We start from the raw sequence: 1,028,967 nt of genomic DNA, 5'->3' as shown, positions 1-1,028,967 counted from the left end.
TCGAAGAAAGGGCCTTCAACAGCACTATGTCGTGAGAATAGGTCTCCACGGCAAGTCAAAGTCTGGAGATCTCATCAAGATCGCCGAGATCCAGTCTGGCCCAGTCATTGTCCGAGGGCGTAGTCCGAGGAATTTTGACAGTAAGAAGGACGTTCCTCTTACGGGCGATAACAAGCGAGTAGAGAGGAGGAATACTGCGACTCCTGATAGCTCCGCAGTCAAGATGGCACGGGAGAATTCACAGGCATTCATGCATCGATACCCCTCCCTCGGTAACATTCAGGTATGTTCTTCGCATTGCACCCTGCATCTGTGTGCTGACTCTTCAGCAACCAAACGAATGGACAGCATCACCATCAATCCCCCAGCCACTCCCTAGCCCCCAACCTGGTCAAAATCCACATCCCGCCAAGAGGGTGGCCATATCATCAAATGTCTCGAGGCCACCGATCCCAGCTTGGTCAAACGAGCCAAGTAATTTAACCAAATCATCAACTGCCCAGAACATCCGAGGCGTACTACCTCGTCAGAACTCTTCACTCCCGATCAATCTCTCACTGTCCGAGGATGAGAGAAGTCCAAATCGCTCAAGTTCCGATTTACAAAGCCCCCAGCCCGGAAAGGCTGCTGCTGCTGTGGGCCAGAACACTGATCATAGCCCCTCGGAGGATGCAGATCCCCTATACGAATATTTTCCTTTGACGGTTGACGATTGGTATGATTTGACGCACCCTATCTTCACAGCCACATGTTCTAATATCTTATAGGATGCCTCCTGTCGATGCTGTCTACAGACCACATGTCGTTCACCATACCATTGTCCCACCCGAGATGAAGGCGCAGCAGCTGAGGAGCAAGGCGAAGCGATACTTTGCACCTGAATGAGTAGGCCAATAGCCATTGGAAGTTTTAATGATTCATGAACTGGTGGGAGCCTGGAGTGCCATTCTTGTACATCTATCTATTTGCATTTCAATTTGTACAATGATATCAACCGTGGGGCGGCGGGGCATTAATTCCCCCAAGCAGGGCACAGGCCAGACAACCCGATATATCTGCAACGAAACAAGAGTTGCTCATATACCCTAGATTTGAATTGGAAGCTAATTACATTGACTGTTCATTTAATTTCAGATTCAAGGACTATATATACAGTAATCTTTTTCCGTTTCCAACACAGTACGTATTTTGAGAACCCTTTTCTTCATGGTATCATAGCCCAACGCCTTCAAACATATTCTAGAGAACTTCCTTCTTTAATCTCATAACAGCACTACCTATTTCCTTGCCTGGATTACTTTACAATCTTAATCCTTGGTATCGAGTCATTGATAAGCGATTGGACAAGACCAGCTTTGTCTCTTTAGCATTTCCTCCCGCCCCACAGGTACCCCCTTAAGCTCCAACAGCATTCACTCTCATCTGATGCTCGGGGTTTGGGGTCAATCTACCGTTCAACTTAGGCTCGGGGATGCGCGATGCCATTCGATCGGGCACGAGATCTGGGGAAACAGAACGAGAGGTGTGCACGTTCGCCCGGAGCAAGTGCGAGGCAATAGGCTCGGGGGCGACGATGGGGGTGGACTGAACCTTCTGGATCTTGGTCTCGGGAATAGGGACGTTGCCAGTGCGTACCCTAGAGGGGAGGATTTGCTCAAACCCTTGCTCGCGCGCCACCTTTTCGATGCTCTTGAAGTACTTGATAGAGAAGTTAGCAGTTGGTATTTGACCACGGTCGTGGAGTAGGAGCTTACCTTGACAGTCTTGACCTGCAGCTCGAGTGTGGCGTCTTCATCGACAACAATCATGGGGTGGGGATGCAGTTGTAGAGATGAGAGCGACCACATGTGGTTCACGCCCTGCTCAATACACTTCTGCAACGCTAGCGACTTGCGAGCGCCTAGGATTATGACCACAACCTCTCGCGCCTCGAGGATGGTCTGGACGCCAACAGTCAGAGCCATTCTCGGCACTCTGTTCAGGTCATCGCCAAAGAAGCGAGAGTTGGCCAAGATGGTGTCGTAGGCCAACGTCTTGACCCGAGTGCGGCTTGCAAAGCTCGACCCAGGCTCGTTGAAAGCGATGTGCCCATCGTCACCGATCCCGGCTAGGAATAGGTCGATACCGCCGGCTGCCTTGATGGCATCTTCGTAGGCAACACACTCGGCCTCCGGGCTGGGGGCGTTGCCGTCTAGGATGTGCACATTGGAAGGGTGGATGTTGACGTGGGAGAAGAAGTTCTTCCACATGAAGGAGTGATATGAATTGGGATCATCTCTGGGGAGGCCAACATATTCATCCATATTAAAGGTCACGACATTCTCAAAGGAGATCTACACCCTGTTAGAGCCCGAGTTGCACCTACGGATGGGGTCGGGTGCTTACCTCGCCGGCCTTGTACTTGCGAGCTAAGATCTCATAGACGCCGAGGGGGCTAGATCCCGTGGGAAGTCCGAGGACGAACGGGTGCTCGGCGGTTGGCTGGAAGGCCTTGATCCGCTCAACCACATAGTTGGCGACGTACATGCTTGCTGCATGCTCGTCGTCACGGATGATCAGCCGCATGATGACGATGGAGGGTGGGTGGCGTAGAATGGGGTAGGTAGGTGGATGGTGTATACGAAACTAGCCTGTTACGGGTCGTTCGTATTTGGATAGGAAGATGGATATAAGAGAGGATGGAATAGGAAATTGGCAGCTTATTCTGGAGCGAAGGCTGGCAGGGTTGTTTAGCAAGATCAAATGACGACCCAGGCGGATGGCTGAAGAGTTGCTTAAGAGTTTACAATGGCGGCAATGGGTGGTGCGCCACCGATAGCGGCATCATGTGCCTTGCATCATGGTGACTTATCCACGCGGACACCAAGATGTCGTCTCGTCATCACGGCCCAGTGAGTGGACGACGGGAGAAATCGTAAGTCGAGATGTATCGTGATGGATGGAACGTCACGGTAGGTACGAGAAGGAGGATGGCATGGCAGCTCAATGTGCGGCCAACAGTCGTGGATCACGCCGTACCGTTTTTGGCCGAAGCTCCCGGGCTGGCGGTACCCGTTTGCTTGCCAACGTTGCTCAGGGTCATATGACTCGCCACCACTGGGGCGACTGGTGCGCTGATGGGATTGACGAGCTGGTTTGGGGGGTCGGTGTCATTGTAAGTAGAAGCTGGTTAGGTGCTGCAGTTCAGGTTTGGGTGGACTGCAGCAGGCAACGATCGACGTCGAATAGGTTACCCATGGAGTATTTGCCAGCATGGGTGTAAGTGTAAATGGGGGCCGCGATGAAGGCTGGCTGAACATTTGTCCGACCAGTCAGAGCTCCTCTCGGGAACCAACATAACGTTGGAGGCCATACACAACGCCTGCCAACATAACGCAGAGCGCAGTTGATATGCAGGCTCCCGGCAAGACGCATCCCTGGCGAACGAGGGCGCACAAGCACAACTCGTCACCGTCCGTCCAACATGGTTGGCAAATCGTGTTGGCAATCGGCCCTACCGGCGGAACCCCCCTCACAGCGCCGGCCCTTGAGTGGCATTTATGTGGGGTTGATATGTGTCAATCTCGGGGGCCGTAAAGACGATGAGATGGAAGAGAAGGAGAAGTTCTTTTTTTTTTTCGTCCTCATGGCCCGAACTGCACCCCCGACTTGGCCGCGTCGCTTGTCGCTTGCTTGTGTCACTGTCTCAGCGAGCAATTACACGCCGCCCGCGCTGTAATTAGGGGACTTTGGTAAATACTGGTGGTCGCCGATTCGGCGGGGCGGGGGAGCCTCAGCGTGGGGCAAACTCCCCGTCTGTTGGTGTAACACCGCTGTACATCAGTGGAGAGCTGGAGCTGGAGCTCGCTCGTAGGGCATCTTCCACTGGCCCGCCGCCCAGCCTCCACTGAAGACGGGACGCAGGCCGCGGTACGTACCCGGCCTCCACTGACTGGCTCACTGACCTCTCCACGCAACGTTACAACAACCCCATTCAAACCCTCACTCCTCCGTCTCACTTCGCGCCTTTCGTCCAGCAAGGCACGACAGAGTGCCCTGGCTCAGCAACAATGGCTCGCGCCGCCAGCTACGCAGTACGATAGCCCCTGGCCGCCGGCAGTCGCCCGGCCTCGGCCTCGCCCAACCAATCTCCCAGCTACGTCTCGGTTGTCGCATGTCCCGGGCCGCCACCTCTGCGACGTTGGCTTCGAGCTACTACGTACTACCTACGTGTGGATGCTCAGCTCACCCTCCAGCTCCTCATGCTCGCCCGCCATTCACTCCAACTGGCTATGGCAGCTACCGACTAACGACGACCATTGCTGCCCTGCCTGTACCACCCACTCTCGGTGCCACGGTCGCTACCACTGCAGCTCGACTCCCTGCAACGTCGAATCCTGCCCCGTCCGTCTTCTGGGTTCCCTGGCGCTTCTGCTTCTGTCGTCCCTCCAGGTCCAGGTCAGGCAGGTCCCTTCGCCGCGGCCTTCATTCGCCTCGTTTGTCTCACCTGGTCTCGCTGGTCTCGTCTCATCCTGTCTGGCCTTGCTTGCGGCCATTGACCACTACCTGCCATTACCTATCCATCGGGTCCGTGTCTGCTAGGGCTCGGGCGTGAGACATCCGACCCATTTGTTCCGTCTAGATGACCGCTGTGTCGTTGGATTTTAGTATTTACTTCCCTCGTATCCATGACTTGACGCTCTCGACTCCGGCCTCAGCTTTTCCCCTCGTCCATCGCCCTTGTTCATAAAGGCACCCGCTCGTTACTGCCATGGCGACCCTTCGAAAGCAGTTCCTTACTGCCCTCTTCAAAAGCCTCCTCAGAGGCAAGTCGTTGCTCCAGGCCATTCTGGCGTACTGGACCGGATCTCTCGCAGTCACCGCTGACGGTAAGAACCGTGTCGCCGTACCGTCACACCGCTCCACCCAAGAGTTCCTCAAGGAGGCTGAGGCACTGTTCCTTGGTCCCGTCAGCCAACATGACCTACAACAGCTCTCTCGCGACTTGAGGAAGCAGTTCGTCGAGCGTCTCCAAACCGACATGGAATGCATGCTGCCCTCCTACAGCCATCAACTTCCACACGGAGCCGAACGAGGGCACTATCTAGCGTTGGATGTCGGTGGCTCAACCCTCAGAGTGGCGCTAGTGGAACTTCGAGGGCGCATGTCCAAGGTCGGTGAAGAGAGCAGGATTGTCAGCATGCGCAACTTCGCCATTACCCCCGAGATTAAGGATCTGGAGGGCATGGCGTTTTTCGACTGGATGGCCGCGAGGATTAAGGACACTCTCGCCGGAGACCTAGAGCAACATCACAGTCTTGATCAGCCACTGCTGATGGCAATGGCTTGGAGTTTCCCCATTGAGTGAGTGGGCCCGTCTCCAACCCGACGACATCTTACTCCAACGACTAACAACCCAAAGGCAAACATCTCTTGCGGGCGGAAAGCTACAACCCATGGGCAAGGGCTTTTTAGCACATAATGGATTAGTAGGCCAAGACTTGGGGCGGATCATCAAAACGGCTTGTGGCAACCATGATCTCAACGTAGAGCTGCGGGCAATCCTCAACGACTCGAGTGCTTGTTTGTTATCAGAGTCATACACGCACTCATCGACGCGATTCGGTCTCATCCTGGGTACCGGCGTTAACATCGCTGCGTACCTCCCCATCTCAGCAATTGGAAAAGCCAAGGTTGGCGAAAAACCCGCCGATTGGACTCACTTGATTGTGAATTCCGAGATTGGAATGTTTGGGCATGGAATCCTACCTTTGACTAGATGGGATCGAGAGTTGCTCAAGACTCACCCCATGCCGACTTTCCAACCATACGAGCACCTCGTCAGTGGCATGTACTTGGGGGAGATCTGCAGACAAGTCCTCGTCGAAGCCATCGAATCAACCGGCGTTTTCGGGGGGACACTACCTGCCTCTCTCAAGGAGCGTTACTCCTTGGCAACAGAGACTCTATCAATGATTCAAAGGTATATCCTATCGTGCTTCGCAATATTGCCAGTAAAGAACTGACACACACCAGTGATACTAGTGTCGAACTTGACGATGCCTGCAAAGAATTCTCTCTACGACATCCATCGCCCCACACCCCAACGACTTCTGACCTCTACTTCCTGAGACAGTTGGCGTCATTCATCTCAACCCGTTCAAGTGCCCTCGTGGCCACGTGTGTCTACACTTTCTGGAAGTTGCGGATTGATGCCCAAGCCGACTGGGTCAAGACTCTCCCTGACTCCTCTCCTTTACGAACAACTGCCGAGGAGGATAGGGATATGTCGGAGACGACTGTCGCTTTCAATGGCAGCGTGATTGAGAACTACCCAGGATATCTAAGTAGTTGTCAAAAATACTTGGACGATCTGGTGGCGAGCGAGAACGGTGCACAGGGTACAGTTCAGCTCGTATCGGCCAAGGAGAGTTCCCTCTTAGGAGCGGCTGTGGCGCTAGCCTCTGTGGAAGGGAGCGCTTGAAGTCGTTTCTTTAATGACAATGACATTGGTGGTGGCATCAGTTACTCAAGGCGTAATATTTTGGCGATATACATTCAAGGGACACCATGGCGATGCATATGAAGGGGCAGGCGTCGGGCATGATTTTGTTTCAGTTTAAAGACATGAACATGAATATTTGATGGGCGGTTGTCATGGCAAGACTTCGGAGGCCATGATGGGTCTCCAGAATAGAGGCTTAAGCGCATAGGCCCAAGATGATAATATAGGGGCTCCCTACGGTGGTACATTGGGTCAAGTCCGCGAAAAGTGCAAATGGCAACATCCCAAAATCACGAAGAGCCCAAAATCAAGAGCAAGTTGCCACTCCAAGAATAGGGCAGAACTCTATGCCGTTTCAATAAGCTATAAGCTACTTAAATAAACTTTTTATACCGCATTTATCTTTGTGCCCTTATTACTACCAGCTAGGTACCCATATCATATCTGTGTTCCGGCTTGTCCGTCAGATCGTCGAGGTGGACCCCGCCATCGTGGCGTAAGTTAAAGTGTTTCCCGCAAGACGCGTCGAGATGATTCTGCTGCCTACCAATCAAAGTAGCGCGACTAATTCCCACACAGCATGCCCCGCACATACATTGTACCGGTACCTAGGATTTTCTCACGTGATTGCCTGGCGTCTTCGCGTTCAGTGGATTGAATCAGCTTCGCGTGCGTCTTGACAAACAATTCCACCCCAAACGCCACGGTGAAGCTTCCACGTCAATCTCTTTGGTAACCACGCACAACTTGCACTAGATGTCTCTTTCGATGCGCATGTGCTTCTACTAGCTTTCACTTGCCAAATATACGGTCACTCGACTCGAATCACGCGAAAATGGGTGATGCTGGGGGTTCGTCTGGCATCTTTGCTGAATGTCTGATTGCCTTCGTGCCGAGCACGGCGCTGACTCCGAAACTAATCGGCGAGGTACGCCACGCTCGAATGTTTTGTCTGTGCTGTTAAGCTAACTGCGAATGCAGCTTTCGAGTATTTCTGGAGAGAATGGCGCTACCATCTGCGAGCCTCGACGCGACGGCTCGATTCCGATCGAAAAGGTCACTCACATCGTCTCCAACACGATCGACTTCCCACAGTACACCGAGTCGCAGGCGGTAATGATCCCGGTTACGACAGCGCAGTGGATCATGACTTCAATCTCCCGCCGCAAGCAGGCCCAAGTTCGGCCGTTCTCGCCCGATCCCAGAATGATCTTCTCCGACGTGGTGGTAACGTGCGCCGATCTGCCTGAGGGCGACAAGGAGAGCATCGCCGGCGCTACGATGGCTCTTGGTGGGCAGGAGTCAAAGGACGCGACGCGGTTGACAACACATATTTGCGCCTTGTCGATGGATCATCCCAAGGTTAAGAGTTCCAGAGACAGGGGATGGAAGGGAAAAGTCGTTTTGCCACATTGGTACGTACCACGCTGTAGTGTTCTGTGAACCCGGTGTTGACCTCCTGCAGGTTCGATGATTGCTTCAAGTTGGGTAAACGGATCGACGAGGGACCCTATCTCCTGCCTGACCCGGAGATTCTTAAAAAGTTACCAGAAGACGACCTTGCGATCCCGGAGAATTCGAATCTCGACGGTGCCACATCAACTTCTCCAACCTACTTGCCGTTGCCGCCAGACGGAGATGTTGTTCGCCCTCCGGTCACAGTCTTTCAGGACAGAAAGGTCATGCTCTCCTCTGATATGAGTATCAGCCCCCGACTGAACAAGGTCATCCAAGATATCATCGTCAACGGCGGCGGTAGGCTTGTTGAGCACGTGGATGGCAGTGATATGTTCATTTGTCAGTATCGGGATGGTCCCCAATACGTCCAGGCTGCTCAGTCATGCAAAGATGTTGGAAACTTGGCCTGGTTGTTCTACCTCATCGTCCACAATGAATGGACCTCCCCCCTCCGCCGTCTCCTGCACTACCCCGTTCCTAAGAATGGTATCGAAGGCTTCAAGGGCTTGCGGATCACGGTGTCCAACTACGGCGGAGAAGCTCGAATCTACCTCGAAAACCTTATTAGGGCGAGCGGTGCTGAATTCACCAAGACGATGAAGGCGGACAACACGCATCTTATCACCGCACGCAATTCTAGTGAGAAATGCAAGGCTGCTCCTGAGTGGGGCGTCTCTGTCATTAACCATCTGTGGATCGAGGAGAGCTATGCAAAGTGCGAGATGAAGCCAATGACGATAGGAAAGTACAACCACTTTCCTCCCCGAACCAACCTAGGCGAGATTATCGGTCAGACCTTCTTTGACGAATCCAGGTTGCGAGAGATGTACTACCCTGGCGGCGAGGAGACCATGTCTCCTCGGGCTAAAAGGAAGCGAAAGATTCTCGAAGCAGCCGAGGACAATGCCTACCAACACGGCCCGGCGGAGGGTGTTGTCATTGGTCGGGAGGACCGAGACAGGGATGTGGACGACCTTCAACAAGGTGAAGCAGCGACCAAGAGCACCGCCAAGAAGACAACCACCAAGACTTTGGGTATTGTGGCAACTCCGATCCGAACTCGCCCTGCCCGATCAGGAAAAGAGAATGAAACGCCTTCCATGGTATCAACAGGCGGGCGCAGCGCAAAGGCCAAAGCGAGAGATTTACTCCAAACCATCGCTCCCGACATTGCGTTGTATGAAAAGGAGAAGAAAAGACACAGCAAGGGAGCCAATGTGCCCTGGGGCGGGAAACGTGCGGCAGACCAGGTTGACAAGACCCCCAAAACCAAGCCAGGCACAAGCCCGGAAGTCGAAGATGATAGCGCGGACGAAAAGCGGCCTACTAAGAAGGCCCGGCCGTCGCTGCCTGACATCGAAACTCGGATCATTCTCACTGGGTTTGGTCGGTGGGTTGGAGACAAGCACAAGGAGGACCAGGACCGGGTAAGTTGAGATAAAAACATTTGTTCTATTTACAGTGCTAACGCTCTTGACAGAGAAAACTGCGTGATCTTGGCGTTCAGATTGTCCAGGAAGGGCAACCTTGCGACTACCTGGCAGCTCCCCATGTGGTCCGCACAGTCAAGTTTCTATGTGCCCTTGCTCGAGGACCCACGGTCATCTCATCTACCTACATTGATAAGATTCTGGAGACGGGCAAGGTTCCCGACGTGGACGAGTTCATCCTCCACGATAAGGAAACAGAGAAACGGTATAGCTTCAGCCTCGAAAAGTCGGTAGCACGTGCCAAATCGAACCGCGGCAAGCTCCTCCTCGGCGTTCCCATCTACTGCACCGAGAAGATCCGCAACGGGCCGGATAGCTACAAGGCCATCGCAGAGGCGAACAGTGCTATTTTCATGATCTACCGAGCGCGAAGCGGAACGACAATCCGACCCACGACGGCGGAAGAGGACGGCAACGCGCCGCCTGAGCCCGTCTATCTTCTTAGCAGCAATACCCCGGAGGAGAAGGCCTTGTGGGAACGCTTCCAGGACATGGCACGGAAGGGCAACATGGAGCCGAGGGTGGTGGCGCCCGACTGGCTGCTGGATGTGGCGATGGCACAGCAGGTACGGTTCGACAAGAAGTTCCTAGTGGATCACTTTTATAAGGCCTAGGAAGGGCATGTGGCATAATGTAATGACGGAGTTTGGTGCAGGATAGGTAGCATCGCTGGTCCTCGTACCGGTTGTCGGTTTTGGTTTCGTCCGCCTGGCTCTATTTGGCTGAGGGGTGGCGCAGTTGTATGTAGTTGTGGCAAAGGATTCTGTTTAGAAGAACTTGACACCCAGAGAGTCGTCCTGTCCGAAGATTTGTGCCTTGCCTCGCTTGACAATAACATTGAGTGCCTTGAGGAGGACCTCGGTGTCCATGCCGTGGATATCTAGTCTACTGGTCAGTCATGTTTCATTGGAGAGTAGATTCCTGGGTAGCATACCCGTTCCCTTGGTGCCGTCTCCTTCCATCAGCTCGTACAGGGTCAACACACTGCCCTTCTGGCCAGACTCATCGACGTAGGTTTCGATGAGTCCCGCCCATTCGTCGGGTTTGCGCCAGAAGATGAACACGACCTCCCCGGTGGAGCCACCGCTGACGAACTCGGCGCGGCCCTCCTTGCGCATGAAGTCGATGACGTCCCGGATATCGGCGTTGCTCAGGCGGCGGTCGAGGCGGCGGTTGAAGAAGAGGTCGGAGTCGGCGGCGGACGAGAGCGCCAGGCGGAAGATGCGGTGGTGGCGGGCGTAGGCGAGGATGAGGGCCGACCACTTGGTGCGCTGGGCGTGCAGCGTCGTCAGGTTCGTCTGGCGGGTGTAGAAGGCCGGGAAGTGGTATTCGCGCGGAAATGCGAAGGGCGCGGGGCCCGAGGCGGGGGTGGAGGGGGACGGGTCGGAGGGCGTGGTGGATGTTGGGAAGGCAGCTGCGGTGGCCATGGTGGTGGGTGGTGGGCGAATAGATCGGGTATGGGAGGAGAGGAAGGGAGTGGACAGGTGAAGCTATCGTGACGGATCGGAGTTCAGAGGAGTTCGGAGGCTGGAGGTTGCTTTGGCGGGGTTCGGCTTGCCATGACGTGGGGGACGAGGGGCGGGCCGCCACCACGTGCTGCTGTGGTTTGGGTGGCTGGCGGCTCAGCGCTCTACCAGTGGAAGACTTCCAGTGGAAGTCTCATTCCCAGCTTCACCCCAACAACACCCACGGCGTGACAAGCCAGCTCTGATTTGCAACCATGAGGAATGTGGCTATATGTGCAAATAATAATAGGTGTGTGTGCGAATAGCGTCGCTCTATTCAATTGATCTCATCGACATAGGCATTGGCTTTTCATCTGTGTCAATTAATCACGTATCGGTCGATCCTCTAGCCGGTTCGCCCCCAGTCATCCCGATGTTGTCCAGACCTCTTTCGTGTAGCCACACAAGTAGATGGCTCCGGTTAACAGTTAGCCGCAAACGCCTCGATCAAATAGTCCCACGCAGGTGCGGATCGAGCACAGTAGATGATTGCTTATCTTGGATACGCCAGCCAGTAGCAGGTTTTCTGTTGGAAATACCGCTAGCCCGCCCTGAGATCTTATCTGCGGGAGACAGCTGCGCTTGCGTCCGAGGAAAAGCGCTGGTCCCGGAGAAGATAAAACTGGTCGAAAAAATAACTCGGTCAGAGGTCGGGAAGACAAGGGGAATTGCCACTGCGGCGTGCGATTGACACACCGTGGGTGGTTGACACTCGGAGAATAACCTATCACAGCTTCACTTGACGTTGACAGTCGCCCAACTCTTACTCATAAAACCGGGAATGAAAAACCGATGAGAAACCGAATTGTCATAATCACGCCCTTCTTCTCCTCTCACGACATCTCTGCTGTTTGTCCGACATATGACCGTCGCCGAATTTCCACGCAGTCTAGCCCCACGGCCCTGACAGTTTTGCCTTTCTCCGCGGAACAACCAACGCCAAAACCAGCGCGGGCGCACCACAACGCCGCATCGTGATTGGCTCTCTGCCCGTCTTATCAGTATCACCTCTCAGACACATCTCCCCGGGTACCTCACGTTGTCGCACCGCCCGGAAATGCGTTTTACGCTTCGAGTTTCCGTCGAGTTCCCGGAGATGCAATTCGCGATGCTATGTGGAACTCGGAATCGAGGCCCAACAGCCGAGGCTCTCAGGGCCTCTCATAAAACCGTAGATCCCCTGGCGTGAACAGCTTGAACGGCTGGCTTGCTCTTTGACGGCGTATTCTCCAAGGTGGCATGGGTTTGGTGAAATCTCGCCCATCATGAGTCAACCGCAGAAGCATGTCGTGGTCGTGGGACTGGGCATGGTCGGTATTTCTTTCATGTAAGTGGAGCCATCTGATCGAAGACATCCCTCAATGAGCAGCTCGCCTAACAATTCCCCAGTGAGAAGCTGTTAAAGTACGATGCAAATACAAGGGAATACAACATTACTGTCCTCGGCGATGAACCCCACCTGGCCTACAATCGAGTCGGCCTCACAAGTTTCTTCGAGCACCGAAAAATTGAAAATCTCTACCTCAATCCTGCTGAATGGGTACGTATAGCAGCGGCAGCATTCACACCAGTTTACTCCGTACTAACAATACCAAGTATCAAGAAGCTCCCAAAGGTGCCTTGAATTGCCACGTCAACACCAAAGCCACCAGCATCAACTCAGAAGCCAAGACCGTCGCCTGCGCAAACGGTCAAGTCTACTCGTACGACATCCTCGTCCTAGCCACCGGCTCTGACGCTCTCCTCCCTCGCGAACTCCCAGGCCACGACGCCACCGGTGTCTTCGTCTACCGGACCATCAACGATCTGACCAGCCTCATCGACTTTGCCGACACAAGAACAGGAACCAATGCGGTTGTCGTCGGCGGAGGTCTGCTGGGCCTGGAAGCCGCCAAGGCCATGTTGGATCTAGAGCGCTACAGCAAAATTAGCCTCCTTGAACGTGCCAAATGGGTCCTCAGCAGGCAGCTAGATGCGGATGCCGGCAAGATGGTCATTGACCAGGTCCGCATGCTAGGAGTGGACATCATGCTGAGCAAGCGCGTGGCAAGCATCAAAACTGATGAGAGCAACAACCTCACGGGCGTTGTCTTCGAAGACGGGGAGGAAATTGACTGCTCAACACTCTGCTTTGCCATTGGTGTCAAGGCCAGGGATGAGTTGGCTCGAGTATCCGGTCTCGAATGCGCTGAGCGAGGCGGCATCGTCGTTGACGACGGTCTGAAAACCAACATCCCAGACATTTACGCCGTCGGCGAGTGCGCAAGCTGGAAAGGCCAAACCTACGGCCTGATCGGCCCCGGCGTCGAGATGGCAGATGTCCTCGCCTTCAACCTCACCCAGGCCAAGCTTCACTCACCTCGAACCTTTAAGCGGCCCGACCTCAGCACGAAGCTCAAGCTCCTCGGCGTCGACGTCGCCAGCTTTGGCGACTGCTTCGCCGATGTCAAAGGTCCCCTGTCTCTCCCGCCCAAGTTCGCAAAGTCGTTACGAGATGGGACCGGCGCGCAATTGACGAACGGTGCCGCTGCTGCCGCCGCCGCTGCATCTGTTCAGGCCCTGACTTACAGAGACCCCTTTCTGAATGTGTACAAAAAGTACATCTTCACCAAGGACGGCAAGTATCTCCTCGGCGGCATGATGATTGGCGACACCAAAGACTACGTCAAGCTCGTCCCCATGGTCAAAACCATGAAAGAGCTAGACGTGCCTCCAAGCGAGCTCATCCTCGGCGCCAAAAAGGACGGCGACGACGGTGATGATCTCCCGGATGACGCCCAGATCTGCTCCTGTCACAACGTCACCAAGGGCGATGTAGTTGCCGTCGTCAAGGACGGTTCCTGCAAGGACCTTGCCAGTGTCAAGTCATGCACCAAAGCCGGCACAGGTTGTGGTGGCTGCATGCCTTTGGTAACAACCATCTTCAACAAGACCATGGCGGCCATGGGCAACGAGGTCAAGAACCACGTCTGCTCGCACTTCAACTACTCTCGGGTGGATCTATACAACATCGTCATGGTAAAACGCCTCAAGTCTTTGAAGGAGGTGATGAGGGAAGTCGGCAACGACAAGGCGAGTCTCGGTTGCGAGCTGTGCAAACCTGCTGTGGCGAGCATCATGGCGTCGCTGTGGAACAAGCATGTCATGGACAAAACCACCTACGGTCTACAAGACACCAACGATCGCTTCTTGGGCAACATCCAGCGCGATGGAACCTACTCCGTCGTCCCCCGGATATCCGGCGGCGAGATCACGCCAGACAAGCTCCTGGCCATCGCCCAAGTGGCCAAGAAGTACAACCTCTACACAAAGATCACCGGAGGCCAGCGCATAGACTTGTTCGGCGCCAAGAAACACGAGCTCCTCGACATCTGGGGCGAGCTCGTCGCCGCAGGCATGGAATCCGGCCACGCCTACGCCAAGTCGCTCCGGACCGTCAAGAGCTGCGTCGGATCGACGTGGTGCCGCTTCGGCATCGGCGACAGTGTTGGCATGGCAGTGCGGTTGGAGGAGCGCTACAAGAGTGTTCGCGCGCCGCACAAGATCAAGGGAGGTGTAAGCGGATGTGTGCGAGAGTGTGCCGAAGCCCAGAGCAAGGAGTAAGTCCCCCCTGTTGACGACATCTTCACTTCAAGTCACCTCCCAGGTAACTAACACGTCGATAGTTTCGGTTTGATCGCCACGGAAAAGGGCTTCAACATCTTCATCGGTGGCAACGGCGGTGCAAAGCCACGACACGCCGAGCTCTTGGCCAAAGACGTGCCCCCAGCTGAGGTTGTCCCGATCCTGGACCGCTACCTGATGTTCTACATCCGCACGGCCGACAAGCTGCAGCGCACAGCTCGCTGGGTCGAGAACCTCCCCGGCGGCCTCAAGTACCTGCAGGAGGTGATCCTCGAGGACAAGCTCGGCATCTGCGCGTCGCTCGAGGCCCAGATGAACGAGCTCGTCGACAGCTTCTTCGACGAGTGGGCCGAGGCCATCCGCACGCCCGCCATCGCCGCCAAGTTCCGGCAGTTCCACAACACCAGCGACACGCTCGCCAACATGGAGGTCGAGCAGGACCGCGACCAGAACCGGCCCGTGTTCTGGGCCGGCGAGTCGGCGGCCGAGGACTTCAAGGGCCTTGGAGACCGCTGGTCGACGACGTCGTGGCAGCCCGTCATCGAGTCGTCGTACTTTGACGGCGCCGACGAGCTGCCCAACGGCATTTCGGCCACTATCAAGCGCGGAGATACGCAGCTTGCTGTCTGGCGCATCCAGGGAACGTACTACGCCACGCAGCAGATGTGCCCGCACAAACGTGCCTTTATCCTCTCCGACGGCCTCGTCGGCCAGGAGCCGTGCAACAAGTCTGCCAACGGCAACGGGGATGCTCCCAGCAGCACGACTTCTCCCTGGGTGTCGTGCCCGCACCACAAGCGCAACTTTGACCTGGGCAACGGCTCCTGCAAGACGGACGAGGCCCTCTCCATCGCCACGTTCGCCGCCGAGGCTCGGCCGGACGGCATGCTCTACCTGAGGCTGCCTCCAGTCGACGAGCTGGATGCGGCGCTGGGCACCAAGAAGTGGATGGTCAAGCAGGGCGAGAGCAACGCGGCCGCCCCGATGAAGGAGCTGGACAAGCGCATCAAGTTTGTCGGGCTCAGGGGCAAGAAGCCCGGCGTGCGGCCCATCGCCGGGACAAAGATGATGAAGCCCGTCGAGCTGATGACGGGCGGTGGATGCGGAAGCGCGCCGGAATGGTAGTGAGGCAATAGACTTGGAGTTTAGACGATTGAGACGACACGCATCACAGGGTTCTTTGGATAGCATCGGAGAGTGGGTTGAAATTCGATCATGGGTTTTTTTTGTATGGGATAGCTCCTTCGTTGTGCGGAATTAAGTGAATATACCCTCAACAGACCTCCAAATCCGAATGGCCGTGACACATTCATGCGTCTTTGTCCCAGTTGTTGATTAGATAGACTCCAAGTACCATTCCAGGGACGCCGCCTCGATACCAAGACTGCCCGATACTCGTGAGCCAACCAGTCGGCCAGCTATCCATCCCGTTCACTATCTGAGAACTCGCGTCTCAGCCTCGAGTTTCAAAGGAACACGAAGAGGAAAATATGAAACATTGTAATGAAAAGTAAAAATGAAAGTAGTCGTAGAAACTCTGGGCACAGGTTCCTGTCGCTGTGCCAATTCCCTAGGAAAATCCCCTCTTCCTCCGTCCTGTATCGTCCTTTTTATCCGTTGCCGACAGTAACTCCAGAACCCAAGAGAGCCCACCTTCTAGAAAACAGATACCCATGATCGTACAGAAGTCATCTCAGAAGAAGAGCAAACACAAAAAGGAAATGTGTAAAAGTGGTCAAGTAGAGCATTTCCGGGAGATTTCGTTCGTGGGTCCCTTCGCGGGATTCCAGGATCCGTCAGTCCCAGTCCACTCCACTTTAACACCCATCATCTTCGCATTCGCTCAGACTTCCGTATCCGGTATCGGATTCCATGCCCATTACGCTCTTGGTGATCATCAGACATCGGTCGACCACTTTTCCTCGGATCTCCGACGGCACACCGCACTTTTCTCCTGGGACACCTCCCATCCAGAGACGAAGTCCACCTGCAAGTCGCTCCAACGATGGCTGGAACATCTCTGCCGCATCCTTCTGCTCGTAAAGCTCCTCCATCAACTGGAGGGCCGCGGTGCAGCCGAGAAGAGACATCTGAGATGCGTTGCCTCGAGCCATGACTGACTCGATCACGCGCAGACCCTTGTTGGGGGTGCCGTCGGTGCTTTCGGCTCGTCGAAGGTGAGCGATGGCCATTGCGCACCGCAATGCGAGACGAATATCCGGGGTTGAAGCCTGCAAGCTCGAGTCGATGATGGTCGAGGAAGCGCCAATCAGGCTATCCTCCCTCTCGGTTCCCAAGGACTGTAGGGCCAGAGCGATGTTTTTGCCACGAGCCCTGTCATCCCAGACTGCACGCGCCACAACGGCTCGAGCTTCGGCAGAAGATCCGATGGGAGCAGTCCCGGCTGCCAAGTGGATATCCTCGGCACGAGTAGCCAAGACCTCCTCATCTTTATCCAGAGTAGCAACCAGTGTGCGGTGAAGTTTTTGGATCGACCACCAAGCCGCAACAGCATCCATCGGCGATCCAATAGCAGTATCATCGACAACATCGTCCATTCCGTCCATGGGGGTCGTAATGTTAGAATCGGTTTCGGTGTTAAAGGCCAGGTTGTGCGCACGCTGAGTCACGTCATCGTTGAGAACGTCATCGCTCTCTTGTTCAACAAGCAAGGCAAGGTATTGTGGCAGTTCATCTTCGTGAGGCTCCTTTGATCCGGCGCGATACTGAATGAGTAGCCGGTTAAGTTGCCGCGCCTCGTTCCACATGGTCCGTGCCAGCTTGGCAGAAATCGCGTTACTGACGCCCAGGTGCAGCCTGTTTTGGCTGAGATCCCAGAGAAGCACGCGGATGTGCAAGGCCTTGAGCATGAGTCGGATAGGGGAGTTGGGGAGAGTGCCAGACGCGAGAAGGGTGAGAACCAGGCGGCTCTTGTTGATCTCAACATCTCCGCCGGCTAGTTGAGAGTCAAGGGCAATGCACCAGGCCTTGACACGGGCAGTCTCTTGCTCCTCGGTCAGGCCAGTGAGCATTTGGTATCCGTGGATGCCGATGGCGTTGCGCATGCTCAGTTTGAGCGTCTTGAGCATCAGGGCAGCCGCCTCGAGGAAGAAGTTATGGCGAGGAATCCAGACAGTCTGGATGGCGGTGAGCCATGCTTGCTGTCGTACGTGAATTGGTGAGGCTAGAGAAGGAGCCGCCTGCAAGACTCCAACCTGTGACTTCTTCGATTTCTGCTGTGTTTGGGTGAAAAGTGAGGGGACAAAGACCCATAAGAACGTGCCGAGGAGCAAGAGAACTCGGAGTGAGGTGTGGACATGGTATCCCATAAAGTTGAGATCCAAGCTTGAGGCGACGCCCCGCAGGAGGTGAAGTGGTACGGCCAAGAGACCGCGGCCCTCCGTCTCCTTGTTACTAACCTCGTCTTCTCGAACGGCCTCCAAGAGCATCAGGCCCGCAAGAGAGCCGACCATGAGCTTGCCGAAGTATGGACCTGCATTGTTCCAGCGATTCTGTTGCATCTGCTGTTGCTGCTGAATCTGCTGCTGTCGAATGACAGCGGGGTTACCACCGCGGTAAGGTTGCTGCGGCACAGGATACGGCTGGCCTGCAGCCATCTGCGCCGAAATAATTCGCTTCATATCCTCGGGTACCTGGATCATGCCCGCGGGCGGAGCGCTTCCGTCTGGAGAAGCGGACATGGGGGAGCCGACGAACTGTTGAGAATCTTGCGCGTACTGAATGGGCGTAGGGGGTTGCTGGAGGGGGCTGATCGCGCCATTCATCGCGCCGGCCATGAAGAGCTTTTCAAAGGCCGCGATTCTCGCTTGCATGGCGCTGTTTTCGTCGAGGAGTCGGTTGTTTCGCTTCTCGAGATGTCGGATGTATTCGGTCGCCTTGCTCAGCACCTAGATAGCGGATTAGCCTCATGCCATGGTGGGCATCGCGTCTCGACATAGACTCACGGTGGCCTTGTTCAACTTGTGGGCCGGGGTCAAACCATGAAGCTCTTCCCGGTCCTCGGTGGTGTCCTCGCCTCTAGCGCTCTTGGACATGATTCTCAGACTGGGGACGCTGTCTCGCAGAGCTGCGATCTTGTCGTTGAGGTTGGTTCGATAACGCTTTTCGATCATGTTGTGAGCCGTCTTCTTGATAGGTTGGTTGCCATCTTCGTCCTCCTCTTCTTCGTCTTCGAGATCAGCCGAAGACTTTCGCTTTCGGGACGCTTTGGAAGACATTTCAGCAAGCTCTGGAGAGGAGAGAATGCCCATCTTGGCCTCACCTGTCGCCGAGTCGGGGCTCGAGGCGCTCTTTGGCGAGTTGTACTGCAGATGTGGCGGCATGGCGATGTTCCGGAGCTTCTCCTGCAGGGCAGGAGTCAGTGAGCTAAGAGCGCGCGGCGGGAAGTTGCTGTTGTCTGAGGGAGGGCCCTGTGCCACGGAGGGGTTCGAGGGGAGGGATCCAGCGTAGATGGAGTCGGGACTGAGAGTAGCGGGTGCAAGGCTGTCGAGGCCGGCGGAGACGGGAAGCTGCTGGAGTTGCAGTTGCTGATCCTGACCGAAAGGAATGTTCCAAGGGGAGGTCTGGTAGGTAGGCTGGGCGGGAGGAGCAGCGCTCGAGGGGTCGTACGAGTCGTAAGGGGGTGTGCCCGTGAATTGCCAGGCGTTGGCGGGCGCGGCGTAGTAAGGCTGGGGCGGAGGAGGGTGGGAGTTGGACGAGGTCGAGTCGTTGGGAGGGAGAGAGGGGTCCGGCTTCACAACCGAGCCATCATCGACGAAGCCGATATTTGGGTCTTGGAGCCCAAACAGGCTATTCGAGTTGTCATGGTCGGCCATGTCAGAAAACCTAGAGCCAGGCATGGCAGGCCCAGGACCATGCAGCGATGGGCTGATGGCTAGATGGGCACCACTGGACGGGCCCAATCGTTGGGGTGACCCCGAAGGCCTTCGCGGTGAGAGCACCGGAGGGCTGGTAGGAATGGGATGAGCGAGTGGCGTGGGCGAGCCTGGGTGAGGTGAGCCGGGCCTACAGCACTCCTCTCTATCGCGGGCTCACTGGCTCACAGGCTCACAGGCTCACACACTCAGCATTCAGCGCGCACAGCACTCAGCACACAGCACGCAGCACCAATCTCTCGCTATCGCCGCGTGGTGCGTCGCTGGGCGGCGCAGTTCGGTGGTCGGATCTCAGGCTCGTGGGCTCTGGGTAGCGGCGGCGATGGCGAGTCCGGCGACGAGGGCGTGGACGAGGGTGAGAACGAGGGTTGAGGTGGGATCGACCGATGGCGGATGCGGCCGAACGTTCGATGGAAGGCCAGGGACTGGGGGCAGAGCGATGGCAAGCTCGCAATATGGTCTGACTGAGCCTCGGGGATAGACAGCGCTGTGGTGATGGAGATGGGGGGGATGGGGGGATTGAGGGAGACGACGAGGCCTGCAGGGAATTCGATTTGAGGAGAGTGTACGAGGACGGACGGAAATCGAACCATTATCAGCCCATACCAGCTTTGAGCCGGACCAAACCAGTCCAGCGCGAGGTTCCACAAGGGGCCGTAGGGGAATCGGCCACTACAGTGCTTTGTTACAGTGCGTATTGGCTGCGAGATCCCGTCGGGTGCCCGCTGTTGGCTGCGACCACACACTGCCACAGTGCAGAAAAAGGCCGCAGCAAGCCTCCGATTAGCTCGCGACGCCTCCAGCATCAGACGGCCCGCCGCCAAGCAAATCACCCCCCCTCCGCGGATACCGGGACACGCTGTGAATGGGCTCTTGGGGCTCGGAGAGGTCCATGCCATTCATAGTGCGCTCTTGCGGGTGATCGAGGTGGGTAACCGCAGCCGGCGTGGATGCTAGGCTGGCGTCGCACAGTTGAGACACTCCGGGACGCACTGTGGAATTATGCAGCAAAGTTTTCATCGCCTGCTCCCGGCCGCTCCGTTCCCCCCCGTGGTTCCCGCCGCTCCGTGCGCCAGAAGCCGCAGTCAACTGTGTGAATCCATCGGCGATCCAGGGTTTTCAATATTGACGCCCCTCTCTATTCAGTCAAGCCCACCTTCTTAGCCCGCCCCTCATATTAATCCGCGCCTCCGACAGCCATGGTACGCCAAAGCCACAAGGCGCACGTGTAGTACCGATATAGTGGGAAACAAAAAGTAAAGTGAGTCCTCTCCCAGGTCTCTTTGTGAGTCTCTTTGTGACGAGCCAAAGTGTGCTTTCTTGTGACTACCTAACCAACTGCTTCCCACACCTGGGATGGTCGCACGAGTATGTCGCACGAGTACGTCTACCAGTACGTCTTGTCGACAGTATCCTACTCCAAGTTGTCATGCTAGGTGCCTACTTGTGACAATCCATCCATTTCATGCCTGCCAGAACCCAGGTTTTTTCGAAAATGCTGGATCATGGCACCAACACTGATGAACTTGGCATCGCAGTCTTGACATTCGAGCGGACAATATGAGCGTGGCCCCGAATCATCGTCTGGAACCCATAAGTCGGTCAACAAAGCGAGCATACTGAATTCCGGACTAGGCGCTATAGGCGAGACTCCGGGATCCTGAACTGTGGCCCAGGATTCAGTTCCAAGGGCCGGATCAGGTCTCCAGCACGGATGGTGCCAGGGACCCGGTGGAAGATTTGGCGAATACTGTCCCATGAGCTGTTTTCATAGTTTGACATGCCCATATTTGTCACCAGAGCATCGATGGTGATTGTAATTTTGCCGAAGTCGATGCCTTGGACAGGGTCGAAGCTCTCCCATTTGACGATACCAAACCTCATAGCAATACCATGATCAGGCCCTTTCCAAAGGGAAGCCTTGGACGGGTGGCGCAACCAAGGCACGATAGGTAGACTTCATCAGTCTAGGAGGTGGAAGGCAATCTCATCTCGGCCTGCCCAAGGCCGTTCCTTCTTGGCTGTCCGAATCTTGTCGCAAAAGGGATGTCCCAACCAGTAAGTAGATAAGGATGTCGGAGTCGACAAGAGGTTCCCCATAACCGGCTTGCTCTGCATGTATGTTGCAGAACTGCCGCATAGCTCTGATCATCTTCATTGTCTTGGATTCAAGGAAATTCCAGTCCCAGCCGAGTGCCTGTGCTTGAGGCCGTGATAAGACATGGTAGGGTTAGAAGACTGGGCCATCTCCGTTCGGGGTGGTGACGGTGCAGTATTCCTCAAACTCCTGGCTTGACAGACTATACCGTATCGACCCAGTAAATTGGCCCTGAATCCTCCCCCCACGTATTCCCTTCGGGCTTTTTTATACAGACCCGCTTCAAGAAGGGCTTCTTCGGCTACTTGCGTCTTCGCACCTGTCCGCAAGATATCGAGAACCGCTCTTTGCTTTTCGACAGGCCAATCTGACCACCTGCAAAGACGCTCCTTGTGTTCCAACATACCAATATGAAACAAGCCTTCTAGCATGGCCACATTCTCGGTTGCAATCATTATCCAGGGTCCGTTAGATCTTCGTACCTTAAAGTCAGGTTTGTCAAGAATACTAAACTAAGTCGAAACCAGAGGCAACATAGGAGGAGGATGCCTTCCCTTGCCCCAATTCAGGCAAATCAGTACACGCTTATATTTGGTAGGGAGTGGTAGGCCATGAACTTCCCGATATCTTCTCTAGAGGAGATCTGTGATAAAACAAATTGAGTTTTTTGTTGATGAAGTGACGGCGGGCACGATACGACCCGACCATGATTTAAGTTCCCATGCCTGTCGGACGTCCGAGGCCCGTCCCGCCTGCTTCTCGATGCTTGCGCTTTGTGGCGGTGCGGCTGGACCGCGTGGCATCCCACGTTTCCCACGTTGGACCCATTCCTCACAGAGCCCAGACCCCAGACCCCAGGTGTTGGTCCTGGAGGATGTGGTCCCATGTATAGTAGAGACCCAGTCTGTCTCTCGCTCCTTGCACCGTCACAAACGACCGATCTCCGAGCTACCCAAAAGAGGGAAAAGGTCGAGACCTTTGACGCACACTCCCCTCGGATGGAATGCACACTGTCCTCCACGAGCAAGGTTACGGCATTGCCAGATACCCCGCCACCACCCGGAAAGGATGTCGGCGCGCTTTACCCGCGCTGTATCCCAAGCCAAATACAGTTAAACCATGTGGTCATAAGTCGCAATATTACACATCAACACTCGATAACGCACGTCAATACAAAACACGTTTTAGATCCAGTTTAGTGACAGATTAGAAAGTGTATTCCCACCACTCCAATCCGTATCAACGGTGGGATGATGGTGGTAGGTGAGCTAAGACTTGGTATACATTGATAAACGCTCTGACCCCCTTGCATATTCCTTCTCCATCTTCCCCTGCTGTCTGGATGAAGGCCATTGGTATACTTCGTGCGCAACATTGCCTACTAAAAAAAAGGAAATAAGTAGATCCCGCGTCATAGCGACATGATGATTGCCGTCTAAGGAAACGGGCGGTCGTTTAATATCTAAGAAAACCGGGGAACAAGAAAAAGAAAGAAATGAACGGAATCTTTCCCAACTCCCAGCCGTAGGTGGCTTACCAAACATCCTCGGAACTCTGGACCATGTTCAGAGTCGGAGTCTTTGGCACCATTCTCTTCATTCGCTTCCGGTCCTCTTTGGTCACCAATGACGGTGTCATGGGCATGCAGGGTGTGAACGGCTGGTAGGGCGAGTACGGCACCGCACCTGCAGTGTACGGGGTCATGGCGCCGCTAGGTGACATCGGTGCCTTTCTCTCAAACACGGTCTGCTTAGTAGTCTGACCAACGATGGTAGTAGAGTTCATCGACGGCTCGTAAGCACGCAAGGGCAGCGAGCCACCGGTTCGCACTGCCGACGGGTTATTGGAGCGCTGGAACGTCTGTCCTGGCTTGGGCGATGCCGGGAGGGTTGGGAACCGAGCACCAGGCTTCGGGGATTGCGGAAGGCCGACCAGATGCGCCTGGGAGTGCTCCGAAGTGGCCGACTCAGGATCAACCTCAGTGGGCGCCTGGGAGTTGTTTCGGGTGTGGGTTTGAGAGACGGAAGGGAGCTGAGAACCGATACGCTCATCGATGCTCTGGACACTCTGGGGCGAGATATCCGGCGTGGAAGGCACTGCGGGCCTGGAATAAACGGCTCCGAACGGGACCTGGTCGGTGGGGACCGGGGGCGGAGCTGCCGGCGCATAGTGTCGGGGCGGGATGGAGCTCAGCTCCTGCGACTCTTGCCGCGGAAAGGTGGCGGACTGGGGAGTCATGATGGGAGACGAGATGCTAACGCCCCTCATGGCCTTCTTCTTGGGCGATCGAAGAGCCGATAGGAGCGAGGAAGTCCTCGACTGGGACTTGTCATCCCGGGAGAGGTTCAGGCCGGCCGGCTTAGATCGTTCCTTCTTGGACAAGGTCGTTCCGTTCGACTTCATGGATCCGACCGAGGTCGAGCTGCGCGGCTGGTGAGAGCCAAGCGGCAGAGGAGCCTCATACAACTCTCCTCGCTTCTTGGCGTCTTCGTGCTCCAGCACGTGCTTGTACATTTCCTCGAGCTGTGACTGGGCCATGACTCTATCAGCGGCCACAATTCGCTGATCAACAAATTGGTTGACTCCTGGGGCACCAACGGTGGAAGTTGGTGAGGGGTGGACGTAAGGGTTGGGAGCGCCGAAGTCGTCCTTGGTCGGGGAAGGTAGTGAGAAGTTCTGAACGGTTGGGACCTTGGTGTTGATGTTTAAGGGTCCAGTCTGGAAGTTTGGTACAGCGATATCCTTGCGTACGATAAAGTCGATTTCGTCGTTGCCGGCTGTTAAGTGAGCGCGGCGCTTCTTGGAGAGGACAAGCAAGCCGATGGCGACCAGCACCAGTGAAACAGCGTAAGCTCCAATAATAGCACCGATCTGGGCGGGCAGGTATTTCTTGTCTCCCAGAGGATCAGCAGAGGTGAGGGTATCGTCAGCTCGGGCGTCGAGCACCGAGGAGGGGTCAAGTTGGGCGAGCACACAAGGTGAAAGGAATGGCAAGGACAGAAGCAGAGAGAGCAATGGTGAGAGTCGGGTAGCCTCAGGCGGCATGATGGAAAGAGTTTCGGGCGAAGGCGAGCAACCTGTCTTATGAAGAATCTAGCCGTGGGGACGAGACCTCCTGAGTGACGAGACGAAACATATCTAGGGGAAGATTTACATGCACCAGACGGAACTTGCGGCAGCCGAGTAAGGTATATAGCGGCTGGTGATGCTTGGAGAGTTAGCCGCTGGCCTCGAGGGCCGGGCTCTGACTTGCTGGGCCATCGGGGGGCCGGTTCTACGCCAGGCCTGCAACTCGTCGAATGGCGGCACATGCATGAGGGGGCATGAGGGCGGGCGGCCGAGAATAGATCCACGGATCCAGGCAAAGGCGAGTGTGACGGAGATGCGGCGTGATGAAAAACATCGTTTATAGTCTGCGATTGGCCCGACGGCGATCAGTTAAGCGCCGGCCAGGGGAGGCTATCCCTGCGGTTTAGCGGTGGGCGCTGTGATTGGCGACATGCGGGGGCCGGCACGCCAAGTTTCCAACCACCTTTTGCTTCCCCCCGCCCGTCAACTGTGCGGGCCATTCCCAGCATTCTGTGTGTGACGGTCGAGATGGTGGTTGCGATTCGACGGGTTGCGGTGGCACTAACAAGGTGGAAAGTCTCGCTTTGGTGGGCTGCCTGCGTACCCGACTGTGTACCCGAATGCGTATCCAACAGCAGCAGCACCCTTAATGGCCGACCTTATGTTAGCGAGCACAGGAGGGGCGGAGCGGGCCTCTGCGAATCCCAGCGCCGCGGTCCGGGTCGTTCTCTTGCTGGAGGTGGGAGACTATGTACTCGTTGTGGTTAGTTGGGATACACTCTGCTTGGGCGAAGTGCCTGTTCCTGAATCCACCACACCACACCATGCCACTGCATCTCACCCAGGTACCGACCGCTCTCGCTCCGCTTCCTCTTTATCGCCAGTGATTATACAACTCTTCCCCCCGTCCACTCTAACCCGCCGTGCCAAATACTAGTCCAGATCCAGGCCCTATTGCCTGCCTCCTCCTCGCTTCCCATGGTGCCCATGGTCTCGGGCCTTGCATGTGGTGGAGTCAACCATCCCGTTCTCATCATGTGAGTCCGTCAACATCTTCGAATAAGAAGGGCCCCTAGATGTGACATCACACTGCTCCGGCACCCCTCTGGTCGCTGGTGCGAAACCCTTCACCCAGGTATGCCCATCGCTGGCGTCTATTCTTCGGAGTGGCACGACCGCTACCCTTGCTGGCACGGCATTGGGTCGTTACGTTGGCCCATGGCACGTCTGGTCCATCATTATCACAGCCCCTCCTTCACTACCGTCTTGATCTCGTCCAATGTCGTCAATTATCACAGACGCCGCGCGAAGCGATAGCGGTGAAAGGTGTTTCTTCAGCACAACACCTCTTGCATCACGCAAAGCTAAGTGGGTTGATCTCACTCGTCACTGCTGCTATCATCCGATGTCACATTTCACCCTGCGTCAATGCGCTCTATACCATATTATCACAATACCAGTCCCAATGTGAGTCCAAACAGAACATATACAGAGTAGCACTGTTAAGGACCGATGGCTCTCATTTGCTTGTGTGGTGGTGTTGTACAAACTTGCATGCCGCGATGTGACGGTGAAAGCTGACTGCTGAGTGATTGTGACCTGGTGGATGTGACGATAGTGATTGTGACAACATGCTCGACGATGATTCGTATTCCTTTTGGTAAAATTGTCAAAGCGGCAACAAACGCGGCACGTTTATCCGCAGTGTTTACAGATCTTGTCAAAACTATCATCTCGAAGGGTTGCGGTGGTACTGGGGACGGATGACAGAACTTCGTCAAGATCTGTTGTCACGATTTTCCTCCCTTGCTTCACAAATCACGGGGTTTACAAGCATCACCAAGACAGGATACGTACCAAAAAATGAAAAAAGTCGTAGAAATCAAAGACTTACAAGCCAGGCACCTGAAACGTCGAGCCGGCGCTTCCTGAATCATCGCTTCCCTCACATTACCCTAGACTGGAGGCATCTAGCCGATGTTCCACACGGGCCTCGATCACGTGATACCGCGATGCTCGGCCGTGACGCGAGCTAAGTTCAAGTCCAGGTTCGTCAAGCGATTACAGACGGCAGTGTATACTCAAGTCTCGATTTTGCTGCAGAGACCTGCTCATTGATTTCCTACGTTGGACCGGAGAACTCGGATAACGCGCTTGCCTCCGAACAGTACCTCAATGACACCTCCTTTCTCGACCCAGTGGCAGAAGCGCGTCGACCGTTCCGCGTCACCACCATGCCAGCATCCAACTCGGAGGATACGATCCTGCGGTCGCTGAACGAGGCGCAGCGCCGAGCTGTCGTATCACAAGCTAAAACCGTCGCAATTCTCGCTGGCCCGGGAAGTGGTAAGACGCATACTCTCACGTCTCGCGTGGTATGGCTCGTCCAGCGCATGGGGTATCGCCCTAACGACGTCATCGTCGCGACCTTCACCGTCAAAGCTGCCCGGGAAATGAAGGAGCGCATTGGGAAGGCATTGGGCGAAGAATGCGAGAAGAAGATTGTTCTCGGAACCTTTCATTCCATTGCTCGTCGGTACTTGTCTATCTACGGAAAACACATCGGACTGGATTCCAAATTCGGCATTGCAGATGACGGAGATTCCAAGGCCATCCTTCAGAGAATTTGCAAAAGACTAAACCTTGGGATAGAGCCCTCGTATGCGAGGACATGGATCAGCAAGAAGAAAGCAAAGGGCCCAGGCGGCGATGCGTCCCAGACGACCAAGAAGCAAAAAGAGAACCCAGCACTTCAAACCTGCTATGACGAATATCAACAACAACTGGCCCGCTCGAACTTGCTGGATTATGACGATCTCCTGGTAAAATGCGTCGAACTATTGCGAGACCACCCTGTGTGCGTCTCGAATGTCCAAACTGTGCTCATCGACGAATATCAAGATACCAACGGCATCCAGTACGAGCTGATGCGACTCTTTGCTCAAGCGAACAACCGGATCACTATCGTGGGCGACCCAGATCAAAGTATTTACGGCTGGCGTTCGGCCGAGATCAGAAACCTCTATCGCTTGCTGCGGGACTACCCGAACACGGATGAGATCTCCCTGGAGGAGAACTACCGATCTTCGCAATCAATCCTCGACGTATCCCTCAACGTCATTCAACAAGACAAGAAACGATACCAAAAAGTCCTTTTACCGGTTCATACTAAGGGTGCACGACCAGTTCTGAGGACGCTGAAAAGTTCGGCTGCGGAAGGGGAGTGGATCGTCTCCGAAGTCAAACGAGCGATTATGATGTTTGGAGAGATGTTGAAAAATGAGGATGTGGCAATCCTTCTTCGGTCAGCAGCGCTCTCTCGGCATATTGAGTCTGCACTTGGTAAAGCTGGTGTTGCATACCGAATGATAGGCGGCCACAAGTTCTACGATCGAAAAGAGATCAAAGTTCTTCTAGATTATCTGCGGGTTGTGTACCAACCCGACAACAACGATGCCCTGGCACGTATCATCAATGTGCCTCGTCGAGGCATTGGAGAGGCGACCATCAAGTCTTTGTTGGAGGAGGCCGAGAAAAGTAAAATGAGTCTATGGACACTCCTGTGGAAGCATTGCAGAGGCACTCGCAAAGCAACCACCACTATCCGGGCTAAGATGGAACAGAAACTCAACACCGAGCTACTCAGAATCATATCGAACCTTCGGAAACAAAAGGACCAAATCACGCAAAGTAGCCCATTCACCATTGTCAATCTGATCGAGCAACTGGTCAGTCAGTTGAACTTCAAGAAATACCTGGAGGAGGAGTATTCAGAGGAGCATGAGCAGAGGTGGGCAAATGTCCAGGAACTTGTCAACTTGGCTGGTGACTTTGTGAGAGACTTTGGTACATCGGAAGAGGATGCCCTTCCCGAGATTGAGAACCTCGAGCAGGTCAAAGAGGATGACGTGTTAGGACGTTTCCTTGCAAATGTGTCGCTGGCATCCGACGCTCAAAAGGATGATGCGACCAAAGACAAGACGTCCCTGATTACTATATCGACCATCCATGCCTCGAAAGGACTCGAGTGGCCCGTTGTTTTCGTACCTTCTGTTTACACTGGCTCAATCCCCCACTCGAGATCCGAAGACACTGATGAAGAACGGCGTTTGCTTTACGTGGCAATGACACGAGCCAAAGCGCTTCTCTACTTGAGCTGCCCGCTTTACGGATCACAGGGGATGAGCTCGAAAGTTGAACTCTCTCCTTTTGTTGCCCCATTTGCTTCATCTGCTTTTGCTAAGAAGGGGCCGTCCTTCGACAGAGCGGTTGTCGAAAGTGCAGCCAAGATTTTGGGAAGGGTAGCACCGAGCGAGAGTGCAGTTTTTGGCAAACTGCCACCCATGTTTTCTCCCGAGGATGACGCCTTCCCGATAGAACCATTCGACTCTAAGAAACAAGATGGATTTGAGGGTGATTCGGAACGAAACTACTCGCGCGGCCCGAAACGACAACGGACCTCATACAACGAGTCCTCCCACGAGGAATCGGAAGAAAAGCCGTGGCACCGGGAGTATGCAACAACAATGGAGCAGTCATCTGGCTTTACTGTCGCCTCACTTCCTGGATTTACAACGGCCGGCGCGCACAAAGTGGCCCTTGACGTGGCAACTGCCGAAGCAGCAGCAAAGGCACCACCCCCAAAGGCAGGAGTTAGGAGGGGAACCACAAAGCGTGGAAGCGACCAAAAGAGTTTGCTTGGGTTTGTGACCCAACGATCCAAGTCGAACGAAGAGCCACGTGAACACAAGCAAGCGGTAGACTTTGCGCAAGCGAGATACCAAGCTGCTCTGTCACGACATCAAGGACCAACGTCGGTGTCGCGAATCGAGCAACCGAAGCCACGGATTGAGTCTGAATTGGCGAACCACAAACTCACCGCTGCGAGACCTCTACAGAGGCCAACTGTGCCGAGAGCAGACGACGGGCCAAAGAATCCCTACGCCTGCTTCTCGAGCTCTCCGCCGCGAGCCGCCCCAAAAGATGAAGAATCGAACGACGAGGAAGAACCAAAACCTGTTCCTGACCGGCCAGCGTCCAGCTTTCATGCGACAACCTTCACATCGGTGAAGCCTAGGCGGCCTGTGGGGTTGGGTCCTCCACCCTCGATGGACCGGTTACGCAAGCCGTTTAAGCCTTTGACGATTACGCGACCAAAAGGGCCGCCTGCCTGATGCAAACGGAGCCACTTGGAAAACACGGGAAATTTAGGCGTTGTGAGGGATAGTGATGATGGTGGTGGTGTCTTGGAGTCATGTACCATAACTTTGTACCCTAACGCGTTAGCATAATGCGAGAGGGCCTTACGCTCAGGGTGTATCAACATCCAACATATCTATAAATATTAAATAATCTCTACGAAAGGGATCAAACAAACCCAACATTCAAATTCATTCCACATCTATCCAATACACCACTTTCCAAACATCCGACTCTTACTCCAATATGTCGCCAACTCTCGTCAGCCGCGTTGCGTCTCCAGCTCTCCAAGCTGCGCGCCACGCCAACTTCTCCACTGCGACGCCCCTGCTCAAGCCCATGGCGTCTACATCAACCGCGGCCACCTCATCTGGCTTCTCAAAGTGGAGGTGGAGCAACCTCTCGCCACAAACCCGTCGCTACGTCGTCGTCGGTCTCATCGCCAGCAGCTGCGTTGACACCTATGTTTTCTACCAATACTGGCCTCAGATCTTTGGCTCCAAGTAGTGCATCCGATAATGGCCAAGCGGAAGCATCTCTTTCTCTGCTGTTGGCATCGAGGAGCTGATCCGATTCACCTCTTTTTCTTTGTCTGGTCCTTTGAACTCGCGCACAAACGAAGAAGGGCGCGGAGAGCTATGTTGGAAATTGAATAGTAATTGGTCTTTATACAAAGATTTTATTCCCATCCACGATGAGGTGTATTATCGCCACGATGTCTCTTCAAAGCTCAAAATGATAACACGAAGCCCCTGGTCCCAAACACCTATGGCTTTGTTCATTTTCTTCCCCAACTTGTGCTGGAATTTTGAAACCAGATTGCCTCAATGACTGAAAAACACCCGTAGAGTCCCATGTTTGACTAGCAGCCTGTAGCTTAGCCAGAGCCTCATCGCCGATGGTCGCCAAGGGGTCCTGGGATAGATGCGCGTAGTTGACAAATTTCCACGGGCATAATGCGCCCAGTTCCTTGGCCTTAGTCTCGATGTCTTCGATGTAGGCCTTGATCAGAGGGAATGCGGCCTCCTCATTCTCCACCTCGCGCGCGGCCCACGTAACCAGAAAGAGGATTAAATTGCCGTCTTCCGTGTATTTGTCCAAGCCCATCACGTTGCCGCCGTTGAGAACGCCCTTCTGGGTGTGGCTCTGGGTGATAGGTTGAAACATGCATAGCGTGTTTAGGCCAGACTCGCCACTAGGCATGAGCTCCTCAAGCTTCTCGTTGAGCTTGTTGTATTTTTCCACTGTGTATTTCATGATCTCTGCGTTATTGGAAAATGTACTGGTGAACCAAATGTTTCGAAAGCCTGGTGGCTGCCCAGACCCAAGTGCCTTGGTAACAGCCGACATTTGCTCAACCTCCGTCGTGTCGCTCGACGGCTTCGCGGCATAGTAGCCATCAAAAGCGGCAGGCTTAACTTCCGCTTTGGTGTTCTCGACGGCAGCATTGACAATGGTACCTCCAAGAGAAGGAAGGTAGGCCCAATAGACAATGGAGCTGCTGTTCTCATCCTTGTAGACGTTTTCGTTGAAATCGACAAGAGCCTCAATGACGGCATCGCCCTTGGACTCATCATAGAGAAGGTTGCCACCCCAAATCACAGGATTCGACTTGTTGACGAAAGCAATAGGATACATGTCAATACGAGTAATTAGGGCTGGAGCTGTTAGCCGTGTCTCTGGCACCGGGCGCTATTATCTCTGAAGATTGGCTGGGGATTGCGACTCACCCAAGTTTCCCGACGACCCCTTCATCGCTTGCCAAAGATCAGCGTTGTGAGTGGCGTTTGCATTGGCGATGGTGCCGTTCGCCAACACCACCTGGAAGTTGGCAACGGTGTCACACGAGAATCCATGGCTCGCGCTGTGAAACGAATTGCCACCTCCTGTCACAAAACCACCAACACCAACGGTTCCAGCACGACCACCTGCGACAGTAACGCCATGAGGGGAGAGTGTGTCGTACACGTCTTGCCAGTGCCCGCCAGGTTGAACCAATGCCAGGTTTCTCTTCTCATCGTAGACCGTTTTGTTCATGTAACCTTGAGAGGTTAGTCATGGCTTGATGACCACACATGATGATTGGTGTCTGATGGAAGAGGGATGGATACTTACCGAGATCAATCGTAATCCCGTCAGAGATTGAATTGGACAGGGGAAAGGAGCCATGGCCGCCACCTCGGATACCGAATTGACAATCGTTCTTGACGATAACTTTCATAATAGTGGACGCATCCTCGGCTGATCCAGGCAAGGCGATGCAGTACGGGGCTAGCGCAGCACTTTCACTCCAGTATGAGTTCATACGCTGCTCATAGGGCGCTTGCTTCGGGTAAAGGATCTTGTCGATGAGACCAGCCTTGGCAAGTTGAGTACACTGTGATTCGTGTTAGACATTTTTTATAGCGAACGTGAATGAAAACCATTAAAATGATGAAAAAATCGGTTGAAAATGTTGGTAGTGTGACGGCGAAAGACGAAGGATGCTGAAGCTTACACATCGATAGGATGAAGCCTCTTTAGCGGAGGTAAACTGGCTAAGAGTTACCGCCGCGGAGGCAACAAACCAAAAATTGAACTTCATTTTATTAATGACAATTTATTTTGCAAAAAGTTTGAAAAGGGATCATATAGATGTCACCGTGGTGGAGGGCTAGAATCCTATGACACGTTCATCGCGGGGTAAGCATCTGGCCAAGGCGCAGGTTAAATCGAAGCCTCGGTACTACAAGGAAGACCGCAACCGACCCACAGGCTTGTACAAAGATGCTAGACAGGGCTATAGTCTGGAAGGAATGGAATACGGCGCCTGGGTTGGTGCAGGCACGTTGACGACGCACCCCGGCAATGGATTCTCCTAGTGTCTAGTAGATTATTTGAACACAAGACTTGAACACCGAAATTTTGGGAGACCAGTCCTCCGACATATGTCTCATACATACGGAAAAGTCATAAAGGCTCTTCCCGAACCCGACCGTTGTTTGAGGGATAAGCCAGCTCTCGACGTGGACGAAGCCAGTTCGCTACTACCAGAAGGGCATATCTCCACTGTAACTTATGCCGGCTCCATGCTGTCCAAGTCCGGGGAGTCCTTGATTGCGCAGACCTGGAGAGCTAGGTACCGGGGTCCATGAGCCGTCACCGGCGTTTAATAGTGTCCCCTCAGTGGCTGGGGTTGACAAAGCAGGGGTGTTGATGAATCCGGGGAGGCTTTTCACAATGAAGCCACAACGCAAAAATGCGCTGCATCTGATTTCTTGCGTCTGCAATTGGAGGCCGAGTAAGTCAAAGACCATCATACTTTCGACGTCAGCCTATGATAAGAAGATGGTAGTTTCATCTGGAGACTGGGTTGCATTGCCGAGGGATTTTATCCCCGTCACCGATTAACAAAGATCCTTGGCTCCATCTCGCATTGCTGCAGAGATGCACGAAAAGCAACGTCGCAGATTGGAGCTAATAGCCAACCAAGTAAGGGTTACAGCGTGCCACATCACGCACTCGCCCCAAAACCCAGATCCTTCCTCTGCATCCCTGGTCACGCGAGGTGGCCTAGCTGAGACCAAGATACCACCAGAGAGGCGGGGAAGTGCCAGATTCTGACCTGCTCTGCATTCCCACTAGGCGTGACAGCTGGCTACGAGAGATTTTGCGGCCCCTGGGATTAACCCCTGCACTTACATGGGCCGCGCGATTCAGGATCTCCTTTTCCGAATCCCGGGCGAAGATCCCCGCCGCGAGAAGCGATTGGATATTCACTTGAGTGCCTCCTGCTTCAAAAATCACGAGATCAAGAGTCGAAACTGCATGCTGATCTACAGCAAATAAAATCCAGGGCTATTCAGCATGATCGGAATCCCGGTGAGCTATGTAAGCTGTGGGAAATACTCCGGCTTCTCAATCACACCGAATGCTTCAGTGTCAAACGAATGGAGTCTGTACCTTTTCGGAGGACATTCTCCTCCGCCTTGGGCTCTACCAAGTTGAAATCAAGTATCAACCATTTCCCCTAAAATCTTGACCACGTGCGCGTACGAAGGGCCTGGGCAAGGGGGACACGCAGACAAGCTGGGCGAGCATCGACTGGAGATTGTATCGGATCCCGAGCCAATCCTCCGCCGGCTTGTTATTGGCAAGTAGTCACGGAGACGAGCGAGGGCTGAATATGCAGCCTGCATAAGAGGCGTATAGAATATGTTGCTTGAGACCTTGTGCGTTGGGGGCGTCATGGGTGGTGGCAAACGGTGTAATTGGATCGTGGGCTGTATGGCATTTGAATGCCCTGCCCTTCTCAAATGCTGTTGCGATCTTGTTTTCCTTTCACATACTTTGTCCACAAACTCAACTCCGACTCTATCCATGAGTGACCACATCAACATGCCTGTAACAAATGGAGTGGAGACCGTGTTGGCCGCACCAGAGGGATATGTGGTTGATTTCGATCATCCGCAGAGACAAGGTGTCCCACAGGCCTACTACGTTGCCGGATTTGGGACTGCCATTTCGTTGCTTTTCTTTGCGCAACGGCTGTATGTCAAAGTATGCCTTGCAGGTGGGCTTCTGGTTGATGATTGTGAGTTGAATTCTTTATGTTTTCTTTTCATACAATTCCCCGGCAGTTCTTCCATCTTACGCCCGAGTGGGGATTATGTGGTCTACCTGCATTTGGCAGAAGCAATTCTTGGAAGAGCCGCACTGTCACAGGCAATATAACGTGCAAAGCTGACATTATGGCGTTTAGTCTTGCTTATCGTATCTTGGGTAAGCTGAAAATTCCTTATGCCGTCCGCCCAAACGAAGCCGGCTTTTAGTTGGCTATCATGGTAACGAGGGATCTCTGTTTCGTCAAACATAACATGGAATTGTGCAGTGAGATTAAGCAAGCATTGCGATTGTAATTACTGACTTGGCGATGGTAGATTCTGGCGCTCGTAACGGAGGGACTTTGTCTTCGTAAGGTACTCCCAGATGACTGGGCCGTTCGGATAGCTGACATTCTTGATCAGACATGTTTGCGACAGGAGTTGGAGGCGTACATGCTTGGGAAATATCAGTTGAACAATTCAACTCCTATTTACTAGTAAGTTAACAAGTGCGGCTAGAAGCTCTGGCCCTACTTCAAATTGAAAGTCCTAACAAATCTCATTCCAGGATGTGTACCTCGCCGCCTCGCTCTACGTTATCTGCGGATCATTGGCCAAGATCGCCCTCCTCATCTTTTATCTTCGCCTATCTCCTCAGCGATGGTTCAAAATGGCGACCTGGTCAGCAATAGTGTTGATTTCTGGCTATACAATGGGCATCTTCATTCCCCTCGTCTTTGCCTGCCGGCCCATCGCTATGAATTGGGATGTAACGATAACAGACGGAGTTTGTCTCAACAGACCGAGTCTATATATCGCAACAGCCGTTGCAAATATTGCTTCCGACCTGGTATTGTTCATCCTCCCAATACGAATGGTTATGCAGCTGCAGATCCCACGACGGCAGAAGTTTGGTTTGCTCGGGATATTCTGCATTGGCTCCTTGACCGTCGTCACTTCTGTTGTTCGCGTTTCTATTCTACCATCGCTTTTGACTGACCCTGATGCAACCTGGGTGGTTTCTTGGGCCAGTGTGTGGAGGTGAGTACCCGGACATCCTTTGCTGTCATTGATGCTGACAATGTTCTAGTATCGTTGAAGCCAACCTGATCGTCACCTGCGCTTCAACACCGACCCTCAAGAAATTCTTCAAACACATCGCCCCTAAAATCATTGGCGAATCTCGCTATGGTAGTAAGACCAGGACGACCGAAAACTCTCAGCCACCCAGTCGAACCCTCGTCCCATCATCTCAATCTCGACGGGATCGAAATAATTATTCGCAGTTTGATCCCGAGGAAAGGGCCGTCAATGATGCATACCTAATGGGACCTGTCACAGGTCGGCAGGATCTGAAAATAATGGGAGGCCACGGTGAGGAAGCCGTGGGATGGGGAGACACGGACTCGGAGAAGGGTATTGTCCAGGCCCCACCCAGGAAAGCGATCCTTCAGACAACAACGGTGACTGTGGAGTACACCGACGAACAGCGACGATAAAGGAAGCAGGAATATTTGCACTTGGCACCAAGGATAATTAATTATGGGCTGCTGTATGATTAGAACGGGAAGGTATTCTTTTCGGGTACGATGTGATTGCGAGATTGCTGGAAGAGGAAATGATAAGGTCGTGTATCACTACAGCCTCCCAATAGATTATGCAAGTGACATCGTGTCGGCACACATATCTTGCACTCAATATGAGTCAATTCTAGGTTTCGTAGATTGTTGAATAATCGTGCTGAGTGAAAAAAGACCTTGAGGTTTCGTGTCCCGTTATCTTGGCTTTGTTATTGTGGGCAAGGGCAAGATAGATGTAGGTCTTCAAATGTCAAAATGAACCACTCCGGGCTGAGCAATCTTAAATAGAGTGAAGATGGAGAAAAAAACAGAGTTTATAGTCGAGTTTTCTCGTAATTATTGGTCGATTTCCGAACCTAATGCCCCTATCAAGGGTGTTCAGTCACAGTCGCGTGATGCTGGCACCACAGCAAGGGTAATCAACCGATTAAAACACACAGAATAGAAGACAACTAAATAAAAAGTTGAATGAAGCTCCATAAGAGGGGGGAATGAGATAAGACCCCGTAAATGATGATGACGCTTGGGAGTTTTTCGTCACCTTTTCCGCCTACCCTCTTCTGACACGTCAGAATTGTCCGCCTCGCGGATGAAGACTAGCCTCATTATCACTGAATGGACCGATTAATTGAAATGAGAGCAGGCTATTGTCGTGAGATAACAATGGCCGCATTCGATATTCTAGCTTGTTGAGTGTAAGCGAGGTGCGAGCTTATCTGGGCTCCATCGGAGGTCACTTCCATTTTCGTGCCGTTACCTGACGGCATATAGCTGCGGTTGGGATAGCGGGTTGGGATAAGTAACTCGGTGGGTTTCCCTCCGGGTCTACCGACGCCTATGAATTCATCCCACATGACCCCCAAAGACACCATGAATGCCTCCCCCGCAGTTGCTTGCTGCTCTATCGGTATGCCCTGTGACATGAGGTTGCATCACAACCACGCATATACTTGGTCAAGCGAGGAACTATCATTTACACTTACCCAGGGAGGCAGTTGATCATCAGCCGACTTCCTTTCTGGAAGAACGATAGATAGTTCCTTCAATCTCAACCTCGGCGGATACATCTTCAGAAGTAAATCGTAGCTCAGTACCAAGTATAGTCCTGCCAGTAGGACAGCCACCGTGTCGCGTTCTTAATAAAGCGGACTCCCGACCTCTGTGCTCTTTTGTGACTGCATAAATACACCGCCGTGACTTTAAGAGCAAGGCAGATCGTTGACCATTGTTCAATCTAAGGTGTCAGCATCTGAAAACACTTGGTCCACAGAGCTAGACCAATTGATCCAGACTTGCCCACAATGGCCCCAAGTCGCTCTGCCAATTATGGCCGGGCCCTTCCAAGGCGGCAATTTATTGGAGTTTTCTCCATTATTTTACTTCTCTTCCTCGGCGTGGTGTTTTTCACCCCACACGCTGCACCTGGGAAGACTGGGTTTCAATTCGAGGACACAACTGCCAAGATCAAACATAGAGCCTCTGCAGAAGGCGACTTGTTTCTAATTGGAGTTGGAAAGGCTGATATCACCGGTCCAGTGGTCAGTACAAAAGCCTCACCGTTCCCGTACCCATTGCTAAGCCCAATCTAGGTCGAGATAGGCTTCGCTGGGTATGCAGACCTTGATCAAACAGGCACAGGACTTCGGCAGCGTATTTATAGTCGCGCATTCATTGTTGCGGATGTAGAGAACCCGAAAGATCGGTTTGTATATCTGGTATTGGATACTGCCTCCGGCGACACCGCGGTAAGATATGGTATCATGGATGGCCTCGCGGCTCTTGGCAGCGACTATTCAGTCTACACCCAACACAACGTCGCAGTCACGGGGACGCATTCTCATGCCGGACCAGGAGGCTGGTATAACTACCTACTCCCTCAGATAACGACACTTGGTTTCAGCAAAGAGACGTATCAGGCTATCGTTGACGGTGCTGTGCTCTCTATCAAACGCGCCCATGAAAGTCTCCAAGAGGCAAGTAACTGTCCATGCTGATTTCCGTACCCAAATCTAATATTTCTCCAGGGCTACCTCGGTGTTAGCACAGCAGAGGTGGAGGATGCAGCGATAAACAGATCTCTGTGGTCATATCTGAACAACCCGGCAGCAGAGCGCGCGAAGTATAGCGCGTCAGTAGACACAACTCTCACTCTCCTCCGATTCCAGCGAGCATCGGACAACAAGAACATCGGTGTGTTGACATGGTTGCCCGTCCACGGCACTTCACTCCTCGGCAACAACACACATGTCGCAGGAGATAACAAAGGAGTCGCGGCGTGGATGTTCGAACGCGAGATGGAGAGTGAAGACTCGGCCGCCGATGGCTTTGTGGCTGGATTTAGTCAGGCAAATGTCGGCGATACGACACCAAACACACTGGGTGCATACTGTGACGACGGCTCGGGCAGCCAGTGCAGCCTCGAGAACAGCACATGCGCAGACGGATTGTCACAATCTTGCCACGGTCGAGGGCCTGAGTTTAGGAAGCTCGACCTCGGAGTGTCCAGTTGCTACGAAATTGGACGCCGACAATACGTTGGTGCCAAGGAAGCTTACGTAGGTTCCCAACCGTCTATGAAACAATTGCTCAATATCTAACTGGTATGCAGGACACATCCTCCACCGCAGTTGTTGGGTCAACCGTGAAAAGCTTTCATTTCTACCATGATATGAGCTTCTGGGAATTCAAGCTCCCCGACGGAAGCACTGGCAAAACCTGCCCTGCTGCGCTAGGTTATTCTTTCGCTGCCGGCACATCTGACTGGCCTGGGTTCTTCGACTTCACTCAAGCCGACTCTGGCGATCCGGATGCGAATCCCGTGTGGGCAGCCGTGTCGGGCCTGCTTAGGACGCCGACTGCAGAGCAAAAGGCATGCCAGGGATCCAAGCCCATTCTTCTTGACGTGGGAGAAATGTCGGAACCTTACCCCTGGTCACCTAACATTGTCGACATTCAGGTGCTCCGTGCTGGTCAACTAGTCCTTATTATAAGCCCGAGTGAAGCCACGACCATGAGCGGCCGCAGGTGGAGAGACGCAGTTGGCAAGGAGGCAGCTACTTTTCTCGACGTGGATCCCATCGTGGTTCTGGGCGGCCCTGCCAATACATACGCGCACTATGTTGCTACGCCCGAAGAGTATGAGATCCAACGTTACGAGGGAGCCTCGACTCTGTACGGCCCACACGAGCTGCACGCATATATCAATCTCACAGTCTCAAACCTGGGCTATCTCGCGCCAGACTCAAACAAGGTACCTGATCAGGGACCCTTGGCCCCTGACAATCGCGGCGATTCACTTTCGTTCATCACAGGGGTTGTATATGACGCCGCGCCGATCGGCTCCGCCTTCGGCAAGGTACTGGACCAACCCGACTCAGGGAGCCTAGGGGCCGTTGTCAAGGTGACATTCCAGGGAGCAAACCCCCGTAACAATCTGCGATTGGAGGGCACTTTTGCTGCCATCGAGCAGAAGATCAACGGGGTGTGGACACGGGTGCGAGACGATGCAGACTGGTTCCTGGTGTATTCGTGGCGTCGCACAAACTGGGTCCTTGGTCACAGCGAGGTGGATATTACGTGGGAGACGAGCGGCAACGCCGAAAAGGGCACGTATAGGGTCAAGTATTACGGAGATTCGAAGCCCCTTATAGGATCTATATCGGCGTTTACGGGGACAAGTCAGGAGTTCGTGTTGAGTTGAAGGAGCGGTCTTACTAAAATGATCGACGGGAGGAGCAGCAAATTCTCCTTTAGCTTGGGGGGCCTGGTGGAGAGCCGCTTCAGGGCCTCGCCAGAAGGACAGAAGGATTTTTAGCGACAAACGGTCAGCTACAGAGGGTTAACTACAGAAGGGTTAGCGGGGAGTACTCAGTGGAGCCTCGGGCTAACGGCAGATCTTTCGCCCTGCCTGAGGCCGACGGGTGTCTAAGTTAAGCCCTACGGTGACGGGAATACGGTGGGGCATTGGGCGGTAATTCACTCTTTCTATTGGCTGGAACCCTTCCGCACTATGTTACGTCGCTCAAAGCCCCCCGCATTAGCTGAGGTGGAGATAGTTTAGCTTCTTTCAACACTCAACCAACGCTGTATCTTGAGACCAACGAGGTGACGAGGCCCGTTTCACCGCAATGCAGCCAAGAAGTGCGCTCAGATTGCCATTTTTAACTGTTTACGATCATTGGTCTGTGACCCGCACTGTATGCACTGCGAAAATCCTTCGTACCGTCCTCGCCGTGTTATTCAGTCGCCTCGCAAGCCACCTGCAAGAATATTCAGGCGAGGCAACCTGGCGTCGATGCGGACTGCAGCTAAGCCTCTTGTCCGACTTGATCCGCACATGGCTTTATTCACATGTGCCTTTTCCCGTTCAACTCTGAGGCCTCCTAAGCCCACGCGGCCTTGATCATGTCGGCGACCTTCTCTCCAATGCCGTACGCTGGCATCTGCGTGTGGCCGTTGTTCAGGGTGGGCATGATGCTGCAGTCGGCAACTCGGAGGCCCTTGATGCCCTTGACACGGAGCTGCTCGTCAACAACCGAGTTGGGGTCGGACGACTTGCCCATGGCACAAGTGCCAGCGGCGTGGTAACATGTCGTCGCGTTGTCCCTCACGTACGGAGTCCAGTCCTCTCGCGTCTTGAACCCAGCATGCGTGGCAGTAGCAGGCCAAGCACCCTTAACAATGTCCTTGGTTCCAGCACCTTCCATGACGATTTCGTTGCCAAACCTGCAGGCTTCCGAAAGCACCTCCACATCGAGGGGGTCAGAGAGGTAGTTGCAGTCAACTACCGGCACGGCAGTGGGATCCCCACTTCGCAGCGTCACGGTTCCTCGCGATCGAGGCGCGAAGAGCTCGGCGATGATGGAGAATGCATGCTTGCCGTTCACAGGGAACTGATCAAAGTGCTTGGGCCCGCCATAGCATTCAGTCGTGAAAAACTCGACGTTTGGCTGCGAGGGCGTCAGACCCATCGGGTCGCGGCCTTCCTTTCGAGGAGCCGACTTCCACAGCTCTGAGTCGGCAAGCCGCTCATCCAGACGAGCAAAGGCAAAGATGCCAAAGGGGAAAGACGACAGGAACCCGGTCTTCTGTTCCTTCCAGAGTGCGTACGACTTGGCCAAGGCGTCTCCATGATAGACCTGGTGATCCTTTGTGAGGCCCTCCTTCTCCGTCTCGTAAAACATGAAGACGATCTGGAGCGATGTTAGTGGGTGGGGACTGTGCAAGCGGGGTGTCTTACCAGATGATCTTGCAGATTCCTGCCCACTCCAGGAAGATCGATAAGAGTGGGGATGCCATGCTTCTCGAGCTCACCCTTGGCTCCAATTCCACTGCGGTTCAGGATATTCGGGCTGCAGTACGCTCCACCAGAGACAATGACCTCCTTCTTGGCCTTCACCTCGACCACGGTACCGTCTGATTTGACAGCCCTGACTCCGGCAGCGATGAACTCGCCATCCTCATTTATGTCGAAAAGCACCTTATCTACGTGGGTCTCGACCATGAGATGGATATTGTCCCTTGGCGTCTTTGTGACAAAGTCTGCTCCAGTAGTGCGAATGCCTTGGTAGACGGTTCTCACGGCATGTCCACACCCGTGGGGTGTGTTTCCATGAGAGAACATGTCCGGGTCTAGGGGAAGTCCCTTGGACACCATCGAGTCTCTGACGAGATTGGAGATGGGGGCAAGGTCATGAGGCTCTGTGTGGAGATGACCACTGCTTCCATGATCTTCCTTAGATTCCTTGAACCAGGGCTTGCCATGGAAAGTTTCGGCCTAACATACCGGGGTTAGTCGTGAACAGAAAACGCAAAACAAAAAGCAAGGTGATTTGCGGTGCTGGCGATGGAAAGGCGGGGTGATGCCGCGTGGGGAAGCGTCAGAAATGACCAAGGGATTGGGCTTGGGTACCTTGTTAATGTAGGCAAAGACTTCTTCACCGCTCCAGCCTGGAAGCTCCCAATCGTCATAGTCCTGCTTCACACCGCGGATGCATAGTGTGCCGTTGCAGCCAGAACAGCCACCGAGGAACTTGCCACGGCTCAACTTCACCTGGCGGTCGTTCGCAGCAGCTTGCTTCTCAGAAACGACGTTCCAATCCGTCTCCTTGTCGAAGTTCTTAGACCAACTTGAGGGAGACGTCAGCAGTGACACGGAGATGGAATCTGTTTGCTTACCCTCCAACCATGTGTACGGTCTCCAGGTTCTCATTGTGTTGACCAGCCTCAATCACAAGGACCTTGGTGTCAGGATTTTCGGCGAGCCGTGCGGCCACGACACAACCGGTGGTGCCACCTCTGCGGGGAGATTGTTAGAACCAGCACAAAGACTTTGGCGATGTCGATCACGATTGAACCCATGAAACCGAAAGACAACTTACCCACAGACAATGAAGTCATAAGAATCAAGGGTCGCCATTGTAAGGGCTTCTGTATAATGAGTATGACAGATCGGGTGAAGGTCGAGTAAGATGGTTCTAACAATGATGATCTTTCAAGGATAAAGGATCCAGCGCATCTCGGCCGCGCACGCACATCTCTTATATGGGCGGCCTTTGGGCACTAACAGCGCTTCTGGGTTTACTTGCATGGCTAGTTTTAAGACACGCATCAAGCCGCTCGAGATTGAGATCTCCAACTGGACCAACGGCTGTAACTGTAACGGTTTCGTTACACGTGTAACAGGCGACCAGGCCAACAGGTCTCAATCGGCTATGAGAATACGACGCATGGCAGGGACACGTAAAGAGTCCAAGGGAAAGATGTGCACCGCCCAGGCCAGCATCATACCCAGGCTTGAAAAATGTCCAATCGGAGGGTGTCCGGCCTTTCTTCAAGGAAGGCCTTCACCAACAACGTTGCAAAGGAGCGGCGGAGCACGCGCGGATCCGTTTGGGGATCGGGGAAAGCCACCAACACCACAGCTGACGACGGCGCTACCAGGGCCAAGCCCGAATCCCATTTCCCATGCAGGCTGGCAATCTGGAGCGCGTTGGACGGCACCGGGATGCCTGAGGCAATTCTGAGCGCGCGTATATCGGCTATAAGATGATCAACGAGCCATCTCCGTCCTAGGAAGCTCGGGATTTACCGAAGGGCGGCGATCCTTTACTAGGTCTTTGCCGCGATGTCACACTTACCGCGCATTAATTGCAGAGCCTTTCGCCGTTGACGCGAGCTAGTTGGTCGCATTCAGCTACACCTACATACATAAATACGCATCTGAATGCTCAATATTCAGGCGAGATCAATCGCCCACATGGGTGTTGTTTCGAAGACTGACATAGTGCCATCGGCTACGGGGGCCACCTCCGGATCCTTCTTCCCGATGTAATGCTCCGTCAGATGCGGGCAGATGCCGAGATGGCCCAGCTCCCCCATGTCTTCAACTCCATGTCAACGCTGGGCCGTGCCATTGAGATCCCTGTTCTCCATCTCAACTATGACAAACCGTTATGGATCCTGGGGAGAAATGGCCTGACTCGCGACCCCTGTCTGTTAGTCGAAGGATCATCCCCGACGTTAAGACAGACATCCAAATCTCGCAGGCATGAACTAAAACTTGTTCCAGAATCTATGTTGTAATCGCAGGTCACTCAGGGGAAGATGCGACGCTATCTGCAGTCAAAAGATGGTGGAATGGCTCACTCGAGCCGTCCGTCTGCAGTTCTGTTTGCGAATTTATGTTGTCCTGACCCACCTCGCCGCTCCGCATTGAACTCGCCAGCTCATGAATCTTCGCAAAGTCTACCAGAGGCTTACCTGATTGTTGCGCCTCCTTTGCCCTTGGCATACCGCACTTAACATCCTCGTCTTCCCCTTTCGACTACATCCCAGTGGCCACTAAACATCCTCTACACCCTCGCACAACACCGGGCCGTTGGTTGCCTTCCTCAGTCATGGCAACGCCCTTTCAAACCGAGGCCTGGACCGAATACGGCATTGGGTCTTTGGTATTGTTACTACGGTTTTTCGCGAGATGGAAAACGGTTGGCCTAAAGAACTGGCAAGGCGATGACTACTTTGCCATGTTATCCTTGGTATTCTGGACGGCATGTCATCCTTTCCTCCGAGTTAAACCCTGAACACCTCTAACCGATCCTTTTTCATGCAGGCTGAGTTGGTCATGTTAGAGCTCATCGGTACGTTATGCTCCAAGGTTCACGCTGCAACCACACAGCTCCATCAGCTATTCTCTCGTTGATCGCGGTTGGTCGAGGAGTGTCGCTAATACTCGTCTCAGGCCAAAACGGAACAAATATCGGTGTCACGAACGAGATCGGCGCTACTCTGACAGACGCAGAGATCGCAAGGAGAGAATTCGGTTCGAAATGCCTTCTCGCCGGCTGGAACTTCTACGTGACCCTCATTTGGTGTCTCAAGGGAACCATGCTGTGCTTTTACAACCGCATGACGTATGCTCTCTCCGACACATACGATTCCGACATGTCCATGTACTAACACAACGACCAGGCTCGGCCTAAAACAACAGAAGATTGTCAAGTGGACGCAACTGGTGTGTGTGGTGGCGTACATTGGCGTCATAGCCGTCATCTGGGGCCACTGCACTCCTGTCAGGAAGAACTGGCAGGTAACGCCGTATCCCGGTGGTAAGTATTCCATGACCTGATAGCACAATGCAAACTAATGTGCCATAGATCAATGCACCCTCGCCGTTGCCAACTACATCAGTCTTGTGGTCCTCAATCTATCGTAAGTATCCGTACTACGTGGCGACGAAATACTTGGCACTGTGTCATCTCAGCGATGAATGCTCACTCGCAATTAGCACCGATTTCGTCATTGTCAGCATTCCAGTTCCTCTGCTCTGGAAAGTAAAGCTCAACATCAAGAGGAAGTTGATAATCGGCGTTCTCTTGTGCTCTGGTGTCTTCATCATGATCGCCACATTACTGCGCTGCGTCCTGTCGCTGAAAGACATTTCGGGCATCAACACCAGTACGATTTGGGCTATTCGAGAAACAGTAAGTACTCCCGTATTGCATAGTATACACCACCTTGCACCTGCTATTCTCGGCCCTACTTTGTCACTCCCGGTTTCTAACTTGTCACAAGTTTGTTGGTATCATCGCAGTCAACGCCGCCGCTATCAAGCCTCTATTCTCCGCATCCCGATGGATCGGGTCCAGCAAAGGAAGCAGCGAACGCTACAAGTCAAGCGGCTACGCAGCCAATAAGTACGGACATCCTTTAGGCACAATCGGTGGCTCAGGGGCCGGCCCCAGCGCGAATTCTGCGAACCGCCATCGCAAGATGATGACAGATTTGGGAGACAACTCCAGCGAGGAACACATCGTGCAGAAGCCCGACTACGGCAAAAAGCCCGATTACAGTGCATATCAGAATGATATCCGAGCGGAAAGCACGAAGAGTAATGGAAGTAGTCACCAAAACGGTATCATGGTGACAAGAGAATATGAAGTCAGTCCAGCGAAATCGACATTGGATGTGTAAGATATTATTGTTAGAGTTAGAATAAAGTAATGGAATGTCTTGATATTAATCACCCTCAAGTCAACGTTTCCCCCCCAGTAGTCCCAGGAAACTGTATAAACTAAAGCGCGGTCTGACCAAGTTCCGCCGAGATAGTGAAACATCTAATTGACATGGCATTGTAGACATGGGGAACGGGGGCACCTTGGCATCTAGCCACATCTGAAGGAGCATTGCATTGGGAAGAGGCCCAGAGCTGGCCTCCGTAGCCGATGGTCCGTAATTCGATTGAGTTGGATAACGCCAGGAAGCACATCCATTCTTTTGTACGCCCCTGCAAGGTATCTTGCAATCAGTTAAATAACCTCTCAAAATTCCAACGTCTGACCACTAGCCTAATGGACTGTATTTCGTCGGCGAACATACAATTTTGTCGAGTATATGTATTTGTGTGAAGACAAAGCCATGCTATCCATGTCAAGATGTATAGGGTAGCTCGAGCGATTTTGGCCTACCGCCCGTTATGACATGCAGCGTCGTCATGTATATTGCTTGCAAGTGGGTGACTATAGAGACGAGTTCGTTTTGTTAAGCTGTCCTATGTTGCTACCGACGAATCTGGTCCTTTTGGATGGAAAATTGTCATGAGATCCCCTCTTTTCGTCAAATAGGCGCCTGGCTCTCTTGCAATCTGATCCCGACTCCCTTTTCTCTCAACCATGAAGTAAGCTGGAAGTCTTAATTTTAAGCATTTCCAACGCCATAGAAGTTTAAAAGGGCGGTAAAGGAGTTCTAATATAGCATATTCCGACATTGCGATTTCTCTTGCCAAGACTCGATATCCACAACTTCATGAGAGTCTTAAACGAAAGCGGAGCTGTTGACTAATACGGGCAATTAATCCCTCTTGCTAGTGCTTCACTAAGGATAAGTTTCGGGATTTCCGAGCGCCTGCAGTGAGGATTAATGTTTCTCGAGTTCATTACCAGCTGGATAGCTCAAATACTTGAATCCAATATCACTGTCACCGGAACCAGGAACCATCCCCCCTAGCCCGCAATCATGGCTAGCAACATTTCTGATCTCCGCGTTGAGATCATCACGAATGCGGAGGACATCATAAGCAGCTTCGACTGCGCGTGCAAGACCTTCGGTAGCCAGACCCATGATGCTATCTGGATCGTCATGAACCCTGGTTGGGATACCCCCGAGGGGAGAGCCAAAGGTGCTCAGCGCATGGTGGACCGCTGGAGTGGTGTGAAGAAGGACAACAAGGGCGAACTGAACGTCATGCACGTCAAGGCGACTCTGCCAGACCCCGAGCGAGAAGGCGAGCGTATCCTAGTGGGCGTCGCAATCTGGGTCCACGCATCGGCCGTCGAGGGCCAGGGAGATGTCCCAGTCGAGGACACCCGCGCCGACCTCGAAGCGCTGTATCCTGGCAACGAGGCCGAGCAACGTTACGGCTGCCAGCTTCTCGAGTCGCTGCACCGACGACGTTTCGAGGTGATCAGGGAAAAGGCGACCGCTTCACCGCCGACAGTCATGGTTCTGGACCTTTGCGTCGTTGACCCGGTCTTCCAGGGCAAGGGCATCGCGAGAAAGCTGGTGCAGTGGGGTTTAGATGAGGCACAACGCCGGGGCGGGATTGAGGCTATTCTGGAGGGATCTAGCATGGGCAGACATCTCTACGCAAAGATGGGATTTAAGGCCGAAGGGGATGTTGAGTACATTGTTGACGCCGAGTTTGCGGACCGAGACCGGCCGCCCAACCTTTTTATGCGGACGCAAGGATGATGACCATCTACTCATTTCGTGTAAATAAGTAATGATAGAGTAATTGGATTTCCCTTGAGGGACTTTCGATGGCTAGAATAGAGGCCGTTCTAGTACTTCTCAAATTCGATGTCAGTTGGATAAAGTACTATTCTTTTGGCATGACTTATCAGCTTCGTTGAGGCATATAGTGCGAGTCTGAGAATTGAGTAATACCCCTATAGTCATAGATGAAAGAAACATTCATTTTTATAAAGTGCTTGGATCTTCTAAACAGCCTCGGAGTGAAGATGTTTGGAGCTCTATAGTATCATCTCACAACCTATCACTATCTTTGGTTCTGTTCACTCAACCAAGTGTGTCTTCACCTTCAATCCTTCTGGTAGCTTCCAATGCGTCTTAACGCCTCCCCAGCTCTCCTCATTGTAACCCTCCTGCACCTTCTGACAAGTCCGCAATCCCCACTCCGTCACACCCACCATCAGGCAGCTCTCAAACATGAACGCACAGCTACCGGCCCCAACCTTCGCTGGCTTCAGTTCCGCATCGCGCGCCCCCTCGCAGCTCTCCGCGTCCGGGCCGTGGCCGCTCATGACGTTGTGCAGGCTCGCGCCACCAGGGACAAAGCCTCCGGCGCCGCCGCGCTTCGCGTCGTAGCCTCCCTGGATGAGCCCCATGAACTCGCTCATGGTGTTGCGGTGGTACCACGGCGGGCGGAAAGTGTCTTCACCTACGAGCCAGCGCGGAGGGAAAATGACAAAGTCAGCGATGGCTGTGCCGGGGGTAGGGGATGGAGCGGATAGCACGGTGAAGATGGACGGGTCGGGATGGTCGAATGAGATGGTGCCGATGGTGTTGAAGCGGCCAAGGTCGTACTTGAAAGGGTAGTAGTTGCCGTGCCAAGCGACGACATCGAACGGAGTGTGTGGTTGGACCGTCTTGAACAGCGTGTTGTTGAACTTGACGGTGACGGTATAGGAGCCAGGTCCGTCCGAGGCAGTCGTGCCAAAGGCTTCACTGAAGCAAGCGACCGGAGATTGAAAGTCGCGAGCATTGGCGAGGCCATTGGATCCAATGGGTCCGAGTTCAGGAAGGTTGAAGTGACCCTCATACAGCTCGAGAGCATATCCCCGGACTGGACCCGTTGGGAGAAGGACCTGGAACTTGACGCCCCGGGGGATAACACAAATCTCCATGGGCCGCACGAGCAGCCATCCGAACTCGGTCCGGATATCCAAAGTGCCTTCTTGGGCTACGATCAATAAGTCTCCATCAGCGGAATAAAAGGCCGCTGTTTCATCCATGCTCTTGCCAGCAGCGTACACGTACATGCCGAGGCCCTGCTTCAAGGTGGGATCACCAGCGCCGGCCACCAATCTCAGGCCGGAGATAAAGTCCAGATGCTTCGCTTCATCGTGGTCGAATGGGTCCCAGCGGAGTTGGTTGGGGATGTAGTGTAGTGTGCCCTCCTTGGTCCCTCTAATGGTCTCATTCGCACCTGGATGTCCGGGCTCAGCGTCGGGTTGGTAGGGAGGATGAGCGCAAGAAGGCAAGACGCGATACAACCAAGTCTGCTTGTTCTCGTGTCTTGGAGCTGTGAAGGCCGTCCCCGAAAGCTTCTCAGCGTATAGACCGTAAGGCGGCTTCTGGGGTGAGTTGTGTCCCACGGGCAACGCGCCCTCAACGGCCTCAGACCTGGGAGAGAATGTCAGTATGGATCACACCCTCAGCCACCGGCCTCTTGAGCTTACTCTAGATAACAGTTGAAGCCATTTTGATACCGATACTTTTCCTTGAAATCGAATTGAGTGACAGGCATCTTGAATGAAAGCGGCTGGCTAGCTTTGAAGTGTCTGTCTAGCTCTGAAGTGTCTGATGGTGAGCCCAAGAATAAGCTCAAGAGGTGACACTACCCCGTCTTTTAACTACGCCCGGCCATGCGTAAATTCTCACAGATGACGTCCGTCGGCCGTTTGAGCCGTCCATGTGGTTGTACAGTTCCGCGTTGCAGCTTCACGGCGCGATCATAAGCGGCCCGACGGTAGCCGACTTGTCACTGCGCGCGCATTCCGCCGGCGATCGATGGCTGGAAAAGGGCTAAGGATCTGATGACGGACTAACAGCCGTGTGGGGAATTATGCGCCAGGGGTGATAGCCCACCATCAGTAGGTCCCCATTCCTGGGGAACATGGACTCGGAGGAAGTTCAACTTCAATGGTATCAGGACAGCCCCCACACAGTACGATGTGCGACCGACCGACCAACTACCTAAGGCAAGCAGTAGCAGCAGGGCTTTAACTAAAATGTATTTGATATTTATTGCATACCAAAGTATACTCTGGGCTAATAATAAACCCTTACTTTAGAAGTAAGAATTAAACTTTAGGATGTTAGTTACGTACTAAATAATAACAGTGTCAAGGACCCAAAAGACGCAAACACAGGAATGTCGGATGCAACACACCACGGCATGATGAAAATAAGCCGACTCGTGTCCAATCCATGATTTCCACGAAACATTTTAACACCACGATGTTCCAAGTTTCCCCAATGCAAGTCCAGTGCCGAAGTTGTGGATCTCAAAGTGGATGGACAAGGCTCATGTCAGATGGAGACATGGACTGCAATTGCACTACCGGCTAGAGGGGTGGGTAGCCCATATCTCCATCTGAAATCTCACAGTGGACACAACACGTTGCTAGTTTCAACAACATCCAACTATAATCATGGCAAACGAAAGCAATTAGAAATGCATCAAGCGGGTGAGAATGATTCTCAATTATTCAAGGAACCATATTGGAACCTTGTTAGATCGACCGGTGGCCGACCTGGAACGGAACTAGAGGAGTACACCAGGCGACGCGTCCAGCAGTCGCACAGAATATGACCCAGCCAAGAATATCTAATCGCAATATCCGGGCGCCGATCGCAACGAACCCAGCGAAACGAGAAGAAGAATTGAAGGAACTATTGGAACAGATATCAGTGTTGGCGTAGGGTTATTATGCCTCCTTCTTGTTCTTCTTCTTCTTGCCGCCGCCTGATGATGCGCCAAAGGTGGTTGGTGTCGGCTGTGACTGGAGGTGAACAACCAATTGGGTCCATGACTCCTCCTTGTCCCACTCGAATCCAGCGAGGTAGGGGTTGTCGAGTTCATCATCCGCCTGTGATGTGGTCAGTCAGCCTGTGTTACTGATCAAGTAGTATGTCGAGGAATGCATACCCGCTTCTTGTACGCCTTGTGAATGGCGTCTAGCGCATCCTTGATTGTTACTCCCTTCATGTTTCGGGCTGTTACCTCCTTCCCTAGCTTGAAGTGGAGGTCAATCTTCTTGACCTTGGGATTTGTCAGGGGCAGCTTGAGAATTGCGGGGTCCTCAATGCCATTGGGGCTTTGGTTGATCTTCCTGTATCATGAGGCAATTAGTCGCTGCCGGTGTATAGCAACCCGAAGTCGAGGGGTAGGGGGATCACTTACCATCCAGTCTTCTGCGTCTCGGGTGCGAGCTCTAGGTCAATTCCCTTCTCCTCTGAGGACATGTATTAGCATGGATACGATTGCGTCATAGTCCGACATCGGGACAGGCGATATTTGTGATGTTGGGCGTATCAGGGATTGGATGCATGTATGGCTTACCGAGTTCGTTGATGTTCATGACATCGGGAGCGAGTGAACTTTGCCTCCGGTGTCCCTTCTTCAGGTCGTCGGTGGGGGGAGATGATGAGAGACCTTGGACGGCAGAGTCGACCTTGGAGAGGGGGGGAAGGGGTTCCGACATGATTGCGGGTTGTTGTGTGGATTGGTTTGGGATGATCAAGAGATCTGGTGGTGGTTGCTGTTGAGCAGTGCTGTCCTGAAAAGGAGAGTCAGTGTCTATGCCCAATGCGGTGGAATGAGGTGCACAAGATTGGCCCAGAGAGGCACTTCAAGGCGGCCTTTAAATCACGAGACTTGGTGGAAAGCGAAGAGGGATATGACGACGAACCTTTGATGGGAAAGCAGGTGATTGCGGTGAAGTGGTGATGCTGTTGGTGGATGGAGAGGAGAGATCAAAAGAAGAGATGGAGGGGGGCAAGAGGGTTGTTTATTGTAAAGCACCTGCCGCCGCGATCACGCTGTCGTCAGACCGGGCGGGGTAACTGACCACCCGGAAGACGCTTGGCTGCACCTGCGTGCGCCGCCTCCCGTGGACGGCGAAGGGTGAGGTTGTAGCGGCGGTAGGGGAGGTACGAAGTACAGCAAGTACTTGCGACGATCGCGTGACTTTGACCTGACGGAAGGCGTGACGCCCCTTGCGCCTGGCTCAGGCGACTCCCTTCTACCGCATCGGGTTTAGCCCGGACCGTAACGCAGCGGAGCACACCGCGGAAGGACCACTACAGCACGTTTGGTACCCACTTGAGACTAGGCGCTGGGGCGCAAATCCGGGGAAAGCTTGTCGAAGCCCCACCGCGATCGGTCGTGGTGGCGTTTGGAGCGACGGCAGTCGGGCGATGAGCAGTTGAGGGGCCGGAAGGGCGGCAGTGGATACGCGGCGTCGAGCTGGATGCATTGGGTGCGAAAAAGGGCCGCTCGAAATGCTGCATTTGGGGAGCAACAGCGGTTGATTGCGGCCGGAGGGGAAAGTGCGAAAGGGGAAAGGGGAAACGGGTGGTGTGTCGTGTGTCGTGCTGGTTGTAGGTCCGGAGTACACAGTACAGTGTGACCGATCACCAATGACGCGGGATCGCCAGGTCTTGCCCCTCCCCGGAGCCTTCGGCTACGGATTCGTCTTGTTTGGCGCCGCTCATGCTCATGCTCACCTGATGGGTTGTCCCACGTCCTAAGAAAGTGAATGCCAGCCAAACCAACCACTTTCTGCGCTGTAACCCCGGCGCCCGAGTGAAACCTTGTGACGAGATGGAGGGGAAATGGAGGGGAGACAGAGTCATTTCTCCTTGGACCATTGGCTGCTACATGTTGGCTCTCCCACCATCTGCCCGCGTCGCCAACTACAATGGTACTCTACTCCGCCGGGCGAGGCTTTAGTGTTTGGCGCTTGAAGAGTTGGCCGAATTGATAGCGCTATCGCCCTCCATTGCTCCATATCGTAGCTCAGCTAACTGCTGTAGCTTTGGCCCCCTCTTGATCGCCATCGTACCAGCATCAGGCTGCGACAAGTCATCGCGACTGCCGCAAGCAGCCCCATGACCCCCCATGACGCTTCGTGAGCCCCCCCGCGTGCCCATGGCCCCTGTGACCTCCCTTGCTCTGCGTGCCTGTTCCTGTTCCTGTGCCTGGTTTTTATGGCATTTGCTCGCCGTGGCATGTTTCTTGGTAGAAATCGATGCCGGCCGCCCGTCGTATAAGGATAGCCGTCTGCATCTCTAGCCCCTCACTCGATTCTCCTCGCCAGTCCGTTTTCTCTGCTAGCAACTTTCCCAATTCAATGCCAATTCGCGTCTGCGTCTATCAATCGGCCTCAGCGATTCCTCGCGCAGCTTCCCCACTTCTCCCTTGTCTTACATCATGAACGCCAACATCCGATAGTGGGGCCGGGAACAGGCGACCTTGAGTGGAGCCTCGATGGATCCCTGGGTGGCATTGTCCCGTCAGCTCACCCAGCATGCCACCGTCAAACGACCTCCGGCACCGGGGGAAACCGAGAAGCGAATGATGGAAAAGAATTGATGTTTTTGCCCTGATCATGAGGGAAATAGAATGGGCCCTTTGGGAGTATGCCAATTTGAATTCCTATTAATGCCGTCGTCCTGGCGACGTTTCGGCGAGCGATCGCATCGACACCCAGGACTCAATTACGTCGTTACCACCTCACGTGAACGCGCCGAGCTCCGCCATCCTCCAGCCGCCGTCTATGGTCTGATGGTTAATTCCAAGTGCCTATCGACACCGACTTTCTAGCAAGGTTCCGATATATCCCAAACAAGGAATGCAAACGAGCCACGTTCGATGGCATCGGACGGCTACGGCAGGGCTACTCGATTGATGGGACGGTCAAGGGATGCCCAAGGTGGACAAGGTGACTAAAGTGGCCAAGGGACAATATCAACTAGCAAACAAAGGTATGTGCTCATTTACGAGCTGTGGAACTGACGGGGAATCCTCCTCACCGTAGGTGACTGGTGTCTCGTCTCGTGGCAATATCCCCAACAGCCTAAATCCATCGACCCTTGGCAATCCCCGGCCTCAGGCAGGCCTCGTCCGCCGACAACGATGATGCGCCGATAGAGTCCCCCCCGGTCCGAAATTCCGTGTCCGATTTAACATATTGCCGTATCCGAAATAAACAAATAACATCGTTTGCGGCTACTTCGTAGTTACGAGATTCACAAGGCGAATTCCGAAAGCGGCACCTGCATGCACAGTGCGTTGAGACCGGGAACGGCATCGGAGGACAACGCAACACACGTCTGTGGTACTATATCCCAATCCTGTAACGTCTCATGAAGAACGACAGAGAACGGAGAAAATAAGGAACGGTCCGAAATCGTCAGGCAATCGGAGGATTATTATTAAACCCGACTTCAACTACAGTACATAGGATACCAACGGTCCCCACCGCGCACCTTGGCCTACCAAGCCATACGAGCCAAAATGCCCTTCGGCCAATTTCTTACGCCATACTTCCTCGCTTCGTCCATAAGAATAATCCCCATACCGAATGCCATGGGAAGGAACCAATACTCAACAGGAACCTCGGCCGTGAGCAGAACGCGATGGAATACAGGGGGATAGAGCCAAAGGAAGGCCATGACCAGAGCAAACAAAATTGCTGGGAAGAGGTACAGGTTCTGTGTCTCTTTGTTGAACAGGGGGGGATGCTGGATGATGGATAGACGTCGGGTGCGGACGGCCAACAAATTGAACCATTGCCTGCGATTTGTCAGAGAATATGCTCACGCGCATGGATGGCCCCCAATAGGAGGCTCACCGATCTCGGCGGTGGATGCGACTTACATGACGACGAGGTTTACGAAGTAAATGGACGACGCCTCGTACAGCTTTTGGGTGTAATAGTCCGGGTCGATCGAGTCGGGGATGTTTCCGAAGGAAAACCAGATAGTTGAAAATGGGATACCGTTTCGCTCCAGGTACCAGTACGACATGGCAAACGACGCCGTCGTCTCCATCATCCCCACCACGCCATAGGCCTGCACGATGAGCTGCCAGTCGACAAGCCGATCCTTGCCCGGGATTCTCGGCTTCCGAAGCAAGACATCCGCCTCCGGTGCTTCGTATGCGAGAGCGATGGCTGCCACCGCGTCGGTGAACAAGCTAGACGTGTTAGTTGGCTGGAAACGTCGTTTTCACCATCAAAACTCACCAGATAATGATCATGAGGAAGCTACTCAAGATCTGCGGGATTCCAAATGCGACATTCGTCATGACGGGCCAAAATTCGCTGAAGCTTCCGGCGGGCAGTAGATACGCCACGGTCTTCTTGAGGTTGTCAAACATCATCCTCGCGTATCGCAGTGCTTCCACAACGCTCGAGAACGAGTCCAGCAAGACCATGTCGGCGGCTTCGATGGCGATATCACTGCCAGATCCCATGGCGATACCCACGTCGGCAGCTCGCAAGGACGGGGCGTCGTTGACGCCATCGCCTGTCATGCCTACGATCTGGCCACGAGCCTGGAACTCTCGCACAATGCGGAGCTTGTGTTCTGGAGTTGTGCGGGCAAAGACAATTTCTTTATACGCCGCCAGTTGATCCCACTGGCCTTCATTGAGTGTGATGAGTTCTGGACCACTGAGAACAATAGCCTGGCGTGGCCCGTCAGACCCAAAGTCGAGTTCAAGAGCGCGAATGGAGGGGTCGAGAGTGGTGGTACGATGGAGTGCGTCAATGCCGTCGACATGTCTGGTAGTGACAATTCCGCACTCCCTTGCGATGGCCTGCGCAGTGAGTGAAAAGTCTCCAGTGACCTATTTAGTGTTAGTCCTGGCTACGTCTCTCATATTGGAGGCTCTTACCATGAATATCCGAATGCCAGCCAGACGAAGGGTTTCAACCACGTCAGGAATCTCCGGGCGAGGAGGGTCAACGATGCCGACTAGGCCAACAAGGGTCAGCCCCGAGGCGGCCTGCTTGTGCATTTCCGAATCCAAAGCCAAAGAAGACATTCCAACTGGAAAGACAGAGCTGGAGAGGGCTTTGCGAGCCAAAAGCAGAACTCTCCTGCCCTGGGATGCCCATTCATCCTTGATCAGCTCAATACTCTTGCGGGTGACATCATCCAGAGTAATGGTAACGCCCGAGGGGTTAACATAGGAGCTGACCCTGTCGAGGAGGATCTCAGGCGCACCCTTTATGGTCAAAAGCCTGTAAGTGGTCAGCACTCAATTCGCGGATAGGCATGCGGTGCAATGACTTACACGTCGCCCGGCCCGAACACGGAGGCAGTATCGGCAGGCAAGGCAAGTGCCACGCCGCTCTGATGCGCCAGGGTGAATGCCTTGATCATATACTTGTTCTTGCTGTTGAATGCAAGCTCATACTTTGTGTGCCAGAATCGGCGAAGCACAGCTACCTCACCGAGGCCTTCGGAAAATCGAAGAATTGCCTGGTCCGTGGCGTCACCATGGATGATGCGCTCATGAAGTGGATGGTTGATGGTGGAAGCGTCAAAGGTACCGGCATTACACAGTCCTGCAACTGCACGGAGTTGGCTGATGGCGTTGTTCTTGGGGTTGGCGTGTTCGTTGAGAACTATCAGATCCCTGGCCTCGTCCGCAAGCATCCTCTTCTCACCGATTGCGCATTCAGTAACAACCATTTTGTTCTTTCATTGTTAGCGAGTGGTCACGATATATATTGGATGAGGTGCAACCAACCTGGGTCAATGTTCCGGTCTTGTCAGAGCAAATAACCGATACCGAGCCGAGTGTCTCCACGGTTTTGAGGGACTTGCAGAGGATCTTTTGCTTTCGCATCATGTTGGCGCTGATGGTCATGCTGGCCGTCAGAGCGACAGGAAGGCCTTCTGGAATGAAGGCGACAGCCACCGAGACGCACGATATGATGAGATTAGGGACATTAATCCAGTCGGGATACTTCTTTCGAAGCCATGTTGCCCTATCGACATTAGCCTCAATCAACAGACCGTTCGGAGTGTATGGACCTACCAAATGATAATGACAATGATGATCATCAAGAGCATGATGGAGCAAATTACCATGACAAAGTGAAAGACTTCTCGCTCGAGTGTCGTAAGACCCGTCTTGGGCTTGTTAGTAAGCTGAGCAATTCTACCAAAGACAGTAGTGTCTCCTGTGGCGACAACGACTCCAGTGCATGTTCCAGAGGCACAATGTGTGCCCTGAAGTCCAATGCATTTTGTTTCTAGGTAGTTGTCATCGGTAGAGTCCACGGTCGCTTGAAGAGGAGCGGATTCGCCTGTGCCGTATTAGAAGAAATGTCCTTTACTATCTGTGTTACGGTCGTGTGCTTGCCTGTGAGGATGGAGCGATCAAACTTGGCATCAGATGATGTCTCGGTGAAGCGGACGTCGGCCGGGAGCTTATTTCCCGCTTTTATGAGCAAAATATCTCCCGGGACGAGGTGCTCAGCAAGCAGGGAAACCTCATGGCCATCGCGAACGACTTGACAGAACTCAGGGAGCATGGTCTTGATAGAGGCCATGACTCGGGATGAGGACCAGTCCTGCCACAAATTGAAGGCGGCTTGGATGAAGAACACGGCGAGCAGGACGATAGCAAGCGCGAGATTAGCATCTGCAGGCGGCTTTCCAAGGGGACGCCATGCGATGAAGACGAGGATGGAGGCAAGTAGAAGGACTGTGCCAAAGCCCTTCAGGAAGTACCCAATAATCCTTTTTGTATTGTGTGTCGGTGCGGGAGACGGAGCGTTCTTGCCATAGCGGGCGACTCGACGCTCGACTTGGGCAGCGGAGAGGCCTTCGTGAACGGCTGTAGAGAGGCGGCGAAGCACTTCCTCGACGGTGTTGGTATGCCACTCAAGCTTTCCAAGATCTAGGGGTGGTAAAAGTTAGATACCACCAATACACAATAAACACTCATGCGTACCTGTTGCAGCCTCAGTGCTCTTTTGCGTAAACCCGGACTTTTGATTGTAATCTTCAATGTCCATAGACCTAGAACAAGATCAGGAGGAATTCTTGTTCCATTTCAACAATCGTGCTTACACAGTCCGATACTGGATGGGAAGAACGTTGGCAGCATCTATGGAACTGCGCCTAGAGTGAATGGACTGAATACCCAGGGAATCCGTCGAAAGGCCTCGCCTCAGGGGCGGCCTGGCCTTGGTTCCAGCCTCCTCATCATCACGCCAACGGATGCGCTCAGGGGCTGGGGCTTTGGGTTCAGGTTCGTCCATGAGGAATGAAGAGAAAGAGACGGCAGAGCAGTCACGGCAGTATCGCACGGGAGATGCAAGCGAGTAAGCAAGAGAGAAGAAGAAGCTGAGAGGTGAGCTTGAGCAACATGGTGCTCGCAGATGCCCCCTTTATACTGAATTTGACGATGGCTACGGTTCCAGACCAGTCGAGGGCAGTGCTAAACCCTCGACGTGTGACGAAATTGCGCATGCATTCACGAGACGACACGGCGGTAGAGAAGAGAGGAGAGTGGTGCTGGCATCACCAAAACTCGAAGATGTGCGCGCACGGCGGCAATGAGACAGACGTGAGGGGGAAACCCAGCAGCACGAGAAGAGGGTCTCACAGTGCGACGAAGCACCCAGCCAGGACCCAGTGACCAAGTGCAATATCCGATAGTCCTTTCCCTTGAAGACCCTTTTTTTTTTGGCGACGCAGCGGGCGTTGGGGAAAATCGCTCATAGCGGGCGGTAGGTGAAGTTGCGAGTTGTCGCGGGAGTGAAGTCTTTGATATCTGGGAGCAAAGTATTTTACCGCAATGCCAAGCTTTGCGGGAACAAGCGAGTGACAACCAATAAAAGTTACCGTCTATGCTGAGATCTCTAGGCCAGGGCCTCGATCTGGCTGTGCTCCGAAACCTGGTGGAGATGAGACTTCGGTTTCCTGGATTTAGCTAGGCTGGTCGGCATCTAGAAGCGCGAAACGAGACGAGGAAACTAGGGCGTTGTTTGCCATACGAGCCAGCGCGATTTGATGCCGCCCGCCGCCCGCCTCGCCGCAAAACAGGGAAATTCCACCGCTCCGGGTATGAGGGGGCGATGCATCCGCCAGCTGTTGTCACAAGCCCCTTGCCCTTTCAGCTGGATCTTTTGTTGTTGTCGATCCCCTCCAGTGTTGTTGCCCTTGCCGATATAAGCCGTGGGAGGGGTAGTAGGCGGCCTCCCATGACACCGCTCACCATTGCTGTCCCCACTGCGTAACTGCGAGAACTGCTACACCCAGAACAGTCAGAGCTCCATTAAGTTATAGCTAGCTCCATGAGCTTGCCGTCATCTGGACAAAGAAAGACAATGACATAGCGGCCGCAGCTGACGGGGAAGGGCCTGCTGCTGATGTTCCCTTGCAGTTCATTGGTGCCGTGGCGTCTTGCCTGCTGGAGGCATTCCTGGCATGTTTATGGCCAACACCAACCGGATCCATGAGTTGTTTATTGGCCGTTCAAGAGGAATTCAGTTACTCCTTATCGACATGCTTTGTTGTTACTCACGACATTCCAGCAATTTCGACCACTTCATATTCAAGCCTCCTCAGCCTCGGACCACTTCCCTACGCCATGACTTGGTTCTTCCAACTACACGTAGGAAGCCGAGTGTAAGCATAACATTGGATGGTGGCATTAAACCAAGACAAAAGTGGAGGTGGCACATGCAATTGACCGGGTGTTTGTCCCGGCTCCCACCAACATCATGCGCGCCCACAGTATTGGGGTCAGCCCTGTAGCCCTGAGGGTTGTGCCGGGAGGGGAGTTGTCTCCTCTCTGCGCTTGACGACGGGTTGAGAGACGGAGTTCAGCCGCATTCGAAAGATCATGGTTGGGTTGCTCATGACGGTTCAGCGTCCATCGTCAAGCACAGTCGAGCACAGCTGGGCATAAATCCGGACCGGTTCGAGCTTGTGTGTGTGTTATTGACCCGGGCCGGACGATGGAGGTTGTTTCACTCCAATCCAGCCCTCTCCAGTCTTCAAACTTGACCGCCAATACCAGCACGAGTATAAATTGTGCGACTGTTGTGATGACAGGTCGCATCCATTGCGCTCAAAGGTGGGAATGATGTCGACCAGCCCCATCCATAAACCTTCGTCTGAGTTCGCGGGTGATCACGCGAAGTTCAATCGCAAACGCATTCGCCGTATAAACAATATGATGATCGTAGCCCATTCAATTGGCTTCTTCGTCAATTACACGAAGTTCTAACAAGCAGCTTGCGCGATAGCGGTAAGTGGGGGGCCAAGAGATGAAAAAGTGCTTGGCACCAGAACTTGGATGAACACGGTGGGTGGGCTTGCGGCAACTCCCCTGTGAACAATACGGTGATAAGCTCTTTTCCCCCGTCTCCCCTCAAACCGAAGTGATCAAATGACGGACGGCGCTCCAGGACGCTTTGGGAAACCCCGATATTCCCTCACCGGCTCGCTTGCGACAAGAGTTGATCTGCGCCGCTGACGTTGAAGTCGTCGTCGTGGATGGCGCCACGCGCGGGCTAGGAGGTGCGGATGAATGGCCGAGAGCACATGGAAAACGTGGAATCAGGGATCAAAGAAGCGGTCTCAAGCTTCGGGAGTGTGTGAAGGTTGGGGCTGTGCTTGCAAGTTCCAGTGGTCCCCGCAGTTGATGCATCGCGAAATTGACGCCGACACGGTTGGCCCTACTCGTGTAACCCCGGACACAGGCCGCAAGAGTAGCCGCCCATGATCCAGGACAGCATTCAATTCGCCGGAGATTTAATTGCGCTACGGGGCATAGCAAAGGCAAAGCAGACAGCTATTATGCTGTAGTGTGCAATCCGGCGAGCGGGTGGATGTCACCACTTGTCGTTGGTGTGCTGGGACGCTGTCAGCACAGCCTCAATCGGATGAAGTGACCAATTCATCAACCCCCGACGTTTCTGCGTCGCCAGTTTCTCACTCTCCCTCGTCATTATTTTCTTCTTGGTCCTTGGATTCTGCTTCATTCAGCGGCGCGCCTCCTGCCCGCACCCTACGTCGGTAGTCGACCAGACATGCCACAGCCTGGACAGCCTGGACAGCCATCTCCAGCTCTAGTTGAGCTTGGCAGCCACCAGCGGCCCGTTTTTGGACGCGCGCTCTCAATCCAGAGCACGGACAGACAAGCATTCAGACATTCAGACGTCCAGACGTCCAGAGCCCAAGTACGGATGAGGCCGGTCTGACCTCACTCAAGCGAGTGTGACCATGGAGGAACCCGTATCAATTCCAATGGCCAAAGACTTGCAAAAAGGACGCGGCATCTCCCCCGGCTCCTCTCCGCAGAACGAAGCAAGCGCTCGCTCAATCAATCTCGACGCCCAGGGCCGCGCGGATCAACCGTGGCCCCATCTCGTACATGACGCGGCCTCCCCCTTGAATCTTCATGGTAAAACCCGTCGACGACGCGAAACCGTCAGCAAAGGACAAACTCTACGGCGTTGACGCAGCCTATTTGCCCCCAGGAGAGCGTCAAAGCGACCGAGCCACGGATGCCTGCTGCGTGTATTCTCGAGACATATCATCTAACGGACTTCCCGCTTCTCCGGTGCTCTTCTCTCCCCAAGTCAATTACTTCTTTTGGTGGCGTCATCCACACCGGCTCGCGCTGTGAGGTCGACTAATAAGATAGACTTGTCCCCGTTTGTCAGCGGGACGCGCAATGCTTGCAACGTCAGCTCTCGGAATCAACTGCCCGCACCACGACGCCAAAATTGCCGGGCCAAAACCCATCTTGCCAACCTCCACGGTTGCTCTCACCGTCATGAATGCTGCTCTCTCGGCCTGCCTCTCGAGATTCTAGCCTCTCCCCAATCTCCAGCCTCTAGGCTCTAGCCTCTAGGTCCTTGTCCCTCCCCGCGAGGCTCGCCCTCTCCAGCCATGCCTAGACATGCTCCCGCCGAACCCTCCCCCGTCATCCACCACCCATGAGTCTGTCGCCGATGTCGAGGCCTCTGTTCTGAGCATCAAGCCTCCGTTACCGAGCCGGCGCCCTCGCACCGCCCAGTCGCCTAACAATGCCGAAGTCCAGGTCCCGCCTCTCGTCGCCGGCGCTCTCGTCGCCGCATTCGCCACCGCCCTGGCCGATGGACTGAACAACGACCTCCTCACCCACTACTACTTACCAGAGCAAAAGGTTCGCATCAACATCGACCGCGTGCTGGACCGCATCTTGTCTGAATTCACCGGCCAACTCTGGGACGAGCTCTGGCACTTCTATAGCCAATCCAACCCCGAGTCGGCACGCCAAGTCAAGCTCTTATTTGACGGCCCCATATGCCAATTGTTCCTCGTTCTCAACGGACCCGAGACTCCGCGATGTATCCTCGACAAGATAGGCCCGGGCATCACACGCCGGCCTGCCACATGGTCGTCCACTGCGCGAGGCATTGATCTGCCTTTGGCATTGCAGCTGCTTTGTAGCTTCTGGGACCGCGAGTTCCCCGCACGCTCAACTGGAGGATCGCCAGAAGACATCGCCCGCTCACTACACACCTACATCACCACTGGCGAATCCGCCAAGGCCCTCATCGCCAAGATCCGTGAGGTCTTGATCTCCCCTCACTATGTACAAATGCACCTCATGGAGTCTGCAATCTGGGATATCCTAATGAAGAGGCGTTTCCCGCCGCCCACGGACGGATTCCACGTCATTCAATTCAAGTTTGAGTGCCAGCTCTTTGGCCCCCTAGAAGGTATCGGGGATCCACAACTGGTTAGCATGGGATCGTTGCCGGCCATTACTGGAACAGCGAATGACTGCGTTTACACCACCGTATCCGAGTACACCTCCAAACAATGGCCCAAATGCGGTTCCATGCTGTTGGGCTGCATCGAAGATGCTGTGAAGCAGGCCTCTATTTCATGCCGCGAAGGCCAGGCATTCGCCGGCATGTCTCTCTGGGACGGCACCGACGGCAAAGACGTTTATTGTCCGAGTCTTCGCCTTCTACATCTTGAAGTCGAGGACGGATCTATCCGACTCAGCGTTTCCGCTTGGACGCATACCATGATCGAGATCCTACAGCAAATGGCCTGGACGTGCGCGGCCCTGAGCGCCTCGCCTTTCCCTGGCGCGCTGTCCGAGTGCGCCGTTGAGGTTTCGGACTGGACATATTTAGACGACTCGATCTACGTCGACTGCAGCCTGTCGCATCGGCCAGTCCCAGAGGGCGACGGGGCCGCGTGGTTGAAGCAGCTGCAAGGTGCTGCAATCGCCAATGGCTTCCCGATCAAGCACAGCGCCACCGTATCATCATAACAAGCAGCAAGATAGCAAGAATGTCAGCCCGTGTATATTGAAGACTTCTTACGCTGCTATGATATTTTAGATATTTAATTACTTAATGATACCCATCACGGCTCGCGAAGACCCTTTGCCCTCTGGCCAGTGAGCAACTCAGCTGCGCCATCTTCCTTGACCAAGTAAATGTCCTCGTGCCTCACGCCAAATTTTCCCTCCAAGTAAATTCCCGGCTCGTTAGTGAAGGTCATTCCCGGCTTCAGAAGCACGTCCTTGTTCCATTTGTTCAGGTAGGGCGACTCGTGAGCCTTGATGCCAATGCCATGCCCCAATCGATGGGTGAAGCCGTATCCATAGCCGGCATTCTCGATGACAGTCCGCGCCGCAATGTCCACGCTAGCGGCCGTGTTGTTGTGCTTGAAAGCTTCCGCGGCAGCCGACTGCGCCTCGAGCACAATCTGCCAGACGTTCTCCTTCTCTTCCCGCAACGGGTCTGGAATAACGCTGTGCTGACCCTCCGGCAGGTCAATGAGGAAACTTCGGCAGATGTCTGACGAGTATCCCAGGTAATGCGCGCCCACGTCGATGACAATCATGCTGTTGTAGGTGAGCTTCTTACCGCCGGTGACGAATCCACCGTGGGGCAGGGCGCCGTGCTCCTCAAAGAGAACAATGTTGAAGAACAGGCTGAAACCAATGGAGAGCATTGAGTTGTCGAGGATAGTAGTGACTTCGTCCTCGGTCAACCCAGGAACGAGACATGGGCGCATTGCCCTCAGAGCAACCACCGTCCCGGTGTTCACGGCGCGAAGTAGTTCGACTTCGGCAGGACTCTTCAGCTGCCTCACGAGCTCGGCCTCTGGGGAAAGGCCCACCGTCTTGAAACCCGCGGAGTCGAGACCGCGTACAATGTAGTCCCGAATCTCCTCATCGGCCATGAGTATTGGGGCCTCCTTGCCCTCAAACAGCCTCGACTTGATCAGTGTGTCGTAAGGGTTCCAGTGCTCTTCCCAGATGACAATGTCCAGCGTCTCCTCTCGAGAGGGGATACCCAGCATGCGGACGCGGCCTTCTTCGAAGTGCGGCGAGAGGTATGCCGTCTTTGCTACGACCTCGCCTTCGGCAGAAGTCTCTGGGAGAATGAGCATCAAGAACGGGCGCTCCTCTGGCTCCCAGGGCTCCCAGTCCACCTGCGAAGTGTTTCCATAGTACCTGAAGCTTGTTATTTCCCACGCATCTTGTCTTGATATTCAGTTCTTACTGGAACGTGTAGCCCGGCTCTAGCACGAACGCGTCAATGCCATTCACAGCCAAGGCCTTTGCCAGCCGATCACGTCGCCCAATGAACTCCTCTGCTTCAATCGGCCGAGCATCATCCAGGAACGAAAGGTCGGCCTTGAGGTTGTCGATTGAACACTGTTGAACTTTGGCCACGTCGAGCACGTTGGAATGCGAACAACGGTGATGACGGATGCCACCAAAAAATAGGAGCGATGTCACAACTACAGCGGCAACTGTAGCGAATCGGGATGATGACTTGCGCTTGGGAATAGGGCGAGGCTGCTGCGGCAGCAATTGGCCCTTCTCACTGTCCAACGTCGTCGAGTTCATTTTGCCGGTGATGTAAGACGACAGTTGAAGAAGAGCGAGGTCGGCGTCCAGGAAAAGGTATTCCATCCGAGACAATCACACCCTACTATGCCTGCAACCTCTCTTCCAATCCCATTCCTTGTTTATCAATGCTATCCAATATGCTCCAGCCAACAGTGGGACAGTGGGCCCGTATAACACAGCATGATCGGCGTGAGGGGAAAGTGGGCAGCCCAGAGATAACACCGGTGGGCCAAATGCCATACGACGTCCCTTGTAAGTCCTTGTAAGTGGAGAAGGTCTCCCAAACTAGCGGTAGTATCGCTTCGACCTGCCCAAACTTCCCTGCTGAATAGCGTGTAGCTTCGCCGATGTATCCTTGGTCGAGATATCGGCGGGTATAACTGAATGCCGGTGTGGGTTCTCATGCAACTCTATGATAACGACGAGTTCATAGGTCGTCTGTTTCTCGCTCCTGTGTGGATTTTCTTATTCCTGCAAGTCTTCATGCATGCACCCTGAAGAGCCACCAAGAAATGGCTTCTAATGCGGCGACCGACCTGGCTGTTGAGCCGAAAGAAACCCTGCCAAATGTTGACATGATCGCCAAAGACGACATTGGTAAAAATGAAAAGTCCCTGGCTGAGAAGGACGAGGCTCTAGTCGAAACGGGCAGTGTCGACGAGCCCGTCAAGAGTTACTACAGCAAAGTCTCTGTCTGGTTGATGATCTTGTTCTCAGGTCTAGCTATTGGTTCTGATGGATAGTAAGAAACTCCAATTATTTCTCTCACTTCTTAATCTTTGACCCGAGGACAACGCTCACAATTTCTCCTCTAGTAATGCTGCCGTGATTGGCAATGTCGAGCTGTTGCTGGCCATCATCTACCCAGATGCCCTCACCAGCTCCATCTACTCGCGTCTCAGCAATGCATTCCTGATCGGCATGATCCTCGGCATGCTCTTCTTTGGATTCATTGTCGATCAGCTAGGTCGCAAGACTGGTGCAGTGGCCACCACCATTATCCTGGTCGTGGGTATTGCCATGTCTGCCGCTGCCAATGGCGCCACGCCTACCGGCCTCTTCTGGATGCTCATCATCGCCCGCGGTGTCGCTGGCGTCGGTGCCGGTGGTGAGTACCCAGTCTCTGGAGCCGGTGCTGCTGAGGCGACGGATGAGAGCGGCGAGTATCGCAAGCGACGTGGTTTCATGTTCGCCATGCTTGCAGATCTGTCGGCATCCTTGGGCTACGTCTGGGGTGGTTTGGTACCATTGCTCCTCCTCCTATGCGTGGGCCAGAAGGAGGAAAAGTATGGAATCGTCTGGCGAACTTCATTTGCCCTGGGTGCTGTTCCGCCTCTCGTCATCTTCTGGTTCAGATTGCGCATGGCCGTAGCCACGGCATACCGCAAGTCGTCTATGCGAAAGCAGCGCGTCCCGTACAAGCTGGCTCTGAAGCGTTATTGGCGCCCCTTGGTCGGAGTGGCCTCTTGCTGGTTTTTGTACAATTGGATTTCCATTCCCTTTGGCATCTTCAGCTCCACTATTATGTCGCGTGCCAACGTGGGCGACAGTTTGGTCAAGAACTTGGGCTGGGGAGTAGTTATCAACTGTTTCTACCTTCCCGGCCCTTTCCTAGGAGGATATCTATCTGACAAGATTGGACGACGCCAGACCATGGCTCTCGGTTTCTCACTCCAAGCCATTCTTGGCTTTGTCCTGGGTGGTGCTATGGGGCCCATCCAGAACATCTTCCCACTCTTCGTGGTTCTGTATGGTATCTTCCTCACCCTCGGTGAAGTCGGACCTGGAAGGTAAGAATCCATCAAAAACGAATTTAGTTCGATCGAATATCTAACACTGAGTAGTACCGTCGTTTTGCTCGCCTCCGAGTGCTTCCCAACTTCAATTCGTGGCCAGATGCTCGGCTTCATTGCCGCTTGCTCAAAAGCAGGTGCCGCAATCGGCACTCAAGTCTTTACTGCAATTCTCAACTCTTACGATGAAGAGCATGCCGCAAAGGGAAACCAAACTGCTTTTCTTATCGGGTCCGCCTTTGCTGTTTTGGGTGCCGTGATTGCGTACTTTGTAATTCCCGATGTCTCGACACGACTTGAAGATGACGATGCTGCCTGGAAAGCATATCTCGCCGAGAATGGCTGGGAGGCTACTTGGGGTGATGCCGAGACCAAGGATCCCCGGGGTGTCATCATGGATCGACCTGGAAACTAGGCCTGGTGCAAGAGGGCATTTACTGAGCCATGCCGTGTTGCTGGCCAATGTGATCTAGATGGACATGCACAACCATTTTAGCTAGCTTAGGAAGTATGAATTCAATTAAAGTATGCTGTATCAACGACTTCAAACCAGCCTCAGTGATATGCATCCAGTATGGCGCAGACCCATGCCAACACTAGATACCGGGTTTCTTACCTCTGATTTTCGCATTGAAGTTTTAATTAACCGCAACACAGGCTGATGTCGAGAAATTCCTGGCAATATTGGTGCCATGCTAAAAATGGCACTACCATCGTCATTTCATGTCATTTCTTTGCCTTGGATTGAAATACCCAGATCAATCCCGCTTGACGCTATCTTCCCAATACTACCTCAAATTCGTGCCTCGATAACCCTCGTTTGGGAACCAGAGAACGTACAACATCCTCACCACGTCTTCGACGTGACCATCCGAAATGGTTGGAACCGCCATGGGGACTGCGTACGCCAAGGTTTCAGTTGATCAATCACGGGAATAATTCATATTTTCACCAGGGCTCACCTGTAAGCTGCGCGTTCGGTTGATCAATCTGTGTGCTGCTGACAACTCTCCGAACCAGCAGCTCGTAAGGGGCCTGGTTGTCGAGATAAAACCAGCGCTGTTCTCTGCTGTGTTTCAAATACTTGTTCCTCGAGCGGGAACGCTCCCGAAGATTCATGCTTTCCATTTCGTCGTTATACACGGTCCTCGGATCGCAGAGGGCGGTGGGGTGGTTTTGGATTGGATTTCCAAGCGGATGAGAGACTCTGTACCAATGTTAGACCAGGTTCCGCTTCAAGCTCATGACGCTTATGGCGCAGAGCCTTTAGAACCATACTCAATGAGCTCCCATCTATTGTGGGATTCCTCAAAAATTTGGAATCCTTCGGCTCCATAGAATTGTCTGAGCAGCGCCCGCCCGTCTTTCGGGGTAGGATCTAGGGGTAGTTCATACGTGAGTCTCCATGAGAACCACGCCTGGGTTCCCAAACTCACAAATATTGGCGAAATTACAGGGCCCTTCGACTACAGATTTGCAGGTCGCTCTTCCAAATGGGAAGCTTGACGGTTCGTGGGGAGCCCATCTAGTAGGCGAACGGACAATCTACTTCACGGTGAGGGGTGATAGTACTTTGGGGTCATGTCGGGACCAACCTGGACGGCAATACAGGTGGGCGGGATTCTTACCCCGAACAATTGATTCAAGCTTGCTGAAACAGTTGAGCAATGTGCATCAAGGGTGAACAGGTTGTGCTCTTGGGTGGCCAATTCATGGGGGCAGTTGATGACTTTGATGCCACCATTCCAAGAACCTACAAAACCCTCCCAGGCCTCTGCATAGTTGTTTCCTCGGAGGCTGCGAATATGAACAACATGTTCTTCCACGTCTTCGTCTTCATGCAATCTGTTTCGCTCGCGACGTTCCTTGTGATAGTAATACGGGGCCTGGAATGTAATGACGGCGCCGGCGTCTGCCATTGCGGTAACGCTTTTACAATCTGCGTCGAGATACCTTTACTGTTTCTCACGGTTATTAAAATAAGGAACCTGATGTTCTTGTCAAAAGCGGTCACGAAGTTCTAGTAAGGAAAGGGGAATGGCGCGGCAGTAGGTATTTATACCGGAGTCGAAGTTATATCCGTGGTTCATTGCGGACATCTACCGATTGAATATCGATTCACTTCCAGATACCTATTCTGCCTTTTAAATACGAAGGTTTGCCCTATGTTTTCTTAGGACTAAAGTTGGGACCACGTGTGCTGTTTATGCTGTTTATCTTCGCCGCCAGTGGGCAGCTGCCTGACACTGTCAACCCACTCGGGGCGGCGCTTCTTCAGCTGCGTTCACCTCACATGTTTACGCGTGAATTATTTCTCCTCGCACATCACAAAACACCATATTCTCTGGTGCCCATCGCTTTTTATGCTGATTCAGGTATTTTTGTCGTCCTCCAAGCAACCAAGGCCGTGCCAAATTACTAACGGATACGTGCAGATCAAGCGACCCAACTGCTTGTTTACCCTCCCGACGTGATTCACTTCTGCCTCAACTTGCTGGCCCGCACCTTTCGAGGATGTCGGACCCGCCCCTGGCCGACGGCACGTATATGGCCGAGAAGGTCATATCCCTCCAACACGAAATCAGCTCCTTGCAAGAGTTTGTCGAGAAGCTGAAGGCGAAGGTGGCAGACTTGCAGGCACATAAAGAGTCTGACACCGCCGAAATCAAGACCCTCCGTGACGTTCTTGAACAATACGAAAAGAGTTCGGAGCAGAATATGTGGGAGTTGGTGGGCGTGACCAACGCTCTTCGTCGGCAGGAGATGATGTATGAATCTCTCGAGGAGGTCCATGCCAAGACCGAGAGGGATCTTGGAGACCTGCGGGAGCGCATGTCTGCTTCAGAAGAGTTACGCAAGTCTGCGGAAAAGGACATCGTCACGCTCCGTGAACAACTCCTCAGCCTTGTCACTCTGGTCAGAACCAAAACCCAGGAAGCTTGGGTGTTCTCCATAGCTCTTCGGAGCGCATATGAATACCTCCCTTCGATGTCCGAAAAGGAATCCTTCCGAGGCCTCCTAGATCGAACGACAAACACCACACGAGAGCGACTCATCGACAAACTACTCGAGGCATCCCTGTCAAAGGTCAATGTCCGCATGCCGGAAGTCGACAACCCTGGTCTCGCCTCCCCAGTGTCACCACCAAGAGAAAGAGAAAGCGAGCCACGCGCCTCGGAGCCTGGCACGAAGACGCCAAAGAGGCCACGACTAACGATGTAATATTTGTCCTTCGGTGAATTACTATACTAAGGGAAACATCATGGGAAGGCGCGTTATGGTGCAAGGGTGCAGTGGCGCGGAAGAATGCTCTTTCTGTATGATCCAGATCACGATTGTCATCTCATTGTTTGATACACAGGCTGTTGGATTTCAACATTGGACTGCATGTTTGAAGACCGGCTGTCGACAGGACTTGGAGAATACGCATGGTTAAGGGCTTGGGTGTTGAGATGTTCAGAAGCGATGAACCACACCATTCTTGAGAGTGAACGGCTTCGCCAACATTGTGAGGTCGAGGGTGTGGATTCTCAATTCTTGGAGGCTCCAGAGCAATATCTCGAGCCAAGATACCTAATTGTTACTACACAATCCATTTTAGACTTCGTCTTGTACTTAAAACCCCCTTAACGCCATTGCCAGAATCCTAATCGTAAGCTCATACTCGTGTCTCGCTCATCCTGCCAAAAGGGTCTCGTCGTGCTGAAAAGAAACTTGATCCGCTATCTTCACTTCGCCCATGGCGAGAATTCGACAACTCTAGTCATTATGCGTTGTTCGCAAGCCCGGAACTAGCAGCGCTTTCGCCAACCTTGACTTCATCATCCGGAACGCCGACGCCAACGCTTCCAGCCACGCTGATCATGCTGTGCCTGCTCGTCATTCCCCGCTCACGCTCCGGTCGAGCAAGACTACCCTCGCGAGGTCCTGCTATGCTGGCACCCCCGGCCGGAGTAATGTTCAAACTGGCAGTTGTGCTGACGCTGTCGCTTCTGGTTCGGCTGGCGTCGCTGGCCCGTCGCTGTCGAACGTGCCTCTCCAACTCCCTGATGCGGCGTTTCAGAGCCTCATTCTCCCGCTTGGCCGCCTCTAGTTCATGTCTATAAAATTGTGTTTCCTCGTATCGCATTGTCGCTGGCATCATTCCTGGACTCAGCTGCTCGCTGACACTTCCGCTGCCAGGGGTAGCGCCGACCGAGCTCATAGGTACGGACGTTGGCGGGGGAATCCTCTGGTGCTGGAAATAGCTCGACGGGTCGAGGGAGTTCTGCGGCCCGGGGGAGTTGGTCTGGCTTCGACGAGACGCGGAGCTGTTCTGTCGCGAGAGAGGGGTGGCTTGCATCGGGCGAGGGGCGTGGATGCGTGCCTCGTAGGACGACGACAGCGGTGGCTGGCCGAAGCTCTGGGACGTGGCGGACGAGGTGCGTTGGTGCTGACGGGCTGTAGGGATGGAGAAGCCAGATCCAGAAAGAAGAGACTGCTCGGCGACGGCATCGTGAGCCGAGTTGGCGGCCGAAGTAGACGACGTATTAGACACGACCGAGGCGTTGTGGGCAGCACGCAGGAGGGACAGCTCTCGTGTCAAGCGGTTGACCTACGCTACCGTTAGTCTAAGCCGAGCCAAGGTACACAGATGATGCATCAAGAGCTTCTTACCACAGCCTCCTGCTCCTTTTCCAGCGCGAGATGGAGCTCCGCGGCGGTCAACGGGCGAGGGTGTCGCAACGGACCAGGCCCGGGCCCAACACCAGGCTCACTGGCCAACATGTGCGCGGGAGCCGGCACGGGCGGGTGCGTGGCGGTCAGCTGCGGCGAGGGCAGTGACGACGTCTGCGAGTGGTTCACGGCATTCTGGTTCGAGGGCAAGATGTTGAGGGACGGCGAGGTCGGCACCGGTGGAGCGGCCATCTGGCTGGTCGACTGGCGGCGAGAGGCCGCGAGGGTGTGCGGCGACGGGGGAACCGAGTTGAGATCCGGCATTCCGGTCTTGTTGGTACTGTCACCGATGCTTGAGGCTCGCCGTGGGTGCTGTTTTATGCTCCGGGTTTGGGGGCGGTGGTGTTTATGGAGTATTGAGTGTTGGCGAGAGATGCAGCCCTGTCGGTTGGCATCCGCAAGGCCACCGACACTCCAGGCGCGTTTGGACGGGCGCGTGTCGTCTCAGCGGGTGCGGGGTTGAGTGGACCACTGGCACCACTGGAGCGGATGGCACAGGCACTAAAACAGTTCCCTGAGCCCCTGAAGCTGTTTCAATCGACGCTTCCTATGAGCGGTCTTACCCTGCAGCCATGACATCAGTCTACAGTACCTGAGAGTTGTTGCAGCGGTCCGGAATTGGAGAACCTCATTTGTCTCCCATGTGATTTCCAATAATTCGAATGCTCATTTTCTCATCATTTTCGGAATGTGTCACCTAAAAATGGGTTAACACGTGTGACAATGACCATCCATGACCCTCTCCTCGGTGATAATCAACCCGACTTGTTGAGACGCCGGGACGAGTTAGGCGACCAATCCCAGGGTTGATGCGATATTACTACCATCATGCATGTTGTGCCACCATGTCATGGAAATGCGCTACATGAAAGCCGACCACCTACGAGCGGGGATTTTGCTGAGGCATAAAGACAAGCAAATGAGCATTCAGTCACCGGCACCCGTTACTCACTGACGTGGCTGAACAAGCCAGTCCATTCCCTTGATCACGGGGAAATATCACACATAGCATAACAAACTTTCGGCGCCTAATCTGTTTTAATCATCATCTCGTCCATTTTAATCGTCGCAGTTAGTCCGCTACTTAAGGGAAAGAGTGTAAAGTTGCCTCGACGTTATCCACCAAAACCTTCCCCAGACCGTTGATCTTATGATGTAATCCGCAGTATGACGACATGGACTCTCTTTCGACGTCAACATGCAATCAATATCTTATCCGTCGAAGCGGATAATGGATAGATCGGCATCAATGTGTCATCTACCAGGTCTCTCTGTCCGCAGTATTTAACCAGGGCACCAATACTGGCCACTTCCCGTTCAAACCTACAAGATTCAAACCACCAGCCCACACATTCATTCATAACCATCTACACAAAAGCAATCATGTCTGAAGGTCGTGAATCTCCCTCGCCTTCGCGCCAAACCGGCAAACAGATCCATGACCCGCCAGGCTCTGGTCAAGGCCTCAACAACAAGGCCGACGACAAAACTGACAAGGACCCCAAGTCCCAGCTCGAGGTATGACACCACAGTGCCGCTCTGTAGAGGGCCAAGGCTAACCTTCTGCAGAATCTTGAGTCGAATCCCAAGGACCCGATGGAAGAAGCTCGAAAGAAAATCTTTGCCAAGCCCGGCGAAAAATAGTGTGCCAATTTTGGGGGTATGCAATACGGACTTTGGAGGATGTAAAAGTAAATAGGAACATATTACATGTTAGATGGAAAGTAACAATGCACAATCAATGAATCAATTCGGAAATATAATGAATTTGTCCATGCGTAAAAGTCGTGATAACTCGTAACAAAGCCTCCAGTCCGGTGCTATTTCTCAACAAACAATCATCCTTCCCAACGCCCAAATTCCTTCATGATTAAACAGTCTTCTCATCGGTGGAGCGGACAGCGGGGGTAGCTTCCGTGGGCACAGGCTGAGCAGGATCCGTGGGGGGAGGAGCTGTAGTCGAATCTGTGGGGGGAGCGGGGGCAGTCTCCTTCTCCTTGCCAAAGACTCGCTCAAGGCCAGAAGCCTTGTATGCACTTCCGCCGCTCTCCTCCTTCTTCAGCTCAGCCAACCGTCTGGCCTCAGTGTGCACCTCCTGCACCTGGCGGCTACCATCCTCGTAGAACTGAGCAATCTTCTTGCCAGTGGGAGTGTGGGCAGCCTTCTCAAAGTATGAGTTCAAGCCGAGGAAGAGGGAGTTGGCGCGGGTAGAGAGGCCGTAGCTCTGGTCGGTAGCTCTGGCGCGGTCGGTGGCATGGTATTTGGTGTCTAGGCTCTGGAGGGTGTTGAAGAAGCGGTTGGAGACCTTGTGCTTGGTATCGAGCTCGATGGCGCGCTGAATGGCGACATCGCCAACGACGTAGCCGTGGGCGAGGTACTCGGCAAAAATGCGCGCGCGGGGCTTCTCCTCTTGCGTGATTTCGTCGGAGTCACGGTCGTTGTTCTTGGTGTAAGGGGTGTCGTCATCAGAGTCGCCACCGGCGCTGGTGACGGAGAGCTGGTTGGTGCCGAGCTGGGTGTTGTGAAGGAGGAGAGCAGTCTTCTTGGCCGTCTCCTTCTCAAAGGTGACTTCGGCCGACTTGGTCTCGCCCTCGGTGGTGACCTTGAGATCGGAGATCTTGCCACTGCGCGAGAGGTTAGTATGCGTTCGGGGGAGGGAAGCTATGGGTAAATCTTACCAGAAGCTAAAGAAATCCTTGATCTCGCCGTCGCTAGTCGCGAGGGCGATGTTCTTGACGTTGACAGTCGCGTTGGAAGCCATGGTGAATGTCGGAGTAGCTCGGATGATGTTTTTGGAGTAGAAAGTGAGGAGAAATTGGTGACGATGAGGGTGAATGGGTATCTCAACACTGAAGGATGGTGTGAAACAGGCAAACTGAACTTAGAGGAGCGCGTGTACGACTGGTTTTATACAGAATCTTGCTTCCCGTTGTGTTGTCCGTGACGAGGCAAGCGTGTGGTGAAACTTGGGAGGGAGCTGGTGCGGGGCAGTGGGCGACGTCATCGACAGTAGGTGGCATGATTGGCGGTGCACGTGTGGCTGTGCAGCGTGTCTTAGGCCGGTACAGGGAATCGCTGCCAATGGGGGCTGGCCACATGAGTACTGCACAAACACGGCCTCTGGATGGCTGTGAGACACGCTGAAGCAAAAGAAGTGCCTAGAATTGCAGTGGGGGTGTGCCACTTCTCGATCGGGCGAAGCTGTTCAGGAACGACTACGTAAATGTGTGGCGAAGGCGTTCCTCGACGTAACGACGTCGATGATCCTTTGACATGTGAAGAGACCCTGCTTTTTTTCTTTTCCTTGATGAGGGAGGCTGTGGCAAGCTGGGAAAGATTTGTTGGGCAGAGGCTGGTCTCCCGTGTCCGAGGCTTCTTTCGACGCGGACCTGAATCCTGATGCCTATCAATCAACCTGGCACGCCTGCGAGACACACGACGCGGCCGCAGGATCTCTGGCGTGAGATACGCGTCAGCCACCGTCATGTCGCGTCCTCCTCTTTGACTGTGTGTCTCTCGAAGCTTGATTCAGGTCTTGGGACGTGGTTTGTACCATCATCTGGTGGGATCGTCTGCTGGGTGTTTTTCGCTCATCACCTCTGGTTCATCACCTCTGGTTCATCACCTCTGGTTGGCACTAATAATCCCATGACCCAGTTTCGGACATTGACAATTACGGCAATGCAGTGGGATGGCCATCCTGGCACGAGGCTGCAGACAACAAACGCCGCGTCTCCACCCCGAATGAGATACCCGAGCCTTTCGTGATCGTCGGCATGGCGCACCTTGTTCCTAGCGAGATGAAGCTATTCCGCTGGCCAGAGGTTCGAGAGGTTGGACAAGCATAACCTGTCAAAGGTCCAGCAAGCCTCTGAATTGCAGCGAGTCGAGCGCGGTGAGTGGACCAGACGACCCATGTCCTGCGCAAACAACACCACAACCCATATCTGCAAAACTAAACCCATGTCACCAAAACCAAACCCATGCATCCAAAGCCACAACCCATGTCTGCAAGGCAGCAAGGGTCTCTTCACCGATCATGTGCTGGACCCGTCTCGCGCAAACCCTCGGCGCTTGTTCACGCTGCTCATTCCTCATCTGGCCAGGCTTCAGGCTAAAAGTCTTCAACCCTCGTCGAAAAGGCGGCGGTTGGGCGGTCACAGGGAGAAACTGTTGCATGTTCGTGCCCAGGCCTGTCCAATCCCGCCACCAGAGCATCTGCTTAATGCCCAGCTTGCCAGCTTGCCAGCTCGCTAACCAACTCGCTAACCAATTCGCCTCCCAACAACCCATGAGCCCACAATCCTTCTAACCACTTTGCCCCCAACGCTAGTTGAAACTTGTCATTTCCCTGCATTGAAGACCTTATTGCGGTCTGAACGGGATCCATCACTGTTAGCAGTGCGGTCAAAGCATACGCCCCCGCACCCACCCGCGCCCACACGAACCCACACGCACCGGATCGATCCACAGCCTGCCCAAGCTATTAATACCCGTCGGGGCACTCCTCCATGGGCGCCATGCTTTTTCGCCAAATGGGCGGTCTTCTTCCGCCAGGTGATTTGATTTTTGTTAGTGATTCCACTGTCTCTACAGCCTCATCGCCGTGAAAATTTATACACCACCGTCGGTGTCTCCTCGACGTCGGCCGGACCGATCAGGGGTGCAAGGTAAGCGCAACGTGCCTTTGTCCTCTGTTCTCTGTTCTCTGTTCTCTGTCCCCTGTGAACTGTTTGCCCATGTGGGCTGCGTGCCCTAACAAAGAACCATTGCTTGCCCAACTCTGTCGTCAGATTGCTGACCCTCATGGCAGATCATGCTTGCAGCTCGTCCATGATCTACACACCACATTGAAGTTCACACACAAAAACACACACACCGCCGAACAGGATGATAATACTCTGGGGACAGATGCGCGGGCAGATGCGCGAGTTGGGGAAATTGCCTGAAGAAACCATCCTCAACGCCATATGGGTCGGCCTTCTTGGTGTTCAGGTGTTGATGGTATTTGGAGTCGCCGTCATGGGACTCGTCAGACGGATCAAGATGAAGCGAATGCTTAGATCCAGGCGGAGAAGCATCAAGTCCCAACTACTCTAATCAATGGGCATCGCCAGCAGTGTCATCATGACACTAAAATTTACAGAACAAGTCGACAACAGACTCGACTCACAACTACATCGGAAGTTGATTCCGACAGAAGAAATCCAAGCCGAAACATACATGGATGGATACGACACTCACACCCTTCGTCTATCGCAACTCGGAAAAGCAGATCATCGATACTGTTGAACAGTAGTGGATATTGTCAAAAGTCGGCTGAACTTGGGGCGTTCATGCTTTGAACAGGTTTACGAGATTACGAACACAATTGTATCTAGCGTTTCATTTCACGTCATGAACATAATGCAAAATAAGTATAAATATCTAGCCATGAGCCCAGTTGTCTTGCACCCAAACCATCTCAATCGCAGAGTCTTGACTACCACCACAGTCAAGATCATCACCCAACTATTCAGCAAGTATCACCCAACCATTCAGCAACTACTCTATTACCCCAACTCACCATGCCTGCCCGCCCCTACAGACCCGTTCACCGGCCTGATGAGACCCCAACACGTGTTGGCCCGAATGGTTTTCGTCGCCCATCTCCTTACGATGGTATGGGCAACGACCCTGATGATAGATATCGACCCGATCACTGCCCCCACTGTCTCATATATCTGAGCGGATCTAAGGATAGAGGCTATTTGTGTGCCAATTGCGAGCCCCTCATCGACTCGCGGATTTGGCTTGTTCTGAAAAGGGCAGCCGTTGGTGTATGCTCTGGTAGATGCGGCGGATATCTTTCCCCGGAGGAGCGCTCTGCTCAAAGGTATATGTGCGACCGGTGCCTTCCTGGATGGAGAGCCCACGTCCAAGACATGGCGGACTCGGGTATCGTCTCGGCGGTTCGGCGTCGCGAGTTTCGAACTCTTCGCCACTCCTATGAGGCGGATATGCGTGAGCAGGCCACTGTGGGTGGCCGGTGCATCAATCTCCGCTGCGCAAGACCGATGCAGGCGCAGGATTGCTTTGATCCTTGGGTTCCTAGAGGATACCGCTTTGCATACTGCTCGACCTGTCGTCTGGAGCTGACAGTTGATGGCTACCCAGACCCAGCCAGAATGGCGATAACGGAGCATGCTGTTCATAACACAGCCGCCCCTCAGGGCGCACCCAGGGCTGACCAGAACCAGACCGCAGGACACTCCGCAGCTGGCAACACTACCGGGGGATTCAATATCCATCGCGACCGTGCTGCTCGGGCGTCTGAAGGTATGAACCTGCCTCCATTCCTCACTGGCGACGACGTTCTGGCTGCCGAAAGACTTCTCCAGATGAGGTCGGGGCAATTACCCAATCAGCAGTTCCCCAATCAGCAGTACACCGATGAAAACAGACAGCCCTCCGGAGGCTCGATTGGAGCATCAACTCTCGTCATGGGTGATTCTCCCAACACACGCGCTCCGCTTGGAGACCGAAGCGAGAACATTTAGTCTCTGGAAGATCCAGAGGACGTTGCCGCTCGAGCTGTCTTTCGGGAGCGGGCTCAGTAGTGACAAGTGCTGATGCTTACCTGTCTGTTTTGTGCTACGGCTACCTGAGTCATATGAGTATCAACCCAGGAATTTCCCGTCTTATTACTGACTCTAGAATGGAAATATTATTAGCCCGGTCGCTTTGGCCGATATCAAGCTCGGTGGGTTGATCTTTGAGATAGATTTGGATAAGAGAGTTAGATAGGGTAAGAGGGAGAAATTGCGCAGACGGGCTCATATCACTTCAGGATAGCTATTCGGGAAGATTAATCTAGATTGATTCATAACACAGCTGGCTGCACCACGGCGATAGCCAATTTGTGCGATGGTATTTGGGGTGGCTGGGACTATAGCAGGCTCTGCTTATCTTCGCTCTTACTCAAGTATTAGTCTTAATGAGATTTATAAGTCAGTCAAAATATTTAATGCGCCCTTTTGTGATGTTAAAGAGTGGAGTAGGAAGCGGCATAAGATGATGAGACAGTCTCACCGCAACAGAAATCCGGGGGATGAGCCAGACACGCGCCACCACCTACCTCTCCACATATTTTCTTGGACGAATCGGACTCCAAGAACCGTTCCCGTGAAGGAGTCATTGTTCATAAAGTTTAGTTCTCTTTAGGCTGCAATGCCTGAAGCCCCCAATCATGCGGGGGGCCGTATAAGACTTAATCTCACCCGCGCCGTGTGAGTCAGCCCTACCGACACGCCGGACTTTGACTAACAGCATGGCTGGATACAAATAGTGCCAGAACAGCCGAATAATTTATGCTATCATTCAGTCAGTCAAGCTCACCAACTCATCTACTTCTACCCCAATATCCTCTATTCATCCATGTCTCGCGCGGAAAAGTACGACACCACAACCCTCAAGCCGGTGCAAATAGGGATGAGGAAAACCATCACGATTGAGCACGCACCTTGAATCGAAGCATCTTTCTGACTCGTTCTCACCTGGACCATTTATTTCACCATAATTAAGCAAGCCTCTCTTTTATGCAACTAAGGTCGCGAATTGATCTCAAACTGTTACGATGCGTTCCAACGCCCCCCAGCGCTTGTTTGAGGGCCTGCCCTTCGACATCCACTTCGAAGTAGTTAGGCATCTGGACTTTATGAGCGCTCTCAATATGGCATCGACGAATCGATTTTTTCATCAGATTCTTAATCTGCGAGCTATTCTCCCTACTAGCGAGTTGGTTGAGTTCATTCGCGAACGAAGTATGGCAGGTCAGAATAGAGCAGAGAACCTCTTTGCCTGCTATCAATGCTATCGACTCCGACCGAGGGAAAAGTTTTCGAAGAAGGCAACTGCGGACAGACTACACCATAGGCATAAACTCACCGAGGAAGCCCGTCGATATTGCTTTGATTGCTCCGCGAAGAACCGGTTTTACGACCATTTGCGACCAATCTCGAACGGGAAACTGCGGTACTACTTTTGCCATAACTGTGGTCAGTACCGGACACGTTCTGGTATGTGTCACGGACCACGCCGTGAAATTGATCAGGGGGATGGTGAGATGCTCGCATGGTGTCAACCGAAACCAGCAACGCCAGAGGGAGGGCTGGAGACGCTTCCTGCACATATATTGAAGAACATCGTTTCCCATTTGGGATATGACGAGGCGCTTCACCTTGCCATGGTTAGCCACACTCTCAGGGACACGGTCCCGCCTATTAAATGGGTTGCCCTCCATACCCGCTTTCGATTCCTTCGAGACAGGTGGACCGCGGACACGGTGGATGTTGACATAGGAGCCATGAAGACGTTCCCATGCTACTTGTGCTGTCGAATCCGGCCCAAGGACAAGTTCACCCCGACCCAGCTTCGCATGGCCGAGACATACCCCCAAACATCCTGGAAAATGCGTTGCCAGGCATGCGTTCAGCGGATGTACATCAGTGAGAGGAATTTGATGAAGATTGAGTACAATAGGCGCCGGATGTGCGAAATCTGCAAGTGCCTACGGCGTGGTCGGGAGACTTGTGGTGGCTGCTTGGAGCTGTATGTGAAAGGAGCCATTGACCAGCGGACCATGTATCCAGAGGGTTTGGGGCGGAAACGCGATTATGGAGATCATCTCAATAGGTTGGATGGCCTTTTCGATGGCCAGGATTGGGTCGAGGCGTAATTAGGCGATGTTGATCAAGCGATTCTGTTCTGCATTCTATAAAGTTGGAGGCATGTGTACACATGTCCGATTAATTACTCATAAATTAAGCCCAAGGCATAGTTGGGTGTCAGCGCCTAATTAGGTCTTAATACAGAGGCATCGTTCCTTCAATCTCCCGGAAAGCTTGCTCAAATACAGCGAGACCCTCTTTGAGCTGAGCTTCAGTGATGGTAATGGGCGGCGCGATCCTGAAAGCACCCCCAAAACTAGGGTGGCTGCTCAAGTTTGCCCAAACGCCCAGTTCGTACGCACGATCTCCAATCCTCTTGGCCAACTCCAGTGCCGGGGCTTTGGTAGTCCGGTCACTGACTATCTCGACGCCCGCCATCAATCCTCTCCCCCGGACATCACCAATGCAGCCATAACGCGACTGGAGCTCCTTCAGACCATTGTGAAGAATCTCGCCACACTTTCGAGACTTGCTGACGAGGTCATCTCTCATGACAATCTCAAGAACTTTGTCTCCCACTGCAGCCGGGAGGGGATCGTTGATGTGGGTGGTGTAAAAGCAGTAGTCTCTCTCAACGCAAACACTCTCGATTTTCTCGCTGGTAACGACTGCGCTGAGGGGAAGGCCGTTGCCTAGAGTCTTTGACAAGGTCAAGATGTCGGGAACAACGCCTTCGTGGTTGATTGCCACGAAGTCGCCACATCTGCCAATGCCTGTCTGTGCCTCGTCCACGATGAGGAGCATGCCTCTTGCTTCACAGTGCTTCTTCAAGGCTTTGAGATAACCCGGAGGCAGAACATGCATACCAGCTGAACTTTGGATGCATTCGACGATGCAGGCAGCTAGAGATCCGCATGATTGCATGTCAATCATTCTCCATCCATACTCGAGTTCCGCCTCCCAATCATACGTCCCGTCTGGGTTCCGGAATACGGACCGGTATGCGTTTGGGGCTGGGAGCATGAGCATGCCGGGCATCAGAGGACCCTGGCCCTTTCGCCCGAAGTGATACTGAGCACCCAGCGCTTGAGCAGTGACTCCGTGCCAGGATGCTCCGAGGCCGACAATCTCAAACTTGCCAGTGTACACCTTGGCCATCTTAATGGCAGCCTCGTTGCTTTCTCCGCCGGTAGACAAGAAGAAAGCCTTGTCTAAGCCAGCAGGAAGCGCCTCGCAGAGACGCTCACCAAGCGAGATCACCGGAGGAGAGACCATCCCCGAGAAAAGATGGTCAAGGTCCAAGGCATGGTCACTGATGACTTTGACGATTTCTTCGTGACCATGTCCCAGAAGACAGGACATCTGACCTGAGGTCCAGTCAAGGACCTTGTGGCCAGAGGCAGTGTAGACGAACAGGCCGCGAGCCCCGGTAATTACATCCTTGTGGAACTTTGTGCCATAGTTGAGGAGGTATTTTTCGGATTTCCTTTGATACTCATCTTGGCTAACATCATTGTAGAGGGTTGGTGTATCCTTTTGCTTTCTTGCGACGATAAGGGTGGAGGTATCCTCGACCGTGATGGCGCTCGGAGCCATGCTGGTTGAGGTGGACGGGTTTTCTTGACGTAATTGAAGAAAGACGATCGGGTTTTCAAGCCAGTGGCCAACCAACAACACACAAAGAGTGCGTAACAAGAATAAGATGGATGATGGAAGAAAATTATGAGTTCTTCACATGCTCTTATACTTTGTCGCCGGTCGCGTGCCCGCGGCAAACTTGGCCGCGGGCACTACGACGCCCTATCTCACCGCATCAACCTACCACGCGCTCTGCAATGGATCCCATAGGCTCGGGAAGAACTGGTCGATAACAGACACGTCGGGCATGATAAAGTCTTGCAGGTCCAGACCGCCGTCCAGACCCGGTTCCTCGGTGGGGACCATGGCCAACAATTTCTCAACAATCTCGGCATGCTGTGCCAGGCAAATTTCGCCGAGGTCCCAAGAATGTTTCTCCTTGTGCGACTGCAGGGCAGTAATGAGATTCGATGCAATTCGAAGAGAGCTGCTCTGTGCCAGGCCAGTTGGCGAATTCTCAGTTTCTAGAGCGCACCTCAGCAAGAAGCTCACCGTGGCTGGGAATGCGAAGGCGCAGCTCGGGAGCCAGAAGTCAGCCAGCTGCTCAGGTTGCAGCTCTTGAGTAAGAATGAGGATCTCTTCCGAAGTCCTTCGCGCTTGGAGGTAGCGGTTCAATAATCGGTTGTCTTCGGTGTCGTAGATTTGCTTATCTGCTTCGAGTTTGATGCGTTCAAGGAGAAGTCGCACGGTAAGATAAGTGAGTCGTAAGTTTGCAGCTCCGGGGACCTCGAGGTCGGTACCCCGGATGATGATGCGGCGGACTCCATCGTCCAAGGACTCCACCCAGTTGTTTAAAGCGAGCTCAAGATGTGTTGTGCTCCTAGGTTCCCCTGGTTCAACGTGATAAATGTGTCTGAGATTTAAGTCTAGAACATCGGTGAGCCCCACGAGAGCAACAAAAACGGATGCCCTTTGCTTTTTGTCATCGGTTGAGTTTGGTTGGCAAAGATGCTCCAGGGTCGGCTTTGGTACATTAAAGTGGGTTCTTGAGATGTGAGGAGGTGTTCCATGAGCGAGGCTCGTCCTACATCTCGTCGCGTTAGGATCATGTAGAAATGGCGGGAATGTGTCACAAATACCACTTGTCATGGACCCAGAGGGCCCACCATATCTTCATTCGTAGATACTTTTCAGAGCCTGGTATTTCCCATGGCATTGGGTTGTGGTGCAGGCCAAGCGAATGTGCCATGGCGACTGCCGAGCCTAGGAGAACTCCGTTTCCAATGAGGGATGTGGTGGGACGACCGCCGACGTTTAACAGAATAGCTTCGATTATAGACATTCCTGGTGATAAGTGAAGCTCCGAGTAGGTTGCCTCATTTGCCAGGTTCCAGATGAATCTCTTGTCCGGGCATCGATGACGACACAATACCGGCGAACTCTCCCAGAAGGTCATAGAGTGTGCATACAAGCAAGCTAATAATGCTGGTGAAATGCGATCTTTATTTTCATGGAACTGTAGGCGGAATGAGGCTTCATCTAGCAGAGGAAATGAGGAGTTGACTTTGTTAAAATAGCTAGACAAGATTAGTTGACACTTTGAACTTGAGCTGGTGGTACCTACACATCAATTACGTCGGCCTCGTAAGGCTCCAGCATTTTCACAATCATCTCTAGTTTCGCTGCAGAAGTACTTCGGTTCACGGTCAAACCTAGTGGACGTTTCTGAACCATGGTGAATAGGACCGGCTGGGATCGGTTTCCTGGCACAGGAATAACCAATCTAGACCCTCGGGTGGCTCCAGGCATTGCGGACAAGTAATCTGACAGCACTTGGTTGTCCGACGTTACCGCCGGTCCAACAATGTGTAGATTGTGTTGCTGATCGTCGGCTGAACCCAACGCCAGCGGCGATTCGTCCTCCTCAAGGGTCTCTTGGCCTTGGGTTGCCCACTCGAGGCGGGGAGGGGATTTATTTGGCGCATTAGGGGCAGAGAGTATATCCGGAGGTGGGTGTCCAAGAACTGAGTTGTCGGATCCGGCTCCGGACACGGGGTTCTGACAACGGCGGGTCGGAGTGGCACCTCCGCCGGTTGACCGGGTCTGTCTTCGGCGTCGAGCAGAATCGGGAGTCCGATTAGACCCATTGGGGCCGGAAGGAAACACGCAATCGGTGCAATGGGCCCGGCACATCAAACATGTTTCAGACGAGGGCTCCGATTGGCACCGCGACTTTCGCCGGCGACATGCCAGACAGGCTGGCCGGAGATGGGACCGGTACGGGCGTTCGTTGTGGGCTTGTTGCGTCATGTTGACACGTACTTTGGCGCATTCGTATTTCTGCAGTTGTGATAAGCAGAGAAAGGGGTCCTCGCCGGCCGCGGACTCGGGCAGTATTAAGGACGGATCCTTGGGCCGCGGAGAACACGGGCCTGCCACACCGTGTATACACCGTGCCCGGATAACTGTACACTGTTTTGAGCCTTCACACGAAGAAGGGGAAGCGGGGATAGCGATAAGACTACCGGTACAGATTGGGTTCTCTGTCATATCTCTGCTGTCACAGTGGAGAGGCGAAGATCACAAATCTGGTGCTATAGTTCCCCCAGCCGGAACCGTGCCGGATCACCCTGAGCCGCAGTGGGGATGATAAGATCGCCAGCGGACGCATGGAGGTGGCTCATTCAAGATGCTAATTTTGGAAGGAGTTTGAATAAACAGGATTATCATCGATTATCATCGATAATTTTGACACATTTTCAACATCAAAAGGGCCCTCTGCTGGACGGATCATGTCGCTTAGCCGGAATTGCATTGAATTGGCCAGGTGCAGAGCAAGTACCTAATTGAAAGGCACGTATCTCTCAGGGCGAGGCGACAGCAGGAGAATCAGCACCGAAAAATACTTGTCTGCTCAACTCGCCCTCTCCCCAGGAACATCTCGACACATTTCAAACCCCTGCTCTTAAGAAATCTGATTTTTTCGCGAGTCTGCCCATAGGGAGAAAAAGTGGAATGCTAATACCGTAAAGACTCAACAAATTCGCCCGCAATTTTTCACACTAGTGCCCGCAAGATGCCCCTTATTAACTGTATGAGGAAGGGATCTACAGGCATCAAGGGAATGGGCTCCAAAATCATTGGTCATTGGCAGACCTGTCAAACATCTACAAAGTGATTTTCGTGCATTAGTGTGCAAAATTGCGGGCGAATTTGTCGAGTCTCTATGGTACATGACTGCCATCGGGTGTGGAGGAGGACGTGGTGCGACAATCCCAGGATTCAAGCAGAGGTATCGCTTATACCAAACCTAAGAAGCTCATTTCTGCTGCAGATTCGGCATTTATGTGTATTCTTCGGTCGACCAACAAGAGGCATTCTCGATTCCTTCATTCATGGGCTAAGTAGTTACTTTAATCGCCACGTGCCCATCAACATTGAAGGCATCCAGATCCAGCACCCCGATATCGCGCTGGGCGTTTAAGAACCGACCCTGCGTGCTTGATGACCTAATTTTTTGGATAACCCACCGTCGTGCAGGGCGATGACAGCTCCCCCGGTTCTCGAAGGGAAATGGAGAAAGAGAAAACTAGAAAGAGAAAGCAATTTGAACGCACCCAGAAATCTAGAACTGGCGGTGGATGGAACGCCTCAAGATCCCAGCGAAGCGAGGTGGTTGGGCTGTCATGTTTTATTTCCGGACAAGCAGCCACCAGCGCAATTTGAAGCAAGGCTCAGGGGGGCATTCGGTTCATCGATGCCTCACGGATCCTTTTTCACGCGAAGTCTATTGCATGAACCAACAGTCGGTGGTGGTTGCTCGCGTTGTGCATGCGCCCGCCACATTTGCTTCATCGATCCATGCGGTTTTCCACTACATGCGTACCACGGAGTACTTATTCAAAAGGACCAGGGCGGGAAACACCTCATCGGGTCACCCAAGACTCGCTTCGCCGTCGGCATTATCATGCGGTTTCGGCATTGAACAACGGTGTGGCCTTCACACAACCTTGTGGCTCGCCAGGCACGTCCCGTTGAACTTGGTACAGGGGTCACGACGGCATCAAGCGACTCTCAGGCCATATGCTTGCTGCTGGAGCCCATTTCTCCATTCCTGCCAGGAGACATTTGACTCCTGATGCGATGCGACTGCGACGTAACTTCACGTTCTAGACTGTCGTACCCTCTCACATCCTAGCAACCCTTTGAGTGCTGGTAGCCAGGAACCAGGGTCTTGGGCCATGGGGATGAAATCAGTGGCGTTCGACTGGGCGTCGACGTTGGCCGATGAGGAACCGTGGATTCGGCTCGGGGTGATGGGAGACGTCAATTGATTCCGATGCGTTAATGTAAGATCCGTCTTCTGTAGATCAAAATCCCGTCTAGAGCAACACCGGATAATGACAACCGCGCACGTCAAGCCGTCTCCCCAGAGTGGAGCTGCTAGCTCATAATCTGCCCCTCATTACGGATAGACTGGTGATCATTGATCTTGCGCGGAGAGAGCGGGTCGATGAGATGGGATCCTCCTGACTCCAGCAGGCGTCGATCCCCCGGCGGAGCTACAGCTGTCTGCCCACGGGGGATCTGAGCCTGGAACAATAGTCTGGAACAACAGCCTGGAATAGCTCTAGTAAGGCCTTCTGCCGCCGTCAGACGCCCGCTGTGCTCCGCTCGTCGACCCATCGTCGCCTTGTCGGCCGCTGGCCGGATCTTGACGCCAGAGCCCTTGGCGACGTCCACGACTAATGAAATGGCCAAATAAAACCTTGAACCAGTCATGCACCGATCCCGGGAGAGCTGTTTCAGGGGCATGGACCAACAATTGGCTGCAGTACGTGTTCGGCGCACCGTGGTCAAACTCTGGCACTTCGTCTAGGGCGACGCGACATGGGTTTACGTATTTCGGACGCAGGGATGAGGGCATACAAGCTGGTCACTCGCGTGCCTGGACACAGCCAACAGCCAGCCTGGTGTCAACATGGGCGCTGACCGATGGCTAGACCGGCTTTCTCCAAAAAAAAAAAAAAAAAAAGATCCGTATGCAGCATCCTTGGTGGGATGGGAGTTTTCGGTTTGTTGTACAGCCCAAGTACTACGCCGTCGCACATGGGACTGGCGTCTTGACTCGAAGCAGGAGGATTCGCCTGTCCGTCGGGACGAACTAAGACTGTGGCTAGACGCCGGGTGTCATCCAGGATTCTGCTTTGGACGCCCTGGTTTAGCTGGCTCTTGGCATGCATTAATGAATCACTCAGGATTCAGCGGCCAAGGAGGCACCGGTTTGATGTTGGCTGTGTGCCGGGTTGGCTTCACCTATCATCAGCCGAGTCCTGCGCCCCAGACTCGACATCGAGGCACACACTCCCAGCGCGGAAGCCGGATATATTCCCAGACAGAATGATGGCGCCGTCTTAGTATCCCATCCAAGCCACTGGTGGCTAACACCTTTCCACGGATTGGAAAGGTGGCGTTCTGCTCGATCGTGAAGCACATCAGACTGGGAGTTGAAGACATGGATTATGACTCGACTTTGGACGCGCACGCTGTAGGTCAGCTTGTCCTCGGGTCGACCGAACCAGTGCCCAGGATTCTGCATTGTAACAGGAAGGGATCATCACTTCATCCTGGCCTCTGATGCCCGTCGAATGCAAACCAACACGCCTCGCCTGGAAACCTTGATCCCGTACCTCCACCCTTTCCATGCATCCCGGCTTATTCGAAGCCGAAAATAACGTCAACCGCTTATTTGGAAGTCTCGTAAACTCCCATCATAAGTCCGTTGCTCGGGTTTCATTTCTCAATATTGTAGACTCTCTCCTTGGTGTTGGAACTAGTACCTCGCTTCCCCATGTGTGGCGCTTCTCCGCCTGTCAAGACATGGTGAAGGAGTCAACTGTGGAGCGGACTGGCGTTTCTCGTACAAGGCCGGACCCGGTTCTCCAGGCTTTTAGTCCCCACCTCAAGGCGAGGGTTCTTTGGATCCTCTCCGGCTCGTGCGAGACTCCTCCCCGGTTCCATCCCAGCGTATGATCGTGCCGGAAAGATAGACCCGTCCCGGGATCAAGCTGGACCGGTACGCCTGGCGTCAAATTCGTCCCCGCCGTCGCTTGCTAACATTGTGTAAAGGATGGATATTCGGGATGTTGGCTGAGGCGCCGCAGCCGTCTCCATCAAGGGGATCACGGGCATCCTAGCGCCCCGTTTCCCCAGCTTCTCAGCTCCCTGGTCCTATAATGTAGTTGACCTAGTCCCCAATCGCGCCATGAAGCGAGGCAATGTAAGTTGGTTATTCTGTATCCCTCCTCTCACCTGCATCAGGGACCATGTTGACGGTGTCGTTCGTGCCAAGTCACCCCTTGCCCAACTTGGATATGTGAACGAGAGTGTTTCTTCCTCTTAAGACCGACTCGGCGCCGAATCGAGTTTACACCACACAACGTATTGAAGGAACGACAGACCGAGAGAAGGAACGAAGGAAAGATTTCGAGTTTCCATCTCATCTGGGAAGCGGCCCGAACAACGCGAAATGTCCAAAGACCTGTCGGGGGCGCTTCTGGCGTCCTCGGTCGTGATCATGTGTATCACGACGCTCGCGATCGGCATGCGGCTGTGGATCAGGGCGACCTTGAAAACGACCGGCTTGGACGATTGTACGCCTGACATTCAGCCGAGATGGAAGACGAAGCTGACAATATACAGATCTGATCACGGGTGCTTGGGTACGCTACGCTTCGACCCCTTGTGGTTGGACGATCTGCGCTTGACGTGAAGCTGACGCGGTGCTAACGATGTGACAGGTTTTCTTGCTGGCTTTGTGCATAGCAACGACTCTAGGTAAGTATCTACGTCCCAATATCAAGGGATGATACTCGAGATCTAACGACCAATAGCTAGCAGAATTGGTTTTGGACTCCATAGACTTGAAGTCTCCGACGAAAATTACGAGCAGTTTTTAAAGGTTTGCTCCAGTTTGTATCTCCCCCTAACTACGCGCTGACTTCCCGACTCACAGTTAACGACTGTCTGCTCGTCGACCTTTAGTTGCGGTGTCTCACTTGCAAAATCGTCCTTCGCCGTGCTCTATCTGCGTATTCAACCCAATAAGGCGCTTCGAATCGCCAACAAATGCTTGATTGCATTTCTATTCCTCCAGGCCGTCGAAGAAAGTTGTGTTGTCATCTTCAAATGCAACCCGATCTCCGCATCATGGGACTTGGAGGAGCTTGCGACAGCCAAGTGCCTTGACATTCACGTTTTGTGGTGGAGCACCGTGAGCACTCTCTTTGTATTCGTTTAGGAGCATCTATACTGACTCGATTAGTTTGTTTTCAACATGACGACCGATCTGTTCCTGTTTATTCAACCTATTCCTGCCATGTGGAAACTGCAATTGCCCCTGACGAAGCGAATTGGGCTGATTTGTATGCTTTCCCTCGGTCTCCTGTAAGTTCACGACCGAATTACTTGGCGATACCTGAGGCTCATACATCTTAGGGTCTGCGTTACTTCGATTATCCGTATTGTTTTCGTCACCCGCATCGGTACAGACGACACCTGTAAGCCTGACGACTCGCCGATTTTACTTGCTCTGACTTTTGCACTACCCAGATGAATTTGTCGAACCGATGATCTGGTCAGAAGTCGAACTCGCTGCGCTGGTGATCTGTTCCACCATCCCCTGTCTGCGACAAGTCGTTCAAAAGGTTCCCTGGCTCAACCACGCCCTGGGTCTGTCCAGCCACAAGACATCTCAGAATTATTACGGACAGTCTGGGTCGAAGAAGAATGGATCAATTCCTCTCAAGAGTTTCAACCAGAGCCACAAGGATTACCTGCAGAGCAACAAGTCTAAGAATGGTGGCCCATACACGAGCAACTATGGCCTTACCAGCAAGGCAGTGGGAGGCCAGCATACAAAAAACGACAGCACGGAGGAAATATTCCCTCACAAGACGGACGGAAACGGTGCAATCATGGTCACTCACGAAGTCATGCGCGATGTCGAATCCCACACCACCTCCTCACCAGCCGGTTCCGTAAGACACGACAACTATTACGAGTCAGCAGATAAGCAGAGGCCGAAATAATCGATGGGGAAAATTCTACGGTGTTTAATCGTTCGGCCGTTATGTATATGCCACCGAGCCAGCTGTAAGATTTGAGAGGCGTTTGAGGGTAGACACAGGTATGGCCTACGTCAAAATAAATAATAAATCCCAGAATATGAGAGGGGTTTCTCGGGACTCATTGTTTGAGGCGAGGGATGTGACGAGAGTAAGAAGACCTGTGATTGAGGAGAATGATTTACTGTACAACCAGACTCCCCGAGGTTGATCATAATTATTTAAGAATTAAAGATTTTCAGGGGAGTTCTGCTCATCTCGAAAACTCTGACGCTGGTGGAGGCGATGATCCACCAAGCGGGGTTAATAACATCACTTTGTTGCTCCGCTGTCACGAATCCTCACTACAATGGTTGTTCACAACCATCCATCTTCCGTAGTATAGTGGTCAGTATGCAAGCTTGTCACGCTTGAGACCCGGGTTCAATTCCCGGCGGGAGAGTCGCCACATGTGTTGACACATGATATCTTTTTTTGTCTTTTGTTTTGGCCAACCGAGATCGGAATGTGAATAATTAATCGGCCGCACTGCAACGAACACACGTATTGATTGATCTTGTTGATTTCAGAACTGCTTTATGCGTATGGTTGTTTCTGAGCACTTTGTAGCTATGTCTAAGTAGATATGACGCATACATTTCAGTAAGATCCGAGATTGTGTCCATTCTGCTCTATTTTCTGATTCCTTCGCTCTTAAAATCCCTAAAACCACCTATGGAAGACTTTCTTGAAGAAGCCTCGATAGCCAACTCTCTCTACTTTGTCCAAAATCTCCTTTGTATCTTTCCTCACCAACATGTCCAGTTTCTTCGACAAGTCTTCTGGCTTCTCCCAGTGGAACTGTAACAGCCAGAAACTAGCCTGGTACAGCGAAACCGTGAACTTCAGCAACCTTTTCCACTCATCAACCATCCACTCCGATTCCTTCAAGAGCTCAAGATGGCTGCACTCTTTTTCAGTGAGTGCCTTTTCACATGCCCAATGCTTTTCATCGTGCACTTTACGGACAAGGACGACTGACGTGCGTGCTTTATCGAGACTGTTGCTAATTTCTGTAATCTGTCGAATTAAGCCGATAGCCTCAACCAGCGACCGTTGACGGGCAGTGGTCATCTCACAGAAGTATGGCAGACCGCCAAATGGGAAGAGAACCTCGTCCAAATTTCGGAATGAGTCCCAGGCCTGGGAATTCTGCTGACTGCTGGGCTGCTCATAACGGTGCAAGTCGATAACGCCGGTACAGTTTTCGAAAGTTGGGCACCGCGTCTTCTTCTTCAACACCCTGCAGCACCCGTGCTCTTCACAACGAAACCACGATTTGATTCGAGGATCTGGCTCGCAGACGCACTCGGGAGACTCCTTAAGGGTGTCCACAAACTGCTCCTCTCCATTGAAGACCACCGGCCGGACGTCGCAGACCATGGTATGTGTGACTACCTGGTAACACATGATGATTGATTGCGGTTTCGATATGTGTGTTGTAGAGCGTAAATGATGTCCAGGGATTCAAGCTCGGCTGTTGTGCTTGAGAGTTGTAGGCTTGGGAAATTTCCTTGGAGATGCGTGTGTGCCTCCATTTAAATCAACATTGTGGAAGACTGGAGAACAATAATGTTCTACTGTCTTCGAGTTCTTGGATTATTGTTCGTGAGGACAAAGGGATTGAGCAAACGGATCCAGTGGTGTTTGCAAACTCGACAAAGAGAGCAATGGGAGCGCACATGCCTTACAATAAAGAAAGAAGGAACACGAGAACATTGTAAGTGCATTGTAACAAACAAAATCGATTACGGCTAGTCTTCGAAGACCATTCTAACTACATGTCCAAGGAAACATGCTCTGTAGAGGGAGGTATCATTAGGAATATAACGTGCATCAATACAAACAAATCTCAAGCCCAAGTCCAGCTTAAGATGACCCAAACTTTAAGATTCTCATCCACGTGCTCTCCTTCTTCTCTTCCGAGTTCTCCTCCTTCACATTGTGCTTTCCGACAATTGTCAAGAATACCTGGTCTAGGGTCGTTGGGCTGACACTGTAGTGACCAACACCCAACTGCTCTTTGTACTCCTCCAGCAAAATTACCAGATGGCCAATGGCACTCTGGGTAATGTTCTGACCAGCCTTGATGATCTCGCTCTCCTCACGACCCTGTGTAGTGGCAAGGACCTGGCTCGCGCGCACCGAGAATCGGATCTGGCCATGATACGTCTTCTCGTCGACTTCCGCGGAGGGTAAAGTTTGACGAATCCATTGGATAATGCGGTCCATATCCTCAGGAGTGGTACGAGGCGCGGTCTTGGAAACAAGGTGAATGTGTAGGGCATCGCCGAAGCGGTGACGGAGGTCATCCGGGGTTCCCAAAGCAAGCATGCGTCGAGCGAGGATACCAGCGCGGCCAGCCAAAGCGTCAGCCTCCTCCATGCTGTGGGTAGTAAGGAGAATAGATCGGCCCGGTACTGTTGCGGCGAGTGTCTTCCACATGATTCGCTTGGAAGCAGCATCAAGACCAGAAGAGGGTTCATCAAGTAGTACCACCGTGGGATTGCCCATGAGTGCAATTCCGAGACTCAGCTTACGTTTGTTACCCCCGGAGAGGGCATTCGCCATGCGAGTGGAGAATGAACTGAGGCCGACAGCTTGTAGTATGGCGTTTACATTATGATCCACATCTGGGATACCCCGAACCTTGGCGTAAAATTCCAGATGCTCCCTAACCGTCATCTGATCCATTGCATCAAACTGGGGGCAAACACCGAGGTTGGCTCGAGCATCAGCAAGGTTCTTGGTGACAGAAACGTCCTCGACAAAAACATCGCCGCCGTTGCGGCTAGGTTTAATATCGCCGCGGATGATCGAAATGGTAGTGGACTTGCCGGCACCGTTGGGTCCTAGAAGAGCAAAGACCTCGCCGCGCTTGATACCGAAGGTGACGTTGTCGACCGCGATGTTCTTGCCAAAGTTCTTTGTGACATTCACTACGCGCAGGCCATTCTCATTCGCTGCGCTGCTCGTGACTCGAGCGAGCTCGTTGGAAATCTCTTCATCCGAGAGCTCTGGGTCGGGCACTGGCTTCTTCTTGCTGCCAAAGAGTCCGAGAAGAGACGAGCCGGCAGAACCCTGGTCCAACCAGATGAGTAGTCCGAACAGGACAAAGGATTGGATGATGAGGTAGAGAATCGGACCACCATAGAACAGGATTCCCCCAGGGTTGGAAACAAGGATATCGCCGTCGCAGGCAGTGGAGAAGAGGTTTAGCGAGACGAACAACGCTCTCAAGACGGATCCGATGGGTGCAAGTGCAGATATGACAAAGTGGACATAGAGGAGGCTCGAGTCGATCTTCGTAACTGGAGAATAAGTGATGACGCACATGTACGAAATCAAGTAAATCAAGAAGAAAAAGGCCTGGGTGGATGCAGCCCAAGCATAAGTGCCAAGCTGAGTTTTGGTGAAGAGGGAAATGACATAGGCCATTAGGATTGCTGCGATGGCATACAGAAATAACACCAGGAAAACGTAGCCCAGGTGGAACCAAATGTTAGAGATGCCAGCCCATATAGCTGTGATGATTGCAGAGCTAACAAGGGCAATGGAAAAGTCAAACAGAAGATATGCGATCCAGAGAGGGAATGGGCGAACACCATTGGAGTATTCAAGGCCACGAACGAATCTGCGGCGTTCCATGCTGGGGTAGAGAGCGAAAAAGGCTGGGTATACCGACAACGCAATGCCCATGTAGACAATCAAGTTCAAGGCGTCGCCAGTGCTGGGGCTAAAGGGAATCTCAAAGGAAGACCAAGTTGTGGCGATGGACGTGTTGGTCAAGATGACATCGAGGAACTGCTGGGCGGTCATTGGGCTAGTGAGGAACAAGTTGGCAACCCAGGCAATCGTGGGGTCTTGGTCCTTATCTCCCAGCCACATGGCCGTGGTGACGTTTTTGCGGTGCTTTTCAATGAACGATTGGAAATCGCTAAACGTGTCGACAACCTCCAGGTTTGACAGAGCGCTGGTGGCAGCGGAAGAATCGCTTCTCAGGCCACTGAAGAGGGGTGCAAAAAGGCTAGTCAAGACAGATGTAGACAGCTTAGACGGTGGACCTGCTAGGAAGATGACACGGCGATCCGAGTTGATTTGACTGAAGGCATCTTCAGTCGACGAGGTCGAGGCCTGATCAGCTGGAGAGCAACCGGTGGGGTCCTGGCCTTTGATGTAAAGCGAAGTCAATCCTGCCGCGATGATTGGAAGAACAAAGGCAACCATGTAGGGGATCCTGTTTCTCTTGAGAATTGTCAAACGCTTCATGAACAAAATGGAGGTTTGCTTCACGTATCCGACTCTCTGTCCATCTAGCAGCTTCAGACCCTTGGGAGCGCCGCTTTCCTTTTCAGAAGACTTTTCGGTGTCGTTGGACGGGGCGGACATGGGATTCGTGTCTCGGAAAGCTTCTTCCTCTCTGATTTCTTCTGCAACTTGGAGGAAGACGTCTTCGATGGTGGGGCCGGAGAAGCGATACTCGTTGATTTTGGCGGTTTCAAGGTCCTTGATGACAGATGCAGCAAGTTGAGAGGAGGGTGCAGTATAGGTAACCAGATCAAATGCATCCTTCTTATTCACTCCATCAATATCGGGGCTCGCTTCGAAACCTTGATCCTTGGGCACATGGACTTTGTATCCTCCGCCAAGTCTGTCCTTGAGTGCGACAGATGATCCTTCGGCGCGGAGAGTTCCCTTGGAGAGGATAGCAATGTGATCGGCGAGGAGGTCGGCTTCGTCCAAGAAATGGGTTGTCAGAATCAATGTCCTTCTACCACGCTCAGCCAGCAGGATATCCCAAAGCTTTCGTCGCGAGAGAGGGTCAATACCGCTGCTAACTTCATCAACACAGCAAACGGCACTGCCACCAGTCAACATCATTCCAAGTTGAAGCTTTCGTTTTTGGCCACCTGAAAGAGTCTTGGCAAAAGCCCTTCGCTTCTTCCAAAGGTCAATGGCCTTGATGAGTTCGTGAATTCCCTCGATAGTGGCTCGGGCGTTGGGAGCTTTGAGATGGTTGAAGATGCGGATGTGTTCTTCCACGGTTAGGTCATCCCAAAGGACATTCTTCTGCGGAGCAATTCCAAGACCGCCTGAACCGTCGATGGTGATGGATCCGCTGGTCAGTTTGTTCATTCCAGCAATAGCATCCAAGGTGGTACTCTTTCCACTTCCATTGGCACCAAGAAGGGCGACAATCTGACCTCTGCCTACGTTGAAGCTTAGCTCGTTGACGGCAATCACCGGTTCCTTCTTGGCGGCGCCGCGATTGAACAGACGAGACAGAATTCCTGGGTTGTAGATCTTTGAGAATAGCTGTAGTTGCACGGCATTGTCTCCCATGTTGTTCACCTCGTCCTGCTGAAGGAGGATCTTGCGTCCCTTGGTCGAGGTGCCATAGAGTGCGTTTTCAATGACGGCACCGAGAAGGGGGTAAGCGAATATTTGGATTATCAGGAAGATCCATATGACGATGCCGGGAATTTTCCATGGACTGTCAGGGGCAACCTCGATGAGGTCAGTGGGTCTGCCCAACTTCTCGAAGCGAGCCATGAAGGTGGTAAAGAAGACGTAGGCACAAGGAGAGAACAGCAGTGACAGGATAGCAACCGGACCAGTGCCGGGAGAAGAAAGGGACTGGGCAAGAATGCCGAGGAGCATGCAACCCAAGAGAGAAGTGATGCCACTCAGTTGGGCTTTCTTGAAAAGAGAGGCGAAGACGATGGCAAAGGAGGCAAAGGCTAGACCAGCAAGGATGTGGAAGATCAGTACTATGCCGATGCTTGTGTTTGTAAAGACACCCTGGCGGATAGTCAAGGAGCCGACAACCCAGGCAGGGGCGTAGATGAGAGAAAAGGACAGGTGATGGGCAATAATCCTGGCGGCTTGGGCCTTCCAGGGTTTGCTCACGGGCATCATGGCATCAACCAGCTGGGACATGCCCGTCTCGCGTTCAGTAGCGATGAAGCCAGTCAGATGGTATGTGACCCAGATGACAGTGGCGATAAAGGCAACGCCCATCCAGCCGGTGATGACGTTTTGGTAGAGTTTTCGGATGCGGTCTCGGCGCTCCGCTGGGGTCAAGGTAGTAAAGGGATACTCCATGGTGTTGTCAAGAGAAGTGTCGCTCGAGCTGTTCATACGGACAATGATGGAGTCGACAGCGCGCTGGATGGGAAGTATATAGATCTCTTGATCGTTGCTGGATGTATCGACGTCGATCTTGCCGACACTGTCGATGAGAGCGCCATCGGTGCGAATGGTGTAGTTCCAGATACCACCGGGGCCTTCGTCAGGGGAGGATCGCATCACAATTGCACCGAAGCATGTTGTGACGCCGCGAAGACTACTGCGACACTGGGTAGTGAGCTGGTCCTCATTGTCAACGCGCACCACCTCAACAAAGTCGGCCGCGGCTTTAGCCTGGCTGGCAAGTGTATCAAGAACAGATTCAATGTTGCCGCCTGTAAATCCATTGTTGACGAGGACCAACCTATCGCGGCTGCTACCATGGGCTTTGTCGAATGCCTGAGCCAGCGTCTTGACGGGATGTGGGGTGCCTATTCCAAACACCGCGGGCGGGACAAAGAGATTCTTTGCGAAGCTGAAGAACGAAGCTAGGATGATCGGGAGGAGAAAGGCCATCAAGATGCAGAGGGCAAGGTGGCGGAAGAGGAGGATGCGTAGGTTCTTGCCCATGAGGGTCACAACCTGCTTGAAGAAAGTCATGGCGGCGACAGAAGCCCGAAGGCTGGACGTGAGGGTATCGTGTCGGTTGCGTCAATGGATGTCAATTCGGCAGTTTGATGAAAGGAAGATAAGTTCGTTGGCTGTCTATTTGGAGTTGGTCTGCTGAGATGTCGCATGCAGCGCAAGGAACGAGAGAAAGCCGGCAAAGACGGTGGGTTATCGCACGGGTCGTCGCTGGGCCGAGCCTACCAACGCCTCAAAAATAGTAGCCAACCCGAGCTCCTCGTGTCGAAAGCTGGGACGAAGCGGCAGAGCGCATCGAAAGATGTCGATGGAGATCCGTGTCGACTCTGGCAGCTGAGCGGAGTCGGTTATATTAATGTTTTGTCCCGCGGAGGGATCTCCAACCGGGGCAGTGGGCCACGGGGGTCACAGTGGGGTGCCAAGTAGCTCCTCGGAGGGCGTTCAGTGGCCGTTTCGCAGGCTTGCCTTAGAGTTAGCGGGTGGTGGCGCTTGGCAGGCTCCCGTAGTTGGCCCGCTGTAGCCTGTAGTGTAGCGTGCAGGGGGCTCAAGCGGTCCGTCCTTCAAAGGAGGTCGGCGCCATGGTGGCAGCCGTGGTTCGCGGTATGGCACCTTTCCTGCGTTAGCTGCGTTCCCAGGTTGCGAAATAACATCCTCGGAGCATTTCACGCCCTGCGGTCGCACCTGCGAGCGCTGTAACTGGCCAATACGGTCTCGTTGATGGGGGAATCGGGCTGCACACGTTGTGGCTGTGTTTCTTGGGTGTCCCGCCGCCAATCCTGCACCTACGGGCCCGTTTGAATGTGCAAAGTAGATGACGACGACTCATCCCCCTGCCGCGATGGAGCTGAAGAGGGTCATGAATCCTCATACGCGAAGGATTGAATTCCCTCTTGCTCAGCGTCAGGTAAATCAGGCGCCAAGATACCGTCCCAGATCTCAACTCGATGGCATGTGTAATACTCGCGCCTCGTGCTCAGCCTCTCGTCATTCTGTATCATCTTCTTATTTTGCATTTTCGTATTCAGCCCAGGCATAATCACTCTATTGCTTACTTTTTTCTTGTTACCCTCTTTTTCTCGCAATCAACCCCTTGTCGACAGCATCGATCTCAGGGCATCCATCCATGTCCCTCGCATCCAGTAGTCTGCTCGAATCGATAACCATTTGCAGCGTCGGCTAGATGACCGCCCGAACTCCGAGCCAAGACCCCCTGTCTTTGTGTAAATTCTTCTAGTTCCCCGCCTGCATGGAGGTCGCTAAAATGATCACCATGGGGCATTCCGTATTGCTCGGGTTTCTTCATATGGCCTGTGCGTGCCAATCACAACACCACTTTCTGATACACATGCTGATCCAGGGCTGAGCCCATCCCTCTCTGAACCTTGCATCCTCCCGTGTCTGGTGCATTTTTGTCGGTTGCCTAATCTTTGGGGGTACAGTCGTCCATTAACCCAACTGGGCGCCACAAGGACACCCTGGCCACATATTCGCCTATCTGTGGTCCGTATCGTCGTATCTGCATCCGGAACGACACGACATAACCGAGTTTGAGGCCGCTCAGGTACCGTCCCGCACCATGGTGCCTGATTGGAAATTGCAAAGTTCGAAACCAATGTGAACGTCAACAAGAAGAAGCACATCCATTCCAAATGAAGTGACCAGCGCGTAGCACTGCCTCGTTGCCAGGCCGTGTCCCGAAATCTCCAGTTTTCCCGGGTCGCGAAAACTCCCTGGTTGGCCACCACTCCAAATGCGAAATACGGCGCCAATACGACAAGGGTTCGTTCTCGTGGCATCTCGGCGACGGCTAACTTTCAACCTCCGGCACTTTCCCCTTTCGGATTTAGGTTCCGGGGTTCGGTTCCGGAGCGGCGGCTCCAATCAACTCCGATCCGTCCAACCTCAGGCGGTGGCGGAGGCTGCACTGCCAACCGCTCAAGATATCAACTGCAATAAAATAACACCTTGTGGCTGGTGATGCCTGACGCCAGGATTGTGCAAATCACTCTAGTCGTCAAATTGAGCCGATATTTGGTAGCATTTAGACGCGTCACCTCATGCGCCCGCGAGCAACATGCGCCCGCCTGAGCAACATGCACCGCAACTTGTCGGCTCTGCGTGCCGCTGCTCAGGCGACAGCAGTCAGTTGACCAAGATTGAACTCTTTGTAGTCTCTTTACTCAATTAGGAACCCTCCTCCTCCTTCATCGTCGTCGTCGTCGACCATGTCGAACTCCTCAGTGACATCGCTTGGCGCATCATCCAGGTCGTCATCCAACTGTGCCTCCCTTGCTGCCTTGTCGTCAGCCTCCTTCCTCTCTTTTGCATCCACTCCGCTCCAAATCTGCTCCCTAATTCTCAGCCCCATCAGGAACTTCCTCCACGCTCGCATAGCCCGACTTCTCCTCCTCTCGTCCTCCAACTGTTGTTCCAAGTCCCCTAGCCCCTGAATAACCGCCCACACCGCCGCCTCGTACTCTTTGGCGACCACGATACCATGGAGGACTGCGGTACCGTGCCGTCCCTTGAATTGGAAGCCCGTCAGCGCTGGTGCATAGTCAACTCCAACCACAAACGCTGCTCGAGCGGCGTGTTCGTGAACGAGGTGAATGCCTCCGGGTGGGACCATGCTTGGAACATAAACGTCGATGTTTCCGAATTTGTTTTTTGGAACGCGACCATTCCGTACTCGTGGTGGGACGTACAGTTCTGTCTGATCTTCCGTGTAAATCGGCGTGCCTGCATCTCCTTGATCGTCATCCTCTTCCTCATCAAACCGTGACCCCTTAGGCCGGGCCTTTTTTGGAAGCCACTTGGCCGGAATCTCGTTTGGTTTAAGCTCCCGGCCCAATCTATACCATTTGTCGGCACTTCTTGCTATTCGCACATCTTTCCGGCGGTAAATTCTCTCAAGAGGGCCCCGACTCCCAGCGGCAATGGTCCCTGAAGGCGTAGCACTCGAAACCAATACCTCGTTGCGACGTAGGTGCCGCTTTAAGGCATAAATCGGGTGGTCTTTGAAGTCTTGGACATTTCGCGGCATCGGCTCTCTTGCCTCAACGCCAGCGAGTTCATTATCCTCAATCTGGTCGAGATCTGTCGGCCGCCGTTGACGATACATGTTCATTACTTTCCGCCACCACAGGTCCCCGCCCTCTGTCGTGGTCTCCACTCTCAACTTGCGAGTCTTGGCCGTGTACGCTTTGGCATATCTCTTCGTCACATCTCGCGCGGTTCCATCAGCGTCGAAAGCGACCACATATGACAAGGAGTTTTCTTTGTCCGTTATTGGAGGTTCCATCCCCTTGGGCTTCCAGAACGTGTGTGTGACCACTGGGTCAACAGGTTGCCACTTCTGATGACCGACGTCAAGGATCTCAACCCAATACACCGGGTACGACGACTCCTTGATTCTCTTTGGTACGTCAAACGTAGGGCGCGGTTTTGGCGAAGCAGGCTTTGGCTCATAATTGTATGCTGTTGCGTTTGGATGACCCAGTCTCCGGCGGGCAGTAGAGCCACCGGATGGAGAGCCGTACCCGGCGTTTGCTATCTCGCGGTACTTGGCCATAGTGGCTTGCACCTGTTCCTTCTTCAATGCCTTTGATGTTGGTCTAGTTGGTTTCGGCTTGGGGAGTGTGGGGGCACCGGAAATGCAGGCCAGCGGTTGAAGTGAGCACACAAGTCGTGCTCGAACTCCTACGCTCCGTAGAAGCGCGCAGTACAGCTGCGCACCAACATCACGGGAGCCTTGCAACGTCTTTGCCGCCTCGCGAAAATCGTCGCGGTCCACACACGACTCCATATCACTAGGAGGCTCATACTATTCGTGATTAGCAAAATCCGTCAACATAGACGTCGACATACCTCTTGCAGATGCTCTGGCTCCTCGGCCCACAAAGCCCGCCTCAGACCTCTTTCAGTGACTTCAAACTTTGTGGCCCAGACTCCCTCAGCTTGTTTCAGTCCTGTTTTGAGACTCTCAGTTCGTCCAAACTGGGAGAGCTGTACACCAGGGTTCAAGTATGCAGCCATTTTATCAGTGAGATGTGGACGTAAATGATCCTGCACCCTGTGGTCGTTGCACCAGTGATTGCGACGTGCGACATGCGATAAAAGACAAAGAAGATGAGTTTTGTGAATGTCGGCTCTCCGTTCTCTCTCTTCCTTAGTGAGAGGTTTTCGTCTTTCAGCGGCTTTCTTCGCTTGGGCTGTGGTGGACTGTTGGGCCGTGAGGTTGAGGACCAACTCCAAGGGTTCTTGGGTTGTGGGGATTTCTTTAGGGAGTACTCCAAAATCAACGTCTTCAAATACAATGTCTTCATCTTCGTCCTCATCTTCGGATTCCAACTCCATGGTTTGCATGGTCGGCTCTGGTAAGACAACATCCTGAAACTCGATGTCTTCATCCTCGGAATCTTCGTTGACCTGTATTGTCTGGTCGCCTTGTGCGGCTCCGGAGCTTGATGCTGGTTCTTGCTCTGGTACTTTCTCTGGCACTTCCTTCTCTGCAGTTTTCTCTTCTCGACTTGGGCCCGCGCGACGCCGTTTCAGCGGCCGCTCAGGCGGGCTGCGATCCTGGGCATTCACGCCGGCCTCGGCCAACATGTCCTGGTAGACATCCGGCCCGCTCGGTGTCCCCGCAGCCAGCCTGCTACTGGCCCTTGTAGTCCGCTTCCGACCGGCCATGATCAGACCATTCTGAGGAGGCCTCCGTTGGGGTTGAGAAGGTGCCGCGAGTGAAGCGCGAGTTGCGTGTCAGTGCATTTTGAATCCGTTGCGTCATCATGGAGTCGCGAAATGATGCGCGAAGTCACGTGATTGATTTAGGCAGTTAATGGATGAATTGGTCAGCACTTATTTCCGCAATCGTCCATCAGCACTTTAACGAAAAAACATGGCAACAAGAGATTGATTCCATATTGAACGATGATGTAAGTATCATTTACTTGGAGCTCACTGAACTTTCGTGATCAAGTCAAAGTTGAGATAGAACCCCATAGAACTCATCTTGTCTGCCTCGGCTCGGGTGGGCCGACGCCCCAACGGTGCAACGTCAATCGCCACGCCGTCATGTCATCAATTCGCGATGGAGGCATTCGGTGTTGTGCAATGCGCGAGCTTCATTGTGCTTTCGTCACAGGTCCGGAATGCGACGAGGCAAAGTTAAGTTTCTTGTAAGCTTGATCAGTACCGTCCAACCCAAAACATTTCAAATGTTAATTCGTGACTTCCTCCACTCGTACAGATACTTTTGAATGCGTTGTAAAATACATGGAAGATCTGGTATCCGAGACATGTTGTCTTTAGCACATGCGTGTGGCTGCATTCCAAGCTGCGAATAAAGAGCTCCTATGCCCAATCCAACATAACATCTTCTTTGTGGACGACTTGTGCAAGATAACATTTGTAATCCCTGTGGCTGCAATGATCCGGCGAACCTCACCGAACTGCGGAGCCTATGATAACCAAGTCCGGTCCGTGCCCAATTTTATCAGCAATGTCCGACGGACGATTACATACAATTCCGGTCCACGATATCCCTCAGTTATGCAGCCCCTCGGCGGCTACAGGTGGACACCCATCATAATTACTTAGCACGTACGCCTTCAAGACCCATGGTTCAGAAACTCCGTTGCCGATTTTGCCGTCATGAGAGGCCACCAACCTGATGCCATCCCAGTACACCCTACTGGCTTGTAGAAGGGTATAAAGCCCACCATGTAGAGCCTCTCGAAGTCCATCATTTCAAGCTCTCTATTGCATAGCTTGAATCATTACATCCATCAATTACCCTATACATTTATCTTCATTCACAATCATGACTGATAAGCGGATTGTTCTTGTGACTGGTGCCAATGGCTACATTGCCGGCCCAGTCATCGAATTATTTCTCAAGGCAGGGTACGCCGTGCGTGGAACGGTTCGATCCAAGGCTTCTGCGAATGCTCTCGTTGAGGCGCTATCTCAATACCGCGATGATCTCGAGATTGTTGAGGTACCAGATATTGTTGCCCCAGGGGCGTTCGATACGGCCGTCAAAGGTAAGCGTATTGTTGAATAACTCGCCAACTTGTCTCTAACGTCCCTTTCAGGAATCCATGCCATCGCACATTTGGCTTCCCCCGTGAGCTTCAGATTCACGGACCCTGATCCTGTCCTGGAGGCCGCGGTGGAGGGAACCCGCGGCATCTTGGAGTCCGCACTTAAGGAACCTTCCATCAAGAGCGTCGTCTTGATGTCTTCCATTGCTGCCGTCATGAACAAGAAGGAAGATTCGCCTCGCTTCACTGAAGCAGACTGGAACACTGAGGCCTTGGATCAGGTCAAGATCCTCGGCAAAAAGACCCCAGGCCCACTCATTTATGTGGCCAGCAAGGTTGCCAGCGAGCGTGCATTCTGGGAGTTTCGTATTGAGAAAAAGCCCTCCTTTAGCATGAGTGCTATCAACCCTACGTAAGTTTTACATTCCGAATAGCATTGCGGTTCTGACATGGTACACAACAGCTTCGTCATGGGTCCACCCACAGCAGCCGAATCTTTATCCAAGATTGGTGGGACGACGGCTTTTATCTTGCAGATATTCTTAGGACAAGAAATCCCCTTCCCCATCTCACCCAACCCTAGCTTTGTTGATGTCCGAGACGTTGGCAGAGTCGTCGTCTTCGCAGTCGATCATCCCGACAAGGTAAACGGAGAACGCTACATCTTAGCGAAGGGAATGGTTCCTCCTCAGGCAGCTGCCGATATTCTCCGTGAGGCATTCCCCAATCGCCGCGATATCATCAAGGAAGGGGCACCTGGTGAGGGTTACTACCCAGGGTTCGCGTTTCCAGAGAACAGAATCATCGACGGATCCAAGGCAATCGAGGTGACCGGGCAGCCTCATTACGCCGTGGAACAGACGATTATCGACACAGCTAAGTTTCTGGAGAAATTCCTTTGAGTTTTTGGAGTTGCATGAAATAATTTTGCGCTATGGGCGTTTGGTATGAATAGGCTCGAGACGATACATAATAATAATCTACTTGTGATACTACGTGTCGCGCATGACTGATCGGGTGGGGACGATGCTCCATAAATACGGCGCAATAGGCCGTCGAGATGAGCACACTCTGTCCGCTCCTCAACGTCCATATTTATACTTTCCAGAGGATCACTCATCGGCTCGATTGCGCTCCTCGTAAATCTTTTTTCCAATTCTCGTGGCTCCCACTCTCGATCAAAATGCCCCTCATTGACGCCGATACCCCGCCCTCGGACACTGCGACTCATTACGTCGTGTACTTTGCGTCTGGCGAGCCATCATGGTGCCCAGACTGCCGCGACGCTATTCCTGCTCTCAAGAACGTGTTTGGATCTGACTCTGCTCCGACAGCTCACATTGTCCGTGTGGGGTCATTCCAGGAGTGGAGGGGCCCCAAGAAGAACAAGTATCGGGGTGAACCTTACAACATTCAAGGAGTTCCAACAGTCGTGAGAATCGAAAATGTGAGTTTGCAGTTCTTTCACAATTCATTTATTAATCCATCTTCATAGGGCAAGGAGGTTGCTCGTTTGGGTGATGTCGAGAGCCAGCAGGAATCTGCGTTACGACAATTGATTGCTTGATCCAATATCCCTCATGTAACGATGGTCGTGTATCGTTGGAAATTTGTGTCACAAAGGTCCAGGTAGCAATATAGAAGCATAAAATATCCAGATTCATCACACCTTGTGCCAGGACCCAGGTGTCAATTAATCTGGCGACGCGGATCTACACTTGGTCACAACACGATGAAAGCGACGATCACAACGCAGACACAGGGAAATAGGTGCGGTAGAGAGGTGCAGGTGATGGTTAGTGCATCTGCGCACGGGCCACCCGACATTGCCAGTGTACGGGTTCCCACAGAGGCCACCAAAAAAAATTTGAGTGTCGCTCGTCCAAGCCGTGATCAACGAAACACTGCATCTTTGATGAGCTGTCACTCCACGAAATAAATCCCAAAAAATAAACGATTGCGGTGTGGCGGAATCGAACCGCCATCGCCAGTGAATTGAGGTTATTAGGCCACAAACTGGTATACTAACCGTTATACGAACACCGCATATCACATCATTTGTTGATGTGGGCTGGTTTGATATTGGAGTAGATAAATTACTCCACCCACACAAGTTGAAATCCACTTTGTAGGTATATTACGGAGTACATAAGTATTCCTTATTTTTGTACTAAATTTTAATCAAGTTCTTTCTACTTCAATGCTTTTGTTTCTTGCTGGAACGGTTAAGTGCTGGTATTTGAATATTAGACTGAACAGACACTCATTCTGCCAATTCTCACCCAAACGAATAACTCGTTCCTCAAAATATAAAAGAATTGTCTCGTACGGTGTTCCTTCTTCCGCCTGGTAATCACGCATCTGGTGTCGGTGCAAGAGCAAGCTTTCATTCTAGGGCTTCACTATCAACGAGCACACCGCGAGATTAATCGAGAGGGCTTTGAGGCATCACGTGAGTACCCCTCTTTCTATGGCCCCTGGAGACCATATGGTTCTCATCCCAATCGCTTCTATTAGTGCACTGAACCATCTGGGTGGCATTGGTCGCCCATCGGAGGTAGGCTCGGAGGTCGGCTTGGAGGCAGGCTTGAAAGTGGGGCCGGGATCCGGCCCCAAAGAGCTGGCCTTCGGGGCCAAAGATTTTCCGCCCCAGAAGGGCTGGAGACTGATGTCTCCAGCCCTCTTCTCCGATAAGGAGTCTGACGATGACGCCGCGGACCTCCCTCCCTCGTTGCCGCTCAGCAGCAACAGCAATAACAGCGATACTGCTGCAGCTTCGGCCGAAGAAACTCTTCCCTCCTCCTCACCCTGCCCTGCGCCCTCCCCCTCGCCTCGCCGCCCCCGGTTCCGTCGCCTCGTGCGAGGCCTGCGCCGTTAATCTTCTTTAGTTTAGTTATTTTTCTTTTAAGTAATATTATTTATATAACTCTAAATTTCTAATTATATATTTAAACTATTATAATTTTATTATTAAATTAATTTTATAAATTAAAAAAACAATAAAAAAATTTATAAGTTATTTATATAATATAAAATCTTAATCTAGATATTATTCTAGTTATAATAGTAATATTACTATAGCTGCTTTTTTAGTTTTTTTATATTATATAATTATTCTATAATTCCTTAGCTGTGTAAACAGCCCCGACCTTGACAGACGTCTGAGCTATGACTTTAAACTTGCCGACAATGGACCCTGCCCCAAACATCAATAAGTGTCCCTCCATCTTTGTACTAAATATTGGACTGAGTAATCACCCCTTCCATGCCGTAAAAACAGTCCTGTAGCTTTTGCGTATTGTAGTCGTCGTCGCGGGTAGAACAAATCTCGCCGCCGTCGCCAGATGATATTCCGCATCAGCCGGATTCCGTATCAGCCGGGCACGTATTCATAGCGGCTGATTTAAATTGAGTTATCACAATTTGTCCGGAAACAACCACGGATGTCACAACTTCTGCCGCGGCCACCGGAACCGGCCCCACTCCGACCCCGGCAATGCGTCCGGCTCAGATGATCCGGCAGGGCCAATAGTGAATATAGACATGATCCCCAGTATCAGTGAGCATTCCAACTCCGTCCAGGTCTTATATTTTTAGAGGGGTAAGCTATTGTTGATGTCTTCGGCTGTGCTCAACTCGGCAGGAGCGCGCTAAGTATCCCTGATTGCTTTTGACATCCACAGCTTGCATACCTTGAACAACACAACCACTCACTCATTTTATAAAGTTCGAACCTGGTCTTTTTTTCTCAGATTATGTGTCAATGCATCCAGGGTGCGGGGCTGCTCCGCTTTATATGAGTCTTTAGCTCGTATGTGGTTATCAAGTGAAATAGCCCGCCCACTTTCATCAATAAATGAAGGTTCTTCAGCGCTTCTATCATCTAGTGGCAAGGATACCAGTTTGTGGTCAACCGCATTCGCAAAACACTGGAAACGCCGGTTCAATTCCGGCTGGAAGCAATGGATTGTATTTTTTTAAACATTTTTTAAAGCCGTCTTCGTCTTGTTGTGGGCTCCATTCTTACACTTGTCTTGAATTTTTTTTTTTGAGAGACTAATTTCCATGTTTCAAGGGCGAGTCAAGCTTGGTTCATAATTTAATTTGTATCTAGAGTGAGCATTTGCGGCTCAGAATACTACAGTATAACAAAGAGTATTGTTATTGGGACAGGTGCATCACATAACTCCATTTTATTCACTTCACATCTCGGATCTTCTAAGTCAGAGAACGTAACAAACAGTTATCTACATATCGTAACAACTTGTAAGCCCTGCTACAGCCAAATCGTTCAAAAATACGTCCCTCTAGTGTCTCTGAAAAGTTCGTTACTTTCGGCCCTACCCGGCGGTTATTCTGGTAGCTGTGAGGGCCCCAGTTGCGTGGCCGGGATGGCTTCCTCTACGGGTGCCGACGGTGAATACCCAAACATCGACTCCCGACTTTTAGTCTGACCTACGGGCAGGGATGTATCAAAAAAGCCCACACCCTCGCTTAACCCAATTTGGATGAGACCAATTTCCTTCCTTCCAGACACCAAGCAATTCTTCTTTTATCTCGAGTGAGGCCGAGGTACGAGAGCCCCCGTAAGAGCGCAGCGATAGAGGGTGCCCCGAAGCCGCTCCAGAGCGCAGCGCAGGTCGCGGCGGGCCGAACGTATTATGTTAATTCACCACAAGAAGGCCAAAAGGTATAAAGGCCAGCTGCAGGCGTCAGAGTAATCCCAATTAGGTTAGGAAGGGGTGTGTATATATCTAAAATATCTCTGTCGTGTAGGTGAGTCTGAAAGCTGCAAGTCGATGTTTAGGTATTCCCCTGCCTCGCCCTCTTCTGGTTCACCCATCCCTACTTTTGCAGGGGCTTGTAGTCTCTGCCTTGACGGCCGTCTGGTCGGCTGGCTGCTCTGAGTGAAATACCTCAATTGAGCACCAGTAAATTGACCAGCGTGCGGCTACTCCGAATCCTACCGCATTAGCTCACCAGCACGGGTCATACAGTCAGCTTCGACCGAATGGCTTCCTGGTGGTTGTCGCCGCTCAATAGTCCATCGAGGTGGCTCACTGCATAACACATATTGGTGAGCTAATGCGGAAGGGTTCGAAGTAGCCGCACTATGGACAACTTTTTAGTGTTTATTGATCCATTGAGGCACCTCATTGTATAGCTCGTGTTGGTAAAAAGGTGCCGGAGCGCTCAGAGTAGCCGCACATTGTGTGGAAGATTCAGCATCTGATCTACCGATCGACTGTTCAATCTTTGCTGTCCCTTCCATGAGGGTTGGCCTATGCTTTGCGGTCATCCACCGGCCCAGGAGGGCCAAAACGGTGGTGACCGCGGTCACGTTAGCGGTGGTGGCAGAGGAAGAAGCACAACAAGAGCAAGCTTGGTCAATCGATGGGCAGTACAGAGTCACCTTGGGACCCCAGAGGAATGTTCTGAGCCCAAAGGCTAAGCTTTCTTCGCATCGCGTTTATCTACAGAAGATCATAGCCAGGAGCCGGAAACACCGGGAAGGCCACGAGGGGATGATGTTCGCTTCTAGGTCTGGGTTTTCTGCTTGGGGGATCAAGTTGAAATGAGGTGAACGGGAAATTAAGGGAGAGAGAATATGAGACGACTCGGGATTGCAGGAAGACAACTTGGAAGATGCTGATAGAGAAGGGTCTGCAGAGCCGCATGCTGACAACACTAAGGCTGGGTGGTTTTGCTACCGCTGCTGGATAGCAAGCACGAGGGGGCGGCAGATGTCAGGTAGTGAATGAGGGTTGGAAGCAGTGGGCTGAGGCAAAAAATGTAAATCCGAGGTGGTTATTGAGCGATGGCCAGTGAATTGGCTGCCTAACAATCGCTCACAGCTGGCAGTCACTTCATCATGCAGGTACCCACATCACCAGCTGCCTGCAACAGCGCAACTTCCCTCGGCTTCTTCCCGTTCGCCTTTCTTCTTGTTTTCTTTTCTCATTCAATTTATTCTCTTCCAATCTATTCTTTTTGTCATCTCTCCCCTTTACCATCCATCACCAACTTCGACGTGGCGAACATCGAATGAGTCCCTCCATCACCCAATCTCACCAAGCTTCTTGCTGTCCTGGATCAGTCACGGCCGCAAATACGAGCCGGGATTGCCAGTGGGCTACTTGATCCTCGAAGAGCTTGAGGAGGCCATTAAGGGCTATCGACCGGGAGGGAAGGCAGCCTTCGAAGAGCCGGCCTTCGCGGCCCAAGATTTTCCGCCCGGGGGCTGGATATGGGTGTCTCCAGGCCCTTCTCCGAAGAGGGGCCCGACGATGACGCCTCGGCCCTCACTTCCTCGTCGCCGCCCACGACATCGCTGTCTCTTACTCCCCAGAAATGCTGTTGTAGTGACGACTCAAATGCCCTCCTGTCTAGCAAAGTCTGCGATGTCTTGCGAGAAGGAAGCTCCATCCGAAAGAGTTATGGAAGGAGTGAGAGAACTTACAAGAGACGTGTAAGCCGCGACCCACGATTGCGGGTTCTGCCACACCTTCTGACGCCGTTACAGACCAAGCCGCGACTGTAGCAGCCATGCAAATAACCTAGACCTTGGCAGAGGGGGGTGAGTTACCCGTTCTGAGCCATAACTTTAACCCTGCTGACAATAGATCCATGCTCCAAGCATCCACGCCCTCTCACAAGACTACCTCTACGCAGGTCACCTTACGACAGCGTCCTGGGATGCCTACCAGGTGGGCTCCAGTCACCATACGGGTAAATATCTTTTACGCATATGTGATCTGAGCCTCAATTCTAACAGGAACCTAGCCGATATTTCGGCTGTGGTCCCTTAACTCTTGTCTCCGGCTCCAACAGGCTCGCTTGGCCTCTACTTTGAAACCGATGGATGCCTAAGAACCTCAAAAGGCTGGATTCGCGCCTCACTCGTCTCTGCTTTGAGCATGACCCCTCTACAAGGACCCAAAAGGGCAGCTTCGTTTCTACTCTGAATCAAGTAGGTGCCTAGGAGCCAGTACCACCTTGAGAATGCCCAACAAGATAAGACCCCAAAGGCCTGCTTCGCCTCTACTTTGAACCTGGTGGGCATCCGAGGAACCCAACAGGCTGGCTCTGACTCTGCTCTGAGTCTGTCAACCCAAGGGCCACAACACGCTGACTCTCCTCACATCTAGCACCCGGGTATAGCCTTAACCTTTGCGGAAGGAAATGGATGTGCAATGACAACGGAGGTGTGGTTTTGGTGCGTGTTAGTGCACTGGGTGCAGGGGACTTTGTCATGTAGTTCAGGGCACTCTCTAACAGGCAATGTTGATTTTAGTGCGACAAGCGCTGCCAGCTGCAGTCAGAAAAGTGGGGTCTCATACCAAAGGTTCTTTGAAATTGTAATTGGGGCTTTCGGGCTTCACCATTACTTCGAGGCTGGAATCGTTTTGTCCAAGGGCTCAGCATTGCTAGTGGTTCTTCTCTATTCGTCGCATCCCTCCAGGTTTGGTCCCCACGTTGTTTATGTTAGCACCTTAAGACCTGCTTCAGCTCTATTTCAAGGCAGCGGGTGTTCCCAAAGATCTCGAGGACAGCCTTTGCCCACCAAGCACGTCGGCTCCGCCCCCACTCCGGGGCCGGCGGGGGTTCAGCGAAGAAATCGCCCATTCTAACTTTGACGGGTTCTTCGAAATAAATGTCCTAAAAAGTGTCACGTAATTAGTATATTAAACTCTGAGGCTTTTTCTACTAGAATACTGTCGGTTCTCGTTGTGTTAGATAAGTTTGTAGTAATGCACATAACACGCGCTCTTAAATTTTGATGCTATGGACGCAACGGTATTTTGCTCATCTCTGGCCACACCCGAATGCACAAAAGCTGCCGTGGTGCGATCGGGTGGGAGTCACTCTCAATATGGTCTCGAATCTAATCGAGAAATGCATCCCTTCACGTCTACTACTGCTCGCCTTGCTATGGCTGGTGATTGGCAAACCAGCCGGTTGAAAAGGGCACTCCACCGACTGTTTCCCTACTCGCTGTCTGTGTCCAAAGCTGAATCGGTCTGAATGCCTGAGTAAAACGTGCCTGTCATTCCTAAAACCGGCAAGAAGCATTGTTCATTGGCTACATCGATCATATGGCTAGGACCCTTGTCATCGGGGTGGGGCCGGGACCGTGGCCGGTTGCTATCCAGTTTGCGCCGAAACTGCGACTGGTGGACACCCAACGTTGCTGTGAATGCCGGGAAACTGGTTTCTGAGCCCCGACAGAACAAGCACTTGCGCCTCTATGTAGCAGTCGCACGGCTAATTCAACCGGTGCGGGAAGCTCTGATACTATTATGTGTGTAGTACGAACAATAAACCTCAACAAGGAGCTAGGTAACGGATGCGGGCACCGTCATGGGATTGACAAGCATGAAGTTCTGGTCGTCTATGTTTGCTGGTCTAGTTAGACACACTACCTTTATTGGCTGTTTGTTTATCTATCTTTTTCTGCATTTGACGAGCAAGGCCGAAGCTCGTTCGGTGTGTACTACGGGTCACTGTTTCATGTGATCATAGTAACCATGAATGAATCACTATCGTTTGCGAGCACGAGGAGCCAACATATTCGTGGCGCGAACTATGGGTGATGCATTATCATGCTATTCCAGTTCAGCTGATCTCTTCCACCTCAGTGGATGTTGGTATCCATACCCCGGTCCTGATTGCTATCGGGGTGATCAATTGCTGGATCGGATCACAGGCAACAAAGTTTGCATTGGCTGCGTGACCGTCGACAGTCCGACCCCGTCACTGCATCACGGCTCTCTCTGACTCTCGCTTGTTTCCTCGAGTGATCTTAGCAGTCTAAGATCGTCACTGCATCACGGCTTCCTAAGAATCTGACATCATCTCCGTATGCCTTAGGATAAGGCGTAAAACATGAATCATTCAGCAAATCCCTCTCTTCTATAAGAACACAAGTCTAACCGGCTTTCTCTCTCTTCTCTCCCTCTCCTCTTCCCATCCTCTTCGTCATCCTCTCCCTCTTGTCTTTCGGTTAACCTCACAAGCCTTCATCTTCTGGCATTAAATTTACGACCCTGCCTCATCTATGAGAAGCCATCGTCATGGCGACTCAGGCAGCTCCCTCCTCGTCCAGGCCAGCATACGCTTGCGTGATCACACGCGACTGGGACCCATCCCTGCTGGAAAGCGATCCTCCTGCCCTTGCTACCCCCCTTTTGTCTGTCCGGAGAGGAGATAAGGCCTGGGTTTTTGTCGGCTCTGGTGGGTTTTGCGGCATTCGATATCTTTCCGACAACTCACGTAAAGGTAGGTCTCTACAAGTTTTTGCTGTTCCGAAATAATACTGATAAGTACTTTTACAGGATGGGTTCCTATTTCCGTTATCCAGAGTGGCCAAAGGCAGGCCCAAACTCTCCCGATCGAAATCCCATTCCGAGGGCGGGTGGCTAGTGCCCCTAGCATAGCGGCCCAGGTCCCATCTGACTCTGTTGACATTTTGGAGGAGACTCTCCGATGCCTCTGGCGAAGCATTATTGCTAACAAGGATGCTATTGTTGGTAGCATTCCAGGCTTGTCTCAGCAGAGCCAGTCGGTTTTGTTCAACGACAAAGCGTCAACCTACGCTGATGCTGTCTTTTCGAGTCAGTCTCCCCCACACTCTCATCCTCTACATATTTGCGCTTCTACTAACAGTCCACAGGTATTACCCCCCAGGCTCGCGGCCTTATGCGGTCCGGCACCTTTGATCTCCAGGCTGTGTCGGACCTTAGAGAAGTCAGCTCGACTTACCCAAAGGAGCCAGGTATCTATTTCAGGATCTACGAGCGCTTTGGCAACAGAACAGTCAATGACCAAGTGTTCTCTACTGCGCTGTACATTGGACAATCAGTCGACATAAACGAAAGAGACAAGCAACACAGATTTCAGACAACGAGGAATAACAAATCGAACCACTACCGCCTCGCGAGACAAGCCAAGAAGGCGGCAATGATCCCATTGATCCTTGAAAGACACTCTGAGTCTCTGGAGGACTTCCTCCACATTGCTGAATTCTCGATGGTTTGCCTATTTCAATCCTGGTACCCCAATCTGTACGAGCCCATCAACTCTAACCTGATGGGGGCGTATGGGGCCGACTTTGATGCTGCTGTAGTCTTCTCGAAGATTATACGAGAAGTATCACAGCAGACGGGCTGGGCGCCAACACCAGCCTACGGCCTAAACTGGAACACGCCGATTATCAAGAACGCCACTGCAACCAAAAAGTGGCTCTCTTGGTACCAGCCTGAGAAGCAGATCTATGTTTATCGGAGCAAGCGACTGATCCAAGTTCACCAAGGCACCGCCCCAAACATTCACTGGCAAGGCCACGATGTCATCCAGGTCCCCACAGCGATCGCAGAGGCCGCTTCGCTCAAGCATGGCGACTCTGTGCATGTTATTGTCGAAGTCAGAAAGAATGGAGATCAGTACCTTACCCACCCATTTCGATTTGGTCGTATGCCGCCACTTGTTGGACGAAACCCTGAGTTGGAAAAGCTCAGAGCAATGGCGATCAAAATCCAATGGCTCGACCCAGCAGGTACAGGTTGGAATGAGTGCTACCTTGAGAAGAGCAGGATTTGGAACCAAATGGCGCAGCCGTGGTCTCACATCTTGAAATCCTTCCGTAAGGGTCTGCTGATACTCTCGGACGTAGAGCAAACTACATATTCCAACGCCCCTGCCTGGGTCCCTGGGCGAGGTCCTGCACCTGTTCAGTTCCTGAGGTACGATCATCTTCAGCAGAAACTAATAGTTGAGAATGTCAGACCCAGAGTTGTGCCCTGGCCGCAAGATCGCACTATTGCAGAAAATGCGGCCAGGTTAAGCCAGATGTTTCCGGGTCCAGACACGATCGTTGGCCCACGCCCTCAGCCATGGTTTTTTGGCCCTTCAGCAAATCGCCAAATTTGCGACATGTGTTATTCTCAAGGAACCGTGAGTGCAGAATCCTAAATCTTGTATTGCCTATGTAAAGTTGCTAATCTCAATATCTTAGCCGACTGCCTGTAAAAATAACTACGACGAAGATGACCAAACTTGCAAAAGCTGTCGAGCGCTCAATCGCCCGTGCACATTCACAAGGGGGCCAGCCATCAGAGATCAGTTTATTCAAGAGGGTGCTCTTGAAGAATTGGGGATTTCTGTGAGCCTTCTGAAGGAACGTGGCGCGATGATCTCCTCAATGGCTTCGCCACCCTTTGACCCCGATTTGGAATCTGAGGAGCATTCAGCCCCTGGAAATAACTGAGAGGCGTCGGAAGCCAGGATGGTAGGTTCCTTCGGACCTAGCTGAGCCTGAGGGATGGTTGTCGAGAATGTTTTGTTTTTTGGCGGCCGACAGATGAGCGGATGGTATGGTGGTTGGCGTGGTGGCTGGTGGCATTGATGTGCAATAGCCTTTCAACAAGGCGGCGTCTTAGCTCGGGTTTGCTCCAGCAGATGACCTCTCAACAAGGTCAATCCCCCAGAAAAGTTCAAGTCATTTAGTTTCATTCAAGTTTCATTTCAGTTCTCTTGCATAGGAGAGCCCCCTTGTAATGTTTTAGTTAACGTCGACCCTGCTCGGTATTGGCGCCGTGGTTGATCCACTCGGGCATCACCCATGAATGATTCTCGCCTCCCTCTCCTACTCCTCCTGACTACACCACAAACACCGTGATCGCCGCCTCGCCCATCCATCTTGTTATTGTTTCCTGCACCTAAGGCTCATACCCACCACCACCAGCAACCGGATATACCCGCATCCTCCTCGTCATCTTCCACGACGTCGGCCCATCCACCACTAGCTCTGCCACGTCCTATATTCGCTCTGCAGCTTTCACTACCTTCGTTTCAATTGCAGTTGCGTGGCTTTCAATGAGCCCAACGCTAGGAACAGTCTCATTGTAGTATTGCCTCGGTTTCTCGACATGTTACTGTATTCTCCCCCATGCCCTTCTTTCTCAACCAGCCCGGCTCACATCCACCTCAGTATCTCCACAAGAGGCTACATGTTACGATCTCATCCAAATCGTCGCAATCCTTCCCTCAGCCACGAGAAGTACCGTGCTTGACCATCGCAGCCAGTGCCAGTCACCAAAAATTTCTGACGGTGTCTCACAACATCCATTTGTCTGCGTTTCCGATAGGTTGGTCGCCTTCAAATTGGAAGCGAAGCAGACTTGTTGGGGTTATTCAGAAACCACCGGCTTCAAAGTAGAGGCGAAGTCGCCCATCCTGGACCTTGGCGAAGAGGTTACTCGCCTTCAAATTGGAAGCGAAGCAGGCTTGTCGGGCTTCTTCAGAAACCACCGGCTTCAAAGTGGAGGCGAAGCTCCCCATCTGGGGGCTTGTTAAGGAAGTTGGTCGCCGCCAAAGTAGAGGCGAAGTCGCCCATCGGGGCCTTGGTGAAGAAGTCGTCCACCTTCAAAGTAGAGGCGAAGTCGCCCATCCGGGACCTTGGCGAGGCGAGGAAGCCGGTCGCCTTCAAAGTAGAGGCGAAGTCGCCTATCGGGGCCTTGGTGAAGAAGTCGGCCGCCTTCAAAGTAGAGGCGAAGCAGGCTTGTCGGGCTTCTTCAGAAACCACCGGCTTCAAAGTGGAGGCGAAGCCCCCCATCCTGGACCTTGGCGAGGAAGTTGGTCGGCTTCAAAGTAGAGGCGAAGCCACTTATCGAGATCCACGGCAAGGAGACTCTCTGCCTTTAACGCAGAGGTAAAATAGGCGTGCAAGGTTTCGAGAAACCGCTAGCTAATGCAGCCAAGCCGGGATTGTGTGTGTGGCGGCTGTCATATCACTCTGTGGCGGCGTTAGAAGGTATGGTAATGGCATAAGTGGGTCACGACTTACACAGCACACATCTCGTGTAAGTCCACTCCTTCCATCACTGCAGAAATTCCCCCATGCAAGATACCACAGGTTTGAAGTCAGTGGCATTCTTGATGACTCGGCTCAGAAGGTCACAGCGTCATCACTTTTGTCGCTCCTGGGGATTGGGAGATGGCAGGGCATAGCGGATCTGCAGAGATGAAGCCCCTCGAGCTAAGTGAGCCGGAATCTGATATGGCTTGCGTTAGGATAAGACGATATCGCTGGAGTTCTTCAACTTACACGCCGCTCCCTTAGCTGAGCCTCCCCTTTCTTGCGTCCACTTATGAGTCCAGCAGGTGTCCACATACTCGTCTTGCGGCCAAACTTCTCCCAGAGGGAGATTCAAAGTAGAGGCGAAGCCTAGGGGCCCCAATTAAAAATTAAAAATTGGAAAAAGAATTCCAAAAAAAACCGACGAGACGAGACAGGACCAAAAGCCCCCTATGGGGAGGGGGACCGAGGGCGAAGGCCTCGGACGAGGCGGCGACGGCGACGGGGAGGGGGGGAGGGAGGGGAGGGGGAGGGGGAGGGGGATGGAGGAGGGGAGGGGCTGCGGCGGCGACGGCGGCGGCGACGAGGAGGAGGTGGAGGAGGAGGAGAAGGAGGGCCTTGGCGGCGGCGACGGCGGCGGGCGGGGGGCTCAGCGGCCGAAGCCGCGACAACACACTCGCTGGTGTTGCTGGTGTTGTTGCTGGTGTTGCTGTTGCTGCTGTTGCTGCTGTTGCTGCTGTTGCTGCTGCTGCTGGGCAGCGAGGACGAGGGGGCGGCGGGAGGGGAGGGCGTCGGCGCGGGAGGGTCTTGGCTCAACGGGCCTGGGTTCCAAAGAACCCAGGCCCCCGACGGGGAGTCGTTGACGAGGGCGGCAAAGTCTTCATCGGCCAAAGCCGCAACTGGGGGGGCTGGCCCAGTATCTGGAGCCAGCCACTGCCCCAGGAGGGCCACGAGAGCGTTGGTGTTGGGGCGGGAGGCGGGGGCCATCTTGACTTTGGTATGCTTGAGGAAAGAAAGGAGAGTCTCCTCCCTCCAGGATGAAGGAGATTGCCTCGCCCCCATGGTGTGGATGTCCTGGAGGAAGGAGCTCCTTCCTTCTTTTCTGGTTCTGCCAACCGTCTGTCATACTTACTGGGAAGGTGCGACGGCGCCACTGGCAAGACACTACCCAACCACCAGTATACTGTGGGAGCCCGCGAAAGATAATACCAGCACCATTATCTAGAAGAGACTACCTGCCAAATCAATAAATAAAGAAAGCATAGCTATAAGTGAGCTACTTCAAAGTGCGATACGATATTCCCTAGGTGGTTGGCTGCTGGAACGGACGAACCGAGCAGCAAATATGGACGACTGGCTTAGAGAGCTTTTCAGCGTCAGAATTCAGTCCAATTACCCCAGTAAGCCTGGAAGTTAGAGGGGCCCATCCCCTATCGACGTCTGGCAGCTGGCAACTGTCAGCTGGCAACCACTCCTGACGCCTCCACCCACTCTCACTTCAGCTGCATTCCCACTAGAAGTCTACTGATAGCAAGCTACATATAAAACTAAGGCTTCCAGTTGTTATTAATAAGCCTCCAGCTGGCCTAAAACACATCTTGCTTAAAGGAGGTAAACTAATCTAATTTTCACTGCTTACATATATTAATTATTTCTTTTATATAGCTGTAATACTAATGTTATATTAAGGATTTAACTATATATTACAAAAGTATACTTTTTATATTTAACTTATATACTATATTAATTTCGAGATGTGTGAAATATATCGAGCTTTAAGCTAAGTGTCAGCAGTACTACTAAGGATAGTTACTCTTACTGACTCACTAATAACTTGCCAATATTAACTGGACATATATATAATCAATATAGATATATTTGCCTACTTGTTATTATACTCAAATTTGAATACTATTTATTTAAAAGAACAGAGCCTTTTAGAAATACATTATTACCTTTATTTGCTAGTTTATATAATTCCCGTTGCATCAACTCTACAACTAGAGTTGAAACTATACATTAGTAGAGCGTGAAACTATACAACATAGCAAGACATCGCGACGCAGACTCACATATAAATCAAGCTCTGTCAGTCAGACAGAATGAGGGCTTCACTTACGTGCCAGCAACACCCTTATCCACTGACACTTCGAAGACACCTCCGTCAGCTAACTTTCATTTATTAGAACAATAGAAAGTTTGTTCCCTTATCTACATGGCAATAAGGACCGAAGTTTTTGGGGCACTCTACCTTAAGTTCTTGTGAACTTACGTACCGAAGAGGCACATGTTGACTGTCTACGGTAGCGCTGCGTCAGTGTTGAATAGGTATATCGAATATCCAGAAATACGTGAGCTCTCTATTGGAACGTTCCACTCTTGCAGTTTACAGCCAGTAAATTTCGGTGCATGAATTAGTTCGACGAGTACAAGCTGAGATCAGATGGTGAGTAATTTGCTCTCATACACAAGGACATCTATCTTACCATTATTACTGGTATGAAGTGAAAATATTGTCTTCGCTTTTGGATTCTTACCTTGAGGCCTTAATCGGAGACCTAGCCTCGTTTCCAAGAACAAGGCCATTTTTCTTGACATTTCCGCTCTTTGAGAGATTGCACGCGATGAGGCAAGCTTCTACCAAATCAGTCTCTTTAGCTGTAGCAACCTTCCAGAGCTAAGACCTTCTACAACTGTAGCGCCTCCAGCGCCAAACCCCTCTATAATAACAGGCCCTCCACCGCTAAGACCCTCTATAACTACAGGGTCCCTCTATAATCACAGCGGTCTTTCAGTAGCAAAGACCTTCGAACTGGAAAGATAATAGCTGTTAAGCAGTACGTAAGTTACAGAGAAAATTTCATGCTTGCTCGCCAAATCATGGTGCGATTCAACGGAACAAACCATAGTTGAAGAATTCCAAGTGATGAGATTCTTCAAAAACTACGTTCATGTGAAGTTGGACTATTCGGTGTGACTAATAAGGATTGTGTCTACAATCAACGATATCTGGGCACGATCTGGCCCGGATGACAGCTCGGCGGGTTTGCTTAGTGGGGCCGTGATGGACACGATGGGGGCTGGGACCAAACTCGTTGCAAACCCACTCCGTTTCTATTTGTATTACATGCTTCTTTGTGAAGCAGACAATAAGAGTTTACTTGGATTATGAGTCTGGATTTAGCGAAGGTGACGCGGCATGTTTGGACAGGAGAGGCCGTTCAAACGTCAGTGACAAGACTGTTTGATCGGCGGTGGAGTCATCCGACCCTCTGACGTGCCGCCTGCTGCACAATGAAACGGGGGAGCAAACTCTGTATGACTGACTCTGACTTCGTCTGGGGGGTTGTAGCTGGGTGCAGTTTGTCTCTACCTGGTGCATCCTGGCTGTTTGCAAAGAGAGCGTTGTGTCCCTCAATGTCCCCTTCCGTGTCGGACGGAGGCCAATGCCGCACCCTGTGAGAGCTGCTCTTCGACCTTTGAGGGCGACCTTGACACCTTTACCACAACTAACCTACCTAGGTATATAAGGCGGGTTCCCCCACACCTGAATATCTTTCTTCCTCAACACAGTATTACCCTCAAGACTCTCAACATGCTAGCAGGCGGTTGATTGAGTAGCTGAATTATATCCTCATGTTGGGCTTCTTTGAATACCCCTTGACCCGAGAATAACGGTAAAACTTCCCGGAGAGACTAATGACGAAACAAGGCGTCTTCGCGGCGAAAGACACCACCACTGGCGCCGCCCCCCACCAATGTTCCCGTTCGGTAGGGCAGCAGTATATTATAAAGGGTTCTCCTGTTCCCCGAGGTGCCATTCCACTCTCATTCTCCGAAACGTCTCTCCGTTTCTTCGGCATTCCGAATGCAATCTCGGCGGCATATATAGTCTGGTATTCCTTCCTCTTCAACTCGCACCAAAATCGCGATGTCGTGCACCGCCAACAGCCCAAGCATCGACAATCTCGTGGCTCTCATGGGATAGTGGCTAGCACCCGATTCTAGACAGCCCATCCAGGACGGGAGTTAACTGACGAAGAGTTCGCTGCCCTCGGCAACCCCAGAGCCTCTCACCACCGCAGCCACCACCCCTCCCTCTCCGTCTGTCGCTCGCGCTGTTGCGGCTCTCTCCTGCGTCCTCCACCTCCAAGCCCGTCGTCGAGCCCCGTCGAGGCCTTGTTTTCCGTCTCTGGCGCTGCTTGTACTGTCTCCCTTCCCGCTCGCGTTCCGAATAAGGTATATCTCTCCCAGACCCTCTCAAGAAAGTCACTTAGTTGCTAACATCAGACACTAGAATACGACGTTGATATCCGGTGCTGGCCATTGGGTGTTGCCTTGGTGTGGGATGAGGGGCTGTTATAGTGTCAAATGGCAATATGCCAATAGTCACAGATTTATCTGCATACGTAAACACACCTCGTTGTGGTCTTATTCCGAGGAAACGAGCGTTCGATTCTCTCTTGCGGCATTCATTTCTTTTTTTACAGAATTATTTGATTTTGTAAAGAATTTTTGAAATCTTAGTGTTCTGGTGCGAAGGTTTGACACCATCTTTTCTTTTTGGCCGTCACCAACGGGCAAAGGTTGCTGCGGGGTTTCCACGTGAGTACCCCTCTTTCTATGGCCCCAAATTTAATTGGAGACCACGTATTTCTCATCCCAATCGCTTCTCTGGTATGCATGGCTCGAAGTGATGGGCCGGTTGGGGGGTTTTCCACCAATTGCTTCTTTTCCTGCTCATTCTCTGATTTTTATCTGATCCTTCTCATCGGTCTGAAACAGAGCATATGTCTTTAACCACAATCGCCTGGAGACACTGTGTCCCTGGATTGAACCATCTGGGCGGCATTGGTCGCCCATCGGAGGTAGGCTCGGAGGTCGGCTCGGAGGCAGGCTCGAAAGTGGGGCCGGGATCCGGCCCCATTTGTCGGCGACCAGATAGATTACTCCAACGGGCAGCCACAATGCTGCGCTGGACTATGATCAAAAAAGTAGAGTATTGCTATTCGTACATCCTTTTTGTTCACCCTGCATTGTGTGTCTTCCCCCGTCACATCAAATTTGCAGTATGAGTCAGAGAACGCCCTGAATTACAGAGCAAAATCCCCAGCAGGCAGCTAGCCTTTAGGCGCCAGCGCCCACCCACGCAACTATCCCATCTTTCAACACCACGCTTGTTACACCACGCTTCTTTTGCCTTTGTATATCTATTTCTTCGGCAATCGTTATGGTCGAGCCCCTCGAGGACTTAAATGCTGTTAGAAACAATAAGGTAGCATCGGCAGCGACGGAGCGTCAGCAGCGCCGCTGTTATCAGCCGTCGAGGAAGTCATCCCAGCGGGCGAAAAAGGTGGGGACACATGGCACAGGTTGTACGAATAGCAATACTCATATGCAATTGCGTGTGATTAACTGGTTGGGTCACCTTGAACGCAGCCAAGACGGTAATACGGATGTCAGATTTCGATAGAGTAGAAGTCGGCTGGACTGAAGTAGCACGTTTTCAAAGCGTCACCTGCGCTACATGCAACACGGATGCAAGGCAAGCCCCTCAGTCCTCTGGGGGTTTCTCCTCTACCCGTCTTCAACCCATCAAGATGCCGCCTCACCCCCCCAACCTCGACCGCCTCAAAGCCCTCCTAGAAGACAACCTTCGAAGAGCTGGCCTTCGCGGCCAAAGATTTTCCGCCCAGGGGCTGGAGACTGATGTCTCCAGGCCCCTTCTCCGATGAGGAGTCCGACGATGACGCCGCGGACCTCCCTCCCTCGTCGCCGCTCAGCGGCAACAGCAACAACAGCGCTGCTGCTGCGGCTTCGGCCGAAGAAATTCTTCCCTCCTCCTCCCCGTCGCCTCGCCGTCCCCGGTTCCGTCGCCTCGTGCAAGGCCTGCGCCGTCGCTCTCCCCCGGTTGAGTTGTTTTTCTTTTGAGTAGTACCATTCATATAACTCTTAATCTCTAATCGTACAGCCTGAATATTGTGATTTTATTGCCATATTAGCTTTATAGACTAAAGAAAATAATGAATAATAAGTAAATTCATCAGGTATGTATATAATATAAAATCTTAGCCTAAGTATTATTCTAGTAGTTATAATGGTAATATTACTATAGCTGCTACTTCAGTCTTTTGATCTAGTGTAATTCTCTTATAATTCCTCAGCTGCAGTGGCCGTGTAAACAGCCCCGACCTTGACAGACGGGAGTGAGTTAGACGTTCTGAGCCATGACTTTAAACCTGCCGACAATGGACCATGCCCCCAGCATCAATGTCCTCTCACAAGACTGCCTCTACGCAAGTCACCTTACAACAGCGTCCTGGGATGCCTGCCATATGAGCTCCAGTCACACACGGGTAAATTTCCTCACGCATCTGTGCTCTGAGTCTCAATTCTAACAGGAACCTAGCCGATATTTCGGTTGCGGTCCTGAGAACCCGAAAAGGCTGGATTCGTGCCTCACTCGTCTATGCTTTGAGCATAATACCTCCTCCAAGGACCCAAAAGGGCATCTTCACCTCTGCTCCGAATCGAGGGGGTGATTAGGAGCCCTGAATTGCTCGCTTTTCTACCACGATGAGAATCCCCAAGACTCCAAAGGCCTGCTTCGCCTCTACATCGAACCCGGCGGGTGCCCGAGGACGTTGGCATGCCCGCTTTTCCACCACCTTGAAACTCTGCAAGAGTCCAAAGGATTGCTTCGCCTCTACTTCGAAGCTGGTGTTAGTCCAAGACCGCCACAGGCTCGCTTAGTCTCTACCTCGAAGCCGGCGGGAACCCCGAGGACCGTAACACGCTGACTTAGCCTCTGATTTAAGCATGATGAGTACAAAAATAACATTGATGTGCTACATCGCCTCTAATTCAGCACCCACGGAGAATGCGAAATACTCACAAGCTTGACCTCTACTTTCGGCCTTTGCCTGCTACTGTCCTATAATTTTGTTTGCGGCCAATGTTAGAGTTGGGGACTAGTATTAATCGGCACGGTAAGGATAATGTATTTTTTATCTTTATCCCGTCATGGGAAATATTAGAACGAGATTGCTGAGTTAGGTGACCAAAGGGTGGCCTGATGATACAATAATGTGAAGAAATAATGTCTATCGGATAGAAAGACCCCCTGGCCGAGCCTTGATCTTGTAATCGGCATTTTGATTGCCCGAGAGGCATTATCTGTGCATACTTTCCCATCCATCTCCATCTTATCCACGGACAACAAGGCGCTCCTCCATCACCGGGAGGGGCGAGAGGCGGAGGGAAGAGTTTGAGCGGAAGAGCCACAGCAACATCGTTGTTGCTACTATTGCTGTAGCTGTCTCTGCTGTTGCTGCTGCTTGGCAGCGAGTGATCAGACGAGAAGGCTTGTTAACTAAAGCCGCGACAACGTCATTTTTACTCGGTCTCAGTAGACCACAGGCGGAAAGCCCCCGACCGCAAAGGCCGACTCTTCGAGGCTTGCGTCCCCCCTGGAGGGCCTGGGCCATCCTTTGGGGCCATGCACCGCTCCAGGAAGGCCTCGCGATGGTCGGCGTTGCAGGTTTCTGAGGGACAATGCCGGCCCGTCTCTCTCCCGAGTCAAAGTGAGCACGAAGTGGGAAGGAACCAGCGGAAGCAGTCGACCTCGGCACTGATTCACTGCCGCTGTGCAACACGGTTAAAATCCTCACCCGCCCGAGACGAAAACTTCTCCCTTTTCTTTCCTCTTCAACTCGTACCAACTCCACGATGCCTTGCGCCGCCGACTGCTACAACACCGGCCCTCGTCAACGACGCTCCGCCTGGGGCCCGGACTTCATGGAACCCACCTCCAGAGGCTCCTGCAGATGCCGCCCGCCCCCAACCTCGACAACATCCTGGCCCTCCTGGAACGGTACATGGCCCCCAGGCATGGGCCTGGCCTTCCAGGAGGGAACGCAACCCTCGACTGGCATTCGCCGCGAGGGGATTTCCTCCCACGCCTCCGCCTCCCGCCGCAGCCACGCACTCCGAGCCTTGCTCGCTGCCAAGCAGTGGCAGCGGCAGCAACACCAACGATGGTGTTGTCGCGGTTTCAGCCGCCGAGCCCTCTCCTCCTCCTCCTCCCTCCCCCCTCCGCCCTCGCCCTCGCCGTCGCTTAGTTCGGGGTTGTCGCCCCCGGGGACGCTCCTCCTCCCCTCCCCCCATCTCCCCTCCTCCCCCGTCGCCCCCTCCCACTCGCCAGCGCCGGCGCCTCGTCTGGGGCGTCCGCCCTCGCTCTCCCTCCCCTTAGAGGCCTCCCCTTAGAGGATGTTTTTTGGGCTCTTGTCTCGTCCCGGCTCGTCTCGTCTCGTCTCTTTTTTTTTATAATTTTTAATTGGGGCTCTCGGGCTTCGCCTCTACTTCGAATCTCCCTATGGGAGATGGTTGGCAGCCTGCCATGACGAGAAGTTTACTGAGCATTGATGCACACATGCCACACTCCCAAGTCAGTCACGCTGGGAATGAGGTGTCTCTGTCGAGGGTGTCTAACAATCATTAGTAGGCATCTTCTCAACGCTACCCAAGAAGGAACAATTCTCACGTCAGAGGTGAGAGCGGCGTATGTAAGTCAACGAACTCATGCGATATTGACTTACACTGACATCATCCCGGTTAGATTATCATCCCTACCGCATCAAACATCAACAATCTCTCGCGAGTCTACGCAAACCGTTTCCCAACGGCACCCCATGACGCCTGCCAAGCGGATAGCTAAACTTTGGTAATGTGCTCAACACGCGCATGCTCTGAGCTCGCATTCTAACACGAACTCAGCCGATCTTCTCCAGTCGTCTGCTTGCTCTAGTCTTGGTCCTCATGGTGTCTGTTTTGACCCCATAAGAGTTGTTTCGCCTCTACTTCGAAGCCGGCGGGATTCAAAGACTGTGACAGGCTGCCCAGCCTGTACGTCGATAGGAGCGGTACGGCCTACTTCGTCTCTACTTCGAAGCCGGCAAGAATTTCAGCACCCCAACATGTTACCGAGCCCGCACTTCGACAGGCGCGCGTTCAAAGACAGCCTCGCCTCTACTTCGAACCCGGCGGGATTTTCGGCACTCTCTCAGGCTGCTTCCCCTCTACTTTGAAACTGGCAGAGACCTGCAGCACTCCAACAGGCTCGCTTCGCCTCTACTCCGAACCCAGCGGCGCTTTTTAGTACTATCACAGGCTTGCTTCGTCTCTTCTTCGAAGCCGGTTGAAGAGCAGCAGGCTGATGAATGAAATAATTCCCTCATCTAGCGCTGATACAGATGCCTTATGCTTAGGATAAATATAAAATTATTTCTCCTGAACCACTTTACCTTATTTTATGTCTAAGATCTACACCATATATCTTTTAGTCTTATTAAGTGACACTCAAGTGTGCGTGGTAATTGTAGTAATCTTCTGTGTTTCTGTTTCCCAATTGTTATTTCTACTAATCTAAAGCGCAACATGTCTACTACTCCTGTTTTAATCCAATATAAGTGATGGGGGTATTATGATAATTAGTAGATAGATATGAGGGCAAGATTGATCTTATGGGAGCCGGGGAGAAAAACCGACGACATGCAAAAATGGAGCCAACGACCAGACGATGGGCTTAAATAAATGTTGAAAAGTAATCCATTGCCTTCCAGACATAATCGAACTGTCATTTCTAGTATATTATGAATGCGTTGTCCAAAATAAACTGGCAGACATTCTGCCGTCCCACCGCGGAATAAATCATCGACACTGCACCATGAAATAATTTTACTGTTGTCCAAAGGAGAAGACAGCCTGGACACCAGCACTTGAAGGGCTCAGTGTAGATATCCCGCACTCTTCTACTGGGGTGAAAATAATAACATGAGCAGAATTGTGTTGTAACAGACGAAGAAGTGAATATGGGTTATCATTGTATCTCATGAGCATTGCTATTCGTACGTAGACAAGCTCCTTCACTACTTAAGGCCTTGCATGCATCGTAACTGGTATCGCACCGACACACAGGGCGCCTTTCTCTGCTATCAGCCACACTCCCATCCATGGCCGAGATGACCCGTCCTCATCATTCCTACAGTTCTAAACTCGAGTTCCTGGTAACTTATGTTAGCAACCCTTCCTGTGAAAGAGAATAAATGGAAGACGTACCGTGGAGTTCTCGCTGTCTAGGACGACGCAGTCGACTTTCGGTTGCGAGAGAAAAGCCCACGGAAGCCGCGAGCTAAGCTGCGGACTAGGCGATAGAGGCGACGTTCGCGAGGTGCCGAGTGGGAGGAGTCGATGGCCTCGAGATCTACCTTGGCTGTTTCGGCGCCGTTTGCGACGGAGGAGACAGACGCTGGAGGGGACTTGGGAGACACTGCCACGGCCGCTTTGGCAGCGTCCGCAGTGGGAGAGGGTGGAGGGGCCGTAATGGCCACGGGAGGATCGCGAGGGCTAGGAGGAAACGGACTCGGACCTAGCAGTTCCCAGCTGCCTGGCGGGAAGTGTCTAGCAGCATGCGCTACTTCTTCGAAGGTCATGTGCCCTCCTGGGAGGCCCGGACCGTGCCTGGGAGCTTGGTACCGCTCGAGGAGGGCAAGAATGCTGGTGATGTCGGGTTCTGGGCCTACTTCTTCCATCTTGAAGTTGAAGAAATTTTGTTTTGAAGAGGAGAATGAAAAAGGGGAAAGGAATCTGAGCGAGGTTGTTGATGCACTTCTGCGGGCGGTTCCCAATCGCTCGCAGCTGGCAGTCGTTCGCAGCTGGCGATCACTTCATCATGCAGGTCCCCACTTCACCAGCTGCCTGCAGCTCTGCTGATTCACTCAGCTTCTTCTCGTTGGGATACTAGCATACCTATCTACTGTACAAGAAGGCCAGCGCCTTTGCTCCATCACTATACGAGCAATTCAACAGCTTTATCATAGTTTTCCATGTACCGTAGAACGAGGAGAAAACAGCGGTAAGCAGGGAGTTCGGAAGAGGAAGTTCAAGAGGAAGTCGACGAGGAGAAGCAGGCGGTGGGTGGCGGGGTGGAACAGTCGGAATGAGTCACGGTAACAACATCATTGTTTTTTAAGTTGCTGTAGTCATTGTTGTTGAGGGACGAGGGAGAGGCGTCGCAGGAGATGGCGCTGAGAGCGCGAGCCAGGTCTAAATCGGTTCTCAAAGGGGGGTGTCTATCGTGTGGGCCAACTCTTGAAAGGTTGCATGCACTCCCTTTATTAGAAACGCGACTTCGACCACAAAGTGTCTCTGGTGGTATGAAACGGTCGAAGACATGCAGATCTTTCGAACGAAACGAACCGTGGTGGAGAGAGAGCAGGGCTTCAAGATCGACTGCCATGCCCACGAAGCGATCCATACCCCTGTCGAAATCTCCAGGGCTGCATCCTTTCAAAGTCGTCAATTTGTTCATGTAATTGTGGGAATACGAAAGACTGGAAACCAGTATTTGACGACGCACCCATTCCGATTTGTTCGCCTCCCACCGACCATGGGACGCAGTCCCGAGGTCGAAAGGCTCAGAGCATTGGCGATCAAGATTCAATGGCTCGAGGCAGGCGGTAACTGGAAGGCACACTACCTTAAGCGGACCCGAATGTTCAAGACCCTCAGAGCACTGTCGTCGCATGTCTTGCAGATGTATCATAATGGTCTTGTGTTCCTTTCGGATGTGGAGCAAAAAGGCTATTTCGACGCTCCTCCTTGGGTTGTTCCGCGATCTTCTGACCCTGTCCAGTTCCTCAGACACAATCACCATGAACAGAAGCTCATTGTCGAAATGTCCAACCTGAAGTAGCTCCCTAGCCGCAAGAAAACACTGTCGCCGTAAACACCGCCCAACTCAATCAAATGTTTCCTGATGATAACACCACGATCGTTGGTCCAAGCCCTGAAAGAAGATCCCCCTTAGAGTTGCTGCGGTCCCGCAGCGCCTCCTTAGGGGGGTTGTTCCAGCAACTATCTGTCTTTGCCTTGTGTTCCGGCTGCCTGTGCGGAGGCCCTCTAGCCGCCGCCAGTCGCGCCGGGCCTGGCCTTTTTTCTTCTGGTTATGTGACCCTGACGTGACCGCGCGTGCCTGGATACCAGCCCGCGCCGTCAATCCCTCGGTTTCTCGGCCCCACTGTTCCCGGAGCAGGTGGGCCCGACGGCACCGCTGGGCTGGCTCTGTGGTGCTGCAACGGTACCTATTCTCATTTACATCTCATTTCCGATCAGGCACTCGATTGCCTCCCTTGCGTTCCCTTTGGTCGAGGGTTAATTACTCTCCTGGGGCCTATGTTTCGGGACCAGCCACCTACCCAGGAGGGCCAGAATGCGGTGGATGTGGGAAGGCGAGGGAGCGCCTTGGTGGATCGAAGAAGGAGAGAAGCCCGAATCCATTGAGGATTAAGGGACTGCCTTAAATCAACAGTGTGAGCACTATGAGAAAAGGAGCGATGCGGAGGAGCTCCTCCCGGAATATCCTCTGGCCCTCGCGAGTAAGCTCCTTTTGGCGCCAGGCCGATGACCGCAGGAGGAGTTTACTTCTTACGGGAGACGTCCCAGATAACTCACCAATAGAGTTTTAGTTTAGACCCACTCCCTGCAAACGTAGCGGAAAAGCTTGACAGCCATATGTATTGAAATAAATCGCTCAGCATCCACAAACAGCTTAGCTTGCTTGCAAGCCCTGCCTGCGTAGTATAATGGTTAGTATATCAGTTTGTGGTACTCCAATATCATCTCACTGACGATCCAAGTTCGATTCTTGGCACAGGCAATTCTTTTGGATTTTTTTGGACCCGTGGTGGGCGATCTCATGTTGGACGATCTCGTGTTAGTCGAGATATTGAGGCTCTCGCCACTTTGCGGCTCTGGTGGGTCAGCACTCAAATCCGAGGTCCGTGCACCCCGCCGCTACAGACAACACCTGAATCATTCCTCTCTTTTGGCAGGAGAGATGCACTTAATTCAAGTCCTCGGTGTCATGTTTTAATACTTCTTGTTCTCTTCTTTGTCTTTTTGTTCGTCGCTGGGCAACTTCCACAGCGATCGTTGCTCGCTGGCGCCGGTCACAGAGTGAGGTCGGTCACCCGGTCCGTGCGTTGCATTTACCTGGCGGCTACCCTGGATACGTAATGTTTTCTACTTGTCGCGTGCCAAGTCATTCATAGCAAGTTAAATAAAATAAAATAAAATCGTCGGTTTGTTCAATTTACATTCATTTCGCCCCCCTTGTTTTATTTTCGCAAATTCTAAGTGTTTGGGGGGGAAACATGCATTTAGTCACTCGCGACGCCACCAAAACAAGTCATCGGACGCTCCACTTTTGTGTTACCAGTACATTTGACACCACAACGGCGCTCCTCCCCATCTCATCCACATCCAGAGCACATCAAATCGGCTTTTGCTGCTGTTACTGTAGCCTTACCTATCCTGTATCTGCTTCTTGGGATCGGAGGGGGCCTCGGGGCGGTAGAAGGAGGGTCGTTGGGTAGTGGGGCTGGAATTATTAGACTATGCCCTCGGCGGAAAGCCTTTCGCCGCGAGGGTTACTTCATGACAAGGCCTAAAATGAATACAATCAACAGCGATCGCAAAGAAGAGTCGGGTATGAGGAGCTGTAGCGACCGGGGCCGCGACAACATAATTGTTGGCGTTTCTGCAGTTGTTGCCACTTCAAATAGAAGAGTGCTGTTTCACCAACCAAGAGTCTGTTTATGGTAGGTGCCTTTGATCAGATGTTAATATAGTGATATATAAATTTAGCCGGAAGACAATAACGACGGTGCGCAGTAGGCGAGAGGCGGCCCCAGAGGCCTAACAACATCACCAGCGGTGATATTGTTATTGTCGTTGCTACTGATTGGAGAGAATGGAGGGGAAGAGGTAATTTCTGTGTCGGTAATACGTCTTCGAGGTGCTAAACCAGGTGAAATCGCATGAAAACTCCCGCCGTTTGCCCGGACGGAAAGCTTGGCAAGGTAAACTCAGTGTGAGTAATTTGTCTGTCGACGACCCTCATGGAAGGGCTTGTCCCACGTTTGGAATACACCTAATTTCCCCAAAGGATCATGAAGCTGTCGAGATTCGGCGGGTGTGGAGGCATTCCGATGGGCTGAAGAAAAGAGAAAAACAATCATCAGACGATGGCTGGGTTTGCGAGTTTCACAACTACATGTGGTGTCTAAGTTGGCGTTCATGACTTGTTCTTGTTTGAGTGGGCTAAGAGGCGTTGGTGTCGTGCAGGGTTGAAGAACATGACGGAAACGACGGAACAGGTTGTCAATGAAGCGGCGACAGCGATGGTCTGGCTTTGGAGAATAAGAGCACAGTGAAGGAGTCCACAGGCGTAGTGGCCTTACTGGTGTAGGTGTAGGTGACTAGAGGAGAATCACGACGCCCATGACGCAATGAACCTGGTGCCATCGACTACCAGAACCTAGTAGAAAGGCTTGGTGAGCCTCCTTGATTTCTTCGGGGGTTACTAGCCTTCACGGTAGACTTTGCCATTTAAATACCTTACTGCGAGGCGAGTTGGGGGTTAAGGCAACGGCCAACTGAGCTGTTTGTTGTGCCTGAGGATGTTGGAGTGACTGGATTGCAAGCAACTGCCAGCTGCAAGCGACTGGCAACGCCTACAAAAGCAACGACCTCGCTCACATCCTTCTCCTCTACCTTTCTCCTTCTTCAAACCTTCATCACCTTCAAGAGGAACCCGAGCCCAGAAAAAGTCGGCCCAGCACCTGACATCACCACCATGCCTGCCCTCCTAGAGCAGTGCCAGGCTCCTATATATCGACTGGGCCTTCCAGGAGGCCAGACAACCCTCGAAACATCAGACCGTCGTACCGTTCACTTCGCACCGGACAGCGGGGAGTTGCAGCGCCCACGCCGGTTCCCTAACCGTCATCTCGATCGTCCACGAACTCCGATGCCCCCTCCACCTACCATTTCCATCACGAACGTCGCCGAAGTGGCCGAAGATGAGGTCGTTGCCCCGGTCTCTGAAGGATCCGAACCTCGAAAGCGTCGCCGCTGGCGATTAGTCCACAGTCTAGTCCGTGGCTTCAGGGGGCTCTTCGCTCGCAAACGAAAGCCTACTGCGTCGTCCTAGACATCAAAGCCCCAGCAGAAATGTTGTCATGCCTTATACCATGGCCTTAAGGGGCCTTCACGCTAGGGTATGTCCCTTTTCCGGTTCCTTCCATGATGTGTTACTAACATGGTATACCAGGAATTCGACTTTGATATCTGCGGAAATAAGAGGACGTGTCATGTCGGTCATGGATGGGAGGGTGTGTGGTTGGGAGAGAAAGATGCCGTATGTGCAACAAAGAGTGTGCGACACATTGGTTGCTGTTCCGGACATTCAAGTACTTGAAACACTACACTCAGAACACAAAAACTTGATCGAAAGAGAGACTAGGTGATTTATGTGGCGTCGTATTACTTGTCGCAATTGCGGTATCTCAACTGCAGACAAAGAACTCTAGAAGACGACAGGTGACCGACACACCCGGCCATTCTGATAATGACGGCGTCTGAATTGCCAACGTTTGTTGGATTTTCGCTTCATCATCACAACCACGTTTACCGAAGCCCAGGTTGTGTTTGCATCACGTCTGGTAAGCACCTGGCCTGCGACAAGATTCTCATCACTACTCTGACTGGAATCTCACATGCGAGCTTTAGGCACACAATCGAAACAACAACAACAGCAACACCACCACCAACGGTGTTGTCGCGGCTTCAGCCGCGGAGACTTCCCCCCCGCCAGCAAGCAGCAGCAACGACAGCAACAAAGGCGGTGACAGCAGCAACAGAAGTAGCAGCAGCAGCAGAATTGGTAGCAGCAGCAGAAGCAATAGCAGCAATGATGTCGACGCGGCTTCAGCGGCTAAGCCTTGCCTTCTTCCGCCCCTCGCCGTTGTCTGGTCCTGAGCCGCCACCCCGTGGATGGTCCATATCAGCTCCTCCCTCTTCGATTCTTTCTATTCTTTCTTCTACTGCTGCTCCGGCCGGCAGTAGCCGCCTTGTCTGGGGACTTTGCCCTCCTCCCCATCGCGTTTGGAACTGTTGGTCTCTCGTCTCGCGTCGTCTCATCGCTTTCTCCCTCACAATTTGTATGTTTATTAGAGCTTTCGGGCCTCTAATACCAGTCTACACTGTCACTAATGGCAAGAGTAGCAACAATAACGAAATTGTGGCGACTACGCCCCCCGAACTTAGCTTCTCTGTTTCCTCCTCCGACCCGACTCTCCGTTGCCGAAGCCGCCCCTGCTGATAGCGTGCACTTAGAACTTGGCACGAAGCGGCCTTCACGACCAGAGGATTTTCGCCAGAGGCCTGGAGTTTAAAGATTCCAGGGCCGTTTCCCACCGAGCCTCCTCCTGCCATCCTCGATCCCCAGTCGCTGCCAAGCAGCATGAGCTGCATTGACGTGGCTCTGACGCTGAAACTCTTCCATACGTCTCCGCCTCCATTTCCATTTCCGTGTGTAGAGTTTTTATACAAGCCTAATCTTTATAAGGAGGTGCTTCGGGTGCTACTTGGTTTGGGGAAGAGGTGGAGAGCCTATTGAGGTCCTTGGAGCACACAGAGGGAACGGCGATGGACTGGACGAGGAGAGAATTAGAGTGGGGAAGAGTTCAGTGTTTTGATTGCATGAGATTCGTAATTATTTCCCCCAACTGGCATCACCTATGCCTCCTAACAACCAACGTATTGCTGTCCATGACACACTCTCTTCTAGCAGCACACTGTCTCGTCGTGACCGCAGTGGTGATTTCGTATTCCTGATCCTATGTTATTAAACTGTTCACTACCCTGGTTGAATGGGAATCTGTGAAGTGATAACATACCTGAGAGACCCATGAGGTCACTGTAGGACAAGCGCAACACTACTTGATGCGCCGGGATCTGAGAAGCCACAGCCACCCGTCACTGGCAGCATAGGATAAGTCGGAAACCACGAAGAAGGCCATCGATGGCGCGGCGACGACGACCACGGCGAGGTGTCGCCGGGGTAGAGGCCGGAGTGAGGTCGTCGTCAAAGTAGTCGGTGGTTTGACGATCAACAGAATCATTAAATGCCTGCACCAGTTGATCGTCAAACCACTCAGGACCCGCAAGATACATGGTGCCCGGTGGATCGTCGTCCATGGAGGCCAGCACTTCTTCGCGAGTGATGAGATGCCAACCTAACTCGCAAGACCCATATTCGGGGTACGGCTGTTGCCAATGATCCTGGTACTCCGCAGTGTACGGCGGAGACGGTATTTTTTCATTGACATTCATCTCGAAGTCGTATATATTCCAAAAGTCTTCGTCGGTAGTCATGGTACAGGTGGTGATGGATGGTAAAGGAAGAAATGAACGGAAGTAGATGAGAAGAAAGGTGGATGAGAAGTGAAGTAGGAGAAGCGAAGTTGAAGGAGTGAAGTTGAAGGAGTGAAGTTGAAGAAGTGAGTTGAAGAAAAGTAAACTGGAAGAAAGGTGAATCAGAAGAAAGTGAATCAGAAGAAAAGTGAATCAGAAGAAGCTGAGTGATTGTCCTCGGCTGCGGGCAATGACATGCATCACCAAGTGACTGCCAGCTATGAACGACTGTCAGACAATCATTTCAGGGCACCACGCATTCACTTCAGTTGATCACACCGGTCACCTCAGCCTCGCCGTGAATATGATCTCTGCGGCCATTGTCCAACTTCCATGTAGATCAACACGCGAGCGCATTTCAAGACGATGAATGAAAGAAGCCCTTTTGACTAGAAACCCGTCCATGATCGTAAACTAATGGAAGGCTAGCTGAAAAAGGAGAGCCAAGTTAAGACGCTGGCCTTGTTCAAATACAGTTCACCAGGACAACCCGCATTGTCCCCTCATCAATGCCACCCGTTACTCAGCCACAAACACCATTCTCTCCGCATTTGAACCCAGGGATCGTGATCAGATCAACTGCTCCTCTATGTTCTAGAGTGTATTTAGTTTGTGAGGTTCGTGTTTGGCAAATCGGCTTCAACACTACTTTGATGTTGGAGAGGATGAGGCGAATCTAGCCTCTGCGCCTACAGCCATGCAAGCAATCGGGAAGGTGAGCCAGCAGTTCAGAGTCATAACCAAGGACTCAAAAGGGCGGCTTCGCCTGTACTTTGAAGACAGTGGGTGCCTGTGAACCCTGATGGGCTCGTTTCCCCTTGAGGCTCCCGCAAGACTCCAAAGGCCTGATTGACCTCTACTCTGAAGCCTTTATGTACCTGAGGACCCCGATCAGCTGGCTTCGACTCTGATTTGAGTCTGGCAATCCAGAGACCCTCAACACACCGACTACACCCGAGTCTGGCACCTGAGTACACTGACTAGCCAGGTTCGCCTCGACTTTGAACCCGGCGGGCACCTGAAGACTCCGACAGGCCTGCTTTGCCTCTACTTCGGATCCGGTGGGCGTCAAAGGACCCCAACAAGTTGGCTTCGACCGTCTCCGCCTTTCCCTCCGTTTGCCGTTCGACAACAGCGGCGACAACAACAGCAACAACAGCAACAACAACAACAACAATATAGCAACAACAACAGCAGCAAATACACTGTGGCTGAGGCCGCCAAAGAACTTCGCAGCCTCGTTCGTCCTCACCTTGCTTCAACAACGCCGCCGTTGCCATCGCTCTAACCTCCCGATCCCCCCTCTTGAGCTCCCACCCGCTGACCCCGCAGCGTTGTCCCCCAACTGTGTAGCTTCTGCTGCCTCCGCCCCCGGCCTGGATCCCAACAAGGTATGTCTATATTCTTCGATTCCCTTGCAACTGGGATGCAGAGTGTCTTTGCGGGCCTGAGGCAGTATAAGACCTTAATATTTGATGCGTGTTGGTATGGTGCTGTGTTGGACTTGGACAAGATGGAACGGCGCCCTTACGGTGGCTAACAATAGACATGAAAGCAGCCTCAACCGAAATGCTGCCTTCAAAAGCCCATGAAGTAACTGAAGAAGAGAGAATTGGCACTACAAGCGGCGTTCATACTTCCACTGATCGCTGCAGGAGCTCGCCCTCCGTCTTGCGTTGCCAATGCAGGACAAAAACAACACCCCTGGAAAGTCTCTACATATTTACTCAACTCACGCTGAATTCATTGTGCTGGTAATGTCAGGTGAGATGAATCTGATCTCTCAGAAGGGTTCCTCTCTCGGTCAAAGTGAGGACCGAGTGAGAAGAGACGCTGTAAGCAGATGTCAGCAGTGAATCATTGCCACCGTGCAACATGTTTAAAATCCTCACTCGCCCGGATGAAAACATGATCCTCATCTTTTCTTTTCTCTTCAACTCAAGCCAATTTCGAAATGGATCAAGACCCCGACCGGCCCGTTGACCTCGCCCTTATGGCCCTCAAGAGAAAGTGGCTGGCCTCGCATCCTTGGTCAACCCTCTCAGGGAAGTTGAGCGCCGAAGACCTTGCGATCCTCTTCAACGACAACCTGATTGACATCCCGATTCCATCTGACCCAGCTCCATCGAATTCAAATCTCACAGCCGCGGAGTTTGCTGAGCGTGACGCCGACATTACCTCCTACTTAAATCGGGAAATGGCCTTCTTCAACTGGAAGATGGACCTCATGGAACGGGGGATAATCAACTCACCTGGGCCAGGCATCACAGACTGGAAAACAGCCCGAGTAGAATCCGGCTTCCCGGCCGAATTCTATTCGCTCAAGACCTGGAATTCAGTCAAAAAGGCAATCGAACAGGGCAGGGCCTCCGGCTCTATCCCATTCTCGACTCCCATCACCACTCTCTTGCTCTCTCCCGGTATCGGTTTCGACCCTCCAGTGTTCGCCAGCACCTCCGATGCCCCCGCCTTAATCTACAAGCCCGTCGACCGCGCCCGTCGTGGCGTTGTTCCCAGTCCCTGCCCTTGCTTGTGCTGCCTCCATTCCCGTTTGGACTAAGGTATGTCTTCCCTAGACCCGCTCAGACAGTCGCTTGATTGCTAACACCAGACACTAGAAACGATGTTGATACCTGGTGCTGGCCCGGGGGATTGTTCTGGTATGGATTGGGGGCTGTTAGTGTCAATTGACAGGGTTCCCGACAGTTGAATGCTGCCTCCAGAAGCCGTAATGTGACGGAAGAAAGGACCCATGGGATATGAAGCAACATGCTATTAGGAGTCTGAGTCGAGGACGCTGGTCCACTCAGAACAACACGCAAGCAAGTACATTCTTTTATTCAGACCAGCTACTCAAAGAGACAAGAAACTCAAAAGACAACAATGGTATCCCACAGTTCCGACCCGAACCCCAGCAATGCTAACCCAACGCCTGATACGAAAATCTATTCCAACGAATGTTCATAGTCATGCTCGACATGTTTATTTGGTGAGGAAGCCCAGGTAGTCGGCGACGATAAGCGTCACCATCCTGCGAGAGTTAGCGACTGATAGGACAAAAGACCAAGGGACTTACGCATGGGGAGCAATGCGAACGTAGTAGGTGCCGAAACCACGGTAGAAGCGGAAGATGCCCTCTTGCTTGGCGACCTTGGTGAAGCAGTCTGCCATGCCGCGGTAGGGGACCTTGCCGTCGGGGCCCTTCTGCTGCTTCTGGAGGCGGGTCTTGACAAAGTCAAAGGGGAGGGAGAAGAAGGAGGCAAAGAAGCCGGCGATGGCGCTGGCGCTGAGGGTCTGAGCCTGGGTGGAGAGGTCGGTGTTTGCCTTGAGCTGGGCCTTGGCCTCGCTGAAGAAGGCGAGCTGGCCAAAGTTGAGGGCCATGGCTCGGACGACGGTGGGGGCGGCTCCGGACCACAGGGCGGCAATGCCCTCGTTCTTGGCGATGGAACTTAGGGCGTCGATGACCGACTTGTAGTTCTTTCGCTCGGCGAGAGGCTTGAGGCCGTCACTCTGCATGCGGATGAGGGCTAGGTCAGCGGGGTTGCCGACCATGGCGGCGAGACCACCGGCAGTGAGACCGGCAGTAGCTCGTTCGGAGAAGCCGACTTGTCGTCCTTCGGCCTTGGCCTTGGCAGTGAGGTTCTTCATCAAGGTGTCAAAGATACCGAGGCGGGCAGTGGTGTAGACGGCCTGTCGGAGGAGGCCAGCTGAGAGACCAGTGTACAAGTCCATAGCCTTGCCGCTGGAGATGATTTGTCGAGTGACGGACATGGCGGTGGGCTTGGGGCCAGTTGCAGATCCCTCGCCGGCGAGTTGGATGCGGACCTTGATCATGTCGACGGGTTGAATGACCGAAGTGGCCACCATACCGCTGATGCCACCATTGATAAAAGGCAAGGCAGCCCTCATGACAGGAGAGTGAAGTAGATCGGTGGCGATGGCAGCAGAATCGCTTCTGGCAGCTCCGATGACCTCGCTGGTCTTGGATCGAGCGGACTCAGCCGCCTGCTTGAGGGTTCCAGAACTCATGATGCTAATTGGTCCTTGGTATTAGAGAGTTGATTCAACAAGACGTGGTCTATGGCTGGCGCAGGGATGAGTTGATCGGATGGTGATCAGATGGATGATCGGGTTGGTGTAAGTGCGCAACATGTGGAAGTCGCGGGGTTTAATATATGTCATCCATGGGTGGAGGTGTGGCTTACAGCCGAGCACGGTTGAAAGACTCTCATACCATGACATCCATGGCATCTAGGACAGGCCGAACAGATCCGGACCTTCACCTCGGCCGGAGGACGGGTCCGGCCCTGGGTGGGGGACAAAGTTGGGAGACGAAGCTGGGAGACGTAGCTGGGAGACGAAGCTGGGAGGGTGTCTCACTAAGACGGGGAGGGGTGTGAATCGGCGGGAGTGAAATGCCGCCAGGGCTCCGCCTGTCGGGTGGATCATTGCTAGGAGCAAATGCAGGGCTAAGGACTGGGGGACTGGGAGACTGGGAGACTGGGAGTGGACGACGACGTTCCAGACGCGAAAGAAAGCTGGCTTACCTGGGAGGTTTCAGGCGCGGGATCCGACGAGAAAGACGACGTGGGGCTCCAGATGTTGCCGCAAGCGCAAAGGCGTGGGCAATAGCTGGGGTTGAATGGCTGGAGCCGGCGGGACTTGTACGACGGAGATTGATGGGCGGGAGCTTGGTGTTGCTGGAGACCGGATATGCTGACGGATTGACTCGGAAACAGCCACTAAGACTAGGTCCTCGGAAACTGATATTCGAGGAAGAATACGGGACGTCGGTCGGATCGAAGTGTCAAAGCGGTGGAGAGTAGGAGAGGCGTAGGTAGAGAGGTGGAAGAAGAGAGATGGAAACCAGCGGGTGAAGTCTAATGATCAACGTCGAGACCGAGGAAGAGGAGAAGGGTGCGATGACACAGACGACGGGAAGGGACGGGTGTAGCAATGGACCAAGACGCGGGGAAGGAGGGGGATCACGAATGGTAATGGGCTATGGGCTATTGGGATTCAGACTTGGGAGAGGAGGGAGGTTACTGTGATATTTATCCAGCGGCGATGACGACGGTTGAACTGATATCAACCACTGGCGACCCTCCACCAGAGGCAGTATCACGAGTAGGTTGTACTCCAAGGTCAAAGGTACGAGACTTCCGAGGTACAGCGAAAGCAGAACGGTCTTGCAGCGCAACGGCACGGGTTGTACCGCAAGGTCAATGGTACAGCAGAGCAGGCAACATTGCGACACGCCGAGCACTCACCGAGGCCCCAAGGTTCAGACCATGGTGTTTTCGGTGGTAGCAGTCTCGTAGTGCAACTCTGGCGAGCCTGGCGACTCTGCCGCACTCTGCGGTTCATGCTTTCGAGGGGCCGCGACTGGCTGGAGGCGCCCAACGAAGCCGACGATGCTGCCACAGCGTCACATTCAACCACTGTCGGCCTCTCGTTCTTCACACCCTCCGCCGCAGCCCAGCCATACACGCCGGGAGTCGCCCATCCACCGTGGCTGGCAACTGCGGGGTTTGGGTTTGGGGCCGTTCGGGAGGCTGCTTGAGAGGGAAGGGATGGCGATCAACTGACAGGAAAGCGGCAAGCTACCTGAGCTACTACGCAGTGCTACCGCGAGCTACCACCAGGATCGTCATGGTCGTCATTGCGGGAGGGGAAATGCTCCTTCAATGCTCCCCCCGGCTTCACGCGGAAGCTGTTTTGGGTTCTTGGCCCGGGCCGGCTGTTGATGAAGAAGGCGTTTCTATTGCGGGCGTGGGCAGTGGCTACAGCGCTGTACGATGATTATGCCCTCTACTCACTGGCAGCTACTCGTCGATTAGCGGGGAGGCGTGCATGCGTCGTTGCGAGAGTGGATGGCGAGAGTGGAGGCCGAGAGCTGGCTGGATTCTGGCCATGACGGAAGCCCTTTGAGAGGACAAAGAGGGGAGGCCAAAGAGGGGAGAACAGGCACGACAAATCGGCGCGATGAGAATGGTTCCGCGGGTCTGGTGGGGATTCGGCTACATCAACACCGGGGTACTCTTAGCTTCTGATGCAGGGTAACCGTGGTAATCAGAATTGGTGGTAGAATGAATGTCCGACTCGACAAATGGCAGCCGACGGCCCCTGCTTGACCCAAAGTGACATCCATCCAGTCGGAGAACGATTTCTGACCATCTGTGGTGGTTCAGATTGAGTGGATGGATGGATGGCCATGGTCCTGGATCCAACGGCTGAAAGCTTGATGCTTGATGCTGGCTCATGCAGTCAAGACACGCCAGAAACACCCAAGCAACCTCCATCTTCTCACAGTGCAACCGAAAAACCGCCATCCATCACGGCCATCCATCACAGCCATCAGATCCATCACCGCAAAAACCGCCCACAGTCCACGCCACCAACGCCCGCTGGTGCCGCTGCTCGACTTCATCACTCCCTACCGGGGACATCCCCCAGCAAAAAGCTTCCAGGTCCCCCAGCTGAACCCCGGTGCCGGGCCGGGGCGGGCTCTAAAGGAGTTTTGTCGCGGGCTTGCAGGTCTGGAAGATGCATGTTTGCTTTTTGCCACGGGGGCTTGCAGATGTGTTGCAATTCTGCATGATTGGCGTGCTGCACCAGGAGTGAGAGCTGATAATGCCATGTGTTCAGATGGACATGTGCGTGTCGCAGATATCTACCATTGAGTGTATCAAAGATGGTGAGCAGATATCAGAATCTCAACCTCAATTGTTATCAGCGCACGCTAGTAACACTACTCAGTCGATGGACCCAACAAAAGGGAGAAACGAACAAGCATCACCCAGCAGCAGCAGCACCACCACCACACCAACACCAACATCAAGCAGCATCAAAGCCTCCACACGCGGCTCATTCATTGCGGGCCGTCTCTCCTCAATCACCCCAAGTCCTCTCCACCATCTCCTCCACCTCCAGACTTCACTCCACCAGTCGCTGCTCGGCTCGCCAATATAGACGACAGCTCGGCTCGGACCACGCCCCCGAAGTTCCCCAAGATTTGCTGAAAAACCTGGTTTCCCCGGTCGATACTCCAACGTCCCCCGTGTAAGCCGCCAGACATGCGATAAAAACCTCGCATCAGCAAAGACGACGTACTAGATGGATGAGGTGCATCATGTACGGTCCGATCACGCAGCTGCTAGGATACCCCTTGCCAGGAACCAGCTCAAAAAGACCATGTCAGTTCCATGTTGTACGTAGTGGTACGTAGGAGGAACCATCGAACACTGAAGAACTGCGCCTCTGAGACAGTTGATACGCTCGGTGACGGAGAAATATGGGTTCTCTAGACCGAGCCCAGACCGTCACCTCCAGCCGTGTCAAAGCCGTGTGAAGCCTAAAGCCGCAACACGGCCGTGCTTGGTGAGCATCCTCGGTTATGGGTGGCCATGGGCTCACTGCAACACGTCATGTTGGGGTTGCAAGTCCGGGGACCAAGGTAAAGAGATTGAGATTGCGTGTTTTCGGGTTGGGCTTGGAAACCCATGTGTTCCGGACATGTATATTCGGCTTCCTCGAGAATGGGATTTTCACCATGGTGTTGTTGTCGGCTACTCAGGATTTACATGGGCTAACCCATGGCCGCATGCGACAGCACATGGCAGCAATGCATGGCTAGGTGAGCTTGCAGAACAATGACGTCGCTCAACATCAACAACAAGAAAATTGTACGGACATCCGTGTAGCACAAACACGTCGACTCCATTCCACGGCATTCATAGTCCTTATCCGCCCCGTCTAGACTTCCCGCGAGCCCAACAAGCCGCTATCCCAGTCGCGGCGTCTTCGGCCAGTGGCTTGCAGCTGTCCTATAGCGTGCCGCCTACAGCAGGCTTCCAGCGTCTACCGCCCACAGTCAGCGGGACGGGGGCCCTAGAACCCCCAGATAGCGTCCATGCCAGGATGCAACGGAGCTTGGGCCATGGTGGGGTTTGATTTGGGGGAGTGGAGGCGGCCCTGTATAAGTCCGCCCCTCTGTAAGTCCCCTGTAGTCCCGGTCGGTATGTAAATCCTTCATGGATAGAGTCGCAATTTCGAGGACGCTACGTACGGTGAGACAGGTTGGGGCTTCAACAAGATAGGGAAGACCTCAGGGAGTGAAGATAGAAGATGGAACATAGAAGAGGAACAGCTTGCTAACCTTATTACCCCAACCCCCAAACCTCATCAACTCAACCCCAAATGCCAGGTCCTGCTCGGCGCCCGTCAACAACGTAATCGGACCTACGTTGGGGGAGACAGGGAGACGAGGTCAAGATGGCGGCACTTTCGGGGCTTAGTCTCGCCAGCCTAGGCAAATCTGCAGTGGAGTGGATGGACTGGGATGGTCTACTTGGGTCGATTGGGGGTGGTCACCTTCAAACGCAAACCAATGCAAGCCTGCAGGTTGTAGGTCTCAGGTGCATGTCAAGTTAGACCGCCGCTATTTGCATTGCCGGTCTTTGCGTGGAAATATAATATCATCTATCAGTCAATGGAGCTAACATCGGACTCGGAGCGTCGTTGACCGAGCTAGACCGAGGGACGTCATCGACAAGATATCAACATTGTAGATTTCGGTCAACATCTGGACTGTGGGGTCTGGACTGTGGGGGAACTCTAGGTGGTATGATAGAGCACGGGACAAAGTCTGTATGAGAACGAAACAAGCATTTATGCTCACAGAACAGTGAGAGTCACCCCATAAATTCTCTATTGGTGCAATAAACAGCTCGCTCCTGAGGGCTGCTCTCGGATAACATGACAAGTCGCCAGATTTCCGTCTTGCGTGGCCCAGAATAGCTCCCAGAACGCGTCGGCTTGGACGCCTTCCAAAAAGGGCAAGCCAAAAAGGTTGTCGCTCCTTTTGATTCCCTGTTGACTCCCCGTCTCCTGCTGTTCTCCGGTTGTAACACCATCCCGAGGAGGCTGGTTGGTCGGCCGGCTTTGGATGTGCGGGAGAGGCACCACGATGGAGTGATTTGACCTGTAGCCCTACCGAAAACTAGCCCATCAGGCGACGCTGATTCAACCCGGGGTCATGATTCGCCCATTTCCCAGGGTCATCATCAAACCCCAAGGCTATGTGGCGTTGACTCTCTTGAAAGGACAGGGTCAAGGATGAAGCCGCAACTTCATGTCCGGCGGCCCACTCAACGACTCCACCGCCGCCGCATCAGCCTCCTCAACCTCACCCTCATCCTAAAAGGCGGCCGGGAAGTTGCCGAGCCGGCCTCCATCCACCGTCACCACTGCCCCGTTGGTGTAGGCGCCCGCTCGGGACGCGAGATACAGCAACGTGCCCGCCATGTCTTGCTCGTCGCCCAACCGCCGCATCGGAACAGCCGCTGCAGGGACGCTCACTGTGCCGCTCGGCGCACCCTCCCCGCCTCCGTAGAGGTCGACGATGGGTGCCGACATCTCGCTCGGAAACACTGTTGTCGTCAGTAGAGGACACGACGATATCCGAGGTTACGCGACGGCAAATGAGAGACAATAACAACAATCGGACTTACACCCTGGCGCGATACAATTTGCCCTGAATACACCGCCGGGTCAGCCAAGATCTCAATAACCGAACAATGCCGCAGAATATCACTCATCCTCGTTCAACTGGAATCGAACGGAGGCCTCAATGCTCAATGGTACTTGCCGGATATTCCACTGCGGTAATGCAACGGACAACTGTTTTGTGGCCAACGTCGCCGCCGCCTTGCTCTGGCCGTACGCGAACCCTCCGGGTGCCTTCTTGTTGTAGCCCCCAATAGAGCTCGTCACTATTATTTGCGCAGACTGCGGCAAGTTGCCAGCCTGGTTTCCCTTGTCCAGTAGTTTCAGGAACGTCATGGCTGTGAACCACACGGCTGCTGTGTTGATGGCAAACGGCTGTACATAGGCGTCAAAGTCGTGGGCCAAGTTTTGGTTTGCCCATTCTTCCAGTGTAGTGTCCAGGGTGATGGGCTTGACCTGAGGTCCAGCGACGCCTGCGTTGCACACCAAGAGGTTCAAGTATCCTGCGTCTTTTTCGATGAATGCCACCACCTCTTCAAGGCTGCTCTTGTTCGTTACATCGCACTTGACAGGTATCACATTGGGACCGATAGCAGCAGCTGCTTCTTGGAGGACCTCGAGTCGACGTCCTGCGATATAGACCTTGGCCGCACCATTGACAGCGAGTGCCTTGGTCATCATGAGTCCGATGCCTACTCTTGTAAGTGATATTCTTAACTGGACAAAGTGACTCACCAGAGCCGCCACCAGTGACTAGAGCTACTAGCCCATTCACATTAAACAGAGAGTTTGCCTCCAGAGAGGCGCTTGTGTTGGACGTCATGGCAACAGTTTCGAGTGGTGTTAGCTGAGCCACCTGACTTGAACTCGAACAAAAGATGAGCCTGGACAACTCTGGTTGCAATGCAAGAAAGAGATAAGAGACGAGCCAAATCTTTCCTCATGACGCAGTCCCATCTCCCCGCATCGGCACCCCACCATCGCCAAGTGGGCACGCAAGGATCGGGAGTCCCAGTTGCGTCCCTAGCCTCGCACTGTGTATGACACCTAAAATACGAGAAACGCACTGTAATCACTGAATTATCAGCACGGCCTAGAATTCTTTGACTTAATTTTCTGTTCGCATCACAAGTTAACCGTCCATAGCCAACCACCACAACAAATGTCTAAACGAAAGCGCTCCGGCGAGCCTAGCTTGCAAGAGCTGCTCAACAAACACTCGGACGACATCTCTCGCGCCCTCAAGGCGGCCAAAGGCTTCGAGCGCCAGCGTCTCAGCAAGCGTGTCCGCGAGAATGGCATCACGCCTAACAAGAAGGAGCGGCTAGATCGCGAGATTACTGTCCTCAAGGTAATTGACACAGTCGCTTGAAGTACAATTGACTAACCAATCAGTCGCTCGACCTCCACCAGACCGCTCGCGCCCACATGCACGCATCCCTCCTCAAGATCAAGTCCATTGCCGAATCCGAAAACCTCCCCGAAGACCTCCGCCGCGGCCTCGCCAAACCAGACCTTTCGGAAGAGGAGCGCGTCGCCCTTCACAATGTCACGAGTGGATTGTATAACCGCGATCAGGTCAGGCAGGCTGTTGATCGTGCCATCGCAGCTGTCTGCGAGATCCTCAACGTACCCGTCCCCCAAAAAGGCAAGCGTGTGCGCAAGGGCAAGCAAGAGAAGGAAGAAGATCAAATACCCAAGGTGGAAAATGTGGGTGCGGATGAAGATGACGTGATGGAGTCAGTGGAGGAGGTCGATGATGAATCAGAATTCCAAGGTTTCTCCGACGAACCTAGCCCAGAGCTTGACAGCGAGGATGAGGCTGCCGAAGAGGATGAATTCTCTAAATACGACCACCTACTGGGTAGCTCTTCTGACGAAGACGAAGACGAAGACTTTGACGATGAGCGGTTCGAACGGTTCAAAGGAAAGGAAAAGGTCAACCTCGACGACATTTCTCTCTCCGGCTCAGGCGCCGACTCCGACTCGGAAGATGAAGAATCCTCTGGCTCACCCTCACCACCACCCGCAAAGAAGAAAAAGGAAAGGTCTACAGTGCCCGCCCGTCCTACCGGCTCTACGTTCCTCCCATCCCTTATGGGCGGCTACATCTCCGGGTCCGAGTCGGCCTCGGACGTCGACGTCGCACCGGCCAAGAAGCGCCGCGGCCAGCGCCAACGCCAGGCCATCTGGGAGAAGAAGTTTGGCGAAAAGGCCAAGCACCTGCAGAACCCCGTCAAGCCCCAGGGCGGCCGAGATTCGGGCTGGGACATGAAGCGTGGAGCCGTCGAGGGCGGGCCGTGGAAGAAGGGAATTCGAAACCCGCTCATGCGCCAGGGTGCGTCGACCGAGGAGGCACCTAAACCGCCGCCAAAGAAGGATGACGAGGGTGTGTTGCACCCCAGTTGGGAGGCGATGAAGAAGGCCAAGGACGCGCAAAAGACGGCGTCGTTTGCGGGATCCAAGATTACATTTGACTGATCATGCATGAGATACCAAGATAGCAACTATTCATTAATCCGCCTCGTATTGCTTCTGCCTGCATTGTACATACACAGGTAGTCCACCCTCCATGGGTAATGTTAAACTGCTTTTACTCACCCTCTCGCCCTCAAACGCTGGGACAAAGTCAAACTCATCCACCAGTCGAGCGAGTACCTGCACCGCGACCAACTCGGCCATGCGCTTACCCAGACAGATCCGCGGCCCGCCGTTGAAGACGGGAAACTCGGCAGCAGAGCGCTGCGTCACTCCGGTGCCGTCCTCCGTCAGCCACCGCTCCGGCCGGAAGTCGTCGGCGTCCGGGCCCCACGTGTCGCGAGAACGGTTCATGGCCCAGGCGCTCCAGACGACGATGGCATTGCGGGGGAGGGCTGTGCCGTCAGGGAGCGTGGTTGCTTGTTGGGCCTGCTTCATCTCGAACGGGATGGGGGGGTAGAGACGGAGGGATTCGTAAAACACAGCCAAAGCGTAGGGGAGTTGGATGGGTGTGAGGTTCTCTGCGAGACCGGATCCTTCGAGTCCCCGGATCGACTTGCGGAGCGTAGTTGCCACGTCGGGATGCCTCATAAGGAGGTACAGAGTCCAAGTCAAGGCTTGAGCAACGGTATCACGGCCGGCGGAGAGGTAGTTGAGTGCTGCATCGGCGACAAGGTTCTCGTCACCGATCGAATCCAGCAACGACTGTATCAAGCTACCCGGGATCTCAGATCGGCTCTCTTTGCCAGCGGCGCGGTCAGACACAGCACTGGCCACGATACGTTTGCCGTAGTCCTTGACAATAGAAACGGATCGCCGCAGCCGAGTCCCTGTGATATACTCGGTAAGAAACCACAGCGGGTTCTGGAAGCGTTCGAAGGTAGCGCCCGAGGCGTGTTCAAAGGCCATTGTGAAATCGTCATCCGCGTGCATGTCCATGTTGTACGCCATCCGGCCCATCAACTGAGTCGTCACCTCATGAACGACAGCCTGCAAATCCACACGCTCAGAGCCGCGAGCCTTGTCTGCCAAAACAGCAATAGCCTGACCCAAGTACTGCGGTAGCTCAACACTCGTTAGCGCACGCAGCGTCGGCGTGGCGAGAAACCGAAGCCCGGCCTTGCGCTGCAGCCGCCACAGCTCGCCGTCGACATTGATGATCCCATGGCCAAAGAGATCCCACGAGCGCTGCTTGAAGAAGTCGCCCTTCTCAAAGATGCCCTCGTGGCGGAGCACAAAGTCGAGGTTGCGCGGGTCGCTGATGATGACGCCCGGTGGAAGTGAGGGGACGGAAATTTCCAGCGTCTCATAACCAAAGAGCCGCTCGCACTTGGCGAACCACGAAAAGAGGCGCTGGCGAGGTTGGAGAAAGATGATCCCGTTGCCGACAAGCGGGAGGGTATTGGGAGGTTTCCTGGCAAGGTGAGTGAGTGTCTGTCTCCGTCACCTCGTTGACGTAGATCTACCTGAGTGCTACCCCATTGCGGGTGATCTGTTGCGTTGTTTTGGCCCGTACAACTAGGGCTATTGCGGCGGACACTACAAAAAGTACAGCCACTCGCGCGTCGATATGGAAAAGGGCCATGATGATGAGACTTTGATGACGAAGATGATGACCCAGTCCAAACACGACAGTTTGGAGATGATACTGTGTGGATTGCGTGGCACACTGTAAGAACCAGACATGTTTCACAATTCTTAGCCATCGGCTCATATTTAGAGATTATCTACGCCATCAAGGCCTTATCAAACCAGGGTCCTTTCTGAAAGGTCACCCGTACCCCATTCCCAAGCCATTCGTTAATACATTTCCTTAAAATGTGGAAATACCGTCCCATCCGTCCCATACATGCTTGGTGCCTCTGATGCCGACATCTCACTATTCGAGGCAGGTACTTGTCCTTCGCTGCCGTATTGAAACCCATTCAACCCCACGTATCTTTCGAAAATCTGTGACATTTCCGCTTGGATCCTAGATCCATTGTGAGCCATCGAGTCAGGCGTCGCGGCCTGTGACTGGCTCACCATGGACGGTTTCCGGAATGGTCGACCGCCCCTAGGATCGACATGACCTCGAGCAAGTCCAATCATCCCCAACGCTGCTGTTGACTGCGGATCGTCCTCTGGATTTAGCCCGAATCGGGGTGCGACATCCTTGAGAGATCGAATGGTTCGCCAGAGACGTTGTGACGCCCAACTCTTGGCGGAAAGATCCTTGACCAACTCGAGCGCCATGTAAAACTCTTCTCGGCAAGCGGCGCTGAAGCGGACGGGTGCATGTACCGAGGCGAGGAATACAACAGCAATAGCTGAAGTCAAAAACTGATGATAAAACACCTGAACCCGTCGATATAGATTTGTCGTGTTGTTCAGATGACTGAGATATCGAATCGTATCCTTGGCAATGTCCACAACGCGTTGCGATTGCACCGGATTCGCCATGATGCTCGTTGCGCTGTGTAGCACGGGTGTATATAGCCAGACTCGCATCTAAATTGTCAGCATAGTCAGTCAATAATTAGCCATGAGACTCACCTGGTTAAGTCGAAGGTATGTCCAGATCCTGAGACGTTGGAGGTTGTAGGAAGGTGTCGACGTCATGTTCTTGTCCTTGCCCCAATTCCGGACCTTGACCTCTTCGGGGACGATTTCATACCACCCAAGGATTTCTTGGTCCAGGTTTTCAAGCTCTTCTTGTCGCAAGTCTCGTGCAAGAACGGGACCGAAATGTGATACCTGCCGCCAGACCTTGGCTCCTATTCTGGAGTAGGTGATCATGGCTACTAAATATGGATGTTCATCCTACCCCATTAGCTAGGACCTTGTCAATATACCACAGGACATACCGGAAAGGGAAGTTCCACATCAATCTCTTCATCCTGGACAACATAGGGCAGACCTGTTCCGAAAGCCCATCGTCGATCCAGAACATAGGCTGACCAGAAACTATTGAGTGCGTTTTTGCGCTCATCCTCATCTTGAATCTTCACCAAGCCCATCCTTTGGTGGATGCCTAACTCCAGACACAAGCGCGCAACCTGGCCCATCACACGCCAAGCTAGAACTTCGTCGTTGGACAAGAACCGGTAGCCCGCGACAAGCGCCAACAAGGGAAGAGTCGAGACGTCAGCCGCCTCGGCCATGAGTTTCCGATTGAGCACCATTTCCATGCTGTCATATAGTCGGATTGCCTTTTCGCTGTGTCCATGCTCTTCGACAACGAGGCCACAACACATGACAATCTTCAACTGCAGTGTCTTTTCATCGTTGATCAGCTCCATGGGATTTTGATGCCGGATTGTGTCCAGGAAGGACGCGAGACCTTTGGCGTGTGCTATCACAGTCTGGACGTTAAGAACAGGGTACATGATACCAATCTCCTCCTCGTGAAGACGGCATAACCGAATCATTTCGTCCTTGTCAAACTCGAGAAGAGGGTCGGCGGGGCGGCTAATTATTTGTATGCCCATATCCTCAGTTGGGTGACCATGGTCATCAGCGTCATCGATGCCTCTGTATCCCATGTTGGAAATGGTATTGTTGGCGACGTCGAGACTAAACGCCATACTGGTGGGTCCTCGGAACGCGCCGTACCTGGAGTGTGAGGCATCACGGTTAAGTGAGCTCGAGCTCTGGGAGGGCGACGGAGCAACGGTTGATGTGCCTATGGGCAAAGCCCGGTCGCCTGTCGAGGCCATGCGGTTCGGGTCGGACTGAAGGGCCTTGACTGTCTGATGGAGCCAGCCGACCTCTTCTTGGAGGCGACCAATCTGGTTGGTAACATGCTTGAAGTCATCCGAGTCTTTGAAACTGTTGGAGCAGCAATTTGGGGCATAGAGGCAAGCGAGGTTGAGGTTGCCACACCGTTGGCATGGTGTCTCGCCGTTGCATTTGATTTTGCGTCGTTTACATTCGTTACTGCGGGGGTCAGCAAGGACTTTGTAGTGGGATGAGTTTGATGCGGGGTGTGTCAGGCATCCTGATGGTAAATGGAGACAACTCACCAAGCGATGGAGATGTACTGTGTCGTCGAGGAAGTCGAGAATGTTAGCCAGGATGTAACTTGTGAAGATGGGTGGGGCTTGAGGCATGTGGTGATGTGGTGATGTGCGACGCGATGGGAGATGAGTGTTGTTGAGGAGACCTGAGAGACCCGAGCGGACGGGTGGATGATGTTGTGTAATCCGAGCGGCGACAAGGAGAGGAGGAAGATGAATGGAATCATGCTTCGTCCAACGTGGACTCATCTCATATCGCGTCGCATACCAATCGCAACACCCACTTGGGAAAACACCACGATGGATCACGACGATAAAAACCTCCAACCACAATGGAACAACGGCAGCGATGGACTCACCCGATTCCTCTTGCTGCGCGTCTGCTTGGACGCACTCCCGTCATCGATGGACTTCCTCTTGTTGGCATTGGACGCCGACACGCTGCGGGCGGAATTGTCTCCGACGGACGCGGAACCTGGGCTCTGGTGGTTCTGCGGTTGCGGCGTCGAGTCGTAGGCGGCGGCAGCGGCAGCGGCAGCACCGGCGGCCGAGACACCCACAACACCTCCGGGGCCGGGGCCGCCGACGCCGGACGCGCTCGGGCTCAGGGCCACGGGCGCCTGCGACAGGTAGCGCAGGTCGCTCACCTGGGTTTCGATCTGCTCCATGGTGCCAAATGGGCCATCCGCTTCGGGCGCGTGGACGGGTGCGTGTGCGAGATGGCCGCCATCATAAGGCATCACAGGGTCAGGGTCAGCCACTGGCCGCCGCTGAGGGAGCCAGGTGCCAGAGGGCGGGTGCCGATACGCGCCAGCCACGTGACCGCCGACGACACCCGGGAACGGGCCTGGATCGCCCGTGCCCACAGCCCCCGGCAGCAGTCCTTCAGCGCCAACTACAGCGCCAACTCCGCCAACTCCACCACCAACTCCTCCACCACCAACTCCCCCTAGCCCCCCAGGTCCCAGCGGGATGCGTCCACCAGGTCCAGGTCCTCCAGCTCCGAAGCCACCGGCACCCGCACCGCCAAACACTTGATAATAGCCCGCCAGCGCGGCCGCCGTTTCTGCTTCGCCCGCCTATGCCGGCCAAACTCCCCAGCTCCTCAAAAGCGCAACCTCTTGAGCCGAGCCGGGATGCAAAAGGGTATCAGTGAGTCCGGGCGTTGCGTTTCCCGGGTGCGGGAGTCCCGTGTGTGTGCGAGCTGTATGCCGTCGTGGGCTGAGACTGAGCCGTTGCCTGCCTCACACTTCGTTCCGCTGTGCTTACTCTCTGCCGGTGCCCTGCTTCGCATATGCCCAGACGGGCGAATCAGTGAGCAACCAACAAACCAGAGCAAAATCCCTGGTTAGAGCCGAGCAATGCCGTCGGCGGTTCTGCGGCCAGATGCGGCAGATGGTCCCAGGGTGAGCTGCGTTCCGCGATGACGATGACGATGCTGATCCCGATGCGACTCGATATTCGTCCCGATCGATCTCTCGTTGTCGTCGTTTGCTAGACGAGGTGAAAAGTGATAGGCTCACGTACGCCAAACGCCGGCCCTCTCGCGTGGTTCCTCCAGGTACCCGTCGTTCGTCGTCGTCGTTGGTCGTTCGTCAGCCGGCCCAGACACCCAATGTCCACAACCAACGGCGGGCGTATGTGGTACAGGTACAGGATCGGCTAGGTTAGGCAATGTATGTATGGAAGAGCGGAATGCCTGGGTCGTGTGTTCGTGCTGCGAGGTTACGTTTGGCGTGCTTCTCCCCTCTGGCGCACGTTCCGCAACATACGGTTTATGTTGTGAGCCCGTACATGTGCGGAATCCGGAGCAATGGATATAGGGCCTGGATAGGAATAGATACGATATGTGGATGGGTAGGGGGGACACGTACGGGGGGGCGCTCCGTGGGCGGGATGGGATGGAGTCGGGCTTTAACTTAAGCAACCTGACAAGATCCTGCGCCGTCCATAAGAAACCTAGCTCTCCCTCAGTTGTCTCGCTGCCTCGCGCCCTCGCCCTCGAACCAGAGACACTCTCATCTCCTTCCCCAGCAAATGTCTCCTCGGTCCCCTACCCTCCAGGGCCATGTCCCCGGACGCCAATCAACGCTCACGTCCCATCGGTGCCGTGAGGCGAGGAAATGCCGTTGGGTGGTTGTTGATTGTTGTCCATCCACCATGATGTCAACCGGATGTGATAGCCTCATCCGGGACCCTCGGAACAGCTCCCTACGCGTTGTCTACCCTATGCGGCCCCGTCGACTGAGACGAGTCTGGCTAGTGGCAAGGGCGTTTTTTTTTTTCCTTCGTGGTATTTTCCCCCCTCGCTCTCGCGTGGCGACGGAGAGAGTAGAGTCTAGTTTGCGATTGTGTGGAAGAAGCCGACGCTTCGGTCAATACCAATACCCACAGACCTGCGGTAGGCCCACCCATCGTCCGGCCGGGATGAGAGAACCACTCTCTGCGCCGTGCGTGCGTCAGCTGGGATGGGTTGGACGGTTGGGATCCATTCCTGATGACACTCCAGATCTTGGATGGTTGGACTCCGTACCGGCAGCGCAGCTCGATTGTCTGAGCTCGCCACAGATCACTCACAACCTCGTGTCATCAGCCTGGCCGCCGTCAATGGCCGCTGTTGCGCTCTGCATTCCGGTGGGGTCAGGTCAGTCAGAGCCCTGCCAAACGCAAACTGCAGGGCGCGGGTTTAGACGAGTTTCTCCTTCGGGACGCCATCTCGCTCCAGGCCGCGATTCCATTGGCCGCTTCGCCTAGTAGTCTCCGGGTAGCGTCCAACCTCCCCGGTCGACATATCCACTTGCGCCCTCCGGCAAGCCCTGGCTCGATCCAAGTACCTATCAAGAGTCGACCGCATATTCAAGTACACATGTTTTTCTTTTTATTGTGACTCGTTTCTTCCTGCGGAGGCGGAGCGTGGAGCTACACCACCCCTGCCCGTGCCACGAGGCCAATGCCCATCCTCTCCATCCGGTTGGGAACTAATCTGACAAGTTGCAGCGATGGATTCCCGTCGCCCCCTCGTCTGTCCCGCTGCAAATTCCCGACGGACCTTTGCTTCACATCCACCCATTATTCCCCGTTGTTATGCCCATCCCCGGATCTTTTGTAGACTCATATCGCAACAGACTCCCCAAAGGTCCATCCTCTGCCGCTGTTCCGGCTGTCCCTTGGTCCTCCGAAACACTTACCAACGACACTGTTCCCGAATCTCCCTTGTCACCCGTTGAAACACGTAGATCCCACCCCCACCAATTTACCGTCCCAACCATCCAGATGACGTCTGCGCGATCTCGCTTGCGGCAAAATGGTGTGAGTCCCGCAGCCTTCTTCAGAGGTCCAGGACCCCCGCAAGGCTGAACTGAACCTCCCGTCCCACTTGACGACAATCTTGACAGCGAGGCGTCCTCCCCTTGCTTCTCGGTAAGCTTTTCCTAAACGGTCCTGTTACGAAACGCACCACCACCGCCGTTAAATGGCGGCGGTGTCTCTAGCGTCCCTTGTATCTGACAGCTGGGAAAAGCTAAAGACTCGCACACGCCTCTGAGGCGTTAGACTTGTCTCCAACCCCGGGGTCCTGCCACTGGGCCGGGACTGGTGCTCTTAGACGGATGCGAAGAAAAGGCTAAAAGAAAGCTATGTGGGACAGGCTATCATCGCGAGGTCATAGCCGAAGATGGTGAGGGTACGTGGATGGCATTCGTCAGCCCAAGTCAGCCCAACTGGAATTCAGCCGTCATCGCAAATCTCCAGCTGCATGCTGCACGTCGCCCCAACCGGTAGGCCGGCAGGCAACCGGCAGGCAAGATTGCAGGTGCCGGGCGGCTTTGGTTACGGCTGTCCAGTGGCGAGCTGCAGGTTGATCATATCTCATCTCCCCGCGCCAGGGTGGGTATTTATCGCGAGATTCATGATTGATCGGCATTCCAACTTCTCAACTCATCACACACCGCTCGCCAAGTACATTAGTGTCATGAGGCTGGAGTTTATTTCCTGACCAGTCAACGCAGCCGGAGGCCTGCTCCGAATCATATTGCTTTGGTGCTAGGCGCGGCAGGTCTCAGTTTCAGCTTGGATGCCACTGCCATGATCTGATCGACAATGTCCTGAGACCTCCCACCAAAATGATTCTTTAGGAAATTGGACTTGAACAACCGGATTCGGTATCGCAAAAATCAAAGCCCAACAAGAATGAGCACATCGCACGCTCCACTTTATTCCTGCTCTGCAATCTGCTAATTGCCCAGGTCTTTGGAATATCTACATCGGAATGCTGTCTCTGTCGGTCAACCCACGATTAACGCCGACTCTCGACACCTGTACAACCTCGTGTATCACGCCCTGCTAATCAAGATCTAAATGCTCCAGAACCCCGGCCACAAAGGCCGCATCCCGTTCCCGCAACTCCACCCCCGCCGAATCCTTCCCGGTCGGAGCCCCGCTCCCGCCGGCCCACTCGCCGTCCCCCTCGCTGTCCCCAACGTCACTCGTTTCGTCCGTCTCGCTAGACTCGCTCTCCGTCTCGGGCGGTGTTTGCAATCCGCTCACTTGAGTACCGTAGCTCATATTCCGCTTGAGCATACACATCTCGACCGCGATGCCGGGCCCGAAAGCGCAACCAACAACATATTCGCGGATTCGACCGTCAGGCGCCATGGCATCCATGTCTTTCGAGCGTAGGCGGTCCATGACGCTGTATATGGTGGCTGAGCTCGAATTTCCGTGGTTGATGTACGTGTCGTAGCTGGCTCGCATGTGTTCTGCGGAAATATTCATCGCTCGTTCAGCACCGGAGAGAATTGTCGCACCACCCGGATGCATGGCCCAGTCGAAGTCGGCAGCCTCTTGGTAGTTGAGGGGAAGGTCAGGTAGCAAAGCCTTGAGGTCATTGAATGCGGGCGACACAGAAGCGCAAGTGAGCTTCGGTACTCGTGGGGTGAGCACAACTTTCCAGCCTGTACAGTGTCAGTCTGGCATTTCAGTGTCAAGCCGCGCCACTCACCAAGAGGATCAACATCGAATCCCAGGTCCTCCTCCGTGTCAGGTATTATCCTGTGATCCCATCCGAGAAGCTCATAAATAGGCTCTGCGGGCTCTCCAATGCCATTGCTCAGCACAATAGCACTCGCGCAGTCTGAGAAGAGGCAAGCGCCTATCCTCGTTTCCTGAAGCTCGTTGATGCTATCTAGCTCACTCCGTACCATAATGGTACTGACTTCGAGAGCCACGCATAGTACTCGAGCAGGTCGGCCTCTCGCCCTGTGTCCCAACGCGAGGTTCGCGCCTGTCCTGAGGGCTGCTAGACCACCACTACACCCTACTCCGTGCAACAACACTTTCTCGACCTGATGAGTGATGCCGAGGCCTTTTGCCACATAGTGGTCGAAGCCTGGGTTTGCGCTGTCGGTACAAGTTGTGGAGACGATATGAGTGATGTGGCGAAGATCAACCTTGGCCTCGGCAATGGCCTTTCGAGCTGCCTGAACAGCCAGGGGAACGCCGTCGTTGAGAAACATGCGATGGATCTCAGTTATTGAAGGCGCATTTTTCTGGTTCACGAGAGGGTGGTCGGGAGTGCCGACAGAGGATCGGGATTCAATGCCAGTGAACTGGTTAATTGAGAGTACTTTTTTCATGCTGGATGATTCGTCAATGGCTGATCAGGATTATTGCATCTGACGGTCAAGGGTGCTCACGCAGGTGTGTCTGGATAGAACCTCTTGCTGAGAGTATCGACGGAGCTGGCATCGAGGGAGTAGGGAGGGTACTGGGCGCCAAGACCGATGATGGAGAGACCCAGCTCCCCAAAGGTGCTTGGAGCTGCCATGATGTTTGGGTTTGGCGGTGGGAGCGCTCAATTGCTCAATTGATGCGTGATAGTCAGCGTCGGTCCAAGTCGAGAACGATCAAGCCAGGAGGGGTTGGAGATATCTGGCGTCAAGGGCAGGCAGCTGTCGTTTGCGGTCTCGAGCGGGATTCGAGAAGAAGTTCTATGGTGCCTGTGTCCGGAACGTGCAGCTTGAGGGGTCAATCGATGACGCTTTCGATAACGGTAACGCGAAACGGCGATGCAAGAGATAAGCCAACCAAGACGAGGGGCAGATGAGAGGGATTTTGTCTCCCTGCAAAGATTGAAACGAGGGAATCGACAAAGACGAGGTCAGGACGGCGTCCCAATTATGATTGATGGAAGAAGTCTGGACGCCTGAGGTAAGAGCACGAGATATTGACCGACCGAGCACAACCGAAAGTGCGGCATGTCTCAGCGTCGCGTCGCGGGGTTGGAGGATTTGAGCCACCAAGCCAAAGCTAGGCTGCGCAAAGCCACTGGCGGCCGCCCGCCGGGGTGTTGTGTTGCTTTCAACGTGTCCAGACTCCATGTCTCATAACCCTTCGAGGGACCACGGCACTGCGGCGCCATGATGTGACGAGTCCGGGTGTTGGCGATCCGAAGAAGACATGGATGCACAGGCGGCTAGAGCGCAGAGGCTAGACGGCATAGGTTAGAGGTACCCAGCACGGTGTAGCACAGCCTGGCACGGCCCGCGGAGTACTTGGGGGAGATGCGAAACAAAACCTCGCAACTCCCAATGACGCATCGGACCCTGGAGGTAACCCACGCCTAGGCCACGTCGCACTGGCATCTTGATTTCAGTGAAACGGTTCCTAGCGATTGTGTGACACTCGTGGGGACGAGCGAGTGGAGGTGTGGGTTTACGAAGTACGAGGTACGAATACGTTAATGGTTGGGCACCTACCTACCTCGGTAGGTACCTAGGCACCTGGAAGTGCGGTGTGGTCCAGGCCTTGAAGTCGCTGTGTGGCGCTGGCAATTGGACCTTATCTCGCTGCAACTACCGATGAGAGACCTGGGGCAGGCCTGTGCTAGCCCCGAATAGGGACATCTATGCTGACATGGAGGAGGCGATGCATCTGTTGAGGATCAACCGAAAGCCTTCCATCTCGCATTCTGGGAGCACGATTCACCAGTCCATCGTAGACGCACAGAATCACTTGGCATCTGGCCCGTATTCGAATCCGACGATCCACAACACCAAACTCTCCCAGCTTCGCGACGTCATCCCGCCCCGTTGGTTCAGGGACGAAAACATCCTGTTCCCCCGATGGCCCATCAATTCCCCCGTCGGGTTAATTCATGGGCCGGGGCCTTGCTTTAAGGCTGAGTGAGATGAAGGTTGCCTGTGTTCTAAATGCGCCTAGAAGATCTGTTCAGGTCATGGTACTTGAGCGGCCTACAACCAGCCACTTTGACACCAACACAAATTCGCCCGTAGCAATTGATCACACTTCCCGGTTTAGACTACTCATAAGAATTTGCATTAGCTCACAAGTGAACGGGAATGGCCTCATGTCCCAATCCTACCCCAGGACCGTAATTCACACGTATTTAGCCCTGCAATTTAGAAAACCCACACTGGACGAAATGCCTCTCCAACCTCTCTCACAACCTCGCACCGTCATCAACACCTCACCAAACACCACCATCGTCACACCTCGCCAAACCCCCATCTAAAATGCCCATCTCCGTCTCTACAATCCCCTTCCTTTGTCATATCCTTATTGAAACCCCCGCCGCCCTCACTTTTATCCTTCGTCCCTCCTCCCACGTATCGCCGCTACCTCCATCCGCCGGCCTCCTCCTCCAGTCTCTCGGCGGCCTCCTCCTCGCCTCCAACCTCATCGCCCTCATCTTCGTCCGTCGCCCCCTCGATGATGTCGCTCGCCACGTTGCCCTCGCCCTCGCCTTCTGGCACATGTGGCCCTGCTACCGTGCCGTCGTTCGCCTGAGCCGCCGCGCTGACGGCGAGATTAGGAGTGGAGAAGAAGCTGCAACAGGCAAAACATTGGGTGGCCCAGCAGTACATTTACTTATTCACTCAGTGCTGCTTGTCATGTTCCTAGGCACGTGGATGCTTGGGGATGTTTAAGTCCGATTACATCTATATCGTAGTACAATCTGGTACAAATTTTTAGCTCCTGAATAGTCGGAGACCAGCCTCCTCGGCATCAACCTCCATGTCGTCGTCGCTGTCATTCTCGTTGAGCTCCATCTTGCGTCCAAACAAGGTACCAAAGAATCGATCAATGGCCTCCTGTTCCCACGCCCGCCGATCCTCGGGAGCCATAAAGTTCTGCAGCTTCTCGTGCACCGTGAAACGCATCTTGCGGCCCTTGCTGGCTTTGCGATCGACATTCTTGCGCATCTTGGCCTCCTTAGAGACTGTCATCATCACCGTCGGAACCGCACCTGCTTGCGCCGACGCGCTTTCCACAGTTCGCTGGTCCACAAGCTCCTTGAGGAGGAGTTGGTAAAAGTCGGCGTCATCGTAAATGTCTTCGTCTTCTGTGACGCCCTTGGCCGCCTGCGCGGGGGCGCATGATCGCGGGACACGAGATCGCTTTGCCAGGCGGTTATCCGGGTTGGCGAGCTGCTCTTGGAGGGCGCTGATGAGAGTCTTGTTCCTGGAGCCCAAGGCGCCCGGTGCCGTAATGTTGACAGTCTGGACTTTGCGAGCCCATTTCTCTAGTCGGTCCTCCCTGAACTTGACGGACCGCTCTTCCTCCTCTTGCATCTGGTTCCAGATATCCTGAGTAGCCATTGACACTTCAAGCTCACGTTTCCGCTTGTCGCCAGCCCGGGATGATGACCCAAAGTTGTTCTTCAGGCTGCTGATGGTGTTGAGAAGCTTGATGGCGGCCTCCTCTGCAGCCTCGTAAGGCTCAGACTCGGGCTCTGGGGTGTCCTCAATGGTTGCGAAAGTGTTTGCAGCGATGAGCGCCTTCTGGAGACGAATTCGAAGATTGAGGAGTCCATCATAGAGCTTCCTCTGCTGTTGAATCGCAAGGCCCTTGTCGACATCGGCTCTGGTCGACAAAGCTGCAAGTGCTGGCTTTGCGGTTTGGTCCTTGCTACCCTCGTCGTCGCTTTCCGAATCATCTTCCTCTTCCTCGTCTTCATCGTCATCGTCATCATCCTCGTCGCCATTATCCTCGTCGCCATCCTCATCGGACTCTTCGTCCGAGTCCCCATTCACAAGCGCATCCAAACCATCGTCCATGTCGTCGTCAGACTCGCCAGACTCGCCCAGATCAACACCGCTCATATCATCATCCTCATCCACCTCAGCGCCACCCTCACCCGCTTCGTCAGAGGAGGACATGTAGTCTGCAGCAGTAGCCCTCTTTTTCGACTTGAGCGGCTTCTTGGGCTTCGAGCTCCCTCGGAAGGTAAAGTCCTTCAATCGCTCATCGTCGCTCTCGCCCAGAGCATTTTCGCTAGAAATCTCCGAGTCGCTGGCTTCTGCGGTGTCGAGTTCCAGATTGGCTGTCTCGGGATCGTCGTACTCATCTCCGTCTTCTGATCCCTCGTCGCCATCATCCTCATCGGTTTCATCGTCGCTCTCTTGGTCCAGAGCTTGTCTTGTAACGCGAGCTCCTCGATACTGAGGACCGAGAGATACACCCTCCTTCTCTCTCAACTTGCTTTTCCCGACGGAAACGTAATGTTCTGTACCCGCGTTCTCATCGTCGCTGGCCTCGCTTCCACTGCCCTGTTCGCTCGCCTCGACGTCGGCTTCAGGGTCGTGTTCTATGCAATAAATTGATTAGACCTCATGGCTTACAAAATGGTCAAGCGTAAATACCTTTTGAAATGTGCTCGTCCATTTCCTCAAACTGCTTCACGCGGCTCTTTGATTTCGCCATTGTTGCAGTCGTTGCTTGTTGCTGGTGCAAACTTGCACCACCCAAGAGCCCCCACGTTGGAAATTTTCTGGATTCGGTCCTTCAACTTTTAGGCGGTGTCGTATGGCAGAATGCGGGAGCTCAGTGCGGCGGCAACTTTAGCGGGCTCAGCGCTTAGGCGGTCCACCAACAGGCTCTCCACAAGGAACGTCGCATCGAGTGAGATTCCTTGTGCTCAACGACAACGATTAAATTCGCATCTCAATACTATGTAGTTGGGGACTCACTTATTCAAAACCCACACAATCCCAGGCTAGGGGAGATTGAGATAGATTCATCATTGCGCGTCCGTAGTCCGCATCAGCTACAGCGCAGTCCTCACTATGATGCGCCCAACTTCGACCCGGCTCTTCCAAACCGTCCGCGCCGTTCAACATGAGAACCCCCTGGTTAGTATTCACTCTTCCCCAGTCTATCCCTTTGACTTACAAATCCCAGGGCCTCCCTCGTTCAGGGACGCCTCCCAGCTGGCCTCGACGTCCCCAGAGGCGGAAGATCACAGGCGTCGAGAAGATTATTGCCGTGTCATCAGCCAAAGGAGGTGTAGGGAAAAGCACAGTTGCAGGTATTGATCAATTCCATTGATGTGCAGGACTTCACTAACAAACAGCCAATTTATCACTTGCCTTTGCTCGGCTTGGCTATCGTACGGGTACCCTGGATACTGACATTTTTGGCCCATCCATCCCCACCCTTTTCGATCTCTCAGGGGAGCCAAGATTATCAACCAGTACGTCACTTTGGCCAGTTTCACGTCATCATGTATTAATATCGACAGATAACCAGTTAATTCCATTGACAAACTATGGGGTCAAGACTATGTCGATGGGTTATCTAGTCGGCGAGAATGCTCCCGTCGTTTGGCGAGGTCCCATGGTCATGAAGGCAATCCAGCAACTACTCCACGAAGTCGAATGGGGTGGTCTTGACATCTTAGTATTAGACTTGCCTCCGGGCACTGGTGACACGCAGTTGACCATTACACAACAGATCATCCTAGATGGTGAGTTCACTAGGACCGATATGAGCACACGCTAACCTTTGACAGGCGCAGTTATTGTCACCACACCTCACACGCTCGCGACTAAGGATGCAGTTAAGGGCATAAACATGTTCAAGGCTGTCAACGTTAATATCTTGGGACTAGTGCAAAACATGTCTCTCTTCCAATGCCCTCATTGCCAGGGCGAGACACACGTGTTTGGCTCCAATGAGAGAGTAGAGAAGATGTGCAGAGAGCATGAGATTGATTTCCTTGGCGACATCCCTCTACATCCCAATATTGGGGATGACGCTGAGAAGGGGAAGCCGACCGTGGTGGCTGAGCCAACCAGTGAAAGAGCATCTGCCTTTCTGAAGATTGCCCAAGACATCTGTCCCAAGATTGACTTGAGCAGCAACTAAGGATTTGTACGATCACATGAACGGTGTAGGATGGCGAAGAATGAAGTGCAAAGCGCAGGTCCTGTCAACACAACTTAGCAATGTATTCTCAATTTCAGAAGGGCGCCGGTCTGTGTATCCATCTCGAGAAGTATTCAATTGCACTCGGCTGGTCACTTGCGACCATGGCAGTCCTACGTACTTCGAAGCTAGAATGGGTTAAAAAACAACTATAATAAACGCCAGACACACAAGACGTTAGCCTCTGCCACAACCAATTGCAAGGCATGTTACCAAACAAAGCAAAGCCACACGAGAGATCCCAAACGCCTTCTGCTCGTCATACAATCGACTCGTCCTGTCCAGAATGTCATTAGTCCAGTTCCTCATTCACTTGGTAGACGTGACGGCTTCGTGTAGGGTCTTTCCGCATAGTCTTTCCAGAGCCAGTGAAGCCGACTAATCATTGTTAGCAAGTTGATGTGTGAATTACGCAAATTGGGCAGTGCTTACCTCTACCATGGACACCTTCAGGAGTGCGAAACATGCTGTCTTTCTTTTGAGTCTTTCCAAACTTTGACTTGGAGTTGAACTCTTGCCACTTGTTCTTGCCCGCCTCCAATTCCTTCTTGGCCTTGATCTTCTTTGGCCTGGGCGGCTTCGCCTCAGCGTTCTGCTCGGCATCCTTCCTCGCATCGGGGTACACAGTGGCGCCAGCAGACGTCACGACGCCAAGGCCGGGAGGAGCACCCGAGGTGGCAGGCGGGCCGTCGGCCTTTCGCTTATTCGAAATAGGTCGAATGTCCCTAAGGCGCAATGTTTCGGTAGTATCGTAACTCTTGAACTTGACAGTGTAGATGGGGTCCGTCGAGGATCCTGTGACGGATGTGATGCGACCTTGGTAGAAGGCCTTATCGCCAGAGACCCACTTGGCCAAGACAGTATCGTTAACTTGATAGTTCGCAGGTGCTTCTTCCTTTTCCTCGACTGGGGCGGCTTTCTTGAAGGCAGGGTGGTTCTCACGCGACCATTTCTCGGGCTGGGGTGGCGGTGACGGCTCCTTTAGGGCTGGCTTAGGGGCCTGCTTGGGCTTGAGCTCAGCAATGTTTTCATTGAGAAGGTTGATGAATTCTTTCAACTCGTCCTGTAGCGCTTTGAGTTCGGCGTTATCGGGGTCGTCTCGTAGTTGGCCAAGAACGATGTCGAGCTGTGAAGAGATGCGTTAGTCTGCTGATCTGACGTAGCGGGGCCTGGGAATGCGCACCTGTTCTTGATACGCCTGTCTCTCCTCTTCGAGTCCAGCGAGGGCAGACATGACTGCGGGGATAAATGAGCAAAAGGGAAGAGTAAGAATTACGATGTTGAGATCTGGGTGGCGGATGTGAGCTTCGTTAGTGTTGCAGGTGCACCCAGGTTGGGCGAGTTGGGATCGCAAGTTACGAATGTCTTCCGGTCATGTGACCTTTCACGTGACATTAATGATTGGCCAACGGAAAGCGAGTCAGTCAGGATTACTCGGACGATATGCAATGGCCCTGGCTCAAGCGTCACTTAAAGTTCCATCTCGGCGATCGAGGCGTGCTTTGCGGGGCAGTGGGGTGCTAGTTCTGGACATCTTTGCAACGTTGTTGGGAGTGGAAGAATCGATTGTTTTGGCCGAGTCTCCTTTATGTTGCCGAGGACCATGGGGCTTGTCTCGTTGCAGCGCGCGTCCTCGTAGGCTCACAGGGCTGGATCGACAATTTGGGCTTGCGCACTGGCCGCTGGGCGTGTTCTGGAGCCCTCAAAAGAAATCCCGATCGTCGGGTCCAGCCAATCGGGAATATCGGACATGACACTTTCTGGGGTTGGAGGACGATGCCGGCGAGGCAGCTATGGACTGTCGTTTCCCCTGATGTTACGATGCAGGCATCCATGGTGCTGTTCCGAGACCAATTCAAGAGCGGAGGATGGTCGCCCACGGTGTAGGCAGAGCTCCAGATATCATTGCCGAGGAAGGGTTTGCGCGATCACCATGTCAGATCCTTCGAGTCCTCTCACAATGCCGATTGTTGAGAAGACCCTGGCTGGACCGAATCTCGTGGTACCAGGGTTGGATGGTGCGGTGACGTACCTATTACCTGGTGAGCGGTCCGTGTGAACGACGTCGATTGTCTTATGTTTTATTTCACCATTTCAATGCGAACCGTGAATGGCAAGGTACGGTACCGTGAATGAACGATCGCGCCGGTAATGGAGCCAGTGAGTCAGTGAGTAAAGCGCATGTCTGCCATTGTGTAGTCCAGGCGACTGCCCCCGACAACAAGGGAGGGACGGCAGCCTACCACACTCCTATACCGGAAGTCGAGTTCCTGCAGATTCCTAAAAATGCGCTGGTGCTTTCTGAGTTCTGATGATCAACCGATGCGCGTGCGCAGTCGGAGCAACGCTCATTCCATTCCATTCCACCCCGGTTCTTACAGTCCCACGATGTCCCTTCCTACTCCAACCCTGGGCCTGAACACCGTCATCGTCATCCCCTCGTCTCGCTTGCTGGCGGTTTTAGTCTTCGCGTTTAACCTTAGCTTATATTAGCCCACAGGCAGCGTTACGAAATCCAGGCACTTCTTTTGCAGCACCGCGAAAAACTATTCTTTCCAAGGCGCCCCCTCTCTCTTGGACTGACATTGCACTCACTTTCATCGCTTCCAACATCCGGATCCGCTCCTCTCACGCATTCCTCGCAGCCCAGACTCTACTATCCAGCTAATTACTGCCAACTAGTCCAAGACCGGTGTCTCGGCAACACTAGCAACGACCCCATCCATCTCCCGGTTCGTTGGTCAGTAGTTCGTCGTTGATTGTCTGGAGCTGGGCCTGGTCTGGTCTTGGTCCGATCTTGGCCTGGAATTGCTGGCAACGACAAGCCTCTTTCCTTGTCGCCTCGCTTCCTCTTCTCTTCATCTCTCCCTTCACGCGGATCCCTTTCCTCTGCACGCACGACACCCAATTTACAAGCCAACCCGCTCGTCGCTTACCGCCCATTGACTCGACAACGCTGCGGCCCCAGCAGGAAACTTCAAGCTAAATCTCTAGCGACGCGCACCTTTCATACTTGGTGGACAAAACCCGTCTCCCGCCCTCTCTCCATCTTCCATCGCTCTCCCGCCTCCACGTTCCAAATCCGCAAAGCAAAACTCGTCGTCGACTGCGACTATCACAAAACACCCCATGACAGTTGCCGCTCGGGTCGCCGGCTCGGCCAGGAGGGACACCTACTAGAAGCAACGGCGCACGCATTCGGCTTCCGTCAATCACACGCACGCACGCAACGCCAACGCACGCAACGCGCAGTAGCACCAGCACTTTCAGCACCCAGCACAGCACTGAACACTCAGTAATTACCCAGCCGCACACAAGCCAGCACCGGCACCGGCCGCGGCTACCTACAGCAGCCATGCCTCACACACGCGACGCCGACAGCGCATCATCCAGCGGCCAATCAAAACGACCTCCCCTCAACCATCAGGAGAGCGACTCCCAGAGCGATACGAGCGGGCTGCAACACCAGCAGCAGCATCACCGCCAGCACCACCGTCACCAGCGACACCATCCCGTCGGTCGCCTGCACACCGCCCGCGCGCCTGCTGCAAAGACTGCTCCCAAGCAGCCTAAGCTCCACCGCCGCCACACCTCGCCTCCCGATTCTGAGGCTCAACAGCTGCGTACATCTGCCTCAACCTCCACCGCCGGAGCCAGTGCCAGTTCCCATCGTCGCGCCGCCAGCGACGTCAGGCTGTCCTCCCGCGACTCCTCGTCGGCAAACCTCACCAAGAGTCCTTCGCACTCCAAGCTCAAGCGCAATCGCTCGCATGTCGAGGTCGCCAAGCGCTCCAAGTCCTCGGACAAACTGAAGCGCGCCGCCAGCACCACCATCGTCTATCAGGCACGAGCCGCCAGCAATAGGAATCAGGTCCACTTCGACCTGGGTACTGACGGTCAGGACGACGAATGGGTCGACGCGAGTGGGTCTAATTCGCCCTATCTCTCACGGAAGGGCTCCCTCAACAGCAGTGCTCATTCCTCGCTGCCTCAAGGCGCGAGCGCGGCCAGCTCCCGGCCAGTAACTCCTAGTGAACGTGCCACGTCCCATCTCCACGACGAGATTGACGAGATTGACGATCAAGACGATCAAGACGACCAAGACGAACCCGACGAGCCTCAGCAACCCGACATGTCCAGCCCCGAGCGAGCACGGGCACACCACAAAGAGTACCTAACTTCCCGCCTTCTCCAACGCACCCCATCCCACGGTGCCCCTCCCCAGATGACCGCCGATCTCGCTCAGGTCGCGCCGCGACAATTCACCCCTGCTTCGCCCGACGACCCAGACTCGACTACGCTCATGGGCAGTACCCAAGACGAGCTGACGTCGCGCTTCGTCGAGGCAGCCGGCTCCGGACTGACCAGTGAGGGATCTTTCTACCGACCTCCCCGTGGCGACTTTTCCCGATACGACGAAACCAACCGAAAACCTCGCTCCATCGCCAGTCTTCCCGCCGGGCGAGATGTTCCCGAGATTGCATTGGCGGCCGACGAGGTCGACGACAGTGCATTGGCGCCCAAGGCGCCCCGACGAACAGTCGCCCCGTCGGCGCAGGCCTCCCGGACGCAACAGAAACTAAACCTACAACGTGCCAGCTCCGTCATCGAGCCGGGCCAGGCTGTCAGCGGTGTTGGTGGAGTAGTCGGTGCCAACTCGGGAATGGGCGTCGGTGGGCCGGGATACGACGGAGGAGGCAGTCGTGATCCCAGGATCAGCAAACTCCTCGAGCGCACCGGCCTTGAGTACCTTGTGGTACGAAGGTATCAGAACTCGGTCTCACGGTCTCTCGACCGCCTTAGCCAGTTACCCGGCCTGGAGAAGTCACAACGCATTCCCCGCATCAATACGGCCGCGGCCAACGGCAAGAGAACCGCCGATCTCACTATGCGTCACGCGAGAAACGTCAGCATGCCCGATGCTCGACGGCCCGTCACTCCCCGCCGTGCCAATTCTATCCGAACCAACGGCGCAGCGTCGAGTTTTGATGGCGAAGACGAGACCCGCTTGAACGAAAGACTTAGTGGGTCAAGCCTCGTTGGCGGCTCGGAGGAGGACGGCACAGCAGCTGTGCTGAGAAACCTCTGGGAGAAGTCGATGGAGCTGAGCGCCAGCCATTGAGCGGCAAGGTTACTTTCAAGTTAAGCGAGGATACTGTACTTCAGGATTATTGCAGCAGTGGCAGACATCACAGCGTCAAGTGAGGACTACATATTTAAATATTTGTACCTCTCTGGCCGCATCCTGTCTAAAACCTCTGCATGACGTCCATGGAATCCTTCTACAATGAATATGCCCAGGTAGAGTATTCGTTGCAGATGAATTCCCACATTTATTTCCGAGGGGGTCCGTGGATCCCAGGGTTGGTTTCACAATGGCGTTGGGGGGCTAAGGTGCATCAAGGGAATGAATGTACAACTAGCTACACATAGAAAGGACATGGAATCAGTTTTATTTTGTTACCATGGAGCGGAATCTTCGTTGCCATTAATCGTAGTTATAGTTATGAACTAATGTACATCTGTGTAAATGCCATACTAGGCCGAGTTTAGGAACCTCTATCAAGACAAGTCTCTTTTTCTCGCGGAGCTGATCTCCTTTGTTCGTTCGCACGTATCAACCCAAGAACCCACTATTAAATTATACATATTTCCAGCCTAGACGCCCCGTCATGCTATATCCTCTACTATATGTTGCTTCGAAGGCTCTATTCTCATTTACACATTCGGTGAAAGGAGGTCGTATTTGACACATCGTTCAACCTGTAGCGGTATTAGCAAATGACATCCATGTATAGGGCATGTAAACTCACGTCGTCAATGCTAGCTTGCATAAACCGCCTGGCCTCGAGTCCCACCCAAACAAACAGCATGGAAAAGTCGCCATGCTTGACCATCTCGGTGCCGCTCTGAGCACTCAATTGACGCAGAATGGGCAGAGAGCTACTTAGAAGGTCGACGTCTGGGTTCAGGCTGCGGCCGATTCCCTCGAGCAGGAGGATACTGATAACAACGTTGACGAAATCGCCCTCTAAACGGACGTGATGCTGGCGGACCATGCTCAACACCTGTTGTAGAATATCGCCGATCTTGACAGTACCGAGAGCAAGGGTGCGGCTCTTGACACTAAGCACCAGATGTTGCATTTTGAGCGCAAATACCTCTTTATCGAGGACCGCGTCGGGCTGCCTGCACCGCTCACACATGAGGTGGCCGGCCTTGTAGCCGTCAAATTCGGCGACTGCACGGAAGAGATCTAAGAAGTTGGCGCGGTTCGTGGCGTTGAGCTCCGTCACCAAACCCGTGTCGATGAATATGAGCTGCGGGCGAAAGCCCTCGGCATCAATCTTGGCCAGTTCGGCCTGCCACGCGGCCGTATTCCGTTTGTGGCGGTAAGGGCGGAGGCGCTCTAGCACCTGCTCAGTGACATCGTCCTGGTCTTCAGGGTGAGGCTTGGCGAAGGCTCCGCGCAACCCCAACTCTGGCTTGGCAGACTGGTAGAAGCGCACCATGATGTTTCCCGGGTGCAGGTCGGCGTGGATGAAGTTGTCGAGGAGCAGCATGCGGAGAAAAGCGTCGAGGCCCTCATCAGCAATATCGTGTTGGAACACCCCGCCGCCATTCTCCATAAAGTCCGCCAAGGGAATTCCTTGCGCATACTCCTCAATCAAAACATTTCTAGTAGTGAACTCAGCGTAGGGGTAAGGGAACCATGCGGTGGACCGGCCCTTGAAGTTCTGACGAAAGGTAGAGAGGTTCGCAGCCTCAATTCGGAGGTCAAGCTGGAGCTTCATCATCTCACCAAACTGCGTCACCTCGTCTGGAAGCGAAAGCCATTCAATGGTAGGAATGAAGTTGAGGACAGAAGCAAAGAAGCCCATGATCCGAAGATCTCTTCGGACTGTCCTCTCAACCCTGGGGTGCAATACCTTGACGGCAACATATGAAGAGGGTACTCTTTGCGGCGAACTCTTGAGAACAGTTTCGACCTTGCGTCTCACATTCTGTACCAATGGTCGTCGCTGCTTGTGGTCGTCAAGGTCGTCGGGTTGTGCTAGACCGGGCTTTAGTTTAGCCTTGTAGACCTGTGCAATAGCACCTACACCCAAAGGTGTCTCATCAAACTCGTCAAAAATGTCTTCGAAGCTGCGGCCGCCAAACGCAGCCTCCACCGTCTTCCTGGTGGCGTGCATGGAGTGCGCCGGGGCGTTGGAGTGCAGCTTCGACATGATCTCACACATCTCGGTGGGGAAAATGTCCGTTCGGGATGCTGCCCACTGCCCAAGCTTGATAAAGGCCGGCCCAGCTAGTTCCATGGCATTTACCAGGAATCCGTACCACCAGAGTGTCCCGGAGCGCTCATTGTCACGATGACGCTGACGTCGCCCAAGCCAGATGGCCGGGACGGTGACGATAACGGGGACGAAGATGAAGACAAGCTGCAGGAAGCGAATTCCCGTGCAAACAGGTTCCAGAATAACAATGTCCCAGAGGTATTTTATTTGTTGCGCCACCCGGGACAGTCCTCGAGACTCTTCGCTGACCCCTTTTTTGATCTCATCCCGCGACACCTCCAGCATACGCTTCTCGGCTGTATCTTCCGGGGAGTTGTTTTCCTTTTGCGACAATTCAACAAACGCAGCTGTTCCCAGGGCTGCGATACCACCCGATGCACGTAGTGTTATCCTCCTCCAGCCGGCGGGCGATTGCAGTGGTTGGGCGGCATGGCGACTCCTGGAGGCGAAGCGACGGGCAAGAAAGGCGACGTTGACATTGGAATTGGCATGTGTTCGCAAGCCCTGGCGTAGGCAGAACCGGCCGAAGAGGAAGCCTGCTCTCATCTCGGTAGGGGAATGGCGTAGACGTCGTTAACGATGGCTGTGGACGAGGGCGTCGGCGTCGGCGTGGTCATGTTCGAGGAAGCCTTGCGCGATGGCATTCGGGGCTTTAATGCCGACGAGGATTCGAGCGCATGTGCAATTCACTACAAATAACAAATAGCGAGTCGTTGACATGCAGAGAACGCAGCTGGTTGGTGCAGTGCAAGGATGCCCGCCATCCCGACCCAGACGGAACGTGGATGGTGACGTCGTTACGTACCGACAAACTTCGAAGTGCGCACTCGGCCGGGAATAGATCGGCTAACTAACCAAGGTCAGCAAAGTGCGGGCCGGGTTCGCCGTTGCGATTCCCTTGGTCGATTTCGCGACGGGATCCTCCGACCCTGGAATTTTAGGTGATAGCGCAGCCCAAAGCCTCTAGAAATTTCCTGCGTGCTCGCTCATTCATCCATTTATCCATCCATCCACCCACCCATCACATCATCACCGGATTCTCTCCTCCAATCTCACATTTTGAATTACCACCTTGGCTCCTTCGGCGAGCATAATTACTTAATTCTTTCTCTTCACCCTCCGTCTTACTCCTCCGTCCTACTCCTCCGCCCTTCGCATCTTCATCATGGGTTGGTTCTGGGCAGACGCCGCTCCTGCGCCCGTCCATGTTCCCATGGGACATCCTCACTTTGCCGCATCTGCCGGCATGGAACCTCCCGTCAGCACCGTCCCTCGATCCGCCAACAACTGTCGCTGACCAGTGTCCAGTCCGCGTGCCCCATGCACAAGAAGAGTCTCGATGCCCTCACTCCCACGAACGAGGCCAAGTGCCAGAAGCCCGCCAATGCCCCCGCCGCCTCGGGCTGCCCCGTTCCTCATGATGCCCGCACTAGCACTGAGACACCCAAGTCCATAATGTCCCAACTCAATCCTCTCAACTACATGTTCCCCGATCTCTCCCAAAAGCCGGCGCCAAACCAAAAGTATAAACTCCCGACAGACCGAGACGAGTCGACGATCCCCAAGGGCTCGGGCGACGGGAACTGGGAGTACCCCTCACCCCAGCAGATGTACAATGCCCTGCTACGAAAGGGCCACACCGATACCGACATTACGGCTGTCGAGGGCATGGTTTCTGTGCACAACTACCTCAACGAGGGTGCGTGGATGGAAATTCTCGAATGGGAGAAGCGATTCGGGCGTGGTCTATACAAGGGCTGGCAGGTCTGCAAACGAGGCGAGGAGCATGTGCCTGAAGAGCTAGATCGCCACTGGGATGGCACCGAGTCCGCTCCCACCCTGGAGCGATTCCAGGGCCGTCCCAAGGATATGACTCCCAAGGCCACGATGCTGCAGGTGCTCGGCTGGGTCTACCCCTCCAAGTTTGGGTGAGTTATCGTCGAACCCTCGAGTCACATGCTTATTCACTAACACATGGTAAAGCATCGAGCCTCCTTTTGACCGACACGACTGGTATGTGTCACGACAGATCAATGGCGAGAAGAAGGAAATTCGATATGTCATCGACTACTACCAGGGAGACGACGAGCCTGAGGGAGACCCCGTCTTCTACCTCGATGTCCGACCAGCCATGACCCCCCAGGGTGCAGCGGAAAGAATCATCCGGTGGGGAAGCGACGTGTGGTGGAAGGCGAGCGGAGGCGACAGGCGAGAGCAAGATCCTTCGCCACTGTTCCGTGGCACCTCTTAAACCCGATTTGTTAAACGCACATTGGACAGTTCTCATCTCTTTCCCCTTGCGGTTGGAATGTATTTTTATAATCACGACTGAACGTCATATGTATGAGTTGGAGTAAATACTTGTATTGAATCATCCTTTTGGGTCAACCATTTATGCGAGAGTGGTGGCCAGAGTATTGACCTGGTCAATCAGGGCCTGATCCTCTCCAGCCGCATTTTTGACAACCTTCCCCAACTGGTGCTCGACCGTCATACCGGGCACGTCAGATACGACTCCTTGAGCCTGCTGGATGCGGGCCATCTGAAATTGAAGAAAGAACTTGGGCACCTTGAGGGCAAGGCTCCCGCCGACCGATCGGACGCCAGCCTCAGTGGCAAGATAGGTGTTCAGTTCGTCCTGGAACTGCTGTAGGTCGTTGTTGGCCAGCGGTGTAGTGGTGGCAAACTTGTCCAAGGCAAACGCCAACGGCGTCTGGCCGGACTCGGCAAAGTTGATGGACGAAAAGGTGACGCCGCCGGAGCTAACGTCTGGGACGCCGTCGATGGTCGTCTGAGAGGTATCACAGGTGACAGTGTTGGCCAGGGAGGTAGCAATATCGGCAACTTCGCCTGGAAGGACTTCGGAGCCGATAACGAAGCAAGGGTTCTGTCGCTCGAATAATCGGGGTGCTGCAAACCGTGAGTCTAAGGCTTCTTTATGGCTAAGGGGGCTTGTTGGTGAAACTAACCTGCGCAAGCGCTACCGACGAGAGCGAGGAAAAGAGTGGTCTTCATTTTGAAAAGGGTTGAGTGATGTAACGAGGTAATGAATAGAATGAACGTCTTGAATTGAAAGACCAAAGAAAACTTCCTTTCCAGAAGGATAATGAAAGAATTATAAATAAAGTATATACTGGTGTGTTGCTGTCCGATAATCTTGGGTACTTGGTGAAGGGCATGACCGCCTCTTATGTCGATCTCGCGGGACGTAAGATTGTCCACAACACCTCCTCATGCCTCGAAACAGCTTCAGCGCAAACAGAGCTATCCCCCATCAGTGAGACCCAGAGATCAGAAGCCACCAGTTGGGTTCCTTGGTCCGGCGATATCTGACAAATGTCGTCGCGCAAACCGGTAACAGGGTCGTGCTGCGGCGGATGTCGTCCCAACCGTAATTGTGACGGGTTTCAATGCGTAGCAACTTGTATCCTAGCCGCCTCGGGAGGAACCGAGAGGGAATTCTCCAATAACGTCACAGAGACCTATTTCAGGCTCCGGTGCTCCGACAACCTAAGCCGGCCTTTGGGGAAAATCTCATACGCATTGTGTAAGAGAGCAACACGATGAGAGGCTGGTTTCCCGATTAGGCAATGGCTCTAACACAAAGAGCGCTGAACCCTGGTGGCACATGAGACGTCGCCTGTGAGGATGACACACCGCCCTTGCCAGATTCTATCAAAGGCCAATGCCGTCAATGCATCCAGATGGTAAAGGTTTCCCCTCATTCTTGCAAGAAAAAAGTATCACCTTTGTCCAAACAACAACGTCAAACACCAGCAGGCTGGTGTTGCTAGGTGTACCCTTCCAGAGACTTTTCCCACGCGGCCGGAACAACGTAGCTCCTCTCGTCCAATCAGCGATCGACCCAGCGGAGCTACTCTGTACTTTTTTTCTTGGGAAAGCCGGTTGCAGGGGACGCAAAGCCCAAAGACATTCGCAATTTCTCGAAGCGAGCGTTGACGGCGCGAATTGCTTCGCAAATCTACCACGACGGTGCATCCTCCGCGATGCCTGCTGAATCCGTGTCGCTGCCGCCCTCTGCTTCTCCCCAGGCCTCTTCCGGCGAAGCCAGCGACTATACCCGGCTGCACATCAGCCCCCTCGACCCCGAGTTGCTCAGAATCGTCCTGCCCGCCGCTGTCGCCCCCAAAGCTCGCAACATCTCGTACCACTCCATCGAGACCTTCCCCGAGCGGCGCTACGGCTACGTCGAGATACCCACCATGGATGCCGACAAACTCAAGAAGAAGCTCCACGGCTCCGTGCTGAAGGGGACGAAGCTCCGCGTCGAAAAGGCACGGCCAGAGAAGCGAACTGAGCCGACCACCGAGGCCGACAAGGCGTATGAGGAGGAGGAGGAACGAAAGGAAAAGAGGAAGTCCAAGAAGTATGCCGATGCGTTGGAATCCAAGAAGCGAAAGCGCGATCCGGATTTGATCCAAGGCGTCGCCATCAGCGACCGCAAAGTCAAGCGAGGCTGGACTGAGCCTGCGGACCAACGGAGGAAAAAGAGCAAGAAGGACAAGGAAGAGGAGAAGGACGGCAAAAAGACTGAGAAGAAGAAGCGCCTAAAGTCCAAGTACACCGAGAAGGAGGAGTGTCTGCTCAAGACCACCCTCCCTCCCAACGCCGTTGCCAACGCCACCGGTGACAACCTCCCCAAGAAGCGAAAGAAGAGAAGCAATGTCCGTGAGGTCATGGTGCACGAGTTCGAAAAGACTACAAAGTTCCCAAGCTTCCTGAAAGACGCGGCGCCGGAGTCGCAGTCCAAAGCAGCAACTGAGTTTGTTGAGGGCAAGGGATGGGTTGACGCGGATGGCAACGTGGTGGAAACTGTCAAGGCCAAACCAGTTGTGAAGCCCGCCGCTTCGAAACCCAAGAAATCGAAGCCTGTAGTCGAAAAGGTTGTCGAGGAGTCCGATGATGATTCCACTAGCAGTAGTGGCACCAGCAGCAGCGGCTCCTCTGACGAGGAATCAGAGGATGAGGAAGTGGAAGCAGAAGTTGCTACTGGAAAGTCCGTTCCCAACGATGACTCGCTCACGCAACCCGAGCCCAGTGCCTCCCTCTCAGCCATCAAACCCGACAACACGCGCCCCATGTCCTCGAGCTCTTCGCGAAGCCTCACCATCAAGATACCACCTCCCCTCACCCCTTCTGCCACCAAAGTACACCCTCTCGAGGCCCTGTACAAGCCTTCCAAACCCGACACCGACGCCACCGAGACTCCCGCTCAGAAACCTCAGCCCTTCAGCTTCTTTGATGCCGATGCCGACGCCGATGAAGAGGACGCCGCCGATCAACCCGGCCCGGCCGTTCCCATGACGCCCTTCAGCCGCCAGGACCTTGAGTGGCGATCGACCCGTAGTGCGGCCCCGACGCCCGACACTGCGCACCCATCGCGGATGCGCAACTTCTGGGCGGGTGATGACGACGACGCAGACATGGAAGACGATACCATTGATGATATCATGGACGATGAGCAGGGCGAGGATGAAGCAGCCGCACCAGCACAGCCAGGCTCTACCGAGTTCCAGTCATGGTTCTGGGATAACCGTCGTGACCTAAACCGGTCATGGATGAGTAGGCGGAAGACGGCGTCTAAGGAAAAGCGCCACCGAGACAACAAGGCGCGGGCTTCCAAGGCGGTATGACGAGGTGGGAGTTGGACATAGAGGTAGATAGTGGTTGTAAAGCTGAAATATCATGACGCCATGTATTCGTCGATTTGTCGACCTACTTGCGAATATGTCTTCTCGTCCTTCATTATTTAAAGTGTAATATTTCCCCGAGGAGTGCTAGATGTTCAGGTATCCATTTACATGCCTATAGGTGCGGGTTGATGCTCATGTTCCTGTCTTTTTGTTTGTGCTTGAGGGACAGTAGCTTTCTGGCCAGTTCCTTCACATTTGTTTTGAAATATAGCCATTTGCTCCCGTTCGACAAGTCTCGTGCTTTGATGTGTGGCATTGAGAATCGACTGCCACCTTCCAAACCAACCATTTGGCACATCCTTTTGCTCTTCGTGGGGATTATTTGAGACTTGTGCTCTCAGGATGGTAAAACATGTAAATTAAATCAGAGCAGGCAGCTTCGCTGACATCCAAGCACCTGCGCATCATTCAATATACACAAAGTAGGCTAATCAGCTGCCTCGGTTTACTGTGCAAGGGTGGAGAGACAATGCATAGACCCGGCCGTTACCTGAGAGTAAGATAAATAACTCAAGCGATCAAATCGGTTAGAATTCAGGCCTAAAGTCCATAGCTGTCTCCCTCAACCTCGACACTCATTCTTTCCATCACTATGTCGGACTCCCTGTCCCTTTCTATAGGTTAAGTGCCATAGGTCGTATAAGTCTCAGACAAGTCAAATACTACCCATGACTTCCTAACGTTCATACAGCCCAGACTCATGGGTCTCCATCAGAATGTGCCAGCGAGTATAGACATGTGGGAACGCCGACCACTAGGAAAAGAGACAAATTTGTTAGTTGACTCCTTTGAAGCGGATGATCTCTGGATTAACCATAAGAGAATCCGGCACAGGCTCCAACAAGCTCTTTCACCAGACAGTGAGCCTCTGATGGCCGCAGCTATAACTACGGGCTAGGAGGGTAAAAGTTGGTATTATTAGAAAGCTGCGATTTATATCGGGCTCGTAGTACGTATTAAGGTGAAGGTTGGAAGCACCCGCCAGTTTACCAGCCGATCCGTCTTCTCCACTTCTTTGAGAGAGCCCTGGATAAAGCCCACTAAGACACAAATATTTCATCGAAGGGCGTGTGGTCTAGGGGTATGGCGTCCGCTTCGCATTGATCTAACAAGTAACTTGCGGAAGGTCCGGGGTTCAATTCCCCGCTCGTCCATTCTTTTGCCAGTTGCATTAACTGTTCTCCTTTCTTTTTGCTCTTTTCTCTCTCCCTTCCCTCTCTTTATCGCGGGCGCTTTGACGTCTTAACAAATATTCGTGTCCTACTAGTGTATATAAGGCTGGGATGGATACAGCAGGAAGAATAAAGTTCCGGTTTAAATTAATACTGTGTTGCTCGCTCAGTTAATACACCCAGCGCACTTTGCCGCTTTACTCTATAATCTAGTTGAATATTGAGATACAACTGACTTCATACTTATATTTTATTTAATAAAAAGATAAATAGAATACCTTCTTATTTAATTTAGAGTCTAGCTGGGAAATTCTTAGGCTAACCCTGACTCTATCTCTTGAGATAGAAAGATTAATATAGTTTGGGGGTGCGTAACCCAGCATACACTTTAGATCAGGACTGTAAGCCCCCTAGGTACTATATTATACGCCTATCTCTGTTGGACCAAGACCCTCAAGCAACTTATTTGTTGTTACTCCAGATAATGCTGTCCAAATATCAATGTCATCCACGCTACTTTTATAAGTATTTACGCATTCTAATCATGTGTTCCGCAGACTCCTTAAATACGCTGGCGAGTGGTATCGATATGATTGATGACGAATGCAAGGAAACTTTTGGATAGGCGCTCTCGAATATTTTGGGGCTGGCTGACCATAATTAATTCTTTCTCATACTCTAACCTAAACTACTTGGGCCTAAGGACTTAGATATGTGGCTCACTCACCTGATTGCTGTGGCTTGCCATCAAATCGCCGCTAATATTTTTGAATTCGACAACAAAATCAAATGCCATTTCACTCGGGGATGAAACTCAGGCACACCAAAATCCATTTCCATTTCTAGAATTGATCTAGGACCGGAATTCAGGTTGAGGCGGGTTGAGCGGGCCTACTTTGGATCGTATACTCCTGGAAGGGTCCCCTGCGTGGGCTAGATTTGGAACTATTTCTTTGTTTGGGCCTCGATTGGACTTTCCTCCGTCAAAGAATCCGACCTGTATGGACCCGTTCTCGGAAGTCATAGCTTACACTTTTCATGAGAAAGGGTTCATACACTTCCGGCGGAGCCATGATACAACTAACACTAGCTGAAAGAAGTCTCTCTAAACTTCCTTGACCTAGGAAGTGTTTTGCATCAGAATCATCCTCAGAGAGTCACCAGTTGGTCAGAGTTGAAAGATCTAGAAGTTGAAAGCTTCACCCTCGCGCGGCTGGCTGTGTAAACGTCGAGCAACTCTACCCCTAGGAAAGAGCCATGCGATTGAATATCTGGCGGTATGGAGACCAAATAATTGAACTCACCGAAGGGAGGTATGTCTTATCGTCTGGCCAGCTAAAGTTTCCACCCTTGCCTTTTGTAACTCTGCCGCAACGTGTGCATTGATATGGCCCTTGCGATGTCGCTTGAAAAGCCGTCCAAGACCGCCTGTGCTGCAAGTTGGCATACATCAGAGATCATACCTGCGAATGTGAAATTGCGAGCTCAAATGATATTAATCACATCGCTGTTGCTTGCAATCAACATTACTCACAATCCTGGTAGGCCGAACTCTTTGCTGATTGGCAGGACTGTGATACAGTAGTCCTTAGCCCCAGGGGCTTCCCAAAACTATGGAGTCTACCAAGGGCTTGGTGATAGGTACACGGTGAGTCCATATCATGAACGACAAGGAGATTACTCTTCTTAGCAAACTAGGCGTTCTTGAAAATAAACTACATGCGACGCGTCCTGTGGGGTTGAGACGATAATTCAGGTACAAAACTACACGCTACCCGGCAATAGCTTCTCAATCTTGGATTGGATGAGAGTAAGATCGATCAATCTAATTTTAGCGTCTGACGGGACTCACAGCAATTCTGCCCTGTTTCCAGCAGCAATAACACTAATGGTGGGCAGAGAAAGATGAGGTAGAACAACATACCGACTTCTGAAAGATCGAGACAGAGCATCAAAGCCTGCGAGGGCCCCGTATTGGCCAATGTCTCTTTCTTCTAGTCTCAGAGCTTCCACCCTGCACTAACCTTTTATCCCGGCTTTTTATCAACCTGTTCACCAATTGGCATCTCATCTGACTCCCGCTCTTTCAGCCAAGTTGTGGTGCGAAGTTGACGGATTGCTGTGCTTGGATGGTCTCTCATGAGATCGCTGCAATTCCCTTGCGGGACGGATGCAGCTCCTCATATTTTGTCTCATTCCCCGAATCTGTATTAAGAGCTACTCGACGCAGATTCTGTGGTCTCGATTGGTAACATAACAGTCAGGCTTGTCGGTTATTGTCTCTCCACGATCTCGACCTGGGAACGAGACTTGGATCCGCGCCTCGTTAATATGACTTGCCACCTTCGCAATCGCTCAGATCATGCTTTCAATGTGACGTGGCAGCGATGTAGCGTTTCTCGGCAACGCCAGCGAGTATCTGGCCCATATTTTCAGCAAGAAAGTCCACGGTCTCTTTGGATACCCAGTTTCCTTGGGGGTGATGATGCGGTTCAATGGCCGTGGTCTTGGGTGACTGATCTTCCATTTGCCCGTTGGTAATCATATCAATGCGGTATCCATGTTCGCGCAGTCGGGCCAGAGTCTCAATACTTCCTGGGGCTGCTCTCCGATTTTCTCTGTACACTGCTTTGTACCTAGCACGGAACTTTTTGACTTCCTCAGGGCTGGGTTCGTAGAGGCCAAGTGCTGCAAAAAACAGGCGGATCTTCTGAATGTCCACCTCTTCGTATGTAATTATCTTGTCCAGGTAATTATCATAAGCTTGTTGAAGAGCGATCTTGTACTGATTGATCAGCTCCTCAACATTTCCCCCGGCGAGACCAGTATATTTTCTCTGTATAGCGGATATGGCTATCCGCAGTAAGTGACAATGGTCGAAAAACGTGCCATCTAGATCAAAGAAGACAACATCCGTTAGTGTTAGTTCCATGGTGAATTCGGCGTCGCGATTGAGATGCTGTGTGTAGAAGAGTGAGACCAACGGATGAGGCAGGAACATAAATCGAGCAGGAACTTTTTATTGACATGAAAGCGTATTTTAAATAGGTCAATATGCATCGTCAGAGGTAAAACTCTTTGGTTGAAAGCCGTCACCATCCACACGTTTCTTTTAAGCATTTTAACCTAGCTACATTCCGTAGTCAGAAAAACGTTCAAAGAATACGCGAGAACTTAGATGTGTTTTTTATTACAAGTTAATAGAGATCCTTGGTCTTTAAGGGGGGAATAGGGGATGTTGGAAAAGGAATCCATAGCGGACTGCCTTCAACAAGCAGTTTAGCCTTGTTTCAAGACTATTAGTTGAATCCGATTAGCCAGTCTTGCGGTCTTTTGGGGAGGTTTTCAACAGATATCAAAGAGAGTCTGAATAGCCATTTGACCGAAATGAGTATCATTGACACATGCCATATTGCAACGAGCATGTAGCTGACAACTTCAGAGTAGATTAGCATTATGAGCGTCTTATTCACTTTCTTGATTTGGAAGGGGACATCGATGCAAATATCAAGAGGCTCAACTTCGGACAGTGCCGAGATAGTTGAGCAATGGCATCCTCCTATAGCCAGAAGAAGGAGTGGGCCGGGAGTTGTCTGTATCATCCACTCTACAGCCATCTCAACGAAGCAATTCTGTGACAATACGACCCTGCCTACTATCAAGACTTACGTGGGTAGTACCGTGAGAGGTCAACTAGCTCTGCTAATCGCGGGACGAGCCACTTCCTCGTCTCCTCTTCTCACTCGCTTTCTGCCGTCCCATCCTCACACTTACACCCGTACCCACTCTCAGCCGGCTCAAAACCCCTGCCCGTTCCCACTGTGCGCCTTTCATCGTCATCCACACCAATACTGATCCTTTTGGCTTCATTTCCTCTTGCTTCGACACGTGACAATTACCAGGGCGTGTGGTCTAGGGGTATGGCGTCCGCTTCGCATTGGTCTATCAAGTAACTTGCGGAAGGTCCGGGGTTCAATTCCCCGCTCGTCCAGTTCTTTTGCCGGTATCAACCAGATCTTGGTCGATCCTTACTCTTTTTGTCGACTGTTTGTCATTGCATATCCTTAAGACCTGTTTGACTTGTGTTGTGGTTGCCAGACGGGGTTGGGAAGTGAGAGTGATTCGTGTAAGTGAGCCTGGGCCCTCCACCTCACGATCGATAGTTTGCTCGGCAAAGCAAGTCCAATTACTTTAGGTTTATCTAAATCCGCTATTTGATGAAATTCATCATGGGATTAGTATGATAACTGAACCACTGGTAGTAATCTTTGTGAGATTGAAGATCCGCTGCCATGTGTAGCCGCGATAACAGGGAATTTGACATCGGAGCTCGAGGAAGTTGGCAGGTGCGCGTTTAGGGATGGCACAAGCGGCAAGCATATTGGTCTGAATTCGGGTTGTGGAATGAGTTGTTTTAGGGACTTGAATACAATCTAGGCTATCATCTACCAGCTTCGCCAGTCTCAGAGGGTGCTCTCCTTTTACGCTGGAGACTGTGCACGAGGTGGCGTTAATGTGTTATTCTCGCATATGTGTGGTCGATTGTCCTCTGAGCATGTACCCCTTCTGCAGCGACTGGCAACAAGTCTGGTTCCCGTCATGGCCTCGTATATCCCTGCTCTGTCTAGGTTTGGTGGCTCCAGCGTCAAGTGCCTCACCAAACTGTCTCTTGACTTTGGTCTACTGATTGGGCGATGGTCCTCGGGATTTGGAAGTGCGGCGACTTCCGCAGATCCCCTTTGGGAGTGCCGACGATGAAAGATTTTGTGACTTCCCTGCCGAATCTTGTCCATCAAGCTAGGCAATAAGGTGTTGTGGGAGTCTGATGTCGGGGTCTGCTGAGCGGCTGCTGGGGAACTACGACGTCGGTGAGACGCCGACCCGATAGAGGCACCAAATCTCTTCTGCGAAGCTGACACTTCTGGCATCTGGATCACACAAACTGTATCCAGTTGTTCAGAGTTGAGGCAAAATGGATTCTTGACGAATATGTCGTTGTCGCAGTGGCGGATCCTCAGAGGTTCCTCGGGAGATTTCGATGGGGGACCCGACACGCTACCACACCGAGCGTCAACTCCACGATGGTACAAGGTATCGGGTGTAAGCTCTGTGGGAGCATCGATCTCATCCAGTGGTGTAACCCAGTCGTTGGTACAATGACGAGATAAGAGTCGTGGGAACGATGTGATGCCCGTAGCAATGTTTGTCCTCTCGTTTTGTCGAGAGCCCTGTTTGCTTGTATTGTCCCATGGAATGTCATTTCCATTCTCCGAGGTGGTGTAGTGATTTAATATGAAACTACTTGTGCCAGCAGGCTGACTCTGGCGACGGTCGGAAGACTGTACTGTAGAAGCTCGGTGCGTTGGTGAAGTGCACTCAGAGACAGTTCGAGAATGGGTCGATGCATGATACACGTCAAAGTGATGAACATGAGCATGATTATGTGGCCAAGTGATTTCAGCGGTACTCTTTCGTGAAACAATAGTCGTCGTGGTCTCAGACTCGACACCCCGGACTCTTGTATGAACACGCGAATCTTTCGCACATAGGCTTGCGTATGACGTCTTAGGTAGGCTGAAAGTAGTTGCTGGATCAGCTGCAACCACTGGCGGAGGTAAGATGGTGTTGGAAACCCCATCTAATTTGAGCATGGATTGAGCTCTGGGTTTCTTGTGGATGTTATCCCCTGCCCAAGTGGCATTTTGGAACTCTCGCATTTCATCGACAACAATGCTCACGACATCCCGGATGTCTTTATTCCTAATAAGAAACATGTTGTTAGTACCGGGTGCGTGTTTTCCCTGATCATCGATGACGTGGACGTGGTCTCTCAGATGTCGTTGGTTTCGAAGTCGATGATTAACTTTCGCCATGATGCTGGGGAAGATCTCGAGACCAATCCATTCGATGCCATCTCCGACGATGGGGGACTGTTTCTCTACACCCAGACCACAGCCTACTCCCTTAGAAATATGCTGGGATTCGCCACCACCTTCAATTGAGCTTGTCACATCGTGCGACTGGGTCGGGAGCTCTGAACTATCATTTGGTGGCCAGAGTGTGTCTTGACTCTTTCGACGTGAAGAAAAGCAATCTCGATTCGACATAGAAAGCATGTAGGCGGGCTCTCCAGTCTCTTGCATTGTAAGCGTGACGGGCACTCTGCTGACTTGGAACTCGGTTTCTAGGTCCACCTCATCGCCACCACTTCGATGCAGGTAGTAAGCCGAGCCAGGCGAGCGTGGATTGAAGACGTAGTAGGAGGCGCCTTCCAAGAGAGGCAAAGTCAGGGGGTACCCAGACACGCCTGAAGACTCTGTAATCGGATCTTCCACCTGAGGCGTGTCGCTTTCAGTGATCGCGGTTTTGGATTCCTTATTCGAAGTTGAGCGTGAGAGAAAGGCCGGCAACGTTAAGAACCCTCCTCCTGGAGTGTAATCGGGGCGTTTTTTGGTCAACTTTTGAGGAGCCTTCACAGTTCCGGTATTGGAAAGGCCGCCAGGTGTGGGCGTCTTGTCTCCGGTGGTATTCGGACTCGGTGCTCCTTGTTGGACAGAACCACTTTCGTTGTGATCAGGATCATCTTGCTCCACCCTGCGAACGGCATTCACAATCTTCGTAAACTCCGCAATGGCTTCGTCCGGGATGATTTGAATATCTGTTGTAGTTTTAGTCGAATAGCTCATTTTTGTAGACAACGAGTCGCCCATGGTTGATGGTTCCTTGGACACATCTTCATCCCCTCCGTTCTGGATTCTCGGGGACTTCCGTAGATCATCGACTCCGTGTGTCTGCTAGATCAGAGAGTCGGGACCTCCGGAACTGATGAGGCTCGAGCCTAACAGACAGTTGGGAATAGGGCTGGCATCAGAGCGACGTCCTTCTGGTTCGATAGCATCATCGGTATCGGGCTGTGTTATCCCCTTTTCTATCCGTCTCAAGTTTGGGCGGGGTCCTGGGGTAGGGAACAGCACAATCTCAGTTTGTCCGGGTGTAAAGAGATTCGACAGCTTCGGGAGGCATCGCGACCTGTCGTCGAGTCCCCTTTCCATGATGCCCTCACGGTGATTGCGACGCGAGGATATGACCTAGTTGCGATAGGGAGATGTAGCTTGTAGGAAGTGCCTGTGCGGGCAAATGTAGGTCTGGCGGGGATGGTCGAAAGATATCGGAAGACGGGTTGAATCAGTTCGTAGGATGTGTGACGGATGCAGGTAACGAGGTGTACGTTGGAGAAGTGGAGGAAGTGGGAGTTGAAACACGTGGGCGTCTTGTCTCCACGGTACCTTCCCAAGTGTCCTCTGCTTCATGCCTAATGCAGCAGAGCATGGAAAGAAGGCCTCAGTCACCAACTCAGGCAAGCTCTCGCCTAGGTAGGTCGGTAGGTAGGTATTCATTTGGTCAACGTTCCTCTTCATACCTAGGTATCCTTAGCCTCCTAAGTGCTGATACACATTGCGGGGGCTTCTTGTGGATGATTGTCTTGAACATTGCAAGCGACGAGTGGACCTGATCGTGTTCAATGTGGAATCATCTAATGCCCTTTGGCCAGAGCTGCCATGGTTTTATTTATTCCCTTTTCTTCCGTCAAACCAAATCGTCCATGGTGCGAAGCAAACGCTACCTACCTACAAATCCACAGCGTCATCTTTACTCTCAGGCTCATCCTCAGGCCCATCCTCAGGCCCATCCTCAGGCCCATCTTCAGGCCCATCTTCAGGCTCACCCCCATCCTCCATCTCCGCCTTCCTCTCTCCCCAAAAGCCCTTTCCATAACTTACGCAAATCTCCTCGCCCTTCTTAATTCCCCCGGTGGCCTTAGCCTTCCCATTCCCCTTCTTCGCCTTCTTCCCGCCGCCTATGACCCAAACACCAACGCACAGCTCCCCAAACCTCTCGCACCACACGGTCCGGAACTCAGCATTCGCCCGCTCCCGCACACCGCGAAAGTCGTTTACGTACCGGCCTTCGTTGCCCTCCCGTGCCGCGTCCACCGCCACGTCCGCTCCGTGGTCCAGCCACAGGTCGTAGTCACTATCCGCCGTCGACGCCGCCCCGGAGTGCACCCGGCCCAGGTACGGCATGATGAAGCTCCCCGCGGGTAGGTTGTGCGCTGCGAAGAGTCCGCATTGTCCGTTGGCTGGGTGCGAGGGCGTCGTGATGGGCTGGATCTTGACCAGTGCACTGGGCGTTGTGAAGGCCGAAGCCAGGACGATGGCAATATCGCCGTCGTCTGGGCTGGGCTTGGTGCGTAGTGCCTGCAGATGAGACGCCTCGAGGCTCTTTCCGTGGAAGGGAGTGCGGAGGTAGGGAAATGACTCGGGCCAGTTCTTTGGTTTGGACATGTTCAGGTATATTCAGCGGTGATGTTGGTGTTGATGCTGGGTTTGGGGATCCTCACAACGTTTGTTGTTGGTTTCCGACTTGGTGGCTTGTGCCTAAATGGCCATTCCCTCACACTTCAATCAATGCGGGCATTTTACAGCTTTCAGCATTGTCTACAAGTGGGCCAACTGGTTGTCAACCCTGTCGAGCTCACGCTCAAGAACTCAAATATTTCATGTCATAGCACAAGGAGAAGAACACCCAAAATTTCCATATCACCGTTGCGTTCCATCTATCTACTACTATTCTACAATCCTATACCCTCTTTTCCCTCCTCTGCGCTCCTCCACCATGCCCTGACACGGTTCCAGAGCATCCGATTTTCTCGTGAGCCAAGCACTCCCAACACCATTACAAACTCAGATGCTTCCCGTCCCTTTCTTACCCCATGCATTATGCTACTACACTGCTCGCCCTTAATGGGACATCACCTCTCGATATCGATCCATGCTCAAATCCACCGAGTAAGCAAGCAAACGATCTTGCGTCAGTGGTAAATTCAGAATCCTTGATCGAAGTTCGATATCCTGCAATCATGTTAGTCATGGAACGGAGCTTATGCGCTATCAGATGAGGGCAACATACCTGTTTCTGCTTTGTTGACTTCAAAATTTCCTTCGCCGTCTCATCCGACATGTCCGAAACCGCGGCATATCGCAAAATCTCCGAGTCTGGCGCATTCTGGTTCATTGCGTGCAGACCCGCCAACAGTCTCTCCAGAATCATGGGTGGCGCAATCTCGCCCTTGCTTCGATGTTGAAGCAGGCCGAGGAAGAGGCTGTACATCTCTCCTCCCAAGGACCATTCTGAAATGACCTCACTTCGACCGTCGAATTGGCCGAGGAGGGATGAGAGGCTGGCATAATCACGCTCCACAATTGCAAGAGGCGCAACATCCTGCACCAGAACGCGATGGGCTTCCACAAAGGAGCCAGCGCGGAGAAGACACTGAACCTCGGCGTATGCGTCCTTCTTAACACTGCGCATGTACAGGGCCAATGCTTCCCAGACCCATGACGAAGGAATACGGAACTTGTCCGTCAGAACACCAAAGGCAGGGCTTGTTTCAGTGCCAATCAAACCGGCATGTCGGCAGAGGTGCTCTTGAATGGCCTTGGTGCGTGCCACAGGGCTGCTCAGGTGGAGGAGAACGAAGATGGCTTCCAACCACTCCCCAGCGCTCGTGAGTTGTGATGCATAGGCAATCGTTGCGGCATCAGCCTTCTCGGTACCGCTCTGTCCATAAGATACCTTGCCCGTTGAGACCAGTGCAAGACCCAGCTGCCAAGACAGCCTCATGTCGAGAGGCGAGAGCTGCGAGTTTTCTGGTCGGAGGATAGCCTCCAAGTCGGAATTGTCGTGGGCGTACAGCTGCAACAAGCCCCACAGAAGGTCTTGTCTGCGATCCGAGTCGACGTCGTCCCACAAGGGTTTGATGCCTTGGTCGATGTACCAGGGCAACGGCAAGTACTCCCGCTCCTGGTCAACATCATCCTTGAATTTCTTGACTGCAGCTGCCAAGTCGTCGTCCCGAGCAATGGCATACCAGAGGCGGAGACCAAATGACTGCTTCCAATCCAACCCAAACTTCTTAGAAATGACAAACGAGTCCAGGCGATCCTCGACAGGAACGCCCTTCATGCCCTCGCAGACACACGCATTGCCGCTCAGGAGCTCATAGATGGTTCGGATTGGCTCAGAAAACTCAGAGAGCATTTTTGAGTCGTGCCAGGCCCTGAGTTGTTCTCGCATGTCCCTTTTCGCTTCATCGCTAGTGCCAATGAGGGGTACCAGGGTTCCGAGGCGGAAGTTCTTGCCCTCGAGAAGATACCCGCACGCCTGGGGGACGCGGTGTCCCGCTAGACAAGCCACAGCCTTCTCCTCAGATGAGCCAGCGAGGCCGATTGTTGTCGCCGAGGTTTGGTCGACCAAATCTGTCCAGAATTGAGAGAGTTTGGCCCTTCGCAAAATGTGCGTGGGCTGCTTTGAGTTCGGGGCGTTGATCTCGTCAAACAGAATGCTTGCCAAATCCCAAACGTGCTTCTCCTGCATACTGGCAGGGTCGTTCATGTCCTGGTGGTGGAAGGCATCCTTGAGACTGGCAGCCTTGAACGACGCCATGGGAACGTCATCAACGATGTGGATCTCGGTGAGCCTGTCTTGACCACCTAGGAACTTCTTCGAAGACTAACCAAATCAGTTAACAATTGTTAATAACCATAGCCTTGTGGTACATACCTCTGTCGAAAAGGTTGCTAGGCGAACCTCCTGCCTCTCACTCTGAATGTTGGAACGCTGGAAAGTAAGGAGGTCGGAGGTCTGAGACACGGCTCGGCGAGCATGATCAGGAGCAAGGGGCCTGGATAGAACGAGGGTCTCTGCGGGCCCCCAAGTCGGCCGGCCAGCGTCGTGGAAAGTTTTCTGATCTTCATCCATTGTAAGGGTCTTGTCTTGTCGCTCGTAGGGCCACTAATCAAATTAAATCTTAGCATTTAATTCATATCGAAAGTCGTAGATACATGATCCTCCAGCACACAATCTGGGAGGTAGTTAAATAGCAACTAGGGAACCGACCTTGGGGAATCCTTTGCCAGGAATTGAGGCTCGAAGATTCTGAGGAGCAGGCTTGGGCTTCTCAAAAAGAGAGTTCATTAGGTCGATACTCGTGGCAAATCCGCGCCCCTTGTCCATGCCAAGCTGAGTGCTTGCCGCAAATCCATCAAATCTGTCATTCTTGGCCGTGCTCTTCTTCCAAAGTGATTTCCGTAAATTGTCTCCCTCACTCTTATCAAAGTCAATGAGAAGGCTGGCTTGCTTAGAGGGCGAGTCGTTAAGTTCCCTCAAAAGTTGCCGATCCCTCTTCACAGGGCTCACAGTCTTCCTCAGCATCTCCGTCCAGTCATCTCCATCTGCAACTTCGAGCGTGATAGGACCAGCAGAGTCCTTCACAGCTCTCATCCGAGCTCTGAGAATGCCACCAGGAGTGCCTTTCTTGGCATCCTCCTGGCCATTCTCGGACGAGGAATCGTTGTGCTCCGCGGCAAGATGCAGTCCGACAGAAGACCTCGCCAAGTCTTCGTCCTCGGACATGTCATATTCTTCACCCATGTCGGCAGTGTACTCGTCGTCGAGAGACAGCCTGACATCGTTGGGCGCAGAATCCGCGGAGCTATTCCCTAAAAAAGACGGCTTGCCAGTGAAGTCATCTTCATACACGGCTCCCTGCTCGTCAAATGCGCCGGGAAGACCTGATCGCCTCCTGAATTCCAAGGTGTCATCTTCCATGAATGAGTGGGAGAAGGCGTCGAGGGCCATCGGCTGGGCTTCAATAGGCGCGGGTCGAACGGCATCGAGTTCGTCGTCTGAATCGTCATCGTCGTCGAGACCATAGGTGGTAAAGTGCTCAACGCCGAAGATCCAGATACCAGTATCCTTGTCGTAACTCTCAAAAGTGGTGTTTTCGATCTTCTTGAGTCGTTCCACGTGCTTGTTGAAGCGCTTAGGGTCATTGGTGACCCTCTTGTCACGACCACCACGAGGCCAGGACTGCTCAAGGGAGATTCGGGCAGGGACGTTCAGGCCCTTGCCAACCGGGGGTTTCTTCGCGGAAACGGGGTAAACAGTCGCGGATCGGGGTTCTAATACGATCAGACCACCACAGATCTCATCGAGGTTAATATTGCTGATATCGACAGGGACCTTGAAAGCGACGTAGCCAACGTTGTCACGTCCAACGCTAAAGCCGTCGATCTTCTGTCGCTGCATCCGGTTCATGTTCTCGAGATCCTCCTGAGGGGGCGACATCCAGTATCGGCCAGGGGCGTTGTCAAAGCCGTTGATAGTGCTGGCGTCGGGAGTGACAGAGTGATCCTCCTCGTGAACAATCGCGAGCTCCTTACCCTTGGCTTCCTCCATCTCGGGGGTCTTGGAACCAGAAGAACCATTAGTCATTCGGGTTTGACGAGGGGTCTCATCGGTAGCCGGGCTAGTGATGACCTCGGGGGAAGGGAGAGCGCCGCGGACGGGTGTTCCTTCGTCGGAGTCAACGTTGCTCGTATCGAAGCTGACACGCTTGGACAACTTTCGGACGCTTCCGTTAGCATCGGTAGACTGCTTGTCCTTCTGGGGGGTCGAGAACAGGTCGCTTCTAATGTCTCTGTTGATGACAAGCTTCTTCGAGCCAGTGCTACCGTACCAGCGAGGCTGAGAGCCGCTAGAGAATGCGCCAGGGGCAAGGATACTGTCCTCGGTGTTGAAGCTTCGGCGAAGATTGTTAGTCGACATGCTCTTGCTTAGGCTGCCACTGGAGCTTGAGCCAAGCAGGCTGCGACCCATGTTACCGGGAGTGCTAGAGATGCTGCTGGCAGGGCTTCCCGAGGGAGTTCCGTAGTTGCTGTATGAGAATCCGAAACCTCGCTTCTGGGGGGTGGCAAAGCGAGATGCAGAGGCAGGAGCCAGCTTGTACATGGGCAGGATTGAGCTTCTCCTAGGCTTCGAGCTCCCGTTAAGTGGCGTGGCGAGTGGGCCAGGGTTCTGGACCTCGTTACCGCTCAGCCCGACGAAGAGAGAGGGAGTGCCGTATGCGGAGACATCGTTAAGGTTCGCAGTAAGTCCCTGAGGCGCGTTGCTGGCCTGGCTGTTGCCGAGGATTGAGTTGCCCATCTGTTGTTGTTGCTGGTTGTTACCGCCAAAGAGGCTGCTTCCCTGGCCCTGGTTGTTTGAGGCGCCAAAGAGGCTAGTTCCAGTATTTTGGTTGGTGCTACCGAACAGGCCAGGCTTCTGCTGTTGGTTCGTGGAAGCTCCAAAAAGTCCAGTTCCTGCCGCCTGCTGGTTCTGGTTGTTAGAGCCAAGTCCTCCGAACAGGCCGGTCCCGGTGTTGTTGTTCTGGGGAGTCCCGGTGTTCCCAAAGAGGCCGCCAGTAGCAGGCTTGTTGCCGAATAGGCCACCGCCAGCATTGGCATTGTTCGTGTTTGCACCGAAGCCAGTGGCAGGTTGTTGCTGAGTACTGTTACCAAAGAGGCCACCAGATGCGGTATTTGTTGTGGCGGCGCCAAAAAGACCGGTTCCGGCTGGCTTCTGCTGGCTGTTTCCGAACAGGCCGCCAGATTGCTGGGGCTGATTCTGCTGACCACCAAACAATCCACCAGTGTTCTGTTGTTGCTGCTGGTTGTTGGCGCCACCGAACAGACCACCACCTCCAGCGGCCTGCTGGTTGTTGGTGTTGCCAAATAGGCCACCACCAGCGGCGTTGTTGGTCGCACCGCCAAAGGCGTTAGTCGTTGTGTTGCCGAAACCTGAGGGCGTCGTAGTAGCAGCAGCACCCGCGTTGCCGAAGCTGAACCCAGTCGCCGGCTTGTTCTGGGTGTTGTTAGCGCCCCCAAAAAGACCGCCAGTGTTGTTGTTCGTAGCACCGAAGCCAGTTGTCGCATTGTTGGTCGTTCCGAATCCACCTCCAGTGTTGGCTCCACCAAAGAGACCGCCAGTCGCCTGGGTTTGCTGGGGGGTGCTGTTACCGAAGAGACCCCCAGCAGGCTTGTTAGCGGTCTGGCCGAACAGGCCACCAGTGTTGTTGGTGGCTGTGGCACCGAAGCCAGTGGTGCCAGTGTTTCCAAAGCCAGTGGTGGTGGTAGCTGCGGCATTATTGTTGCCAAATAGGCCACCGGTGGTATTGGTCGTGTTGGCGCCAAATCCAGTTGTCGTGTTGGCAGTGTTCGTGTTGGCACCGAAGCCACCTCCAAAACCAGAGCTTACGCCAAAGGCACCGCCGCCGCTGGCATTGCCATGTCGTCGTCCCTGAATGTAATCCGCCAGTCGCAATTCCTCAGACGACCATTTCTTGTAGGGATCCTGGAAAAGGATGTTCTGGAAGGCGTTGGACTGGTTCGACGTGCTGTTGGGCTCCTTCTCGGTGTGGGCCTGAAAGGGGGTAACTCCGGTTCCAGGGGGGTCACCAGCAGCACCGGCAACAGCGCCGCCAAGTGCAGTGTTGGAAGCACCGAAGCCGCCGCCGCCAAATCCAGTAGAGGTGTTGTTGGCGCCTCCGCCGAAGAGTGATGAGCCGGTGTTGGTGGTGGCGCCGAAGCCCGTCTTGTTCGCAGTGTTTCCAAACATGCCGCCTCCAGTAGTGTTACCGCCTCCAAAAGCTGAGGTGGTGGTGGTTGCGGTGTTGGTGTTTCCTCCAAACCCACCAAAGCCTGTAGTAGTGTTGTTGTTCGTGGCAGCCGCGCCAAAAAGGCCAGTGCCGCCAGTGTTCGTAGTTGCCCCAAAGGCAGGTTTGCTTCCGAAGCCGCCTGTAGTCGCGTTCGCTCCGAATCCACCTACAAATCGTTAGCATACAAATTTCGCATTGGTGTCTTTGCTGTTGGTTCTCTCGATCGAAGATGACAGCGGTGCGTGGTGCATCAAAGCTCGCGTACCAGTTGATGATGAACCGAAACCGCCGACGGCGGTGCTGCTGCTGCTACCGAATAGACCGCTGGTGTTGTTGGACTGACCGAATCCACCAGTATTGCTGGCTCCAAAGCCTTCATGGTGCATTCCAGTCAGCACCGCTGTCGTCAAGGTCGACCGGGAACCGTAGAGGGGGGAGGCTTACCTGTAGTGGTGTTGTTGTTGCTTGTACCGAAGCCACCAAATCCACCAGAGGTTTGGTTCGCGGTGTTATTGTTGTTGTTCTGGCCGAAGCCGCCAAAGCCGCCGCCGAAAGACATTATCGTCGTCGGGGGAGCGCGCGGATCGGTGATGAAGGTTCTGCGTGGCCGAACCGAGCCTCAGGAACCCGTCGCGCTTTTGACTCGATCAGGACGTCGGGGAACTTCGTCGAATTGATCGATTGACACAAGCAGTGCGCGCACGCCGTCGCTCTTCGAGGGTCTCGTTGTAAATGTGTAGGAGATGGTTTTCGCGGGCAGCGAGGATCGCGCGAAGCTTTTTATGCCAGGTCGGCGAAGCGCGCAGGTCGTTGCACCACGGCTTCCGACAAGGAGTGCAGCTGGTCGAGGGACGTCAGCTGCTCAAAGGGCGGCAGGAGCCTTACAAAGCGGAGAAAAAGTGACTAAAGAAAAGAGAGAAAGGAGGGAATGACCGCAATAAAGGAGCGGACCGGGGGGAGGTGACGCCCTTTTTCACCTCAAGTTGGTGTCGATGGGACAGAGTTAGTAGTGAGGTCAGGTTCACTTCGCCCAGACGGCCCAGCCAGCTTTTTTTTCGGGGCGGATTCTGCCCATTAGGACGCTCGGTCGCCACAGCTGCGTTGCTGCCTCAGACAAAAACTCGGTGCTTGATTGGCCTCAAGGGGTCGGCTGACTAACGCCGGTCCAATAAAAGCTGGCGGCTGGGATACACGCAGGCTGAGTCACTGGTGCCTGCGGGCTGCCTACAGAGGTACCTTGGCCACCGGTACCAAGGCAGACTCCATCACGATTCGCGACGGCTTGGTTGGCTGAAGCTCGGCGGCGCGTCCAGGTGGTCGCGTCGCAAGGAGCGCTTCCCGGCCAGATCCTCAAAGCTCTTTGTTACTGTCTCCATCCCGTTGACCCAACCAACAACGACCTTTTGTCACGCTCCTCCATCCCACACCCATCCCATGCTTCTCTCGAGCTGCGCAGCAGTGAATAGCTTCATCCAACGGCTATTTTCATCCCCCTGGACGCTTCTATCCATCCCAATCGCTTGCTGAACCCGCCACCGCCACTACTTCTCTCGCTCTCCCTGCCACACACCCGTCTCACATCTCACAACATCACTCACAACAATGAATTCTCATACAACGCCGCGCCCCTTTCCGGTGCGCTCATTAGCAGGCGGCTCCAGTCACCCGCCGCAGTCCCGCCATCCTGTCGCCCCCCAGGTCTCATCCAACGAAGAGTACAACACAGTTCCTGAAGAGGACCGAGAGCACATTGATGAAGTCGTAGGTTCACACGCGCCAGCCCCATAAATCACTCCGCTCACACCAGCATCACTTTAGTTTGACCTCATGGATATGAAAAAGAAGGGATGGCTCAACAGCTACGAATTCAGGCATTCTCTAGCAGCATTGGGGTTTGAAATGTCCAAACCTGACTACTTTAAAGAGCTCGACACCTACGGTACTCCGCCGCCAGAGTGGCAGGACCATAACTGTCCCACCAACCGCCTCTGCATCTACCAAGACCAATTCAGGCTATGCGCCTCCAAGCTCTTGGCCAACCGAGATCCTCGGGAGGAGGCCATTAAGGTGTTCAGGATGTTCGACTACGATGGCGACGACATCATCACCTTTAGCGACATGCGACGACTAGCCCAAGACATCAAGGAGGAGAGGACAATGACGGATGAGGAGATCAACAGCATGATTGAGCACCTGGATCACGACGGCAAAAATGGCGTGAATCTTGAGGAGTTCATCCAAATGATGGAGGAGGCTGGTTAAAGGGTCTGCAGTGGACGACAAAGACTACGAGGAGGGAATGCACGCCGCGGAAACGAAGCAGCTCGGGCCCTTGACCAGTCACGTTTCCCTTTGCCGACACTGAGCTTGCAGATGCCAGGCCCGCGATATCATCGTAATTATAAGTTAAGCTTTCTGCTTGATTCCAAGTTAAGTTTCAGAAGCTTGCCGCCCAGAAATGATGGTCCGCGATGAATGCGCTCCTGATTTGACCGGCATACCTCCACACCAGCAAGTTCCAACTGCGTCCGGGCATGGGGATAGTTGGAGGGCAAAAGGGGGCAAGCCGAGCCGCTCCACAACATCAGGGAGCAGGGGAGTCTCAGGCGCTGGCTACATCGACTTGGATGATGAAAACAGGGAATTGCTACGACAAAATAAATATGAAGCAGATCTAAAATTTTGAATGGTGGAAGGCGCGCTGTCTAAATCCTCCTCCGGGCCATCACACGAACTTCCAATTCCCCGTGACAACTGAACCCCCCAAAAATCAACATAGGTTCGAAAGCCATAAATGTACTGTGAACAGGGGAATACCATTCTTCGCCTGTGCAAAAACCTGGGAATCGGGGTCGAAAAGGTGAAAGGAGGAAGAAAAGGAAAAGAGAGGCGGGCATCATGTGAGAGAGAAAGGGGGTGTGAGTACCGACGAAGTGCAGCATCACTAATGTCATTTGTTTTTACTGGTGCGAGTTTCAAGATCAGAACTGAATCAAATCTTGGTTCTGCTTTTGCTGGGGGTGTTGCTGAACAGCGAAGGGGTTGTTGGTGCCCTGCCCGTTCATGCCAGCAGGTCCAGTCGCGGCCGGAACCTGGCTGTAGTTGATGCTGGGCATACCCGTGAACTGTTGTCGGAGGAAGGGGTTGTTTCCGGTGGCCTCGGGGTTGATACGGGCGAGACCTGCGCCAGCACTGTTGACAAAAGTGCCCGGGGCGGTGTGCTGTGCGGGAAGACGGAGGTTTCCAGTGTTACCAAAGGTATCCATTCCATCACCGGAGGCCAGAAGCGTGTTGAGCCGAGTCTCGTGCTCGTTCATCTCCTTCTGGGGGGTCACAAAGGATGGTTGTGCCTGGTTGTAGGCAGCCTGCTGTTGCTGCAATTGTTGTTGCTGCAATTGCTGCTGGTTGTTGAAGCTAGACAATGTCTTCTGTTCGGGAAGCGGGCTGAGGGAACCAATAGGGTTGGGCTTAGTCGACGCAGGACGGTTGAACTGCGCAAAGGGGTTGTTGGAGCCAGTAGGCGTGGGTTGCAAGGCCTGTGCCTGAGGCTGGTTGTTGTTGGTTGCCCAAGGATTGTTGCTTCCAGGATGGAGAGCATCAGGCGAAGACGGAGTCGACAGCTGCTGTTGCTGCATGTATGGGTTGACGCCAGTCGGTTGCTGCTGGAACGCCTGCAGGTTCTGCTGCTGCTGGCCATAGGGGTCCAGCCCCATGCCGGTCTGTTGCATCCCATAGCCAGTGGTGTAGTTGGGCTGGAAACCCGCCGGCTGTGTCTGTGGGTAGCCAGTGTATGCGTTGGCAATGTAGCCGGTGGGTTGGGTCTGCATCTGGTTCTGGTCGATCGGGTTCGCGAAGAAGTCGACGGGGTTTCCTTGCTGGTACCCCTGGTTGAAACCAGTGTGTTGCGGTTGGGAACTCGTCTGGATGGGATCGTCATCGAACAGGGAAGCTGCGTTGCTTTCCTCCAGCTCCTTGCGCCTCCTCTCCTCCTCCTCCTGGCTCAGCTTGATGGCCTTGGCCAGATCGTCGTCGTCGTCGGGTCGGCCGCTCTCGCGCTTCTTTCTATCCTCCTCTTCCTGGTACCTGCTTGCTTCGAGAGCCAGCCGGTATTCGGCATCCTCCTCGTCGGTCATCTGCCTCCTCTCGCGGGGTCGGCGCTGGGCCTGGGAAGAGGGTTCAGCGTGCTGAGGAGCGAACTCCTCAAGTCCGGTGACACGCGACTTCCAGGTTTTCCGATCGCTCCGCTCCGCTCGCAATCGTTCTTCGTCCAAGATCAGGGAAGTCAACTCCTTAGCAGCAACTCGAACTACGCAGATATTAGCATTGGTCCGATGTTGATATTCACTGGGCGCATACCATTCTGTCCCACGTCCCTGCCTTCCTCGTCGACATACTGAAACTCCCGCAGGGTCTTGATGATATAAATGCTTTGGCGGGCCCAAGTGACAACGAGCTCGGAGCCTTCGTGAAGACAGTAGTCGAGGACCTTGAGGGCCTTAAGGACGTGTCGCCAGTTCTTTCCTTTATCATTCAGGCGCTTGTCAAGCATATCCATGATTTCGTAGAACTCGGTGGAGCTAAACAATACAACGGGTCAGTATCATGATTGCGAGGCAACGAGGAAGCATGGGTTGCTCGCATACGTGTTGTAAGTCATTTGAGCAATTTCGCTCATCTGGGTACCGGTTGGGCCCCATGGATCATTACTGGTGGCTGTTGACGACGAGAATTAGCGGTGGTTCGATGACACAGCCATGAGGGAGCGCCAACCTTCTCGGACCTTGACCTGGGCACTGGAGTACCCTTTGGTCACATTTTTGACGCTTCGCATTACCTTCGACATGGTGGGCGATTTGTGTGTGCGGCTGGGGAGGGTGGGATACGGTAGCTGGCAAAAGGGCCAAGCTTAAGGGGAGGGTGCGTCCTGAGCGCCAACAAGTCGGCAGCAGCGCGAACAGTCGTCGGAGGGGTCGACGATTTGCAGAGGAGATGGAGGTTGATTCTGCGACTCAAGATGACGCTAATGCAGCGGCGAATATGACGCGCAACGTATGGCGGCGTTGGGCGGAGAGAGTGTCGTATGGAGGAGGGGAAGGGGAAGCAAGCTCGGAGAGTCACAAGATGCCCAATCTAGATTGACAGTGATTCTGTTGCGACCGAGAACGGCGGGACGGAAGCGGGTGGAGAGAAGGAAGTGTGGTGGTTTGCGGCGAGATGTCGACCCGCACAAGACGGTTTGGGGGGAGGTTGGTGGTTGGAGGTTGCGGCGTTCGTGGGGTGACTGAGCGACTACCTTTGGGAGATGAGGCGGGAGAGGAGACGGTTCGGCGGGCTTAGAAGGTCTGGCGGAACGCGCGGCGATGTCGTGGAAGCGGCGGGAGAAGGTTTTGGCCTGGACGGGCGGCTTGGTCGGAGATGATTGTGCTCTCGTGGTCGCTATGGCCGTAGTGGTGGTGTAGCGGTGTTGGTCGTGGTGGTAGTGGTGGTGGTGGTGGAATGGGCGCTGCCGGTTCACGTTGGTCGGGGAGCGAACGGCGGCGAGAGCGAGTGGAAGGTGGCTGCGCACCGGCCTGATTACGTACATGGGGCCCTGCGCCGAGAAGCGAAAAAGTGACAGTGGGTGGTGACAGTGGTGACAGTGGAACAGTGGGCAGAAGCTTGGCGACAGAATAATGGAGGCATTGACACGCTTAATTCCGGCGCCATACTTTTTGTCACCAGCTAGTTCTCGCACTGCTTCGCCCGCCTGGAGTACTCTCCGCTCCCTACTAGGCTACTACGTCACGGGTGGCCACCCTCCGTCATTCGCCCCAGCCACGTCGCCAATGGGCACCAGCGCCTTGATGCGCCCAACCGCGCCGCCAAGTCCCGGCTAGCCTACGGAGTAGCTACCCTGCAGTTACGATTTGTCCAGTTTTTGGCCCGACAAAAGATGGACTAGGCAATCCCGATGGATGCACTCACCTGCGGGCGGCAAGCAATGTTAATCCTTCGCTGTGTGGGTGGTTATTTGTTTTGGAAAACTTAATTGGACCTCCTTATCGTATTTCTAGAGCTTCCGTGACTTCTTTTTGTGACTACACAAAACATATCCTACCTACCTAAGTAACGAGTTCTCGCTTCTCAAGAGTTAGTTGAGTAAACCATCGAGAGAAAAAAGGGTATGAATAAACTACTATAAACCCAGACTAATTAAACATTGTCTACTTTTAAAAATTAACGTATTTTTAAGAATAGCCCGCGTCTCTCACGAATCCTCGTGGTGTAATCCAGAGGTGTTCCACTGCTGCCCCAATCGTACAAGACGTGCCTGTGAACAGACCAACACACGGCTCTGCTCAACTCCTTTGTGTTACTATGTAGTAGTCGTTCTGCCCACCCAAAGGACAAAGAACGGGTGTAATCTTTGTAAATCTTCAGCACTTTGAGGCAAGTCTTTAACACAAAGAGGCTTGTTTCATTGAATACATGATGTTAACATGTTGGTATGTCTCTCTTATTTATGCGTGCCTGCCGCAAGATCCACGACCCTTTCAAGTTCCCATATCCAAGTTCTCAGCCCATATTGCAGCAGTCCCAATGGAAGCGCCAGAGCATCCTCAGAAGAGTGGTGAAAAGAGATTGGCGGATCCTGACAACTCCCACGCCAACAAGAGGATTCGACAACTCTCCCCAGCAAAGTTGCGTGACGAGCAGCTTGAGACCAAACAAGACATTCAAACACGCATGGACCTTTTTGCTGCGGAAATAAAAACGCTGAAAGCTCGTCTTGCTCTTGCTACTCCCCGGACTAGTAATGCCGCCCTCCCAATTTCCACTGATTTCAATTTCCTCCGCGATACTCATGAAGAAATAGGTACCGCCGAGACTCCCGCCGTCACTGATCCAGAACCAAAGATCAAGGTTGCTGGAAGCGATGGAGCCGGTGCGGATACCAGTTCCTCTGTGAACGCTGCCGAAAAGGCTGGTAAGACTGACGACAGTCGGCGCAATGAGCCTTTCTTATTCACAGCCGGCCATTCCTGGACTAACTCTGCAGCTTCATCTGATGATGGGTCAGTGTCTATGGCAGATTCCATCTTCACGTCCCAACCACGTCGACGGCCATATGACCGCAAGGCCCGACACTACGGCCCTCACAGCATGCTCCCTCCCCAATACTACGGCTCCCGTAGAGAATCACCTTTCGGATCCCGCGACTCTCGCAGAGGATCGAGTGCTCGGCACTATGACTCTTATAGAGGACCGACGTCATCGGGATACCCCCAGATCCCCCGGGGAAGGACAAGAGCCCTCAGCACTCTCCTCTCGGGGAACTCCGTCACTGCTTTTACGCGACCCTCCGACTATACGCGCGGTCGAGATGAGCTTCAGCCAGGTACCATCATCTCTGCTCCTCACCACACCCAAGGCCGCTCCGACATCGTTTCTGCGGAAGATAGGAACATGATGTACTCAGATTTCGGCGCTGTCCACTCAAAGTATCGTAAGATGATCATTCTCGAAACCTGGGGCGAGCATTGCATTTGCTTGCCCCTCTATACTTACCGTGGTAAAGGCCTCGCAGGTCGTCGCGTATTTGCTGCGGAATACCTTAGCGTCCGTGACGATGACCTACCTTACTGGGATCCCAAAGAGTCCAGCGCCGAACCGCTAACGGCTATTCGGGATAAAAACTGGCCAATATGGAGCACCTTCATAACGGGTCGAACTGTGGTTAAGCTGACGGAGAAGATTGTTCACAACTATGCTGACAAGTGCTCAGTCGAAGGACACATCGCTCGTGCTGATTTCCGGAGATTGTACAAAACATATATGGAGATGGTCAAGTCTAAGGAGTGGGAGATTCTCGGCCCCGAAACAGGATTTAAAAAAGAGGATCAGGAGTTGGAGGACGGCGAGATTGTTGAGTATCACTAACTGATCTGAACAAGAACGTAATGTGCTGGGATGACAGAGCCAAAGGACGAAGACATCAAAGTATTGGGAATAAATAAATGGGTTTCAATTATTCCGGTGTTAGGTGTAGACTTGCGCGTTAGCATTGGCGATTACCGATTCTATTGCGTTCATATATCAAAACAAGTTTGACTAAAGTTAAAGAAAGACCCTTTAATATTCTCATTTTGTTGCTCCTCCTTGAATTAAATAGTGAAATACATCTTGTCCTATGGTTAAAATATCGGAAAAGTCATTTCCTAAAAGCTCTTGCATTCGGAGATAAATCGCTATGCTGCCGTTATTCCCCTAGGTGCTTGGTAATATTTGCGTAGTGGAAACCCGGAATCAGGAGATGGCTGGACCTGGAAGTATTTGAAACGCATAAACATTGAATTGGCTAGAGGTCGATATGAAACGTCTATAAAATTCCCGCCCAATGTAAAGTGACTCCGGCCCCCTCTGTATTTGACCAGCCCAACACCCTTCGACGCAGGTTATCTCGGAACCGAACAAATCATATCTAGAGCCTGACTGACTAAAGCAGTAGGTATCAGTATTTATCCAAAAGATCGATCGCCCCCCTCTTGTCAACCCCGGATGCTCCCATGCACTCTATCGTCTGGTGTGGTAATGATGTAAATTATAGGCCCCATCTTTTTTCTGGATATCTCACTATTTGATGTGAGAAATCACTTCTGCCAGCTGCGGAAGGTGTCCATGACGGTGGTGAAGACCACGAGAAGGATACCACCTCCGGGACCAAGACGCAGGACCTAAGACGTGTTAATCAGAATATTAGACAGACTCGCCTGGTTCGGGAACCATGACTCACCTTGGGAAGGAAGCCCTTGTACAGGGCAGAGAAGCCCTCCTCGCGGGCGACGGTGACGAGGGAAGGGAAGGCCCAGTTGTACTTGGGGGTGACACCGGGAACCTTGGGGGTGTTCTGAATTCGGCTCTTGACGACATCCAAGGGGGTGTTGAGGACGGTACCGATGGTGCCACCAATGGCACCGGAAACAAGGTCGTTGCCCATCTTACCCGACGGGGTCTCGCCCTTGGGGAGCAGTTGTTTGACTTGGAAGATGCAGCCAAAGTAACCGGCGTTCCAGAGGATGTGGCGCCAGAGGGTGCTCTCCAGACCCTGGTACATGGCGAGGGGACCCTCGGCCTTGACGATCTTGGTGACGACGTCGAGCATGCCGGTGTACTTTCCGGCGGAGGCCTTATCCTGGAGTCGAATCTTGACAAGCTCGAAGGGGACGACGACGAAGGACTCGGTGGCACCGGCGGAGGCACCAGTGAGAATGGAGACGGACTGGGTCATCTGGGTGAGGCCGAAGAGGTTGCGGTAGATCTTGCCCCACTCATCGTTGGCGGCGAACTTGGTCGCACGCTTGGGAGCCTCCATGAGGATGGGCGCGGAGATGCCACGGTAGAGACGGGAGAAACTGGCGCGCGTTAGCAGAGTTGGCGCGCAATGGGGGGGATTGGCGCAAGCAGTACCCCTCGTTCTTGATGATCTTGCGGAAGCAGTCCAGGGTGCCATTGTAGGCATCGGCGCCAGTGGCACCGGCAGTCTGGAGTTGTCTAGTACTGTTAGCAATCGATCGTGTGGTGGGAGGTTCGCGCGAGGCATGTCGTACACTCGGGTCTTGACGACATCAAGAGGGTACCTGGGAGCACGTTAGTATGAGGATTCGCGACGATTGAGGGGCACAGAATGGTGTCATACATGACCAGAATCTATATCGGACGAGGGATTAGCAGTGATCCCAGGAGCATGGGCAGCTGGCGCGGGCATACCTCCGAGACACCAGCAATGGCGCCTGATCACGAGCGTTAGTCAATGTATCGCGGAGCAGCGGATTGGACGGAGGGGAACGAACCTGCGGCGAACTGGTACTGGAAGGGGAGGGGCTTCTCGGCGGACGTCATGGTGGCGATGGGTCGGACTGGACACTGGGACAGAAAGACAGACAGACGGGGCTGGAGAGGAGTACAAGGAAAAAAGAAGAAGAGACGAAGAGAGGATGAGAGAGAAGAAGTCAGAGCAAGATGGCGACCTCCGAGCGAATACCGGGCCGGGGAGGGAATTTGTTGGTGGTGGTGGTGACCAGTGGTCTTATCGGGTTTAGCGATAACACGCCGAAAAACCCCCCCACTGTCGACATTCGGCGGCCGTGGTCGGGCGCCACAGACGGCCTCAGAGGCCAAAGACGGTGCGAATTAGCGCCCAGCTTGACGTGTAGCCCACTGCGCGGTACTGCACGTTACCGGCAGCATTGCTTTTGGCCGTGCGGCGGGCGTCCTGCGACGACAGTGGGACCGGGCATCATTGTGCCCTTCGCCGGATCCATGATGATTTCTGTCTATCCGCTACTCGCAGGCTAGACCCCAGACCCAGGCCCGGCGAGACACGGAGCTCAATTGGGAGAGTCTGGGGGTGGGTTTCCATCTTCACGGCGGCCAATTGCCCCCGGTGTGTACTGTACTCGCGTCGTTGGACATGAATGCTACCCCGGGATTCCAAATGACTCTCAGACATCCGTCACCGGACGTGAGGCTACTAGCCAAGTGCCCGTGTAAGACATGAACCAACCGACGGCAACTGGGACATGCTCCAGACATGCATCCGTACCTGGATGGCGAAATGTCGGCATTGAGCGCAAAACCCTGGCGTGCCCTTGTCCCTGCAGGGCAGTCATCTCTCGGCTATTCGCTCTGATAGGCTCTGCTAAGTAGCCTCCACCGACGCCGCGAGACCGGGAACGACAGCCACAACATCACTAGAAATGCTCGCGGTGACTTGCCGGTTGTGCGTCCCGAGCCGAGTGAGCGAGAGCAGGACACAACGGCGTCTAGATCTGGCCTCACCTCCCCAATGTTCCCGGTGAAGCCCGGAATTCATCGTCGCTGACACTTACACCTCGCTTTCTCATGTCCTGACCGAAACCCCGCCGTGTCCATGCCACCCGTCACCGCGTCCGGCCCCGTCGACCGAGCGGAAGTTGGCCTGATGTGGTCTAGCCTTGATCTTCAGGGATGGTTCACCACGTTTCGGACCTGGGGATCTTCACACTTGGCTGATTGTCGAAAGGTTTCCCTGCTGGCTCGGACCCAGTTTCCGCGCCCAAATGACCCAACTTAATCCCCAATCCCCTTCGTCCTTTTTGTCCTTTCCATCCATCCACGAGATCTGACTGGCGAGAGCTCGAGTTGAGTAAACAATGTCCAAGCTCAAGTCCGAGCTCTAATTGAAGCTGGAGTTATTACTCTGCAAGGTACCTCCTCTACGTTGAAGCAATCGGGACCGCCAGATGAAGGTTATTCGCACACGAGAATATGCTATTCGCACACAGATAGCAAGCTTCTTTACTACAGCATCAGCTTAACTGAGGTACCTACCTGCCTTATGTATAAGGTACTCAAAGGTAGTACTGAATGTGTGTCTTTTTATTAAATTAGACCTAATAAAATAAATAAATAAAGCATAAATCATAAAGGGTGCATTATTTCTGGAATGACCGATAATTCCTGAGGTAGTTGCCGCTCATATCGTGCCGTACAACATCGGCGAAGTCAATACCTCTTCGGAAAATCCGACCCCCCCTATGAGGAACGGCCACATCATGAGCGCTCGCAATGGCCTTCCCATGGGCAAAAGATACGAGGAGATGTTCGAAGATGGCCGTATGACCCAGGTGGCGTATACCCCCTGTCCCCCCATCTGCAGACTCGCTCGTTTCTTGATTCCCATGTACTCGTCTCGTTCTTCACCTTGCTCACCAATCGGGATGATTATGCCAGCGTAGCGACAGAGTATAGCATTGAGAATCATGCGACACAATCTTCCGTTGCCGTCCTGAAAGGGGCGGGTTGAGACAAACTCCAGTGAGTACTTAGCAGCGATAGAAAATGGATCGACTGTATTCTGATTCTCTGAAGTTTCCAGGTCTTGCATGAGGTTGTTGCACATCTCCTTTATTTTTGCTGGGGCGAAGTTTGGAACTGTAAAGTTTGTCGTTCCAGCACCGACAATAACAGTCCGATAAACACCGTCATATTTCTCTGGGGGAACATCCGGTATGTTTGGCTCGATAACCGGGCCGCCTTTGGTGAGAATTTTATATTCTTAGTCAAGTCTTCAGTGAGAGCTTCTTTTTCGACAACAAAGGCATGGATAAGATACTGAAAAGCCTTGGCGTGCTGGATGATCTTGTTTCGACCTCAGAGAACGCACTAGGAGTATAGTTCGCGAAGATTTGGCTGTTGACGGTAAAGATCCAGCAAGACCTGTTGGTAAGAAATGTCTCTCTCGGAAATGGCACCGATATCCTCCCTCTCCAGCAAAAATCTTTCGACACAGCTGGACAATGATGTCCTAGCTAAGCCCTGCTCGCTTAATCATATTGCTGCCAACATTTAGTACTAACTTTGACTACCTTATACATAAGGGAGTTATGCACCTTAGTTAAGCTGATGCTTTAGTGAAGAAGCTTGACCTGCCCGCCCGCGTATAGAAACCTCCAGCCCACTTGGATGGCAAGACGACGACAACCTTACCGCCGTCACACTCTTAGATCATGAGATCTGATCAGATTCCATAAACCATGCTAATGCGCAATCCAGAGCCTTATCCATAATTGGCTTTATCCTGTCTTCAGCAAATAGAAGACGCCGGCTCCAGCCATGTGCGAACACGGGATGAGGCCAAAGCCCTATCTGCCCTCCGATCCGGCACACCTCCCCGGCGCGGGCCACGATTGGCTCCGCTGGCCTGGCCCACTGGGCTTCAGTGAATGACAGCTTCCACAGCGCTTTCTGGTCCCTGGATAGGTGCCCGCCTTCCCACCGCAGCCCCCGCGGATGCGCGCTGAAGGGAGCCGTAAGTGCTAGTGGTGGGGGATGGTGCTGACGCGCACAACCGGCCCCTCGGAAACACATGGAAGCCATTTTGGCAATATCGCTTTCGCGACCTGGCATCTTGCTCCTCAACATCCTTAATTCGCGCTGTGCTCTGCATCTTCGACCCTTTCGCGTCCATCATCCTAGACCCTCGGTACCAAACTTTTCCACCTCCCGCTTCAAGCCCGATCTCGACGCGAACCGAATATCGCATCCGCCCCTATCACCGCCCGAGTCCCTATCCCAAAGGTGGCAACTTACATCCCCAGCGAACCCATCACGATCTATCGCCAGTACCGACGCCCACTGCACCACCTCGCACGATACACCGCGCTCGCCGCTCCCTTCCGAGCTCTCCGGCGCCTCTAAATCGCACCTTTAAATAAGCCGTGATCCGCCGAGACTCACAGCGAGGTGCTGTTTCGAGCGCTTGGGATAGTACCTTCGACCCCCGCCCATGAGTCACCTATTGTGGAAATATTACTGGGAAAACGATGTCGACAAGTTTCGGCGTCTGCTGGCCCCTACCAGCTATAATACCCAGAATGTGTCCAAGAGCCCTGCGGTAGGGAGCAGCAGTTTCACAGCTAGAAGCCCGGGTGGCCTCGGCACCTCGCCGCGACTTGTCGCGAAGCAGCGGCGAGCTTCGGGGCATCACCAAACCCCGGCAAAATCGAAGGATGCCAGCCAAAACCTCGGACGCGCCGAAATCAACAGCCGGGACCATGCTGGCTTGACCGTGTTGCTGCGAGCCGCCTCCTCAACCGACCCGAATGCTCGAGACTTCGTCCAGCTCCTTATTGAGCACCCTGCAATTGACCTATATGCGCAGGATCCGGAGAGCGGCTGGAATGCCCTCCACCGATCCTTATATGCTGGAAACGTTTCGATTGCGCGCCTGCTGTTGGAAAGGGAACGCATGGACTTGACGAGCCACAACGTGACCTCCGTTAACAAAGTCGGTCTGTTGATCAAGACAAAGGACCATGAGGGCAACAGTCCCTTTGATGTTTACAATTCAACCATCGCAGCACGGTCCCTGAAGAGCATCGAGGATGCGAGTAGCTCGGATAGCAACTCGGATAGCGGCGATAGCGTTGGAGATGGGTTACACCAGTGAGTGGCCTCGATTTCTCCTTCGTGCTGGTCTAACTTTGTCATAGCACCGCCAAGGTGCCTCACGGACTCCACTCATCGATTGATGGTGACGAACTATTCGTGTTTGGCAGCAACAAGAATATGTCGCTGGGGGTTGGCGATGAGGATGACCGCCACTACCCCGAGCGCATTCATTTGAACCGACCAGAACATCTTTTGCGTCGGTTCTACCATTCCCACCTTGCTCAAAATGATGTGGAGGCTTCCACTTCCCTGCCTGACCTGGATGAAATTCCAATTCTGGTCCAGAATCCCCCACTGGTGATCCAAGATGTGGCCTTGTCTAAACTACACACTGCCATATTGACTACAGACCCAGTCTCCAACCTTTACATCTGTGGCGTTGGGCGAGGTGGAAGGCTTGGACTGGGGGATGAGAACACTCAGTTCAAATTCGTTCCAGTGCAAGGCCCATTTGTGGACAGAAGGGTCCGCGATATTGCACTTGGCCAAAACCATACCATGGCTGTCGCTGGCAACGGAGAGCTTTGGACTTGGGGGCTGAACTCCAACTCACAGTTGGGATATGTACTGCCACCGCCCATGAAGGCAGATGAGGAGCCCATGAGTCTTACCCCACGCCAAGTCTTTGGCTCTCTTAAAAAGGAAAATGTGCTTGGTGTTGCCGCATCGGCGAATCACTCCGTTGCACACACCGGGACCTCTTTGTATACGTGGGGTCGAAATGTTGGCCAACTGGCTCTCATGGATGCCGATTCAAGGTCGCTCGACGTGCAAAACACACCCAGGAAGGTTGCTGCTTCTCTCCTGGCATCTCCCATCAAAATGGTCTCGGCCATTGACAAGGCGACCATATGTTTGCTTTCAAACCACACGGTTTGGGTCTTCAGCAACTATGGTTACAACCTGGTCAAGTTTCCGTTCCCCGATGCCTTTACAAACCACAATTTGACCACATCATCTTATTCCAATCGATATGACTCAGGCCGAAGGGAAATCAACTACATTACGTCAGGGGGAGAAACGATCGCCGCAGTTACTGCACGCGGAGATCTATTCACTTTACAGCTCAACCAGAAGGGGGATGCGAGCCAATCTGCAGCTTCCACCACAAATCCAGTCAAGATCAAAAGCGCCTTAACCCAACCTCTGTGCATTTGGGACTCGCACAAGGATGGAGTGGCCTCGGTAGATGTTGGCGAGCACGGTTCAGTCATCATCTGCACTGAATCAGGAGCAGTTTGGAAGCGAGTTCAGCGGACCAAGGGTAAGAGTGCCGCATTCGCCGAGTCAACGGACAAGAAACGAAAGGACTTCAAATTCCAGCGAGTACCATACATCACGAACTGCGTAGCCGTTCGAAGCTCCATCTTTGGTGCCTTTGCGGCTATCCGAACCGACAGCAAGGTCATGTCCGAGGAAATTGAGATCGCTGACAAGGCACTACGAGAAGACATTAGCTCTTTGCTCTGCCTCCGGGACTTCGAAGCACCGGAGCCTAGCAAGGAAGCTAAGAAAGCTCGGAAGTCATGGGATGCGGCCATCGCGAGAGAGCAGCGTGGATCTGTCCCTCACGAAATTCTACGATCACAGGACATTGAAGCTGATATGTTGCACTGGCTGCAAGTCAACTCCTTTCAATATGGTGACCTCGACGTTGAGCTTTGTACATCGTCATCACCAGACATACGAATTCCCGTTCATGGCTGGGTTCTGTCTGGACGAAGTTCCGTCCTTCGTGAAGGCCTTTCGGAGTTTCGAAACCACGGGTCAACTTTCAGCACGGATGCTTTCCGCATCGAGGCTACCCAGGACAAGATATTGGTGACCTTGTTCGAGGTCGACATCTTCACCATTCTCAACATCATTGTCTATGTTTACCAGGACAAGATTATCCCGGTTTGGAAATATACACGAGAATCACCGCCACTTGCATTTCGGTTTCGCCACATCCGGACGGAGTTGATGAAAATAGCACCTCGCCTTTCCATGCCAAAGCTAGAGGCGGCTGTTCGACTACAGACTGGAGTAGAACAGTCTCTCGATGCCGACTTCAGCCAGGCCATATCCCATCCTGATTTTTTCGATGATGCCGACGTCATCCTGGAGCTGGATGGAGCTGAAGTTGTAGCTCACAGTCAACTTTTGTGCCAGAGATGTCCTTTCTTTGAAGGTATGTTCCACGGTCGCTCCCAAGGTCAATGGCTCGCGGGACGCCGCGATGGGGATTCGACCGACAACGTAAGGGTTGATCTCAAGCACATCGATCCTGAAACGTTTCAATATGTGATTTCGTTCATGTATGCCGACGTCGGACAGGAGCTGTTCGACAACGTGGCAGCGGCTTCAATTGACGAGCTGTCGGATCTCGTGCTGGACGTTATGAGCGTCGCAAACGAGCTCATGCTTGATCGACTCTCGCAAATCTGCCAGTCTCTGATTGGAAAATTCGTCACAACAAGGAATATTGCCAATCTCCTGAACGAAATCAGTCCTTGTTCAGTCGCCGAGTTTAAGGACACTGGCCTTGAGTACATCTGCCTCCAGCTCGAGTCGATGCTTGAAAACCACCTGCTCGACGATTTGGAAGAAGAGCTGCTTTTGGAATTGGATGAAGTTGTACGCGACAACCAGCTCGCCCGACTTCCTTTTGCACGTAGCGGGAGAGCTGAACTGTTACTCCACGACAACAACCCCCACCTCGCCGCCGACATTGACGAGGAGCGACAGCTCAGGGTCAAGGAAATGGCCTTCAAGATCAGTCAGAAGGAGGATGAGAAGAAACTATCTTCGTCTTACAAGGCGCGCGTGGGAAGCATGGACGACTTGATTCCCATGCAAACCCCTGACAGATCTGGTCGGAAATCAAGGGGAGGCCGCAATGAGCCCTTCAGCCCTAGTCTACGACCTAAACAGTCTCAAGGCGATCTGATATTTGACATGGACGAGGAGGATGGCTCTACACTCAGCAGTCCGCGATCGCCACTCAATCAACCCTTGAATCCCAGGCTGCAAATTGATGCCGATGAGATCCCGCAGCTTCCCAAGGCCTGGCGAGAACAGAAAGGAAAAGGCATCGCAGATATCATGCATAGCCCAACACCAGACTCGTTTTCTATGTCGCCTGATCTGAGATTGTCCAGGACAAGAGATTCGAATCCAACAGGTGGTGCGATGTCGAAGCCAGGTAGCCCCTGGGCGCCTGCGACGCTGGCAACCTCGAAGCTGGACCTGAAGGGTATCATGTCTGAAAGCTCGTCTAAATCTGCACTGACTGCGGGTCTCACAGAGCAAAAGACGAAAGATTCTGCGGCGAACAAGCCACAAACGAAGGTGTCACAAAAGGAGCGAAAGAAGCAATTGCAGATGCAGGCGGCGGCGCAAGCAGCGGCAGAGGCGGCAGCCAAGGATGAACTGGCCAGCCAAGTGCCGTGGGAAAAGCCACCACCTGGTGGACGACCGCCTCCCTGGAAGGCGGCCAAGCCAACGCCAAAGATGTCAGTGGAGGAGGCGATGGCAATGGAGTCAAAGATGCCCGGGTCAGTCTCGGCCAATACCAAACCTCTTGTGGTCTCGGAGACGAGAGGTAAGTCTGCGAGACAGCGTACCGCGTCGCCCGACACCAGATTCCCGGGACAGGCTCGGATGAGCAACTCCCCCGCCATGGGCGCGGAGCCGTCGCCGGGCCAAGCCAAGAAACCGCTGGTGCCACACTCACGGTCATACATAACACCAGCGCCTAAGGCCGAGGCGACTCTAGGATTCAGCATGGCGGACATTATTGGGCAGCAGAAGCGCGAGCAGGAGCTGGTGAAGGAGGCGGTCGCGAAGCGGTCGTTGCAAGAGATCCAGCAGGAGCAGGCGTTCCAGGAGTGGTGGGACCAGGAGAGCCAGCGAGCTCAAGACGAGGAGGCGCGACGGAAGACGAAGAGCAGAGATAAGGAGGACAAGGGGACCAGACGGGGCGGTCGGCGTGGCAGAGGCGGCAAAGCCAAGAGCGGCGAGGTCGCGGTGGATGGCGGACAGAGCGGGGGTGGAAGCGGAGGCGGAGGCGCCAACAAGAGAATGAGTACAAACACGAAGACAACAAACACGGGCACGCGCGGCGGAGGGAATTCATCTGGCAGAGGGGAAGGCGTCAAGACAAGAGGCGGTAAGGCCTAATAAGAGTCGGGGAGTGTTGTTTTGCTTTTGAGGATCGTAGGACCCGACAAGCCTCATTGGTGGGGATTTGTTGCGTGGAGTTTATGGACAATCACCCCCTTATACGCTTTACGCTTTGCATTGCATGTATTATTTTGACGGTAACCACATCTTGGAGTGTACATAGGGTATGTGGTTCGAGGGAGGGAGTGCACTAATTAGCACGACGGAAATGCCATGTATTGCGATTGACGCCGTGTAAGCGAACCTGACCTAATCTGAGATGTAGTCTATTGATCAATCACAGATGGTTTTCCACTCGAGGTTAAAATGCTATCGCTATCAGGGTGTGTCCTTCAAGGTAGTATCGTGAGAGGCAGCTGACATGTCAGAATTGGACACGGAGACGGGGAGGATGGAGAGGATGGAACGAGGATTGGAGAGGATGGCACACGTGAGCGGTTCCTTGTTCGGATCGAGGTGGAGGATGGAAGATGTTCATCACGCCAAGTAAGCTGGAGGATGAGAGAGATAAGAGACGTGAGCTGGACGGACGGACGATAACGGGAAACACATGGCCTGCGGGTTTTGAGTGGCTCGATGACCGGGCCGCAATCCATCACCACCATCACCACCAACCACCACGGACGAACCGTCTCGACGGGGATTCCGTAGGCAGGCAGTGGAGCTTATCAGCGGAGGGAGGGAGGGCGGGGGAGGAACAGCGAGACACGCTACTACACGCACTACCGGCGTAGATGGTTTGAGTGTAGGACGTGGGACGTAGGACGCAGTGCGTAGTATGTACTTTGGATAGCTCTTTGCGGAGGAGAGAGAGGGAGGGGAGGCCATCATCCATTGATATCCCGGGATCAACCGAGCACAACCTGGGAGTTATTGAGTCATTGACAAACGGGAGTCATTGAACGATGCAGATGCAAGCTGAGTCAATTGCATCTGGTCGATGCATTGAGCCGTCGAACCAGGGCCGGCTACGTCTCTTGTCCCGATTTGGCAGAGGCCAGTCGCCAGTCTGCCTGGGATGATGCACACTGACTGTCATGCCGATGGAGCCCTGAGAGCTGAGAGAGAAGAGAGCGCAAAGCCCATTCCGGGTTGCTGAAGATGGTTGGCGACACAAGCTAATCACAGCGCCGGAAAGTCAGCACACCCCTGCAGGAGCTTCCAGGGTGGGCGACCCACTGGAGAGCCCACCGCAGCGCACTGACCCCTAGGGACGCCCCAGCGTGGAGGACGGGCACGAGGACACACAAGCGGTAACGGCACCTCAATCCGTCCATCTCCAGCGAGCGATAGTGGCACAGACCCTGGGATGGAGACCTGGAGGGAGACCTGAAGGGAGGGAGACCTGGATGGCTTGGGGGGGGGGCTTCTGCATGGCTTGCCTGTTGAAGATTTCTGGATAGAACCCTTGGGGCTGTAATAATGCAGGTAAATAGGTACATCCTGCATCTTCTGTGGGCATGACACTGCTAATAAGTGTAGTACCTACAGCATCTATCTACCTTGACGCCTCCGTACCATTTCTTCTCTTTATGCACTTCCCTCCCCCTTCTGCTTGACTCGGGTCGCTGCATGACAATTGTCGTTCCGCCGCCTCCTCCCTCCCTAGGTCCCCTTCTCGTCCCATCACACTGCGCCGGCGTCGCCTATCATCTCACCTCATCCCATCCGTATCAATTGCCGCCTTGCAAGGCTGCCACAGCGGTGGTCTTGTTGTCTCATCTGGTTCTGGGCGCTTGCTGCGGCGAGACACCACTACTACCAACCTGGGCCTCCTCCATCCATCCTCCTCCCTCTGACGTGCGGCTCTAGCCGATGACGACAGCCCTCCGTCCAATCCATTCGCCGGCGCCCATCACGAGGACCCTGTGCTTGTGCTCGTCTCCTCCTGCAACGTCGTGACCTCCCTGGACAGCACCTGGACAGCTCTGGCGACTCTCTCATCAGCTTCTATCCCTTCTCCTCCTGTTTTGCGCTCTTCCATCCCGTCGTCTTGTCCTCGCTGTGTACCCGTTGCATCTCCCATCTCCAACCCGCCCCCCCGCTGCGAGCGCCCGATACCGATACGCGATACAGTCACACGTCGGCCCTTCGATTCGCTGGCCGCCGCATCAACCACATCCTGGCGCCCACACCCCGGTCGCTTTCGCTGCCTGCACTCGTTGCTTGCTGCTTGGCTGTGCCTGCATCTCGCCCGGGCAGCTGCCTCGTCCCAGGACTTTTTTGATTATTGGTTTTTCCACTTGTTCGCCCGACCGCCTGCCAATCCACAGTTTCCGCACGCCGACTCGACCAGACACGCCCAACGATCCATCTCGCCCCGGCTTCCTCGTCTCCTCCGTCTCCTCCGTCTCCCCCCGCCTTCGCCCCGAGTCTCGCGACATGAACCATGGATGAGCTGCTCCGGTGGCAGGCCGATATCCCCATCCATTCGTGATCTCATCGATCCGGGCTCTCAATCCCCCCGAGCCCCCAACATCTACACTCGCTCCTCAGTCAGTCACCATGCACCAACAACCTCGAGGCCCGGCCCGGGTCTCGTCCCCCGTTGCGATGCAACAGCCCAACCCATCCCGACCAACAAACCCGAGGGAAGCTGTCCTTGGCTCCCGATCCCGCGCCGGCTCGACCGTCTCGGGCAGAGAGACCCTTGAATCTCCCGTCTTGGAGAAGCCCTCATCACCTGGCCCGCCTGCCGAGTCGGTCAAGAAGCTCGACCAGATAATCCAGGTACGTGGGCCGTCCTGCCCATCCCAGCTTGGATTCACTGGCGGCTTGGACTAACTGTGCCGCAGAACTTCTACTCAAAAACTGCTGCCCTCGTCCTCAACTCCCGTATCAAAGTGAAACCATCGCGCAATGTAAACGGCGCCCGGAGAGCCAACAAATGGGTATGGTTCCTAGCAATTGCTGGTAGGATTGACTTGCTCATCATCGTCATAGTTCCAAATCGAGACCGACGAGATCGACGACTTCCGGGAAGAACTCAAGGTCTGGAAGAACTGCGGCAGCCTCGACAACCAGCCACCGCCCATGGTTATCGAAGTCTATCTCGATGCCTCCCAACTAAAAGAAAGTCAGAGTCTTGTCATTGTCGACGAGAATGGAAAGAGATGGGATGTAATGGAGCAGTTGAACTCGTCGGGGTCGTCCACTGGTAGCCCGCCTAGCTCGTCCCGCCGGAGCCCCGACGTAATCCTCGAGAGATGGCGAGTCGATCTCAAGCCGACGGGCGCGATACCGATTGACGACTTTGGCCCTACTCTCCCAACGATCTACAAAAAGGCCATTGTCTTCTTCAGATCCCTCTTCATCACCACCCGCCTATTGCCCGCCTGGAAATTCGCCAGCCAAGGCCCAGCAAAGCATTCTCACCCTGCCCTCATCCCCCGAATCCGAATACGCACCTCTGAGCCCACCCGGCCACGCCTGGACCAACTGAGGCTCCCCATCGATGGCAGACCAGACCCAGTGACAGAATACATGTTTGGGGATCTAGAGGTGCCAGTTGGACGACTGAGCACTGTTGTCACGTATCGCAATGACTGCAACTTTCGCGTCGACGACTCCGAGGCCCTCCTAAGCTCACGGTTCATGGGTGTTGATGAGAACTTCTTCAGGCCATCACTACCCCAACAGTCAGACCGTCCTCGAGTGCCCATGGCCGAGGTCGGCTCGCTGCGTGATAACCGGGCTCGTCCAAATATCAGTGATTTGCAGCAGACGTACGGCAGTCTGTCGACCTTTCACGGCAACGATCCTCTAGGGACGAGTCCCATCTCAGCATTAAGAGCTGTGCGCCCACCAGGCTCCGATACAAGCTCTCCCCCCGAGTCATTACCCATAAGCACCGAAATAGACGGCCCGAGCTCATTACCGATCGGTCGCCATACAGCGACACGCCCAGCGTTGCGAACGGTGGAGGGTCATGGTCGTAGACCATCGATTTCATTTCAACCATTCAAGGCAGGCTCGCTCTCGGGTTCTCCAATTCCACGACAGGTAGAAGCCGACTCCCCGGCATCGCCAAATTCATTTTCCCGAACAGGTGGGATCCCGTCTCTCCAACAGGCTAGAAACCGGACGTCTCTCACTGCGGGCATGCCAGCATCTCTACGAGGTGGACCTCCCCAAGGTGTAAACACCGCCGTTGTAGGGTCACCTCAACCGGCTTCAGCAAGCCGGTACAGCAGTAGCTTTACGCACCGCCGAGGTCGGTTGTCCTTTGGCGGCGCAAGCAGAGCTGGAGACGACGAGCAAGGTAGCAGCGGAAGACAAAGTCTGGCCTCGTCAGTAGCTCAGCCAGGTTCTGGTCTCCTCGCAGAAGTGGCTGGCACCAGCTCTGAATCGCTTCAGACTGAGGATGATAATATCTCCGACTTCCTGAAAGCACTCGACAGTAAAAAGACACTCAAGAGTTTTGAACCTACCAAGAGGGGAGAGTCGGCAACGAATCGAACCGTGGCTCAGCTTTCTAAGTTCCACATGATGAAGGACTCCAACAATGCTCTAACAGAGTCAATGACTTCTTCGGTGCAGATGCAGCGTTCTTCGAGCTCATCAAGCAGGCAGCTGACGAGTGTACCTGGTATGGTAGCCCCGGCGTCCATGTCGGCGTCGTCATCTCCCGGAAAGCCACTCTCACCGCATACGCCGCATACACCTGCGATTCCCTCCCGCTTGAGCGAGAACTCGATTATCGACTACACGGGCCAAGGCCGAATCACTTCACGACAGGGCCGTGCACTAGAGAGTGCCCCGTCTGGACCTACCAGAGAGAGCACAATTACCCAGGACGGCACAACCGCCATCGATATCCCCCTATCACCACGACTAAACTCATACCAACGACGATCTAGCTCGGCGGCACAGCAGAATCGGGCATTGGCAGACGATGATGAGACGGACTTGGCATTCGCAAACCGAAGCATTAGCTTGGGAGCAGAGGATAGAGAGCCGCCTACGATGAGCATTCTGCTCGGAAGGCAGATGCAACTGGAAGAGCAATCTACAGCTCAGGGGGGCTTGCCGGGCGGATTTCAACCGGCAGCTGAAATCGAGACTGCCGAAACATCTGCGATGATGCAACGGGGACTATCCGAGGAGAACCCACCGGAGGGGTTTATCCCCGTGGCCACGTCAAGCTCGCCATTTGGAAGACGCCGTTACATGGGCATGGGAGCGGCTCACCGACAGACCCCGCCGCAATCCTCAAGAGGCAGCTTTACTGGATCGGTCAACAGATTGGCCAGAGGTGACGACGAATTGGTCGGCGAGGAACCACTTATGTTCGATTTCTCAGAGGTGGATGCGCAAGGCCGACGAAGTATAGAAGAAGGACGAAGCGGTGAGCAAGCACCCACAGAGACCGTATCTGACCGCGGGGGATACGAGACTCGAGGTACTTCACGACGAGGGTGGTAAAGTTGTCAGATGTGTGTTTCCTTCTAGACTATAGTTAGCAAATACTTCATGTGAAGCTGGAGGAGGAGGCATGTTGGAATCATCTAGAGCTGGGTCCTAGTGACCTCAGGCGGAGTTGCCGGCAGGATTGGCGCTTTTGGTTTCTTCGGTTTCTGGCTGAAAGCTTTGTTGATCTGGCGTCGAGGGTTCTCATATTGCATTTGTTTGTGGCATACGGCGAGGGTTTGCGGATATGCATGGAAAGGAAACAGAATGGAAAGGCAGGCACTTGAACATATTTGTGAGCGAGCTGGCTTGGATGTATATATGTATCCAGGTCGGTCACGGTACGGTGTTGGAGTTGAAGAGGACTTGGAAATGTACACAGAGAGGTTGCATATCTAAACTATAACATAAGTACAATAAGTCCACAGTATACTCTGATCCCTCAAAGCTCCGCTCTTCGAGTGAAACGCTAGCCTCCAGCCAGACAACCCGAATATAACTCGACGAGTTGTTCGGCAGTCACTTGGAAGAGACAAGGCGGTATGAGAAGTGAACTCGATAAGCTATGAAGGATAACAACAATCTGGGTCCTGCCCTGTAAGTTGTGGCCGCGGAGACCTTAAAGAACTACCTCCCGTCCGATCAACTTCGTGTCTTGGAGGCTGGCCGGTGGCAGACAAGTTGAGAAGAGGAGGTTCTGGAAGAACCAAGAAAGATATCCGAGCATCTTATCATTACGGTCACTGACAGCATTGATGGCTCCTTGGAGATTAGTGCTTTGATGGAGAACTTGTCTTGTTGGAATCAGAGTAATGTTGCGAGAGAGAGGGGGACTGCGAGGGCTGGCGCAGGACGTTTAACATGTTCAATAGTATCTAGCCCTCGCTCCATGTACTTAAATTTAGATCTTACTCTTTTACAAGTGAGGTTTTAGTTATTGTTAAATTAAAATATACTTCAGTACATAATACTGAACAAAATTGTGTTGAAGTTCTTATGACGCTGCTATTGTTGCCTTGGGTAGTTGAATCAGTTGCAGATTGTACTGCGTTGGGCAGAGTGTGCAAAGCCTCAGTGTGGTCACTCCGGGACGGCTGAGAGGTCACCATCCCACAGGGTCCTCTGTGGCAATGACTCCCATCCAAGGTCATGTGGGGCAAGGCACAAACTGACTCGCATTTACGTACCTAGTAAAGGGAAGTGTACCGCATAGTGTAAGGCGAACAGGTGAAACCGGTATTGTGGCCAACTTCCTCGGGCAACTGGAGCTAGCAGACTGACCGAGCCGTTTCAGCTTACGAAGTACGATGTAGAAACAAGGAGACGGCAAGGCATGGGGCTTGAGGCCAGGGTGTTGAGCCCCAGTTCGGGTTCTAATCAGCAATTAGCGCATCATGTCCCCTGTATCTCCGGAGCATCGACGCCGGTTTGAATGATGTCATACACTTTTTTAGGCAAGTGGCGTAGAGTGAATGCACAGTGCGCGGCTGGGAAGCCCCAAACTGCCTCTTTCCAGCGCTTTCTGCCCGCATGTACAGTATCTTCAACCCCTCAAGCACCGTCGTTAGGGTCTAGCCCGTGGAATCTGGTCTCAGATCCATCAGTGGGCTGCTGTCCCTGAATATGGATTGGTTTCACTGAGCCACGCCACATGCCGCAATCAGGGTGCTGCACCCTTGCCGGAGGCGAGTTGGAGATGCGGAGGGATGGCCCGCTTTGAGGTGCAAGCAAGGAGACGTGGGCACCCTCATGGCCGATTGCCGTGGATGCATAGGCGGGCTGGGTATGCCGGCAGTACGGTAGACGGGCTAGAGTGAATTGTTTCAACCCTCTCGATGTCCGTTTGTCCATGGGCTAGAGTTGGCGCGTCACATCTGGTGTAAGACGTCTTGAGGACGGATCTGTATCGCCTCACATGCCAATAGGGGGATCTGGACCCGCGACCAGAGACCAGAGATTATATATAATTAGATGATGGTGGCCGGATCTCGTCCCTGCTCTATCGACCCATGGCTTGCTTCTTGGGCTATGATCGCCCTGGAGGCGGTTCTGGTCCTTGCAATTGGCACTCTCGGACAAGCTAGCGCACGGCATGATGGCACCCTGCTTCATGATAGGTCATTTTGCAAGGCATGACGGGGCGATCACAGGCGTCCTGTCTCTGATCTTTGATCTTTGGCTTCGGTCAGCCGCTGCAATTGGGCCGGTTTGTCTAAGACTCAAGCCTTTTTCTTCAGTGCGCGTCCGCCTCCATCACGCACCCGCCACGGCAATTCCAAAGGCACGAGACTAAGGGCTGCCCACTGAATCAAGGGACTTACATACCTAGGTACCTCTTCGCCACTCAAAGACCCCCGCTTACAGTAGCTCACCTCGTAGCTTCCCCGTAGCTTCTTGGTAGCATGGGGGATTTCGGGCCAGGGCGATAGGATCGACAAGCTAAAGCAGGCGTCCCACTCGGGCCCAAAATCCAGCGCACTGTGCATCGCCACCTCCACGAGCACCTTCACAAGCACTTCGCGACCACCTTCATAGCACGACACATTTGACTGTACATTCAAACACAACCGCCAGGAGGAGCCACGAGGAGCCACGAGGAGTCACGGCGCTCTGTCAAATCATTTTCATTCCACTCGAGTTCCGAGCACCGAGACACCCCTACTAGCCAAATTCACTCTTTCTCATCCATCCGCACCATCTCTCACCGTCAACAGCCTCGCTCGTCAGTGTCCGCCGATCGTGCTACATCTTGGATCTGGCTTGTATCGTTTGCTGTGACGTGCCTCCCTCGAGGTTGTTCCCTTCCAACGGCACCTGACTTCTGTACTGGTTTCTTGTGCGATTCGACCACGGGCATGTGCGACATCGCGGCTGCCCTCGCTGCTCAACCACTTCCACTCCCACTCCCACTCCTACTCTCACTTCTCTTAACTCGCCTTCTTCCCTAAGTTGCAGCATCGTCACTTTTAGGTGCGGCCAGGTTCACCATGGGTACGCCGCAGGGAATCGAGGATCCGGCCGATAGCGACCTTCAGGAGCAAACCACCTCTTCACAAGCGCCCATCGAGTCTGAGCCTCCTTCCACGGGCGAGTCTTCACGGGCAGATGTTGGCCCTCTGTCCGTGGAAACCAATCCGACAGGGCCAAACAGACATCTCTCGGGCACCGCGCGAAGTGAGCGCAACAGCGTCGCATACTCGGATCCTCTTTTCTCGCCATTGAGCCTCGGATCCGATACAGAGATGGGGCACCGCTCCACGCCCTCGGAAATCTCAAGTGACAGGGTGTTCCCTATTCGGTCCGTCATCAACATCGGTCCTCCCAGCGTTAGAGCTACCAGCGCCAGAGCCTCCCGCGACGAGTACTTCCCCCCCACACGCGACGGCGAAATGCGAGGGATTCCTATTCCGCTCTCGAGCAATGCCCTACGGGAATCGGGATCGGACCTGAGGCGCTCAGATACCATGCCTTCGAGAACACCCAGCGACCGCTTTGCAGCCACGGCACGGAGGAAGAATACTATGAGCGGTCCCATGTCACGCATACAACTTGACGCTGCAAGACACGGTCCCACAGCCTCTCCTCTGGAGCTCGACATTGCCACTTCTGACCACGAAGGGGACGAATCCTTGCCCGCAGTACCTAATACCGATCCCGGAACAACATCCTATGTCTCAACAAATCAATCAATGGCCGACGACCATGTCACTAGCCGTGTCACGCACGTGGTGACCGACGACGGCCATGCAGTCATCACCGGTCGGGACGGTGCCCTACAAAGATGCGAGGACGAGCCGATTCACACGCCTGGTGCTGTCCAAATATTCGGGGTTCTACTTGCCTTGCGTGAGGAGGCCGAGGGATTCTTTGTCGTGCGATATGCCAGTGAAAACTCAGAGAGAATGCTAGGCTACTCACCCCGGCAACTCTTCCAGCTGAAGAACTTCCTTGATATATTGACCGACGAGCAGCAGGACAACCTCCTTGACCACATCGATTTTATCCGCGACGAAGACGCCGACCCCGCCATCAACGGACCGGAGGTATTCAGCATATCTATTCGAACCCTCAAGATGAGGAGTAAGAAGCTTTGGTGTGCCATTCATATCAACCCCGCCCATCCGGATTTAGTCATTTGCGAGTTCGAGATGGACGATGACATGGAATATCCTCTCCGACCCGCGGATGAATTGACCCCTGACATCCCGCACGACACCCTCCAGTCCAACCCCACGCTAGAGGAGATTGAAGAGAGCACCGAGATTCTTAGCAAGCCTCTCAGAGTTCTCAGGAGTGCGAGGAAAAGGAGAGGGGAGCAGGGCGCAATGCAAGTCTTTGATATCCTGTCACAGGTTCAGGAACAACTTGCATCTGCCAACAACTTGGAGATCTTTCTCAAGATTTTAGTTGGCATCGTCAAAGAACTGACTGGTTTCCACCGTGTCATGATCTACCAGTTTGATTCAACTTTCAACGGGAAGGTCGTCACTGAGTTGGTCGATACCTCTCAAACCAGGGATTTGTACAAAGGACTCCACTTCCCAGCTTCCGACATCCCTCGGCAAGCGCGAGATCTTTACAAGTTAAACAAGGTCCGATTACTCTACGATCGAGATCAAGATACGGCCCGAATCGTCTGTCGAACAAAAGAGGACCTAGATGTCCCCTTAGACATGAGCCATGCCTACCTGCGCGCCATGTCCCCAATTCACTTGAAATACCTGACCAACATGGCTGTGCGATCATCGATGTCAATATCCATCAACGCTTTCGACGAATTATGGGGTCTGATTTCTTGTCATTCTTATGGCAATCAGGGTATGAGAGTATCCTTTCCAATCCGGAAAATGTGTCGCTTGGTCGGAGACACCGCCTCCAGGAATATCGAGAGACTCTCTTATGCCTCACGCCTACAAGCCCGGAAACTCATCAACACCGCTCCTACCGACAAGAATCCATCCGGATATATAATTGCCTCCTCAGAAGATCTCTTGAAACTTTTCGATGCCGACTTTGGGCTACTCTCGATAAAGGGGGAGACGAAGATACTAGGAATCATTGATCAAAGTCAAGAAGCCTTGGCCATGCTTGAATATCTCCGCATGCGCAAGCTCACGTCCGTGGTCTCTTCGCAAAATATCGCAGAAGCGTTTCCTGACCTACAATATCCACCTGGCTTTCAGATCATCGCCGGCTTGTTGTATGTTCCACTGAGTGTAGGTGGCAGCGATTTTATCGTCTTCTTCCGTCGAGCACAAATCAAGGAAGTGAAGTGGGCTGGCAATCCTTACGAGAAGGTGGTTCGCGAGGGCACAGCAAGCTACCTAGAGCCCAGGAAAAGTTTCAAGACTTGGCATGAGACAGTTCTAGGGATGTGCCGGGAGTGGAATGAAGAGCAAGTCGAAACAGCTGCTGTGCTTTGTCTGGTTTACGGTGAGATTGTCTTATGCTCGCTCATATCTTGTTCTCAAATACTCACTTTTATTCCTAGGAAAATTCATCGAAGTTTGGCGCCAGAAGGAGGCAGCGATCCAAAACAGCAAGCTCACTCGTCTCTTGCTCGCTAACTCAGCACACGAAGTTCGGACGCCATTAAATGCCATCATCAACTATCTCGAAATCGCTCTTGAGGGGTCACTCGATCAAGAAACTCGCGAGAATCTGGCTCGGTCCCATTCAGCCTCCAAGTCCTTGATTTATGTAATCAATGATCTTCTCGATTTGACCAAGACAGAGGAGGGCCAGAACCTAGTCAAGGACGAAATATTCGAGCTTTCCGTCTGTGTCAAAGAAGCGACGAATCCTTTTGAAGTCGATGCCAAGCGGAAAGGAATCAAATACGATATCATCGAACACCCTGGGTTGCCCCGTTTTGTACAGGGCGATGAGCGGCGAATTCGACAAGCAATCTCAAACGTCACAGCAAATGCTGTCACTCATACTGAAATCGGTCATGTTAAAGTTGAAGTGTTCGTGTCCGAGGTTAGCGATCGCGTGGCCGTTGTCGACTTTGTTGTGGAAGACACGGGAACTGGGATGAGCGACCGCCAACTGGACGTGCTATTCCGTGATCTAGAACAAGTCAGCACAGAGGATTCGCCTCTTCCGTCACCATCCTTAGCCAAGACTCCAACTGGCATACGAACCCTGGGGCTTGGTCTCGCTGTTGTTGCTCGTATCGTTAGGAACATGGACGGCCAGCTTCGTCTTAAATCAGAAGTTGGCCAGGGGTCACGATTTGTGATACAGCTGCCTTTCCGTCTTCCCGATGAATCGACTATCCCGGGACCTGCACGCGGGAATGCTTCCTCTCGAGCCACCTTATCGTCAAACCCAGTCACCTCTGCCCCCTCGTCAATAGCGGCTGCTCCCGAGGGTGAGATACTGCTTGTTAATAAGACGAGTCTATCCAACTTGAACGTCGAAGCAGAGATTGCTGGTGAGCGAGGAAGCTTTGAGAGCCGGCACAGCGTTGGAAGTTTGGGGAGTCATGGCAGTCATCAGAGTGACGCCGATCGGTTGATCAACGCCATTCAAACTCCCTTATCCTTGGAGGACAAGGAGACTGAATATCCCTTCTACCAAAGCACACATTCAGTCGTGAACTCAGATCTATCGATGGTTGGAGAAGGTCTTGGTATCAAGACGTGCCCAACTGGCCCCAAATCGCAAAATACCAAGAGCCCTGAACCTCTTATCATCCCGACAGTAGAGTCTGGGTATACGGGTGTCCGCGATTCCAAGACTCCTCTCAAGGCTGTCAGAGTAGCCGACGAGTACACCGAGGTTCCCCAACAACCACAAACTGGAGGGAACTCTCGTGTGCTCTTTGAACTCCAGGACGACAAGGATTCGTTGAGTCGAAAAGCCCGCGCAAATAGTATAGTGAGCGCTGGGACCGATCAATTCGCACTTCAGGTATTGATTGCGGAAGATGACCCGATCAATATGAAGGTCCTACGAAAACGGCTAGAGAGAGCTGGGCATGAGGTTCACCATACCGTCAACGGCGAGGATTGCGCAATGGTTTATCGAGAGAAGTCATCAAAGTTTGATGTGGTGTTGATGGATATGCAGGCAAGTCGGCTCTCCATTGAGCCCATAACTCCAGCTAATTGTGAAATAGATGCCTATTGTGGATGGTCTCACTAGTACCAAGTTGATTCGGGCCATGGAGATGTCACATGAGCATGCCGGTCATTCATCCCTTGCAGCTAGCAACCGTCGCATCCCCATATTTGCGGTTTCGGCTTCTCTCATCGAGCGTGAGCGGCCTACCTACGTGGACGCTGGATTCGATGGATGGATCCTCAAGCCAATTGATTTCAAGCGACTCAGCACGCTTCTCATGGGAATTTCCGAAGAGGAAGTCCGGAACTCTTGCTTGTACGAGCCCGGCGAGTGGGAGCGAGGAGGCTGGTTCTGTGCTAAGTCTGGGATGGACCTCAACACTAATGATGACGTTACGCCAAAAGCCGAGGAAACGGCCAAGGAACTCGGTGGCGGTGTAGAATACCAGGACATCCCTCCGGGTTGATAAGAACGCCGATGAATTTAGATCTCTTGATCATTCGGATGATTGAATACGTCCGTGGATGAATCAATCAGCGACTTCGATACCCGATAGCCTGAAACTCATTCATTCCCTTAGTATCCTTTCCTTTTTCACCATTTACGACAAGACGAGTATTGCATATGATAAATACGACAGGGCGAGGACCAGACGGCGTTGAGTGTTTAGGAACAACACTGAAGATGTATCTAGGGTCCTTCATTTCTATTTTCCCCCGAGGAGCGAATGGTGGGAGTTTGCAAACTGCTTCTGTGCGTTCGGATGATAGATGCAAGGAGTAGATGAATGAGGCATGACAGTGTACTTCGTACTCGTCATCTGGTTGATGGACGAATAGACGTCTCTTGGTTGGTATTTTTTTGATACGATTTCATGGCAAGTGCTTCGTCTACCATTGGTGCATGATATACAAGTGCTTGGTGATTGCAAGGAGATGCAGCCACATCTGTGATCTTTGCAGTACGACTGTGGGAGAGAGACGGCAGTGCCACAAATGATGGAGATATTTGAATGGGAAATCCAGTCAAGGGACGCAGTCCGCATGATGTGTCCAAGATCCTCCCCCTGTGTCTTTGCCTGATCAACCAACATGGCAGAATACACTCTACGCCAGGGCCGAATACCCATCCTGGAGGAACCCCTGATACGCAGTTCATATGTGTATTTTTCGTAGCCTAATAACGTTCAACGCCATCTATGCATTAATACCGCAAGTCCGAAGAGCCCCAATCGTCCCCGTCGCCTCTGAATATCCATCTTCCCATACCCTCGTCTGATATCCTCCTTGTTTGACGTCTTCCACAACCCTCTTGTTGTGTCACTCTACCCCTGCACCAAAGCCGAGTTGGCAGCAGGGCCTGGGGCGCCGGGGCAGCCTCGAACGACCGCGCTCGAGCTCGCGGCCACACTGCGGCTCTGGCTCGGGCCTATCTGCCGCGGCCGGGCGACACTACAGCTCGGACTCGGCGCCGTTGGTCGACAACGCCATGGGGCTGCCGTTCTGGTGCTGCCGCTGGCGCAGGCGGGCATTGCCTGGCGGACGGCGCCGAGAGCCGGCACGGCCGTTAGCGGTCATGCTCTCGTCGTCTTCCTCTGACTCTGGGTTCTGCTCGGCATAGAGGCGGGCCTCGTCTAGCTCGCTGATGTTTGTAGGACGGCCACGGAGCCACTGCATCCGGGGGCCTGATCGAGCGCGCTCGGAGACACGGAAGCCGTAGATGCGAGGTTCATATATGCGGCCGGGGCCGAGGCCCGGGGCGATGTTCTTAGCATACATCCCGTTGACGAGACCCTCTAAGTCGGAGACACGGGTGTTGTTGTTAGTAAGAACCTCGATGCCACGCTTGGAGAGGTCGTATTCGGGGAAGGTCAAGAGGAAGAGGGCGCCAAAGGTGCGGCCGAAGAAGGCGCCGTCGACGGTTTGGAAGCGGCTGTTGGGCGGGACATAGACGTCTAGACAGGAGGGACAAAAGAGTTTGACGGTATCCTCGCCAGGGATGTCGGAGAGGCCGACGGGCAGAGTGCGGGACTGCTCGCAGTTTGTCCTAGGGCAGCAGCCAAAGTGGCCGAGCTCGTACTTTTCGCTCATTTGTTGGATGCCGGCGCGAGAGCAGATGAAGCGCTGATGGATGAGGCCGTAGAGCATCTCGGCCGATGACTCGATGACGGAGAGATCGCTGGCCATTCTACTGTGGTGCCTCCGTTCGCCGGCTCTACCCAGGCGCTCCTGGCCGTCGCCGAGGCCGGACTCGTTGTCGTCTTCTTCCTCCTCTTCCTCGTCTTCTTCGTCGTCGTCTTCTGGTTCAACATCTAGGATCATCTATGATGCGCACGGGTTAGCATTGACGACTTGAACCAGGAGCAAAGTTGCAGGCGGAAAGCAACAGAGCAGGTGGAATACCTCTAATGCCTCCTTGTACATGGCAACCTGGGTCTGCAGACCCGTCAGGTTAAAGTCATCCTCGATAAACTCTTCCGAGACCTCTGCAAAGTACTCGTGGCCGAGCAGGGAGCAGAAGCTGGAGATCCACGACTCGGGCACGCCCGACGAGGTGGACATTTTTGGATCGAGGGGTAACGAGTCGTGAGAGCGTGGGTACGGCCGTGTGCGCGTGCGCGTAGGCGAGGTTCAGGGTGGTGTCGCACGTATGTGGATGGCGGGGGGGGCGGTAGTGGTAGGATCTGTCGATGGGAGGCCGGTATCGATGCGTATCGATAGCGTCGTCAAGGGCCAACCAAGGCGGGGTGATGAAGCCAGGCGGATAAGGGCGCGAGAGGACGCTGGAGCCTGGGCTGTAGGCGATGGCGAGGGACAATGCGGCAGAGTCGGCTCAGCGCGCTCGCATCGTCGGCGTCGCGCGGCGCAGAGGGAGAGCGTGCGTGAGGGTTGAATACGGCTGCTGTTGGGCGAGACAAGCGACGGGGATTTGATCACCTTTGGTGGGCCGTCGAACCGTCGTCCTCGACTGGCGAGAAGAGGGTCGACCGCTGGTGGTTTGCCCGGCGCCGACAGTGGGTCCGTACCTGCCGCGGCCAAGAGTCTTCGGCTCCATGGTTTTCCCGGTCTCCGATCCTCTCTCCGATCCTCACTCCATCCTCTGGATATTCCACGAGCAATATACACAGCTAATCATCTACTTTCTCTATCCTTGTAGTTTTGATTATTTTCTTTTCCCTTTTCCTACGTCTATATCGTCCAACACAACTCCCATGCGGAAGACCACGAGTCTCTGCTTCACCCAATCGCGGCCATGGCTCAGCCAACTCTATAAGACCACCCGTCGCCAACTCACCACCCAGCCCATTCCCCTAACACCATCCCCTCCCGAACTCTCCAATATCCAGAACTTCCGGGACCAGGCTCTAGGCCCTCAGAAACCCTTCCTCTTCGCACGGGATACCGGCTCTTCAACAAACCTCCTACCCGCCGCGAGCAAGTGGTTCCACCAGGATGGCATCAACGACTCAGCCAAAGTTACACCTCCATGGACTCTGACACCGTACATGATTCAGTTCCAGGAATGGCCTTTCCCCTACGAACTTGTCGCACCGTTGCCTAAGAATCAGGAGGCCCTAATTGCCTTTCGTAACTGGCTCCTCTCCAGCAAGGAACCTGTAGACCATATCCTCACCAGCATCCTCGAGCCGTCTATAGCGGATTTGGGCAGGCAAACATTCTTCCAGCTCTTTGCGCCGCTCCGTCTTCTCATCAAGGCCCTCGAGTTCAACCACCTGCAAAACCACGAGCACTCTGAACCCGTGGAACTCTACATCGCACAATCATCCCTCACGGAGCTCCCCACCGCGCTACAAGATGACCTTCCCACTCCGGAACTCGTCCGGAGTGCTGGCAAGGGCGACGTCTATAGCTCCAGTATCTGGCTCGGCACGGAACCGACGTACACGCCGTTACACCGGGACCCAAACCCCAACTTGTTCTGCCAACTCTGCAACACAAAGCTCATCCGGCTTATGCCCCCAGCCCCTGGTGATCGGCTGTTCTTTGAGGTGCAGAGGCGCATCCACCAGCAAGGCAACAGTCGCATCAGGACAGTGGAGATGATGGAGGGCAAGGAGCGCGAGGCTCTTCATGAGGTCATATGGCAACCGGATACCCTTCCAGACCAATTGTACGAGGCCCAGTTGGGACCCGGAGATTCTTTATTTATCCCCAACGGGTGGTGGCATTCTGTCAAGAGTAAGGGTTCTCAAGGACACCTCAATGGATCCGTCAATTGGTGGTTCCGATGACATTCCTCTCAGACCCTAGCCCGCACGTCTTGGAAAGAAAAAGGTACCCAGTGACGGATTTCCTCTTCACTGGGGCCGTGTATTGATATTTGTATTTTATTTCACCCAGACATGTACTTTACGATGCCGTCAGGTTCTTGACACTGGCTTACAGATGATCCAATTGAGATACCCGCAAGGCCACATATGCCTTTCGCTCCCGCTACGCATCTCCCATTCGCTCGTGTCCGCTCCGCAGCTCCGCAGCAGCACCTCGACCTCCTCTGGTGTCCGCGTCCTCAGGGAGGAAATGTAGCCGTCAAAGACGAGGACGAAGGGGAGTATTGGAATCAACCAGCTAAAGATGAGAGTGGCAGGAGATCGCCACTTCCAGGCGTACAATGGCGCGGCCAGGATGACACCGATGCCCAAGACCAGGTTTGTCAAGGCGCTGGCGAAGCTGCGGTCTTGCAGCTCGAAGATGGCGAAGCCCTGACTCGTGTCGACCGTGTCGCGCAGGATGGCCGTCGCCAACGGATCGTCAAAGTGGTGGAACGCGAGGTTGAACAGGCGCAGTGTCCTTTTTCCATCGTCCCGGCGCACGAGATGATCTGGTGCGGCGCTGGCGTCGACGCCCTCGCGCTCGTAGGTGATGAGCGGGTTCTTGCTAGCAACCTTGTCCCACGCGTCGATATTGGGGTGCAGGTCGGTGAGGACAAAGCGGACCGGGGCCTTGTTAAGGGAGCGCAGGTGTCCGTTGACGACACGCTCAATTGAGGGCGTGGGCCCGCCGGCGCCGGCGCAGAAGTCGATCATGGTGTATTCGGAAAGGGCGTCGTCCAAGTGACGGATCAGGAGGTTGGCGGCGATGTGGGCGGGCGAGAGGGCCTGGAGGGGCGTCTGCGACTTCCACGCGAGGGTGAGGGCATCTTGGACGCGGGTGCGGAAGAAGTCTGGGAACCTAGAGTGTTTAATTGTTTAGTCTCGTCCCCGGCTCCAGAGTTCGGTATAGCAATGCTTGTGAAGTTGAGAGACAGAGGGGCTGATGATATCTAGAAACGGGGAAGATGGGGAAGATGGAGATGAGGGTGGGGACCACATATTGTACTTACCAGGGCTGGTCATCAATCTCAAAGAGATGCATTCGCGGGATCCAAGGCGCCATTTTCAACACGTCGTGTCTTGGGACTCAATTTTTAAATGGATTTTAGGTCTTGGCTGGGGCTATCCATCTTTAAATAACTGAGATCTGGGGACTCGAAGGACCGCTTTTGAGGTGTTGGTGTCAGGTCTGAAACCCCCGTCGGAGAGTTCGAGCTACGTCGTTGGTGACGTAGGGTAGCTCCATCCCCGATCGGTCTACCCAGGATGCATGTCTCAGCCACAGTCTCAAATATCACGAATAATTAGTGCAAGTAATGAGTTGGAGTATCTTTTACTTTCAAATTCGTCCCAGAGTCTCGGTATCTTGTTGCTGCTCCAGCGTTATGTTGATTTCTAGCTCCGAGCTCTCGTCTTTCAAACCAAGCATTTCGTCTCTGGGAATAAGGTCATCTCTTGTGCTATTTACCCCAACCCCATGTGGCACAGCCTCTCAACAATTCCTATCATCTCCGTCGGACTCTTCAGCAATTTCGTGGAGATTTTGCCTATAACCCGCGCTCCCTAAAACCCCAACGTCTATCTGGTTGGGGTATCTGTGTATGGGTCGAAGCCCATACGTCGCTTAGCGTCGCTGCGAACTCTCCATTGTGTCTCGCCCACCAAACCTGTCGTTGACGTCTCTTCTAGGAAGAAAGTTAGGATGTGATCGGGAATGGAGAGATGTGAAGCTTGCTGAAACCCTTGAAGACTAGTCAGTCGGATCAACATCTCCATCAGCGACAATGATGTGGTGATAGTTCCAAACGGTGATCTGGCCACAAAGTCTCGCGTCTCAGCGGCATCTCGGAAGCGAGACACTGGCTGTGGAGAGTTTGAGCTCGTTGATGATTGAAGTGACAACCTCTTGATCTGATCCACAACCTTGGAGTCAAGCGATGTCCGATCTCGTGGAGCACTCTGTTTTGAGGGAACATCTTCCAGTTCACCGACCTCACCCGATGCTACAGACACATCGTCCTCGGCCTCAAAGCTCTCGTCTTCCTCATAGACCTCGAGTGCTATCCACTCAGGATCGAGATGAGCAGGGAACATGAATTTGCGGCGGCTGTTTTGTAGCGTTTTGCGCGAATCCTCTGACTGCACAGCGGTCGACTCCTGGAAGAGCTGCTTATCAATGTCGAGTTGCTCATCATCCCCACAAGTTCCGTCGCTTGTTTCTGGGGTGATACTGCCGTCGTTATTTTCCACGTCTTCGATAAAGTCTGCGATTCCACCGGCCGGGTCCCAGTTCGGAACTGCCTGAACATCGCGCTTCAATAATAGCACTGGGTTGTGGTCTCCATCCGTGGCAGAACCAATATTGAGGATTCTGCCGGTGTCGGTATAGAAGATCTTGGACACTTGATGTATTGGGATGGATTCTCGGATACCAGCAGTGGCAATTTCTTCGTAAGGGTTTCGTTCCTGGTCATCATCATGGAGACGCCCATCATCAAGATCCTCAATAATTTCTAGATGATATGCGTATTCATTGCTCCCTTCGAAGGGAATCCGAGGAGATGCTGACTCGTGAAAATGATCTGATCCTTCCGCGGTGGATTGGTAACCTGCTGTGCTGTCGAAGGCGTAATCCCGTCGGGTCCTGCATAGACGAACGCGGGCCTTGTGTAAAACTTCCTGCCATAGGGGTTTCCTAGCGCCTTCTTCTAACCCAAAGGTGCCTCTATCGTGACGGCTTTTTAGGCCATTGTTATGGCAAAGTGGATCACCTACTGTCGAGATTTCTGTTGACTTTGGGGGGCTCAGTGTGGAGGCGTGGCTCAGGGACAGCATGTACAAGGACAAGGTGAACGCGGGTCCAATCTGGACCGGCCTACTTGGATCTTGGGTAAACTGGGTATCGCCAACAATGAGAAAGGTGCTGGCTTGCAGTAACCTTGATGGTGAGATGCCTGCGGGTAGTGAGGTCGAGAGACTCTCTCCCGAAGCGGTTATTGCCAACTGCAAGAGTGGGATTTCGCGATCGATTCTGTCTAGCAGAGTTTTGATACCAGCAATGATGGTCTCCAGGTCATCGTGATGGGCAGGGGGCGCCTTGGATTTAACATGGTTGTCGTTCAGCTTTTCTTCAGCATTGGCGACGGCTTCGATGCGGCGTCCTAGGGAGGCGATCTCTTTTTGAAGCGACTTGGCGAGGGGCACAGCGGACTCAAGGAAGATGTTGCCTCTACCAGACCTTGACGCATGAGTGTTAGCTATCCATTTCGGCAAACGAAATGCAGACCGGGTTGTGGGATCACAAACTTGAACTCGATTAGGTCTATGGCTGGGGAGATGATCTGCCGGGGCGGTGGGTGGTTAGTAAAGACGTCCTCGTAGAGTATTGGCTGCAGAAGAGGCAAAGAAGTACCTTGATTTTATAGTCAAGGGTCTTTCGGAGAGACTTGAGTTTGGGATGCAGCTTCTTGTCCTCGACCGAGTTGATGAGGCGGGAATACTGACCCAACGCGTAGTTGGACGTTAGCGAGATGCCGGAGCGGATGGCATATCTCATGGCCTGAACGCCGACGGTGGCCAGAAATTCATCCATGCTGGCACCATGAAGTGGAAGAGAATGTTCATGAGAGGCTGAAGGCAACCCTGACAGGTCGCTTCAAGGGTAGAAAGAGAGGTGAAGAAAACACGACACACGTTGCACGCCCCTCATGTTTGGCGGTGCTTGTTATTCAGGTGCGTGTTCATTAACGCTGCTGTATGCAAACAACCCAGTATGACAGACGCCTAGGCGAGCAGTGAGTTGGCGGGTGCACTGGCTGACCCAAGTTACAGTGGAGTTTACAAGCGTGCATTGAGCTGGGAGGGGCGACGTGTACAGTGCGAAGTTGACGGCTTGCCCCTCCTCGTCTTTGTTCACAAAGTCACTGCGGCTGTCAGCCACACTGTCTGTCATTGTACCTGAAGCCTTCAAGACGCCAGCCTAAGTTTGGGCTGATACTTGATAATCAGACGACTGGTGAATTATGACGAGGCGATGAGGGGGATGAGAGTGACCGTGTGTGTGAGTCACCACGGTGAATCACAAATCTTACCTGAGCTTCGTTACATGGGACATCCAGGGGTTGGGAATATAACGAAACCGGGATGAACTGCGCCGGTGGTGATTACAGGGAGCAGTCGACGGAATGGATTTTGAGGGTTGCTGCCTGCTCACAGTGAGTCCGCAGCTAGGTTTTAGGCGTGCATCCCCTTGTAGCATCCTCATGTGGGGCATAAGTTACAGTGGAGCACAATGCAGTCATAACACAGAGTATCATCTAGGTAGGTACCTACATGCTGGCACAGTGCGTACAGTGCCAAAACCAAACCCCCCCGCCCCATTCCAACTTTTTAACCCCAGGGCAGCGTCATGGTGTTGGTGGGGCTCGAATTTTCACAACCTCTCTCCACCAAGGCTCAAGTCTTTAACCCAGCACAAATCGAAACTGGTCGTCAGGCACACACCCGACGACCCTCGCAATCTTTGGTGCCCAAGTCCTCCCTCACGACCCTCCTCGAGTCAAAGAGGCCGTATTGCCCTCTCCTCCCCGGTCCGCATCCGCCCCCCGACTCTCGGACACACAGGTTGCATATCTAGGGCCCCATTAAGTCCGCAGCCCCTCCAGACCGTACCCTCCAGACGACAGACGACCGACCGACCGACCGGCCGACTCATCCCCCACCACTCGTCGTCTCCAAAAAACATCACCATGTCCGACCTCAACTCCTGGGAGGACGATCCGTCCGCTCAGGACGAGAACCTCGCCCGCCAGGCCCAGCAGCAGCTCAATGTGAACCCCGGCAACCCCGCCCCCGCACAAGGCAGCTTCCGACCCAGCGTCGCTTCGTTCCAACCCGGCGCCGCTTCGTTCCAGCCCGGCCAGCAGTATGGAGGATACGCGCAGCAGTACCAGCAGCAACCATACTACCAGCAGGGCTATTATCCTCAGTACGGCGCCCAGCAGGGCTTCAACCAGCAACAGCAGCAGTTCAACAACCAGGGTTACAGCGGTGGTTACAACCAAGGCTATGGTATGATGTTTGCGCCAAATTCTTGTCTCGCCCTCACTCCGATGTTAACCTTAATATAGCTGGAGGCTACCCCCAGTATGGTGCCCAGGGCCATCAACAACCTGCTCAGGCTCAGCCCGCTGCCCCTACCATTGCCCAGCGAACGACTGACGCTCCCGCCGCCCCTGCAGCCCCGAAGGTCCTCAGCATCAGTGCTGATGGCACTGTGCCCAAGCCCAAGGCCAAGGTGCTGTCTCTCAGTGGCGCCTCTGCACCGGCCAAGGAGAAGGAACCCGTCAAGGTTGAGCCCACCGACAAGCCCGAGGCTGGCCAGAAGGCTGCGGCCGCCAAGGCCATCGAGAAGACTGGCGAAAAGGCTGCCAAGTCTGGCAAGACCTCCCCTAGCCCTGCTGCCTCCGGTCGCTCTAGCCCTTCGGCTGGCGACAAGAAGCCCGTTCGTGATATCGATGCTGTCCAGAAAGAGCAGGCTGCCGACGTCGACGAGGAGACGCTCAAGGAAATTTACGGCAAGGAGCACATCAACATCATCTTCATTGGCCACGTCGATGCCGGAAAGTCGACTCTCGGTGGATCTATCCTGTATGCGACTGGCATGGTGGACGAGCGAACCATGGACAAGTACAAGAAGGAGGCCAAGGATCTGGGCCGTGAATCCTGGTACCTGTCATGGGTCATGGATCTGAACAAGGAGGAGCGATCTCAGGGAAAGACCATCGAGGTTGGCCGTGGTTTCTTCGAGACTGAGAAGCGCCGATACAGTATCTTGGACGCCCCCGGCCACAAGACCTACGTCCCCAACATGATTGGAGGTGCTTCCCAGGCCGATGTTGGTATTCTGGTCATCTCCGCCAGAAAGGGCGAGTACGAGACTGGTTTCGAGCGAGGTGGTCAGACCCGCGAGCACGCTATGCTTGCCAAGACGCAGGGTGTCAACAAGCTCATCGTTGCTATTAACAAGATGGACGACCCTACTGTCGAATGGTCCCAGGACCGATACAAGGAGTGTACCACTAAGCTCGCTCAGTTCTTAAAGGGTACTGGATATAACCTGAAGACCGACGTCTTCTTCATGCCCGTTGCCGCTCAGCAGTCTCAGGGTATCAAGAACCGTGTCCCCAAGGACGTTGCGCCTTGGTGGGACGGCCCGTCGCTGTTGGAGTACCTCGATAGCATGAAAGCCCTGGAACGCAAGCTGAACGCGCCGTTCATGTTGCCCGTCAACGGCAAGTACCGCGACATGGGTACGATTGTGGAAGGCAAGATCGAGGCCGGTGTCGTTAAGAAGAACATGGGTCTGATCATGATGCCGAACAAGCAGAATGTGGAAGCCTCAGCTTTGTACGGTGAGCAGGAGGAGGAAGTTCAAGTTGCGCAGTGCGGTGACCAGGTGCGAATTCGTCTCAAGGGCATTGAAGAGGAGGATATTCTCCCTGGCTTTGTGTTGTGCTCGCCCAAGCGATTGGTACACACTGTGACCGAGTTCGAGGCTCAGATCCGCATCTTGGAGCTCAAGAACATCTTGACGGCTGGCTTCAACTGCGTGCTGCATGTTCACTCAGCGATCGAGGAGGTGACGTTTGCGGCTCTTTTGCACAAGCTACAAAAGGGAACGGGCCGCAAAAGCAAGAACCCCCCTACGCACGCCAAGAAGGGCGAGAGCATCATCGCGCGCATGCAGGTGATTGGCGGAGCCGGCGCTGTGTGCGTGGAGAAGTTTGAGGACTATCCCCAGATGGGTCGATTCACCCTCCGAGACCAGGTTGGTTCTACCGTCCCCCATCCACCGTCCCGTCCATCCCCCCGGTCCCGAAAAAAGGGACTGCCGTGTGGGGGAGCAGAATGGCGGGGGTTGCTTCGATCAACCTCAGATCACTAACACGGTATGTAGGGACAAACCATTGCCATTGGCAAGATTACGAAGCTCCTCACCACCACCGAGGCTTAAATGAATGACGATCTTCTCGAGTCTTGACGGGATGTATGAGGGAAATGAGAAGATGAACGGGAACAAGGTAAAAAGGCATCATCATCACTACAGGTTTTTGGAGGGCGGGTTTTTTTCTCATAAAAAAGGAAGAACGGCACACGAGAGCAGACTTGTATAGGCGATGATCACATCTGCGATGTCCGTCAACGGCTGTAGACTCCGGGAGAGAACGAGACAGCGAGACAACAAGGAGTGGGAGATGGGGTGTCATGCAATTCCCGGACATCAGGTATATAGAAGCGAAGCCATAAAAGTAAGACCATGTATGATGATGGGGCCATGTTTGTTTGAGCGGTGAGGTTGATGAGATGGCAAGACTGCCCACGCTAGATATGCATAATTTTCCGGTCTCACGACATGGCAGCATGAAAAATGAGGGTTCGGGAGAAAGAAGGGCGGATTAAAGATGGACGAGGAGACGGACAGGCAGGCTTGGGAAGGGCGAGAGAAAGGCTTGAACTTTAAGTTGGGGACGGAAGCGGGCAGGGAGAGCGGAGAGAACAAGGCAGTGCTCAAGTTGTTTGACGGGTTACACGCATGATGGAATATCGACGTGATTGACAATGATGCTGTAAGATGGGGTGTACGATGGCGGTGAGAGAAGGAGAAAGATGAGGCCCGAGAGAAAAGGGAAATGGACGAAAACGAAGGCCGACTTGTTATCGTCTGAGGATGGGAGGCAACCCATTTACCTTGGTTACCGGGGCCAAACCCAGACAGACAGATGTATGTGCCTGGTTTGGGTTTGGGGGTTGATGAATCATGCAAGATGCAAGGCAAGAGAGTGGAACGGGGGGACAAGAACCAAGACACGCCCCCGTCCAGACGCCCCGCAGCCCGCATCACTTTGGGCGACGATAATGGAGAAGAGTGGAGGGGAGTATCAAACCGTTGCGGGTAACGGAGGGCAAGGAGCATTAGGAAAAGACATGGCGCGGTAACTGGGGGCCAGACATATTGGGCGAGGTTGTGTTAGTGAGTGTCACCCGCGAGAATGAACCGGGACGTCGCTGAGGCCGGGTGGAAAACAAACCGTCATGTTCCGAGGCGGGCGGGACGGAGCCAAAGCGGTGACGATCTACTGTAGGAGACCCCAGATACCGGGGCGGTGCGGGCACGCGGCGGCCCAGCGGATCGGGTTGGGTTGGCGGCGTTGTGGTGGTGTTAGTGTACAAGGGATAGAGCATCTTTGCCAGTGGCGGATTGAGATTTTGGGGGTGTGGGGGGTGTGCGGGTTCTGGGTGAGACGGCGGCAGTGATATTGGACAGCCTACAGGCCAACGGCAGGCAAGCACGAGGCACGGAAGGTTGCCGAGCTGCCATGGGTGTACGGCCGGAGATGGACGGGATCGTGAAGATGAGGTTGCGGTTGCGGGTGCGGACTGCGGATTGCGGATCACGGGCGGGGCATGAGAGCAAGGAACGGTCTCGGTCGGTCGGTCGGTCGGCGATTTCTGACGGATGCTGTAAGGATGTACACTACGTAGTAAGGATGTAACAAAAACTCTCGAGTTTTGGGTTTATCTGGCGGCGGCTGCGGAGCTGGGATCTGGGATCAAGAGCCGTGGGTGGGGGAGATGTGAGATATCATGACGGCGAGAGGGTGTCGTGGTTGATGTCGGAGAGCGTTTGGGGAACGCGGGCGTCCTTCTCGGGCGACCTTCTCGGGCCTCATTACGGCGGGGCCAGTTGGTTTACGGGGATTCGACGGGGATGGGGAAGGGATCGCCATGCCGTCGTTGGCGTTGCCGTCAGGCACTTATCGGGCAGGACAGGGGAACGACAAGACAGGACAAGACAAGACAAGACAAGACAAGACAGAACAAGGCAAGGGGCGTCATCGAAAATAGGCGTCAAAGGTGTACGGGTGGAGGCCGGGTATTGGATTTTACGGGGGACGGGGCTACGGGTTACGGTAGCATGTACATACGAAGCAATTGCTGCACATGGGAAAACGCTACGGGAGCGAGGTCAGACATGGTGAAGGCACGGAGTGGCGAGCTGACCTTGAGAAAAAGGAACCCATGCCGGAGTTGGAGGAGTTGGGGGTTGCGGCTTGCAGTTTGTGGTTTGTGCAGTCGTGCAGTCGTGAGGTGCAGCTCGCAGATGGAAGTTAACCGAGAGATGGCGAACAAGCGCCCGCAATCAGGGATTTCTCGATTTTTCCCAGTGCGGAGGATGGAGAAAGGGCGTGGCGATAAGGCCCGTTACAGCATAGCAAAGCAGTCTTGCTCTCTCTCGGAACCCCCTCCCGTTCCAGGCCCCGTTCCATCTGGGGACTGGGGGGACTGGGGGGACAACACAGCCCACAGCCCGGCAGTCCGCATCACCAAAACGTAAACGAGACGGAGCCTTGAACGACGAACGGACAGGCCCGGGTGAAGTCGGGATGCCTCGCTGGTTGTTGATATGCCCTGTCACGGCGTGCGGAGGCGCCTGTCAGCCAATCAGCTAGCCGCTGGCCGCTAGAAAAGACGCCAAGCCAGGAATCCCCCGGGGCGGGGAACACAGTGCAGGTCGGAGTGGTTCTGTGCTACTGCAAGACGCAAGGACTGCAGAGTACGTACAGTACGTCACGGTGGTTTCGGGTCGACGTTTGTCTTCGGGGAATGGGTACCGAAGGGTGTCTGTTTCTGGCCCTGCATTATCGTGGCGCGACCCTGTTTGGGCGGACGGGACTGGATGACGGCTTTCACACGGGGGTGGATTCCCGGGAGACGGGAGATGGGAAACGAGGGCGTGTACTTGAACATTTGGGCTCACGAGCTGTGTTAATTTTCACTAGTTTCACTCGTTGCTATTCTGTGCGTTCCGCTCTAGTTTAAGATTAGATTTGACTTGGTTTTTTTTTTCTTCACCGAATCGTGACCACAAGTTGACGGGGTTACGTACGGGGGTGAAGGTGAAGCGGGAGGTCATGTGGGAGGAATTGGCATTTCGTGACAGCGCCGGACTATGGACTACGGACTTCCAGCACCAGGTACCTACCCAGGTACCTACACCTACCTGCAATAGCGAGACGGGAAGGGGGGAAACTGGGGGGACGGGGAACGGGACAGGGGCCGAGGAGCTTGGGAAAACTTTTAGGAGGGGCGTGGCCAAGAGACGGTGAAGTCAAGCGAAGGGTTTGACTGCACGGCTCCATGTATGGATGACTTACCGATTTGCCCGGGGGAGGGAGGATCGAGTCTAGAATTTCCCAGATTCTCGTGCTCCTTTCCAAGGGGTCGGCCGGGGGGGGATTTCCATTACCGAGATATGGTCTCGTGAGGTGTGAGCCATGTGGTGGACGGAAATAGTAGGGCATGTCTTGGGCGTAGATTTTTCTGGGCGTTACCAGGTAGCCCGGTGGGGCCAATGTACATATTTGGGGGATGGGTTTCTTCCGTCCGCTACGCCTCCCTGGATACGGGAAGTGGCGGGATGAACTGAGAGAGGCAAACTATGGCGATAGGTAAGGCGAGGAGGTCGCGTGCCGTGTAGCTGTGTGCTTCGTATTACCGACGCGCGCGCGGTTCATTCGCCTAGGGACTTCGACTTACAAGATGGTGGCGGCTTCTGGTGGTTGGCTGTCTGGCGATTAGGATTGGCGATGGGAAATCGCGGGGTAGAAGGGTGGGAGGGGTGGAGGGGCGGTACAGTACCTCAAAGGCCCAAAGGGGGGACTGGCCACGAGGGAAACCGCCATGCGCCTGCAGAGTCGGACAGGACCAAACAGACGGCGAGTCTGAGGTGAAGTGAGGCCCCTAGTTTTTTTTCTTTTTTCGTCCTTCTTTTCTTTTGTTTCCTTACCGCCCATGTGCATGTACATGTACTGCAGTACATTGATGCATCATGAATAAAAAACGAGATCCATTGGACGATGCGTCGGGGCACATGGATCAGAGATTGCAGGTGTGGGACCGCCTGGACGGAACTGGGGGGTGCACCCGCAACTGCAACTGCACCTACAGCTGTGGTACGGAGCATGTAGGGAGCATGTACATGTCCACATCCAAATGCGTACATGTATCAGCAGCCGCAAGAGTACAGCACTCCAGCTTCAACGCACAGGCCGTACCCCTTCGGACCCGTGCCGTGGCGGTGGGTTTTTGTCCTGTCCGGTGACCTGCTTGTGACCGCCGGGTGACCTCAGCTCCACTCCGGGGCCTTGTCCAGACCTGAGAGTCCGCTGGAAAGAAAGCTGACCGGGGGACGGACGGAAAGCGTCGACAGGTCTTGGCCCTGGGGGAGAGCTGCTGGAATCGGCATTGGCATTGGCATTGGCAATTGGGTCGTTTCTTGGACTTGCTTTTCCCTCCCGTCCTCCGCAATCTCAGCCCTAGCTGCGTTCCTTGGGGCCATTCCCCCATCTCCAGTTTCCCGTCCCCCATTTTCCACTGTGCAGCTTACTCCCGTTGGTTCCTCTCACGACGAACCTTTCCTGCGTCCGGAGACTTTCCGTTTCGCAGGCTTTTCTTTCTTTTTGACGTGCTACGTGCTGCAGAATTTGCAAAGGGGCCCCCGAGCACTGTACATCGTACATTATAGGTCAGGTTTCTCTTCCATTTTGCAGCTCGTGACAAGGAATCAGGGCTTTCGAGGCCGCCGTTACGTACCATGTACTCCGGCCGCCTCCAACCAGCGCCATCGTGTTTCTGCTGTCGTTGTCGTCAAGTGTAAAGTGACACCCCCCCTGGTCCCTCGATTGCCCGTTAGGTCGTCACATCCTCGGTCCCAGCCAATCGATTCATCCCGTTAGCCTGGGTCCTTTGCAGCTTTTTTTTCTGCCAGGCCGCGCCGTACCGGATCCATCCAACCAATCCATGATTCGCGCAGCCAACCAGCCCGCAAGCATTCTTCCAGCATTCATCCCCAGTCGTCCATCCCTACAGTAGTCATCCATCACCCATCATCATCAACGACACGCCGCCAAACCTCCAAAGCGCCTGCCACCCCCCCGGATCCCGTGCGCCCCGATTTTTTCTCTGTTCGTTGCATCACGCCCCTCCAGCTCAGCTCTCGTTCATTCTTCCCCTTCTCCCCTGTGGTCCCTTCTCCCCGGCCGCCCCGTGCTCCGCCGAGGCCTAGTGGAGACTGGAGACTGGAGACTGAAGTCCAAGTCTAAGGCCAGGGGACGCGACTGTGAACCCAGACGTCGCCTCCCTGACAGGTATCGTGGATGTACCCGGAATGATCCAACCTGTCGCGCTTTCCAAGTCGGGACAGGGACAGTAAGGTGTACTTACTCCCGGATGTACAGTACCTCTGCAGATGCACACCCGTGTGGCATCTTAGTCGAGAACCTCGAGGTGTGCTTCCCTGCCATTATCTAATGAGTTGGCATTTTTACGGAATAGTGCATCTGCAGGTTTACCTTTGATTTGGGGGTGTATTTGGCTTTGTACTTCGTTCTCGACCGGCGATCATGACCACAAGCCGCTTCCGATGGACAGCTTGGATGGCAGACTGTGGTCGGCGGCACAGAAAGTCAGAAGCCAAAGTCAGCGTTGGAAGAGCTTCAAAAGGAAGACTCGGGCAGATGGGAGACGAACTCAAAACTTGCCAAATTCATCATCAGCATCACCAAGATCTGGTAAAACATCAAGCGTTCTGCATCTCATACGGTGCGGCTCTCCGGAATCTCGCCCAACAACACCCTCAACCCAGCATCACCAACCAGCAAAGGCGCCATCCACTTGGCATCATCCATCATCCAGCATTCTCCTCCGCCTCTCCACCATCTCACATACCCCTTGTCGCCCATCTCTCCTGCATCATCCGCATCTCCCCTCCTTTTCCCGCCACCAGGCCCTTCCGGTCTCCAGGTCCCGTCGAGCGGCCCCGAATCACCAGGGCCCGAAGCATCGACGACAGGCCCCAGTCTATACACCCGGCGTCCCTGCTGCGCCTGGACTCTGCTGCTGGCCCCGGACCCGATCCTCTCTGGCCTTGGCCCCGACTCTGAGTCTGACTACGCCTGACCGGGGTTCTCGCCCACACCTCGTCCCGCGACAACGACGCCGACACCAGCTGGCGTCACGGTACCAAGAAATCCTTTCCGGTTTGATTTCGTGGCCGTCACCTGCGACGCCTCCCCGGCTCCACCTCGCGCTTGTCCCCAGCCGTCCCAGAGCCTCTTGCCATCTCCATCCTCGGTTTCAACCCCCCCAAGCCTCCCAGGCGGGCACTATCTGGCGTTCCCACTGTGGGGCAGCACACCGCGGCATCCACACCCCCGGGCGTCCGCTTCCGAATCTCGACCTCCTCGCAAAAGGTTTAATAAGGATGAAGGACCCCGTCTTCAGAACCAATTCTCCTCACATCAATCCAAGATTCAAAGGTTCAAGGTCCCAGAATAAGGCAGCCGGTCCCGATTTGCGCAAGAGTGAGTTGGTCTTTGTGCTTTTCTTTCCATCTTTCCAGGCCATCGAGATGCCTCAACACCTACCTTCCCCTCCCTCTGCTCTCTCTTACAAGGAGAGAGCTGCGCCAAACCATCATTCTTCGTCTCTCAGATTCCTCGGTCATACTAATATTGTGTTCCTACAGTGATTTCCAACAACGTTAACAAGACTGCTCTCCACCCTTCGGGTGTGACGTGAGTGCCTTCTCTTCCAGCATTGATGCCATTGAACGGCTCAACTAACACGAGTCTTGACAGTCCCCATGTGGAGCACACTGAGCTCGGTACGCTCAACCCTTCGTCGGCAACGACAATATTGCACTCCAATTGATCGAAACTAACACCCGCCTCAGAGCAGGAGCTTCACGACAAGGCGCACATCGACTACGACCGTGTCGCAATTGTACGACCACCTCCCCTCTATACACTGTCTCAAAGGCGCTGACCAATACGCCTACAGATTCCCAACCCCTCAGTCGCTGCCCTCTACGAGGATGCGCTGGTGTACGAGACTGGAACTGCCATCACCTCAAGCGGTGCTCTGACTGCCTACTCTGGGGCCAAGACCGGCCGATCACCCCTCGACAAGCGAATTGTCAAGGAGCCCTCATCCGAAGACAACATCTGGTAAGTTTCTCTCCCTGACTCGGATGAAAGTCAAATACTGTAGTGATCATGCGACTAACATGGCGTTCTTAGGTGGGGCCCCGTCAACAAGCCCATGACCACTGATGTAAGTATTACTTGTGCTCCCACTTGCGCGCTCTGTGTTCTTCGCATTTCCCCACTCCCAATTTGCCATGTTCCTTGGACATTGGAGCCAAATTCCAAATGGCAAAAACAATCACAAGCCAAATCCCGATCAATGCCCCATCACACACATCCACTCCGGAAATCAAAGTCCCCTTGCCCCGAGGATACCCGGAATGCCAGCACCGGCGTCATGGCTCACCGTGGTGCTTATGCGATTACCCAATTGCGCGGGCGCTGGTTGGCAGGGGCTTGGGCCCAGTGGTCCTTCCAGCGGTGCTAGTGGTGGCAGCCCCGGAGCCAGTCCCCGGTTCTCCCCTGGGGCTGGCGTCATGGGCCCCGGCAATGCAAACGACCCCGCAGAGTTCCAGCGCTTCTGGCAAAGGCTCGGCGTGGTGTCTTTGCTTCCTGCTTTGCCACACAGGGCTACACGCCCGGTACACGCCTGGTACACGCCTACTCCCCGCACTCCCCTCTCACCTTCCCTTCCAGCCGGCAAACCTGTTACGGTGCATGCACCTGGGCAGGCACAGCCGAGCCTCGCTCAACTCCCGAGCCCCAGCCCGAGCCCGAGCGGCCGGCCGCCCCTCTTTCCCCCGATCACGACTTTTCCCGATTCCGTCGGCCGCATTGTGCCCGATTTGGAAACCTCGGGATTCCAATCCACCTCATCTTGATGAGCTCGTGACATGACGCATTCGAGTGCAATGGCTGACAAAATTACCCAAACAGGTCTGGAAGATCAACCGTGAGCGCGCTGTCGACTACCTGAACACCCGGGAACGCATCTACGTTGTCGATGGCTTCGCCGGCTGGGACGAGCGATACCGCATCCGTGTCCGTGTTATCTGCGCCCGTGCCTACCATGCTCTCTTCATGCGCAACATGCTCATCCGCCCCTCGCGCGAGGAGCTCGAGCACTTCCACCCCGACTACACCATCTACAATGCTGGCTCTTTCCCCGCCAACCGATACACTGAGGGCATGACCTCCGGCACCTCCGTCGCCATCAACTTCGACCAGAAGGAGATGGTCATCCTCGGTACCGAGTACGCCGGTGAGATGAAGAAGGGTGTCTTCACCGTCCTCTTCTACGAGATGCCCATCAAGCACAACGTCCTGACCCTGCACTCCTCCGCCAACGAGGGCAAGAACGGTGATGTCACCCTCTTCTTCGGTCTGTCTGGCACTGGCAAGACCACTCTCTCTGCCGACCCTAACCGAGCCCTGATCGGTGACGACGAGCACTGCTGGAGCGACAACGGTGTCTTCAACATCGAGGGTGGCTGCTACGCCAAGACCATTGGCCTCTCCGCCGAGAAGGAGCCCGATATCTTCGGCGCCATCAAGTACGGTTCCGTTCTCGAGAACGTTGTCTTCGACCCCGAGACCCGCGAGGTCGACTACGACGACTGCACCCTCACCGAGAACACCCGTTGCGCCTACCCCATCGAGTACATCTCCAACGCCAAGATCCCTTGCCTGTCAGAAAACTCGCCCTCCAACATTATCCTCCTCACTTGCGATGCCCGCGGTGTCCTGCCCCCAATCTCCAAGCTCGACCGCTCGCAGACCATGTTCCACTTCATCTCTGGATACACCTCCAAGATGGCCGGTACTGAGGACGGTGTGAACGAGCCCCAGGCCACCTTCTCCAGCTGCTTCGCCCAGCCCTTCCTCGCCCTCCACCCCATGAAGTACGCCAGCATGCTCGCGGACAAGATCGAGAAGCACGGTGCCAACGCCTGGCTCCTCAACACCGGTTGGGTCGGTGCTGGTTTCGCCCAGGGCGGCAAGCGATGCCCCCTCAAGTACACCCGCGCCATCCTCGACGCCATCCACTCCGGCGAACTCGCCAAGGTCGAGTACGAGAACTACGGTGTCTTCAACCTCCAGGTCCCCAAGACCTGCCCCAACGTCCCCGCCGAGCTGCTCAACCCCCAGAAGGCCTGGACCGCCGGCGAGGAGTCCTTCACGAACGAGGTCGTCAAGCTTGGCAAGCTCTTCCGCGAGAACTTCACCAAGTACGAGAGCGAGGCCACCGAGGACGTTGTCAAGGCCGGTCCCGAAGTTTAAGAAGACTAGCATTGGATTGTTCAAGATTGATTGGCGGCAAATCGGCATTTCGTTTTTTTGGGTCGGAGTCTTCCATGGCAGCTAAGCTGCCCTGCTTTTCACTTGATGGGTCACGGATGAGATTGTGTGTAATGTAGGCATGAACAAGCCTTTACGAATTTCAAAGCAATAGAAAAAGTACATATCATCTACATAAATTTGGTTCTACTAAATTATGGAATGTGACTGAATGTGAGGAAGTGCCTTGATATATATGCTCATGGCATCCTATGAGGAGTCTAAGTGGGTTCCCAATTGTCCAGTCCCGGTTGACTTTCCCCCTTCTATCCACGACCAGTTTTTGAATAAGCACTGCTATTTGCACACACTCAAAATACTACTCGCATACTTGAATAGGTATATAAACCAATTTCACCAAGAAATCTCGATAATATACCTATTAGTAAGTTAAACCTAAGAAAATTAAATAAACTTTATTCTAAACATTTATTCTCTAAATATTACTATTTAAATTTTATCTTTTAATTTATTTTAGGATAGAAACTGGAAATTCTTTAGAATAAGATACCTTAAGGCCGGCGTATGGTCTAGGTATATTACCTTACACTAAGCTTAGGTATAAAAGGTCGTACTTGTGTGCGATTAGCACTTTGAACGTATGCAAATAGCAGTACTCGCTTGAATCGATCTTCGAAATTGAACGGATTGGAAAATTCCAGTTAAGCTGATAAGAGTGTTGTGTTATAAATGATATTGTTGATGAAGAGACGACACTGTGGATGTGGACAAGAACCTAGTCAACAGTGAGTGGCAAAGCGGTCCGTTGTCAAATACATCTGGTCCCGCAGCCAATATTTTCTCTTGTAGCTGTATGTCCTGCGGAATTCTGCCCCCTACAATTTGCTTGTTTGCTTGATGAACGAATCCGAGATTGTTTGCTGCACTCTATCGCCGGAGATCGTAACGGTTGACGAGACGCCATGATTTATGCAAGTACCCACTACTCGATAGCACTGTGAACCAGGGGGCCTTGTTTACAGCCTTCAGTGTAGCTAGTGCACGCTGCCACAGTGCTTTACGCGGGGTTACGCGACAGGGGTACTTTGGAGGGCCAGTTGCTGGGGCAATTATGTCATGAGCCACAGAAACAAACGACACCAACAAAGCGAAAGTTACAGTGGGTGCAAGTATCATCTTCACACACAGTCACCGACACGCACGCGTCGGAATCGGCCCATGAACAGCAACGACGCAAGGCCGAAGCCCCTTTTCAAGTCTTCGAAGCCCGGTGCTTCTTTTGCATTTAAGCCGCGGACTACGCTTTCGTCGGCACAGAAGCCTGATTTCTCCAAAGCTCAACCGCCGCCAGCACAAGAAAATACGACGACGGCCGCGAACAAGAACAACAACAAAAACAAGTCTCGCCTTGACGATATCACTGCTCTCAAAGACCTCGGCGCCATGGTCAACGAACGCGCGCCTCCCAAGGCGCCCCTACAGTCCATCATGCCCAATAGCGGCCCAGCCCGTGAGAAGTCACCAGAGGACGATATCACCGCCATAATGAACGGCTTCGCATCGCTCAAGAGCAAGCTTCGAGCTGATTCGGGAGATTCATTCAACTCGTCCGGCAGCGCCGCAACCAACAGGCCTACGTTTGGCCACCCAACCACAATGATGTCGTCCCGCAAGCAGAAAGCCGACCCATTCATTCGTCAGAAGACACGACCCGAGCACCACATCGACCAGAACAGAGTTGCTGGTCCGAAGGCCCCGAGCTATCAGGATAGGAAGCCCCCGCCGATGCAGATGTTCAGCTCAAATGCCCCAGTTGCCCCGCCGAAGAGTTATGGCGGGGGGGAGTTCTACACAGACCCTGCAAAGGCGAGTGCAGATCTCAAGGCCTTGCTGGAGGGCGGGATGGATGATGAGGACGAAGAAGAGGAAGAAGAGAAGCCACAGCAGTCGCAAGAATCACAGGGAAGTGCAGCTGGAGGTGAGGCAAGCGAGGCCAACGTCGAGACAAAGAAGGCAGATGCCGCGAAGAGCGCCAAGGACGGAACAGTAGACGGCCTCAAGGTGAAGCTGCTACCGCATCAAGTCGAAGGCGTTCAGTGGATGCGTGGTCGAGAGCTCGGCCCCATCAAGCGAGGAAAGGTCCCCAAGGGCGGGATCCTGGCTGATGACATGGGTCTTGGAAAGACACTGCAAAGCGTCTCCCTGATCCTCACAAACCGGAAGCCAGAGAAAGATTCCCCAGGATGGAAGAAGAGCTTTGAAAAGGTTGAGAAAACCACCCTCGTGGTAGCACCGCTGGCGCTCATCCGGCAGTGGGAGCACGAGATCAAAGACAAGGTGGAAAGGTCACAAGGGCTCAAGGTCTGCGTCCACCACGGACCGCAGCGAACGAAGCGTTTCCAAGAGCTAGCTCTTTACGATGTGGTCGTCACAACCTACCAGATTCTCGTTTCGGAGCATGGTCACTCTTCGGACGCCGAGGGTGGTGTCAAGGCAGGATGCTTTGGGCTGCACTGGTGGCGAGTTGTCCTGGACGAGGCTCACACCATCAAGAACCGCAATGCAAAGGCCACCAAGGCGTGCTACGCGTTGCGTTCTGAGTATCGATGGTGCCTGTCCGGTACGCCTATGCAAAATAACCTGGACGAGCTCCAATCTCTCGTCAAGTTCCTCCGTATCAGCCCCTACGACGATCTCAAGGAGTGGAAGGCCCACATTGACCTGCCTTTGAAGAACGGAAAAGGACACATCGCCATCCGCAGACTACACAGTCTTCTTCGATGCTTCATGAAGCGCCGTACGAAGGAGATTCTCAAGGAGGCTGGAGCGCTCAACCCTGGTGGTAAACCATCCGCCGAGGGTGAGCCATCCACAACAGGCTTCAAGGTGACTGAGCGCAAGGTTGTCACTGTATCAACCGAACTGTCTCCCGCAGAGCGTAAATTCTACACGCGATTGGAGGCTCGCACTGACCGAAGTATCGAGGTCATGATGCGTGGTCGGGTCAACTACGCCAACGCGCTGACCCTCCTGCTGCGGTTGCGTCAGGCATGCAATCACCCCAAGCTGTTGGAGGGTAAACTGGACAAAGACAAGGATGCGTTGACAACCGACTCGAGCCAAAAGTCTCAGGAAGCAGATGTTGATGCCATGGCTGATATGTTCGCCGGCATGGGGATCGAATCCAAATCCTGCAACATCTGCGGACGGGCGTTGAACACTCAAGACAGCAGACTGGGTAGGGACATTTGCTCAGAGTGCCACGATGACTTGGCCTATTTCAACGCGCATGAAAAGCCGGAGAAGAATGACTCAAAGAAAGACAAGTCCAAGAAGGAGAGATCTAAGAAGGACAAATCTAAGAAGAAGCGGGAAGGGAAAGCTGTTGAGGAGAAACCTGCAGCGGAGGAGGTCGAGTCACCCGTGAAGACCAACCGTCGCCCTCGCAACCGCAACGCCATTATCGACAGCGAAGATGAGGAGGAAGCTGAAGGTAGCTGGCTCGTCCCTGAAGATGAACAGGGCGTCCTGCGACTCGGCAAGGCCGGTGGGGAGGAGGACGAGAACGCTGAGGGTGGCGGCGACTCTCTTGGCTCTGAGGACTCTGAAGACGAGGATCAGAGCAACGCGCAGGACCAGAGCAACCTCAGCAGCTTCGTCGTGGATGATGAAGTGGCCAAGAAGGAGAAAGGATACCAGTCGGTTGATGAGGCGTCGGATGATGATGACTCGCTGCTGTCCGTGTCGGCCCTCACGAAGCAGATGGCAGCCCAGACTCTGGACGATGAGCAAGATAACTCCATTGCCGATACTTCGACGGCAGACACTACTGCAGCCGATTCTTCTGTTGCTGATATTACTGCGGCGGATACCACAACCACCCCTGATTCGGAGACATCAGACTCGGAAGAGGCCTCTGAAGAGGACTCCGAAGACGATTCCTCGATCCTCTCCTCCGACGATGACGATGTGCACCATTCTGCCTACAACTCCCAGCCAAGCCATGTCCTCGCCTCGGCCAAGATCCGTGAGCTCATCAAGATCCTGCGGGCAGAGGTCCGGGAGCACAAGTTTATTGTCTTCTCCCAATTCACCTCTATGCTCGACCTCGTTGAACCCTTCTTCCGCAAAGAGGGCTTCCGATTTGTTCGCTACGACGGATCGATGAAGAACGACGAGCGTGAGGAAAGCCTGCGGAGTCTGCGGTCTGACAAGGCGACCCGGATCCTCCTATGCAGTCTCAAATGTGGTAGTTTGGGACTAAACCTTACGGCCGCGACAAGAGTTGTTATCCTTGAGCCGTTCTGGAACCCTGTATGTCTTCAAACACTCTCCCTTACATTTATCTGTCCAGTATGCTAACTTGGATATTAGTTCGTCGAGGAACAAGCAATCGATCGTGTTCATCGCCTGACACAAACCGTCGATGTCATCATCTACAAACTCACTGTCGCCAAAACGGTCGAAGAGCGTATCCTCGACCTCCAAAACAAGAAGCGCCTTCTCGCCGAGCAGGCTATCGAGGGCAGCATGAAGAAGGGCACCTTCAAGCTTGGCCTCAATGAGCTCATCGACCTCTTCAAGCCTGGCTCGACTGATAACCACGCCCTGCTGGGCTCAGTTGACGGGGAGGAGGAGAGTGTCGAGGATCGGGGCTACAGGGCCGCGACGAATATGAGGAAGAAGCCGACGATGGCGAGACAGGAGAGCGAGGTTTATGGCCGACGATGGTAAATGATACTGGACACATAAGGCAGGCACATGGCGTTTAGAGGGGATTTGCCAATTTTGGGGACTCGCTTAGACCATGGTCATGGTATGATAGATGTCTTGACGAATCAACTGTTTATGTTTCTTTCAACTTTCACGTTGGATGCTCTTGTCAGGGAAATGGCATTCATATACGAACGAGTAATATATGTCTCATTCTCACTGTATAGTCAACACGAACACCACTCCTTGATGCTATACGCGGATTTCATGGATACGGTAGAATACGACAGGACGCTAAGGACGTCGGCTGTGCGGCTGCGTGGCGAATGCGCGGCCTCTTTGGCGAGAACTAGCGAGCATACGAGGAACGGAGAAATTACCTGTCCGCAGAGCGCGGCAGCTTTCCAACGTTAGCGAGCGATGTGAAGTTCTTGATAATGCAATAATAACTGGGGGACGGTGTTCAAGGTAGTATTCTGAATGTTTAATTTTGCCGAGAACTTAAAGCAAATATAGACTTGAGTACTTTGTACGTACTCTATTGTGGCGATGCTAAACCAGGGTTGTTTGTTTCAAAGGCTGGGCTACGATCCGCACGAGAGCCACAAGTGCTTGAATGAGCATGACTTTGACAAAGCTGAGATGTGTCGAAAAAGCGCAGTGTAACATACGCGATTAAACGGCTCTGCCCGGGACCGGCAGCTCCAATAAGGGATGCTTTTTTATATGTTTGCGATGTGCACGTGTGACATCACCATGATACAGCCTGGATGCTTAGAGCTTGGCAAAGAAGATGGAATTAAATAGAATAGAACATGAGCGTCAGTATGTCCTAATGCCTGAGGTATTACGATGAACCTTTGTTGCGATCTCGAGGACCCCGGGTCACTAATAATGAAAACCTGCTTTGTTTGTGTACAGTAGTAGGCCATCAGCACCAAAAGATAATGCGTCCTAGGTATCCTTGTGAGCTCCCTCCCCTGCGACAAGGCCTCGGGACACGCCGCTAGTGCTCTTCTCGGGCGCTGGGGCCACTGAGCAGACACCTGAGGGAACATTTTTAGCAGCAAGAGCTGGCCGTAATAGGTGGGGACGCTGCCAGAGCTCAGCCCCTCTGATCCCCGATGGATGACGAACGTGTGGCGGGCAGGTTGACGAGCCGGCCAATGAGAGCAACGCTCGGGTCACGGCAGACAGACAGAGCGACCTGCTGGAGACAGCAGCCTGATGGACGATTCGATTGATACCATCTCCATCTCACTCGCAGCGCCGGCCAACTCCTCCCTCCATCTTCCCTCCACCTCTTCTCCTAGCATCCCGCACTCGCATCCCAGCGCACAGTCTTCTGTAACCCGAGTCCGAAGCCTCAGCCTTGCTCGCCCGCCCCCTAAGGACCGAGCCTACGTAACGCCTACGACGACCACCCATAGCCCGAGCCACCTGCCAACGACCACCCGCCCACGACCACCACTACACCAGACGGACCGCACAAGAACGACGTGCGACGTCCTTTTCTTCTTGTCGTCTTTCGCCCTTCGTCCCTCCCATTTCCATAATACTTCAAAGCGATCGCATCGACGACCAGATCAATCTCGCCGTCCACCTCCGCGCATATCCCCTCCCTCAGCTTGCCTGATCACCTCTTGCCGCCTGCCTGGCAGCACCACCACAGCCCACCATGTTTCGAGCAGCAGCAGCTGGGCCCTTTGACGATGCCGTCGGTATGTTACCTATTTTCAAACCATGTCCACCTGCATATCCACGCCGGCCCATGTCTATCTACCTTCCTTGGCGTCGCTTCTGCCGCCGTCCCCATGCAAGCGGCGACCGATACATTCAACAAATGCACCCGCAGGCAGCCGTCCTCGACTTGAATAGCGAACTGACAATATCCCAGCCAAGGCTACCGACGAGAACCTCACCTCCGAGGACTGGGGCGCCATCATGGAGGTCTGCGACAAGGTCACCAGCGACCCGAACGGCCCAAAAGAGGTCGTCCAAAGCATGATCAAGCGTCTCGCCCATCGCAACGCCAACGTCCAGCTCTACACCCTTGAGGTATGCATCCCTACGGCGGCTCTACACTCGCATCGCATCTTTCTGACATCTTCAACAGCTCGCACACGCCCTCTCCCAGAACTGCGGCAAGCCCATGTGCCGCGAAATTTCCAGCCGCGCCTTCACCGATGCTCTCCACCGCCTCGCCAGTGATCGCAACACCCATGGCCAGGTCAAGCCCAAGGTCCTCGAGCGTATGAAGGAGTGGACCGAAATGTTCAGCGACGACGCCGAGCTCGGCATTATGAGCCAGATCTACTACATGGTCAAGAAGAGCAACCCCACCATCCACCCTCCCAGCGCACCACAAAAGCGTGGCCTCACCGATCTCGATCGCCAAAAGGAGGAGGATGAGCTTCAGATCGCACTCAAGCTGAGCTTGGAGGACGAGGAGCGCAAAAAGGTCGCACCGGCCGGTTCCAGCAATCAAGCTGGTTCCAGCGGCCAGCAGGAGGCCGCGCCGCCCGCGCCACCCGCGGGAACCACAGCTGCCACAGTCAGCCGAGTCCGAGCCCTGTTCGACTTTGCCCCCTCGGAGCCCGGTGAACTTGAATTCAAGAAGGGCGACGTCATTGCCGTTCTCGAGAGCGTTTACAAGGACTGGTGGCGAGGCTCCCTCCGGGGCAAGACCGGCATCTTTCCTCTCAACTACGTTGAGAAGCTGACCGACCCAACACCGGATGAGCTGCAGCGTGAGGCCCAGATGGAGGCCGAGGTCTTTGCGGAGATCAAGAACGTCGAGAAGCTATTGACTCTGCTGAGCACCACCAACACGGCACCTAAAGATGAAGATAACGAGGAGATTTCAGTATGTCCCGTATCTGAGAGACGGAAGGATGAAGCCTAGTGTGCTAACGATTTTGCAGAAGCTCTATCACCAAACGTTGGCCATCCGACCGAAGCTGATCAAGTTGATTGAGAAGTATTCGCAGAAGAAGGGTGAGTATATGTGCTCCTTCGCTGTGCGAACCCACGCTCACAGACCATAGATGACTTCACCCAGCTTAATGAAAAGTTCATCAAAGCTCGACGGGATTACGAAGCCCTCCTTGAGTCCTCTATGGCCCACCCACCCCAGCACAGCTATCAGCAGTATGCTCTTCGGCCAGGACCTTCGGGAGCGGGCTATGGAGGATACCCTCCTCAGCCGCCACCGGAGCAAGAGCAGAGATACGGTCTTCCCCGTCAGGGTAAGTCACTCGCCTCCAACTGAACTGGCCATGACAGATACTGACCACGTCCAGACCACGTCCCATACCAAACCTCGTCTCCTCCTCCTAACTTCCAGCCCCAATCGCAAAACACAGCTCCTTTCTATGTTGCCGGTGCCGAAATTCCACCCACCCAGCAGCAGTACCCGCCGAGAAACGAGACTCCCGCCGACGGCAGACAGCCCGCTCCCATCAACACCTCTCCTCCCGCCCAGGCCTACACCCCATACTCTCACCCTCCTCCCCAGGACCCCAACCCGTACTCCCAGAGACCCTCGAGCACTTATGGCGCTCAGGAGCTGGCTACGTCGGTCTACGACTCGCCCATCGCGCCGAACAACCCCAACTCGGCTGCGACGTACTCGAGCTCCGTGTACTCGCCTGATGACCAGAACAACAACTCGCATCCCTCCAACTCATATGCCCCCCAGCAGCAACAACCGCCCCCCGCCCAGTATAAGAGCTACATGCCTCCCGACCAGGCGCCCCCTGCCGTTCCAACCAGCCAGCCCCCACAGCCTCCGCATAACGTCATGACGCCACCTCCTCAGCAGGCCGGCAGTAGTGCATACGATTCCCGCCACAACCTGCCCAGCCAGGCTGGTGGCCAACAACAGTACAAGCCCTATGTCCCCCCGGGTGATGCTCCCTCAGCTCCAGCTCCCAACGACTACTATCGGCCGAACGGCGTGTACTAGAGTGCACGTACACCCGAGTCTTCGTTAAGGACTCGCAAAGCGGATGCGCTGGGTTTTGAATAGTGACTTGCGCAAGTACTTTCTTACGGTATGATGATGCATGTGTATTTGGGTGGGACTGGGTTTTCTCGATACGTTGAGACTTGACATGTACTATACCACCACGACCGAAATCATTCATTCTTTTGGTCTGTCGTTTAATGAGATGGTGCGTTGGGACTTGACATGATAGTAGCTATAGTAGGTGCTACAATGCGATTCTACCTTTCCTCATGACGAACATGCGATTCAATGTCCAGCAACGTTCGTAGAATCGTCTCGCATGTGACTGTAGTTTTGCCATATGTTGTATCTTCCCTCCATCTTACTAAATTCACACTCAAAAATAGAGAATTCAGTGACATGAACAGTGATTTGCACATCGCAATGGTTCGCTCACCTCGGCTCTGGCCAAATCATTGAAATTGAATTTGAATCCAGCGGCGGCAGACGAGGTCTGTCACTGCAACGCCAAAGAAGCTCCTCGGCGCGTTCGGCCCAATGGTTAGCAAAGCCTCACGGGCTAGTCTAGATGTCAACACTTGGTGTGCCGTAGCACTTCGGTGTAGTCGTCGAATTCATCCGCTCATGTTATGTGATCGGTGGAATATGAAGAGTAAGCTCTTTGAAAATGCTGCACATGTAACAACAGTCATGAGTAAACTCTTTTGTCAACCAGCACAGGCGGGAAACAGACCACCAGAAGGGCGCGCCGTAGACAGCTTTGCTTGCCCTTGGGACAAATTTTGTTAGCATCAGACTTGGTATCTTTTCTTGAGTGTGGAGGCGTCACATTATAACGACGGGTGTGCGGATTTCTCTTGCTGGTAATAAATTGACCTGGTGGTTTTTTTTCACCAGACTCTCATATTGGATCGCAAAATCATCGATGAGTATCTGAGCAAACGCTGATATCTGTGAGCCTGTAGCTACCACTTAAACTCCTTTTGTTACCGAAGCCTTCGATCTTTGTTGATCTTCTTCAGTTCTCAACTAGCCAGTTCCCATTCGCTCCAAAGGCCGTGTAGCTTGAAATTGTGGTGATTGCACCCGATTTTCCTCCCATTCAAAAGCCAAGCCAAGCAGACGCTGTAGTCCACTGCATGTCCATCCATTGTAATCATTGCACCGTCAACCCCCGTTCTCAGCAAGTGACCGTCTCAACACCCATGCTTCTACTCAAAGCCCAGTTCTCTCATCGTCAACTATCAGCCCCTCAAACAAATCGAGCTCTCTTTGGAGAACTCCCTTCCGATCCCGTACCCCCACGTCGAGAAACAGAGCCGTCTGGAGAAATAAAACCATCGAGCTCATCCCGGCTTCTCCTCAGCCCGCCAGTCGGGCCGGTGAGGTCAATCACTTGAGGCTCTCCTTCCATCCCAGCGGTTGGGGCTCTCGTGGTGTGTCGGCTGCCTCGGGCGCTGGACGACCGGACGATGTCATTGTACGGGGTTCCACTGACAAACAAGTCGCTCTCCGCTCGTAGTTGCCGGCCAGGCGTAGTGAATTGCCTAGAGGCTGGCGTTACGTTCCGTGAGCCTGATCTCCGCGCAGGAGGCGGCATGGAGTTTCCAGCCACTGCTGGCGTAGAGCCCTGTCGCGGATCTGGTGATTCGACTTTGGCTATAAACTCCAACTGTTCTTGTGTGGAGGGACTGAGGACGAAGAGGGAAGGCTCTTCGCCTGGCTGGAGGACCTGTTGCTCATCTTGGTTGGGATTGTCGTTTGGGGCTGTCTGAGGGCTATCGGTCATCCCAGATTCACCCGAGTTGATGCTGTCAACTGGTCGCGAGAAGTGGCCAGGCGCATCAGGAGAGGCTCTTGCTGTCATGGCATCCGATTCCGAAAATGACTCCTCCCCATCGCTGGTCAGATCAATAATTGTTCTCTCAGACGCTGGTGAACCTCTGTCGGATGCGCGAGGAAAGCGTCCCTCCATAGCTGCAAAGTCGAAGTTGATGTCGAGTTCTGCAGCACCACCACCGTCTCCTCCATCCGAACCATCGTCGTCGTCACTTTCGTCCTCGCCATCTCCTCCACCATCTCCTCCATCCGAACCGTCGTCGTCGTCACCTTCGTCCTCGCCATCTCCCCCACCATCTCCTCCTCCAGAACCAGGGCTGGGCGAATTTCCGTCATCTGAGCCATCCGACTCGCTGTCGGAGTTCTCGTCGTCGTCTTCGGAGTCGCTGGAGTCGACCACAATAGTCGGTGGTTGATGAATGGCATTGCGATGGTCAGGACGGGGTGATGGTGGTGCTCCAAACGCACCTCTCCGCTCGATAGCCCGACCCACGGCAATTCGGTCTGTTTCACAAGCCCTGTAGTGATCTAACAGCGGTGCGAGGTAGCCAAATCTAGACAGTCGGAGGTCCTCTGCAGCCTTTGGGCGACGGACGGCATTGTTGACGTCCATGACAAACGTAAAGTCTCGTACAGGCGTCTTTGTTCTCCTCTCGATCCACAGGTCGTAGTCCAAGAACGTCACCAGCTCCATGCCACGGAGCATGTGGATGTAGTCCAATCCTTGCAGGTTCCGCAGAGAGCGAAAACGTCTGTAGTTTGGTTGCTCTGTTGTTCTTTCTGTCATGTAGCGGATAATGCCCCTCGGCTCATGCTTGCGACGCATGTAGGCTGGAGAAGATTCCTGAACATGGACAACAAGAGTCTTCAGGCGGCTGGCTTGTCCAAGCCACGTCAGAGGCACCGTTCGTCTCGATCGGTACTTTGATCGTCCATTCGGCGCGAATGACAGCGACTGAGAGCCTGTCCACAAAATCTCAATGTCCTGGATTCGTTGGAGTTTTTGCTTAATTCCAGACGCAAAGCGGCCCTATTCGCCAAGCGAGGAGAAGCAAAACTTGTTCCCAGAGTAGAAGAGGTTGGCTCCGATGTAGTTCCATCTCTTTGAAACCAAGAGGGGAGCAAGAAGGTCTTCAGGCTTCTGTGCAAAGGTGACGTTCACCTTGTTCTTGCCCACGTGAAACCGGTGGAGCGGAGATATCTCCCCTCTGCAGTTCAGAGGTACCACTGTCGGCTCGTAGTATGGATCGAGGCGAGAAATTGCATGGACCACCTGTCCATCGAAGACCAGAACCATACGAAGAATCTCGACCTGGAGGTTGGAATCCAGCTGGTCGAAAGGAAAGACGCCCTGCACCTCAACCAGTTCGTTACCTGCGCCAAGCTCGAGTCCCTCGAGTTCATCGCGGTCCTCAGCATCTTCTTCGTCTTCAGCCGCTTTTTCATCCTCAGCCTCTTCTTCATCTTCGTTCGGAGTTCTGAGCCGGAGATCTGGGTGGGTTTTGTTCGGATGAGGCGACATGTCTGCAAAAAAGCTGTTAGTAAAGAAATACAGCAATAACTCCAGAGATTCGCACTCACTCGTTTCTCGGCAGGTTAATTTGTAGACGTCCTCCCAGGTCCGGATACCCTGGGGTAACATGTGGTGGTTACCCTCGACCCAGTTTGTCACAACTCCTGGATATGTCTTTGGATGGTGATTAGCGACGGAAGAAGAGGTTGAATGGTCATGAAACTCACTGGTTCTGTCTTTCGATTTCCAAAGCGAAGGCGTCGAATCAACTCGTCCCGATCTCGAAGCTCCCGTCTGAGACGCCTTATCTCGCTCTCTTGTTCCAGGATTGTCTCCCCCTGGCGAGAGAACATCGTCTGGTAGTTTTGGTACACCCCAAAGAGGTGCTCCCAAGGGGGCCTGCATGTAACATTGCATGCGCCATGCCAGACTGGCCACACAATGTTATCATCGTTGATAGGCACGCCATCTGGACGGTCACCATCTTCAATGTCACCATCACTATCATCATCCCCGGGATTTGAGGGGTCTGGTGTAGGTGCTCCACCAGCGTGATTAAGCATGGCCTCAACATCGCCACCCCAATCGGCCATGCTAAGTGCCTCATCATGACCTTGCCCGTTTAGTTCATGATCATCGTCAGCATCGTTAGCGACCAGAAGTTCCAAGTGCTCAACACTTTCATTCTCAGTTTCAGACATAGTGAGCAGTGGAGTCGTGGAAGGAGAAGCTGAGGTACGAAGAGGACGGGAGATTTGAGTTTAAAGAAGGCAGAGGGTAGGTCGGACGGGAGAGAGGCATCAGAGAGCAGATGCAGAGAGCGTGAGAAAAAAAGAAGAGGAGAGAGAGAGTGATGAGAGGATTCAAGTGTTGAAGATGGAAGAGGGAAGAGGGAAGAGGGAAGAGAAGGGGAGAGAGTTGAAGTTATATAGGCAGGCACCTAAAGGCCTAAACTTAGAGATGAAGGATGGAGAGAGAGGATGGAGAGAGAGGATGGAGAGAGAGGATGGAGAGAGAAGTGGAAGAGAAAGAGGTGTCGGGGGTAAAAGGAAGAAGAGAGAAGAAGCCTCAAGGAATTGAAGATATATGGACAGGTAGCCTAACCTAAGAGGTGAAAGGTTGAGAGGGAAAAGAGAGGGAGAGGAGAAAGGGATGCGGACGTCAAAGGAAGAGTAGAGGGAAAAGGCTCAAGGAAATGAAGATATTTGGACAGGTAAGAGCCTAACCTAAGAGATGAAAGATGGAGGAGAGAAAAGATAGAGAAGAGGGAGAGGGGAGGAAGAGATGTGAAGGCTCAAAGGAAGAAGAGAGGGAAAAGGCTTGAGGAAATGAAGATATTTTGGACAGCTTGTAAGAGCCTAAGCTAAGGGATGAAAGAGGTGCGCAGACCAACACGAGGGTGCGGCGCTGAATCACAACACTGCTGCTATCGTCCGAAATGTAGATGGGCCAATTGATATGGCGACTGAAACCGTAACTCTTACATACACTATCGTCCCCAGTCATGGAATAAAAAAACCAGCCCAGTTCTCTCAAGGGGCAGCACTCGGCAACTACAGCTTCCCCTTTGCCTCGCTTGCCTTCCTCATCTGCTGCGCAGACCTCAGCAGCGCATACAGGCTCTGCAACCTCGGCATCTCGACGCCCCTCTCGCGGGCGATGCGCACGGGGTTGCCCAGGATGACCTCGAGCTCCAGGGGCTTGCCGGCCTCCCAGTCGAGCAGCATGCTCGGGCGGGCCCCCTTGTTGCGGGCGGTGCTCTCGATGATCTTGTCCGGCGCCGCCATGCTCGCCGGGAACGGGCGGCCGAGGATGCGCGGCACGGCGTCCCGGATCTCGTGCATGACGCCGAGCAGGTGGCGCCGGAGCTCCGGGTCGGCCACCATGTCGGCGTTGCCCCGGCCGCCCGACAGCACGGCCGACGGGTTCATGGCGGCGTTGATGCACAGCTTGTGCCACCGCACCGTCTGCAGGCCGACCTCGTCGTGCGGCTCCACGTCGCGGATGCCGCCCAGGTCCGTCCACCACCGCGTTAGCGCCTCAGTGCACGCCGTCCCGCGCCGGACCACCTCCGGGTCCCCGGTGCCCAGGCCGTCGGTGTACGGGCCGATGCTGATGCGTGTCCACCGGTTCTGCCGGATCGTGCCCGGGGACGTCTGTTCCGCGCTGATGACGGTGACGGCGCTGACAATGGGTGTGTCTGGGAACCGCTTCCGGAAGGGTTCCTCGACGCCGACGCCGTTCTGGATGAGGATGATGCACGACTTGGGGCCCACGAGGGGCGTAATCATGTCCGAGTCATCGCTTACATCAGGCAGGGCCTTGGTTGTGACGACAATGTAGTGCCAGTCTCGCTTCGCTCCGTCCTCCCCAGGCGCATCAGCCGCCGCACTTACGGACGGGAACGCGGCATCTGGGGCAAACGTGTAGTCGCCGAAGCTTCGGGTCTCCAGCTTCACACCGTCCTTTTGAATGGCTGCGTAGTTAGACCGAGCCACGAGGGAGACGTGGACGTTGTGAGAAGGCTACCGGGCCGGCGGTCAGCACACGAGAGCCGCATTAATGACTCAATGCCTCGGGGCGACACAAGAGAGGAGAGCACGTTACATGGTGTAAGCGGGAGGCGTAGAAACATCCCACGGCACCCGCGCCGACGAAGACGACATTGACACGGCTGCGCAGAAACCAGGCTCGGTCAATACGGGGGCCTCAAACGATGGATCAACGCCCCCGTCCCCGTGGCATCTCCCAGAGGGGGCGGATGCGGACTGGGACGCACCAGGGGAGAAGGGAGGAGAGGAGACAAGGGGGCTAAACCTACCTGTTGCTGTCTGCCATGGCGTAGGTATTTGCCCCCGTAGCCTCGTTGAGTGGCTCGCGGTCATGCAGCGTGAGACGTGGGATGTCGAGCAACAAGTCCGATGACGGCTGAAAGCGGCGGCTGGGGCGTGGACGAGCTGGGCGATGGCGCGGGCAGGATTCAAGTAGGCTCAAGTAGGCGGCGATCAAGGCGTCTGCGACGTGAACGCGAACTGGACTGAGCCGGGCGACCCAAGGCACCTTGAAGACGAATGGGAACGGAAGCGCAGTTTCGTGACGTTGGAGAGCGCCCATGGATGGTCCGGCCCGCGTATCCCCCGCCCGCTCGCGTACCCTCCCCCACGACCACGACGACACCGAGGCTCGCTGAGGCTTGAGCACACCATCGCCCAGCCAGGTCGGCCAGCGAATCGGCCCCTGTCGCTTTCAACCGCTGCAGTGCATGCGTTTCTGGAGTTGAACGCTGACGCAGCTCAGGTCGCAGCTACATAGCAATTACAAAGTACTCCGTATATAGCAACAAAGTTGGCAGCTGGTCATGTCGGCCGATCGACCGTCTGCAATGCGCCCTGCCACCGTCGTCACCCTCTCACCCTCGCCGAAAGAAGCCGCCTGCATCCATCATCCCCCAAACTGCCACTGCCGCGGCCAGCCACGCTGGAAACACTCCAATGATTTGCAAAGGCTATTGCTCCAACAATTACAGGTTACCGACCTAACTTACGCAGTGGGGACCGGGACTGGGTTATGCAACCTGCAACCTGCAACCTGTTGGGATAGCAGCTTCTCGGTGGCTAGTTACCACCCCCCCAAACTCACCGACGAACCGCAATCGCCCTCCATCCGCTCCTCGACAATGGAGGGTGCACCCGACCCGATCGATCGTCATTTCACATGGCCCAGCCTCCAGCCTTGTCTCCAAACGGCCGTCGGGCGTGTTTCTTGGGAACCATCCTCTGACCCTTCCGCATCAATCCTGGTGCTTCTACTGCCGCGACCTTCCAAACAGGGTGCGTCGGTCAGCATCCCCACGGCCCAACGTCGGCGATGCCGGTCGCCCGGTAGCCTCGCCGTGGCGCCGTGACGCCGTCCGAGTCTCCCGCCCATCCTTCAACCTCAAGCCATCATTCGTCCGTGTGCCACCTGAATCGGTCGGTAGCTGCCACTCCACGCGACCTGTGTCATCTGTCCCAAGCCACGTCGATAACGCGCTGTCGAACGCCCCCGGGATAGCCCGTCGGAATATGCCCCTACGCTGTCGTTGGGGATGTGGCTGAACGTAGCTTGAAATTTCACCCAGACACTTTGGCGCCTAGCGGCCGGCATTCTCTCCAACGGAGATCCAATAACCTCGACTACGAAATGGGTACATTCAAATCATGGTATGTGCCTACAGCTGATTCCCGGCTTGTCCAGGAAGTCAAGACGACTTCTCAAAACCGGGTGCCCAGCAACGAGTTCTATTTTTCTATGCCAGAGCGAAAACAATCAGGCCAATGGAGAGCAAGCGCTGAATGTCGATAATACGCCGATAAATCGGTGTAATAGCTGGCAAAACGTCACGAGCGAGATGTAGTGCTGGGTTCGGTTAGTCGTCGGCAAGGAAGCCAATCTAGTGAGCAATCTAGTGCGGCGAACCAGTTGTGGTTCCCCCGTAGATCGGACTGGTTCCCCAGCGAGGCACCGTTCGATCCGAAAATTGTTCGCGATCATCCCCTTCGAGCAGTGGCAAAAAGGAGGTGCAGAAATGACGATGCAGTAGGAGAAAACTCTTCACTTGAAGCACCCAGGAAGATCTGATGCTGTCCACCTGTGGCACGGCAGGTGCATCGCCGTCATCGCCAGCGGTGGACATCGCCGAGATCCTCCAGCCTTACCGGGCCAGAGGACAACCACAACAGCCCAGAGACAATCGAAGGTCACCCTCCAAGCGCATCGCCAACAGTCGTCAAGATGGTGCCGACTGGAGGTGATCGGGAACGGAATGCCCGGTCGATCGTCGCGGAGTGACCATATGCGAGGGTGCAATGGCACTCGTGGCACCAGCAAGTGCTTCTTGTGAAGGTTGCAGAAAGATGAAAAAACTTTTCCTGCGAGATGATACGGAGGGTTTTGATTTCGCAATCAGCCCTTGTCAGCGTGGGGGTTGGCCGATTATTGGATGCCTGAGGACAGACGAGACGCCCCAATGGTGGCAGCCCACACATGCTGCAGCTCTGGAGCCACTGCAGCCAATCAAAGACGGATATCGGGAAAAGGGACGGGGAAATAGGCAAAGCGGAAAAGCAAAGGCCGTCGGGGTCTCGCTGTCATGAACCGCTCGTTGCCATGATATACCGAGCCGTCGTAGCCTCCGCCGAAGAATCGGATCATGACGAGTGTCGCGCCTCACGCCCTTCGTCTATACGTACGCCTAAACTCTGCAGATGCATACAGTGTCCTTTTGACATCGTGGCCAATGCACGTAATGCAACGCACCACAGAATGCCACCGACAGCCTAGAGCGGCCTCTTCTTGTTCCGGTCTTCGCTTGGCGGGCACCCTCAGCCGATGGCCGCGGAATTGCCATCGCGATGCGACCCAAGTGCGGGTGGAAATGAAGAGGGTCTCCCCCTTTCTCCCGGACTACCTCCGGCCTACCTCCGGAGGCACCTGAGACGGGGCAGATTGATAATTTTATTCTGGATCGGGCAGACGCGGCTAAGAGGAGAAGCGCCATCACAAGACGCGACCCGAGGTGTAGCGAGCGGAGGCTAGTGTGATCGATGCTGTGCTGGGAGAACAGTATCCAGTGGTCAATTGCAAGGCAAGGCAAGAAAGGAGTTCGTCAACAGACCAAGCGTGGCTAACGGAGGAGATCTGCAAGTCCGGTAAGTTGTAGTTCGACAATCCATCCGAAAAACGGAGGTCCGTTTCCTTCCTCTTTGCCACCGCGCTTGACAAGCCACAATGCGGGATGCGATGGATGGAGGGGACGCGAAGAAACGATGGGGATGCAATGGGCGTCTGACTGCATGGAGTCCCAAGTAAATGCCGGGGACGGAGGCTCAATAAATGCCATAGACAAATCACAGGTGAAGAAAAGAAACTTCTACCACACCTCCAGACTATGAAATCCTGCAACAGCGATTCGAGGGGGTTACCGGCCGGGTCCGGCAGCTGATCCGTAACGTGAATAATGTTGGCAGTTGGCCGTCGGCAGTTGGTAATTGGCGATGCATGGGGACATCTTTTGGTGTTGGTTTGACCTCTGGCAACCTTGCGATGCACTGAGCTGCATCGCAATTCCAGAGGTACATACAAGTCATGAGCTGGACAGGAAGTGGATGTAACAGTGCGCATCCAACAGTGGGGAGCATTGAGGACCTACGTAGGTAGCACTGCAGCTCGATGGCCCAAGCTCCCAATAAGATGCAGGGGCGCAGGCTTCTAGAAAACCAGATGGAACCGAGCAGGGCAAATCCGGTTTGGAGGATTCACGCTTGCGATTAAGACCAATCATGGCGCTTTGCGAGGGTGCGGGAGGTGGAGGGACGTGGAGGGTGGTGGGCCCTGATGGCATGTCTGGACGAGCCAGGCAAGGCTTCCGGTCCGTTTTCGAGTGACCTGCGCAACAGTGCGAAAAGCTTCCCACCTGGACGGCCTTGCATGCATGTTAGGTCAGGCAGTTGTGTGACATTCTGCGGGAGCCAGCTGCTTTCTGTCGAGGCGTGTCTCACTGTTCCTTCTAGACCAACCGAAAGCCGGGAGAGGGGAAGCCACCACCAGCTAAGAGCCTGATCATGAAGCTGACCTGGTCTGACCATTTGCAATGCCATGACTGATAATGACAAACAGCGGTGTCAGACTGCTCTTCAGTCAGGTGAAAGAAGCTGGGGCCTTCCGGCCGGGCACCCAGTGGGTTCTTCAGCGGGCGTAGGGGTAAATATCAGGAGCAGAGACCTGGGGTCGCAGGGCCACCTTAGAAACGACATTGGTGTATTAAGCCGGGCTACTCTCAATGGGAGCTGAGCGCGGGATCCATAGGGCGGAGGCGGGAGGTGGGTAGCTGGAGCACAGGTGACGGCGGAGATGGGGACCGCCTGGCCTGTGAAACTGCATCATGAACAATTTCACGATGCGCGGCAGCCTTCATGAATGTCCATGATGACGCCTGAGTGTCCCAAGAACGGAGAGCACTGCGCGAGGCTAAGCTCCGAACCCCTGCCGGTTTTCCTCCGGACCGCGGCAAACAGACACGGAGGCTCCCGGTCGTCGTGCCAGTCCCAATGCCAGCAGCCGTGTGTGTGCGATGGGACCCTGCGTGAGCCTCGTGGCATGGGCATGGGCGTGGGATTGAGAGTGGACCTGGGCATGGACATGGATGCCTGTGCGGGCGTGAGAGACTTCAACCCCGTGACTGACGACCAAGAGACCCCGCGACATTCGTCCTGATGGTACCTGCGTGATTCCGTGTCACTGCATATAAATCCGTCCGGGCAAATGCCTCGTTGCTAGCCCGTAGCCTCGAGGTGAGGTGAAGTACGGAGGAGTGATGGCGGAGGTCCTCAGCGCGGATGGGCCGCTCGGTGGCTCGGTGGGTAGCAATTTTGCCTCTCCGCTTCACTTCCACCCCGCACATGGGGGTCTTCGGTCGCGAAGGGCGGCTCTGGTGCCCATAAGACCGTGATGCATCACGCCGGAGAGGAGCGGAGCGGAGCGCGTCATGTCATCGCGGCCCTCCGGTAGGACCTCATCCATGTTTCCTCGAGTCTCCGGCCTGGGCCTGGAGAGAAAGCGGGGTTGCTTGCGTATGGGCCGAATATGGACCTCGCTGCTGTTATTGCTGCTTCCACTGCTGCATCGTCTAATTCGCACGAACGGCTGGGCGCCTGCGGCTGGCTGGATAGCTGTGACGGTATTGGCATTGTGAACCCCCACTGGAGCGCGTCTCTTGGCCTTGACCCCTTCGGTCGCGAACTAGGATCGAGAGTCCACTGAACAAGTCAGCCAGCGTCTGCCAACACAGCAACGCCGCGCCGCCATGCGTCTTCATTGCATGCTCGGCGGCAAAGGCCGGACGGCCGCAGGTGGCTGTCAGGTTCTTTCCCACGGATCCGGCCAGGTTCGGTTCCACTCAGGGCCTGTGCATATAGTCGCATGTACGAATAGGCATTTCAGGACGGGCTGGGACAGGCAGGAGGATATCATCGGGCGACAGGGCTGGAGGAGACGAGGCCACTGTCTCGGGTCGCACTTTGTCTGAGGAAGCCGAGAAAACCTTGGGTGGCCGAAAATGGCCACTCACTGATGGTTCTGGTTGCCGCTATTGTCGTCCTTGCAGCACTCACGCAGGTAATCACCCGGCACCCGCTCGCCCGCGTTATCCCGTCGAGATCCGTGCTGATGTCGCGGGGGAAGTTGGGGAAGTAGTATGTTCCCGGCGATGAACTGCGGCATGTGGGATAAGGTACATGCCTAAGGTTGGGTGTTTAGTTGCGTACCGCACCCATCGTGTGTATAGCGCCGTACCTCTTGAGCCCCCCAAGTCTCGAGGCCCGTCCGTCTCAAGCGTGCCCAGCCGAACGAATGGGACATGCCCACCGGGCGGAGGCGGGCTCTTGCACGGCGTGGGACAGGCTGGCGCTTGGGGCTGAGACGGAGGTGTTGTTAGACTGTTAGACCATGGGATCGATCAAATGGATGTCTCACTTGAGAGACGCTGGATCATCACCGGGACGGACCAGGCAGCCTATGATAGCCACCATCGCCATCACGACTCGCAGTTGAAAATCTAGCCAAGCTCCTGGGCCGCCAGCGAGTCCGTTGGAAGCGAGCCACTATAACCGGATAGGCATCGCATCAAGGGCGAAGCCGCCCGAGCTAGGCAATTGAAGCCATCGCACTTTTACGTAGTCGGCAACGCCTAAGAGCAAATCTCCCGTCAGCCAAGCCCCCGCAGGTTAGATCGTCCCCTGGATCGGCGGTTTGTATTCGTGGATGGCGGGATGCAAATAATTAGTACGTGTTAAGTGAGTTCGTCAATGGTAACACCACAATGCCTCGTCTGGACCTTGCCAATGAGGTTCAAGAAGGCTCGGGGATGCAAGGATGTAGAGATCTTCATCTGCCACTCCCACTCCCCTTTCTTGCACTTGCACGAGGACACGGTGGGTTTTTTTCCCGGGCCTGACGTAAACGCTACGGGCCGGGCTGACCCAAATGGAAGGCGCACTCGGGAGAAAGGCGGCACAGGGGCTTAATAGGTTTGCAACCGCAAGGGTAATCTGGGGCTCTGGGATTCTGGGCCTTTGGGGGCCTGAGGGTTGACTGGTCGCGTGGACACAGGACGAGGGTCCATTGAAGCACGATGATGTCTTGTTGCTGCGTTGAGCTGGGGCACTGGGCGCATGGGGCATACCGTCTTGGGTCTGGAGCGACCAACGACGAAGCCATCTGCTGCCAACTGGGGCACGCCGCACCAGAGACGAAGCAACTGAGGAGCAAAACAAAGCAGTAGCTAATCAAGACAAAGCAAGCCAAAACATAGGGCGACTGACGACCGACGATGAACCTTGCAGAGCTCGCCGCACCATGCAGAAGCCAAATGTGGACCAATCAACCCATGGTGCTTCGACGAGCCTCGTTGACTGGAGACGCAAACTGGAGACTGGAGAACGGAGGCGCGAGGTGGCTTGCACACAAGCCTGTGAGAAAAGGGCCAGGGTCCGGGTTACAACGTCCACGATCACGATCCAGGACGAGGCGCTGCTTTGCACAACTCAGTAAACACCGGACATTGATCCTTACCATGTAGGTAATAATGCGAATGCTGTAGTAACACTTGTGGGAATTCGACTGAACTACTCCGTACGCTTAGAGAAATGGATGTTGCAGCAGGGGTCCTGGACGGGTCCGATGTAATGTCATGTTGATTGACGGCGAGGGACAGGCCTGCTGCGAATACCTTACCCAAATGGAGCTGGATCAGGACATAAAGCCAAAGTCCCCTAACCCTTATTGATCATTGAGAACGCAGTTGCTGTACGCAGATGCTGCCCCTCCGGCACTCGCACCGAGCCCGCCATGCATCTGCCTGTCGCCATCCGCCCGCCGTAGCTCGTCGACACCGAGTCCGGTCCGGTGGTGCTTTGAGCTTGCATATGACGGCCGGACCTGGAACCAAAGGCGTGGATCAGAGGCACAGGCACTTGCACTGCAGGCCGTCGAACGGACCTGTCTCGTAGGTACCCGCCTGCGACGCCTGAGGAGCACTTCTCTGGGCCCCGAAGATGCTCCGTTGACGGCGGCAAACTTTTTTTACTTTTTCGCATCTTCATTCTTTACCCTTCTTGGACATGCCAGGCTTGCCCTGCCCTGCCCTGCCCTGCCCTGCCCTGGCGCTTGCTGCTTTGCTTTTGCCTGCCCCCAGTGGGACAAGCCTCCCCGCCAACGGCCACTAGAGTGTGAGATACTGTCGTGTCAGGTACACGCCGGCGCATGACGTGCACTCGTAGATACCTTTGTTGCAGGTTCTGGATGCTGCAGCCGACGCCGGCTACCGCGGGGGCGCGCAACCTAGATGGGGGTTGAGACTGGGCTCTCGGCTGACTTCTTTGGGGGGATTTGCAGGGCATCACAGGCTGAGCTATGGATGGAGTGTGTATGGAGCACCAAGTACCCAGCTTCAGGATAGGCTGTCGTGGTGGCATGGGAGTCGGCATGGCGTTTTCCTCCTCCACGGGACTCGGGCTCAGATGCTGCTCTGTGCGGGCTGTGATGGATGGAACTCGGGAAGGCCCAGGTCGCATTGGATCGATCCGACTCGTGACCAGCCGCGCATGGCCTGCCCGTCGCCCGTGAACCATGAGCCGCTGCGCCTGTTGTCCGTCCGAGGTTGAATAAAAGGATGTGAAGCTAGAAATGAGCATCGGGACGCCGTGGTTGATGGTTGTCCAGTGAGGATTGTCTCAGCGCCCGGCTTCTTCCATGAACCTGCCCTGAAGAGTAAGGAGGTCGGAGGGTGAGGGCGCGCCTTCCGTCATGCTTTCCCGTAGTGCTGCGCTGCGCTGAATGCTCCTCCCACCCTCCACGCCTTCCCTCTTCACATCACTCTCCCACCCCACCAAATGTATCCACCAATCCTCCTTCCACCATCGCAGACAAGCCACCATCAACCATCCCACCATCCACGGGCCCCACTGTCTCCTACGGCCAGCGGTGCACCATCCACATGCACACCACCCACCCAACCAGGGGCCACACTGGTCCGCGATGGAACCAAGAGGAGCCCTTGGTTTGGGGGGCCATCACTCGCTACCCACCGACCGGCTGTCGTCGCTCGTGCGAGAGAGCCAGGGAGAGCCCGGCGGAAGCAGCAAGCCCACGACCCAGAAGCGACGGCAGAAGGCAGGACCAGCAGCTACCCTTAATTGCACACGTAACAGCCTCGTCCGCGTCCCGCGTCCCGTCGCTAATAAGCCCTTGCACAAGGCGCTTTAACCCCCGTTCAAGCGCCCGATCCCACCATGGGTGGCGGGCAATGGAGCCAAGGGTAACGGGTTGACGATGGGATGGGGGCCACCGACCCGGCCACCACGCTCGTCATGGCAATCCCTTGTCGACGGGCCCAGCCCCAGCGCCCCAGCCCGGTCCAGTCGCCGCTTGCGCCATCGTCCCACACACTGTACAGCCGAGTATCCTCGATCGTGCCCGTGTCCGCGCCTCCACGCCTCGCCTTGCTGTTCTGGGCCATGACCCTGGGGAGCATGGGACCCGGCATGGGCAGCAGCAGGCAGGCAGAGAGAGAGCAGGCGATTCGCGAGGCGTCGGAGACTCGTCTCGACGACACAGTTACAGTCGCAGTCACAACGGCCGGCGTAGCCAAGGGTCGCAGGCGACACCTCCCGCACAAGGGACCAAAGCAGTCATGTACTGGGCTGTACTGCTTGTACCAAAGGTTCAAGGCTGAGAAACTGGTCTTCTGGCTGGCCGAATTCGCGCCGCGCATCCCGATCCCATCCTATTCGCATCCCATCATCTGGCCATGGTCACCAATATTAAAAAAGACGGTTCCCTTCCTTCTGCCCATGCTTGAAATTTTCCCTCCTCCCTTGCTCGGCCACTCTTGCGTGGTTGCTGCTATTGTTGTCGTCGCCGTGTGCGTGCGCCAGACCGTACACCGAGTCCTCTCCGTCCGTCTCCTCTCGCCTCGCCTCTATTTCGGTCTCGGCTGCCGACGTCACCAGAACAACGAGTCGCCATCTGCACCGAGCCCAACCCGCGAACGAGACGACTGGCCAGCGACAGCGAAGACCCCCATCCATTCTCCGACCCTCCGACTCTCCGGGCCGACAACTCCACTCACAACGTCCCCAGTAGGCGGGCTGGTCTTGGCTTGTCGACATCGACGTCAAGCGGCCACCCGAGCTGAGCGCCAAACCCGCTTGCACGGCTTTCTGTGCCTTGGCCTTGGCCTCCGGGACCTTGCACATCTTCAGTGCACACGCATACGAGACGAAGCCTGTGTACTGTCCCGTACCTTGACTCCCCCCGGTCCCGCCGCCGACTTCGTCGTTTGACTCTATCCACTCCACCACACCTCTCCCACCTTTTTTTTATCCGTTCCCACACGCCTCTCATCCTCTCTCACACTCTCCCACCCGGCCGCGCTCCACTCTTCCTCCACAACCACACCTCAATCCCACACACCCCAAAGAAGCCAAAGCAAGAGCCCGCCGTCGCCCCAAGGCACCCAAGGGAAAAATCTCCACCCGCCGACCAGCGCATCTCCACTCCCGTTCCTCTCTCTCATCAATTGGCTTTGTCCAACTTGTCCTCGAAAAGTTTTATTGCTTTCTCTCTTCCAGCCTCTCCAGCTTCAGCATCTGTCTCCGCCGCGAAATGTTCTTGTAACAGACCGGCGCCCTTGGTCGTCCCCGTTTTCCCCATCTTCTCATTCCCACTGCTTTTAGCGTGGTATCCCTTCCCTGCCTTCACCCTCTTACCTTCAAACCCTCGCCCATTTCCCCCTCGGATTAACACCCAGAGCTTGGATTCCCCAAGCCTACCCTGGTCGCCCGCCTCGATTCTTCGATTGCCCCGATTTCTGAGACAAAGCAAGCAAGCAACCTTGCCTCTCAGACACCATCGACAGCTCCAGGGCTCAGCTTTCTGTTACCACCTACAGCTATTCGAGCTCCAGCTCCCACTCCCGTTTCCGCTTCCGCTTTCGCTCCCGCACCTTACTTCCACTTCCACGCCTCAACTATCAACTTCAGCAATCCACATCCACCCGCCAAAATGATAATCGACGGCGAGAAGTATGCTTGCGAGGCCTGCGTGCGCGGCCACCGCGTGAGCAACTGCCAACATTCTGGTAAGTGACGTCCTCTTCGTTGCTTCTTCGGCGCAGCTCTCGCCTGGCGCGGGGTTCCCTCGGCGCTGCCAGGGCGTACCTGGCGTTGGCCCTCGCCTCTGCCATTGCTGAAGCACCGCATACTCGGCGTCTTGTTTTTTATTCAGCATATGCTAACCGTCCTTCTCTGCTGCTTAGATCGTCCCCTCCAACATATCAATAAGAAGGGTCGCCCAGTCTCTCAATGCGCGCACTGCCGCGCGATGCGCAAGTCGCGCTCTGCCCACGTCAAGTGCGACTGCGGCGAGAAGACAAGCAAGTGCGCGCACTTGCAGCCGACCGTCGATGGACACAAGGGTGAGCTCAAACTTCTCGAACAGTCCCGAGAGGTCTCGGAAAGTTGTATATTGACAATGCACCTCACAGAGACGTGTTGCTGTAACCACGGTGGCCGCTGTACTTGCTCCGGCAAGAAAGAGCCTGCTCTTGACACTGTCCCCGAGTCCGACTCGGAGGACGAGTGTCAGTCTACTAGCACCACTGGCCGTGTTAAGGCTCCCACTCGCCGACGGAGGGCCAACACTGTCCACTCCGACGGCGTCCTGACCTTCGACCAAAACGGTCACCATAAGCCCGCTCACAGGAACAACAGGGTTGCACAAAAGTGTGGTCCTTACCAGCTCAACAGGGTCAACTCTGCTCACAGCACCGGAAGCTTGGGTACCGACAGCATGATGCAGAAGGGTACCCGCGAAGCGCCGAGCACCCGGGCTCGTGCGTCAAGCACCCGGGAACCACGCCGAGTCAAGTCAGAAACGGCTTCCCCACTCATGAGCAGCAACCCGGGTTTCCAGAACCTCAACGGCAACCTGCCTCCGTTGGACCTGTCGGGTATTGAGTACCCGCCCTACATGGCCAACAGCACATTCGACCTCTTTGGCTCCGGTTTCAACTCAGAAACTGATGGCCCCATGTACAGCGCCGGTCTGAGCGCCGCGTCGGTCGATTGGAGTCACTATGACCTATCAGACATGAAAGGAGACAGCTTTACGCCCTCGAGTTATAGCCAGGCCGGAGCCCAGAGCTTCAATGGCCTGTTCGACTTTGGCAGTGGCTCAGAGCAACTCCCTCACCTAGCTAACACGACGTCGACCTCTGGCGAGGTCTCCGAGGTGGAAGACTTTATGCCCGGAGGCGACGGCGACTATGACGGCTTCAGCGCCGGCAGCACGTTTCTGCGACAAAACAGTATGATGGCCAGCTCCACAGACCTGACCAGCATCGACTACGACAGCTTCTACAAGGGCCCCGACGCCGGCCCAATTGCCGGAGCTGGTCTATCGATGGTCGAGGACGACCCCGCATTCTGGATGCCCAACTACAACGAGGGCATCACGACTATGGACGACAGCCCAGATCCCCTGGGCCCGGCTTCTATGCCCAACCTTTGGGAGATGTGAGAGTGTTTACGGGATCGAGTTTTGGCGTACCGCAATACCCATGGTTTTGAATCATTTTAAAAAGCAACGGCAGGCGGTGGGAAATACCAATTGCCTGGAAATGTCATGGAGGTGCATGGCTCCCGTTGTTTTTACGCGACCACCACAAAAAAAAATACGTTTTATTTATTGAACAGCATCACGCATGCTAAGCACCCATCTGCTTCTCTTCTCGAACGACGAAAGGACCGGCCTGGATTGAAGGGGAGGGAAACACTCCCCATTGGTCGGCCCAATGTTCGAGATCTGACGATTATGATGATGATCACGACGTTTCTCATCGGCTGGGGTGGACGATTGAGCGGGGGATGAGATGCAGGAGAGTCTGGGGTGGTGGCCGGAAGAGGCCGGGAGCCCAGCGTTCGTTTTTAGATCTTGAGTCTGAGAGGACACACCACCAAGATAAACGAGAACATGTCCGGTGTCTCAAGCAGGAAGGTACGGACGAGTCGGAATTGATACGATTTACGGTACCCAATGCGAATAACCCGAGTCTACCAACATCCAGCCGAGAGACAGACAGAGCGACCGATGAGGGGTGAGATGAAGAAAAAAGACACAATGTGAGGAGAGACGGAGGATTTGCCACGTTTGCACGCATGAGGGAGTCAAAATAAAAGGGGAGGGGGCCGGGAAACCTGCACATATGGGTCGAGATAGACTTGATTGTCACGTCAGTTTGTTGGTTTTGGCCAATTTGTCTTGGGCATTTCTGAATATTCTATTCTCTTTTTTCTTTGTTCTTTTTTCTTGTCACCCAGCCGAGAGGTATATACGGCTCAGAATAGAGACGATGACGACGGAAAGACCTCGGCCAGGCGGGTCGAGGTTGACGATGCCACCACCAACAGACAGTTTTGCCTTTGTGTCCTTGTTTCGCAGGTGACTAACTGGCTTGAGTGCTCGGTTGTGTCTTGGTGTCGAGTGAATGGGGAGTCGGGCAATGGCAAGTTGATAGTGGACATGACCATGATACATAGACGGCAATTGGAGTGAGCGTGAGAGAGGGTACGGGGACGGCAGCGGGACTGGGGGAGCGGGAATGGGGAACGGGGACGAGGCTGCCTGCCGCGAACCTCGGATGGACTGAGATGAATGGATGGAACGTTGTCGGCCGCCCGGAGAGGTGACAGTGACAGTGACATGAGGGCGACGCGGAAACGGCTGCCCCCAAAGCCAAGGCCAAGTCAGACGGGATCAGGACCCTGGTGCGACGGGCGACGGGCGACGGGCGAATGACGACTGTCGACTGGTGATTGGTGACTGATGACTGACGAGACGGCTGGTGACTTGTGTGACTTATTATTAGTTGTGACGGGCGACCAGCGACCGGATGGACAAAGCCTCGCTGGGTTTGGGGTCCGGACAGGGTATATCTCGCCCGACTTCTCCCTTGGTTCGTTTTCTGGCTGCTCCAGCATCGACAAGGTAAGTTAATTGGTAATTATCGTATGCACGGAGTACTCTGTAGTACGTACTTGGTAGCCGGCCACTCAAATCATCAGTATTCATGGTCCTGCTGGCCCCAGGATCGACCAGCGTTTTCGATCTGGGGCACAGGGAAAACCAGGCCACGCGCCAGCCACGCCACTTTTACTCGCACTTTTACTTCCACTTTCACTTCCACTTTCACTTTCACTTCCTCCACTCCTCTCCACCCACTGGAAGAATTACTTCCCAGCCCGAACCATGCTCAGTGCAAATCTGGAACGTGCGGGACGTCAGCCACAAGTGTGCTCCAAACGCGCTGGGGACTTTGGGGGCTTGGAACCGCTGGGGGGGGATCGGTCCAGGCTTTCGGCTCTTATGCTTGGGGCTCTTTGGGGGAACTGTGAGAGCCTGGCATCCCCACCTGCGTAGGCTGGGGAGGTGACTTGCCCTTTTTGCCCGTGCTACTCAGCCCCTGGGGCCTTGGCCAGAGCACGACCCATGGAAATGGCCGTGTTGCAGGCCGTAATAGTATCGCACCAGCTGTATCACGCTCCGGGTCGCTCCTGGGAGTCCCCCTCTCTGCGGACCGCGGCCGCGGGAGATGGCATCGGATGCGATGGGATGGACAAGGCAAGCAAGCAAAAAGCACACAGTGCGATGCGGACTCAAGCAGGACCCTGTTGGTTGATCGCATCCGGAGCTGCTGGAACTGGAACTGGACCTAGAAGCTGAAGTTGGCCGCGGCTAAATATGGCTACTTGTGGTTTACCTAGGTGGTTTACCAGGTTTACCAGCACATGCATGCTACTTGGTGGGACACCCGCGAGCACGGGGCCAGGGAGGTACCCAGCATGTAAGACGAGCCCCGCTCCCCGTGGCCCGATCCCCGGAGAGGCAGCCAGCGCCCCGGAGAGGCAGACAGTCAGTGCGCCATGGAACAGCGGGAATCCACTCCGATTTTTATGCCTGCGTAAGCTTTAGCAGAGCTTGTGTTCGTCGTTCATAATTCCCGGTAATTATGGTTTTCTTATTCCTCGCTCGCTCAGGGGGGGCAAATGGAGGGGGAGCACCGAAAGCGGGGGCGGCTCCGTACGCCCATCCAGACTCCAGAGCGAAGAAGTGGGATGGCCCGCGATGAGGTCACCGGTGGAGCTGGACCCCCAGTCAATCCCCCCTTGTCCGCGTCGTTCTTTTCATTTAGTCCCGTGGATCCCTTACAGCGCACGGAGAGCGGGAGCATACAGGGAGTGCGAGCGTTTCGGTCGGGGTGGATTTCCTCTAAGCCATCCTCATTTTTTTACCTAAAGAGGATATCCAGCAAGACAGCAGAGGAGGGGGCGCGTCGGGGGGGCCAGGAGAGGACAGAGGGGGAGCGACATGGAAGCCGGAGGTGTGGACCGGGGCCGGGCCGGAGCCAGATTTGGCAACGAACGAACCAAAGGGGAAAACCTGAGGCAAGGACGCAGTCGTAGTACAAACTGTCATGTCGTAGCACCCTGCAACTTTGGTTGATCGATGGGCGATGGTCGATGGTCGATGGTCGATGCCACTGTTACAGTCGCATAACTAAGTACCATGCCATGCCGTACATCCCACGATAGGGTTTGATGAACGCGGCAGGAAATAAGGGGTGCAGACCACCTGTCAGTTGTCAGTTTGTTGAGGTCCAATAGACGTCCGTCGAACTGACTACCTGGGTGACATTCAATCGCCCGGTGGTTGACTCGGCCCTGTTGGGTCCTCGGTGCGTCGCAGCGAGAACTGCAATATGGTCGTCACGCCTCCGCAGCATCCGCCGCGATTTGCACCTCGCGCTGGCGGCTCCAGACGGGAGTCACAGCCAAATTGCCAAATCTCACCGCTACATCGGCAAGTACACATTGGGGATAAAAACCACTCCGTAGCTCGGTAAAGAATTTCTGTCGATCTAGTCTAGGGCCGTTTGGCCGTGGTGGGTGGAGGTTGTTGGGAGGTGGGCGTGGACCGAGATCTAGGTCGTGATCCCCTCTAAAATGAAGGACCGTCGGAGGTGACGCCGGCTTCTGGTCAACACCAGCAATGCAGCCACGAGGGGTCCAACAAACACCTAAACCCGACCGACAGGGTCCCTAACCTTAGCAGCCAAGGCTGAAGTGAAGTTTTTTTTTCCTTCTGTTCATGCTCCGCTAGGTTGGCGCCAGTCCAACCCGCCATAGTGTCGTGTCAGGCCAACTTAGTTAGTTAGCTAATTAGCTCCTACGATGAAGCCGCGATTCATACTCCGTAGTGCCGGCGGCTGGTCGAGTAGCGTCCTCATCCATCCACCAGACCAGGCCAACAAGAGATAGAATTATATAAACCAGCGATGGCCGTTTTTCTCTAGCCTGGACCCCGTCATCCGTCATATGCCATCGTACACGCACTCAGAAAGAGTGAAGAAAAAAAAGTAGCTCGACGCCATCGCCACCGTCCCCAGTCCGTCATCGGCCAGTTGTCCAGACATACTCCTTTCACTCCCCTAGCCCATCCCATTCCGTCCGGCCGCGACTAGTAAAATAGCATCAAACGGGTACTCATACATACTTCAATCCCCAACCAACCCCTCTATTACCAGGCGTTGCCATATGTGGAGATGGCTCCCATCAGGTCCTCTAGTACGGCACTGGCCTCGTACTCTGGCGGGGTTCCATAGTTATTTTGGCTCTCTCCGTGTGCATCATCATCATCATCTCCCTCGTATTTGCTTCCATCGTACTGCGGAGCAAGTGTCGCCAGTACGCGTTCGTACCCTACCCCCTTACGCGACGTCGAGGTATCCTGACGCCAGCGAGGGTCCAAACGCAAAGTCGTCCCCTCCAGGAGCGATTCCTTCGTGTGCCGTTGCCAGATCCGCAAGGTGCTGCAGGCCTTGGCTCGCAGCCGCCTCCACTGACGATGTCGGCCGCATCTGCTCCGAGAGCTTGTCCCTGATACCGTCCCACACGTCCCCGGGCTTCTCCACAATGTCCTTAATCAGCTGCGTCGCCTCTTCCCGCGAACTCTCTAGTTTAGACAGTTTCGCCAGAGACATAGCCACAAGGGATGCAAAGTGATTCACCAGCGGGCTCCGGAGGTATGTGTTTGCGAATAAGAGGTTCACCAACTCCTTTGTCGGCCACATTGTCTCCGCCGGAGTCGCCCCAGGTGTAAGGAGCGACACAAGCAGTTTACAATGCCAGTAAGCCAAGTGCACCAACGGGTGAGATGCGGGCTCGATATGCGCCGGGAGGTCCTCCCGATAGTTCTCAATGTAGTCTGTCAGGATCGCCGCCATCGGCTGCTCCGTCGTCGTTGAGCCGGGCTGTAGTGTCGACACAACGTGTGACACTCGATTCAACAGCTTCGACAGTCCTAAAAAAAGGTGTTAATACGCAATCGTTCATCATGTCTCACGGGGCTTACCACTTACGGACGAGGTAAAAGCACACTTCTCCCAAGATGTTCTCCAAGCCAGGCGGCGCAACAACACTGCTGTCCGGAATGTGCGCAGGCTTGCCTGTCCCTGCCGCATGCCAACGATCCATGAGAATCAACGACCACCAGATTCGGACGCACAACTGATCGTCCGAGTCTGGCTCTGAAGCCGATTCCATGGGAGTGTACCGCCAGAGCTTCATCGAATTGGCCAGCGCAACCGCCCGGGCCAAGAAGAATGGCATTGTTGGCGAAGACCGCCAGTCGGCTTCAATAATCAACAGCAGTAGAGTCTGCGCATGCACAATGTTGGCTGCTAGCGAGTGCGGAGCCTCACTACTCTCCCAATCGTTGAGCAGAGAGCTAGCGAGCTTTACATCCCCTGATGAAGTTGTCACCGCTGGGAGGGCGTTGACAAATGCAGTTCGTACAGATGATGGACACTGTGCAAGCAATTCTTGTACTCTGGCCTTGCCGCTGGGTAAGATCGGATACACCGGCTGAACATTCGACAAATAACTGGAGATGGTGAGCAGGGAATGACCAAGGTTTCATTACTACACTTACATGTGGAGGGTGTCCTCGTCGATTTCCGGTACTTCATCAGCATCAGGCATTGAGATATCCATGGCCGCAACTGGAGGCTTCGAGGGGGTGCTCTCCGGTTTAATCGCCGAAGGTTGGGGCGCCAGCGAGCCGGTGCTAAAGGGGGCCGCATAGCCATCTGAAGCTGCCGACGACGGTTGTATTGATCGCTGCTCCGATCCCCAAGGAGTTTGTCGTGTAGGTGCAGGCGTGGTGAACTCGCCCGAAATGCTCGAGAATGGTCGCTTCCGGGTTGCATCATCACTACCAACGTGGTTCTGGCGTGGTCGATCTGGGACAAAAAGATGGTCGAGATCGTCCTGGCTCAACTGCCCCTCATTCTCCAGTTTGTTCTCGATACTATGGATACGATCTGCCAACTCTTTGATGTATCTAGGATGCAGTCAGTAATGAACAGACCAAGGAAAGGCTGAAGAGTATCATACCCCTTGCTTGGTCCTCGTTTTTGAGGGACTCGACTAAACAAGCATCGAATGGATGATCGTGCACAACTAGAGCACGGGTTGTCTCCTGCGTCTGACTGCGCATCGCATTTAATTTTCTTCCTTCGGCACTCGTCACAGGCACGCGACACCTTGGATCGCTTTCTAGGCGGAATACTATTGTCCATGGAGTATTGCGGAGGCATTGGGGGGCCGACCGATACGGGCATGGAATGGGGGACCATAGGATCGGTGGTGGGCGTGTCTTGCACATATGACGGGGTATGTTGCGGCTCGGGCTCGGGATGGGGCATGATGTTCCTCAGATTAGGGTCTTCCACGTTCATATTGGGATCGGAGGTGGGCATGATGGGTGTGCCGGCGAGGCCCTGGCCAAGCTGGGCTGCCAGCTGCAGCTCCTCGAGGTTGGCGGGGCGCGATACATGTTGCTGGGGAGTCGCAGGCTCGGTGGGGAGGTCGCCTTGATCATGTTCCTGCACCTGCACTTGCCCGGCGACATGATGATCGGTGTGATCATGATGATCTGGCACACCGTCGCGCGCGCCGGTGTTGTAGAAAGGACCAGCGTCCATTCCCTCTGCCCCGGGGGAGGGGTATGAGATGTTGGCGTCGACCGCCTCCGGATCCCTGGGTGCACTCATAATGGATGACTCTGAGGGACGAGAAAATCAATCGATGGATGCACGCGGCAGCACCAGGAGCAGAAGATCGTCTAGATGTTGGGAGAAAATACGGCGTCGGGTTGTTGTGTGAGGATTTCGTCACAAGCAGCGATATGCGCGCTACCGCGACTGGAGATGGGTCGCGACGCGACAATGAAGTCACTGGACAAAGCCATAGTTAGCAGCAGGCTTGACATGACGACGTGATGTGCGGGCGCGATGGTCGACGGAAAAACAACACAGCACAGGAGTTGGGCATTAACGCAGCGAGAGGGAAGTGCGTCGTGGATAAAGCAGCTACGTCTGCGGATATGGACTTACACGGCGCCTTCTCTTGGGCTTCGGAGCAAGATAAATGCGATGCGACGGCGACGCCTCGACGGAAGAGGAAGAACTCGGCCCCGATGACAGTTTGCTGTGTGGGTGTTTTGACCTCAAGATCACGGAGAAGGAAGAATTTTTCGGGAGGAAATGCCCGGCCCACTTGTGCAAGCTGGCCCACTCACACTGCATTGGCTTAGTCATCGTGTTTCCTTTCCTTCACTGTGATCCAACTTTGTTTGATCCAACTCCAGAGCTTCAAAGATGGGTAGGATCCTGATAGAAATATGTTGGCACTATATTCTTATTCTTGCTGTATATTCAATTTATCACCTTTTAACACTCTGAGACATCACTACTACCTAGTATTCTCGATTGAAGCGGCGACAAGTTCACTCTTATTTAGGATTAAGGATTTAGGATTAAGGATGAGACAGTTCCTCTACATTGTCACTGTATGTCGCATCTTGCACCACACCCAATAGATTAGGGTTACACGTGCAAACATACATGAATTTCTGCTGGCGCAGTGAGGCACTGTCACTGTTGATGACTGAATTGTTGGAAGAGTGTATTGTTTACAATCGTGACTGGGTGCTTCCCCAGATAAGCGGCGGTTCTAGCCAGCTGGGTCGATCAATATAATTCACAACCCTTCCCGATATGGCATGCAGCAATCAATCGTAATGTGTTCGCTGTGGCTGAGAACCTGCCACAAGAACTTCGAAGGGAATCCCCCTATTTTAGGGAATCCACCTATTCCAGAGACATGAACACTAATTCCAGCCCACTACTGTCAACACGCCGATGACGTGACTTTTACGTGTTCGCCATGCGCTCAGCAAGCCCTTCTCCACGAACGGCTTAAGTAACATGACCTGATAGATGTCAAATGAGGGCATGCCTCAACTGAACAGAAAGGGCTCGGACCTCGTCTTGATTGAGTTGCGTGTCACTGGGGAGATCTCCCGTTGACAAGTGGATGCTCAGGCTCCCCCCCCCCCCCAGGTCGGTCGGAGGGTCCGAGATTATTGGTGCCAGGGTGTATGTAAGGACACAACTTTTGTTCCACTTCACGTGGCGGTGAGAGCAAACTCCATTCTGGGGAATTTAGACTTCAAGATATGTTTATCGGAGATACCACTGTGCGAAGGACTTGTGCTGCATTTGCCCAGATCGAGGCGAGAGGTTTCGCTGTGATGAATCTCGAGCTCGTCGTATATAGCAACTTTGCTATCCAAGGCCGTAATTCGGGACATCCAAGAGACAACTGATTTCGCCAAGTTGTTGAAGCCAAATGAGCCTGTCTCATCTAGCTGGTCAGTATCCCCTGTCCAGCTGAGCAATTGAGCCACTCAGCATAGAGTTTTCAACTCTTGCCAAGACTTCCGTCCGGGGTGGGGAGGATATTCTCGAGAGCCCATGGTTCAGACTCTGCACACATCCAACACCATGCACCGTATCCAAAGAAGGATAAGGCTAATGGGTAGTAGTCTCTCGCTTGGACACGCCATGATATTCCACATGCAAAGGCATCGACGCTTTGACCGGTCCTCCCACCATGTCATCAATGAACTGAGCCATCAGTACACGAGCCCCCTGGGTATTATATGCCATCATGAGGATGATGGAAACATGGCCTTTGAGAACAAAATAGCTCTAGCCAGTATGTGTTTTCGGTGCTGTCGCCAGCCTTTTATACGGGGCAAGGTAAAGGAATCAGTAAATTGACACCAAGTGCGGATACGACGAAACAATTGAAGGTTGCAGTGAAGGGTTGGGTTCTCGGCAGGCAAAACTTCGACCCCGATCGCGATGGACCAATGCACACAACAGCTGAATCACATGTAGGGGCGGAGCGCATGTGAGACAGCATTGGTGGCGTAGAGAAATCAACCGCCACGTGAAGTCTTGCATGGAGCCGGGGGCTTCTTTTGTTGACGCTGTCTTAGAAATGTCTTGGATCAGCACGGCTCCGACAGATATTCAGGGCCAATCAGCGCCGGTACTTCGATGGTAGGAAATTTGTCGTGGGCGTGTGGTTGTCATGGCCAGATGTTGCGGCTCTTGTTCAGAGTCATGAATGGTATAGTGCGAAGCAGTTAGAGAACCAACAGGATACGTTCCGCGTGACGGGACGGATGTGACAACAACGAGGAATGCGGGATTAGCAGACACAGCGCAATGATGAGACGTCGGTGCGCTTTCGTAGTGTCTTTAATGTTGGGCGAGTCATGGAATAACATGACGGCAATGGAATGATTCTTCCGGCAAGATCGGGTGTTGAGCCGTCCAATGCAGTCGGGACCAGACGTCACCAACGAAGCCCCTGACACGCAGTAAAGTCATCAGCATTGGCTCCGACGGCTTGTTAGCGGTGGCAGGGTGCCCAAGTCGCTGTTACAAAGTATAACGGTCGCCGCCACGGCGTGATTGTGCTGACGGTCCAGGGCGAGACTCCACTAGCAGAAAGCCACTGGACCCAGTCCTAGGGCCATTCCCGCGGTCAGTCCAAGGCGCCCGAGCCGCTTTCCACAACGGAGAGATGAGAAGCCGAGAACGCGACTGTGACGCTGCTTATGGGAGGTGTTCACTGTTAGGGGGCTGTTTCTGGCAGCCGCTTGCTTCTTCAGCGCGTGGCCTGGTGCGGTCGAAGCTAGGTGACCAAATCAGACAGTGTCTGTCCGCCTGCACATGGCATTGGTCGAAGCCACACGAGACGCAGGAGAGGTGAAGAAATGACCTGTTTACTGCAGGGCTCCCACGTTTCCACGCTCCAGGCGGCGTAGCGGCCATATTGCTTTTTGTGTCTGCAACTCCTGCGCCAGTGGATAATCTCGCAACACAAGTGCATGTTTGAAGGGGGCAGCAGCAGCAGCAGTGGCGGCAGCAGCAGGGCCACGGAGGTTTTGCTCATCACCATGTTGCGAGGCGGCGGGATGCGCAAACCCAAAATCGTCTGACAACTCGACGTCTTGGGGCTAGAAGCGTTCACCCGAGGCGAGGCGGCCCAGTAGGCACGCAGATGCTGAGACATGGGCTTTGGGCGCTCTAGTAGGGGCGCTCTAGTCACTGCACCTCTAGGCGGGCGGTGGTGATCGATCCTGGGCCTGGGTGATGGCTGGGGAGAGCGTCGGTGCTGGGCGATTGGTGGGCGCCCAGAACTGTCAGTGGGGGGCGCAAATGATGTTGCCTTCTAGGTAGGTTTGGTCCCTTCTAGGTTTGGTCTTCGGCCGCAAGCGCACCGCAGCGCCCAAAGACTGGGCTTGGGCTGCTCCGGAGGTGTTTCGTCCGCTGGGCGGCACGCTGGGGCGGGGCGCGGTGTCTTCCGACTGCCCCGAAGATTGGAAGGCTGGAAACCCTTGGAAGCCTAGAAACCCTCTGAAGCCCCTCTCAGGAGCCTCCCCGAGACGGGAGCCAGGCGGGATTGCAAATCACTGGAGGCGCGTCATCTCATCAGCCAGCGGCGCGCCCTAAGAAGAAGCACCGCAAGAAGCCACCGCATGAAGCCACCGCAAGAAGTCACCGCAAGAAGCCATCCCCGGCGAAGCTCACGCGAGGGGGCTTTTGTTTCCCATTCTTCAATGGACTCCTTCCATCCCTCGACTGTCCACTCCCTGTCCCCGGCCCGTTTGTTAGTCAACCGACGACAAACATGGGCCAGGCTCGTAGCCCAGTACGGAGTAAGTAATAGCCCAGTCAACAAAGTACCGAAGCTGGTCAGGGACCCGGGCCGTTAGGGATATTGTTAATAACTCCCGTCCCCAATTGGCTTCTCTAACTTCTCTTCGCCTTCCCCCGTCATCTCTTCCCTGCTCTGGCTCTGTTCTCGGTCCTCTCGGGATGGTCCCTCCCCACGCCCGCCATTCTAAATACCGGACGCACCCTTGAATCCATGGCCGCGCTCCCACACTGTCATCGTCACCCAATCTCTCGCACCTCCATATCTCTCGTCGATCAATTCGCATCCCAATGAAAACGAAATCATCGCCTCGCAGCTTTCGTCGCTAACCAGCACCGTCTACCCCGTGCTACACAGGTGCGCGGCTGCCCCATCAGCGAAAATCATGTTGCTCTCCATGGACATCATGAAGGTGCGGGACTGGACCTATCTCGAAGATCCCCCGCAGGACATTGGCCCGGCTCGACACCTCCTCGAGGTCTACAGCAAGATCCCCTACCATGATCTCGACGATCACATCCGTCGTGTTGTAAGTCCCGCTCCCAATGGCACCGGCGCTTCGGCAGCAGAACTAACCAGACCCGCCCTCCACCAGCGAGAGAAGGCATGGTGCATCTCCCAGTACCCATGTGTTGGCCGATGGAAATTTCTCTACATCCTAGATCCCCAGGACCCTCGCTATCAACAGGTCCTCTTCCGTCTCAACGTCGCGGGCTCTCGTGATGTTCTCCTCGACCTAGGCTGTGGTGTCGGCCAAGTCATCCGACAGTTTCGTGCCGACGGCACCAGGGGCTCCCAGCTAATCGGTACCGATTTGCAATCCAAGTTCATCGATATTGGTTACGACCTCTTCCAAGATCGATCAACCCTTGGGGCCACCTTCGTTGCCGGCGACATGTTGGATCCCGACGATAAGCAGCTGGCCAGCCTACGCGGCAAGGTCACCATCGTTCACGCCGGCAGCTTCTTTCATCTGTTCAACTGGGTCCAACAACTCTACATGGGCAAACGTTTGGTCGAGTTTATCAAGCCCGGAACGCGAAACGCATTGATCTACGGCCGTCAGGTCGGCAGCAACAACCCAGGAGCATCCATGAACAGCGCTCGATCAGCATACCTCCACGACCAGGCCAGCTTCCAACGCCTCTGGGACGAGGTTGGAGCACTCACAGGGACCCGCTGGCAAGTTCAACTCGAAGCCACAGGCGAACCAGCCTCCAAGCTGCCGGGCTTCAACCACAACACGTTCCCCGTGAACTTCACCATCTACCAGGTCTCTTGAGCACAGCATCCCGGACATGGGGTCCATTTTTATTATCCCCTGCAGAAAGGAAACCCTTCGCGACAACAACATTGTCGTCCCCTTTCTTACCCCAATCTGGGGGATGCAAGAGACGCAACTTTAATCTCGACAACGACGATCTCCACCCCTGTTAGCCTAGTCGGCATGCCTCAAATTACGCCGACGAGGCGACGACTCGAACTGAGCCAACCCATCGTCAACATTGAAGTCGCGATAACATGCACGGAACTCTGTTGTCTTTTGGCCTCAAAGTCGGTTTCCTCCCAAGAGTCTTCCAGACGTACGATCACAGCGGCGAATTTCGTCATCCGGCGGTTCAAATCTTCGACAGGGGTTCGGTTCGGCCGCCCGGGTTCTTCGGCCTTATTGCCGTAGAGCGCCATCGCTTCTGCAGGATCTTGACCCCTGGTCATTGCCAAGATCCCCTTTGCGAAACGCGACATGCACAAGCTTCGGTCTTAGACTCGCGCCGTCTATCTCTTGATTTGTAACGACACCTGTATGAGGGCTTCCACACATGTTCGAGACTGACGAGACGAATGCATTGCAAACACCTGGAACCATGATAGCATTTTCCAGCCAGACAGCGGCGCCACAACTCATGTCAGCTCCCAACAACCAGACCGATATAAGAATAGTCACTTCAAGTGACTCTACGATGATTAATGAGGCGTTCAAAGCCCGTGGGCAATAATTTTTGTATTTCGGGGTGCAGCATGTGGAGCATTGATGGGCAAGTCTAGAATGAATGATGATTTCGACCGTACATAGCATAGCGACATGGAAAGGCCATACCTAGAACAGGAAATGCATAAAACCTTGGGGCCACCATCAGCCCCCTCCCCCCCGCTAGAAATCCCAATCTGTGGCATGGTCTACCGCAAATGTAGCGTTTACAAGTGCGCCTTCCCGGAGGTATCCATGAATTGGGCTGCTTACCCAGCCTGGTCGCCTTGGCTTTTTAGGGCATGGCTTGATGCCCTCAGAACTCAGAACGCTCTGGTCCTCGTTTTGGCAATACTAAGGCTACATATGTACATGGGAACCCTCACAAGCTCTCTTTTAGGTGTAAGTGTACCAAGGCCTAACTGTTCGAGGCCATTCCAGGGAGAATACACGACTAATGTCATTTAACTCTAGACGATGTTGTTGTCTCGATTCTTTTTTAACTAAAACTCACGATATGCAAGATCCAGAATGTCATGTATTTTCGTTACCCATGATGGATCATACACCGTAGGGTAGCTCGGCCGCGGCTCAAGAGCGAAGGCGGGTGAATATCGGCTAATGCCAAGCTGATTGCCCCTCCATGCATTCAAGCTTCCCATGTCCCTCCGCGACCCTGCCACTGAGACAAGACTCCATATTCATACAACGCTTCGGCCCGGGTGCTTGTCGGTTTTGGCTGCTCGTATTTCTTTTGCCTATACGGCGCTACTCGTGTCTTGGTGTCTCTTTCCCATAGCTATGCACCCGCAGAGGATGTATATTCTGCCAAAATGGACGGAGATTGGGATGAGGTATGTTGGCCCAACGGGGCATTCGCGCTGCCCCGTCGCCAGGCGGTCTATCGTGCTTCGAGGCCGCTGCAGAGGTAGCACCGAGGTCGCACTCGTGGCATTGTCCTGGCGCCCCTCTCGCGCAAATGCGCTGTGTGTTGTGTGTCGTGTGCTGACTCGTTGTCGTCGTCTCTAGGTCGCCCGGATTCAGTTCCCGCCCCCGGGCGTGCACGCGATGCCCACCCCCGTAACGACCATGACCTTCGATACCTCGCAAGAGCTCCTCTGGACTGGCAATGACTATGTATGCCGTGATACCGGTCCTAATTGCCTCGGCCCGGGTGCTCATCAAGATCCTAGGGTCGCGTAACCTCCTTCTATGGCACCGAGCTGCAGCGATATACTTCATTCAAGGCACACCAGACCCCCGATGGCCCGGTGCGCCAGATCCTCGTCAACGAGAAGGGTGTTGTGGTGCTCGGTTCCAAAGATGTCCACATGGCACTGAGGAGAGGGCCACCCTTGTGGCATATTAGGTATGCGCTGGAGCTAGACTCCGACTCGACTATGAGTAGAGACTGACCGGGATAGACATGACGATATGAAAGATTTACGATGTATGAGCTTCACTTCAAAGGGGACTGCCGAGATTTTAGTCGCTGGTCTGCAGGATACGATGCTTGTCATTGACCTCATTAAGGGTGATGTCGTCAAACAAGTTGGAAACCCCCCCAAAGTGCCCGACTGGAAATGCTAACTGTCGAATCCAGGTGCCTACCGAACATCAGTATACCGTCATGAAGCGTGGCCGTTATATCTGCGCCGCCACTAAGAATGGCTCAGTTGACCTTCTTGATCCTATTACCTTCGCAGTCATCAAAACCTGGAATGCTCACTCAGCCTTAATCAACGACATGGATGCCCAGCACGACTTTATCGTGACCTGCGGATACTCTCTCAGACAGGGCCAGAACTACATGCTAGACCCATTCCTCAACGTCTTCGATATCAAGAAGATGTCCTCAATGCCCCCGATCCCATTCCCCGCGGGCGCAGCATATGTGCGCATGCATCCTCGGATGCTGACGACCAGCATTGTCGTGTCGCAGAGTGGCCAAATCCATGTCGTGGACCTCATGAACCCGAATACTAGCAACGTTCGTCAGGCAAATGTCCTCACCTACCTCAATATGTTTGAGATAGCACCCTCCGGCGAAGCCATGGCCTTGACGGATGCCGAGTGTCTCATTCATCTCTGGGGTTCCCCAACAAAGCTTCACTTTGTCGATCTCCCCACCCCCATCGAGTTCGCAACCCCTGAGGAGCCGCTTCCCTCTATTGACTGGACACCAGAGACGTGAGTTGAAGCAAGCTCGTATTTATATTAACCAAGTTAATCGGTTTAGACCATTGAACTCGGTCGGCCTACCTTATTACCGAGAAGTTCTTTCCTCATCTTGGCCGGACCTACCGTCTGATGTTGGAGCTCCTCCATCCAAGTACGACACGCAGTTTCTATCAGGGCTCAAAGCTACCGAGTTTGGCCTCTACGGTAGAAATACCCGCGGGCTTCGACGGAACCAACTCGAGGACACACGAAACGTCAACAAGTCGGTCAGCTCTGGTCTCAAGGCCCCCAAGTTTCTCAGTGAGAAGGCGCGAGAGCTCGCAACATCTACACCAAAGGCCTCTGATGATAAAGTCGACGAGCTGGGTAATCCACTTGCAGAAATGGAAATCGAGAGCAAGAAGTCGGAGGTGCCAGTCATATACCGCAATGTCGAGATCAAATACAGCAAATTCGGTGTAGACGATTTCGACTTTGGGTCAGCATATTCTAGATTATTGTATTTTGGGATGATGACTGACCTAATAATGCAGCTTTTACAACCGAACCCGGTACTCTGGACTCGAGACGCATATCTCGAATTCATACGCCAATTCGCTACTTCAAATTATTCACTTCACACCTGTGATCCGGAACCTTGCTCTTCAGCACGCTGCGACTGCGTGTGTGGGCGAGATATGCCTGCTCTGTGAGCTTGGCTTCCTATTTGATATGCTTCAAAAGGCAGAGGGGTCAATTTGTCAAGCAACGAACATGCTCAAAACCCTCAGCAGCCACCCCCAAGGTATTTACATCAAAGAACGCCACTGATTAAGCATTTACTGACTGGTGTAGCTGGCCCCCTCGGCCTGCTCGAGGAGGACCCCCACGGATCCTCCCTAAATGTCATGCTCCAAGGCTTGACAAGGTTTCTCCTAGACAAGATTGTTCATGATCACAAGTTGATAAACCCAACTTCCTCTGTAATGGAGCAGGTTTGTTTGCCCATTTTAGCCGACATACGTCCCTGGCTAAGTGCTGTTAGGTCCTTGCAACGTCTGCAACTAGCTCGATTCGATGCATGAACTGTAGGAGTGAGTACACGAGACCTGGATCGACCTACGTAAATGATTTGCTCTATCCATCAGCTGTAAGTTTCAGTAGGACCCTCAGCCTATCCAAGTTAACACCGCCCCTAGAAATCCGGAGGACGGAATGCAAAGCAACCACGAACCACCTTTTCTCAAGTCCTCAAGAATAGTGTCGAGAGAGAAACAACCTCAAAAGGGTGGTGCAGCAGATGCCAACGATATCAGACGATCGCGACTAGGAAAAGTATCCACAGCATCCCGGCCGTGCTTCTTCTGAACACTGCCATCACCAGTCAGGATCACAGGAGCCTCTGGTCAACCCCAGGATGGCTTCCCGAAGAGATTGGAATTATTGTTGAACAGGGGCAATTCTTCTGTTATGAAGGAGAGGACTTAAAACTCCACCTACAACGAGGGATGCACAACATTACGGTGTACTCGCTCATCGGTATGGCTATCAACATCGAAAGCGGTCAGACCCAGAAGTCGCATCTCGTATCCATGGTCAACGGTAAGTTATGGCCCGCAAAATCGCTTCTGTATAACTGACGAGTGAACAGTTGCACACACGGAACCGGAGGCCTCAGCTGAAAGCCAATGGCACCTGTTTAACGATTTCCTGGTACGATCTGTCAGTACAGAAGAAGCGCTCACTTTCAACACGTCCTGGAAAGTCCCATCTGTTGTTGCCTACCAGGTGAAAGATGCCAATAATAAGCTTGACACCGACTGGAAGAAGAACCTCGATACTTCAATCCTCTACCAGGATTTCAGGTATGGCTTCTGATTAATTCGTGGCTTGAGCCGTGATGCTGACATGTTCCCATAGCCCTAACCCCGAGGCTGATACGAAGACCTACCAGCTTCTCAAACCTGAGACAGAGGCACCTGGACCGGATACTATCATCGCTCTTGATACCGAATTCGTCGCAGTGCGGCAGCCAGAGATTGAGATGAACTCGGACGGCGAACGGGAGACGATTCGACCCATAGTGTATGCGCTCGCTCGGGCTTCCGTCGTGCGTGGACAGGGAGAGGATGAGGGCACTCCCTTTATCGACGATTACATCTCGATTAGGGAGCCAATTGTCGACTATTTGACGTCGTACTCTGGAATCACAGAGCAGGACCTGGATCCTCGCGTCTCGAAGCACAGCTTGTTATCCCTGAAGATGGCGTACAAGAAACTTTGGATCCTGCTCAACCTCGGATGCAAATTCTTGGGTCATGGCTTGAAGCAAGATTTCCGGGTCATCAATATCCACGTCCCCAAGTCTCAGATCATCGACACGATTGATCTATTCTACCTCAAGTCTCGCCTGCGTAAACTCTCGTTGGCGTTCCTGGCGTGGTACCTGTTGAAGGAAGACATCCAAATGGAAACGCACGACTCGATTGAGGATTCGCGAACGGCACTCAAGCTATACCGGAAGTATTTAGAGTTCCAGGATGCCGGGATTCTCGAGACGATGCTGCAAGACATCTACCGTGCCGGTCGGGAGGTCAACTTCAAGCCGCCGCGAAAGGATGACGGGCAGATCCCAAGAAGCGAGACACCTCCTCCTCTGCCAACTGAGGGCGCTGTACCTCCCTCAACGCCAGTGCGACCGATTGGGATTGGGGAGACGCCTGGATCGGCGTTTGGAGGAGGCACAACCTGGACGCCAGGGAAGGGATCACCACTTCCGTAGTTACTGTGTTGACACGGGGGTCACTTTGGTCCCATGAGAAGGGTAAAGAGGCCTGGAAATGATATCCAAGTGCTCACTTCTCTGACCTTGGACGCAACCCACATGTTGTCTCGCATTGAAGCTGAGAAGGCGTTAAACTACAAATGGCGTCTCGATGAGTTCTTAACGCCAGTAAATACACATTATTACCATGGGTAGAACATCGCTGATTATATCCTTGCCACTATGCCTCTATTTTTGTGAGCATTATCTGCTTGTTTGCTGAAGGTGATGTTCATCCGCGGTCAGCGGTACCCATCTTTCCCGTGATTGTGAATCAAGTACAAATGCACTATCGCCTTTGTCACTGTAACAATATCTGGGCTTGACTCATGGTACCTACTGTTTGAACTCCTATACTTGGGATAGTTCCTGGTGCTTACATATACTTTTCCCTCATGTTCTGGTAGGGATCGCTCTTTGGTGTAGGGTGAGTGGTATAGAAGAAGATTTGGTGATAGATCGAACCTCGTAGAGCCTGGTAAAACCTCAAGCTTCTTAGGTATCTGCCACCCAGCTAATTTAATAGCTGCCTTACTCACTTAAAGTTTAAGGTAAAATATTTAAAGGCTAGAATAACTTATTATAAATATAAATAATTAGGGAAGAAATATAAGTAGCTTAGATTTTAAATTCTATTTTATAAAAGGTATTGGGGATATAAATCTATAAACTGAAAAGTATAATAAATTAATTTATTCTTCTTAAGATATTAAATTATAATATTTATATTACACCTATATATATATCTAAATACCTCTGTTTCTCTTTATCTCTTCTATCTGATCTACTCATATCTTTACATTCAGCGTAAGCAGCTTAAAGCCCCCAGTTTTAGTTGCGGCATTCTTACAGCTTACCAGAACCCGGGTAGTGATCTTGTAGGGTAGGGAGGCTGTTAGTGTGCCTAGAGGAGCTGAGTTGAGTAAGCTACTGAAGTCAACGCCTTTAACAATAGCATAGCCCAAAGGAGCTGTGTTCGCAGTGTGGTGAAGGTGATCCGCTTGAGCCTTGTTGCATAGACCATTTCAAGCTAACGACCACTAGGCTGCGCAAGGATCCGGCATCTTATTTTGGAAAGCTCAGCAACTCGTGAGTGAACTGGGATGAGTGGTGGCTGCGAGACATGAACGTGGTGGTGGATGCCGGGATGAGGCTGCCAGGGGAAGAAGGATCCTCACATTCGGGGTTCGGCTTACGGATTTTATTATTATTCAGTCAATGGTTTTTGACTCTGCTTGGTTTGGCTTGGTTTCACTTGGTGCCGTTGTTCCGGCGCTCAGCCATCATCATCACCTCGTTGGGGTTTCCCAATCGGGTAAGCGCCGCGAGCATCCTTGAACCGTGATAGTTGCTGGAATAGATGACGAGGACGCTCAACGCTCGCGACTCCGAAGGGCCGAAGGAATGGACTTGGAAAAGTATAAGTAGGTGAGGATTCTCTCCTTTATCTCTAAGTTATTTAGATCATCAACCTCAACTTGCTTCTCACATCTTTTCGCACGCAACACTTACACCATTGCCTCGTCTTACAACTCTTTGTTTGCACAACATTTCTACCATCTTGAACGAACATCACCTCAAACAAACCAATAACTTCATCATGGTTCACCAATCCACCCAGTCCAACGAGACCAGCTCTCTTCCTCGCCTCGTGCGAACTACCCACTCTGAAGATGGCACCTCTGTCTTCGCCTCTGACACCCGCCTCGCGCCTTTCATGCCTTTTGGCCCCCGAGCCAGCGCATTCACCGTCTTCGACGTCCGCCAATCTGTGCCAGTAAACAACACGGATACCATCCCCGGCTTCTCCAACACGATCCCACGGTGCCCTCCCCAGGGTGCTATCTTCTGCATCACGCAGTTCCAGCCGGGTGGTGCCTCCCCAATGCATCGTACGCAGAGCATCGATTACTGTGTCGTCCTTACTGGGGAAATTGTCCTGGCTCTCGACGGCGGCGATGAGAAGACTGTCAAGGCCGGGGAGTTTATTGTTCAACAGGGTGTAAACCATCAGTGGTTCAACCGCACGACGGCGCCGTGCCAGATCCTGTGCGTCCTTGTCGGAGCCGAAAAGGTCGTGCTGAAGAATGGAACAGTGCTGGAGGAGACTGTGATCAAGAAGTGATCTGGTTGAGGGTATATAGTTATAGTACCAGACCCATGTTGGCAGTGTCATATCACAGATAGAGCACCTAAATTCGACTTCATCCCCGTACAGTCTCGTATTCTCTCAAAAACCCTCTGTGCAGCGGCCTTCTGTGACGGTGTGGTCATTCCCTTGGGATCTTTGATAATTTTAATGGGCCACAAGAGGAGGTATGCGCCGATTGCCTGGCATCGTGGTGGCTTTGATAGGTCTGGGAGACAACGGCCAAGATGATCTATCTCTCCGAAGGACTGTGGAACTGTGGCCAGGATTTCGTCCGCCAGAGTCTTGATGTGAAACAGCGACGCCTCTTCTCCATCTCTGATCATGTCTTCCGAGCCAAAAGAATGCTGCTGTGAAGTAGGAATTGACCTAGCCTTATCGAGGCAGGCCAACAGCTTCTGATGTAGGATGATTCGTGCCGTGCGATGATAATTCCACTCGTAAGCCATCCAAACATCCCGGTGAAGTTGAATCTTTTCAGGAAACCGGCGGATGACTTCCTGGTCGCCCAAAATTTCGGTCCTCTGAAGTGTTTTGAAATCCCATTCGGGTGTGTATCGCTGCAGAACAGCCTTTTGGTCGAGACGGGTCATTTGCGGAAACAAGTCAAGAAACTGCTGCAAGTCGAGCGTGTCCGCACTGAGGGCCCGGAGGATCTCGTTCGCCTTTTGGCATATTGTAGAGATCTCCAAGGCATCCTTCTCAAGGCGCACAGTCAACATCTCCTCGTTGAGGGTGTCAAGCCAGAATTTGGACTCTGGGAGGGGGGCTATTTGCTTTGCGAGCTGCTGCTTTTGCTAGTCGAGAACAGCCATTAGAGACTAGCGGTGCAAAAGCGCGAGTTGGATTCTTACCAAACGATGATGTGCTAGACGGAACAAGCTCCAGCCTCGAGGATCGTGAAATTGCTCGTGGCCACGAAGTCTTAGGATGTGTGCCATGCCTTGCGTATGAGACTCAACGGATGATACCCCTGGCATAAAGAAAGTCTGCACGAGTCATGAGTACCGGGGCTTGAATCGAATGAGAGCCCTTACCTCGAACATGTCCAAGATCACCACGGCCATCAAGTCGTAATCATCTGGGATCTTGCCCTTCTCCGCCAACGACCTACCTAGCGCGCCCAAAGCCTGCCCATAGCACTCCAAAGCCCTGGGAGCGAGAAACTTGGGATCGTGTTCCCTCGAGAGGTCCGCAATGGCTGCGGCCTGCACCGCCCAGCGCAGCGCGTGCCGGCCATCGACGTTCACCTCCTGGAACAGAACGGGCAGATGCTCGAGAAAGCCTGGAGAGGACGACTCATGGCAAGGATAAATGACATACTTATCCATGAAAATGGCCACTGCGTGGTCCTCTACAACTGGCGGCTCCTTCTCAGAAGGCGGTACCTTCAGCCAGGGTAGAGCAGAGGGAAGCCGTAGAGTCGCAGCGTCTAGGGGTTGGGATGGCGACGGACGCTCAAGTGATCTACTCCGGGTCCGTCGTGTCCTGGTTGAAGATGAAGAGCTTACTGATTCGGCCTGGCTTTTGAGTGCCACCTTGTCTGTCTCGTGCTGGAAGATGAGGTCCGCTTCGTCCCTGTAGCCAACACAGAGCTCGTTGCGGGTCAGACATCGTTGGCACGAGGGACGGCCGCCATCGCACTATCCAGATCTTCATCAACCACTACTATGCGATATAGACGAATTCAATTGGGAATTTGGGAGTCGTACCTTGACGCGACGCTGGCGGCAGCGTAGACAGCCCCGGCTCCGATGTGCCATGATAAGATCGAGGTTGGACAGTCGAAGTTGCCCCGCATGTTTGAGCTGACGTCGCGTGTTGGGTTCTCACTAATTGCCCTTGGCATACTAGTAACTGCATAGATCCTTCGCCTGTTAAGCATCCCATTTATCCCATTTATCATTCTATAGTAAAATTATATTTAAAGCTGTCATGGCTGAACGCGTCGGGAATCGACTGTCTTGGCTCATTCTCGTAAAAGTGGTTCATCAAGAGCAATTGTCATTTACTGAAGAATGTAATTAATTAGAGGATTGCTATATGCACACATAACTACATTATAACCCTGTTAATGATCGTCTAATATCCTACTAGAGCAGCTTGGAAGATGAATTTTCTAAACACCAATTTTTAGTATTCGTTTTATTTATTGGGTCTAATTAATAAAAAGACAGGTGTTCAGTACCATCTTTGACTCCATACACACACGGTAGGTAGGTACCTTAGCCCAGCTGACGCTTTAGTAAGGAAGCTTGTACCTGTGTGCGAATTCCAATACTCTCGTGCGAATAGCAATACTCGTTAATTATCCACCTAGCTCAACGCACGCAACTGATGCTATCCTAAAGATCCTCCTAGCACATTAATCTCTTGACCCCCAGAAAGTCCAACGCGGGGTGTTAGAGGAAACGTCTCGTTATCTAATAACTGACTTCAAAGATTCGCAGTTGCAAGGTATAATAGTGTACAGCCCAAACTCCGTCATCCTCCATCCCACGCTAAATAATTCATTCACACATCCTCGCCTTCGGCGTCGACATCCTCTTCGATGGGTTCATTATGTTCCTGATCGGTTTCGGCCCCGGACGCGTCGTGATCGACGCCGTCTGCATTAGTCGGCACGCCGTTGGCCGTCTCAGTCGACACGACAACTGAATCGTGCGCAGGTGTACCCACGGGCGAACCATCTACCTGTTCAGGTTCCTTTGGAGGGTCCTGACCTTCGGTAATTGGCTGCAGTTGGGGTTGTGGCTCTTTGTCTCTCCACCCAGGTGGAAGGCCAGGGCCACTATCGGCATTGCCATAGTCGGCCTTCTTAGTTCCCTTTGGCCATCGCCCAGGCCCCCGGCCAGTCCCGCCACTCTTTCGCCTTGACGAGCTTTTGGAGCTCTTGGAACTCTTCGGGCGTGATGGTGTGGGTCGATGGCTGCTGCTCCCGCCAGGCCGCTTGGGCCTTGAGCTGCTACTAACAGTTCGCGGCGCGGATGGGCGACTCCCACTCTGGCGCGATCGATCGGCGCGCCGACTCCCTGTGACGGTAGGGAATATCTCGAAACGTGAAGGAGGGATACCCCGGTAGGGCAGTTCCCAAGGCTCTCCGCTATCTTCCGCAACATCGTGCATCTCTTCATCTTTAAGGGACGCACTCTCATCGTCGTTAGCGGCAGCCATCTTCTCAACAGAATCGACTGGTTCCAGCACAGCACCATCCTCCGCTTCAGCTGATTCTCGCAGGCGTTCCGTCCCTTGCTCAGATGCGCTCTTCGTCTCGCCATTGGTGGTTGGCTGGCTCTCGGTGCCACCAGTCTCAAGACCCTCGTCAATTTTCGCCTCGTCATCTTCGCGAGGCGCAATTGTATTGATGGGCGGGCCAAGCTCAAAGTTGGTTGCATTGCTGCGCCCCATCACATACGGAGTCCAAGCGAGAGCTTCGGGTTTCAACCTCACATGCCCCTTGGACTCCCACTTGGCCACATATTGTCGACAGTAGTCCACGTCCACTCTGAACGCGTAAAGCTTCGTATGTGGATCTCGCACCAAGGCACGCAGACCCTCCAAGGCAGCGATTACATCATCGGCTGTCATTCCTGTGTCATCGGATATGCGTTTGATGCTGAGGCCTTGTTTCTTGAACTCCTCCCCGTCCATGACGTTGAGGAAGTACCGGCACAAAATTAAGCGCCAGTAGTTGCGGTAAGATACCAGGCCCATGTCTGACAAGGGCTTTTCTGGTGAGCCCGTCTTCTGTTCGACTTTTGTGAGTAGGTACGAAAAATCAATGAGAAGATTGCCATAGCCCTTCCGCTGGTGAATGGGCAATGTCAGAATGCATGAGACGTTGTTCTGGCTACTAGCCCGTTTTTCTTTGGAGAAATATCCCACAAAGTGGTAGCCACAATCGTCGTATTCGCAGAGGACATAGAAGAGGAAGGGTTCCACGTCATAGTAAAGCGTCTTTGAGCCAAGGAACAACTTGGCAAGAAGGCAAAGGTTTTGGCAGTAGACGGGGTTTTTGCGACCGTCCACCTCAAATACTGACACGGAGCCGTGCCGATATATCTCATCGCCAGGCGGATGCTTTGCTGGGCATTTGAGCTTGTGCCTCCACGCGACATAGTCCGAGTTCATGTACTTGAGGCAGAATTCGCAGATATACAACACACGGTTTCGGCTGTACTCAGCTGGATATGGTGCTGCATACCAGGTATCGATTTCCCAGCCCCCGAACTCAATGCACTCAATCTGACTGGCATTTTCGGACGACTTCTTGGATTTTCGAATGGGGACGTCGGCCTCGGCCTGCATGGCGAGGACGCGGGCCCTCCATTCGTCTTCAGCCTTTTGTTTAGCTTCGTCGAATTTCCGGCGATCCTCGGGTATGGGGAGTGTTTTCGAGGTATCGGCCTCAATTTCCGACAAAATACCGCCATAGGGTTTGCCTTTCATATCCTCCGTCTCTCTATCGAAGAACGAGTAGAAGGGTTGTGAGTAAGCATCTGAGGTAAATGGCGTTGGGAGAATAGAGACCGGAGGAGGATCGTTCTTGGGGGTTGCCGCTACCGCTGCCGCTGCTACTGGTGTCGCGGCAATGGTTGCTGGGCGCTGAGGCGCTGGTCTAGTAGCACTCCCTGCTGGAGGTCGTCTTCTGTCGCGTTTTCTCCGAGAGAGGATTTCCTTGAGGTTGCCGGGTCGGACTTGGATCTTCAAAACCAAGGCGTTTCGGGTACGTTTCTCAATGATGACTGGTGGCGGTCTCGAAACTTTGAGTCGAGCTCTTGAGGGATGTTGCCTTGTAGCTTCCGCCGAGTTTTCGTTATCCATTGCGTCCTCGTTTGACGAGTTCGGTTCATTGGACTGATTCCGTCGGCGTTTTCTGAGGGACACGGCATTATCCTCGGATTCTAGAGATGATGACTTTCGTTTCCTCAGCGTGCGGGAACCGTCCATCTCGTCGTCCATGGTAGGATCTTCGGTGAGGGCGGAAGGAGACGATGAGCCATCCATTCTCGACTGAGAGGGCAATATTTCTCCAGGAAGCTCGTGGACATCCGACTGCTGTGATGTGAACTGGGCGTCATCCACACCTTGATCGTCCATCTCTTGGTCCTCTTGCTCCTCGATGTCGGAATCGCCATGGAAGCACTCGGGGCACTTCCAATTTTTGGGATCTGGGGGAGTTAGTGCTTGATACCAACCCCAAACACCGCCAGTGCTTACTGTTTTGCTCGCTCATAGCCGCCGAATCGCGGGCACATTGCTGATGCGCTGCGGTCCATTAGTGTGTGTTCCATACTTAAAGAAGAGTGTCGCACCGTTTTCCCCGCAGCCTGCACAAGACAGGAACGCTTCAAAGTCCTCACTGGGGTCGTTTTCCTCATCTTGCTTGCAGAATATGCAGTTGTTCGTCAGAACCGCCTCCGAGTCTTCGTCTTCTTCACCCACACCCCTCGCGTCTTCCCACGGAACCTCCTCGTCTGACTCATCCTCGAGGGCACTGGGCGGATCAGATGCGTTGCTCTCTAAATCCACTTCTTCGTCATCTGTTTCTCCGGGCTTGAATTTGACAGCGCCCACACCCTCGTCTTGGTCGTATTCTTCTCCCTCGGCGTCCACGTCCTCCTCCTCCTCGACATCGTTGCGACCATGGCCGTTGGGACCATGGATAGCAATTTGTTGATGCATTACGTAGTCGTTGTCTTCCTCGCCTTCGGCATCTTCGTCGAGCTCGCCTTCAGCATCTTCGTCAAGCTCCTCTCCTGATGCATCACGATCACTGAATTCCACCTCATCGTTCTCACCAACAGCACTATTTGTGCCAGTCCCCAGACCGGCTTTCCTGGATCCCATAGCGTTGATTGTAGATGCTTCACCCGCGGTGTCGGCGGTGTCGTACTCGGCGTCCTCGTCGGAGAGCATGAGGCTCTGCTGTAGCTCTTCCTCTATCGCTTGTTTGTGTGGCATGGTTACTCCTGTGTCCTGATAAGAGAGCGGTGGAATTCGAAAGCTAAGCTGCGCATGTCGGTCGACTTTGGGGTGTTGCGATGGGCTTCTCGTGGTGTCGTCACGTTCGGTGCATGACGATTCTGGCGGAGACGCGGTCGTGGATCGAGGGGGGCGCGGCACTGAACGTACAGGGCAGCTATCGTTGAGCCAATTGCAAACTTAGGCGCAGAGGGCCTGGCTGCTGCAAAGAACGCGCCGGGAACTCGACCAGTAGTTGCCGCGAGGATGGAAGCCGGTGTCTTGTGGGATCAAGTCGCGTTAATCATGAGGTGTTCAAGCAAGCCGTCGCGGGACCTTGTTTCCACAGTGCGTGCGACTCCGGCCCTCAAGGCGCTGCACCTAATTTCGGTGTGCTGACTGTGCGGGCCCGCTATGCGCTAACTGTCCTCATGCGCAGGGGGTCTGCGACAGGCGACAGCTCCCGGTTCCGGTGTATGCCTCAGGCACTAACTCAATCACCAATCGCTCCATCGTCAATGGCTCGGTCCATCGTGAGCTTCAAGACCAAGACCCAGCCGCTCGGAAGACCTACGATCACCCTAACAGCCTCGAACGACCGGTGAAACCTGGCCAATTCGACGCCTCAACCAACGAACCACCCGCCGAATACCTTCGAGTCTGCCCAGGCAGCACCACCGCGACCATGCCGGTTCCCTTCGAGGCTCTCCTTCCCTATGTCATCATGACTGGCGTATGTGTTTTGGGCGACCATTTAACCTAACTGGGTGGAAGCTCATGCAATGACAGATGTTCGCCGTCTCTGGTACCGGACTTGCCGTCATCAAGACCTGGCAAAACGAGGGAAAGCGACCGCGCTACTCCGTTGACCAGTGGGACAAGGTGCGTTGGCTATCCTGGGTTTTGATTTCGATTACAGATGCTAATTGCCGCCACAGCAAAGTATGATGCACCCCAAACGAGACGGTTCGATAATCCAGACGGAATACTGACGGAAATTCTAGTGATGGATCGCGATCGTCGGCTCACCGGGTCCCTACGAGGACAGACAGATAAAGCAGTGGCCCCTCCAGGCTTCGAACTGAACAACCCTTGGAAGGTACTATTGTTGGGTCTTTGCAAAGGAACCACGGTTCGCTAACACGAAATAACAGTTGGAATCGCGCTTCCTGTGAGAAACCAGATGCCTCGGCTCAGCTACATCAGCGAAAGTACCGCAAGCGCATGTTGCAAGTGTACATATTAGAACGGAGAAGCATTGAGACAAGGGAGGAGGAAAGCCGAACAAACAAAAACATTCCCTAATTCTCGCAGCCTTGTTTCCTTGTGATGTGATCTATCACGAAAATTTGCGAGTTACGGGTTTAGAATCAACCCCAGGCCCGGGCATTATATTGCTATCTCCGCCCTGTTCTTGTTGAGCGTCTCTAATAGTGTACATGCCTGGCACATGGCTTGACTTGACATGTATCCGCACTTGATACACTGCCCTAGTGTTTGCATTGGACCAGAAGCAGTCTCCTTCTGCCGCCGGCTGCGAATGGGCAACGCGACAGAGTCCTCCGGCTTGGGTGTTCCATTCGATGTAATCTCAGTCTCGAGGGGGACGGACTTGGTCTGGCTCTTGATAGTCGCTTCCACCTGCGCCATTTCATTGCCGGAGGTGCGACCGTTGGCAGAACCGCATCCTCCCATACCCTCGCCTTCATCGCAGGCGCACGCCCCTTGATCCTTGTCTGGTGTAAGTCGGGCCATGTCCTCTCCACTTCTGACAATATCTAGGATTGCACTTGGTCGAACTCTCTCCAGATTCTTGATCAACCCTCGTGCAGTCCCTCGAAATGCTTCCGGGCTGTAGATGCATTCGGTGCTGAAGTAGTCCAATTTCTTGTGGTGGGCGTACAGCACAATCTCCTTCTCGTACGCATATTTCAGGGGCTTGCTTCTCTTCACCTCACTGCTTGAATTGCCAGTAACGATACTCGTACTTCGAGCCAACCTGGGTAGATCGCCACGAAGAAGGTTCATGAGTACCGTTTCTGCAATATCATCGGCGTTGTGTCCCGTCACAACATGCTTGATGGCCAGCTGCTTTGCGCCACGGTCCAGGGCCTGCCGTCGAAACACACCGCAATAAGTGCAATTTCCTTTCTTGCCGATAGTCTCGACAACTTGGTCCATAGTCCATCCGTAAAGTTGGTCGTATCCCACAATTTCTAGGGGCATGTCGTATTGAACGGCATTTCGCTTCACAGTCTCGAGTGAGTCATCTCGGTATCCTTTGATTCCTTCATCGACACTCAACAACACCAGGTTCAGCCCATACTTGTGTCGTTCGTTCAAAGTTTTCATCACTGACGCCAAAACTGTCGAGTCTTTGCCACCTGATGCGCCGATAGCAACCCGTTCGCCTGGGAAGAAGAGCTTGGAAGATGTAATTGTGTGATGGACCTCATCTTCGAAAACCGCAAGAAAACAGTCTCGGCATAGTTTGTGATGATTCTTGGGCCGCTTGACAACAGCTCGGTTATTCTGACACCGCACGCAAGGTGCAGGGGGCATATTGAAGAAACCAGTCGTCACTTCAGGATTCGACGTCTTCTGTCTGTCGCTGAGTCAAGACCGTGAGAAGGTGTTGGTCGCTTTTTGGTTCTGTGAAAATCGGAAATTCAAGAAACTGGGAGTCTTGAAAGACTGCTGGCTGTCTGACAAGGTGTCTGTACTAGGAAGATCCTGACGCTTGAATCCAAAGGGTGTTTGCAAAACGACTTCTCCATTACTCATGCCTAGCCTGACCATAAGTCTGGCACGCTCGAAATTGACACTGTGCACACTATGAAATGAGGCGTAAGTCACGTGCTAACCGCCACACACCAGCCCCTCTTTGTTGTGGGGCAGGGCAGGTGGAACGCCGCGGCGCAGGAAGCCCTAATTTTTGTTCCCACCGAAAATCAATCACTCCTTGTCTTTTTTTTAGTTTCTTCGTCAACCATCTCCAAACGTACCACGGACTTTGCTCTTCAACCCACGAGCACTCACCCAAAGTCAAGATGGTAAGTACATGATCAATCAACTGGACTCTAATGGCCACAGTTTTGTGAGTCAAATGCGCTCTGCGCAATTGAGCCGCGGTGTCGCTTGCGACGCCGTCGGTATTCCGCCTGTCATCCTTTATTGGACCAGGTGAAGACTTGGCTGGAGATGCGGCGTGTGCAGAAATGCCACCGCCTGCTCTCACTAGAGTTCAGAGAAGACCGTTTGGCTTGAACACCTTGCTGATGTCTTCTTTTCTCAATGACAGCCCCCCAAGTCTGGCAAGAAGGTCGCCCCCGCCCCGTTCCCTCAGGGAAAGGCTGGCAAGAAGGCCCCTAAGGTACGCATATCAATATCTCCCCGTTGCCGATTTGAGATTGCTAACGGCTCGCCAGAACCCTCTCATCGAGAGACGACCCCGAAACTACGGTATCGGCCAGGACATCCAGCCCAAGCGCAATGTCTCCCGCATGGTGAAGTGGCCCGAGTATGTCCGCCTCCAGCGACAGAAGAAGATCCTTCAGATGCGCCTGAAGGTTCCCCCGGCTTTGTCCCAGTTCCAGCACGTCCTCGACCGCAACACCGCCGCCCAGGCTTTCAAGCTCCTCAACAAGTACCGCCCTGAGACCAAGGCCGAGAAGAAGGAGCGTCTCCTCCAGGAGGCTACCGCCGTCAAGGAGGGCAAGAAGAAGGAGGATGTCTCCAAGAAGCCCTACACCGTCAAGTACGGTCTTAACCACGTTGTCGGTCTGATCGAGAACAAGAAGGCTTCTCTCGTCCTCATCCCCAACGATGTCGAGCCCATTGAGCTCGTCGTCTTCCTTCCCTCTCTCTGCAAGAAGATGGGTGTCCCCTACGCCATTGTGAAGGGCAAGGCCCGTCTCGGCACGGTCGTCCACAAGAAGGTATGCATTTTTAGCCCGATCCCCCAAAAAAATCTTCGCCTTACTAATCGCGCTATTAGACCGCCGCTGTCCTCGCCGTCACCGAGGTCCGCGCTGAGGACAAGACTGAGCTCTCCAAGCTCGTCTCTGCCATCAAGGATGGTTACATGGAGTCCCACGACCAGGCTCGCCGACAGTGGGGTGGTGGTATCATGGGCCCCAAGGCCGTGAAGCGAATTGAGAAGAAGCAGAAGGCTCTGGAGGCTGCTACCAAGATCTAAGCTGTCTAATACCCCACAATGCATTGCGATTAAGGGATCAACGGTGTTGCACGGTTCAGGGCATGGAAAATGAATGATTTTTCTTGGGTTACATTTTATCCCGTCCCCCATCGCAGTGACCTGTGGGGCCTGGGTTCGACCCTTCCACAATAGATGATGAGCTTGTCTTGAAGTCAGACTTGAAATGTGAACATGACCTTACAATGCCTGTGCAATCTTGTCTTTGTCATGTTACGGGACTACGTATCTTCCGTGACTGTTCTGAGAAGCTCAACGAACGTGGCACGGAAAAAATAACTGCCGAACCTTCATCCCCTTCTCACCTCAACCACGATGTTGATCAGAACGCAAGACTCAGCCTCTGAAGCGTAAACATTGCTCTCGCCTAGAGTTGCTTCAACTTTAACAAGTCGTTTCTCGTTGAATGGCCGCGCGGGAAGGAATAACGTAGTTACCTAGTCCCCCAAAGCGACTAGCCGAGCACCTCATTTCCACCTGCGCATAGAGACGCAAAGTGGCTGTCTCTGGTAACTGAGAAAGGCTATCCATTCCTTGCCGCTTGGGTGGCTCGCGGTCTACAGTCGTGGTTCATTACGGATATCCGTATTACTTGAACAGCTGCTGCTCGCAATTAGATGGACCTCGCTGAGAAGATGCCTCGTTTTGGCTTGATCACAAAGATGTAGCATGGCCGATGCATCATATGCATTCTCTGATATCTGAACTTCTAACCTTGAGAAATTTCCGAACCCGAGACTCGGTTCAAATTAGGATGCAGCTTATCCTACTGGTAAAGACATTCATCATCTTCATAATTGGAAAATGTCCGGCGGTGATTCTCCAACGGTGCCCCTCTCAAGCAGATATGCTGTGAGTCTGCCATGCAGTTGTCCTGGACACGCTACTCATCGACATTGAGTCGAGAAGTAAAATGGCGTACTCGTCGATTGATTTCCTGTCAACCACGAACTCACGCTATCTAATTTTTCACACGGGACCTTCTTGTAGTGGTGATTCCAAAAGCAGAGTGATTGTGTATGCCTGAAGCTGGCTCTTGGCCTGTGTCTGACTGGCTATTAAAGACCAAGGATGGAAGGTGATTCCTAATCAGACCCAACCTGCACTCCCTCCTTCTTTCGCATCGTTAACCCCACAATCCCTGTACTCTAAGATTCATCAGATCGTCAAGTGGTCTTGTTATCGTGCTGAAAATCCCCTGCCCCACACGGTGTATCGTCACTCATACATTCCGCTCCAGCGCACATGGTCTCTGGTGTGCAATGCTTAACCGAAGATGAGCTTGAAGATGTCATTGTAGACAAAGTACTGGCCAGAGGCGTCGCGGGCGAGCTGGAAGGACTGGCTGAAGTTCATGGGGTTCTGCTCCTCATCGACCTGTAACAGAGGCGTTAATTATCCAGGCGGGCGAAAGCGGGTAGAAGTAATGAGGTGTCCGGGTTTCATACCAAGAGCTGGCCGGTGACGAGGATGATGATGCCTCCATTTTCGTTCGAGGGCTGGGCGTCGAGGGTTGCGACCTGGTGCTTGACCTTCTGGAAGGGGAGGCCCTGAGGTTGGAGCAACGTCAGCGAGGGATTCTTCGCTGGGGTAGCGGAGGAGGGTGTTATACGTACCACCAACTTCTCAACGACAGCAGTGGCACCTTGGACAGAGGCAGACTCGAAGGTAAGCATGGAGTTCTCGCGCTGTTTAAGCCGTTAGTCGTCTTCGTCCGTGTTGCATCGAGTGGCGGGTGTACGACTTACGTAGAGGCTAATGAGTTCCTTGCGATCCGCGTCGAACTTGCCGTAGTAGAACTCGACGAACTGGGCTATTCACACGTTTGTCAGCCTTGACAACTTGCGGCTGGGAGCGATGTTTGTTTGCGGGTCGAGCGTACTCGCGACAGCTTGGAAGTCTAGATGCGCGGTTAGTTTTAGCGTCAGAGGCACTCAGGGTAACGCGCCAGGGACTTACCACCCATCTTGAAAGTCTGTTTACCGTCCTGGTGGTTTGAGTTCTAGGTGGTGGTTTGGGGGGGAGGAGAATGGGGGGGATGAGGGTAGCCTTGTTGTTGGGTTGTCGCAGAGTCTGCCCGAGGGGAAGAGGAGCACAGCAAGGAGAAGATGATGGATGGTGGGGTTGAGAGGGGCACAGTGCAGATTGGGCACGCACGTCACGCAGGCGGGGTGATGTACTGGGTGATGTGGTGGGTGATGTGCTGTGCCATGCTGCGCATACGGTGTGTGCCACGCCACAGCGGCCTAGAAGAGGCGCTGCTGCCGTGGAAACGAGGCGGCACAGTACGGCCCGCTAGAGGCATAAATGGCGGGATGGAGCTTGTTTAGCCCGATATTGCACGTTGCAAGGTCAACTCGGGTACCCAGGTACCCGCCCCGGCCACTTGGATTAAAACTCGAGCTCCGGAAAACTTTCTCTTCTTTGCCAACCAAACCTCAATCAATGGTTGCTCCCAAGCTGAGCCCAACGTCGAGTGATGTTGGGCTGCGCTGGATGTCTTCCGGCCTGACCTGCCTGCTGACGCCCGTCATGATATCGATGTGCTCGGTTAAAGTCCCGCTCGTCCGACCTGAGCTCACCCAGTAAGGTATGTTACACTGCCAATGTTGCACTTGGCTTGTCTCCAGCCAAATCATGCCCACGACACTCCCAACACCAACATGATGACACTCGCTTATAAGAACGGCCAACTGAACTACTTTGTTGAAACCAATTTTACCAAGCTTAATCGTCTGATTATTTCCACATTCGCGCGCGTCATGACTTCAGGACTCGTCCAACTGAATTCGTTGCTAACTCAGCAATCAGTCTAGAAGAAACATCTACGAGTCGATCCTTGTAAACTCGACGCTGCCTTGGTACATGCGCGCAATGCGATCCCACCATTGAACCACAAATGCAGAGGGCTTGCCGCTCGGGCCTATCTTGAACTCGATTCTCTGCCACTCTTGGGAGAACTTGGAAGAGTTCTTCACAGCTCGGTCGGCGTACAGAACCCACCAGCTCCCTGTGACGTGGTATACTCGCGTCGAAATTTGCCACGTCCTGTCGTGATGATCGCCCACGAGTATCTCCTGGTCTGACATCCCGGGGTCCATCTCGACGCTCAACGTCATGTTTTTGTATCCAGGGTCGTAGTATGTGCCCGCGAGATCTTTCAGGCTCACTGGAGACGGCAGAAGTGGCTCGGGTTTATCTGGAAAGAGAGTTTCAACCCCCTTATCATAGTCTTTGCTGAGCATTTCAATCATTTCATGCCACCTTATACATCGTGTCAGCTCTCCATTCGTTCAGTCGTACTGGATTGGGTATCGACCACATACTTGATGCCCACATCAACCTGGTCATCAGGAGCAATTCCCAACTTTTCATGCACCAGCTTGTACACCAAGACGTCCCCAGCCGCATTGGACGTCGTGGAGGTGTTTGCAAACGCCACGACGCCAAACTTGGCGTCAGGGAACCAGTACACCTGCGTGCCGAAAGCCTCCAGCCCGCCGTCGTGCGTGTACATGAGATGGCCGCGGTACAGCGCCCGTTGCCACCCGAGGCCGTACATGGTGATATCCCTACCCTGTTCCGGCATGCCCGCCATGATGCGCGGCGTCCGGATCTCCTTGTGTACCGCCGCCGAGAAGGGTGCAGCCTCGTGCAGCAGACACTTCACCCACTTGGCGTAGTCGGCCACGGTGGATATGATGCCGCCCGCGCCGCTGAGCTCCACCACAGACATGTGCGGCACCTCGGTGTACTTTTCCGCGTCTTCGTCCCAACAGTAGCCCGTTGCCAGGTGCTCGGGCGCTGACTGCGCGGCATCGAGGGCGAAGTACGTCGAGGACATGCCAAGGGGCTCCCAGATGAGCTCGCGGAGGACGTTGCCGAGCGGTTTGCCCGTGACCGTTTCGATGACGAGCGACAGCGCTAAATACATGAAGTTGCAGTACTGGAACTTGACGCGAGGCTCCGCTGTCATCTCCAAGTTGCGCAAGTTGCGCACCAGATCCTTTGCCGTGGAGTACCTCTTTCTCTTCCCGTCAGGGCCGACAATCTCACCGTTTTCATCATCCACAAACCGGAACATGGAGTCGTCGTGCCGCGGGAACCCCGTGCGGTGACACACGGCGTCCTCCAGGGTGAGATGCTCCGTGGCCCAGGCATCCTTCAGCACGAAGTCGTCACGGATAATGCTTGAGATTGGCGTTGCCCAGCCCTTTTCAAGCGCCGGGTATGTCTTGGTATCGATGAGGTGAGCGAGGGCGGCGCAAACAAAGGCCTTGGTGGTTGATCCGCCGTACCAGAGGGTTTTCGAGGTGGCGGTCGTGTTTGGGTAAGTTGCGATACCATAACTCTGTTGTACCAGTTAGCAAGAGTTGAGGTTTTGGTGTGAATGTTTGATGTATTGAGTTGTCAAGCAGAGACACACCTGTGTTAATACGTCCTCGTCATCAATCACAGCAATTGAGACACCTGGAACTTTCCACTCTTCCAGTGTTTCTTTGGCAAACTTGGCAAACTCCTCCGTGAACAAGCTTCCATCTCCCTCAGTTATCATGTGCTCTCCCATTGTCAAGAATTTCAAAATAAGAATCCCAAATCAGTTTATTGTCCTGGACAGCTGCTGTCTTTCAAGGTTATCGCGATAATCATCTCGAGGTCATATCACATCAAGCACGGGGTCTTTATAATCCAACGCATCTGCTGTTCGGAGCCGAGCGCGGCTATGGTGGTGCCAGAATCCACTTACACCCTCTTCATCCGATGTTGGTAACACGCGTAAGCCAACGGATATAACCAGGCAACAACGGGGCGTTATGTTTGTCGTATCCCGGTCGTCACAGGCGGCTTGCCAATTCGAGTGAGCTGTTTGGATCGCGGGCGACAGTTGGATCCCCAATTCAGCTTGATCATGTATCCGACGCCCTACGCAGCCCTATCGAGTTAGGCTGCCTGAAGGGATTCTGCATCTGGGTTGAAAAGAGGAATACGCCACAGACGGAATTACGTGCAGGGTTACGTAGTGAACTGGGTCAGATGGCTGCTCAGGGTTGCTGTGCATACATGCATGTACGGCGGGTATGTAAGCCCCGCGGGGAGCGTTCGTCAACTCGCTCGCATACCCATGATGGCCTCGCAAAGCGGCTACGTAATAGACCTTGGCACGTTGACCATGATTCATCAACAGGCTTCTGCCTAGCCTCACGCATACTCACGATAATTTTTGACAACGACAACACATGTTCACTTCTAGAACGACAAACTCAATGCTGTGGCCGAAGCAAGAGCTCAGTTAATGATTCTCTAGCCTCTAATACCCTTTGCCTCACGGCTCCAAGCCATCTTGTCCCTAGCACCCCTAGCCAAAAGCCCTCCAGTACAATAAAGTCATTGTTCTTTTTTTCTTTTTGTAAACGCCTCAACGCTTTCGACGCTCCAGCCGCCATGGTCTAAGAGACGGGACCAGAAACAACCAACACATGAATCAGTGCTGTAGCAAGATTCGTTGACAAAAAAATGGCTCAGCGTTATCAGCACCTGAATCTATACCAAGTCTGCCCATCAAGCCAAGTTTGTTTGTGACTCCAGCAATCCTCGTCGTTGTAGCACTTCAAAGGCCTCCTTTTGTTACTGCCAATATCAAGACAACGAATCCAACAAAGTGGCAGTTTGCAAAACCAACGACTCTTGCACTACAGCTCCTCTTCTTCGGCTAGCGTCAGTTTCGGGGCCTCTACTGCGGGCTTGACTACTGGCACAGAGCTACCAGACACAACCGAATCCAAAGCAGCACTCAAGTTCTGTGTGGCTGAAAAGTTTCCCATCGCGGAGTAATCCATACTTGGCCGTTGCTTCTTCAGCGGGCTTCCCACCAGAGCCGCATCGGGCACATCAACGCCACCTGTGCTCGCCAGGGTGCTTCCGAGCACTTGTCCTGGAGCCGGACTGTTGCTGGTAGATGCGTCGTTCCCTTGTGATGCTTCTGGGGTCGACTTGCTGTCGGGATCTGCCGAGTGTGCTCTCTTAAGCTGTTTCCAGTTGTCAGTTTTTGAAGGCCAATAAATCTGCTTACATGGGAACTTACGTGAATGCGGTTTACACCGTCAGCAAGTTCGCCTTGGAACTGGGCGTCCTCTGGGGCAAGTTTTCCGTCGACATCCTTGTCATCAGGTTCTTCCAATTTGGCCAAAGCATCGCTGTCATCATCGTCATCGTCATCGCTGTCCTCAGCAATGTTGCCGTTGCTCTTCTTCCTCGCCTTTCGCCGCCTTGCTGCCTCTGAGCCTTGGTCGCGGAATGTTGAGAAACCGACCGTGCCCCCGGCCTTCAGAGGGTTGAGGTTGGAGAAGTCGAGCTGTCCCGATCGTCGTTTGGCTGAGCCTGGCGTCGTTTGGGGGTTCTTGGATGATTGCAGAACGCCGATTTTCTGCAGTTGACCTAGAGTAAGGGTATTTATTAGCTGGTTGGTACCTCCACATATGCTCGACTCTACTTACGCTCTCCTCGGTAGAAGAAGGTAAAGACCGCATAGGGCTTATCTGGTCCATCAATACCAGTGACCGTCTGTGTGCTGATCGTCTTTGGGTCGAGGGTCTTTGGTTTCGCGAAACTCGTGGTGTGTTCGACATCAGCGTCAATGTTGCCATTGCCCTTGTTGGAGTTCAAGTCGTCCTCGTCACCATCGTGAGCATCGAACTGAGGGGAGTATTCGCCCTTCTTGATTTCGCCAGAGGCCAGAACTCGGAACATGGCCACCTTGATCTGGCCAGTCGCCTCCGGGGGCTCATCGTCGTCGTCGGACCAGGAATCCGAGTCATCGCCGACAGCCTCAATGGGGGTCTTTTCGTCGGCGCCATAACGCAGGGTGTCCCGTTGCGATCTGGACCCTTCGTCGACATCGATGCTGACGTTTCCTTCGAGGGCCTTTTGTCGTCGGCGGCGCTTCTCAAATTTTTGGCGGCGCTTCTCCAGCTTCTCGGCAGCGTCGTGTCCCTGCAGGTCGAGACCGTTCAGCCAGCGCTCGAGGCCGACCTCGCGGAAGAGAAACTCGCGCTCGGCAAGTCCACCGCCCTCGGTGTCGGGAACCTGAACCCAACGACTATTGACCCAAGTTTCCTCGCCTGGGCGCAGGAGGGTAGCGACCTCCTCTTTCGCTCGGCCGTCGAAGTAGATGTAGGCGGCAATGGTCTCGTTCTCGGAGTTCGTCATGGGAATGTAGGGGTTCACGATGCCGGAAAACTTGCCGCGGTCGCCATGAGAGCCGGGGTGAATGCCGCCGACGAACTGCGGCTTGGGGTAAGGGTTGGCATCGCTGGGCTTCGGGGTCGAGTAGGGGATGGGTAGACCCGGGGTGAGGAGGGTGATTGAGATGGCAAACTTGGCGGGCTCGGGCTTGTTGGAGTCGGAGCTCAACTGAGGCTGCGGCACCGGAATGTAGGTGCTCATCCGCGAGAGACGAGACTGCTTCTGCATGCCGTGCTCGGGCAGCGGGGCTCCATTTGCATGGATGCTGACCGCAATGCCCTTGAAGCAGGGCATCGTGGCGAGATGAGATGGGCAAGAATCCGGGCAGGGCAGAGAGAGCAAGGTTGAGTCGAGTTGAGCAAGGGCGGAGCGCAGAGGCCGACGTTGGGGGGTTGGGGTTGGGCTCGCGGTGTAAAAGAGTCGGAGAAGTGGGCGGGCGTCGTGATCGTCGGGAGTTCGTCGAGGGGAGACTGAAAGCAAGCCAGAACAGAACAAGCGGTGGTGGTGGTGGACGGCTGGTAGTGGAGGGCGCTGTGGGGGCGCCAGATTACTATGAACCTAGGAACAACGCACCGACGCTTCAGCTGCTAGCCATTCCTCTGGTCTCCTCTCGGGTAACGGCGGCGGCGGTGGACGACGACGACGGGCGGCGGCGTTAGCCAAACGAGAGCGAGGGCGGCCGCGAGGTTTCGACGCTGCGCTTCGCCGGAACGCGATACGAGTTTGCGGACGGGAAGTTGAGCAGCTTGGGCTGAGCGAGCGCGGTCGCGGGAACACAGAGACGGGAGAGGATGGAGGTTTAACGGTTGCGTCGCGGGACGCCGTGGGTAGGTAGTGGAGTCGAGGTTGAAACCTGGGCGGGTGTGCTGGGATGGCCCCGGTGGTCATCCCTCCAGCGATGAACAGTGGGTGGACAATGGGTGGACAGCGGTGATGCGCTGCAGTGGACAGTGGCTGGCAATAGCGCTAGGTTGGCCGCCGCCCAGAGGTACACCACCACTGCAGCAGTGGCTAGCGGACGGCTGCTGGCAGCTGGCCAGGCGGGAATCCGAGCGGTGGCCCATGTACCATGTACCATGTACCCGCGAGGTCCCATGAGGTCCCTGAAAGGGAGATCGGTTTGGGGCTTGCTGGCCCCTTGTTCAACAGGCAAGCGAGGCAGCTGTTGGTGAGGCGCTGTCAGACCCGCGGCGGGGCCGGTCTCGTGGCACATGAGAGTTGGAGTCCCCTTTCAACCAGTGGGAGATATTATCAGGGATACTCCCACCATGAACTCCCCGTGACTTTGCCTAGCCCACGTTGTTCGTTGATGAGAGCCTCTCCTAGGCTACACCTGACAAGCGGGTAGATGATAAGACACCTGTTGCCGGTCACAGGTCAAAAGTCTTACTGTGAATGTGTCCATGACCACAAAGAGGACTGACCACTTGAGCCGTCACGCGGTGTCACAAGAAACTCCAAACTCAGCTCTAAACTCAGCTCCGAACTCAGCTCGTCAAAACATCATTGCAGGTAGGGGAGACAAGGACACAGGTCAACTGTGCAACCTTAATATCCATGTCGTCACAACTCCTTACATCAGAATCAAAACAAGTCGTCGTAAAAGCACCTCGGGTATATATCTACAAGCCATCAATCATTTCGTCACTCATATCCCTTCATGGCCCATCACGCCCCATCAATCACATTTCCACATTTCATCCCATCACATCCAACCCTTTACTCCTCCATGTTCCGTGATGCCCTTCTACGGATCCTTCCACTTCCCTCCTCACTGTAGCTTGTTCCAAGCCCAGAGTCTCTCTTCTGGGCGTCGTCATCGTCTTCGTCGTCATCCTCGTCCTCATCGTCGGCGTCGGCTCCTCCTCTGGGAAGCTCCGATAGCGGCTGCTCTTCAACTCCCTCCTGCTTTACTTCTGGTTCGTATTTGAGTGGTGGTTGCCTCCCGTACGTTGGAAACGTGGTAGGGCGATCCTCCTCTTCTCTTTGTCCCCCTTCCTCCTCTTCTTCGTCCTTGACGGCTTGCCGCCAGGCTCCCTCTAGTCCCCGCGTTTTGACGTCACCATCCCCTGGCGGCGATCCAGTCGTCGCACTCCAGATGCCCCACGCGATTCCCATAAAGACGAGTTCGCAAACCCAAGAAAGAAAGGTAAACGCAAGGTATGTGGAAATACGGTAGTGCACCATCAGCCAACGGAGTCCACGGAGCTGGGCAGTCAGCCTCAGGCCTGCGTGGTAAACCTGAATCGCTTGTCCAGCCTCGACTTCCACATAGGCAGAACCTGGGATTTTCGAGCCTTTTGGGAACCAAACTCGCTCAGCTAGTGGTATGACCATTTCGCTGGTGCTGGATCCGGGTGCAAATATATGGTAGAATAGAAACAAGACCCGGGTCGCGAGCGAGACGAAGGGGTCGACGTATGGTAGCAAGGCTGATCTGCGGGAGCTGAATAGAACTTCTGTTTCTCCAAAACCCGCATGCTCAGCGGCATGCAGTTGGGCACTCGTGTCGAGTCGACCGTCGGCTGTCGCGTCGAGAAGGTGCAGGCTGATCATGAAGTTTCCTCGATCGATGTTCGGTGCGGATCGAGGCATAGATAAGGTTAGGGATATATCGTATTCTTGTTGCGACTTCATCGGCGGCGTAGCGATTGACGCGATGCCATACGGATTGACACCAGACCTGCGCCAACAGAGTCAGTCAGAGCATCACGGCATGAATAGACAGGATGATGGGCATACCCATATTGCAGATGCAACGGCGTCGTAACAACTTCATGGGGGAGGAAATTCTGAAAGAACAGGGCCGATGCGATTCCAGCGATTCCAAGGAGGGTGACGGCGCTGGATATCAGGAGGACGGTGTTAACCACAACCCGCTGGACGGGCTTTGAGGTTACGAGGCGAGCAGTTTCCTGTAAAGTTTCCTAGAAGAAGATACCGATTAGTATTGATTAATAGAGCGACGCTGTGCCATATAACTACCATTGCGAGCGCGACACGTCCGTTGATGCGGATCGCGTGAATGTTGTGCAGGGTGGAATGGTGACGAGAGAAGGTCGAGTGGCATGTGAAGGAGGGATGTAAGGGCCAAGCTCAGCTCCCCACGTCATAGCTCCAACCCCCTTGCAACTATTTGAGCGAGCATCGTGATTCGTCATATTAGGACACCCAATGTTGGACAATAACGACCACTTGTGTACTTGTGCAATTAGAAGAAGAATAGTCCAAGGAAAACAGCTGTATTTAATATAGCGCTGTCTTCCCACGGTGAAAATGAATCTAGTTTTGACAATGGCGCTGCTGGTACTAGTAGGTACATGCATGTATAGCAAGCTGCATCGGATCGCATTCGGAACATCCTCGCCTCAGCTAGACTATATTTTGTATTGTTGACCGCATGTGAAATCGTGACTGTGAATCGCTACCGCCATGGTCAGGAGATCAGGTACCTCCGAGTCCCGGATCTCGGACCTCGTCGTCGACTCCAAGATCGAAGCGACATGGGACGCGGGCACCCGCTAGACCAAACACTTCCGTACTGACATTGGCGTCTTGGCTCGGCGCCAGCAGTTGAAGACCGAGGAGTGGCAGAGGAAACGAACCCTCGAAGGCGGCGCGTACGGCACGGTTTGGCTAGAGGAATGCATCGCTAGCTCTGGGTTCAACATGGGGAATCAAAACTTCGAGCCGTCAAGGAAATCCACACGCAGCCGAATATCTTAGCGATGAACTCAACCGGGAACTTGAAGCCATCCCCGAGTTCTCCCACAATAGGTACATACACTGTTTTTTACGCTCCTTGGGTTGGTTTGAAAACGATACGACCTTATTTATCCCTATGGAATAGTTGAAGTATTGTCTGCAACAATATCTCACCATGCCGTTCCCTGAACCCGAAGCGAGGCAAATCGTCCTTCAAGTAGTCGAGGCACTGCAGCTAATGCATGAGGGTGGCCTCGCGCATAGATATCTTAAGCTTGGTAATATCCTAGTCTTTCTACGGGGCCCATCGTGGTGGGTGAAGATTGCGGGTTTCGGCATCAGCAAGTGGGTTGAGGCATCAACTGCATTAAGAACTATGGAGATCGGCACCAGAGGCGTTATGGTTTCAGAAATCTTTGGCCTGCATTACCCTCATGCCTTCGATGAAACCGTGTTGGAAGCTGATGAAGTCGCACACGGCGCCTTGGCCTACACACCCGACATGGCCTATGGGTGCTTGGCAAAATCACATACAGAATGTTGACCCATAAGCTAGCGTTTATATAAAGAGACGGCTATGGGCTTATGTTACCAAAGGGACTCCGTTTCCATTGAACGAATTGGAGAATGCCGGAGCAAGTATTCGTGGAATCAACTTTGTCCAAGGGACGATGGCTGCTTCGCCCCAGAAGCGGCTGACGGTGACGGACGCAATGCATCAGAATGTGGCTAGAAAGCCACAAGTTCATCGATGAGACGAAAAGTCGATCCAGCATCGAGAGGTGTGTCATCCCGGTTAATTCTAAATGAAGCTTTCTACGAAGTATTTGTACTGACATTGGGCTTTAGCACTAGAGAGATAATTTCCAGTGACACTAACACGATAGAGTATGAACCATCAGCGCAGTAGACTGAGACCACCAGAAAGTCAGAGATTACGGGAGAGCAAATTCAAGAACCTCAGACAGCTTCAGCTATTGAAACATGCCCGGCACGGATAATGAGGCTGCGATATCTGTGGGCTTTCTCGAGGATGTTAGAGATACATCCGTACAACTCCCCCTCAAGTATCCCAGAGGGAGGCTGTGATGTCAGTAGAAACTGATTCTGGTGTTGCTGAATATGAAATAAATGACGTGGCAACTGATTCTAGACAAGAAGAGGTTCCAATACCACCGACAGGCCTTTCCGACGATGCTAAAGATGTCTCGGTACAAGTGTCCTCTGGGGTGACTCAAGATGAGACTCCCATGTCGCCCGCAATCCTTTCGAGAACGCTGAAAATACATCAATAAAGGTCAACACCGAACCAAGTCAAGAAATCACCCAGAGAAATGCCCTAGAACCGGACAGCGCAATATAGCCAGCCACCTGTCTCACGAGATGACCCTACACCAGTGCTGCGCGGGAATGGACACCAGTCCAAAGAGACAAAACCACAGCTCCTCGCAGCACTTCACATCAGCCGTCAAAGAAAACTTTGCAAGTGGTTAAAGTCTCACCTTTCCGCCCTCGGCCTAGACCAGAGTTCGAGGTCCCAGAGATCCCGCGTTGGGGCGGTCAATCGGTGAGCTCACGGGTCCCCTCAGGTGGACCATCACCTTCGGCTTCTGCTGGCGCAACGTCGGGTTATTCTCTCTTGTATCAGCTGCCCAACCTGCCAGTGCCACTGAATAGAAACAACGGATCAGAAACTGTTTCAGCTCCAACAGCTAGTTGCCTGAACCCCAAGGGTATGCCAAACATCTACAATGAGGCTCGCTTCAAAGGAAACAACACTGATCACCTGCTAGCTAATTCCCAGCGCGATGCTTTCAGGCTTGCGACCCGGCCTCATGAGCCTAGACCAGGCAATGCCGTCAGATCGTTCCACAAATCGGTGAGAATCGCGATTCCGGAGCCGAATACCACCGCCGAGTCGTTCCAGGAGTCAGATATGATTGTGACTACACCGAAAAGAAATCTCATGCTCCCTAAGATACTCTCTGGGGCTTTAAGAATCAAGGCACTTGGCTGGGCTTTGATGGCGATGTCACAAATTCGTATGGATCCTTGTAGATATACTTGTTTAAAGAAAAAAGAAATAATATAATGCTTCCCTAATTATCGTGTAACGAATGACATCTTGAAACATTGTTGCTTAAACAAGAACGCCCAGATGGAAGAAGGTTTAAAGTCGTGAACATATACAACCAACGTCAAACAAGCCTATCCCAAGCTCCGTACTAACTCGCCGTCAAAGCCAACGGTATTCGCAAAGTCGTCAATCAAATACATCAATCAATCAATGGCCAAGCTAGCCAATCACTTAGTCGCTCAAGTCAATAAATCAGCAAGGCTGGAGGTAGTTGCTTGGGACCAGCCCGATGCGTCCGTTCGCGCCGTGGACCTCAGCCTCCCACCATCCGTCGTCTTGGTGCCGGAGGACCGCCAAATAATCACCCTTGGCAAAGCCCAGCTCCTCGGGAATAGCCGCCTGGTACACGTACAATGCGCGTGCTAGAAAATATCTCGTTAGTCATGATTTGTTGTCATATTTGCGTTGTTATTGGGGGCTCACCGTAATGTAGGATTGCTCTACCATCGCTAGTGTAGAGTCGAGAAGGATCGGCAACACTCTTGCTTCGTTGACGCGAGCCTTCCTCGTTAAAGTGCCCTGTAGCACGGGACTGTGGTCGACTGCCTCGGCTTCTCTGTGAGCCATATGGATCGTTACCTACAGGAGCAAGCTGGACGGCCATCTCACTGCCACCATAGCTGCTCTGTGGGCGGTTGTAATCCCTATATCTGGCAGGAGATGGCGCTCGGCTGGCCTCTTGGGGAGACGGCTGCTGATAGTAGCCCTGATCAGAGCCACGCTTTTGCGGCGAGCTCATCTGGGATGGGCTGCGCTGGCTACCAGCGTAAGGGTTTGGTGACGCCGATCGATAACTCATCCTAGAAGAATCGGGCCTAGGCGGCTGGGGTGACGCACTTCGCATGGGGGCTGGTGAGGTAGCCCTGGGCATATCAGTACCTCTGGTTCCTGGTCTTGAGACGGGGGAAGTTCCATAGACTCCAGATCCTCGAGACATGTCAGATCCTCGTGTGCCTGGTCGAGCGATAGGAGAGGGCACATCAGTTGCCCGAGTACCTGAGCGAGACATGGGAGGTGCGTTATATCCGCCTTTATCAGGTCGGCTCATCTCAGTTGCCCTTGTACCAGATCGTGAGGGGGCTGTACCATAGCTTCCGCTCATATCAGTGCCTCGAGTGGTAGGTCGCGAGGGGGGCGGGTTGTAACCACCCGATCCAGCTCGGCCAGCCGCCTCTCCAAACACACTTCTGGTCTGGGTGGTGACTTTCTTGGTTGCTTCCTTCATGGCCCTGGAAGTCACTGCGGGAGGAGGCACACCCAACCTGGATACTTGAGTTTGAGTGTGATATGAGGGGGGAGGCGTTCCCCTCTTCACGGATGCCGCTTCCTGGTTTCCAGGCACTGGGACAGATCGAGGCACGCTTGCCTCAGACGAAGGAACAGGTGTTTCGATGCCGTGGTAGTGGTCAGCGGACATCCTCACGGAAGACTGCTTGCCAATGGAATTACCCTTGATTTTTGCGAGAGCAAGAGCAAGAGGGTCGACCTCTTCAGGTTCCTTCGCAGGAGTCGCGCCGGGTCGCTTCTTCTCGTCTGGGTTGGATACCGGGAACACGTTCTGGCCAACTCCCAATGCCAAGCTAGCATTCGCATCAATAGGCTCGGGACTTTGAGTCCGTTCCTGAGCCAGGATCTGGGGTTCTGGGTTATATGCCTGCGGTCGGCGGGTGGGACTTGCGTTGTTACGCGAGCTGGCTGCATGCCAAGTGTTCCTATTCGACTGAGTTGTAGGCTGAATCTCCTTTTGACTCTTGCGTCTGAATAGGGGGGTGTGATTCTTCAAGAATCCACTCTTCTTCTTCGCAACGAGTTTTATGGGGCTTGGGACGGGAGCAGGATTTTGCTTGACGGGTGATGTCTTTCCACTAGGTGGTTCCATGCTAGAGAATGAAGTTGGGTTGGAATAGTCGCTGTGAGAATCTCTGCTCGAGGGTCGGGCAGAAGTGACCTGAGAGCTTCGATCAGAAGGCGGGCCAGGGGGCCCAGTACGGCACAACATTGTCATTCCGTCCATGGGATACGGGTCATGCGGTACTGCGGCCACAGGGCCGTGTTGGTTCACGTCGTAGCCCTTGATCTGCGCAGGAGCCGCCTGGGCTGGCTGCCGATGGTACTGCTCCTCGGTAGACCTCCTCATCTCCAATGACTGTCTCATCGGTTGCTCCAACGGCTGTCTCATCGGTTGCTCCAACGGCTGTCTCATAGGTTGCTCGAGCGGTTGTCTAATCGGTTTCTCTATCGCCTGTCTCATCGGTTGCTCCATCGACTGCCTCATGGGCTGCTCCATCGACTGCCTCATAGGCTGCTCCATTGACTGCCTCATAGGCTGCTCTATCGGCTGTCGCATGGGCTGCGCCATCGGTTGAGTCATCTGTTGGTGCATTGGATGCTGTCGTTGCTGAAGAGACTGTTGAAGGGGTTGCGGGGGAGGCTGGTGAGAAGGTTGCTGGCGAGGAGGTTGCTGATGATGAAGTTGTTTTTGAAGGGGGGGCGGCTGATGCATAAGCTGCTGCTGTTGTTGGATAGGAGGTTGCTGGAGCTGCGGCAGTATCTCGTCGGGGGGTGGCTGAACGGCCTTCTGGGGAGAGAGGGTCGGCTCTCGTCGACTGAGTGGTGCGGTCTCTCTATGTGCCAGGTTGAGAGCCAAGGCCGAGTCCGGGTCGTGATGTGACTCAAAGGTAGATGGCTGGGGAGAGGATGACCTAAATGCAGGGTTGATACTGCGAGGGAACTGGGCCACCGAGTAGTTGTCATCTTCCGAAGCCTCGGACTGGCTATCGTTGATATCGCCGCGGCAGAAGTTGATGTACCTCGGTGCGTCAGGAATTTCCTGTCCTGTGCCACGATCGGTAATGAATGTGATGATATCCTTCTCGACGTCCATCTTCTCCAAAGACAGTCGAATCTTCTCACACGATGAGTCGTCACTAACGCAAACCGTGGATGCGATGTTGGCAAAGGTCCACAAGCTGCTCTTCGTGAAATCCAAGCGCTCCTCTTCCAAGTCCTGGAACTTGTCGGCCGCCGCCTTCCACTCTCTGTTCCACCTGGCAGTGGTATCTTCCAGAGCCTTGACAGCGGTCTCATATTCGGTGTTGGAGGTTGCGAGGCTGATCTGTGTCTTCTCAAGCTTCGCCTTGTTACGTCGTTCTTCCTGACCCATGACCATGTGGCCTTGAGCAAGGTAACCTTTAATCTTCAGGCACTCTTGCTCGTACTTGTCTCGTGTCTTTGGTAGAGTTAGTGTTGTGTTAAGGAAAATGGGAACCCATTGAACCAACCTTGTTCACATGTTGTGTTTGCTGCATTTTGACCTTGAGGAGCTTCTCCACGGTGTTCTGGACGATCTTGCGCCGCTCCTTCATACCGCCAGCGAATGCACCCAATGGCTCCTCCAACTCCGTTTTCATCTGTGCTGCGATACTTTGATGTTGTTTGGCCATCTGCTCGACCTCGCCACGGAGAGTATCCAAGGATGTCTTCAGAGTACCTGATTCGTTGGATCCCAGTGATTTTCTGCACAAGCTCCCGAGCTTTCGGGCGTATTCGTCTTCAATCGAGGCTCGTGCTGGACAATCATGCCGGTCAGAGATGGAACCGAAAGCAGAGGGACGTAACATCAAGGGAGAACATACCGCCATAGAAAGATCTTAATTCGTCGCAGGTCTGCTTAGCACCAGCCAAACGGCTGAGCATAGGCCCAACTCCAGCATCATCCTTGCCCCAGAAGTTGTTTGCGACTGATACACGAGGCGATTAGCAATCAGACATGAACAAAGGTTTCGGTAGCGTGCTCACAAGACAGCGAAACGGCTGGCGCCTCCGCCGTTGACGCAGGCATGGTGGGTGCCTGTAGTGATAGAACAAACGCGAGTGATGTTGATAATTGTGAACAAAGGAGTTGTTCAAATAAAGGAACCAGCCTGCGTCGCGCTACTCCGGACTTCAGATGGAGGACCAAAAGGCGTGTGCACCTTGGAAGCAGTGTTAAGGACGGCGATATGGAGCTTCAATAGACCATGTCATTGTTTGGGTGGCGTTGGCGCCGTTGATGGGGCAACGTAAACACCCCCTGGCGCACGTGATCCGGGCTGGCAAGCACCTACCCCGACCACGGACCGGAATTTACCGTGCTCCGGGTGCATGGTCATTTTCATACCTTATCCTCAACCCAACTTCCACACCCACCATTGTACGCTTGACGAGATATCACTACTCAGATTTCCATCACGCACGCCCTGCCGCCCCCAGAACTCTTCGTCGACCGACGCCGGACCGCCGCTACGCTCCCCCCAAGCTCCCTAATACGCTGCGCTCCCGGCGCTGACCCCCCCGACGACGAGACCTGAACACCTGTCACCCACGCCTCTCCCCTCTCCACCCGAAAGTCGAGTCCTCGAGTCGTCCCTTGTTCACGGTCACTCCGCTACACGGTCGCGCACTCGCGAGCCCTCCCTCTCGGCCCCCGACCGGTGCTTCTCCCCAACCGCTCCCCCATGTAGGGACTTTCCACCAGACTTCCTTCCTTCAACATCACCCACCCGCTCGCTTCGTGAGCCACCCGGCCTGCCGCGACTCCAAGGGCAGGCTCTCCACCATCAAGCCTCCACCGCCGCCAATACACCTCCATGGTCCCACCACCTCGAGCGGGATCATTTTCGCCCAATCCTGCGCAGACACTTCAGACGGGATCGAGTCATTCACCCCACCCATCGCAGGCTGCCATCCTCAGCGCTGGCGCAAGCCCCAGCGCCAGCAGTCCAACGGGCACCAACTCTCTGACCAAGATCGTCGTGGCCCAGGTCTATCTCCTGCTAAGCACTATCAAGGAGGATAAGGACCGCGCCAAGTGGGAACTGCAGGTTGATCAATTGAAAAAGGTGAGCTCCTTCTCTGCTCAATGTATATATCCATATCGCGCCCTATGTTGTTAATCACCCCTCCTCGTTTAGCTCATCGATGAACACGGTATGGAAGTCTTCTCCAAATACTTCACACGGTTGGTCGCCGGAAATGCGCCGCAGATATTTCCCGGCCTCAACCGGCCTGTCTCGAATCCGGGAAACTACCACATCCTCGTGGGGGAGATGCGAAAGATCGCGCATGATGCTGAGCAAGCAAGTAAGATCGCCGAGTCGATAGAGAGCGGAACCGAAGATATATTTCGCGACTTCGATCTCTCGACTTTCATGGAACATTTCAAACTTGATGCGCTGGAGAAGACCCTGTTGGCTCTGGCGTTCAAAATTGGCTCCCGAGGAGATCTCAAGACCAAAGGTAAGCAACCCCTCAAACGATCACGCGTCACGAAACTAACTTTGGGCACCCGTAGCTGATGCCATTTTATCGACCAATTTCCCAACATTTGTTGACATTATATCGCGTCCTGAAATCGAAGCGCATGCCGATTTAAGCCCCACGTTTATCGCCCTCATCGTCGATCGATTTATCCAACATCATCCTCCCAGTTTCAACGCCTCATCTCGACGCGATCTTCAAAACTATGTTGCAAAGCGATATATTAGTATGGATCTAGCGCCTCCTTCCGAGGTTCTTGCGGCTCTCGATCTTGGTCGAGTTGTTGCGGAGCGGCCTTCGAACGCACTGGCGCGCTACATCCAGAAGACTGGTGTCGACTTCACCCGAGATGAGGACACTTGCGTGTCGTATCTTCAGAACCGCCCCAGCAGCATGCAGCTGACTCCCGATCAAGCGTCTGCAGCTTTGACCTTCGCCACCATCAGCCAAACACCGCAACACGATCCCAGTGTTTTGGTTGCTGCGCTTCGACGAGTTGTTCCGAAGTCCTTTGAATGGGTCGAAGTGGTTGCCTTCTTCGACCAACCATCAGCTCGCATCTCTTCTCAACAGTTCTTGCGCCTATACAATGCTCTGCTACCCGTGGCTCAAGATTCCAAATCTGTCCTGGACATTCAACGACTTTGGGGAGGTGCTTGGACCGAACCTGAAGCGCAGCTCTCCTTCGTAAGCGCTTATGCTTCACTAACGCCTGAGCAGCTGGATGCGACCACGATCCCTGGACTGCACCGAAGTATCACCCTCGATGACTATGTCAACTCACCTCCCAACGTCCGCGAGCGAGCCGCGGTGGCGGTCAAACATCCTTTAGTATCCGTGGCTGCGCTTTCCTCGATCTTCAATGTGGCACTCAGTTCGGTTCATGCGTCACAAAGCGTCGAGGCGAAGCGGCTATTCCAGGAGGTTGTTGTACCTAACCTTGACATTTTTCTCGTGTCTGCCTTTGAGGTTCCCCGACAGTCATGGGCCACGATGGCCGTCGATACCCTCAACTCACTCTTCGAAAACTTCCTGTACAAACGATCGCCAGAGTACGATTTTGTTCTTGATAGCCTCTGGAAGAAGGACAAGGAATGGGTGACGCAACGGCTGATTGACGCCCATGCGGTCAAACCCGTCGACCTTCCCCTAGTCTTCGAGCACGCAGTCAAACATAAGTGGCTAGATGGGCTTGTGTATTTGCCAAACGGCTTTGGTCTCGACCTGGCTGCCTTGGCTCATGCCGAAGGATACCTGGACCTCTCAAAGTGGGCTCGGTTCAATGCTGACCGGAGTAGCGAGATCTCTCGTACCCTCTTGCAGTTCTTGATGATCAAAGCCAGCCTAGAGATTCAGTGGCAACGATTCCCACCCGATCCTCCCGTCAAGACTAGTACCACTCTTCAAGTTTGCACCGTCTCCGCATTACTGGCGATTCTTGAGGACTTCTTACCCAAAGCTCCCGTTCAAGACTTGATCCTCGTGCAACGCAACTGCATCACGGCTTACCCGCGATTGATCAACTACGGCGAAGGCTACGATGAAATTATCGATGCAAACGGCAAGGATGGCAACGCTCTACCTCTGGCCGCCAACAGCAAGATGGAGGAGCACTACAAGAAGATGTACAGCGACGAGATTCAGGTCCGCAATATCGTCGAGGTGCTAGACCGATACAAGCACTCCAGGGATCCCTTGGACCAAGATGTCTTCGCGTGCATGATCCATGGACTTTTCGACGAGTACAACCACTACGTGGACTATCCACTAGAGGCTCTTGCAACAACGGCGGTCTTGTTCGGTGGCATTGTTTCTCACAAGTTGATCTCGGACCTCCCCCTTAAGATCGGACTTGGAATGATCTTGGAGGCTGTTCGGGATCACATGCCGGATGACCCCATGTACAAGTTTGGTTTGCAGGCCCTGATGCAGCTGTTGGTACGTTTCAGAGAATGGCCAGGGTTCTGCAAACAGCTTCTACAAATCCCGGGCCTTCAAGGCACAGAAGCTTACAAGAAGGCGGAGGACGTCGTTCATGATCATGAGGATGAGGTTGTTCGCGGTCGCAACGGAGCCGGGACCCCACTTGCCTTCCCTGCTGATTCGTTCGCTAATGGGAATCCTGAGGAGCCAGCCACCATTGATCGGCAACCGCCCGCCTTCAACTCTATCAACGTGGACCCTCATCCCCAGGGCACCGAGTTTGATGAGCCTGGTGAGGATGATCAGGACAAGGTTCAGTTTGTCCTGAACAACATCACCGAGGGAACATTGCGTTCAATGTGCAAGGAACTACGCGAGACCATGGAGCGCAAGCATCAGCAATGGTTTGCTTGTCATCTCGTCGAGGAACGCGCAAAGATGCAACCAAACTACCATCACGTGTACCTTGAGTTGGTCAAGCTATTCGAAGACAGGTCCCTATGGAGTGAAGTCCTTCGAGAGACGTATATCAGCGTGGCCCGCATGCTAAACTCAGAGGCCACAATGCAAAACTCCACTGAGAGGACACATCTAAAGAACCTCGGTGGCTGGTTGGGACTTCTGACGCTGGCCCGAGATCGACCTATCAAGCACAAAAACATCGCCTTCAAACAGCTACTGATTGAGGCACACGATACTAAGAGGTTGATCGTCGTCATTCCCTTCGTCTGTAAGGTCCTGCTACAAGGTGCCTCCTCGGCCGTGTTCCGACCTCCCAATCCCTGGCTAATGGACATCATTCATCTGCTTATTGAGTTGTACCATAACGCGGAACTTAAGCTAAACCTGAAGTTCGAGATTGAGGTTCTCTGCAAGGGCCTCAACCTCGATCACAAGAGCATCGAACCTTCGGGTGAGATCCTCAACCGCCCTGTGATTGAAGAACCTGCAGAGGTGCTACCCCAGGAACAGATTGACGCCTTTGAAAATCTGTCTCTGAACGGCATGGGCTCTGCTGTTGGAGCAGGACTATCTCCTCAAGCTATTGTGCCGACCATTCCCGACCTCGGTCCATTGATCAACATCCCCCCAACTAACGAGATGGTCGTCAGCGCTACCCGACTTCACGAGATTGTTCGCACTGCCCTTAGCCGGGCTCTCCAGGATATCATTCAGCCTGTTGTGGACCGATCTGTCACGATTGCTGCTATCTCCACACAGCAGATGATCCACAAGGACTTTGCTACGGAGCATGACGAGAACCGCGTGCGAACCTCAGCTGTCAACATGGTCAAGGCCACTGCTGGTAGTCTGGCCCTCGTCACCTCCAAGGAACCCCTGCGAGCAAACTTTACCAACTACATGCGCAATCTCTCAAATGACCTTCCTCAGGGTCTTCCGGAGGGCACCATTATCATGTGCGTCAACTCTAACTTGGACTTAGCCTGCAACATTATCGAAAAGCAGGCCGAGGAAAGGGCCGTTCCCGAGATTGAGGAGATGATTGAGCCCGAGCTGGAAGCCCGCCGCCGGCACCGCCTCCAGAGGCCCAACGATCCATACTATGACTCGGGCCTCAGCCGGTGGGCCATGGCAATTCCAAACCCTTACAAGCTGTCTCCCAGCACGAGCGGCTTGAACCCCGAGCAAATGGCCATCTACGAGGATTTCGCCAGGCAGCCTCGTAGCACAGCTATTCCTGCCCCCTCGCATGGCCCTTCTACTTCTGATGCGACCCGATCGATTGCCAATGAGGTATTGCAAGAGCAATTTAACACCATGCCTAACCTGCCAACGCCCGCCGAGACACCATCCATTCCGCAACACTTGGGTGCTCAGATGCAACCATATGCACCTCCCCATACAGCTGCTGCGAACAACATGGCCAACGGACGAACACCAGCGTTCCAGATGGATGTGCGAGGCCTGGCCGAGCGAGTTAACAAGCTACTTCAAGAACTTCTCCGAGTCGCAGGTGAAGCGCGCGAGGAGCACTTCTTGGGTCTTCCAAGGCCCCATCCTGTCCTAGATGTTGTTGATGCTCTTGTCCAGCTAATCATCAAGACGTCACAGAACTCAGAAGAGTTTGCGATTTACGCCGCCGAGCAGATCAGCGCGCTTATCTTTCAACAGGTCGAGGACAACTTGACGCTCGAGAGCTTGGTCCACGTTCTGGAAACTCTCAGGAAGATCTCCGGTCCGAGCCTCAACAACCGAGTCCGCGCTCTTTTCAGCCAACAACCCGGCCCTACATTTCTGAGCCTGCCATTGCTTGCAGCCTTGACCCGGACTGACCTGCTGGATTGGAGGAACATCGACCTTGCTATGTCCAAGGCACTCCTTGCTCGCAAGGAGGGCTCTCTTGACTTTTTGGAGCACATGCTTGACCTCGCACTCCTGAACAACCGCCCGATTGCCCTATATGCCGACTTTGTTAGAACCCTGGAAGCTGCCTGGGCTTGGATCTGCGAGGATCCCACCTCGACTGCTGGCCAGCGGGTCAAGAACAAGCTAACTGGCTCCGGGCTACCCCGACCATCCCAGGTCGCCGATGACCAGGCCACCTTCCGACAGGACCAGATGGAGTATGTGTTCGAGGAATGGGTTCATCTCTGTAACAACCACAATGCTTCTGAGAAGGCCACTGTTGCCTTCGTTCAACAGTTGCAGGTCAAGCAAGTCATCCGTGACCGAGATGACTTCTTCGTGTTCGTCCGCACTGCCATCGATCTCTCCGTCGACCGCTTCGAGCACATCCTGCACGCCGGTGCCGTTGGCGACGCATATGTCATGGTTGATTCCTTGGCCAAGCTAATTGGCACTTTCATTGGCATGCAGCCAGAGACACCAGGTTCTCGGGCGTCGTTTGTAGACTCTACACTGGCACTGATCACTTTGGTGCTTAACCATCACCATGTCAACCGTGGAGAGCAACTCAACCAGAGGGTGTTCTTCCGACTTGTGTCCATGGTACTCCATGAGGTCCATATTATTTCCGAGGACCTTATTGAAGAGGAGCGTCGCGATGTTATGCTCAAGATGGCCACTAGGTTTGCAGGGATGGGACCTACCCATCTTCCAGGGTTCATCTACGCCTGGCTCTCTCTCATCCAGCACCGGGCTTTCCTACCGGTGCTCCTCCAAATGCCCGACGGCGCCGGATGGGCAGCTTTTGTCGACCTTGTATGCCAGCTCCTCGACACGCTCGGGGAACAGCTCAAGGTATTCGAGGTGTCCAATGTTGCCAAGGAGATCTACCGCGCCACCCTCAAGCTTCTCGTAATTCTGCAACACGACTTCCCCGATTTCATTGCGGCCAACCACGTCAAGCTCTGTGCCAGCATCCCACCGCACTGCACCCAGCTACTTAATGCTGTTCTTGCTGCTAACCCACAGCAGAGCCCCAAGCTCGCCGAAACTCTTCCTCCCGGCGCCAAGGCCGACCGACCAGGGGAGGCCAGAGTCAGTCCTGGACTAATGGACGAGGCGGCTGCGATTCTCCGAGATGCCGGACTACTCAGCGTCCTGGACCAAGCCCTAGGAAACGGCCCTTCAGAGGAGGTGGTGGCTACCATCACCCACGCCATTACACACAACCCGCCTAAGGAGACGACTTATGGACAAATCCCCGTCATGGCAAATGTGCAAGTCATTGGAGCTGCGGTCATCTACATCGGACAACATGCCGCAGAGCAGGCGGCCCAGGCGGGCACTGCTGTGACGGTGTCAGGCGAGGAGGCTGAGGTCTCAACTTTGTCTCTCCTCATTCACGAGCTCTCGCCGGAGGCTAGGTATTACCTGCTGGCTAGTATGATTAACCAGCTACGGTTCCCCAACGCCCACACGGATTTCTTTAGCCAAGTCCTCCTGTACATCTTTGGCAAGGACCTCAACGACCCGGAGGATTCAGAGATCCGCCAGGAGATTACTCGAATTCTACTTGAGCGCCTCATCGGATTCTGGCCGCAGCCATGGGGCCTGATGTGCACCGTTCTGGAGTTGGTGAAGAACGAGAAGTACATGTTCTTCGATCTACCGTTCATCAAATCAACCCCAGAGGTAAGCTTTACTCGCGCGTACTTGTTGAAACAACGCGAAGACTAACATACCATCAGGCTGCCGAACGATTCGCTCAAGTGCTCCAACGAGCTTAAGTGACATAACGACTGTGACGGATGGAGGCGCAGTGAAATAGGGAGATAAACGGTCATACATGAACCATGCCATGGCGATGATTTCTGGAATCAGTGCAGTACATCGTCGAGAAATCCAGGGGGCGTTGGTAAACGGCTCTCTCGGAAACTATAGATGAAGTGCCACCGGCCACCGGCTGCCTTGTCTGGGGGGACGAGGCACCGGGGCCAGGACACACGGTAATACTGTATTAATGTACGATAAAGTAGTTTACGAGGTGTTGAGAAAATACTAGGCGCATGATTTTTCACGAAAAGGAAGGCATCCAAGATGACAAAATGGCGGTACGGAGCGAGTGAGGTCTAACAGTTGCCTGGAAAGGTTTTTTCTTCACTCCAGATCAAATGGAGACATATCCTCGCATGACTTGCGTGGCAGTCCCTGATAACTTGACTGCGTCAATCTTGGAGTCCCGGAGGGTGACCTCCACTACGATGTTGCTCTCCCTACCCATCTCCACGCCTTGGTCGATCTCGAAGCGGAAGGTTTGGTTCTGGAGGCCGGTTTGCCTGAGGGTGAGGTAGCTGGAGAGGGCACATGCGGCACTGCCCGTGGCGGGATCCTCGAAGCTCTCCATCATACGCGACCGGATAGAGAAGACAGTCTTGCCATTCTCATCTCTCTGTCCCATGTGGACGAAATAATACATTGACAGAAAGCCATGCTGCCAGTCGTCATCAAGGAGTTGATCGGTGCGAAACGGGGTGACGCTCGGAGTCACGGTCGCCAGTTGGTCGAGATCGGAGAGATTGACAAGAGCGAACGTCATGCCTTTAACGATACTGAAGAGTGGAGCATCGAGCTCAAGGCGGCGGATGGCCGGGTCAGGATTCAGCTGGCCCGGAGCGGGGTCGGACAAGTCGGCGATGGATCTACGGTGCTGACGGACATTGTGCGGAATGGCTGCCTGGATATGACCAGGTGCCGTCTCGACAAGGGGGATTGGGCCGGCCTTTGTAATGAGGGTATCAACACCCTGGGGGCGGAGGAAGACGGCGGTGCCGATAGTGGGATGCCCCGCAAACGGGAGCTCGGCGTTGGTTACGAAGATGTTGATAACGCGCTGCTTGTTCGATTCGGGATCGGGGACATCGTGGACAAAGACGGTCTCGGAAAGGTTGAATTCGCGGGCGATGGCCTGTTTCTGGTCTTGGGAGGGCGGGGGAACACCGGCGGGGATTGTCACGACGGCGAGGGGGTTGCCGCGATAGCGGGTGGTGGTGAAGACGTCGAGGGTAACGAAGGGGAGCTCCATATTCGGTTCAGTATCTCTGTCGAGCTTCGGAAAGTCTATGGCGGTCGCGGGGTACGTGCGACACGATGCACAATGGCGTAGGGCGTAACTTAGATAGGTAGGGAGGCGATAGATGGTTGGCGAAAGAGGAAATTTTGGTGATGATGAAATAGTGTGATATGTTTGTGTGTGTGTTTGTGTGCAAGTGAGGGGGACTGAGGGGTGAGTGTGGTGGTGGTGTGGGGTCGTAGTGACGAGGGGAACCTGAGTCAGTGAAAAAGAGTTGAAGCTACCTGAATAGGTAAGTTAGGCAGACAAATGGTGCTGTATAGGGTAAAGGACGGGGATTGGCCAATGGAAAGTGGGAAGCTTTCAGGTGTAGGCCTTAGGCAAGCTCAGGCAAGGCAAGGTAACGAGTCAAGGGGACCTGTTTGGGGGCATGAACCATGAACCACTCAGCAGCCGCTGCAAGGTAAAGGAGCAACGAGGTTGGATGTAAGCTTCCGTTCCTCAGACATTGGGGGGGGGTTGCATTGACCTCGACGGTGGGGCGGCGGCAATGAGGAGAAATGGGCCACAGATGAGTTCTCATGATGACCCAGAACTCAGGTTTGCGCCTGGGGAATGAGCTGAGTCTTGACCCCCCAAAGTCTGGCATCAGGGATGGCCTCAGGAAGTTGTGCATATATACAAGAGTAGGCACCGACGAGGTTGGTTGTTCCTCAGGCACTGGGCGAAATCAAGATGGATGGATGGACATGGTGCGATGTTGGCCCGGTTTTGGGGTGAGGTGTGCCAGTCCGCTCCTGGGTGTGAGTGGAGCAGCACCGGACTGCACGCGAAAGCAAGGGGGAGGGGGAAGCTAGAGCTGCATAGAAGCCACCTCGTGGGCTTCAGCTGGGACAAAACCCAGTTTTCTTGTTGTCGGCGGCGGCATCATCGAAGCGCTGTAGGGTAGGTTCGGTCGTCGAAAGTTAGACGTCCAAGAGGTCGGAGAAAAGGGAGGCCAGGGGATGGTACCCCATGGATGACGACAATGTCACCACTGCCGAATATAGTGTGGTCCTACGGATACCTGGTAAGCAGATGGCGTGGCGGTCGTGCTCAGGAGCCCCAGCTCCGGCAGGGCTTGCACGTACGGCCATGTAAGTGCGTGTAAGAGGAGTGGCTGTCGCGGCCTCAGGGGGAAGAAACAAGGTTGGAGGACCTCGATGTCTCACTTTTTTGTTAGCCGGAAGCGTGATAACGGCCGAGCAAGTGGATGGGAATGAGGGGGCTGTGGAGGCTTCTGCATAATGTGCTACGTAGCACAACAACAATATCCTGTCACCGAGATTGGGAAGTACGGAAGAACAATCACAAGGTCCATCCAAAATAGCGACAATAACAACGGGCTGGAGAGTCGGCGGCGGAGCACAAGGACAAGCAAGCAGCAAGCAAGCGTGCAGAGTGGGAACATGTCCAAAAAGGGAAGCGAGCGTGCTCTGGGCTCTTAGCTGCTCAGTGCTGGCTGGCATCGGACGAGGGGGAGGGGGCAGGACTGGGCCAATGTAAGTGCTATATGTAAGTAAGCACGGCTCGTCAACGCCTAGAGACGCCGCCCATCCATGTCCATGTCGGTCTGTTCTGTTCTGTTCAGTCGGGTTGTGTGTATCGGATGCTGCGGGCTGGATACCGCTCTGAGAAACGGGAGGCATTAAAACAAGACGCCCAAGAAACAAACGCACAGATTAGTACAGTGACGGGGTGTGTTGAGACAACGCCCTTCTCGTCTCACACACTCGCTCACACACTCTTACACGCTCACTTACTCTCACACAGGGACTGTCTCTCTCACACGACCTGAGGCACAGACGCGGCAAGCGACGCCTGTTTGACACACTGACACTGACACACGGACACGCAGGCCCGGCGAGATCGATTGCCATGGGCGACGGGGGTCTGACCTGAAAGGGTCCAACGGGGTCGCCTGCCAGGATCTAACGGGTCTTGATGGAGAAAATGATGGGGATGAAGAGATGATCCGGTCCACTCGTCATCTACTGGCATACGAAATGGGGCTGCGTTCCGCTTACCGCACCGCTGGTGTGCCGTGGGAGTTTGCCCGTTCTGGCATGCCAGCCAAATCGTACGTCGGCATACTCTGATATTCTGCCTTCTTAGTCGCAAGTCTAACCATTAAGCGGCTTATGTTGCACTCTTGACGTACTGCCCCCATTGCTCAACGCTATCAGATGCAGATCGGCAGCGCCTTCTCCATGTGTACGTACTACGTATGTGTAGCCCGTATCTTCCCACCGGTGACGGCACTCCGACCGGCCATGCATACCTGTCGGTGTTAGTGCCGACTCAAAGATTTCAGGGTCCCCGACGGACGAAGCACTAACTGACAAGACCCGGAGTGGCCCGGCCGGAGGGGCCAGAGGGCGGGTGAGGCGGCAGGGCGGTCGACCAAGGGTGACCCACGGGTGGCCATGAAGGCGTTCGAGCGCTGAGGCGAATGAGGCGGCGACTACGAGAAAAAAGTACGTACTCGGCTTGCGTACCACATACTACCGGCGAGGCTTGACATGACATGAGAGAAACCCCATCGCAGAGGGAAGGCCGGAGGAACAGAAAAAGGCCGCGGCCAAACCTCGTTCTGCAACAAAGGGACCAATCGGCGGACGGATGATTGTATTGATGCCCCTGCTGAGTCGCTCGGGAGGACGAAATTCACGCGCCCAGCACGCCTCGAGCCCAGCACGCCCAGCACAGCGCCCTCCGTAAGAAAGACGGTAAGTTATGCGATGCAGAGCAGACCGCATCGAGCACCTACATTGAGTCCCGGGTACGACGTGTTGCAGCCATTGTCCGCCCACCGCCACTCTCGGTGCCATCCATGCTGCCTGCATCCCATCCCATCCCATCCCATCCCATCCCATCCCCCTCCCCTCGCTCGGCGCCTCTCCTCCTTGTTGCTGCGGGTGCTGGTGTAGGTGGTGTTGGGTTTGGTGTTGGCGCCCAGCGTTCCCTAACCGCTACAGCCTCCCTCGTTCTCACCTCGTTGCGCCGCATGCACTGCAGCAGCGTCCGTCTGAGCTCCGAGCGGCTGCACGATGGGAGCGATTCAAGCTCCCATGGGCCTCTCGCACGGCATTGGGCTGCGCAGGAGGCCGTTAGGGGTGCGTGCTCTTTACGCGCATCTGCGTGTGATAGGGTCCTCTTTTTTATTTTTATTATTCCCTCTCTGTCTCGTAACTCGCGCGCCCATCACTTCTTTGCCTCTGTGACGGACGGCGTTGCCTCGTTCTTTTTTTTTTTTTTCCTGCTCCAACGCCCTCGCGGCTGGGTCCTCTTTTTTTTCTGGACCCAGGATCCATGGGTTTTCTTAGATGCTCTGGCGCGCCCCACTGACGTTTAGCGCACCCCACCCCGGCAGCCATGCACGCCAGTCCCAGCCAATGGCGGCGAGGGGAAACGAAAAAAAAAAGTTCGAGCTCTCGTGCTCCTCCTGCCTGGGGCTGTTTGGGTTGCCGGGGTGTGTGGGCTTGGATGGTCGTCGCTCCTGCCTCTCCTCCAGCGCCAGCCTGCGAGGTGCTGCGAGGCAAGAGCCCCGAACCGACAACCCCCCCAAATCCGCCAACCAGCCCGCCAGAAATCCATACATTCGTCCATTGCCTGAGCTTTCCCTCGTGCCTTCGGCCTTCCCCAGTGCCCACTTCCCACGCTCCCACCGTCATCCCCGTTGTGTCGTCCTTGTCCTCGCCGCCTTCCCTCCCTTTGCATTGCCGTGCTCCTGCCGTTGCCAACTTGTAGACCGCCCTCTCCCTGCCTCCTCCTACCCCCCCGACTGCGCCCGATCAACAACAACAAGCCTCCCCATCACCTTCCTTCAACAACATCACCGAAAGAGACTCAACTCTCTCACCGTCTCTCCCCTCTTACACACATTCACGACACTTCCTCGACCTCTCCATCTCTCTCCATCCCCTGCAGATAGACCATCCCGCCTTCTATCCTTCGACTGCGTCCCGGCGACCGATCCATGGAAATCGACCTCGCCGCCACTTCCCGCCCATAGATCTCTCTCCAGTCTCGCCGACAACTCTCGCTCCCTCTGGTCCTCGTCTTCGTCTTCGTCTTCATCATGCCTTACAATACACGCCGCAAATCTCTCTCTCTGCCCAGTTTGGGTATTCATGTTCCCATGACACACGCCGCCCGCGCTGCTGCTGCCGCCGCGGCTGCTGCCTCCAAGGGAGCATCACGCACATCACCCTCCGCCTCGGCCGCATTGTCGCCACCGAGGTCTGGCTCCGAGTCCGCCGATGCGCACCCCAGTAAACGACAAAAACGATCGCATAGCGACGACTCCCGGATCGAGCAAACACCGCCTCCGTCGCCCCCGGCGGACTCGTCCATGACCGATGTCGACCACCCCTCCAAGATTGACATTGAGGGCATCAACGACGACATTGTTGAGGCTGTTATTGTTCAGCTGCAATCCACCGCCAACCGTCCTCACCTCGTCAAGGAACTAGCCACCGTCCTTGCTCAGCGCCTCACCTCCGTTCAACAGTATGTTTGCGCCGTCCCCCTCCCCCTCTCCTTCTCCCCTCTCTCTTCTCGTTATTTTCCCCTCTCTCCCAACCCCTTGGCCTCGCTTGCGCTGACATCACCGCTTCTAGTTCGGCAAACCCCTGTGCCATCATCTCCTCTCGCCTCGCCTCATATCTGAAGCGTGTTTGTTGGAGTGCTTTGGCCCCCTGCCCCCTCGCTAAGGAGCTTGAGGCTATCCACCCTCGGCGAACCTACTACTTCCTTACCACCTGCCCTCGCCAACCTCTCCCCGATTCTAGCTCTCTCCTACCCAGTCGTCAGTCAGTTGTTACTCCCTCAGTATCGCTTACAGACGACTCTGGTTCCGATGATGCCGATGCTCGCCGTCGCGAGCTCAGCCCATCACCAGAGGTCGACCTCTCGCCTCATCAATTTGAGGATGTGGATGATGACTTCTCCATGCCTGCTACCCCCATTGGCTCTTTCCACTCTCACCAACGTCACATGCCTCCCCGACGGGTCAGCCGGCATAATTCGCCTCCTCTAGAAAAGGATGAGCGTGAATTCACACAGACAGCCGACGTCTTACAAAAACGCAAGCTCAACGAGGAGGCCCCGATCTCCGAGTCTATCGAGCGCGGTTCCAGCTTCGAGTATGGTCACCGCGACGACATTTGGTTCGGCGATCACCGCATGTTTGGCCCCACGGCTTTCATCACCAGTCCCTCCATCAAACCTAGTGGCTTCTCCACTGGCATCTCCAGCGTCATGTCAAGTGCTCGCAAAGAAGACGAAGCTGAGAGCTGGCTGAAGCTGAGCAAACTCCTGGAGTGGGATAAGGGTGCTGAGAGCATCGAGATCGATGAACTCGACGGCCTGCTAGATGCATGCTAAGCGAGTTTTTTGAGCCGGCGCAATGAGTTGACGAAAGGGGATGAAGATGACGATTTGCCATGTCTGAGACGGCGAACACATGATACGTATTAATTTGCAACATATGCATGGCGTGGTTTTGTAGAATTACTTGTACACTTAGACACTACTGGTTTTGGCTTTGGGTCGGTTCCGCGGTTGGATCGGGGTGTACGAGGCAAAAACGGGACAGAGGAGTTGCCGGTGTTTCTTGGTTTACTTGGCGCAAAAAAGACGCGCACTGAGATTTCAAAATGGACATACCACCACTCAGATTGAGACACTCTATCATGCTTGCTTTCTAATTTCGTACATAGTTTGTTATACACGCCTTTCTTCTAATTTGGTCCTGTTGATTCATTGCATCGTACATGTTGTCTTGTCGTTACGAGTCGGTCTTGGATGGCGACGTGTCGGCGACTCGGAGTTCAACCCAGATAAGGGTTCCCATCTGGAGGACGTTGGGGCGTTCCACCTTGACGACCTCCAGCCCTGGTGTCTTGCGAGCCGCTTCCTCGACCAGCTCCTGGATATCCCGGTTCCACCAGCATCCGTATTTCTCAAAGTGCTTGTCGGCGTTCTTGTCGAGGAGACCGTTAACAATGCCGTACCAACCCTTGCCGTGTTCAAGAAGGATAATGCGACCAGAGCCGGGCTTAACAGTGGAGGCAAGGTTTCTGAGGACAGCAACCGGGTCGGAAACTGAGCAAAGCCCAAACGTTTGGATGATGGTATCGTACTTGGCGGGGGAAGAAAGGTTCGGGGCGGCGGATGGAGGAGGGAGCGGGCGGTGGGCGTCGGAGTGGATGAGGCGAAGCTGGTCGTCGAGAAAGGAGAGCTGGCCACCGGTGTGGTCGGTCATGTTGGATGCTCGAACGATGGGCGCCGAGGAGGCCATGGGAGGTACTGTCTTGACGAGGCGCTTGCGCGCAACGTCGAGCATGTCGACCGAGATGTCCAAGCCAGTGAACGACGTGATGCCCTTTGCCGCCGTTACCGTCTGGCTGTCTCCCACGCGCTGGTTCAAAGGCTCCCAATCGTAGTACTCGAGATTCCGCCCGGTTCCCATAGCCAGCTCAAGCACATGGCCATTTGCCCGCTCTGCAAGTCGCTTTCGTAGCTTCGTAATTCCCATCCACCACTCAGGCATATTCAGCTCCTTGTCGAATTGTTCTGCGTTATCTCCAGTCAACGCTGGGGGTCGACCGGTCGGAGTGGTGTGTTCACAAGGCCCGCTACAAGGGCAAGCCTTGAAGGAGGCGGCGAGGGTGCCAACTATATAGAAACCCAGGGCGCCGGCCAAGAGAGCTGCGCCGGAGAGTGGGAGCCATGTTGCGCGCCATAAATCGAGGAGGGTTTCGGCCTGCGGAGGTGGGGGAGGTGGGGAGGAGGGAGGTGGTTTCCTGCAAGTCATAGAAGTCAGTAGGTGTAGAATAAGGAATATTGACTCATATGAGCATACGGCTTGTAGGGTCTGGTGATCTTGGACATCACCTTGGTCGGCGGTGCCTTGACGGCGGCACGAGGGGCTCGCGAGATAGTGCTTGCGAGACGCCATTGGGAGCGGGCGGCCCTTGCAACGGGGCCACGAGACGGTGCGATCATCGAAGCAACCAGCTCATGAGCTTCTTGAGCGTCCTCGAGAAGAATTGGCTATGCGCGCGCACGCGGCCGGCTGTCGTGGTGCTTGCGGCACTTGAGGCTTGCGGTTACGATTTGTATCTTGACTGCCGCATGGAAAATGGCGATTAGCTTCTCCGATAGCGGGTCGGCTCCATCCGAGGCCGCCAGGCGCCGGTGCGGAAAAGTGGGTCGCCCCATGGGAAGCTCAAGCGTGTCTTGGGGCGCATCTCGAACCGCGGCTGAGACGGCCAAAACTTGTGACTTACAACATCGGAACCTGCGCGCCGTTGGGCATATTTCAGCCACCACCACCCAATACGCCTCTGGTTCACCGATAACGCATTCTGCCTGACACAGCCCCGCAGTTGTGACGACGCGGCAGCCATGGCAACACAGAATGATCTGCAAGAGTTGCTGCGGCTGCTCACGGGTCGCAAGATGTCCATGATGGTGGCCATGGCGCAAGTCAAGGCCCTGCAGGTCAAGAATCTTCGCAGGTCTGCTCTTACTCATATTGTGTCTGTCACCCCACGCTGACACGCGTCTGAGCCCTGTAGCATCGCGCAAATTGCCGAAGCACCGCTGGCCTCGGTCGAGGAAGCCCTTGGCGGCGATGCCAAAGCGGCAAAGAGCTTGCAAACGGCTTGTAAGAGCCACGGAAAGAAATCTAGCAAGCGGGCTGCTGAAGATGGCAGCTCTCCCGGCGAGGGTGCCAAGAAACCGCGATTGGAAGCGACCCGGCGCGAACTTGATTACAGCGCCATGTCCGGGGACGACCTTGAGGCAACACTCGAGCTGCCATTGACGGAGGACGAGGAGTTAATTCGTAAGACTGCGGTGGAGACGAACCGAGCGCCACTGGTACTGGCGTTTGCCGTGGAGTTGTTGCGCTTCACGATGCCTGAGCAACCGCCAAGTAGTCGTCTAAGTCTCGCGCAGGCGGTAGTGAGTGCGAACTCACGATCCAAGGCTATAAGCATTGGTATCGAGAAGCCGGGGAAAGAGGAGCCGATCTCTGAAGGCCAGCCGAGAGTCAAGGTTCTGAGTCGCCAGGTTCCGGTTCTGAAGCGTGGTGGTTACTCTTGGTCAGGCTCTTCACAACCCACTTCGTCTACCTCGTCAGCTTCCTCGGCCACTATCAAGGCCAATCAACCAGCGCCTCACAAGTGGTCGGCAAGTCAGAAGCTGTCCTCGAGGGAATCTGTTTTCGTCGCTCATGCCATCTCCATATCCTCTCCTTCGGCTCGCGCGAATCTCGTCAAGTCATTGATGGCTGAGAAGCCGGAGCTCGAGACGGCATCACACAATGCCTGGGCCGTCCGGACCACGTTCGGCAACTCGCCTCTGAAACAAGAGGCATCATTCGATGACGGGGAATCAGGCTGCGGCAACTTTATGCTTCAGCTATTGCGTGAACTCGACATAAGCAACACACTCGTCGTCCTGACGCGGTGGTACGGCGGCGTGATGCTGGGACCAGACCGTTGGCGGCTAATGCGCGAATGCATCAACGACGCGCTGTCAGCCCAGCGGCGTACATGGAGTCTTTCTGGAGAGGCTGTCTGGGCACTCGATACTCAGGACACGCGCCCCTCAACTTCGACGGTCGGGATGCCGATCCACAGACCTGAGGCAGCACGAAACTACCTCTTGCGGTCGTTTGGACCAGCGCCAGGGGCGGAAGGAGGCAAGAAGACGGTAGCAGCGGCGAACGAGGAACGACTGGAGAACTTGGGCCGGTTGCTGGGCGCTCTGCGGCTGCTGTTTGCGAGTTGGGCAGGAGTCCTCACCCGCGAGGAACTGGACCGGAGGGCGTGGAACTGGTACATTACCGTCCGGCCAGACGTGCAAGCCGGAGCCGCAGGATGGGGTGCCAAAGGGACGCTCAAGCTGGAGAGAATACTGGAACTGCGGCGTAAGGACTCTGCAAGAGAGACGTGACGGGTGAACTCTGGCTTCCGAACAAGAACCGTGTGGTGCTGAATACTTCCCGCTGTGTCTATAATACCAGTCGTATGATATCGGGCTCTGCCGCCGTGTGGTACAGGGGGGGTGGTGGCATACAGGGATTGTATGTGGCCGGGAAGTGGTGGTTGCAACGACAAGAAATGATACTCTGTGGATTGGAAATCAGTTTCAATTCCCATCGGGGGTAAATATGACATGTACGATGTTGGGTAACTGAGTGTTGTGTGGATTTGTGCATCGCAGGGCGAGAGGTTAACAATGTTAGTCTAGGGTAAGCCGTGATGTACCAGAGCAAGGAACCTGTTGTTGACGATTTAACTACCTCACGGGGTATTTCTAAGCTTCAATTGATTCAATTCGCACCGTTCGTACTCGATTAGAGTATTGGACATTTCCCTGTAATTAGATGAACAATTGTCGCTTGGGGCTGTAATATTAGATGTTGATTTACAATCCAGAGGTACCTGACATAACTTCCATTGCATCCACGAATATTTTATACAAAACCAAAACAAATGGGACGGAAGACCTATACTTGCTTTAATTCAACTGTTTACAAGACTTGAAATGCGTTTACCTTGCTGTAGGCCGTACAAGACCCTTCGAAAACCTTTCACCACGAACTTAGTGTCTAATTCGAGACGGACCCATCATATCAAGCCAATAAGGCACAGTGGCAGAGTGGTCTAATGCGTATGACTAGAAATCATATCTCCTCGGAGGCGTCTGTTCGAATCAGGCCTGTGTCGGCACTCATTTTTTTGCCATCCAATTTAGATTGGGCGAGTTGTATGCTGGACCAATTTTATTTTTTTGCTGTTCCCCGGGGCAGATAGCCATTGGACAGTCACCGAGAGACATATTGAGTTGGCAGATTTTAGGCTTGTGCTATGCTGTTGCCATGAGGAAAGTGAGGGGAAGTGGAATGTTTACATTGCATGCACATGGCAACGAGAGAGGTGAGAAATGCTCTGCAGCTGCAGCTGCGTCTAATGTGAACGACAGTAAGGTGGTGGATACATAGCTTGGGAGATGTCATCATTTTGCATATTTTCCTTTTTTTCCTTTGTCTCTTATCAAGACAGCACAAAGAGAGACAGGAGAGAGAGGATAGAGAGGAGAGGCACAAAGACATGTTGCCCGTCAGTGCTTTATCGATAAGCCCGGACTCAGCTGGCGCGTCTGGTCGTGGGCGAACGCGTTAGCTGTATGGTTCAGCGCCAGCAGCCTCATTAGCGGACTCATTAGCGGGCTCGCCAGTGCCGTGCTGGTGCTTACAGCTGGTTGTTTTCAATGCGGAGCAGCCAACCAGGCCACGCCGTCCCAAAAAGCACCAAAATCACCCAAGTAAACACAACAACATAATTTGCACAAGTCACCATCATCACAACCACCGCTTCCACCTCCACGTCGGCCAAACCTTGCGACCGCACCCACACTCCCTCTCTTGCATCTGTCGTCCCATGGCCAGCTTCCTCTGACCAGCCTCTCTCTGCCGGCTGCCCCCCAGTCCCGATTCCCTCCCTCACTTAGCCTTTAGGCTTCTCCCGCCCGCCGCGCTTCCAAACCTCGAATTTCAGCAACCCCGCCCTCGTCTTCGAGGTCCCCTTGCTGACCGATCCCACATCACCCCCACCTTCATCGACGGCGATAAAGGCAGCGGCGACGACGACGACTGACGGCCAAGATACGTTGGCAATCGTGACATCTTGACGACGGAGACTCCGGCGGTACGACGCCGTGTTCAACCCATCTCGCGTATCATTGAAGTCGCCCTTTTCGTCCTCCATCCCGCTTTGATCCCCCCACACACATCCAGCCATGGAGAACTATCAGAAGTTGGAAAAGATTGGTGAAGGTGCGTTGTGTCTGCGTGCTGTTTGCTGCACATTGCCCTGCCCTGGTTTATTACTCGCTGTTGATGTAGCCCTTCGTGTCCCCCGGGAAACCTCACCGCTGCGTGACCAATGCTGATCCTCTCGTTGCTCTATAGGCACCTACGGTGTCGTTTACAAGGCCCGAGATCTCGCCAACAGCGGCCGCATTGTTGCCTTGAAGAAGATTCGTCTCGAGGCCGAGGACGAGGGTGTTCCCAGTACCGCCATTCGCGAAATCTCCCTCCTCAAGGAGATGCGAGATCCCAACATCGTCACCCTGTTCAACATTGTCCACGCCGACGGCCACAAGCTGTACCTTGTCTTCGAGTTCCTCGACCTCGATCTCAAGAAGTACATGGAGGCGCTTCCCGTCAGCGATGGTGGTCGTGGCAAGGCTTTGCCCGAGGGCTCGTCTCCCCACCTGCAGCACCTTGGTCTCGGAGATATGGTCGTTCGAAAGTTCATGATGCAGCTCTGCGATGGAGTCAAGTACTGCCACTCCCACCGCATTCTCCACCGCGATCTGAAGCCCCAGAACCTGCTCATCGACAAGGAGGGCAACCTCAAGTTGGCCGATTTCGGACTTGCTCGCGCCTTTGGTGTGCCGCTGCGCACCTACACCCACGAGGTCGTCACGCTGTGGTACCGAGCCCCCGAGATTCTGCTCGGTGGAAGACAGTACTCAACTGGTGTTGATATGTGGTCGGTGGGCTGCATCTTCGCCGAGATGTGCACTCGCAAGCCGCTCTTCCCCGGTGACTCGGAGATTGACGAGATCTTCAAGATTTTCCGGTGAGTAAACATGTCCCAAAAATACACCCTCAAACAGTGGCTAACAGAAGCACCTAGCATTCTGGGAACACCTTCAGAAGAGCTGTGGCCTGGTGTCACGTCGTACCCCGACTTCAAGTCATCTTTCCCCAAGTGGCTGCGTGACATGAACGCTGTGCTTTGCCACAGCCTTGACGACCAAGGCCTTGATCTCCTGGAGATGATGCTTGTCTACGACCCGGCCGGACGTATATCGGCGAAACAAGCGTGCAATCACCCTTACTTCGAGGACTACCTGGCTGAGCAACAGGCGGCAACTGGCCGTGCAAATGGATACTACCACTAGAAGGGGTACCCTGGTCCATTCCCGGCTGTGCAATGAATATCTCTCCATCAGCAGGTGAATTGGTGGCAGAAAGTACCCTTGCATCCCCTTTCTAGGATACAAGGGAATCTCCGGATCTTAGCCAGGAGAAGGAGATTCTGTGATTGATATCGACATAGCAACGAAAATACTAAGACAGACAAACAGACATGCGCGGCAGCATTACAGTACAGGGCCTACCCGGGAGCTCGCTCTGCCACTTTTGCTTTACTCATTTTTGTACGCCTTTTACACACCCTCTTCCATCCACACCGCTTGCGCTACTCGTCAAATTTGGCCAGAGAAGCCGAGGCTGGTCCGTGGATTGACGACCCATCCTCAGGATTGGGATTGCGTCGTTGAGGTGCAGGGAAGAAAAACAACGCCAACGAGGCAGACTGGACAGAGGCTTAGGCAGATGAGGGGGAGGAGGATGGGGCAAAGCTAGCATGGCTTTTTTGGGATGATGGCATTTTCTTTTCTTTGGTTGAGTGTACAGAGTAGACGGGGCACAGAATGGTCTGGTTCCCAATAAGGCAGGGTAGGCTAATCAATGACTCGAAACCAACCGCGATGATGATGAAGCGAACCAACAAGCCAATGAATTTGTTGGTTAGATCGCCTAAGACTTGTCCTGGTCGAGATGAGTGATGACCAACAGTGCACAACTAAGAGCATCTTGGATGGGCTAACAACGGCCGCATATGACAGGCTGCGGACTGCACTGCCTGTCTACCACACTGCTGGGACATGAGGCTGAGGGACTGGAGCCAAAGAGTCGGGTCCTTTTGCATAGCCACGGCCGCGTTGAACGGCCATGATCCTTCGTTGATTTGTCGCAGCCAGTTAGAATCGCCCACGCCGGTTTGGGCAACCCTCATCTCGGAACGACTTTTGCGTTAGGCTCAACCCCAAGCGAATTTACTGGTAAGCAAGATTAAGGCCGCTTGTACAGGTGCCTGGAGAACACGTCTACCTATACTTAGACCGTTACCGCCAGGATGCGAAGCGCCCAACGACCGATGCGGCGGGCCCTGGGAGCGGTAGTGGTAAGCGCCCGTAGTACGGTTCCCGCGGGTTTCGTGCCCTTAATTACTTCGTATTGCTTCATTGTAATTACATGTAACGAGTGTTCTATTCTAGTTCTACGGGGCAGGCAGGCGCCTGCGTCGGAGATTGGATGCTGAAACGCGGGCGCTTGGGGTGGGTGTTTGTTGACTTAAGCGCTGGGATGGGGGATGGTAGTAAGCAGTCCGGGCTGTGGGTGTTTCAGCTTTGTCGGAGAGAAACCATACCGAACCTGTGGGATTCAGATGCAGGTGTCAGTCGGGCGGAGGCGTTGGATGCGTTTGAGAGTTGACGGTGGATTGAAGGATTGAAGCATGGTTGATTTGGTTTGGCATGGAAGACCTGGGAGGCAGCCCAGCAATGAAGCCTAAGCGCCCATCGCCAAAAATACACACAGGCGGATTTCGACGGTTCTCAATTACGAAAAGTTGCCCGTCGTCCGTGAGGTTCTCCGAAGAGACGAACCCCAACACTGCTGAAATGCACGCTTGAAGCACCGGAGCTACTGCAAGTTTCCCAAGCTTCAAGGTACGCTCCGTCGGGGCGGCGGTGCAGTATCGTTAGCAGGTCGCCAGACCATCGTTCTCGGCGTGTCCCGGGAGCCGCGGCCGTCGGGTGGGGCCTGGTATCCGGTGGAGAAGGTGGCCGGAGGCAGCCGGCGAGCGGACGGGCCGACCGAGAGCGAGAAGAGGATCGATTTCCGACGCGCAGGTGCAGCTTGCAACCGAAAGATTGTAATAAACTGACGATGCATGATGAATAATGGGTAATGGACAATGGAGCTTTCCATTGGGGGTATTTTCGGGCGGCTGGGATTAGAACGTCAGTCAGCACTCAATCCAGTGCGTTGTTCAGTAGCGATACGAGGTAATGGTTCATATCGTAACGATACGGCGTACTATCGAGTCACACAAGATCTAGCGGCACCGGTATCGCAAGGAACAATCGAGCAACAAGACTCATCTCAACAACCCGTCCGTGAATTCAACACGTGTGGAGTCGTTGCTTCAATTTCCCCGCACGAGCTCAAGCACGAGCTCAAGCACCATCCACCATCGTGACCGAGAGGGTCATGAGGGCCATTCGCGATAATGGATCCCACGATGGATCCCACGATGGGTCCCCTCCAGCGCTACCCCTCAATCCCAAACCCCCTCCCACTAAATGATGGTTACAGAGCCAACAAGGGCATCATCCCCGCAGTCGCTTGCCCACTGACTGGGGCATTCTGGACGCTGCGACGGTGTGGCTGGTGATGTTGGTCATGATGGCCGCCACGGAGGACACGCATACAGACGGTAGTCACAACACACTGACAGGCAGCCGAGAGGTTGGTCACTTGACCTAGTCCTCCCATGTCGGGTCCGCTGCAGCTGGTGGAGATCTGCACTAGGGACGAGATAGGGGCCCTCGGGAGGGAGCTGGCCCGCAGCATTAGAGTAACTGGCCGGCAGCTCTACCGACCGTATTCACAGCCTTATCGACTAATTCTTATTCGATTAGCTCCATCGCCCAGGGGTCCTGGACAAGCTGGCCACGTCTGGTCTTTGGCGAATAACAAGGTCGCAGGGCTGGTAACTTACGGCCCATGAAACACGACAAACTGGCATTGACGACGGGAGGACAGATGGCACTGGAGAGTAGCAGTGCATTGCAGCATACGCATGCCGGCGCAGTGTCGTGTAGATTTTGCAGTGGCGGTGACTCTTCGACATCCTCGTCAACTAACTCAAAACTCAGTTGCAGCTGCGCCGTCGCGGCGGTGCTGCCCCGGACCGAGGATGCGTAATTCGTCTTCGAGCGCCGTTATGGCATGACGATGTTGGTGGTATTTCCGTACTGCACGGAGCATCGGCCACTTTTCCTGCGACCTGAACTCGTCCTCATGTCGTCATAGTCCGCGTGGCTGCCTCGCCACTAGCCACAGATCGGTGGCGCGCGCGCATGAGCCACAGCCTGTCTGCGTAACAGCGACCGAGGCACGGAGCCTGAGCGCCGCCGACACCGACTCTTGCCTGGATCCCATGTCGGCTCCATCGGGTAGTGGGCGTGCGGGTGTCCTTACGGTGCGCTTTGCGGCCTTTGCCTCTGCCTTGATTTGCGTCCCTGTGATTTTTTGACTTTTTCCGAGTGACAGATCCAGCCAAAACAAGCCGCGGCTGTCAAGGATAGGCTGCCCCTGGTATGTGCCCCTGCCCACCTGCCGCGTGGTCGTGCCGGGCTGAGCGACACTCGCCAATCACGGCGCGTTGATGGCCGTATTGATGGAGGGCCGGGAGGTGGGAGGACGAATCTGGGGTGGAAGGCGACCTACGACGCACTTGGGATGGGCGGGAATACGAAGGCTGCAAGGTTTTCTTTGCGTTGGTTTGCTTGTTTGCCTCGACAGGCCTCAGGGGTTAGGGGCTGGCAGGCGGAGAACCACGGTGGGTTTTGCGCCTTGAATTGGTGGTTATGTGGAGGGTGGATGGATACCTATTGGAGATGGCATCGGTCGTTGATCGTCGACAAGCCTAGTTTGGGGCATGAAATGCGAGGTCTGGGCTGGGGGCGGTGAAGCGAGCGAAGTGGGATGCACCAAGGCGAAAGTCCCAAGCGATGAGAGCCAGTCAGATAGAGGCCTTCTTGGTTTTCACGAGGGACCGGGACAAGGCGTGCATCAAGGCAATAAACTACGCTTTCGGCCGATTCCAAAAGACGGAATCAGCCAGTCGCATTCAGATCTAACATGATGGTCGACACAGAAGATGAAGCTATTAGGTATTGTGGCTGCGACGGACACGGCGACACCCTGCACGGGGCACCGAGGTTTCAAGGCGTCTGGACTGTCTTTGGGGAGACCAAAGCGGGCCGGGTTGATGGATGTGTGGATGATGGGTGGATGATGGGTGGAGGAGGATGGACGGATATCAACGCTACTGGAAAGGCACCCAATGCCAAATGCTAAAGCCTTCTTGACAAGTCCCGCTATTGGATGAGGGGATGGACACTGGGGACTGACCGACAAACCAGCCTCGTTGGGTTGGTATGCTGTAGCCAGCCCTTTTGTTAGCTATTGGCGAAATCGCAGTGTTCGATGACCCTAGGATTCGAGGCCCAAGGACTTCAAGGTTTGTTTCCCTGGATGAGACCCTTTGCCAAGCAGGAGAATGTCCCTTCCCCTTCCCCTCCATCAGCTAGGTAGCATTCCATTGTCAATCCACAGCTAAAGTGCCCCAACACACCCCCTTGACACCCCCCCGTCTCTAGCCAGCCTGCCCTCCCACCCAATGCTGACCCTCCCTCATTCCTCAAACGGGCTGCTCCCGACGGGCTGGACACGGAGTCTTGGTGCGGGCGGTGGGTGTTGTGCAGGGGAAGGGGGTGGAAGGCCCTGCTTGCTTCTTCCCCGGGAGAGGGTGGGGAGGGTACGTACATGTTCTGAAGCAATGCGTTTGAAAGGGGGTGAGCGAGACGATTGGGGTTGTGTTTGATCGTCGTGTTCGGATGGTGGTCAGGGAAAAAACCTGATATTGAATCAACGTGGGTGTGTCGGACGGGAGGGGAACGGTGAGAAGGGCGTTGCCGACGGTGGGCTAGACGTGGTCACGATGCAAATTATTGATTGTTGAATTCCGTTGACTGGCGAGGGATGCTACGATGTTACGATACCGTGAATGCTGAGGCTAGGCTGGGTGGTCACCACTCGCCCTGCGACGAAGTAACAATCAATCACTCAACAAACACAATGCAGAGCACCCGATCGCCGTACCCCAGTCCTCAAAAGACTAGACGAGACCAGATGAGACGAGGCGAGTCCAGGCCAGAGCAACATCAAACACCAGACATCCGGATACGTGAAAGCTCGCTGCATCTCGCTGACGGGCTTGGCTCTACTGGCTGGGGGGCCACTGATTTCGGATGAATGACCTGCAGCATCGCCGGGGGGTCAGGGATCGCGATTGATAGATCACCAATCGACACCTCGCGACAGGGCCGTCGCTCGTTAGCGGCCACCCTCTCGCACCTTGACCCCGGCCGTGGACCCTGGCCCATCAAGCCCCCTCGTCCCGGACGAGTCCCAGCCCAATCCCAATCCATCCGAGGCGATCGATAGTCAACTGTGTCACCAGCTCGGCAAGGTAAACTCCATCTAAGTACGGGGTAGCGTAGGGTTTGATCTCGCCCAAGCATTTGGGTTTCTCCCAACGCCGTGGGACTCGCTCTCGACGGACCGCCCGGCAGCCAACGACTCCGAGTTGGGCCGCTGGAATGTGACCGGGAGACTCGTCGCGTCAGTTTCGTCCCGGTGCTTTCCAGCAGCCTGATACAGTTTCGGATAGTCGTTCGGTCCCGCGCAAAGCTCGAGGGTTGTCGCCACAAAGGACTCGAGCTTCGGAAGTTGGTGCGGGCCGGTGGCTGCGATGTCGCTGGTCGCCGGCCCGGCGTTGAAATGGATCCTGGACGCGGCGGGTTTTTCGGGCTTGGGCAGCTGGCGACGGGCTGGCTGAGATCCGGGGATCGAGATGAATGCAATTAATTGGGAGCCGCGGAACCTACGAATCGGGAGGCGTCAGCTAGCTGTTTGCCTGAACCTGTGGATGGGACCTGAATCATCATGGCTGATGATAGTGTCATTTGATGACAGCGCAGTGGATGTGTGTAGATTGGCAATGGATAGCAGAGTGGGAATCACAATTTGATGGCGTCGTGTTGTCTTTGCTGGTGCTCGCTTTACGACGATGCAATGTAACCAAAAAGCAATATCTTCTAGACTTGATGGGTCTGGGCAGTCGGATACAATCAGCGGGCCATTTAGTCTAAGACACAACAGAGACGGCTAACCCAACGTGCGTCACATCGTCGCCAAGGTTCCGGTGAACGATTGTATCTCGTATATTTCTTTTCCCGTATTGACTCAGTCATTTTGCTTGCATGCAGGTTTCTCCTGGCCTAGTGTTGTTGCTGTTGCTGCCACAGCGCTGTTATCATGTCACCCCTGCCTAACGCCCGCATGCGAGATTGTGTGGCCTGTAGACGCGACGTGTCGTGGACGAAGCACAACGACAACCCGTCAGGCCACTAGCCCCTCCCAGGCCCGCGGGTTGCATTCACGCTATGTTGCAGCTGCAAAGGCAGTAATTAGTCCGTGATGAAACGGGGCGACGTTGTACGAAAACAAGGGCCCTGATAGCGAGAATGGTGATCATGGTGGACGACGGCACAAAGAGAAAACGGTACCCGCGCGGATATAGGTGGCTAATTACGGGATGAGAGCAGTGACCAGGTCTGGCCGTCCGCCGTCGTTAAACAAGTGGAAACAAATCCTCTTTCATGCTGGGAATGCTGGTAATGCCTATTGCTCCATGCTTTTTCCTATGCCGTGCCTCGCGCGTGGAGAGTAAAAAAAGACGAAACGACCTGCCCTTGTGCAGCAGCCGAGCGCACCGTGCTGTATCCTGACGGAGTATACCCCGGGCCAGTCCCTGGTCTATCTGGGGAGTGGAGCGTGTGAGAGATTGTTGTTTCTTGTTTCCTTCCTTTTGGGCTCTCGTCCGATGCTGGACAGAAGGCGAGTCTGGATGCTACACGTTGTGGTTCGTCGTTCGGCGCATTTCCGACACGGCCTGACGGGGCCCGTATGAACCGCCACGGCAGCACGGCAGCACAGCCTCCCGCGGCCAGCGTCAACGGACTGCTGCAGTCTAATCCAGACAAGGAAGCCTGTGAGAACTCGACAAGCTGAGCCCAAGAACCGGCCGCGAAGAGGCCTGTCGAGCATTGGATGCCGCCCGGAGCGAGGCGGCTGATTGGCCAGACGGCGCATTTGAGGCATCAAAAGGCGGTTTCAAGTATCGAGGCGCCAGGGCCAATCAAGGCCGCCCAGCCGCCCAAGAGCTGTAACCGCAAGCGTCCGTGTTTGAGGTTTGCGCAAGCGGCCAGTCAGCAGCGCGCCGTAGGGCTTGGTGTGGGACCCCGTCCAGCGAACCGCCAGCACCTATTATAACTCTCCTGGGCGAAAGGGTCCTGCGCTGCGAGTGGCATCCGCGGGCGGCTGGGCGGGTTTGGTTGGCGACGGGAGGACATTTGCCATTTTGCCATCCGTCTGCCCCTGCTTAGCAGCCTCTTGGGCCAGTTTCGACGCGGCAACGACTGGCGGGCGATCGACCAGCCAGTCGCTGGGGAAATGGAAACCGGATCAGTCCCCCCCTGCGTTGCGCCTGTCCTGCGCTGGCGGTGCGTTGCGTTGCGTTGCGGCAGCAGATGAAAGGCGAGCGAAAAGGGCGCGAAGGGGTTCACCAAAGCAGGATTCGCATACGTATACAAAGTCGGCCCCCCGTTCGCTGCCATTCTCGCCCTTCCATCTCGACAAACCCATCCATTGCATCGCATCCTCGTTTTTTCCTTTTGCCCTTGATTTCCTTGTTCGACTCTCTGGAATTCCTCCCGGCCGACGTTATTGACTCCAAGGGCGCCCACCCCCTCGTTTCTCGTTTCGCTACACCACACACACTACCCGCACTACCATCCCCACATACCTCTGGCAGGTCAAACTCATCCGCCGCGAAACCCCTTTGAAACGACATCGACCGTCACCGCTCAGTCTTGACGAAGTCCGCCCTTAGTGCTCCCACCTCAATAGCTCACTCAAAGCCTGTCCTCGTGGTGCTGGTCGCCCTCTCAAACGCCTCCCTTACTATTTGTTTTCCAATTCCAGTCAACCCATCAACCGCCCCTGCTACGGTCTGGTCTATTGACTCGCCCTCAACCAACAATCGACAACCCTTCACCAAGCTGGCCTTGATCAATTTCTATTAAACTCGTCGAGACTCGCATATTCACTGTGCTTCCATCATCCTCTCATCCACCATCGCCATCACCATCAGCCCCACAAACGCCTCAATTCCAGCTCTCGACAAGCTCCGATCTCCACCCAGCTCTCGCTCTTTGCCACAAAAGTCAAAACAAGCTCAAAAGCAGCTCCCACCGGCTTATACCAGACCGGAAGCTTAATTCTTGCAGTAATCGCCTAATTGAACTGTGAACGGACTGAACGGACTGCACGGAAGGTCTCGACTTTGATTAACTCCCGTCAATCCCGCTTCCCGTTCTCATTCCGGACCGACGGACACATCTCGACGCGACACAAGGACGCAAGCGAAACTCTCCCGACGGTCTCTGCGACGCCTCTTGATCTTCTGATTATTCTGCTCCCGTCCAGCAGGAACGCAAGCCAGCCTTTCAGCCTTTTGCAAACGGGACATCTCCGGCTCCGTCACCTCGTCGCTCTCGGTACTCCGGCGCCTCGCGAAACCAGGCCCCAAACCCGAACCCGAAACCGCCGAAACGCAACCAACCACGCACGCAACACACGCAACGCACGCACTGCGACGCGAGAGCAACGCAACACCAGGCTCCAAGCCACTGCAAAGAAGCCAAGCGACTCACATCGGCCCAGCGTGCGAGACGAGACAATCCACGACATCCCATCCACGCCCCCCTTTGCGCTCGCCACTCACCCCCCGCAACCCGCAACTCGGCCTGTAAGTCGGTCCCAGGCCACTGCCGCGCACTGAATCGCCAACTGACTTGATTGCCCCAGCGCCACTTCCAGACCAAGCCCGGCCCAGCCCAGCCCGCTCTTGGAACCTCGTCCGGAAAGAAAGCCCCTGTCGGACAGCCCGCCCCACTGGAACCCGCCCCACACACACCCTCTGTATCCACCGCATCCACTGCACCCACTCCAGGCCCGCTAAAACAGCGCCCACTCCACGGCATCTCCAGCACCCCTGTCCACCTGTACGTCCCCTGCAAGCCAGTCCCCTGCAAGCCAGCCTGTGGCACCGCACCGCTCTTGGTTGGACTCAGCCTCGTGGCCCCTCCCCCAAACGTCACCCACTGACGACTCAACAGCACCAGGGTCACTTGTCCTAAACGAGGCACATGAGCCAACTCCGTCCACATTGTGTCTGATATATCAAGCCTCGCGCCCCCGTCACACCCTCCCCCTGCTCTCATCAGTCCAAGCTCGGCTTCTTCATCAAGCCTTACTTATATATCCTTTCGCTCTTCCTCTCATCCACTCCTCCATTGCCATCATCCCATACAGTGTTGGTCCACTTACACCACGGGTTGATCCCAACTACCTAATACACCACCAACACACCACTCACACCACACATCCACAATGGAATACTCACGATACCTCACCATGGACGAGCTCAACAAGACTGCTCTCGAGCAGTTCGTCTACCAGCCCGTCGGTCGCGACATGATCTCATACCTCGCCGAAGCCGCCAACCACGTCATCTCATGCGACTCCTCTCTCATGCCTCCCGCTCCCGTCGATGCCCGGAACATGCCTCCCTCACCCCCGCGCAGCCCCGAGCCCCGCGCCGTCCGCTCCGAAGACGGCTCGCTTCCTACCCTCGAGGAGTTCATCACCCAGCTCGTCGTCTCCTCCAACGTCCAGGTCCCCACCTTGATGTCGACCCTCGTCTACCTCACCCGCCTCAAGTCAAAACTCCAGCCCATGGCTCGCGGCCTCCGATGCACCACCCACCGCATCTTCCTCGCTGCTCTGATCCTCGCCGCCAAGTATCTCAACGACAGCTCCCCCAAGAACAAGCACTGGGCCAACTACTCCAACATCAACACCGAGATGTACAGCTTTGGCTTCAGCCGCACCGAGGTCAACCTGATGGAGAAGCAGCTCCTCTTCCTCCTCGAGTGGGACCTTCGCATTACCGAGGAGGACCTCTACCGCGAGCTCGATGACTTCCTTGAGCCCCTCCGCCACAAGGTTGCCGAGCGACACGCCAAGAAGACGCGCCACCGCGAGGAGAAGCGCCGCCAGCAGGAGCTCTACGCTGCTGCCACCCGCTACCCCAGCCCTCCCGCTTCTCGAGGCCAGTCCCGCTCCCGCCAGGCGACTCCCGAGCGCACTCAGGTCTACACCCACTCTCACACCCGAACCCTCAGTGGTCCCGTCACTCCTCCCGGCCTCACATACAGCAGCTCCGCCAGCTCATATGCCTCCTCCATCGCCTCTAGCAGACTCCACTCGCGAGCAACGACCCCGCTCGAGTCAGAGACCGACGCTTCATACCTCTACGAGACCCAGCAGGGCAGCCTCTACGACTCACCCGTCCAGATCGTCGCCGATGTCGACTACCCCAAGGCTCGCGGTCCCGGTGGTCGCATGCTCCCATACGAGATCTCCGCCGACGAGTACCAGCAGTACCAGATGCACGAGAGCCAGAGCAAGAAGCAGCGCCCTTCAAAGCGCGGCATGTGGGGTCGCCTCCTCGGTGGCTCCGTCGCTGTGCGATAAATGCCTGCGCTCTCATGCTTGGACACACACCATCATGCATATCTTAGGCGTTCACGGGCCAATGTTGGCATTGGATTCTCATTTCTTCTAAAAGAAGTCGGCATGGCGTTGGTTGCTTTTCTCATCTTTTACTAGAAACCCAGATACACCAACCGGGAGGCGGAGAAACTCCCGAAGCATATTTCATTTGTTGGTTTTGTTTATTACTACGCTGGTGTCTACTATTTCCTTATTTTCTGTACTCTCAGTGGTTGTTTCCGATACCTCAGGAAACCGGCGTTCCGGATTTACAAGTCAATGTATCAAGGCATTATGATTGAAAGGGCAAGGGGGGCATGTGCATACAGGCAAGAGAAGGGAGCATTTGGATGGGTATCGATTCTGGGATCATGGTTGCGAATGGGCACTGCATCAAACGGGATGGACACTGCCACGTTTCAGGGATATGGGTGGGATGGGATGGGATGGGATGGGCTAGTTGAGTCATTGGTAGAAGCATATGTCATCCGCTTTTGCAAGGCATCGAATCAATCAATACCCGGCGCTCCGCCGTTTTGACCTGGACTTGAAAAAGACCCAATGAGTGCCTAGTCCTGTGCCTTGCGTGTGTAAGTCGCATTTTGTGGCATTTTGGCGGTGCCTCGAGCGAAGCCTGACAGTCAGCCTGCGTCAAGGTTTGAGCCCGTCATCTAAGCCGCCCGCAGACTCGTGCATGGACTCGAAGTTTGCGTGTTTCCCTTTTTGGGCAGTGCGCGACTGTGGTAGGCTGAGAGGTGTCGGCAGGCGGGTCCATAGCGTTTACAGGGCACTTTACAGGGCAAACACACTTTTATAGGCGGGTACGTACTGTGGAATTCCGGCAAGACGGCGGGGCAAAACGGGCAACGGGCAAACGGGAAACCTGCAGTGCATGGCGGCTGCGGGAGAACATATTGGGAAGAGATTATCGCAAACAAGACGAAAATAAACACAAACATCTAAGCGCCCGTGTTGCTTTTATTCCAAACGCCTCCCGGGCGCGAGCGGACGGGGTTTTCGTTTAATTGTCAGGTTTGCTGCGGGGGGAGTCCCTTGCTGCAGAGCGCGAGCCGGGATGTGGCTCGGCGGGGAAGCGGCGGCATGTTTGCATGCGTGTGGTGTGCGCGTGGCGTCTTCGTCTGAATCGGGGGCGTTAAGCAGCGGATGGGACGGGGCAGGAATACGGCCGATGCCTAAGACATACATGTGGGCGCCGTGAAAGGGAGGGACGAGAGATGGGGCAAAGGGAGAGGAGAGGGAGGGGAGGATAAGCCCGGCGGAGGTATTCTTGGGAGTTGGAGGGTATCATAATTAGAGCAGAAGAGTGAGGGTAGTATTATTGCGTGGAAGGCTGGAGGAGCAGAAGGATCGGCGCTCACGGAGGAGCGGAGCACGCACGAGAACCTCCGCTTCAGTTGGCAGTTGGGGGCGATGGGTATCTTTCGGACCCGAAGACGAGGGGGATCTTTTTCTGGGACTGCGGCTGAGGCAGCGGGTAGAGCTTTGGAAGGCTCATTGGCGAGATGAATGTATGGCTGGGACAAGGATCTCGGGTTGACATGTGTGATTGATCAGACTGGTATTAGTGAATGCTCAGTATTCGTATCGAGTAATTATCTTCCTAATTCGTTCAGGCCAACCCAACAACCAGGGTCCCTTTGCACAAGCCAACAAGCAAGCAAACAAACAACACCTTGACGCCGGTCCTCCGTAGACAGAGACACAAAGCCACATCAGATAGTATCACTCCTCCGCCCCATGCGCACCCTTGTTGTACCTGAACCCAAGTCCCGGCACCCTCGTCCGCAGACTTAGGCTGCTCAACACCACGCTGATGCTCGACAAGGCCATCGCCAACGCCGCCCACACGGGATCCAGCCGCACATGTTTGCCCTCTGACGTCGTAATCGGGTACAGGCACCCCGCGGCGACCGGCACCGCGAGCAGGTTGTAGATGACAGCCCAGGCAAAGTTGGCTCGGATGCGGCGGAACACGGCGTGGCTGAGGTCCAGCAGCGTGACCACCGCACCCAGCCGAGACGTAGCCAGCACAAACGCCGCGCTGCTGATGGCAACGTCGCTGCCGGAACCGATGGCGATGCCTACATCGGCCGTGGCCAAGGCGGGCGCGTCATTGATGCCGTCGCCGACCATCGCCACCGTGGCCCGTCGTGAAGTTGAGCCCCTTGCGTGAAGCGATGCCTGGAGCGACGTGATCTGCGCTGCCTTGTCCGAGGGGAGCACCTCGGCGAGGACGTTGTCGGCTGGGATGCCGACGAGCTGCGCCACGGCGCGGGCCGTCGTTGCGTTGTCGCCAGAGAGCATCCAGACTTGGGTTCCGCGGGAGATGAGGGCCTTGATCACGGAGCTGGCCTCGCGGCGGATCGGATCCGAGATGGAGAGCGCAGCGACGAGTGTCCACGAGTCGTCGGTGGATGACTTCGTTGCCACTAGAGCAATGGACTTGGCTTCTGATTTCCAAGTCTCGAGGAGAGAAGAGACACGAGGCGAGAGACTGACCGAAGCATCACGCATCAGGAGTTCGTTGCCCACGAGCATCTCAGAAACCTCGTTTGCATTGTCCGTGTAAGTCGCCTTCATCCCCTTTCCGGGCAATTCCTCCAGTCCCGCAACCTCGGCCGCGCGAGTATCGGCGCCGCAAAATGCGACAATGGCAGTGGCGATAGGATGGCTGCTGTTCTCCTCAACCGCCTTGAGAACCGACATGAGCGTGCGACGTTCGTCCTCGGTAGCCTGTTCGCTATTCGGGAAGATGGCAGCATCGGTAATCTGCGGCTCTCCGCCCTCAGTGATGGTACCCGTCTTATCAAACACGACGCAATCAATCTTGCTCGCCTTCTCAAAGGCCTCGCCACCTCCCTTGGCAAGGATACCGTGCTTGGCCGCGATGCCGCCGCCAACGAAAATGGCCGTCGGAGCTGCGAGTGCGAGGCCACATGGGCATGCGACGACGAACACTGCAACGGCAAACTGGAAAGCGAAGGCAACCCAACCGCCTGCCGAGTCTCCTTCCCTGTCTGAAATCATGTTCGAATAGCCGAGAGCCATCCAGACGACCCAGGTGGTGATGGCGATGAGTGTAATGACGGGGACGAAGTAGGTTGTTAGGACGTCCGCAATCTGCTCGATGGGAGCGCGCTTCGTTTGGCCCTCCCGAACTACCTGGACAATCTGGTCTAGCATCGATCGACCTGAGGTTCCAGTAACGCGCACAGTAATGGCCGACGCCTTGTTAACAGTACCTGCAAACACCTGATCGCCTTCCGACTTCTTGATGGGTCGGGACTCGCCGGTGAGACTCGACTCGTCGAAGGTCGTCTCGCCGGTAACGATGATACCATCCGCAGCAGGGGATGCGCCATGGGGCACCCGTATCACATCGCCAGCATCCAGCTGGTCGATCGGTATCGTCGTCGTCGCCTGAGCCCCGGTCTTGTCCTTCTCGAGAAGGAGGGCAGTGGTTGGCCGTAGCTTTCCCAGCAACTCCACTGCATCGCCGGTCTTGGACTTGCTATACCCCTCAATCAATCTTCCTGCCAGCAGGAATAGTGTCAAGAAGACGACCGAGTCGAAATAAAATTCCGCCCCTGAGCCGTGGTGTTTTCGGTTGGAGACAGCGGCCACAATCATCTGCGCAATGGAGGAGAAGTAGGCAATGCTCGTGCCCAGCGAGACCAGCATGTTCATGCTACCGAATCGATAGAATCGTTGAATTACAGGGATCCGACTCCCCGAGCGCCATATGGTTCGCACCTCCTTGATTGCTCGGACGTGGAACACGTCGGCGGCTAGGAAGTAGACGGGAGTGGCAAGTATGAATAGGGCAATATCGAGGCGGGTGAGACCCGAGGCCCAGGGCTCCATGAGATACATCTTTCCATGATTCGAATCAGGCAGTAGGCTCATATAGACTATACCGAGGATAAAGGTAGGAATGGCGACGATGATGGTTAGAATCTCGCGCATCAAAAGCGAACGGTGTTGCTTTTCTCTGATGGCTCTGGATCGTTCCTCGAGGGTTGGAGGATGGTAAATCGAAGTACGGAGGGACGTGTCAGCAGCCTCAATGGCTCGCAAGATGTGCCGGATGGTGAAGTTTGGTGTGTCGGGTGTGTAGTGGAGTTTGAGAATTGGGTTCGTGGGGGAAGGCTCCTGGAGAATCTCGAGTCGGTTGGGGCCGAGGCTCTTCAGAGTCATGCTGATCCGCTCAGGACATCGGGAGCAGAAGATGCCGTCAACCTTGATCTCAATATCCCGTCCATCTGCCGACGGCCGTTGCTCATCAAGATTGGTGACCTGGTCAATTGTGGCATCGTACCCCAAGTCTTCGATAGCGTCGACAATGTCTTGGGTTCGACTTTCGTCAGTATATTCGACCGTGGCACTGTTCATGACGAGGTTCACAGCAACGTTGGAGATCCAAGGGTTTTTCTTGAGTTCATCGCTGATGGTGTTGACGCAGACAGCACAGGTCATGCCGCCGACGGAGAGCGTGACCCGCCACGACGAAGATGGGCGTTCTGTTTCCACGACGATTTGTTGGAGGGGGTATGACATGTTGTCTGCCTCGGAGTACTCGGAGTTTGCAGTTGTGACTTTAACTAGTTGTCCTTTGCCGGCGTCTTGTCCTGGGACGTCGCCTTTTGCTGCTTCACGTCGACATTCTTCGCAGTTCTCGAGGTGGGCCGACCTGGCTGACTCCATAACCGAAGGAGATTGCTTCAACCACAGACTGCGAAACCAAGAGTTGAAATGGCCACTAGACTGGTCCATGGCCCGACTGCTCTCACCCAGTTCGACTTGTGAGCTGCGTGCTAGATCTGTGGTGTCGGCGGTGGTGTGAACTCCGTAGATGTCAAAACCGGCATCTTGCAGAGTCTTCTCCATGCTCCGCACAGAAGCAACAGAGTCATCTCTGTGCTCGACCGTCACGACGGAGGTGACGAGGTTTGGTGAAACCCAGAGCACATCCTCACCGTACGTGTCGTGCAGGAGTGAGCGGATCAGGGCCACGCAGGATGGGCAGTGAAGGTTACCCAGCAGGTAGGACGTTGTGACGATGTTGGTTGATGCCATGATTGAGGCTCCTCGGAGAGGAAGGGGGTTGGGGTGAAGGGAGGTGAGGAAGCCGTGATGGGTGAGGTGAAGGGAATGAAGGAAGTATACGCTGTAAGTCACTGTTGAAAAGGGCAACAGATAAATGCGTAGCTCCTTGTCCCAGGACCGAGAGCTTTTTTTTTGAAGTGAGAAGAAGGGCTCACTGCAAGAATGGGCTGGAATAAAGCACAGAGACAGAGAGTGCAAGAGAATGATGAATTATTATTTTCTCGAGTCGGGAGTGGCCATTTTAGTACTTGGGTCATGCCGCCCAAAATCCGCACAAATCTCGCACGCAAGGGTGTGTGATGGTGGTTGGCTAGTGCCAAGCGGTTGGCCAATCGGGCTTGTTGAGCTAAAAGATGAGGCTGCTTACCTAAAGTAACGGGAAAACAGCAGAACACTCACAATAAGCCACCTGATACATGCCGGACAGCATCAGCATGGAGGGGAGCGTTCTGTAAGCTTCGTCGCCCAGGGCGGTATAGTTACGTTCAGCTGATAGATAGAAAGTCACAGTGGTAGAAGAGTCTCAGGGAGCACTGAAAGGTGAAGCCTCAAGAGTGGAGATAGAGGAGCCCGGCACCGCTAAATCTGCAGGCTGGTCGCCGATCTCCACTAAAATCGGGTCAGCGTCCGCGGCCTTTGTGCGGCGCCCACCACCACTAAATGATCGCGACAATTGTGCCTTGACTAGGATTTCTCAGCTTCAGTTGAGGCCAAGCGTTTTTAACGTCATTTCTCGTGACAAAGCATCCGGGACATTTGAGAATCGCACGGTGGTGGGTGGCAGTGCATTTCCTTTTTTCGTTCTAATCATCACTTGGAGCACCGTGAAGGTTTCGCCACGCAGACTTAGTGGCTCGATGGGTTGCTTCTCAGTTAGGTAGTCATTAACCACCACCACACTGTAATGACGCCTATGGTCTAAGAACAGAAACTATAGAACAACGTAATATCTGTTTCTACCTATACACTACACTAATGTGATGATCCTGGTATTGCCCCTACCGCCCCGCCATGCCTCCCCGTTCATCGCCCCATGGACGTAGCAGTCTGAGACAAGTTCATATGCAGAAGATCCATTCTGCCACCGAAGCACGAACGGCACTGTTGCACCAGAGAAGAACGCAACTGTGTCGCCAACCTCGATCTCTGCTACACCCATGCCTATGTAACCGCTCTTCGTTGTAAAGAGCTTGCGGCAGAGGTTCCCGGCGGAGAGGATAGCATCGCGGTAGTTGTTGCCTCGTTGCTGTTGATTGGCGTTTTGATGTCGGTGAAGTGCGCTGAATATGTTCTCTCTGCCATCGTCATCGTCGGAATGGCTCGTATCAAGGCACAGATCCCTCCTCCAAGCCTCGATTACCACAGGGTCGATGTCGGGTGGCTTCGGTTTACGGTCGGGATGGTACCTCAACAGCTCTTGTAGGGCCTCCCATCTGGCCCACTTCTTCACCGGCCGCACGTATTCTTCAAAGTCACTCCCTAGTGAAGCTGGGGCATTGCCCTTGCAGAAACGCCGCTTTTGATTCAAGTCCGAGATGAGTGTTCGCCAGATGGCCTCACAGTATGTCTGGCCTCCAGGATAGGCGCACCCGGAAGAAGTGAGTCGCAGGTACTGGTCGCGAATCCAGGAATATCGCCCCATTCTTGCTGTTACGAAGACCCTCCGCAGTGTATCCGTCACGTGGACTATCTCGTCATGTATTTTGCCCGAGACACGCAGGATTCCTGGGGTCGACGTATCCAGCGAAATTATCGGCTTCAGACAGCTCGAGGCATTGAATGGTCGACATTGAAAAACGGGGACCTCGTACAACGGCACACTCCAATCCGGGACCCAGGACGGCATTCCCGATGTTCTCCTGATTCCTGCGTAACTGAGCGTCATTATGCCACTGAAAGATAGCAAGTGCCGTGCGGTTTCGGTATATATCTCAACTTTAGACTTGCTGTAGTCCGGGGTGATCTTGGCATCCCGACAAAGGGATGAGAGCGCAAACACACGATCTCTAGGGTCGGAGCAACTAAGGTCGCGGGAAGCTGCGAGAAGCTCCAAAAGAAACATTGGCCGCTTCCGATATTCACCTTGCATCCACGCCATGAGACCCATCGCTCCGACCCGTCTTTCAGACCGAGGTTGGATTGCAGCATACTGGTTGAACTTGCCTTGCTGCATCATCGAGTTCAGAAGTGTAAAGGTTTCCCAGCTTATCTCCGCATCCCCACACATCATGACCATGTTTGGGTTCTGAAGCGACTCCTGGATGATCCATATCCGGGTGTACCAGGACCTGTCGAGGAAATCTCGCAACGCGGCCCAGGCAGGATCTGATTCATCGGGAACGTTGTGCTTAGCGTAGGCGGCCGGGACTGGGACAGAATCGACACTCTTGCGACGTTCGTTGAAACAAGAAATTAGCTTGTTGGCTAGATCGATGCCTGGTGTGATGTCGAGAGTATTCTTTCCAACATACGTGATAACACGATTTGCCAACTGATATACTTCAGCCATTAGCTGAACTTGCTGGCTCCGCTCGGTTTCGCTGTCCTGATTGATGCAAACGCCATCGACCCAGAGGTTACGAGCGCCATCCTCTATTTTGGAATGACGGATGGCCACCAAGACATTGTAGAGCGATTCGGTGATATTTATGGTGCTACCGCCTTGTATGGCCAGAGAATGGGACTTGTCGGGGTTGCCCCAGGTGTAGGATATGGCCTCATATGGTAGATGGCTATCGAGGCTTGTTTCGATCAGTTCCGCAAACAAGATCCTGGAATTTCCTCCGGTGAGGCGCAAAATGCGAATGTTTCTCGGTCCCTTGAGTGGCGCGTATTTGTATAGTGATGAATGCTCCATGATTTGGGCGCTGGTTATGATCGAGGTCAATTATCCAGATGCGCTAGCGATGCGTCGTGAATGAACTTGGTTCAAAGTAATCAGTTGATGGCCAGGTCAATAGTGGGAGGAATCATTGTGCAAGGTCAAGTTGGATGAAGAAATATGCGACGAGACGGACTGAGGTGAGCTAACATCCCAAATGCGCATTATTAGGCTTGAATCAACCTGCCATCGGGCTTTCGTTCCATCGGGCACGCATGTCCACGTTGATGGGGCTGTAATAGCCGTCGTCTATTCGCAGGACATGCAGCTTTATCACGCGGCTATGTATACTTGAGGCTGTTGGAAATGATTGGAAGCGGGCTAATTTCGTGAGCACCAAAAGAGCCTATAGGATGTTAGTTGAGCATCTCGGCGCCACTTTGCGTCCGCTATGGCATGGTCGAAGGCCTCAAAATCGCGTATCAGTAACCGCCCCCAGTACCTCAAAACAGGGCCGTCCATAAGTCTAAGTTTAGGTCACCAACTTGAGTCAGGGCCCTAATATTGGTAAATTAAATCGAAATATTATGGACAAGTGGCCCAATTAAGTATGCGCTATTGTGGACGAGGCCAAGATTCTTGCTTCTGAGAGCGGCCGCCACGGTGTGTTGAAATCCAATCATGGATCAGAGAGTGGGTATTTAGGGCGCTTGCTGCATGGACGATGTCCAATTCCTTTCTAGAGGCTGCACCTACGGTTCGAGGGAAGAGCAATAGACCACATGGAGGCCGGCTCCTTTGAATTGATAGCATATGGACTTGGGCGCCAGATCATTGTTGTTTTTTGATTAAGGCGTTTGCAGGAATTCGTACCCAGAGTGAGTTAATTGCCAGTTGACTAGTGTTCTGTCAGGGACGACGGTACCTTCGGTGAAGGCTCGGCCGCCTCGTTGGAAGGGAGATCCCTATCCCACACCGAGTTCTCTCTGGGTAACATAGCGGCATGGACTCTCACTCTCGTCTCATCGAACTAAATTGGGCAGTCCTAGTTGGTACCGTCGAATTTGGTGTATCTGATAACCCCTCTTCCTATCTCTCGGGATAGAGCGATCGTTAACTGCAATAGACACGAGTGCCAAAGAATTTCGGATGCAGCTTCCGGTTTAGGGATCTCTCGAGCATCATTTTCTCTGGCCTTACTCGGTACTATGAGATAGATCAAAGCGCTATGGCAGCTGTGAACAATTGGCACACACACTTAGCACCGCACCCGGCGCGAGGACATATAGTCACTATCTCGAACCTTCAGCTCAACCTTTCCGCCTCTGACTCTGCTGTCCATAGGCAGTGTACAACGTCCATGTCCATATCGCCATCATGACATGACTAGTAGAATATAAAGAACATTCCTCCATATATTCTAGAATATTAATTATGATATCATTGCCACTTATCCGCGAATATGTTACGATGTAGGTGTGGAAAATTAGAGGAGAGAAGTGAGGATGAAGAGCACAATGTGCGATTGATACTTTCCTACGGAATTGCGAACAGTACTCTATCCCTCAAATGAAGGAGGGGTAAAGCTGTCATCCTTTCCCTCCATCGGGAGCGAGGCCATCTCGGTGGTGCGATTCATCCAACAAGGCCAAGCCCATCGGCCACTGCCTAATTCGTATCGAAGACAACGTATGAGGCCTTCAATTGAAGATTATAATTCCTCGACGCCCAACTCAAGATATATCCTAGGTGGAGTTTGATGGAAATAAAATTGAGATCAGGGCCCCTTGTCTAACAATTTTCGTCCTTCTTTAGACACTTTGCTCTCAGCAATAGATTTAGATAGAACAATACGCCAAGATACATACCTTTATCGTGTAGCCACCCTCCTCATCACATTCTGGCTCAGAAAAGGTTTTCTGGTTGGGAATTCGACGCCCATCGCGAGGAAATCGCTGACAGGGATGCAGTTCTCCAAAACAAACGTGGTGATTTTCTCCGCATGCGGGGGGCTGAGGTGTCGCGTACCGAAGTGATAGAAATGCTAACCAGTAAGATGCCGCAGCAGCGCCGCGATCAAGCTAGTATAATCATTGATAAATTTCGATTCTCTACAAAGAGCAGATATCCTACTACCTGTCCAACTGCCGAGACCGGCAGACTCTGGCGAATATTCGCGCAACTGACGAGGTGTCATCTGACAATAAGTGAGACCGCCAGCTTCTGCGAGCGGGGACGATCAGGCGCTCCGCTGCTGTTGTGGCGTTCCTCAGAGTCACCACGCGAGTTAACAACAGGTGAGGTACCCATATCTTCCATTAGGTGGAGAAATCAAACACCCATAGTGTATTTGAATCATGCACATGGGTTGTGGCAATGAACACAACGGAGCGCTCAGACAAGCCCCGGGATAGACAGCAACCCTCGAAAAGCCTAGGCTCTAGGGTCTGCCCACAAAAGCGGAGACGGGGAACTCATTTCATTACGTATCAACCAGCCAAGCACTCTGGGGAAGGACAAACTCGTGTTCCGGGGAATAAAACAATTGCATAATATCACTTGGCTCACGTCTGGGGGAGGGGCGCAAGGGGAAAGAGGTGTAAGAGACGACAGGGAATCAGCGGTTAAAACCGGACTACCATGGCAGTAGCTTGATCGCGTGAACGAAGCGCGACTCGAGAAAATCCTTGCTCCATTGAGGGCTTCGACGCCGCTTCCAAGACTTTTCCAAGACTTTTCCAAGACTTTTCCAAGACTTTTCCAAGGCTTTCCCACATGCCTAATATGGAAAGGTTCATGCCAACCATTGCTTCAGCCAAGACGACCGGGTCAGCAACGAGATTCGTTATAAAGCTGCTTATCATGGCCTCGTTGCTGGGCATCTTGTAAGGGTTGCCATGTTGCAATTCCTCGGGCGATAAGAGCAAGAGATGAGAAATGTACAAGATACACAACCCTTGAGGGGGAGCATTACCAAAGTCGGGGTCGACTGGGGAGCCCACGCCTCGACACGGGGTCTCGTTTGAAGCTTCTCTACTCGGTGGAAACAGGTGGATATATTAACGTAATTGAAATATCGAGGCTCGGCAATTTCAAGGGCCAAGCGGAGCAAGCGTCGCCTGTTGAAGACGCAATGGCCATGTCGCCATCTAGACGAATGGGTCGTTTTCTAGGAGGGTTCGCCCAGGAGACGATCGGCCTGGTTTCTGTCCACAATGCGGCTAAAGCTCGTGGACTGGTGGAGCAATATAGGCTGGAAGACAACGTTCCGGTAATTCCCTCGTTTTTATGGACACCTCAGAGGCGATGGGCTCCCGGAGACAGCTCGCGGCTATGCGGCCACCGCTCAGATATTTGGACTCCAAATGTGACGCTCGCTTCTGCATTTTCGTATGTGCCGACAACTTGCCCCTGGCTGTGGTCTCTAGTCGAGCCACAAACCGACCCAATTGAGCGCGGGAACGGGCCGATGGAGCGTATCATTTTGCAAAGCTGCTGTTCGGCAATCCCGTGCTATCTCAGGTCCTCTCAGCTACTACGTAGTATGGACTGTGTACTGGCGAGCATTGCGCGCTTCCAACTGGGCGGTCAAAATAAGGTGCCAAGTTAAGGTGCGAGAATCATTGCCGGCTGTTTGAATACTAAACACCACCACGGCCCTGAAGCCGGCCAATCACGAGATGCACTCCGCCACCACTGACTCGGTGGCGCGGCGCGATATCTGTATCTGTCTAGCCGGTCTCTCTCATGACGGCAGTGGTCGAAACCCTCCATACAACGGCAGAACCGCAGAAACACAGGAATGCGCAAAACACCATGGCGAACATGGATCTGCGCAACGACAAGACGCGCTTGAGGCTCGGCGCTGTGCTTTATCTCTTGGAAGCACCCACAGTACGAATACCGTTGCAGCACTAGACACGATAACGAGGATGCTGGCCCTGTCTGTGCCTAAACCCCCATCTCAACGCGACGTTGGTCATGGCTTCTTACTGGGGAACAGTCTCTTGGCGGGTGTGTCTTCTTGGCAATATACCCTCTCTGGGCAAATACAAGTGTATCCATGCTGCTCTCCACATTGCCAAGCAAGTTGCGTCTATCCCGCTCCCCGAGCGAGCGAGCCAACGTTGAGACTCGCAGTGAATCCCTCCTCTCGCAGTGAGCAGCGACCCATCGCCACTGCACCTGAGCTCTGTCTTCTTGGCATCCTGCGGGCCATCCTGTTACGTTTCCCTTCTTCACCGTTGGCTTTGGATCTTTCCGTCATCGTGTCACGCTGTTGCCCCCTTGTGGCATCTGATCCTCTCTTGGCACATCACCCGTGCGACTGCCATGGATTGCTGAGCGTCTGTCTCTCGCCCGATGCCACTCAGCTATGGAGATTGTTGGCTTGGCAGAAGGGCAAACTGAATATTTAAGTCGTGTCGTGCTCCTCAGTGTAGTCCTAGGTTGCTCATCCTTTCCTCGACTTTCGTATAACATTCGGAAACATCCAGCCGCCCATTGTTGGTTCGCTCCTTGTTCCTCTGTCTCCCATACGATGGACTCCAAGGAGATCAAGATCGAGCCTGTGGCAACGCAGCATGCTCAGATGCCGCAGAATCCTGAGACTGTGCGCACCCACTCTGGCCAAGATGCTGTTGACGCTTTTACCACTGAGGAACACAAGATCAAGAAGCCATGGTGGCACTCCGTCAAGGAGCCAGGTTCAGCCCTACAGATTATCCTGGCTGCTCTACTCGCCATTGCCATTGGTCTGACCGTGTCAACTCAAGTTGATGAGGTGCCCCCGGCGGCTCGAGTCATCCTCTCCATCCCTGGTGACCTCTGGCTGCGTGCCCTCAAGGCTGTCGGTAGGTGCCAACTGGTAAAACTCGGACGGAATAAGCATGATTTGCTCACATACGACCAGTTCTCCCCCTGATTGTTTGTTCCATGCTCCTAGCCGTGCAACGACTGCGAGTCATGTCCAACGGCGGCAGTTCGCTAGCCAAGTGGACGATAGGATACTATTTTATCACTACCCTGATTTCCATCACCCTCAGCTGCCTTATGACGGGTCTGGTGTGGTCCAAACTCTACTCCACCGTTAGCCCGGACCAACTTGAGCTCAACACAGCGGACGATTCGCTTCCCGATACCTCGGAACGAGAAATCTACACTGTCGTCCTAGAGATGTTCCAGTCTTTTATCCCGAGCAACGTCGTCTATGCTTTGGCTAATGACCAACTTCTTGGTGGTATGTGCAACAACATGATAACGCTACCGATTGAAGCAATTCTAACAGTCTATCTTACAGTCATCATCGTCGCCATCATCGTCGGTTATCTCATTGAGAGCCCTGAATCGCCCATCGTCCGCGTCACCGAAGAGATAGAGAGGTTGATCACCAAGATCATTACGTTTCTCATCCAGATCGCCCCTATTGGTGTGTTCTCTTTGATTCTGTCCAATATCATGAAGTTGGACATCGGCGAGATTGGCATGAACTTAGGGTTGTTGATCGGCGCGACACTCTCGACCATGTTCATTCATCTTTTCATCGTTATACCCATCATTTTCTATACCTTTACTAAGATGAATCCGTATCCCTTCTGGATGAAGTGCTCACCGGCTTGGGTCACTGCATGGGGTTCTGCTTCTTCTGCTGCCACCCTTTCGGTGACGATTCGATGCGTAAGGGATCGGGGTATCCCGTCGACTATTTACAAGTTCGCCTGTCCACTCGGCTGTCTGGTTAACATGGACGGGTATGTGACCGCTCCAGAGACAAGACTCTTGAAATAAAATTCTGACTTTTATAGAACTGCCATTTATATTCCTGCCGCTGTCGTGTTCCTGGCCGCTACCCAGGGTATAACGCTTAGTGTCGTGGATTATATCATTGTTGCGCTGCTGGCTACTCTGGCCTCCATCGGGGTGAGCCCCATCCCGTCGGCGTCCCTTGTGCTCATCATCATGATCGCTCGGTCTGTCAATGTGGAACTCACTGAAATGTACGCCGTCATTGTTGCAATCGACTGGTTCCTTGACCGATTCCGCACTGCCGTCAACGTTTCTGGAGATCTATTCGCTGCCATGGTCATTTACAAGCAGACCAAGATTGAAGACCCGCCGGAGGTGCAGGAGCAGGAGGCCAAGCAGCAGGAATTGGATCAGCAGAACTCCGGTACCCAGTTCGACAATTCCAACAAGGTGTAAGGGAGATATTGTATCCTTGTTCAGGTATCGGTACTGTGAATACTAGATAGCATGGCGTTTGAGCGTAAATAATTGAGAGCTATTTGAGTCTCGATTCACACAAGATTGACTCTGTTGCTATGGGTGCTAAGTATCCGTGAATACGGGAAGACAAGAAGTCATGGCAAAATCCTTCTTCACCCTCCGGATTCTGTGTATTCAGATGGCCGTGAATCCGTGATGCTTAATTCAATAGGAGAGCCATTTATGTGCGGGGAAATTGGAGACCAATGGGTTTTCTGACTCCAATAGACGATACCGAGTCATCGCCGACGCTCCAATGCGGACATGCCGAAAGCCAATCGCATCACGTGACGCAACCACAGGCGAGAACAAGAGTCTAATGAAGAGCTTGGGAATGGCGCGAAAACATCGAATGCCTCTCCCCCTTGATTGGAATAGGACCTCTCGACCACAATTACGCTCCGTCGATTTCTCGGGCGTCAGGTTCAGTCATGTCGTTGAAAAAGAGATTGGGCGACTTTCCTAGAATGGCAATTCCCTGAATTTAGGGATCGTGACATTTGCGGCTCCTGATTGGCCACGCTCCCATCGGCAACCGGAAGCTGATGGCCGCCGACGGCCCGGCACTCGGAGAAGGTCTCACAGCCTTCCAAGCGTGGCGGAAAAGTGGGCGTCATCGGCCCCTCGGCGTCCCCAGGGTCGCGACATCGACTGCGCGTCCGAAACCGGAATAGCCTATTGCGTGATTCTGTCTCGGCATCAACAATTTGCAAGCGCAGCACAAGACGAGTGAGAAAAAACCATGGCTCAATGGAACCTTTACAAATCCCTCGCCGGTAAGTCGCCATGTGGATGGGCTCTCTCGTTTCTCCTCTTTCATCCTCGCTTTTCCCCTCCCTTGATTGCTCTTCTAGTTGTTCCTGCTAGAAACAGCTCGCTTGTCGATATCTCACCTCGCTCGAGTTCGACTGGGTTCAAGTCGGCATTGCCTTCGACCTTGAGACGACTACCGGTATTTGGGTTCGCTTTCGGAGTCGAACGTGATCCACCGGACCATTCTCTTTCATTTCCCCTCAAAAAACTCCCCTCACTTGCGAGTCGATCACATCACAGCCGCCAACATGTCTCAGAAGGAACAGGAGTCATCCTCGACCAAGTTGTCGTCGAGCCTGCCCTTTGGCCAGCTCGTCCCTCTTGCGTCCATCTCTGGGCCGACCTACGTTACCGCCCAACTCCTCGTCCAGCAGGTCGCCTACAAGCTCTCCGACAAGATCTTCTCTTACTCCCCTGAGACTTTCGACCTCGACATTGCCCTCAAGGACTGGGCTGCCAAGGAGGAGAAGAACATCCACGGATATGCCACCACCGTGCTGCCCTCACAGACGAGAGTAGGAGCCGGCGCCCTTGCCCTCGGATACATCTTCTCTCCGGACTTTGATGTCACCAAACGCCATATCCCCCAGTCTCTGGTTGCTCCCTCTGGCAGCCTGCAGCAGCTCCGCGGAACTCTGGACCAGCTTTCCCTCCTCTATGGCGTTTCCAGCCCGTTCGTCGCCCATGTCGCCGCTGTTGACTACTCCGACAGCAAGGGCCTCGTCTCAAACTATGACACTGCCCTCCGACTTGTGGAGGACCTCGGCCTCGGCTTGGTTGCCAGCGCATCCACCTATGAGGCCCAGCACATGTCTCTCTTCGCCACCCTCCTGGCTTCTCTCCTGCCCACCCTCCACATATACGATGGCGTTCGTACCGCCAGGGAGACTCTCCGAGTTGTCGATGCCCTGAGCGAGACTGGTATTGCCGACTTGTACACGAAGCTCGCTTCCGAGGTCGCCAAGCTGAACACTCGCCTTGACACCGCTGGCAAGGTCGTCGAGTTGCTGAAGGCCTTCAACGATGAGCTCGGAACTATCTACCAACCCTTCGAGTACCATGGCCACGAGACCCCCGATGTCGTCCTCGTTGCCTTCGGAAGCGTTGAGACCCAGGTCACTAAGGAGGTTCTCACCAAACTTGCCGCCGATGGTGCCAAGGTTGGCGTTATCAACGTCCGAATTTACCGACCCTTCATCGAGGAGGCTTTCTTGAAGGCTATCCCTGCTTCTGCCCGCACCATTGCCGTCTTAGGCCAGGTTAAGGACGACCTTGCTGTCGAGGATGAGGCTACCCAGTCTGCTCTCTACAGCGATGTTCTCACTTCCATCGCCTTCTCCGGCAAGTTCGACCAGGAACCTGATGTCCTCGATATCAAGTACACTCCCGCCCAGTCCTTGACTCCCCAAGGTCTTGTTGGCACCCTCCACAAGATCTTTGGCAACGACGGTGACGTCAAGACGCTGCCGTCTCTCATCCAAGCCGAGCAGTATACCTTCTGGGATCTTGACGACTCGGCTGCCCTCAACTCCGCCAGCGCTCTTGGCAACCTGCTCGCCAAGGAGTCCACCTCCAATGTCTACGTCAACGAGACTTTTGACAACCTTACCCAGGGCGGTATCGTCCGAAGCGATGTCCGAGCTTCCAAGAAGGCTCTCGAGGCTCCTTACGACATTGACGAGGCCGACACCGTCGTCGTTGGAGACGAGAGGATTCTCAAGGAGGTGGATGTGGTCAAGAGCCTGGTAAATGGTGGAAAGATCATTGTCAAACTCCCCAACTTCAAGGACGAGGATGTGGAGAAGAGACTCCCCGTTGCCTTCCGAAAGGCTATCCAGGAGAAGGCTGCCGAGCTCTTCATCTTGGACATCTCCAACTTGCCTTCATACGAAAAGGATCCTCTCACCTCCAAGCTTCTGCTTGAGTTGGCCTTCTTCAACACTGCCAATCCTACGATTTCTCCCCAGGATCTCGGACAGTTGGTCACCGAGGGCAAGACTCCTACTCTCGGGGCAGCTCTGGAGGCTCTCGCCGTCTGCCTTCGCCAATATGAGATCCCTGCTGCCTGGGCTGAGGTTGAAGCTGATTACGCCGACCCCAACCTCCCCGTCACCATCAAGGGCAACAGCTTCGTCTCCCACCAGAAGGAGGAGGTCGAGGAGACTCTCGAGCTTCAGGACTGGCAGATTGCTGCCAAGGCCCTTGCCTTCAAGGAAGCCTACGGTGCCAAGTCTACTCTACGACCAGACCTGTCGGTCAAGACCGCCACCGTCACTGTCAAGGAGAACCGTCGTCTCACCCCTGGTGACTACGACCGCAACATCTTCCACATTGAGTTCGACCTCGGTGACTCCGGTCTCACCTACAAGATTGGTGAGGCTCTGGGTATCCACGCTGAGAACGATGAGGAGGAGGTCAACCAGTTCATCAAGTTCTACGGTCTCAACCCTGCCGATCTTGTGCCCGTTCCTTCGCGCGAGGACCCCGATGCGCTGGAGGTCCGTACCGTTTACCAGGCTTTGATCCAGAATATCGATATTCTGGGTAAGCCTCCTAAGCGGTTCTACGAGGCCCTGGCTGAGTTCGCCACCGATGAGACTGAGAAGGGCAAGATTGAGGCTCTGGGTGGCCAGACTGGTGCCGAAGACTTCAAGACCCGCTCTGAGATTGATACTCTCACCTACGTCGATATCCTGGAGGAGTTCAAGTCTGCTCACCCCAGCTTCCACGATCTGGTCAAGATTGTCAGCCCCCTGAAGCGTCGCGAGTACTCCATCGCTTCTGCTCAGGCCGTGACCCCCACGTCCGTCTCTCTCATGATTGTCGTTGTCGACTGGGTCGACCCCCGTGGACGCACCCGATACGGTCAAGCCACCCGCTACCTCAGCCGTCTGCCGGTTGGTGCCAAGGTCACCGCCTCCGTGAAGCCTTCAGTCATGAAGCTTCCCACCAAGGACACCGCGCCTCTCATCATGGCCGGCCTCGGAACTGGTCTCGCTCCTTTCCGCGCCTTCGTCCAGTACCGTGCTATGCAGAAGGCCCAGGGCAAGGAGATTGGCTCCATTCTCCTGTACCTTGGTTCTCGTCACCAGCGTGAGGAGTACCTCTACGGTGAGGAGTGGGAAGCCTACCTGGCCGCCGGCGTTGTCACTCTCATCGGCTCTGCCTTCTCTCGTGACCAGCCTCAGAAGATCTACATCCAGGACAGGATGCGCCAGACTTTGAAGGAGATCGCCAAGGCCTACATCAAGGACGAGGGCAGCTTCTACCTCTGTGGTCCCACGTGGCCAGTGCCTGACGTGACCAAGGTTCTCGAGGAGGCTATCGCTGCCGAAGCCAAGGCCGCCGGCAAGAAGGTCGACCCGCGGAAGGAGATTGAGAAGCTCAAGGAGGAGGGCCGATACGTCCTCGAGGTTTACTAAATTGCATGAGTATATAACGTGTTATGAATCTCGCCAAAATTTGAGTCTGGTATATATATGAACTAGAGTAGCTTGAAGCGTATGAATATAGTCAAAAGTCATGTTGTTTACCTATTTGCCAACAGTCTTCGAGATGTGACACCGTGGGTCGCTTCCCTGGTTGCCTCGTGTTTGCGGGAGTTTGAGTCCACTGCTATGGCACGACAATCGTGTGCCAGCCGGTGGCAGCCATTTCGGTCGCATCTTGATGTTCCTCTTGTCGTCGAGGGTCCTACCAGTATGGAGTTGTGTGTGCGTCTGTGTTGGGTGATGCTGACTGTTTACCGGCCAGCGTGTTGGGATCCGACAGTCCTGTGGGGACGAGGCGCCAGGATACGGTCGAGAGTAGACGGGCGCCTAGTAATGATGAGATCATGGAGTATTGAATATAGGCTTCCCATCGGTCGCAGTGGTGAATAGATTCTGGCACGGAGATGGGTTGGTACCCGACGTCGAGGGATGTTCTGCTCGGTCGCCTGTTCTCGTAGATCGTCGCCGCCTCGTCGATGATGGAACCTCGTTCGACCGTATCGTCGGTGCTGCGTCGAGTTCGTAGCTGTTGTTTTACCGTGTTGGAATCGGTGTCGTGGTCATTCAATGCGTTGCGAGGAGATGGTACCGGGAGAGAATTTGGTTAATTGCTTCCAGGGGCGGCTTCGTGTTGGGCCTCAACGGCCTCCGTGGCCTCTCCCGCCAGTAACGGAGTCGGCCAGCAGCCAGCGCGCGAACACCAGGTCTCATATCTCGAAACCATCACTCTCGCTGGACTGTAGAAGACTCCGAGCATGAAGGTGCTTTTGGATTCCAGCGAGCGGAGAAGGAGGCCGTCAATACCTCCGCCTTGACTCGGCAGGAAATGCCGCAGCGATCTTTCCGTCAGCTTCTGGACGCCGGGACAGGTTCAAAGAGAGGTGGAAGGGGATTCTGCTTGTAAAGGATTGCTCTAGTATGGTAGAGAAGGATTGTATCGCGTCTTCCAGTAGGTCCGGGGCCAAAGGAGCCAGATCGTCCGCAACCACGGTGACCAGCGTGGAGCGGGGAAGCTATCACAGTATCTTCGCCAGTGATGCTGCGGTACATAGTTCTCACGTTGTCCGGCAGAGCTATTAGGGGGCTAGTGACAGCATGGTCTCTCTGTCTTTGTCTTATTCTATCATGTTTCATCCTTCGCTAAACTGGAGCTGTCCTCTTCTTCCACCGCCGTAGAGTCGAACGACTGGTGGTGCTCAGGATCTGGTCGTAGCACCAGTAGATGACACGAAACTCGGTTTACAATCCACAGGCATCGAATCAGCAAAGGCAAAGAACGTGAATACGGCCATCGCTCAACCCAAGAGACTTCCTACGACCAACAAGACGCCGACTCGAACGCCTATCCTGTGAAATAGTCAACAACGCCTTCCTTTCGTTATAACTTCCTCTCAACATCGTCTACCCTAAACCCGATGGTCGCAGGGCGTAGCCCCACTGCGATTCTTCCCTTTCACTTCGCAGTAGCGGACCCAAGGGAATGGTTGACGCTTAAGACTAGTTTGAACACGGACGCATTCTTGTTTCAAGGCAACTACGATTTCAGAGACACAATTACGATATCACTTCGTCTTTCCATCGCGTCTCTCCTCTTCAAGTCTCACCACTCTCTCAATCAGCACTCCTCTCCCTTACCGCAGCCGATCTGATTACGGCCCAAACACGGCAAGGTTGGGCAGTGTTACCATCTCATTACTGTCGGAAAGCGCGGGCCTCCTGAGCCAACCAGGGGCTGGCAAGCTAACTAACTAACACACAGACCTTGCAGCTGAGTGTCATGGGTGAGTTAGTAAAAACCTACCCAATGCCAAGGTTTGTACTTCGTAGAGGAGGTCTAGAGCGATTAGTGTGGCGGTGACAGCGATTTGAGCCCGAATACCGACTATGCAAGGATGGCGGCGATGGATACGGGGCAAGTGATGAAGCTATGTGGGTGGAGATTGATAGCTGGGTTGTGGATGCCATCGTCTGACCGACTCTCGGGACCCCAGCAAATAACACCCAAGGTTACGATATGTCATCTGCGCCAAAGCATTAATTTGAGGCGTTAGTGGATGATCCAAGCGGTTCGTGCTGGGCGGTGTCTGTCCACGTGAAGTATCCCACGGAAATGAGCTCATCGAGCTGATCGAGAAGAAAAAAGCAAACATATAACGGCTGGGGGGTAGTCAGCAAAGGCGAATGGACTGGAGGCCTGCTCACGAACCAGTCAGTTACGAGTCCCCCCACGAAAGGCGCCACTGCATGACGCCGCTAAAGTCTTGTCGGGTCAGCACTGGTAGTTGTGGAAATTCGATGGACGTGATTTGCTCTATGGCTGCCGCCTCGATCGACAAAGTAAATCCGCCCTTGTCCAGACGGAGCGGCTAGGGGGCCGATATGAAGCAAGAGGGATAACCGTCACATGATGGATGTCTCGGGCGGTAAGGGAAGTACATACATACCCTTCCTCTTTGACCGATAGACACAGTAGTCTCCGGGGGAGACGGGTCGGCGTTACGAGGGCCGATTGCGCGGAACTCAGTCAAACAACTAGTCTATAAGCTAGTAGGGTGGCGAGTGACTACGCACTACGTAGAATTCATGGCTGACGGCCTGAAATTGTCTAAATACCCAATATTGACATGGCATTTCGCATTACCCATGACTGTTGCGGCTGTGAGTGAGGCGGTCCCGACATGGAGTTGATGCAGCTGATCTGGAAGCGATTTACTGAGCTGTCACCAATTCAGCATTGTTTTTGTTGATATTGATCCGTTCTGGGCGGTGAGGCGGTCGTTTCAGGTGCAAAGCCCCCACACAATCTCGCAGATCCGTCGAGGCCAATCTGCTGATGGCTACGGAGTAACAAGCATTGCTTTTTCTCAACCTTTCGATTTTCGACCCCTTCGCCGGCCACCTGGGTCGCATTCCCACCAAATTGGAACTACTGTGCAGCATTCTCCACTGCAACTCATGTCCCTTGCCCTGTATCCATGTAGATACATATGCGTACGTAGTGCACGAAGACGCCTCGCGGGCGTTCCATCCGTGGGGCAGTCGAGGACGCCATCTCCCATCAAACAATCCCAACTGAGCGGTTGTGGAACTGAGATGAGGGCTGTGGAGACGACCAGGGGGGTTTCGGGGAGTCCACCCGAGACACTGAACCGCCTACTACTTCGTATGTACCTACAGCCGTGCCGCTTGGGCGTCGCTTTTGGTGGTTGAAATGTTGGGCCGTCGTGATACCAGCAAGGACAGGGATGGCAATGCTAGGACCGAGACCGAGAGACAATGAGACGGGAGACGGAAGGCCCGAAACTAGATATCCGAGACCCGGGACTAGATGCACGCAAGATTGGGCAAGATGTGTGGGGGACAGAGACACGAAGAGAGACATGGAGAGAGAGACATTGGGGGAGGCACAACTCACGAGACAATGAGAGACAGGCTGACTGACACCTGGCAGGCTAGACTTCAGACGAAGCGGCATGACAGAAGGAAGCCTCAACGCCAAGCAAGGTATCGCGTCCCATCTGACCGTCATGGCGTCGTCCAGCAGCAACTCCCTCGGCAGTGGCCGTCGAAGCACCGCACCAACGAACGGCAGCTATGCGGGAGGGATGCCTTCTTCTACAGCCACCGACCTACGTAATTGGGACGACAGGGGTGCTCCTCCGCCAGACCGGTATGGAGATGTCTTGCCCCAGAGACGCATGGTTGGCTGCATCCATGTCCACGTGCGCCACCAGCCACGCTCGAGTCAGACAGCGGCATATCAAAGCACAGCGGGAAGCCGGGGGGACTCGGGGGAGCAGAGCAAGGGACGTCTAACGTACCTATCCAACATGACGCTCTTTGGACACAACTCGACACATCTCGACGCAACTTTACCGCCGTTTTACATCCCGTGCCCCCCCGCGCGTAGTGCCCGGTGATAGCCGTATTACTTGACCCCATGGTTCCAGATCCTCCCATGTGCCCAACGCCCAACGCCCCATGGTCTGCTGTCACGCCGATGACTTGCCCAGATCTCTCTCCCGTGCGGCCTCGGTCCGGAGTGGGCCTCCCGGAGGCGGAGATAGATGTATGGCACTCCCAAAACAGGAAGGGCAGAGAGCACAAGTGTCTGAGCGTTGGCCCCTTGCTTGAGGATGCGAGATCTGCGACATCCCAGCTGGAGGGGAGGGTCTATCTCACGCGGAGCCCACAAGAATCTAAGAATCTAGGAATCTGTATCCACTCGACTATCCGCAGGCAGAGGCAAGCCACGCTACCAGACTACAGGGACATGAAATCTGGCCCGGGAACCCTGCGGCGGTCTGCAACGGCCCAAGAGGGAAACTACCTGGAGTGTGGACGATTGATACGAGCGACAGGTGCCAGGCACTTGGGCGGTTGCTACGTAGCAGGCGGTAAGGCGTCGACGAGACCGGGGGGGGGGGAAGGGAAGAGTGTGTGGAATGTGGAAATCGGCCACGGAACTAACATGAGGGAAGGGCGTTTCTTCAGCCCGTGCGTTGTGGGTGAAGATCCCTGCGATGAGACGATGCGACGATGAGACGATGCGCAGTAGCATCGAATCAAGCAAAGACCAACGCGAGCAGAGGCCACTTCCAGGCCACTGCGCTGTTGTTGCTGCACTGCTGCATACGCTGCAGATTGCAGATGAGACCCTCCCCCCAGCCGAGCCGCTGAGATTAGATATGTACTGACTGAGATGCTGGCATGCAAGCCCCGTCGCCCAGCGGTGCAACAGACTCCCAAACCGGCCGAGGAACCACGGAACCGCAGACGTACGAGCATGCAATGCGCCTACATATGCGTGCCGCACAGCAACTACCGGCCGCCGGTCTGCAAGCCTAAGCGCACCGCCAGGGCCTGGACGTCATCTCGACCCCCCGTGACTGACGGGCCGCCCAGGATCCTTGGCACCGCGCATTGCATTTGCAGCGGCCGAGTGAGGCGGATCCGGAGCACCACGACCGAAACAAGACGAATCGTCCATCGTGGGCCGTGGCCTTCACGGAGCGAGGACGAGACAACTGCCCCTTCTCTCACCGTCCGCTGCCGGGAGTTGGAGCGCTGACGCATGGCGTCGTCATAAACATGTTGATTTCATATGGAATGGCACGATGGATCATGACATGTGCCGTGGCGACACGCCGATAGCTCTCTCGCGTCGCCTCTCTCCTCATTATCTTTTCTCCCAGGCTTGTCACAACTCGGCACAAGGGCTACGTAGCATTAACAAGTGTAGCAAACCGGCAATTCTTTTTTCTGGCTGTCTTTTTTTTTTTTCTTTCCCTTTCGGTCAGACGCCCTGCCGAGGGTCTAGATGTGCGAGATGGAGGGGCGGGTTAATACTTCTGCTAGCACTCGCGTAGCGATGTGAGATGTCAGATACATGAACAAGGTACGGAATAGATGGGTCGAGATCGGGGGTGTTTGAGTAACCTATCCCGGTTGTCTCGCAGGTAAGATGCGCGTGCATGTGCGCGTACGTGTATATGTCTGTAACGACGACTCTATTGCCTTTTTCGCTACGGCCCGTCTCGATTCCCTTCATTTCCCCATTATGAACCCCATGCCTCTTCCGGTAATCCTGCGCGACACTCGATATTTCTTTGCTTGGGATAATGCTGACAAGCGAGCATGTCAAACCCAATCAAAGAGCCAAAAAATAAATAAATTAATAAATAAAAAAGCAAGTATACAAGCAAGATGGAACATGGCAATAGGCCGGCGCAACGTCACACGGTCCTCCGCATCTCGTAAGAGATCACCCCTGTTCGCAGTCCAAGCAGTGGCAATTTCGACTCAGCAAAAGAAAAAAGAAAAGAAAAAGAACGAGGCAAGAAGCAAAAGGTCAGACGCAGCCCAGATGAACAGGGGGCGTGCATGGGCGGTGCAGGGGTCCGCGATAGTATGCGAGATGTCATAGGAGGGGCAAAAAAGCAACCCCCAAACGACTAAGTAAAACCAAGGAAGTAGGTAGTACACGCTCACTCTCACAAGACACGGAGCTGGAAAAAAGCAATGAGGGAAGGGGGAGCAGAGGATAAAAAGACATTAGATGAATACAATAAGAAAATAAAATAGAAGAACTCCGTCATGCGGCCTTATCCCAGCCTTGTAAGCCCCAAAAAAAGGAGACACAACTCCTCTCTAATAGTTTCCCAGATCGTCGCAACGGCCGGTGGTTGGACGGCGGGACGGAGGCGGGGGACGGAGGTGCAGCCGGAGGCGAGTGCGGGCGGTCCTTGATGAGGGAATCCGGTTCGGCGGCGACGTGATTTGACGGGATGCGATGCGAATTGGTGCGTCGCACATGGTTGCGCATCGCCGCGCGCATCGTCAGATGAGCCGGCCGCCCTTGTCCGTCGACTGCGTCCGTCTACGATGCCATCGCGCCCCGTTTCCTCCCTTGCCTGCCTCTCTCTCCGCATTGCCCTGTCCAACCCAGCCCAGCCCAGTCCAGTCCAGCCCAAGCCCAGCCCTGTACCAAGCAACTGCGCTGCGCTGCACTGCACGTATACTGCACTGCACTGCCGCCAGCGACAACGCCAGCGCCAGCGCCAGCGCCGTCGCTAACACCAACGCCATGGCACATTTCCATTCCGCGCCACCCACTGTCCGTCAAGTGAGTTAGGTAGTCCCGGTCTTGTCACCGTGGCTGCTTCCATGCCATGCTTCCTTATCCATGCTTCCTTGTCCATGCAGTCCCGTCCCGTCTCATCTCGTCGCCGTCGCTTCACTTTTTTTTTTTTTTCCCTTTTCGTCGTCGTGCGCTGGGGTCTCAAAGAAAACGAAAACGAAAGCAGTCGCGCAGCCGCGCCGCCGCCTAGTTGGCCCATCCCCGGGTCCAGTCCTGCAGGTCCCCGACAATCTGGTACGTGGGATTCGCCGACTGCCCATCGCCGCCCTTCCTGTCCCAGGCCCACCGGTCCGCATAGTCGCTGCCCAGGGTGCCCTGCATCATGTCCACGACGTAGTCGCCGATGACGGGCAAGAACTTCCATCCGTGGAACGAGCCGCCCGTCGCCAGGTACAGGCCGTTGGCGTGCGGGTGCGGTGAGATGAGGAAGTCATGTGTCGGCGTAGATGCGTCCCTGTGTCACACCGGTCAGTTAACGTTGCTCGTTCGATGCGCGGGAAAGCGAAAGGGGGATGTTTCGTTGTTCGCTTCCCAACCGCCGCCAATCGGGAAATATCATACCAGCACATCCGGTAGGCCTCGATCTTGATCTTCTCGACCTCCTTGCCGTACAAGCCATTGAGCGTCCGCCGCGCCCGGTCCTCGAAGAACTTGAGGAATCGCGGGCCGGTCCACGTGTTGTACATGGACTGGTCCGGCACAACGGACATGGCCTCGCCCGTGGGCGGGAAGATTTGGTAGTTGGTGAAGCAGAGGTCGCAGTTGAATTTGATGGTGCCGTCATCGAGCATTGACATGCCCTCGCCTGTAAGACAAAAAGATGTGTCAGCCAGCCATCTCTGTGCGACAGTGATACCAGAGAAGGGGGGGGGAAACCCACCTTTGACCTGCGGCAAGCAGTTCTTCAGCACAGGAATCGAAGCAAACTTGTCCTTCTGCGCCCCGTGCAGCTTTGCGTGGAAGCTGACGGCGCCCGTAGCCAACAGCCTGTTGCCGGCGTGGAGCTGCACCCTGTCCGGGGCGCTCTGGGCCAGAAGCGACGCCGTCCGGGCGCCCGCGGCCAACAGCACCTTGTCGGCGCTCAACGTCGCGCCGCTCAGCAGCTTGACGCCCGTACACTGGCCCTCGTCGCCAAACTCCAGCGTGCTGACCTCGCCCACGACATACTCGGCGCCCAGGTCAACTGCCGCCTGCACCACCGCGCCAAGCGCCAAGTCGGCCCTGGCGAAGCCCACACTGGGGTTGTACAGGATGTGGTCCACCCCCTTGAAGTCGGCCGTGGCTAGGGCGCCGTTCCAGCGCCGCCGCACCTCGTCCACGGGCAGCAGCTCCGAGTCGTTGGCGACGCCCATGTCGCGGTACGAGGCGATGCTCTCCTCACCAAACGACGTCGAGTCGGCCCGCAGCATGCCCACCTCGTGATACCACGTCTTGTAGAGTTCGTCCTGCCGCCAGAGAGGCATGGCCTTGGCCAGCATGCGCATGTAGAGCCTGTCCGGGTAGTCATCCCGGACGATCTTGTTGATGTCATGAGAGGCGGCTCTGGGGTTCGGGTAGGCCGCTGTATCGACAAGGGTCACCTTGACGTTGCCCTTCTTCATGAGGGAGAGGGCCGTAGCGGCACCGAAGTTGCCAGCCCCAATGATGAGGACAGAGGAAGAATGGGAAGCCATGATAGGTATCAAAGAAGTCTGGTCGGCCAATTCGCGGCGCATAAGATGTGAGAGCCCCTTTGCGAGTAGATGGAAAGCTCGTCCGCGCTGTCGTGAGCAGCCAAGGCGCGCGCGGCGGCAGCTTTATATTATTTTAAGCTTCCACTTTCTCGCACCCCCCCCCCCGAGCCACTTCCCGGCCCGGGATTCGGAGCTTAGGAGCTTAGGAGAGTAGACACGAGTAGCGGTCGGGGAGACACCAAGCGGCCAGCAGCCAGCGACCAAGCAGAGGCTGGCCGGCAAGTAGGCGAGAGGCAGGGCGCCGCAAGGTAAGGCAAGGTAAGGCAAGGCACGCACCCGAACCCACGAGCTATTCTTGGCCCCCCTCCACCCCAGTTGCGAGAATCCCAGGAGCCGGGACGACGCCAGCCACATCGTGGAGCCCAAGAGCCCCCCAGGGGATTTCCCAGGGCGGTCCCCCAGGATCATCTGGCATAAGATGCCTCTACTACGTACGTAGGTAGTGCCCAAGGACGGGGCCTCCCCGGCCGGCCGGTCCAAGCTCTCGACGGGACCACGCTTGACACGCTCGATGCTTTGCCGCTTGATGAGCTACGCACATCTCAAAAGCCAGAGGACCAAGCAAACCGGCAAGATTGGCGTGTCCCACCAGGCATCTTGTCTCAATCCAACGGGTACAGGGGCAAAAAAGGAACAAAACCTGACCAAGGGCCCAAACCTCCTAGGGGTCCGGCCTGTTGTTGGGCGCCGGGGGGGTGGACATGAGGCGGAAGGGGGACACGAGGCTGCCGTGTACCATGGATGCCATGTCGTACGGTCATACCGCGTTGCAAGTTGGAGTGGCCCAGCATGACTCGGTGCGACGTGCAAATGGGTAAACGGGCTAGGTGAGAGGAGAGAGAAGAGAAGCTCCCCTCGCCTCTTTGGTTCTTCTCTCACTCTTCCGTCGCCGGCCCCTCCCCCCCATCTCCCATCTCCCCCATTCTCCCATCTCTCCCTGCCTCCAGCTCTCCTCTTCCAACGCCCCCCCTCCAATCATTAGGAAAAGCAAAACATCCCAGCTTACTAACCTGTAAGGTTCCGCCTCGCTCCATTTCGGTTTGCCGCTCTCGGGATGGTTGGTGTCTCTTCGTGGCGGCGGATGGACGCCGGACGCCGGAAGGCTTCTAGTTGCCCCGTGCCACCCGCAAGTGTTTGCCTGGGCATCAAGTTCTTCCCTTCCCGCCTCGCCTCGCCGGTAATTAGTGCCGTGGACATGAGTAATGTCGTGGGAAACTACATCAGCGCTCCGCACCGCTGAAGCCCAGGAGCCAACAAGCTCCAATCGCTACGGATGGGCTGTGTTGCTGCGCTGTTCCGTGCCGCGGTGCGTTGTGTTTGTAATACATGATGGTTTTTTTTTTTTTTTTTTGAACGACACACGCCCGGTCCATAGGTACCTAGGGGCCACTGCACTAAGTTACGTGCTACGTACATTCCAGCACGGCCCAGTCAGTCCCTGACATGCAGCAGTGCTTTTGCCCTTTGGGACCATATCCACAAGCGCCACGCATTAGCGGGGTCGGCCAGTTGGGATCCCCACGAGATCTACTCTCCGGGTCATACATGACATGGAACCTTCCGTGGGTACACTTTCTTGGTACCACAGTTACTGGGTCAGTTATCCCATGGACACAGTCATGGGTACAGTTACGGTACGATGCCAAGCAAAATGGATGGATGCTGTTGACTCTTCTCTCCCTTCGGCAACTATCTGCCTATTACCGTCATACGTAGCAGTGATCAATTACTCGACAGCGCTCTCCTTCACCCTGGCCCATGACACAGCCCGGGTCCTTCCCGTTGTCCCCCTCGAGACATGACAAGGACAAGACTACCTACTAGGTACCTTACATACTGCGTAGTACACCGCCCTGTCCCCTGTTCCTCTCCCCTCTCCTCTCCTCTCCTCTCTTTTCCTCTCTCCTCCTCTCCTCTCCTCTCTCCTCTTCTCTTTCCGTCGTTGCCTCCTCTGTCTCCTCATCTCGTCTCACGAAGACCTCACTCCGATCCTTGTAACTCCCTGGCCCATCCTGCTCTAGGCCCGCACCGTTGAGGAGCCACGTGCGCCACTTAGGGTTGGGGCGGAGAGTGCAGCGCTCGTCTGGACGAGGTCCGAGTACGATTTCGGCGCCTGTGTGTGTGGAGAAGAGTAGATTGACCATTAAGATCGGATCGCAAAGCCTGGTTTGAGGCTCCATCTTGGATCCTTGACCATGGGCCTCACACAAAGTCGGTGCCCAATCAGACCGGTTAATGCCCCTGAATTCCTCCGCCTCATGACATAGACATGACCAGTCTCTCTCGTCACCCTTTGTGCAGACCGTGCTTAGCCTCCCCATGTTACCCTACCCCGAGTGGTCCGTTCTCTTTGATCTCCATGGATGCCAATTCTAAACCATGATCCTTGTCCTAGGGGTGATCCCACAAGGCAAGATGGAGGGAAGAGATTTTGCCTGACAGGCGCCGGTTCGCACTTACACGGTGCTTTCCCGGTGCAACCCAACACTCGGAGACATATCCCAAGAGTCCAACACCCGGCACATTTGCTGCGCGTCATTTAAGTGCCGCAGAGGCACGAAGCCAAGAACTTTGCCCAAGCCGCCCGTCCCACGTACCTGGTGCGATCACTGTGATGCGTTACCTTTCATCAGAGAGGTCGATTTTCGATTCTACCCCCCTAGCTGTTTCATGCGTCTCTCGAGCCAGTTTTGTCGCCCTCTTGCGCCTAGCAGTACCTGCGAAACTGAATCCAGTTTCACCCGCAAGGTGGCTGTGCTTCCTTCTTCCAGAAGGATTTGAACACCGATATTGGCCGCATGACTCCGAGAGATCTCGGGATGGCTGTGCAACTAAGACGCTCAAGACACGATGACGTTCATCTATCTCTGACCTCATAAACATCTTCACTCGCGGCTGGCTCGCTGTTGGCATGACGGACGGCTGGGTGCGTGGCCCGTCCCGAGTCGCGCGCCTCTGCATGCAAGTGCCAGCGTGATGCGATTTTAAAGACACAAAAGGGTGTGTTGGCGGTTTGAGTGATCGCTGCTCCCTCACGGGACCAGCTGGCATTTGTTGTTCCTCTTGGCGGCTATTATCGGTCAATGTCTTAGGACTGACCGGTCGAATCCTCATTTTTGCGAGAAGCAAGTTAGTGAGCCCTCTCCACCGCCAATGGGCGAAGTGATATTCGACGAGTGATTTGGTACCGATGATTAGAGCTGAGCCCGCCCCGAAATAGCCCAGACACCTGGACAGCGCGCCCGCTTCCCGTAACCCGTCGTTTTCCATCTTATGCATTATAACCGTGATAGGTCCTCTGAATTATTAGAGGGCCTCGGTAGGTTCCAGACGAACTTTCTTCGTCCTGCGACCTGTACCAAGTAGTTGCCATCAGCCGCCGTGGGGGCTGGCTGGAAATGGCACTTTAGCCGACGCCGTCTACTACTACATTGGAGGCAGTACGCGGCCAATGAGTGCGTGTTGCATATCGGGCAGTCCAGACTCTGGGCCGCCTCGCATTCTTCACCGGCCGCCTTGGTCTTCCAATCATAATCTAATCTAGAGCGGGCGGGAAAACTGACCGGTCATGGCCATCCCACCCCCAAAAGAAAGCACACGTCCATCGTCTCACCGACCCGCTATCATGTCATGACACGATGCTTCACAGTGGCCTTGTGTCTCTCAAGACCATCTCTGCGGGCAAACTTTCGTTTTTTGGGAGGATTTGGACAGCCAGGAACGTCGCAGCGCCACGGCTTCCGATGTTTGTTGCAGTGTTGTCTGCGTTGGTGGTTAGCGGATGGTGAACGTCTCTAATGGATTCAGGTAAGCTGAATGGGCTAAGTGGCAAGCGTACGCAAAGGATGAATTCCGATCAAAGAGCACTAGGTTGCCGTCCTTGTCTACCCCACCCTTGTCACAACGATGTCCCAGGGGGCAGTAGTACGAGCCCTTGCCTCTCTGCTTCAGAGCTTCCATGTCGATCCTGGCGAATTGCTCGTCCTCGTCCTCGTCCTCCTCCGAGTCATCTGACATGGATGCAATGTCGCAGGGCGAGGAGGGGTGACCGGGGGACATCTGTGACGTCGGAAGTGCCTTTTGACTGCCGTGGACTCTAGTCTCTGCCTCGCTTGCCACTACCGGAGGTCGCGTCAACGGAGTTCGCTTCATCTCGAAGGACGAGAAGGCGGTCTGCGGAGCTGGCACTGGCACTGGCGTATCGGGCGAGGCGGGGGGAACTGGCAACCAAATCTCCTGGACCTCACGGGAGAACTTCTCGGTCAGGTCCCGGATTTTACTATCAAGGGCATGTTAGCCGGGCTTGGTCACAGTGTGGTCACAGCACGTTGACAAACGATAGGTATGTAATGCGCGCGTGGGATGGTCTTACCATAGTCTTCGAAGTTCTACATCCATGAGGAAGAGGGGAGACAGTTCGGAGACGTGGTTCCCTAGCCTCGACTGCTCATGCGCATCGACAGCCGCCATCTCCACATGCGACCCATTAACCAGGTTGTCGGTCAAGCGGGACCACACGCGCGCAGCCTGGGTCAGGTAGTCTCCCATGTCACTGATTAGAGTCTTGGGATGGACGGGCGGCGTCGAGGCTGGTGCCGGGGCCGTCATGGACAGTTCCCTGGTAGCAATTTCCAGCTGGCGGCGGACCAAGGCCTCCAGGGTGCTGGTGGACGCGGCATTGATTCCGGACTCGAAAACGTGCACCACTGACGGGATCGACATGGTGTGCAAAGTAAGGATGGAGCAATGGAGCGAGTGAGGTTAGTTTGCCTCAGACTATCCCACGCTCAGCAGAGCCACGGTTCCGGCCCAATGCACTGGGCCAACCACGCGGGATCTAGTGGTAGCGGGCAACTGGTAGCACGGAGGCTAATCAAGGGAGCGGCCGGGGGCCAGTTCGGGGCGGCGCGGCGCGCGGCGCGGAGATGGCGGGAGACGCAAAAAGCGCTTTGGAAAGGGGAGGGGAGGGGAGGGGAATGGCGGATAGCAGGAGGCAGATGGAGGGTCAAGCCTGGGGGGGTAGGACTCGGGCTCTCAGCAGAAGAAAAGGGATGCGCAGGTCGGCAACGGAGGGCAAAGCGTGACCGATGATAGATAGATATCCTTAGGCGGGTTGCGTGGTGGTACCTTTGATAGGGGCGGGCCAGCAGCGACCGTTCGGCACACCCTCGAGCTTGCTTGTGAACCGTGTCACAACGGCGGGTGTTGCGAGCGATGCGAATGTTGAGAGAGCGTTGAGGGCGTCGAGAGCGTCGTGATCCGCGGAGAGAAGGACGACAGCGAAAAGGGGTATTTCGACGGCGAGACGGATGACCTGACGCTGCCTTTTCTTGCCGCCCGCCCTTGGACACAGGTTCTTATGAGGCCGGTGAGAGGCAAGACACGCTGTACCGGGCACGGGCACAGCTTTTCGGAAGGGTGACGGGTGATGGGGGAAGAGGGAACAAGGGTGATGTGGGAAGAGACAACAAGGCGAGGGGGGCGCTAATGCACGGGGGGGCGCTAGCAGCCCGTCTCACGGCTTGTACCTCGACGGCTAGGCACTGTCTGTTTGTGTGTCCTAGGGGGGTCAAGGTCTCTGACCAGTCGATCAGGCCGGGTGGTGTGCGTGCGGTTATTCCAGGGGTTCCCGGTCGACTTCTGGGATTGTTAATGGATCCCTGGTCGATTCCTAGCCGATTCGTGTCCGTTTGCATTCCGCCCTGGCGCCCAATTGCGCATTGTTTTGCTTTGCTTCCATGTCGCTGGCCGCCCGCAATCAATCCGCCCGCTGGTCGCCCGCGCTGCGCCCTCCCATCTCCATCTCTCCCATCACACCCTCTGTTCTGGCCTGTCCGTGCCCTGTTCACCACCTGTCCGTGCCCTGTTCACCACCCGTCCGTGCCCCCTTCCACCACCCCGTCCATCCCGCGCCCAACGCCACCCATCACCCCCATCACCCATCCACCACCACTCCAACACCCCCCGTCCCCTTGTCAGACACGACGCCAGAGGCGCGTGAGGCGCGCCAGACGATGGAGGGCAAGCTTCCTGCTCAATTTGCCCGCACACACTCTCTCGATCCCCAGCGGGCAACACAGCGCCGGCCATCGTGAGGCGGCGTGCTACTAACCATTGGAAAAGCACCGTTCATGCCCTTGTGCCAAGACTCGTCTGGCCCCAAGGTCGAGAGCTCCCTCTGATGTGGGGAGCGGCTTGCGTCCAACCACCAAGCTTGTTCTCGCCAGCACCTCCGCCCTCAGCGATAGGAACGGGGGCCCAGACGCAGGCGACGCCCTACCATGGTCGACGTGCCTTTTAATGCAGGTGTCTCCCCAGACTCGCTCACACCATGCTCATGCTCTTCTGACTCTGCTACAACACCCCTCGGTTGTCTCCTCTCCCGCCCCTTCCCTTCCATTGTTTTCTCCTCTCGCCCCCGCAATCCCAGTGGTCCCTCCCCCCCTTCCTCCAATCCACTGATCCCACTCCTGGCCGGCGTGGATTTTTGCCTTGAAGCGAACCACTCTGTTGGTATCCTCGAGGTCGGACGCACCTTACCGAGAGAACTCTCCCCTCCCCCCCCCTAGTCCCGGCGCCCCCGTCGGTCCTCTCTCTGGCCCGTGGCCTTGTTGTCGCCCGGCCTTCTCTCATCGTCGCTTGTTCTCGCCGCCGCCGCTCCTGCCTTGCCTTGCCTTGCCTGCTGCGCTGCTGCTGCTGCTTGCTGTTCGCTGCTGTAACCCGCCTCCCCGGCCATCTCCGACTGGTGGTGCCACTCCATCTTGTTCTCTCCTCTCTCTCGACTGCATACCGCAGCAGACCGCAGCATACCGCAGCATTGAGCATTGCTTAGCACTGCAGGCTCGTCGGAACCTCTCTCCGACGCGTCTAGCACTCTGCTTGGCCTGAGCGCCGCGGCAACCTGCTGAGATGGAGGACTCAACAGGCTCTGATCGTCCACTGAAGCGTGTCAAGTATGCGCAACAGGAGGACCTTTCCATTCCCACCCTCCCAGGGAACATGGCCATGGGGATCATCAGGCCTGTCGACAATGTCCCTGGCTCTCTACCTGATGCCCCATTGTTTGCAACCCCGTGGTCGCTGCAGTCAGGCTTGACGTCTCCATCGGAGATGCTCATGTCCCTCTCTGAGGATCTCAACCATACATGGGCCACAGCCATTCCAGGTGAGGAAACATGCCATCAACTGTCCTCGTCCTTACCAAGTACCTTCAACCAAGTACCGTCAACTTCACCATCCCTCCTCTTCTCTCCCCGGCCCTCTCTCCCTCTGATTCACCTTGTCTTGACTGGCCACTGTCACCCTTCATCGGCCCTTGATGGATCGAGTTATGGGTCCTGGGCCCTTCGGTGGTGTAACCAAGGGCCGTGAGAAGAGACAACAACATGCAGCCACCCCGCTCGCATCCTCGCTTTCACCTTCACCTAGTCGCCCAACAATCTCCCATCTTTCCCTGTTCTCCTCCATCTTGTCCAACTCTCGGTCCCTCCCCCATCCCATTGAAAGGTGTCGAGGCTGCTCAATGCCCTAATCATGCCATGGTTGACTTTCAAGTCGGTGAGCTAACATTCCATGTAGCACCGCATTCTGCAGGGCTGGACATCGAACATCACTCCGCCACACCCGGCCAACGTCAAACTTTGTCTCATCAGGTTTCTCATCAGTCCCGCCTGCCTCGCCTACTTCCCGCCGTCCCGGCTGATCCTCTGGAGACCATTCTTCTTCCCCACGACACTCGGTTACACAAGCGGCCCCCAAAGACCCTCTTTAGCCCCTTCACAGACGAAGAGGACCGCTTAGTCGAGTCCCGCGTCCCTCGTTATGTCCGCCCTGAAAATGGTCAAGTAAATGGCTATGTCAAGTTCAATTGGCCATCAAGAAGACCGTCTATCCGACCATTAGGCCCTGATCCCCCTCCTAGTGGTGTCGTGGAGGAAATTACTTCGGACTCGACACAGACATCGACTGTCAGTCGTAGTTCCAGCATCGTCAGCCTCATCGGACCACCACCACCCGCCTCTTCCAGGTCAAGTACCGTGTCCGTGTCTCCAGGCTTTTCAGATCTTTCCTGGAACCTCGTCCCCTCACCACCAATGGGCTCAGTGTCACCAGTATCTTCCCACGAATCGGCATTGCAACTCGTGACGCCTGGCGAGCCACGGATGTTGCCACCGCACTTTGGGTTTCAGGCCAAGATGGATATGATGGATAGGCGGCTGTGGGATTTCTGTACGTTCGCTTCCTCATTTCCTCTTAATTTGTCCCATCGTCCCAACCTCGGCATACCCAATATGCCTTTATTGTTGTCAAGTTCTGACGCCTTTCTCCATAGATATCAAAAACTGGTGCCCTGGTAGGAGTGTTCTCAATAACACCAACCTATGGCTGAAAGACTTCGCCCAAATGCATGAGAATGAAGGCATTCGATGCGCCATCCAGAGCTTAGCAGGAGTCTACATCTATGATTATCTTCCCGATGAACGTATTCGACAGAGAATCAATGACCGATACATGCTGGCAGATGCACACTTTAGCAATCTTCTCGTCTCCCCGGAGAGCTCTGAAATTGGGAAGGGGAGTGAGGTCATCACCATGGCCGTTATTCTCTCGATGCAAGATGTGAGTTTCGGCATTCCGAAGAGGCCCCCTGCATATTGTCCTGACTTGTTCTGAAGATCGTCCTCACTGAGCGGCGACTCAAGAAGCCCTACACGCCTCGGTGGCTGGAGGGCTTCAAGCAAGGCGAACACTTCCTTCATGTGACAGACCCGGGAGGTCGATTCTGGCGAGATAATAACATCCAGCTCACCAATCTCCGCATCTCGCAGTCCATTATCGTGGGTCGGGCTGTCATTCTCGCTCAGCCCATGATGGAACTTATTTCGCCAGCCGACCTCGACCCCGTGCAAGAGGCATCAAGATTCGGTTGGCTCCTCTATGGCACCGAAATGACCATGTACGAGATCCATGGAGGTTGCGGTTTTTCCAAGAAGCTGTTGCACACCATGAGCCAGATCACTTGCTGTGCGGCACGTATGCAGCAGGAACCCGAGAGTACTATTGTGCCCATCACGGCGCGATACTTGCTTCGCGAGCTTCAGGAGATGCGACAATGGAGTAGCGAGTCGATTCCATGGGAAATGGCCCAGGAACGCCCACAGCCCATCGAATGGATTAGGAAGAAACCCGTTGACTTTGTTATCGATTGTGACCAGGATATGACAGACGCAACAGCCGAGGCGTGGAGGTTTGCCGCGATCATCTATTTACAATGCCGGCTTTTAAGGTAAGTCGGATGAGGTGTCGGGGAACAGACTGCCTCCAGGGCGTTCCTTTCCTCTACGCCAGACCCCATTTATATTACGATGTGCTGACGACAGTCTTAGGCTACCCCGCAACCACCCAGAGCTCCTTAGCAACATGACGGACTTGGCCAAATGCATTCGTATCATGCCCACATCCGGCTCGCACTTTACCGCCCAAGCACCCCTCCTCCCGGTTTTCTTCCTTGGGTTGCTTGCTACAGATCCCGATCATAAGTGGGTGTCGCAGGCTTGGTTTGAGCAGGTAGTGCAGACACCAGTGCGAAGTGTACGTTTTCCTCACGCTCTTTTTATTATCGTCTGCAGTCTGGTTCTGCTGCGCGTGACTCTACCTATTACTTTACGGATTAAGGTACTAACTGTCCTTATCAGAGCGTGCCACCCTTGTATCAGGCTTTAAAGCGCATTTGGGTCTGGATCGACGCCGAGGTCGAAATCCCGTCTATGCCCACCGCGCTACCAAAGTCTATCGGCATGAGGCACCCTTGGTGGGAACGCCTCGTCACAAATATCCACGACAAAGAAGAAGAGACCCTGTGCCTAACATAGACGGCCGCAGTGTCTATCTATCCTTGCTCCCCCTCCCATGTCCCACGTGGTATCCTCTCAAAAACATCGCAGCACTGTCTGCTCGCCTTTTTGGTGTAGTATTAATGGTCGTTTCGGAGTGTTTTGCGGTCCGTCGGCTAGGAAGTTTAGTTAACTCCCGACACCGCACTATCGGCGTCGTCCCTCTGGTCCTTATCACCCTTCTTTCGAACAAGGTATTGTCCTGTTATCAATCAGCATAATATTCGTAAGCACTATGAACGGAAAGGGGCGGCTTACTGAACTCGGAATTCGGAGCTTGCCAGACATCGATGACGCTCAGTCCCGCCTTATAGCACATGAGTCGAACGCTGTCTTCGCCGTACTTGTGAGAGTCGAACCAGTCGAACTCTTCATCTTTCTTGATGACACGGCCAATCTTCTCCAAGTTGATGTCCCGCTTCGCACGGAAGTAGAAGCGGTGGCGCGTCGTGGGCTCCTCTTCCAGTTCGGCCAGGAACTCCCAGTCCTCTTCCTTGAACCAATCCTCACCTGCGAGTCGGTTTATTTTGGCAAACCCATTCAGGAAGAAAGACCGGTACAAATCGTCGGACGAATGGTACGCATTCCAAATCTTCTCGCGGTGGTTGGGAAGAAGATGGCCGTCCATGCCGATCAGCAAGAAGTCGTCGGTGCGCAAGGAATTAGCCCAAAACTTGAGGTGCGAAAGTGCCTCCGGCCAGGGGTCGTTGCACAGGACGGATCCGAGTGAGAGGAAGAGTCGTGGAGACTTGACCCCCTCCAGGTACTTCATTCCATCATGGAATGACCCCCAGATGCCGGTACAGGTGACGGTAGATCCCGCAGATGGGTGCTCCTTCACCAAATACTCTATATTCTGGTGCAAAGAAGTCTTCGAGATGTCGAGGGCAAGATAGGTGGTTTCTACCTTGGCCTTTTTGAATGCGGCCAGGAGGTGGCCGACCTTTCGGGTGTCACTAGTCGATTATCAGCAAAGGTAAGCTTGCAAGAGGGGGTGTGGGTAGTGACGGGGGTGGGAGGTGTGTGTGATATGGGGAGCAAATACTAACCCAGCTCCTAGATCAACCACGGTGATGCCCTGCTGGACACGTGCTGCAATATCAGCACCATGCTTGTCGAAGAGAACAATCTCATCATGAGTTTGGTAAAACTCGGGCGTGAAGATGATTTCGTTCCAGATTGGGAGGCCAACGTCGTCGTACAGCAACTCGTCCGGGAGCACTGGTTTGGCGTTGGCAGAATACGGGGCCTTAAGGGCCTCCATGAGTCGTTCACTCACATCGCCGTACATCTGGCTACCGCCAATGTCGATGACGGCGCCATGAGGGGGCGGGGCTTTCTTAGCATCCATCGTGTCGGTTCCGGCAAGCTCTCATGGGACGTTGACTGGTCAATTGCGAATGAAGGATCCTGGGTGAGTTGAAGAGGTGGCAACGACCCAAGGTGAGCTGGGGGACCGGATCTGGAAGTTGGCAATTGGCCCCGGGTCTCGAAGTCGGCGGCAGGCGAAGGTTGTGTTGCGTCGCAAATGGATCGATTGATCGTTGAAGTCGTGGTGGAGAGGAAGAGAAGGAGAAATATGTGATACGGCACATCCGCCGCGAGCTCTTTATACTTGGAGCAAGCAGGCAGCTCTTTTTTCGGGAACTGAATCACGTCCAAGGGACGGGCCAAGAGAGAAGAGAATCACACACACGCGACCGAGCAGGCGGGAGCAGAACTCGAGGTGCGTCTGGGTTCACCTGACTGGGAGGGCGTGTTCACTCCACCAGAGGTACCTTGGAACAGCACTAGGAAGCGGAAAGCTCGAGCCTGACTCCTTTGGTCGCGTCGCAGCAAGCAGAACAAATGCAGGCAGTGAATCGACGAAACGAAGCACGCCCCCCGAGATGAGATGATGGATGACCTTCTTTCGCTCGCGGGCCCAACATGCGTAGTAATTTGAGGCGAATCTTGGCCACGCCCGGGGCCTGGCCAGAAGTGGTTCGTCCTACATTAGGGCGATGCATGGAGGGTGGCATTACTTCCACCACGGCCGCCCTCCACCGTGACATGGGGGCCCGCAGCTGCTGGGGAAGAAGAAGCGACCCTTTTTTTTTCTCGCTCTCTGTCTGTCTCTGTCCACGGCCCTGGGCGTCACCCAGTCTCCAATTTTGAAACTACGACGCAGCTGGCCCTCCTTTTGCCCTGTCCTATGAAGAGCCCAAAGTCAATTGTGTTTCTTCGTGATCCACTTGCGCTGGGGTCAGCGGCTCCGGCCTCGGCTGTCACGATAGCCCTGCCACGCTAAGGGGGGTGAGCAACTGATGGGAATGGCTGAATCAGGGTCAGTGAGTTCTCTGACCAGAAGCGTCGATTGCCGCAGAGCCCATCGGCCCCACCGAATCGAATCGTCAAAGAGGTGATTCTCAGGACCGTTCCGTACTTCTCCACGTGTCCATCCCTCGCCAACGCATGTCCCGGTATCCCCTTGAGGGCGTCGGCGGCGACCTCGAGCCTGGAGGTTTTGACGAGATGACTGGTCACTTTGGCGCTGAGTCGACGACTGGGCCACTGGCCGTGATTCCCGATCAGGGCGGCTGCACTAGAGTGGCGCCAATACCCCTGCCCTGGCGAATGCACGTCATGGTTCAAGAAGAGACAAGGGCATGACAGGCAGTAGAATAGCGTGGTTTCGATGGAAAGCTTGATTGGGCACGATGCACACCCGGGCCTAGGTGGTGCTCTGGAGAATGATTTGATCTCCATTGCAGCGACGCCAACGCCGATTCTGGCGTGCTGAAGATGCCGCGAACGTGCGTGCTACGAGGAAGTTGTGTGTACGCACACAGGTACTAAGTCTGTAGGAGGTGAAGCTCGGGGTGACTACGGCGCCTAGAAGAGCTGTCCCGAGAAGAGGTAAATGGGGTACTCGACATGCCCATTGCTTCTGGAGCCGCTGGGGAACAAACAGCTTGACCGCTGGTTGATGGCGAGGGCAGCTTGTTCGTCAGCCCCGGGACCCGGGTCTGTCCTTTCTGTGCCTGTGCTCCATCACCCCCCCGGCGCGCGGTAAGGACACAGATCATTGTCGCATCTCAACGGCCTGTCACATGGCCGGGGTGGGGTAGGGCATGACGGGGAATGGGATGTGGATTGATGTGGATTGTGGATTGCGGATTGTGTGGATTACGGATTGTGGACTGTGGATTGTGGATTGTGTGGATAATGGATTGTGGGTTGTGGATTGTGGGTTGTGGGTTGTGGATTACGGATGTGGCAGTCGGAGTCGGAGTGGAGGATGAAGGTGGATGGGCGATGAAGGTGGATGGTGGACTGTGAATGAGGGCAGACTGGGGGGGGTGCCCATCCTCAGGTGGGTTGGAGATTGCATTGCGGTGGCGCAGCCGCCTTCTGTCTACGAGAACCGAAAAGGCGACAGGGTATACGGGGCGTGTACCGCCTCTCTCGAGGAATCCGTGTCCGTGTGCTGCAGACTGCAGACAACTGCAGACAGACTGCACACGATGGCCGGAGAGCTCAGGAGAAGGAGGGGGGTCAGGATGGGGAAACGGTGCGTATTTGCATCTCGATGGTCTCGAGATCGCAACCCGTTATTTGGCCCGACAGGTCCTCAGCGTCTATCAGACTTCTCGGCAAACTCTATCTATTTCGCAATAAACCGCCGCAGCAAGGACATGCCTGTCACGGTTGTAAGACATGGCTTCAATGCCTTGGATCTGGAGCATAAAGAGGGGCCGGGGGAAAGGCACAGCAGATGGGGCAGGGTCTGGGCTCGATGAAAGGGCATGGGATCATTTAGCATGAGATGAGGCGGCGGCCAGCGGGATGCAATGGCCGTTTTTTTTTTTCAACTGCATGGGCAGGATATATCTCGGGCGGTCAGAAGCCGATATCACTTCTTCTCTCATGCTGTTCCACGCCTGTTGCATTGTCTCGTACGTAAACGGTAAACGAAAGCACCATTCTCGCGGCCACAGCAAGGGATGGACCTGATCTTTCAAGCATGATTAATAGCTGGCGGGCTATTCACCAGGGTTCGGCGGGTGACGTTGTTCCCAGACCCTTGCAGCCCTTGCAACCCTTGCACGCCTTGGCCGGCCTGCCTCGAGCCCCGGCCACTGGTGCATGACACAATTGGGAACAGCCCAACGCTTCTCCAGCTCGGGGTTCGGTGTGCTTGGGGAAGGCCTTGTCCCGAATTGGGTGACGCTTGTTCAAGAAACGCAAACCAGCGAACCCCCTTGCCCGTGACGGGGCGACGACGTGAGTGAGTTGGACACCAAGTCAGCTTTAACGGCTAGTGTACCATGTACTGGGCTATTTCGAGCTCCCGTTCGAGTATGAGATCGACATACAGGCTTTAGTAAACAATGACAATTACGATTGCAATGCAACTCAACTCAACCCAAACGCCTCGATCCCTGACCCCAAGACCTGACTCCAAGACCCTGCTTGAATAGCCTGCTTGAATACCCGACTCCAAGACGGGACCCCATCCCGCCTCCTCCTTCCCCCTCCCCGCCGCCGGCTGGTGGGAAACGCACTAGAGCATGAACAACAAACCCATCCGAGTTCGGGACCAGATAAACCAACGCCATGCTTACTTTTACCCTGACTTGGTATGTACCCTGACCCCCCTGGCCCGCTTCGGAGGGATTCCACACGGCAGCATGGGAACCGGGCATGAATGTACTACGGAGCCTCGAGGAGTTTGACTTGAGGCGCCGCCGGGGCATGTACGTAGCATGTATGTATGTATGTATGTATGTGTGTATATATGCGTGTGTGTATGTGTGTATGTGCGTATGTATGGTATGTACGTACGTACGTGCGTACTACGTAGTACGTCCCGACGGCTCAGGCAGCCCGAGCTGGGGTGCTGCCGTCTCTCAGCCCCAGACAACGGCGGCCCGATAGATGGCGATGGGAACTGCGTGGCCGCAACGCATCGGCGCCCAGAGCAAAGCCAGTGCAGCGGGCGAGAGCGGACTTACTGCTACATACGCCGCAATACGTACGTAGTCCAAGACGTTTTTCGTCTGGTCGTGTGGCGGCGTTGGCTAGCTCTTGAGGGTGTCATGGGATCCGATCGAAGGAGAGGGTCTTTCGCTTTCCCGACAGACTGGTAACCCTCACGTCGTCAGGCCCTCATCGGTTCGTTTCCGAGGCCGATGAAGGAGCCAAGGTCTCCCGGACCGAGCTCTCATTCGATGGGTGCATAGGACCTGTTTCTGTAAATGTCGACGCCGGCCGCTGAGGGTGGTCTGCAAGTCTGCTGGGGCCAGGGTGTCAGAGGGGGGGGGGGAAGTCAGGGTTCCGGGTCTACAGGGGACGCACATTGTCGGTTTTCAACGAGATGGCGTATGCGACATTGTGGGCAACGCAAAGGGTGTGCAAGGGGCCTTGGCGACTGCATCCCCCGGACGAGGCCGAAGCAATGCTCCTTGTCAGCGGCGTTGGCTGCGGCGCTGTACTACGTACTACCTAATGTAAGGTGGTATGTAGTATGTTGCATGTAGTAACTTGTGTACTAAATACAACGCGGAGAGCCTCAACAAAGCAAATCCGGCACGCACGGGGCGGGTGTGTCGAAGCGGGAAGCTGGACACGCGATGATGAATAATAGCTCACGGGGTCGAGCTCGAGCTCAAGCTCGAGGGCCCGGGTCAGCATCAGGTCAGCGCCATGTCTTAGTCCACGGGCGGCTCGGAAACATTCTGGACGCGCGGACTGAGCGTCTCGAGACACTCGATCTGAGTTCCAGGCCTGTTTGTGGCGCCTCGTTCAGGTGGAATATCCAAGACATGGCGATATTTTTGTTCAACCACCACCACCTCCTCATTCATCCATCCCCCTCCACCACCACCTCCACCACTACCACATCCACCAACTAACTACCACCTCCACCACTACCACCGTTCCGTGCGTGCGCTCATGCCACCACTATGAGTCCGAGTCCCAGGTCTCGCGTAGCCTTAAGGGCAGCCCGGCCGATCCTATAGACGAATGAGCTCGCAGAATCGCCACAGTGCAGCTATTCTGGGCAGTACTCACAGCTACATCGCACATCGGCCGACGACTTTCTTTCCCCCCCTCCCCTTTACGCCATCGCTTACTAGTCCTCGCCAAGGGGTGTTCGCAAGAGACCACAAATGGCACGACCGTCTTCGGAATTAGAATCATGGGTGTTCATCTCAGTGCCGCCTTGCTCTTTTGGTCCATCATGTGCCACGTGGGATTTGATGGCTAACACCCGCTAGGCAACGAGTTCATGTTGGCGATCCAACACCTGACGGAGGAGCTATTCGTCTTTTAGTCACCGGAAGTAGCACGGGCACAGACGCAGCCTCTTGGTTTCTCTGCCCTCCGACACGCGCTCGCCGGCCGATGGCTCCACGCAGCGGATCGTGGGCTGCTGCTCAGGCCTCATCCACGGCCTCAACGCCCTCCTGCCAGCGCCTCAGGCCTCACCATTGGAGTGCACTGCCATGCAGGCCGGCAGCTCACGCTCCTGTAAGACCGGCAGATGGTCTGCAGTGGCCTGCGCAGGGAGACGCAGGGAGACGCGCCCAGTCGAGGCGGGTCCAGGGCTTGGCAGCGAAGAAGGAGGGCTCACCTCACGCACCTCACGCACCTCACGCACCCACCACCGCACCTGGAAGATGGTGCAGCAGCACACACGACCTGTCTCGAGATGATCTGTGACGCGGCAAGCGACGCGCAAAGGGTCCAGATCATCGCCATTGCACCAGAGGTCAACCAGTAACCGGGGTCTAGCCGAGTAATAGTAATCACTACTTGGTCTCTCGAGCCTACCACTACGTCGCAATTCAATAGTGCATGACGGCTGACATCACGGCTACCCTCCAGCGGCGCACGGCACGAAAAGGACCCAGCTCTGCTAGCGAGGCACTTCCATGCGGGCTGGGGATGCGCTGGGGATACGCGCTGGGGATGCAAGGCCCGCTGGAGACTGGCGTCAGGCCCGGAGCCCCAGCCCGCAGTTAGTGTGCTTGCTGGAGTCGCTCGACGAGGCTAGAGCCCTTCAACCCTCGCAAACTCAAAGTGTTCTGATGGTCGCCCGCCCCACGCTCGTGCTGACGATGGCCACAGTCGACGAATTCCATTTGTCTTCGTTCTCCCAGCGCCAACTACAATCGCCCTCGCCCCAAGGGTTCTTCGGCAAGGGGAGGGGCGCTCCGGCAGCGGGAGCGCGGTGCCTTCGGAAGGTTTGTCGCCGCGTGAACCGTTCTTCTAGTCTCGTGTCCGGCCGAAACCTTGACGACGGACCTCTCGGCACGGGCAACGAAACTCCGGGGTCGTCCGGGCCGGAGTCACCGCGGTCGAGGCAAAGTCCGGCGTCTTGCGCAATACCATTGCTGTGTCTTGGGCCGCATTGACGGCGAAAACGCCCTCCTGCACTCACCCACATCGATGTCGTTGGTGCTGCCGGCCGCCGGGCCCAGCCCGGGGATAGTGGACATGTACTTTTCGCACACGAGATGGAGAATGGGGACTCGACGATACGTCACAAGTCACAATGCTATCTGCGAGGACAACGACGATGAGGCACTGAGCTGCCACTGCGGTAATGTCGGCCACAGCATGATCCCTGCATAGCCCAACAGAAGCGCCACCCAAAGACCGCTCGCCTAATCAGCCTGGGCCGTCTAGGATCAGCAGCATCGGCGTAGCAATGCGCGATGTCCCAACATGAGTTGCTGCTGGGGCGTGCTTTGAGGGAGGAAAGAACGGGAGACAACAACGAGAAGAAGAAGGTGGAAGCCGCAAGCTGCCACGGAGTCGGAGGTAGCGAACGCCGCATTGTCACACTGCAGGGCTTTGGAGGGGGGGGCTTGGAAGGGGGGGGTTTCCTTGGGGCCTTTTGGGCCGGCCGGGTCTCCGGCCGAGACAATAGCTTCGTTCCGGGGCGAATCGCCGCAATACATACGGCAAGCGATGGCGACGGCTGGAAGGCAAACAGCGGTGCGGACCCTAATCTAGAGGCGCCCCCTGAGCATCCTTGGTGCCATAGGCGCGGCAGAGTTACCGCCTTTCTATCTTCAACCTCGGCTTCGGACCAAATCTCTCTTGTACAACCCCAGCATGCGAAATGGCCGGTGGTGCGGCCGAGCTACAGGCCGCCTTCTCTGAGACATTGCGCGCATGCGTGTATTGATCCCACCCATTTCGTTTCAGGCGGCATGGCTAGATTCGAAGCAGTGATGAGAAATCGAGGCAGCATGATAGCTGGACGGCGTGATGTGAGGTCCTCCTCTTCCCCACGATGCTAACGCGAGCTGCACGCAATTGGCAAGGGTCCCAGCCAGCCCGGTCTCCAAGGCACCCCAAAAGGCTCGGGGGGTCCATGATGCGCCCAGAGTACGGCCCGTTGCCGATTCCGACCCTTCGCTCCACGCCCAGCTCGACTAGCGACGGCCCCAGTGCGGCCCCAGTGTTGCTGCATCATGGATTCATGGATAGGTTTTTTTTTTTCGCGCGAGGCCGTTTCGTTGCGCGCTGGCCGACCCGCTCCTGTGCTGTCAAGGCATGCTGAATTGACTGTTTCGCAGGACGAGGAAAAAAAAAATTATCTGCGTATGCAGTGCGGTGGATCTCGACGGCGTATCGACAGCGTATCGATTCTCTAGAGCCGCATCTTAGCCACGTCAGTTGGCAGATGCAGGTCCTGAGAGAACATGCCGGTCCGTGGGGAAACAAGTGAGGAAAGAAGGCGCCAAGGCCTCAGACACAGGCAAGGAGTGGAAAATTTTGGAACCTTGACTCCGACGCCCCAGCACGAAAAGGGACCCCCTGTCGTGGGCAAGGGTGTTATTCCACACCTTTGCCAGGGGATGTGCTGGTTGAGTGACATGGTCGGGCTTCCTGTTTTGGACATGAGCAACGCTTTGGAGACGACAGACTTCTAGCCCCAAGACGGTAATTATATTCGCAAGGATCACCTCTAAAGTCCGGACTGGCATTCCAATCTAGGTATGCGACTACTACATCCCAATAAGTCAGACCAGGAAGTTGCCCCCCTTTTTTCGTCCAGGATCTAACCATGATTTATCCAAGAAACTATCCAGAAACTATTCCGCTTACGAAGTGCGAAGGAGACATATTCTGCGTACTCTAACGTGCTTCTTCGGCGCGTACGCGGTACCGTATTACTAGATACAGCACCAGTAACAAAGCCACGAAACAGAGGTGTCGTCCTTGTTTCCATCATCTACTGCTCCCAGAAACCGGGGAACAGGTACTCGACGTTCTTCATCGCCTCCGGGTTGCGGCCTTCAGGCTTGGTCATAAACTTGACAGCCCCCTGCGATACTCCCTGCCAGTGCTTGGCCATGACCAAGTCACCGTGCTCCTGTTGTGCCAGTTGATCCAGCACGGCACCCACCAGGCGCTTGGCGTTTTCGCCGTTGGACTTCATACACTTGATGACCATCTCCACGTTGACGTCCTCAAAGGAGTGCCAGCAGTCATAATCTGTCGCCATGCAAATCACCTGGTAGGCCATCTCGGCCTCACGGGCCAGCTTGGCCTCAGGAAGCGTCGACATGTTAATAACCGATCCACCCCACGATCGATACATGTGCGACTCGGCCCGTGTCGAGAACTGGGGCCCCTCTGCCCTGTATGTCAGATCATATCAGATTATTTCCCAGGGTACTGTATTTGCTTACCCATAACAATGACCGTGCCCTTCTCATGTAGAACGACACCGTCGCCCTCCATATGCTCAGCGCAAGTCTTTACTACTTTCGCGAGACCCGCATCGAAGGGATCGGCAAAGCCGACGTGGCCAACGACACCGCCCTCGAAGAAGGTGAAGGGGCGGATACCCTTTGTGCGGTCAATGACCTGGTCCGGTACCACGAAGTCCATGGGCTTAATCTCCTCCTGTAGCGATCCGACCGCGGAGAAAGCGATGACGCATCGCACTCCGATGTGGCGCAAGGCAGCAATATTGGCTCGGTTGGGGACCTCGTGGGGTGCGAATTGGTGGTACTGGCCGTGACGTGCGAGGAAGGCGATGTTGACACCCTTGTGGGAGAGAATTTGGATCGGCGATGCGGGCTTGCCCCAGGGAGTGATGGGGTTGAGGGCAGCGACGGGCTCGAATCCCTCAAGCTGGCCGAGGCCAGTGCCGCCAATGACGGCGATGTGGACGGGCTCTGTGAGAGAATTTCAGCATCGTTATCTTTGTCCCTTGGCGGAGGAGGGGTGGAGGGATGTTGGGGAGTATTAGGAGGGGGAGAGGCAATTGACGTACTGTCAAAGGTCGTCGGGAGGTCACCCATCTTGACGGCTGCGGCGGGATCTGGCTCGGGTCGAGGTTGGCTTGCGGTATTTCAAGGGGAAGCTGGTTCGAAGGAGGACGTCGATGGAGGGGATGTTATCTTCTCTTGAAGAGTGCTAGCGAGGTTCACACGCGAAATGCTGACCAGAACTTTTACCCCGCCATGCCAGACCTTGAGCACGGCGATGGAGGGGTCGTGGCCTATACTCTCCGATCATTGGTTGGCGCGGAAAGAAGAACCGGCTCCTTGGGGTATATTCGCATCAACTCAGTACATGGAGAAAACGCCAGAGCTTGCTGGTATGGCGTAATGATTTATATCAAAGGCCTCGTCCAGTTTGCAACCGCCAGCAGGCTGCAGAGTTAGACTTCGTCGTCAATTGTCCGGCCAGTGAAGGGGTATGGCTATAGGGTAAGCGGGCTGGCAACCCTCACTCATGATGACATCACAAATGTTGGGCAGTAGTATCATGGAAGCCCAAGGGTACAACTAGGTACTCGGATGAGGCTCTTTTAGTGTTCTAGAATTTTGGACGTCGAGACCAGCAGGGATCACGTTATTCTTGGGGGTATCATTTCGCCACTGATGGTAGGCAGTGGGAATTATGCAGCACACCCACGGCAATAGTTACACATACGGAAATATCGGTACCAGTATTTGGTCATTTTATAAGAAGTATTGTTATTCGCACATAGATACAAGCCCCTTGAGCAAAGTCCGAGGGCAAAACAATGTGTCCAGCATGTGCATTGGAATTCTTAGACCTGAGCCTTATGTTTATGAAAAGCCATTGGCATAAAAAAGTGACTGGGGAATAAATACTAAGAACTAGTCTTCTACACTTATTAGGATAATAAATAATTACCAGCAGCATTGAAGCATGCAGTTATACCAATTGTATGCACCCTCTAATTCCGACGACACACATCCTTCGATCCTCATAGGCTGTACAGTAGAGACGGAAGACTGCTTCTACTCCGGAGTAGATGCACGCCCGGTGCCCGCACACATCAAGGTGACGTAAATTTAGAAGCAACTGGTCAATTCTAGATTTAGAGTAACAACTCAAGTAAAAAACAGGCACTTTCATGTTCCCCTTACTCTGTATGCTGTCGAAAGTATCATGCCCGAGGATTGTTAGTGGTAGCTTCCATCTTGTTGGCCGCCACCGCGCCTTCCTCTACGCCTGAGGTAGGTGTTCAGGCTGCTTACCAACCCCGCCAAAATTTTCCGGCTTGCTCCACCAAAAATTCCGAATCAAACATTCACCGACGAAAACGCTACCCTCCCGCGCTGCATCGTACCTTTGAGATGAGCACCAAGGACGCGATGACACGCTTACCAGACTATGTTACCCTGCCCGCCGACACCCTGGATGATGGCCCCGGCGAGACCATCGAGGAGCGGTGCTTCTCGGCTGCCCTCATCTGTCTTGAGGGGCACTACACCCAGGCACCTCCCATGGGCCCTCAGACAACCACTAGGGTGAGCTCCATGATCTCAAAGACACTGGAGAAGACACACACACTCAGGAAAGCCCGGTAGGTACCCAAAATTTGATGCAGTGTGTGCGCCCGCTGACGAATCCCACAGCGAAGCGCTCTCGAGGAACGTCGCTATATGGATATGGCTCACGCGGATATTTGCTGCCGCCATCCCGAGCTTGACCACCAGATCTGTTGGGCCCCTGTCAAGCCTGAACGACCCGGATAAGGGAGTCACCCCACAGGAAAGCACGGCTCTGATCGTCATGAACCATGCATCTATCAAGGAAGACCTCGGGACTCTCATCAAGCTCATGCACATTGCCCGGAACCTCCTCGTTAACGCCGAGCCCGAGGTACCTCAGGACATTTGTGCCGCGGTTCATTTCGACCAAATGGTCTACCAGACGATCATCCTCTGCGTCAACGTCACAAGCAAGGGCTACGATGGCGAAATATTGGATGAGACCCAGAGGCTAAAGCTCGGCGACATCACGGAACTATGTATGTTGCCCCCCTCAGGGTTCTGCGTTGGTCTCAACTAACAATCTATAGACAAAAAGCTGCTCGTAACCTCTCTGCAGCAGGCTCATAACTGGACCGCCAAGCATGACCGGAACAAGATGTCCTTTTGGTTCGATGTACTGTTCGATGATGATGGAGCACTGTCTGGATCGGAAGAAGGCCTCGGAGACGGCTCAGGATTCCGCCCCAACGTCGCAAAACAGCAGGTTCAGCACTGGCTCGACCGAAACTCGAAGATGTGCGAGACTGCGAGAAACCTCTTGAAGGATTACGCACAGAACCAAGCAGACAAGCCCCCGGGCAACCTAGCACCTATCCGACCGTTGGCATGGAACTGGCTCCCAGATGGATCCGTCGATGTTCCGGGTGACGTAGGAGACAGTGATGAGAAGATCAACCCCGTCTGGAAGCCTGACGAAACGGACAGGTTTGAGCAAGACCGGGCCTACGGCCGAGTATCTAGAGAGATCGATACCTGGTGGCTCCGTGCTCGCGATCCTAACTACGAGGACTGGGTTGTTGGAATGCCCTCTGTTGAATTTGCCCAGAGTCGCACAGAGCACTGCCGAAACAACCTGGTGCACCGCTATGCTCATTCTTATGGGGGAGAACATTCGCCGCCACCAGGAACCGTCGAGGAGGAGCTGTCGGACCACGAACATTGCCATCACTGCGAGCATGAGCATGAACACGATGAGCACGAGCACGAACACGACCATGAACACGATGAGCACGAGCACGAGCATGACCACCACGAGCATGACCACGAGTGTGAATGCGAATATGAACACGACCATCACCATCACCATCATCACGACCATGATCACGATTATGCGCACGACTACGTGGAGGATATGATGGACGATGACGAAGCCGACGACGACGAATCCTACGGGGAGGGCCCGCTAACTGGCTTGTTGACTGAAGTGCCAAACATTCTGGATCCTAAGCAAATCGAGGCGTTGCACATGATTGTCAAGTCATGTATCTTGGACAACGCTGGGTCAGGACTCACTCGGGCAGGCGAGAACTTGCAAAAGACTCGGTGCAGAATGTTCCTTGCTCTGGACTGCGGGAAGAGCCTGCTCCGAGAGATGCTAGTGTTCATTGCGGTCTGGGAGAAGGATGAGCAATCCCTCATCTTCCAGGTCACCACGCAGATAGTCGAAGCGCTCCACCACAGCGCCTTGATCCCATATGCGTGGAACTCTCTCCGGATACCCAAGGACATCATCTCGCCTGCCCAAACGGTCTTGCTGCGGCTTGTAAACCACATGTTCCGAGCTCGTGTTAACAACCCATCCTCCCAAGAGGCTAAGGATAACACTCGAGACATCAAACTGGTCCACTTCTTCTTCAGCTTCTTCCGGAGTCGAATCGTCCCTGAATGTGCGGCTCTCATGCACCTCCAGGCTCAAATTCGCGAGGAGAACTGTGACCCGTCAGAATTCCCCGTGGACTCCTGGGATATGGAAAGGGCAAAGGACGGCCTGGCCCAGTATCTCGACTTCCTTACGACGGTGGCCGAGATGATGGACACAAGGGCGAAGCTCATCGAATGGGAGTCCGTGTACGATCTAATCACAATTCTCAGTGGACTCGAGGCTGGGGTGCCCAAGAAGCCTCTGATTGAGCTACCCAAGCGATCACCTCGGAGCGAGAATGGCGGTAACCCGATGGTCGAGCGACCGTATGCGGCAGCAGATGACAGCCACTCTCCATCACCACCGCCACCACCTCTGCAAGAGCCTGCACATAAGTTCCCATGGTCTGGAATTAAGGGCCAGATCTTTACCATTATTGCCACGCTTCTGCAACCGCCGCCGGGTCAGAGCAGCCCTGGAAATCCCGATGTCCAGATGCAGATGGTGAAGTACAACGGAATTGTGCCACTGCTCAACTGCTGCGCATATGACGACCACAATCCCTTCGCCAAAGAGCGGGTAACGATTTGTCTCAAGTGGTTGTTGGATGGATGCGAAGCGGCGAACAATTTCTTCCGGGAGCTTGTAAACCTCGCGCCACAGCCCAATCTCAGACCTCCTCCCGGCGGTACGACCGTATCCACAATAAAGGTCGATGGAATCGAAGGGGAGGTCAAGGTACAAGTTCGGTCGAACACTGCAGGACCGGCAGGTCAGGATACGGAGGACATCGTGGGCGGTACGAACAGGTTGAACCTCAATCAACCAAGCGGCCGAGGCAGTATTGAGGATGATTTTATGGCGTGAACGACACACTCTGTGGCTTGGATCCTGGGGCCCTCGGATACTTGAGGACTTGAGGACTCGAGCCTTGGGCAGATGGGCACGGGGTATCGGGGTATTGTGGAGATTGCCACACGGGTCCAAATACATCACAATTGCCGCCAGGCTAATGCATGCTGGACTCTCTGGAGACCTTTTACGGGCGCCAGTCAAGTTGATTGCCAGTGCACCACCTATGCAGGGGTCAGGAAATGGTGAGAGCTGCGTCGCGCAAAGTCGACCAGTGGCAGAGTTGTTTTATTTTGTACATAGATGACGAACAACGTCAATCCCATGAGCCCTTTCGCAGGGCAGACGGCAACGAATGCCCCGAATCTACGCAGTTCATCTCACACCGCATATATCTTTCGTCCGGATCTAGGGCTCTTGGAAGGGTGGCATGGATGGTGGTGGCGCAAGTTCTCAGAGGGGACACTGGGCGTCTGTCTGCTGAAAACGGAGGCAATAAAAAACGTCATCGAAGCGGCCCCGAAGCGGCTGCGTGATCAATAATGGGGCCCCGTATTTCCTGTCGGTGCAGCAAGCAGGTGACTGAAGTTGGAGGTGTTCGGGGATCAGGCTCGGTTCAGCTGTGGTGAGTGACCTCGGAGCCTGATCGCACTGAGCAGAGATGGCCATTGCCCGCTCCGCAGTGACGGGCGGGACTTCTCGTTTCCCCTTTCCCCTTCAATGTCGACAAACGAGGCGTATACCTATCGCCTATCATGTCAATGTCGAGTCCTGTCCGGCCGTTTGAGAATCGTGGATCTAGGAGCCGCTTCGCCTCCATCAACCCTTTCCCGCTTCCACCGCCGGGCTGATTGCCGGACAGCCATGCCACAGCGTGCCAAGTGTGAACAACGCACGCATTGGGGGCCGACCGCCGTAACAGGGCTTTAACCCGATGGCTGCCCCCCAGCTGGACCAGGCTTTGGGCTGGTGCTTGGATTGGGGATGAGGGAGGGCTGTTGGCCCGTCCAGTGTGGCCACCCTAACCCTTGTTTGGGGCTCCAGTACAACGAGAGATAAAGACGCCCACCCATATAGGAGAGGTGTCCCATTTAGTTTTACGAGAAAGCAGCCATGCATTTACTCGGTCGAACAAAACAAAGAAAGCACCAGCAAGCAGCCGTCGGTGACAGCGGCCGCGGCCCGAAGCGTCAATCTTCAACGGACCACGACAAAAGCAAGCCAGTGCGTCTTGGGCTTGTGCCCGGCTCATGTCAGCTAATGCGGCGCAATGATTGCCTCTTTGCCTCGACGTCTGCCTTCCCTCTCCTCGCTTTGGAAGTGTGTGTGTGGGCATCCCCCGGGTGTCTCAACAGAGCGGCCACGCCTGTACGCGCACCACGACTCGAGAAGGCCCATTACCTGAAAGGGGGTAGAATGTACACGAGCAAGGCAACTGGCTCTTTTGTGATTTGAAATTGCAGAGCAACTTGTTCTTCGCTGAAGGGCGGGTGTGTTCGCCCTCACTGGGGCGGGATGGGCGATGCTTCCAACACAATGCCTGGCGACACTCGGCTCGCACACTCGACCCGAATCATCCATCCATCCAGTTAATTTGAAGAAAATACATTGCCGGAAGCTCGTGTGTCAACTCCTGCTCACTGCCCAATGACCCATCACCCCATTCCCCCCCAACCCGGCCTTGCATGGGACTAACCATTAGGATCCTTTGCCTCTTTCCTCTGGTGCTAATCGTCTCTCACGAACACAGCCTTGGAGGACGCCTGACGGAAAATTTCACTTGCCAGCGAACACATTGACGTGCCCTCTCACATCTCTCGCTGGCTGTATGCAAATTGCGAGTTGCCATGGCCTCAGGGATCTCAGCCTCTACCCACCCCCTTCTCGATACGGTCCAATGATATATCACCGCATTTTGTATTGTACTTCTGCCTCGCGCAGTGCTGTGCAATTTGCCTCGAGCATTGGTTGATCCGACAGGCATGCGGCTCGGCGGCCGGTCCACCCAGGGAGTTGGCCTTTTGCCAACCGCCATCCCCCCCCTCTCGAGATTCCCTGATCCGGGTTTCTAGTACTTGATACTCCTACTGGACTCACTAACGTCGCCCTACACCTACCGTTGCTGAAGATCTTCGATTAAACCAACCAGGTTTCTAGTTTGCACACCGACAGCCCTGTTTTCATCGGGCCGGACAATGTCCAAGTTGAGAAACTTCTGGCGACGCACTCCTACCCTCTCCGAAAACCAGACTCATCCTCACAGGGACTACGGTGACTCCCCTTGTTGTGCCGTGGCACATGGGTAGAGGCCGGAGGTGGCAGCGCAGGCCCGATCAACCCGTAGCTACCATGCCACATGACGAGCAAGCCTCGAAACACTTCGCAAGCTCGACAGACTTCCAAGCCTGCTCTGTGAGGGAGCCATCTATCTCGGAGCTCGCTGGTTTGGATATGGGTCGGCCACCTAAGGATAAGAAAGACAGAGATGAAAGGTGGAATCGGGGGAGAGACAACCCACGCATCCTCGCTGCGAGCCTTTCGATGCAGGAACGCGATGCTCAAACCCTCCCCGCTCCTATTACTACGCCGCCGACTCTGGACCCCCATCGCCCTATATCCGGAACTACTGTGAAGAGAACATGTAAGGTCCAGGCGAAAAATGGTACCTGGCGCACCGTCGACGCAATCTCTACTCACCGGAAGCGCCAAAAGGATGGCGAGTTGTATCTGGGTGTCACTAAAGCTCTTGCTTCTCGGCTCGGATACAAAATCAATCGCCTTGGGAATGGAAAGCGGCTACAGCACGACATGAAGACGGGGCTGATAAAGTGTCGTGGCACCATCAGCCTGCCGTTTTGGAAGGCGAACGGACAACAGAGTGTGGAAGTGGTTGGTGTCTGGGATGGCCCCAATTGTTCATTCGAGGTCATGGTTGACGAGGGCGCCGTCAAAGAATATACTATGCCTAAACGTAAGTGTCTCTCGGAGTTGAGTATTTGTTGTGCTGCCGTTCTGACAAGATACACCAGGCCCCTCAACAACGAACCATACCGCTATTGGTGTCTTGCACTCGCCGCACCCTCATATCCCACCGCCCCAACCCCCTTCGTTCATGCCAACTGGTACTACCTCGTATATCGGACAGGTCAACGAAAATCAGACCAGCGGGCAGGCCAACGAATACCCGGCGAATCAACAGGCCAATGAATGTCTAGCGAATCGGCAATTATTTGCATATCAGGCAGATCAACAGCCTTACGGATACCAGATGAATGAGGAGGTGGCGGCGCGGGGAGGTGGCAACTTCCCGCCCGCCTTCTCGGGTTTATCAAATTCCTACTATGGAAGTTTGGAGCAGTGCTATCCTTTTCGGTTTGATAACAATGCCAACAATGCCACCAACAATGCGCAGGACTACGAGACCTCGGACACTACACGTGTGCCAGACGGGCAGTCCATCCACTTCAACTCTCAACCCACTGCTGCTCTTGGGGTTGATGAATTTGATCTTTGGCTTCAGGCGCCTGCTCTCATGCCAGAGGAATATAACCATGTTTCTCAGAATGCTTACTCTCATGATGCACCACTGGCTGCTGCTGCCAATAATACGCCGTACAACCAGGCCCCCCAAATTACAGATCAAACGGATGTTACACGTTCATTCGATAACCTTTTCAACGACGAACAGGGTGGGGTGGAGAGTATGGTGGACCTCCAAACCCAGCAGCCTGCGAACCCTCACGCCTCTCGGCCTGGGGATCATGAAACCTCTCAGCCCCGGGACTACCAAACACCTCAGTTTGAAGACAACCAGCCTCCCCAGCCTTGGAACTGGTTCGATATGCCATAGAGTCGCTGGTGAGTTCTTCTACTCTAATTGGCTAACACCTAGTCGGCAAGAGCTAGAGCTAAGTGGTTGATGCCCAAGGAGGAGAGAGAGGAGGATGTGTCGAGCGGATCTATGGGGGGATTGGTGGGGAAAGGTGGCTGGAGAGACTTGCGATTTGTTTTATGATGTTCCGACAACGGTTACCTAAAGAGGTTTCTATCCATAACAAAGCCTCATGCATCCATCACCAGCGCTGTTGGCCACGGTAAGCAACACATTCGACCATTCTTGCCCCGAATATGGACAAGCGTTCGTGTGGATAGAAACTTGCTTTGGGCGCCTTGAAACGCATTCCTTACGACATCGACGACAATTTTACGGGTAGGAAATGATGGAACACGCTCTTTTGGATTTCCTAGCTAGTATGTATTGGCCGGCATGTCGCAGCTCGTGTCTCGACGTCGACCGACTGTCCACTCCTTTAATACAGTCTTTACCGAATCTGTCGACGCAGCCACTCCATGCAGCCGTGACTGTGGCTCGGCCCAATTACGGAGCTGTGTCCGTCTCCCCGGGAATTATGTCGATGTAAGACATCTCAGGCCACAGATGCAGCCTGCAGGATCCATAATAAGGGGCCAGAACATCATCTCGCTGGAGTCAACGCGGGCTGATTCGTGCAATTGATAGCAAGCGGTAAGTCAGTCCCCAGACCCTGTCTCACACCACTGGCCATGCGTTCGCCCCATACGAAAGCTGGCGCAGGAAGTTTGACATCTTCCCGAGGAATAGGTACACGCCTGCCTACAGTGCGTAGGCGGTGTCTCTCAATACCCACCTTAGCAGCCTCTCAGATATTTATTATTTATTTCTGCTATTGCTTGCTTTAGGTACTTGATCGGTCGCAGATTATACTGTGTGGGGGCTGTCCTGATACAATCTGAATTGGTCAACGTCCCGCGTCAGCCTCCGTATGCACTCCAACTCATCGCAGAATGACAAGTCAACTCGCTCTCCCGCGCCGGAGCAGCCCGTCTGGACCCCTGCCCGAGCTGGCTTACCAAATAGCTCTTCGGCCCAGGGATTGGATCGACGCTGGGATGGGGTGAGCCGTGTGGTGTTCAGCCAGCCACACGCTTTGACCGTCCATCGACAACAGCCCGCCAGAGCACACCTTCTTCCACCAATGTACCACTGGCCAGACTGCAGCCTGTCTCATCCACGTCTGGAAGGGCTGCCACCCTCAACGAGAAGATCCTTCTGCAGTGACGTTGCCTTGGATCTCACCGAGAGGGACCGGGACTCCGAGACATGGCTCCGGATTCGTCGAATGAGACATGCGGGCTTGCTACGTGGCTCGACCTTGATGATATGCGGTTTTCGCTGGTCTGAGGCTTTGGGAGTCAGCAGCGGCCCAGACCCTGGCCGATCCTCCCGATCTGCATGGAGTCGTGAGGATCGGGGGACACTCGTAGACATGGCTTGCGGCAATATTGTCAAACAGCCGAAGTAGCGTCGATTCACAAGTCTGCTGGTCCACTGTACTGAGATATAAGTATCGCAAATATTGGCCCATAACTCCAGGGTCGTCTTTCGTGTATCATTGGCCCGCTAACCCAGAGATATGAGACATTGTGTATTAAGAAACCTGGGGAGAGACCTGGAAGAAGGCCACCCTCTTCCCAATCGTAGTATGAGCCAAAGAACCCCTCCATTCTTTCATATGCCAACCCTCGCCCGACCTCATAGCAAAGCGGGTTGCCCATCGCAAATGCAATGTTCTTTCTTAATCTCGTAAAAGTTCGCCAAGAAAACCGTAAAGCCAAGACTTGCATATCCAGTCGCTAATTTCTAGCCCTGCCGAGCTCCAACGCAGATGCCAAGCCCAAAACCAAGTACCCATAAAACCCCAAGACAAGTAGCAAGAAAAAGAGAACCGTGTCCAAATTGCAGCCCCAAACACCTAACAGTGCTATTTTCTTTTTACATAATTCAGTCGTGACAGTGAAGCAAGTGTAGTTCGGTGTATCGTAAGTATTCGTGTATGCTGGAGATTATTGGTCCCTAGAAACCAGAGAAGTCGTAATGTCGGCTGTTTGCCATATTCGTTGCTGACAAGACATGTAAGAAATGATGACGTCGCTTATGGAAGTGTGTCCCTGAAATTTGTATCGTTTCCGGGATCGTCGAGATAGATGGAGTTTGAGGGGGAAGCCTCCTGATCGCCCAAGATGGTGAAATCACTGATCGCCCCTTGCCGCTCACCGTTCGCCGCTGGCATACCTCCTATTTAACTTCGGACTGAAAGCCAATGGAATAGCGGGGGCCTTCGGCGTAGGGGACAGGGATGATGGTAACCATATTAGTGAAGCGCTGCCCATTCTTGCGGTAGTTGGTAACGCAAAGTTGAATCTCATCAGAGTCACGGATGGCATGACGCATGCGGCGGATAGAGGACTTGTCGGCAGACTTGTCGGCAGACTTGGAGCCAGACTTGGAGCCAGACTTGGAGCTGGAACGTCGGTCCTTTCCTGGAGGGGTCTGAAGGAAGCGGCAGTTTCGGCCGATGGCCTCGTTGGAGGAGTAGCCGGTCAACAGTGAGAAGGCCTCAGTGACGTAGAGGATTGGCGTGTCGGGCTGTAGGAGGTCGCAGAGGATGAGGGAAACGGAGCTGTCCACAGCACCCAGGGAGATCTTGGGGTTGGGACGGGATGCGATTCGGAACTAGGGGGACGAGGTCAGAGTCAAGCCGACAATAAACAGGGGTATGGGGTTGGGTGCCTCGTGATCGGGGGCTGGGAATTAGAGGATTAGGAAGGGAAGTCATACGAAAATATCCATGATGTCAAATCCGCTAGGAGCATAAATGCCTGGGTAGATGACGGGGTCTTGAACGCGGCGCCAGGTAGTTGCGGTGGTGACAGCAGAGCCATCGGGGTTGATGGCACCTTGTTCAGGGAACTCATACTAGGGTGGCTAGGTCAGTTTCCGTGATGTGGATGTTGTTGTACGTTGAGAAGCGGCAATACTAACATTGAGAGCCTGGACTTCCCAAGGGTTCATGGCAGGCGGCAGTCTGGATGTCATCCGGCGAGACCAAAAATAAAATAGAAATTGAGAGTTTCTGGTAGGCCGAAGATGGAGTAATAGTACGAAGCCAAAGACGTGGGCAGATCAAACTGCTGGGAAAGGGGATTGAGAACACGGGGTCACTTGTCGAGAGTCGAGATGGATGTCGAGAGATGGAGAGGAGCACGAGGTGACGGTAAGCTTGGTGGTGGAGAGGAGAGAGGCCAAAGATATATGTAGGTTAAGACCCGAAATGGCCGAGGATCGAGATCGCAGAGTTGGAGGATGGATGGATAGACAGACAGACAAGCGCAAGCACCCGCTCCCGAAACCACCAACCCCAGAAGGCGGATACCAGAGCCAGCAGGCGAGAAGCAGAGCCAATATGAGAGCCAATGCGAGAGTCAATCAGGTCAGCTTGGGGGATGCCGTGGCCATGGCTGCGGCAGCGTGGAGCGAGGGCCATTGTGGAGCGATGGCCAGCGTGGAGCCCAGCGTACCAGGGAGCACTGGGCGTGGGAGATGTGGGCGTAAGTGTGGATGTGGATGTGGGCATGCGCAGTAGGCACATGCCCGTCGTGGACCCGTCTCCTGTGCCTTGAATAGTGCCATCTATTCCATCCTGGGCGTCCCATATGACCGGCAATTGGGTGTCGAGCGACAGCTAAGCAGGGACCGAGAATGCAGTTCCAAGGCAAAAGGCGTCCTGGACCGAGAAGACGCAACTTGCGTGAGCATGCCAGAAGCAGCAAGGCGCCTGGCCGTGTGATTGATTGCCTGCCCATCCTCATCTGCAAAGAGACTCTGCAAAGCCAACACGGATGGCGACAGACGGCGAAGGAGGAGGGGTGGCTATCGCAAGGTTGCCAGCAATCCGGTGTGTGGATATCCAGGCTGGCCCAGTTGTGTTCTGGACGATGAGGATGGTCAAGCTCTGCCGTGGGGATCTGGCTCCAGAATCAAGATCGCCGGCTCGAGCCTCCGGGCCCGGGATCGGGTTTGATCGGTGGAGCTTGTGGGGGGGGGGGGGGGGGGGGGCGCGTGCCGGGCGGCTGGACCAATCCACTTGCTGTTGGTCGCGAAACATGGTTGCTTTTGGACGGTCTCCTCCGTGCTCTACTGCACAAAGGGACCAAGAGTGTGCGGAGCGTTCGTGGGCCAACTGTTATGACGGCGATGCTGCCAGCTGTGATGCTCAACGCTGGTGGTGTTTTGTGTTTTGTGTTGCGTAGGCTGTGCTGTGACCTGGAGCCTGTAGCTTGGATTCCCGATCCCCAATCTCAATCCCCAATCCCCAATCCCCGATCTCCTCGCTCTCGTGTCCAACGTCCCGTATCCCGCGCGCCTGTACCCGGTGACCCAGTCCGTTTCTTGTCAGCGCTCCCAGGGTGCTGGCATCGATCCACGGATCCCTGCTCGGCCCTGCCCTGCTTCTGCCGTGTTCATGAATTCAGGTCGTACAGGTACGTACAGTACTGTTGACCGTAGGCGGACCCCGATGCTAAACTCAACCCATCATGACGCCGCCCCGCCAGCGACGGCCTAGCGGGGCTGAGCTAGAAGTACCCCTGGATGCAATGACGGTGATGGGCTGGACCGCCTGTCTGGGGACTCTGGGCTGATGAGCCGAGACAGGGTCCCGTTTTCTGGATTGATAGCTCGATTCGCGTGCCCGATGCCCGACAGGCGATCGATGCGCACCAAAGTCTCCGGATCTACCATCAGATCCTGGGCCTGACCATCGTACGAAGCGCGGTGGTGCCGCTGGCAAGCTGGGCACTTGCTTAGCCGGCCTGGGTCGCCGCTGGTCTGGAGTCGACAAAGAATCAACAAATGACCGACACGTTGTGTGGACCGATGCTTTTGAGGAACGAGGAGGCAAGCGCCACACAAACCGTCAGCGACTGAAAGAAGCCGTATGTGCATGGGAAACTCTTCAGCTGCTGCACTATGGATGATGGGGTTGTAGTGGATTGGAATGGAATGGCATGGTGGTGATAGGTGCTTACCACGTGCCGTATGTGTGCCGTACGTGCGCCTTGCCGCCTTTCCTGATGCTGGGGGAAGGAGGTATGTTGGAGTGAACAGCTTCGTTCCTGCCTCGTTCCTCCTGCCTCGTTCCTCCTTCCTCGTTCCTCCTTCCTCGTTCCTCCTTCCTCACACGGCCATGGTAGATCCTTCCTAAGGTAGGTAGGTAGGTAGTCTCAGCACTTCAGCACATGCCTCAACACGGGAGGGAAAAAAGGCATACCCGGAAGCGCTCAATGCCAAGGCACCGCATCGCACCATCGTGATATGCCAAGATGTGGTTGCGCGGGATGGCTTGCGATGCGACATGATGGACCGGCTAACCGGACGCTCTAATTTTTGCCCTCGTTGCCCAGATCGAACCACCCCGGTCCTCATTCCAGTGATGTGATCGATCCGATTGATACGGTAGGCCCTCCGTTGTGGACGGAGCCACGAGCCAGTAACACGGCCGTGTGCGACACCCACAGCAGGGAGTTAATGCACACTGCGGCTCCAGTCCAGTACTGGTCAGTGGTAGGTCCAAGTCTGCCGCCGTTTTCCCCGTGACATCCCGGCACCACTGCACGCGTCGACGACGGCACTCTAATTACGGCGCGTCTGGGTGCACCACCAACCAAACTAGGCGCGTTTTGCGCTCTGCTGGTCTCGATCCTCTTCTCTTCACCTCACCAACAGTTCATCAACAACAAAACAGACCGGGATCCACACCATCTCGCGATGCTCCTACTCTGTACAACCTCGCCCTAATCGCCATCTTCCCATTCGCACGATCCTGCGCCTACCACCTGGCATCCGGCATACAACGTACCGCAACTCCCCGCCATGTCCCGCAGACTCGTCAACCGCTCCGGCACCGCTGCCACATCGTCGTCAACCTCGTCCACGGCCTTGCCCGAGTACCAGCCGCCCTCGTGTCCCCTTAACGATGCCGCTCGCCGCGCCCTCGGCAACCTCTCCAACAACCGGGGCACCGTGGAGTACCAGATGCACCTCAAGGACTCGGTGCGCCTCATCGGTACCAGCGTCGGCGACTTACATGAGCGCTTGAGGGAGCAACGTGACAAGCTCGAGGCCTATCGCGCTAGGAGGGAAGAGAAGGGCACGGAAAAGTCCTCTGAGGAGGAGCGACTAGAGGAGCACTTCGTCGATCTGGAGGCGCAGGTCAATTCCCTAACTGACCAGTCGGAGAAGGCTATTCGCGACCTGATAGATCGTCAGGCCGAGCTCGAAGATGAATCGGCAATCCTTGGCGACCTGTACACTATCGCTGCCCCCGATGCCTCGCATGCGGACTTACACCCGCCCCAACGCCAAATCGACGGTGACATTAGTTCCTCACAGGACGAAGAGCAGAAAATCTCCGTCCCGGCTCCCCCCAGCGTCATTGACATATTCAAGACTGAGCAATCCCGGAAGGTTGCTGACTACTCTGCCCTGTCCATGCACCAACGATACGCCCTTAACAACGACTACGCCGCCTTCAAAAAGCTGTGGCACGATGCCATGGCTGGCGAGGATGGTCCCCCGCTCCCCGACGCTTCTCGCTGGTTTCGCCCCGATGGCCAGCCTGTTATGCAAGGGTTGGCAGATGATGGCGCTGCCGATGACGACGACGACATCGCCGTCGCTCGAGAGGTCCTCAGCATGAACTGCCCCCTCACATTGCAGCCCATGGACCAGCCATACAGTAACCGCAAGTGCAAACATACCTTTGAGAAAGCCGCCATCCTCGACTACCTGTCCATGCGTGGTGAGAAGCAGTGCCCGCAGACAGGATGTTCACAGGTACAACCCCAACAAACCCCTCATCTTGGCCTCCAACTCATCAACTTAGATGTTCTCCCGCCCTAAATTTGACGAGGACTTTTACCTCGACCAGGCCATGGTTCGCCGTATCCACCGCGCCCGTCAGGCCCAGGAACAAAACGAGATGGACGAAGACGACGATGAGGAGGAAGGCGATGGCGACGACGATGTCAGGGTTAGAGGCCACAAAGCCGTGCCGGGACGCCCTAAGAGGGAGAAGATCGAGCGGTGAAGTCTGACGAACGCACGCCAGGGAAGCAAAATGAGATGTAATCCGATACGATTTAATGACGAACGATACCCCCACCTGGGCATGTCCCTCTGGAATGTGAGGGAGTGCGGTTTAAAAGCATGAGCATCTGTTAATAGTGGAATGCTGGGACATAGAATACATTCCATTTCTATCCTTGCTATGAGATCTATTCATTAGGGTATCTCTTGCTAATCCTATTCATCATTATTTTGCGCTTGGAGAGTAAAGCGTCCATGTGGGGGAACCAAAACCCAACCCGGTTTCCTAATGCTGCCGTGCCGTCCCGAATATTGTACGTCCTGTACTATAACCCGTTTCTCATACTTTTTCCAAAATGATCAAACAACGCCCCTTGTACCAAAAACAAACTTGATGTGACATGTACACCCAGCCACACTATTTCGAATAACTACACGACCAAGGCGTAAAGGGCAAGGACACTAGCAAAACCTAAGACCAGGCGACTGGGGCATGTCAGGGACACACCCGCGGAACCAGAATCGGCCTCGGGTGTCGATGTCGCCGTGAAAACGCCCGTAAGGGTCTCCGTGACGGTCTGCCGCGCCGAAGTAGTAGTTCGGGGCGCCTCGGTGGCGAACGGCCAATCCTCAGGCGAGTTGTACAGGACGCCGTTGATGACGGCGCCTTTGTTTTCACCGTCCGCGCCCCGTAACAGCGATTGCGCAGCCTTGTTGCAGCTGCCAGCCACGGCACGCACATAGCACGTCGGCGCGAGCTGGTCAGGCAGTTTGCCGGTCTGGGTGGCGTTGGCGGAGCCTGTGGTGTTGTAGATGCTGACGTCGATGTCCTCGCCTGTGGAGATTGAGGTTCCCATGATGATGCGCGCAAACACTTGGAAGGCCGTTTCGGGCTGGTAAGCGGGAACGGCATGGCCGGCTTGGTAGATGCGGCTGAAGGAGAGGTTGCCGAACTGGCGGACAGCGCCGCCAATATACGAATCGTTAACAATGATGGGCGCGTAGCCAGCTGCTGAGAAGCGGGTGGCATATTCACCGCCAGCCTCCACAGCGATTTGCTTGGACACAGCCTCACCACCCAGCCAGTTGCAGATGTAGTCGCGGTCGCCGTACATGAGGCCAACATGGATTCCTTTGTTGACGAGGGCAGCAAGGCGAGGGATGTTTCCGTCACGGGCCTGATCACCAGTGTCTGCGAACTCGTAAAATACGGCGTTGTTAGACATGGTATAGTTGACCGGAGCACCGATGGCCTTCTGGACATCAGCCTGGTTGAGGTACTCTAAGAACGTCATTGCCGGAAAGGGATCGGCCTCTGGGGCGGCGAGGTCGTAGGCGCTGCGGCCTGACTGGAAGTAACCGTATTCGATATCAAGACAAGCTGCCCGAGCCTGGGAGCATATGTCGTTGACACTGACATTGTTGCCATCGCCCTCCGGATCACCGAAGGCGATTGCCGCAGTGCACTGCTGGAGGAGGGCCTTGCAGCCACCCTCGGACGCATACTTGTCAACATAGAACGAGGCCTCTTCTTTTGAAATGGCCTCATAGCCGTACGTGTTGTCGCTTGCAAACATGGGATAGTATGGGGTCTGGACCTCCATATCGATGCAGCCGTTGACAATGCCGAGGGATTTGAGGTGGATTTCGATGGTGGTGTTGAGGGGAAGCTCGCCTGTCTCTCGTTTGAGGTTCTGCTCCTCAAAGGTCTCAGCAAAGATGGGCCCATAACGACCACCGTAGCTCTCAGCAAAGAGATTGACGCCGAGAGAGCTGTTGACACCCGTTTCTGACGGCTGGTACTGGGGAAAGGTTGTCAAAAACCCTTGTACCATGTGCCAGACAGCCTCCGCAGCCAGCTCAGTCGTATTGGAGGTGTGGGTGCCGTTGCCAGAGCTGAAGGTGCCGTTGGCCATGGCCCAGTCCGGATATTCGGTGTTGCGTATGGGCGGCTCCTCGAGCTTGTCATCGGCAAAGTTTAGAGTCCCCTTGGTGGGAGCATCGTACGAGAAGCCTACTTGGTTAGGCTACAGGGGAGGTGAGGTTAGATATCTGTCCCAGCGGTTCTAGGCTCTGGGGAGCATGCGTAGAAACCTACCTGGTCGATGAAGAGCATATTAGAGGCACGATCCCATCCCCATTCACGAGCCACTGTGTTATAGCGATTGAGGCCTTCCTCAACAACCTCACAGGGCCCATTGCCAGTGAAGAAGCCATACATGGAGCTGGAACCTGGCCCGCCATTGAGCCAGAGGGTGAGACTCTGGGTTTCTTCGCGGGCCTCAACAAACCAAAAGAAGAGATTAGTCGGGTAGTCGCCGGGAATAGAGACCCAGCCGGTGTACTGGCGCTGGGAGTCGAAAGCGGTGGTGCAAGCGCCTTCGGGGACCTTGTACGAGACGGTAACGTTGCTGTTTCCTGGGGAGCGGACGACTGTGAGGTTTCGCTCTGCAGCGTTGGCGTGGGGGATGAACTGAGCGAATGAAGCGGAGGGAAAGACGGGGCCCAGGAGGAGGAGAGGAAGCAAAGGAGAGGCGAGGAGAGGCGACAGCATCATGACGAAGATGTCGATGGCTGCGGCGGTAGCTTCTCGCCGTGGTCGTGGTCGTTGTGACTGGGGACAGGCGTCGTCATGCAATCTTTATGACATGGACCAATCCAAGAGCAAGCCTAACAGCGCACGAGGACCTGAGACAATGTATATTTCCCGAGACACAGAAACCGAAAAGAAAGAGTGAGAAGGAAATGAGAAAGAGCAACCCCGACAAAAAAGATCAGCGTCAACAGCCCAGATGCATGATGATGAATGAGTACGAGACGGGGACGCAACACGAGACAGCCGAACGTCGTTGCGCTGGAGCGAGGCTGGGGTCACCAAGGCACCAAGGCCCCCTGTTGAGGGGAGCAATGAGCGCTGAGCACTGGGGCTTACGGGGGGCATCTCCACCGGCTGTGCCTTACACCTTGCATAGCCCCAGGCGCCCTCTGCGCGCTCTGAGGCCGTGATTAGCGGAGTTTGGGGATTGGACAGCGGGTGGCTTCCCGCTATAACAAACAAGGGATTCAAGGCGTTTTAGGGCGTTTCTCGGCGCTCAGCGCTGCCATGCATGCTAGGGCCTAGGGAGTAAGAACTAATCCTCTGCTCTATCTGCTGAGCTCCGCACCGTCGCGAACCTTAACACCCATATTTGTTGGATTTTCCCCATTGTGCGGGAGCACATTCGCAGCATCACCGGGGAATCGGATCGCCCCCCTTCGCGTCGACTCCCGACCAGCCGCAGTGCCGAGGATCCCTCCCAAGTCCCAACGCAACGCGGGACAGCTGGTGTTGCTAAATCCATAGCTCGGAGCTTTTCCTTCCCCTCATTCGCCCCCCATGCACGTGCGGCTGACGCCTGTGACCACTCGGCCTAGGCAAGGATCAGCTCGTTGCAGCACAAGTTACGAAGTACGACCGGCAAGCCCAGGCCGCGTCGCACCATGCGCCCCGAGGCACGCGAGGCCGTTTTCGGTATGAGAGTATTGCAGCTGAAGGATCGGCACGAGGGATGCCACTTTGCTCGGCCCATAACAATCCAATGGCTGGGTTTTCGCATGGTTAATTATCGGACCAGCCTGTTCATCTAACTGACGAGCGGCCAAGCTTCTCAAGCAGGGTCCAGGTGCGGAACAGCCCTGTGGGATCGTAAGAGGAAGAAAGCTCGCTGATCAGTCTTCTCGTTCATGTCATCTTCAGCCGCCATTTCTGACTCGCCCAATGCTCTGAAAACGCCTCGATTTTCTCCAGATGATGGCATTATAGGCTTTCATTTCCACGTCTATATGGATGGTGATACATTATAGTACAGTCGACCTGACCCATCGATGGACATCTCTCGTTTCGTTTCTGACACAACTCCACCTTCAATGCGTTCATACAGAGACCACTGATCATGGTCAAACCTTGCGAACAGCGAAAAAATAGTTTCCGACTCTCTCGCTTCCTTGAACCTCCTTCCATCCCAATCCTGGCACGTAGACGACGCCCTGCACCATCGGGCTGCTCCAGCCTTGACCCTCTAGGAATCCACGCAGCTCGTTCTCGTTCAGGTATTTGTTCCAATCATGCGTCCCTTTGGGAACGATACCCAGCACATCCTCGGCCATGAAGTTGGTGGTGAACCAGCTCACCCATGTACGCGCAATGGTACTCATGACCAGCCATCCTCCAGGCTTGACAAACGGCCGCACACGCTCTAGAACCGCACCCGGCTCATCGACGTGCTCAATAACCTCGAATAGTGATACGATGTCGTATGCCTCCTCCTCCGTCGGCACGGGGAGTTGCTCAATTGATGTCTGGCGGTATTGGAGCTTGTTGCGCAAGGCAGGATCCTTGCGGGCGTGAGCCTTCGCGATGGCGAGGACGGAGGGTGTTGGGTCGATGGCGGTGACGCTTCGAGTGCTCGGCAAGCGGGCGGCGCTTTCAGCGAAAATTCCCCCGCCGCAGCCGATATCGAGGTAGGTGAGGTCGCGGGAGGGGGAAGCGTCGGCCTGGGTGCGGTGGCATGCGCGGATGAAGTCGTGGCGGAGGGGGTTCATGAGGTGGAGGAGGCGAGATGAGCCGTTAGTATCCCACCAGTCGGCGGCGAGGGCATTGAAGTGGGAGACCTCATCGGGGTTGACGGAGGAGAAGTTGGGCGAAGATGTGGAGGAAGTCGAGGAGGATGCGGTCGAGTTCCATCGTGTAGCAGAGCTTGTTGGTGCAACGCCAGGAAAGACGCTATTGGATGCCCGAGAAGCTGTTGAGAACGGGAGAAGCCTGCCATTCGGTTTGCCCAGTCGCCGGAGCAGGGCGCCCGCCGGCCGTAACGGAGCCGGCATGGTGGTGGACGTAGGGAAGACTGGTTGTCGTAGGGTTGGAGCTATTGAAGCTGTCGGTGGTTCTAGGTTTTGCGTCGCTCCATGACGTCCAAGACGCTCGGTAGATTAGGCCTAGTGTTGTACGGCCTTCGCTCCGTTAGTCTCTTGGCCTGACTAATCCATCAAGGACACCAAAACGGTACTGTATCGGCTTCCGTAACAGACGGTCACATCCCGTTCTGGTCGGATGATGATCAAATTGAGAAAATGGCCGATTTCTCTAATCTATGAAGTGTGCTCCCTGTAATTCATATCTAACGGATATTGTGTAATAATTCTAGCTAGCTTGAGAGAGGGCGTGGTATGTTTGAAGTGGCGGTAACATCGTGATGTTATCTAGGCGTGTAAAAAGTGCAGCATTCCGACGTGGTTGTTCGGAACTCACATCGACGCAAACACGAATATCGAAACCATGTATACGAATTTAGGGGTTATAAACTTTAACCTCGACTCTCGCGGGATTACTGCAGGGTTCCCTTTCACCTCGCGCCATGTCATCAAGAGGAGTCTGGCGTAGTCAACAAGAGTGGGATTCTGGGTGACAAAGCTGTCGTGTTCCGCCGTTCTGTTCCACCACGACAGGACAGGACCAAACAGATAGCGATTAATTGGAGGAATTGATCCTACTTCTTATCGACACCGTCATAGGCTCCACCATTTCCGTAATAACCCCTCGTTGCAGCAGATAAAGAGAGATTTTCGCACATGGCGGGACGGGGAATTATCGAAGAGCCCCCCATTCATGAACCCATTCATGAACCCATGTCCAGTGAGTGAGCGCTGACTGATGCTTTCGCAATTCGGGTCTCCAACTGCGCCTTGAGCGGTGCTTACATAATAGCCGCGCGACTTGGACAAATCCATGAACCTCCTTGACCCCAGTAGCAGGCGGGCCTCGGGTGCGCTAAATGGTCCATCGCGGGGCCCTGCAACGCCGAGCGGCGGCTGCGAGTCGAGGAATTGGCGGGCGGTGACATGTGAGCATCTGGGCACTCTTCCGCTTTCTATGTGCTTCTCCCGCCAGGCAAACTTTGGGTCGGCCTCTCCAGACTCTAGACCTACCTAGGCTCAGTCCGGGCAAGCCGGTTTGCGAATGGGTGCGAATGGGTGCGAATGTGCTGCCCATGGCTCCATAAAGCCGGCAATTCACCGCGCGGATCCGAGCCATGACCATGGCCGTGGCCGGGCAGCGGAGGCCACGGCAAGGAATCATGCCGTCGCTTCCTGTACGGCGGTGCCATTGCCGACCATATGATGGAATAAGTCATGGTTCTACTCCGTACTCTCCTCCATATTATCCTCAGTCATCCATCTCTCTCGTATATCCTCTCGTGTATCCTTCCCCCTCCTCTCTCTGTACCCATCGTCTGTGTTGCATTCCCATCGCCCGTTTATACCAATACCTACCTCCCCTTCTCCATCTTTCTAATTCCATCTATACCCCGCGCCATTGACCAAGCAAAACCCAGACCCCTCCCCCTCTCTCCGAGCCCGCACCGTTCGTCGCATTCGCATCGCAGGGCAGCCGAGGCCGAGAGTCACACAACAAACTTCGACACCACACTCGCCGAACCCGACGCTTTCCTCGCTCCACCTCCACCTCCCATTATCCACATCCCGCCGCGACAATGCCTGGGCCCACGATAGATTTGACCAAGTTCGACTCTATCCCGGAGTCTATTGAGGCTTTCCGTACGCGCCTCCTCTCCAGTCTTCGTCCCTGAGTCACTCGTGGAACCATCGACGCACTCTGAACCCGACGCACTGTGACCCCGACTCGCGCTGACTCCAACTAGGAAATGGCGAGTTCCTCGTCGTCCTCGATGACCCCTCCCGCGAGAACGAAGCCGACCTCATCATCGCCGCTCAGGATGTGACCACCGAGAAGATGGGTTTCCTCATCCGCCACTCCTCCGGCTACGTCTGCGCGCCGCTCTCTCCCGCCCTCATCACCTCTCTCGGCCTCCCTCAGATGGTCTCCAACAACGAAGACCCTCGCGGCACCGCCTACACCGTCTCCGTCGACGCCGCTGACCCCTCCGTCACCACCGGCATCAGCGCCCGCGACCGCGCCCTCGTGTGCCGCGTGCTCGCCGATCCTAACTCCAAGCCCGAGAGCCTCCGTCGCCCCGGCCACGTCCTTCCCCTGCAGGCCCGCGCAGGAGGCGTTCGCCAACGCAACGGCCACACCGAGGCCGCTGTTGAGTTCTGCCGCCTGGCCGGCAAGACACAGGCCGCCGCCATCTGCGAGATTGTTGACGACGGCGAGGAGGTTCCCGGTCAGGCCATCCGCCAGAACGTCGGCATGTTGCGAGGCGAGGCCTGCATTGCCTTTGCGCGCAAGTGGGGGATCAAGGTCTGCACCATTGCCGACCTCGTCGCCTACGTCGAGAAGACCGAGGGCAAGCTCGAGGCTAACGGAAGCTGAGTGTGAGGACTGGACCAATTGAGCGTGGATGCGGACATGTGTGAGCCGTGGTTTTTGGACAGTGGTGACGGGGCGCCATCTACTCGTTCCCTTTCTTGTATACTCGCGTGTCTTATGGGTGCTGTTTGATGGTTGATGACGGCATGTTTTGTTCATGTGTTTTTCAATGTGTTTTCCCTCTCATGGTTTGGGCATAGAATGGGGGCCACATGTGCCTCCCCGTGTTGAGGTGTTATGGCAGCCAAAAGACAAAAAAGACAAGATGAGGACGCCCTCATCCTTCTTCCTCGTATTTCCCAAGCACACGCATTGATGGAGGGCCCAATCGGGTTGGAGTTACTCATTGTGAGTTGTACTTTGTGAGCCAAAAAAAAAAATTCCATGTACTGTGTAACTGATGGTGGGCCCATGTTATCTTGTCCCAAACATCTAGTTTAAATCCCTGCATAGTTTCCAGTATAGCATCTGTCAAGTGATGCACAGCTATCGGTTAGCATCGTGCCGTCTGCGTGCATGTCCTCTATTCCCCAGAATCTTGGGTTGGCCGATATTTCCCCAATCGACGCGTTGTACGATCCGTCGCCCGCGTAAACGCTGGCAAAGTCGCCAGAGAACGAAGAGATTGAAAATTCCGAATTGGTCGGACCGGATACTAGGGGGTATAGAGCATCTCCTAGATTACATTTTGAGTCAGTGGAAGTATTGACATCAGGACAGAGAGGTAATTGACCCCCAGATTGCAAGTTTCCAGCCCCAGAGACTGGAAAGATCTCTCTACTCATATCACCCCAGGCCGGTTGTGGACTACCTGTTGCGCTCCTGTTCTCCGTATCTTCCAGCAATTTCAACAAGTGTCGACCTATGACCACGTTCGCAGGCTCGCAGCTAACGCGTGCAACGGTGATGTCGACTGACAGAGAAGGAAAGTCGGCAACCTTCAAGCGAACACTTTTTGCCCAGTATTGTGGGTGAGAGTCTTCCGAGTTGGCTAGCAGTACTCTTTTGGCTTTTTGTCGAGGCATCGGTTGCAGCGTCAATCCGAGCGCGCTCGCTGTCCTGTCATCAAGGATCGATTCTTCAGCGTTAGGATCAATTTTTGCAATGACTCCCTGCCAGCCGTCTTCTCCCCACATACATACGCCTTTTATATTTCGTTCGTCTCGGTGAGGTTTGGTTTTCGCAGGCGTGCTCGGCGTAGTCGATCTCGGAGGCAATTTCGAGCTGCGCCGTGTCGGCGAGTGCAGTGCGCGCGACTTTCGATCGCGAGTGAGATGTTTGTTGTCGAGGAGGCGCTTCGTTTCAACACTGATCTCTGAGCATTCTAATTTGCTTCCTTGTTCCACTGTCGCCCTAGCAAGGAAAGGATCTTGTCCTTCAGATCGAAGCGCTTGATAAACACCAAGGCGAGTCATTGGGTTTGACGAAATCTCTTGACATTCGGCTGCTGATTCTGTCGATCGCTCTGCGACGGTGCCGTCGTCTCGCACCTCTTGTTCCGATTTGCTGGTAAAATGCCGCTGCTGAGGGGCGAAGAACGGGCTCTTGTGTTTATCGAACTCGGTCCCTTCGAGACAGTGCCGATTCGGATTTCGCTGGCGCCGGGTCATGAGTATACCACCAATTGTGTGTTGATGCGATTCTCAAGCAGATGGTGGCAAGGCTAGGGCAGTGACTGAAAACACCGTGGGTAAGCACTCATCCAGGGGCAATTGACTGATTGCAAGGCTTGAACTGAAGGTGTTGACTTGACGCTTGAGGAGTCTCGTAGCTACTGCAAAGGTGCATGCTCACAAGAGACTGCGTTGAACTGTATCGAATGGGGGGTTATTCCAGGCAGAATACATTCACATGGATAAAATGGATTTTGAGGGTGTCTAGGTCAACATTACTCATTGCTCATGCGTGCATTTCTTTGGTCACGAGCACTAAAATTACGAGCCAACGAGAGAGAGAGAGTAGTAACATGAGGCCCATCAGGAATGCAGCTACCTAGGTAGGGTGTGCGAATCCGAGAGGAATGGACTTGCCTAACGGGGCGGTGGCTAACGTGTATCATGTATAGCATGCTAACATCAGGTTCCAGTAAATGCAAGAACCTGGAAAGTGACCAATCGACCTTCCCCTTGCATCTCGAGGATGCGGGTTTAATTGGCTAAGGCGATCAAAGGCATAGCCTTACGGGGCGCAGTACAGCATTCGCTCGAGCTCCGACATGAGGCGTAATGCAAATGATATCAGCCAATGACAGTCCATGCCAAGTTGTCCCTGTATGTTGGTGGCCAGATTAACCCCCTACGGTAAGTCGATTCCGGTGAGAAATATGACAACGGGCTGGGCTCGATCAGTCTGTTGGTTGCCAGCTCAGCCTGAAATGGCGTTAGAGCTGCCGAATTCAGCTCAGGTTGCAAAATGAGGTTCCAGTAGCGGCCTGACCCAGCCAGCCAAAGGTAGTTGAAGACAACGCCAAAGAGTCCCAGACAGGGTAAAATAAAGCCATGGGTAACCATTGGCCAATTGCCACCAAGGCCAGACCTGTCAGGATCAATCGTGAAAAAAAACAAGGGCAACCGAGGTCGCCACATGTACTCGAAAGCCATGGGGCCTCACAATATCACAGCGGGGCTCCTATTGGCGTTTGATGGTCTGCAGGGCGTCGAGCAAAGTAGACATTTATAATCCAATCATATTAGAGAGCCCTTGACACCCTCAAGTGCCATGTTTGCACCTTGCATGCCTAGACTCCAGCCATGCTGCATGTACCAACGTGCGCTGCAGCCACGTCCAAAAGCAGCGAATATTGATCAGCGGACAGAAGGCGATAATAGCAACGTCACTGTCGCTCAGCCTGATCGATTCAGCGGGAGTCCTAGCACTCCCCGGTCCTCAAAGAAACGCGGCGCGTTCCATTACATCGATATTAAAAGATGACAGGTTGTGCAACCCCGTAATACTGTGGTAATTGTCAGCAGAGCATCAGCCTCAGACTCCGTGCTATATATTCTTGGATTCGACTTCACCCACTCGGTGGCTGCTGAACCCCGGGCCTCGGGCCGTTCACATGAACGGTTCCTGAATTTCGGATCCCGAAATTGTCCGTTGTGATTTCAAACCCGACACGTTAATAAATTTTGTGATTTAGAATCCCAACACATGTCATTTTGTTGCCCAACACCACATTCTCTTCCAGTCCGCCCGGAGTCAACGTCAGTCCATTCTCGAACTTCTGGTTGAAACGTATGGCGTCCTACAACTCAGGCGCTTCTGGGCTAAAGAGAAATTATCCTTGCCAAGCTCACCGAGGTATACCAACCTGACTGGTAGCCTTGTGATGAGATACTGCAGCACTTTTGGATCCCTCTCGCCCCAAAACAATCCCAATTGCATACTCGACTGAGATGAATTCGGCTGTCGAATTAATGTAATTACAATTCAGCTATAAGATTGCTTTATCGACATGACAACTTAGGGGCCCCTCGAAACTCCGATCCTCACAACCTCACTATTCATGAGCTATCCTCCCCTCATCGAATTATTCATCTGCCGCTCTTCATTAGAGTTTATTCGCCATCCACCCTAGAAGGTGTCACTCAAATCTGCCATGCGACCACACAAACGTATTCCAGTCCGCCTCCTCGATGTTCAGGTCCTCAACAACTCTCCATCACCAGCCTTGGGCCGCGCTCCTAAAAACACCCCCCCGAAAACAGTCACCGTCATGTATCTCTTCAATCGCGCAAAGTACAGCTTCATCGCGAAGTCTGCGGCAAAGCAACTGCTCATAACCAATTACGGTTCGCGTGCTTCAGCGTTCAATATCGACAACGACACCCTGATGATTTTAGAATGGCGCTACCCCGGTCTAAAGCATACGAAGGTGACAGCACATCTGGTTGTGCGCGACTCTCCATTCCAAATCGTTCTACGGAAGCAAGACTGGGAACAGCCAATTCGGTCTTGGTTAATGACATTTTCAGAGCAAGAGTTGCGTGAAAATGGGATCCTACAGTCACACCAAAAGAAAGTGGGCGAGAGCTCTAAGGGTGAGACCACACAACCTGGGGACGCGCCTGAAAGTATTGTGGGAGCGTCAGAGATTGTGTCAGAGCGAGATTCGGATACGGAATCTGTAACATCAAAATCCTCAACCACCCAGCCCAGATCTAGTACAGCAACAACCATTTCTGTATCTGGAGACTGCACGGGCGGGAACGAGAGTGAAAACGAGGACAGGAATTTAAGGCCAGCTGATGACAACGGAGATGAGCAAGGAAATGAGGAGGCTGAGAGCGACACTGTACATGGAGAGAGGGGTTTACACAACGAGGGTGAAGCCAAAGGCAATTGTTGCGATCAACTCGACAGCGAATCTGAATGGCCCGATATTGAGATCGTCTCGACGAAATCCGAGGACAGCGACATTGATGACGAGGAGCAGGCAGACGCGTATTGGACCTGGTCACCAGAACAACACCGATGGTTTCACGAAAACGAGGACAAATCTTTGGCATGGTTTCCTCGACTCGTATGACAATGATCCAAGCATCCTACACTCATTTAACCAGCTAGGTGGAGGCTGAGCAACTACGCGCTTGAAATTGGACGGATGGTAGTTGAGTGGCTTCAAATGATGGTTCAAGTCACCCTGAGCACAGATGTTTTGTATGAATATTGTATTTTTTTTATATTTTTAGAAAGGTGGTACAGTCATTAACTCACGCGCAATTTTCATCACATATTCAGTCCCACTGCATATTCATCGGGCGCTGCTAAATAGTCACAAGCGAACTTATGAGACTACGTACATCCTCAGCACCCAGGAAATACCAAGGGCATTTACTCATTACCCAGGTGTTTGCCACCAGCCTCAACACTATTGAAAAAGCCACTCATCCATCATCAGACTTAAAGAAGTTAGCATGGTGCGGCTGAATTAACAAAAGAACATGGCACCATTTGGGGGCCGTATATCTAGGCCTGACACCATAATCACACGGCTTATTTTAGGATGCAAGGACATTTGGCTGAATTGAAGAAATCACATTGCATAAACGCCGAACACGAAGCCAACTAGGAAACGCCAAGTCGTATTAAGGCCAATGATGCACACACTTCCACAGCTTGTGACCCAACCCTCGCAAATATCTCGGTATCAGGCTGAAATCCCCGCCCACCTCATGTAAGCAGCCTTACTTTCCATTAATCCAATGAAGTGGCCATATCGGCCTCCAGCTCATGCTACTTCAAGCTTCTGCGTTGGGACGCCATCGAGATGACTGCCAAACTCGAGTTGTGGGATACTCCAATTACCAGCAGTAGGACACGTAGGGGCCCGAGTCTTGTCAGGCTTCCATGTCGATAGGCCGAAGAATGTTGGTGCTTGTGGAATCCTTAGCCCTCGACTTGGTTGGCGGGTCTTGTTGCGTTGTCCTTTGCGTGTAGACAGCATGGCTTCGAGGCCATCCACCACTGCATTTGCCTCAGTTTGAGGCCTCAAATCAAATGCAGGGTACATGTGTCAAGACAATTGTCCAAAGGAACATGATCCGAGACGGGCAGGCGGCCAATGCAACCAGCAGAGTTGTACCCAACAACTTTCCACGAATAACGTGGCAAAAATGTCCCCAGCAAGACGCCGAGTCACCACGAGGATTCCATATGCGTCACAGGGTCACAATCCTTCCGTCATAGTAAACTGCGCCGAGCTGCGGCTTCTGTGGGTGCGGACTAGATCATCTGAGAAGACAGGCTGTTGCGTGATGCCCTGGAACCGAGGCATCCGGGTATCGAGACAAATCCCGCCACCGATATGCCGTCAAAGCCGGTGCTGTGCTCGATTCTTACTTTCTCAATCGCGTAGAACGCCTTTGACCAAGTTCTGGTTCCGCATCCTCTGACACGGGCTCAGTCTTCACCTTGTCACCATTCGGTTCCGCCTTTGCCGATGATGTTCGCTTCTTCTTGGCAGGGGGGCCACCCTCTTCCCAAAACTCGGACGTGCTCTTTTTTCGTGACTTCTTGGGTGCTTCTGCGATTTCTTTGCCCTCGGCCGGCTCTTCTTTGATGCCAAGAACTGTCTTACCGGTTTTCTTTTGCACTCCAGGAGCATAGCAACTGGTTCGACCGCCAACTGTAATAAAGGCTAGCTTCTCGCCGTTGGGAAGCCTGGCCGCCGTTCCCTTGGCACCCTTGCCCCATCGGTAGTTGAAGAGCCAATGTTTGGGGAACTGATCAGAGTCTCCTAGTTTGTCGACAGACGTCTGACATACGTAGCGAATGTTTTCGTAGAGATTCGTAATTTGAGCATCGTCGAAATCGTCGCAGTATTGCTCGGGATGCAACTTTGCTTGGTAAAGTGTCTCATCGGCTACCCAATTGCCAATACCACTGATCATCGCCTGGTCAAGCAGCAGAGCCTTGATCGGGACATGTCTCGCCCTCATCTTACCTCGCAAATATTCCTCGGTGAACCTGTCCAGATCCACTACCGGGTCGGGGCCATTCTCCACCAGGGGTGAGTGTTTTCTAATCTCGTCTCCGGGACAATCGACAAGTCGCACCCGTCCAAACCGACGTGAATCAGTAAAAGCGACTTCGACGGCTGGAGTTCCTTCGGTTGCGAACTGGAACTTCCAGAACCTTGGCGGCCACTGCGCGATGTCTTCGTCTTTCATCTTCTTGTAGTAATTGGTGTATGCCGTCTTCTCGTCCTTGATATGGACCCATCCTAATACCATGTGAGAGAGTGCACAAGCCACCTGTCAGGAGCCTTACCAGTCATGCCGAAATGCATTACTAAATGTGGAGGTTTCTCGAGCGTGATCCTGTTCCTATTAATCAAAGGCGCCAAACAAAATCATCTGGCAACTTACCAGAAGTATTTGCCCTGACTTCCTGCCGACACAATCTGAATGGGTTAGGCAATGTCATCGTACCCAAAGCAAACTCTGGGCCATTTACCTTCTTCCCTTTCAACGCGGCCTCCACTTCAGCACCGGTCGTGCCCACTTTTCCAAACACATTCTTGTCGTCAATGGCGGAGGCGGAGGCTATTCGTTTCCCGACCACGTGAAGGCGGAGAAAGTGCACGATACGTGCGACTGCGTCAATCTTAGTGAGAGGCTCTCAGAAATCATAGAGACAGAAACGAACCTTCAGCAATCTCAGGCATTTTCAAGGAGCGTCAAAATTGGATAATCTACCCTGTAGATGTTGAGTCCACTCCTGCTGATTCACGGTTTCGATGGACAGTGACGCGAAAGGGGCTGGGATGGGTCGCGTGGAGACGCGATATCACGTGTCTGGTCACATGCACCAGCCCCCACTTAATTTATCTGCAAGTATTTAGGTGAAAAGTTTCTGCCAGAATCAAAGCTCTTTCCATTCCTCATCACCACATGGAACTCGAGGTAAGTCCTTGATGCGCAGCGCATTACACTGCACAGCACCCCCTCTCCAACATGATGACACACCAAACCACACAAACTAGAGTCTTTGACCTAACGGGAATGAAACGACTGTTTTGCACGTCAGTCTGAACGACTTCTGTCACCACGCTTCACTGTACCACATACCTACATTGGACATGTGCTGACTGTTTCTTCACAGAGCTCTTATCACCAAGCGGTGGATCATTGCGAGCATGCTCAAGGTTCCGCTGGCTTCTGACCAGCCTTGAACAAGGTACGTGTGCTTCGTCGCGCTTTTCCTTGTCCTTTCATGATGATCATTTCTTTTTACAATATACGCTGGAAATTACCGGCTGAGATCTTTTTCGCTGAAGATATAAAATGGCTATTTCTGATGGACTTCCTATCCAATTACTTATGTTGCCCACTTGGACGAACCCTCGCTGACAACATTAAAGGCTTAGACAATGGCAAGGTATGCTGCGCTCCTACGTCCCGACCCAAGCACCCGAATTTTATGATGAAGCGGCACTGGGCTCCGATATCGCATGAGCACGAAAAGCCATTTTGCGGCAGGCCTAGAAAACCTCGCCCACTGACTCGACGCACTCACCGAACAAATGATGGACCGAGGAGAGCCACTGAGGCTGACCCTGCTTCCAGTGCCAGTGACTGTGCCATGTCTTGCGGTCTGCTTCTACAGATCAAATTGTCAGGTTCCATACGCGACAACGTAAGTATTTGCATTTTCTTGTACCATCATGCTTTCCTGATGAAACCAGATGACGAGTCTTATCCGGGTTTCCGATGCAGACACAATATATCTATTCCATTCATGCTTTCCTGAAATTTGCATTGACCCCACAATTCGCGTTGAAAACTCTGCACGAACATGGCTAATTGGGTTTAAAGTAGTTTAAATGTGAGTTGCTCGAGTGCATTCGCCATCTCATCCAAGAGCATCATCTCCCTGATGATCCAAAATGAATACGACAAGCATATGTCTGAGCTCACGCTACGACGACAATTCATTTATAGTCTGATCGAGATGCTCTTTTCACCTTTGAGAGGCAGCCCATCAGTCAGCACGTCGCTGACTTTTCGAAAGGACTTCTCAGGCTGATGAAAATTCGGTTTGGCGTCCATTGCCATCAGGTTAGTGCACCCTTTCTCTTGTTCATCTCACCCTTTTTACATGATGAATTATACATATCACGACGGTCAACTTAGCAAAATGCATTGATGACAACGCCTGTGACAAGGCACCCTTTCTGACAATCCCTCATATTCACTCTTTCTTGATGAATTCTTTTGAGACAAGTTACTGACACTCTGTCTTCAGGTACATGCATCTCTGAAACGAGAAACATCTTGCGGAAACGTTTGATGTTCGGGACACGGCACGACTCATTAATTGGTGATGAGTCCGTCGTCAAGTGATGTCGGACCTTCCATGAGGGCGGACACGTCGTGGACTCGTGTAGTATTGATGGGGACGGGAAGTACGACAAGTGTCATGGGCTTTTACCAAAAACATAGAGCGAATGCATAATTTTGTCCGCAAATAAGATCATCTATTCAAACGTATACATACTGAACACCGGAAGAGTTACTCCAATATCATAAATCCCTGTGTGAAGTGCGACCTGCATCTCTCTGCCGTGAAATGAGTGATGGCGAGAGATGCTACTGTGATCGCACATCACAACTGGTTAATCGTGTGCTCCCGAGACAATGGTGGCCAAAGCCATCCGGCCCTTCTGCGAGAGGTTGGTCGTGGTTGACCTTTGTTCCTTGTGGTGTGCCTGGGCGACAATCCACCACACTTGTTTCCCCCAAGAGTTCAAACTTGTTAAAAACAAAAACATTTCCCACTTCAACAGCCATCATGAGGCGAATCCATCAAAGCTGATTCGGTTGCTGAACTGCTGTGCTAGGTCATTCCATTCCTGCTAGTGTTACCACCCGTTCGCTCCTACATCAGTCTGGGGATAGTCCGCAGACTGGGCCGATAGTCGCCAGACCGGGCCAGCGAGCCCAGCCCGAACATGTCTGGCAAGCACCGCGGGACCGTGTCCTGGTACGGGAGCCGGTAGTAGTCGCCATCCGGGCTGCCGAGCTGGTAGTTCGGCGCCGTTGACGAACGAACCATGTCCCAGCTCGGGGCGTCGGGGCAGGTCACGGGAGGCAGGTACTTGCGCTCAACGCCTTGTACGTCGAGAATGCTACAGGGCTTGTCAGAGGACCATGTTCACTGGTTGGATGGGAGAGAGGGAGGTTTGACGAACGGAGGCATCAGGTCCTCGGCCATGCCGTTGTCGCGGAGCACGACTTGCAACTCGTCGTCCCAGATGTTGGTGGGCGCCGGTCCCACGGCATCCAAGCCCCGGGCGCGTGGGGAAGTCTTCTCTCGCAGGGGCAGCTCCTGGGTGGGATTGCCTTCGAAGAACGGCATGAAGCGATGCTGCTGCGCCGACGGGTCGGGCAGCGGCCGTTGCTCTGGGGTGTGCTGGCTGCTCCGCCGAGTCGAGGCGATGGACTCGGGCGACGACGCCCCGACGGTGGCGCCCTCCGAGATGGACTCCGTGGGGGAGGAGGCGTACACGTACTCGACGGGAGTTCGCGGCGGCGAGGGGAGCAGCGGCCGGTTGGCCTGGGACTGGCGGCGGCGGAGCATGCGCTTCTTGCAGTTGTACTTGCCGACTCGCCACTGGTCGAAGTGCTGGCGATAGGAACGGACCCTGGCATTGTTGGTTAGCCGCTTGCCTATGTTCGTCCATTCTGTCTCGAAACTTGGAATAGGGATGAGAAGGACGGGGACTTACGAGGCCTCAAACTTGTACTGGGACTTCATGATGGCGCGGACTTCCTGCAGGGTCTTCCCTTCATTGATGTACAGGCGCACAATGGTGTGGCGGTGATCATTCCACGGCTTAGCCATCATAACTTGTCGGTGGCAGAGAATGATCACAGGGGATGTGCTTTGACAAAAGCGTTGTCGTGTCGTCTTGATCTGCTGCGTCGTAGTGTTGTCTATCCGGGAACAACGGTAGCAACAGTGACAACCAGCACGGTGTTCACGGCGGGCATTGGACTTTAACCAGAATGATGTACTGTCAGTTCTTTTGTGTCTTGGTTTGTATGCTTTTTCTGCTCCTATTGTCCTCTTCTTTGGGATCGATTCTTTTCTTTTGGAGGTCTCAGGTTGTTGGTTGTCGGTTGTTAGTTTGGCAAAAGAAAGGGGTGGCTTTTTGGGACCGAGTTGCGGAGGTGGAAGTTCTGTTGTACCTTCAACACCAACGGAGCAGCAAGGGGGAAGAGAAGAGAAAAATAAAGGAATCAGCGAGAGGGGGAACCGGGCGCAGACAATGTGGGCGGGGGAAGAAAAGTTCGGCTGCGGTGCTGGAGGCTCAGAGCGCAGCCTTATTTAATACTTTCTGGCATTGTCGACTGAGCAAGAGCCTTATTCGGCGGCATGGGGTCCCTCCACCCCTCACAGAGGCATGGCGGAGGGACGGGACATGGACAAGGGCATCGCTGTACTCGACGAGGCAGCGGCGGCTTGCAGCAAGGCAGATCAGAGGGCAAGCAGCCCACCTCTAGACTCCTGGAGCCCGCTTGGCGGTTGAATGACCTAGGCAAAGAGGCGCCACACGGGCTAGGATGGTGGTCGTTGTAGTGGTTGTTATTTGGTTGACTCAGTCCGAGGGCACAATTGTATGGGTCAATGGGAGAGAGCAACGACGCAGTGGTGGTGGTAGTGCGTGCTGCGTGGTGCGTTGGAAAGGCAGACAAGACAGCCAGCCGCCAGCATGAGGCATGACGACGGGCTGCGATGCCCTCGACTCGGCTGCTCTCTCTGCAAGGAGGACGCATCCGCCGATCCGCGGGATGCTCGTTGGCCCGATCCTTCGCTGGCGGCGTCTCTTGAACGAGGCGACTTGTGCAAACGCCAGAGCCCGATGCAGCGTATCGAGATTATGGACGACCGGTCCGTCCGTTGTGGGTGGTTGAAGCGGCGAGAGGATGAGACATAGGTTGCATAGGCGTCTTTCAAGCCGCTGTTCCCACGCAGCAAAGAGCACATTCAGCCTCATGTTTCCTCAATGCGCTGGCTGTTGCCCCCTTTGGCCGCCCCTCTTGCTCCGGTGCATCCTCCGGCGGTGCATCTTCCGAAACAAAAACACAATTCAAGCCCTCATCCGAAACCTAGCAGCCCGCCCCGGCGCAACTGTGCAGCTGCGGCTTGCCAAGCAGCGCTCATCGCCATTAGGTGGCAGAGTCTTGACCGCGCCGCGTGATACACTTTTGGTAAAAAAAATTTTTCCTTTCCTTTTCTTTTTGGCTTGATGGCATTGTGTCGGCAGGCACGGGAGGGGACTGGCATGCGCCGTAAAGGGCGGCAGTATCGTGGCAGCATCTTGGGTGGGCGTAAATGGATGTGAATGGCTGCGAATGGCTGCAGCGGTGACACAGAAACTGGACACGCGTGTGCACCGCTCGCCTTATTTTCACGCTGTTCAGGCTTCATGCCGCCCGTCTACTACGCAGCTTCGACGAGATGAGCGGATGGACCAATGACAGAGGAGACCGAGTGATTTTCGTACAGGTCAGCTTCCAGCTTCCAGAGCCTCGGGGAAGACAACCTTGCTGTGTCTCTGTTGGCCCCCAAGTTTCGGGCGCCTGCGCGTCTTTGGAGTTTCGATCGTCCTTTTGGTTCACCTGGTTCGTCCGGTTCGTCTCGTTCGTCTCGTCTTCCAATTGTCTCATTGTACGCGCGGATCGTTTCGTCGGGTTCCATGTCCCGGTTCCCCGGCCGGTAGCGGCTTATTGGGAAACCACCGTACCGGCACCGATGTGCCCGCGATTGGGCTTTGCCAAGAGCACAGCCAACGAGGCAACTCGACTTAGGCTGAGGGCGGTAACTCGATCTAGGCTGGGAATGGACAACCCGGTGAAGGACAAAGAAAGCATGCGAGCATATGCGCCGGTCAGGTAGTTGTCAGTCAGGTAGTCGCCGGTCAGGTTGTCGCCGGTCCAGTTGCGCCAGAACTGGCTACTCTACTCTTCCCCCCGCCAAACGTGGCTGGCTAACTGCCAACAACCAAGACATGATGACAATCGGTTTGTTTCCTCGTCGAGTTGGTCGAGTTGGTCGAGGCCATGTTGCTTCGCCGAGAGTCCGAGTCAGAGCCTGACCTCCGTGACCCCCGTGACCGCCATATGTGCTTTGGTTGCCTTTCACCAACAACCATCTGTCCCACACAGCCGAGATGAGCCTCCAACTATTGCGTGCCGCAGTCAAGCCTCTCCTCTCCTCTCCCCTCTTTCTCCCCATGTCCCCAAAATACCCAAAATACCCTCCAAACAACGGCCCCCGATCAAAGCCACTTGCGGCTACTTGCCGCCGCCCCTCCCACCCCCATCTCCAGCCCGTCTCCAGCCCGTCCCCAGCCCGTCCAGGCAAGCCACTCGGCCTGTAAACCAGCCAATAATCGACCTTGACGCAGTTGGACCTGCACTTCCACGCTCCCCCCTCTCCGCTCGACGCCGTCTTAGCTCTCTCGGTGAACGCATGCATTGCCGGCCGAGGACCGCCTCACCATTCTACTTTCCCATGGTCGAGACCGTTGTTGCAGGGGGGAAACAGACGCTTTCGTGGGGGGCCAAACTCAATGCCGGCTCGCCGATGGGTGATCAACGTGGGTGGTGAGATACTGACAAGCAGACATGAGATAGGCAGTAAGCAACCGTACTTTGAAGATCCCAGCATGTATATTAATAATGTAAAGCACAGCGTTAAAATAGCAATCAGATCAAAAAAACCAGGCCATTCATTGCCTCGCTGGGTCGAAAGCATAACCGACGCGTGTCCTGAGCATCCTCGAACAGGTCAACGATATGACGTGAGGAACTCGATGGGAAGCTCCCGCTAGTTTGGCAATTGGGATATCAGATGTAAGCAACATGCTACACTTTTGCCTTCTTTTCCTCTTGCTCATTATTAATCGTCCTTGTTGCAGCCCTGCCCTCGCTTGTGTCAAATCCATCTCCTGGTCGCCAGCCTTGGCTTGGAAAGTCTCACGCAAATCCACCAAATTCCATCTGCGGAGACGTCTGCGGAGGGGTGCATGTTATGCGCGTGCCTGCCACATCCATGCGTGTGTGTACGTATGCTGGCGACTTGCGCATCGTGCATGGTTGCCTTCTCCCCACGTCCGCCTCACTTCTTGTGCTTAAGCCTCCTATGCCTTCTTCTCCGACACGGGCAGCTCAGCACCGATGACTCCCGCCTCTTGAGCCTTGTGATCACCCGCAGGCGTGACAGGCGCCGTTGTCCTTAGCTTGTCGTCAATCTTGTCTGAAGAGCTGAAGCTGGCGGGGTTGTTGAGGACGGGCGACGTGGGCGTGGATCCAGCCGGCGTCGACGTCGCGCTGCTAACCTGGCCACTCGCGGTAGCGAGGTTGGAGATGATCTGAAACCACTTCTGGGCATCAGCAGCCGTGTGGGCTTTGAAGCTCAGCTCCGACGAGCCCGTGAGCTTGCTGCTCATTGTCTTGGCCCTATCTTTGCCCTTGATACTGAACTTGTCTCCGCTTGGCGTGCCAATGGTGGCATCAGGAAGGTAGACGGACATCTCCGGCTTGGGGTCCTGCCGTGTGTTGTCCGAGTCCTTAAACTCGTGCAAGAACTTGGAAGGGGTGACTACGTAGTACCCGGTCGAGTAGCCCCATGACAGCTTGTTGCGCGACTTGCGCTCCAGAGAGCCCTCAATCATAGCCTTGGTCGCGGAGTGGTCCATGTTAGGAAACACTACCGCCTCTACCGAGCGAGCGGGATCGTCAGGGCTGACGAGGCGATCCGCACTGCGGGCCTGGAAGTGATTCCACTCAAAGTCAGGGGTGACGCGCTGGATGGCCCCGAGTACGTCGGTATGTAGAGCCCGCATCTTCTCACCCTGTCCGCCAGCCAGTAGAGTGAAGGCCTCCATGGCCTGCTGGATAACCTCGATAACGTGCGCCTCGAACGCCGAAAAGTTGGTCTGCACAGCAAGAAGGTCGTTGTGGTGATTGTTCTCAGCAATGACCTGGTTGCTTAGACGGTGCAAGATGCCCCGGCGGACAACATACGGGTCATCATGGCCCTGGAAGTTGCCGCCGGCGGAATCATAGGCGGCGCTCTGCTGGCCGAGCAGCTCAATGTGCTTCTGGGTGGTGTTGCGGGCCTTCTCGACCTCCTTGGCGCCCTTCTGCACGCCGTGGGCCAGCTCCTTGGCCTTATGCTTGATCTCCTTGTGTAGGCGCTCGAGGATAGGGAGGACAGATCCCTTGATGCTTTTCTCGGTCTCGATGTTGGTGTTGATCATGGCCTGGGTGTTGGAGCGCAGGTTCTCGAAGAATCCGGCCACGCCGCCGAGACTCTGGTCGAAGTGGTGACCCTCCTTGAGGGGGTTGGAGATGGTCTGCGTGGTGCTTGAGTTAGCCTCTTGCGCTTTGTTTCGCCTCCTCCAAATACCGGATCTACACCTTCCAGTGCCAAGAACGGGTATTGGGTCGTACGAACCTTGAGAACCTTCTCATACTCCTTTGCGTGGCGACCATGGATCTTCTCCATAGTCCCCACGTAGTCCTCGAGGTAGCCGACGCAATGTTTCCATGCCTGCAGACGCTCTGCGAGCAATCCAGCTGTCTGCACCTTGTGTTAGCACATCTGTCGTCTTCCCGCAACTCCGGAGCTTCCGCGCGCATCGCATCGCGCCAGGTTGGCCGGGATGGCGGTCACGTACAGTTGTGGGGTCGACCTCGGGCACAGCTTCATCGCTGAAGGCGCTCAGGCCGGTAGTTGCCCTCGAGGGCAGGGAGACAGTAGGTGAAGCAGCCGTAGCCATGATGGGCGAATTGATTGATACTGCTTGGAATCGCTAACAGCAAAACAGAGAGGGTGAAAGGGTGAAATTAACTGTTGACCAGCTTGGCAGGGGGGAGGGAGCTCTATTAGCGAAGAGGGGTATCACAGGGGGGAGCTCTTTGGGCCGGGGTGGGAAGGTGGATTGGGTGCCGATAAATAGGTACGCGGAAGGAGGCAGCCGACGAGCGGTGCAACACCAGCAGATATACACGAAAATCACCAGAGACAAACGTTTCAGTCCTGAAGAGGAGCGATGACGTTATGACGTTGTTGAGCACAAAGAGGGCCTAAGCGGGACAGACACAAGCCGGCGCTGGTGGTGGAGTTCAGGTGAAGTCGGTGATGGTGTGGCTCGCTGCCATTCGATTCGACTCGGATCTTGTCTCGCAACATTTAGGCCCTGATCCGCAGAGACCATAGACCATAGACCTTAGACCTTATTAGCAGACTATCTACCCAATGCTTGGCGAGTATCTTTGTCTTGTGCAGCAGTAGTACGCGTGTAGTATTACTCTAATCGTGCCCACAAAAGATAAAAGATTGGATTTACGCTGCCAAGAAAAGGGTCCACGATCGCAGAGTACAACCGTAGAGGTACAAGTACAGGGGCGCAAGCAGAGGCATCCTACAGAAGGATTGATTGATTGTTTGGTGCTCGTGTCGCAGAGCCAGCTGAGCCAAGACACTCGCTCGATCCACTATGCCACCCACGTCGATATGATCCAACCCTTGGTCACCTGGAGCCGGGATGCATCACTCGCCCATATCACTGAGACAATCAACAACTGCTGCATCATTTTCCATCGCCACCGTCAAATTTTTCGCTCCCATCATGACAATTCCAGCAGCCCTCACCAGACCCTTAACGCCCACGCTACCACCCATCCCGCCAAGGTCGTGACGTCAATGGACCCTTAGCTTGAGTTGTGCCACACTAGGTCATCGCGCTCCCCGCGATCTTCAGGCCCTTTAGCAATTGTTGGAGGACCGAAACCAGATGGATCGGCGTTTTAATCGATAACATCACCACTTAGTTAATTGCCAACACGTCCCACGGCCTACCTTACTTCCCGGTTTTGCTTCCGGAGGCAGCCAACTGTGACGTTGCGCATGTACACCACACCACACCACCACCGCAGAACCGCACCACGCCATCACGCGGGCTCCCGTCCGCGGCATTCGGGAATACTAGGACGTGACTTTCTAGAAGCGAGTGGTCCGATCATGCACTGTCCCATGCCGCCCCATGCCATCCCATCTCGTCCCGTCCATCCAAATCGTCATGGTACATGGTGGAACAAGCTCGGACGCCGCCAAGGCCCAAGCTTACACGCCCATCCAATGTCTTTAACTTATATTCACTTACAGTGCTCACTGCATCGACACAGACCAGACGTTCAAGTTCAAGTAATCTTCTTCAATACCTAATCTCATCCCTTCTGTGATAGGTAGGTAGGTATCAGTACGCCCTGGGGTATAAGCGTACTACTACTGTACAAGGAACGTGCTACCATGAACCGCTTCTCGCGTGTGCGTGCTCGTTCGTTTCTGTTTGTCTCTCATGCATCCTTTCCTCAGCACATTCGTTCCAAATCAACCCTTGTTTGCACCCAGTCTATCATATCCCAAAAAGAAGAACCAAGAAAATCCCTCCTGGGGTCTCGGCTTGTTCCCTGAACGCCTCCCATGTCCAAAATGTCGCTTTATTTGTTTGATTCTGCAATGTCGCCTCCAACTGCTGTCGTATAGTAAATTAAGAAGTGTTCAAAATGTTGTCAAGACAAGTCATCATCCATTTAAACAACTTGGTCACGCCCTTGAACAACAGGCATCCTTCCATGGTTCGCGGAGTCGTCCGTGTAGGAACGTCCCGCCATCAAACTGGTTGGGCGCGAGACATGGTGAACCTGGTGAAGGTGGTCCTCGCCAGCCTGATCCTCAGAAATGGTGCCAAGGGGATCCGTCACAATATCTGCAGCCGGTGGGGTTCGGGGAGCGCTCAGAGCCGTCTGGTAGTCGGGTAGCGCTACGTTGCCGGAAGCGGCGCGGGATCGTGCCGGGGTTCGGACCGCCGTCTGGTAACTGGGGACCTTGTTCAACTCGTAGAATTCATTGGGATCCAGATCGACGTGCTCGGCTGAATTGCGTGACGAGTCATCTTCCGCGCTGTTGCTTCTCGTCAGAGCACCTGACGACTGTGGCTCCGATCGCGGAGCTGCCCCATGGGGTGCCGACGTCGGGGAAGTAAAGCCAGAAGCCGAGCCGATCGACGTGTAAGACGTGTTTCTCTGCGAGGGATCAAGCGATACGTCGGCTAGTCGCGATGATAGCGCTGCCGGAGCCACGGGCCGGCTGTGAGTCAGGGCTGCAGCCAGGTTGTCCGATGATCCGGATCGCGATTGTGCGTAGAAGGGACTGCTGAATCCAGACTGGATCCCAGGAGTCTGGAAGCCGCTCATGTCGACATCCTCGTACAGCTGGTCGAGGAGGTGCTCGCCGTAGCCGGGAGGAGCCATTGTGCCGATGATTTGCTCGCTGGGGGTACTGGGTGATTGGTCGACCAGGTTGCCTTGCTCGTCGAGAGGCATGTTTGGGGAGATGAAGATGGAGATGGGAAGAGTGGCGCGAAGCTGCAGTTTAATGAATTAGCAAACGGGCTCTAGGGAGTTGGTTGCGTCGTGTTACTTACCTCGGAGATGTGACCGTCGGGGTTGCAGAGCGCAACCGTCAACTTGATCTTGTGGCGGACCTTGATGCCATGGTGGTTGAGGTCCTGGATGCACTGGCGCAACTTCTTGGGCAGATCAAGTCTCTTGGTCATGGCCCAGCCCTCCTGGCCCGTGTCCTCGATCATGTTCTGCCAGTGCTCTTCCCTCGTGACCTCGAACTTCCACATGGCCACTTCGCGCTCGGTCCGGTGTTCCCGGATGTTCAGGCCAGAAGGCCCCTGCACGCAGCATTCTCGCACCTCCATTAGTCTCGCTGTGATGTCTCCCAGCTCCAGTCCTTTTAGAAGAGGAGTGAATCGCATTTCCATGGCTACCGATCCGCCAAAGACGACGGCCTTCTGCGGGATGACGATTGAGTAGTCGACTTTGTTGGGCCAGATGTTCTCGACGCTCATGGCGTGGAGGAACTCGAGGGCGCCGGGCTCCAGGGTTCGGATTATTCGGAGGTGCTTGTAGGCGTGGAGGTCGTAAGCCAGTTTGCCGCGTCCAACGGTCGCCTTGAGTCTGTAAGTGATGGAGGCTTCGGGGATACCCTCGACGCTCTCGGCAGTCTCGCCGGGGAGCATGAATTCGAAAGGCCACTCGTAGTTGCCGGCAGGGAGAGTCATGCTCTTGCCATGGGTTCCGACAAAGGGCGACCATCGGTGCTCGAGGATGTTGGTGGATTTGTCGACTTTTTGGCCGGAAACGCCCGGAGCACTTCCTCTGGGGTCAGCCCATCTGTTCATAAACAATCTTGGTCAGAGATCGTCCTGGGAGGGGGATTTAATTCCAAGAACCAGGGGACTTGGGTGGTCTTACGAATGGCGCAGAGTGCCCATTAGTCGAAGGCGGACGTCTTCCATGCGCAGAGACGACTGCAGGCACAGGACGAGGACGCCCTTGAGAAGCTGGCCGGTGGACTCATGTTCGGTGCCTCGAAAGACAATAAAGTCGCTGTCTAATCTATTTTGGGGGCGACGGATTAGCAGGCGGCCTGGTGGGTTCTGCATCATGCCGCGGGAAAACTTACCGAATGTCGAAGAGACTGTAAGAGTTGCGCCCCGTAACGGATGAAAAGGGCTTAAAGGACGGCATGGTGGAGGGCGGATTGGGTGGTGAGAGGTGAGAGAGAGGAGGATGGCCGATCGCATCCAGGAAAGAGGGCCAGCGGGATGCGTAAAAGTTGGGGGGAGGACCGGGACGGTTTTATTCGGGGACGGCGCAGCGCAGGGCAATGGCATCCCGCGACGACCACGACACGAGTCGACAGACGACAATCGGCGGCGGCGGCGGCGAGCGGGATGGTCTGGGATGGTCTGTGGCTCTGGCGTGCTGGTGTGCCTGGTGTGTCTCTATTGCGGGTTGGGTGGTGGGGCACAGGCACAGTGAGATCAGAGAATCAGGGTGCAGGGTCGTGATGGTGGTGCAGTTAGGTACTTCACAGTGGTGGATGGTAGTGGTGGATAGTGGTGGATAGTGGTAGTCGGGCACTCCCCTGTCGCATGGAAGCCTTCGTCAGGGCTCCGTAGGGGGCTCCGTGCGGTAGGAGGCGAAGAGATCAAAAGCGGCGCAGGTGGAACCCGATGGTGAATCAGAGGGGGCCGGTGCTGGGACTGATGGAGACGCCCGACGGGACAAAAATATAAAAGAGGGTCCTGCTGATAAGGCACCACCCGTTGGGTTTCTTTGTAAATCAAATCTTGAAAAGAGACGAGAGTGATGACTGGGAAACCGAAGGGGGGCTTGCTTGGGGGCGACTAGAGGTGGCAATGACTTTTGCCAGAGGAGGAGCAGGAGGAGAGTGGGGGACACGACGGTGATTTATGCCAACTGCACTTGTTTACCCTGCCCGACAAAATGACCAGAGACTGAGGATGGGGGAATTTGGAGAAGAAAAAGTGGCCGCATCCATACAGCAATCGGGGTCAGTCCAGTTCGACGGTTCAGGCCATTGGGAGGAATATTGATGAGGGGGAGGGGAGTGCGAGCGAGAAGCGCGCAAGCATTGACCAAGAAACACGCCCTCTCTCTGACTTCTCACCTCACAGCCCATTCCCGTTCCTATCCCCATCCCCATCTCATGCGACACGCCCATGACCCCATGCCTATTTGGGTCGCGGCAAGGCAAAGCGGTCCTCCTGACACTGTCCAGCAAGCCAGATCGACGTTCGTGGAGTCATGTCCATGGTCACCCAGAATGCCATTTACTCCTGTACTCCTGTACTCCGTACCCGGCAACTGGCGTCGTACGCCGGCGCCGACGGAGCTTCGGCGTTTTGGTCGCCGGGACGGCTGGGTGCAATGGTTCCTTCAACCAGCGCGACTACGCGTGTAATCGGATGGCCGGGTGCAAGCCGCTAAGAAAACCCAACCACGAACACAACCGATCGGAGGAACTCTCTGCGGTGGAACAACCTGCCAAGTTAGTATCTTGATTAAGCCGAGAAGCCAAAGTCGATAGGCCCCCAAAATGCCACAAAGTGCCCCCCGGGAGTCGGGAGGGGACTGTGCCCACCCTGGCAGACGGAGACTCAACCTAGCAGGAGTGTGCGTCAGTGGGATTGAGTGGGTTTGTGTGGACTTTGGAGGGTATGGAAATGGGCACCACAGAATGATTCAAATCACGAAATCCAGTGCCAGTCAGTGCCAGTCAGTGCCAGTCAGTGCTAGTGGATTGAAAGAGTAGAACAGCAACGCGCACCGGCCCAAGGTGGTTGCGCCGGGGGGGTGTAGGTGGTGGGGCGGCGACGCCGGTCGGCTTGTGGCTGGACAGGGCCCAGGGTACGAGTCACCACGAATCGTGCTATCGAAGCTCGATGGAAGCTTTCCCTTCTGGAAACTCTGCTGCAGCCATCCGCCTCTTGTACGAAGTACGTACCGGCTAACTAGAGGAGGCGCTTTAGCGCTGCTCGGTGGTGGACCGCCGAGAAGGGGGCAGACCAGACGGACCAGGGCTTCTGTTCAAGGTTCCAGGGGAATGCAGGAATACTTGTTGACAAGGTCCTTGGGGGTTTTGTGGTGCGAGAAACGAAAACCCACTGGAGGTTGAAAGGTGCTGAGAGAGGCAAGAGCCGGAAGCCAGTGTCCGAGTGAGTGACGAGCGAGTGTCGGTTTCCTATGGTTCACGGTTACTGGTTCACGTCTCGTCCCGTGCTATTTCTGAGTCGTGCCGTTCGATAGCCATGGGTCTGCGGAAGCGCAATCCACTGGTATCCTCCCGCTTTCCCGTCTTTCCGCTGTCTCTCTCTCAAGAGAATCAATGCATCCAAGCAGATGAAACAACAGGAGCAGTCTCTACAAACCCGATACTGGTTACGCTGCCGGTGTGCCTATATTGGAGCACACCAAACCCCCACGCTCCCACGCCAGCGGAAGCACCACACGAGCGCAAGCAAACGCACGCAGGCAACGCACGCGCAGACATCACACGCATACAGTCTGAGGCATAAAGTTCTAATCCAAAATAATGTACACATTGCTTGCTCACTTTGCATAGCTAGTGCACTTTGCTACTTCATACCTTATTCAATAAAATCATATTAATATCTATATGAAATTTAATAAAGAGATAAATAAAATGTCTATTTTAATATTTTATATATACTAAATCTCTTTAATATACTGTAGAGCCTGGGTAGCTAACAGATCTTTATACTTACCCGAGCCCTAATTCTTACCCAAGATAGCAGTATTCCATACCCTAATGTAGTTTAACAGTGCACAACCCAGTACAATACTTCAGATCAATACTTTGTGCATATGTATTTCAAAGACAAACCCGGCAGGGCAAGCCGCAAGGCAGCCCACATAAAACATAGCGTGGATGTGCATACCGGGCAGAGTACCCACGCCCAAAACGCCCACGCCTCGCCATCATGACGATGAGAGGACGGCTAGATAGAGTCGGCCCCCGTATCGGTGTCCACTGCCACCAGCGGACCCGCCTCGCCTCACCCGTCGCGGGCGCAATGGTCAGAAGCTGAACGGCCGGCAACTCGCATTGGCATTTCCAATAGTGAGCGACTTCTCGTCATCCTGTTGGGCGCACACCGACAGGCCGCAGCATCCACCGTGAAACCGGTCCCGATAGCGAATACCGCGCCCCCGTGGAACCCCCCTCCACCTTGACCCTCCACCTTGACGCTTGACGCTTCGGCCCTCACCCTCACGATGGCTTCCCTTGCCTCCCTGGCCAGCGGTTCCGACTTGGCCCTAGCCTGCACTTGGGCCGCCTTAGCTACGGCGTGCCCCTGCCGCCAGCCTTCAGATATCGACGTCAACCACCCATAGAGTGCCGGCCTGCTTATCTCGGGAACCCGCCCATCCGCCCGCCAGCCCTTTTCGCCGTTTTAGATGTGTATTTGACATACCGATAGGCTTGGGCTATTGTTGGTCCTTGTCCATGCCCGCCACATGCCACGCGCGACCCAGAAGGCGGCACGTTTTCCAGACCGGCAACCATGCGGTACTTAGACACCGACACACACACACACACACACACTCAATAGGCGCACGCACGCCCCTGGGATACGTGATATGATCCGTCATCCTCGTTCGGGTCAGCCGAGCTCGCGCGTGCAGCTGCAGCTCCTGCCTGGGCTGTGCTGGTGATAATTGATGTTGACACTGCTGCAGAAGTCGATGCGCTGATGGGAATGCTGCAGGGCACTGGATCAGCAGCGCATCGGCAACACCACTACGCAAGTACAGCGGTCATCCCAAGGAACCACCGGACAAACGCCCCCCTCCAGCGAGTCCAGCCTCGGACGCACGAACCCGCCGCAAGCAAACGCTCTCCCGTGGCCTATCAGTGGACACCAGCCAAAGGTCAAGCCAAGGTCAATCGGCTTCCAGACCCCTGGACTGGACTTGGCTGGACCCGAACCTGGACCCGGGACTCTAGAAGCCCCCTAAAACGCTCTGGCATCTCGGACATCGAAAGGAATGGACTCGGCTGGGCTGGTGCAGAAAAACGAACAGCCCAGTGCCCCCAAACCACCCGCAGAACAGGGCGGAGGAAAACATTTAACCGGTCAAATCGCGAAGTCGAACCGCCGGCGCGAGCCCGTTCTGGTCATGGCCTGCAAGTTCTCTCTGCACAGCCAGGCAGGGATGCGTGGGTTTTCGCACTCGCCCGATCCCACGGCCAGGAACCTGCACGCAGGCGACGTAAACAGGGAACAGGACTGTGGTTCTTTTTTCCTTCTCTGTGACAGCTCGTCGCCATCGATCCATCCCTCAGCAACGACAAACCGCCCCGGTCTAGACTGAGGCCGGTGTCGCTGTAAGAAAGCACCGAGATGACGAGACGCCCGTCCTGACCTCCCATGACTCCGATATCGATGATGTGATTTTGGACTAACCAGATTCCGCAAATCAGATATTGCGCAGACCAGATGTCGGAGTGGCTTTCAGCTGTCCTTTGTTCCTTTTTGCGTGTTTTCCTTTACCCGCCCGCCAGCCTCTTGCCAACTCTCGTCGGAGGTATACGCTGACCAGGGGAGTACATGCAATAAATCATGAACTTGATTGCTGGAAACCTTGCGGCCGCTGGGCCAGGGGCGTGCCTTTGCGAAGCGTGTTATTCCCGTGGAATGCGCCAAACATGGGCTCGATTGCATCGCTGGTGGCGACGCCACAAAAGCCTCCTGCCGCCCGTAGAGGAGGGGTCATGATTTAATTTCCTCACATGAACTGCGGCTCAAATGTCTCGGCTACACAGAGTTTGTACTACACGTGTACTTGATCCAGCACTTGGGAGGGCCGTGTGCCGCCGCATGCGTTTGTAAGCCGGCCCGGGAGTCTCTCGGCCAGGACCCGGAGGCGCGACGGCAACGTCTCGGCTTGTCTACGAAGAAACCTCAGAGCCTTTATGTTACATGTCGCCTCAGGTTACGCGCTCACCTGCGAGGGTGGTTTCAACCCGAGTTTTCAGCGGCCTTATGGAGTAGATTTTGTCATTTTTTTTGTCATGGTGTCTGGGTTTTTCGGATTTGGTGTTTTATGCCTCGTCCCGCCGAGCCCCCTTCGGAGACTACATGGGACTAGCCCGTCGAATGGGTCAGCTCAATGGACCAGTTCAATGGGTCCGTTTCGTCGGTGAACCAGAATCCTCAGCCCTGTCAAAGCTCGACGGTCCACCGTCGCCGCGCGGCGGACTGACGGCGGCTGCGGCTGCAGTGACCAACGGGTATGGGCTCGGCAGTACATGGACGCACATGCGATATCTTATCGACAACCCGGAGCTCTGCCGTCCTACGGTTCTCTACGGGATCATTGTGGATTCGCATCGCTGCCCTCGGTGGGTTTCGTTGGAAGGGAGCTACTGTACCTAGCGACTAGCGAGGGAAATCAGGGTTCATTCCATGGTTGTGATCCATCCAGGCCCAACTGTTTGACATCGGCTTTTGATGCCCAGGGAATCCGCCATGGGCCAGGCCGGTTCCTCATGCAAGATGGAGCTTGTCTAGGTAGCTTGTCTGACTTGGCTGCTCCGACAGCCGACCGACGACAAAGGCCCAACCAGATGATGGAACTCACTCCCCCTCCGTCGCTCCGTCTCTCCACCTCTCCGTCTCCGTCTCCTCCCTATGCCTCCCGAAGTTGTCTACCGGCGGTGTCCTCGTCGGACCCCCATGGGCCGTGCAACTCGCGACCGGACAGGCATTCATCAGGCGAGCGACAACCGCCTGATGTCCATATTGCCAAACCGTCGGCAGCGTCCGCCCGCCAGAGTGGGATGAGGTGTCGCAACCTGGCCCGCTGCATCGCCCATCTGACGAGCCCCTGCCTCTTTCGGTCGCCCTTGGCCTGTTCCCTGCAGCCTCCGGTGATCATCCTGCGGCGTCGCTGTGTGCGACTCGCCCAGGATAAACGGCATAGTCGAAGTAAAGTATTATGCACATGCAGGTGCGTGCGTGCCACAGCCGGTCCACCAACTCGGCAGACGACGTGCACTTGACGGTTACAGTCGCATAGGGGCGCATATTTCCATTTCTCGTGATATACACGCCGGAGTGTTCCTTGACCGTTTGTGTCAACTGACCGGACCCGACCTCATCCGCTCGACTCCTGTGGTTCGTTTGCGGAACACAATTTGTCCACCATTGTCCTCCTTTCCCGTACTGTTAGTCACCTCAGGCACATAACAATGAGCACTTTCTTACCGCGCCTCTCTCAATTACAAATGTTCGGTTAGCCAAAGAAGGTTCCCCCGATCAGGCCTATCTCGGAGAATTAATTGGCGGGTGGAGATGCGAAAAACACGGGCTTGTTTCGTTGACCGATGAGCCTCCGAAGCCATGTGGGTTTCGCCGCACGCATTACTTTATGAGTTTCAACTCCCATGCAGCGGCCAACCATTGACGACTCTTTCATTTGTCTGTCCGTTCTGTCATGCTAATAATTCAAGTGGATTCGCGACCTATTGTACACACGTACGCTGAAAATTCTACCTCGGTCTTCCAATGAAAAAGCCTCGCGAGAATACAACATAGCCACCGGCCCAGATATATACGCTCGTGTCGCTTATCAACAGCTCCATTGGTTCGTCATCAACCCTCATCCACGTCGTCATATGAGTCTATCCCGCCACATATCATCGTCATCATGATGTCGCGGCGGGCGTCTCAGCTTTCGCAGCAAGATCTGATCCAGGTCGGAGCCATGTCCTGATGTGACCTATGTAGCAAACTCACATTAGCGAAACTCTGTGAGGGTGGTCGCTGTCCGAGCATCGGAGTGTGTCAGAAGCCTCTAAGGGTTGAGGGTTTTCTCACCTGATTTGCAACTCGTCGTGATTGCATCTTCTGTGAAGTCGAGCCAGCACACCGGGTGCGTGTCAATCACTTTGTTCTATTACGCCCGTCCCGTATCAGTATTATTGTGGACCACCAGCACGCGCCCCCACGCCCCCTGGGTCGTTCAAGGCTTGGGACGGCACTTACCAGTACAGGAGGAAGCATCGGGATCCTGGACCGCGGCTCCACTGGGTGTGAGACGTCTAGTTCCTCGTCTTCAGCCTCAACGTTCGAATCGGAGCGCAGCCGCGAGTTGGACGTGTTCCCCGTCTCGGCCCGCTGCAGGGTCGTATATCGCGACGAGATGGAGCCACGATGCCGTACAGATTGCTAGATAAGGCGCAAGTTAGCTCCAGTTCGCTTGGATTTCAGCCTAAACGACGAATGGACGTACCGCTTTTGGTCGATGAAGCATTCCCACGCTGAAATCCCATAGGCAGAGCCGCCCGTCTTCGCCCACGCTACCGATGCGGTAGTTTCGGTCATCACATCGCCAAGGGTCAAAGGCCACAGCGGAGACCCACGACTGGTGGCCCTGGCATCTGGCTAGCAGTGCAGATTCCGCCACGGACCAAATTGATATCAGGTCATCCTGTCCACCCGTCAAGACGTATTTGGCGTCTGGCGACCAACAGACGCATGACATGCCACCGTAGTATGAATAGAACATATCCAATAGCCTAGATTCAAGTAAGCAGATGATCACAAGAAATTGGGATCCGGTAAGACAAACTCTTCTTTCAAGTAATCAATAATTCGCAACGTCCCGTCTTCGGACACCACGGCCAGGTGCCGGTTATCGGGCGAAAAGGCAAATGCATTGATGCGATGGTTTGACAACTTCCACGCCGCCACCGGGTTCGTCTTTTGGTTCTTGGAATGGACCGACTTGTTAATCCGGATCCCATTGGGCTGAGGCGTTCCATCGGCGATCTCTTCTGCTTCGCTACCATTCAGGTTTCCACTTCCATTTACAGCTCCATTGACTACCTCATCCTCTGGGTTGAAGTGAGCGTCCTCCTTCTCCTTGTCGTACACCACGAGGGAACCGTCCATGTGGGCGGCAAGAAACAGGTTCTCAGATCCGGGGATCCATCGAATTGACGATACAGGCGTGCTGTTGATGACTCCCTGTAAATGTTGTCAGCATAATCATCTCGCGTGTCTCCCTACTATTGCTGCAAAATCTTACATTTTTGTTTAACCGGGTGTAACGCTGCGAGATGGGCTCCCACCAGATGATCTCGCCCGTGGAGAACCCCATAATGACATCAATGTGCCCCGCGGTCTTGGTAACTGCATTAACATCATGACAAAGGCAATGCGCTTTGGTGAACAGGATCTTGGTCAAGTAGTCTTGCTGTCATTGATGTCAGTCGTGCCGTTTACGAGGCATGAGGAGAGGTCGACCCACCTTGGAGGAGGAGGACATATCAAGCCACTGGAAGGCGCGGTTGATGTTGGCGAAGGCAAATATTCCGTCGCTGGGTCGCTCTGTCAACTTCCGGGACAGACCTTCGTTGACGATAACTCGAGAGATGAAGGATGAATTGCTCTTAGTCATATTGTTCTTGGGCTTCCTCTTCTTAGTCACGTCCTTAGGCTGTAACTGCGTGAGCAGAGAATTGCCCTCGCCAAATGCAGGCGCAGAGCCCAGGGTGATGGAGGTGGCTGGCGCATCACTGTTGGAGGTTGCTCGGCCGTCCTCGCTGCTCATGCCGCCCTCGGTCGAGTACCGGCTCTCGTTGGGGTGTTCCTGGATGCTGGAGGGCGCGCCGCTCAAGGCGAGGGTCGTAGCCGACAGGCCCTTGTAAAAGAAGGGAGGCGTAGCTCGTACATCGAGGGTAATGAGGGAGCAGGTTGTGCCGGCGGTCGCAGCCTGCGGGTTGGTCGCAAGCGGGTTCGGGTTGACGATGGTTGCCTCAGAGGGATGGGGCGGGGGTGTTGCGAGGTGCAGGTCTTCTTTGAGAATGTACGTTCCTATTGTCACGCAGCGTCAGCATCGACTTTGCGCCAGCGGCCGGTGTAGTTTCCGAGAGGGCAGAGGGCGGAGGGCGGAAAGTCGTGGGTCACAGGATGGGAAACTTACCCTCGCCGACGAGGAACTGCCATTCCGGGCCCTCGGGGTTCGACAGCGTATTGTTTGTCTCGATCATGGGAACGGGATGGATAGAGCTGACGCCGTATCCCCCCATAGAGGGATACCGCGGCGGGGGAGGTAGGACACTGTTGGTTTCATGAGGTCAGCGGACGGGTGATTCAAGGTTGCGCAAGACCCGACTGTAGCGGCTGCAGCGACAGCGATAGCGCGATAACGGCGACGGAGGACTTGTACGCACAACATGATGTCGGTCCGGGGACGTTTGGATGGGACACGGCCCGGTCAAGGAGATTCGCGGAGTGAAGGGATACACGGCGCGGGCAAATTTAGAGTTGTAGAGATGAAGGATGGCGGTGTTGAATGTCTTGAGGTCGTAGCCTGTGGTGGCCAGGGCTCAGCGGAGGGGGTGGAGGTGGAGGGTCGGAGGGTCGGCAGCCGGAGGAGGAGGCTGGCCGAGGCAGGACCTTGGGAGAGACAAAGTTTACGGCGTGCTATGTACGGATACACCTTGTTCAAGAGGCGGCCAACAGGGGAGAATCAGAGAAAGCGGAGCGCCCACAGGCGGAATTGGCCAACTAACAGCTGTCGAGCGTACCTACCTACCTATTCCGACCTGGAGAGTCTGGGGTTTGGACAGGTCTGGGGCCGACGAGGCGATGAGGGAGGGCTGGGACGGCCGGTGGTAGGCTGGTTACTGGACTACAGTAGCCCGGCGAATTGGATCGCAGCGACGCCCACCGGATAATGGGTGTCGAGTCTACCAAGTGTGGGGTAAACGGCCCTGTAGACGCAGCCTGGTACCGCTTGTCGCATGGGAAGTTGGGGGCATGGGGCACGGGATACTCGCCAACCCGGCCATTTCGGTCCATGACGCCGCGAGCGAAGTCGCCCAGCCACAGCAGAGAGAGGCCTAGTACACGTGATGGGGTTGCATCCAGGACCCCAGAACGAAACTTGCCGTTGTATTGTTCACTGCATGTCTGTCTGTCTCTTGGTACATAGCCATGTCGGTTGATTTGATACCACCGCTCAGGGCCATGACACCACCAGTTCGTTCACCAGCTGCCAGTGGTCTAGGTGCTATTACGCTGCACCTATAGAACCCCCAACAGGTCCCGTAGCGCTCATAGCCTGCTCGCTGTCAGCAGTTGCAAACACCCGCTAAACAACCGACACAGCGATGGACTACAGGTGCCAGACCCACTAAGTACGTACCATTTAATTGACCTCCACCGCCCGGACGGGATCGCCCAATCCTTGCTCGTCGCGCGTCACACTTCGACGAAGCTCCAACTGCCCAACTGGTGCATCCCACTCCATCCCACGAACCAACCTCCCGCCGTCCAAGTCCTCGCTGGCACCTCGTCGCTAAGATCCCTCCATCCAGCTTCTCTTCCCTCTGATTCTTCCCAGGACGCTACATATTGCGCTTTCTGTATCCTCATCTCCACCCTGCTTCTTTCTCCCCCCCCAGCTGCTCTTCCCGCCACCGGGGTCATGGAACCCAACTAAACGACCACCACACCCTCCGACAATCCCTCCCCACGCCATCATGTCCACTGGTGCGATATCCCTATCTTTACCAGTTCCCTCGCTGTTGATGAACTCTCGTCTAACTGACTCCCCCGCCAGTCCGCATATGTGTCTGCGGTGACGAAAACACCGGCAAGTCGAGCTTGATCGCCTCTCTCGTCAAAGACCAGTTCGTCACCAACAAGATCCAACCCGTCCTCCCTCAAATCACCATCCCTCCAAGCATCGGCACCCCTGATAACGTTTCAACCATCATTGTCGATACCTCCGCCCGCCCTCAGGACCGAACTACCCTCCGCAAAGAGATCCGCAAATGCAATGTTATCCTCCTCGTTTACGCCGACCACTACAGCTACGAGCGCGTTGCTCTATTCTGGATGCCGTACTTCCGCTCCCTCGGCGTCAATGTCCCGGTCGTCCTCTGCGCAAACAAGTCCGACCTCTCCGGCCAGGCCACCACGCCCCAGGTCGTTGAGGAGGAAATGCTCCCCGTCATGTCCGAGTTCCGCGAGATCGATTCCTGCATCCGTACCAGCGCCCGAGACCACCGCAACGTCAACGAGGTCTTCTTCCTCTGCCAAAAGGCAGTCACGCACCCCATTGCCCCGCTGTTCGACTACAAGGAGGGCCATCTAAAACCCGCTTGTGTGAATGCTCTCAAGCGCATCTTCTATCTCTGTGACAAGGACCAGGATGGCTACCTCAACGAGCAGGAGATGCGTGACTTCCAGGCCCGCTGCTTCGATAAGCCCTTGACTACCGATGATCTCGACAATATCAAACTCTCTGTCGCCAAGTCTCTCCCAGACTCTGACCTCGACAAAGGTATCGATCAGAGGGGCTTCTTGCAACTCAACAAGCTCTACGCCGAAAAAGGACGCCACGAAACCATATGGATCATCCTTCGCACATACCACTATACCGACAGTCTCAGCCTTGAGGACAAGTTCATCCGGCCTAAATTCGATGTCCCAGAGTACTCGTCTGCTGAGCTGAGCCCTGCGGGGTATCGGTTCTTCGTTGATCTCTTCTTGCTCTTTGACAAGGACAACGACGGAGGTCTTAATGACCAGGAACTCGAGGCTTTATTCTCGCCCACTCCCGGACTGCCCAGCTCATGGACCGATTCCGACTTCCCCTCTTCCACCGTCAGGAATGAGGCCGGCCACATCACCCTTCAAGGTTGGCTGGCTCAGTGGAGCATGACGACATTCATCGAGCCCAAAACCACCATGGAGTACCTGGCCTACCTAGGCTTCGAACCACACAACCCCAAGGACCCCATCACGGCTGCCCTCAAAATCACAAAGCCTCGCAAGAGAAGAAGAAGGCCTGGTCGGGTAGAGCGTAACGTCGTCCTTTGCTACGTCCTGGGTGCATCCGGGGCCGGAAAGTCCTCCCTGCTCGATGCCTTCCTGAACCGCCCCTTTGAGGGTTTGTACAACCCGACTATTAAGCCTCGCCGAGCAGTAAACAGCGTCGAGCTCCCTGGAGGAAAGCAGGTCTATCTCATTCTCGAAGAACTCGGCGAGCTGGAACCCGCGATCCTCGAGAATCAGGCCAAGATGGACGCCTGTGACATGATCTGCTACGCGTACGACTCATCCGACCCGGACTCCTTCTCTCACATTGTCGAAATGCGCACCAAGTATCCCCATCTTGACGAGCTGCCGTCCATCTATACCGCCCTCAAGGCCGACAAGGACAAGACCAACCAGCGCAGCGAGCTCCAGCCCGATCAATACGCCTCCTCCCTCAGCATGAGCCTTCCCCTCCACGTAAGTGTCACTTGGGGCAGCATCAGCGAACTCTTTGTCGTCTTTGCCGACGCCGCCACCAACCCTAGCACCGCCTTCCCCAAGAGCTCCGATGAGGGGCCTGACCGAACAAGTCTTTACATCGCCCTCGGGGCCACAGCTTGCGCCGGTGTCGCAGCCCTGATGATCTGGCGGCGTGCTACCAATGCTGCTTAGGCCGGTGCCATCCATCCTAGGCACACATATCTCAAGTGATAGGCAGATACTAATATGCTCCGAGGCGTCACTCGCTCATGTCCACACGAGACTCTTAAGGCAATTACCAATGGTTCAGTTCATATAATTCCCATCCCGCCAGGGATCTAGGCAACATTTAATCAGGCAACGACAGGAACGTTTTTCAAGAGGAGGAGTTGTAATTCCGTCGTCGAGATCAGACTATGATACCCAGCTCCGTCGTTATTTTTTAGTCGCACACTAGGTGATGATGCCAATGCCATCGTTTCTTTTTCACTCTCCCGATAGAATCTTACAATAATCGCAATTCTCCACTCCATATGTTGTAGTAATTCTCCTGATTGCCTCCCTCTTCCAACTCCAAAGCGCCGCCTGACCAAGATCACCGTCTCCCCGCCGTTTTCGCCAGCTACCTAAACCTTGTAGAAGCAGAATCCAATGTAGAAGCTCGCCGCCTCCATCTCGTCGTCCGAAACCAGCAACGGACCACCTCCGCGCCCGCGAACGCCCATGCGCTCACTCAGAGGTCCCAGCTCCGCGTCGTCCTTCTCGGCCTCCCAGATCTCGGGGAACGTGCGATGGAATTGCAGCTCCAGGTTGTAGTCGTCGGCAAGAGCACGGAAAGCCTCCCAGGGAACCACGTATTCGGGCACTTCCTCGACGGCCTCGTCCAGGAAGAAGTTGTATTTCCAGCCAAATGCAGGGCGAAAGATGCCGTCCTCGGGTGTCTTGCCGGGGAAGCGGACGCGGTAGATGCTGTTGCCCCACTCGGCAGTGGGCTCAGCCTCACCCTCTTCGAGCTCGCCATCCTCGGGATCTGCGGGAGGAGGCGTGGTAGAGCCGTCGGCGTTGCCCTCGGAGTTCTTGGCCTCGCGCTTCGCAGCAGCCTTCTCGTTGAACTTGCGAACGTGCTCGCCGAGGACGTCGGAGTTGGGGATGCAGCCGATGAATCGGCCGCCCTTCTTCAGGGCGCCAGCGACGTTACGAAGCATAGTTCGGGCGTTCTTCTCGTTCTCAAAGGCGTAGTGCATAGAGAACATCATGCTGACGACGTCGAAGCCGCGGCGGTTCATGGGCGACGGGTCCCAGCCGACCTGGTGGATGATATCAATGTTCTCGATGCTTTCGCCGTAGCAGTCCTTGACGTGGAAGCGGGCTTCGAACGGCGGCGGCGGCGGTCGTCGGTTGTATCCTCCCCGGCCACCTCCCCGGCCACCTCGACCGCCGCGCGAACCAAGAGTCCTATACCGTTCGCGGGCCTGGTCGATGCTCACGTCGGCGGGGTCCAGACCGACGTAGAGCTGGATGGGCTGGGGAGCCTGCTGCCACTTGTTCAGATCGCCGCCCTTTCCGCAGCCAATGTCGAGGACGAGGAGGTCCTTGCCGCTGGAGCGGCCCTCCTCGCGGGAGCCGGGGGCGTGGTCCTCGTCGGGGGAGTAGCGTTGGATGATGCAGCTCTTGATCCAATTGTTGAAGACGCGCAGGCCTTTGATCTTGCTGTCCCTAGTGCGCCAGTCGCGGCCTCTCTCGGGCACATTGTTGTAGTGCTGTCTCACGACATCGTTGATGCCGCGGGATCTGTTCTCGTCGTCGTGCGCCGACTGGGCGGCGGCGGCTCCGCGCTCGCGCTCTAACTGGCGCTGTCGGATGGCCTCGCGCTCGGCCTCAGAAATTCGGGCGCGGTTTCCGGGGCGCTTCTGCCTTCGGGGCTGTTCGGACGGAGAGAGGGCGCGTCTCTTGGCGGGCTGGAGCTTGTTTGCGTTGTAGGGTTGCGGGAGGTCGTCGGTCTCCTCCTCGGCGCGTCGCTTGCGGCCAGACCTGTCGTCCGACGGGCCTGGGCTTGATCTGTCAGGCATTGCTGACGTGCGAGTAGCGGGTTCGTTTGGTGTGGTTGTGGTTGAAAGATGAAGTTAGGGGGATGTGATTTGGAGCATTGAGGTTGCTGAAGCTGATGTTGAAAGAAAGCTTGTCTGGCCTGAGGTGGATGTCACCTGTGCGGCCTGCCTAGAACTGCGTTGCACCAACGCGTGATGTGATTGGACCGCAGCCGGAACGTGCCGACACCAAGTTCAGAGGCTTCTTTATCAATCACTTGAATATCGTCTTTCTTTGCAAATATTACGTGTTGTCTATGTACCTTCTAAATTGACACCATTTTTTCTTACCTTATCAGGGTATATTCCACATTATGCGCTTTGTTCTCAACAACACGAACTCCTTAATTGCTCCTTATTCTTGATGTTCCTCCACTCCATGCCTAGTGCCGGTAAGGCCATGAAGGACGACACCACCACAACGACCAGAAAGGTCTTTAGTAGAGCGTCGTTGTACACAACCAGGACAATGTGGAATTTTTCTGACGGAACCGCTCGAGCCAGAGATGTCGCCCCGGCCTCAATAATCCCCTCGATATCAATCCCTCCAATTCCCTTGAGTTCCTGTGACAAGTCGTTGACAAAGATCCCGCGCCAACAGAGGTGAGAATTGTGACAACAAACATCCACGAAACATAATATCCAGTCCGGGTAATGATAGCGCCAGAGATGATGGCTCCAACGACGAGAGAGAGGACAAGGGGAATAGTGTCGATACCAGACTGGATTGCCGAGGTACCTTTGACGGCCTGAAACCAGATTGGCAGGTTATAGATTAAAGAAACCATGCCTCCGCCGATGCACACCGCATAAAGAACACCGCAGGCGACACTCCGCTGAATGATGATGCGAGGTGGAAGAATAGCGTCTTCCTGGCGCCAAATCTGAACACCCACAAAAGAAGCAAGACCCTCGTCCAGTTGTTGTTGGGGGTATCAGAAAAGAATTCACGGATATCCTGGGTGCTGGCATTGGGGTTGACAAACATGTCCACAACCAGATTGCATTAACGTCGGGTTCATGCTCAACCAGTAGACTGTTGTCTTTGTTGTTCTGGCCTCAATTATTGCGCTTCAGGGGGTCACCACCTACACCACTGGAATCGTTGTCATCAGAGTGTACGCTTTATCAACTCAACTTCACCTTACGTACCCTAGTCTTATAAGGTTTTGTCGTTTCACCCACCTCTTCTGCAGAGGCAGAGCTTGCTGTTACGACGGGACCAGAGAGTGCTGGCAAAATTTCCAGAGAAGCCAATAGCTAACCAATTGCCGAATTGCTATGGAATCCCTCACAGTTTCAGGTTTTGGTCGTTTTTCTACAAGTGCCGGTCTTTATATTTCGCTCCAATCAGTCTTCGACATGGGCCGTGTTTGAAGCTCTCACCAGCACATACGACCATAGCTCTTAGAAAATACGGGATCCCGTCCGCTCTCCCTTAGTCAAGCTGAGAAGCGGCGAATTAGTACTCGGGTCGGTGACGACCGGGGAATCCTCGCTGTTGTATGTTTTCTTTTTGTCTTTTTGCTTTCTGGCTCCGTTAGTACTTAGATGTTACCTACCTACGATATGCAGTCTTGACATAACTGGAGTATCTTCATCGTCATCCTCATGACTGTGTGCCTCGTATTCTCCGTCGTTGCTAACACTTTTCTTAGCTTCTGGGAGAGTACTAGAGTAGCGGTTAATAATTTATTTGGCGAGGGACTGCATCCGGGTGCGCAGTCCAGAAGTTGCCCCTTCCTCCAGAATCCGTGTACCGAATCAATGTGTGCAGTTGACAATGCAAGCCCAAGCTAAGGCTTTGGTTCATAGGTAATTTTAATTTCCTAAAACATTGTCTTGGAGAATTAGATACTTAGGATGATCACTCAAGAGATTGGCTTAAAATTGAAGGTATATATTTTTCTACCTTCATAGGACTCATGGTGGAGTCTTGACGGTAAGGTCTTGAGAACCACTTCAAGTGCTCGGAATCATGCTACAGTAGTCAGAACAACGCCGTAGGGTAAACAAAAAAAGCATGACTTTTCCTAAACTAGACATCACGCATGAGAGAATCATTTGGTCGATTAACCGCATCCTACAGAACATGTGCAACATGCCCAGTCCAAGTCCGCCTACCCTGTACCTCACACGCTAAACACCTGCGAACAGCGACTAAAAAGGTACGTACCCCAAGCAAGACTCTCAAGGGCAGCTCCAGTTTTTAGTGCGTGTCCCGCTGGAGCCTTGCAGCGGATTCGGTGCCGGGGCCACTCAGCTCCAGCCTCTGGCCTGGCGCATTACTGTACCGCACAGTGACAACACCAACACTCACCTCGTCAACCTCACAGCTCAAGCTTCTCTTGTCATCCATCACCCACCAGACATACCCAACCACAACCACAACCACCAGCAACCTCCGCCGATCAACCCTCAGCTCATCCCCGAACCCGTCGCCCTCGCCCTCCTCCTCCCTCCGCCATCATGGGCTCCGATCCCCAGTACGCCAAATGGCCCCTGCTGCCTCTCTCGCAGCACGTCTTCGCCCTCACAAACGCCTACGCCTCCAAAACCGCCCAACAATCCGCCGTGCAGGCCCTGCAAGATGCCATCGCCAAGGATAAGATGGCTCCCTTCTACCGCTACCTCGCCCACCCCATCGACGGCATCCTCAACACCATCGGCGAGGGTGGCGCCTCCGCCCCCGGCAAGCCGTTGTCTAGGAAGTCGAGCCTGGTCGGCATGATTGCCACCAAGCCCGCTGTCACCACCGTCAACCTGCCCTGGGACGAGGGCCTCTACAACGAACTCAAGGAGGACAATGACCGTGAGCTCGAGGAATTCAAGAAGGAGGAGGATGAGGCCGAGGAGCAGGCTGGCGACACGGAGATCATAGCTGCCAAGGGCAAGCGCGCAGAGTTCTGGGCCAGAGTGGGCGACAAGGCAAGCTCTGTCGTCATATCCCCATTCCATTTCTGCTTGTTAACAATCTGTACAGGACAAGGCCATTGCTGCTTACGAGAGCGTCTTCGAGAAGACGGGCATCCTCGGCGCCAAGATCGACCTCGTCCTCGCCATAATCCGCATGGGTCTCTTCTACGGCGACAAGCCTCTAGTCAAGAAGCACGTTGAGCGGGCCAAGACCCTCGTCGAGACCGGTGGTGACTGGGATCGCCGAAACCGACTCAAGGCCTACGAAGGCCTTCACCTACTCACCCTCCGCTCCCACAACCTCGCCGCCCCGCTCCTGCTCGACTCCCTCTCCACCTTCACCAGCTACGAGCTTTGCACCTACTCCAACCTCGTTGTGTACTCCGTCCTCGCCGGATCGGTCTCTCTCAAGCGTGTCGACTTCAAGTCAAAGGTCGTCGATGCCCCCGAGATCAAGGCTATCCTCGGTGACGGTGGGGACAAGCTACTCGCCCTCAGCGGTGCCCTCAGCGCCGGCCCCGGCACCGACGCTGCTGCCACTCCCAAGGTTGCTCCAACCACTGCCGTCAACTTGACCACCCTCGGCACCAGCACCAGCACCGGCCAGCCCGAGGCCGAGCTCGCCATCGACTTCAGCCCCCTCGCGCTCCTCGTGAGCAGTCTGTACAGCGGCAACTACAAGACCTTCTTCCAGTCACTCGCCGATGTTGAGGAGCAGTTCCTGAACCAGGACCGCTACCTGCACGAGCACAAGAGCTGGCTCATCCGTGAGATGCGCCTCCGCGCCTACCAACAGCTCCTACAGAGCTACCGCGTTGTCGGCCTCGAGAGCATGGCCAACGACTTTGGCGTCACTGTTGACTTCCTCGACCGGTAAGCCCTCCCTTCTTCTCCTTGGACACGATAAGAATGCTAACCCAAACTTCGTCTAGTGATCTTGCCCGCTTTATCGCCGCTGGCCGCATCCCCTGCACCATTGACCGTGTCACTGGCAAGGGCGTCATCGAGACCAACCGACCCGACGACAAGAACAAGCAGTACCAGGACGTTGTGCGCCAGGGAGATCAGCTCATCACCAAGTTGCAGAAGTATGGACAGGCTGTGCGGTTGAGAGGCAGTGAGAGGGCGTAAATAGACTGGGGGTCAGCCAGCTATGGTGGTGTGATGTGAGGGCACGAGATGACGAGAATCTTTTTGGTAATTCCACATGGTGTGGGATGGTGGATAGAACGGGGGAGGAAGGGGATACGTGCCATGCTCTACCTACTTACTCAACTGTATGATACGGATTAGACAGGCCAGCGCGATAATAGATTGGCTGGATCCCGGAACAAGAAAGCGGTGGCATGCCCCTAACAGGACTCTAACTTGCGCGAACATGATGACCACGCTGTTGCACTTCAGGTAACACTGTATGAGAGTTTTGTGTTAGAAGATAGCGGTCTAAAAATGTCCAATAACGCCACGCCAGCAAGGGGGAAACGGTATCTGATCTTGTATGGATGTGAGATTTACGATGGCTTTTTCTATCTGATCCAACGATATCAATCCAAATCTGTTTACATTTCTTTACGCGTTAAGTCATCCGCCACCACAAGTCCCCCTCTCTTATCTGTCCATATCTTTTTTCTAACAAGCCGCGTGACAGAGAGGGTACCTCTTGACCAATTATTGGTACTTCTCGAGGAACTCCTTGTGGAACTTGACGATGCTGCCAACCCACTCGGTGCCGGGGGCGAGGAAGGTGGTACGGAAGTGCAGGGTGCCCTCCTTCTGGCCGAAGCCGGAGCCAGCGACGACGCAGATACCGGTGGCCTCGAGGAGGCGCATGCAGTAGAACTCGTCGGCGGTGCGGCCCTCAGCGGCAGCGGCCTCGTGGGCCTTGGCAGGCAGCGTGATGGTAGGGAAGAGGTACATGGAGCCCTGGGGCTCACCGCACTCGACGCCCTCCATCTGGTCAAAAGCCTTATGCAGGGCGGTGGCGCGCTGGCGGAGACCGTCGAAGATGCCGTTGTACTCCCTCTGGTACAGCTCGTATGAAGGCGAGCCCTCCTTGGGGGGGTTCACCATGAGCTCAACGATGCACTGGCCAATGACTGGGGCGCAGAGCATGATAGAGACAAACTTGTAGATGTTGGCCTCGACCTCGGCGTCAAAGCCGCAGAGCTCAAAGTAGCCACCGCGGTGACCGCACTCGCCGACCATACCCTTGGAAACACTGTGGAGGGAGGCGAGCTCGACGCCGTCGTACTTGCCAGGGTTCTCCTGCTGCATGCGGCGGAGGACGGCCTTGAAGCTGTGGAACTTGCCAACGAAGACGTTGGTCTGGTAGACCTCATCGGCCATGACGACAAGGTTCTTCTGGGCGGCGAAGTCAAGGACGGCGCGGATGTCCTCTTCGGGGAGAGAGGCGCCGGTGGGGTTGCCGGGGTTGATAATGACGATGCATCGGACGTCAACGCCGTCGGCCTCGGCCTTCTCGTACGAGGCGCGAATAGTCTCGAGATCGGTGCCCCAGTTCTTGGCCTCGTCGAGGAGGTAGGGGACGCAGGTGGCGTTGAGGAGGGAGAGGGTGGCAGTGTAGAGAGGGTACTGGGGGATAGGGATGAGGATGCCGGTGTTGGGAGCAGCGCAGATGACGTGGAGGAGAGTGTTCACACCGGATGAGGCACCGGCGGAAAGGTAGATCTTGGAGGGGTCCGCGGGGAAGCCATCGCGACCTGTGAATAAGAGTCATCGGTTAGCCGCGGTGAACCAACGCAAGCGGGAAAAGAGCGCAACATGCGCAATGCACAATATGGACGGGGAATGCAAATTAAATGACGCTGGGAACAACTCACGCTCAAGGAACTGGGCAACGCTGTCACGGATGGCAGGGACACCGGTGCTGGCGGAGTAGGCACCGACAGAGCCGATCTTGCTGAGCAGGAACTTGGCGCGCTCAATGACATCGGTCTTGTAGCCGAGGGCGTTGACGAGGGCATCCTCCTTCTCGAGGAGCTGGGGGTTCTCGAGGAGACTGGCGACCTGGCGGAAGAAGGTGATGGGCTTCTGGTCGAGCTGCTGGGGGTTGCCGATGTTGGCCGAGATGACCTGGTTGAAAGGCAGGTCGGCGGCGTCGCCCGCGGCGATCTTGGCGCGGTACTCCTCGGACTTGACAGCCAGCTCACCGCGGACGGCGTACTTGGCCGCAACCACGTGCTGGTTGATGTTGTCGGCGGTCAATCGAGTCATGTTGGCGGCTTGGTTGGCGGCGTGGTGCGAGAAGTTCTGATGGCGGGGTTGCAAGGAGAAAGTAGAAGTTTTTGGCGGGGTAGCCAACGACGCGGGTAGGCAGGGTCGCGGGGTAGCAGTGGTAATAAATGTGCTAGGGGTACCTGCAACGTCGGGCAAAAGACGAGTCGAACGAGTTAGCAAAAAAAGCACCCAATACCTAGTTAAATGTAATCTATGACTAAATCCCGGAACCAAAAAGTTGCACCACGGAAGCAGCACCGAAGAGTTCGGGGCTACCCGAGCTAGTCGGTGGCACCCGAGGAGAGAGTGAGAAAGTGAGAGAGAGGCTGAGAGGAAGCGCGAGAGATACAGCCAGAGTCAGAGATAACAGAGGCGTAGATAGGGACACAACGCTACGCGCCGAGAAGAGTGGGGGATAGCTGCGACATATAGAGACGGCCGGGGGGGAACACACTTGATAGGAGGAGCGATCTACTCGACCGAGGGGTGTAAGAGGAGGCTTGGAAGAAAAGCAAAGAGTATACAAGAGGGAAGAAGAGGAGGAGAAAGAAACGAAGGGGGAGCTGAGTCTCCTATGTAGTAGAAACTCGACAGCCTCCATACATGCAAAGGAATAGACCCGTCGACACCACCCAATGCGCACCTCGGATGGGGTCCCGGGTGGGCTGCAGTGGTGCTAGAGTGCTCCAGACGGACGACAAAAATCAGCGCATTTTGGACGTGACCGCCTGACGCGAGAACAAGACATGAGAGGAGGAAGCTCCTCAATGGGACTCCGGCTTAAAGGGCGCAGTTCCGCAACGACCACATAGTGGCCTCGTCCCCGTTGCCCGTCCCCGGTTCCCCAACATCACCTCAGTACAGGGAGGTCGGCCAGGGGTGTCACCGCGGCGCAGACTCGCCCCGGGTGGGCATCGCATGGGGGAACATGGGTGTGGGATGTGGGATGTGGGATGTGCGTGATGGAGGGACGGACCGACATGGGCCATCGGACGTGGGACATGGGGGGGAAACAACAGAGAAGGTCCGGGTCCGGATCCCCGGAAAAGACGACAAAGATGGACAGGGGGAAAGTCATGATGATGACGACGAGGTATGAGGCATAGAAACAAGGCTGTCAAGACGCCCCCATGTAGTGCACCAGGGAACACGCAGAGGGGCGTGGGCGGGAAATGGGTTGATCCTAGCCAACGACATGACGAAAAGCCCCAAAGACGGTTGCTGGGAAATGAAACCGACTTGCAAACATCAACCATCATCGGCCTCGCCCAATGCCCGGGGGTCTGGCAAGCGCATGCATGCGCTGCATGTCCGGCTCTTGACGGGACGAGATGGCGGAGATGCCCCTCATGCATCCAAAACTTCGGGCGTGTGAGAGCAAAACGCGGCTGAAAGGGACGACGGGGACCCAGATGGGGAGGGGGAAGGGCAAAAGGGCATGGGAATGGGGCCAAATACTAGCAACACAAGCTTGAAAGAGGGGCCATGTGCAGATTGCAGCGTGCAGAAGTGCAGCATGCAGCGAAGGGGCAAGACATGAGATCCAATCGAACGCCGTTGCGCGGGGGGGCATGATGCGTGCGTGTGAGATCTCTCGGGAGCGGTGCGACGGCATCTCGGGGTGGACTTTTTCTGGTAGACGCTCTGTCGCGCTTTCCTGCGGTCTCTCACTCGAAATCTCCGCCTTGCTGGGACCGGCCCGGGCATACAGATGGAGCGCGTCGTATCGCAGCTACTGTAGGTGTAGTGGCGGACTGGTGGTGTTGGCGGAGGAGCCGTGAACCGGTATTTCATCGTCGAGACCACCATCACCGTCCGCCGCGGCCAAATCACAAGAGGCACATGCTCTCTCTTTCCATCAAATCTTGTTACGTACCTGTGCTAGTGACGGCGGCTGCCCCGGTGGGGCGCCAACTACTTGCCCATCGCCGGCCGTTGATGGACTTGGCCACCGGCAATGGCATTGAGACGGAGCATCTTGAAGCCTGTAGGCCGCGCGCCGCCTTTCCGAGGGCGGCTGCTGATGCGGGGTTGCGACTGTGACTTGCTAACATGCTGTTCTAGGTACCGTAGGAAGTTGTGTTGGTTGATGTACGGGGTATTCGTAAGGCCCAAGCGAGTCCACAAGATTGGTGCGGATTGGCGGACGAGACGCGGGCTGGGCGATCGTATGTTTTATTTTGGGGACGGTTCAGACTGGAGGAAGATGGAAGCTCTGAAGAGGCTCGCCCGTCTTTGATACACAAACAAAACGTCGAAAAAGTGCGTGAGAAAAGAGAGAGAGAGAGTAGGTCAGCTTGGGTGGCCTTCCAGCGGGAATTTTGTTAGGCGGAGGCGTCAATTGAGCTGTATCGTCGTGGGGGTTGGGGTAAGCGCAAGGACTACTGTGCGTAGTGTACTCCGTATGTAGTCTGTCTGAACGCCGCAACTCGCAAGGGATAGGAGGGGATTGTTGAGTGAGAGTTGATGACCGCCCCGTGACTCAACTTCTGCCACTTGAACCGATAAGACGAAGGGGGGCCGGCGACGGAGGTGACAAAAAACGACGGGCCCGGCGCTGCGCGGGACGGACACAGTAGATGCAGAGGGGTTGAGAACGTGGTGTGCGTTGCTGCCGGCCAGTGGTCACGCCGTACAGGATATCGGGAGCTTGCGGTCAGGAAATCGGAGAGCCATCGGCCCTGCGACAAGAAGGTGCCGGCGTAATCTTTATATCGCTTCCCGCGGACAAGGGCTTCGAGCCTCTGCAGGGCTTCGTGAGCCATTGCAGCCAGGCGCCCGCCCCGGCGTCGCAGGTCACCGCCTTGTGAAGTCCGATGCAGGCCCGGGAATGGGGAATGCCGGGTGCGACCGTCGTCGTGGACCCTCAAATCGAACGAGTCCAAATGCCGTTTCTTGTCCTACAGTTAGCTTACTTGTTGGGGGTAGCTCCCTTGCGTAGATCTATCACTTTCGTACCTATCGTGATAAAGCTAGGTACTGTGTGCTGCTGACCATCTCTCTTCCCATTGGCCAATCATGCCAGACTAGTCCAGCTGCCAACTGCGAGCTCGCACCTTTGCTCAACCACTCCGGGACTACGTTTCCCCGAATACCCGACAACCTCACGGCCGGAAATTTCCACGCAACAGCAAATGTACCATCTCGGGACTTGACCCAACTTCAATTCAGCGTCGCCCAACATGGCTAAGAAAGGTCAGCTTGCACCTCTCCGTCGGCCTGTCACCCGCGCACTGTCCGCTGACCCAATTCGTGCCCTGCAGCTAAGGCTCGTCTGATACACGTGCGGCTCATCTCCATGGCCATGACGGGGTTCTTTTACACCTTCAAGCGCCCCAGAACCTCCCCCATGATGGGCATGCTGAAATACGACCCAATCGGTACGATCCGCGCGCATTCGATTGTTCCTACATAAGCCTTTGACTGACCCGACTCCTCCGTTGCAGTGCGCAAGAAGGTCCTATTCCTCGAGACTAAAAAGAGAACGAAATGAGGCCAGCCCACCATGGCATGATGACGATTCGACCCATCGAGGAAAGCTGGATAAGATGGATATCTGGATAGACTATGGGAGCACGCCCTTTCCTCACGAGATTCACACCATTGTAATACTACACGAAGAGCATTGTTGGAGTTGGGCCTACGACGTCTGCGCTCGCCGCAATGCAAATGTACATGTACAACACACAACACACAATACACCCTCATGATCTGGTCATCAAGATTAAACACTCGATATTGTTCTCCCAAAAGTGGATAGAAAGTTGGGGGGTGAGCTGTAACTAAATCTGACTGGAATAGACACGCATCGGCGTCAAGCAAATCCCCATCATCCGAACACATCGTTTCGAATCACTACACCCACCGAGTCTCGACATGATAGCATCTTGCTCCCAAAACCTCAACAAACCATAGCAGCCCGTGCTTCCCATCGAAAATAATGCTCTTGCCTCTCCTTGTCTCGTGCATGGAACCTGTCTGGCCATTCAACAATGAACAGACTATTCCCCGATTGGCTTGCGGGAATATGTTCTTATCACAGCCTGTCTCTTTGACGCCCTTGCCTGAGGTCTGTAATCCTTCAAGTTTTGCATTGTCTGAGATGACCCCTCTTCCACCTTCATCTTTTTGCCGTTGGGGCTGTGTACTTGTTCCGTCGAGACCAATGAATGCTTCTTCTCCGCCATGCCTCCCTCGGATCGACTGGGTTGGATATTTTTCTCGAAATCAGCGACCGTAGGCAAATCCCAGTTCTTTTGCGTTGGCCTCGGTTGAATGAACTTGGTCTGAATTTGCTCCATCATTCCTTGCTTCGCGCTGGCAGTCGTTGAGCTGGCCTTTCCCGTGACGGGTCTATTGTATTGACTTTGGTTTGGAGGGATTCTTGAGAGTTGCGAATCCTGCGCAGAATCTTGCGATGACGATGCTGATGATCTTAAAATTGATCGCGGCGCGGCTGCTTCCCGGCGTCGTAGCTGCTCTTGCTCAATGGATGGTGGCGGAAAAGGTGAACTGCGACCCCCTGGACTGTTGAAGACCACCTTGCGGTTGACGTTTTCATCTTGAGAGGAAGCGCCTGTGGCTGGGTCCCACAAGTCCGCCAAACTTGACAAATTTGTGATCATTGACTGGGGATTGGATGAAGCAATGGATTCCCCTTTGCCCCAATTTTCCGCTTGTGACGGGTGAAGCATCCCCTCGGCCCCAAAGCCCAGGACCTCTGGCTCTGGGTTGGCTCCGAGCTGTTGACTGACCCAGGACCGTTCCGCTACTAGGTAGCCGGCGGTTGAATTCATCAGCCGGCTGATTTCAGCCATGCTTCGGAACTCTACTTCTAGGCTTTCCATTTGAGGCACTCGCTCACTGATGTCTTTCAGTTGATCTCTCAATACGTCGATGGTTTTGATGCCCTTCTGCCATCTCTCATGAAGGCCTTTATTCGTTGTTGCCTCTTGCTCGAGCACGGCAAGCTTTTGCCGGAGCTCCCCAACGGCTTTTTGCTCCTTATTCAAGGCTTGGTAGAGCGCTCCGGAATTGGGGTCATTATGTGAGGTCGTCATTAACTGGTCCTTGACTTCCTTGAGATGCGAGTCTAGCATGACCCGGATGCCCTCGGACTGAGACAGCTCTCGTTCGGACCTGGCGCTCCCCTCCTTAAACCCATTCTCAAGAGTGTTTCGGATTGCAGCAATGGTCTCCTGCAAGTACTTTTTGGCCTCACCATCGCTCTGCAGAATAAGTTGCTTCATGGTTTCGATCTTCTTGCCGTAGTCCTCAGCCACTGATTGTAGCTGTTGCTCGAGCATGCCGATCACACTCTCCCGATCTCTGAACTGTTGGGTGATCCGGTCCTGGAGAGATGCTTCCAAAGCCTCTTGCTGACGAGTATACCCTTGGGTCCATTCAACGAAGTGACGCTCCGTTTGTTTGTAAGTCTTGTCGATGTTGAAAGTCCGAGTATCAATTCGACCAAGAACGTCAAAGAGCTCTCGGCGGATAGCTTCATCGTTCTGTCGATCTTGAGACATTCTTTCATCTTGGTGTATGAGACCACTCTGAATCTGTTCGAGCCTGACCAAGACATCGTCTCTGAATCCCACACCGGACTTATCTGCCTGTGCTTGTCCGGAAATGACGGTGAGGATGGCTGGCAAGATTCTGGTAAGCATGTTAGTAAAAGCTACTCTCAATGAAGGCTAAGGTCGTGTACCTGGAAACAATATTTTTTTCTAGTCTTTTGATGACTGGCTCAATGGCCAGAGGCGTTACTGCATTGTCTTTGAACGAGTCAAGATGCTTAATGACGAGATCGAGCCTATTCTGGATGTCAGCATACACCGGGGATGGCAGACAAAACCCTACTTCGAAGACAGTTGGTCGGTTATTTCTCTCTGGTTTCGGCCGCATGTGTCTGAGTTGGTGCTCTTTTCGAGCAGTGCCTGGACTTGAGATTCCACTCTTGTTACACTATCCTGAATCTTCTTTTGATCCTCGATCTGCTGCCGGAGCTCAATTGCTGAATCTCGCTCGTGGATGAGCTCGGCCTCTTGCTGCTGCAGCTTCGCTTCCAATTCTGATACGATTCGATCCTCTAGAATTGTAATTAGCGAGGCGCTTTTGAAACGAATGGTATTGGTTACATACTCCTGTGACCCTCTCGTTCGGCCTGTGTGCGAAGCTCGTCAAGGCAGATCCTCATCTCCTCACGTTTCTTGCGGCCGATCTCAATGGCGTTGTCAACGGCGAGTGAATCGACGACACGGCTGCTTTTCTCTTCCTCAAGCTCCTTTCTGGTTGCTCGGTACAATTCGCGGGAACGCTGAAAAAGAGCCTGTTGTTCAGAAATTGCTTCGTTCAACTTTGATCGACAAGTACGGTACTTGTCTTTGAGCCCTTCTGCATGCTTTTGGGATGCCTCAAGCTGTTCTTGCAAAGACTTGATCTCACCGTTCAGTCGATGATTCTCGCCCGTAGCCTGGTTCTCCTGGTGCTCCAACTCCTGGCAACGTTTCCGAGCTCCTTTGATCTCAATTTCTTTCTTGGACAAGAGACCAAATGACTTGTCCAGCTCTTTTTCCCGCTGACTGATTTCCGTTTGAAGTCGTTCAATTTCCCAGGCCGCCTCCTGCTTTTCGTCTTCAGAAATTCTCATGCACTCATTCCAGTACTGTGCCACATGGTGCATGGCCTCTTTCCTGCGCTCAGGGGCTGCACGAGCCCGGCGTTTCTGACCGGTCGACCGCTTTTTGGAAATGTTGCTAGTCCTGGATTGGGAACGATCGTGATTCTCGGGTGCTTTCCCATGTGGACGCGGAGTCAGAATTGGACGACTTGGCATTTGGCTCCTGACCTCGCGTTGCCGGCGATGCTGAGATCTTGGGGTTTGGGGAGTAGGTCTTTCTAAATCGCCACAAATGCTGGAGGGTGGATCACGATGAGTCGTGCGATGGACTCGTTTCTCTCGTGGCAGTGGTAGTTTCAATTCGTCCAACTTTTGTCCTGCTCAACGTTAGAAAACGTCGCAAACTGACTTATTTTGGCACTTACCATCGTGGTTGGTAGAACTTGGAATAGTCCTCTTAAACTCAGGCAAGTTCGTTGAGCGACTGGGGGTTGGCGGTTGGGATGAGAAACTGGGGTTCTGCATGGATGATTGTTGACGACTTGGCCCTTCATGGTGCTTCCCTCGGGGTGATATGCCACCAGATTGGCCCTGTGTTCCGTCATGATCAGGGATGGGAGGATCACGGGGGGGTTTTGTCAGTTGTGAGGAAACAGTTTCAGTGGAAACCTCTTGTGAAAGTGGCTCCTCATTCGTTGAGAGACTTTGACTGACACCAGATTCGGCAGAGAGACGTTCGATTGGAGGTTTCTTCCCAGGCAGGCCAATCTCAGGGAGATCCAGAATTGCAACATCGCGGCGGATTCCAGGCAGGGTGATCTGACCGGGAAGACTTGGTGCAAGTTCCCGGCCAACGATTGGGGGCTGGCGAAAATGGGTTGATGATCCAGCAAGCTGAGGGGGCTCATGGTGTGGTGGACGGCAGAACTGACCAGGGCGAGGTGGTTGCTTGACTGCCCAGCTGAAACCTTCTAGAAGAGCTGCGGGAGAGATTTTGTCGGCTAACGCAGAGAACTTCTTGGGAGGAGGATTGGAAAGCATGGTAGCATTGTTCGGCTGTGAATCAGGGATCATCGAAGCTAGTTCATCGAAGTCTCTTTCATCGGTGATGTGATCAAACGAAGCGAAACTGCTGGCTCTGGACGAAGCACTCCAATGTACGGAGCCGGGGGAAGCAGCCATTTTGGTTGGGTACTGAGACGCAAAGACGTCTGAGGAGGTCCAACGCAAGAAAGCAGAGGCCGGCTCAGCCAAGCTGCTTTGGGGACGTTGTTTTCAGTGTGACAGTGATGGATTGTGATGGATGGTGGATTTATCACGGGTATGTTCTACGCAAGTTCGAGCTGGTGCCTGATTTTGAGGCAAAAATTATCCCCCGCGCGGTCTGGTAATAGCCAGACTGGGAAGGAGTAGCAATGGATGCTTTCCATCTTTGGCAGTTGAGTGAGTGGTTAGGGAAGGTGCGGGTGGGCAGGAAGACGCAACGGCACCAACAGACTCAACGCGATTATTTTTGAGACTCTGAATCACTAAGGAAGGCGGAATGTGAATGGGGCCAGATTAAAAATAAGATCTCTAGATCCATTGCAATCAGCTCTGCATGAACTTGCGCTGGGGGCCGCTTACCTAGGCAGGTAGCTGATGACTGCACACCGACACGATCTCTCACCTGCACAAGACCAACTCGCTTACTCATATCGGGTTCAAGCAACATCCTCGGTACCGATAGATAATTTTGGATCCAACGGTCAGAAAAGACCCCAGGTCTTAGTTTAGCACGCTCATCCTCCAGAGCCGGCGGATATGGCTAGCATTCTGCATAATGACCGTCATCTCACCCTTGGCAATTTCTGACTCCGCCATCAGCGAGACGCCGTACCGAAACAAACAAGTAGACGCGTCCATGAACACCTTGACTCGCAGGAGCTAAGCCGTCGATGTGAGACTCGCGGGATCGTGGGCGGCGGTTCCTCCGACGCCCTCTTGCATCTGATGTGCGAGATCGGGCCTCGAGCGGTCAACCACTTGCCAAGCCGCCATTCACCATCGCAGCCTTATGCCATATTAAAGGAGCAGGTAACATCGTGACGGTTACTGCGGCCACGGCAGAGACATGGCCGAAGCAGCGGCCATCATGAAGTTTTACCAAAAACCGCAACGAGAGACCGCCCCTCCCCAATATCGGACCCTCTTCACGAGTCCACACCAATGCCATGACGACAAGATGCAACGGGCGCATGCAAAATCTATATTTGGGTGCCGGCGCTTCGAGGCCAGCGCACAGGCCAAGCAGGCCGCCATTTGGTGGGATCGGGTATGGGAATAGGCTTGAAAAGCGGGTGCGGATGAAACGCACTTCCAACACCCTAGCCATCTCGCAGTGATGGGAATGCGTCCCAAGAAGTGCCGGTAGGGCCAATCCCAGCCCAGCAAGACCGCCATGCCCTGTGATGCTTGCGATAACTAACGGTGTCCCTGCACCCATCACCCAGTGGCCCCCATCACTGCGTCGTGATGGGCTCCGGCGCGTGACGGCCCCTGGTCGCCCAGCTGCAAGGGTGCCAAGGAACGCAGTCCGGCCATATTATTGGCTGCGCCCCTGGTGACAGTGCAGGCGCTCAGCGCTTCGAGGACGACGCTCGCCAATCATCACGAAGCGTTATGGAAGACGACTCCGATTTTGCCATTCTCCTGTTGTACCTGGGTTTGGGCTTGGCGGTGATGATCCAATCACGCTTCGCATTGTGTGCTGGGACTGGGTGAAGCACGCAGCATCACTGCCGATCCTTGTAGACGAGGTTGTAGTCATGGCTGCCGGCCGCCAGTGGGCAGCCAGTGCATGAGTAGATGTGGGGGATACCAAGATGTAAATACAGGCGGCTATCCTCGTCAAGGCGGTATTTACGAAAGTCTCTGTCCGTTACATGGAGTTTCGCTCGACTTCGATTCTCCCGGTTCTGTGAACCCCCTCTTCTCTCGTCTCGTCCCCTCCAGTCTCGTCCCCTCCAGCCTCATCACCATATCAGCTTTTGTGGCTTCGATCATATACATCGACACGTCTTAAGCCAGAAGACCCTACGGAAACATCCATCATGGCGTCGGCGACAAGTCACTCATTCCCGTTGGCCTCAGAGAAGCCATACGGTAACGACACCGCAGATCTGGACGGTACAGATGCTGGTGCCTCTGGAGACAGCACTGGGAACTCAGTCTCCATTTCCAACGGAGGCATGATTGCCATCATCGTCGTCGTCGTCGTTGTACTGCTTGTTGGAAGTACGTGCCGTTCTTGAACCCTTACCTTGGTCACGAGCTAACCATGCCATCAGTTTCCACCACCATTCTTTTCTTTGTTGCCAAGAAGCGGGAGTGGAAAGTGAAGGAAGCCCTCAGGAAATCTGCCCGCAGAGTTGTCACCGCCCTCACTCCTCGGCGATCAGAATTTCCATCGTCGGTCAAAGAATCCCGTAGAGGTCGGTCACGGCTTAATGATGTGCCGCCAACTCCACGACTACGCCCTGAGGATCTGGAGAAAGGACTTGATAAGGCGGAGGCAAAGCGAAAACAGAGGAAATGGGGCAGGTAGAGAGATGTGTTACTACCGTCTCTTATTCGTCTAGTTGGGGTCGGTCCTTTTGGGGGGATTCTGGGGGCGTCTTGATCGCGCGGCGGAGGGAGTTGGTGTTCTTGAAGCGGACAGGATCCGGGTATCATTATGTATAAGTAATCGCCATGTATGCACTTCTTCTTCATATTTCCAACAGCCGAGCGTATAAAATGCGTCTTTTTACCACCGAAAGAATCCCGAACGCCAACTTTTCCGCTTTTACATCTTCCTGAAGGTGTTGGAGCTGGCGCTTCGGCGAGATCCATTCCTCTTGTCCCGAGGAGGAGGAGGGGCCTCCTCTTCCTCCTCCTGCCTTTGCTTCTTCCTCGACTGCGGAACGAATGTGACTTGTCGCTCACCCACAACTTCGCCGCGCGCCTTATTCGTGCGGCCCGACTTTTGTTGTCTCGATCCCAATGCCGTGTCCCTGACTGCGCGGCCACCGTTGCTGGTCGACGACACACGCATCACAACGTCGTCCTTCGCCTTCCTTATCGGCGCTGCTTCGTTTTCGCTAGCACTAGAGTCGTCATCTGAATCCTTGCCCTGATAACGGGCAGGAGCCTTTGGATCAACAGGCTCCTGGTCCACGAGAGTGCTGGGGTTGAGCGCTCGGAATTCTCCAGTGGTTTCATCCACATTGTAGGCCTCATCCTCAAAGAGCTTGCTGAATCGATCATCGCCAAGCACTCCAGCCTTGGTGTTGACCTCTTCTCTGTTCTCCTGCTTCTTGAGAAGTTTATCAACCAACCTCTGGTTGACCTTGACCTTCTTGGTGCCTCTAATTCTGCTTGAGCGCTCCTTCTCGACCTTCTCCTTGATGCGCTTCGTTCTCTCTTCCTCCCAGACGTACGGGTTCGCAATCAACCTAGCCTGCTCATACAGCTTGGATGCTACAAAGTATCCGTGCATGTATGGCCTGAGCAAGTTGGTCTTGCCAATCAGATGGGACAGAGTGAGCTGCTTCAATTCGGGAAGAGTCAAGAACTTGTAGTTGTCGTAGGTCTCGGTGTGAACCTCTTCCGCCATCTCTTCAACCATGTTGTCCAGGAAGGAACACCATTTCGGCGCAGGGCCGAGCTGAGGGATAAAGAATGCGTGCTGCTGTTTGCCTTCGTTCGCCGTCAGGACCATACCCGTGTCCTTGCACCAGGCCACATCATTGATGTCGACAACGGGTTCCACCGAAGTCCATGGATCTCCAGTCGACTCATCCCAGACCTTGATGATACGCTTATCGGCGGACAGAATCTTCTTCTCCTGGGAGGCCGTCGTCATGTGGATGAGCTTCTTAATAGCGAAACCGTATCCTTGGTCCTTCTTCATCAACGGAACCGGTCGTCGCATGTCGAATATTTGCATCATTCCCGTTGACGAACCGGTGATCAGTGATAGACCGGTGGGGCTGAAGTCGAGTGCCGTAACCTCTCCGTCGTGGCCACCTAGAAGCGCCACTCGAGATTTGGATCGAGGATCCCAGAATTCGACAGTACCTATTGAGGTTCCGAAAGCAAGCAGATTGTGGGTGTTTTCCGCCACGGCGACGGTGTTGACGCTGCCAACACCAATGCCACCCTGGAGTCCACCTCCGGTCATCTCGTCATCACCGCCGACTGAAACCTGGTATGACTTCATGAAGCGTCCGAGTTCGAGGTTCATTCGGAAGACTTCGCCCTTACCGTCGGCATCTAGACCGACGGCAGGGATAAGGGCCTCGGTCGACTGTCGGTCGTAAACCAAGTCGCGACCGTATCTCGGAAGGCGCACTTCATAGTGGCAGCCCATGGGGGTATGGAACTCGAGTCTCCGATCTGTTTGGAGGTGGAGCGATTTGGAGTAGTCGGAAGAGAGGAGGACAAAGGAGTGGTTGAGGGCGTTGGTGTGGCGGGCGAAGGACAGCGATAGCTGAGGGAGGCTGTGGACGTGGATCTGCGGCTTGTAGGTGCCGGTACTCATGATCCAGTCGCCATCCTCACTGATGCGGATGCAGTTGCTAGCCTCCTCGAACTCGAAGTCTTGGAGGAGCTCGACTCGGCTCTGGTACTCGGCATCGTCCTTTAAGCTTCGCTTCCGGCGGCGCGCAAGCCAGTCGGGGAGCGGCCGGGCAGTGGATGCACCGGAGATGGTGTATACGGGAACGGTGCCGGGATTGGAGAGCTTCATGGCGGCGAGATGGCGAGACAATCCACCAAGGAAGTCTGTCGGTGGAAGATTTGCGCAAGAGAGGGTGGTGTCGCGAGTCCTTGTCTGAGCCGGCAGAAAAAAATCAAGGTGAAAGAAAAAAAGTAGGCCCCGCCCGGACTCGGTGGGCTCGGTGGCTCGGTGAAGAGACCCCGCTTAATTAAACGCTGAAGCGCTGGAGAGTCGGTGCTGACCGAAGGCGGTGGAGCGGCCATAATCCCCGTTCTTCGGATTGGCGAGATACAACACCGGATAATACACCGCCCGCATGCCGTCATGTCCACCCGATCGGCCTAGGTCCCGATAAGGGGGTTCCCGTAGCAGAGAAATTACTGGGCGTACCTCCGCTGAGGACGCAAACTTTCGGGGCTTACCCCCACCTCCGCTAATAAGCTGCAGCGCTCGAAGCACTGACTCGACCCCTAAAGCCCGTCACGCCCCCCTGGAGTCCCCTAAGAACCGCCCCCATTCACCCCGGATCCCCCATTCGCAGACGACTTTGTCCGATGACCCTACCTCCGCGCGACAACCTCCACCGAATTTCCGTCCTCGCTGACGGAACCGCGCCTGCGACAACGCCGCTCGACCCAGAGTTGTCCATCACCACATTCTCTACAACCCAACCACCGTCGCACCATCGCCGAAAATACTCCTCTCCATCCATCATAACCTGCCGAACCTCCTCTCCTTCCGCGACCCGTTGACTGCCCACTGGAGCCTCTCCGTGGCGCCATCCCCGAGCTACTCGGCCCAGTACTCCCACTCGTGGAGATGGAGTCCGGCAAGTCGGCGACTCCCACAACTGCACCGCTTCCAACGACACAAATAGGCCCGCTGCCTTAACCTCGAGCTACGGGTCTCAAGGAGATACAACCTAGCGTTTAGGTGACGACAACACCGAGGTCGAGGCTTGCGATTGGCCGTGGTACTTTGCTGTACCTGGAGCCTCATTCTACAGCTGCGACCTCTGGGGCAGGAATAGGTTGCCGAGATGGAGACTGGCGAATATGAAACTAATACCCTCTTAATTGTTTGTGCTCTCTGATGGTTGTGAAGCCGGGATTGAAACTGACCTTGCGCTTCTACAGAATAATGTCGCGTCCGTCGCCTTCCGAATTTATGAGCCGTCCCTGGACCAGTCCCAGAGCTTCCACTTGGCCGCTCTCGAGGTTGAGGGTGCTCTGCGAAACCAAGGACACATTGTAGCATACGACTCCAATCGACGAGGGATATGGGTTTTCCAAATCAACAGCAAGGATGAGGCAAACGACACCATCACTCGACTACCCGATGCCACCATCGACACCTGCGGACATACTTTGGCGATGGGAGAAGAGGGCATTTTCGAACCCATCAACCTTCAGAAGACCCGCCCTGTCGGAAATGCGACCTTGAATACACCTACAAGTTCGTCATCAACAGGTCCTGCCTTGGAATCCCAGCGCAGTCCCCTTGCATCGTTTTCGCAAAGTTCTGTGGCGACAGTTCATGATGGAGATGCTCGGGTGGCGACTGCGTCGATCAATGACCCCAAGGCGGAGCAGACGGCAGTCAAGACCATTTACGAGCATTTTATTGCTGCAATACTTTCAGCAGTATCATTCGCATTCTGTACCGAGTCGATGGCCATTCCCCTTAATTACCGGACTGTGTTGATTCCTCCACTTCCATCAGGCTACCAGGACCATGACGGTTATTCCGCCAAAAAGGATCCAGTCCTTGGCACGTTCAGGACATATCTGACGACGACCGGATCTCTTGTCATCAGCTTATATCTTTCCCACTGCAAAAGTCTTTCCTCCTTGGAGGATGTGATGGCTGCGAATCTCATGCCCCCCAACCGATCCATTCTTGCCGCCCCGTTTGGGATCTTCGCGGTTAAACAAGGCCCTCCCAATGGCGAAAACAACACAGCACCCGACACTGGGCTGGCCCAAACGCCCAACACTCAGGCATTAAGCTTCAGGGGCCTCCCGGATTCGCAAGATTCGCTCTGGAAGCAAAAGTGTCTCAAGGCGCTTGAGCTCTGTGGGCTCGACTCTTCTTCTCTCAAGGCCTTTTCCTGGGTCAACCTAATGGTATCAAAACGTACCCTCCAGGATTCAGAAAATGAAGTAAAACGACCGCAAGCCACGGTCCCGTGGCCGGGCTCTCTCTGTTTTAGGAAAAAGTCAGTTGAGATATCGACCACTTGCAGGGTGGGAGATACCATGTTGAGCGGCCATGAGGAGTGTCATGATCCGCTGGGGAGTGCTCGCGGATGGTTCAACACTACTTCGGAAAGGGATGAGAAACTTGCAAAGCGCAAGGCCGACAGGATCGCGGCTGTTCCCAGAGAAATCAATGGCACCCAAGCCCAGAAACCTAACGGACAATCGCCTCTGGCCCTCCAACGCCCAAGTGCGAATGCGGCAGGCGTGATGTATCCGACTCCACCCGACGCCATCCAACAACATCTGGGGGTAACGCCCTCTCTCGACGGCACTATTTCAAGTCCTGGTAATCCACCTCCAACTGTCGCAGTTGTTGACGTCGACGCCATGATGACAACCGCTCACCCCATCGGTGATACCTTTAACGACGGGTGGGATGTCACAAATGAGCCAAAGCGAGATCAAAATGATAGCAACATGCTTGGCGAGTCTGACAATGTCTTTGGCGATATGGGCGGGGATATGTTTGGTGACCATATCACGGAGGATGACTTCGATTTCTTTGACCAACAACCCGATGACGTTGACTTGGACCTCTCGATGGCAGACCTTGATGCGGACCCGCCGCCTCCTCCTCCTCCACAAATAGTTCCTCAGCCTCTCCAGATTGACCTGGAACCGGAAAAGGTTGCCGAGGAAGAGCCCACACAGAAGCTGAAGGCAGAAGTCGATGATGCTGTTTTCGCCAAGCCTGAGTTGAAACATGCACGAAGTTCACTGAATGATGAGCTCAGTCAACGCGGTAGGACTGAGAGGCCAGGTTCTGCCAAGAGAGAGTCAAGTCCTTTCGACCCGGACACGGTCTTCAAGCGAGTCCGAGCATCGTTGATGAGTTCAACGGACGATCAAAACCTGTCATCGCCGAGTCATCGGAAGAACAGTATTTTCCATAAGGTTGACTTTGACCCAAAGTTACCTATGATTAACAAGAAATATGAGCAAGGCGGAACTTATGATTTTATGACGGACCGCGACACGACCAAGTTGAATCGCGATACAGGAATTCCTCCGGAAAATGAATATTTGCAACGACATGGGAAGCTCAACCAGAAACCGAAAGAGCTGCCCCTTCCTGCCGGTTCTTTGATGAAGAGTTTTGCAGGCATCGAGCCACCGCCATCACATCCAAGTCCAATACGGCTCGACACTGGTGCCTTGGGTGGTGACAGCGATATCGAGTCAGATGGCGATGATTCAAGCTCGGTGTCAGATGGCCCAATCTCGCCAATCAAGTCCAGCGTTAAGCGGGTAATGCTGGACGATGATGCGATTTCCCAGGCCACCTCCTTGAAAGATGGTGATACGTCCGACGAGGCCTCTGACGAGCAACTGGCAATAGAACTACCGAGGTTGTCCAAGCCAGAGCCCCCCGAGATCTCACTTTGCCGATTCTTTTCAGACCCGGAGCCTCTCAGTTTGGAAATGGGACTTGCAGACGAGGACTTCATTCAAATCGCCCAACTCATCACAGAGCAGGCGGCTACTGGATTCATTGAGATCGGTCTTAATCAACAGAGCGAGTCGAAGGCGTCCCTCGCAACGATAAAGAACCATGAGCTCACGATTGCTCGAAATTCGCTCCAAGTTTTGCAAAGCATTATCCCTTCGAGCCTGGGAGGAGCAACCCCGATTCGATTAAAAGGGTATTTGGATGTTCCAGACGTTCCCCTGATAGGACAACCCACCCGGCTCCAGCCTCGTCCAATCCCCGGTAGAGATCCAAACTCCGAGCAACTGCGCCCAAACAACCTTTACCAGATTCCCGGTCCTCATCTGGAAGTTCGTCGATCCGACACGAAGCTGTCTGTACTACCATCCGCAGTCACATTCTGGGCAAGCTTGGGATTAGCGCCTTCGCCTGGTAGCAAACATATCAACGCCCTCTGCGTATTTCCAGGATGGAAGGGTATGGCGGACCATGCCGGAACTTTCCTCTGTCGCCTCAAAAGTGTGTACGAGTCCCTCAAGCTGGGTACCTTCAGTAACATGCCTCTCTCTGGGGAGTTGGATGACGGTATTCTACAATACGAAGTCGATCGGATCTCTACATCGCCTGATGCCACCATCACTGGACACGGGTCTGCACTCGTCGAGAGCATGGAAGTTCTACGGAGTTCCTTGTCAGAGTGGACCGCCAAGGAGAAGAATCTTGTCATCTACTTGGTCTACTCACCTGATAACCCGGGGTCGATTATCGAATCATGCTCTGCCTTCCAACGCTGCTTCGACATGTACAGGAAGGCGCTTGCGTCTCGGCGAGAATCACCCCAGAACGAGCTTGTTCTACAACTTGTCCCCTTGGACTTCTTGTCATCAACCACCTCCCTAGTCATTCCTCCCCCAGGAGAGTTGGTGAAGCTCTGTATGGAGACATATGATCGCTGTACCCTCTTCCTCAGTCCTGAGTTTGGTGGTCCTACACCGGCCCCAGCCATCATGCTTGAGCAACCCTTGCCACGAATCATCGATTTCAAGTTGACAAATTCGCCCTCTGCATCTCTCATGCACGAGAATTCTTGTATCCACGTTGCCTATGCGCAAAGCATTAATGAGCGGTGGGTCACTGCCGCCTGGACGGATAATCGAGGGCAGCAGCAAGCGACCGCATCTTATTGCCTGGGCAGGAAAGGCAAGCCCCTGTCGACTTCGATGAATGAAGTCGCACACGAAATCTGGGAGTCGACTCTTGATCTGATATCGATATGGAAGGTGCACTGGCGAATCATTATTACAAAGTCTGGACCTATGGAAGCGGCAGAGATGGAGTTCTGGGTCGACTTGGCTCGCACTGAGAGCAAAGCGTCCGTAAACATGATCCTGATGACTGTTGATACGAACCCTTCACTCCAGCTCGTTCCCCCAGTTGTCAAGATACCACACACAGCAACGTCGGCCTTCTACTCGACTCCTGTTTCGACGCCACAAGCTAGTATTCTCTCGCCCGAGCAGATCAACACTCCAGCAACCCCGATGCGTGATGCCAACGTACCAGGAGCCACCCCTGGAGCTGATAGTGCCGGGGAAGCGGATTCTGACGCCTTCCTGATCGACGCCACGGATCAGACATGGGGCGCTGTCGTTGGCCATAGACTCAACAACTCCACCACGTTGTTGGAGATGCGACCCGCTCTCGTGAGCGGCTATCTGATCAAGCGCACCGGCAATAAGATCGAGGATCCACCGGTTGTTATGGAGGTTAATATGGTTCACACCGAGGCCACCCCGCGAGCATACGAACCACTGCTCCGAGAAATGCTCAGCTACTTCAGAGGCTTGGGAACCTTGGCGAGGGCACGAGGCATCGTGGACAGGGAGTCAGATGTGCGGCCGTGGCACATCGCTGCAGCTGAAAAGGGCGTACGGGCATTGTATCTGTTACTCTGATATCTCTATTGGGAGGCGTCATTCTCAGATGTGAGGTGGAGGGGATTGTTTGGCGTTTTAGGCGTTGGACATCATTGATGGGGTGCATACTGGATGGATAGCTTTCCTGCAGATACAATACAGATATGGCTTCACAAGTCATTGTAACAGTGGATCTCGCACCAATTTATTGTAAGGCAATGATTGACATGAAGGACAATGCACTCTCGTAATTATTCCCGCGAACTTGACAAAAACGCTCAGTCTTGCTCGCTCGCTTCAACCACAATCATAGCAAAATAGCAAACAAAATAAATTTCAAATACTCATTCCAGTCGCGCGACAAAAATCACTCAATATGACATCCAACATGTGAAGATGCTCAATATGACCTTCGGCTGTAATTTCGTGCTTGTCTCTTAGTCAGGCCTGTGGTTCCTAATGAAGCACTCAATGTATCCGTCCAAAGAAATACCAAAATATAGACGTCCACAAGAATGAAACAAACAAAATTGGTGTATGGAAGAAGGGAAGATAACGTACCCAACAGGAGAAGTGGTCATCTTAGTGACCGAGGACAAGATTTTGATCAAACATCTTGCTTTGAAAACCATGGACGAGAGCACGCTCGATGTTTTCAGTTGTCGGTAATAATCCAAATCATATATCTAGATATATTTGCGATTTGGCAAAAAAACGTATGCAGAGATCAGCAAATTCTAGCTGAATCGGCTTGGAAATGCATGTTTCGGTATTGCATCACAAGCCGACTAGGCGCCAAGGTGTGTACCTGGACCCTGATCATTGACATTGAATGGTATAAAAGGAAATCACCTCCGAAGGTGTTCCTAAAATAACATTGCTCAAGGGGCCTTCTGCTCATTTGACCGAACAGGTGAGGCCCCCTGGCCAGGTCCAGGAAGGTCTTTTAGCCGGGGACCGTATAGAGAGGTGCTATAGATCGCAGTACTACTGACGGCGTAGCATTCTCTCTAGGATAGGTCTTCCTAGAACGATCTCGGTTTCGGTCCAGTGCGGATCGAGGACAATGAAATTAGTTGTCATTGTCGGGATAAGAAGCCAGTCGCTGCGTGATTCGATAGTGACATCGCGGACAAAAAATTGTGGTTGAACGATGCCACCCGGGGTTTGAATAAACCACGAACTCCAGATGGGCGGGCCAACCTGTGGGATGCATCCCAGACTCGCAGCAACGTCAAAAGAAATAAAACTGACTTCGAGCTGCGAATGAAGAGTCAAGTCCCATTGTTGCGGCGATCCATTTGGCCCTGTCATCCAGACATCGGAAGACCTTAAGGCGTTCGAGGGTACCACTGACGGGGTGCCAAAGCCTGGCGTGAAATACTGGAGCTGGGCTGGGGGATTCGGGTCCACGAATGGTAGAGACTCATCAAAAAAGCTTGACGACGGCGATGCCAAGTGCAGTATATTAGATGGCATGTCGGAGGAGGGCATCCCTTGGATGTGCGTGGGTGCCGCAGGTGTTTGCGGGTTGATAGTTGGGTTCTGTGTTGCAGTATTGGGTCCCAGGAAATCATTATCTGGATCAAGCCCAAATGATTCCTGGGACCTTGCCGTCCCCTGACTATTCTGGGTCAGGCCTGAGGTGATTGGTGTCTGAGTGTTGTGTAGTTCCTGCGGAGTAGATATACCGCGAGTTGGTTGAGACAGAGGTCTGCTGCCGAATAGCACCCCACCACCCCCAAAGCTTCGCTGACGCTGGCGCCGTTGTAGAATATTATGGGATTCGTCTCGTTTGATTCGAGGATTGCTTTGTTGGTTTCGACTGTTGCGGCTTCTTATTCGGGCTGGTAGTGGTGCGACAACGGCAAGAAACGTTTGATCGAAAATGCCCAAACGCGACGACGGGGTTTCTCGTCTCAATGGATTCAGGCTTCGCCTGCCCATGTTTACAACTCCCTTCCTCTAGCTTGGCGGGAAAAGTATGGCGGATGTTCACAACATGGTGAGCGCACCGCCATAGAGGCCCGGCAAGAAGGACAAGGAGAGTGGGGGTCGATATGCCAAATGTGCAAGCCACGAGAGGACGCTTGCGAGAGCGAAGAGACGGCGGCGGGGGCTCAGAGCGAATATTAAGGGCCACAACTGAAGAGGCAAAGGGACGGAGTAATGGGGCTGGGGCTGGGTCCGATATGAGTGTTGTGCCCAAAGCCCACCAGTCTGCACTCTGGACGCAAGCTACGAGATAAGAGGTGGTTCCTATGGGAAGCGCTAGAAGCAATCTAATAAGAGGGCCTTGCCTCAAATTATAATTTGCACTGTCCGAGGCACAGTCTACCTCTCACCGAACGTGCCGGGAGACTGCAGCAGACTACGCCAACCCAGGTAGCAGTAGGGGAGGCAGCCCGTTGCCTTATGAGGCGGAATCAATCCCTACAGGTCGGATTGCCAGAGAGTTGAAAGTCATGCAGGTGACCTGTATGTGGTTCTTGAATTCCAATACTGCTCCGCAGCGCGCAAGAGAGCTTGGGGACAGCAAATACAGCTTCGATGGCCACATTTGGGGGTTCCGGTGGCTTACAGATATAATTCTATCAGCGTTGGGCATCAATCATGCCTAAATAATGTGTTTTTCTTTTTTGGAAAACACAGTTGACTTGGAAATCACGTCACGATGGACAAACCACAACCTGTGAGGGTGTCGAGGAAGTGCAACTCGGCTCCCAGTGCGGGGGGCTCACCACCAAATACGGCTTCGCGGCCGAGGCTGGGACGCGCATGGGTCGGCCGTTTGTAAATTTCAATTGAGCTGATGACGTGGCACAGCCCGCATGCAGGCGGCATCACACCCGGGCCGGGCAACAAGTGAGGCTGTCTGGCGTTAATCCTCAGGCTGAGATGCGATGTCATGAGACGGAAGACGTTTTTCGAGCGTAGGCAAGATCTTGCCTCTGAACAGGACACAAATACAAGGTCCAGTGCCTCCATATTGATTGAAATAGGATATCCGAGTTCCCATGGGAGAAACGCTTTGCATCTCACCACTTCCTTCGTTTCTCCTTCCACGAAGCCACCCTATGAGTGCCCCCGCCTTCGCCATATCATTTCGCAACTCTTCACGAGCGTGTGAGTTTCCCTTGGCCCCTACTAACCTTAGGCATGAAACCTCGCCAGTGAGCTGATCTGAACATAATAGGCCGTGATCCATGCCAGAAACCAGAGTCATCTCAGTGACACAATCATGGTCTTTGCCTTACGATGATGGCGTCGGCGGGGGAGACGCACCACCGGTCCAGCACCAACACGAGCCTTCAATTCAAGCTCAGGCGCGGTTCGATGAGAAGCAAGAAAATAATTGCATCTCGGACTCGTTCGCGACAGTGCTGCTCAACGGCCTAACATTGGGGTCTGCCATGGGCATCAGGTGGAGGGGCTCGAAAACTGACCAGACACTGGAAACGACTTATCTCAAAATAATCCCAAAGATGGAATGCAATCTTATTATCTTTCGGACGCCCTTCTCAGATTATTTGGATAAGAAACTTGCCCAAGAACGGTTGCGTTGGACGACGTTGAATCCCTTTGGGTGCATGCCAGACCTGTTCAATCACAAAGTTAACAAGGAAGTAACTAGCAATGACGACAGAGATTGCCATCAATGCGACAATTCCTCCATCCTCTCGAAGGATGTACAAGAGGCGACCCCTTGGGACGCACGCCAACTATCATACATCCAGTCAACTGCCGCTAGTCATGGCGTCCACTTTATGAATACGGAGACCATCCAAGATCTCGCTCCTCTCTTCCCACAACTCATCTCAGGCTCTTGGCCAAGCCAAGATCCTACCCATACTGTTCAAGGAGAGGTTGATGAGAGTTCTACATCCTCCAGCAACAGTTCGGCTTGGGAATCCGCCACGGATGTGTCTGGGTCTGGCGAGGAATGGTCGCCCGACACTAGCCAAAGGACATTGTGCCTGCCCGCTCCTGAGAGATTAGTCTCACTCAAACCGCCTCAATTCAGCGCACAGTCGGCTCCTACAACATTAGATACTCGGAGAGTCTCTACTACCCGGGGAGTCCTCGCAGAGAGTGGTCCTCGAGCCCAGACAGCCCTTGCAAATGGATCGTCCCCCAGCCAGCCTTTTGGAAAAGCTGGCCACTTCGAGAGGGACCAAAATGAACAAGCCTTGGACAAACCCCGCGCCATGTTCGATCAAAGTCAACTGGCAGATTTTAAAGACCATCCCGGCCACAAGGTCTGGGAATGGGATAAGGAGAGACTGCGGTGGCGGAGACGAGGAGGAACGACCGAAGCAGACTTGTTTCCTGATTTCTTTGCCTAGTTCGTCAATTTTGTTGTATTATGTTTGCAAAGTGTTTTAAATGACGACATTCTCTTTTGTCCTTTATATCCCTTAGATTTCTTCCTTGGAGACGTGCGAGCAGGCTCAGCAAGATTGCAAGGCAGGTGGTATCTCACAAGCTAATAGTTAGAGGCGCGTTTTACCTAGTTCGCATAGGCGTATACTCAAGAATGTCTAGTTTGTTATATCTGTTAATTTAGAGCAATGATATTTACACACATGGCCCATGAGGCCTCGCACGCTTATGATACGGTACCCTGATATTTCACTATTAGTTCATTAATTGCAGCATCTCTTATCGACAATACAGACATAGGTAGAATATAAAAAATTACGTTTCTAATAATTAGCTGGGCATTAATGATGCTCCTTGTTCCATTGAATTCAAAATTTAACATGTCGCTACCGCCCTCAGCACCTAGGTATGGACCGACGCTGCGATAGCTAAGGTGGTGAGTGCAGTGCACCCATACATAATTTCTATCCCCGATGCGTGCAAGCAATATTCTTCATTTTATTCTTTAATTTCTTCTTAGAGCCCGTGCCAAAATGGCAGTCGCAACATCATCGGACAACGGCGCTATCAGCACACCATGGCAGCAGTATGCAGCTAGTGAAACGACCCGCTAATTATGACTGACTGCTAGCTTTTCGCATCGCAACCCCGGATCCAAATCTGCCTAGAAAGCTGTAACAGCTCAAGCATGACAGCGCGGGTGACTCATTCCTCCATCATCATGAGATTAGCTTGACTCAACAAGGCTGAGCCCAGGCCAAACAGCGTCTGTGTACGGACGGAGTACCTGGCGCTAGTTGCTGATCCACCTGGCGGCGGCGATAATCAAGCCGACCTGTTTCGAGACTAAAAAGAGAATCCGAATCTCGTCGTTTTCCATTTTCGAGATGCTCATGCTTACGAATTTACACAACATTACACACCAAATCAGAACATGGACAGGACATCTCTGGGAAGTCTCCCGGACGATCTCCTCCTCGACATTGTCGAATATCTCGACACGGCCCGCGACGTCGCCCACCTGGCCGCGTCGACGAGGCGCACACGCAATCTCGTCCAGCAGGATGGCTGGCGCACGTTTGTCAAGACTCGATTCCCCTCACTAGATATTCCCTTCAACAGTCAAACAACATGGAACTCCGTCGCAGATCGCGCCACCTATCTGGACCGGTGCTGGGACAAGCGCGGCTTTTGGATGAATGTGCTGCACGAGAAGCCGCCGCCGCAGCAGAGGGGCCAGAGGGGGCAAAGAGGCCGGTTTCAACAAAGGTTGCCGCGGGGCCAGTCAGTCTCTTTCCATGCCGTACTAGATGCTCGGCTATCTTCGAACTTGGAGGATGAGGTAATCGCGGCCGGAGTGGGAGAGAATCTCATGGTGCGAGTGAAGCCGCAGAACGGCAAACGTGCTGATGTCTGGCACCAACTCCAGGGCCAGACGCATGGCTACAAGGCCGGTAATGGCGACGTGACTGCAGTTTCAGTCATGGAGCGAGATGGTCTTCCCATCGTTGCCGTGGGAAGGGCAAACGGCGACATCCAGGTCCTATCGGCCGAGGACGACTTCGCCCAGTCGCTCCAGAACCTGACGCTGGGAGACGCACAAGAACCAACCCGCGCGGCCGATCCTATGAGGAGGTCTCCAGGACAACAAGCTGTGTCGTGGACCGAATGGCAGCCCGAGTCAAATCTGCTTGCGAGCTGCAAAGGCCCCTTCTTAGCCCTCCACAACCTCTCTGCCACCGATGCCACCGGCTTAGACCCAGTGGCACACTACGACTTTTCACAAACGAGTGCCAGTGGCGAGGCGTCTCTCGTGCGAGGCGCCAAATTCATGAGCAAAGATGTCATCGCATGTGCCCTGGGCGGTACCCGTGAGCCGCTGCGCTGGGGCAAGCTGACTCCAACCGGTCTGGAGTTTCTCAACGCTACGAGCAATCTACATGTCCTCGACGAGGCGGCCAAACTCACAGACATTCGGATCGGCGAGAAGACGGCCATCCGCGCGATCGAGCCTGTCAGGGGCGGAGGAAACGACAATATGCTGCTGAGTGCCTGGGACGATGGCACATACAGGTACGTCTCCACGATTCAACCAACGGGCATGTTAGTAACATCAGTACAGGCTCATGGATCTTCGCACGCCGTCGGCTCACGACGCCATCTACCGCGATAGCTTCCAACCGTACGAAGCAGGAAGTTCTCTGGTGGTCTACGGCACCGAGCGTTTCGTCGCGGGGAGCACGACGGCCCCTGACCTCCGTCTCTTCGACTTCCGGTACCCCAAGGCGTACAACCACACAACCGCCCTGCCATGCTCCACCGAATGGCCCTCGCCCAGCCAGCGCGACCCCCGCAGCGTGTGGACGCAGGATTGGCGGCCGGACCGGTGGTCTCCGCAGTGCGACTTTCAGAAGGGATCGCTGTGCGCCTGGCACGACCATTCGAGGTGGGACTACTGGCGGCCGGATGCAACGATTCACATCGGCAGTCCTACCTATGACCGGATCTACTGCCTCAGAAAGACGTCGGACCTGTCAGACACCATTTACTGCGGTGTCCGCGGTGCCATTCTAGAGATGAACCTGCGTCTCACCGAGGACGCCAGCTCTGCTCACCCGGAGCAGAGAGCCCCGGCTGGATGGCGCATGGGACCACCCGCGGGCAAGATATCTCTGATTGAGACGGGAGACAACCTGATCCAGGCCCGGGAATGGGCCCTCCAGAACCGAGGCGTTCCCGAGTTGATTATGCAACAGCCCAAACCGCAGAGCTACGCCAGCTCGGCGGAGCAGGCTCGGCGGAATCGACTCGATTCGGCGTTTCACAGACCCCAGGATTTCTACTAAGTTACGGCATAGTTTAGACGAGGCAGCAAAGGGGAGGAGCAAAGGGGAGGATGAATGATGATCTAGAAGATATCTTTTTGTTTGGCATCTAGACGATAGATTTATAGATGGGATACAGGAATCCCTGCAAAGCCGCTCATAATGCGTCTAACAAAAATAGCACAAACGACCCAGCTTTATTCGCGCCCAGTTTACAACCCAGGTATATCATACAACAATACTCTATAGCTTCGACTCTGGCACAAGCAGAGCCAGTCTCTCCTTCAGAGTTTCCTCTGCTTCTTTCTCGATTCGCTTGACGAGGACGTCACATGTGGGAATATCGTGAATGAGACCGATGACCTGTCCTGCTGTCCAGACCTGCAGAAGTTATTAGTATTTGGGTACTCGGGAATCGTGGAGGGACCATGTTAGACTTACGCCATACTCTACATCACCGTTGATAAACACATCCTTGCCCCTCTTGCCGCTGACGTAGGGCGCAATCTCCTCAAACTTGCCGGTGGTGCTCTCCTTCTCGATCTTGAGTCCGTCGAGGGCCACCTTGTTCTTGTACAGGCGGGTGGTGTTGGTCCAACGGCGCAACAGCAGCGTAGTGTCGGTCTCCTGGGCGCGCACGATCTCCTCCTTGACCTTGATGTGGATGGGGGACTCGACGGTGGCCATGAAGCGGGTGCCCATGTTGATGCCGCAGGCGCCGAGGCACAGCGCAGCCGCCAGGCCGTTGCCATCGGCAAAGCCACCGCTCGCGATGAAGGGCACCTTGAGCGACTGGCGCGCCCTGCTGAGCAGGATGAAGTTGGTGATGTCGCTCTCGCCGACGTGGCCGGCGCACTCGAAGCCGTCGATGCTGAGGAAGTCGACGCCAAGCTTAATGGCGCTCTGGGCGTGGCGGATGGTGGTGCACTTGTGCAGGATGGTGATGCCGGCCTTCTTGAGCTGGGTGATGATGGGGCCGGGCGAGTTTCCGGCCGTCTCGACGACGCGGATGCCCTCGTCGATGACGGTCTGGGCGAAGGCGGCGTAGTTCGGGGGCACCATGGACGGCAGCAGGGTGATGTTGACGCCGAAGGGGTTCGGGGTGAGGGTTCGGCAGCGGCGGATCTCGTCGCGGAGGGCCTCGGGCGTGGGGAAGATGAGGGCTGTGATGAGGCCCAGACCGCCGGCGTTGGAGACGGCTGAGGCCATCTCCGCGGTGCCGACGTGCATCATGCCGCCCTGGACGATGGGCACTGAATGACGGTTAGCATTTGGGGCATCTCGCACAACGCAGGGCAATGCGCGGGGGGCTGCGAACCTCGGATGCCCAGTCGGCGGGTGAGCTCTGTTGCGATAGGCATGATGGCGATTGTGGGTTTGGTGGAATGGATTAGGTCGTTCTGGACGGTCTAGAGAGTGCTAAAAACAGATGGTGAAGAAGGGAGTTTTATCGCAGGCAACTTCAGGGGAGCGCGTCAGAAAGTTATGACACGGCTGAGGTCCGTCAGGTCACGAACCGAACCGCCCGAGGCAGTCCAGACCAAGGGACAAAGGTGGTGAAGTCGTCACTGCGACCCGCCGACTGCCGAGGTTCGATCCCCACACAGTAGTTCAGCCCCCGCAGATCAAGCGTTCCCTCCCACTCTCACATGCGTTTTTAGGCCCAGTCCAGCGCCGTCCAGGGGGGATGCGACTCTGGGGATGTGACTCTGGGGAAAGGGAAGCCAAGCCAAGCCCGCACGTGTCATAGGGGACTCCATCACATGACGTTGTCGTGTGGCTCCTCCAATGACCTCACACGCAAACCATCCAGATGACCTCACACATAAACAGTCACAGTAGACAACGGACCAGATAAGCAATCGTGAAATCAAACTTCAACCCTTTCAAATCAAATACTTGGGGGCCCTGTTGTTTTAGCTCGCCTTAGCTAGCTACCTACACAGCGGGTGCACTCCAGGCCAGTCCGCCTCGGACCAGGCTCGACCACGGCCTCTTTCAAACAAACAAGTCCCGTGGGTTTCCCATCCAGAACGCCCTATCATACATAATACTCAATAAACCCTGAGCATGGCCATTTCCCTTGCTTCAAATAGTCGCTTTATGTCACTAAAACAACCATGCCTCCCAGCGATCCTTCGACACTCCCTCCCTCCAGCAGGTGTCAAACCTCTCCTGTAACTCTTGCCAAATACACCGACCCCCACTTCGGTGAAAAATATTGACACCAGGCGTCAATTTCCATGGGTGATGCTGCTGACACAGCCGGTTCGTTGGATCGTTCTCGTATCGTCTCTCATGCCTTGTCGTCCCAACATAACTCCGTACTCTTTGCAAACCACTGGGCTCATCTTTAACCAAGACCTGCATCGGCCGCCATCCTGCCGGGAGGCGTCCTATCTCTGGGCTTCTCAACCAAGTCGGCATATCCATCAAGACTGGCTCCCATCACTTTGACCATGTCGAAAATGTGGGTTCCCTTGAACGTCTCGGCCCAGAGCCGAACCACTGCGCTCGCTAGCTGTCGAAGCTTGGCGCTGTCGCTCGTTGCTATTTCCATTTGCGCCGATCCCGAATTTCCACCCGATAGAGAAGGGTCGATGGGTACCGCAAACTCGGTTTCGTCGAGCATACGTCGCACCATCTCAAGCAGGTTCTTCTCTTCTGGAGAGACTGGGAGGTCGTTGGGTCCGATGGCAGCGAGTGTCAACAACCACTTGGAAACAAGGATAGCGCACTCAATATTACACACTGGCGAATTAGGTTAGCGCACAACCTTCATTCTCATCGACATAGTTTCACTTACGTGAGTGTTGGATGCTCCATTCGGCCGACTTGGTCCTGGCCACGTAGTTGACACCCGCCTTCACCAGCATAGAGAGTGCATGAATCGCTTGGAAGACAGCCCGGTGCAATCTTAAGCTTCTCACCAGCAAAGGAGTCCGGCTCAGCGCTGACGCCACTAGGAGTGGGTCTCGGGTTTCGAGCGCTGTCGAGGGCGACCCATCCGTGTAAAGTCGAATGTATGCCAACCGAAGCAGCGCCGTCGCCGTAAAGTCTAGAGTGCCTCCTTCGATCGAGTCTGCCACGCTGAAATGTCCAGATTCTGCGGCTCGTAATTGGTGTTGGTCCTCGAAACTGGTCTGCCAAATCCGCAACGCCTGTGTCACTTCTTCGACATCCTCCGGCTTCATCGTTCGGTGAATATCGTAGGGCAGCCCGGTCGCAAACGACGTCTGCTTCAGTAGGTAAATGTGCTGGATCAAGGCATGAATGAGCACATGGCTTCCAAAGGACGACAGATGCGTTGGGAGTCCTTGGTTCGTACGACCAAACAGCCGAGAAAAGGCATCGTGGAAGGTCAGGTCCACACTCGGCGTCGACTGTCGCATTTCCTGCCATTGCCAAGCGCTCTCTGCTCTCCAAAGCTTCCCTCTCTGCGGTAGGAAAAGGTTTAGCTCCGACGTCAGTAGTAGTGGCGGCATGTTGTAAGCGATGCTGCAGAGGTTAAAGAAGCAGTAGGCGACAAGCTTAGTTCTAGTTGCTGTCTCAAGTCGGATCCACGTTTCCCAGTCGTTCACGGCGTTTTGGCTTGACTCTGCCACTAAACCCTCCTCGCGGATGAGACTTGCTAGGTTACTTTGTAGTGAGAGTGCCTCATGGAGAATGGTCTTCACGCCCCAAAGGCCAACGGCAAACAATAACAGGACAGCCTGAATGGTCTCGATTCGGGCTTGAGGTGTATTGGGGGAGCTACGCCACTGGTTAGAGAGCCGAAAACTACAAAAGTGGAGGAAAACTTACTAAGGCTCCCGGTGGGTATCTTGTGTTGTTGGTCGCTCCGACTGTGCAGAGGCGAACGAATGCCGGTAAGTAGTATTGGGAGATGGCCTTGTAGAATGAGGGCTGTATGCCGCGGGCGTTGGCAGTAAGGCATGTACTTCGGAAATACGTCTCCTGCGGATCTGTTCCATAGCAACAGCCTTGGCAGCATACCAAAGAGCGTATCCTCGATTCTTCTCAAATCGATACTGGGCACCCACGGCAAGAATTGCAAGGAGCAATTCCGGCGCAGTCTCCACAGGCGAGAAAGTCGGCAGGTGCAAAAAAGGCAGATGCTCGTGAAGCCCGCCGATGTATCCCTCTAGGAATCTCGTAAGCGTATGACGAGAAGGAAAGACGAAGTCATTTGGCAAGACTGAAGAAAACTCGTCCAGCCTGTTCTTGATGACTGTGTGATCCACTACCGAAATCCGGAGGGATGATGGTCGAGATGCCTCGTCGTGACCACGAGTCGAAGGGTCCCCTGGATCACGTGCGTCCGAGGGCATGTTTTGGAATCGAGATGGGAAGAGAGAGGCGGGCTTTGAAGGGCGTCGTTGGGAGGCGATGCTTCCGGGGGGCCGGGACCACATACTCATTTGTTGATCGGGCTCGAAATGAGGAGGAAGGAAATGGGCGGAAGAAGAAAATTCGTCCAAGAAGAGGTTGTAGTCGTCATAGGAGCCATTCGACGGCTGAGGCACGTATCCAGGTCCCAGTTGCTGTCCCTCCTCTCGAGGCCGGTCTGAATAAATAATGGTGTCGCCATAGCTTTTCCTCCTGGTGCCAGTGGGCGAATGCTGCTGAGACGGATCGTTCGTCGAAGACTGCACAGGATTCCCCGAACTTGCGAGAGCTGCATCTGAAAGGAGATCGAGGTTACAAGCACCAGGCCGTGTCGAGGCTCGTGCATCTTGGGGCCCTGAGGATACTGTAGGCGGAGGACCTGATACAGGTTGAAACTGCGGTGGTGGCTGGGGTAATGACTGATGCATCGATTGCGGTCGGGGAGCGGCGTGGTGGTGCAGACCCATGGCTTCGGTATCTATCTGGCCCTCTGATGCCGAAGTCTTGTGAGAGGTGGTAGAGGGATTAGAGGACAGCTTCCTCTGACGGTTTCCCTCTTTGTTCCCTTCATTGAGATGAACGAGCTTCTCGTGACGCACGAGAAGATCCCTGATGTCCATGTAAGCATATGAATGACTGAGGAACAGGTGGGAGATGGTGGACCCCGAGTAGTTGAGGGAAGACAGTTGATGTAGAAAAGGAAACAAGGTGATTGCGGAAGAGGGGATGAGTGAGTAGTTAGGTGACTGAGTGGGTGAGAGAATGAGTAACCGAGGGGGTATGTGAGTGAGGTGGGCGGGACGTTCGGTTGGGGACGGCGCAACAAAGTCAAGGCAGTTGAACCAGCCAGCACAACATACCGTCGTCCAAAGGTTTTCCCACAACGATCCCAGCCACAGGAAAAGGGCTTCTCCTTGGTGTGAGTGCGCTCATGTCTCTGAACGTGTTCCACTCGTCTGTATAGTGGCAGGACTTGTCAGCGTCAGGAGGCTTAGGCGGCGTAAAGGGGAGGGACTCACCTGAAGCGCTTGCTACAGTACTTGCAAGGCAGCGTCTTTGGCTTCGGTTGACGAGGCTCTCCATGGTCCGGGCCGACGAGAGGCATCGAGGGGCCAGCCAGAGCCCTCGGCGGCGGGCCCTCCATAGACTGGATGGCAAGCATGGTAAGCACGTCGCTCAGATGGCAGCAAGTCGAAGCGATCGCGCAGCAGAGAAAAGAGGTGGGGGGTCGAAGATCTGAGTAGGAGCGGAAGAAGAAGGGAGAAGAGAAACAAGACAAAATTGGAGCTTGATAGATGCAGGCTGGAGAGGAGATTGCGGGGTGCGTTAAGGGAAGAGCATGGCATGCGGAGGGAGAATAGAAGGTGGCCCGTGAATGTGGTGAATGTGAATGAGAGAGTCAGGCTGGAGCCAGATTTGGGAGTGTTTCCCCGGGTCGGGGCACGGCCACGGGCACGGTCAAGCCGCAAAACGCCCCCTAGGAGGTTCCCCTCTCTTTAGGCTGGCTCTCGGGAGTATCCCCTCTCGGGTGTGTCCCCTCTCGTGGAGGTACCCCAGGCCTGTCAACTCCGGTGGTGCTAGGAGCTAGTGGTGGAGGAGGAGGAGGGGGGGGTCGGAAGTGTTTCCGTAGGTGTGTAAGGTGTGCGTTGTGTGCCCTCGGTGTCAGATGCGACGAGTGGAAGTGGAGGAGCGGTGGAGAATAGGGACGATGGATACGGGAACGTCGACGTTGATATTGCTGAGCATGGGTGGAAGGAGGAAAATGCGGGTGAGCGAAGTGGGAGAAGCAGATGACAATAGAGCCCCGGCAAGAACAGGAATAGAATCTAGACCTCGGGGGCTTGGGGATGGCGTGGGTATGATATCTGGTGCTGGCTCTGGTACTGATGACACCGGGGAGCTGGTACCGGATCTGGCGGGGGTGGAGGTAGACAGGGCGGATGAGGCCATGGAATGGGACTCGGGGTTGCGAAAACCGAGCGAGCAAGCCAACTTACCAGCATTGGAATCTTGGCTTTCTTCCGCCAAGGACGGATACAGAAGAGGGGAGTGGCTGACTTAGGACTCGACGGACTCCTCCTTGTTACCGCAAGCTAGGCACTGGGCTGGCGCCCGGAAAGTACTGGAAAGGGCTCCGGACAGGAACAAAGGGCCGGGAAAGCGCACCAAGAATTGTGGCGAAACGAGCGGAGAGGGGAGAGGAGAAGGGGGGAGTGACAGCGAGGGAACGTGGGAGTGTGGGATGCAGATGCGAAAGCGGAATGGTGTAGTCTGGGCGCCGGGGGGACGCTGGGGAAGTCAGGCTTGGACGGGGCCGAGTTAGAACGACTGTCACTGAGCCGAGTTCAGCTGGCACAGAGGCCGTCTTCGAGCGTGGGCGGGCCCTAGTTACAACTCTGGGGGTGACTCTCTTCTCTCTTGGTAGGTACTCTGGGGAAATCGTCGGCGCACGTCGTGGGAAGCACCGGAATCTGGAAGTTGCTGCAAGTTGGACAGGGCAGGGCTCGACAAGCGGTAGCGCGGGCGCAAGGACCAGGGCGGGGAAATTGGAGGTGAATTTTTGGACCCGCGGTTGGATCGGATTGTGAGAGGAGAATTCGCAAGTAGCTTTTGTCGTCGAAAGTGACGAGTTAATTCCCGTGGTTAAAAGTGTGGGGAGCGCAGAGGAAGGAAAAAAGGTGGGTTGGTGCGACAGTCCGGGGTATCTCCAAACCGGCTCGTACAGGATACGTACTGCGTAGTATCAGCCCGCCGGCGGCCAAGGGCTACGATGACACACTGCAACTGCGCAGGGGGGGAGTGGAAGCGACGGGCATGGGGAAAAAGCAAAGATGGTACGGGTCCTGTAGGCGCGACAAGCCGGGGGTAAATCTACTTACTGCCGGGGGAATAAGAAAGAAAAAAAACAATGGGAGGAAAGAGGACGCTACGTGCATCAGGGAAGCTGGGGGACCAAACGTCAACGTAAGGGAAACCTCGAGACAAAGAATGTGGCGGAGCCCGCGGAGTCGTGGGCTGGTCGCTGAGTGGACTGGACCGGGGGGTTGGGGGTGGGCGCCCGATGGGAGAACTCAACCATGGGGGAGGCAACGTTTTCCAGGCTTTTTGGTCCTGGATGCTGAGACCGCTGTTGATCGGTCTGGGAAAAAGCTCACATGCAAAGCGATGGATGTGATACGTGTCGACCTTGCTGACGGGACGGCCACTGACCATTGGCCATTGGAACCCAGCCCCCATCGAGCGACACCTGGCCTGACCTTCGCTCTTCGCTGCGGAAAAGCCGTCGGCGCCCCCCAGCGACGCTGTCCCGGAATTTCCTTCCCCCCATCGCATCGGACAGCGGGCGACGCACCTGGGCTTGGCCGCAAGGGGGCCCCCATGGGGCAGGCAATCTGGGGTTGACTCCGCACTTTGGAGAAGACGAAAAAGGGCCCACTTTACCCACTCGCACTGTCCTCATGGTTTGTTGGAGCGGGGCTTCCCCCCAGTACGTGCGTGATTAGCGTCATCCTGATGCCAGAGGCGCCGTCGATGTTCTCACAGATTCTCACTTGAAAATGGTCGAGGCGGAGTGGGGGCGGCCAATCACATGCGCGCGAATGAGTCCAGGAGTCGAGGGCGCGACCTCTTGCGGCAGGTATTACCCCCCGATTCTGGCAAGTGGACTTGCCGCACCGCCCTGCCGCTTCTGGTTGGACCGCCTCGACTGGCCTATGGGCTTGGCGGCCAAGGCAAGTCTTTTTGCCCTCGTTCCGGGGCGGCCTTCCATGCTTGGCAGTGGGAGACAGTGGGAGGCAGGTGCTGGTCTTGGGTGATTTTGCCCGGCCGGCCTGGCCTCACCTTCCCCTTAGCCTCCGCACCCGTCCAGAGCCACGGCCAAATTTGGTCCACCACGACTCCCATTACGACTCCCCGCCACGACTCACGGCTTATCTTTCCAAGCCTGTCCCTGTCGTTTCTCGCTGCAACTCTTCCCCATCAACCATGACTCTCTCTCCCCAGGTGACCCTGCATCTGTCGATTTCATCTCTTCGCGGTCGTCCGGAGATGCACCGGGCGAGTTCTCGCAAATCACCGTCCTTGGATTTGTCTCCCCTCCCCCTCTCCTCCCCTTGTCCGGTCCATCTCTGCATTCGCATCTTACATTCCCCTCAAAGATACCTATCTACCTGCCGTAACCAAGATCGATCCATACCCCCGACTCACGTTTTTCACCATTTGACACGTGACAAACTATTTGAGACTTTGATATCGGATTCCCCTGCCGGATTGTGTGTCCAGAAATCCCAACTCATTCTATCCCACCTTCCTCTACAGATGCCTCTCAACTTTCCCGGATTCAGGAAGATGCCCTCCACGTACTGACTTGCCCATTATGTTTCCCCACAGCCGCTTGGCCCGCCGTTAACCCCAGACTCTCTTCCCAGGTGGAGGCCGGGAGATGGGAATGCAAGCCGTCTTACGTTGGGAGAGCGGGGCCAGGCGGTAGCGGATCAATGGAGGCACGAGTGATGGCCTGCAGACGATCTTCCCCTTCTGGCCGCTGCGGACTCATGCGCGTACCATCTCTGGTGGCATGGGTATGGGCATGGGCACGAGCGCAAGCACGAGTACGAGCATGGGCATGATACATGATACGGGAGAGTTTGGGGAAAGGATGGGAGCCTCACAGGCCGAGACGAGCAAGGGCCGCTTCAGTTGATAAAGATGTAGGGTTTTTTCCTGGGTGCATTAGTGCACCTTGGTAAGTGCGACTTTTATGCATCCCACTGTACCTGTTCTAGAGATGAAAATGGATATAATGTGGTCATCGCTTGGTTGGCAGCACACCTCTGACGTCTAGCCCGTCATGCTCCCGGAATATATTTCCGCCTGTCAAGTCTCCATCGGCATCCGCCTACTCAGAGGTGACTGCGATGATTTCTTAGTGATAGGGGGTCCTCTTGCGTCTTTGGCGATTGGGCACAACTCCATTATGGAATCGCAAAGTAAGTGGGAACATTCGATGAAGACGCTTACTGCAGGAAGCTCTACCACTAGATCCTCCCAGAGTGCCGAAATGGCCAGGTACAAGATAACGTCCCGTGAAGGAATCTCAAGTTGCTGGTCTTTTTAACAATTGCTGGGTCGATTTCAATAGCGTCTCCTCGGCCAATGTCAGGCCAAGCCTCCCACAACAGGCGAGAAGGCCATGTCGTCGTCTTTCCGCCAAGTTGCAATGGCCCCAGCAATAAAAACGACGAGCATCTTCGGCAAGAAGCTAGGCGAATAAAGTTGAGATGGAAAAACTTTCCCAATTCGGTCGCACAGTCCTCGACAGAGCGGTCAACACCCATCGCCTCAACCGGCCGATGTGGAGTGCGGAGAGTCACCGGAGGCCTGTGTGGGGTAACCTGGGTGCGACGTAATAGTCCCTAGGTTCTGGCCCCCGGAAGCCCATCTCGGCTGAAGCATCAGTCTCGTCGCTTGTCGCATCGTATGAGCTCTCCGAGGCTGGTGGTGGCCTCCTGAGCGGCAAATCCTCAGCGGCAAATCATGCTGCAGTGCCGCTCTCAACTTGGCTGCTTCCCAACACGATCGACTGCTGGGATGCGCCCCGACCCGAGGCCTTGTTGCACCTCACCCGCTCCACCTTCAGGCTTCAGCTGCTGGCTTGGCCTTGGACACGTACCAGGCTGAACCGGCCTTCCATCAGTCATGTCCGACAACTCCTGACCCATCCGCCAGTCAGTTGACGTCCTGAGGGTCTCACTGACTCGCCTCCAACTGCCACATCGGGAACGAGGACTTGCTTCATTCGGTTGAGCCAACACTAATGACACTGTAATCCGACCCCTTCAACAGCAAAGATGCTCTTAGTCAAAAATTGTGCTATTCAACGCAACTGTGTCATTTCTTCGCGCTGTAAAGTTCTGCACGAGTGACCGCACTTTGCACCTTGCATATGTGCGACTCCAGGGATTTCCTATCGCCGCCCCGGCATGTTCTGATGAGATCACATCCGGGGTAATAAGAATGTGGGGTTGGGATGGAACCCCAGATATCGACAGACCCAATCCCCCGCCTTGAGCGTTATTTTCTGGGGTATCCGCGGCTTGAATCTGGGGAATTTATCGTTTCTGAGATGCGTGGTTCTCGGTATTCGGTATCCTACCCGGACTCGTGACAAATCGCTTCCGTCGGTCAACAAGGCCGGATGTCAAGCCGTATCAACGTTGGACAACTAGCACGGAGTTGTTGGGGAGGTGGTCTGATGGACTTCTACTTCCAGTCGACACAAATGCCGTGTCAAGAATGAACGCCACGTCTATTACATGAGTTCATATTTCTGCATCTCCCATGACGGTACACAGTACATCATAATACTTATTGCCAGCCTGCATATGACTGCTGTCCAATATCAAGCCGGCCAGCAGGGGGAGGCCATCCTGGTGCACAACAGCTCAGCCGATGCCCAACATCTACCGGTTGAGTCTCCGCACGCTTTCCCCCTCTCGCCCCGTCTCTTCACCTCGGCGTTGTTGTCACACTCCCCGATCTCGCCCAGCCGTCAGCCCTGGAGGGAATAGCCGACTTGACCGCTCTCGCTTCCCAGCTGAACGAGTCGTCGTCGCATCTCCTCCGCCCTATCCCTCTCCTCTCCCTTGAGTTGCCCAAAGGCGCATTTGTCAACCCAGCTGCCTACCCCGTGTTGCAAAACGTTCCTCGCCCGGAGGCTGCTTCCCTTCACATGGCCCACCGACCCGTGCAGTGTCATGCGTTCCTTGTTAGCACTGTATGCTCCACGGTGCAGGATATTGTTGTTATAGAAGACAATATCTCCAGGCTCCAACTTGACGATGAGCTGGTCCGGCATCATCTTCTCGAACGGGTCGGCATTTCGCTCAGTGTCGGTCCTCGCCCGCTTGTGTGATCCCGGAACGACAATGAGTGAGTCGTCCTCCCAGAGGGCAAAGTTGTACTGGGCGTGATATGCCGGCTTCCCCAGCCGCTCTATCTCCTCTTGCGGCATAGCCTCGGCCGGGATATCGTCGCGATGCCACCTCAACTCAAAGTCCTTCTCCGGCCGCACAAGCATGTTGAACAGCTCCATGACGAGGTGCTCGTCCCCGCACTGCAAGAGCTGCTTGACGATGCCGAGGATTGCCTCGGAGAAGTACAGCTCAGTGAAGCCCTCGTGGCCAGGAAGCTCCGGGTTCATTAGGTGCTGCACCCCCCAGATGCCGTGCTCCCTCGCTGCGCTCGCCGTCCACGGCGGGAACTGCTTGCCCACAGTCCGGACGTGTGGCCACCCGCCCCCACGCGCCAGCTCTGTCGCCTTGCTACTCGCCGCCCGCAGCTCCTCTAGCCTGTCCCTGTCGACGATGGCTTTGATGACAACAAAGCCATCCCGGTCAAGCTGGCTCAGATATGGCGAGGTCGGGTTCTCGGCTGACATGGCGTGCGCCTGGTTCTGGGTCACCTAGGGCGGGGGTATTGCTCAAGTGCGTGGGTTTATGTAGGCAGAATGTGTTCTTCTGCAGGATGCAGCTCTCGGGCCAAGGGGTATGTATGTAGGCTTCTGACAGAGGAACTGAGAAATGGGTTGCGGCCTGGAGTTTCTCAGACGAGAGCCCTGTGGGATTTTCTACGATGTGGAGAGGACCAACAAGATGGTGTTGCTCGGGGACACAGCGGCTAATGTACGCGCCCGACGAGGAATGCAGTCGTCCCATCGTGATGTGGGGAAGCGGAAGCCACCACACAGTAATCGCTCGCCAGTTCTGAGACATGCACTGTAAAGCCGCGACAGTATGTACCTGGCAGGTAACGTAACGTCGCCATCACCAAAAGCCATTTATGGATGCACCGGCAACTCGGAAAGCGTCCAACGTGAGATTTCATCATCGTTGTCATTAATCGTCCCTCCCATCCTTATTTTTCCTTTTGTCTGGTTTCAGCCTGCCTTCCGTTCCCAGCCACCGCTTTCCCTTACTCACATGCCGCGGCGGGCCACCGCACGGCGAAGCCCCGAACCGTCTTCTGCACGTCGAGGTCGCCCGGGTCGTTGTCGAAGAGGGGCTTGTCGAGGCGGCGCTCTGAGACCTGTTCGACCTCGAAGCCCTGCTCGCGGGCGATATCGAAGAAGCCCATGTCGAGCTCCTTCTTCCACGGCCGGTACGAGGTGAAAAAGACGTAGGCGACGCTGTCGCGAGTCTTGCGCAGCGTCTCTCGGATCGTCTTGACCATGGCCCCGTGCTCGCTGTGCCGGAAAAGCAGGTCTGCCAGGACGAGAACGTCGAAGCGCTCGCTGGAGGGGGTGTCCTGCGCCGGCGCAGGCGCATCCGGGGCCGGTCCGGGGTTCAGTCGGGCGAGGAGCGGTGCGGAATCGGCTCCCCAGACAAAACCCATGGCGTCCACGGTCTCGGCGATGCGTCCCCGCGGCTCGACCGTCTCGTCGCAACTGTCGATGTTCTTCTGCATGACGGTAACGATATCCGGGTCCGGGTAGTCCGTCATGACGACCTTGCGGGCACCCAAGATCGCAGCAACAAGACTAGGCAAGCCGGCTGCGGCGCCGAGCTCGAGCACGGTGCGGTCGCGTACGCGCGCAGGCTCGTCCTCGAAGAAGTCGGCCACCATCTTGGAGCCGTTCCAGACGATATGAGCTTCCGTGACGCTGGCACCAACGAGGCGAAGTGTGATGTGCTTGCCGTTCTGCATCGTGAACATCTCCTCCTTATGCGGCGGGGTCGGCGGATAGTAATCCTCCGGGTCGTCCATAAGGCCGCCGAAGCCGTAGTCTACTTCGTTCGCCATCTCCGTAGTGCGTGCGCTCCTTTATCGGCAGTGAAAGCTTTGTAGTGGTAGTGGTGAGAGTGAGTCTTCACTTGAGGCCAAGGCTGAGACGTGAGAACGGTAAGATGTCGCCGAGAAACTCCTAGTTTTCCCTGAGTCGTTCAAAATCGAGTACAACGCTACCAGGGTGCTTTTGACTGCTCAGCTCGAGCTGATCCGTACGTTCTCGACGCTGAAATGACTTCTCCCGCCGGTCATTGATGTCGTGGAAGAGTTTTGATCGGAGTGGGCCAAATTGCCGCTCCCACAGTGCGCCAAAAGGGCTGTTGTCACCACCAACTCCTCCAACAGCAAGCAAGCGTACCATCGAAAACCCCATCCGCAATGACGCCAAATGTCATCCTTCACAACCACAAAAACAATAGTGCTCCGGGACTCCCCATAGAGCATCCGTAGTAGTGAAAGGCTCCCATAGCTAACCAAACCGCTGCCGCGCCAGTTCCCTCAGCATCCCTACCGTCCCATCCTCCCTCTCCTTCCACGCCTTTCGCCTCTCCTCCATCTCCTCCCTCTTGGCCCGGTCCACCTCTTCGCGGCGAATCTCACGCTCCGTCTTGCGCCGCTGCTCGTTCTGCTTGGCACGCTTGTATTCCTCGATCGAGTCGCCGCCGCCCATGATCTGCTGCTCGTTGCCCGCCTCCATGCCGGGGCTCTTGTCTCGGAATGAGCGCATCTTCTCGTTGACCATCTGTCGCTTCTCCAACTTGCGCTCCCGCGTGCCGGCCTCCGCGCGGGGGACCAGCTCGTCAAGGCGCTCCTTCTGGAGGGTCCGATCGGCCTTGCGGGCTTCGCGCAGAGCGGCGATGGAGGCTTCCTTGTCCTCTTCGTCCAGCTCGGCTCGGAGGGAGAGGTCCTGGAGCGTAGGGATGCCGGGGCCGGAGCGGCGGTTAGAGGCTGAGGTAGGAAGGACAGGCCCATAGTCGTCATCTTCGTCGCTACCATCCCGCTTTTGCTCTCCATTGTCGTTATCCATGTCGTTGTCCATGTCGTGTCCCACATCATCCTTGGCCTTCAAATACGTCCTTCGGGAGTACCCCGAGTCCTCGGCAGTGGCCCTCGCAAACATCTCCGGGTCATACCATCCCTCAGCCAGCTCACCCCGATTCCACTTCCCCACAAAACTCTTCCACCTGCCCTTGACCTCTCGGTCATCCATGTCCTCAATTTCCTTCTGCTTCTGGAGACTGAGGTAGTTGGCGAACACCGGCTCAAAAGTCTCCAAGTCGAGCTTGGACAACTGTCTGGCCGAAAACGGCAAGTCGGCGCTCACCCTCGCATCGGCTGTGCGGCTGGCATGTTCACGGTGCCTGTGAGAAGAGCGATGTTTTGATGATTTGTGGTGACGACTCGACTCTTCTGAAGGCCTATCGCGTCGCGATGAAGACGTCTTGGCTCGCTTGGGAGAGCGCGAGCGCGAATCCCTTGGACGTGAGTCGCGATCCTGGCTTCCCCTTTCACTCCATTCGCGCGAACGATGCTCGCGACGGGGCTCCCGGTGGCTAGAATTATGCCGGTGGTCCATTGAATAAGTCAGGTCTGTCAGAAGATTCCGAAATATGCGGCTTAATCGATGAGGAGCGGTTCCTTGTTGGGGAAGGCTTTTGGCGAGATCCTGGCGAAGCTCATGAAAGCTCAGCAGGTCCCAAGGTTTTATTGTTGACTTGGCTGGGAGAGGAACCGCACAGTGCGCTCCACTTTTCAACTCCGCTGTGAAGAACCAAAGTGGTACATTCTTGCTACCTACGAAGCTCACGAGACAAAAAAAGCAAGTCATTAAGGAATCGCCGGTTTGCAATACCTTTCATGTTATGATGCTGGAATTCGGAAGCTCTACAAGAAGACTGTTCACTAAAATCAACATCCCCCCATGCTTCATCGTGCAGCAGGAGCTCACAAGCCCGAGGAGGATGGATTGGGATAAACACGAGCAAACGCAAACAGTTTATAACTCTTGGTAGGTAGTTGTAGAAGTAGGCTTTTTATTCTTCTCCAGCACTCTTTGGGAGGCGCTTCCCTGCTGGTAACTGGTCGCCTGGCGACCTCCGTCCTGATTCCATAGCTCTGGAAGGGTATCATTTAATTGCAAACAACCTGCCTATCCCACATCTCTCAATGATACTTATAATGTTCTGTCCCTTATATTTAAAGCAAAACCTTGTCCCTTTATTCTCTCTTATCGACGCTCTGACGTTCATCTTGTAGTGACTTGGCATGACCCTTGGTTACTCATTTGTGTGGATAGGTCCGGGTATTTGTGTATCGTGGATCGCACAACCAAGACACTGGCAATCTTCGCCACAGGGGCAGCTAGATATCTCGCCTGCACACGAGTCTCCAAATGGATAGCTAACGAAGAAGAAATCACTGGCCGAGAGTGCTTGTTCATCACTCATCCCCGAGGCCGCGTCTGAGGGTGTTTGCGGAGCGGTTGGCGACTTCGTGCCCTCAGCCGAGCCAACCACTGGTATGCCGTCAAGATTCAAAGTTTCGATGGGGGTCGACGACCCGTTACTTCTAGGGCCATGGCCGTTGACGTGGGTATGGGCGTGGTCTCCATGGGCATGTCCTCCGGCGCTGTGAGGTTCATCCAGCATGCTCTCCCACGCGGACCGCACATAATTCTGGGTCGCCTCGTTGTATGGGTGCGCTGCGCATCCGACGCACTGGCAACCTTCGCCACAGGTGCACTGGTGGGAGGTGCCAGCGGCTGAGTGAGATGTACTAGCGGCTGACTGAGGCGGACCCTGAGGTTGGTATGGTACGGCGTTAGGCATGGCAAACGGAGCAGGCATTGTGCCCGGTGCGGCAAATGTCATCGAAGCCATAACTTGTCGCCACTGTTCGGGTTGGAGAGGTTGTAGATAGGAGCCATACTGAGGCGGGTAGGTAAAAATGGTTGGCTGGGGGTAGTACGGGTACATGCCATTCGGCATGACCATGGGCGCTTGGTAGGGGGACATGATGAGGCCGTTCGGCGTGGGGACTTCGGATGTGGGCAACACGTCGGTTTTCGCATCGGCCTTTGGTGAGCTGGTTCCAGAAGAGCAGCAGCTCTTGGTCTTCCTCTCGCTTGGAACAGTTGGGCTCGGTACCGTCGTCGAGGACTGGGTAGTCGGAGGGAGGGACGCGACACCGTTGCTCCCGCCACCACTACAGCAAGAGGCGGTCGGGGGAGGAGATGCAACAACATTGCTACCACCGCCACAGCAAGTGCCGACCTTGAGAGCTGGCTTGTCGCCCTTGGCTGGCGCATGGCCATTTGTCAGTACCGGAGAATGCCCATTAGTCATGCCATTTGGAGTATCCGGGCTCATCATAGGAGGAGGCATCTGCGGCGGAAACATAGGATACACCATGGGTCCAAAAGGCGTGTCGGCCGAGACCATCCCCATAGCACCAAAGGCCGACATGTCGGGCATGGGAACCGGTGGTTTTGGCGGCACACCGGCGAAGGGGGGAATGATGTTCAACATGTTCGGGTCCATCCTCTCAAGTGCAACGGGGTCAACCGACTGCCTTCGACTTGAAGGCTGCACGCCATTCTTGGTGGTCGTCTTTTGTATTCGGTAGGATGGGTTCGCGGCCTTGGAGGGGCTCTGGGGGGTCGTGTCCTTGGACAAGTCGCTTTCCTCGGTCTTGACGTGGGGAGATGCGGAGGAGCTAGGTCCACAGTGACACTTTTGCTTCCTTGGAATTGCGGCGGTGACCTGGCCGCAGGAGCATGGGCGAGATACTGGGTGAGGACAGGTACTCAGGGGGCGACCTGGTTTCCGGACGGGTACCATCAATCGTTCGTTGGCGTGTGTGCATTTGGTTGAGCGATGGCCGCGAATGCAGGGCTCGCTAGATAGCGTCACGGTCAGTAACATATTCACATGGATGAGGGCACCAGGCACAGCAATCCACGATGGGACGAGACATACCAGGCCATCTTCAGGCCATTAATAAGAGGCATGGCGAAATTGGGGTCGTTGGACCCGTGCGACGGATGACAAAATGTGGAGGGATGAGGGCGACTCGGATGGTGGTGGTGGGCTCAGAGCCGCACTTGAAGCCTAGAGTAAAGAGTGTCGACGAGCGTCCCGGGTCAACATCAAGGTAGCGAGAGCCGGCGGCACATGGATAGACGACGTGCGGCGACGATCAAGAGCGCCGTAAAACCCGGTGAAGAGGCCCAATCCTCACAGCGACGGAGGCTTTGGTGGTTTGTTTGTTTGAAGAATGAAAGGGCACGACCGGGTGGCCGAGTGCGGGCGACGGCACTCGAGAAGTTGGTGGGCGGGATGGCAGAGGAGCGACCAAAGCGGCGCGAATCGTGAAACGGCGGTGGATTGCTGAAGGAGTCGACGGCGGCAAAAGCGCACGGAAAGGCGACAGAAGGCGACGGCAAAAGCACAGCGCAAGGGCGTGAAGCGCGAGAATAAGAGAATGTGAAAGTGGGAGGTTGTTGGAGTTGCGGAACGATGCAAAACCTACAAAGCCAGAACTCAGACCAGGCTATTCTCAGCAGCACGAGCAACAGTGAGTGACAGCCGTAGAGCGCGGGAAGGAGCAGCATGAGAGGAGAGTCGCCCACTAACCCACTAATCCACTAAGCCGCCCACCCACCCACGCGGACCATCCATCACACCCACCACTCCCACCACTCCCGCTCGCCTCTTTTTGATGTCTCTCTGCAGTGTTCTGCACGAAGAAACGCAGCCAAGCGTGCCGGGATTCGAGTCCCTATTCGCGAGGCCCACCCCACATGCGAGGGGTCAACTATCAATTCTCCAGGGGACCGGCTAGGCCCGAGTAGGCACTTGCACGGCATCCAATCCAGGCCAGCCAAAAGCTTGCTGGTTGACGACGGGTTCGCGATTGAGGCAATCCGATCATGCGGCTCTCAGTGCAGTTCCGACACGGTTCCGGCGCAACTCCAACAACTCCAGCGCGAAACACACAGCTCCCTTTGGCGGGTCCGGCGTCTGGCGTCCCTTGGCGATGGCGCGCTGTTAGCCAGCTCTAGCAGCATCCAACAGCCCAGGCCGGCCTCATTGGAGCATGGCTCTCGTATCTCCATCCTCAGTATGTCCAGCAAATCGCAGCCCCTAGCACGCTCCTCTCGGAGCCTAACGCCTAGGTTGACGCAATAGGTAAACCTCCGCCGCCGATGTGGTAGCGTTTCCCCGGCGGTTCGGCCGTGTCCTCGCCCGTTCAACCGCCGGAAACTCTGTTGCTAACGGACAATGAAACCGCTGCCGATCTGACGAGCGCATCATCCCGACGAGGCGACACGCACATAAGCACACTCTCTCTCTTCTCATCCTCCCTCATCTCCTCTCGTCTTTCCTCAGCTCTCCCCTCCCTCTTCTCGTCTGTCCTTTTGCGCCTCTCCACCTTGCAACCGAACCGCAACGTCTCCATCCGGCCAACCCAGCCGAGTGAGCAAGTTTCCATTGGCCCACGGCGCCTCAACACCACCACCGACATCCATGGCCATCCATGATCCATGGCCCAGTCCCCTCCCAATATCCGCCATGGGCATGGGCCCTCTGCCATGACTCCCGCCAGTGCATGCCATGGGATCAGAGGCTCACAGCTTTCCACTTGTGCCGCATCACGCCGCCCCAACGACCAACGGTGGCGTCGCTTCTCGTCAGCAAGCTGGGAGTCCATTCGGCCTACGACCGCCCGGCGCTACCGGTACTCCATTGGCTCTCCCTCAAGGTTCGTTTCCGCTTGAATTATTTCTCCATTAAGACAAGCTGCCTTTCCAGAAACAGATGCGGCTCGAGCGTCTCAGCACGCACCCCTTCTACGTCGCTCGACTAAGCCCTGTGAAGAAACACCAACCTAGTGAAATCCTACGGAGGGCTCTTTCAAAAGTCTTGTCCAAGCGCTAGTAACATCATATCCATTTATCCCTGTCGGTTACCTGAGATATATAAAGCTGTCACAGTCTCGTTAAACAGCCGCTATCACTTCAGGAGTAGCATGCTGCTGATCAGGATATAGCAGTTGCTGTGTGCTGTAGCCTGCTATCCTTTAGGGCCTATAGAAATCAGGAAGTACTTAGTATACTTATTATCTAACCTAATAATTAGGACTTACTTCTTATGGATAAGACTTTTGGAAGGGCCCTCCGTACATCGTTGCATACACCCAACCATCTCTCTCTCTCTTGCAGATCCCAACTAAACAAGCCACTCAACTAGCGGTTCTTAGTTGGACAAGACATCGAGGAATATTCACCCTGAGGTATCTTCGTGATATTCATCTCGTCTAATATGCTACAATACTCCCCAACGCCATGTCTGCTCTTATGGGGCCTTATCCGAGTCGTCAGAGTCCGCAAACATATCTACTGCACGCATCCTCTTCCGCGGTGGCGGTCCTCCGGCCCGTGATGGCTCTTCTATAGTCTCCGGTCCTGGCCCTGTGGTTTCTTTGGGATTTGGAGGCTGCTGAGGTGGCTCTGTCCCCACAGCTTCATCCTCATCCATCGGTTCCCCATCAATGTCATCCTCCTCAATGGGCTCGCCTTCGATGTCGTCCTCGTCGATCGGCTCACCCTCGACATCTTCCTCTTCAAGCGGTTCCCCGTCAATATCATCGTCGTTGATCAACTCCCCGGGGACGTCAGCCTCCTCCACCGAGACGGGCAGCATGCGTTCCCCATCATGTCCCTCGCCCGTCTGCGATGCCTCTACAAGCTTCCACTTCCCCTTCTTCTCTCCATTGTCTTCCTTCTCTCCAGCGTTCGACGACGGCGGGTGCTCAAAGCTTTGCACAAATAGCTCCTGGCTCTCATTGGGAAACACGCACCATCCCTCCCACAAGTTAAGCACTAGGTTGACGCTTCGCTTCCACTTTTCTGCTCGTAGGCGACCCCACTTCAGTTTCTCTGCCATTAAACCTAGCGTCTCAAAGACGTTGCGGTCCTTGAGCGCCGTTTCGAAAAGTTGACGAAACCGCCATGCGTGCCGGACGCCTGACGTTGCGGAGGATGACAGGATGTCGTTCACGACGTACAGGCCCACCAGGCTCGCAGCACTGATGTCAGTGCCTTCGCTCGCAGTTGATTCGTCTTGCCCAGTGCCTTGTTGCGTCTCCTTGGGTTCGGTTTTCTTTTCTGCGTTCGCGCCCGTCAAGGCAAACGGTTTTGTAACATTGGAAACAATCGTGTCCACCACCTCATCCACTCCACGGCTGGCATGGGTGATGGCAAAGGCCGTCACTCGGCCAATGTCCCCCTTCCTCAGTCTCGATAGTGTCGTCGGTAACCGCGCGAGAAGGTGTGTGAGCTTGGCTTTCTCTAGCGGGTTGAGGAACGTCTTCTCCGCTTCCCCGTCCTGGTTTTCCCGCTTTCCATCTTCCTCGAATTCCTCGTCGTCAGATGAGTTATAATCTGAATCTGAAACAAACTCCTCAAGTTTGGTTGTGTATTCGAAGTTGAGATTCTTTTCAGGGGCTTTCCAGGCATGGCTACCATCGAATAGTGGCACGTACTTGCCTTTCCTCTGCGCCATCTGGGAACCTGTCACAACTTCCCACAACCTCCATCGATACCAAATACCGCCTTGACTTCGTGCATCCCAAATCCAAGCCCACTTTTCTTCTCGCTGCACCTCAGGCCTTGTCATTAACAGTGCCTCAAACTCCGGGCCTTGCTCCAGAACGCCCTCAATAACCTTGCTGATCAGCTGGATAGTTCGCACGTCCTGTGGCGGCTTCACGGGTACATGCAGGAGATTGGTCCGGCTGACGGCCGCCCCGGGAGGAGCGTACGAGGTTGGAGGCGCAAACCCTCGGTGAAAGCCCTGTTGAGCAGGTGCGTTTTTTTGTGCCGACGGTTGTTCCACAGGTTTGGCTCCAAATGGGTGTGACGACGAGGAAGAGGAAGAGCCCAGGTTAGGAAGCACGGCTGAGCTGGAAACTGCAGAAGAAAGATGTCGATGGAGAGAGAGGTAATATCCGTAGCCTAGGTATCGGTTTTGGAGGGCATTAACAGCCGCGTCAATGTCGTTGGCGGGTGTGTCTTGTGCCAGCGTCACAATCGAAATGGTACACTTCCTCTCAGAGCTTCCTGGTCCAACCGGCGGTACAATCTTGGCGTTCTCGACGGTCAGGTTTTCGGAGATCAACGCCTTGATCATTGCTGGCGACGTTCCGGGGGGCATATTTGACAGGCGCAGCGTTGGCTTTGCTACGGCCTTCTCCTCGGCGCGATTCGCCGGGTCGCCATCCTCATCGTCACTTGAGTGAAAAGCCTTCGGCACAGAGAGCGGGCCGTTGCCGCCGTCTTCGAAGCTCAGTCCTCCCTTCTCCCTCGGGGGCCGCGCAAAGTCCTGGAACGAGCGCTTCTTGCCAAACGACGACGCCGGCGGCGGCCCCAGACTCCCCGGGCCGCTCTTCAGCGCCGACGTGCCAAAGTGTCGCTTGCCAGCACTGGGACCCGGAGACGGGCCGCTGAAGCCCGGACGCGGCCGTGGCGGCGCGGAGCGGTTCGAGGCGCCGTAGCCATCGTCTTCGTCGTCGAAGCTCTTGACAAACTCGTTGTAGACAGCTGCGGTCTCGGCAGCTTCGCGCAGGCGCTTCGCTTCGGCCTCGGCCTTCTGTCGCTCGAACGCTGACTGCTTGGTCGGTTTCTGGAGCTTGGCCTCGAGGTCAGGGAACTCGGAAAATCCCTTGTCGGGGGACATAGTGGTCGAATGTGTCCTTTGCGTCAGCGCATCGCCGGTGTTTGCGCGTGGTGAGCGGAGGGCGGAGGGGGGTTGTCGCGGGTAAGTAAGGTGTAGGAGAGCTGTCGCAACCGCGAGGGCGCATTTGCCAGTAGCTCGTTGTTGCATACGCCTCGATACATGCATATGTGATCGACGGTTACGCAGAAATTCTCAGCATGTGTCTCGGCGCCGGGACAACATCTGATTGAACAACGCTTTGAGGCTGAAATTAGAGAAATCAATTCAATGCTACGTAGATAAAATTTCGATTATACAATGCCTGTGACCGCATTGGGGGACCTTCTTTGAGCCTTCTTCACAGCTTCGCCTTCAAAATGTTCTGGGCCTTGCCCTTAGCCAACTCGTCCTTCAACACCAACATCTGGCCTCCGCGGCTACCATCCTCAGTGATGAGTCCCTTGTAGACGCCGTCCGTCTCTCGTCCGGCGCCGTCGTTGGGCATTTCCCGCCATCGCCACTTCTCGGCCAACCTGCCGCCCTCGCCCAGCAGCACGTCGACGATCTTGTCGCCCAGGTTGGGCAGGAACTTGAAGCCGTGGCCGCTGTCTCCAGTCGCGATAAACAAGCCCTTCCAGCCCGGGTGCCAGTCGACGAGCCACTCGCCGTCTCGCGTGTCCGCGTACCAGCAGATGCGGGTCTTCTTCCACGGCCGGTTCTCCAAGCCCCGGATTGGGATCAGGTCGGTCAGTGCGCGGCGCAGATCCTGGTCGGCCTCTGCGGGGAAGGGGTCTGAAGCATCGACGCGGGAGGTATAGGGTTGCGAGGCGAGGAAGGTCTCCCGCTTGGCCTTGTGCGAGACAGGCAGCGCTCGCGTGATGGTGGTGGGGTTGACGTAGCCAAAGTCGTGGCGGGCGAACTTGAGAAGCCCGTCTCGCGGGGGGATGACGAACAGACCGGTGCTCAGGTTCAGAACAACGGGAAGCCTTTCGAGGGCCTTCTCCTCCTCTGGGCTGATGGCCACATAGGCAACTGGATGTCCGGTGGCTTCTGACCGACCTCGCAGATCGACCAAGGAGCCCGTCCAAGCACCAGCGGCGACAAACACCACATCAGCCTTAAAGACCCTCGAGTCGGCCAGCTTCACACCAGTTACCTGCTCGCCTTCCGTCACCAGCTCCTCCACCTTGGCGTCGACGAAGTTTACTCTGCCGGTGGCCTTGGTCTTCTCATAGAGCCACTTCATTCCCTTTCCCGCGTCGGCCCATCCGGACAGGTTGTTGATATAACCCCAATCTCCAGGGTGGCCATCGGTCTTGAGGAAGTTCTGCATGGCCTGGGTGCTCTCCAGCAGCTGGATCTTATCTTGGGGCAAGCCCGTCTCCTTGGCGATCTCCATGACGTTCTTCCAGCTCTCCTTGGTATAATCCATGCCGCACTTCTTATACGAATAGTCCTTAGGAGGGGTATCGGCGCACAGGAGCAATCCCGATTCTGAGTATCGTCCCTCACCGCCGACCTCGTGATCAGCCTGCTGCCGCCATTGCTGCTGTGCCTCAGCAGCAAGGGCAGCGTAGTCGCGGTCTGAGTAGTCTGCCCGGATGATTCGAGAAGAGTCTACACTGGCAGAATCCTCCGGGGGGAATTGGCCATCAGCACAATCCACCACGGTGATGGTCGTGTTGTCGAACAAGGGCCTCTGGGTGAGAGCGTAGGCCGTTCCTAGGCCGAAGACGCCGGACCCGACGATAAGAATTGACGAGGGAGCGCGTGCCATTGCGTGAGCTGGACGGTACACGTATCGAGAAAAAGCAATGGACCAAGACTCGCAATGAGTTTTCCTACAGGATATGGGGAGAATCGAACGACGTTAATCACAGTGCCGCTGAATTTTTAGTTGGTTCCCACATCCCGATCACGGCGGTCGCCGATGGGAGCGGCGCATGGGATCGGTTTAGGGCGTCTAGTGTCTAGCAGACATGCCGAGAATCGGGGCTAGGCTACGTCCGTGGAGTTATGGGGCAGAATCCTGCAAAGCTTCGTTGACCTTGATGAGGAAAGCTGGCACAGGTTTGACGACTTCGGGTGTAGGGTGCCCACTCCACAGCGGAGTACAGTCAATACGTATATTTCAGTACTAAGACCCCTATGACTGAGTAGGTAGGAAGTGTACTGGCGTGATGCTTCGTGCGTGTTACATCACCGTCGACTCTCATAGATGTGGGGGGAGTCCCCTTAGGCCTTCATGGCTTGCTGAGTCGCCCTGGCTTACGCATACAGCGCTCTGAGGCTGAGTGTTTACCTTCTGGAAGGATTCTTTTGGTTGTCCAACGGCTATCAATCGTCATTTGTGGGAGTTGCCAATACCATTGAACTTGACTTCGTACACAACCGCAGGTTCTGCTAGCCACGTGAGGGACAAAGTGACACGATGTGTAGCTCAACTCAGGCAAACGATCACGACCATCACAGGCAAGGATTCAATATTGGACAACTAAGGTGGCATTTGAGGCTAAAACTAGGCAACGCATACCACGTGCCTTGCTATCTTGGCTCCATGATAGAAGTATGATTCCAACCTCTAATGCTCACGACTCCAAACCCGACTCGGCCGGCGCCACAGTGCTGCTCACTTGGTGATGGGGGTAACCCATTATGCAGATTTCATGTGGCCCGATACTATCCTGTCGGTAACTCTGCCCAGTCCTCCCGACTCCCTCGGCGCGGCACTACATACTGCAGTCCCGCCTGTCTCGTCCGGTATCCTTGAATCTCACGTATACAGAGTCATTCTCTCAAAAAGGAAGGCTTGGTGCCATGAGAGTGTTGATAGCAATCGCTTCTTGTCGGGTATTAGTGGAGGAAGTTGAGAAGAAGCGATGCCGCATACCGGATACACTATCCAGTTCGCTAATAGCATTAAGGAGTTGGGAGTGCGCTGTGGCCTGGGCGTGTCCAAAGTTTTGGTCGACACATGTTCGGCCTCCAGCAAATCAAGGTATTTAAACCTTACGGAAATCTGGCAAGAGTTAGCATGTTCCTTGATTCTAGTCCACCATGAAAGCATACCTTGCAACACAGGGTAGATCATCTCGAAAGCCTGGTAGATCTCCTCTCGGACCTTGGCACCAGTCAAGACGATCTTGCCACTGACGAAGATGAGGAGCACAATCTTGGGCTTGATCATGCGGTAGATAAGACCAGGGAACAGTTCGGGTTCGTAGGAGCTGAAATTGTGATGGCGGGATGCCAAGCCTTCAAGTCGGATAGGGAACTTGATATCGCAGGAGCCCACAATGTTCTGGATCTTGAAGTCGGTGAACTTGGCGTTGAAGCCAAGCTTCTGGATGATGCGGGCGTATTTCCTTGACGCAAGCTTGGAGTCGTCTTCAGACTTCGCACCAGTCACAACCATCTTGCCAGAGGCGAAGATCAGTGCCGTGGTCTTGGGTTCTCGGATACGCATAATCACGGCGGCGAAACGCTGTTGAGGTTAGCAACTGGTGTCGAGCAGCGGGACGCGGAGAGTGTACCTTGGGATTGTACTCCGCATTTCGGGCATGCAGAGCGATCGTCTTTAGGTCCAAGCGGCAGTCAAGATTGACTGTTGCCACAATGTTTCTTAAAGTTGCGAGTTCAGCCTCACTGAGCAAGTAAAAATAACTCAGGAGGATACATACTGCAGAGTGGGAGTAATGCCACTGGGTCCTTGGTTGGCGGCAGGCGTCGCAGCTGGGGTCGCGGGAGTCACCCCATTCCCATTTGCCGCCTGCTGGCCGTTGAGCACAGGTCGCTCGACACCATCACCGTTGACGGCGAGCGGCGGTGTCAACTCGTTGGTAGCCCCGGGGAACGACAGCGATCCAGGCGCAGTGAAGGCCTTGGCTTGCGCCGCGTTTGACGGGTGCGTCTGAATGCCTTCCATGATCGGGATCGGTATCGGAGGACGCGTACGGAGGTTATGGGCGCCGAACAGATCTAGCCAACTATCGCGTTAGCATCGCTTGTCTTGACGACTGCAGACGCGCCCTACCAAGCAAGGTAGGTCGGGTAGGCGATGTGATGGAATCTAGGTGCTGTGCACCGATGATGGAGGAGAGAAATTTAGGGAATGGAGGAGAAATGGCCCTTTTATAGGCGGTGAGGTGGCGGTGCAGTGCAGTGACTCAGAGACAGAGAGGCGACCTACCAAGCGCGTCGGAGATGAACAAATGAATGTCTCCCCTACAAGAAAGCTGCCTAGACTGACCAGGTGCCTTTGTTTCGATTCTTCAACACCAGGCGGTGAAGGTCGGAGCACGAATCAAATGTGCTGGGTAGGTTCGGGATGGATGTCGCTTGGATGAGCCACCAGCAGCTGCGACTCGATCACCTCTTCTTAACTTCACAGCAACTTTCTTTTTATTCGGTCTACAGACGCAAGCGACCTGCTGACAACGGCGACGGGGATTGCAACAACGGCGTTCGCTTTCCGGGTCTTGGTCCGAGGCAACGGGGTCGATTGCGGGCAAGGAACGACGACGACGAACGTGTTTCAGTTCTGTGGTCAATGTCGGAAGGGATGTCGGGCACCGGATCCTTTCGTTCCGATGAGGGGGAATCGAGCTCACGTGCGCCAGGAGGACGACACAGTAAGAGACGAGAGGACAAAAGAGCGAAGGTTGTGCCCTGCCAGACGAGCTGCGTCAAATGTCTAGGGTGAAGACGCAGACAGTGGTCTGTCCAGATGAGGGAATGACGTCGTGGGCGGAAAGGGAAGGAGGAAAAAAAATTATTAGGTAAGGCCAGGAGTGTGGAGGAGTGTGGTGGAGGGTGGTAGGTACAAAGGGCCGTCGGTCAAGACTTCGGCGCGATCCTCTCGAAGCCAGCGAGCGATGGGAGGGCTGGCCTTTTATAAGTTTGGCTGCGCCCGCTCAGGTAGGACACCCTAGGCAACAACACTGGCTGTGGCGTCGGCGCTGGCAGGCTTGGCGGACCCTAGTGGTTGCGCTAGCGCAGAGGCAGCCAATCGCAGGCCCCATCAGATGTGATTTTATCTCCTTTTTTTTAAACCATGCACCCCAGTCCGGGCCTGAAGCCCCTGAAGTACCTCGATAGCAGTGGGCGGGTTGCAGTACCATGGTAACCGCAAGCGGCGCTTTGGTACTCATGGAGCCCTGGGCTGCTACAAACCGTGCTGCAAGCGCTGGAGAAAAACCTCGGCTTGCCACTCTGGCCACTCTGGCCTCAAAGAGTGGGTTGTCCAAAGGCTCCCAGCAGGGTGGCTGAGCGCGCTATCAGCTGCACGCAGGTGCTCGTCCCTCGTCGTCACCACTCTCCTGCCGCCTGGATTTCCTGCTGTCCCTCCCTCTTTTCTCTTTTGTCAAACAAACCCACCACGTCAACCGACACCATCCACACCGCAACATGCTTGGTACAGAGCCGCCGACGAGACTCTGACAGCCCAGCCCAGCCAGCGAAGCCGACGACCGCACCAACGGAGGTGACGACGAAGAAGATAAGCACGATGCCATGACACAGGCGGCTACGGACGAAGCCGGCATCCAAAGCGACTCATGGCTCGACGAGCGCTACAAACACGACGACTGCAGGTTTTCAGACGGCGACATGGCGGCGGTGGACGGCGGGCGGCGCGGGAGCCTGGGCCTTTGGCTTTGCCGGGCATGGTCTCACTGACCGACAGGCTCCAGCAGCGGGCACGCAATCCGGTCTGTGGCAGCGTCACAGCGCGTCCATGGGCTATGCATGGGACGGACTGGGAATTATGGGAATTATGGACCGGGGCTGGGCCGACGGGTTGGTTGGTTGCTTTTTTGCCTTTTCCACCGCCCCCTTGAGCGATCCCTTGAGCGATGCCCAGCGCGGACGCCCGTTCAATCCATCGCCCCTCCGGTCGCCCCTCCGTAGCGCTCTACTCGACTTGGCCGCCGCCCCCAAACCGCCCAATCATGCCAATCGCCCCCCGTCAACTCCGTCATGGCCCATCGCTCGGTCCTAGCATCCACTCTTCCAGCTTCTTTGGCCACTCTCGGCCCTGTCAACCCCTTCCTTCGTCCCCCGTGGGACCTCTGGATTTTTTTCTTCTCTCTCCCCAACCGCAACCAGCCATCAGCACGGTGGCACCCTGAAACACGGCTTCCCCCCTAATCCCCTTCTGCTGACTTCCAGTTCCATCCATCCCGGCGACGCGTCCTCTCCTGCCCACCCCCAGAGGGCCCATGCGCTACACGGCTCGACAGCCGTCTCAGCATCAAATCCAGCATCATGCGACGGCAAAACCGGTTCATATTCGCTCATCATGCTACGGGCTCGGCCGCGGCGTCGCCATGTCACGGCACGACGGGCAGTTTTTCAACCCGTTCGCGGAAGCCGTCAGGTTGTGTGGGGTTTTCCATTTCTCATGCCCTCTCTGTGAGTCATGACTTGCGACCAACCAGCAGCGAGCTGGCATGAGTCGGCTGCGCCGCCAGGGAGGCTGACCCTCTGCGGCCGCTCAATGGCTAGGCTCCCGGGGTACCCTGTAGCGTGCCCTCACGCGCACACTCTCGCACGCCTCACGCACCTCGCGTCAGGCTCTGCTTCCTCCTAGCTTTCATTTCTCGTGTTCCCGCTGCTATCAGTCGTCGCATGAAATATCGTGATGCATTGTGAGGCTTGCCATCGTCGCGGCTCTCTCTTGACCTCCCTGTGCTCTGAGGACACGTCTCCATCGGCCTATCGCGGCGGCTTTATGCCAAGTGGTAACACGAAAATTTCGATAGACCATGGATCGCCGAGTGCAGCAACCCTTCCGAGAACGCGCCAGATACGGGTGGGTGCCAACCGAAGTACCGCACTAACAATTTCGGAGTACTGCGACCATGCTGCATCCGTCCGCTCCCGGCCCCGTCCTTCATCTCTCGCCTTGCGGAACGGACTGAGCGGAAATTCGTCAAGCAGGGGATCTTCCGTGATATCTCCATCTCGTCCAGCCTCGTTCCCCATGATCCCACCAGGGTTACCTTGCCCATCCGTACCCCGCTGCCATCCATTGCCATCGGATGCATCACACCTCCACAAAGAAGGCTACTTTGCAGAGTCATGATGAACTAGCATGTGGAGGATGGCCTTGCTCTCCCATGACCTTACACCAAGTCTCCGTCTCACATGCGGCAAGGGAACTGGTCAGGGTTCCAGCGTCGCACTATCATTCCTCGAGACCAAAGAGGGCTAAATAAGACACAACACCCTGTCCTATCCGTAACATTGAGGTTGCACAAGCAATGTACCAGCAATGCACTACACAGCATGGAATGCTGTTACAAATGCACAGCATAGCCTCATTTCATACATGCTATGTGCTACGACGTAGGCGCACAGTTGGGGTTGGGGTTCCTCTTTCGCAAAAGGCCACGCGCTCTCCACAAGTTCATTTCTCATCTCATTACGTCTCCATCGGCTCGCATAGACCATCTCCATTGCCTAACAGGCGTTGCGGGCCGACAAGACAAAGCGAAGAAAACATGAACAAAGGGTCTTTGAAATGTGTCTGTAAATTTTTGGGGACCTTCTGACTCCGATACACCATTATGCTATATCCCGTCTCTTCCATTGTCCACACCGCCGCTTCCTGGCGCCGAGGTATGCGTGCAAGCGTCCAGGTATAATTCAGGTATCTTACAAAACAAAACACACAAAGTCATTCCGAGTTTAAGTCATGTAGTACTTGGGGCCTTCGCCTCCTTGCGGCACCTGCCAGTTGATGTCCTGGTGAGGCGCCTTGATGTCGCACGTCTTGCAGTGGATACAGCTGCAGGGGCATTCATGTTAGCAACAACACATCATATAGGACACTGTGGACCAACACAGTGTCTCAACCTGGAGGGCACTTACTTTTGCGCGTTGATCTGGAACCGCACGCCGTGTGGCTTAGACTCGTCCTCGACGTACTCGTAGACTCCAGCCGGGCAGAAGCGGTTCTCAAGACCCTTGTAGGACGGGTATGTCTTCTCGGTATGTGCGTCCCAGTCCTTGACTTGCAGGTGAACGGGCTGGTCTTCCTCGTGGTTGGTGCCAGTTCGGGAAACGCTCGTCAGGATATCAAAGGTGATCTTGCCGTCAGGCTTTTCGTACTCGATCTTGGGGGCCTTGTCGGCAGACATGGTGGTGGCGTGGTCGGGCGTCTTGTGCTTGAGGGTCCACGGCACGCGGCCCTTGAACAGGAAGGCCTCGAGGCCGGAGTAGGCGACGCCGCCGTAGAGGCCGAGGGGCGTGTGGAACGAGGGCCGCATGTTGCGCACCTCGCGGAGCTCCTTCCAGATGGACGACTTGCGCAGCTTGTCCTCGTAGTCGTAGAGGAAGATGCTGCCCTCGGGCTTCTCGTTAAGGGCGGTCCAGGCGGCCTCGGCGGCCAGCATGCCCGACTTCATGGCGTTGTGGGTGCCCTTTACCTTGGGCACGTTGACGAAACCGGCCGAGTCGCCGATGAGGGCGCCGCCGGGGAAGGCAACCTTGGGGATGGATTGGAAGCCGCCCTCGATGAGGGAACGGGCGCCGTAGGAGATGCACTTGCCGCCCTCGAGGACGTTGCGGAAGAGCGGGTGCATCTTGAGCTTCTGGAACTCCTGGTAGGGCGACATCCAGGGGTTTTGGTAATCGAGCGAGACGACGAGACCGATGCTGACGAGGTTCTCGCCAAAGTGGTACATGAAGGAGCCGCCGTAGACGTTATGAGGTAGCGGGTATCCCATAGAGTGGACAATTTGGCCTGATTCGAACTTTTCCGGGTCAATCTCCCAGACTTCCTTAATTCCCAGGCCGTACGTCTGGTGCTGGCTGTCCTGGCGCAGGTCAAACTTGTTGATGACCTGCTTGCTCAAGCTGCCGTGGCAGCCCTCGCCGAACATGGTGACCCTCGCGTGGAACTCCATGCCGCGCTCAAACGTCTCCTTGGCCTTTCCATCGCGGCCAATGCCCAGGTCGTTGGTCGCCACGCCCTTGACGGAGCCATCGGTGTCATAGACGACCTCTGAAGCAGCGAAGCCGGGGTAGACCTCGACGCCGACCTCCTCGGCGCGCTCGCCAAGCCACTTGACGAACTGGTTCAGACTGACGATGTAGTTGCCGTGGTTGCTCATCTGCGGGGGCGCGGGGAGCGGGATGGCGGCCGTCTTGGTGAGGAAGCGCATGCGGTCGGTGCCGGCGGGGGTCGCGTGCTCGAAGCGGTCGGAGTTGTCCTCGTCCAGCCAGTTGGGGATGAGCTCGTTGATGGCGGAGGGCTGGATGACGGCGCCGGAGAGGATATGGGCGCCCAGGTCGCCAGCCTTTTCGAGCACCAGCACGCGGAAGTCTTCGTTGCCGGCCTCGTTGGCCAGCTGCTTCAGGCGGATGGCGGCGCTGAGCCCCGCGGGGCCGGCGCCGACGATGCACACGTCGACCTCGTCGGCTTCGCGCTCAACCGAGGCCGGGTCGAAGGCCTCGTCGTCGTCGTCCGAGCGGCGCCGAGCCGTGTTGCTAAAGGACCTCGCGCCGGCGACGGACATGCTCATGACGGGCCAGGCGAGCCGCTCCCGGCCGGATGCGGCCCGCGAGGAGGCCGCGGCGGAGGGGCAGAAGCTGTGCCTCGGTCGCCATTGCGCTCGTGAGAGAGCCCGCGAGCTGCGCTGGACGCACCGCGAGACGGGTCTGGGGGCGGACATGATGGCGAGGATGGCGGGAGAGTCGTTGGATGCAGGAGAACTGAACTCAAGAGGCCAGCGCCTTTGAGGGGGGGGACGGCGACTAATGAAGCTAAATAAAGGTCGGGATCGCACGCAGCAGTCAATGGCGAAAAAAGCTCCAATGCCGCCGGCCGTTGGTGGGGGAGGATTGACAATTATCAATTATCTAGCCGGCAATTGGCTCGAGAGTGGGGAGGGACCCGCCAATGCCAGTTATCCCACCAAAGTCACGTCAGTAGGATCGCCTGGAAAATGGCTGTCTCGCTCACTCTCTCTACCCGTTGGCCCTAAGGTTATCTCTAACACCACTGTCGGTTCCGGCTGCCAGTGTTAATGACGCTTCTTTACGCTCTACGGGCCTCTCGTACGTCTTTGTCGGCGCTCGGGATTTCATAGCCGAACAAGGAACGAGGTAAGGGTCCAGAGGACGGGGGGGTGAGGAGCCCCAGCCGAGGGCATTTCTGGTGTCAGCCAGAGAATGCCGAAAACTGGTCGGCTCAAGAGTGTGGGCAAGGAGGGCCCCCCGCGTCTTCTTCAAATACGTCAATTGCTTGGTCAGAGATATATTCTCTTGATAAGAACCCGTTCCGGCCGCTTTCTGACGCGAGAACGAGCACATGAACGCGTGGTGCTGCTTGAGCCGACCAAAGCCAAGGCTATCTGAGATCTGCATCACAAGCCAAGCGGCTCTTTTACAGTGTCCTGGCTGTGGTTACGTCAATTGCCCCAAGCGTTCGGGATTCAGCGCCCTTCGCCGATCCCCTGCTTCGGCTACTTCGGCTTCTCCCCGCCGCCCATTTGGCTATTGTCGCATTGCTTCGGCCCAGTAACGGGGGGGAGCCTCTTGTCATAATTGACTGGCCGACAACAAGTCGGCTACTTAAAGCCATGGGTCGATATTTTGTATTTTCCACGTTGTGCTGCTGTACACGTCTAATGTGTTCCCAGGCCTTAGTAAAAGAATCGCCATTCCTAGATTGTGAGTGTGAGTGTGAGTGTGAGTGTGTGTGACATGCCATTTCGGGAGTGGGGTGGTGTCTGCATCCTTGGTCGGGATTTTCTCGCCGACACCAACTTTGTCCAGCGCCAGAGCTTAGAGCTTCGAGTGCAGAGCCTCTGCGGGGGTTTCGACCAGGAAAGCCTCAGCGACGCTGTGTCCAACAGCTTGGATAGTCAATCTAGGAAATTCACTGCTCTCGTGAGCACTATGTTTCGGTCCTTCAATGATTAGCTGCCGGTCAATTTTAGCAGGGAGTCATGTTTTTCTTCAACTTAACCGTATTTCCAAGCCGTTCAGTGACCAACTGCCAGTATAAGCCAACTGATCCCATCTCTCCCACTTCCTGGTCAATCAGGACCTCCAGTGGGTCAACCTGGCCGGCGCCCAAACAGATGTCGACTGATTCACAACTCTCATGACACTCATTGAACTTTGTTGATTAGCTGCCAGCTCGCATCAGCCCGCGTAATTGATCAAGACCAGAGAGGGATTGTGGAGAAGTGGATTCCCAACTTTACCCCGAGCTTTGTCGCTGTGACCTGCCATTTCCGGGCCACCGTTCCCGTAAGTTAACTCGCGCCAAGTTGGTCTTGATTATTGTCTGAAGTTTCTAATACAAGGATGCGTCTGGAGTCTCCCCAGTATTTGCGAACCTATGGTGGCCGATGCACATATCGCTATCAGGCAACATCGCGTGACAATACAGCTCTTCTGGGACTTTTGAGATGTTGTTCACCATAATCTCCATTCCGACCGATGATTGATTTCTGCTACTTCGTAGTAGGCGTTGTTTCCCAAGACTGTTGTATTGTGATAACCTCCAGAACCAACCACGCCACTCTGGTGTGGCCGGTGAGGAAATGTGATTCGGTCAGTACGTTGTGGTACGCTGGCGATCCGGTGATGGCACTTGTGTTCTTGAACTCCCGACGCGACCAGATATATGCAATGGCTCTGCAATTTCTCACGTGCAGTAGCAGAGTCGCTGTTTCGTGACTTCGTGCAACTGGTCCTTGGCAGACAAGATGCTGATCCATCGGTGCCGGACATTGGATCTGTTGGTAGATCGGCGCACCACGGTGCGGTCGGTGATGCTGTGAAGATGCCACAGGCGACAAGTCTATGTTGCTAGGTTTGATACAACGTCGCTAGATGAGCGATCCTGCCATTGACCCTGCAGCCCTGCACGCAAGATCTTCTCTCAATTCTTGGGAACTGGTGCTGGGGGCCGTTCGGTTTCTCGATCGTGACGGACTTGTGGTGCCTAAACCTGATGAAACCTTTTGGGTCTTGACTGGCGAGTACAAGCAGTTGTGGTAATGCACGATGGACATTCTTCTCGGATCTGACCACGACAAGGGACCTGCAAGAATGTTGGCGGATTACCCCAAATGTTGGGGCGTCGTGTTATCGCCTCTGTGCGTGTTTTCCCGTTTGGCAATCTTCCAAACCTCTTCTCGAGGCTCGAGGTGGTAGGACATGCCGGTGTGTCGTTTTCGAGACCGAGTGAGCTTGGTAGCTCGAGCGAAATGTGGCGAGGGCACCTGGAGGCGTCCGACATCTCGTCAGATCATGCGAATAAATCAGGCAGGTGTTATAGAGGATAAATAGGGCAGAAACAGTACGGGTGAGCCGTGTTGCGAGTCCGAGGCGGTTTCTAATGTTGAACTGCCATGAGCTATCAATCCTAAGATTGGACTGGAATTTCACGACTCCGAGAAGAAACTGCAGTTGCCGAAGATAATTAGTTTAGAAAATTTTCAAGACTAGAAAAAGCGCATACCGGATATCGGGCAGATCTCCATCAACTGGAGTATAATGAACGACGCTCATTTTTGGTCAAGGGTCCAGGTTTCCTCGTCATCCCATATCTACCACCATTTAATGGCGGTCCACTCCATGCTGACCTGCTCTGCCAATTGCGCAATGTTTGCTTCCCGATATCCCGGTTCGTTTGTGGGAATCTTTCTCCCCATGTCGAGAATGCGCGCGTGTATTTTCGAGAGACTGGGTGCCGCGTCGGAGATATATTTGCACTATTTATTCCCCAGTCGTCATGTATGTTCTTATTCGTGTAATTGTACCGCCCTTGGTCTCGAAGCAGATACTCCGGATGTGGCCATCGTCACTGTGCTCGCAGTGTCAACGAGCAGAACACCGGCCGGTCATGTTTGGTCCAGACCATTCTCCTTTCTTCCAGTGGAGGACTGCAGGGTCTCGAGGATGCATGGCCTCGAGGATGCGTGGTGTTCTCGCGAGTGTCTTCGAGGTTGCTTGGTGCTTGGTGCTGAGTCTTTCATCTTTGCGATACTGGAAGCCCTAGCAGATGCTTTCTTGGTTGGCTTGACATTGGGTATCTCAATATCTGACGAGTTAAACTCGTCGTCAACGGATTGCTTCGCCAGTTGGTTCTCTCCCAGGACCCTCTCGTAGAGGATAAGATTGCAAAGGGTAATGATAATATAATAGTTTATGGAATGACGTTTGGTAGAACCTTGAAGATGGTGGTAAAGGAAGGAAAAGAAAAAAAGGTTCGAGGGCGGGGGCGGACGAAGATTATATACTCCGACTACCGTGAATCATGCCCGGAACCTGGGGGCATAATTTACGGCGGGGTAGGGGTTGAATCACCTACTAACACATTAGAAAAGAGGGGAGACCTAGGGTGATTCAGCCTCGGGGTAGAGTAGGTTTATAGTGAGAATAGGCATGAGTCGACTGAGGAGTCGATCTTGGTTCGAAGGATCGCAAGGTTTGGAGGAGGGAGGTTTCATCCGCCGTTCTCGAAATAGTCAAAGCCGCTCCTACCTCCTACATAATTCCTACCTTAGATAAAGCAGATATTCTAGATAATCAGTACCAGTTAAAGAGAGTAATGTAATGAATGGCAAATAAAAATACACCCCAGAATACACCACTGACTGGACACGCACATACCAAACCGATTCTTAAGTGGAAACGATTTACCGTCACTCCCAACGGTGCTTGCTACCCTATATCTTATGCATGTTCTCGTGTAGCAGTGGAGCACTCTCCCCCCGTACGAAGCTATATTTAGTACGTAAGTTAGGTGCCTGAGATTCGGATCTAGGGTGCGGCTCCAGGTGCTACGGCCCGCCTAAAAGTATCCTTCCCCAGCTTCCAACGACCGCCAGCGCTATTGGGTGTCAGCAGCGTTGTCGCGAGACCGCCACCTGCTCGTCCCCTGACTTCGTTACACGAGGCTTCATGGCTTCAATGCAGAGGACAAATAACCCATCATGACACGGATCCTCCTTCTGCTGCTGGTCGCCGCGACTACCACAGTCTCGGCCGACTGTCCCAGCTACGAGAAGTACGCCCGCGATCGCCACGAGCCCTTCTCCAAGGGCCGCTACGCGTTTCCCTTCCAGCGCCCGGACGAGAGCTGCCGCACCTACGCCGTGCCCGCGGTCGAGCATACGATATCCAATGAGATGCCAGGCGCAATTGGAGATCCGGATCTATATCGGCTTTTTCAGAATACCTGGCCGAATACCGTAGACACGACGGTTCGCTGGCGGGGCGTCGCTGCAGACAACCCAGACGAGGAGGTTCGTCGCGATGCGAATACACCACTACAACACAACCCCAGGCCATATATCGTAGGCTAACATATCAATTCGTCTCTATAGCTCGCTTTTATCACCACCGGAGATATCGATGCTATGTGGCTGCGCGATTCAGCGAACCAACTTCAGTCATACAAGTCCATCATCTCGCGATCCGCCGCCAACGACAAAGAGAACGACATCGCCTCCCTCTTCCGCGGCGCTATAAACCTCCAGGGCCGCTACATCCGCGAAGCGCCCTTCTGCAATGCCTTTAGACCTCCTCCGGAAGCCAAGCACACACGCTCCGAGCGCGACATTGGGCCCCGGGACAGAGTCCACCCCCAGTATAACCCCGACGTCGTCTTCGAGTGCAAGTACGAGCTCGACTCCCTCGCCGCCTTTCTCCAGCTGTCGTGGGACTACTACGAGGAGAGCGGGGATGCCGACTTCTTTGGCAAGTTCGCATGGGTCGACACCGTCAAGAAGATCCTCAAGGTGGCAGAGCACATGCAGGAGGGCACGTATACCGACGAGGGCGAGGTTCGCGACTCGGTCTACACTTGGCTGCGCGATGCCGACAGCGCCTCCGAGACTGTATCCAACCACGGCCGCGGCGCCCCCATCAAGGGCAACATCGGGCTCGTCCGCAGCTTCTTCCGGCCCTCGGACGATGCCTGCATCTTCCAGTACTTCATCCCCGCCAACATGATGCTCGCGCGCTACATGACGTCGTGCGCCACCATCATGCGCAAGCTTGACGGTAAGGTGGCCGATCAGATGGAGAACTTGGCGGCGGGAATTGAGATTGGTATTAATGAGCATGCCATCATTCCGCACCCCAAGTTTGGCGACATGTACGCTTATGAAATCGACGGCTTCGGCTCGTTTAGCCTCATGGTAACTAGACCTTCTTCACTCTTTAGGCATATCATGCTAATGAAACCCCCCAGGACGATGCCAACATTCCCTCGCTCCTCAGCATTCCTCACATGGGTTATAAGCCCGCCTCCCAGCACGTTTACGACAACACCCGCGCCTTCGTCCTCAGCTCGTCAAACCCTTACTACGCCCATGGACCTGTTCTCAACGCCACCGGCGGCCCACACCTCGGGCCCGGCATGGCTTGGCCCATGGGGCTCATCATCCAAATGATGACGAGCGACAACGACGAGGAGATTGCGGACGGCCTCAGACAGCTCTTGGGATCGACAAGCGGGCTTGGCCTGATCCACGAGACGGTGAATAGTCATAACGAGAATAAATGGACGAGGTCATGGTAAGATAGTACCCGATTTGCCACGCTGCCCGTAACTAACTCTGGAATCATAGGTTTGCGTGGGCGAATGGACTGTTTGGCCAGATGATTTTAGACCTCTGGAAGCGAAAACCGGACTTGATAGCAAGGAGTTATCAGGATAGCGCAAAATCATGAAGCAATGTAACCTATAGAACGAGAATCTATGTTGGAAATGAACAAGTACCACCGTTGGAAAAACCAAAGTTCCCAATTTCATCGCTAATGCTGTAATGTCTGCCTGCTTTGATGTGCTCCATCTTAACCAAATCACCATTGACCTGTTTTAACTCAGATCGAACCCAGCCCCCGAGGTAACAGCATACAGAAGTTTCTCTCGGAGAACTGCTTCAGAGGTATATCTCGGAAGCTTCAGCAAATTGACACACGTGCTGGTGCTCGGCAACCGCTCCTCATCCGTCCCACCATCGCGGATGCTGAACTTGGGCTTGAGTTGCGAGAAGCCCAGCAGCGGAGCGCGCGGCGTTGAGCTGACGTACTTGAGCACGTCACGGCGCTGGGTATCCGTAAAGCCCTGCATGACCTTCCAGAAGATCCGGATGGTGTCGTGCTCCTGGCCGTCGTCGCCAACCTCGTAGAGGCCGCTGTAGATAGTGTTGCGGCGGAGGTCCTCGATGTCGATCTCGGACGAGTCTCCCCCGACGAGGCGCTGGAGCTCAGACTGATTGAACATGGATAGCCACGAGGGACGGATGATGGCGCGGAGGCCGCGAAGGAAGGCCGCGGTCTGTAGAGACGGCTGAGTGACGAGACGGTGGCGGGCGATGTAGGAGATGTAGAGGAGTCGGTTGTCGTTGGTGACTTGTACCTGGTCGCCATTGGCAATGAGCTTTCTCGTCATGGTTTTCACCGGCTGTCCAGTCTGGGAGATCTGGTCCGTCACCGTAAAGTCGATACCTAGTTCTGAAATGTCTCCGGGATAGTTCTTCACTCGAAGCATGCCGTTGTAAAGTTCCTCGTCCATGTCGCGCAAATCGTTGACGCTGCCTTTGTAGCTATTCTCGTCGTTGGGCCCGGACGATGCCCACTTTAAGAGAAAGAAGCCTCCAAAAGCTAGATCTACAAGAATTCCTTCGTACATGCACTTGCCGACGATTCTGCCCAGAAACTCAAAGCGCTTGAGGAGGCTGGCCATGTGTCCTTTCCACTCGGGGTCCGATTCCGTCGTTCCGCTTTCTCGCAAGGACTCTCGCAGCGCATCGGCGGCAGTTGGATCGGGATAAAGGAGTCCTTTTTCGTTGGAGGTAAACATTCCAAGTCCCTTGTCCTCATCTCCAAATGCTTCCGAGGTGACGCTGATGAGAAATTCCTTGGTGACGCCGCCTCCATCAATACCAGCTTCTGGGGTGCCGAATTGATCCACAAAAGTAATCTGGATAGGATCTTTGAGCCCCTCGCCGATCTCATAAAACTGTTTGTACGCATCTTCAAAGAGCCGTTTCCGACGGATTTGAGCATGGTGCCTGGCAAAAGGGTGAACGGGAAAAGGACTGTCTCCATCCCTGCGCATCCGATCAAGTTGGATGAATTGACGGAAGATCATGACTCGTGTTTCGAACGGAACAACAAACGGCATGTGCTTGAGAATCTCCAGCTTCGGACCCAGCTCAGCGAGTCGTCGTTCTCGCTGCACCCGCATTTGTTGAGATTTCAACCGCTCCAACCTAGCATGGCGCGAGAGCCTTTGACCAGCGATGGTAGAGTAGAATCCCTGGTCGGCTTCGAGGTCGGCTTCAACATCGGAGTCCATGTCCTCATCGCTATCCCCCTCTCCCTCCTGGTTCTGTCGCTGTTCCTCTGCGATGACGGCACTTACAAAGTCTTCCTTGTCGAGTTTGTCTGTCATGAGCCAATGGTTTACAGGGAGGAATTGCTTTCTCGAGTCCCTTTCGTATAGCATCTTCATGGCCTCAGTCACAATGCCCCGGAGACTGTCTAGGTCCAGTCTTGTAGCGGGCCTCGAGGCCGGGGTCCCTTGCGTTTCTCTTCCAGACCCTGCAGAACCAAAGTAAGAGTCCATACGAGATTTGCTAGCAGCCTCAATGGCTTCTCGTGACTTGGAAAATTCCTGAGTTTTGTAATGAAGAGTGAAGGCGGTGTTTTTCAGAAAGATTGTCAAGGGGCTTATGTCACCTAGCGACAGACTACAGGATTGAATGTGCGATGTGGCCGAGTTCTCCATGAGCCGAGGGTAAATGCCGCTGAAAAAGTCTTCGTCATCACTCAACCTGAGTATGAAGATGTAAAGCTCAAGGAAAAGCAGAATGACGCGCCATTCTTGTTCTTCCACGGTGGCATTGGGGGTATCAGAAGAAGCACGTAAGTACCTGCGGAGAATCTCGACTGGCCGCTCTGACTCTGTTCTCAACTTGTGGAATACAGTCGTCTGCTTCATAATTTGCCAGAGAAACTTGACCGTCGGGATCTTGCCAGATGCAGCTGGTATTTGCTCGCGAAACAACCGCATTCGAATGTCGTCGCCACTGCTAGGAAAGCACCGGAGGAGTGTTAGGATATAGCCTGCTAAGAGGCTTGTGCCGCGAAATTCGTGAGTCGAGGACTCTGCTAAGTTGATTGAGAAATCTTGCAGGAGCTTTGAGATGCCGTTATTTTCAACCAGCGATAGAAGTTTTCTGGAGATGTAAGGATCCAGTGGCTGCACGAGAGCCTCATCATGAGCTTCTTCAGAATCAGAACTCTCCAAAGAGACCTTGATGCCGATGCGAACGCTGATATCTGAGGAGAGGGCTGACAGCTGAGTGTATAGAGTCTCCAAGTAATTGAACCTGTGAGATCCATCTAGGGTGAGGCGACCCAAGTCGATAAAGTGAGCCAGTAGCCAAAGCAAGCCATCTTTGGAGTACTGGTCAACAGAGGCTGAAGAAAGTTCGTCTAGAATAGCGCTTGCTAGTGTAGGTGCTGAAACCGCTTTGGAAAAGACATCGATATTGTCTTCAAAGAGATGTAGACTTTTGCTCGTCAAGAAGGAAAAGGCGTAAGCACGGTAAACCCTCGGTTCTACATGCAAACCACGTTAGTCAAATTCCGGAGAGTGCTGGGATACCACTTACCGTCTTCGGACCTAGCTGCTAACGGAGCAGACAGTGCTTCGAGGAGGAGGGTTGACCAATCTTGAGTCAGGTCCTGAGTTTGACATCGCTTGGCTAGCACAGTATAGTATCTATCGATCGATGGCAGTATCGTTTGAGGAGAGGCGGAGATTATTCGAGTGGTGAGCTTTAACAGTAGCTGTGTCTCGGTAGCTATGTCTCTGTGCATATCAGTCAGAATGCGTCCAAATATTCTTGGGACACTTGGCAGTGTCCCCGACCACTCAGCTTGCACACACTCTTGTGAAATGCTTCTATCTATTGCTTCAACGAGCAATCGGACTAGCCGTTGAACTCTTGATTGATGGATATCGGCAGGAGCAATGGCTTGGAGGTCGACGGTCTCGGAGTCGCGTGCATAGAGCGAAAGTCGTCGAATATCGTCGTTTCTTCGCCAGGTAAAAAAGGATAAGAGGAGTGTGAAGGCTTGCGGCAGCCTCTGAGTTGCATCTCCCGTGGGTGTCGAGCTATAGAGCTGATCGAATGCAGCTCGGCGAGACTCGCGGAGGCTCGTTCTAGCCCGATGACCTCTCCACGTTTGCTGAATCTTGCCGGCGGCCTTTAGACGTTGTCGTTCTGCGTGACGCTTCTCGCGATCGGCTTGGGCATTTGAGACGGTCTTGGTGGCGTTGGAGACGGCCGAGGGACTCCACGAGGTGTTGGCAAAAGGGTTCCCGGCTTGGCCGCTGAGGTTGACGTTGCGCGGGCGCCTGGAGTTACCGGTGAAGGTCGAGAACATGGTGGTGGCGATGGCGTGGGCGTTGGAGACGAGGGGAAAGATCAACGAGGGTGCAGAGTCATCCTCGAGCTGCGGCTAGTCGGCGGTCGGCTGTGATGCGCGTTCTAGAAGATTCAGCCTCGGGCTCAGTCAGCGCGGACAAGGTGATGGAAAGTGCTATTCGCCCGATGCTTTGGTCGGTTGGTGGGGATTCGAGGTGAGGTCACTCGCGGGCCGGGGTCTAGCGGGAGGCGGTTGATAAGATAAGCTCATGGGCATGATGAGAAAGCAGGTGGAAGTTGGCAGGCTGTTCCGTTCCTGCCTGGCAAGTCCGTTCCTGCCACGCAAGTCCAGGGTGCTGGAGGTGGTCAGTGCGGCCAAGCTTGGGAAACTTGGGAACTACAGGAAGTGGGAGACAGTGTGAGACATTGAGGCGTAGTACTGTCCCACGGCGCCATGGGCCATGGGCCATCGGCGCATCCGCACCCGCATTCGCGTCCACAACCGGCGGCTTGGGCCAAAGGCACCAAAAATGCGATTGGAGAGTCAGCGGCGTTTTTGCGGTGTAGGGATGCCAATGACACCCTGCCCAAGGACCGAATCCAGGATATTGTCTGGATCTTGCCACATGCGACGTTCCTTTTTCGAGGCCATCTGAAGGAGGCGTTTGGTTCCCCCGCAGAAGTGCCCGCATTGTGATTCTACAGCTGGACCTGTGTTGAGACACAACACGGTGCGCAAACGCCGACGCGCCAGGCAGGGTCGGCCGCATGCCTGAATTTTATTCTGCCATGAAATTTGAAATTTCGTCAACAAGCAAACGGGTGGCCGCAGAACCGTTTATGCCTGTCACTCCCGTGTCCTGGTCTGAAGGAGTTTAGGCGGCGCATGGTTTGTGGGCGAAATTTCGCACGGCCATCCACACCTGGGCCGCAAGTACTGTAGCCACTGGCCAGATGGAGGGAGGAAGCACGTGCGACGTGGGACTAACACCGTATCATGCAGCAGAATGCCAGGCGTGTTAGTGAACCACCCCACCTCCCCCCTCCAGCCTAGCATTCCTGCTAGACAAATACATGATTCGGCGTGGGCCGGGCCAGCCCAACGCTCGCAGGTGCAAGCGGCCGGCGGTGATTGCGGCGGCGGCGGACTGGCAGCCACTGAGCCCCCCCAGGTAGGCTCACTCCACCACCCTTGCCCGCCCACCACTCACGCTGTCCCTCCACCGCATAGGTCAAGCAAAAAAATATCACCTCGACGAAATTTCTCTTTTTCCCTCCTCAACCGCAACACCAACTTTATCAACCAAACCCCCAAACCCATAAAAGTCGAGTCAGGTCAGAGGTACGGTCTTCGTACTAGTTCTCTGTTTCTGCTCACTTCTTCCAACCAACAAAATCACAAAAAAAACTTGAAAATCCCCCCAAAAAACCCCCCCTTCACCCACTTCCACCCCTCCTCCCACGTCCCTCCTCGTCTCTCTCGCGACACCGCCCGAGTGACAGAATCCTCCATCGACCATCCTCCACCGTCGTCTTTGAGCCAGCTTCTCCCTGCCACTCAAAGCATCTCGGATTCCTCGCGGCCGCTTCGCTTTGTCTGCTGCTCGACTTCTTTGTTCGCTCCGGTCTAGGAACCCCGCGAACTCGATCCGCCAACGTTCTCTTAAGGTGCGTTCGCTTGTGACCCCGTCCCCTCCAACTCCACCGTCCCCGACCACCACGGCGGCCGACAGATCGTTTCCTTACGTCTTTTCGATCGCGGCCTTTTGTTTTTGAATCCCCTCCAAATCTTTGCTGACCCGCGTGTTTCCCACAGGTTTATCGATAACCAGAGACTCCGACATCACAATGGCCTCCAACACTGCTTCCGGCGCTGTTGATCAGCTTGCCAACGAGCTAAGCAACACTTCCCTCAACGCCAGCGGCGATGCCAAGGCCCCTGTCATCGACACCGCTGTCGCTGCTGGCGCCTCTGAGGATGCCGGCGCTCCTACCCCCAGCTCCGCCGCCCCTCACCCCCAGAACTCGGCCTCCCTCTACGTCGGCGAGCTCGATCCCTCCGTTACCGAGGCCATGCTTTTCGAGCTATTCTCCCAGATCGGTGCCGTTGCCTCTATCCGTGTGTGCCGTGACGCCGTCACCCGCCGCTCTCTCGGTTACGCCTACGTCAACTACAACGCCACCCCCGACGGTGAGAAGGCTCTCGAGGAGCTCAACTACACTCTCATCAAGGGTCGCCCCTGCCGCATCATGTGGTCGCAACGTGACCCCGCTCTGCGCAAGACTGGCCAGGGTAACGTTTTCATCAAGAACTTGGATGTCGCCATTGACAACAAGGCACTGCACGACACCTTTGCCGCCTTTGGCAACATTTTGAGCTGCAAGGTCGCTCAGGACGAGACCGGTGCCTCCAAGGGCTACGGCTTTGTTCACTACGAGACTGACGAGGCTGCTCTTCAGGCCATCAAGCATGTCAATGGCATGCTTCTGAACGAGAAGAAGGTCTACGTCGGTCACCATATCCCCAAGAAGGACCGCCAGAGCAAGTTCGAGGAGATGAAGGCCAACTTCACCAATGTCTACGTCAAGAACATCCAGAGCGAGGTCTCCGACGACGACTTCCGTGAGTTGTTCGAGGCTTTCGGTGAGGTCACCTCATCGTCCCTGGCTCGTGACCAGGAGGGCAAGAGCCGTGGTTTCGGCTTTGTCAACTTCACCACCCACGAGGCCGCCTCCAAGGCCGTCGATGACCTTAACAACAAGGACTTCCGTGGTCAGGACCTTTATGTTGGCCGTGCCCAGAAGAAGCACGAGCGTGAGGAGGAGCTCCGCAAGTCTTATGAGGCTGCTCGCCTGGAGAAGGCCAACAAGTACCAGGGTGTCAACCTGTACATTAAGAACCTGGATGATGATGTTGATGATGAGAAGCTCCGCCTGATGTTCTCCGAGTTCGGTCCCATTACCTCTGCCAAGGTGATGCGAGACACCCCCACCGAGGGTGACGAGGAGTCCAAGGAGGACGCCGAGGAGAAGGACAAGGAGAACAAGCCTGAGGAGGAGGTCCCCGAGGCTGAGGCCGGCGAGGAGAGCGCCGAGAAGAAGGTTGAGAGGAAGGGCGACAAGAAGCTCGGTAAGAGCAAGGGCTTCGGCTTCGTCTGCTTTAGCAACCCCGACGATGCCACCAAGGCCGTTGCCGAGATGAACCAGCGCATGGTCAACAACAAGCCCCTCTACGTCGCCCTGGCCCAGCGCAAGGACGTTCGCAAGAGCCAACTCGAGGCCAGCATCCAGGCCCGCAACCAGCTGCGCATGCAGCAGGCCGCCGCCGCTGCCGGTATGCCCCAGCAGTACATGCAACCCCCCGTTTTCTACGCCCCTGGCCAACAGCCCAACTTCATGCCCCAGGCTGGCCGTGGCATGCCCTTCCCCCAGCCTGGCATGGGAATGCCCGGTGTCCAGGGCGGCCGTCCCGGCCAGTTCCCCGGCTATCCTCAGCAGGGTGGTCGCGGCGGTGTCCCCCAGCAGATGCCTCCCAACATGTACGGCATGCCCGGCCAGTTCCCTCCCCAGTACGGCCAGCCCGGTACTCCTCAGTTCATGGCTGCTATGCAGCAGGCCCAACAAGCTGCCCTTGCTGGTGGCCGTGGTGCTCCTCAGGGCGGCCGTGGCGGTCCTCAGGGCGTCATGCCCGGTGGCCCCCCTAACATGCCCGGTGTCCAAGGCGGCATGCCCGGTTTCCCCCCTAACAACCGACAGCAGGGTGCTGGACGCGGTGGCCCCAACGTTGCCCGTAACGGCGGCGCTCCTCAGGCCGGTCGTGTTGAGGGTGCTCCCTCCAGTGTGCTCCAGACCCAGCTTGCTGCCGCCCCTCCTGCCCAGCAGAAGCAGATCCTGGGTGAAATGATCTTCCCCAAGATCCAGGCCATCAACGCTGAGCTTGCCGGCAAGATCACGGGTATGCTTTTGGAGATGGACAACACCGAGCTCGTCAACCTGTAAGTTTTGGCATATTTCTCAACATTAACCAGCGTGACGCTAACAAATCACAGCATCGAGGATGACTCTGCTCTCAAGGCCAAGGTCGACGAGGCTCTTGCCGTCTACGACGAGTACGTCAAGGCCCAAGGCGACGGCCCCGAGGGCGCTGAGCCCAAGAAGGAGGAGGAGACCAAGGCTTAAGTCTGGTCTTGATCTCTCCTGGTCTCAATATTTCCTTTGTCACGGTTACATGACTGATCGACCCCCTCACCCTGGAGCGACATACGCCTCGAAGGCGTTATGGATCAGTCAGGCAAACATCATTTACTACTTGATACCAACGATCGAGGAGGTACATTATGTACAGATAGACTTGGTTGCTATTTCTTCTCAGGAGGGAGAAACAAAAGTTTAGGGGGTTTTACGGTGGTTGGCTTTTTGACGCGCTCCGTTGAGATCGACGGCTGCGGCGGCTTATGATTAAGAGAACCCACCAGGAAGGCGTTGAAGGTTTTCTGATACTCTGCCTGTTGGCCTATACCCCCAACGATGGTCTTCGTGTTGCAGGCATGATCAACACAGAGGTTTTTATGCGGATTGGACGTCTAATGAAGAGATATGTTCACAACGATTATTTGTTCCTTGTCTTGGTGACATTTGTGAAGTGATGTGTCCTTGAGTGCTGTATCTGGCAATAGAAACACAGATGACATTATGAATAGAGATTTGTTCTATGACTAAACTTGCTAACCTAGATATGCTACCATGCAGATAGAGACAATAACGCCGACAGGTGCAATCCGAATGCCTTTCGCAGACCTACCCAATACCCCTGTCTAACCCAAACCAAGACCGCCTCCTCACGCCGATATGTGAATGTGAATTACATAATGACATTAAATACCCCCCGATGACTCCATGCGGACAGATGACCTGTGGTAGAGGACGGATATTTTAATAGCCGCCGCCAATGATGGCTTGGCGACCTTCGTCAATCATGTACTTCTTACCAGGGACGCTCGCAAATAGCGACTCCATGACCTTGCCCTTCTGCTGCTTGCGGACGCCGCCGAGGTACTCGCTGACGTCGCTGAGGCCGCGGATCTGGTCGTCGAGGGTGAGGGTGGTGGAGTTGACGCCGCGGACGAGGGGCGAGACGAGCTTGCTGCGTAGGGTTTCGAGGGAAGCCTTGAGGGTGAGGAGCTTGCCGTTGTGCTCGACGAGGATGCCCTTGTTGCGGACCGTCTTGTCGCGGACGTTGCGCAGCAGGAGGCGGTTCTGCTCGAACTTGCGCAGCTCGGCGGCGCGGGTGCCCAGCAGGCGCGTCCACAGGCTGGCGAGCAGGTCGGCATGCAGCTCCTCCTGGGCCGAGGACTCGCGGACGACGGTGCGGGCGAGGTTGAGGAAGTGGAAGTCGACGGCCTCGAACAGGGCGAACAGGGTGACGCTGTGCTGCAGCTCGGCCTGGATGCTGTCCTCGAGCACGGCGAGGAACTCGGTGAAGAGCAGCTGCACCATGCGCTGCTCGCGCTGCGGGTTGCTGAGCCCGAAGACGTGCGTCGTCACGCGGCCCAGCGACGTGGGCGAGCCGGCGGCGTCCTCGAGGATGCACGCCTGCGAGAGGAGGTTGTGCAGGTTGTCGTAGGCGGAGGAGAGGGTGGAGGGGGCGGGGGAGGAGTTGAGGCGGTGGAGGTGCATCTTGGCCCAGTCCATGACGTTGAGGATGCTGGATTTCAGGGGGTGTGAGACTCTGGGTTTTTGTGGAGGGGGAGGACTGTGTGCAGGTGTATGGTGTTGCGTGTGAGTGTGAACTTACCCATCAATGTCGCCGTCGACGCGCGCAAAGAACTTGGTCATCTCAATGGCCAGCGTCTTCATCGTCTCGCTGAGGGCGTCCAGGTCGGCGACGATGCTCGGCGCATCGCGCATGTCGCTGGTGCGCACGCTCTCGCCGAGGTCCCACACGGCGACGCTGGTGGCCTGGAGGTCGTGGACCTGGGCGACGGCGTGCTCGGAGTAGTAGATGAGCGGCTCGAAGGAGCGCGCGAGCCCGGCCACCTTGACGAGGTCGCCGGCGGGGCGCGTCGCGGCGGGCTGCAGCAGCGACTTGAAGGCGGACATGCAGATGAGGGCGACGATGATGGAGCTGAGCGTCGACGCCCACGTCCGCGTGAGGGATGTGTACTGGGTGCGCACGGCGTTGATGGCGGATTCAAGGGGTTCGGTGCGCTGCTGGACTTCGGCGCGCACTGCGAAGCGAATATCTGAGGAGGCGGTCAGTTCTAGATTGCGACAGGCTCGTCGGTTACGTCACGACTGCTCACAGTTATCTGTCGGCGCATGCGCATCTCTCACGGCCATGACGGCGGTTGTTGGCGCCGGCGTCCGGTCTTCCATGTTGACCTGGATAGTGCGGTCCTCGGTCCTCTCCGGGCTCAAGCTCCGGCCCTTGCTCGGGCTCGCGCTGCCCTTGGGCAACCTCGTGCGGATGGCTCTCTCGAGGACCAAGTCGTCCTCGCTGTCGTCGTCGTAGTCGTCGTCCAGCGCCGGGAAGCGCTCTCGCAGCGGCGGCAGGGTGGCCAGCACATCATGGGGGCCCCTCCAGAAGCCGCTGCTCCGGTCGCCGTTGCCGAGTCTCCGCCACGCCGGCGGCGAGTACCCACCGGCGGAAGCGAGTTCCGAGTCCTCGAGATCCCCTTCCGTCATGGCTGCCTCGCTGTGGCGGAGGACTGAGTGGCGCAGCGACGGGCTTGCTGGGGGTTCGAAGTCCCGTAGCGAGGCGTCGAGTCCGTCGAGGGGATCGTTCATCGTGGTCCGGGGCTTGGAATTGGCGGGACTTCTTATCGGGCGTGCGCGGGGGCTCACGGGCTTCACGGGTGGTGGACTTGCGCGGGGAGGGCGACGGAGATGCGCGGGAGTACTCAAAGAGGCCGTCGCGGGTGGTGCGGTGGTGTCGTCGTTTTACCAGTTCCTGCTGGGCGAGGAGTTGCAGTTGGCGCTCGTCTTCTTCTTCTTCCTGCTGTTGCTGTTGCTGAAGCTGCTGCTGCTGGCGCTGGTGGTGGCGGCGGCGGGCGAGGACTATATCCTGGCCGGCAATGACAAGCTGATGCTGGTCCTCGAAGACGAGCTGGCTCGCCTTGAATGGAGGCTCGGGGAGCGCCTTGTCGAAGCGCGGGGGCGCAGCCTCCCGTGACGAGGTGAAGGGGCGGGCGAGGGTTGAGAGGGACGGCAGCGGCAGGCCGAATCGCGGGATGCGCAGCGAGCACAGGCGCGGGAGGTAGAGGGCGACGAAGACGAAGAACAGGACGACGGAGACCAGGAAGGTGCTCGGGGCGATGCTGATGCTGATCAGGGAGACGTTGTTGTTGACGGTCAGAAACGAATTCATGGCCGCCCCGGAGGAGACTGGAGCGGAAGGTTTGCAGATATTGCGTGCAGGATGTATTTGAGTTTTGTTGGGTCAACTGAAGACTAGATGGAGGGGAGGGAGAGAAGGGAGAGAGAGAAGTGAGACAAGATAGACGGCGAGATTGTGTGTGAAATGGTGGCGTATGAGGTGTGTATGAGACAGAGTGGTTAGAGTAGAGTAGAGTAGAGTAGAGTAGAGTAGTATCAAGGGTTCGCCTGGCCGGCGTCTGCAGCTAACACGGGTTCAGGCAAGTAAGCTGCCAGGGACGGGACAGGACAGAACGGGACAGGACAGGACAAGACAGGACAGGACAGACGGGAATGGCAAAAAGTTGGGGAACCAAGAGGAGGATGGGGAAAGGAAGAAGATGAAACGTCGACGGCATTAGTAGCAATCGGTCTCTTCCCTTAAAGCGATACTGGATAGTGACCGACCGACCTCAGTCTCTCTCACTCACTCACTCTCTTTGGCTGTCTCTGGCCCTTACTGGCTCTCTCTCTCCTTCTCTCTCCCTCACTGGCCCTCTCTCTCTCCTCCTCTCTCTTCCTCCTCCTCTCTCTTTTCCTCACTCCCGGGATTGCCCCTCGTCCCGCCGAAATCAAGAGGTTGGGAAGCCCACGTTACAGCCCATCATCCAGCAGCCCACATTTAGCATCCCCCCCCCCCCAGGGCTCTCTTCCGCCGCGACCAATCACCAGCCGCCAAATGCCAGAAACATGGCCGTTTCGGAGACCCGGCGCTAGGCCGCTTCGGGCACCCCTGCGTGCCACTTTACACGCTGGTTGGGCGCGCGTTCGCGACCGGTGCCAGATCACCAGCGGTGGCCTGACGCGCAAGGCATCCCCGCCTTTGCCTGGGTCACGAGCCACACCGTGTTGCAGTGCGAGAGATAAGTTAGCGGAGTGAGGTGAGGGGGGAGCGAGGGAATGGATCTCTCGGGAATCGGACTCGACGATGTTGTGCCGTGTGTTGTGCGCTGTAAATTCGCCGCTGTGCTGTGCTGTGCGCCATGTTGCGGTGAGTCGACCCAGAGCCGACTTACAGCGACTCGACTCTGGTTTTTTTCGCTTCCCTCTCCTCCTTTCCCAACTCCCTCAACTCTCCCAAAAGTCCTCGGCCCACCACACGATCCAAAACTGGCGACGTGTTGTTATGGTGCCCGTCTCCAATGCGTCGCTGTTGTTGTTGTTGTTGTTGTTATTCCTCGCGACCGTCCTCGCCCATGATACGCTGTCGTTGATGCGTCAACGGCGGGCTCCGTCACCACCCATTGGCTGCGTCCACATCGCGGCCGGCCTCTGATTGGGGCCCGCTCGAGCCGTGTCTCGCGCTCTTTCGACCACTCTGGCTGGCTTCCATCCCATCCTGGACGTATCCATGGCCGGCAATGACCTCCTTGATCATCCTGGAACTATCCTGGACTTATCCTGGACCACTTCCTGCCCACGACTCTCCCTCTTGCGGAATCCCACATCGCATGAACCCGTTCCGGACCTCCCGTTCCATGCCATTGATAAGACCCCGAACCCGGTAATTACCTGTAGCCACTTCAACACGGAACACTCGGCGAGCCAATTCGCCAGGGGAAAGGAGCCGGAATGTAGAAGTAGAAGCACATATATAGTATATCTATAGATTGCACTCCCTCGCATACATCGCCATCTAGTAGTCCTTTTCCACCACCTCCACCTCCATCTCGCACGCAAGCCGGCCCAGAAACTCGGCCCGCTTCATCGACGCCCGGATCTTGACCCCGGCGCACAAGCTTTCGACCACCGGCCGCGCGCGCTGCATGAACAGCCCTATTACCACGCTTGAAATCATCGGCCGCTCCGCCTCGGCCGGCGGCCCCAGGTCCAGCCCGTCGTCCACGTCCACCACCTTGGGCGCCGACCCCGTCAGCCACGGCAGCCGGAGCTCCTCGTTGAGCACGTCGCCCGCCAGCTGATCCGCCAGCTCCGGGTGGAAGTCGGGCGACCCCGTCAGGTTCGGCCACGACTGGATGAAGCACACCGGGATGCTGTTGTCCCAGAGCCGCGGCGCCCCGCGGTCGTCGTGCATCAGCGACATGGCCGTTCCCAGTTCCACGAGGCCCCACCATATGAGGAACTCGCGGCCCGGGCCGGCGCTGAGGAACACCACCCCGTAGATTGGGTTGTCTATCGACTCGAATGCGATGTGCTCCGAGCTGATGTACCTCCGTGATCCCGTGTACGCTGCCCGCTGCTGGATGCTGTGGTTCTTCGGTGGCAGGCTGAGCTTGAATGGGAACACTCCTCGTGCTACTGGTCCGTCCGGCGAGCTTTCCAACACAATCGTCTCCTTCTCTAATCCTCCTGGGTCGTATTCGACTGACTGAATCTCTGTTTGTCCTCCCGTATCAGCATTGACTCTCTAGCATACCATTATCCAGAAGCGACTGCTTCAGAAAAAAGAAAAGGGGTCACTCACTACAGCGGTGGCCAGGCATCTCGCCATCGGCCATGAGGAACCCAGACCGCTTGGGCTCAATAATCATTATGACGTTCGGGTGTAATCGTCTGAATACAACATCTCCAGCGGCGCTGGCCTCGAGGAGAATGGCGGCTCGCGCCAACGTATCTGATGACAGGCTGCAGTCGAGAACAGCCAGCCACTGGCCATCCTCCTTGCCCTTCTCCGTCCCGCCGGTTCGGGTCGAGTACGTTACTCGGCAAGGGCACTTCCAGACGCGCACCTCCAGGCCGCGCGCCGTCATCATCATCCCGAACTCCGCCGGGTCCTCCTGGCCGCCAAACGTTCGTAGGTTGAAGTGTTTTGGCGAGTCGGCAAAGTAGTGCATCCGGCGCATCGACTCTGCTCCGTCCGCCCCCAGCGACGTCCGCCACACGAGCATCGACTGGTCCTGTGACGTCTTGAGGATCTCCTCCTGTAGCCGGAGGAAAGCCCGGTTCCCTTCGCCGTAGAGGATCATCATGTTGACGCCGAAAAGGCCCATCAGGGAGTACGCCACGTCCTCGCGGCGGGTCGTCTCCCGGTACGACGCCCAGCTCATCCGCGTCGCAACGTTCTCCTGGTACAGCAGCTGGGCCAGGTTTTGCTGCCTCCGTCTCGACGACTCGCGCGCCGTCAGTATGGCCTCGCCGATGCCGGTGATTCGGCTGATGCGCGCGGAGAGGCTGCCTCGGGTGCCCAGCGGCACCCAGTCGCTGCTGAAGAACTCGACGTCGTCGGGTGCGACGAGTTCCTGCAGCGTCCACCCTCGGGTGAACCAGCGGCTGGACTCGAAGTTCTCCGCGACGCCGTCGTGGCGGACCGTGACGTCGGACAGGTACGCATAGCATTTGGACGCATCCCTGTACCACCCAAACATGGAATTGAGGGCCTCGGACACCTCCGCGCTGCTCGACTTGTCGATGCAGCAGGTGTCGATCCACACGTGCGAGAAGCCCTGCTTCAGCGCCGTCTCGCAGGTCCTCGCGACCTTGTGATAGCCCGTCGTGTTCTTCCAGCGGATTTCCCGCAGCCGCTCCTGGTTGCGCACGTCGTCGAAGAGCACCTCGTCCTGGCCCCACGTATGGGACAGGATGGCGTAGCGCCCAGGCTCGCCCCCCACGTCTTCCAGCTCCAGAGTCTTGGTGTTGAGGAGTCTCATGACGCCGACTCGGGAACTGAAGTGGGAGCGAGATCGCGGACGAAAACGCAGGCGCAGGCGTAGGCGCGGTCGCGTTCTGAATCGGAGAGTAGGGAGAGGCCAAGTTGTTTCATCACCTATGTTTCAGTCGCTGGTGGTCACGGTGACATCTTGCCCAGTTGGGCCGAGCTCGCTTCGCCGGCTGAACTCGTCACCCGCCAAAAAAGTGTCGACGCCCACGAGAGACTCAACACAGCAACGCCATTAGTTTAAAAATAGACATGTCACGATTCTTATCTATTTCTAGGCCGAAACAGATTAATCCTTCCCCAGCATTGCACGGGTGGTCGAAATAAAGGCCGGCTAAAAGGGGCACGTGATTTACCTAAAACTCCGAGGCAGGGCTTATTCGCAGCCCGTGCACGCAATTTCGCTGCCAACAGGCCAGGTAACCCCATTCATTCTACAGCTGACTGAATCTCAAACTGGTTTGAAATGATTTTTCGTGTAATTAAATGCAAGATACGAAGTGGTTGCTTGAGGAACGTCGATGGTCAGTTCCCTTCAAGAGGCCAATGCACTCCCCGGTGCCTTTGCCATCCCTGGATATCAACAAATGCCACAACTTCGTCTCTCGCGTCGATAAGCCGGCGTGTCCAAGCCCGACATTCATCACGGGCGCCCATCGTATATCCTTACACATCCATTCAAGCAAGACCAAGATTCGTCATCATAATCCAGTCATTTCAAAATACTCATAAAGAAAACGAATGAGCGATGTCTCTACACCAATGTATCCCATTCTTCTCCCAACCAGACCCGTCTTGAACGTAACATCATAGCGCTCCCTTCTCCCAACCCAAAGCGCTGCGCCCCTTTAACGGAAACAAGAGAACGGAACACCTGCTCAACTCCCTTTGTCGTGTGATTGCCATCGAGTACTCCGTACCCATTTCCATTGCTTCTCGATTGAAGCCCTCGCAAAACTCCAACTCCAAGCTTTTCACGTCGAGCTGCTTCTCAGTCGATTTTGGCGTTGGCCAGGCTCTTGGCCGTCGGGTTGCTCAAGTTGTTCACCTGCTTCACATCGGCCCTCTTGTACTTGCCTTGCTTCCGTAGCCTCTTCCTCGCCACCATGACGGGGACTGAGCTTTTGGTAACCAAGTAGTTTGAGAAAGATCCAAGAATAACACTGTCCTCTCGTTAGCGATGCATCCATTCAATACCAGCAAGCAATACATACCCCTTCAATGCACTTCGGCCTCGGCTTCCAATAACAACCAAAGTGGGGCTGACCAGATCAATGACCTCTGTAATCAAATGTTTGGGATTTTTGCAGTGCAGCACTTCTACAATGACGCGGACTTGTAGATGCGTCTTCCTGAGGAGGCGCAGAACTCGGTCGGTGATGTCCTTGACTGCTCGGCGACGGTCCTCGGCAGCTCCGTTGCGGTCTCCACGACTCGACGGCGCAGGCGAAGTGTTGGGGGTACTGGCCCTAGAGTCTCCCCGCAAGTGCATGGCGGATGCGCGTACGAAATCCGGGACTGCAGTCATGGTTTGTGGTTGGCTCTTGGAGTTTGCGACGCTGTTGAGGGCTGCGGCCTGCTCCCTCATTGCCTTGGGGTCATCTGGCACCACGGGACAGTCAGCTCCAGCGATGCCAGTTTCCTCGTCGACGCAATAAATCGCGAGCAGCGTGTCTCCGTCTCTCAGCACAGTGCCAATAGCCCACTCAAGTGCGTGAGTCGACTCTTCGCTGAGATCTGTCGCAACTAGGTACTTTCGGAGTCGGTGATGTTCGTCTTCAGCCGCCTGGGCAATCTTGGCATACTCTCCGCGGTAGATTATGCGGATGGCACGGTGAGCCTCGGGGTTGGCGATGACGTTGGTCATGGAGAATGAAAGCTTCTGAGCTCTCTTGATGTCGTCCATGTCGGCCTCCTCGTCCGAGCCAATCATGGATGCCGTTGCCGAGCCCGGCTCTTGGTCGTAGCTGGTATTGGGATGCACAGAATTCTTTGACGGCTTAACGTTGTCGCCGGAAGGATTGGTTACCTTGATTTCAGGCTCTGAGAGAAGGGATCGATACACATATTTGGGTTGCTGTGATGCGACTTCAGTTCCTAGATGAAATGTCAGTCTCCTAGAGTCAAAACAGGGGTAGGACACTTACGCTCTTCCTCTGCAGCGGCAAGGAGACTCATCGTCTTCCTAGTGCGCTTGTTTGACGACGACCGAGGCTCATTGTCTACAGTCTCGTCATCGCCATCAGCCTTGGCATCGGGGTTCAAGGACCGCGGGTCCTTTTTACGCCCGCGATCCTCATCGTCCGAGGAAAATGGCTCATCGTCTTCACTGGATCCAAGGTGTTCACCATCAGGGCCCATGTAGTCCTTGATCAATCTGCCCTTGTTGCGCGAGTCGCTTTGCTTACGTCCTGGCAGCTGTGACAGGGTTCCTCCAGAAAAGGCAAGGTTGGCATCGGAAAGCCGGCGATATGCGTTACTGATGTCGAGCACTTGGCCATCATCGAGGATCGCCGTGCCAGGGATTACCTTGGGCGAGAAAGAGGCGGGAGACCTCGAGCGGGAAGAGATTCGTTGGCTGTTATTTGGAGACTTGGATTTGTTGCCACCAAGACGACCGCCAAAGGACTGGTGACGGCCACGGTCGCCAGGGATCTGGAGGGCACTCAAGTCGCCTCCCCTCAGAGCCTCGGCGATGGCACCAGCAGATTGCCTCTTGCCACCCTGGGTGTTTCTCTTGGGCAGCTGGCTAGTGGTTGGGGAGAGAATGCCAGAGAACTGGTAATCAGAGGTAGGGTCATTACGTCCAACCGATGCTCGAGGACCAAAGTCGACGGGCTTTGTGGCCGCATCAGAAAAGCTCCGCATGTGCAAAGCACTGCCGGGGCCTTGAGCTTTGGCCAACTCAGCATGGTGGGCAACGGGGGAATTGGGCGTCGTGCTGGTGCCAGGGAGTTTTGAAGGGCCTGCCGGGGGCGATTCTGGGTCCAACATGCTTCTCGCATTCGACGGAGGCGGGGAGCTGGTATCAAGCATGCTTCTGATTGGAGCTCTTCGAGGCGAGCTTGGGGCTGGGTCGTTGCCAATGTCCAACATGCTTCGGACGGGCGATCGTGGAGTTGTATATGGCGATGCGGACCGCATCCGCTCTGGGGAGGCGTTCGGGTTCGGGTTGGGCCGAGCCCTGTTCTCTAGTAGAGCGAGGACTTCCTTACGCTCCATGTCGAGCATGGCCTCGATGCTCATGGGCTGCTGATTGTGCGACATGATGGCGGTTTCGTCGTCCAATTGCTTCTATGAGCTGGAGGCTTGCGGTTGCAGAGTGGGAGTTTTGACGACGGAATATGGAATGCGGGGAACGAGTTGTAGGGTCTGTTGAAGGAATCGGCGATTCGCGAGATGGAGGGAGGCGAAGCAAGATGAATATGATAGAGCCGTCGTGGGCGCACAACACTCGCGCTTAGCGAGGAACCTTTGGATGGAGGCGCTGAGATGTCGAGGCAGGCCAAGCGAGCATGGTGTTTCCAGCAACGGGCGGGCGACTCGGTGACGGGCGCCGTTCAGAGCATGGCGCAAACGGGGAACTTGGGTAGCGAGATGTTGGAGGTGTGATTCGGTGAGCGAGGAGCTAATGGATGTCGACGATAGGACGACGACGCTTCGGGCGAGGGTCCTCGGGCAGCAGGATACGAGATAAAGCGTCGGCCGGCGGCGTGTGGTGGTGATGCGAGACGTGATCGGGTGACGAGCCGGAGAGAGCGAGGGTTTGGGATGGAGAAGAATGGAGAAGAATGCCGTCTCGACGTGGGGAGGCTGGGCGCCCGAGTGGAGGGGAGGGGCTGTTCAGTGCCACTGAGTGAGTGAGTGCTCCGCCGTGGCCACGCACTAAGGCGCTTTCGACCCTGTGAGAAGTGACGGTGCGTCTCAGCGAAGAGCCTTAACGAGCCTTAACAATGAGCTAAACAGGGCGACGGGTGTTCTAGAGCCCTCCACTACACCCACTGAATCACTGCGTTACTAGACAACTCACCGTGCTGCACACCGTCGGGGCTTCACCTCGAGGGCAATGGACATCTTGAGGGAGTGCTTCTCGGCAATGACTCGGTCTCAGGCCTCCTCCACTCGCCAAACATGCTCCCCGCAATCAGAGCATTTCTTCCCCGCCATGGGAAACAGGCAGCTGTCATGTGAAGCTCTCAGGGTCTAGTCGTCATTTCGTCATTGCACAATCAATGGCTCAAGCCTCCCGCCACACCTTGGCCATTATTTGCCTTTGGGTCCCAATACTCAGATCCCCAAGTACCCAAAAAAAGCCCCGTGCAATTTCGTATCTTCGCCATGTCCAGCAGCAAACCCAGGCCCTTTCCGCGTCATCGACTCCCATGACTCTCCAACTTTGCCGTCATGGGCTGAGCCAATCCCAGCCAACATCCCACTAAGGCAGCGCTGGCTCCGGGGCTGCAGAGCGGTACGTACATACGGATAGAGCCGTGGGAATACCGCTTTTGACAGTGAATACCATCAATCACTTGAATAAGCTTAAGGGAAGCTGAAACTTCCGAGGCTTAAGCCAAAACTCTCTGGAAGAAACCGCATATCCTGTTAAGCCACAGTATTCAACTGCAGTCCTTGTAAATCATGAGATTGTACCGAGGGATGTTTCGGGACGTTGCAGTCGTCGACGCACACCGCAAACTACCATGCTTAAAAACCATCCGCATCCTGGGAAGTGTCACGCTCCCGAAGCGCCCCGATCCCATCCTCACCCTAACGTACCCTACATACGCGAGTGCATGAACGCATCCTCTCAAAGTCAACTGCGCACCCAAACCCCGACCGACTTTTCTCTCGGTGGAGACCGGTACCGACGTCCCGTCTTCTACCGAGTCTACCCATATCATTCGGGATCCGGAGAGGCTCAATCGCCGCTGAATAAGATCTATCAAAGTTAAACCACACAAGCAATATGTACTATGCAACAATGCCCGAAAGTCCGCTATTTCCTGCCGAAGCTTCTATACACCAATTAACCCTGTCGCCTGAGTAAAAAGCTAATCCGATAATTTTTCGTGCAAAGTCTTTTTAGTGACCTTACGCAGGGTTCATCCAGCGCGGGTGCAGTGCTGATCTCGTGCTCAAGGCCACTACGTAATTTGAGAAGGGACTTCAAAGCAACTGAATTAGCCGAGACTCGCCAATATTACACACCCAATGGTCTTTTCTCCGCTATGTCTACCTGGAGGTAGGAGGGAGCGTGGCAGCAAATTCACAGTGGGGAAAACACAATATAGGTATTTTGAGGCTCATGCCATACAACGCGGTAATTCACGCTTGTATAGTAGCATTTTTGTGCGGTGGTTTAGCGGCAGAAAGGGATAAAAACTAATAAGTTATCCACTTCATTAACTTACCCTAGAGGAAATGCACAGAATATCGTCGCACAGGCGACCTTGCAAGGCCAGCCCGAAGCTGCACTAGACTACGCGTATGAGGTCGGATGGATCTGCGGTTTATATCTCCTAATAGAAAGGCATCCCATGGCATATAATACCGTGTCGATCGCAGGAATTTCCGCTGGGAAGGCTTCGATAAGGCCCACGGCAGCCCGGTATCTGATGGGGTGGAAGACGGAGGTTGGACAAGGATCGTAGCGGCAGTCAAAATAGAGTTAGACAGAAATCTTTTAAAATAAAGACAACGAATTAATTGGCTCATACAATAGGTCTCGAGCTCTCCAGGTCTCTCTGACTTCAAGGAAATAAATCTCCAAAATTAAAAGAAAACGCGATAATTCCTTCCCTCTTTCTGCAGCCATCTCTCCCTTTTATCCCCGAGATGTCTCAGCTAACGACCGGCTAGACTAGTTGCCTCTAACCGCCCGTGACAGTGTCTGGCTTTTCCAAGGGCTCGATAGATTCGGAGAAGTTGATGGTTTTGGAAGTCTTCGGACCACGGGACGTCGGCTATCTCTATGAACTCGACCCAAGGATTTAACGCCATCGATCCCCTCGACTTGCCTCACCTGGTCATCAGTCAATTCGACCGTCCAGCTCTCAATCCTGTCATTCCAGTGCCTTTCCCTAACCTTGTCGCTGAGAAGGACCTCGAGGGACGCGCTAATTGCCTTGCACTGATCCTGGTTGTCGCGATCCACGGGGTAGATTTTGTAGATGCCTTCTATAACAATGCTCTTTCTTCGCCGCTGTTTTTCTTGATGTGCAGGAATCTCAAACTTGACAATGCGAGCAATGCCACCATAGTCCTCCAACTTGGTGACTTCACTTGGCGAGGCTTCGACTGTCCAAGATATCAACTGCTCACCGACATCTGCCCGAGGGTGGAGGTCATGATTCTCGACAGTTGACTTGATGAAGTTGGCGGCTGCAGAGATATCGGTGCCTTCTTTGGGAAACATGGTATAGAGGTCTTTGCCAGGCTCGGGGGTTCTTTCACTTGCAAGTTCATGTTAGCGGTAGTTGACAATGGGACTAGGACCAAGAGAAGTCAGGGTAGAATGAACATGTGGAAATTCATCTTGAGCGTTCGTGAAGAAGAGTGATTGACTTTTGGCAGCTTTGAGTTATGTCTCAATTGGCCTTTCTCCGAGGGGGTATACTGAGCTATATATGTTGAAAAAAGGCCTTTCATGTCCTGAACCGTGAACGTACCTAGATTGGACGCTTGTCGTTGCGGAGGCATCTTGGTTAGAGGACATGATAGGCACGAAGCTTAGGCGTATGCGCTCCTGGGTCGGTTTGAATACTCGGGTGTTACTCTTGAAGGCAGAAGTGCCTGAGTAGATGATGACTTGGACGCGAGTTCAATGTGTCTCAAGTCTTCGGGGGGCCTCGTCGGGTAGAAGTTGCACGGAGGAGAGAAAGTTATACGAGGAGGCAGAGGAGTCTAGTCTTATAGCCGCTGGGAGGCGAAATAGTCTCTTAAGATGCATTAGGTCTAAGTCTTTCTTACTGCACCAGAGAGTTTATTAATTGACCTTATAGCTATAAATATGATGGAGCAATAGGTCCTTGGACCCCTTCCACACTGTATTCCCAGTGATGGGATTTGAAGAAACGTTTCATCCTCCGCCGGCCTGAATAGGTAGAATGCAAAGACACAAGTACACAGTTAGAGAAATGCTATAGCCTGACACATCGGAAAATACATCTTGTGCTATGCTTTGGGATCCTCAAAGGCAAAATGCTTCCACAAAATTACCAAACTTTAATTGTTATTGCCCAAAGAGGGCCCGAAGCTTCGTAACGCATTTAAAGACGGCGGTTTTCTTGCTACCATTCGGGATCTCGATAGAGGTTGAATTGCTGCTGAATGAGATGCATTTAGGTGAAGTCATATAAGCAATATATTATCAGGAATAATTCCGAAAGTCTGCCACTCTCTCCTAGAGCTTCCTTATATCTATCCACTCTGCGCCTCAGTGAAAAGCTAATTCGATGACTTTTTGCTTAAAGTCTTTTTTACTGAAGTTATGTAGAGTTCATCTAGCATAGGGCGGGTTCTTGTGGTACCAAGATTCCAGGGTGTAGAGAATGCTGCTATGCTCTCGAGACGGGTAACATATATAGGCGCCAAGCCGATAAATACTTCTGGACCGAACTTTCCCTTTTGCAATTCAATTAGAAGGACAAATCGAGTACCTCTCCTATTCATTCTGCTAATCCCCGGTGATTACACTCCAGGGTCATGAATAAACGCTGCAATAAGGCCAATTATTTCCACGACCCAAAAACGGCCCAGACTCGAGCGGTGCCTGCGGTTCTCACAAACATCTAATCATGATTCGCGTATCATCTAGAAATGAATATTTTTTGTTCAACTTAGGCTACTAAATTGGATACGGTTTTGACTAGTCACGATGCTACACTGTGCGACTCAGGCTTTCGTCACATTTTCACACAACCCTCCGTGAGAGGCATTCGAAGGGGGAACACATGGAAACAAAGATCAGCATGTCCATGAACCAACACGATTGTATTATCTTTGCCACCCTTGCCGGCATTTAAAAGAGGGGAAGCTGTGATAAAGAGGTGCGAGTGGACTACGCCTTGTATTCATTACATCACGTTGCGAATTCGTAGTGTTGGTAAGTCAACCCCCAACGCCAAGCGGCCCGCGTATTGGTCTGTTGGTTGTTATGAAGATTGAACAGTAGAGTAGGCTGTATACCTGGGTAGGTAGGGCCGGGAGCAGGCAGTGGCACACGAACGGGCGAATCAATCTCTCGACCACCCAACAAAGCAATTCTTTTTTACTCAAACGGGGGGTTGGTTGCATCGCGCTTTCATTTCTGCACATTTGCAGCGCAGGGTTGGAATATGTTGGGTCGAAATTGAGACAATGGCGTCGTACCTTCTGATGTGGCCCGAAGTCTCACCGATAACCAACTTCTCACTGGTGTAACGATGCCACCCATCTCCCTGTCTCCTCGCGTCTTGCGCTCACGTTCTCCCCAACCCTCCGATATTCCTTTATCGCAAGACTCATTTCTCAACATGACTCCCTCCGATCTTACCGATCCGACCGACAGAAAAGCTCCAATCATCACGTCATATCAAGATCTAACAATCATCGAATCCTGGGACTCCGAGACGAACACACCCAAATCTGTCGCCTTTTATCACGTCACTTCCGATGAAGTAGTCTACTTTGGCCAGTCTTTCAAAATAAAAGGGAACTTACCTTTGCAGAGTTCACCGCGGCACAAGAGCCCGTGAATGACGATGAGATCTACCCAGAGGTTCCGATAGACGTCGAATTGACAATTGCACCCGATCACTGGGACGATGTTTCAGCGTATATCAAGAGGCCTGGCCTGGTTTCCTACGAGGAGATGAAGGGGACAGAGTTCATCCCCAAGGAAGTCTTGAATGAGACCCTTACTATGGAGCAAATCTCCAAAGCCTATCATCCCAACATTGTCGGATACTATGGTTGCCACGTTAGACATGGCCGCATTACGACCATAGTCTTAGAGCGACTTGACCAAACTCTGACAGAATTCGAATCCACGCCCGGTTTCCAACAGCTTGACAAGACCAAGTTTATTGCGGCACTCGAGTCAGCCGTGGATCATCTGCATTCGCTGGGGTTAGCACATAACGACATCAATCCGTCCAACATAATCGTCAAGGACGGGATGCCGATCTTGATAGATTTCGGGTCCTGCCAGCCTTATGGAACACGTCTGCAGTCACTTGGGACGTCTGGATGGTACGAGGAGTTGTTTTTCACATCCGAGAAGAAGCACGATACCTATGCTCTTGGGAAACTACGAGAGTGGTTTCAAGAGAAGGAGTTGAAGGCTGAGAAAACTGAGAAATGACATCGCTTGATAGAGAGCAACCAATGCGATCATCATGTGTTGTTGTACTGCTTTGATCTATCTCGTAGTGCTCGCTACGGGCGGTTAGGACTGGCGCTGGGATTATGTAGAAACCTCGTCTTTCTATCCAAGGCTGGTATAGTTACATGTTTTAACACACCTATTGTACAACCCGCCTCATGCTGTTTACATCTTCTTCTTGACCTTGAGCTTGTTGGACCCAACGTTGGCTCGGGCCGCCGTGCCCAGCTTGTGGATCTGCTTCCGTTTCTCCCACACGCCCGACCGTCCCTCCACGACGGCGATGATCTCCTCGGCTATTCGAGTGGGGAACTGCTTGCGTCCACTGCCCTTTGAGGGCTTCTTGTTGACCACGTCGAGGATCCACTGGAAGGCGATACGCCGGCGCTGTCGGACAGCGAGGGGCACCGGCAGTTCGAGGGCGCGGCCACCACCACCTGCGCCGGAGACGTTGCGGATCTTTAGGAGCGGCGCCACCGAGTCAATGGCGACGGTGATGTAGAGGATGGGGTTGAGGGGGAGGTGGGCGGCCGGCGGGGTTCCGGGCAGGAGGGGGAATTTCGGGCTGTAGATCGGCGCGGGCGCGGTTCGGAGAAAGTTCATGACGGTAGCCATGTTCTAATTCGCAGGTTAGCGGACCGTATGTCAATTTATTTTCCCGCAGTTGCACATACCCGCTGCGCAACGCTCAGCTTGCCGTCCCGCATCAGGAGTCGCGTGATCTGCTCCAGGACGGGGTGGTATCGCTTCTTCTGGTTGAAGCCTTCGGGCCACGGCCGCCTGGGAAGTCCAAACTTGTGCCCGGGGTTTTGCAGTCCGCCCTCCTCCTCCTCCTCCGCAACAAGGTCGGCTTCTTCTGCCGCTGCCACAAGAGCCTCCGCCTCCTCGGCAGGTGGGATCATGCCTTCGCGGTAGAGGGTTTCCTCCTGGGCCTGTGTCAAACCGCCCTCGCCCTGGCTCGTCACTGTACGACCGCCGTAAAAGAGTTGCTCGAGGGTCGCATCGTCCAGAGTTTCGACATTGGACTCGTTTGTGGAAGATGTCACCTGGAACCGTTCCCATTAGTCCCACACCTAGCGCAATGCCCAGTTTCCAATTCCTACCTCAGACTCTCCATTCTCAACAGGCGCACTGGAGGCACTGGCCTCCTTCGATTCCACTTGCGATTGGGGCTGCTCGGCGTTGTTGGAGTTGTCAATCGGTTTCGGCGGTTGCTTGTCTCCGTCGTTCGAGTACCATCGGGTTCGGGGAAGCGAGTTGACAAACGGCTCGGTTCGGGGGGCGATGGGTCTCGACCGAATTGCGAGAGCTCTACATGCGCCCCAGATCCTCAATCTTGGAGACATGGCTGAGCTCCGCGTCACTGGCAACGTCTTAGAGCAGGGTATTTTACAGCCTCGTGGCTTCGCGTGGTTGATGGGTAAATCCGTGATGAAAATTCCCCAGTCAGTCGAGCTCCACGGAACAGCAATATTCCGGCGTGCACAGCTCATCCATCCCACCATCGGGCTGCTTACATAACACGCATTGCACTCTCGTCGTCCAGTGGGGGTACCCAGGTACGTACTATAACGCCGATTCAAACATCTCGATCTCGATAAGACAGCGTTTCGGGACTTGAGGTGGAGGTTGCATCGCAGTGTCCTCGTGAACAGACCGTAACACGAAACCGGCAGTCACTTCCGAGCTTCACGCATTGCAGACGATCCTCGGCAGTTACCGATATGCTTTCCCAACCGTTCCGGGCGACTCCTAAATCCCCAACGTGTCAACCGTAGTACATTCTATTCAGCTGAATATGTCGCCGCGGAGGCTCGAGGCGTTCATAGTCTGGCACGCCGGACCGGGGTAACTAGTCGATGCTCCCCATGCGTCCAAGCCAATGGCCCCCTCCTACTAGGGGGCGTCGACCCTACCGCGTGTTGTTGGATTCACCGCATCTACGCCTCAGCCGTGGCTTGGCCAGTATTAGTGCTTTTTCTCATCCGCCCACCGGTCTGACTATTTCTGGTATAGGAACACCAAAAAAGAAAGCTCTGATGGCGGTGAGAAGGACCAATTGTTATCATCTGGAGTTGTTTGACCGGCGATCGCTTGTGCTCACCACCACGCCGGTCTGTGGCTGAACCTAAGGTGGGGGTCTGCATGCCTTGACAGCAAAGATACGCTGCGTCATCCCAATACTCCTTTGTCATAGCGGTGGTGTTTGGGTGGATGGGGGCCAGAAAGGAGCCATGTGACCGGCAGAGAAGGCGGTCATGGGCGAAACAGGCCTCGTCTTGCCGGCGACAGGGATGTTCCCGTGATTACTTCCATGTAATTTGTCACCGGCACAAAAATACCATTCACGTCACTTGTTTCGGATGACGATATTGTAGACATTTGGTCATTGTAAAGCAGTAATCGTAACATTGAAATCTCGAGACCGATGGCTATTGATCCCCTCTGTTTGTATTTGTGATTCTGTAGTAGTTCTTTCCCATGTCCTGTCCCCCCAGCTCCCAAAGCAATTGATCAAACACACCTGATATCCAACATTCAAGTAAGCTCTTCGAACCGAGGAAAAAAAAAGAAATTTGTAAATGTGTGGATGCCTCGACATCGACAGATTCCAGACCATTGTCTCAAGCTTGGTACCGCGAGGCACATCTTCTTCTCTGTTCTTCTTTTCCAGAATTGTGCTCCAGCAGCGTCTATGGAACGTAGCTCCCAGCCTGTTAGTGGAGATGTATCAAGCAATGCACCGATTCCATGGTGCCCGACTTTTTGGGTTCGCCATTGTCCCTTGGCCAACTCCAGATGTGAAACTCGCCGACGTAAAAAAGAAATGCGCAAAAGGAACCCGACAAACAGTAACTCCAGCCATAGATCAAGAGCAACATAGGTCTCAAGTTGTCAAATGTCCAAATCAAAACAATGCACTGTTAGCGTGTAGGAGGGGCCATTGTACCCCCCAGGGAGCCAGTGAGCCAGCATGATCTACCAGCCCCAAGATTGAATGGGGGAGCTGTCATTCGACGGCGTGGTCAGCCACGAGACGGCACACTCGGCAGCATCCTCTCGAGCATTGTTGAGGTTCTTGCCGTCGTACCAGTACCGGGCAGAGAGTGTCTTGCCGTGAACGGTGACTCTACTTGACCAAGCAGTGCGCCCACCTAAGTTGGTCAGAAGACATTCATGAGGTAAGGATGAGTACTGCAGGGCAACATACCACGACGGTCAGAGACGATCTGGAAAACTGGAGGGCGTAGTTGAGCATCGCGGCAAACCACTGAGATGCAATTAGTTTCATTGATCAGAGAAATAACGTGGTGGTGGTGGAGAAGCTTACACTCGAGCCGCTCTTGCCAGGGTCCGACTGCGGTAAGGCCTTGCATATCCATGGTGATGGTGAATGGAAGGCGAGATGTAAGACAGAATTGGTGTGTGATGGAATTCGAGCTAGGCTCTTGAGGTGCTGACGTCTAAAGTCGTGTACGAGAAGTTTGGAGTTGGTGGTGGTGGTAGTGGTGGTGGAGTTGGTGGTGATCAAGTCTGGATTGAAGAGTGCGGCTTGGCGACTTATAAGGTGAAGGCGAGCTGAATCGGGACGATTGAGAGGGTGCCTTGGGAGAGAGGTTGGGCGTGCGTGGGGTGTGAGAGAAGACAGCAACAACGGCAGCGGCAGAAGCAGAAACCCTGGAGATGGCAGCCAGCGTTCGAATGCCAGGTGGTCGTGTGTCTATCCGACGGGCCTCAGCAGTAGGACGAGGCACGCAAATAGACTGGCCCTGGGAGATTGGGTGGGTGATGTGGCAGCAGAGGATTAGGTACCGGCAATGGGGGGGATGTAGGCCGTTTACGCAGGGCCCGAAATGTTTGCCCAAAAAAATGCAGGACGGCTAGTTTTTGAATAGCTGAGCGGCAGGCTGCAGATTGCATCAAGGAACAGGAAGATTCGAGAAACAGGGAATCCAAGAAAAAAAAGAGTCGTGCGGGACGACGAGAGGGAGAGATGGGGAAAAAGGAGACTATCAGCCACAAGGCGCGACAAGCCTCGACGTGGGAACAGACGAAACGGCTTCCTCAAAAGAAGGAAAGAAGCCTTTGACTAGCAAGTAACTACGGCGTAACGAGGGTACAGACAGGTAAGGTACTTGGAGACTGGACCAGGGCATCAAGTTGCTTTTTCCCTCTTGCCCTCTTGCCCCTTGAGGGGAGAGGGTGGGATCTGGCACATCGGGTTAAGCTCGACAGCAGGCGGAAATCGAGTTGGGCGTGGGAGAGCGAAAGGCGAGAGGCGTGCGTGGAGTTTGCGTAGAGAAGGGCCGGGCTGCAGGGGCCGGCGGCCGGTGGCTCGGGAGCGGGTACGGTACGGGGCGAATGCCGTGGTGGTGTTTGGGGAAGGATCTTGGGCGTTGATGAGGCTCCCGAGGCTGGCAGCCGGGCTGTTGGTTTGCTGTTGGGCTAATAAGTTGGCGAGTGGCGAGGGCTTCGTGACGGCGACGGGGATGGGATGGGATGGAAGGGGCACGGAAACCAGCATGGGAGACGCCTTGATGCATTAGGGAGCGGGTGTGACGAGACGGAGACGGAGACGGGCACGGAGACGAGACGAGACGAGATGGCTATGGGATTAGGGATGAGGGATTGGGGAGCGAGGCCCGCCAGCCGTCCAGCCAAGCCATCCGGAGGAGCACTACACTACTCTAGTGTAGCGCTTTGCTTCTGTTCGCGCTCGCGCTCGTGGCCTGCCGTGGCCGTGGCCGTGGCCGTGGCCGTGGAGCACCAGGTGTGTAAGGGGAGAAGCGGACAGCGGCGGTACGAGCGAGCGTCCATGCGCCGCCATGCGGTAACGAGGAGCTAGGCCATCGTTTGGGAAAGGCTGGTTGCCGCTGGCGTCTGCTCCATCAGATGCAAAAAGCAATGACGGGGAGATGGTGTATTGCCGGTGTCTGGGTAGCCTGGAAGTCGGGGCACGGAGCGTGGAACATGGGGCATGGGGGTGGTCCATGGGATATGGGACTGGGGCTGGGCTGGACCACTTGCACGCGAGGAGCCACGACGGTGGACAATCTGGACAAGGAGCAGGAAAAAACAAAGTGAGGCTGACGACCAAGAAGGAATTGACGACAGTGCGCGTGAGGCGTGAGGGAGACGCGGGTATCATGGAGAGAGAGAAGAGAGGCGAGAAGGGGGATATTGAGACAGAAGGAAGTTTCTAGAGACACGCCTTTCATACCTGCTCACCACGACACGCCTTGAACACACGCCCTGGAGGGCCAATTGGTGCGGGTTGGGCACGATGATGATGATGATGATGACGACGATGTGTAGAAAAGAGTTTCTCAGTTGTTTTGGGACACCATGTCGTATGTACGCAACCACCAACCGCCGTCTGACGCAGGCACCGCCGCAGGCAGAGTGTGACAAAAGTCATTTACAGCGAGCGTGTGTGTGTGTACGACATGGAGAACGAGAGTGTGTGCATGGAGCGTGTTGGATGGGTGCAAGACCAGCCAGTTTACCAGGGCCATCTCGAGCTAGCTGGATTGGATCCTCGGTCGTCCACCCACCCGGCCAGTCTTCAGCTCGGGGCGAGATGACGATGGCCACGTCAAGCGCGTCCAAGGCACAGATACGGCGCGGTCAGGGCGAGCTGAGCAGGGCATGTCGCCTAACCAGCCATGACGATGCCAACGCCCGAAGGTGGAAATTCGAGAGGAGCCACGACCAAGACACCTCATTTTCCAATCCACCGCGGCGAAACCATTGAGACCGGACAACAATTGAGAAGGGGATTAAAAAAAAAAAAAAGTTCACCAAACGGACCTTGCTTCTTTTCTTTCCGAGCACAGGGTGGAGTGCGATCAGCATTGCCGGATACAACCTGTCGCCGGGATCTTTGGTTGTGTGGGGGAATGGCACCCGCTATCTTCGCCCGGGTACAAGGCTAGCTCCAGCGCACACTAAGCTCGACGGCGCATGTATTTCGTAGATTTATATCCGCTCCGCTCCAGTCGTTTGTGTGCCACTGGGGTTTGCAATTGTAGCTCGCTCGCTCTAACTAACTGGGAACCGAGAGGCAGGAACTTGGTCCGATGTGGTCCGGGATGGTGGGCCGGGAGTGATGTGCTGTTAGCGTATGTCGACGCACGAATTACTGTGCTGCATCCCCATCTGACAAGAGGTCTTTTCCGCTTCTCCATGGCGAGTTCAGTCAGTAGTGAGCCTCTAGTAGAGATACACTGCAGCCTCCAGACACAGTTCGGCGTGGGGACATGGGGGGAAGAGACACCACCACCTCCACCGCCGTCTAAAGCCCCCACGGGCCCCCCAACCAATTTGCGATGCTGTAAATTGTCTACTCGGTACCCGAGGTCTGTCTTATCCCTCGTGTGTGCTGTACTGTGTACTACTGCGTACGTGGTGCTGTACGTCGTCGATAGTCCACCGTCTAAGCGCGTCTTGCGACAGGCAGTTGGCATTTATCCCCCGGAGGCGCTCCCAGCGGCGAGGACAACAGGGGTGGGCGAGGGCAGGCATGCGGATGGATGCGCCATGGGGCGGCCTGCTGGTCGCCAAGGCTTATGATTTGAACCTGGAATGCATAGGCTGGGGAGTGCGCTTCCGGCAGGTGCCGGGTTCGTGGTTGGCTTGATTCACCGAAAGATCACGGGTTGCCGCTGCTTTGGTCTGTGTTTGCTTTTTCTCCCTTCGCCATTTGCGTGGCCCGGTTGTTGTCTCATCCTCTGCTTCCCTTCCGGCGGTGGGCGGCCTGACAAGCCTGACAAGGGGCCAGCGCTCGACTGCATTCCACATTCCACACCATGTAGCAGAGGTCAATGGCTGATTCCCAACCGGGAAACCATGCTTGCGAACGGCTACGATGCCGGTACGTGCGGTGTGCGTGCTTGAGTGCGTGCGTGAGGTAAGCTTGTTCCCCAGACCCGCCGCGTTCCGGACGATGTTGCCAAACTACCGACCACATGCGTATCATTTGCTCCAGGATGCACGAGGGCACCCCGGGGCTGGGAGACAAAAACTGTCCGCAGATGATAGGTCGGACCTTGCAGCTTCTGGAGGGCGTGGAGGCGTGGAGGGCCACTGGAGGATCCCACACGTTTGTTCTGGAATCGATGAACCACCGCCAGCGGCGCAGAACACACACGACCTGTTGCGTCTGCGCCCGCGTCTATTCGTACTTGTCTCTCCCAACACGCCCTCGTATCGTTCTGGAGCCACGCTGTCTCGCCCTGCCCTGCCCTGTCCCGCCGTGGCAAGGGGTCAATGGACGGGATCGCCAATCGTGCGAATACAAACACCGCCCTCCCAAACGACAAACCTACAGCAGCCACGGACCAGGCCGAAGCTGACGCTGCAGGGCATCAACACATGCAGGCAGCTGAGTTCACGTCATTGCCAGGCTCTGCGCTGTCCGATGCGAGGCGACGACGGGAACGGTGCGAAGCAGTGCCTCACTCACCTACCCGATGGACGCTCTCGTCAGCTCGACGCACGCAAGCACACGCAAACAATGCGACGAGAGATGAGGCGAGATGAGGAGTGTTGCACCGATCGGGAGCCCACATGATGCTGCCTTGGCTTGGGCTTAGATGCATTCAATCGAGTTGTCACCGGTCCTGACCGGTCTGCCTCTGTCATGTCAGTTGCCACGGACAGAGCCCCATTCCGATGCCCACTCCCCGTTTCCACGTCGTTTACGGAGTAGCTCCGTCATATTTCACCGTGGGCGCGACAAGCACCGATCCACCAGCCTGCGCCAGATCACCTCTGCAGGACCGGGGATGCCTGATGAAACCCGAGCGGCGTAGCAGCTGCCGACGTCCGTCTCTGCTTGTCTGCCCCAGATGCCTCCAACCTTGGCAATCCGACCGGTCGGGCACCTAACACGCCCTAAGTTATCGTTGCCTTTCTTTTGGCTTCAACGGGTCTCAGAGCCGTTGCTGACCGTTGCGCAGATGCCGTCGTGGACTTGCTCTGCCCCAGACCCTCCCTCACCGGTCTGGGGGCGTGGGTCCTCGATGTCAAAGCACCGGTGATCTGACTATCCCGATGCCCTTTTCTGCGCTTGCCCTGATGAATCGCCTCTGGTAATGACAGTGTCTGACCTCTGTGACACAGTTGGGCCGTCGAGCGCGAGGTTGAACTCTGCAGGCCTCCGTCTCTGCCGACTCCCGGCCTCATGACTGAGCCCAATTCCATCCTCGGGGCTATGTATATCATCGATGGGATTCCATCATCCATGTCGGTGTTTATGTGACACGGGAGCTAAACTCTGCCACTCCCATCCCGCTTGTTGTCACCGATGATCGGGCCCTAGCCAGCAAACCAAGGAGAGCTACCCATCCTAAGCCCAGCGGAGCAGCGACATCCGAGGACGGCCTCGGCGGTGATGAGCAGGTTGGGAGCCGTCAACATGCCGAGACACTCTCACACGACTGGGCCTGCTGATGCCGCGTCCCCGCCGGAATTGTTGAGATCGACTTGACGCTGCCGTCCATGCGGCACTCCTTGCGCAACAATCCAGTCCCGATACCGCTGTCATTAGTTATTGGTGCGGGCATGTTGGCACAGAACAAAAGCAATACCTGATACGGGTCTCAAATGCTTTTCTCTGCGCCGGCTCCACTCGAAGCCCGGTTCCCTCCGTCCTCGCTCTCGTCGCTGTGCGATGGTCATCGAAGCTAGCACCTGAGCCTGGATGCTGGAGAGTCGCTACCAACACCAATCTTTCATCTGGTATTATTTATTACTATGCCTAGATGCCCTAGGGAGTCCCGGAGATGCAAGATGCCCTGTTCCACGACACGGGCACGCGGCCAAATACGCAGCCAAAGACCCCTGAAGCCCGCACCCACTCCAATCCTGGATCACAGATCCCTAGCTGCAGATCAACCCCATTCTCCCAGCAAACCTGCATTGCCGGCAGGCGTAGGACTAGCCTGTAGTGAATGTTCCAGTTACACCGTCAAGTAAGCAAACCAAGCCCGCCCCCGCCAATATTTATAGTGCCATGTAGGAGATACGAGCGGTAGGCAAACATCAATAGCGCTATGGAGACGTTAACAGCATGGCAAATTGGGAGCGAGCGCGAAATGGGGGCTGGGGTTTGCAAAGGACAACTGCATCAAACGCGTTGACCCCAATATCACTCCCCGAGGCATGTTGTCCGATGTCTCAGGTCCTAGTGCATAGGTTTCACGAAACGCCTCCATCAGCACTGAGCAAAACAGGCTCATCTTAGAGTCCTCTTTCCTCGAAGAGGCGGTGGGAAGCAGCCACAATCCATCTACAGTAGCGTTGTTTGCCCGCAAGTCTCAGTCTCGCAGTGGTTGCCTTCGAGGAAGCTCGTAATCACCACCCCCATCTTCGCCCTAGTGTCGTCCAGGCGTCCGATACTCATTTTCTCTCCAATGTTCGATGCGGCTCAACTTAGTTAACTGCACGTGTATCCGAATTTGAACTTGGGCCAGTTGACATTGGACTTGTGCTATTGGTCTACTGCATTGACCCCCCAAAGAAAGCCGTGCCATGAAATCTAGTCTTCCCAAAAAGAGCAAACATATCACTAGTGCCATCCGAACCCCATGACCTTGTTTACTCTTCTTTTCTCGCTCTTTTCTCCTTTCCGGAGGTTAGTAACAAGCATAGAAATAAATTGCAAGTGGCGGGGAAAAGAGATCGCCGTTAGACAGCCTCCAGTTCATGGACATTGCTCTACTTCCACCAAGCATTGACCTAGTGAGACCTCAGGTGTCGTGGTAATCCATGATGAAAAATTATTATTCATGTCACACACTCCCAGAACCTGATTCTGCCCTAGTCGCTACTGGCGTACTACGAGAGATTCTTTATATGCGGGGCTTCAACAGCATAGAGCCCGGACCCGATCCATGGGAAGACGATGCACTGATGGAGTACTTTACGTTGTGCATATTAATCAGCCTGGACCGGAAGTTTGGCATCCACGCCGAGAAATGTGTCAACTCCCTGGACCCCTTGAGGGCCACAGCTTGTCATTATTCGTAGCCGAGATTGCTGATAAGCTTGAAGGTGCACGAGCGCACCCGAGTTTGACTTTAAGGTTTCGCTCAAGCACTGATGCAGCTAAGATCGCTTGAGCCCCAGCAACGATGAACCCTGATGATCTGATATTGTTCCATATACAGTGGTGAGTTGTAAAGAGATTTAAATTGAACTTCAGGGGGAAGACTAAATTGTGCCTACCTATCACGGCCATTTCCTGACTTGGCTATTAATCATCACAATCGAGAACTACCATCGACGCGTCAGGAGCGATGCCACGATGTACGAGCGCTCAGTCACGAAATTACGGTCCTTTTGTAAATAGGTGATGAGCACCAGCCTCTTGGTATAAATAAAAATTTAAACCATTGCTTCTTTTTAGATATGCCAGAGAGGACGGGCGGAAAGGGGTCACCATCGTCAAGATTGACGGCAAAAAAAAAAAGTCGGCGACATCACGAAGGAAAAACGAGTGTCAAGGGCAAAAATAAGAGTTGCGGCTTGTGTGGATTGAACACACGACCTTCAGATCTTCAGTCTGACGCTCTCCCAACTGAGCTAAACCCGCTCTTGGATGAATTTAGGCGACCAAATACTAGCCTAAGAGCTACTCAACGCCGCTAGTGGGCCGCTCGAATGATCAATTGCGTGAAATCGCAATTGGACAATTAAGAGAAGAAATTACGAAGATGCTTCCGTTATTTTTGTACCTACTAGTGTTTCCTACATTTAGGAGATGACTCTCTATAAATCATGAATCACTCCGACCATTGACTCATTCACCCGTCCAGCACGGTTGGATCACCACACAGCTGACGATCGATTCGCACCTCAGAACTGTTTGGAGCGTCCGCCCGATTTTTTCTGGCTTCATGCTACACGATCGTAGGCCACCTTATTTTCGCTGTAGCCCCGTATGCACACCTTGAACTTAGCTAGAAAGTCGGAAACTCTCTGCTCGTAAGGCGACGATGAACCTACCCCTCATGCTGAACAGGATCCGAATCTAGAAAAAGCGGGTGACCTGGGACCATAAAATAGAAGCTGTCTCTGGAGTAAAAAAATCTCTATTATGGTTGCAATAGCTCGGGCTATCTCGTGTTATTGGTTTTCGTGTCCCACTATTAAGAACCACCAACCTACTGTTGGAGTGCTTTTCCATTACTATGTGCCAGGGTGTGTGATGAGTATCTTCTGTAAGATATACGTAGGAGCCTACTGATAATACACAAAATGCCTTATTGGGCATTAGGGACATTGTACAGCTTACAGCGCGGCAGCGATATCGCGTGCATACTGTCCTGTAGGCAGGCCATTACACCTTACTCTTGGTGTTGAGAAGCACCGCGACGATGAGACTATATCTGAATCAGCTTCATCTACGAGATTTGGATCTGGATAACAAACCCATATAAACCCAGGACTTCTCCGAAAATCAGAATCAAGATCATGCCGACGTAAACTTTAGACTGCTCCATATATGCGCGAACGCCATGATCACCCACGACGCCAATGCAATAGCCCGCACAGAGCCCCGTTAGGCCGACAGCGATACCACATCCAAGATGGAGGAATCCCCTTTCTGTGTTAGCGGACTTCTTTTGGAGTGCCCGACGTCAACAAAACGTACGCATATAGGCTGTAGTTTGGTTCCGAAGGTGAAGGGGGCCGGATCTCTTCAACGATGAGGACCGAGACCACAAGTGAATAGACTGCTATGATCCCAGACATGACGACCGGCATCAGGCTCTAAATGAATTTAAAATATGGCCTGGCATATAATGGGGAACGTAGTGCTCGATACCTTCATGACAAGATCCGGTCGCATAATGCCCACGCCGACAATGGTCATTCCAGATTTACAAGTTCCGTAGGCGGCGCCAATACCTACAAACAGTCTTAGCATCCGCCGAGTGTGAGTGAGAATCTAAGAAGCGGAATACGTACACCCGAAAATCATCGCTATGGCAATTCCAGCCTACTCCGCATCATATTAGCACTCTATCAACGAACAGACGCAGCGAAAGTCCGCAAACTCACCATGCCGATGAACGGCGCGAAGCTGGGGGTCAGCTCAGATTTATACATGGTAAAGGAGTGCGCAATTCTGGATTTAGAGATATCAATTTAGTGTAGAGACTCGGATCTGATGCTGATTGCGACCTGATCATGGGGACGGAAAGTGTGGGGAATACAAGTTGATGCGAAGGGCTTATACTTGAGTAAACTGCTGCCTCCGCAGGCAGCAACATATTATTCCAATCTCAGCCACGGGTAAATGCTCCGCACTCAGGTCAATATTACTGCTTATGGATAACCCCGAATGGCAAAGCCACTGCTGAATATATTAGTGACCTTCTGATGTCTCCTGCGATTGGACCGACGCTCGCTATTAATAGCCCTCGATGGAGCAGTTCTCAGCTAACATCACTCAGACAAAATGAGGAACTCGGTGGTCTCGTTTTCATAAGTTTTAACACATCTCGTCTCAGAAACTATTCCAATCGATGATACTCATCCAGTCCTCAATGTTACTAGGTTCCTTGAGTTGTGTCTCGTTGGCAAGCAAGTCGCGCCAATCCGGGGAGTTCTCAGGGACCAGAACCCCATTTCCCTGCAAAAGTTGCGAGATGCATCCGTCGTACTCTTGATGAAGCTCTTGAAAAACAGTGTGCACCGACTCCGCATTAAGCCAGTACTCGGCTAGCGCTTCAGCCAACCGTAGGAGCCTCGCCAACCGTCCCAGGGCATCAACAGCCACGGAGTGTGTCCCAGTAAGCATGGCGCCTCGTATCTCCGTCACTATCTGGATGCCCGCAGCTGTTACAGCACTGACTGCTGTGAAATGACACTGCTTCAAGCTACCCAGCGCGGCAAGCTGCTCAAAGAGAATAACGATGGCCTGAGCAGCCACAGAGCAGACTGACTTGCTGCTGGGCTCGCTATAGGAGTTTCTATGCAGGTATAGAAGAAGAAGGTTATAGTGGATTCGTAATTGATAAACCCACGGGTCGTTATCTTTGCCAGCAAATATGCCGGGCCGGAGAGACCACATTCCGAGTTGGGCGTCAATGCTGGCAACGTTGGATCCTGCCCTTGTTGACGGAGCATTTTCCGCGATAATGTCCAGTCCAATATAAGCCAGATCGACCATGGACTTTAGAAACCCGAGACTTGGGTCGGCTTCTGAATGCGATGTTTCTGAAGTCATGGTGTCTGACATTGGTGTCCCCATCTCAGAGCCCAGAGAAATCGGCAGCTGGTCAATTTCTTCGGGACGGATCGCATTTGGCCTACCGGTATCTAGCGAGGAAAAGACATCGCAGACGAAGGCAGACCACCAGGAAAGTTTGAAGTGCAAGCTGTCTTTGGCTGGTAGAGCTGTGCCACGCCGATGCGCTCCCAGCCCACACCCAATTCTAGAGGCGACACCTGCCCAATAATAAGGACCGCCAGTTACCGTATCGCCATCACCGGTGAACCAGGTGAATAGAGTGGCCGCTTGCATGAGATGAGTGCGATCCGTTTCGTGACGAATATGAAACAACATGCTGGCTCGGCGAAATAAGATGCTCTTAATCCAATGCCGATTTCTAGCAACGAAGGGATGCGAACATGCATGCGCCCCAGCCATCATAACGGACTGATATAGAAGTAGAGGTGGCTGTTTTCCCGATTCTTGATCGCCACTTAGGAAGTCATCTTTACAGAGGAATGGTAGAAACGGGTGGATGTGCTCGAAGTAGGCAGCTACCAGAGCGTCTCGGATGTCTGGTTCGGGCACTGACGAGACATCTGATAGTAAGTTCTGCGGGGATGTGATCCCAAATACATCCGTATTTGGCTTCCAGGCTTTGCTTTGGCGGATAGGAGGGTACGGGTAGTGCAAAAGCTTCCGGCCTGTGTCCTGTTCACTGGCGCTATCCAGATTGAGCAGTGGTTCTATTTGACCAAAATCGTGCCCTGGTTCATTTGAAGGCAGACAGGGCGTAGATGATCGAGGGAATGGCTTGTGAAGATCCACGAGGTGGGCAATGTTTGACGCGGCAGTCCCGACATACGCAATGCGGAGCTTGTCCAGAGAGTCAAACACCGCCCAACTGCTATCAGTAATGCCGTGCTTAAAGAAGCGCGCTAGCCCACTGCGGGCCAGTTGCTCTTGTTCAGAGTTGCAAGTGGTGTCGTCAATGACTTCCCCCTGAGAATTGCTCCGTAAGGGAGGTTCGTGGTTGGAGTTGTCCCTGTCCTCAAGTTGGTAATGCGAGGGCACTCCATGGGGCTGAGTTTGTCGTGAATCTGTAAAGATCCTTCTAGCTGCTGGCCATTTTGTAGTGGACCTATCTTGCCGTCAGCTCTATCAGCTCTATTTTAGGATTCTTCATGTGTCGCATCTGAGGCTCACCGGCATTCCGTTCCACTCCGGCGACACGCGGAGCATGGCCCGGTTGCTTGGAAGGCGATGTTACACCTAACCTTTCGACGCCTGCAAATGTCGCATGCTGTCCGCTGCTTTCGTCTGGGGTAATTCTCCATTGGTAGGAGTGGGGGAATATGAATAGAGTCGAATAATGAGGGAGATCAAACGTGAACAGGGAGCACAGCGTGTTCCGGTTCTCATGCCAGAACGCATATTGGGGAGAGCCACCTATAAACGGACGATGCTTTCTATTTACGAATGCCCATAAAATCTATTCTAGCTCCTCCATCATGCGTGACGCCCTTGCCTATCAACTTGCCAAAGAGGGAAGATTAAGTAGAAAGGTGGAGGAACTGAATGACCTCTGGTATGCCTACTCGGGACGATTTTCGCGGGGGCGTCAAGATGTGAGGGGTCAGCGCCACTGGCCCAATAAGTTGCCTATTCGAGCACTTGAGGCGACTGCGGCTAAATTAGGGTCTAGCGTCGTACAATAAATAGAACAATATCTGTACATGCTTCAGACGAGATGGTGGACGGTGATTAACTTAACGGGTGGGAAAGAGATGTCAAAACTGGATGCTAAATGCTTGCAATGCTATTAAACCCGGTGCCCACTAGTAGTATGGCACATCCACCTCTTGAGCAAAAGAGCACCTTGAGAAACACGCGATACCGCTCAAGGTCAAACATTCACATTTGTGGAGATGCACCTGGTTGAGTGTTACTTTTTCCATTGATCAAATCTTGCCTAAACTCCAAACAATGGATCTGCCCATCCATGACCAAATGCTGGTTCCGAAGCTGGATCCATTTTCTTCTTGTACATGTTTTCTGGCCCACCTACCAAGGCGGTCTTCCATGCTTAATGATACATCTCATCTCATCAATATTCAACGAGGCCCCGTTCAAGTTGCTTCACCTAATATGGTGTGTTGCCCTCCTCCAACAAAATAAGTAGCCGAAGTTTCTCAACCTTTTCCATTGCATCCTCAAGTAGCTGGAGCCGCTTATCGCAGCGACTGCGGTTCTTAACCCGGCAAGATTCTGCACAGTACTTGAAGGAGATGGAAACTCGCTTGGTGAGGTGTTTGACGAAGCCGTGGTTTTCTTGGTCGAGTGCGGTCATCTCCCTCTCGCGTTTACAGTGCATGCCTTCCTCGTTGGCATGACACTGGCGGCGGACAATGGTCGTCATTTTGCGGGTCGTCTTTCTGGCTTGATGAACAAGTTCTGCAAGTTCAGTGGTGTTGAGGGGAGATTCATTGGAGATCGTAGTCATAGCGTCGCGAGTCTGGCGGAGGCACTTGATGACGCGCTCAATGTCGGCATCCATTTGTTCATCCATGGCGGTGTATTGCTTAAAAAATTCCTCGTCTGAAGAGGCGTCGTCGAATGTGTAGATAAATTCGGAGAGAATGGTGTCACCAGAAAGGTTCTTGGTGGTGATAGAAGTCGCAGCGACAGCGGCAGTAGACATGTGGAGTGATGGTTGTTGGAAGTGGTTTGACTGCAGTCTGAGAGTGACTACTGTTGACAGTGCCTTGACTGGAGTTTGAGAGTGATGGTTGATGAAGGTGTCTTGACTGAAGTTTGAGAGTGATGGTGGGTCAAATTCAGTGCTGAGATTTGCGAGAACTTGTGAGAGTAGAGAATATGTGAGGAAGATGGATTTCAAGACGCAATGGGCAGGAAGAGGGATCTTTATACTTATTCCCTGGCCGAAAACCACAACGGTTGAAGCTCTCGGGAGACTGCAAACTCAGATTCGTATGTCAAGGTGCCGCGAGAGAAGGCCTTGGAAGGCTTCATGAGCATAGAACATCGATCAAGGTAATTTATGAGTGCCGTTGCATGCCGGGAGCTTCAGACCTCAGGGTTTCTCGGATGTGTAGGTTCACGAGGATCCGCATGGATTTTGATCGTCGTTTGGGGAAGTGTCAAAGAGGTGACGATGGAAGGAAATCGAGCCTGAGCAGATGCAACTAGGTTCTGAGAGTAGCAGTGCTCCGGGGAAAAGACAGAGGAAATGAAATGTAGTAATTGGAGACGGGTTGAAAGGTGAAATGAAAGTGAAACGAACGAGTTCATTGACAGTCGATGCTCCAGAATGGGTCGGGTGAATGGGGGAACGGGACTAATTGTGCAACCCAATCTCACCTCCTTCAAAGACAATGAGGTCGCTCCTGCAACCAAATTGAGTACGCGGCGACGAATTAGGAACCCGGGCTTCCGATATCGGATTAGAGCAACTTCAGTCTGCGAATCCGACCGACAGTTTGCGCATTCCTCCAATGAAGGCAACTGGCTGCAATTGCGGCCCAGGCTACTAAGCTACGGAAGGGAATCCCAATCTTGCGTACCGCGCCTTTCGAAAAATCAGGCCAAGAGAAACTTCATAAGACCCTAAGCAGATCTAGAGCTTGCCCAATTTCCAAAGCACATTTATTCGTCCTGCATGTGGTGTTCAGAAAACATGCATCGCTGGACGAGTCTACTCATTCTTCGGCGGACAATCAGAAGATCATGCGTAAATAATAACGCCCTAAACTACTATTGAGCTTCTCGGGTTCCTTATTTAGGTAGGTATCTCCAAGGCATTCCGCTCCGACCTCCTTCAATAACTTCCTTCCTCACCCTCCAATAACTCCTTCCTCACTCTTCAATAACTCTCCCCTCACCTACCTTCAGCCAACCACCCACAACCTTGGACGAACTTCTTGACACCTTCAACTACACTCCTGAACCATGCGCAACGATCTTCTTCGGGTCGTCGAAGACGCAGACATCATCCAAGCCCGGGAGGCTGCGGCCATCAAATGCATCCTGATCGAGAAGAAAAACGACCCCGTCCTGTACCGATGCGTTGTCGACAGACTCCGCCAGGCCAATATCGGGAGGTACCAGAATTGGTCCGACTGTCACCTTTCCAGGCAGTTCTACCACTGGACCGCAACGGCGGCTGACGAAGAACGACCGTGTCTCGAGTTTTTCCTCACGGTTCATGCTGCTCACAAGTTCCTCTCGCATCTATCGACCGACAAATTTGGCCAAGAAGTCAGGAAGCGCCAATTGCTGCGATGGGCCGTGGAGCAAATTCTACCACAGCCAAGCGAGTCGGAAACAGAAACACCCGGTCCGATCAAGAAAGAAAAGCGCAACGACAAGCAATCCTTGGCCCGGACTGCAGCCACTCCCAGCTCCCAAGAGAGCTGCGAAAAACCCCTCCCGTCAGTCGAACAGTACAGTCAACGACCTGGTCAGAAGTCAGCCACCAGTCGTTCATTCCAAGCGACTCCACGGCTGGCTTCGCCTTTTCTCTCTGGCTCGTCATTCAAGAGACAGGCAGCTTCTGATTTCGAAGAAGAAGATGACGCCAGTCGACCGTACAAGGTTGTCAAAACTCACCACGAGCCGCGACGAGCCAAGATACCCACAACGGATGCTGCAACTCAGACCACCGCGGAATACACACCGGATATGGTCAGCAAGGTTGTTGACACGATCAAGCAAGCTTTTGGAGACGCACTGGGCCAACAGACCCGGAGTCTCACCGACTTCCTCCCCACGGCAGTGAGGCAAGCTTTCCGACAGGACGTTGCCGATGAGGTTACACGTCAACAGCCCGTCGACGTGGTTCAGCCTCGAGTGATGCGACCAATGGAACCCGAGATGGCACTGGCACGACCAACATACCCGACCTACGTGTCTCCCGTACGCGCTCAACCTCAGGTTTACGATGTGGTGGATTATCCATACGATGTTCGCCAGTACGAAGACGTCCGCACAATTGGGGGGCGAGGGGGAGGCAGAGGGGTGACGACCATCATGGCCGCGGACTTGGATCGGTTGGTGGGCTTGGAAGCCTATCGTATCGTAAGGGGACAAGAGCAGCGCGGACTCTGAGGTGCAGTATTACGCACAGAAGATAAAAGTTCTCCAGAGGGGCCAGACGTCTCCGCTAGCTAGATATTGTGAACAACTACGACTGAAGTCGCGGCTGCGCCTGTGATCCACGGGCTCAGTGCATTTGCTATTGGGAACAGTTTAGCCTCGAATAAACACGGATAGACTCAGTTTATGATCCGAAAAGTGCCGACATTGTATGGCTGACCACAGTCCTCGGGAGAATGAAGTAGTGAAGAGGATGCCGTCCACAAAGGTGCGCAAATTACCCGGGTATTCTCGCATACCTTGTAGTATTTATGACCCCGACGAGTAGCTTTTCTCCACCGCCATTGTTGTAATATAATAAGGAGTTAGGAAAAGATTCAGGAGCAAGGAGAGGAGGCGAGTCATGGAGGTGTTCATTGCATAACAAAAACGTCTATAATAACTTCTACCGCTCTCATCCCAATATTCCTCTACTGTCAGTCCAGCCCATGTTAGCGGAACTTAAGACATGATACCCCCTGCTCCCCAATCGACTTCCCATTAATATCCAACGTCTGCAATCCTGTATTTTATTAACCCCAGACATCCTCCAACCATTTATTTCCCTTCTTAGCCGATTCGGCCCAGCTGCGAGCCTCGTCATCGCTCCATTCATTTTGTTTCTTCATAGATTCCTCCACGACGTTGCCAACCTCTCTGGCCATGGAAGCGCGTCCGCAAATGTAAACGCTGGCACCCTTTTCAAGCAGCTCGCAGACATCTTTTTGCATTTCCCCAACCCGGTCCTGTACATAGGCCTTGGGCGCACCATCTGCCCTCGAAAAGGCCGGAACGATCTCGAGAAGGCCGCCCAGAGCAGCTGACGCCTCAGCCAGCTCCTTGCTGTAGAGGTAGTCCTCGTCAGGGCTTCGGCACCCAAAGAACAGAATCATGCGACCGACGGGCTTTCCGATGGCCTTGAGACGGGCTCGCTCGAAGATAAAGCCGCGGAAGGGGGCCATGCCGGTACCAGCGCCAACCATAATCAGGGGTGTGGCCCCAAGGGTAGGAAGTTTGAACTGAGATCGACGGATGCAGGCATACACCTTGTGGCCCTCCAAAGAGCCCCCAGGACCTGATAGAGTGTATGTGGGCAGCTTAGCTGACTGGGTGGTGATGCCGTTAAGGGAGTTGGATAGGGAGTAGAGGTAGTTGGTCGTCACACCACGGACTTCGGTGGATGGGTCGGCTGCGAGAGGGGTATTGTCAACACCAACGGTGATGGCAATTCTGCGAGCCGACACAACGCTAGAGGAAGAAATGGAGTAGTACCGTGGCTGGAGCTGTGGAAGAGTCTCAACAACGTAGGATAATGGTAGGTCTTTCCAAACAGCTCCAGGCGCTACCAGTGAAAGCAGACGGCCGAAAGTAATATGGTTCTTCGCCATGAATGCAGCATATCCGTTCTTATCTTTGCCTAGCGACGAGAGCAAACCCGCAGCCTTTTGGTGGGGGGCGAAACGAGCCAATTGCCCGACAATTTCTCGAGAGACTGGAGCACTGACTTCGAGGTAGTGACGGAAGAGAGCCGAAAGGTTAGTAGGGCTTGGTATCTTGACAGCTTCCCCCTCCTCCAAGGGCTGGAGGAGAAGGGGCTTGTCGGCTCGGTCCTCAAGCCCCATGGCCGTTAGGAGGAGCTGCACCTCGTGGTCTGGATTGATAGGGTAGACGGCCAAATGATCACCGGTTCCGTAGCGGAGCTCGGGGTGGTTGCTGATGTCGAGCTCCATGTGAATACAGTTCCTGTTGGGAGAAACATAGAGCTCTTTAGAGCTCTGCACAGTCAAAGGTCGGATGGGCGAGTACGCCTTGACAACCCTGGCAGGACCATTGCGATGCTCAACCGGCTCACCGAGGTTAAGGTCGATGAGCGTGAGGGACTCGTCTTCGACAATCTTGATACCGGGAGTGTAGGGAATGTCTTGCTCCTTGAAACCGAGCTGCCCCAGGAAGACTTCGTAGAGGTCGTCCTTCCAAGCGAGGAAATCTTCTTCAGTGCCACCGTTGGCATCATTGGCCTTGCCAACGGGCATCAATCGCTGAGCACCCGCTTTGTCAAGGGCATCAGTAACAACATCGATCACTCGATTATAGTATCTGTAACTGGTGTTCCCTAGACCAAAGGCCATGTAGCGCAGGTGGGGTAGTTTGAGATCAAAGGGACGCTTGTGAAGCCATTCCCAGAGCTCCGCCGTGTTGTCGCTGGGGTCGCCCTCACCGTAAGTGGAGATGATAAAAATAGCAAGCTTGGTCTGAGGGATGAGTGCAATGGTTTCTGGGTTATAGTCGCACAGATCTGCACACAATGTCTGCAGGCCAAACCGGAGGTGACACTCTTTGGCCAGCCGGCTCGCAAGAGTCTCGCTGGTTCCGGATTGGGATCCCCAGAAGATGGCAACATCTTTGCCCTAATACGAACGTATTAGTAGAATGATCTGGATGGACTTTGGATATTTTGATATGAGACTCACAGACTCCTCGAGCTTCTGGGCAATATTGCGAGTTGCCTTGCCGCCAGCGCCAGCGCCGCCTCTGGGTTCCATTCGTTGGTACCAGATGTGGTGATAGGGATTGGGTTTGTTCCAGGCAACACCATTCAGCATATAAGCCACAGAGGTCACGCCGACAGCAGCCAGAGCGACGACATCGGCCGCTGTCTGGGGAGGTCCTAGCTGGACTAGCTTAGAAACAGCATCTGTGCTAAAAACGGTGGCCATGGTTGCGAAGAAAACGAGATCAGAACCACCAAAAAATTGGCAGATTTATGGAGTCTGGTTTTACAAACTTCCAGAGAAGGGTACTGGGGCTTGATATTTCATGTCCGGCTCTTCGCAACGAAACTAGTCACGATATTGACGATAACCCCACGTGCAAGGCTGGATCCGAAGATGGAAATGGCCTCCGCCTGCGAGCAATCTTTCACATGTTAGCTGAATCCGGGTGGCTGCGGACAATCAATTTTCGCTAGATCGAATACGCGCTGTTGGTTTCGCCAGGACTTGGGGTTGATCAATCGGCCGATGTTGCCTCCTTGGAGCGGCTCAATTGGGATATTGCCTCATCCAGATATCCAGAAGAGGAAACTTCCCAAATGAGCCAGACCACAACCCAAGAACGGATGGTCCCAACCGCGCGCGCCGCCAGACGAACTAGCAATGCACTTGCATGCAAGAACTGTGGGGGTAATGCGGGGGATGGGGACGAATGCGAGCGATTGAGGAGGCTTGTTGGTTTCGAGATGTCGCCGCGATGATTCCCCTCATCGGCTTTTGCGAGCTTCTCTGTGGTGGCTGTCACATCGTGAAGCCAGCTGACCACCTTCTCACAATTAGCGGCTCTGAGGCCGCTTTGGAGAATTGCCAGATATGATCGTGGCTCTATTTGGGGCCTCTCAAATTTTCCCCAAATGGGATTCGTATGTATCGTCGCCATGCTAGTGCCCGTTGATGCCGTAGCCGCGGACGCTCCAGTATCGTCGTCTCGTTCTCCCGCAGCTTGTAGTTTCACCATACCATTGGTTGGAAGCGTTTGAGACGCGAGAATATAATTGACATCTTAGCCATCGTGCTTCTTCCTTCATCAGCAACTTCCTCATCCCACTCTGCCCAACATGTACGCAGAAATCGTTGCTGCCCTCACAGCCACGGCCATTATTGGCTATTTTATCATTTACCCTGTATTTGCATACCTTCGCGATGCCAAGGGCCTTCGAAGATACCCCGGCTTCCATCCCCTGGCGGGCATCACCAACCTGCCCTTTATGGGCGAGGCAATGACTGGATTCAGGTCAAAGACTCTGTACGAGATGCACAAGACCCATCCTGTCATCCGCACCGGGCCAAATTCGCTCTCGTATGGCTCTCTTGATGCCATCAAGGACATATACGGCCACGGCACCAAGTGTACCAAAGGTTTATTTTACGAGACATTATCCGGAACCCACTTCCATCTTGCCGATGTTGTGGACAAGCTCGATCACCAGCGGAAACGCCGCGCCCTCTCCGCAGCCTATGCCCTCAAGAACCTGGAGAACTGGGAGTTCAAAGTTGCGGACAAGACCGAGCGCTTCCTCAGGGCTGCTGATCGTCACTGCACCTTGCCTCTCAAGAAGGGCTTCCGCCCCGATGCTGCCGACCTGACCTTCAACTACCGTGACTACTCCAACTTCTTCACGCTCGATGCTATTGCGGATATTGGTCTCAGCGAACGCTTAGGCTTCCTTGACCAAGGCCACGATCTGGTCAAGGCCGAGCGGATGGACGGCACCACTCACTACGTCAACTACCGCGAGTGTCTCCACGCTACTGCCCGAGCTCAGGCAGTTCTCGTCTGGTCTGAGAAATGGTACAACTTCAGCGTTGAGCTCTCCAAGCTAGTTTCTCCAGACTTCCGGAAGTGGTGGAAGCTGAACGAGGGCTGGAACGACATCGTCTACCACCGCGCTACCCAGCGACTCAAGCGATATGAGGCTGGGGAGAAACTCCCCGACTTCTTCCAGGCCATCATGGATCACAACGACGCTAACGATAGTGGAGTTGAGTGGGGAGAGGTTGTTGCCGAGATTTCCATCATGATGAACGCTGGATCTGACACCACTGCTATTGCTATGAACAACGTTGTCTTTTGGCTACTTAAGCACCCTGCCTGCTTGGCTAGGCTTCGCGGGGAGATCGATGCTGTCCTTGATGCTGATGAGGTTATCGCCCCATATGACAAAGTCAAACATCTCCCATATCTGCGCGCTTGCTTAGACGAGTCGCTACGCATTACTCCCCCAACCACCTTCGGTCTACCTCGTCGCACTCCCCCCGAGGGTGCAAATATCCTCGGCGACTTCATCCCCGGCGACACCACCGTTTCCATCTCCGCATACGTCGCCCACCGAGACCCCAAGATCTTCCCCGACCCCGAGGCCTACAACCCTGACCGATGGCTCGGCGACAAGGGCAAAGACCTTCAGCCGTACTTCATCAGCTTCAGCGCCGGTGCCCGAGGCTGCATTGGCCGCAACATCAGCTACCTAGAGCAGACTGTTTTGTTGGCCAGTGTTGTACATAGATATGAACTTGCTCTGCCGTATCCGGAGTGGGAACCTGAGAGACGGGAGACCATGAATCTTTCACCGGGCCCTATGCCACTGAAGCTTTGGCGACGGGACCTTGGGGTTTCCGACTTTGATGAAAAATAATGTGATTAGACGTTTGAGGGGGGATGGTTTATGGGGATTCAGTAGATACAGAAGTAAGACTGCAATCGCGGTGTGACCATTGGGACACTATTGTCAAAGCCCAAGAGTGTCTATTCTTGGAGAGAATTGGGAAATATTATAACTGCCAAGTGGTGGTAGGATAAGGATAATTTAAGAATCGCCATATGAGACCTTCAGTATTCCGCCTGATGACGAGCTCGTAGAAATTGCCAGAATTCCAGCCCGACCTGTCAGCATCATTCACAGCATTTTTAGTCCTCAACCAAATAGAAAATAAAGAATTAGCCTCGTATTATCTTGAACAGAGTTAACTTATTCTCAGGTTTAGGTGTGTCTTTATTAGATAAGACTGTCACGCCCGTAAAACAGATCTGAGATTGACCTACATTCATCACCGCCTAATCTACCTTGTATACCTACTCGCCCTTAAAAGCATTCCTTTGCGCCCTCGTGCCACCCAAAAATCCAAAAAAGCTTCTCAACACATATGGCAAGATGAATATACTTTGTGATTTGAGAAATATACTATTGAACCGCTTGCGTGTTGCTGTTCAGCATGCGCGAGATGGACATGGACGGATTCGGCGATTCCGACCATCCCCAAGCTCCCCTTAAATACTCTTGACTGGGGAATGGTTAGCCAATCGATCCTATTGTTGTTCGTTCATTTCTAACTCACGTAGAGCCAGTAGGACAGGCGTATTGTGTATCAATTTTTACGAGGAGATTATACAGCGCCTCTTGGTCTTGCGGTTCCATGAAACGATCGCCAGCCATGGTGATTGCGAGGCATACGTATCTGCAACAAAAACGTCAATAAAAGGGGATAACGGAAACAAGGTGGTTCATACGCATAAGAAGTAACGGTGTGTGGGTTTGACTAGGGCGAGAGATGTCAGCGAAGGGTGGCTTCTAGGGTAGGCAATACTTCTACCTCCGCGACTCCACAAACCATGCGAACATTTTTCTTAATTTCCTCATTTGTATCTTTAAAAGCTTTTGCCTGGCCTGGGCCCAACCTCGGGGTTTTGGGGTTATGTGCTGCAAGGAGGACCTGGATAAGGTAGTAGTGTAGCACGCCAATAACGACGGCATCATTGAGATGGACAACCTCTGGAAATATTCCATTGCCATGCTCATTGAAGTACATAGGATAAAAGTACCATGGCCTTTCAGCCCACAAACGATCTTGAGACTTTCGCAATCTCTCCCAGGTGTCGGTGCTATGTTCATCGGTGCCGTAGCAATAGCGTAGGCAGGCAGCGCAGTGGAGAATCGTTAGATTTGAGAAACTGCAGCCATTCTCATCTGGGACCACAAGACGAGAAATGGTTTCCAGGTCGAAGTTGGGGTGAACAGGGCGAGTTTCAATGAAAGCCATGTGAATCTCCTGCCTTAGAGCTACCCAGAACGCAGCCCTACGAAGGCTGGCAAATCCGCTCAGCTTGTCCTGTGCTGCAATAAAAACTCGTGTACCCATGAGATGTGACTCGGAAGGAGTGTTAGAGGACATGATTGGCACATCCAGCTCCTCCATGTAGCGGAGGATGACGATAGCGGTCAAGAGATTCTCGTCCATAATAGCAGCGGAACTCGAGAGGGCGGGGATGAGGACGTCGAGACACTTTTGATGATACCGATCTCCTACTAAGCCATCGAAGCCATCGGTCCTGCTCATGCGCTTAGCCGAAGCAGCAAGAACCGCATTCATTAGTGGTGGGCAAAAGACTGCTCGGCGTGGGACAACTGTAGCGAAGTGTCGGTCGCTGTCGCAGAGGTCGAAAAGAGGTGCCAATTTGTCGACGAAATTTTGAAACAGCATGGCGTCGATTGGGTCTTCGAGTGGCCATCTTGGTGAATCGAGGTAGATTCCCGATATGGCTTCCGCAACACAATCCCCAAGTGGAGAGTGGTTACCTGCATGGGGACTGTCCAACGTGGAGGTGGCGGAGTCGCTCGGGAAAGCAAACGGAAAGTTGTGGCTGAGACGTGGCGAATCTTTGTGACTACCAAACATGCCACTTTCTTCTTGAGCACTCTGGGAACTGCGGTTCGGGGTGGGACTCTGACCGGGGTCTGATCTTGGGGTGTCGCTCCAAGACCCAACTGCGAAGTGAGCATGGGCACGTTTCTTGTGGGGACGACTGTCCGCCACAAATGGCCCAGAGGCTTCCAGATCTCCTCTGTCCGGCTCAGAAGGTGAGTTTTCACGTGGAAGCGGCGGGGAAGGTTGCCGTGGAGACGAGTTCAAGCTCCCCGCCTCAATGGCAGGTGGTGTGTTACGGTCACCCAGCGCACCAAAGTTGCTAGTTCCTGTACCGGAGTCGTGGATGTTGATGATGTCTGAGGTCTCATCAATAAAACTCAACGTCCGCTTAGTCTTTACCCAAGGCTGATCTTGGGCGAATTGAAAGTCGCGTTTAGCAGTCTCCAACGACTTTCCTGAATGAATGCTGCAGAGAGGTCAGGGCAACTGTGGGCCTGGCAATGACATGGACACACGGGGCAATGACCAACCTTGGATTCAGCCCATGACGAAACCGTATGCTGTAGCCGCGGACACATTCCGAGTCGCTCTTACGACAGTTTGTACATGTAGGACGGTTGGTATCGCCTGTCTCAGGTCCAGTTAGTAACCCAGTGAAGCAAGAAGTGAGAGTGCCAGTAGTCTGGCGATGCCTAGACGACTCGAATTAGGAAATTCGGCGAGGGTCCTACATTTCAAGTGTCTAGATCGAGGCAGGAAATGACACCAAAGTCAGACCAGAGTCTCTTGAAGGAGGCACCGATTCTTCGGACACCAGGCCGATTGACAGTATTGCCTCGGCCAGTGAGCCGAAAGTAAACTTACCTCTGCTTGCAAATCTGCGGTGGCCAAGAGGAATCATCAGAATTCATTCCATCCACCCAAGAGGGAAATCTTGGAAAGGAGTGGGCCGACGTACCATACAGGGGTTCGAAGGCTTCGACGTCGATGCTGTGGTCGTCTGCATGGTGGAGGCAGGGGCTTCAACCAGACGTCATGTCGGGTAATAGAGCACGGTACCAGGAAGACCAGGGCGCGTTAGAGACTGGAGCCTGAAGCCTGGAGATGAACGCTTCCCCGGATTCTGAGCTGGAGCGAGGATGATGATGATGATGAAGTTGACTGGAGAGGGAAGAAATGGAAAGTCTGAAAAGGGAAGTTGCCTCTTCAAGTCAGTTTGGGAAGGAGCAACCCCGCAATGCCGAGAGGCGACCGACCCCACTACTCGCTAGCGTTTGCAGCTCCTAGCGGCCTCTCCGCCCAACATCTCCTTTTCCCCATGGGGCGTTGCAGCCCGGGGAAGCCCTGGGATGGTGGTTCTGGGGGCGGGCCTGGGGGTGATGCAAGGCCTGGAACCTTCCCCCGGGCCAATGAACCGCCTGGGAATGACTCCAAATACAGGGTCAGCGTTGCCTCAAGCTTCGGTGCTTGCACTTTAGCATCGCACCACGCGCGCGAGATTGGAGTCGTTGCACGAGTAATGACCTGCGATGCCCGAAGGCGATGCTAGACACATTCACTCGGCCCCTTCCCCTCAGCAGCCGTGTCCCGAGATGGCCTCTTCCAGTCCAGGTTCCCCTCATTCATCACACGGCCTTGTCCCTGATACTCATAGTGCCTGGTTCCATGCCGCCAGATCAACACCAACTTGCCTCGCTCGGCTGGAACCTGCTACTCGCCGCCCTACACCCCCAACTCTCCATCTTTCCCTCTTAGCTTGTCTGTTCCAGAGGGACGTGCTTCAACACTCGATAAACTTATAAGGACGGTCTTGGAACCTCAATCCCGGGCTTCCTCTCCACTGGCATCCTTCTGCTCCTCACAGCATCATCTTTTCTTCTCTAACCTCCACCGGTTCCTGCACTCTATCTGCACTCCTGATTCTGTCACGGGCAGTATATTTACCCAAGACCTTATTGCCATCTCCAAGCCGTCACCATGGCCAAGGAAGACTTCAAGGACGATATCAAGCACCTCGAAGATCCCACCGGTGTGGGCTCCTCCGAGGAAATCAGCTTGGATGAGCTCGACTCCATCGAGAAAACCGACACTGGCAAGTACTCATGGCTTGTTTCCATCACTGCCGCCATTGGCGGCATGCTGTTCGGTTACGACACCGGCATCATCAGTGCCGTTCTCGTCTATATCAACGACGACCTCGGCAAACACCTCTCTTCGCAAGAGCGTGAACTCATCACTTCCATCACCTCTGGCGGTGCCTTCATTGGCGCCATCTTTGCTGGCGCCACTGCAGATCGATATGGCCGGAAAGTCGCCATCTATGTCGGATGTGTGCTCTTCACTCTTGGTGCCATCATCCAAGCTGCATCCTTTTCGCTCGCTCAGATGACTGTTGGTCGTCTCGTTGTGGGCTTCGGCGTCGGCAGCGCTGCCATGATTATTCCACTGTAAGTTCTTTCACCAACCATCCCTTGACTGGCCAGCACTAAGATGCAATAGGTACATTGCCGAAGTGTCCCCTGCGAAGTACCGCGGCCGTATGATTGGTCTCGATAACATGTCTATTACCGGTGGCCAGCTCGTGAGCTACGGAATTGGAGCTGGCTTTGCCCATGTTACCGGTGGTTGGAGATACATGGTCGGTGGAGGTGCGCTACCCGCCCTCATTCTCGCCAGTCTTCTTCCGTTCTGCCCCGAATCGCCTCGACAGCTTGTATACCACGGCAAGATGAAGGAGGCCGCCGATGTCATCCGAAAAATCTTCCCCAACGGTACCGAGGAGCAAGTCCAGAACAAGGTCAAGCACATTACCCACCATGTAGAGCAGGCCAAGGCACTGAATGCCGGCAAATCTCAGTGGTGGGTGCTCAAGCAGCTCTACGTTGTTGGTGCCAACTTCCGCGCTTTGGTGGCGGCCTGTGGCTTGATGGCCATCTCCCAGCTCACCGGGTTCAATGCCCTCATGTACTATTCGCCAGTCATCTTTTCTCTTGTTGGATTTTCCAATCCCGTGGCCGTGGGAACCGTCATTGCGGGGACCAACTTCATCTTCACCTTTGTCAACCTCTTGCTGGTTGATCGTGCTGGACGCCGCCGAATTTTGCTTTGCACGGTTCAATTCATGAGCTTGGCTCTGGTCATCGCTGCCATCTGCTTCAAGTGGATTCCCATCAACCATGACCTCAGCCTGGCCGATGATGCCAAGGTTGGATGGCCTGCCATCGTTGTTTTGATCAGCATGGTCTTTTTCGTGGGCTTCTACTCTTCCGGTATCGGCAACACTGCTTGGCTTTCGTCCGAGTTTTTCCCCATGGAGGTCCGAGCCATGGGTACAATGATGTTGACTTTGTCGTGCTGGGGATCCAATATCATCGTTTCGTCCACGTTCTTGACGCAGATGGAGAACATGACGCCCTCCGGAACTTTCGGCTTCTATGCCGCAATCTGCATGACGGGTTACGTCTGCATCTACTTCTGTTACCCCGAGGTTAAGGGAATGACTCTAGAGGATATTCGAGAGGTTTTCCAGCACGGTTTTGGTGTTCAGAGGGCTAGGGAGATGCAGAAGGAGATGAAGCGGGCCCGCGCATCGGACGTAGCCTCTAAGGCTTGAAGGGAAGGTTATCGGTTTATCACAGAGCAGGACATTGCCAGAATTCACTAGAAATATGTCAAACTCATAGTATATCTCAATGGCATCTCTCGTTAGTGCAATCTGGTTTGCTCCTTGATTGTGTTGTTCTGGTCGTGGTCATGACTAGCAAGGAGTCGTGATGTAAACCAGGACATGGGAGGGCGGTGCGAAGGGAGATACGAGAAAAATATGCCGAGGAAGATGTGAAGAATCTTTAAGTAGAGAGCATGCAGTATAATCGTGCGATATTGGTTGAGACATGGGATGCTGCTGTGGAACTCTGGGTCATTTCGTGACGCGTAAACTAGGCTTACCCTAGACGTTCAAGTCGAAATGGTCGACAAGACTTTGCTTATCGATAGCGAGACAAAAAAAATACAGCTGCACGGAATTTTTTGCGATAAAATGGAGTGAGGAAACATCTATGAACGATACTGTCCATTCGTGAAGAGTGATAATTCTCCATGCCACTCTCGTCGGAATAGCCAGTATCTCGACACAGGAACATCTCCGCACAACGGAATCGGGAAACTGCCGAATGAGGAGAACAAACGGAGCTCAAGCCACGTTACTAAACAAGAGAGTCGAGCCGAGATCTCAGAGCAAGCACCTGCGGCACCAGGCTTTGGGCTAACGTATCAGCCGCCCCGGGCCTCACCTACATCACTGACGTCGCCTACCTGCCCAACCTCCAAACCCCGGCCATTCCCTGCCTCGCTGATATCCCCGGCCGGGCGTACTTTCCCAATCACGGCCTGTGGATCTCCTTTTGTCAGGACCTTGAGGCCCCAGTCATGGGGAGATGGGGAGACGGGGAAAACTGTGGAGGAGGCAAAGCGCTTGCGGGGAGGACACGGCGCGCTAGCCAAGGTGTGGTGGGGCCGTGTAGGAACAGAAATTGCCTGATCTGGAGATGTGCACTCGGGGGTACCTACTCAGCACAGCCAGCGCCCAGAGCTCCACTGTTCACCGGCTGCATCGCCGACCAATCTCAAGCCGGTCGAGCACTGCTCGCAACGCCAGTGTCGAGATGCTGAGATCGGATTCTCCATCCCGCAGTGCTAATTCATCCCGCTGACCTTGTCGATTGGCTGGAACTCGCCTTGAACCCGGGGGTTGCTGCCGCTCTTGTGACGGCTGCTACAGCTACTGCACTGCAGGCGACACATGCGACACCGCTTTGGCGCCGCGCTGGGAGTCGAGAGCTGGGAGACACTGGTCCTACGCGATGCCGTGGGGGAGCGAGCTCTCCGAAAGCCGGTTCTCGAAGTATAAGATTCTGGAGCTTGCTCACGATGGATTCCTCAGACTCTTGGTTCTCCAGGCACTCAATTGGCTCAGTTCTCCCATCCACTGCTTTTGGCCCAATTCTTGTCCCAGTCCCGAAACTGCGGTCGTAGCCGAACCAACATCAAGCTCGCAACCAAACTCAACTTTATTATTCTCTTCGCCGCTTTTTTCTCTCTCTCTAATCCTCCTCCTCACAACTCACCATGGCTTCCCCCAAGCTCAAGGTTGCCTGCGCCGGCCTCGGCCGCATGGGTGCTCGCCATGCCCTCAACTTCCACAACCGAACGCCTCGCGCTGAGCTCGTCGCTGCCTTCACTCCTGTGCAGAAGGAGGTCGAGTGGGCTCGCGTTCACCTTGAGGGTGTCACCGTCTACATGGACTACGACGAGATGCTGAAGCACCCCGGCCTCCAGGCCGTCGTTGTTGCCACTGTCACCACTGCCCACGCCGAGGAGGCCATCAAGGCCATTGAGGCTGACAAGCACGTTCTGTGCGAGAAGCCTCTGAGCACCAGCGTCGAGATTGTAAGTTTCCTCTCCAACGACCAAACCCGGGATGTCCATTTCTAACCTAGTTTTGTAGTCGCAATCTGTCGTCGACGCCGCCGTCAAGAAGCCCCATCTCAAAGTCATGTGCGGCTTCTCCCGCCGCTTCGATGCCTCGTACCGAGACGCCTTCGCCCGGATGGATAATGGCCTCATCGGCCGCCCCTCGGTCTTCCGCTCTCAGACTTGCGACAGGCTGGACCCCTCTGGCTTCTTCGTCGCCTACGCCGAGTTCAGCGGTGGCATCTTCGTCGACTGCAACATCCACGATATCGATCTTGCCCTCTGGTACTTCGGCCAGGACTCCATTGTCAAGAGTGTCGTCGCGACCGGTATTACCGCCGTGCAGCCTGAGCTGCGCAAGCACAAGGATGTTGACAACGGTGTCGGAATTGTCGAATTCTGGGGTGGCAAGGTCGCCTACTTCTACTCGTCCCGTATGATGGCCTCTGGCCAGCACGACATGACTGAGATCATCGGTACCGAGGGCAAGCTGTCCATCAACGCCAACCCCACCGGCACCCTCGTCGAGATGCACGAGTCCACCGGCATTCGTCGCGAGATCCCCCACGACTACTACGGCCGCTTCGAGCATGCCTTCGTCACCGAGGCGAACGAGTTTACTGCTGCCTGCCTCGACAACAACACGCTTCCCTTCAAGCTGACTGGCGCGGTCCAGGCCGTCAAGATTGGCTGTGCGCTCCAGGAGAGCTTGAACTCGGGCCAAAAGATCAACTTCGACGAGACGGGTCGCCGCATTGAGAGCTCGAGACTGTAAGAAAGATTATGTCGGGAAATGGTACGGAACTAGAAGGGAAAATCTAAAATGAAGTGACTTTCTAAAAGAATTAATGTGGTCAATATTTACCACCACCCTTCCATAACTGTGCTTCAATTTGAATGGTGGCTCCGTGACCCTACTTCGAGTGGCAATGTCTAAGTCTCAACTGATGACGTGCCCTGTCCGTGGAGAATTTCCCCACAACAGCTATCCGCTTCTCCAACACTCCAACTCGCAAGTGGAGCCAAAGAATTGGAACGGCGGTTTCTCGGGTTGACGGGAACTGTGAAGGCTAAGGAGGGCTCCTTCTTCCTCATCCTGATAGGCGCCATGTGGGACGACAACGCCGTCGTCTTCCGCTGGGTCTCGGACTTGATCAGGATAGTTGACGGCGAGGCAAGGCGTCGCGGCCGGGACAACGGTTATGTGTACATGAAATACGCTAGCCAATATCAGGACGTCATCTAGAGCTACGGCGACGAGAACAAGGCTAACTTGAAGAAGATTGCTAAAAGAAAGTAGAGTATTGCTATTCGCACACGTTCAAAATGCTAATCGCACATAAGTATAAGCCTTTACATCTAAATTTAGGTAATATACCTTACCTATTCGTCCAGTCTAAGTATTTTATTTCAAGAAACTTCCAGTCTCTACTCTGAAATAAATAAATAAAAAATACTTAAAATTAGGTTTATTTGATTTCTTAAATTTAGTTAGTTATAGGTATATTATTGAGACTTCTTAGTGAAATTTACCTGTACACTTAAGTGTGCCAGTAGTATTTTGACTGTGTGCGAATAGCAATACTCAAAAAGCATGACCCTCAGCAGGTATACCAGGGGTTGCAGCCCGGGTACTTTAAGCTTGACCGGGCTCCTGTGCCGGACCTCGTGTAGTAGTTGCACAAGGGCACATAGAGGTTGCAAGAGTCCTTATAGATGTCTCGATTCCTTGTCCAAAGGTGTTGCAAAATGCTGAGGTTCATTTACCCGTAGGCTGTAGCAGTGTAGCTGGTCTACCTTTAACTGTGTTATCAAGGGCAGAAACGTCCAGAGATTCTTCGTCACTCTTGGCACCGATGGCTCTTTCTCAGATAGGAAGAGATTTACGCACCTGTTCGCGGGACTTCAACGGGCCTTCGACTCTGGAGATGAAGGGTGGGGGGTGGCTTGAGTGAACCTAGAATGTAGGGACAACCCAGTACGTCTGTTCGGCAGTGACCCGCACACAGCAACAGCGTCCTCCACAACTCAATAATGGACTGTGGAATGTATTCTGGCTTGGAATTTCTTGCAGCCCTTTGAATTTGCGATCAAGAAACGATATATATTAAAGGTAGATATATTATCCATTAACCATGAGTCTGCGAGACTCCGTGAAGAGTCCACGCGTCTTCTTCTATCATGTTCTTCTCAGGCAAAGGATACCGACCTTGAGAAGAAGTATGACGATATGGTTTTTATTTGGTGGCGATGATAATAGTAAAAGACAGACATATTATCCATTAACCATACAGCCTAACAGCGTAGGTCACCATTGCCATCCCAACTATTACTTGTTGGATTCCAGTACTTGAATTGTTGTTCCACATCCTCCGAAACCCAGCCCTCTGATGATCGGCCCTGGGCAGCGGCATCTTGTCAAATTCTCAGTTGCACCATGCAAAAGTTAATGTACACTCCGCTAATACGTAGTAAAATACTGGCTTATACTGGATCCGAGACATCCACTTATGCAGCCAACACAGCATCATAGCATATTTGGGCAATTTAGCCAGTTCTAGATATGCAGAGAAGAGTTGTCAGAGGCTGGGGAAGATGGAGAAACTCGGATGTAACCCCCCCAGTGAAAGGCATTCAGTTTAGGATTCTCGGCGGATGCCAGCTCCGGGAAGCCCATATCTCCTGTGGCTTGGAGCCGATAAGGATCCAAGTCGTCTTTGTTGTCACACGGTTTCACTAAAGCGTAGTTAGCTGTAATGATCTCCGCGATTATCTGACTAGATGAATAGGACATGGCCCAAAACTCTGTCACTCACTCTTTGGTGTTGGGAACACAAATGAGTGATCCGTTGAAGCGACCCTGCTCTCCGCAGGCTCATCCTCCTTTGCAGGAGGTATGGCTTCAGCAGGCTTATCCTCATCAGTGGGAGTGTCTGCGGCGGCGGAGGCAGCGGCAGCTTTCGCCTCAGCTCGTTTCGCCGCATCCTCAGTCAGAATGCTGAAACGCTGAGCGTCTGTCTTGTTGAGCTTGCGTTTCTTTGACTTTGCCTTCTTGGCAACCAGGGCAGCTAGCTCTGCCTTCTCCCAGGCAATAACAACATCCTCGGCTTCTTGAGCAGCAGTTTTTTCCTCTTCCTCGTCGATAGGTTTTAACTCCCCTGCAGGAGGTATGACTTCAGCAACCTCATCGTCCTCGGAAGGTTTGCACTCTTCGGCGGGTATGTCTTCAAAAGTTTTTTCCTCGTCGGCAGGAGGTGCTGCTTCGGCAAACTTCTCCTCTTCAAGGGGTTTGGCATCATCGGCAGGCTTGTCTTCTGCTTCGGCGGGCATTTCCTCCTCGGCAGGTGTCTCCTCCTTGGCAGTTTGTTCCTCGGCCTCACGAGCCACTTTCTCTTCGGCTTCCTGCATAGCTTGATATACATCCGGGACCTTGCTCGTCGAGGCCCCTGCTCCAGGTTTGCTATCGGTGAGGCCCCGGAGGATCTCCACTAGTACCTTCTTCTGAAACGATCCATCCCTCTGAAGCACTTCTGAAGTCTTGAGCAGTAACATCGTCTTCAGAAGTACCTTGCTGAGTGTATTAGGAGTTCCAATCTCAGCAAGTACCTTCTCTGCAATTGGATGGGTAACACTCTCCGCGAAAGCAAGAAATCGAGACTCAGCATACGCGACAATCCCTGGCGAAGTGCTCAAAGATGACGTTGGCTCTTCCAGAATATCAATCAAAGAAAGTACGCTCAACTTGTTGCCCAGTCTGATCATTTCTCCTTTTGCCAGGTCGCGAAGAGACAGCAATTGAAGGGATTGGGCAGCGACATACGTGCGAAGTGCAGTTACAAACTCGGATGTATGCCTCTTGGCAGTAGTATCTCCCTGTGGCTTCAGACACTGATAGCTGCCAGTATGCAAAAAGTGGACAAGGATATGGCCGGTGTCGAAGGCGATATCGTCCAAATGAAGTTCGCGGAAGGATGAAGAATAACAGCTTATCTCCATATTCCGGGAAGCGAGTTCTGCGTTTTGATTTAGGAGTTCCCGAGGAATATGGAGAGGCCCATTTCCTTGGAAGTATACCGCGCAGACCTCGCTGGCATAAGCTCTAACGCATCGTTAGCTGTATGGCTCTTAAGGGAGCAAAAAGTCCTCACGAGTGCTCCGGCCTGCAGTCTTTGTCCCAGTCCACACTGCCTGGCTCGTCATTCTGAAGGCGGGATGCGGCCTCTTTCTCTTTGTTCTTCGAACTAATCGGCATGTTTGCGAGTGCTGGGAACGGTGACACAAAGGGTTACGAAATATTTCGCGTTGGACCAAAAGACTGGGGACAGAATGAGGGGACAGAATTATAAAAGACTGGGTTCCTTGCAAATATGCGAGCTAATCTGCCCACTGTTGGTCGGCCTCCCGCATGTGTCGGAAGGCCTAAAGGGGACATGTTACTCGTGGCATCAGTATGATATAATACGAGGACAGACCTCATTCGACCAAAAAAACACGCTAAACTTTTCACCCCCGAAAATGCCCTACACTTCCCATCTGACGCTTCTGCTTTTACCCCGGCTTCCTGAATCATCTCGGCTAGACCTCCCTTAATTCGTTCGACCAAACGGAACAATCGACGTATAGTTTCTAGCCAACACAGATTGCATAATCCAAGCTACTTTCCTGCGAGGGAATTTTATGAGAGTGTCCACGATCAGCCAAGCTGATCTGCTGGTTGGCGTGGCCTTGCATCAAGCAATACTGGCATGACAGATGCAGACCGAGCCTGATGGAGGGGTGAAATATGCACTTCTGCCTGAGCAGCCAAGTGACATACGCATCCATGTTTCTGGCATCTCCTCGGCAGAATTCTCGCACTTGCCAGTTGACACGTAGCAAACATCTAGAGGTTGCGGCCGAACTGCTCTCACACTCCGTAGGGAGGAGCCAATCGCAGACGACGATAGTTAGACGTTTCTCCAAGAAGCTGGCACATCAGTCACAGGGTAAGTTACCATGGGAACTATTGCGACCAAACGAGGTGGCACAAGACGCAGTTCCGTCAATTGCAATGCAGCGTATGGAGTCTGTCATATGTCAAGGCGAACAATGATATCGGACTGGTTGGAAGCCTCGCCAACGAAGCATTACATCCTTGTCCGCATTAATTGGTGGCACAGCAGTCACATCGGGACCAGTCTATCTGCGCGCCTGCCTTCATGCAGGTGAGCCTGAAGGCATTCGGAACGATCAGTGCTTTCGCCGAGCCCGAGTACGGTGAGTGCTCCACGGAAAGGCCGGAGCAGCGTCACCGCTGGCGTCACGCGTGAAGCGGTCATCTAGCCAAAGTGGCGCCCAGCAAGCGATCCTGTTCGACATCTCCATATTTCGTCTCGAAGTCTGTCGGTAGGGCCGGGTTGGATCTCAGCAATAAAGTCTCTCGGTATCTCAGCCATCATGGTCATCCCATCAACGCGGAGCGCGACGTCCCCCGTCGTCTGTATGCCATGGAGCATAGCCAATATTCTGTAGCTGTCGGCAGATATGCCTCCATGGATCAACAATTCGTGTAGAAATGCATCGAGATAAATGGTCCCTCCAAATTCCTCTGCCGCCGGTGATCTAAGCATGCTTGGGCGTCACCACTGCGCAAAGGGCTGCGCGCTCTCATATTTCCAACCCCATCGAAGGTGCAGTTTCGCCGTCGATGGCCAATTTCATGCATCTCAACGCGAAACCCAATTTCACAGGGCCAACGGAAGGTCTGTAGTTCAAAAGCCATGCTGCACGCTTGGGCAGGTCGACTGGCGGTCAAGTGGCCAGCGATGGAAGGAAGGCTTGGCACGTACACAAAGTGTTGTCGGATTGCGCAGTGATGCTGAGCGCACTTAATGAAAGGTGGTTGTTGTTGTTCCAATTGTGATGATTCTTAATTTTTAATGAACGTGAAAGCCCTCTTTTGTACTGCAATATGAGCCTGAGTCCTACGAAGTCACCACTATCTAGGACATCCTCTAGAGCTTTTGTCATGGCACCAGGGTCATGAAGTCGAGGGGGAAACCTCAATCCTTCCAACAAAATCATATCGCAGCGCCTGGCCGCCATTCCAGTAAGAGCACCTGTCAAATTTCAATACAAACCGCATGTTACCTTCGTCGAGCTGAGGGGTTAGTTTTTGTTAGCGCTGAACAATCAATCTGTGGACGGACGAAAAGTGTGTAATTTATTAAATTACAAGCTACCCTTGATACGGTAGTAGTCGGCTCGTCATAGCCGTGTTTCTCCTTTCCCCTGAACTCCATCCCCTTTCGCTTTCATCAGTTTATGAGCTGGGTCCACCATGCTGTAATACTTTTCACATAGCTGCCTTCTCTCATATCTCTGACTTGGAGTAATGACTCCTTGAACTTGTATTCCCACTCCCAATGCGTCCGTAATGTCGTCCACAAGATCTGCAATTTGGAAGTAGTCCCCACTCCAACAATTTCGTATGATACGATCGATGGGGTCTTGCGGGTCGGTGGTAGGAAACTTGCCATCAAGCAAGCGGTCTACTTGGTCAGATCCTTCCAGCTCGGAGTACAGCTCAGAGCCGCGTGTCATATACCAAAACACTGAACCTAGAGCGAACTGCTCCGTGACTGAACCAGCAATCCCGTAGACACCGCCGAGTATCTCTCTGTGTTGTCGGACATAGGGCTCATAGCCAACGTCAAGCTCATCGCCGACCCTAGGCGAATGGTCAAAGTCGATAAGTTTAACCTGGTCATTGATATCGAATAGGATATTTTGTGGGTTGATATCACCATGAGCATAACCCAGGGCCTCCAAACACGCGGCTGCGCATGACAGTTGTAACATCCATTGCAGAATTGGCCGAGGCTTGCTGATACTCATTCGGTCGTAAAGTGTACCGTTCGGAATCAATTCGAGAAAACTGATATCAACGCCGCGGAACAAGCATTGGATAACCTGTGGGCATTCTGAATTATCGAGCAATTCGAATATCTTTTGCTCGTGACATAAGCGCTCGTCTCCTGACTGGAGAGACACTTTTGCCGCTATATCGGGAGAGATCCAGAGCACGACAGAGTGGCCGCCAATACCGAAGACAGATGAACCAGGACAAGTCACGAGCAGTTGTTTTATGATTGGGTTGAGCTCGCCGTGGGGGAATGAAGACTGGTCAAAATATTGGGCCAGTTGTTCAAATGTCCAGCCCAGCCCAGACATTGCATACAATCAAGCAAAAAAGGTCGACGGAGTAGTGAGTGAGCGTGATGAATATTGAGAAATGTAAAAACGGGGTAGGAGGTGATGCAGTAGATTTTAACTACCTATCCACGGACTTCGCCCCACCACTTTTTATTGCCGTCAAGCCGTCTTCTTCCATTGGCCAGCCCCTCTAGGCCACGTTTGATTGGCAACGCAATCATCTCATGGGTCCTGGATGACCACACAGCATGTTGACGGGGTCAATCTCGTTCCAGCACATTTCTAATTCAATCGATTTAGTCATCAGGTCATACTCAGAGATGAAGTATCATACCGAGAAGATGGTGGGATTCTTCAAGATTGAACTAGTCAGTTACATCTGATAATAGTAGAGCAAAGGATATTCAATATAATCAAGTTGTGTTGATAGCTGAGGAGCTGCCCATACTAAATGTGCACTTCTCCGATGACTCTATACTAGAGTGGGGGAGGGGAGAGAAAGTACCGCTGTATACGAAGCTACGTGTCGGCGAAGGAAATACTCGAATTGCGATTCATGATGAAACGATGACTTATTGAACACGCCATATCGTTCATACACATTCATCAGATTGAATGTGACCAGGACAGCCTGACCTCGATTAACAAAGGGACGGCTCGACAGAGGAACACATTGGTGGGCCAAGACTTCCATGGGCTAGGCCAATCTGTGTACAACCTATTTGGAGTGGTATGTTCTCAATTATCATTATGATGGGTGTGATGTGAGCTGATGGTGCTGTGGCTTAACCCCTAGAAACGAAAACGACGCCTAACTCCTAATATCGACCACATGCCTTCGTAACTGGGTGGCTTGACGACTGAGTGGTACTGAGGTACTAAACCGCCGAGCCTTTCTATGCAAACACCTCCGGAGATGTTACTTAGTGATCACGACCTGCCTCATCCCAAGGCACAAACGTCCCATACGTAAGCGCCTGTGCCCCATGTGCCCTCCCAAACCCTCGCTCCTCCTCGATATCAGCCTCGATCTTCCAAACCACCACCGCCCGCACAAACCCGAACAATGCCAGCCCCCACATCAACACATTGCATCCCATCAGGACGCCCTTGACCGCCCGGCTGTGCTCCTCGATGCAGCGCGCCCACATTATGAGGCTCGCTGCGGTCGTGACGACTAGGATGGCGCATTGTAGGTAGAGCAGGGCCACGGCGGAGAGTATCTTGACTTCGTGCGCCACTAGGGTACCGGAACAGAGGATGAGGACTCCGATTAGGGAGGGTTCGGCGAAGTTCCAAAGCCTACGAAATAATTAGCATATCGTGTAGTGGTCGTTGAACAAGGGGGAATAACTTACCACTCCCAGAACTGTACATCGGAGTCGGGTTTCTTCCAGACAGCAACGGACATGAGAGCACTGAATACAGCCAGTGCGATAGAAAACTGCAGCGCCAACACAACGCCGTGGAGAATAGAGCTGAGAAGCCACCTGGTTTCAAGCTCCACGACGGCAAAAGGCCCATACCTGATACTCCCGCGTTGCCGCTTCGGCGCTGCTCGGTTTCCTTGACGCCCATCTTGCCACCCACGCGCCTGCCAATCCTCTTCGGAATCGTCGATCCACGGCGGAAACGGTGTGAGCGGAGGCGTTGGATCTCGTTCTGTCGTAGGCCCTCGCACTGTGTCCGTCGACGAAGGTCGCAAGGGGATATGTTCTGATATGGTAGAGCATGGCCCTAAAGACGAGTTAATCGAGCTGGCGAGGACCGATCCCAAAGACGAGTTGATCGAACCTTCGTAAACGGGTTCTAGAGGTGAGTCAATCGAGCCTCCGAGGACCGGCACTACCGACTCCGGCGACGTGAAATGGGCTCCATAGCTCGGGCTGCCCAGACTTTCGGGAGGCAGATACGTCGACACAGTGGGCGAAGGCTCGGGGCCCAGAAAGAAGCGCGGCGACGGCTGCGCACGAGGAACGCCCCCGGGCGGAGCCTCAGGAGAGATGGAGAGCGTGAGGGTATTCCTGCGAACGCGCTTGCGGCGAGGACGCGGGGTGTCCTGGTCTTGCGCCTGAGCAACGTCCATGGTGGCTCGGGGAGGTGATTTCGGTGCGCGCGACGAGGCGCGCGAGGTTCGTCGTGGACGATGTGTGGAGGAACTCGAGGACGAGGCCATGTGCGGTTCACTGGACTTGAATACGGTGGTGGTGTTTGCAACGCGGAACACGTGTGCAGTGATTAACTGCTAAGCGGGAAGTGAAGTGATGCGCGGCTGATATTGGGAGTATTGGTAACTTTAGACTGAAACCTGACTTGGAAGAGACGGAAGCGAGCAGAAAGCAAAGATACGTTGGCAGCAGCATCAAACAAACTACCGTTGACCGGGCTTTTAACTACTTACTCCTGTTGCATCGCGTAGCCTTCGTCACCATCGCGTAAGTTGTACAGTTCATGGCCTTTGTTCCAGCCGGAGAACAGAGCCATCACAGAAGCGTTCCACGATCTCACCGTTGGATGATCATGGGTCCCTTGGTACAAGGGAGGACAGTTGCGACGGGGAAAATCACCGCGGGTCTTTGTTCCGCGAACCGGTGCGTGTAGAAGTGCTCGTGATGAAGTTTAGTTCCCGTAGTCTTACAAGCTCTTTGTCAATCCTGCGCCATCCCGTCCTTCCCACCCATGCCCGCCAAGCCGTCCGTTTGCTAACGCTGCCAGTGCCGTCGTCGCTCAAATACTCAAACATATCGTAGTGTGCAATATCAACGCCGGGTTCCCAGTTCTCTAGGGTATGGATGCATGTTCGTCAGTCAGTCAGTCGACTCGCATTACTCAAGACTCATTCTGGCCTCGTCGCCAATCCCCCAGTGCCCGCCGTCTCTTCCTGGCTTCTGAATCTCTACAGTCAACTCCGCCCCAAGACTGCTGGTGTCTTCCTCGTTAGGGACGTCGCTGGTCCTCCTAATACGCTCTTTATCCGTCGCGGATCGGTCAGTGGGTCGCTTTCGCATCAAGGGTGACCTGAAGAATGATCTCGAGGACGTCGATAGTACTGACAGGGCATCGTCGGCTCTGGAGCTCGCGTCGTCAGTGCTGAGGTCCTCGGCAATCGTTTGGTCAATTATAGGTACTCCAGCGCCGGATCGTGATGTGACCATCTTTTCATTGGTGGTGCTGTATCCTGCTCCTGCGGCTGCGGGTGTGGAAGCGGCGCCGTTGGGCTCTGACGCATCCAGCTCATGAAGCTTGGATTCGTCGACCTCGACCAACTCGGCATCGTGGTACCATTTCCTTCGCCTCGTCCATCGGCTCCAACCATCCTGACCTCGTTGACCGTTTTGCCACTGTGGGGGTTATTAGCAGGGGTATCATTAAGCGAGGGTTCGTGAGGTCACATACCTTGTTATCATAGAAGATCCATCCGTTTTTGCCTTCCTCGTTATCGTAATCCACCGGTCCCTGATCGTCCGGAACCCCATCTACTCGCCATCGACTTCCCTCTACCCATCGCCACACCATACGGCTTCCATCCTCGACCTCGGGCAGCTCGAATTCGTCTCTGGCGGGCACCGGGTTGTTGTGTTCGTCGGTCCAAGCGGGACGCTCGTACGCAAACAAACTGTTCGTCCAGCCCAGACCAAGCCATCGTCTCTGGTTCTCGTAGATGATAAAGGTAAATTTGACCCCTGCAGTTCTAGTGCTACCGGATCGTCGGTGATTTGTTTGAAGGCTAGCCGGGTTTCGGAGGGCCTTGGTAAGCTCGGATTCCATACGGCCCTTGCCCTTTCCTGATGCATTCAGATCATCCTCAGGCAACTTGTCAGGAGCATCAAAGTAGAGACCGGTGATTCCGGCTGCAAGTCGCCGCACCGTCAAACTCCTCCAAAGGAGAGCTCTAAAGACTCTCATGACTCGGGCATGCCAGGTTAGGATAATGGTGCCTGCCACTAGGACAACACGTCTTGTGGTGATGACTCGCCATGGCGGAATAGTCAAAGCGATCCATATGGGGGTGATGATCAGCAACCGCATGAAGATGACGGTCAGAGCAGGCCGGGTAGTGGCACTTGTCGGAGTCCTCTGGGTGCTGACGAAATCGGTCAGCTCCAACATAGGCTCTAGGAGAGTGTTGCACCTCCCAGTAAACTCCTTGAGTGTCTCGACAATCTCGTCTAGTGTCTTTTGGTGCTTCGTGTTTGTGACTTCGGAGTTTCCCCTCTTGTGTTTTGCTTGCTTCTTGTCGTTGTTGCCAGCCTTCTGTTGGGTCCCGTCGGTGGCTGCCTGGCCAGACTTCTTGGAGCTGGCATCCCGGAAGAGGCTTCGAGGTTCAGTCCATCCGCTACTACTCAGAGGACTGTACCTCCGGCCATACATGCCGGCGATGAGCCCTGCGCCAACGACGACGGGTCCAGCCCAGGTAACCACGATGTCTCCATATAGAACAATGGCCCAGAATGCGCAGACCAAGAGAAAGCTTTCCCACGGATCGCCCGTGCTCCAGGTTAAAAGGCCGGCGAGTGTATTCAACGGGAGGAGGAACGGATGGCTATAGGCCAAGGCGCGGGTGATTTGGGGTGGCGTGGCGAGAAGCAGCGGGCTCTTCTGGTGGACGAGGATGGTAGATCGACGAGAGGATCGGGACGGAGTGTTTCCGGAGAGAGTGACGGGGGAGAAGGTCGCGTAGGTCGGGGGCGCGCCTGTGGCAGGATGAGAGTCGTAGGAGGAGGGTGATGCGCCGATCGACGCATCGTCGCGTGACGACATGGGTGACGAGAGGTGCGACAACCAAGGAGTGTCCTGCGAGAAGAGTAAACGGGAGTGGTCAGCGGTTGCAGTGAATGGGAGCGGCGGCCGAGTCGCAAAGAGCAGAGTGCGATGCCGTGCGGGAGGAGCTGGAGCTTGAGCTGCAGCCTAGCTGTGCTCTGCGTGTGAATAGACGACGGAGAAGGTGTTCAGTTGGTTCCTGACGGTTTTGGCGTGATTGCTCAGCCTTGTCGCGAGGAACAAGTCAGTCACGTCAGAGGGCTGACTACGCCCAGGCCTTGCCGGATAGAACGGAGGCAGCTATGTCATTGCGCGACGCCACTTTTCCTTTTTCGCGACGAGAGCTTGGGCAGGTGGATTTGTGTGGGGTTACGATGGAGAGGAGAGAGGAGAGAGGAGAGGAGAGGATGAGAGACAGGATGAGAGACAGGATGGGAAGAGGATAAAAAAGACGATGATGCGCAGTGTGAAAATGTAGACGTAAAAGAAACGTCCATCGCCAATAAGCCAGTGACAGTTTACTCACCAGGGCCGCCATCTATGACCAGCTGTTCTGCGGGCTTCAGCGCCGTCACCCCCGGAATCCAGACGTCATTGGTGTTTGCGTCTGTGCCCCGCGTCGTGCCAGCGCAAGCCTTAGCGGCAGAACCACGTTTGCCCAGCAAAAGCCACAGAAATAATAAAGGCGTTGAGGAGGATGGGATGAAAACAGGGAAGCAAGGACGGATGAGTTTGGTTCAGTAAACTAAGAAGCAGAAAACAACTCGCAAATCTTGGGACAGATGGGCGGCCGTTCTGCTCGGGAGCCCAGGAATGACATGTCCCACGTGAGCCGTCAATCAGATGGCGCAGTCAGCCCTCTGTTTCGGCAATCACATGCCAAACCAACCGCTATAAGCCGAACCCAGCCTAGAAGCCGCCGTTCGCGGGCTTGGAGCTCGAGTCAAGAAGCGTCCATCCCTCTGGGATTGGACTGCGCGCTAATAAGGGCCTTTGTTTTCGATGTCTTGAAAGGAAAAAGGGGTCAAGGCGGGCGTGTGCTCCGTGCCGTGGCGTGTTTCCCTCCCGTTTCCATGTTATGTCCCTGTCTTGTCTAGCGACTTATCACGCCAGCTTCCCCGGATTTTGCTCTCTTGGTGGCTGGTAAGTTTGCTCCTCCACGTGCGTTTGCTCCAAATTTTGCTCCAAACGATGGAAATAATGCGCAATAAGTCAGATAAGATTGAGGGAGCCAACATTGCTTAATTCTAGACAAATAAACAAAGAAGAAAAAAGTGAGTGGCTGGCTGCCGTCGCACAACACAAACGCATCCTTCCGGTTCAGTCGCAGCAGGATCGGAGGGTTGTGTGACTAGGCCAATACAGCCATACGACTGGTTGAGCAAGGGTCTCGAGTTGTACTCTGCCATACCCTCATCTTCCTTAGTGTCACTAGAGAAAATGCGCAGCAATTATGTTAGATATCCGTGTGTAGCAGTCCAGTCATGACCAAGGACAGTTCCGACACTCATGCGTGTCTAGGTGTCGCAGCCAGTTCGCGCGGCCATCCTCTCCAGCACCACTCGCCGGTTTGTGAGATAATCCGGCCGCTTGGGCCTTAATGTTCAAGGAGATTGCCATTTGTCGCTGATGGATTCGAAGGATATAAAACACGACACAAGTGACGGAGATGGTGGCTAGGAGACGAAAATCGCAGGTCCCACAGGTGGCGTTGATCAGATCGTGGGGTTGGACTAGGGGTAGATGGTCCGGGGCTGACCGTAAGTGACGGCGAAGAATGTTACACACGGTAAACCTTGGTTTCCAGGTCGAAAAGGATACAATTATTAAAATTTGGCAAGGATGGATTCAGCGACAGACTTGCTCCAAGGCGGGGAGCAACGTGAAGCCTGCGCTCCACCGTCAACCACCCCACGATGAAGTTCGGATAAGCATTGAAGACTGGGCGTTGGAGATAGAGTGACTCCAAGTATACCAGGGTATTGATCGATCGATCAATAGCTGCAGGCAACTATACTCTTGACATATCGATGCTTCCTGACTGGCAAGTAGCTACCTAGGTAACATGCCACGAGGCTCTACCAGTTATCGCCATCATTACCTCCGAACACTCGACATTCCGAGCCTCACATCTTGAGTGTGATGTCTCAATAGATTGCTTACGTCCAAGCCTTCGCAACTGTGGATATGCCAACATCAGGCACTTCTCCGGTCTAACAACGGGCAAGCCATCACTCACCTGCCTATTCCAGAATGGACAGCTCCGTACCTCAATCAAACCCCCATTTACGGCAGAGACATTCACACCTGATGCATCCAAGGCGCAACGAAGTAGTCACATATGAAATTTAGTTCAAGGATGGACTAAAGCTAGCAAACCCCATGTCCCACCAGCAAATCTGGGATGATATCCCGGCGCTCATGAACCCATAACCCGTTTCGACAAATTTCGACGAATTCGAACAAGAACGACCAACGTCTCAGACCGAGGTAGAATGGTGGCAAGTGCCACGGGGGTGGTATCTCAATGATTTCTGGTCATATTGGTGTTTGACGAAGAAAAGAGAGTCGTTTACTTGCAGCCGGAGCAAGAGCCTGAACCACCAGCCTTGTCAGTTTCCCATTCAAACATGGAGAGGCCCTCAAGAGGGGAAGACGAAGAGGGGGTTACGAACAGGTGGAGCCGCAGTTGCAGCTAGAAGCACCGGAGCATCCGCAGTCGCCAGCCATTGTGATTGTTGTTTGGTGGGGGTAGGTGAAACCTGAGGGAGGATTGTTGGAAATTGGTTGGAAGTTGTTTCTGGATGAATCGTTACTGGGAAGAGGGAACCACCCTTGTTGCAGGACGATGCACGACCTTTATAGACGAGCCCTGACTGCCCGGAGGAATGCGGGCTTTCCGCGTGGATGCGGGCTTTCCGCGTGGATGCGGGCTTTGTGCGACTCTTACATTGACGCCCCACCCCTCGATGAGGGGCACTGAGCTGGATGTACCGTGGTTGGCAATCTGGGAAAGGCCTTGTGGAGAGCACGAGACCCGCGTGCAGCATCTGAGTGATTTTGGCGCCAGCTTAGCGGACTGGAGGTGTCCTGACTTGCCTGATCCGCAGGCGGGACCACAGTCGTAAGTGGTGGTACGAGACGGTCCGCGATAACGGATCTGCCGTGCGCCGTCTCGAATCTTCTGGGGATGACTATGAACGCGGATGACGCGCAGGCACACAAGTCAGGCCGGACCTTGCTCCATCGAACGGGCTGCTCAACTGCCGGAGACGCCAGCAAAAGAAGCGTCGCCACCTCCGCCTCGTACCCCTCAGAGAAGCGGCGAGTTGACGCTCGGTGGCTGCTAGCGTCCGCTCTCAGGTGACGATCCCTTGGTGGTTAGTGTTGCCACTGTCCGGGCGTCTCCAACATCCGTCCATACGACATCTACGGCGGCGTGGTTCGTCACGGCCACGGTCGGAGGTTGTACTGTAAGGGCATTGGACGCGGACCCTCGTAGGAACCCTGTCTCGCCTGTCAGATGCGATGCACGTAACCCGCGCTGCAGGCCATCAGCCAACCGTAACCTGCTCAAATCGCATCCTTTTCCATGCACAGTACGTTTCTGCGTACACTACTGTACTGGATGGATCCTTGGTCGTTCTTGGCGAGTTTGCCGACGCAAAATCCGCGCCGCTGAGTCGGACGGAGCTTGTCCGGCGCAGAACCCCGCTCCTTTGGAGGGGCAACATCTTAACTGATAAGAGGCCTTATCGCCGTCAATGACGTTGGTCCGTCGAGGGCCGCGCTGAAGGGTCTGGCCAGCATTATCCATTGCCTCGCTGTTATTCCATGCTAGACCGAAAGACTCTTGGTCTTGGCTCACAAATGATATCTGGCCTCTATTATAAGTCCAAGGTGCGCAGTACATGAAGGCTGCCTTTTTGAGGCAAGCTTGTTTGGGTGTTTGAGGTTTAAACCGCCTCGAAATGAGCGCCCGTCAAAGCATGGCCGGAGATGTACATCAGGGAATAACGGTTTGAGATTCTAGAATAAATCAAACAAACTTGCAGTACTTTTACCCTACCTCCTCTTGGTCGAGCCACATTTTACAATTTTGTCTGTTGACCTTGACGCCATCGTACCACCGGCAAGGTAGGTGGCGTCTCAAGTGTGTTCCATCCAAGAAATTTTTCCTGCATCGTTTTGGACCCAAACTTCACTTGCGCTACATTACCCTTCAGTCCCCGGGTTTGTTTGGGGGCCAGTAAGGCTTCTATACTTTCACATAGGCGTATCGATGATTTTAAGCCGAATGCTTATTAGGTCCCGGTATTACTCTAGGATCACCCGTTGCGACCGGAGCTTCCTGACTCGCTAAGGTGAGGCGAGAATAAGAGTCAAAACACTGTTTCATGACTATGCCGGTATTGCCACACAGACAATTACCTGCAAGCCTCCTGCTCCATGTTCGGGTGACATATTGGCAAACCATGCATTCACAGGCAAGATACCGCCTACGATTGGTAGACGCCTCGAAAACCTCCTGGCATCCGATCGGGTATCTCGCTTATTACCTATGCCTGGAAGTAACTCCGTACCTAACTTTAGCCCCTAACTTTAGCCCCTAAGGTAACTATAGGAGGTACTTAGTACCTAGTGAAGGTGCTTCACATCTCGGGTGGTTTAACGGCTTCGCTCGTGAGTCACCGCAAGGTTTGGGCAACCCGGATATCTGCGAAAATTTTGTTGACGAGGAGAATTCAAATGAGCCTTGCTACTCACGAGAATATCGCTATTTGCATACAGGTAGCAAGTTTCTGTACTAAAGTGTCATGTCAACTAAGATATCTATCTGCCTTATGTATATGGTAGTTAAAGATAGTACTAAATATTTATTATTCCTATTAAATTAGATCTAAGAAATAAAATAAAATATTACTATTACAAAAAGTAAAGACTAAATATTAGTCTTTAGAAAAATTATCTTTTCCAAGGTTTTACTTTAGGAGGATAATATGAGTAAGATACAGAATACATGCAAAGAGCAATACTTATTTAAACAGCATTTAAGACCAAGGTGCCCCCCTCTACGAACGATTCTCCCCAACCATATTATTCCCCCGCCAACACACAAGTCATTCTTCTTTACGAACCCTCGATGGCCCCCAGCTTCGAAGAACAGGAGGGGTACTACTACGGTTTGCACAGCAGACCGAAGCTTGTGGCTCGATCGAGCACAGATCCCTGGGTCGATAAATTCGACTTCGCGACCCAATATCCCATCGGAAAGCTGCTTAATCCCGTTGGACAGCACCCCATTGTCGGGTTATGGAGCACAGAGCTCCGACGCGACATTGTTCTGGCGCTCGATGGAATCCAATGGAACGTCATTGATGTCTTGCGCCTGGGATATGAGCGCGTACTGAACACTCCGGAAGATGCCGAGCAGCCTGGGCACTGTCTAAAGCCCGGGCGCCGAGTTCACCAGGGTCCAAGCACTGAACACGTTCCCGCAGCACTGTCTGTAAAACCACCCGCCGGCTCGGCAGGTAGGTCATAATCCAAAAAGTTATGGCCCAGGGTTCATTTTATTTGGCAGGCTTTTGTTACATGGGTGGCCGAAGTGATACACCTGACCTGATACCCTCCTCCAGCATGCGAAACCAAAATGAGACACCAACAGATGCCTGTCGTCTTCACTTGAGAATCCAGCCACTAGCGCACGTTAAAAGGGGGGCATTCGTCGTGTCTTATAAACAGCAGAGTTCATCCACATCCGATTGAATCTCCATTTGTTACAAGAATCGCCCAGAATCGCCCCGAACCGCTCAGACCATTCATTATCCACCATGAACAACTCGTCGCGCCAAAATTCCAATGCCACTCGAAACTCGAGCCCCAATCCAAGGAACGGTGCGTTCAAGCCTCGGAAGAGGGGAACCAGAGGGGCTCGCAGGGCTGGCTCTCCCGGGAATAACTCGACGGCCAACAACAGTTCTACACAACAAAAAGGACAGGACATCAAGGATCCCGTCGCCCGTCAACAAATGAAACAAACCATGGCAATCGCCCTCATCACCACTCCCGTGGTTCCTTTACCGTTTCCTCTTTCCGTTATCCTGGGGTTAACAACACTCATATACCCCAGCGACGCGAAAAACCGAGATGAGGAATAGCCTTCTCCTCCCATGAGGCAACGCGCTAGCCATGCATCAGGAGATTTAGGTTCAAATCACGAGTTTGACCAAACCTCAACACCATTTGATATGCTCCAGATTGGGCTGCTTTGAGAATGGAGAGAAAGGCTCCAGTAAATCCAATTTCGCGACCTGGCAGGATCAGTCGTGGAAGAACACCACCAACGCAGACACCGACCTAGGGCATGAAGAAGGTGCCTTCGTCGGAGGACAGTTTATGATCCCAAGTGGAGCAAGATTGGACATAAAATTATATCTGTCTATAATACCAAAATCATCGTATTCTTACAAGAGTCAACAACAAATGACAGGTCCCCGAAACCCAGCTTGTTTGGTTTGAGCAATTCCAAGTAATTCCATGGCGAAATATCGAACAGTTCTCCGACAAGGTCCATCTTCGCAACTGGGGCCGTCCCTCTCGAATCATTCCAGCCTGCTAGCCCAGCCTCTAGTACTCTACAAGGCATACAGCTCCATGGCTCACTTCCGTACGCACAACGTCCATTTCTCAGATGGAGCTGACCTCCTTCTTGGATCAATTGTTTCAGTTTAGCCTCGATCTCCGGCCAATGCGTTTGCTGTTGCGCGGACGTGGGTTCGAAATCACCGAAAATCCGTTGTCTCTTCTCTCTCGAGGCAGGAGCTTTTGTGGTACATTGTCGCTTTCTTTTTTTTTGCTCCTCAATTTTGGCCTGCACATTTTCCTTGGCTGCTCGCCTGGGCTGTATTCGAGTCGGTGGCGTAAGTGTCTTGTTTGCTCCGCCCTCGAGCTTTGTAACTCCAAGTGTTCGTAGTACGAAATCGAGAGAGCATCTTCTGTTTTCGGCGTCCAGATAGTGTTGCTTCGCGAGGCCAAGGAAGTGTTCCAGGCACATATATAGTGGTCTTTCAGGAGGTGGTAGGGTTCTCACCATGTTGCTAAGCGTATGAGCCTGGAGTGGATCGGAAGTTCTGCAAACTTGTGGTTTTGGCGTTCTTGAAAAGTGTAGGTGCGTTGTGTTCTCGCAAGTCTGATCACTTGGCACCGAAGTAGTCTCTTTATGATCACGGAGCGCCCGCTTCTTTGTTCTTTTTCTTGTCTCAATTATACCTATTCACGTCCTCGCTGTGTGGCTGAACAAACGTCTTTGTCTCCAGAGACGACCCATGCTCCCTGATTATGACTACTTCTTCCGCTGTTCATTGAACAGTGATTGGCATTTTTGTGATTAGTCATGTTTAGGGTGCTGAATGGCACAACCAATAATATTGCGCAATTTTGCACAGGCGCATAACCAATAGTTAGGTACCTAGGTAAGGCCCCAAGCATCCATCTGCGTATAACTTTACTTAACAACATTTCCTCTGTTGCTGCTTCTACGCAGTCACTCTCCTGCCACTGACGAATATATCAGGCCTCTGACCCTTACCTCCGCTCAATCTTCCCCGTCAGTGAGAATGGCTACCATATTGACCAAGGATCTCACTGGGAATTCTCTCGAGAATCCTCACGACCAGAGGATTCTCGTAGGGACAGAGGGAAACACTTGGATTTGGTCTCGTGATGGCTGGGATCTGACACATCCAGCAGACCCAAGCTCGAACTTGCCAGAGAACGGCGTCCACCTCGATTGCGAAACCGTCAACGTCAAAATCGACCCAACCAAGACGGCCTTGGAGACGTGCAGGGCGACCCCAACGACCCAGCAAACTTCCTCAAATGCGGTGAACGGCCGAATCTCAACAGACTGCCAGGCACTGAGCTTGGAGAAATCGTCCTGGAGGATGGCAGCCGGGTCAACGCCGGCCGCGTGATGATGAGAGGAACCTGGAACACTGCCCTACATGGGCCTTTGGCCGGTGCGTACGAGGAGGGCAAGAAAGCGGCCCGCCCAGACGTTTGGATTCACAAGAATCGCAACTCTGGTCTCTGGAACGAGAAGTCTGCCATGGGCGAGTATCTGAAAAGGGAAGGAATCCGCACTCTCCTGTTCTCGGGCGTCAGCACCGATCAGTGCGTCGGCTCTACTCTGCAAGACGCCCATGCTCAAGGCTTTGACACCATGATGTTGAAGGACGGTTGTGGAACAGATAGCCTGCCATATGCAAAGGCAACTTACGAGTTCAACTGTGTCCGAGCCTGGGGCTTTCTCACCAGCTGCAAGGCCCTTGCGAAGGCAGCGGAGCTGGACTACTAGTATGGAGCTGGATTACTAGTATGGAGCTGGATTACTAGCATGGAGCTGGATTACTAGTATGGACTGAAGCTGAGAGAACAGCCTTTGGTAATTCGAGGAGGAGCGGAGATAGTCGTGCTTTTCAAACTGCCAGGAACTCCTGTGTTCATTCACTACTGCTCAGGACCGAATAAGTAAGAGTATTGCTCATCACACAATAAAATCACATGACCCCATGACCCCATGACCCCACTCTTCCCCCCCCCCCCCCTCGCCACACCAAAAGTACAGTGTAAGTCAGGGAATGTAATGAATAATAAGTGTATTCAACAGTTATGTTACGCAATCTAACAGCCTGCAAGCCCGGCTGCCGTTAAATCGTTTAAAAACCCCAACTCGGTAGCTTCCCCGAAAAGCTCGTATCTTTAACCCGACCTGGCTATTATTCTGGCGGGTGCCACTGCAGCTTCGTGTGAGGCCGCGAGGGCTACTGTAAGGGCCCCAGCTGCTGTGACGGCTGCGGCTGCGTAGCTGGGATGACTTGGTCTACAGCTGATGATAGTGGCACAGCTTTGACGCTGCCGTTGCTTGACATTGCCCTGCCTCGTCCTCCCCTGGTTCTCCGGCCCCTACTGTTTATAGGGCCTCGCAATTTTAGTGCCAACGGCCTTCGGAAGGGCCGACTGCTCTACATCTCTATCTCTGCCTGTAAGAGGGTGCAGCGGGGGCAGTTTTTGAGGTGGGTGTGTAAATAGCAAATCACGAAAATCAAGTTCCGAACCGCAGCTGGGTACAAGTACAGCAGACACCCCCGCCAATATCCTTCTTCGCTTCCTGCATGACTTTTCTCCTGGCCATGGCCAGCCAAATATTCGGTTCAGTGATAAGTACATATTGTCAGACTGACTTTTCTTAGTTCCATTGACATCTCTTCCATCCCCAGCGACCAACGCCTAAGCTCCTTCAACCGATATGACACACTCAATCACTTTGTAAGTAGGATGCAGGCGGTTAGCTATTCACTATTTGCACTCATGTCACGTCGATGTTAACGCCTCACTCTGTCACAGCGCTGAAAGCTTCTCCCAGCAATGGGGTTCATATGTCGCCTCTTTCAGTAGCTCCTTGGAGCGCAACGACAGGGCCAAGTTATCCCGATTCGAGTCTTTTGATGACGTTCAAGGGCTATTCTCCAGAACTCAGGAGTTTTCGTTATCGACGGAAGCTTGCCAGGAGCTCACAGCACTCGCTCATACTCTAGAGAAACTCAAAGACTTCATGGATTTTGTTTCCAATGAAGCAAAGCCACCCACGGATAATTCCACGTTCTGGGGCTTCGTTGGGCTTGTGGTTTACGTACCTGCCAACTTCCGCTTCTTCCTAAAATCTTGTTTCTAACGTCATCTAGCTCTCACAGTCGGAAGAAGGTGCTGCACCTCAACTACCCCACATCATCGGCTGCGTCTGCCAGAACATCGGCATCCTCAACACGTATCGGGACAAAACAGCAAAGTTGTTACCAGAGATGAGAGACACGTGCTTTCAAATAGCTAACTCATTACTCTCATTCGTCATTGAAGCCATAAAGTTCATCCGGAAGGATGCGCACTGCCTATCAAATGGTAAGCTCCACACTCATTCCTGTCTCTCCGCCTAACCTGTGAAAAGAGAGCGACGTCTGGGAACCCTTCCAACAGAAATTTAACACCTTCAAATCTAAAATTGACGATGCAGTCTCTCGTTTAGAGAAGATTTCCAGGGTGTGGGGACTTGAGGACCTAAACCAACTGCAACTAGCCTTGATCGCCTCCAAACCGTCGCCTCACCAGAACCCGGATGGGCCAGCGAGTTTTCGTTGTTATATCTATCCCCACTTGGTAATAATAAGTGACTTCTTTGATCGTATGGACGACATCATCCAAATAGAAAGGTACTTTAGTACCGGTGCCCAAGATGCTAACCAGCCATTACGCTCACTCACTTTGTACGGTTTGGCCGGAGTCGGCAAGAGTTATGTTGCTCTGCGGTACGCCGAGGAGAGAATTCGCCTCGGGGAGATTGATGTCCTGTTGTGGATAGCGGGTGAGAAGGAAGTCACCATTCTTCAAAGTTTCACCGACATTGCCATTCGATTGAAGCTTCCAGGTGCTCAGCCCAAAGACCATGCTCAAAACAAGACTCTTGTCTTGGACTGGCTCCAGAAGACCGGTAAGACCACAAGGTTATGTTATTGGCCCCGCTAATGCCTCCAGAATGTCAATGGCTCTTGGTCTTTGACAATGTTGAATCCTTCGACCTACTGATGATGTACTGGCCGACCGCTACCCGAGGTCAGGTGATCATCACAACTCGCAACCACAACCTCGCGTTCCATCCCACTCATCGCGGGCATGAAATCACAGAGTGGGATCCTGAAACGGGCTCTCAATTCCTGGTCCACTTGCTCTCAACCGAGATCGGCAATCAACTGACCAAAGAACAGGCTTGTGGCGCACTTGAGTTGTCTCGTGATGTCAGCGGACATGCCCTCGCCTTGTCTGTTATGGCTGGTCTGATTCATCGCAACTCCTGGTCCATTAAAGAGTTTGTCCAACTTTACAAGAAGTGGACAAGGGAATTCCACAGTATTTCTGGGAAAGGTTCAATCGATGCTCTGTGGGATCTGTCGTTCCGGTCTTTGGGCAAAAGGACGTCCGCCATTCTAGGTGTACTTGCTTTCCTTTCCCCGGACAGCATTCCTCAAGCTCTCTTTGAACACAAGGATTCAACTGCTTTCCCAGCCACTCTCAGATTCTGTCGAAATTTTTTTGCTTTCTCACGCGAAATGGACATTCTGATGACTCTTGGCCTGGTCAAACGCAACAAAGAGAAGCGCGCATACTCGATTCACAGGCTCGTGCAAACCTCATTCAAACACTACATGAGCGCTGAAGACCGCCAAAAGAGCTTCAACGATGCGACCATATTGGTTTCTGCCGTCTTTCCACGGAAGGATGCCGAGTTCGCCCAAATGTACCACGAATGGATCACTTGCTCCCTCTACCTCCCACACGTACTCAGCTTGAAAGATTCCTTCCGCAAGGAGAAGGAAGCCAGCCCAACGTTTTCGGCATTACCGCTATACTGTCGCCTGAACAATGCATGCCAACGGTAAGCGCTTGTACAAGGTATGACACGTGGACGAACTAATTGGATCGTAGCTATCTCATCGAAACCAGCGGCTATAACGACCTCTTCGATCTTTTGGACGTCAACGCTATGGCAATAGCAACCACCCCACCCCAGCCACTGAGCATCCAAATCGACCTTGAAGGAGAGCTCGCGTCTCACAAGGGCCAAGCGCTGGCGCGAGTGGGCAGGGTTGAGGATGGAGTCATGCAACTGAGGGAGTCGTATGAGATCTTTGCCAAGGATCAGCCTCGCAACCTTCGCGAAGAGGCGTGGTGTGCCGAAAACCTCGCCGACGGCATTGCATCGGCGAACAACTTTCTGGATGCGATAAGTTTCCAGGAGAAGGCGCGAGACCACTGGCTTGATTGGGCCAAGGACAACGGCGAGAATAGGACGGAATGGCCTGCAATACTGAAGTGGGGAATGGGCACCAATCTGATCTGGGGGGGACAGAATTACCGGGCAAGAGATATTCTGACTCAAGGTCTTGGTCAACTCGAGGCAGCGAAGCCGTACAACTGGGCCATGGTCGCCTAGTAAGATCTACTCATTACCTTTTTTTTAGCTTTCTAACTGTTCTGCAGCACTAACTACTCCCTGGGAACTGTGCATCGAGCGGATGGCGATTTCGAGTCGGCAGAGAGACACTTCACAGAGGCATACAATAAGTGGATCTCAGGGGACAATCTGCTCTCCGCTCCCTTTTGTGGAGCATGTGTATAGGCAAAGTAGAAACTGCCATGTACGTCCGCTCGTTGTTCATGAGATGTTTTGCAAAGCTGACCCTTCTAACCAAAATAGAAAGCACCTTCGAGAAGCTTCAGTCATCACTGAACGGCATAAGGTGTGGATGCCAGTGGAACATGCCAGGTCGCTTTTCAAGTTATCGCAAGCGCTCGCAAAGGAACCGGCGGGGGAAGAAGAGTCGGCGAGACTCCGTGAAGAGTCCACGCGTCTTCTTCGATCACGTTTGCCTCAGGCAAAGGATACCGACCTCGAGAAGACTTATGACGACACGGTTTTCATTTGGTGGCGATGATGACAGTTATTTGTTGCATAATTTAGGGATTTATTACAGGTGGGCAGCGTAAAAAACTCATTCCATTCAATTTCTCCATCTAATCTTCGCTCACAAGCCTGTGGCCTTGTTCCCACTCCCCGCACACAAGGGTCGCGTGTCAACTTGTCCTTGCTCGAAAATGGGTGGTTTTGCGAAGGCGACCTTGTGAGACGCGATCAGAAAGATTAGACTAACGCTTAGCCTGACCGAGGTGCTGCTCTTTAGGTTTGGACAGATCGACCTGGCGAGCTTTCTGAGGCAAGGCTCCCTGAGAATCGCGGGCTAGTGAGATTGCGTTGGCAAGTGGGTTGCAGGCGGGGTTGGCCTGGTACCAGGCCTTCCAAGGCTGAGAGAGGGTTGGTGTGGAGGGAGTCATTTTCGGATTTCGAGTCGTTGTGGAAGTTGTTTCGAGGTTGGCTGTGTATCGCAGATAATTGCTCGTGATACTTTGGGCTCGGCGGCATTGACTGTGAGAAGTATTGGTAATCTGGGATGATATTATCTAGTGGATGGACGGGACATCACTTTCTTGAGCACATGCAGCAGATAACCCGCGTGACTGAGCGCTGGGGAGAGAGCAGTTTGCTGCGAGCTATTCCGGAAGGCGTGTCGGGAATCACGCTGCCGTGCCACATCAGAGCGGATTTGGATTGGTTTTCGTAGTTGGGTTCCACTCAGTCTCAACCTACGACGACATCGTAAAATATCAACAATTGCAGATCTATGTAGTCATTGCAGAAGAGACCGTTTAGCAGCAGGAAGGGACGGAAACAACACCCAACTCATTAACTTGCCCTAGGGGAAATGCACAGAGAGTCGTCGCACAGGCGTCTTGGCCGGTCAGCCCGAAGCTGCACCAGATTACGCGTATGGGGTCGGATCAATCTGAGGCTTATGTCTCCTGATAGGGAAGCATCTCATGAGATAGATTATCGGGTCGGTCGCTGGAAAGTTCGCTGGCAAGGCATTAATGGGGCCTGCGGCAGCCCGATATCTGAGGGAGGTTGAAGACGGAGGTTGGACAGGGAACGTAGTGATGGCAAGAAGGTTCAAATAAATCTCTCAAAAATGAAGGCAATCAATTAATCGACTCCCTAGCAGCCTCGAGCCCTTCCGGCCTCTCTGACTTCTAGGAAGAATCTCTGATGAAGAAAAGACGATGATTTTTGCCCAGTGACGGCACTGACCTCCCCTTTTAACCCCAGCCGGGTCACCCTAGAGACATCCCCGCTAGCGACCAGCTAGCCCAAGTGTCCCTAACCGCCTGTCACAACCGCCATCTCGCAATCACGGTCTCAAAACGCGCGTACGCGATGTCCATATCATCAACGACGAAATGGTTACCCCTCTCGGAAGTAATCGCAGAAGTAACGAGAATCGACACACGCATGTTCTCCGAGAGTACAGGCGTGTACAGTGCTACCTCGGAAGGTAGCTGCCAGCACTACGGACTTGGCACGCTCGTCGTTTACCCCTCGTGCTACCTGTTGGATTTCCACAGAGGAAGCATCCTCGGCATTCAGCGGCAGTGTCTTGAGCCGAGGTGTCGTCGACCGCAGTGCATGAAAACAGCAGGTCTGCGGAAGTCTGATGCAAGCTGCTGTGCGCGTATATACTGCGTGTTAGAGATGTCGTCTCATCTCTGTTGTGCTACTCAAGCACACAAACACACACACGCCCTTCCAATAGATTGAACCCATTACGCGAAGTGCAGTTTCAATTGACGAGGCGTGGAGAGCAGGATTCTTTTCCCAGTTGGATGACGTTCAGGGGCCAGCCTCATTGTGCGCTGCCTTCATAGTCGCTTACGAATTTGGTAGTCATCCTAGTAAGATGCCAGCCTCATTCATATAACAAATACTCTAGCGCCGGGAAAAGTAGAGACTGATTCAGTATTCCGAAATTGATCATCTTTGACTCCACCCTTCGTTTCGACCCCAAGCGCGAGCGTATTACGACAGAGATCAACAAAAAATATGCCTGATTCGCTATTTCCGCAAGTCCGAATGGGTCCAGCAGTCGACGTCGAGATGCAGCAGCTGGATGGACGAAGACATAGATTGAAAGATGTCATGGAGTCAGACGACGCGCCTCGCATGGCCGCTTTGCAGGCCTTGCGAGGATTCACTTCCGTCAGATGCGGCAGGTCAGAGAACTGTCGACAACTACCCCCTGGTGTCGCTATCTGGAAGATTCCTTTCAGCCGTTCCTAACCGAGCAATATGCGTGCATCTGGGCGACTATTGGACTCCCACCACCCCGGGCGGCCACTCACTGTTGGGGCTTGTTTTCTGCAGTGTCTCGCGCAGTCGCCAAGCTGAGCGATGCGGACAGCATAAAGGATGTGTGGAAATCGGTCGGGGAAGACGCAGAGGCAGCAGAAGGGGGCTTGATCATGCGAGCAGACGCCCCGAAAGAATGCCTGATTGCCGTCTTTGCCGTGCTTTGCTGGGGCACCATGATCGTTCAGCCTAAGCTCACATGGACTGATACTACAGCGGCTCCCCGCCTTACAGTTCATCAGCTGCCCGCTGACCACCAAGGCTTGAAGATGGATTTGTTTGGCCGGCCCATTTCAGCGCTTTTCCAGAACTTTCAGACAGCTCTCGCTCGCCAACAACTTACAAGCACACCCGGAACGGGCGAATCTACCGTCCTGTTGGTGTCTACCATCAACTACCACTCTCTGCGAACTATTGGCAAAGTGAGTCTCAAATGGGTTGATAACCTGAGCTGCCACTTGAGCTTTGATGCGAGGACTCGAACCCTCTCCGTCTTTCAATTTCCCAGCTTTTGCGCTCTCGCAGCAATGGCAAATAACCGGGGCGCCTTGTTTGAAACGTAGCGATACCATCACAACCCCTAGGGAGGCACGTGGACTAACATGGGTATAGGCTGATGCAGATCTTGTTCTCGACCGATGACGAAATTGTAAAAGGGTTTGGATGCAGCCGTCAACTCAGTCAGGAAGTTCTCATGTCTTACCGCCTGCTGTTCGGCCAGTGCCGTGCCGCTCGTAGGCTGGGGGAGACCTTGTTGCAACAGATGGAAGCCAAACATGGCTACGACCAGTTGCTTGCCTGCCTGTGCACCAAACCACGCGGAGACGTGGCTAAGAAGCTGCCCGGGTCTTTCTGGCCGCTGTCATGCCGCGATTTCAATGACGTCCTACAGGAAGTTGATTCGTATAGTTCGCGAGATGACTTTCCCATGCTAGGCTCTCGCCTCGCTGTCATTCAAGAGTTTAATCTGAGGCAGCAACCTAGCAAGTTGCGGGACTTGTGGAGGGATCGCAGAAATCCGCTGCAGTGGTACACGTTTTGGGCAGTGCTGGTAGTCGGTGGCCTGTCGATTTTCCTCTCAAGCCTGCAGCTGGTCGTGGCAATTATCACGATGGTATGAAGCTAACCCTGCTTAGCTTCATGCCTGTGGTACGACCTTTCGTATCTGCAGGGTACAATATTGTCGAAAGCCAAAAGTTGACGGATGTGGGTGCCGGCAATTCCCGGCCTTGGTCTTGAAGAGCGTGAAATAAAACACCCCCCACATTCTTCCCAGTTGTATTGAATAGTGAAATTTGCAATGTGTTAGATTATAGACCGAATTAAACTCGGCTACAGTAATATTTGGGGTACCCTATACTTTTAGCTTAGCTGGACACCATGCAATTGGTTTACTTCCGTCACCTTCTTGCCCAACATCCACGCCTGTAACTACTTCGCATTTCATGGCTTGCTCCAAGAGACATGCTCAAGGCAAAGTCAGATATCTGGCTCGAGACGATTTGTACAGCACGGAAAAGCCGTACTCTGCGGGCTTTGCCGTCGACGAACGGAACGGCGCAAAGAGGTCAAACATCATTACTACGGATTGTGACGTCCAAGTAAGGCCAGTAGCCAGTCGAGATGTCTTTGACATGAATGCCAATGGGTTCTGTATCCTGAACGAGGTTACGAGCTTGACGCTGGAGGATGCACTCGATAGACCAGAGGAAGCGGAGCTGAAATATCACGCCGAACTTGAACAGATCCTCCACAAGCATTTTCCAGAATATACGAGACTCGAGGGCCTCGATTTCGTAGTGAGTTGATCGTAAATATTGCACATCTCATGACTGATTGGTCACGCAGGTTCGGAGACGGCATCCTCATTATCCCTCGGACAGAGTAGAGTTTGTCAAATACGAACAGCCCGCGGCCATAGCACACAGCGACTACACACCCGGAGGCGCAATCGCACAACTCAAAGGATCTTTTCCGGGACAGGAGGCCCACTTTCTAGACAAGGAATATGACATGATCAAGTGTGATCTCCTCTGGTTTCACGTGGCTCTCCCTGCTAACGAGCTCCCAGTGTCTGGAAACCACTGATCGGACCCAACAACGACTGGCCGCTAGCTCTGTGCGACTATTCTACCATCCAACCCACCGATATCGTCCAGGCGGATGTGCTGCATGTGGACCGCATTACCGAAAACCAACTGCTATACCCAAATGCTCAACACCGTTGGTACTATATAGAGAACCAGCAGGAGACCGATCTGATTGTGTTCCGGAACGTGGATAGCACGGGGAAACGAGCAGGTTTGTGATGCGATAAGTTTGGTGAAGCTGCGATCATTGACAAAGTCCAGTGGGTTCCATGCCGCCCTCCTGAATCCGGGTTCAGAAGGCCCACCACGTACGAGCGTCGAGGTTCGATTTGTCGCTTTCAGATAGCAAAACTCAGGGCGACATTTATGTCGGTCTGCAAGTATTGACTTAGTGGCTTCTAATTACGGCTGCCTTCGGTAGGTGTTAAGCGAAGAAGCGGGGTGTGACCTACGGGCATAGACGGAGCGATGGCACGCTCTGCTGGGCAACTAGAGGAAGAAGGCTACATGGAAGAATTTGCTGCGCTAGACTGTGCAGAGGTCATTCAATTGAACTAGGTTGACTACTTATGCAATTTCTCTCGCTTTGACAGAATATATTGTCATGAAACCACCTGAATGAGCCACATGGTGCAAATGTTCTCTGGATATGCTTCAAAAGTACTCCAAGAAGCGACGTCGCCTCTGTTCGTCGGTCATCTTCCCGAACTCCTCTATCTCTTTATCCTTGACAGAGATATACCACCTCAGCAACTCCTCGGCAATCCAGGTGTCGACAGCAGCATCCCTCTTCAAACAATCCAACGCCTCTTTGAACGTGGCTGGCATGCTCTTATCCATTCCGTACTCAACCCGCATTCTCTTGTCCAACAAGTGTGGGAAAAACTTGCAATCCTTCCAAACTAACTCTGTCTTCTTCTCAAGGCCATCTAAAGCAGCAAGCAAAACAGCCGCGGCGAACAAGTAGGGATTTGCGGTGCTGTCCATCATGCGGAACTCCCAATGCCAGTCGCCGATCTTCCGCACCGGCAAGTCGCGATTATCGGTGCCGAACCCGATCCATGCGCCGCAGCATCGCTGATGGAGCGGACGTAGCTGTCGTAGTTTGCCATTCCAAAGGCGCAGAGCGAGCCCATATGGTTGAGGACGCCGGCAAGAAAGTTATCTGCCGCCGCGCGTTCGAGCCTGTGAAGGGAAAGATGGAGGTGCAGGCCGCTTAACGGCCCAGCCAGTGTCGGTTTCGGGGTCATGGTCGCCTTGAGTTTCCGACGCACGCATATCGCACGAATGGCTTCTTGTGCCAGAACAAGAGAATCGACGGCTTCCAGCGCGGGCTCGGGGGCAAGAGCAATCTCTAGCTGATCCTGGATTTCTGCGTGGAAGTGGTGAATGCTGATGGAAGATTGCTCGAGGGCTTCAACAATCTCTTCAACTAGATCCAACGTTTCGGCTCGCAGTCCAGCCGTTCTCGAGTAGCCATCCAGCCGATCTATCGGCTTAATGACGCTGTCGAACTCATCCAGAAGCACAAACTCGATCTCGAAGCCTATCAAGACTTTGGCGCCCCATTTCTTCTCGAGTTGTTCGAGAGCCTGGACCAGTAGCATGCGCGGACACTTGTAGAGCCTTGTCTCGGCATCCTTCTGGTCGACGAAGCTCATGACGGCCGCGTGGCCGGCCTTAAACCCGCAACGACGCAGGGAGGACCAATCAGGGCGCAGAATCCATGTTTCGTGGTAGTCGCTGAGAGAGAAGAGTCGCGGGGCGGTGGAGATGGGTATAATCATGCTGTTATGGGCGAGGCAGATGGTTTCGTCACCGCTAGCGATTCGGAGGCATCGATCGATGGGGACGAAGCGGGCGCGTAGCACGCCAGAGTAGTCGATCCATTGGATGCGGATGTACTTGATAGACCTGTTAGCCTGGAGGAACTCTTCGAGCTTCTCTTTGTCCGACGGCATGATTGGGGATGAGGGTATTCGAGGTGTCGAGGTATCGGGGAAGCGGAAGAGAGGGAACAGGCCATCACCTCAAATATGCTATGGCTTTCACCAGGTTACTCCAGGGATGTCTATCCAATGAAAAGGTAGCGATGAAAGGTACACAATTCTCAACCTAATTTAGCCTATGCTGCTTGTCCTAACAATCTTAGAGTCACAAAGTGTGACATCATATTGCTCACATTCCCAAATTGACTGATGCTTCGTTTTCCTTACTTAAGGCTCCTTGAAGTTATTACTGGCTGGCCCCAGTAGTTTCCTTGAACTTCTTGAACTTGGCTTCTCAAGCTAATGACCTTGGCAAATAAGGTGTCACGAGCTGAGGCCCGGTATAGGGGCACGGGCTAAACCATGCCACTCCCGATCGGCCGAGACCGACCGGACTAGGCGAGATTGATCTCCCCTTCTGCCAGCTACTACCCCCTGCAAGCAAAAGCCATACTCTATAGATACCTCTTCCTTGACTGACTTCAGTTATCGAATCGCTTAAATAGCTCGTGATAAATACCCCGGCGCCATTCGTTCTGGCTCGCATATCGTTTCTAATGAGGTTCGCCGTGGTGCTGTAAAGGGTAGCTATTTACGATGATCACATCTAATGGGAAGGCCCCAATGGGAGCCTGGCAAGCGCCGCGGTGATACTTTAGGGGATAATACTTGGGCCTCCTGAAAATCTACTTGTACATAGCACTATCCCAGGCTGCGAGGGCGCATCTACTTCTCGCTGCGATCGCGTATTGGCCTAAGATAGGCTCGTCCAACACTGGCCCCTGCGGGACTGTTTTCGTGGTGTCTACTTTTCCGTCAGCCCTGTTCACTACCCCTAAGATGAGCTGCACCTACCGTCGTTGTTGAATGCGTTCACAGATTTGTCAGTTCCGATACAGCATTCTAGAATTGCCTTGGACGCGGAAGCTGCCGTCGCGGCCGAAAATTTCTGCCATCCCTTGTGCTTGTGACAGTACTGTGTCTCTTGTATCACTATATGCAATGCCGTTTTCCGTATTCCGTTATTGTCATTCGGCCCGGACGTCTATCGGATACACAAACAATAGAAATTTGGTGGACGTTCCCAGATTCGGTACAAGACTTCCGCGTATAACCGCCTCTCTTATCAGCTTCAGCATCTTGTCGCTAAAAGTGTTGTCATTATCAGGCTTGTGTGTACGTTTCTTGTGTGTCCTTCGGGCGCCAGTCGACGTACATGCAGCACACGCAATCTAACAGGTCCATGTTGTCGTAACCACGCCGCACACCCTTCATGTATCGCACCCCCTGATATAACTCACTCCCGAGGTATTGGTGGACCGCAAACACATGGCCCGACATGCAGCTACGAGCACTATGGCATGTCCGTCATCATCCATTCTCATGCATGCACATGCTTGCTGAAAGGGTTAGGGGCCTCAGTTGCTCAATCACATCCGTCCAGGTAGGACTGCGCCTGCCTCGCAAGGTTGTCTCTGTTCTGGTAATCATTAGCGAGTCGGGTTGGGTGTTCTAATGATTGATTGGTATATATGCAGGAATGAAACAGGAAATAGGAAACGCCGGGCAACAGACTGCATGAGTACCGAGCACTGTGCACATGTCTTGAAAAATAACCGGGCTGATAATACATGTCACACTTGTGACGCCACGTTATCACACATACCGGTGTGACTCTCAGCTACCCAACTGCATCCTTCCACGTTAGCGAGTCGGGTTGCGTGTTCTAATTATTGGTGGTATATGATGACAGGTATTATGCAGGAATGAAACAACAAATAAGCAACACCGGACGAAAGACTGCATAGGTACGGAGCAGTGTGCGCCTGCTTAGAAAGCAATAGGTCTCAGAATGTGACGAGCAATCCATCCATGCATGCCCGCAATCAGCGGCTGAGAACTACTCAATCACACCCTTGTTCATAAGACCAGTGACCTAATTTACCGAGGTGCAAGGTCCGCTATTGACCACGCCCACCCCGCAAGGATCTCTTCTTCCGCTTCCCGCAGTGTGATGCTCGCTACCAGCTCGCGGCTCAAAGTCACCGGATTTTACGCGCCGTCTCTGTCTCTTATCTTCATTCAGCCGCAAGATGTCAGGCCAGATCATCCGTCCGCATCGGTCCATGCGTTCACCCGATGCCAAAGAAGCTGCGCTGCAGGCAGTCCTCCGAGGCGGCTTGAATAAGGTGTTATGGGATGATTGTCGACTTATCTGGGATTCACGTTCTATAATAGACGATGCTCCAGTTTCAGAAGATCAAGTAAGCGGACTTCTAGGCATTCTCTCTGGTACTCGAGACTCAAACGCAAAATCATAAAATCGCCGAACCTTGTCTGAGAAAGCGGCTAATAACTACGGACAGATGGCCGTCTTTGGCGTCAAAGGCAAAGTCGAGACGATAGAACATCAGCGGCTTGATTTTCAAATCCGCTATACGGCGATATTTGAACCGGAGCCTCTCTATCTTCTGTATGTAGCTGTGAATGGAACGATGGACGGCGACGAATTCGACAAGGATGAGCTTGAGGTGGTTCAGAGGGTGTCGCCTGAACGGGTCAATCAGCGAGTTTACTTCCATGAAGCCGTCAAGACTCTTACGAGCAAGTTGAGCTCTATTGGACCTCAGGCCTTGATCAAATCCTTCCTCACCTCAAGATACGGCGTGAATGCAGGAGGAGCCCTGGCGGCTAACGGGGTGAATTAGTTAGTTAACAAGTATCATACATGAAAAAGCACTTGCTATTGCTATTGTACCGTTGAAGACTCACTCATGGAGCTAGCATCTCGACTTGACATTCAGCGGACTCACATGAGTAATGTGAGCCACATGCACCCTCTGGCGGATATTTAGCTTCGCCATTGTAAATCTTCCGGCAGCTTCGCCCTTGACTTGTGTCATTGTTTGGGCACCAAGCAGATTGTGCAGAAAAGGAGCCTTGTGCGAAGCTTTACTAGCTCTGGTGACTTTATGATAGACCTGTCAATTTATAGCAGCACTAAACCTCTTTTTTTTTTCAATAGCATTCTTTAGCCAGACTTCCTATATCCGAAGTAATAAAGCTCTGAAAGCACCTGCTGGCCACAGTGAGTGCAGCCTGCCTCCGATGTTTCTGAAGAGGACAGGATCCGGGCCGGTTGCAGCATATGTAGCCTCTTTGTGGGTGTCTGGGCATGGTTAGGGTAGTGCCGCTTTAGTGGTGGTGTATCGGGCTGGACTCCGACAGGCCTTCAACTCTGGAGATAAAGGATGGGGGAACTTGAGTAAACCTAAAACGTTTGGACAGCTTAGGGACGTCTATACAACAGTGACTTGCACGCAGCAGCGGCGTCTTCTACAATTCAATTACAGACAGTAAAATGTATGCTGGCTTGGACTTTCCTACAACCCTTTTGAGTTTGCGATCGAGAAACGATATATATAAAAGATAGATATATTATCCATTAACCGTGAGTCTGCCTGATGTGGTGGCTCTTCATGGTCACAAACGCATCAAATGCCCGAGGGCCAAGGGTGCTTCCCAGCCCAGAGTTCTTCCAGCCAATCCACGCGAGATCCTGACATTTACCGTTAGCCCTGCTATAAATCCCGAAGCTGTCGAATTTCCGACAATGCTAAGAAAGGAGAATATCTTACCGGGTTGGGGCAGTCACAACGGTTAATGAAGACTGTTCCCGCTTCGATATCAGCCTCGAGCTCCTCGCCACGTGCAATATCCTTAGTCCAGATGCTGGCAGTAAGACCGTATTCACTGTCATTCATGAGTTTGACGGCCTGCTCGTCACTTTCAACCTTCATAACTGGAACTATGAGACAGTTAGATGTGGCGTATTCCAAAACTTAAGAAGAGATGCATACTAAGAGGGCCAAATGTCTCGGCAGTCATGACACTCATGTCATGGGTGACATTGGTGAGAAGACACGGCGCAATATAGCTGCCTGCCTGGGGCAAAGTAGAGAATGAGGCGTTGGCCGGAGTGGCATCCACTGCACCCTTTCGAAGCGCGTCGTCTACCTGCGCCTGGATAGACTTGACAGCCGCCTTGGAGATAACTGGACCAATGGTTGTGGATTGATCCAACGAGTCACCGAGCTTGTAGCTAAAAGAGACATTAGAACCGGTGGATTTCGTACACATCAACGAAATGCCACTTCACTCACCCTTCAAGCTCGCTCTGAAGCTCCCGGACGAAGTCATCGTGAACATCTTGATGAACATAGACCCTCTCCACTGCACAGCAGCTTTGACCAGAGTTGAAGATGGCACCGTCGACAATATTGGCCGCCGTCCACTTCAGATCAGCGTCAGCACGGACGTAGGCCGGATCCTTGCCACCTAGTTCCAGGTTAACGGGCACAATCCTGCCTGCGGTGGCCTCTCTGATGGCCAATCCACCTGCAGTGGAACCCGTGAAGCATATTTGCTTGATGGCCGGAAGTTTGGCGATCTCCTTCACCGTCTCTAAGCTGCCTGTATGGAGAACCTGAAAGACATCCGCCGGGAGACCAGCCTTGTCGAACGCTTCCTTGAGGCGGTCTGCAACCTGTGGCGTTTGGGGCGAAGGCTTGAGAATGACTGAATTGCCTGCGAGCAAGGCAGGGATGAGTGTGTTGATAGTAATCAGATAAGGGAACTAAATGCTAGGTTAGTAAAGATCTAAAGAGGACGGGATTGTACTTACATTCCATGCTCCGACAATCAGAACAGGACCGACGGACTCCTTGCTGATCCACCTCCTGAACCCAGGCTCATCCTGCCCAGGTAAATGAGCTAGAGCTTCGGAAGCAATATCTAGAAGGTAGTCTGCGCGTTTCCGCATGGTGTCAATTTCCGCACCAGCAAATTTAATGGGCCTGCCCATCTGAACGCTAAGCTCCTGCGCCAACTGGTCCTTGATACCAGCCAGAGTATCCAGAGCTTTAACAGCAATTGCCTTGCGCTCATCTAGTGAGGTTTTACGGTAGCTTAGGAAGGCAGTATGAGCTTTGTCAACGCTGGCACGCGCTTCATCAACGGAAGTGCCTGGGCATTCGAAGATGACCTCCCCAGAAGACGGGGAGATAGTTCGAATGGCGTTAGACATCTTGTAGGGTATAGCTTCGAAGGGTTGGAAAATGAGTTTGGGACTGATTGAATCGCTCAAGACTGGGGCTACGGGGAGGATGTCGTAACTTATAGCTCTCCTCCACTCTGGGGTGGATGAGCTTGCATAAGCACAACCGCTTAGATACGCGAGCCGCGCCTGCGAGACGTGGGCCAAGAAGCCGCCCAGGCTAATTCGGCATTGATAGAGATAAGCGGCTACAATTCCGAGTCACTCCGAGAGAATCGCCAGGCAGGAGAAAATGAGGCTTTCAGAATAACCCGATGTTTTTGAGTTTCATTAGAGTGTTAACGCGAGACTGTGTCTCAGTTTTCACGCTGGATTATCCAAGATGTCTTACCGCGCTTATATTTTGTTGAATTTTGGGACAAGTTTAATCATTTGAACCGTCTAATATTTAAATAGGGTATTTATCTATGATAGAAGGAAATTCAGAATGGTCGTGGCAACCAAGACACCATCTTGGTGCTCCTGGGCTCTGGCCATGCCATCTTCAAACATGGCGTCATCAAAAATCTTCTGATTATGTCTGGTTTCCAGAATACGGGGCATAATAAATCCATCAAACTCAGGATGAGCCTGAAAAGAGATGAGACGACCGGCCTGGTAAAGTCCTTGGATTCCACACTTGGGGCTACTGCCCAAGTTCACCAGTCCCTCGGGGACCTCTAGGACCGCATCGCGATGCATCTGGTGAAGACCCTAAGATTTTTGTGAGCAAAGCACTGGCCAGAATGGGAGATTTCATGTCTTACCAATGATGGCACTCCAAGCAGTTTCTGGCCTTCCTCGCTGAGGTCGATCTTATCAACAGATATCTCCCAGCCGCCTGGGCTTACCCCGACCTTGGCCCCAAGTGCGCGACCAATGATTTGGTGGCCGAAGCAAATGCCTACAACTGGGATCTTTGCTGTTGTGAGCACCTTTTTGACATATTCAACCAGTGCAACAATCCAAGCATCGTCAGCGAAGGAGGTGTGCTCTGCCAAGTTGAAATTAGTTGATATTCCCTCGTTTCCAGAGAGCATGATGCTCATTAGACGTACTGCTTCCACTCAACCAAAGTCCATCGATCTCGTCGACATTTGGGAATGATTGATTTGCAACGACGTCCCACTTAGAGATGTCTATCTGGACGTCGCTACCCTTGGGACCCAAGCCTTGTTGACCCTTAGCCAGGAGCTGACGGAAAACCTCTCCGTACGTGCCGCGAGCCTCCAGGACCGGCGGAACTGGCGTGTCGCATTCAAGCACCGCGAGGCGAAATGTGCGCGTCATTTTCTAGACTGTGATAAGAATTGACGTGGGGGATAGAGTTAGTATCCTTGGAAGCAATTCAAACACACTGCAATCCTGGTTACAACCACAGATGCCTACTTGCTACCTAAGTATATGCCAATGCGATCAAGTCTCTCGCCGGCAAATGGTTGCCGCTGTGTATGAGAGCGCGGTAATGTCATTATCTCCCCCTCACAGCGAGGAGCCGCCATCGCGGAAACGACGCTTATTGGGTTCTTCTCGCGGTCCGCCGTTGCCGCGACTCCACACTGCGTAGATAGTGCGCTTTAGTCTCCCTTGTGACTCGAGATGTTAGCCTTCGTATCGATAATCGCGCCTTAGTGATAGGATCCACTTGTAATCCACTTCTCCAGGTCTCCCGGCCTCAGTTCGTGGGGTGTGCTATGAAGTATCACAGACACGCGAATCCTTGGCCGAATCGCGCCAAATCCAACTCGACTGGGAACCGCGCGGTACGGGATACGTAGTAAGAGCAGGTTGAGATGCCAAGGTTAAGTACAGAATCACACGTGTCGCGGTAGATGTCAGGTTTGAGAAAACTATTTCAATAAGAACGAAGGAAGACCGCTATCTTTTCCCGTGTACTTCATTGATTTCAAGAACCAATTTTCTCAAGACTCACTTTCCAATTTGGGCAATATCTTCTTCAAGTCTTGATCCTTTTTAGAACTTTCATCCACCATGGAGGCAACTCTTGAAAACATCGCCGAGTTGCTGAAGAATGATATCAAAGTCAAAGTTGCCGGAGTAGATGCGGATGGTATCCTCCGCGGTAAGATCATGGCAAAAGAAAAGTTCCTATCCAGCGTCGAGTCTGGCTTTGGGTTCAGCTCTGCCGTCTTTGGTTGGGACATGCACGATGCTTTGTTCACAAATGGCGTCGGAATGTCATCCGAAGGTGGTGGCTATGCCGACTTTACCGCAGTCCCAGACTTGACAAGCTATCGCAGGATACCTTGGGAAAACAACATCCCTTTCTTTTTGCTTCATTTCTTGTCCCAAAACAAGCCGGTTGTTGCTTGTCCTCGAGGGATGACCAAGTCAATCGCGAAAAAGCTGGGTCAAGAAAACTTTAAGGCTTGGGCTGGAGGTAAGATTCATTTAGACTTAAAAAGTTGCATTAATTCTAACATCACTCGAATATTAGTCGAGCTTGAGTTTGTGAATTTCCAAACACCAACTGAGGACGGGTATGGCCCAGAGAGCAGCCGACCAAACTTGGCCAAATTCTTAGTGAATAATTCGCCAAAGGCGTTGAGGCCGCTAACGGAAGGAATGTTCGGTTACAGCATCACGCGGCCAATTGCATCAAAAGATTACTTCCACGACGTGTTTGACTCAAGCGCAGAATTCGGCTGCAACGTGGAAGGATGGCATACTGAGAGTGGCCCTGGAGTTTTCGAAGCAGTAAGGATCTTCCAGGATAGAGCACAGCTATTGAATGCTAACGGGATACGCAGGCCTTGATAGTCCGTGAAGTCGGCGAAATGGCGGATAGGGCCAGTCTTTTTAAGTGAGCGGCTGTCCACCTTTCTAGATGTCTAACAGTATTAACAATTTGTTTAGGCTACTGACCAAATCAATTGGTATTGGTCATGGTGTCACGCCGTGTTTTATGGCGAAACCCTTGCAGGGAATGCCTGGAAACTCTGGGCATATTCACGTCTCACTGACCGATGATGCCGGGAAGAACCTCTTTGCCCGAGAGCAGCGTAACCCTTCTGCACGATGGCCTGACGTGGAGCACTTGTCAGATGTTGGTTACCACTTTCTAGCGGGTGTGCTAGATGCGCTACCCGACATCATGCCAATGCTGGCTCCGACCATCAACTCATACAAGCGGTTTGTCGAGAACTTCTGGGCGCCAGTTGCAATCACTTGGGGAAATGAGGACCGCCTATCTTCCATCCGTCTCATCACTCCGCCAGTCTGCAAACCGAGCGCCGTGCGACTGGAGATTCGCATTCCTGGGGCCGATTTACACCCACATTATGCCCTGAGTGCACTCTTTGGTGCAGGACTGCGTGGAATCCAGAAGAAACTTGAGATCACAGTGCCGCCATCTTCAGCGAGGACCGTCGGGGACGGCAAGCCGACTCTCTTAGCGAACACCTTGGAGAAGGCAGTGGAGAGATTCGCAGCCCCGGCGAGCGTGGCACGTGAGATATTCGAGGAGGGCTTTGTGGATTTTTACACCGCCACGAGACAGCACGAGCTTCGACTCTGGAGAGAGGCTGTGACTGATTGGTGAGATTCTGTCCTTTCAATTTTGAGACATGGCAAGCTAACCCGAACCTCGGCAGGGAATTCAATCGATACATTGAGACTGTGTAGTCGAGCTGTTATGTCAGGGGGTGGTTCAGATCAAACAGTCATATTTCAAGTCATAAAATCAATATAAATTAGACTATTGCTATTCGCACCTATTTAAGATGGGATATGCATATATAAGTATCTAGGTCAGTATTAAAAAAGAAGTCTCAACAATATACCCCTTACTAGATTTTGGATTAAGGAAATTAAATAGGCTTTATTTACTTAAGGCCTGGGTCCGCTAAATTTAGCCTTAAAGTATCTTATTCTGAAAAGTTCCAGTTTCTACTCTAAAATAAATTAAAAGATAAAATTTAAACAGCAGAACTCTCCGAAAAAAAACTCAGAATAGAGCTTATTTAATGTTCTTAGGTTAAACTTACTAATAGGTGTATTGTCAAGCTTCTTGGTGAAATTGACCTATATACCTAAGTGTGCGAGTAGCATTTTAATGTGTGCGAATAGAGATACTCTAAATTATTGTTGTGATGGAGGGTCCAGATATAGTTACGCAGCATTCGCATATTTGTTAATCGAGTGCAGTTGTGCCTTAGGGTGCAATGATTATGTCGCTATGGTGAGTCCCGACTTCTTGACCAAAGTTTATCTTGATTACAAAGCTAACAGTCAAAATGTGGTGACGGGGTACAACTTGTGTGGAGGGAGGAAAGAGATTATGAGGCGATGGCCGAGCATGCCAGCGACTTTGCCTGTGCAAGTGAATTAAACATTGGCCTGGAACTGAGAGTCTCGCCTCTCAGTCATTTTCTTGCACAGGGTGGCCCAAGGATTCACGTGAATGGTGAATATGATGAAGACCTGGAAAGGGTGAAAGCCCCTGAATGGACTCTTGTTGGGGCTCCCTGGAGCCAGATGATTAGATAGCTGTAAATAAGGCCTACCCCTCGATCAGGACTTCAATGCAAGACAAGCCTCGTAGATAGGCATGGAGGAGATATATAGCCGCTGATCGGCTCCCTCCACGTTGCCGTGACAGGTCGACTCCAACACAACGTCACTCGCACAAGGGCCGGTCTTCCACGACCCATCTCCGGTCAATACGTCATCCCGTATCATGTCTTTCTCCTGACCTACTAGGGCTTCGCTTGTGTCTCTTGCATCGCAAGTTACCGTGCTGTTTGGTGCTCTTTTGCCACTGCGTGAACACACGCCGTAGCTGCGATGCAATCGACGCCTGAGCTTCTGCCGGAAGGGAGTTTGAGAGCAACGAAGGCAGTAGGATCTGCTTCAACTCTACGGATATGTACGGATCCACGATGCAGGCAGCGTGGGTGATGATGGTGCAGTGGTTTGCAAGGAATTATTTGCCTAGGATTGGGGAGGGTCGTTAGAACTGATGGCAAGAGGGCCGACCATGCGTGCGTGGCACGGCGGTCGGCGGTAAGGGATTAAGGCTTTTTGTCGCCGTCTGTCACATTAGCCGAGCCTTCCCGATTATCGAAAAGGAGCAATAGATATTCAGCTCAGTCCAGCTCATAAGACGGACTTGCATGAGATTGGGGCGAGAGCACTTGGAGCGAGAGCACCCAGGCCCTAAAAAGAGCACCCACGCTGGCGAAGATGCCAGTTGAGTTTCCAAATCTATCCAGTCCCGCATTAACGAGGAGAACCGGTGCATTTTCTCCAACTCTGCCCCAACTATTTTTCAATAGCTCCCTAGTTGGCCATTTTGGATTGTGAAAATCAGAGTAGGTCTATGAACCTATGAAACGAACTTGGATAAACAATGCCATGGGTGCGTCACGGAATACCTATTCCGCTCCACCACTGAGGTTACGGCGATGGCTGTCTCCGAGACCGCCTGGTCTAAAGAGGTGAGGCGGATGTCTCAGAACGAATTTGCGCAACTTCCATGACGCTATTTTCTTACATCTACCACGAACGAGGCCTGGAAGCGGGCATGAGAAGGTTGGAAAAGGCCCGTTTGGCTCCGGATTGAATTGCCGTGCCCTTCAAGACGTCTCCCAATGGACGCCACAGCTTCGGGTTGACAACAAAGCAAAATGTCCATTTTGCCCGTCTCGATCACAATTAAAATACGCACAATGTCTGTACTATTCGCGTCCTACAAGCACCTCTTGCTGAGGGTCCGCAGCATGTGCAGGGCCGGGCGTCTGATGATTGGGCCTAGGGGACGGCATATTGAACAAGGGGTATGTAAATACCGCCGCTGGACTCTCGTCACAAATGGTTCTCTACTTTCCATCGTGTTGGAGAGAAGATTAGTTTAAGAAAGTTGTGTAAATTCAAGATAATCCCGTTTTACTAGTCCCCGACCCTGGGTCTTCGTCACTCTGTGCCCGGGAATGGCGCATTATGTATTCCAACGCAGTACAAAGGAAGTGGAGGAGAACAGCATGACGGGAGAATCAAACTTGGGGAATTAAGGGGTAATATAAAAATGCCCAGAGTATCGATCAAAGGACTAATAAAGTAGCCCGCAATCCATTTAGTGGCTTTCCGTTGTTAGTAGTCATACTAGGGCCAGACTTCATCTACGTTTTAAGCCATGCCAACAGATATTCCGTACACTGGTTGGTAATTGCCGTGTCGATTGATTACGGCCAGGGACGCCGGTGGGTAACACCGCCCGCCCAGCCAGCAGCCAACAGCCAGCCCGGTCTCAGCTTCCACCTATGAAGCACAAAGCCACATATGTCTCTGCTTCTCAGCCTTATGCGTACCACCTTCTCGATCAGCCTCGCCCGGGGAAACGGAATGTCTAGTCCGATGAGCGCTAACGGCTATAAAAATGGCCGAGACTGGCAGTTCTTCTACCTTGATCGCCTGACACCGTAGCACACACCTACCGTTCCCAATCATCAAAACATCGTCACTTAGTCGTCCAATCATCCTCACTTCATTACCCAAACATCCTCGCTCGATTGAGTATGGAAGATCAAGAGTTTCACGTCCTTTTCGTCCGCCATGCCGAGGCCACCTCCAACGTCGTTGCCCTGAACAACGAGAACGGCATCGACGTCCGAAACATGGATGATGAGGCATTCCGTCAATCCCTCCTTGACGTCGTCAAGATCGGAGGCGTCCATACGACGATCAAAATGGGCGAGTATCTTCCCGACTATATCACGAAATCCAGCGAGGAGTCTATCGAAAGATTCGTCCAGTCCGCCGTCTACGACCCATCCGAGAAGCTTGGCGTCTATCGCGTCTTCACCTCCATTCTGGTCACTGTTTTTGTAGTCGTAACAGATTTCAAAGAGTCGACCCCCATATTGGAGTCAAATTCATGACAGTGAGTGGGTTGGTTTGCCGTACAACTTTGGTCGGGTCTAATCATCAACCGACCTGTCTATTAGGGCCTGCTTTGAGCATTATGCATGTGAAGGTACGGCTGGAAGCCAATTCGTGCCGAACCTGAAATCATTTGCCCGATTTGATTCTCATAAACTCCCCCATCCTACCCTGACGAGAGCCTTTGTTTGCCAAACAAGCTTGCGTCCTGTCTATCTTCACGCCCAACTCATTCATTTCGGAGGTCCTCAGAAACTCGTTGGGCTTATTAGCATCACTCGCATCCAAACAGGCCTGTATCCAACTGCCTAGAAATTCCTTTGCCATAGGCGTCTCTTCGCGGACCGAGCTGGTCTCGCGTACACAACATCAAGACTGATGTAAGATAACAAATATACTTCCTCCCCAGAGAACGGACTTCGCTGCTCGAAACAATGGTTACAATACGAAAGCAATCGTGTACCTGTAGGAGATGTATGAAGATTTATCCCGTAGCGAAGCAGAAAATATAGTTGAAGTCGCTGCGCCCAGCCATAGAAAGATAAACATGAGCGACGTGGCGCATTCGAGACCATCGTATTTATGACCTGTGTATGGTTCATGAATTGAGCGAGGCTCATCGAGTCGGGAGGCAAACAGAATTGCGAGGCGAAGCCGGCCGGCGACGCGTCGAAGGCGACAGCAGTTTCTCGCGCTACTAATTATAGCAAGCGACGGCGGTGGAAGGAACCGAATGCCCAGTGATATTGACGATATATCTCCCTCTGAGTATTGCATCAGAGTGCCATCATCCTGCTCCTGCAATCATCGTCTAACTAGCGACGAAGTTGGAAGCGAATGTTGCCGGTCTTGCGTCGAAGTCTCGCAACGGTACCAGCGGCGCCGGATGTAGTGACGCTCAAGAATTTGAGCAGCGGATTTTGCACCTAGATATTCTGAAACTCCTCTTCAGGCGAAGGAAATCCATATCTGGTGATCTCTCATTGCATGACATAGCGTCCATGGGCTGATATCGGCGAGAGGCTGTCTCCACACATGCTCCAGAAGGACAAGGGTTTCTCTCATATTCCCAAGACCAATCGTATCCACCATTGTCTGAAGTCGAAGTCTCAAAATTTGTTGTATGTTTGGGTCGGTCGTGCAGCAGCCGATAACAGCCAGGGGCCAACAAAGACTAGTGTTGACTCTGACGGTAGCAGGTAGTTGGCCGAGCAAGACAACTGCATCGGCAACAGCAGAATCCATAAGAGCCTTGTGGGTACTACTTTCGGTTTGCTGATAGGATGTGCCCAGGATGGTCCACAGATATAAAAGAACTGCCTGCTTGAAAACCAGACCAGCGAGTCGGGCATGCGGGGTGACAGCAATGTCGGGGAAGTATGCTAGAGTTTGTGATTGCAGAAAGCCGAATGTGACGATGTTGTCTGGGGATGGAGAGGCTGGTTGTCCATCGACAGTTGCCATCATGCACTGGCCGAGGTGAAAGATTTGGGGGATGAGGACGAGTAGCTCAAGCCAGCACCCACAGAGTTGGCCAACGTACTTTCTTTCTACAAGACCTCTCGCCACATTCTCGATGTCGGGGCTGAGGAGGGATTGGGAGCTGTAGTGGGCGTCGATGGAAATCATACTGCAGGCCGCTATGTGCATATAGTACTCGACGAGGAAGTCGGGGAGGTCGTCGAACACTTCTGACTTGGGCCGCGTAAGCAGCATGGACAGTAGAGACTTGGACGCGGAGAGATGATCAAAGACAGTGCCATGGATATCACCTCGAGCAACCTGAGCAGGGTTAGCTAGGCTTGGCCACAATCACAAGACATGTCACTACAAACCTCGGTGAGGCACAAGATGAGACTTCCCACGGTCAGGACGAGGGTGTTTTCCTCCTTTCCTGAAACATATTCGCTCACGACGTTCCTAAACATGCGCAGCGAGTCTGTGTAGTACCGCTGGGCAATCTGATCAGTGGGCTCGCGCTCTGCCGATGCTTGGCGATGTGCTGCACTCTGGGCGAGGATGAGTTGCAACACGAGCGGGTCGGAGAAGCCAAGGGGGATCAGCTTGGCGATGAAGGGGTTGACGTCGGTTGAGCCATTTCCCATGCTATTCGCAGTGCGCTCAAGATAATAGCTGAGCAGCTCGTAGGAGTCATGGCCATGCTGCTGCGATAGCATGGGAATGGGCATGGGGATACCAACGCTCAAGAAGGGTTCGGGGTCGGTGTTGGATCCAGAGGCGATGGTGAGGGCCAAGGCATCGACCAGCTCCTGGTCGTATTCGACGGGAGGGGGGGCTACCGACATGGAGTCGGAGGAGGCGGCCGACGAGTGAGTGGACGCCGGTGATGGAGACGGTTGGCCGGACTCGTCGTCGGCCTCGGCCATGTCCGTGTCGTCGGAACCCGGGCCGGGAGTGGAGGAGTCGTCTCCGGGCATGTGGAGATGCGATGGAGTGACTAGGGGCGGCCCGGAAACGACTATGGTCGGCTCCGTGTCGGGCTCAGACCCCGGACCCAGGCCGATGTGATGCTGCCGGTGCCGGGGCTCCTGCTGCAGACGCTGCTGCGCATCCTGCTGTAGGCGTTGCTGGGCATCCTGGCGCTGATGTTGCTGTTGCTGTTGCTGCGGCTTAGAGCTCGTCGCGGTGGCAAAGGACGACTGGGGCGCGTTGACGCCAGAGCCGGTGGCCGCACCGTCCCGCTTCTGAGAGTTGGACGAATTGGAGGACTCGGTAGGCCAGTGACATTCGAGCTTGTTGCGCTTGCAGCCGCTGCATATGGGCTTCTCCTCGTTGCATTTCTTCTTACGGCGGCGGCAGGTGAAGCAGCCGGTGCGGCTCCTGATGATGGGCATCGGGCGCATCCTGCGCACGAAAGCACAGGTACAACAAGGCCGAGATCAAGCTGGCAGCGCGCATGCCCAGTGACGGGCGGGAACCGGAGGCGGCTGGACCAGACGTCGCGGGCCTTATGCTGCGACGCGGTTGGAGGCGAGCCAAGAACCACGCGCGATGAGGCCACGCGCGATGACGGGATATCGAGCGGAACCCACGGGGGGTCAGTCGACGGGTGGAGGTGATGACGGTGGGGGAACGAGCTCATCCGCCTTGAAGATGCTAGAGGGGAGATAAGTCGTGTGGAGAACTGGGCTGGAGGGCGACAGGGGTACTGCTTTGGCGCTAGCTCACTGTATGTAGGTACGTACTGCACTGCGAACGCATTGACTAACCCACCGCTTACTTGCTACCCTACACCCGAAGTAGCTGGGTCTTGGCCGGCGTCTGCGATACACCAAACGCCTTCTAACGCGGTTCTAGCACAACACACCACGCCCACTAAATACCTCGGGGACGAGTCGCAGGGCCATGTACCGGCAGGTAGCTCGATCCAGTTACCGGCATGTATGAACATCCCTTCCAATCTGCGGTGGAGCCGTGCACCCGGAGCCTATCGCCCAGGCGCTGCGACCTCCGCGCGGAGCTGCACGCACCACAGCTCTCTCGGGTGCGCGTCCGAAGCCGAAGGGCGGCAATCGACACTGCATTACTGTACTGGGTGGATCCGGCGTCCAGGGCCTTTTCACTTATTAGATCAATTGGCCTCTCTCCTCGAGCCTCACAGCTTGACGACCTTGTTGTGATCTCGCCTTTCTGCCGCCTGTCTTATCATGTTGACCTCACGAGCTCTCCGCCAAACCGGCCAGTCCCTCCGGGGCAAGGCGTCCCTCGCCAGCCAGGTCCAAGTGAGGTCGCTTGGCTCATACGCCGCCCATGCGAAGGTGAGAACGAAGTTCCGAGGCGTCATGAGGAATTGGTTACTGACACGGCGCACAGCTCCTGGGTGCTTCTCTCCAAGAGGGCGACCCCGAAATCCATGCCATTCTGAAGCGTGTACGTCAATCAATGTCTTGTCTCTGAGAGCATTGCCGCTGACCCCATGACAGGAAGAGAACCGGCAGAACCACTTCATCAACCTCATTCCCTCCGAAAACTTCACTTCCCGCTCCGTCCTTGATGCCCTCGGCAGTGTCATGCAGAACAAGTATTCTGAAGGCTACCCCGGCGCTCGCTACTACGGCGGAAACGAGCACATTGACGAAGCTGAGCGGCTCTGCCAGAAGCGAGCTCTCGAGGCATTCCGTCTCGACCCCGAGCAGTGGGGTGTTAACGTTCAGAGTGCGTGGTTGTTCGCCATTGATCCATTGCGCTGTACTGACTGTTCAATCCAGCTCTTTCCGGCTCACCAGCCAACCTCTGCGCCTACTCGGCGCTCCTCAACACTCATGACCGCATCATGGGTCTTGACCTCCCCCACGGCGGCCATCTCTCCCACGGCTACCAGCTCCCCCACAAGAAGATCTCCATGATCTCCAAGTACTTCGAGACGCTTCCCTACCGACTCTCCGAGGAGACTGGATTGATCGACTACGACAAGCTCCGCGAGAACGCCCTCCTCTACCGCCCCAAGATCATCATCGCCGGAACCTCTGCATACTCCCGCCTCATCGACTATGAGCGCATGCGCGCCATCGCAACCGAGACCGGCGCATACTTGCTGGCCGACATGGCGCACATCTCCGGCCTCGTCGCCGCCGGCACCATCCCCTCGCCGTTCGAGTACGCCGACGTGGTCACCACCACCACCCACAAGTCGCTCCGCGGCCCGCGAGGCGCCATGATCTTCTTCCGCAAGGGCGTCCGAAGCACCGACAAGAAGGGCAAGGAGATCATGTACGACCTCGAGGGCCCCATCAACGCGTCCGTGTTCCCCGGCCACCAAGGCGGCCCCCACAACCACACCATCACCGCCCTCGCCGTGGCTCTGCGCCAGGCCCAGTCCAGCGAGTTCAAGGAGTACCAGCAGGCGGTCCTGGCCAACGCGCAAGCCTTCGCAAGCCGCCTGGGAGACGGACTCGGCTACAGCTTGGTGTCTGGCGGCACAGACAACCACCTGGTTCTCGTCGACCTCAAGCCCAAGGGAATCGACGGCGCGCGAGTCGAGCGGGTGCTCGAGCTCTGCGGCGTGGCAAGCAACAAGAACACGGTGCCGGGAGACCGCTCGGCGCTGAAGCCGGGCGGTCTTCGACTCGGAACACCTGCCATGACGACCAGGGGCTTCTCGGCCGAGGACTTCAAGCGGGTGGCCGACATTGTCCACCGGGGAGTGCAGATCACCACCTCGGTCGACAAGCTGGCCAAGGAGGCAGCGCAGGCAAAGGGCGTTAAGAACCCCGGCACCGTCAAGGCCTTCCTGGAGCACCTTGGAGATGGAGCTGCGGTCCCGGAGATTGGTGCTCTCCGGAAGGAGGTGGAGGAGTGGGTTGGCGAGTTTCCCCAGCCGTGGCTCGAGTCTTGACTAGCTCTCGATAATTAATTCAATTGATACATGTTTTCAGCCTCCAATTGGTGTTTCTGACCCTCTCATTTGATCCAGCGTCTTGAATCAATTCTACCATCCCCCAAAGAACACGCCCATAGCATGTCATGTCATCGTCGCATGCATGTCATGACTAACTAGGTGCTTGCGGTGGGGGAGCTCCTCCGGTTCGCTCGGCCAAGCATGACAGTTCGGATGGTTCTGCCGGGCCACCGACCAGCTGATCGGAATCCGACTCTGGAACCCGGCGGGTACGTTGTACGTAAGAGCGAACCCTTGAGTCTGGGGATTGTCATGAGAGCTTCCCCGCAATAGCAAGCTACCCACGGTCGGGGTAAGGTTGCTATCAACAGCCGCAGCGCTCTGTTCAACTCGCTTGATCCATGTGTTCGTGAGGGGGGTCTGAAATCCACTGTACTTATCAGGGCTTGGAAGCTGAGTACCGTGTACTTCTTGCGCCGAGTGGATCTCGATAGTGGAACCGCGGTGATGCATCTGACTGGCTCATGCTTGCTGATCCCGGCGCGGCTTCAGTTATAATTGGCCAAGTCTCTGACTGCGAGCCCCGCCGATTACTGATGGAGCGGTTATGTGATCCCTCTCCATGTCTCCATGACATGTCGAGAGGGGCGGACCGCTTAGGCCACAGGTTGTCATGATAGCCATGATGCTCGCTCTGGCGCTCCGGGAATGACTCGGAACCAGACGCTGGGAAGACACGATAGCGCTTCGTAGCCACAGGCGGCTGATATGGCTCTCGTCGGGTTTTTAGCGCTCGGATTGAGTCTCAGGCGGATACGTGGCCGTGGTGGTTGGGCGCCCTTGCAGAGGATCCTCTGCCGGACTGAGACATAGACTCCAGCAGCAGATACCGTCGACCGTCCGGACGAAGCACCGAAGCACTCCATTCCATTTCCTTTGCTCCTCCTCGTCACTCCTCTGCGCTCTTCCTCCTCATTCAACCCCAAGCTGCCCAACCAGGATTAGCCATAACCAACACACAATCCCCGACTCTCTCATTCGCACATCACGCACATCAACATGTCTTCCCTCTTTGCACGACAGGCGTGGGCGGCTGTGTCCCGAACCAAGCCGTCATCTCTCCGAGCCCCCCTCAAGGCCGCACCTGCTGCATACTTGGCCGCCCAACGACGAGCATTTTCCATCTCGTCAATCTGTAAGCTTCAATTGTCGTCATATTTTGATCATTACTGATGTATCCGTGCCATTACAGGCCTGGAGAGGCGATTCACAAAGGAGCATGAGTGGCTGGAGTTGACGGGCGACAAAACCTGTAAGAAATCCCAATTGACAAAGCTCCTAGGCTCAGATTTACTAAACACCTGAATATAGACACAATTGGCCTTTCCAAGCATGCCGCCAACCAGCTGGGCGACGTGGTCTACGTTGAGCACCCCGCCGTGGGAGACTCGTTCGAGGCCGAGGAGCCATTTGGCACCGTCGAGTCCGTGAAGGCCGTCTCAGAGGTTTTCACCCCCATCGCCGGGAAAATCGTCGAGGTCAACGAGACCTTGAATGACTCACCCGAACTGGTGTCGGAGCAACCTGAGGAGGACGGGTGGCTCGTCAAGTTCGAGGCCGAGGACCTGAAGTCCTTTGATGAGTTGATGAACAGGGAGCAGTATGAGGAGTTTGTCAAGTCTGAGGAGCACTAGAGCGATGGCAAAAACGAGGAAAAGGAGTCTCCAGAGATATTTCTATGTAGCAGACCCGCGAATTTGACAAGCATTTTTTTCGTTCACACCAATTGCTCGTTTTTAGTGAGTCGTATACATGAGGTAACCGCAGGCGGATGCGTACCACGCGATTCAAGCCGAAGGTGAATCCTCTCGAAACGCGCCCGTAGACGCACAATCATCAATATGAAACGACCAAGATCATGAATTCCATGTAATCTAACTCTTTGGTGTATTCTAATCAAACTCTAGAATGGCTGTTGAAGTGTTGTTAAAACATCTTCGATATATGACCTTAAAAATGGACCGACATTATTAACACGATGAGGTTTAATGCTGCCACTCATCCCAACGCTTCCTTCCCAGTTTCCCACTTTATTTTTTTAGCAATATGCAAACTCCCTACAGGTCCTCGCTGCCCTCGACAGGCGGGCAGGTGCAGAACAGGTTGGTGTCACCAAATGCATCATCCACCCGTGCGACCGACGGCCACATCTTCCTCTCCTTGAGGTAGGGCAGCGGGTAAGCAGCCTCCTCACGCGAGTATGGTCGGTCCCACTCCTTCTCCGAGACGAGCAGGTCGTGTTGCGGGTGAGGGGCGTTCTTGAGGAGGTTGCCCTGTCGCGGCACCTTTCCAGACTCGATGTCTGCGATTTCTTGTCGGATCTGGATCAGGGCGTCGCAGAAGCGGTCGAGCTCGGCGCGAGACTCGGACTCGGTGGGCTCGATCATGAGGGTTCCCGACACGGGCCAGCTCATGGTGGGGGAGTGGAAGCCATAGTCTTGCAGACGCTTGGCGATGTCGGCCACCTCGACACCGGCCGTCTCCTTCAGGGGTCGCACATCGAGGATGAACTCGTGCGCACAACGTCCGTTGGCATTGGTGTAGGCCACCTTGTAGTGGGGCAGCAGGCGAGACATGATGTAGTTGGCGTTGAGCAGGGCCGCGCCGGTCTGCTGTGTGAGGCCAGCACCGCCCATCATCAAGATGTAGGTGTGGCTAATGGGGAGGATAGAGGCGCTGCCCCACGGCGCGGCGCTGATGGGCGCAACGGCAGTGTTCTTGCGCTCGGCGGTGCCCATTTGAGGATCGGTCTCGGGGTGGCCAGGGAGATAGGGAGCGAGGTGCTCCTTGACGCCAATGGGGCCGACTCCGGGGCCACCGCCGCCGTGGGGGATACAGAAGGTCTTGTGGAGGTTGAGATGGCACACATCAGCGCCAATGTCTCCGGGGCTGCAGAGGCCGATCTGGGCGTTGAGGTTGGCGCCGTCCATGTAGACCTGGCCGCCGTGCTCGTGGACAATGTCGCAGACCTGCTTGACCTCGGGCTCGAAGACGCCAAAGGTGCTGGGGTAGGTGATCATGATGGCGGCCAGCTCGTCGGCGTGCTTGGCACACTTGGCCTTCAAGTCGGCAATGTCCAGGTTTCCAGTCTTGGCGTCACACTTGATGGACACGACCTGCATGCCAGCCATGGCCGCGCTCGCGGGGTTGGTGCCGTGGGCGGAGACGGGGATCAGGCAGATCTTTCGGCGCTCGCCGCCGGGCTGGCTCTCGAGGTACTTCTTGATGACGCGGAGACCGGCGAACTCGCCCTGGGCGCCCGAGTTGGGCTGCAGGCTGACCTCGTCCATGCCGGTGATGGTGGACAGGTTCTTGCCGAGGGAGGTGATGAGGGACTTGTAACCTGAAGCCTGCTCAACAGGGGCGAAGGGGTGCATGTTGGACATGGAAGGGTCGGAAACGGCGAGCATCTCGGTCGTGGCGTTGAGCTTCATGGTGCAGGAGCCGAGCGGGATCATGGAATGCACCAGCGAGAGGTCCTTGTGCTGCAGGTGGTAGATGTATCGCAGGAGCTCCGTCTCGGAGTGGTACTGGTTGAAGACGGGCTGCTGGAGGAATGTGGTGTTGCGCTGGAGGCTGGACGGGATCTGGTTGTCCAGGAAGCCGGCCTCGCTGGTCTCGAGCGCGGCGTTGAACTTGGCCTCGGAGACTCCGAAGCACTTGACGAGGTTGGCGAGGCTCTCGAGGGAGACGCCCTCGTGCAGCGAAAAGCCGACCTTGTCCTCGCTGATGCGGCGCAGGTTGATGGACTGGAGCTGCGCCTGCTCGTGCGCGGCCGCGACGACGTCGGGAGAGGCCTGGAACGTGACGGTATCGAAGAGCACGGCGCCGTCCTCACGGACTCCCTCGGTGAAGAGCTTGAACTGGCCCTCCTTGAGAATCAGGTCCTGGGCGAGACGCGTCTTGCTCCAGATGTCCTGGGCAATCGCCTTCAGGCCCTCGGGGCCGTGGTAGACGGCGTAGAAGGCGCTCATGTTGGCCAGCAGCGCCTGGGCGGTGCAGATGTTGCTGGTGGCCTTCTCGCGGCGGATGTGCTGCTCGCGGGTCTGCAGCGCGAGACGCAGCGCGCGCTTGCCCAGGCGGTCCTTGGACACGCCGATGAGGCGGCCGGGGATCTTGCGCTTGTACTTGTCGGTGGTTGCGAAGAAGGCGGCGTGAGGGCCGCCGAAGCCCAGGGGAACGCCGAATCGCTGCGCGCTGCCGAGGGCGATGTCGGCGCCGAACTCGCCGGGCGCCTTGAGCATGGTGAGGGCCATGAGATCGGTGGCAACGCACACGAGTCCCTTTTGCTCGTGGACCACATCCGACAGGCGCTGGAAGTCGTGCACGCCGCCGTGCGTGTCGGGGTACTGGATGAGGGTTCCGATCAGGCTGCCCTTGGCCTCCTTGATCAGCTTGCAGTCGTCGGCCAGGACGTCGCCAATGACGATGTCGATGCCGAATCCCTCCGCGCGGGACTCGAGCACGGCGAGGGTCTGGGGATGGCAGTTCGCAGACACGACGAACGTCTTCTTGGCGCCCTTGGCTTGCACCTTGGACGGCGCGCTGGCGAGGGCAACCGTCATGGCCTCGGCGGCGGCGGTGGCCTCGTCCAGAACGGACGCATTGGCAATGTCCAGACCGGTCAGGTCAGTAACGAGGGTCTGGAAGTTGAGCAGAGACTCCAAGCGGCCCTGGCTGATCTCGGCCTGGTAGGGCGTGTAGCTGGTGTACCAGGCAGGGTTCTCCAGGATGTTGCGCTGGATGACCTGGGGCACGAGGGTTCCGTAGTATCCAGATCCAATGTAAGACTCAAACACGGTGTTCTTGCTGCCGAGCTCTCTCATCTTCTTCTGAATGAAGTGCTCAGGGCGGCCCTCGGCGGGTACGGGCACCTCAGAGCTGGCCTCGTCCCATTGCTCGACCAAGTCCAGGCCGGTCGTCTTCCTCCGGACCTGGGGAGGAATGGTCTGCGCGAGGAATTCCTCCATGGAGCTGGCAGGAGGGTCCAGCGACTTGAGCATCTCGTGCTGCACGCTGAGCTCGCTGCCAATGTGCCTCCGGGAGAAGAGCTCATGCTCGTTAATTTTCACGCTGCTCTGCGTCTCGGCAAAGCGCTGGGCCTTCTGGGCACTCGCATTGAGCGGTGTGTTCACAGAGAAGCATCGTCCCAGGCGGACGCTGTCGAAGCGACGGGCCTGGAGGGCGGATGCCGAAAACCGCGGTTGACGGCAGAGCCGCTGTGCAAGACGAGACGACGACAACATAATTGCTCGTCTGTGTTAGAACTCCCAGGGTGCTAGATCTCCCGTCGAAATCGGTCACTGAAGATCCGAGGTTAACATGACATGAGATGGGTGAGCATGGTCGCAGGCAGCGTACCTTGGAGGTGTGAGCGCGATAGCGGCTGTGAGAGGACAATCTCAGCGACCCTTGACAGGCGATGCCAGCAGAAGATGTGATAACAGGTAGAAACGCAATTGGAGGTGATTGTCGAAGGAGGGTTCAGTTTAAGCAACGAGCGGTCTGGGGAGCCTTGTGATTACGCCCGCAATTGGTGATAAGTAGGCTCACGGTTTGACGAGCCGCGGACTGCCCGATAGAAAACATTCCCCATGGCGCGCTCCCGGTGGCTCCCGTATATTCGTCATGACCGGTGTGCAGGCTCGGGCGATCTTGCCGGGCGCCAGTCATTCCCGTGGCTTATCGCCGCGGCTGCTTGCTCCGAAGCCAAGCTAAACATCATCGCGACAGTTCCCGCTTGTTCGCGGCTCGCGGCAGTGGGGCTGCGACTCTCGGAGGGCTTCCGCCGGCTCTCAGGGCGCCGCCGGGTTAGTAACCGCCCTGTGACCTAATGTCCACAGGTACCCACCAGGGCATTCTTTCGCCGGAGCTGCGCTATTACCCTATAGATTACCCTATAGAATGTAGAATCCTCAGTTGTTGACCGGATCCCATGTACTCTTCTGCCTTCAGAGTGTGCTTGAGGTCCGCATCACCTATTTTATGGTTGCGTATTGCATTAGTCCGGCATTGAACAAATCATGTCTCAATAGAACTCCGAGAATCCGGAGACCGCGTGTATATGCCCGCCCACGTGAAACCGTTACCGGCCATGGCTGGCCCATTTATGGCAACTCGCCTTCGCCCTGAGTTGGCCGTTACTCTTCACTCGCGGTTCATTTTTTATTGACAACAACATACTACGTGAAATAAATTCCTCATTCCAAAACCAACTATTCTGTCGCATCACACCCCCTCGGCAAAATGACTCGCAACCGTCGTCAGCCCTGGGCCACTACACCTCTGATTGAGTCCCCTCACCTTTCGAAGCTAGCGGGTTGGTAAGTGATGCCAAGCTATTCAGCTCTGTCTTGTTCCCAATCCAACCCATCCCTACTTGTAGACTTGGGGATCCCTTTTCTTGTCATAAATCTCGTTCCTTCCCAAGTTGAAAGACTGGATTTCTAAATCGCAGAAGCAGAATTCTCCTCAAACTCGACAACCTGCAACCATCCGGCTCTTTCAAGTCTAGGGGCATTGGCAACTACCTCCTCCGCCGCATCCAAGAGAGCGAAGCCGAAGGAAAAAACCCGCACTTCTACGCATCCTCTGGGGGTAATGCAGGCATTGCCTGCGTTGTTGCGGCCCGGTCCCTGGGCTACAATGCCTCGGTCGTGGTCCCAACTACAACTAGCCCGGCCTTGATCGCGCGACTGTATGCCGAAGGTGTCACCAAGGTCGTTCAACATGGCCAGAGCGTCATGGATGCCGACAAATACCTCAAGGCTGTGGTTCTGCCCGCTGACCCCGATGGTGTCTACGTGCCGCCGTTTGACCACCAAGATGTCTGGGATGGAAACTCCACAGTCATGCAAGAGATTGCGGTTCAGATGGAAGGCGAGAAGCCAGACGCCGTTGTCTGCAGTGTTGGTGGCGGCGGTCTCATGAACGGGGTCGTGCAGCAGCTTGATAAGCTTGGCTGGAGCGATGATGTCAAGGTGGTGGCAATGGAGACTGATGGCGCGGACTCACTCAACCGCTCCCTGCTCGCCAACGAGATTGTTACGCTCCCCAAGATCACGTCACAGGCACGAAGCCTGGGAGTAGCCACTGTCTCGAAGAAGACTTTTGAATACGCCCAGAGACCTCAGGTGGTTAGCGCCGTGCTCCCCGATGGCGAGGCGGCGCGTGGCTGTTTGATACTTGCTCGACACGAGCGCCTCATGGTCGAGCTCACCGCCGGTATCGCAATCGTGCTGTGCGAGAATCGCCAGCTGGACAAGCTGATCGGCCGGGAGCTCACCGGGGATTCCACGGTGGTGCTGTTGGTTTGCGGTGGCAATGACATCTCCGTAGAGATGCTCATGAAGTGGCAGGAACTGTATGGAGTTTGCTGAGAAAAAGCCACAAAGTGGAGTTGGATACTTTGATGATTTTACGAGCGTTGCGACAGGAGGAGCGATAAATTGCGAATGGAACCTGGATACCTGCCCTCCACCCAAGTATGGTCGTTGTACTTCGTAAATACAGGGATATGGTTTATGATTTTCGTTAATATGCACAACAAGTCTCCCTGGAAGCTGCAGGCACTCTAAATCCCATGACTCAATGAGGATTGATGCCTGGTTAACAGCAGCTGCAGCCCAGAATCGTCCTTGTAACGTTTCAATGCAGCAATTTTCCACTCATCCCATTCCAAGCCGTTATCTACCCCTACAGCGTCTCGAAGCCCTCGAAAGAGGCCCAGGAACCCGTCCCAGTCCGCGAGATCATATCCGCAGCAGAAAGCGAACCTATGCTGCAACCGACCATTCCAAACAAATTGGGCTAGATCTTGGCGGCTCTTTTCCTCAAGCAGGCGTGCAAAGACAACCTCGTCGTCGCCTAGGCTGTTCTTACCGCGGTAGAAGTCTGCAACCGGTAAGAAGCCGATAGGTGAGTTGAAGGCATGTGCAGGTGCCGCAGTGTGAGCCCACTCCCAATCGATAATGCCAGTGATGTTGAAATTCTCATCTACCAGAATATGATCTCCCTTGTCGTCTGCGTGCTTCAGATAGAATTTCTCGTCATTATGCACCGAAGCCAACACACGCGGGATCAAGTCCATGAGATACCGGTGGATTAAGTAGGCATCTACTGCTCGTTGGGAGTAGAGCTCCTCTCGAATAATTAAATCCAAAATGAGCCGGATTGAAGACGTGTGATACTCTTCTAGAGAAGAGAAGGGCCCAGCGGTGCGCATTTCGGATTGCCCAAAGTCGGTGAGTGATTCTCGAGCAAATGCGCCGACCTGGGATCCGCCAGGCTTATCGAGGGAGCCGAGAAGGTTAAAAGGGTATTTGTGAAGCTCCAAAAACGTATCTGCGAGTTGGTTCATAACTTTCTTCCTTTGTTGCTGAGTTGCAATAGACCATCTCAAAGACTTGCCCGCCAACTTCTCCATCAGAATAAAGCCAACTCCCACAGGATTGCCTGGGTGCTCAAGTGCAAAATCGTAAACTTTTGGAGCGGGAACTGTAGTCTGCTCTAGAAACATAAGGGTTGCAACCTCACTCTGGATGATGTAATCTCGCAGTGCTGCTGGAGGCGATGTAGCATTGAATCTGCGGATGCGAGCGATCCATGTAATCCCATCATCAAAACGAACTTCAATATGATAGTTCATACCTCCCATCACAGAACTTCGTGTGGATCTCTCATACTGAAGTGGGGGGACAGAGCAAGACACGCCTTGGCGTAAATGGCTGGCTCGAGCCTCAAGGGCGCGGGTATTAATCATCTCGATTAGTTTTGTGAGCTCACGCCCTTCAGCCTCCCGGGCCACAGGGTCGTAGGAGTCCGCATCCTGAAAGTTGACGAGTTAGTAATGAAGTGTGCCCAGTGAGGAATCAAACTAACCTCCCACCGGGGACAGCTGTGGAACTCATTTTGAAGATGCTTGGAGCATAGATGGCGGTTGCAGAGTACGCAATCGCCGAGAGTGCGGACAGCTGGTCTGCTGCAGCTCTCGAAATCACACGTCCACAAAGGCATTATCGAAAACTCTTCGCAGAGTGCCGCGAATGGGAGAAGAAGCTCTGCTAAAGTCACATAAATGCCGAGACGCCGGCCTTGTGGCAGACTCTGGGGCTAAATATGAGGCGTGACTGTTGCGCTTAGCTTTGTTGTGAATCCTGAATTAAGGGAGGAAATGGAGAGATGGTAGGGAGAAGACGCGAGGCCAGCGCGAAAGCTCCTACCCGTGTTGTTTCACTTAGCGCTGAAAGCCTGGCTCCGAGGTGCATTCCTTTGGATATAAGGATATCAGGATAACGGCATGTTTGTCTTAGAGGGGGTCAGATGACAGTATAACACCTCTCTAGAGAAAAGACGGGACGGCAGCGAAGATCAAGCACTAACATCATCAAAACAACGACTTTGAGTCTTGCCAAACGGAGAGGCCGGCTTGATTACGCATTTAGACCTGCGAGACTAAGAGACACCCACTGACCTCAACCCACGTATCCCCAACATGCATGCGCACTTGACCCAATCAATGACCCGAACATAACGCCTAATGTTACATTCTTTGAAAGACCCGAATGACCGGCTTTGTCGAGACCCAGGCTTTTTGCTGCTGCAGTCAACCATAAAGGGGCTGATCGCCCTAATATTTGCACTGTTCTTATTCATTACACTTACCCAAAATCCAAACGCGAACTTGACTTCAAATTAAACATTCTCCCCCCAACAAATTGCCGAATCCTTTGTATTCAACATGCCTTCTCCTGCTATTAGGTGTGTGAAGGACGGGTGTGAATCTTGGGCAGAGAGTGGCTCTCGGTACTGCACTGCGCGTATGTTCTGCCCACTTCTCGAAGTACCGCGAGCAAGATCAGCACTAACACATCTAGTTAACAGACAAGTAGACAGCAGCCACGCAAAGCATGTATAATCTAGGATTCATGTCTCGGTGTAGGAAGGGGAGGGGAAATAGTGGGAATGAGGGATTCATGATTCAAACAGATCTCCAGGATGATGCTCGCGCCTGAGTAGTCAGCTAAGCTGCCTAATTAAAGCTCATCCTCTCCCGCGGATATTTAAAGCTTACTAATAGCCGCGCTTCCTCTTCGTTTTCTGAAAATGGACGCTGTTGGGCAACTGGTTAGGGGATGTCGCGCGTGTCTTAAGAGCGACCTGACGTCTTTGATGAATATGTACACGGCTAGCAGGGTAGTATCTGGGGACGGTGGTTGGAGTATCGAGTTGTAAAATCGATTGTAGGCTCTTGTCTTCCAGTGACCCCATCGACTATCCTGGGAATATGTTAAAGTTGGGCTAACTTCGGGGTTGCAAGAAATACGCCGCACACATTTGATGTTTTTCTGGACGAATTGAGTGCAGGTATTTTCAGTCTCCGCTTCCTTATCCGCGAACTTTCAAGGGCCGCCTTGACACGTTGTGTGAGATGCTGGGAAATGCATGAATAAACTTTGAAAACTGTAAATTGGTGCCCTGGTTTGGCATCGCGGTTCGTGCATGCTGTGTGCTGATGAATGCGCCATTGTTCTCCTTGTTCACTTTTTTCCTGATTAGGATGTGCCGCGGCATGACCGCGGTGCGCGCCTCTGCGTGTTCATGTCCAGCACCTGGGCTGGATAATCGCGGGCTTTAGTATCGTCGCAGCAATAAAGATCTACTCGGGCGTCGACTATCACGATTGAACGAGTCTAGTCCTTTGGAAAGGTGGTGGTGTGACGTCGCAGTGGTTGCAATGCAAGATAGGCACCTCCGAAGAAGTGGGTAGACGTGCGGCGCTCCACGGATTAAACGGCGCGTTATCATGGAGAGCACGGTCCAGAACACGAGAAAGGCCTCTTGAGAGACTACCGGGTTTTTGGGAAATTGATCACATGAGCCAATACGGACATGAAGCCTCATCTTAGGGGTGGAGCCGCGTTTCGTCTCACCACGCAGCTGAAACCTGTTTGCGGTTCGGCCATGAGCGCGATGGGCTGGCTCGCAGGGCGACAGGGCTCCCTCGCAACAGCCGACCGGTCGGATAGGCGACGTCCAGGGCCTCTTATCTTGGCAAAGGCCGCAGGGCAGTCCATGCGTATCTCCAGACGTGGGCTGCAGTGTTTTCCAAGGGCATTTGGTAACAGTCGAGATAACTCCTTCGGTACAAAGGCCACCCCCTTTCCGGCAACGCGGAGCGCGGTCTCCAATTCAACCAGCGCGGCAAGGCTGTCTATTGGCCGCGTGTCACGGCCGAGCTAAACCTCTTGGTCACTTCCAGAACCCCCATCGTCGTTATCTAGGTCTTAGCCTCTTGACCAACCCCGGCTCCCCCGCGTTTTACCCCTACGGCCAAGCCAGCCACGAGGCTTGGGCCCAAGTTCAAGGCACTGTCATCCCACAGCTCCGTCATCAGTTGCCTCGTTGAGCTTGGATGCTATCTGTTAAGTTCGGCTCCTCCCCTTGCTTCTCTCGTGCCGGCTCCCTCGTTCTGCTCCCACTCTCCATGTCGGAAGCGAACGCCTCCCGCATGAACCCTTCAATTCATATCTTAAATTTATATTCCGTCTCTTCTGTGCAGCCCTACAAGCCTCTAGACCTCTCCGTCGACCCATAATCTCATTCTCTCTCGTCATCGAATCCACCGCTCTGCCCACCATGGCATCCACAGCCCCCGCCACCCAGGGGTACGCGAACCAGCTACCGAAGAGTCTCAGTATGATGAGTATTCTGGGCATGTCGTTTGCCATCATGGCCGTCCCGTATGGTCTCTCCACGACATTCTACATCACCCTGGTCAATGGCCAATCCGTCACCGTCCTCTGGGGATGGGTTCTGGTTTCATTGATCTCGCTCAGCATTGCCGCCTCTCTCGCCGAAATTTGCGCCGTTTATCCTACTGCTGGTGGAGTTTACTACTGGTCCGCGATGCTCAGCACCCCGGAATATGCACCAGTCGTTAGCTTCATTGATGGGTGGATGACTTTAGTTGGAAACTGGACTGTTACGCTCTCTATCAACTTTGGAGGCGCTCAATTGATTCTGAGTGCCATTACCATCTACAACGAAGATTTCGTGCCAAACGAGTGGCAGACGGTCCTCTGCTTCTGGGCTGTTACGTTGATTTGCGCGTTTGTCAATGCCTTTGGATCTCGGTATCTGGACTTGATCAACAAGGTTTGCATCTACTGGACTGCTGCGAGCGTCCTGATCATCCTCATCACCCTTTTGACCATGTCCGACAACAAGAGGTCTGCCGAATTCGTTTTCACCCATTATGATGCGTCTGCAAGTGGCTGGGCCAGCGGGTGGTCCTTCTTTGTTGGTCTTCTCCAAGGTATGTCACAAACCCTATCCTCCCGAAACGCACTTTCTAACTGATTTATAGCTGCCTACACTCTCACCGGTTACGGAATGGTCGCTACCATGTGTGAGGAAGTCCAAAACCCAGAGCGGGAGGTCCCCAGGGCCATGGTTCTGTCTGTCGCCGCCGCCGGCCTGACTGGCATCATCTATCTCATCCCCATCCTCTTCGTCCTCCCGGATATCAGCGACCTTCTTGCCCAGGGCCAGCCTATCGGCCTCCTCTTCAAGACTGCCACGGGATCCAAGGCCGGTGGCTTCGGTCTTCTCTTCTTGATTCTCGGCATCTGGTTCTTCGCTGGTGTTGGTTCCCTGACCGCCGCGTCCCGCTGCACATATGCATTCGCCCGTGATGGCGCCATCCCAGGCCACAAGCTCTGGGGCAAGGTCAACAAGAAGCTCGAAATGCCCATGTGGGGTCTTATCCTGTCCACTGTCGTTGACATGGCTCTCGGATGCATTTACTTCGGCTCGTCCGCGGCTTTCAACTCATTCACCGGCGTTGCCACCATCTGCCTCTCAACCTCCTACTGTGTGCCAGTTTTGGTCAGCCTGCTCCGTGGCCGAGAACCCGTGCGATCATCGCCGTACGCGTTGGGATGGCTCGGCCCCATTGTCAACTGGATCAGCATCATCTGGATCTGCATCGCCGTCATCATCTTCTGCATGCCTGTTTCTCTGCCCGTCACAGCGTCATCCATGAACTATGCCAGCGTCGTTTTCGCCGGTTTTGCGGCTATCAGCGCCATCTGGTACTTCGTGTACGCGCGGAAACACTTCAAGGGTCCTATTGTCGTCGACATGGGCTCAGAAGAGTACGTAACGGGCCCGGAGAGCAGCAATGCGGTCGAGAAAGGATCAGCTCTTCGTGAATCTTCTGCTGATGAAGGAACGAAGCAGTAGGGTTAAAACGACGTCTACCCCGGGGAGGCTTTTTGAAGAATAATTTGGTGCGGAATTTATTATATTCTATTTATCTTAGTTTTGCATACAATATGTCTTGCACGGTTGGTTCTCTTTAATTTGCTGTGAATGATTCGGCGTAGTTGAGGTGCCAATTTCGCCTTGTTCGCTCTACAGGGGGCGGCATTTCTATTTTATGCGTTTATTTAAACTCCACCAGACCGAATCGCCAACGGAAATGAGCCCTCCTAGTATTAGCCATGGATGGTGATAAGGGATATGTTCGTGCTTGGGGAATCTCAATTGGCGGAGTCATCAAACGACAAACCCCAGCTTCAGAACTTCGGGGACAAGGCTTGAACCCTTTGGGCACTCAACTGACTGTTTGTTGCCCTTCTCCTCTTCATTTAATCACTTGAGAGCATCATGCTAAAATTCTCACATCGACTGGAGCTTATCTTGGTCAAATGTGTGATTATTTACACTATTTACGACCTATCTCATATCGTATCGCTCCGGAACGACTGTGAAGTAATGCACCCGCTTAGACAATATCCTAGGCGCCTTTTCCCATGCCTGCCCTTTCTTAGGGCTGTATACATACATAAATAATACCCCCGAGTTATTTAACGCCGTTGAGTCAAGGAAAAATGTACCGCTTATGAGGAACCACCTGGTAGTGACTGGTACTTGAAAGGTGTGCTCCGGCGCAAGACCCGGTTGATGCCCCGCCGCAGGGTGAATCGGAAGTAATAGACAATGAAGAATCCAATGACCACTCCAAATAGAGCAAGTAAAAAGAGCTGGAAAGGCTCCATCCAGATTCCTCTCTCTGGCGCCTCGAGTAGTTCGATCTCATTCTCTTTTGTCTTGGAGAGGACTGCCGACATGGAAAGGACTTTGTCGTTCTTATCCAACGCTACAACTCGAATGAATTCGTCGGCCTCCTCTGGAATTTGCATCTTGGTCTCGAATTTCTTCTTGTCGCAAGTGCGATGGTCGCGGAAGTCGCTGCCCGATGGCTGTGGTGCGCTCTGAATCTTCCACTTGACGACCTCAGTCGCGCCGTTCCAGCTGACACACAGGGCACTCTGACTGGGCTTTATGGCAACGTCAGGGAGGGTCTTAGGGCGACCAACCCAAGGGTACTTGAAGGTGCGGTAGTTCTTGACCCACGCAAACAGATCGAGATGAATGGGACCGATGTGGGTTTCGCAGAGGACCTCGCCGTCGTGGGAGAACTCGGTAAACGCAGGGACATGACCCCAGCCAACGAGCACGTTGCTGTTGGGAAGGACTTGGACGGAGCCCTGAGAGATGGCGAGGACTTTGTAGGGCGAGACGTAGGCGTGGACGAGTGTCGCTGTCATGTCGTCCGTGTCGAGGGTGACCATGAGGCCGCGGCTGAACTTGGCCGTATTCTGGCGGCCATTGGAGCCGTTGTCAAAGACGGTTAATGTGGTGTTGTCGACCCAAGCGGCCTGGTGGTTCCAGGAGAAGTTGGTCGCGGCGCCTCCAGACAGATCTTCAAACGAATTGCGCTTGCCACCGAGTTGCCAGAGAACGCGACCGTCCTTGCCGCTGATGGCGGCGACAGCGCACATGTATCGCGAAGAGATGAGGTAGTCGCCGTTGGCATCTTTGTCGATGCTGTTGATGTGAAAGTAGTCAAAGGCGCTGCTTGGACTCTTCCCGGTCTTACCAATGGGGGCCATGGTTTCGCTGATAGGAAAGTGGTCGGAGGCTCGCCACTCAAAAATGAGCTCGTTCGTTTCTAGGTCGATTTCCTGGAAGATGCTGTCGAAGATCCAGCCTTCCTCGAAGCCGTACGCCGACATGTCGACCTTCTTTCTAAAGTAGATGGTCATGAGGGCGGTATCGTTATCGGTGATGCGAAACTCGTGAAGATCACCGGTGTAGGGACCGACGGGTGTGACCTTTTTGAACACTTCGTACGACTCGTCAAGCTGCGCAATGTGTCAGTTTGTGCACATTACAAATATCCTATTCGGGATTTGTTCCCCTCTCCCATTGGAGGAAAACTGATTGACAGAAGGTAGCAAATACTTACCATCAGATAGTAACCCTCGCCGAAGGTGCCATTGTCGGTGCCGTGCCAGAAGGTGATGTAGTCATTTCCTTTGAAGCTCTGCACTTTGAGATCCATTGCCTGACCCCAGAGCGTCTGCATCCATACCAGTTCGCCGGCATTGTCGAGCATTACCGGGCCGGGGGTCTCGACGTAGACGCCGCGCGGCTCGATAAAAATGTAACCATCGTCGCATCGCTCATCGGTGCGGACCAGCGCTGGCCGAGGCGACTGTGCGCCAAACGACTGGTAGCTTCTGTGCGGGAAAGAGCCGTAGTATCCCCAATCATACCATGATATAGAGGGATTGCCACTGCCGCGCGCTGTGAGATCAGATGCCGACGCCGCAGGGAGGGATACGAGGCTGTGTAAGAACAGAGCCAGTACCAACCGCAGCCAGCCCTGGCTCTGCAGTGGCGCTGTGTTGGTCTGCATGGGATTGGATGGCGAGCCCACACTGGGTCGCTAAATCGGGTTCGAGATCGGGGTGTAGTTCGGGTGTACGAAGCGACCATGTAAACGTCGATGTCGTTCGGAATGAAGTTGTCGTCTCTTTAGTTGACTTCTCCTAAAGGGAACCGGATGCAGGATGTCGAAGACAAGAGCGAGAATGAGAGTAATACTGCAGGAGGGAACGGGGAAGGGTGGCGTGTTGAGACCCTCAGCCAAGGAAGGAGGAGACGGCCGGGAAATGAACCGACAGAACAAGAAACAAGGTTAGTTACAATCACCTTTGTCTCGCTCTCGGGTATATTCTACGTCGTCTCGGTCGAATTAAAAGGTCGATGTGTTCCAGATCAGACGAGGTCAGGCTGAACATGAAAGCAAGAACAAGGGGAACCAGGGCTACGCCGAGTAGGCCACGCCGAGGAGACGACCTCTGCTTTATCAACCCCCCTCGACGCTTGATATCAGCGCCCACACTCGACGACATACTTGGAGATTCGTCTTGATCGGAGGTCGGAGGTCCACACATCCGACGACACAGCCGTGTGATGATGAGGACTCCATCATAATCCAAGGGTGGCTTCCCCGTTGAGCGACATACAGCGTGGAGAACGCGTAAAGAAGAAGCTTCGTACATAGTACGTACGTACCCCCACCCATCCATGGAGAGGTTCGCAAGGAATTATGGGGACTGAGGCCGGTTCTGCGGTGTGATTTGCAGCTGAATGGGACACCAGGGAGCCTGGGGAGATGGCGGTTCCTGGGCTGTTCCTCTGTACGCGGGTTGACGACCAATCGTGAAGCCATCTCAACGACGATCCCTGCCTTGGACAGTTGAGGGCCGATGTGGTGACGCCAGCAGCCAACGCTCAGGTCGCAGTGACATGAGCCACGCACCCCGAAACGCACGACTGTCCACCCACCGGCCAGGGAGGGCCAAGACGGACAGGCCCTTGAACGGGAATAGACGGGCGGAGGTCCCAGAGCCAAGGAACGCATCCGTTGGGGCCTGCGAGGCTAAGGGGCTTGGCTTCTCTCTCGGGCCCTTTGGCCATCTGTGAGCACGAGACAATTGACTACATTCTCCTAAGAGCGAGACCAGGAACCAAGAACGGCCACACCACTTCTGCGAACAAGGCGGCACGAGGCCGCTGAGTTATCGCCGGGAGTCTCCACATGGTTCAGAATGCCATGTCCTCTCCTCTCTACTGCCATGTCTTGAATCCCCCTCCTCGGGGTGGCGACGACGCCATGGCGGGACTGTGCCCACTTTCTTCAGTGCTTCGACGCACCGCGACGCGCAATCAGCAATATACCGTACGTACTACGTAGTACAGCAGCGGCTGGCCGAATATTCGCTCCTGAGAACCCTATTCTAACGGCACGGGAATGGATGTGGAGGATGGAGCGAGTCAATCGGGGGCGGTATATCCGTACGCGTTTATCGCAAGTGGCCTGTTTCCTTGCAGGGCCACGGATTGCCAATTTGAACCCCGTTGTGCCGGCCGGGCTTCTTCATCTCAGTATCCACATCCTTGATTGATTGATTACGGACAACGGGCCGGAGCCAACCGTGGTGGTGATGGGGACGACAGGAACCTTGAGGCAATGGGGCGAGTTGGCCCATATCAAAATACCTCATTTTATCTCTGTTTCGCAACCATGACGCTGGTGCTGGGCAAGCGCATTCGCCCTGCACATCCTCCCTCTATCAGAGTCCGTCGAAAGAGCTTCCTACTTGGGGCATCCATCACGAGCATACATCGGCGTCGGCGATGGCTTCGCACCGACTTCCCGACCTTCCGCGCACGTCTCATAAGTACCGGGGACCAGCATTTACACAGCCCTCTTGGCTAATCATCTTGGCTAATCCACCGTCATCACTCTATTTTCACTCAAACCCACCCCTCATTCCTCGGGAATAATGAAGGTCCTCGTCTTAGGATTGCCCCGCACAGGCACCCAGTGTGAGCAGCTTTCACTCTCCCGTCTCCCCATGACGCAACGCTGCCCCATATCATGTTACGCAGTACACTCCACGCCAATGCACCTCTAACACTGGCTCCCAGCCCTCGCCGACGCCCTAGAGTTGCTAGGTATCTCACCAGTTTACCACATGCGCGAGGTCGGAAAGAATGGCCACGCCGGCCTCTGGATGGCTGCCCTCGAAGAGAGGACCAAGCCAGATGGCACCCCGTGGACGCGAGTCCAGTTTGAGCAGATTCTCGGCGGCTTCCAAGCTGTGGCCGACTACCCAGCCGCCATCTTCCCTGCCGAGCTGCTGGACGCCTACCCAGAGGCCGCCGTCATCTTATCCATGCGAGGTTCCGAGGACGCGTGGCACACAAGCATGGCTCTAACCCTCGTCCACGCCCATGCTCGCCGATCGCCCACCGACGTCTCCCCTGTCGCCACCCTGGCACGGAAGTACCATGCGGCATGTTGGGACGACGACTTTGACAAAAACGGCAAGGCACTCTACCAGAAGCACAATGCAGAAGTCAGAGAATTGGCTGTCGATCGCAAATTTTTGGAGTACCAGCCCGGCCAAGGGTGGGCACCGCTATGCGAGTTCCTTGGCGTAGCGGTCCCAGAGGGCGTTCCATACCCCAGAAGCGATGATTGGGCTGAGTATAAGAAGAAGGCCGAGGAGGACGTCAAAGCGAGCGAAAATAGCGCGCGGTGAGCAATTATTCAGTGACGTCTGCGACACTTGGCAACACAATAGACTTTTTCTTGGCCAGAGCTAATGACTCGGTCGGAGAAAATTGATCTTGATAGTTGCTGTTTTATACGCAACCCCAAGTGCATTATGGTAGGGCTCGGTGGCGGATGTCGGCAATGCGGTATCTGAAGCCGGCCCACCAACGTCCGCTGGCTCCCTCGTTTCATAGTTTAATTGTATTCATAGTACATGCTTTCCCCGGTATCCATGTCCATGATAATCTGTATGCCTTTGACTAACCGCAGAGGGATGACGCCCGTCAGATCTTGTCAAACCACGTGTATTGCAGATAGAATATACGGTGTCATCAAACTCAGTTTCGGATAATCTCATTTTGATGCCGCCACTGTCAGCGCATTGCAGGCGGCCCTCGGTACCGTATCAATTCCCGAGCCAGGCTGTGTTCTCTTGGGCTGGGGGACCAGTTGGCAACCAACCCTCTTGTTAAAACCCAAGCGCTGACAACGTCGGTTTTATTGCCTCGAATCTGTTGGGATACGCAGGAATTTATGGACAGCATTGCTTGCTAAGAACGCCGCTCGATCTATCAATAGAACCTTACGGCCTCAAAGGAGAAGTGAAAGCAGAGCGAAAAGTCCGACAACAACAGATGCACCAAATACCTGCAAGCTCGATGCCCCGTTGGGCTTCCCATCGGTAAAGTCATCCGAACCACCGTCGCCTCCAGAGTCGATCTGGGAACCTGGGTCGGTCGGTGCCGCGGACTCGGTTGGCGATGGATCGACGATGGTGACAGCGCCGTCAGAAGAAAGCGCCTTGCTGTCACCCAGAATAGCCACTGATGCGGTAGCACTCGCGTCCGCCTTGGTTGCTGCAGGGGCTTCGCTGGCGTCTTGTTCTTTCTTAGTCGTCTCGGCGTTGCTTCCATCGGATCCTGGCTTGCTGCAGCTGCCACTCCCGCTCGAGTCGCATACATATCCGGCCTCGCAGTAGCCGTCGGCGCCGCAGTCGACTGATCCCTCGGGCCTGCAGCCTCCAGACGACGTACATTCCATGCCGCTGTCGCAGTAGCCGCTGCTCGAGCAGCACACGCTTCCCTTGGGCATACACGCGCCGTTGCACTCCTCCTTGCCGCTCCCGCAACCGTCTGGCTCTGGCGTTTGGCAGCGTCCGTCTGAGGTGCAGGTCTGGCCCTTGTCGCAATATCCGTCGCTGCAGCAGACGCTTCCTTTCGGCATGCAAGCTCCGCTGCATTCTTCTTGATTTGAATCGCACGTCGGGCCTTTGTTCTGACAGCGCCCATCCGAGGTGCAAGTCTGGTCCGAATTGCAATATCCATCGCCGCAGCAGACGCTTCCCTTTGGCATACACCCGGAGCCACACTCATCCTTGCCGTCTCCACACGGATCTGGCGTTTGGCATTTCCCGCCTGAGCCGCAGGTTTGGCCTTTGTTGCAGTATCCCGTGTCGCAGCACACGCTTCCTTTGGGCATGCAACCGTCGCCGCATTCTTCCTGGTCACCATCGCAGGTCGGCGGTGGGGTTTGGCATTTATCATCTGGACCGCATGTCTGGCCCTCGTCGCAGTATCCGGTATCGCAGCAAACGCTTCCTTTGGGCATGCAACCATCGCCACATTCTTCCTGGTCGCTATCACAGGTTCGCGGCGGGTCTTGGCAGTTTCCATCAGAGCCACAGGTCTGACCTTCGTCACAGTACCCAGTGTCGCAACACACGCTTCCTTTGGGCATGCAGCCATCGCCACACTCCTCTTGATCGGTATCGCAGACCGTCGGGGGATCTTTACATTTTCCGTCTGAGCCACACGTCTGACCTTCGTCGCAGTATCCCGTGTCGCAGCACACGCTACCTTTCGGCATGCAACCATCACCACATTCTTCTTGGTCGTCATCGCACGTTGGCGGTGGGGTTTCACAGTTTCCATCGGAGCCACAAGTCTGACCTTCGTCGCAGTATCCCGTATCACAGCATACGCTCCCTTCAGGCATGCAACCGTCGCCGCAAGCCTCTTGTCCGACATCGCATGTCACCTCGTCATCTGAACCACCACCTGCACCAGAGTCACAACTCCCCTTTGTGCCGCCACAGCTTAATCCCGGCTTGCAATTCCAGCTAGTGCAGCATACATTTCCTTCAGGCATGCACGTGGTGCCACATATCTCAGTTCCCGCCTCGCATACAATACTACCATCGTCGACGCAAGTGTCCCCGTTGGGACAGCAAGTGTTGCCAACGCAGTATTTATCAGAGTAGCAATACCCGTCGCCGTCAGCGCAGCACTCGGCACTTGAGGGCATGCAGCCATCGTGGCATTCCGTTTCGCCCGTGCTGCAGGTGCTGATGGCGAAATTAGGAAGGACGAAGCCCGGGATGAATGATGCGCCTTTGCCGACTCGCGGTACACCGCCAACAAGCTGCTGGGGGACGGCGTTTGCTGAGACTGAGGCTGCGGCCGCTGCGAGGAGCGACCCAAACAGGCGTGCGGAGGCCAGGCGTGACGGCATGGTGACGACTGAATGCGGTGACTGAGAGTGGTGATTGGTGGCTAATAGTGACCCTATCCCTCGTAGGACAGCCGGGATAGGAAAAAGAAAGAAAATCCAACGTCGGTCTGCTCAAGTGAAATAAACATCCAAAGTCTTGGCCGGTGGTTTGATGGACCAAGACCAACACCAAACTCGGCTGAGCGGGCAGTCCATGTCTTATCTTGCATGCTGGCGGATTTCAGCTGTTACATTTCAGTCTTGGCAGCTGAACTCTCTCAACGGAAATAACGGTCAGCTGCTCTATGGCCTGAACTCTGGGCTTAAACTCGTTAAGCTTATTTGCGATTGAGAAGCCCTGAGAAACTATGAGACGCCACCGGTATCCCTCCCGCAGGGTCTAGCTGCCGCGCTGAACGACGGGGCTGGGCCGGCACAGCTAGTTTCTGCTGTTGCTTGTTGTCCAGAACAGCCGATAAGGCGAAGGATCAACCGCTATTGATCTCCTGATGCCCGACCGGGCAAGCTTCACACCCAGAGCGTGAGCGGGCTGCGGCTGCGATTTGTCCAGAACGACGTGGCGCAAGTTAGTGCAACTTGGCTTCCGTCGTGGGCCGGTAGTGCAACATGCCAGCCTCGTCCTCGGACCCCTTCCCCTCATTTTCAATCAATAGTTGCATCCAGAGCCACTAGGATCATCGTCCGGTCTGGTTGCCTACCAGTCAGCCCAATGTGCACATGCGGGTCTAGACCTCTAGTACAACGCCACCTCGCCCGTCTTCAGACGAGGCTCCGGGTAGGGCAGTGGGAGTCCTATCTGTGAGTGAAGCCGAGAGGGGAGGAAAACCTAGATTGAAATCGCTGAAGCTGGAGGGTGGTTGAGAGTCTGTATAGTCTTTCCAGTTGCAAGGACTCCCTTTTTACTAGTAGGCTCTAGGACCTCGTCGGATCACCCCCGGCTTCTCGGTGTGTGATTGTGATCTCACCAAAAGTGCGAAACCGCGAATAAGCAAAAGAAAATACGAGATCGTCGACGTGTAACCTATTATGTTTGTTTGCTCGTTAATCACTCACCAACCCGCAGTCCATGCATCACAGCGGGGAAAGATGAGATCCAACCACGCCATCATCACCCCGACCCGACGGCTAGGTAGACCAATCTAGACGATTCGAGTTGGAATTACTGATGGCCATGGCAGGAAATTGAAGGAGCTGATAGGATCAATAGCCCGAGGATTTGCTTCTGGCGACTAGTAGAGGATGACGAGCAAGACACTCCCATCTCACCGCAGGCCAATGCACCCAGCTCCGGTGCACGGGATGCAATCAATGCACATTGCCGATGATTTCCAGCGACTGCGTACAGGTACATGCTGGGAGATATTGGAATTTTCACGCACAATGTCTCTTAAATTTCAATAGTCGATTCCGGCTTTTTCATCCATCAGTTTTTAGGTTTTCCTAGTTAATTCAGCCTCTTCCAAATATCATAGCAATTCTCTAACCAGAATCAATCAGCGAATATACTTCGCCCCAGATTCAGGGCGAGGACATACAGCAAAGACGAGGTTTTGTGCAATTACCTCTCCCTTGAGCCCCTGTTTAGGTACACGGTACTTGATACGCACTTTTGCGTATTTTCTTTTTCCATGCCGGTTTGTTGTTGGGTATGCCAACGGATAATAACCAACCACGTCGTGTCTATGTGAGACCTGATTACGACGTGTACGTACTCTCTGCCCTATATGTAATTCCATTAACCCAGGCCCATCCGTCACATCATAACCCCGCTTTGTCCCTTCAAACTGCCATCACTAGGCCATCTTCAGTCAACTACAGAGGAACTACGCATACCCCTGAAGAAGCCAAACCTTCGTGATCATGGCCGAACTCGGACGCTCGCAGTCGCAGTGGCAGCTCAACGACTTGAAGTACCGGCACGAACTCGCCAAAGCTTACAGCATCATCGACCAGCGCCGGCTCGAAGCGACGTGGACTCGCTCGAACGACGGCGGCTTAGTCAACGGCCCAGGGCGTGATGGTCGTGCCACCGCACCCGAGCCACAGACCCTGCTGCGGTATCTTGAGATGTGCCACTCGCTCAACCTTGATATCGACGTGCTGCCCGACCGCCCCAACCCTACGCAAGGCGACTGCCGAAGCCCGGCGCAGCGGATTTGTCCTCGAAAGATCATCCCGTGGGAGGGCTTTGCAGAAGCGCAGGAGGGCATCTGGAAGCAACTTTCACTTGGCTCCTCATTCTCCCACGCGGCCGTCTTCCCGTCTCGAGATCAACTGGAAGCCGTGGGGGCTCTGCTCAAGCCCATTGGATGCGAACTCGGGCTCCAGAGGTTCCAACGCCACGTTGTGGAAAACGCGTTGGCCAAGCTGGTCGAGGAGGCATACAACGACGAAGCACTGAGGAACCGTCTCGGTATTCCCGGCGGGATTACCTTCGAAACCCACCCGGACCTAGGCGGGACCCGTGCTCTCCACTCCAAGTACATGGATCTCACCTCCGTCTACGGCGACGCTAATACTGCACGATGGGCCGAACGCTTTATTGCTTTCATGTCCGGCCGGGACACCAGGAGACAAGGCCCATGTCCAGACCAATGCTGCATCTACCGAACTTCGAACGACTGCAATGTCCCCGTCCTCGCGATCGAGTACAAGGCACCGAACAAGCTGAGCTGCGAGGACATCACCACAGGATTAGCATCAGATATCGATCTGAACCACGACGTCATCCACAATGACGGCCAGGGGTTCCAGTCTACTGCAAGGCGTCTCGCCTCGGCCGTTGTGTCACAGCTGTTCTTCTACATGGTCGAAAAGGGCGTCCAGTACGGGTACGTATGCACAGGGGAGGCATTTGTCTTCCTCCACATCCCGGACGACCCGTCCTGCGTTCGCTACTCGGTCTGTGTGCCGAACCGGGACGTCAAAGTCGGCGGTGAAAACCAACTCCATCGCAGTGCCGTCGCACAAGTTCTCGCGTTTACCCTCCAGGCGTTGCGAGCGCCACCTCCGCCCGCGGATTGGCGCGACGCTGCCCAGCGCCTCGACATGTGGTACGTGAAGTTTGACGATGTCTTGAAGAGTATTCCAGCGGCAATCATCCCGCAGCGATGCGCAACTTCACAGCCATTGGGCTTCGTCTACTCCCCGATCCGAACACCCTTTCAACTACCGCGAAGCGTCCCATTGCAACCAAGCCTTGGCAATGGCTACTATCTCAACAACTTCTCGTCGACCGTCGGCCAATTCAACCGTCCTCCGGGGGTGTCAATCGTTTCGAGGGGTATCATGCCATCGATCGAGGGGCTGGATCAGCAGGTTCCGGGTCAGGCGAGCCCTGTGTCCCGGCGAAACATCCACGACCGGCCATTCTGCACACACAAATGCATTCTCGGGCTTTCGTTTTGCGGACCCATGGACGATGACTGCCCTAACTTCAACGACCATGGCAATGAACACTTGGACCCGGATGAAATTCTTGGTCTGATCCGCAACCAACTCGCCCGCGACCACCACGGACAAGGCACTGACTGCGTGCCGCTCACGATACCAGGATCGGTCGGGACGCTTTTCAAAGTGCGCCTTGCGTCTCATGGTTACACTTTCGTGGCCAAAGGCGTCCAATCGAAGGATATTGCGGCGCTGCGTCACGAAGAAGAAATTTACGACAGCATTCACACACTTCAGGGGCTCTACGTCCCGGTCTGCATCGGTATCGTTGACCTCAAGCAACCAAAATACTACGGCGGTGGCAAGTTCATGCACTTCCTCTTTCTGACATACGCTGGACGCCCAATCTGCGAGAACCTGGAATCAATAAGCCCTCCCATAATCAACACGGTGAAGTACGCATTCGAGGAATTGCGCGAACGGCTTATTGACCACCGCCACGTTAAGCGACATCACATACTAGTGCACGAGGGTAGGGCTATGCTTGTGAACTTTCGGCGGGCGGATCTCTATCCCCGACCTCTTTTGCCCAGCAGTGAGAATGGGAAGAGGAAGCGCGAGACGATGTAGCCGAGATATCAGCATGGGAGGAGCGCTTGCGACATAGGGCCTAGATCCAAGGTACAATACTAGACCCTAATGGTATCGCGGAGCATTTGAGCTGGCAAAAATGAGACTTACTGGGAACATCAAGGGCTGGGTCTTGAGAAGGTTAATGGAAGGGCGTGGGATTTTTCGGTCTTGACATGATTTCTTGAGATTTTGAGACTGCAGCTTGTTGGTACGGATCATGTGGTAGATGCACCCGTTCAAGCGTGTAATTAGCAAATCTCGCCGCCGAATTGATGCTCGAGAAAATGTTCTCCGTGAGGCTTGAGCGTTACATGTCAATATTTTGGTCTGCTGAAGCTGATGACGCAGCTGAGGCTGGAAACAAGGCCGCCACCAATTCTTGCAACATTACGTCTTGGAGCCCACGGCCGGCCTTCTAACAGAGTCCTTGGAAGTCCCGTACTTCGCTACGGCACAACTTTCTGAGACGAGGCTGCATGGAGATTTCATCTTGTTCTCTCTTTTCGAGCAGCCCAATCAATTTCTGCGAGTGCTCACCGTCAAGTAAATGCCTGAAATGGGTTCGGGACAAATTCGGCAGCGCTTTACCGCTCGTACTTGAAGTCCCGTTTGTCGCGTCATCTGTCGCTGGCTTTATTTTCGCCGCTTCAACATCAGCACAAGGTCTCATTGCGGTCAACGGTCAGTTTCCAGTGCAATTGGGTGGGTAATTTTACGCTTTTCTCACAGAATGACAAACAAGATTGAATATTAAATACCATAGTAACAGAAACCTAATTCGAACTATCCATTCTCATCCCACTCTCGCGATCCCACTCAGCGGTCCCATTTCGCACTCATTCAAACAAAAGCAGATGACATTTGCAGGGAGCAATGGATTCGGCCAGGTGGCCACCATCCGTACCAAACTCACATCTCCATCCTCTTTCCACGCGTGGTGCGTTGAAGTTTGTTAATCTCCTGACACTCGGCAACACTCTTCGCACTTCCTACATCCCGCGTCGCCATCGACTGGGGCATCTTCAAATTGAGCGCCTGTAGGCGGGCGCTCCGACGTGTTTTGGCCTGACCCTGTACCTGGGCGACGAAAACCGGTGTCTTACGAGAGCGAGTCCGGCGTCCGGCGGGACTTCGCCCTTTGCTGGCTTTTGAGATGCTCCCGGATACGACCAAGTCAAGCTTTCTGCTCCGGAGAGACGACCTGATGCCGCCTGCCCGCCTAGGGCCTTGCTCCGGGTCGGGGGACGTCGCGGGTGAAGCGAGCAATTTGGCGATGGAAACCGAGACTTCGTCGGGAGTCTCTATGGTAGGGTAGACCTCGGCTGGAGATACGTGGCCACGTCGGCGTGGCACTTCCGATCGGAGGATTAGAGGTGAGTTTCCGCCCGCGGGAGAAGGGTCGGCGACTTCCTGGGTGCCTCCTGGGCCGTCCGCCATGGGAGGATTTACGCCAAAGATGGGTGGCGGGCTTCTGAGCGGCGCGGGAGGCGGCGTATATCCCTCCATCCAACGCTCGTCGGGGTCGGGGGGGAATTCGTGCTTCCAGTTCATGCCCGGCAGTTGTCCCCATTTGCGGTACCAGAGGCCCCGTTCGACCCAGTTGGCCTTGACGTTCGTGTAGGCCTGCGTATTGATGTCGAGGGGGGCAGTCGCAGGGCCGGTCGAGTCGGGGCCGGTCGAGCCAGCGGTGGCCAGGATTCGCTCGCGTTCTCTCGAGACCAAGTAGATGAAGCGCTGGAACGGGCGGGACGCGTCGCGGTCTCGTTCTGCCGCCTCCCGCGTCTTCCTGTCCTTCTTATTCTTCGTCGTCGGCGGCTTAGGTGGCGACGGTGGTGGCTGGGTAGAGAAGAGGCCTGAAGGGGGACGGTGAGGCCTGCATTCCGAGGCGGGTTCGAGCAGCTCCGTCTTGCCATCGCCATTTTCTTCGCCGCCCTCTTCTTCATCGTCGGTGAGCGGCTGCTCGTGCTTCCACTTTCCCCTGTACATCAAATATGTGCTGCCCCACCGCTCGTCCCATATTCCCTGAGCTCTCCAGTCCGCCTTGACTTTCTCTGCCGCCACTCCGTCGAACTCGCACAAGATGACACAGGTCAATTCTGGATATAGGCGCCTGTTCTCCATGGACACTTCGGCGACGAACTGTTCCGACACACGTGAGCATCTCCTCTCTAAGTACACTTCCATCTCTTCCCGCTCTCCGGGCTTCAGACTGGGCATTGGCTCGTCGCTGATCGTCGAGACATCGTTGCTGAGCTTCGAGGAAGTCGGCGAGGCACGCGGCGGTGGCGGAGAGATGCTGAAGCGGTGCCTCTCTCGTTGGAGCATTTCTGGGTTGGCGGCGAGGGTTGTGAGTCGCCTTTCCGCCGCGTCGAGACCAAGCCGATCAAAAGCCCATCGATCCGGACTGTAAGGAGAGCCACCGAAGAGCCCCTTTCTAGAATGTCCCATTCTAGAAGAAGGCGGATGAACCGAAGAGGAACAGAAAAATCGCAAGGGCTTGGGGGGAGTTTAGGGTCAATTGAATTGAAAGAAAGAACAGGTGGCAGGTGAATGTTGAGCTGAAAGACGGCAAATGAACCCAGGCTGAAGTAGGCCGGTGCTCGCGCGAGAACAAAGAAATGTACAAGTTACCAACCTAAATCATGTGCCTGTTAATGCCCAAGTATCCAGATATCGAAATTATTAGTAAAATCCATGCATTTATAATAGTAAGAGACTTGGCCAAACATCTGCCCGAAGTTCCCTCCCGGTAGCCGCTAACTAGTTGTGCGACCTCAACTCTACCAACATGTCTGGCCTCAACAACCTTCACTACCCCTATCAATCCTTCACCTTCCATCATCACCCATCATTAATAATTTTCGCATCTTTGTTTTGTCCCCTTTTAGCAAGTTATGGTGCAATGCCTCCACCAAGCCCCCGTCCTTTGACTTTGTTCACCCTCATCCCCGATAGCGATGCGGCCAGGGCTGCCGTACACCACTCCGCCAACGCCCCTTTTGTGTCGCAATACGGAGACCAACTCGTTTTCGATGTTGGCCACATGCGAGCCAAACCGAATGGCACCCTCGTAACACTCGGCCGTGGCAATGCAGACATAGTTCTCGACTCACCCAGCCTGTCAAGGATCCAGTGCTCCTTTGTGATCAACCCGGACACCAACGTCGTCATGTTACATGACTTGTCAGGCCAGTGGTCCACTCAGGTCTTTGGCCTTCCTTTGTTCCCTTTCGAAAACGATCGCACGCGACAGGTCGTCGTCTCCCCGACACTAAATCCGGTGCTCGGCATGGGGGGTGAGAAGCGGGACCTCTACAAGTTCCAGCTGGAGTGGCGTCAAGATCTCACCAACACCCTGAAGGAGATCAAGGCGCGGAAAGAAGCTGATGCCTCGATCAGCTACCAGGAAGACACCCGAAATGCCCGAACCATCGACGCGAAAGAAACAGAGATGCAAACGCCTCGGTTCGACTTGAGAATCCAAGTCCCCCCTCGGCCGAAAATTCGGTATATCTACCCGGATGACTCCGCGCTCGGCAGAGGGCAGTTTGGCCAGGTATTCAAGGTTCTCGATGTGGACACAGGGAGGTTCCTGGCCGTTAAGAGACTGGTCCGACAGGCCGAGGGCAGTTGGGAGGCGGCAGCCCAAAAAAGGGAAGTCGAAGTGCTCTCGCGCTCGCGCCACCCTCGCATCGTTGAGTTTGTCGGGCAGCAGATGGATGAGTTCGGCTTGGATATATTCATGGCTTTGAAGGAAGGGAGCGTGCAATCTTTGGTGAACCAGATCCTCAGGGAGAGTACGACACCGGAAAACTGCAATGCCAGGATTGTCACCGTCGGGGAGGGCGTCTTTCCCCAGATGTTGTCGGCGCTCGACTTCCTGGCCTACAATGGCGTCGTGCATCGCGACGTCAAGCCGGCAAATATCCTCTACGACACCACCTCCAAAGGCAAGCACAATTTCTATCTCGGAGATTTTGGTTTGTGCCACAAAACCACTATCGCCGAGACACTCGGTATTGGCACTAAAATCTACATGGCGCCGGAGCTGAATCGCCTCGGCCCCCAAGAGATCTCGGGCACTGGCTCCCAGGCGAAAGCCGACGTGTGGTCTCTCTTTGCCACCATGCTATGGATCCTGGATGTCAACGGCTACCGGGAAAGGTCGTCTGCCTTTTGGACGCACCAGGAAGCTGTTGGAGCCGTAGTCTACGAGGCCGACAATTCGGCAGGAATGGCGAGCATCCGAGAGATGGCAATCTATCGACCCGAGCTCCGAGCGTCCGCCGCGCAGATGCTGCTCAAGATCAAACATGCAGATGATTTGACTACTCCACGGAATTACATACCGGCTCTCATCCAATATCACGATGCGGTCTCTGCTCACCAGGCCCCTGTTCCCGCGCCCGACCCATCTCGGTTTCCTTTACTTGCTCCGGCCCCGCGTCGACCGGAGACTCCAACCATCGGTTTTCTCACGGCACGCTCCACGCAAACACCATCACCATGGCAGCCCCTTACGCCACAGTCAAACTCGCCAGCAATTCCCGAGCGACGATCTGCACGTCTTGCCAACAAGAAGTGAAGCCCACGGCTGCATGGGCTTTCCACGTTTGTCTCCAGGTTCAGCGCTCCCTGCACATCGCATGCTCGCAATCAGGTTCATGCAGCTTCACAATATGTTTTTCCTTTACAAACGTTCATCAAGTTATTATTTTCTTAGCGAAGCGGGTTGGGATAGATCATAGATCATTGGGCTGGTACTACCAAGGAAGTAATAGGGTTGAAGGGGAAAGGCGCTACGCAGGCTTTAGACGATCATCAAGATCAGGGCCTTTATTTTGTTTGTCATTGTGGGACTCAACGAGTCGTTGCCAGATCCGTGTTATTCAGTCATTTTCTAGAGAGTTTTGCTTTTGTTATTTAATTCGTCACAGTCATTCATGTATCTCTTTCCAGTCTTTTACATTAGATATCCTCAAGTCGCCGCGCACCACATCGATGCCTTGCCAACATTATTTTCTGCGCCCGGCTTGCTAAACCACCTAATGAGGTGCTTTAATATTTTTCCTGTTTAGCTTCATCTTTGGCAGGCAGCCTGTAACGGACTGGCTCTATTGGTAATTGTCGCGGTAGCTCATTCTCACCTGGACCGTTTATTGCCGGACGGGAGGGAGGATTTCGGTCGGAATTCCGGATAACGCAACCCTGCCCAGATGAAGGGCCACCCCCGGACAATGCGGGGGATCCGATATTTGGAACCGACAAGAACCTGGGGTAAAATGTCCCAAGACTGTGGTTGAGTCGTCACAACGTCTCAAGTTGTACCGCATTGACTCACCCCCGTTACCCCGCAGAGGACTCCAATCTCCACAGCGGAGGCCGCAGACCCGGTGGTGTTTACGTAGCGGGGAATAGCGAACGCAATGGTGATGAGGATGAAGCCGAGCTGGAAGCTGGAATAAAGCCCGATCTTGAAGGTCCTCGAACCGTTCAGCCTAGGTATGCTAAGTCATGGTAGAACAAAGGCTGCAGTGCATGTTAAAGCCATAAGCCATTCACTGCGTGACGGTCAGAAAAGGTCACTGCAGGCAACATGACATCACCGTGGCGCCACTCATCAAGCTCAATTTTATGACGCGACTTGGATGCTCGGGTCATGATGTAAGTGTGCAGTCGCCGTGCCGATATTCCGCTGCAGAGTAAGTAAGACATTGCATCTTATGGTCAATATGTACTATTCCTGGAGATAAGCCTGGCATGTGAAGCGGTCGCGATGCGGAATTAGGCGAGCCTGGTATCTCCGATGGCGGTGTTGCCTGTTCTAGCCCATGGTCGTATAGACGCGCGCTCTCATTGGCCCATTACGGCGCTAACCTTTTGCCGTGCAAGGCACTAACACGGCGGTTCCATGTCTGTGGTCCGGACATTACCTTCAAAATCCGAGTTCAGTAATGAGGAATGCAACTCAAAGCGATTTTTATTTTTGTATATAAGTTGAGTCCTTCACCCTTGAGCTCATGATTAGAATCCATCAAAATCATCAACACTCGCATCCCACAAGCTCCAACAACATACAAACAAACCTCTCGAACCCAACGTCAGCATCATGGCACAGAAATACGCAAAGGACCAGCCTCAGGGCTTCGCCAATAAGATTGAGAGGGTTGCCATTATCGGTGTAAGTCATTAGTCCCTGGAGGTTCTCTCAAACGTCCCCGTTAATAGATGCGTAGGCCGGCGGATCCGTCGGACAGTTTCTTGCCCAGGCATTGGTTGGCACTGGGAAACATATCGTCACCGCCATCAGTCGTGCTGGAAGCACCACTAAGATGCCTTATGGGGTCAAGGTCGCCTCGGTTGACTACGACGATGAAGGTTCCCTCGTCGCCGCTCTCAAGGGCCAGCAGTTCCTCGCCATCACCATGTCTGTGACTGCTCCTCACGACACCCAAGAGAAAGTCATCAAGGCGGCTGCCAAAGCAGGTGTGCCTTGGATCATGCCAAACTGCTACGGTACCGATGTTCACAACAAGGAGCTAGCTCGGGACAACTTCACTGGAGAAGGGGTTCTGAGCGGAATTAAAGCCATCGAGGATGTTGGCTTTTCATCGTGGATCACCATGTGCTGTTCGTTCTGGTATGAGTTTTCCATTGCACAAGCTCCGGAGTGGTACGGCTTTGACTTCGCCAACAAGAAGATGACGCTTTACGATGACGGAAAGACTCGCATCAACACATCTACATGGCTGCAGTGTGGAAGAGCCATTGCCGCTCTGCTAAGCCTCAAAGAGTTGCCGGAGGATGAGAACGACCAATCCCCGACGATTTCGCGCTGGAGGAACAAGCCCATGTATGTCTCAAGCTTCCTGGTTTCGCAGCGAGAGATGCTCGATAGCATCCAGCGCGTAACCGGAACAACGGACAAGGACTGGACGATTGAATATGAAGGAGCCAAAGCTCGTTGGGAACGAGGAGTGAAATTGATGCAAAGCGGTGACCCACGAGGCAGAGCCCAGGCTATGTATTCGCGTACATTCTTTTCCAATGGCGATGGAGACTTTCAGTCCAAATATGGCCTCGACAATGACATTCTCGGCCTCCCAGAGGAGCACATGGACGAGGCGTCGAGAAGAACAATGGCAATGGTCGATGGAGGATATAACTACTTTGCGAACAGGATTTGAGAGAGTGGTGGGCGATGAACGGATAGAAAGCTAGTGAGACATAAACACACTGTTATACCAGTTTGAAACAGTTGCCTCCATTCCAGATCATTCCTAAACAGAGCAGTATTCGCAAATGTTGTTTGTTAACCTGGTCCAAAAAGAATTGGCGGTGAGACCAGAATAAGGACAAGCCAAAAAGCCGAAATGGCTTCACACCCTATAAAAAAGGTGGATGTAAATCTGGCAAAAAGCCATTACTAAGAGTTGAAGTAGCTCATAGCACTCATAGAAATGCGGAATACGAGACATATGCACTGTTCTTAAAGTAGTTTAAATTGAGAGTTAATGTTAAGAATTGTTGTGTGTAGGGAACATGTTGACTTTCCCTGTGCCCTCGCAATTCTCTGTTGCTTGCAATTTATCTACCAACTCCTTGAGCCCGCTGAATTTCCACCCAGAAAGGGGTCTGAGCCCTCTCATTGACTCCCCGTAAGAGACAATCTCATTTCATTGTTGGCTGAATCATAAAGTATACGCTTTTAACAAATCACTAGACTTTTTCTTCACCCAGGTTTTACTACGACAACATCACTATATCTTTTGCTCATACTCATCATTGAAAGCACGGACTGGGAATGGAATCTGCGATTCATCCATCCGTTCTTTCGTCGGTGTTCTTTGGTGCTGTCTACTATCTGTTGCTTCGTGCAACTGGCGTGTCTCCGATTTTACTGCAGCGTCCTACCGGCTAGAGGCAGTACTCTTTACTTCCTCCCTATTCAACTCATTACGCTCAATATTTTTCGTCATATTGTTGTAAATTTTTATTCTTTATTTCTTAATTTAAGTAGGAATTTCTTATTAAATAATTACCTGTAGTTAAATTTATTACTCCCTTATCTCAGCTCTTATCCAGCTCTTATCTTAACTGGCTCATTCACTCACCGAAGTCAATCACCTATCACCCCCTCAGTCGGACTAGGCCAGGCCACCTGTTGCTCCGCAGGTTAGCAGAGGGAGTAACCAACTTCAGGTAGTCCAACTCATTGAATGATGCAAACAGGCAGGGTTATCCTGTCCCGTTTTGAAACATTTCCCGAGAAAAATATCCGAACCACTCATAGCGCTGTTTCGCATTATTAGCTCAGGCGGGTATTAGCTCGTATCAAGACTACATAGCGTTAGATGGCGAGGAACGGAACTAGCGGCTCAGCAAATGGTCTGATTCTAGACTAAGACAAGGATCAGTTAAATGAACAAAACGGTGCGTCGAACATTGCGGTCCGGAGCAGAGTCCCTCTGCTCTCAAAATGGAAAAGGCGTAACGGTGAGACGTCGGTCTTGGAGAGCTATTAAGATAGCTGTCTCCCGATTCTCGACGACGGCCGGCCTTCTTTCCTCGCCCCATCATTCATTTGACCTTTCCTTCAATCAGTCACTCATTTTCATCTGTAGCAACTTTGACGTTGCTTCTGTACACTCTTTTCGATCGTGTTTTGTCTCTCGACTTTCTTTGATCAGACAAGACCTACTACAACATCTGCATTCACCTATCACTCATTTTCCATCACAATGTTGAAGAACCTGGTTGTCCTGGGCAGTTTGCTCAGCCTTGCCCAAGCTGGTCCCTGTAAACCAGTCTCATTGAGCACTTCTGAAAGCGTCTCCGTGGCCTCCGCAACCTCTCTTGGTACTACGACTACCACGGCTGCCGCTTCGTTAACCACTACGTCTATTGAGATCACGAGCTCCGCCGATACTACTACAACGGAAGCTGATGCTACGACTACCACGGCCGATAAAACTACCACTACGAGTGCCGGGACCACCACCACCTCTGTTCCATCTGTCCCTACCGCATGTGCAATCGACCCTGCGTGTCCGGCCTCCGGATGGAACGTTGACTACTATGCCAACGTCTTTGAAGAGGGCTACGGCAACGACGAAATGTCGGTTCCTGCCTCATACTACATTAGTGAAGGATTGAGCCCTCTCGCTTCCTCCGTCACTGATGAGACCTACTTTGCCCAGGACTATATGTCGGATCTCGCCGGATACCCGCAAACCTTCCCCAACAGCAAGTACGCTGGCAAGGCCTACTATGTTGGCTACACACGTAAGCTTAATGGAGGCATCACTGTCGACGCCAACAGCTTCACCCTGGTTTATAAGGGCTACTACCGAGCTCCTTCAACCGGAACCTACGAGCTCTGCATCCAGGCCGACAACGCAAACACTCTCTACTTTGGCGAGGGCAATGCATTCACCTGCGGAACTGGTGAGCCTAGTGTGGATGCACCTGCTCTCGTCCTGACGGCTACTGGTTACCACTTCAACAACCCTGTCCGCTGCGGTAGTGTCTCCCTGATTGAGGGACACAACTACCCGGTGCGCAATGTCATGGGTAATAAGAACGCTGTATCTATGTTTGAGTTCACCATCAAGGCACCTGGAGACACTGCTAGGCACAATTTCGCAGGAAAGGCGTTCCCTGTTGAGTGCGGTTTTGGTGGTTGAGGAATCCACAATGAGGACGACTGGAGAGGATGTTCGGAGGACCGTAAGTGAGCGAAGGATGATGTAGTATACCGAAATAATCCACCTGTCACGATAGATAGAATCTCTCTAATATGTAATTATAATGCCTCGCTTAAGGGTTACGACTGTGTACGTGCTTGAGGGCCTCCCCGTGATCATTAAGTAGTTCCAACAACTGATTCAAGTGCCCTGCAAACGATGGGCACCTGATCATAAACAACAATAAGGCCGCACCTGGCCTCATTTTGCAAATTCTGGGCGACAGATTCAAGCAAGGCAGCCTCTCGACTCACAGCTTCTCTTTACACCCATTCCATACGAACAAGACTGCAGCTGGCTTGGCCTAGCTCAGCATGACGCCGAGCGTGACACTGTGTTGGTGAGCATCCTAGATTTATGAAGCCAAATGGGTTGAGTCTGTCTCGTTGCCTATCTGCACCTAACTCTAAGGCCATGCATCCATTGGCAATGTGCCTTAGTTGTGGCACTGGGGTACAGTCCAATAAATAGTCGTATCATGACACTGACGTTTCTACTTCCTCATGGGCTACTGCCATCCCGAATTGACCCTTTAGATATCTCCACAACGCAGCATCTGCAAAAGCAGACAGATATGCTAGTCTCTCTATAGGCTGACAGATATACGGACGATGGCATAAGGGAGCCGGACTATTACGCTAACTCACACTACCTACGGTAATAATAAGCTAGAACATCCAATTAAGTCGATAAATCAACTCAGTTGACTAGGTGTATGGTTTCTTCAATATTATATACTAATTCTATCGCAAGGCAGAAGTTGAACATTCTAGCAGAGTACCAGAACACTAGTCGAGTTTCACTTGCATCTATTACGATAACGTTGCATACCGCTGCACTTTTCAGTTATAACATATTACCGAGTCCGGACTGAGGTTTGTTGTCCGCTAGTTATAAAGCTTGGTACAGGTGTAGTCGAGTAAAATATAAATATCCATTATAGCTTCAGGCAGTTGCCTCTGTTTTAAATAATTTCAAAATAGTGCAATATTTAAATTAAAGTATTTTAAAAGAAACCCATTTATTTATTTATTTAGTATACGCTATTTTACCTATATCTAGGCCTATAGAACTCCTTCAACTAATTCAGAGAGGAAAAACCTTCTAGCTATCTAGCTATAGGATGAAAACCTCGCTGCGATTTCGCTCTGCTACCTCAAAGGTATTAATATTATGTAAAAGAATCAGCCTCAAGGCTAACCAACATCTCCCCATCCACCATCCCTACGGCAAAAAAAAGTAACCGAGAGATCAAAAAATGTGATTCCGCCCGGGCTCGAACCGGGGACCTTCTCGGTGTTAACGAGATGCCATAACCAGCTAGACCACGGAACCAACGAGCGAATGACTTCGGGGATGGAGTCGGGGCCAGGTGGAAGCCATTATGGTGCATCGTGATCCTCGAAGTTCCTGTCGAATTAATGCCTGGGGAATAGTATGCGGTGTTCCAAGACCCCAGCCTTCCGCATCTCGATAGCTCCAGACCCAACACTCTATTGCCTCTCGTCTACCGCCTGTCAAGTTTAATTGGTCCGTTCGAGCAACATTGTGGCATCATTTTGCTACCAGCTTGTTCAGCATCTAAAAAAGCCTGTGAAGATCACCCTCACAGTGTGCCCTTCACGATTAACCCTCAATACCTACTAACCTATTCTGATGGAATCCATTGGAAATTGAAGTCGTTCGGTGCGTGCGCAGAGTGGAGCTCGGTTGCTTAGTGGTAGCACTGGGCTCACGTTTAAGAAGACTCGCCCTGGTCGAGAGTGCAACTTGGCCAATGAACAGGCTATTTTCGCCATACTCGAGTGTCATCCTCCATCACCGTATATTATCCAAAGTTTCATACCGAGAAAATGATCTTTATGGAATATGCCAAGTACGTAGACCTCGCATCCTTTCTCGGGGAAGACCAGCAGAGAGACGAGTTGTCACAGCAAGTGATAGGAGTCGCCAAGAGACAATCCCAGGAGGATTGCTTCCGGTGGAAAGCAGCTTGGCGCTACTACTACGTGGCTTGAGAAGCTTGGCCTGGCCCACTGGGAAATTCGCTCTGGGAATATGCTTTTATCTCAATCTGGATATGTCAAGTTAGCGGACTTTGCCTATACTCTCAAAGACGAAGGCGGCCTAGATCGCGGCACGTAGAGAGACTGGCTGCCGGACCGAACAATTCGCCATTGGGTCGGTCTTTTGTTCATTGACCCGCGGCAACAACCCGTTTGACAACGAATGATGGGGTCCCGATCATGGTCCCATTTGTCTGTAGAAGCTACAGAAGATGGAGTTTCCCCTAGTTGGCCACTCTAAATATGATAATATTATACGGAATGGTTGACATGGCCGATAAAGGGCTATTACAGAACTGTCTGTCGATATTACAGCTTGGAATGAAAATCCCGGGAAAGCCACTTACGAAGAGGAGCAGAGCTGCCCTCTCTTACACTAAGCTATAGTAGCGACAGCCCGCTATGCCATAGGGGGTTATAGTGGGCTACGGTGAGCTGTGGTCGCTATAGCTCACTAGAACATGGGCTGCGACCACTATCGACCGCTATAAAAAAAAATTAGCGGTTATAGTGGGCTATAGGGGGTGCAGCCCTGTATTTTAGTTTCTCAAAATTTCGGAATTTGTCTTTGCGCATTGGCGCACCTTATCTGATATGCCACCAAATTGAAACCCTTGTGTCGTTGTCGACAGGTGGTTTCCTAGTCACCTCCCGCAGTAGAATATGGGTCGTGATTTGCAGCCCATCACTACCCAGCAGATGAAAAATTATATATATAATAGGAATAAAATAGGTTTTAGTTTATATTCTATAGATATCCTATAAAATTAATAATAAATTATAGCCTTTATATGTAATAGAATCCTCCTCCTCTATAGAGGTTTTTTATTTTTAGTTACCTATAGCTACCCGTGGGAAAAGAAAACAGTACTCATGTATGCCCACGGGTACCCAAATCTACGCCCTAGAAGCAAGGCGTCGGTGGAGGAAAATTTGCTAAACAATTGGAAAAAAGATAGAGACTCAGGAGGGCTAATTAATCTGAAGTTGCACTGCAGCAGCAGATCTAGCAAATAGTGCTCGACATATATATGGCGGCGTGAAGAAATTGTAAATGTGCGGAGATTTTAATTCTCTCTGCTTTATTATTAATATCGTACAGATAATCGATAATAGCAACAGAAGAGACAGTCGAGGTATCCAGGGTATATCCTAGTATTATTTTATAAGGTTCGGCCGATAATTAAAGCAGTTATAATAGAAGTTTAATAAATTGGATGATTTGAAAAGGGAGGTTACTCGTGGCGACAAGAAATATCAGTTATTCGTATATCTTATGACACGGAATAGGGTTATTGTCTTGTTGTTAGCTCCAGATAGCAAGATCATTAACTGAAGACAGCAGAATAAAGCCAGAATGATTAAATTGAAGCTAAAGGTAAAGACCGGGATGTAACAATCTTATTGTTTACCTACTATCTCTTCTCGTGCTAGATATAGAACTAAATACTTTTCTCCATAATTTACAAATCCCGTTTGGCTCTAATGTATTTGATGATATTGGCGGACCCCCAATGAAGGAATAGGAAATTCTCCATGTCAGTTTGAGGTCGTGTTGCGCTGTACGTTGGGCATTTATATGCTCTGGCTGAATCGATCTTGGACTCCATGGTCCCCTGCACTTCATGGGCTACGATGACGTTCAATAAGGGCATTGCAATCCATTTTGACAAGAAAATGTAGGTTCCTCCTGGGAATAGGTCTGGGATTGAGCCGTAGGAGGAACTCAAGAATGCATATTTTGTTTTCAATTATTGGCTATTCGTCTTTCCTTCAGCTCTGTCTCGCAGGGTCAAGCTCAACCTTGTTCTTCGTGATGGCGTCAATCTCATCCATCACCTCCGGGGTCAGCTTGTCGAGAATCTTCAGCGCGCCCACTGTCTCCTCCAGCTGCTCGGGACGACTGGCGCCGGTGATGACGCTGCTGACGTGGGGGTTCTTCAAGCACCACGCCACGGCGAGCTGGCTCTGGCTGACGCCCAGGCGGTCGGCGATGGGCTTGAGCTGGCGCACCTGCTCGATCTCCTCCTTCCAGCTGTCGGTGCCCATGCGGCCGCGCATGAAGTCGGCGAAACCATCCTTGCTGGCGCCGAACCGCAAGTCTTTGGGCGGCTGGCCGTCGATGACGTCATTGTACTTGCCGGAGAGTAGGCCCATTTTGATGGGGCTGAAAGTAGTGAGGCCCAGTCCGGTGCGCTCATACAGCCGTTGGAACTGGCCCTCCACCTTATCGCGGACCAGCATGTTGTACTGAGGCTGCTCTACGATAGGAGCAATCATCCGCAAGTCGCGGGCAATGCCGACCTAAAGTAGCGGGTTAGCATTTGTGCAACTCTTCAGAGATTAGGAAATAAAACTTACAGCCTCTGCAATCTCGTCGGCACTCCACTCGGATGTACCCCAGTATAGAGCCATTCCTTGGTCAATAACAAAGTTAAACGCCCTCACGGTTTCCTCCATCGGGGTCAACCTGTCTGGGCGATGCGCGTAGACAACATCGACGTACTTCAGCTGGAGACGCTCCAAGGAAGCCTCGAGTCCCTCAATAATATGCTTCCGTGACAAACCATGGTTGTTGACCAGGATTTCGCCATTCACCGCGCCCCAATTGATCTCTGAAGTGGTTTCAGTATGGATTCAATGCTACACGGGGACGGGACTCACTGGTGCTGATGACAAGGTCACTTCGCTTCCATCCAAAGTGCTTGAGGGCCTTGCCCATAACAATCTCTGCTTGTCCAGCAGTGTAGTTCTCTGCGGTATCAAAGAAGTTGATTCCCAGATCATAGGCCTTCTTCATGCAGGCAAATGCGTCCTCATCCTGAGCATACCCGCCGTACGTCATCCAGCTGCCAAGGCTGATGGCAGAGACATGCAGGCCCGACCGGCCAAGCCGGCGGTAGATCATGCCAGTGTTCCGAGGTTCAGACCACGCCATTGTTCAGGATGTTGACGACAGAAATTGGTGTGTTGCTGGGGTTGTGTGCGTTTCCAAGACGGGTTGTTCAACCCATGTAGAAGTTGTGAGGGCGGTAGTCTCAATCGCGGCGGGGCTCTTCGGCGGAGAAATTCTCGGAGCTTCACGACAAACGTGGGGTTACGCATGCGACCACACACCCTGTAAGAGGGTGGATATTAGCCGATGGCGCAAGAGAATTTCGGGATTGTGTCATCGGCGTGGATCTGAACGTCGATCGGCCGGTCGGGGCCGAAACTAGTTCTTCGCATCAACACGCAACCGTCTGGTCCTTTTCTGTCGCATCCCGAGGCATCGACTCGAGCAGCATGCGAGTAAGCGGAGACGGGGACCGGATCAGGTATCCCAAGTCCAGAGGTGCCCAGGATATCTGAGAGGCCTGCTCCTCCATAAATTGATATGTGGGCATGGACATGTCAGTTGACCCCGTGAGCACGTCAACAGCTTGCCAGCTCGCTTGCTGGTCGATGTTGAAGATGATGCCGTCGCTGACCATCTCCTCATTGGCAGCCTCCGTCAAGAGACCAGATTCGGATGCAGCCTCAATCTTCATGGTGAGTAAAGAGAGCAGGGTCTTGTTGCCGCCTCGAGTTGAAGAGAGAATGTCCCGTAAGCGGCGCAAGATCGGCCCAGGCTGGTCAGTTGACGCTGCTGGGTGATTGCTCGCCATTGCATCAATAACTGCCGTCGCGATCTCAAAGGTTTTGAACTCCTGGAGCCAATTAGTAAACGTTAAGTTGCTTTGGTGTGAACAAAACTTGCAAGAGTAGGACCGTGAGATTCTAGGGCTGTAGTTGGAAGTTGAGAGACAAGAGACAAAAAGTCCTTGGCAATGGTGACCGGGTTCATGGACGGAATGACGATTCCGAAGCGCAATGCAGCCCGCCATAGGACAGCCCGCATCCACTGACGGGTGACGAACATGTCGGCTCGTTGCACATCGTTGATTGGGCCCCAACCGTCGTCGCCCACCGAGTCGAGAAGTTTCTGTTGGAGGAGCTCCAGGCAACTTTGTGCGACGGAGGCCATGTTCGGCACATCGGAGTCGGCATTGCGGAGGATCTCGAAGATGCCCGACTGATCAAAGACCCAGAACAGGTGGACGAGTTTGAGAAACGCCGGGAGAACCTGGGCCTGATCATCGGTTCCTCCAAACCAGGGGAAAAGAATGTTTGGTCGCAAGACAATGGGAAGTTTGTGCAACAGTGCTACGCCACTAGGAACCTATCGTTAGTTACGAAGACTTAAAGCGGTAGTTTATACAGACCGTTCTGTGACGAATAGTAACCAGAGAACTCGTCGAGATACCTGCTGGTCTGCTTCCGAGAGCGTAGCGTAGGTCGATTCACGATCGAGGCGGAGGATCTGGGCCTGGGTAATGGCCTCCCGCAGATACACGAGAGATTTGGTACCGCCGGGAGCGGCATTCTCATGATATATGTGGAGGAAGAACGATATACGTAGTGCATCGAGGAGATCCAGCTTCTCACTCAACCCACTGGCCTCGGCTTGCTCGACGCTGGGCTGCCACGGCGTCTCTAGTCTGAGCTGAGCAACGGCGGCTAGGGCCACGGCATTTGCGAGGTGCCGTGCAGGATTGACCTGGCTAGGGGTCTCCAACAATTGCCGCTTCAAGTCAGCTGCATCAACGACGGGCCATATGGGAAACAGTCTCTCGGCATATGTGTCGAGGATGCTGATCAGATGGGGCAGCTCCTCGATGAGTGGAGTTGCCGTGGCCTTGCCCTGGTCGTCTTTGGATGGGTTGGATGGGTTAGACGGATTATTAGATAGGCCTCTGCTACTATCCAGCAACTCTCCTCGGCGCTTCCGCTGGATCTTGTCGATAGTCCTCGCCCTCAGCCCGCGCGGCCCGCGTGTGGCCTGGAGGCGGATGAAGGTGCACTCGATGCCCGAGGCCACGCAGCCGTTGCAGGGAGGAACTTCGGAGCAGCGAATCTTGCGCACCTTGCACGAGTCGCAGGCCCTCCGCGCCAACCTCGAGCGAGACCCGGTAGTGCTCCCGCTGGCACTCGCAGGCGGGAGCGGAGGCTGCTGTTCGAGCGGCGGCGGAGGCGACTTGGGAGGCGACTGGGCCATGGTCTCGGCGGCGTAGAGATTGGAGAAGGGCGTGTCCCAGCCTCGAACCGGAGTGAGACAGTCAGCTTATCGAAACGGAGGAGCACATAGCAAGAGCCACACTAACCGTCTGCCCAGTCGGTCGGTATCATAGTCTGCATTGGGGGCAATGGCGTGACGAGAGGTGACGATTTCGCCATCGCGACGGGGGGCAGCATTTACCCCATAGAAAGGCGATTGAACTCCCCGAGCTTCCCCACCTTGGCTAAACTCTTCATTTTACCCACTGTAATTACAGGGGGTCTTCAGTGGGGTTTCGCCGTTCTGGTGCCCTGGGCCCTAACTTACTGGAGCCAGTAGTTTGTACCCAACCCGTTATTGACCGCTTCAGGGTAATTGAAGAATGCGAACATGGAAGTTACCAAAGTGCCTCCTGGTTCAAGCTGTCCAAAACTACGATTCAAATAAAATGCCTTCTTCTCACAGCTGGAAGAGTACGGCGAGAGAGTCACCCGACTTTATTCTGGAGGTCAGTGGGTCGACCTAACCTCGGCTCCCCGCAACTTGGAAGCGTACTCCCCGAGTAAATCTGGGGATGGAGGAACAGCGCCCACACACCACAAGATCAGAGAACAAAATCAGAGTCGAAAGACATTCATGTCAATTTTTTTACAAATCCCATAATTTTGTGCTTAATATTCATTCTGTCATGTCACATTGTCCTATTCTTTACAGTTCATTTCCATTAAATACCCAAAGCCTCTCGGCGACCCTTGCTCTGGATATCCAGATAAGGCGCCTCGCCCAAGCTGCAGACCCTGTCACCTGCGCGAGCCGCTTCGTAGTCATACGTAGCGCAGTGGAAAGTCGACCGGTTATCCCAGATGGCACAGTCATTCTTGCTCCAGCGGTACCTCACCTGCGCGTCGTGGTTCTGCGTCACCAGGTTGAAGAGGTAGTTGAGCAGCACGTCGCTCTCGTCTTTGGAGACGCCGTTGATGCGCTTGGTGAAGCCCCGGTTGACAAACACCGACTTCCAACCTGTTACGGGGTTGGTTCTGATGATGGGGTGGATGGCTGTGAGGTTGCCGCCCTGGTTCAGCGGCGAGCCGCGGACGCCCTTGCGGAGAGGGTTTCCGAGACGGGCGGCCTCGTCGTGGAAGAAGGAGGCATCGTGCGTAGCAGTCAGGCCTTCGAAGAGTTGCTGCATTGGCTGTGAAAGGCGGTCATAAATCTCATAACCAGAAGCCCAGAGCTGCACAGAGCCATATTAGTCGCACATCTAAGAGCAAGCCCGACTATCAGTAAGACGCTTACAGTATCGCCTCCCGTAGCAGGGAGGGTGTGGATCTTGAGCATGGCGTAATCTGAGGGGACCTTCTCAAAGGTGCTGTAGTTTCGAGTTAGCCAAGGCTCAACTCGCCGGGGAGATCTGTAGGACTTGGCCATGCAGATGCAGCCGGGGCTCGTACATGTCGCTGTGCCATCCAGCACTGGCAAAGCGGCTGACGTCGCTCAATTGATGGGTCAAGCCGCCGCCCTTCTTCTGCTTCTCGCTCGAAATGACGCTGATCTGGTCGCCAAGCTCGCTGCCCTCCTCGGTCAGAGGGTGCACATGCAGATCCGAGCTGGCGGGACAGCCGCCCAATTCGGTGAGCCGCAGCATGAACTCCTTCATCTCGCCGGGGGTCACGTCCTGGTCCTTGAGGAAGACGACGCCGCGCTGGGAGACGGTCACGGCGAGGTCTCGGATCAGGCGCTCGTCCCACCGCAGGAGATCCCGGATCTGGAGCCCGGTGAACTCCCGCCCAATGACGGGCGTCACGTCGGCCTGCTTGATGTCATCCAGGCTGCCCGTGTAAGTCAGCGGCTGCGAGATGCGCGGGCGGCTGTCAGGGTGGCCTCCGACGATGTTGTTGTCGGCGACAGTAGCCTCCTGCTGGGTGGCTGCGACAGACGGCATCTTGAATGGTGGAATCAATTGGAGTCAATTCACAAAAGGGTATGGTGATAACGTCAACGCTCGGTGTCTCTTCTCGGACGTCTGTGAGGCTCTGTTGGTGGACCGGGCTGTCTCAATCTTGCAGCAAAAAGGGTAATAGAGTAGTGGTATAATAGCTACAACGGGCAACACTTCAAGAGCAGGCTATTCCCGGAGGGCACCATGGACCGTTAAATGCGTCCGGCGACATCGAATCACGGCGCGCAGCAAAGGCGACATCGGGACTAAATATGGCATGCGTAACTCCCGGGAACAGACGGAGAAATTCTCGGAGTCGTGACGCCAGACGACGCCAGCAACGTTAGGCGGCGCTATCCCCACAGTCCCAAGCCGGCAGGTCACGATCCACACCACGCGGAGCTCGCTGGGTTGAGAGAGCCAATACGAGGGCCTCATCTGAGATGATCGAGCCAGGGCCGGACGCCTTGTGGTGGCATTGCGCCGGGGTATGCCAGGCCAGTGGCAAGCCCGTCAAAAGGCTTACTCGGGTGAGTCGACTCTGGGACGTCTGGCCGGGAAGCCCTGATTCATTCCATCTCAAGCTGAGCCATATGCACACATCTGCGTAACTCGCTTGGGAGAGAGCCGGGGGTATTACCGCACGCACCCTCGACCGAGCAATGAGCCATGGCCAGAATTGGGTTTTCATGCCTTCCATGGCGTGCCCCGTCGTGCCACACCCCGTTCTCCGGCGCGCCGGCACGACCCAGACGGAGCATCTCCCCGGATGGCGAGCTCACCGCGCCAGACCTTGGGGACTATATATCTCGACATCAACTCCCCGAGTTTGAGCTGTGGCCATAGCAGTCGCTGTCTCATCCTCGTCGGCCTTCTCGATTACTCACCGGTTGAACGCCGCTCTTGAGAAAGCATTCACCCGTCAATTGCACTCTTCAGCCACAATGGGCTCTGCAGACATCGAATCCAGCCTGGCGACGGCGGTGCGGACGTCCTCCGACATCGACAAGACGTCGGTTGGCGTTGGCCGTACCGAGCTTCACACAGCGCTGCCGCCTCACGCCTCGTACGAAGGCGCCCACCGCTTCGACCCCGCGGCCGAATGGACTCCCGAGGAGGAGAGGGCCATTGTCCGAAAAACGGATATCCGTCTCCTGAGCTGGCTCTGCCTGATGGTATGTCTTCTCATGCACGACCCCGCGTCTGCTGCATTCCCCGCTGTCGATCAGTTACACTAACAGGGATCGCCAGTTCTTCGGACTGCAACTTGACCGTGGCAATCTCAGCAATGCCCTGGCGGATAACCTGCTGGAGGACTTGGGCCTTACTACTGATGATTACAACAACGTTCGTCCTGGAAAAAATGACAATACGTCCATTCCGATATCCTAACTGTGCTCCAGGGAACCACCATCCAGCTCCTCTGTTTCCTGACGGCAGAATTCCCCGTTCAGTTCCTGACCAAGAGATTCGGATTCAAGAATGTCTTGCCCACGGTATGTACTTCAAAATTCCATGTCCTCAATTGACAGGCATGAACAAATGCTAATATTCCGGCCCAGCTCATGTGCTGTTGGGGAATTGTTTGTAAGTGGAGCCAGAATCATGACTTCAAAGGTCAAACTCGGGACTAACCAGCGTGTACAGCTACCTTCCAGGCCTTCATGAAGGACAGGACCTCCTTCTACATCACCCGCGCCTTCATCGGTCTCTTTGAGGGTGGTTTCATCCCCGGTGTCATTCTCATGGCAACCTACTTCTACACGTCCAAGGAGCTCTCCATTCGCCTGGCTGCCTTCTGGTCGACCCTAAACATCGCAAGTAAGTAGAAACGCAGGTTCTTGACCTCAAAATGAACATTTACTCATACCATTTCCCAGGAGTCATCTCTGCCTTGCTGGCTGCTGGTTTCCTGGAGATGAGAGGCGTTGGTGGCCACCCCGGATGGTTCTGGCTCCTCCTTCTCGAAGGTCTCCTTACCACCATCATCGGCCTTCTGTCAATGGCCTACCTGCCCAGCTCCCCAACCGGAACCAAGTCTCTCATCTGGCGCAACTCTTGGTACACCGAGCGAGAGGAGGTCATCATGGTCAACCGCATTCTGCGCGACGACCCTGCCAAGGGCCTCACTGCGCTCAAGGAGCCTGCCACCTGGGCTGATGTCAAGGGTGCCTGGACCGATCCCTCTCTCTGGGGCCTGTACCTGATCGGCCTCATTGCCTACATTCCCGCTACTCCTGTCACGGCCTACTTGACTTTGACCCTGAAGCGAGTCGGAAAGTTCAGCACTCTCGCCAGTAATCTCCTCACCGCGCCGTCTGCTGCTCTGCAAATCATCACCATGTTGAGCTTGGCGTACAGCTCCGAGTACTTCAACGAGCGCTCTTTCCACTGTCTTTTCGGAGAGCTCTGGTCGATCCCCTTGTTCACGGCGCTGCTCACGATCCCCGACGAAGGCCGCGAATGGGGCAGGTTCTCCATCATCACTCTCATCTCCGGTTACCCTTACTTCCACCCTCTCGTCAGTTCTTGGATCTCGGAGAACTCCTTCGATGTCAAGAAGCGAGCCATTGCTGCTGCGACTTACAACGTCATTGTGCAAATGTATGTACAAATATTGTATCCGACATGATGATGTGTCATTTGCTAACTTGCTGTGTAGGGGAAGCGTTGTTGGTAACCAGATCTACCGAAAATGGGACGCGCCGTATTACAAGACCGGCAACAAAGTGTGCATCTCAATCCTGTCTCTCGCCATTGTTGTCTTCCTCGGCCAGCGCCAGTGGCTCATCCGACTGAACAAGAAGAAGGAGGAGGAGTGGAGCAAGTTGACGCCAGAGCAGAAGGTTGAGTACCAGACCGACAAGGAAGCCCGAGAGAAGGATGGCAACAAGCGACTCGATTTCCGATTTGCCTACTGAGCTCGATAGCCTGTCTGGTTTAGTTGGTAATATCTGCCGAGGTCCTCTAATGGGCGACTGTCAAAAAAATACCCTTCATCGTCACACATCGTTTATATAGGCCCCTAATCATACATAGCCCTTTGTGGGCCCCTCTCCTGAATGTTCATATTTTGTTCTAAGATGGCCATGTCCGTAATGACTATATGCTTGGCCAAATGCCTTTCATAACAAGAAACTGTACCATGTATCGCACGACTATGGGGTGTTTGCTGTTTGCTGTTTGCGCTGTTTGCACACATTGTCCAACGTGTGACCTTACGCAGGCCCCCATCAATCAAGGTGTGCAGAGCGAGTAACAATGCCACCATGCAGTAGCAAACACGAGCGGATGTTACCCAGCTTTCTATCGACATGTCTTGTGTCACATCAACAGGTCAGAGCGGTCGTGGCCATCTAGCTAGCCACACTACACTTCCTCCTCTGTCATTGCGAAAGGCCATTTTCGCCCAAATGAGACGTTTCGGATAGTATCCAAGGGCCGTAGCATAAGAGAAAGTCCGCGAATGGTTGATGCAGACTTAGCGACCGAAGATGCAGCTGTAGGTTAATCCGCGCCGTTCCGTTCCTCCGTGATGTCGCACGCGCCCGCGTCGTCTAGCGGTTCCTTCGCGACACCACATCAACTGCGGCTGTTGTAGAACGTTTCTCACTCACGGTGCGACGAAAATTATTTTAAAAGCGCCAAGCATTACTTCTTCCCTCAGCTCCTCGATTTTGTTTATAAAGGCGCATTCCTGTCGCCATGCGGAAGATACCCTCGCTCAAAACTTATTTCGACGAGATAGAAGAGACGAACGGCGATGATGAATGCAGGGCCTGGTTGAACAAGGCTTTCGACGCCAAGGTTGAACTGGCAACATTTGTTGCTGCTCGTTGAGGAAGAGGTAAAGCCACAGAGTACGTTGGTTTCCTCAAGGGTTCCTTCAACTTCAGCTTCCGTTTCAAGTTCGACGATGGAGGGCCAGATGCCATTATCCGTTTCCCAAAGCCAGGACACACAGCTACGGCTCTAAGGGATGAGAAGGTCGCGAACGAGGTCCAAGTCATGGAATATCTCAGTCAAAATACCACGATCCCTGTCCCTCGTGTTCACAGTTGGGGTTTCACTTCCGAGAGCCCGCAGCAGTTCGGTCCGTTTATCATTATGGACTACGTCGAGGGGACGCTCATGTCGACGGTCCTAAAGCAACCGATGGAAAGCAATCAAGAAGACATGGTCTTGGACCCAAGCATCGATAACTCAATGTTGAACAAAATCTACCGTCAAATTGCCGATTACCTTGTTCAGCTTTCTCAACTTACGTTCACCCACATCGGAGCCATCTCGAAAGACGGCAAAATGTGGTCCGTTACGAAAAGACCGCTGACGTATAATATGAATGAGTTGGCGACTGTCGCGGGCTATCCAAGTGACCTCTTCCCGTCCTCAACCTTCGATCGTGCCAGCGCCTACCTCAAGTCAGTTGCGCATAAGCATCTGGCCCACCTTTGGACTCAGCGTAACCTTGCAGATAACTCGGATATTGCACAGGCACGGTTTATTACCCGACATCGCTTTGTCCAGCTTATCCCAAAATACTGCATCGACGACGCTGGGCCATTTATACCATTCTGCGACGATCTACGGCCTTCTAAGATGCTTGTTCACCCGGAGACGCTTCAAATCACAGCGGTGCTCGACTTTGAGTTTACAAACGCCATGCCAGCACAGTTCACGTACGACCCGCCTTGGTGGCTATTGTTGTCTGGCCCAGAAGTGTGGCTGGATCGCGGTTCCATAGACGAATTCCGGGACCGTTATGAGCCCAGAATGGAGCAGTTCCTGCAAGCGATGGAACTAGTAGAAGGCATGTCGGTCCCGGAAGGGCACTAACTCACTGAACCTCGTCTCTCTACTCGGATGCGTGACTCGTGGAGGTCTGGTCGCTTCTGGTTCAATTACGCAGCCAAAAAAAGCTTCGAGCTGGATGCCATCTATTGGGCGGCACTGCATGACGGGGGCGGCATTGAGTTACTTGACGACGAGACTCACGCAGAGATGGAGCCTTTCATAGAGAAGAAGATGGAGCAGCTGAGGGCGTACAAGGAGGAGTGTGCTGCTCGATTCTCCAAGCAAGCTGATGAATGAAGCTTTCTGTTTTTACTTGTAATCATCCCTAAATGTCTTGGAAACACGATTTTAAGGAATATTGTCCAATACCGCGCTTCTCTTCGAGGCGGTCGTGAGCGAGAGAAGACGTTTCAGGCCTGTATTGCCTGTCTACTACAGTGGGACAGTCCCTAGACCCGCTATAATGAATTAAGGTATTAGGGACCCAATGCTAAAAGGTTATCAATTCTAGTGGCTGCCCGACCGACAACCTCGGCTGGCTCTCCACACTCCACCCCCTGCAGTCCACAGTCCACGAACCAGCCCAAAACCGGGCGACAGAAGCGCAAATTCTCGGACAGTTTATCCAGACTTGGGCGGACGCCGCGAGTCATCCATCGCTTGAGAAAACTCAATTCGAAAGAGAACTAGCCTGGAAAGCCTTCGGGTCTGATTCTCGTATTCCTCGCATCATTATTTCTCCGCCCTTTTACACGGACCTCTGAATGGTTTCGTCCTGCCTAGGCTGGGTAGCTTGCTTGTGATGCAGCCAGCTAGCTTCAAACATATCGAAAACTGCTCACTCATCCGGCGCTCACCTTCACCATATCTTTGCTCATACATCACTGCAAACCCTTCGTCTTCCACCTCATCTCCAATCAACCATGGGCTTCCTCGGACAAATCGCCAGCGGCGGCGTCGGCGCCCTGCACACCTACATCCTGGTGCTCGAGATGTTCCTCTGGACGACTCCCCGCGGCCGCAAAGCCTTCAAGCTGACGCCCGAATTCGCCGAGAAGACCAAGACGATGGCCGCCAACCAGGGTCTCTACAACGGCTTCCTCGCGGCCGGACTGCTCTGGGGCCTGGTCCATCCCAATCCCGAGTTTGCGTCGCAGATCCAGGTCTTCTTCCTCGGCTGCGTCCAGGTTGCTGGTCTCTATGGCGGCCTAACGGTTGGTCCTCGCATCATGCTCATCCAGACTGTCCCGGCCGCCATCGCCACTGGCCTCGTTCTCCTGGGTCTTTAAATGTTTTGACGGGTTCTGGAGGCAGTTCAAGCTGTGGGTGCGGCTTCACGAAATCAGAGCAAGTGAGCCTCACTGAGCAAGGAGCGGTTACGTGTAATGTCTACTCTATCGAGGCAAATGTTTTTTCTACACTCAATCTAAATCTTTCCGACCGGACACCATTTTGTTGTGACAAAGCCATAAATCACATCAGTTACCATGACACCATCTCATTCCAATTCCATCACCTCAAAGACCTCCCCAGCCACGTCGCGATTGCGCAGGGCCTGGATCCCACAGATGGTCGTGCCGAACCGCACCCCGTCGCCAATAGCAGAAGTCATGCAGACAACGAAGCCAGATGCGCGCCCATGTGAGAATAATATCTCAGAACCTGTGTCTCCCTGCGCGACAGATCCCCATCTCGTACTTGTCAACCCGTTCTCCGACGTCATCTGGATCGCCTTGACCCAGTCACGCTCGTTCCACCACACGCGCAATGATCTCACTTTGGACCCTCCCAAGTGCCATGTGTCTTGCCCATATTCTCCCCGGTCAGACCTGCCCCGACAGCTGTCCGGTGTCCATCTGTCCGGAGGCAAGGGGAAGGATCTTGGACCAAGAGTAATGTCGTGTCCGTCCGCGTACTTGAAGACCATGGAAACGATTGGCATCTTGGGGAAAGCGCCCCATTGATACAGAATCACCCCAACGCTTTCCAGAGGCTTTTCGCAGTCCAGCCAGGATAGCGAGGGGATATGATCTGATGTCGGAATGTTGTCCCCATAGTCGGGCGCCCAGCCGTAGGCCGGTCCAACACGACGTTTCGATTCCGGTAATTCCTTTGGCTCCCAATACAGCACGTTTCCATCCCATAGACTACCTTCATCTATATCCGGATCACATGCGGGGTCGGGTACGAAAAGAGGGTGAATATCATCGGCAGTAGATCCGTCACTCCAGCGACAAAAAAGGCCAACCAATGCGGTGCCCTGCGGCCTCATCGATTCCGAATGCTTGTGGACTGTCTTCATTTCGGTTGGCCATCCGAGGACCAACTGGCGATCATTGCTTGTGACGAAGCGCATGCCTGGTGAATTGCCGCCAGTCTGCCAAGACATGAAGACGATTCGTTCACCTCCCCGCCCATCGATTAACATAGTCTTCAAGGCACTGCCCTTCGACCCAATGGCTCTAGATGAACCATCGGCATAGTTGATTTGGAACCTTCGCAACCCGACATCGCCAGATATGGCAACGATGTTTTCGAGCCGCTGTTCGGAGTCTCCGAAGAAGAACATCTCCATGGGGCGAAGGTCCATGCTCCGGTGCCATGCTGCAGGCGTCGACACGTAGCTTTCAACATTGGGCGGCGGAAGTCGGTTCTTCCACAGGCACTGGGTGGCCAGTTCGCTGTAGGGACCATAGTGTTTGCCCAGAAGACGATCGTGTGCCAACTCCGGCGCCTTGTAAATCGGCTGTTGCAGGACAGCCAGGTTCTCCAAGACGCCCGTGTCCGCTGAGATGCGAAGGAAGAAGCCAACAACGAAGTGGTCGGGGTACACGTGTATGAGGCGCTGATCTCCCTCGGACTGGCCATGTTGGACGGGGTTATGGGCGGTATAGAGACTCTGGAGCCCGACGATTCTGCGACTGGCAGGTCCCCCACGCGTACCACTACCCCGAGTAGTCACGACGAAGCCAGTCAGCCAATCGTTGGGTGGAATCCGCAGTAGTTCTCGGCGATGGAGTAACCCCACAGGCTCCGAGGGGTCCTCGACGACACCCAGCCCTACAAGATCCCCAGAGGGTGACCAAGTAACCGAGAAGATTGGCTCCTTGTAGTGTAACTCATTGTAGCTGTCGATGAGGCTCACAGTCACTGAAGTTATTTCCCGAGGTTCCGGGAGGGTCATTCGCGGCATGAATGATGATATGGCGTCAATCACCGTGTCCGGGGGTGCTGTTCCATCCCGGTGTTTTTCTTCCAGGAGAGCGAGATAGTCTGTGGCGATGCCACGGCACAGACTCCATATCCGCTTCCTGTTCGCAAGGGTATTGTGCCTGCGAGGGTGGCGGAGGGTGGCACTCTGCTGCAGCTGCGTGTACATGACCTTCCAGTCGGCGAGATAACTCGGGCCATCCTCTTCAAGCAGGGGAAGGTCGTAGATCCAGGGCATGTCGTTCCGAATCATTGTCTTCCAGAAGCGGTTGTTCAGGACAACTCGGGCGGCTGGCCTGGAGGCAGCTCTCAAACTGCAGACCGAGCGTCCGTCGAGGTTCTCCATGATCCGAAGGAGGAGTTCGGGTGCCAACTTGGCGAAGCCGTCTGGGCACCCGGTGGCTTCCTTCATGGGTATGGTGCTTGGGAGTAGCTTTGTCGAAGGTGGACGGGTCAAGGAACGGTAGTGGCGCTCGGCTTTCAAAGTCGAGGCAGGTGACGATTCAAAGGTGTCGAAGCCGTCGATGTGGCGTTGCCTTGACCACATTTCCATGTACTGTCGGATGGGTCCGTAGTCCATCTGCAACGAGTTCGACCGTGTATTCCCAAATCGAAGGCGTGACTTGAAGACTCTGTAGAGCACCTCCAGGTCGATGGGACGGTCCGCCAGGACTCTGGTCAAGACTTCGTAGCAGTCTGCATGGACTGGGACGAACAGCTGCTGTGTCTTGGACCAACAATACCTGGTCGAGGGGGAGGTGTTAGAAGATGCATGTAGTGTAAGATGGATGGAGCTTCCTCACGTGGTAAAGATGGCTTCCTCGAAGCCGGGGAACCGAGGATCATCGCCGGGTTCGACGATGAAGTCCTTATACTCCAAGGCTCTCGCGCGGCCGGAGAAGAAGACCCTGTAAGCAAGTCAGTGTATGTCTATGAGGAAGTGGTCAGGAGCGATGGCGTACCTGTCAGAACAGGCCGAGTTGACGTTTTCCCCGATGATCCTCACGTCGCCAGACCACGAGGTACTGCTGAAGGGGGGGTCCTCGAGGTTGAAGTTTGCATGGTCGTGGTTGAGGTGGGAGGGATCTCGGGCGAGGGCACCGCACAGGGCGCAATAAGCATAGTACGAAGCCATAGTAACGTACGAAAGTCGGGACAAAGTTGGTTTGTCTCTGGATAATGCGTCTAGAATCAGGAATGAAGAGTTTGAAAAGAAGAGAAGATAGGGAAACGGGCAGAAGGGGGGGGGAGCAGCGTAATATATCGCCCACCGCCTCCCCGCACATGCTGCGTGTCAGAGACATCTGCCTGCAAGGTGAGGCTGGAGGCGTACTTGAATGGATGAGATTCTGCCGTTTGTGTGTTTGCGGCTTGGCTCGTATGCAGGCCGGAGCTGCTTGACTGAGAGACGGAGCTGCTTGGTTGAGAGAAGAAGTGGCTTGGAACAGGTCCAATAAGGACATGCCTTGTCGAAAAAGCAATCACGGATACGGAAACTTCCAAGTTTCGGTGTGTTTCCGTCCGTTCTCCTCCCATCAGAGTCCTCCATCATCATGCTGCTTGCTCACCTCCCGTCAGAGCTGCTGGTCCTTATCGGCCAGTTCTGCGGCCGCTCGGCGCAGAACGAGCTCACCCGAGTCAATCACCAGTTCCACGACGTCTTCAATCCCGTCCTCTACCGCCAAAACCGTCTCCACGATCCTCCAGCCGAGTCTTGCATCTTTTGGGCCGCTCGCAACGGCCGCCTGGACACGCTGAGGGTCGCAGTCGCACACGGCGCCGACATGAACGACAACGGCGTCAGAAGCGAAGACGACTGGACGAGGCCATCGCCAAGCCCTCACTTCGACCCGAGGCCGGTTTTTGCCTCCCCATTGCATCTCGCAATATATCACCGCCACGCGGACATCATCGCCTGGCTCCTCGACAATAACGCCGATTTCAACACGCCATCGCGGAATGTGTGCCTCTGCTACTCGTCATCCGCCAACGGCATCTTCTGCGCGTATCCCCTCCACACGGCCATATGCAGCGGCGATGAACCCACCGTCCGGCTCCTCCTAAGTCGAGGAGCAGTCATGTCGACCAGGACACTGTCGGCGCTTTTCTGCGGCATCCGCAACGGCTGCCTCCCCGTTGTCGATGCCTTTATCCAGCAGCCAGACTTTGACCCGAACGCGGAAATACAAGGAATGACACCGCTTCACCATGCCGCTCTCTGTAGAGAAGGCCACGTCGCTCAAGAGGTGGTCCACCGGCTGGTTGATCGAGGTGTACCCGTCGACGCGGTATCAAACGACATTCCTCCTCTCGCCGTCGCCGTCTCTCGTCGACACTTCAACGTCGTGCTCGCACTCATCGATCGTGGCGCCGATACCTCTCCGCTTTTTGCCTTCGACATTGACGCCAGCGCGCTACATTGGTTCCTCAAATACGACTACTTGGGTCCTCGGGTCCCAACCCTCAGCCCATACACAAGAGAAGAGCGCAGGCAAAAGATACGGGAGAGCGAACAGGCCCGCGCAGGGGTGGTGTCGAGATTGATCGCCCTTGGTGCGGATCTGGAGGTCAAGGGCGATCCCCAGAGGTTCCACGGCACGCCCTTGTACTATGCTGCGGCATATGCAATAGATCCCGTGTGTGTCAAGATCCTGCTCGAAGCTGGGGCTCGAGTCGACGCGACAGTGGATTACGAAGTGCACCGTGGATGCCCAGATGAAGAAAGACAAACCCACACGATACTCTACGGTATCCTCCGCGTCATGTTTGCACCATCCATCATGCCGAGAAGGGGGAGAGATTTCCAACGATCCACGGACGCCATACGTCTATTGCTTCAACACGGCGCACGCTTGGATCCCGTTGGTATAGAGGAGTCAGCTCTGGAGCTCGCATGCCGAACTCGGGAATTTCACGACACTGGGGTATTGGAGCGTATGGTCAACAACTCGTCCGCCAGAAATACTTCTTTGGACCACATAGAAGAGGTTTTGCAGGCGTGCGGGACTGGTGATCGATACGTCGTCACTCTCCTCCGGCAGATGCACGAGAGGGTGCGCAAGACGACGGTCGCTGAGTAATTAGGGAATGTGTGCAGTAGGGCAAATGCCTAGCCAGCCGCACATTAGACAAGATCGGCAAAACAGGACGTAGGAGATAACAAAGGTGAAGGGAATGGATTGAATGCAAACCCATGCAGGTAATACTAATTTAACGGGAGTCACAGTGGAGTTTTGGCTGTCATGCAAACATGGTCCCTCGGCCTCTTTCGCGATCATCAAATTACCATGCCAGCAAGGATTCGTCAAATTCGCTCAATATTGTCATTTAAATAAAACTAAACCCGCTATATATCGACGCTCGCCTCAAACACGCAAAGTCGTAATTCATTCGTTTCAAGCAGCCAAGGCAGCCGCAGCCTTGGCCACAATCTTCTCGCAAAGCGCAATCAGGCTCTGCGCATTGGTGATCTCCAGCGTCGACAGCTCCACGCTCAACGTAGTACGGGCCCAGTTGCGGAACTCGACCGCCACCAGCGAGTCGAGACCGTAAATGCTCATCGGCCGGCTCGGCTCCATGGGTTCGGCGAGGCGGAGCAGCTTGGTGAACTTGGCGTTTGCGAGCTCCACGGCAGCCGTAAGGAGCGCGTTCGGGTCGGTTCCCTTGGTCTTGATCAAGAGCAGGAACGTCTGCAGCTCCTTGTCATCTCGGTCACCGGACTTGGCTCCATCGCCCTCCTTTCCAGTAGTGATGTGAAGGCCAGTAAAGCGGGCATCGCGGAACAGTTCAGTGTCTCCAGGCAAGGGGATTTGCATGCCGGTGATCATCTGAGTAACACTGGCCGGGCTAGGCTGGCGAGTGACGTCCAGGTCCTGCTGGAACACCGAGAACTCAAAGATGCGACGAAGCTTGGCCTCGTTGATTGGGGCCCAAGTATCCAGGTTGCGAGTAAGTTGCTTGTGCACGTCATCGTGGTCGGCCAGGTAGCCAATGCCCTCGATGATGCCCAAGTTAACGGTTGTCGCAGGCAGTCCCAGGGTATCGCGACGGTAGACCGCCAGAGAGTCGAGGAATGTGTTTCCACCAGAGTAGTTGGTCTGTCCCTTCTGGCCAATGATGCCAGAGATGGACGACAGCATAGTGAAGAAGGAAAGTGGCAGGTTGAGCTCCTGGGACACAGTATGAAGGTTCCAGGTTCCCTGGACCTTGCAGGCAAGTGCCTCGTGATACTCTTGATGTGTCATGGAGTCGAACATGCGATCCTATTTGCAAATTAGCGATTGGTCTTGCGGTGCATGTGCAAGACTGTGCGTTGTCAAAAGTAACTTACCCGAAGAACCATAGCACCCTGAACAATACCGCCGATGGGCACAACTGTTGACTTCAAGCAACGCCGCACGTCTTCAGTATCCGCAACATCTCCTTTGAGAAGTTCTACGGCGCATCCCTGAGCTTCAATATCCTTGATGACTCCAAGCGATTTCTCGTCAGCGGAGCCGCTTCGGGACATGATAGCCAGGTGCTTGGCTCCGTTCTTAGCAAGCCAGATAGCCAGGCTTCCGCAGAGGCCCTTTAGACCTCCGACGACGAGGTACGAGTGTTCTGGGTTCAAAGCCTTCTCAAGACTACGCTTGGGGGGTTGGACCTAGAATATTGTCAGCGTTTGCCGACAGAAAAGTCGATGCATAACCTACCGTGACTTGGGCCGCCTCCTTCTCCCCGTTCGAGATGATCAGCTTTCCGATGTGTTTTCCACTTCCGAGGAATCGGAATGCATCTCCAATCTCCTCAAATGAGAAGACCTTGATGGGGTTGATGGGTTTCATGTGGCCTTGCTGGACGAGCTCAGACAGAAGATCCAGATGCCTACCTCAGTGTTAGCGCTAAAGCGGGAGACGTATGAGTTCACAGGACACTTACTCTCCAACAACTCTCTTGGGGAATTCCTTCAACGAGAGATCCAGGGCGCGGAACGAGGCATTTCGGCCGAAAGGCTCCATCGGCAGAGAGCGGCGTTCGAGGATGTCGTGCTTGCCAATCTCAACCATCGTGCCAGCAGTCGCAATAATGCGCCAGCTTTCCTCCAGAAGCTCTCCGGTGAGGGAGTTGAGAATAACATCAACACCATAGCCGTTGGTTGCGTCTAGAATCTGCTTGGCAAACTTGGTGCTTCTCGACGAGAAGATGTGGTCATCGGGGATTCCGAAAGAGTCCTTGAGGAACTGGCGCTTGTCCTCAGATCCAACAGTTGCGAAAACCTAGGTAAGTAATGTCAGCAATCACATTTTAAACTAAATCATCCACGACTGAGGGCATTCAGGTACATACCTCGCACTCCTTGTACTTGCACAGCTGGATGCTTGAGATACCAATTCCACCAGCGGCAGAGTGGATCAGAACCTTCTGTCCACGTCGGAGGTTTGCAAGACCAAATAGCGACTCCATACTGGTGACAAACACCAGAGGCATGGTGGCACCTTCTTCAAAGGACATGCTATCCGGGATAGTCATGGTGTACTCTCGAGGAGTGATGACACGGTTTGCAAGCGTACCCCTCTCCAGGACAGCAACACGCTGGCCAACGTGTCTATCAGTGACACCAGGACCGACTCGGGTGACGATACCGGCACCGTCAAGACCAAGGAGGTGCTCATTCTCGGGAATGATACCCATAGCCACGATGACATCCTTGAAGTTGAGACTGGAAGCATAAATCTCTACCTCCAGGAAGCCAGGCTCGAGTTCTGTAGCCTCGCTAGAGCCAATCTCTGTCCAATGCAGTGAGTCGATGTCACCACGCTTTCCAGTAATGAGTCGAATAGTGGACTTGGAAGCGTGAAGATCAACAGTGCGAGTAGACGCTCTGTCGCCTTCAACTTGGGCCGAATGGAGACCTTCGTCAGGGAGAATTCGAGGGATGTAGAGAATACCACCACGCTCGACGAACTCAAAGTCATTGCTCTCCTGGTTAGGCTTATTCTGAGCCAACTGAAGGAGGGTGTCGACCGCCGCAACCGTGTTGGGGAGCCCTTCAGCTTCACTGGATTCTACATCGAGAGTAATGATGTTGAGGAGAGGCTCCTCGGACCGAACACTTCTGAACACGCCCTGTGCGACCGAAGCCTGAGGGTTCTTGACAGCCATCTGGGCGCCTTGGGTCACCCAGAGAATGTTGCACTCCTTTCGGACAAGCTCTTTAACCGTACTCCACTGGGAATCCGTGACAGTTGTCAGAAGAGGCTGGGCCAGCTCATCAATAACGAGGACAGTGCTCTTGTGCTGAACAGCCTCGACGGAAGAGGCATGCTCCGTGAGAGACCAGCCAAGCTCACTCAGAGACTTGGCCGCAAGAGAGGTAATTTCCGAGGTTTCAGAAAGACGAACCAGGGCAATTGCACCTCGCTGAGCATCCTCTAATGCAGACTTGGAAGCGACAACTGCGACATCCTTGCCCTCACTGGGGATAGTCCGAATGCTCTTGAAGCCGGACTTTTCAAGAGAAACTGAGATATCGACAGTGGTTTCTTCAACGTGATTTCCGTTGGTCTCTCCATTGGTCTCTCCGTTCACGTGGGCGGTGGTTGTTTCGACCTCGCCGTTAGTGAGTTCCTTGGCATCGCCATTGACTTCGCCATTCAATTGAGTCTCAAAGTTCTCTGAACCTTGGATGAACAGCATACTTCCACTCTCTGCAACATGCTTATCGATGTTTGCAATGAGAATGTCAACCTTGGCACTAGGGGTGGGAGGCAGCTTCACGATAACGAGATCATACACCTCAGGTGATGGCTCAAAGTCCACTGAGGTGGGGTCGAGGAGAGTGAACTTGGCATTAGCAGACCCAGCATACTGATTCTCAGCTTCAAGGACAGCATCGGGGTACTTGCTAATCAGTTGGTAGGCTCTGCAGGCCGCACGGGTCGCGTGCTTCGACCCGGGCTTCTCAAGCCACAAGCTGGAAGTATCGTTGGGGGTCAGGTTGACCTCCAACACGGCAAGATGAGGCTTCTTGTGAGCAGCAAAATCAATAACACTGTGAACAGAGGAGCTCTGTTTGATTTTTCTGGCCTCAATAGCAGTGCTAAGTTTACCAGCTTCACGCAGGTAGCTAAAATCAGGCTTCCACTCCAAGCGGGTGTAAGGATAAGGCTCTGAAGAAGCATTCTGCGTCTCAAGACGGTGATATCGTAGGCCCTTCATATCGAAAATAGCATCACCGGTCGTGGGGTTGTACACGGAAGCGTAGGAAGAGTAATGGATCTTATCTTCGAGGCGTCCTCGGCCGAGGTACTTGGCGGAAGAGATTGAGAGGCCAACCTCGGGGAGCTGACCCTCTGGGAATGCAGAGATGCACAGACTATCCACGCTGGCCGGGATCAGAAGGGAATCGACGGCGCTGCGGTCTCCGTGCCACAGAGATGGTGACACAGTCTGGAAGCAGCCATCCATGACTACCGGGTGGAGAGGGTAGTACGACTGCTTCCACTTGGAGGAAGGCGATGTCAAGTTGACCAATGATCGACTCTTCGGCTGGCCCAAGGTAACCTCCACTTCGACTTGCTTCTGGAAAGATGGACCAAATCCATACCCAGCATCCGCCATAGAGCCGTACCACAGCTTAGCAGGGGCGGTGTGCTTCAAGGGAAGCATCAAGCTCTCAGGGTCCGCTGGAGGGTTCTTGAAAAGTCCCTTATTGAGTCGAACAAATCCTGTGCTGTGGCTAGTGGTGGTAAGGGCTTCGCCGCCTACAGTCGAGATGACTTCGTATTTGTACCACCTGGACTTAAGACCCTGGGTAGGGGTCAGATTGAGCATGACCGCAGCGTCAACCGTGTCATCCAGCACAAGTGCCTTGGAGAACTTGACGTCTCGAAGCTGGTAGTGATAGGACTCGGCGTCCAGCTCTTTCGCTTCATCATCAGTCGCAAGAGAAAGGGTGGTTTGATGAACAGCTTCAATAGCCATGGCGATGTAACCCGCTCCAGGGAAGACAACATCCGTGCCCATCTTGTGTTCGCTGAGCCAAGGAAAGTCGGAAAGCTTGAGAGGCTTCTTCCATGAGGGGGCGTTCCAGGAGGTTCCCAAAACCTTGCTTCCGAGGAGATCGTGGTGCAAGAACCTGCGGAAGCGCCATTCTTTGCTGATTTCGCTTTCATGCCAGTACTTGGTGGTGTGGTTCCAGGCATAGTTAGGGAGATCAATCAGGATAGAAGGCTTCGTTGGGGAGACGCCCTCGACACCGTTCACCTTCGTAAGGGGGATGTCCGCACCGGCAATGAAGAGTTGACCAGCAACCGAGTAGAGAGCCTGAAGAGTCTCAGCTCCGCGCTTGGTAGCAGAAGCGTACATGATGTTGGTACCATCATTCGGCAGAGTCTTCTTAATCTGGCCAACTGGGCCAGCCAGTGCATTGCTAGGGCCAAGTTCAATCAAGAAGTCAGCTCCATCCTCCTGATCCTTCATCAGCTCCAGACAGGCATCAGCAAATCGAACGGGAGAAACCATGTTGGCCTTCCAGTAATCAACGCCAGTCTCTGCCTCACGGGAAAGCTTCTCTCGGAGTACGGATGAGAACATCTTGACGGATCCAGAAGACTTGGGGGAGCCCTCGAGACACTTGTTCTCGACCAACAGCTTCTCGTAAGCCTCACTGATGGTTCCCATGTATCGCGAGTGGTAGGCTAGGTTGACTTGCAGCAAGCGCGCAAAATGTCCATCCGCTTGGATAGCCTCACGCACAACGTTGAGAGAATCAACAGTACCAGCAAGAGTAATGCTGGAAGGACTGTTGTAGCACGCAATCTCAACTACGGGCTTCTCTCCGCTCACATTGACGGCATCAAGGTAGGGTTGGGCCTTCTCAGGGCCCATGCCCACAGCCATCATGCTAAGGGCTTCAGAAGTGCCCGTGGCTGCCTTGCCAGCATAGCCACGCAGATAGGCAATCTTGATGGCTTGCTCGGGAGTAAGGAGGCCAGCCGTACAAGCGGCTGCAATCTCGCCTGAGGAGTGACCCACAACAGCTCGGGGGGATACACCCCACATCTTCAAAACCTCGAAGAGGGCGAGTTGAAGTGCCGTGACCAAAGGCTGAGAGAACTCTGGCAGACGCATGTGGTCCGATGTTCGGGACTCAGTAAGCTCAGAGTAAATTGACCAAGCCGGTCTGACTTCAGGAGAAAGATCCTGAAGGGCGACATCAAGTCGTTTGATAATTGCGCCAGCAGTTTCGGGGAAAGCAGTCAACAGATCACGGCCCATCTGAGGCCATTGCGCTCCCTGGCCGGTGAAAACGAAACCAATCTTGGGTGGATCCGCTGCTTGCTTGCCAAAGATGACAGAATCAGCAGAGATGCCATCCACCTTGGCATCTGGGCCTTTGGTAATAACAGCAAAACCACGGTGATAGAGGCGGGTTCGGCGCTCTGAAAGTGTGTATGTGAGGTCCGAGAGCTTGATGCTAACTCGAGGATTGAGGAGGTGCGTCCGTAGCTTCTTCAGGTACAACTTGAGGGAGTCGAGGTTATTGGCAGAGAAAACGACAACTTGAGGCCTAGGAACACCGCCAGCCGACTCGTCAACTTCATCATCATCATCGTCAAAGAAATCATCACTCTCCTCAGAATAGGTGCTGAGGTACTGGACGTGTTGCTGAATCTTCTGTTCCCGCAGATAGTGCTCCGACGCCTCAACAATTGCGTGGGCGTTGGTGCCACCAAAACCAAACGAGTTGACACTTGCTCGACGGTAGTCATTCTTGCTCTTTGGCCAGTTGACGGCCACCCTTGAAGGGCGCAGGTGCAGCTTCGCAAAATCGATCTTGGGGTTGGGGGTGATGAAGGTTGGGTTTCCGGGAATAATACCGCTCTCTACAGCAAGGGTGGCTTTGAGAAGGGATGAAATTCCTGCGGCATTCTCTGAGTGGCCAATATTGCTTTTGATAGACCCTACAATCAGGGGGTCGTCGGCGGGGTGTGAGGCCTTGAACACCATGCTGGCTCCAGTTGTCTCAATGGGATCGCCTGCAGGGGTACCTGTACCATGGCACTCGAGGTATCCTGTCCTGCTGAGATCTGTAATCCCAGCACGCTCATATGCCGCCATAGCTGCTGCTGCCTGTGCTTCAGAGCTGGGACTAGCAATACCAGGAGTGCGGCCGTCGCTGTTGGACGAGGTCCCACGAATAACTGCTCGGATTGGGTCTCCGTCGCGAATTGCGTCTCTCAATCTCTTGATGTAGACGCAGTTGACAGCTTCAGATTTGACATAACCATCGGCCTTATTATCAAAGGTGTGGCATTTTCCGGACTCAGAGATGGTTCCTCGCAAGGATCCTGATTCAATTGTGTGTTCAGGATCCATGTTGATGTTGGCGCTTGCCACGAGTGCTCCGTCCATCAACCCTGCCTGCAGGTATTTGCAAGCAACATCGAGCGAGACCAGGCCACCAGAGCAAGCCGTATCAATGGTCATGCTATTAAGTTTCAGTTAGGTCAAATTCGCCCAGAGCTGATGCTTTTACTCACCTAGGACCTTTGATGTTCAAAAAGTGACTGATTCGGTTACTCAAAATAGAACGACCAATACCCATCGAGATGCCCCCTGCTCTGTCTTCGGGATCCCGGGCTTGAATGTCGCCAAAGTCTGCATGGTGGGTAAGGTGTCAACAAAAATTGCTTTTTCCCAGGAGCATGGGTGACACTTACCGACAGCGTAACTGGCCACAAAGCAGCCAACCTCCTTGCCTGTCAGACTCTCCAATGGGACACCTCCGTTCTCGAGGCATTCATAAACAACCTCGAGAATCTGGCGCTGTTGCGGCTCCATAGCAATTGCGTCTGCTCTATTGACGTTGAAGAATTGGGCGTCAAAAGCCTGTAGGTCAATGTCCTCAATGAACATGCCTCCAGGGGATATCATAGTGTGAGTCTTGCGGGAGCCATCGAAGTGACCCTTGATGTTGAATCTCGACTCGGGAGGCGAGTTGGAAGTAGCAACACCTCCGTTGATGAGAAACTCCCATAGTTGTTGCGGGTTCATACAGTGGCCAGGGAGACGGCAGGCCACAGAAACAATGGCAATGGGCTCTTGACCCGTGTGGCTGGTGGTGTTTGTGCCATTCTGTGCAGGTGCAGCCGCACCTGCGGTAGTATAGCTCGAGTCCATGATGCTATCCGTGAGTGGAATGGAACACTGTGTGAGAGGAGGGGTTCACAACGGTGGGAGGGACCGTTTTCAAGGAAGTCAAGAGCAGAGCATGGAGAAGTGGTGGTGCGATAGCGAGCGAGATATGGCACAATGAGTTGGTCCTTAAGCGAAGGGCAGACAATGGTCTGCAGGGATTCACAGCCTGCGATCAGGGTTAGAAGGCGCCAGGCCAAGGGTTTAGAAAGTATGGGCTGAATGCTCCGATATCTCGCGAAAAGAGGGCCCTCTCTGATTGATCGGCAGCAGCGGTAGTTGACTTACGTGACCTGCCTCAAGTCTTTGGATCCCACACTCCATGATACCAAGCAGAACAGGCGCAGGGGACTTTTTCGGACCAGAGCGCCTCGACGGGAAGCTTGGATTATGCGGGGCCTAGGTGAAAGAGCCCCAGCTAGAACCACATTGCTAGCAGAGTCGGCGGCAGCTACTCGGCCGACGTGGGCACCAAGCAGAAAACTGGTATGGAGAGGCTTTTAGCGGAGCGGCAAGACAAGGGCCATGTGGTCGGAGATGACTGCCACAAACGAGGCGGAACCAGGCTTTCGCGAGCAACTCGGGGTGGCAATCAGGTCCTTGTGGAGTGAATGTTGGTCGTGTTGGTTGTTGGTTGCAACGATATGGCAAACGGGTCAGCTGGTGTCGATGGCTAACCGCTCGACGAGGAAGGCACGTTGATCGACGGGCTCGACTTGGATGCCAGTCATTATGATGGCGGCTATGAGGTGAGAATGTGACAGGCTCCACTGGCCGGGTCCATGCCTCCATATCACGTCCCACGTTGATACGTAGTGCAGACTGAAGTGCGGTTCTGCAACGGCCCTGGCCGGGTGGGCCGGCGGCGGCGTGGCTTGAATTGGTCGCCGTTGGGTCCTGCACGACAGACGGCCGAGGGGCCCCGGTCGGCACTATGGAGCGGCCCCGTTATTACCGTACAGACTGAGCTCGACGACGTGTGTGGATGGGGTTGCAGTTCGAGGACTTTGGCGTTTTAGACGCAGCCATCTGCCCGGACCCCGGCCTCCCCCGGCCTGCCCGGCCACCCACCCCGGCCAGCCCCCGGGCGCCGGTTGTTTTCCCATTGGGGCTTGAGGACGAGGGAACAGGCGGGCTTCGTGCAGCCGCGGCAAAAGGCTGGCAATGGCGCGGGATTTGGCGTAGATGGGCGCAGTCTGCAGATGGAGGGGGCGGGCCGAAGCCACGGGCCACGGCATCCGCTCGGCCACAGTTCATGTGCGTAGTACGCACCGTCTCGCTTGGGTTGGGGGGCTGTAGCTTGTCTGATCGATCTGCGGGTGGCTTGGGACATCCCGGGCCAGCCATGTCGCGTCCGTGGAGGCGTGGAGGCGCGGACGTGGAGGAGCGGCTCGGCGGCGGCGCATTTGCCCGGGTTTCGGGCGGCACAGTCACGACGGTAATCACGGGACTCCAGCAACAACCGCTGCAAAGTGGGAACAGCCCGCTACTAACTCTGGCGAAGGAAGCCATCCTCGTGGGCCCCGTCCGCTGCCCCCTGAAGACTCTGTCAGTCGCTCGCGGGACATGTTTCGCCTCTGCAGTTCGCTCTGTTGGTCGTCCTTGTTCAGGGGCTATCCCGTGGGTCTTATGGGTTCGTCAGTCTTCAACGCAACGCTGGCGGGGGCTCAGGGGGTCCGCCCGTCCTGTCTCCTACCTAGCGCCCACCTAGACATGCACTTGTCAGGTCATGGGTAGGAGCTAGAAAGATGAGGTGAATATCCCCCAGCAACGGTCCTAATTATACCCGACAATGGCTGGGTCGTTCCTTGGAAGCGCATGATGTCGACGGCCCTCCTCCCTCTCTGTACATAGTACACAGCAGGTCCCGGGTCCCGAGGTGGCTCCCGCATCCGCCGCTCCGCTGCGCTGGCGCTCAGAATAACGGTCAACGCTGCATAGGTACTAATACGCCCACGGCTTCAACGGCCTTCGGGGATCGACCTATTCGCTACTGAACCGCTGCATATCTTGGTAACTTGTTTCGACCTTGCATCCAGATAAGCCTTGCTCTTCGTATTGGGTCTTTTGCCCGGCCGCAGCTTGTTCCTGCAACCAAACGCCCGGTCCTGCTGTCCACGTCGTCGTTGTGATACCAGAGCCCTTACCGGACTGCCGGACCTCCCTCCTCGCATACCCTCGAACTCCCTCTTCTATTTTGTCTTTTTTCTTCTCCACCTGATCTTGACACATTGGCCCTACCAGTCTCCTCTCATCATGATTATTCGGCACCGGGAAGACGTGGAGTTCCAGACCCTCGATGGGTGTACCCTCCGGGGCTGGCTGTTCCCAGCCGCCCAGCGCGGCCCCGCCGTCATTATGAGTCCTGGGGTAAAATTTGATCTCTATCCAAGGCTCCCTTTGGCTCGATGCTGACTATACGGCTGTAGTTCAACTGTGTCAAGGAGATGCTGCTCCCTGAAGTCGCAACTGCGTTCCAGGCCGCCGGCATCACGGCGTTGGTGTATGACACCAGGTCCATTGGTGCGAGTGATGGGCTGCCTCGCAACGACATCAACCCCACCAAGCAGGTCGGGGACTACCACGATGCCGTGACCTACATGCGCACTCACCCCTTGGTCAATCCTGCTCAGATCGCACTTTGGGGATACTCGCTCTCAGGCACGGTAGCACTGTCGGCGGCAGCGCTTGACAAGCGCATTGCTGCTGTCGTTGCCTGCGCACCTCCAACTGACGTTGGGTTCCCTCCGGAGAAACTCCCCAAGATCCTCGCCCGTGTGCAAAAAGATCGGGAGTCTTCGGTTGCGGGAAATCCGCCCTGTCAGGTGCCTCTGTTTGACAAAAAAGGCAATACTCTCTACAAGATTGCCGTGCCGATCTCCGAAGATGATCACGATCTCATCCGGCAGGCACAGGCCTACGGGCCAACCGTCAACATCACCACCTCAATGCAGTCCTACTACCACATCGCCATGTGGGAACCCCTCAAACTCATGCACCTCGTCAGTCCCACTCCTGTCATGATGTGTGTGGCCGAGGAGGACGGCATGTGCCCACTAGCGGAGGAGAAGAAGCTGTTTGAAAGTTTCAAAGAACCCAAGGCATTTTATTCGGTGCCGAAGAAAGGGCATATGGATTTCCTGACGGGAGAGGAGTTTCCTCACGTCATGGAGGCGCAGATTGATTTCTTGAAGCAACATTTGGGTATGAAGAGCGTTTAGGGATGTGCCAAGAAGTGGCCCGCATGTATGTTTTCCTATTTGGGTATGTGACAGTGGTATTGGACCTCGCATGAATGACAGCTGCATTTTTTGGGATATTGATCTGAAAGGGGACGTAAATTCACGGGCCTGCAGCTCAATGTCGTATTGCCGAGGTGCTGGACGTGAGCTTTTACATGAGCTAGAGCGGGACATGACACGCGCGACGTTCGTTGCGATGTAACGTGAGATGCCATGACGCGCCTCCAGGTTTAGGTCAACACCTGCCACAAGTCCCAGACTTCAACCGGCGATTATAGGCCGCGTATTAATAGTACGGGCATAATATTGCTGATTGTGCTAAGATAGTGCGTGCAGCAGACATTGAGGCTGAATGCTAATACGACGTGCATTGCGTACGCTGCAGGCCAGGCCGAGGGATCAGTGGAAAGCCTGCTCCCAACAACCAAGGTAGCATACAGCATAATCGTGCAGCGCATTGCACCGCACTGCAAGTCTGGGGTTCCCCGCCGACGCCAAACGGGCCGTCTAGCTGTTGGGTGAAGCTGCCAGCAACAGAGTTCCATCACGAAACGTGCCCGACATTACGGTACGGTGCACAGACGAACGAACGAACTTTCGACTCTCCGGGACTTCGGCGGGCGTTGAATGAGCTTCGCTGGAGTTACCTGATTGGTGTTAGGGGAGGCGGCGTGGATGGTGGAGAAGATGGTGGAGCGGACACTAGAAGACTCCAAACTCCTTGCGAATTAGGGCACTTAATTAAGTGCCCTCCACGGCCCGCGCGGACATTAAAGCCCAACGGCAGCCAGCGTACTTCCGGTGAGTGGTCTGGCTCTAGTGTCAAGCGGGAAGCTGGCCCAAGCTCTGCTACACCGCAAAATCCAGGGCTTGGATGTCCATTCATGCCTCTGCAGTGACAACCAACAGCCAAGGACCGCACGCAGCAAGGCATGAAAACGGCCTGTAACGGTGAGCGCAAGAATCCAAGCCCCTCCGCCATGGTCTAGACCAGCATGACGACGCCTTCAATCATTGGGGCCCTCTGCCGGTCCCTGCTTCGGCAGTCAACCCCGCGGGCCGCAGTCGCGCCTTCCGTATGGCCTTCCATCAGCAGCGATGCACGCGGGGCCTCTCGTGGTGGCTTCCTGGTGGTTGCACAGCCAATCCGTACCTTCCACTCCGGATTACCCCTCCCCCGCACCAGCATAGCTGCCCCTCCGCCAGCGACCTCACGATCCGCTAACCGCCCTCAACCAACACCTCTCGCACCGCGATCGACTTCCTCTGTATCTCGATCCGTCCGCTCCACCGCCAGCTTCAGCTCCACTGTCCGTCCTCTTGGCCGGTCCCGCAACTCGGTCTCTCGTCAGCAGCAGCGTCACTGCTCCTACCGGCGAGCAATGTATCGCAACGGATCTGAGGCCGCCAGTGCCAGCCACGACATCACCCATGGCCGTCAGGTCCTGCCCAAGAACGTGAAGCCGCACCACTACGACCTCACGCTCGAGCCCGACTTTGAGACTTTCAAATATGAGGGCACCGTCGTCATCGACTTCGACGTTGTTGAAGACTCCACCTCCATCTCGCTCAACACGGTAGACCTCGACATCCACGAGACCATCATCGAGTCCGCTGGTGCTACCGTCAGCTCCACCCCCGCCCTCAGCTACAACAAGGACACCCAGACCACGACCGTCGCCTTCGACCAGACAATTGCCGCGGGGCAGAAGATCCGGTTGACACAGCGCTTCACTGGTACCCTCAACGATGAAATGGCCGGGTTTTACCGCTCCTCGTATAAGGACGAGAACGGCAACGACAAGTACATTGCTACGACCCAGATGGAGGCCACCGATGCCCGTCGTGCTTTCCCCTGCCTTGACGAGCCGGCCCTCAAGGCCACCTTCACGGTGACCCTGATCGCAGACCACGACCTGATCTGCTTGGGCAACATGGATGTTGCTTCGGAAAAGGACGTCGACTCCAAGATGGCTGGGAAGAAGCGTAAGGCCATCACCTACAATAAGACCCCCATCATGTCCACCTACCTCCTCGCCTTTGTCATTGGCGATTTGCAAGTCTACGAAACGAACAACTTCCGCATCCCCGTCCGAGTTTACTGCACTCCGGACCAGAACATTGAACATGCTGTTTTCTCGGCTGAGCTGGGTGCACGAACCCTCGAGTTCTACGAGACGCAGTTCGGTAGCCCATACCCCCTCCCCAAAATGGACATGGTGGCAGTGCCCGACTTTGCTGCCGGAGCCATGGAAAATTGGGGCTTGATCACTTACCGAGTTGTCGACCTCCTGTTGGACGAGAAGACAAGCAGTGCGACGACAAAGAAGCGCGTGGCCGAAGTTGTGCAGCACGAGCTGGCACACCAGTGGTTCGGCAACTTGGTCACGATGGACTTCTGGGATGGTCTCTGGCTGAAGGAGGGCTTCGCTACGTGGATGTCGTGGTACTCCTCTAACGAATTCTACCCTGAGTGGAGAGTATGGGATGGCTATGTCATTGACGACCTTCGATCTGCGCTCGGCCTTGACTCGCTGCGCAGCTCCCACCCGATCGAGGTGCCCGTCAAGCGCGCAGATGAGATCAACCAAATCTTCGATGCCATATCATACGAGAAGGGCTCTTGCGTGCTCCGCATGATTTCCAAGCACCTCGGAGAGGATGTCTTCCTTGAGGGTATCCGACGGTACCTCAACAAGCATGCCTACGGGAACACACAAACCTCCGACCTTTGGGCGGCTCTCAGCGAAGCCAGTGGAAAGGACGTTGAGCGAGTGGCAGACATCTGGACCAAGAAGGTTGGCTTCCCTGTGGTAACCGTAACTGAAAACGAGGCGGACGGTACTATCCACGTCAAGCAGAACCGCTTCCTTAGAACGGCCGATGTCAAGCCAGAGGAGGACGAGGTCCTGTACCCCGTTTTCCTCAACCTCCGTACCAAGAACGGCCTTCAGGATGATCTTACTCTCGACACTCGCGAGGCCGATTTCAAGGTGCCTGACTGTGACTTCTTCAAGATCAACTCGGGACACTCCGGCATTTACCGTACTTCGTACACCCCAGAGCGACTCCAGAAGCTTGGCCAGAACGCCAAGGCAGGCCTCCTTGGCGTTGAGGACCGAGCAGGCATGGTTGCAGATGCTGGTGCCCTCGCAGCTGCTGGTTATCAAAATACTTCCAGCCTGCTGTCTCTTCTCCAAGTCTTCGACACTGAGAATGAGTACATCGTATGGGATGAGCTGACCATTCGCATTGCTACCCTTCGGGACGCGTGGGTCTTCGAGGACGACAAGACTACGGCAGCCCTCAAGGCTTTCCAGCTTAATCTGGTCAGCAAGAAGGCCAACGAGATTGGCTGGGAGATCTCGGACAAGGACGACCACATGATGCAGCGATTCAAGGCGCTCATGTTTGGCAAGGCCGCCCTCTCTGGTGATGAGAACGCCAAGGCTGCCGCTTTTGAGATGTTCGACAAGTTCATCAAGGGCGACAGAGACGCACTCCAGCCCAACCTGCGAGGTAGTGTTTTCGCCGTTGTGTTGATTTACGGAGGTGAAGCCGAGTACAACGCCGTCCTCAATGAGTATGTGACGGCCAAGCAGAGCAGCGAGCGTAACACAGCTCTTCGGTCTCTTGGTTTCGCCGAGGACCCAAAGCTCATCCAGAGGTCGCTTGACTACGCTCTGAGCAAGGAGGTCAAAACCCAGGATCTGTACATGCCCATTAGCGGACTACGAGCCCACAAGGCCGGTATTATCGCGCTCTGGAGCTGGGTCCAGGAGAACTGGGATGTGATCACTAAGAGACTCCCTCCCGGTATGACGCTGTTGGGTGATATCGTTGCGATGTCCACGAGCTCCTTCACGAAGGAGGAGCAAGTCGCCGATGTGCGCCGCTTCTTCTCCGAGAAGGGCACCAAGGGATTTGATCTCGAACTCGCACAGAGTCTCGACACCATCAAGGCGAAGCAAAACTGGCTGGCAAGGGATAAGGAGGATGTGCAACAATGGCTCATCGAAAACAAGTACCTGTAGATGTACTTTGATCTGGCATGACAGTCGGGCGAGAAGATGTGGAGTAATATGGTCTCTGGATCTCATCCGACCAAAGCATTTGCCATTGCTGATGTAGCATTCAGCTGAGACGATGTAGAGTAAAGACGTGGACTCCATTATCTCACTAGACAATCCAAAAAAGAAAGAGAAGAATATTTATCACACAATGCGGTTCAAGTCATGGTGATCACCATCTAAAGAATGACTGGTCAAAGGCTGCACGCCTTCCTGACTTATATTTTGGTCTCTAGTATGACAATACGACGGAGATGGCAGCCGGATGAACATATTCGTAGCCAAAGCGTTTTCACCCGCTTCCATAGGATGAACCCAGCACAATAAGGTCACTTGCGCCAGCATCGTGGACAGTAAGGCATCTCTTGATGTGTCTGTTATACATGTACAAGTATACACGGTAGTACACCACTCCCACTTCATCCCGTCCCCAACCAGCCCCATTTCGACTGTTTTCTCCTCTACACCTTGCCCGTCAACCAATCCCGCTCCTTGTTCTTCGCCAGCCCCGCGGTGCCGGTGGCGGGCAAGCCGCGCTTCGAAAGCTCCTCCTCGATGACCTTCCAGCGGCCGACGGCCACCTCCTTGTCGATGGGGCCGACCTTGCGGCTGTGCACCGTGACGTTGGACAGCGTCGGCAGGGCGCTCTGCGTCGCGAGGATCTCGGCCAGCTTCTTGCCGCGCTTGGCCGGGTTGACGGTCAGCGTCATGAGGTGCTGCGCCGTGCGGGCGGCGCCGAGCTTCGAGTCGGGGATCAGGCGGCCGGTGAGTTGGTAGAGGCGCTTGCGGATCTGCGGGGGGTGTTAGCATGGGGTTGAGGATTGGAGTGGAAGCGGGGTGGGACGTACGGCGAACTTGAGGTAGTAGTCGTCGAGGGCGACCTCTTTCCAAGAGGCATCCCACGCCTTGACGATCTCTTGAGCCTCCTCGGCGGAAATGGATTTGGCCAGCTGACACTCCTTGACCTCGCCCGTCAACCGTTTGGTAATGGCAGACAGGTCGCCCTTGAGCGTGGCCTTGCCGTCCTGAACCACAATATCCACCGCCAGAGTCTGGTCGAGCCCGGCCCGCCTGCCAGCAGGCCACGTCTTGGCCGCCCATTCATTTAGCAGACCGGCCTGCTGCAGAGCGAGGGTCTCGACAACGGCCCTCCGCATGTACAGCTCAACGAGGGCCTTGTCCTCGACCCGCTCGGCAGCGAAGCCGCGGAACCTGCTCTCCTGGCCCCAGTGGCCGGGCTGCTGCCACCACGACGCGAGCGGCTTGATCTGGTCGAGGCCGTCGAGCTCCGTCGCGGGGACGTACGTCGGGTCCAGCGCCTGCAGCTCCTTCTCGGCGACGGCCTCGGTGCGGCGCGGGGGCAGCGCCAGGCGGGACTTCTGGACGGCCGCGGGGCGGTGGTCGGCGTGTGGCGGTCGGTCGCGGGCCTCCTCGGGCAGGTTGGAGACGTCCTCGGGCTCCATGCGCTGCGTGTAGGGGTCCTCGGGCCCGGGGGCCTCGCCCTTCCAGAGCTTGCCGCGGATCCAGTCGGTGTTCTTGCCGTGCACGCGGGCCGACGTCGAGAGGGCGGCGCGGGCGGCCAGCGAGGCCCGATTGGCGGCGCACGAGGGCGCAATGGCTGTTTGCAGGGACGAAAGCCCCCGCACCCGCGGTATTCGAGGCATTGTGTGTGGTGTTGTGGGCGGGTTGCTTCGATCGGTGGCCGGGATCGAAGATGTCGAGGGTCGAGGCGAGCGACCAGAGCTCGTCCCATGTAGGGCAACTTTTTCCAGTGTGGCGCGGCCAGCCAATCGGCGCCGGCGAGGCTGCGGCGGGACCCGTGGCCTGCGGCGTGGCCCACTCGTCGCCGGGAGCATCGTCAGCCTCCTACTCGGCGATCCTGCGACGTGCCCGGATCGGCGACGGCCTCTGCTTCCTTCACACAACGCTCCATCCTTTATCCTTCTGCACCGGTCACCATGGCGCGCATATCGCTGCTGATGCTCCTGCTGGGAGCCTTCATGTCGCTCGTCGCGGCATCCTGTATGCGCACAATCAATCCCCCCCTCGTCCTCCTGATTCTAAGACACAAGAGCTAACACCGACACGCCAGCCGCGCCGACGTTCTGCAAATGCACCTGCTTCAAGAACAGCACCATCATCCCGCTGGGCCCCGAGCACGACAGCTCCTCCTCCCTGGCCGCGCGGTCCCTCGTCTTCAGCCCGGAGCCCGCAGCCCACCCGCCCCGCGACGCCGTCCTGTCGCGGCCGCACTCGCCGCGGTCCAAGTCCAAGTCGTGCTCCGAGTGCACCAAGGCCTTCTGCCTGAGCCAGGGCATCGACTTCTGCAAGGACGCCAAGGAGGACGACGTCGCGACGCTGTGCTTCCAGCGCGACAGCAACAAGGACAAGTTCATCGTCTGGGCCTTCATCATCGGCACCGTGGGCCTGATGGGGTGGGCGGCCTTCAAGCGCGTCGTGTCGTGGCGCCGGGGCAATCCGGTAGGTCGGCAGTCGGCGAACTATGCGCCAATGCCAAACAACTTCCGGTAGGGACACGGTACGGTTGTTTGTCTATTTGCGTGGGGATAGAGGAGTTTGGAGTCAGATGGGAACATGGTTCATGGCAGCGGAATTGTTTCAACCGCAATCTTCCAAATCATCTCAGAGAACACAGTTACACATACAGAAGAACATCAACAGCAGGTTTCAGAGCCACGGCTAGTTCGCAAAGCGATTTCATTGCATCGTGGCAATTTTTGAATGCAACCCTAGATGCGCCGACTTTTCACATGCCCAGCTTTTCACCATTCAAAGTCAAAACTCCCAATATGTCCGTCCGTCACTTCTCTTCAAGTCTCTGCCCCGGTAGCTCCCTGACATGGGCATTACTAAACGAGGAGAACAGTCCAGTCTTCCCCCCAGCTCATCACACGATCTGCACTCGGCATGCCAACACAATCCTATTTAGCTGCGTTGATCTCACGGCGGGTGCGGACGGCCTCGGCCAGGTCCTCGAGGACATCGACGGTGGATTCCCAGTCGATGCAAGCGTCGGTGATGCTGACACCGGGCTTTAGGGCGGCGGGGCCCTCAGCGGGGACCTTCTGGTTACCCCCACCAATGTTGGACTCAATCATGACACCAACAATGGCCTTCTCACCCTCGCGGAGCTGCTCGCCAACCGCCTTAGAAACCTTGGGCTGGTTGAGGTGGTTCTTCTGGGAGTTGCCTGCTGGTGTATAAGTATTGGTTCAAGACATGGGTAAAGGGATGCAAACGTACCGTGCGAGCAGTCAACCATGATGCCAACAGTCTGCTTCTTGTCGATGAGAGCCTTCTTGGCAGCCTGGACGCTCTCCTTGTCGTAGTTAGGACCCTTGTTTCCGCCTCGCAGGATAACGAAGCAGTGCTCGTTACCCTTGGTGCGAGTGATGGCAGCGAGACCCTGCTTGGTCACACCCATGAAGTGGTGCTGGGCCTGGGCGGCGCCAATGGCGTCGATGGCGACAGTGAGGCCACCGTCAGTGCCGTTCTTGAAGCCCACGGGGAAAGACAGACCGGAGGCAAGCTCACGGTGAAGCTGGGACTCAGTGGTGCGGGCACCGATGGCACCGACTGAAATGCAGTCGGCAAGGAACTGGGGGGAAATGGTGTCGAGCATCTCGGTGGCAATGGGCATGCCGTTTGAGGTCAGGTCGACGAAGAGCTGGCGGGAGACACGGAGGCCCTTGTTGATCTTGAAGGAGTTGTCGATATCAGGGTCGTTGATCAGGCCCTTCCAGCCGACGGTGGTCCGGGGCTTCTCGAGGTAAGCGCGCATGACGACGCACAGGTCGTTGGAGAGCTTGTCGGCGAGGGCCTTGAGGCGCGCAGCATATTCGTGGGCGGTGGCAGGGTCGTGGATGGAGCAGGGGCCGACGACGACGAGCAGGCGGTCACTGGTGCCCAAGATGATCTCGGCGGCGTCGTTTCGGGCCTTGACGACGGTGTTGGTGGCGCTCTCGGTCATGGGAATCTCCGAGGTTAGGAGAGCCGGAGGGATCAAGGGATCCTGTCCGAGGACTGGGGGGAGTCAGAGTTAGCTCATGTTCAGTGGTGTTGCAATTAATTCTTGCGGTGGTGATGGTTGTGATGATGTGCCAAGAAGTATGAGAACATGATTGCGGGCAGTGGTGTTATAGGCCTTGAACAGACAATCAAGCAGTGTCTGAGAAAAGAAGAGGTTGACTTTTACTCCGTGAAATAACAAACACGGAGCGATTCTTGCTGTGGAGGTTGTGCCCGGTGTTTCCAGTCCAGCGCATACAAGCGCGAAGACATTTGCAATCGGAGGGGAGTCATGAGAGAGAGAACAGCCAGTCTCCCGGCGACTTCTGGAGTAAAATCGATTGCGCGCATAGAGCGCCGACATGTCACTTACCTCGGGTATCATCTGAAGCGATTGCAGCCATTGTCACACTGGGCATTATCACAAAAACCGGGAAATGTGGTGTGGTGGTGCTGGTGTTTTGGAGAGTTTGCGTCGGGTTTGGTGGGGGAGGGGAGACGCAAAAGTTGGTCTGGTACGGTGGAGGAGGGGCAGGGTCGGTCGGTGTGTCAAGGTGTGGGTGGGAAGTAAACAACCACGAAAAGAAGTGAAAAAGAAAGGGAACAGCGGGAACAACCGAGGTCCAGGGGAATAAATAACTTGGAGTTTTAGTATGAGGGAGGAAGAGAGAGAAGGAAGGAAATTTGAGGAGCTGTCCAGGCGTTGTAATATGCTTGAGTGAGTGAGTCAAACCGCCAGAAAAGCCCGAAAAAGGTACAATGTACCCTGTCTCTGCCTCTACACACCTAGTAAAATACATCGGAGTCGCCTCGGAGCGGGCTCCACCGAGGGGTTGTCACCGGCAGAGTCCAGTCAGTGACAGCCCTTCTCTCAAGCCATTGCAAGGCCCAGACCTTTGGGGATCCCGGCGCGTCAGCGGGCTATTACCCAAGTCAGCGGGCTATTGCCGCGAATCCGACGTCAGCGCCCAGAAATTTGCAATGGTCCAAGCTCAATTGGGTGGTTTTTGCCTGGAAGCAAGGAGGACAAAACGTCTGTATCTTGCGCAGTAGCTTCGGGTCGTCACCACTTGAAGAAGGCGGAAAATACGCACGCACTAGTGCCGGCCCAAGGGTTACCAGCATGTCGTCTGTATTCGGTATATCTGTCTGCTACCACATGCCCGTCCGGCTCCGAGAAGCGTGGTTTTTAACGTCCCTCACAGGCCGTAGACGAAAATAGTGGCCCGACTCTCGACGTGACTCTGCATGCTGTACGTGACTCTGCATACCGTCCGAGATGTTTCTCCCGACTCCGACATGGGATCCGAGCTTGGACGACCACCACAAATCCTTAATGAGGGGGAAATGCAGCACCCTCCTGCATAGATCTGTCTTCTTGCCATTCAGGAACCGAGGCGATGTCGGCATGCACGCGGGAGAGAAGATGGATGGATGGACGGGCTGAGAGGGTGTGGTATGAACACGCGGGACGAATGAATGGATGAGGCGAGACCCTACAAGGATTTTGTCCTGCCCTACAGCCACCAACACGACCACGGAGAAAACCTTAGCTTGCCACTCGAGCAAACATATGGGACTAGCAATAGCGACGGGATCGATCCAGCAACTAATTTAATTAACATGCTCGGTCTTGCGGAGAAGGTCGAGGAGGGGGAAACGACGCCATGTCTCTCGGTGGTTCTGCCGCCCCCTTGTCCCGTGCCCCAGTCCTGTGCTCCCGCTGCTCCTAGTGCTGTGGCAGCTTGCATTGTGTGGTGCCATCGCGGCGCAACCAATTGGCGGCCATGGGAAACCAACGTGTAAGGATTTGTCTCGCATCGCAACAGAGCACGTCTCACAGCAGTGCTTGAGAAACCAAGAAATAGTACAGGCAAGTTCCATTTGAGCTCGGGAATTAGTTCGGAGCGGTCTTGTTGTTCGTCTAGACTTTGAACCCCGGTACATCAGCGGGGTTATGTCCAGGTCAGCGTGCTCCTGGTACGAACCCTCCGTCATGGCTCCGAAAGCTTGCCAAGTATTGCTATTCGCACGTGTGCATCTTGCCATTTGCACGCGCGACTACAAATCCTAAAGATAACTCAATAAATGTTGCACCTAAGACAGCATTTTAGGAAAATAAATTTAATAAACCTAGTTGTTGCTGTCCATCCTCATTTATTAAATTTTATTGTATTTTATTGTATTATTTTATTTTATTATTTTATATTATTGTATCATTTATTGTATTATTTTATTATATCATTTTATCATATCATTATTGTACTGCGTTGTATTAAATTTTACCTTATTTACGCTTTTAGTCTAAGTTTACACTACCAAGTGCACAAATTAAGCTGATGCTTAAGTCTTGGGGGCTTCAGTTGGAATCCGCCCCCTAGCCTCTAGGTTGAACACATCAAGTACGACAAACGCCAAATTCGCCGATTAAATTAACGGCAGGGATGCATTTCACCTTACAGGTCGACATTATCAAGCAGTGACGTCGGAGTCCGAGTCAATAATCACGAGAGCATTGGCGGTGCTCTTGCTGGTCAAGGGTCTATCGCACACATGTTAGCTCACTCGTTTTCCAACCATGGCCATAGGGTCAGCATCAGTGCTACCTCGATACCGCTTAGGCAGCCTTGATGGGAAAGTTCTGCTAGAGTATTAGTCTGGAGTTCTTGGCCTCTTGTCCCAAGGGGGGGCTCGGAGACCGATCTCGCTTCCTTGATCGGCCTCGCATCTCCGCCTCCGTCTCCCAGTCATCACCCTCTTCGTCTTCCGAGTCCACCGAGCTCCAATCACTCTCTTTTGAATCAGCCCCAGTAAAGTCCTCGTCGTTGGGGTCCGGCAGTCGCGATCGCTTCTTAGGGCTCCCGCTTTGAGCCCTTGCCTTACCGAAGAGCGTCCTGCACCGATCCGCACTGACATTTAAGACACACTTGTCGTTCCCGCTTCCGAGATAAGGACAAGCTTCCGGTTGGTGTTCTGCATGAGGAACACACTCTTGGCGAAGATAGCAAGCGCAAACCTACACAGCAGAAATATGGTGGGCACGCCGGCGAGCTCTTGGATCCCCAGGTTGTGATAGTTGTCCGTGAGCTCGGCTGTCGCGGTATCCTAGACGAAGTGGACAAGCCACTGACCACCTTTAGGGACAATAGTAAACAAGTGGCTATCCCACAGGCGATGAAGATCAGTTCGTAGGCGGATCATGTTATCGGGACACGTTGTTGATTGAGAGTCCCCTGCCCGCGCCGTGTACTGCAACATGAGGTTGCGCTCCCACCAGGCTTCATGCGCCATTGGTATAATGTGTGCGTTGTCAAGAGCTTCGGCGGAGGACGTGATGCGGCAAGTGGGGTTGCGGATGCGGATGTCGAGAGTCGTTGAACGGTGAGCTGGAGCTGAAGCCCATGACGACGGGATATTTCTAGGGTCCGGGCATGAGAAGTCATCAAATGACGGGACAACGGCGTACTGGTCATCTGGTGGGTTCTCAGTCAGTCAGCCGGAGGGAATAATGCCACCCAACACGAGCAACGGGGAGTCCAGAAACATACCGCCCTGGATGCAGAAATAGTATGATTCCTCCATCAAGATGTCATCCGGGCCTTGTTCAATCGCGGGGTCATCGCGGCTCACTGATAAAAAGTCATGCCACGATGCATTCGCGAGAATTGCACCTGTCTGTCGGCCTTTGGCGGTCCGAACGCAGACCGTGGAGGCTTTATTTCAAGTGACGGCATAAGGATCAGGTGAACACGGGGGTGAATTTCCGATGGCGGAGAGAAATGCGGCGCGTCGCGGAACCAGTTTGAAATGCACGTCATTGTCAGTCGGGTGCAATAAGTATCAATACAAATCCGCAAGAAGAGCCGCTAAACTATATTGGGATATGACCCACTAGCAGCTCAACAGTTAGGGTTCTGGCTAAGGTACGTAAGTATAGTATATCATTTCCTAAATTTAATAAAATTCGTTCTCTATGTATGTACAATAAACTTAATAAGTACTCAGTTTATATTTATTATATGAATATTATGCCTTTTGAATAAGTAGATGATGCGACAAAAACACTCTAGCTATATTACCTAAACGACCTACCGCAGTACATTAAGCTCCCCGTACCGAGCTAGAGCAGACACGAGCCCACTCATTCATCTGATCATATTGGTCACACTATGTACTGCCAAGTTGCCATTTATGCAGCACGCACTCGATTGCGAGTCGAAGTCATGATGCGCCGTGTTCACTGAGAAACTCGTATTGACACCATATTTGTGTCACCGTACAGCTCGCCTACGTGTCAATACAAGAAACGCACAGGGAAGGGAGCATCGCCACCAACAATGTATCTAAATGACCTCGATTTAGACTGCGAGGCTCGGCTGGTTCGCCTTTTTTTGGGTTGGAGTTTGTCGCGGAAACTACCCTACACCTAAAGAGGGTTTTCGTTGGATGGTGGAACCGGGGAACTCTACCAGAGCCAATAGACGTTGGCGATTGATCCAGCGTCGCAGTCCCCGCGGCGTGTCAAGTCCCAAACAGTTCTCGCAGAGTCGTCTTTTGATACAGCGAAACACGACTGAAACCCATCCCAGAAGACAACCCCCGCATCGGGAACTCGAGGACAGCGAGTCTGGACTGGTCGAGCCCGAGTCCCGAGTCCCGTCCCCCTCTCATGACGTTGCTTACGATGTCGTACGCAGCACGCAGGTAAATCCTTCGGCGGGTCCCGAGGACCGGGGCCGTGGTCGTGGTCTTGGCCCGTGAGGCCCTTGCGTGTTGTTCGCTCGCCGGCAAGCCCGCCTTCACGACGCCCGAGGAACCCGTGACTCTCGGGGATGGGGGAGAGGGAGGGCCTGTCAGAGATGACAATTACAGTGGCGAGATTCGTATCATGGGCGGTACGCAGGGCAGGCATTACGTGCCTACCGTGTAGTACTACGCAGTAGCTGTTTAACATGCAGTCTCTAAAACCCGGGCAATCAAAATACACTGCCTGTTTGAGACGTGCCGCGGGTTTATGTGCGTGTGCGTGTGCGTGCGTGTGGTGTGGTTGGGTGCGTGGTGTGTGGCGGCCCACCATGACGGTTCCCCCCTCAGTTCTCGGGCCAGCCTTGTCCATCCGCTACGACGTCGGCCAACACAATCAATCACCACTATTGACAACTTCACACCACCACCAACCCCCTTTTCTCATTGCTTCATTCCTTACCAAGGCACCTAATTGACGGCCTCTCGCGTGGCTGTCCCCATTGTCTGTTGATTCACTCCACTGTGCGGTCTTTTCACCATCGTTAATAATTCGCCCCCTTCTTTCTTTGTTCGCATCCTCCCAGGCTGTGCTTGGTGGGCGGTGCTGCATCTTCAAGCTCTCTTTTCACTTCCCTCGCTGCATCGTTCAATACGCACGCTTTAATCTTCCCGCCACAAGTTTTTCCCTTCGAGTCCTAGACCGTCATTGATTCTGCAGCCCATCTCGGTTTCTTACTGGCTTTGAAACCAACATCTCACCTGCGTCCCGACCACCCCGTTGTCTTTTCTTTTGTCGTCTGCCCCAGCTTCAGCAGGGCCGCCACCAACGCCGCCGCACACCAACCAGACCCTGTTGCAGTGCGTCGTAGTGCACCTGTCGCAGCACACCCGCAGCTGACTACGCAGCACCTTACACTTGCTGCAGGCACCGCACTCAGCCCCCTCACAGCTCTGGCCCACTATCACGGCACTATCGCGTATCGCCCGCCACTAGTCCAGGCGTCTTTCCAACCCTCTACTTGGCAGAGGTAGGTAGTACCGCCTGGCCGAACACGGCGCCCGCCTACCTGAGGTTCCTTCCCTACCAGGTACTGACCTCCTCCCTCGCTCACGCTGCGACTCGACCAGCTGCCTCCCCCCCTTCTTCCTTCGCATTCACACTCACATTCACACTCTTTGCTTGTCTTTATCAGCATCAACATCATCGTCATCATTCAATTAGCCCGGGTTCCGTTGCTGGGAGACATCTGCACGCACTACGGCGCAAGTCACCTGCGGATAAGACCCTCTCCCCCACTCCAACCACCCGGAGAGACAACGGACGAGACGGTCCCTCCATTGTCGGTTGCTGCTCCACCCGCATCAACACCCGGACCAGACGACAACTCCCAATCCTTTCGCTCACCAGCTCAGTCGTTCTCTTCCTGCAACCATTCCTCCCACAGGGGCAACCCAAACAGCCCGCAACATGTTTGTCACGCCTCATCATTCGGAGGCCATGTCCGAGGCCCAGCGGAAGCGTGCTCGAGAGGAGGAGGAGGATACCGGCCATGGCTCCATGAGCTTTGGCGAACACCGAAACGTGAGTTCCACCTCCCACCTGGCGTCGAGTTCCAATGCTAACCGTCACCTAGAAACGAATCCAGTGTCTCCCTCTCCGAACCTCCCCGCGAGCCTCTCAGCAATGGCTGCCTTCATCGTCCATGACCCCCCAGAACTCCGACTCGGATGACCTACCTCCCCAATCCCACTTCTCGCCATGGTCTTCGTCGATGGGAATGTCCTCCCAACCCGGAAATGATGCCGAGATGGACATGATGGACACAGCCTCTTCCCAGGGGCGGCACCATCATACCAACTCCACCGGTTCACAGTCCGATAACGCCAACGGTCGACTGCCCACCCCGATCCAACCCAGCTTCGCTGCTCAGGTTAGAGGCCAGCAATGCGAATGGGCTGGCCCGGGACCGGCTGTGACGAGCCTCAACGGCCTTGTCAATCTCGGCCATCAACAGACTGGCTTTTCCGACGACCAATGTGTTCCCCGCACCGTGGCTGCCTCTAGCGCCTGGCAGGCTGTTCAAAACAACCGACGCCTGCCTTCTCCTATTTCCGAGGGTGACGACTCCATGTCGAGTCAAGCTATCGCCTCCCCCGGAATGGGCGGTGACATGGGCATCCCCGCTCACCAAACGAATGGTCTCGAGTATGTTGCGCCCCAGCCATCGCCCCCGCATGCGATGGAGCATCCCAACGCTATGATGGATATTGAATCTCAGTCTCCGCCACGAACTGCCGACGGCGAGGAGGATCCGACAACACCTTCTCCCAACCGGAGAGGCCATACTCGCAGTCGGCACACCGTCAACAACTGGACTTGGCAGCCAGGGATGAAAAAGAGCTTTAGCATTGGATATCGGGTCGACTGTGAGAAATGTCGACTTAAGGTGCCAGGGCACTTCAACCACATCATCATCTCCCAGGGGAGCGAGACGACGATCCTGGACCCCAAAGACCATGCAACGCTGTAGGAAAGTGCAGTGAGGCCCCTGAACTGGGCAGAAAATCGATGCGAGATGATAAGCTTCCGGCCGAAGGTTCAAAGCCCTTATACGCCTAGACTCGCAGAACCCGGATGCGGCGGGCTATTTGGGGAGGAACTCCAATATGACGCCCCCAACAATGTGGCTGATAGACCCAGTGTGTGGTCGGCGTGGAAAGCTCAGAGAATGGAAGTTGATCGAGATATCCGTGGCAGGTTGCACGGGGGATCCGAGCGGAGTACTACGGATTGGAATTGTGTTTTAGGGAACGGATTCTTTGCTGGATGCAATTGAGAATGGACCACGGACATCGCGTTTACCCTTTTCTTTGTCATATCGGGGCGTCGTTCAGGAGTAAGCGGGTTTTCAGATAGCGCTTGCTAATACCAGGGTATACTATATATAACAACACGGAATAGGGGAAAGGTCTAGGATCGAGTAGGTCGACCTAGGAGACCGTCTGGGTATAGACGGCTGAATCAATGGCGACTATAATCAGCGTCAACCTTTCAAGCATTTTTGACATGGTCCTGCTACACGTGAGGACATGACCCCTGAAGATGCATCAAACGCGACGTAAGAGAACATGACCCATGACTACCGTGTTTCAATCGCTTGGTATTTTAATAGGTAAGGTAAAGTAGGGCTTGGTTTCCCCATGGTGATACATACAAGATGGTACCCCGACGCCGTCTAATGCACTGCCAATCTACACAGTATGATACACTCTTTTCGCCCGGAACACGTACATCTTGTTTCCATCATGTCGTCTCATTCCCCGTCGTCATCCGCTCACCAAAACCTCCACCAAGACTTCTGGCTGGGCGCCGCCTCTAGGCCTAGCTGGTCCAGGCTGCCGCCCGTCCGCTGGTTCTCCTTCTCCTTCTCCCAGGCGCCCCGGGCCTTGTTCTCAATCGAGCGGACCAGGTCGCTCTCGCGCACACCCGTCGAGTCGTCCTCCTCGCACAGGCTCTCGTAGCCCAATCGCTCCTGGGACGAGCCGACCTCCTCGCCCTGCTCCCCGCGGCCGAGCATGCTGGAGAAGATGCCCATGACGCCCTTGCCTTCCTTCTTGGGGCCGTCGGAGCCGGCGAAGTTCTCCTCAAAGTGAGTGCGGGTTGTGGGCGCGGCGAGCAGGGGCGGCAGCTTGACGCCCCTCTCCTCAGCCTCGCGGTTGGCTTCCTCGACGAGCAAGATCTGCTCCTCGGTGGCCTCGCCCTTGAGGTATGCCAGGCGGGCGCTGGCAAGCTCGTCGGCCTCGAGCTTCTTCTGGGCCTCGACCCATTCGGCGCGGCGGGCGCGGTTGTATCGGAGCATGTCCCATACCGAGTAGACACTGACTACACCGGCAACGGCTGCGAGGGTGGTGTTAGAACGTCGAGCTCCATTTAAATATCCAGACACGGCATATCCGGAAACGAGCTTCACAAAGCCCAAGGACGCATAAACGTACCCGTGAATATCACAATGCCTCCAACGGTCCACCGGTGCGCAACGTCGAGGAAGCGCCTCGAGCCGTCAATAAACCTGTCTATCTTGCTGATCTGGGCCTTCTGGGCAGCGAGATGCGCGTGCCGTAGGCGACGCACTCGCTGCTCGGGCGACTCGCCGGGGATGCGTGGTGTCTTGGGAGCGGCGGCGGACCCGCCGACCGACTTTGAGGTTGCGTGGGGGATGGTGGACGTGAAGCGGGTTGCGTCCTTGACGCTGCGGGGCCCGATTTTGGACGCCATGGCGGGAGTTGCGAAGAGGCGGCTGCGTCTCCGGCTTGTTGTGGCGATCTTCGAGGGGAGGGAGGGAGGGAGGAGGAGGAGGAGGGCGGGTGAATTGGGTGGATTGCGCTCGATCGGAGGTTGGCGGATGGCGGGTTTGCGGGCTTCGTGGGAGGGAGTTCGGGATGCGAAGGAAGTGGTGTCATGAGATTTTTGCTGGACAGGGTGGTGAGGGAGCCGTTGGAGGGCCGAATTGCGGGTCTGTGATTGGCGCGGCGAAGCTTCGGGCCAGAGGAGCTGTGTGTTTGTTCCTTGTGGATGGCGAATCACTGCTGGAACGGGAATTGAGAACGGGGATGGGAGCTGTAATGTGAGGCTGATGTTTACTGGGACGAGGAGGTGTTCGGATTGAGTGAGATGTGGTGATTTATTTGCGTGGTCGAGTAAGACGACGAGACAATCGCTTCGGGACGACATGAAGAGGCGGTTGACTGGGAATTTACGAGGGTACGTGAACATGGCTCCATGAGTGCGGGTTCATGCAGCTCAGCATCAGGGCTGAGATGGAATTCAAGTCAGGTATGAGATTGAAGAGGGATTGATCTTGTGGAGGTACTGATTCGCATGCGCAACACTTCGTTCCATTGTCAATTGGGCTAACCTCAGCTCGCTGCTCGGCATCTCGGTCGTCGCATCACCAGCACGAATGCGCGACAGGCGGCAAGACTCTGTGAGCGTCCTCAGTGCTAATAGGACATTGATGGCCAGGGACGTCTCCTCGTGACATGGCTCGGGCTGCTCTTCGACGCATCAAGTGCCAATCCTGCCTTCGTCAACCATCTACAGAAACGTCTTCTTCATGCCGTCGCGTAAAGCGACGTTCACAATGAAAACAGGTGGTAAATCAAAAATTCCGGGACCCATGACCCCGAAGGGCAATGAAGTATGGAGCGACGCCGCGATGTGCAATGCAGGCCCTCCACGCTGAACCCCCTCAATCATGAGCGAGGGAATCCCTCCCAAGGTAAGTATGAAGAAAGGAAAAGAAGAAAAAGCCCAAAATGTCGGGGGCGAGGCGGGACTTTATACCTTTGGAGAGGGCTGTCACCCTGAGGCAGCTGTCGCCTTGCGCCTGTGTTCTCAGGCTTCAAGGTTCGGGCCAGGAACAAAGCGAAATTTGAAGGCGCGCCCGGCAAGTCCCCACTCTTGTTGGCCATTCACGAGCGCTTGAAATCATCCAGGTTGTGCTTTCATAATATTGAGACATTGAGCCGGTTGAAGACCTTATGCAAATATGTGATGATGACTGCCATTCGAAGCTCAGGCCAAGAGCGTCATAACATGACGATGGAAGCCATCACCACAGGCTTGTCTGCGAGACCAAAATAACCATCCAATCGGCATGAGCTGTTGCGTGGCCAATTAATATTTTGAGGAAAGTAGGACCTGTGAAACTTCAAAGCTGGCACAATAGAGCATATTTTTGTGACGGTTCGGTGCATGGTCGCTCTCATTCCAGTCAAGCCGTGTCAATTGAGTGCCCCTCGTGGTTAGCTGCACACAGGCCCTGACGCCAGGCCTGAATAAGGCCCCAAGGCTGCAAGACCAAAGGCCCACACAAAAGACGAAGCGAAAACACGTGACGCACACCAATTCTCGCGCCCACGGGCAAACCCCACCAAGTACGTACCAAGTGTAGGGCTCGAAAACCCTTCCAGGAATTTGACAAGCCTCAACCCTCCGAAATTTCAACGTCTCACGACCCGACCATCGACAACCGGAGCCCGTTGATCGCAAGCAGTCAAAATGGTATGGCCTCCACGCCCAATGCGATGCACCGCAATGCGGTAGACGACATGTACTGACCTGCTCCCTCTCCAGGCGATCAAGCACAACCAGAAGCTCATTAACAACCGTGAGCAACCACCACTGCCGAGCGACGACTTCGCAAATAGCGACTGACAACTCTCACAGATTTCCGCAAGGATTGGCAGCGCCGGGTTCGAACCCACTTCGACCAGGTACGACAGAAACCCGACGGAATTTGGCCTCGCCGTGCCGTCTTGAATTCGCGATATTAACATGTGTGCAGCCCGGTGCCAAGTCGCGGAGACGCACTGCTCGTCAGGTCAAGGCCGCCGCTCTGGCTCCTCGCCCTGTCGACAAGCTCCGACCCGTTGTGCGATGCCCTACTCTTAAGTACAACCGACGAGTCCGTGCCGGCCGCGGTTTCACCCTGGCTGAGCTCAAGGTACGATTCAAGCCCTAGACCCTCCAGTCCGACCTGTGGGGGGTTTGCGCGAGCGATGGGATTTTTGTGTGACTAACAACGACCACAGGAGGCTGGTATCCCCAAGGCCTTTGCTCCCACCATCGGCATCTCCGTCGACTCCCGCCGCCAGAACCTGAGCGAGGAGTCCCTGGCCACCAACGTTGCCCGCCTCAAGGCCTACCAGGAGCGCCTGATCCTCCTCCCCCGCCGATCCAACGCCCCCAAGAAGGGAGACACCAAGACCGACGTCTCCGCTATCGAGAAGGCTTCCCTCCTCTCCGCTGCCTTCCCTATTGCTCCCACCGACATCGCTTTCAAGGAGATCAAGAAGAGCGAGATGCCCGCCGCCATCGAGGCCGGTGCTTACCGAACCCTGCGTGTCGCCCGCAGCAACGCCCGATACCAGGGTGCTCGGGAGAAGCGTGTGCGGGATGCGGCCGATGCCGAGGCTGCCAAGAAATAAACTTTCAAAAAGGGAACTGGTGTTTGAGGGTTTTGCTCTTTGCGTCTCTAAGGGAGGAGCAACGACGGTTCGAGGCTCTGATGAAATGCTTGTCCGGGTTTGGAGGGAGATACTCTAGGTCCAGCTCAAAGAATTTATTGCATGATCACCGGCTTTGCGCTGTAATCGTTTGGTCAATGGAGGCATTCCTTGAACATGGTGTGCATCTACGATGGTTGACATGATTGGGGTTGCGTAAAAGTAGAATTTCATTGATGCTCGTCTATTACCTGTTCCACTCTTGCTTTTGCTGTCGGGTACAATGCTAGATTCTAATCGTGTCTTAGCATCATCCGCATTTGCTAGTTCAACTGCCCTGGGCTTTCTCTCGGCTGATCATCTCTGTCCCACGTCTAATCAAATCCTTCAAAAGACCAAGTTGAGCCGATGTCAACACACTGCCCGAGTTTTTGACAATCTCCGTACACAGCACCAAGCAATTCTCTCGATCCACCCTGGCCATATTTGCCTGCTGCTTGGGATCAACCTGCTGGGGCTCTAGCCCAAGGCCCTCCGTAATGGCTGCGGTATCAGACCCAGCCACGGATGCGACATTTTCGATCTGCTTGGTTTGCTCATCGCTGTTGGCGGCTAAAGCTTGGCCGGTAACAGCGTGAGCGAGGGCTTCAGTGGCCCCCGCGACAATCAACGTGTTGGCGACGACGCTGGCGCCATCTTTGGTGCGGGACATGAGGGCGAACACAAACCAAGCCTCGGACCGTAGGATGGGCCACTTCTGCTGGGTGACGAGAAACGAGAGCGCCTTGGACAGGTCGTGTTTCTGGTAGAACAGGCTTCTCATCTGGCTCTCTTTCTCATCGCTGGAGCTGCTCTCTACCCCAGCCGGCAGGGGCTCCTTTGGTTCGAAGACGTATCCATCTTGCGAGGGATCCCACTCTGGCAACAATGGGAGTACAGGGGTTGTGTGCAAAACTCGACACACTGAAGCGATGCAGCGCGCTGCCTCCAGTTTCGTGGGCTCGGCATCGGAACGACTAAGCAGGGAGAGGATGTCGTGGACGCTCGTGTGCTCGTTCGACTGCTCTGACGGGTCGGCCTTTCGGGGCGCGCAGATGAGGCGGACGTTTGGCGGGCAGTTGACGAGGAGCAGGCGAGTGAGCGACACGGCGGCGAACGGGACCTGCGGAAGAGTGTCTAGGGTGAGGATCCGCGGGACTCGTGTGACCTCCAGCAACTCGCCGAGCAGCGGCTTGTTCAAGGCCGGGATGGCGAGGTTCTTCAGGAACGAGAGCATAGAATGCAGCCGCTGGGTGTCGGTGATGGCGGGGTTGGAAAGGAGGTCGATGAGAGGACGGTGGGCTTGGTGAGTCTGAACGAGAGCCAGGCAGACCTCATCGGAGCGGGCGAGGTTTCCGAGCGCGAGACAGGCGGCGGACTGTAGCCGAGGGTTTGCTCCTTGCAGCCAGGCCAGGAGTGATTGTGGCACTGAGCTGTCGAGGGGGTAGTAAGTGGCAAACGAGTCGTTGCCAGAGAGATCGGCGAGCGTGGTGAGCAGAGCTGTGCACATTCGCTTCAACAGTCCTGCCGTCTCCGGATCGTCCATCTCCTCAGGGCTAAAGGCCGTGTGCGCATGATAGAACGCCGTCATAAACACGTCCATCTGCTGGCTTGTGAGGAAGCTAGCCTGGAACGACTCATTGGCGAGGTAGCTTGCGGCTGTGGAAACGAGGGCCATGAAGTCGTCCACGTCGTCCTTTGCCGGTGCATTTGTGGCTAGCGTCAGGAGGACCTGGACGGTGAGCGGGCTGGCCACGGCGGCCTCGCCATCTTGGGCGATGAGGAGGGCGAGGATCTTGCAGAAGTAGGTGAGGAGCGGGGCGTAGCGCGGGAGGTTCGGGGAGCCGAGGAGAGAGATGAGCTGGGTGTTGAGGCCAGACTGCGAGGCAAGTTTCTGAGCAGGTTCTGCTTGAGTCAGTACTTGATCGTGCCTTTTTGTAGCTGAGAATGGGTATGGCGCTTACCGTAGTCGACGAGGATGTTGAACAACACGGGGATGGCGTAGGGGACGAGATCCTCGTCCTGGAGTTGGCGCATGATGGAGGCGAGATGGTTGCCGTCGACTACACGAGCACGGTTCTCATCTGTGTCTGCGCACGAGTTGCCAACAATGCGCAGAGTATGGACTTTGACGCCATGGCTCACGCCCTCAGCCGCGAGCATCTCGAGGAAGAAGTTGAGGATGCCCGATTCCCCATACGGGAGGCGCCAGGCGACTGCGTTGAGTTAGTGTGCGTCCCTCTTGGAATAAAAGAACCAGGACACGAGAGCAACCATATCATGTGGTAGCTTGGCGATGAGAGGCCCGCTGCCCACAGACATGCGAAAAATTGAGACACCATGGCAGGGTGGGGAGAAAGTGACAAGTTCTGGTAACTCACCATCTCGACCTCCATCACCAAGGTTCTTAGCCATGGCTTCTAATTGCTCCGGATTCTGCTGCGTAGCCTCTCGACAACTGTCCAAGACAGCAGCCAAAGCCTCCGTTCTTTGCTGGCGAGCTCCGTCGGGCTGAGGAGTCTCGTCATAGGCATCTGGCGACAGTCCGCTGCCCTCTCGCTGGAGCAGAGCAGCGACATCTTCGGGGCTCATGGCCATGATTCCGTGTGTTTAAAGGGCGGCTTGTCGCGAGATTCGGGGCTGAAGATGGTGCTCTCTCTATCTCGGCCCAAACGGACTGGGTTGTGTTGGGAGTCTTAGTCAGGGCTGGACCTTTCGTAGTCCTAGACGCCGAAGGCTCCGTAGGACGCAAGGGGTTAATACGAGGTGTCCTTTGCTGCCTCCCAAGGGATCTGAGAGGGTGCTTGAAACAATGACAGCTGAACAAAGTCGAACCTCTTCGGGACACGAGTTGACATGCTGACGAGTCCAATCACCGCCTTACCCTACGGCGGGGGGTTCTCAATTGAACGTGGTGGGGTATTCTCGGTGAGTCCCAGGTGAAGGCCGAGGTGGGACACCTATCAGTGAACGGCCGATCCTTCGGCAATCGCCACCTCCGCACCCAAATATCATTCAACTGTTCTCTCGATAGGCTTGCAAGAACAATCTCGCACTGCGATCACTGGTTTGCGTTGTATTGAAGGCAGCCTCTACATGGTGTTCTGGGTCGAAGACAAAAGCCGGGCGATGTGTTGTATCCGCATCTGTGACTCATGGACATGTCTTTCCCGCGCTCTATCCTACATAAGTGACAAGTTGTGGCAAAACAGTCATCAAATCGGGGGGCTGGCGCAACGGTAGCGCGGTAAGTTTATCTACATAATTGGTTGAAAATCCATGTCTAATAACCACACAGTTAGATTCCAGTTCGGGAAGTCCTAAAGGCTACCGGTTCAAATCCGGTGTCCCTCACATTCTTTTTTTGCCTTTTCTCATGATTTCCCTTTTCCCTGGCATAAATGTCCTCCTTTTTCTGATCGATACTATCAAGCCAGGGGGGCTGGCGCAACGGTAGCGCGGTATGTCTATCCTCCTGATTAATATCTTGAATGTCTAAGTCTAATAATCCCTCAGTTAGATTCCAGCTAGGAATGTCCTAAAGGTTAAGAGTTCAAATCTCTTGTCCCTCATTCTCATTTTTTGCCGTTTGTAATTATTTTCTCCTTTGCAAATATGACTCCCTTTCCTTCACGGCGTAACATCGTTAGCTGGGGGGCTGGCGCAACGGTAGCGCGGTAAGTTCACCCATGTAATGAGTTGATAGCCTGAGTCTAACAACTGTGCAGTTAGATTCCAGTCTGGAATGTCCTAAAGGTTAAGAGTTCAAATCTCTTGTCCCTCACTTTTTTATTGCTATTTCTAATTATTTTCCTTCCACTTTGCATATATGTTCCCCTTTCGTCTGACAATAACCGTTCCTTGCCATTTGCACTGCCCTTTCTTTTCCATTGAAGACCCTCTCTATGCCAGAGGTGGGGATCAATCGTACATGTCCATTTGCCAAATTATGAATGCTGGGTCCACGACGAGCAAATGCCTCATATACAACTATCTATTCAGACGAGAAGCTCTAGACGGGCTCTGACATTATCCGTCAGACATCCTAAGGATCCATGAGGAGTTCACATTTGAACTCAGAAAGAATATGGGCACAGCTGTTGACGTGATTTGGGGAAAGTGTGTTCGGTACAGGATGCTTCCAACTCTTCGCCTGGAACCGTTCGATCTCTGGGGAGATTTTGAACACGTCAAGCTTTGGCTTGAATGGGATGAATATCCCCTTTCATCACAATCTCGTTTGGAACGATTCGCGGTGTTCGTAATGCATCCCGAAGCAATGATCTTTGCCTCCCAGCCGATCAAAGGTAAAATTGAGGGCCTGAGCATTTTTACGGGATTTCGCACCGGCGAGGCACCTATGGAAAGGAGTGGGCTCGGCACAAGTCTCACAACATATAAGCACTTGCTCGGGTCACCCGAGCTTTAATCTAGGCGGAGACCCCTACCACAAGTGTAATACCCGCCGAGATTTCGCATACTGACATGAAGGGAATCACTCGTTTCCCAGGCATTGACATGCATGACGAACTGATCGACACTGTTGAAGGTTACGAGTGCTTCGGTCAATAGGATGAAATGAATACTGCGGTGAGTAAAAAATAGCCATTACATTGTGCTTTGGAATTTAATTAACCATGATAGCCTAGCTTGACCTCGACTTTCACTATCTACCCTGATGTCGATGCCACAATCGATGGCTCGCAAGGGTTGAAGTACCTGATTCCATCACTAATAGATGATGCTACGAACCTCTGCACCGCACTCGCTAATAGAGAGTTCGACGCATTTGGGAGGTCAAGCTGGGAAGACGTTTCACCAAGCCTATACAGCCCTAAAGTACGCTCACGCACCTGTCAATACCAGAGACAAGACCTATGGCCAGAAAACGCTGCGCATATAAGTCGCGACTCCTTGACGACCTATTCCCCCGATTTAAAAGGCTTGAGCCTGCACGATATGTGGCTTGTTATTTGAAAGAGGGTTGTGCCATGTGGTGCCGAGGCTTGTCGACCAAGCGGACCGACCGTGTGGGCTGTGCCTTACAATGCAAAAATCGCCTGGAGCCCTCCAGATGCGAACCTCTTGCGTCATCTTCCACAAAAGGTAGGATGGTCGGACGTCCTACTTCGGGATGGGAATAACACAGTAAAACCGCCAGCAACTGTGATATGCAGTTTCCGACGTTGCAGATGCGTAGAAAACAGTGCACTTGATACGAACCCTCGTTGAACTATTGAGTCGTCGCCACGCTATGTCTTGCGGAAGCCTAGTTGCTCTAGTTGTGATGGCAAGTCGTTTACTTGGGTGCCTCATGACCAGTCAATTTCCTGGGTCGATGCACCAGCGCTCTCCAAACTCTGGACACAGGTGAAAATGGGACAATGACCAATATAGGACCTTTTGAAAAATCCAGATTTTTACTTTCCTCGACGAAATGGAAAAGGCTAACCCTGGGGTTCGGGAAACTGTAGATCGGCGGCCTACGTCGGGTTTGGCCTTGGGATTGCAGATTGCTTGTCGCAATTGGCACCTTGAGGAATATTCCCTACATTATTCACGTTCTTTACAAACCAGGCAAAGGTAGATGTCATTCCGTTCAGTAGTAAATCTTGGGTGTGCGCCATCATTTTTAAGATTCTTTGCCGGGCTCGTCGCACCGGATGTTCGAGTTGAAGATAAGGATCTGTTAAGCTGAGCATGTACGTTTCGGTGATTAAGAGTTGACTTTGTCGCAAAGTGTTCATCCAAATCACGTGGGGGGCTGGCGCAACGGTAGCGCGGTAAGTCCACTTGTCCCTACGGTTGAATATCCCGGTCTAATAACCGCTCAGTTAGATTCCAGCTTGGAATGTCCTAAAGGTTAAGAGTTCAAATCTCTTGTCCCTCAAATTTTTTTTAACTCCTTCTAACTACTCCTCCTCTTCTTCACTTTCTTATGATGTTCCTAAATTGTGACACGGGGGAGCCTCAATTTTTTCTTGCTGTGCACTACTTTTGATGATGTTCTCTTCTTTTGCTTTTCCACAAAAATTCCTTCCTTTCAGGCTCCCATGAACCCTTATCATCGCCTTTGATTCAGAGCAGAGCTCTGTCGTCTACTGAAGCTATTCAGTTTCTTGACAAATTTTGCCCTTTCGTGGCGCCGAGGATCAAAGCTTGGCCGTTATCGCCGCAGTCCTTCTGCGACCATCCCTACATGGAATCGGATCTTTGATTTTACCAGTGCCAAAGACCAACAAGGGCAAGCATGAAATCCTATCGACTTCTTGCCATGAACAACAACGACGCAAAAGTGGTACCCAGCCACAACGCCACAAGATCAAGATTTGAGTTGTCATGTTAGAGGCATCAACAGTAATTGACTAGGCGTTTTCTTTGAGTCAGGTGTGGAATGCAACAAGGCTGGACCCTGGCTACAGGGAGCTTTGGATGTTGCAAACCCATTGCTTGAAAGTGACCCATGGGTTCTGGGACAAATGTTCATGGAACGACTTCCTGAGACTGCCCCCTCTGTCTAGGGGCAATAATCCTTGAACTTCTAACAAAGTTCATAAAACAAACTGGCTTTGGACAAATCCCAGTAAACTTGAAAGCTGCTGCATGGTCGGACACGGTTCAGTCGTTCCTCCAAGAGCCTTTATCGGGCCGTTTCCATGAGAGCGGATGGATATCTCGTGCAGATGAGTGCCGTCCCCCTTTTCTCGCCGAAGCAGATTATCACTCTCAAGCTCAGTCTGCCAATGGGCGCCATTTGGCGCAACTGCAATTGAGCGTACAGAAATCGAGGTCAGAATACACAAATATTGTGATGGGCATACCCTCTAATACGATGGATTTACTTGGCATTGTGTCAGTGGCGAGTCTCAGCTCGAAAAACCTACCTAGACAGACGCTTGTAAGACTCCAAGGTCCCTTCCTGCTGGTGGCCCGGATCACTTAGAGCCGAGCCTATCATCCCCAGAGGATCTAAACCACACCAAAGAGTTCATTTCAGAAGTTGCAACGCGTAGTATATTTGGATGGCTACGCTCGGATGGCTACGCACTACACGAGAAGGACATATGCACGCATGAGTGGTTGGACATGGCTGAAAGTGGCGAGGAAGAGGAAACTAAGGAGGACGAAAGTGAGCCAAAGTCTTTCGCCCACGTTTCTTTATGGGTAAATGCCTTAGAACCAGAGGGAGAGGGGGATATAAAGCCTAGCCTGACACGCTAGCTGCTACTCTAAGAGACTTAATGTCTAAACAATTAGATGGGCATGCTTTTTCCCTTGTATAATTTTAATGCTACCCTTTTTGTCTTGTCTTGTGAAATTGGCTAAGCTGTCGCAGCAGCTTTTATCACGTCATTTACTCCCTTTTCCTTGTAGCTAGTGAAAGAGACACTTGATCAAGCGCTTCCCACCTCCAGTAGATGAGACGTCCTCACTTCAGTAGGCGATAGACGGAGAACCTAAATCCAGCTAATCATTTCCATCCCGCCCCCACAGGCCTCACGGCCCCCACGGGCCTACTTCAAGGACCCCTGCGACGCGACCAACAAGCAACAAGCAACCCTCTTCTCCCATCTCCCATGGAACTACGAATAGCGATGCGCCCTCGTGCGAAGCGCCCCAACTCGTTTGGAGAATGGCTGTTGCCTGCGAAACGAGCCCGATCGACGCTCTCGAGCACAAAATCATCGAGGCAAGTGTCTCCGGCCACACTGTTACGGAAAAGACAGATCGACGCCGACGACGACGACGACGAAGCACGCCAGTTGAAGCGGGCGCGGTTGACACGGCAAAACTTGGCCTTGTTCAATAAGATGGGGAAGAAGAAGGAAGCAAAGAAAGCATCGGCGTCTGCCGCCCCGGAGTCCACGATTCAGTCGTCGACAACAAGGACCACCTCGACCACCACGTCTGGTTTTGCTCTCCAGGCCGATAAGAATGGCATCTTACTACCCCTCGACTCTAACCGCCCCGAGAACCTCGAGGCCATGCGCCAAAGACTTGCCAGATTCCGTGAGACGGCTTCGCCCCCCGAGTCGGTGTACGAGCGATACGCCTACAAAGTCGGGACAGCACGTAACGAATCGACCATGGTCGTCGAAATGGCACCGCTGTTGAAGGAGTACGAGGACCGGGGATACGACAGGGTGTTCAACCAGGCATTTACGGCATTCCCCAAGGATGTTGGCTTCAACAATTGCCTGTCTGCTCCACAGCCCGACTTTGTTGAGGGGCTGTCCATAAGACAATACCGTCCATTTCCAGTCGACGAGCATGTCAACGGTGCGGCTCTTTATGAAGATGACCCTCATTCACTGGCATTGCCGCATGTGGCCGGGGAGTGGAAGGGACGTGGGAAAGATATGGAAGAAGCGAGAATGCAGAGCGCGTATGATGGAGCGGCTCTTGTCTACGCCCGGAACCAGGCCTTAAGTACTATGGAGAAACCTGGATCTCCCGGCCATGCAGAAGTCACGACCTTCACTACGGATGGCACCAATATCAACTTTTTTGCACACTATGCTGCTCAGTCGGAGGACGGTGTGCTTGAATACCACCAGCATCCCGTCACATCAACAAACTTGAAGAACTCTCATCAAGAGTTTAAACAGGGTCGCAGGCAGCTCAGAAATGCGCAAGACCATGCGAGGGAACAGTCGTATGCTCTCAGAGATCAGCTAAAGGAACATTGGAAGAAGCAAGGTGCGGTGGACAGCCTCGGCTCCATCGCTGAAGGAGTTGTTACTCAACCTGTGTTAGACAAGGATGCTGTCGCACCAGACGACTACGGCAAAAGTGGAATGAACACTCCGCTAATGCGTAGTGTAATGATGGCCTATACTGGATGTGACAGAGGCGCCGCCGGATATAACGAATATATATAATACTAAATAAAATAATACTAAATAAAATAATACTAAATAAAATAATACTAAATAAAATAATACTAAATAAAATAATACTAAATAAAATAATACTAAATAAAATAATACTAAATAAAATAATACTAAATAAAATAATACTAAATAAAATAATACTAAATAAAATAATACTAAATAAAATAATACTAAATAAAATAATACTAAATAAAATAATACTAATGTATATGATAAGCGAGTGGGACAAATAAGCGAGCGTGACAAAAATTCTAATCTCTAAGATTCAAACCTCATTAAAACTATAACAATACTATTAATTAATTAAAACTAATCGCTATGCTCTTCCTCAGAGGTCTCAATTATAATCTGACAGGTCCTTGCATTATGACCGGCCTTTCCACAAGTTCCACAGCGCCTTTCCCTCGGTATCGCTGACCTCCCTCGACCACCACTTCTCGACGATTCAGCCGCTACCTGCGCATCAACATCTCTCTGATCTATCTCACCCCTTCCCTCATCTACAGTTATCTTCCCTCTATTCTGTAGGCGGGTTCTTTTTGCTCTGCGCTGCTTGCTAAGAGTCTTATTTGCCTGTTGAAGGATCTGGTTCTTAGATTTTAATAATGCTATTTGATGTATTATTGCTTTTGTTCCCTTAGAAAATGACTTAAGTGCCTCAAGGATAGATGCTGGAGAGCTGCTCTGATGCCTTTTTACTTGTCTTTTAAGGTATTCAGACTGCGAACTGGCCTTAAATACTATCTTTGGGGTCTTCGAGACCCAAGGGTTAGGGAGGCCGACCTCCTCTGCAGCCGGTGTTGGAGTCCGTAGCTGCACATCAAGCTTCGATATAATATTTTCTGGGTTTAAGGGAACAAGTCCGGCCCCTTAAAAACCTCCCTTAATATTACTCCTTGTCATAGCAGCTTCGTGGGCAGCGTAGAAGGCTGGGAAGAACTCGGTCTTCGAAACGTAGGTTATAGAGCATCTGATCAATTGCTTAATTGCTCGACCATAGGCTATTTTAAGCGGCCTAAAGCACCTAATATCAAGAGGCTGGAGTAGATGAGATGAATGAGGCGGCATACAAAGCGTAACGATATCGTTCTCTTCACAATATTTCTTAAAGTCGACGGAGTGGTGACTTTCATGCCCATCGAGGATCAGAAGACGATAGCAACCGGTCAATCGATTCTTTGTGTGCCGGTTAAAGTGCTTGAGCCACTCAAGACCTATCTTATTATCGGTCCAGCCATTTTGAGTCGTAGCAATAGCCCAATTACCGGGGAGGTTGCTTTCCCGGTACCAGCTAGCGAGGTGATATTGGCCTGTAACTATGATGAACGGCGCAATCGCCCAGCCTTTCGTATTGATCGTCTGAATAACTGTAACTTATTCTCGGTTTCCAGGCTGTACTGATTTTGGATTTCTATGCCTATCTGTGCCTGTGACGACTATTCCGCTTGCAATAATACCCATCATAAAGCCGGTCTTATTAAAGTTGTAGATATCAGCTAGGTCGATACTATATTTTGCGATTGTATTCTCCACAAGCCGGAACCAATTACGAATAATAATTAGATCTTTACATTTAGCCCTCTAATAGTTATATTTACGAAAAAAACACATCTTAAGCTCTTAGTATCGCCTGATAAAGTTTGAAGTCCAGCGCTTGCCGACAGGTGATGCGTTACGGTTAGCAAGCAGTCGGTTAGCCATTTCTTTAACACTACGTAGTCGCGGAGGAAATCCTTGCGAATCCAGGTTGAGAATGAACTGAATAATGATCTGTTCCTCTAGATCAGATAGTCGGCGTAATTTTAGAATAGTATCATACGTAGAAAGAATGCCCTTCTGCCGGCGCCATAGCATCATACGACCAACTTTATAGATCTCTGCGGCGCGTCGGAGCTTTAATTTTGGGTCATTTTGAAGGGCCTGAAGGGCAAGAAGGATTCTAGCCTCAATATTTGAGTCTGATATAGTGCGTGGTTGAGAATTAATTAATCAAATGGAAATAATGTAGGTTGAGAGATTTTTGTCACGCTTGCTTGTTTGTCCTACTTGCTTATTATGTACGTTAAATAAAATAATACTAAATAAAATAATACTAAATAAAATAATATTTTTTTATTAAATTTAAAATAATAAATAGAGCAATTAAAAAATAGTTAGTATTAATTTGTAAAGCGAAACTAACCTGGCAGCTAACTGCTAACTGCTCTATTCTCAATGCCGAGTCCCCCGCCAGGTTTATAATGAATGCACACCTCGGTGAGTGGCTGATCATCGGCTAATGTGGAGTCGGCCGGTCGGATGTGTAAAATTCCGACCTCGGAATCATCCGCCAGACTGACAGGGAAAAATCGACGGGGCCAGCAGCCATTGTCAAGATCACTTCCGCTGTCGCGAACGAGGGACGCATTCACGTTGCCGTCCACAGCCTGTCAATCCTGTCCTACCGGGCACTCTACTTGAGGAAAACACCTTCTCGTCCTCTTCTTTTGTCACAATGGTACGCGCGCATGCTGTCGATTCCCAATTCTCTTCCAGTCTCGCCTCCGGCTCTCTCCGGATGCCGTCAATCTCCCTCTCTTTGACTATGCTAACTCGACACTCCAGGCGCACAAATTCGTCGTCACCGCCTTCCTCACGGGCTCCCGAATCCTCGGCCGCTCCTTTGTCGCTGCGTACAAGCAGGCCCAGGCCGCCTCGCAATACCAGCGCCACCAGGCCAAGATGGGCAACACATCCGGCGGGGTGTCGCTCGCCTCCGGCATGACTCTCGACGAGGCATGCAAGATCCTCAACGTTAAACCCCCGGCCGGCGGCAACGCCAACATCGAGGAGGTTCTCGAGCGCTACAAGAGGCTGTTCGACTCCAACGAGCCGGCTAACGGCGGCAGCTTCTACCTGCAGAGCAAGATTGTGAGGGCAAAAGAGCGGTTCGAGCGCGAGCTCGGCCCCATGCGGGAGAAGGCCGAGCAGGAGGCTGAAACCAAGGAGGGCTGGAAGCCCAAGGTCTACAAGGACCGGTAGACGGGAAACGACTCTCAACACGAACGATGACCCCGGTCGACGGTGAACCCTGGCAAAGAAGCAAATGGAATGTAGGATATGGGCCAGGGAGCACCGCACTGCACCGCATCACCACACAGGCACAAACCAGACTTGCGGGCTTTGGCTTAGAGGGGGCTCACGGCGACGAGAGTCGCAGGGGAGTTTGGAGCTTCTATGTGGGAGAGGGGGATTCTTCCGTGTATACATGTACATCTTCACTCGACTGCAGCATGGCACGGCGTTTTGGGATATCTGGGGGCGCGATGAGCCGCTGGAGGTTGGTTCTAGATGAAAAACAAAAGACGACTCGTGATGTTTTAATACAATTGTACCATATCAAGACCAACACTGGCACTGGCTGGCATTTAAGTGAAGTCCACTTCACAGGCAGATATCTTCGTGATTCTCAAGGCAGTATTTTGGAGAGCTCTATGGACAACTGGATGGAGGGGAAAATGTTTTCTCATTTGGCTCCTCATCAATGCAATGGTGTAGGGTAGCTTGCTCACCCCGGATACCCAACAAGACAAACTCTGAATGAGTTAGTCTCAACAGGAATAGTCATAAACAAACTGGACTTGCTCCTGTTGATTCCGGGGGTTTTACTATCATGGAAAGATCCAGGCTGCTGAGTAGTGAGTTGCGCCAGAGAGGTAGGTGTAAATCTCATTAAATATTGAATAGCCCATCTTCCTGCACTACTCCACAACTACGAGGCCACCCTCTTAGTAGCTCCAGTCTCGTTATTTTCCGTATTAAGCTCACTGTATCGACTCGGCGTGTATGCAGATAGAATACTCTCAATCGTACTCCTGCTCTTCCTCCCTGCCGAAGAGCCTAATGGCGAAACGCGGTACTCCTCAGGCGCACACGTACGCGGTTGTCCAACCTCACTACGTGTCAGGTCGTTCTGGGCCCCAGCAGACGCCGCGTGATCACGCTCGTCACTGCTTATATTCTCCGTACTCGTAGTACCGTGCCTTGGCGTTGTTGTCTGCAACCTCTGGCTGTCTCTCCAGCTTCTCACCGGGGAATACCCCGGTGAGAGAAGAGGAGTTGGATACGGGAATCCTACTAACTGCAAGTCAGGAGGCTGGGGGGACGCTTGGTTGCGGCGGGGGAAGACAAACCGGCAGTACAGGAGCCTGAGAGTCATGGCGACGAGTAGTAGGCCCAGGACCGCCACGACAACACCGATTGTTTCGGCCTTGGAGAGGGGTGTGCCGGATGGTGGATTTGCTGAGGTGCTTGCTGATGGCGGCGAAGTAGATGACGATGGAGGTTCCGACGAAAACTGTGCCGTCGTCAGAGGTGTACCTGGATTGAAACCAGGCATGTTGCTTCGCCAGGGATGACCGGTGTGCGATATGGTCACAGTTGTGTCCAGTTCGAACGGAGGAAGTCCACCAAGGTCTATACTGGGTAACTGGCTTGATGTGTCGAATAGATCTTGCGTAGGCATGGATCCGGTAAAATCCAGCGAGAAAGCCACTTTATCGCCCATTCGAACATTTGGACCTACAGGATCTGTCGGGACATTTGAGTGAGGCGAGGATGTGATGTCGGCGCGTGAGGAAAGGGCCTCGAGGTCGTCGACGCCGCCTTGAACATCCAGAATCCCCATAGCCTCTAGAATATGCGATGGCTCCGGATGAGTTTGGCTGGTCGTGGCACTCTCTGCTTTGCGGTTCAGAGCCTCTGCAGCATCGCGCGTCGCCATGCATTCTTCCGAACAGGTCGGCGTCTCGCCGTAGCTTTGGGGGATGGTCAGTCGAAATAAAAGTCTGAGTGCTAACATGACGACTCACATCATGTCGGAAGTGTCTCGTGGGAAGACAGCGTGCGAGCTCTCAGTAACTGAGTGCTCTGAAGAAATCGTGGACGTGGCCAAGGCTAGACCGAAGGCCTTGGCCCAACCGAGCAAGTAGACGAACAACATCTAGGTAGGAGAGATGTAGGCTCAGGATTCAGCTGGCCTCGGAAAACAAGTTCACACCGGCTGTGTGTCGACTAGGTTGAGGAGCAAACCGTCTGATGACGTGTTGGTACGCCTTGAGCACTGGTACGGAAAGTGGACAAACTTCAAAACAATATCCGGACAAAGTTTGGGAGTTGGAGATGCCTTGGATTATCTGGGGAGTATGCCGACTTATATAGATGACCTGTACCGACTGATTCATGGGCAAGTCGCATGAGATTCTTCACGACTGGAGGTGTCGACGCGGACTGCGGAGTCAAGTGAAGCATGGAGAAACTGGTTAGGCTCGTCAGACGTTTGGTGGTATTGTATGACATAAAAGTGTGCGCCAGAGGGTTGTGTGATGGTCGACGGTGGAATCTTTGCAAACAGTCTATGTCTATTTTCACAGCATCATCACGGATGACCACAGGTACCAATCCCTTAGGTCTTCCTCCTCACAAGACCCTTCCAGTAGTCGAAGCTGTTCTCATCACTCTGCAGCGTCCACACCTTGCCCGTGCCCCTACCGGCCGAGTCGACCTCTTCGGCACGCAACATGCCCCAGTCGCGGGTGATTCCCAGGACCCTCGCCTTGACGCCGGCCTCGGCTTCGAGCGTCACGGCCTGGCCGGTGTGCAGCCAGTGGCGGTAGTATCTACCCTCGAGGTCGCGGGAGAAGCCCTCGCGGAGGAACTGGGCGTGCACGGCCTCGATACGGGTGAGGATGCGGGCTAGGAGCGACTCGAGGTGAAGCTCTGGGACGCCTGGGGGGAGGAGGTCTGAGATGGAGGTGGTAGGACGAGGGTTGTTGGTGTTGATGCCGATGCCAAGGACGATCTGGTAGGAGCCGTTCGAGTAGAGACACTGCGATAGAATACCGCCGATCTTGACGTAGGAAGGCTTGTCTCCCGGCTTGGTCGGGTCAAGAGCATCTGGCCAGGGTAAGTCAAAGTTCGTCTCGATAGAATGGGGACTTACAAATGTCGTTGGGCCACTTCAACTTGACTGGGATGTCACCGTACCCGCGGTCGTACGACTGCACAGCCTCGACAATAGCAATCGCTGCAATGTACTGAATGAAAACAACCGGTCGACTCACGGCGAGATGGGCCGGGTGGTTGATGACGGTGGAGAAGATGAGGCATCCAGGTGGCGATACCCAGACGTTGGATCCACGGCCTCTGCCGGCGACTTGGGTGGATGCGCAGACTGTGAATCCAGTAGAGAGCTTGGACAGGATTTTGGGGTTTCTGATAGATCTCAGTATTTGATTCATGGATCAGCGTCGTTCACAACGTACTTTTCAAGAATGGTGTTTGTGCTGGTCAACACCTCGCCGTACATGAGCAGGCTCCCCCACTCCTCCGCATCAGACTCGATCTGCTGGTAGCGACGCAAGCTGGAGAAGTACAAGCCGTGATTGAACTGCGGCGTGAGCTTGGGGTGAGGATGACCCTTTTCATGGGGCACGATCTTCTTGATGACCTTGGTGTAGTCGGTGATGCCGGCCGACGACGCGTCAGACTCACCCTGCTGACTCAAGGACTCCTGCAGTCCCTCAACGCCCCAGATGGTCTCCTCGTTCTCGATGTGGAACGTATCGCCCTCGCCTCTGATCCACTCCTCGCCGTTCTCCTTGTCGATGATGTCGGCCATGTCGGCCAGGAGCTCGGACACGCCCGTTTCCTCGAGCGAGGAGAGGTGAAGGCGAGACAGGGAAGGAACGCCGGCATCGTTTTGGCTCACTTCAAGGCCGAGTTTGGACAGGCATGCCTTGAGGAAGTCGACGCGGGACTTGTCCTCGTCTGTCAGCTTGCTGATCAGCTCGGCGTAGTCAGGGATGGCTGGGTGGGGGTGCAAGTTGACTGCGGCGAACCTGAAATCGTCAGTTTTGTAAACTTGAGATGAGATCAAGGAGTTCTTACTCGGGGTGAGGACCCGTCATAATCGCCTTGCCGCTTCCAACGCTGCAGAGAACGACGGCGGCCTTGCCATCTCCGCCGTCGACATCGGTCTCGTCTTCGTACGTCGCCAGCACCTCGACCTTGTTGGTCTTGATCGAGGCCGCATCGACAAAGATTCCGCCTCCGTTATAGTAGGACAAAGTCTCGGCTGGAACGTCATCCTGGCCAAACGCCTCCTTGGCGACCTTCAACCGCACCACCCGCGCGCCCTTCTCGCTGGCGTACTCGAAGCCCTTGAAGGCGCCTCCGCGACAGGTCCCCGGGAAGAAGCCCAGCTCCCGGCTGCCGACGACCTCCAGGGGCGGGTTGCCGACCTCGAACTCGCACCTCCGGCTGCCGTAGTAGCCGCCGGCGCAGAAGCCCAGGAACGCGCCGCCGCGGCGCACAAAGTCGCTGATGCGGCGGTTGCCCTCGCCGTTGAGGGCCTGGCAGTAGCCGAGATCGGCGCCGCCGGGGAACACGAGCAGCGCGCACGTCGACGGCCACGGCTCCTTGATCAACACCGTCTCGGCGATGGGAATGACGGCGTAGTTGGGCGAGAGCAGGCGGCGTAGAGTCCAGATGCAGTGGCGGACTGACTCGACGGTCGTGCCGACGCCTTTCCGCGCAGAATGAGCGTGAGCTTGAGCACGAAGCGGAGAGAAAGAGGTCGGAGAATATTAACCTGTGTAGACGAGCACATTGAGCTTGCTGGGCGCCATGGTCGCCGACGTCGAGTGTCCAGGGTTGCGGATGATGGAATATTTGGTCGTCACTTGATCTCGTTCCCGCCTCGGCCAATTTTCCCTCTTCTCACACCACTTGACGCTTGTTTCTCCTCGTCCAACCAACACGACCCGTCTCACGAAAAGACAAAGCCACGGCAATCGCACAATAAAAGATGTCAAAGGAAGAAAGCGACGCCAAGCAGAATGCGGCTGCGGAAGAAGACGACGACGAGCCGGATGAGTGGTAAGTCTGCGACCTCCGCGAGAAAGCGCTGGCGTCCGTTCTGGTCCTGGAGCCACAGCCACTAAGCCGAGGCCTTTTTTCCGTTGCAGGGAGAAGCGGATCTTCAGCACCGGATGTGCAGGTAAGTCGCGACCCAACGCCGGGGAAAAGTGGCTGAAAATGCCTCGGATATTTACGTGGAAAGGGACAAATGCTGGTCCCCTTTGGTATTCCGCGAGTATCTGGGGGCTTGTGAAGCTGGTTATGGGAGAGATGCTGACATGCGATGTATAGACGAGAATAGCAAGATGACGGACTGCTACTTTGAGAAGAAGGATTGGCGCGCCTGTGCTGAGGAGGTGAGTTTACCGTTTGCCATGCTTCAATTTATTCTGCCTTTATATGCTATCTGATAGCAACCGCCCTTCAATTGCTCCTTTGCGAGATTGCGCCGTCGAGCGTTGAGCTGACTGACAGTGTGGCAGATGGAGGAATTCAAACGGTGCTGGAAGTCGCATGACAACGACAAACGGACAGACACCAAGGACGCTTGAATCTGGCGAGGCAATGAGACTTGTAAGATATTTCAAAGGCGAATGTATTACTAGGAATGGGGTTGGTATAGGATTAATCGCAACTTCAGTTATCCTCTCTACTGACGCATACGTTCGGGCTTTACTTGTATATACCAGTGGGGTCACGGTTAACACGACTGGTGACAGATGGATATCGACCATGGAATCAACCCAAAACTACGAAAAAGCGAACCACTCCGAAGAGATACGTCTTGGATTATCCATTTGTCCTTCTGCTCCCTCTCCCATCTCTACCAAGGCAGCGAGAGGTAGGTCGCAGTTGAAGCCATTGCCAACCAGTCCCGTATCCACCGTGACGACGCGGATCTTTTATTCCCCGATACGCCCGGTGCAGCAGCTCTCGAAATTATCACCGGCGCTTTTTCACGACTCAGCTCGAAAACGCCACTGCCCATCGCGAGAGCCGGGCCGCCAACTCTCCCTCTCCCCCCCAACGACTCCAACCTCCATCGCCATGCTCGTCTCTCGCCGGACCTTCGCTACGGCCCCGAGCCTTCGTCTCTGCGGCGGCCGCTCAATTGCGGCTTCTCTGCTGCGGGCGTACTCATCCGACGCAGCCTCGTGGCCCAAGCCCACCGAGACAGCCAAGTCCTCCGAAGCGGCCTCTTGGCCCAAGACTCCTGCGGCCTCCCCGCCCAGCACGCCGTACTCGTCGAGACCGAGGCCATCCGTCAAGCCCAGACCGCGGCCAGCTCCCAGACTCCCCGCCTTCGCCAGCAAGGGCGGCCCGATCCCGAAGGCCGTTCCCCGGGCGCCTGGTGCTGCGTCCGCAACGGCATCGCAGTCACCTCCGGCCGGTGCCGTTCCTCTGGCGTCTGCTTCCGCAACAGCGGCGGGGTCAGCTTCTCCTCCGGCGTCTGCTCCCGCTCCCGCAATAGCAACCAAGCTGCCAGCTGCGGCCAATACTTTTCAACGGATAAAATACGAGCTCCCCAGCGCTCAAAGGACCACGCCGATTACGGTCCAATGGGTACCAATCACCCCACGGCCACAAGCCCTCCCCGCCAAGGACCCTAATCAAGACGTCGACTGGGAGAAGAGCTACAAGGGCCTGGCGACGAGTCCCGTCACGCAAGAGCAGTTCATCGTTCTGGCGAGACCGACCGAGGTCGAAGACATCGAGGTCAAGCCTGACGGCATCATCTACATGCCCGAGATCAAGTACCGCCGCAGGCTGAACGAGGTGTTTGGGCCCATGGGATGGGGCATTGTTCCTCGAGGCGAAACCGTGGTTGGGAAGGAGATTGTGACGCGCGAGTACGCCCTCATCGTTAATGGATGGTACGTATTATTTTGCCCTACGTTTTCCGATCCTCGACTAACTGTTTGACTCTAGCTTCGTCTCACAAGCCATGGGCGTCAACAACTACTTCAGCACCGAGAGCATCCCGCAAGCCGTCGAGGGCGCCAAGTCCAACGCCCTCATGCGATGCTGCAAGGACCTGGGCATAGCATCGGAGCTTTGGGATCCTTTATTCATCCGCTGGTTCACCAAGACGCACGTCACCACCCACTGGGCCGAGCACACGATTACCAAGAAGAAGCGCCGCTGGTCCTTCAAGAAGGGTGAACCGGCCGAGGTGCCGTACCCGTATAAGATCACGTCTCAGGTCACATGAGAAAAGACAACCATGGGGACGCGTCGGCCTTGGAGAGCGAGTAATGACCTGTGGAGAGCTAGATGGAAAATGTATGTATAAATACCACGGACATGGAACGGCAATATTGTATGATATATTTGGACGGTTGCCGGGTTGGTTGCAACAGAGCGGCGATATACCAAGACAAGACACTGGCGCATGGGTGAATTGTGTGAGTAAAAGCAGGGGCTCGCAGGATTCAGCGGAGTTTGCTTGGCCCCCAGATCTAGATCGGGGAGGAGACCCAATTCCAGTCTATACCTATACATGAAATGATTTCGTTTGTACCAATAGTCCGGTGCTAATTCACAGGGCGGAAACCCGTAACGATGTAACCCAAACCAGAGACACCGGGAAAGCCCAAAGCATGGCCAAGCCAAGTCTACCAAAACCCAAACTCCCGTGAGGTCCAGTCCTTTGGGGGAGGTTTCTATCTCTCCGCGCCCGAGCTAGTGCCTCCATGGGCATCGCCGCCTCCCCATCCCCAAGGCGCCCAAGAAGAAGAACCGGCTGGTGTAGCACCGCTTGGGCCAACATTGCGTCGCCGGACAGGGCCGTCGTCTTCGGTGCCGCTCTCGGCGTCAATCTGCTCAAAATCGGCCTCGCTTCGGCTCTTGGTCAGTCCAGCCAAGCCACTAAAGACGCTGGACGGCCGCTGCGTGGGATCGTCGTCCTCGGTGCCGTCGAAGGTCATGGATGGGGCGCGGCGGTGGGTGCTGGCGCGTTCCTGGGCACGCTGGGCCTCGGCGCGCAGCCCCTGGGCTTCGCGGTCGAGGGCCGACAGAACAATGTTGAGGCGGTCGCGCTGGGCACTGATAAAGGTCATCTTCTCGGTGGAGTCGCGCAGGTGAGGCGGGATCAGGGCCCCCGAGTTGGAGACGCCGCGGTTGGCTGCGGTCGTCGAAGATGTAGCCCCGGAGCCGCTCGCCGTAGCGCCGGAGGTGGTGGCGGCGGCGACGGCGCTGGAGAGGAGGCTGTAGAAGTCGGAGCCGGGGTTCGCGGCGCCAGTCCAGTTGGCTGCTGGGACGCTAAACCGGGATAGCAGAGACTGGGTGTAGCTCTGGGGGCCGGAGGCCTGAGGAGTAGGAGGCGGGGTGGGCTCGGAGGGAGGGAGGCCGAGCACCTTGGTCTTGAAGGCCTCGATGGCCAGCTTGAGGTAGGCGATGCCGGCGTCGGTGAGGCGGTTGTGGGCGCTGGTGATGAACTCGTCGATCTGGGATTCGTTTTCCGTGAGGAAGGGGTGGACCTTTTCCTCGTAGAGGTAACGAGCGCCCTGGGTCTGGGGGAGGATGAGGTAGAGGAGGAAGAGGAGGCGGAAGTAGCCGTAGAAGGGGATCCTGGACGAGGAAGTGAGGTTAGCAAAGGGTCTCAGATTTGTGTCGCGTGCCAGCGATTGTAGGTGCGAGGCCAAGTGGCAGACTCAAGGAGAGCCTAGAGGGACAGACGAACCAGGAGACGATAAACCAGACCCAGGATTCAGCGAGGAGAAAGCAGCTGATGACCACCCAGTACATGAGCCAGGGCGTCAGTTCGGCGGGATCATGCGTCTTGAGGGCCTTGTAGGAAGCGAAGATGGGGAAGAGGAAGGAGGCGACGGAGCTATCGAGGCCTGCGTGTCAGCTAGGGGCATGTTCCTGGTGCATCTGGAGGTCGGATGCCGCCATCGCGGCGAGCTGGGTGCTTACGATAAGAGCATGGGCAGGAGGTCGAACATGATTGCGACAGGCCGATGGGCGGACGACGAGAGCGAAGCTGTGGCTGCCCTCTCGTGCGCTTGGCGATATGTGATGCTGATGCGGTTGCGCACACGGATGGGAGGAGACGAGCAGAGGAGGAGGGTCGTCGTCCTCTCTGAAGTAGAGAGAAGCTGAAGGAGAAGAGGAAGAAGAAGTTAAAACGGTGCCGGCAAGGCTGGCTCGGTGAGATGATCAAGGGTCCCGTCCTCTGTCAGCCTCTCAGGTGGGTGCCCGCCCGGAGCATCCGCTCTGAATCCCTGTCGGGGCGAATAAATACGGCGGCGATCCGTAGGGCGGGGGCGGGGCTGCTCGCGCTTCGGGGGGAGCTTGGGGGTCTCACGCGGACGGCCAGTGGGTAGTGGGGGGGATGACCCGCTGGGCGGCCACTGAGGCGAGCTGAAAGCAGCGAGGGCGCAGGGGAGCTGATCACCTGGAGGGTACCTGGAGCGAGGTACTGCGCGCTATGGCCGGATGCGTACGGCGAGGATTGCTGGGCGCGATGACGTCGGTATGAGATGCGGTGCGAGCTAAAGATGGATGGTTCTTTCACGATGGAGGCATGGGTGTTTTCATTGTGGCCTGCCGCTGGCCTTTTGTATTCACAAAGGAGTCTCAAAAGAACACAGTTTCTATCTGTATCTCACCCATGTGACTGTCTATCGGGATTGCGTGGCTCTGGACAAAGTGTCTAGTTCCTAATTGTCGGTGCCTAGAGGTGGCCCAAGAAGCTAAACTGAGTCATTCGCAGTACCCGGATCTCACGCATCATCTTTATTCAGCGGCTCTTTCCTAACGAGTATACAAGCTCCTTCGCCAAAGTCTCAAGTGAGGTAAGGTGAGGTTCCCACGCTGGGTAGGTACGTACGTATAGTGGTTGATCAGATGCCCGCCCTGATTAAATTTGACCTAACAAATAAAATAAATAACAATTATTATCGAAGATAAATAGTAAAAATTAGTCTTTGGAAAATTCTTATTCCTAAACCCCTTTATTAGGATTATAGATAATTATCTCAGAATTCAGATATATAGTTGGGTAGGTGCCCGTCGAATGCTAATGGCTAGTAGAAGTTCTCCGACGAGGTCGACCTGCAAACCTTCCACCCCCAACATCCTGTGACAACCATGGCAACCCGCTCGACTGCACGCTTCGAGCGTGAGCAGGTCAACGATGACATGCTTGAAGTCGCATCTCAACTCTTCACCGAGAATTACGGAATTTGGGCCCGGACTGGCGGGCGCCCCTTTGGTAAACCAGGTAAGTTGTTGAGACCGCAGCCTTAACATGCAGCTCATCAACATGAGTAGGTACTCGCATCAAAATGACCGCACCCCGCCTACGGGCTCAGTGTCTTCCCGAAGGATCGCGCAGCTGCTATGTGAGAGCCACTGTCGACGGCGTCCTGGCAGGTCACGTCTTTGCGTGCCGCTGGCGATACGGAGATCTTCAGGTTTGCTGGATTACCCAGCTCGTCGTTCATCGCGACTATCGTGAGCGCCGCCTCGCAACGACTCTCCTCCTGGCACTCCACGACCCCGATGACGACGTCTTTGGCATTATGAGCTCTCACCCGGCTGCCTGTAGGACCCTTGCGAAAGCCTTTGGAAGTAAGCATTTGTTTTTATTTTTTGTTAGGCCTAACTAACTGACTCGGGTTTCGAATTTTCCCGTACCCCCTTGGATTTCGCCCGGCAACACACTGCTGGCGTTCTCGCAGCATCTCCAGTCAGCTACATCAAGGATGCGAAACCATGCGGAAGCCTCTTCCACCCTGCGGACACAACTGGGCTTACGTGTGGTGTCAATTCGAACTTTTTTGTCGATCATGCAGAGCCCCTTGAGGCCCTCAAGCGGGCGAAGGAGTCCAGAGGATGGCCGCTTGGCGATTTGCCTGATGGACACGAGTTTCTGCTCTTGTTTGACGTGGCGCACAGAAGGGGATCACCACAGGGTTCAAACTAGGAACAGCTATGGTCAGATAATGATGGTGTTAGATATTCAGGGATAGAAAGTGGCGGCATCACAGAGAGCTTTGAGAAACAGAAAAAAGTGACTTTTGCTGGTTCGCTCCAGCAAATTGCGTGGCTTGGTAGAGCCAGGTGAGCTCTGCCGGTACCACCTCACTCTAGGTAAACTACCTACCTACGCATTCATGTAGTGTGATGGGGCCAACGGTCCACCTGGAGTTTAGTACCGTAGGGTAGAGCTTTTGCTAGCTTAAGAGGTCTCTACTTAAGGCGTTAAGTCAGCTTGAAAAATAAGACGGCATGCTTTTTCCCTTCTTTAATTGATATGACACCTTTAGTCTCAATACACTCTTCACTACAGCTGTCGCAGCAGCTCTTATCGATATTTTCCCTTCTTTTCTTCTCAGAGGCATTTAGAAACAATTGATCAATTGTTCTCTCTATCTGCTGCCCCCAGGAGACTGCTTTTCTGTTGTCTTTATCTCTTATCCCTCTTTAGCGCCTACCCTAAGGAAGGGTGTGGTCTGAACTAAAGACCTCTCCCACCAACAAAGTAGATCTTGATGGACGGCTCTAATACCATAAGTTTAATGGGTCTTAGACTAGATTTATATAGAACTAGTCGACGCCTCATGAATCCCTGCCCTCTATCGTGCTAATTTGGGAGGTGATATAGCTGACTTTGCCTTCCGCTTTGTCCCTCGATCAGAGTCATTACTATCCGACCATGACTCGTAGGCTTCCTCGTCCTCTTGGTCAAGAACTTCACACAGCCATTCATGGCGGCGCATTCCCTGCTCGGTGGCTGGAAAACCGCCCCGACGAAGCCACATCAAGACCCGTAGAGTTGCCTGAGCAGAGGCGTCGTCGTCTTCGGGGTCGAAATCATCGAAAGGGACCACGATATCCCGATTGCGGTCGGCATCGATGGAAATGATTTCAGAATTTCGTGGATCTGGGCAGTACAGGGGATCGAGAGTCTGAACTGGAGCGCTGTTGGAAGATGGATGCACGTCCTGGTTCCCATTAGTGCAGCACCATGTCCACAATTTGTATGTGAGACCGTGACCGCCACAATTCACATGCAAACGAACCTCGATCTCAGTATCCTCTACTGCGGTCTCTCCGAAAGGCTCCTAAGGCGATAAGTGCCTGCGCGATTGACGGTCCTCGCTGGCAAGGTAGAGAAGACGACACTCATCTGACCGTTGGATCATGCCAGCTCTTGGATTCCGAGACAAGGGTAGTTGGATAAAACTTTGGAGGGTTTGTGTCCACACAGCTGAGTGCAGCTCGATGTCGCTAATTCCAAGACGAGCGCGTCGAAGAAGATTCGTATGAGCACCTGTAATAACTGCTCCTAACCAAAGAAAACTGAGCCGAGGATTCCTGCGAACGAGAATGTGTGTGAGGGCCTGGCTGTCGGGCCGCACACTATCTAGAACTGCGAAAGCGCCTTGTAACCAGGGGCTAGCAAGATTGCAAGGCACACTGGGGTCGAAGAAGATGCTTGAAAGAAGAGCTGAGATGCCACTCAGGTTACAGCTCAGGGTAAGGAACTTGTCCAGCTGAGGTGTCGGAATTGCACGTCGGTCTTCATTCCCAGGCCGCACAACGTCTCGTAATCCTTTCCTGTGAAGAATACGAGGAGCCCGCAACGAGACTCGCCGTCCCTCGAAATTCGCGAGTGGGAGAAGTAGGGCCGTGGCCAAAGCCATACGGCTCTGGTCCTCAATTCCATGAAGAGTAGTATACTCCAACAGATACCGCATAGCTACGGCGAAGGATGCAGCGGGCGAAAATGACGATGTCGAAGGGACCTCAGAGGGACGGAGGTGTCCCGAAAGGACAAAGATGGGCGGCTTTGGGAGTCGGACAGACCAGGGAGAACGCAGTTCCTGGCGAGGAGTATGGATGGTGGCGAGCCAACCTTCCTGAGGAGCTAGGACAGATGCCCACCATCGTGCTGCATCTTCATCGACGGTACCGAGATCCACAGATATTGGAACATGCTGTTGACTAGACGGTAGGTCTGTGAAGTCGAAGCCCTTGGCGCGACTGCTGGTATACTCCAGCGGTTTCGTTCCTGGAATTAGCTCGGCCCACCGCGCTGACATAACGTATGCCCATGCAAGAACCAAGATCATGATGTGGTTGTCATCCTTTTTGCACGGATTGGGAACGTACGGTTGCCGATCTCTAGAGACACAAACCGTTGTTGGCTTGGAAACTGACACAGGTATCCGAAATGGGAGTTGGAAAGAAGGCAGCAAACAGGATGAAGACGCCTCTGTTTTTGTGTCCCAGGTCGAGACCCCACTGGCAAACAGATTGCCGCCCGAGTATTCCAAGAGAAGCTGCTGGGGGAAGGCAGGGTGGTCAGGAAAGGCACTCTCAACCTGCTCAAGGCAATGGGCTGGGAGGCTGGGCTTCTCCGAGACTGGGGCGCGAAGGTGAGACCAAGCAAGGAAGCCCATTTCGAACAAGGCTTTGGAGGTTTCTTCGCTTGGGCTAACGGCATCCTCCATCTTCGGAGATTGAAGTTTTACCAAACTGCAAGAGCAAGCCTTTCTGAGGTGTCGTGGGGAAATGTAGGATATTTGCTTTCGGGGCTGTAACTTGAGAGGAGAAATTGTCGTTGGTTGAGAGACAGAACGGCCGGTTTTGACGCGGCTTGAGCCACGTGACGAAGGAATAGGTGACGGTAAACCAACTCAGTTATTCTATAAATACCCTGTAATAATATGTATCACAGCGAATAGATACAGGAATGGCCGTTTGGGAAGCGCTAGTACTATTCTTGGATATACCGAGCGGTTATCAACCCGGAACTGTTACTTGTGTCTATCAACTCTGCAGTATGTCCCACAGGTCCGGTTAGTCGGGATTTTGTCGAACCGGTAGACAAACAAACGACATACACAAATATCTTCTAATGAAGTTCAATCTGAACTCGAGCTATTGGCCCAGACTGGACTTCCTGGGGTTGACAGACTCGCGTAAACTGCCTTGACCTTGGGATGTACGGTCACCTTGCTGGGACCAAAGTTCAAAACCTGTAATCCCTCCATCCTTGTCGCCCATGAGAGTGCAACTTACGCTTGGCCAGCCTCAAACACGCGGTCAAGATCTACCTTAACATGGTCTAGTGTCTGACTCTGTGACTTGTGGATACTCATCACCCATGCGAGCAGTAGAGGGACTTGGACCCAAGAGGATGGAGTCGACCATGGATATTTCGTCAATGATCAAGACTTTAACGTCCAACCAGCGGCGTCGCTTAAGCCTAGTTATAGACTGTTCCTGGTGAGCTTTACGGTAGACAGGGAAATGCTAAATTCTGATGCCCATAAATTCATTGGTTTGGGATCACTGGCTCAAGGCATGTTGGCAGGAGACAAGGGCCAGCGTTGCCATGTGGGAAGAGCAACGGCAGTCATCATGCTTGCTACGAACTTCCGTTTCCCTAAAACCAGCCAAAAAATGACACGATATATCATTATTTACGTAACTTTCGCGTAGGTAAATAGCACTGCGATGCAACATGCTCTATGACAAACCCAGCGGGTAACTGGGAAGGCCGCTGTTGCAGGTCACTGTCAACAGTTGGACATTTGAACAAGCGCCACAGGATTCAATCAGAGGATGTGTGAGGGAAGCATTAATTGGGGAGAAGCGGACAACTATGCGCGCCCATCAGCTCATTTACTCGGGGACATTACTAGCCAGCCATTCACCGCTCAAACTAGAACGCCGGGTAGCATGGCGCCGTGTTGCCTCATCCCTTTGTAGCGGGGGAGGAGATGGATCGTATGCTGGCTACGTTCGCGGTCGGCAATTGTGTGCACATCTGAAGTTCCTCTATGGCGATTGAACCATAACGTAGTATGATACAGCCCATTCTGTGACGTCGCAAATTGCAATGCCAAGCGCAAACAGCTCCATTGCAAGCATGCCTTTAGTAGGAGCCTCCTCACGCTTAAACCGGTTGCTTGTGTCCTCAGAAAAGGCCGCGTGATGGTACATTTCGCCGTCAAGCCAAAACCCCACCGCCTTTAGAACAGACTTGGTGTTGCCCTTCTCTGTATACCTCTACACAATGCTGAGACCTGTTTGTCTGATTAGCTCCAGTCTAGCCCTGGTGACATGGGCTGCCCCTCCATGACTGGAGATCTTCTCCGTATCCCCGTAGCCTCGGTTCCTTAAAAAGCACCGACGAAGTAACATTCGGGTTAAGCTTATTTAATAAGGTAGCCAGTGATCGCCATCGCCTGCCGGACATACGTAGCGTACTACGTAGTAGGCCGCCAGACCGTTGCCCATCGACCCATGTTTTGTCAGGGGGGCGGCCCGTGACTGACAGCACGGGAGGAAAGCCAATCAGGAGGGGAGACGTTGCCGAGTAAATACACCTTCCTCTTGGCTGTCGGCGGCCTCGGACCTCGTTAAAATTACAGTGCATCCGGATTGTGAAATCGCTGTCGCCTTTTCAACCTCGGACTTGTACCTGGAAGTAATCACGCCAACGAAACACCAATGCAAGTACGGCCTGCTACAAGCTGCGGGCTGCTGGTCGCCGAGACCTTTCATTTGAATGGTAGTGATTGGTCGCGCTGGTAACGCAACCCCTGGCGGAGTCCTGCCCCTGCGTCCTGCCCTGGCTCGTGGCCAAGAAGCGGCAGGGATCCGTCTGAAACGAGCGCCTGTCGCCATGATCATCTTCTGGGTTCTGGGTTCGCTCATTGGTGTGTTTCAAGTGCCAAGAGCGCAAGTCGCCCAGGAGTAGATCAGTCAGTCCCTGGATTCCTGGGCCGTTCCTGTCTTGTGCGCCACGCTAGTTGCCGTCAACCAGTCATCTCCCGCTGGTACCTGGTTCCTGATCTCTGCCGCCACAGACGTGGCCGCCATGTATTGGCGTCCGAGTCCCAAGAGCCCTGGAATCAAGAACTGTTCCTATTTTGGCCGCCGAATTCAGACTCGTCATGCCCGTATCAACCTGCCAAGCCTGAGTTGAGGAGGCGAGGTGACGACACCCGGCGGGCGTGGGACTTGCCTCCTGACTCTGTCAGGCTGTCCAACATCCACAGGTATTAAACCACATTGCCTCCCTCCAAAACGGCGTCTCTCTTGCTTTCAGTTCTCATCCAAAATCGACCTCGACAGTTTTCTCTGTATCTCCATTGCAGTACACACTCCGTTGCAGTATACGCTCCGTTGCAGTACACGCTCACCGCTCGCCTACACGACACCCAGCCCAAGAAGAGATGGGCAGGTCGTCCCAGCTCAGAAACAACTTGGAGGGAATATCGCTCTGGGTGTTGACTGCCTCCTTTACCGCGGCGTGCTTCGTCCTTCAGAATGCCCCCTACCTTCGCGTTTACCTGACTGAGGAGTGCGATAAACTGACGTCGCCGTCTCAATGGCGCACATACGTGCTGCTGTTGGTCAACGTGGCCGCCGGTATCCCGACTGCAGCAGCAACACACTTCCGAACCGGGCTGCTGGCGCCGCCGAAAGCGACATATCAACCAGGAGACCGCAAGTATATTGGGATCGATACCCTGACCGGCTTCAAGGCTGCCACCCTGTTTCGGCAAACACTTTATTTGTTTCTTCTCCTCACCCCTTTGCCGGTCTTCTTTTTGTATGTCACCATCTCTTCATGACTTATGACTTTCTTGTCCGTTCAAGGCTGATGCCGCGACTAGGTCTAATAGCTTTCTCTTCATCGCCTCGCCTACGTACAACTCTTACGAACTAGTCGTCTCGACATCCTTCTTCGACGGCAATCATTTCGACTTGTCAAACCTGACTATGACGCGGTTCCCAATGGGCGAAGAGCAGACCATGCCGTCCCGTGACCTGCTCTGGCCGACTGCATATGGTGGTGTTGAGTGGCTGAACCAGTCGCTCGCGGATCTGCAGCAGGACCCAAGGATATGGACGAACCTCTCCCGCGACGAGTGCCTGGGAGAATTCAACTCGGCCCGGTATGAGAATTATCGGACTCTCCTGCTTGTGACAGACTTTGACCAGGGCAACGACTCTCCACTGCCGAACAACTCTGCCTTGGCCGTCGGTGTTCTGCCGGGATACCGCCTCACGTCCGTGTCGTCCTCACTGGTCGCGCTGTGCCCCGATGCGTACCTCGAAGCCTACCCTCGTGTCGAGGCGCCTGAGATGGCGCCGTTTATGCCCCAAGATTTAGATTGGAGACCCTTCGAGTTCGAATATGCCGACCCCGCCGAAGCCGAAGCCTGGGTAACGCGCAACTCGTCAATCTCCAAACGACATTCGCAGGCTTTCATGGAATATTCGCGAGATTCAACCTCGGATCCCATGCCACGCCTAGACCTCTGCTACCAATACTGGGCCGACGCCGACAAGTGGAAGCTCGAGGACGGTAACCGGACTTACATGGCCCCCCGCGCGGACCTCAAGTACTGCCTGGCCGAGCCCATGACGGGACAAACGTGCCAGGTTATCAGCAGCCACACAGTGCTCTTGGCCCTCGCTATCATTCTGTCAGTCATGCTCTGCGCCATGACGGGTGCTCTGTTTCTGCGGTTGTGGGAAGAGGGAGTCCACACCTGCGAAGAGGCTGAGGAATGCTTCAAGCGCGCCCTGCCCGTGCCTCTACAGTCGGTGGAAGAAGGAGTCCACACATCTGAAGAGGCGAAGGAGCGCTCTCCAGCGTGGAACCATGCGGGATGGTGTGGGCAGGGCCGTTTCAAGGATTCACCTTGGCCGTCGGATCTCCTTTACCTCGTACTTTTCATCTACATCTGGGTTCTGTGGGGTACCGCAGGGCACCAATCCAACCGCGAACTGCACAAGGCAGACCTAGGGTATGTTTGACACCGCCTCACTATAACCACGTCTTCACTAGCTAATCATTTGCTCCTCGAACTTCAGAGACGATACATGGCTAAGCAAGGTAAGGATACCCAACCACCCTCGGCTTTCTATTTAGTGCCGATTCCGAAGCCCCGTGCTGACATGTCCTGCGTCTCCTAGGCAAGCGTCAAGTACACCATGATCCACATCTTGTACGAAGTCGTCTGGTTCTTCCACCTCAACGCTTACAAGAGGCGAGAACAGTGGAACACCGACCCTCTCCGGCCGTCCTGGCGTGGATATCTCGTCGAAATCTTCCTGGGACTCGTCAAGACCATGATGCATTTCGCTTTCACGCTGACTTTCGTCCATGACCTGTATATTGTCATGCCACTGGAAAGCAGTCCGGGCACCCTTGACAACGGAGTGTTTACCTCTGCCACAATCTTGGGTATCTCGACATTCAACAGTCGCGACAGCTTGGCGATTTTCGGGTTCGTTTGGTTTAGCACCGTCTTTGTTTTCCTTCCCACGGCTATTGTGGACGGACTTCTTTGTTGGGTAACGACCCTGGACATGAATGAGATAGGCCACTCAACTTGGATGCAGTTGAACCCTTTGATGTTTTTTGTTATGGCCGTTGATTGGTATAAGTGCCGGAAAGGGTAGGCACATCCGAGTCTTCCTTCAGCTTCCGTGCCTCCTGGTGGGGCTAGGAGCTCAGATCTTGAGAGCAAAGTCAGAGTGTAGATTAGAATGTCGGCGTAAATAGGTAGCATATGGTCCTTCGAAGAATAGAAATGAACATCTCCACAGACAAAAACATGATAGTATCATCGGCTTGACATCACTTTAGATGAGCGCATCTAAATTACTCGTCGAGCCGGCTACGATGCCTGAGGTAGGTGACCCAGTGTGACTCATGGAGGCGATCCGGCCGATGAGAGGCCTGGCCTACCTGACAGACGGCTATCTTCTGGAGAGAGCAGTTATCTTCAACTTCAACTTCCACCTTCGTCCTCGAATTCAGTCCAACTCGCTATAATTCCGCATCAAATACAACCTGGATGACTAATGTTTCCCTGTCCGCCCCCAAAGCTACAACTCCCAGGCTACAATGCCTGAGCCACAACTTATTAAGGCCACAATCGATCCGCGAACCACAATAGTGGAGTCACAAGGCTCGTTCCTCCAGGCATCAAGCGGGGCGAGAGGGCGTTCTCATGTTCACAATATTTATACAAACCATATCCCAATTCAAGTCAGTATTCCACTGCTTGCATTAGAAATGCCTTCGATCATCTACTTGCACGATATTGAACGCCAGGCCGGCCTCAGTGCCCGGGCTTTCCCACAGGTCACCGAAAACATGCCAGACATTCGAGATCGAGCGGGACAAGGCTGCTTCCTCTGCCTAGAGAGTCATAGACAGGAACAGTATGCTGCTCTCGTACCGTGTCTTCGGCCAAAAAATGCCCGCCGGGTGGTAAGAATATCGCACATTTTTACCGACAACCCGAAACCCGAATATGAGAAGATGATGCCTTGGGACAGTGCCTGCGAGTCAGATAACGATATATACCGAAGATTGGTGGACACATGCTACCAGTATCTGGGCTGGTGGAAGAGATGGCTGCCTTACTACGGAATCACTGAAGTGCTAGAGGTCAACGTAAGATTGAATACGTCATGCCAGTGGACAAACCTGACGTTGGAAACACAGTTTCAATTTTCCGGTATTGTCGAACCGGATGGGCGCTACCCTATCCGGATGGATTTAGTGAAGCCCGACAACGTCCGAGAGGAGTGTGAGGAGATTATAGCACGGCATCCAACCGGTCCACACTTGGATATTAACAATGCATGCTTGGACGACTATACTCACAGTGACCAATGCCTCATTGGTATGGAGGAGTGGTCCCAACCATGTATCAGGGTTGACGCAGAGAAAGCAAAACAGCGCCACAAGCGGCTTCGGTTCCTGTCGCACCTGAAGGACTGCGCCCGGGACCCGGCGAGAGCCAATGGCCTGCATACGTTGGAAGGTTTGGCGCAAGAGAGTTGCATCTACGACACAAAGTATTTATAGCGTCTTCTCTTTCTATCCCCCTCTAACATTATGGGAGCAATCATATTCTGACCTAGTTAGGGGCCCGAACCAAGTCGCGCGGCCTCTTCCGCATCAAAGATTCCAGGGAACAGTTCGCATGAGAGGCCTACACCTCGTTCTAGGATTGCAGAAAGATCGACTGAAGATAGAATTGCCATTCAGATTATCATGTGTCTGGTTTGGAATTGCCCCCATATGGCTTTGCCTGGTCCTCTGGAGGGGGGGAGGGGGAGATTGGGGAACTGCACTTGCATTCGCGCAAGTTGTTGCAGCGTCCATTTCCATCCTCATTGCCTATGTCCAACAGTAGTCTGGTATTGAAGCAACTGCTGGCCATAGGACAAGTCAACGTCATCGGTTCGAAGGATGGGCTGGCTGCATGTTGCTAAGCTGGGCCGATGTATGAGACTGTCATGGAAGTTCTACAGCGGTCGCGCAGGGACCAGTCTCTTGTGTTCTTCTTTGAGTATATACACACAGACAGGTATAAGAAAACCATTGTACTGGTACAGTTCGGATACTGCGGCAACAGTCGAGTATTCCTGTTTTCAGACTGTCGAACTTATTTGGGAAGCCTCCACTACCATCGACTGAGCTGACAGGAGAGTTTGTATTGCCATGACGGAAGTCGCTGGACTCTGACCCGAAGATGATCTGGAAGCATCCGAGTTCCAGTTGGCAGATGTTTCGCTATCAAATGCGGCGTTGGTATGGCTGCGTATCCCAGTGATCTTGGGAGTACTTCTCTTCATGAAACGCTTCAGCAGGCTGCCGGACTTGCCAATGACCACGGCTCCGTCGCCTTCAATAAGTTCGGTCACACAGATTTGTCCGAGCGACGAGCTACTTACAACTTGATGCAACCTGTCGCACAAACACTGTCGCTCTTTAGGAGTGGGACAAGGCTGGAATAAGGACGCGCCTCCGCCGTGAAGTTGCAGGTTGGTTGCGGTGAGTCGCTTTTTCGTCTGACGGCAGCCAGCCAAAGAATATAGACCCAGAAGAACTTTGCCCGGAACGGCTATGTAGTCCATGTTCCGCGGAAGAGTTTTCCACTCATGACAGAGATTAGGCTGGTTGATTGGTCGTATCAGGTCTCCGAAGCCATTTGCAAGTAGAACCAATGCATTGACGTCGCGTACGAGTCTGGGCCAGCCTCCACACGTCTTGAGGATCTCCAGCTCTTTGAGCGGCATAGGCGACCAGTCCTCGACTACAGCCTTGTATTCATACCCCAGCAGGCGTTCTTGCCAAGTCGCATGTATCTCGAGCTTGCTGTTCTTTTCCGCGGAGATGCTCTGGGCCTGGAGTAGCTCCAGAATAGACCAAATCTCGGAAACAACATCGTCTAGGAAGAGAGGCTCGTCTCCTTCAGAAGAAAGTCGCAGCTTTGCATTCTTAAGTAGTGTCTCGGTGAAACTCTCTGCGGATGCGATGTTGATCTTGCTCGCGGGGACTCCGCCGAGCCCCGATGACACGCGGTGATGCAGAATGTGCAGTAGCAGCCCCGATGCGGCCACAAGATAGCCGCGACGCTCTCCTGTATCGAAAAGGGCTACGAACATCCTCTCAGCGGCAGCAACGATTCTGCGATACGACGAGCTGCGTTGGAAGTGGCACTTGCCATCTCGTTTGCCAAATGTTACGTCGATTTGGGCCAATCCAAATTGCTGGAAGCCAACGCTCGCGCTCGGGATTTGCAAGGTTGCCTTCACTTCAGTCGCGTCCGAGAACTCGATGTTGTCAAAATCGGTTGCCCCATCCCCCAGTCGGATCTCGACCAGGCTATTCCAACCGATGAAACAACGGGCTGTCGCCAAAGAAGCGAAGTGCACATCTGGCAAGAGTGCTCGATTTGAGCACTGCTTCACTCCTTCGTCGTAGGAGAGCTGCACCTCAGGATCACTATTGGCCACGTAATGCCACTGTATCCCATCTCTAGTTCGCATCACCGGCACGAACATTGACGAGAAGCCTTTGATGACGACACCACCATCAAACGTAACAGCGTGGCGGGCTCCTACAATAGCAGCCATAAGGTCCACAGACATTTCTAAACCCATGCCATTTGCTCTCTCCGGAATAGGGAATCCGTACGCAATGACCGCGTTTGGGAAAAGTGAGAGCCAGCATGAGTTCTTTTCGTCCGCGGCCAGCTTGGTAAAGGAGGTATCAAGTCTGAATATCGGCTCGGCGGGAGCTGAACCACGGATTGGCTTGATCATTGGCATGCAATAAGCAATGGCTCCTTCGCTGGGTGGCGACGTGGAAAAAGTTGCGGTAAGCCAACAAAGCTGTTGTATGATATCAACGACGAAAGCTTCCGGACCCTTGGCACGTAACTTCAGTGTCCCATCCCGACATAGCTCGGCAGAGATTGCCCATAACTGGTCGTGCTCTACTTGGCTGTAAGTAACCACCGCGGGTAAGTCACAAAATGTTGGTTGCATACCTTTAACGACACTAGCCGTCGATTCTGGCTGGTCGAGAACTTCCTGGATTGCTTCCTGCAAGATTGGAAGTAAGATCTCTCCTGTGTCAGGCCATGTCCTTTTTAGGTAATCGAGACATCTTGTAGCGTAAGCATAGAACGCAGTGCCTGTTATTGTGACCAATGTCGACAACTTAACCTGTTGTTCAGGGAAATTGTGTTTGATGTAATCCAAGAGGCTAAGGTTGGTCTCAATAACAAATTCACTTGACCCAGAGAGAAAACTGGCCGGCGTGTCATCAGGCGAGTCCTTAGCGCCAAGTCGGTGGGTGTTCGCTACTCCCAAGGCTGCTTTGACATGATTCATAGAGCGTCTGGGAGTTGAATATAGGTTTTCTCTAACAAGCAGAGAGAGCGACTCGAAACTCTCACTGGAAATGAACTCATCGGTGGTGTTCATGAAACTTCGTAGCTGACCGAGGTAGTGACCTTCATCCACTGAACTACTCGTTCTGGTGAATTCCATGCAGTCGGCCTCGTTTTGTTCCGCGAGTGCACAGACACGAAAACAAATGTCTCCAATTGTTTGGTTAATCGCTTCTATGACAGGTGAATAAGATCCAAGACGTCCCATCTTCGATAAATTGGCTGAGTAGGCAATCAAGACAGTATTGAGCTGGGCAATAAAGCCTTCATGGCCAAGTCTTACCAGAACCGACTTGCCCCAGGTGTGAGCACCGCTTTTAGATGCTAGACATCGAGCGAATCGTGTGGAAAATTCTTCTGCCGTACGGTCGTCGAGCGTCCTCGAAGATCGGCTTGCAACGTGCAACGGTGTATTCCAGCTAGGCCGCCCGAAACCTGTTGCATCACCGGAGACGTGCCCCGAATCATCGCCGCTCGCGTAGTCTGAGTAGTTGGGGCTTGTTGAACGTCCACCAAGGTTGTCATCAATACATGCCGGTACGCCTGCCTGCCAGTCCATTCGCGCAAGAACGGGATACTGAGCAACCAGAGAAGCTGGTAATGTGAAAATCCCGTTTTGAAGTAGAGATGGCTCAGGGTCGGCCAGACGCTCCTGCGCAATTGCTCTCCCACTCCGTTCAGAAACCTCTTCGTCCAGCAACGGCTTGATGCAGACGTGACCAACTTCTGATTGGAAATGGCGCCAAAGTGCGTCGGCACAAGCGAACCTCCTGTCACAGCCCCATTGACCGCCGACTTTGAGATCACCCTTGCAGACGAACTTCTTCTCGCCTGAGTGTAGGCTCTCGTGCCGGTTACGGTCATGCTGTCGAGCAAAGGCCTTGCCACATAGTGTGCAGACAAATGGCCGCTCATCGGTGTGTGTGCGGAGGTGGGAGCGGAGATTATAAGCACGAGTAAACCTCTTAGGGCAGAGAGTGCATTGGAATATAGCAGGGTGCTTCTGGACCCGTTTCGCCGGACCGCTATTCTCGCTGTCCTGGTACCCGGGGTTTGCCAGGCGCAGAGCAACCCCGTTATTAGGCACTGCAGATATGGACAGTCTCTGAGAATAAGAGGCTATCGCTTGCCTTTCAAGCGACCTAGAACCATCAGACCGCATATCAGCGCCAAGCGGTGGGGATAAGCCGCTGCCATTGGCGGGGCGGTTTAATAAGCCTCGACCGGGATGGGAGGGGTCCGATATGGCTCGGGGTCGAGATCGGGGACGGCCTGGATAATGTTAGATGAGATTTATGCGTGAAAGGGGAGGATACATGCCTTGATCAGATAGTGTCGAGGAATCCTGGTCCAGACTGGGTTTGGGGCCATCAAAAGCGCTCACCTTGGTATTTGTAGGAGCAAAATTAATGTTGATTGCCGGAGGCGCCAGTTGACCTATATCATGGGCCGAAGCCTGGGGAGTACGGAAAGCCTCGACAGATGCTGGAATCTCTTGATAATTCGTAGGCGCTCCATATGCATTATTCAGAGGCGCGAGGTGACCAAACCTGGCCGATTGATCAGGCATCTGCTGCGGGACAATGCGAGGGCTGATGGTTGGGCTATGCCACGGGCTTCGACCCTGGTGGCCAGAGTCTTTGTCCGAAATATTGAAGCTGCCAATTCCCATAACGGGCTCGTAACGACTGGGATCCGAGGAGCGCTGGTGCGGAGAGTGGGCGCCAATGTCACCTTCGAAGGTATCAGAGTTCACGAGATTCGGCGAGGGCGCACATAAGGATACCTCAGAATATTCTGAGGGCCTGCGGCGATGGCCTTGGAACTGGGGCTGGATCCAATCGTCCATCTGGGGGAGCAGTGCCGCTTCAGGCCCCAGCGAAGCATGTTTGATGTGGCTGCCAGGAGGGGATGAGAACTGGTGCTGATTGAATGAAGGCGACTGATGAGCTGAGCCGGGTTGGTGGCTCTCGGGATGGAGGAGATGAGGAGGGGTCGCGGAGAGAGGCTGCGGCGACGTCATGTTGCTGATGTCGTTATGATTGAGGGTAGTCTGATCGAATAATAGTGTGTTGAACTGGTCTGCTAGGGGGCGGGAAGAGAGAGAAAATCCTTGTCGTCCAGGTTTGACGACATGTAGGTAGCTTGCGCCTGGGCGTTGAAGGAGAGAGTTGTTGACGTCGAAAGCGGCGGGGTCGCAATATATATGGGAACTACATTTAGGTAAGGACAGTAAAAGATGCCTCAGAGTCTGCCTAGCAAGCCAATGCATATGGCTCTGCTGCGCCCCGACTCAGCATACAGCATTGCCAGAGTATTGGCCAACGACCTCCACTAGCACTGCCTTGACCTGCGGCATATCGCATGGGCGGGAATGATGAATCTCCCAATCAACAAGTGACACAACGGAATCGTCGTCGATAGCGGAGTAGCCGAGGCTCATCATTGGGACGTCTTGCAAGCCCATGCTGCATTTAAGGAACCGCTCGTCCTGCCATTTTCGATGGGATATTTCGGCCACAAAACATAACGTCACCATCATCAATACTTGCGCCAATTAGCAAAAGGTGGACCACCCCGCTTGACTTGACAGCAAAGGCATGTTTAATATATTTTATAGCGCAGATCCAGCCGATTATATATTTGTTAGGATCAAACATTCTTGCAAGCGCAGTCCGGTAAGGATATACGGCGTTTAGGAGGACAAATTCGGACACGGCTTTTCGATTGTAGCCTAGGGATTTAGATGTGGCTTTCAGTCATGTAATCAGCCCGACGCTCTGCCGTGTGGTCTGCTTTCCCTCCCTTAGGGTGTGCAACAGGTCCGTCGCGATCAACTTAAGGCTGAGCTTCCTAGTGGGGCTCTAATAGTAGAAATGGGAAAAGGTCGTGGAATTCGAAAGAAAAGGCCTCTCCCTGCATTTTCTAGTCGGCAATTCATCAAAATTTAGGGAGTCCTGAACAGGTGAATACGCCATTCGGGGGCGTTTGGGCCACGCAGTTATACGCCACTGATGCCCACAATCGGTGGCATGTCTAAGCCCAGCCTCACAGACCCAATTTGTTTGGGGAATAGCTGATTGCCCTCCTTACAAGCCGACAAGATGGCACAAATGAGGCTGTGAGTTGGCATTGGTCCGTTTAGGACGCACCTGGTACAAACGAGCTCTGCTATTTCGAGGGGGCTGGCCCGACGGTCCGTTGCGGCCTTTGTTATACAGACTGGGAAGAGTATCCCAACTGAGTAAACTGAGTAGGAAGAGATGGTCGTGTAAGACGGGGACCCCCATTTCCACGCACTCTTTCCGCACACTTAGATAACATACGTCTGTAACTTTAATGCTGTATTTCTCGACGACATATATATAAATTAATTTGCTATATCTGGAAACTATTTATTATACTATCTATTATGCCCCCATATTGCAGCGGTAAACTTTGCTCCATATTGACTTAAAACATTACTAGAATGAGTGACTATATCCATCGTCTAATCATATGTACTTTCCTTATCAATCCCATCATAATGCATGAACACATCCTTAGTAAGTATAAACCTGCTCAGGGCCAAGGTTTCCGTACTGTCCAGAGCCAAATGGGTTGGAGGGAGTAACAGCCTGGCCATTGACATTGGAGACGCCAAACCAAGCAAGCTCCTTGCCCTTGACAACAGTGACGACCGCAAAGGCGGGGCCAGGCTCAGTGACATATCCCCAAGAAACGTTGTACTCGGAGCCTTCGGTGCAGGGTTGGGTGGACCAGCTCTCGGTAGCAGCATCAGAACCGGGCATGCGGATGATGGTGCATTGCTCGGTCTTGCCGTCAGCCTCAATGACGAAGTTGTAGTCGCAGCCGTCGTTGCCCTCGCCGCAGTATCGAGTCATATCCTTGATGGCCCACGTCTTGCCGTCGACGGGCTTAGGGCTGGGGAAGGTGCCGGAGTCAGGAACGGGAGCAGTGGTCTGAGCAGCAGGGGCATCGGTGGTAGAGGCCACGGGGTAGGTGAAGTAGGAAGAAGGGCAAGATCCGGGATGAGCAGGGTTGCAGCCTCCTGGGATGCCGGGGATAGAAGTGAAGGTCTCCTTGACAGTCACAGTCTTGGTGGTGAAGTATGAGTCGGGACAGGATCCGGGGTGAGCCGGGTTGCAGCCTCCGGGAATGCCAGGAATAGAAGTAAAGGTCTCCGTAGCAGTCACGGTCTTGGTGGTGAAGTAGGAGTCGGGGCAGGATCCGGGATGAGCGGGATTGCAACCACCAGGGATACCGGAGATGGAGGTCAAGGTCTGAGAAGAAGTGGAAGTAGGAGGCTCGGCGTAGATGAAGTAAGAAGAAGGACATGACTCAGGGTGGGCAGGGTTGCAACCACCGGGGATCTCAGTCGGGGTCGGCTCGGCGAGAGATGCAGTAGCACTGGCACAGTACTCGCGGTTGCGAGCATTATCCTCGCCCACGCATGCGGTCAGGGTGCAGGAGCAAGCAACCTCGAGGGTGCCAGCCGCAATGCAGGCCTTGTAGGCATCCTGGCATTCATCCCGGCGGCCAAGAGGGGCGGCGGAAGCGGCCGAGGCCAGGGTAAGAGCAAAGACAAGGGTGTTCATCATGGTGAATGGTGTTTGTGGTGAGGTAGTTGCTTGTTGATGTGGATGATGAGTGATGAGGATACTGAGTGTTGAGAGGTAGATCAGGACGTTTATATATCCGTTTCCCAATGCTCAAAACCAATCTCTCAAGCCAGCTCGTATCGTTCATTGCGGAGCCGAAGCCAACTCTGACCTACCCAGTTGCGACCTGCCACCCATTCTCACAGCAAAATGGCTGTAAGTTTGCCAGCTGCGCTTGGGATATGATATCATGGTGGTCTAGCGGCCCCAGATAACAGCCCGACTCGGACTGAATTGGGGGTCCAACGACCCGAATTGGTCTCAATATGGGAAGACCCTCTGAACCACAGCCCATTTGACGTCAGGACCATGATGGAAATAGATGCAATGCCCAAAAGCGTGCCAATCGAGACCTGTCAACCTTAACCGTTGCTGGGTTAGCCGGTTGCTCCCGACGAGCCGATCACGTCCGCCCCGCTGTCCCAGCCTTCTCGATCGGCGCCGGCTCCATTAACACGAGGCCCAGCCTCTGGTTCTCCGGCGAGTCGGAAGGCCGTTGATTTGCTGGAAGACGGGAAGCGAGGCTAACGGCATTCCAACCGCTTCTGAATCTGTCAGTTTGCCAGGATAAACTTCATTAGTGCTAGCAAATTGACCCTGTTGCCATCACGACCGAGGAAGTGAGCTTCATCCCTCTGGAGTAAATCTTGCCGCCAGTCAGTCCATCATAGCCCTCGAGTCAGGCGTGGCAAAATTGCAAAATCTGGAGCGGAGCGCGGAATTGAAGGCTGGGTGAAGCTAACCACGCACTGGCGTCGTTTAACCATAAACTATACTGAAGAAGCGGTAGGTGCTTGAGTAGCTGCGATGTTCGGTTAGTGGTCTCGTATTCACCGTCATAATGGGTCGACGCCTTAGTCGAGATGTTCAGTAAAGATGCAGAGTGAACTCAAGCGCCTCGACGCATGCAGTCGATTGTTCGGTGAGAGCGGCCTCGTATCCGTCTACTAATGCACTTAGACATTAGAGCCGTCAGTAAGGCATTGGAAGTGCATTGTTGCCACTTTGAGCCGAAGAAAACATGCGGAAGCGATCTTTGCATGTCTTGGATAGAGAAACAACTCTTCAGGCACTCAGACTCTCCTGGCTTGATCCCAATAGAAAGAAGACCCCAGGAAACAACTTTATGAGAAGATCTATAGCCCTATCTTTCTTCAATACTGAGCAGCCCTGTTTAGATTACAACGCTGGCAAAGTTACATCCATGCTTCAATAATCGCTGTTACATGCATGGACTTCCACAGCAATCCACCTGACATCGGGCATGGCAATTTTGATCGTCCATCCGACACGCCGCCCAAGCCCTCCCACAAGCCGGACTCGAAGCCGTCGTCTCCCAACTTCGACACGGAGGGGGTGGACTGTTACAACAGCGGGTAATTCATCAACCGCGGCCTGGCTATCCAGGCGCTCGAGTACTTCTGCGACCTCTTTGAGGGTCAGGTGCTGGACATGACACGACCCGAGACGGAGCGCACGCTCATGTGCAATCACGGCGTCCATTGCATCCCCGCCGGCAATGGCTGCTTCGTCAACGTCCTTGCGAGCATCGCGGCCAAGAACTGGTGTCGATTCGCCGTGGGCGGCAAGGGGGCCAAGTCGGAGTGTGGTCGCATCTTAAGGCGCGTCATCGATGAGTGCGATACGTCTTTGACGCAGTTCAAGCAGGATGGCTATCTTGGGAGACTTCTTCTTCTCAGACAGGCGGTGATGTCGATCTTGTCATTTACCACCATGAACACCTTGACGCAATCCATATATCTATTCTTAACTGCTAGGGCGATAGGGGTGTAGCTCTAATTTCCCATGATATTAACGTCTGCGCTGTTTCTGCCGGGAAGTTGATCCGCGCGGCTCGGTCATGTCCGGCAGCTCTGTGGAGGGGAGTTGTGATGCTGTTGTTGGTGATGGACACTTCGGCCCCATTTTGATGAGAGCCTCGGCACTCTTGGCCTTGCCCATCTCGCAGGCTGGAAAGAGTGGTGTTTATCCTCAGCTTTTTTAGATCCTTGGATCTGCGCTTGCTTCAAGGAGCATCGTGGTGAGTTCTTCCTGGTCGGCGTCTGAAGAAATGCAGAGGCGTGCGTCCAGACACCGGGTGTGCTATTTTCACGTTGATTCACGAGAAGCTCTTGAGAAGTAGTCACGCAATCTTTGTGATCAATTTAAGAGACTAAAAAATCGCCTGCAAACAGTCAAGAGAGGAGTCACGCCGTCTTTCTTAGGTTCGTCTATTTTAAGATCGCTGCCCCGGCCGAGAACCGTCTGGCTCACCTTGAGATCGCCGCTTTCTGTATCTATTGCATCTTCCACGGCAACGAAGAATGGAGTTCTTCTTTGCGAGTCTTTTATTGACATATTCGCCCCATTTGGTGCAGCTGTTGGATCATGGATATGCGTTCCATCGACACAGCGAGGTGGACCGCCGTATGACTCGATGCAGAGTCCTGACGTTGCCGTGATTAGTCGAACCGACACCTGCTCCTTTTTCAAGTGCTAAAGAAACAACCTCAAAATAACCTCCTCGAGATGTCTCCGAGAGTGCATTGTATCCTTTATCGTTAGCCGTTTTAATATCCGACACTGATTGGTTTAGGAGTGCGTCTACGGTCTCATTGTGGCCGAATCGAGCTGCTTGTCTCACCATATTCGCGATGGAGAATTGAGGAACATGAGGGGCAATTCGATTGAAGACTCCGAGAGGTCCCTTCTCCGCGGAGAGCTCCAGACGTGCAGAGAGTTTCGTTTCCAAATCTTGTGTTTTTGGCTCATCATGGACGAGTCTGACCACCATGTCGGCAAGGCCATAGTGGCAAGCACTCAAGCAGGAAATCAGAAAATGCAGCGCGATCGTGCCGTGGCGAAGTGAAGTGGTGCGACATTCTCAGCCAAGGTTCAAATCGGACCTTGTCTTGGAAAACCCGGTATGCGATTAGTCTAAGCCAGGGGCGTGACAGTATTAGCTGTACATACAAATACAAATGTCCGCAAATATTTTATTTTGACGGCGAGACTCTCCTAATGCTTCAGTTTCGAGCATGGAAGAGGAGGACTGCAAAATATGGTGCTGGGTGCTTCCTAGGAGGAGCAGTTACTGCACCATCAGATACGCGCTGTACAGCATTTTAGCCCAGGACTGGAGAAGCTGCCAAGCTATGCCAACGCGCCACTTGACAGTCGATTTATTAAATCAATTCCGCAACAGCAGTCAATTTCGGACAGTGGATTACTTTACCGCTAGAAAGCACCCAAGTCCCATTGTCTAAAAGTCTCTGCGGCGGCCGTTCCCAGTTTAAGGCCTTGTCGCCCCTATCCCGCACATCCTGCCGCCTCTCATACCGCTTGTCTGCGGTAAGCAAATCGGCTGTCCATGTGCATCCTTCAGAAGAATAATCTTCTGTGGCAGCTTGGGCATGGAAGGTCAGTCAATGGCTTCTGGAATGTTGCTTGGATGGACGGCATAGAGGTCTCCGGCCCTTCGCTCCCGCCATTCTTGTAAGATGAGCAGATATGATGCCATTGGATGGTCTAGCTTCACCCCTGGATGCTTCGCCCACTCCAGGCCAAGGTCATCGAGGTTCTGCTCTTCGTGAGGCAAACTCCGGAAACCATTCTCTAGAGTAATACTCTCGTAGGTAGTGAATATAACGCCCTTAACATCGTCCCGGTTCTTGAGGTAACTCTCTCACCCTCCCCAGGTGAAGGATAATTGATGGAAGCCGCAAAGCTCAAGTCAAAGAGCATGACAGAGTCTGTTGACTCGCCAACCAGGAGGTTTCGCGGGGCGATGTCTTGGTGCGCGATACCGTATCGGATGTTCAAGTTGTCTACAACATTTATGAGCTGCTGTAGCCACTCCAGTCTGAAAACGCGCGACATGTTCTCCTCTAGACTGCCGCCAGGCACGTAGCCGTTTGCAATTCGACCACGCGACCCTCGAGCTCGTCAACGAAAATCCGGTCAAACAGAACGATATTTGGGTGGTGGGGCAGACGCATCCACAGGTTCATCTCCTTCCAGGACATTTGTGCATACTGCCACAAGAAGTAGTATTTAAATACGGCCTGCCCAAGGGTGAGCTTGGTCACAGGACGAGACAATCCAGGACTGGCACTTGGGTTTCACCTTTTTAGCAGATCCTGCCAGGCATGGAGGGTACGCGACAAGGTCCACGTCAGGGCTAAGCTCTCGAGTTCCTCAAGTTCGTCCCGTCGCACCGTCTGAATCCCCTCCTGGAGAAACGATTCGTGAAGGAATGGACAGTGCATGCAGTAGGTCCGATCGTTCTTCGAATCGATATACGTCGAGGTGATCTCGCCAGTAGGCCATACATAGGTCCTGTAGCGTGAGATAATAGGCTGCTATAGCGGCTGAAATGTTCAATTGCACTCTCATCGTCTTGCTCCTCGTCCATAGTTACCGAAACAACCCGTCTCTGGCCTCAATCGGCAACGTGCCAGGGGCCTGGCCCACCGACAGGGATATCACCACTCAAACAAAAATACTTGGAATCGCTGTCAATCATGTTGCTATGCTCTTTAGCAACCAATGGTGGGGATTGAAGAGGAAGAAAGCAGGGCAGATTTATTATGCACGTAGCAGTGTGACACGAGCAGACACAAGATCACCAATAGACGAAAAATATGCAAAGAGCGTGACGTTAATAGTATTGTCAAGTAAACATGAGCAACCAAGTAAAGCATGTTGAATGAAGCATATAGCACACTTGAGAATGCTTCCAGACCCCTTGCATCACACAATACACCAGCTGCATGGCCAGTCAAGGTCAAGCCAGGTGCGTGGTGTTGAACAGTCGATTGCCAGTGTCGGTTGTCTTCGTTCCCGTAAACTTGTTCTCCGACAATCGGAGCGCGACGATGCTGGCGCCATAATGTCCCATGAGTTTGGCGAGCGCATGCGTCTCTACAACCACCTCCGCTTGGACAACACCGGCCACAACGACAATGCGGATACTGGGGTTCAAGCTGTGGACATGCTCAACAAATTCCATCAGTGTCTTTCCGCTGTTGACCACCGAGTCCACCAGGATCACAGTATATTGTCGATCGACGTGATGCCTTTTTATGTCCGTCGCAGATGCGGCATGGATGAACATTGCATGTGGGAAGGCTGCATTGACGCCAAAAGCCATGGCTTCTCCACCACGCATCAACGCCACGATGGAGGTTTGGTGTTCGTTGCGCAGCCGGTGACCGGTCGTTTTATGGCCTTGCACGTGTGGAATAGTGTACTCCTCGAGCCCGATCAGTCGGGAAACAAATTCGGTGGCTAAATATCGCCCAACAAGGCCATGAGCTTCCCTCAAAGCAGGGCCGGCCACCTCGGCATCGCGTGTTGGGGAGGTCAGCAATTTTGCTGCATTTCTGTCCGTGGCGTGCAGTATCTTGATGGAGCGGCGGCGATGCATCATCGACCCAATGAATTGTTGATCATCGAGGCGAATCAAAGGCAGCTTGTCCTCGTCCAGACGCGGCGGTGCCCAATTCGGGAGCAGAACTTGTCGCGCTTGAAAGGCTTCATCTTGAATAGCCTTAGACAAGGCAGCATCCATGCTCGAGCTCCTAGTTCGCTTGTCGCCGACAACCACGATAGCTTGGTCAGCCTCCTTAAGCATCGGTAGATCCAAGGGACTATCCCCAAACGCCCAGACATACAGATGGGCCGCGTTCCGGAGATGAGAAACGACATCAGCCTTGACAGCTGCAGTGACCACGAATCCGTCCGAAATTCTGCCTCCACCGATCACGTCGACCGACTTCGACAATCCGTGCCTCTCCAAAACCTTTTCCCAGACGCGACCAAGACCACATGTAACGACCAGGGCACGAATGTGCTTCTGGTCTGCCACAAGTCGCAAGAGGGAAACAATTTCCGGGTGCATCACTACTGACGAAGCCACAGTGTCGCAAATTATCCCGAACTGTTCATCGTCGGTTGCCTCTTCGTACAGCAAGGTTGCTTGATGGAATGCGGCATCTGAATAGCCCAGAGGACTGCTGAAGAGCTCTTGCAGAGGACATGTTTTGCCCAAGCTTGGTCGAGTCTGAGCAAGTGTTTGCCAGAACAAAGCGCCAGTATCTTCCGCCGCCAGAGTCTTGTCCCCGTCCATCACCAAAACCGTCTCTAGGTCGTCGCGGTCGGAAAGAGCAAGAATTCCATCGAGCCTAGCCCGTACGCGAGCAAGATTGGATTCGATCGTCATGGGCTGTCGAAAATGCCGGATCAAAGTCGAGATCCTCGGGATTGAAGTCTTGGGCTCGGAGATAAGCGAAAATAGGATGTGATGTTGACGACAGAGATGGCGCATCGTAGAAATCTCTGCCTCTTGCCACTTGCGCAGATGGTCGACAGGCATGAGAGTACGGTCCTTCAGCTTGTCATCCAAGCGGCGCTGCGAGATGACTTCGGCAGAGATGTTCAAGTAGATGGTGTGGGTAAACGTTTGCAGGTCATTCGAAGTGTAGACTGGCTGGGCGGCAGCATGCTCCTCGGACCAAAACATGAGGTGCCCGGTGACGATCGCGACTCGCCCGCTGTGAGCACTCTCCTCCCGGATTGCGTCGATCGCTTGGCCACGGAAATTTGACTTGGACTGCTCATCCAGCTTGTAGAAAGCCTCAAGGCCGCCAGGAACGAGGGATGCAATCTTGTCTGACCCTTCGAAGAAAGCAAACTCGACGTGACCAAGTTCCTGCCGGAGATGGCTCAGCAGGAACGACTTGCCCGAGCCCGAAATGCCATAAAGCCCGATGACGGTTGGTTTAGGACCTTCTTGTGTGCCCAGGCTTGGGCTGGAGCTGTTGACGGTCGCAAGAGCAGTTGAAGGGCTGGTGTAGCCATCACCTGTGCTGACAGTGGATAGGCTGATCATGGCAGAGACGAGAATGGTCCGCAATGTATGTGTTCAGATGTGTATTTGAGGGAGCAGGGACTGATAGGAATCTTGATTCAACAGGTTGCTAGAAGTTCAAGAGGAAAAGAAATCCTGTGTTGGGACCTGTTTCGCTTTATATCCGTTTCCCTTCAGTGGACGACACAGACAAGGCGAGTCATCTCTGGCGCAACCGCGTACGAGCGGAGGCCCGATGTTGCGACGGCCTCATTATGTGGGAGGCCGACCACAATTCTGACTGGTCTGCGGGCGCCTGCGGGATGAGCACTTGGCTCAGCGAATCGGGGGCGTTTGGCGGGCAAGCCTCGGCCTCCAAGATCGAGAGCAGCGATATGGCGTCGCACAGCCAATTTCCACCTCATGGACACATTTTTCCAAAAACAGGTCCCTCCCTCCTCAGCGTTGCTTTTATGGCAGCAGAGGCCATATGAACCGAAGTCGGTAGCAGACTTTCCTGAATCTTGTCGGGTCAATCCCATGGCGACACGCGACCTCTCGTAATTTGTGGTCTTTGGTAGGGTTGACGACCTCGCGCATCGCGTCCAAGTCGGCACAACCACAAAGGAAAGCAGCCACCCGGTAGAACTGCCACCTCAACGTGTATTTCGAAAGCAAGTATGCATACACCGCGAGGTGCGGAAGGATGAAATCGGGGAGTCGTCGGAGGGTGTGGCCGTCGTGCTGCGCTCGGCTGATGATGTAGAAGACGTCAGCCGTCTCGCTGAGCTTTTGGCAACGCGTCGTTGCCAGCCGTCGTTCGCAGATTTCCTCTCGTAGCCTCTCCTTGTACCAAAGCTGTGGGTGCCGAGGCAATCGCAGGAAGCCATGCCATCGAAGCAAGATTCTCTGGGACGTGAAGCGCATACTGTTCAAGGACTAGTTATCCACTGCATCAGAACATATTCATTCTCTGGGACGTGAAGTGCATACTGTTCAGCGACTATCCGTTGGATCAGAGCATATTCATTCCATGTCGGGGACGAGGCATTCTTACCAAATTGATTCCTGCTCAACAGTCGCGTTGGAAAATCGGCCTCGCACGCAGGCCCAAATCGATCGCTGCCTCAAGGCAACCGTTGTTTGGCCTAAGGCCACAATGCCATCCTGGCCCACGGCTCATCCAGCCACATGCAGGCCACTTATCGATAAAGACCTCAGCGTCAAGAGAGTCATGATATGAGCACAAGTCAGCTCTCTGGCAGAAAGCCTGAGGGATATGTGATGATGACCAATGGGCCAGAGGTGATGCTTAGCGGGTCCGTTATTTCTACCGAGTAAGGTGATCAGTAAATTTAGTTATTCTATGATCCTGGTCTAAAAATTCCGGGCCTGGCTAAAGGAGGGGGTCTTACCCAATGATTCTTCAGCCATGTGCCAACTGTAAGCTACGGAGAAAACTCAAGCATTAACAACTCCGGCGATACCGTTCCATGGAAAGAGTCTATGGCAGCGGCTTTCCAGAGGCTTCCAGTGACTCGAACTCAGCCACGTCCATACCGTAGGCGCGCCCGCCTCAATAACACTGGTGTTACGGTCCCCTGCCATTGGCATCAGCCACCAAGCCGAGCTCAGAACCAGGATGGACGTTCCGCACCTCAGGATTCTACGACGCGACCGAGAACGCTGTGTACATGACCGACCGACCCAAGAACATTGCTACAATGGAACACATACCTAGCTTAGAGGAGCGAGTGGAGCTCACCAGTGAAACAGAATCCAGGACAAAGAAGCCCTGTATTAGTCGTCGACCCAAGAACACTACTACAACGGAACATGTAACTTGGACATGCGAGTAGTGTGTACTAGCAAAATCGGTTAGAATGAAGAAGCTCTTTATTAGTCGCCGACACGCATGCGTGATAAAACATTCTTCCTCCTCCCAAATTGGTCAAAAGCCAGCTCAACGAGCATCACCAAACCAACTGCGACACCGCGACCTTTGCAGCCTAAATATCCCATGGAAAAATCACAGAATCGAAAGCGACAAGGCGCCGATGAGTCTTCGCGAGCCACCATCGACAACCCTTCATCGAACAAGAGCAATACGAGAAGTGAAATCGGGCCCGATACTTGGGCATCTCGGAAATCCCCCCCCGAGTTCTGGGATAGGCCATCCAGCATCGAGCTGACCCATCGAGCCGTGGAAGAGCACACCCGCCGGACCCGTCTTCGGCGCCCTTCTCATCCTTCTCTACCGACTCCTAGGCAGAGAGAACTCGCCCAGCATACCGCTGCTGCCACCGCTAGAGATCTTGCTAGATTTGCAAGACACGGCGGTCCTGGCCTAACTGATCTTCGTGGGGTAAGGCGATATGAGTGTAGTCTACCAAGTGCTTTACTAACGAGTCCATCTAGTATCCCCACCCCTTAATAGCCATGAGAGCGAGGTGGTCTTCGCGAAGCCGGACGACCAAGGCCGCAGATCCAATCGATACGTTTCCCACCCCAGAAACAAAGACAAAGAAGCGGTCGACCTACGACCGCAACTTCGATTTGCATCTGACGGGCCATCGCGCCCACGCACCCTATTCATCACAAGAGCCAGACTCGGCGGATGCCAGAAATGCCTTGGCAGTCTACAGGCCGTCGTTCCCAGCATCGTCGGACGTCACTGGATCCTCGTCAGAACCGTCCACGAAAACTGGTGTCGAGGGTCTTGATTACCAGTGTAGGAACCTTGCTGCGAATAACATCTACATGCGTTCCTCCCGCGACCAACTTCCCGATCATGTCACCGATTTGATCGACCAAATGCGCCGGGATCGTGACTCTCCTGGTCCGACCCTGGATCAAGTGTGGGAAGACAAGGGATTGGAGAAACTCGCCATGGGTGCGAATAAATCAGTCGTGAGAAAATACGTTCAGAAGACAATTTTCCCCAACCCCGATCCAGGAGACAGTTTGCAATGCAGCGACGGAGAACCGATGGCAGAGCACGCTGTCCCCAACACGAGCTCGATTCTCAAAGTCAGCATCCCTGTGCCAGACATGCTCTACGGATACGACGAGCAGGAGGCCTTTCCCCAGCAGCAGAACCAGCTGGTCTCCATGGGGACTGAGATGATAGGCAACAATCAGAGTTACTATATAATCTATCCTTTCCTCGTCATCGAGGTCAAGGGCGATGGCGGGAGTATGTGGGGGGCTATGAATCAATGCCTTGGGAGCTCTGCATCCTGTGTCAATATCGCCGAAAACCTCAACCGTCGTCTGAGGCTGTGTGAGAGCGACATGGTCCATCCGATTGATAGCGCTGCATTTAGCATCGCCATGAACGGTGTGGAAGCGCGACTCTATATTACATGGAAGCATAATGAGCAAGACTACTACATGACAACGGTCGATATCTTCTTGCTTCAGGATCCCGAACATTACCTCAAGTTTCGCAAGTACGTCCTCAATATTATTGACTGGGGCAGGGGTAGGCGGCTGGAAGAAATTCGCAAGTCTTTGGACGACCTTTTGGAAGAGAGTCGGAAGAGGAATTCTGCAGCGGCGAAGTCCCGCGCACTATCTGATTCCGCTAGCAGTTGCAGTAGCAGCAGCGATAAGACACGCAAAAGGTCATCGAAGCGGCAAAAGAGCAGGGGATCTGGTATGACATAAGGGGCAAAGTTGGGAATCTGGGCGGAAGAGAGAGGTGTGGCGGTGTAATATGACTAGAAATATAACTGTTCAGTCTGAGCGGGAGCTAGGGTCGAGGTTTAGACAAGAGTAGACTAAGCCCGCGAGACACCAGCACTAAGATGTATACAATTCAGAGGACGTCGCACGGAAGCTCTCATACACAGAGATCCCCAGGGGCACGAGTACTTCACAGAATGAACACTGTCACCCCTACCCAACCCCACGGCTACTAGGTCATGAAATATAGAGACAACATCTTCAAGTGATATTGCTTGAAGTTTCTGCGAAACACTTGCTCACCAAAAAACAGAAGGCTAGGTGAAATTCTCGCATAGAGATTGGCCGACCGCCAAACCAGCCCGACTATTCCAGGTTAGATAAATGCCAATTTTAATTCTTGTTAAATAGTATGTTTTACAACTAGGAACGGGTGCGAATGAATGATCCCGACTACATTTCTGGCTCAAGATATACCTATTTTGCTCCCCACGGTATGAAAGAGCTCGTATTCGACTTGGGTCCCACCAAGGGATTTGCTAGTGAGTTAGATACCTCTTCTACTAATAACTGCAAACGGACAGCGACGCCACTTCCAACTCCTCCAGTGCATTTCTCACAACGTCGTCAGGGCACCGGGTGTGCGTCAGAAGTTGCAGGAAGAGGTCGACACGGACTTCCCGGGCGACGAGACGGTTCCCACCTAAGACCAAGTCAAGTATCTTCCATACCTTGGAAACGCCATCAACAAGACCATACACGTCCAGATCGCTTTATCCACCTTGGTTATTTTACACGGTAGCACGCACACTCTCTCCATCCCATTCGATCATAGACGCAATGTCTCATTCCAGGGCCGCCAGAACTGATTATCCCATGTCGGCATACACTTGACCTTTTCCGGTGGTTCAAGGACCCAACTGATGCTGTTGTCCTCCCCTGGACTCCTCGCCAAATCCGACGCATACCCTTTAAGATGCTTGATTTGCTCTGCCTTTTCATCCGAGTACTCAAGGTTCACTATCGGAACAACAGCAATCTTCCGGTAGCCTCTGAACCACATTTCCTTGCAGAAGATCTGCGGCTCGCCCTGAGCGCACTCGCCGTCGTTTCCACCGTGCGTCTCGCGGAAGCGAAGGCCGTCGAGCAGCGGCGCGGCACCAATTGCGGTGGCGCCGTTCCAGCAGGAAAAGACCTGGAAGGGGAGGTTGTCGTCGTAGCGTGACCTGGTGTCGGGGGCGTTCCAGAACAGGTTCCACGCCGAGTTCCAGTTGCCGTCGGGGGGGATCTCGAAGAAGGAATCACCAGCGAGAGTTCGAGCCACCCAGACGTCGTAAAAGGTCGGGTCGTTTCCCACGTACGTCCAGTCCATGGCGCAGGTCATGTCGGCTCCGAGTGCGTGGCGCTGGAGTGCTAGCTCGAGGAGGTCTTCGGGGCAGGCGGCAACATCATTCAGGAACAGAATGGTGGTGTTTTCCGATACTCGGTGGAGGTTGTCGAACATGGGTTGGAGGGCCAGGTTGCGCAGCGCAGCGAGCTTGTGGATGCGGTCGCCCTTGGCCGGGTTGATATCCGACGAGTTGTAGAAGTAGGTGAGATGGAGGCGGTCGAGGAACGGACTGAGGGCGGCGAGGACGTCGCCAGTCCCATCTGGCGAATTGCCCTCAATGATAGAAAGCGCACAGTATTCAGGTCCCAGGAAGCGAACAACTTCGACGACGCTGCCTAGCAGACGTGGCAGAAGCGCTAAGCAATTGCGCAAGTCGATTGCGAAATAGTAATGGATATGCTGCGGGTTTTTCGTATTCTTTTGCGGATCTTTGTGCTGTAAGAGGGCATCGTACCGGCTGGTATTCAATGCGGGACACTTGAGGTGCCGAGGTTCTGTTACGGCGGGATCGAGGATTACCGTGATGTAGGGAGCGATGCCCGAGGCAGATAGGACGGTTCCTGAGTACTATGTGAGCATGAGGCGCCACCTGTACAGCAGTAAACACTAACCATTTAAAATGGTGATTGCGGTCGCAGATACAGTCGCAGATGTAGTCGTAGATGCAGCAAGTGAACTTGTCGGAGTGGCCACGATTTGCTCAGCATTAGAGGCGGATGAGGTCGACGGTGCCGCTTTGTGCGGGAACGGAAGATGCAGCGCGGGGATTCGAGTGAGGCGATCGCGACCGAGATACAGCGTCGTGGTGACGAGCAACAAGCAGAGCGCCGGTACGAGCAGAAAAAGAAGCCTGCGGTGCATGACTAGCTCACAGGACCAAGCACATCACCAAAGCCTCACCACGGTTGACTGCAGAAGCTGGACGGACGTGTTAGGGCCACGAGGAAGAGATGCGGCGTGTAAAGAGGAAACAGAAATGGGCCGGAACCAGGCGAAGGACATGACAAAGACAATATTTCTTTACTTTTAGCGCCAACAACCAAACATGGGCAATAGTCCTTCTCCCAGCCTCGGATATACACGTATTCTTGTACCATGTAATTACGGACTCCTGGGTTCATTGAGCGAGATGCCCGATTGAGAATTGTGTTGGTTGCAAGTTTCCAGGTACAGCCAAAGGCCCCGCAACCTACGCCAGTAGCTGTCTCTCGTTGGCGCCCTGATAGAAATGCTGTTGGTCCACCCCTGGCAACTCGCCCGCCTAGGCAAGGATTAATGGCGAGAACCCAATAGCATCCCTGGGGGGATTCCCAGAGCCTGGAGCCGAGTTTGAAAGTGAAAGTGAAAGACAGGCTGTGTAAGCAGACCAACAGTCCAACACGGTTGGAAGGCACAGCAGAATGTCAGTATGGGGCAGATCCCCCCTGGCGGTGGCGGTCGGAGGGATAAAGATTGAGTCCATTTCCTCCTTGCCTTTCCTCACCTCAAGACTCTTCAACCGCTCATCTTTAAGGAACCAAGAAAGAAAACAGACTACCATCCTCGCCGCCATGAAAGCTCTAAGCCGTCTATTCTTGTTGTTCTCCCTGTTTCGGCTCGGAGCATCTTACAGCCATGGTCCTCTCACAGCCCTACCAACCGTAACCCCGACACCTCGGTTGCTAACCCTCACCCACCGTAACGAGACCGAACTTCAAAAACGAGCCATAACCACTGAGCTCTCGACCTGTGGCTACTTGAACGGCGATTCTGATCTAGTGAGGACCGCCAACTCGGGTTATGTCTGCCGCGTAGACACCAAGAATGCCCTGTGGGGTTTCTGTCCCAACACCGTCCTGGCTGCTACAGACTGCGGACTGGCCGGTAGCTGTTTTGACAAAAAGGACTGCTCTAAAGGATGCGGGAAGACGGACAGCGAGAGTTTGACGACTTTTACTTGGTTTGTTGATGTAGACACCTTTTACTTTGAACGACGCAGCTAACCTGCTGCCACACCACAATAGCACCGGCACCACCTACTGTTCTACTGCGCTCTTGACTTTCGGTGTCGACCAAACATATTCCTACATCGCCTGTGGCGCAAAGTCTGGCACCGATCACTATCAGATTACACCCAACGAGGAAATCACAACTTCCACAACTTCCACAAGTGCCTCAGAGTCGACGACGGCATCTGTCACATCTCGGCAGACTGCCGACGTCTCCGAGAGCACTTCCGACCCCACACGCAGCAGCACTGGTTCCGAAACACAGAGCAAGGCCGCATCAGACGAGAGCGCGCTTGAAACGACCTCAGCAGCTTCGGGAGACGAGCCCTCGTCGTCTGGCGGCGCTTCGAACAATCTCGGTCCGATAATTGGCGGAGTCATCGGAGGGCTTGCCCTTGTCTGCGGTACTGCCATTGCGGCCATCTACCTATTGCGGAGGAACAACAACCGGAGTGCAAGCTCACAGCCTACAGACCAAGACTCGCACCAGGCGCCTCCGCCACCATGGGTCCGCGAGGGGCCCAAGCATCCGCAGGAGTTGGCAGGCTCGACGCCGCAAGAGATGCCGCCTAATGGCCATTACGGGCGTGAACACGCGGTAGAGCTATCTAGTTGACAGGCTTACAGCCTGTTGTGATATTATGTTCAACGTGGTTGCGCGGGAAGGCGAAGATGGGTTCAAGAGTTCATGGTTCTTCGATAAGTAAGCACATCGGCGTGCTAGAGTACATAAATAATATGTTGAATGAGAGGTGATGATTCAAATTGAAGACCGTGGAGGATATATCATTATTAAAGTAAAGCAACTCAATCCAATGCTCACTGCGCCGCCTGGCTCCCCCAGCTACGCATTCGAGTCGGAAGGTGTCTTTTGAGTAGTTTCACAATTCCGTTCGCGGACCGGGAATGCATGCCGCCAGACATCTCTTGAAAGGCGAGAAATTTGCACATGCATCAGTAGCGCCACCAAGTGATCCTGTGGTAGATTAGAGTGAGGTTGAACAAGGACTTGCGAGGGAGCGATCATGTGACTTTAATACGTTACAAGTAGTCTCAATTTTCTGAGGAATCTGTTTCCTCTTCTTAGAAACAATATACCTGCCGAGTTCGCTCATCTCAGATGCCTGGCAGATCTCCAAATAAAGCGCATGCGTATGTTCAACCGTTTGGTCACAATTATCGTGCAGCCAACGGCTTTTCCGATCACCCAACTTATCCTCACTGGCGCACAGATCGATCTCTGAAACCCTGGCTTCATTCGTCGTGACGCCTTTGACTTTGCACCGACTTCACTCGCACCACGACACCAGTACAGCTTTCGCCGCTCGCCACAATGTCAGTGATCGAAAAGATAGTCGATGTCCCGGACAGGATTCCACACACCGAAACCATTGGCATTGGTTTGTCGTCTTGGGTCCAGCGACTCAATGCCGCAGCGAAATGTTACAAGGATATCGAAGAGAGAGTCAGAGAATTTGCAGTATATGATCGCCTCGGCTCGGGCCATCCAGGCATCATGCGTTGTTATGGCACCCTAGATGACAGATGTTTGGTCCTCGAATTTGCGTGCCACGGCTCCGTGCAACAATACATCCGTAGCCATCATAACATCCCACTGGCTCTTAAACTCCGTTGGATGGAGCAAACAACTGGCGCCATTGCATTTCTTCACTCAATAAATATCTTTCATTGCGACATCTCCAGCAACAATGTATTTCTCGACGAGAATCTAGATGCCATAGTAGGAGACTTTTCTGGCTCATCCCTGGATGGCGGAGATGCCCTCACTTGGTATGAGACGACTCATTCTCATCCCGATTTATCAACGAGATTTTATCTGGCAAGGTTCCATTTGAGGGAATGGATTCATTTGCTGTTGCGGAATCTTTCAGGGCTGGCTGCCTGCCACGCTTGGAATCATTCCCTGGTCTAGGCATTGTCATCGAAAAGTGTTGGAGGGAAAAGTATCACAACGTTGACTAGCTACTGCAAGATGTGAAGAGAGAAGGTATGTTCACCATGATGTTCCCTATGCTGTGGCTAATGCCTACAAGCAATTGCTTTCCCACACCAGTCCAAAACAAGACAGCTCTTCAACTCGGGGATACCAGTCATCTTAATCCTAGCCATCGTCCCGGTCGTGTGGTGGATGAGATCATTTAGAATTTGGACTACGGATTAGCGCCCGATATAGAATATAATCAGGATGGCATACACGGAGGGCCGCTTATCATGGACAACTAAAACATGAGCCAGCCTTTATCGAGGAGCCCAATATCCGCTTCTGGCCAGCACCTACTGGCTGCATATTCGCACACCGTGATCCTGTCGTTCTCGCTTTTTCGCAATACATTATGTCGCGTTGTGGAAAGACGTGTTTCCCGCCAGGCTTGACGCAACTCAGGAAGGAAAAGTTGTACTCAATGTACGTACACATTGTGACGAAAGGCCAAAGGTAGATTGAACCGAAAGGGAAATGTTTCTGAGGGAGAACCACGTTAAATAGCTTGCTGGCTAGAGCGGGGTAAGGATAGAACATGCAGGAAGAAGGCAGCCGTTGGCGTTCCGCCTTTTGCACAACCAACAGAATTGGTCCGCATACTATTATGGGCATCAACGACTGCCCCCAATGAGCCAAGCAGTCGGCGACGGCTTTCTATCTTGGCTTCAAAGTCACCAAATCATGCCAGCCAGCAGGGCAGAAGCCCAAGAAGCTTTACAGCCTCTGAGCCGGGCGACTGAAGATTTCGACTCGGTGCCATACCCAACTTTGACCGAATCTCGACCGCCATCCTCTACCTCGCAACACTACCGGCATAAGATTTGCACTTCAGCACGTCAACTCGCACAGAACAATTTATTCTGGAGCAGGAAATTCCTGATCCAATACAAAACATCTGCTGGGGAGGCGACTCCCTTGATACCTGGGCTAAGAATACAGGGACGTGGCAAAAGCAAGGAAACTCGCGCCTCTCCCTACAAACCCCAACACTGAAATCGCTCACCAATTCAGACACTCGCTCGGTGCAAGCAGCCCGACAGCAACGCAAAGCGTCAAGACGACAGCGGTGACGACGACGAAGAGACTCCTCCTTCCCCCGCTCCGACACGATCGATTCATACGACTCCACCACGTTAGCGAGGGCGTGTTCGGCCAGAAGAAGCGCAAGATAGCGAGGGAGGCTGGCACCATAGCCAATGAAGCGGCACAATATATAAGATCGTCCGTTCTGTACTCCGAATCACCTACGAGGGGATTGGAGCGTTATCTGATCAAGGGCAGAAGCGAGATAGCAGATGCTCTTTCTCCGCCGTAGTTCCTCAAGAGCGGTTCTAGGATATGTATAGATGTTTCTAGATTGTATTCTGTTACTTTGATATTAGGCGTACAATTTTTTTTTTTCATGCAGAGCTGTTGTCTTGGCCAATATCCCACATCGTTACACCTTCTTACAACAACCCCTCGACATTGCGGAGGTCTCCATATTGCTGGCTTCGGCACTGTTGATAGCTACAGTCCGGCGAGTTTAGGTGGCGAGTTGGGAACAGAGAAGTATGAAGCGATAATTCAATCAGTTTGATCAAAGGCGACGATTTAAGGGGATCGTCTACTCATAGTCGTTGTTCAAGCCTTCCTTGGGCGCAGGCACTGTAAATAGCCGCTAAGCGTTCTCAGATGCGTCTCTATCGCGATGGAACTCCCCGCCAACAGAACCTGGAACTTGACAATAATCATCACCTGGACATTTTGCTCGATTTTCTCATGAGCTTGTTTCAAGGATGTCCAAGGTCCAATGAATGCAGCCGCTCGCCCACTGCGCCACCATAGGGGCTGTGTGTCTTGTCACAAAACGAGGCGACGAGGCGAACGAGGCTACGAGGCTACGAGGCGATGAGGCAAATACAGCCGCTTGACGCCCAACGCCCGCTTCATCATCCATCGGAACTTCCACCCAACATTCACTGCCCTCTGTGACGGACTACGATAGACTTCACTTGCAGCTCTCTGCCGAACGATGAACAATAGCTCGAGCTACCTCGTTGTCGTGGGCTTGTGCACGGAGCTTCACGATGTCGCCGATCCTGACGTGGCGGGATGGGGAGTGCGTGCCCATATCCCAGGGTATCTTTCGGATCTGATGAAGCTCACGTCATATAGGTCATCACAGCCTTTACTGCCGCGATCATCCTCAATATAACCGCCATCCTAGTAGGATACCTATTTGGAGGTCTGCCTCGAGATCGATACCACTCACTCGACCGCCAGTTCCTAGCTACGCTTGGCCTCCCATCTCTGTCGACGTCCTCCACCTGCATTGCCTTGAAAGACTTGTCTCAGACCAGCAGTCCAAGCAAAGGTCTTCCCAACAGCGAGTCACGCGATCGACCACCGTCGACATCCACCGCCGGAGAGTCTTCAGATACAACAAAGGAGCAGCCTGATGTCCAGCCCGCGGACTCGACGTCACCCACAGATATTATAACGAGAGAGCGGTGGTTTAGGGTCCTAAAACCCTTCGTGCTAGGAATGAGCGACCAACAACTGTTTACTGGCATGGCCCTCATGGCAGCGACCATGTTCATGATAGGAGGTTTGCAGGGCTTAAACGAAACCCTCTCAGTCTACTCCTTTCGGGTCGTCACCTCTCTAGCATACTTCTCCTGCATCATCCACCTCTGCTCCCTCACCGTCGTTCGGGACCACTTCGACGAGCACAGGCGGCTGGGGTACTTTCGAGCCGGCCTCATCGTCCTCTTCCTCGGTCTCCTCATCGTCTGCATGGTCATTTCTGAGTCCGTCACGTTTCGGTTCAACTCCAACGTCTCTGTCAAGTGTGCGCTACAGCACTTCCGCCTGGTCGATCCCCGGAGGCCCAACTACGTCAACGTATCCGACGAGATTATAATCACCTTCAACCTCGCCGTGCTCATCTGTATAATTCTTATTGGATACTACAGACGGCTAAGAGAACTCTTCGACAAGGACTCACGCTACATTGTCACTGGTGGAACGCCCAGCTCCTTGCTAGACGCCTTCCAGGCTAGTTTTCTCTCGGAAGCCGTTTGGATGCTATTCTATTTCGCCTTCGGGCTCGCCAATTTGTTCAAGTTTCTCATTGACGAGAACGCAAACAGTCTTAATATTAAGCCTAGTTTCGGTCAGCTTGTGCCCATCTTTCTGCTTGCCCAGCCTTTCTTGGCCGCTTTCGCAGCATTATCAGGTGAGTTAGTCCAGACATTAGCTGCCATTACCAGGCCCATACTATCGCAGACCCTCAGCTAATTTCGACCAGAATCGAGGCCAACTAATGGCTCTGCGAACCGGACATCAAACATCCCACTTAACTTGGAGCCCCAAGGAGAACGCAGCTGGCCCATGGTACTTGGTGTGTTTCTCTACATCTCGTCACTGTTGGTGTGGGCTTTGATGTTTGCCAATATCATACCCGGAGCGTTCATTCTCTCACTCGTCGCTTGTATATCAAAGGCTGGGTTTATAGTTTTCAGAGTCTATCGGAAACTTGCTGAAGGAGAAAAAAGGTCAAACGCAATGGGAAATTAGACTTAGCTAGGTAGAATAGAGAACATGTTTGGAGCTATCTCTGTAGGAGGGCTGATTAATTATGGGAGAGTTCCTTTGTTTCATGCAGTATTTGCGAACAACAGAGATACACAATTAGCACCCCGCCCAGTACCAGAAGCTTCAGTAGCTTATACAGTAAGACACTGTGCACTTAGCTCTACCTTAAGATTCAATCTTGCCGATGCCCTGATCTTGTCTAGATACAGTGGCGCTCGATGGGCCACTAGTGCGTATCCTTCTATGCTGTCAGCTAGGAGAGCAGTAGCCTCCTCTGCGCCTCCTTTGAGGGCTAGCACGGCGCCGTTGGATTTTTTCCGGGCTATGTCAGTAGCTAGCAAGCTGCGGAGAAATGAAAAGTGCTCAATGAAAAAAAAACAAGTCACGCCGCAAAAGCTGCTCCAATCTCTCCGCTACAGTGGCTTGTGGCTATGGTCGGCTCGGCGGCCCTCGGGCTAAGCAGCATGGCTAGGGAAAGCTTTGCATCGATGTGTGCCAGCTGGCTGATTCCAGTCTCGTTGAAATGCGTTCAGACGCGAGTTGATTGAAGCAAACTGGAGCATCTGCGAGTTCTGGATATGTTCTGGGTACTGATGGAGTCTACAAGTCTAACTTTTCATTTTGCAGAGCACGTTTAACAGGTGCAAGATTAGAACCCGGATCTGTGTATTTTCCATCAAGGTCAAATTTATGTAGACTCGAATTTAAATGGATTGGATCCGCGCGAACCCAGACTCGAATATCGGAACCGAAAACCACTCTCGCAGTTCAATTACCCTGTACTCAGTCTCATCTAGTGCTGGGTGTAGCACTAAATGTTTTTCTCTATTGTTCGCAAACACTGCATGGCTTTGATCCATCGGTGATATTAAGCAAAGATAAAATAAAATAAAATATAACTCCAAACCTTAAGACTGATGTTTAAGTCGACCCCATTGAAACCCCCGAATGGCGTCGCCAGCGACTCGGCGACAACCCTGGCCGTACGAGCAAACGGGCTATCCGACCGGTAATAGCCCCCGAGCATACGAATAAACGAGCGACCCGACAAACCCGAGAACTCCATACTGTACAGCTCCACCAACCACGATCTATCTACAGCCCAAACTCGACCATTTGGATCTCGACGAGGCTGAGCATCCATGTTCAATTTGACAAAAGTACGCGTCTACGTCCCACAACCGGCCGTCCGCGGACCGGGGCACGGGCTCCCGGGACGGACACGGAGCAAACGAACCAATACCACAGCTCCGGACCGGGAGCAGATCCCCTCAACTCGACCCCCGTTTCCCTTCTTCAAATAGCATCCTCGCCTGATTTTCCTCAGATCGCCCCTCCCTGCAGACGTCATCCCCCTTCAGCCCGGCGAGTACCCACAAGGTTGCATGTCCAATGCATCATAGCCTTTGAACCACACGCGTTAGACTCGTATTGTGCGTGCCATAGCCTGGCTTGACAGGGCTTCGAAGCATGGGGGTTGCCTGAGGGCCCAGAGATCTGGGAAATCTCGCTGGCCGTATAAATGGGGACGGGTACGCGCACCCATCTTGCTTGCTGCAGTCTCGCACATCACACAACGCACACCTGTCACCCGCGACGTGCCATCTCGTCACATCGTGAACCAACAGACGTCTCCCGAAGGACCTGAGCCCCTGCACCACCTACTCGAGAAGCACCCATACGCCACGGCCATCACATAGACAGAAAGGGAAGACGACAAACCCTACCGGCACAATGTCCACAGACTCCACACTACCAAACGGCCTCATCAGCTTCGGCCCCAACGCCAACTGCACACTGGAGCTCTGCCCGCTCGAGGCCAGTCTGCTACGATACCGACCCAATGTCCCCTCCACCATCGTCTTCATGGCTGTCTTCGGCTTGTCAACGCTCCTCCACACATGGCAGGGCGTGCGGACGAAGACTTGGGGATTCATGTTGAGCATGATCAGCGGGTGCCTCTTGGAGATTATTGGATATGTTGGCCGGATGATCATCTACGACAACCCGTTCGACTTTAATGGGTTTTTGATGCAAATCGGTACGTATTAGCTGCTTCGTGATACCTCTAGAGTTATGGAGGAGGGAAGGGAGAATTGACAGGAGAGATGGATAGCTAACACCTTCACAGTTTGCATCACCGTCGCCCCAGTCTTCTTCTGCTCCGCCATCTACGTCCTCCTTGCGCAAGTGTACGTTCACCTCTCCTAATTATACGATCCTACATCGCCGAAAACTGTCCTCCACAATTCCACTAACGCTCAACCCACCACAGCATCAACTTCATCGACCCCTCAATCTCCCGGATCAAGTCCCAATTCTTCTACTGGGTCTTCATCCCCGTCGACATCGTTTCCCTGATCCTGCAAGCTCTCGGCGGTGCTCTTTCTTGCGTCGGCACAGACCACCATGCCGTTGAAATCGGCGAGAATATTTCCCTCGCCGGCCTCATCTTCCAGGTCGTCACGCTCGTTGCCTTTGCCGCCCTGTTCGCAGACTACGTCTTCAGGGCGTCACGCTCGCCGAGCCGCGGTCGTCTCACCAAGGCAGTTAACATCTTCCTCGGCCTCCTCTTCGCCTCGACCCTCATTATCCTTGTTCGATGCGCGTACCGTATCGTCGAGCTTGGCCAAGGCTACTTCAGTGCAATTTTCCGCAACGAGGGCCTGTTCATTGGTCTTGAGTCAGTGTACGTGTGATCTCCCTAAATAGCCCCCATCTTGATGCGTTTCTTAGCTCTTCTGTACTGACACTCCTCAGGACCATGTGCATCGCCGTCCTTCTCTTGAATGCTGGCCACCCCGGCAAGGTCTTTAGCCGAAAGCAAACCTTGGAAGCCAAGGATAGCGAGTCTCCGTTTGAGTATCTCCCCAACGGTACTCACGAGGATATTTCAATGGACAACATGTCAGAACCTCAGATTAAGAAATAGGGTCTCTCTTGTGTTTTTGTTTTGGAAATCGGGTTCTTACGGGTTCAAGTCGGATCCTTGGGTGTTGGAAAGGAAAACCAGTCATAGCATATCTGATTCAGTCATGATGGAGGGATTGTTTAATGCTTCTCCATATGATCGAATCGATGTTTTGCAGCATCATTGGAAATTGGTACGGAGTCAGGGTAATTAGACTAGGGCTCTAACTCATGGGCTTAGAAACAGTACAGTACAGCCAAATAGATTCCAGTATTCTTATTCCAAGGATACCATCATGCCTTTCGTACCATCAAATGTTTCCCTTTAGGGTAGGTGCTGAGGAGTGTTGAAGATATTGGACCCACCATCTGAATTCCTGTCATCTACTTGCGTCATCTACTTGCTACGCAGGTCCTTGGTAAATCTTTGTTACCATTACGACTTGTTCGGCAAAGCTCATCAAGTCATTTATTGTTGTCCATGGAATTGCCAGCCAGGATTGTTTAATAATGAGAAATTTATTTACCGATGACCCGCTAGATCTAGCCGTTGTGGATATCCCATCGCACGTATCAAAGATCACGCCACTTGTTTCTGCGAAATGCCTGGGTAAAATGAATGGAGAGCTGCTCCCCATGCTTCTCCGCTATGGCGCCGTAGATGGAGTCGATAGCTGCAGCCGCATGGCAAGGGTTATCCACAGATTAATGAATGCAGAAATCAGTCATTAGCCAATATCATCCAAGGCGCGGAAGCCTTGAGGACAGGTACAAGGACAGATGTGCGATCAATGCAAGTGTTCGCCTGTGTCTTAGAATATCAGGTGATTTTGAGGACGGGATGCGCATTGTCCACGCAGATCTGGTGATGAGTCGACGATTCGCCTCACGGATCGACGTCTCCATTCCTGTCAACCGTCGATCGCGGTTGTATCCGTTATGGGGATGGGGATTGCCATGGATTGCCGAGTAGCTGAGTACCGCTGAAAACGTGGTCTGGACCCTGATCACGAATGAGCACATCAATAGTGGATTTTGTGAAGTCTGTGATATCGGCCTTTTGGACTCCCAATAAGATTACCCAGAGTGCACTGGATTGCAGATTTGAAGGACCACATGGCGCTGTTGCTCGGTTGGGTAAGACGTGACTGGGGAAGCGGTGGGGATATTGAGGGTCAGGTGAAGGAATGGTAACCGAAAGGACGGAACTTTCTAACCGACGATTCCATTGCCATGTGTAATCAAGAGCAAGAGCAAGATGGTCCCACCCTCACAAGATTCAATTGCTCTGTGATTCGGGAGAGCCGAGGCAAGACATCGCATGGCCATACTCAAATGTCCATTCCAATCAACACACCACAACACAACACCATAGAATATTGGAAAGGTGTAATCTCTCGACCCCGCGTCGCGTCGCGTCTTTTGGGCAGATTGTTTATTGATAGCAACTGTCTCGTGGACAACCCCGCGTTGGAAGTGAGATTTAACCGGGGCGGGTGGCTTTCTGTAGGGAAAAGTCAATACTAGTGAACAGACTGGGACTTGGCCCGAAAGATGCATAGTCGTGACGTCGTCCAGCAATCACCACCGAGATGGTGAGGTGGTGGGAGTCATGTGTTGGGACGGAGTAATGAATAATTATGGTCTAGATAGCTCCCGCAGTCCGGCTGCCTTGGTTCTCAAGCCGGAGACGGATCACGAGGCCAAGGAGGATGGTTGCTGGGCGGAGATTGGTCTCATGCAGGCCGATTAGTGCTTGCAGGGGAGGGGGGTGGGAGCCAGTGTGCCGGGTCGACGATCGCAATGGCAGTGAAAGGGCTGATGCTGCACTGATGCACTGATGCACTGATGCACTGATGGCATGAACAAGGCAGAGTGCTACTACGAGCTTGGTAGGTGTCGACCGTGGTGTTGGTAGAGAGGCTGCGAGAGTTGGCTAGTGTCGACGACGTGCCGCTTGGTGGACGAAGAGCTAGATGACGGGACGACCGAAAGATTATTGATTGCCCAGCCGGGATCAGTCTCAGTCATAGACAGCTTCAACGGTGTGGCTGGGAATGGAGTCACGAACGGAGTTGATGAAGATCAACGTGCCGTGGCAGTCCTTGGCAACAGAGAGATGAGCGGCACAATTATGCCAAGCAGCGCCGCAATTGGAGACGAACATTTTATGTCCTTTGATGAGGCTCAAATAGACGGATCAAAGCACCAGACGAAACAAGCCACGACCTGGCACCAGCGTTCCAGAATGACGACGGCTTACATAGCAGAAGCCTCTGGGGCCGTGGCGTGAACACGGCGCTGGGCACCGCCATATGTAAGATGATTTGCACCGTCACCACCGCAGAGTCGGGACCACAACGAGGCTTGGGCGAGGGTCCTGAGGTAATGTGGCCTGCGAGACTGGGGTAGACTGGAGATTGAGGTGCGAAGAAGCTGGCTGAACCATCCACTGTCGGTCTTTGTCAGGCAAGGCTCCGACAAGGCTCTGGAAAAGCGCTGACGTTGACAGGGGCGAGCGCCCATCATCATGTCGGCTGACGCGAGGCGATCCGTCAACACGGTTCCGGCGAGGTGGGTGAGAAACCGGGGGCATTTTCCAGCCCGACGAGAAGGCCGGATGGAATTTTACTGCGCCCGAAGGCCGAGCCAAAGCCAAAGCGGAGCATCGCGACATTACGTGGGAGTGAGGGCGAAGAATAAAAAGGGCACAAGAAGAAAATAAAGCTCCGCTGGGTGGATAGCGTGCTAATAGCCCACGACGCCACGGCGGCGGGCTGCTAGCCGAAAGAGGTGCCCCACGCATAGGGAGCTTGATTGAAGCTGTCAAGAACGATGCGACTTGGCGCCCGGCAAATGGGGACGTCGATAGAGTTGGAAATGGCGGTGGGCAGATGGGTTTTGGCGCGTGAGGAGGTCAAGATGGCGGACAATCGGGTGACGGACGGGCGACGGGCGGGTGAGAGATGGCCAAGTTTGGCGCTGGCAGATCCGATTTCGCGATGTCACCCACCGTGCTTCTTTCTTGCTTCTTTCCCCAGGCAGACCCGTCAAGCCAGACAGGGTCAGGTCAGGCTGCACCGCCGGGGGAAGGAAGGTGCTACCGACACACCCCTCCCCTCCTCCGAGCCGCCCTGTGCAGTTACAACGTAAATTGTACCTCAGGGGGCCGCTACTCCGCAAGAGGAAAGGCGCCAGGCACAGGCATTTGATTGGCCCTCGGAAGCCCCACCAGAGATGCCGCAGAGAGCGGGGCAGTCTAGCGACAGGGAGCGGGTGAGAACCAGGCCGTGCAAAAACGCCCCCAAGAGCCAGGGTCGGCCTTTGATTGCTCTGCAGCAAGTTGCTGAGTGTTGCTGAGTGTGCTGAGAGCTATAGAGCACAAGGTGTGACGGCGAGTGTGAGGCAGTGGCACATCTTGAATTGACGCCCAGTGGTGGCGGCCGTATTGTGGAAAACGAGATAGGCGCCATGCTGCTTCGTGCTTCCACGCACTCTTGTACGTACTACCCCTGAAAAAAGACCGAGCCTCTATTTTGGCCACTGCGAACGCGCGGCATGTACTGAGGCAGTGAAGCTTGAAGGGCTCAGAGAGGGTGGATTGGGCAATTTTTTCCCGGGCGTACAGTAGTGATATGGAGTGCATTCGCCAGTTGCGGGCTACATACGCGCCTAGCTCTAGTCGCTTGTCACTCTGGTCACAACTCCCCACAAGACACAGACCTTGTCCTGCTGAAGTTACATCCGGTGCAGCCCCTATCCCACCACTGGCGGCAGAGGAACGGTATAACAACGGTGGATAATGACGGCGGCGGTTGGATAGCGTTGTTGAATAGGGGACGATGCTACGCAATGTGGCTATATTGCTATGGAGACTTATCCAACGCCATCGTCTTTTCCGCTGCTGCCTTTGGATACAACTGAGCCACGCATGCGTAGTCACGTCATGCTGGGCAACTTGCGCGAGACGGTTGTCTTGGATGTGAGTCAACACAAAGCCAACAACCAACCAAGATCTTACGGTCTGTCTCTCATCGGTGTCTTTGACGCCCGTGTATGCACGGAGAGCGATCTTGACCATCGTGTGCCATACCGCCGGACCCTTTCATCCAGGGCTTTGTCCCAAAAGTGCAATGATCGGCTACCCTAAGAAAAACCTACGCCGTGGGTGCCGCAGCTTGTCGGCTGGACGTTTGACGACACGAAAAAAAAGCAACGAAAAGGCAAATTGATGAGTAGGTACCTATCATAGCACCTTGGCAAAGCGTCGATCTTATTAAGACAAGTGAGAGAGTGCATTGCATCGGAAGTGCATTTGCTTGCATTGGTGGGGGAATCTGATGCTCAAGTGCCTTTTGCCGCTGCCGTCCCGACAGAGCTGAAAAGCTGGAACACCAGAGACAGATGACAACATGCATATGGAAAAACAAAAGAGAGCTAAGTACTGGTAGACAATGCGATTCCGAACCTCACTCGTCCATGAGCCTCAGAGGCGGGGATGCGGACAGGGACCAGCACGGTTGGAAGCCGGGGCCCAATGCGTGGTGGCGAACCTCCAGAGACCTGCCAGTGGCGAGCGAGGGCGGGGAGCGTCAAGACATGCATCGGGTTTTGGATGGGATGCGGAGAACACAGGAGAGAGAGACTGGTTGGTCAACGATCGCCTTCTTGTGGTCGCGAGGGTAGCAAGCATAGAGGATGGGCAGGAAATGAGGGGGCGATGTAGGAATTCGTCGAAATAGGGGGCTCACGAGAGTAGATTGGACGGTTGATGAGGACTTTTGGTGGATGGACAGATGGGCAGATGTGTCGGCACGAGACTGCCACAAACAGCCGACAGGATGGGACGCTCGCGAACCTCGACGCCTCTCCCGGGATCGGGAGGTTGTCGTGAATGTGACGGCGTCTGCATGCGACGCCAGGCCGGTGCGGTACATAGATTACATTTTGATGACGCAGCGCCACCGGGAAATCATACATGCCTCTTTTCGAGACAACAACCCACCGCAACCCACCACGACCCCTGAGATAAGGTCCGGACGGATGCACCCGAGCGCCGTGTGCGAATACAACATACTCTCAGCCGAACCAAGGAGCGCGCAGGCACAGACAGGAACTGGCAGGCACACAAACGCGCAGGAGAATCGCACGCGCGCAAGATGGAACGATGAGGATTGCTGCTCGAATCTAGACTTCGAGACCCCCCTCGCGATCTCATCAAACCCTTCTCAGACAGAGGGCAGCTGAAATTCGTCTCATTCGAGGTTAGAGTTTTGCCCGTCACACACACTCCCCACGCGCAGAGGCCAACGCTAGGAAGAGCTTCCGTCGATGCGCTAGAGGGCGGATGGCATGGCCCAAAATGTGCCCAAACGTCGCCCTTGCAGTAGCCGTTCCAACGGCTGTCGCCCGCAAACTCAACGAGAGCCCGCAAGTGCGCAGGTAGGTTTCGGCCTGTTACCCACGTTCGCGATCTCAACCCGTCCGGATCCCAACCGTGCGCCCCTTTTGGCGATCTGATCTTTCCGTCCCCTCCGGGCCCTTTGTTCCCCACGAGGCGGCTGCCAAACGCCATGAGCCGAGCGGCATGATTGACAGGAGACGGAACGGGAGACTCAGACTGGACGGGAGGATGCGGGCTTGTTTGACCACCCGCGCAACATGTTGCTGTCAAAAAAGCAACGGTCCGTTGCAGCAACTGTCAAGGCGTGCTTCGTAGGCACGTCCCTCGTTCGTGTACACGGATTGGCCCCTTCGGTGGTTGTAGTCTCCGGTGCTTCGGATTCAGTCCGCGCTTCAGATCCGTCGCAGCAGCAGCAGCAGAGCAGAGCTGTCTGTGGTCGATTGCTCCCACGTATTGGTGGTGACGGAACAACTATTACCTGGACCTCCGAAGAAGCTTCTTTTTTCGTCAAAGCTCTTGCATTCCAAGCCCCGTCCTTGTCCATGATCTGCTTCCTGCTGCCTCGGTTCCGCGACTAGGTATTGGCTCCTTTCTGATTCGAGGGAGTGCTCATTACACTCGTGGTGCTTCTTCGAAGCGAGGCGCATCATATGGGGTAGTGAACACGCAATACCTGGAGAAGAAGACTCGCGGCGAGTGAGAAATGATCGTCCACGGCAATGTCTCGAATGGTTGAGACTTGCTGCTGTTCTGGGTGAGACTCGCATGGCTCAAAGCCGCACTTTGCCTACCGATCTCACCCTTGCCGCGACGGATTGACTGGCTGGATTGCGGGAAGGCGATGGATGGATGAGTGAGCGACGAGTGAGGTCATGATGATCCCGCGTCGCCCCTGAGAGGCTCTGGGGTTCCCCTGGACCTCATACGGCCTCGGACAGCCTCAGACGCGGGCGCGACACACGACTGCCTGCCCGCCTCTTCTCGTTGGGTCCCTTGCTGCCGTCTCGCCTTTTTGCTGAGGACCAGATCTAGGTCCATGGGTGGATGGAAGCCCGTCGACATGCCTCCGAGGATGTGCGGGCAGGCAAGGATCTATCCATGGCCTTGGGTTTGGATCGTCGCATGCAAGAGTTGCATAACAGTGCCGACGAGCGGAATTCCATCTGCCAGCTTGGGTGGTGGGTGGGGTGAGACTCCCGGCGCTGACGGCGGGCTCGCTGGGGCGATTTCGGAGGGCCCTGTAGGCGCAGCTTCGGGGGGCCCGGCGCCCTGGAGGATGCAGTAAACGCTCAGTGAAGCCGCCGGCGCACTCGCCGAGCGTGAGGGCGAGTTCTGCTGCCAGTGACATTCATTTGGAGCTCCATCCTCCCTTGCCGCACCATGACCGACCGGCGCGGGCCTCTGGTTGCTTCTCCCTCCAAGCGGCGCGGTACGTACCCGAGAGACGTGCAGATTAGCACAGAGCGTCGCGCCCCGCCGTCCCCGCAGCTAGCACGCCCGGCAGCTGCACAGTTCATCCCATCCCATCCGCTGGCTGTGGTTTTTTTTCCCTTGCCCACGACGGAAATCCCTGTCCGCCATGACCCATCGTGCCATCCGCAAATCACGGATGTCCGAGTGGTGGAAAAGGGCGGATTGGGGAGAGGGACAGCAACAGGAAGGTGGGATGGGATGGATGGGATGGCGTACCGGGCAATCAAACAGAATAACAAAGAGCAGCAGAGATGGAAAAAGTATGTCAGAATAGAATGGATGAACAAACCATCACCAATCGATACACATCACCGGTCTCACTGAGGAAATACCTGGCCAGCTGCTCTCCTCCCGCCAGCCCAAGGCAGTGTGCTCGGTACTGCTCAGTCCTCTGTACCCGCTACTTTACCCGAGGCAAGGCATACAGGGGAGTTCCAAGTATGGGCTACCTGACGGACAGCAGTTGGATTAGTGCGCGACAAGAGAAAAGGACGAGGAAACGCAGGGAAAACAGGGAGATACGTACCTAGGTAGGTACCGCCCGACCCCTGTACCGCCCTAGACCCCTGGCGGGCCATAGCGCCCTGTGCCCCTGGAGCCCACGCACACCCCCTGTCTCCCAAATTCTTAACCACCCCCCTCTACTCCGTACCTTGTCCTCCCTCCGTCGTCTGCCTCTTCCTACTGTAGCGCCTCTCCTAGTGGCCTTGTCAGTGCAATTCCCCCTTCATCGTCGTCGCCAATTTCTCATCCCGTCGAAACCCTGGACGGTTTGGTTGGTCTGGCCGGGGTCTGCGCTGTGGTCCCGTTCCATTCTTTCGCCTGTGTCTCTCCTCTTTTTCCTCATTGTAACCAGTCAGCAGCCTCTCGAGTCTCCGTCTGCGTCTCCAGTCTCCTCCGTCTCCAGTCTCCAAGGGCTTGCTTGATTCATTCACACTCTCTCGTTTCTCTTCCTTTCTCCTCGTGAAGTCACTTGTGTCCTCCTCAAACCCAGACACTCAGTCGCCGACCGAAAAAAGCCGTCACTGCCGGTCAGATCAAAGCATCGCGCGGGACCCTTTGTCACTGTTTCCCCGTTTCCCCGTCTCTCGTTACTTCACCTTCACCTGACCCTCACCTCACCTCACTCTCCTTTCTCTCCCTTCCGATCCGAGCAAACAACGCCGCCCCTCGACCTTGCTTTGTTCGTTGCCCCCCGATTCTGAGACACGCTTCTCGTCCGCCAAACTCGACTGCAACTGTTCCCAGTTTGGGTTTTCGCTCCGACCCGTTACCATCGCCCACCTTGCGTTCGTGCCTCCTGCATCCTCTCCTGCAGCTCCCCGTCTCCGGCCCGCAGCGAACTAGAGCATCGACCGCGCGTGCAACACGAACCTCCTCCAAGACGACCCTTATCTACCTCCGCTCGTCCCCTCGAGTACAAGCCTTCCCGTCAAGAGTGTTCTGCGTTACAGCTTGCCTTGTCCTCGACTCCCGCAAACGAGTGCACAGCCTTCATGCCGACTTGAGCATCACGGGTCCACGTCCCATAGCGGAATCCATCTGAAGTCAGGTCAAGCAACACCTCCAGGTATGACACCCGCCCCTACCTCAGCAGGAAATGGAAGTATGGTGGCAGATGGGCTGTGAGCACTACCCGCCGTGTTTATCTACTTTTAGATTCGCAGGACGGGTCATGCAAGCCTGAGTGGCCCTTGAAAGAGGGCCCTATGGCGCTTGACCAACATCTGGTGATGTGGGGAGTTGCTGATATGATTAATGACTGACTTGAACAGTGTTGTAGTCCGACCACACGACACCGTCCTCAAACCAAGCATCGATCCACTCGGTAATCTGGGATGAAGTAACAAACGAAGTGAAATATCCGAAATCGACCACCTCCAACCGCACGAGGCATCCAACTGCCAAATCCCAGAAATCAAACCGTCACAATGAACCGCTTCAGAGGCAGAAAGAAGACCGCCAAGGATGACTTGCCAGCCCCTCCCCGACCATCGGTCGAGTCCGAGTCATCCAGCCCATTCAAGATGTTTGGAAAGAACAAAAAGTCCCAGGAAGAGGAACCCAAGCCAGAACTCGACCTCGCTGCCGCCCTTCCTCCCAGCGATGATTTCAGAACCAGTCTTCTCATGACCGGCCTGTCGGCACGGTTCTCCATGCTGCGTGAGCAAGATGACCCTAACACTAAGGTTGGAAAGGCCAGTGACGACAGCGTGCTCTACCCCAACAGACAATCGAGACTGATGGACTTTGGATTTCCTGGTGGCCTCAGTGACATTGCTGAAGTCGAATCAATTCGGGCACCCTTTGCTCGGACCAGCTCCTACCAGTCAGATGATGCTGCCTCAACATCAGGCGGCAGCATGATGACCCGTGGCAAACCAATTGAAGGAAACAATCTCTTCGGTGGACGACAGAAGATTTACAAGATTGCTGCCAATGGCGGAAAGAGCGGCGCTACGGCCGGCCGAGCACTCTATGACGACGATGTTTCCCAATCTGCTTTCCAGAAGTGGCGACAAGCAGAGAGGGAGAGGCAATCCTCAGAAGAGCCTCGCCCAAGCGATTCCCCAGAACCAGAGCCTGCGCGACCAGAGTCACCTCCCCAGTCCGAGTACAACCGACGACGGGAGACTAGCTCAACAACATCATCCGTTCCCTCGGCGGCGCGCAATTCCACAGCTGCCACCTCCACCACTTCCTCACAGCCCGCTCCGTCTGTAAAGGACTGGCAATCCGCTACAGCTGCGGCGAACCCGACCCCACCAATGGAGCGCAGTGTTACCCGGACACGAAGACTCTATGAGCAGAGTCTGAACCAGGACCTCCATAACCAACAAACATCATCCGTCTCCAGAATCGACACCCTCTCGAGACAGCGAAACTTTGGCAACAGAACGCCAGACCTCACCCCAACCGTCCCTTCGCCAGCGAGCGCAACCTTTAGTGATCGATTTGCCAATAGTCGGTCGCTCCTCAACAAAGCCAGTGCGCCGAATCTACGATCTTTCAGCCCCCCGACCACTGTCTCCTCCCCCATGGATCCGCAAAACAAGTTCGAAGAGCGAACTTCCTTTGGTGCTACTCCCCCTCTTAGCCCGCCTATTAGTGAGACTGGAGAGCCCCAATCCCTCTCGTTCCAGTTCGCGGAGAGGAACAAGCCCGCAGTGGCGAGTGGGCCTAACAAGCCATCACTGTATGACGAATCAAGGTATGCCCAACGCCAAATTCAACTCCAGCATGGTCGCGAGACCCCCACCAATCTCTTCCGACCTGAGTCGAGCGCCTCTATTCCCACAACCAGGTCACGATCGCCCTCAACTCACCGGGGGCCTTTTGAAAAGCATGACTCCACCTCGTTCAAGACCAAGCCTGTAGCCAAGGAGGAACCTCAGACCTCGACTTTTTTTGATGACGACGAAGATGAGCTACCAATCGAAGTTAACTATACTCGCCCAGAAGTGCTGGCACCGCAAGTTACTGTCGAGCGCCCTGCCGACCATGAGCACCCTGCTTTCAGATCATCAGCAGCCCCTACGCCCTTGATACTCGAGAGCAAGCGCGGCGACAAGAGCGAGTCTCCCGAGGACTCACCAACGTTGGGGCCGACATCAGGAGGTTTGAGTGGAATGGTGCGTGCGCATTTGCGACATGACAGTGGTGCGTCTTCCATCTACGACAATGGACAAAGTGACGAGGACCTGGCTTCGCGGTTCCCCCCGGAGCGCAGTGAAGTGCGGAGTTACGATTCTATGGCATCGAAGTCAAACCCTTGGGACTCCATCGAGAGAGGTGTGGAAATGTCGATGGATAGTGATTTGCCCAGCCCGACGGTATCTAAGTCGTCGATGGACCATCAGCAGCGTCGCCGTGAAGTTCCATCTTCTGCCCACGATTCGAAGATCGACTTGGACGGGGACAAAGACAAAGACACGGATGACTTCGCCAGGCATCTTGCGGATGGCGCACGACGGGTTCGGGAGAGGCTAACATCCTACGTCGAGTCTGATAGTGGTAGCGTGGTGCCAACTCCTCCACCAGTTTCAGAACTCCCTCCTCCGCCTCGTCCGAACGCACTGGGAATTCTCAAGGCCAAGTCCAGCCGAGGCTCTTTGGTTGATAGGACCCGGGGTGAGCGCGAGAACCTTGGGCAAATGAAGGCCAAGAAGTTGCTTGGCCTTGGTGGTCCTTCGCCAGCCCCCGGTTCTGCACCCCGGCCGGGCTCGTATGAAGCCGCCGAGGAACAACAGAAGCAGGAGCAGTACCAGCCACAGTCAGACGACACGTACGAAGACGAAGGCCGCTCCTCAATCGACAAGGAGAATGTCCACGCAGGTCTCAAGGCCTTCCGACAGGCCCGTCGAGAACTCCAGAGGATGAAGGAGCAGGAGGTCCAGGCACGGTACCAGGGGCCGCCACAAGGTGCACCGCAGCAGGGTGCACAGCAAGCACCTCAACAGGCGCCGCCGCACGCGCTTCAGAACCCCCCTCAAACTCGAGATCGCGCCCCGAGCATGCGAGGACCTGGCTCTCGCCAACAGTCCCAAGAGCGAAGACCCCCACCTGTTACCTACAACCGAATGCCGAGTGAGGAATCGCGGAATGGTGGTGGCTCTCGATCTGGGTCTCGTGCCCCATCCGAGCGAGATAGAAGTGGCTCCGAAACTAGCAATGGTGGACGATCTGGCAGTCGGCCAGCACGACTCCGAAACGGCTCGGTCCCACGCGAGGACTACCACGGACCGATGGGTTCACCTTCTGGACCAAATGGAATGCCCCGACAAGGCCAGATGATGAGGGGGCCTCAACTGCCTAGCAACCCGTCTCCTTCGCGCTTCAACCGGTTCGGTGAACCGTCACCAAACTTGAACATCAAACCCCCCTATGGTTACGACCACGGCCAGCCGTCGCCAATTTCCCCGATGCAGGGAGGCCAGTCTCCTTACGGCCCCGGCCCGAACTCTCAACGGCCCTACGGCGCACAACCGGGGAAGATGGACCAGGAACCATCAGCAAGGCGTATGATGCGACCCAGGGATACCTCGGACCCCCCGATGGTTTCACCAGCTGCACAGGACCCAATGGGCAAGCGAGACGGACACCGCGGTGCGCCAACACACCAGAACGGCAATGTGGTGGCACCGCCTCTGCCTCCCATCAACCCGCGACGGAAGACCAACATTATGGCAGACTACGTACGCAGGCCTGATGATGGGATCCCAATGAATGGGAGCCGCATGCCCATGAGCCCCGTTAGCGGAGATGAAGGACGCGGCACCCATGGAGCGTTTGCGCCTAGTGACGACGAGGGTCCTGCAACTTATCGATCAAGGCTTCGAAAGGCTGCCAGCGAGGCCAACGGAATGAACTCTCGGGCACGATCTCTTCGCAACAGTCCCCCGCACCCAATGGCTCCTCCACCTCTGCCATCAAGCATGACTGGGAACGGGCTGCCAGGGGGCATGATTTAATTCTTTCTTGATAACCGCCATTTTTTTCTTGGCCTAATTTCCACAACTTCTACATGAGCTACATGACGACGATACCATTCGACCCTCGCAGTCTTTTAATTGCGTCACTCCCAATTCGACACCGCACCGAATGCGAAACGAGAAGTCGATCCGTCCTGTACATTCTGGGGGGTGATTACTTCCATTCCTTGTCATTTTCCTTTGGAGGGCTTTCTTGGTTGTGCTTTTTGTCTTTTTTTTGGTGGTATATGGCAGTTTGGAACCTGGTATCTGGCGTACACAACCGGCCGACGAAGGCGATCGAGCAGGACTTTGATTCACAGTACTGGCGTCGGCTGATAGTGAAGGACGTACCTATTTTGGAAGAATGAACAGGCATTTGCACATTGCGGTGGAACGGAAGAGGTGTTGGGCTTTGAGGGTAAAAGGATTGGGAGCGGGCCAGTCGGCGCCATGAGGATACCACTTCAAGTCTTATTATTTTGCCAAGATTTGAGTAAAGAAAATATATTTTGAAAGGTTCAAGCAAATGCGCGACTTGACTAATTGCAAAGCTTAACTGAGACTGGCACTACCAGTAGGTAGACTTGAGTCTTGCGGGTCTAACTTCAAAGACCATAACCCGTTATTCCCTCATGGCCCTAGGTTTTGGGAGCATTTGGCAACTGGTCAATGGCAGAGCATAGCTTCGCTAAGTGCCCCGGCATCCACAGCTCATAGATGTTCTTGATGATTCGATACGCGGTCCACCTATCTTTTCCTCCGCGTGCCGTGATGTAAGCGCGGTAGATTGGGTGACGGTAATACTTTACCTTATCCCCGTTAAATACTGGATAGTGACCGTAAATATCCACCATCTCGCCGTTATGTGAGACAGAGAATGCGAGGATCTCTCGGTCGACCTTGTTTCCGCGCTTTACTGCACAAAAGAGCTTAGTAACAGCCCGTATGGCAAGGGTCATGCTGTAGGCATTCCGGCGGTCCGCGATATACAGGCCCCCTGTGCTACTTGTAGTCTCGCACGTAAGAAACGGAAAGTGCATCTCGTATGTACCAAGAAAGAAAGACATATCATCATCCATTGGCTCACCAAGAAAAGGTGACAGCTTGTCCAGTTGGGCGTCGGTAAATGCCGTATAGCTGAATCCTACAGAGTAGTCAGGTTGTGGATGAACATCAAGCAGTGGGATCGAGCCGTTCCAGCCCTCGTTAACGCCCTCAATAAGGTCCTTGAGGCTTTTATTACGAAGAGCAAGTGTTTCTGCTGAAGGAACGATAAGGCGAGAAATATCCTGAATAATCCTAGTCTCGCTCTTGTCTATCAAGTTGAGACAAGCTTGCTCGAAGATACCATCGTCGAAGATGGTATCCCTAGGGAATTGCTGCTCCCCAGCTAGAAGGTCCTCAACAAGCCGTTTGCTCGCGTCCGCGATGCCCTGCTTGGACTCTCGCATGTACGTGCCCTGCCTGGCCTCCATATATGTCTTGTGCGCCGGGTGCTTGTACGGTGCATTCCTGGCCTCGCGCGGCCCCTGGTTGCTGTGCGTTGTGGAGGCGGAATAGTTGGAGTTTTTGATCAATTTAGACGGCGCGGGTTTGTTCCATGCGTTTATGGGCTCGAGACACTTCATGTCGAGATGGGCCACCGAGGATCGTTTCGGCCATGTGCCGTGCTCAATCCAGAAGGCGACGGGGTCAGTGGTGACAGGGTCAGTAGTGACGGGGTCAGTAGGGACAGATGTGCGCGGTCGCTTCTGGGGTGGTTGGTCTAGAGTATCGTCGAGCAAGTCGGCGGCACAGCGTGCCCTGGTGCGGACCATGACGACGAGCGCGTTGGTGGGCGTTCGAGGCGGTTGATTGGAGATGTTGTGATATGTGATGCAGAATGATGCGGAACCGAGGGTCGGAGGGAAGTGATGCTGGCTCAACTGCGAGTTTCGTTGTTCGCGTAAACCATTCCAGATCTCCATTGTAGTCTATGGCTCCTCCTTATAATCCTTCTGTCGGACGGCTAGCTAACCAACCCAGGATTCCACTCCCCCCCGTGCGTGGGCTGTTCTCATCTCCAAAGTCACAAAGGATGTCGAATTTTAACACAAAGATACTATGAAAGCAATCATCGACGACAAAGAACCGCCGCGGGGAAGTGATGGAGGCCCTGATACGAGGCCCCGTACACCAGCCATTTGCTAGTCTTTCAGCCCTTTGTAGCACGGCGAGCTCCCGTGGGGGGGCAGCCATGAAAGCCGCCAAAGAGCCGTAGAGACATCACCACGGAATTTAGTTGACTTGTTCGAACTTTCAAGATAAAACAAAATTTTTAAAGGACTAATTCTTAGTATTTATCCCTTGGAATCAGATTTATTTATTTATGTATTCCGTCCAATTCAATAAAATAGAAAGCGTTTATTACTCTCGGTGAGGGACCTCAATGTGTGGCGCATGCTACAGTTACTGAGTGCCGCGCTTGAATTTGGAGTTTATTCGACCCGATCTGCCTAAATTCAATTCAAATTTTCCGCCTTATTCCAACCTTTGGCTGCGTTGCTATCCCGTGTCATGTTCCACCACTGTGTTGCGTTGATCCATCTTGGAGCTTTTGACTGTCGATATGCATCAAGCTTCTGCTTCTGCATTGGAGTGCCCCCAATCGAGCGGCATCTGGTCAATGGCAGAGCATATCCTGTTCAAGTGTTCCGGCATCCATATCTTGTAGAGGTTCTTGATGAAGCGATAAGCCGTCCATTTCTCTATTCCATCGTCAAGAACAAAGGCTCGGATCAGGCGACGGTAATACCGAGCATCCTCCCCATCGATCACTGGATAGTGACCGTAAATCCGCACTGAGCTATTGTCATGAGAGACAGAAAACGCAAGAATCTCCCGGTGGACCTCATTCTCACGCTCCACACAACGAAAGAGCTCAGTAACCGCCCGTACAGCAAGGGACATACTATGTGCGTTTTGGCGGTCTGAAATATCCATATTTACAGCTCCACACTTCGTCTCGCACGCAAGAAACGGAAAATACATGTTGAAGGTGCCAAGGAAATAAGATAAATGGGTGCTCCTCGTGAAGTCGCCAATAAATGGCGCTAGCTTCTTCAGTTGGTCGTCGGTAAATATCTCACGATCGAATCCCACAGAATAGCTAGGTTGGGGTTGAGAACCAAGGAGGGGGATTGAGTTATTCCAGCTCTCATTGACGCTCTCGATGAGACATCCGAGCTTCTCGTCATGGAGGGCAAGTGTTTCCGCCGAAGGAACGATAAGGCGAGAAATATCTTGAACGACCCTAGCCTTATTCTTGCCTCGCAAATTGTGAATAGTACGCTCGAAGATGCTTTCATTGAAGATGGTGTCCCTGGGAACGTGCTGTTCGCTAGAGAGGAGGCGTTCAACAAGACGTCCGCTGGTATCCGCGATGCCCTGGTTGGAATCCCCCATGTGCGTGCCCATGGTCTGAAGAAGCAATTCGTACCCCGCGTCCGCCTCTGGCAGCCTCAGATCGCTGGGCGATGCTGACACGCCAGAGTCGGATTGTTTGTGGGAGATGGTGGACGCGGTTCTCAACCGCGCAAGTAGATAAGCCTGGGGCTGCATGGAGAGATATGTCGTCAGAGATGGGTTCGGCCACGTCCCGTTCTCGGCCCAATACGCAACAGGGTCATTGGCGTCGGTAGGATTGGCGGGGGATGTGCGCGGTCGCTTCTGGGGTTGGTCTGGGGTGTCGTCGAGCACGTATTCGATTGCCCGTTTCTGGCCGTCGGGTTGAGGAGGCGCTGGGGGAATCTGCGAGAGCTCGTGTGCGGGTTCGTCTGAAGAGCGATGTGCTTCAGTCGAGTCGACGAGGCTGCTGAGGCCAGGATCTGAAAAGTGTGGTGTAGTGCGGTCCATGGCGATGAGCGTGCTTGCGGTTGGAGAGGGGATCGAGGCTCTACCGGCCGGGGATGTGTGATATTTTGACGTGTGATATTTAATGCAAAGCCGGAGGACCGCCGCACAGAAGTGACGACGCCCCACCACGACGGCCTTGAGCGGAGCCCTTCCGGGTCTCCACAGCGGTCGTTTGTCCCCTCTTTCGGCGCTTTGTAGTCCGGCCAGCTCCGGGGCTAGGAATGAAAGTTACCAGGGCGTCGTGGAAACATCACCATTGACTCTTTCGGAGCGTCAAGGAGTGCGTTATTGAGGGGGCATCATCTTTGTTCGTAGTCGACTATGGCTTGCGCAATTGCCCCAACATCTTTGTATAACAAACAATGCCGACTCCCTTCCAAACAAACCCAAAACTCCACTCGCACCCTCCCTTGGACGCCCGCCTAGTCTTGCACAATGACCTGAATACCATGCTCCGACCTACTCCAGCCTGCTCCAACCTACCCCAACCTGATTCACCCTGACCCAGCCCCCTCCAACCCGCTCTGCCCGCCCATGACCCATCGAAGCCTTTGTAGTGATTCCCCAAACATGCAGTCCGTGGCCCGGTACGTACTCATAGCACTTGCTCTGAAGGTGTATCCACTCGAGATCGATCAGTCGTGCAAAATTCGTGTCGTCGCGCAAACCGTTTCTTTGATGAACGTCGGTGAGTTGGAGGGGGGAGCAGCTTGCCGTCGACTCGATAAAATTCACAGTTGCGTGGTTGCTCGGAGGAGTGTCATATTGTTGCTTGTTGTCGGGCGTCATACGGTTCTATACCCCGTGGCGGTAATGAACGGGCAGTTGCTGTGGAATGGGGGGGTGCCGGAGGTAGTTGTAGTCGAACGTAAGCGTATAGGTGGTGGTTTTCGTGCAACGTAGGCGTGGAACGGAGGCGTTTTCGAGGCAAAGCAATCCTTACTCTAATCCGCTTGGAGTGGTCGAGTAATGGGTGACCCTCCGCCATTCTGGGAATCAATATGGAGGTCCTTGAAGCCGGGCGTCCAGTGTAATGATGTCGTCGAGCCAGGTTGAATCGGAAGGATCTGATACGAGTTCGCGGAGGAAGAGCCGGCAAGGAATGCCTACCATCTGACTATGTCGTCGAACTAGGTTGAATCGGAAAGAGCTGATTCGATTTCGCGGAAGAAGAGCCAGCGAGGAATGCTTGGCGCGTAATCTTGGCGTGTAATGCCTACCTTGTATTGCCTACCTTGTAATACTTACCGTGTAATGCCTACCTTGTATTGACTACCTTGTATTACCTACCGTGTCCTGAGGAGGTCGTGCCCGTCATCTGGGTTGCTTGTTGAGCGTCGTAGGTCATGGAGACCAGTTTGCCGGTCCCAGGACCAATGTATCCAGGAAACACGTAGGGTGCTAACAGCCGATCCGGACGTAATTACTGTGGTTGTAGTTCGGGAGGCGAGTTTAAGGAAGAATCAATCCATCTAGCCAGATCCTTGGATGCCGGAGAAGCACGGTCTCTCGTCGACGTGGGTGAAATAGATCAAAAACCAACACTGTTGGGATCAGCGCGACACAAGACGAACCTGACATACTAGAGAGCGTGAAATTGACCCGCTAGCTACGAAAGCAAATACGTAAAAGGAATAGAGTCTTCTTGGTGCAGTGCTCGTCTATGGATGAAGCCCCTTCGGGGCTGGCGTTCTCGTCAATCCCGCCGGGATATCGGCGTTCCGGGAGCTCGTGAGGCATTGGACACGGAAATCCGGGAGTCTGGTCAAGTCGTCGGGAATAAATGCAATTCGAGCGCGGAGATGAAGGTCGGCTTGGATCCATGGTTCGGGATAAAGGACATTGGCGGAATCATCGCGTCGCAGGTCAAAATGGCAGTCTAGCCAAGGCGTAACAAACTGGTCCTGATCCAGAGCGGATGACTTGAGCTCCGATTTTCGTGTGAATGCCGTGTGGGAAGAAAGAAATCGCCATTTATTTCACCAAGATGTTGCTGAGCATGGCATCGTGGGAGGTGAAACCGGGAAGACAGAGGGGGGATTGGGGTTGGGCCGCAGCGACTGCATCGACTGCATTGATGTCCGTCTTGTGTAATCTTCAACAAGGATGGCCACCACCTCTCTCATAGGAGTTGAATGGGCTGCCTTGGGCTCCGACACTGTAAGAGTCAACGGGCAGATTGTGCATCTCCGGGCGTCACATCTGACCACACGTGCCCTATTGGTGAAATGTCGCTCGGCCTCGTACGACCAGCTACGAAACCGTTGGTGATTACGACGCCTTTGTTCGATGCAACAGGGCGAGATGTGCGAGGTTGGGCCGCATTCCAGTGCTTGTGTGTGGTGATGTTGGGCATGCATGTGAGGCCATTTTACAATGTGCTGCCAATCCCTCGATCTGGGCGGAGGGGCCGGCAGCCTTGACCGGTAAAGCGGAGTGAGGCATCACTCACGTCTCTCGTATGGCATCAATTTGGAGCCCAACAGGCTGTGAGGCCTTCTACGGATGGAATCCTCAGGGCCGAAGCATGGGCCTCTCGGGAATCCATCACGCCGAGTCAACCATTCATCGTCAACAGTGAGCCCGACCGCCGATGGAATCCGCGAGACCACACGCCATGCATGCATGTTTTCGGACGGGTTCGACTCCTAGCAAATTAGGTGTAGACTAACGGGCAGATTGCTCGGATGGTCTTGATTTCCGAGACAAGAAAATAAGCAAACAAGTCAGCTGTGAGGCCTTCCGCCGATGGAATCCGAGACCAAAACGCCATACATGCAGGGTTGTCAGCTGGGCTCGACTCGGGGTCAACTCGCAGCAAACCAGCTGCGGCCAAACTTGCACATTGCCTGGATGCCTTCAAGCCCGGTCGGCGCTCAACTTTGAGGCCGGGAATTGACAGGATCCGGATGGCTGGCTGTGTTCCCCGAGAAGCAATCATGCATAGCGGATGGCCTCAACTCGGAGTGAATCAGCCACTGATCAACGTACACGTCTCTCGGGGGCCTCAACTCGGCGGCTTTCGTCGCCGACATGCATGCATGTCTTTCACAGGTATCACAATCAATGTGCCGTCGGCCACCTGCTCTTTGAGGCCTTCCGTGGCAGGCCTTCCGTGGGCACAACCCGTAACCAACGAATCGTGCATGTCTTCGGGTGTCCTCAACTCGGACACATTGGACGCGACGTGGACGCTTGCTATTCGACCGACGGGGCTTGGCAGCTTACCTTGAGGGAATCCAGGGCGGACGAATTTCCCTCCGATGGGAACGGGGAGGCGGAAGCTCTCCCCATCGAGGAAGCCGGCTCTGCAGCTTATCCCGAAAGGTGCACCTTGATGCATACTGACCGTTCAGGAAACCCGTACGGCCGGACGGATATCTGGCGAAGAGGAATTAAGGATTTCCCAATTAAGCTATCCGAGCTATGTGAATGCAAGGATGCGATTGAGGACCTCAGCATTGAGGCCTCCTTAATACAACCCCGCGGAGACGGCTGGATATCCTAATGGCTGGAGGAATCGCCATGTTGCATGCATATGCCCTCGCTCAATTCCGTCAGTCCGGTGGGCTCGGCTTTCGGCCGCGGAGCCTGCGGGACGGGCCGATCTCTGGCAGTTGGGTAGCGTCAACTCAGTCCACTCGGACGAATTCGAGGCCCGCCATCAATGAATCCGCGGAGTCGGCCGAATTACCCGCAATTAGGACGTAACTATTGGCTTTGCCAACCTTGATTACTTCACGGAGGTTGCCATGTACGTTGAGGCCTACCATCGATGCAACCCGCGGAACCAGGCAAGTCTTACCCGGAAGTAACCTCATCTAATGAGTCTCAACACCTGTCGATGCTCGCGGAGTCGGGTCCTTCTCCGGCAGTTGCAGAATTGCCTCTCAACCAACGATATTTGAGGCCTGCCGTCGATGCATGGCGGGGAACCGAGCATGTCTTACCCGGAAGTAACGGTATCTCGATATCCGTTGATGCTCGCGGGGTCGGATGCTTCTCCGGCAGATAGGATAGTTGTATGATTGCCGCTCAGCCAACGATATTTGAGGCCTGCTGTTGATGCATGTCGGGGAACCGGGCAGGTCTCGGCCGGAAGCAACGTCATGTAACTCGGTCTCAACGGCTATTGATACTGGCGGAGCCGGGTCCTTCTCCGGCAGATAGGATAGTGTTACCCAATTGCCTCTCGACCAACCGCACTCTGAGGCCTGCCATCGCTGCAAGCCGGGGAGCCTGACAGGTCTCGCCCGGAAGTAACGTCATGCAACTCTGTCACAACGACTATCGATACTCGCGGAGCCGGCAACTGTTCCGAAGCTAGGATGTGACGACTCCGCGTCAACTAATGAGCACGAGGCTTACGATTACCGGGGCTATCTTTAAGGCCTGCGATCGATGGTGCATCGTACCCCGCTCCATCTACCAGACGGGAAGAAGGAATTTCCTCATTTGAACATGCCGTAGTTGGGACGAGCTTGATCTGACGACTCATCACAACCCCGGCTTATCAGACACGCTGTCAGACAGTTTCATCCGCCCGTCTTCCGCTGACGTGGCCGGCCGCTTGCTATCACATCAGGCCATATGACTGGCTGACTCGTTGCTGGTTGGTTCCATTCGCAAGCCAAAGTCTTGGAATTGATCCCGTGTTGACAAACAATGCGCGGTCGGACAGTGCTCCCGCTCAGCCAGCCTCATTGTCGTCAAAGAGCAGGTTACCTTGTACCGCCCACTGCCAAGCGTGACGCTCGTTGGATAGGCATGTTGAAAATGTCTTGAATCTTTTGGCCGGTCCATGATATTCTTTTGCTCATGCAGTCCTCAAGTGTGGTGGAGTGTAACTGGACTATCTCGTTGGATAGGTTCTGGGGAATTCTGGTGCCGGTCGCACCAAGTTCTGACTGCATATGCAGACCCATGCTGTCTTGGTTCTGATTCGACAGCTGCGAAAAGACGCTAAATGCCCCATTGTAAAGTTCGGAATTTTTCAAACGACAGGCTGAGAATGAGTGATACAGTGTCCACGTTATACACACGGCTTTCTGCACTGTATCCATCGCACATTTTTCACCAAGCAGATGTCCCGCGTGTTAGACAAAGACCTGAGAGCTACATTAGTGTTCGCTCAAATCAAGCGGTTGTAGAGGTCCTATCGACTCCCAACACAACGGGCATCTACATCAGACCGCGCTGTGCTGTGACATCGGTAACATCCGCAGTCTTATGGGGCCAGGTACAGGCTTCTATTGGACGTATCTTGATGGTGATTGTCGGACAGTAACAGGGACATATGCCCCACAGAAAAAGTTCAGAGAAATTTAACCAGACCAAACCTGTGCGTAATAAATTGCGCACTGTAATTTTGCACTGTTAGTATCGCCTAAAATTGCAAGTCACTCTGTCTATCTTGACATCTGATTGGATGCCTTGTCTGGGAAAGTCTTGATGCCTCCCCGGCCTCATGATACCGCTGTCTCTGTCCTGCATGCACCACCCACGCCACGTTTCACTCGGCTTATAGTGATCTCGCGCGCTGAATCAAGTCCTCATACTGTAAATTTAGTGATGCGCCCGGGGAGATTGGACGTCACCCGAATGCCGTCAATTTGGCAGCTAGGTAGGTGACAGGAAACATCAGAGTATGACTCGGGCCTCCGGATCCAAGTCCTTCACCCATCCAAGGCGCCTCGAAATTCATGCCGCAAAACATGTCGAAGCCCATCCCCTACCCACCAGCCAATCGGAAGAGCAAGACCTGCAGCTTCCTGAGCCACGTCGTTACCCCGCTCAAAATATCCAAACTCAGCCGGCCGCATCGAAGACGCTCTCAGCTTCAAGCCCAAGTAACGGAATGTATCGCGCAGTGTTACAGAGTCTCGCCTGACAGACGTGTGGCTTGAAGGATCAAACTTGGCAAAAAATTTCCTCACCTATTTCTTGACTTTTTTTTGCGTGCATATGTCGCCGTATGTCGGCAGATAATTCTTCGGCTGGACCCTGTTCGCTTCCTGCCAATCATGAAAGGCCAACGCGTGATATCACAAACATGCATCAGCGGTGTCTTGGAATACTGTCACTCAGGTCTATCAACTGACCTGTCCCGCCAATCACGAAGCTCAGCTCAGAGCCTGAACCGTGGTGAGTTCCCGTCTGGAAACCTCGCGCCCAAGTCACTTCTGGTATTCTCAGACAGGTGTTCTTGGCTGGGCTCACTTGCACTTCATATGTATTCCTACTGGACACGATTCAGGCAATCCCAAGCCCAACCATGGCTTGCGTTCCAAAAGGGTGGTTGCTCGTACGATTGTCTCTCCGAGCCGTCCCCCCTCAAAGCCACGTCTCGTATTCATTTCTCGGCCGGTTCAGTCTCTTCCACCCGCCCTACTCTCGGTCAAAGATCACCATTGACAGCCCGCCTCCAGTTGCCTCTCAGCTATCACTTCCCCAAGCCACTTCTCGCTATCGCCCGCTTTCACAAACTTGTCTTCCTACTGGTCAATAGTACTCAGCACTCAGCCAAGACCATGTCTTCCGGCCCGCCGCAGCTCCACTTATTCCTCACTCAGCCCGCCACCAGCCTCCAGATTGTCACAACCTCCGAGTCAACCTCCAACTGTCCCAATCAACCTCTTTGAATGGGGATCAATTCAAAGACAGGTCTTAACTAGAGTACAATTCGAAAATTTTCGGCATTTGCTTTTCCCCGAAGATTTTCGGGCTCATCTGAAACGTATATAAACTTGCAGTTCCCGCGAATCGTGACTCTGAGCGGGTGGCTAGGAAACTGGACTCTGAGTTGTCCACTTCTCAAGCCACATCCTCCAATCAGTGTAGATAGTGCAATGTAAACCTCAAACCGTGAATCCTATCACTTGCATCGATAAGCGTGCGCTGTTCCGCGGCCATGTTGAAGTTCAGCCCCACAATTCACTGGGCCAATGGCATATCCCGGCTGTACTATAACGCCTTGTCTTGGAACTGGGCTTTGGCTTGTTCAGCTCTTTGCGCCACGGCTTTCGGGTTCCCATAGATCCGTTGAGCTGTCACACAATTAGTCACAATGTTTCCCAATCTGTGACTTGCCACGGATGTCGGCACTGGCAACTCAACGCCAAGCCCGAGCCTCGTTCCCGACGGTCCTATCAAATCCCCGAAACTGAACACCGAGTTCCGCCAATTTGTAATTTCCAGTGCCTGGATGTCGGCAATTACAGTTGCGGCCCAACTCCATTGCCGAGCCTCGTTTGTTTTTTTGGATAGTCCCATTGAGTTACTACATTGGGCCCTAAGTCTTACTAATTTGTACTTTCCCACATATGCCGGCAGCTGCAACCCAATGCCAAGCCCGAGCCCCATCTTGGATCTTGGCAAATAGTTTCTTCGGGTTTCCGGAACTGGACAGTGAGTTGCGTCAGTGTTGCGTCAATTTACAATGTGTTAAAAATGCCGGCAGTTGCAGTCAACGCAAAACCGAGCCTCGTTTTCCGGATCCTGGTAGATACCATGTTGAATTATTGTAACTGGACACCGAGTTGTGTAAGGAATGTGTAATATTTGCGTAGAAATTGCGTACGAGTTGCGTACGAGTTGCGAAAGAGTTGCGCAAGAGTTACGTTAATGAATAATGTCTCAGTCTCAGATATGCCGGCAGTTGTAGTTGTCACAAACCCGAGCCTCGTTTTTTTGGATCCTAGTCAATAGTATCTCATATTATTAAAACTGAGCACAGATTTGCGTAAGGACTGCGTAAGAGTTGCGTACGGATTGCGCACGAGTTGCGCAAGAGTTACGTCAATTGAAAATGTCTCAGTCTCAGATATGCCGGCAGTTGTGGTTTTCGCAAAGCCGAGCCTCGTTTTCGGATCTTGGTGCATGGTCCCCTCAAATTACTTAGTTTGGACGCCGAGTTTGACAACTGGCACTCACCCGCGCATGCGGGGATGTGACAACTCAACTATTAGCCCGAGCCTCGTTTCCCATGTTTGCCAGTAGATAATGCATTGTAACTCGCATCCAGGTCCCGAGTCATAAGCAACCATTGACGTGTCAGTCAGCCGTAAGCTGGCTTGAGGAGGTTTGCTTTTGCTGTTCACGGCATTCCCCAATTGGCATTGGGGAAACCATGTGGCTTGGGAAAACAAACAAAGGCCCGATAACTCAAGACTTTGCAGAGAGACGTTAACGTTATCGTCAAATTAGATGTCAAGATAGGCCGTGTGATTAGAGGCTGCATATGCAGTCATACTATCGTACGACCTGCACGGGAATCCAAGACTTTGCTCAGATAACAAGCAAGCAAGCAAATGGCGTTGCGAGAATATCGTATGACCGACACGGGAACCCAAGACATTGCTACGTAACAAACAAGCAAGCAAGTACACATTGTGATAGCGACATGCAGCGCTATCTACGAAATCTTTGGAAATGTCTTGGATTTGTTTGACAATCATGTCATTGTTTGCTTATTGTAATTGACCTCCAAGCGTAAGCGGCGACTTGGCATCCCCAGCTGAGTCTCAGAGATTGTTCTAGAGGCTACAATGGCCGACGCAGAGTCAGCCATGTCTCATAAACGAGGCTGCGTATCCAATAGTCCGCATATAGGTAGTTCCATGCCAACCACAACGTGAACTAGTCCGTTTGCATGTTGCCGTCGGCCACGTCAGAGATAGCGGCAGCAGCGTCCGTCTCCCCGCCGTCCGTCTCCCCGCAAAGAAGGCGGGGAATTCCACTCTCCTTGCGTCCGCGGAGAATGCAGATCCGCTCAACCCATGGAGATTAACTTGCAGATCACTCTGCAAGCCAAGGCGCGGATGCAGTGTGAGACGAGCCGTAGTGTGACCCTAGATGCAAACATTGATGCCTAAGGCCTCGCATAGTGAACCGGTACGCAGCCTAATCTGAGGTCTGAGGAATTCGGGGTCATCGCCATTCCCCTCTCATTGACCATCATGTTACTCAAGAATCCTCCCTCGAGTATTCACATCTCTCCGTAACACATCGACGCCACAGATTGCATCTCCTGGCTCGTTCGACGCCACATCACCTTCTCATCTTGTCTCGAAACCACCAACACCACGCAGCACCTCTTGAAGCTCTGGTACACGCTCAAGCACAAACCTCACTGGGGATGGCAAAACAAACGACAGGACGGTCACGTCGCAGCGACAACCCCTTCCGTCGAAATTGACGCATGTTAGAGTAGCTCACCTCCAACCATTTGGACTCGTGATTTTAGGTTGTTCATCGCAATGCCCAAACTTTGTCCCGGTTCATCTCGTAGACCTACCCTGTAGCCACATCTTGTGTCCTAAGGATGTGTGTTATTGTACGTATAGTCCGGCTTGTAACACTCAGCCATCGTCGTCACATCTTCCAGCGACCCGTTATCATCTCTCGTGTCTAGAATCGTACTGGGATTCTTTACCCGCTTTCGTTGGCCAACTCCATTCTCTACAGCTCTTAGCTTCATCCGGCCTTAAGGGTTCCTAATGGCCTCAGATAGCTCAGCCCATGTTGACGCAGTTTGCCTGACTCGCACCCAGCTCTCACGACCTCTTGACTAGTTTACAATTGGTCACCCCCTCTTTAGCCCTCCCCACCCAGAAGGCCAGCCTCAAAATTGCACGGCATCTCTTGAACCGGATTGCCATGGCCGCCAGAAGCCGGCCCATACCGGAATCTCGTCTGACAACTTCCTGATATCCCCAACTCAGAGCTGTCATGGATCTTCACGCCGCCATGCCTGGACACCCAGAAACTCTGTGGATTTCTTTTGACAGAGGAGCAACCACCATCGACGTTCGACACATCGCAGAGTGCATTCTACGTGGCTGCCATGCGCCCTTGCCTCAAATTGCTTTTGCGCCCTAGACAGGCTTGCAGTAGCCAACGCCAACACACGCCCTCCACACTTGTTGGATGCCCGTGCTAGCAACAGCGTCGGGAACAAGCAGATCCCACAGCCTGGTTAACCACGACGCCTAGATCTTCTGCTCAAATTGCTCTCGATTTTTAGATCAACCCGCGATGACCGACGCCTGGACGAATACCTCGCTCTGTAACTCAACTGGACTGTCTACTCGAGGATTAGATTTCATCACCAACGTCCAAAATGAAGCTCTTCTTCCTGCGATCCGCATACTCGGTAAAGCCAAGCAACACCAGCCCACTCCGAGCCTGGTTTAGATGCAGCAGCATCTCCAACCGGTTAGAATTGTCTTGGATGGCTACACCGGCCTGCGGGGGCCAACGAAGGCCCGCAGTGCGTCTCAGATGTCTCGTCGCCTCAACCTGTTGAACGTCGGTTTCGTCATCGGCCTGGGGCAACCTCCACCAACATCCTGCCGGTATCGCTTGCTCCAAATCACGCTGCGTTCATTACCGACTTTCAGTGACCATCTTTTTTATCACGATCTCCTTGGGTTTCTCGATTGTGGAGAGGAGCCGGGAGACTCGCGCAAGCGGAGGACGAGGGGAATTTGAGAACCCCGACAGGTTTGAACTGCAAAGGAGAAGCCTTCCTACTCGGCTTCTAACAATAAAGGGTGTTGGTGGCGGCGACCGTGATGTTGGTGGCTGACGATAAAACGCAGTCCTTACCCTTCTCCAACATGTTCATCCCGTCCGAGTCTAGCCCATCTACTCACCGCATTGGCAATCTCACCACCACACATGGGTGACGATCCGCAGAGCTGAGGTACACAGCTGCACTTCCTTCGACTATCGTTACTTCCTGCGCTCCTGTTCGTCGACATGCACACAAACCCGCGGGGGTCGAGACGACGCGAGGCGAAGAGTTGCTTGTTATGCACGCCACTGGACAATTGGCGTCGTCTCAATTGCTTTGGACTTGACCGAGTCCTTGGCATGCTGCGCTAAGAGGGACGAACGAAGCAACTAAATCGCCAAGGTCGAATGAACCGCCTTGTCAGTTCTCACAATCCTTCCTGGCGTCGTTATGCGCCTAGCGCCAACAACCACAACCACACGGACGGTAGCCAATCAATCCAACAACAATGGCCAAGATGCTGAGATCCCAGACGGAGAATCAAGCGATGATACGGAATGGGCTCATCTCCACTCACCGAGTTTTACCCAAAGTTTCCAGAGTTATGAAGCTGGCATCACTTCACGAGAGTATGAGAGTCATGAGTTCTGTAAGCGTGCAATATCCCAGAGTGAATGTCTGTACTTTTCTCATGCTTTCCAATTAACCCAACCAAACCACGTAAATGAGACCTGTTGGTACCATCCACGCTCACTCACTCTCTCCTTACCCTTCGCGCCTCTTCGTATTTGAAGTAGTCTTTCTCCGCGTCGTAGAAGAAGCGCTGCTCCATCATCTTGCGAGCGAGCAGAGCCTTCCGCCCAGGTGGTGCTATGAACTCTGTCAAGAGCGGGAGAATGACGCTCCTGTAAAACTCCGTATACCTGTATTCGTAATACGCAGGTATCGGGACCACGCATTCGCCAAACAAGAAATGCCAGAAGACGTCGTACGTCAGGTCTGGGTGTCGCAAGGCCATGACTATGGCTGTGTGACACCACGATTCCGTCTCGTCCCATTCATTGGAAAGCTGTGGCGGCACCTGGAGAGCTGTCTCGCGCTCTCGAATTGCAGCAACAAGACGACCGGCCTCTCTGTTGAATGGTGTTGTATGTCCAATCATCCACTCGGGGGGGCCGCCGACCAACCAGACGGGCGGGACAAATATCTGTATCGGAACGACGCAGCTCCATTCCCAGTCCTTGACGCCAACGAGGTTAAGGTCGTTATCGAAGAGCAAGTTGTCTAGGGTAACATCCAATTCCCCATGCATCAAGACAAATGGACCGTTTTCGGTGCCAGGGTCGAGCCAAGTATCAATGACAAAATTGCGGAAGTGGTGTCGAGCGTAGAGGTATTGCTGTCCGCGACGAGTGTCGAGTCCTACATCACTGCATTTGTCGAATTCGTTGTCGGCCAGCCTGAGTAGAGCCTCGTTTACGAAGCTGCTTGCGGTGGAGAAGGTAGTTCGCGGCGGGACCTTGTCGCCGGCCTCGAATCCCTGGATCTCCTGCAGGGACATCTCCATCGACATGGGGCGGTGACGCACGTGGATGTCATCGGGGTCGCACTCATACACTGGTCTCCCATCAACAATAGGGAGGCCAAGGGCTCCGACTTCGGGAAACTCGAGCTGACGTAGCTGGATGTAGAAGTCGGCAAGTTGTCGGTAAAGCTTGCTTGTTAATATGTCCTGAATCTCGCTGGAACATGTCTTGTTTTGCATGGGAAAAGGGAAGTCAAGATCCGCCAGATTTCGCCCCGCAATGCAGTCCATGATAATGAAAGCCATCTGTATAGGACTACCTTCGGTGAAGGAGTAGCCGTGCACACGGGGTATGGGAATAGTGGTTTTGGCACCAACATATCTGTGTGTAGCACGACCCAGAGTCAGATGAACGGCACATGATACGATGCATTCATGGGTTCAAAGGTCAATTCACCTCATGGTAGCCAACTCGGCCTCCAATTTCTCGTCAATCCAGACGACAAGCCCTGGGATGGGAAGTCGGACAACCCATGATTCCGGAGGGATTGTGGGAAACATGACAATGACACCGACATTGAAGGGGTTATATCGCATGACCCTGACTACCTGACACGGAAGCCCTCCGTGGTAAGATGACGCAAGACGACAAATCTGGTCCAGGTCGAGGGAGTTGATGAAGCGCTCACAGTCCTTGCGGGCTTGGTCTATCAGGATGGAGTTCGCCATCGTGAGGGGTGAATTGAATGAGTGAGTGAGATGGATGAACTTGATGAATAGAATAGACGCGCAGAGTAGACGAGCTTGCTGTGAACCTGACGCCTGGGAGGTAGAGGAGGAGAAGTAGAGAGAAGAAGATGACCTGAATGATCTGTGGAGGGCTTGCGGAACACTGTGACGGGTAATTGGTCACCCCGCTCCGTTGTTTTCTTTTGCCAAAGTGCGAAATTACACGCTAGAGGGCATCATGGCTTTGGACTTGGCAGCTTCAAGGGCACCGCATGCGCCGAGGGGTTAGTCCAGGAGGATTCGGCAAGTAATCGAAATAGAAGAAGAAAGTCGAGAGAATAGGGGACCAGATTGGTAGTAACTGAGAGCTCTCCAGGCACCAGGTGGTCATGACGGCTCACTCGATTGCTTGCTGTGATTAACTGCAAAGCTGATATGGATGTATCCTCAAGTGTTTTGGGATTTGGCACGGGGATAACATTCAGGTTTTCCTAGTTAAAACATTTGCAAATTTTAGTCACTCGTCTTTATAACGTCTATTTATGTGTGTCCGGTGATGGAGTCGACGAAGTGCCCTGCGCCCACGGCGCCGGCGAAGATGACGGCTCGCTGAACGCGCGAACGCACCCAAGCGCATTGGTGTCGTTACTGACCCTTTGATGGTGGCGTAATCTTGTAGAGAATGGCAACCGAGCTTCTCGAGGGGCAGTGTAGTAACTTCGTCTTTGATGGCTGGGGAGGAGGGGACGGCTCCCCGCTCGTCCATCGTTTCTTAGCCTTCCTCAGCTCATCGCGCTCTATTCCTGCCGCATGTCATAAGCCACGACCTGACTCGTGATCGCACGGATATAGCCTATGCCATGGTAGTTCGCAGTGATGTTGTTCGAGATGGTGACAGACGACGGCGGAGAAACGCCCAAGTCCGAACATTACTGTGGCTGGCTGGCAGTGGTGGCGTGGCTTGTATGTGGCGGGTTGGCTGGGTGGTGCGATCCAAGTACCCTACACTGAAGCTAGGCGAATTGTTGGACAACTCTACGATTAATCAGTATCTGCCTTATGAAATCAATCATGTCCATCTGAGAATCAACTGCTTCGTAAAGCATTGGGTATTCTATCATTCGGTTAGATAATGGGCTTGCATATGGGGTAGGTGGTGGGAGATAATTACTCAGTTCTATGTCAAACGGGACTTCCTCCGGTAGGCTATGGAATAGCTCCTCAAGAGTGACGAAGGGCTCACGGATGCTATGGCTCCGGAGATTTGGTTTGTAGTCAGGGTGATTTAGAGTGAATTCTATCTCGCTGACGAGGGCTTCCGTGGCGCTGTCCAGTGGTGCGCAGAGTGATCTGCGTCGCGAGCTAAGAAGAGCACGGGGGCGGTCACGCTCATCCCATGGCAATCTTTTGGGCGGACCGTGGGGCGGCTTTGAGATAGACTTCGCATCGTTGATGGCCGTGGACTGGTGATATTTTAGGTTAGCAATTAGAAAGGAGTGGTGAGGCATGGAGACTTACCTGCTCGAGGGTAAGTGTGTGCATAGGTGCTTCAGAGCCCTTCTCGACTACGAGAAAATCGTGGTAAATGACGGGAATATTATCTTTGGTCAACTGAACGTCTGCCAGGAGCGTTAGATTAGCTTTTGGGAAACGGATAGCAAATTGGCAACCTGGCCTTACCAAATTCGACAACGTTAGCCCCGTGGTCAATCGCGGTTCGGAAGGACTAGTTGGGTAGTCAGAAAGAGGCATGGTTCTGAGAAAGATAAGGACCTCGTGATACCTGAAGCGTGTTCTCTCCAACTTGTAAGTAGGGCAAGTTATCGTTTTGTCCATTCCCTACCCTCTCAGGTCAGTACAGTTCTCTCAGGCGAAGGGAAGTGCCTACCGCGATGGCCGCCGATAGTCGATGAGGACTCCAGTTTCAGAATCTGGGGATCTCTGGGCGGGAGTTGCCCCTGCTTAAAGGGACGGGCGACAACAAATGTGAAAACTACGGTTCCGACGTGGCCATATTTGTCACTGACAAGAGGTATGGTGGAGTCCCTGATCAGGCTCTCGCGGTTGGCTCCCAGACCTTCTTTCAGTCTGCCAAGGAGTGCGACGGCTGTTCCAATGGGCTTTTCCTTCAGAGAACTAGTGAGCTTGAAGACAATGGCTGCGCTGTCCGGATCCCTAGCTGTGACGCACCAGGGCCGGTCAGAGACTTCCGAAATAACCGGAAGAGAGACTTTGTGCTCTTGTTGGTTGTGGTCTCCGACAAGATAGATACCAAGATCTAGACACGTGTCGGGTATCTGAACCGGTGATATGCGTCTTCTGTATGGTGTAACGTCGACCTCAGTTACCTTCTTGAATAGGTCCAGCGTCCCTAGGTAGACGAAGATGACCGAGTCGGTAGAGGAGCGTCGTGGCAGAATGTTTGCTTCACCAAGTTGCTTCCCGGGCTTGGAACTCAGGGAGGGTGAACCGCGTGCTTTGATGGTGTTTATAATTTTGATGTTGCCCCTGTACGCAACATGATCCTTGGGGAGCCATCCTTGCCGATCAGGGATGCTGGCATCAGCACCTGCTTGAAGAAGTGTTTCGACCGTATCAGCATGCCCGTGTACACAGGCAGAGACGAGCGGCGTCCACCCAGCCCCCGGCAGGGCCGCCGGAGGCAAAGACATTACAAATAGAAGGAATAGGTAGGTGTAAAGCAGAGTCACAGCAAGAGTCCTATTTGCCTCCAACAGCAGCCGCGGCTTTCTTCGCCAAGGCTCAGAGGGGCAGGGCTGCTGGAGGCAAAAATGACTCGTCGGCTTGGAGCTGCAGCTTTGCTTACCCCTATGATAGCTTGCTAACATCGGACCTAGTATATACAATAGACCTATACGTGTTTCGTGCCACACCACTGGAATTCTAACAGCCTGGGCAAGCTGTACATCTAGACAATGAGGAATATGGGCGGGCTCTTCGTGTATCTTGCCTTAGACTAGTTGCATGAGAATCACTGTACCTATCGATACCGTCCCCAAGTCGCGAAGAGTTGTGCTCCGACGACTTGTCGCGGCTCTCGCAGATCTCTAGGGGCTGCCCGGGCGATTTCGCCCAACCTGCGCGCCAGCATGACTGTGCCATGACTCCAGGTTTGCCAACAGAGCATGTCATCTGTGTAGCAAGCAATATCTGATGTGCGGGCAGCCGTACCTGCACCCCCAGTGGTGCAAGGTCACATGATCTTATTCACACCACTGGTGGTGCAGGTACGGATGCCTCTGATGTGCAAAAAGCATTCTATTGTTATTTGATTACCCCGCCTTCACCTTCAACATCAATCTTTAGACCCTACTGACCTAATTATATATAATTTATTACCCATACAGGTGCATCTTAAGTCGCCCTTTTCTCTTCTTTGCTCGCTCTAGGCTTCACTTTGCCTCAGCAGGTCATCGTCTCAGCCATGGCCGTTGATCAAGACGAGGTCATCGCCTCAGACACGGCCGTTGATCAAGACGAGGTCATCGGTGGCAAGAACAATTTCTGGCTCTACTCCAAAGTCACGGGATTCGATCTGACACATCCTGCAACGCCTTCTTCACCTCCAATCTACCCTCGCATCCCTCTGCAGACAACCCAAGCCGATATAGCAGTCGATCCAGCGAAGACAGCTCTCGTGGTAGTCGACCTTCAAAACTACTTTCTCTCCCCACTCCTCGGCCGTCCCAAGGAAGGGATAGGTATGGAACTCGTGGACAGGCTTCTGAAGCAGGCGATTCCCGCGTGCAGAAAGGCGGGTATACCTATCGTTTGGCTCGGCTGGGGCTTGACGCAGGACGACATAGATGGAATGCCGCCGACTATAGTCAAAGGATTCGCAGCCGACACCAACTTCAAGGGACCACGCAAGGTGGGCTCCCTAGGCTCCGAAATTGGGCCTTTGGAGTGCCATGACGGCACCACCATCGACGGCGGCCGGGTTCTGATGCGAGGTTCATGGAACGCTGCGTTTTATTCGCTTCTGGCGGACGTGGCCGAGCCAGGTGACATTTGGGTTTCGAAGAATCGCTTGTCCGGGTTCTGGGGAGGCACCGGCATCGAGGAGATTCTGGAGGAACGCGGCATCAGGACGCTGCTCTTTTCAGGAGCGAACACGGATCAGTGTGTCGGCGGCAGCCTTCAAGATGCCTTTACCAAGGGCTGGGACTGTCTTATGCTGAAGGATGGGTGTGTCACGACGAGCCCGGAGTACGCCAGGAGGTGCATCGAATATAATTGCGAGGGGGGTTGGGGGTTCTTGCTGACTTGTGACCAATTTGTTCAAGGCGTGAATAATACCCTGCATTCGCCTGCGGACTCTTAAGATAGCACCTACATGAGCCTATAGTGCCCCTATTCACTCATACTGTTATTGAGCAGCCAGACTACATGAATGTGAAGGTATAGATGCATATCTTTTATAAAGCAAATTTCTCCCCAGTTATCAGACTTTAGAGGGATCTGATGTAGGAATGTGGAGAGTATCCCACAATAACGCCAGAGGGCTTACGATTCCCTGCCCGAGAATGAAGCCCGTTGCGCAACACAGCAAAGACATGTCCTTGAACCCCAGGTGTCTACGGCCGACGATCATGATAAGGCTGCCGAGAGCTCGAGGCAGGGTTATCGATGGGACAATGTACATACCTGAGAAACAGTCAGTCGCGGGAGCATGTGTCTAGTATAAAGATGAACAACTTCTTACCTATTGCCATAGCTATACCGGAAGGAACAAACGGACGCCACCAGGGTTCCGATCCCATGATTCTGAAAGCGCTGAGCACTGCGCCGAGAACAAGAGCCCCGATGGAGAAGTGAATTGCCCCGGGTGGTAACCCTTGCTGGCGGAGGAATCGCGCTGCGACGAGATATAAATAACCGTCCGGGATTCCGAACTCGCCACTTGGCAGTTCTTTGACTGTCGTGTATGCCCTGTAAAGGAAGGTCGCGATTAGAGCCCCGGCGAAGGAGCCCACCATCTGACCCCAGAAGACGGCTCTTGGCGGCGTCTGGGTTATGTACGCTGTCTTCAAGCCGCCCATGTGTTGCGCAGCTTGAGAAGCGCCGGCCTCGACCACGCCGCCGAACAAAAGGTTCGCAGGCATATATTGGGCGCTGGAGCTGGGAACCACGAGGCTGGCGATGAGTTGTGCTATCCTTCCTGTGTTTAGGAGTGAGAGAATGTTTTTCCAACGGGAATTGAATACGAAACAGGGGCAAGGTTGTAAAGAACGTACCTACGGCCAGAGCGGCGCCGTTGTCGGTCTCCCCTAGTGAACGCATTGAAACAAAGCCAGCGAGGGGGACAAGTACCGCAGCGAGTAGTGTAGCAAGAGAAGGGATAAACTCCCGAAATGCAGTGCCTAGACAAGCGAAGTACGTGACGTATAAGGCCACGGCAAGCCAGAGAACCAAGGTTGGGGTTGTTATCGAGCTGTCTGGCCAGTCGTCCGTGTCCTCGGCTGAGGTGGCGGCACCACCTGGATGATTTGAGTCTGAGCTGTCGGGGAGCAGCGGAGTCTGTTCGCTAGGGCTACCGTTGGAGCGTCTTAGCCATGGTGCCCAAATCGTCTGAAGCACGTAGCTTGCCCGAGAGGAACAAAGCTTCAGGACAATCCAAGCTATCCCGACGAGGGAGTCCCCAAGAATCAGTCCCATGCCAACCCAGAGGATCCATCCCCGCGAACCATTCTCCCAGTCACCCACGGGGCCCGATGTCCAACCATTATGCTTGGCGATTGGAGACAGAATGCCCCAGCCAAGAACGGCCCCGAGGAAGGTAGAGGCGTTGATGCTTGGGCCGATGATGATCCCGTAGCCGAAATATGCCGGCGATAAGTCAAACTCCCATAACCAGTCTCTCGCAAGGGTATGGCCGAAAATGGGAAGGTGTTTCAGGGCTGGGACAAAGTGTGCAACTAGGCTCTGTCGAGTCGTGGTTAGCAATGTGCGTGCGAAAAACGACATGGGGCAGGATGAAGAGGGCAAATTCACAAACAAAGCAGAAAAGGCCAGAGAAAGAAGCAGAACTTTGATAGGCTGAGTGTTGCTGTATTGTTCCAGTTGGTGGGTTGGACTCTCGTGCTCAGTAGGCCCGGACGGGTCAGTGACGACGCTCCGGTAAACGGGTCGGGTGCTGCTGCTGCTATCATCAGGCTCTGCTCGCGTGACAGCGGGCGGCCTCCCGAAAAGGATACTAATCAGGGTGCCGGTGGCTGTGGCTGATGGGAAACGAAGCGGCTCGCGGTGGATGAATAGTCTTCGGAAGGGGGCGGCGGCGACAATGCCCAGGCCGCAGATGGCCAGTGACCATAGAAGAAGTTGGGGCAAGCTGAATCGGACTGGCGGCCCGTCTTCGTCACCGGTCAGGAATTCGAGAGCAGGAAGAAAAGACGTAAAGCCCGATGTGAAGGGGGCAAGCCCCAGGGCACCTGCAATGACCTCAACAAGCGCGATCTCGGCGGGGGCCACGGGCGGCTGGGAGGTGGGAAACCGATGCTGGATGGCGCCAAGGATGGCGGAGCCGAGCAGGGCGCTCTGCATGGGCATGGCGTTCACAGTGCCTGCCTGGAGCCCAAAATACATGTTGGCCAGGCTCACGGCGAGGCCGAGAATGATGCCGCAGGCGATTGCGCGAGGGGTGAGGACGTCGGAGACGGCGGGCAAGGGGGATGTAGTTGGCTCCGCTGCTGTGCGTGGCGGGACTTGTAGGCCCATGTTGACAGAGATCGTGCTTGCCATGACTTTCAACGTTGACGACTACGTTTCGCATATGAACGATGGCAAGTTGATGATTGATGAAGGAGGTTGGGGGGCCGCTCAACTTGGTGTGCTGTGCCACCGTTGCTGTGGCGGCTGTTTCACTGTTTCACAGCCCGCGCGCACCCAAATTTGGAGCCAATCAATCCACCGAACTGGTTGGTGATAAAGGTGACTATAAAGGTGACTGACGACGGGCTGAGAAAATGGCGACACGACTTCATGAGACATACATCCATGCATCCACCAGGCTGCACAGTAAGGCCTGTTTGATAGATACACCGGCCCCGCTAACAGGGTCCATGTGTGGTAGTGTCCTTAATAAGTAAATTTAGTAAAAAGTTGGCCAATCAATGAGCTTTCTTCCCAAGGCATACATCGGTTTTCAGCAACCAGTTTTCACTGGCTGACCTTAGTGCCGGCGCTTCTAATTATTGTCCTACGCCCAGAGGAACAGGCTGGACAGAACACACACACACAAGCTGATTTTGGGGCGAACGCGGTGCGACTTCACTGTGAAGCGAGGAGCTCCGCTTTTGCAGTAGTCAAACGAGCATCCGAAAACTCCAACTTTCCCTCTCCAAAAACAACATCATCGGGATCCCAGTGTCCGTCCTACGCCATGTCACAAACCCAAGCATTCCCTACCTTGCCTCCCCAAAATATTCCTGGCAATTCCACAGGTCAGACAAGCTCCCTAACCCCCGTCAGGGTCAACCTCACACTTGCTGGCTGGTACTGACTGGAATAACTACATAGCCTCGCCTGCAGAGTCGTACGCGCGCAAAGTCGTCAATTACTCGAAGCTCGATGCCAGCGACGGGTACTTGTCTGGTATCCATTACCAGCGTCTTGGAAACTTTCTGGTCAAACCGTATCTGAGATCATTCAGTCAAGGATGGAACGTCCCAAACTCGATTCCGATGTCCGCAAGCACACCTAGATTCCGGCCTGTCACCTTCTGCGACTTGACAAAGGCACACGGCGACCCTCGTCGAACTATCCACTTGGCTCATCCCGACGAGCTTCTTCCACTGTTGGACGGCCAAGCTACCGAACTTGGAGACATTCGCGGCGCAGATCACCGTCAAAACACATGTGGTTTGGGTACTCCCACTGTCCAACCCAGAGTCAAGTCTGATACAGGACCGAACGAATTCCCAGGCCGCATAGTGTTCCTGAAGGGCTTTGCTTCTGCAGAATGGCTCAACCACTTGGGAGCATTTCTCGACATTGATCCCGAATTCTTTCACCGCCATCTATCAGTCTCTTCTGGTCTCCTCCCTCATGGCCTACAGCCAGATCGCTCCTATTCGACCCCCGCTCCTAGGTCCCAAGACCTCATACAGCTACGGGTCTGTAACCCCGGCTCTTGGGCACCGAAAAAGTCTGGACTACGTCTAGAAACGCTAAGAGAGGAGTGTCGCTCGAGTATGGCGATCCATCTCGGGAACTTTGCACGACTGCATAACTTCTCCATAGGAGACTCCATAGTCCGCCGCTTCATGCTGCACGACCTCTTCTCCTTCTCCGTCGAGCAGAGCATCTCCATAGAGGTCATATACCACACTACTACTTGGTCTAGTGAGTCTGGTGCACAGGAGCATAGAGCTCGCAGCTAATCTCGACACAGTCATTGTGTGGATGGACTCGGGCAACGAGCTCGCTGGCAGTAAAGGCGGCCCGTGGCTCTGTGATTTCGCGCTGACCAAGGAGACCCAATTGCATCCTATTTTCCAACACCGGCCTCGGATGGCACTAGGCCCCTCTCCGTTGGAGAACCACACCTCTTCGACGTCACGAACTTCGGGGGCTCACACCGTGCATACGCCCAGAACACCTGAACAGACTCCCCAGTTTCGTGATGAGCGAGTCACTCCCGAGAAATATCCTCAGAGCATCCGCCATATCTACAAGAACTATGGTAGATACCTCAAGTCCGGCGTCATGGCTCATGATGCCTTCTACGCTTTACACGAGCTGTTTGAGTTCTCAGCGGCGTCCATCGACCAGCTACTCGAGCTCCTAGAGGACACCATTCGGGGGGTACCCCATCAGGCAGACGCCGCAAGGCTGTCGGAGCTTCTAATCCTCAAGGCCAACCTAGATGGCTATCGCAGCTACGTTCGCGACACATTCAGGACGGTCCAGGCGCGAGGCAATCCCAAGTGGCCCCGAGCCGTCGATCCCAGGCACCGTTTGAAGGCAGACCAGGCAGCTATTCAACTCGAGGCCAGATACGAGCATCTATTAGCACGTTGCGACCGCCTTTCGGAACACGCCTCCGGCAACATCAACATCTTGATGAGTTTAGGCAGCCAGGAACAGACCGCCAAGACGGTGCAACAAACTGATAGACTCGGCAAGTTGAGCTTCCTGGCGTACTTCTACGTTCCGATCTCGTTTGCCGCCTCCTTTTTTAGCATGGGGTTTGTGGAGTTGGAGAATCATCTTAGTATATGGGCCTTCTTCAGCTTAGCTACGCTACTTTTGTTCTTATCTATGCTTGCCTGGGTCGTGGATCTGTCACATATATGGACTTGTTGCTGGGTTTATGCAAGAAGAAAATTTGTAGCTCTATAAACGGTCTTCTTAGAAGGCAAGCGATTTCGGGAAGATAGCCAACATGGGTTCCTGGTCGTGGATTTCCAGCCTTGGTGCGTGCTCATCGGTCCAATAGTGGAACTACAGAACCCTTGGTAATTCTGACCGAGAGTGTCTGGATGATGAGATTGCCTTAGAATGTCTTTATTCGTCAGTCCGATTGGAGAGCCTTGTTTTACCCCCTATCTCGACCTGTAGGTCCGGATTACCAAAGGCGGTTCGGCTTACCAAAGATGGTTCGGCTTGCTAGACACATATGCACTAGTCATTTCATGCCGGTAAAGCAACTCGTTATGCATGTGCTCCCAAGTGATACGTGGCCCGGCTTGGCCACCCATCATTGGCGGCACTTTGATCCCTCCTGACACCCCCGCGCCGCGCCCTTGCCTCATCTTTCCGAGCCTGATTGATTTTCAGGGATATCGGGTATTTACAAATCCCCGTCTGTTCTACTCCGGGGCTCTCACGAGACGGCACAAGCGATAAAAAGACCGGGGCCTCCCGCTTGATGTGGCCCGGGAATCCACAACCAAAGCTGCCTCTCTACTTTTTGTTGCTGCCACCCTTCCAACTTATCGATCCTCAGTGCTGCTCTGGTATGATTCAATTTCTTCGCGCTTAGCCCTTCTGCCTCTACTATCTTTGTCTTGCGCTAATAGGATGTAACGCAGCGCTTCGACGTTGCCTCCTTACGCCGTCAACATGGATAACGATGAGCGAACTCCTGTCGAGTCTACGCCCGTAGGCGTGACCCAGCTATACAACTCGACGCCCGAAAAAGTTCAGCCTTGGATGCAGCCCACAGGGGGCATCCCGGCGGCTGCTATAATGTGTGCAGCCAGCGACAACACTCATGGCGTCTCAGAGGGATCCTGGCTTGTCATGGAGAATGCCCCGAAAGGACTACGAGGTGGGAACTGAAAATGGAGGCATGGCAGATAAGTCTAGTTATGCAAACAAGCTTGTATACTGCCATCATCGAAACAAAGTTTCCAAGACTATTCAAACTTATCTAGAAATCTGCCTATATGTAACCTGTTCGGAGCTCACAAGCTGCCTTGCCGTCTCAGGGAGTGAAAATCACCACCACCACCTCGATGCTCTCCCTAGGCTTCTTCTGTACCGAGTTTGGGTTCTGAAATGATGCATGCGGCACGCCTGTGTGATTTTTTTTAGAGCGATGGAAGGGTACTAGAGCAGTGATCTCACCTGACATAGACCCCTTGGCAGAGTCATGTTGACGGAACAAGAGAGCCTCGCTGCTCTTCTGTTCGCTCAAGTACCACCAACGATGGCTGGGACGGGCATAAACGAGGGAATGCTCTCTGTTCGTAGTTCGAGTCACATAGTCCGCAACCTCCAGATCTCGCTGAGGATCCAGAGTCGCCGCGTCGCACAGAGCTAGTGGCCAGTCCTGATTCGGGCCTTGGAGGGGATGCCATACACTGTAGTCCTACTCATCAGCCTAGCTACGGAATGGAATACCAATAGCGGTAGTTTTTTTTCGGTGCATTACTGACTTAGCGACTTGATACTGCATTTTGAGAATTTCATCTGCCTGTTCTCCTGAGCATTCCTGGATGAGCTGCTCTGCCGAGGATTGAACCAGGTCTGGATCATGACGCCAGTTAGAAATGCGTGTTTCAGTTCTAATCGGCCTTTCGTGGTGGCACTTACCGGTGTGAGCTGCACGCAGTGGTTGCCCATGTTTATAGTCTCGTCCAGTCGACCTGGGGAAGTAGGGGTCTCTCTTTCGTATCTGCGAAATGAAAGATCAATTTACGACACTTGAAGTTTCTAAGGATTTAAAAACATAGATCAACGCCAGATTTGCTCACCTGGTGATGGAGGACCCGGCAACGAGCCCCGGGGACGGCTCTTTCGACAGCGGCAATCACCGTCGGGTAGTGAACCTTCTCGACAGCCTCCTGAGAGTCCCAGTCGACGGTATGATCTTGACCGTCAAGGTTTAGAAGCATGAATCCATTCTGTTCCAGGCTGAAAGAATGGCTCGAGCCGCGAAGGTCGGATACTGACACATGCACTTCAGTGCGAACAATGTTGTCCCGGGGAAGGGATCCTTGAGGGGTGAAAGCGAGGCTGTACGGCTTCACTGTGGAATATAAATCGCTCTCTTGAAGAAACCAGATGGTTGATTCAACGTTCTGTACTGACGGGGAAGCAACTTCCATCCTGCTGGATGTGGATGAAGATGAGGTGGTGATGTAATTAGGAAGGCTGTGATACATCTATTCATGATGCACGAGGGAGATTTTGGGCCGACCGCTTGCCTTGGTATTTATGCAATACTCTAACCTGGCAACGGTTCCTGATACATCTGCGCGCAGGACTTTGACCGTCCACGATTAAAATTATTCTCCCTGGCATCCACGCGGAACAACTATCAGTTCATCGATAATAAAGCCAAAGACTTTTGCGATTTCTGTCCCTTCTGATACTTTTCACTCTTGGATATGCTTTTAGGTCATTCAGAAAACCACTCGCGACATAGTTCAGCTTCAACCTGGCGGGCGTTTGTTTCCTGCTACCAAGTCCGAAATGGATAACTGATTTATTCTCTGCGGCGGCTTGCCTCGGCTTTCCGACGAAAGGGTAGTAGACCATGTGGTGATACAAGACTATGTGGTGACACTACATGTGAGTGAGATAAGTTCCGCACGGCTTATTGGTTATAGACTATCGCATGATATGAAAGAAATTACCTGGTCAAACTGCCAAGAGTGATAACAAAAGTCAGAGGGTCGGCCTACCAATTCAGGCGAAGTCTGATCTCGAAAGATGCTTCTCTGCACCCCTCCCCTGCTCCCGGTCTCCCACCAACTTCACGCAGCCACTGCACCTCACCGAACCTGACCATTACGAGGCTGCCGCTACTCAACTACTTGAGGCTATTGAGCCACATAACGTTATGCGACTCGATTACGAGGGCCAGCTGCGGCTGATATACGATTACCGAAAACCAGATACTGCAGGACCAGGTATCGAGTACGTAGCCTGGTTATGAACTCGAAGCAAGGCTCCAAGCTCACGTCTTCTAGCATCATTGTAGTCCCCAGTGCCTGGGCGCAGCACTCGCCAGGGCAAGTGAAGAGCGGTTGCTCCTGGCTCAAGCCCTTACTTCAATCCGACCTCAAAGATACTCGCGTGTTTCTCTTCACCTATGCCTTGCAGACTGACGGATCGTCTCTCTGGGACCAATTATTGAGCCAAGGCACTTCCTTGGTTGCCGGACTCCGTCAGAGCAGAACACAACCAGAAGTAATTGAGCTTGCCCCCAGTTGGCATTTGAAGCATTCTCTGACCTCGAGCTACAGCATTATCAAAGACCGCTTCTGTTAATCTGCCACAGCCTCGGCGGTCTCATTGTTAAGAAGGTAAGAATTACCTTTCAATGACCAATTCCTTCCTTTGTTGTTAATCACACTGAGTGTCATAGGCTTTGGCTCTTGGGAACGATTCTCGAGAAGCCTATCAAGAGGCTGTATCCGGTATCATCTTCCTCGGGACCCCCCATCTTGTGAGTACTTCGGCGGACGGTTGGAAGATGGTGCGTCTCTTGATGAAGCATGAAGAAAGAGAAATATCGGAGGATAATATGACCCCTTCCGAAATGGAAGGGGTCATCCGGGTATGCAGACATTTCGAGAACATTCAGCTTCCAATCTCGATTTTCTCTATCTACGAGCTTAAAGAAACCAGGTTTAAAGAGAACCTATTAAACCCTCGCAACTGGAGAAAACGATCAGTCTCGCTGGTAAGCCCAACTAAGCATGATAGTCGTCTGTCAAGCATCTCGTTAACACCCTTGCCAAGAGCATGACAGAATCTATGGTCCGAACCGGGGCTCTAGGAGAAATTTTGGTTGACGTTGACAAGACACATCTTGGACTGGCCACGATAGAAAAAGATGACCCTTTATACGTTAAGCTAGTGTATTTCTTCTCCGACTTTGCCGACCTAGCACCCAAGAACGTGCAAGATGCTCTTGCACGCACACCTCACCATGCATTGGAGAATCTAGTCTTGAGACCTAGAAGTAGCATCAGCTCACTTGTTGGGGCTTACTCCAACACTCCTGGGACTACCGTCCTCACACCAGAGTCTGGCTCGGGCGTCCCCAGCCAAGACGCCATCAAGCGCGAGAAAGAGCACGACCACGACCACGACAATGCCCTCGAGTCTTTGGCTGTTGGGGGGGTGCGATTTCCGTTTCTGTTCACTGCCTCGGTTGCTAGGAACCAGAAGTTCTACGGACGATCGGACGTACTCGACAACATTGACAACTTCTTTGGCTTGGGGAAGCCTCACCCAAGCGAAAGTGGGAGAACAGACTCGGTTGAGGATCGCCTTAACACGCCCAAGATATTCGCTCTGTGCGGCATCGCTGGGATCGGCAAAACCGACACGGCCAGCGAGTACGCCTTCACGAGGCTAGGTCACTTCGACGCTGTCATATGGATCTATGCGGATCCCGCCCCCAAAATCGGCCCCCAGTTTGTCGAGCTGGCAAAGGGCCTGGGTGGCCACGCCGTTTCTGTTAATGTGGACCAGGTGTCGGCTCGCGAAGTAGTCAAACAGTGGCTATCATCACCGGTGGGCTGGCGCATGCAACGTGGACAGTCCTTACAGGTGGAGGGAAGGTGGCTTATGATCATTGACAACGTCGAGGAGCCCGACGACATATACAACTGGCTTCCGGACCACGGCCCAGGCTGTATCCTCGTCACGAGCAAGTACCCGCTGGTGAATGAGAAGACATTCCGTCTCGATAATGGCCTAAACCTTGAACCCTTCTCTTCGGTGGCAGGTGCCGCGATGCTTCGGAAACTGTCGGATCGCAACCAATCTGGCGACACCGCCGTCAGCGTGCGCATTGCTGAAGCCTTGGGTGGGCTTCCCCTGGGCATTGCCCAGATGAGCGCCATTATCCGAGAGTATCATCTCAGCTTCGAAGACTTTGAGGTCTGGTACAGCAAGAACAAGAAGGAGCTCCACGAGCTACGGGTCAAGGGCATGCTAGGCAACTATAAGTACACGCTTGGGACCGTCTGGGCTGTTGAGAAACTCAGCAATCCTGCACGGGCTCTTCTGGGCGTTCTCTCCGTCCTAGACCCAGACAGAATACCGGAAAAGCTGCTTGAAGGAGGCGCAGATCAGGTTGAGCTGACAGACTACCCCTCGAATAAGGGTAACTACTTGATGGCCCGGGCTGAGCTTATCCATACTTCTCTTGTGTCGCGGAACATGGCAGCCAACGAATTACGGATTCACCGTGTCGTACAGGAAGTGGTCAGGCAAAAGAAGACCGAGGTGGAGCTTCGCCACATCTTCGCAGCAGCGGCAATTCTAATATCCTCGGTGTGGCCCTTTGTAAGCGGAACGGACCCGACGAGAAACCAGGCCTGGCGAGTCCCTGTTGCCGATACTTGGGGCCCTCACATCTCCAAGCTCCAAAGTCAATTCGGATCTCAGATTGAAGAAGAAAGGTTCGAAGGCACAGCAACCAGTGGCTACGTCTTTAGCAGCTACGCTTGGTGAGACTTCCAGGGTGAGGCGGCGAGTCATGATGGCAGTCTAATGTGGCAACGGCAGGTACCTCTCAGAGCGAGGCATGCATGAGCAGGCTAAGACCTTCACCTCTCTGGCAGAGAAGGTCCTTAACGCAGCTCGTAGAAAGGGCGACGGCGATCAGGATCAGATATTGCACTGGCTGGGAGAGGCGCATCACAGCGCGTCATTTGCAGCTTGTATGACGGGCTCATCAGACGGCATCCAGTATGCAAGTGCATGGATCGACATCTTGAACGACCTCATCAAGAAACAAAACAAGCCGCAGCACGTTCTGGCTCTGGCCACGGCGTACAATCAGATGGGTATCTGCTGTGTCAACAAAGACATGGTCCCGGAGGCAATGGACAGCTTTAACCAAAGCCTCACCACTTTCAAGGGCGTCCACGACGCACCTCAGTTCAGCGGCACGTTTCCGGCCATCTCACTTTCTCTGCTATATGTGCTTGAGGGACGCCCAGATGAAGCGGAAGAGATCTTGTCACCCGTTCTTGAGGAGCACGAACGACTTCTCGGCGTCGACGACCTAACCACCACAGAGTAAGTTGACAACCAAAAACGCTGCTAAAACCCTCACTCCTGCTTTTCTCCAACAGGAAAAAGCACCCCGTCATCAAATTTCGCAAACTAAAGCCGCTGCAGGTCCGGTCACATCTGGCGTACCATGGGCAATATCCGAAACGCGCAGCGGCGGTATCCAGAGGCATTAGACTATCATGAGCGAGCAGTAAAAAATATCCGAACCATTTTAGGGCGGAAGCATTACTTTGCAGGAGATTGCTCGTACAGTGTAGCTATGGATCTCATGCGACAAGGTCGCCTCGAGCGAGCAAGGTGAGGTTTCTTCGAAGCTCCAGTTCAAGCTAGGCCTAATCAGTTGAGCATCTCTCTAACGTGTGACGTTATCCACAGGGAACATCTTGATGTCGCCATCGAGGCTTTTGCAGCAACGTCTCACAGCAAAAGCCAGGAAGCACGGGCGCTATGGAAAAAGGGCTGCCTCTTGAAACAAATGGGGGACAAGTCGGGAGGCCAAGATTTCCTGCAGGAGGCAATGAAGCGAAGGCGCAAGCTAGTACCTGGGGATGATCGCAATCTTGAAGAGCTGAAAGATGAAGATTGGACAAAACTGGTCTTCTACTGGTCCCGTTAGATCAAGGTGCAAGATAATGTAGCCTAGGTACTATTCGCTAGCACTTTTTAAGGATTGGTCCCGCTATGGTGATGCATAAGATCTGAAGGTTGGGTCTGCTGTATTGTAAAGCGCTTACTTATATTACATGATCCAACTCTAGAGTAGGGCAGTGTCCCTCTGACGCTTTAACTCTTACATAATTCAGCCTGAATTTCTCTATAAAACTATACTAGAGTAGTATAATAGCTTAGATATTCTATTTATCTTAAGTGTTTTCTTTTTTTACTTTATATTAATAAATAAATTATAATTATAAACTATACCCGGTGTATCCACAGCGCCCCATAAGCATCAACACTGAGTAGGAGATAGCGCCAAGGATATAATCGAGGAACTTTGGTCAGCCTGCGCCGTAAGCCGGCTGACATACTAGGGACGTTATTCCTAGTTTTTGATTGGCCCAGCTACGACTGAAGGGTACTGTAGCCGTGAATTGATCAGCAATTTTGCTTGCTCCATTTCGGCCCCCAATTTATCCCCTGCCTTCCAAACCGGACTTGTCCATAAGAGATGTGGCTTGCAAGAACCAAGGCTTCTCTATTGGACGGATATAAAATCTGAGGCGGAATCCTGACTTTCAGCCCTTTTTTGCGCGTTTAACCGACGTCTGGGGGGCTGCCTGAGAACACCCTTGTCATACCAGGGTTTTTCCTTGGGCTGACACCTTTATACTGAGAATGCCCCATCCTGTCTTTTGCAACCTTTTTCTCATGTTCCTTGGTAAACTATTTTCGCTTGCTCTTGGGCCAATCTCTTTGCACTTCGCGAATACCGGACCGCCGTCGCTGAATCGTTAAAAATGCGTCGCTCCAAGATACTGTTCTCTCTGGCAGCTCATGCCCTATGCATATCTATCGTCATTGCAGGCCCCGGACGATCCCGTTCTCAGTTCAGACGATTCTTTCCGACTGTGCAGCACTACTCTAGTCCGCGCTTTCATGAACAGTGCCCTGAGCAGTTTGCAAATTACTTCAACGAGAGCCTTCCTGATCCAGCCGGGTCGCATCAGTGGTCGACCGAGTTGATGGGTTGTATTCTGGACGCCTATGGAGAGGTCAACAAGGCAAACATGGCTGTGACGGCCATCCTGTTGGCGCTGCTACCCGCGGGTCTCGTTCAGTTCGGACCCAGCATGGCCGAGATCAGTCTCCTCAGCACCCGAAGGCCGTTTCTCGCCACGTTCCTGGGCTTTGGATTAATGTCACCAAACCCAACCGAGTTCGAGTTCGAGGCCATTCTGGAGAAAGCAAGCAACGGCGGCGCACCGCTCATCCCGATGAGGGCCCTAGACGGGGGATCCTTCATTGCCAAGGTTCTCGTGTCTGCTATCGAGTATGCCATCGCGATGGGAGCGACGGCAAACTACTTCTACCAACTCTACCGGCTAACATATTGGGCCATATCCCTGGCCCCGATGTGTGTCTACCTCCCTGGCGTACCGGAAACGGCCACGCTATTTGGGTGGGCCGTTCTCAACTTGCCACTTTACCTACTCAGTTTTGTGGTCTTTGCCTTGGCCTTTCGTCATGCTGCACCTCAATCAGGCTACAACCGAAGGGGAAACCGCGTGGCCGAGATTATCACTGCTGAGCTGACTCCCTGCGGTCAAGGCCGTGACTTGAGGCTTCGGCGTCGACAAAATTGGCAAGTGTTGCAGCGCCTTCTCGGAACCGTCGTCCGACTGATTGCCGGGCTTCACATCATCCTCGGCACTGTTCTTATTGGCAGCATTGTTCTTATACCCTTGGCCGACTCTCTGCCGGTGATCTACACCTTTGTATTCGCGGCTATTTTGACTCGAGCTGTATTGAGCTATGAACTGAATGGCCTGGCGATAAAGACAAGCCTAGAGTCAGAGAGTGCAGACAAGATCGAAACCCAAGGCACACAACCCTATGTGTATGAGACACATACTCTTGAACCAAAACGATACGAAGGTCTAAGGCAGTCTGATTGAGTGGATAATACCACCGATTTGTGACGGCTGTGTCTAACGATGTGGATGTGTATGGTCGAGTGTATCAGGACGTCGAGTTGAGCAATATAGGTCGCGGTCGGGTAATGGTAGAATAGGAGGTTCAACGTAACTAAGTGTGCTGATAGTCGGTGGGCCAATCTGTCTGTTCAGTGCTAAATAAGTGTGCATATACACTGATGATTATTGTTGATACTATTGTTGGTGTTTTTTGTTACTGTTGAGCTTCTTGTCCCCCCTCTGGGTATGTGTACTAGGGCACCCTAACCTCTTGATACTCTGATGATTACACTGCTACTGTAAGTGATCAGTGTGTAACTAGAGAGATTTAGTGGGGGCGTATTATAGTTCTGTTGGTTGTAACTGTCTGATCCTAACTTGGGCTGTAATATACTAAGTGAATAGAGATGGCTTATTAGTTTAGGAATACAAATACTTAATTTTATTTTGTAATTTATACATCATATTATCAGACAGCAAGGCCATTGAAGACTAATGTGCGACATCCTTATCGTTCAGCTACTATCCGTACAAACGCCTCTGTCGCCGCTCGTTCTTCAAAGGGTCCCATTTTCAGCTCCTCTCCAACACTGCTGACGGTGTGGTCTTGGAACTGAAAAGGGTATTCAGCGAAAACTCCAACTCACTGACAACAGGCGAACGCTGGGAGCGATTCAACTTTGCGGTTCGACATCCCGACCAGCAGATGAAGATTGTGAGACGGCTCGAGGATATTTGTCAAACGGAGACTCTGGATCTCTCGTTCATACAAGTTGACAAGGACCACATGCCCAAGGCCCAGTTTTCGAAGGCCATCGTCAAGCTCGTTCGCGGGATTCTGGCAGATAGACTAAAATGCAATGGCTCGACGATGATGGGCAGACAGCTGTTCAAATTATCGAGAATATCGCTGTTCGGACTGACTCCAGAGAGGCGCGAGCGAGAGACATGTATGTCCCGCCCGTGTTCACGGGAAGATGGATGGCGGAGCAATGGACTTTTGGAGAGCATGGCAGCAAATCCAGATGGAGGAGGTAAAGCAATCTTGCTCAAATGCAAACGGCGAGGCATAGAGGCATCGAGAGAAGCAAGACAAGGGCACTAATAATATGCGTGGTTATTGTTTCGCCAACCACCCCCAAAAGCCAGTGCTAGAAACCTCGAGGTGCAAAATTACCCTCTCCCAGTTCACAGGAACCCCTCTACCAGACAACTTGTAACCCGGACCCAAGGTCGCGAAGTTGCGTATCGTTGCCAAAGAACTCCATCAGACTTATCCAGTCATTATGCTTAATTTAGGCTTAAATTTTCCGTTGCCGGCGATGAACTAGCCTTGACGCAAAAACCGCCAGCACCTTGAAACAAGACGCTCAATATATCGGAAGGGACTCAAGAGCCCCGCCAATCCACGCTGTCGGTGTCTACAATAACGATGGACCACAGTACACGCTTGGGACAGCTGGCTTGACAGAGACTGCCCTGCGCCCCTTGCTCAGGACTGTATGGGGGTTCGGTTGGTCAAATTGCAACGACCGACATGTTGACTTGCAATTGACCCTCGCCGAGGTAAGACTTCTACGTCACTGCAACTCTCATCTAAAACTGTCTTAAACTCGTCGCCCAACTTTCCACGGCCAGCCATCCAAGGTCTCAGCCCGCAATTAGTCACCCCGTCTCGGGGCCAGATAAGCTTACGACTCTACTCTAAACCCGGCCTGGCTGGATTCCCTCTTCGGCCCTGCAGTGTCGAGTATACCGACGGCAGTTGGCCAGCTCCAATAGAGGCTTGCATCCCACACCAAAAACATGTCGGGTTGCTTCCCCGGCTTTTGAGGGCCAATGGGACAGCTCCGCGGAGGTCACACCCTGTCCCGATCGGGGCCCATGCGTGAAATGCAATGCGGAGGACGGGTCCGGGTCCCCGAAAAACAAGTGTCTTTCAACATTTTTGCATCGACCATTCGTGCGTGTCTGTAAATTCGTCTTATTCACTATTACTCTTCTATCGAGGATGGCTGGCCCGTCTGCTCTCGTGACCCTCCTTCGCTGCTAATTCTCTCATCGACGTGCCATCCATATGCCGTCCGCCTCCCACCGGCGTCCACTTACACCGACGCATCACGAACAACAACACGCACGAGAACAGCCAGCCTCCAACACCCCACGGCCGGCGCATCTGCCACTGCCGACTTACCCGCCATCCCGCGACGCGGGCACGAATCACCTCGCGCGCCGGCTTCGACAGAGCCTCAGCCCGTGGGCGGAGCACGGGGGTTAGGTTTTGGCTGTAACTACCACCGCGCAGCAGGCTAGTAACCAGCACTAACTAGCACGTCGCAACCTCCCCCGTCTCGGCACCGTCCATCCGGGCCGGTGAAGAGTAACCCACGACGATGACGGGCTGCTGCTGCTGCACAAGGCGGTTGTTTTTTTCTCATTTTCTCATCCGGAAGCCCGAGAAGGGCAGGAGCGAGGCGATCGCGACGGGAGAAAAGCAGCGGTGAGGCGAAAAACCCCTCTCCCAATGGCGATATCGCGAGACTCGGTCAGCCAACCCTCCAAGAGAACAATATCGCACGCTCACCACAGCCCCCCCCCTTCCCCCCGCCCACGGAAAATCCACAAACTCGCCGTCATGTGCCCGAGCTTCCAGCCTCGTCTGGTTCGTCCCACGTCGAAGCGAAACGCGCATGCTGCAGAGTGCTGTAGTGCTGTGAGTGCTGTAAGTGGTGTTGTAGATGACATGTTCCAGCTTGTACCGGCTCCGTCGAACTTGGAAATAGATACGCGTGCGCCCTGGGCGTGGCCGCGTGTCGTACATGCAGGTGGTGAGACGCCGCGGCGTGGGATGATGGACGGGTATGCTCCGTAGTACTCTGCATACAGTCCACCGTCCTGTCGGGTATGGCCCTGACGTCCACAGAAGATACTAGAGAGTCTGCGCAACTTCATCCCACGCTGCACATGCTTGCCTTTATGCGTGGTTTGTCGTCCCCAACAAGATCAACAGCCCGCTATCGTCCCAACCTAATCACAATTGCGTTGTAGTCACCATGAATCACCAGGAATCAATGCCTGAATACCATGTTTGGATCTCAATGCAAGTCTCTATTATGCGTTTCGCAAATACTAGACTAATGATGTTGGCGCCGCTGACGTCTCCTTGCACCACACACCCCAAAAGCCCGCCCACCCAATACTGCGAGAATATTTCCCAGCACGAGGCAGAGGGCGCATTGCCCCATCCAAAACAAACTCGACAAATAACAGCAAGCTGAATGACCTCCTTTAATCTGCAAACTTTTTCTTTCGCCGCGTTGAAAAATATAGAGATCCTCAACGGATTCCAACGGGTATTAGCTCCATGCCACCTCTCCCCATCTCCTCGGGCAGCCAAGACCAGAAAAAAAAGTACATAGGAACAAGAGAGATAGGCCCCGAGCCTGGGCCCTGGGCCCGTAACCGCTATGTACGAGTCGAATATGATGTGATACCGACGCCGAAATCGGCGCGGCACAATCTTCTTCAAAGATTCTGCAAGAGGCCAATCAAGCAAGACGAAAAGTGATCAAACTCCAGACCATGCGGGCCGTCCAAACCCCCCTATCCCATGGTCACCGTCCCCGGAACGCCTTTGTCGGTGTATGAACAAGACGCAAAACTCACAAGTTGCGCACCTCGCCACGCCCGAGGGGGAAAACAATAAACAAATGAAAAACGGGTAGTCCCTTGTCGTATCTCCGTGGCCATATTATGGGTTGGGAGGCCGAAACCGGATGACGTGACTGAGAAACCCTTGCGTCGATAATCGTAACGTCGTTTAGTAACCCGCTTGACCGGGCATCTTGCCGAGAGAGTGGGATCCCGTACTCTTCGGGGGCAAGTGGTTGTGGCAAAAGATCTTCTTGACGCCGTTCTTGGTCGTGTCCTTCTTGGTCGCGTCGATTTTAAGTGCCGGGTCATCGTACGACTCGACTTGGCAGCATTCGACACCCTTCATCCAGCGGTTGTTAAGCACCTCGCTAATGCTGATGCGCTTCTGCGGGTTCGGGTTGAGCATCTGAAGTAGAAGACGGCGAAGGGCTGGGGGAGAAACTCCAACGTCCATCGCGTAGCACTTGGGATAATCGGTATCCGAGATGGCGGCGTCGGCCTCGGGGTGCTTGGCGTACCAGTTGTTCCAGCCCTTGACCAGCTTGTCGTAGTGGGTGTTGCCCTTCTCGGCGCGGGACCAGATAGCACCGCCAAAAGTTAGGTAAATCATGATGATAGCAGAGCTCCAAACATCCAGAGGTCGGGGGTCGTAGGAATCCTTCTTCTCCAGAACCTCGGGGGCGATGTAGGGCTCGCTGCCGCAGATTCCGGGAGAGCACAGGCGGATGTCGCCCATGTTTCGTCCACACTGTCCACCGGCTTCGCGCAGACCCGGGTGGGTTCCGCAGAACACCTCGGAAACTCCAAAGTCAGTGATCTTTAGCTTACTGTCCTTGGTGATGATGAGGTTCTCGAGCTTGATGTCGCGATGAGCAATGCCATTGGCATGCAGGTAATAAACGCCCTGGATCAGTTGCTTGAAGAGGCAGAGGCGGTCCTTCTTGCGATCCTCACCCTTGAGATGGCCCTTTTGGACCAGGCTAAACAGATCACCCTCGGAACAGTACTCCATGACGTGGTTCCAGCGGCCGTGGTCGGTGCAGAGACGAATTGTCTCAACGACGTTGGGATGATGGAGACTCTTGGCGATGCTGAACTCGGACTTGATCTTCTTCTCGTAGTCCTGCTGGGTCTCGCGGTGAGACTTGCCACGGAACTCCTTGACGGCGTAGAGCTCCTCGGGGTAGCCCTTGCGGTTCATGAGGGTCACCTTGGAGGCGGCGCCTTTGCCGAGATGCTTACCGTGACGACCGAGAAACTTGCTTTGGTACTCGAATTCGCTCTGAAGCTCGGCAACGTCGACAGCGAAGTCATCGGGGAGGCTCAAGCTCATGCGCCGGGCCTTGGCGCCGGTACCAGAGTCTGGGGGAAGAGCCCAGGGCAGTCGCTCGGGAGGGTAAGTTGCCTCGTCATGGTGGTGCTCGGCACCGGCAGCGATGGGAGTGGTTGGGCGGCTGCCACCGTCGAAGCTGCTAGCTCGACGGCGGAGCTGCTGGCGATGGTTTCCACGGGTGCTTCCACGGGTGACGGTAGAGCCGACAAAGTTGACAGCGCGGCCGCGCAGGGTCAATCCAGTGGATGCACGGTTCTTCTTTGTAAAGTCGTTCTGGCTCGGGATAGTGCCGTTCGCAGGACGGTCGCTAGTGTCGTGGGCACTCTGCCTCATCTCAAGGGGAGAGCCGGGAGAAGGAGGAGAATTTGAACGGGTGGTGGCCGAGGAGCGGTTCATAGAGAAGCGGCGGGTGGGACCGGCGCGGGGCTGGCCATTCGAGGTCGGGTCAGAGACGCCTGAGGCGACGGAAGGAGCAGAGTCGACAATGGCAGATTCCTTGGCTATGTGAGCCTGAGAAGTGCTTCGGCGGAAGAAAGACGACATGGTGCGCTTGAAGCTCGACGTCGAGCCACGTGTGGAACGGCGGGAGAGCGGGGTGCCGGTGGTAGTTACGTCGGTGTCAGTGGCTCTCGGGGTGGTTGACTCGGTATTAGAGGCGCGGCGGGAGGAGCTCTGCGAAGAGGAGAAGAAACCGGCCTTGGTGGGAGATGTTGCGGTGCTGTTCCTGTTGGATCCCGGGATCGGAATGGGCGCAGTAGAGGACGAGAGGGAAATTGGCTGGCAGGACTGAAGAGTCTGGATGTCGGCGAGGTCCTGGCCGCTCTGGAGGGTGAAGTCCTGGGAATGGCGGCTGATAGGAGTCACGGGCTCGACAAAGGACTCGCTGCCAGACTCGCCGCCTTCCTCGAGAATTGAATCGGTCAAATCGGTGGAGAAGCCGCGGGGCGAAGAAGCGGACAAGAAGCTGCTAGCCGAGTTGGAGCGCAACGGAGGCGAGTTGGCGCTTTTATCTGTCGGCGAAGGAAGAGAAGACGTCAGCGGGCAGGGATGATGAATGGGTGACAGAGAGAACAGGCGGGAGGACAGGCGCACAGGATGACAAGGCGCAGGGAAGAACTGAACAGGGGAAAGGAAGGGACGAGGCAGAAGGAGATCCAGGCCCAGCACCTAGGCAGGGTTGAGGATGCATCAACAGGGCGGCGAGGCAGGGCAGGGGGGGTATTAAAAAAAGACGAGAGGGCGCGGCGGATCAAATCAGCTCAAGTCAGCGCTGCCAGGGCCTTCCATCAGCGAGCGCAGGGCGGCCAGTGATGTGACTGATGTCCGTGTGGAGGCGAACGGATGGTGGATTGGCTGGTTTCCAGGCCTGGACTGGTCGGTCTGCCTGCTGCAACTTGCGCTGGGCCGCTCTGGGTTGGGTGGACGGATGGAGAAACGCTTCCAGCTCCAGCTCCAGCTCCGGCTGCGACACTGAAAGAACCAACTCCAAGTTGGTCCCCACGTATCACGTCACCGATCCCAACCACGATCCAGTGACGACGGATAAGTCGGGAACAAGACAGACGCGAAGCCGCGAGCACGATGCTTTCTCCGAGGCCGCGCCGGACGCCAGCCAGCCGATGACAAAGTGGGCATGGGCTGAGGGGGAGGTGAGGGGCACCATTACCAAAAGATGCGAGGAGGCAAACCCAAACAGGCAATGTGAACAGCGAACAACGAACAGTAACAAATAACAGGATAACAACAAGGAAAATGACCGTACCTGCTGAGTCGAGCATCGACTGCTGATGCTGGTGGGGAGCAACCATCATCCCTGGGGCCGAGAGTGCCGCCATGATGGAGTCGCTTCGGAGACGTGCGTTTGCGGATTCGCTTTCGGTAGCCAAGCGCGTGGATTTCGCCGAGTGCAGTCGGGTGCTAGGTGCTAAAAACCTGCTGGACGGCGCTGAAAGCCGATCGCTGAGCGTCGATGGGGACGCTGAAGCGGTAGCGGCGATGGGGATTGCTCGGGTATGGGAAGAAGGGGTTCGAGTGGGAAAGGGTTCAAGTGGTTCCAGTGGTTCCAGTGGTTCCAGTGGGGGTGGGCGGCCGCTAGTGAAGGGTACGGCGCTTCCAGGTACTGGAGTCTCCGGTGGTACAGCGGGCGGCGGGCGGTGGTTGGGTGCGAGGGCCGGTCACTGGGAGCGGCGAGGGACCACGGAGGCAGGGCCACACACCATCAACGGAGAAGAGGCACTTGACTGATTCAGCTTGACGCTTCAAGCCAGCGGTTGGTTGTTCGGAGGAGGGGGTGATGAGAAAAGCGTCGGTAGAGAGAAATGAGAACCGGTTCGACGGCACTTCCGAAGCGCTGGGGTTTGGTTGAAGCTTGACGCTGGTGCTGATGTTGGTGTTGATGCGAATGCCACGAGAGCGTTCGTTATCGTGGACGGGTGGATGGAGAGGATGTGTGAGTGATTGCGTGGTGATATGGACAGTGAATCAGGTCTGATCACCAAGGTGAGTGAGCCCAAGGTTGGTCAAGTTGAATTGGTCCCTGCAATAGCGTGTTTGTGTAGTTCGTCGTTGTCGTATTCAGCTCGATGTGTTTGGTCGGGATGATGGTTCTCTGCAGGCCAAGTGCGTTTGTCCCGTATTAGTCGGATCGATGCTCAATTCTTCCCGTCGTTGTCGAAGGAGCCCGTGTCGATGGTTTCTCTCTCGCACTCTCTTCTCTCGCGTGTCTCCCTGGGGATTGTGTAGAGGCCGGGTTCACAGCACGGAACGGTAATCCAGCAGAGGGGGACGGGCGAGAAGGCGAGGAGGCGGAGGGGGGAGGGGAGGCGGCCGCATGAAACTGAATAACCTCGTCCAACAGGCACGGGGCACGAGAAGAGAGGAGATGAAAGAACACGACAATGGGGTGTCTTCCAAGTCGAATTAAGAAGTCGTAAGAGGAGGTAGTCGAGGAGAAAGGAGATGAAGGGATGCGGAATGGCACAGAGGGTAGGTCGACGACTGGAAAAGCGCGCAGCTCTATTTTGTGTTTCCCCGTTTCTGGCTGGGGGGGAACCGCTGCGAGTTATGAATGAAGCCGCGCTCCGCCGTCTCGCTGCCTTTTGCGTGGGGAACGATGAGCGACCTGGGCTAGGGGGGGGAGGGGGGTGGTGGGAGGCGGGTTTCTCCTCTTCGAAGCAGGGGGGTGAAGATATGTCGAGGTGGGGAGTGTACCTTTGGCATCACCACCCACAGCTAGCAGATGGCCGTGTGCCAGGCCAGTGCGAAGTGTTGCGAGGGGGGTACACCCGGTGCGGTACAGGAGAGACAGGAGTGGATTTGCCTTCTTCTGCTGCTGTTCTTCGTCGTCTTCTTTTCCGCGGGTTGGCTTTGTCTTGGCTCTGCAGTGGATTATTGGAACGAGTTGGTTGGGCGAATGGATGGTGTGCGGGTGGGTTCTGGGAGTCTTGATTGCGCAGGTGGGTGCACAGTGCGCCATTTTTTCCCTCTAGCCTTCGCACACACGCTCTTGCAGCCAAGCTCTGCTGCCCCAGAGCCAGAGCCTCTCTTCCCTGTCGGCCAAGCTTGGCTTCTCAGGGCGACCGAGACCCCGTTTTTTTCCCTTTATTTCCCTCTCTCACTGTCGAGTCCCTGAGAACAGCGGTATGAAATTCGCTGTCGTGCCTTGTTGGCCTGCGCCGAGTACGCACGCAACCTCCCCAGGGTTCCTCCACAAGTGGCCCCCCCTCCGCCATAAGTGAACACTGCAGTTTCGGTTCGTACTGTAGAACTCTCTCCCACCCGGTGTCCTCAACCCGCATGGACCCCCAACTTACACCGAACCCCTCGCCTTCATTATCTTTCGTGGTTGCGTATGGAGGCGTGCGCGGGCTTGCCACGGCGGGCGAATGCGGTGCACTACCACCGTAGAACGCATGCCGCTGTAAATGTTGCAAGTACCCCGACGTATGTCTGCGGTACTCGGTGTGGACCGGGCCTGTCCAATCGGCCGGTGGACTGTGCGCCATTGCGATGCGCCCCGTGGCCCCTGGATCCTGGATCCGTCCGGGGCATTTTCGATCTCGCACTCGTCCTGCACTGTGATGGACATTGACAAGTGACAATGGGACGCTGGACCCTCCATTTACACATGGCGCCGTTGCCGTTTAAGCGCCTCACTCTTGTCTGTCTGCCAGTGTCTGGTTGATGATCCTGGATGAATCTTTGACCGACCTTTACCGCGTCCCAAGTCCCAAGTCCCAAGTCCCAACTGGCTGGGCCCAATTCATCACTCACTTCGACCTGCAGAACTAGTTTTTGCCGTTGCATCAAGGTTTTCCGCCCCTTGATGCGTGGCCACGCCGTCTCGGTACTTGTTGACATGTCTTAGTGATGTCGGCTTTATCCTTCACCTTATCCCGCTCTCTGGGACCTTGCAATTCCAGCCTGTAGAGTGCCCCCGAGACCTTGTCGCAGACACGGTCCAAACCCAATTTCGACAAGTCTGGGATGCAGAAACTTCATCATATCAATGCTGTACAGTACACATCATCGCCATGCCCGTCAGGCATCCGCAGCGGTCAAGGGAGTCGACTGCCACGGTGGCAGAGGCGGCCATCATGACTGCTCTCCCCACCAGCTGCGATCCATCGATCGAAGATCATCGCCAATGAGGCATGGACTCGGCCTGATCTCGTGGTTCATCTCCCTAGCAAGGCGCAGTCGCCTTTGTCATACTGTGCTTCGTCTCACCTCCCGACCCGATTCACAATGCCATGCCCGATGTAGGCCGCACCCGGGTAGATCCCGCTCCGCTACTTGATGGCCGGCCGGACGCCCGCCGGCAGACCACAAAGCCTGCCGGAAAGCAAAGGAGAAGCCCCTTTAGAGCGGCGACTGTGCTGATGGGCCAGACCGGGCGGTGGCTACATAGTATGTAGTAGTACAAGCCTACAGAGTCTTCTCCAACCAGAGGGCCTCTTTTACATAGGACATTTGTCGCTCGTGTGCCTTCAAGCCCAGTCGAGCAAGCCGGGTCCACCAGATGCCCGGCCCTGGCGCAACCCCAGTCTCCAACCCCCAGAAATGAATTCAGCCCCAACACGCGAAGCAGCCACCGTGGATGCTTGTTGTTGCTTGTCACTGATGGCTGATGCGTTGCATCTGCAAGCCCCACGCACCCAGCATAGCATCCACAGCGAAGCTCAGGGCCAGCCAGTGTAGCACTCGACCAGTACCCGCAATAAACTGCCAGCTCACGCCAGGCCGAGGCAATGGAGAGGCTGGACGTCACTGGAGTCGCTGGACAACGAGATGAATGGAGCCTGGGCAAATTAATTATAGGCACTTTCCCGTCTAGCGCGCTGAGGGCAGTGGACGAAGGATGGCATTGACTGCAGACCAGGCCAGGCCAGGCCCAGGGCCCTTCGTCTGCTGTCCACCGTTCGTCGTCCACCGTCCACCGCGTCAACCGCCCCCTCGACGCTCAAGCTTGATTGGGATGATCGGTACAGACGGCAACGGCGCGGCGGGAGGGACCACTGAACCAGCCCCAGAGCAGGTCGAAATCCCTAAAAGCTAACCGCCTCAGGATAGCCGCTGCAGTCGGCGGCAGCATCGGAGATTTCAAGTGATGCGAGGGATTGATTGGGACATCCACCAGGCTCCGTTTGCGCTCTCTATTGCTCCGTACGGAGGGGATCTAGCGGTCGCTGGTGTGCTGTAACCTGTTATCTTGAGGGTTTATGGAAATCAGGAAGTACTTGGTGTACTTATCCTCGTACCTATGGTAATAATCGGTTGACTCACTATCGTTATTTTTCTTCTGGACAAGGCTTTTGAAAGGACCCTCCGTACAGATACCTAGATACAGATGTTTGAACGGGGGCCGGATTGGCTGGTGGTTGCCCACTTCTCTCAAACTCGCGCGCGCGCCGCATCCCTTCATCCGTTGCGCGGCGTGTCCCGACAGCCGCAACACAACATCCTCCAGTCCATCGACGCATCCGCCGCTGTGCCAATGCGACTCTGGCGCCGGGGCAGAGCCGACATCTCTCAGTGCCAAGTTGCCAAGATCTGTAGAACCCGTCAATACCCTCATGGCGATGCCTCACTGAACTGGCCTCACTGGCGGACAGAGCCGGCCCCTGCAGAGAACACCAGAGAACACCCGCTCTCCTGCTGTAGGTCTTACTGTACTGTCCCCGTGCTGCGAGTTGCCACTGTGCTTGTATCACCGACCTTCTGTCTCGCAGTGTTGGCATCGCCAAGCCTTTTCGTCGCTTCTTCATCTCACCATCATGAACGACTGGCCGCGACGGCGCACATGCTTGCGTCTCGCGACGATCAATTGTCGCTGATAATTGTCATTCCCGACGGCGTTAATCATCGAAGCATACCGCAAGAGGCTGCGGATGCCTTGGCGCTGCATTGCCGTCTTCTTGGCCTGCGACAGTGCGTGCCTGACACTCCAAATAAACTCACCTCGTCTCGACACTTGTCGCAGATCGACATCACACCAAGCTTGCACAATCTGCTTGCCAGCCCGCCTCACGAAAGGGGCAATTGATGCTCAAGAGACAACACGCCAGAGACATGATGCGCGGCCGTTTGAGATTATTCCAAGTAAGCTTGAATTCTAATATTGATTTGCCCTTGGCCCGCCCCCCGTTCGAGATAAGCAGAATGAGCGGTATTTACGTACTGCACCTCGCACAGCGCATCGTGAGCCAGGCTGGAGGCGAGGGGGCGTGTGTGCATCGCAGCCAACTCGACCGGCTTCCCTTTAGCTTGGACTCGAACAAGGAGAACCCACACATAGTCTGGGGTTTTTTTACCAAAGAGCAATCCCAGTCGCCATTTGGAACGCTTAATCTTTCTTCATGAATCGGCCGTACATGATTAATTTGGGGAATCATGATCGTCAAGCACCACCAACGCCACCTCCAACCAAGATGATCCTTTGATGCCACCCCAGCACCGCATGGGGAAAAAATTGCTATACAGTCTGTGAAGGCAAGACCTGCCAGCCTCACACTGTCCTTTCTGCAGTGCCAGGGGACGTCGTGGACGCCAAGCCTGTCGGTTCTCCCCCTGCTCAGATGGCGATGACCCTGGATGAGATCTCGGCCATTTCATTCATCTCAGGGACTCTCGGTGGCTGGTACACCGTACTCCGTTTAGACGGAGCACTGGGCGACGGAGGTCCGATTCCCGCGGGTGCTTATCCCACGGAGAGCCATGGACACGTACCGGGCCTACAGCTGTTCGTCCCTCCCGCCGGCGGATCATTTCGTCATCTCCGTTGAAGCGCCTCCAGCGGCTGGTCCTTGTGGTTGAGACGGTCCCGTGCTGTTGTCGAGCAGGTATCGTGTACTACGAAAGGGTCACGTCCGCTCCTTCAACCGGTCCGGTACGGCATCGGGTCCCATTCCACCCCATCCACCCATCCACCCACTCACACCAATCGCCTTTTGGTCGCTGCTCGCCTCTCCGGGCAGGGATGCGAGCCACGGGTGCGAGTGCGTCATATGCGCCCCAGAGGGTGGAGATGTTCCCTGCGCTGTCCGTGGCACGCCCCCAGCCCTGTTGTCTCACCTCACTCACGCTTGCTCATCCGCCCTTTTCCCGGGTGCCTGTTGGATGGAGGATCCTCTTCGACATCACCGCCCACGGCCTAGCTGACACAAGAGAGTGAGAGACACGCACGCCCATTGAGCCACGGCGGGATCGACACGGGTTCTATATCAACCGTCGTGTTGTGCTCAGACACGCGGCGATTCAAAGTCTTGTCCCCGATGACTGACGACGCCCTCATAATTTCGCCGCCTTGGCAGCCGCAGAGATAGTGGTGATTGATTAGTCGGCGCCATGACTGTGCTCACCTCGTCTCGAGGAGCGAGTGATGAGGCTGTTACGATCCCAGCCCACTGTCAGCAAGAATAACCTGCGTTCCCGAGGTCGCGGTGGAGAATGGGCTCGGGTCCCCCTTTGCGGTACTATTACGTCGGTAACCCGCTTTCGATAACACACACAGCGTCATCCAATCCAATCATCGTGACCCCCTGGCAAGCAAGAGGTGGTCTCTCTCACCCCTCTGAGCTTTGGATTTGGCACGGCCATTTAGGCTGCGGCCTCGGCCTGCCACTTTCCTGAGTCGCGACATTCTTGGCAGTATTTGGCTATGACGGCACTTAATAGTCGACCATCTAGCGCACCTTGGCCGATTAAGTGCCCGCTGTGTTCGGTGAGGCTTGATGATGATCTACCGATGCGCTGTGAAATCAATTACAGTGCTGACAGGGGTTCGGCTGGGGGAACACAGGGCGCAGTGGTGCTCGTGTCTGTACTTGGGCCTTCACGAAATGCTAAAACGCCGCCTTCTCATGGAACGCGTGGACGACAGTTACACCTCGTCAAGACAGATGCAGGCGTCTTCTGATTCTGTCCAACCGACATTGGCATCGCTGCCGCACTTGTGGGATGCAGATGAACGTTGTCGTCCAGCTCGAGGTGGTGACGCCACGAATCCGCGCGGTTTCCCACAGCCTCCATGCAAGGTACCTGACTTGCAACAACTGGGTATGACAAGCGGCCAGAAAGACGGCCGAGCAGCACGATCAGTACGATCAGTACGGTGTACGAGCGCCAACGCGAAGCCCCTTCGCTCTCTCGCACAGCACTATGATCAGCAGGCAAGGGGACCATGCGTGGCGCTTGTCAATGAAGTGCGTGTTGCCAAGACTCATGGTTAAGTTCGTGATCACAGCATGTCCAATATCATGGTTCCTCTCGACAACATGGGCCAGCAGCAAGAGACGCTAAAACACTGGGCAACAGCTCCAAGGCATATCCAAGACTTTCTAAATCTGGAGACTTCGCAGCACCTCCAACTAGTCTCAACAGCCCCCACGCTCACTTGATGCATATTCATTCTCCGGCTCTACAACTGGCTCGCTTCCGGGACGGAACCCACTCACATCGTCACTCCTCTGGTACACGCTGCGGCCTAGACACTCATCCCAGTCGCGCGTGGATGCAGCTTGGCACAGTCCAGGTCGCCAGGAGGGAAATGAAGGTTCTGTAACCTGCAACATGCAGCTGCAAGCTGCAGTCGCCCCTGTACCCCTCCAGCGCCGCCTCGTGACCTCCCGTCGGGTCTCGGGCTTGGTTGCTGTTTGTTGAGGTTGGTTGCTACAGGAGAGACGCAGCGTCCACCCTGCCATTGACACGGCGCATCGTCGTCTGAAGCCAACCGACATGATCCTTTGGTGGTATCCGTACGGGTAGAGTTCCGGAATGTACGCAACAGGCCACCACCCACCATCAGATAAGACATGGCAGCATGTCAGTCATATGTGCAGCAAAAGGAATATCGTTCGGGAGCTACGACTGGGCAGGGGCAGGGCTCTTTTTGGCATCCCGGGTTCCTGTGGCGTCGTGGTCCCTAAAAAACCTCGTGGCGCGCCCTCCTAGAGATATGTTGATTGCGTTTCAGCTGCGACACCATCTGGGGCAACAATTCTCATCCATCTGTCCGCGCAATCGCTTGAGGCCGGGGACTATGTCTGCCTGTATGGGTGAATGGATGGCGAATGATGAAAGATGAAACCAAGGTTCACGAGTACACCACGGCTTCAGCGACTCGCCGTGCCTCCAAGATCCAACCATGGCGGCCACGTTTTTCGTATAGCGAGGCCAAGGGCGCGACATCTTTAACCAGCACTCACACAGCCGTACTGGTTACCGACAGGTTTTATCTCCCGATATCTAGCCACTGCCGGATCTTGCCCACCCTTCTTCGCGGCCCCGATGCATGGATTCCAGGCCTGGTTGTGCGCTACCAGAACATGGAAGAGTCCGGCCGATGGCATCGTGCCACGGCGACGTTCTGGGCTTGCTTCTGGCCCAAGCGCACCCGAGGCTTGTGGTTTCATTTTCGTACAAAGATGGAGGTGGCGGATACGCATGAGGATATCCACGCCCGGCTTGCCGTCTGCCGGTGGCTCACTATCTCGTGGGCTGAGATGGGAGGGAGGGAGTGTGCATTCGCGACACCACTTTCACCATCGGCGTCGCCAGCATCGGCTCTGGCCGCCAGTCCGGTTGTTGTTAGCGCTGGATCTTTTTGACCAAAACTCGTCGATGCGGTTGATGACGGCTACGTTCCTATCACCAGGCCTGGTTGATTGGCGTTGCGGCGTCACGCTTCCCATCTCTTCCCATCCTTGTTTGTCCCCAGGGCCCTATATCACATTGCCGTACCAGACGGACGGGTGGACAGCAGCAGCTCGCCTCTCGCCGTCGGCGACGCGGCGTCCAAGACACGACGAATGCAGAGCCGCTCCATCAGGTGATTGGCACTCCCCCTCCCCTGCCCGTCCTCCTTCGACTACTGCAGGATACAAACAGCCCGAATCACCACGGCCATGCCCTTCACCCTCTTGACAGAGCACATCCCGCCCACGCTGCAAAGCCGCGATGATACACAGGTCTCGCACAGGTCTCCCCCGGGTCTTCCCCCAGGCCTTGGCGAACCCTGTCCTGTCCTGTCCTGTCCTGTCCTGGCCGCGGCGACGGTGATTCCCAATCCAAACGTCCAAAGGCCCAGACCCGCTTAGCCCGCTTACAGCGAGTGCGGGACCCCTCATCTCTGTGATAGCGTGGGTGTGCAAACCCACGGGTTACCGATGGCACGGCGGGATGGCGCTTGCTTGGGCGACAGAGGGCGAGAAAATGCCTCACCTCAATGCACGCTTCGTACGGCTGTCCGCGGATACTTACTCCACGAGGTAGGCAGAGGCGCAGAGCGCATTTGCTCCATCCAATGCCCGTCCAATCTCCGTCCAATGCTCGGCCTTCTCCAGCCCTCACACGGAGTCAATCCCCGTCACCGTCCTGGCAAGCGCCGCCGGCTTTGGGTCCCTGGTCGGGACGCTGGTCGGGACGCTGGTCGGGATGGGCCATCGTGGGTGGCGTCATTTGTCTCGGCATGTTTCCCGTTGTTCACGACTCACGATGCGACTGCGTATCCACGTTTCCTGACTGTGTCCTGGCCCGGTCTCCGGTCCCTCGCCAGCGCGTGTACCGTGCTGTACCTCTGTGATCTGTTATGACGGAGAGGCTTGGGATAGAGTGTGGTGGGGTTACAGTTACAGTTCAACTACTCGTTTGGGTCGGGTTTACTTCTCGTCTTTATCTGAGAAGTCAACCTCTGGAGACGCCGACGACTAGCACATGTATGTCATGCGTTTGTCCTCGGCCGTCGGTGAAGGAGAGTAGCCAAGAGTAGGCAAAGACTAGGCCGGGTAACCTTTCGGTCAAGGCTAATGATATCGTCAACGACTCTCCTTGGAGGACCTTATCCTCCAGACAGCAAGCCGCAAAGTCAATCAAGCCTCTTGAGATCCACGGGGGGGCGGGATTGGACGATACACGAACACTTCATCGTCAAGTGGCAATGTGACATACTTCAGGTCTACCTGCCCGTTGACTCCTTCCATGCATCCATTCTCCACGATTGCCACAGTCGCCCAACCCCTCATCTCGACGACGCTCAATCCGCGTTCGCTTGGCCTCTTCTTGGTGTAGGACATCACCTCACACCCATTGTCTGCAGAAGAAATTCTCGCCCACCCCCGCTCGCCTTCGGCTTGGCCGTGACGAAAATCTGCAAGCTTGTCCAACAAGCTTATTTCGGGTCGCGGCTTGGCAGCGCAGGCCAAGCATCGAGTGTTGCCATGGCGCGTACGAGCAAGAAAAACAAGCTCCGCACGCAGCGACATGCAGAAGCAAGCGAGCACTGTGCACATGGCCCCGAGAATCAAGCCTTTCTGGTCCATACTCGTAATGGCCAGGTCTGGGCCAATGTTTAGCGGGGGTTGGGAGGAAAAGAGGGGGTTGCTTGTCGGCTTTGCATGGCCAAGAGATATGCCATGTAGCCGTCGTGGTGGTAGTGATGTCGAGAGCATTGGCCCTCTCGCCCCGCTACCCCGTGTCTTGGCAGAGGAAACAATTGTAGATGAAAACAGCATCAGAGAATTTTCAGGACTGAGAATACTCCACTAGTAGGGGCAACATTGTGGGTTACGCTGCGTAGCTTGGCTCACAAGAACGCAAATTTGGCCAGACTCCATCAGGCAGTTGTCGACAACCCCCGCACGTACTGTTAACATGCCTACCTATGTTTGACACATATAGCCCTGGCATCGACACCGGTGCAAGCGGTCAGTGCTCCCCTTGGCGACGTTTTGTTGGGACTGACGGCAAAGGGGTTGCCGCTTGCCACTCGTCCGTCGCTGAGAACCGAGGATATCCAGAGCTGGACGCAGCAACCAACTGGTCTGTGCCTTGAGCCAGCATGATGCGAGATCTCCCGGCTTTGGAGAAACCTGGGGCCCCATGGGGGGTCATCTCATGTGTCCTGTCAAACTAGGAAATGAGGCAGGCAGGCAAGTAAGCCCGGGACGTCATTCTCGACTGATTCCATGCTCAGCTCGGGTCTGGCTCCCATGTCAGGCTGCACCCCAGGTTGGAGGTGAACAGTTAGTAGTCGTAGTCTGGGGGCCTGACAGATGAGATGCTCCTGTTGTTTCCGATATCTTGAAACAAGTGCGTAGAGGCCCGGCATGCGGAGAAATGCAAGATGGACACGCGTACGATCTGAGCAGGGAGCAACAGCGAATGGGTTCATTGATGCTGCTCCCCGAGTGACATGGTATTACTCCATCTCCCCGAGTAGTCAACGTACTTCGGAATCTTTGAAGATGAGTGTAAGCAGCCATATGCCATCTGACACCAACGATCCGGCCCGGGTCTCTGAAGTCATTGGATCTACCGTGGCTCCAACTCTCGAAACGCGAGCATGTACATCGGCGTGTCTTCCGAGAGCACCATCATGACTTCCCCCAAGATGACGGATGCCGTTCTGTGGCGAGTCTCGCACACACCGGTCAACAGACTTTGGAGTTACCTATCTCCAGACGGTGGAGGGATGTGAACATGAATTCCCTAGAGATGGCATCCAATCCAACTTCAACTTCATTTTGAACATCGCAGGTCAACAACCGCCGTTGCCAGGGCAGGGTCCGCCCAAACCCCTCGCAGGTAGTCTCGTCCCGGACATCTTCCCGGCACTAATCCTATGGCTTCCCCAAACCTCGCACTCTCCAACTACACATGACTTAGCTCTTAATCGCTCCCTTTTTACGTAACAACGGTCATGTGGGTGTTTTAGTAGTTCGATAGTATCGGGTTTCTTAGGAAGGAATACACCTATTGACACCAAGAAGCCTAGTTATGTGCCATGTGATCACCGTTGAGTTAGTATGGGCGGACACGGCGGTAAGTTGTAGGGATCCCAAGCTGGCCCACGCACTCATGCCCTAGAATGATATCAAGTATCCGTGTTTTATGCTCCAGACAATGTCAGCTCTGGACTGCGAGGACGAGTCGTCTTCAACTATCTATGAGTGCGATCTCTAGATGAGCTTCCTCCATCTTCGGTGCTATCATCGTTGTCATGGAAGATGGGAGACGTCACAAATACCCGATTCATCTGCCAACAATCTGTTCTCAGAGAAGGGGATCATCGTATCACTCGCTGAACACCTAGCCATCAATGTTCAAATTAGCACGTGAAATATATGCAATACTAACAGTCAGAGTCGGAGAGTTTCGTTGTCTATAATACTGGGAAGATATCTCCCGAAAATTAGGCACTGGTTCTCTTGAGGATTGTTGTTGTTTGGTAGGAGCATCCTAACTCCACCATAACTAACTTATAGACCTGTCCAACTTCCATATACCAATTTAATAGGAAATTTAGCGAGGAGAAGCTGTAGAATCGAAAGTTTCCTGCCATATTACACTGCTCGCCTTACAGCCTTAGGTTGCCTCGCGCAGTCTAAGCTTGCATCCACTGCACTAAATCGTCGCAGAGTTACAGAGCAATCCCCACAGACACTGTTGGAACGCATAGTAGCCAGTTCTAAAACCCCTCTTCCTTTAGTTATATAAGTTTTTAAAATACCCCAAAAAGAAAAAATACATTACCCTTTACTAATAGAAATGCGTCTCGGCTGTAATACGATATTTTTTGTTGCTGGTCTAGGGTACTAAAACTCCAGAGTGAAAGAACACGGCGACGAATATAAGAAAGAAAACCAAATAGCAAAAATATTCAATCATGTGGCTTATATATGGCTTATATGGCTTCCCAGTCTTTTTTTTTTTTTTGTTTCTTGATTTTTTTTTCTTAGTCTTGGCCTCTGATCTTTTTCTTCTCTGATCTTTTTTTTCTGGTCTTTTTTCTTGGTCATTTGTTTCTTGGTCTTTTTTTTCTTGGTCTTTTTTTTCTTGGTCTTTTTTTTCTTGGTCTTTTTTTTCTTGGTCTTGGCCTCTGATCTTTTTTCTTGATTTTTTCTTGATCTTTTCTTCTGTTTTGTTTCTTGATCTTTTTCTGTGACTGGGAATCGAACTGGATGGGCCAGATGACCAACGTATCTGATAGGTAGATGACCACTGCGTTAGATCCAATCCTCCACATGTTCCTAGGAGGGATAATCGTTATTCTACTTAAAAGGGCAGTCCGGTTTGCTGTATGGAAGGGGTGGAAGCGGGTGGAAGGTGAAGCTACCTTGAAGGCATCGGTGGTGCGGACCCGGAGGGCGGGGATGGAGTCAGAGGCGAGGCACCTTGCTGGTCCATGTATCAGCTACTGTGTAAACTTTAGCTCAAGTCAGAGTTCGTTTTATTTCTTTCATCACAATCTCAGATCCGAGTTGCTTTCTCCTTGAGAGGCAAACACGCAGTCAACAACTGGACCATCAACATCGCCTATAGCAAATGATGCCAAACCTCATCTTTTAAGCAAACCGGAAATAGGCAACCTCAAAGCTAGCGGTGTTTGATCATTCATGTTATTATCTAAAGGCCGGACGCGACAGGTTACGCCGGGATACACAGCAGGACGCAGTACACGTCTTTCGTTGCTCTGCATACCGGGTTCTTGACGTCGGGCTGCTGCCTCCGAAATACGACTAGCCTTTTTCTTATAAATGATTGCCGGGCCCAGCAGCCAGTCTCTCCAATAGTAAGTACCAACCAAGTCCAAGCTTGATACCATTGGCGTGGGAGGCCCCTGATCCTTGCCACCGGCGTGATTCGCAAGACGCAACGGAAAGGTGCAAACATATATGCGGAGTATCCCTTCAGCTTGCCCAATTTATATGATTTGTCACAAACAAAGTTGTTTGCCAATCATCGGATGCTGGAATGTTGTCCTGCGGTTGACCGCTCTGTTTGTCTGGCTGCCTGTGTACTTAAGACACCATTTCACGATTATCTGACTTTCCTAACCTTCTCCAGATCTACCAGTCTAACTTCTGCTACGAAAAACACTGAGCCTTGAGTGTCTTCCTTAAGTGCCAGTCATGGCGACCAACACTGAGGGCGGCGCTGATGGCACCCAAGCGCCGAAGTTGGCACAGCAGAACCTCAACTATTTATTTCACCACATTTTTCTACCCCCAAAGGTTCCAGGCGGACAAGATAGCTCTGGCGAGAAAGACGAAGCCTTAATTGACTTCGTTCTGGGCTGTCTACGGCTGTTTCTCTTCCAAGCACATCCAGATCACACCGCCGCTGTCAAAGCCGCCATGTGCATGACCGAGAACATGAAGGACGCGAGGTGTGCTCTTGGAATGCTGCGAGAACTCGGTACTCAGAGTGTCTTGAGCCAAATTTCTTCCAACGGTATAGCCTTTTCTCTTATCTTCTTGGTCGTGCAGATACTGACAGACTATCATCCTAGAAGCTCTTGCATCGTTTCACATCACTGCCCAGAACGCGGGAGTCGTTATTCACAAGGCGGCCACTTCGGTCATTCTCGAAGTCTTTGAGCTTTCTCCGACAAATTCTTCCGTCCAAAGTACTCGCGGCCGTCTGCAACGTCAATTCCCGGCGTCAGCAATCGCTGTACCGAGCGACCTCTTCGACAACGAGGATTTCCGGTCGGTACTGGGGAAGACTCTGGTCAAGATGAGCCAGCAACCGGTTGACGAAATGCAGCCCAAAGTCCGGAAGGCCAAAGAGATTCATAATGAAGAACGAGATACAGTTGACCCGCGACTGGTAACCGAGTTACTTGTCAGCTTCCTGCGAGGATGTGGTAAGCAAGTCAATGTTCGTGGTATTTGCAAGAATACTCGCGAGGAAGTCATGTGGAATCAAAGCAAACTTCCTTGGAGAAGATCTCCGGTGTGGCTCCTCCTTCGAGTCTCCTTGCAACTCACCATGAATCGCGTTGCCACCGATTCCGGGGATGCTTACAAGACGTTCATGGTGTTCTTTCTATCACGCATACTCGAAGCCAGTGTACAACAATCGCCCGGTCATGTTCTTCACACAATGAGAACAAAAATTTCCAGGCGTCTACTGAAACTGGAGAATCCGAAGGACGGCGCTTGGCTTGGGACGGTTCGCGACACGTTGTCTCGAACCTCACACTGGCTCGAAGACAAGTGGCAGCGACTTTGCGTTGACTTGCAGCCGCCGCTTGATTTGACGGCCGTCTCGAGTCTAAAAATGGATGAAGATGTGTTCTTCGACCTTTGCAAGATGGACCAATTCATCTCATCCATACTGCAACACGATAACACCAACCAGCTGTCACACTCAAGCCCAACTTCACAGCTCCAGGTCTTCAGCGCGCTCTCTCTACCACAAGTTTCCAATACCAAACAAGATTACCTGCCCTTTCACCTTGCTATGGTTGAGTCTTGGGTGGCGGCAAACTTGGAAAGCTGGATAGAGAGACATGTCGGCGTTCAGACGACTTGCTTGGAGCTGAGCCGTTTAATCCGGAACTATCACGCCAGCACTATTTCTTGGTATGCAAACCGTCCCGAGGGTGCTTCGCGTATGCATTTGGTCATTTTAGAGCTCTGGATTGCTGCCGACAAAGCTGCCCTCCACGCCTTTCCTATTCTCCAGCACTATGAGCCCGAAATTCCATTCCAGGTGTATCAAGCCTTATTACTTGGCTTTCAAGGAGACATGGCAAGGCTCGCCCGCGCCGAAGCATACCTCCATCAGCGCCAAAAGTTCACAGAGGCACAGCAAAGACCCTCGGTTTTCAGCTCTTTTGGTCATCCAAATTCTTTACCGGTCCGTTACTTCTCGGAATCAGTGGAACAGCAAGCCTTGAAGAAAACGATCGAGCGGCAAGCGACTGCAGAGAGGGAGGCCAAGCGTCAAGAGTTCAGAAACCTCAAAGCACAGTATAATCGTCTAATTCAACTCAGCATAGAGACTGCGTGCGAGATGATAGAGGATGTGGATAAAGATGGCCTGAAATTCAATTACCACAGCTCCAACTGCAACAGCTGTGGGTATAAGGGGAAAGCGAACAGTCTGTCCATCAATATCCATGAGTGGCCACTATCGAGCAATGACTTGGAAGCCCAAACCACCGTCTTTGAGCTATTAATCCCTCCTGCTTTTGCGGAATGGCGAGATCTAACAGTCTATATCATCGATGACGTGCTTCGAAGCGACCGCCCGTCAGTCTCTTCCCCACATGATCGTTATCCCTTGCAAACGTACCAAGGGCTCTCCAAGTATCTCCAACATTCATACAGACGGCGTATTCATCTTCTATCAACAACCAAGCCGAATGTGGTCACGCACCGGCGGGACAAACCGATCAGCCATTCCTCCGAGTCGGATGTTTGTGTCAACAATGGCCTTCAATTCAAGTACTTCGACGATGAAAGAGACGTATTTGTTACAAGACTGTCCCCATCACTCGCTCTGTCCGACCTCTGCAGATTCAAACTGCCTGTGCGTTCAGATGCGCTGAAATGTTTCCTGGTACGCAACCACGTCTGCCCGGATGGTGAGAGTCCGAACCAAGTCATTGCGAGCCAGTCTTCATGCCCCGACCATCTGTCCTTGGGAGAGTATAAAGCTTTGGCGTCCTCGGCATTCGGACATCGAATAGTATGGAAGAGCATTCTTACACAACTGGCCATGCCAAGTGTCGACTTCAACAAAACCGAGACAACTACATTTATGCTCCAGTTGAGTCTCCAAGCCGGCCCAAACTCTGCCGAAGACATCAACCGAAGCACACATGCAATTCTGTCGGACACTGAATTTGGACACTCGATGCTTACCTGCCTTCAAACTTCTGTGTCGCGCATCCAAGAAAATTGGGAGTCTTACGTTGCTCTCTGGACGTTCTCTTTTCTTGCAGCTCGTCTCTTGTCAATGACCACCAAGAATCTCAAGCCACAATACCTCCAGCTTCTCAAGCATTGTAGAGAGGTCTCTTACCAATGGATATCCCATTTACGTGACAGAATTCGCAATACGACGGATAGCAGCCAGAGGACAGAGTTTCTCCGGGTTCTGGTCGATATTTGTCTCGTCTGTGCCGATTCCTTCAATCTAGATCAACAACATCTCGAGGAAGTGTTATCCGAACCGCAGCAGGCATCGATTCTTGTTGAAGTCTCCATCATCATCCAGAACAATGCGAATCTCGGGAACATGGAAAAGGGAGTCCTGCAAACCACTACGCGGGGTAGGTGGCAGCACACGTTGCACCGTTCCTGTTTATTCCTGACAAAAGATGTCATTTCCAATGGAAATGCGTGTCTTGACCTGGCTGTCACTAGATGTTGGCCGCCTTTCAATTCAGGGGGCGGCTGGCATTTGACGCCTTCAAATTGGTATTGGTTCGAGACAAGTTTCGCACAGCTCGAAGTCCGTCTCAACATTCTCACGGGAGAGTTACTTGTGAATGGGTTGCCTCTGTCGCGTCTGCCCTGGAGCTATTCTAATCATGCTCACTACCTACGAGTATTCGAAAGGCTTGCCTTGGATGCTATGCCAAGTCCACTCAATGGCATGGATTTCTCCAGCACAGAGACATTCGCTGGGCACAAGGTTCACTTCTCCATGCAACCAGCTCCTTGGGATAGCTCATATCACAATCTGTTGATACGCCTGGAGAAGGATGGGGCATTTCAAGATCTCATCCCTCATCAAGTTCTTGATGGGAAACTACCTGACTCACTCGTTCAAGACTTCGTCCATTGGTATCATCGTGACACAAACACCATCGAGTTTCGTCCACTTGGTAGTCCCTGGAAGACTGACCCTGAGAATTGGCGCCTCAGGAGTGATGGCACAAAGTGGAAGCTCACTCAAGGCGACCACATATCGTTGATAGCCCCAACAAGCAACTCCGGTCGGCTCGTTGCGTCAATTTTCGCTGCACTTGAATCCCCGCTGCGGCTCCATATGCTGTTCAACGAGAAACAGGACTCGCTGGAGGTTAGACTGCACCACCTTCAGCTCAACTTTGACTTGAGATCTGGAGATACGGCTATAAGATCCCGACAGTTCCGAGACATGCAAATCGATGCGGATCAATCTATCGGAACCTTGGTTGGATTCAACAGCAAGTTGGTGCTGCGAAATGGCCAGGATTCACAAATCCGAGTGATACTCATTCCAGAGGGGATTGTTGAGTATCGGAAATTATGTCGCGACGGCTTCGACGACCATGTGGAAGCGTCCGTGAATTGCGATACCGCCAGTCAGGTGCATTCGTATTCAATTGACAACCAACTTGACCGGCTTGTTGACAACGATACGATACAAAGCAAACTGTACCTCGCTTACCTTCATGGGGTCACATCCTATTGCCTCCCGGACCCTTTGCTTGGCCGGACGGGAACCGAACAAGCGCTGTCAATTCTTGGCTCCGCCTCGGTGCGTTCAGTGGCTTGTTTGGACCAGAAGAATATGCAGCTGCTGGATAAAATTGCTCACTTATCTCCCAGGAGGTCGTTTTACCCTCCTTCTGAAAGGGTGATGCAGGTTGTCGGATGGTCATCTGACTTGACCTTTCTAACACAAGATGACCGATTCTACAAGGTTGTATCCGAAATTCTTGAGAATGCACGTAAAATCGAGTTCCTGTACCCTGGCAGTTCGATTGAGGCAGATCATTTAACTCATGCGGATATGCACCTTGTCACGAGGCAGATTATTCGAAGCGCCAGCCGCCACGTATCGGGATTCGGTGCTGAAGATTTTACTCTCAAGTACGACGGAGCGTATGAATCAAGAGATGGTGGTCAGCCATCTGCTCGAGCCGCTCGTGCAAGCAAAACTGCTTATATGATCTATCACGACCATCAATTTCTCCTAAAGAAGCCTGCTTCCGATCTTGTCAGCCATTTGTACCAGCTTCTCTCCGCCACATGGAAGACGCAATCACCCAGGGTACCACCGACACCGCGAGAGATGGAATATGATTCAAAGTGGCTTCAGGCACTACACACCTTCCTCTCGAAGGATTGGTGCCGTTTACACTTTGCCTTCCAAACAAACAGGCAGTGGCTCAACAAGTTTCAGTTAATGATTTGGCTCGCAACGATGTCGTATGCCACCAACCACGTTCCCCAGGTCACGCAGGCTCTACTGGCTCTGTCTTTTTCGCCCAGCGTTTCGGCGGTTTCTCTGCCCAGCGGCCTTTCTTTCGACTTGCTTCGAGGCTACCAGGCCCAGTCACATGAACTTAGCGACCTAATCCGCCAGGCGTCAAATGGTTTTCCGCAGTCTCCCGAGGCGGCTCTGCCCCGATTATCTCATGAATCTGAAAAATCAGCAAAATCTCGACGAAAGCGTCTACACAAGGCCAAGAAAAAGAACGAAGTTCAAAGGTTCTGTGACCAACTCATGCAACAGTGGCCATGCCCCACGCCTCAACAACCAACCGGGTCTCAGATAGGTATCTACATTAATGGTGCGGCCGCCATGAAGACGATCCGACCTATGTGGAGCACTTGGCATAAAAATCTACTCTTCAAAGGATACATTGAGAAATTTGTCAACGCTTTGAAAACGATACCAATAAGTCTTGTCGCTGTTCCATCTTTCCCAAGTCGAGCTGCGTTGGCGCCAATCACCCGACTGCCTGGCTTTGTATCGATCAACACCCTTTTCACCAACCCTGCACCTTCAACGACGCCGGCTCTCCATCAACTACCGAGTACACTGATTGAACATTCGACTGCTCGTACTGGTTCGCAGAAATTGCTCGATGTCCTCGACCTGTTAGATCTCAGTGCCAAATTCGACAACGAACGCCAGTATCTTGCAGAGCTCCGCAGTAGCCTTTCACATCTTCAGGGTGCTCCCACTCTACGTCAAGTTGCTGACCAGGACACTCTCTTTCAACGATACTTGGAGCATTGTGAGACCCATGTCAAATCCGTGTACCAGTCGCTATCGCAAGCTATCGGGGCTGTCTCAGGAGAGCCAAAGCAGTCGCCAGCTTCTTCGAACCCGCAAGCCGTGATCAGGGAAATCGCCTTTCAAGCAAAATTCTGGCCGAGAGTATCTCCAATCCTTCTTCTACAGCAGCTTACCAACTCCCGATGGTGCCATCTCTCTGGTGAGTGGAAAGCCAGCATTGTGGCATACGGAGAAGCGATCGCGGCCCTTCAGCAAGCCAAACGACTCGTGCAACTCCAACATAACGAGGTTGATCTCCTCAAGGAACTCGAAAATTTGGGGCCCAGAGGCTGGGACCCTCGCGAATATCCAGAATGGCTTTTACTCGAATGCGAGAGCGGGATCAAGATTCGCGAGGCCCAGCAACAAATTGCCAGGCAGATGATGAATCCACCTGATGGGCGCAATGCCATGATGCAGCTCAACATGGGAGAGGGAAAATCCACCGTCATCGCTCCTATCGTTGCGGCAGCTCTCAGTGACGGCTCAAAACTTGTGCGTGTCATCGTGGCAAAGCCACAGGCCAAGCAAATGTTTCATTTCCTGGTGTCGAAGCTTTCTGGCATGCTTGATCGACCGGTATACCAGTTTCCATTCTCGAGGGCGATTCGTATGGATCCAGAAAAGGTAGATGCCCTTCGTCAACTAGTCACAAAATGCATGGAAGAGGGAGGCATTCTGCTGGTCCAACCCGAACATTTGCTTTCATTGCAATTGATGGGCCTTGAATACCAGATCGACGGGGCCACCGAGGTTGCTGATAAGCTATTGGAGATGCAGCGCTTTTTCGACAAAAGCTCAAGGGATGTGGTCGATGAGAGCGACGAGAACTTTAGTGTCAAATTCGAACTCGTCTATACCCACGGCCAACAACGACCCATGGAGCATAGCCCAGCACGATGGGTTGTGATTCAAGAAGTTCTCGGACTTTTTGTGAACTTTGCCAAGGAGACCAAGAAGAAGTTTCCTGAGTCAGTCGATTTAGATGACCGGTACAGTGAGAGGTTTCCGAGAATACGCGTTCTCCGTCTCGATGCTGAGGGCCTCCTCCTGAGTCGCCTTGCTAGTCACATTTGTGACAAAGGGATCACTGGACTTCCTCTTGCACGTCAGCCTCTCAGCACAAGAGAAGCTGTCCGACGCTATATACTTGAACCGGTACCATCACCAGAAGATATCGCAGCCGTCGAGGACAGCCCTTTTTGGGCTGAGACAACCGTCCACAATATTTTACTCCTCCGTGGGTTGCTCGCAGGGGGCATTCTTGCATTCGTATTCGGCCTCAAGCGATGGCGTGTCAATTACGGCACGGACACAAAGAGGGAGAAGAAAACCCGACTCGCTGTGCCCTTTCGAGCGAAGGACAGCCCGACTCCTCGGTCGGAGTTCAGCCATCCAGATGTCGTCATTGTCCTTACCTGCCTGAGTTATTATTATAGTGGCCTAGAAGACGAGGATCTCTTCGGGGCACTCAATCTTCTCACGCGGTCTGACAATGCCGATCTGGAATACCAATCATGGGTTGTGACGGCGCCAAGTTTACCATTGGCCTTCAAGCAACTAAACGGCATCAACCTTCGCGATCGCGTTCAGTGTACCTCGGAGGTTTTCCAGCATCTCCGATACTCCAAGGGAGCGATCGACTATTTCCTGTCGCACATGGTCTTTGCAAAGGAGTTGAAGGAGTTCCCACACAAGCTCACAGCTTCTGGGTGGGACTTGGGCAAAGTGAAGCAAAACCCCACGACGGGCTTCAGCGGAACCAACGATTCCAGATACGTGCTGCCGTTGGATGTCGAGCAATTGGACCTCCCTGAGCAAAAACACACCAACTCACTGGTATTAGAGTATCTATTGCGCCCGGAAAATAGCACTGCCTTAATGCCGCCCCGTGGTGAAGGAGCGAATTCGGACTGCGAAGCGCTTCTCGGTATGGTGACCAAGATGGGGTCAAACACCCGCGTTATTCTCGACGTCGGCGCTCAAGTCATCGATCTCAATAACCGGGACTTTGCTGAGGCTTGGTTGAAAATGTACGAAGGCGATCCCACAACACAAGCCGTCGTCTTTTTTAGCGACGCCGATGAACTCATGGTCCTCGACCATTCGGGCAAAGTCGAAGTGCTTCAAACGTCACCATTTGCCAAGCTCTTGGACCAGTGCCTCATCTTCCTCGACGAAGCACACACGAGAGGCACAGACCTAAAGCTTCCAGAGTTCTATCGCGCGGCGGTGACCCTAGGTGCGAACTTGACCAAGGACAGACTCGTCCAAGGTAAGACAATATCTCCAGACTTATCAGATGGTTACTAACGTCTCAGCGTGTATGCGGATGCGGAAACTAGGAAAAGGACAGTCCGTCGTGTTTTGCGTCCCAAGAGAGATTGAAAGAAAAATCTCAAGGCAGCGAGAAACTTGGACATCCTCCCAGCCACCAGTCCCAGTTGGCGATCATGGGACCTGGGGTCTTGATGCCTTGAGATCTTGGATCGGCGGTCTCTGGATCTCTTGGTGGTCCCGTAGAGGGCTTCCTCAGTCACTTCTACGTCGTCTAGAGTCCCCAGTTTGTTCCCGACGACTGTTTCCAGAGGAGACCGAAAGACTTACCGTCTCAGACGTCGTCTGCTGGGCCATCTCGGAGACTTGGACCGATCTACGACGCACCATCCCGTTGTGGGTTACGCAAGGCCTCCGATTCTATCGACAAGACCGAATCTGGGAACAGTTCCAGTTCCCCCGGGGTGACCAAAGCCAGGGAGTAGAATGGGCCCGGCGATTCCTGGAGGAGGAAGCACAGAGTTTGGATCACCGGTATCGTCCACGCACTACCCGCCAAAACGTCTCTGCGATACTCGACCAGGTCGCTCCGGCCATTGGAGAACGGTTTCAGCATCAATGTCATCAATTTGGCATCGCCGAGTTTGGCACAGCGTCGTTGCAGGAGGAGCAGGAGAGAGAGCTCTCCCCCGAAACCGAGCAGGAACGACAAGTGGAAAAGCCTCCCCGTGTAAAGGCGGCCGACCATGCAATCGAGTCAGGGTTACGTTACTTCATCAAGCATGGGGAGCTGTTGGACGATCGCGAGGGATTTAAGCCCGCTTTTATGGCCCTCAGCAACACAACAGCAGCGAAACATCTCGATGTTGCCGAGTTTCCATCGCATGTCTGGGTTACAGATGACTTTGCCAGGACCGTCCAGAACATATCCCAAGAAACAGACTGTTCAGACTCATTCCAGCGTCCAGTACAATGGGTCCTAACAAGCGCCCCTCCAGGTAATTCGGTCGTCAGGCATATTGTCATCATCAGCCCATATGAGGCGAATGAGCTACTACCAAGAATCCAGGCGTCTCGATTCGTCACACTCCATCTGTACTCTCCTCGAATCAATCTCGGGTTCCAGCCTCCGGATCACTTGGGATTATACACTGTCCCGCAAAGAGCACCCAAACACGAGATTTCTTGTGAACAGCGCATCCAGCTAAATCTCTTTGCTGGCCAACTATACCTTTCCTCGTTCCAAGAGTACACCAAGGTGTGCGACGCGCTCGGGCTGGCGTCGAGTCCTACCCAGGGCCTCGTCATCCTGGAGGCAGATGGCTTCATCCCGCCTGATTTGAAGGAAGGCAAGGTTACCAACCAGTCCGGGTTTACGAAGAGCCCGGTCAAGTTCATGAAGGTTCTGATGTCGGGGATACGGCAGAATTGCGAGGCCATAGAGAAGACCTGCATGGGCAAGATTCTGGATGGCGTGCTCTTGACGGAAGAGGATTTTGCGGAGGGTTAGTGGAACGTACACGCATGGAGTATGTAGCACGAGATTGATAAACGGATAATTCCTTACTTGTTGAACAAGATCTCCTTTCAAGTCACTCCCAGTAGTCGTGCTTATTCCGGCCTGAATTCTCGTACAAATTCGCTGTCTGCACACAGAGACGAAGCTGGTTTGCAAAAAGTGTGCGCTATCGTGCAAAGCTTCCAGAATGTTTGACAAAATCCCGCCAATGTAGTACAGATTTTTCTTAAAATTTTACGCCCTCTTTTATATTCACTTTCCCATCTTGAGGGAGATTCTTCACATTTTCGTTAGGTCGCAAGGGTTTTTTTTGTGGGAATCGAACAAGGGTGGTTAGGCAGAAATGGCAGAGAGTCCAAATTCTCGCGTTGAACTCCAAACTCTACGTGTTCATGGGCATATAATAGACCTTTACAAGCAAACGGGATGCTCTAGATCGTATTTCGACGAGGGAAGTCAAAGATCTCCCACTCTTTTTAGTGTATACAGTCCCTAGGCTGATGGTGAACCCAGCAGGCGGAGCATTAGGTCCGCCCCACACCATGGCCTGTGAGGTGGGGAGACTCGGTTGGGATTGCAGCGGTTAGATCGTCCATTCATTCCGGCGGCACTTTACGTGCAAGTCATTCTGCCTGTGGACGGCTAGGGACACGATTAGCTTTGTTTCAGGCCGCTTGTTACAGGTCTTGCCAGTGTTGCGCGGTGGCATCTGTACGAGGCTGGCCAGTACGCGCCGGACGCCCTGCAAGCCACTTACAAGAAGCAACTTCAGGTCCTCCAGCCTCGTCGTCCGCACACGCACCTATTGGCCAGATTACCATCAGGACTGATTGGCACATCGTCCTGGTGATTGCTTATTCATATGTCTCATTTCCCCGCTTCAACAACCACAAACTCGCCCTTCCCAGGCTCAACGTTTCTTCCTCTCTTCCTCCTTCATCCATCTTCCACCATGCTCGTGGATAGCATCCGACACTGGTGCGCCCTTTGCCGGTTCCACTACGAGCCAGGAGACGAGCTCGTAGTCTGTCAGTTTCCCCTGCTCTCCATCATCCGACGGTCGGCTAATATACCCAGTGAACCGGTACGATCGCCTCACTAAGAAATTCAAGTATCACGACAAACTCATGATACCGCCCCTCGGCCAACATGGTGCTGATGACTACATATATCGACCTAACTTGTCCGACGCACCCCTCAGGGGCGGTGAGTTCGTGGCCACGGGCTTACACGTGGGTTGCCTTGCTCTCGTTGATCGATTTCCGTATCAACTCTCAGAGACCCTCCAAGCGGTTGCGTATGAATACGTGCCATCGTTGGCCGAAATCGAACGCCGCCGCCGCTGGATGCGATTTAAATTTACCCAAGACTTGACCAGCAGCATCCCAAAACTGGTTGGGGACATTCTCTACAATGTCGTTCCCCATTGCTTGCCCTCGCTGACCTTGGCCTATCTCCAATCTGCCGCCCAGTCACTTGACAAACCACCAGGCCGAATCTCAGTCCGGGCCTCGCGTGACATTTGGGTCCAGCGAGTCATGTTTGAGGGCCTTGATTACATCGGGGCCGTGTCAAACACATCTCCTCCCGAGGAGGAGAAGACCAAACGCGGCCATGCCCAACTCAAGCGACCGGTGGGCCGCATGGACATGGTGTATGTCGCACATGACCACATCGGCATCAGAAAGATCTTCTTGTGGGACTCTACGAAAGTTCTGGAGATGCCTCGATGCCCGGGTCTCTGGTGGGTGGCCATACCAGTGGGCAAGGGCGGCTCGCTCCATTGTTTCACTGACGTAAGTGTCAACCTGCTGTGGACGAACATATTACTAACAAGTGCAGGGCGTGAAACTACGAAAGGTGACATGCACCAGCTTCATGAACGGCTCTGCGTCAAAGCCGTGTGACAAGCGCTGGGCTGTCCCCCAGTCCCCCAGGAATAACTTCCGCTGGGTGCAGATCCATCAAGCCACACCTGCAATCTCCCGAATGGACTTTTTCCAGTGTAACCATCCTGACATCCAGGCATACTCGGCAGCTTGGGACGATGGCCGCCTCCTGACACTTCACGCCCACACCAGCGCGGCGGGCGATTTCGACGCGTACAGAACGCGGGTAGAGCAGCACAACCCGAAGGTGTTCTGGTTCTACATGCCCATGGATCCGGGCGAGCTCATCGCCGAGATATGGGCGCACGCGGAAACTAAGACTAGGTTCCCATCATACATTGTCATCGTAAGTAAACAACCACCGAGTCATGAAGCACGACACTAACAACCAATAGATGAAGACAACCAGAGGCCGCATTTGGGCAATCGGACCACAGCCTCGAACCATAAAAATTCCCGAGTGGCGTCTCTTGGACCGGCCGAGGAAAACCCCAAGCCGCATCTTCTTCGAAGAGAACTGGATCGGTTCTACCAAGATGGCCTTTGAGACTCCGGAACCGGTAAAAATCGGGGCCTACTATCCGGTGGTAATCCCACGGTCGCCCTATCCCCGCCTCACAAAAGAGCAGCTGGCCATTGAAGTTGCAGTCGAGTCGAAGTGCATCTTCAATGCCCAAGAGCGGCCAAAGGTGAAAGAGGATCGTATAATGGAGCGCGAATACTTCTACTCCTCGGCCCCGTTGACCGGGGTAGTCAGAGTACTCCCCTGCCGATCCAGCTGCAACGGTGAGTCGGCCATCGTTGGTCTGCTTCTGCAGTACAAGGATGGCCGTCGACGGACCGTCGGACGCGTCCAGCTCAACAGCCTTGATCCGGCGATTGAAGTTGACAGCTCGACGGAAAGGATCATGTATCGGCTCTCCAAGGACAAACGGATGATGCTTCAGGTGAAGGCTTTCGAGCATGATCCGGGGTCCGAATGGACTGCTGTGCCACAGTCGGGTAATTTGGGTTGGTGGTTGATGTCGAGATGGAGCATCATGTGTGACGTGTTTCACGAATCGGACTAGCTGGCTGGTTATTACCAGAAGCTCAATTAATTAAAATAGGTGTGTGCTTAGTGGGTAGGGTGCATTTCAGACACCAGTGTGTTTGATGTATTTTAGACATCTGTTTGGTGCTTTCAGGCACGTATTTAGTGTTTAGTGTTGTCAGGCACCTTTGGTGTTTTTAGACGCCTGTGTGGTGTTTAGACAAACACCGGGATGTTTTAAGACACCCGTCAAGATAAAATTGACACATTTCTTTTACCATCGGAGAGGCCCAGCTTCATCTTGATTGTGCGTGTGCATTTGATCGTGTGTCGATGCTGAATGTGGTGATGTACACAGCAATGGAACTCCCATGCTTCAATTGACTCGGCGAGTGTGCTAGACGGTGAAGCAAGAGAGCGACAAGATCTCTCGATCGATGTCTTCCCCAGAGACTGCAACACTCGCCAGGCTCAATCCACCTACTGATGGAGATTTGCATCAATTCTCAAGTACAAATACAACCCAATGATTGCCCAATGCTGGGAAAAGCCATGTTGGTCGCACCCTTGTTGATATCCCCGCGAAGTGCTGATCAGGGTCCTTGACCGCCATGGTGCAATTTCGAAGTGGGCAAACTACGGGGGTTCCAGAAAGAACCCCTGTCCGGAAGCTAGGGGCAGACTGGGATTGTTAAAGAGAGAGCATTCGCTTGCTGTTTGATGATCGATTCTGTCGTCATGACATGTGAATGCTGCTAGACGGTCATCAGCCTACGTAGACTTCCATCACTCATGCGCATACTCGGACCGTCTTTTTAGTCTCTGAGCAGAGATAGCGATCGAGACGGAGGGTCCGATAGGCAGCAGATATGGGAATGGAGACTGGAGGCTTCGTTAAAGGCTTGGCTGGGGTGCGGATGTCCAGAACGAGCGAGGCGCATCCCACCACATTCCACAGATAGGCGGCCACATGGCAATCAATAATGACTGATTGAGTGATGGTGGCTGACAAATTGTTGGGCACATGTATGTGTCTGTCTCTGGCGGACTGTCTCTGGTGGACTGGAGTGGACTGGACTGGGCTGGATTTAGACGAGTTTCATTCTGGTTGCACTGCGTTGTGCAGACTGGTGCCAACAAAGAAAACGCCCGAGCGAATGCACGTGTGATATGTGTGTCAGTTGTGGATGTGGTGGATGTTATGGATGCTGTGTATGTCGTGTCTGAGGTGTGTCCCGCGCTGACGGTGGATGTGGGTGTGTGCCTGAGCGTCGGGAGTCGTGACAAGGGGCCGCGAGCGGAATACTCACCACAGTTGTCCAATCATTCGGGAGTGTATGGGCTGGATACAACCCGAGTGGATGAGACGCGGTTGATTCCCCTTGCAGGGTGTCTTTTTCGGTGTGCGTGAGCGTGCGTGTGTGTGTGAGCGAGTGTCTGTGCGTGTGCGGGTTGCGACGATGAGTGAAGGGCCCGCCCATCCTGAGAGCGATCGGGCTAGGGACGGGACATCTGGAAGTGAATATTGAAACCCTGGGAATTATTAGACCCTTGAATAGATGAATGCTCCCTAATTGCCTCCTTCGCTACCCATCATCCATGGCGACAGATCGAACGACACATCCATCCCCCCCCGGCCCGCCCCGGAAAGCCGGAGCGGTGGACTCGGAGGCTCGGGGACTCACTCGGCTGACATGCAACAGAAGCGATTGATCTCACCAACCCCTGCATCCTTGCCTCGGGAGTGTGAAGATGGAGCGCCCGAGGTAATACCGGCCCGTCGATGCCACGCTTCGCAGCACGTAGCGCGTGTATTGTCCTTCTCATTGTCGTCATCGAAACCGCCGCCGTCGCTCGAGGGCCCCATCTGTCCGGTTCCCCTAGGCCCGGCACCTTGTGGCCTAATGGCCGCCCAAGCCGTCCGCCTGGGCTAGCAGTCGGTTTGGCTTGGGCCAGCAGTTTTGACCCGGGACAGGCACGGCGCAGAGGGCAAGACAAGACGGCACCTCCTAAGACACATGGACGGAGCCTCGAACATGGCACATCCCAAGGGCAATCTCAAGGCAATGTCAAGAGGCACGCAGATGGCTGCGGATCCGAGCGTGTTCCAGCAACCACGTACCAGTGCTCAGCCAGTCGGGGCGTGTCGGGTGGCGGTACGGGTCAGTCCGCCTCCATTCCAGGGGTCGGCTATCCCAGTTCCAGCGAAGGTTCATTGCGTTACAGGGGGCCCAGCGCTGGATTGGGCCGCCCGCCTCGCTGCCACGAGAGCCCTGTTTCCGCCCAGTGCCCGCTAACACTCCTAACACTGCTGCCCGCCCGTTCCAACGTGCAACGCGCCCACTAAAACTGCCACTAATCCGGCTGCCGGGGGGCCCCCATCAGTAGACGATGAATAGAACCCATGGAACCAGTGGAACTCGCTGGGTTAGCTGGCAAGTGGTTACTGGAGCTGGTTAGCTGGTTGCCGACCTGAGCTGGCAAGCTGGGCTCTCCACACTTTTTTTCACGGCACGCGCACCGACGAGCCCACCGCTGCCAATACCGCCATTACATACGCCGTTCGCCGCATGCCGTATGCCGCTACAAGAGCCTCGGGCAGCCGTTTAGTCCGCCTCATCGCGAGGTCCCAAGGCTCCGTCACCGTCTTTCCTTTATTCTGCCGTGCCTCCATCACTCTCTTGCCGCCTGTCCGCCCCCCCGAAACCGCGCTGCCGCTGTGCCCTGTCGGTCCCTAAAGCTCCCAGCTGCCAGCTCCAGGACCCTGATCATCGCCCCTGGAACTGTCCGTGCTGTGCCTTGCGTTCAGCGGGACCCATCTGCGTCATACCTCGCCCTCGACAGACATTCATCCATCCTCCATCCCTCCCTCGCTCCCTCCAGTTCAACCTCCTCTTCGACCTCGACCTCCCTTCAACCTCGACTTCCCCTTCGAAACTCGCCCTCGCACGCCGTTATCAGCTTCAAGAACGTTCTCAGCCTCCGTCTTTCCCAACCGCGAAATCTCCATCTAATCGACTTCCGCGACACCCGCTGCACCTTCGGCATTCGGATCGACCTCCAGATCGACGGCTCTTTCCCAACTCCTCGACAACAACTGCGACGGCTACGACTGCTCCGACTGCTACGACAACTACGACCCGTTCGCACCTCCATGTCGCTCCAATAATCTTCACCCTACAACTCCCCTACAACGCCCTGATCCTCTCTCCGTCCGCTCTGGACGGAATCATGGCAGTCAGTGTCTCCTCTGAAGCCTTCCTGCCCTCGGGCGCCTTCTACAGCAACATGGCTCTTCCCATCAATCCTCACTTCCCTTATCCCAGCGACTCGTCAATCGCGACGCCGTCCTCCTCCTTCCCTCCAGCCGCCAGCCATCACCAACTACCTCCTTACTTTAACCATCACCAAAGTCACCAGAATTACCCGACCCAACACCAGTCCGATCGTGGCCGCCTCCCGCCCGCCAGTTCCTTTCCGCTCCAGCCTGCAGACGCCCATCCGCTCTCCCTCTCATCCTTGCGTGCTGCCCAGGCTGCTACCGCGAACCATTCACCAAACCATCTCCATGCTGATGCTTCGAGTAACCTTCGCGCCGCCAGCATCTCCCCATCTCAACCCGTCCCCTTACCCATCCCCGACCGTGGATTCCCGCCTTCATCCGCGGCCCCTCTATCGAGCGTCCCTCAATATCTAGCTGGAGCTTCCCTCTCAAGATCCGTCTCTGCCGACGCCGCTCCGTCCACTCAGCAAACCTCACTATACATGGTCCAGCGCCTCGTCCAACAAAATACGCTTATTCGTGAAGCCTGGGAAGCGGAGCGCAACCATCTTGAGACGAACCGCCGCCGTGCTGAGGAGGTCTACCAGGAGGAGCGCGCCATCATGGATGACGTTCGTGAGAGCTGGGACTCGGAAAAGACTATAATGATACGCGAGATCGAGTCGCTCAAGGAACGCCTTTACCGCCTCGAAGGCGAAAACTCGACCCTCAAAGCCGTTACTGCTCAGAGCATCCAAATGTCACCCATGGGAAGCCAACGGGCAGGCAGTGGCGATGGTTCTATCGAGAGTTCGTACTTCTCTGCACCTCCAGGCCACCTGACGTCACGATCCCCGAACGCAACAATGCCGACGAGTTTTTCCATGATTGACGCTACTTCTTTGCCGCCTGGCCTCGATGGTGCATCTCGCCGACCTCACTTCCGCACATCCGCAAGTGCTCGCGTGTCTCCCACCACACTGTGCCACTCAACATCCTTCGGACCAATGGATCCTCGAATGCAGCCTGAAAACTCCATCGCCAAGGACTTCCTCTCGTCCCCATCCGACGACTCCGAGACACCAATCCCCATCATCGACGTTCAGGAAATCGATCCCAACTTGGAAGGAATCCCCATCAAGGCGACGGCGGTCCAGCGATCCACCTTTGCCCTCGGTGGATCTCCTCCCGAAAATCCAGCATCCCCAGCCACCTCTCCTCCTCCCGCCAATGCTGCCCAGTACACAGAACAAAGCCGGAGGCTTTCAGGTTTGCGCGGGTCATCCAAGGAGTACACGCTGCAGGTCCTCAATGCCGTAGAATCCCGGCGGCTAACAATCCATGCCGGCCACACCCCCAACCACTCTCTCTCCCTCTTCCCCACTGTCACCGGTACTGAGACGAATTCCATCGCTGGCGTGAGCGAGGGTGCCACTCCAACTGTCGAGATGACCGCAGACATCCCAATCCATCACAGGGAATCGGACGATGATGATGAGGACACCCCCACCCGTCAACCCGGCCAAGAGGATCCTTCGGCAAATGACAATCCAGACCACCCTGAGCCCATGATGGATCCCGAGGAAGACAAGCCACTCAAGGGACCTCTAATGATCAAAAACATACCTGCACAGGACGAGATATTCTGGGAGGCAGTCAACAAGAAGCTCACGCCCATCAGCCAGGGCGAAAACGCCCTCCCAGCCGTTATGCAGTCTTCGCCGGACGACATGGAGTCAATCGCCGACACTGAGACCATGTATACTCTGGACCAGAGGCCTAGAGGGTCCACCGACCCAGTTGGTGGAGACGGATCCCACGATGCTCATGCGGACGCCGATGATGACACCTGCGAGTTTGGTGACCGCAAAAACATCGAGGTTGACATCCCCTTGAAGTTCAAGGCGACGTCCAATTTCGGTGCTCCATTTGGCGCAACAAAATTCGGTACAGTGTAGAGCAAGACCGATTGGCCCCAAAAGAATAATCACCAAGAGCGAACTGAAGCGTCCGTCTCCCCTGCGCAACCCGCAAGGCGACCGTCGGCCCTCAACTTCAACTTGCCCTTTGGTTTGACAAACCGAGCATCAACTCGAACATCACTAGGCTCAGAGCACCCCAATGGTCCGCCGCCTTCACAGCAAAACTCGAAACAAACATCATCATCTACATCTCCAAAACGCTCATCATGAGCACTTCTCGACCTCCATCACGACAGGTTGGATAATTCCTTCCAACGCAATGACAGACGCACACCATCACGACACATCCATTTATTGCACACACGCTCCTTTTGGGTTTCTCTTTCGGTCGGTTTCCTGATTCATACACATGGCGGGCTGGATTTGCGGTTTCACGGCACTTAAAAGAGGGTTACATCGGTAGAACAGGAGCACAGGAACGGTTGCGCAACATTTACTTTCAAGGAGGCAGGCTGGTTGGTGTTTTTTCTTCGGCGAGAAAGACTGTACCCTTTCTTCAGTCAACTCGCCCTCGTCCCAAGGCACACGGAGCCCGTCTTCTTGCGTCGTAATATTCATGCATACAACAACTACGGAGGTTTATTGTTAAATACCCCAGGGATTGTCCAAGTTGTACATCCCTTGCACTATGGATTGCTTTTGTGTTAGGAAAGGAGGAGCTGGGTCGGCGTGGACGACAGGGCTGGGAAAGGAATGAGTATTTGCCTAGTTTAGTTATGAGGTAAAACAAGGAGCATTACTATTCCCATGCACATATTTCGCTCGTTCCTTTCATTCCTCGTAGAAGGTCTAACCCAGCTAAACACCACACCTGTACGATAACCCCCGTTCCTAACGGAACGCATTAAAGCAAAACACCGCGACGCCTTGGCCCCTGGTACCCTCTGGCCTGGTCCATATCGTGTCCGGCCCTATCAACTACTTAGACGCCCATAGTAAAGTCGTGTTCGATACCGGGTGTCACGGAAGCCATGAACTGCGGAGATGTGTTAGTCAGAATTACGAAATGTTTAGGGGCGGGCACGAACCTTGAGGAACACCACAAGGTACTGGTCAACGCGGATAGCGACCTCGTGGTCATCGATCTCTGTCTCCTTGACCTCTTCCCACTCGTCCTTGTCAGCAGCCTCCTGAGCGCCCTTGACATCCAGGTTCTGGAACTCGTCAACCAGGCCCTCCATGCCGGCCGGCGTTGATGCGGCTGCGGCGGCACTGCTCCCGTCGACGGCGCGGAGCTTCTCCCTCCGAAGCCGGAGGGCGGCGTCGGCGCGGTCGAGCAGCGTCTTCATGACGGAGGCGTGCTTGCAGGGATGCACCGAGGCCATCTTGATGTTGTTCGCGAAGAAGGGGAAGTCCTCGAGCGTGACCGTCTTGTCCTTGTAGTCGCCGACAATGTCGTCCATCATGTCGTGCGGCGGCAGCGGCTGGCCGTTGGGGAGGTAGCCGGAGAGGTAGAGCCGCGGGGTGCGGTAGTAGGTCGTGTACATGATGTAGAGGGTGTAGGTGCGGCGGCCGCTGGGGATATTCATCAGCATCTCAGCACGGAGCGTTGGGGGGAGAGGGTGCGCTTACCCGTGTTTCGAGTCGGCGCCGGAGTCGCGGATGATGGCCTCGTCGTCATCCTCGTCCTCCATATCGGGGATCTCGTCGTCCTCGACGACCTCCCTGTCGCCGACGTTGCCGGAGTCGTCCATGGTCCTCACCTCCTTGACCTTGAGCGGCTGCGAGCTCGCCAGGCCGCCGGTCCTCAGCCAGCCGTCCTCGTCATCGCCCGCGCCGCCCTTGAAGTCCTCGCCGTCGTTGACGAGGGCCTCCTCGTGGCCGGCGTCGCCCGCGAAGTCGTCGTTCAGGCGGCGGTGGCACGGCACGTTGCGGGTGACGAGGAACTGCTTGCCGGCGGGCAGGTAGCTGACGCGGCGCTCGGGCGAGTCGGCGTCGCCCCAGGACCAGGTCGGGAACTTGTACACCAGGTAGTCGCCGGCGGCGACGAACTCCTCGGGCGTGATCTGCCCGGTCTGGCGGAAGGTTGAGGTGTGCGAGACGGGCGTGTAGCGGTCCCGGAGGGTGTTGACGGTCGAGTAGATGTAGTTCATGGTGGCGGTGGTACAGCCGTCCGGCGGGCTTCGGGTTTGTTACTGAGAGGGAGCTGAATCCTGCTATTCGCTTTTATATCGACAACGCAGTGAATAGGAACTTGGTAGACGGGATGGTTCGGCAAAGTGGTGTCTATCGTATCTCGTCTTATCCGGTCGTACGCCGTGAAGTGCGGGGTCGCAGGAGCAAAGAGCAAGGTGAAGAAGTAGAAAAGAAGAAGCCGGTGAGAAAAGCGAGCACAGGGACGAAGTCTGCAGTCAAGGGCGTCACGGTCTATGTCTCTTGTCTGCCTGGCAAAGAAGGATGACTGACGAAGAGAAGCCCGCCACAGTTCTGGCGCCTTTGGGGAGTGGTTGAGGCGATCACATGGCGGCGGTGGCTACGTCTGAGTGGCTTTGGTGGGGTGGCTACGGCGCCTCATTGGTCGGCTGCTGCGGGTGGGGTCGCCTCAGGCAGCTCCCCCTCTCGGAAGCCAGCACTTATCTTATCGCGCATTGCAGAGGCAGGCACGTCATCCCGCGACACATCAGAAGCTCAACACGTGCGACATGGCTGTGATGCTTGATACTGAGGTCATGCTCTTTGTTTCTGCGCAACATTGGGCTGCGATCGGGTCACGAGGCATCTTGGGTCTGCAGGTGATTGTAGAATAAATCAAGACATGGTATCATTTGTTCCTCCGCTCTAGTTTGGTGCAAGGAGTCATCGCTCTGTTGTACAAGACTCATCATTTTTCTTCCGCTTCCTCGTCCACATCCTCCCCGGCCTCCAGCGCCGCCTGTCTCTTCTTGGCCGCCCGCTCTCGTTTTCTTTCCAGCAACTTTTTCAGCCTCTTCGCCGAGTTGAACACTCCATTCGTCCCGACTCCGCACGCCGCACATGTCGGATCCTTCCTATACCGCTTCAGCGCGCACGGCTCGCAAAAGTAGTGGCCGCACCGGGTGACGATGGGTTCGCGGTAGGGCTCCTTGCAGATGATGCATGCGAACGGAATCTTTTCCAGCATTGCCTCGTCTTCGTCGTCCTGGGCATCCGCCTTCTGGTCGCGGTTCGCACTGGCCACCACCGTGCCTCCGAGATTCTTCTTGCCCTTGGTAACACTCTCCCACTCGCGGTCGAGTTGCCATCCGAGCTTGTGGTCGCTTCGATCGTGAAGGAAGATGCACGCATCGCCGAATCCACACTGTCAAAGGCCTGTTAGATAAAGTACTGTGAATGGTATCGGGGAATTGACTTACCCAGCCAGTTTGCTTGTAGTCTTTGCAGACGTCGGGTGCGTAATCCATAATGGTAATGGTTCTGATGTTGGTGGGTGCCTTGACGGGTCCAACGCTCCTGTTGGGGGCATCGGGGTTCTTCTGGATAAAGGACGTCTGGTTCGCAAGACCCTTGTATGTTCCATCGGGTTGGGAGTCATTTGCGACTGTCCGCGTCGATCCAAGGAGGCTCTTTGCCGACAACGCATCCTTTGAGCCCTCGTCGTACCAATTGCTCTGCTTGGTGGCGTCGTTGACGCTGGTAATGAGAATGTTGCGGTCTGCGGCATGGACCGTAGCCGACAGATCCTTGCTACCGGTAACATTGTTTTTTGATGAAGCCGTAACGGTGGCCATCTTCTTGCGCCGCTTGATACGCTGTCCGGCCTCGTCCTCGGAGGATGAGAAGTCGCTGTCGTCGCTATCGGCGGGTGGTGGCGTCGCAGGTCGCTTGCGCAGGTTCGCTTTTCCCTTTGCGCCTCTCTTTTTGAAGAGGGCGACGGGCGCCGCAGGTCCATCGTTTGAATCGGCCATTGTTCGTGATGTTTGTGGGGTTGGGTTGTCGACAAGACAGGAGGCGTCGACGGCGCTTTGAAATCCGCAACTCTATCGCATGAGAGACGGATCTAGAATGTCGGTCACGTGTGGTCGTGGCATTTTCGTGGAGTCAGAACACGAGCGCGGATTTCAGAACCGTACTACCCTAGACCACGGTCAACGGAACAAATCCACCCCTTGGGTCGCGTTTGTAGGCTTGTGTTCCGAATCTTGTGAATACTGCTAGCTCTGCAATATATGTGTTCTCCAGGAGAAGCAAGGGTGAGCCCGTGGTCAGCGTATGGGGAGTTGTCTGGCTAGACACAAGTCGAAAATATACCTACCAATAGAGCAACCTAAATCTGGTTCATATAGCAACCATATAATAAAACATTTCGAAAGACAGTACATGAATGAATGAGTAGGCGCAATGGCCAATATAATGTAGGATCTACGTAACACGAACCAAGGACCTTGTGTGGGACGGGTTTTAGAGAAGCAGACCAAGCCTAGGGCCTTCTTGCCGGTCGCCTTCTTGTCGGTTGCCTTCTTGTCGGTCGCCTCTGCCGGCTGCTCGGTTGTCGTAGTTGCCCCTGCTGGCTTGGGGGTGCGCAGGGCGCCATCTGGATTCGCTCGAGCATGGCAGGCAGCCTAGGCAATGGTGGTTGAGCCGCAATGCCCCGTACGGAACCCTGAGCATCGTTTTGAACTAGCGGTTTGGACAAGAGTCGGCATAGTCTACAATTTCGGCTCTATTATGCGACCAAGTCTAGTGGGCAATTCGAAAGAGTCTGGATTGGGACCGGAAAGGCACTGAGAAAGGAAGATGACTTTGAGGTGGGAGAGATGGCTCATGAGAGGAAAGATGGGGATCGGCAGCAAGTACGCGAGAGGGTCAAAGACATGGGAGCAGGGGTTTTAAGAGCATGGGGGAACCAACACAACTCCACTAACAAAAGTGACCAAGCGGCCACTTCCTAAAGAGTGAGAGTGGAGCTTGGCTATTCTTTTCAACTCCCCTTTAGTCTTATCATCTAATGAAGAATCCTGGTCTTTGCCCGGTCTCATTGAGCGAACCTCTGGTTGGTGACTGAGGCGGTGAAGAACTAGCACGGCGATACTGTAAAAGGACCCATGCCGTTGTAATAAATTATTGCTTACTATTTAATTCTCCGGGGTTGAATCCGCAGAGATTGACATGGGATTCTTGTTTACAGTCACTACACTACATGGTTACGCACGTGAAGAAGGTTTGATCTTCATGGTATGGAGTAAGTTAGATTCCTGGTCACCCCGCTGCACAAGTAGCTTAAACCCCCCGCTTATGGTTACTTGCCTAATGTCGGCTGACTCTTGGCAGTTGGCCGTAAGTTATTGTGGTGCACGTTGTGAGGGTCTTGCGCCGGCCCATCGTGGTATTAAGAATCACAGGGGTCCGGGATTGTCGGATGCTCCCGGGTGTGGCCTAGGCCCGAGCACTATAATTAGTGAGTTAGGCGCTGTATTTAGACTGTTTTACGACTGGTTCTTGAGGTGCAAGTTGGCTCGGATTCCTTCACTATTCGCTCGACAGCATGTCTGACAACCACGATTCACCAACATCCGCATCCGCATCCGACTGCTCTGCAATCAGCGAACCGCCACGATGCGACCCTGAGAAGATCAGAGAAGCATTTATCGACTTCTACAAATTTCTCACCACCCTGCATTACAATGAGGCCGATCTGAAGATCCCACCCCCTGGAGGATGGCCATGCTTGACTCCAGAACTCTACGCGGACTACAAGCCCGACGAGACAATCCAGGTCCTCCGTAACCTGCCCTACTTTGACGGACCAAGCCGGATGGAATTCCACTATCGATCACGGTTACTTGACTACACCACCTTTACACGACAGGACTTTGAGGGGGCAACCGAGCTTTACGAGTATGACGATGTGTACTGGGGGTTTGAGGGGGAAATCGACCCGCGCCATGTTTTCTGTATTGCCGAGGGCTCTGAAACTGGTGGCCGCCACATCTTCCTGAATGCCAGAGACGGCGAGATCATCCAAGACAGTATCGGTGTGAATACAGAGAGTTATCCTGTTGAGGTATACTTCGAGACACTCAAGGAGCAGTATCGAAGCTTACAGCTCATCCCCTGCCCAGGGAGGATAACAATGGAGGCGTTCAAGGTAGCCGAGCGAGATGGTGTCTCTCTGGAGGAGGTCTGCAACCAGACGACATGGTGGGGAACCGATTTGGACGTTCAGTATGTAAGACAGCTGTACCGCCAGCATGGCTGGCCTGACGCCTTCCGCAAGGACGAGGCAACGAAGGCTGTTGATGATTTGATGAGCGCAGTTACGAGTAGCGGAGGGACACGCAGGGAATGGGACGGGAGATTCAAGTGAGCTTGGCGTGCCATACCGTTGCGTGGGTATTGCTTGACTGGCTGGCTGCGGCGAAGACTGTGTTCATTTACTTATTTAGTATACACCATTCTATCCACGATCTAAGCCTATGGAGCCCCTACCTAGTAACTCGGGCAATCTTTCCAACTGGAAAGGAGTTACAGGATAAAATCCCCTCTGCGGCTTCGTCCTGGTCTCGGGTGGCAGATAGTGCCTCCCGTAGACCCTCGGAGGTCCTCGGCACTCCGATATTACGCCCCCCGACTGCGACAAAGACCTTGTTCCCAACGGGTTCACTGATGTCGCTTGTCGCCTCACATCACAGGCGTAAATCGGGATGTTGCTCCAACGCAGGTCAGGTATCCAGTATCCTCCCGGTTGAAGTACCACATCATTTGGGGGTATGACTCTTCGCCCGCAGCTGCCAATGAGAAAGACCTGTGATACGTTGCAGTGGCTGGGCTGTACGGCGCGTCTAACTCATTACATACACCGCCAACGGAACGGGTAAGGCCATGGTTTCGAATCAAGAGGGATACCTTTTGGAGTAACGCAAAGAAGGACCGGTCGACCAATGCTTATTTTCGTCGACTGCTACCTGGTACCCTCCGGCCACTGTCCATCGCACGCTCTCGCTTGCTGGCGGGCAGTCGTCTCTCTACCCGTCCCGTCCTACAGACCTGTAACCGGTGTCACTAAATCCAACGGGTAGCGGAAGATTCGCGCCCGCGAAGAGGCACCGGCTCCTCGTATTCTTAGACAACAACTCGGGGAGATTTCGACTCTAGCCAGATCCGAAAGGAGGGCAAGGACAACACACCAAGGTTGCAGATCGAGACTCATCTCGTGCAGTTTCACAGGAGCGGGGTGCATTTTGCTTGTACAACGCTGCGTGGCACACCATTGGTCGGGCTCTGCGTGCAAACATCACTGCAGATTGAGGGGGAAGCGCAGGAGCAGAAGATTATGTGCGTACAGTACTAATTCGAAGAGAACAAAGAGGAGAATAGGTCTGTCGCTGGGCTTGTTCACAGTGTGCAACGAGTCCTAGGGCATTTGTTCCATGCCTCGGGCACTAGTTGTCGGGTCTCATAGCGAGATATAGTCTCATGCGACAACTGGGCACAGCGCCAAGGCATATGCACCTTCAATTGCTCCCATTTAAATCCCATAAAATAGCTGATAACGTGACCACCATGAAAGCGATGTGTGGCGAAATGCAAGGTAATCCAGTTCCGGTTTGATGCGGTAAGCCTGCCAATATACCCTGCTCTGCTGGACACTGAACACTGCACTGAACACTTGCATCGCCCGCCCTGAACCTGCGATGGCACAGTTTTGCGTCGGAGACTTTCAGCGGTCCTACACACGGTGAGCAAGTGAAAACCACGACACGGCGCCCGCGCGGCGGTATCTCGTGCAACTGGAAACGGGAAGCAGTGCAACCTCGATCCCGTTGGCAACTTGCACCTCCTGCGACACGGCCGCCGCAGCGTATCTCTTGTGTAACTCGAGCAGCAGCAGAAGCCGTGGCTAAATGTGGCGGTGCTTTCAACTACTTAAGGTCGCTGGGCGGGCGGTGGGCGCCCAAATGTGATAGCAGACAAGTGCAACTATCGCAGCTTTCCAGCCTCCGTCCGTCCTGATAAGTTCCAAACACTCTTGCAAGATCCTCCTCCATCATGGGTTCCGACACCGAATATCACCGACGACGATACCACGTTCCGCACCAGGACCATTATCGCACCCAACGCAGCATTGTGTTCTACCACCCGGCCTATTCCTGGCCTCAGAACATCCTGTTCAAGCTCCCGCAAGTCGACCTTCTCGACGCCCGCGGTCAACCCACCTCCCTTCACCACCGCACCGCGCTTCTCGCCTGTCAAGTCATCGCGAACAACTCCTTTCTGACAGGCCGTTTATATTTCGACGCCCTCGGCAGGTTCCCAGTCCTCGACCAAGTGCCGCTCGATGCTGGTTTGACGAGAACTGAGTACTACTACATCGTCAATGGGAATCGTAAGTACCCTGCCCAGCACCCCAACAGAACTCGTGTATGTCTAACCTTGCGTCTAGCGAGATATCGGTACCCAGTTGTCCCAAGCTTCCAGGACTGGAGATTTCCCCACGAGAGCGTGCCGCATTGCTGGCCGGAGCCAGACTGTGACCGCGACGCCAAACCGAAGCGTTGCGCCGTGACGGGCCATTCCTTTGCCGTCCTGGATGTCCTTGCCATTCCGAAGGCAGATAAGGAGTGGTTCGACATAAACGGAATGCGTTACTACGACGAAAACCCTTTCGGTCACGGTTACTCTCGGAACCGGATGCATGTCCGGGCGGATCTTCTTCAGGCCTTCAATGACGATCTGTTCATCATTGTCCCGAAGCCTCGGCGTGTCGAGTCACCCGAGTACGTCGTCCACGCGATTACCGCCAACGACCCCGAGTTTTGCTCCCTGTACCACAACAGGCCGGTGGTGAACGTTGACAATGTGAGCCGGCAATTCCTGCTCGCACGCTTCGCCCGGACAGTCTTGCCACTCGCCAATGCGTTCATTGTGGCCGGCACACATCGCAACGTGGTTCTGGTGGATAGAGACGCCAACGGCAGAATCTCATGGGCTGCCGAGGAGATATCTGGAAAGACCCTAGCTAAGCACTACGGGTACCCAGATCCAAGGAGCCTGAGACTGTCCCCTGGCCCGGTTACGTTGAACCGTGGGAGCACCAGGTCGGACCCAGGGGTTGCCAGTGTGAACCATCGGAACGTTAGGTCCCTCCCTGGGGTCGTCAATGCGAACCACCGGAACGTCAGGGCCCTCCCTGGGGTCGCCAATGTGAACCATCGAAACGTCCGGCCCCTCCCTGGGGTTGCCAGTAACCATCGAGGCGTCAGGCCCGCCCCCAGGGTCACCACTGCGAACTACCAGAACGCCAGGCGTGCCTCTGCAGTCACCACTGCGAACCATCGGGACGCCAGGCGTGCCTCTGTAGTCACCACTGCGAATCATCAGGACGCCAGACCTTCCCCCACAGTCACTATTGTGAACCATCGGGACCATCGGGACGTCATGTCTGTCTCTAGAGTCACCACTGCTAACCACCGGGACGTCATGCCTGCCACTGAGGCCGCCACTGTCAACCATCGGGACGTCAGGATCAGGCCTCCTCCTAGGGTTGTCCGTGTGAGCCATCTGGCTGGCAATGCGAGGGTGAGCCTGGACCCCTGGGCCATCGACCTGGACCCTCGGAGCGTCAGACTAAACCCGCCAACCGGACAAATTGGCCAGCCGGCCCTCGACTTTCGCGCTTGGTCGGCTCGAAACGCCGCTGCCGCTGCAGACGAGGAAGAGGAGGAAGAGAGCAGGGGCCGGAAGCGCGTTCGCACCGACACCTATCACCCCCGGGGCTGATCTCATTTGTTAATCTCAGGATGCTGGATACGGACAGGGACGGGGCGTTATGATTTTAGTGTGAGAAAAAAGACCGAAAAAGGGCCAACAAAAACGATGCGCCTTGTGTTTAGCTTAATACGGAGTAAAAGTTATCGTGTTTCTCAATTGATGTTTATCGCTATCTTTTTCCAAATATTATGCCAGAGTGCCGTTATTCACACACAATTATTGATAGAGTCACCATCCAGGAAAGGATATTTGCCAATACTAACCCATAGTGTTTGTTCCTTCTGATAAGTACTAGTTGTTTTGTTAGTCGGATTGAGTTTAATTATGAAGTAAGTAAAGTCAAAGGTTGTACCAGCCGACTGCTGTCAACCCCGAGCAGCGTGAAGAAAGAAAATTAAGACAGCCAAGCCAGAGCGTCAGCCCAGTGATAAACGAGTCCGATGCGCAGGTGCTGGAGACGGTCGCTTTATGAGTGCCATATCGGAGGAAGTGAAGTGCGGAATGGCTCGGCGCTGGGTGAGGCAACTCGATGTATGCACGCACTTTGACCACGGCGGTATGCGACGGCCACCTCTCTCCTTAGGTCCTATCACTAACAACGAAAAAATAATACTGTAAACCCATGTAAACGCCAAAGATACTGGCCATAACTTGATATGTATACCCAAGGCCTTGCCAATTTCGCTTCTGATGATATCGCTGCGCACCTGGCTGCTGATGTGGTCGCATCTCTGGCGTGGTAGGATACCTGTAATTTAGGGGGGTCGTTTGGCTCCGTGACCCCTAATTTCCAGGTGCTTCTCCAACAACCACTACTAAATTAGTTGTGTTTGAACAATTCCTACGGGATCTCCGTCAGGATGCAGCCCCATTACTCTGTTTTCTTCGCTTTTGTTCGTCCCTCCAGGATGTTGTTCAATTGAACCGAAAGCGTCCCGCCCAATATTTGTTGAGCTCGTATCAGAATCATATTTTCGCAATAAACCTGTCATGGCGGCAGCCACGCGTAACGCCTCCGCACGCGCACCGCCACATTTGAAGCTCTGCGCAAGATAGTGGGCTGCGCAAGACAGTGGACTGCGCAACTGGTCCAGCGCAACTGGTCCTGCGGAACAGTCCTACGTATAGTTCCGCCGGACCTCATCTGCTTCACCATCATTATTTTTAACTGGCCCAATCTGATATTTTGCTGGGTGTACTCACTGAAGAAACGCTAGATAACGTAAATAAGAGAAATGACTACGGCTTCACAGCCCTAGTACCTGGAGCCGGAACAGTTCTCTCGCGGGGAACACTCATATACTCCTCAGTGTAAGCAGGCCCACGTCTCTACTACGTAGTAGGGATAAATACTCGACCGACTCCGACCTTTCCTGACCAGCCATGAAAAAACCCCCATGTTGAGCGCGAACGCTGCTCTCCGAGAACGATGTGGACATGGATGCGAAGGTCTAGGGTACCGAGATGTGCACGCACTCCCGAGTTACTAAATTTAGAGTACTCTTATTCGCACAGCCTCAAATCTCTAATCGCACAACCACTGTCACGGGACTCTAATTTCCCCGCCGCTGGAAGCCAACACTGCACTGGAAAAGGGCCACAGAAGGTCCGGCAAGCCTATTCGTAATAGTCACATAATATGATCCAAATGTGTGTTGGAGAGAGACCCTGTACAAGGAAACCTTCATTAGATTGATATCTGGTCTTTAGTCATGATGACGAGACCAAAAGGCCCCTCATCCGGCTGATCCGGAAGATCCGGATCGATCATCAGAACAATCATCATCAATTTGAACAATATTACAACGATTGAATTGACCGTATCGGATCCAACAATGTGTTAAAATGGTTAATTGTTCAATTTAATTTATAATATTTTAAGGTTTTTTTCTTTTTCTTCTTTTCCTTTTTCTTTTTCTCGAGTTCATGTGTACACGGAGCTCTGTGGCCTGAAGTTGCGGACCGGCCGCCTCTTGTACGTCTTCATGGATGAATCGTAGAAGGACTTTAGCTCCTTGAGGTCCTGCTTCTGCACCTGCCATAGACCCGAGTCATGGTAGTAAGACATCACGCTGTTCGGGTTTCGGTTCCCCCACGTGGCGGACCAGAAAAGTGGCTCCTCCTCCCTGGAGAATTCATGGCGGAAGCCGAGGATATGCCCGATCTCGTGGGCGAGGAAGTTGGCTTGGTTGTTGATGTGGTACTGAGTGAAGGCCAGGGCGTAAATGTGTAGAGTGCGCTCTTCAGGATGATCTGTGTTGGGGAAGAAGGCGCTGGCGAGTGTGTCTTTTTGGTTGTTGACTGGCAGGTCCCTGTAAACGACCCGGAAGCTGGCCGCGCTGTATCGCCGCGTGACTTGCTTGAAAGTGACACCAATGCTCTTCCACATGGATATGGCCTTGGCGAGCTCGATGGCAGTGAAGACCGCATCGTAAGGGTCCAGAAACGTCTCGGTGCAGATGACGTAGGTCAGGACGGAGCCGGGTACCCATCGTGGGACATGGTTACCAAGCCCAATCTGGGCGCTGAGGGGGTCGTCGTGTTCTTGAGTCCCGCAGTGGAATTCGGGCGGCCCATGGACTGGAGCGAGATCTGGTTCTGGCGTGCATGACCGAATGTTGCCAGGAAGCATAGATCGGATGGAGGCGAGAAGAGGCGAATGACGCTTGAAAGCAGCGAGCTTGACGCTAAAGCTAGATGGGATGTTTTCGCCCTCAACGTCAAGCTCTACTAGCTCAGTAGGATAGCGCTGCGTTCCCGAGACGGGCGCCGTTCCCGAGATGGGCTCCGCTCCGCCAGTGGTGTACGCCAGATCGTGCGCAGCCTTATCAATCTTCTTGTCGCACAGGCCTTGCTCTTCGCCCACCTCTTGCTCACCCTTGTGGTTAGGCTTGTCATCGTCGGGGGCGGTTGAGGTGGCGACGGTGGATGCGATGTTGTCGAGCTGAGTCTCGCCGCTGAATATTGTCTCCCCGTCATCCGGCGAGGAGACGGCAGAGGCTGCGATCAGCGGTGGTGAATGCGGGCCGATCGTTGTGCCGTCATTAGCCCCGTCGGCTAGTTGACGCGATAGATCTGATAATGGAAGAACGAGAAATTAGTATACGTTAGTCGATTTGAGTGTTGGGCGGACAAAACCCCGCCAGCGGGGTCGAACTGTCGTGGAGCGGGGCTTACCAGCAGCCATCAAGATCCAGCGCAATCCAGTTTCCACTCGGGATATTTTCGTTCCTTGTCCTGACTGTGTCAGGCTGACGGTGAATTTTCTTCTTCTTTTTTTGTTTGGTCCAGAGAAGAAGGTCGAGGTTGAGGTTCGCTGAGGTTTCGGTGTGGTTGAGGAGACAGAATGAGGAACTTGTGATGGTTGGCAGAAGAGACGGAATGGCAGAGGAGACGGAAGATGGGGAGGCCGCCCCTTAAAGAGCATCCTCCAAGCTCAGTGTCGTTTTGAGGGGTCGTCGATGCTAATCTGGCTAAAGTGGTGAACCGCTGACCACTTTTTGCAACACGTCAGTCACCAAACAACACCGCCGAGCAGCAAATGAGAAGCCTGAATCAGATACCGTAAAGTCTCGATTACTTGGTAAAGCCTAGCGCTGCGTTTAGTACCGTCTTGGCAGCTTGGTCAGGCTTAACCGTGGGTCTGATGGAACTTCGATCCAATAGGCTCAGGTAACAGGTATTCTGACGTCCCGCTGAGCTTTGCCAATTTATCGAGTCGATACGGTAGTTTGTTTCTTTCCTGACCATGGCGCCCTATCTTTGCCCAGGAGGTTTGGTTGGGAACGGAAAGAGGAAACAAGCCACTTGAGTCACTACCGCTGGGAATCAAGGGACTCCATTCGTACAATGCACTCGGCTCCTGTCCAAGGCAAGATAACTGCTCGTCGCCGATATAGGCTATGCAATTGCTCCGCTCCTTAACCGCCCTGGAATTAGATGCTGTGCACATCATGCGCCCAGCCCATCCAGTACAAGGCAGTATTTGCGGACTCTGTTTTTTTTTTAGGCTGGCGATTTAAACTGGTTTATTCTCACATTTTGCTGGGTGCACTTACTGAAGATGCCAGAGAATTAAGAGAAATGACTACGGCTTTGCAGCCTGACTCCCTGGAGCCGGAACAGTCCTACTGTTCTCATCGACAACGGTATGACCAAGCCTCTCGCGCGATCCTGACCAACACTAAATTGTGGCAGGATTGATGCGTTTCAACGAGTGCAAGGAGGTCAAGAAAACTCTTCAGAAGCATCTCGGACTCAACCTTACGGTGGTCAATAGCGCCGAGCTTTTCCTCGGTCGCCTCAAGGGCGTCAGGAAGCCTGAGAAGAAGCGCAAGATCATTGGAGAGACCTTTGTATGTCCTCGCACTCGATCCCCCTCCCGTTTCATGCCTTCGGCAGTGCTAACTGGTCTATAGATTGACTTTTTCGAGCAAGAGGCCATCAAGGAAGCCGAGAACACCCCTGACGCCGGAAAGTTTTCTTGGTTCCTTTAGGGCACAGTATATATCCCTCCGTCCTTCCCCTTCAGGTAGATGCCTGGTAGTTGTACCCTAATGTGTACGTATACGCAGTGAGCAGTTTGTGCACTGGGAGAAGACTGGCCGTCCGCAGCATCGAGTCACTGAGCTTCAAGGGCCCTTCTGCCACTCAAGAGTTAGTAGCTAGTCTAGATATTGACGTCTGCAATTACTGACTCTGGCCATAGCCCATTATAACGTCAATGGTCTTCCCAAGGCAAGTCTCCCCTCCCACCGCAGTGTCCAAGTTTGAACTAACCGAGACATAATGCATGATGGATGGCGTGAGTTACACACCCCACACTCCCTTTTCTCTCGCATTTTTACTGACTCTGACGACAACAGCAAGGCCTACGCGCAAGTTAATACCATGCTCCATTTTGACACCCTCAAGTCCCCCCAACCACATCGCGAACCTATCATTCTTGTCCACCCTCATCCGCCCGAACACACAAAGAGTCCCATAGATGTGTCTCTTCCCGCTTTTTCGCGTAGGGCGGTCTTTCCGGGGTAGAAATCTAGAGAACAAGATTAACCATGTTTTAACTACTGGAACCTTTGCGCGAGCTATTCAAAGACGAGGTTCGAGCTCTTAGTAGGCGCCTGTAGATTCATGAGGACCTCGCGAACCGACATCCTTTCCCTGGGTAAGTTTTCTTGTCGTTGAAGTCGTTGGTGGATTTTAGGGAGGGGGCAGCAGGCCGGCTTGGACGCTGAGAATTTGCGAGGCTAATTTTATATGAGTATTGCTATTCGCACCCGTTCAAAATGCTAATCGCACACAAGTGCACACTTTTACACCTAATCTTAGTGCAACGTGCTGTACCTGAACCGTTCGCCCGCCTTAAAGTGTCTTTTTCTGAAGAATTTCCAGTTTCTGCTCTAGAATAAATTGAAAGATAAAATTTAAACAGCAGACCTTAGAGAATACATACTGTGACTAAAGCTTATTTAATTCCTTGGATTTACTTACGAATAGGTGTGTTGTGGAGACTTCTTGGCGAAATTGGCCTTTGCACTTGAGTGTGCGAGTAGGCATGTTGAGTATGTGCGAATAGCAATGCTCTTTTACATACAGAACTGGTATCGGGGTTCGCGTTCTTGGGGATATTAGCCCTGAAAGAGTTGAAATCGCGAGAAAGGCCGACCACATCTTCATCTCTATGGTCACGGAGGCCGAAATCTACAACGAGGCAAGTTTCCTGGCATCAGTGGCTCGAGCAACATCTAACACGAAACAGATGTCCCAAGCCTATGCTGGTTTGTGATACCAACAAGGGTATGTGTGCTATAAATGCGACGGTTAAGATAACTGTCTCGACTTTGTTAACTAACATTTTTCAAAGCCGTTGGTGTCATGGTCGACACCCGTGTCTATGGACACATCGTCATGTAAGTATTATTCACTCCTCTGATTTGGGACGTGAATTCTGACTTGATCCATAGCCTCCGTGCTGTCACAACCAGTGACTTCATGAGCGCCGAGCCCTACGAGTTCTCATTCGACTTGCTCAAGGCCATGGCTCACAGGATCGTTAACGAGGTGGACGGAGTCTCCCGAGTCACATATGACCTGTAAGTCCCTTTTCCTGTCCCCATCTTGAAGTGCTGGCTGACACTCTTCGAAACCCCCAGGCACCATCGAATTGGAGTAGAGATACTGGATTGAATAGAGGGCAGGGAGTCATCACATTGGGTCGAGAGCAGGAATTTCCATACAGGCAATCATATCAAAGTGCCGTGTTAGTGGGCAGACTGGCCAAGTAAAGTGAATTGATTTTAGTAAGCAATAGACAACATATTACCAAGGGCTGTAGTAATTGGCTTGAAATGTAGTGAATTGTCCGCCGAGAATTGTTGATCCGGGCACAGAGTTGGTGCCCGAATTTGGGGATTTTGTGATACGCGAAAATCAGACAATCAAGTCTTGACAGGCAAAAACATGGCGGTTTCGGTTTAATTTGCTAGTCAACGAGGTTTGGGATTATTTACTTGGCTGTTTGGCAAGTTTGTGGTTCGGCAGTGCATATTATAGGCAGCATGAGAATTCATTAAATACTTGGTAGATCATCCAAGAGGCATTGTTTGCTTGGTTGAAGGCTAAGGCTGGAGCTGAGCAACTCTGCAACACACATGACACATGAAGAAATCCATATCTTGACCACCCACCGGACGAAGTCTACTATTTAGTTTAAGAGTTCTACTATATAAGGAATTCATCGGGAAATCAGATAAGCACCTCAGCCAGACGATCTGCCGCATTTTCATCACTCCACTCGATAACCTTGCGATTCCCGCTCTCTTCCATCTTGCGTGCCACAAAGAATTCCATCACCTTCGTCTGTGGCTCTGAAAGAAGCCCAAGCCTGGCTCGACAGTCCTGGTTCTCATTTGGCCCAAAGTAGCTCTCGTCCAGGAACTTCCACCAGATAAAATCAAAGGCCCAGCTCTTCCTCGCTGCGTAGTTAAGCATCCACGTCCGCTTATCCCAGCTCTCCTGCATACGTTGAGAGAGCGGCGGTTCCGTCTCCCGATTGTCAGTCAGTGAAATAGCATTGACCTTTTCGGCTAGGTTAAATGCTGTCATTTTGTTCTCTTCGAGTTCCAGCATTCGTAGAAAAGTCTGTAGCCGAGGCTCATAGACTTTCATCCATTCGCGGTATCCGCCAGTCCAATATTCCGGTTCTTGAAGTAGCAGCCACCAGGGTGGGTCAAAACTGCATTGTGAGGGGGCGGCGTACGCGAACTCCCAGTCAATGACGCCGACGACCTGCAGATCCTTATCGAGGAGAACATTGGCCGGCCTGAAGTCCTCAGAGAATAACCTGAACTCCCCGTCTGATTTTGACGGCTCTGGTACAAGGCGCCCTTTGGCAGCGAGGTTCCGGAATAGTTGGCGAGCGACATATTTATCGCAGGCGTCTTCCTTGTCTTCCACAACGTCGTTATGCTGGAACACCAGCTGGGCCAGGTGCATATCGCCGAGAGCACTGTACCACTCGCCGGCAGATGCGTAGGTCTGGGATGGTAAGATGTTTGCTGGTGTGTTGGTGTGTACTACGATGTCGTTCATGTTCGCGATCAAGGGACGTCCATTGGCAGAAATAGAACCCTCGGCCTTTTTCTCGATAAGTGAGCCAATTCGAGGGAACTTCAGGGTAGACAGCTGCAATAGGATGTTGGCCATCTGGCCATAGAGGACCTCTAGTTTCTCGTTCGTGATATTTGGGTTCAGGACAGGTCGCTCATCAATTCCGCGTTCCGGATCAAGCAGTGCCCGAGACATATTTTGATGATGGTCAATGTAGTCCATAATGATAAAAGAGCCCAGGCCCGTGGGATTTTCGGCGGCGGTTCCGTAATGGTAGATGTACGGGACCGGGATAGTGGTATGAGCAGCGACATATCGCATTGTAGCCACCTCATATAGAACCTTTTCATCGGGGAATTGAACCACGCCTGCTTCTGTCAGTAAAGAGTAGTATTATATATCGATAACGGCGTACCCTTGATTGGAATCCTCATTATCACCGATGAACCGTCTTTGTACTCAAGGCGGTAGATGGTATTGTACGCCCCCCTAACCGGGAGATGCATCTGCTCCGGTGGACCGTCCTTATATTTCAGGATAAAATTTCCCACAGAGCGATATACTTCCTTTGTGCGAATTGACTTATCCCATTGATCAGTGTCTTCGTCGAGCTTTTGCCAAACGAGGTCATCTCTCTGCATGCAAAGGAACCTTGCCTTGGCGGGCATTATAGGTATCGGTGAAATTAAAGTATTGAGGTGTTAGAAAATGGGGAATCTTTAGGGATAAGTTCAACAATTGTCAGAAGAGGGCAGGGTGGTTGTGTTGGGTGAAGTTGGATGGAACGATGGATGAACGTATCGCGTTTCCAGGGACGATGAAGGTGGATGATGAAGCCAAAGATGGCTTAAGGGTGCCTTGGTGTCTTGATTACTCAGGCCAAAAATTGAGACAGGATATTTCAGCATTACTTCGGCGCATAAAAATAGTGCATCGACCTCAACTACGAGTTCGGTTCCTCGCTTTCGTGACTAGAGATTCCCTCATGATAACTTATTGCCTCAATGGGAAAAATTGAAGCTCCGGGTCGAGACGGCTGCGAGAAATTGCATATTCACCAACTATGCTCAGGCCATTAAAGACGCCCATCTCGTGCCGAAGTTACAGTCCGAATGGTTCAACAGCAACAGCATGGCAGAGTAGGTGCCTGTTTGCCCCATATAGCGGACACTGAGCTGGCGCATCCTGACTAGTTGCAGCCAGTTGCTATCCTTCTCAACAGACCCAATCAATGCATCGACAAACGCCGTTTGTCTACGACGCGACATCCACAAAATGGTTGACGAGCGGAGTTATGGTGACGCTTTCCAGCGATTTTGAGGCGTCGCCAACGTGGTCTCTGGCAATATCGCTACGCAGCTGGCTGCTGAGCTGATATAGCCGCATCTCTTGTGCAGCAGCACACTGTGGGTGATTTTTCTTGCCCGAGCCGGGCTTTATTTTGGGGCCCGGAGGCGGTTCGATGCACTAGTTTCCAGCGCTTTCGGCCCCTCATTTCCAGCTGCTGCCCCCTGACTAAGCGCGACGAAGCACACGGGTTTCCTAAGGAGCCGGAGCGTCGAGCGCTTGACGGGACTCAAGGAGCGGGCGCTGGAGGCCCGCAAGGCGGCGGATGAGTTGGACATGCTGCGTGTTTGTCGGAGCAGAGGGCGAGCCGGAAGGCTGAAGGCCGGCCCTGATCCGCCTCGGTCCGGAGGTGCGCAGACGCGGGAGGAAGCGCCGGGAGTCTTGTCGTGATCAAAGTTGTCGCCATCGTTGCCGGGAATGCTCTCCAACCAGCGCTCGATGGAGGCCGAAGGAGGTTCCTGGAGGGCATTCATAAACAAGCAGAGAGAGCTAGCCCAGTACTTGAACTTAAGGGCTGGCTAAGCGGGACGTTGCGTCGGCGAAGAGGAGAGTCGGTGGGTTAGCCAGTCGAGGGCGTGAGCGTCCAAGAAGCCCCAATTCTCACCACCATCACTGTTATCAATCACTTAACCACCTTTATCTTCGCTCATCAGCTTAAACCACTCGAAAATGCGCTGCCCACTCTGCCCTCCTCGCCTTTAGTGTATAATGTTTCTAGCTCCACGCTATAATTACCGTAACATTCCTAGAATAAGGCGGCGCGGCACGGCAAAGCTTATGAAGTCGTTTAATTATGTCTTTAGGTGTACGGGGTGTCCATAGGGCTGTTGGAAAGGTTTGCATGGCTTTGGAGGACTTTGGATTGTGTGGTAAATAAAGAAGAAAGGGCTTTGCTTGAGTTACCCTTATGACAGTGCGATAAAAATAAAGCCTGCAGTCGCTGCCTTGTACGGAGAATCTTCTAATACTGATATCCTAGATTAGGAAGCCCTGTGGCTTCATATGACGACGATGAATGTCATGATTTCTAGCTGGCCCGGCCGAGACCCGATGAAACGTAAGCCGCGGTCTTGATGGGAGTCACCAGGTACACTCTAAATTTTCTGTCGAGATATGTGAGAACTTCCAGCAGAACCACCGCCCTGAGGCGGCTTCACGCCGGAGTTCATTACGTCACAGCCAGTGGAAGCACCCCCCTTGATTTGGCAAGTCTGAGGGGCATCGAACGCGGACCACCCGTACTTATTCAAGCTGGACCCGCTCCGATACGACCAGCGCGTTGTTTGTTCATACTCAGCGGCGCATTGCAAGAAGCAATGTGCCTTGGTCCCTGGAACCTGTCTTTTGATGTAAACTGGTAACGATATTCATGAAATAACCTGTAAGACGGATCTCTTTTCTCTAGCGGAAAGGGGTTCAAGGTCCAGACGATCTAAACCGAGTCTTGCGTAATGGACTCTAGTGCTTTGGAGATCAAGATGACTAAATGGGAATTCCCTGGTACTCGTCGTATCCGAGGGCGAGGTTCATGTTCTCTGTATAGTCATTAGCAAACCATGAAGCCTTCGTTGTGCGCCGACAAAACTTACGCAGGCATTGCGTGGCGGCGCCCTTGTTGAGATTGTCAATCGTGGCACAGCTACGGAGGTTAGTTGGAGTCCTTGGGGGTTCAATCTCAAGTGTGGATACTCACACAACGACACGCTTGCCAGTGTCATCAACAGCGAATCCACCGACTTCGACCCCATGCTTATTCTGGATCGACTTGACGTAGGGAGCTTCACCAACGACCTTGACAAGCTTCTCGCTGGCGTATCGGTCTTGGTAAATCTGGCGAATTTCTCGGGAAGTCATCTCCTTAGACAGGGGGATGTTGATGGTCAATTGGATACCGCGGAACCATGAAGCGCTGTAATTGGATCAGTATATGATAGGCAAAAGAAGAATGAACAGGTCTAACACGTGAGGAATGAATGCCGTCGTGGCTCCAAGGTGGTGGCTGATTTCTCGCTCGTGGATGTGTCCCGTAAGGGAGTCTGCCCAAGGTCAGCTTCCAACATGCTTATAAGCATAATTTCTTTTGAACTAACAAGGCAGAAGGTTATCCTTCAGAAGAGTCTCGTCGTTTTTGGGGCTTTTCTTCGTTCCAGCTCCTGAGAACTTAGACTAGTTAGCTTCGAGCGAGGGTGTCGGCATTGGGGGAAGGGGGACATACTCCCGAAACACCAAAAACCGTAGGAACGCCTCCCAAATACGGCACAAGAGGAGCAATACCGAGTTGAGCGCCCGTTGCATAACAGCCAGGGTTGCTGATGCGCGTGGATTGAGCAATCTTGCTGCGCTTCACAAGCTCAGGGCATGAGTAGGTCCATGTTCCCGTCGTGTCAAACCGGTAGTCGGCCGAAAGATCAACGATGAGATTCGAGCTTTCACCCAATGCTTCGACAAAGGGCTGGCAGGTATTGTTGGGCAAGGCCATGACTTTTGTTGGGTGTTAGTAGAACTGTCAAACATGTAGCAAGGGAGCGAGCCTACCCCAGCAGTCGACCTGGCCATCCTTGTCCAATTGAGCAACATCCTCGGGAGATAGGCTCTCGTAAATAATCTTGCGCTTAGTGTAGCCCTTGAGCTCCTGTCCAGCAAGCTCTCGAGAAGACACATAGCGAAGGTCTACATTGGGGTGGTTGTTGAGAAGGTCGATCAGGGCCTGGCCGGTATAACCACGGGCGCCGATGAGGCCAATTCGCGACGGCGAGTCGTTGGAAGCATTCTTCTTGCCCAGAGGGGGGTTCGGGTTCGTGTTGAGAGCATGAGCAAGTCGTCCGGTGGTAGAAATAGCGCGGACGTGGAAAATATTGGCAGTTCGGCTGAGGGAGGCTTTCGGCATCGAGGTGACGGCGAGGGCGGCGGCGCGGGGGGCAATTCGGCGAGCGCCGATGCGCATGACCCCGGAGGTAGCAGACAGCATGATTCCGAGTTGTAGGAGCCTAATCGATCTGAAATCGGGAGGGCAAGTCGGATGGATGGTGTGCTGCTGGTGTTGTTGAGTGTGGTGAGGTAATGTGTGAGGAGACACGTCCCAAGAAATCCTTGACTCATGGTGGGGTACTGTGGGGGCCCGTGCGTGGGGCTACAGGGGCACGGCCGAAGTCGGGCAAACTCAGGTCTGCTAGAACTTTGGGTTCTACCTCGGGCAAGTAATCTATTGTCGCAGTATATAATGCGTGAAAATCCCTGCAATCTGCTTAGGGCTTCTATTTTGCAGATTGTGACATTTACTGGGTACGCATCACGAAGCTGTGGTTTTTATAATAGGGAATATCTGGCAATGGCAATGCTTGTCGAGCTAGAATGGTAATGTGAGCTATGACGGTGCTCTAGGTGCACGTTGCGTCCTTGGACGGGGCTCCTCGAGTTGGTTGTGCTTTGGCGACAGCTCCTTCGGCTTGTTGCCCTATTGATAGTTCGCGTTTAATATTTGTCGCAAAAGACGAATGTCTCTTGCGAGACGCTTACCACCCCCTGTATTGTGACAATATTGATCTTGGCTTTGTGCTTGTCGTGCAGCCTGCGCATCTTCTTTGTCCCACCAACCTGTCCGCGTCACAATCGATGCACAGCAGGCGAGCCAGACTGGGGAGAAGTTTTCTGCATGTCAGACAGACTGACCCGCAGCGCATGAGATCTCCGCCAAGGGCCCACGGTCTCTTCATCTGGTGCTGCCCCGGGACTTCATACATTTGTGTGGTTTGTGCCATGTTGGATTTCCACGCTCAGATCGGCAACCTTCGGGACCTGGGCGAACAGCCGCAGAATCGCGTCGTCGGCGGCTGGAATTAGGACCTGGCCATCGTGGAATTTTTTTGGGCGTGTGAATAAAATATCGATGAGCATTAATGTATCGATAATAGCATCATGCAGCGAAAGACTAAGCTGGACGCGGCGTAGAGGCAGCAGACATATGCTAGTTGGAGACCTGGCAAATGCCGCTGGGTGCTCTGAAACCACCTTATTGGCGAAACCCAGCTTGAAGGAGCTGGCAGGATATCGTCCGGCTCGTAACCCGCTTTCGACAGAATTTTGCGGTAGGTCCGTTCATCATTGGCGGCGAAAGATCATTCAGCTACCCATAAGGATGTCTGGAGCACTCTGCTTAAGTGCCTTTCGCTGATCCGCAAGCTAGGCTAAATGAGGATAGCATCAACGCCTTCGACTTCACGAGGGACGCGCATTTGGATGGGGTTATCAAGAGGTTAGGAGGCCCTAGTACACACATACGGCATACAGTAACTACCGCGATGGAGGAATCCCCACTGCAGCGCTGGCTGGCATCGCTGGAGTATTACTACGTAGGCCGGAGTTTGCCCCTGTAGCCGCTGTAGAGCCCTGCCAAGTCTGCTGTGCTTATGCCTATCCCCCTTGTTCCCGTCGCCGTCTCCAGGGAAATCAGGTACCTACCAGCAGGCTACTACCACTCAGCCAGGTCAGGCCCAGTCAACCACAACAGCACAACACAGAGGGGGGACTAGAAGCTCAACAGTAAATAAGAAAATATCAGCAATAGGATCAACAATACAGACTCATACCCAGTCCATTCAAAAGTCAACAGTTTGCTCAGGCAGACTAAGGTTTCTAGCCCAACTATTTAGCTTTCGCAATACCTTGATAAGCTGCAGTAACAGCTGCACCTTGGAAAAGCTAGATCTTGGAAAGGGTAAAATCATAATGGGTATAAAAGCTCTTTGGATGGGGTTATAGAAGTCGAGTTTGTCAAGACTCAGCTGACGTACACGGAATTCAACATTTAATAAATACCACTGCAATCTTCCTACTCTAAACTACTTCCATCGTTGGTAGCTTCCGAAAGCATGATTCTCTTACGAAGCAGACTTTAACTCGTCAACTAGTTAGTCTTCTCTGATGTTTATGTCTAGGTAACGTGCACAGAAATTTCCAACCTAGATTTGTTGTCGATGATGGTACCGAACAGGTTGAACCTTTCTATGACAAGTTGGGCCTCAGAAGCAGTCTGAAGAGATGGGACCTAAAACCTCAAAGGAATGGAGGCTATCATCACAAGGGCACCGTGTTCTCACATTAAGCCTCCATGAACTGGTTGCTGGCAGTTGCGGCCAAGTTGACTTTAACAGTGGTGATTCTATTTCCGTTGCCGACGTAAAGAACTGCGAGGGGCCCTTTTCCGACTCCTTATCCTAGCGTGCGCAGGAAAAGAGAAAGGCTAGGTTCCGGGAATCCGTTTAGGCTATTTCGTCTTCCTGTTTTCGTAGCCCTTTATTGGGGCGTGAGCGGATCCTTGCCAGCTGTGCGGGGTTGGCTAAATAATCCTGTTGGTGGATAGATGACAACCCTGGTACTCTAATTTCCAAGTAACTTAAGTACGGATACGTTGTGGGCTAAGTTAGATCCGGGGTAGATCGGTAGCGGGAGGTTTGTTCAATAAATATCAGCAAATGCCCCCGAGAAACTCAATTCAAGCAGAGTCAAGTTTCCATTACAGGGACCTGTCCAAATCGAATCAGTCACCTTTTAAGGCATGTTTTCTCGCTGCTTGTAGTTACTGAGCGAGTCTGGTTAAGTCTTCACCATGCGCACCAGCAGCCTGTGGTTGCTCTGGGCGGCGTCCTGCAACGCTGCTACTCTTTTCGCGGCAGACTCAGGTGGCAATGTCACGACATTATCCCTTACAAAGCACAGGCATGACTACGCGCTTTCTATCATCGGCAAGACCGCCGATTGTGGGCCCAACCCTTCTTGGCTGACACTCGATCGCCGAGACCGAGTGCTCTACTGCCTTGATCGAGGTGCAAGCACTTCAACATCCGGATCTCTCAACTCTTTCTCTGTCGATGGTGATGGGTCTCTTAGCCGTGTGTCACGGGTTCAAGCGCCCCTTAGTGGTGTAGCCGGAGCGATTGTCACTACGCCATTGGGGGGACGGGGTTACGTGACCGCCTCATAGTAAGTGGGCACGATTTCTACTTGACAAATGCCTGTGATCCAAAGTACTGAGTCCTGGCAGCAATCGAAGTGCGGCGTCCGTGATCGCCCTTGGCAAGAATGGAGCTCTCCCAGGGCCTGGGCCATTACAGCTCATCTTGCCCAACATCACCGAAACCGGGCCAGTTGCTTCTCGACAGGACCGTAGCTACCTTCACCACGTCATCATTGACCCAACAAATACATACATCGTCATCCCTGATCTCGGTGGAGATCGATGCCGTGTATTTGCCTACGACAAGCACAACGTTGCGCCTATCGTCGAGGTGGGAGAGCTTACGGCTGAGCCTGGCAGCGGACCGCGCCATGGGTTTTTCCGAGTCATGGCGAACGGAGATACGTTCTTCTTCCACAACGGTGAACTCAGTCAGAAGGTGTATTCCTACCGCGTCAAATATCAGAGAAAGGGTCTCAGCTTCACGCGTATTTTTGACATCCCTGCGCTAGATGCTGGACTGCCTGCAACCACGGCCCCAGCAAGTGAGATTGCCATGAGTGTAAGTTCCCGTAATCTCACAAATCCTCAGTCAAACATCCTGTTCTTAGTTGCTAATATCCCGTTTAGCCCGATCATCGTTTCCTTGTCGTGTCAAATCGCGAAAAGTCCTTCAGCGCATCGCCCCAATTCGGGTCCGGGCCTTCAGACACGCTATCTACATTTGCCATCAAGGAAGATGGCACACTAAAACTCGTCCAGTTGACTCCATCCGGCGGATGGCTTCCTCGCCAATTTTCCTTCAACAAGGCTGGAGACAAGATTGCGGTAGGGCATCAGGGCAATCAGACAGTGGTTATCTGGAAACGAGACGTCAAGTCTGGCAAGATCATTGCGGAGGACAAAGGTGGAAAGCTTGGCCAGATCCAGCTGACTGGTCCAGTTGTAGCGACTATTTGGGACGAATAGGAGCAGTTAATAATGTTACAAATGAGTAGAGTGGTTGGTCTTGTTGTTCCATGGAATCCACCCATTCTTCAGAGCTGGAACAAACTCCCTGGCGTAGTGTCCGCGGGCCTCATCATCGACCAGAATCGCGGCAACCCGAGTGAGAATACGAAGCCACTTGTCTTCCTTCGCCGCGTCGGTCCCCTCCAGCGGCTTCCGATATTGCTCCGCCACCGAATGCAGAATCGCTCCCGCCTTGCTGTGATAGGCATCCAGGATGGTCGTATGTATCTGAGAGTACTGAGGGTCTTCGAACATGGCGCTGTCGGCTGAGAAGTACGGTGGGCTAAACGGCTTCGCGGTGGGATTGAGATCGAGGACGGCGTGAAGCGGCTGCGGCGACAGGTGCGGGTAGCGCTGGATCAAGTCCCAATGAAGCTTGCAAGCGCGCAATCGCCATAGCTCGGTCTGTAGGGGAGAAGAGACAACACTAATGAGCTTCACATCGTCAAGGGGGAGGGGGGCCAACTGACGGGTTGGACAGGATATCCCGTCTCGTACCAGCCGGGCTCGGCGGCGGCGGCAGGGGAGATTACCCCGTACAAGGTAGACGAAACACTAGCAGACAGAGCAATGAGGCCGACGGCGATGGCGGCGATGGCCTTGTAGCTGCGAAGGGGAGGAGGGTACATGTTGGCGAAGTTGGCGAGATTGGCAAGATTGGCCAATTTACGGCAGAAAGAGAACATGTTGCCTTTCCGTGTAAAGAACATGTCTTGTCAGAACTTGAAGTGTCCCGGGGGCTGGCTTGTATAAGGTAGGTACTCACTCAGCAGAGGTGCCTTGCGCTGACGAGAATTGCTTCACCGCTCTACCACATGACTTGCTTGGACAGCTGCAGGAGCTGGGTAGGTGCATTAAGTGAGCTTAAGCCTCACTCAACGACTCTCACGCCTACCCACGTTGGCCACACTCATGCGGCTCCTCTCACGCCCATGCAACATGTCTCCCTCCCCCACGCCCTCTCAAGGACACAGGACGATGAAACCCATGTAGGTACCTACCTCCCCCTGGAGATACGCCACAGCTCCGACGCCTCGTTTCGTTCCTTTTTGCTTGCAGGCATGTCCCCGTTGGCTTGCGATGAAGAGCTGACGGCAGGGAGACTAGTGGCTTTATCGGCCTTCTGGCGTTGGAGTCTACAGTTGTGGCTTGGTTGTCTCGTTTCTAAATCTTGTCATCACTGTTTCCCAGCAGAGATCCTTGTCGGGTGGTGGAGGGCTCAGGTTCCAGGAGACGTTCCATTGCCGCATCACGTCCGGTATAAATGGCAAAGGAATGCCCGATATGGCCCAACATCATCATCTTCCTCTATCATCTGTTTTCCTGCCTGGCCATTTCTTCTGTCCTTGTCCTTTTCTTTCGTCTCCTTTCTGTTTGCTTTCCTTATTGCTTTCTCGTCGCAACTTGGCTCTCTGCTTCAGTCTTTTGCTGCTGCTCTTGCGGCCCCTATTCCTTTTTATCCTTCTTCTCTTTCTTCTCCTCTTTCTTCTTCTCTTTAGAGCCAAGTCTCCCGAGGAGTCTAGAAATGCCTTCCATCGCAGAGGGCAATGTTCTCTCCAACCAAGAGATCCGACCTAGGGCCATCCGAGTTCGCGACGACCGGCAACAGCGGAAGCACACCACCACCACCACCACCCATCCATCGAGTCACTCTCGGAGCCATGCTCCCGCTCCCGCCCCCACCTCTGGTCCTGCTGCTCTCCTCGCTCTCAGCTATGGCCATGGCCATGGCCCCTCCAACACTGCTCCTGTATCCCAGGCCTATGTTCCTGAACCTTCTGTCGACCCTTCTGTACCTCAATCCTTTGCGTCTGGCTTCTCCAACCAGGGCCATTCCTCTTCGAATACCGACCTTGCTTCTTCAGACTCTGGACCAACCCATGTTGACCATGGATCCCCTTCCCCAACCACGCTCTCTCCTCCGGCTTCTCCTGAGCCTGCGCCGAGATCTCGGAAGTCTCTTCTGAGACCCCGCAAGTCTTCCCCGGGCTCTTTTGAGTCTCCCATGAGCTCCACCAAGTCTGCTCCAACTACACGGCATCCCTCCTTGCCGATGGCCAGTACTCCATTGTTCCCTCGAATCATGGCCTTCTTGGAGAAGAATGCTACCCTCCATGCCTGGATATGCATTCTCTTCCTCGTCCTGCTCATCATTCTTATTTGCCGCAACACCTGGCTTTCCTTCATAGGCCGCCTCTGCGAAGTACATCTTGCTTATCTTTCTTTCGTTGAAGCGGCTTGTTCTGCGACTTTAGCTGCCACAGTTGGCACTTTCAAGAACTCATTCGCATACACCAACTCGGCGGTCGCAAATATCTACACCACATTTTCGAATCCGATTCATCAGGTCAGCAGCTACTTCAACCCACCACCGGTGATCGGACATGATATCGATCGTGACCTGCCCCCGTTTCTTCCGTTCATTGGCCAGTTGGTTGATAGTTTGGAACTCACTCAGACGTGGATCGGTCATTTCGAAGATTCGATCCCGGCGAGTTCACAGAATGAGCGCGATTATCTCGACCCCAAGAAGCTGGGGACTCTCATTATCAGAGCTCGTCGCCTCCACAAGGAAAGTGAGAGGCTCGGTGACAATTTCGCAGAAGCTTTTCTCGGGGAAACAGTGACCATCCAACATCTCACAGAACAGATGAGTGGAAACTCTCCCGTCTCCCCACCAGATTCAGCACCGGCCTCTGAGTGGTGCTTGTGCTCAACCTCATTTTGGTGGCGGCGTTGCCAGTGCGAGGATGCAGTTTCCCAGAAGCATATGGCAGACTTGCTCACAACTTTCAAGTCGGCCCTCAAGCGCGCAAGAGAGACAGAGAACGGGCTCAAAGATATAGTCATCAAAAGCAGCAGGTTCAGGGACGAAATACAGCAGCTTCTTAATCCACTCAAAAAGCAGGAGACTGCGATTTACTCGTCTCACCTCGCGTCGACGAAGGCCCCATCTCCAACTCCGGCCGTCACACCACCCCTTGATCTTATCACGAGCGCGATCGACGCTGCTCAGCTTGTCCTTGGCGCCAACTGGAGATTCCAACGCGCACTTCAGTGTCGAAAAATTCTCGTCGACAGAGAGATCGAGAAACTGAACTCCTGGATCCTGCGGCTCAAGAAGCTCAAGAGGCGGCCTCTAGAGGAATTGCGTTCTACGAGCGGGAAGGCATGAAAGTTTGGCGAGGAGTGGCTGGTCTGTACGGATAGTTATTTTGCGTCATGTTGAGTGGTTTGGATTTGTTTGGCTATAGGTGCTGGTTATCTATTGCTTTTGTTTTTTTACTTGCGTACCCTAGATTCTTCTTTGTTGTTGCTGTGATTATTGTTATTGTTACTGTTGTTGTCATAGATTTGCTCACTTCTCTTTACTCTGTCTGCAATAATGTTTAGTCATATGCTCTATCTACCTAGTCTACAGTCTTTTTTATCAATATTGTTCCCATCACCACCAACAAAAGAAATATGCATATTGAATGATTGTCAGTCGCAGCCGCCTACATTAAGTAGGCTGAAAATCTGAAATGCCGCCTTATGAGTTCCGTCCTCCTTCGCCCCGAACATGTCACAAGTCGTTACAAACATGGTCCATAGGCCTTGCCTTAGAGATTTTCGGCCACAGCAAGATCGCTTCATCTCGCAGGCCTTTCATCTCGTCCAGTAGTTCCTGTCGGGCTGCGACATAAGCAGACAGCATCTTCACCTTGGCGATGAGATCCTGCCGAAGCTTGCCCAGAGAACCATTGGAGCCCTGAACATGAGATGCTAGGAGTCGTGCCGATGCTGCTCCGCGTCCTTTCTTGTCTTCGACCTTACAATACGAGTCCAATTCCCAGCTATTTGTAAAAGGCAAGACGCAATATGCTATAGACCATATGGAACGTTGCGGTGGACGACGGAAATCTCGCAACATCCACGTCACAATATTGGTGACAAAGTCAAGGTCTTGGATCAGCTTGTCCATGCGAGCAACGGCTGCATTTGCGCCCCTTATAGCTCCTTCACCATCCTTACAGAAGTCTGAAATGAGCCTTGCCAGCCCGTCCATCCGAATCGGCCTGTATCCTGGAGCATTTCTGTCTCTCTGGAATTGTACCCATTTCAGCGAGGCGGTGTACTCGTGAGCATCGCCGCACGTATTTTTCAGCTCTTTCAAATCTTTCAAGACCCCATTGTGGCAAATAGCCATGATATCAATCGAGATTTTGTTCTTGTCACGCGCTTCACGTGCCAACTTGAGGGAGGGTTTACTGCTCTCATTAAACTCTCGCCGGTTCCAATCATAATGGTCCAGATGAAGGCCAGACACAGGATCCCACATGGTGCCAAGGTCGTTAAATGCATGGCAAAAGCCATGCAGTGCCGAGACGTGCGCTTCCCAGGGTCCTGTAAATGCCATCATCTTTGGTAGATATTCGACCCCGAGGTCTGCCACAGTCTCAAAAGAATTAGACCAGTTAGCAAGAAGGAGGATCGCCTGATGGGTGATTGAGCGGAATGAAGGGACAGCCATGGCAACAGATGTGGCGGTAGAGAGAAGAAGTCGATGCGCTTTAGATGGGATGTGAAATGATGTGAATTGGTGATGGAATCTAATAGTGCGAAATTGAACTAATTTATATTGCAAGCTTTTTTAGCTTACACAGGCCACGACAACACACAGAAACAATGAATTCCCATCTAAATCGAGATGGAGGGCGCATGGCGACAGGAAAGGCACAAAGCAAAAGATAGCCTACTTTGTCCTAGTCCTTTGAGCCTGCGCGTAACATACCGATGAGATACGAAAATGATAAAGAGATTTTTACCACCGGGAAAAACAACCTTTCGTGTTTGAGGGTAACAATCTTTTAGTGGAGGGTCATGATATGAACATCGCGCGGCCGATGGGTCGCATGACTAAAATTGCCTCCCCTAGCAAAGTCTGATTCCTCTGAAAATGTAACCGGCGTCCTCGTCAGGCTACTCCCTGAAAACAAGAGGGGCCGTTGTGGCAGGCCTGGACCCAAAAGCTACAGCAAAGGCTTGATTGGTGGTGTTTGTGAGTGTCGAGGAGGGGCCTTGGCCTCCGATGAGATGCAACCATGTAGCCGAGATGAGGGAATATGTCCCTTGTTCACTTAAAGGTTGAATTAAATTAAGGTAGCTTAAAATATCACTCTAAAGCATCACCTAGCGATGAGGAGAGTGTGGAGCATGTGACTCCGAGGACGCTACACTGCTACTGTTGAAGGGATACCCTGAATCAGGCACAGCCGATGACGAAACCTCAAACTCCACCTCCTTTGTGATTCCGTTGAATGTTTTAGTCGGGGGGTTGATCTGATCAGAGCTTGCCTCATCGGCATGAATGAAAACATCATTCTTGGAGCTCGTGATAGTAGTCCGGGTCGAAGGTCTTTGCTGGCTCCGCCAAGTCCTTCGGTCACCTCGATCACCCAGCATGATGCTGCCCGGTTCTGGGCCAGTCTTGTACTGTGACTTATCCGAGGAGATGAGCGAGCCAAATAGGGGCTTCAGCTTCTGTCGCATCCAACCCCAAGTCAAAGGTAGGTTCGATGTAATAACGGCAACGAATGTCTCTCGTACTGCCCAGGTAGCCGCTTGTCTTGGTCCTGTGATGGGGCTCTACATTCGCCAAGTGTTAGTGAACCATAAATCGGGCACGAACTCGGATGTCAAGAAGGAATGGTAACAAACCTGGAGTATAAAAATGGAGCGAAGCAGGCCGGCAACAATGACGAAGATGCCACCAGAGAATATGACGACAAGACCAGCTTTTCTGGCACGGGCGATTTGGGCTCCCAAGAGCATGGGGATTGGAATCATAATCAGATAAATGTCCGTGAATAGATTCAGAAACATAATCATGTAAACATTGAGCTTATTGACGGCAGGTGTGCAAAGATCTAGAAGGGAAGATTCCGCTGTCAGCGAGTGTTCCATGGCAACTTGCAGGCCATCATATTTAGATAAGCTGTTCGAGAGGACTAAACAAACAAAGGAGTTTGGAGCGGGTAGGTAACATACTTCCTGGGTATGGATTAATTTGCCATAGCTTGTGCATGGGCTGGCAACTAAATAGTATGCAACACATGGCCATGATGTAAGAGACAACAATAAACGCAAAGCCCAGATATACTCTGGTCTTATAACGCATCAAGCCAGCCTGAGACCACTGTTAGAGTGTCTTCACGAGTAGTGGTGATAGCATCACCTACCGTTAAGCGTAGGTAGAAAGCGCACATGGATGCCTTGATAATCCACATGACCGTCGTGTATACAGACCAGCCGATGACCTGGTTTTTGGAGCCGCCAACTCTGCAGAGCGTTTTAGTATCGGCAGATGTTGCCCCGGGCTCTCCATGGCCACGGATCATCTTCAGCCCAACATACCTCCATTTATACTCGTCGCTATCGGGCGACAGTGCAGCGCGCTGCTCGTCGGTCATGCCGCTGTTGGTGAGACCATGATACCATGTGCCGACGGTGTAGCCCAGGAAGGTCTCCCCGCTGAGGGGGATGATGAGGATCAGCATTAGGTAGTCATCGGCCTGGAGGTTGCGGAAGCCTCCCTGCTTGGTCCGGCAGAAGGTTCGAAAGCCGATGACGATTATGCTGATGCCGAGATAGATGCATGCCTCGACGAAGAGCGGATCGGTGCCTGTGGAGGCCATGGTCGCTGAGGAGACCTGATAGTCGCGATCGGTGGATTCGGGGTCGTAGGAGCGGTGTCACTCCCGCGTGGCGAGCCACGAGGGCGATGGACCCAGATAAATAAGACGGTTCTGTCTAGTCTCAGGGGTACCAGACGAATGGCGCGCCCGTTTGATAGTGCAGAACATCCACGTGCCAAGTTAATCAATGGCACGCTGGATGGCATTATCTCCGTGAGGGCGGCCGGTGCGTAACTCACGGCGTAGCAGAATGACACACCACTCAATCCGCATCTCGCGGCCGGACAAATGTGTCCGGCGCTTGGACTGTTCCCTCCGCTAGCATCGCAACGAGTCAAGCTCGTCTCGTAGCCGGCGATCTGGACCAGCGCCCCCGGGCCTTAGTCTCGAGATACTAACGATGGCGATCCCTCACGCGCCAATGAAACGGCTGCGCGAGTCAGTGCTTGGGGTCCGAGCTGTAACTATTGACGTCTGCGGTTAGATCTTACGCGTATCACGTCTCTTTGGGAACCATTTTGAGGGCTTTGAACCGAGTCAGTCCCCGTCCTTTTCGTCCTCCCCCATCCTCCCCTGGCAGGCTGACACCGTGAAGCGGGGAGAACGGATCCCAAGCGGAGGGCATCCAAGAGCACATCTGATGTAATCTGACATGTCGAAGCCTTCTCTAGGTGCTGCCAAGCCTTGATAGGTTTCTTAGCAGGTCTCGCCGAGTCTTGAGGCTTCAATTCCAGTTCAATTTCCGTCTTCATTATCACATACTTGATTGAATCCCATGATCCCTGTCAGACGATCTTCGATGCGTTTTTGTTTACGGCACGATACACTTTCTTAGCCCGAGCTAAACTTTCATCCGGGGTGCATAGACCAGGAATTTGCAAAGAAACGCGCCCAGCATTATTCCCGGAATCACCACCTGGATCCCGGCCGAACAGTCTGCCAACATTATAGTGATGATAAGGTTAGTCAAGAGTAATTGCGAGACAGCACCTTGCCTATTTTTTATAGAATGCTTCAGATAGTCACCCAAGTAACATTGCCTGATTGCTGAAGAAAGCATCGCCTCGTACTGCAGCCATTGACCACAGGCTCTGGCACGGGTGGGCCGCTCCTGGAGAGCCCAATTAATCGTCTTCGTATTGTCTACTTGTTGGGGTTTTGAACATGGCGACTGCGGCCAAATCAAAGCCAATATCTATTACATTAATTTTGATCACAGTAGATCTTTAGCTCAAAATCAGTGTCCAGGGAGACTGGTTATAATATCGAAGCTGTGCCCAAGACCCTTTCTGTCACCATCAGGTGTTGCTTGCCTCCAAACATGATGATGTGCTGTCGGACCAAATCATTATGAAATACACGAAGCGCGTTCGCCTGCTTGGTGGACACCTAAGCTCGACTCCGCCACACCACAGCCTGGTTGGGCATTTACCGTAGCACCCGATAGAATCTACGTGGAGGTGACCGCGGCTGTGCTGAAGTCTGCCTAACAACCCCGCTTGAGTCATTTCATTCAACTGAAATCGTGCTATCTCGATCTCACATCATTCTCCTCTTTCATTCCCGTTGAAACCTCTAATTCCAACTATTCCCCTTAGCGGTGTTTGATTCTATTCCTCCCCGAAAGATCACAGCGCTTCACACAGTTTGGGCAAGTTAGTGTCATCGAACTAGACAAAAACACCTTCCTGGCCGAACAGATCTGGCCGCTCTTTCGTGTCGCCTGTATTATCCTCCCGCTATCACACCCTGTGCCTCACGAAGCCGGACGTGATTGGTATCATTAATTTCAATTTTCATGAGCCAGAGATGGAGATTTTCAAATACGATCCTATTGATCTCGAGAGGCCTTCTTTTCGGCTTCTTCGCATTTTGAAAGGGAAAGGGCTTGATATACATGGTTCGATCTTTCATGCAACGCTCGATCTGCACGAGAGTTTGATTTCTTACGAAGCCTTATCCTACACCTGGGGCTCCGCAGAGGCTGTCGACAGCATCAAGATTAACGGACAGAGGTTAGGAATCTCTCGAAACTTATATGTGGCCCTTCAACATATCCGTTTGCAAGATCAGGATCGGATAGTATGGGTGGATGCCATTTGCATCGACCAGGGCAATACAAAAGAACGAGGGCAGCAAGTTCAGCAGATGGGGGAGATTTATAAGCAAGCTGATGGAGTCATTTTCTGGTTGGGTCAAGCGACTTACGAGACAAACATCATCATGGATTCTCTGCGACAACTGCAAGAAGAGAGCTACAGACATGCGTGCAAGAACTGGAAATGCACAGACCGACGTTGGATGGACCTTTGGGCCGCAGCCCAAGTTATCTTGCGGAGCAGACATTTAAATCTCCCAGCCCTACAGCGTGAGGGTCTGGAGACTCTCTTGGGCCGATCCTGGTTTAAGCGGGTTTGGATATTGCAGGAAGTGGCTAACGCTAAGGCTGCTTTGGTCTGTTGCGGTACGAAATCTGTTGGAGCGCGCTTCTTGGCTCTTGTCCCACTGCTGGTAGGTATAAAGCCCGATCCTCATTGCCAAGCTGTTCTGGATATAATGCCTGGCCCATCGAGGAATGATTCTTGGTGGAGCCAGAGTCGAGAACTTTATACGCTTCTGAAAAACTTTGGTCACAGCGAGGCGCATGACTCCCGGGATATGATCTATGCTCTACTTGGAATGTCGTCAGATGCTGGTGACAGTGGTGTCTTGCGGGCGGATTACGGGAAGTCCGTTCAGGAACTTATTCGCGACGTCTCTCACTTCTTATACTTTTGCGATCATGGTCCGGCTCTAACTGAACAACTGGGGACAATACGGGACCTCCTCCTGCAACTCAGGATCCTCAACAATATTGCAGTTGAGAGGCTAATAGAGTCATTTGACGAGAAGGATCTGGAAATCCTGGTGATTCTTCTTAGACGAGGGGACATTGAAACTGCAAACGTGCTCAAGGCCGCCGCGAGGCTGCTTCTCGAAGAGGACGCAGACCTCGAATCGAGGAACAATGTAGCCCAGACGCTACTATCATTGATCCCTGAGAATGGGCCAGAAGCCGTCATGCGGCAGCTCAATCTTGAGAATGGCATCAATACCAATTTGAAGGACCGGGAAGGCCAGACGCCGCTGCCGTGGGCCGTCGCAAATGGGCATACGACCGTGTTACAGCTTCTGCTCGACAAGGGTGCCGACATCGAGTCGAAGAACAGGTCAGGCCAAACACTAATGTCGTGGGGTGCCCAGAAAGGATGTGTGACCGTCTTACAGCTGTTACTCGACAACGGCGCCGATATCAAGTCGAGAGATAAGGATGGTCGGACACCGCTATCGCATGCCGCTAGAGAAGGGAACGATGCTGTCGTACGGTTGTTGCTCGAGAAGGGCGCCGATGTTGAGTCGAGAGACAAAGACGGCCGGACACCGCTCTCGCATGCCGCCCTGAACGGACACGAAGGTATCGCCAAGCTGCTACTCGATAAAGGTTCTACTATGGAATCGAAGGACAAGGATAGCCGGACGCCGCTGTGGCATGCTGCTAAGGAAGGACACGAGGTTGTTGTGCGGCTGCTGTTTGACCTAGGCGCCAATATCAAGTCGGAGGATCTATGGGACCTGACACCGATGTCTACTGCCGCCAAGGAAGGGCACGAAGTTACTGTGCGACTACTTCTCGAGAAGGGCGCCAACGTCAAGTCTAAGGATGAGCATGACTGGACACCGCTATCTTGGGCCGCGAGGGAAGGGCGCGAGGCCGTTGCCAAGCTGCTGCTCGAGAAGGGCGCCGATATCGAATCCAAAACCAACAATAGCCAGACGCCGCTATCCTAGGCTGCCAGGGAAGGGCAGGAGGCTGTTGCCAAGCTGCTGCTCCAGAAGGGCGCCAACATTGAGTCGAAGGATATATGGAACCGAACGCCACTATCGCATGCCGCGAGGGAAGGGCGCGAGGTCATTGTGCGGCTGCTGCTCAAGAAGGGTGCTAATATTGAATCAAAGTCTTATAATAACAAGACACCGCTATGGTGGGCTGCCAAGTACAGTCGCGAGGCCATGGTAAAGCTGCTGCTTAAGAATGGCGCCAAGGCTGTCGTCAAACGGTCGCGAAAGTCGCAGCGGAAATCACGCAAACCCACGGCAGTATCAAGACAGAACTGAAGAACACAGCAACCCACGACACAGCAGTCACTCCCGGGAATACAAGAGAGCGTTGAGGCCAGAAAAGAAGCGAAGGAGGCTTCTCAAGCGTAGAACCGATGCGTGCCCTCCAGAGCACTGGCTGACAACTCCGAGCAATCCTGCAAGCATGTGTCCAGGGGCATGAAGGAACAACATGTATTGCAGCACTCCTTGAGGACTGTTTTCTCACACCTTATGGATGAGCGTTGGTAGAATTATTAGGGTGGTAGGAGTATTATTTAATTTTCAAATGCATTTTCATAGCTAGTGTGAAGACAAGCCAGCGATAGAATGATCCTGAAGAAGAGGTAATCCATCCAAATTCTGCCATATTCTCCGTTTCCAAGTCTCCCAGGAGATTTACTATAGCTCTGGTAGCTTTATACTACACTCAGTACAATAAATCTGCCTTATGTGCATTGGAGAGGTTGATTGAATATTTGTGTTGATATCTGACGGTGGGTGGAAAGCAAAGAAGGCTTGCCTTGTACTTTTGCTGCATCGTATTTTCTGGTCAGTTACCATGAACCATCTCAGAGTTCAGGCTTTGACTAACTAGACAGAGCGCAACTCTAAGCAGATGGAACTAGATTGAGCCTTCTACCTTAAATGCATCAAGACACGGGTTGTTGCTGGACATACGGCCCAGGCCAGCGCCAACTGTGAGTTCGGCATGTCCAGGGTAGGTAGCCATCGCTAGAGTGCACGCGACGCACCAAAACGACCAGTTGATTATCTCCCCTTCTTCATACGCGTCAACGTCAACCCTTCTCCGCACTCAGCACGAGGCCTTGCTGGCGACCATCCCCTTTGTCGCTGCCGCTGAGAATACAAGCATGTACGCGAACGAGGATCAACTTGTTCGCTGGCTGTCCTCCATTCCTGAATTGCCAAGTTCTCACAATCCCGTCCACATCCTCGACAACGAAGATGAAGACGCTTCCCACACGGGCAGTAGCAGCTTCTTGGTCTTGGAACAGTCAATGGCCGTGGAAAACAACGATACTCCGCGTGCTAATAGGTTTCTATCAAAACAAACACAAGAATTGGGCGGATTAGTGGCGGATGGTGGCCACAACAGCCCGACGCTTGCCTCGAGCGCCTCGAATCGTTCAGCCTGGGTGTCGAACGGCTCGATACCCGTATCGAACCGATCGTCTCCTTCAAAACAATTCCGCAGCGCCGAGATGCAAGACGCAGGATTCAAGGTAGGGAACTTCCGGGTGGACCAACATCCGGAGTCCCTCAAGGAACTCCGGCTGCAACTACGAGACATCGGCTCTGGCCACCGAATTCTCCCTGCTTCCTTGCAGACCGAGGTATGTTCGTCTCTTCTATTACTTCTCTTCTTTCCCTCGAGGAAGCAACGAGCTGCGGTTGACATGCAGCGCCATGCGACGCAGTTATGGGACTCAGAGTCAGAGATACCGGCCTACGCTTTCGACACGGACGAAGCGACTCGCGCAACCACCAAGGCCTTGGCGACAAATCTACCTTCACTTTCCTGGGTTCAGGGGCTCGTGTCTCGTGCGAACGAGTGCCATGCCGACAGAGAATGCGAAGCATCATGGAATGCAGATGTACACTCGCCCATCCTCGAACAGGTCTTTCGATCCGACCGGTTCTCTAGCCGTGACTTGGTCGACTTTCGGTTCTGTCCCTCGGCTCAGATTCTTCCGTGGTCCAAGCCCCGAGACGCGCCCTCCAAGATGGTAGATTTTTGTATCTTCATACGTCCCAAACTCGACAGCCCTGAGGAACGAGCCATCAACAGCATCTGCCAGTTACGGCCGGGACTTTCGATTAATCATACCGACTTAGGGAACTTTTGCAAACACCCCATCGCTCTCTCCATCGAGACTAAGCGTCCGGCGGAACATGGCGACAAGGCCACATTGCAGATGGGCACCTGGCACTCATCCCAGTGGCGCAGCCTACGATACAATCGCAATTGTTCCTCTCCTCAATCCATAGAGTTCCTCCCCGGTGTCATAGTTCAAGGGCACGACTGGCAGTTCGTCGCGACGATCCTGGATGAGAGCGGCAAGGCTCGGCTCTTGAGGACGGTCCGTCTCGGCGGAACAGAATCGGAGTTGACCGTCTACTCTCTCGTCATGGCATTGCAGCGTCTTCGTCGCTGGATCAAGGAGGTGTATTGGCCGGCATTCGTGTCGGATATGCTGAAAGACTCGCTTCCAGGATAACCACATCCACACTAGATAGGAATCGTCAAGATCCCTCAAGCTGCTCGACGAAAAAAAGTCTTGTAACTGTGAAAAAACCTACTCTACTAAAGGTTGCTCGTAATCTGTCCAAACACACCCAAACGGGTGTATGCTCGCTGTTGTGTCCCAGGCAGCTAATTCATTGCCTCAGTGTCTCTCAGGCCTCGGCGACTAAACGAGAGCTGGCAACTATTAATACGGCAAAATCTGGTGATAAACGAATTTGAATAATATAATTAATAATAAAATAAAGAAAAAATAATAAAATAAAATAAAATAATAAAATAAAATAAAATAAAATATAACTATTAGGGCTGCTAAAGCTACTAGAGGAGACTAAGTATTTAGCTACTTTATAAATTATCTGAGGCAGAAGATTTCTACGTTGAAGGTTTACTGCAAGCGAAGGTTTAGGGGAGGGGTGTCATTATATATTAAGGTTACTCTTCAATTCACTTCGTTGAGCAACATGATATCCACCGATGAACGTTAACACACTAATCGCTTCAGGTTGGCTTTCAAGGTACTCCAATCCTCCTCGGCATACTGCCCAGCCCCAATGTCGTAGAGGACATCTAAAGCGTTAATGTCACCCGTGGCAACCTGAATGAACTTGCGACATATCTCCAGACGGTTGAGGTGGTGCAGCGTGGCAATCCATATTGCCTCTGCAATGTGCGATCTTTCCGTGAACTTCCAGTCACCCTGCCACTTCAGCGCCTTCCCGAGCTCCGTGTTGTAATATGCGCGGTACCGCTCTAATATCTCTGGGGAGTCTTCCGATTCGGCCATCTTTGGCCAACCGTACATTAGAGGATCCCAATCGCGCGTAATCCATCCTGGGTATCGGGCATATCCCATAAATCGTGGCATTGTCTGGGCGAGGTCCCAGTCAACCAGTCCGGTGACAGTGCCTTCGTCATTCACCAGGACATTCTGCGAGTCGAAATAGGGGGGGCATAGAACAAAACCAGGCGGAGAATCAAGGGTTGGTAACAAGCCCATAATCACTTCCATCACCTTCGCCTCCGCCTTATCCCACACATTTTTGTCGGAGCTTGCAATTGGATTTTCATGGAGAAAGGCGGAGAGAGAGTCAAAGGGACCTGAAACGGCAACCTGAAGCCTACCATCTTCCTTTTCATGCCAGTCGTACGATGGGCCGATGATAGTCGAGCCAGATCCGTCGTCCATAATGGACCCCATCTTGTCGAAGACCATACAAGAGAACTGAGCCATGGTCTGTGACAGGCTTGTCAGGATGCGAAGGCGCAAATCTTCTCGCGCCAAGGTGCCTGGGCCATCAAACCAAACCTGTGAGACGGGTTTCCCGGGTATGAAACTCATGCAGAGGTACGGCGCACCGATCTCATTGTCGTCAGTCGTGTCTAGAGCGTATATCTCTGGTACTGGGATTGTAGTTTTGTTCCGAATGAGGCGCATCGTCGCAACTTGCGATTCCATGGCGCGTGCCGTGGTCGGTGTCATTCCAGAGCCCCAGCCTGTAGCAGGAACGCGGATCACGAGCTTGATGTTCTCCAATTCAACAATGTGGATGATGTTGAAATCACCGGCAATTCGCGCAACAAGCTTGCCGCTGGAGCATGATATATGCAGGCATTGGTTTGCGATGTTCGAAGCGAGAAGGATGAGAGACTCTGCTGTAATGGCCAAGAGTGGACCAAAGGTTTCGGGGTCTGGATCATCCATGAGAAATGGGGCGTGGGTACTGGCGGCACTCGTATCAGGCAAGATTGCGCCTGGAACGGAATTCGATGCAGACGAGATGCTCGAATGTTGGAAATGAGAGATGATGAGGTTCCAGGTGGAAGTGATAGGGTTCGCGTCAGGAGGAGGAGTAGGACGTTATCACAGTCACGTGATGGTGTTTGTGTAAGGTAAGGATGGCTGGAATACAAGAGCGCTTGCAGAGCTTTTATATACATTATGACTTTGCCTTTACCAAGATCTAGGTTTCCAAGATCTAGTTTTTCCTGCAGATCTAGCTTTTTCAAGACACAGAAGTTACTGCAGCTTATTGATATTGCAAAAGGTAACCAGTTGGACTAGAAACCTGAGTCTGTCTGAGTAAATTGTTGACCTTTGAATACCTAGACTACGTATACATTCTGTATTATTGATCCTATTGTTGGTGTTTTATTTTTTTACTGTTGAGCTTCTAATTTCCCCTCTGGGTGTATATATACCAGGGCACCGCAGCAACGCACTGGCGTCGACCGGTTATTGCTGGAGGCCTTCCTGACCCTGATGAACAACAAGAGGACTTACTTCCCTTACAATACCTTTCTCGTCACACACTCCGTAAGTGATTGGTCATCCAGGCTTGCGATGACTCAACTTGGATGAGGGGGAAACAAATATACCGTAAAATCTCAGTTCTTTGGCAAAGTCTAGCGCGACGCTATCAGAGTCATCCCCCACTCTGGAGCGTATCTACCAAGGCTCTGCCCAACTTTGAAGATGCGACAAATTTCTGACTTCATGTCCATCCATGGGTAATTCTAGCAGTGCAAAGCTTCCACGATTCTTTTAGGCAGATTGACAGTGCTAATGCGAATGTTAGACAAAGCGATAAAATAAGCAATGGAGAAGACGACCCATATCTCGCCCGGTTAGGTCTGATGGACACATTCTGGGCGATTGCCTGGGAGGAACTCCTCCTCGATAGCTTCATCGATAACATATCAGCGGATAACCTTACATCAGCAGCTCTCGGGCCCACTTCTCAATAGAAGTCTAAGTATGTTAGTAAAAATAGCAGTTACCCTCAGAATTAATTGGCTGGTGCTTCCCGGGTGCTACAGAATGATCTTGGGTGAGGTTGCGTTGTACATGAGAGAAGGCCAGGTTTGTGTCGGCCAGCTTCAGCTCGCAAATCAGCTCAGTACATCATCCTGGTTAGCATCTTGCCCCCCGCCTCTAACCATCTGCGAACTTTGGATCGCCACCTTGGTAGCACTGCTTGAAGAAAGTCTTAGATGCCGTCTCTGAGTTGACCACACCTCCAAACGTGGGTTTGGTGACAGTGTTGTCACCGTGCTTCTCGAGGGTATCGTCGGCTTTGTCGGCGAGGCGGACGAAATCAGGCACCTGCGGTGGAACGGGGGAACGGGGGTGGGTTGAGCCCGCTTCTGCCTATCCATGACTCCTCCACCAACACAATATCACAGTAGAGACCTCGTCTTCCCATTAGCCCTCACCTCTCTTAAACACACAGCGTTATTGTTTGCACAGTTCGTCCGATACTCAGCAAGAAGACTGCTCTGGAGGAAAATTATTCGACAACAAGGCGTTACATGCGTTGTCTGTACACTCTGCTGGAAACTCCCGGCCTCTCACGCAAGATCAAACCATGTGTCGCATCCTCAGAACCACCATGACGTATTCTGGTTGTCCGGACAGTTGCAACACGAGCAGCGACATTGTCATCAACGACAACTACCAGAAATTTACCGACACCGGGATCGATTGCGAAGAAGTTGACTGTGTGGTGGAGCATCTTGGCCAGTCTAAGAGCAGGACTCAGTGTGACAATCACAGGGACGAAGGTTATAGTGACAACAACAACCGTTGAGGGGCCGACTTAAGTCGCTATTTGTCGTCGGAATGCGGGCGCCGACGAAGATAGAGAGGACTATGGGTGATAGGATAGTCGTGCTATAGGGTAGTCGTGCTATAGGGTAGTCTTCCAGGATATTGAACAAGACAAGGCTGGCAATCGTGGAATTGTGGAAGTGGTAAATCATGTGTCCTACCATTGAGTAGTCATACTTAAGTATATACTAGATAGTTAAATTAGGTCCCCGCGGGTTTAGGTCAAAACACATCCGTTGCATAAGCACACTCTATCGTAGCTCCATCGCAATACCACGGCGCGTATTATCACACCTCTGTTGTATCATCCTAACTCTCTACTAAATACAGTTCAGTCAAAGCACTTGCAACCTGTCGCGCACTTTCCAAGGACCCTATCCAGCAGCCCCGAATGATATCTCCACCTGTCAGCTCAGAAACATCTGGAAATTTGGCTTCCTTGAAAAGCCCCTCCACCTGGCCGTCGTTAAGCTCGTTGTACGGCTCCCGATCCGTCATGATGAAATAGATAACTGAGCCAAGGGCGAAAATGTCGTCCGCATTTTCCGGCTTGCGTTTCCAGTTCCAGCCCGGTGGCTGATACCTCGGGCTAGTTGTGACGGTAGGAGCCGATCCGGCAACTGAGCTGCCAGCAAAGTCAGCAATATGAAGGTCGAGAGTCGCGTTCAACATGAAATTGCGTGGCGTAACATCGCAATGAACCACGTCCGCCGCATGTACTACGGCAAGGGCCTCTGCCGCCTGCACCGTCCAGCGCTTTCGTAGAGCATACGTAACGTGTTTCGTAGACTTCTCTGTCGCCGTATTTCTCAGATACGATCCCAAGTCCCCGTTGTCAAGACACTCCAGCGTTAGACAGCATGACTGCTCATCCCATTGAATCAGCTTAGGAACATAGGGGCTGTTTCCAATCCGCTGGTATACATCGGCCTCTATCTGCATATCCCTGCGACGACTCTCTTCATCCCTAGGGCTATAGGGATTCGGCTTGGGATATTTGACAATGTAGCCTGACTCGAGTTTCTCAACGAAGGACGTTGCCCCTGACCAAAAATATATCGCCCTTTTGTGATATAGTATATATGACCAGGAGGTATGTCGTTAGGGATCTGAAAAGCCTTTTCTGGTAAGGCAGGTGAGAGTCGTCGCCGCCAGGACCCTGGGACAGGGTGGTATCTGATGTGGCGAGGTTGGCTCTGCACGGCGGGCTTCTATTGGCATGTTAGCGTCACGTACTACTAGAATATGAGTAAAAGAACTGACAGTTTGCTGGTCTCCTTCTACCTGTGATGGAGACTCGCTATAGAGCATTCGCATGAAATCCCAAACCCTCCCATATTGGACGAGGAAGAACTGCCAAAGCCCAGTCCAATGTAAAATACGGGCAAGGCTCGACGCCATTCCGGGAGCAACACGTTACGTCAATGGGTTGGGCTACATGAAATCGATTGGTGAATGTTTCGATGTTGGAGACATGCATTGCGCACCGCGCCGGAATTGAGCAAACGATGGAATGATTCGGAGCTGTTCGGACTGGCGCAAACAGGCTCCCATGAAACATGCACGTGATGGTGTTACCTGTCCGACACGTGACCGGGTCAAATCTGCCTCACGGCCGGAATTCCTGCGCTTTTCGGAGTAAGTCACAGGGGAACTGAGATTCGTAGAGGGCCAAATAGGCTATTTCGATTGATGATGATTACAGCCGCAACAGAGTTGTACTTATGATAATATATCTACCGTATCAACTCGATAAATTAACCCTGATTTTATGGAGCAAAGCTAGGCCATATAAGGCTTAGATTTCCTAAAATATTAGGTGCCAAAAGCCTGATGGCAATAACTGGGGGAAGGATTCAGGGCTAATTTACTGAGTCGATATGGTACTTGTTCCTTGGGGTCGTGTACCGAGGAATCATTGAACAAACCCTCAGACCAGATGAAGTAGACCTCGTCACCTGGTTCTGCAAGTGCCGACAGGTAGACAGAGGCGCGAAAGAAGGCAGCTAACGGTATACACTAACGGGCCTGACTGCTGTCCGTGGACTGGCTAGAATCAGAAATGCCGCTAGAAGAAAATGACTTCCAAAGAGCACGAGGAACCTGATTACTATGCCAAACTCGGAATGGATCGAGACTCGCATGAACGAGTTGATGGACGGCAGATTTTTTCTTTGACTAGTAGCGTCCTCGACAGCATTGACGACGGATGACTCTTTTCGTTGGTTACTAAGGCGCGGTGATGGGTGGTTCACACATGGTCGACATCATGAGTCAATCATGTTTACTTTCCTTGACGATGCGTGACGTGTCTGTGATGCAGACTCTCATGCTCAATATAATTAGGCAACCATTGGTTGAGAAGACACCTAGATTTTGCATCTTTGCCGGGATCATCATGTCACACTGCATGAATCGGCATCGGGAAGCATGAGTCTTTTCCAATGACGCCTAGCCGATCCATGAGTGGGAGATCTGATGATCGTAGATGCACAACCCGATGGGCGAAAAACAACAAAAACCACCATCGTCAGGGCCCACAACGACACAGCGCTACGAATGAGAAGAGGGCGCGGCCAAGCCGGGGTACGTACCGCTTGTGACCAGCTGGCCCGGCTTGGACTGGTGGCTGTACGTAATTGGCCAGTCCGGCCCCCCGGTCGATTTGTCTTTGGGAGAGAGAAATGAGATGAAGTGTTATGCGACGGGGAAGCGAACGGGGAACAGAGCGGGGCATCTCGCCTGCGGTCGGCGTGAGTTTGCGACTTCGGGTGTTATTGTCACGGCGGAATGTTGGGGTCAGGGAAGAAATGGGAGAGCCGGAAGTTATTCTGGGACGGCGAGCCGCAAGGTCCCGGATGTCGTCGAGCTTCGTGCGTGCGTCGGCGGGGGCATTCCGGAGTCGTCATCACCGAGCCGTGTTCTAAGCCTCTGAGGTATGCCCGTATGATGGGATGTCTCTCAGCCCCGGGAGCAAGGAGAGGAGGGTCCCGCCGCGCCCGGGTCTCGGCGGGCAGGTTTCGTCGGCACCATCCCTCCTCGACCCTTCAACCCTTCATCCGGCGTGGACATCCTTGCTTGGTAATTACGTTAAGTCGTCCGGGACCTGGCAAGCGACAGCAGCCAACGCAGGGAGACTCACAGACTTGCACGCAGAGACAGACAGAGATTGAGACGGACCGACGAGCGAGGTTGATCTCATTAATAGAGATGATAGATCAGATGACGGCCGGCCTAGATCCATGGGCTTCGATACAGGGCTGGCTTCTGAGCCTATGACATGCGCTCACTCCGATGGCGTTGAGCGCCCTCATCTCGCCGTCCAACGGCAGCTAGGGGGGAGATCTTAGCCCAGAGTCTTTTTCCATCAGCCCTTCCGCCACAGCCTCGCCAGGGCTCTCTTGAGTAGGGTTCCTCGCCGTCCAGGACAGGGGCTCCTGAACCTATCACGTCTGGGTGTCAGCGATGGTGGATCGGGGCGAAGTCTGCGAGAGGACGCCGCAAGAGGGCGGGCGGCAGCAGGAATGAGAGGTTAATACCTCGTCGCTGGGGAAGGTCGCGATCGTTGTTTACTTGCGCGCATTGGCGACGCTGATTCGACAGGCTGACGCTGATGTTTACTGACACGTGCGATGTTTTCCCCATCTAGCTCTCCGACCGGTGCGGCCAATGGGATTGCCAATGTCGACTGCAATCCTTCAATGTTCAATTCCCTCCCCTTCCCGGGGCCCTGGCAAGCTGGCCCCCTCCCAAGCCAGACAAGTCTCAGTCCAGACTCTGGAGTGACAAGACCCGAAACAGAAAAGAAATGGTGCATTCCTCGCTCGACGAGCTGTGACATGCGAATTCCCTTTTTTATCCATGGCGGCCAATTAGCGCGTTCCCGTATCGTCCCCCCTCTCTCCGAGCCGGGGCCACGGATCTGCTCGTGGCTATGGCCGAGTTGGGATCGCAAGGCCAAGAACCGGGTTTTGCGCATGTCCAGGAATGGCATTCAGGAGATCCAGGAGATCCAGGGCTAGGCTCGGTACCGGAAAGAGGGAGGGGCCCCTTCTGGAGAGTAGAGGAGCAGAGGAGCAGAGGAGCAGAGGAGCAGAGGAGCAATTAGCAGTCTACAGGTTCGTACATACAAGTAATTAGGGTGGGAGGCTGCAGAATCCACGCCAAATCCACCTTGAGCTGGGGCCTTCCAAGGGGTGGCTTGGGGCAGTCCAATAGTACGTCCTTGGTACCTGGCTAACGAAGCAAAGCGTCAGCGTATTCCAGGTCCCATGTCCGTAGCCCATGTCCGCAGCCCATGTTCGCAGCCCATGTCCCGAGTCCCGCTCTCCACGTTCCACGCGACTCCACGGCCCTCGCCCTGGACTCTCCCAATCCCCGTCCCCAGCTTGCCAGTCCAGCCAGCCTGGATACGCATCGATTAGCCGTAAGCAGCTCGCGGCACAAAGTACCTTCCGAAAGGCCATGCAGCACCCGCGCTCCCCCTCAGGTTGTGCGTTCGTACTGGCCTCTAGTCGGCGCAGGGGGAAATCATCAGGCGCTCTGCAGCAGCTCGCGGGAAACTCTGTATCCACCTCACATCCCACATCCGCTCTCCTCGTCGTCGGCCCTGAGCTTTTTGTCCAGCTGAGCCAGCGGGTTGGGAAACAGGCAGCTTCGACGCACAGCCGGCGCACAGCTCGCCTGCTGGACCCTGGTCGTTCTCGGGCTGGAGCTGTGAGTCGGGCTAATATGCTCTCACTTGCGAACTGAACCAGGCTTGGAGGAAGAAAGAAAGAAGGAAATATCTGAACAATAGAGAGTATCCGTCTCAGCAGTCCTGGTCCCGTCTGCCTCTATCTCTCCCACCACTCTCTCTTCTCGCGGCACCGGCGCCTCTTCTCGTATCCCCCTCCTCTGTCCCTCCTTCTGGTTTCCTAGCCCAGCAGGCCAATAAGTGACGACGATAACGACAGGCCAGCTAGCAAGTACATAGTAGACAGACGACGTCAGTACCACGGTAGCCCACTGCCAGTTCCAAGCCCCTCCATAGCTTCCAGGTTGTTGTACTAGGCGGATGGATGGATCCTTTGCTGTTTCTGCTGCCGGTGCCCCTGGCCCAATCACGCCCCTACTACTCTGCTACGACGTACTACGACGTACCTGTCACCTTCCCCTCGCTCCCCCTCGTCGCTTTTTAGTCGTGCTACCGGATCGCGTCGTCTCATTTCCTGGTGGCCTTGCCCATCCTGTCTGTCTTCGCCGTCGACCTATTCCCCTTTCTCTTTCTTTCTAGACCCGACTGCAGACCGCCTTTGGAGCTTGCGGAACGCAATCGCCGTCTACAGTACTCGGTACATACCTACCTACCTACCTTACCTTACCTATTGCTCCTCATCGTCGTTTGCTGCATTAGTTAATTTGCCCTTCTTTCGTTCGTTCGTTTTCGTTGTCATCTTTCCATCACCTGTTTTTTCGGGGCGCTGCCCAGTCCCGTTCTCGCATCCACCAACTAATTACAGCGACCCAGCCAAATCCCCCCCGTCACCGCTGCGCCCCTAATCGGTCGATCCGGGTTCCATTCTGGGAGACAGGCTGACAAGATAAAACCCTCTGGACGACTCCGCCAGCGCAAAAGGGACTTTTCTCTTGTTTTGGCGCGCGCGTCTCACCGTCACACACCGTCGACTCTTTGGCCGGACTGTTGACGCCGTCGACCTGGGACAGGAGCACGCTCTACGGTACAGTTGGCCAGCTCTTCCAGCTATCCGCACGCCGGACGTTTTGGGTGCCGCAGTTCGAGCCCCCCCATAACCCGCCCCAGCGCCAATTGGGAATGATCAACAAGGGACAGCGTCGCGACAAGTCTCGGGGGTTCCATTCCAGCGTGTCCAGGTCCCGCTTCAGCGCTCCCGAATACCGCTGCCTGCTGCATTGCGACACTGCGTCAGCACAGGTGCAGCTACCTTAACTAAGGTACACCACCTTACGCACGCCGCACGCACATGAGTACTGCGCACCCGCTGCAGCACGGTACTTACACTGCGCACTCCACCTCGCGCCGCAGCGGAGTGACAACAAACAACTGTTTTGTTGTTGATTTGCCCGCTTGCACTTTCACTGTCACTCTCTTGCTTAATGCTCTTTGCTTATTGCTTCCAATTCTGCTCTGCTACTCGTCGCTCGTTTCCAACCCTACTTCACCCATATTTTCTTAGCTCCATCCCTCTCCCTTCCCTTGTTTGAGCGGGTGCGCATTTTGCCAATATTCTTTGCAGCCGGGCCTGCTTTTTTTTCTGCTTTGACCTCCAGCTGTCTCCCTCTCCCTCTCCCTGCAGCCGCTGCACGCTTGCCCGCTGGCCACACCACTCAGCTCTCCGCGCGGCACGCCAACTTTAATCACCCACCATCCCGAGGTCATCCGTTCCTGGACATCTCAACAAACTCACCACGCCCATCGACCACCCCGCGACGGGCCAGCTACGTCGTCCGTCCGCGCCTCTTGATGGTTCCAAGGCGTCTCTAGGAACCTCTTCACCCCGAGGGTCACCCGCAATCATGGCCTCTTCGCTGGCTTCCGACAAGCCCAGCCTGCCTGCCCCCGGCGCCGCGGTTCACGACCCCTTCGTCACGTCCACGCCCGCACCCGCCCACCACCGCTACTCGACCTTCGACCATGACCTCTTCAACGCCGGCCCTGCTTCCTCCCCGAGGCAGGCCAAGCGCGCCCTCGAGGCTCACCTCGCCGAGACCGAGCGTCGCCTCGAGGAAGCCGGGAAATTAGGCACTGCCCTGGTCTCCCAGCGCAAGACCCTTACCGAGCAACTTCAGGAGGTCGACAAGCTGCAGACCGAAGGCGAGCTCAACCCCGACCTGCGCCAGAAGCTCGTCGAGATCGAGAAGGAGTACAACAACCTCGCGAGAGAGTCCGCCAGGGCTTTTTTGCCCAAGCAGAGAGTCCCTAGTAATGAGGCCAACCCCAACTCCCCCTTTGCGCCCGAGAGCAGGAGCGGCAGGGTAAGTTTCATGCAATTTTCCGCAACCGTTCGAGTGACCAGATGATTGACACCATCTCTTGCAACAGCGTTCCGTCAGCCCATCCAAGTTCGAGAGCCAAGCTACAGGATCCCCCACCAAACTCAGTGTACCCAATCGAAAGATTCGCAATCAGCCCTCAAACCGCGTCCACGACATCGAGTTCGCCGCCGAGATTAGCACATCCCTCATCGCCCAGGTGCGCAACCTCCAAGCTTTGCTCGCCGACCGAGATGAGGAGGTCAAAGACCTCAAGTACGACAAGTCCAAGCTCGAAATCGAGTCCGAAACCTTCCAGCAGCGCGCCAAGACCCTTGACGAGAGCGAGAACCGCTACAAGGAAGAGAATTGGAACCTGGAGACGAGGCTACAGGAGCTCACCACCCAACAAAAAGAAGCTGCGGATCGCGAGAAGAGGCTTACCCACTCCCTCAACGTGACTAGCGCGGAAAAGGTGTCTGCTCAGAGGGAGCTTGACGAGGTCAGGGTTACCCACGCGCGACTGATTGAAGAACACACCGCTGCCGTCCGAAACCACGATATCGAGCTGGGAACGGTCAAGCGCAAGATTGGCATGGCTGAGGGCGAGCGTGCTTCTATGCAGCGCAGGATCGATGACCTTACTGGCCAGAACCAGGAGCTGGCCAGGGCCTTCTCTACACAGCGGGCTAGAGTCCTGTCAATGGAGTCCAACCCGCGCCCCAGCGATGACGACTTTGAATCGGGTGGCGATCAGATCACGCCTGAACACTCTCCTCCTCAATCACCGATCAAGGGCACTCCCAGGCATGCCATGCTTGAGACTGAAACCATGAAGTCTTCCCTCAACCATGCTCAGCGCACCATTCAGAGCCAGCGAGGTCTTCTCCACCGAGAGAAGACGGAGAAGCTGGAGCTCAGGCGAATCATCCAAGACCTCCGCGATGACCTAGAGAAGGCCAGGACCGAGGCTAGCGAAACCCGGGCCAGCAAACGAGCCCACAAGAAGGAATCTAGGGAATTCAAGAAGCCGCCTCGTCTCCTAGGCAGCTTCCGCTCGAGCAGGCAAGAGGTCATCCACGATGACGCTGAGTGGGAAGATCAGGGTGATATATCTCCTCGAGCATCGAGCTCTCCTCTGACTGCCAGCACTGTCATCGTCAGACACCAGGCCGGAGACTCGTTCCCTCCCACCGACGCTAGCGACCGCTTCGACACCGCCAACGAGGCCAGCGAATCAGCCTTCGAGACTGCCAACGAGCGAGGCACCGAGACCGAAGATTTCCAGACCGTCAACGAGGAGTTCTCTGGCAGCGATGCCGAGACTGAGACCGAGGGTACTACTCGTGGTTTTGGCAGCATCAGAAACCCCCCAAGTCTGCCTTCTGGCATGTCTCGACATGCTTCTCGACATTCTTTCCATAGCACCGCATCGACCTCTGCAGATGAAGATGACTTCGGTCATCTTGGGACTCCTACCGGCACACTCTCCTCTCAAAGAAGTAACCGCTTCCGCCTCAGCCGCGGCATCTTCAACCGCCCCTCAAGACAAGCCAGCGAGGAGCCCAACTTCCAGAGCAGCCCTGCCAGCTTCGCTAGTAGTGTAGGCGGAACCCCCCAGGGTGGTCAGAGCCTCTTCGCTGAGCTTCAAGACTTTGATGGTAGCGATGACGAGTCTGTTGGAGCACACACCCCGAGTCGAAGGGGTACTCGCTCTGGCACTCCCGGTTCCGTTGGTCGGCAATTCTCTCCACCACCTCCTATGCCACCCCTTCCCAAGGTTATTATGGTCGACTCTGGTGTCATGACGGATCCTGTCAAGATCGCACCAGCCCGCCTTGCAGTTGGGATGCCGACATTCCTTCACCCCGGTGCCATGGCAGATGACGATTCTGCACCTAGTTCTCCCATTAGCGTCATCACAGCGGACCGCCGGTCCATGGCTTCAGTTGTAGACAGATCTGCCGACCAGGCTGGTCCATCATGGCCTGTCGATGACCTCATCTACAGCTCACGACCGGTATCCATGTCTTATAGCGATGCCGGAGCGCAACACGATCCTGACATGGAAGCGAAGCTTGCCCAGTTCCCTGCTCCCCCAACCATGGCGCCGATTTTGCCGCCTACATTGAGCATGTCCTCGTTCGCATTCGAGAATGTGGAACCCCGGGAAGAAGTCGTGGTGCCACCTACTCCCCCAGCTCTCTCCCTTACGTCAATCTCCAACGAGAGCGTCGAGCCTGTCGCCGAACTCGAAATTCCTCCCCCGGATTTGAGCCTGACAACCATCATCGCTGAGCATCTCGAGCCTGTGGCGGAGCCTGAGATTCCTCCCCCAGATCTGAGTCTGACTACTATCGTGGCCGAACATCTGGAGCCCGTTGCGGAGCCCGAGATTCCTCCACCTGATCTCAGTCTTTCCAGCATCGTTTCGCAAAACTTTCAACCTGTGGCCGAGCCAGAGACTCCCCTGCCTGATCTCAGCTTGTCGACCATTGTCGCCGAGGATCTCGAGCCCCTGGCCACTCCTCTGCCTGAGCTTAGCCTGACGAGCATCATTGCTGAGAACTTGGAGCCTGTTGCCGAGCCTGACGTCCCTCCTCCAGACTTGAGCTTGTCTATGATTCTGGGCGAGAATGTTGAGCCTATTGCTGAGCCAGAGAAGCCCTTGCCGGACTTGTCTTTGACAACGCTTTCCGTGGCGGAATTGGAGCCAATCGCCGAGCCAGAGACTCCTCTCCCAGAGCTGACTCTGACAACGGTATTGGCCGAGCAGTTAGAACCTGTGAGCGAGCCTGAGATACCTGCGCCGGAGTTGAGCTTCGCGACAATTGCTGCCGAGGAACTGGAGCCATTGGCCGAACCCCAGACGCCCCCTCCAGCATTGACATTTACGTTGGTTATTACCGAGGCTGTCGAACCCGTTCCTGAGCTTCAAGCTCCAGCCCCGACTTTGAGTCTCTCCACCATCTATGGGGAGTCTGTTGAGCCTGTGACTGAACCGGAGGTCCTGCCCATGGTCGTGGTGCCTCCCCGTCCGTCATTAAGTATGTCGAACATTTCACACGAGCATATCGAGCCAGTCGCCAGGAAGGCGCCAGAACTCAGCATGTCGACAATTTCAAGAGAGCATGTGGAGCCTATCTCACCTCCGGAACCCGTTGTTGTTCCTGCACCAGAACTCAGCATGTCAACCATTATCGGCGAGCATGTAGAGCCAGTAGCTGAGCCTGAGCCTGTCATCATCCCTGCACCAGCACTTTCCCTGTCGACCATCCTAGGAGAGCATCTTGAGCCTGTTGCGGAGCCTGAGCCCCCTGCTCTCGAGCTGAGCATGTCAACCATCCTTGGAGAGCATGTGGAGCCAGTTACTGAGCCGGAGCCGGAGCCGATTGTTCCAGAGCTCACCATCTCGTCCATCCAGGGCGAACACATTGAGCCTGTTGCACTTAAAGCACCGGATCTTGCACTGTCCTCCATTGCCACGGAACATGTCGAGCCGATCATGGAGCCCGAAATCATTGTTCCTCCTGCTTCGCTAAACCTATCATCAATTTATGCGGAGCACTGCGAGCCAAGGGAGGAGCATCAACCTATCCCGGCTCCAGTTAAGCTGGCCTACTCAGATCTCTCCACGGAGCAGGTTGAGCCCTTGTCTGAGCCTTTGCCCCTTCCTCCATCCCTTGCCTTGTCATCTATTGCCACTGAGAACGTCAAGCCTGTTCTTGAGCCTTTGCCCCCGTTGCCTACTCTGGTAATGTCGTCAATCGCTGCGGAAGGGGTTGAGCCAATCGCCCCTGTACACAAGAAAATCAGTGCCCCAACTTTTGGGTTCTCTGCCATTGAATCCGTCGAAACACAGCCCGTTTCGCCTCGAATTTGGAGGGATGGATTTGTTCTCCCAAGAGATATGAACTCCGCCTTCGTTGAGAGAGATATCCCTGAGACACCAACTCACCGATCGCTTGGTCGCACCAAGCAAAGAGATGCTTCGCCCATCATTGCTGAAGACGAGACGAGGCAGTCCCCTCGGGATACGCCAGGTGCAGAAACACCCGAGTCCCAGAAGCCGTTCAAGGAACTATCGACCAATTCCAATGCCCGCCCACTCCGCAAGCCTCTCCCGACTAGCGATCAAGGTGCACAGACTGCCCTGACGGCCGATGCTATCGATTCCATGTTGAAGGCTCGGTCTCAACCCGCCTTTAGCCCTGAGAAGAGCATGTCAGTTGCTAGTTTCGGAACGCCCGCAACTACTGGAACCTCTGGCACTGTCAGAATCCGCCGATCACAAGAAAGCTTCGGCAGTCCTAGCCGCAACAAGGGAAAGCTGGTTGATCGTGCGTTTGACTCTAGCCCTGTTCGCAGACCTGGTAGCGCTACCAGTGGAAGGACATCCATCTATGATGCTCCTCCTCTGCCTGCAAACCACCGCCAGGCTATCGAAGCCGCGCGAAGTGGCTCGTCGAACGGTGTGCAGAGCAACATGGGGCCGCCTCTCTGGCCCGCGTCTGTTCTCAAGCAGCGACCAAGCACGCCGATTCAGAGCGCATCCATGTTGTCTACCCGTACCACACCAACCCCTCGTGCTGTACGAAACGGAGCTTATGACAGCCTGGAAGTCCATACGCCCCAGAAGCTTAACGACGCGTCGAGAAAGTCTTCTGTGTCATCCTTCGCGTCCGAACTCGATTCTCGGTTCAACATGCGTCCTGGTGAGATGGGGATGGCTGGATTCGGACCTAACACGGATCCTCGCATGATTCAAGCCATCACCCAGACCATGATTGGCGAGTACTTGTGGAAGTACACCCGCAAGACTGGCCGTGGCGAGATGTCAGAGAACCGACACCGCCGGTACTTCTGGGTTCACCCGTACACGAGGACCTTGTACTGGAGCGACCGGGATCCCTCCACTGCTGGACGTGCTGAGCTGAAGGCAAAGAGTGTTCCGATTGAGGCTGTTCGGGTTGTGACTGATGACAACCCGATGCCTCCAGGACTCCATCGTAAGAGCTTGGTGATCATTTCCCCTGGAAGAACCATCAAGTTCACTTGCACGACCGGTCAACGACACGAGACTTGGTTCAACGCCCTCTCGTATCTGCTAATCCGCACCAACAACGATGCCCAGTCTGATATCGACGAGATGGGAGGCAACATTACTCGTGAGGATGTTGATGAGTTCAACCCTCAGGTTGGTCGACGTGTTACAAATGGCACTCGACCTCAAGCTCCCCCCTCTCTGTCTTCATATAACTCCCGTACGACCCGCAACGAGTCACCTGCTGTCGGCATGTCTATGAACATCCCAACTCTGGTCCCCACGCCACACAAGACGCCCAAGCGTCCATCGATAGGAACGCTGAACAAGCTCAGCGGCTACTGGAAAGGCAGTCAGCTGTCGGGCACTTTAACTCGACGCGGCCGGACCGTCAGTGGACAGGATGTCAGCATTTACGAAGCGAGTGAGGCCCACGATAGTGCCGAGGACCTGCGAGAGATGATCGAGCGCCAAGATAGGGAATCGGACCGTCTCGAGAATGTCCGGGCATGCTGCGATGGTGAGTTCCTCCGTATAATAACGTTGATTGAGAATCGATTGCTAACCCAGTCTCTAGGCAAGCATGATGTTGGCACTCTGCCACACCTTATTAGCAAGCGAGGCCGTCCACACAACAACCACACCCATTCCCATCCAGGAATCTTGACCTCGACGCCCATGGCATCTATCCGCTCTCGGGCGTAAACCTGCCAAGCTCAATCTTGAATGAAGTCACCGCGAATCAAACCAACAACTGTCATCCGTGGCTCCAACATATTCTTCGCGTCATTCGTTAGACCAACTTACCAACTGTTATGACCACAACATCCTCACGGAAACTTTCACGATACTGATGATTTCTTTACAACGCTTGTGTCCTCGCTATAGAACCAGGATCACAGCTTATGAGTCGCCTTGGAGGCTTTAATCCAAACACCAGCCAAACCTACTGGCCTACGACGTGTCACGTCTTTTCCTTTTACAATTTCCTACCCTACACTGTCAAACTCAAACCAAAAACCGGAAAGAAAAAAAATCACAACCAACAGTCACCACCAAAAGATGTCGTGGCAATCCTTTTTGTTTTGGTCACTTTTAGTTGAACCTGCGGCGGGGAAGTCAGGGGCACAGGGGAGTTTGTCTTTCTGACAAGGAGGTGGTGCTATTACTATGCCGCCCCTTGGATGTACTACGCGGTGTCTTGTTTCTATACAAGTCGCCTGGTGTAATGCTATTGTGGCCAGGTTCTGTCTTTTTATGCAAGCAACACAACACACAACAATGTCTTTTTTTTAGGGGAACAGATTGCGCTATGTCAAGATACCAGGTGGTAGATGGACAGCCGAGTGGGTGTGGGATGGAGTGGAACGCGCAGTTAGAGATGATGGGCTACTGGAGATGGTTGCATCGGAGAGTACTGATGACTGAATGATACGTATCTTTCTTACTCTTGCATGAGGCTCCGTCGCGATGCAGTGATGTTCTGAAATGGATATGTGCGCGTGCCGTCAACCAACGACATATGCAGGCGGATGGATGCGATAACCCACCGTCTTTCCAAGACACAGAGGCAATACTTTGGATACATGACTGATCCAAGTAGGTACCTACTGTGGCTGCCACGGCTGGAATGTCGGCGAATGCCATGGAGGTACTTCGTACTGGATTATGGACGGGTCAATCCCTGATCCCAACAGGACCTCTGATTGTAATTCGACCTCCTCCGTCTTGTTTACTCTTTTCCCGTGATATTTTTGGTAAACTCTCTGTACACACCTTCCCCCTGTTCACAGACAAACACGTCGAGGGCCAGACCGGGGCCATTATGCGGTGGCCTCGAACATGCATCTGTGACCAGACAGCCGATCTCGATGGAGGCCCAACGCGCGCAACTAAAAGTAAGTCGACGGAAGGAAACAGAATATTGGATCACGCTGCCGGGAAGTACACTCTCTCGCGGCATGTGGCGTTCGTTCACACCCTCAATTTTTTCACGGGCGGGATGGAGGGTGGGAATGGGAGATGAGGCTGCGTGCTGCATGGTTCGTGGTGGGCTGGGAATAATGGCGGGATGGGTGTTGATATCTCGGTGTGAAGCTACCACTGATACTAGCTATATTGGATTCATTTTCAACGGCGGCTCCTCTGTATTCTCCGGCGATTGGCGACTTCAATTCTGACCGACCGGCCTGACCGACAAGAGGGGCAAAGGCAAACAAGCTGCAGGCTCCCCAGGCTCTGCAAGCTCTGCAGAAAACAGACACGGCCATTGATAACTGTCCCAGAAGCAAACACCGACTGCTTCGCTGTAATGTTTCAGTTGCCTAGAGCGACTTTGACGCACTGCACGACGAAGGGGGTCGGGATATGGGCATACAATGACGTCTGTGGCCGACTTGACACGGGCTGAGATGACACGGGCTGAAAGACGGGACAGGAGCCAAGCCGGCCTACGGGATGAGGTTGGGAAGCTCAAGCGTGGGAAGAGACATGGCGGTCGAGGTGATTGAGGTGAGGGGAAATTGATGGCTTGGAATGCGGTTAATACAGACACGGTACACGCATACACCCAGGATATCGAGCGCTCTAGAGAGAGGGGTTTGATGAGAAATAGGGCTTGTTATGCGGCCAAGACATGGACAATGGACAAAAGAACACCTCGACCGCTCGAGATGGTCGAGGGGAGATTCGAGGCTTGCAATGCGGCTAAGACATGCGGAAAACTATTTGTCGAGCGAGGTGTTGGAGGGGAAATCAATGAGAGAGGGTTGGAATGACGCCAAGATATGCATGATAGATGTCGGGAGCTGAATGCGTTGGTTGAGAAACACGGCTAGCAGGGAGCAACAGCAAAAAGCAAAAGCAAGCCAGCCAACGATGCAGGGTAAAGCCAAAGAGGTTGTTGTCTCTGCCTTGTTCCACGGTCCCAGGGAAATGAAATGGGTGTGTTGACTTGGTATGGAGTTCATTTAGCATGGAGTTGAGTTAGCATGGTGTTGACTTGGCGATAGACTCGACTGAAACCGCCTCAATCGGTGCATCCCAGCCTGTGGTGTAAGTCGAGCCGCGAGACAGGCGGGATAGAGTGCAGCCACCACGAGAGACAAAGATCGTCCAGGCCCTTGACCGGTGGTTCTGCCGGTAGTTCTAGCCAAGCCCTGCCACGTAAGTAACCCCCTGTGGCCCCCTAGGGGGGGGGGGGGGGGGGAGGGGAGGGGGGATCCGAAACAGCGGCGGGCTCGGTGTATGCGGTGTGGGTTTGCTGGTTTGCTGAGGCTGTCATCGCCCTGCAGCCGTGGGCCGTCTTCTTCCAGCATGTCTCCGGCGTCGACGAAAGCCACGGTCCACCAAATGGTCATCTGCGCGGCCTGTTGCAGGCGCTGAGAGCGGGCTGGGCGATGTGCATCCGGCCGCTGCGGGCAGCAATCACTTGATGCCGGATGGAGGTTGGAAAGACACGGGACGGCTGATGCAAGGCGAGGGAGAGGGAGAGGGAGACAGACACCTGGAGATAGCGCCTGGTGAGTGTATCTTGGGCCCATCTGGGTGAATGACGTTGGGAGTTCTTCACGCTGCAAGGGCTATACGTCAAGGCTCCGCAGCTCCAGTAGAGGCTACACTGACTACAGAGACTACAGAAACTACAGCGGACTCGACAGCCCTCACAGGCGTCTATTGAGCTGGACCCCGAGATTTGGAAGCGCAGCGTAGAGGGGGGGGCTCTCGAGTCTAGACCGCATTTCCACGGTATACGCGCAGCCGATCACACTCGATCACTCGCATGGGGCAGCCAATAGCGGCGCCATGTCCCACAGTTCTATCAGAAATGACAGCTGGGATGGGTGCGGGCCGTTGGGGCCTATCAGTGGACTCCCCCGAGCCGCATTTTCGAGGCTTGCGCAGTCGAGGACGCAAGGAGCCATGTGTGGCGGTTTGGCGGCATGGAGGAAGGGGACATAGCGGCCAATACGGGGCCCAGCCGAAATGCCACAATAGCGGTCGCGGGCGGTCGCGGGCGACGAGACTGAGCGTACACCTAGGTGTCCTCGGAGGGATCCTGAGAGGGATCCTAGAGTATTGGGGGCGATCGACATGTCGCATACACCCCCAGCTTCGCAGTCTTCCGGGAGGTCGGGAGCTCATGACTCCGTCCCCGCCGTCTTGGAGGGTACGGCACGGATACCAGACCAAAAGTTGGCGCCTGTGTCTCTGTCCGTCTCCGGATTGAGCGACAGATTGCATTCAGGGATAGTCCCCCCGGGTAGGCGTGCGAGACTCAAAGAGTGTGTCGATGCAGGCAACTAGAGACGTTGTTTGGCAACACTGCGTCAGTCTATCAATCAGTCAGTGACACCAGCAATCTCCAGGCACGCTGGCAAACTCCCCCCCCTAGTGATCGCCTTTGCTCTCACACCGGGATATGCGAATCAGGGCAGCTGCGGGCATCATTGGCCGCGGTTATCTAGCTCTGCCGGATAGCTGGGTGCACGCAACTAAACTCGTTGTTTGCCATCAGCGTCTAATGCAAGAGGCCCGTCCGAGGAGTCATGTCATGCCGTGATGTTTGCTTGAAGTTTTGAAAGACGTACTCGTCCGCACGCCTCTTCTTGCCTGTACTCTGTGGGATAAATGTCGTCGTGTCTGCCGTCTGAGAAGTGAATCAAAGCACACTCTCTTGTCTTTCTCCATCCCAATTTACCATTCTCATTCTCCATTCTCCGGCGACTTACACTTTTTTGAACTTCATCCATCATCTGTGACTCGTGAGTTTGCACAATTGTCGTACCAACACCACTCTTGCTTGTACTGACCCAGGTAACAAGCAGTCTTTCTACACAACGCCACGTCCTTTGTTCCGAGTCCACCCAAGTACAAGCATCATGTCCGACATGTGGGGCTTCGATGAACTCCTTTGGGGGTTGCACGAGGAAGAGTCCTCCGACGAGGAGCAGTGGGACCAGCCGGTGGACGGGCAGCAGTGGCACGTCCAGCGCGTGGACGAAGATGAGTACGACCAAGATGAGTACGACGACGATGAGTACGACCAAGACTCTGTGGATTTGTGCGGAGACTTCTCCGACGAGGAGGAAGACGAACAGCACTTCGACCCAGAGTGGGCTGCTGGTGAGATGCTTGACCAACAGATGGCGGAGCAGTGGATTGGTGACCTGTATGACGAAGACGACTGGGACAACGAGCCCATCGAGGACGAGGACATGATCATCGATTACTTCGAAGAGTCCTGCAACTGCCCTGCCTGCGTCGCCCAAGCTTCTTCTTGTAAGTCATCAGATGCCTATGCTATTGACTGCGCTCTAAACCCGACTTAGAACTTTGAACGCTGGCTTGCACGACGGCCAGACATGGCGCTTGGGTATTGAGGGAGACCAAAACAATTGGCGAGACGGACACTGGGAGACACTCTTTTGGACTTTTCCTTCTTTTTGATGCGTGTGAGGGGGACAAAACAATCGGCGAGACGGGCACTGGGAGACACTCGTTTGTACTTCTCCTTGTTTTCGATGCGTGCGAATCTGAATACACGACAGATCTTTTTTCCTTGCATCCTGCAGTAGCTGATTAACATCGTGATACCGTTTTCTACAACGTGACAACCAGCGAAAAATACCAGTAGTGTTTCAAGTCGAGACGGCTGGGATTTGTCCAGGCCATAAATGAGTTCGTCATAGTGATGGGATGACTTACATGCACCCATGATTCCCGTCCTCCCTCCACAGGGGCCAGTCCTCGTGTTACTGGAGTCGCTCGCCCATTTAACTTTGCGCTGTAGACCCTCCAACGCGGGCCAAACTTTTCCACCGCTCAGCGGGCGACCAGTGGGCGAGTTGCAGCGGCGCAGCGCGCTGGCGGGGGCCTAAACGGGTACCCGGCGTGCCCTGTAATTAGCGGGGAAGCCGCCTAGGACTACCCGTAGCTCCGGCTGGTCGCCCTGGAAAATCCACCGAACTTACAGGGCCTAATTCCAGCGCAATTACCCCACCACTCGCCCAGAGGTGGGTTGGTGGGGGGGCCGCCAAAGTTCGTCGCCTGGGTGGTAGAGAGCCCAGGCAACCAGCGCATCACATGACGTAGTCAGACAGCTCCTCCCCGGCAGTCCGGCTTACTGTGGTACAGGCGGCCACTAGCCCAGTGCGGCCGCCCCATGATCAACATCACGGTTGTAATAATGAACACATCGCCGTCGAACCTTTGAACCGCCTTCTCCCCTCTCCGCAATCCCTCCGATGCTGCTCTCCGACGCGCACTCTCCCAGCTAGCAAGCAGTCAGGCCCCAGGAGCCGCCCGCGCCGTTGCTGTCCCGCCGTCTCCGCGCCGCATCGCATCGCATCGCCGCCGAGGGCCCGCCGGCTCCGAACTCCGGACATGATGGCGAGCTGGACGTCTCTCCTCGTCGCCTACCTCGTGGGCGGCGTCACCTTCATCCCGCTGGCCGTGGTTGCCGTTCTCGCCGTCGGCTTCTACGCCCTCCCCGAGCGCGGCCATGCAGACGCGGCCCAGGCCGATCGTGTTGACGATATTGTCTTACCCGGCGACGACACCACCGACCTCGATGCCGCTAAGAAGGCCGCCAAAGACGGAGCCAAACCCCGCGCCAACAACGACCTCGACGTCGCCGCCGGCTATTTTGCCGTGTGTCGTGAATACACGCCCATGGGAATCAACGCGAAGCCCATCGAGCGGTCCACCCCGGTCGGTTCGACTACGGTGGCCTCTCCGAGCCCCAGCGTCTATCAGACCATGTATCGGAGCATCTTCGAGCGGAAGCCCACCCCCGGGCCCCTGGACAACAGCCCCAACAACACCAGTGTTAGCCAGAGGCCCAAGAAGGCCGGCAACGTCTTCTACGTGGTCCTAAGGTTGGTTCGACCCTGTCCGCGCCTCATGTAAGCACGCTCCTAACAGTGCCCAGACACGGCCACCTCATGCTCTTTGACGACGAGGAGCAAGTCGAAGTTCGACACGTCATATCGCTTGCACACCACGAGCTCAGCATCTACTCTGGCGGAGGAAGGACGCTCGAGGGCGAGCTGTTCATCAAACGCAATGCGCTGTGCTTGTCTAGGAAACAAAACAGCCCCGATCTCAGCCCCGACAACCAAGTCTCCAAGCCCTTCTACCTGTTCTCGGAGAACTGCTCGGCCAAGGAGGATTTCTATTTTTCCCTCCTCAAGAACCAGGAACTGACCTTTGGTACCGACAAAAAGGGCCCTGTGCCAATGCAATTTGATGTAAAGAACATCATTTCCCTTGTCCAAAAACTCCACTCCACCGAAGAAAACATACACTCAAGGTGGATCAATGCGCTTCTGGGGCGAGTCTTCCTGGGAATCTACAAAACGCGCGATCTCGAAAACTTCATCCGCGAAAAATTGACCATCAAGATTTCTCGAGTCAAGCGCCCATCTTTCCTCACCAATGTCACCATCCAAGAAGTAAATACGGGCGAGTCGGCCCCGTACTTTACCAACCTGAAACTGAAGGACCTCACCGTCGAGGGCGAGTGTGTTGTCGAGGCCGATGTCAAGTACACGGGCAACTTTCGAATCGAGGTCGCAGCCACGGTCAAGATTGACCTGGGGACCAGGTTCAAGGCTCGTGAGGTCAACCTAGTGCTTGCCGTGGTGCTCAAAAGGGCCGAGGGCCATATGCTCTTCAAGATCAAGCCGCCACCCAGTAATCGGGTGTGGTTTGCGTTCCAGACTATGCCCAAAATGGAGATGGCCATCGAGCCCATTGTCAGCTCTAGGCAAATCACCTACACCGTCATTCTCCGGCAGATAGAGAACCGCATCAAGGAAGTAATGGCCGAGACGTTTGTTCTGCCGTTCTGGGACGACGTGCCCTTCTTCAAAACTGAACACAAAGAGTGGAGGGGAGGCATCTTCGAGGGCGATGATGCGACTGTCCCATCCGAAGAAGCGGAGATCGCTGCCGCGCAGGCTGGCAATGTCGCAGCTGTACATCAGCTCGATGAGGGCTCAGACGTGGCCGAAGAGACTCGGCCCTTGGAGAAGAGTCATACTATACCCGTAATGGAATCACCGCCAGTCCCGACGGGACTATTCGGTCGGAAGCTGAACAAGGCCCAGACCAATTTGCCTGCAGCATCCGCTTCCTCGACCAGTGTTGACTCCAAGGGAACGAGCCCCAGCCCTTCCCTTTCGCCCAAGATTACCAGGAAGGCAACGGAGCCAATTGTTGGGACCGACGCGGCTCATGCCGACATCTTCAAGCCGTCCTCGTCCCCTCCAGACCACGCAACCAACTACATGGCAGCACTACATTCACGCTCGCAAGATGCCTCACCACGACCCGCCACCGCAGATCCACCCGCAAGGCCTTCGCCAATTGTACAGCATTCCAGCGGGTCCTCGTCATCTTCGAAGGAGGCACTGGATAGCGACACCCAAGAGGACTATAACAAGACACCACTTGCGACGGGCCGTCGTAACACGACTTCGTCGGCTGGGTCCAGTACTTTCTCGGATGAACGGGGCAATGTCTCAACTCCGGCGTCGATCAAGGAGTCTGTCAAAAGCCAGACCGGATCCCTAGGGCGGAACTTTTTCATGCGGCGTGAAAACTCGGAGATGTCAGTGTCGGATGCCTCAGTCAATAGCGACTCGTCTCAAAAGCGAAACACTCTGGCTGCTGTCACGAATGCGGCTGCCCAAGCAAGGCAGTGGGGATGGAACGCTATCCAGCGACAAAAGGAAGCACGACGCCAAGCTGAACAGGCCAACCACGTCGACCTGAGTCAACCGATGGGTCGCGGCCAGCCTCTGCCTCCCCCCGGAACACCACTCCCACGGCCCACGAATGGGATGACCAAGATCTCAGCCCCTGTTCCAGTCCCGGCCAGAAGGCCAGGGAGTGGCCAACCATCGGCTAGGACTTCTGTTGAGTCTCTCGAGTCTCACCACGAGCATCGGCCTCCACCACTGCCTTCACTGCCTCAGCGGAGACGACGCGGTCAAAGCCATGACTTTGGCGCTGTCCCAGAAGTGAGCGAAGGGCCGAATATTCTCGTCGTCGCGGCCCCCAGCGACTCCCAACCAAACACGCCACTGACTGAGGACCAACCGTCCTGGACGGGCGAGTCTAGCGATGGTCAAACCTTGGCGGGCAGCGAGCCGTCTAGGCAGGTATCAGATCTCACTCAAGCGTCTTCCATCGGCGAGAAGGATGAGGATGGTTCACATAGCCCGATAGAGGCCCTCCCAGCCTCGTCCACTCCGGACGATGACGACGATGACTACTCGGGGTGGATGGACAACGACGTGCTGGAAGTGGAGATTAAGGAACCAATCCCAGCACCGCTTCTGCAGGAAGTCAAGTAGCAATAGACGCGAGGGTAATCTTTTGGGAACGGAGTTCTAGGCCAAGCCAAGCTCATGTTGGGGAGCACCCAATCCCGAGCAGAAATAAACATGTCAGCGGTCGCGACCTGCGGTGCTAGGAATACCAGACAAAGTGGCGTTTTGGTTATGGAAGGGCTAGCCGGATGGCCAGTAAGACAATAATGTACAAAGCAGGGGGACTGAATACAAGTTGGTGTTGCTGGTACCCGTGGGCTGGGCCTATCTTTCCCAAAGCTGCCGTCATATATGACAGATGAGCTTTGGGAATAACGTGTTTTGCTTTTTGCGAGCTGGTCAGACTCGTGGACCCCGCCATCTTCAGGCGAGAACATCTGGCCGTTTCTCGGCGGCTGGGGGACGGGCTGGAAGCAGAGACAAAACTCCCTTGCAGCGGGCTGAGGAGGGGTTCCCTCGGGCGGATTGTCGCCGTCGTTCGCCGTGTCGGAAGCGTCTCGAGGGAGGTCGCGATGCCAACTGAGCTCGTGTCTCTCCCACGCCGGCAGCCCAAGATCTACTCTCTACGCTCTACGCTCTACGCTTTCCCTCCCACACCGTTGCAGCGATCCGACGCTTACGCAGGGCATCTCGGATATGGGCCTGAATAGATTGATCCGGATCGCGTCAACCCAGTCCCTCCTCCGCACCTGTCTCGAAACTAATGCACCCTCCTAGGTGATCCCCCACGTTTAAACCGAACTCGGCCTTGCGATACTCACACCCCCCTGTTGGTTAGTTTTCTCCCTCTGCCTCCTGATTGAGACGACACAAGCCAACATCAAGCCCATTGGTGAGCGCGCCACAGTTGGCTGGCCTGGGGGCGTATGGTTGCTTCTTGCTGCTGGGTCACGGCCAACAATGGGACGCATGGTTGCTTCTTGGAGGGCTCCCGTGTCCCGACAATGAGAGACTCGCCCAACTCGCCCCCGTCCTCCATTTCTCGCTGAGCTCGCTGCAATAAATACAGTCGAACCCCGTTTGTCGCTCCGCTTCCCTTTCTCGCAAGCAGCAACCCGCAAGCTAGTAGCCCGACCTTGCTCGACTACTACACACTACAGCACTCCTCCGCGACCCCACAGCCCATCATCCACTGCCTCCACAGCCCACCCACCAGCCCATCCCTAGCCATGGCTTTCAACGACCGCTACGACAGCAGCGCCATCGACAGCGATTCCGATTGGGAATCCGATGGCCACGACGAGATGGTCCGCAGCTTCCAGCGCGTCCCCTACACCAAGCCCCCAGCTAGGGCCTCCCTCATCTCCATCGAGATGGCCGGCGGCATGATCCCGGGAAACCCAGGCACGCTGCCGACGAATCCAGGCCCGCCGCCGTCGAATCCAGGCCCGCTGCCCACGAATTCGGGCACCCTGCCGACCAATGCCTCGGGTCCCGGCCGCCATACCCTGCGAAGGACTGGCAAGGCCACGGCCAAGTCTCTGGCGATCTCGGAGAGCGAGCTGTCCAGCTACTTGTCCAACCTGTCCATGTCGGGCTCGGGCTCGGGCTCGGGCTCGGGCTCTCAGGCGAACAGCAACAGCTCCCTCGGGGCGTCCACCACGACCGCCGCGACCTCGCAGTCGAACAGCAACCCCGACGAAGGCTGCTTGATGATGGCGAACCGGCGTCCACGCAAAGAGCCGGCGGCCGAGTCCGAGTCCACCACGAAGTTCCTCACGCAGCCTGCGAATACCCCGGTGATCAAGATTAACTCTCCGAAAGTCATTCGACAGGAGATGGTCAAGAGGGAACTATCAGAATCCTTACGCCTGAGCATGATCTGGGAGCGGTCTCATAAGAACGCCACCGCAAACGCCGTCCTCAAGCGTCGACACACAGCGCCCAACGTGCGCCATCTGCGACGACAGCGCAAGTTTTCCCGTCCGAGTGCCAACATGAGTTGCCAGGAGCTCCAGATCATTCGAAACGGATACAACGACAAGGGCTGGTGAAGTGCCCCAGGCCGTTACACCAGATGATCAAGGTCATGTGATATGGATCGTGAGCCACGACTAGTGTTGTGCGCTCTGCGAGGGCAAGCCAACCGTGGCACAAGCAATAGATTGATGAAGGTCATGTGACATGAACGCGAGCCATCATGATTAACGATGTGGCTGTGCGGGTCAAGCCACCAGCCACCGGCGCGTGGCACAGGATTTGGGATTTGGGATTTGGGATTTGGGTATGATTTTCGCAAGGGACATCCATGACTAATAGGTCCCAGCCACAGGGGACACTTATTACTGCTATGTAAAGTGGTGGTGGGTGGCTGAGTGGACGAAGCCACTGAGCACTTGTGGCACAGCGCCATGGGTTGCTCAATGCTACCCTACAGCCATACCCCGGCGAGTATTTCAGGGATTTGGACCTGGCGACGATTGAATTTGCGATTCGCCAAGATGGACACGGCTGCTTGATGAGGTATGGGCGGGAGGATTTGTCTTTTGAGTGGCATTATGCCCAACGTACCGGCCGCGCTTCGGGTTGCAGCAGTATTAATCAGATCGCATGTTATTGCTTGTCAACCACCAACCAGAATGCCTCCCATTCGTCGCGCTTTGTCTCTTTCCCCTTCTCTCGTAGAAGCATTCACCGCGAGCACTCGTAGCCACACCGTCGGGTTTGCTACTGCGGCCTCGTCATCGGGGACTCATCGCAGACAGCCAAGGCCGAAATGGAAATTTGGAGGGCCTCGCGACCGTTATTAGCGTACGCGTTAAGCGGAAACAGGGTCCAGGTGGTGTGGAGGACGGGGGGGCAGCCCTGAGCGGCTTTCCAGATAAGGAACCCGCTACTGCACAGTCAGCTCTGTCATGGGTTCCCAGCCCTTGCAGGCATCGTGGTCGGGACTGCTGTTGGCTGACAAGTCCTTATTCCTCTTTCGTTCTTGTCTGCTTGAGAGCCGACAGGCCATCAGCGCCACCAAAGTGTACGGGTGTGCTGCTCTGGCGGTGGTGATGTTGGAACTGAGCGCACAAGGCTGCAGTAGGAGTTGGAATAGGAGACGGTTGGAGAAAGCGGAACAGGGGCAATGGCACTTTGGTGAGGCGGTTGAGGTTGACCATGGTACTGCCATTCTTTCAACTAGAACAATACACTCGCTTTGACACTGAAAGGTTGAAATAATTGTATATGTATTGACTAGGGTTAAAAAGCGGGCTGTTAGGACTCGGCTTATTCCAGGGCACTCTCCACCCATGCCCATGCACCTAAACACTCCGATGGTAGAACAGCCGGGAATATCTTCTGACCCTGCCTTATGCACGAGTCGATATAACACTTTGAAGAGTGTGTAATATTGGTTGGAAAGCAATCGAACCAGCCGAGAAAATCGCCACATGATACATCATCTCGGCCTTGTCCCATTCTTCTGGCTCGAAGTGAATTTTGTGACTGAATCCTACCCTAGAGGCGGCGAGAATCCTTCTGCCAAGAGCCGGCCAGATGCTCCACCCAGGCGTCCAGACTCAGCAAGTCTGCCTTGCTTGTCTCCAGACCTGTCCCCTGGCATGTCCGGTTCCCCGCTGCCCAGCTGGTTGGGTCCCCCAGATGGTTGGGTGGAGCAGCGGGTTAGCGGGTTGCTTCCAGCAGCGAGCCAGCAGTCGACGTACTGTAAATTCACTGGACTGCAGGATGCTTCCAGCGCTGTACTGCGGGTCAGTCGCTGTATGGCCCCCTGTGGTCCAGGGCCTGGTTACGAACGAGATCACCAAGGGGATACAACAGGCCTTTCTCAGAGTCGTTCGAGGAATGGCTCGAGAGCACAACCAACGACATATCTTGTCGGACACAATTTCAATTCTACACCCAGGGGTCATAAAGCAGAGCGCGGCCGGACGAGGAAACGCAAGGCTGATGCGAGATGCACCCGTTTACCCAGGACATTTAACAGTAGGCGGGAATTGGAAGACTGCTGTACCAGCGCTGAGGCGTCTGCAGCAACCGAAACGACTGGACAGTCCTCCCCCCAGAGCAGGGCTGGTCAGAATGGTGCAAGAAACTACATTTATTTCGCAGCAAGCATCACTTTCGACGATTAAGCGGCCCAATTGATGAAGCATTGTTAAAAAATCGCACACGATGGTTCCCCGGAATATTCTTCTAAAAAAGGCATCGGTCATCCCATCAACCATTACACGTTAGACAAACGAAATGTTCTCCTGAGAAAGACCCGGCCCTCCTAACAACCATTACCCGCTAGACAAACGAAACCTTCTTCTGAGAAAGACTCAGTCATCCCATTAACCATTACCCGTTAGACAAACGAACCGTTCTTCTGAAAAAGACTCGGTCATCCCATCAACCGTTACACGTTAGGCAAACGAAACGTTCTCCAGAGAAAGACCCGGCCATCCCACCAACCGGTACACCAAAGACAAACGAAACGTTCTGTTGAGAAAGACTCGGTAATCCCCCAATCCGTTGCACGATAGACACACCATACTTTCCCTGAGAAAGGCTTGGCCATCCCCCAATCCATGGCTAAGTAGCCCAGCCAATCTCTAGCATCCTCCGACGTTCACTGAACTGACTTGGCGGCGATACGTCAGTATCTTGAGCTAAGTTTGGGTTGATGGAAGAGCTGTTGAACTCCGCAAAATCCGGTTCCGTTAGCGGATCGTCCCCTAATAGCGTAACGTTCAGCCCTCGTGGCCCCTCTGGCAGCGAGACCACGCTACTTGCTGGCGAGGTCGCTGCCACCTGCGGAGCCATCATGTTACCTATTCGCAAGATCCCTGCCTCCTCAGCCGGCACGACCACGCCGTTTGGTAGCGAGGCTGATGCCTCCTCAGCCGGAACAACCAAGTCACTTGGCAGCGAGGTCGATGTCTCCTCAGCCGGCACAACCAGGTCACTTGGTGGTGAGGTCGCTGCCTCCTCTGCTGGCACAACCAAGTCACTTGGCAGCGACATCGATGCCTCCTCAACCAACGCAACCAGGTCGCTTGGTGGTGAGGTCGCTGCCATCTCTGCCGGCACGACCACGACAGTTGGTGGCGAGACCGATGCCTCCTCAGCCGGCAAGACCACGCCATTTGGTAGCGAGACCGATGCCTCCTCAGCCGGCACAACCAAGTCACTTGATGGTGAGGCCGATGCCTCCTCATCCTCTGCCGGCACGGCCATGTCACTCAGTAGCGAGTTAAACGACCCCTGGCTACCAAACGGGCACCAATTCTGGATACCGTCTACCATCGCCTGTGGGGCAAACTCTGAATATGATAATGGTGCATATGATGACGTTGGCGGGGGAAGTTCTACAAACTCCAGGGGTTGAGGACACGGAGTTGGCCCCTCGTCTTTTGGCCCCAGATGAAATGGAATCTCATCCTGGGGTCCACCACCGAACCATGGGCCGGAAGGAAGCTGGGTCATGACAAGGCGTCCAGGAGTCGGGTTTGGCTCCCCGCGTGTTATTGCGCGAAAAGAACCATCTTGGTTCCTGTGTCCGTCACCGCACAGTTCACTGTCGAGATCGCTTTGTGTCTGCCATTCAGAATTGTGCGAGGAATGGGATTGAGGAGCCGGGGGTGGCATCCAGGTGTTTGTTGGTGTGGGTTGAACACCGTATCCGTTCCCGTGTCCCTCACCGGGAGAAGATTGCAGCGAGTTTGGCTCAGTACCGCCCGCAGATGGTTGCCAATGGGTACTTTGCAGGACATGGGTTGCAGGGACAGGAGCCATGGCTGCGTCCCCACGAAGCTCCCAAGAGCCATTCGAGGTGGGAGATGCAGAGTAGGGACTGTTATAAGCCACGGCCGGGTTGCCAGGAAGCTCCCCAGAGCCATTAGAAGTGGGAGATGCGGAGTAGGGACTGTTATAAGCCATGGACGGGTTGTCAGAAAGCCCCCCAGAACTGCTTGAGGCGGAAAATGGAGAGTAGGGACTGATATAAGGCATGGCCGGGTTGCCAGGAAGCTCCCCAGAACCACCTGCGGCGGGAATTGCAGGGTAGGGACAGTTGTAAGCCACGGCTGGGTTGACAGGAAGCTCTCCAGAACCACTTGAGGTGGCAAATGCACAGTAGGGGTTGCTAGCAACCGCGGCTGCTTCACCGCGAGGCGCCTTGGGGTCATTTGAGGTGGGAGGCGCAGACTTCGCGCTGCTAGCAGCCGCAGCCGTGTTCTTGCGACGCCTCCTAGTCTTCTTAGGGGGAGGAACTGCAGGGTACGGAGCGCCAGCAGCTGCAGCTGTGTTTCTGCGACGCTGTCTAGTGCGACTGGATGGGGGAGATGCAGAAGGGGGACTGCTAGCATCTGCAGCCGTGTTGCTGCGAAGCTCTCGAGAATCACTCGAGGAGGACGCACCGGTTGCAAACATGGCCGTGTGGCCGCTGTACTCCCTAGAACCACTTGGGGTGGGAGTTGGAGTGGGAGTTGAGGTGGGAAATGCAGAGTTCGCACTACCAGCAACCACAACCGTGTTGCCGTGAGGCTCTAGAAGAGCTCTCGAGAAGGACGCAGCAGCGGCTGCAAACACGGCCGTGTGCTGAGGCTCTGGAGATCCACTCGTGGAGGAAGCACTGCCAGCAACCCCAACTGTGTTGCTGCGACGCTCTCGAGAACCACTCGAGGAGGACGCACTGCCTGCAAACATGGCTGTGTGGCTGCTATACTGCCTAGAACCGCTTGCAGTGGGAGTTGAGGTGGGAGTTGGGGTGGGAAATGCAGTGTATGAATTGCCTGCAACTACAGCTGCGTTGTTGCGAGGCTCTCGAGGACCACTCGAGGAAGACGCACTGGCTGTAAACATGGACGTGTGCCGAGACTCTCGAGAGCTATTCGAGGAGGACTCACTGGTTGCAAACATGGCCAATGGCCCGCAATGCTCCCTGGAGCCATCTGAGGTGGGAGGTGCAGAGTTCGTACTGCCAGTCCCATGACCGCGATACTCCCTGGAGCCATTTGGGGTGGGAGGTGCAGAGTTTGCACTGCCAGTTGGGACTGGTGCAGAGGGAATCCTGGGCCAAGGAAGAAGTTCAGGCGAGTTGTTGGGACGGTGACGCCCATTTGCCGTCAGCTCCCTTTCAGCTCCACTCCTGGAGAGATTGGAGCTTGCCGAAGGTGAGCTGCTCCGGGAAGCACTCCCTAGAATCGAAGCATGGAAAACAGTCAACGGCTCAGGGTGGAAACCGTTTCTGTATGCGTCGCACAAGTCTTGGGGCATCTTTTGTCGGGCGTCTTGGAGACATGGCCGCTTCGGTGTCGGGCAATCGCTCCTGTACCGGTCGTTGTATCCGAGTTCAGACAAAAAGCTCAACTCGCCTTCGGTAATTGGGCTCGATCCCAAGACACCAGAGATGTCGTCGTGGCTGTCGACATTGTTAAATCGAAGTCTGCTCGGCGGAGGGCTGGACTTACCTGACGCGAGGCCACCAGAGCAGAAGCAGAAACTGGATGCGCACCCGGATCGGCGCTTCATCACGGACTTTCTGGCTGGGAACGTTGTTGAGGAGGAAATGCTCAAGTTCGTCGACGGCTTCTTTTGGGCACCTGAACATCAAACCCAAGGCAGGAGCTAAATGCGTGTTAGATGCGATGATGGGTTATCGACACGGTCAAGACTCACCCAAGCAGAGCAAAGCTTCCAAGGAGCAGTTTCCCCACTTCGCATACACCCTTTCGAGCATATCAGTCATCATCACCGCCATGTTTTTGACCTCGTTGGTATAGGCGTTGTTCCACTCGGGAATGCGCTTCTCCAGAGCTGCTTTGAAGACCACCCCGTGGGCGCCGACTCTTTCTTGAACGACATAGCCCAACGCAAGAAGGACATACATGACTGCCGCGAGACCGGGCTGTGACCTCGGACCGACAAAGGTTTCTCCGCGTTTGCAGAGTATACGGAGTTTTTGATCGGCGATGTCGGTGGGCGGCTCTGGCAGCTGGCAAGCTTTGAGCTTGGAAAAGAAACTGACAATGTCCCAATCCAAGTCAAGTTCTACTCTCTTGGCTTCCCATTCGTCGTCGGTGCACGGAATGCTGCGGAAGTATTCTTCTGGCCAGTAGGACCGCGAACCAAGAGGGCGTCTCGAGGGTGTGGGGGAGATTGTCTGGGGGATTGTCTGATGGATGGGGGAGTTTGTCTGATGGTAGGGGGAGACTGGCTGATGGATAGGGGGCATTGTCTGGTGGTAGGGGGATTTTGTCTGATGGATTGTCTGATTGATGGGGGATGTTGGCGGAAGGTTGGTGAAGGGTGGCTTATACATGGGGCTCCGACGGAGGGGGGATTCTGGCGGAAGGTGTATGAAGACTGGCTTAAGTAAGGGGGAGCCGGTCTTCTCGTTAGAGCAGAATCGCTGAAGGAAGGTCATTGGCTGATGGTCAGATTTTGCTTGATCGTCAGATTTTGGCTGATGGTCAGATTTTGGCTGATGGTGGGAGGAGACTGGCTGATGGATGAGGGAGTTTGTCGAACGATTGATGGCTGGCAAAGCCTGAGTCTCGCATGCTCCCTCGTTTGGGTGCACGGAGCTTGAAGCCTGGCGGCTGTTTGCCGCGACGGGAGGGGGGAACGTGGGGAGGTTCGCCGGCAGTTCTGGCGTGAAATCACCAATGCCGACAAGGTCGGGTACTAGCTCTGGGTCCGAGCCGTCTTGGTTGAAACGACCCTGGTTGCCGAAGGTCATGGTGAGTTTTGCAGAGCAGTGGGGGGAGGGGGAAGATGAATGAAGAGAGGAGATCTGGGAAGAGGGAAGAGCAGTGAAGAGGGAGGAGCAGTGAAGAGGGAAGAGCAGTAAGGAGGAAGAACAGTGAAAAAAGAAGAGTAGTATACAGTGAAGAGCAGTGTAGAATGAAGAGCAGTGTGGAGTGAAGGGTATCAGGAATCGGGAGGGGGATTGCAAGGACTTATCAGCAAACACAGCAGAAGCCCAGCCAAAAGAAAAGAGCATAGAGAAGAGAGAACAGCATCGAGAATTGACATGGGGATTGCGAAGACCCTCCAAAGCAGCGAGAGCAGAGCCGTACCTGATCACCTAGATTGGCGATAGTGTCATGGGCTCCGTTCGGCATAGCGCCGCCAGCTGAATCTCGGGATTCTGATCTATCATCGAAGCTAGCGCTAGCGTGTTACGCGGGGGGGTGAGCTAAACCGAGCATCCTACCCAACCCCAGCCTCGTACGTGGATGAGACACTGAGTTCAAGAGAGTACAATACGGTACGAGACAGGTAATGTCCACTGACCCAGAGCCCATCTCCACTTGGCTGCAGTCCTCGGTCAGCGCCCTAACCTCCCAGTGCTCTATTGTCCTCTATTGTGGTTTCTTTTTCCTCCAATACACGCCACGAAACTTGAGCTGGACAAGGATGCTCGCGGAGATGACCAGGACCAATGGGACAGTCTCGGCGGCCGGTCGTTGGGGTGTTTTCCCAATGGCTCGGGCGGCAGGGAGAAAATCCAAGTGTGCGAGTCTCCCAGACCGGCTGCAGGGCAAAGGCCCAAGTGCGAAGTGGCTTGGTTTCCAGACCGCCGCGTCGCCGGCTGGGCAAACAACAATGGGCAAGGGGGCTGGCTGAGCTATCAGACCGAGACCGGCGGGCAGGCAGGGAAATGACGACGTGCGTGAGGCGGCTGATCTCCCAGACCGGAGCCGGTTCTCTCGGGATTTATCTGATAGTTGACTTGTCCCCCCGTGCTTGAGAGTTGATATAAACTTGTCTCCCTCCCCCACAACGCTTCAACTCAAACTACTCTGACTAGCACCCAATCTGCCCAAGCTCTTTTACAACCCACTACCCGCCAAATGCAGTACACCGTTTTTGCCTACGAGTACTCGGAGGGTCCACACAGTTGTAAGTCTAATTGGAGTCACGTCAAGTTCGCCCTCCAGGATGGCAACTGTCACTGCACCCTGAACCAGGCTCCTGAGATCCTTCACAAGATCCAGAGCCTGGGAATCATGAACTCCCTCGACAAGAACAATCGTATGATGCAAGATGTCTATGGTAGCCCGGGCTCTCCTGTGCGGATGTAAGTCTCTCTCCCCCCCTTCTTCCTCCAAGCAAAGACTCTCGCTCATGTCCATCCAGCGGGATCCAGTTCCCGCACCCCCTCAAGACATTCCGGGACATTATCAAGATGGGGGAGCGGCTGTACGCGGCGTCGGTCACGTTCGCCAAGGAGTACGACACCGTACGCGTCTTCATGCACACCCCAAGCGCCTACAGCCGGGTGGACCAGTCGCTGGTGAGGCGGTATGGGCGAGACATCATCACGGATGTCTCTCTCAACGTCGAGCCGGTCCTCGCTTGGTACCTGGTCTTCTTTGCTATGGATGAAACGAATGAGGTGGCGGACATTGAGATCGCATTCGGAAATGCACGCGGATATGAACAACATGCGCCATGCCAACTTCCACTGAATGGCCAATTCCCTCAAGGCCAGCCCCAACTGTGTGGCCAGCTCCCACCAACTGGACAAGTCCAATCATCTGGCCAACTTACACCATCTGGCCAATTCCCGCCGCCACATAGCTATACCTCGCTATATGGCCAAGCCCCACCATCTGGTCAACTTCCACCAAACGGCCAAGCCCCACAAACATTTGGTCAAGTCCAAGCATCTGGCCGAATTCTACCAAACGGCCATATCCCACCAACATATGGTCAAGTCCAAGAACTTCGTCAAATTCTACCAAACGGCCACGTCCCTACACATGACCCTGAACATGGCCGAGTTCAACCATCTGGTCAACGTTCACCATCTGGTCAACGTTCACCATCTGCCCAGCGTCCGCCATCTGGTCGATTTTCACCAAATCACCAAGCCCCACCACCGTATAATAACCAAGTCCCACCATCTGGCCAACTCCCGCCAAATGGCCCAGTCCAGCCACATGGCCAGGCTCAAACATTTGGTCAGTTTCCACCATCTGGTCCACTTCCACCATCTGGCCAGCGTCCGCCACGTGGGCCGCTTCCGCCACGTGGACGGCTTCCGCCACGTGGTCAGCCTCCATCATTTGGTCAACTTCCTCCCCATGGCCACTACGGCCAAATGCCACCACCACCGTGAGTACCGCTTGCCAACAGCGACAAACGGCATTTCGCCGCAAAACACTAGAGGGCAATGATCAACTAACGACACCCCAGCCGGTAAATGACGCGGAGCGATTTTGAACACTTGCCCCGAGATGGTCGGAAGGAGTGGACGGTGTCGCGACATTGCTCGACTCAAGAAAGCGGAAGCGTAAAAGTCGAGACCACAGGACGCAGTTGTTTGCTTTGAAGTACGAGAATGGAGATGTTTCCTTTGTAGCTAGTTCTGTCAATTGGGGTGTTTCTTATGTCGCTAGTTCTGTCCATTGGGGTGTTTCTTTAGTTCTGTCAACTGGGGGTTTCTCATGTCGCTAGTTCGGTCGATTGGGGTGTTTCTTATGTCGCTAGTTCGGTCAATTGGGGTGTTTCCTATGTCGCTAGTTTAGCCAATTGAGGGGTTTCCTTTGTAGCTGGTTTTGCATTGATTGCCATTATAATCGCGAGTTCCTAATCCTGATGACTCCCGCTTCGTCGTCCCATTCCCAGCCTGCATGCATGTCTTGGACCCATCACTCGTGAACATGTTCTACACCGCCCCCCGAAAACTCGTGCTCTCAAGGCTGCTTTGGAGGGCGACGAAGTGAACTGCGCGCCTGTCTTTGCCCTCGGTGAGATGGGATTCGTTGAGACGTGGGCTCTTGTCTCGCTCGGTCTTGCCGCGTGAAATCTAACTCGTGGGCTTCGCGGGATGCCACAGGTTCTTTGCCCTAGAAAATTGTACCCTCTCAGTTCTAATGCAGGCAACTTCCCTGTCATGGCTTTTGTCCTAATCTCTATTTGGAAATGGTGGCAGGAGTTCGCCGAGGAGGGTGGGCTCGGAGGTACCGTCGTCCTCCGGCTCTGCGAAACCTGCGTGCCGCTGTGGAGATGTTGCACTTGGCGTGTTGCCCGCCGACAAGGGAGCGATAATCGCTGTTGTCCGTGCCGTCTTGGTCGGCGAGACATGCGAGACATGCGAGAAGTCGGGTGCTGGTATTAATCGGTCGGGCGGAAATCATGGCCGAGAAGCGGTGCTGGGATGATGGGAGACGGCTGCAGGCGATCGCTGAGGAGATTGAGGAGATACGGATCGGTGGGATGAAGTAGAGCGATGTTACGTCTCGGCATTGTGGCGGAGGCAATAGAAGCAAATGGATGGGCACCTGGTCTCGCATGAGAGATAACATGATCGAGAAACGCCTTTATTGGAGGTGGCAGAGTGTATGATTCCAACTAGATCAAGGTTGACTACAGAGTATGGGGTGAAGAAGAACTAAGAACATTGACCTCTCTATCACTCTTTGACATGCATGTGCCTGCCGCCCAGCTTTGGCGACTCCTTCACAGGTCCATACTTAGCCACATGCTTCAACAACTCTTCAGGTGTATACTTGACCCGGAAATGGTTCGCTTTCTCCCCCTCCTCATACTTGCAGCCAAGGCAGAAGTATCCCCAGTCGGCCTGGCGGCCATTGTTGCGCAGATGCGGGGCCGGGACGATGGCCATGAAGCGGAAGGGCTCCTTAGTGGTCTTGTCCAATCGTGGAACCACAGGAGTCGATCTGTGGACCACTGGGCCGGGGGTGTAGAGTTGAATGCGGCGCTCGATCCGACTTCCCGATTCATGGGCGTGGGAGGTGCAGTACAGGCCGGGCAGGCTAATGATGCTTGGGGCGTTCGCCACACGCCGGCGCTGGGTCTTGGCGAGGGGACAGGGGAGCTGCATCGGGGTGATGCCGGTGGGAGGAGGCTGGAACCGCTCTGCGCTGGTTTCTGGAACGGGAAGGAATTGCGGCTCGCGCGTGAAGCACCTGTAGCAGACGCGGTCGCAGTCGAGGAGGTAGAGGTGGTCGCCAAAGCGCCCGCAGGAGGTGCAGTTGGTGGTGGAGAGGGTGGCGTACAGCCTGTTCAGGCTGAACGAGTCCGCCTTGATGCTGAGGCTGGCGCGGATGATGTCCGGGCATTGCTTGATGATGGCGGCGTACTTGGGGATCGAGTCGACCACGTCCATGGCGCGGCGATTGACGCGGCGGAACGTGGTCAGCGACGGGATGTCCAGGTACTGCAAGAGCTTGGTGAGCATCTCCAGTGGGAGCTCGTCAAGCTGGCCGGCGAAGTAGCGGGCGGGAGCGTCCATGTGCCGCCCGTTGTCAAGCGGGCAGAGCGTCGACAGCTGCGCATCGCCCAGCGTGTTGTCACGCACACCGGTCTGCTTCCTGTACGAGCTGGAAGCGAGCAGAGCAGCGATGGTGGACATGTTGGTGGCCATTGTGGTGGTGGTGGTTGGTGGGGTTTGGAGTGGGTTTTGTGGTGGGTGGGCTTTGGAGTGGATGGTTGGAACGGATTGTAGAGTGAATTGAGGACTTGATGAATGCGAGGGTTAGTGCGATTTATAATCGAAGAGCGGAGAGAGCAGAAGCAGAGAGGAGAGAGAGCAGAGAGCAGAGTCCAGAGAGCAGACGGCAGAGACCAGAGTCCAGAAACCAGAGTCCAGAAGAACAAAGCAAGCAAATTGAGCTGATTTCACAGTCAAATGTGGTGATTGTGGTGAATCATGGTTCACTTCCTTGCCCCAGGCGGAGCGCAACTCGCATGTCTTGCGCATATCTGGCTTGCCTCGAGGCACCTACAATGATACGTACCCAGGTACCTCTAGGTAAGGGAGGTACGGTAGGTACCTGCGGGTAGGGAGATAGGTCATCTTTTGCGGTCAGACCTTGGTGTGCCTGCGGCTGATTTGACAGCTGTCACAGCGCTAAGGCACCAACCGTCGAATCACGATGCCGCCCGGCACGTCGCCCAGAGTCCATCCGCTTGTGATTCCTTGACTATTGGGATATCTCGCGTCAAACCCCGCGCGCAGCCTTATCACATACCCTGATACGGAGTAGTCGTCACAAGTGATAGCTGTCAGGGTTGGCTTTCAGGTCGCCACACCTGTTGCACTTTATGGACTGTTGGTTGTGATTTGCTCACGTTGCGGTCAAATAATATGGGATACCGGTGGTATGGAACAGACTAATGCAGCGCTTTGACCGTATCACCCAGCACAGCCTCCACCGTCTCTGCCGGCCTCCACTGTGGCCTCCGCTATGGCATCCACCGCCCCCCCCCTTCTTCCGGCCCCCTCATCCGGGACTACCGGACCGGTGAGCGAGTGCAAGGACCAGTACTGTATTAATTACCCAGGTGGGGAAGATGCAAGTGCGATCGCTCGCTAAGCCTTACAGCTTGGTACCATGACGCGGATCGCTGCTAGCTAAATCCGGCGAATATCTCTCTCATGGATACGAGAACGAGATCCCTTGCAGCTGCGGCCGGTCCATTGATGGTGGGTGTGGTGGGGCGTGTTGGCCGTCATTAGTTGGGTACCAGTACCGATATGCCATGGGGCCCACGAGGCGCTTCAAACTATCGTTCTGGGTCGCTCCATGTATTATCAATCAAGAAGCGAAAGATGACGGGACTCACGGCGATGATACAAGAATAGGATTATGGAGCCCGCTATCACCATAGCCTAACAGTTTTAGGGACGGGGTGGAACAGATCCGCATTGACCTCGAGCGCGATCCTGGCCGGGAAGTTCGAGGCGCGAAAAGCCATCCCCGAAGCATTTCGGCGCGCTGCAACGCGTGTCCAGCTGCGACACAGTCCTTGAGACACGGTCTGAGAGGTATGCGGACCGAGAACGCCTAGCAGCAGGCTGCGTGGTCCGCACGACGTGCTCTTCCGGATGTGCCTCTCTGGCTTCTGTCTGCGCTGCTACAGGAATGCCAGCGCAACTGTAGCGCGACGGCCACTACCGCGTAGCTAACCTTAATGCCACGACATGGCGCGCAACGTCTCGGCCGCCAACGCTTCGAGAATGGAGGCCCCGACACCGAGCGAATTAGCTAGATGGTTAGATGGGACGACTGCCGAAACGGCGCGCACGCGGATCAGGAACGCTGGCGAGGGCCGTCCATCGGCCCGCGCCCCGCCCCGCCCCGCGCCAGGCTAACAGGCTAACAGTGCCGGGCGATCCCCCTCGAGGGCCTGTTTCACACCGACACGAAGAGCCCGACAGACGGCCGGCCCGCAGCCATCACGGCACCAGCGGGATTGGAATGCGGATAGTGGTAGTGGTGCTCGCGCGATAGATGCTCCGAGGCGGAAGTGCCACCTCTGACACCGCCTGTCTCTAGGATGCATCATCTCGGGTCATGCTGACCGTGCTGCTCGAGGCTCGTGCGTCATCCAGAATTGAAGTGCCCCGCCACGCCCCACTTCACTGCGGAGGATGAGTCCGGCTCCCCGCAAAACGGCGTCTTTCAACATTTTGCATCGACCATACGCCCGCTGGCAAGGCCTAGCTGCTACAGCGCTAGAAGATTTAGGGCATCCACCACTATAGCCCGCTATAAGACATGCAAGTTATAGTGGGCTACAGCGGTCAGGGCCCTATATTCAATTTCTTGCACGTTTGGACCGTACCCGTCAGCTTCACCAGCATCCGCAGCTGGGTGCGTGATGTCTTGAATGCAGACGGATGTGCTACCCAAATTACAAAGGGAAAACGGACCGAATGGCTTTTTTGGTGCCAGTCTTTGATCCGAGCGATTTCGGACGCCTGAAGCCCATGGTCGTCATTCGTCAGGGAAGGGAGTTGGGCATGGACTTCGTCTTCGGCCGTCCTGGATGGACGCTGTAGTGTCTCTGGGTCGGCGGTGGAGACGCTGCCACAACTCTTCCGTCAGGAAGGACATGAAGGGGTGTATCATGGCCAGGCGGCTCTGGAGCGCCGTGTACAAGGTGTCGAGAGCCGACCGTTTGTCCTGGCCGCTGCCATGTTGGATGATGGCCTTCGAGTCCTCGATGAATGTGTCGCATAGCCTGCCGTATAAGCATTGGTGCATATAGAAGTCGGTTTCAAGAACTCCCGCTCGCTCGGTATTGGCAGAGAGACAGACGACGCGGGGAGAAAACGACGGAGGCTTCGCGATGTAGTGGCAGGCCCATGGCCCTGGTATATTGCAATGTATAATATCCTAATAGAACCGATAAACACTTCTCTGTCGTCAAGACTCCTGTCGCAGCCTGCTCATTCATCTGGCACGGATCGAAGCATATCATGATCAGAATATCTTTATTGAGGAACGATAGCGGGAGGATAGGACATAAGTCGTCGTCAACTCCCTCCAAGTATAGGAATAGCTCCAGAATATAGAGGTGCAGAAAGTAGATAATCAGTATCAGCACTGCAAGGAACAGCGCGCACTGCTGTCAAAATTCTGCAAGATAACCTCTCGTCCATCGAATGCGTAATTGGAACGGCCATCATGCCCCAGGATCGAGGCAAGGTTGCATCCACGGTGGCCAGGTTTGGAGGCCGAGCAGCACCATGAAGACAACGTATCCCACACAACCCTAAAGGTAACACTGGAGCCTCCACATCATTTTACTCCTCCGCGTCCACGGCGGCACTCTTTCCGCAATCCGGGGCCGGCTGCACGATTGCAGGCTTCTGGGCAACGATTGTGGCACTGGCTCTTCGTTAATGATCTCTTTGCGGCGTCTGTTGGAAAGAGTTGCACTTACACTGTAATCTCAAGGCCGTGCCAGACTTCTTCTTCCAGCTGGTTCACAAGGCGTTGCTTGTTGACCGATCCAGGCCGGAACTCCAAGGCTCGCCAAAACACACCCTTCATTTGCTCGATGATTCCCTGGAGGAGATCACAATCGTCGTACACGTGACTCTTCTGTCGAAGCTGGAATGACCGCCTCTTTTCGTCGACAATTGTGTAGCCGGACTTCTTCAGTTCGTTTTTGGCACGTTCGTTTTCGTGAAGACCGAAGGATAATCCTGTCTCAGCTTTGAGAGCATCGAGCGCTTGCTGCCACTCGTCCCAAATGCCGCCGGGAGTTATGTTGCAGGGAGGCTGATGGAAAATGAGGTCCGAAAGGGAGAGAAAACCTTCTGTGGCCAGGCAGGCGAATGCGGCATTGAGGGTTACCCCCCAGTCTTTAATGCCACCATCCATGTTGCGGAAATGGATGTAATCAAAGCGTCTGTGCCATGCCCAATTGCAACGGTTCGCATCCTCGACGTAGAAGGCCACTTTGTACGGGGTATAATGCGGCTGAATTCGAGCCAGGTCAGTGCCGACAACCTGCATATCCGACTGAGCAGCTGCCATATCCCTAGCAGAAGTAAGCAAGCAATTCCAATGAAAGGGGCAATCCACCTACAGTGCCCAATCGCCCGTGCCAGCACCGACATCTAACACGCTGCTCACCTTACCAACTGCCTCTGGCATGAGTCTGTCACCATCGATTTGTCGAAAAAAAGCATGTCTTGAGCCGAGTAAGTCACGATCTATTGATGCATAGTAACAACTTACATCGTGCTGTAGTACTCTATCATTTGTCGATCCACCCGAAATCTGGTCTCGCATTAGCACATACGTTGCCGAAAAAATAGGTAGCTGTAGCCTACACGCTGAAAGGTTCGTCTGGGAATTGCATCTTTCCCGTCTCGCGTAGGTGGCATGCCTCAGAAGGGGCTGTGGTTGACGAAGAAAGGCTGACCTCATATGAAGTTGCAGGCTCCAGGGGGATCAGGCCAACTCCAGAATTACACCGTTGGGAATGGTGCAGGGCGACAGGAGAAGGGGCTTTCGGATAGCGATTGGTGGCATCGCACCATGCAAAAGGAGCAACTCTGGGCTCATCTTGTGGGAGCTGCCGACATCTTTAGCAGGAGGAAATGTTAGATCATGTGCAGTGGTAGGCATACCTGCTGTCGATCTCTCGCCGAATCCCAGTCTCGATATGCCTTGACCGATAGGATCAAAGCACAGGATAGGCATTGGACAGGCGCATGTCCTGCCACTTGGGCGCAGGTGGCAATGATGCAGAACGCAACCGACGTAAAGGTTGCAGCAACTCCGGCAACGACCCAAAGGCGAAGCAGTGCAGACTTTACACCATACGTGGATCTGAGTGCATAGACCGCAATCACTGCGATATTGATGTGCGATATGACCGGAGTGGCCCAGAGGAACTCGATTCGGAACGAAGCGATTGACCAAAGTCCCAGGATGACGAAGAGGCATTGAATGACCAGTCCGGACCAGAAGATGAGGCTGCCCCAGTCGGAAAATGGTGGCCTTGCAAGGAGTAGCCAGCCGTCTTTCGACGGGTACAGGACATCGAAGACCTATAGGTACGTCAGCGGATTCTTTGCAGAGCCCAGTTCTCTGTGTCATACCTCGAAGCACCAGATGGACAAAACGGACGTGGCTTGAGAGCAGATCAGCATAGCGTATGCAAGATTGTAAGAACCACCGCGCTGCGAGGCAGCCCCCAGAGCGAGAAAGACGAGGGCAATTGTCCCAAAGATAGAAGCGCCGGCGAAGAGTATCCACCACCGAAGGCGAGTCGCTGCCCTTGTTCGCCACCTGAGCGTGCAGTACGCAGCCTGCACAAGCACCACGATGGCAAAGGCGACGCTAGCGTCGATGATGTGGTCATTGTCAATCGGCGAACCCATGACTGCTGCGACCATAAGGAGGGCTAGGCTGGAATGAGCAGCTCCAGGCTGGAATTGTGTGCAAGATTTGCGGGTGAGAAGGACGAAGGTGGAGGTTGTGGAGGAGAGGTGGAGGAGGGGAGGAGGCGAGCAGACGGAGCTGCGGCATACCTGTATTTTTGTAGACTCTCCAGGCTCAACACAAAGTAGGGATCAGAAACATCCCTTGCAGGAGGGCCTCGCCCGTCCATCGCCCGTCCATGGGATTCGCTCTTTCCTCAGCTGAGGAAAAGCAAGAGCGTGGATGTCTCAACTAAGACGAGTACCCACTTTCCGGCCACCCCTCTTTCCTTCCGCCCTTTGATACCAAGATGCCAGTATTTGGAAATTCTACCAGAGCAGCAAATAAATATCTATAATATATATGGTAAGATGCGTATTGAGAATAGTAGTTGGGAATACTATGTGAGATGAGAATTTTGTATTACTATTTTTCTATATTTAACTAGAGCTTTTTCAGTTAAATATAACAGAAATTAAAATATTAAATTAAAGAAATAAAATTTATAAATTTTCTTCTAATTAATCAAAAGTATTTTTAAAATATTAGTATTATAAGATATCTATAGAGGAATTTAAATATATTTTTTATTATTTATTAAATTTTAAATATTTAAAAAATTACTAAAAACAAATTTATATAAAAATATCCTAAGCTTAGGAGATTTATATTAAAAATGTAATAAATTTCTTTAGCCTCCTCTACAATACATAGTATTTTTAAAAGTATTTATAAATAACTATAAGATTTTATAAACTACTTGGGCGTATATTCTCTCGGCACGACCGGCAGAGCTCATCCAGGTGGCACATGTCTCTCAATCCGGCCTCACCAAACTCAACAGTTCACCACGAATGGGCCCAATGTTCTGGCCAATGATAAACTTTCCATTGCAGCCCGTATTGGCGAGGTTGGCGAGGATAATGCTCACTGGTGGACTGTCATCCTATCCTGCAAGGGCGGTTGGGAGGCAATGATTCGCAGTTCCAAGGGCGAGGTTCCTCTCCAAGGTCTACCAAACTCATATCGGAACAGTCCTTCGTTATCTCAGCAAAGGTAAAGGCGGGAAGCTCACCGCTAAGACATACTCCAGCCACGTCAACTGTAGCCCACTGTTATGTATCGGAACACTGCCGCCTCCACGATATCGATGACCAGGAGCAGGCAGCTCTCACGACTCGGGTTATCCGAAACTCGAACAGGCGCACAATCGTTACTTGCCCATACATTGGTATCGATAGTAGGCGTCACACCACTAGTGAACCAAGCTTAGAATGAAAAACTCTCGACTAGTTGTCCTTCTGTCCTTCCCTTTAATGTGGGTTGAGCTAACCACTTGCCAAGCGCCATATCTCGAAAACCACAGTCTCGTTACCCACTCCCCACTACCGTTGGCCGCATTGTCAACCTGAACAAGGCCTCTATGGACTTGTTTAAATCTTCGACTTTGCCGTGGAGCAATAGCTCCAACATGGTGTGCCAAATATCCTACCTAGCCACTGAAACAGAGACGCCAAGCTTGTCCTGCAAGCCACATGAGCCACATGAGCCACACGCATTTCCAAGCACAGGAACAAGTAAATGGAGGTGAACCGGGTAATATTCGCGAGATTAGCAGTTGGGCTGAACAAAATACCGGTGCCCAAGAATTCCCATCTCCAAGTTTTCCCACTAGTTTGCAAGCTCCCGCGGGACACCAAACATCCGCCATGGGGGACGACTTGTGTAAACTGACTCGTGCCCAGCTGGAATCGATCCTGGGATTCACGGCAAACCAAATGACCCCACTCGACCCAGCTACAGAACGCTTCTACTATGACTTCAAGCCCGTGCCCCATGACCCGTCAGCGCGTTTGGGGCGAGAATGGAGAGAGCTGGAGAGGGCCAAGAAACCCCACCATCGAAAGCCCAAGACTTCCCTCGATCTTCCGAAAGTGGGAGAAAGTTTGGTGAGTTCCCGTTCCTCTAGGGCCTAGTAAACTAATGTAACCATTGTTAGACCATTGGGTATGAAGGGAATGGGGTCGTCATCACGCGGGAAGACAGTGTAGGCTTCTTCGCATATTCGGTCGACATCAACTTCAACGGCGGACTTTTCCTGCCGCTTCTTTTCACGGAAATTGAAGCAAAATGGGTCTTAACAAACGCCAAGGTGTGTGCTCGGAACAGAACTTCGCGGGAGTCGACTAACCATCAATAGTTCCGGTCCTTCGAGATTCCCCACAACGACTCCCCATTTCTCAGGTTACCGAGAGAGCTGCGCGACAAGATCTACAGCTTCGCCCTGCCTCAGAAAGATTTGGGGATCCATCCCTACCGTGCTTTTCGCCGCCTCGTCTTTCTCGCAAGTGTCGGAGATCCTAGCGGCTTCTTCTTCAAACTGGGGGACGAACCAGGCATCTTGAAAGTCAGCAGGCAGATACGCCAAGAAGCTCTGCCATTTGCATATCGCAACACACACTTTTATTTGGACGATGTGGACGACGTTGTCAAGTTTCTTGTTGCCATCGGCCATGTTGGACGCAGTAACATCACTTCACTGCAGTTCCCATGGGAGAGCTTGAATGACGTTTGGGCCAAAGAGGAACAGCTTGCCTACGGCAATGTCAGCGATCCTGTATTGCCGTTTCTGCATCCATTGAGATGCGTTCAACTCCTCAAGGAGTGCCCGAGGCTTCGATTCTTGCAGATCTCCTTCGATCCGTGTGTATTCGAGTACAAGTCGGTCGACGAGTTCATGGCAGACCCTGGCATAGCGAGTCTCTCCACTCTGAGAGGAATCAGAACATTGAAAATGATGGAAGTCGCGGAAGCGAATGATGAGACCACAAAACCTCTCGACGAGCAGCCCGCTTTTAAATGGCTTCTGGAAGAAATGGGAAAGGCAAAGGAGTAGGCAAAGTGATAGGATAGTACAGCATCAAGGTGATTCAATCCATCGATTTGGGTCTCAATAGATCCTGGTTCTCATGTGGTGTCAATGGCTTTATGGCAATCATGCCGAGTGTTTAGGAGTAGAGATTTCTTTGAACATGTGGTGATGTCCCGGAGGAACCCATTGAGGACCCAACGTCAGCCCAGCAGTCCAAGCGTGCCATATTGTGCCTCAGCAGCACTACCACATTTCCCAGTCCCAAGAGCCTTCAACGCCGACAGCAGGCATAGCCCGTGGCGTCTGCTCGAGGCTTCGGACTGCGCCTGGCCCGCAAAGAACGTGCTGCTGTCACTCAGTCACCTCCACGAGCTCTTCGACGCGCGGCTGTTTTCCATCCATGCCGAGGCATTGCTCTTTCGCGTCTTTGTGCCCTAAAACGACACCTTGGAATATCACGGCGCAGTCACCCAGTCGCCCAGCTGTCCCCGGTCGTAGATCGCACGGCTCTGCGCCACCATTATGACATGTGCTGTGTTGAGAATATGGCTCCCAAGATGCTTCTGTCCGAGCAGACATTGGTCTCCGAGGCTGACGCGACATGTCCTGCGTCGGGAGCGAGGCCTCCCTCGATCTCGATCAGAGTCCCCATCTCTCAATTCAAGTGCGCAAGGTAGCAGCGACATAGGCAAGCAACAACAGTCAAAACACGGCCCCGGCGACCCGACGAAGCCCTCGCGTCCACGCAAGATAAAGATCAAGATGCTGAGGAGCCCCTGTTGGTATTTACCGACGACATTCCCACAACCGACGGTTCGTCTGCGTCAAGCTCTCGTCGGCGTGCGACTGGTCCACCTGATCAGGAGGATGTGGCTCTAAGGGAAAGAGAGAGCGATGTATGTTTTGAGCGAAGCAGAGGAATCGAACCAAGCGGCGATGAATCGCTGCATTCGTGATTCGGTCTTAGTTCATGATATCAGCGAGCCCGGCGATGCATTCCATGATCCGCACCGAGGGTTCCAGTACTCCGTGGAACTGCCCGGCCTTTTTAGCTGATGTCCATAACCCATAGTCCAGTAGGCAATTGCGCCTTAACTCTTCAGGTCTACATCCGTATCTTACTATTGAATCCTAAGTTGACCGTCTTGTTATTTCTATCGACTTTTTACTCTCAATATGTGAGTGGGTTTGGGCTGGGTCTGTTCAGTAAAAGGGCCCCACGAATTGGCGCCAAAGCTCGAGAACTTCCTCCGGAGGCTCCCGCTTGACTCTGCCTCTGATCTCAGCCCTCCAATGCCTTGACGTCACACGCTCAACCTCTCGAATCCACTTCGCTACGCATCGCTACCCACTCCGCCTCGCCGTGGAGCACAATCCCATAGGTCGTCGCGGTTGAAGGGTCTCCTACCCGGGAGTCACCGCTAGCGTAGCCGGACGTCCGCCTCACAGCGAGAGAAGTCGTCGCTTCGCACCTTGACGGAGGAGAAGGTGTTGATCTCGATGGCATCTTGCCATACACGGGAGATGGATGTATAGTGGGCGACGGACGGTGGCTTCAACCAAGGCTTGCGCTCTCTTTCCTCGTCTTCCAAGGGGCAAGAGACGGTGGGTGAAATGAAGGCGACGGGAAGCTTGTCCATCGAAGCGTCGTGTCAACTGAAACTGTCTCCCGAGTGGAACAAGGAGTGATAATAAAGACTGAAACCAATCATTATTAAAATATATATTTTCTTTGCTGCCTATCGCTCACGGCTGCCTAACCTAGCGCTGGAGAGTAGTGATCCCTGAATCGAATGAGGGACAACTTCGTCGTTGACAGGAAATCCACCCCAACTCACAACTTAAATGACCTTGCTGACAGGAAAGATACATTCAAAATTGTGCAACGATAACCAGGCAATATTATCCAATCACTCCGTCCTCTGCCCTTGGTGAACTTGCTTCGCACCGCATTGACAGCAGAATCTGTCCCCGAGTTGGCAAGCAGAGCCACATTGGGTGCAATATCGAATATTCGACCCTGCAGCGGCCCCTGCAGAACTCATACCGTGGGCGCTTTTAGGCCTCACATCCAGTAATGGAGACTCTGTCGAGTATGCAGGAAGCTGTGGCGACGGAGCCCGCATGGTCTGATTCGGCTGAATGCTGGGCCCAGCTTCCCTAGCCATCGTGTAGGGCTGTCCGGGTGAAGTTACCAAGTAGCCTGCTTCCTGCATTGGTATCGGTGTTTGGTTATTGTAAAACTGCTGGGGGGGTGGTAACACAGCTGGAGCGGCGCTCTGCTGATAAGCTTGGTTCTCGACGGCGGCCTTCTTCATGGCTTCATCGACGGCCCGCTGCGTTCGTAGTTCTTGTTCTTCCTCTCGGATCCTCCGTGCCTCGAATTCTCGCTCCATCTCCATCTCGCGCTGAGATTCCATATCTGCCTGCTTCCGTACTTCGTGTTTGGCGGCTGCCCTGGATGCGCCGACGACCACGGCGGCGCCGAGAATGGGTCTGCGTCGACGCCCAAACATTGTGATGGTTGCGGTTTAGAAAGAGTACTGGGGACGAGGAGAAAACGGATGTGATGATCAAAATAGTCAAGGACCTAGCTTCCCGGATCTGCGGGTATGGAACGTTTAAATAACAAAATGGGGACAAAACAACCCCTCAACACCATCCATCTGGCTTGTGATTGCCCTCTAGTATTAGACTTGACACCACTTACAGTTCAAGCCGCTCGGCCTCTCCGGAATCCAGACTCAAGTTAATGATGTCGAAATGACACGATGGCTTTTGAGCTTTTGGTGCGTCTTCATGGCAGACCAATCGCTGCCTCAAAGCCTCAATCAGATACCCACACACACTTCCTGACAACAACTATCCTTTTCACTAAACCAGCCATGTTTCCATGCTCTCTTTGTCACGCCCACGCTGTCGAACTCCATGCGGCTGCGCTACCTTTCTGTTATGGGAAGGGCATGGCAGTCAATCGACACAGCCAGCTCTGGTTCGGTCAACTTGGGGGTAAGGAATGCAAAATTCCCCTCTTCCCCATAGAGACTTTACCCGAGGCATACGAGAGGGGTTGTTGCAACTGAGATCTCTCGTAATTGCCTCACTAGCCAAACTTTGCCGGTCTGTTAGGCGCAAGACCAGATCAGCGAATGGTGGGCATGTCGTGTCCCTGTGCCGACAACAACTCGCTCTCGATGGAGCGGAAAGCCGTCAAAGATTGTGGTGCCATAAATTAAGTATCGGAGACGGAAATGAAGCAGTCGTCAATTAAACAATGATTAATTTAATACCGTACACTCTTAACATATTAACTCAACTTAAAATATAACATTGTGTAAAACAGAGCATTCAACCATTTCCAACTCACTCCTCATAACATTCTATACTCTGAAGCTCCAAAATGCCACACGATCGCAAGGTGGCCATACCCTCAACACCTTTCGGATCTCCACAAAGACTTCGTCCCTCGTCGCCGACCTAGAGTTGTATCCCGTAAACGCTACTCTCTTCCGGATGCACCTTGTCGTCATCGCCACGCGGTCGTTAGCAAACACCACCAAGACGATCACGTCAAAAAATACATGAACGTCCAAATCCTCGTACCTTGTCTTGTCACCGTCCCGAAACGAGAACAGCGTGTGTGGGGCCGCCTTGGTGCTAACGTTGACGTTGGCGGCGCTTGTAGATCAGGAACGGCCTAGACGACGAGACTCTGATGGAGGGTGAAAGTATACTCGGGTGTATTGCGAGTGGTTGGATGAATGGATGATATCGAAACCAACGTTCCGAGCGCTCTCGCCAACCTGGAAGCTGAGGGCGAACTCGATTTGCTCACGGGGTGAAGCAAAAGCAGAGATGTTGTTCTCGAAGGATGGCTGGAGGATAAATGGCGGACGCGCCTCTGCTGTAGCCGGGTATCAGCAGTGAAGCTCACAGTCTGTATTGTATAGGTACCGTCTGTTTCTTGCACCGAGGTGAAGCATGTGAGATCTGTCACGTCTGAGTTTACGGTGCCCACCACTCCTCTCCATGTCTTCAGGTTCGCCACGCGGATGGAAAGACAGCCACTCCAAGCCTGGCAAGCCACAAGGTTGGCGGGGAAATCTTCCTCGAAGATGCAGCCAAAGGCCACAAACCGCCTGGTCAGAGGCGCCCCAGAATCCATTTGCCGCGAAGAAGCAGCCATAATCAAGACATAAAGATGGAAACGTCTGGGGCAGTCACATCATCAGCCTCGCTGACACGGCAACTTACTCGTGAACCGTCTTCCTACCACCATCGTTTCCAAGTTGGGGGCGCCTGTTAACTTAGGCACTGTTCAGGAGCGCTACAACCCGGGGGTGCCGCTGCTGGAGCCCGCTATACAATGGTGGGTTATAGTGGACTACAGTGGTCAAAGCTTGGGGGATTAGAGCTATGCTCAGGCTGAGGCGCCTCGCGCCCCACGGCCGTCTGCGTAAGATCAAAACATACAAACACCAAACCACATCACGGCTTTCTCTCGCCAAGTTGTTTCTTCCTCGAACAAGGCTGCAAGCAGCACTTTCCACCCGCTCTTCTTTCACCCCGAAATTTCCAGCACGCTCTTAACGGACATCGCGGAGTGGCCGTCGCGTAGTCCTACCGCCCACGAACATCGAACCCCTCTACAAAGCTCATTGTAGTCAGTCCATCGGCGGGACCATTGTTTACATGTTTCGAAGAATGGACCTGGACACGACGGACCAGTCTGATTTCGGTACCTCTCGTCCCCCCCGCGCTGCCACAGGGAGGATTAAGGTACGTGCATTACCCGGACAGTGGTTGATTGCCCGGAATCGGAAACTGGTCAGCGCCACTTCGTGTCTACCTACTTGGAGAATCCCCGTTTCTGACATTCTGGCCCAGGCAGCTCCATTTTCCGGCTTCTCGTACCTTGAGCTGGTCCTGTTATCGTGGACATGCATGGCTAACAGAGGGCCTAAGAGCGGAGGTGGCACGGAACCCTCTCAACAATTGCTGTCAGCATAGTTTCTTCGCTGGAGAACCAGAACTCTAGGTCGCCCTGCATCGCAAAACATGACCAGCCCTCTTCGTCGTGACTGTGGTTGCAGGTGTTCGTACTCTCGACCATGGTGGCTTGCAGCTGTAATATCGTCCTGGGCTGAAAATACGTCCTACGTAGGAAGCATAAGCGTACTGGCTTGGAGCAATGTTCGATGGGATCGATATCTATTCGACACTGCCCAAGTGACCTCTGCGCCCCGTTCTCATAATCCAACAAAATCCCCATGCAGAATCCGGTTTGTTTATTATTAAAAATGCGAATGCGGCTGACTTTCTCCAAGGGGGCAAGGGAGAAATACGCATCTCGAAGCGAGGTATTGTCAACAATCGGGTGACAAAACCGGCCTATTGGTCCGGGTTCATCCTCCTCCTCGACGCACGCGCCGATTGCAGAAACGGGTTCTAATTCGCGCGTGTTGTATATAAGTCTCAAGGATGGCGATTTGCTCAGGAGCAAGTCTCTAGTACCCTTCAAAGACTTGAGGCCAACCGCGACATCGCTAGCGAGTCTCAAGCGGAACTGGACCAATTAGACCCTGGTGCCTTCGAAAAACATCTTGCTGTCCAAGGCCAAACTTACAAGTAGGCAGGTGCTCACTTCGAAATTACTGCCGGACAGTGCCATTTGTGTTCCAAATGCAACAATAGAATCATTCTGTGGAATTGGCATATATACCCAAGTGATTGATCGCTGACGTCGACTGGAAAGGCAGCGATATGTCACCTCGGCGCATGGGGCTGCCTTTGTATGAGCATGGATGGCATAGACGTCCCCGAGACAGTAAAGGAGGGTAATTCCGGTCGTTTTACGCAACTCGATCGTTCGGAAATAAGTAGAGCTGGTAATATCTGCTGGGTAAAAAGTGCATTGCTCTATCGTAGGGGGTGTTGGTGTATCCCAAATCTGAAGGCCGTGATAGGTTTCAGGCAACTCCAAACGTAAAGATCCAAACTGAAGAGGCATTAGCATAAGTTTTTGGCTGTCCGAGGGCATAATTACCTTAAAGTGTGCCGTGACGCCCTGGAGGTAGCACTGTTCCAGTAAGACGAACGCGAGACTGTCAGTTCGGGTTCTTTGGACCCGTGGTCTCTCAGGTAGTCGTTCGATCTCTCTGATTCCATGCGAGTCAATTGTCAAACGGAAAATTGGCAGTTGGCGGGCTATCTTTGAGAATGCCGGTGGGCCACTACGTTTCCACGCTGAGACAGTACTCAAGGGAACTGAGAGGAGCTCATTCGAACAAGCAGTGGAAGCAGTGGAAGCAGTGGAAGCAGTGGATAGTCGTCGAGCAAGGTCAAGAGCTCCGCTGTACCGCCAAAACAAGCTGGTGGCCGAATTGTAGTACACCATACCAAGTATTTCTGGGGGAAGGACCCTCATTCTCGGGATGCCAAGGTCATCAGCTCTTGACATATCTGGCGTGATGGCTGGCTCCTCAAGGCGAAGATTGGGTGCTTGACGCCACGGAGTCCGCCAGGCAGTCGCAATCCAGAGGTGGTCCAAATAATCGTCCAGCTTGCATTGTTGCGCCACCACGTCGAAGCAATCTAGGTGTATAGTAGATGCCTCGGGCGAGATGACACAGCGTCTGCAACCGGGTTTTCGGCACAGGCAGACGCCGTTCTCGTCTCGAATATTAGGGCCATATTCAGGGAAATGGTAGGGACCTTTGCGGTGCGAATAGGCGGTGGAGTCGTTATTACCGAGTACTACCCAGGTGGAACTTGCAATCAGGATCGGACTTCAGTGAAAGGGAGCGATTCAATTATGGACTTGCGCACTACAAGTCGCTCACCAACTTTCAATAGGTTGCCACATGCACCGCAGTGCAGTCGGAGGCCAACATGGGCGTTAATATCATCGAGGATTGCCATTAGGTCTTCATGGCGACCGGCTTCCCCTCGTGGCGAGATGATGTTGGTTCATGCAACAACTTGCGCCCAAGCGCCGGATTAACTTATGTTCCACTTGCGCTAGTAGACGACTGGAGAATTACCCGAAGAATACACCTAACTTGGTATTAAAACGCAGTATTAGTTAGGTAACATATCGCCTGGTCAACGTTGTCAACGGGAGTCTGCCTTACAGTCTGGCAGCTGGCAAGCTTGGTGTAACTGGCTTTGAGCTTGCCCTCACTCCGGAGACCAAGGGATAATTTTAGAAACAGCGCGATTCCGAAATCAGAAAGGCGGGCGAGGATGAGTAACCGATAGGGCCAATCATATGCGCGCGGCACTTACCTACCCTAGATAAGATAAGATAAGAAGCGCGTCGCATTTGTCGTGCTCCGCCAGTGCCTGCTTATCCCCACATCGTCGATCCCCCAGATTTCAATCTACGTTCCGTATCTGGTCCGCAATCCACGGAAACTCGAAAAAATGCGCCAAAGTGCCGTCTTTGCGTGGCTTGACTCCCTCGAATTGTCTTTCGCCGTCATCGACCGCGACCGGGACCTCGGTCGACAAGATGGCAGCATCCATTGACGCGCTTCGCTTGTCAAGCTCAGCCGTGAGCTTGACACCTCCCGACTCCCACTACCGACGCCGGCGAACTTAGAAGCGCATTTGTCGGCCGTCGATGAGCGACTCCTACATCAGATGACATCGTCGAGCAAGCGACCCCGGCGAGAGGAGGAGCATGATGCCACAAACGAGAAGAGGCTGGAGTCTCTGCACCTGATCAGCAGTGATCCTCCAGAACCGCCGCGACCCAGCCGCATTCGCAGGGGAACAAACCAAGACCTTGGCTCCCTCTCTTTGCGTGCGGACTCCCCGTCTCGAGCTTCATCAGGCCTGTCGCAATCGCCCACGTCGAACCATTCGTCCGTATCTCACCAGCCATCCGCCAAGAGGCAGCGCCGCAACGCTGGGCTGCAACAAACAGGCTTTAAGCCAGTCAGTTTCGAGCTAGATTGCGACCTGCAACCCGAGTCTCTTCGAGCTCTATGTCAACAACTCACAAAGATTGGTGATGGATCCAAGATCATCCCTACCGAGATGCGAGAGATGGTAAGGGACTTCCACGGAGTGATACGGTGAGAGGCTGACACTGGTCTAGTTGATCGGCGTCAATATCCCAGATGGGGCATATTTTGATGCAGATGATGCGCATGGCTTACCGCAATGGCGATATCCTTCTCTCGATCTCGCCCAAGAGATTGCGACTCGTGTGTGCCGCCATATGCCTCGATGAGGGAGAAGGCGAATCGTCCTGGAACCTGGATGTACATGCACCTCTGCTCTCGTGGGTCTTTCGGCAAAAGCGATCACGCTTGGTAGATTATCGATACTGGTATGTTTCCGGCCCCTTCCAACTTGGATCCCACTTCTCATAAAACAACAGTACTTCGGCCCAGATCCTACGTGAATTCAAGCCCAGGAATGCCCCTTCCAAAAACGTCGACTTCTGCGTCATCATCCGCCTAGAAGAAGACAGGCCGGCCTACGAGGCCATCGAGGACCTCTGCCGCCTCGGGCGACCCGGACTGGCCATTAACCACACCGAATGGGGCAACTTTGACAAGGACCCGATCGCCATCTCCATTGAGACGAAACGGCATGCCGAAAACTGGGACAATGCCATCCTCCAGATGGGCACCTGGCACTCTGCGCAGTGGCGGAGTCTGGTCTGGGGAGGGAGTCAACACCCGGTGCGCCACATCGAATTTCTGCCCGGCATCATCATTCAGGGACATAGCTGGCTTTTTATTGCCACTATCTTCAAGAATAACAAGGCTAGGCTCTACCACTCTGTCGGCATCGGTGATACGAAGACCAAGTTTGGCATTTACAAGCTCACCATCTCCTTGCAGTGTTTACAACGATGGGTTGAGGAGACATACTGGCCTGCTTTCAAGGCGGACATTCTGGAAATTTGATAAGATCGTGGCATGAGCATATAAGAGATACCCAAATAGAGAATGGTTTATAGCGATATCTGACTTGTTGATTCCCAGTCCTACATACCAAAGTCAACTTTGGTAGAGTTGACTCATTTCCCGCCGCTTCAGTAGAGGAGTTGAGGAGGGATGCAACCGAAGAAAGCACCATCAACTGTACATTGGAGCAAAATTGGACGATGTAATTATTTTGAGCATCTCCACATGTCTCTTGACATTTGTTCTAAGCCCGACCCAATGGTTTCTTCCAGAACACAGCGGACCCTGTTGGGAGTAGGTGGGTTATGATCCTGTTCATTGACAGAAAGAGCCACAACGAGAGCGCCACCGCGATTTCGTCCGAGTACGCTTTCCATTTCGCTTTTTTGTCGTTTTAATCGCAAATAGACTGGCTATGCGTCTGATACGGCGTATTGGACTCGAAGGGACCAGGTACAGCTGTTCCGGGGAGAAGAGCCAGAGAGAGCATTCACGGCGACTTCAATTTCCCTTGCAAGAGAGACGGCCTCTGCAGACGCGGGACCGCGCTATTCAGCCAGCCGACCAAGATTCTCCCTCACCTCATCAACCCATGCCGTCCGGCACGGCAGTCCCCCCGTGACGGGTAGGGGGCTACCGGGCGTCGGATGCTGTGACAACTGGAAATAGCTGCTGGAAGCCGAGGGCGCTACATTAGTTCCAGTAGTGTCTGAGCCATCTCACAAGCTCAAGCATAATTACCGCTTTAGGAGGTCCATTTTCTTGGGCCTGGGTTCTGTTTGATGCTCTGCTTGATGAATATTCTAAGTATTCTTATCTTGTTCTCTTCCATCGCGAATGCTTCCACATCCTCGAGCTTGATGGGCATTTTCAGACACGGGCAGCCTTATCATATGATACCTGGGATCGATGGTCGAAGCGAGAAGATAAAAGCGACGGGCAAGAACTGACATGAGAGTACGCAACCATGTTAAGGGAGATGCACAGAAGGTCGTCGGACAGAAGGTCGTCGCACAGGCGTCTTGGATGGTCAGCCTGAAGCTGCACCAGACTCCGCGTATACGGTCGGAAAGATCTGAGGCTTATGTCTCCTGATAAGGAAGCATCTAATGAGATAGAATATCAGGTCAATCGCAGGAACTTCCGCTGACAAGGCTTCAATGGGACCTGCGGCAGCCTGATATCGGAGGGAGGTAGAAAACGAAGATGGCACAAGGATCGTGACGTTGGCAAATAGACTCGAACAAATCTCTCAAAATAAAAACAGCAAGTGAATAGACTTCCTTATAGTCTCGAGACCGAGAGGTCCCGAGACTTCTAGGAAGAATCTCTGTCGAAAGGAAATTCCATGATCCTCCCTTGGTGTCCGTTCTGGTCTCCCCTTTTAACCCCCAAGACCTCCCTCCTTCGCGACCGTCTAACCCGAGAGTCCCTGACCGCCTGCCACAGTACATTACCGAAAGAGGGTTGCGTTTAGAGCAATTGTGTCCCTGACTGGGTCAAAAGGAACCCTTTGACGTTGATCTCCATCCGCGATTCCAACGGCCCCAGTGAACATGTTCCTACCCTCAGCCCCGTTGGGAGGCGAACGATCCTTCGCCTCAGCTGATGCAATCCCTCCGGTTCGCTGAACCCTTCCCTTCTTCTTCGGCTGCTTCACCATACTCGATGCATTCCCATCGGTTCGCTGAACACTTGCTTTCTTCGGCTGCTTCGCCACACACGATGCATTCCCACCGGTTTGCTGAACCCCTTCCCTCTTCCTCGGCTGCCTCCCCTCACCTAACATATTCCGCTCGGTCCGCAGACCCATTCTCATCTCCTTCAGCTGCCGGTTCTGGTCTCTAAGACTGAGTGGACCCCCAGGCTTGTTTTGATATGTGATTGGCTCTGCCCATCTCAAGGAGGGCTTTTGCGAGTAGACGAGGCGTCTCCACAAATCATTTTCGATAACCTGGATATCTTCAGGACGTTTTAAGCTCCGTCGAAAGGCTAAAAACGAAAGTGGATGGATCTGTAAATGGTTGGCTGACTCGGGATGGCAAACAAGCGGCGGCCACACAGTACCCGATTGTACCCATTCACATAGCGACGGATCCAGAGACCACCCCGGGTATGTCGGCTTAAACTAAAACATATCAGATAAGCCTAGTTTACTCTTCATCTCGATATCATACCAGCTCGTGCCGCGTGGCATGATCGGGTCGATGAAACTGGCTGTCCATGGCGAAGAACCCGGCAATGAGTTGACGCATGTCATAAACACTGACTGTCCGAGAGCATGCTGCTAGTGATACTAAAATTGCATACGAGATATTGTATGACCAAAGGCATTGTTCGTTGGTTTCCAGATGGACTGTCAATGCATCAAGGGTGCCGAGATATCCAGAGGGACACGCCACGTTTGGGCATATTGGAGCGGAACATAGCTAAATCTAGATTAATGAATGGTATCGAGGGAGATGTACTACACACATTTTTGTATCTGGTTCTTCTTGACGCAGCAGTGCGCAGGTGGAGGCAGAAAGGAGGTAGTTTGACTGTCCCATGACCGCGCCTTTCATACAGCAACTGTAATGTTTCGAAGCCACACCATCCCCAACGAATGGAATTGAGGACTTGTGCGACCTTGGGTCGCAGTCGCAACATTGAGGGCGGAAATGAGCTATCGCAAGATGACAGTGGTGTCGAAAAGGAGAGAACAACAAGCGTGACCCAGGCAGCGGAAATGATGGGCTATTCCCCGTTCCTTATGCTCCTCCTCCTGTGGTCGTTGCTTTTGATACCTCAGATTGGACCTCGCAAGCTTGCTGATTGTCGGACCCAGTTTACCGAGGGAATGGTTCTCGCTAACACTAGGCAATACTCGCGTTTACTACCAAAGTCAAGCCTGCCTCAGGCGAACTCGGCTCCGTCTTAGACATTGGAGGGAGAGTAGGAGGGATGTGATAACACCATGCTTCTTTTGCGTCGCCTGCATGCGGCAGACACATCTTATGGCGCCAAGGAGTATCGGTGAGCCAGAGCCAGCCTCGACGCTGCGAGTTCCCGTTTCCTGTGACCTTTTCTGAAATAACAGCGATTAGCCACCGAAGAACGAGGCTCATTCACCAGTGTAAGCTCACTGAACAAGTCCGCGCCAGTGCGACAGCTGGGCGTAGATAGAGCATAGAGCGTCGACCGTGCCGCATTGCTACATTTGCTTGGGTGTGTACTGTCAGAGGCGACTGGGTGTATCCTTGATGTTGGCCCACACACCCGTAGGTAGGACGCCAAGCATCACACGGCTTGTTTTCCCGGGTGTCTTGAAGCTAGATGAACCGAGAGCATCCCTCAACACTTTAGGACGCAAGGGATATGCATGCGGGTGGGTCAATGGATATCTCACACCGGTCGTGATACCGGGCGGGTGCTGGATAGATAATAGTGCTTACGTCTTGAAGCAAGCTGGACTGAGACAGGACGCACCTTGGAATCCCCAGCCAACAATCAAAGGCCCGAGAGGCAAATTGAGGCATTTCGGCCGCATTCCACGCCGAGCCGTAGCCCACATCTAGGACTCCGGCCAAGAGCCAAGCATGCAGGCGGAAGTCTTCCCCACTGCCGAGTTCGGCCCTGCGATGTACGCAGAGTAAGGCTGTGGAGGGGTACACGGCTCATGACCCTTGACCTTGTCTTGGCAATCATCTGCCGTACTCGGATCCTACTCTAGTACTCTCCCCAGCGTGCAAACATTAGCAGAGTTGGGATTCCACCGCAGTCCAATGATACAGACTTCATGGCATACCAAGAGAGAGAAGGTCTCCGGGAGCATGTTCACTTCTTTTCGAAAACCGACTTCCGGAGAGATTTGTAGACCTGTACTGTGTAATCATCTTTCACATACATCGTAATTGATATGCTACAGCAAGGCCCAGCAAGGACAGTCTTCTTCTCGTTCCACCATGCCCTCTTTCCCCAGTCCTGAGCTCGCCCAAATGCCTCCGGCCACTCGTTTTGCTAGAGTGACCGCCCCCAATACTCCGTCGGAAGGCGTCGAGTCTGCTGCTGAATCAATCACTCGTAATTGATGTGCGACGTGCCACTCAGCCTCAGCCTACTGTTAGCGCGCCAGCCAGTCCCCCACGCATCACAAAACTCCTTACCCAAACCACCGACGCTTTCGCCAACGATGCCTATGAGCAAATCCAGGAGCTTAGCAGCTTGAATAACTCTACAAAAACATTCAAATCTCGTCGACGTCCTCGACCCTTTTGACAATAAACCGGAGACGGAACTTGGACCATGGAGTTTCGGCTAAGTCTCGGGTACAACATTCCCACACCACATCCACAGCGTCAACAGTCCTGGCTCTAACCCCACAATTTCACGTCACGCCAAAATGGACGCTCCAGAGTCTAGCCTGGCGTCAAGAGTGGATGGCATCGAAAAAATAGTCGTCTCACTACGGCGCTTGGTCTTTGGTCAAATATCGAGAGCCAGGGAATCGACTGACCCATCTACCGGGCCATCTTCCGGTCGATCTCCCGGCCAATCTACCGGCCGATCTACCCACCACCAATCTACACACCACCAATCTACACACCACCAATCTACCCACCAATCAACTCTCGATCCCGAAACACCAATATGGACCCAGATCATACACGCCTTGGATCAGGTCACTCTCGAGGTGCAGAGCATCCAGTCCGAGCTTCGTTCAACTCCAACCCCACGGCTTCGTGATAATCCTGTCGAGCATGTCGAAAGCCGTACGTCGCGGGTGCATACGCCTGAGGGTAGCGACGAAAGTCGTACCTCGCTTTCGGCCGGATCTGAGCAAAGCAATGGGGACGAAGACGATCTGAGTATGTCACCTGCAACCACACCCGAGGAAGACGACGAAAGTGCGTCGCTCTTGAGCACGCCGAAGGATACGCCAGAAGGAAGCTCTGTGGAGGAAGACCATGAAGAGGAGGCCCACGACATGTCGACTGTATCTGAGGACAAAGACTCAGAATCAGCAGACCCCAAAGAGGCAGACCCAGAAGAGGAAGGAGAGGAGGAGGACGGAGTAGGGCACGAAGAGCCTCAAGCACCACAGAAGGGAGAGACCGAAGACGGCATCAATCCACCCCCTTCACCAGAAGTCGAACCTGCAGGCACGGCACATTCCTCAGCATTCAGTCTAACTTCAGACGATACAGGGGAGAGGCTTGTTCCCGCCCTCGCAAAAATCGTCCGACATCCCAACTTCTCCAACAAGATTTCAGTAACTACGACCCCTTTTGATTTGGCTCGTCTGGAGCGGGCCATGAGGGAAAACGACCTTGATTGCACGAGCCAAGACTATGTCGCTGGCCCAGATGGAAGCGGCTACTCGAATCTCTACATCTCAGCGGACAAATCTGAGTTCAAATGGCCAGATTTCTCCCAAGCCATCGAAAAGCCGACGGACGACGAAGTGGAGGAGTTCCTTGAGGGCGTTGTCGGCCATCCGCAGAAGGACCGTGTCCATTACTGTTGTGGGGTGGCGTCTGTTCCTTTCGACAACCCCCTCCATCCCGGAGAAGTTCTCGCACGATTTGAGGACCTCACCATCGCGAATGAACAGTATTACCACGCTGGCTGGAGTCGCTCGGCTACTCCTTTCCATTGCGAAGACGCCGGATTCTGGTCTTGCAATCGAACTGAGGTGGGGTGGAAGGTCTGGATCATGATCCCAAAGCATCATACCGCCAAATTCGAGAAGTTCATCAGGCGGAATTGGACCTGTGGCCAGTGCGACCAATTTGTGCGCCACTGCAACATATTGATTGCTCCATCGAGGCTTCGTGAGGAGGGGATCGACTTTGACATCCATTGCTCTGGACCTGGCGATATGATCATTACCAAGCCACGCCAATATCACGCTGTCGTCAATTTCTCGAGCTGTTTTGCTCGCTCAATCAATTTCCTACTCCCCGGGGAGGAGCCCTTGCCCGAAAAGCTCCTTGTGTGCAAGGATTGCGGCCTGTATCCCCTGCATCCCAAACACTCCCCCGTCCAAGTTGTGGGTGCAGTGGAACGATTGCCACGACATACAAACAAGAGAAAAGCAACTGATTCCCAGAGGAACACCCGCACCAGCTCTGCACTCACCACGGAGATCAATGAGACCGTGGAACTCATCAAAGGCATAGATCCCATGTGTTCTATTCCGCCATACGATGCTTCTGATCTCCCGAAGCCCAAAATCTTGAAACTGGCGGCAGCGATCCGGAGCTTGCCAGTGGTGCTCCAGTTCACTTCATTTGTCAAGGCGTAGAGGGCTCGACACATTGACCAGACTTTCTCTAAGGGCATTGTACGACTTGAGGCCCTCAAACAAGAAGCAAAGTGCTTATTTGATGCTGAGGCAAAGTCAGAACTTCACAGTTTACGTGTGCGGCTTTGCTAGTACGCTCTGGCGCGAGAAGTTGATGCATCCAAAACATGGCAGCGAAGGGTGTCGTCAGATCTTATCGACAAGATCGCCGGGAAGTGCAAGCAGCGGAGGGAAAAGCTACACCAGGCCGTTCGCAGAGGGAGGGAATGGGTAGCCGTTTGCGGTCCCTACGAAGGGCTTTTGCCGTTTATTTTCCTCGATAAACGAAACCCTTTTGGCATCAAACCAGCGGATTATACGAACCTCGATGCACATGAGCTTGCGGCCTTGCATGGCTTGCTAGAAGATGACTACGTTTCTAGCATTTGCCTAGCCGGGAAGTCACTGGGGGAACTTGTACGATTTGGGACGACTGATGTCTTTGTCTGGGAGCAGGAGGATCTTGATTTTGCGTCTCTGCCCGAGATGGATCGCGCTCGTTCTCTGTCGAAAATGTGCGAGAGCCAAAGCTGCTGAGTCAAAATGGTTTGAGACTATTGTGACTCGGCAACCGCGCTGTCCTGCGGGTTCGTGGCGGGAGCCCATAAGTGGATTTGCTCACCTCGATACCATGTCTATATTGACTTGTGCATGGGGGTGGCACGGATAGCACTGTGTCGTTCTTTGAGGGAAGACGCGGCATGGAAGGTGAATGGATTCCAACTCTACCTAGTTATTTGCGCGGCAGAGTGGCTTCCTACAATCTTATCGAAGGCGACGTAATTGATCACGAATTCCACCACGTAACTGGCGCCTATTGCCTGACCCTCTCTGACTGATTCGGCCCTACGAAGCTATGGCGACTTCTATACTACCGTGCCAACACGTTCAAGCCATCGAAAGTCTCAAGGAGAACAAGGCACCTTGAACTTCTTGCACTTCTTCGATTATGACGTCGCCGGCCTTTGTGCCAGCAGTATCTTCAGCTCTCTCAGACGTGCTTTTGTGTTTTTCCATCCGCAGTCTCGCCATCCTTTCCATGATGCCGGTTTGCGTGGCAAGAGCGTCCTCGATTCCGACGTCATCCGGATCACTGAGGACCGTGTATTCAATGAGGACTTCGTCGGTAGGGACCAATGCGGCCTTCTTCCTCAGCTTCTGAACTCGACTGGCAATCTCGCGAGTGAGGCGGAGGCCTATCAGCTCTGGGTAAATGGTCTTGTCGAGAAGGATGAGCACGTCGCCGTGGGCGCCAATCTCGGTTCCTCCAGAACCTTCGACATCAGAGGCAATTTCACGCTTGATAACGACATCGTCCGCCAGGACCTCAAATCCAGCAATCTTGACGGCATTGTCGTGCATCAGCTGTTTGACTTGGGTACTCGACAATCCCGCTAGTCCTTCGGCAACCTTCTTGGCATCCTTGCGGAACTTCTTGCCAAAGGTAGCCCAGTTCGCCGCGCAGCGATACTGGACGCCGTAGCGAGACTCATCCGAGCTGAGGACGAGCGAGACGATGGACAGCTCATCCTTGATATAGTCGGCAAGTGAGGCAACGTCATCGAGGTATTCCTGGTCGGGATGCAGTACCGTCAGAGTCTTGAGAGCTTGCTTGAGACTGACGGCGGGCTCTTTTTCGCGACAGACTCGACCGAGCTCGATAACCTTTTGCATGCGAGCAAAACGACGCTCGACGACTTCATCTGAAAGCTCCGAGCGGGGTTCGGGGAAGGGCAAGAAATGGACGGAGCGGACGTCGCCGATAAGGAGTTCCCGCGGCATGTATTCTTGGAGGTGCAGCCATAACTTGTCAGCCAAAAACGGCATGAATGGAGCAAAACTTCGCACGATGGTGTAAAGCACGTCAAACAACGTGTTCAACGTGATGACAGCCTCATCGGTTCCCCGGTCTCCCTTGAGCCGCTGGCGGTTTAAACGAATGTACCAGTTGGTTGTGGAGTCAATGAGCTCAAGCAGTCTTGGGACTACATTGTAGAGACGATAGCCCGATAAGATTCGTCAGTATGTGACCTGAGCTTGCATTTAGTCATGGAACTACTTACCAGCCATCTCCTCGTTGATTGTCTTCAAGAAAGACTGACAGGTGGCCATGATCCAATGATCCAGGACACTTTCGGACGAAGCGGCCTTGTCCTGTGAGAACTTGAAGTCGATGCCCTCCTTTTTGCGCAACAGGAGAACCTGATCTTCGAAGAATCTATAGCTGTTCCAGAGTGGTAGGAGTACCTTCTGCACCACTTCTTTGACCCCGGACTCCTTGAAGTTCAAGTGCTCCCCGCGCACCACGGGAGAGTTGATGAGGTACAGGCGGATAGCATCGCAACCGTACCGCTGGATGACGATGCTAGGGTCTGGATAGTTCTTGAGGCGCTTCGACATTTTCTTCCCATCTTCGGCCAGAACCATACCATTCACGACGCATTTCTTGAACGGGTAGACCCCAAAGAGGTAGATTCCCAGGACAAGGAGAGTATAGAACCATCCACGGGTCTGATCGAGACCTTCTCCAATGAAGTCGGCGGGGAAGCGTCTCTCGAATTCTTCCTTATTCTCGAATGGGTAGTGTTGAGAACTATACGGCATACTTCCCGACTCGAACCAGCAGTCGAAGACTTCCTCGACACGGCGAAGAATTCCCTTTCCTTGTTTGCTGGGGATGGTAATGTGGTCAATGTTGTGTCGATGTAGGTCCGTGGTGTGCCGTTGTAGCCGCTGAGCTCCTTCAGTTCCTGGATACTGCCGACGCAGACAACCTCTTCATCCTCGTCGCTCACCCACAAGGGCAGGGGAGTGCCCCAATACCGGTTACGGGACACGGCCCAATCTCGGGCATTGGCGATCCAGTTGGCGAACCGTTTCTCTCGGACGACGCTAGGGACCCAGTAGGTCTGTTCGATCTGCTCTAGCATCTGTGGGATGATGGGCGAGACCTTGATGAACCAAGATGTAACAGCGCGATAGAGGAGTGGAGTGTCAGATCAGGGACACATGGGGTAACTGTGGGTGATTGTCGAGATCACAACGAGCCGACCTTGCTCCTGGAGATGTTTGACAATGCGCTTGTCTGCATCCTTGACATACTGGCCAGCGAAATCTGTTACCTCGGAGGTAAAACATCCCTTGTCATCAACTGGATTGTTGGGTGGCCTCTCGATAGTGATGATGCCTGTCCTGGTCGCAACTGCAAAGTCTTCTTCGCCGAAAGCTGGAGCCTGGTGAACCAAGCCCACGCCACTAGTAGCTGTCACGTAACTGTCGTTGTTGACACGGAAACCGTAGTCCTTGAATTGGTCGTAGAAGTAGCGGAAGGGGGGCTCGTATTTCCAGCCCAGCATATCCGAGCCCTTGTAGCGGGCAACGATCGTGTACTTTTCCTTCTCAGGCTTCTTGTATAGAGTTCCGATGAGCGACTCTAGCAGGATGTAGTTCATGTCTGCCTTCTCGTCGTAGATCTTGACGTACTCAAAATCGGGGTTCGCCGCGATACTTGTGTGAGCGGGAAGCGTCCAAGGAGTCGTTGTCCAAGCAAGCAGACACGTCTTTGGGTCATCGACGAGGGGAAAGGTGACAACGATGGCCGGATCTTGCACCATTTTGTAATTTTCCTACGACGTAGCCCATGTCAGCCAATATTCGTCACACAGGGGAAGGGAGGAATTGAAAAGGCCGAAGTCTTACCTGGGCTTCATTGTTGCTGAGGGGAGTGGTGAGGGCGGTCGAGTACGGCATGACCTTGAAGCCACGGTATACGGCGCCCTTCTCATGAAGTTGCTTGAAGACCCACCAACACGTCTCCATGAAGTTCTTGTCCATGGTCTTTCGGCGAGGGAGTCAGCCTAACGAGAGTCTTGTCAAGAGGAGGGGGTGGGAGTTGCAGCTCACCTTGTAGTCGTTATCAAAATCGACCCAGCGACCAAGTCTTTCAATCATGGTTCTCCACTCGGCCGCGTATCGCATCACAATGGCCTCGCATTCTCGGTTGTAGTTGGCAATGCCATACTCAAGAATCGCCTGCTTTCCCTTGATGCCAAGACTCTTGTCAATCTCATAATCAATTGGCACGCCATGAGTGTCCCAGCCGAAGCGGCATTCGACGAAGTACCCCTTCATGGCCCAGTATCTGGGAATGACGTCCTTGATGGTTGAGGTGAGCATATGGCCGTAATGGGGGAGGCCGGTTGCGAACGGCGGTCCGTCGTAGAAGGCATAGGGCGGCTTGTCCTTGGTCAGCTCGAGCTGGACACGGAAGGCGTCTATCTCGCGCCATCTCTTAAGCACTTCCACCTCTTCTTCGGAGAAATTGATGGCAACCATGTTTGAGGGTCACCGGAGAGGTGGGTTCCAGGGCCGAAGATGATGGTGATTCTGATGTGTGGGAGAGACGAGTGGTAGAAGGCACTGAGGTTCAAGGGGTGAGTCACTTGCTCAGGACGTGGAATACCCCATTCACGTGACGCCACGCGGTTACAACTTGTGGTTCCCGGTATTGCAGCCTCAATTGTACTCCGAACGAGGTTTTGAACTCATCACGCTACTATGGCCAGTCGAGCACAATAGCAGCATGAATCGTCCCGTACAGAGCTTCGTGACTTGGCCGCCGCAGGCCCATGCCCCTGCGTCCGCTCCAGCTTGTGCCTCTTCGTACAAATGGGGGGTTACTGTTGCTGTCTGGTAGCTGCGATTTGTCCTTCTGTTACTCGCATCTAGCCCCCGTACGCAAACGGCAGCCTACACGCTGGCCACGCGCTCAATAAGATAGACAAGGACATCATCTACCGCTTTCAGCTTGGACAGGGGAAGAGAGTATGATACATTCCTGGCTGGGACTGCCATGGGCTGCCGATCAAACTCAAAGCCCTTCAGCAGTTAAGCAGCGGGGCCCATTCAAGCTTTGGGCCATTGGAGACGACGAGCAACACATTTCGACGGCTTCCTTTGTCAAGCCTCCTCAGACCAGACTTCCTGATGCCCTCTCCTATGTCGGCGAAGTGACCAGTGCGCTTGTGTGTACTCCGACTCCCTGGACGCCTCCGGCGAATAAGGCAATTGCCGTTGACAACAATCTGCAACATTCTCTCGTCAAGGAGCCTGGGTCCTTTTGCAGCCGACTCGGTCTCGTGGCGAAACCTCCCATCGGGAAGTTGCAGGAGATGCCGTTATCTCCCTCGCCGTCAGAGACGGTCGTTGAGTCTATCCAGGGATCAAGCTTGATCGGCTCCGCAGAGTATGTGAATGCCTTCCATGGCATCAATGGCACCCCACAGTCATCCATGCCGACTCCGTATCGACCTCAACAGGCACTGGCCTGGTGCACGTGGCGCCGGGTATCGGTATAGATGACTGCAGGGTCTTCTGCAGCCTCGGGATTTCTCTCTCATCTCCCGTTGATGACCAGTCTCAATACACGATGGACGCCTGTCGTCATTCCTCAGGCGATGGTGGCCATATCGCCCATGTCTATCTGGAGGGGTCTGATGGGCACCGAGGCTGGTTTCAGTCGTCGCTTCTCACTTACGTGGCACACCAGAGCGTTGCTCAGCATGACAACACCTACAGTAGTTACAACCACGCTCGCGCCGTCGCTGCCATCAACCACTTTATCAACCACGATTTGTCAGCCTTCTATTTCGAGACGGCCAAGGACCGGCTCTACGGTGGCATCCCAATGGAGGGAGCGGCCTCGCAGCATCTGCCGCTAGTCATACTGGGCCAACTTGCTGACCATGTCAGATTTCGGGACGCATCGTGTGCCGGCTCTCAGGCCCCTAATAGCATCAGAGCCCATTTCATTATATATGATAACTAGCTGTCCTTCAACTTCTCCAGTGCGCCCTTGAGTTCGCTGGCACTTTCTCTTGACATTCGTTCAAAGCTCTCTGTAAATAAAATAAGGACTAATTAGAGTTGTTCAGAAGAATGCTTTATTAATAATACTGACCATCGGGTGTTCCATCAAGTGTAATAGCATACCAGTTGCCAGAAAGCCAGAGTGTAGCAGGACTCATGTTGCTATTTGACTGACCCAAGTTTTGAGGGATTTCAATACGAGGAAGCGATACAGACTCTATTATATATCAATACAGATCGATATAAGTTATTGAATTCTGAATAGCACTTACTATGAGAGAAGTGACGAGAATTATGGTTAAATTGGAGGGGAAGCGTTTCGCGATAGTCTGATCGGTCCGATCCAAGCTGGCGTATAATTGCAGATTTAATAGCGTTCCCGACTTCAGGCTCAACGTACACATAGCTCTCATTAGGTTCACCGATCTTAATTCCGATTTTGTAGGAAACAGGTACACCCTTTGGATCGATGGTGGTGAACTTTGCGATCGCGTTGTGATACGAGCGAAACCAAGGGTTTAGCCCAATCTTGCAGCTGCTGAGGCGGAGTGGATTGAGGGCCCGGCAGCGAGAGAGCATCGCGTTGAATCCACGTCAGGCGATTTCGATTCAGTCGCAAAAAAAAACGATGGTGAGTGATGATTGATGGATAGATCGATTGTTAACAATTTAGTACGGCCTTGGGAACTACAACTTGTTAATGCAATTAGAAGGGTCAGGTATGTGCCACACCCAGTCGTGGCTGCTACCCACCAAGAGCGGATCGTTCGCCCTCAATACTAGTAGCTGAAAAGATGACAGAAAAAGGGGGCAAGTAGCCTAGTAACAGGAACTGCTGGTGCAATAGGGTCAGATCTCGGAATGGCAGAGACGGGCTTTGCGGATCTCCAAGGTACGTTGGAAAGGCGCCAGGGCGCGCGCCCCCTCAGTCAGATGGGCCGAGTAGGCCACCGAGGTCGATGGTGCTGGCGTAGGCGAGAGTTGTGGTATCTTCAAACATGGAAATGGCATGGTCAACCATGCGCCTGGCAACGGAGTACATCTCGCGTCGTATAGGTACCTGGGGGGAGTAGCTCGATGGTCAGCAACCTCTTTTTTTGTTCTAACGTGTTGAGGGTCAACCTTACCAGCCGCACCTAAGGAGGATATCGGCATATTTTTGCCCGTCTCCTGCCATGTCCTTGTTCCTGGGTTGATCCAAGAGCTCGACGAGACGGTTGACGTGGGGAAGGCATTTCTCGCACCGGATCCATGCTGAAACTTGACGGCCGATGTCGACTTTGGAGTCATCTGGGAAGCCCCAGCATAAAATGTGTACTGCAGCTTCGAAGAACTTGATGCTTTCGAAATCGCTCAACCTTTTTCTGGCCGCGGACCGCACCAGACGATGAACTGTGAGAACGGCGGTTTCCCCGGTACGGCTCACCAGCGCAGCGCGCAGTAGTTCCTCAGACGCATCGCCAAGACTGAAGAAAAAGAAATGGTCACTTGTCTGACTCGCGAGGTTAGCTGTAAATAGTTGAGATAGGGGGGCGGAGGTGGGACCAACCTCATTTCGTCGGCCAGGAAAGCGAACTCATCATCTAGGCCGCCAGAGCCTTGGGATAAGATCTCCTCGGAGATACAATCCGGGTCGAAAAAAGACAGTACATTAAAAAGACAGGTTGAGACTTCTGTCAGCTTCCCAAAGGACACGTCCCAGACGCCGCTTAGGATACTCGTAGTCGCTGCCGGGCACCTTTCGTGAGTCGATCTTGGAAGAATACTTCTCGTACAAGGGCAAGAAATCCTGGAGAGACAAATTTCGCTTCGTGATGAACCCGCCAATTTGTGCGAGCGCTAGAGGCAGTCCATCAAACGCCCGGCTGATGGCGATTGCATGTTGAGTGTCAGACGGCGAGGCATTTTCCGACCCGATAACTTTGAGAAGCCTCTTACTGCCGTCGTCTTCAGCCAGTGCGGTAAGTTGGGCATGCTAAGAAGCCAGGGTTGTGGCGACGGTGAAGTCTCTCGTTGTTCTCAGCACCGAACCGCGCGTTGACCCTGGCTGTACGACCTTTAATGCCGCGAGATCATCGGCGTTGTCGAAAACGACCAACCAAGTTGTCTCTAAGGTGGATGTGTCAACACGCGAGAAGATGGATAGGACGAACCAGAGGCGACTTACTTGTGGTGCTGAGCCAGTTCTTTACCGTCCACACGGTATCTTTTGGTTCTTCTCCCGACTTCAATAGCCCGAGGGCCTCGGCGATGACACGAGAACTCTGGTTTATGGTGATGGCGTTGTCGGTCGTAACTCACAGAACGGCGTTGAACTGGTCTAGGTTTCGGTACGCATATTGGATTGCAACCTGGGTTTTGCCAACACCGCCCATGCCAAACAAGGCTATGGACTTGGTCGACGGCGAATACGCATCCGGGCCAAGGGTGTTGCGAACCATCTCCAAGGTGTTCTGACGGCGGCTGAACTTGGGATTCGCGGGGGAAGGGATGTTGCTGTAGCGAACGTGCTGCTGTTCTTTCTCCTTCTCCCTGTCCACTCTCATCGCGGCTAACGACAGGGGTTGCTCCGGAGAAAGTGGATGGTCCTGGCGTAGAAGCAGATAATCTCGGAATACACATCCACCACGGCCCGTTGAAGCTCGCGGTCTAGGGGAAGTGTCTCCTCAAAAAATCTGGAAGCGCGGCAAGGTCAGACTAAGCTCCTCGAGCAAGTCGAGCATATCCTCAAGAGTCTCGGCAGCCGAGGACGCTTGGTCTCGGATGAGCCTGATACTGCCCCAGACCGTTGCCGTCAATGTCGCGTCGGCCCCAAAACACACGGCGAGGACAGCTGGGAAGTCATCGACGAACTTGAGCCTGGGGTCAAGTCTATGAAGGGAGAAGACACGGGAATAATGCCCAGAAGCCGGAAGCCGAACGGATGAGAAAGAGCCGACGAGCTCCTGGAGGGAGTAGATTTCGAGAATGTTGTGATAGTTCTTCGGTGCCCTGGAGTTCATCCCAGTATCTCTCCAGGGCTTGGTGCCACAGCGGGCTGGGGGTTCAGCTACGACCACGGGGCAAACGACGGTCAGTACACTCGGCTTGCATAATAGGAAAGAGGAAGTCGCCTACCTTGCCGTTCTCTCTTGTGTCTATACTGATGGTTACTGGTTGCAAACATGTTGCCCAGCGCATCCCAGACCCAACCTTCGACGACCTCGCGTGGTATCGTTGATGGGTCCTCCAACAACTCGGCTTCCAGCCACAACGACCGCTCCTTCAACAAGTCCTGCTTTCCTACCGCCTGCTGTTTGGGCAGAGTAAGAAGTCCCGAGAGGTGTTTCGAAGCCTACGCCCATTCGCACGGATCCTCGCCGACGGACACGACCAGTTCCTACCACAGCTCGGCGCCCGGAAGCACCCACCAGACGAGTTTGCGATGGAGTTCATGGAACGCGACGAATACGATTTGGTCGACGACTTCCCCCACCTCCGGAGCAGGCTCGTGCGACTGAGCAGCTACGCGTCAAGCAAGAGACCGAAGTCGATTCTGCAGCTGTGGGCGGACCGGCGCAACTCGCCGGCGTGGCTGGCCTTTTGGAGTGTGCTCATATTTGGATCGGTCGGCATTTTCCTGGCGCTGGTACAAGCCGTGTTTCAGATCCTCCAATACCTTGATGCTGCCAAACACCCCGGTAATGACTGAGGAAGCAAACCAATGTGAAAAGCTGTCAACGAGAAGGAAAGAATGATGACGACCGACCAGACACGCCGCACTAGGAGTCCCGATCAAACCCCTCTCTCCGCCCAGCTCTGAATCACGCCCTCGACCGTCGGCTCGTACTCCCTGAGCACGACTGTGTCGCCGTCGAGGAAAGTATTGGCCTGCGCGAAAACCAGGGGCGGAGGTTTCGTCGCCAGCACCGTCTGCCGCCACTCGATGCATTCGCCCTCCACTTTGGAGAGTAGTAGGCGGGGAACTTGCACCTCTTGAACTCTTGAGCTTCTGAGGCATCGATGAAGGGGTACTGTTGGGCTTGGCTTTCCACGGCCATTCTGTTGGCAATGATGACGTTCTTGAAGCCCTCTTCCTGCCGGATGTCGTTGTACTATCCCAGATTTAGCACTAGGAATTGGTGGAGTATCATTTGGTAGTGACTAGGCTTACGTTTGGAAGATTAATTCCTGGGAAAATGATACTGGAGCAGTATGCAAGAGCTTCAAGCCCGTTGGTAAACAAAGCAGAACATAGAATGCCGGGGCTTTGACGTACCGTGCATGCTTGAGAAGTCCGGCGGCTCCAACAAATTCTTCTCAAACGGTCCCTTCCCATCGTTCTCTGCTCCTGTTGCCCAAGGCAACCGACGGATGAACCTCGCCGAGTCCTCGACCAACTTGGCGAGCAGTGCAGTCTCCTTGTCGTCAGCAATAGCCACCAGACCCTCAAACTCGGATCGTATCCCGTGAGGGTCGCGGTACGGTTCCAGAAAACCAACATGTGTTCGACCCTCGGCGCTTTGTCTTGGGCCCAGATACGCAGCGCGTCACGGTACGTATCCAGGCTACCAAGTCCTGAAACTCTCGATGCAGGCGTGCAGAAAAGCTCTCTGTCTGTCGTTGGCAGCATACTTGAGTGCCTCGAAGAGCTCGGCGCACACGCGCTCGGGGTGGGAAGAGTGATCTCCGCGCGTCAGCGTCACGATTCCTTTTGCGTCGGGAAGACGGAAGCTTCGGCCGAGGTCGGTGTGGTCGACGGACGCGAGGAGCACCTCGAAGTCGCCGCCCTTCTCTGCTTTGCGGATTCTCGTGTTCTCGGGAAAGATGGAATTCCGCTCGAGGACTTTGGAAGCCATCTGAATATCGTGCTCCGTGATACCGGAGCCCATATAGTAGGCGCTTTGTGTAATGTCGCTAGGATAGCCGAGGCCGTAGGGGGGGGTGGAGGTGATGAACAGTGAGATTTTGCCGAACAGCTCGAACAGCAAGGGCGACTTGGCGGCGAGCTGGTGAAGAAAATCAGCCGTCACATCGGGCACAAATTTTTGATCGCCAGAGCCCTGTAGGTCAAGGTAGACAGATCAGCACAACTTCACACAGATCCAGGACGTGATTATAGCGTACAATTCCCAACATTGGATAAGAATGTCGCCGCGTAGGTCAAAAAGCGGTGGAGCTCCTCATTTCTGATGTGAGAATTGACGAGTGACTCCCAATCCCCAGAGCAAGTTCGGTAGAGCTCAAGCACGAAATCGAATATGGCCGGGGATTCCGGGGAGACTTGTTCCAAGGCAATCCTCGCCCCGAACCAAGCGGCGCTTCGACGTCGATAATAAGGCGCTCCGGCTGGTCGTTCCGCTGGATCGTGATACAATGTTGTCCGTCCTTTGGGACGAAGAAATGTCCAAACGCCAGAAGAGCCCTCAACATCTGTTCTTCCACTGCTCCACCACCTTTCAGAACCTCTCAACTTCCACCACATCCGTTGCCCATGAAGTTACCAACCGGACAACCAAAGAGCCGTCACCGAGAGTGTCCCAAATGAAAAAGTCGAAGCTCTCCTGCAGCTCCTGGACCAATTCCGGCGGTAAAACAACGAAGACCTGATTAGACTCAGTCTCCTGCCAGAGCTTGAATCCCAACTTCACCAGACAGGAAGACATGTCGGCCGCGGCAACGTCGGAGTGACGAGCGAGGCGGAAAAATAAGTCATCCCTCAGAAGCGTGCTGAATTGGATGCCCAAAACCCTCCCTTTGGCGAGAAGCGCCCCTCGCTGCTTCATGTGGTAGGGAAACTGTGTCCCAAAGGACGGATCCTTAATGACAACAGCCTCGCCGAGCAGTGCCCCGTTCTTGGTGCCTCCGATCCAGAAAACATCGGTGAGGTTATAGACGTCGCGCATTGATATGTCGCTCTTCGGGGAGGCCAAGGCCGCGCCGAGGCGGGCACCGTCCATCAGAAGCAGCAGCTTCAGATCTTGACACACGGAGGCGATGGCTGCCAGCTCAGCCTTTGTGTAGATGGTACCAACCTCGGTTGCGTTGGAGATGAAGACCATCTTGGCCTTGGGCTGGTATGCGAAGAGTGAGCTTCGGTGGAAAGCCGACTGAATCTTCTCTGGTGTTAATTTGCCGTCGGCGCTGGGTTCAACGAGAATCTGGTGTCCAATTGCCTCTATAGCACCACCTTCCTTGCCGACAATAGACCTGAGGCGGCAGAAATGACTGCCTCGTGGGGGCGAAGGTGGCTTGCTATCGCGAGAATGTTCGCTCCTGTGCCACCAGGAGTGAAGTAGATGCTCGCTTCGTCAGCGCCAATGAGTTGTCGGATGGCCTATGCCTACGCTGACGAGCTAGAGGAGTTCGTCAGTGCAGCCTCATGGCTGGATCGCATCGCGGCATAGTTCCCATAGGCACCTTTGGGCAGGCCATGATGCGCCAGCGGGTTAGTTTGCCGAATCACGTCAAATATCTCACTAATTGCCGAGCACGTGAACAGCTCGCTGAATGCGTGGAACGTGAATTCCGAGCTGACAGCCTGATTGCGGTCTCGGACGCAGGACGCTCTCCAACCATGAGGGCGTCTCGTTGCTGCCTAAATTACATGCATCTGCACTTTGGGCATCAAATACTTACTGCCTTCCCCCCGCGCCCTTCGACAAGATGATCCCAACCTAGCACTTCATGAGGGAATCAATCAGGGCGCCCGACCTCTCCGAATTTATCATCAAGTGGTCAGAAGGACACTGTCAGCAATAGGGGACCAGTTGAGCCTGGTCCTTATTTTTCACCTCGAGTCTTTTTGCCGATAAAATGAGTATCGGGGTCGGCGTGGGCGACTTTATCAAAATCCTAGAGCTTGTTACTCAGGCTCGGAAACGGTTTGTGGATGCGCCCAGTCAGTATAATGGCATATCAAATGAGTAGGTGAATGTTGCACTAACCCTGCATGCACCTCCTCACTTATACTCGACTGGTAGTCTCAGAAACTTCTCGAACGTCGTCCAAGATATCGATGTCCTTTTATCAGGATGCGAACCTAGACCCGAGCAGCGAGCAAATCTACAAAGTATCAAGGACGACTCCACCAGTCTTTTAAAAGATTTGCTCCAGAGGCTTGACAAGGATAGAGAAATCGGGGCTTGCAGTACGAGTACGACCCAATGTGTTAAGAAAGCTTGGAAAAGGTCTATTTGGGACCTGGATGACGTTTAAGGTTTTTGAAGTCGGATATTGCTCAATCTCGCACTACTTAATACAATTAAGGGACAGTTATCCAGGTATTTAGAAAGCTTCCCTTTTAACTTCTAGTGGACTGAAAGGAGCATAGTCAAAGATCTTCCAGGATTCAACAGGACCTTCATCATCTCACCGAGCAATCGAACCAACAGGAACAACATGAAATCCTGAAGTGGATTGGAACTGTTAATTATGGCTCACGCCAAAGGAAGGTATTTAATGAGTATGAAGAGGGAACCGGCGAATAGCTTCTATACTCTAACGAATTCTAAAAATAGATCAAAACCAAGGAAGAGGTGTTGTTCTATCCAGGCCTTCTAGGAGCGGGGAAGACATTCCTAGCCTCCATTGTAATCAACTATCTTCTGGGTCTTTTCAGGAATAAGAGCGATATTGGCATAGCATATCATTACTGCAATTTCAAACACTAAGACAACAAGAACGCTAGTGTGATTCTCGCGAATATCCTCAAGCAGCTTGCGCAATATCTAGACTCTTTGCCAGACGCATTGAGCACTCTATACGACAAACACAAAGCAAAGGACACTCGGCCATCATTCAAAGAAATAGCTAGTGCGCTAAAATCCGTAGCGTCTCTGTATTCACAAGTCTTTATAGTTATTAACGGTCTTGACGAATGTCCTGTATGGAGAGGAATTCTCGCCCAGCTCCAAGGCTTGCAGGGAGCAAATACCTTGCTAACTTCCAGGGCTATCCCCGAGATTATTAATGGCAAGGAGTTAGAAGGAAGCAGTATCCTCGAGATACGCGCGAAAGATACTGATGTTCGCGAATACCTCGATCGTAAGATGTCGAAGCTGGGTGGGTTCGTCATGCGTAACTAGCAACTTCAAGAAGATATTTGTAATGCAATCTTGGGATCGATTGGAGGGATGTACGTTGCTTCACCTCTCATGTATCGACGCCATCAATGTTAACATGACCCTAGGTTCCTCCTTGCCCGCCTATATCTCTGCTTTTTAGTAGGTAAATTGTCTGTCACGACGCTCAGAAACGCACTCGCAGCCTTGCCAACCGGGTCATCAGCATACGACGAGGCCTACCTGGATGCAATGGAGCGGATAGAGAGACAGTACCCGGATCATAGAGTGCTCGCTAAGGACGTCCTTGCATGGCTTACCTTTGCAAAGAGACCGCTTCAGGTTGCAGAGCTCCAAGCAGCAGTTGTCGTCCAGGAAACAGACTCTAATCTTGACGAGGAGAGTCTTATCGACATCGAGGACATGGTCTCTGTCTGCGCTGGCTTGGTTACGGTTGACGAACGCAGCCAGACGGTCAGTTTAATTCACTACACGATACAAGAGTACTTGGAGCGGACGCGAGTAAATTGGCATCCAGATGCTAACGCTGCAATTACAACATCATACCTCACTTATCTCCTCTTCTCTGTCTTTGACGTTGAGTTTTTGAAGGTGGATGAAGATTCACCAGGCGAAAGAGCTAATAGGCAACTCCACCCGCTGCTGGATTATTCCAAGGAATATAGTGCGCTACATGCCCGCCTCGCTCTATCCGAGCCACCCTCCATCGCTCAATTCTTTTCTTCAGAATCAAAAATGCCCCGAAATTGGTTGCTACTAGCAGCAAAGCATGGGGGTGCACAAGCAGAAGCTACCGCGGAATGGCTCATAGAACGAGGTGTATGCATCAACGTATGGGATGCAGACCGGAGAACCCCATTGCACTATGCTGTGCTCAACGTCTGGAAACGATGCGTTCAGCTGCTGCTACAGAGAGGAGCGAGTCTAGACCCAGACGTCGACAACATAACTCCTTTCCACTACACAGTCAAAAACGATGCGGACGAGATAGCCCAAGCTTTCCTCGACGCCGGAACACCGGTAGATATGCTAGTGACGAGAGACATCTACATCCCAGGTTATCAACAGGGCAGAGTGGTCTATGTTATGAGAGATGGTGCGCAATATCCCGTACGAGAAGCCCGCACAGAGAAGGGCTTAACTGCTCTGCACCTCGCTACCTTGACGGGTAGTCAACAGATGACCAAGTTCTTGCTGGACCATGGTGCCAATCCAAACTTTCCTTCGGGCCACGACAAGACACCACTTCATCTAGCGCTAAGGCGAGATTTATATGGTCCGGAATGGCCTGGGATTGTGGACTTCTGGAACGATCCAATGTTCCGAATCGAGGTTGCACTTGATTTTGTGGAATTGCCTGATAGTGAGGACGAATACTGCTCAACCCAGGATTGGATCTACAAGGCCCGGTCGACCATTATAAGTCTTCTTTTGGAACATAACAAGGTCGACGTCAATGCCCAAGATATCTTCGGCATTTCTTCATTGCATATTACAGCCCGCAGCGGAGAATCCTCCGAGTCCATAATCAGGAAGCTTAACGACAAAGGCGCCAAGATCTCAGTACGCACAAAGAAGGACGAAACACCATTACATCTCGCCACCCGGAATAGAAACCTAGACGCTATTACTGCCCTCCTAACACTTGGAGCGGATCCCATGGGCAGCGATGTCAACAGACTCAATGCTCTGCATTACGCGGCACAAAATGGACATCTAGGAATGATGCAGAGTGCAGTGGACCACATGCCGGACGCGTCTCTAGAAACATTCCTGGCATCGAAAGACAACCATAGAGAGAACGTGTTGCATCATCTGCAACAGCGTCAAGGTTGGCATTACTGCTGCCGAGTATCTCCTGAAACAGTCAGCTGGCATCAATGACCTTGACAATGCGGGAATGTCGCCGATGGCCAAATACCTCAGCGCATTCGTCCTCTGCATAGGCAACAATGACCCAGAAGTGTTACGTCTCCTGTTTGAGTCTGGTGCAAACCCAGCGTTCAAGACGGAAAAAGGCTTGGGTTTAGCACACCTGGCCGCTAGATCCCGCAGAGTTTCTATAAGCTTGCTACAAACACTAGCAAGCCGGGGCGTAGATCTAAGGGCTAAGGATAAACAAGGGCGAACTGCCCTTCATTATAGTGCCATCGGGGGCAATCTAACGGGAAACGTTGTACATTTCCTTTGCGACGAAATGCGATTGTCTGCAGGGCTTCGCGATGCACATGGGAAGACACCGTTGGATTACGCAGTGGAGATGGGACAAGAGCATCAGCACCCGATTCTTTTTGACTCCGACCGATGGACTCGGACAGAGAAGCTACTGCGCGGGTTACAAAAGGAACTATAACTAGGAAGTTTATGATATTTTGAAGACGTTCAGAATAACTCCGTTGGTTCGACCTTCAAAACATGTCAAGACCATACGTACGCTGGAGAATTGCGTTGCAGGGCGACCAGCCGCCGCCTGTAAGTTCCGCGACCATGGCAGACAACGAACGCGAGGAGGACTCGGCGCCGTACTACTGCATCACAGAGGCCCGGTGCAGACTGTGCCAGTTCGCGTTGAACGACAATGAGCTGGTTTACGCAGGTATGGCGCCGCGTCGCTCCGCCAGCCCTCGACTGCTACTGACCCGCGCGTCTCCTACCAGCCGTCAGCGATGATCGCGTTTCAGGCGAATTCGAGTTTCAACAGCACCTGTCCATTTACGACGAGGACCTAGACATCAACATTCACTTGTGCCTCGGTGACCATTGCCTATCCCGCACCAAAGCGACCGTGTGCTTCCACTCCCGCTGCTACGAATTCCGTTCCTATCCAGTCACTCTAGCATTCCTTGCCGCTACCAAGTACGCCTTTGTCGCACTAGCCCATGAAGAGCGACGACGAGCCGACTATATCCAGCGGGCTTTGGCTCAGAACCTGTAATTGGCGATCCGCTGGCCCCGGGAACTTCCCCTCGAGTTGTGGCGGATGATTGCTGAGCCTCTGGTCCAAGAATGCGCCGTTCTCAACACAGAGGAGCTAGTGCACCGCAGTGATGTGATTGGCGATTCTGTGCTCGACCTGACACAGCCGGTGTACTCAACATACGTCAAGGTGGACGGCCGATACTACGTCCGAAGTTTACTGAACGCACCTGGAACTGACGCCAGCAAGCAAGCGTACCTCTTACTCCCAGCTCGAACCGAGAAGCAAGGGCCGGACGGCGACGATGGAAGCAAAGATTTGTTTGTGGCAGAGGATCACGTTGGGATCCGTCGAGTCATCTTCGTCTCGCCCAACCGCCGTGACGAATGGTGTAGAAGCCACCCCAGCGTCCCCGGTGCTTGGTGGAGACACATTCCTCACGAGAGGATTCCCTCTGCTGTCGCCATCAAGACCAACGTGGGTGATCATCCCTCAATGTGCGATTCCGATTCTAATACACCAGCAGGGCCTGATGGTGAGGAAGATCTAGAGCACCGTTAAAAAGCCTACCGCCGGAGCATCTCACATCGGCTGGCAAGTCCCAGTCCCATTTCCTCCCTCTGTGGTCGACCTCTTGATGCTTAAAATACTATAAAAATACCTAACTAGGCTTAGGATGTGCTTTTTTGATTGCAATTCTCCCGATATCACCGGATACTCTGTTGCAACCGATAAAGTAAATATCCTAGATATTATATCCCATAAACAAGGTTAAAAGCCTAATAGGAGGTTATATAAGGACGTTAACTCCAATATTTGCTTTTGGATGTATATGCCAATAAACCAAGGCGAATATCTTACCGAAATATGTAGGCGGGCCGGCCGTTTAATTATCGATATTGAGGTTATCGGAATTATAGTACGCGGTGTCATCTCCTTCCTCTCTCGGCCTATACTAATACTTTTATCCCAGCTCTCTACAACCTGAGAACGAACCGTTCTATTTGGGCTCTATGGATATAAAAACGCCAATATTCAACGTATAACTGCCCTCCCGCGCGAGTCATGTCGAGTCTACTTTAATGACCCTGGTGGCACTCCTGGCAAATGCAGTATTAACTTCGTTGCTTTTGATTATGGCACTGCTCGTCTTACCATCGCCAAGCCGGGTATGCCAGCCAGCCCAGATGTGCTGCCGGAGGTGCCCCAGTCCATCTCCACACCACCTTACACTCAAAGTAACGAAATATGGCTTCATTCATCGTGCTCCATGCTGGGCGTGGTTGAGGTTCATCCTTGCGTCAACCACACTTCTGTATATCGGCCGGTGATGGGGATGCTCCTACATTACGCCGATGGCCATCGCGAAAGCATAGGCCAGTTTCGCCTAGATTGGGCCGTCGAACCCATCATGGTTGCCAAGCTCGAGAAGCTGTACTTTTGCGGCAAACGGACCAAGAAATCATGGGGCTACGTGGCACATGTTACAACTGAGCCTCCGGCTAGTCGAGCACGAAGTAGCTGGCTTGACGTCGACCAGGCCGGGACATTGGAATGGTGGTTCTCAACTCGGCATAGCGTTTTGTTTTACAACAACATCCGATTGAATTGATTCGACAGAGGTTCAAATACAAACCATGGGCTACAGATGCCAGCCAAGCGCAGCTTGCTGTTCAATTCTAATTTACAAAGGATCAACCCTGCATCACGATAGCCGAACATCTAGGCAATCTTCTTGCGGCTAAAGTACACGGTCTTCCGTGCGGAACATCCACGGAACATCCAGACCTTGTCTCCCTGATACTTTCCTGACTCCCAGTCTACCTTCTTGGTAGTCTTCTTCTTCCCCTTGGCGTCACGGAACACGGATTCGTCAGCAGAGAAGGTGTGCGTGATCTTCTCGACTGTGATCTCAACGTACTGGCCACTGGATCGTCCTTGGCCGTCCACCGATGAGAGAGTTGGATCGAGGCTGGTACAGGCGCTTAGGTTCTATATCGGCGTTAACAACGGCCTAGAGTGATTCGTGACCCCTGTGACGCTCGGCCAAAGCGGCCAGATCAGTGGGCGGCCAAACGCGCGTTGGCACCAGTCGCCTGAAACGCAGCGCTTGCGGTCATGGCCAGATTGGGACATCAAAATGTTCGATGGGGAACCTCATGTGCGTGCGAGGGCATTTCCAATTCTAGAGCAACCTCGGCCGGGGCGCTCCGACTCTTGACGCCCGCATCTCAGCTCAACGCGGTAACAGCTCTGTTTCACACCAAGCGATATTTCACAGGCTCGGTTCTGGGCAGATGTCCGCCTGAGCGATTGGATATTTTACCGCTGCGCTTATTAGTGCGCTGTGGGTTGCAATCCTTGGCAGCAGAGCGTACAAGTTGAGATACGTTGGGCGAATTTCGCCGTAGGTGTACCGCAAGGAAAGATCTCGGTCTGCGACAGCCCCAAGCCAGATGTGAAATTGCAGAACTGCTCCCAGGTGACATTCACCGAGTAAAGTCTTGGTAAACATCCAAAGACCCGTTAGGAGTTGCTTGTTTTTAACGCTATTCCTAGATAATTCATACAAGTTTCGCCAAACCCCATCACCACTCCAGGGATAGCTTCTCCACCCCATCCACCAGCGCCTGAATCACAGGCCGATTGGTATTCCGTTCACCTTGCATCTTGCTCGTCTGCTTCATCCGCGTCCAAAACACAGGACAGTCCTTGCTATCGCAGGCGACGTCCTCCATAGGCCCGAGTCCAGAGCAGCTGCGACAGACGGCGAGCACCTCCTCCAGCCGGCGCTCCTCGGTTTTCACCCGCGTCTGCAGTGTGAAGAGCGACGCCGGGACGTTCTTGCGACAGCGCGGGCACAGTGGATTGTCCCCGTGAGAAAACTTGGCTCCGCAGATGAGGCAGTGCGTCGACCTCATGTACGACTCGAGCGTCCTCTTCTTCGTGCCCAGCGTCATGGGACGCCGCACCCGCCGCACTTTGGGCATCTCGTCATACCACTGCCGCACGTTGGCTCCGACGAGGTTGAAGATGCGCTCGAGCGGCGGGATCAGGTTCTTCGAGATGTAGTATTCCGCATCGAGCTGCCAGTGGGGGTTGGTGAGTAGCTCCTCGGGCGCCACGCACCGGTCGATGAGACGTGCCCCTGGTGCGCCCGTGATGACGACGTAGGGAACTCGTTCTCCATACTGCGGCTCTGCGCGCGCGTCTGCCAGCATTCGCTTGGTACTGATCAACGCTCCGGGGGTTGGTGCACCTTTGTCGGAATACGTCCCGAGTCGGACTTCCTTGGCGAAGCAAAAGTCCTGCACAGAAATGTTGTTGCGCATTATCTTGTTGCACTGTTTCTGGAAATATCTCTTGATTTGGCTGAGGTCGGCCGTTTCAAAGAGCAGTCTGAGGGCCTTTTCTTCAATCATCTGCTCTGCTGGCGTCCCGTCACGGCGAACCGTTTCGATTCCTTTGGCGTCAAATTCTGGCTGCACCTGGTCGCGACTCTCGTACTTGTAGCCGACGTAGCGCTTTTTGGCCAGAAGAACGCACGGGTGGTAGACTTTCTCAAACTTCAGCTTGATGGGCTGAGGATTCATGTCCGTAATGGCCTTGGCGATTTCGTTGCCAATGTCGAATGCCTGATCCTTCGTCCTCCCTTTCAGATAGACGAACAAACTGTCGGTGTCGCCATAGACGACCTCGGCTCCCCATCGTTCAACCGAATGAATGTAAGCAGCCGCCCGCTCCAGAGTTTCTCGCCCAGTTTGCACGATGCTGTCTGCAATCTCCGAGCAGGGCATGCGGCCAGAAAATGATGCAGAGGTGTAGCCGTAGGTGACATTGGCGAGCAGTTTCAAGGCAAGCTGTCGGTTGTTCAGCAGCTGCTGAAGTGTTTTGTCACCCTTGTCCTGCTTCATGCCGCTCTTGACCATGACTCGAGTCTCCAGAATCTCCGTGAGCATCTTGGCGAGGAGAGATTTGCGGATTTCGGATTTTGCGTACATCATTCCGTTGGGTGCGATGTTGATGTGGTCCTCCAACAACTCCAGGAGGCCTTGCTGCCGCTTGTAATCTGTGAAGCCCATCTTATTCCTGCCCCTCCAATTGGTAATTCGCCCGAGGAAGGTTGAATAGCAATAGTTGTATGCAATCATTACGCTCGGGTACAGACTTTGGAAGTCCAGGACCAGGAGGGGGCTGTTGTAGAAAGCGCTCTGAGGCTCCATGACGAGAGGGAGGCATTCGAGCGCGTTCTGGCCACCGACCTGCTTTCGGCTGGGCGAAACGAGGATAAAGTTCTCTGGTTTTGCGATTCTGAACATGATTGATTCAACCTTGAACTGGGATCCTCGCGAAAATACAGAAAAGAAGTCGACACCGAGCAGTCGAGCTTGCTCGCTTGTCCTCGAAACAGTCTCGTTGGCCTCTAGGATTTCAATGTCCAGTCTGGTTCGACTTTGGTAATATCGGAGCACCCGGTTCAGGTCTCGTGGTTTGCCGCTCTTGTACCAAGTCGTGAGAGTCTTCCAGGCGTAATGAGGGATCCGACGGTGGAGGAGATGCCAAACGACATTCTCCATGGTGTATTGAAGGAGATTCAGCTCGCCCCGCATGGCTCTCCAGATGTTGATCATGTGTCTTCCAGTGACTCGAATGGTTGAGGTGGTGTTGAAACCCCACTTGTCGTTCTCTTTGCCGAACCTCCCATGCGATTCCGTTTTCATTCGACTAAACTCGTCACACAGATTGTAGTCGTACTTGAGCCTCGCCCTCTCGATTAGATAGCCCCATGAACTCCCGTGAACCTCATACCCAGTTAGAATGTCTGGATCATGGGTCCTGACAATCTCCACCATTCTGACCATCAAGTCCAACTCGGCAGTCTCTTCAACAATCTCAACCGCCGTCTGGCGTCGCATGAGGCGCGGCAAGTCGGGGTCACTGGATAGCACGAGGATACCCGACTTGACTAGATCCAGAGAGCTTTGGCTATCGAGCACTGTTTCGTCCGACTTCAGAGCCCAGAACATGCATTGAACCTCGTCCTCCTCGGGGTTGGGCACAAACTTGCCCCGCGTGTTGACATGAATCTCCAAGCTCATCGTGCTCATGTACTGGACTTCGTGCTCAACGCTCGTCTGCCCGTTCGCTTGTGTATATTTGAACCCGTGCTTGTTTTTCGGTGTCGGACCCTCAATCTGGGAGAGATATTGCTTCGGCGTCGCCAAGTAGCTGGATGTCGGTTCCTCCGTCGCACGCCGTTCCTTTTCGTCCCACCAAGTCTTTACTTCATCGAAAGTGGGTGGCGGGTTTGCGATTTCCCAGCTCCTCCACGTACAGCTTTTGCTCTGCCGGGCATACTCGCGACCCATTTCCGATTTGTCCAGGCGAGCGCCTTGTTTGAGGCCGTAACTAGATGGTGAGGTAGCCGTTGGGTCGAACTCCGGGAGAAAAGGGAGCGTGTTGCTTTCAAGTCGGAACTCTCGTCCTGCATATTCCCGAGGTTTACTTGGGACGTCTTTCTCTCTGCTGTAATAGGCATCCTGATAGATGGCGTCCGGGACAAGGTGGTCTTTCATGGACGTTACCACCTCCGAGGCGGAGGGAGGCAGTGATGAAAAGAGAAGGGTTTGAGAGCTTGATAGGCTTCCAATCGCTCGTTGAATTTTTGTTTGCGGACTGACCTCAAAGTGGAGGTCCGACGATGTCAGAGAGGGAAAGTAGTCAGACTGGGATGCAGGTACATCCCCAACTTGCTCAAAAGAATTAAGATCGAAGGAAACATGCTTCGTAAATCCACCATCTTCGCTCTGCTGGGAAGATGATAGCTGACTCCTCTGGCTGAGACGAAATTTCGTGTTGGGATCGTTTCGGTCCTTCACAGTGGCAAAGTTCAGGGTCTGATTGGAACCAGTAGTATCCTGCGGTGAAGATGTTGGGAATTTGCCCAACGAAGAACGCCTCAATGTTTCTGGTTCATTTGACCCGGATGCTTGTATGGGCAAGTTTCCTCCCTTGCCTCGGGAGATCCCCTCGCCTTTGGGTCCCAGTGGTTCGTCCCGTCTGGATCGCTTGACAGGGGGGTGAGATAATGATAATTCCGATAGAGAACGCTTAAGCACCGTCTTATTCAACAAAGTAGGGTGAACCGTCTTCAGTGCTCGTCCAACCAACCCCTGCTTGTCTGCAGCATTGATGAGACTTTGACTAAATGGGATTTCTGGAAGCTTGCCAGTTCTCAGCCCGCTTTGGCAGATTCCAAGCACTGAGAGGTCATCCGAATCACTCAGCTCGTCCTCGGATCCACTCTCAGGCGGTTTACTTGTCTGGTCTTGAAAAGCTTTGGCGGCTTTCTTTTCCATTGACAGCATCATGGTGATAGCCTCTTCGTCGGAGTCACTGGGAAACCACTCATCAGGTCCCTCGCCGACTTGAAGGACCTTTCTCTCGTCGACCTCAACACTGCTGGCAGGATCTAGTCCTTCGGTTTGGCTCGGGGAAAGCCCCAAAACTGGCATGAGAGTTGATGGGAAAAGGTCTTCGACGGATTCAAGAGCAGTTTTGACGGTGTGTTCAAAGGGCAAGGCCTTTGGAAAGGTTTCGAAGCTGAGCTCGCCTTTACCCGCATTCTTCTCGGATGTAATGAGATTTCGAATCTGGTCCCGGTATTCTTCCTCGTGGATCCAGCCTTGTGACTGTGATTGTCGAGGATCGGCAGACATCGAGACAAGAACTTCCGGGGGGAACGGGGTGCTGCCTTGGCCTGGGTCTTGCATCTTGCGCTTCCGCCTCTTGGTTTCGTCTTTCCAGAGACCTGCCATACTGTGCACCAGTTTCAAGCCTTCGGGAATTGGATTGATCCGCTCGACGAAGTCATGATGCAACGATCGCTGCTTGACTAGTTTCCTGTTGAGAATGTCGTGTACACAAATGTCCACCTCGATTGAGCAGTGGCTGACCCTAGGAAGGGCAGTCTCGTCGGTAATGTGGTCGGTTGGGATGGACCGACTATGCCAGAGATGGACTGAATTGGACCCTTGGTCATGCTCAGGAACAGGGGACCGAAAGCGCGTGGTTGATACGTCGAGATTGTCACACCCGTACAAATTGTAATCCGTCATGAACTGCAGAAGGTATTGAAGGTGGGCTTCGTAAGGCTGAAACTTGTGCTTCATGATGACTCCCTGCTGGAGAAGATCCGCCAATCTCGTCATGACAATGGGATTGAACATGTAGATCTTCAGGAAGAATCGGTAGCCGACGTGGAAGCCGTAGAAGGGCACGCCCTTGATGAGGGTGATTCTGGCCACATATCTCGCGTTGTCACCATATTGATCGCGCCGATAGCTCACCGCCAAAGCATGATCAATAGAGAGGTGAAGGCGATAGATGTAGGCGCCCACTTAGAGGAAAGTCAGCAACAAAGTGTCGCAGTCATCATAGGCGAACCAACCGTCATCGGTGTTCAAGCCGCCCTCGTACTCCACGTAGAGATACGGGAAAGCGCCATGAATGTGCGCGCAGACCTTTTGACCCGTCTCAGTCGATCCGAAGACCCTGATAACGGGCACCTTGGGTCCCTTGGCGATTTGCGACAGCGGTACATCGTTGCGAAGCTGGGGGTCGTAACGGGTCGGCGTGGCCTGGTAATGATCGATGCAATTCAGTCTGACCCGGAACAGGTCCATGGTCCTCGGCCTTTCGCTCCATCGGGTCTTATTCGACAAGATTGAGCGTGTGCATTATCCGAAGATAATGTCGTCGAAGCAAGGTCTCGATTCACGCATCACATGCGACTGACGCGCCGGCGACACCCTTGCTGATGCCTTCAGCTCGCGCGATCACGTGGCGATAAGCTGCTTATCAAGAAACTTTGGCGCTGCGACTCAAGTTTCGCGACGCCAAGGTCGAAGGCATTGGCTCTACCTGTGTGAACCCGTTTCTCGTCCAACTCAGCACGACTGGACGACAATCTTGTCTGCGAAATCAGAATCGCCCCCTCATTCCGCTCCTTTAGCTGCCTCCAAGCCAACCCGCGCATCGCCTCGACACAACCATCCATCATGCCACCCCCAAAACCACCCTCTGGCGGCGCAGGCGCGGCCTCCAAGGAGGAAAACATCTACATTCCGTCTTTCATCAGTAAGCGGCCTTTCTACGCTGGCGAGGATGACGACAACGAAAACGATTACCTCAAGCATCAACGTCGAGAGGAGAAGAACGAGAAGTCGCAATCGTATGACCGTGGCAGGAAAGCCGGTCCCGCGGCCACCAAATACCGAAAGGGCGCGTGCGAAAACTGCGGCGCGATGACACACAAGGCGAAGGACTGCTTGAGCCGACCCAGGGCCAAGGGGGCAAAGTGGTCAGGGAAGGATATCCAGGCCGATGAGGTGATCCAGGACGTCAAGATGGGATGGGATGCCAAGCGAGATCGCTGGAACGGCTACGACGCCAAGGAGTACCGCACCGTGGTGGATGAGTACAACCAAATGGAAGACCTAAGAAAACAGACCAAGGCCGCCAAGGGAAGCGATGAAGAGGAGGATGACGGCGACAAGTACGCCGAGGAGAACGACATGAGCAAGCATCAGAGCACAGCTACGCGACAACTAAGAATCCGAGAAGACACCGCCAAGTACCTTTTGAACCTTGATCTTGAGTCCGCCAAGTACGACCCCAAGACTAGGACTCTAGTCAACGGCGGTGCCACCGCAGACAAGGCCGCCGATTTGTTCGCCGAGGAGGGATTTATGCGAGGGTCTGGACAAGCTGGCGAGTTTGAGCAGGCCCAACGGTATGCGTGGGAGGCACAAGAGCAGAGCGGCGACACCAGTCAGCATCTCCAAGCCAATCCCACGGCGGGAGAATTTTATCGGAAGAAGGAGAGGGAAGAGGCCGAAGCAAACCGTGTAGAAAAAGAGAGGCTTCTGCTGGAGAAGTATGGTTCGGATGGACAGAAGGAGATGCCAGCTGCTCTTCGCAACATGGCTATCACCGAGTCCGAGACCTTTGTGGAATACGACGAGGCTGGTCTGGTCAAGGGGGCACCACGAAAGGAAGCCAAATCGAAGTACGCCGAGGATGTTCTCATCAACAACCACACCTCCGTCTGGGGCAGCTGGTGGACCAGCTTCAAATGGGGCTACTCCTGCTGTCATTCTTTTGTGAAAAACAGCTACTGCACTGGAGAAGATGGCAAGGAGGCTTGGGAGGCCGCCGAGAGGCAACGCAGTGGCGCAAATCTTGTCACCGACAACCCCGAGGACGAGGCGGACGAGGTGGATCAGGATGAGCCTGCCGATGCCAAAGCCAAGAAGCGGACTCGTGAAGAGATGATGAATGGAGTAACAGAGGAGGAAATGGACGAGTACAGACGGAAGAGAACGGTTACGGCTGATCCCATGGCGAAGTTGCTGGGCAAGGATGAGCTCCTTACATAGCGTTGCATTTCATGTAAATCAAGCAAAATTACAAGCACATTAATCGGCGAACATGTCGAGCAGCATGGGATGGCAGCACCAGTTGATTCACATGGGAATGGACAGATGATTTGGACGAGGTGGAATTTCGTTGAGACTCATGTACACAGTTGAGCAGAGGAACCTGAGCATTTTTCTTGTCGTTACCATTCGGCGAAATCATTCCATTTTTATCCTCTGGCCAACGCCGCAAGCTATGAAGAGAATCCCCTTCCCATGAGTGGTATTCCGGTCCCAGCAGTCCTAGACAAGTGGGAGAGCCATCAATGCACAGTTTGGTACATTTATTCCTCATCCTCATCCTCGCCATCGTCACCACCCTCGGCGGCCTTGGCCTTCTTTCTGCGGACACGGCCGGGGCGGCCTCCACCGAAGGGCGAGGTGAGAGCGAAGTCGATGTGCTTCTGGGAGTCGAGACGGACGATGAAAGAAGGAACGTTGACGATCTGCTTGCCGACACGGATGTGGCGCTGGCGGATCAGGACACGAGCGTGGTGGATAGACTTGGCAAGGCCTAGCTTATAGACGCAAGTCTGGAGGCGGCGCTCCAAGAAATCCTCGATCTTCAGGGCCAGGACGTAATCGAGCTTCATGCGGGACTCGTCGAGGACACCGACACGCACGAGACGGCGAATGAGGGCATTGCCTTCGAAGAGACGCTTGGGGTCCTTCTCGTCGAGGGTAAGAAGCTGACTGTGTGCGTTGTTAGAAACTGCAATCTTTCGTGTCAATGGGCGCGAGGATCAAACTTACCGGGCAGCACGACGGATCTTGGACAGAGTCAGACCGACTCGCCAGACCTCACGCTTGTTGCGCAGGCCATACTCGCCAACGAGCTTCAACTCGGAGTCACTACGGGTTATATGTCAGTCTTCGGGTCACAATCGACTTGAACAGAGACAAGCTCAAATTCAGTGGCCGGTGATTACTGACAGTCGGGCAGCCTCGAAGGGTCTGCGGGGGACACGAGAGGTCTTCGAATACGCGCGAGGAGGCATCCTGTGGTCTTGTTAATTGATGCGCGTTGGGATGTCGCCGGCGATGGCACTCACTTGACTTGCTCCTTGGTGTTTGGCGGGAGATGAACTTTAGCACACAAGTTCAGAAAATCGTCAACTTGTGGGGAGGTAAATTTGGCGGTTTCGAGATCACGTGGGCGCATTTCCCAGAACCCTAACGGGGCCCTTTGGCCCAGCACCCACATTCGCCCTTGCCCTACACGGGGCCGAAAAAAAATTCGGATTATCCTAGCACCCGCTCCCACAAGCCGCCTTCGAAATCCACAACACCAAGGCGAAGGACTTCACCATCTCTTTCGCCAACCACGACCACTAACCCACACCCTCCCGCGTCCCCAGCACACGATTCGAGATGGGTCACTCCTACGGAAAGAGAGCGGGCACCCGCGTATGTGCATTGTCGAGTTCAATCGCTTCGACCTCGTGCTGACGTTGTTTTTAGTATGCCTTCAGCCGGCAGTTCCGCCAGAAGGGCATGATCGCCCTGAACACCTACCTCAGACAGTACCAGTGAGTTGTGCCGTGGCCTGCGACGACGCGCGACGAGACTGACAGATTTCCAGCGTCGGTGACATCGTCGATATCCGAACCAACGGTGCCGTCCAGAAGGGGTAAGTCGACTCTCCGAAGCACTTTGCGAAAACCGCAAATTGCAGACTTCACGCTGGGAAATGTGCGCAGGGACGTTTTGGCTAACAGCGCACAACAGTATGCCCTACAAGGTCTACCACGGCAAGACTGGTGTCATCTACAACGTCGCCAAGGCTGCCGTCGGCGTCATCATCTACAAGAAGGTCAAGCACCGCTACATCGAGAAGCGAATCAACATCCGAATCGAGCACATCGCCCCCTCGCGATCCCGAGAGGACTTCCTGAAGCGAGTGAAGGCGAACGCCGAGGCCAAGAAGCAGGCCAAGGCTGACGGCGTTGCCGTCTCCATCAAGCGCCAGCCCCTCGGCCCCCGAGAGGCCCGCACCGTCTCTCTTACCGACAGCCCCCCCGAGACCGTCACCCCTCTTCCCTACGAGACTACTATCTAAAAAGATTCTGCGGGGTTGTGTGGTGCTTGCTTCTTTTTGCTTGGGGTGTTGCGTCCGGATGGGAAAGAACTCTGCATGGCAAAGGCTTGCATTTTGATGTCCATAGGGAATGAGACCAAAAGACATCCATGGGAACAAACTTGTCTGCATTTGATGGATCTCTCTAGTGACGTGCGTGCGGCCTGTTGGATACTAGACGGGGACTCGGGCATGCCGAAAGGACTCCCGGTCTTCCAAACAATTGTCGAGTGCAACTCAATACCAAGCCGCTCAATTCGAGATGCATCCCTCGCAGCCTCCCTGGCGTCGTAGGATCCCTGACATGAGCATTCGTCTGTGTGAGGTCGCTTGCCGGCAGTGATCCACTGGAAATTGTAGCATCGCAACCTCTCCCAGACCTTGTTGTAATACAGTCATACCTCTCATATTCATTCCAGAGTCTTGAAGCTTGCCTCACCCACTAACACCACGCTCTTCACGCATAACTTGCACCGCCACGGAGGGGGCCCATTTTCGTTTTACAGAGTAAACCGCGGGGGTGTAGTCACGGATGACCCAATACTAGCAACTGGTGTGTGGGATGGGAGTGGCGATTGCGCGAGGTGCTTGGGCGAGGCCGTCTCTCGAGTGCAGTGTCCTGCATCTTGCGTAGGGTTTTGCATGCCTACTAACAGCGGCTTGCGGTACTGGTGGTTGCGCGGGGCGGTTCGCCGGCGTGGCTGGCTCGTGGTAGACGGTGGAGGGGCAACCAAGGGTCCATCTCCAGGGTAGGCTGCATCGAAGGTGGCTTGACTCGAGGACAGCAAACGAAGTACCCATGATTCGACATGATGCGATTCAACTGGACTAGACTAGACAGTCAGAAAAAGCGTGCTACTTTGGAGCTTGGACGTGGCTGGGGCCTCGGGGATAGATAATAAATATATTGACAATAAACCAGCAAAACTACTTGAACTTCATTCATCGCTGAACTAATATGAAGGCTGGCGCAGGAATGGTCCATTAGCGCACCTTCAGATTTTCTGCCCAAAAAACACCATTCAACTGAATGGCTGGTATCCTAGGCGATGGTGACCAGAAGTGCCACCTGATGACGGCGAACTGGATGGCTCTGGCTGGAACCATCCAAGATTGTCATCTGGGCTGCACTGATTTGCCCAAATAGATCCAAGCGACGGTCGAAGCGTCTTGTTTCCATCAACCGTCATGCTAATCCACTTCTTTATCTTATCGCCGATAAGCTTCTTTTGGAAATGCCCCGCCAGCCTCCACTGCTTCATCGTCATCCACCAGAGAAAAGAACGATACTAAAGACAGCAGAGAAAAAGGCATATGCAACCTCGCGCTTCGATGCTCACATCTTCTGGAAACGGCCTACGGAGTCTCAACCACACAGATGCCCTGATATGGTGGGCGTGGCCCATGACACGAGAACCTTCATTGAAGCCTGGCTTGAACGTTGCCAAGACTGCTGCGACGAGGGTGGAGAGGAGGTCCTGATCATCCCCAATCTGTGTTTGAACAACATTTCGTCTACACCCAGCCCAAAGAAACGGACGCGGCTTGCCAGTGGCGACGTCGATCTTGAAGCCACACCTCGACGAGCAGGTTGGTCTCTCCATCCAATCCTTTGGCCAACGTTTGTGCTGATGGCAATGTTTTTGTAGTGGGCGGCCTTTCAGACGTTAGTATTGGCGACTCGGCCTCCGATTCTGATTCCGTAACGGCAAGTTCCAGCCGTCATGGTGCTTCTGCAAGCCCTGAGAAGCGCGAGATTGCCTGCGGCCGGCGACGGACTTTCCTGTCCGAAGGGAATATATATTTCGCCCATATAATTTATTAAAAATATAAATAATTTATTAAAAAGATGTTAAATTAGAGAAATTTTTCTAAGTTACTAGTAGGTTATAAGACGAGTTATCTTGCTAATCAGAACTATCAGGCAGCGTCGGCAAGTTTGTCTGTGGAGGGCTGTGAAGTTGTTGTTGCCGTGTAGATCGACGCATCCGTCTCTTTAGCCTCGCCGAGCAGGTTGTTCGTTCTCGCTTCAATCCTTCCGGATCCGTCAAGGCCATTGCTGTCACATCGGGCTCGTTTGGGTGAGGGTGTTGTCAGAATCTTGTTCGCGCAGTCGCTTTGCTGGCGTCTTGATTTGGAGTGTATCGCTTCTCCGTCCGTGGCGGGATTTTTCAAGGCCCTCGCAGAGAGTCGGGCGGCGTAGGCTTGTAGTGACCATGGCGCGGCATCAGGTTCGTCCGAGTCGCTGCAGGAGTCATGCGGCCAGACGCGAGATGAAGTCCGGAGGCATGTCGGAGAACTTGAAGTCGCAATGCGCTCGATTCTATCGTGAAGCTGATTGATGAACAAGGGGTCCGGCTCAGCGATGCTGGACGAAAGTACCGGCGTTGGCGGTGCTGTCGCCAGCTCGGATCCAAATGTGGCGACAGGGTCGGGAAGGGGCTGGCTGCTGCATTAGCTTAAAGAAACATGTCGCAAGGGTTAATAGGAGACACGCACTCCGTATTCTTCTTCGTAGTCGTCGGCAAGGCACTGGCGCCAGCTGCGTGCTTTGCGCGGGGCGCCCATCAAGTTGGGGTCGGTGTGGTCAGGCTGATGATGTTGTAAGGGAGAAGATTAGGTCTGGTACGGAGGCAATCCAAAATAGCCTCCTATTATATTGAAGTGCCCGATCCTCCGGCGAAGGTCTTTAATGGATCACTGAGCATCGAACATATATCTTCCTGACATCTCCGCATTGAAAGTTTTGGCATACTTTGCCAAACCAATTCGCCGGACTTATATGGCGCGAGAGATTGCACGAAAACCACTTCCATCAATCATCGCTCTCCATCCCCTGGCTCACTTTCCCCTCCATTAGCCCTTTGCCACGGCCGTCTGGCGCTCGAATTAACAGGGGCCTGGGAACAAACCGTTGGCAAAATATGGCTGCATTATACGGAGTAGGTACACTGTGGTAGCACCGAAGCCTGCGGGATTGATTCGCCGCAAGGACTAGCTCAAGGCTGAGCGCCCGTCCTTGCCAGCTAATCCGAGGAGGGATGTCAACTCTTATCTTACCCCGGCCCTGTCGAGCGCTTAAGAAGGCTCCGGCTTCTTTGAGCCGCGGGTCCTTGGGCTATCTACATACCGGTAGCTTGAATCGCTGCTCAGCCCTGGCCCTTGCTTGAATAGAGTAAGAAGCATTCCTCTTGGTCCATAAGCGACTCAGCCTCAAGCACCCTGAAATATCTAGCTAGTAGCTCTTGGATATTCCCTGCTTTGGTCCTACTTCCTGGCCTTTGCCCGAGCAATATGGGTTCTTTTTCTTCCATCTCTCTTCGGCGTCGATATGTCATGCTGATCGCCTCGTCCTGGGCGGCCTCTCTTTGCAGTCTTGGTTGTTGCAGTCTTGGTTGTCGCAGTACTTGATCGTCCACGTTGCAGCTCCGCCGAAACGTCGGTCGGCTGTTTCCTTTCTCTCTCCGCAATCCTGGCGCTGCGGCGAAGTGGATTGGAAACAGCTGTGACTCTTTTCCCTCCGGTTCCCCTGCTCGTGGACGTCGCCATTTCATCACATGACGGTGTTGCACCCTTTGTAACGACAGTCTTGGAGTTGTGTGATTCTTTGTTCGTATCGGATGCATTATGGGACGAGAGAACCGAGTGTCGAGTGTTATGCCTCGGCCGTTTCGGAGGCTGTTCGTGCTCGACTGCATCGGAGCAGCGACTGCGCTTGGATTGACACGGGGGAGAGGAGAGACACTGCGTTCCGAGGGCGACAAATCCTCGCTGATACTCAGCCTTTGGCTTTTGGAAGTCTGTTTATTAAGGTCATCACCTCGACTTCGGTTAAGCCTCCCTTTCGTGCTGCTCTTCTTGGGCATCTCGGCAGGTCTTGCAGAGGGATGAGTTTGCACCTGGGAGCGAACAGTTGCGGCAGAGGAGCCTCCGGTCTCTGCTTGAGACGGCCTAGCGCTTCGAAGGGACCGCCGAGGAGGCTGTTCTGGGTCCTGTGTGCCGTGGGTGACGGTGAGCTGGCGACTTGATGACTCCCTCGTCCTTCCGCTGGGCCGCCCCTCCGCATTAGAGGCTTCAGCACCTCCAGGAGCTCGGGTAGGTCCGCCATCGGTGCGACCATTGGTGACTTCAGGAATTGGCGCCGGTCTGAAAAGGCTGGGATGTCGTGGGCCGTGAGTCTGTTGTCTGTCATCGGCCGTATCGCTCGGCCGTCTACCGGAGTCATCAGAAGCGGCAGGAGCTTCCACTACGACTTCTTCCTCGGGTTCTTCGTATATCCACGTCCTTCCAGGCAGATCATCCCATTTAGGGTTCCAGATCCCATTTTTGATCCAGTTCTTCTTGACACCTTGGTAGGCCACGGCATCGAGGTCGATGGCGCTACCGGGTTGCTTGTAGTCCGTCTCATCCTTGATCCAGTCGCGCTCCTTGGTTATCTGATACAAGAATTGGTCGTAGGGACGGGATGCCTCAGGATTGCGAACGGTGGGCGTCGGGATAAGGTATATCGGAACCGGTCCCGGCGGTAGCTGCCGACGAGGCCGTGGTCGTTTTGGCTGGCCCACGCCGAGCCCGAAAATACCGAAGATAGGAGGTCGTTCCTGCTCTGGCTCTGACTTTGGTTCCGATTCCGGTTCCGATTCTGGCTCCCGGTCATTTTCCTTGTGGCCCCAACGAGCGCCCGGCCAGGACTCGGACGTGGTGGCGTTGTAGGGGCCAGAAAAAGGGCCACCCCCTCGATGCGACCATGTCGACATCAGATGACTGTCCTTGGGCCAGGCTGGGCTCTATTCGTCCCCCCAGATGCCTTGTTCTACCCAACGGCTTCGCACATTGTTCTCGGAGTTGGCCTGAAGATCTGAAGACTGATCCCAGAGCAGCGTCTGTCTTCGACCGAACCGCTCCTCGGATAACTGATGCTCAAGCCGTTCGCGCTCACGTCTGGCCTGGCTCTTGAACTGGTTCAGTGGCGTCGACTTGTAGCGAGCCAACATTCGTAGTTCTCGTTGATACGACTCGTCCACAACTGGAGGCCCGGGTGTTGGAGGCTGCGTGGTTTCACCTGACTCTGAATACGGCGGAGGGGGGTCGTCGTAGCGTCGGTCTCTCTCGTGAGCAAGCTGTTGAGGGTCGTCTTGTAGTCGTTGGAGCGCTTCAACGACATGCGGCAGGACGGGGCGCTGAGGATTGTTGAAAAGGAAGGCCATCTTTGCGACGACGGCGAGGCATATCACCTGGAAACTGAAGTTGGTAAAGGACAGAACGAGCTTATCTGACTGAGCTGGGAAGAGAAAGGCGACAAAGCGAAGCCGGGGTGGTTGCCTACTTAAAGCGCCTTGGTGAACGAATGACACTGGACGTCTAAGCGCCGGCCACTTCTACGCGCCGGCTGAACGAAGAGCTCTCCTCCACTCATTCGGGCCAAGGTCGAGTGTGGACAGCCGTTTCCTGTCTCAGAGCTCCAAGAGAAAAGGCTGGGGAACGTATAAATCCATGACCATTCTCACGGGTTATAACGAGATCATTGCCGTCAAACTTGTGCTCCCTTGGCAATTTCGACGGTAACAACCCCCGTGGCTAATACCCCCAGCCGCTTCTTTGGGGGGGCCGCTCGGATTAAAAGTTTTGCCGGTGTCTCTCGACCAAATCTATTGGAAATTGACTCCCGCCATTTTCCATCTCTCTCTAACATCCCACTTGTTTTGTTCACCAAGTCCTCGAGTTCCACTGTATCATTCTCCTTCTGCCCTTCCATACCAACGCAACCGGATTGATGCCTTTGCATTGCCAGATCGAGCCTGTCAACAGCTCCACGACAGTTGTCTGCCGACAAGTTCATCAACATGCCGCCGAATAAGGAACCCATCAACGCCGGGCCTATCACTCGACTTCTCGTCATCCTCTTCGTCTTAGCAAGGAACCAGAGGTATCTGCGGTGGTTATGGAAACCCTCTCCGGGCTTGATGTCCATATTCAATATATGCATCAAAGTAAAGCCGATTGCAAGCTTAGCCGAAGCTAAAGCCATGCAATATGTCGCCCAACACACTTCTATTCCCGTGCCGAAGGTATACTGCGCTTTTATTTATAAAGGTGACAGCTATACTGTGATGAGCAAGATGAATGGCAAAATGCTATGGTACAGTTGGAAAACCCGTACTGGAGAGTCGAAATCGATTATTCTCGCCCAGCTCCGTCAGATGGTTACCGAACTCCGCTCTGTACCTCCTCCAGAAGGCACAAGTGTCAGTGGTGTTGACGGTGGTCCGTTCTACGACTGTCGCTTACCGTCAAGGCTACTCTGGGGACCATATGCTACGACCCGGGACTTCCACGAGGCCCTTGCGAACGGTGCAGATCTGGACACTGAGTATGCGAATTTGCCGGACGACATACACAAGCTCTTTGAGTTCTATCGGCAGTCAAATGACCAGTTAGTCTTGACCCATGGTGATCTAAGCAGCCTGAACATTTTGGTTGAAGGAGACGATATAGTAGGCATTGTGGACTGGGAGACAGCAGGATGGTTGCCGCTATATTGGGAGTATACATGTGCTAAATATATCAACCCTGTTAATATATTTTGGGCGGCAGAGGTAGATAGGTTCTTGGAGCCTATGCCACTTGAGCTGAATATGGAGAGCATAAGGCAGAGTACTTCGGCGCTCTCTGAACCCGGTATACGAATCAGTTTCTCTAAACCATTCTTGGGCGATCGTAGTCAAAGCATCAACTCCACCCTCAATATTTTTTGTTCTGGTGTACGAAGTGGGATGCAGCAGGAAGGCATGCGACGGAGAGATTTGGCGTTTCTTGCAGGCGAGTTGTGGCTGCGGAAATGGCAAACATGTTGCGAGCGCGTCCTCTACATCATGCTTGGAGTAGTACTTGGATGAGGCACAGAACAAAAATTCTCACATCTATTACATCCATCTTCCACCCTCAGAAGCAATGGCCTCTTCGAACGCGCGGATCATTCCATCGTAGAGCTTGTCTACAGCCTCGGGCGAGCTGTCGGTCCCTGTCCAAACTACCCCATTCCGTAGGGGAAATAGAATTTGGCGAAGACATTCGGCGAGCGGCTTAAGGGAGTGAAATTCGAGAGGAAATTCCTCCAGAATATTCCGAAAACTATTCTGATCCATATCAAGAGGCTTGCGTGCCGCTAGTTCGTCCCAGTCGCCATTGCTCCATTGTCGAAGCTTGCTTGTCTCTGGGGGATTCTCCGTGTGGTTTGTTATCATTGTCCACAGGAAAACGTAAAGGAAGGACTCTAGGTCGTGCCGATAAGTATGACATTCACCCTTCAGAACGCCAATAGCCATAAATGGTCTGGTGCCGGTAATTCCAGGCTCTGTTCCTAATCCTTGGGCGAGCTCTATTGCGGAATCAAGGTCTATCAGGATCCCCTTCGGCTTTGCTTCATCTTGGTCATCCAGAATGATCATGTTCCCCGGGGATATATCTTGGTGAAGAATCTTGGCGTCATGGAGTATCGATGGCACTTGATAGCATCACGAAACACTTGAAGCAATTCTGTTGGAGACTGAAAAGTGTGAAGGGATCTGCCGACAGGAGAAGTAACGATGCAGGCAAGGATGCGATTTTGAAAGAAGTTGTCGGTTTCTTGTGTATATTCGACAAGGCCGTCGGCATTACAAGTAGCTTCCTGTCGTTGCTCTTCGATACTTCCATGTCTTCCGCGAAAGTGCATCGTGGCGAATTTTCTGTGTGTGCCCCACCGGAGACCTCGACGCAGATTTGCTGTACTTTCAACTTCTTTGTAGTAATCAACGGAGACGGCACCCCAGACGCATTTCTCCTTGGCCAGCTTCAGAAGCTCGTCCTCCGGACGCTCCCTGGCCCAACGCCATTTGAACTTCACGACGTAATTCCATCGATTCGAATCAGGCATTCTAGCCCGGTAGCAAGTTGTCCCGGTGCCAACAAGGCCTTCGCGGGACGCAATTGGCTGGCTTTCGAGATAGAGCTTTCCCGGAGAGGGAATCACCACACTATCAAGGATGATGTAGCTGCCGCCCTTATCCGTCTCGATGATGTTGATTTTGCCCAGGTCCTGGTCCGTCATCCGCTGGTAGCTGAGAATAATAGAGAGAAATTGGATGAAATCTTGTTGAACATCGAATACGTCGCTGCAATATAAGCCAGATCGATCAAAGACCCAAAGTTCGACGAGTGAACCGCGGATGTAGAAGCCATGCAAGAAGAGCCGCGTAGGCTGATTGGCGAAGACCTGGTGTGCGGACCGGCAGAGACGTAATAGTCCATCCTGATAAACGCAGCCACGGTGGTAAAACTGGCCAATAACCTGAACATGGTCCCATCTTGGCTGTACGTTGGAGGCCGGCGAAGTGGGCATGGTCAAGAGGAGACGTGCGCCGTCGTCAGCACTCCCGTGCTCTGGTGCTACATTGCCGCCAGATATATGCCACGAGCCTCGAGCGCCGTCAAGTTCCCGCGATGCATAGTTGGAAAACCATTGTAGGAAATTGTCGGGCGATGGGGCCTGATTTTCCAACAAAACATCTTGGCGGACATGTTGAAAGTCACCGAAGAATCTTCTGATAAATCCGCTCATGGGGCCGTGCAAGCGGCCGTCTATGTTGTCAAGGATTTCTTGGTCGTCTGTCGCGGAGGCCGGTGGAGCTGGCGGATGATTTACCACCGGGTGATTCTCCATGGCCGATGGAACACACGGCGTATTGCGAATGGTGGTGGGTGTTTGGGGTTGGGGGCTTTTGGGTACGTTTGAATAGCAGCCTCACGAGCTGCCTCGAGATTTGTTGCGTGTGAAGTCGATGGGACCGGTCTATTCCAGCGAAATGCCGACGTTGGAGTTGTGGTGTGGTGCTAAAGAGGCGAGTGTTCCGGTTCCGATTGAGCGAGCGGATCAGCATCCCGTGTGCAGTTTGTCCACCGTCTGACTGGGCGGTGGCAGTGTACGGATACAGCCGTCAGAAAGAGGGACAAGTCCCACAGTTGGTCTTGAAGGCGGTCTCGCTTTGCCTGTTTGTCCTTCTTGTCTCGTGTTGTGCGTCGTGGAGCTGGCTGTCGACCCGTGTTGATTCGTGGTCATTGAGGGGTAAGAGTTGGGGGCATTGGAACGGTGATGGGCGGTGAAAAAATCACCCAACGAGAAGAGGTTACAGAAAGCTTCCGGGGCTAGGCCAACGTCGCGCAAAGGGATCCAGGAGAATTTTCTGATGACGAGTCAACTTGGGGTTTCCCAGACACGCCGAGCCCGACGGAGCAGCGGACACCTCGAGGAGGGTCGGAAGGCGAGGGAATTCAGGGAACTCAACGCGGTCAGCGATTTCCGGCGCAACGATCCCAGGGCGGAAGAGGGGGAGAAGGAGGAAGCCAGAAACAAGACGGGCCGTACTGCACTCAAAAATGCCTCTTGGGGCTCGTCAATGGCGGTTCTCTTGACCCAAGATGCCCGAATATGGCATTTCACAGCAAGCAGCCCGACGGCCACCGCAGCAACTTCCATCGCCCAAGCTACACCTGTATCCCGCATCCAATCGACCACGCTACACTTCTTAGGCTCCTCTGGGAGCAACTGGAAGGAACATTAGACGATGGGATCACGCCGTTGAGGCAGGGGAACCGCTTGAAAGGAATGCAATGCATCAACAGAGAGTGGTTCACAAGGATGTTCGATGGGCAAACATGCTGTTTGATGTCGAACTCGGGAGAGTCGGTAATGCACTCTGTCGTCCTCTCCATTATAAACCGATTCTCAACAAGACCGGGAGAGAAACTGAGTCAAAGGATGGGCCGAATCCACACGGTTGAGCGCAACCTTGGTCAGCTGCGGATTGCCGTCGTTCCCGGTGCCTGCGGTCAAGAGAGCACTTTCCAGCACTGTCGTGCTCTGCATCACGCATCATTCTTCGCGTGTGGACGGGGAAAACATCGCCCGGAGTTGATCGGCGTACTGCTCCTGCTCTTGAACCTTGGCTGAAACGAATCGCAGGCTGTCCACGTCCCACAACCGCATGAGCGGACGGCTGAACTCCTCCCATGTGCTGCCGTTAAATTCCCCGAACCGAGGCTGGATGTTGTTGATGTACAGAGCCAACAGGGCGGTCGGAGAGTCGAGGGCCCTCGTGTACCAGTATGAGCCCGACGCCCAGGACGCGCACATCAGCTCAGTGTGGACGTTGGTCCCGTCCAGAGCCATTTCCTGCTCTCCCATAGCATCCACGAACTCGTCGTGTAGTGTAGTAAACTCGTCAGAATGAAACGCGATTTCTTCTATACTGCGGTTGGACAGCCACGCTGGCGGGCCAAGCATCTCGACAGGTCGTGACATCATCTACAAAGACGTTGCTCTGGTGGAGGTAGGTTAAACAGAAGGGCGAATGGGCCCTCGCGAGACTGGGTGCTAACGAGTTTGGGTAGCAGTGCCCGCATGGCCGTTAATGCTCCTAGTTGAGTCTCGCCGTCATGTTGTTGGTGGTGGATTGAGTTGGGCTGATGACGCATCCGATTGTCGTGGTAGTTGATGAGGTTAAACAAGTAAGGCACGGCAGATGAATGTGTATGATTTCGAGGTAGTTCGGTTGGGATGTTCGCATTCTCCAGGTGGTGGAGAAATAGCGTAAGTGGGTGATTTGCAAGCTTCAGGACACCACGGTCGTCTATTGTCCACGAGCCAATCCGGGCAGGGGAAGTTTGGCAAGGCTGAGCATGATGCGGGATAAATGCCCAAAGAGGTTGGCGCGTCGTTTCACGTCGTGGCGGCCGGTCTCCCAAGATTCGGACAACATGTTGCCATTATCGACATGCTCCAGCACAAGATAGCCATCATCAATCAGATGGCAGCGGCTATACGGGACGTACGGAGTTAGGGGACTGCCAAACAACCGCATCACGGCACGACGGATGTACCAGATGACGTGCTTATGATACGGCTCACGCTCCACTGTGGTAAACTAACCAGTCGTCAGTTGAGAAGGGACGGGGCCAGCAGCAGAGCAACGTTGCGTACCGAGTTGCTCCCGGGAAGCCCGAAGCCAAAGAGGCGTGGAATGGGCACGTCGGGGCAGTTTTGCTGCAGCCAGATATATGTCGCCGCTTCACAGCGCAGCTTCTCGTCAACGTTTCTCGGGCACGAGGCCTCTCCGACCTTCCGGAACAAGTTCCTCCAGGCAAAGGAACCTTCCGGAACTTCGCTCCGCTTTAAAGTTCCTCCAGGCATAACTGCAACACATTTCTCGGTTACCACTGTACTCGACTTCCTTGACCATTCTCAGAGATCCATTTGTCAAAAATAATCCAAGTGACGAAGCGCAGGGGTCTCATTTGAGCAAGGACCTCTTTTGACTAAAAGCACAGACCTCCTTTTTGACTAAGGATAAGGATCTGTTTTGACTAAGAGCAGGGACCACTTTTGACTCAAAGCAAGGACCTCTTTTTAGACTAAAAGCACAGATCTCTTTTTTGACTACGGAGGGCTCTTTCAAAAGTCATGTCCCGCGCTAAATGCGCTACATCCCTCAATCCTTGTCAGTTACATCAGATACAAGGTATCGAAACTAACCACGATAAGTTAGCTATCACATCCCTATAGTTTTAGCGACCGTAGGGGAAACAGCCTGTCGCACAGTAAGCACAGGCCTCTATAAAATTAGCGGTCTTTACTAGACAACCCACAAGAGAGAGTACTCTATATAGCTGACCCAGCCACAACAGTCAGATCTCCCGTTTTGAACTAGCGTCAGGAAATGACTTTTGAAAGAGCCCTCCGTAAGGACAAGGTGATTTGACTGAGCAGGGATCTCTTTAATTAAAGTCAGGATCTCTATTTGACTAAAAGTACAGATCTCTTTTTTAACAGAACCTTAACAAGCAAGATTAGACAATAGAGAATAAAAGAATAATTATACTTAGCTTCATCAAGCTATAGATTGCTACTATACCCTAATCCAAAGAAATATCTTTTTGAAATCCACCCAATCTTATTTAACTTTAGATTATGGCCCTTTACGCTGCTATTCTAGGCTGTATATATATTGTATTAGTTGGTGGTGCAGATTCGATCCGATCGATTCCCAGTAGTTATCACCAAATGCAGATGAGAATATTGCGCGTCGTCTCTTAAATATATAAAGTTCTATATAAAGCCCTCGTTTCCTGATCAAGACTATCCAAGCCGATAGATTACTGTACGGTTGACCAGAGGCTGTATAGTAGGGATGAGCGGGGCACCACCCTTAGATAACGATATTTCCTATATCTGCCTGGGAATAATCCAACGCTTAATATATAGACTACATATAATTATTGGGGAGAAGAGGTCTTGGTATTCGCGCATAAGCCTTAAATAGAGATCGCTCCTCCTCGCTGTCCAAGTCTCCCTGCTCCTATAACTTCCTTTTCTTGACCTCCGAGGATGAAGTGTGCGGGCTGTGGGATGTTATCTGCCGCCCCCACGGTGATGTATCCTATATCTTCTTTGATAAAGATCCTCCCTGGGCCCGCGTACTACTGGAAGAGCTAGAGATAGAGCCTGATAAGAGTTCAGAAACTAGATCTAAAATAACTACTTTAGCATACCAGCAAAATATACCAGCTGAGTCGTCCCTTTGCCCGCCCGCTGCAGATACAACCTGATCTATCCTTCTATTTAGGATATAGAGGAGATATTATACTTAGATAGCTGAAATAAGAGGCTGGAATAGCCTGTAAGTCTATTTCCTTAACTACTAGTTAGTAAAATATATTAAATCTATTATATTTTGCTCTTTATGCTAGTGTCTAAAATAGCTCTGCCAGCTGAAGATGTAATAACAGATAAGAATTATCGCAGCCTTTGAGCACAACCCCTTCTTATTATTTGACCAGAAGCGGGATTACTGCTGTAATCCTCTGATGCCTTATGGCACTGCTCCTCTTCAGGATAGGGCCGAACGATTCGCTTTTGTTTCTAGTGTAGGCACATCTTCGATCGCGACAATAGCAAATAAAAGCTGGGTGGCCAATTTATCTGGAAAATATCGAGTAAGCGAGGCGAACATTATGACAGACGCCTCCTCGCCGAAACAACTTCGGTATGACTCCCCAGAGGCCATTTATTCAAGATATGTGGCAGCAAGGGCCGCGTGGTATGCCGCGCAGACCAGCAGCAGCATCAAGACAAACCAGGAATATCGCAGAGCTCAGGGGCTTTCGCAGAGGTACGACAAGAAAAGCTATGAGTGGTGCTTGGACTTCAAGCACATGTCCAAGCGCTATACTAGTTCAACAAGGCCGCGGGAGTGGACGAAAGAGGAGATGATGGCGTATCTGGACTGGTGCAAAGCAGAGGATGAACGAGTTAAAGCTCATGTGGCGAGAGAGATGGGCGAGAATCCCCTGGCAAACAACAGAAGAGGCATGAAAGAAATATGGGACAGTACGGAAAGAGATAGCAGTGAACAACAGGCTTTGTACTCTGAGGGAAACACAGTTGAACTTACAGTGTAGTGGGTCCGAGCCTTGGAAATGACATTGCTGAACGCAGTAACGCTACTCACCTGATGCAGCAATGACATTGCCAGCTCTTACTGTATCCCAGTCCTCAGCATCCACATCCGCCCACATCTTCACTCCCAATATGCCTCGCATGGAGCTAACCGGCGCTAGGGAGAAGTAAGGTATCAGGATTGAGTTGCTGAGCACACCTCCAAAACATATCATCTTCTGGTACGTTTTCCAGAGGACAACGGAACCAGAACACATCTAGATACGCGAAATGGTGTGTCTGAGTGCAATTAATAGTCCAAGAGTTTGTTAACACATACAAAGCCTTGAGGGTTGCCCGCCATGGAATGATCTTTGCTAGGATGTCCGGTGGACCGTATCTGTCTCGACCGAGCTGAACACAAGCTATCGAAACATTACCCCGAATTTAATATAAACTGGGAGGAAGTAGAGAAGCAGCTGCGAGTTTGGAGCCCTTTGTTCCGTAGAGGGAGGAAACTGCAGATAGAAGCAACATTTATCTGCAAACCCACAATCGATTCAGCCACAATAAAGACCCGATCGAGCACACAGTCGAATAACAGACGAAGGGGAGGGGCCACGGGAAGATAACACGCCGAACTGGAAGCCGAGCAAGAAGAAGATGAGGCTGCCGGTCGACCGAATCATTGGTCCAAAGTTTATGCTATTATATAATGCAATAGCCCCCCATACTCAGGAACGCAGTGCTTTCGTGATTCAGAGCGAGGAAATAAATATGTTCCTGCAGACGCCGAGATTATGCAAGAGCTTGTTACATATTCCGAGGAAGGTAACAAATTTGAGGACCAGAAGGATATGCCATAATTCATCCGTGATATGATTTACAAAAAGGACCGCCTCAGGGACCAGCGCAAGGAGGAAAGCAAGAAACGAAAGCGAGACTCGTTCTCGGACAGGTATCCGATCCATATTACCAGGCACTAAGAACAAGGATCTGGACTAGTTCGGTGGGATGAAGAGATAACCTGGTTAAACCGCGTACTGTCACAACGCAGGCCCTGGGCTCACATGACCCAAAATTGAATTAACTATAGAATAAAAGCAGATGAATCGAATGATTTTCTTCAATTTACTGGACGCCCTGTGGTTGTGGTTGAAAATGAGTTTTAAGATGGAGTCTATTTGATGAAAAAAAACTCCGCACGCGCCCAAAAACCTTGACATGGCACTCAGGCCATTTGCTCGAGGAGTCCCACAAATAACGTGACCAAATCCCAATGACGCTAAACTCCTCTTGGAAATGGCCTGAGCATGCTGAGGTAAGAATCGGGAAGGCTTGGCGTCAGATGAGGAAATCGTCACGGTCTAGCGATAGCGGTGCGTATTATCGAGTTTGACACGCAACTACAACAGCAATATAGATCTAATCAATTAAAAATTGCATTTTCATGTTCTTTAGGCATTAAACTTCCCAGGATGGCTAAATCAACGAAGAACCTTGGTTGTGGCTCTGAAGATCTAATACCAAATTGGCCCCTAGATTGGTTCGTTCCGATTTGGTCGAAGGGGATATGGCCATCTTGCGAGCGTAACGAAACAGCTCCTCGACAGAGGCCTATTGCAGAACCGCCCGATCCAAGTTTCATGCCCATAATGATTAGCCAACCATATGCTCTTCCATCTGGGAGAGTAGGCAGCGCGCTAGATATGCTGGAAAAGGTGTTCCTAGCCAAGTCAAATCCGCCTTCTATGGTATCGGGCCGGTCTTTATGCGGGGTTAGGCATACCGTCCCAGCCCTACCACTAGGTCTCTAGGGGTTTTATCCGTAAGCTTAAGCCAAACCTAAGAGATCCCTACTTCACCTTCTCGGATCGGGTGTAGTGGACCGTTGCAATAAACCGATCCAGAGTAAGTGTAAGCACCCGGCGCACCAGTAGAAGGCAAGACGGGAAGGTAGCATGATCATCAATGGCGACAAGGCGCCCTGGCGGCCTCACTTCAGTTCCGTAGAAACTCGGTCAACTATGGCCCCTAGTTCATCTCCATATTTTCACTATTAACCGTCAGAATGACTCATTTGATTGGCTGTTGCGTGTGTTTGAGGGCGCTACTGATAGATGGAATGGATTCTGTGATTGGCTTGCCTACGTTTATGGGGGCCACTAAGTGCTTGGGCCGGCTTCCTATTCGTACGGCTGCTTCTCTGCTCAAACCCCTGCAAGGTTGAATCTCGACTGGGCTGCGCTAAGCCTGTCTGAATGCTGAATGCTGTCAGCACTAACGTACTTTGTAGATGGGCCGAGATTTGCAAGTGACTTCAGGACCAGCTATCCGGAGTTCGGATCAAACAAGCCAAGCATTCCTCGCTTAGGATTAAATTTACTCGTATTACGTAGGGCTAGATCCCTTTTGGAGACCCTGCCATACATACCTCCGTAAAAGCCGAACCCTACGTATCAAGTCGGGCAACATCGCCGCTAAGCCAACTCCCAGCCCCCAAAAGTGCCGCTCATGAGTGGTCGGAAACAGTGGATTCCTTGCCGACGTTCCCCGAGGGCTGCTGTGCCGTAGGGCTGATGGACTAATTCCCAGGCATCCTTGATGGTATCGGTGGAGATATTGTCTTGGGCGGACCAGCGGGGATGATAAAAGCGTGCTGGGCTCTCTGCGCCACTCTAGTCTTCCTCATCGACACCTCAACTCAGCCAGCCAACGTCCAAATCTCTCCCTCCATTCTTGATACTGGTTATAGCGCATACACCCACATCCTCCCTCAACACCCACAATGAGAGTCTTACCCGCCTTCTTCTGGATCTCCGCGTTCACGCCAGTCGCTCTTTCATTCAATTTCACCGCTCCCGATACTAGCAACCCGGTCAACCTCTCTGAGCCTGTCGTTTTCAAATGGGATACCTCTACAGGGAAGCCCATTCAGCCGTGGCTCCAGATCATATTCGCTACCGGTGACTCCACTCAGACAGGTCGGTGGGGAATCAACCTCGACCTGATCAACATCAGAAACACCAGCACGTGGACCTGGGACTCCCCCGAATGGGTGGCGTCTGTGAACAACGGCTCCAAGCAGATTCTCTTCGCCGGCGAGAATAACTGGTTCGAAGCAACTTTTTCGAGTTTCCAAGATTCCAACGACACCTTCTTGAGAGATCCGTTGACGGAGACGGAGAAATTCGAGGTCACAGGATATCCCAACCTCAAAGACCCTGAGTCTGGAGTTGGAGCGACGGCACCTTCGCTGAGCCTTGCGCTTGCACTAGGGGCTATGGCTCTTATTTTCAGCTCGACGGCTTGAAGGCCGTGGGCTTCTGAGGTCTTGTGTGAGGAGTTTGGGTCTGCGCGGGTGGTTTCTGTTGATGAGGATAACATGTGGCCGGGGAGTGAAGGGGTTAGATACCCTGGGGTTGGTTGACATTAATCAAAACACAAATATACTACCTAGATACAAGGCTCGAACCCACTACACTGTAAATCCACGTGGACCACATATCCCTTTGAGTGCCGTAAGCCTCCACCTAGGTCACGGGACCCACCGGATCCCTGCAACAGCCGAGGTACCTAGAGTGACCTAAAGCATCGCCAGAATCAACCCCGCCCAATTCCCCATACAACTCATTCTGTGTATTCCAATGGATTCCCAACTGCCCTCCAGCCAGGCAGTCAATGTGTATGATGACAATAGCTTCATTGGCACTAGCGACAGCCGCCGTGAGCACTCTACTGATAACACTTGCCGGCTGATACATAATCCAGTCTCGGATCGCGGTTACAACTTCGACCCGATGGTCATTCCAAGCCGGGCCCCTGAGATATATCAGACGAAGGATGGATTGGGTAAGACAGCTTGGATGACGATGGAATTGCTTGATTTTTCTATCTATTGAAGGGCTAGGATCGGTCTTATAGACGATGATGAAGCCGGCCTCCGGCGGTCTCCGGGACCTAGTCCAGACCAGATTCCTAGCACCCGTTACAGATATCGTAAGATCGTCATATTGGCAACAGACCAGGTTTCAACAGTCCCTATCAGGCTGTCTGACATCAAGATGCTAGGTCTTACATCGAGTCTTTGGCAGATCAGGAAGAATCCCTGAAGCATCAGTCGCTTCCAATATCTGCTGATGACAGCCAGAATTCATTCGAGGCACAGCCGAGTACATGCAAAGCCTTGGAAAAGAATCTAAACAGCCTTTCTCAGATCATTAGCCGTCTTCAGGAACGCTTAAAGTCCCTAAGGACAAATGGGACACCTGTGTCACAGGCTGAGGCCTTAGTAAGGGTTCCGGCTCCACCGAGACCCCGGCGATTTCCCTCGGACCGGGATTTAGCCAAGCCTAGCACTCTCGCGAGCATACTCCTTTCCTAGCTGCTAGAGGCTAAGGACTTCTCTTCTTTCTTTTTGCTCTTTAGCTTTAGATAGATAATCTTACAGCAACAGCCTGTTGAACAAACTCCTGTCCAGCCCCTCACAACCTGAGAACGACCCCAAGGTCATACAGTTACGGGAATACCTGGAAACATCAAAGCAGTATCTGGAGATATGCAAAACGGCTTTAAAAAACGCTGCGCAAGAAAAGAAACGCAGCTCTGAGGAGCTCGACATTGGAGACAGCGATCAGGTGGTTGTCACAACCCTAGCAGATCTCTTCGATAGTAGGAGAGCAACATCAGCAAACAGATCAGCACAGTTCGTGGGCTCCATATCTGATGAAACACTACGGCAGGTGTCCGCAAATCGATATAGTAGCCGGTTTAGCGCTTTTAACGCTTCTAGCGCTTTGGTTGCTGGCGGGCCTAGTGGCGGCGCCGTGCCTTTGAAACTGGACATCCGTGGAGTCAAGAGTAACCTCCCACGTGCGGCAGGGAACGATAGCGACAGCGATCAGGCAGACTACCTTGAAATCCCTAACGCCTATAGTTCTACTCCTAACAACTGGATCGAATTATATGGCCACATAAATGCCCGTGGTCTGCAGCTGTCACATCCAGTATAGGCTATCATTACACTATGCATTAGCAGAGTGTTTATTCCACTTTTGCTGTAGCCGTATGGTGCGACATACTATTAACATCTATTATTAAATCTTAAAGCTTTTAGCTATTATATTATACCGTCTTTGTATTTTTGGTGTTTTATTTAGCTTAAGATTGCGAATCTTGCAGCTGGTTTTTGGTATATTATTTAAGCTAAAATACAGCACCTGCTCAGGAGTCCTCTTTAAGCTGTTATTCCGCCTATCCTCTTGGATTTCTGGGTGCCATAGAGCCTTGGCTCATGAAATTGGCTAATTGCCAGTAACTCTCCAGCCAGAGAGTGTATTCTTCTTCGTTATTTCCACTTTACGAGCCTTAATATAGGCTCTGATAAAATTAATCTTATCTATCAGAGCAGAGTCAGTTAGAGAAGCGAACTTTTCTAACTCTCGTCGATATGAAGCTTTAGAGGTATTAAATATTCTATTATCTAATAGCTGGAGGCTGTAAGAGCAGGCTTATGTCTCCTGATAGGAAAGCATCTAATTAGATACTCTATCGGGTTGGCAGCGGGAAAGAATGGTGGCAAGTCATCGATAGGGCCTGCGGCAAACCCGGTAGATGGCGAGGTGGAAGACAGAGGTCGGACGGGATCGTGAGGATGTCGTAAATGTCTCGTGAAAATCTCTTAAAAATAGCAGCAAAAAGTCTCCTGTAGCTGTCTAGAATAATTAATCTGGTATCAGACTTATCAGCAGGCTTAGTCTGGGGTAAATAGACTCTTTTAAGCTATTCAATACTAATATAGTTATCAGTCTACCCTTTAAGTAAAGTTATATAATATCAGTTTGCTATCTTCTTAAATTTATAAAGAAATTACTATTTTTAGAGTTTCTTTTCTTTAAATATTATACTAGAAGTTAAGAAATAGCTATCTGCAGTAATAGCTTTAATAAATAAAATCTAATTTTAAGTTTATAGTCCCCTAAAAAGAACCTTTTACTTTAAGTCTATATTTCTAACTACCAGACTATCCAACTCTAATAAAAAGAATCTAGTTAGTTAAATTTCAAAAAGAAAGAGAAAAGAGAAATAGAAGCTTGCCAAAACCAATTATTATACCTCTTTTATTAATATTAATAATATTCTTAGGCCGAATCCAGCTATACTAGCTCTTCCTAATATCAAAGTACTAATAAACTGCCTTAGCCATAAAGAATTCAAACCTATTAGCTTCCTGATATTTACCTATCTTAGTCTTAAGGTCTTAGTAGTACTCGACAAATCTAGCTACCCAGTTGCATCCTAATTCTGGTTGTTTGCCTTGCTGTCTTAATAAGCCTATAATTCAAGCGCAAATCTAATTGTAGGACGGAGTATATCCCAGAGACTCCTAACGAAGAATCCAAAAAGCTAATTTATCTTCCTGATTCTTAGATAAATACTGACCAGGCTGAATTTGCTTTTTTATAGCCATCAGACTGTTAAACCTGTTAATCAGAGTTCTTCAAGGTACTGAGTAGGGGATTTACTGTCCCTGGGGATGTTGGTCATTTGATCAGATCCTTGCCGCAGCCGGGGCTAAGACTGCTGCAGCTTCCTTCAACAGGAAAGGCTGCACAGCATAGGGACTAGTGACCTGACCCATTGGGGCCCATAAAAGAGCTTTGGATATGTAGATAGAAGCAAGCAAGACGCATCCCTCTCAAGATCATCATCACTAAGGATAGCTGTCTGGTGATATCCTCAATCATGATCAGTCTTCGGCTCAATTTACAGTCTTTCTAGCCCATTTTCTTCAGTCTCTCTTAGTGAACCGTTTGATCAAATGGTACTGGATGCATGATGCGAAAATATCCCGTGAGGGATCACGTGAAGAGGGGTAACCTCAAAAGGGCCCTGTGGGCCCTTTAAACTTAGCCTCATCATCCATCATCACACAATTCAATACAATCCATCACTGCCATCGCAGCATTCTGGCCCTTTGTGCCCTTGTTGGCCGTAGGCCCTGTGGCCTTTGCCTCTCTTCCGTATCAATGCAGTATCCATTGGTCCTATTCATTTGATCCATTTTTCCTGCTTTTGGTCCCGGCCCCTATTTTAGCAGCGGAAAGGGACAGGAACAACACCCAACTCATTAACTTACCCTAGGGGAGATGCACAGAAGGTCGTCGCACAGGCGTTTTAGATGGTCAGCCCGAAGCTGCACCAGACTACGCGTATGAGGTCGGATTGATCTGAGGCTTATGTCTCCTGATAGGGAAGCATCTCATGAGATAGAATATCGAGTCGGTCGCAGGAAAAGTATGCTGGCAAGGCTTCAATAGGGTCTGCGGCAGCCCGATATCTGTGGGTGGTGGAGGACAGAGGTTGGATAGGGATCGTAGTGACAGTCGGAATAGACCCAAATAAATCTCTCAAAAATAAAGGCAATGAATTAATAGACTTCCCAGCAGCCCTGAGTCCTTCCGGCCTCTCTGACTTCTGGAAAACGAATCTCTGATGAAGTCAAAAAAAAAACCATCATCCCTCCTTCCTGTGCAGGCCCTGACCTTCCCTTTTAACCTCATCCGGACCACCCTAGAGACATCCCAGCTATCGACCAGCTAGCCCAAGAGTCCCTGACCGCCTGCCACACTATCTGCTGTGGCAGACGCATCACCCCTTCAGTCATCACCAAAGCTGCCTTTTGGGTGGGTTGTGTGTTTCTAGTGTCTCTCGTCCCCGCACACCACTCAGTACTCTCTATCTCTGAGCTGCTTGAGAGGGTGAACAGCTATTACCGGTGATATCCAATATAGCCTCGGCTATATTGTCTTCTGTATATTTCTAACGAGGCCGCAATAAAGGTATTTTTATTGCGTTATAAGAGACTGGCATAAGAAATATTGGGAAAGAGCGGTGAGGAATTTAGTGATTAAGATGGTGATATTTTCTTATAATAGCTTGTATATTACATGCCCTATACAACTGCACAAAATCAGAAAAATAAATTCCAATTAATTTTATATCTATAAGAAGTAACCGCTTACTAATAACTTCTATTTTGGCCAAATTCTATATAAATAAAATAGTTAAGTTTTAGTGGTGGTTTTTTTTTTGGCCTGGCAAAAGAGTGGGGTTGGCGAAAGGGTGGTGGTGTATGGTACGTAGGTGGAATACAAGCGGGACAAGATGGGAGCAAAGGCTTCTTCAGAAAACTATCAAGAAACAGACTACACTTTTTTTTATACGCAACACAGTTCAAGCTTGATATAATCCCACATATCTAAGACTTTAAGTCCCTAGACTTTCACTGTCAAAGGATCCTCGCCTCTGATATCCCTCCACATGTTTGTCGCAACAACAATATCTCCACATCCTTGCAGTAGCCATCCCCATTTCTTTGCAAACGCCTCGGTAATTTCCCAGCCATTAATATCCCAGGGATCCGACCAGGACACGAGACCTGGATCGCCTGACCAAGTCTCCTTCGGCTTCGAATCGTTCGCTGCAGCCTTTTCGCCACTATCAATGCTAGCCAGGCCCGATTCTGGGCCAGAATGCGTCCGCTTAGGGTCATGGGCACCCAACTGCGTCTCTTGGTCGTCTTCGACTTCTCCGACACTGCAAAGACTCTCAAACGCTTCGCCAACCAAATCCATCATGAACGCATCTTGATCGATACGATTTGCCTCTAGCGCCAGTATCAGGCTGTCCCGTAGCCGTGGATAAGGGAAAAGATCAACCCAACCGAGATGCGGAATCTGCTGTTGGATATGCGTCGGCATCAGAGCCGGTGGCAGGGTGAAGTCGACTCTCGCTCCAGAGGCAGACCACAATAGCATCTCCTCGGGGGAGGGAAGGCTGAATACACGGGGGAAAGCGCAGAAACGAGATGTAGGGAGGGGAATGGACGATATTATGATATAGTTTGTCAAAACGGCACGAGAAACATTGAGAGAAATGACGTGTAGAAGTTGGGCATCTCGCGTCAAAGGGAAACAGACGTGGGGAGAGTTCCCATCAACCACTCTAGAAGCAGCTCCTTCATCCGCTCTCGCTTGAACAGATGGACCGGAGAATACGGAGGGCCCATTGCTACCCGTAGATTCAACGTCGGGTTTGTGCTCTGGTACTCCGTTGAGTCTTTGTCGTCGTCCTGAGTTGCGTAAGCTGTCAGCAGACCACACCTCTAATGGCGATGGCAGATGTCGATCTTACGAGCCGCTCTCTGGTTAATCCTATTCTGTCGCTTCCTTCTCTCTTTCACATCACCCAGACCAGCCCATTCATCATTCTCGTCTGGAACCTGCAGGGGGGAAGGCATGGTTAGTCCACTGTGGAGTCGACTCGGAGCCTGTAGGTCGTCACTACCTACCTTATCATGCACAGGCACCAGTCGAAAAATCTGATATGAGGCCATTAGCAAGGTGTATTTTGCAGCTATGACAAAATTCTGCCGCTTTGTGCTGAGCAAGAAGGGAGGTTGGCGTCAATGATGGATTGAAAGATGAAGCATGATGTGAACGGCTGACACTTTTTGTATGAATGGGGAAAAGTCGAGACAGTGGGCCTCATGCGGAGGGCTGACAAAACTAAGCCAATTTTGGCTTAGGCTCACTCTATAGACATGTCATCAAGCTTACGAGTCCCATGAGTCAGTATCAAAGAACTTGAGGCTTGCTGACATGCTAAGTCTTTATTGGGTAAACCAGAGGACTGGAGGAAATGAATGAATTGAACAAACTGGGAGCGCCGTCCCTGTTCTCTCTATAAATAAGAGAGCATCGGATCGTCACCAACAGCCATTCGACCAAGTACTCAACAATTCTTCTTTCACCAAGCTCCTTGACTTCAAAATTATTAACTATAACTACTACAAATTCGAATTCGAAATGGCGTCTGCTCTCTTGAGACTTTTGAGAAATCGATACTCTGCACCAACACTACAATCCATCGAATGCAGCTCCATCTTGGGCAAAACCGTCCTTGTTACCGGCGCCAGCAGTGGACTCGGCCTCGAAGCTGCCCGTCATTACATTCGCTTGGGGGCATCACGCGTGATTCTTGGCGTTCGCTCCCAGTCCAAGGGCGATGAGGCAAAGCGAAACTTGAGCTCCAGCTTCAGTTCAGACCGACTGAAATGTTGCGCCATCGATGTCTGGATTGTCGACCTCGCATCCTTCGCATCGGTTCGATCATTCGCAGACCAGGTCGTGCAAAAGCTCGAGAGACTTGACATCGCTATCCTCAACGCGGCTGTCGCCAAGGACAAGTACTATGCCACAGAGGATGGTTGGGAAGAGGTACTACAGGTCAATGTGTTGTCAACAGCTCTCCTCGCTCTGTTACTTCTACCAAAAATGCGGCAATCAGCATCATCTTCCTGGATACCTCGACTGAGCATTGTCACGGCCAGAGCACATGCAACGGTTCCGGGAGGGGCATCGTGGCAGTCCGCGCCAAACATGCTCGAAGAGTTGAACCAAGAGAGTCAATTTGGCACGATCAGTGCCCGGTACAGTGTTTCCAAGCTGTTGGTGATTTATGCAGCCAGGGAGATTGCGAAACTAGCTACATCTACAGATGGTCAATGTGAGGTTGTGGTCAACTATCTGTGTCCTGGAGCATGCAAGTCGGACCTAGCCCGACACTGGCAGGGTTTACCACAGAGAGCCTTGCTTTCCTTGATGCAGGCAACAATCTGCAAGACAACTGAGGAGGGTTCGAGAACGCTAGTGTACGCAAGCGTGCTCGGGGAGGAGAGTCATGGGCTGTGGATTCACAACAATCAGATTGAACAGTGAGTTCGCCAGAGGCTCAACCAAGTGACTCTGGACAATATGACTGACATTTTACCTGTAGGCCCGGTCAGCTAGTTCTGAGTGCTACGGGTCTTCAGTTGCAAAAGAAGATATGGGCTGAGACATTGGAGGTGCTGAGCCCATTTTATACTCATGTGCTAAAATAAAGCAATGCGGCTTCGGAAACGGAAACACTAGGTAGAGAGAATGAGAACTGTGTCGCGTATACCTTGCACGAGAGAAGATTGCCTACCACTGGCTCTGGGGGAGCTCGAGACGTTCTGCGGATGATTTGCGTCGTTGGTAGGCGGTAGCGGTCTGGCTCGCCCGGGATATTCCGCCTGGGCAATTCGATATCGTAGCGTTGCTTTAGCGTGGAAGGAGGAGGGGGGTTATCGGCAAGGGGCCTATTATTATTATCTATTCTTATTAGAGTTAGAGGAGTAAGTTAAAGGCTATACTCTCTATAATATATTTTACTAGCTTTTTATATAAGGATTAAGGTAGTATCGGGCAGACTGTAAATATATTAATTTTAAGAGGTATAACTATAAATTATAGATTTCTATATAATTTTCCTACTATTTTAATATAAATATAGTAGATTTTATAATTTTAAATAATATAATAAGCTAGTTTATTAGATTTTATTTTTTTATTAATTTTATTATAATTCATTAATAATTAGTTTAATATAGACATATAGAGTTATAAACTTATTTTAAATATACTGTATAGCTATAAAATTCTATAATTTAGAGTAAATTTATTTACCTATTACTTTAGCTTCTTTTTCCTTCTCTATAGATATCCAGTTCCTGATATAACCTGCTCGGCTAAAATTAATAAGAGTTATATATTTATTTATACTTAACATAATATTACTTATCGACAAGTTATAGTAGATAACTCCAGCTTTATGGATAGCTTTAACTGCCAACTCAATCTCATCAACATATTACACCAGATTCTCAAAAGTAATATCGCAAAGCCTCTCCATCTAAAAGCCAAAAATACCCTGCTCATCTTGGAGCGGTTTAGAACATATTCGTACGACCGGAAGATTGAGTTGCAACGTTGAGAAATACTGGAGGAGTAAAAACTCATCCTGGATGAGGCGTCTCTGTCGCTCGTTGATTGCAACCTTGCAGATCGGAAAGCCATCTGTACAATTGCTCAACTCTCTGATGTGAAAGTCCGAGCCATACCCAATAACTTGAGAGGCACTCCAGAGCTCATTTACCTGAGAGCCATGAGGGATATGCGAAGCGGTTGCACCATCGAGCGACGGAAATGACGATAGATCAGGTGGTTTTCGCCAATCTCCGAGCCAACACACGCGATATTCTTGGCCTTGGTAGTCGACGTTAAGGGCACATTGCTTGTTGAAAGGATAGACATCGGTGATCGGTTGTGGTGACATGGTGATGGGTCTAGCGGTTTGTTACGCCTCGGCTGTGATGGAAAAGGTGAGAGTTCTCGAGATGATGCATGAAATGATGAGAGGTTTCAACCATTGTGGTGGAAGGTGGAAATTCGACTGACACGCCTCCTTAGTCAGGCTGCGTTTATGCATATATTGTCATGGCTAACGGGGAGAATGCAGATATCCAGCTCGCCATAGATCAACTCGCTGATTGTGCGGCGCGAGGAGCAAAACCCGCCACCGTCGACGCCTCTGATGGAAGCTGATTCGGACCTCATCTATGACAGGACCGCAGGTATCTCGAATTGCATCATGCTCTCGCCCGGCCAGGTGTACATTTTCGCCGTCTTCTCGGTCCGCGACTCTGACTCCTTCTCTAATACTCCGAAGTACCCATCCGCCGCCCGCTTCTCCTCCAACAACCGGAGGCGGTCGCGGATCGCAAATTTCCACTCCTTCGTCACCTTGCACACCAGGAGGAGGCCCAGGGCGAAGAGCAGGATACAGGATGCCACAATCGCTGTGACACTGAACCAGAGCGCCGCACAAGGGGATATTCGGGTCCTCCGTCACGACGATGATGCGCCGTTTCACCAACTGCCCGTGGAGAGGCGATATGTTTCCGCTGTCCTGTTTTGACATCCACCATTTTGCAAGACGGGGCCAGGCTAATACGTAGTCCCTAGGATATTCTGCAAGGTAGACACAGCGATGCCATCCCTGTAGCCAAACAGGACACCCGACCGGACAATGCAGCTGCAGGAGAAGTTTGCCTAACATGATGGTACGATTGTCTCCCTCGACGTTGATCAAGCTTCTCCAACCAAATCTTGCTCGATAGCTCTGATGTCCTCGAGAACCTCACCCGCAGAGCCGTATTGTTGCCTCCAACATTTTTGGGTGACGGCAGCACAGGCATGGGAATCCTCCGGGAAAACGCCTCTCGAAAATCGAGACCGAACCGCCTCATCCCACCCAGCCTCTCCGTAGATGATGTCTCGGAACACCTCATGTCCGGTCATTATGAAGTAGATGGTAGACCCGAGCGCAAAGAGATCCGTCATGATATTGGCCTCGAACACGTTGTCTCGAGGACAGAAATATCTGCACGGCTCGCCGCTCCAGCCAGTCAAGATGACCTCGCTGTCCTCCGAGAGATAATGGCCTTGAAAATCGGCCAGCTTGAGATGAAGATTCTGATCGACTAGGATATTCGTGGGCTGGATATCGCAGTGGATCACCCTCTTCGCATGGATATGGTCGACTGCCTCCGTTAGCTGTCGGCACCATGCTACCCTCTGCTGAAGATGAGGGGCGGGATGATCCGACTCGGTCAGGTACTCAAGGATGGTCCCGTTTGCCGCACGCTCGAGGTATAAGCCGGCATCTGTAGATCCTTTGTGCGCGATGATTCGGGGGTGTTGGCCAACTATGGTGAGAATCTTGTGTTCAAGCTCGAGGCGAATCATATCGCCTCCCGGCTCCAGAGGATACTTGAGGATGGTCGAATCATCAACCTCCCCGATGAAGGCGCTAGATCCGCACGCAAGAACACGCTGTACCCCCGGCGGACAGTAGAAGTGGTATTCGACTACCTCACGATTTGCCATGGCAAGGGATTGTACTTTCGGTGAGATTAGCGGCGTTGGGCGATTTGAGTCGATTGGCTGTGGCGTGGCCTCTCGAATAACGTGCAGAAGTGATAAATAGAGAGATGGCTGAGGAGTGAGGTGGGTGTGAGGATGCAAAGACGCTGATTGTTAATAGCAAGTCATACCTGCAACAGCGGTGGTGCAAATAAGCCCACGTGACTCGTGCACCACCGATCCGCCGGTTCACAAGGTGCCGGGCCTCTGGGCAATTCCGGTCTGCGCGGTCAAGATGGACGAGACGGTCGGGGTAGCCGTGGTGGGCGTGCTGGTTTGAGTCTTGAAAGTTCTCTCCATCAAGCTGAGGGATGGGCTCTTTTCCTAATCTCTGATGGACACTATCGATCTTTCCAGGTTGCGTAGGTTCGACTCAGCCGTGGTAGCTAGCTACCTTGATGAGGTTGAGTCACATCACCTTGATGTCGTTGAGCCATCGTGTTGGACCTATTTAAACCCCAAACTCATCCTCACTCCTTCACACTAATACCAAGTCCTCAGTCCTCAAACCTCAAACCTACGCTCCGGATTCTCCTCTCCTTCACACTAATACTAAGTCCTCGGTCCTCAAACTTCAACCCTAAGCTCTGGATTCTCCTCGAGGACTCGACACTACTACGACTCAATGGCTACACGATCGGCGAATTCCTCGGATGAATCCAGCCCCGCCCGTGCAATCTACAAGACAACTTTTCGAACTGCTTCTCCATACCTCCGTCGACTTCCCCTTGTAGCTGAACCTACACAGTGTCCAGAATCGATTCTTATTCACAAAAGAGCTATCATAAATCGAGCCAATGATATCCTGGAAAAATACAAGCTTCTCAACAATGAATCCAGTGTGGAGATTCTAAACCGGAGAAGCGTTTATTACCGGGAGGATGTACGTCTGACGTTATTTATTATCACAGCATGGAATGATGAATCATTTGCAACTTGGCCACAAGCTGTGCGAGAAATAGTGGATTTTATCGAAGACCAAACCTCTGCTCTCCCGCAAGCTATACTTGATGTGGAAATGATTGCTCCAGAGAGGGTGAAGAAAAAATATCTTGGCCTCGTTGGCGATGACCCCGCCTTACACTCAGCTTGGCCTTCCCTCGGTTCCTTGATTCAAGAGCGCCTGGAACTTTTTGAAGCTACATCCTCGCACTACACCTCGATTGGGTTATTCCGACTAGGCTACTCAGAGATCGAAGAAGACAACCCAATTACAGTCTACATCCCAGTCGAATATGACTCTGACGAGACTGAGTGGCCCGTTATTATCGACGATATTCTCAGCACCCTTGCAAGCCATGGTTGGCCTCAGCTCCACGTCCACATCGAACATGAGATTAGCTTCGGGAACATGGGGTTATTGATTTGAGGTTGAGGATGTCTTTGCGGACATCATACTGTTTTCGAGGGCTAAGGTGACTGACATCCGCATCGCAATTGATTGACGGATTGATTGATGCAGGAAAGCCGAATCTGGTCTGCACATGGGTGGCTGTTGGTGGGGATTAGACCGCATGACTGGGTTCTCCCCTATTGAAGCTCATTAGAACAATCAATCACCATATTCATATGCTTTCTAGGTTTGTGTACGTCTCGTTTGCAAGCGTCGCCGATGTAGACATCACAGTGGGGGTGGGGTTGATCTCCACGTCCGTTGCGGGGTCAACCAGCACAGTGCTGGTCATAACCACGTCGGATTAATGTATCTCTTACCTCTGCCCTTGTCGCAATGTTAACATAGCCATGTCATTCGGGTCTCAATGCTCAACATTCGTGAATCCAACGATGCGATCGCACGGATGGAACATTGAGCTCCTCACAGCGCCCGGCGGCGTTCCTTTCGCTGGCGTCTTCCAACCGGCAAAGGATGTTTTCATGACGTTTCGCGACATGGTCGACGAGATGCGTCTGAGTTTCGAGTTCCAGGACGAGAGCTCGGATATGTGGGATGAAGTTACTTTCAGCCTTTTGGATATTTTGAATGTGACTGAGGGCGAATGTCCCGCTCCCAAGTTTGTGCATGGCAGTGGGCTGGATCAACCAGTTCCCGCCCTTCCTGCGCTAGACCATGATGATCCTGAAGACCGTGTGATCCTCCAGTACCGCGTTTTCAAGCACCGCAATTGCAGCTTGTCAGCTGATCAGCCATTCAAGCGTCACTTTGAGGGTATGTTCAGAGAGTATCGTCTTCTCACGGCAACTCTTGCTAACCCTTTCCAGTCGGATGCGCACAGCCCATTTCCAAGCCTGTCCGCCGGCTGGAGCCACGCTACCTGCCTCCTAAGAAGGCCTCAACCGACTCGCGATACGCTGCCTACCCGCTCGGCAAAACAGTACGCGGAAAGAAACCTGGTTCTCCCTCGAAGCGATCAGCATCAGGTTCTGTATCACCGCGTAAGGATCCGGGCATGGACCAAGCTGAGGCTGATGAGGACTTCGCCAATATGGTCGCGCCCCCGGAATGCAACATCTCCGACGAAAGAGCCAAAACCACCATAGCTAACTTTCGCACCTCTTGCCTCACATCAGCCAGGCAGTATGCCGTAACTGGCATGGGACGCTCGTGGTGAAACAGCCCAACCATCGGGCCGGCGCTGCAGGCCTGCCACATTGTATCTCAGCTGCAGTATCATACATACCCCGACCCGGAAGCTGATGCCAACGAAATGCATGACGGCGGCGAGAGGGCGAGTCGGCGGCGTTTGGAGCAAGCCTGGGAATGCACCTGGGCTCCAGAGAACGGGGTCCTCCTCTTCAGCCATCTCCACGACATGTTCGACCAGCGGCTCTTCTCGATACACCCGGACACTCTCCAGATCCGCGTCTTCATGCCATACGACATCCTCCTCGCGTACCATGGCCGCAGAGCCAAAGTGCAGCGTCGGGTGGACAGGGCTGTGCTACGCCATCACTACGACATGTGCTGCATTGAGAACATGACCGCCAGGATGCCTTTCGTAGAGCAGCTGCCCCGGACGGGAAGTGTCGCATCGACGTCTGGTATCAATACTCCGCTCGACATTCGACCGACGCTGGCAGGGATCGCAATCCGGAGGATAATGGAGTCGCCCTCCGAGCAGAACCAGGGCGAAGATGGACAACGTCCTGATGGTGACCCCTCCAAACGGGCTCGGCACCCTGAAAGACAACACATGCCCGATTTAACGAGGGATTGCACCGACTTGTCTGTATCTCCAAGCGACAGACCAATGGACGACTCAACTGCTTCTCCCAACCTCTCATGCCCACGCAAACGCAAACGAGAACATGTCGCTAGTTGCCTTACTGTGGTGGGATTCGGGTGTCGGATACGGAGGACGGGGCCATCTGGCGCGCCGACACAGGCCAATGCGTACAGGCCCTCCAAGGCCATAGCGACTCGGTCGCGTCGGTTGCCTTCTCACACGACTCGGCGTTTATAGCATCGGCCTCTGTCGACAAGGACGATCCGGATCTGGCGCGCCGGTACATGCATCCAGACTGTTGATATTGGAGCAGCCAGTAAATCCCATGGGATAGCACACTTGTTCCGGCACACTTGTTCCAGCGCACCCGCTTCAGGAATAAATGGCCCAGTGCATGTGGGTGATGCAATGCCAAGATAGCTTGTGCCGTAGGCCATCAACAGGTTCGCAGCGTATCGCTCACCCCGAGCTTGTCAAAAACCCTCGTCGCTATCCCTCAAAAGACACAGTCTTGGATGCAATGACGTGGTGAAGCGACCATCGGAGCAACGGAATGCACGGCGCCAAAAATAAGATGCACCAGTCATTCTCCGAATCCCGGAGGCACGCCCTACCAAGATCGAATTGAAGGCTTCAAGACGATAAGGCCATGCGTTTGCCCCCACGTGAGGTCCCTAAATATAGCCAAGGCTTTTGAGTGACGCTAATGATGCATGTTGGTCGTATACGCCGTGATGCTTTCTTTTGTTTCTTCGACTACAACTTCAATGCGTACATCATCACGGGCAGTAACATCTGACCATCAACCAGCGGCATGCCCCTCTGGAGTTCGGTCCTGACGAGTCGCCATCCAGCTGCTTTGAAAAGTGCCTGAAACTTGATATTTGACCTATTACGCCAGCATTAGATTTTATCCAATGCCTTTCGTCTCTTATTGCGGGAAGATACTTACCTCGTCACACTGCTATCCTCTGCATCAAAGTCGTCGTTGTCGTCCGTACTGATATTTTCCTTAAAAGCCAGCACGCCGTCTGGACTCAATACAGCTTTACAAGTCTCCAGAAACTCCAAGAACTCCTTGTTGGGGAGGTATGCAGCGCACCATTGAATCCATATCAGATCATACTGGACGCTCTCGGCAGGCTGCCACCCTTCGAGCCCGATGTTGTAAATCCCCCCAATACCCGGCTTTCCCACAAGCACGTCAGTAAACTTAGACACAGGCTCGATAATATCTACTTGCTCAACCAGCCGCAGTAGAAGCCCCTCGGTGACCCTTCCAATACTGTAATGCGGCGAAGGGACCATCGGTCAGCAGTTGTTCGAGCGTAGCCTATGCTGCGGCCTATAAGGGGTTTAAACCCACCCAGCTCCTCCTTCAAGAGCCCTGGAGGCCTTTTGCCGCCCGTTCTTCGTGCCATAGCCCAGTCGTGCCAAGAAAGTTCGCGACCCTTGGAGATCGATCCTAGACACCGACGTCTTGCCGCCCAGCATACCGCTCACCGTGGGCTCGATGCCCTCCCAGTACTTCTTGCCGTCATCGAGGCTAATCAGAGAGTCGGGTGTGGGGTCCAACATGGTGTGCCTGAGCTGGTTGAATCGTTTGGCGTGGTATCGGCGACAGCTACACTGAAAGATTGCGCAGAGATGCCATTCGAATTTTTCCAATCCAGGGTCCCGTGACGCGCTATTTATGCCCCATCAAAGAGACGGTCGTTTCAGAACAAATAGCCCAGTGCGTGTGTGCCAGCACCCCTATAGTGCCAGCACACTTGCTCTAGCACGGTTGCTTTGCTCTACCACACACATTCTAGCAACTACGTGTTGAAATGAGCATATTGTGTTGATTGAAGGAGAAAAAGACTAGCGCTAACTAGCGGAAACTATTGACAAGAATACATCTACATCACAGCCACCAATGGATCGGAATAGCCATTGATCCGTCAAACCATGGATCTCAACACTAGGAGCGTGCTAGAACCCAACGCGAGCCAGCAAAAGTGTGCTAGCACACGATAGCTAGCATTGTACGCAATTTAGCACCAGTGCTTTTAGACCCATATGTGATAGAGTCCGCTAGGATTGCATCAAACTTTTGCAATGCTCTCGCCCAGCCAGCTAAATCTCGCCGTCACATAGGGACCCACCAAGCTTTGTGACTAACCGACGACAAACCTCGGATCGGACTTGCTGATACGTCATTTGCTGAAAAATGGGGCGGACCTAGTCTTCTACCCTGCGGCAGAATCAGCTCGCGCTATCAAAGAAACCATACACCTGACCAGTCGAGTCTCTTGCTCGACCTAGCCAGACGTTCTGGTTCCTTATCGCCGTGGGTATCGTCGGTTGGCGTTATTGTGTGGCTCCCTTGCACTGAGTTGTCCGCGCATCCGTTTGATTACGGATGGACTGACCTGCCCGTCTGCCTTTCTTTTTGCGGCTGTTGCGTCGTGGAGAGATATCCCAAGGGTCGATCCGAGTACTATCCGAGACCCTCGACTAGACCCCTCCCTGGCTAGTACGAGACCAAGAGCTATAACGTGACGTCATTTATGACCTTAATCAACCACCGCCAAGGGAAAAATAGAAAACTAGAGTACTAGAGATTCCTTGCACACCTGAACGAGATTTCTTGTGCGAGATCTGCACCCTTTTAGGTAGCACTTAGCTCAGTTTAATATTTCGAAACATTAAAATGTGTCACCCTATAGTACTCCGGTAAGTCAATTCTTACACTTTCTAGGCAGTGTACCATAGTTACTGCGTTGCTACTGAATCGTTCAATAGTGAGTCAAGTCGGTCCCCTGTTCCCAAGTGCAGCCGCGACAGCAGTCAGGCCAGTGAGCGTGTATCCCGCTAGCACCCGAGAATACAGTTACGTTGACGCCTTGGATTGGCCAGAGGCGCTCGTAGACTGCAGCCTCGTGCTCGAGATCGTGGATGAACGCCCGCACCGTGCCCTTGCTGACGAATGTGTAGCCATACGCAAGCAGAGTTACCTGGAAGAGCACGCCGCCCGCACCACTCTCACCTAACAGTGTGATCCAGTCATCTAATTATTGCTCCAGCTTGCTGGGAAGACCAATTGAGCTTGGCTTGATGCTTTGGGAGATTTTGTCAATCTTGCGCATGTTATGAACGTAGCGTAATAACCTGCCATGTTGTCTAACATTTGTTGCTGCTGGAACAATTCCGTGATGTCTCCAAATGTCTTGTCTATTTTTGTGCTCCTTCACGCATTACCCTCAAAGATAGACGTAATCTCCTACGTAGCTAAATGCCTAATATCCTACATGTCTGCTCTATTGCAACATGTATCCTCGAAACGACTCAGCTGCTGTTTCTTCCCCGAGATTGGTAACGGTAATGTCAAATGTGCACCGTTGGGTAAGGTTCTATACGGGCCAGGCCATGGTGCTAATAAGCCCTGCAACTGACTGTGTGATGGTAGGGCGTACAGCAGGGGATCTCGCCGGACGTTCCAGTGCAACGGGGACCATGCCCCACCGAGCAGATCTGGTACAGTGGGGGACATGTATCATAACTTATAACTTAATCCCAACCATAAACCGTTCAAGCATCTGCCAAAGACCATGAGAATAATCAAGGTTGAAGGGAAGAGTCTTGCATACCTAATTACACATTGCTTGCGTAGTTGGACATGGACCATGGAGGTTCTGGCACATAAACCGGCCCAATTAACCAGTACGAGGCGGGATGTCCAAAGCGAGGTGGCTGGCGGACAGCTAAATAAATATAAGTAAGTGTACGTAAAGGTTGCCTTGTGCGCATAACCCCACCAGAATTCAGTACCTGTCTGCGTCGCTGGCAGCAACAAGTGAATATGATGGCGACAGTCGGAGGGACGGTAATGACTACGCCCACAATCGCAACGATTGCTTCGGTAGACAGTGCCATGACTCGAAAGCTGTGAGCACGAGTCGCAGAGAAAGTGCAGCGTGGTGGGTTTTATAAAGAGAGTCGGCTGCTGATTCTTGTCTCTCCGCTGACGTGGATGAATGAAACCAAGCCAAGCACTGGGACCAGCAAGCAAGTGATGTAGTAGTAAGTAAGATGCCTGGAGTCGTCCCGCACCGCCGCCAACAAAACGAATCCCTGTACGCATGTCGGAGACCTAGCAGCCGGGTCCTTGATGGACCAGCCACACTGTGTAATTTTCCCTTGTACTTGCCATGCCATGCAGGCCTTGCAAGAGGGAGGGCTCTCCCGTGCCGGACTGTTATCATGCCTCAAAAGGGGCGGGGGCCTGGTTGTTAAGTCCATCAACGCATGGGTCGAGGTCCCGCAACTTGGGGGCTTTGACCAGGGTATTTCATGGTACAGGAAGCCGGGACCAGTCGCCGGAACTGGGGCTAGAGCTGGCACTGGGCACCTAACGATGGGATACTTACTGCGTAGTACTCGTAGCACTTGGGACGATCCATTAACCTGTCGACCGGGGTCTCCAAGACGACCAGGAACGGCCAGCAAGCACATACTAGGGTGCCCGCCGCCCCATGCTGCCCATGCACCAAAGACTCCGTGGTGCCAAGCCCATAACAGGGCTTGTAAGCCACAGCGATATGACTTTGCCCAGGGGGGTTTTGTGGGGGCGCATGTGATGTCAGGCGTCTATGTTGCATGGGCCGTGACACAATACTGGCAGCTTTGCGGCTAGTCTGCGATCGTTTAAAGAAACTATGAACTACGCCCATCTAGGCCACTCTCTTTGGCGGAAGCTAGATATTCTCCCTCGGCGATTAACTACCCAACTCCCAGCTGGCTTCCTGTAACTCGCTCATACTTGCTGATAATGTAATTATTTTCGGCGAGTTGCTTCTAGTCCGCTCTAGAACAGGTCCTAAACACGAAGAAATACCAACATGACCATGTGTATTCATTCTACATACTACTAGTACTACCTGGAACTCACTGCTCTATACTCAACTGTCCTCCACGTCCTCTATTTCAGCGACCTAGAATCTTTCGGGGCCGAGCCGCCCTACTCAGCTAACACAGCGTTCGGTCCCTCGTTCGCAGAGAGGGTTCTCATTCTCATGAACCGGGTGACGTATGGTTAGACTCGGCTTCCTGAGAACTTCCGACGCCTCGTCCAGCCCGGCCGCCGCAATTTGGGCCGTGATGGCAGAGACGGCATTGTCTTCTTGTCCGAGGAATGTCTCGTCCATAGCCATTTCAAATGCCACCATCAACTCGGGCACCATATTGTAGGCCTCACCGGCATCAACAGATTGGTCGTAGGCCATCTCCAGGACGAAGAGCGGCCCCACGTTCCGTCCGAATTCCTTAGGATGCCGCTCCCTCAACTTATTAACAACCTCGCCGAGACCCTTCGCGCTGGCGGCGACTTGGCGCGTCGCCAGCCAATCCGCGAAAGGATATGGTAACGATGACTTCTTTCTCCACGTTTGCCGCCACCGAAGTCTCTCCCCTGTTACGGTCCTAGCGGTTGTCATCTCTCTCGTCGTCTTGCTCGTTCTCGTCTTCGTCCTCGTCACCATTCCCGAGCGCCCGTTCTTCAAGCTCCAGCCCGATAGACATGAGCCACGCCGTGAAATCTTTCGTGAATGGTTCGGCGTCCTTCGGGTATCTGGCTCCGTAGGTACGGGTGAGCCCGTCTAGGGCCGCGAGGGCCAGCGCACGGGTGCGACGCGTTTCAGTGACCGGGTAAACGACTGGCCATACTCTTGGTTGTTTGTTACACCGCAAAGACGCGCCAAGACGTGTCGACCAGGGCTATTGTCAATTGGCGAACGGCCGCCCGCCATTTTGCCAATTGGGTCAAGAACAAAATCAAAGGTGGCCGTGGCCGGAGCATGAAGTGGTTGTGAGTCCCAGCTTGCAGACTCGAAGCAAGTCGCGAGTACGTAAGGACACGCGCCGTATTCCAGACGTAAGTTGCAGTGCTTACGTTTCTCACGGGAGTAATACAGACGAGAGCTCTACGGAGAGGTTCATCCGGGGCAATTTATTATCATATTAAAAGAGAGGTAGATTCCTAGCGTATAGAAACAACATTCCTTGAAAAATATTATATTATCGGTTCGATTCAGTCTTTTGGTCCCATTTTCAGTCTTGCCGAAGCGACCCTCACATGTGAGTCGGATTGGCACCGGACTCATGAGCGGCGAGCTCCGCAGCTGCAGCCCACATGGTTTTAACGGCGGCCGCGTCGAGCAGCATGGTGTTGCGTCGGTACCGTCGCCCCTTCTCTTCTCCCTTGTCCGTCCACGCCGGCAGCGCCCCGACGCCGCGTTCCCACGCCTCCGCTGCCTCCTCTTCGCCGGCCGCACGAGCGGCGGCGGCCGGGTCGTGCACCTCGAGCCGCCCGGCGGCATCGCGCGTTACAAGCCCTACCCGCAGGCGCCCGAGATCCGGCTCCCGCAGAAACACCAGCGTGTGCTCTCCGTGCACGATGGGGTCTGGACCGTAGATCCTCATCGGCTTTTTAAACGACTGCGTCTCCCGCATGGCGAGGTGGAAAGCCTCGGCCGGGAAGGGGGACGATACTGCCCACTCAGACTTTTTTTCCCCCCCTTCCAGTTAGTGACATTGATAGGGGGGGAGGAAAGTAGACATCAGAAACCTACGTACTTCTATGTTTCCCGTAGCCATCATAAGAGGGAAGATCAGTGGCCAACGATCGGTTATGAGATCATTCGCTTTCTCAACGATGGACTTGTGGGACATAAACTTCTCGATACTCGCCAGAGACGTATACAACTCGGCGAGCGGCGTCCAGGCGTCATGGTGCGGGAAAGTGACGAGTTCGGTAAAGATGCAATTGCGGTCATTTCGGGAGTACGCCTTCCTGTGACGCATGGGATGCAACATCATGGCGAGCGTCTCGGTGTCGAAGTCCTCGAGGCTCAGTGTGCCGAGGGGAACGCGGCGCTGGGCATCCAAGTCCGTCGGCGGCTTCGAGGCGTCGTCGACTTTTTGGGTCACGAGCATCATCCACACAACCTGGCGGATGCGCGTCCGCGTCGGCGCCGTGGGTGGCGCGGGTTGGACGCGGACCGGGTCTTGGGCATCCTCATGGCACTGCCTTACCCACTTCTCCAATGGTGCCAGGAAGCCGGCGCGAGTGGTAACCTTGGCAACACGGCCACCCACCACCTTGGCCACCTTCTCCAGTGGCAAGCCCGGATTGTCCCAGATGAGCAGCTCCTTGAGGTCTGTCACGTTTAGGATGCAGACTATATCGTCAGGCGTAATCGAGGCGTTGAAGGAGAGGTCAAGCAGCTCCAGGGGCTTCTTCTCTTCCCTCAACATCCCTGCGTTCCTAGCGACGACCGCTTCAACCAGCTCGACAACCTGGTCACCCGACAAAGCATTAAACCGGCTCAGTTCGAGGTGTGTGATATAAGCCCGGCCTTGTGACAAGGCGGCCAGAAGCAACGGTACGGTGCCCGGGTGTTCGGCCGCGAACCGCTCTGGATGCTCCCGTGTATAGCGTTCCAGCTCGGGCAGGAAGTTTTGTGTCGCTTTTAGGACTAGAAGCCGCTCTTTGGGGCAGGAATCGAGCAGCTGATCGACAATGCCCACAACGCGTTCGTCGGACGAGTCCTCGAGCTCCCTCTTGCGCTGCCTTGATGCAGGTGCTTCCTGTTCAGCCCTCCCGCTGCTGTCCTTCTCGTCATCATCATTTTCTAATTCGTCGCAATCGCTCGTTGCGTGCTCATCATCGTTGCCCTCGTCTTTGCTCTGCTCATCTCTGCTGTCCTTGTTGTTCTTCTCATCGGGCAGAAACGAGGGCCACACCTCTTGCAGCGCCTGCTTCGACATCACCGGTGCCGCCGTCTTGCCCCCACTGATCCACACCTCGTCGGAGTCGGGGTTTTTACTGTGGAGGCCAAACCCCCTTAGCCATCGGTGACCGGAAATTGGCTGGAGTGCAGGGTATGGCTGGTCGTCCCCCTCACAGCACGACTTCTCAGCCGGTAGCACAAAGGCGTAGGCGCGGTCGGTTAGGTCGATGACGGTGCATCCCGGCTGCCACATGTACTTGCCGCCCCAGTCGGGCGCCGAGTTCCACGGCCGGTGGCCAACTCTGTGCAGGAACGTAGAGTCCCAGTCGGACGAGATGGCGCCGAGGAGCAGACAGGTATGTATCACGGGGAACTTGGGCACGTAGGTTGCGAGGCATTCATGTTTAAGCCGGTCGACTTCTGCTTCAAGCTCCTTGGTCCTGGACTCGCTGCAATCCTCGGGAAGGGCCTTAAAATCCTTTTCACGTAGCCAATATTCAGCCTCGACATCCCGGCTCCAGGCGTCATCGGGCATTGTCTCCGCCAAAGCCAGCTCAAGGTCGATATATCGTTGGCTATTGTTGAGGTACGACAGGATTCTGCTAGTAACTGCGTACATCGGGTGTCAGCAAGTGTCGCTGTCTAGGGTGCCCAAAACTGGAGGCCAGGGCTAGGCCAGGGCCAGGCCGGCCAAGGTGAGACGTGGGAGGCGCGTCGCAGTTGATTACCTTGCACCATGTCCCAGCCGGGCTCCGCAGATTTCAGATCCAGGGCGGCCAGGGGGCGGCGCCTTCCCCCGACCATCCCGACGACAAGCAGTGGGTGTATTAGGCCCATCTCGTTGACAAGGTCAGAAAGCGGCTCAGGAAGGTCGATGAAATAGAGTGGATCGGGGGAAAAAAAAGAAAGAAAAAAACAGTGGGAAAAAAGAACCAGGGGGGGGGGGAAACACAAGATTTATCCTAAAGCAACGGGAAGGGCAGAATGTCGATCTAGCCCCAGCCACCCTCTCGATATCGAGGTGGGAAGAAGAGCCGTGTTGTTCTGAGCCGGGGATACGCGTGGAAAGTTGCGCAATGCGCGACACTCTAACTGATCCAGATGCCCTTAATGAGGCTAGATATTCTTGATCTGATGATGCTGATTCTAGCTTTTAATCTAGGTTGTTGAGGATCATCTAGATTGTTGAGGGTTATTAGAGTTATTTAGATTGAAAGTCTCCATCTAGGTTTATGTTACGATTTATGTTATGACTCAGGCAGGACTGGGCGGTTAGAACTGGCAGAACCCGGACGTACGGGACCAATTGGGAAGGATTTGCTGGATTGCTAGTGATGACCAATAGATGATCTTGAACATGTGTGTGTATTCTGTAACTGTCCTCTGTGGCTCCCGCCCCTTCAGGTCATGGAGGTCTAGCTCTTATGTTGCTGATTAACACAGGTCTACGGGGCCGAGGGCTCGGCGAGCCCTGCCCGAATCGGTCCTGAAGGGAGCAAGACTGTCGGGTCTTGAGATGGCCATAACGAGAGCCTCTAGAAGAGCGTGCGGCCTTGAGGAGCAACATTGGGTAGGTTCCAGACTGCGTTGATATGTGTCCTGATCCATCAACAGCCACGCCGTTGCCGCGCCAAAAGAGGGGTTCACCTTCCAAACAAACCACAACAACGCACATCGTCATTATACCGTCGCGAGTCCCAGCTTTTAGCATCCGGCATGTCATCACGAGCTATGAGCGACACTCGGAGGATTTTCTGCTTGGATCGAAACCTTGCCTGATTCTTTTGATTGTCCTCCATGGCAAGCGAACACGACAAATGAACAAAAAGCATTGCAGGAGCCGAGTCCTCAAGCAACGGGCACTCGATATGGACCAAACGTCAACTCGAAAGCGACTACGAGGACTCGACCCAGAGACCGACCCCGACTTAACGCCCCAAGCTCGCCCTTATGAGAGCGCACCTAGCCGTAGCCCATCCGGGGTGTCGTCCGTCTCGGGTTCCAGTGCCTCGTCCTACCGCTCCCGCTCGTTATCGCCGCTGAAGAAACAAATAATGGGCCTTCGTCTCGATGAAACAGGGGTCGAGATCCGTGAACTCAAAATTGAAGCTGCGCCGAACCTCAAAGCTGGCCTTCTCTTATCGACTCTGGACGAAATCGGCAATGGTCTCGAGTTCCTCCCCGACAATTGGCGTGGTGAAATTCTAGGGAGCTTGATGTTACAAGGCCTAGATCCCCGACCTTGGAGGTACTCTTTCAAGAGTTCCAGCGAGTTTGAAACCCTTCCAGGCCGCATTCCGTCGCCTCAAGAGGTCGCATTGGTGTACGAGTGGGCGCAAGACTGTCGTCAACTCGGGCACGAGGAAGCGGGCTGGAATACCGAGGTACATCATCGGCTGATGGAGGCGGTTTTTAGGGAGCCTGGGCGAACCAAAGGAGGCCTCTTCAACTTTGACACCTGGTAAGTCCCTTGCTGAAGAATGGACATGAATATATTACTAACCTTAGTCAATATCACCACTGCTCGGCCATATAGGAGCTGGCTTCCGAGATCCATTAGATCTAAAATAGTTGACTTTTGCCTCTATATCGACCTGCCTTAGGAAGACCGTCAATCTCTACAAGCTCTCAAAGCACTCTGTCGAAGAACATCGACCCTTACTGTCAACCATACCAACTTCGAGCAACTGCAGTCACGCCCAATCGTCCTGAGTATCGAGACTAATGGGCCAGCTCCGGCGTTGAACACGGCTGAAGTACAAATGGGTGTCTGGCATGCGGCTCAGTGGGGGTTCCTCCGCTCAGCAGTTCTTTCATCGCTGCGGGAGCCGAGCGACACTACACCCACTGAGGAGCAGGAGAAGCGGGCAGATGAGGCCTTATCCCGATTGCCTCTCATTCCAGGAGTCATTGTCCAAGGTCATCGTTGGCTGTGGTGCTGTCGACGCGCGAAGGCGCCAAGACCATTTTCTGGACGGAACGTCAGTTTGGCAGTACGCAGAGAATCAAGGAACTATACCAGGCTGTAGCGGGACTAAGGCAGTTTACTTCGTGGGCCAATATGGTCTACTTGCCATGGTTCCGGGAGCACGTTCTAGCCGAGGAAGCACTTGGATAGCTCTGCCCTACGATGGGTTTCACTCCTGTTGACGGTTTCCATTAACCTTCAGCTTATTTCGTTTAGTAATTTTGGAGCAGACGTCGCCAACATCGACAAAGGGTAGCAACTGCGCAGTCGCTGGAGGATGCTCAATCAGCCATCCGCAAAGATGGATTCATCCATTTCACTACCGACATTGCGTTTGCGCTCCCCCGAGCATGACTAAGCAGAACATCCTGAACGACTGCGCGTGGCACCGGCACTAACATTTGAGGCGATAGCGATGGCATTGCGATGCATGCCTGACGGACTACGGGACCGAAGACTTACCATACTGTCAAGCGGCCAGTCAGCTCTGAAGGCGATCGCGCGACCGCGACAACAGTCGGGACAGTGCGCCATCCGGGAAATCTACAACCACATCCGACGGCTGGGAAAAGGCAACAACAGTGTTAAAATGATCTGGGTACCGTCCCGGGACGACGCGTTCCCCTTGGGACCCAAGGCGAAGAGACAGGCGCAGAGAGCAACCGAAGCAGGACGTACGGCAGAGACGCCGCCATACCAAGCTCGATCGACGCGGACAAGACTGGCGAGAGCACAGCTACAACAGCACCAGACGCTACCGGACAGAGTGGGCGGCTTCTCCAAGAGGGTTGACAAAGCGCTACCAGGAAAACACACAAAGGTGCTATACGACGGACTGAAGAGGCGCGAAGCAGACACGCTTTCACAGTTACGCACGGGAATGGCGAGGATCAACAGCTACCTGTCGAGGATCGGCGCGGTGGAATCAGACTTGTGTGATTGCGGACGGGCAACCGAGACGATGGAACATTTTCTCTTTCGCTGCAGCAAGTGGGATGCACAACGCGAAGGCATGCGGCGAATCGGACAAAGCGAGATGGGAAACCTCTCATTCTTTCTGGGAGGAAAGTCGGCGTTGGACGGACCGAGATGGTCACCTAACCTACAGGCGGTGCGAGCAACAATCAAATTCGCGATGGAGACAGGAAGACTAGGGCCAAGGGAGGAGAATTGAACATACTAACAACCAGAACTAGACAATACTAACACAACACAGCCTCATTTTGACAGACTACGCTTCAGCTGCTGAGGATAGGATGCTGAACACTTGGAGAAATTGGCCTTCAAGCAGGCCTGTCAGAGAGAGTCAAGCGAGGCCAAACGAAAGCGATCCAGGGAGAGAAAGTGGGGCTTTTGTGGTCAGGATTGAAGGTGGCAGAAATGTAAATAGCATAGCGTATCCCATGGCTCTATGAGATCCGTTCTCCCGGGCGTAATAAATCTACTACTACTACTAACATTTGACAACACTGGGACACTTCGTGTCATGTTCAACTTGATACGTGAGAATCGACATATGTCGCCGGTAGAATACGACGCCTGTGTCCAGAAGTGCCGAGAATTTCTCTTGCAAAGGGAACCGGACCGGTCGGGTTGAGGAATCATCGGGTGTTGATGACAACGAAACGAACAAGAACCAACGCCTCTTGACAACAGGAGCCGATCCATGCTGCTTCTCGGTCCCTGGCTATCCAAGTAGTAAGGTATTGTCAAATAGATAATGGTTCCTTAGAAGTCCCCCTCCTTTCTTGTACGACGAAGCACGTGGGAGTGTCAGTGCCTCAGCAGCGCTTACCTAATTTTGGGACAGTGAATCACCTCGAATTGCTGCCTGAGGAATTTAGAAGGGGTGAGTCCCGAGTGTCATGCTCACGATGCTTCTGGCCTCCAACCTCGAGAGCTTCAGCACGACAACTTTCATGCTTGGGCGGTCTTAAAGAAGCCTAGCACTACCTGTCTCGAGCAACATTGTGCCATCGTTATGCCACCACTCCTGCCGACACCTTCAGCAACCTAAGCGTACGAAGAACCACCTACAATTTCCGCGTCACGATTCCCCCCCAAACGCCTCCTGTCGATCCTCATGGAAGCCATCGAGAAGCCAAGCGGCTCGGCGCCTGCCCAGATTGTACCTCGACTTCTCAGTCTTGGTAGCACTGGGTTTACGTTCAAGCTGAACGAATTCATCGTTGTCAAGAAGGTCCGCCCTGGTCAAGATTGCAACTTGGCCAATGAACAGACGATATTCGACATCCTTGAGCGTCATCCTCCGTCTCCGTACATTGTCCGAAGCTTCTACCGAACCGAGAAGGCCATCTTTCTGGAATACATAACGAATGGGGACCTTGCATCCCTTCTTAGGGAAGACCAGGAGAGAGACGAATCATCCTCTCAGCAAGTGATGGGAGTTACGAAAAGACAACCGCTGGAGAATTGTTTCCGTTGGATGAAGCAGCTTGGCGCTGCTGCTGCTTGGCTCGAAGAACTTGGTCTGGCCCACTGCGACATTCGTCCTGCGAATATGCTTTTGTGTCCTGATGGACAGATCAAGCTAGCGGACTTTGACCGTACACTCAAGATCGGAGAGGATTTACTATCTGGAACAGAGCCATTTGCCAGACTTCTTGGCGACGAAGGCGGTCTAGATTGCGGGACGTACGGAAAGGCTGGCTGTCGAACTGAACAGTTTGCTATTGGGTCGGTTTTCTATTCATTGACCCGCGGCCACGACCCATTCGAGGATCAATGGTATGGTCCGGATCACGGCCCAATTCGTATGGAGAAACTGCAGAGGATGGAGCTTCCCTTCACAGGCGACTTGGAATACGATGGGGTCATACGGAAGTGCTGGCATGGCCAATACAAGTCCATCACAGAGCTCGCTGCTGACATTGCCGCTTTGGATGGAGATGCCTGGAAAGTCACGAGCGAGGAGGATCCTCTTTGGGTCAAAGCAAGGATGGATGAGTGCGAGACGATCGCCCGAAGCGGAATTCTGGAGCAATTGACGACCTTCTAGTCATGTTGTTTTCTGATGAGACGAGAATAGCGTCTCTGTCCCCGACGTTGCATTATCCCAGCCACCAAACACAGGCCAGTGTCTTCTCATCGAAATCCTCATGGTTCCATCATCAGGAGCATCATGCCGCCAGGTCAGTCTTAGATGCTCGAACCCATCTCCCAGCCGAATTCCTGACAAAAGTCTTATTCGCTATGCAGTCTTCGCAAGGTTTCGTTTCCACAGTACCGCCGAGGTATTCTGTTCGTTTGATATTGCCGCAATTGCCGCAGTTGTCTGGCCAAGGAATGGTCATGGCTAGCTCCTCAACGACATGGTGGCAGAGCTTCGTCTTTCGAGGGATCAAGATCTTGCACATCTTGCATCTGATATTGTGAGATTGACAGCTTATCCTGAGGTTGTTGGAGGGCCTTACGCGATGGTCTGGGTTGGAAGGAAGAAGAAGGTTGAAGGGAGTTGAACGTGACAGTCAGTGGACTTTTGGTTCATTAAATACTAGATACTCTTTAAAAACGTCAACCTCTTGAGAACGCCAAGCCTGCGGTCAAACACAAAAACCGACACCGTCAAACGGTAGTCAACCACATCAAAACGCCATTAAACGAGTCAACTGCGTGAATACCGTCACAATATAATGCAGCAAACGGTTCATACCTGTAAACTCCGTTCACGGGAGCCGTTGCCTCCATGGCCGCCTCATTGTCCCGCAGGCTCCGGGGCAGGCTTTCGACCAGGCAAGAGAAGCCATTTCCGGGTTGAAGAACGCTGCGGATGCTGTCGAGACAACCAACAATCAGCAAATCTAGTCACATCCCGAAGTGGGGTTTTGATGTTGGAGAGGTGTCGCGGGCCACGAGCCTACGTCTTGTTGGCTCCACGATGAAGCCGCGCATGGCAATATTGTCTGCACTGTCGCGGCGACGAGCCGTTGCCCATTTGACAGAACTGTCTCTCTGGGGGTTAAGATATGTCGCTAGTATGATGGAATCGACTGGGCTACGGCTCACCTTTAGGTTAATCTTCCAGTCTTTCATATGGACCATGGCAACAGATATTCCTCCGCCAAAGTAGGAACCCAGAAGTTCCAAGGCGAGGTAAACAGATTTGTCGCCAAGTAACATGAGTGCCACGGCTGAGACGAGCTATTGGTGTTGGGCCTTTCCGTCCCAAATATCTACATGAAGCGGTATATTAAAAATCATTATAACAATTATCCAGATATCTCTTATATACAACCATAAGCTGAGTCCGATCAGAATCAAAGAAATACTCTCTGTCCTCTAGCGGAGGCTCGTAGACTGACTCCAAGTCGACTAGTACAACCCCATCTTGAACGAGAATTATATTATCTAATTTTATATCGTCATAAACCAGGCCAAACACATTAAGCGCCCGGAATGCAACCTCAACAAGCTCCTTGAATTCGTCACCCTGAAGGGGCGGTAACTTTTGCTCCCATGGCATAATACCAACTACTTCGGACACGATGAGAGCGCGTGTTCCCTCAAATTTCGCCTCGCCGTAGAACTTGGGTATCACGTAGCCCTGGAGACTTTGGAGTTTTTCATACATCGTCTTCTCGTTATCGAACTCCTCAAGCCAGCCCGGCTTCATCTTCTTGAGCACCACGCGGCTGGGGAGGAAGAGGCCCGGGAAATTTGTCGCTATAAGTGTTTGGAGGAAACGAGGAAGCCATGGGATCAGGGCTAGGAGTTTGCGTTCGAAAGGGCTGCGGAGAATGGATAGGCGCAGGACATTCAAGTGCTTGCTGTCGTTTGCTTGGCCAATGGCGGATACTGTGCTATATCCCAAACGAAACTGTAGAGGGGCCGGAAGTCAGCCTAGAGAAGCAAGCTCCGTATGGGAGGGTATTGAAACCTTAATGCGGAGTGGACTCCCGCATGCTTTATCGAAGTCAAAGCCATTCATGGTGGCTCGTCAGTGTCGCTTCTCGCGGCTGGATGATTGTTTGGAAGTTGTTCGACGCCAGGAGCAATCAGGGGGCAAGACGTAGATCACGTGAGTCGTCTCCACTTAGTCAGCTGACTAACCCCCCTGAACTTCATGGCGCCGTGGCCACCGCAGCACATTGCATGGTCGAGTTGTGGATGAAGAAGCTTCATACTTGCTGCTATGACTAGCTACATACTGTGTGTCAGCCACGTTTGGTCCACGTTTGGTAAAGACTTGATAATTACTCGGTCTGGCTTCCGAGCGCCTCTGAAGCCATGCGCCCGACTTTTCCAGGTTGCGTAGGTTCGACTCAACCGTGGTAGCTACCTTGATGGGGTTGAGCCATAACACCTTGATATCATTGATTCACAGCACCTTAATGTCGTTGATTCACAACATATTGATGTCGTTGATTCACTGTGATGTTGTTGACTCACAACACCTTGATGTCGTTGAGTCATCATTTTCTGTTCCTTTAAAACTTTTCTATCCCCGCCCTCCATCTAGCTTCATTCTTCTCTCTTCTTCCTCACCAGCGACTGTAGCAGAATTTCACTTTCGGACCCGATCACTAATCTAACTTCTGTCTGCTCCCTCAAGGTGAGCAAGTTGCCGGCACAAGGTAAAAAAACACAGTTTTATCCACCGGACCCGATCACGTTTGTACCCCTTCACGATACTCAATCCTCACTCCCTAATACTAAGGCCTCAGTCCTCAAACCTCAGCCCTAAGCTCAGCACGATGGATCCTACTCGAGGACCCAAACACTACTACGGGGCATTGGCTACACCATCGGCGAGTGACGCTCGGTCAAGGCGGGATCAGAATTCCTCGGAGGAATCGAACGCTGCCCGTGCAATTTACAAGACAACCTTTCGCGCCGCTTCTCCGACCCTCCGTCCACTCCCCCTCGTGGCCGTACCTGCGCAATGCCCCGAGTCGATTCGTACCCACGAGAGTGCCATCGTGAAGCGAGCTCGCGAGATCCTCGAAAAATACAATCTCGACGAATCCGATGAAGCCGACGTGGACATTTTGTACCGACACACCCATGGTGACCCGACTTCTGCACGCTGGACGTTATTTATCGTCACAACATGGAATGATGAATCGTTTGCCACATGGCCACGAGCCGTACGAGAGATGGTGGATTTTATCGACGAGACGTTCCAAAGCTCCGCTCTCCCGCAAGCCGTACTTGATGTGGAAATGATTGCCCCAGAGAGGATCATGGACAAAAATCTTGGCCTTGTTGGCAACAACCCCGCCTTGCTCTCTGCCTGGTCTTCTCTCAAGTCCTTCGTCCGAAGCCGTCTGGAGGCTTTTGATGCTACATCATCGCACTTCAAGGCGATTGCCTTGTTCCGACTGGGTTTCTCAGAGGTCAACGATGACAACCCAATCACAGTCTACATCACAGTCGACCTTGCCTCTGACGAGACCGAGTGGCCCGGTATTGTCGATGATATCCTCAGCGGCCTTGAGAACCGTGGTTGGCCTCAGCTCCACGTC

The 1,028,967-nt window shown here is 53.8% G+C and overlaps 369 protein-coding genes and 9 non-coding genes across 378 annotated transcripts in view; 189 read left to right on the top strand and 189 right to left on the bottom strand.

Moving 5' to 3' along the window:
* Positions 1 to 1,116, top strand: part of BGZ61DRAFT_504415 (uncharacterized protein) — a 2,246-nt gene extending 1,130 nt beyond the window's left edge. Inside the window, exons 2-4 of the mRNA XM_046251799.1 lie at positions 1 to 283; positions 330 to 715; positions 768 to 1,116. The exon at positions 1 to 283 is cut by the window's left edge and continues 654 nt beyond it. Coding sequence (XP_046107543.1) covers positions 1 to 283; positions 330 to 715; positions 768 to 885 — 787 coding nt within the window. The 3' untranslated portion in view covers positions 886 to 1,116. The remainder of the gene's footprint in view (positions 284 to 329; positions 716 to 767) is intronic.
* A 279-nt stretch (positions 1,117 to 1,395) lies between these two features.
* On the bottom strand, positions 1,396 to 2,565 carry BGZ61DRAFT_529707 (uncharacterized protein; the record flags this gene model as incomplete). Its single annotated transcript, XM_046253445.1, has 3 exons — positions 1,396 to 1,698; positions 1,755 to 2,333; positions 2,386 to 2,565. 3 exons carry the CDS (start codon positions 2,563 to 2,565, stop codon positions 1,396 to 1,398), a joined length of 1,062 nt encoding a protein of 353 aa, XP_046107542.1.
* A 1,773-nt stretch (positions 2,566 to 4,338) lies between these two features.
* On the top strand, positions 4,339 to 6,881 carry BGZ61DRAFT_446501 (uncharacterized protein). Its single transcript, XM_046245217.1, has 3 exons — positions 4,339 to 5,343; positions 5,402 to 5,962; positions 6,016 to 6,881. The coding sequence occupies exons 1-3, from the start codon at positions 4,751 to 4,753 to the stop codon at positions 6,461 to 6,463; spliced, it is 1,602 nt and encodes a 533-aa protein (XP_046107541.1). The 5' UTR covers positions 4,339 to 4,750; the 3' UTR covers positions 6,464 to 6,881.
* A 317-nt stretch (positions 6,882 to 7,198) lies between these two features.
* On the top strand, positions 7,199 to 10,187 carry BGZ61DRAFT_183006 (BRCT domain-containing protein). The gene is made up of 4 exons (XM_046237701.1): positions 7,199 to 7,412; positions 7,466 to 7,899; positions 7,950 to 9,369; positions 9,423 to 10,187. The coding sequence occupies exons 1-4, from the start codon at positions 7,320 to 7,322 to the stop codon at positions 10,044 to 10,046; spliced, it is 2,571 nt and encodes an 856-aa protein (XP_046107540.1). The 5' UTR covers positions 7,199 to 7,319; the 3' UTR covers positions 10,047 to 10,187.
* Positions 10,188 to 10,199: 12 nt separating this feature from the next.
* Positions 10,200 to 10,859, bottom strand: BGZ61DRAFT_345847 (vacuolar protein-sorting-associated protein; the record flags this gene model as incomplete). The annotated part of the gene is made up of 2 exons (XM_046239826.1): positions 10,200 to 10,312; positions 10,367 to 10,859. 2 exons carry the CDS (start codon positions 10,857 to 10,859, stop codon positions 10,200 to 10,202), a joined length of 606 nt encoding a protein of 201 aa, XP_046107539.1.
* A 1,343-nt stretch (positions 10,860 to 12,202) lies between these two features.
* BGZ61DRAFT_529703 (uncharacterized protein) lies at positions 12,203 to 15,686 on the top strand (the record flags this gene model as incomplete). Its single annotated transcript, XM_046253444.1, has 4 exons — positions 12,203 to 12,264; positions 12,327 to 12,477; positions 12,534 to 14,536; positions 14,603 to 15,686. 4 exons carry the CDS (start codon positions 12,203 to 12,205, stop codon positions 15,684 to 15,686), a joined length of 3,300 nt encoding a protein of 1,099 aa, XP_046107538.1.
* A 692-nt stretch (positions 15,687 to 16,378) lies between these two features.
* On the bottom strand, positions 16,379 to 18,904 carry BGZ61DRAFT_346801 (uncharacterized protein; the record flags this gene model as incomplete). Its single annotated transcript, XM_046239918.1, has 2 exons — positions 16,379 to 18,469; positions 18,527 to 18,904. 2 exons carry the CDS (start codon positions 18,902 to 18,904, stop codon positions 16,379 to 16,381), a joined length of 2,469 nt encoding a protein of 822 aa, XP_046107537.1.
* A 2,508-nt stretch (positions 18,905 to 21,412) lies between these two features.
* On the bottom strand, positions 21,413 to 22,142 carry BGZ61DRAFT_182947 (uncharacterized protein). The gene has a single exon (XM_046237700.1). The coding sequence runs from the start codon at positions 22,007 to 22,009 to the stop codon at positions 21,611 to 21,613; it is 399 nt and encodes a 132-aa protein (XP_046107536.1). The 5' UTR covers positions 22,010 to 22,142; the 3' UTR covers positions 21,413 to 21,610.
* Positions 22,143 to 22,748: 606 nt separating this feature from the next.
* BGZ61DRAFT_446491 (uncharacterized protein) lies at positions 22,749 to 24,921 on the bottom strand. The gene has a single exon (XM_046245216.1). It carries the CDS (start codon positions 24,597 to 24,599, stop codon positions 23,088 to 23,090), a length of 1,512 nt encoding a protein of 503 aa, XP_046107535.1. The 5' UTR covers positions 24,600 to 24,921; the 3' UTR covers positions 22,749 to 23,087.
* Positions 24,922 to 26,606: 1,685 nt separating this feature from the next.
* On the top strand, positions 26,607 to 30,020 carry BGZ61DRAFT_446488 (putative ATP-dependent DNA helicase). Its single transcript, XM_046245215.1, has one exon. The coding sequence runs from the start codon at positions 26,858 to 26,860 to the stop codon at positions 29,795 to 29,797; it is 2,940 nt and encodes a 979-aa protein (XP_046107534.1). The 5' UTR covers positions 26,607 to 26,857; the 3' UTR covers positions 29,798 to 30,020.
* A 525-nt stretch (positions 30,021 to 30,545) lies between these two features.
* Positions 30,546 to 32,406, bottom strand: BGZ61DRAFT_529699 (uncharacterized protein; the record flags this gene model as incomplete). The annotated part of the gene is made up of 4 exons (XM_046253443.1): positions 30,546 to 31,480; positions 31,553 to 31,864; positions 31,938 to 32,199; positions 32,320 to 32,406. The coding sequence occupies 4 exons, from the start codon at positions 32,404 to 32,406 to the stop codon at positions 30,546 to 30,548; spliced, it is 1,596 nt and encodes a 531-aa protein (XP_046107533.1).
* A 1,793-nt stretch (positions 32,407 to 34,199) lies between these two features.
* Positions 34,200 to 36,119, top strand: BGZ61DRAFT_415271 (uncharacterized protein; the record flags this gene model as incomplete). The annotated part of the gene is made up of 6 exons (XM_046243347.1): positions 34,200 to 34,395; positions 34,564 to 34,583; positions 34,742 to 34,775; positions 34,829 to 34,902; positions 34,974 to 35,446; positions 35,496 to 36,119. The coding sequence occupies 6 exons, from the start codon at positions 34,200 to 34,202 to the stop codon at positions 35,902 to 35,904; spliced, it is 1,206 nt and encodes a 401-aa protein (XP_046107532.1). The 3' UTR covers positions 35,905 to 36,119.
* A 1,167-nt stretch (positions 36,120 to 37,286) lies between these two features.
* Positions 37,287 to 39,800, top strand: BGZ61DRAFT_504404 (neutral ceramidase precursor; the record flags this gene model as incomplete). The annotated part of the gene is made up of 4 exons (XM_046251798.1): positions 37,287 to 37,523; positions 37,575 to 37,958; positions 38,010 to 38,540; positions 38,594 to 39,800. 4 exons carry the CDS (start codon positions 37,287 to 37,289, stop codon positions 39,683 to 39,685), a joined length of 2,244 nt encoding a protein of 747 aa, XP_046107531.1. The 3' UTR covers positions 39,686 to 39,800.
* A 165-nt stretch (positions 39,801 to 39,965) lies between these two features.
* On the bottom strand, positions 39,966 to 42,473 carry BGZ61DRAFT_446482 (uncharacterized protein). Its single transcript, XM_046245214.1, has 5 exons — positions 42,366 to 42,473; positions 42,163 to 42,282; positions 41,897 to 42,113; positions 41,225 to 41,761; positions 39,966 to 41,177 (listed from the first exon to the last, which is right to left on the bottom strand). The coding sequence occupies exons 1-5, from the start codon at positions 42,401 to 42,403 to the stop codon at positions 40,368 to 40,370; spliced, it is 1,722 nt and encodes a 573-aa protein (XP_046107530.1). The 5' UTR covers positions 42,404 to 42,473; the 3' UTR covers positions 39,966 to 40,367.
* Positions 42,474 to 43,726: 1,253 nt separating this feature from the next.
* BGZ61DRAFT_182886 (uncharacterized protein) lies at positions 43,727 to 45,508 on the top strand. Its single transcript, XM_046237699.1, has 7 exons — positions 43,727 to 44,036; positions 44,099 to 44,126; positions 44,228 to 44,399; positions 44,458 to 44,594; positions 44,643 to 44,697; positions 44,774 to 44,969; positions 45,061 to 45,508. The coding sequence occupies exons 1-7, from the start codon at positions 43,884 to 43,886 to the stop codon at positions 45,457 to 45,459; spliced, it is 1,140 nt and encodes a 379-aa protein (XP_046107529.1). The 5' UTR covers positions 43,727 to 43,883; the 3' UTR covers positions 45,460 to 45,508.
* A 776-nt stretch (positions 45,509 to 46,284) lies between these two features.
* On the top strand, positions 46,285 to 47,361 carry BGZ61DRAFT_446478 (uncharacterized protein). The gene has a single exon (XM_046245213.1). It carries the CDS (start codon positions 46,501 to 46,503, stop codon positions 47,233 to 47,235), a length of 735 nt encoding a protein of 244 aa, XP_046107528.1. The 5' UTR covers positions 46,285 to 46,500; the 3' UTR covers positions 47,236 to 47,361.
* An 85-nt stretch (positions 47,362 to 47,446) lies between these two features.
* BGZ61DRAFT_515552 (Homogentisate 1,2-dioxygenase) lies at positions 47,447 to 49,254 on the bottom strand. The gene is made up of 2 exons (XM_046252249.1): positions 48,966 to 49,254; positions 47,447 to 48,909 (listed from the first exon to the last, which is right to left on the bottom strand). The coding sequence occupies exons 1-2, from the start codon at positions 49,031 to 49,033 to the stop codon at positions 47,559 to 47,561; spliced, it is 1,419 nt and encodes a 472-aa protein (XP_046107527.1). The 5' UTR covers positions 49,034 to 49,254; the 3' UTR covers positions 47,447 to 47,558.
* Positions 49,255 to 50,216: 962 nt separating this feature from the next.
* Positions 50,217 to 50,993, bottom strand: BGZ61DRAFT_475109 (uncharacterized protein; the record flags this gene model as incomplete). Its single annotated transcript, XM_046248648.1, has 4 exons — positions 50,217 to 50,378; positions 50,438 to 50,621; positions 50,693 to 50,744; positions 50,852 to 50,993. The coding sequence occupies 4 exons, from the start codon at positions 50,991 to 50,993 to the stop codon at positions 50,217 to 50,219; spliced, it is 540 nt and encodes a 179-aa protein (XP_046107526.1).
* Positions 50,994 to 53,787: 2,794 nt separating this feature from the next.
* BGZ61DRAFT_491819 (uncharacterized protein) lies at positions 53,788 to 57,329 on the bottom strand (the record flags this gene model as incomplete). The annotated part of the gene is made up of 9 exons (XM_046250472.1): positions 53,788 to 54,088; positions 54,173 to 54,490; positions 54,540 to 55,144; positions 55,193 to 55,541; positions 55,595 to 56,001; positions 56,054 to 56,294; positions 56,345 to 56,615; positions 56,672 to 57,211; positions 57,266 to 57,329. 9 exons carry the CDS (start codon positions 57,327 to 57,329, stop codon positions 53,788 to 53,790), a joined length of 3,096 nt encoding a protein of 1,031 aa, XP_046107525.1.
* A 3,902-nt stretch (positions 57,330 to 61,231) lies between these two features.
* BGZ61DRAFT_346346 (uncharacterized protein) lies at positions 61,232 to 62,602 on the top strand (the record flags this gene model as incomplete). The annotated part of the gene is made up of 1 exon (XM_046239869.1): positions 61,232 to 62,602. The coding sequence occupies one exon, from the start codon at positions 61,232 to 61,234 to the stop codon at positions 62,600 to 62,602; it is 1,371 nt and encodes a 456-aa protein (XP_046107524.1).
* Positions 62,603 to 62,697: 95 nt separating this feature from the next.
* Positions 62,698 to 64,195, bottom strand: BGZ61DRAFT_345684 (peptidase M24, structural domain-containing protein; the record flags this gene model as incomplete). Its single annotated transcript, XM_046239813.1, has 2 exons — positions 62,698 to 63,796; positions 63,846 to 64,195. 2 exons carry the CDS (start codon positions 64,193 to 64,195, stop codon positions 62,698 to 62,700), a joined length of 1,449 nt encoding a protein of 482 aa, XP_046107523.1.
* A 578-nt stretch (positions 64,196 to 64,773) lies between these two features.
* On the top strand, positions 64,774 to 66,406 carry BGZ61DRAFT_345631 (major facilitator superfamily domain-containing protein; the record flags this gene model as incomplete). Its single annotated transcript, XM_046239809.1, has 3 exons — positions 64,774 to 64,940; positions 65,014 to 65,988; positions 66,043 to 66,406. The coding sequence occupies 3 exons, from the start codon at positions 64,774 to 64,776 to the stop codon at positions 66,404 to 66,406; spliced, it is 1,506 nt and encodes a 501-aa protein (XP_046107522.1).
* A 373-nt stretch (positions 66,407 to 66,779) lies between these two features.
* On the bottom strand, positions 66,780 to 67,910 carry BGZ61DRAFT_475104 (uncharacterized protein; the record flags this gene model as incomplete). The annotated part of the gene is made up of 4 exons (XM_046248647.1): positions 66,780 to 66,889; positions 66,954 to 67,198; positions 67,564 to 67,586; positions 67,620 to 67,910. The coding sequence occupies 4 exons, from the start codon at positions 67,908 to 67,910 to the stop codon at positions 66,780 to 66,782; spliced, it is 669 nt and encodes a 222-aa protein (XP_046107521.1).
* Positions 67,911 to 68,505: 595 nt separating this feature from the next.
* On the top strand, positions 68,506 to 69,213 carry BGZ61DRAFT_529687 (uncharacterized protein; the record flags this gene model as incomplete). Its single annotated transcript, XM_046253442.1, has 1 exon — positions 68,506 to 69,213. One exon carries the CDS (start codon positions 68,506 to 68,508, stop codon positions 69,211 to 69,213), a length of 708 nt encoding a protein of 235 aa, XP_046107520.1.
* A 544-nt stretch (positions 69,214 to 69,757) lies between these two features.
* On the bottom strand, positions 69,758 to 70,971 carry BGZ61DRAFT_529686 (uncharacterized protein; the record flags this gene model as incomplete). The annotated part of the gene is made up of 2 exons (XM_046253441.1): positions 69,758 to 70,585; positions 70,648 to 70,971. 2 exons carry the CDS (start codon positions 70,969 to 70,971, stop codon positions 69,758 to 69,760), a joined length of 1,152 nt encoding a protein of 383 aa, XP_046107519.1.
* Positions 70,972 to 71,742: 771 nt separating this feature from the next.
* BGZ61DRAFT_586067 (uncharacterized protein) lies at positions 71,743 to 72,466 on the top strand. The gene is made up of 2 exons (XM_046256427.1): positions 71,743 to 72,225; positions 72,277 to 72,466. The coding sequence occupies exons 1-2, from the start codon at positions 72,091 to 72,093 to the stop codon at positions 72,349 to 72,351; spliced, it is 210 nt and encodes a 69-aa protein (XP_046107518.1). The 5' UTR covers positions 71,743 to 72,090; the 3' UTR covers positions 72,352 to 72,466.
* Positions 72,467 to 72,577: 111 nt separating this feature from the next.
* On the bottom strand, positions 72,578 to 73,468 carry BGZ61DRAFT_346571 (uncharacterized protein; the record flags this gene model as incomplete). Its single annotated transcript, XM_046239891.1, has 2 exons — positions 72,578 to 73,331; positions 73,386 to 73,468. 2 exons carry the CDS (start codon positions 73,466 to 73,468, stop codon positions 72,578 to 72,580), a joined length of 837 nt encoding a protein of 278 aa, XP_046107517.1.
* Positions 73,469 to 74,673: 1,205 nt separating this feature from the next.
* BGZ61DRAFT_475101 (uncharacterized protein) lies at positions 74,674 to 75,000 on the bottom strand (the record flags this gene model as incomplete). The annotated part of the gene is made up of 1 exon (XM_046248646.1): positions 74,674 to 75,000. One exon carries the CDS (start codon positions 74,998 to 75,000, stop codon positions 74,674 to 74,676), a length of 327 nt encoding a protein of 108 aa, XP_046107516.1.
* Positions 75,001 to 76,274: 1,274 nt separating this feature from the next.
* Positions 76,275 to 77,483, top strand: BGZ61DRAFT_515543 (uncharacterized protein; the record flags this gene model as incomplete). Its single annotated transcript, XM_046252248.1, has 1 exon — positions 76,275 to 77,483. One exon carries the CDS (start codon positions 76,275 to 76,277, stop codon positions 77,244 to 77,246), a length of 972 nt encoding a protein of 323 aa, XP_046107515.1. The 3' UTR covers positions 77,247 to 77,483.
* Positions 77,484 to 77,846: 363 nt separating this feature from the next.
* BGZ61DRAFT_182446 (uncharacterized protein) lies at positions 77,847 to 79,487 on the top strand. The gene is made up of 2 exons (XM_046237697.1): positions 77,847 to 77,975; positions 78,035 to 79,487. The coding sequence occupies exon 2, from the start codon at positions 78,323 to 78,325 to the stop codon at positions 79,421 to 79,423; it is 1,101 nt and encodes a 366-aa protein (XP_046107514.1). The 5' UTR covers positions 77,847 to 77,975; positions 78,035 to 78,322; the 3' UTR covers positions 79,424 to 79,487.
* Positions 79,488 to 79,550: 63 nt separating this feature from the next.
* Positions 79,551 to 80,951, bottom strand: BGZ61DRAFT_529681 (pyridoxal phosphate-dependent transferase; the record flags this gene model as incomplete). Its single annotated transcript, XM_046253440.1, has 1 exon — positions 79,551 to 80,951. One exon carries the CDS (start codon positions 80,949 to 80,951, stop codon positions 79,551 to 79,553), a length of 1,401 nt encoding a protein of 466 aa, XP_046107513.1.
* Positions 80,952 to 81,062: 111 nt separating this feature from the next.
* Positions 81,063 to 83,299, bottom strand: BGZ61DRAFT_182451 (fungal-specific transcription factor domain-containing protein). Its single transcript, XM_046237698.1, has 3 exons — positions 82,558 to 83,299; positions 82,073 to 82,510; positions 81,063 to 82,017 (listed from the first exon to the last, which is right to left on the bottom strand). Exons 1-3 carry the CDS (start codon positions 83,241 to 83,243, stop codon positions 81,174 to 81,176), a joined length of 1,968 nt encoding a protein of 655 aa, XP_046107512.1. The 5' UTR covers positions 83,244 to 83,299; the 3' UTR covers positions 81,063 to 81,173.
* Positions 83,300 to 84,531: 1,232 nt separating this feature from the next.
* BGZ61DRAFT_446459 (uncharacterized protein) lies at positions 84,532 to 85,258 on the top strand. The gene has a single exon (XM_046245212.1). The coding sequence runs from the start codon at positions 84,575 to 84,577 to the stop codon at positions 85,070 to 85,072; it is 498 nt and encodes a 165-aa protein (XP_046107511.1). The 5' UTR covers positions 84,532 to 84,574; the 3' UTR covers positions 85,073 to 85,258.
* Positions 85,259 to 87,462: 2,204 nt separating this feature from the next.
* BGZ61DRAFT_586063 (uncharacterized protein) lies at positions 87,463 to 89,285 on the top strand (the record flags this gene model as incomplete). The annotated part of the gene is made up of 8 exons (XM_046256426.1): positions 87,463 to 87,586; positions 87,636 to 87,655; positions 87,734 to 87,770; positions 87,827 to 87,894; positions 87,949 to 88,206; positions 88,258 to 88,379; positions 88,431 to 88,492; positions 88,545 to 89,285. The coding sequence occupies 8 exons, from the start codon at positions 87,463 to 87,465 to the stop codon at positions 89,021 to 89,023; spliced, it is 1,170 nt and encodes a 389-aa protein (XP_046107510.1). The 3' UTR covers positions 89,024 to 89,285.
* Positions 89,286 to 89,429: 144 nt separating this feature from the next.
* On the top strand, positions 89,430 to 89,501 carry BGZ61DRAFT_t78. Its single transcript has one exon. It is a non-coding gene; the product is annotated as a tRNA-Asp (tRNA).
* A 260-nt stretch (positions 89,502 to 89,761) lies between these two features.
* Positions 89,762 to 90,508, bottom strand: BGZ61DRAFT_515540 (uncharacterized protein; the record flags this gene model as incomplete). Its single annotated transcript, XM_046252247.1, has 1 exon — positions 89,762 to 90,508. One exon carries the CDS (start codon positions 90,506 to 90,508, stop codon positions 89,762 to 89,764), a length of 747 nt encoding a protein of 248 aa, XP_046107509.1.
* Positions 90,509 to 90,735: 227 nt separating this feature from the next.
* Positions 90,736 to 95,827, bottom strand: BGZ61DRAFT_569198 (putative ABC transporter; the record flags this gene model as incomplete). The annotated part of the gene is made up of 1 exon (XM_046256021.1): positions 90,736 to 95,827. The coding sequence occupies one exon, from the start codon at positions 95,825 to 95,827 to the stop codon at positions 90,968 to 90,970; it is 4,860 nt and encodes a 1,619-aa protein (XP_046107508.1). The 3' UTR covers positions 90,736 to 90,967.
* Positions 95,828 to 96,758: 931 nt separating this feature from the next.
* On the bottom strand, positions 96,759 to 97,686 carry BGZ61DRAFT_446452 (uncharacterized protein). The gene has a single exon (XM_046245211.1). The coding sequence runs from the start codon at positions 97,606 to 97,608 to the stop codon at positions 97,078 to 97,080; it is 531 nt and encodes a 176-aa protein (XP_046107507.1). The 5' UTR covers positions 97,609 to 97,686; the 3' UTR covers positions 96,759 to 97,077.
* BGZ61DRAFT_504394 (uncharacterized protein) lies at positions 97,679 to 100,568 on the bottom strand. The gene is made up of 2 exons (XM_046251797.1): positions 99,680 to 100,568; positions 97,679 to 99,635 (listed from the first exon to the last, which is right to left on the bottom strand). The coding sequence occupies exons 1-2, from the start codon at positions 100,499 to 100,501 to the stop codon at positions 97,989 to 97,991; spliced, it is 2,469 nt and encodes an 822-aa protein (XP_046107506.1). The 5' UTR covers positions 100,502 to 100,568; the 3' UTR covers positions 97,679 to 97,988.
* An 808-nt stretch (positions 100,569 to 101,376) lies between these two features.
* Positions 101,377 to 102,842, top strand: BGZ61DRAFT_446448 (uncharacterized protein). Its single transcript, XM_046245210.1, has 3 exons — positions 101,377 to 101,856; positions 101,908 to 102,268; positions 102,320 to 102,842. Exons 1-3 carry the CDS (start codon positions 101,634 to 101,636, stop codon positions 102,756 to 102,758), a joined length of 1,023 nt encoding a protein of 340 aa, XP_046107505.1. The 5' UTR covers positions 101,377 to 101,633; the 3' UTR covers positions 102,759 to 102,842.
* A 93-nt stretch (positions 102,843 to 102,935) lies between these two features.
* Positions 102,936 to 103,660, top strand: BGZ61DRAFT_446446 (uncharacterized protein). The gene is made up of 2 exons (XM_046245209.1): positions 102,936 to 103,303; positions 103,352 to 103,660. Exons 1-2 carry the CDS (start codon positions 103,040 to 103,042, stop codon positions 103,421 to 103,423), a joined length of 336 nt encoding a protein of 111 aa, XP_046107504.1. The 5' UTR covers positions 102,936 to 103,039; the 3' UTR covers positions 103,424 to 103,660.
* Positions 103,661 to 103,814: 154 nt separating this feature from the next.
* Positions 103,815 to 103,902, bottom strand: BGZ61DRAFT_t74. Its single transcript has one exon. It is a non-coding gene; the product is annotated as a tRNA-His (tRNA).
* A 1,826-nt stretch (positions 103,903 to 105,728) lies between these two features.
* Positions 105,729 to 105,818, top strand: BGZ61DRAFT_t79. Its single transcript has one exon. It is a non-coding gene; the product is annotated as a tRNA-His (tRNA).
* A 2,285-nt stretch (positions 105,819 to 108,103) lies between these two features.
* Positions 108,104 to 109,533, top strand: BGZ61DRAFT_475090 (uncharacterized protein; the record flags this gene model as incomplete). The annotated part of the gene is made up of 5 exons (XM_046248645.1): positions 108,104 to 108,325; positions 108,480 to 108,563; positions 108,831 to 108,957; positions 109,005 to 109,072; positions 109,366 to 109,533. The coding sequence occupies 5 exons, from the start codon at positions 108,104 to 108,106 to the stop codon at positions 109,531 to 109,533; spliced, it is 669 nt and encodes a 222-aa protein (XP_046107503.1).
* A 1,397-nt stretch (positions 109,534 to 110,930) lies between these two features.
* Positions 110,931 to 113,349, top strand: BGZ61DRAFT_415241 (uncharacterized protein; the record flags this gene model as incomplete). Its single annotated transcript, XM_046243346.1, has 4 exons — positions 110,931 to 111,094; positions 111,181 to 111,470; positions 111,530 to 112,809; positions 112,871 to 113,349. 4 exons carry the CDS (start codon positions 110,931 to 110,933, stop codon positions 113,120 to 113,122), a joined length of 1,986 nt encoding a protein of 661 aa, XP_046107502.1. The 3' UTR covers positions 113,123 to 113,349.
* Positions 113,350 to 114,041: 692 nt separating this feature from the next.
* On the top strand, positions 114,042 to 114,592 carry BGZ61DRAFT_569182 (uncharacterized protein; the record flags this gene model as incomplete). Its single annotated transcript, XM_046256020.1, has 1 exon — positions 114,042 to 114,592. A coding segment is annotated over one exon (528 nt), but the record flags the coding sequence as incomplete, so codon positions are not given.
* A 10,253-nt stretch (positions 114,593 to 124,845) lies between these two features.
* BGZ61DRAFT_475086 (uncharacterized protein) lies at positions 124,846 to 125,301 on the bottom strand (the record flags this gene model as incomplete). Its single annotated transcript, XM_046248644.1, has 1 exon — positions 124,846 to 125,301. The coding sequence occupies one exon, from the start codon at positions 125,299 to 125,301 to the stop codon at positions 124,846 to 124,848; it is 456 nt and encodes a 151-aa protein (XP_046107500.1).
* An 826-nt stretch (positions 125,302 to 126,127) lies between these two features.
* On the top strand, positions 126,128 to 126,672 carry BGZ61DRAFT_182362 (uncharacterized protein). Its single transcript, XM_046237696.1, has one exon. The coding sequence runs from the start codon at positions 126,159 to 126,161 to the stop codon at positions 126,462 to 126,464; it is 306 nt and encodes a 101-aa protein (XP_046107499.1). The 5' UTR covers positions 126,128 to 126,158; the 3' UTR covers positions 126,465 to 126,672.
* Positions 126,673 to 127,339: 667 nt separating this feature from the next.
* BGZ61DRAFT_t80 lies at positions 127,340 to 127,427 on the top strand. Its single transcript has one exon. It is a non-coding gene; the product is annotated as a tRNA-His (tRNA).
* A 1,980-nt stretch (positions 127,428 to 129,407) lies between these two features.
* On the top strand, positions 129,408 to 129,764 carry BGZ61DRAFT_475085 (uncharacterized protein; the record flags this gene model as incomplete). The annotated part of the gene is made up of 1 exon (XM_046248643.1): positions 129,408 to 129,764. The coding sequence occupies one exon, from the start codon at positions 129,408 to 129,410 to the stop codon at positions 129,762 to 129,764; it is 357 nt and encodes a 118-aa protein (XP_046107498.1).
* Positions 129,765 to 132,725: 2,961 nt separating this feature from the next.
* BGZ61DRAFT_475084 (uncharacterized protein) lies at positions 132,726 to 133,568 on the top strand (the record flags this gene model as incomplete). The annotated part of the gene is made up of 3 exons (XM_046248642.1): positions 132,726 to 132,743; positions 133,063 to 133,419; positions 133,461 to 133,568. 3 exons carry the CDS (start codon positions 132,726 to 132,728, stop codon positions 133,566 to 133,568), a joined length of 483 nt encoding a protein of 160 aa, XP_046107497.1.
* Positions 133,569 to 133,982: 414 nt separating this feature from the next.
* Positions 133,983 to 134,588, top strand: BGZ61DRAFT_529666 (uncharacterized protein; the record flags this gene model as incomplete). Its single annotated transcript, XM_046253439.1, has 1 exon — positions 133,983 to 134,588. One exon carries the CDS (start codon positions 133,983 to 133,985, stop codon positions 134,586 to 134,588), a length of 606 nt encoding a protein of 201 aa, XP_046107496.1.
* Positions 134,589 to 135,010: 422 nt separating this feature from the next.
* Positions 135,011 to 136,057, bottom strand: BGZ61DRAFT_346334 (mitochondrial carrier domain-containing protein; the record flags this gene model as incomplete). Its single annotated transcript, XM_046239866.1, has 2 exons — positions 135,011 to 135,059; positions 135,105 to 136,057. The coding sequence occupies 2 exons, from the start codon at positions 136,055 to 136,057 to the stop codon at positions 135,011 to 135,013; spliced, it is 1,002 nt and encodes a 333-aa protein (XP_046107495.1).
* Positions 136,058 to 139,144: 3,087 nt separating this feature from the next.
* Positions 139,145 to 139,981, top strand: BGZ61DRAFT_475081 (uncharacterized protein; the record flags this gene model as incomplete). The annotated part of the gene is made up of 3 exons (XM_046248641.1): positions 139,145 to 139,224; positions 139,336 to 139,664; positions 139,788 to 139,981. The coding sequence occupies 3 exons, from the start codon at positions 139,145 to 139,147 to the stop codon at positions 139,979 to 139,981; spliced, it is 603 nt and encodes a 200-aa protein (XP_046107494.1).
* Positions 139,982 to 141,226: 1,245 nt separating this feature from the next.
* BGZ61DRAFT_529664 (uncharacterized protein) lies at positions 141,227 to 142,358 on the bottom strand (the record flags this gene model as incomplete). The annotated part of the gene is made up of 4 exons (XM_046253438.1): positions 141,227 to 141,459; positions 141,541 to 141,563; positions 141,624 to 142,227; positions 142,271 to 142,358. The coding sequence occupies 4 exons, from the start codon at positions 142,356 to 142,358 to the stop codon at positions 141,227 to 141,229; spliced, it is 948 nt and encodes a 315-aa protein (XP_046107493.1).
* Positions 142,359 to 142,584: 226 nt separating this feature from the next.
* BGZ61DRAFT_515530 (Bud-site selection protein) lies at positions 142,585 to 144,055 on the top strand. Its single transcript, XM_046252246.1, has 2 exons — positions 142,585 to 142,886; positions 142,931 to 144,055. The coding sequence occupies exons 1-2, from the start codon at positions 142,698 to 142,700 to the stop codon at positions 144,014 to 144,016; spliced, it is 1,275 nt and encodes a 424-aa protein (XP_046107492.1). The 5' UTR covers positions 142,585 to 142,697; the 3' UTR covers positions 144,017 to 144,055.
* On the bottom strand, positions 144,050 to 145,603 carry BGZ61DRAFT_415227 (cytochrome P450; the record flags this gene model as incomplete). The annotated part of the gene is made up of 2 exons (XM_046243345.1): positions 145,480 to 145,603; positions 144,050 to 145,427 (listed from the first exon to the last, which is right to left on the bottom strand). The coding sequence occupies exons 1-2, from the start codon at positions 145,596 to 145,598 to the stop codon at positions 144,050 to 144,052; spliced, it is 1,497 nt and encodes a 498-aa protein (XP_046107491.1). The 5' UTR covers positions 145,599 to 145,603.
* An 82-nt stretch (positions 145,604 to 145,685) lies between these two features.
* On the bottom strand, positions 145,686 to 148,728 carry BGZ61DRAFT_446423 (uncharacterized protein). Its single transcript, XM_046245208.1, has 5 exons — positions 148,371 to 148,728; positions 148,018 to 148,034; positions 146,860 to 147,931; positions 146,549 to 146,815; positions 145,686 to 146,503 (listed from the first exon to the last, which is right to left on the bottom strand). Exons 1-5 carry the CDS (start codon positions 148,677 to 148,679, stop codon positions 145,814 to 145,816), a joined length of 2,355 nt encoding a protein of 784 aa, XP_046107490.1. The 5' UTR covers positions 148,680 to 148,728; the 3' UTR covers positions 145,686 to 145,813.
* A 3,624-nt stretch (positions 148,729 to 152,352) lies between these two features.
* BGZ61DRAFT_346406 (thiolase-like protein) lies at positions 152,353 to 153,835 on the bottom strand (the record flags this gene model as incomplete). The annotated part of the gene is made up of 3 exons (XM_046239875.1): positions 152,353 to 152,963; positions 153,011 to 153,645; positions 153,705 to 153,835. 3 exons carry the CDS (start codon positions 153,833 to 153,835, stop codon positions 152,353 to 152,355), a joined length of 1,377 nt encoding a protein of 458 aa, XP_046107489.1.
* Positions 153,836 to 155,543: 1,708 nt separating this feature from the next.
* BGZ61DRAFT_529660 (uncharacterized protein) lies at positions 155,544 to 155,957 on the top strand (the record flags this gene model as incomplete). Its single annotated transcript, XM_046253437.1, has 1 exon — positions 155,544 to 155,957. One exon carries the CDS (start codon positions 155,544 to 155,546, stop codon positions 155,955 to 155,957), a length of 414 nt encoding a protein of 137 aa, XP_046107488.1.
* On the bottom strand, positions 155,942 to 157,759 carry BGZ61DRAFT_385313 (apoptosis-antagonizing transcription factor). Its single transcript, XM_046242726.1, has 2 exons — positions 157,674 to 157,759; positions 155,942 to 157,618 (listed from the first exon to the last, which is right to left on the bottom strand). Exons 1-2 carry the CDS (start codon positions 157,732 to 157,734, stop codon positions 156,000 to 156,002), a joined length of 1,680 nt encoding a protein of 559 aa, XP_046107487.1. The 5' UTR covers positions 157,735 to 157,759; the 3' UTR covers positions 155,942 to 155,999.
* Positions 157,760 to 158,096: 337 nt separating this feature from the next.
* Positions 158,097 to 159,177, top strand: BGZ61DRAFT_475075 (P-loop containing nucleoside triphosphate hydrolase protein; the record flags this gene model as incomplete). The annotated part of the gene is made up of 5 exons (XM_046248640.1): positions 158,097 to 158,162; positions 158,212 to 158,338; positions 158,384 to 158,503; positions 158,552 to 158,776; positions 158,822 to 159,177. 5 exons carry the CDS (start codon positions 158,097 to 158,099, stop codon positions 159,175 to 159,177), a joined length of 894 nt encoding a protein of 297 aa, XP_046107486.1.
* A 352-nt stretch (positions 159,178 to 159,529) lies between these two features.
* Positions 159,530 to 160,471, bottom strand: BGZ61DRAFT_529657 (uncharacterized protein; the record flags this gene model as incomplete). The annotated part of the gene is made up of 3 exons (XM_046253436.1): positions 159,530 to 159,615; positions 159,670 to 160,363; positions 160,421 to 160,471. 3 exons carry the CDS (start codon positions 160,469 to 160,471, stop codon positions 159,530 to 159,532), a joined length of 831 nt encoding a protein of 276 aa, XP_046107485.1.
* A 2,121-nt stretch (positions 160,472 to 162,592) lies between these two features.
* BGZ61DRAFT_346626 (uncharacterized protein) lies at positions 162,593 to 164,359 on the top strand (the record flags this gene model as incomplete). Its single annotated transcript, XM_046239900.1, has 2 exons — positions 162,593 to 163,268; positions 163,341 to 164,359. The coding sequence occupies 2 exons, from the start codon at positions 162,593 to 162,595 to the stop codon at positions 164,357 to 164,359; spliced, it is 1,695 nt and encodes a 564-aa protein (XP_046107484.1).
* Positions 164,360 to 164,955: 596 nt separating this feature from the next.
* BGZ61DRAFT_475072 (uncharacterized protein) lies at positions 164,956 to 167,078 on the bottom strand (the record flags this gene model as incomplete). The annotated part of the gene is made up of 2 exons (XM_046248639.1): positions 164,956 to 165,000; positions 165,051 to 167,078. 2 exons carry the CDS (start codon positions 167,076 to 167,078, stop codon positions 164,956 to 164,958), a joined length of 2,073 nt encoding a protein of 690 aa, XP_046107483.1.
* Positions 167,079 to 167,697: 619 nt separating this feature from the next.
* BGZ61DRAFT_475071 (cytochrome c/c1 heme-lyase) lies at positions 167,698 to 168,783 on the top strand (the record flags this gene model as incomplete). The annotated part of the gene is made up of 3 exons (XM_046248638.1): positions 167,698 to 167,790; positions 167,841 to 168,460; positions 168,516 to 168,783. The coding sequence occupies 3 exons, from the start codon at positions 167,698 to 167,700 to the stop codon at positions 168,781 to 168,783; spliced, it is 981 nt and encodes a 326-aa protein (XP_046107482.1).
* Positions 168,784 to 168,924: 141 nt separating this feature from the next.
* BGZ61DRAFT_515523 (uncharacterized protein) lies at positions 168,925 to 169,682 on the bottom strand (the record flags this gene model as incomplete). The annotated part of the gene is made up of 2 exons (XM_046252245.1): positions 169,502 to 169,682; positions 168,925 to 169,442 (listed from the first exon to the last, which is right to left on the bottom strand). The coding sequence occupies exons 1-2, from the start codon at positions 169,545 to 169,547 to the stop codon at positions 168,925 to 168,927; spliced, it is 564 nt and encodes a 187-aa protein (XP_046107481.1). The 5' UTR covers positions 169,548 to 169,682.
* A 766-nt stretch (positions 169,683 to 170,448) lies between these two features.
* Positions 170,449 to 172,371, top strand: BGZ61DRAFT_446409 (uncharacterized protein). The gene has a single exon (XM_046245207.1). The coding sequence runs from the start codon at positions 170,540 to 170,542 to the stop codon at positions 172,184 to 172,186; it is 1,647 nt and encodes a 548-aa protein (XP_046107480.1). The 5' UTR covers positions 170,449 to 170,539; the 3' UTR covers positions 172,187 to 172,371.
* A 939-nt stretch (positions 172,372 to 173,310) lies between these two features.
* Positions 173,311 to 173,400, top strand: BGZ61DRAFT_t81. The gene has a single exon. It is a non-coding gene; the product is annotated as a tRNA-Ala (tRNA).
* Positions 173,401 to 175,786: 2,386 nt separating this feature from the next.
* On the bottom strand, positions 175,787 to 176,350 carry BGZ61DRAFT_529651 (HAD-like domain-containing protein; the record flags this gene model as incomplete). The annotated part of the gene is made up of 1 exon (XM_046253435.1): positions 175,787 to 176,350. One exon carries the CDS (start codon positions 176,348 to 176,350, stop codon positions 175,787 to 175,789), a length of 564 nt encoding a protein of 187 aa, XP_046107479.1.
* Positions 176,351 to 177,319: 969 nt separating this feature from the next.
* On the top strand, positions 177,320 to 177,409 carry BGZ61DRAFT_t82. Its single transcript has one exon. It is a non-coding gene; the product is annotated as a tRNA-Ala (tRNA).
* A 471-nt stretch (positions 177,410 to 177,880) lies between these two features.
* Positions 177,881 to 179,095, bottom strand: BGZ61DRAFT_446408 (uncharacterized protein). The gene has a single exon (XM_046245206.1). The coding sequence runs from the start codon at positions 179,067 to 179,069 to the stop codon at positions 177,900 to 177,902; it is 1,170 nt and encodes a 389-aa protein (XP_046107478.1). The 5' UTR covers positions 179,070 to 179,095; the 3' UTR covers positions 177,881 to 177,899.
* Positions 179,096 to 181,046: 1,951 nt separating this feature from the next.
* On the bottom strand, positions 181,047 to 182,004 carry BGZ61DRAFT_586043 (uncharacterized protein; the record flags this gene model as incomplete). Its single annotated transcript, XM_046256425.1, has 1 exon — positions 181,047 to 182,004. The coding sequence occupies exon 1, from the start codon at positions 181,761 to 181,763 to the stop codon at positions 181,047 to 181,049; it is 717 nt and encodes a 238-aa protein (XP_046107477.1). The 5' UTR covers positions 181,764 to 182,004.
* Positions 182,005 to 182,219: 215 nt separating this feature from the next.
* On the bottom strand, positions 182,220 to 188,513 carry BGZ61DRAFT_529648 (nuclear protein 96-domain-containing protein; the record flags this gene model as incomplete). Its single annotated transcript, XM_046253434.1, has 6 exons — positions 182,220 to 182,330; positions 182,389 to 183,990; positions 184,042 to 184,272; positions 184,378 to 188,120; positions 188,220 to 188,327; positions 188,399 to 188,513. 6 exons carry the CDS (start codon positions 188,511 to 188,513, stop codon positions 182,220 to 182,222), a joined length of 5,910 nt encoding a protein of 1,969 aa, XP_046107476.1.
* Positions 188,514 to 189,556: 1,043 nt separating this feature from the next.
* Positions 189,557 to 190,216, top strand: BGZ61DRAFT_346796 (uncharacterized protein; the record flags this gene model as incomplete). The annotated part of the gene is made up of 2 exons (XM_046239917.1): positions 189,557 to 189,715; positions 189,773 to 190,216. The coding sequence occupies 2 exons, from the start codon at positions 189,557 to 189,559 to the stop codon at positions 190,214 to 190,216; spliced, it is 603 nt and encodes a 200-aa protein (XP_046107475.1).
* Positions 190,217 to 190,935: 719 nt separating this feature from the next.
* Positions 190,936 to 192,797, bottom strand: BGZ61DRAFT_529646 (ENTH domain-containing protein; the record flags this gene model as incomplete). Its single annotated transcript, XM_046253433.1, has 4 exons — positions 190,936 to 192,260; positions 192,311 to 192,531; positions 192,598 to 192,667; positions 192,725 to 192,797. The coding sequence occupies 4 exons, from the start codon at positions 192,795 to 192,797 to the stop codon at positions 190,936 to 190,938; spliced, it is 1,689 nt and encodes a 562-aa protein (XP_046107474.1).
* On the bottom strand, positions 192,720 to 193,593 carry BGZ61DRAFT_182075 (uncharacterized protein). The gene has a single exon (XM_046237695.1). It carries the CDS (start codon positions 193,536 to 193,538, stop codon positions 192,975 to 192,977), a length of 564 nt encoding a protein of 187 aa, XP_046107473.1. The 5' UTR covers positions 193,539 to 193,593; the 3' UTR covers positions 192,720 to 192,974.
* A 940-nt stretch (positions 193,594 to 194,533) lies between these two features.
* BGZ61DRAFT_475062 (uncharacterized protein) lies at positions 194,534 to 195,874 on the top strand (the record flags this gene model as incomplete). The annotated part of the gene is made up of 1 exon (XM_046248637.1): positions 194,534 to 195,874. The coding sequence occupies one exon, from the start codon at positions 194,534 to 194,536 to the stop codon at positions 195,872 to 195,874; it is 1,341 nt and encodes a 446-aa protein (XP_046107472.1).
* Positions 195,875 to 196,264: 390 nt separating this feature from the next.
* BGZ61DRAFT_446401 (mitochondrial carrier domain-containing protein) lies at positions 196,265 to 197,943 on the bottom strand. The gene is made up of 7 exons (XM_046245205.1): positions 197,785 to 197,943; positions 197,702 to 197,724; positions 197,631 to 197,641; positions 197,542 to 197,571; positions 197,402 to 197,485; positions 196,728 to 197,346; positions 196,265 to 196,668 (listed from the first exon to the last, which is right to left on the bottom strand). The coding sequence occupies exons 1-7, from the start codon at positions 197,831 to 197,833 to the stop codon at positions 196,585 to 196,587; spliced, it is 900 nt and encodes a 299-aa protein (XP_046107471.1). The 5' UTR covers positions 197,834 to 197,943; the 3' UTR covers positions 196,265 to 196,584.
* Positions 197,944 to 200,776: 2,833 nt separating this feature from the next.
* Positions 200,777 to 206,382, top strand: BGZ61DRAFT_385281 (uncharacterized protein). Its single transcript, XM_046242725.1, has 2 exons — positions 200,777 to 201,919; positions 201,967 to 206,382. The coding sequence occupies exons 1-2, from the start codon at positions 201,261 to 201,263 to the stop codon at positions 206,084 to 206,086; spliced, it is 4,779 nt and encodes a 1,592-aa protein (XP_046107470.1). The 5' UTR covers positions 200,777 to 201,260; the 3' UTR covers positions 206,087 to 206,382.
* A 2,212-nt stretch (positions 206,383 to 208,594) lies between these two features.
* BGZ61DRAFT_345836 (autophagy-related protein 13-domain-containing protein) lies at positions 208,595 to 211,513 on the top strand (the record flags this gene model as incomplete). The annotated part of the gene is made up of 3 exons (XM_046239825.1): positions 208,595 to 208,819; positions 208,885 to 208,980; positions 209,033 to 211,513. The coding sequence occupies 3 exons, from the start codon at positions 208,595 to 208,597 to the stop codon at positions 211,511 to 211,513; spliced, it is 2,802 nt and encodes a 933-aa protein (XP_046107469.1).
* Positions 211,514 to 214,485: 2,972 nt separating this feature from the next.
* Positions 214,486 to 219,035, top strand: BGZ61DRAFT_491788 (uncharacterized protein; the record flags this gene model as incomplete). Its single annotated transcript, XM_046250471.1, has 3 exons — positions 214,486 to 216,931; positions 216,990 to 218,575; positions 218,625 to 219,035. 3 exons carry the CDS (start codon positions 214,486 to 214,488, stop codon positions 219,033 to 219,035), a joined length of 4,443 nt encoding a protein of 1,480 aa, XP_046107468.1.
* A 985-nt stretch (positions 219,036 to 220,020) lies between these two features.
* Positions 220,021 to 221,130, bottom strand: BGZ61DRAFT_345546 (casein kinase II beta subunit; the record flags this gene model as incomplete). The annotated part of the gene is made up of 2 exons (XM_046239802.1): positions 220,021 to 220,890; positions 220,972 to 221,130. The coding sequence occupies 2 exons, from the start codon at positions 221,128 to 221,130 to the stop codon at positions 220,021 to 220,023; spliced, it is 1,029 nt and encodes a 342-aa protein (XP_046107467.1).
* A 242-nt stretch (positions 221,131 to 221,372) lies between these two features.
* BGZ61DRAFT_475056 (cupin-like domain-containing protein) lies at positions 221,373 to 222,821 on the top strand (the record flags this gene model as incomplete). The annotated part of the gene is made up of 3 exons (XM_046248636.1): positions 221,373 to 221,446; positions 221,488 to 221,586; positions 221,726 to 222,821. 3 exons carry the CDS (start codon positions 221,373 to 221,375, stop codon positions 222,819 to 222,821), a joined length of 1,269 nt encoding a protein of 422 aa, XP_046107466.1.
* A 129-nt stretch (positions 222,822 to 222,950) lies between these two features.
* BGZ61DRAFT_529638 (uncharacterized protein) lies at positions 222,951 to 223,965 on the bottom strand (the record flags this gene model as incomplete). The annotated part of the gene is made up of 2 exons (XM_046253432.1): positions 222,951 to 223,761; positions 223,913 to 223,965. 2 exons carry the CDS (start codon positions 223,963 to 223,965, stop codon positions 222,951 to 222,953), a joined length of 864 nt encoding a protein of 287 aa, XP_046107465.1.
* A 248-nt stretch (positions 223,966 to 224,213) lies between these two features.
* On the bottom strand, positions 224,214 to 226,707 carry BGZ61DRAFT_504370 (RanGTP-binding protein-domain-containing protein). Its single transcript, XM_046251796.1, has 3 exons — positions 226,315 to 226,707; positions 226,209 to 226,243; positions 224,214 to 226,140 (listed from the first exon to the last, which is right to left on the bottom strand). The coding sequence occupies exons 1-3, from the start codon at positions 226,492 to 226,494 to the stop codon at positions 224,481 to 224,483; spliced, it is 1,875 nt and encodes a 624-aa protein (XP_046107464.1). The 5' UTR covers positions 226,495 to 226,707; the 3' UTR covers positions 224,214 to 224,480.
* A 943-nt stretch (positions 226,708 to 227,650) lies between these two features.
* Positions 227,651 to 229,848, top strand: BGZ61DRAFT_475053 (P-loop containing nucleoside triphosphate hydrolase protein; the record flags this gene model as incomplete). The annotated part of the gene is made up of 2 exons (XM_046248635.1): positions 227,651 to 227,972; positions 228,032 to 229,848. The coding sequence occupies 2 exons, from the start codon at positions 227,651 to 227,653 to the stop codon at positions 229,846 to 229,848; spliced, it is 2,139 nt and encodes a 712-aa protein (XP_046107463.1).
* A 168-nt stretch (positions 229,849 to 230,016) lies between these two features.
* On the bottom strand, positions 230,017 to 230,957 carry BGZ61DRAFT_181932 (uncharacterized protein). Its single transcript, XM_046237694.1, has one exon. It carries the CDS (start codon positions 230,875 to 230,877, stop codon positions 230,185 to 230,187), a length of 693 nt encoding a protein of 230 aa, XP_046107462.1. The 5' UTR covers positions 230,878 to 230,957; the 3' UTR covers positions 230,017 to 230,184.
* Positions 230,958 to 232,285: 1,328 nt separating this feature from the next.
* BGZ61DRAFT_569152 (uncharacterized protein) lies at positions 232,286 to 233,411 on the bottom strand (the record flags this gene model as incomplete). Its single annotated transcript, XM_046256019.1, has 5 exons — positions 233,120 to 233,411; positions 232,966 to 233,029; positions 232,852 to 232,919; positions 232,527 to 232,725; positions 232,286 to 232,395 (listed from the first exon to the last, which is right to left on the bottom strand). Exons 1-5 carry the CDS (start codon positions 233,264 to 233,266, stop codon positions 232,286 to 232,288), a joined length of 588 nt encoding a protein of 195 aa, XP_046107461.1. The 5' UTR covers positions 233,267 to 233,411.
* A 1,763-nt stretch (positions 233,412 to 235,174) lies between these two features.
* On the top strand, positions 235,175 to 236,188 carry BGZ61DRAFT_181909 (uncharacterized protein). Its single transcript, XM_046237693.1, has 2 exons — positions 235,175 to 235,250; positions 235,299 to 236,188. Exon 2 carries the CDS (start codon positions 235,367 to 235,369, stop codon positions 235,904 to 235,906), a length of 540 nt encoding a protein of 179 aa, XP_046107460.1. The 5' UTR covers positions 235,175 to 235,250; positions 235,299 to 235,366; the 3' UTR covers positions 235,907 to 236,188.
* Positions 236,189 to 236,226: 38 nt separating this feature from the next.
* On the top strand, positions 236,227 to 239,170 carry BGZ61DRAFT_346210 (phosphoenolpyruvate carboxykinase; the record flags this gene model as incomplete). The annotated part of the gene is made up of 7 exons (XM_046239852.1): positions 236,227 to 236,326; positions 236,491 to 236,539; positions 236,603 to 236,628; positions 236,698 to 236,747; positions 236,805 to 236,971; positions 237,044 to 237,077; positions 237,827 to 239,170. The coding sequence occupies 7 exons, from the start codon at positions 236,227 to 236,229 to the stop codon at positions 239,168 to 239,170; spliced, it is 1,770 nt and encodes a 589-aa protein (XP_046107459.1).
* Positions 239,171 to 240,334: 1,164 nt separating this feature from the next.
* On the top strand, positions 240,335 to 244,121 carry BGZ61DRAFT_586031 (SNF2 family N-terminal domain-containing protein). The gene is made up of 2 exons (XM_046256424.1): positions 240,335 to 243,502; positions 243,563 to 244,121. The coding sequence occupies exons 1-2, from the start codon at positions 240,407 to 240,409 to the stop codon at positions 243,920 to 243,922; spliced, it is 3,456 nt and encodes a 1,151-aa protein (XP_046107458.1). The 5' UTR covers positions 240,335 to 240,406; the 3' UTR covers positions 243,923 to 244,121.
* Positions 244,122 to 245,579: 1,458 nt separating this feature from the next.
* BGZ61DRAFT_529633 (uncharacterized protein) lies at positions 245,580 to 247,868 on the top strand (the record flags this gene model as incomplete). Its single annotated transcript, XM_046253431.1, has 6 exons — positions 245,580 to 245,622; positions 245,799 to 245,959; positions 246,018 to 246,767; positions 246,826 to 246,898; positions 246,949 to 247,149; positions 247,204 to 247,868. The coding sequence occupies 6 exons, from the start codon at positions 245,580 to 245,582 to the stop codon at positions 247,866 to 247,868; spliced, it is 1,893 nt and encodes a 630-aa protein (XP_046107457.1).
* A 901-nt stretch (positions 247,869 to 248,769) lies between these two features.
* Positions 248,770 to 250,854, bottom strand: BGZ61DRAFT_446376 (uncharacterized protein). The gene has a single exon (XM_046245204.1). It carries the CDS (start codon positions 250,534 to 250,536, stop codon positions 249,124 to 249,126), a length of 1,413 nt encoding a protein of 470 aa, XP_046107456.1. The 5' UTR covers positions 250,537 to 250,854; the 3' UTR covers positions 248,770 to 249,123.
* Positions 250,741 to 251,924, bottom strand: BGZ61DRAFT_529631 (uncharacterized protein; the record flags this gene model as incomplete). Its single annotated transcript, XM_046253430.1, has 3 exons — positions 250,741 to 251,234; positions 251,292 to 251,397; positions 251,451 to 251,924. 3 exons carry the CDS (start codon positions 251,922 to 251,924, stop codon positions 250,741 to 250,743), a joined length of 1,074 nt encoding a protein of 357 aa, XP_046107455.1.
* A 610-nt stretch (positions 251,925 to 252,534) lies between these two features.
* BGZ61DRAFT_181838 (ketopantoate reductase PanE/ApbA-domain-containing protein) lies at positions 252,535 to 254,293 on the bottom strand. Its single transcript, XM_046237692.1, has 3 exons — positions 254,045 to 254,293; positions 253,826 to 253,897; positions 252,535 to 253,748 (listed from the first exon to the last, which is right to left on the bottom strand). Exons 2-3 carry the CDS (start codon positions 253,856 to 253,858, stop codon positions 252,777 to 252,779), a joined length of 1,005 nt encoding a protein of 334 aa, XP_046107454.1. The 5' UTR covers positions 253,859 to 253,897; positions 254,045 to 254,293; the 3' UTR covers positions 252,535 to 252,776.
* Positions 254,294 to 264,324: 10,031 nt separating this feature from the next.
* BGZ61DRAFT_491778 (uncharacterized protein) lies at positions 264,325 to 265,839 on the top strand (the record flags this gene model as incomplete). The annotated part of the gene is made up of 3 exons (XM_046250470.1): positions 264,325 to 264,400; positions 264,578 to 264,736; positions 264,806 to 265,839. 3 exons carry the CDS (start codon positions 264,325 to 264,327, stop codon positions 265,837 to 265,839), a joined length of 1,269 nt encoding a protein of 422 aa, XP_046107453.1.
* Positions 265,840 to 270,085: 4,246 nt separating this feature from the next.
* BGZ61DRAFT_346331 (uncharacterized protein) lies at positions 270,086 to 272,431 on the bottom strand (the record flags this gene model as incomplete). The annotated part of the gene is made up of 4 exons (XM_046239865.1): positions 270,086 to 270,678; positions 270,737 to 271,260; positions 271,309 to 271,719; positions 271,773 to 272,431. 4 exons carry the CDS (start codon positions 272,429 to 272,431, stop codon positions 270,086 to 270,088), a joined length of 2,187 nt encoding a protein of 728 aa, XP_046107452.1.
* A 4,409-nt stretch (positions 272,432 to 276,840) lies between these two features.
* Positions 276,841 to 277,737, top strand: BGZ61DRAFT_345533 (uncharacterized protein; the record flags this gene model as incomplete). Its single annotated transcript, XM_046239800.1, has 2 exons — positions 276,841 to 276,984; positions 277,051 to 277,737. 2 exons carry the CDS (start codon positions 276,841 to 276,843, stop codon positions 277,735 to 277,737), a joined length of 831 nt encoding a protein of 276 aa, XP_046107451.1.
* A 1,520-nt stretch (positions 277,738 to 279,257) lies between these two features.
* On the top strand, positions 279,258 to 283,366 carry BGZ61DRAFT_491775 (ubiquitin carboxyl-terminal hydrolase-domain-containing protein; the record flags this gene model as incomplete). Its single annotated transcript, XM_046250469.1, has 14 exons — positions 279,258 to 279,278; positions 279,454 to 279,561; positions 279,618 to 279,793; positions 279,849 to 279,975; positions 280,028 to 280,614; positions 280,664 to 280,859; positions 280,944 to 281,104; positions 281,139 to 281,389; positions 281,440 to 281,579; positions 281,630 to 281,734; positions 281,784 to 282,186; positions 282,236 to 282,297; positions 282,373 to 282,449; positions 282,505 to 283,366. 14 exons carry the CDS (start codon positions 279,258 to 279,260, stop codon positions 283,364 to 283,366), a joined length of 3,276 nt encoding a protein of 1,091 aa, XP_046107450.1.
* A 1,642-nt stretch (positions 283,367 to 285,008) lies between these two features.
* BGZ61DRAFT_346610 (uncharacterized protein) lies at positions 285,009 to 285,533 on the top strand (the record flags this gene model as incomplete). Its single annotated transcript, XM_046239898.1, has 1 exon — positions 285,009 to 285,533. The coding sequence occupies one exon, from the start codon at positions 285,009 to 285,011 to the stop codon at positions 285,531 to 285,533; it is 525 nt and encodes a 174-aa protein (XP_046107449.1).
* Positions 285,534 to 285,580: 47 nt separating this feature from the next.
* BGZ61DRAFT_491773 (uncharacterized protein) lies at positions 285,581 to 287,320 on the bottom strand (the record flags this gene model as incomplete). Its single annotated transcript, XM_046250468.1, has 4 exons — positions 285,581 to 286,354; positions 286,412 to 286,546; positions 286,595 to 287,200; positions 287,270 to 287,320. 4 exons carry the CDS (start codon positions 287,318 to 287,320, stop codon positions 285,581 to 285,583), a joined length of 1,566 nt encoding a protein of 521 aa, XP_046107448.1.
* Positions 287,321 to 288,071: 751 nt separating this feature from the next.
* Positions 288,072 to 291,476, bottom strand: BGZ61DRAFT_475041 (uncharacterized protein; the record flags this gene model as incomplete). The annotated part of the gene is made up of 3 exons (XM_046248634.1): positions 288,072 to 290,728; positions 290,778 to 290,825; positions 290,873 to 291,476. 3 exons carry the CDS (start codon positions 291,474 to 291,476, stop codon positions 288,072 to 288,074), a joined length of 3,309 nt encoding a protein of 1,102 aa, XP_046107447.1.
* Positions 291,477 to 291,827: 351 nt separating this feature from the next.
* BGZ61DRAFT_529622 (uncharacterized protein) lies at positions 291,828 to 292,696 on the top strand (the record flags this gene model as incomplete). The annotated part of the gene is made up of 6 exons (XM_046253429.1): positions 291,828 to 291,869; positions 291,961 to 292,254; positions 292,311 to 292,403; positions 292,460 to 292,487; positions 292,526 to 292,620; positions 292,676 to 292,696. The coding sequence occupies 6 exons, from the start codon at positions 291,828 to 291,830 to the stop codon at positions 292,694 to 292,696; spliced, it is 573 nt and encodes a 190-aa protein (XP_046107446.1).
* A 214-nt stretch (positions 292,697 to 292,910) lies between these two features.
* Positions 292,911 to 294,083, bottom strand: BGZ61DRAFT_491771 (uncharacterized protein; the record flags this gene model as incomplete). The annotated part of the gene is made up of 1 exon (XM_046250467.1): positions 292,911 to 294,083. The coding sequence occupies one exon, from the start codon at positions 294,081 to 294,083 to the stop codon at positions 292,911 to 292,913; it is 1,173 nt and encodes a 390-aa protein (XP_046107445.1).
* Positions 294,084 to 294,411: 328 nt separating this feature from the next.
* On the top strand, positions 294,412 to 295,931 carry BGZ61DRAFT_446349 (50S ribosomal protein L30e-like protein). Its single transcript, XM_046245203.1, has 4 exons — positions 294,412 to 294,574; positions 294,823 to 294,894; positions 294,950 to 295,459; positions 295,519 to 295,931. The coding sequence occupies exons 1-4, from the start codon at positions 294,572 to 294,574 to the stop codon at positions 295,717 to 295,719; spliced, it is 786 nt and encodes a 261-aa protein (XP_046107444.1). The 5' UTR covers positions 294,412 to 294,571; the 3' UTR covers positions 295,720 to 295,931.
* Positions 295,932 to 297,003: 1,072 nt separating this feature from the next.
* Positions 297,004 to 297,703, bottom strand: BGZ61DRAFT_529619 (uncharacterized protein; the record flags this gene model as incomplete). The annotated part of the gene is made up of 6 exons (XM_046253428.1): positions 297,004 to 297,114; positions 297,186 to 297,287; positions 297,354 to 297,425; positions 297,486 to 297,550; positions 297,620 to 297,637; positions 297,697 to 297,703. 6 exons carry the CDS (start codon positions 297,701 to 297,703, stop codon positions 297,004 to 297,006), a joined length of 375 nt encoding a protein of 124 aa, XP_046107443.1.
* A 741-nt stretch (positions 297,704 to 298,444) lies between these two features.
* BGZ61DRAFT_181425 (beta-lactamase/transpeptidase-like protein) lies at positions 298,445 to 300,487 on the bottom strand. Its single transcript, XM_046237691.1, has 3 exons — positions 300,164 to 300,487; positions 299,064 to 300,088; positions 298,445 to 299,001 (listed from the first exon to the last, which is right to left on the bottom strand). The coding sequence occupies exons 1-3, from the start codon at positions 300,302 to 300,304 to the stop codon at positions 298,563 to 298,565; spliced, it is 1,605 nt and encodes a 534-aa protein (XP_046107442.1). The 5' UTR covers positions 300,305 to 300,487; the 3' UTR covers positions 298,445 to 298,562.
* A 468-nt stretch (positions 300,488 to 300,955) lies between these two features.
* Positions 300,956 to 303,763, bottom strand: BGZ61DRAFT_446340 (uncharacterized protein). The gene is made up of 3 exons (XM_046245202.1): positions 302,232 to 303,763; positions 301,820 to 302,172; positions 300,956 to 301,763 (listed from the first exon to the last, which is right to left on the bottom strand). The coding sequence occupies exons 1-3, from the start codon at positions 303,271 to 303,273 to the stop codon at positions 301,428 to 301,430; spliced, it is 1,731 nt and encodes a 576-aa protein (XP_046107441.1). The 5' UTR covers positions 303,274 to 303,763; the 3' UTR covers positions 300,956 to 301,427.
* A 707-nt stretch (positions 303,764 to 304,470) lies between these two features.
* Positions 304,471 to 312,813, bottom strand: BGZ61DRAFT_385226 (uncharacterized protein). The gene is made up of 8 exons (XM_046242723.1): positions 312,620 to 312,813; positions 312,457 to 312,561; positions 312,103 to 312,389; positions 309,245 to 312,050; positions 309,044 to 309,183; positions 307,669 to 307,740; positions 305,722 to 305,906; positions 304,471 to 305,662 (listed from the first exon to the last, which is right to left on the bottom strand). The coding sequence occupies exons 1-8, from the start codon at positions 312,660 to 312,662 to the stop codon at positions 304,699 to 304,701; spliced, it is 4,602 nt and encodes a 1,533-aa protein (XP_046107440.1). The 5' UTR covers positions 312,663 to 312,813; the 3' UTR covers positions 304,471 to 304,698.
* Positions 312,814 to 312,990: 177 nt separating this feature from the next.
* Positions 312,991 to 320,538, top strand: BGZ61DRAFT_415130 (CCR4-Not complex component, Not1-domain-containing protein). The gene is made up of 4 exons (XM_046243343.1): positions 312,991 to 313,701; positions 313,774 to 314,098; positions 314,154 to 320,101; positions 320,158 to 320,538. The coding sequence occupies exons 1-4, from the start codon at positions 313,450 to 313,452 to the stop codon at positions 320,194 to 320,196; spliced, it is 6,564 nt and encodes a 2,187-aa protein (XP_046107439.1). The 5' UTR covers positions 312,991 to 313,449; the 3' UTR covers positions 320,197 to 320,538.
* Positions 320,539 to 320,576: 38 nt separating this feature from the next.
* BGZ61DRAFT_529612 (uncharacterized protein) lies at positions 320,577 to 321,491 on the bottom strand (the record flags this gene model as incomplete). The annotated part of the gene is made up of 1 exon (XM_046253427.1): positions 320,577 to 321,491. One exon carries the CDS (start codon positions 321,489 to 321,491, stop codon positions 320,577 to 320,579), a length of 915 nt encoding a protein of 304 aa, XP_046107438.1.
* Positions 321,492 to 325,599: 4,108 nt separating this feature from the next.
* On the top strand, positions 325,600 to 326,906 carry BGZ61DRAFT_345692 (uncharacterized protein; the record flags this gene model as incomplete). Its single annotated transcript, XM_046239814.1, has 2 exons — positions 325,600 to 326,030; positions 326,141 to 326,906. The coding sequence occupies 2 exons, from the start codon at positions 325,600 to 325,602 to the stop codon at positions 326,904 to 326,906; spliced, it is 1,197 nt and encodes a 398-aa protein (XP_046107437.1).
* Positions 326,907 to 327,309: 403 nt separating this feature from the next.
* Positions 327,310 to 328,529, bottom strand: BGZ61DRAFT_529610 (S-adenosyl-L-methionine-dependent methyltransferase; the record flags this gene model as incomplete). Its single annotated transcript, XM_046253426.1, has 2 exons — positions 327,310 to 328,327; positions 328,387 to 328,529. The coding sequence occupies 2 exons, from the start codon at positions 328,527 to 328,529 to the stop codon at positions 327,310 to 327,312; spliced, it is 1,161 nt and encodes a 386-aa protein (XP_046107436.1).
* Positions 328,530 to 328,931: 402 nt separating this feature from the next.
* On the top strand, positions 328,932 to 330,488 carry BGZ61DRAFT_529609 (ribosomal protein S5; the record flags this gene model as incomplete). Its single annotated transcript, XM_046253425.1, has 2 exons — positions 328,932 to 329,044; positions 329,105 to 330,488. 2 exons carry the CDS (start codon positions 328,932 to 328,934, stop codon positions 330,486 to 330,488), a joined length of 1,497 nt encoding a protein of 498 aa, XP_046107435.1.
* Positions 330,489 to 331,182: 694 nt separating this feature from the next.
* BGZ61DRAFT_t83 lies at positions 331,183 to 331,264 on the top strand. The gene has a single exon. It is a non-coding gene; the product is annotated as a tRNA-Ser (tRNA).
* Positions 331,265 to 332,336: 1,072 nt separating this feature from the next.
* Positions 332,337 to 333,509, top strand: BGZ61DRAFT_346753 (kinase-like domain-containing protein; the record flags this gene model as incomplete). Its single annotated transcript, XM_046239911.1, has 3 exons — positions 332,337 to 332,373; positions 332,509 to 333,184; positions 333,242 to 333,509. The coding sequence occupies 3 exons, from the start codon at positions 332,337 to 332,339 to the stop codon at positions 333,507 to 333,509; spliced, it is 981 nt and encodes a 326-aa protein (XP_046107434.1).
* Positions 333,510 to 335,733: 2,224 nt separating this feature from the next.
* On the bottom strand, positions 335,734 to 336,660 carry BGZ61DRAFT_446322 (uncharacterized protein). The gene has a single exon (XM_046245201.1). The coding sequence runs from the start codon at positions 336,028 to 336,030 to the stop codon at positions 335,767 to 335,769; it is 264 nt and encodes an 87-aa protein (XP_046107433.1). The 5' UTR covers positions 336,031 to 336,660; the 3' UTR covers positions 335,734 to 335,766.
* A 22-nt stretch (positions 336,661 to 336,682) lies between these two features.
* Positions 336,683 to 337,430, top strand: BGZ61DRAFT_446321 (uncharacterized protein). The gene has a single exon (XM_046245200.1). The coding sequence runs from the start codon at positions 336,922 to 336,924 to the stop codon at positions 337,150 to 337,152; it is 231 nt and encodes a 76-aa protein (XP_046107432.1). The 5' UTR covers positions 336,683 to 336,921; the 3' UTR covers positions 337,153 to 337,430.
* Positions 337,431 to 342,762: 5,332 nt separating this feature from the next.
* BGZ61DRAFT_475025 (uncharacterized protein) lies at positions 342,763 to 343,908 on the top strand (the record flags this gene model as incomplete). The annotated part of the gene is made up of 1 exon (XM_046248633.1): positions 342,763 to 343,908. One exon carries the CDS (start codon positions 342,763 to 342,765, stop codon positions 343,906 to 343,908), a length of 1,146 nt encoding a protein of 381 aa, XP_046107431.1.
* Positions 343,909 to 344,540: 632 nt separating this feature from the next.
* Positions 344,541 to 344,982, bottom strand: BGZ61DRAFT_181279 (uncharacterized protein). Its single transcript, XM_046237690.1, has one exon. The coding sequence runs from the start codon at positions 344,883 to 344,885 to the stop codon at positions 344,598 to 344,600; it is 288 nt and encodes a 95-aa protein (XP_046107430.1). The 5' UTR covers positions 344,886 to 344,982; the 3' UTR covers positions 344,541 to 344,597.
* A 498-nt stretch (positions 344,983 to 345,480) lies between these two features.
* Positions 345,481 to 349,516, bottom strand: BGZ61DRAFT_446314 (E1-E2 ATPase-domain-containing protein). The gene has a single exon (XM_046245199.1). The coding sequence runs from the start codon at positions 349,021 to 349,023 to the stop codon at positions 345,670 to 345,672; it is 3,354 nt and encodes a 1,117-aa protein (XP_046107429.1). The 5' UTR covers positions 349,024 to 349,516; the 3' UTR covers positions 345,481 to 345,669.
* Positions 349,517 to 349,523: 7 nt separating this feature from the next.
* Positions 349,524 to 352,051, bottom strand: BGZ61DRAFT_446313 (heterokaryon incompatibility protein-domain-containing protein). Its single transcript, XM_046245198.1, has one exon. The coding sequence runs from the start codon at positions 351,908 to 351,910 to the stop codon at positions 350,021 to 350,023; it is 1,890 nt and encodes a 629-aa protein (XP_046107428.1). The 5' UTR covers positions 351,911 to 352,051; the 3' UTR covers positions 349,524 to 350,020.
* Positions 352,052 to 355,790: 3,739 nt separating this feature from the next.
* Positions 355,791 to 356,370, top strand: BGZ61DRAFT_446312 (uncharacterized protein). Its single transcript, XM_046245197.1, has one exon. The coding sequence runs from the start codon at positions 355,807 to 355,809 to the stop codon at positions 356,290 to 356,292; it is 486 nt and encodes a 161-aa protein (XP_046107427.1). The 5' UTR covers positions 355,791 to 355,806; the 3' UTR covers positions 356,293 to 356,370.
* A 95-nt stretch (positions 356,371 to 356,465) lies between these two features.
* BGZ61DRAFT_345622 (Sodium:dicarboxylate symporter) lies at positions 356,466 to 358,075 on the top strand (the record flags this gene model as incomplete). Its single annotated transcript, XM_046239807.1, has 4 exons — positions 356,466 to 356,727; positions 356,787 to 357,113; positions 357,174 to 357,624; positions 357,679 to 358,075. The coding sequence occupies 4 exons, from the start codon at positions 356,466 to 356,468 to the stop codon at positions 358,073 to 358,075; spliced, it is 1,437 nt and encodes a 478-aa protein (XP_046107426.1).
* Positions 358,076 to 358,857: 782 nt separating this feature from the next.
* Positions 358,858 to 362,483, top strand: BGZ61DRAFT_446307 (uncharacterized protein). Its single transcript, XM_046245196.1, has one exon. The coding sequence runs from the start codon at positions 359,200 to 359,202 to the stop codon at positions 362,371 to 362,373; it is 3,174 nt and encodes a 1,057-aa protein (XP_046107425.1). The 5' UTR covers positions 358,858 to 359,199; the 3' UTR covers positions 362,374 to 362,483.
* A 3,054-nt stretch (positions 362,484 to 365,537) lies between these two features.
* Positions 365,538 to 366,985, top strand: BGZ61DRAFT_515481 (uncharacterized protein; the record flags this gene model as incomplete). The annotated part of the gene is made up of 2 exons (XM_046252244.1): positions 365,538 to 366,186; positions 366,393 to 366,985. Exons 1-2 carry the CDS (start codon positions 365,916 to 365,918, stop codon positions 366,983 to 366,985), a joined length of 864 nt encoding a protein of 287 aa, XP_046107424.1. The 5' UTR covers positions 365,538 to 365,915.
* An 858-nt stretch (positions 366,986 to 367,843) lies between these two features.
* On the top strand, positions 367,844 to 368,551 carry BGZ61DRAFT_181127 (uncharacterized protein). The gene has a single exon (XM_046237689.1). It carries the CDS (start codon positions 367,907 to 367,909, stop codon positions 368,366 to 368,368), a length of 462 nt encoding a protein of 153 aa, XP_046107423.1. The 5' UTR covers positions 367,844 to 367,906; the 3' UTR covers positions 368,369 to 368,551.
* Positions 368,552 to 369,268: 717 nt separating this feature from the next.
* On the bottom strand, positions 369,269 to 370,755 carry BGZ61DRAFT_345900 (FAD dependent oxidoreductase; the record flags this gene model as incomplete). Its single annotated transcript, XM_046239833.1, has 3 exons — positions 369,269 to 369,536; positions 369,644 to 369,887; positions 369,963 to 370,755. The coding sequence occupies 3 exons, from the start codon at positions 370,753 to 370,755 to the stop codon at positions 369,269 to 369,271; spliced, it is 1,305 nt and encodes a 434-aa protein (XP_046107422.1).
* A 1,749-nt stretch (positions 370,756 to 372,504) lies between these two features.
* BGZ61DRAFT_475017 (uncharacterized protein) lies at positions 372,505 to 373,136 on the bottom strand (the record flags this gene model as incomplete). Its single annotated transcript, XM_046248632.1, has 2 exons — positions 372,505 to 372,512; positions 372,653 to 373,136. The coding sequence occupies 2 exons, from the start codon at positions 373,134 to 373,136 to the stop codon at positions 372,505 to 372,507; spliced, it is 492 nt and encodes a 163-aa protein (XP_046107421.1).
* Positions 373,137 to 373,285: 149 nt separating this feature from the next.
* On the bottom strand, positions 373,286 to 374,349 carry BGZ61DRAFT_181101 (uncharacterized protein). Its single transcript, XM_046237687.1, has one exon. The coding sequence runs from the start codon at positions 374,092 to 374,094 to the stop codon at positions 373,435 to 373,437; it is 660 nt and encodes a 219-aa protein (XP_046107420.1). The 5' UTR covers positions 374,095 to 374,349; the 3' UTR covers positions 373,286 to 373,434.
* On the bottom strand, positions 374,342 to 375,638 carry BGZ61DRAFT_181107 (uncharacterized protein). The gene is made up of 2 exons (XM_046237688.1): positions 375,188 to 375,638; positions 374,342 to 375,094 (listed from the first exon to the last, which is right to left on the bottom strand). Exons 1-2 carry the CDS (start codon positions 375,535 to 375,537, stop codon positions 374,590 to 374,592), a joined length of 855 nt encoding a protein of 284 aa, XP_046107419.1. The 5' UTR covers positions 375,538 to 375,638; the 3' UTR covers positions 374,342 to 374,589.
* A 2,086-nt stretch (positions 375,639 to 377,724) lies between these two features.
* BGZ61DRAFT_346519 (fungal-specific transcription factor domain-containing protein) lies at positions 377,725 to 380,687 on the top strand (the record flags this gene model as incomplete). The annotated part of the gene is made up of 6 exons (XM_046239887.1): positions 377,725 to 378,019; positions 378,244 to 379,044; positions 379,148 to 379,434; positions 379,491 to 380,101; positions 380,202 to 380,406; positions 380,511 to 380,687. The coding sequence occupies 6 exons, from the start codon at positions 377,725 to 377,727 to the stop codon at positions 380,685 to 380,687; spliced, it is 2,376 nt and encodes a 791-aa protein (XP_046107418.1).
* On the bottom strand, positions 380,409 to 382,059 carry BGZ61DRAFT_385187 (histidine-specific methyltransferase; the record flags this gene model as incomplete). Its single annotated transcript, XM_046242722.1, has 3 exons — positions 380,409 to 380,910; positions 380,967 to 381,664; positions 381,758 to 382,059. The coding sequence occupies 3 exons, from the start codon at positions 382,057 to 382,059 to the stop codon at positions 380,834 to 380,836; spliced, it is 1,077 nt and encodes a 358-aa protein (XP_046107417.1). The 3' UTR covers positions 380,409 to 380,833.
* An 819-nt stretch (positions 382,060 to 382,878) lies between these two features.
* BGZ61DRAFT_180487 (uncharacterized protein) lies at positions 382,879 to 383,727 on the bottom strand. Its single transcript, XM_046237682.1, has one exon. The coding sequence runs from the start codon at positions 383,454 to 383,456 to the stop codon at positions 382,995 to 382,997; it is 462 nt and encodes a 153-aa protein (XP_046107416.1). The 5' UTR covers positions 383,457 to 383,727; the 3' UTR covers positions 382,879 to 382,994.
* Positions 383,728 to 386,551: 2,824 nt separating this feature from the next.
* Positions 386,552 to 387,522, top strand: BGZ61DRAFT_181070 (uncharacterized protein). Its single transcript, XM_046237686.1, has 2 exons — positions 386,552 to 386,866; positions 386,972 to 387,522. Exons 1-2 carry the CDS (start codon positions 386,718 to 386,720, stop codon positions 387,414 to 387,416), a joined length of 594 nt encoding a protein of 197 aa, XP_046107415.1. The 5' UTR covers positions 386,552 to 386,717; the 3' UTR covers positions 387,417 to 387,522.
* Positions 387,523 to 388,263, top strand: BGZ61DRAFT_180508 (uncharacterized protein). The gene has a single exon (XM_046237683.1). It carries the CDS (start codon positions 387,629 to 387,631, stop codon positions 388,109 to 388,111), a length of 483 nt encoding a protein of 160 aa, XP_046107414.1. The 5' UTR covers positions 387,523 to 387,628; the 3' UTR covers positions 388,112 to 388,263.
* BGZ61DRAFT_180975 (uncharacterized protein) lies at positions 388,221 to 389,182 on the top strand. The gene is made up of 2 exons (XM_046237685.1): positions 388,221 to 388,299; positions 388,386 to 389,182. Exon 2 carries the CDS (start codon positions 388,415 to 388,417, stop codon positions 389,003 to 389,005), a length of 591 nt encoding a protein of 196 aa, XP_046107413.1. The 5' UTR covers positions 388,221 to 388,299; positions 388,386 to 388,414; the 3' UTR covers positions 389,006 to 389,182.
* Positions 389,183 to 389,943: 761 nt separating this feature from the next.
* BGZ61DRAFT_475013 (S-methyl-5'-thioadenosine phosphorylase) lies at positions 389,944 to 391,021 on the bottom strand (the record flags this gene model as incomplete). Its single annotated transcript, XM_046248631.1, has 3 exons — positions 389,944 to 390,347; positions 390,404 to 390,895; positions 390,994 to 391,021. The coding sequence occupies 3 exons, from the start codon at positions 391,019 to 391,021 to the stop codon at positions 389,944 to 389,946; spliced, it is 924 nt and encodes a 307-aa protein (XP_046107412.1).
* A 1,123-nt stretch (positions 391,022 to 392,144) lies between these two features.
* On the top strand, positions 392,145 to 395,261 carry BGZ61DRAFT_475012 (uncharacterized protein; the record flags this gene model as incomplete). Its single annotated transcript, XM_046248630.1, has 4 exons — positions 392,145 to 392,157; positions 392,217 to 392,562; positions 392,615 to 393,009; positions 393,061 to 395,261. 4 exons carry the CDS (start codon positions 392,145 to 392,147, stop codon positions 395,259 to 395,261), a joined length of 2,955 nt encoding a protein of 984 aa, XP_046107411.1.
* Positions 395,262 to 397,595: 2,334 nt separating this feature from the next.
* On the top strand, positions 397,596 to 399,096 carry BGZ61DRAFT_529596 (uncharacterized protein; the record flags this gene model as incomplete). The annotated part of the gene is made up of 2 exons (XM_046253424.1): positions 397,596 to 398,217; positions 398,276 to 399,096. 2 exons carry the CDS (start codon positions 397,596 to 397,598, stop codon positions 399,094 to 399,096), a joined length of 1,443 nt encoding a protein of 480 aa, XP_046107410.1.
* Positions 399,097 to 400,974: 1,878 nt separating this feature from the next.
* Positions 400,975 to 402,359, bottom strand: BGZ61DRAFT_180406 (putative PAS domain protein envoy). Its single transcript, XM_046237681.1, has 3 exons — positions 402,109 to 402,359; positions 401,905 to 402,042; positions 400,975 to 401,799 (listed from the first exon to the last, which is right to left on the bottom strand). Exons 1-3 carry the CDS (start codon positions 402,160 to 402,162, stop codon positions 401,362 to 401,364), a joined length of 630 nt encoding a protein of 209 aa, XP_046107409.1. The 5' UTR covers positions 402,163 to 402,359; the 3' UTR covers positions 400,975 to 401,361.
* Positions 402,360 to 402,397: 38 nt separating this feature from the next.
* Positions 402,398 to 404,329, top strand: BGZ61DRAFT_475009 (uncharacterized protein; the record flags this gene model as incomplete). Its single annotated transcript, XM_046248629.1, has 5 exons — positions 402,398 to 402,674; positions 402,957 to 403,021; positions 403,403 to 403,607; positions 403,831 to 404,060; positions 404,114 to 404,329. The coding sequence occupies 5 exons, from the start codon at positions 402,398 to 402,400 to the stop codon at positions 404,327 to 404,329; spliced, it is 993 nt and encodes a 330-aa protein (XP_046107408.1).
* A 668-nt stretch (positions 404,330 to 404,997) lies between these two features.
* BGZ61DRAFT_345740 (zinc-finger of the MIZ type in Nse subunit-domain-containing protein) lies at positions 404,998 to 406,213 on the top strand (the record flags this gene model as incomplete). The annotated part of the gene is made up of 2 exons (XM_046239818.1): positions 404,998 to 405,960; positions 406,010 to 406,213. The coding sequence occupies 2 exons, from the start codon at positions 404,998 to 405,000 to the stop codon at positions 406,211 to 406,213; spliced, it is 1,167 nt and encodes a 388-aa protein (XP_046107407.1).
* A 430-nt stretch (positions 406,214 to 406,643) lies between these two features.
* BGZ61DRAFT_475007 (Alpha/Beta hydrolase protein) lies at positions 406,644 to 408,769 on the bottom strand (the record flags this gene model as incomplete). The annotated part of the gene is made up of 2 exons (XM_046248628.1): positions 406,644 to 408,239; positions 408,311 to 408,769. 2 exons carry the CDS (start codon positions 408,767 to 408,769, stop codon positions 406,644 to 406,646), a joined length of 2,055 nt encoding a protein of 684 aa, XP_046107406.1.
* A 1,039-nt stretch (positions 408,770 to 409,808) lies between these two features.
* Positions 409,809 to 411,159, bottom strand: BGZ61DRAFT_446283 (S-adenosyl-L-methionine-dependent methyltransferase). The gene has a single exon (XM_046245195.1). It carries the CDS (start codon positions 411,073 to 411,075, stop codon positions 410,149 to 410,151), a length of 927 nt encoding a protein of 308 aa, XP_046107405.1. The 5' UTR covers positions 411,076 to 411,159; the 3' UTR covers positions 409,809 to 410,148.
* Positions 411,160 to 412,093: 934 nt separating this feature from the next.
* On the top strand, positions 412,094 to 412,611 carry BGZ61DRAFT_180272 (uncharacterized protein). Its single transcript, XM_046237679.1, has 2 exons — positions 412,094 to 412,383; positions 412,584 to 412,611. Exon 1 carries the CDS (start codon positions 412,208 to 412,210, stop codon positions 412,367 to 412,369), a length of 162 nt encoding a protein of 53 aa, XP_046107404.1. The 5' UTR covers positions 412,094 to 412,207; the 3' UTR covers positions 412,370 to 412,383; positions 412,584 to 412,611.
* On the top strand, positions 412,180 to 412,881 carry BGZ61DRAFT_180290 (uncharacterized protein). Its single transcript, XM_046237680.1, has one exon. The coding sequence runs from the start codon at positions 412,381 to 412,383 to the stop codon at positions 412,759 to 412,761; it is 381 nt and encodes a 126-aa protein (XP_046107403.1). The 5' UTR covers positions 412,180 to 412,380; the 3' UTR covers positions 412,762 to 412,881.
* BGZ61DRAFT_346174 (DHBP synthase RibB-like alpha/beta domain-containing protein) lies at positions 412,743 to 413,542 on the top strand (the record flags this gene model as incomplete). The annotated part of the gene is made up of 2 exons (XM_046239849.1): positions 412,743 to 412,806; positions 412,911 to 413,542. 2 exons carry the CDS (start codon positions 412,743 to 412,745, stop codon positions 413,540 to 413,542), a joined length of 696 nt encoding a protein of 231 aa, XP_046107402.1.
* A 636-nt stretch (positions 413,543 to 414,178) lies between these two features.
* On the bottom strand, positions 414,179 to 415,527 carry BGZ61DRAFT_446273 (uncharacterized protein). The gene is made up of 2 exons (XM_046245194.1): positions 414,335 to 415,527; positions 414,179 to 414,281 (listed from the first exon to the last, which is right to left on the bottom strand). The coding sequence occupies exons 1-2, from the start codon at positions 415,147 to 415,149 to the stop codon at positions 414,251 to 414,253; spliced, it is 846 nt and encodes a 281-aa protein (XP_046107401.1). The 5' UTR covers positions 415,150 to 415,527; the 3' UTR covers positions 414,179 to 414,250.
* Positions 415,528 to 417,159: 1,632 nt separating this feature from the next.
* BGZ61DRAFT_446271 (uncharacterized protein) lies at positions 417,160 to 418,221 on the top strand. The gene has a single exon (XM_046245193.1). The coding sequence runs from the start codon at positions 417,258 to 417,260 to the stop codon at positions 418,068 to 418,070; it is 813 nt and encodes a 270-aa protein (XP_046107400.1). The 5' UTR covers positions 417,160 to 417,257; the 3' UTR covers positions 418,071 to 418,221.
* A 995-nt stretch (positions 418,222 to 419,216) lies between these two features.
* Positions 419,217 to 420,761, bottom strand: BGZ61DRAFT_180239 (Formamidopyrimidine-DNA glycosylase N-terminal domain-containing protein). Its single transcript, XM_046237678.1, has 5 exons — positions 420,692 to 420,761; positions 420,500 to 420,639; positions 420,412 to 420,446; positions 420,314 to 420,363; positions 419,217 to 420,266 (listed from the first exon to the last, which is right to left on the bottom strand). Exons 1-5 carry the CDS (start codon positions 420,708 to 420,710, stop codon positions 419,380 to 419,382), a joined length of 1,131 nt encoding a protein of 376 aa, XP_046107399.1. The 5' UTR covers positions 420,711 to 420,761; the 3' UTR covers positions 419,217 to 419,379.
* Positions 420,762 to 421,143: 382 nt separating this feature from the next.
* BGZ61DRAFT_180220 (uncharacterized protein) lies at positions 421,144 to 422,204 on the top strand. Its single transcript, XM_046237677.1, has one exon. It carries the CDS (start codon positions 421,259 to 421,261, stop codon positions 421,793 to 421,795), a length of 537 nt encoding a protein of 178 aa, XP_046107398.1. The 5' UTR covers positions 421,144 to 421,258; the 3' UTR covers positions 421,796 to 422,204.
* Positions 422,205 to 423,029: 825 nt separating this feature from the next.
* Positions 423,030 to 424,131, bottom strand: BGZ61DRAFT_180144 (Clr5 domain-containing protein). Its single transcript, XM_046237676.1, has 2 exons — positions 423,774 to 424,131; positions 423,030 to 423,689 (listed from the first exon to the last, which is right to left on the bottom strand). The coding sequence occupies exons 1-2, from the start codon at positions 423,890 to 423,892 to the stop codon at positions 423,200 to 423,202; spliced, it is 609 nt and encodes a 202-aa protein (XP_046107397.1). The 5' UTR covers positions 423,893 to 424,131; the 3' UTR covers positions 423,030 to 423,199.
* Positions 423,868 to 424,599, top strand: BGZ61DRAFT_179863 (uncharacterized protein). The gene has a single exon (XM_046237675.1). The coding sequence runs from the start codon at positions 424,054 to 424,056 to the stop codon at positions 424,549 to 424,551; it is 498 nt and encodes a 165-aa protein (XP_046107396.1). The 5' UTR covers positions 423,868 to 424,053; the 3' UTR covers positions 424,552 to 424,599.
* A 2,594-nt stretch (positions 424,600 to 427,193) lies between these two features.
* BGZ61DRAFT_345956 (uncharacterized protein) lies at positions 427,194 to 428,837 on the bottom strand (the record flags this gene model as incomplete). Its single annotated transcript, XM_046239836.1, has 3 exons — positions 427,194 to 428,411; positions 428,513 to 428,638; positions 428,736 to 428,837. 3 exons carry the CDS (start codon positions 428,835 to 428,837, stop codon positions 427,194 to 427,196), a joined length of 1,446 nt encoding a protein of 481 aa, XP_046107395.1.
* Positions 428,838 to 430,653: 1,816 nt separating this feature from the next.
* Positions 430,654 to 432,663, bottom strand: BGZ61DRAFT_345820 (uncharacterized protein; the record flags this gene model as incomplete). The annotated part of the gene is made up of 4 exons (XM_046239823.1): positions 430,654 to 431,487; positions 431,547 to 432,306; positions 432,388 to 432,531; positions 432,599 to 432,663. The coding sequence occupies 4 exons, from the start codon at positions 432,661 to 432,663 to the stop codon at positions 430,654 to 430,656; spliced, it is 1,803 nt and encodes a 600-aa protein (XP_046107394.1).
* A 3,047-nt stretch (positions 432,664 to 435,710) lies between these two features.
* On the top strand, positions 435,711 to 436,880 carry BGZ61DRAFT_179767 (uncharacterized protein). The gene is made up of 2 exons (XM_046237674.1): positions 435,711 to 436,033; positions 436,233 to 436,880. Exons 1-2 carry the CDS (start codon positions 435,971 to 435,973, stop codon positions 436,779 to 436,781), a joined length of 612 nt encoding a protein of 203 aa, XP_046107393.1. The 5' UTR covers positions 435,711 to 435,970; the 3' UTR covers positions 436,782 to 436,880.
* A 726-nt stretch (positions 436,881 to 437,606) lies between these two features.
* Positions 437,607 to 438,716, top strand: BGZ61DRAFT_474996 (uncharacterized protein; the record flags this gene model as incomplete). The annotated part of the gene is made up of 3 exons (XM_046248627.1): positions 437,607 to 437,869; positions 437,911 to 438,477; positions 438,539 to 438,716. 3 exons carry the CDS (start codon positions 437,607 to 437,609, stop codon positions 438,714 to 438,716), a joined length of 1,008 nt encoding a protein of 335 aa, XP_046107392.1.
* Positions 438,717 to 438,850: 134 nt separating this feature from the next.
* Positions 438,851 to 442,081, bottom strand: BGZ61DRAFT_385156 (WD40-repeat-containing domain protein). Its single transcript, XM_046242721.1, has 9 exons — positions 441,707 to 442,081; positions 441,457 to 441,593; positions 440,782 to 441,347; positions 440,560 to 440,727; positions 440,101 to 440,498; positions 439,762 to 440,047; positions 439,515 to 439,697; positions 439,347 to 439,422; positions 438,851 to 439,248 (listed from the first exon to the last, which is right to left on the bottom strand). Exons 1-9 carry the CDS (start codon positions 441,709 to 441,711, stop codon positions 439,175 to 439,177), a joined length of 1,893 nt encoding a protein of 630 aa, XP_046107391.1. The 5' UTR covers positions 441,712 to 442,081; the 3' UTR covers positions 438,851 to 439,174.
* A 939-nt stretch (positions 442,082 to 443,020) lies between these two features.
* On the top strand, positions 443,021 to 444,974 carry BGZ61DRAFT_529584 (EF hand associated-domain-containing protein; the record flags this gene model as incomplete). Its single annotated transcript, XM_046253423.1, has 2 exons — positions 443,021 to 443,030; positions 443,101 to 444,974. 2 exons carry the CDS (start codon positions 443,021 to 443,023, stop codon positions 444,972 to 444,974), a joined length of 1,884 nt encoding a protein of 627 aa, XP_046107390.1.
* Positions 444,975 to 445,408: 434 nt separating this feature from the next.
* On the bottom strand, positions 445,409 to 446,851 carry BGZ61DRAFT_491739 (mRNA capping enzyme-domain-containing protein; the record flags this gene model as incomplete). Its single annotated transcript, XM_046250466.1, has 1 exon — positions 445,409 to 446,851. One exon carries the CDS (start codon positions 446,849 to 446,851, stop codon positions 445,409 to 445,411), a length of 1,443 nt encoding a protein of 480 aa, XP_046107389.1.
* Positions 446,852 to 447,302: 451 nt separating this feature from the next.
* BGZ61DRAFT_446238 (uncharacterized protein) lies at positions 447,303 to 447,950 on the bottom strand. The gene has a single exon (XM_046245192.1). It carries the CDS (start codon positions 447,655 to 447,657, stop codon positions 447,307 to 447,309), a length of 351 nt encoding a protein of 116 aa, XP_046107388.1. The 5' UTR covers positions 447,658 to 447,950; the 3' UTR covers positions 447,303 to 447,306.
* Positions 447,951 to 449,338: 1,388 nt separating this feature from the next.
* On the top strand, positions 449,339 to 450,916 carry BGZ61DRAFT_491738 (26S proteasome subunit RPN7-domain-containing protein; the record flags this gene model as incomplete). Its single annotated transcript, XM_046250465.1, has 3 exons — positions 449,339 to 449,797; positions 449,853 to 450,658; positions 450,718 to 450,916. 3 exons carry the CDS (start codon positions 449,339 to 449,341, stop codon positions 450,914 to 450,916), a joined length of 1,464 nt encoding a protein of 487 aa, XP_046107387.1.
* Positions 450,917 to 451,453: 537 nt separating this feature from the next.
* On the bottom strand, positions 451,454 to 453,019 carry BGZ61DRAFT_474991 (pyridoxal phosphate-dependent transferase; the record flags this gene model as incomplete). Its single annotated transcript, XM_046248626.1, has 2 exons — positions 451,454 to 452,505; positions 452,626 to 453,019. 2 exons carry the CDS (start codon positions 453,017 to 453,019, stop codon positions 451,454 to 451,456), a joined length of 1,446 nt encoding a protein of 481 aa, XP_046107386.1.
* A 3,185-nt stretch (positions 453,020 to 456,204) lies between these two features.
* BGZ61DRAFT_529580 (uncharacterized protein) lies at positions 456,205 to 456,515 on the top strand (the record flags this gene model as incomplete). Its single annotated transcript, XM_046253422.1, has 3 exons — positions 456,205 to 456,217; positions 456,286 to 456,402; positions 456,469 to 456,515. The coding sequence occupies 3 exons, from the start codon at positions 456,205 to 456,207 to the stop codon at positions 456,513 to 456,515; spliced, it is 177 nt and encodes a 58-aa protein (XP_046107385.1).
* A 508-nt stretch (positions 456,516 to 457,023) lies between these two features.
* On the bottom strand, positions 457,024 to 460,685 carry BGZ61DRAFT_346695 (uncharacterized protein; the record flags this gene model as incomplete). Its single annotated transcript, XM_046239904.1, has 5 exons — positions 457,024 to 458,680; positions 458,733 to 458,837; positions 458,885 to 459,113; positions 459,167 to 460,021; positions 460,226 to 460,685. 5 exons carry the CDS (start codon positions 460,683 to 460,685, stop codon positions 457,024 to 457,026), a joined length of 3,306 nt encoding a protein of 1,101 aa, XP_046107384.1.
* A 2,051-nt stretch (positions 460,686 to 462,736) lies between these two features.
* BGZ61DRAFT_529578 (uncharacterized protein) lies at positions 462,737 to 463,230 on the top strand (the record flags this gene model as incomplete). Its single annotated transcript, XM_046253421.1, has 2 exons — positions 462,737 to 462,920; positions 462,974 to 463,230. 2 exons carry the CDS (start codon positions 462,737 to 462,739, stop codon positions 463,228 to 463,230), a joined length of 441 nt encoding a protein of 146 aa, XP_046107383.1.
* A 240-nt stretch (positions 463,231 to 463,470) lies between these two features.
* BGZ61DRAFT_346634 (WD40-repeat-containing domain protein) lies at positions 463,471 to 465,414 on the bottom strand (the record flags this gene model as incomplete). Its single annotated transcript, XM_046239901.1, has 1 exon — positions 463,471 to 465,414. One exon carries the CDS (start codon positions 465,412 to 465,414, stop codon positions 463,471 to 463,473), a length of 1,944 nt encoding a protein of 647 aa, XP_046107382.1.
* Positions 465,415 to 466,423: 1,009 nt separating this feature from the next.
* Positions 466,424 to 471,029, top strand: BGZ61DRAFT_474986 (mediator complex subunit 13 C-terminal-domain-containing protein; the record flags this gene model as incomplete). The annotated part of the gene is made up of 2 exons (XM_046248625.1): positions 466,424 to 466,462; positions 466,521 to 471,029. The coding sequence occupies 2 exons, from the start codon at positions 466,424 to 466,426 to the stop codon at positions 471,027 to 471,029; spliced, it is 4,548 nt and encodes a 1,515-aa protein (XP_046107381.1).
* Positions 471,030 to 474,061: 3,032 nt separating this feature from the next.
* On the top strand, positions 474,062 to 475,456 carry BGZ61DRAFT_179613 (uncharacterized protein). Its single transcript, XM_046237673.1, has 2 exons — positions 474,062 to 474,116; positions 474,187 to 475,456. The coding sequence occupies exon 2, from the start codon at positions 474,197 to 474,199 to the stop codon at positions 475,334 to 475,336; it is 1,140 nt and encodes a 379-aa protein (XP_046107380.1). The 5' UTR covers positions 474,062 to 474,116; positions 474,187 to 474,196; the 3' UTR covers positions 475,337 to 475,456.
* Positions 475,457 to 476,307: 851 nt separating this feature from the next.
* Positions 476,308 to 478,219, top strand: BGZ61DRAFT_346265 (uncharacterized protein; the record flags this gene model as incomplete). The annotated part of the gene is made up of 2 exons (XM_046239858.1): positions 476,308 to 477,446; positions 477,496 to 478,219. The coding sequence occupies 2 exons, from the start codon at positions 476,308 to 476,310 to the stop codon at positions 478,217 to 478,219; spliced, it is 1,863 nt and encodes a 620-aa protein (XP_046107379.1).
* A 222-nt stretch (positions 478,220 to 478,441) lies between these two features.
* BGZ61DRAFT_345524 (uncharacterized protein) lies at positions 478,442 to 479,559 on the bottom strand (the record flags this gene model as incomplete). The annotated part of the gene is made up of 3 exons (XM_046239798.1): positions 478,442 to 478,579; positions 478,640 to 479,451; positions 479,517 to 479,559. 3 exons carry the CDS (start codon positions 479,557 to 479,559, stop codon positions 478,442 to 478,444), a joined length of 993 nt encoding a protein of 330 aa, XP_046107378.1.
* Positions 479,560 to 480,551: 992 nt separating this feature from the next.
* On the bottom strand, positions 480,552 to 483,749 carry BGZ61DRAFT_529573 (uncharacterized protein; the record flags this gene model as incomplete). Its single annotated transcript, XM_046253420.1, has 5 exons — positions 480,552 to 480,949; positions 481,005 to 481,951; positions 482,003 to 483,196; positions 483,448 to 483,543; positions 483,607 to 483,749. The coding sequence occupies 5 exons, from the start codon at positions 483,747 to 483,749 to the stop codon at positions 480,552 to 480,554; spliced, it is 2,778 nt and encodes a 925-aa protein (XP_046107377.1).
* A 5,388-nt stretch (positions 483,750 to 489,137) lies between these two features.
* On the bottom strand, positions 489,138 to 491,386 carry BGZ61DRAFT_345966 (putative nicotinamide N-methyltransferase; the record flags this gene model as incomplete). The annotated part of the gene is made up of 3 exons (XM_046239837.1): positions 489,138 to 490,049; positions 490,233 to 490,340; positions 490,589 to 491,386. 3 exons carry the CDS (start codon positions 491,384 to 491,386, stop codon positions 489,138 to 489,140), a joined length of 1,818 nt encoding a protein of 605 aa, XP_046107376.1.
* Positions 491,387 to 491,840: 454 nt separating this feature from the next.
* Positions 491,841 to 494,898, bottom strand: BGZ61DRAFT_491729 (uncharacterized protein; the record flags this gene model as incomplete). Its single annotated transcript, XM_046250464.1, has 3 exons — positions 491,841 to 492,961; positions 493,170 to 493,173; positions 493,777 to 494,898. 3 exons carry the CDS (start codon positions 494,896 to 494,898, stop codon positions 491,841 to 491,843), a joined length of 2,247 nt encoding a protein of 748 aa, XP_046107375.1.
* Positions 494,899 to 496,590: 1,692 nt separating this feature from the next.
* Positions 496,591 to 497,405, bottom strand: BGZ61DRAFT_179552 (uncharacterized protein). The gene has a single exon (XM_046237672.1). The coding sequence runs from the start codon at positions 497,081 to 497,083 to the stop codon at positions 496,622 to 496,624; it is 462 nt and encodes a 153-aa protein (XP_046107374.1). The 5' UTR covers positions 497,084 to 497,405; the 3' UTR covers positions 496,591 to 496,621.
* Positions 497,406 to 497,474: 69 nt separating this feature from the next.
* On the bottom strand, positions 497,475 to 500,184 carry BGZ61DRAFT_515442 (coatamer subunit protein). Its single transcript, XM_046252243.1, has one exon. It carries the CDS (start codon positions 500,107 to 500,109, stop codon positions 497,728 to 497,730), a length of 2,382 nt encoding a protein of 793 aa, XP_046107373.1. The 5' UTR covers positions 500,110 to 500,184; the 3' UTR covers positions 497,475 to 497,727.
* Positions 500,185 to 500,446: 262 nt separating this feature from the next.
* Positions 500,447 to 501,865, bottom strand: BGZ61DRAFT_346355 (FAD dependent oxidoreductase; the record flags this gene model as incomplete). Its single annotated transcript, XM_046239871.1, has 1 exon — positions 500,447 to 501,865. The coding sequence occupies one exon, from the start codon at positions 501,863 to 501,865 to the stop codon at positions 500,447 to 500,449; it is 1,419 nt and encodes a 472-aa protein (XP_046107372.1).
* A 1,133-nt stretch (positions 501,866 to 502,998) lies between these two features.
* On the bottom strand, positions 502,999 to 504,317 carry BGZ61DRAFT_179488 (transcription factor TFIID-domain-containing protein). Its single transcript, XM_046237671.1, has 5 exons — positions 504,274 to 504,317; positions 503,769 to 504,066; positions 503,622 to 503,709; positions 503,158 to 503,572; positions 502,999 to 503,107 (listed from the first exon to the last, which is right to left on the bottom strand). The coding sequence occupies exons 2-5, from the start codon at positions 504,011 to 504,013 to the stop codon at positions 503,091 to 503,093; spliced, it is 765 nt and encodes a 254-aa protein (XP_046107371.1). The 5' UTR covers positions 504,014 to 504,066; positions 504,274 to 504,317; the 3' UTR covers positions 502,999 to 503,090.
* A 3,460-nt stretch (positions 504,318 to 507,777) lies between these two features.
* Positions 507,778 to 509,765, bottom strand: BGZ61DRAFT_346427 (uncharacterized protein; the record flags this gene model as incomplete). The annotated part of the gene is made up of 2 exons (XM_046239879.1): positions 507,778 to 507,877; positions 507,961 to 509,765. The coding sequence occupies 2 exons, from the start codon at positions 509,763 to 509,765 to the stop codon at positions 507,778 to 507,780; spliced, it is 1,905 nt and encodes a 634-aa protein (XP_046107370.1).
* Positions 509,766 to 512,722: 2,957 nt separating this feature from the next.
* BGZ61DRAFT_446193 (uncharacterized protein) lies at positions 512,723 to 513,291 on the top strand. Its single transcript, XM_046245191.1, has one exon. The coding sequence runs from the start codon at positions 512,761 to 512,763 to the stop codon at positions 513,217 to 513,219; it is 459 nt and encodes a 152-aa protein (XP_046107369.1). The 5' UTR covers positions 512,723 to 512,760; the 3' UTR covers positions 513,220 to 513,291.
* A 630-nt stretch (positions 513,292 to 513,921) lies between these two features.
* On the top strand, positions 513,922 to 515,819 carry BGZ61DRAFT_446192 (uncharacterized protein). The gene is made up of 4 exons (XM_046245190.1): positions 513,922 to 514,358; positions 514,440 to 515,255; positions 515,309 to 515,634; positions 515,688 to 515,819. Exons 1-4 carry the CDS (start codon positions 514,047 to 514,049, stop codon positions 515,788 to 515,790), a joined length of 1,557 nt encoding a protein of 518 aa, XP_046107368.1. The 5' UTR covers positions 513,922 to 514,046; the 3' UTR covers positions 515,791 to 515,819.
* Positions 515,820 to 515,938: 119 nt separating this feature from the next.
* BGZ61DRAFT_346644 (uncharacterized protein) lies at positions 515,939 to 519,522 on the bottom strand (the record flags this gene model as incomplete). The annotated part of the gene is made up of 3 exons (XM_046239902.1): positions 515,939 to 518,684; positions 518,768 to 518,944; positions 519,023 to 519,522. The coding sequence occupies 3 exons, from the start codon at positions 519,520 to 519,522 to the stop codon at positions 515,939 to 515,941; spliced, it is 3,423 nt and encodes a 1,140-aa protein (XP_046107367.1).
* Positions 519,523 to 521,113: 1,591 nt separating this feature from the next.
* On the top strand, positions 521,114 to 524,059 carry BGZ61DRAFT_179403 (uncharacterized protein). Its single transcript, XM_046237670.1, has 3 exons — positions 521,114 to 521,171; positions 521,320 to 523,498; positions 523,553 to 524,059. The coding sequence occupies exons 2-3, from the start codon at positions 521,352 to 521,354 to the stop codon at positions 523,680 to 523,682; spliced, it is 2,277 nt and encodes a 758-aa protein (XP_046107366.1). The 5' UTR covers positions 521,114 to 521,171; positions 521,320 to 521,351; the 3' UTR covers positions 523,683 to 524,059.
* Positions 524,060 to 524,435: 376 nt separating this feature from the next.
* On the bottom strand, positions 524,436 to 526,289 carry BGZ61DRAFT_345519 (uncharacterized protein; the record flags this gene model as incomplete). The annotated part of the gene is made up of 3 exons (XM_046239797.1): positions 524,436 to 525,207; positions 525,298 to 525,730; positions 525,806 to 526,289. The coding sequence occupies 3 exons, from the start codon at positions 526,287 to 526,289 to the stop codon at positions 524,436 to 524,438; spliced, it is 1,689 nt and encodes a 562-aa protein (XP_046107365.1).
* A 2,192-nt stretch (positions 526,290 to 528,481) lies between these two features.
* On the bottom strand, positions 528,482 to 530,791 carry BGZ61DRAFT_446184 (heterokaryon incompatibility protein-domain-containing protein). The gene is made up of 2 exons (XM_046245189.1): positions 529,342 to 530,791; positions 528,482 to 529,253 (listed from the first exon to the last, which is right to left on the bottom strand). The coding sequence occupies exons 1-2, from the start codon at positions 530,522 to 530,524 to the stop codon at positions 528,553 to 528,555; spliced, it is 1,884 nt and encodes a 627-aa protein (XP_046107364.1). The 5' UTR covers positions 530,525 to 530,791; the 3' UTR covers positions 528,482 to 528,552.
* A 732-nt stretch (positions 530,792 to 531,523) lies between these two features.
* Positions 531,524 to 533,799, bottom strand: BGZ61DRAFT_346520 (Usp family protein; the record flags this gene model as incomplete). The annotated part of the gene is made up of 3 exons (XM_046239888.1): positions 531,524 to 531,695; positions 531,747 to 532,629; positions 532,680 to 533,799. The coding sequence occupies 3 exons, from the start codon at positions 533,797 to 533,799 to the stop codon at positions 531,524 to 531,526; spliced, it is 2,175 nt and encodes a 724-aa protein (XP_046107363.1).
* Positions 533,800 to 536,392: 2,593 nt separating this feature from the next.
* BGZ61DRAFT_474967 (uncharacterized protein) lies at positions 536,393 to 536,947 on the bottom strand (the record flags this gene model as incomplete). Its single annotated transcript, XM_046248624.1, has 1 exon — positions 536,393 to 536,947. One exon carries the CDS (start codon positions 536,945 to 536,947, stop codon positions 536,393 to 536,395), a length of 555 nt encoding a protein of 184 aa, XP_046107362.1.
* Positions 536,948 to 538,947: 2,000 nt separating this feature from the next.
* On the top strand, positions 538,948 to 540,370 carry BGZ61DRAFT_446181 (kinase-like domain-containing protein). Its single transcript, XM_046245188.1, has one exon. The coding sequence runs from the start codon at positions 539,384 to 539,386 to the stop codon at positions 539,873 to 539,875; it is 492 nt and encodes a 163-aa protein (XP_046107361.1). The 5' UTR covers positions 538,948 to 539,383; the 3' UTR covers positions 539,876 to 540,370.
* Positions 540,062 to 541,242, bottom strand: BGZ61DRAFT_345559 (ribosomal protein S7 domain-containing protein; the record flags this gene model as incomplete). The annotated part of the gene is made up of 3 exons (XM_046239803.1): positions 540,062 to 540,514; positions 540,571 to 540,942; positions 541,000 to 541,242. 3 exons carry the CDS (start codon positions 541,240 to 541,242, stop codon positions 540,062 to 540,064), a joined length of 1,068 nt encoding a protein of 355 aa, XP_046107360.1.
* A 129-nt stretch (positions 541,243 to 541,371) lies between these two features.
* On the top strand, positions 541,372 to 542,286 carry BGZ61DRAFT_446178 (uncharacterized protein). Its single transcript, XM_046245187.1, has one exon. The coding sequence runs from the start codon at positions 541,756 to 541,758 to the stop codon at positions 542,020 to 542,022; it is 267 nt and encodes an 88-aa protein (XP_046107359.1). The 5' UTR covers positions 541,372 to 541,755; the 3' UTR covers positions 542,023 to 542,286.
* Positions 542,287 to 542,875: 589 nt separating this feature from the next.
* Positions 542,876 to 543,279, bottom strand: BGZ61DRAFT_529556 (uncharacterized protein; the record flags this gene model as incomplete). The annotated part of the gene is made up of 3 exons (XM_046253419.1): positions 542,876 to 543,051; positions 543,108 to 543,167; positions 543,228 to 543,279. 3 exons carry the CDS (start codon positions 543,277 to 543,279, stop codon positions 542,876 to 542,878), a joined length of 288 nt encoding a protein of 95 aa, XP_046107358.1.
* Positions 543,280 to 546,490: 3,211 nt separating this feature from the next.
* Positions 546,491 to 547,635, top strand: BGZ61DRAFT_179297 (uncharacterized protein). The gene has a single exon (XM_046237669.1). The coding sequence runs from the start codon at positions 546,765 to 546,767 to the stop codon at positions 547,467 to 547,469; it is 705 nt and encodes a 234-aa protein (XP_046107357.1). The 5' UTR covers positions 546,491 to 546,764; the 3' UTR covers positions 547,470 to 547,635.
* A 2,785-nt stretch (positions 547,636 to 550,420) lies between these two features.
* BGZ61DRAFT_t73 lies at positions 550,421 to 550,493 on the bottom strand. Its single transcript has one exon. It is a non-coding gene; the product is annotated as a tRNA-Phe (tRNA).
* Positions 550,494 to 551,000: 507 nt separating this feature from the next.
* Positions 551,001 to 552,080, bottom strand: BGZ61DRAFT_385096 (vacuolar ATP synthase 16 kDa proteolipid subunit 2). Its single transcript, XM_046242719.1, has 6 exons — positions 551,966 to 552,080; positions 551,873 to 551,903; positions 551,730 to 551,812; positions 551,556 to 551,674; positions 551,333 to 551,503; positions 551,001 to 551,283 (listed from the first exon to the last, which is right to left on the bottom strand). Exons 1-6 carry the CDS (start codon positions 552,011 to 552,013, stop codon positions 551,241 to 551,243), a joined length of 495 nt encoding a protein of 164 aa, XP_046107356.1. The 5' UTR covers positions 552,014 to 552,080; the 3' UTR covers positions 551,001 to 551,240.
* Positions 552,081 to 552,413: 333 nt separating this feature from the next.
* On the bottom strand, positions 552,414 to 554,458 carry BGZ61DRAFT_346059 (fungal-specific transcription factor domain-containing protein; the record flags this gene model as incomplete). Its single annotated transcript, XM_046239842.1, has 2 exons — positions 552,414 to 554,262; positions 554,328 to 554,458. 2 exons carry the CDS (start codon positions 554,456 to 554,458, stop codon positions 552,414 to 552,416), a joined length of 1,980 nt encoding a protein of 659 aa, XP_046107355.1.
* A 704-nt stretch (positions 554,459 to 555,162) lies between these two features.
* Positions 555,163 to 555,918, bottom strand: BGZ61DRAFT_569029 (uncharacterized protein; the record flags this gene model as incomplete). Its single annotated transcript, XM_046256018.1, has 1 exon — positions 555,163 to 555,918. A coding segment is annotated over one exon (654 nt), but the record flags the coding sequence as incomplete, so codon positions are not given.
* A 1,172-nt stretch (positions 555,919 to 557,090) lies between these two features.
* Positions 557,091 to 558,248, top strand: BGZ61DRAFT_569026 (uncharacterized protein; the record flags this gene model as incomplete). Its single annotated transcript, XM_046256017.1, has 1 exon — positions 557,091 to 558,248. The coding sequence occupies one exon, from the start codon at positions 557,091 to 557,093 to the stop codon at positions 558,246 to 558,248; it is 1,158 nt and encodes a 385-aa protein (XP_046107353.1).
* A 560-nt stretch (positions 558,249 to 558,808) lies between these two features.
* Positions 558,809 to 560,992, bottom strand: BGZ61DRAFT_346365 (uncharacterized protein; the record flags this gene model as incomplete). The annotated part of the gene is made up of 2 exons (XM_046239872.1): positions 558,809 to 560,683; positions 560,747 to 560,992. The coding sequence occupies 2 exons, from the start codon at positions 560,990 to 560,992 to the stop codon at positions 558,809 to 558,811; spliced, it is 2,121 nt and encodes a 706-aa protein (XP_046107352.1).
* An 893-nt stretch (positions 560,993 to 561,885) lies between these two features.
* On the top strand, positions 561,886 to 563,463 carry BGZ61DRAFT_474960 (cytochrome P450; the record flags this gene model as incomplete). The annotated part of the gene is made up of 1 exon (XM_046248623.1): positions 561,886 to 563,463. One exon carries the CDS (start codon positions 561,886 to 561,888, stop codon positions 563,461 to 563,463), a length of 1,578 nt encoding a protein of 525 aa, XP_046107351.1.
* Positions 563,464 to 563,770: 307 nt separating this feature from the next.
* BGZ61DRAFT_385092 (uncharacterized protein) lies at positions 563,771 to 566,613 on the bottom strand. The gene is made up of 8 exons (XM_046242718.1): positions 566,430 to 566,613; positions 566,336 to 566,349; positions 566,203 to 566,213; positions 566,002 to 566,098; positions 564,419 to 565,937; positions 564,336 to 564,364; positions 564,164 to 564,283; positions 563,771 to 564,109 (listed from the first exon to the last, which is right to left on the bottom strand). The coding sequence occupies exons 1-8, from the start codon at positions 566,475 to 566,477 to the stop codon at positions 564,010 to 564,012; spliced, it is 1,938 nt and encodes a 645-aa protein (XP_046107350.1). The 5' UTR covers positions 566,478 to 566,613; the 3' UTR covers positions 563,771 to 564,009.
* An 835-nt stretch (positions 566,614 to 567,448) lies between these two features.
* Positions 567,449 to 569,084, top strand: BGZ61DRAFT_346299 (general substrate transporter; the record flags this gene model as incomplete). Its single annotated transcript, XM_046239861.1, has 2 exons — positions 567,449 to 567,918; positions 567,971 to 569,084. The coding sequence occupies 2 exons, from the start codon at positions 567,449 to 567,451 to the stop codon at positions 569,082 to 569,084; spliced, it is 1,584 nt and encodes a 527-aa protein (XP_046107349.1).
* Positions 569,085 to 570,267: 1,183 nt separating this feature from the next.
* BGZ61DRAFT_414993 (uncharacterized protein) lies at positions 570,268 to 571,718 on the top strand (the record flags this gene model as incomplete). The annotated part of the gene is made up of 2 exons (XM_046243342.1): positions 570,268 to 570,919; positions 570,978 to 571,718. Exons 1-2 carry the CDS (start codon positions 570,599 to 570,601, stop codon positions 571,716 to 571,718), a joined length of 1,062 nt encoding a protein of 353 aa, XP_046107348.1. The 5' UTR covers positions 570,268 to 570,598.
* A 1,683-nt stretch (positions 571,719 to 573,401) lies between these two features.
* BGZ61DRAFT_569020 (uncharacterized protein) lies at positions 573,402 to 575,195 on the bottom strand (the record flags this gene model as incomplete). Its single annotated transcript, XM_046256016.1, has 4 exons — positions 573,402 to 573,720; positions 573,756 to 574,101; positions 574,324 to 575,042; positions 575,092 to 575,195. 4 exons carry the CDS (start codon positions 575,193 to 575,195, stop codon positions 573,501 to 573,503), a joined length of 1,389 nt encoding a protein of 462 aa, XP_046107347.1. The 3' UTR covers positions 573,402 to 573,500.
* A 1,990-nt stretch (positions 575,196 to 577,185) lies between these two features.
* On the bottom strand, positions 577,186 to 578,369 carry BGZ61DRAFT_446163 (putative Rho-associated protein kinase). Its single transcript, XM_046245186.1, has one exon. It carries the CDS (start codon positions 578,153 to 578,155, stop codon positions 577,190 to 577,192), a length of 966 nt encoding a protein of 321 aa, XP_046107346.1. The 5' UTR covers positions 578,156 to 578,369; the 3' UTR covers positions 577,186 to 577,189.
* A 500-nt stretch (positions 578,370 to 578,869) lies between these two features.
* BGZ61DRAFT_414990 (uncharacterized protein) lies at positions 578,870 to 580,223 on the bottom strand (the record flags this gene model as incomplete). The annotated part of the gene is made up of 2 exons (XM_046243341.1): positions 578,870 to 579,439; positions 579,496 to 580,223. 2 exons carry the CDS (start codon positions 580,221 to 580,223, stop codon positions 579,061 to 579,063), a joined length of 1,107 nt encoding a protein of 368 aa, XP_046107345.1. The 3' UTR covers positions 578,870 to 579,060.
* A 739-nt stretch (positions 580,224 to 580,962) lies between these two features.
* Positions 580,963 to 582,898, bottom strand: BGZ61DRAFT_346345 (integral peroxisomal membrane peroxin-domain-containing protein; the record flags this gene model as incomplete). Its single annotated transcript, XM_046239868.1, has 2 exons — positions 580,963 to 581,478; positions 581,534 to 582,898. The coding sequence occupies 2 exons, from the start codon at positions 582,896 to 582,898 to the stop codon at positions 580,963 to 580,965; spliced, it is 1,881 nt and encodes a 626-aa protein (XP_046107344.1).
* Positions 582,899 to 588,667: 5,769 nt separating this feature from the next.
* On the top strand, positions 588,668 to 589,356 carry BGZ61DRAFT_446153 (uncharacterized protein). The gene has a single exon (XM_046245185.1). It carries the CDS (start codon positions 588,733 to 588,735, stop codon positions 589,057 to 589,059), a length of 327 nt encoding a protein of 108 aa, XP_046107343.1. The 5' UTR covers positions 588,668 to 588,732; the 3' UTR covers positions 589,060 to 589,356.
* A 636-nt stretch (positions 589,357 to 589,992) lies between these two features.
* BGZ61DRAFT_515424 (Isochorismatase-like protein) lies at positions 589,993 to 591,312 on the top strand (the record flags this gene model as incomplete). Its single annotated transcript, XM_046252242.1, has 4 exons — positions 589,993 to 590,004; positions 590,366 to 590,373; positions 590,445 to 590,507; positions 590,651 to 591,312. The coding sequence occupies 4 exons, from the start codon at positions 589,993 to 589,995 to the stop codon at positions 591,255 to 591,257; spliced, it is 690 nt and encodes a 229-aa protein (XP_046107342.1). The 3' UTR covers positions 591,258 to 591,312.
* Positions 591,313 to 592,208: 896 nt separating this feature from the next.
* BGZ61DRAFT_504301 (NB-ARC and TPR domain protein) lies at positions 592,209 to 595,446 on the top strand (the record flags this gene model as incomplete). The annotated part of the gene is made up of 8 exons (XM_046251795.1): positions 592,209 to 592,228; positions 592,307 to 592,583; positions 592,645 to 592,858; positions 592,905 to 593,444; positions 593,489 to 594,386; positions 594,437 to 594,943; positions 594,992 to 595,124; positions 595,213 to 595,446. 8 exons carry the CDS (start codon positions 592,209 to 592,211, stop codon positions 595,444 to 595,446), a joined length of 2,823 nt encoding a protein of 940 aa, XP_046107341.1.
* A 2,151-nt stretch (positions 595,447 to 597,597) lies between these two features.
* On the top strand, positions 597,598 to 599,036 carry BGZ61DRAFT_446143 (uncharacterized protein). The gene is made up of 2 exons (XM_046245184.1): positions 597,598 to 598,308; positions 598,362 to 599,036. The coding sequence occupies exons 1-2, from the start codon at positions 597,605 to 597,607 to the stop codon at positions 598,867 to 598,869; spliced, it is 1,212 nt and encodes a 403-aa protein (XP_046107340.1). The 5' UTR covers positions 597,598 to 597,604; the 3' UTR covers positions 598,870 to 599,036.
* A 158-nt stretch (positions 599,037 to 599,194) lies between these two features.
* Positions 599,195 to 600,185, top strand: BGZ61DRAFT_491703 (putative CmcJ-like methyltransferase; the record flags this gene model as incomplete). The annotated part of the gene is made up of 4 exons (XM_046250463.1): positions 599,195 to 599,548; positions 599,598 to 599,785; positions 599,821 to 600,054; positions 600,101 to 600,185. 4 exons carry the CDS (start codon positions 599,195 to 599,197, stop codon positions 600,183 to 600,185), a joined length of 861 nt encoding a protein of 286 aa, XP_046107339.1.
* Positions 600,186 to 600,493: 308 nt separating this feature from the next.
* BGZ61DRAFT_529539 (glutamine synthetase) lies at positions 600,494 to 601,800 on the bottom strand (the record flags this gene model as incomplete). Its single annotated transcript, XM_046253418.1, has 2 exons — positions 600,494 to 600,856; positions 600,931 to 601,800. The coding sequence occupies 2 exons, from the start codon at positions 601,798 to 601,800 to the stop codon at positions 600,494 to 600,496; spliced, it is 1,233 nt and encodes a 410-aa protein (XP_046107338.1).
* A 2,052-nt stretch (positions 601,801 to 603,852) lies between these two features.
* Positions 603,853 to 604,545, top strand: BGZ61DRAFT_179156 (uncharacterized protein). Its single transcript, XM_046237668.1, has 2 exons — positions 603,853 to 604,091; positions 604,194 to 604,545. Exons 1-2 carry the CDS (start codon positions 603,921 to 603,923, stop codon positions 604,533 to 604,535), a joined length of 513 nt encoding a protein of 170 aa, XP_046107337.1. The 5' UTR covers positions 603,853 to 603,920; the 3' UTR covers positions 604,536 to 604,545.
* Positions 604,546 to 605,272: 727 nt separating this feature from the next.
* Positions 605,273 to 608,212, bottom strand: BGZ61DRAFT_491701 (Aldehyde/histidinol dehydrogenase; the record flags this gene model as incomplete). The annotated part of the gene is made up of 8 exons (XM_046250462.1): positions 605,273 to 605,386; positions 605,466 to 605,635; positions 605,688 to 605,929; positions 605,991 to 606,463; positions 606,512 to 606,927; positions 607,393 to 607,636; positions 607,690 to 607,916; positions 607,981 to 608,212. The coding sequence occupies 8 exons, from the start codon at positions 608,210 to 608,212 to the stop codon at positions 605,273 to 605,275; spliced, it is 2,118 nt and encodes a 705-aa protein (XP_046107336.1).
* A 702-nt stretch (positions 608,213 to 608,914) lies between these two features.
* Positions 608,915 to 610,567, top strand: BGZ61DRAFT_529535 (glutamine synthetase bacteria; the record flags this gene model as incomplete). Its single annotated transcript, XM_046253417.1, has 5 exons — positions 608,915 to 609,323; positions 609,381 to 609,640; positions 609,694 to 609,746; positions 609,800 to 610,480; positions 610,537 to 610,567. The coding sequence occupies 5 exons, from the start codon at positions 608,915 to 608,917 to the stop codon at positions 610,565 to 610,567; spliced, it is 1,434 nt and encodes a 477-aa protein (XP_046107335.1).
* An 866-nt stretch (positions 610,568 to 611,433) lies between these two features.
* BGZ61DRAFT_446136 (uncharacterized protein) lies at positions 611,434 to 611,679 on the bottom strand. Its single transcript, XM_046245183.1, has one exon. The coding sequence runs from the start codon at positions 611,621 to 611,623 to the stop codon at positions 611,456 to 611,458; it is 168 nt and encodes a 55-aa protein (XP_046107334.1). The 5' UTR covers positions 611,624 to 611,679; the 3' UTR covers positions 611,434 to 611,455.
* A 3,091-nt stretch (positions 611,680 to 614,770) lies between these two features.
* On the bottom strand, positions 614,771 to 616,686 carry BGZ61DRAFT_529533 (fungal-specific transcription factor domain-containing protein; the record flags this gene model as incomplete). The annotated part of the gene is made up of 2 exons (XM_046253416.1): positions 614,771 to 615,604; positions 615,658 to 616,686. 2 exons carry the CDS (start codon positions 616,684 to 616,686, stop codon positions 614,771 to 614,773), a joined length of 1,863 nt encoding a protein of 620 aa, XP_046107333.1.
* Positions 616,687 to 617,490: 804 nt separating this feature from the next.
* Positions 617,491 to 619,178, top strand: BGZ61DRAFT_346065 (serine hydroxymethyltransferase-domain-containing protein; the record flags this gene model as incomplete). Its single annotated transcript, XM_046239844.1, has 4 exons — positions 617,491 to 617,601; positions 617,657 to 617,713; positions 617,767 to 617,998; positions 618,052 to 619,178. 4 exons carry the CDS (start codon positions 617,491 to 617,493, stop codon positions 619,176 to 619,178), a joined length of 1,527 nt encoding a protein of 508 aa, XP_046107332.1.
* A 713-nt stretch (positions 619,179 to 619,891) lies between these two features.
* On the top strand, positions 619,892 to 620,961 carry BGZ61DRAFT_414970 (glycine cleavage H-protein-domain-containing protein). Its single transcript, XM_046243340.1, has 3 exons — positions 619,892 to 620,376; positions 620,434 to 620,493; positions 620,553 to 620,961. The coding sequence occupies exons 1-3, from the start codon at positions 620,241 to 620,243 to the stop codon at positions 620,873 to 620,875; spliced, it is 519 nt and encodes a 172-aa protein (XP_046107331.1). The 5' UTR covers positions 619,892 to 620,240; the 3' UTR covers positions 620,876 to 620,961.
* Positions 620,892 to 624,933, bottom strand: BGZ61DRAFT_385058 (glycine cleavage system P-protein-domain-containing protein). The gene is made up of 2 exons (XM_046242717.1): positions 624,603 to 624,933; positions 620,892 to 624,544 (listed from the first exon to the last, which is right to left on the bottom strand). The coding sequence occupies exon 2, from the start codon at positions 624,485 to 624,487 to the stop codon at positions 621,299 to 621,301; it is 3,189 nt and encodes a 1,062-aa protein (XP_046107330.1). The 5' UTR covers positions 624,488 to 624,544; positions 624,603 to 624,933; the 3' UTR covers positions 620,892 to 621,298.
* Positions 624,934 to 625,487: 554 nt separating this feature from the next.
* Positions 625,488 to 626,620, top strand: BGZ61DRAFT_346326 (tryptophan synthase beta subunit-like PLP-dependent enzyme; the record flags this gene model as incomplete). Its single annotated transcript, XM_046239864.1, has 2 exons — positions 625,488 to 625,564; positions 625,702 to 626,620. The coding sequence occupies 2 exons, from the start codon at positions 625,488 to 625,490 to the stop codon at positions 626,618 to 626,620; spliced, it is 996 nt and encodes a 331-aa protein (XP_046107329.1).
* A 194-nt stretch (positions 626,621 to 626,814) lies between these two features.
* Positions 626,815 to 628,256, bottom strand: BGZ61DRAFT_346408 (uncharacterized protein; the record flags this gene model as incomplete). The annotated part of the gene is made up of 2 exons (XM_046239876.1): positions 626,815 to 628,068; positions 628,122 to 628,256. 2 exons carry the CDS (start codon positions 628,254 to 628,256, stop codon positions 626,815 to 626,817), a joined length of 1,389 nt encoding a protein of 462 aa, XP_046107328.1.
* Positions 628,257 to 630,878: 2,622 nt separating this feature from the next.
* Positions 630,879 to 632,486, top strand: BGZ61DRAFT_346708 (amino acid/polyamine transporter I; the record flags this gene model as incomplete). The annotated part of the gene is made up of 2 exons (XM_046239906.1): positions 630,879 to 631,557; positions 631,609 to 632,486. The coding sequence occupies 2 exons, from the start codon at positions 630,879 to 630,881 to the stop codon at positions 632,484 to 632,486; spliced, it is 1,557 nt and encodes a 518-aa protein (XP_046107327.1).
* Positions 632,487 to 632,945: 459 nt separating this feature from the next.
* Positions 632,946 to 635,411, bottom strand: BGZ61DRAFT_414959 (ASST-domain-containing protein). Its single transcript, XM_046243339.1, has 2 exons — positions 634,558 to 635,411; positions 632,946 to 634,453 (listed from the first exon to the last, which is right to left on the bottom strand). Exons 1-2 carry the CDS (start codon positions 635,008 to 635,010, stop codon positions 633,146 to 633,148), a joined length of 1,761 nt encoding a protein of 586 aa, XP_046107326.1. The 5' UTR covers positions 635,011 to 635,411; the 3' UTR covers positions 632,946 to 633,145.
* A 1,021-nt stretch (positions 635,412 to 636,432) lies between these two features.
* BGZ61DRAFT_179056 (uncharacterized protein) lies at positions 636,433 to 636,805 on the bottom strand. Its single transcript, XM_046237667.1, has one exon. It carries the CDS (start codon positions 636,662 to 636,664, stop codon positions 636,464 to 636,466), a length of 201 nt encoding a protein of 66 aa, XP_046107325.1. The 5' UTR covers positions 636,665 to 636,805; the 3' UTR covers positions 636,433 to 636,463.
* Positions 636,806 to 636,946: 141 nt separating this feature from the next.
* On the top strand, positions 636,947 to 637,708 carry BGZ61DRAFT_491689 (uncharacterized protein; the record flags this gene model as incomplete). The annotated part of the gene is made up of 2 exons (XM_046250460.1): positions 636,947 to 636,989; positions 637,092 to 637,708. The coding sequence occupies 2 exons, from the start codon at positions 636,947 to 636,949 to the stop codon at positions 637,706 to 637,708; spliced, it is 660 nt and encodes a 219-aa protein (XP_046107324.1).
* A 292-nt stretch (positions 637,709 to 638,000) lies between these two features.
* On the bottom strand, positions 638,001 to 640,533 carry BGZ61DRAFT_446120 (uncharacterized protein). The gene is made up of 2 exons (XM_046245182.1): positions 639,425 to 640,533; positions 638,001 to 639,367 (listed from the first exon to the last, which is right to left on the bottom strand). The coding sequence occupies exons 1-2, from the start codon at positions 640,231 to 640,233 to the stop codon at positions 638,314 to 638,316; spliced, it is 1,863 nt and encodes a 620-aa protein (XP_046107323.1). The 5' UTR covers positions 640,234 to 640,533; the 3' UTR covers positions 638,001 to 638,313.
* A 1,502-nt stretch (positions 640,534 to 642,035) lies between these two features.
* On the top strand, positions 642,036 to 644,567 carry BGZ61DRAFT_446118 (uncharacterized protein). The gene has a single exon (XM_046245181.1). It carries the CDS (start codon positions 642,094 to 642,096, stop codon positions 644,251 to 644,253), a length of 2,160 nt encoding a protein of 719 aa, XP_046107322.1. The 5' UTR covers positions 642,036 to 642,093; the 3' UTR covers positions 644,254 to 644,567.
* A 598-nt stretch (positions 644,568 to 645,165) lies between these two features.
* On the bottom strand, positions 645,166 to 646,795 carry BGZ61DRAFT_568960 (uncharacterized protein; the record flags this gene model as incomplete). Its single annotated transcript, XM_046256015.1, has 1 exon — positions 645,166 to 646,795. Exon 1 carries the CDS (start codon positions 646,702 to 646,704, stop codon positions 645,166 to 645,168), a length of 1,539 nt encoding a protein of 512 aa, XP_046107321.1. The 5' UTR covers positions 646,705 to 646,795.
* Positions 646,796 to 647,158: 363 nt separating this feature from the next.
* On the top strand, positions 647,159 to 649,567 carry BGZ61DRAFT_504287 (kinase-like domain-containing protein; the record flags this gene model as incomplete). The annotated part of the gene is made up of 2 exons (XM_046251794.1): positions 647,159 to 648,652; positions 649,194 to 649,567. The coding sequence occupies 2 exons, from the start codon at positions 647,159 to 647,161 to the stop codon at positions 649,332 to 649,334; spliced, it is 1,635 nt and encodes a 544-aa protein (XP_046107320.1). The 3' UTR covers positions 649,335 to 649,567.
* Positions 649,568 to 650,292: 725 nt separating this feature from the next.
* BGZ61DRAFT_414950 (uncharacterized protein) lies at positions 650,293 to 651,529 on the top strand. Its single transcript, XM_046243338.1, has 2 exons — positions 650,293 to 650,437; positions 650,493 to 651,529. The coding sequence occupies exons 1-2, from the start codon at positions 650,366 to 650,368 to the stop codon at positions 651,441 to 651,443; spliced, it is 1,023 nt and encodes a 340-aa protein (XP_046107319.1). The 5' UTR covers positions 650,293 to 650,365; the 3' UTR covers positions 651,444 to 651,529.
* A 1,263-nt stretch (positions 651,530 to 652,792) lies between these two features.
* Positions 652,793 to 654,080, top strand: BGZ61DRAFT_446114 (uncharacterized protein). Its single transcript, XM_046245180.1, has one exon. The coding sequence runs from the start codon at positions 652,998 to 653,000 to the stop codon at positions 653,940 to 653,942; it is 945 nt and encodes a 314-aa protein (XP_046107318.1). The 5' UTR covers positions 652,793 to 652,997; the 3' UTR covers positions 653,943 to 654,080.
* Positions 654,081 to 655,263: 1,183 nt separating this feature from the next.
* Positions 655,264 to 655,337, bottom strand: BGZ61DRAFT_t72. Its single transcript has one exon. It is a non-coding gene; the product is annotated as a tRNA-Val (tRNA).
* A 2,504-nt stretch (positions 655,338 to 657,841) lies between these two features.
* BGZ61DRAFT_529518 (NADP-dependent oxidoreductase domain-containing protein) lies at positions 657,842 to 659,006 on the bottom strand (the record flags this gene model as incomplete). Its single annotated transcript, XM_046253415.1, has 3 exons — positions 657,842 to 658,372; positions 658,430 to 658,683; positions 658,733 to 659,006. The coding sequence occupies 3 exons, from the start codon at positions 659,004 to 659,006 to the stop codon at positions 657,842 to 657,844; spliced, it is 1,059 nt and encodes a 352-aa protein (XP_046107317.1).
* A 304-nt stretch (positions 659,007 to 659,310) lies between these two features.
* On the bottom strand, positions 659,311 to 660,926 carry BGZ61DRAFT_283288 (uncharacterized protein; the record flags this gene model as incomplete). Its single annotated transcript, XM_046238484.1, has 3 exons — positions 659,311 to 659,757; positions 659,799 to 660,261; positions 660,313 to 660,926. Coding segments are annotated over 3 exons (1,524 nt in total), but the record flags the coding sequence as incomplete, so codon positions are not given.
* Positions 660,927 to 661,788: 862 nt separating this feature from the next.
* On the bottom strand, positions 661,789 to 663,349 carry BGZ61DRAFT_446110 (uncharacterized protein). The gene is made up of 3 exons (XM_046245179.1): positions 662,597 to 663,349; positions 662,442 to 662,514; positions 661,789 to 662,379 (listed from the first exon to the last, which is right to left on the bottom strand). The coding sequence occupies exons 1-3, from the start codon at positions 663,085 to 663,087 to the stop codon at positions 661,870 to 661,872; spliced, it is 1,074 nt and encodes a 357-aa protein (XP_046107315.1). The 5' UTR covers positions 663,088 to 663,349; the 3' UTR covers positions 661,789 to 661,869.
* Positions 663,350 to 663,958: 609 nt separating this feature from the next.
* Positions 663,959 to 666,143, top strand: BGZ61DRAFT_515403 (major facilitator superfamily domain-containing protein). Its single transcript, XM_046252241.1, has 7 exons — positions 663,959 to 664,259; positions 664,336 to 664,431; positions 664,488 to 664,580; positions 664,647 to 664,671; positions 664,732 to 664,905; positions 664,965 to 665,688; positions 665,747 to 666,143. The coding sequence occupies exons 1-7, from the start codon at positions 664,029 to 664,031 to the stop codon at positions 666,003 to 666,005; spliced, it is 1,602 nt and encodes a 533-aa protein (XP_046107314.1). The 5' UTR covers positions 663,959 to 664,028; the 3' UTR covers positions 666,006 to 666,143.
* A 535-nt stretch (positions 666,144 to 666,678) lies between these two features.
* Positions 666,679 to 668,175, top strand: BGZ61DRAFT_568949 (kinase-like domain-containing protein; the record flags this gene model as incomplete). The annotated part of the gene is made up of 3 exons (XM_046256014.1): positions 666,679 to 666,909; positions 666,946 to 667,898; positions 667,965 to 668,175. The coding sequence occupies exons 1-3, from the start codon at positions 666,790 to 666,792 to the stop codon at positions 668,173 to 668,175; spliced, it is 1,284 nt and encodes a 427-aa protein (XP_046107313.1). The 5' UTR covers positions 666,679 to 666,789.
* A 509-nt stretch (positions 668,176 to 668,684) lies between these two features.
* On the top strand, positions 668,685 to 669,271 carry BGZ61DRAFT_178978 (uncharacterized protein). The gene has a single exon (XM_046237666.1). The coding sequence runs from the start codon at positions 668,802 to 668,804 to the stop codon at positions 669,165 to 669,167; it is 366 nt and encodes a 121-aa protein (XP_046107312.1). The 5' UTR covers positions 668,685 to 668,801; the 3' UTR covers positions 669,168 to 669,271.
* Positions 669,272 to 669,376: 105 nt separating this feature from the next.
* BGZ61DRAFT_474923 (uncharacterized protein) lies at positions 669,377 to 672,223 on the bottom strand (the record flags this gene model as incomplete). The annotated part of the gene is made up of 3 exons (XM_046248622.1): positions 669,377 to 671,831; positions 671,892 to 671,996; positions 672,051 to 672,223. The coding sequence occupies 3 exons, from the start codon at positions 672,221 to 672,223 to the stop codon at positions 669,377 to 669,379; spliced, it is 2,733 nt and encodes a 910-aa protein (XP_046107311.1).
* A 201-nt stretch (positions 672,224 to 672,424) lies between these two features.
* BGZ61DRAFT_446106 (uncharacterized protein) lies at positions 672,425 to 672,875 on the top strand (the record flags this gene model as incomplete). The annotated part of the gene is made up of 1 exon (XM_046245178.1): positions 672,425 to 672,875. A coding segment is annotated over exon 1 (205 nt), but the record flags the coding sequence as incomplete, so codon positions are not given.
* A 204-nt stretch (positions 672,876 to 673,079) lies between these two features.
* On the top strand, positions 673,080 to 674,361 carry BGZ61DRAFT_446105 (ankyrin repeat-containing domain protein; the record flags this gene model as incomplete). Its single annotated transcript, XM_046245177.1, has 1 exon — positions 673,080 to 674,361. A coding segment is annotated over exon 1 (998 nt), but the record flags the coding sequence as incomplete, so codon positions are not given.
* A 122-nt stretch (positions 674,362 to 674,483) lies between these two features.
* On the bottom strand, positions 674,484 to 682,254 carry BGZ61DRAFT_529510 (putative polyketide synthase; the record flags this gene model as incomplete). The annotated part of the gene is made up of 7 exons (XM_046253414.1): positions 674,484 to 675,350; positions 675,419 to 675,733; positions 675,783 to 675,954; positions 676,009 to 676,346; positions 676,417 to 681,562; positions 681,615 to 681,732; positions 681,795 to 682,254. 7 exons carry the CDS (start codon positions 682,252 to 682,254, stop codon positions 674,484 to 674,486), a joined length of 7,416 nt encoding a protein of 2,471 aa, XP_046107308.1.
* A 2,089-nt stretch (positions 682,255 to 684,343) lies between these two features.
* Positions 684,344 to 685,637, top strand: BGZ61DRAFT_178951 (Alpha/Beta hydrolase protein). Its single transcript, XM_046237665.1, has 2 exons — positions 684,344 to 684,639; positions 684,699 to 685,637. The coding sequence occupies exons 1-2, from the start codon at positions 684,526 to 684,528 to the stop codon at positions 685,488 to 685,490; spliced, it is 906 nt and encodes a 301-aa protein (XP_046107307.1). The 5' UTR covers positions 684,344 to 684,525; the 3' UTR covers positions 685,491 to 685,637.
* A 682-nt stretch (positions 685,638 to 686,319) lies between these two features.
* BGZ61DRAFT_446101 (peptidase family M1-domain-containing protein) lies at positions 686,320 to 689,728 on the top strand. The gene has a single exon (XM_046245176.1). The coding sequence runs from the start codon at positions 686,507 to 686,509 to the stop codon at positions 689,543 to 689,545; it is 3,039 nt and encodes a 1,012-aa protein (XP_046107306.1). The 5' UTR covers positions 686,320 to 686,506; the 3' UTR covers positions 689,546 to 689,728.
* Positions 689,729 to 690,042: 314 nt separating this feature from the next.
* On the bottom strand, positions 690,043 to 691,245 carry BGZ61DRAFT_346842 (uncharacterized protein; the record flags this gene model as incomplete). Its single annotated transcript, XM_046239921.1, has 2 exons — positions 690,043 to 690,372; positions 690,430 to 691,245. The coding sequence occupies 2 exons, from the start codon at positions 691,243 to 691,245 to the stop codon at positions 690,043 to 690,045; spliced, it is 1,146 nt and encodes a 381-aa protein (XP_046107305.1).
* A 294-nt stretch (positions 691,246 to 691,539) lies between these two features.
* On the top strand, positions 691,540 to 692,113 carry BGZ61DRAFT_491675 (uncharacterized protein; the record flags this gene model as incomplete). The annotated part of the gene is made up of 2 exons (XM_046250459.1): positions 691,540 to 691,603; positions 691,674 to 692,113. The coding sequence occupies 2 exons, from the start codon at positions 691,540 to 691,542 to the stop codon at positions 692,111 to 692,113; spliced, it is 504 nt and encodes a 167-aa protein (XP_046107304.1).
* A 410-nt stretch (positions 692,114 to 692,523) lies between these two features.
* Positions 692,524 to 694,014, bottom strand: BGZ61DRAFT_529505 (uncharacterized protein; the record flags this gene model as incomplete). Its single annotated transcript, XM_046253413.1, has 3 exons — positions 692,524 to 692,792; positions 692,846 to 693,625; positions 693,984 to 694,014. The coding sequence occupies 3 exons, from the start codon at positions 694,012 to 694,014 to the stop codon at positions 692,524 to 692,526; spliced, it is 1,080 nt and encodes a 359-aa protein (XP_046107303.1).
* A 2,240-nt stretch (positions 694,015 to 696,254) lies between these two features.
* On the bottom strand, positions 696,255 to 697,712 carry BGZ61DRAFT_474917 (uncharacterized protein; the record flags this gene model as incomplete). Its single annotated transcript, XM_046248621.1, has 4 exons — positions 696,255 to 696,601; positions 696,742 to 697,083; positions 697,159 to 697,239; positions 697,703 to 697,712. The coding sequence occupies 4 exons, from the start codon at positions 697,710 to 697,712 to the stop codon at positions 696,255 to 696,257; spliced, it is 780 nt and encodes a 259-aa protein (XP_046107302.1).
* A 2,142-nt stretch (positions 697,713 to 699,854) lies between these two features.
* BGZ61DRAFT_345823 (uncharacterized protein) lies at positions 699,855 to 700,887 on the top strand (the record flags this gene model as incomplete). Its single annotated transcript, XM_046239824.1, has 2 exons — positions 699,855 to 699,938; positions 699,991 to 700,887. 2 exons carry the CDS (start codon positions 699,855 to 699,857, stop codon positions 700,885 to 700,887), a joined length of 981 nt encoding a protein of 326 aa, XP_046107301.1.
* Positions 700,888 to 701,422: 535 nt separating this feature from the next.
* BGZ61DRAFT_414915 (cytochrome oxidase c assembly-domain-containing protein) lies at positions 701,423 to 702,811 on the bottom strand. The gene is made up of 2 exons (XM_046243337.1): positions 702,353 to 702,811; positions 701,423 to 702,254 (listed from the first exon to the last, which is right to left on the bottom strand). The coding sequence occupies exons 1-2, from the start codon at positions 702,630 to 702,632 to the stop codon at positions 701,692 to 701,694; spliced, it is 843 nt and encodes a 280-aa protein (XP_046107300.1). The 5' UTR covers positions 702,633 to 702,811; the 3' UTR covers positions 701,423 to 701,691.
* Positions 702,812 to 703,611: 800 nt separating this feature from the next.
* Positions 703,612 to 705,346, top strand: BGZ61DRAFT_529502 (ribosomal protein L13e; the record flags this gene model as incomplete). The annotated part of the gene is made up of 5 exons (XM_046253412.1): positions 703,612 to 703,635; positions 704,493 to 704,526; positions 704,586 to 704,632; positions 704,704 to 704,862; positions 704,951 to 705,346. 5 exons carry the CDS (start codon positions 703,612 to 703,614, stop codon positions 705,344 to 705,346), a joined length of 660 nt encoding a protein of 219 aa, XP_046107299.1.
* Positions 705,347 to 705,463: 117 nt separating this feature from the next.
* BGZ61DRAFT_178780 (armadillo-type protein) lies at positions 705,464 to 707,780 on the bottom strand. The gene is made up of 2 exons (XM_046237664.1): positions 707,368 to 707,780; positions 705,464 to 707,308 (listed from the first exon to the last, which is right to left on the bottom strand). Exons 1-2 carry the CDS (start codon positions 707,564 to 707,566, stop codon positions 705,693 to 705,695), a joined length of 1,815 nt encoding a protein of 604 aa, XP_046107298.1. The 5' UTR covers positions 707,567 to 707,780; the 3' UTR covers positions 705,464 to 705,692.
* Positions 707,781 to 712,962: 5,182 nt separating this feature from the next.
* Positions 712,963 to 714,313, top strand: BGZ61DRAFT_446077 (uncharacterized protein). The gene has a single exon (XM_046245175.1). It carries the CDS (start codon positions 712,981 to 712,983, stop codon positions 714,283 to 714,285), a length of 1,305 nt encoding a protein of 434 aa, XP_046107297.1. The 5' UTR covers positions 712,963 to 712,980; the 3' UTR covers positions 714,286 to 714,313.
* Positions 714,314 to 716,656: 2,343 nt separating this feature from the next.
* On the top strand, positions 716,657 to 717,750 carry BGZ61DRAFT_446070 (Pam16-domain-containing protein). Its single transcript, XM_046245174.1, has 2 exons — positions 716,657 to 716,794; positions 716,902 to 717,750. The coding sequence occupies exons 1-2, from the start codon at positions 716,792 to 716,794 to the stop codon at positions 717,316 to 717,318; spliced, it is 420 nt and encodes a 139-aa protein (XP_046107296.1). The 5' UTR covers positions 716,657 to 716,791; the 3' UTR covers positions 717,319 to 717,750.
* Positions 717,751 to 718,048: 298 nt separating this feature from the next.
* On the bottom strand, positions 718,049 to 719,278 carry BGZ61DRAFT_474909 (uncharacterized protein; the record flags this gene model as incomplete). The annotated part of the gene is made up of 2 exons (XM_046248620.1): positions 718,049 to 719,093; positions 719,148 to 719,278. The coding sequence occupies 2 exons, from the start codon at positions 719,276 to 719,278 to the stop codon at positions 718,049 to 718,051; spliced, it is 1,176 nt and encodes a 391-aa protein (XP_046107295.1).
* A 462-nt stretch (positions 719,279 to 719,740) lies between these two features.
* Positions 719,741 to 721,964, bottom strand: BGZ61DRAFT_474908 (biotin-protein ligase; the record flags this gene model as incomplete). The annotated part of the gene is made up of 5 exons (XM_046248619.1): positions 719,741 to 720,231; positions 720,278 to 720,549; positions 720,600 to 721,175; positions 721,225 to 721,885; positions 721,928 to 721,964. 5 exons carry the CDS (start codon positions 721,962 to 721,964, stop codon positions 719,741 to 719,743), a joined length of 2,037 nt encoding a protein of 678 aa, XP_046107294.1.
* A 224-nt stretch (positions 721,965 to 722,188) lies between these two features.
* Positions 722,189 to 722,747, top strand: BGZ61DRAFT_281020 (CHCH domain-containing protein; the record flags this gene model as incomplete). Its single annotated transcript, XM_046238459.1, has 4 exons — positions 722,189 to 722,214; positions 722,304 to 722,335; positions 722,488 to 722,552; positions 722,679 to 722,747. Coding segments are annotated over 4 exons (192 nt in total), but the record flags the coding sequence as incomplete, so codon positions are not given.
* Positions 722,748 to 723,813: 1,066 nt separating this feature from the next.
* BGZ61DRAFT_345863 (mitochondrial genome maintenance MGM101) lies at positions 723,814 to 724,408 on the top strand (the record flags this gene model as incomplete). The annotated part of the gene is made up of 2 exons (XM_046239829.1): positions 723,814 to 724,070; positions 724,126 to 724,408. Coding segments are annotated over 2 exons (540 nt in total), but the record flags the coding sequence as incomplete, so codon positions are not given.
* Positions 724,409 to 724,859: 451 nt separating this feature from the next.
* On the bottom strand, positions 724,860 to 726,143 carry BGZ61DRAFT_346598 (TB2/DP1, HVA22 family-domain-containing protein; the record flags this gene model as incomplete). The annotated part of the gene is made up of 3 exons (XM_046239897.1): positions 724,860 to 725,766; positions 725,879 to 726,028; positions 726,115 to 726,143. The coding sequence occupies 3 exons, from the start codon at positions 726,141 to 726,143 to the stop codon at positions 724,860 to 724,862; spliced, it is 1,086 nt and encodes a 361-aa protein (XP_046107291.1).
* Positions 726,144 to 727,250: 1,107 nt separating this feature from the next.
* On the top strand, positions 727,251 to 728,433 carry BGZ61DRAFT_446059 (uncharacterized protein). The gene is made up of 3 exons (XM_046245173.1): positions 727,251 to 727,423; positions 727,474 to 727,773; positions 727,821 to 728,433. Exons 1-3 carry the CDS (start codon positions 727,291 to 727,293, stop codon positions 728,126 to 728,128), a joined length of 741 nt encoding a protein of 246 aa, XP_046107290.1. The 5' UTR covers positions 727,251 to 727,290; the 3' UTR covers positions 728,129 to 728,433.
* A 347-nt stretch (positions 728,434 to 728,780) lies between these two features.
* BGZ61DRAFT_491664 (uncharacterized protein) lies at positions 728,781 to 730,661 on the bottom strand (the record flags this gene model as incomplete). Its single annotated transcript, XM_046250458.1, has 3 exons — positions 728,781 to 729,244; positions 729,299 to 729,589; positions 729,626 to 730,661. The coding sequence occupies 3 exons, from the start codon at positions 730,659 to 730,661 to the stop codon at positions 728,781 to 728,783; spliced, it is 1,791 nt and encodes a 596-aa protein (XP_046107289.1).
* A 2,651-nt stretch (positions 730,662 to 733,312) lies between these two features.
* BGZ61DRAFT_178572 (uncharacterized protein) lies at positions 733,313 to 735,916 on the top strand. The gene is made up of 4 exons (XM_046237663.1): positions 733,313 to 733,777; positions 733,842 to 734,981; positions 735,049 to 735,070; positions 735,151 to 735,916. Exons 1-4 carry the CDS (start codon positions 733,398 to 733,400, stop codon positions 735,637 to 735,639), a joined length of 2,031 nt encoding a protein of 676 aa, XP_046107288.1. The 5' UTR covers positions 733,313 to 733,397; the 3' UTR covers positions 735,640 to 735,916.
* A 342-nt stretch (positions 735,917 to 736,258) lies between these two features.
* BGZ61DRAFT_345638 (uncharacterized protein) lies at positions 736,259 to 737,059 on the top strand (the record flags this gene model as incomplete). The annotated part of the gene is made up of 2 exons (XM_046239810.1): positions 736,259 to 736,642; positions 736,694 to 737,059. The coding sequence occupies 2 exons, from the start codon at positions 736,259 to 736,261 to the stop codon at positions 737,057 to 737,059; spliced, it is 750 nt and encodes a 249-aa protein (XP_046107287.1).
* Positions 737,060 to 737,509: 450 nt separating this feature from the next.
* BGZ61DRAFT_178544 (uncharacterized protein) lies at positions 737,510 to 742,082 on the bottom strand. The gene is made up of 3 exons (XM_046237662.1): positions 741,258 to 742,082; positions 739,533 to 741,209; positions 737,510 to 739,478 (listed from the first exon to the last, which is right to left on the bottom strand). The coding sequence occupies exons 1-3, from the start codon at positions 741,958 to 741,960 to the stop codon at positions 737,629 to 737,631; spliced, it is 4,230 nt and encodes a 1,409-aa protein (XP_046107286.1). The 5' UTR covers positions 741,961 to 742,082; the 3' UTR covers positions 737,510 to 737,628.
* A 1,108-nt stretch (positions 742,083 to 743,190) lies between these two features.
* On the bottom strand, positions 743,191 to 744,584 carry BGZ61DRAFT_446052 (uncharacterized protein). The gene has a single exon (XM_046245172.1). The coding sequence runs from the start codon at positions 744,536 to 744,538 to the stop codon at positions 743,480 to 743,482; it is 1,059 nt and encodes a 352-aa protein (XP_046107285.1). The 5' UTR covers positions 744,539 to 744,584; the 3' UTR covers positions 743,191 to 743,479.
* A 1,078-nt stretch (positions 744,585 to 745,662) lies between these two features.
* On the top strand, positions 745,663 to 746,403 carry BGZ61DRAFT_446051 (uncharacterized protein). Its single transcript, XM_046245171.1, has one exon. The coding sequence runs from the start codon at positions 746,051 to 746,053 to the stop codon at positions 746,390 to 746,392; it is 342 nt and encodes a 113-aa protein (XP_046107284.1). The 5' UTR covers positions 745,663 to 746,050; the 3' UTR covers positions 746,393 to 746,403.
* A 1,380-nt stretch (positions 746,404 to 747,783) lies between these two features.
* Positions 747,784 to 749,123, bottom strand: BGZ61DRAFT_491659 (uncharacterized protein; the record flags this gene model as incomplete). The annotated part of the gene is made up of 7 exons (XM_046250457.1): positions 747,784 to 747,939; positions 748,056 to 748,213; positions 748,288 to 748,483; positions 748,525 to 748,662; positions 748,724 to 748,778; positions 748,930 to 749,038; positions 749,072 to 749,123. 7 exons carry the CDS (start codon positions 749,121 to 749,123, stop codon positions 747,784 to 747,786), a joined length of 864 nt encoding a protein of 287 aa, XP_046107283.1.
* Positions 749,124 to 749,384: 261 nt separating this feature from the next.
* On the bottom strand, positions 749,385 to 751,490 carry BGZ61DRAFT_491658 (uracil phosphoribosyltransferase-domain-containing protein; the record flags this gene model as incomplete). Its single annotated transcript, XM_046250456.1, has 3 exons — positions 749,385 to 749,852; positions 749,904 to 751,390; positions 751,463 to 751,490. 3 exons carry the CDS (start codon positions 751,488 to 751,490, stop codon positions 749,385 to 749,387), a joined length of 1,983 nt encoding a protein of 660 aa, XP_046107282.1.
* A 214-nt stretch (positions 751,491 to 751,704) lies between these two features.
* On the bottom strand, positions 751,705 to 752,590 carry BGZ61DRAFT_178499 (uncharacterized protein). Its single transcript, XM_046237661.1, has 3 exons — positions 752,506 to 752,590; positions 752,442 to 752,451; positions 751,705 to 752,376 (listed from the first exon to the last, which is right to left on the bottom strand). Exon 3 carries the CDS (start codon positions 752,373 to 752,375, stop codon positions 751,920 to 751,922), a length of 456 nt encoding a protein of 151 aa, XP_046107281.1. The 5' UTR covers position 752,376; positions 752,442 to 752,451; positions 752,506 to 752,590; the 3' UTR covers positions 751,705 to 751,919.
* Positions 752,591 to 753,752: 1,162 nt separating this feature from the next.
* Positions 753,753 to 755,284, top strand: BGZ61DRAFT_384975 (uncharacterized protein). The gene is made up of 2 exons (XM_046242716.1): positions 753,753 to 753,813; positions 753,867 to 755,284. The coding sequence occupies exon 2, from the start codon at positions 753,888 to 753,890 to the stop codon at positions 755,115 to 755,117; it is 1,230 nt and encodes a 409-aa protein (XP_046107280.1). The 5' UTR covers positions 753,753 to 753,813; positions 753,867 to 753,887; the 3' UTR covers positions 755,118 to 755,284.
* Positions 755,285 to 755,514: 230 nt separating this feature from the next.
* Positions 755,515 to 757,631, bottom strand: BGZ61DRAFT_384970 (cryptococcal mannosyltransferase 1-domain-containing protein). Its single transcript, XM_046242715.1, has 2 exons — positions 757,137 to 757,631; positions 755,515 to 757,085 (listed from the first exon to the last, which is right to left on the bottom strand). Exons 1-2 carry the CDS (start codon positions 757,384 to 757,386, stop codon positions 755,965 to 755,967), a joined length of 1,371 nt encoding a protein of 456 aa, XP_046107279.1. The 5' UTR covers positions 757,387 to 757,631; the 3' UTR covers positions 755,515 to 755,964.
* Positions 757,632 to 757,920: 289 nt separating this feature from the next.
* On the top strand, positions 757,921 to 759,459 carry BGZ61DRAFT_446040 (uncharacterized protein; the record flags this gene model as incomplete). Its single annotated transcript, XM_046245170.1, has 2 exons — positions 757,921 to 758,464; positions 758,529 to 759,459. Coding segments are annotated over exons 1-2 (1,136 nt in total), but the record flags the coding sequence as incomplete, so codon positions are not given.
* A 522-nt stretch (positions 759,460 to 759,981) lies between these two features.
* On the top strand, positions 759,982 to 760,329 carry BGZ61DRAFT_281542 (kinase-like domain-containing protein; the record flags this gene model as incomplete). Its single annotated transcript, XM_046238465.1, has 1 exon — positions 759,982 to 760,329. A coding segment is annotated over one exon (348 nt), but the record flags the coding sequence as incomplete, so codon positions are not given.
* Positions 760,330 to 762,338: 2,009 nt separating this feature from the next.
* BGZ61DRAFT_384964 (uncharacterized protein) lies at positions 762,339 to 764,122 on the top strand. Its single transcript, XM_046242714.1, has 3 exons — positions 762,339 to 762,616; positions 762,673 to 763,735; positions 763,808 to 764,122. The coding sequence occupies exons 1-3, from the start codon at positions 762,530 to 762,532 to the stop codon at positions 764,074 to 764,076; spliced, it is 1,419 nt and encodes a 472-aa protein (XP_046107276.1). The 5' UTR covers positions 762,339 to 762,529; the 3' UTR covers positions 764,077 to 764,122.
* A 1,056-nt stretch (positions 764,123 to 765,178) lies between these two features.
* On the top strand, positions 765,179 to 765,408 carry BGZ61DRAFT_446033 (uncharacterized protein). The gene has a single exon (XM_046245169.1). The coding sequence runs from the start codon at positions 765,237 to 765,239 to the stop codon at positions 765,396 to 765,398; it is 162 nt and encodes a 53-aa protein (XP_046107275.1). The 5' UTR covers positions 765,179 to 765,236; the 3' UTR covers positions 765,399 to 765,408.
* A 7-nt stretch (positions 765,409 to 765,415) lies between these two features.
* BGZ61DRAFT_384963 (RTA1 like protein-domain-containing protein) lies at positions 765,416 to 767,465 on the top strand. The gene is made up of 4 exons (XM_046242713.1): positions 765,416 to 766,135; positions 766,226 to 766,286; positions 766,370 to 766,783; positions 766,855 to 767,465. Exons 1-4 carry the CDS (start codon positions 765,829 to 765,831, stop codon positions 767,024 to 767,026), a joined length of 954 nt encoding a protein of 317 aa, XP_046107274.1. The 5' UTR covers positions 765,416 to 765,828; the 3' UTR covers positions 767,027 to 767,465.
* Positions 767,466 to 775,383: 7,918 nt separating this feature from the next.
* Positions 775,384 to 779,440, top strand: BGZ61DRAFT_178432 (uncharacterized protein). Its single transcript, XM_046237660.1, has 2 exons — positions 775,384 to 775,451; positions 775,657 to 779,440. Exon 2 carries the CDS (start codon positions 775,813 to 775,815, stop codon positions 779,350 to 779,352), a length of 3,540 nt encoding a protein of 1,179 aa, XP_046107273.1. The 5' UTR covers positions 775,384 to 775,451; positions 775,657 to 775,812; the 3' UTR covers positions 779,353 to 779,440.
* A 553-nt stretch (positions 779,441 to 779,993) lies between these two features.
* Positions 779,994 to 781,322, bottom strand: BGZ61DRAFT_529479 (uncharacterized protein; the record flags this gene model as incomplete). The annotated part of the gene is made up of 1 exon (XM_046253411.1): positions 779,994 to 781,322. The coding sequence occupies one exon, from the start codon at positions 781,320 to 781,322 to the stop codon at positions 779,994 to 779,996; it is 1,329 nt and encodes a 442-aa protein (XP_046107272.1).
* A 685-nt stretch (positions 781,323 to 782,007) lies between these two features.
* On the bottom strand, positions 782,008 to 783,147 carry BGZ61DRAFT_317652 (uncharacterized protein; the record flags this gene model as incomplete). Its single annotated transcript, XM_046238892.1, has 1 exon — positions 782,008 to 783,147. A coding segment is annotated over one exon (1,140 nt), but the record flags the coding sequence as incomplete, so codon positions are not given.
* Positions 783,148 to 786,286: 3,139 nt separating this feature from the next.
* BGZ61DRAFT_529477 (uncharacterized protein) lies at positions 786,287 to 786,757 on the top strand (the record flags this gene model as incomplete). The annotated part of the gene is made up of 1 exon (XM_046253410.1): positions 786,287 to 786,757. One exon carries the CDS (start codon positions 786,287 to 786,289, stop codon positions 786,755 to 786,757), a length of 471 nt encoding a protein of 156 aa, XP_046107270.1.
* Positions 786,758 to 788,835: 2,078 nt separating this feature from the next.
* Positions 788,836 to 790,029, top strand: BGZ61DRAFT_178374 (uncharacterized protein). Its single transcript, XM_046237659.1, has one exon. It carries the CDS (start codon positions 789,273 to 789,275, stop codon positions 789,888 to 789,890), a length of 618 nt encoding a protein of 205 aa, XP_046107269.1. The 5' UTR covers positions 788,836 to 789,272; the 3' UTR covers positions 789,891 to 790,029.
* Positions 790,030 to 794,519: 4,490 nt separating this feature from the next.
* On the bottom strand, positions 794,520 to 796,019 carry BGZ61DRAFT_345627 (uncharacterized protein; the record flags this gene model as incomplete). The annotated part of the gene is made up of 2 exons (XM_046239808.1): positions 794,520 to 795,672; positions 795,748 to 796,019. 2 exons carry the CDS (start codon positions 796,017 to 796,019, stop codon positions 794,520 to 794,522), a joined length of 1,425 nt encoding a protein of 474 aa, XP_046107268.1.
* A 1,013-nt stretch (positions 796,020 to 797,032) lies between these two features.
* BGZ61DRAFT_529475 (Glycerophosphoryl diester phosphodiesterase family-domain-containing protein) lies at positions 797,033 to 798,691 on the bottom strand (the record flags this gene model as incomplete). The annotated part of the gene is made up of 6 exons (XM_046253409.1): positions 797,033 to 797,133; positions 797,191 to 797,482; positions 797,538 to 797,638; positions 797,700 to 797,745; positions 797,803 to 797,858; positions 797,908 to 798,691. 6 exons carry the CDS (start codon positions 798,689 to 798,691, stop codon positions 797,033 to 797,035), a joined length of 1,380 nt encoding a protein of 459 aa, XP_046107267.1.
* A 608-nt stretch (positions 798,692 to 799,299) lies between these two features.
* On the top strand, positions 799,300 to 800,765 carry BGZ61DRAFT_446018 (Isochorismatase-like protein). The gene has a single exon (XM_046245168.1). It carries the CDS (start codon positions 799,465 to 799,467, stop codon positions 800,362 to 800,364), a length of 900 nt encoding a protein of 299 aa, XP_046107266.1. The 5' UTR covers positions 799,300 to 799,464; the 3' UTR covers positions 800,365 to 800,765.
* Positions 800,485 to 802,757, bottom strand: BGZ61DRAFT_345970 (OPT oligopeptide transporter protein-domain-containing protein; the record flags this gene model as incomplete). Its single annotated transcript, XM_046239838.1, has 4 exons — positions 800,485 to 800,687; positions 800,746 to 801,197; positions 801,274 to 801,965; positions 802,035 to 802,757. The coding sequence occupies 4 exons, from the start codon at positions 802,755 to 802,757 to the stop codon at positions 800,485 to 800,487; spliced, it is 2,070 nt and encodes a 689-aa protein (XP_046107265.1).
* Positions 802,758 to 804,551: 1,794 nt separating this feature from the next.
* Positions 804,552 to 806,324, top strand: BGZ61DRAFT_346587 (uncharacterized protein; the record flags this gene model as incomplete). Its single annotated transcript, XM_046239895.1, has 2 exons — positions 804,552 to 805,232; positions 806,160 to 806,324. 2 exons carry the CDS (start codon positions 804,552 to 804,554, stop codon positions 806,322 to 806,324), a joined length of 846 nt encoding a protein of 281 aa, XP_046107264.1.
* A 145-nt stretch (positions 806,325 to 806,469) lies between these two features.
* Positions 806,470 to 807,595, bottom strand: BGZ61DRAFT_346468 (methyltransferase; the record flags this gene model as incomplete). The annotated part of the gene is made up of 3 exons (XM_046239883.1): positions 806,470 to 806,561; positions 806,613 to 806,856; positions 807,278 to 807,595. 3 exons carry the CDS (start codon positions 807,593 to 807,595, stop codon positions 806,470 to 806,472), a joined length of 654 nt encoding a protein of 217 aa, XP_046107263.1.
* Positions 807,596 to 808,362: 767 nt separating this feature from the next.
* BGZ61DRAFT_321092 (uncharacterized protein) lies at positions 808,363 to 809,124 on the top strand (the record flags this gene model as incomplete). Its single annotated transcript, XM_046238937.1, has 3 exons — positions 808,363 to 808,409; positions 808,463 to 808,682; positions 808,861 to 809,124. Coding segments are annotated over 3 exons (531 nt in total), but the record flags the coding sequence as incomplete, so codon positions are not given.
* Positions 809,125 to 809,252: 128 nt separating this feature from the next.
* BGZ61DRAFT_345908 (nb-arc and tpr domain-containing protein) lies at positions 809,253 to 812,145 on the top strand (the record flags this gene model as incomplete). Its single annotated transcript, XM_046239834.1, has 4 exons — positions 809,253 to 810,958; positions 811,017 to 811,532; positions 811,635 to 811,826; positions 811,905 to 812,145. The coding sequence occupies 4 exons, from the start codon at positions 809,253 to 809,255 to the stop codon at positions 812,143 to 812,145; spliced, it is 2,655 nt and encodes an 884-aa protein (XP_046107261.1).
* An 841-nt stretch (positions 812,146 to 812,986) lies between these two features.
* Positions 812,987 to 814,144, top strand: BGZ61DRAFT_529469 (uncharacterized protein; the record flags this gene model as incomplete). Its single annotated transcript, XM_046253408.1, has 1 exon — positions 812,987 to 814,144. One exon carries the CDS (start codon positions 812,987 to 812,989, stop codon positions 814,142 to 814,144), a length of 1,158 nt encoding a protein of 385 aa, XP_046107260.1.
* A 1,991-nt stretch (positions 814,145 to 816,135) lies between these two features.
* BGZ61DRAFT_446008 (uncharacterized protein) lies at positions 816,136 to 816,772 on the top strand. The gene has a single exon (XM_046245167.1). It carries the CDS (start codon positions 816,240 to 816,242, stop codon positions 816,438 to 816,440), a length of 201 nt encoding a protein of 66 aa, XP_046107259.1. The 5' UTR covers positions 816,136 to 816,239; the 3' UTR covers positions 816,441 to 816,772.
* A 939-nt stretch (positions 816,773 to 817,711) lies between these two features.
* On the bottom strand, positions 817,712 to 821,384 carry BGZ61DRAFT_178301 (kinase-like domain-containing protein). Its single transcript, XM_046237658.1, has 2 exons — positions 820,912 to 821,384; positions 817,712 to 820,159 (listed from the first exon to the last, which is right to left on the bottom strand). Exons 1-2 carry the CDS (start codon positions 820,982 to 820,984, stop codon positions 817,983 to 817,985), a joined length of 2,250 nt encoding a protein of 749 aa, XP_046107258.1. The 5' UTR covers positions 820,985 to 821,384; the 3' UTR covers positions 817,712 to 817,982.
* A 3,468-nt stretch (positions 821,385 to 824,852) lies between these two features.
* Positions 824,853 to 825,757, top strand: BGZ61DRAFT_178290 (uncharacterized protein). Its single transcript, XM_046237657.1, has one exon. The coding sequence runs from the start codon at positions 824,998 to 825,000 to the stop codon at positions 825,691 to 825,693; it is 696 nt and encodes a 231-aa protein (XP_046107257.1). The 5' UTR covers positions 824,853 to 824,997; the 3' UTR covers positions 825,694 to 825,757.
* Positions 825,758 to 827,484: 1,727 nt separating this feature from the next.
* BGZ61DRAFT_568871 (uncharacterized protein) lies at positions 827,485 to 828,833 on the bottom strand. The gene is made up of 3 exons (XM_046256013.1): positions 828,250 to 828,833; positions 828,104 to 828,211; positions 827,485 to 827,805 (listed from the first exon to the last, which is right to left on the bottom strand). The coding sequence occupies exons 1-3, from the start codon at positions 828,460 to 828,462 to the stop codon at positions 827,530 to 827,532; spliced, it is 597 nt and encodes a 198-aa protein (XP_046107256.1). The 5' UTR covers positions 828,463 to 828,833; the 3' UTR covers positions 827,485 to 827,529.
* Positions 828,834 to 829,692, top strand: BGZ61DRAFT_178280 (uncharacterized protein). Its single transcript, XM_046237655.1, has one exon. It carries the CDS (start codon positions 828,936 to 828,938, stop codon positions 829,569 to 829,571), a length of 636 nt encoding a protein of 211 aa, XP_046107255.1. The 5' UTR covers positions 828,834 to 828,935; the 3' UTR covers positions 829,572 to 829,692.
* A 685-nt stretch (positions 829,693 to 830,377) lies between these two features.
* On the bottom strand, positions 830,378 to 831,353 carry BGZ61DRAFT_178278 (uncharacterized protein). Its single transcript, XM_046237654.1, has one exon. The coding sequence runs from the start codon at positions 831,155 to 831,157 to the stop codon at positions 830,516 to 830,518; it is 642 nt and encodes a 213-aa protein (XP_046107254.1). The 5' UTR covers positions 831,158 to 831,353; the 3' UTR covers positions 830,378 to 830,515.
* A 3,203-nt stretch (positions 831,354 to 834,556) lies between these two features.
* On the top strand, positions 834,557 to 844,600 carry BGZ61DRAFT_414842 (uncharacterized protein; the record flags this gene model as incomplete). Its single annotated transcript, XM_046243336.1, is given in 6 exon segments — positions 834,557 to 834,904; positions 834,924 to 836,845; positions 837,254 to 840,469; positions 840,539 to 842,712; positions 842,759 to 842,874; positions 843,028 to 844,600. The coding sequence occupies 6 exon segments, from the start codon at positions 834,557 to 834,559 to the stop codon at positions 844,222 to 844,224; spliced, it is 8,973 nt and encodes a 2,990-aa protein (XP_046107253.1). The 3' UTR covers positions 844,225 to 844,600.
* Positions 844,601 to 845,185: 585 nt separating this feature from the next.
* On the top strand, positions 845,186 to 847,192 carry BGZ61DRAFT_529465 (uncharacterized protein; the record flags this gene model as incomplete). Its single annotated transcript, XM_046253407.1, has 4 exons — positions 845,186 to 845,261; positions 845,311 to 846,029; positions 846,076 to 846,468; positions 846,518 to 847,192. The coding sequence occupies 4 exons, from the start codon at positions 845,186 to 845,188 to the stop codon at positions 847,190 to 847,192; spliced, it is 1,863 nt and encodes a 620-aa protein (XP_046107252.1).
* Positions 847,193 to 847,800: 608 nt separating this feature from the next.
* On the top strand, positions 847,801 to 852,375 carry BGZ61DRAFT_568861 (uncharacterized protein; the record flags this gene model as incomplete). The annotated part of the gene is made up of 4 exons (XM_046256012.1): positions 847,801 to 848,490; positions 848,962 to 849,317; positions 849,616 to 849,881; positions 850,000 to 852,375. Exons 1-4 carry the CDS (start codon positions 848,180 to 848,182, stop codon positions 852,373 to 852,375), a joined length of 3,309 nt encoding a protein of 1,102 aa, XP_046107251.1. The 5' UTR covers positions 847,801 to 848,179.
* A 946-nt stretch (positions 852,376 to 853,321) lies between these two features.
* Positions 853,322 to 854,492, bottom strand: BGZ61DRAFT_474875 (autophagocytosis associated protein; the record flags this gene model as incomplete). Its single annotated transcript, XM_046248618.1, has 3 exons — positions 853,322 to 853,375; positions 853,428 to 853,914; positions 853,972 to 854,492. 3 exons carry the CDS (start codon positions 854,490 to 854,492, stop codon positions 853,322 to 853,324), a joined length of 1,062 nt encoding a protein of 353 aa, XP_046107250.1.
* A 581-nt stretch (positions 854,493 to 855,073) lies between these two features.
* On the bottom strand, positions 855,074 to 856,332 carry BGZ61DRAFT_585884 (uncharacterized protein). The gene is made up of 2 exons (XM_046256423.1): positions 855,732 to 856,332; positions 855,074 to 855,676 (listed from the first exon to the last, which is right to left on the bottom strand). Exons 1-2 carry the CDS (start codon positions 856,281 to 856,283, stop codon positions 855,221 to 855,223), a joined length of 1,008 nt encoding a protein of 335 aa, XP_046107249.1. The 5' UTR covers positions 856,284 to 856,332; the 3' UTR covers positions 855,074 to 855,220.
* A 267-nt stretch (positions 856,333 to 856,599) lies between these two features.
* On the bottom strand, positions 856,600 to 857,153 carry BGZ61DRAFT_445992 (uncharacterized protein). Its single transcript, XM_046245166.1, has one exon. It carries the CDS (start codon positions 856,984 to 856,986, stop codon positions 856,777 to 856,779), a length of 210 nt encoding a protein of 69 aa, XP_046107248.1. The 5' UTR covers positions 856,987 to 857,153; the 3' UTR covers positions 856,600 to 856,776.
* Positions 857,154 to 857,768: 615 nt separating this feature from the next.
* BGZ61DRAFT_445991 (uncharacterized protein) lies at positions 857,769 to 858,844 on the top strand. The gene has a single exon (XM_046245165.1). It carries the CDS (start codon positions 857,861 to 857,863, stop codon positions 858,680 to 858,682), a length of 822 nt encoding a protein of 273 aa, XP_046107247.1. The 5' UTR covers positions 857,769 to 857,860; the 3' UTR covers positions 858,683 to 858,844.
* Positions 858,845 to 859,991: 1,147 nt separating this feature from the next.
* BGZ61DRAFT_445989 (uncharacterized protein) lies at positions 859,992 to 862,151 on the top strand. Its single transcript, XM_046245164.1, has one exon. It carries the CDS (start codon positions 860,365 to 860,367, stop codon positions 862,093 to 862,095), a length of 1,731 nt encoding a protein of 576 aa, XP_046107246.1. The 5' UTR covers positions 859,992 to 860,364; the 3' UTR covers positions 862,096 to 862,151.
* A 1,859-nt stretch (positions 862,152 to 864,010) lies between these two features.
* BGZ61DRAFT_529459 (uncharacterized protein) lies at positions 864,011 to 865,273 on the bottom strand (the record flags this gene model as incomplete). The annotated part of the gene is made up of 2 exons (XM_046253406.1): positions 864,011 to 865,161; positions 865,264 to 865,273. 2 exons carry the CDS (start codon positions 865,271 to 865,273, stop codon positions 864,011 to 864,013), a joined length of 1,161 nt encoding a protein of 386 aa, XP_046107245.1.
* A 1,015-nt stretch (positions 865,274 to 866,288) lies between these two features.
* Positions 866,289 to 866,582, top strand: BGZ61DRAFT_529458 (uncharacterized protein; the record flags this gene model as incomplete). The annotated part of the gene is made up of 2 exons (XM_046253405.1): positions 866,289 to 866,441; positions 866,505 to 866,582. 2 exons carry the CDS (start codon positions 866,289 to 866,291, stop codon positions 866,580 to 866,582), a joined length of 231 nt encoding a protein of 76 aa, XP_046107244.1.
* Positions 866,583 to 867,769: 1,187 nt separating this feature from the next.
* On the top strand, positions 867,770 to 868,275 carry BGZ61DRAFT_529456 (GMP synthase C terminal domain-containing protein; the record flags this gene model as incomplete). The annotated part of the gene is made up of 4 exons (XM_046253404.1): positions 867,770 to 867,866; positions 867,953 to 867,998; positions 868,053 to 868,181; positions 868,242 to 868,275. The coding sequence occupies 4 exons, from the start codon at positions 867,770 to 867,772 to the stop codon at positions 868,273 to 868,275; spliced, it is 306 nt and encodes a 101-aa protein (XP_046107243.1).
* Positions 868,276 to 868,786: 511 nt separating this feature from the next.
* BGZ61DRAFT_445986 (phosphotransferase family protein) lies at positions 868,787 to 870,354 on the bottom strand. The gene is made up of 2 exons (XM_046245163.1): positions 870,113 to 870,354; positions 868,787 to 870,065 (listed from the first exon to the last, which is right to left on the bottom strand). The coding sequence occupies exons 1-2, from the start codon at positions 870,336 to 870,338 to the stop codon at positions 868,834 to 868,836; spliced, it is 1,458 nt and encodes a 485-aa protein (XP_046107242.1). The 5' UTR covers positions 870,339 to 870,354; the 3' UTR covers positions 868,787 to 868,833.
* A 2,172-nt stretch (positions 870,355 to 872,526) lies between these two features.
* Positions 872,527 to 874,012, bottom strand: BGZ61DRAFT_491636 (putative acetylglutamate kinase; the record flags this gene model as incomplete). The annotated part of the gene is made up of 7 exons (XM_046250455.1): positions 872,527 to 872,579; positions 872,634 to 872,683; positions 872,738 to 872,953; positions 873,005 to 873,080; positions 873,135 to 873,204; positions 873,260 to 873,525; positions 873,580 to 874,012. 7 exons carry the CDS (start codon positions 874,010 to 874,012, stop codon positions 872,527 to 872,529), a joined length of 1,164 nt encoding a protein of 387 aa, XP_046107241.1.
* Positions 874,013 to 876,649: 2,637 nt separating this feature from the next.
* On the top strand, positions 876,650 to 877,966 carry BGZ61DRAFT_346401 (Lactonase, 7-bladed beta-propeller-domain-containing protein; the record flags this gene model as incomplete). The annotated part of the gene is made up of 3 exons (XM_046239874.1): positions 876,650 to 877,023; positions 877,085 to 877,559; positions 877,628 to 877,966. 3 exons carry the CDS (start codon positions 876,650 to 876,652, stop codon positions 877,964 to 877,966), a joined length of 1,188 nt encoding a protein of 395 aa, XP_046107240.1.
* A 68-nt stretch (positions 877,967 to 878,034) lies between these two features.
* BGZ61DRAFT_529452 (uncharacterized protein) lies at positions 878,035 to 878,694 on the bottom strand (the record flags this gene model as incomplete). Its single annotated transcript, XM_046253403.1, has 3 exons — positions 878,035 to 878,054; positions 878,116 to 878,413; positions 878,479 to 878,694. 3 exons carry the CDS (start codon positions 878,692 to 878,694, stop codon positions 878,035 to 878,037), a joined length of 534 nt encoding a protein of 177 aa, XP_046107239.1.
* Positions 878,695 to 879,533: 839 nt separating this feature from the next.
* On the top strand, positions 879,534 to 881,183 carry BGZ61DRAFT_474866 (uncharacterized protein; the record flags this gene model as incomplete). Its single annotated transcript, XM_046248617.1, has 1 exon — positions 879,534 to 881,183. One exon carries the CDS (start codon positions 879,534 to 879,536, stop codon positions 881,181 to 881,183), a length of 1,650 nt encoding a protein of 549 aa, XP_046107238.1.
* Positions 881,184 to 881,573: 390 nt separating this feature from the next.
* BGZ61DRAFT_474865 (uncharacterized protein) lies at positions 881,574 to 882,521 on the bottom strand (the record flags this gene model as incomplete). The annotated part of the gene is made up of 1 exon (XM_046248616.1): positions 881,574 to 882,521. The coding sequence occupies one exon, from the start codon at positions 882,519 to 882,521 to the stop codon at positions 881,574 to 881,576; it is 948 nt and encodes a 315-aa protein (XP_046107237.1).
* Positions 882,522 to 883,180: 659 nt separating this feature from the next.
* BGZ61DRAFT_515353 (uncharacterized protein) lies at positions 883,181 to 884,997 on the bottom strand (the record flags this gene model as incomplete). Its single annotated transcript, XM_046252240.1, has 5 exons — positions 884,405 to 884,997; positions 884,230 to 884,329; positions 884,039 to 884,177; positions 883,709 to 883,917; positions 883,181 to 883,636 (listed from the first exon to the last, which is right to left on the bottom strand). The coding sequence occupies exons 1-5, from the start codon at positions 884,683 to 884,685 to the stop codon at positions 883,181 to 883,183; spliced, it is 1,185 nt and encodes a 394-aa protein (XP_046107236.1). The 5' UTR covers positions 884,686 to 884,997.
* Positions 884,998 to 886,494: 1,497 nt separating this feature from the next.
* BGZ61DRAFT_345939 (heterokaryon incompatibility protein-domain-containing protein) lies at positions 886,495 to 887,457 on the top strand (the record flags this gene model as incomplete). Its single annotated transcript, XM_046239835.1, has 1 exon — positions 886,495 to 887,457. A coding segment is annotated over one exon (963 nt), but the record flags the coding sequence as incomplete, so codon positions are not given.
* Positions 887,458 to 887,988: 531 nt separating this feature from the next.
* Positions 887,989 to 888,390, top strand: BGZ61DRAFT_283010 (ankyrin repeat-containing domain protein; the record flags this gene model as incomplete). Its single annotated transcript, XM_046238481.1, has 1 exon — positions 887,989 to 888,390. A coding segment is annotated over one exon (402 nt), but the record flags the coding sequence as incomplete, so codon positions are not given.
* A 1,111-nt stretch (positions 888,391 to 889,501) lies between these two features.
* BGZ61DRAFT_414802 (uncharacterized protein) lies at positions 889,502 to 891,305 on the top strand. Its single transcript, XM_046243335.1, has 2 exons — positions 889,502 to 890,180; positions 890,265 to 891,305. Exons 1-2 carry the CDS (start codon positions 889,698 to 889,700, stop codon positions 891,063 to 891,065), a joined length of 1,284 nt encoding a protein of 427 aa, XP_046107233.1. The 5' UTR covers positions 889,502 to 889,697; the 3' UTR covers positions 891,066 to 891,305.
* A 270-nt stretch (positions 891,306 to 891,575) lies between these two features.
* BGZ61DRAFT_346412 (uncharacterized protein) lies at positions 891,576 to 892,796 on the bottom strand (the record flags this gene model as incomplete). Its single annotated transcript, XM_046239877.1, has 1 exon — positions 891,576 to 892,796. The coding sequence occupies one exon, from the start codon at positions 892,794 to 892,796 to the stop codon at positions 891,576 to 891,578; it is 1,221 nt and encodes a 406-aa protein (XP_046107232.1).
* Positions 892,797 to 895,010: 2,214 nt separating this feature from the next.
* Positions 895,011 to 896,102, bottom strand: BGZ61DRAFT_491630 (kinase-like domain-containing protein; the record flags this gene model as incomplete). The annotated part of the gene is made up of 3 exons (XM_046250454.1): positions 895,011 to 895,711; positions 895,750 to 895,912; positions 895,965 to 896,102. 3 exons carry the CDS (start codon positions 896,100 to 896,102, stop codon positions 895,011 to 895,013), a joined length of 1,002 nt encoding a protein of 333 aa, XP_046107231.1.
* A 1,779-nt stretch (positions 896,103 to 897,881) lies between these two features.
* BGZ61DRAFT_445974 (uncharacterized protein) lies at positions 897,882 to 898,804 on the bottom strand. Its single transcript, XM_046245162.1, has 2 exons — positions 898,241 to 898,804; positions 897,882 to 898,144 (listed from the first exon to the last, which is right to left on the bottom strand). Exons 1-2 carry the CDS (start codon positions 898,693 to 898,695, stop codon positions 898,069 to 898,071), a joined length of 531 nt encoding a protein of 176 aa, XP_046107230.1. The 5' UTR covers positions 898,696 to 898,804; the 3' UTR covers positions 897,882 to 898,068.
* A 2,278-nt stretch (positions 898,805 to 901,082) lies between these two features.
* Positions 901,083 to 907,705, top strand: BGZ61DRAFT_178067 (uncharacterized protein). Its single transcript, XM_046237653.1, has 3 exons — positions 901,083 to 901,697; positions 901,765 to 907,258; positions 907,316 to 907,705. The coding sequence occupies exons 1-3, from the start codon at positions 901,239 to 901,241 to the stop codon at positions 907,441 to 907,443; spliced, it is 6,081 nt and encodes a 2,026-aa protein (XP_046107229.1). The 5' UTR covers positions 901,083 to 901,238; the 3' UTR covers positions 907,444 to 907,705.
* A 3,158-nt stretch (positions 907,706 to 910,863) lies between these two features.
* BGZ61DRAFT_445967 (uncharacterized protein) lies at positions 910,864 to 912,223 on the bottom strand. Its single transcript, XM_046245161.1, has 3 exons — positions 912,069 to 912,223; positions 911,565 to 912,018; positions 910,864 to 911,501 (listed from the first exon to the last, which is right to left on the bottom strand). Exons 1-3 carry the CDS (start codon positions 912,101 to 912,103, stop codon positions 911,289 to 911,291), a joined length of 702 nt encoding a protein of 233 aa, XP_046107228.1. The 5' UTR covers positions 912,104 to 912,223; the 3' UTR covers positions 910,864 to 911,288.
* Positions 912,224 to 912,927: 704 nt separating this feature from the next.
* Positions 912,928 to 916,329, top strand: BGZ61DRAFT_178021 (uncharacterized protein). The gene is made up of 2 exons (XM_046237651.1): positions 912,928 to 913,616; positions 913,670 to 916,329. Exons 1-2 carry the CDS (start codon positions 913,123 to 913,125, stop codon positions 916,098 to 916,100), a joined length of 2,925 nt encoding a protein of 974 aa, XP_046107227.1. The 5' UTR covers positions 912,928 to 913,122; the 3' UTR covers positions 916,101 to 916,329.
* A 624-nt stretch (positions 916,330 to 916,953) lies between these two features.
* Positions 916,954 to 918,077, top strand: BGZ61DRAFT_178050 (uncharacterized protein). Its single transcript, XM_046237652.1, has one exon. The coding sequence runs from the start codon at positions 917,246 to 917,248 to the stop codon at positions 918,068 to 918,070; it is 825 nt and encodes a 274-aa protein (XP_046107226.1). The 5' UTR covers positions 916,954 to 917,245; the 3' UTR covers positions 918,071 to 918,077.
* A 2,155-nt stretch (positions 918,078 to 920,232) lies between these two features.
* On the bottom strand, positions 920,233 to 921,134 carry BGZ61DRAFT_445965 (uncharacterized protein). Its single transcript, XM_046245160.1, has one exon. It carries the CDS (start codon positions 921,084 to 921,086, stop codon positions 920,601 to 920,603), a length of 486 nt encoding a protein of 161 aa, XP_046107225.1. The 5' UTR covers positions 921,087 to 921,134; the 3' UTR covers positions 920,233 to 920,600.
* Position 921,135: 1 nt separating this feature from the next.
* On the top strand, positions 921,136 to 922,034 carry BGZ61DRAFT_445964 (uncharacterized protein). Its single transcript, XM_046245159.1, has one exon. It carries the CDS (start codon positions 921,432 to 921,434, stop codon positions 921,981 to 921,983), a length of 552 nt encoding a protein of 183 aa, XP_046107224.1. The 5' UTR covers positions 921,136 to 921,431; the 3' UTR covers positions 921,984 to 922,034.
* Positions 922,035 to 925,794: 3,760 nt separating this feature from the next.
* BGZ61DRAFT_445962 (uncharacterized protein) lies at positions 925,795 to 927,530 on the top strand. Its single transcript, XM_046245158.1, has 3 exons — positions 925,795 to 926,094; positions 926,154 to 927,134; positions 927,216 to 927,530. Exons 1-3 carry the CDS (start codon positions 925,868 to 925,870, stop codon positions 927,220 to 927,222), a joined length of 1,215 nt encoding a protein of 404 aa, XP_046107223.1. The 5' UTR covers positions 925,795 to 925,867; the 3' UTR covers positions 927,223 to 927,530.
* Positions 927,531 to 928,330: 800 nt separating this feature from the next.
* BGZ61DRAFT_445960 (uncharacterized protein) lies at positions 928,331 to 929,676 on the bottom strand. The gene has a single exon (XM_046245157.1). The coding sequence runs from the start codon at positions 929,407 to 929,409 to the stop codon at positions 928,435 to 928,437; it is 975 nt and encodes a 324-aa protein (XP_046107222.1). The 5' UTR covers positions 929,410 to 929,676; the 3' UTR covers positions 928,331 to 928,434.
* A 2,020-nt stretch (positions 929,677 to 931,696) lies between these two features.
* Positions 931,697 to 932,108, bottom strand: BGZ61DRAFT_445959 (uncharacterized protein). Its single transcript, XM_046245156.1, has one exon. The coding sequence runs from the start codon at positions 932,033 to 932,035 to the stop codon at positions 931,766 to 931,768; it is 270 nt and encodes an 89-aa protein (XP_046107221.1). The 5' UTR covers positions 932,036 to 932,108; the 3' UTR covers positions 931,697 to 931,765.
* Positions 932,109 to 932,415: 307 nt separating this feature from the next.
* Positions 932,416 to 934,896, bottom strand: BGZ61DRAFT_177988 (uncharacterized protein). Its single transcript, XM_046237650.1, has 7 exons — positions 934,390 to 934,896; positions 933,916 to 934,338; positions 933,616 to 933,860; positions 933,521 to 933,562; positions 933,369 to 933,473; positions 932,718 to 933,320; positions 932,416 to 932,662 (listed from the first exon to the last, which is right to left on the bottom strand). The coding sequence occupies exons 1-7, from the start codon at positions 934,684 to 934,686 to the stop codon at positions 932,578 to 932,580; spliced, it is 1,800 nt and encodes a 599-aa protein (XP_046107220.1). The 5' UTR covers positions 934,687 to 934,896; the 3' UTR covers positions 932,416 to 932,577.
* Positions 934,897 to 936,420: 1,524 nt separating this feature from the next.
* BGZ61DRAFT_529436 (uncharacterized protein) lies at positions 936,421 to 937,607 on the top strand (the record flags this gene model as incomplete). Its single annotated transcript, XM_046253402.1, has 3 exons — positions 936,421 to 936,660; positions 936,711 to 936,863; positions 936,912 to 937,607. 3 exons carry the CDS (start codon positions 936,421 to 936,423, stop codon positions 937,605 to 937,607), a joined length of 1,089 nt encoding a protein of 362 aa, XP_046107219.1.
* Positions 937,608 to 939,291: 1,684 nt separating this feature from the next.
* Positions 939,292 to 940,153, bottom strand: BGZ61DRAFT_445955 (uncharacterized protein). The gene has a single exon (XM_046245155.1). It carries the CDS (start codon positions 940,097 to 940,099, stop codon positions 939,494 to 939,496), a length of 606 nt encoding a protein of 201 aa, XP_046107218.1. The 5' UTR covers positions 940,100 to 940,153; the 3' UTR covers positions 939,292 to 939,493.
* A 1,116-nt stretch (positions 940,154 to 941,269) lies between these two features.
* On the bottom strand, positions 941,270 to 941,769 carry BGZ61DRAFT_529434 (uncharacterized protein; the record flags this gene model as incomplete). The annotated part of the gene is made up of 2 exons (XM_046253401.1): positions 941,270 to 941,487; positions 941,538 to 941,769. The coding sequence occupies 2 exons, from the start codon at positions 941,767 to 941,769 to the stop codon at positions 941,270 to 941,272; spliced, it is 450 nt and encodes a 149-aa protein (XP_046107217.1).
* Positions 941,770 to 942,372: 603 nt separating this feature from the next.
* BGZ61DRAFT_177973 (uncharacterized protein) lies at positions 942,373 to 944,503 on the bottom strand. Its single transcript, XM_046237649.1, has 4 exons — positions 944,430 to 944,503; positions 943,630 to 944,339; positions 943,210 to 943,581; positions 942,373 to 943,149 (listed from the first exon to the last, which is right to left on the bottom strand). The coding sequence occupies exons 1-4, from the start codon at positions 944,446 to 944,448 to the stop codon at positions 942,544 to 942,546; spliced, it is 1,707 nt and encodes a 568-aa protein (XP_046107216.1). The 5' UTR covers positions 944,449 to 944,503; the 3' UTR covers positions 942,373 to 942,543.
* A 323-nt stretch (positions 944,504 to 944,826) lies between these two features.
* Positions 944,827 to 946,507, top strand: BGZ61DRAFT_515340 (uncharacterized protein; the record flags this gene model as incomplete). The annotated part of the gene is made up of 6 exons (XM_046252239.1): positions 944,827 to 944,869; positions 944,977 to 945,138; positions 945,228 to 945,638; positions 945,688 to 945,796; positions 945,909 to 945,921; positions 945,973 to 946,507. The coding sequence occupies exons 2-6, from the start codon at positions 945,097 to 945,099 to the stop codon at positions 946,505 to 946,507; spliced, it is 1,110 nt and encodes a 369-aa protein (XP_046107215.1). The 5' UTR covers positions 944,827 to 944,869; positions 944,977 to 945,096.
* A 1,453-nt stretch (positions 946,508 to 947,960) lies between these two features.
* On the bottom strand, positions 947,961 to 948,762 carry BGZ61DRAFT_474848 (uncharacterized protein; the record flags this gene model as incomplete). The annotated part of the gene is made up of 2 exons (XM_046248615.1): positions 947,961 to 948,635; positions 948,685 to 948,762. The coding sequence occupies 2 exons, from the start codon at positions 948,760 to 948,762 to the stop codon at positions 947,961 to 947,963; spliced, it is 753 nt and encodes a 250-aa protein (XP_046107214.1).
* A 2,126-nt stretch (positions 948,763 to 950,888) lies between these two features.
* BGZ61DRAFT_568824 (JmjC domain, hydroxylase-domain-containing protein) lies at positions 950,889 to 953,030 on the top strand (the record flags this gene model as incomplete). The annotated part of the gene is made up of 1 exon (XM_046256011.1): positions 950,889 to 953,030. One exon carries the CDS (start codon positions 950,889 to 950,891, stop codon positions 952,791 to 952,793), a length of 1,905 nt encoding a protein of 634 aa, XP_046107213.1. The 3' UTR covers positions 952,794 to 953,030.
* Positions 953,031 to 953,720: 690 nt separating this feature from the next.
* BGZ61DRAFT_491625 (isoleucyl-tRNA synthetase,cytoplasmic) lies at positions 953,721 to 957,167 on the bottom strand (the record flags this gene model as incomplete). The annotated part of the gene is made up of 7 exons (XM_046250453.1): positions 953,721 to 954,672; positions 954,703 to 954,817; positions 954,896 to 955,565; positions 955,598 to 955,783; positions 955,874 to 956,458; positions 956,532 to 956,669; positions 956,736 to 957,167. 7 exons carry the CDS (start codon positions 957,165 to 957,167, stop codon positions 953,721 to 953,723), a joined length of 3,078 nt encoding a protein of 1,025 aa, XP_046107212.1.
* A 491-nt stretch (positions 957,168 to 957,658) lies between these two features.
* BGZ61DRAFT_529430 (uncharacterized protein) lies at positions 957,659 to 958,189 on the top strand (the record flags this gene model as incomplete). The annotated part of the gene is made up of 1 exon (XM_046253400.1): positions 957,659 to 958,189. The coding sequence occupies one exon, from the start codon at positions 957,659 to 957,661 to the stop codon at positions 958,187 to 958,189; it is 531 nt and encodes a 176-aa protein (XP_046107211.1).
* Positions 958,190 to 958,655: 466 nt separating this feature from the next.
* Positions 958,656 to 959,279, bottom strand: BGZ61DRAFT_345716 (uncharacterized protein; the record flags this gene model as incomplete). Its single annotated transcript, XM_046239815.1, has 3 exons — positions 958,656 to 958,729; positions 958,792 to 958,917; positions 958,973 to 959,279. 3 exons carry the CDS (start codon positions 959,277 to 959,279, stop codon positions 958,656 to 958,658), a joined length of 507 nt encoding a protein of 168 aa, XP_046107210.1.
* A 544-nt stretch (positions 959,280 to 959,823) lies between these two features.
* Positions 959,824 to 961,246, bottom strand: BGZ61DRAFT_504231 (P-loop containing nucleoside triphosphate hydrolase protein; the record flags this gene model as incomplete). The annotated part of the gene is made up of 6 exons (XM_046251793.1): positions 959,824 to 960,166; positions 960,250 to 960,373; positions 960,405 to 960,633; positions 960,700 to 960,809; positions 960,868 to 960,962; positions 961,002 to 961,246. The coding sequence occupies 6 exons, from the start codon at positions 961,244 to 961,246 to the stop codon at positions 959,824 to 959,826; spliced, it is 1,146 nt and encodes a 381-aa protein (XP_046107209.1).
* A 120-nt stretch (positions 961,247 to 961,366) lies between these two features.
* BGZ61DRAFT_529427 (uncharacterized protein) lies at positions 961,367 to 961,702 on the bottom strand (the record flags this gene model as incomplete). The annotated part of the gene is made up of 1 exon (XM_046253399.1): positions 961,367 to 961,702. One exon carries the CDS (start codon positions 961,700 to 961,702, stop codon positions 961,367 to 961,369), a length of 336 nt encoding a protein of 111 aa, XP_046107208.1.
* A 663-nt stretch (positions 961,703 to 962,365) lies between these two features.
* BGZ61DRAFT_585857 (peptidase family M49-domain-containing protein) lies at positions 962,366 to 965,076 on the bottom strand (the record flags this gene model as incomplete). The annotated part of the gene is made up of 6 exons (XM_046256422.1): positions 962,366 to 962,794; positions 962,854 to 962,903; positions 962,959 to 963,200; positions 963,252 to 963,742; positions 964,184 to 964,955; positions 965,027 to 965,076. 6 exons carry the CDS (start codon positions 965,074 to 965,076, stop codon positions 962,504 to 962,506), a joined length of 1,896 nt encoding a protein of 631 aa, XP_046107207.1. The 3' UTR covers positions 962,366 to 962,503.
* Positions 965,077 to 965,341: 265 nt separating this feature from the next.
* BGZ61DRAFT_177914 (uncharacterized protein) lies at positions 965,342 to 966,103 on the top strand. Its single transcript, XM_046237648.1, has 3 exons — positions 965,342 to 965,605; positions 965,663 to 965,962; positions 966,013 to 966,103. Exons 1-2 carry the CDS (start codon positions 965,496 to 965,498, stop codon positions 965,895 to 965,897), a joined length of 345 nt encoding a protein of 114 aa, XP_046107206.1. The 5' UTR covers positions 965,342 to 965,495; the 3' UTR covers positions 965,898 to 965,962; positions 966,013 to 966,103.
* A 685-nt stretch (positions 966,104 to 966,788) lies between these two features.
* On the top strand, positions 966,789 to 968,647 carry BGZ61DRAFT_474843 (ankyrin repeat-containing domain protein; the record flags this gene model as incomplete). Its single annotated transcript, XM_046248614.1, has 2 exons — positions 966,789 to 966,816; positions 966,909 to 968,647. 2 exons carry the CDS (start codon positions 966,789 to 966,791, stop codon positions 968,645 to 968,647), a joined length of 1,767 nt encoding a protein of 588 aa, XP_046107205.1.
* A 238-nt stretch (positions 968,648 to 968,885) lies between these two features.
* BGZ61DRAFT_285709 (uncharacterized protein) lies at positions 968,886 to 969,065 on the top strand (the record flags this gene model as incomplete). Its single annotated transcript, XM_046238510.1, has 1 exon — positions 968,886 to 969,065. A coding segment is annotated over one exon (180 nt), but the record flags the coding sequence as incomplete, so codon positions are not given.
* A 185-nt stretch (positions 969,066 to 969,250) lies between these two features.
* Positions 969,251 to 970,230, top strand: BGZ61DRAFT_529423 (uncharacterized protein; the record flags this gene model as incomplete). The annotated part of the gene is made up of 4 exons (XM_046253398.1): positions 969,251 to 969,359; positions 969,421 to 969,694; positions 969,809 to 970,157; positions 970,207 to 970,230. The coding sequence occupies 4 exons, from the start codon at positions 969,251 to 969,253 to the stop codon at positions 970,228 to 970,230; spliced, it is 756 nt and encodes a 251-aa protein (XP_046107203.1).
* A 1,908-nt stretch (positions 970,231 to 972,138) lies between these two features.
* On the bottom strand, positions 972,139 to 977,429 carry BGZ61DRAFT_384869 (uncharacterized protein). Its single transcript, XM_046242712.1, has 2 exons — positions 977,131 to 977,429; positions 972,139 to 977,079 (listed from the first exon to the last, which is right to left on the bottom strand). The coding sequence occupies exons 1-2, from the start codon at positions 977,363 to 977,365 to the stop codon at positions 972,269 to 972,271; spliced, it is 5,046 nt and encodes a 1,681-aa protein (XP_046107202.1). The 5' UTR covers positions 977,366 to 977,429; the 3' UTR covers positions 972,139 to 972,268.
* A 311-nt stretch (positions 977,430 to 977,740) lies between these two features.
* BGZ61DRAFT_346211 (Pre-mRNA splicing Prp18-interacting factor-domain-containing protein) lies at positions 977,741 to 979,120 on the top strand (the record flags this gene model as incomplete). Its single annotated transcript, XM_046239853.1, has 1 exon — positions 977,741 to 979,120. One exon carries the CDS (start codon positions 977,741 to 977,743, stop codon positions 979,118 to 979,120), a length of 1,380 nt encoding a protein of 459 aa, XP_046107201.1.
* Positions 979,121 to 979,281: 161 nt separating this feature from the next.
* On the bottom strand, positions 979,282 to 980,236 carry BGZ61DRAFT_177870 (uncharacterized protein). Its single transcript, XM_046237647.1, has 4 exons — positions 980,212 to 980,236; positions 980,093 to 980,165; positions 979,913 to 980,011; positions 979,282 to 979,852 (listed from the first exon to the last, which is right to left on the bottom strand). Exons 2-4 carry the CDS (start codon positions 980,155 to 980,157, stop codon positions 979,444 to 979,446), a joined length of 573 nt encoding a protein of 190 aa, XP_046107200.1. The 5' UTR covers positions 980,158 to 980,165; positions 980,212 to 980,236; the 3' UTR covers positions 979,282 to 979,443.
* Positions 980,237 to 980,530: 294 nt separating this feature from the next.
* On the top strand, positions 980,531 to 981,218 carry BGZ61DRAFT_346320 (ribosomal protein L21e-domain-containing protein; the record flags this gene model as incomplete). Its single annotated transcript, XM_046239862.1, has 4 exons — positions 980,531 to 980,566; positions 980,621 to 980,688; positions 980,742 to 980,789; positions 980,888 to 981,218. The coding sequence occupies 4 exons, from the start codon at positions 980,531 to 980,533 to the stop codon at positions 981,216 to 981,218; spliced, it is 483 nt and encodes a 160-aa protein (XP_046107199.1).
* A 1,207-nt stretch (positions 981,219 to 982,425) lies between these two features.
* BGZ61DRAFT_445928 (uncharacterized protein) lies at positions 982,426 to 983,133 on the top strand. The gene is made up of 2 exons (XM_046245154.1): positions 982,426 to 982,826; positions 982,886 to 983,133. Exons 1-2 carry the CDS (start codon positions 982,472 to 982,474, stop codon positions 983,059 to 983,061), a joined length of 531 nt encoding a protein of 176 aa, XP_046107198.1. The 5' UTR covers positions 982,426 to 982,471; the 3' UTR covers positions 983,062 to 983,133.
* On the bottom strand, positions 983,108 to 983,804 carry BGZ61DRAFT_568771 (uncharacterized protein; the record flags this gene model as incomplete). Its single annotated transcript, XM_046256009.1, has 2 exons — positions 983,108 to 983,678; positions 983,736 to 983,804. 2 exons carry the CDS (start codon positions 983,802 to 983,804, stop codon positions 983,157 to 983,159), a joined length of 591 nt encoding a protein of 196 aa, XP_046107197.1. The 3' UTR covers positions 983,108 to 983,156.
* Positions 983,805 to 984,503: 699 nt separating this feature from the next.
* Positions 984,504 to 986,443, bottom strand: BGZ61DRAFT_491617 (uncharacterized protein; the record flags this gene model as incomplete). The annotated part of the gene is made up of 3 exons (XM_046250452.1): positions 984,504 to 984,980; positions 985,148 to 986,023; positions 986,054 to 986,443. The coding sequence occupies 3 exons, from the start codon at positions 986,441 to 986,443 to the stop codon at positions 984,504 to 984,506; spliced, it is 1,743 nt and encodes a 580-aa protein (XP_046107196.1).
* Positions 986,444 to 986,935: 492 nt separating this feature from the next.
* On the top strand, positions 986,936 to 988,406 carry BGZ61DRAFT_177787 (kinase-like domain-containing protein). The gene has a single exon (XM_046237646.1). It carries the CDS (start codon positions 987,080 to 987,082, stop codon positions 988,130 to 988,132), a length of 1,053 nt encoding a protein of 350 aa, XP_046107195.1. The 5' UTR covers positions 986,936 to 987,079; the 3' UTR covers positions 988,133 to 988,406.
* BGZ61DRAFT_491615 (FunK1 protein kinase) lies at positions 988,160 to 989,937 on the bottom strand (the record flags this gene model as incomplete). Its single annotated transcript, XM_046250451.1, has 2 exons — positions 988,160 to 988,714; positions 988,762 to 989,937. The coding sequence occupies 2 exons, from the start codon at positions 989,935 to 989,937 to the stop codon at positions 988,160 to 988,162; spliced, it is 1,731 nt and encodes a 576-aa protein (XP_046107194.1).
* A 1,209-nt stretch (positions 989,938 to 991,146) lies between these two features.
* BGZ61DRAFT_529416 (uncharacterized protein) lies at positions 991,147 to 991,557 on the bottom strand (the record flags this gene model as incomplete). Its single annotated transcript, XM_046253397.1, has 1 exon — positions 991,147 to 991,557. The coding sequence occupies one exon, from the start codon at positions 991,555 to 991,557 to the stop codon at positions 991,147 to 991,149; it is 411 nt and encodes a 136-aa protein (XP_046107193.1).
* Positions 991,558 to 991,903: 346 nt separating this feature from the next.
* Positions 991,904 to 992,463, bottom strand: BGZ61DRAFT_529415 (uncharacterized protein; the record flags this gene model as incomplete). Its single annotated transcript, XM_046253396.1, has 2 exons — positions 991,904 to 992,197; positions 992,254 to 992,463. The coding sequence occupies 2 exons, from the start codon at positions 992,461 to 992,463 to the stop codon at positions 991,904 to 991,906; spliced, it is 504 nt and encodes a 167-aa protein (XP_046107192.1).
* Positions 992,464 to 997,363: 4,900 nt separating this feature from the next.
* On the top strand, positions 997,364 to 998,186 carry BGZ61DRAFT_445918 (uncharacterized protein). The gene has a single exon (XM_046245153.1). The coding sequence runs from the start codon at positions 997,496 to 997,498 to the stop codon at positions 998,018 to 998,020; it is 525 nt and encodes a 174-aa protein (XP_046107191.1). The 5' UTR covers positions 997,364 to 997,495; the 3' UTR covers positions 998,021 to 998,186.
* A 1,011-nt stretch (positions 998,187 to 999,197) lies between these two features.
* On the top strand, positions 999,198 to 999,479 carry BGZ61DRAFT_319792 (uncharacterized protein; the record flags this gene model as incomplete). Its single annotated transcript, XM_046238918.1, has 1 exon — positions 999,198 to 999,479. A coding segment is annotated over one exon (282 nt), but the record flags the coding sequence as incomplete, so codon positions are not given.
* Positions 999,480 to 1,002,920: 3,441 nt separating this feature from the next.
* On the bottom strand, positions 1,002,921 to 1,004,197 carry BGZ61DRAFT_414767 (uncharacterized protein). Its single transcript, XM_046243334.1, has 3 exons — positions 1,004,060 to 1,004,197; positions 1,003,903 to 1,003,990; positions 1,002,921 to 1,003,840 (listed from the first exon to the last, which is right to left on the bottom strand). Exons 1-3 carry the CDS (start codon positions 1,004,102 to 1,004,104, stop codon positions 1,002,984 to 1,002,986), a joined length of 990 nt encoding a protein of 329 aa, XP_046107189.1. The 5' UTR covers positions 1,004,105 to 1,004,197; the 3' UTR covers positions 1,002,921 to 1,002,983.
* Positions 1,004,198 to 1,004,360: 163 nt separating this feature from the next.
* Positions 1,004,361 to 1,005,975, top strand: BGZ61DRAFT_414764 (uncharacterized protein). Its single transcript, XM_046243333.1, has 2 exons — positions 1,004,361 to 1,005,484; positions 1,005,547 to 1,005,975. Exons 1-2 carry the CDS (start codon positions 1,004,577 to 1,004,579, stop codon positions 1,005,650 to 1,005,652), a joined length of 1,014 nt encoding a protein of 337 aa, XP_046107188.1. The 5' UTR covers positions 1,004,361 to 1,004,576; the 3' UTR covers positions 1,005,653 to 1,005,975.
* Positions 1,005,976 to 1,006,485: 510 nt separating this feature from the next.
* On the bottom strand, positions 1,006,486 to 1,006,851 carry BGZ61DRAFT_285666 (uncharacterized protein; the record flags this gene model as incomplete). Its single annotated transcript, XM_046238508.1, has 1 exon — positions 1,006,486 to 1,006,851. A coding segment is annotated over one exon (366 nt), but the record flags the coding sequence as incomplete, so codon positions are not given.
* Positions 1,006,852 to 1,007,720: 869 nt separating this feature from the next.
* On the bottom strand, positions 1,007,721 to 1,008,521 carry BGZ61DRAFT_345747 (kinase-like domain-containing protein; the record flags this gene model as incomplete). The annotated part of the gene is made up of 1 exon (XM_046239820.1): positions 1,007,721 to 1,008,521. The coding sequence occupies one exon, from the start codon at positions 1,008,519 to 1,008,521 to the stop codon at positions 1,007,721 to 1,007,723; it is 801 nt and encodes a 266-aa protein (XP_046107186.1).
* A 661-nt stretch (positions 1,008,522 to 1,009,182) lies between these two features.
* Positions 1,009,183 to 1,009,926, top strand: BGZ61DRAFT_346710 (uncharacterized protein; the record flags this gene model as incomplete). Its single annotated transcript, XM_046239907.1, has 1 exon — positions 1,009,183 to 1,009,926. The coding sequence occupies one exon, from the start codon at positions 1,009,183 to 1,009,185 to the stop codon at positions 1,009,924 to 1,009,926; it is 744 nt and encodes a 247-aa protein (XP_046107185.1).
* A 374-nt stretch (positions 1,009,927 to 1,010,300) lies between these two features.
* Positions 1,010,301 to 1,012,146, top strand: BGZ61DRAFT_474824 (uncharacterized protein; the record flags this gene model as incomplete). Its single annotated transcript, XM_046248613.1, has 4 exons — positions 1,010,301 to 1,010,724; positions 1,010,778 to 1,011,093; positions 1,011,133 to 1,011,847; positions 1,012,105 to 1,012,146. The coding sequence occupies 4 exons, from the start codon at positions 1,010,301 to 1,010,303 to the stop codon at positions 1,012,144 to 1,012,146; spliced, it is 1,497 nt and encodes a 498-aa protein (XP_046107184.1).
* Positions 1,012,147 to 1,012,498: 352 nt separating this feature from the next.
* BGZ61DRAFT_529408 (alpha-N-methyltransferase NTM1) lies at positions 1,012,499 to 1,013,320 on the bottom strand (the record flags this gene model as incomplete). Its single annotated transcript, XM_046253395.1, has 3 exons — positions 1,012,499 to 1,012,631; positions 1,012,695 to 1,013,027; positions 1,013,109 to 1,013,320. The coding sequence occupies 3 exons, from the start codon at positions 1,013,318 to 1,013,320 to the stop codon at positions 1,012,499 to 1,012,501; spliced, it is 678 nt and encodes a 225-aa protein (XP_046107183.1).
* A 1,202-nt stretch (positions 1,013,321 to 1,014,522) lies between these two features.
* BGZ61DRAFT_345516 (uncharacterized protein) lies at positions 1,014,523 to 1,014,726 on the bottom strand (the record flags this gene model as incomplete). Its single annotated transcript, XM_046239796.1, has 1 exon — positions 1,014,523 to 1,014,726. A coding segment is annotated over one exon (204 nt), but the record flags the coding sequence as incomplete, so codon positions are not given.
* A 1,030-nt stretch (positions 1,014,727 to 1,015,756) lies between these two features.
* On the top strand, positions 1,015,757 to 1,016,535 carry BGZ61DRAFT_568715 (uncharacterized protein; the record flags this gene model as incomplete). The annotated part of the gene is made up of 2 exons (XM_046256008.1): positions 1,015,757 to 1,016,310; positions 1,016,462 to 1,016,535. The coding sequence occupies exons 1-2, from the start codon at positions 1,015,896 to 1,015,898 to the stop codon at positions 1,016,533 to 1,016,535; spliced, it is 489 nt and encodes a 162-aa protein (XP_046107181.1). The 5' UTR covers positions 1,015,757 to 1,015,895.
* Positions 1,016,536 to 1,016,732: 197 nt separating this feature from the next.
* Positions 1,016,733 to 1,017,444, bottom strand: BGZ61DRAFT_568713 (uncharacterized protein). Its single transcript, XM_046256007.1, has one exon. It carries the CDS (start codon positions 1,017,262 to 1,017,264, stop codon positions 1,016,749 to 1,016,751), a length of 516 nt encoding a protein of 171 aa, XP_046107180.1. The 5' UTR covers positions 1,017,265 to 1,017,444; the 3' UTR covers positions 1,016,733 to 1,016,748.
* Positions 1,017,445 to 1,017,720: 276 nt separating this feature from the next.
* On the bottom strand, positions 1,017,721 to 1,020,480 carry BGZ61DRAFT_445911 (uncharacterized protein). Its single transcript, XM_046245152.1, has 3 exons — positions 1,020,243 to 1,020,480; positions 1,018,358 to 1,020,123; positions 1,017,721 to 1,018,285 (listed from the first exon to the last, which is right to left on the bottom strand). The coding sequence occupies exons 1-3, from the start codon at positions 1,020,349 to 1,020,351 to the stop codon at positions 1,017,854 to 1,017,856; spliced, it is 2,307 nt and encodes a 768-aa protein (XP_046107179.1). The 5' UTR covers positions 1,020,352 to 1,020,480; the 3' UTR covers positions 1,017,721 to 1,017,853.
* Positions 1,020,481 to 1,021,382: 902 nt separating this feature from the next.
* BGZ61DRAFT_491608 (uncharacterized protein) lies at positions 1,021,383 to 1,022,632 on the top strand (the record flags this gene model as incomplete). The annotated part of the gene is made up of 4 exons (XM_046250450.1): positions 1,021,383 to 1,021,975; positions 1,022,051 to 1,022,084; positions 1,022,118 to 1,022,433; positions 1,022,469 to 1,022,632. The coding sequence occupies 4 exons, from the start codon at positions 1,021,383 to 1,021,385 to the stop codon at positions 1,022,630 to 1,022,632; spliced, it is 1,107 nt and encodes a 368-aa protein (XP_046107178.1).
* Positions 1,022,633 to 1,024,565: 1,933 nt separating this feature from the next.
* BGZ61DRAFT_346757 (kinase-like domain-containing protein) lies at positions 1,024,566 to 1,025,501 on the top strand (the record flags this gene model as incomplete). Its single annotated transcript, XM_046239912.1, has 1 exon — positions 1,024,566 to 1,025,501. The coding sequence occupies one exon, from the start codon at positions 1,024,566 to 1,024,568 to the stop codon at positions 1,025,499 to 1,025,501; it is 936 nt and encodes a 311-aa protein (XP_046107177.1).
* Positions 1,025,502 to 1,026,653: 1,152 nt separating this feature from the next.
* BGZ61DRAFT_445905 (uncharacterized protein) lies at positions 1,026,654 to 1,027,469 on the bottom strand. Its single transcript, XM_046245151.1, has 2 exons — positions 1,027,380 to 1,027,469; positions 1,026,654 to 1,027,319 (listed from the first exon to the last, which is right to left on the bottom strand). The coding sequence occupies exons 1-2, from the start codon at positions 1,027,428 to 1,027,430 to the stop codon at positions 1,026,693 to 1,026,695; spliced, it is 678 nt and encodes a 225-aa protein (XP_046107176.1). The 5' UTR covers positions 1,027,431 to 1,027,469; the 3' UTR covers positions 1,026,654 to 1,026,692.
* A 727-nt stretch (positions 1,027,470 to 1,028,196) lies between these two features.
* Positions 1,028,197 to 1,028,946, top strand: BGZ61DRAFT_345664 (uncharacterized protein; the record flags this gene model as incomplete). The annotated part of the gene is made up of 2 exons (XM_046239812.1): positions 1,028,197 to 1,028,544; positions 1,028,620 to 1,028,946. Coding segments are annotated over 2 exons (675 nt in total), but the record flags the coding sequence as incomplete, so codon positions are not given.
* Positions 1,028,947 to 1,028,967: the final 21 nt, after the last annotated feature.

This window comes from Ilyonectria robusta (assembly GCF_021365365.1).
Source record: "Ilyonectria robusta strain PMI_751 chromosome Unknown BGZ61scaffold_5, whole genome shotgun sequence".
NCBI classification, from domain to species: Eukaryota; Fungi; Ascomycota; class Sordariomycetes; order Hypocreales; family Nectriaceae; genus Ilyonectria; species Ilyonectria robusta.
This window is presented reverse-complemented; position numbering and strand designations above follow the sequence as displayed.

What these genes read in the sequence shown, in the direction of transcription:
- BGZ61DRAFT_414950 (XM_046243338.1), top strand. Translation starts at nt 650,366, where the DNA reads ATGGCACAGAAATACGCAAAGGACCAGCCTCAGGGCTTCGCCAATAAG. An exon ending in AGAGGGTTGCCATTATCGGT is followed by an intron (nt 650,438 to 650,492) that starts GTAAGTCATTAG and finishes ATAGATGCGTAG; the next exon opens with GCCGGCGGATCCGTCGGACA.
- BGZ61DRAFT_182886 (XM_046237699.1), top strand. Translation starts at nt 43,884, where the DNA reads ATGGCAACGCCCTTTCAAACCGAGGCCTGGACCGAATACGGCATTGGG. An exon ending in TATCCTTGGTATTCTGGACG is followed by an intron (nt 44,037 to 44,098) that starts GCATGTCATCCT and finishes TTTTTCATGCAG; the next exon opens with GCTGAGTTGGTCATGTTAGA. An exon ending in GGTCATGTTAGAGCTCATCG is followed by an intron (nt 44,127 to 44,227) that starts GTACGTTATGCT and finishes TACTCGTCTCAG; the next exon opens with GCCAAAACGGAACAAATATC.
- BGZ61DRAFT_446409 (XM_046245207.1), top strand. Translation starts at nt 170,540, where the DNA reads ATGCCTGCTGAATCCGTGTCGCTGCCGCCCTCTGCTTCTCCCCAGGCC.
- BGZ61DRAFT_446018 (XM_046245168.1), top strand. Translation starts at nt 799,465, where the DNA reads ATGGCCGTTGATCAAGACGAGGTCATCGCCTCAGACACGGCCGTTGAT.
- BGZ61DRAFT_180406 (XM_046237681.1), bottom strand. Translation starts at nt 402,162, where the DNA reads ATGACATCCAGACTGCCGCCTGCCATGAACCCTTGGGAAGTCCAGGCT. An exon ending in GGGAAGTCCAGGCTCTCAAT is followed by an intron (nt 402,043 to 402,108) that starts GTTAGTATTGCC and finishes TAGCCACCCTAG; the next exon opens with TATGAGTTCCCTGAACAAGG. An exon ending in TTGACATCATGGATATTTTC is followed by an intron (nt 401,800 to 401,904) that starts GTATGACTTCCC and finishes TCGTCCCCCTAG; the next exon opens with TTCCGAATCGCATCCCGTCC.
- BGZ61DRAFT_445955 (XM_046245155.1), bottom strand. Translation starts at nt 940,099, where the DNA reads ATGTTTGGGCGTCGACGCAGACCCATTCTCGGCGCCGCCGTGGTCGTC.
- BGZ61DRAFT_179552 (XM_046237672.1), bottom strand. Translation starts at nt 497,083, where the DNA reads ATGGACTCCCAGCTTGCTGACGAGAAGCGACGCCACCGTTGGTCGTTG.
- BGZ61DRAFT_446423 (XM_046245208.1), bottom strand. Translation starts at nt 148,679, where the DNA reads ATGGAGCAGATCGAAACCCAGGTGAGCGACCTGCGCTACCTGTCGCAG. An exon ending in ATGTGGAACTTCCCTTTCCG is followed by an intron (nt 146,816 to 146,859) that starts GTATGTCCTGTG and finishes CTAATGGGGTAG; the next exon opens with GATGAACATCCATATTTAGT. An exon ending in CATACCTTCGACTTAACCAG is followed by an intron (nt 146,504 to 146,548) that starts GTGAGTCTCATG and finishes CTGACAATTTAG; the next exon opens with ATGCGAGTCTGGCTATATAC.
- BGZ61DRAFT_180975 (XM_046237685.1), top strand. Translation starts at nt 388,415, where the DNA reads ATGTCCCAACATGAGTTGCTGCTGGGGCGTGCTTTGAGGGAGGAAAGA.
- BGZ61DRAFT_586067 (XM_046256427.1), top strand. Translation starts at nt 72,091, where the DNA reads ATGTCTGAAGGTCGTGAATCTCCCTCGCCTTCGCGCCAAACCGGCAAA. An exon ending in ACCCCAAGTCCCAGCTCGAG is followed by an intron (nt 72,226 to 72,276) that starts GTATGACACCAC and finishes AACCTTCTGCAG; the next exon opens with AATCTTGAGTCGAATCCCAA.
- BGZ61DRAFT_181838 (XM_046237692.1), bottom strand. Translation starts at nt 253,858, where the DNA reads ATGTTTCTACGCCTCCCGCTTACACCATGTAAC. An exon ending in TCCCGCTTACACCATGTAAC is followed by an intron (nt 253,749 to 253,825) that starts GTGCTCTCCTCT and finishes CCGGCCCGGTAG; the next exon opens with CCTTCTCACAACGTCCACGT.
- BGZ61DRAFT_178544 (XM_046237662.1), bottom strand. Translation starts at nt 741,960, where the DNA reads ATGACGTCGCCGCAGCCTCTCTCCGCGACCCCTCCTCATCTCCTCCAT. An exon ending in CTCGACACTATCTGATCAAG is followed by an intron (nt 741,210 to 741,257) that starts GCATGTATCCTC and finishes AACATTATCCAG; the next exon opens with GCCGTCCCCGATCTCGACCC. An exon ending in GACGGCTAGTGTCGTTAAAG is followed by an intron (nt 739,479 to 739,532) that starts GTATGCAACCAA and finishes ACAGCCAAGTAG; the next exon opens with AGCACGACCAGTTATGGGCA.
- BGZ61DRAFT_515552 (XM_046252249.1), bottom strand. Translation starts at nt 49,033, where the DNA reads ATGCCTGTCACTCAATTCGATTTCAAGGAAAAGTATCGGTATCAAAAT. An exon ending in GGCTTCAACTGTTATCTAGA is followed by an intron (nt 48,910 to 48,965) that starts GTAAGCTCAAGA and finishes ATTCTCTCCCAG; the next exon opens with GTCTGAGGCCGTTGAGGGCG.
- BGZ61DRAFT_445964 (XM_046245159.1), top strand. Translation starts at nt 921,432, where the DNA reads ATGAAATGGAATCTCATCCTGGGGTCCACCACCGAACCATGGGCCGGA.
- BGZ61DRAFT_178050 (XM_046237652.1), top strand. Translation starts at nt 917,246, where the DNA reads ATGGCTTTCAACGACCGCTACGACAGCAGCGCCATCGACAGCGATTCC.
- BGZ61DRAFT_446136 (XM_046245183.1), bottom strand. Translation starts at nt 611,623, where the DNA reads ATGATACGGGATGACGTATTGACCGGAGATGGGTCGTGGAAGACCGGC.
- BGZ61DRAFT_182362 (XM_046237696.1), top strand. Translation starts at nt 126,159, where the DNA reads ATGGGACGCAGTCCCGAGGTCGAAAGGCTCAGAGCATTGGCGATCAAG.
- BGZ61DRAFT_568871 (XM_046256013.1), bottom strand. Translation starts at nt 828,462, where the DNA reads ATGTCTTATCTGATGGTGGGTGGTGGCCTGTTGCGTACATTCCGGAAC. An exon ending in CACGAGGCGGCGCTGGAGGG is followed by an intron (nt 828,212 to 828,249) that starts GTACAGGGGCGA and finishes TGCATGTTGCAG; the next exon opens with GTTACAGAACCTTCATTTCC. An exon ending in TGTACCAGAGGAGTGACGAT is followed by an intron (nt 827,806 to 828,103) that starts GTGAGTGGGTTC and finishes TGCTGATCATAG; the next exon opens with TGCTGTGCGAGAGAGCGAAG.
- BGZ61DRAFT_178432 (XM_046237660.1), top strand. Translation starts at nt 775,813, where the DNA reads ATGAACCGCTTCAGAGGCAGAAAGAAGACCGCCAAGGATGACTTGCCA.
- BGZ61DRAFT_446110 (XM_046245179.1), bottom strand. Translation starts at nt 663,087, where the DNA reads ATGCCGTCTGTCGCAGCCACCCAGCAGGAGGCTACTGTCGCCGACAAC. An exon ending in GCTGGATGGCACAGCGACAT is followed by an intron (nt 662,515 to 662,596) that starts GTACGAGCCCCG and finishes TCGAAACTACAG; the next exon opens with CACCTTTGAGAAGGTCCCCT. An exon ending in CTGCTACGGGAGGCGATACT is followed by an intron (nt 662,380 to 662,441) that starts GTAAGCGTCTTA and finishes GGCTCTGTGCAG; the next exon opens with CTCTGGGCTTCTGGTTATGA.
- BGZ61DRAFT_446033 (XM_046245169.1), top strand. Translation starts at nt 765,237, where the DNA reads ATGTTCAATTTGACAAAAGTACGCGTCTACGTCCCACAACCGGCCGTC.
- BGZ61DRAFT_446313 (XM_046245198.1), bottom strand. Translation starts at nt 351,910, where the DNA reads ATGGAGCATTCATCACTATACAAATACGCGCCACTCAAGGGACCGAGA.
- BGZ61DRAFT_515442 (XM_046252243.1), bottom strand. Translation starts at nt 500,109, where the DNA reads ATGTCCCCCGACAAGGGATTTTCCGAGTTCCCTGACCTCGAGGCCAAG.
- BGZ61DRAFT_445911 (XM_046245152.1), bottom strand. Translation starts at nt 1,020,351, where the DNA reads ATGGGCCTAATACACCCACTGCTTGTCGTCGGGATGGTCGGGGGAAGG. An exon ending in CGGCTGGGACATGGTGCAAG is followed by an intron (nt 1,020,124 to 1,020,242) that starts GTAATCAACTGC and finishes CGATGTACGCAG; the next exon opens with TTACTAGCAGAATCCTGTCG. An exon ending in TGGCTACGGGAAACATAGAA is followed by an intron (nt 1,018,286 to 1,018,357) that starts GTACGTAGGTTT and finishes GGGGAAAAAAAG; the next exon opens with TCTGAGTGGGCAGTATCGTC.
- BGZ61DRAFT_446340 (XM_046245202.1), bottom strand. Translation starts at nt 303,273, where the DNA reads ATGCCCTGCTTCAAGGGCATTGCGGTCAGCATCCATGCAAATGGAGCC. An exon ending in CTTCTTCTACCGAGGAGAGC is followed by an intron (nt 302,173 to 302,231) that starts GTAAGTAGAGTC and finishes CCCTTACTCTAG; the next exon opens with GTCAACTGCAGAAAATCGGC. An exon ending in ACGGTGTAAACCGCATTCAC is followed by an intron (nt 301,764 to 301,819) that starts GTAAGTTCCCAT and finishes AACTGGAAACAG; the next exon opens with CTTAAGAGAGCACACTCGGC.
- BGZ61DRAFT_446077 (XM_046245175.1), top strand. Translation starts at nt 712,981, where the DNA reads ATGGAACTACGAATAGCGATGCGCCCTCGTGCGAAGCGCCCCAACTCG.
- BGZ61DRAFT_446192 (XM_046245190.1), top strand. Translation starts at nt 514,047, where the DNA reads ATGACACGGATCCTCCTTCTGCTGCTGGTCGCCGCGACTACCACAGTC. An exon ending in TCGGCTCGTTTAGCCTCATG is followed by an intron (nt 515,256 to 515,308) that starts GTAACTAGACCT and finishes GAAACCCCCCAG; the next exon opens with GACGATGCCAACATTCCCTC. An exon ending in AATAAATGGACGAGGTCATG is followed by an intron (nt 515,635 to 515,687) that starts GTAAGATAGTAC and finishes CTGGAATCATAG; the next exon opens with GTTTGCGTGGGCGAATGGAC.
- BGZ61DRAFT_178499 (XM_046237661.1), bottom strand. Translation starts at nt 752,375, where the DNA reads ATGCGCTTCACGTCCCAGAGAATCTTGCTTCGATGGCATGGCTTCCTG.
- BGZ61DRAFT_177787 (XM_046237646.1), top strand. Translation starts at nt 987,080, where the DNA reads ATGCCGCCGAATAAGGAACCCATCAACGCCGGGCCTATCACTCGACTT.
- BGZ61DRAFT_446059 (XM_046245173.1), top strand. Translation starts at nt 727,291, where the DNA reads ATGGCAACCCGCTCGACTGCACGCTTCGAGCGTGAGCAGGTCAACGAT. An exon ending in GCGCCCCTTTGGTAAACCAG is followed by an intron (nt 727,424 to 727,473) that starts GTAAGTTGTTGA and finishes CAACATGAGTAG; the next exon opens with GTACTCGCATCAAAATGACC. An exon ending in CCTTGCGAAAGCCTTTGGAA is followed by an intron (nt 727,774 to 727,820) that starts GTAAGCATTTGT and finishes TAACTGACTCGG; the next exon opens with GTTTCGAATTTTCCCGTACC.
- BGZ61DRAFT_585884 (XM_046256423.1), bottom strand. Translation starts at nt 856,283, where the DNA reads ATGGCCGATTCAAACGATGGACCTGCGGCGCCCGTCGCCCTCTTCAAA. An exon ending in ACTACAAGCAAACTGGCTGG is followed by an intron (nt 855,677 to 855,731) that starts GTAAGTCAATTC and finishes GGCCTTTGACAG; the next exon opens with TGTGGATTCGGCGATGCGTG.
- BGZ61DRAFT_446448 (XM_046245210.1), top strand. Translation starts at nt 101,634, where the DNA reads ATGACTGATAAGCGGATTGTTCTTGTGACTGGTGCCAATGGCTACATT. An exon ending in GTTCGATACGGCCGTCAAAG is followed by an intron (nt 101,857 to 101,907) that starts GTAAGCGTATTG and finishes CGTCCCTTTCAG; the next exon opens with GAATCCATGCCATCGCACAT. An exon ending in ATGAGTGCTATCAACCCTAC is followed by an intron (nt 102,269 to 102,319) that starts GTAAGTTTTACA and finishes GGTACACAACAG; the next exon opens with CTTCGTCATGGGTCCACCCA.
- BGZ61DRAFT_446283 (XM_046245195.1), bottom strand. Translation starts at nt 411,075, where the DNA reads ATGCCGGCTCCGTTACGGCCGGCGGGCGCCCTGCTCCGGCGACTGGGC.
- BGZ61DRAFT_445905 (XM_046245151.1), bottom strand. Translation starts at nt 1,027,430, where the DNA reads ATGAATGGCTTTGACTTCGATAAAGCATGCGGGAGTCCACTCCGCATT. An exon ending in GGAGTCCACTCCGCATTAAG is followed by an intron (nt 1,027,320 to 1,027,379) that starts GTTTCAATACCC and finishes GCCCCTCTACAG; the next exon opens with TTTCGTTTGGGATATAGCAC.
- BGZ61DRAFT_586031 (XM_046256424.1), top strand. Translation starts at nt 240,407, where the DNA reads ATGAACAGCAACGACGCAAGGCCGAAGCCCCTTTTCAAGTCTTCGAAG. An exon ending in TTGAGCCGTTCTGGAACCCT is followed by an intron (nt 243,503 to 243,562) that starts GTATGTCTTCAA and finishes CTTGGATATTAG; the next exon opens with TTCGTCGAGGAACAAGCAAT.
- BGZ61DRAFT_446051 (XM_046245171.1), top strand. Translation starts at nt 746,051, where the DNA reads ATGACACGACCCGAGACGGAGCGCACGCTCATGTGCAATCACGGCGTC.
- BGZ61DRAFT_446491 (XM_046245216.1), bottom strand. Translation starts at nt 24,599, where the DNA reads ATGCCGCCTGAGGCTACCCGACTCTCACCATTGCTCTCTCTGCTTCTG.
- BGZ61DRAFT_180508 (XM_046237683.1), top strand. Translation starts at nt 387,629, where the DNA reads ATGCGGGCTGGGGATGCGCTGGGGATACGCGCTGGGGATGCAAGGCCC.
- BGZ61DRAFT_177914 (XM_046237648.1), top strand. Translation starts at nt 965,496, where the DNA reads ATGAGTATCGGGGTCGGCGTGGGCGACTTTATCAAAATCCTAGAGCTT. An exon ending in TATAATGGCATATCAAATGA is followed by an intron (nt 965,606 to 965,662) that starts GTAGGTGAATGT and finishes CTCGACTGGTAG; the next exon opens with TCTCAGAAACTTCTCGAACG.
- BGZ61DRAFT_446143 (XM_046245184.1), top strand. Translation starts at nt 597,605, where the DNA reads ATGCGGCAGGTCAGAGAACTGTCGACAACTACCCCCTGGTGTCGCTAT. An exon ending in CGGGGCGCCTTGTTTGAAAC is followed by an intron (nt 598,309 to 598,361) that starts GTAGCGATACCA and finishes ACATGGGTATAG; the next exon opens with GCTGATGCAGATCTTGTTCT.
- BGZ61DRAFT_446376 (XM_046245204.1), bottom strand. Translation starts at nt 250,536, where the DNA reads ATGCGTCGCAAGCATGAGCCGAGGGGCATTATCCGCTACATGACAGAA.
- BGZ61DRAFT_446178 (XM_046245187.1), top strand. Translation starts at nt 541,756, where the DNA reads ATGCTCCCCATGCGTCCAAGCCAATGGCCCCCTCCTACTAGGGGGCGT.
- BGZ61DRAFT_385156 (XM_046242721.1), bottom strand. An exon ending in GCAGTTCCTCGTCGGCGAGG is followed by an intron (nt 441,348 to 441,456) that starts GTAAGTTTCCCA and finishes GCGTGACAATAG; the next exon opens with GAACGTACATTCTCAAAGAA. An exon ending in ATTGATTACTTGAAAGAAGA is followed by an intron (nt 440,048 to 440,100) that starts GTTTGTCTTACC and finishes ACTTGAATCTAG; the next exon opens with GCTATTGGATATGTTCTATT.
- BGZ61DRAFT_415130 (XM_046243343.1), top strand. Translation starts at nt 313,450, where the DNA reads ATGGTCCCACCACCTCGAGCGGGATCATTTTCGCCCAATCCTGCGCAG. An exon ending in AGGAGATCTCAAGACCAAAG is followed by an intron (nt 314,099 to 314,153) that starts GTAAGCAACCCC and finishes GGGCACCCGTAG; the next exon opens with CTGATGCCATTTTATCGACC. An exon ending in TCATCAAATCAACCCCAGAG is followed by an intron (nt 320,102 to 320,157) that starts GTAAGCTTTACT and finishes ACATACCATCAG; the next exon opens with GCTGCCGAACGATTCGCTCA.
- BGZ61DRAFT_384964 (XM_046242714.1), top strand. Translation starts at nt 762,530, where the DNA reads ATGAACAATAGCTCGAGCTACCTCGTTGTCGTGGGCTTGTGCACGGAG. An exon ending in CTGACGTGGCGGGATGGGGA is followed by an intron (nt 762,617 to 762,672) that starts GTGCGTGCCCAT and finishes CACGTCATATAG; the next exon opens with GTCATCACAGCCTTTACTGC. An exon ending in CGCTTTCGCAGCATTATCAG is followed by an intron (nt 763,736 to 763,807) that starts GTGAGTTAGTCC and finishes AATTTCGACCAG; the next exon opens with AATCGAGGCCAACTAATGGC.
- BGZ61DRAFT_180144 (XM_046237676.1), bottom strand. Translation starts at nt 423,892, where the DNA reads ATGATGGCTAAGCCGTGGAATGATCACCGCCACACCATTGTGCGCCTG. An exon ending in CAGTACAAGTTTGAGGCCTC is followed by an intron (nt 423,690 to 423,773) that starts GTAAGTCCCCGT and finishes CAACAATGCCAG; the next exon opens with GGTCCGTTCCTATCGCCAGC.
- BGZ61DRAFT_385058 (XM_046242717.1), bottom strand. Translation starts at nt 624,487, where the DNA reads ATGTTGTCGTCGTCTCGTCTTGCACAGCGGCTCTGCCGTCAACCGCGG.
- BGZ61DRAFT_568713 (XM_046256007.1), bottom strand. Translation starts at nt 1,017,264, where the DNA reads ATGGTGACGAGGACGAAGACGAGAACGAGCAAGACGACGAGAGAGATG.
- BGZ61DRAFT_181101 (XM_046237687.1), bottom strand. Translation starts at nt 374,094, where the DNA reads ATGCATAAGATGGAAAACGACGGGTTACGGGAAGCGGGCGCGCTGTCC.
- BGZ61DRAFT_181425 (XM_046237691.1), bottom strand. Translation starts at nt 300,304, where the DNA reads ATGGGAGAGCACATGATAACTGAGGGAGATGGAAGCTTGTTCACGGAG. An exon ending in ACGAGGACGTATTAACACAG is followed by an intron (nt 300,089 to 300,163) that starts GTGTGTCTCTGC and finishes CTGGTACAACAG; the next exon opens with AGTTATGGTATCGCAACTTA. An exon ending in CAGGTTGATGTGGGCATCAA is followed by an intron (nt 299,002 to 299,063) that starts GTATGTGGTCGA and finishes ACGATGTATAAG; the next exon opens with GTGGCATGAAATGATTGAAA.
- BGZ61DRAFT_183006 (XM_046237701.1), top strand. Translation starts at nt 7,320, where the DNA reads ATGGGTGATGCTGGGGGTTCGTCTGGCATCTTTGCTGAATGTCTGATT. An exon ending in CTCCGAAACTAATCGGCGAG is followed by an intron (nt 7,413 to 7,465) that starts GTACGCCACGCT and finishes CTGCGAATGCAG; the next exon opens with CTTTCGAGTATTTCTGGAGA. An exon ending in ACAAGGAGGACCAGGACCGG is followed by an intron (nt 9,370 to 9,422) that starts GTAAGTTGAGAT and finishes CGCTCTTGACAG; the next exon opens with AGAAAACTGCGTGATCTTGG.
- BGZ61DRAFT_446181 (XM_046245188.1), top strand. Translation starts at nt 539,384, where the DNA reads ATGAAGGGGACAGAGTTCATCCCCAAGGAAGTCTTGAATGAGACCCTT.
- BGZ61DRAFT_181127 (XM_046237689.1), top strand. Translation starts at nt 367,907, where the DNA reads ATGCGCGTGCATGTGCGCGTACGTGTATATGTCTGTAACGACGACTCT.
- BGZ61DRAFT_504370 (XM_046251796.1), bottom strand. Translation starts at nt 226,494, where the DNA reads ATGGATGAATTTCTGGCCACCGTCGGCGTTCAGGCCATGAGATATGCC. An exon ending in CCCTTGACTATAAAATCAAG is followed by an intron (nt 226,244 to 226,314) that starts GTACTTCTTTGC and finishes CCGCCCCGGCAG; the next exon opens with ATCATCTCCCCAGCCATAGA. An exon ending in ATAGACCTAATCGAGTTCAA is followed by an intron (nt 226,141 to 226,208) that starts GTTTGTGATCCC and finishes TCATGCGTCAAG; the next exon opens with GTCTGGTAGAGGCAACATCT.
- BGZ61DRAFT_446271 (XM_046245193.1), top strand. Translation starts at nt 417,258, where the DNA reads ATGTATCTCTTCAATCGCGCAAAGTACAGCTTCATCGCGAAGTCTGCG.
- BGZ61DRAFT_384975 (XM_046242716.1), top strand. Translation starts at nt 753,888, where the DNA reads ATGAGAGCGAGGTGGTCTTCGCGAAGCCGGACGACCAAGGCCGCAGAT.
- BGZ61DRAFT_177973 (XM_046237649.1), bottom strand. An exon ending in GCGTCACGGCACACTTTAAG is followed by an intron (nt 943,582 to 943,629) that starts GTAATTATGCCC and finishes ATGCCTCTTCAG; the next exon opens with TTTGGATCTTTACGTTTGGA. An exon ending in AAGTGAGCACCTGCCTACTT is followed by an intron (nt 943,150 to 943,209) that starts GTAAGTTTGGCC and finishes TAATTGGTCCAG; the next exon opens with TTCCGCTTGAGACTCGCTAG.
- BGZ61DRAFT_414970 (XM_046243340.1), top strand. Translation starts at nt 620,241, where the DNA reads ATGTCTTCCCTCTTTGCACGACAGGCGTGGGCGGCTGTGTCCCGAACC. An exon ending in ATTTTCCATCTCGTCAATCT is followed by an intron (nt 620,377 to 620,433) that starts GTAAGCTTCAAT and finishes GTGCCATTACAG; the next exon opens with GCCTGGAGAGGCGATTCACA. An exon ending in GTTGACGGGCGACAAAACCT is followed by an intron (nt 620,494 to 620,552) that starts GTAAGAAATCCC and finishes ACCTGAATATAG; the next exon opens with ACACAATTGGCCTTTCCAAG.
- BGZ61DRAFT_178374 (XM_046237659.1), top strand. Translation starts at nt 789,273, where the DNA reads ATGAAAGGCCAACGCGTGATATCACAAACATGCATCAGCGGTGTCTTG.
- BGZ61DRAFT_384970 (XM_046242715.1), bottom strand. Translation starts at nt 757,386, where the DNA reads ATGCACCGCAGGCTTCTTTTTCTGCTCGTACCGGCGCTCTGCTTGTTG. An exon ending in CGCAATCACCATTTTAAATG is followed by an intron (nt 757,086 to 757,136) that starts GTTAGTGTTTAC and finishes CATAGTACTCAG; the next exon opens with GAACCGTCCTATCTGCCTCG.
- BGZ61DRAFT_445991 (XM_046245165.1), top strand. Translation starts at nt 857,861, where the DNA reads ATGTCTGACAACCACGATTCACCAACATCCGCATCCGCATCCGACTGC.
- BGZ61DRAFT_177870 (XM_046237647.1), bottom strand. Translation starts at nt 980,157, where the DNA reads ATGCCTCCTCGCGCGTATTCGAAGACCTCTCGTGTCCCCCGCAGACCC. An exon ending in CCCTTCGAGGCTGCCCGACT is followed by an intron (nt 980,012 to 980,092) that starts GTCAGTAATCAC and finishes TATAACCCGTAG; the next exon opens with TGACTCCGAGTTGAAGCTCG. An exon ending in AAGATCCGTCGTGCTGCCCG is followed by an intron (nt 979,853 to 979,912) that starts GTAAGTTTGATC and finishes CAACGCACACAG; the next exon opens with TCAGCTTCTTACCCTCGACG.
- BGZ61DRAFT_384869 (XM_046242712.1), bottom strand. Translation starts at nt 977,365, where the DNA reads ATGGACCTGTTCCGGGTCAGACTGAATTGCATCGATCATTACCAGGCC. An exon ending in CGGCTTGAACACCGATGACG is followed by an intron (nt 977,080 to 977,130) that starts GTTGGTTCGCCT and finishes CTTTCCTCTAAG; the next exon opens with TGGGCGCCTACATCTATCGC.
- BGZ61DRAFT_446314 (XM_046245199.1), bottom strand. Translation starts at nt 349,023, where the DNA reads ATGGCATCAACCAACATCGTCACAACGTCCTACCTGCTGGGTAACCTT.
- BGZ61DRAFT_445959 (XM_046245156.1), bottom strand. Translation starts at nt 932,035, where the DNA reads ATGCACCAATGCTTATACGGCAGGCTATGCGACACATTCATCGAGGAC.
- BGZ61DRAFT_179613 (XM_046237673.1), top strand. Translation starts at nt 474,197, where the DNA reads ATGCCAGAAACCAGAGTCATCTCAGTGACACAATCATGGTCTTTGCCT.
- BGZ61DRAFT_178278 (XM_046237654.1), bottom strand. Translation starts at nt 831,157, where the DNA reads ATGCTGTTTTCATCTACAATTGTTTCCTCTGCCAAGACACGGGGTAGC.
- BGZ61DRAFT_180239 (XM_046237678.1), bottom strand. An exon ending in CCGCGTTGAAAGGGAAGAAG is followed by an intron (nt 420,447 to 420,499) that starts GTAAATGGCCCA and finishes TAACCCATTCAG; the next exon opens with ATTGTGTCGGCAGGAAGTCA. An exon ending in AGTCAGGGCAAATACTTCTG is followed by an intron (nt 420,364 to 420,411) that starts GTAAGTTGCCAG and finishes TAATAGGAACAG; the next exon opens with GATCACGCTCGAGAAACCTC.
- BGZ61DRAFT_504394 (XM_046251797.1), bottom strand. Translation starts at nt 100,501, where the DNA reads ATGGCCGGTCGGAAGCGGACTACAAGGGCCAGTAGCAGGCTGGCTGCG. An exon ending in AGCCAGAGCATCTGCAAGAG is followed by an intron (nt 99,636 to 99,679) that starts GTATGTCGACGT and finishes AATCACGAATAG; the next exon opens with TATGAGCCTCCTAGTGATAT.
- BGZ61DRAFT_446482 (XM_046245214.1), bottom strand. Translation starts at nt 42,403, where the DNA reads ATGGCGACCCTTGATTCTTATGACTTCATTGTCTGTGG. An exon ending in TATGACTTCATTGTCTGTGG is followed by an intron (nt 42,283 to 42,365) that starts GTAAGTTGTCTT and finishes ATCTCCCCGCAG; the next exon opens with AGGTGGCACCACCGGTTGTG. An exon ending in ACCGTACACATGGTTGGAGG is followed by an intron (nt 42,114 to 42,162) that starts GTAAGCAAACAG and finishes GTCTCCCTCAAG; the next exon opens with TTGGTCTAAGAACTTCGACA.
- BGZ61DRAFT_515403 (XM_046252241.1), top strand. Translation starts at nt 664,029, where the DNA reads ATGGGCTCTGCAGACATCGAATCCAGCCTGGCGACGGCGGTGCGGACG. An exon ending in TCAAGAATGTCTTGCCCACG is followed by an intron (nt 664,581 to 664,646) that starts GTATGTACTTCA and finishes ATTCCGGCCCAG; the next exon opens with CTCATGTGCTGTTGGGGAAT. An exon ending in GTCGACCCTAAACATCGCAA is followed by an intron (nt 664,906 to 664,964) that starts GTAAGTAGAAAC and finishes ACCATTTCCCAG; the next exon opens with GAGTCATCTCTGCCTTGCTG.
- BGZ61DRAFT_446153 (XM_046245185.1), top strand. Translation starts at nt 588,733, where the DNA reads ATGAACAACTCGTCGCGCCAAAATTCCAATGCCACTCGAAACTCGAGC.
- BGZ61DRAFT_445960 (XM_046245157.1), bottom strand. Translation starts at nt 929,409, where the DNA reads ATGGCCACCAACATGTCCACCATCGCTGCTCTGCTCGCTTCCAGCTCG.
- BGZ61DRAFT_446459 (XM_046245212.1), top strand. Translation starts at nt 84,575, where the DNA reads ATGGAACGCCTCAAGATCCCAGCGAAGCGAGGTGGTTGGGCTGTCATG.
- BGZ61DRAFT_445974 (XM_046245162.1), bottom strand. Translation starts at nt 898,695, where the DNA reads ATGCCATTCCTGGACATGCGCAAAACCCGGTTCTTGGCCTTGCGATCC. An exon ending in CGACCTTCCCCAGCGACGAG is followed by an intron (nt 898,145 to 898,240) that starts GTATTAACCTCT and finishes CAGACGTGATAG; the next exon opens with GTTCAGGAGCCCCTGTCCTG.
- BGZ61DRAFT_180220 (XM_046237677.1), top strand. Translation starts at nt 421,259, where the DNA reads ATGATGATCATTTCTTTTTACAATATACGCTGGAAATTACCGGCTGAG.
- BGZ61DRAFT_446446 (XM_046245209.1), top strand. Translation starts at nt 103,040, where the DNA reads ATGCCCCTCATTGACGCCGATACCCCGCCCTCGGACACTGCGACTCAT. An exon ending in CAGTCGTGAGAATCGAAAAT is followed by an intron (nt 103,304 to 103,351) that starts GTGAGTTTGCAG and finishes CCATCTTCATAG; the next exon opens with GGCAAGGAGGTTGCTCGTTT.
- BGZ61DRAFT_384963 (XM_046242713.1), top strand. Translation starts at nt 765,829, where the DNA reads ATGTCCACAGACTCCACACTACCAAACGGCCTCATCAGCTTCGGCCCC. An exon ending in TGGGTTTTTGATGCAAATCG is followed by an intron (nt 766,136 to 766,225) that starts GTACGTATTAGC and finishes ACACCTTCACAG; the next exon opens with TTTGCATCACCGTCGCCCCA. An exon ending in TTCATTGGTCTTGAGTCAGT is followed by an intron (nt 766,784 to 766,854) that starts GTACGTGTGATC and finishes GACACTCCTCAG; the next exon opens with GACCATGTGCATCGCCGTCC.
- BGZ61DRAFT_446008 (XM_046245167.1), top strand. Translation starts at nt 816,240, where the DNA reads ATGCCGTCCGCCTCCCACCGGCGTCCACTTACACCGACGCATCACGAA.
- BGZ61DRAFT_179056 (XM_046237667.1), bottom strand. Translation starts at nt 636,664, where the DNA reads ATGAGGTATTTTGATATGGGCCAACTCGCCCCATTGCCTCAAGGTTCC.
- BGZ61DRAFT_445965 (XM_046245160.1), bottom strand. Translation starts at nt 921,086, where the DNA reads ATGGCAGCGACCTCACCACCAAGCGACCTGGTTGCGTTGGTTGAGGAG.
- BGZ61DRAFT_446163 (XM_046245186.1), bottom strand. Translation starts at nt 578,155, where the DNA reads ATGTCTGGGCTGGGCTGGACATTTGAACAACTGGCCCAATATTTTGAC.
- BGZ61DRAFT_385281 (XM_046242725.1), top strand. Translation starts at nt 201,261, where the DNA reads ATGAGTCACCTATTGTGGAAATATTACTGGGAAAACGATGTCGACAAG. An exon ending in GTTGGAGATGGGTTACACCA is followed by an intron (nt 201,920 to 201,966) that starts GTGAGTGGCCTC and finishes ACTTTGTCATAG; the next exon opens with CACCGCCAAGGTGCCTCACG.
- BGZ61DRAFT_182947 (XM_046237700.1), bottom strand. Translation starts at nt 22,009, where the DNA reads ATGATTGCAACCGAGAATGTGGCCATGCTAGAAGGCTTGTTTCATATT.
- BGZ61DRAFT_179863 (XM_046237675.1), top strand. Translation starts at nt 424,054, where the DNA reads ATGATGTACTGTCAGTTCTTTTGTGTCTTGGTTTGTATGCTTTTTCTG.
- BGZ61DRAFT_181107 (XM_046237688.1), bottom strand. Translation starts at nt 375,537, where the DNA reads ATGTCGATCCCGTCAGTGGTGCACGTTTTCGAGTCCGGAATCAATGCC. An exon ending in GTAGAACTTCGAAGACTATG is followed by an intron (nt 375,095 to 375,187) that starts GTAAGACCATCC and finishes TGCCCTTGATAG; the next exon opens with TAAAATCCGGGACCTGACCG.
- BGZ61DRAFT_446501 (XM_046245217.1), top strand. Translation starts at nt 4,751, where the DNA reads ATGGCGACCCTTCGAAAGCAGTTCCTTACTGCCCTCTTCAAAAGCCTC. An exon ending in GCTTGGAGTTTCCCCATTGA is followed by an intron (nt 5,344 to 5,401) that starts GTGAGTGGGCCC and finishes AACAACCCAAAG; the next exon opens with GCAAACATCTCTTGCGGGCG. An exon ending in ACTCTATCAATGATTCAAAG is followed by an intron (nt 5,963 to 6,015) that starts GTATATCCTATC and finishes GACACACACCAG; the next exon opens with TGATACTAGTGTCGAACTTG.
- BGZ61DRAFT_179767 (XM_046237674.1), top strand. Translation starts at nt 435,971, where the DNA reads ATGCCCGCCACATGCCACGCGCGACCCAGAAGGCGGCACGTTTTCCAG. An exon ending in TCCAGACCGGCAACCATGCG is followed by an intron (nt 436,034 to 436,232) that starts GTACTTAGACAC and finishes GGAATGCTGCAG; the next exon opens with GGCACTGGATCAGCAGCGCA.
- BGZ61DRAFT_179488 (XM_046237671.1), bottom strand. Translation starts at nt 504,013, where the DNA reads ATGGAAGGCATTCAGACGCACCCGTCAAACGCGGCGCAAGCCAAGGCC. An exon ending in GGCATTACTCCCACTCTGCA is followed by an intron (nt 503,710 to 503,768) that starts GTATGTATCCTC and finishes CGCAACTTTAAG; the next exon opens with AAACATTGTGGCAACAGTCA. An exon ending in ATGCGGAGTACAATCCCAAG is followed by an intron (nt 503,573 to 503,621) that starts GTACACTCTCCG and finishes TAACCTCAACAG; the next exon opens with CGTTTCGCCGCCGTGATTAT.
- BGZ61DRAFT_181279 (XM_046237690.1), bottom strand. Translation starts at nt 344,885, where the DNA reads ATGTTTGTGTTTATTTTCGTCTTGTTTGCGATAATCTCTTCCCAATAT.
- BGZ61DRAFT_446321 (XM_046245200.1), top strand. Translation starts at nt 336,922, where the DNA reads ATGGGCGGGAATACGAAGGCTGCAAGGTTTTCTTTGCGTTGGTTTGCT.
- BGZ61DRAFT_515530 (XM_046252246.1), top strand. Translation starts at nt 142,698, where the DNA reads ATGTCTAAACGAAAGCGCTCCGGCGAGCCTAGCTTGCAAGAGCTGCTC. An exon ending in GCGAGATTACTGTCCTCAAG is followed by an intron (nt 142,887 to 142,930) that starts GTAATTGACACA and finishes CTAACCAATCAG; the next exon opens with TCGCTCGACCTCCACCAGAC.
- BGZ61DRAFT_178572 (XM_046237663.1), top strand. Translation starts at nt 733,398, where the DNA reads ATGGGCAGGTCGTCCCAGCTCAGAAACAACTTGGAGGGAATATCGCTC. An exon ending in CCTTTGCCGGTCTTCTTTTT is followed by an intron (nt 733,778 to 733,841) that starts GTATGTCACCAT and finishes TGCCGCGACTAG; the next exon opens with GTCTAATAGCTTTCTCTTCA. An exon ending in ACGATACATGGCTAAGCAAG is followed by an intron (nt 735,071 to 735,150) that starts GTAAGGATACCC and finishes TGCGTCTCCTAG; the next exon opens with GCAAGCGTCAAGTACACCAT.
- BGZ61DRAFT_385226 (XM_046242723.1), bottom strand. Translation starts at nt 312,662, where the DNA reads ATGCCTGCGTCAACGGCGGAGGCGCCAGCCGTTTCGCTGTCTT. An exon ending in GCCAGCCGTTTCGCTGTCTT is followed by an intron (nt 312,562 to 312,619) that starts GTGAGCACGCTA and finishes CTCGTGTATCAG; the next exon opens with TCGCAAACAACTTCTGGGGC. An exon ending in CGAACGGACGCATCGGGCTG is followed by an intron (nt 307,741 to 309,043) that starts GTCCCAAGCAAC and finishes CTTGAGGGGGAG; the next exon opens with TTGTACGGATGTATCTCTAA.
- BGZ61DRAFT_446101 (XM_046245176.1), top strand. Translation starts at nt 686,507, where the DNA reads ATGACGACGCCTTCAATCATTGGGGCCCTCTGCCGGTCCCTGCTTCGG.
- BGZ61DRAFT_445986 (XM_046245163.1), bottom strand. Translation starts at nt 870,338, where the DNA reads ATGCAGAGAGATGACCTCGTTTGGCAAAAGCTCGACGAAGACACTGAT. An exon ending in AATGAGGATTCCAATCAAGG is followed by an intron (nt 870,066 to 870,112) that starts GTACGCCGTTAT and finishes TGACAGAAGCAG; the next exon opens with GCGTGGTTCAATTCCCCGAT.
- BGZ61DRAFT_446193 (XM_046245191.1), top strand. Translation starts at nt 512,761, where the DNA reads ATGTCGAGAATGCGCGCGTGTATTTTCGAGAGACTGGGTGCCGCGTCG.
- BGZ61DRAFT_181070 (XM_046237686.1), top strand. Translation starts at nt 386,718, where the DNA reads ATGAGCTCGCAGAATCGCCACAGTGCAGCTATTCTGGGCAGTACTCAC. An exon ending in TTCGCAAGAGACCACAAATG is followed by an intron (nt 386,867 to 386,971) that starts GCACGACCGTCT and finishes AACACCCGCTAG; the next exon opens with GCAACGAGTTCATGTTGGCG.
- BGZ61DRAFT_182075 (XM_046237695.1), bottom strand. Translation starts at nt 193,538, where the DNA reads ATGTACGTAATCAGGCCGGTGCGCAGCCACCTTCCACTCGCTCTCGCC.
- BGZ61DRAFT_414802 (XM_046243335.1), top strand. Translation starts at nt 889,698, where the DNA reads ATGTACGCGAACGAGGATCAACTTGTTCGCTGGCTGTCCTCCATTCCT. An exon ending in CTGCTTCCTTGCAGACCGAG is followed by an intron (nt 890,181 to 890,264) that starts GTATGTTCGTCT and finishes CATGCGACGCAG; the next exon opens with TTATGGGACTCAGAGTCAGA.
- BGZ61DRAFT_385096 (XM_046242719.1), bottom strand. Translation starts at nt 552,013, where the DNA reads ATGTATAAATCTGAGCTGACCCCCAGCTTCGCGCCGTTCATCGGCATG. An exon ending in GACCGGATCTTGTCATGAAG is followed by an intron (nt 551,675 to 551,729) that starts GTATCGAGCACT and finishes AAATTCATTTAG; the next exon opens with AGCCTGATGCCGGTCGTCAT. An exon ending in GAAGTCCTGGGTTTATATGG is followed by an intron (nt 551,284 to 551,332) that starts GTTTGTTATCCA and finishes ATTCAGATATAG; the next exon opens with TCTCATCGTCGCGGTGCTTC.
- BGZ61DRAFT_182446 (XM_046237697.1), top strand. Translation starts at nt 78,323, where the DNA reads ATGCGTTCCAACGCCCCCCAGCGCTTGTTTGAGGGCCTGCCCTTCGAC.
- BGZ61DRAFT_177988 (XM_046237650.1), bottom strand. Translation starts at nt 934,686, where the DNA reads ATGGTCGCAGCAGTCATGGGTTCGCCGATTGACAATGACCACATCATC. An exon ending in GGCACGGGCGATTGGGCACT is followed by an intron (nt 933,321 to 933,368) that starts GTAGGTGGATTG and finishes TACTTCTGCTAG; the next exon opens with GGATATGGCAGCTGCTCAGT. An exon ending in CACGGCCTTGAGATTACAGT is followed by an intron (nt 932,663 to 932,717) that starts GTAAGTGCAACT and finishes ACGAAGAGCCAG; the next exon opens with TGCCACAATCGTTGCCCAGA.
- BGZ61DRAFT_446322 (XM_046245201.1), bottom strand. Translation starts at nt 336,030, where the DNA reads ATGCTGCGGGCCAGCTCCCTCCCGAGGGCCCCTATCTCGTCCCTAGTG.
- BGZ61DRAFT_445962 (XM_046245158.1), top strand. Translation starts at nt 925,868, where the DNA reads ATGCAGTACACCGTTTTTGCCTACGAGTACTCGGAGGGTCCACACAGT. An exon ending in CCGGGCTCTCCTGTGCGGAT is followed by an intron (nt 926,095 to 926,153) that starts GTAAGTCTCTCT and finishes ATGTCCATCCAG; the next exon opens with CGGGATCCAGTTCCCGCACC.
- BGZ61DRAFT_446312 (XM_046245197.1), top strand. Translation starts at nt 355,807, where the DNA reads ATGCTGGCCCTGTCTGTGCCTAAACCCCCATCTCAACGCGACGTTGGT.
- BGZ61DRAFT_179297 (XM_046237669.1), top strand. Translation starts at nt 546,765, where the DNA reads ATGCCGGTACGTGCGGTGTGCGTGCTTGAGTGCGTGCGTGAGGTAAGC.
- BGZ61DRAFT_446120 (XM_046245182.1), bottom strand. Translation starts at nt 640,233, where the DNA reads ATGCCGTCACGCCTGGCCTCCGCACGCCTGTTTGGGTCGCTCCTCGCA. An exon ending in GTGTGTTGCGACACTGGGTA is followed by an intron (nt 639,368 to 639,424) that starts CTGTGACGAAGG and finishes CCCGCCGCGAAC; the next exon opens with CTGTGATAGCGACCAGGAAG.
- BGZ61DRAFT_446488 (XM_046245215.1), top strand. Translation starts at nt 26,858, where the DNA reads ATGCCAGCATCCAACTCGGAGGATACGATCCTGCGGTCGCTGAACGAG.
- BGZ61DRAFT_446238 (XM_046245192.1), bottom strand. Translation starts at nt 447,657, where the DNA reads ATGGTTTCTTTAATCTATAACCTGCCAATCTGGTTTCAGGCCGTCAAA.
- BGZ61DRAFT_182451 (XM_046237698.1), bottom strand. Translation starts at nt 83,243, where the DNA reads ATGACGCAACAAGCCCACAACGAACGCCCGTACCGGTCCCATCTCCGG. An exon ending in GAGGCCGACGTAATTGATGT is followed by an intron (nt 82,511 to 82,557) that starts GTAGGTACCACC and finishes AATCTTGTCTAG; the next exon opens with CTATTTTAACAAAGTCAACT. An exon ending in CTCTGGGTCCATGACAAGTG is followed by an intron (nt 82,018 to 82,072) that starts GTATTTGTGACA and finishes GACGAGATGTAG; the next exon opens with GACGAGCCTCGCTCATGGAA.
- BGZ61DRAFT_445967 (XM_046245161.1), bottom strand. Translation starts at nt 912,103, where the DNA reads ATGTCTGGCCGTCGTGCAAGCCAGCGTTCAAAGTT. An exon ending in GCAAGCCAGCGTTCAAAGTT is followed by an intron (nt 912,019 to 912,068) that starts CTAAGTCGGGTT and finishes CTGATGACTTAC; the next exon opens with AAGAAGAAGCTTGGGCGACG. An exon ending in CGTGGCGTTGTGTAGAAAGA is followed by an intron (nt 911,502 to 911,564) that starts CTGCTTGTTACC and finishes GTGCAAACTCAC; the next exon opens with GAGTCACAGATGATGGATGA.
- BGZ61DRAFT_178951 (XM_046237665.1), top strand. Translation starts at nt 684,526, where the DNA reads ATGATTATTCGGCACCGGGAAGACGTGGAGTTCCAGACCCTCGATGGG. An exon ending in CCGTCATTATGAGTCCTGGG is followed by an intron (nt 684,640 to 684,698) that starts GTAAAATTTGAT and finishes ATACGGCTGTAG; the next exon opens with TTCAACTGTGTCAAGGAGAT.
- BGZ61DRAFT_446184 (XM_046245189.1), bottom strand. Translation starts at nt 530,524, where the DNA reads ATGAGACTCCTCAACACCAAGACTCTGGAGCTGGAAGACGTGGGGGGC. An exon ending in GATGCCTGGCCACCGCTGTA is followed by an intron (nt 529,254 to 529,341) that starts GTGAGTGACCCC and finishes GAGGACAAACAG; the next exon opens with AGATTCAGTCAGTCGAATAC.
- BGZ61DRAFT_178290 (XM_046237657.1), top strand. Translation starts at nt 824,998, where the DNA reads ATGTTTGAACGGGGGCCGGATTGGCTGGTGGTTGCCCACTTCTCTCAA.
- BGZ61DRAFT_446349 (XM_046245203.1), top strand. An exon ending in CTGGCAAGAAGGCCCCTAAG is followed by an intron (nt 294,895 to 294,949) that starts GTACGCATATCA and finishes ACGGCTCGCCAG; the next exon opens with AACCCTCTCATCGAGAGACG. An exon ending in GCACGGTCGTCCACAAGAAG is followed by an intron (nt 295,460 to 295,518) that starts GTATGCATTTTT and finishes TCGCGCTATTAG; the next exon opens with ACCGCCGCTGTCCTCGCCGT.
- BGZ61DRAFT_180290 (XM_046237680.1), top strand. Translation starts at nt 412,381, where the DNA reads ATGGTTCTACTCCGTACTCTCCTCCATATTATCCTCAGTCATCCATCT.
- BGZ61DRAFT_179156 (XM_046237668.1), top strand. Translation starts at nt 603,921, where the DNA reads ATGTCAGGCCAGATCATCCGTCCGCATCGGTCCATGCGTTCACCCGAT. An exon ending in CTCCAGTTTCAGAAGATCAA is followed by an intron (nt 604,092 to 604,193) that starts GTAAGCGGACTT and finishes AACTACGGACAG; the next exon opens with ATGGCCGTCTTTGGCGTCAA.
- BGZ61DRAFT_414767 (XM_046243334.1), bottom strand. Translation starts at nt 1,004,104, where the DNA reads ATGGCCTCATATCAGATTTTTCGACTGGTGCCTGTGCATGATAAG. An exon ending in TGGTGCCTGTGCATGATAAG is followed by an intron (nt 1,003,991 to 1,004,059) that starts GTAGGTAGTGAC and finishes TCCCCCCTGCAG; the next exon opens with GTTCCAGACGAGAATGATGA. An exon ending in GATTAACCAGAGAGCGGCTC is followed by an intron (nt 1,003,841 to 1,003,902) that starts GTAAGATCGACA and finishes TACGCAACTCAG; the next exon opens with GACGACGACAAAGACTCAAC.
- BGZ61DRAFT_385092 (XM_046242718.1), bottom strand. Translation starts at nt 566,477, where the DNA reads ATGCAGACGACCACAGCATCGACGTCGAAGCCTTCGAACCCCTGTATG. An exon ending in CACACCGTTACTTCTTATGC is followed by an intron (nt 564,284 to 564,335) that starts GTATGAACCACC and finishes TTTTTGTTGCAG; the next exon opens with ATACGTATGCCTCGCAATCA. An exon ending in GCCTGTCCTACTGGCTCTAC is followed by an intron (nt 564,110 to 564,163) that starts GTGAGTTAGAAA and finishes ACCATTCCCCAG; the next exon opens with TCAAGAGTATTTAAGGGGAG.
- BGZ61DRAFT_445989 (XM_046245164.1), top strand. Translation starts at nt 860,365, where the DNA reads ATGGGTTCCGACACCGAATATCACCGACGACGATACCACGTTCCGCAC.
- BGZ61DRAFT_181932 (XM_046237694.1), bottom strand. Translation starts at nt 230,877, where the DNA reads ATGCTCCTTGCCCTCCGTTACCCGCAACGGTTTGATACTCCCCTCCAC.
- BGZ61DRAFT_178780 (XM_046237664.1), bottom strand. Translation starts at nt 707,566, where the DNA reads ATGCTCGCGGCTGAGGGCGTGAGCCATGGCGTCAAAGTCCATACTCTG. An exon ending in CAACATCCTCGTCGACTACG is followed by an intron (nt 707,309 to 707,367) that starts GTAAGCGCCATA and finishes TGACTCAAGCAG; the next exon opens with AACCTGCTCAGAAACTTGCC.
- BGZ61DRAFT_446307 (XM_046245196.1), top strand. Translation starts at nt 359,200, where the DNA reads ATGTCTCAGAAGGAACAGGAGTCATCCTCGACCAAGTTGTCGTCGAGC.
- BGZ61DRAFT_385313 (XM_046242726.1), bottom strand. Translation starts at nt 157,734, where the DNA reads ATGGCGAAATCAAAGAGCCGCGTGAAGCAGTTTGAGGAAATGGACGAG. An exon ending in GGACGAGCACATTTCAAAAG is followed by an intron (nt 157,619 to 157,673) that starts GTATTTACGCTT and finishes TTTATTGCATAG; the next exon opens with AACACGACCCTGAAGCCGAC.
- BGZ61DRAFT_446118 (XM_046245181.1), top strand. Translation starts at nt 642,094, where the DNA reads ATGGCCGAACTCGGACGCTCGCAGTCGCAGTGGCAGCTCAACGACTTG.
- BGZ61DRAFT_446408 (XM_046245206.1), bottom strand. Translation starts at nt 179,069, where the DNA reads ATGCTCAAATTAGATGGGGTTTCCAACACCATCTTACCTCCGCCAGTG.
- BGZ61DRAFT_414915 (XM_046243337.1), bottom strand. Translation starts at nt 702,632, where the DNA reads ATGGCGTCCAAAATCGGGCCCCGCAGCGTCAAGGACGCAACCCGCTTC. An exon ending in AGGCATTGTGATATTCACGG is followed by an intron (nt 702,255 to 702,352) that starts GTACGTTTATGC and finishes CCACCCTCGCAG; the next exon opens with CCGTTGCCGGTGTAGTCAGT.
- BGZ61DRAFT_445918 (XM_046245153.1), top strand. Translation starts at nt 997,496, where the DNA reads ATGAGAGTCTTACCCGCCTTCTTCTGGATCTCCGCGTTCACGCCAGTC.
- BGZ61DRAFT_446401 (XM_046245205.1), bottom strand. Translation starts at nt 197,833, where the DNA reads ATGACGTCCGCCGAGAAGCCCCTCCCCTTCCAGTACCAGTTCGCCGCA. An exon ending in GATGTCGTCAAGACCCGAGT is followed by an intron (nt 197,486 to 197,541) that starts GTACGACATGCC and finishes TAACAGTACTAG; the next exon opens with ACAACTCCAGACTGCCGGTG. An exon ending in AAGATCATCAAGAACGAGGG is followed by an intron (nt 197,347 to 197,401) that starts GTACTGCTTGCG and finishes AACGCGCGCCAG; the next exon opens with TTTCTCCCGTCTCTACCGTG.
- BGZ61DRAFT_179403 (XM_046237670.1), top strand. Translation starts at nt 521,352, where the DNA reads ATGGCCTCCAACACTGCTTCCGGCGCTGTTGATCAGCTTGCCAACGAG. An exon ending in AACACCGAGCTCGTCAACCT is followed by an intron (nt 523,499 to 523,552) that starts GTAAGTTTTGGC and finishes AACAAATCACAG; the next exon opens with CATCGAGGATGACTCTGCTC.
- BGZ61DRAFT_178021 (XM_046237651.1), top strand. Translation starts at nt 913,123, where the DNA reads ATGATGGCGAGCTGGACGTCTCTCCTCGTCGCCTACCTCGTGGGCGGC. An exon ending in GTCTTCTACGTGGTCCTAAG is followed by an intron (nt 913,617 to 913,669) that starts GTTGGTTCGACC and finishes AACAGTGCCCAG; the next exon opens with ACACGGCCACCTCATGCTCT.
- BGZ61DRAFT_178280 (XM_046237655.1), top strand. Translation starts at nt 828,936, where the DNA reads ATGCATGGATTCCAGGCCTGGTTGTGCGCTACCAGAACATGGAAGAGT.
- BGZ61DRAFT_446478 (XM_046245213.1), top strand. Translation starts at nt 46,501, where the DNA reads ATGGCTAGCAACATTTCTGATCTCCGCGTTGAGATCATCACGAATGCG.
- BGZ61DRAFT_178067 (XM_046237653.1), top strand. Translation starts at nt 901,239, where the DNA reads ATGGCCTCTTCGCTGGCTTCCGACAAGCCCAGCCTGCCTGCCCCCGGC. An exon ending in CCGAGAGCAGGAGCGGCAGG is followed by an intron (nt 901,698 to 901,764) that starts GTAAGTTTCATG and finishes CTCTTGCAACAG; the next exon opens with CGTTCCGTCAGCCCATCCAA. An exon ending in TGTCCGGGCATGCTGCGATG is followed by an intron (nt 907,259 to 907,315) that starts GTGAGTTCCTCC and finishes CCCAGTCTCTAG; the next exon opens with GCAAGCATGATGTTGGCACT.
- BGZ61DRAFT_445992 (XM_046245166.1), bottom strand. Translation starts at nt 856,986, where the DNA reads ATGCTCAGGGTTCCGTACGGGGCATTGCGGCTCAACCACCATTGCCTA.
- BGZ61DRAFT_446052 (XM_046245172.1), bottom strand. Translation starts at nt 744,538, where the DNA reads ATGATGAACACCCTTGTCTTTGCTCTTACCCTGGCCTCGGCCGCTTCC.
- BGZ61DRAFT_180272 (XM_046237679.1), top strand. Translation starts at nt 412,208, where the DNA reads ATGGGTGCGAATGGGTGCGAATGTGCTGCCCATGGCTCCATAAAGCCG.
- BGZ61DRAFT_414959 (XM_046243339.1), bottom strand. Translation starts at nt 635,010, where the DNA reads ATGCAGACCAACACAGCGCCACTGCAGAGCCAGGGCTGGCTGCGGTTG. An exon ending in GCGAGGGTTACTATCTGATG is followed by an intron (nt 634,454 to 634,557) that starts GTAAGTATTTGC and finishes CACATTGCGCAG; the next exon opens with CTTGACGAGTCGTACGAAGT.
- BGZ61DRAFT_446452 (XM_046245211.1), bottom strand. Translation starts at nt 97,608, where the DNA reads ATGCCACGAGAACGAACCCTTGTCGTATTGGCGCCGTATTTCGCATTT.
- BGZ61DRAFT_446114 (XM_046245180.1), top strand. Translation starts at nt 652,998, where the DNA reads ATGTTGAAGAACCTGGTTGTCCTGGGCAGTTTGCTCAGCCTTGCCCAA.
- BGZ61DRAFT_446273 (XM_046245194.1), bottom strand. Translation starts at nt 415,149, where the DNA reads ATGACCCGGCGCCAGCGAAATCCGAATCGGCACTGTCTCGAAGGGACC. An exon ending in ACAGGTAGTCCACAACCGGC is followed by an intron (nt 414,282 to 414,334) that starts CTGGGGTGATAT and finishes CTGGAAACTTGC; the next exon opens with AATCTGGGGGTCAATTACCT.
- BGZ61DRAFT_178978 (XM_046237666.1), top strand. Translation starts at nt 668,802, where the DNA reads ATGGGCTTCCTCGGACAAATCGCCAGCGGCGGCGTCGGCGCCCTGCAC.
- BGZ61DRAFT_445928 (XM_046245154.1), top strand. Translation starts at nt 982,472, where the DNA reads ATGCCCCGCCAGCCTCCACTGCTTCATCGTCATCCACCAGAGAAAAGA. An exon ending in AGCCACACCTCGACGAGCAG is followed by an intron (nt 982,827 to 982,885) that starts GTTGGTCTCTCC and finishes ATGTTTTTGTAG; the next exon opens with TGGGCGGCCTTTCAGACGTT.
- BGZ61DRAFT_178301 (XM_046237658.1), bottom strand. Translation starts at nt 820,984, where the DNA reads ATGGCGGCACTCTCGGCCCCAGGGATGATGGTTGCTCCCCACCAGCAT. An exon ending in GTCGATGCTCGACTCAGCAG is followed by an intron (nt 820,160 to 820,911) that starts GTACGGTCATTT and finishes CTTCGCCGACAG; the next exon opens with ATAAAAGCGCCAACTCGCCT.
- BGZ61DRAFT_414764 (XM_046243333.1), top strand. Translation starts at nt 1,004,577, where the DNA reads ATGGCGTCTGCTCTCTTGAGACTTTTGAGAAATCGATACTCTGCACCA. An exon ending in CACAACAATCAGATTGAACA is followed by an intron (nt 1,005,485 to 1,005,546) that starts GTGAGTTCGCCA and finishes TTTTACCTGTAG; the next exon opens with GCCCGGTCAGCTAGTTCTGA.
- BGZ61DRAFT_181909 (XM_046237693.1), top strand. Translation starts at nt 235,367, where the DNA reads ATGACCACAAGCCGCTTCCGATGGACAGCTTGGATGGCAGACTGTGGT.
- BGZ61DRAFT_180487 (XM_046237682.1), bottom strand. Translation starts at nt 383,456, where the DNA reads ATGGAGATCAAATCATTCTCCAGAGCACCACCTAGGCCCGGGTGTGCA.